This window comes from Zootoca vivipara, chromosome 4 (assembly GCF_963506605.1).
Source record: "Zootoca vivipara chromosome 4, rZooViv1.1, whole genome shotgun sequence".
NCBI lineage: Eukaryota > Metazoa > Chordata > Lepidosauria > Squamata > Lacertidae > Zootoca > Zootoca vivipara.
In genome coordinates this window covers 24,346,521-25,428,421 of record NC_083279.1, presented here as the reverse complement: position 1 = coordinate 25,428,421, position 1,081,901 = coordinate 24,346,521, and the positions used below count along the sequence as shown (strand labels likewise).

The window sequence follows — 1,081,901 nt, the reverse complement described above, 5'->3', positions numbered from 1 at the left end:
ATAATGTGGGAAGGTGGAATTGGCTTCCAGTTCATAAAAATCATCAATGTGCATAGCAGTTCAATGACAGAGGTCAGCCTTTCTGTATTATTTTAAATGAACTGGACTAAATTATTCTGCTTTCATTTTCTATTACACATCGTTTAAGAAGCAAAACAAGGCCCGGCGTTGAGGAATTTTACCCATCTTCCAGCAATATGCATACTTGGAAGGTAATCCTGGGAAATTACAATGTACCCACCTCTTTAATCCTGTTATTTCTAAATCCTGGTCTGTCATATCTGCTTTCTGTACACAAGGAGCACAGAAAAACCCTGTGCTTATGACATACTCGGCTTCTCAGATTAGCAGGTGTGTATTTTCATAGACACGGTCAAATCAATTTGCAGAAACACATTTTGACTTGCCTCTTCCTACAGCAGTAACAGGGTCACTTGCAGCTACCAGCTTAGTATCAGTCCTAAGGTAGGATCTCACCCCATCACACATAGAATAATAACAGAGTTATTTTCTACACTCTCCCCCCCCCCCCCGGCATTAACGCCGTCTTTAAGGTGCTATAGGACTCTCTGTTGCTTTTGCTGAAAAAGACTAACAGGGCTACCCCTCTGTTAATACATTAACTATGGCGGGGGGGGGGAGCAATTCATTTGTAAACATTTCTTGATGGCAGAGATTTGCACACCTATTGTGAGCTATGATACATGTAAAAAACAAAAGTGTATTTCCACATCGCCGGACAGCAAAATGAAATAGAGACATGTGGCTGGAGGGAAAATACCCGATGAGAACAAATGTCAGAATGGATTTAGGCACATGTGTGCATCCCTAGTATACAAGCAAATAAATTAGCCAAGCTTTCTTCTAAATGCAAATGGCAGGTACAGTGGAGTCTTCTTCATCAGAACCACAGCAAAAAGGCTGTTCATATTCCTAATCCCTACCTGATGTGATCCCAATCTTTTGCACCGCCCCCCTTCAAAAAAACCACAAAAAGTACTGGAATTTGGCCCTAAGTAAAGCATTCCATGTGCACTCACACTACAAAGAGCTCATAGGCCACCTATCCTCAGTAACCAAGAGCACCCTAGCTACCGGTAGATGCTGGAGGGACCTACCAGCAGTGAGCATGGACCACCACCGTAGTACCAAACTGTATGGGAAACGGCCTTACTAGAAAAGCTAACCAACAAACTGAAACAGGAGCGAATAAAAGAGGATGTCTTCACCCTGGTGTGGCTCCCCTTTCTTACACACATTGCCCAACAAGACAACAACAGGAACCCACCGACAGCATACAAATCAATATGGCTAACTCCCCCCTCTCTCACATGCAAACAAAACTCACCGCAGTCAACTGAAGGCAACCAGCCAGGCCCCTGGGCCCCCCAATCTCTCTCACCGCCAATGAAAACTAATAAATGAATAGAAAGAGAACCTACCCACGTGACGCCGACGCAAAAAAACCATGCAGATACACCTTGTAAGATAATGAACGTTTAACGCCCATCCACCTCTCTTCTCCCCTAACCTTCTGCTGGCAACACTGATGTCTCGCATTGAATATAACTGATCTGTAGAAAGGACTTTATGATCTGAAAAACAGAGACGATATATGGACTTTTGTAAGCCACAAAAATCTCTTTTAAAAAAACAATTTTTAAAAAACGAAAGCATGCCATCAGCAGCCTAGGATGGAGGACTCACTAAGTCTTTAGATAAAATATCCATTGCTTTCTGTCTATCCCTCTTTTAACCATTGGTCATCTGTGTGTTTCCTTTATGTTTGGTTTGTCCTCATTGGCCTCTACTGCTTTTTGAGCATTTCCTATTTGCACATACTTCATGATCCCAGAGCTAGCGGTTGTTCTTTAAGGGCTCAACAAGACTTACCCTTTCCTCCAGGAAAAACCTGCTCTTCACCACTGAATTGGAGCAAACGGAAATCGGATTTTATCCAGACTGACGCTTGCTCCAATTTAGCGCCAAAGAGCAAGTTTTCCCTGGGGAAAGTGGCAAGGAAAGGGCAAAACTACTCAGACCCATGCCCGGGAAGCCTGGAAAACTGCTTGGACCCATGCTTTCTATGCATGAGACAAGCACAAGTCTGAATGAGCCCCAAATCAGGTGATTATTTTTTTTAAAAAAAGCTGAATTAGCAAGGTAACAACTCTGCACCCCTCTGTAAACCTACAACCCAAATTTTGCTGTGGTGCAAAAGAGAGGGTGTTCCTCCCTCTGGAAGTTAAGGACAGGTGCATGTCATGAGTGTTGGAAACAATGAGTTGCCTCGCCTCATTACTGAACCATGAACCCAGACAGAACGCAATTTGAAATCCCAGTCAGCACAGAATCTTGTTTTGCCCTGAGCGAACCCATAAGAAATCTCCAAGGAAACAATTTCATCCTTCCTTTCACCCCATTCACCTTTACAGAGTGGTGCAGAGATTGTAAATAACAAACGGACATTTCTAAAAATTATAGTGGCTACAACTGTCCCTCCCTTTTTGGGGGGGGGGGTTTCAGCGGAAATGAGTAAGTGAACGCTCAAGGTGTCATGAAATGGTAGTCAGGCAGAGAAAATGACCCACCCTTTCCAAATTTCCATACCCATTGAGTCAATCCCCCATCTCCTACTACCCTTCTGAGAAAAACCCCACCCCACCCTCCCACTATATATAAGGGTCTGGTGACTTCTGTTTCAGTTTATCTGAAGTGTACATGCACATGAAAGCTTATACCCAGAACAAACTTAGTTGGTCTCTAAGTTGCTACTGGACAACTTTTAATTTTTTTTATTTCCAAATTAACGTTGGTGTGGGGTTGTCTGTCTCTATTACAAATACTGACTCCTGAGCTATCACTCTGCCAGGTGTTTTTTTAAATAAAAAAATTAATACTGCCTTCATGGGGAAAGCCCTATAGTATTTATTACAGTATTTTTTCAAGGCAGCAGCAAGAACATTTAAAAATAACTGTGTAAACAAAGGTACCACTCTCCAACATACTTGCCCACAGATAATACGGAACAGCGCTTCTGCAAGGTGAACCCGTCAACCCGTTGTTGTTTTGCATTTACAGTTAACATGAAAAGCTCCTTTTTATTTATGTAACAGCTTACTTATAACCAGTTTTAACTGGCAAAGGAATTCGAAACCTATTTTGTGCTGGGCGAGCATGGCAGGCGATTGGATTGGGCAGCGATGTCCCTGCCAATCTTTGCCTTCAGAGAGAAGCCATACGAGATTGCAGCCAAATTGTGGCGCACATGATCAATATCTGCACAGTAAGCAATGTGGGCATTTTCCTCCGCAGAGAAACACATTATCCAGTACAGAATGTTGAGTCGCAGCATATAGTGGGCTCTTTTGCACAAAATAACAGAAGGATCTAGTTGTCCATTGACAGACCTTCCGGGCAACATGCAACATGCATTCCTCTGGGGGTGGGTGTAAATTGAGGGGATGTATATGTCATGATTGGCATCCTGTCATGGATTTCCTTCCATTATGATGTACTCAGGCACAACGTAGTGTTTGCAAACCATTGCTACAGCAAAGCCTACAATATCTCAGCAAAGGTCATCTCCCCCCCCCCCGGCCCATTCCCCAATTGTTCATTAGCCATAAAGTGCCATCACTAAATGGATACAAAGTGATTTATTTTGCCATTAGTCTTATCTGGCTTTCTAAAGCAGAGGCTTTAATGAATATGCAAAAACCACATATATTTTATAATCTCCTCCATTTGATAAATGAACCCCTCAAGACAGCTGACTTTAGAAAATTACGCATATTTCGGCTTATTTCACCTGTTTAAAATCCACCCTTAGCATTTCTATCCCTTTTTCCTGACAACTCTGGTAACGACTGCATGCAATTTGGTCTTAAGTCAAAATCCAAGATGCTACTCTCTTCCTAGACTCCCCCAGAAGTGCTTTGTGGGGAAGGGAGGAATAATGCAACGTTTGTTCCCGTATCAATAAAAGGCACACTACATTTTCCAAGGTAACAGCAAAGATAATAGAGGGTGTAATAAAAAGCTGCCATGCGGCTCCCAGCTACCCAGGGAGCCATCGGTTTCAATTAAGAATACAGACTGGCATACACTGAAGGGAACCGAAACTCAGTTTAGTGTCATTATGGTCTTGTCCAGATGAGCCTTTCCTTTCCATTTTCACATCAAGAGAACCTCTTGTCATCGTAAAAAGACCGAGCTTTATGTGTTGTGCTTCAAATCCACCTCTCCCTGAACAGAGCAGGGAACCTCATTTCTGCTTTTCATAGTGTTCGGCACCCCCCCCCCCAAAAAAAAAAGGTGTTCGGGATTAGCTTGAAATATGCAGCATGGGCAGAAAAACTATCTGTCTATACTACACTGTTGTAGTGTTGTGGCCAGTGTGCAGTTCATCCTGACAGCTGACATGGTCCAAAAGGAGTCCAAATTGCAGGGATCTGTAATGATCCAAATAAGACACAAACACACAGTACAGTGGTACGTTGGGTTACAGACGCTTCAGGTTACAGACTCCGCTAACCCAGAAATAGTACCTCGGGTTAAGATCTTTGCTTCAGGATGAGAACAGAAATCATGCTCTGGTGCAGTGGTTCCCAACAGGTGGTCCGCGGACCCCCAGGGGTCCGCGAGCTATGCCAGAGGGGTCCGCAAGATGCTATTAGAATAAAAAATATATTAAATATATTTCGTATGATAACAGATTTTTTGTTTTGGCCGCTTCCTGCATGAGCAGAGTCTAGCGCAAAACTAGAATTAGATAGAGGCAGTAGTTCTGCTGTATGCAGTTAGGTGGCGCTTTACAAACACTACTGTTTTGCAAAGAGGCAGCGCGCGCATTCTACTAACGCTCACCTCCCCAAGATGCTTTGCGCGTGTTGGCTTCATTTGTGCGCTACTGCGCAGGTACCCTGTCTTCTCCATTCCCCTCCCTCCTCCCTGGCGCGCGCTGCCTCTTTGCAAAACAGTAGTGTTTGTAAACAAAGCGTTGTTTTTCGCGGAAGCTACAGTTCGCGTAGTTAAAAATGGACCGTTGGTTAAAAAGTGGTTCGTTAAAACGACAAAGGCCTACAGATGAAGAGGAAGATAATGCATTTGATGTTCAAGCAAGTAAGTAAGTGACTCTCGAACCGATCTTGTCAGTGTCCATTGAACCTAAATCGTCGGCGTCCCTTGAACCTAACCCTTCCAAGATCAGTGTTAAGCTTACTGGAAAAATGAGAAAATATAACTCTGATTACTTGGAAATCGGTTTTACGGTTTAATGGGGGTCCTTGTCACAATAGCGGCTCGATGAGGGGTCCTCGAGAAAATTTTGTTGGAAACCCCTGCTCTGGTGCATAGCTGTCATGTTTTTCCTATTCTCGCGAGGAAGCCTATGCAGCATAAGGGAATTTCTCTTTAAAAAGGGAGAACTTGACAGCTATGCTCTGGTGGCGCGGCGGCAGCAGGAGGCCCCATTAGCTAAAGTGGTGCTTCAGGTTAAGAACAGTTTCAGGTTAAAAACGGACTTCCGGAACGAATAAAGTTCTTAACCAGAGGTACCACTGTACTCAGCAAAATAACCAGTTTATTGGGATCTTTGCAAAGCTACTCAATTAACTGAATGGTACTTACTTTTGGGTCACACAGGGTGGTATTCAACTGAGTTTTTACTCAGAGTAGACTCACTGAAATAAATGGATCTAAAAATGTTCATGAATTGCAGTGGGTCCACTTTGAGTAAGTCTTAGCTGAATACCACGCATAATTTTTTAAAAATTAAGTTCAGAATTCTGACAATGTTATGTTTCTGTAAGAACGGGGGGAGGAACCCAAATTCCTTTAACTCTTAGAAACTTGGAACGGTATCAGTGCTCAGTCTCTTTCTGTGAATTAAAATAAAATTAGGCTCTTTAGGCAAAACTATAGAAGCACAATTTGATGCATCTACTGTATATATATATATATATTGTTTTTAGGAAGATATAGATGGTTTTAGCTGAATACCACTCAAAGACCCAAATAGTAAAACACACCGAGTTTGAAGAAAAGAGCCCCAGCCAGTCTAAATGCAAATTTAGTTTTTAATTAGAAGTGCAAACCATCTTGCAAAGAAGTGCTATCATTTAAACAGCTAGCATGATAGCTCAGCTGGTAGAGCATGAGACTCTTAATTTCAGGATCATGGGTTCAATTGGGCAAAAGATTCCTGAGTTGCAGCGGGTTGGACTAGATGACCCTTGTGGTACCTTCCAACTCTATAATTCTATGATTTGGTGGAGCAGGAACTCCAACAAAGACAATGAAACCCTGCATGATTATTTTCCTTCTTCTCTGGCCCCTTCTATCCTAATCGGCTTCAAAACAGACTTGAAGGCCTCATTATCACCTCATTTACTTGCCAGAAAGAACAAGGAGGGCCCATCAATTACCCCAGCAGTCTCGATCACTCCTCCTCTGAAAAAAGTCCCAGAGTTATGTGCCTTGGTGCTGTTCTTCCACTCCCCCATTGTATGGTGTGTAGACAGATAGCTTTTCCCATGTATGAACATTCTCCACGCCCGTTACCAGCCTTGTTAAACACAACAATTCCTGTGTTTTCCTTCCTTCATATAGTCCTTCCTGTGTGTCAAACAGCTGCACACAGTGCATTTTGCGAACAGAAGGAGGGCATCCTGCCAGTGCTACCTTTCACTTAATAAAATTATGGCAAATCCAATATGTTACCCTGAACATTCTCTCTCTCTCCCCCTTTAATGCCCTACTTAAACATTCATCATAGCCTAATAAATATAATTCAATTTTCCCATTTATTTTTAGAACGTACTCTAGGAAATCTATCTTGATGTTATTACAAGGAGGGCAGGTTTAGACATCATACACCTAGGCTGTTGTTCATGACAGTCTCTTACTTCCTTTCCATGTCCCTGCCTTGTGCTTTTCTTGCAGCAAGGGAAGTATGGGTGAGGTTCCTAGCCCTCCAAAGGCACATACTCGCAACTTGATTTTAAAAATATTTAGCCCCAATGGAAGGGCCTTAGCTCAGGGGTGGAGCATCTGCTTTATATGCAGAATGTCCCAGGTTCAATCCCCAGCATCTGCAGGTAGGGTTGGGAAAGATCTCAGTCTAAAACCCTGGAGAACTGCTGCCAATCAGTGTAGACAATACTGAGCTTGATGGGCCAACGGTCTGATTCAGTGTAAGCAGGGCCAGCCCAATACATTTTGGCACCTGAGGAAAGCCACAAAAATGGTGTCCACCCCCCAGGGAAGAAGGGTGGAATCATGATCTCTACATCGGGGGGGGGGGGGTGGGATAAGATCAACATTGAGAACAGAGGAGGGAATCAAAGCAACCCTGCCCATTGGTTGAACTGGTAATCAAAGGCCTTTGCAGGGAGGAAGGGGCCTGCTCTAAATTGTGGGGTGTGAAACATAAGAAGCAGTCAAGCACAACATTCCTTGTTACAGGTAGGTAGCCGTGTTGGTCTGAGTCGAAGCAAAATAAAAAAAATTCCTTCAGTAGCACCTTAAAGACCAACTAAGTTTATATTTTGGTATGAGCTTTCGTGTGCATGCACACTTCTTCAGATACACAGTGTATCTGAAGAAGTGTGCATGCACACGAAAGCTCATACCAAAATATAAACTTAGTTGGTCTTTAAGGTGCTACTGACAACATTCCTTGTTTGCCTAGAGTGGACATGCAAAGGAGATGTTTGTTCCAGCCAGTCGAAAACCTCCTGTTTCCTCCTGGGCTGGAGCATCCTTCCTTTTGCATGTGACTAGTGGTGGGCGTGACCTTACCTGTTCAGGTAACACAAAAGGACAAGGCACGCAGTCATCTCTCTCTCTTTTTGGACCTCGTTGTTGGACCAGCAGCTTTTTAGCCAGAGATGCTCTGTTGGCTTTCAGCCAACAAAGAGATATCTCCATATGGGAAAGACTCACATGTATATATATCTGTAACTAAGTCTGCCTTCAGGGATCCATCTATGAACTGATGATGTGAGTAAACTACTTTCATATATCTTAAATAAGATTGTGGAGTGTTCATTCTTTTTGGAGGGATTAAAGGGGAACTTGTTAGGAAGGATATTATTAAACAATGTATCTTCTCCTGCCTCCCTGAACATTCCCACATAAATCACACTGGGTGGGTGTAGAGGCCCAGAAGGGCCCAGAGGACAACTCCTGTCACTTCCTCCCTAAGGGTACGAGGAGACCAGCAAAGCCTTCTGTTCACCAAGAGGCCGCTGCGGAGGCAGCATGGTGGATACCGAGGCAGCAGCAAATCCAGTCTCCAAGGACCACACCACAGCCGCTGTGGCATGGTGGCAAGCGACACGTTCCTTGGATGTTGGCCCCTGTGGATCCAGCTGCCCAAGGCAGTTGCTTCACCTTGCCTCATGGGCAGGCAGGCCGGCCCTGAGTTTACAGCCACTTCCTATTTTCTGTGTTCTATGATCAAGGAGAACCTGAATCACAGGGCGAGATTGCTTATTTTACTATATCCCTGCAACTGAGAATAATCACTGAGGGATACGAGTAGGCTTTCTATATTCTAAATTTTAGCAGCAAAACCATGCGATTTTCTCACAGGCGACAACCAAACCTCTTGAATATTCACTTCAAATAAGCCATGGCTCTATGCCATGAGCTGCATGCTGACCAGATGGAAGGTCTTTAGCACTGCCTACTTATTGTGTTCACTCTGTAAGCCTCCACAACTCTCCACATTTCAGCCGGCCTGTTGCCCTTTCTTCCGCCGTATCAATTTCTACTCCCTTTTCACTGGGCATGGAAGCACCGAGTCCCTTTTAAAACACAGAGTGTGGAAGTGTAAGCTTAAGGTAATAGTCTGTGGCATCCAAAATATGTACTCAGTCAGATGCCTGGAAACTGGAAGAACTATTGCTATTTCTAACCTACACAGAGAGAGGAATGCCCAGTGGGTTGGCGGTAGCTATGAATGTTGGCTACACACACTTGGGAGGTAATATCCATCAGCCCTTCCCAAATAGAGATTTCATGGTGTTTTCTTAAAAAGATCCACAGCAGACCATGTACCAAGCAGAATATACTCTAGCTTGGTAGGCAGGGAGGAAATAAGTAGTCCTTTTGGAGAAAATGAGTCTCCAAAAGCTGCAGATTATTTCTTTCAAAATGACAAAGAGCCTGGGATTATTCAATGCCTTGGAGTGGCCTTTGCTGACTTGGTGGACTTTAGATATTTTGGACTACAACTCCCATCTGTCCTTGTCAGCACAAACTGTGCTAACATGGGACTGATGTGGCCCAACGCATTTGGAGGGCAGCAGGGTTGGCAAAAGCTGTCTTAAAACAACTTGTTCCTTTTTCAAGGAGACAACCTGGAACTGATATGGAAGGAAAAGCAGGAGCAACTTCAGAATGGTCCAAGGTGCCAGAACCTTAACTTCCTCCACCACTTGGCATTCTGAATCCATCCTTCCTTTGCATCGCTGGATACAGCATCCATCTTTCAGAGTTGTTTTATTACTGCCTTGCTCAGTTGGGAGGTGAAACAAAAAAGTCAATTAGATCAGCCATTGAACTGGGACATACTGTGTGAGTAATGGCCTGCATCGGCAGCATGCGCAGCCGAGATGCTCACAAAACAGCACAGCTTGCCACTTCAGCTGGCCTGTGGCCCATCTATTAGCACCCATTCATCATTTCAGAGGGGTTAGGAGCGGGGAAATATGATGCTGGGAGAAAATAAAAACCTGAATGGCAAAAATGGTCAGGAGAATGGAAAACGAGTTCTGAGAAAAAAGGAAGGTGGGCATATTAAGACTCTGAAGGAACTGGGTTTGTTTAATCTGGAGAACAGGAAGGTGGGGCATGTTAAGACTTAAAACACCTGAAGGGATGTTGCAAAGAGGAGGGCAAAGACCAGAGGGCAGAACAAAATCTAATGGGTATAAACTATAGGTTCTGTCCATTTCGGTTCTCTCCATTTCTAATTCTTCAAATCTCAAATTCACTTCTACAAATTTTGCAAGTAAGAAAATTATCCTCATGAAAATCCAGAAGCATTTATACAGCATATTCCTTCAGATTCTATATGCATTGTTATATGTTTAAGGTTTTATTATGTTTTTATATGTGTTCAAAGTCACCCAGATTGGGTGGGACAATCCAGTCAGATGGGCGGGGTACACATAATAAAATTATATTATTAATTATGTTATTATTACCGTATTATTATTATTATTAAGTTTCCAGACTCACACGCCTCTCCACTTCATTCAATACAGGGATCCTACATAGTAGGTATTTGTGCAGAGGGAGATTTTTTGCCAGCACAGATTCTCCTTCTGTAAAAACGTTATTGACCCCCTTAAAAGGGGTGGGTGGGGTGGAGTTGCTTTCTTATAAATTAAATTGCCAATCTTCATTTCATTTCAATTTGTAAAATGACCTTTCTATATTACTATACACAAAGCAGTTTACGGCAACAAAATATACAACAAACAACACACACCTTATAATAATCTGATCCAATACAGAAAGTCCTAATAAAACATAACTTTAAAATAGAATGGCTTACATGAAATAAAGTAATATTCAATAATATATTTGAATATAATAGAACAAGCAATCTTCCTTTCTACACTCTTAGTCTCAAGTCCCCCCCCCTTGCTGAACATTTCTTTCAACAGATTATCAGGCAGTAAGAATTTTATTGACAGATTATAAATAAATTGGATGAGACCTAGGCAGGTTAAAATAGAGGCAGTCTCCCTTTGAGGACGATTTCCCTAACTTAATTTATCTTGTCACATTGCCAAAATAACTTGACCCAGGAGAAGGTTAAAAAAATTGTTTTGATTTTTATCTAGTTTGCTTGATGAGGAGCAAGCTACATGGAAAATGTTGCCTAGCAACCCAGTATCTATTCCAAAATGGAGCAGAAAAGAAATTGCTTACTGGGACCCTCCATTACCTCATCATGAGGGATACAGAACGGCTCTCGACTTAAATGCCTGAGATTTGGAGCTTCCAGTTTATACTGTCAGATGCGAGAATTGGATGGCTGATTTGAGCTGATCTTCCTTGCTTTCATTTGTGTCACTTTTCATCACAGCAGGCCCTCAACAGCAGGGCCAGTTCAAAACATTTTGCTACCTGAGGCAAATCACCGGCTGATGCCCTCCTCCCATTCTACGTGCAAAATTCAGAACGGGCAACAGGACAACATCTTCCACTACACCTGAGGGCACAGCTCTGTCCCCCAACGCTGCCTTCAACCATCTTTCCCCCTGCCTTTTCTCTTCCCCCCTGGAATCTGACACTTAAGGATGTGGGATATTTACAATGCAGTCAAACCAAAAGTGCTAGGATAGGAGCTGAAGCTCACAGAGTTTTCCTGTATGTTTGCTAGAGAGAACCCTCTGAAAGATTCTCCCACTGTTCCCTGTCAAGGGGAGGGTGTAGCGACATATATTGTCCTTAGCTACCTGGGCACATCCTCTCCTCTTTCTCTTCCAACTTCATCATCAAGCAAAAAAGGTAAGAAACACTGCTAAATCTGACCTACGGCTCAGACCCCATCTTAAGCTAGACTAAAGTACAGTGGTGCCTCGCTTAACAAACGCCCCATAAGACAAAATTTTCGCTTAAAGAAAGGATTTTTCTAGCGGAGGTTGCCTCGCTAGACAAATTCATTTTACGAAAAATTCGTCTAGCGAATCGCGGTTTCCCATATGAATGCATTGAAATTCAATTAATGCGTTCCTATGGGCAATTTTTTTTAAAAAAAAAATTCAATGCATTCCTATGGGATTCGCTAGACAAATTTTTCGTTATAAGAATAGGCCCGTGGAACGAATTAAATTCGTCTAGTGAGGCACCACTGTATATCCTTGTAACTGAACTGCCATTTTAGGCCTGCCTGAACAAAGCTGCTGTATCTGTTATTCTGCAACAGAAACACTGAGTATGAGTTATTGCTACTTTTTACAAGACTGTGTTTGATTATTGTTTTAAGGGGGAGGACAAGGGGGAAATACTGGGAAAATCTAGTCTGCCTTAAAGCATCCTGAATGACTTAAAAACCAAAAAGGCTAAAACTAGCCTATCTTTTAAGCTGCAAAGGGATGCACTCTGCTGAACTCACAAATGTAAGGAAAGAAGGATAATATCTAATAAATGTATCCTCTCTCCTAGCATCTATTCACATAACTACAAAGAAATTTGTCTCATTCTGTCCAGTGATTGGGCAGACCTGCCCAACAGCAGAGAAGGTCAGGAGGGAATAGGGGCTAGTGATTTCAGCAATGGATTTAGTGTTGTGTCAGGGTGCTTATTGTTGGCAACCCTGGAAGCCAAGACCCAAGTCTGAGCCAAGTATTCTCTGGTGAGAGAACCACAGCAAAACATGGAGCAAATAAAAGCGTGGAAATAAGGACTGCAAACCTTTTAAAATGTGGCATTTTCATTGAACTCCAAAGTATCCCACTTCCCTAGCACACAGGTAGATATGTTTGGTAAGTTATACATAAAATGGGTTATTTACAAACCTCGTTAAAGGTCGGATTCATGTGGTTTTCCACACAGCAGTCCAAAACAATACACAGGCACTTACTGTGAACAACCCATGACAGTTACAAAATGGTAAAACCCTAGTTTCAGACTCCTTTCTTGTCTGAAAAATAAGCTGGCTAAGCCATGCGGTTGAGCAACCAGCTCTGGCCTCCTCACACTGACTTCACATGTAGACTGAGTGCAACCAAAGAAGATGAAGAGTTTTTATTTGACATCCCAAGTCTACCGCTCTTAACCACTACACCACACTGGCTCTCCAGTGTGCACATTTCCTTCCAAAGTGAGGGGAAGTGACATAGGCTGTGCCTGGCCGGACAGCTTACTCTATGGTATTAACCTATTCGTGCATTAAGGAGACTTAAGCATGTTGTTTATATGAAGCTAATTGTTCCACAATTCCCTCATACTAGTGTGTTTAGTGTGAATGTGCAATATGACCTTCTGAATTGCCACATCTAAGCTCTGCAACTGCCCATCAAGGCTCTTTACAAGTGACCTCCTGCTGAATGGCCAAAATCATCTGGATCCAGCACGCTTTTGCCCTGCCAGCCTGATTGATCATCCATATCATGAGACGAGAGAACAATCTTTTATTCATAGGTGTTTTGGATTTAAGCACTGAATCAATCCATAAATACATCTCGAAGCCTAGAGGATGCTACTGATTTTAGCATTAAAATGTATGAATAATACACAAAGGGTTAGGGTGTAGATTACATAAAACTCTTAATTAAAAAGAAGAAGAAATATCTAGGGCATTTCATTGCTAGTTTGCAATGATTGTGGAATAGGAAGCAATGAAACAGTGGCTGTTGAGCAGCATCTGCTGGTGAATTCTATGCATAGTTAAACAACGCGAGTTTTGACATCCAAAGCCTACCAAAAGAAATTATACCAAATTCCCTATCCACTTTGAATTTTTTGCATTACCAGATATGTAACATGGAAATGCTAGATTAACTGAGACTAGTGTACTGAAGGCATTAATGTGTCTCACTAATGTTTGCAGGGCAAAGCAATGAAATGCTACAAAGCTACAGGGAACCAGGCAGAGGGCCTTCTTGGTAGTGGCGCCCGCCCTGTGGAACGCCCTTCCATCGGAGGTCAGGGAGATGAACAACTACCTGACATTTAGAAAACACCTAAAGGCAGCCCTGTTTAGGAAAGTTTTTAATCTGTGATATTTTAATGTATTTTTATATTTGTTGGAAGCCGCCCAGAGTGCCCGGGGAAACCCAGCCAGATGGGTGGGGTATAAATAATAAACAATAATGATAAAATAAAAAAAATTGTTGCAGAACAAACAGGATGTGCCCAGGAACAATGCAGTTGGGAGTGACCACTAACAAAAAATAACTGGTTACAGGTAGGTAGCCGTGTTGGTCTGGGTCGAAGTAAAATAAAAAAATTCTTTCAGTAGCACCTTAAAGACCAACTAAGTTTTTATTTTGGTATGAGCTTTCGTGTGCATACACACTTCTTCTTCTGAAGAAGAAGTGTGTATGCACACGAAAGCTCATACCAAAATAAAAACTTAGTTGGTCTTTAAGGTGCTACTGAAAGAATTTTTTTAAAAAATAACTGGCCAGGAAATATAGTTAATTCCAGCTTTCTTAATATACAAGCTGTCTAGCTTCTCTTTATTCCTATTTACCACTACTGTACTGAGGAACTTGTGAGTTTTGCCTAAAGGTGGAGGTGGATCTGGTTAGTAGCTGAATTTTTATTTTCAAATACGGGGCATCTTCCTTGTTCCTAGAAGGCTTGAGTGCAACCTGCCTATCACATAACATTGTTATTTGAATGTCTCTTACCTTCTTGCTGTTTCCATCTTAGGTCTCCTAAATGATGAAGATTCTGTGGCTTCAACTCGGCAAACTTTCTTCCTCTCCTCCCTCACTTGCTTGCTTGCTCTGTTCACCATTTACCCAGATGTAGAGCCCTGGAGAACTCAAAAGCTTGCACTTAACACAGGTGCAGACCTTAAAGATCAGGACCTAATTAACCACATAATTGATTGCAGCTGGGCTGACTATGGTCAAACATTGGAAAGACTTGTGTTTATTGGTATCACAAGGTGTGGTATATAACATTCATGGAGAAACTGACTCAGAAACAGAGTTTTCCTTGCCATTTCAAAAACAGATATTTATTTCAACATGGTATTCCTATATTGCTTACATTAACAGTGAAAATAATAGCACCTACCTTAACAGTACGGGAATATTTGGAATGCTTAATTCTGTCCATGTTACCATCTTTCACTTTCCCTTTACAGTATCTTCCTCCTTGCCTCCCATCTGCCCCCCCCCTTTAGATTATATCTTGCTTGGGATTGGTATGGTGTCTAATTCATCACATTGACTTCGCTTGTCTTACATATACGTATTGCTGGTTAGGCAGGTTTCGGATGGGGATTGTGTTTTCTCAAGCATTAATAAGGTTCCCTTTTTCCACTTTCAAATTACAGTTCTATTTGGTTTGCACTTATATATGTATTTAAAGAAAACAATGAATATATACAAAACAAAGGAGACTTGCACACTATTTTGTGATATTTTGGTTGTCCTACCAAGGGTATTGCCCTTTTTAAAAAATGCCTTTGCTTTTTATATAACAAAGCTTGTAGGCCAGCTCCCTTCCTGCCAGCCTACTGCTGGACTTTCATCTACAAATATTGTGATCTCTTCTTTTAAAAAAATCAGTAAAAACATCTTAAAAGTATAACCTTGAAAAGGCAGTTGACTTGAAACTGACAGCTCTGAGCTCTCTTTTTTCTTCTTCAAATATTTCTGCATATGGGAAGAGTAAGCCTAACCAGAGAATTTTCTTTCAGCTAAAAATAGCTGAACTGAAAATACTGCCCACTTTTCAATTATTATTTTTCCTGGATTCCTTAAGTGTCACAAAGCAGAAAGAAAAGTAAGCACACCATAGGTGCATATTAGCCTCAACCAAACACTTTTGTTCATCTTGTTCCAACTGTATTTGTAAGATCAGGTCTCCCTTTACTGTGAAGTCTAATGGAAGGCTCTGGGATTATTTTACTAACCATAGTCTCAGTGACATGGTGCACGACATAAAAATGTGTTTCTGACATGTCAGTCTGAATGATAAACTCTCTCTGCCATCTGCCTTGAGTTATCACACTCTTCCTCATCTATAACCAGTCATCCCGTATCAAAAACCTGCTTAAGCAAGGAAGGTCATTAAGAACTCTTCCCATTGCTTTAAAGATATGTACCACTCTCATCATTTGAACTTTCTCGAGGCACTTTTAAAAGGGCACATTCATATTTAGAATGTCACTCTGCAGATTTATGGATTGACTGCAGAGATCTGTTTGCACAGAACTCCTGGGCCTGACCTCGTACAAGGGGGCTTGCCCTAACCCAGTGGGGTTTTGACTTTTCTTGGAACACCAAATTCCCTTCTCAATACTTCTCAATACACTATCTTTTTTCAAGTAAAGCATATGTTTGCATGAATACTGCCACTGCAAAGGCAACCATGGTCCATTTTAATTTAAAGCTTATCACAGAGCTAGAATGTGCATTTATGAAAAACATTTTCAGAAAAGAAAATATTTTCTGAAACAGGTTTACATATTTTATTCAAAACAAAATAAAAAAATTCCTTCCAGTATTTTATTCAGTTCAATAAATGTTTCAAATGGGGATATTCATTGATATGCAGTTAACACATTCAAGAAGCACCAGTTCTTTAAAACAGTTGCAATATATAATCATTTCTATGCTAAGAGTATTCATAGCACAAATAAAAATTCTTTTGTGGCACAGTGATCTTAGGTACAGCACATAAAGTGAGTACAGCTTGGCCACAGGTATATAGTTTAAATGCACATCAATAGCTTAAAAGAACTGTCATTTTATATACATTAATAGAACTGTCTAATTAATTAAACATTAAAAGAACTGTCATTTTATATACATTAATACAACAACCTACAGTACATTATGTGATACTAATTATACATTTTAATATACTTTCCCCTTTGTTAAACAGGAGTCAGTTTTCAAGTTAGCTTGCATTAAAAAGGGGGAAGTTGATCCAAGTTTCTTCATGGAGAATTTATTCTTGTATTTATTCTTCTTTCACATAAAGCCAGAGCTGAAAACAGAAGGAGTTATATTGGATATACCTTTTCTCCACAGAAAGCAAAGACTATTTATAAAGTATTAAAGCTTTTGTCTTCAGTGTATTTTGATGAATACCAAATGGACAGAACTTGAACTGACTCAAAGGTAGAGAAATACCTTTCTCTAGTACAGATTTTCTTTGAATCACTTCAGACTACAATGAAGGTCCCTAGGTTTAATGGTGCTTTCATCCAAAACTCAACAGCACACGAAGGCTTACAACTTAGCCTTCTCCCTGATGTGATAGCAACAAATGACTAAAATAGGTACACAGGCTTCTGAAGTACAGTATTAAAAGTAGTTGCTAAATTGTATTTATTTAATATGTGGCTATTCTTCCTACCCTTCTTTCATTGAACTTAGGGTGGTGGACATGGGTTTCCCTGACAGATTCCAATCCAGTCACTGATCAAACCCAAACCTGCTTAATTTCAGCAAAGTGTTTGCATCATATCCCTTCGGAATGTGCCCTGATAATTGAATATTAAGTAATTTCCATGAATGTATTTCAAGGTTGAATTAAATTCACAGGTGAGAGTAAATGCAGTGTGAATTGGTGTCTGTCCATTACGTGGAGTTTCTCCTTCTGTCCCCTGCAGCGCAAAATCTGCTCTGTTTAGTGCAGCTTAAAGGAAATGTCCTTTTATATACACTATTCTCAGCAGGGGGACAACCCCTCTGGCAAAAAAATTTTAGGGGTGTGCAAGGGGTTGGAGGTAGGAGAAAAGAAAGTGACATAGTGCAATTAGATTTCTGCTGTGCAAGTTTGTGGAAATTGTTCTATGTTGCCCAACAGTCACTACTGAGAGGATATTTCTGATCATTTAATGACCTTGTCATCATTTAAAGGCAGATTTCTAGCAATAAAATGAATTGCTTAGCATGCAGGTATTCCTTAGAGTAGTTGGAATTTTGAGCAGAACAGTTAGCGCAGCAAGAACCCCCTTCTCCACAATATTTGTTTGAGGTTGTTTATAATTCTGTAATAAGTTCTGTCATCGCCATAGCTGCCAAGTTTTCCCTTTTCTCACGAGGAAGCCTATTCAGAATAAGGGAATTTCCCTTAAAAAAGGGGAGAACTTGGCAGCTATGGTCATCGCCACAAAACTGCAAAGACTTCTGTAAATTTCAGAATATTCCCAGGAATGAAAAATTCAAGAATGAAACACATTGTGGCCAAATTGATCTGTTTTCTATGACTTTTAAAAGTAACATACCTTAACCATATAACGTTTTCAAACTGCTTCCAAATTCTATTCATGGTGCTCCCTGTGGGCTCGTTCCCTTTCTAATCTCTCTTTCTCCCTCTCCTCCTGTATATTCACAAATTCCTGATCTCTGACATCAAAGCACAGGAGCTCAAGCCGAAAACCTTGATCCCTTAGGGACAAATATTTTTAAAAAGAGTTCTCGTAAATGTGTCTGATAGTATCAGTAAGACAGTTTTGAACAATTTGATAAAAATTTATTATTTTTTCATATTTGGTACCTGAATAATTTATACTGCTTAAAATATTTATCTGAACCGGACAGTGTACCCTGTCCTAAAATCCAAATCCTAAAATTTTATGGACTTGATTACTTACTTTTTCCGATCCTTATCTTTTTTATAACCAACAGTGGGCGTAGGCGGCAGTGGCCTCCCTTGGATTATTTCTGCGGCAGCTTTTCTGTCATTGAATGCAATAATTTCTTCTTCCAGGAGTCTTCTTTTCTCCTCCAATTTCATTCTCTCTTCTTGGTCAAGCCGTTTTAAATGTTCAAACTCCAGATGTAGCTAAAGTCAAGCACAAAAATATCACTTCTGCCACAAGGTGGTAGCCTAGCACTTAACATACCATCCTCAGTACTTACCGGTACAAGGTCAAATACAGAGACTGATTTCCTTAACAAGTGTCAGACTTTTCACTTGCTATTTTCGTAGTTCACTTATTGACACAAGCGCGCTAAAACCTTTTCTTAGAGTAACTTGGAATTGATTTCTTTTTAATGACAAATGTGGACAAAAGTTTTATTTTTAAAAGCTTTTTTTTGGGGGGGGGTGTATCATTCTTTCAGAGCATCCCATACCTAACTTCCCATTTCTTGCTAAATGAAGAACAGATCAAAGATCTCCCAATTGAACAACATGGGTTACTGCCTTGATCAGTCCATCTTTCAATATGCATATGATATTATGAGTGATACTGTAAGCTTTTGGTCAACAATTTACTTTTAAATCAAAGGAGACTGATTTCAGTAAATTATGTTAGATCAACCTGTGATGTCATTCAGCATAGGAGCCAACTCCTAGGGGCCGAAGTCCTTTCGACGCCCTCATAAAATATTTGAGGGAGCTGCCACCCTCACCCCCACCAGTTGATCAGCATTGCCATTCAAACAGTGTGTCTTGGGACATCCCAATATTTAAGTTGGTACCCCTATCTTTATGCAATTATGAAAGGCTGTTTCTATTGTTTCCTGGAACTCTGATCTAAGTCAACAGCAAGTTGCCACATGAACTTGATGATTCTTATGTGCTGAACAGCTGGTCAGGAAAATGGAGTTGCCCGCAGACTCTATCCATCTTATTCTGCTGCTCCACATAATGTCTTCAAGCTACCACTACAACCAGATCAAGAACTATAAGAGAGATGAGCTTACTTCTCGCTCAGCTTCTTTCAACTGTACTTCTTTCTCTTTGACCCTCCGAACAAACCTTTGCCTCATCTCTTCTTCTTTTTGCCGTAATCCGTTAAGGAATTCAAACCGCTTAGCTTCGTAATTCTCCTGCAGACTGAGGACCATAAAATGTAGAATAGCCTTCATTCAGAGCTGGCCACATTCAGGCATTTTATTTACAAAACCCAACCACATTTGACCAGCTTTCCTGTGCACGAAAGACTGACAAAGTTCACAGGGACATTAAAAGTACAAGGAGATGTTTTGCTCAAGAAGGTGTGCACTGGTGTTACATCTGGTTCATCTTACAAACCTCGCAATTAAGTGGGGTGGGTGAGAACAGGTGCAGTCTGCTGTCTCACCACACTTACAGTGTTTCCTTTTGTTAAATTTGTAAACTGGTTCTAAAAGCTCTTAGGACGGGACAAGCAGTGATGCTACGAATAGAATGCAGGGCAACAAATTAATCATTGTGAAGTGGACAAAGCACACTACATAGCTGGCCCTGGGCTTTTATTTTTGATCCTAAATGCATCTAACTTGGGAGTATACCTAATCAATTGAAATAGAAGTTAATTTGAGAAAAATTTGGTCACTTCCAGATGAATTTAATGAGCATTCAGCCTGATTTGCTAATGAAGAGATTAGGCAACAAAGGCTATTTAATGTGCATTTATTCTGATTTCTTTGTGAGATTAGACAACATTAAGTCAAGCAAGTGTTATTCCACACTTTCCTGTTCAGCAGAGAAAATTCAGTTCTTTTATCACTGTGCATTTGCAGACCACCAAACAGATCTATCTACATCAAATAATGTACCCACTGGAATTATTGCCACATTTCCAAAATCTGTAGTGACTATGTTTGACGGTAAAAGAAGATGTCATTTTCTCATTGTTTGCCTGGCTTTCCTATTCCTATTCCTATTACATGCCAGCCTAGAATCTCTTCTATCAGTTTTTTAAGCTTCCTCTAGAATGCTGGATGTGTCCTTCCTTTTTGGCACACTGACAACTGGATATTCTCTCTACAAAGTCACTTTCCAGTAAAGAGACTACTCTGAACCAGACAAAGAGTAAAACTTGCTGATCTTACAGTTGAAAGCTGATTCCAATCTCACTGTAATACATGCAATGTCAACAGCCAGAGGTCTTCAAAATATCTCACTCTTGGCATCTGTTAAGGAGTAAAGGTGCCTTTCACTTAGAAAGCATTCTAATTCTTTTTAAAGGAACCCAGGTGTTAAGATGTCATTGTTGTTGCTTTTTACACCAAGGGCAGGAGACCTGCCACCCTCCAGATGTTGTTGGGTGTCCAGCCCCCATCAGCCCCAGCCCCAAGCAACATCTGGAGGACCACAGATTTTCCACCCTGTTTTCCACCCTAACTAGGTTCAGCATTAGGTGGTATCATCTTATTGCACCAAGTCTAACAGCTGCATGTGCACCGCCATGCTTCTTCCCTGCTTTTAAACTGGGATAACAAAACCAGTTACGGCTTCTTCAAGAATATCTACTTGGGTGTAAGCAGATGAAATTTGCAAACCTGTTGCCCATTCCTTTTTAGTTAGGCAAGTTTGGGAGGAACAGCTGGCTCATCCCGTTTCTAGCAACAACTTGGGATGCAAGATGTTTATTGGTTGGCTGCTATGGCAATTATGAGGCTACACCCCTAACCACCAATGAATCCATCCATGTTAATGTCATGCTTCTGGCATGTGTAAAGGTGGGTTGCAAGAAGTATTGGACAAATGGGGGAGAGACCAAAGGCCAGTGCTGGATTCAGAGCAGCGTAGATGTGCATTAGATGAGTGGAGGTAGAGCCAAATGTGAGTTCATCCCACAGCGGGTAAACAATTTACCAGCTCACATAGGAAGGTAAGCCTTCAACTCTTTACTGTTCGACAGGGAGAAGAACAGCAGCATTTTTTCAGAAAGGTAATAATAATAATAATAATAATAATAATCATTTATTATTTATACCCCGCCCAACTGGCTGGGTTTCCCCAGCCACTCTGGACGGCTTCCAACAGAAAAACAAAACACAGTAATCTATTAAACATTAAAAGCCTCCCTGAACAGGGCTGCCTTCAGATGTCTTCTAAAAGTCTGGTAGTTGTTGTCGTCCTCTTTGACATCTGTTGGGAGGGCATTCCACAGGGCAGGCGCCACCACCAAGAAGGCCCTCTGCCTAGTTCCCTGAAACTTGGCTTCTCGCAACGATGGAACCGCCAGAAGGCCCTCGGTGCTGGACCTCAGTCCGGGCAGAATGATGGAGGTGGAGACGCTCCTTCAGGTATACTGGACCGAGGCCATTTCAAAGGTGAGATTGTGTCCTCTTTTTTATTCTGATCTTACCAACACTGTTAAGGCAAGTTAATTGTCAACTTCCTTGTTTTTACAGAACTATTATTTATTCTAGTCACAGATCATGTTCTGTTGATGAAGTTAAATGTTAGTACTGCAGCGACTACTGTAAATAAGGTCTGTTTTGAGGCCAGCATGCATCTCACATATCTGTTTAGAACATCCATGAGAAAGGAAGGAAGGAAGGAAGGAAGGAAGGAAGGAAGGAAGGAAGGAAGGAAGGAAGGAAGGAAGGAAGGAAGGAAGGAAGGAACCAATTTAATTGATATATTGATATTTAAGAATCAATTCTTGGTATAGGAAGCTCCTTATACCAAGTTAGGCTGTTTGTCCACCTGATCCAGGTATTGTCTAATATGACAGGAAGTGCCTCTCTCCGGGGTCTCAAGCAGAGGGACCTTCTACATGCAACACATCTGTTATACCACCACGCCATGGTCCCCTACCCATATTTGTAAGATGAAGAATTAGTACACAGCTGGAGACATTCTGAGTTGAACTTAAGGTAATTCAATAATAGTTCCAAATCAGGACCCCGGGATCATGTCACTATTGTTCCTGTAAGACCAAGCTGTCTCTTTCTAAAACACACACAGAGAGAGACAGAATTTTAAAGACTTTAATTCCATCATTCTACACACTATAAGGCTACATACCTTTCTCTATGAGCTGGCTTTTTGGAATCTGGAATCCTAAAAACAAAACAAAGATACAGATTTATCAAGTTGTAGTGTGCTTCCACAGTTCTGTCTAAAGAACCTAATTTTATGTTATCCTGGCTCACAAAGAAACTGATACCATTCCAAATTTCTAAAAGTTAAAGGGATTTGCTTTTTTTCTTATGGAAATGTAACACTGAAAGAATTACTTAATTTTAAAAATTATGGGTAGTATTTAACTAAGACTTGGGGTAGATTTAAATCGTTAGTCCTGTTCATTAATTTTAATGGGTCTTATTCTGAGTAAGTCTTAACTGAATACCACCTAAGATTTGTATTTAGCACTTACAAACAACTATGCATGTGGAGTACACTTATAAAGCTTTCAGAAGCCTTGTACGCATATATACACAAAGCCAAAATATGGCTTAGACTTAAGTCAGAATGAACAACCACGTGGGGACCTCAATGGAAAATTGCAGCCACTTCGCTCCTCCCCCAATCCTGCTGCTGCCATGCTACTTGGAGCTAAGCTATGGGGTCAGATTCAACAACGGGGCCCCACTACTGGAAGTCTGTGCAATAGCACATTTCCCTCCCCCCATGCACCCCCATAAATTGACTAGGGGGTGTGCAAACAGTTTTAATTACACACTCAAGATTCAAGATACCTTCAGAGAAGTAATTACAAAAACCATGTTGGGAATTGGTTTAACTATTAAAAACATAGGAAAGGCTCGCACTCTTACTTGATTTGATCAGTGTCTCGGAAGCCCATCTCTTCCAGTTTATACTGCCGGTACAGTTCATAATGAACAGAACAAGTCTGTTCTATCAAGTCTTCCATATTTGTACAAATCATCATTTCCCGGAGCTTCACAAAATCACAATGGTTCTCATTCTCCACTAATGAAATGAAATAAAATATCACCTCTATCCTATTGGAATTTACCATGGGATGCAGGAAACACCCCCCAAAAGCCCTTTCACACTGGGGTTGCAGGGGGGGGGTTGAGCAGAGGCAGTATTTCCCATCCATCTCATACATTTTGCAAGGGTCACCTGAACAACAAGGAGAGGCTTTCTGATGGGTAGCAGTTGCAAGGATGGGATCAGGAAATTCCCCTTCCAAATGCATCTGTCAGCTCAGAGGCAGATGGGAGGTATTGAAAGGCAGAAGCGGTATCACCCCCTCCCCAATTCCCATAATTTCCTGCTGAAATCTTGTGCCTTTTTAGATCACAAATGTTCTGTGTGCTGTTTCACTTTTGTTGCTGTACAGTGCAAGAGTGCCCCTCCAGATGGCAACAATACAATAATATTGGGGAAGTATCACTGTGCAACTAATACAGCAGACTGGTTGATACATGGACTGTCCTGTCCTCTCTAAATCCATCACTAATGCAATATTATTGTGTTGATGACGTGTTGCAGAATGCACCTGTGAAAAAGGAACAGTCCTGGGAAAGTAGACTCATGGTACTGCTACAGGTCACCAGATTTGTGAACTGCCTGGTTCACAAATCTGACAAAAAGATGTTGTGCTCATTCAGGAGGCTTCAAAAAGAAGAAAGCAGTTCTATAAAGATACTGCAAAATGTGAACTTTATCAGTTGAGAAGCAGACCATTAACCATGCAAAGTTACTATCACTGCTGACTATCTTAGGAAACTAATTCTTGAAAAAGTGAGAGTTCAAACTCTTCTTTACCTTCCACTACGCCCCAAGGATACTGGCGAGCTTTTACTGTTTTGTCTCCAATTTTTACCTCTTCCAAACTCCCCACAACTGCAAATGGCAAGTGTGCCTGCAAAACAGAGAGTAAATAAATTTGTATTGCTGTCAACACTAAGAATAAATAAATGAAAAATGCAATATATGCTATTCAACTTGTAACCTAATTACATGAAAGACTATCGCGCCTGTCAAAAATAAGGTGAAATACCCATTAAAATACTTACATTCTAATACTTGTAGTAAAGCATGTACTTACATTCATGTTGGCATTAATGTTAGCAATGCTCTCATCATCTGTTGGAAACTGATATATCTGGAGTCTATTACTGACCAGTTCACTCATGATGTTGACCTTAAACTGCTGTAGTTCAGTTTTAGAAATTGTATCAGCTTTGGCTATAAGGGGAATAATGTTCACCTATTAAAGAAATAAGAACTATTGTATTCATACAAGCCAAATCTGCAAGTAATCTGAACTTTTAAAACACTAATTACCATGTCACTGAAAAAGCAAGGTGCTTTTTAAACAGAGTAGCAAAACAGCTCTTCAGTACCATGAGCTTGCTATAATAATAATAATAATAATAATAATAATAATAATAATAAACTTGCAGTTTCTACTTATCCATATAGCTCAGTTTTCCATTTTACCAGAAATACTGCGAAAACTTTACCAGAATAAAACATCATCATCAAAAACAGCTATCATCACAAAGTTGTTTTTTTTGTTTTACTAGGGCATCGATGTATCGCTTTTTGTATAATGTTTTATGTATAATGAATTACCTAATAAAAAGGCAACGATTTCCACAATGATTCCCTTGAAAGCAATTGTAGGCTTTTTGTACTTCAACAAAACGTACTGCTAGCTACTGTGAAATACGTTTTTTGTTTCTGGGTGGGCCTTTTCTTCTGCCTTCCTAATTTACAAACCAAACGTATCCCTTGTGAGCTGACAACATTTTAGAGCTTCTGAAGAACTATTGGCAAATGTAAGCAAGTGAAAACCCTTGATATGGTATGAATCATGTAGAGAACTAGCTTTCCTGTCTGCCTGCCATTTGGCGAAAGGTATAGGAGAGACTGTTTATATTGCTGCTTGGAGTATAAGGTTTTTGTACTCTATACACATTTCTATACGTCTTCCCTTGACTCAGCTACAAGTTTAAAAAAAAGGTCAGATTTAAGTCTTCCACATAAAACTTCCTGATTAGGATTTTTAAGGCAACCAATCTTCTGCCCTTAAAAACTAACCTACTTTACAAAGATAAAATCTGTTGCTCCTCTATCCCATTTTGCCTCTGGCCCCATCCACCATTGCTAAGTGGCCCTCAGAAAGCTGCCTAGAAGGGAACACGGCCCTCAGCTGAAAAGGGACCTGCACCTGTGCATGAAAATTTATCCACCTATAGTTGAATGGAAATGCAAGTGGAAGAGTTGGGTAGAGGTGATTGTGTGGTGGAGGGAAAAGGGTAAGAATGAAAGCGACCAAGTCCGTGGCCGACATTGTCAAATCACATGTTTATAAAATGAGCTACTGCTTTAAACTCCATTTAAACCCAGGTTGCCTTAAAATCCTGAAAATAATTTGAGGTACACCTCAAAGAGAGGTACAGCTTAGGCATAGGTTCATAGCATCAGCCCCTTCCGGCGTCATACCCTTTGCGGAAGTTGTATCTGGAGACTGGTTACGACTCTTGCTTGCCTGGATAGAGATATGTAAAGGTAAAGGGACCCCTGACCATTAGGTCCAGTCGTGACCGACTCTGGGGTTGCGGCGCTCATCTCGCATTCTTGGCTGAGGGAGCCGGCATACAGCTTCCAGGTCATGTGGCCAGCATGACTAAGCTGCTTCTGGCGAACCAGAGCAGCGCACGGAAACGCCGTTTACCTTCCCAATTGGAGTGGTACCTATTTATCTACTTGCACTTTGACGTGCTTTTGAACTGCTACGTTGGCAGGAGCTGGGACCGAGCAACGGGAGCTCACCCCGTCGCAGGGATTCAAACCACTGACCTTCTGATCAGCAAGCCCTAGGCTCTGTGGTTTAACCCACAGTGCCACCTGTGTGCCTGGATAGAGATATGTAGAGACCTTTAAATTTACGCAGTTGGAAAACAGACTTCTAAAAGTCACATCCTTTACTCTTTATCATGTGGCTCCTGGAAAACTACTGAGAAGGGAATGTGGCCCACCTCTGGTTTACATCCTCAGCTTGTACTAGGCCATATTGGAAGATAGGTACCAGACAAGACTAAAGTGACAACTGGCAAATGAATAAAAATGTAATTCTGCCTATATAACTGTACTAGAGTTTTAACTTACTTACTGGGATTGCAGCTTTATAAAAGTCAAAAATTTAAAGATTCGGCTTAACCACTGTGATTTATTATTTAAGTATCTGCAAAAGACTCTGTACTTAAATTTAAATTTTTTCTCACCTACAACTTAGGAAGTCAAAAGACAAAGAGATTGGACATTCCTAATTTAAAAATACCAAAGTGTGTCATCTTCAATGATAACTACTAAATCAGTGCATTGGGTTACAACAGAATACCCGCCAGGCATTACCCTTCACCACCGTATCAGCAACAAAGTTAGACTCAATAGGTAACCCTTTCCTTGCCCTCAGGATATGGAGGTGTTGACAGAAGCCGTTGGCACCACTTCTATCCCTTCTTTATCTTCGACCACCCTGATTTCCCTAGCCTGGAAATGTATGCACAATTTAAGGAGTGAGAAAGGATAGAAACAAAGTTGTTGAGGGATTTATTCGCAGCGGGTTTACCTCTAGCCCAATACAGATTCCTTGCTGCCTTTCCCAATGCTTAAACTGTCTTAAAGCAGCCCAACTGTATAATTTTGTGAAAAGGGTTGGGGTCAGGATGGACTGTGTGACCCTTCAGGACGCCTTGAAACTGAATGCATCCAGTGATCCAGTGATCATAGAAAGGGAACTATCTCTGTGATACATGATGTGCTTTTTTCATTTATGGAAATGTGAATGACTTAAAATTGGCTTGAGAAAGAGACCTGGGAATCATTATACCTGATTCTGCTTGGGAAATGATCTGGCAGTGACACCCCTTTGAGACCATATCTGCAGCAGCATGGAAAGCAGCACAGAAGGCGAGCCCTGACGCCAGTACAACTGATCCCTAGCTGTCTTGGAGAAGCTGACACACTTGGTCCACAGGTTCAGAAGGCATCTGAACCCTGGTTATTTTGACACTTCAATAAATTATACTTTACTGCCTGGATTTCCCTTTATCCTGCCTTTGACCTGTGTCCACTTTGTTTTTTCTATGCATTTCCAAATGCAAATTGATTTGAATTTTGTTGTTTATTTGTTCACTTGCCAAAATAAAAAATATATATATTTTTTTTTAAAAAAATGAATTCTGGTTTTAATATCTTACCTTCCTAGAAAGATTTTTCATGGTTACTAAATCAAGGGTTTTAAGGGAATGCCCCGTGGGTGAAATAAAGTACAGGCACACATGGATACGAGTATCACGGTAATTATACAAGGAACGATTAATTTTCAGCTCTTCCTGGAGGTAGGCTTCAAACTGTGCATCTACATAATCCACTATTGGCTGATAGCTGCAGAGAAGGGGGGGATATTTGATATAAGAGGACAAAGGTTGAGTTTAACTCTAATACACTGATGTACACAAATTGCCAAAGGACAGTAAAATGACAGCGACGTTAGCATAAATTCAGGGAAATTCTTAGGAAATTTTAGGAAATTCTTCTCTAAAGTATATGCTCAGAAAAAGACAAAGCCTCTTGACCTGAATATTATCCTAAACCAAAACAAGGGCACATCCACAGAAGTCCATACATTTTGGCAGGCCTTGGTAACCAAATTGGGAGTTGCCTCAACCCTGCCAAAGAAGAGCTGGGTGTTTTACTGACCTCACACAAAACTTCGGAGGCAAGCACCTCTGAAGCTCAGTGCCATCAGCAATTATCCCATTATCTCCCTGCCAAGCTCCAAGCTGAGAAGGGCAATGTGGCACAGCTCTTCCAAGCTCCTCTCCAGGATGCTTGTGAATATAAACTACCAACGCCACCTTCTTAGTACCTCTCCGCACTAAGCAGTGCTTACTCACCAATGCATCCCTGTGATTTCCAGCCCATACTAACTGGAGGAGTGGGATATGTTGTGTGGTGGGCAGCACTAGCACCTCATGCACTGAGCACTGCCTAGCACTGACAGGTGTGAAGAAGAGGAAGAAGCTCAAAAGGGCAAGTGATCTTCCATAACAGTTCAGTGTTTCACAGAGCACTTTTGAAACACAGCATCACATAAATGACCCCCTAACCTCTTCCTGAGCTTAGAGGGGACTCCATGCTGCTTCCTCATTGCCTTCCGTCCAATCTGTCCTCTCAGCTCTGTGACTGCTGCAACAGACGATTCTTCTCTTCTCATTGTTTAAAGTGAGAAACAAGCAGTTGCTTCTACCTACCTCCTCTTTCTCCAGTTTCTCAGTGTTAGGGTTCAAGCTTTACCCTGACCTGGAGCATAGGAAGTTGCCTTACATACTGAGTAAGACCCATGGGTCCATCTAGCTCAATACTGCCTGCACTGGCTGGCAGTGGCTTTCCTAAGTTTTAGACAGGGAGTCTTGAAGGATTTTAATTTAGGGCCATTCCATTGTCACGGGTGGGACACTTGGACCATGTTTTTTTGTATTCACACATGTGTAAGAATGTAAATTGGGGTGCCTCAGGGTTCTGTCCTCTCCCCCATGCTTTTTAACATCTATATGCAGCCACTGGGAGAGATCATCAGGGGGTTTGGGCTGGGTGTCCATCAGTATGCTGATGATACCCAGCTCTACCTCTCTTTTAAATCAGAACCAGTGAAGGCGGTGAAGGTCCTGTGTGAGTGCTTGGAGGCGGTTGGAGGATGGATGGCGGCTAACAGATTGAGATTGAATCCTGACAAGACAGAAGTACTGTTTGTGGGGGACAGGAGGCGGGCGGGTGTGGAGGACTCCCTGGTCCTGAATGGGGTAACTGTGCCCCTGAAAGACCAGGTGCGCAGCCTGGGAGTCATTTTAGACTCACAGCTGTCCATGGAGGCACAGGTCAACTCCGTGTCCAGGGCAGCTGTTTATCAGCTCCATCTGGTACGCAGGCTGAGTCCCTACCTGCCCACTGACTGTCTCTCCAGAGTGGTGCATGCTCTAGTTATCTCTCGCTTGGACTACTGCAATGCGCTCTACGTGGGGCTACCTTTGAAGGTGACCCGGAAACTACAACTAATCCAGAATGCGGCAGCTAGACTGGTGACTGGGAGCGGCCGCCGAGATCACATAACACCGGTCCTAAAAGACCTACATTGGCTCCCAGTACGTTTCCGAGCACAATTCAAAGTGTTGGTGTTGACCTTTAAAGCCCTAAACGGCCTCGGTCCGGTATACCTGAAGGAGCGTCTCCACCCCCATCGTTCTGCCCGGACACTGAGGTCCAGCTCCGAGGGCCTTCTGGCGGTTCCCTCATTACGAGAAGCCAAGTTACAGGGAACCAGGCAGAGGGCCTTCTCGGTCGTGGCACCCACCCTGTGGAATGCCCTCCCACTAGAGGTCAAAGAGAACAATTACCAGACCTTTAGAAGGCATCTCAAGGCAGCCCTGTTTAGGGAAGCTTTTAATGTTTGATGGATTTCTGTATTTTAGAATTTCTGGTTTTTTTTTTGTTTTTTTTTTTGGAAGCCGCCCAGAGTGGCTGGGGGAACCCGGCCAGATGGGCGGGGTATAAATAATAAATTATTATTATTATTATTATTATTATTATTATTATTATTAAATATACATAAAAATTAACAACCAAAATTTGAACTATGTTCTTAATAAGATACTGAACATTTTACTATTTTTTTATTATTTTTATGGATATTTTTGACAATTTTATTAAATGTTAAAGTATTGTCACGGGTGGGACAAAAAAAGGACATGGAGCTTGAGATAAGTTTGATTTATGGAAAAACTCTGTGAATTGGGAGGTGAATCAATTATAAACTCAGCATATCTGTTTAAATCAATGTTTATTGGTTACAACTATGCAATCAGAAATTTAGGTAAAGAAATTTAATGATACAAAATTAAGGAAAAAATGCTGTCACGGGTGGGACAATGAAATGTCACGGGTGGGACGCGTCTGGCATACACTTGATTTAACATACAATTAAGGTTGTTAAAAATGGAATAATTACAAAAAACCTTTTGCTATTACTATACTTACTATCTACTATAGCCTACAAAGTATAATGTTGTATTTACTAAAATTAAAATCTATTTAAAAAATATTTTCTTCTAGTCCATCTCTGGGCCAATCAACCACTTTCAAACACATCTACATTTTCAGTAAATTCATAAAAAATGCTCCTTCTGACTCGTTTAACATTAGGTTGGGGTAAGATACTAAGAATATGTTCAAACTGCACATATGATATGTCTTTTTCATCAACTTGAAACAGCTTTCCAGAATTGTTAACTGCTCGCATACACATCACCCTGACTTCTCCATCATCTTCAACATTACTTTGGCATATTGCAGCATATCTATATTTAGTAGGCCTGGTTCTTTGTCTTTTTGTAGTTGTTTCAAATTCAACTAAAACATATGTCCCAATAGTCACTCCATCAACGAACGGCTTCACTCCAACCACCGGCACATCTGTTTCATTTGTACAACTTGCTACACCATCTTGTTTTTCTGTGTCACTATCAGAATCTCTGTAAACATCAGAAACTTTTAACTTGAACAGTTCTGTGAAGACTACGTGGGTGGACTTTTGAAAAGAAGGTCCATAAACTAAACTTCTTTTGTCTTTAGCTTTAAAAAAATGGTTGGACTGCACGTTTGGAATCTTCCTCACCAAAGTCCAGCGCTCATCTAGCATCGCCATATTTGCACTGATATCAGTAGGTGTTAAAAGGACAAACTTCACTCTCAGTACTGCTTTTTCAGCACATTTAACAAAATCTGAGGCTGAATTGATTACTACTCTCCTTTGTTTCACTGCATTCCAAACTGCTTGCTTAGTTAATCCACCAATCCCATCCACGGCACCCTTGCCGTGGGATGTAGCAAAAAAAAACACCATTCCCCATCAACACCAAAGTCTTCAGGCATAAAACACAGATTGGACAGTGTGTACTTATTTTTGAACTGACCAGCACACCCATCAGAAAAGATTTTGACCTTGGTCAGTCTGTTAAATTCTTTCTTAAGTTCTTCAATTATGGCTTTTAGGCATGCATATACTGAGTATTTGTCGTGGGTTAAGTGATCCGAAACCACGGCAAAAGAACGTACTTTGCCTTGAGTCCAAGCGCAACCAGTAAATACTGTGATTTGGTTGTGGGTCCAGTGTGCACTTTGGATTTCATCTTGCGATGTTGCCAAATAGTTTTCAGCAAAATCCACTTGAAGAATCACCTCATCATCAGCTACTGTGTCCTTCATATTTTTGAAAGCTTTAGCTTGTAATCGCTTTACAAAGAAGTGCTTCTTAAATTTACTAAATTGATTTTGTAGCTCATTGACAGCTTCTTCTATGGTTCCTTTTGCTTCAAAAACCTTAGGCCGGCTAGAACAGTCATCTTTCCATTGCTTCCAGAAAATCTCAGACGACATGTTTAAGTCTTCATCAATTAGGGTGTGCAAATTAAGTACACACTTTTTGCATTCACCATTCATGCACTTTTCATTTTCCAAATCACAACAAGTAAGGCTCAAAAGATCAGAATGTGTGGAAGGGAAAAAAATGTCTTTCCTACTCATGGCTTCAATTAGGAAATTGAAATTAGTGTGGTATTTGCAAACGCAAACATTGTGTGGCATTTGAGAAGCTAAGTCAATATTTTTAGGCCTCAGTTCATAAAATTTTGATTTGCTGATTTCAACTGTTGGGTTATCAATCTTAAATAAGGCATAGGCCTCTTGGACTGTCATATTCATATGCCGCTTTTGGATTTTGATTCTTTTTCCAGTTGTTGGATCTTTAATAGATTTGACATCCTTAATTCCTGGTGCCTACCTGCTAATATCATCTGAATTATAAAACTCATGGACCTTTGAGATATTATCTTGTGAAATAATAGAACTTTTGGTGTTCTGTTTAGGGCTTTTATCAAATAGTGTTTTTGGCGCTTGAGGTGAACTCTCATACACAAGCTTTCGTAACACGGCTATTCTTTTCCGTGGACTTAATGGCAACACTCTTTTAACTTTGGTAACAGCGTTTCCAAGAGATTGTGGGCATTTAAATGACCCAATCTCTGGAATAGTAGTGTCGCCAATTGGCCTAGATTCTTTTTCTTTTATCTTTTGTCTGTACTTTCTTTTGCGCTCAGTTTCTTTCCGTCTGTATTCCATAAGTGATTTTGCAGACAAATTCTTTACCAACTTCATCTTTTCTCGCCTCTTCTTATCTCGGACCCTCTCCTTTTCTTTGAAGCTTTCACATTTGTTTTTATCTTGTTTTAGTTTTTCACGCAGCTTTCTCATACGTTCTGCAGATGTAGTCTTTCCCATTTTGTGTATTGATTCAAAGGTTATATTATCTGTATTACTGTATGTATTCGCATTAGGGTAAAGTAACGGTAACTGCCTTTATGTTCCAGAAGGAACAGCTACTATTGGTCCATTCAAGCAGCTGCATTTGGCTCCTTAGTCTTATTGGTTTCCACCAAAAGGCAGCTTTGTGATTGCTTGAGATGGTTCCCTCCAAAATGTATCCCTTTCTAGCTAGTTCCCCTCTCCTCAGTCCCTCAGTCTTGTTTGCCAGAATAAAGAATTATTACATGAGGAATCTGTCTCCTGTCTGCAGAGAGCTGAAATCACTTGCTGAAATCACTAACTCAAGCTACAACATTGAAAACTGTCACGGGTGGGACAGAAAAAGAATTATTAAAATTTCATGGTGTTTACATTAATTAACTGCATTTTTATTATTGATAGGTGTGTTATACTCTAATACATACTCCCACAATAAAACAAACATAACCTATAAATTAGTTTTATCACAAAATAAACTTTTGTACCTTTTGCTGTCACGGGTGGGACACTGAAACAGCATCCCATTCAATAATAAAAATAAAATAGAAATAACTTACCTATTTAAAAATTTTCAAGTCCAATGTGTAGACAAAGTTCTTCACTTTAATAATATACCAACAATGACAACCACAATTTTTGTTTATCTTTGAAAAATAATGCCAACCTAAATGAACAAAACTAAGCTACACAATCAGAAAAGTGATACTGAAACTTCAAGCTCAAATTTCTCATGAAAAAAATAATTTCAAATTCTTTTTTCCTTTGGAATATTGAACTTTAATATGTTTAGTTAATGAAACTATAAGTAAAATAAGTATATTTTAAAAATAATTTTTTTCTTATCAGGCTCATTTTTCACGGAATGGCCCTTTAGGGTCACCTCTGGATATATGAGATTAATGAAATTGGGATATCTGATTGCAGCTCTTTCAACTATCAAGCAGATTCTAGTTTTGTGAGGTTTTTGCCAGTCAGTTGGGCAATTTATCAGAAAACACCAGAAATGGTTTATAAGGGATAATTTATTATAAAGTTCCTAATACAGAAAAGAAAAATGTATAGGCAGTCAATATCAATTGCAAAGCAGCAAAGTATACTTTCTAACTAGTTCTGAAGAAAAGACAAATGGCCCAACTTTGGTTTATATACCTTTGAAATGCCTTTACCAAGAGTCATTGTCAAAGCTGTCTAGCTCTCCCATTGGTCAAGCACAGATACCAGGCCCACATTGATAGTCCCTCTCCCACTGAGAGTAAAACCCCAATCTCTGAGAACCAATTCAGATTCTGTCCCTGCTGACAGATAATCACTATCTAGCCCACTCAAATAGTCAGAGACGCCATCTGCCCACCTAGACAGAAAAGTCCTTATTTGACTCTTAAAACTGTCAGCATCTCACTTGAATTCCACATGCACACACTCTCCTGATTGGCTGTCAGTTTCACAAGCTCTCACTGGTTGTTGGGTCACCAGGAGGCAGACCCAGGGAATGTGTGTTAACTATGTCAATAAATTTAAATAAAATGAAATCAATAAGCCTTTCAATACCACTACATGACACAAATGGATGGCATGTCACTTGGCAAATTAATATGACATTATTCAACTGAGGAGATACTAACCTATCTTCTTTGTTTATCTGATCACCAAATCCAACTGTCTCTATTATGGTCAATTTCAATCGAACATTGCTTTCCCGGAGCTCATACGTCTCAGCTTTAAGTCTTACATTTGGCTGAAAGTGTGTTGACACACGGTAATCAAAACTATTATTAAACAAACTATGAATCAAAGTTGATTTCCCAATTCCAGTCTCCCCTACAATTAAAGACAGATAAAAAATATACATACGTCACACAAATTTCACCATAACACAATGAGGGTAATTGAAATTTTTCACATTCCCCAGAGGGTGGGGGGTGGAATGCAAAATGGCATTTGCTGTAACTAAGGAATTAGTTCAGAGAGGCCATTATCTCTCTTTTTATTCCTTGATAGCAGTATCTGGCCATTATGCCAGGGAATTTCCTCAAAGGATGCATATAATATTTATTCTAATGCTATTTTTGCTGCAAACTTTTTGGAGCTTAGGGAAAACTTAACCCCACTTAAGGAATTCTGTTTATCTAAACTAGTACAATACCAAAGGAAAAAAGTGTCACTTTTGTGACCTTTGTGACCTTTGCCACTTTTCTCTCCTTCAGGTTTTTCAATAGTAATGAGTTTTAAAATAAAATAACTCACTGCTAACAGCTATTTTACTTACCAATGCAGAGAATGTTGAAGCAGAACCCCTGTTGGATATATTTACTAACCAACTGATCTGGTAAACTATCAAAGCCAACATGACCAGATAAGGATAAGGGTCGGGAACTCTGCTGTGGAAAGAATAATACAAATTGGAATACAAGGCTGCAACACCATTACTACTATGTTGGCAGCAAAGTCTAAATAAGTTAATACCCATCATCCCTGACCACTGGTCCTGCTAGCTAAGGATGATGGGAGTTGTAGTCCAAAGGCAGCTGGACACTCAAGTTTGCGAAACCCTGATGATCTAGAAGAAGAGTACAGTAATCAATGGCAATTTTTTAAACTTTGTTCTGCTCAACAAATTGTACAACTGCTAAAAAGCACTGCAAGAAAAAAGCCTTTGATAGATTTTTTTTTTGTTACACCGCATAGTTAGAATTCTACAAAAAAAAACACCAAATTGCAATTTTATTTTGGGTGAATTCACGTTTTATTTGAAATTCTACTTTGCTGTAGTACTATAGCAATATAAAGAGAATACTTATCAATTTCTTTACTCACACTCCTTGTTTCTTCTTTATTGACTGGTGGATAGGATGCTCTCATTCTCATCTCAGACATACTTCGGGGGGGGGGGGGAAGTAGACCAAATAATTTTCTAAAATAAAGAACAAGTGGGGTGAGGGGGGAAAGGTAGGACTAAAATTTGACTAATTTTTTTAATTAATTAAAACAACTGGGTAAGGAAAAAGTGGTAGGACTAGATTAAATAAAATTATAATTGAATAATCATATGAAATTTACTTATTTGATTAATCAGACCTATATTGTATATGAGTTAAAAACAAACCCATTGAAGCATGTCCCATCAACACTAACATGTCCCATCAACACAAAGATTTCTGCTTCTGCAGAAATATCCCATGCATGCATCTGCTAAATGTATTCTAAAAGTTCCCCCAACCCTTCGGAGCAGATGAGGGGCAAGCACAGGAAGAGGAAGGAAAGATCATTGTGGAAGCGTAATGCTTGCGCTGCTAGGATGCATTTGATGGGTGCTACCCATTCGCAGGACCGGATTTAGGTTTGATGAGGCTCTAAGCTACTGAAGGTAATGGGGCCCTTTTTAAGTCCAGCTGTCCTTTGTCAACAACGAATTGTCACTGTTTTTGTGTTGAATATATGCTATATTGTAATTTATGGACCTAATAGGTATCTAAAGCCATTTGCACATATTTTATTTTATCAAAGTAATTGTTGAACTTATCTTAAATTTTGGAAATGTACTTCCAGTTGTTGTTGTTTTTAATTGGGGGGGGGCCGAGAGACTGGCTAAACTATAGCTTGTTTAGCTTATACGTAAATCCAGCACTGCCCATATGCTGTTTTCAGGTGATACAAATCCAGCATGTTATCTTGGAAGAAGCACTGTGGTTGGGGAGCATTTAAGTGAGGAGAAAATGACATTTGCCATGTGCAGTTGGCATTTTTCAAACAAACCACACTTATCCCATTTGTTGGTCCCTATGATATAGCAATCGTCTGGCTAAGCAAAAGCGGATGTTTACAAATTCCTCCTCGCAGCTGCATCCAAGAAGGGAGGGAAAGTTCGCAAACTCGAGGCCCGCTGTCTCTTGTTCTCATCAAACAAAACTGTGTTTTTTGTTTTTATTAGTGTGGCATCCAAACACAAGTACAGTCATACCTCGGTTTAAGTACACTTCGGTTTGAGCACTTTCAGTTTAAGTACTCCGCGGTCCCGTCTTGAACAGATTAATCCACTTTCCATTACTTTCAATGGGAAAGTTCACTTCAGGTTAAGTACGCTTCAGGTTAAGTACGGACTTCCAGAACCAATTACACTCATACTTAGGGTTAAGTACGCTTCAGGTTGAGTACTCTGCGGACCCGTCTGGAATGGATTAATCCACTTTCCATTACTTTCAATGGGAAAGTTCGCTTCAGGTTAAGTACGCTTCAGGTTAAGTACGGACTTCCAGAACCAATTGTGTACTTAAACTGAGGTACCACTGTAAAGTAAGCTGGCGTTTCCTCTTCAGCCAGAACCCACCTCTTTGCAACTAAATACAACATGAATTCGAAGCGTTCACCTACTCCCAACTTTTTTTTAAAGTAGCCCATGACAGTAACAAGCCTGTGAACATGCTCTCCATCTCATTACCTCTGTATATGATTCATTTCAAAGCTTCACCTTGGAAAGCCCACAAAAATTTGCACAGCCATGATGATTTTTTGGCCTTGAAAAAGAATGGGGGGGGGGAGAGAAGATGTCCCTCCCCGCCAACAGTTAGGTTAGTTCCCTTTCCCCAACTGTAAATCGAGTCTCCCCATTCTCTGTGTCCACAAAAAAAGCATAACAGGGACTCGCCCTCTCCCCCCTGAAAAAATCAGTTATGTGCTGACTAGAATTTGCTCTCTGTGGCAATGCAGTGAGCGTCCCTGCTAAAGATCTAGCAGCTTCTGTTTACTGTGATAGCACAAATAATGATTCATGATGGCCGCTCAGGAAAAATAAAAATAAAAAGCCTGCTCCAAACCTTCAAAGTTGTCGCCTGTGATAAAGGGCCTCGTGGATTAATTACATCAGTTATGGGCTTAATGCTGCCACCATTTCCGACAGGCCTGCTGTTTGTCACAAGGCCTCGGGCTTCTCGGCCTACCTTTGTTCAGCTTGCTTAGGCCTAACTCCTCAACCAAGGCCTTGTCTCAGCCCTGGGCTCTGAGTTGCCACCTCCTAAAGTGGCTGCTTTGAAGTGAACCTTCCAGAAGTCTAGTCATGTGATAGGAGTTTCCTTCTAAGTTTTTTTTTTTAATCACCAGGATAAGAGAAGGACAAAACTAATGCTGGCAAGGTTGCAGGAATCCTGGGAACTGGAGTACAAGGCAACAGAGGCCTGCTCTTAAAACCAAAAGATTTGCAGCAGGGGCAGACCTTCGGGTTTCGAGTTTCAGTGGTGCCCTGTGCGACGTCAAAATTTGGGGCTCCCCACTACCTCACCCCACCTCTCTGGCTGCATTCAAAACAATAGCTGCGGCACCCCCAAGGCTTCGCGCCCAATGTGGCTGAACCCTCCCCTAAATCTGCCCTGGGATTGCAGAATGAATTTCCAGAAATTGCTGGAAGGAGAGGCGGATGCAATTGGCCAAGGAAAGAGAGAGAACTAACTGCACTATTATAGACATCGGTTCTGCCGAAGGGCTGGGCAATAAGTCACTTGTGGACAGCTAAGTTAGTTGCTGGAGGCTGTTTTTGAACCGCAGACTCCCAGAAAAAAGAGATGGTGCTCAAATGCACCACTTTTCCTTTGCAAAAGAGAGTTGTTTCCATGTAGCTGGCTAGAACAGCAGACACCATTAACATAATGCTCTGCCACACTGGAACTGGGATTTTAATAGAAGGATTTCGACAGAAGGTTCTTTTCAAGCCTAAATCATACCCAGGGGTGGGAAGGGCATATTACATGCTGGGTGGAAAGGTGGGAACCTTTCCTGTTCAGCTGCATGGAAGATGTTCATTCCTTATTCGTTACATTCCCAAAGGTTGGGGATAACTCAACTTTCAAATGGTGCCTATCTTCAGCCGCTGACTCATCTCCTTTTATTCTTATTGGCTCCAATCAGCAGAAAGGTTGAGAATGCTTCTCTGTGCCTAAAAAGAACTCCCTTTTCAAAAACACAGAAAATTTGACAGGAAGTTTTGTTTTTTTTGGCAATTCTTACTGTCTCCTTCACAGGGCTATTGAAATGGAATCTGGATTAGCTTTGCTCATTTGATTTAGAAGGCGCAACAAGGATCTTCCTTGTAGGAATATGGTATACCACCTCCTTGTGGTAGCACGCATGAAGCTGCGGTTACATTGGAAAGATGCAGACAGATGTTATGTCCACAAGTGATATGACAGGATATGGTTGTGGGCTTTGACTAATAAACTTATGCAATGCTGTAGAGTGATTTGTGAAGAAACAAAAAATGATACTTTTGATGCTGGTTTATGTTTATTTCTTGTAACTCGCTTCTTTTTAGCTTCTTTATTTAACTTAAAGGTAAAGGGACCCCTGACCATTAGGTCCAGTCGTGACCGACTCTGGGGTTGCGCGCTCATCTCGCATATTGGCCGAGGCAGCCGGCGTATAGCTTCCAGGTCATGTGGCCAGCATGACAAAGCCGCTTCTGGCAAACCAGAGCAGCACATGGAAACGCCGTTTACCTTCCCGCTGTAGCAGTTCCTATTTATCTACTTGCATTTTGACGTGCTTTCGAACTGCTAGGTTGGCAGGAGCTGGGACCAAGCAACGGGAGCTCACCCCGTCACAGGGATTCGAACCGCCGACCTTCTGATCAGCAAGCCCTAGGCTCAGTGGTTTAACCACATGCTATTACTTTCTGACACATCATGACTGTTTTTTTGCTTTGTATCTGGTGACCAGTACCCATTATTTGTTCTTTGTTTTGTTTCATGTTATTCCTAATAAAAACAGTATTAAAAATGAAACCCCGTCTTCATGTGGGTGACTCTAGGACACTGGGGTCAGGGACCCTTCTACAAAAATAGTAACGAAGTCTTCAACCTGTGACCCCAGACCACTTGATTCAGTGCTGTTTTTAATATGGTAACTTGTATGTTTCTTAATACTTATAATGGGTTGGTGTGTTTTTAAGCTGTTTCTCTTTATAATTCATGTTGTGAGCTGCCTTGGACCTTACACTGGAATAAAGGTGGGGTATAAAGAAATAATATTGATAATAAAAAATAAAAAAGTAATCCAACAAGAACCGTGTGGTTGGATTATCACTTGCAACAAATCAAAGGTTAGATGAAATGGCATTGAGTTTCATGTTAAACTCTCGCCACTGCTGTTAGCACCTACTTGCTCTTGATTTTCACATTCGCTCAAAGTTTTTTGCCAGATTAGGCAGTAAAAAAAATAATTATGATCTATAAATAAATCAGAAGAGACCCAGCAGGACAGGTTAAAATAGAGACAGTGTTGCTTTGAGAATGATTTCTCTAGCTTCATCTCTTATCACATCACCAGAATAACACGACCCAGGTGAAGGTATTTTTTTATCATTATTTTAGCTCAGGAGCTAACATGGAAAATGTTGCCTAGCAACCCAATATCTATTGCAAATTGGAGAAGAAAGGATCCTCCATTAATTCATTGTGACAGATTCAGAGTAACTCAGATTCAGAATAACAGAATATTTTTATCCATCTCCTATAATATCTTCTCCCATTCTTTCACACTCAGCTCCCCACCCACAACAGATTCTTTCATCCCTCCCCTCCTTGGTTCTGTTGCCTTCATGTCATCTTCCTAGAAATTGCATTTCTGTTGACTGATACAACAGTTCAACAACATGAGATTTGAAATCTAGACTGTGTGCACATTAGCACCTTCAAACATGAGGTAGCCCCACCACAACCACATGCCTCAAGTCGCTTTTAACATTACCGTACACATCAGAGAGGGAGCAGGTATGTATCCATTCAATGCACATTACCATATTTTGTTTTTCCCAACCAACTTCCTATACAATGAGCTGTCATCAGCATGTGTGCAATGGCTGTCTTTAAACACCTCTGCTTAACCGCAGCTTAAGTTTTCAAATCAGATGGAAGCTGGCTTGAGGACCATACAGCAATATTTCTCAAGAAAATAAGGGATTCATGTGGATTATGGATAACATTGTGTGTTTATTTTCCAAGTTATGCATTTATATATACATGTTTTTTAAGTCCTGCAGAAATCTACGAGGATTGCAGATACAGCTGCTTTTGCTTATTAGTAAAAAAGGAACCATACAAAGGTTAACGACTATTGGCTGCCATAAGTTGTACAATAACTTTAAAATTAAGTTAAGATTACATTTAGAGTACAATATTCTACATGGTTACTCAGAACTTCCTAAGCCTCGAGTTAGGCTGCAATTGTAAACACAAATGATGAGCAACCTGTGGCCCTCCAGATGTTGCTGGACTACAATGTCAATCATCCCTGACCACTTGGCCATGCTATCTGAGGGTAGCAGGAGTTGGAGTCCAACAATACCTGGAGGTCACAGGTCCCCCATCCCTCCTCTATGCACTTACTTGGAGTCAGCCGCCCCGTTGCCCATGCTGAACACAAGAGAACCTGCTTCTGGTTGATCATGCACAGGACTGCAGAGTTAAAAGAAGGATTTTGCAGCCAGCTGTGCAAATTTAGTTGGCAAAGTGTTAAACAGACGGAAGATCTCTCTTTAAGGCACTTGATCTATCATCTTACAAACTCAATTTGTCAGGGTTCTCATGAACCAAACCTGGTTTTGTTTGTTTTGGTAAATTTCTAGTTTCCACATGATTGGCGGCATGTAACATAAGCTGAAGAACAGCAAAGCCTGTTCAAGTGGCAGGTATGTTTAAAAACCAAACTGGTTCTCAAAATATATTTGGAAATGAAGCTTAATGCTTGCACAAATACTTCATGAATAATTCAAAAGCTTATCATTATCACAAACCTAGAAAGGACATTTGTAAGTCCGTTTTGAGGAAAGGAAGTGGTTATTTAAACAGGTTTACATATTTTATTCAGCTGAATAAATGTGTTCAATTGTGTATAGCTAAAACAGGATAAAAGGCACCAGTTCTTTAAAACATATGCAATATATATTCACTTCTGTACTACAGTGCTCATAACTCAAATGAAAACTGTTTTATGGCACAGTAATCTTTGGTGTGTGCAACTTGACCACGGGTATATAGTTTAAGTGCATATCAGTGGCTGCTTAAAAGAAACATCCTTTTAAATATATTAATGCAACAGCAACCCTACAGTACATTATGCAAAACTGATTATACATTTTAATATACTTTTTCATTGATTAAGCAATGATCAGTTTTCAACTTCGCTTTCATTAAAAAAGGGGGAGGGTGATCGACATTTCATCATAGAGAACTGTGAAGAATTTCTTCTTGTATCTTCAGTTTCACATAAAGCCAGAGCTGAAACAGAAAGAGGCGTATCAGGTGTGCCTTTATCCACAGAGAGCAAAGACTATTTACAGTATTAAAGCTTCCATCTTCAATGTGTTCATATTTACTTTGATAATTCCCAACTAGACAAAACTTGAACCGGCTTAAATGTAGGGAAATATCACATGGTATAGCCTTCAATTTTCATTTTGTTTTCTACAACTGTTAGCTGTTGTGTTGAAAGTGTGAAATATAAATCATGTAAAACAGGCATAGGCAAACTCGGCCCTCCAGACGTTTTGGGACTACAATTCCCATCATCCCTGACCACTGGTCCTGTTAGCTAGGAATGATGGGAGTTGTAGTCCCAAAACATCTGGAGGGCCGAGTTTGCCTATGCCTGATGTAAAATAAGTCTTTAATCTGACATTCTTGGAACATACTTGCTATGTTAGTATCAAAACTATGTTACTCAGCTGACAGTAATCTTCTGCCAGCAGAATGGAGAACAAAAGCCATTTTAAGGAAATCTTCCTCCCCCTAGCAGCCCCACTCATACCCCTAAATCTTCCCCAGAGAGTAGGGAGACCTCCGGAGCAGATTTGGTGGAGGGCAGAGAAAAGGGAGGTCCCACTGCACAAGCCGATTTCCATTGCAGAAGTGGGCAGACATCATTGGATGGCTCCCTACTTTCACTACTGAGAAGATAGGAAATGTTCTCATTGAACGATTTCATAACTTAAAAGCGCACATTTCTATTGTGAAAACCATTAATAAAAATTTGCTTTACATGCAGTGATTCCTTGCAGCAGTTGAGATTTTGGGCAGAACAGTGGCTCATATCCAACATTGGTTATACTCAGAGCAGACCCACAGAAATCACTGGGCTAAAAATAAGTTGCCTGTTGATTTCAATGAGTCTACTCAGAACATGTTGGATACCACCCAGTGAGTGCAACAGCTGCCAATACACAATACAGATTTAGATTGTTTACTATTCCATAACAGCTTCTGCCACGACCACCAAACTACAAAAGCTGTTGGGAATTTCAATAGCATTCTCTGGAATGAAAAATTCAAGTATTAAGCACATTGTGAACATACGAATCTGTTTTCAATGACTTGCAAAACTAACATACCCTAACCATACAACATTTGCAAACTACTTCCAAGCTCTAGTCACGGTGTTCTTTCCCTTTCTAATTTCTTTCTCTCTCTCTCAGTTCCTGTATATTCACAACTTCCTGATCTCCGATATCAAAACACAGCAGCTCAAGCCGAAAATCCTGTTTCCTTTGGGGGGGGGGGGGCAGACATAAAAAGAAGAGTTTTCATAAAAGTGCCTGATGATATCAATAAGAAAACCTCAAACAACTTGCAACAAAATTTACTTATTTTTCATACTTCATGGCTGAATTTATACTACTTAAAATATTCATCTGAATTGGACAGTTTACCCTAAATCCTAAGATCCTCTGAAACCGATTACTTACTTTTTCCGATCCTTGTCTTTTTTTAAACCAACTGTGGGTGTGGGGGGCAGGGCCCTCCCTTGGAGTATGTCTGAAGCAGCTTTTCTTTTACCGAATGCACTCATTTCATCCTCCAGGAGCTTTCTTTTCTCCTCCACTTTCATCCTCTCTTCTTGATGAAGCCGTTTTAAATGTTCAAACTTCACTTGTAGCTAAAGTAGAGAGAAAAAATGTCATTTCTGCCACAAGGTGGCACTTAGCATACCATCCTCGGTAATCACACAACAGAATACAGAGACTGATTTCCTAAGAGTCAGAGTTTTGAGTTTCACTTCCTAATTTATTGACATTACGCACACCTGCACTCACAGTAAAATCCTAACTATTTCTGAATTCAGTAGGGCTTACTCCAAGGTGATTAGGGTTAGGAATGCAACCTAGAGCCTTTTACAATATCAATGCCTTAGATTTAAATCCTTTTTAAGGACAAATGCAGAAAAGAGTACATTAAGTAATTCAAGTAGGATTATTCCATACTCGGCTTTCCTTTTCTTGGTAAATGGAGAACAGGTCAAAATCTCAAAAAGAAAAGAAAAGAAAAGAAAAGAAAAGAAAAGAAAAGAAAAGAAAAGAAAAGAAGAAGAAGAAGAAGAAGAAGAAGAAGAAGAAGAAGAAGTTGTTTATGAGCTACAGTGGTACCTCCGGTTGCAAATGGGATCCGTTCCAGAGGTCCGGCTGTATCTCAAAGTTTTCGCAACCCGAGAGACCGCTTCTGCGCATGCGGCGAAACACTTCTGGGTTTGCCGCTTTCGCAACCCGAAGTTTATGTTACCCAAGGGTAACGTAACCTGAGGTTCCACTGTATTTTTAAGAAAATTCGCCAAAATATAAACTTCAGACATGGGTTGCCATACATCCAGATTTTCCCAGACATTTCAGCGATTTCCACCCCGACACTGCTTCCTGGCTATGTCTGGGAAATTACAGGTGTATGGCAACCCTAGATTTCTACCTCGAAGAGTCCCATCTTTCAATATGCATATAATACTTGGAGAAACTATGGCTTTGGGTCAATAGTGTATTCCCAGCTTGAAGGGACTGACCTCTTAATCCTGCTAAAGTCAATTTTTGAGGCCACTGAGCAATTATAAATTGCTGGCTTATACTGTAACCCTCTTTAAAGTCAACAGGGAGTTGCCATCTTAGATATACACGAACGCTTAGATTAGTGCCTTCTCCTGTTCCAATCAGCTGGGAAGCAAAACAGGACCATCCACGGAAACGCTAGCAGTTTCTGCATAATCAGAGGACTTTATCTATATCAAGCATCCCCAAACTGCGCCCCTCCAGATGTTTTTGCCTACAACTCCCATGATCCCTAGCTAACAGGACCAGTGGTCAGGGATGATGGGAATTGTAGTCCCAAAACATCTAGAGGGCAGAGTTTGGGGATGCCTGATCTATATGTACATAAAAGTTATATTTGTAAACCAAATAAACCTTCTTTTGGGGGGGGGGGAGTCAGCCAACCCTCAGCCAGAGCTCAGAACCTAACCACAGAACCTCATTTGCTCCAATTCTGCCTCTACACGGGAAAAAGTGCATAACTCTTCCAAGAAACCTTTTGCTGAAGTTCCCGATTGGCTCCCACTGCATGCACAAGGAAGAGGAGGAAGAACTCTGTGACCCAAGGTGATGCTTTGGGAAAGAAGGAGGGTGGAGGCACCATGTGCTTACAAACACTTGCACAGCACAATATTTTGTTCCAAGTCCTACTGGTCCTAATCTAGTTCCAGCCATGATCAGGATCCAGAGAATGCCCTTACATAAACAGGACAGAGCACATACAGCCAAAGCTATTCTTTTTTTGCTGCCAAAGAGACAAACCATAGTTCAGTGGAAACAACAAACAAAGTTCCAATTTGTGCATGCGATTCTCTTCAGTGCATTATTTTGCTGTAACCTAGCCAACCTATTCTGTTTATTTCTTAATCACAATATTTAACCTGTTCACACTACCACTGCAACCAGATCAAATTCAGAACAGCAGGCAGGCACTCTTACTTCTCGCTCAGCTTCCTTCAGCAGTGCTTCTTTCTCCTTGACCCTCTGAACGAACATCTGCCTCATCTCCTCTTCTTTCTGCTGCAATTCACCAAGGAATTCATGCCGCTTGGCTTCGTAAGTCTCCTGTAGACTGAGGATCATGAAATGTAAGCAGTCTTTGTCGCTTGTAAAAGGCAAAAGCATGCAATTTTTACTGTATTCCAACAATTTTATGCATATTTTCTTCATTTATCTCTTTACTATACTGTAATCCTTTCAAGTAACATATGCACAAAGTCATTAGTTAATTTGATCTTAATCTTAATAGCAAGAATACAGACCAGTTCTTCACCAAGCAACGTTGCAGTTCTGAGCTCAATTAGAGGAAAAGGCAGCACAGGTTATTCAAGTTGTAACAAGGGAGGTAAACAGCACTTCACATTTGGTTTCAACAAAAAGATTCCAGAGCCTTTGAAAAGCTTCATTTGAGATGTCCTCTGACCCGTAACAGTTGTAGCAAGGTAATGCTCCCTTGTGACAATGACCTGCATTTCAGGAACTATGCAAGGTCAGTCTGCCATGTGCAAAATGAACAGAACAGGCACTCACATTACCATAAATACAATGTGCACAGACTTAAAAGCACAGATTATGGGGATTGAGAAAGTTTTCCGATTTCAACTAATATCCTCTTTTCTTACAGTAGTTAGATTCAATCTCACTACAGTATTTAAAAGACGTTACCATTTTAGAACTTTCACCACAACAAATTCAAGTCCATAAGGGGCTAAAAGGTCCACATGACCTAACAATTAAAACAAAATTTTAAAAGCATGAATAATAAACGCAAACAAATTATTCTGCAAAGAGGACAGGTTGTGGACAGGTGTCACCAAGTAGCCTTCCAATAGCTGGAAATAAATACACAGGTCTCACATCAAGGAAATCCTAATGCTATAATCCATGCAAAATTATGCAAATTGATTCCATTTCCAGAATTGCTTTATTTTTGCATAAATGAATGCTTATTTATGTCAAGGTTTTGTAGAATTTTTCTCTTATTGTGAGGTGTGAAGGAAGAACATTTCAGTCTTTCCTGTTGGGTTTTGAGTTCTTAAATTGTTCCTTTTTTGCTTTAAAGGCTCTTGTGAGGATCAAAAGTTTACAGAGAAGTTTTGCTTATGAGGATTAAGCAGCCCTGTTAAGCAGCTCATCCGAAGAACCTGGCGACTGAGCCAGGCTGTGGGAGTTGCTGCAGAGGTGTCAGTCTGCCTAGTCCTGCAAGTCTCCATAGGCTGGGTGAGCAGTTTGCCTGCCTCCCACCTTCTCCTCCAATCAGCGTGATCAGCAGAGCTGTGAATGCAGAGGTGACCCCACTGCTCTGTTGTGTCACTCCCCAGCCAGGATTTGGATTGCAGTCGAACACTCCTCTGCCAACTAGCTAAAAGATTGGCAGGGGCATGAAAATATTGTAGATAAGTCAAGCGAGAAGACAGGGTAGCTATTCAGCAGCCTATAGCATCAGAAACTAGAAGAGGTGAATTTAAAGACCTGCGATGAAGAAAGTGACTGAAACACTGAAAAAGCTTGAACACTGCAAAAGCATTACAAGAGTGGAAAGGAGCGAAAACAGGAAAAGGTCCCAGAAGCTAAAGTGAGGGATGCAAATGGATAACTATTGCAGTCCAGAATAGATGGGCTTAGCTGGATGTGTTCATCTCTGTTTATGTTATTTTTAAACCCTAACACACGCACCCCGCAATAAATAGTTTTCTCAAAAACTATTTAACTTCTTGCCTTACCAAATTCTTAAATAACAACATAAATTGCTTTGGGGGAAATTGGTCTGAGACATTAACCCCATGTCTATGTGTCATACTACTATAACAGGTTGAGCCAACCGATATAAAGAATAAATACCAGTCAAACTGAGCAGTATCAATGTTGTAGGGCAGGTGTTGAGAAATTCAGGGGGCCTGCAATTCAGAGGTTCACCCAATGTCTCCATTTGTGCCATCCTTCAGTCCTTATTTTGAGGCAAAAGAATGTGGGACATTGCCTACAACGTGCTGTGAGCAGTGGGGGAAATGTCTGAAGTCTGGTGCCTTACCACAGTATTTTATTGTGGCCAAAGTGCACGTCAGCTCTAAAAATGTATCATGATGCGACATGCAGCAATATTATGAATAGAATGCAGGGCAGTAAATGAATCGTGGCGAAGTGGGCAAAGCCCCCTGCATGAGTGGCTGTGGGATTTCATTCTTAAGCCTTGACCCTAAACTCGGAGGTAAGCCTGACTGATAGAAAGGGAACTTGATTCTGGAGTTCACAAGGGCACTAAACCTCTGAATGGTTTTTCAAAAACAAAGTCAGCCAATGCTGCATACAGAATACATATAGAATGTTATTTTCTCATTGTTTTCCAATTATTCTCTTCTTCACATGCCAGGTCTGGAATCTCTTCTCTCACTCTTTTTTTATTATAAAAAAACTTCCTCTTAGAATGCTGGAAGTGTCCTTCCTTCCTTGCACAACCACAGCTTGATATTCTCACAGCTGTTCTCGCAACAAAGTCACTTTCCAGTAAAAGAGACTACTCTGAATCAGGCAAAGAATAAAACTTGCTGATCTTACGGCTGAAAGCAGATTCCAGTATCACCCTAATAAATAGAATGAAAACAGCCAGAGGTCTTCCAAATATCCCACTCCTGGCATCTATTAAGGAGCAACGATACCTTTGAATTTAGAATTTTGTGTGTGTGTGTGTGTGTGTATGTGTGTGTGGAACTCAGTTATTTAGATACCACTGGTTTTTGTTTTCACCAGGAGCAAGGAACCCTGGCCTTCCAGATGTTGTTAGACACCTAACTCCCATCAGCCCAGCCAACATGGCCAATGGTCAGTGCTGCTGGTAGTACAGTGGAACCACGGTTTATGAACACCTCGGTTTACGAATTTTCGGTTCATGAACACCGTGGACCCATCTGGAACGGATTAATTCACTTTCCATTACTTTCAATGGGAAAGTTCGCTTCAGTTTATGAACGCTTCAGTTTATGGACAGACTTCCGGAACCAATTACACCCATGCTTCGGGTTAAGTACGCTTCAGGTTGAGTACTCCGTGGACCCATCTGGAACGGATTAATCCACTTTCCATTACTTTCAATGGGAAAGTTCGCTTCAGTTTATGAACGCTTCAGTTTAAGTACTCCGCGGACCGTCTGGAACAGATTAATCCACTTTCCATTACTTTCAATGGGAAAGTTCGCTTCAGTTTATGAACGCTTCAGTTTATGAACAGACTTCCGGAACTAATTGTGTTCATAAACTGAGGTACCACTGTATAGTGCAGCTAAACATCTGGAGGGCCAAAGATTCCACATTCCTGCTTTACACCCTGACTAGTTCAGCACTGCCACCTTGATTTCAAACTCTTAAGAATTGCTGAAGACTGTACAAATTGCCCAGGGATTTGGGATCCCTCCCTCCCTAGAGATTATGTCTGAAGAGAAGTATGGAATACCATATTGTCAGCAATAGTCTGAGTCTTGGCAATCCTGCCATAGTCTGATCCTTAAATAGATAAGCTGATACACACTTGCCCAAAGACTTTTTGCTCCCCAATGAATTGCACAACATCAACTGGCATTTCCTGTCAGTGCAATAACATATGGAAAGGGCCTATCTTGGCTTTTCACAGAAACCCAGTCAGTACCTGCAGAGTAAATATCAAGGACTCGGCTACACAGCTACAAATAAAACGTTTTAAGTGTGTTGTAAAGTGAAATATACAAATCTGACACTAGATGGTGACGGTGAGCTATGGCAAATTCAGTGTATTTTTCAGAACTTTTTTTAAAAAGCATTTTCACAGCATTTTTGTGTATGCGTGTGCAGATTCCACCCAAGTCACTTTTGGTGCCAGTGAATTCCAATCCACTCAGTTATTGCTTAAACTTCTTCTGCACAGGCATCAACAACACAACTTTAGGTGTTTAGGTGTTAGTAACAGGAGAGGAAGGACAGTAGGAATGAAACACAAAGAAGAAAGTTTATAGAGAAAGTTTTTACTTACATTAGTCGGAAAGACAAAAGGAAAGGAAAAGAAGATAGTGGAAGAACTGGCACTGCCAAAAAGGAATTCTGAAAGAAATTAGAAAATGTCTTAGGTTTACCTTCCTGCCTGAGAATACAATTACCTTGGACCACTTCAGTAGAGGATAATGCAAGGACTCGCCATTCCTCAAGCCACTCTCAACTAAAAAAGCACCATTTCTACTTCTGTCAGCATCGTGCTCAGTTAAGAAGCAGTAACACCAATATTGCTGCAGCACCACGGAAGGAAACCTTGTGCCCTCTGATGCAACCTCCAACATCAGTGCTGCGCTCCTGAGCCAGAGGTATATCACAGGTGACTGTCGTAATCTGACCAGGGCATCATTCAGTATGGCAATAGAGTTCCTTGGGCTATAATCCACTGCTGCACCTGAAAGCCAGATATCCCCTGCCGATTTGCTTTCCAATTTTAGCACTAATGCAACTCTTGCTGCCACCATGGTATATTTCGAACTGCCTAATCACCGCTGAACTAGGGATAGCCCCAACAGCATTCAGAATGATGACTAGCTAAGTGCTTGAAGTAAATGAGTAAGAGATTTAGTTTTATGCAATATTTTTCAAATGCTACGTTTCCCCAACCTGCTGCTACAATTAAGGGGCCATGTAAGAGAGGTGGGGAGATAAACGTTTTAATTGTTGAAAACATCGGGAAGGCTCACTCACTTACCTGACAGGTTTGTTTTCTTGATCGGTGTCTCGGAAGCCCATCTCTTCCAATTTGCACCGCCGGTACAGTTCGTAGTGGCGCACATGAGTCTGCTCTCTCAAGTCTTCCATATTTGTACAAATCAGCATTTCCCGAAGTTTCACAAAATCACAGTGGTTCTCATTTTCCACTAATGAAACAAAATAAGGCATTATTTGCATACCATTCGCATCTACTATGCCATGTTTCCAAAACAGCACTTGCACAAGTACTTCCTATTTCACTACCTTGCACTATGCCCCAAGGATACTGGCGAGCTTTTACTATTTTGTTTCCGATCTTGACTTCTTCCGTACTCCCCACTACAGCAAATGGCAGGTGTCCCTGTGAAACAGAGTAAATAAAGTTGCATTGCTATCAGCTCAATAAATATATTAAAAAGTACAATATAAACAATAACATATAACCTAATTACATGAAAGATAACTGCACCCTTTAAGAACATGGAAGTGCCTCTGTGAAATATAGAAATAGTTCAGAATTTAAGAAGCAGTTAAATACCATTAGGGGGAAACGGGGATTTTTTAACATTCCTGCCCTAGTTTCAAGATGTCAGTCTTTGCAACCAGTATAGTGCCATGTCCCACTCAAAAGAATTTTCTTCAGGGTCTATTTTGTTATCAAAATCCCTTGTCTGAGTGAGATGTATCCACTATAGCTATAATGGCAAACAATTGTCAGTACAGATTTCTTTGAATATGTTGTTGTGGGGTCAGTGAAGTACTTACATTCATGCTGGCATTAATTTTGGCAATGCTCTCATCATCTGTTGGAAACTGGTATATCTGGACTCCATTACTGACCAGCTCACTCATAATTTTGATCTTAAATTTCTGCAGTTCAGATTTAGAAATTGTATCTGCTTTGGCTATAAGTGGAATAATGTTCACCTATTTAAAGAAGTAAGAAGTATGTAGTTGTGATATACGTTCTTGTCAAATTCCTGCATGTAATTTCTTAGACACAAATTATCATGATCACTTAATAGGCTCTTACAACAAGATACTCGGTTACTGACTCAACCAGGAAGCCTCTTCAGTACTACAAGGTACTTCAGAGAAAACTCAAGCAAAGAACCTATAGTTTTCGTTTATCTGTAATGTCATTTGGACCTTGATCCACATTAACTAAAACCATACATTCGGCATAATACCCATTTTACCAGAAATTATACTAAAACTTTACCTGTTAATAATGAGCTATCCAAAAGGATGAACATAAAAAATATGACAGCAATTCAGGAATATTTTAAAACTTTTTCTTTTACTACTAAGGAATCTGTTTACTTTTCAGAGGGAAAGGTGAGATCTTAGTTATATTATGCTTTATGTTTAATGAACTACCTAACAAAACAGTAATGATCTTCACAAAGGGTCTTTTGCTAGCAATTTGCACTCCAGTAAAATGCTCTGCAACTTTTAAATAAATTCCTTATCTCTGGAAGTGTTTGCTCTTTTGCCTCCTGATTTATAAGTTAAAATGATCTTGAGCTTCTAAATAAGTGCTGGCAATCATAACCAATTTCAAATACAGTACTAGATATAGGATTAATCCTAGCTTTCCTGTCTGCTTGCCATCCGGTTAAAGTTATAGGAAAGACTATTTATATTGCTGCTTGTATAATGTTTATTTTGTGCTTGTTCCACATTTCTAGATGTTTTCCTCTGACTCAGCTACAAGCTAAAAAAGAAATCAGATCTACGTCTTTCACACCTGTTTTTTTTAATAAAAAAACCTGACTTCCTAGCTAATTAGGTGAGTCATTGGTGAATCCTCAATTAAAGCTTCTCCAGCTACCCTCATTAAGAAATATAAGCGGAAGAGTTAAGAAAATGAGTGGAAGGGTTGGGCAAAATTGTGGGACCTGGGTAGAGTTGATGGTGTGGTGAAGGGGACAGAGTCAGATTGAAAGTGACTTCATTTGTGTCCCTCTCCACAGGGCCGTCTGAAGCATATCTGGCACTGTGGTGCGAAGATCCCTCCGGCGGCGCCCCCCCCCCCCCCGTTTCCCAGCACAGCGGCCCGGCGGATTGCACCACCCAGCCTTGCTTTACAGCCGGCCCTGCCTCTCCAGTTCCTTGTTCAACTAAGACCACTCCTATACTTCCTCTGGTTGCTACCAATCGGCATTCTCCTGGCAATTTAGGCTAATGATAAAGCATTTGAGGCATTTACCTACCTTGAGTTTCACAATTCATGACGATACATTGCCGATTTAGAAAAGTCATTGCTTTAAATAGAACTAGCTGAACCTGGGATTTAATTATTTAAACATGTGCAGAAGACTCTGTTCTTGGATTTTAAATTAATTTTACACTCCCTCTGAGGAGTACTTGTTTTAGTTAATGGCACTTGTATCTCAAAAAAAAAAAGTATGAAAGGCTGTTATTTTATTTAACATGGAACATCTTGCGCAACGAAAAGGCAGAGGAAAGGCCGCTGAACTAAATGCTAAATGGATTAATTTAAAGCCTCACCCCCAGAAGTCAAAATGTTTACCTAGACCATATCAATATAAATCTAAAATTTGAAATAGTCTAGTTTGAATTAGCTACGGCCCAACAACGTCATGAACTTCTCTGTAAATAAAGAGCTACAAACCCCAGCTGCACATATGCAGGAGCAGAACTGACTCACTGTTGGCAATGGTGTAAAAAAAACACGCTATGTGCTTACACAGCTCCATCTGCCATTGCTGGCAGTGACAGCTCCATACACACATACGGCTTGGGTTGACAGTCATAACCAAGGACGTGGATCATAAAAATCTAGATGCTTTGACCCATACTAGGGATTCATTAGAAAATGCAGCAAGTCAGCAGGTCATGCGCTCTATAGAATTGAGCCACCTAAATTTTTTGTTCACCTTTCATTAAGATGATATGCACACTCAGAGCTTAACTATACACGAACTACTCTTTTATCTGAAATGATAACTGTGAAAAATTGTTTAAACATCCACCCTGGGGAGTTGATATGAATTCCAATTGCCTAATAAATCTGTTCTAATTTCATCTGATTTTAGAGATCACGTTTCCACGCACAAAACCCAGCAACTGTTTAGGCAAAGTCTACTGTTCCTGTTTTCTTTTTAACATGTGACTTCTAAAATGAGATAAAATTAAATCTAGAGTTGGGATTTCTAATAACCAGAAAATAAACATGCAATTGGTCACAACTATCTAGCTTGCCGATACCAGCTGCTTCAATTGTTTTCCTACATTCCTCACTGTCTTACTGATTGTGAAGTGCAATTGCATGAATCTATAAAAAGAGCAGGACAAGTATCTTGAAATGCTGCCTTTGTTTTTCAGTACAATTTATCTCTACAACGTTTTTAGAGGAGCAAAGATCAATATATTATTACTGTATTCTCATCTGGCAGATTCTTAAGATGCATTTTTCAGACTAAATACATGTCAGGGTCTGTACTGAAATATCAATATGAGCTATAGTCATAGATTTTTAAGAAGCAGTAATAACAAGGATGTAAAAAGACCACATTTCCTGATGGGCAAAATTAATATAAAGTAAATTCAAAGCAATGTATAGTAAGCCCGCAACTTACACAAGGATTAAATTCTGGGGATCATGCCTAAGGCCAAAATCACATCTAGTCAAAACACATTGGGTGCAATGGCAGGTGGGATTGCCAAAGTTCGTCCCCTTTTAGATTTTTAAAAACATTTTGCCAAGTGTGTAAAGCTAAATGAGCACAAGATAAATGCACATAAGTTATGGGCTTACTGTACATACTTCTCCTTAAACTAGCCTTTCTTAACCATACCTTGTAGTTACTGTCTTTTGACTGTTTTATCCCCATAGGTAGGCTAGTAGACCTTTTCCTACTAAAAAAAAGTTTCCCTATGTTCCAGTCACTTCCCCAAGAATAGGCCTAGGGCATGAAATCACCAAATAGGTGACCAAAACCAGGTTTCTAGTCAGGGAGAGGTAAGAATGCATAGATATTTCATCGCATCTAGTCACCAATTTCACCTTAGGCATCATTGCCTCTCTACAACTCTGTTATGAAGCTCTATAATCCCTTTGCTTGTTCAAAGGCAAAAATAACTTTATCCTGAGTTTTCTTCAAAGTAACAGGCTTTTAAAAACTGAACATGACGAACGATGTTTAAGTAAGCTTTGGACAGGGGAAAGGCTTACTCAAGTTCACTTACCCAATGCTTATTTTTATTGAAATCTTTATTCGTCCTTGACAACAATATAATAAAAGACTGTATTGCAGTTAAAACGGCATGTTAAATGTATTTTCATAATGCTGCTATATATTTTTAAAGGCCCCTGTGAATACTCTTAAGAGTTCAGCTGCAAGAAAGATTATTGCTATTTTTTTTCCTAAAGCTGGCATTAACATCTTACCTTGCTATCAAGATTTTTCATGGTTAATAAATCAAGACTTTTGAGGGAATGCCCTGTGGGTGAAATAAAGTAGAGGCACACGTGGATGCGAGTGTCGTGGTAATTATATAAGGAGCGTTTAATTTTCAGCTCTTCCTGGAGGTAAGACTCAAACTGTGCATCTATGTAATCCACTATTGGCTGGTAGCTGGAAAGAGGAGGGGAAATATAATATTAGAAGACAGAGGTGAGTTTCACTCTAATACATGAGCCCATGTCCCCATTTGCCCACAGAGGCCTTCACTGAGGCCCTCAGGGTCCCCTATCCCACAACAGCTGAAATTAGGCTTGAAAGAAGCATTCGGCTGTCACCAGTAGAATAGGTTGTGATATATACTTGGTTGTGGTGTTTGTGGTGCCCACAACAGTTTCTCAATTTGCAAATGGGCCCATGCACCCCAAAAAGTTGTTGACCCCTGCTATCCACAAGCTGTCAAAGGCACATTAAACACCAGTGGCATTAACTCAATCACACTTTTAGTCAGTTCTTCTCTATATTAGTTTCTCAGAGTAATAATATTCTAATCATAAGGACAGCTCATCCTGAATAAAAAAATAACAAAGGCACAGGCACAGAAATCCATGCATTTTGGCTAGGTTTGGCAGACTATCCTGGTTCAGGTGTTGCCATAAAACTGTCCCAGAAGGACTGGGTGTTGCGTTGACATCACCTTGCACTGAGCCTGAGAGGTGCTTTCCTCTGAAGTTCAAAGTCAATGATCATCCCATGTTGTGTGGTGGGCAGCACGAGCTGCTCATGTACTCATCACTGCCTAGCACTGGCAGATGCTGAGAGGAAGAAGAGGAAGCTGAAGAAGACACGGGATCTTTCACGCAGTGCAACATTTCGGCAAGCACCTTTGAAGTGCACCACCCCACCTTCTTCCTGAGCTTAGAGCTGTGTCAAGCACTCCACGGCTGCTTCCTCACCGTCATCCCTCATCCATCCTCCTGGCTCCCCGAATGCTTTCACAGCCACTTCTCCCCTTCTCGCCACTTACAGTGAGAAACAAGCTGCTGCTTCTACCTCTTCCCTCTTCAGACTCTGAGCCAGGCATAGGCAAACACGGCCCTCCAGATGTTTTGGGACTACAGCTCCCATCATCCCAGGCTAACAGGACCAGTGGTCAGGGATGATGGGAATGGTAGTCTCAAAACATCTGGAGGGCCGAGTTTCTGAGCATTAGGCAAAGCTCCTACCGCTGCTGATCATACAGCACATAACCCTGTTACAATCAGCTCTGACTGGAAGGGGTGGGGAAGCCTTGGAAGAGCCCAGTGCTTGTTTACAGGCAACCGATGCTTACCACTGAAAAATGCCAGGAGGCGAGGGAGGCTGGTCAGCACCAGTTGGGGCTAAGAATGGGTTAAATGGGAGCTGGAAAGAGACAGGAGCACACAAATTTGACAAGGGGTGGCCTGTCCCATTTTGCTGACCGAGGCGAAGGGTGCCACCCAGCATACATTGCCCTTGCCGCAGCCTCGCATATCGGGGTTGTGCAACTGCAGCTTCCAAGCTCTGATGAGATTTCCAGAGGCCACCAGGTAATTTCACAGGAATCTCATGAGATCCCACTGGAAACCACCGCAGCCGCTTCTCCTCGCTTTGGCAGCAGGTGCCCCTTGGATTCTGCCATCTGAAGCAACACCTCAGTCTGCCACATGGGTGGGACCACCCTGCAGCTTAGGGTGGTGGGGGTGGCTTGTCACACTCACCAGAAGGGCAAGTGCCCCTTGCTTTGGTGAGCAGATTTAGGAATGGTTGAGAATCCTGCACAAATTAAATGCACGGCCTTGACCACAACTGTTCCATGGTGTGCATGTTTTTTATTTATGCATGCATTTATTAAATTTGTATTTTAGTTCCATACATCCCAGGAACTAGCTTCTATTACTTTTTTTTATTCAAAATATTTATTCATGGCCGTTCATCAAAAAAAGTTGACAGGGTGCTGTACAGAAGTGCGAATAAAGCTTTAACACAAAAAAAATTAAAATAAAATAAAACATAACGTAGTAAAACAGGCAAAATTAAAATAAAATAAAATCATTGGATTATTTTAATTAATCCTAAGAAAATGGCCAGAGTCCAAAGAGCTGTTCATCTAGCCAAAAGGGACTTCGTTTGTTTTTAACAGCTGTTCTTACATGACAGATGGCAGACTGCTTTCAGCTGCCCAGTGGAAAAAAATTAGACATTACAACGGTCACAAAAAAGCCTTTGGGCAAGCATACAGTAGGCTTTTGGATCCTGACCATTGCCTCTAGGATTGGAGTGTTTTTCTAAAATAATCTGTTGATAAAATGATAGTAGATTTATTTTTTGATTTAAAATAAATGTTTCCCAGACTAGCCTGTATAAATGGGCAATTTCTCTAAATATTATGTTCAATGTATTGTTGTTTAACATTTGTATTGCAAGCTTCCCAGAGATTTCTAACAGAGGGGAAGTGGGTAAACAATGTCAAAAAATAAAATAGAATCAGAAATACTATCAATACCACCCACTTGTCAGAGCCAAGTTGACATGTCACAGGGCAAATTAAGAGGACATTATTTATGTGAACAGATACTAACCTATCTTCCTTATTTATCTGGTCACCAAATCCAACAGTATTGACAATGGTCAGCTTCAGTCGAACATTGCTTTCTTGGAGTTCGTATGTCTCAGCTTTAAGTCTTACATTTGGCTGAAAGTGTGTTGACACACGGTCATCAAAACTGGTATTAAACAAACTATCAGTCAAAGTTGATTTCCCAATTCCTGTCTCACCTAAAATTGAAGACAGGTAAACATGTACTCATATGAAACAAACTAGAGAAATTTCACTGCAAAATAAAGAAGTTTCTCACATTGGGGTGGGGGAGGGAGAAATGAAAAAAGTTATTCGTTATAATTTAATGCAGGGTTTATTCAGAGAAAACATAATCTTTCTGCCTTTTTTGTAGCTGTATCTGATCACTATGTCATTTCCCATAAAGGCACACACTCTGCTTCCTCTCATCCATATTTGTATTTCCCGCTTCACCCTCAATCTGTTTTTTTCACTCTATGGGAATAACATTCATACCATAGTGGTTTATGACAGGTTGGTAGCTTATTTGAGAGCAAAACTCCTACTAAGTAACTCAACTCAGCCTATAGCGTTCTCTATACACCTTATTATCTTTCTAAAGAGACTATCATGAGAAAACAAGGCTGTTGGCTATTTCTTGTTCTCGGAAAATTTGGGGGTGGGATGAGGCTTGGATTAACAGTCTGTGGCCAAGTCATAGTACTCATGCCACAGTGTTGGCAAGGCTGTTTTTCAGAATATTTCCTCCAACATGTCCCCCCCTGCAAACCTTTAGGGGCTTGGAGCAATACTCTAGCTCAATCTTCAGCCCCAATTTAGAACTTAATCTGTTTATCTGAACCGGTACTAGAAGCCTGACAACAAGATATAAATGCATTGCTACACTCTTAACTGGGCCAAATGCTAGCAGCACATGCTAACTGGGGTAGCAAACATGGGGCCATTCAAATGTTGAGCACTACAATTCCCATAATCTCTAATCCAGGCATAAGCTCCCATCATCCCTGACCACTGGTCCTGTTAGCTATCTCTAGCTAATAGGACCAGTGGTCAGGGATGATGGGAGTTGTAGTCCCAAAACATCTGGAAGGCCGAGTTTGCCTATGCCTGCTTTAATCATTGTTGGGGCTGATGGGAAATGCAATCCAAAGTATCTGGAGAGCACTACACAGTAGTAGACTGCTTCAGATCAGATACAAGAATTTCACCAAAAGCTGAAGCATCGTTTGGGGCGGGGTGGCGGTGCTGGAGCAAATTTCCATTTTCAAGTAGAGTGCAACCATTCTGGGAAAGAGTATTTACAGAAATAAGCAAAATCACAAATCAGAACATACAATGTAATCCGAGCCTACGTTTATTAACAATTTTCAAAGATATTCAGCTTAATTTATTATACAAGGAACTTGTTACTTTTCTTCTGTTGACAATACGATTACTTGTAGCAAAGAATTGGAAAGGACTTGATCACCTGCACATCTCAAATGGAAACAGAACGTATGGACAACTGAGAAAAATCTGAGAAAAATAACTCAGGGGGGTATGTGCCTTGAACAATGCGTCCGATATGGATGATTTTGTTGAAATATTATAAAATATTCCATTGAACACCCTGGTGACTGGCACGCACTGACCATGAACATGGACTTATGGGGAAATATTGTTCTGTTAATGTTTACATTGGTATTTTTGAAAACCAATAAAAATCTTAATAACAATAACAACAACTTTCAAGTATATTGCTAAATACAAGAGTATGCATATTGCATCTTTTAAATAGGTCTGGAAAGAACATGTGAATCAGTGTGACACTACTTCTAACAATAAATGAGTAGTAACCCGTTAAAAGATAACCAACAGTTTTGTGAAAACATAAATTTTGAAAACATAGTTAAGGATCATAAAAATAGCATAATTAAGCCCAATTACATAATATACTATCCTGCAGGCAATAGTCAATGGAAAAAGGAATGGCAACAACTTAGTCCCTTCTCACACCTTCAGATTTTCCATAAGAATGAGATTTAAAATGAAATCATTCATAATGTTGATAACTGTTTTACTTACCAATACAGAGAATGTTGAAGCAGAACCCCTGATGGGTAGATTTATTAACCAACTGATCTGGCAAACTATCGAAACCAACATGACCAGACAAGGATAAGGGTCGGCAACCCTGCTGTAGAAAAAGAGTACAGTGAATCAGGATAAAAGATTGCAATGTTATTATAACTACCAGTGATTCATTGCCAAGCTTTTTAATTAAAAAAATACAAGTAAATAAATAACCATCATGAAATATACAAAAATAACCTGCCTGACCCATCCCAAGCTCCTGAATAAAAAAATGCAATTGTTAGCCAAGAACATAACCAATAAATGCATACAAAATTTCACTAAAAATCATTGTCTTTTTGTTGTCCATTTAAAGCCTGTACTTGTTTGGTAAGTTTTTCCCTTGGAGCAATGGGCCAAATTTGTTGCTGCCAACAGTCTATTGATAAATTGTGCAAGCTCTTCCATTTGCATGCAACTAGTTGCCTCACTGCCACCAATAAAGATGTCATAAGCTCTTTATGTAGCAAGTCTCCATTCTTCCAATCAGAGCTAATTGTGGGGCACAAAGGGCTGACTGTGTTGAGTCACTGTGCTAATCTCCTGAAAGATGTTTATAGCATCACATAATCACCAAATGTGGTAGATGGGGCCAATCTGGTCACATTCCCTTCAACAGAGGGGTGCGGCTGATTTTACTGCACCTCTGTGGTGTCGGGAACCATCTATGAAAGAGCTTAAAAGTTGTTTCTCTAGTTTTAGCCAATATCAGTAATAGAGCTTTTTCAGCTCACACATCGCAAAGGTCTAACCATTGCAGTTCCTTCTCCAAGTCAGGTACCATCTATGAAAGACACCCCCCAGTCAGGCAAAGACAATCAAGGAGAGAGGGAAGCAAGGTTGGTGGGAGATGTGGCTTTGTGAGAGTTTCAAGAGCCAGACAGGGAGGGCTGAAGGGCCTGAGGTTCACCATCTCTGATCTAGTTGCAAGGAAGAGGAAAACCTAAAAGAAGGGTACAGGAGTCAATAAGGTAAAGGTAAAGGGACCCCTGACCATTATGTCCAGTCGTGACCGACTCTGGGGTTGCGGTGCTCATCTTGCGTTATTGGCCGAGGGAGCCGGCGTACAGCTTCCGGGTCATGTGGCCAGCATGACTAAGCCGCTTCTGGCAAACAAGAGCAGCACATGGAAACGCCGTTTACCTTCCCGCTGTAGCGGTTCCTATTTATCTACTTGCATTTTGACGTGCTTTCGAACTGCTAGGTTGGCAGGGAGTCAATACCCATTTTTTAAAAAACTTTGTGCCCCTCAGAACATTGTTTTTTTTAAAGAAAAATACAGATGTACCTTGGAAGTCAAATGGAAACCATTCCAGAAGTCCGTTTGACTTCCAAAATGTCCGGGAACCGAGGCGCGGCTTCCGATTGGCTGCAAGAAGCTCCTGCAGCCAATCAGAAGCCGCGGAAGCCCCCCAGGACGTTCAGCTACCAAAAGAACGTTCAAACACCAAAACAATCACTTCCGGCTTTCGATCATTCGGGAGCCAAAATGTTTGGCAACTAAGTCATTTGAATTACAAGGTACGACTGTACTGCTATTCCCCACAAGACACAGGCTCCTCTACCTGAATTCTACTGGCATGCACAGAGAAGTAAGCAGAGGCTGCTATCTCACTTAACATTGGACTTTGGGGAAGACTTGGAAAGGCACTCGCAGAGCATCTGCTTTCCTTGAAGATCAACACAAAGTGCGATGAATCCCCTTTCCCTTCTCTGCCTCATCTGCACATGCAGATAAGTTCAGGAAGAACCAAGGGCTTCAGAAAAGGAGGATTACATTGGGAATCCTAGTGAGCTGCCTTCCCAACATCTTGTGCAAACAAGATGCTAACCCCTTCCCTTTCCTTAAGCCTCTATACATGCAGAGGACAGAAAAGAGGTCTGTTGTCCCCCTTATACATCTGGCACTGATGAAAATCCCTCCCCCTCCAAGTTCTTTGCAACATGTGCCAAACTAAAGAGTGGTGATCTTTGTGCTGTGAGCCAGGGCGCAAGTGGCTGCCAGAGGGGAGTGGTTACTACAGCTGACTCAATTTGTAGACTCCTGCTAGTACAGCACTGGGTAAGTTGAAAGAAGATCTTTACCATTTTGATCAGTGTACATATCTGATACACAAAAAATATGCTGCATATCACACGCTACTGTACGTACTTTCCCAAGTGACCTTTAAAACCATGATAAAGAGCCACTTTCACTCTTTATGAATTCTGGCTTATTGTGATGTGCAGATCTTTAAAAAAATGTAATATAAACACCAACAACTAGGAAACACTGGCGTGCAAGTGCTCCAGTTGGAGAACAGCCTTTATCAAAGATGTCATGGACTTTGAAGGCACGTTTGGCAAACCCTCACCGTGATCAACTACAGCCTGGAAACCTATGTTCCCACTGTGGAAGGACGTGTGGATCCAGAATTGGCCTCCACAGTCACTTACGGACTCAACTGCTAAGATTGTGTTCATGGAAGACAATCTTACTTGGCTACGTATGATCGTGGGATACGGCCTGCTTTTTCCTGCTTGATTGGCGCAAGCTGCATAAACAACCCAGGAAGGCTTCCCATTATTGTATGTCTGAACTAGGAATCCCTAATAAGCCATGATTAGCAAGCCAACAAACCATGGTTTAAGAATGCCTAGCAATTGTAGCTTTCTGGGGAGCAACAAGCCACTATATATGGCTCAGACATGACAGGAAGCAAGGGCTTCCTAGTTTGTTTGTCCTGAGTGCACTAGGGACTGAGTAAAATATTCACATTAAACTATGGTAAGTAAAAAAACAAAACCTTATTATGACATGTCCAAATTGGAGTGCACAGCAACAAAATATATCAGATTCATCAGTAAAACCTTTACTGAAGTACTAGGAAAATTCCTATCTAACACAAGGATGTGTGTATTAGGTTTTCCTGTGTTGCAACGGAGGCCCACTGTTTTCCTTTTCCTTTCTTTTTAGTGGGAGGCTAGTTTATCTGTTAGCAGACAACTTTGTGGAACCTTATCTAAGGTAAGTTTTTGTGAAAAGTAAAGACACTCTCGTCAGTTCACAGACATATACTCTTAAATGAGCCTCCAGCTGTTCATTAATGTGTTTCAAATACAATTGTTACATAATACTACAAGTCAAAAGCCACAATTAGATACAACCTAATATTGTTTCTTCTGGCTGCACAATCTAGTCAAAATTCTACAATCAAAACTGAATTATATCTTAGATGACTTCAATTACTGTATGGGCATTTTTGTTCAAATCTCTACTTTGCTGCGCAGAACCACTATAATTCATACAGAGCATAACCTTAGCAGGCTTCTATCATTCCTTCTGATATTAACAACACTTTAAATACATTCATCATATGTTATCTATAATGGTAACAATTTACAGAGAGATTGTCACGTTAGCTATGGTGCAATAAACCCAATGGAGTCTTATGGCACCTTAAAGACTCACACATTTATTATGCTGCAAGTTTTAATCACTAAAAGATAATCACATTTATTATCTCATGCTATAATAAATGCATAAGCCTTTAAAGTTCCAGAAGACTGTTTGTTCTTTTTGTTCTAAAATGGTAATATAAACTAAAAGCCCCATAGAAACTTTTAATTCTTTACTCACCCTCCTTGCATCTTGATTATTTACTGGTTGATTGGAGTGTGCTCTCATTCCGATATCAGATTGATAGCGCTAGGGGGAGGAAATAAGATGATTTTTTTAAAAAAGAAATTAGAGAATATGTCAAATTAAAACAATGAGGTAAGGAAAACAAGTTTGATGAAAGTAAAGTTTGATTTACTTGATTGATTAATCGGCTAAAGATAAAGGTAAAGCGACCCCTGACCATTAGGTTCAGTCGTGGACGACTCTGGGGTTGCGGCACTCATCTCGCTTTATTGGCCGAGGGAGCCGGTGTACAGCTTCCGGGTCATGTGGCCAGCATGACTAAGCTGCTTCTGGTGAACCAGAGCAACACATGGAAACACCATTTACCTTCTCACCGGAGGTACCTATTAATCTACTTGCACTTTGATGTGATTTCGAACTGCTAGGTACATACGCGTAAAAACAATTGTTTCTGAATTGTTTTTTGTTTTCAGATGATGCTCACACATTGTAGTAGACATCATCTTAGAAGCCACACTCCTATGTGTGAGAAAGAAGCAAGAGTATCTCTTTTAAGATGATTTTTGCCATCTCCCATTTGAAAATAGCATGCTCCAAACAAACCATAGCTAGCCATAATTTATAAGTTTGCATGGCACAACATTTGGTTAAGCAAAAATAGAAGTGAATGTTTTTCAAACTCCTCATTACAGCCACGTTGAAGGCCCACTATGTCTTGTTCTCATGGGGGGGGGGGAGCAGCAGTATATGGGAGCCTGCCCCACAGAAAACTTGGGAAGACACTTCTAAGTAGACCTGCCTAGAATTGCACTCAGAATTATTTTGGAGGTTTCCAGGATGAAGATGGCAGGAGCCAAGACAGAACTAAAGATGCAGCTTTGCAATTGCACAGGAAGTCAAATTGTATTGTCGTTTCTACAGAATATCCAGTTTTGAACCCGACAGACCTATTATGAACAGATTTATCTTTCTAAATTCGCAGAACCAACGTAATCATAGCAGCAACAGAAAACCACTAACATATTGCTCAGAACGTCTTTGTAATATGACACCGACTTCATTCTGGAATCAGCACCACTGATACCGGTAACAGCTGAAAAGCCAAAGACCAAGGTTCAAATAAAATAAGCTAACATTTTATATGACACAAGAGAGTGTGAAGTATTTCCCTTCTTTTCAAAGATCCTTCTATAACAGTGCTATCCTATATGTGTCTGGACAGAACACCATTGTGATCAATGGTGCTTGCTTGCTCTTTAACATTGTGTATAGGATTGCCACCACAATGCAGTTCACTCCTAGGTAAGTGTCCATAGGATTCCAAACTACAGGTCATTTCTTGTATGCAGAGTGGCTGGGTTCCCCCCGCCCCCTATGTACTGTATTAGAAAACCAAAAGGCAGCAATGTTGCCTGCCTAGCCAACCATCAAGGAGGAACAATGTCAGCAAACCCACCTTGTTCTCCGAAGTCTATTTCATAATACAGCCAAACCTGATTTCTAGACATTAGGGCATGTTAAGCAATGCTAATACAGTAAAAGCAAACATTCCCCCACCCCTGCTACTCACACCAAGTCTAAAAAATAACAGTTTTAAAAAAGTTCTGCAGAACTAAGTTTGACAGGAGTGAGTATGGAACAGAAGGAAATGCATATTTAAACAACAGGATGTCATTACACAGCCAAATGTCTTGATGCAAGTATTCTTCACTTCACAACAATGCTGAAACACTCATATCAAAAGTACCAAGTGGTTTATTTCCCGGTGTTCTTAAACTTGTGCCAAAGAGGATACTTGCAGTTGCAAGTTTTAATCAGGAAAGTAAGTGACTCAGTGTCTGCTAGAGATAATAAAATTACAAAATACTTTAGCAGCATCTAAATAGCCAGGCAGCAAATAAATATTATAATTTTGGTATTATGAATGGAAATATAGTTATTGTCTTTACAGAGCACATAAGCAATTGCAGAAGATAAACAAAAAACTACAGTAGCAATAATTTGTCCTGCACAACAGAGACAAAGGATTATTATTGTATCATCTACTTCTTCTAATGGGTGAAAAGGGAATTCACACTGATGTGAGTACCCCAATACACAAACAGAAACTTGTTGACATAACAAAAAACTACTTACGACTACATTTCTAAAGAAGAATTTGAGTCTAGACTTAGAACAACAAGCAGTTCTGACACTGCTTTGTTACTCCACGCTGTCCTTTTCAAATTGGCACCAGTTAGTCATCTCAGGGGCGGAGTGGCTACACAGGGCCAGTATAATTGCATCAAGCTGGATCTGTGTCAAAGATGAACTCAATATATGTATTCTAAATGCTGCCAGGACTCCAGATATAAAAATGCCTTCTTTGTTTGTGTCCTCTCATAATGGACTAAATTATACCGTCTTGGTTTCTCACACCAGAACAGTGTCCAATTGGGACAGCATCCGTGTCTTCAAAAATGGATTTTCATAGACTTTTTCACACACAAAATATTTTGTTATATTACATGCTTGAAACTGGGGCACAATCCCACTGGACATTCAGTTATGCTGAATGCAGATTTAACACTTCACTTTGCTTTATGTATCATAGTGCTTCATAACAAACAATTTATTGTTATTCTCAGTTCAATGGAATTAAAACATGCCAGAGTTGAAGCCTTAAGCATACTGACCTAAGCATAACACAGTGCTGACATGTTCCTTACTTTGCACTGCATTAAAGGCATTAATTTGCTGTGCACTAACGGGTTTTCAAATGAATAATTACATGCAGAATACTGCCAAATCAGACAAACTCCATGACTGAGAATGGTGATAATCTAAACAACTTTGAAACAAGTCAGGTAAAAGAAACAGTGTGATTACCACTCGCTATGATATGACTTCAATACACAGAAATCCTTCCAAGCATCATTCCTATATTTGATTAACGCAGATATTTTTAGGACTACCCACTGACTAAAAATTACAATATGCCAGGGGTGACCAACTCCCAAGAGACTGCGATCTACTCACAGAGTTAAAAACTGACAGTGATCAACCCCCTTTTTGGGGTTCAGGTCAAAGTTGTTGAGTTTTTTTTTCAGGGAGGAGGTAAAATGTTGAGCTTTTTTTAGGGGAGCCACAGTTGTTCAGCTTCTTTGGGGGGAACCAATGATCTGCCAGTGATCTACTGCAGACAACCAGTGATCTACCAGTAGATCATGATCTACCTGTTGGACATGCCTGCAATATGCGATCCCAACTGCCATTGAACTCAATGTGTTCTGACTATATGTGATTTTTGCTTTAGGTGCGATACCTGGAATGTAGCCCCCGCGTAAGTTGCTGGCTTGCTGTATCATCCTTTCACAACACCATATTCATTTTTATAAAATAAGCAGACACTTCAGTCCTTTTTGTTGACTGGTGTTCTGGTGTTGCCCAGATATCATGGTGAGCTGATGCTCCCATACTGACCCTCTGAGTTGCAGGTTATCAGGCCCCTGCTTCTCCCAGTCATTCCGTTCCTCACGTGTTCCTCCCTGTAGTTTTCAGCTCCAGACTTTACTCAAAGTAAATTTCACTATGTTCAATTAATCCTGCTACCAATTAAGTTGACATGGAAGTTAGGGTTCTCCTAAACAACATCCAATACAGCTGGGAGCAACTGGCAGAAGTTATAACCAGAGGATTTCATGAATGGATGGGAAATGCGTATTTGTGAAAACAGTACAGTGGAAGTGCTCAGGCCAGGGGTGGAGAGCCTTTCTTAGATAAAGAGCTGCATTCCCTTCTGGGGATCTTTCTGGGGACCACACTGTCAGTGTTAGGCAGGACCAGAAACAAAAGTGGGCAGAGCAGGAAATGCAAATTTTAAGCTTGTACAGCAGGCTGCTTTTGACAAACGCACACACCCTTGTCGTTCACCTAGGCAAAAGGTATTATCAGAATTAAGCAGATGTTCCTGTCAAGAAAAAGAAAACAGCCAAGAAGGATGTAACGCAAAGCCAGTAAGGAACATGGCCTGGGAGGGAGGGGTGGCTTGGGAATGTCCCAAAGGCAGATAGAAGGGCTTAGACACAGGGCCAGAGAGATTCCACACCCTTGTGCTAAGGTATTTCATGGAAACTAAAGTGCAACAAAAACTTGCATGTGATGGAGCAAGCTCAGCTGTAGTCCAGGAAAGCTGATGCCACAACAAATCTGGTACTGTAGTCTTTAATGTACCACAGAACTCGTTTCGGAGAAACTTGCTTGGGAAAGCAAAAAAATGGCACAATTTATAATAATAAGCAAAGAGCAAAAAATTATTATAACTACCTTGCACCATTATATGACTACACCTTAATGCAATTCAACACACACTGACTTTCCTACATGGTCTATGGAAGCGGGTAGGGGCGGGCCTCTCAGTAAAAATGCATAGGCTCAGCCTGCTTGTGGACAGTTCGCTATGACGTTATTCCTATTTTCGTTTTCATGAGGTCACTGAGAGACGGTAAGGGGCTTTCGATTCTAAGTGAAGAAGCCAGTTGTCCTTTGCATAGTGGGGTGGGGGTGGCCCGAAACCTTATGCCTTTTACTAGCAAGCACGAGGAACGGCATACAACCATGATGGAAGGGATCGGCTGGGGGTGGGGTTCTGTGACAGACAGGGCAAAAAAGGAGGAAGGGAGCCTGCAGAATCCCACCACAAAGAAGGCAGGCGACGGGAGAAGTTCGATAGCAGCTTGCACGAAGAACCGTACATGCAGAGCTATCCAACTGAAAGCAACGGATTGAGTCGCGCCAAAAATCCGTCAGGAATTGCACTTTTTCTGCTCTCCCCCCCCCAAAAAAACCCACCCCAAGCCCCCTCTTCTCTCTACGTCCGAGGAAGCCCACCACAGTTCCACCCCAGGGCGAAGCATACATGGGATCACATCCCCAGAAGCGCCATTGGTGGTCTGCATCCTTGCCACCCACCCATCCCGCGCTAGATAAAAGCAGCTCTTACCATCTGCCGGGCCAGGTCGGAGGAAGCCATGGCATGAGGGGAGGGGTCACCGCGCGCCAGAGAGAGAGAGAAGAATGGAGGAGGAGCTGCAACTCCCAATCCCAACAGCTGGAATGCAGCCGGCGGTGAGGAGCCGCCTCGCGAGCGGAGCGGAGGGGGAAACGCTTTGCCAATCACGTTCCGAGACGAGAGGAGATGCTGAAAAGCCCACCAATAGCAAGTCGGGAGAGGGCGGAGGCGGAGTGATGAGTCTGCTGTCAACGGGAGAAATTAAAAAAGGGCTGGGCGCGGCCCCAGGACGGGGCGTGCCCCGCCTGCGCGCTCTCTCTCTTTCTCCCGCCCCTCCTGCTCAGAAATAGGGGGCGGAGCCAAAAGCTTTCGCGAGCCGAGATTCATTAATAACTTACATTAACAGCCCCGCCCTCAAGAGGGCCGCGCCGCTCGCTCGGACTCCTCCTCCTCCTCCTCCGAATTTAAACTGTGCCGGTAGGCGCCGCCCTCGTTCCCCCTCAGGCTGGCGTCACGTGAGGGAGGCGGCGAGCGCCTGGAATGGGTATAATGCCAGGGAGCGGCGAGGACGACGACGTTGACGTCGGCGCCGTGATTTGAGCCTGGCGATGCCGCCTCAGGAGCCCTGAGGGAAATGTTAGCGACGATGCCATGGGGCAACGCGAGGAGGGAGGAGGCGACGACCGCGCGCTGAGCCGCCTTCAGTTCGCTGCGCGGCGGAGGCGGCGACAGTTGGGTCCCTCTGCGCTCCGATGGCCGCAGCGGAGCCGAGCCAGGACGCGGTGCTTCAGTTCCTATCGGAGCGGGGAGGTCGGGCTCGCAACGCCGACCTGTTGGACCACTTCCGAGGCTACCTCAACTCCCCCGACCAGCAGCGCCGCTCGCGCGCCAGGGAGCGCTTCAAAGAGATGGTCAACGCCGTGGCTACCGTGAGGCAAGAGCCCGGCTCCGGGGCCAAGTACGTGCAGCTGAGGAAGAAGTACAGGGTCGCCGTTGCCGTCGTGGCCGCCGAGCCGGCTGAGGAACCCGGGGGGCCCCGGCTGCCCCCCGAGCCTGGCGGAGATGGCGAAGCTGCCCGGCGAGAAGCGGGGGAGCCCCAGAAGGAAGAGGAGGAGGTGGCGGCGGCGGCGGCGAAAAGGAGCCTCCCTGTTGCTGTGGAGGAAAGCGGACCCCGGCAGCTTGAGGCGCCCGATGCCGCTGAGGTGCCTCAGGCGACCCCTGGAGGAGGAGGAGGCCAGGAGGGGAGAGAGGAGCAGGAGGACAGCCGCTCTCAGCACGGGGAGCCAGAGCCGGGCAGTGGCGAGACCCCGCCTGAGGACGACTCCGCCGCCGCCGCCTCGGGGGTTGCCCCCGCGGCGGCCCCCGCCACCACCCCGCGTTGCGCGCGCAAGAACTTCCGCGAGCGGATGCTGGGCAGCTCCCCTCAGCTGAAGCGCGGCGGCGGGCTTGCCCCTCGCGGGAGCCGCTCCACCGCCAGCGGGGGGGACTCGGACAGCGCCTCGCTGGCGTCGTCTTCTGCTGAGGACGAGGGCGGCAGCAACTCGGGCGCCTCGGTGGCCCTGGACCCCCTGGAGCACGCGTGGATGCTGTGCGCTTCGGACGGCCGCTGGGAGAGCCTAGAGGGCCTGCTGAGCTGCGAGCCGTCGCTGCTGTGCAAGCGGGACTTCATCACGGGCTTCACGTGCGTGCACTGGGCCGCCAAGCACGGCCGCCACGAGCTGCTGGCGCTGCTGGTGAACTTCGCGCAGAGGCACCGGCTACCCGTGGACGTGAACGCGCGCACCAGCGGAGGCTACACGGCGCTGCACCTGGCCGCCATGCACGGGCACCTGGAGGTGGTCAAGCTGCTGGTGGGTGCCTACGACGCCGACGTGGACGTGCGCGACTACAGCGGGCGCAAGGCCGCGCACTACCTGAGCCGCAGCACCGCCGACGAGGTGCGCAGCCTGGTGGGGGCCCTGCAGGACGAGGCCGACGGCGGAGCGACCAACGGCAGCGGGCGCTGGAGGCTCTCCAAGGTGCTGCCGGCCAACCTCATCTCCTATAAGCTCTCCCACCACCTCCTGCCCCACCACGGGGACGATGGGGAGACGGGAGACGGGGCTGGAGCGCCCGGCAAGGCTAAAGAACTGAGCAGGAAAACCTCGGGCAGCGGGAGGATAAAACCGCGGCTCAACAAAATCCGCTTCCGGACCCAGATCATCCACACCACTCCTTCTTTCCGCGGGGATGCAGAGGAGGAAGGTCAAGAAGAAAGGTCCCTAAAATCCTCTTTCAAGCTCAGACCTAAGTCCAATGTGTTCGGGTAGAACAAGGAGTGTTATTTCTTGTACCTGAATGGGGCAGGGTGTGTGGGTGGCTGAGTCTAATGCCACTTCCTTTGCCGGGATGGAGCTGTTTGAGGATAAATCTACCTGGGACAATGCCTTTAACTGCTAGGCAGGCACTGGGCTAAGTACGGTAGGATAAATACAGAGTAGGACTTGAGGGCGTAAACAAACATTAGCTAGTAGCCTACTGTGGTTGTTGGCATTTCAATAACTCACCAAACTAACTGAAACACTATTTTACTTTAACATTTGAGATTTAAATATTTCTACTTGGATTAAGTTTTGTCTGGTTACAGTCCCTGGAGCTGCTATGTATGGAGGGTTTTTATGGTCCAGTTCTTACTGAGGTGGGTGTGGCTAGGTTGAACCTTTAAGGCTTGCATGTGATGAGGGCTTGTTCACCTACAAGCAAAATCTCTGCACATGGAAAACTACCATGTGAAGAAGGCAAAGCTTTAACTTTTCCTCTGACATCTTGTTTTCTCTGTGGAAGGATTTCATTTTTAAAAATTAGTATGGAAGATTAATTACACAAGCTTTTGCTGAAGTGGTATTACACAAGTTCATTCCACAATGAGAACTATATTTGTAAGGGCCTAACTTGAGATCCTTAGCTATTGTAGGGTCATTTATTGGTGTTATACAGAGGGAAGAGAATGCAAGTGTGGGTGGCATTCATAGAAGCTAAGTGAACAGGCAGGAGTTTAGTTAAGCTTTTCCCATGGCTACCAATTCTTCCTTGAAATCCTCAATGTTACAAGATTTCTCCTGGCCAGAAACAATTTCTGAGTCCAGGTAGAAGGGAGTGGGAGTGTTACAATGCATAAGGGGCAAAGGAAACACAGTATTGGAAATGCTGTGGTGCCTTCCTAACACCATATAGTTTAGCCCTAATGCTAAGGGACAAGTGTTTAAGAATGCATAGGTAAGAGTATGTATTCTAAAAACATTGCCTGACAACTACAGTACAGGCTGAGTTTGTGACTGAGAAGCACTAAAGTTGGCCATTAATTTAGAGGGAAAGTGATTATACCTAAAGGTACACCTTTTTATTTTTATACTTTTGAGTTTTAAACATACTTTTCCTATTGAGTACATTGCCTTGGAAGTGCTAACAGTACCCGAAGGTAACTTTATTTTGTTGTGAGACAGGGCTCTCAGTAGCTATCTAGTTGAGGTGCAATTGAATATAATTTAATTTGTTAAATGATTAGTTGCAAAGTAAAGAGAGCGAGAGCTATGCTGCTATGTGCTCAGTGAGACTTTTCCTCCATCAGCTCTAGAAAGGGCTTGTTTCATTCTTGTTCGATGGGAGACTGCTGCAGACGAATTTACTATAGAATCTTTAAGAAGCAATCTTGTATGCTAGCTCCTAAGTGCACACAATGGTTGCCTGTACAGAAGACAGGTTCTGCAACCCATCTTTCTCTTCCTTCCCCTCTGCAGCCCTAGCAATCCCTCTTTGTCCCAAAAGAATCTTCACTTCCACCCGATTTCAGGTGATTACTCACTCTTACTCTAGCCCAGTACTACACTTCCCAGAGTGTTTAAGACCTTCCAACCCTCTGGAGCAGTTTTTCAGGTACTAAAGGAGGAAAGAGACTGGTTGTGTGAGCTGGCTTCCACTTGTATGGCGTCTGAACATGTCATTTGGGTTTATCTTGAAGAAAAGTGCTAGTGCATTTAACCATTAATAATGAAAGACATGTTTTATTCAGAAGGTATGAGCAGGAGACATTCATAGCACTATAACAAAAAATTCCCATATAGTGTTCTCATTAAATGGATTCCCTTACACTCTGAAACACACTTGCTGTGTGATCCAGAGATCAGGAGCAGCACAGGGACACCAGTGGTACACCAGTGGAAACAGTGTCTGTTGTGTTAAGTGTGTATATGAGGATAATTATGGGGTTTGATATGACCATTGCACATGTGTTCTCCAGTTACTGAATGTGAAATGTCATGTGCGCAAGCTTATGCACATCAAGTACAATGGATAATGCATGTAAATATAAGAGCACATGGATTGTGCTTGCTGGAGCCTGTTACAAAATGTCTTGGAAGCTTTCTTATGTCTTCCTTGGCATGAAAGTTACTTAACCGTTCCCTCTTTTGAACAGGGAATAAATGTGTTGTAGAAAAGCACCAACAAAACTTTATAGCTTGAAACTTGAAAAAAAATGCTTTAAAAATACTAAGAATAATATTTGAGGGGAAGTTCCCAATGTCAACTGTTCAAAAGTCAACAGTTCTAGCAAAACATGAATAAGAGATCTGTGGTATAAGCACTTTCTCTTCAACAATAAGGATATTGGGGCTGGACCTCTGATGCTGCTGAAATGAATATAAAAGTCAAAATGCTGCCAAGTAAATGCTAAAGCATGTTTCTCAGATTTTCAGATACTTTGGAACTGTTATGTTAAACACTTATCTAAGGGAATTAGAAGCTGTTTTTAAACCATGGAATATGAACAGTACTGTTTATGAAAGCAGCTTTGGATGTTATCATGTGAGGTTCCATAAACCACAGTAGTTGTGCAAGGCCTCTTACTGTGCCATTTTAGATGTTTTGCTAAGGAGAATGTGTATTTAAGCGAACACTCTCTCTCTTCACAACTTACTCTTTGGCAGAAGCATAACAAGAGGCCATGTGCAAATTCTTTGCAGCTTGCATATCCACTTGAATTAATATCTGAAACTTCTGAGTAACCTCTTCAGTAACTGCAGCTTTAACTTCCTGATAGACTATATAAATCCAAGCAATGCTTAGGGTACATATAAACAGGAATATGAAAAACTTTTGTGTTGTGAACATTTTTATTATATTCTTCCAAAAGGTCAGTGATAGGAGTCACTGACGGAGGAAGGGGGGTGCGGGTAGTGCAGCCCACCCTGGGTGTCATTCCTGGGGTGTGTGACATAGCCATGGGTGGCGCCCCCTGGGACACTTGCTGTGGGTGCCATCGCACTGCCCCCATGGGCAGCTCGCCCCACCCCCACGGTGCCAGAGCAGCTAGCTCTGCCTCTGATAGGAGTCTGACAAAAGTTATGAAGTCAAACTGCTTACAAAACATGCCATTGATACTGGCCTCATTTGTTAGCATGTAGTGCTAAGCCAAATTATGGGTTAGAAGAAGCAGGCATGGTGGTACACGGTGAGAAAAACACAGCCACTTTGTTCCTGCTGCTGTCATGCTACTGGGGGCTAAGCCATGGTTTGGCTTAGCATTATATCCCAACCTGGGATACAAACCCCTAGTGGCAAGCCAATAACAAACCTTGGTCATAGTTTGCTTGAAGCGAGGCAAGCCATAAGACCAGGTTCAACTGAAACATAAAGCCAAGTCATAACTCTGCTCCAAATTATATGGGAGGAACAAAGTGGCAAATTATTTTCTCACTATATACCAACAAACTTGCTTGTTCACACTAAACCACAATTTGGTTTGTATTATGCATGAATGAGGCCACTGTCTAAAATCCTTACTGGAAGAAACTGAATGATGAAGAACAACTTATTGTACAAGCCTCTTCTGTATGCACACAAGCTAGAACAAATGCAAAGGCAGTATCAGTTTTAATTTGTAAGCTATAATTACACGTGCCTTTTGTAAAACAAAGCAAACTACAGTACAGAAGAGAGGAGTGTATTGAGCACTTCCACTCACATTTCAATAGGAAGGATGCCAGTGGTGTCTCCATCTTTCTGCCAACATGTAACTTATTGTAGCAAAAGAAATGTTCCAAAGTGTCACTCTGCACTACAGCACTAGATGTTTAATCTTTGTAGCAAATGATACAGAGCTTGACAATTCTGCAGTGCAGAATACTGTCTGAAGTAGAATATCCTTGCAGGTTTATTTAAAATAACCTGAATATTGCTAACTTCAGCTTTCTTGTATGATCTCTAAGAGGAATATGTTCCATACCATTCTATTTTTAAATGTTGACTGTCTGCCAAATTTAAAGTACTGGTATAGCTGTCACAATGTTGTATTTTTATAGGTACTGTATTTAAATGTTGATCTAAGAGATAAATACAAAAACTTGCATATACTGTTAGCCTTTAGTTTTTGATTATAGAGATTTTTTATCTTTTAGATTCTTGGAGTGTTGTTACTTAAGGTACTATAGCAATTTCAGCAACTTTGTTCACTAACTAAGGGCTCAGTCATAAACTAGTGATACAATAATTGGTAGATATTATGTGAAACTGCATCATAGTGTACAATTCCAAACGTTTACTAGTAAAAATCATAAAGTGCAACAGTTTGATTCTAAACACTAACTTAATACTGTGGGGCTTTCTTGTATACAGTACAGTATGTTCCTTCTCCCACAACTGAAGGGGAATTTGTCACAGGGTAACTTCTGGTGAAGAACTGGCTTTTGGTGTCATAGTATTGGGGTTTCTATTTCTATGGCTGTGTTTGGACATAACACTAAGTCACAACTTATGCTTTTTTGAATCATACTTTTTCCAATTTGCGTCTTCCTTAGTTGTGTGGATAACAAACCACAGATCAGCCAGCTTGGTATTACATCTAGACCAGCATTCATGGTTTGTTTTTTCTTCTAATGCTTCATACGTGTGCTGGCTCAGATGCAATGCTAAGCCTGCTGCTCAGTGGTTTGTTAACCCACTCAGTTAAGGGAGGACTAAAGAAGGAACATTGCATTCTGCTCCTGTTCAGTGTGGTTAGACAAATCCTATTTGGGAGCCTAGTAATACAGCTGAGTACAGCTGAATTATGGGTGGAAGATGCACATGAAGATTCTTCCCTTTTTTGTAGTATCTTCAACAGATTTCACTCAGATTAACTTCAGAATTAAATTGCACAAATAATGTAGAACGCTAGCAAAGTTCCGCATTAGACATATTCTATATTTACAGGTGGCCAGCATATACTTTACTTTCCAATTAAATTAAGTTTTTTTACCTATTGACTTCACATTCTCTCGTCACTGCATTTTAAAAGTGTTTCTTCAGATCAAATGCTTCTGCTGAAGAAAACAGTTGTATTGTATTGGTATTTGTGGCTTTACCAGTACACCAACACTTAAATGTTGTACATGTCACTGGGTATGGTGTGGTACAAAATTGGAGTCTAACCTTAATAAAAACGGTACACATTTTCAGCTATCTCTTTCTGATAGAAGTGTGAAATAATAGAGTTGCAATCTAATGTCTGCTAACTTGGCAAGTCCCACTGAAATCATTGGGATTTTATTCTAAACAAGCATGTACAGAACTAGATTATCATTATTTTTACCTCATACCTGAATCCTTTGTGGTATAATTGTCTCTAAGACTATTGGTGAAAACAAATTTTAATATGTGCCTGAATGAATGGTTGAGTGAAGAATCACTGTAAAAACATCACTTTCAATGAAATAAAATGTCATGTTCTTTTTATTGTGGAGTTATGTTTGTATTGTGCCTACTCTTCTAATAATGATCTGCAGCAATGCTGTAGTTGTGGGGATGGAATAAAGATATTGAGTTTTTCTTGTAATAACCACATACAGTAGTACTAATTGCCTAGGCCACCTTTAGTGACATTTAATTTTGTATCAGTTACTCATCTGTGGATTATTTCGCGTTCTTGGCTCAGATCTGAGAGATCACAACTTGGATAAATTATGACCCTCCCACACTCAATTAGGATAGGCAAGGTGCTATTATTTTCATTATATCCATGTTTTTCTTTAGGTTAAGCATCCTATATGGAGCTTTTTGCTCAATGTCTGACAAGTCAACATGTGTGGTGGGGTTTCACAACATGGCTCTAAGATTTGCTGGTCTTGTTTAACAAATTTGAGTCCCTCCCCTTGCACTGCCACCACCATTCTTGGATTATCTTTGTGATGTATTTTTATTTAGAGTTATTGAATTGATACTATCTATATACTTGGATCTGTTAATACTGAATTTTCTGTAAAGGTTAGAATGTCATCTTTTCTCATCATTATTTGCTCCAGTTCTTTATGGACTCCTGTCAGTTCACACACAGGTATCTGTCTGCACCTACATCTGCACCTGTGATTAAGACAAAGTATTCATTCAGTATACTGTAGTGTATCTGCATCACTAATGCACAATTGAAAGGACAACACTTGCTAAAGTGTATGTGTTCCATTCTGGTTTTCAGCATTCAAAAATTATGTCACTGGTTTTAGATTAACATGTACTGTTGAGAGCAACATGGTTCAAGCAACTATTATTCAATATTTATAAAGTACAGCACATGCATGAACATGTTCAGGCCATCCCTACCCATAGATGTAGCATAACACAATGAAAAAGGAAGAGCAGAGGAAGGCAAGCACTGGAGCAACAGTGCTTCCTGAGATGGAGGGGGGGTGCAACTTCACTCCCAAATCACCTGCCTGGAGGAAGAGCTCAGACTCAGCTCTGCAGTCCCAGGCAACTGGTACCAGTAGTTGGAGCAGTGTGTGCTTTCTCATTGGGAAGAGGAAGCAAGCTCCTGGCAGCTGCTCCTTCATTGGCTAATGGATGGGTTAAAGTTGGTGTCTACTCTTGCCATGGAAATCCATTGGGGAAGCTGTGTGTGCAGCTTGCCATTGGCTCTTAGCAAACTGACTGGTGGCAGAGGCCAGAGTATGTCTCCCTTTAGTTCTGTAATCCTAAGGCAACATAAATCTAAAAGCCACATTTAAGCATTAATTCTGTATTAAATAAATGCATGAGTCACTGATGAAAAATGCAAGCATTTCCTAACATGCACGCGATGAACAATAGATGTTTGATATCCTAGCCAAAGGTTGAATAGCTTCCCAGTATGTTAAAGGTCAACTTTATTAAGTGTGTGTGTGTGTGTAACCCTGATTAAGCTCTACTTCATTCTACTATAAATTTTACTGAAGAAATCCAAAATAAAAACAGCTCCAGCTCACATTCTTTCCTAATGAAACTATACGGTGTGTTTTGGTCAAGTAGCAACCTGGAAATGAGTCAAACCTGCTTGTCAAGAATATAGGAGTCTGACGTGCCATTGGCCTGATCTGGCAGGCACTGCTTAAGTCCGATGAGCAACCTGAATAGGCTTTTAATAGCAAGAAATTGAATTTTCTACCTGAGCTCTCAATGGAATGAGTTCAGGAAGCGTTTTTTCACTTCCTTTTGTATATCATCCACATATACAATTTATCATGTTGCTGAACATTTATGAATATCATGTACCTAATAATTTTGGCATCACAGGTGTTAGGAAAATAAAACTAGTACAGTAGTAACATAGACTTCATCGTTCACATGTAAATAAATAGGATATGTGAAACTATGTACTGTTCTAACCTACTTTCTTTGCCAAAGTCGGCTTGCATGTTTTCATCTTTTTCCTGCTACATGCTCTCTAAAAATACCTGTTTTTGTTTATCACCAGTGATTCAATTACGTGTAGGTGGTGGGTGCTGGAAAACCAGAGAGAGGGAACATAAAAGGGAGAAGTTGGAGAATGAAACAAAACTGAAATTCCCCTAAGTGCAGTTGTAAAAATCCCCACTAAGTAATCCATGAAAACTTTGTTGATAAGGATTTATTAAGCACCTGGGTTTTCTTTGGTCTCTTGTCCTGGAGGCAACCACATGTCCCAACTATTTTGATGATATAGGACTGCATTGCTAAACCATACACCAAAAAGGAAAGTCCCAAAGGTGCTTAGAAATTTATTTAAATAGAATCTTACGCTTGACATGCTTTGAGTGTTGCTGGGTGTTCTGTAAGGAATTTCAGGCTGAATTGATTCCTCTTCTCTCTTCTTATTCTTTAGCTCTCAGTGAAGAATGGGTGTAGTGCAGTGGCTAATAGATTGACATATGAAAAAAAGTACCTCCTAAAGCCTAATTTGCTTTATCTCTACCATGAGCTCACTAGGTGGTCTGTGGCCTTACAACTAGACGGTGCACAAAAACTGCTTTGGAACAGTTGAAAACACTATACAAATGTTAAATGTGATAATAATCATCAGCAAGTAGTTTTTGAAGATGAGCCATCTGAGTTCAAAACATGTTTTGTGTTGGATATTGGTGGCTTTTTCTGATTAAAAAAAGCCATCTTGATCACAACTGGGATTTGGTGTGCATGTGTACACATGAATTCTTATAAGAGCCATAACCGCCAACCCAATTTTCAGAATTAAGAATCAGCACTCTGCCTTTAAGAGTCTGGAAATATTTGAGGTCAGGGAAAAAGAACACCACTCATGTTCCAAACAGAAAGCATTTGCTGATATGTTGCAATTCTGAGCTGGAACATGTAAAGAGCACTCATATATAATATAGTTACTGGAATGTGTTGATTACGACTATTTGCTGTTCAGAAATCATTTTGTAAACTCACTGAAAAGGTCACAGCTTATCTTTCTTTAAAAAAAATAAAAGGCAGAGATGGGGCGTTGAAGCACAGTGTTGTTGTTTCTTATTCCCTAGCCTACAATTATTCCTTCTGCAGCAGCCTTAGCCAACCTGGTGTCCTCCATATGTTTTGGACTACAGCTCTAAAGCAGCTGGAACACATCCATATCTTAACATTGAAAAAATACAAAAAAATACAAAAATAAAACATACCTTAGTGTTTGTATACAATCTGCGGAACAGGGGTCATACACATATGTAACCCCTGCTGCCTGAAGCAGGAAATGGAAAGCTTAATATACAGTTCCACCACAGGTAACACCCTAGTTAATCAAGGCTATTGAAATTTTAGAGTTACATGCAACCTCAAGATCCTGAAAGTAATATAATTTGTATTTTTCTGTATTTTTTCAATGTTAAGATATTATGGACTGTATAGACTCGTGTTCATGCTGGCCATTGGCCTTAATATAATGTATGACATAATTAATGATATATATTTATTCAATTTATTTTTTTGTAGTTAAAAAACTGAAGAAGACCGAAGCGAAACAGTATGATTACCTTGGGTCACTGTCATCATATGTCATTATAGTTTATAAAGATAAAAATAGATATATATTTCGCCCGTTGGAATTGGTCGACATGTTGCCTCTTTTTTTGGTATTTTGGATGCATTGTAGCTAGTCTTGGGATGGTGGAGCTAGCTGGTGGGAGTGAAACAGTGACACATACACAGCTTTTGTCCATCTAGCATTTATCTCTCAAGGTGTTATGATTTGGCACACCTTTTGTAAGCTCTTAAACCGTAAATATGCATGTGCTCTGAATTGGTACAATATCTATTTGTACAATATCTACATGGCCAAAAGATAGATATTATTCAAAACGATGCCGTACCCTCCTCTACTGCTAAAATCTGCCCTCAAAGGACTGGTCTTGTGTGATATTTGCATAGATGCGTCTTCAGAGATTCCCAAAATGTTATTTAAAGGTGTATAAAGCCAATCAATGCACATTCATTTACATAGTCACATAATTCTTTCTTGTTTGATTTGAAGTGACAGCTGAAGCTCAATCTCTGTTTTGTTTAAACTTATGAGAAAGGAGAGTTTAAGGAGGGAAGCAGCACAATATTCCTCTCCAAAATAAAGCTGGATCCCTCAGGGAAAGGCACATAAAGCTCTTAAGTAGATCTGTGATGGTTTGGGAGTATTCAAAAGAGCAAGATTTGAGAAGCAGGCTTCAGCAGCCAGGTCCCTGCAGTTATTCGATAAACCCCAGATACACCTCATATGACAACACAGTGAACATTCAAAGCATGACTTGCTATAATTGGTGGGATCCCCCAACTATTTAAACAAACAGGGAAGGAAAACAAACCCATTGTTGTTTGAAAAGGTTTTGCATGTGGAAGCAATTCTGAATGCTACTATGGCCACAACAGCCTTTTGGGAAAGCTAAACAGAGTAGACAGCTGGTCAGAGTCACAGAACCATCAGCATGAGATCTGGCATCTTGCCCCCAACAGCTTTTAAATTAGATAAGCTAGCCTGACCAATGCTTAACTCTTAATCCATCGCCAATAAACCTCAATCCCTCTGCACTGTTATTTCAGTGTTCATTATGTGCTGGTGGAAATATTCACAGAAATGCTGTGTGTGTGTGTGTGTGTGTGTGTGTAAGAGCAAATCGCAAAAACAAAAAAAGTTACTACAGTATTTTTATTGAAATTACTTTTTGTTTAGATTTATCTTAGGATAAACATTTTAAGAGCTCCTGTGGTCTGAACTACCTGCCCTAAATGATAGCCCTGCTGTTACTGAGTCATAGAAGCTCTCTAATGTTTACAGTGAGGGTGATATCACATTTTGAATTTCTAAGGAACCTAGGTCAAGGTTCCAAGGAACCTACTTGCTGTGAGCAACTTTAGTTTGCTTCCCCTCATAGTAGTGCAAAATGGTACAGAAAACACATCCCAAATGTGGAAAACCATTCCAGGAGTGTGAGAGTTGATTGTTCTCAGGAAAAAAATATAGTATATTCAAATAGTCTTGTATTGTTGCCATCTGAGCAGGGTACAAATAATAAATTATATAATAAATAATAATAGTATTATTAATTATTATTACCTGTCTGACTTGGAAGACAATGGAGGAGTGTTTGCCTTTAGGGGTGAGATCAAACTGTTGGAAGGTTGCAGCGCCTGCTCTGGCTGTAGAGACCGATATGGGAGAGACATGTTTTGTTGCAGCTGGGGCAGATGAAGGCGTCCGGTTTTTCTGCTACTGGTGCACCATGGTGTTTCTTCTCTCTGCACTCCTCCCAATGATCATTCCTCCTCTGGACATTGCAATGGATACACAACCTGACATGGCAACTGATAAAGGTCTCCCTCTGCTACTTGCCTCCTCTCTTTGGCTGTGTACATGCTCCCATTGACTCTGCAGCTTGTGTGCTCCTACTGCTGCTATAAGAAGCAGTATACACATGGCATTAACCACAATCAATATCTATCTTGATACTGTTATTATTATTATTATTAAATAGTGCACTTTGATGCATTCCCTCCCCCAAACCAGCTTCAATCTGAATTGAGAAAAAGAACAATACTGTATACACTATTGCTTTAAAGCACATTTGAAGTTATTGGGGTGTAGGGAGGCTGTGTACACATTAAGAGCTTAAAATGGTACACTATACGTTTAAGGCACTTCCCCCCCCCCCCTTCAAATAATACTGGGCACTGTAGTTTGCCCCTTACAGAGTTGCAGTTCCCAGCAACTCTTAACAAACTACAGTGCTCAGTATCCTTTGAATGTATGCCAGAGTGACTCACACACAGTATGTTTTAAAACTTCCAGTTTTATTTCAAGTTTGTATGTATGTATAATTTACTTGATTTCTTACCTGCCCTTCACAATGAAGTTCCAGTGCAGGTTGCAACAATTTAAAAATGTTGTGAGCCTGAATCCTTTCCAATTCTTGGATCCAGCAAGAATTCAATTGCTGGAATTGCCAGGACAGCTTCTTGGCAATTGCCTAAGTATGGGTTGTTAAGGTAACAAAGGAAGCTCCCTCAACCGGCTGGTAATTAAAAGGATACCTGTCAGTCAGAATTGTGTGTTTGAGCTAGAACCAGGCTGCAGGCTAAAGCCGGTGAAGGAGACATGCTTGACTTCTGCTGGAATCCAAGGCTGTGGCTAGGGGAGAAGCAATACCTTCTTGGGGTGTTATATGTCTCAGGTTAGGCTCAGGTTGTGCAAATAAAACATATATCTTGAAGGCACCACAGTCTCCACTGTCCCTCATTCCGAGGGAACCAAACCCTGGAACTCCTGGAATCCAGCACTGCTCAGAGATTAGGGTGGCGTGGACCAATACAATTTTAAAGCCAAGTTGTAAACGGTATCCATCTTTCCTGAAAAGATATGCATGAGCTTAATGTGCATCATTAAACTATGGAACTTGCACATTTCTCCAAGATGATGCCACAGTTGCTGCTTCAAGACATTATGCTGGAAACATAAAGCAGCTGAAGATACTCCCTGACAGCTTTCAGATAAACATGGTTAGTCAACAACCATTCAAAGAGGAAAAGCAGGCAGGTATGTGTGTGCTGTGCAGAATCTTCCTGAGGCTTCTAGCTTTCAGTTTAAGAATAAAGCAAGATTCCATGGCTTTAGAGAAAATTCTGATAAAGTAGGCCATGCTTCTCTCTGCTGAAAGCTCAGAAACCCAAAGAACTTTGGCTTACACCTTATAGTAGTCAGAGAGCAAATCCATTTCCCATAGTTTATTCCAAATGCAAAATTTTGATTTGTTTGGTAGTCCAGCAGGGTATGCATTTAAGAGCACAATGGTACTGATTAAAACAAGGGTTCGCCACAGAATTGATAAACAATGAAAGCAGAAACGCTCTTACAATTCCCTCATTCCTGCCCATCTCTGGAAAACTACTACTACACCTACTCTCTAAACAAAGACAGCATTTTGATGTTAACTGGTATGGGAGGAGGTGGGGACCACTGCTATGGGGAGCTTTTGTCAGAGGAAAAGTAACAGAAAAATCCAAGAGAATAGAGTTCACTGTTCCTTTAGCAACCAGTGTACCTTCCTTGGGCCCCGTTTAAGATATTTAAGGGATCTGCATGCTGGTTACACTGTGAACGCAGAAGAGTTTCTTCTTCCCTACACTTTTTTTACAGTATAGTGACTAACATGTTCACTGCTATTGATCAATGGAGGCAAGATGAGGCCAGCCATGTTTGTTCTTCACATGTCTGAATATGAGGCGAAAGGTGCCCGATTTTTACCAAAGGTATGTGCAGGTGAGGGGAGCTCAACCCTCGCCTGCATCACCTTGCTATGCCACCACACACTCTTGCTTAAAGTATTTCTCAGCCAAAGCAGAGGAGAAAACTACCTGAAGTGGTAAAGTAAGGAGAGGGAAGGGGATGGTTCAGCTTCCTCACCTACATCCACCCGAGAAGAGGAACCTGTGGCCCATCAGTTGCTGCTGAACTGCAGCCATCATCATCCCTGACCCTTTGGCAATGCTCCCTGTGGCTGATGGGAGTTGGGAGTCCAGCTGAAGGGCCATAGGCTCCCCATCTTGGTGTCCACAACTTTTATTATAAAAACTAGACCCCTAGTTCTTGCTTTTAGGTGTGAATGGAGTAGAGAAATGTGGCTTGGCCTGTTGAATCTAATTTGCTTCTAAGACAAATGGGATATGTGTCGAAGAAAGAAGGCAGGCATAAAAATTCCTCAATTAAATCAATGGTTCTTAAAAGTGCTTAATTTTTCCCCCCTTCTTCCATTCTTTTTTTTTTTAATTTTTTTATTGAGGATTTTCTTGGTTTACAAAGGTAATGCAGTGTCTCATATTTTTTCCATTGTTATACATCAATCTTGCTTGTTGAGACATTAGGAGGAAGGGGGGGTAGAGGTGGGTGGGGTGGGATGCCTATGTTTCTGTTTTCCTAGATATATGTAGGGGTTCAGTGTCAGCGTTGTTGGTGCGGGTTCTCTGTTGTTCGCTTGTACTCCTTTGTTGTTGAGAGAGGTCGGGGGTTGGCGTAGAGTGTGGTTGTTCCTTTGTGGATGGCTGTGGTGGTCTTTGATTTCTTGTGTGAGTGGGGTGGGTGGGTGTTTTGGTTAGTTTAACCATATTGATTTGAATGCTGACGGTGGGTTTTTGTCATTGTCTTGTTGGGCTGTGTAAGTGATGAAGGGGAAGTGCTTAATTTTTTATTGTTGCATAAAACCACATTCCTCCTATGTCTTGGGGTGCTTGAAATGATCACTACAGTAGATTAGAATTTGCTTGGTTTTCTAATCTGTTCCAATACAAAATTTCACAATGGGATAATGCACTTCAGCATTTCAAAGTTCTGTCCCTCCAGCTTTATATAAAATTTGGATAGATACAAAATGCCCTGCTTCTTACAGCAGTATAACCATGCTGCATAATCTCTGTGTTAATAAAAGATTGGTTAAGTAAGTTATGGGGTGACTAATCTGCATTGTGGTTGCAGTTGAGCAAATTCCTAGCAAAGTGAGTCTAGGCAGAACCCATTATTTTTACAGGGTAAGGAAGGGAGGCCAAGGCTGCAATCCTATAAATGCATACCTGAAAGTAAGTTCCATAGACCTCAACAATGCTTGCTCCTGCCCTGCACAAACATGTATTAGATGGTTCATGCAATGCATCTGGTACAATACTTAACTGCCTTTCTGGGTACACACCCAAGTTATCTAATGGACAAGAAGTGGAGTTATTCAATGTGCTTGTAATCTCCCATAACAAATACTGGGAGGTGGCTCATGTATTACTTTAGCCCATGATTTTAAAAATTGCGCCAGCATTGCACAGAGGGAAGTCTACAACAGGTGGTGCTGGTGCTGAATGGGGTCTATTGACAGATCTGTGATGATAGATTGGCAAGACTTCTTCATTCTGAATTAATACTGTATTCTGTTCCTTAATTCTACCCAGATTCGCTTCTTTGCATTGGCGTCATTGGTGGATCTTGTGGCCCTAGTAGAAAACAAAGTGGATCCCACGAGCCTAACTCTGCTTTACACAAGCTCCCTGTAGATTGGGAGTGGAGGGATATCATAATAACCATACAAAACAAGTTGAAAGCCCTGAGTCAGACTGTGTGGTTACCATAGTAACTTTTAATGTGCTCCACCCAAGCAGCACAGTAGCCTCTGATGCATGAACACACCAGTGGCATGACAGACATGATGCTACTTGAATGCTTCCTTTCCCGAAAATAGTTGGATTAACTTCCCAACCACATGGTGAACTGACATCCCAAATAGGCCCAAAGTTCATTGTATTTTTATTCATTCACACTGAGAAACAAGATTGCAACACTTGAAAAACAACAACCCACTTATTCTGACCTTTCCACTTGCTGCTTAGCCAACTTTCAGTATCATTCACAAGTAGGAGAGACTGATGATAGCCTCCTAATAAATCATAGCACATAATCTTCTAACAATGCTAACTGTGATTTGTTTGGAACATTCTAACTTCCTCTCTTTGCTAAAACAAACAAACAAACAAACAAACAAACAATATTCTAATCTATATATTTCAGCTTTATGTAGAAGAAAAGGATTTAGCTTTTGAAACTCTTAATACTGAAGCTTCTTTCCAAGATCAGAACTTCAGCAAACTAAATTTTTCTTTTGCCTCAGCAAACATCAAGGCCTAGCAAAATGCTTAGAATAGCCTGTAGAAGTGTAACTAATTGCAGACAAGTGCCAGAGATTTATCCAGCTCCTTAAAACTTATATTGCCTATATGTCTCCCATATTGGTTTCTCTCAGTAAAGTCATCATTTTTTCAGTGTTTTTGGCCCCAACAAGGATTTTAGGGATGCATTTAGGCGCTCTCAAATTATTCTTAAGGACAAAAGCCAGGCATGTGTTTTGTGACACTTAACACCCAATCCTTATTTGGAAGTCAAAGCAGTTTCAAATCCTTCACCCTCATCCTAGGGTCACATCCACACCATATATTTAAAGCACATGGCTTCTCCCAAAGAATACTGGGAATTGTAGTTTCTAAAGGTGCTGAGAATAGTACCTCTGTAACAGGTATGCTACAGTTCCTGGATTCTTTGGGGGGAAGCCATGCTTTAAATGTAGATATTAGGGATGTATTTAGGCTATCTCACACATGCTCAGAGGTCTCCCCTCTTTATTATTTGGGTCTATGTTCTTGAGAGTCCTGGCTCATATTAAACTAGAACTGCACAACTTATGATCCACCAAGCCAAGTGGAACCCACCAGTCATGTACAATGCCCCATCACAACTCAATAAACCACCTATATTTGCTTTGCCAATATTTTTTCAAGAAGAGGCTTACCTAGCATCTAGATGGCCACAATACATGAGTGATGTCATGCATGGTGCTTATACAAGGCAGAGTTTCACCTGTTGACATTATTTTGGCTGAGGTAGTATGCTAAGATTTCAGAACAAGCTAAAGGAGAATGCACTGAGCAAGGGGACAACCTTAAAGCAGGGAATGTGTTCTGAAAGTTCAAGGACGCACAAAGTGTTATCTAGCAATCAGCTGACATCAGGAACACATTCTTCAAAGCCGAAGGAATGTATGAAGTGTGTGGGTTTGCTGCTGATTAAAGCGAATCAGAAAATGATTCAAGTTATTTATTCCTCTGGATATGTACACTTGGAAGATACAAATTTGAAACCATATTTAGAGTCCTTAAGGCAGTACGAAGAGATGCGGGTGGTGCTATAATCTAAACCACTGAGCCTAGGGCTTGCCGATCAGAAGGTTGCCGGTTTGAATCCCTGCGACGAGGTGAGCTCCCATTGCTCGGTCCCAGCTCCTGTCAACCTAGCAGTTCGAGAGCACGTCAAAGTGCAAGTAGATCAATAGGTACCGCTCCGGTGGGAAGGTAAACGGCGTTTCCATGTGCTGCTTTGGTTTCGCCAGAAGTGGCTTAGTCATGATGGCCACATGACCCGGATAAACTGTCTGCGGACAAACGTTGGCTCCCTTGGCCACTAAATCGAGATGAGCGCCACAACCCCAGAGTCATTCACGACTGGACTTAACTGTCAGGGGTCCTTTACCTTTACCTTTTTAAGGCAGTATGAACGAGATAAACCCTATTGGTTTATCCCACTTTTCTGTCAGCTTGTGTCCAGGCAGTAAAAGTTTAAAATTCACATGGATATTCCCCCACCCCAGCTCAGGACTTTAGCACCCTTGACTGTGTAAAGAGCAGAGCTTTTCTCTCAAGCTCTGTCACTTCACAATGGTACAAAGAACTATGAGCTTCCTTTTTCAGCATGCAGCGTTTTGTAAAAGCTCCGACTGAGAGAATAAAGGCTTCTCTCAAGGGCAGAAAGGGTCTTCTGTATTTCTTCTTACAAACTTTGCATCATAGAAATTTGTCATCTTTACTAAAATATTTGTTTCATATCATCCATTTCCCCTCTGCAATATTAATAAATGTTTTTGTGCCTTGAGCAAGGCCTGTCTTGCCTTTTGTGCTCATTCTTCAGCAGCCAGTGCAAAACAGCTGCTCTGGGGTTCCCATTTAGCCAACGGTGGCACATTATAATGGATGTAAAGATGAAAGTTTTCTGCTTCCATAGATAGTTGGGCCCTGCTTTTACTGTTCAGAACAACAGTGCTTGCACTTGTGAGCCTCCCAATGCCAGCATGATGGGATTTGCAGGGGACATGCCCATGATGATTGCAGCAGTGTAAAATGGACCAGGGTGTCACAGAATCAGGATTTACATTGGTCATTGCAAGGGCCATGGGATTTTCCTACTGGCTCCCAGGAAGAAACTACTGGCTCCCAGGAAGAAACTGCCATAGATACAGGATGTAACCAAGGAGCAAAGCATGCTTTATGTTCATTCGTGTTTTTTTGTTGTTTTTTTACTGTAGGGTGTCTGACAAGGAATTTGTGCATTTAGAAAATCTGTTGTGTTTTTTTAAAAAAACCCTCAATCTTGAATCACAGATCCTGCAGCAAAATAATCCTTCCTTATCCCATACGGCCATGGAGCTTGTTGAATCTTGATTTAAATATCTCATAAATTGATGACAGCAGTGCCAGGGCTCTAAAGTTGCTGCTGCCACAACTTGTAGTGAGTTTTGCTCCCATCAAGTTGCAGCTTATTACTCGTCCTTTCCTTATTCTTGGCTCAGGGCCTAATGGAATTTCTTATCCCCTCCAGCTATGACTTGGATTCTGCTGCTCGATAATTTATTACATTAGACACCATCTTTCACACAGCTTAGCTCAGTTGGTTAGAGTGTGGTGCTGATAACACCAAGGTTGCAAGTTCAATCCCCATATGGGACAGCTGCATATTCCTGCATTGCAGGGGGTTAGACTAGATGATCCTCAGGGTCCTTTCCAACTCTACAACTCTATGATTCTATAATTCTATTTCAGTCCTTCCCTGCTTACCCTGAGCTGCCAAAAACACATCCACACACACAAGGGAAAGTCCTTCCTTTTGACTGTTACAGCAAGCATGTCCTACAAACCACAGTCCTAGGGTTCCTTAATAAGGCCTGTAATGACATTCACTCTTCCTATTTCTCAGATAAGAGGGTATTCAACCAAGCAGTCATGTTTTCATAGGTTTAGCTGAGAACTGCCAACAAAGCATTCCTACTTCATTTTTACATAATTAGCTGTACGGAAATAATTTACTAGAAAAGGGAGGATAGAGCTCTGCCGTGACACAAAAATAACTGCCCACGCTCATGTTAACTTAATTCAGATATTGTTGAATGAACGTGGAGGCCAAGGATTCTAGTGTATTTATACTTCAAGATAAGTGCATGTGAATTTAGATCCTTCCTCTAGGTAAAGTAAAGGTAAAGGTAAAGGGACCCTTGACAGTTAAGTCCAGTCGCGAACGACTCTGAGGTTGCGGCGCTCATCTCGCTTTACAGGCTGAGGGAGCTGGCATTTGTCTACTCTGCAGACAGTTTTTCGAGGTCATGTGGCCAGCATGACTAAGCTGCTTCTGGCACAATGGAACACTGACATCAGAGCAGTGCACAGAAAGGCCATTTACCTTCCCACTGGAGTGTTACCTATTTATCTACTTGCACTTTTGGTGTGCTTTCGAACTGCTAGGTTGGCAGGAGCTGGGGCGCAACGGGAGCGCAGCCCATCGCAGGGATTCGAACCGCCAACCTTCTGATCGGCAAGCCCTAGGCTCAGTGGTTTAGACCACTCCTCTATTTCTGTTTAAATGATTGTAGAACAGCTGCATGTGTGTGTGTGTGTGTGTGTGTGTGTGTGTGTGTGTGTGTGTGTACTATTTTTCTAGAAAAAGAGGTGCCGGAACTCTCCATGAACGCCTCCCTTGTTCTCTTATAATGGAAATGGTGCCCACCTGAGATGTGCCCAAACTCAGTTCTGACAAGTTCTGGCTGAAAAAAAGCCCTGGTGTGTGTGTGTGTTACAACTTTTACAATAATTACAAGATGGATTACAAAACTCAAAAGCAATGAAAGCATCACATAATCAGTAAAAGCAATTCAGTCACAAAATGATCTGAAACGTGCCACTAAAATGTCTTCTTAGAAATCATGCTAGCTTGCACATATTAAAGCTAATCATTAAAGGTCCTCCCAAGTGAAGTATTTCCTAAGTGCTTATATGTATAAAGAGGGGTGCTACTATAGAAAAGTTGTGCCTGTGTTACTTACTCTGGTTAGCAGGACACCAGGAGCTGGAATGAATAACTTTTTCAATTATCACAATGGACAAAATTCAGCCAAAGACAAGTGCTTCTAAATTATTTTGCTATCAACAGAAGAAATTTTAATACATTCTTAATGACTGCAAGTTTGGCTGAATCATACCCATGTTTCCAGTTTGATGGAATACCATAACTAAATTTCCTCTTTCATATTCTAAATTGGGTTTATTGTTGTTGAATATTTCCTCCAGTTTCCATTTGAAAAAAGGAGAGTAGCTCAATTAAAAACAGAAGAAAACAAAATGAGCCATGTAAAATTTTCTGAGCATTCTCTTTGTGTATGACCTATTAGATTATTGCAATGTCTGTGGTTGGGTTCTTCCTGGAAAAAGTGTAACAAATTTATTCATAAATAAAGAGTTGGCAAACTTAGCAAAGTTATAAACAATGGATAATTATATAATCAACCTATTTTCCTCTTGCATGCTGGTCAGGTGTGTTTACTGAACCGTCTAAAAGCAGGTGGTTATGTAAAATGCAGAAGAGTTGTCAGGCCAGCTTCTAATTTTGTAAGATGCATACCTTAAATTATATGTATATTTAAAAATGACCAAGAAGAGCCAGACAGCACTGCAGGCCTCCTACTTCCTGTTCTGTATATGTTTAGGTTAAGTAATGTAGACTTGATTAAAATGATTACCCAGAAGCATGTAATTCTCAAACTGAAAACCAAGCAGATTAAGGGGTTGCCTCTCAGTGCTATTTTCTCTTTTATTAAGTATTGTTATTCATATCTATATTCCACCCTTTCCCCGAGGAAATAACATAGCATGCATGGTGTTTTCAGTTAATTAGGAAATGAATTCACATCTTACAAGAAGGCTAGGTGTACACAGTACATATCATGGGCATGATTCAGCCAAGGTTAAGCACTGTCTGTTCTGTTAAAATCAACTGAGTGTTAATCACATACCTAATTCCTCCAATGGAATTGAACATTTCCTGAATTTCCTGGATTATTCCCCCGTTTCCCCTCCCAAAAACAAATGATCTTTAGTATTTTTCACATAGCTTCCAAACAAAAAGAATAGGAGAGTACGGTAAATGCTTACTCCTTTTTACAATTCCTTGCATATTGGAGAAGAGACTGGGACTCAGGATAGCAGAAATATATTTCACTGCAGCATGCCTTCAGCTTTCCACCTTAACAACTGAAGCCAGAAAATTTAATTGGAAAGAGACTTCCTCAGGCATCAGCTGTGGTAGTGATTAGGGTGGTTTAATTTGGTGGTTTCTCAAACATGCTGCCTTCGGGAAACCATTTCCACATCATCTTATCTGCTGTAAAATGGCTGTACAATTATTCCTGGGCATGTTTAAGGGTGCACAGTCAGTTTACAGAGTTTCATAGCTTGGCAAGCCTCTCTGGTCACATTTTTGCCCTGTGTGAACTGAAAGACCATGTCCAGGACACTCTCCTGTGATGTGCACTGCAGGAGATTTGTGTCTTCCAAGAAATGTGTCGTATCATTAGTAAACTTCTCATTCTGCTGGAATACCAGGGTCCCTTGAAACAAAGTTTTGGCTATGTGTTCCTCATTTTCTCTGTGGACTGTGAGTGTTCAAGCCGGGAAACTGTGGGATAGTTAACACATGTATATCTTGTGTTACAGCAGCATGCAATGATGACTTGCATGTATGAATGGGTCATCCTTGATGTAACACCACAAGCAGATCTTTTCCATATCTCCTTAAATATATTTTTCAGCTTTCAGTCACCAACTCTATTGGTGTATTCAGCTTTCAGTCACCAACTGTATGATAATGAGTGCAGAGAAATTAAGCTTGTGCTGATCTAGAAGCAAATACCATCTTGGATTTACTTCTGAGAAGACCTACACAGGATTGCACTTGGAATAGCACACGTGCATATGTGAATCAGGCCTGTGGCTTTTGTACTTGTTTAATACTGTTGCTTTCCCAGAGCAGGCTGTGCAAACCTAATGTAAGAAATGCCAGTGAACAAGCACTGTCGATCTTACCGTTTTTGCAAAATTCCAGCACACATTTGAGTTATTTGGATTTTAGAAAGAATCTTTACAGTTGTGTTGTTTTTGTGCATGTGTTTAAATACTTTCATATTCTGGGCTGTCTTTCTATTTTTCAGGCTGCCAAGCATTTGTCTGCTGCCTGAGTCAGGGCCCCACCCATGGAAGCAAGGCTGTGCTTGCTTTGCATAGCAGATGGAAGCTGTCATGCCTAAAAATTCCATTATGGCAGGATTTATTGGAAATGAACCTTCTAATAACTAGCTACCACACCAGCAATTTTTTTTAAAAAAAAGTCAAGGCAGTGTTCTCTGTTAACTACAAATAAGATGGAAAATAAAGAGTGTATTCAAAACAGGAAGAAGGGCCATTCTGTTTGACCTCAAACATACCCTGTAACATCCAAGTTTTATTCCCATGTGATAATTCTGTTTAAGTTAGCAGTCTCCCCCTCCCATGGAGTTTTTCTATAAATCAAAAATTCATCTATGCTATGCAAATCTTGTCTTGATAGGTGTGTTTGTATGTAATTAATCATTTCGGTTACCTTCCACGGGAAGAAAGCCTTGTGATCCAATGTGCAAAATATCACTGTCCAGATTGCCTTGCTGATAACTGGTGACACACTGAAGTTATTTCTGCTGAGAGCTGTAGATGGTAACAAGTAGTGTACACCAGACATTCCCAGAAGAGTGAATATGGACTTAGCAAAGAATTGTGAGAGACATTGGGGTGTGCTGTTTAGGGAATATTTTGTGCCTTTTCATAGTTACAGGTAAAAATTGCCCCAGGCACTACAGTGCCATCGGTTATTACCTTCCTATGTAATAAAAATGACATTCTTGTCAAGGAATTCCAGGAACGTAGCAGCCAAATCAGGAATAGTGTGTGTGCAGGTTTGGGGATGGTGTAAGATGAGCAAGTCAATGGTGTTGTCTCTCTCCCGAATCAATGCTAGGCTTACACACTGGCAAGACTGGATGTACTACCTACAGGGGAGATTCCAGAAAACATCACTTAGAGAGAGACTACGCACTTGTGGACAGAGGCCAATAGAATCAGTCACACATGTTCTTGTGCACTCGTACTAGACAATTTGATCTAAGTTTATTAATCAGTTGGTTGCTAGTAGGGAGTGGAATTCAGAATGCAAGGTAGCCTTCCTTATGTTTACTCAGGATGGGGATGGGATGGAGAGTGTAGACAGGTTTCTGCCACATGCAATGAGGATTCATGAATGGTATACAGCACTAACTTAAATAAAAAAATTCCTTCAGTAGCACCTTAAAGACCAACTAAGTTTTTATTTTGGTATGAGCTTTCGTGTGCATGCACACTTCTTCAGATACCACACGAAAGCTCATACCAAAATAAAAACTTAGTTGGTCTTTAAGGTGCTACTGAAGGAATTTTTTTATTTTACTTCGATCCAGACCAACACGGCTACCTACCTGTAACCAGCACTAACTTAAGTTTTAGATGCAGAGGGGTTGGGGGGTGAATGGTGTTTTGTTTTGGGGTTTTTGGGTGCTGAACCCTACTGGAATCTTGTATGTTTGCCAATAAAAGTTTAAGAATCTAACATTCTTGTCAGTTAAGTAGGGCCAGCCCAAGACATTTTGGCACCTGAGGCAAACCACAAAATGCCTCCTGCACCAGGGGAGAGAGGAGTGAAGATCTATATGGAGAACAAGGGTGGGAGGAGTTCAGCACCAGCTCTTATTTGCCAAGAGGTCACTGTATTTTGGTGGGGGAGGTTGCTGAGGAGGCAGCAGATCTGGCCTCCAAGGAGCGTCCCACAGCTGTCACTGCTACTGCATCAGCAGCATCAGCATCAGCATCAGCAGGTGATGCATTCCTTGGAGGCTGGAACTGTTGCCCCTAAGGATCCTGCTGCTCAAGGCGTTTGCTTCTCCTTGCCTCATAGGTGGGCCAGCCCTGCAGTCAGGAGTAGTTGTACACTGTTTCTCAAGCTTTAAAAAGTGAATAGCATATTTTTATCCTTGATTAGCTGGGGTAAGTGCATCAGAAATATGCACCAGAAAGAACAGCCAAAGCTGGATGAAGAATGCGTGGTTAAGTGGGTGGTGGGTGTAAGTTCGTTTGGGTTGTGTGTAAGTTCATTTGGTGGTGGTGATCTCGCAGCACTATGAGAGCTTAGGAAAATATTTTATCTGTTCTGTACAATAAAAATATTAATTCATGTTAATATTAGGGTCTATCCACTCTTAAGGAAATCAGCCCTGAGTGCTCACTGGAAGGACAGGTCCTGAAGCTGAGGCTCCAATACTTTGGCCACCTCATGAGAAGAGAAGAATCCTTGGAAAAGACCCTGATGATGGGAAAGATTGAGGGCACTAGGAGAAGGGGACGACAGAGGACGAGATGGTTGGACAGTGTTCTCGAAGCTACGAACATGAGTCTGACCAAACTGTGGGAGGCAGTGGAAGACAGGAGTGCCTGGCGTGCTATGGTCCATGGGGTCATGAAGAGTCGGACAAGACTAAATGACTAAACAACAACAACAACAAATATTAGGGTCTGATCACAGAATTGTAAAGTTTTATCAGATAAAAGGACTGAGTGAAAAATTAAGAAAATTGTATTACGAGTGTAAAGAAGGGTCACCCCTTCAGGGTGGTTTTTATAGAAGGTTTGATTTTATGTACATATTGATTGTAAAACTGAATGAACTGGTCATTGCAATATTTGTGTAGAATTATCCAAGTACTCCCTACTCCAAAACAAATGCTGGCTTGCTAACTATGCAGGTAGTTCTGACCATACTAAACATACTAAAAAGTGAACATACTAAATAGGTATCAGTAAAGTCTTGTTGGTTAACATAGTTACTTATGCTCCCTCTTCCTTCCTAGAAACAGGATCTTACTGAAGGATACAACTTTACCTTGAAATAGCACTTCAGATTTCTGAATATATTTGAATATTCACATTTTGATCTGGAGCCAGTTTAGTTTATTCCGAATTCCCCACCATAACATACAGGAAATTTGTGCTGGTCTGCTTACAGTACTGATTATATTCTTAGCTTAGTTGCCAGGGAACAAAGCCTGGCTAAATCCTTGTGTAAATCAAAATACAATCTCTCTTTCTAATCCTGTTGCCTTACTGTTTATCACAATTCCTGAACCAGCATTTACACATTCTATGAAATTTACATGGAACTGTTATTTCATTGAAACTGAGGAGGATCTGTCCTATTCTCAGGGTGTATATCCTCATGCCATACCCATTTTGAAAGAGGCACCAGAGCACATTTCCTATTCTCATTACTACTACTGAATCATATTTACTTATTTACTTGCCCTTTTGTTATAAGCTATCTGGGCAGAATTAAAAGTACAGTATCGTTATATATACGGCACAACAATAAAATAAGAATACAATAGAACATAATACATGAAGAATTAAGCTGTAAAAATAAATGTTAAAAGCTGCAACATGGTTTAAAAAGCTTGGTTTTTTTGCTGGAAAGTAATTAGAATAGCCATTTCTAATACAAAGTAATAGTAATATAATAATTTATCAGGGCTACAACTGTTATAGATAATCACTAAAGTTACAATAATGTTTAAATGCATTTTGCTTAAGCTTGCCTGATTCCATGAGAATTATGGCCTGAAGCTGATTAACGACGAGGCCACCTTTAAATCACTGAGCCTAAGAGTTAAGGGCATCTGTGTTTCACATTTTTATCTTATATTTTCTTTCTGAGAGTAAAACTAGACCAAAAATACGATAAAAACTCACATTTTGTTCTGTTGTAGACAAGCCCAGATTGTGAGCCAGATATTGATGACATTTCAGAAAGTTACCTAGAGTGTATGAGATAGAGATGGGTATAAATAGTAATTAAGTCACAAGCTGAACTTAACCGTTGAAGGTAATTGACTCGGGAAAAGTGAGGGTGAATATATGTACACCATGCCCTCCATACACTGGCAACTGCTATTTAAAACTCACTTATCATAACTTTTTTCATTATTTTTTAAAATAAATTGGTCAACTGAACCCTGAATAAGAATGTCATTTGTGTTTATAATTTCCTTTGCTCCTTAAAATAACATTGCAAATGTTCTTGGGAAGCCATTCAAGATTTTGGGTGCAATGGTTAAGTCTGTTGTCACCAAAGCCTCAATAGCATTCTTTTTAAAAGAAAGAACAGCGAAAGGTCAGCAGAGACAGTACCATATTGTTTGCTGAAAATTACAAAGGACAAAAGAGGAGAGTCATTTGACTTTAGCACACCTCCTTACTGAAATGGTTGCCAGTCACGTAATTAACCAGTCCTAGCAAGAAAAGCAGAACAGTTTGACAGGACAGATGGTATCTATTAAAAGTTGCATATTTATTTCACATACATTCTAACTAGCATTTTTAAAAAATACTCCATAATTTGAAGTGACTATCCAGCGATTTCTCTCTTTAAGTTTAAAACTTTTAGCTGATAAAGGCCTATTCCTATAGTCAATAAATAGCATATCTAATTAAACTATTTTATGCTTTTTAAAACGAGAACATATGGACGCTGACAACAATCTCCATGCAGAGATTTCAGGATTTATTTTCAAGCAGTTGTTATTGAACAACACAGGGATAGACAAGACAATACGGTTGAGAGGCTGTTGATATGAGATGGCTATGGTGAATTAACACTTTGCTATAATCAGAAAGCAAAAGCCAGGATGTTTTAAATGGGTAGGCAGGTATATTGAAGTTTAGGGCACTGCGATGTCATACTGTTAGTGCAAGGGCTTTTGCCTGTGCAATGGGACTTGCGTCTCCCTGCCTCCAACCCAAATCTGCTCTGGTGGGGAAAACTCCAGTACAGATGGAGGTGGCTAAGGAGGGTGTGCAGGGAGAGGAGAGGTAGAGTACCGTATCTTCTTGTTGCACAAACAGAAGTCCTTTATTGGTTAAAACTCTGTGCCTTTAGCAGTTGCTACAGCCAACAGCCAAACCAATTTTGGTTTATGATCTAGCCCTGATCTCTGCCAAGGAATAGATGCTGACAGTATGATTCCAGGAGGCACACAAGAAAATATACCACAGCTGACGTTTCACTCAGTGCCCGGTATATCATTCTTTCCTTGTCCCAGAAGGATGAAGCTGTACCAAAGAAGGAAGGATAGCATGTGTGAAGGAAGACAGTGAACATTCATCATCAGGTTAGAACATGTATCATTAGCAAAACAGTTTTTTTAAAAAAAATCAATAGCAAAATACACATCATTAGGATGATTGGGCAGAGGGCTTGTTCTGATACCCAGTTAAATGCAGTCCATTTCTTTGCACTGAGAATGTATGTACTACGGTACATGTACACACACTCTCCGAGAACCCATCATTGCCATTTCAGCAATCCCAAAAGCAGACCTTGCTGCACTTTTGACTTTAGAAGCACTTGGCTTTTGAATGAATTCAAAGCATTATTTACACTGTGAAAAATAGAGGTGCACTTACAGATGGAGCGGGAGCCATTGTTGTCCCTGGTGACCCGAATAACTGTAGCATTTCCCTACATGTAAAGTTCCATCCTGTGCCATTTCTTGGTCGCACTAAGAATATGATGGAATGCTGTGAGCCAGATTCATTCTATAGCTAATTTGCATCTAAATATATTCAGAAAAAGAATGAGAAATACTGGTATTAGTTTTTGCCTTTCCACCAGCACTTTTAAATCCTAGATTGTGGGCTGAAAGTGGAAAGTGAAGAGATTGGCCATGCTTAGTAACAGAAAAGTCAAAACATCCCATGTTTTCTCATTGTTTAAAAGGACTTTGCTGGACCATAAAAATGAAGTCAGATTGTTCTGACCCCTTTAGATAATGCTGTTACAAGCAAATATTTGTCCACTGCCACAGCTGAACATTCTTAAGTGCTCTGGCATCGCCTGCCTAGAAATTCCTTTGCAAGAGACTCCCACATTCTGGCAAAACATTCACTATTTTGGCTTCTGCACATAAAATAATTTAAATGGCAGTTATAAGAAAAATGCTGTGTTGTATGAAAAGTTCTAAAAATGTCTTGAGTAGTGCCTAAGAAGCAAAAGTCTGCTCAAATAGCTCATTGATAAAGTTTTTGCAGGCTTTTAACATAGGCAGGCTAGAGAAAGTCTAAATCAAAGTCCTTTTTTGCAATTTTAAGAGGGAACACACTTGAGACATAATTATGTCTTCTCATCAGTGGAAATGGTAGATGGCTAATAGAGGTATATTAAAAAAGAGAAACACCTGGCTCAGTAGAGCACAGCTTTTAAAATAAAAAGTAATGGGGGAGTAGCTTGAATTTTAGAGATTGCCCTGTCAAAACATAACAAAGAAATAGGATCTGAGCAAACCCTATAAAGGACTAGGAAAAGATGCCACTGGCAGAACTGTGAGAATTTTTTTTTGTCCAAGAGTTAACATGAGAGCATGCTGTTTGCCATGGTTGCAGCAAATTGTGGTATTGTATGTGTCAAGGGGTGCGGGTGGTGCTGTGGTATAAACCACAGAGCCTAGGGTTTACCGATCAGGTCGGCGGTTTGAATCCCCGCAATGGGGTGAGCTCCCGTTGCTTGGTCCCAGCAGTTCGAAATAGGTACCACTCCAGCGGGAAGGTAAACAGAGCTTCCGTGCACTGCTCTGTTTCACCAGAAGCGGCTTAGTCATGCTAGCCACATGACCCGGAAGCTGTCTGCGGACAAACGCTGGCTCAGCCTATAGAGTGAGATGAGTGCGCAACCCTAGAGTTGTTCGCGACTGGACCTAACAGTACCTTTACCTTTACCTTATGTGTCAAGGAGCCATTAGGGATCAAACACCACAGTCAGAACTTGCATATCACTTCATACACAATGCTTCTGAATGATACAAATGTGATCAAGTAATGCATGTACATGTGTCATGCATGTACATTATGGCCTGCCTCATCTTCTGCTATCAACAATAGATCAACATCTTCCTAGTTTTGTAAAAAAGAAAAAAAGTTAGGAAGTAGTAGATCGACTCCAATGCAAGCTAAATGCTAAATACTGCTGCCATCTAGCAGCTGATCTTAGCCACTATCCTAGAGGACAGCACAAGCAGAGTATCATAGCCAGGTTATTTTGTTGGGGGCACATTAAATGCTTCTAATTACCGTACCTTTAAAGCCCTAAAGGGTTTGGATCCAGAACCACCTACATCCTTCGCCACTACTCTGCTTTGCTGCCCAAGATGTGGAGAGGCTCATCTCTATTTCTCACCTATGAAGGAAGATACGTGTCTGTGATAAAAATGTCTATGCAGCTCCTCTTTAACCATCTTCTGCTCAATAGATCAATATTTATTCCAGCAGGTTTTTGCCTGGCCCAGTTGATGTTATCTGTTTTTATTCTGCCTACCTCTGTTGCATAATATTGTTTGATATTGTTTCATGACACTGAATTTAATTGTTGACAGCTGCCCTGAGAGAAGGGCAGGCTAGAAGTTCTGTTTGTTTGTTTTTAAGTAACTTTTGTCTGTCCCTGCATTAACAGTTCATATTGTACAAAGTGTTACAGATTCCCATCATAAAATGTATTGTGGGATATGGAAAAGATTATTAGACATTATTAACAAAGCTCCAGTCTAGTTAATGCAAAGGAAATACTAATAAATTAACATATGTTTTCACCTAGCAGTCGTTAGTTAGGTCCTGGAATACCCAAATTCAATCCATTGAGCCCCCTGATAGAGCTGGCAACTGTAACCACAAAGTGTCAAAATGTAATCCCATCCATCTCCAAGTTTTGCTAATGAGTTACATTTTATGAATTGATACCCTTGGGTTTTTTTTGGAAGCAGCTGTGCGCGTGTGTGTTTAGAAAACTATTCTAGCAGGGCATAAATAATAAATATTTATCTGTACCTATTTTCCTGTCATGGAACATCCTACATACTATAAATACAATTCACTTACATCTGTTCAAATCATAGCAATGGAAAAATCCAGACCTGCATGTTTTTACTTTTCCCAAGGGCATACGTCCTTACATACTTCAGAAAAGCTAATCTATGATGAAAACAAAATGCAGATTAGGTGCTATTCTTATATAAGGGATCACATTGACCTTTTGGGGAATTCAAGCCGTGTAAATATGTTGGTACACAGACAATGTTTTCATTTCTCATTTGGCTAAATTAATTTCAGATTCAACTTAATTCTTCTACATCTTGACTAGAGTATGCTTGGCATGGGCACCTCCAACTATTTTTATAGTTATACATGCAAGTTTTATGGCAGGAGACATCCACAATGCAGATGAAACAACTTATTTTCAAATATAGGTTAAAGTTTCACCTATAGCTGCTTGTATTGCACCCCTGAAATTTAAGCAACCAGCTTCTCTCTTCTGCAGAGCAAAAAGCTATAACGTGAGCTTCAAACAAATCTCAGGTTGCCCAAATTCTACTACTATGTACATACAAATCATGGGATTATGTCTATGCACTGTAAATATAATCCCCACTTCATGTTGGCACACTTTTTTTAATAAAAAAATACCAGTAATATTTAACAATGCTTACATTGGGCTGAATTATATTAATGACTTTGGAACTTTTCTATTTTATTACACCTTACATGATAAAGCAAGAATGTCAAGCAGAAGTTACAAAAAAAAGTTTTTAATAAAAATGGAAAAATCTATCCCGTGCCATAACACGTAGGTTCTTTAAGAGTTATTATGCTCTGCTTATCCAAGAGATTGTATCAGCAGAACAGTATCTTTGGACTTCATTTCACTTCTCAGTCTTTTGGTAAAATAAAAGGTTGCACACCATGAAAGATGAGATACGACACCTTCACATCTCAAATGACAAAAGGATAGAGGCTCCAAGTTTCAATTGCTATGGATAATGAACATAAGTAGTACTGTGGACTGGGAATGACTGAACCAATTTATCTACCACCTGAATGGCACGGCTGCCACTTCCTACACAATTTTGTTGATATCTAAATCCATTTCTCATGTAGAACAAGCAGGTCATGTATGATGTAACCACATGTGGTGCTGAATTTGAATCACAAGAGATTTGTATAGAGATTTGCCATTTAATTTTCTTTTTAAAGCAATATTATTTACATTGTGAATGCTATCACTTACCTGCATTAGAGAATGCACAGAAATCTGTACTAATTCCAGTAATAAATATCTGAAGTAATAAAAGCTGATGAAACATTACCTAATACATTCAATTTAACAATTTCAATGCAGAGATTATTTTTATTGTTAGAAGAATAGAAAACAATACTTAGAACGCATTCCCCAAATTATAAAGAACAATAATACAAGACAGCATATATATGTCCAATACATATGACATTATTCTAGCTATTTCACACACATTAATCTGCACTTCAAATAGAGAGCAGAAGCACAACTACTTAAAAAATCTAAACAAGCAAATTTATTGAGGTGCAAACATTGATTTTTCCTTGCAATACTTATAAAAATGATCACTACTTATGATTCAAGACAAATTACTATACTATTCCATGCACAATTTAAAACAATTTCAGTTCTGTGATGTTTACACTAAATATTGAGCTATTCAATATATTTCAAATAAAAAACTGGATTTGGAGAGTTAAACTGATTGGGCGAATTGCCACATTTCTGCTATTCTAGCTGCTTATTTTAGTAATTTAGAAAACCATAGTGCAAACCTATAATGTTGGGAGGGTTGGGAAAATGCAGACAAGGTATAGCTAGCAGAATCTGGACAATTTAAGAACAGAACAAAACATATTGAAATTAAATTTCAAAGTGTTTGTGAACATCTCTCACAAGGTCTAGTGAAACTGAAATATTGCCCCAGTGAGAATATTGTTGATGGCATAACCAAGGCTTTCAAGTTTCAGAAACATGAGAGATGTGTTTGCAATTGGGTCTGAATAAGCATACTGCATAGGTTTTTTTTGTATACTGTACTCCAGTTCCGATAAGGACCGAGGGGGTTGTTGGTATATGTGAAACTGAAACTAGTAGTAATTCTGTATCTACACAGTATAATGTAAACAATATAATAGCGGGAGGCTTCAAGGTCAGAAGCACAGGTAATGTTCATGCGCAGCCTGTCTCTGGGCCTATATAAGATTGAAAGAGTTGAGTTTGTTCATTTTCTCTTGCTGCTCTTCTCCCTGCGGTGAGGGGGAGGGCCATCTCCAGATGCAGCATGCTAGCAACTGATGTATGGGTTAATGATGTACAAAATCATTAAGCTGTAAACCGGAAATAAACCTTACTGCCTGTACCATGGGTGTGAAGCGAGTTTATTGCATCGGTGATTGTTTCCACAAAAGGCTTGACAACGCTGCGCAGAGTAGAGCATGCAGAGGAGCATGCTGGACACTTTGTGAGTTGGAAAAGATGCTCACAAATATTCAACAATCACAGGAGTCATAGGATTCTGCAGCAGTCTCCCTCTTGCAGGCAAAGAGGTCTGTTCTTAGGAGTGCCCTTCCAGCCACCATTGAAAGGACTGCTACTGCTGCAGTGGAGATGGCAAAAAGGAGCTGTTTGTGGGAGCATGTGGATCAGGGAATCAAAAGCCCACATTCCCTGGACACAAACCCAGGATGTAGGGTAGAGGGAGATGTACACCACCTCTGGGCTCTGCTCCTTCTGTCTCTCACCACCTCCAACCTTCTGTTATGGGTAGTGAAGTTGTGTCACGGCTCAGAATGTGATAATTCTGTTGCCAGAGCATTTGTAATAACTCATTGGCTGCTCTGTCCATGACTTAATCTCCATTTTTTTGTTTTAAAAACAGCACTCCATACAATCCAGTACAGACCTATTACTTTGGTAGTTCTGGGTTTACTATTTCTGCAAACTAATGGCTACAATATAGCAGTGTTAAGCAAACTAGGGCCCATTTAAATAAATGAGTTAAGTGCACTTAATTTCGCATTTAATTGTGGCCATCATGTTTATTGTGACATGCTGATATAGTTGCATAAAACAGTTCAACCGCATTACTGACAAGCTAACATTTTTGGAGATTCTTCAACTTCCAAAATAAATATGATTAAATCTGTGGTTCAGTAAGTGATTCGATAAGTGATTCGTTCAATGGTTCGGTGCCATCAACTGGCACCTTATTGGCCTCTTCACTCTGAGTAGGTGGCTCAGTTATTGTATCCATCTGTTTTTTATTGGCCTCTTCATTATGACGACTTTGGCAATGGGTTAGATGCTTCTTAAAGCCTCTAGGAAAGTTTGATTCAAAACTGCAACGTGGACATTTAAGCAAACTCTGACCATGAGCAGCAACATGGTTTTTAAGGTGAGATTCCAAGAGAAATGCCTTTCCACATATGTCACACTTGTATGGACTGTGAACGTTATGCTTGTTAACCAAATGATGCAAAACAGCACCTTTTTTCATAGCCCGGCAGCAACAAATTTTGCAATAATATTTGCCTTTGCCACGCTTCATATATTTTGCTATTTCTTCTTCTGAGATAAAGGCTTCCTTTTCTTCCGTAAACTGCAGCACACACTGAGGCTGAGTGGGAGTAACTGCATCAATTTTAGTGTCTTTGTTGAGGTCAGAAGTTTCTGTATCAAACTGTTCTTGATCACTGTTTGATTCCTGCTCCTTAACTTCAGAGGTATCCATTTCATTATTTCCACTCCCACTGTTATTTAGGTCTATATTTGCAGTTTCCTGATTTTCCTTCTTCGGTTTCTTCTTTGGACAAGAAAATAATACTTCTTCTTTAGCTTCCTTGGCTTGTATAAGCTGCTCCTTTGGAGCTAACAGACTACTGAATGGATTCTCACCTTCTGGCTGCTCAGCGAAGAAATCTTTACCAGATTCGGAATGTGCCTGCAAGTCTGAAAAAATGGGTGCAGCAGACTGACCAAAGTCAGAGACAGCAGTTTTGTGAACTTCCCTGCCTGCTGTTTCCAGTGGTCTGTGGACATCAGAACCAAAGTTCTGCTTTGGATCAGAAGACATAGGAGCAGGTTTTTGGAGCTCAAGTGAAAGAGAACCTTTTGAAGGCTCAGCAAAGAAACCTTGCCGTAGTTTCTCAGGGGAACCTGGAAGAGCCTTCTGTGGTTCAGCGAAGCTTGCATGTTTCTGAATTTCAGGAGAAACTGAAGAAGCCTTCAGCACTTCATGAGTAAGAACAGGAGGTTTCTGAGGTTCTCCAAAGGGAACATGCTCTGGAACTTCAGGAGAAACTGCAACATGTTTCTGGGGCTCTGGGAAGAAGGCATGCTTTTGGGCCTCAGGTGAAACAGGAGGTGGTCTGTGAGGTTCAGAAAACAGGGCATGTTTTTGGACTTCAGGAAAAGACATGTGACTTTCATGGAAGAATTGACGTTTTTGTACATCAGCAGAAGTAGGAGGAGGAACAGATTTCTTAGACTCTGGAAAAAGTGCCCGTTTTCGGGGTTCGGAAAACAAAGCACGTTTTTGGAACTCAGAAGAAACAAAAGGAGCAGGCTTCTGAGTCTCTGAAAAGAAAGGAGACTTCCGAGAGTCAGAAGGGAATTTCCAAGGGTCAGGAGACATAGGAGTTGGCTTACGTTGTTCAGGAAAGAATGAAGGTTTCCAAAGATCAGGTGACATTGGGGGACCAGACTTTCTAAGCTCTGTTGGCATGGGATGTGCAGAGGGTGGTACTGCTGGTGATGACCTCCAGGTGTCAGGAGACAAGACAGGTTTCCAGCCTTCAGGATAAACAGAAGAAATGGGTTTCCAGGGCTCTGAGGAAACAAGACTAGATTTCTGAGACTCAGGCAAGGAAGTAGATTTCCAAGGCTCTGGCACAAACTTCTGAGGCTCTGGGGACATCAAAGAACCTGGTCTTCGAGGTTCTGAGGCAGGCCTCCTGGACTCCATTGACATAGATGTGGGAGGTTTGGGGGACCAAGGTGACACAGTAATAGAAGACTTCTGTTGTTCGTGGGAAATATTAGGAGCATTCCTCCAGGGTTCTGGAGCAATACTAGGAGCAGACCTCCAATGATCTGGTATTGGTGGTTCAGGTTTCCTTAGTTCAGGGGAAAGCGCTGAAGCAGGTCTCCGCATCGGAGGAATATGCCTGCGAGTTTCTGACGATATAGCAGATGTAGATTTCTTTAGCTCAGGTGACACAGCCGGAGAGTGCCTGCGGGGCTCAGGAGACACTGCTGGAGAGTGCCTGCGAGGTTCAGGAGACACAGCCGGAGAGTGCTTGCGAGGCTCAGGAGACACAGCTGGAGAGTGCCTGCGAGGCTCAGGAGACACAGCCGGAGAATGCCTGCGAGGCTCAGGAGACACAGTTGAAGCAAATTTCTGTGGTTCAGATGCAGCCACAGGTGGAGATGCAGGCACAGCAGACTTCTGAGGTTCTGGGGATACAGGTTGTAGGGGTTTTTGTGGTTCTAGAGAAACAGGTGGTGCAGGCTTCTCTGACTCTGAGATAGATACATGCAATTCTGGATGTACATTAGGGAAGGGTTTCTGTGGCTCAACATATGTGGCTGTGCCAGGCTTCTGTGGCTCAGGGGAGATAGTAGATACAGGTTTTGATACATCTGAGGACTCCACTGGAGTGGGTTTCAGGGGCTCTGGAGCCACAAAAGGGACTGGTTTCAATGGCTCTGATGACACCACTGGAATAGGTTTTGGAAGCTCTGATGATGCAACAGAGATGGGTTTCTGTGGCTCTGGGCATGCAACTGGAGCAACCTTCGGTTGCTCCATGGATACAACTGAGATGGGCTTTTGTATCTTGGAAGATAACCCAACCTCAGGCTTGAGGGGTTCAGAGGGAGCCAGCTTCTGAGATTCAGGAGAAACAGTGGGTTTCAGTGACTCAGGAGATGGAGAAGACTTCTGAGGTTCCACAAACAGAGGTTTCTTTACAGTTTCTGCACCTGTTGCTAACAAATCTTTTTGCTCTTCTTTCCATTTGTCAGGCATTGCATGGTGTGCTGTGATGTGATAATAAACATTGCAATACATTTTGCTGGTAAAAAAACATTTGTGGCAGTGGAACAACTTTGCACTTTTCTGGTAAAATATAAGTTTCCCCAGTCCTGCTGTATCCATTTCATCACAAAACTCGGGGTGGATAGTACCCATATGAATCTGTATGTTTTCATAGTCAGACCCTCTGAAACTGCAGTGGTCACATTCCAAACGCTCTGTTGTTTTACGCAGGATCTTCAACATGTCCATTTTTCTGTTGTCAACTTGCATAACACTACACATATTTCAGACTGTAAGCTCCAGTATTCCTGAAATAAAGGTTAAAAAGTTAGCACATGACATACAAAAAGTTCTTATTAAAGTAAAATTAACTAAATGAACACTCAGCTGAATAATTATATTTCCTAAGAAAAATCAAATCATCTGACCTTGTTAAGCTGTACATCACAATCTTCCACTTCGGAGGGAAATCACCCTTTGTACAAGTACTTCTGAATATTAATCTCTTCATTGTATACAAAATCATCAGCAGTTGCTGACGGCAATTTAATCTGTTTACCAATTCCAGATAGTTCTTTCTGTTGCAGAAAGCCTAACAAAACACACAATCTGCAGAGAATATCCTGCTAGTTCTAGATTCTTTTATTTAAATCCTACAAGCAAATTCCAATGGAATGGAGCTAGCAAATGTATGGGTTGTGAATTTGGCTTTAAGTGAGCTGATCTTCCTGATTTCACTATTAAATTATGCTGTATTCTTCCTCATTCTGTATACCAACTAAATCAGTCAAAACCCAGAAGGGCCATTACATAGTAATGTATATCACAGTTGTAAAGTACAGAAATTTTGTATTAGGAATATTTTGCTATGTGCCAGTAACATTCACTCTTAAAAGGGTTAGACTTATAGCTCTTTGCAGATGTTACTATCTCCCATGTACAGCAACACGGAAGCAAGGCAATGAGCCACGCAGATAAGTCCCACTCCCAATGCCACACACTCCATCTAGTGCTTCCCCCAAAACTTATGCATATAGCACATAGACAGCTGCAGTGGAGGGGTTTTAGTCACAGCTGGAGCAAGGCAAACCACAAGCCCAGGTTCAGATACAATGCTATGTCAAATATTGACTTTGTTCCAGAGGTAGCATGGAAGCAGGAGGCCTGGTCAAGGAGCACAGTGACTGCAATCTTCCCCCTAGCAACCTGCATATTTTTTCATTCATGCTAAGCCATGGGGTAACCTTCATTCACTATTTCAACAAAAATAAAAACTAACCAGAACTTTTGATTTCCATGTTCACTGCTACATGGGAAACCCCAGGATGCATCCTTGATGCCATTTCTCAAGGCACCATATACTACTTAAAGTTTTTGGAATATTAAAATATTTGACATTGAAACTACCTATTAGCAATGTAGAAGCACACTGACTCCATAGCTTTCAGGAAGCTACCGTAGTATAGTAGTAGGAAAATAATCTGTGAAATAGAAGCCTCCAATTAAAATTTCAAATAAGCCAAAAGTCGCTGGATATTTTTTATTTCTCAGCCCACCATCTGCAAATGGGGATACGTGAGAACATAAAAGGAGCCCACAGGATCAGGCCAATGACACATCTAGTCCAGCATCCTGTTCTCACAGTGGCCAACCAGATGCCTGTGGGAAACCCCAAAGCAGGACCCAAGCACAAGAGCACTCTCTCCTTCTGCCAATTCCAGCAGTGGACATTCAGAAGCATTATTGCCTCTGACTGTGGAAGCAGAGCACAGCCATCGTGGCTAGTAGCCATTGAGCCTCTTTTAAAGCCACAGTACTGGCTTGCCTCACAGGATTGTTGTTAAGGACTACTGAGATAACACATCTGAAGCACACCGAACACTAAGCAAAAATGATGCATAAATACAAACTATTAAATATTTAAATATAAAATACTGTTTTCTTGATGACAGATAGGTGTGAAGCCACTATGAGTTTTCTTAAGACTGGCAGGTGCATACACTGTAAACATATTACCGGTAGTGAGGACCACAGTTCACAATACTGTATATATTTTCTCTGGCATATTCTGTACACATCACTCCTCACCTACAGCTATCACCCTTAAGACATTGAGACTTGCTTTAGAAAGAAGTGCAAAGTATATTACACTTGAGTGACCTCTGGAAGTTATTCTATTGGTAGTTATTTTTTACCAGTGCCTTGGTTTGTTTTTAACTACAGAATTTTATTTCGATTGTTTTTATGACTGTCACTAGCCACTTCAAACATTTGGAGAGGCAGCATGCAAAATGTTCAACAAGTTGAATACTACAAGGTGCTAGAATGCATTTTCTATCCTTCAACCTTCAACATTATCAAAGTTAATCATAATGTTTTGATGTTGGGCTTTAAAGTATCTTTATGTCTCAGCAGGTTGGTCTCTTGAAATGAGCTTCCACAGCTGAGAACACCCTTTTAGGCAAATAAAAGGACCCCAAACTGAAAGATCTAGTTTCACAGAGTTGAGTTCTAATAAACAAAATGCCAGTCGAAACCAAGAATCCGAACCCCTTTATAAAATGTATAGTAGGGATTCTGGCCCTATAAATTTATATTAGAAACATGTCTTAGGAAAAATTAAAGGTTTCCACCTGCTTAAGGTGACAACAGTCACCTTAAGTCTCAGAATCAACCCAAGTCTCAGAATCATAAAGTGAAATGATTGTACTATTTGCTTTTAATAAACAATAGTATTTATTAAAATGTTTTCAAATATTTATTTTTATTATGTATTTTGGGTTTTTATATTGTGATTTTATGTTGTAGCTGCCCTGAGACCTGTGGGTATAGGGCGGTATACAAATTTAATGAATAATAATAATAATATGAAATACTAACATTAACATAATGTTCCTCCTGTGGCACAATGGGTCAGTGCATTTGGCTGTTAACCAGAAGGTTAGTGGTTCGTACCCTCCCAAGGACAGCTGTGGGCAGGATTGACCCTTGGGTACCTCCCAACTGTACAATTCTATGATCTGTGCCTGTTTGCCCATAGCAGTACTAGCACTTCATGATGCATCAGGAAAGAAAAAATGGTTTGGGAAGTTGCGATTAAAAACAAAGCATATGTAACAACTAAACATAAGATTTTGTACTAACCGATTGGGATGAAATCTCCCCTCATCTAAGAACACCATATATTTACTAAAAGAATCAGGGCACTACACGAAGAATATTTAATAGGATTATATGAATGGTATGCCAAACATGCTGCTGTTACTGAATGCACCCAATCCAAATGCCAACCCCTTTCAAGAGTCACCTCATGTTGAAAAATGAATTCTACTCTTCCTACCCTCATTTCCAGGGTTCCTGGTCTTCCAAAAGAAGACAGACACCCTATTTCAGAACATCACATCTCCCTAAACAAGCACGTCACATCAGAAATCACAATGCAACTTAGGAACTTTCTTTTTAAAGTTTTGATGGGGCTACTCATGCTCTTATATCTGTCATCAACAGATGAACAAGCATCAGCTAAACCTTTCAGTGTATACAAACTACGGTATGTGTTTGGTTATTTGTTGAATTAACTGCTGCCAGCCTCTGGAAACAGCAAACAGAACCACCTGAATAAAATGGCAATATAATATGCTTTCCAAGAGACTATTTAAGCAATGATATTTCCACCAATAGAATAAAACATGTCTTGAAATGTGCATCCCACTGCTGCAGTTAGACGGGGGTGGGGGGTGGGAATCCAAGCCGATGTTGGCCTTACACAAAGGATGGGGTACCTGTAGCTCTCCTGATGCAGGTGGCCCCCAACACCCAATGAGGCCCGATAACCTTAAGAGTTAATCCCAAATAACTGAGCCTCGTAGCCCAGCCTTCAGGAAACAGCAACGACCTGCTGCTGCGCATAAACGTTGCTAAGGGCGAAAGAGCTTAGGGCCGACGCCAAGCACAGTTGAAGACGGTTCGATCGTGTGCACGCACGAGCCGATTAATAAGTTTGTCAGCAACAAGCTCTTCGCAATGACGGTAGGGGAGGGGGAGGTATCAATGGGGGAGGGAGAGAGGCGACAGACAAGAGCTGTACGCGCGCGCGCAGAGAACGGGGGAAAGGAACGCGCAACCGAGCGCGCGCAAAACGCTACGTGAACGGAAAGTGGGAGGGGACAAAAGGCTACTGTGATGCGTTTAAAAAGAAAAAAGGGCGGGGAGGCGAGCCGAGCTTTTCACACATGAGGTGAAAACACGTCCCTCTCCATTACCCTATTAAACTGGGGGGGGGGGTGGGGAGGTGGTGGAGGAGGGGAAGGAAGGGGGGCTGAAGAAACGGCAAAGTACCTACCCGGGAGAAAACAACGGCTACGGAGTGAGAGGGGCGCTTCCCTACAATGGCGGCTGCTCTCACAAGCCAGGGTCGAGAGGGATGCCGGAGACTGTGGCGCGCGCGCAGGAGGGGGGAGGCGGCGGCTGAAGGCGCCAGGCGACGGTACTGAGGCGGAGCGGTGGGTAGGCCGCGCGGCCACACAGGCGCCCTTTCATTGGCTCGCGCCGTCCAGCTGCTGCCCAACTGCCACTTGAGTTCGCCCCGCCCCCGCTGTAGAATTCGGCGCAGGCGCGTGGCGGCGAGTAACGTCGTTGAAATGAGGCTGTTGGGGAGGGAAGAGTCTGCTGGAGTCGCCATGATGCCTCCATCTCCCCGTGCTTCCCGACCCGTGAGGAGGAGATGGGAGTGGGACTCCTCCGTCATGGTGTTTACGTGACAGAGATTGCATGCTGCTTAGTTCTCGTGACTAGGTAGTCATCCTACAAGTTGGGGGCTCACATGACTGTAATTAATTTATATTATAATATAATTATAATATAATTTTTTAAAACTATTAATTAAACTATAATCATAGCTGCCAAGTTATCCCTTTTTTTAAGGGAAATTCCCTTATGCTGAATAGGCTTCCTCGTGAGAAAAGGGAAAACTTGGCAGCTATGCTATAATATAATATTTTTTCCTGGCAATTGTGTGTTGGTTTGTACAAATAATGATAGAAAAGCAGAAGGTTGGCTCCTGATTCTCTGATGTGCTATTTTTCAGTGTCCATCGCATAGGAAATGCAGACGAGAACTAGACATAAATTGTATGGCAGCCTCTCAATATGTCACAACCGCAGGGAAGGTTACCTGAATTCACCAGCCTGCTGATGAAGCCCTGGGGTGCGACAGCATTTGTTGCATTTTGCAGAGGATTCTGAGGGAATGGGCACACATTTACATCCTTTCATTTGTATGCCACCTTAAAATCATGCTTGAGGCTGCTTACAACATTTTTTAAAATTACTTGATTGAATGAATCTTTATACAGCCCTATACCTGGGGGTCTCAGAGCAGTTCACAGAATAAAATCAAGATATAAAAGCACAAAATACATAATAAAAACAAAAACAACCCAATTGCCCCCCCAAAACACATTTTAAACATAACCAAGGTTGTCATAAACACTGAATAAAACACCAGAAAGTACACAACCAAACTGAACGATTTCCACGTAAGTCATAATCAGATCTAAAACAAAGATGCAAAAAATAACAGGAACAAACTCCACTCCAACAAAATCCCCTAAACTATACCTCAGCCCAAGAGTGTTCAGCAGCCTCAGCTTTTGTAGCTGGAGTCAGTCTGGGCCCTGACATTTGAACTTTGTATATAAATAGCACATGTGTGTTGCATTTCATTTGTTGGGGGAGGGGTGGCTCCACAGCTTTTCTCCATAATGTGTGTGTGTGTGTGTGTATTACACTGTATATATATTACACACACACACACACACACACACACACACTGGCAGGCTTGTACCCAGCATTGCTTTGGAACTCTAAAAAACCGAAAAAATCTGTGAAGTTTTGAAAGGTTCAGTCTTGATTCAAAACGGTACCCAGTTGTACCCAAACATAACAGAGATGGACACCTTGATCTCAGGAACCACCACACTTAAATTTGGTTAAAATTAGTGCAATTTCTAAAGGCTCAGTCTGCCATCTTGATTCAAAGTGGCATGCAATAGTATCTAAACTACGGTATTAAAAAAAAAAACCCTGCTCCGTATATCAATAACTATGCAAAATTTGGTTATAATTTCTTAACAGCTGTCCAAATGCATAAGACAAACAACTTTTAAATATATATTCAATATTTGGCATCTGATAATATTACCTGAAAATAATCATGCATCTGATGAATTGGTGTCTAATTCCTAAATGCTTATACCTCAATATTCCTGTTAAGTTCTTAAGGTGCCACAAGACTATATGTGTATTCATTACACACACACACACACACAGGCTGAAACACTGATTCCTCAAAGTGCAGTGTTTGCTGACCTCTACCGGCTGATAACCTAAAAACAACAGTAACAAATTAGAGCTGAAATTTGAAACATCCTTATTTAAATAGGGAAGAAATACATAATATATTTCTGCAACTAAAAGAGTATAATCTGGTGTTCTTATGTTACAAGAAAGGAAACTATTTTTGTTACTTTGTTGTGTTGCTGTTGCTGTTGCTTTTTTTCTTTTCTTTCCATGCTGTGATTTATTATTTCTGCTACGGTACTTTGAGTGATCTACACATAAAGGAGCATCTTTCCCATTATCAACAAGCAGGTAAGGCCTTGCTTGTAGTGCTATTGACAGATGTGATCTGTGCAGTGCAGGGCTTCTTCTGTCATGGTGCCTTGGAATTCATTTCCATTGGAGACACATTTGTCCCCCCCACCCCATTGGTTGCTTTCAGGTGTCAGGTGAAGATGTATCTGTTCCTTTGAGCATTGATGAGTTCAATAACTAGCTTATCTGCATTAGGAGTTTCTATTTTATTGAAATGTTCTTGACAATGGGTATTGGTTTTATGGTTTTAACATACCTATTTTGCAAGGCTTTTGGTAATTAGCTCTGAAGGATATTAGTAAGAGGATATATTAACCATATTTAATCCTCCACAAATCCATGTGTGTAGGTTAACACAAAGAAAAATGAAAATAAAATTCCTTCCAGTAGCACCTTAGAGACCAGCTAAGTTTGTCATTGGTATGAGCTTTCGTGTGCATGCACACACTTGTTTTAAATATGTGGGGCTTGTGCATAAAGTAGCAGAATTTACATTCCATCATTAGGCGGATTTTGTGAAGTATAGGAATAAGTTTTAAAACCATTTTTTTAAAACCTTTTTTAAAAAAAGATTTATTATATTCCAGCTCCTTAGGGCAGCTGCCTCCCTTTCCCCCTTATTCAATAAAACAGACCACAGACTACAAGGTAAGTTTAAAATAATTTACTTACAGTTACTTACAGAGACTTGCATATTCATTAGTAACAACAATAAAATGCAGGAAAATGTTCTTAAAGGTTGTGTTACCAATCTATGAATGATTTTAATTACTGTTACTATTTTATTATCTTTGTGTTGTGTTTTAATATGGTTGTTATATATTCCTGCCTATAATAAATAAATGACTAATAAACTGAAATCAATATAAAATATAAGTTTTTAATAGGCAGCAGCTGCTACGTATTACGGGTGGCGCTGTGGGCTAAACCACAGAGCCTAGGGCTTGCCGATCAGAAGGTTGGCAGTTTGAATCCCCATGACGGGGTGAGCTCCCATTGCTTGGTCCCTGCTTCTACCAACCTAGCAGTTCGAAAGCACATCAAAGTGCAAGTAGATAAATAGGTACCGCTCCAGCAGGAAGGTAAACAGTGTTTCCATGTGCTGCTCTGGTTTCGCCAGAAGCGGCTTAGTCATGCTGGCCAAATGACCTGGAAGCTGTACACCAGCTGCCTTGGCCAGTAAAGCAAGATGAGCGCCACAACCCCAGAGTTGTCCACGACTGGACCTAATGGTCAGGGGTCCCTTTACCTTTACTATGTACCAGATGTATTGTTGTAAGAATTTTAAGGTTTAACAGTGGAACCTCGGTTTATGAACCCCTCGGTTTACGAATTTTCGGTTTATGAACGCCGCGAACCCATCTTGAAGGGATTAATTCACTTTCCATTACTTTCAATGGGAAAGTTTGCTTCAGTTTATGAACGCTTCAGTTTATGAACAGACTTCCGGAACCAATTGTGTTCATAAACCGAGGTACCACTGTATATATATATATATATATATATATATATATATATATATATATTGTTCATAAACATGTACATGAATGTACAGGCACATGTACAGGAAGACAGGCCTGAAAACCATTTTGACTCCCAAACTGACCAAATATTTCTCTGCGAGGAGGGAGGAAATGAAAAAAAAACCCTTTGTCTCTCTGCTCACAGATCCTGCCTTAAGGGCACATTTAAGATATTAATAGGGTGTGAGTCTGTGTCCTGGTTCAGGAACTAAGTATTCATCATTTCAAAAGACTGGCTAGGCCCCCTGGTAATCCAACATTAACAGGTAACTTGCCAGACAGGAGATACCGTGTTTCTCACATTATAAAACACCCCTACAAAATAAGGCATGGCAGGATTTTTCTGAGGTGGCAAAATATAAGGCATACCTCGAAAATAAGCCATACCGCAGGTCTGTGGCAAAGAAGAGGAAAAGGAAGGGGGCTGCTCGGAACCGGCTGCTGCTGCTGCGTTAACCCCTGGGCCCCGGCTGCAGCCTTCGCGGGCGCCGCGCGAAGCCCCGCTCGCAGACAGGCAGGCGCGCGAACGAACGAGGGAGGTGAGGAAATGGCCAGGAGAGGTTTCCCACCCACCCCTCCTCCTCCCTCGGCCTTCACATACGATAGCTGGGCAGCCAGTCACTGGCTCTAACTACGGTATGGACTTTTTACCTCAGGCGGGGAAATGGGGTGGGGGTCGGTTGGCGGCGAGGGAGTGGCGGAAGGAATCTGAGGGGTTGCATGCTGACGCGCATCTTGCCCCCGCCGCGCAAAGCAGGCTGAGGATGCGCGCCCGGCTGAGGCGCAGGCATGGGGGGGGGGAAGCAGCAAACCTTTCCTCAGGCAATCCGAAATAGACTCCCTTGCCTGCCTGCCTGACTCAATCAACTCAGCAAAACCACCTCCGCTCCCCAGCTCACTGCCCGGTGTGGGAGCGAGAGGACACACACTCGCAACAGGACACGCAAAACGCGATAGCGGGGGGAGCTACTGCACTACCCATGTACCGTAATAAAAATAAGACATCCCTTGAAAATAAGCCATGGTGTGTTTTTTTGAAGAAAAAATAAATATAAGACGTGTCTTATAATATGAGAAACACGGTAAACAAGGTACTCAGATTTCTGCTGTAAACCGCCCCTTTCTATGATGTAGGATGACGTGCCTGGGGGTTGGTCTTGGGCTACACCCCTACTGTGATGTATGTATGATGTATGTATGATGCTTCTAGAGGTGGCTCTGATTGGAGTGGGGGATTTAAAATTGTTTATTTAAGGGCAGGACACGTTTGTTTGGGGTTCCTTCCTTGTTCTCCTGCGTGAGGGGAAGGACCCTGCTGCAACAGCAAAAATAAAGGCTTTGCTTCTCAAGATTCTCTGGTTGGCCTCTGTTATATTCTCTGACTGAAGGAGAACCCAATAAGGGCTCTTGTGTACCCCATAAGGGAATAAGGCCAGATTTTATTTATAACAGTAGGTTGCCTGCTTGGGTGGGGGATAAAAGTCACAGCTTGGCTATCAGAAGCTAGCCAGTGAATGAGATTAAAATCTGAGTTTTTGCAGTTGGTTGTTCTAAGGCTGTGTATTTTTGCGATGATGACAACAACTGATGTTCCTTTAACAAAATTCATTGTGTGAATTAGTTAATGATCACTTGTTTGCTTTTGTATGCTCAGTTTTGAAGCCTAGAAAAATATATTTTTTTTTGAAAGGAAAGTATAATAAAAAAAGTGCTGTGTTCTTCTAGGGTAATTGACCCTCTGGCATCTGTAATACTACTTCTGGAAAGTGGGGAGTGCAAAACATGCTTATGAAACCAGTGTGACTTGGGGCAAAAAAACAATGTATGCATAGAATTAGACTGTGTTTTTTTGTTTGCTTTTAATATTATCCTCCTGGTGATATAAATATTGAACACCTGAGTCCTCCTTGGGTAAAGAACCTGAGTTCAGGAATGCAAACACTAGCCAGCCATGTATTTATACAGCACGTGGAGTTGGCTGAAGTCAAGTCCTTCTCATATAGAGTCCATAGAAACAACCTTGGGAGTCTGTGATCTCTATTGCAAGCTGAAAGCAAGTAGACGGAGTCAAAATGACTTCCCTGCTGCAAGAGAAACTCTATGAAGCTCACACTCAGGCACCTCCTCCCAGTAAAGACTTTCATCACTTGACCATCACAAAAAATGAGGTAAAAAAGAGACAGATTTCTGGTTGGAATGTGTTTTTCTGATAAATCTGCATTTGTTGGATAGCTGATAAAGGCACAGGGTCTCTGCCAGGAAGAAAAGGTGGGCAACCCCAAGCATGGTTGTTCAGGCAAATCTGCTAGGGAAAAGCAAACAAATTGTGATAATAATCCTATCATTGTTTGCTTTTATTTTTGTAAGCAATGCAGTTAATTACTGCACAGATCTAGGTCATGATAAAGTCCTGCATTTTCTGCTTTATATCTGGACTGACTAGGCTTTTGATAAAATAAAATAGGACATAATAATGCCCAACCTGACTCATTATTTTAAACCTGAATGTTTTAGGTTATCTGGCAGTCCTGGAGGATTACATTTCGACCAGATCGAGAAAGGATTTGCCCAAGAGAAGTGAAGAAACCCCATAAAGATTTTCTCTTGGATGAACCATTACACAGCAAGTATTGAGTGGGCAAAGAAATAATAGAATTTTGATTACCCACCCTTCTGAAAAAAATGTTGTTGTGCTGTGTCTAATGGCCATATCCCTGCTTTTACAATCTAATCATGTGCACGTTAACTCTGAAATAAACCCCAGTGAATTCAATGGGACTGTCTTATAACAGACTGATCCTATGTATGTTTACTTAGAAGTGTTGCATTTTTGAAGAGGATTTACTCACAATAAAGGGTGCATAGGATCACACAACCTTGGGATGAATATTTGGGCTGCAATCCTAGGTATACTTCCATGGGATGAAGTGCCATGAAACTCAGTTTGGGATTACATCTGAGTAAATTTGCTCAGGATTGGATTTAAGGTCCTAAATTTCTTTTGACTTTTCTTATTAATAAACTTTGGCTGTGCAGATGGAACATTCATAAAAGTGAAACACTGAATTCCATCCACTTACCAGGAGTAAGACACATTTAATTCAATGGGACTTATTTCTGGGTAGACACAATTAGGATTGCGCCCTTGGTTGTTTGTGAATAGTCATCTAAATGTTCCAAGTGCACTAGAAACATAAAGTAAAGGACCCCTGGATGGTTAAGTCCAGTTCAACTTGACTATAGGGTGTGGTGCTCATCTTGCTTCAGACCGAGGGAGCTGGTTTTTGTCCACAGACAGCTTTCCGGGTTATGTGGCTCGCATGACTACACCACTTCTGGTGCAACAGGACACTGTGACGGAAGCCAGGGTGCATGTAAATGCCGTTTACCTTCCTACTGCAGCAGTACCTATTTATCTACTCGCATTGGTATGCTTTCAAACTGCTAGGCTGGCAGTTTGAAACATAAAGTGAGATCACAGGAGTGTAACTGAAAACCTCAGATAATTCCCGAGTAGTCCATTTCATTGTTTTTATGTTTGTATTTATATTTTGGATTTTAAATGGTTTTGTTTGTTTTAACTGCCTTTACATTCCTTCTGGAAATAGAGAATTGAAACTACAAATTATGTTTTAAGAAGTCAGTCTGAATTTCAGATCAATATTGGATGGCTAATGTAAATAAACTGGATGGTAAACAATTGAGAATGACTGCATTGGGCTCTCAAAGTAAAATTACAGTCATACCTCGGTTTAAGTACGCTTTGGTTTGAGTACTTTCAGTTTAAGTACTCCGTGGACCCGTCTGGAACGGATTAATCCACTTTCCATTACTTTCAGTGGGAAAGTTCGCTTCAGGTTAAGTATGGACTTTCGGAACCAATTACAGTCATACCTCGGGCTAAGTACGCTTCAGGTTAAGTACAGACTTCTAGCACCAATTGTGTACTTAAACCGAGGTACAACTGTACTCATTAAGATGCAGGGGGAGACAAATACACAGTGGTTAAACATACTAAGGTGCAGCATCAAAATACTTTTAAACAAGTGAAAAAGGAAGCTAGTACTAAATGTCAAACTTACATGAATACTAAAAAGGGTACTTTTTTTTTCTCCAAGTGTGTGCTATTGATGGACCAGGTCAATAGAAATTATCGTCTAATATTCCATTCTGTAGGGCAGGGGATATGTAGCCCTTTAGGTGTCATTGGATTCAGATTCTCATCAGCTGCATCCAACATAGCCAATGGTCTGGGATGATGGGAGTTGTAGTCCAGGAGCATATGGAGGATACCATGTTGGCTAGCAATTTTTTATTAAAAACCCTGCTAATTCCTTGTCACCTTCTAAATCACAGTTTAATTCTTCTAATTTAGTTAGAAATTATACCCCATGCTAAATGGAGTTATCCCTGTTCAGCAGTTGCATTATTGACAAAAGAGTTTCACTGACAAAGTCCCAAGGAGAATGACATCGAGACCTACCTCCTTATCTTCCTGTTTCCTGGCAAATAGTATAGTATTGCAGTATGCTGAATAATGCTATCAACCAAGGTCATGCTATACAGTAGAACAGAACGTTTAGTCAGAGAAAAACAGAACACTTTTAGTGGATTTTTAAAATGTAACCCTCAATTTGCCAAAAAATTCCATCAGTAGCCATATCAAGCCATATCCCTGCTGTCAGGTAATGCTTAGGTGTTAACTAGGCATAAACTAGTCTTGCTGCAACTGATAATCTCTCATCCCTTCTTGAGTTGGTGATGTTGGGGAAGATGAAGTTAGTGAGCAGGGAATTTCTGAAGGAAAATTAAGGGAGGTCTGCCTTAATGGATTAATTCATAGATCCATTGCAATCCCTAATATATAAATCAACTTTAATTTTTATTCAATGGGAGAAATATGTCTTAAAAGATAAAAAGAACTTTAAAAGTCAAATCTCTACATCAGTTCTTACAACCACCGGTGACATCATGTCAGGGCAGGTGTCATGTCCTCTGCCAATTGCACGACAGGCTAATGCTGCATGCATAACTCCATCCAAGTTGCTGCAAGCACTCAAAAATCAACTCTTGACAGCAGTGTGTAAAAAGTCAGTCCAGGAAAGGTTATGTGAGTGGCACTAGCCTTGATACAATCACCTGGGGCTGAAAAGAGCCAACTTGTAAACTACCCAAAGAAACAGATATTAAAATGTTTGGGGTTATTCTCATTATCCTACTCATATTGAAATACTGCCTCTCAATGAGGCCAAAAATAAATTCACAAAATATTTAGGGGTATGCATACCCTGCGTCGCCCCAGAAAAAAGCACTGGCTATAACATTGACTTTTGAGTACACACGTGTTAATGGCACTTAACCAGCATAAACCAACCATCTTGGGGGGGCGGGGAGTTACCATTTGATCCCAAATCCAATAGGATTTTCGTTGGTTTTTCTTTCTTGATTTTCTGTCGCCTTCTCCCTTTACCAAATGGGACACCACTTTCTTGACCCAATGTCACCCAATCTCCCTGCAAACTAATCAGGATGAAGACTTGATAAACCGGTTGAAGCATCAGTTGGATGTACTTTAAGTGTATGGTACAGATCTGCCCAATCTCTCATTTGTTTCCATGGAAATATTTGACACTAATGGAATGCAGCGTCAAGTGCCAAGCAGTTAGTACATTTACTCCATAGGGTTAATTTTGTTTCGTCCCCTGTTGCTTTTTAAGACATTCATTCTATAGACTTAGCTTTTTGTTTTGGTTATGTACTTAACGAATAGTGCTAGACCGCATGGTTGTGGTAGCTATGGAGAAATCCTTTTATCATTCCTAATACCTTAAGCACACACAGCAAGCCTTTGTGCCTTTCTGATTATTATACTTCAAGTCAATTTTATTTATATTTGGAACATAAAAGGCTTCCAGAGTGCAAAGGGCTGCAGTGTGTGCATTGCACTTAAGAACAAGAATTGCTTTAAACAGTGTTGGTGAGTGCAAATAATATGCCTTTCAATATGACATGCCTGGGCAATTCAGAATTAGTATTCTACTTAATGATTATCATGGCAGCTTGCCATTTACTCTGTGCTAAATTGCCTATTCTTAGTATGATAGACTGAATTGCCCTTCTTGTATCAGGCTTTCCACCAATGCACAGGACTTATCCTTATCTGCCTTATGGGTGCTTCCAGACTGTTGCTGTATTCAGGCTTGATTCAATCACATACAGTAGTGACAAATTCAGGTTGCAGAATTAAAGCTGATTTGGTGCTCTTGTGCAAGAAACCCACTTCCCCACAAAATTGACTTTCTACAAGAAGGAAAGTGACAGGGAAATGCATTGAAAAGTGTGAGATAACAATTGCTTCATGCAAATTATTTAACTTTCCTATAAACAAACAAGAATGAATGCTCAATAAACAGGTCACCTGGAAGTAGCCTAAGTTTCAGTCTTCACAGTCATCGGGTATCAGATTAATTATATTTATTAATAGAACAACCATGCAATCCTGTATACACTCAGAAGTAAACCATGTTAAGTTCTATGAGCCTTACTTCCAGTTAAGTTAGGAAACAGCAATAGAATGAAGTTTCTCTTTCTTCCTCTTGGGTTTTTTTTGTATGTGCCCTTTCTCATTTAGCTTAGCACAGTGCCTTTCACTTTGGCAGTATTCCTGTTTAAAATCTGTTTGCTTGTATATTTTTTCTTTTACTCAGAACAAATGCAAGGTGTCTTTGGGAAGAAAACGCTAGACTACATTCTCAGCTTATGTCAAGGACACTATGACTTCCTCCATCGAATTCCTGACCATTTGATCATACACATATTGTCATTTCTTAATACAGAGGATATAAGGCAATTGTCACAAACATGTAAAAGGTTTCGGCAGGTAAAAATTATGACAAATATGTAATCTTGATAAAATAATTTTAGTTATAGACTTGGTGTAAATGGAGCTTTACAGAAGTAGCAAGTACGATCAGTTACCAGTGACAGTTGCCATGTAGAACCAGAATAATGAGAGCTTAAGAGTAGACCAAAAGATTTGCAAGTCATGTTGTAGTCTGAAAAGCAAACAAATCTATTGTAAAGAAAATGAGAATCTGGCCTACTCACACGTATTATGTATAATATATTGCAAATATTTACCTTTTAGCTATGCAATACTGAAGAATTTTGGGAAAGAAGAAAAAGGGTGCAAGATAAATACACTCTTGATATACAAACTGTCAAGGTTTCAGCTTACAAGAAGCCCACTAATTTCAGACAAAGACCAGGCTTTTTGCCACAGATGCAAAGAAGGCAGACCACATTCTTCTGAAACTGATTGCAGATCAAGACTCCTGCATTCCACTTCAGCTAAAATAATCCAGGTACAAAAAATGTCTTCAGAGGCAAGTCTTGCTATTTCAAAAGTTCACCAAGCTGCTACACAGGAATGGAGGAGCCTGCACCCAGTGATGCATGTAACAATATACTGAAGGTAAAACGAAGCCAGAAAGTGACATTGTAAAATCTTATTCATAATGAAGAACACACAACATAGAATGAGGCGTTTTTGGACAATAAACACTTCACAGCACCAATGAGCTTTGGATCACATAAATATTCTTCATGGTGCAGAAGTGCATGTCTTTTCCTTTTCAGATGCACCTGTGTGTTCTAGAAGTGGCAAGAGGTTGGTTCACTAGCAGTAAATGTAGGGAAATGGCTTTTCAAGTTGTGTGTTGTTTACTTCTCAAAAACATGTTAAGATGTTGCAAATAATTGCACAATTTTTCTCAAAATCAGAGAAACAAGTCAAAGAGAATCATGTGTATAAATAATAAAAGTAATGTAAGATCCAGTAGGTTCCCTATGTTTCTGCCTTTCCGGGAGAAAGTACACAATACAGTTTTAATCATATGCTAAAGACACAACTCTTTACCTTGGCTTTGACACTTGAGATGTATATTTTTAGGCCCCATCATATTATTGTGAGAGTAATTTGTTTTAAATTCTTTTAAATGTATTTTAAATTGTGACCTGCCCTGAGGCCTTAGGGTGAAAGGCAGTACTACATCAATTTTGTTATTGTTGTTATTAACTTTTGGTCTAGTTTTTCTGGTTTATCATCTGGGAAACAAAAGAATAGTTCAAATCGAGTGGAGAGTCAGATTAGCACAGTACTTTTGAAGCTGGTTTGGTATTTTTAATCCATGAATCCTATTTTTTTAATCGATTTGGTATAGTAGTAAAACACATCAGGCGAAGCACTATTCAGATGATCAGATTTCAGTTTAATATTCTAGTGGTTGAAGGTCCAGATTATCACCTTTATTTACATAAGAACAATCAAATGCTGATAGGATGACAGTAAAAAAAGGTTGAGGACATGATGTAAAAAAGTAGTCAAAAGAAGATCTGTGTTTCAGGTAAACAAAAAGCATATCAGTATTGTCAGAGTGATGCTCTGATCTCAAGGCCTGTGTAGTTGCTTACTGAGGATACTAAGAACAATATATACACAAAAAATGGATTCTTAACAAGCACAATAAACAGAGGGAACGGTCGTAGCAGTTTATTCCCTCAAAAAAAAATCTATTTCCATAGCTTTTACCTATAAACAGAAGTGTTTCCACTGGTGACTTATGTAAAAACATACTATATGAAAAATTAACATACAAAACAATGTCACTTATATCACATATTAAAAAGTGGCAAAACCTTTAAATATGCTATTTCATGACAGACACAGCATTAAATATTCAGGCTTTTCTCTGGTTTAAACATACAAAACCTTTTACAAGGCAAAAGCAGCTTGGAAACAAAAGAACACAGACACTTACCTGATGTTCTAGCAAATGAAAGAGCAAATTAGACATTACAGCACCAGACCCATGGGTTGCTTCTGGATTCCTATAAAGCAGAAAGTGCCGACCCACTCCCCCCCCCTTTCTCCCTTGAAACTGCTTGCCCAAAGCTGGTTTTCTTCAGATGGGGTTTTGAGTCTGAAAGTAACTCCTGTTGTAATAAAAGCACTTGGAGGCAGGAGCAACTGACCCAGTGGGCAGAGCTGCAACCCATTAGCTGCTTGCTGGGAGGGAGAAGCAGCTTTTGGCTAGAGGAAGGAAAACTTTAGCACTCTCATCCCACCTGCACATGCTAGGCTTTAAATCTTCCCACTCTCCTTCATTGGAATTTGGCACAACCCCAAATATAATACATGGATCATGCTGCCTTTCTGCCTAGTTTACCCCTGAAAACCAAAGTAAATGGACTGAGGACTGCAGACACTGGACACAAATGTGCAAATTGTGCGTTTTAACCACCCATGATCCTGCAGTTGAGTACTGTCCTGTAATAATCATTTAAACATTATCTTAATTACAAGGGTAATTTGCTGTTTATAGTTCTTTATGCAGCAATGCACTTACTAAACTGGGACTTAACTCCTTACAGGGCCAGGCTTGTGTGTTATTCTCCCGACTGATGTAAATACAGTTACACTCTGTATAATGTCTTATTCTTATGGTCTTGTCGTACTGAGACCTGTTACTGCAATTTATAGAACATAAAATGCCTCAGTTAAAACTGATGGAAATGCATGCTTTAAAGAATTCCACTAGAGTGGAACAGTGGAACATTTCAGAAAAGTTTCATGCAAAACAAAAAACCTCAAAATATGCTTGGTACTATCAGAAACTTCGAAATTCTGAATTCTACTGTAATATTCAATAACATTGTGTCATAAATACCCTTCCCATTTCTCAAGCCACAGTATGCCCTATGCCTTTGTGAGCCATCACTCCATTATGTATAGAGGCACATATTTGCGTAACATGTCAGTGATAATGGGCAATGAAATCCACCTGAAGAACAACCTTTAAAAGTCATGTACTATCATAACATACCATCAAATATGTATCTATATGCATGGGGATGAAAGATGCCTTCACATGCATATAGCTGGAAACAGAGTAAGTGCACAGTGATGATATTCTCTTGTAACATTTATGTAACGTTGCCTGTGGCCTAAACTTCTACTAGAAAACTATTTTAAAAAGATTTCTTGGTAACGGTGGGCCAATTCCAAGAACATACAATATTTTGCGGGACACTAAATCTTAAATGCTGAAGTTTCTGTCCATCATGTTTTATTCTGCCTCTTCGCTCTTCTCAGAACCACCTCCAGGTGAATTGTCTGCTTCATACTTTCTATCATAAGCTTCTTCTGAAGACTTTTCAGTGCAGTCATAGGACCTACTTGTAGACCCCGTATGTGTTCGAATGCGAACTCCTGGCTGGTATAGTTGCATGGCTGGCCGATCCTGTGCAGAAAATAAGAAGAAAAAAGATTAAGGCTTGGAGAAAATAATTTATTATCCACAGGAGATCTCAAAATGTCTTAACTGTTCTGCGAAAGAAAAGAGGACTTTTTTGACGAACTGATTTTACAACAAATGGGAAAACTAGGTTATAAATATCTTACACTTATTACCTCACTCTTAGCCCCTGAGAGCCAAGTACTTTAAGCAAATTAAAAGAATACTGGACAAATTCAGATTGCTGTTTTGGGAGGAAAGTGATGCTTAAGAACACAGTAGCAAAGATGGAAAATTTCACAACCCACTATCAAAATTTTAATCTGTTATAACAACTAGAAGAAATATGGCTGCAATCAAATATGGGCACAAACAGTTTCAAACACGAAGACAGTCCACAGTTTCCAAGGTATAAAGGTAGCATAATAACTTAATAGCTCACCTATCAAAGTAGAGCTTGATTTAATAATCTGGCTAGCCAGTAAAGGTTTAACCATAACTTCTTGTTGACACAAACTCTCCCAGCTCACTAAGCCCTATTACCTCTTCAGCTTTAACACCTCCTCTTCCCAGTCTTCCCCCCGTTTTCCCTCTGACCACTCATCCTTGTGCCACCACCACTCCCCAGGCTCTCAGCCTTCTTCCCTTGGTGATTCCCTAGCTGGTCCCTCCCACCATTCCTCTGTCTCCAACCAGTGAATGACAAGGCCTTATAGTAGCATAAGACCAAAGCTGCAATTCTGAACAAACCTATTGGGGAGCATGTCCTATAGAAGGGAGTGGGTCTTTATTTCCAGTAATCTTGTTTAGAATCATGCTGGACATCCCTGATAAATTGTAGTTAACAGCACAATCTCAACCATGCCTACTCAGAAGTATGTCCTAATTAAATGTGGCTCACTTCCAGGTAAGTGGAGTTGGGATTCCAAATGACAAGCAACATAGCCGGGTTATCTAATGCACAAAGAATGATGTCGTTGCTGGGTCACAGGAACTAATTCTTTGCAATGTTACAGCTACACATATCCACAGGGTCAAGTGTAAGAATGATACCTGTGTGTAAATTACTGATTTGCTGGGCTACATCAATATTAACAACAGCTAAGCTGTTAAATTACTGTACTTTGAAAATCTTCATAATAGAGTCATACCTCAGAAGTCAAACGCCTTCCCAGTTGAACGTTTTGGCTTCCGAACGTCGCAAACCTGGAAGTGATTGTTCCGGTTTGTGAAAGTTCTTTGTAACCTGAACTTCCTTCGCGGTTCCATGGCTTCCGCTTGGCTGCAAGAGCTTCCTGCAGTCAATCAGAAGCCATGCCTTGGTTCTTGAACATTTTGGAAGTTGAACAGACTTCTGGAATGGATTCTGTTCAACTTCTGAGGTACCGCTGTATTAGTTTCTGCTTCTTTTTTAAGATCACTATGTACTCAACTGAAGTAATGATCATGGTTTCCACCTCCTATTATTTTCACTGGTAGCAACGTTACTTCAACTTAGATCGTTTAGGCTATTGATTCCCTTAGCAGTAATATAGTAGGTCCAAACATAAGGGCACAATATGTTTGAGTGATTAGAGTATAGGTTATCAGGGAGAGCATAAGCATTCTGAAATGTGTATATTAAAACAGATAAACATTTTTTTAAACAACCCAGATTCTAAGAACTGTGCTTCATAAAAGCATGCATTTAAAAAATGCAAACATAGACATCATTAGCAGCAAAGACAGATTCCAATACCTATCACTTTAACCGCTTTTGCTGAATTAAAAAAATGGAGGTTTTCATTTTAGTGAAAATCAAATGTTTAAAAAGTTCATGCTGAGATGTCAAAAGCAAATCTTGTATGACCTTGAAGTAATTTTACTAATGAAAGATTATCCTAAATGAATAAAAGAACCTTATTTCTTATGCGCTCCTTTTTGGATGCCATGTCATCACACTTGTCCTCTTTACCCAGTTTGTCTACTGTGTCCACAGTGAAGCTGTAGTTGTAGTTCACTTTCTTCCCTCGATCTTGGCTGTATCCTTTCCCCCACTTCACCTCATCTTCATTCCTTCTCACAAACTTGTCAAATTCATAGTGACTTCTGTGCTTTCGGCTATCATCCAGTCGATACCTTTGTCTCTCAGGTTCTTTTTCACGAAATCTTCTCTCTGAATCTCTTTGCTCTTTATCGCTATCATTTTGAGACCTGTGTTTTAAAAAATGAAAAATCCAAACATAAAAAATAAACTACTTAAAACTCAGGTAACAAGGCATATGATGCCTAAACAAAGCTCCCAGGTTATTTAGTGGAGTTGGAGTAAGGGCCTATTCAGAAGCAAGTCCCATTGCCTTCAATAGGGCTTATTCCTAGATAAGTAGGTATTTACTTCTGAGTATGCACATAGGATTGTGCTACTTCGTGCTACATGTTTACCATTATTAAAGTAAAAAGGAAGGGTTTTGGAAATTCAATAATTTATTTTGTATAAGGTTAAGACTTACAGATCCTAGGAGTCCCGGAATGTCAAGAGTTGGTTACTCCTTTTTTTCTATAACTTGCCTAGCTTTGGATGCCAAATTTTGGTTATTTATTTGATTGATTGATATGAAACATGAAATTTATTATGGTCAGAGACCAGCTTGGATTGATTGATATAATGCCCTTCACCCTAAGATCTTGGTGGTGGTGGTGTTACAGAATAATATCAGCTCCCGGCAGTGTGATACGAGCATGTTGGAAGACAGAGAAAAACTTCATAAAGCATGAATTAAGGTTTGTTTGTTTCCCAAACTATAATTAAGACTATTAATATAGTTTATTGGATTCAGATGACAAGCTATGATTACTTTTGGAAAAACCCAGAGGTTTTAAGTCAAAGGGATGTACCAATTTAAACTGCCTTGAGGATGCAACTTTATCTTCAAGATAAAGCACTACTTACTTTTCCTTAAGTTCCTTCAGGGAACCTTCCAGGGGCTTAGATTTTATACTCCCGTGCCCAGGTGATTTCTCCCATTTACTCTCGTCTATGTCAGCTTTTTCTTTTTCTCTGTGCTTTTCTGTGGCTTGCTCATCGCCTTTCTCCGGTTTCTTAAGAAGCTAAAAAATATTTTTGTAAAATATATGACTATTATAAACGTGTTTTCTACATCTTTACAAATGTTAACATCTTACAGAATACACGGTTTTCAGGAAAATCAACTTATAGCATACTTGCTTGATGTGTCCTTAGCCACCGCCCCCCAAAAACCCACCCATATGACATCAGCTTTCAAAAAACAATTTAAAAAGAAATCACGATGCAGCAACAATTAAGCATTTGAACAAATATGCCTAATTTCAGTGAGAGAATTAACCACAGACCAAGATATCGCCTGTTGAAATGAATTACATTTTATAACTGCTTAGCACTGATGAAAGAATCTAGAGTTTCCACATTCTTGATGCAAGGCAGTTCTGCTGCTGTGGGTCTAAAATATATAGAAACCCTCAAGAAGAAATGTCATATCTAGATCTAATAACTGAACTGTAACAGTTACCAGCATCTCTTAATACAAATTCAGCTAAGTATATAAATTATAGATATTATGGAAACTGATTGACAAAGCATTAACTCCCTCTAATGTTCTGGCATTTTCTGTTCAAACATGCTCCTCAAATATATTGCATTGTTTAACTATAATAGTACTGTATATGGTTAATGTTTAGAATGCAATGAATACACCATATATGTATGATATTGTGTGTGTATACATATGTAAGTATGTGGAAATATATCCCTCTTTTAAATGGGCACAGTTCATTCTGCCAGAGATGGGATGTGGTCTCTGTCCCCTGGACTTTTTCTAAAGAATCTCAAGAGGGAACCACAATTATTACTGCATGTATTAATTCATGCAAGGATCAAGGATATATTTTATTCAGTCCCTGATTTTTATTTGCCTTTTGATATGCTGACATTTATCCTAATGTAAGATAATCTTACGAAGTTCCCAGTAGGGAGTTCCCAGTAGGCGTTTCACATTTCCCCTATAACCTCTGAAAAGCCACTCTGGAGACCCAGGAATCCTCCTGAACAATGTATGATGGCACCCAGGAGCTGCCAGGTGGAGGAGGGAATCGAAAACTTTTCATTTGTGAGCTTCCTTAAATTAATGTATCTTTTGATCCAAGCCTAATTTGGGGTAATTACACCATCCCACATCACCCTCTCCCTTGCTCAAAAGGTTTGGGGACGGGGACTCAGGCAGCTGTAGGGATAAAAAGATAGGTGGAAAACTTCATTCTATAACCTTCCTTAAGTTAACTTATCTTAGAATTCTAATCACTGTTGTGACGTTTCTCTGTTCTGTATATTGGGGAGGGGGAAGCTTAAAAAAATAAATAAAGATCTGATTTTTAGTTTTGCAACATAAAATTTATTTCTGCTTTTACTTTCATGATCTGCAGAATTTCCAGAATTTGAAACCATATTTTATTGACACAGATAACTGCCAATGACAATGGTTCAGTTTAAGAACTTCAGAATGGTAACTATTTTCTTGAGTTAGGAGTGGGAAATTTACACATCTACTTTGCAATGCAAGACACAAGATTCAAGAAGTCACATTCTACAAATGCTCAGATAGGTTTGGCCCTCTACAAAAAAAACACAACCCTCTAAAAATAAAATTTCTGTAATAGGGAATCCAAATACTTGGCTGAACTCAGTGACTTGAGTATACTTCCTGTGTTCCTAATGCTATAGTCCTAACCCACTGATATGAAATCAATGAGACTTCTTCCACATGCATGGCATTTAGGGTAAGGATACACATCAAGCTAACCTACTGTAACTCTGATACATCTGAAAGATGGGAGATAGCAGGAAAATAATACCTTGATCCTTATTTCTTTTTCAGCCATTTTCTTTTGCTTTTCTGCTTCTTTTCTTTTACGCCTTTCTTCCTCTCTGCGTTTCCGCTTCTCATCTTCCCTTAGGCGTTTTTTTTCTGATTCTCTTCTCCTTCGTTCTTCCCTTTTCTCTTCTCGGATTCTCTAAAACATTGGAAATGTTTTATGTAGATTTGTAGAAATATTAAAAAGAACTTAAAGCACAAAGTTTAGGGCTTAGTCCAAAACACAAACATACCTGTTTTTCTAATTTTCTATTTTTAATATATTCCAAAAGTGGTGTTGTTCTTCTAGCTAAAACACAAAAAGTGATATAGTATCTTGTTTCTAATATGTAAGATTGATTATAAATGATTTTGGCATTCAAGCTTTAAAAATGTAATTACTATATGACAATGAACACGATTTCATAATGGGCCATATAGAAAGTCCCTGTTACTCTAGTACATAAAAGCCACTCATTTCTTATCATAATAGTTTAGAAAATCAGTAAAATTAGACAAGTATCTGAGATTATTTGATGTCTATGTCATATTTTATTTTTCTGTAATTTTTTTTAATGGATGCAACCATTTAAAGGAGGAAAAATCTGTGCTGCACAATACTGTTGTGCCATCTTCTAACTGACTGGTTGGCATTTTGACTGCATGCAGTGGTCTTAAATTAGCCTTGAAAAGTTTGCCATTAATGAAATACACATATGTGTAAAATTCTTCCTACAGATCTGTGCAAAAGTAGCATCTAGTTAATGGTTAAACTCCTGAAAACAGTGGGGGAAAGATTGACCTGTGTACACAATCATAATTTTAATCTTGATCAAATAGTGATAGAATGAGTGGCAAAAGCATTGGAACATCAATATGCACACTTTTTTCTGATTGTCATGTAAAATTTAGCTTCTGGTGGTGCCTACACTGATTCCTGTGCATTTCCACTGTAGACACAGCAGGTCAGTTGCAGGTAAAATCAATAATAATTTCCAAAGTGATCAAAACACTTCTCATATATTTTCTCTACAATCCTTACAACAGGTGGATTAGGGAGAACTGATTATGACCTGAGGGCCAGATTGTTCTCTCCCTACCCATAGTGGGCCAGGCTCGACAGGTAGGTAGGACTGTCCACCTGTCAATCCCTTGATGATACAATGATGATACGATAATGATACAGTGCCAACACAGGTCTCGCAGAGCACTTTGCATGAGACTTGGCAACACCGGACAATCAGCTTCAAACCTTTTAGCTGAGCTGTTGGGGTGGTGCCTATGCTTTGGCTGAAATGGCCTCGTGGACTAAATGGGGAGGCCTGGCAAGCCTAAATAATCTATATAAATAAACAGACCCACAGGCAGAAGGTTCCCTATACCAACCCTGTAAGGCAGTCTGTTGTAATAAACATTATAGATCTGAAGCCAAGAGATAATGGTCTAATGGCAGCCAGTGAATCCACAACTGGCTAAAGATTTGAACCACATATGTTGAGCATACCATGTGCTCTTAACTACCAGCTTATACCAGCGCACTCATATTTAATGCTGTATTGACCCATAGTTAATTATCTGTATAGTTAAGTCCTTAAAATGTATACATTTTGGATCAAAATATAAGTTTGTGTAAATGGATATCAAAACTACTACTCTACCTCAAATCCTATAAACATCCAATTCATACATTATTGGAGCAGCATGGAAAGCAGTTCCACATTATCAGATCACCCACACTGGTTTGTTGAATGGTATGGTTCTTTGGCAGACATAAACTGTTCAGCAACCTAATGATAGGTAAAACTGTCAGTTCAGCTGACCCATGTTCCTTTTTTACAGGCGTTATTAATGTAATACAGGACTGGATAATGGGTTGGTTGGGGAACTGTGGCTCTCCATATATTGTTGGAATACAACTCTCATCATCCTTGAACATGCTGTCTGGGTGTTATGAGAGTAGGAGTCACATTATTCACAAATCTGTCCTCTCATATGTACATAATTAGGACTGAGATGTATTGGAAATGCCTTGTTATCTCTTTGATTGCATTGCATATTATTTAGATATTTTCCACACTCCATTTAATTAACCATCTGATTAACAAAGTAATTAGGATTTCTTCCACAATTTTGGTAAAATAAGATTATAGTACATATTCAAGATTATAAATACCCACAGAAATAGTCTATACTGTATAACTTTTTTAATAATTAGGGAAGTTACTAATAACAAGCCAGGAGTTTCATCCTAGAGATCATCATCAGCATTCAATATTGAATGCTTATTAACTGCTGAATCTATATAAAGTAGTAGTAACTGTGTTGTTAAATGAAAATTTTTTACCATGCTGGTAGCATTTTGGCCCCCTCTCCAATTCCAGACCTTGAGTTTGCAAAGAGTTTGTTTTTATCTCATTCGCTTTAATTGGGATCAAACTCCAATGCAAATCCCTTTCAGAAAAACGTCCCTTTCAGTGAAATTTTCAATGTTAAAATTAACATAATGAAAGACAGGGCTGAAACTACAGAGCAACCCCTTCTTTATTGTAGAATAATCTCTTGATTATAGGAGAAGTGGCACAGGTTGGGGAAAAGTTTTGTGTATTTCTAATAGCCAACTGGTGCCTTTTATGATCTTAAATAAATATCAGTGTTATAGAGGCCAGTGTAACACACAAAACTTGGATTGCACACAATAACTTATGAAATTAAGGAGTTTTAGGTATAAAACATTTTACATTTATACCCCTAGCCCACCAACAGTTCGTGATCATAAAATACCACTACTGTAATGATATCTCACAAACCTCATAGCTATATGGACATAGTACAGGCCTGCAGAGTACTAGTTTTCCAAATCTGTTGTTCAGCTAATGTTTGAAAATAAACAGGGGATGTTCTTTTTATTAAGAACTTCTGAAATGGTGCTAGAGATAACCATAATTTAATGAATATAACCTCAAGAGTGCTAATGTGAGACTAATAAAATATGATCATATAATTCAGAAGCATTCACTAATGGAGGAGATCAGCTTAACAGACCAATGAGTTCTCTTGTTTTTGCCTCAATCTCTCCCAGCAGAGTCTCAGGGTTAGCACATATTTTTTCTTCTTCTGCACAATAACTTTCTAAAAATTTTCTGTATTCTGGATCTATGAAAGAAAAAAAACCAGTAAGAAAATTAAGTGTTGTATGTCAAATATATTACATGAGAAATTATCCATGAAGTGCAGTAAATCAGGAAAATGTTTTCACCATGAAAATGAGCTTACCATCTTCTATGCTTCCAGCTTTTGCATCTTTCTTCTTCAGCTTCTTCTTAGAAATCTTTTGGAATGGTGCAAATTCAACAACAGCTGGGTATTCTAAACCTTAAAAGAACCACACATTGGCTAAATGACTAAATGTAATTAATATGCACATTTTGAGACTGAGAGGAACTTACTCCCAGGTCCTTGAACTGCCTTGATCCAGAAAAAACAACAACTGTAGGCACATACAAGCACAGATAATGCCAATGCAGATAAATATGTGTTGGGTTGGTCACATCTGCATCACAATGTTTATTGAAACTTCACTACTCTAGCTAGATACATCTCCTAGTGCAAATGTAAATCTCAATCCATGGCCATTAGTATGCTTATAAGCAGAGGTGGTCTGGAGACAATTTAAACAGTTGGCACAAAAACCTTTTCATTTTTATTTCTTTAAACCTGGCAAAAAAATATGTAACATAGCTCAAAATAATTAATATATCAACAAAGATGCCAATACTCAATGATCAAAGCATTTAGATAATGTATGGTATGGTTATACTTCATTTTAAAGTGATTTATTCAGTCTCTTGTAATTCATAGGATAGCATTCCTACTTAAGGGTGAGGGATACATCATGTAATAAATAAATAAATAAATAAATAAAGACACATAATAAGTAAATTAATAAATAAATAATGTCACTACACAGACATTAACCATATCTGAAAACTTCAACTGATTTCAAAGTACAACCTTGTCTTTGTCAATCACAGACCCATCACTGGAAATGAATGCACATAAAAGGATGGCTTTGGGTGGGATTCCTGCTACTGAGAGAACCTTGAATGATAACCAGTGAGGCCCCATCTAACTTTGTGCTCTTCTGAGTTTACCATAATCAAACATAATGCAACATTTTAGAGGTCAAGAAAGAATTCTCTGAAACCTTGACTACAGCATACACAAACATGATTTCTAAAACATGGTACACCTTTGGCAAGTCTGAACTTTGGAAATATTGACCTAGCTTTTCTTTCATTACATGGCAATATTAGGTAAAGGTAAAGGGACCCCTGACCATTAGGTCCAGTCGTGACCGACTCTGGGGTTGCGCGCTCATCTCGCATTATTGGCCGAGGGAGCCGGCGTATAGCTTCCAGGTCATGTGGCCAGCATGACAAAGCTGCTTCTGGCAAACCAGAGCAGCACATGGAAACGCCGTTTACCTTCCTGCTGTAGCGGTTCCTATTTATCTACTTGCATTTTTTTTGAGGTGCTTTCGAACTGCTAGGTTGGCAGGAGCTGGGACCAAGCAACGGGAGCTCACCCCGTCACAGGGATTCAAACCGCCGACCTTCTGATCAGCAAGCCCTAGGCTCAGTGGTTTAACCACAGCGCCACCTGGGTCCCTACATGGCAATATTAGCTATTGTTTAAAAAAACACAAACCATCTACCCTTTGAGGATATATAACTAGTTGTGTGGGTCTTAGATTTCTGGCCATAATAAGGAATGGGTTACCTTTACTGTCTATGAAGACATAGCCATCAAAGCGATCTCTAAAAAGAAGGATGTCATCAGGATTTCTAAAATTAATATATGCTCTTGAGTAGAGATGAGGATAAAGACTGAAACAAAAGTGAATGTTTTGTTAGTTAGGAAGAAAGGTAAAAGTATAAATTACAGTAATTCTATTAATATTTATGTTTATCTACATTAGATTAGCATTTCAAAGTAGGCATGCTTTATATTCCTCCACATCAGATAATTGTTGTTGTTATTTTTATACTGCCCTTCATCTGCAGATTTCAGAGCAGTTCACAATAATGAAATAGGCTCCAGACATTCCACACCTTAGTCTGTGCATGTAACAAAGCATCTCATGCCTTTTAAGAGTTTGTTAGCTAAGAAATTTCTATTTAATTATCATTTTTATTGTAATTATCACTAAGTTCAGTACGTATAACTCTCCACTCAGTGTCCAAGTCTGTTGTAATTCAACCAGCCCATCTTTTAGTCACTGTCCTCCTGCATCTCACCTTCAATGATACAGTGTTTTCTAGGCTACAGTGAATCCACTCATCCTTTGGCTGAGAGTAGTCTGGGCACAAAGGGCCTGAGGAACCATGGATGCTGTAAAATCCAACATGGGAGGGCTTCAATTGAAAGATAATGTGCCTAGAAGAGCAGTGCAGCAGACACAGAAGAATGGTAGGGAAGGATATTTCTGCTGAATCCTCTCTGCACCTTGCTTTCCATGAATACAGGGTGTAGGATAGTAGCCATAGACTCCACAGCAAAATCAAACAAGACCAAATGATGTGTCTGAATCAGAACTTCTATTTCGCACCAGCGCTGTTTTGGTGTCTCTAATTTGGGCTTCCAATATATCCCAAAATGACATAACAAAAGCTACTGAGATCCCACTTTCAGCAGGGATTATGTGACCAGGCCACTACAATTCTACAATCATGTAACTTAAAAGCCTCATATCCTTACGAAATTTGCAAATATTGACAGTGTTTTAAAGTTTTGCTCTTTCTCATAGCCTAAACATTTTGTTCTATTTGTTTGGTCACAGCCTAGAGAAAAAAGATAAGAGATGATAACTCACAGAACATGAGCTCTGAGAGGAAGGTAAAAGAAGAACCATCCAAGCTTTAGAGCTCTTATCACCTGTTCAAGAAAATACCACTAGTCAAGCTAGTACGACCACTGCTTTCTCAGAGGCTTTGTAAGGACTTGTATGGCCTGAGGGGAGGTGAAGACATGTGAACTAGCCCTAAATATCCTTAAACACACAAGTAGCTAGAGTGTGGCTTCAATAAGCACAATATATAAAGTAGATTTTTAGATAATCTTTCATCATACTCTCACAGGTCAGTGTGTCACATCCAGACTAATGGGAAGAAATCCATGATGTCACAGGCATACATCATGGTAGATAATAACAATAAGGCAGCTGCATTTCACACACATTCAACTCTTTAAAATGCTTTAATATTATATATGTCATTACCGTGCAACAAAATGTTTTCATATTCTGTAATATAGAAGAATCTGGATGCTGTTGGTATGAACAGCATGATGCAAGCACAATTAAGATGCCTCCTTTTTTCATAGAGACAATTGACTATGTTCTCACCTGGGATCAGAGGTACAAAATTCAAAATAATCGTGAGCAGGAAGTGGATGGAGCTGTTCCTCCAGCTGCTCCTTGGTAAAACTAGGAGGTAGCCGCCGTATAACTACCTAGAAAGCATCACATATAAAAGCGAGGATAATCATTCAGGAGTATTCGTCTTATTATTTTGATTCCGTGTTTGGATAAATTCCATGTTTGGATAAATAAACACCTCCCATTAGTATTACTCAGAATTACAACCGATTTCTTAGAAGACAAAATGATTCTAGTCCCCAGGTCTGGCCTCAACACACGTATTCCTGTCATGGAATTCTACTCAATATTGATCCAGAGCAGAACTCCAATGTATAGTTAGCATAGTAAAAACTTAAAAACAAATGAGCATAATGGTCTGCCAATCCTGAATGTATTGGATTTGTGACCATTATGCTCATTTGCCTTCAGTAACAGTAAAGCTCTGTTGGATAAAATATTAATTGCCTCTGGTCAACTCTCACAATTCCCGGCATTATGCATTACATAAGCTCAAGATGGCATACCGGCTCCCCTTCCTCCCTATAGAAACCATGTGAGGTATGTTAGTGCTAAATTCCATCACCCAGTGGGGATTTGAACCCCAACAGCCCATCACTCTAACCACTACACCACACTACATACTTTTTAAACATCGACTTGGAATCCCCTTTCGATAGTGAATGGGCCGGGTAACGGTGGTAAGATATCGCCTGCCTCTTTAACCAGATGCAGAGGAGGGTCTGAAGCGGATCATGGCTTGTCCAAGGCGACAAAGGTGGTCCGTGCCCTGCAGAACGCCTTCCACCAGATGTCAAGGAAATAAACAACTATCTGACTTTTAGAAGACATCTGAAGGCAGCCCTGTTTAGGGAAGTTTTTAATGTCTGGTGTTTTCTTGTATTTTTAATATTTTGTTGGAAGCTGCCCAGATTGGCTGGGGAAACCCAGCCAGATGGGCGGGGTATTAATAATAATAATAATAATAATAATAATAATAAACCAATAATAATAATAATAATAAACCAAGATCCTGAGTCCCCTTGGCTAAAAAGCTGGGCCAGCAGGTGGAGCAGCGCGCAAAACGCCTTCCTCTCTGCGCATGCGTTTTTACCTGTCCGCCAGCCCTTCTTTTCCTCAGCGTTGCTCACCTTGGTGCGCGCGCAAGCACACATACACACAAACCGCAGCTCCTGCCCCGCCCTCTCTCGTGCGCTGTCCCTGGTGCTGGAAGGGAGCCCCGCCCACCTGTTCCATTCCGCCCCTTCCCTCCCCCCCTCCCCAACAGCTTCTCACTTTACTAAGAGCCGCTCTTTTATCCTCCCGCTGCGGTTTCCCCGGCAGCGGCGGCAGGCTGGATGGCGGTGGTGGCAGCGGGGGTGGTGGCAGCGGCGGCGGAGGAGGGGGCGGCGGCCCCGGGGACGTCGGAGGGGACTCTGGTACCCGACGCGGGGATTCCCGCTGAAGCGGAGCCTCCATGAGGGGGCAAGTTGGCGGCCTCTCACAAAGCCCTCCGCCGGCTGTCAGCAACGGTGTCTCTAGCGCGCATCAGCGCCGGTCCGACCTCTCTCAGCGTCCTCATCCTCCCCTCCCCCTCTACCTCCAGTCAGCCAACCGCCAACCCTTGCCGGGAAGCCTCGCGAGAGCCAGACCCCTCGTTCCTGAGGAAAGTCTCGCGAGAGGTGAGAGGAACGGGTCGACAGCCTATAAGCGTCTTCAGAACGAGTGCATTTCAAAGATGCGACTACCACCTGTGCATCTATTCGGACTCTCTTTCACGCGCGCAAGCGGGGCGGGGTTTAGAGCGCCAGGGACTATTGTAGTCCCGTTTGATTAGAAGAATCGAGGACCTTTGGCTTATACCCTTTTAAATTATTGGCTTGCGGTGGGGTTTTGGTTGTTCTTGTTTTTATTATGTATTTTGTGTTTTTTTATCTTGCATTTTTAAGCTGCGAGCTGCCCTGAGCTCTACGGGTGAAGGGTAGTATACAAATGAGTACGAATAATATTTGGTTCTGAAAGTAGCTTACATCACAATAACATGAAATCACATATTGAGACATTCAATAGCAGCAGAACAGATCTAAGTGCAAAATCCCTACCTGCTGCCTTTTCAGAATTCTTGTGCAAGAACAGCTCTTTCCCCCCACCCTTTCATTTTGCTGTTTTGCATAATGAGGAATGGGTGGGCGCTCTCCAGCTGTCACTGGGCTTCTGATTTCTCTCAGCTCCAGCCTACATGGCCAATGCTCAGGGATCAAGAGTAATCCATCAACATCTGGACAGCTGCCTCAACTGGTTCCCCATCCCTGATAAGAGATTATGTTAAAGAAGCATAATGTGATAAGCTTCCCTTTCAGTTCAAAAGGCTCACTCTAGAAATGTGGCTGGAAAAAAGTATTTTTGAACAAAGTACATTAATATGCAATGACCGTAGTTTTGAATTAGGGAATTGTAGCTGGGCAGCACAATATAAGCATGAGGCCACCCCAAATGACACATCCACACCACCAGGTAAACATCCCCTACACATGCCATAGAAATGAGTCTCATTGTCAAGCGCACTGCCCCTATGTTGATAATAGCTAGTTGCCTCACCACAGCTGTTCATAACATTAGACTGCAAATGTTGTAAGCACGACACATTGTGTGCCTTCAATACTCTAGTTAAACCAGCATCTCCATGTTAAATATTATAGCAGAATACTGTAAGAATGTTTTCATAGTGGATTGGGAATTTGCTGTAACTTCTTGTGGTAGTTCTGGGCTGTGTTCCCACCATTGGAGTTTGAAGCAAAGCATATAATGTTAACCATAATCCATTTGTATTCTGTAGTAGTTTACCGAGAAATACTTTTGTTTGATGTGCTCCCATCTGATTTGAAAGCATAAGCAGCAGTTAAGCTGCAGTGTGTACCTTTGAGTCAGCCATTGTGCATGTGCAGACAACAGTTTCACTGAAGAGTTATGTGCAGGGAAATGAATTCGGTAATGCTCATTAGGTGAAGACATCTGGCCTGCCTCCCTCTCTGGTGTGCACAGCAACATAAAGTGATTTAAAACACAGTGGCTGGAAACAACCTCACAGCATTTTAAGCCACTAATGTGTATATAGCCTATATAGGTGATGATAAGAAATCTCCTGTGCCAGGAAACCATCAAAGCACACTCTGAGACCTACATTGGATCTGCCACACATCTAATGTCCTAAAAGTGCAGCTTTTAGGAGACAGCCTCATGAGTCAAATTTGGATCTGTGGATTCTAATTAGGCCTGCAGGCTGAAGGATCCCTATGCCTGTTGTAAAAGTTTGTAGCACAGCAACACCTGAATTTTCATTTAACCAATAACCTGTGTTTGGATGTAACACGTGTCAGGAAGAAAGTGTGAAGCAGTAAGGAATCTGAAATGACAAACGAGACTAGACAAGAGTATTTACTTCCACACTTAAGACTTGGCAACAATTAAATTGGGGGGGGGGGTTGAATTCAAGTGGTTAGAATCATTTTTTACAATTGTGTGTGTGAGTCAAATAAAGCAATGAAAACTTTAATTCTGGTTTAAAGAATAAAATATAGTATCAAATCATCAATTTTTCAGGGGGTTGTTATGACACATATTTAACATGGAAATATAGAAAGCCAAGGCAGGAATTCATCAGCTCTTGGACACAGAAACAAACATGTTGTAAACTAAATATTTTTTCAACATTCACAGTCTTTTTTAGCAACAGAATTCACAGGATGCAGTGAAGAGTTTAAAAATACATATGATTATTTTGCATAATAAAATTGGTATGAACAAACACACTGTCACACTGTCACAGTTGTGGGCAGTTCTTTGATGTCAAAAGCAGTTGAAGAAGGCATGAGGTGACAAAAATGCACATTACATGATGATGAATCTATTCTAGCATTTTAAAGTCAAGTACTGTGATCTGACATTGATGTTTCTAACATCATATCACTTTCATTCATTTCAATTTCAAGGGTTTCATCTAATGGAGGGGGTGCTTCCGTAGTTCTCCTCTGATGTGGTGCTTCCACTGCCATGATATTACTTTCTTCTGAGGTTTGCCTTTCTATATCTAATTCTAATACGTCCCACGCAGGTGAAATAATGTTCTTTAATGTCTTCATAGTATGCACATCAAAGTCATAGCATCTTAATTTATCCTTAATTGCAGTTCCTGAAAGAGATTGTTAATTTCTGCCGTGAGATTACTTCCATGTAAAAATACTATTTCTGTCCAGCCCCATGGACTCTTAAAAGACGATGTTCACTATCTATAGAATCACAGAATTGTAGAACTGGAAGGGACCACAGGGTCCATTGAGTACACCCCTCTATGATTCATTTTTTACTTTATTTATTATTACATTTTATCCCACTTCCCCCCCCCCGAGGTGCTCAAGGTGATGTACATGGTTCTGCTCCTTTCCATTTTATCCTCACAACAGCCGTGTGATGTAGTTTAAGCTGAGAAACGGTGACTTGCCCAAGGTCATCCAGTAAGCTTCATGGCTGAGTGAGGATTTAAACCCTGGCCCTAAATACATCATATTGACTGTAACCTGTATAGATAATTCAGAATGTGCACAGTAATTATTATTATCTCAAGAAAGTTAATATTCCGTTGGTATGTATTTTATGGAACTCCCCCCCGCCCGCCCGCCCGCTCCCATGGCATCATCCATCATCATTAAACTTTGGCAATTGCAATGGTTGAAAGAACTGCATGCAATGCATACTCTACTGAGTAGAGAGGAGAAGAACTAATGTTTCCCAAGTTCAACCTACAGATTCTTCAGATGGGGCTAAGAAAGATTCCTGTCTGAATCCATGGAGAGCTATGACTACCGGTAGTTAGTGCCAGACAGCTTAGCTAGACAGTGCTAAGTTAGGTGAACCAATGGTCTGACCTGGTGTAAGCAGCCTCCCTTTGTTCTTAAAACAACCTGTAATTTCTTACCAAAATAATTTAATGAAGCCATTGACCTTCTGCCTTCTGGGGGATTCAGCAAATGGTTTACTAGTGATAAGTAACCAGTGCTCTTCTTGAATAAATGTGCTAATGCTCTTCATGAGTGCACATATGTACTGACAGCCGTAGTGGTGTGGGAACATTTGAATAGCTATAGAGCAGTAACAAAATGGCAGCTTACCAATGTAGGCTTCAGAATCACCAATATACATTTCTATGCAATGTCCAAGCATAGTCACTGAAAACGTATCATCTCTTCTAAGACCAAGGGCCTGGTTAAAAAGGACAAATTACAAAATCGAGAAAAGTGAAAGATCATACTGAGCACATCAAGCTTGACACCCCCCCCCAAATTTTTATAAAGATTACATACTGTATGAAAATAATCAATTGCACTTTCAAAATTTCCCATCAGACTGTGAATGTATCCAATGGAAGAATAAGTAGAAGCATTCTGAGGAATCAACACTAGAGCTTGACGATGGTATTCGAGAGCTTCTTCATACTTCCTATTAAGAAAAACATGGATAAGGATATTGTTTCATTCACGTTATTAGGAAATACACATACTGTAGTAAACAATTGGCCATAAAAAACACATGGTACACTGGGCTGGTTCAGATGTTAAAGCGCCCTCCTAACATGGAAAGTAATCTCAGCATTTCAAATAAGCTCAGCTTAGCATTCCATGCAAACCAGGAATACTGGTTAAAAACAAACAATGGTTATTTGTTCAACAAGCTAATTTTAAACCATGAGTTATGAAGCTGGCTTTTAAATAAACCACTGGATTCACACTGTACGGTGAGCAAAGCTGAAATTATTTAAAACTGAAAATAAACTCAGCAGTAGTCTTCCTACCACCTGCATGAGAAAAGAGGAAAGGAGGGGTGCATGAGCCTGACATTTCTTTAGCAATGCTTGTCCTATATGCTACTATAATAATGGCTTAGCATTCATGCAAACCAGCCCACAGGGTGAAAAGAAGAATGCAGAAGGAAGGGAAGCTGTGAGATGAGGCGGGGGGGGGGGGAGGTGTGTAAGTAAGTGTTGGAAAACTTTTTCTATGAATTTTGAAGGACAATGAAGTTTCACATCCTGACCTCAGGAACTCTATTCAGTATCTCAGGTCTCTGAGCTTTCACTGTTCTATCATAAAGACTAGAAGCTTGATTTTTTAAAAATGCAATAGCTGAGATGTTTAAATACCATATTCCACAATACATTCCATTTCAATATATAATATTAACATGCCAGACAATAAATATAATTAAATGCATACAGAAGGTTTAGTAAAACTGGAATGCCGTACCATTTAAGGATCAATACTTAAAATACTAAGTACTGGTAAAAATCGCTGTCCCACTTACTTAAGCTTTCTGCATACATGTCCCAGATTATTCAGTAAAGGTTCCCACTTGTCAACCGTCACCTGCAAGACAAGCATCACATCTAAAGACAAAATTTTAATGCCTCTAAAACAAAATCTTGATTGAAGTAAACTAGCTATTCCATTGGTTGATTAAAAAAAAATCAACACCCATGTACCAAAGGATGACTTGCTATTTGAAAACTTTTGTGCAATATAAAACTTATTGCAGCATAGGTAGGAAGGTGGTGATCTGCATATGTATTCCTTCTGGGATATGGGTAGCTTTTAAACAGAGTGCTTGGTGGGATTCTTCAAATGTAGCACTTTGGGGTCCTTTCAAAACACAAACAGCTGAGATGGAATTATGGCCAACTCTATATTTATATCTATATAAATAAAAATAAAATACCTCATTTCCAATGGCTTTGATCTTCTCTAATGCATCAAGAAACCACTTTTCTGCAGTTTTCCAGCTGAAAGAAAACAAATCACGTAAGATAAAACACATTTAGAGGTCTCTGTCTTATGCATATGTCCCTTCAAATTAACAGCTTATCTATTACCCTTAGGGCCTTGCGTACAGAAAATGCCATTAACATGCAGCATTGAAAGATGCCTATAGGATCTCTCTCTCTCTTTTTAAAGCGAGAGATGTATGTGTTTTGTTAATGATGTAAAAATAATTCCCATGAGATACAAAAGCAGTGATAAGTACTTAGCTGTTTTTTGAAAACCACATCTGATCACAGAAGGAAAAAATAAATTCCTAAACTACAGTTATCAGTGACTGTGATAAGTGGTGTAACTGCTATCGCATTGTCAACATGATATAGTTTATATATGAAATAGTTGAAGTGACACATTAATGCTAGTACTAAGTTCATCAAGTGCACAAGTGGGCAGCATAATGGTTTCTAGGTTTTGGAGGGGAAGCTAACCAAGAAAGGAAATTATGCACAGATAGCCAAAGTTAAAAATAGTAACTTACTCTCCATTTTGAAATGCTACCACCCCAACTTCATGCATAACGAAAGGGTCTTCGGGTGCAATACTTAAAGCTTGGCTGAAAAACCGCTCAGCTAATTTTGAGTTGTTGGTCAAGCCATACTCCAGCCCAATATACAGCATTGGCAAATGGCAGCTACAAAAACAAAGAACCCGAACAGTAATTAAAAAAAACAACAACTAAGACATGAGGACATTTAAGGCAGCACTGCATTTCATTTAAACAAATCTTTGATCTATAGTTTTAAAAATACTGCAAACACATTTAAATGAGGGGTGGTGGTGGACAGAATACTAAAGTTTCCTTGTTTTGACAAGCATATCCATAATATTGCACTTGTAACTAATGTAAAGCTTACTTTCTAAGAGAAATATTAATTTTGCTGCAAACACTGAATACATCTCTGATGGCAGATGTTTTCCCAGTAAATTATTATTTTTGTTTATTTTTCATCCAAGATGGTTTTATTGAACTACATCCCTATTTCTTGGCAATCTAATTTTGACCTACCCTTTCATCAGCTGGGCTGCAGTGAAGTAAGCAGCCATTGCTTGGTCATGCTCACTTTCAACTGCAAATGAGTGTCCATATGCTATCCATGCTGGTCCATATGTTCTCTCAAGGGTAGTGGCTTTGCTGAAACATAAAAACCAGGTTCGTGAAATAAGAGCCAATGAAACCTGCAATGCTAAATGTAATGTTAAAGCTGTAACTCTGAAGTACAACTCCTCCCAATTCCAGTATTCAGGTATACAGAAGGTTGCCTGGACCTTACTTAGCTCATCAGTACTAACAGTACAAATTTTCTTAAAATGGTAAACTTACAAGAAAGCAACCCTTAGGACTACAGAAGACAAAGTGAAACTTACCTAAGGTATCTTCTGGCGTGTTCATTTTTATGGCCAACCATGAGATAATAACATCCTACAGCAAACCAGGAGACCTAATCGCCAGATAAAATTCAAGACACATTAGAGCACACTAGTGATATGACAAGTTTGTATGACCAAGTAAGCCAAACTATGGCTTACTGAGACTGTGCAAACATGGGGGCTCCTGGAGAGGAGCTTGCAGCTACATTGCTCCTCTCCAGTCCTTTTCACTACTGTGCCGTGCTGAGTAAGGAAAAGGTGTGGCTTAGCATGCTGTTTGAACTGCAACTTGCGGTTGAGCTCTCTCCTCACTAACCACAAGCAGTAGCCCAAAATCAGCCTTGGTGCAGCAGTAAAAAGGACCAAGGAGAAGGGAAGGTGGCTGCAAGGAAGGTGGATTGGTAAGCCTTAGTTTGGCTTACTGTGTCATGAAAACAAGACAAATGTAAGGGATCAGTTCCATTTAAAATGAGTTCAAGCAAACAGCATTAGAAATATGTTCCTTTATTATCACTTTTTTTCAAAAAGGTAGCAAAGAGACATGTATCAGTTAATCAAACCTTCACCAAGTGCAACAAGTGCACTGCAGTTACCAACATTTTATCCCTTTCCCAAAGGAAATGGTTTGCTGGACTGTTTCCTTATTTTTGTGGCACGGAGCCCACAATATTTTGTGGCTGAGAAAATGTGACTTTGTTGAGCAGCAGGTATACAATTTGTGATTGTCAGTGCTGTGCAAATTGGTTCAGCAACTTGTGGATAGCTAATTTGGTTCCATGAGTGATGAGCAGTACAATCCCTTCTCTACTATGCCGACTCTATTTGTGAAATTTTAAAGATTGGGGCGGGAGGCCGGAGTCTAAGCATTTTATGTACCATTTAGCTGAGGAATATTCATGTAGCCAATACAGAAAAGTGGTACTACCAATAAGGCTAATGTTATAATAAACTATTCATTACCATAATAATGGCAATAACATTTCACTTTATATAGTATATGCTACTATATAGGTCCTAACCTTACTTTTAAACCTTTTTTATTGCATTCATATCACATTTATGAAACAGAGAACAGTAGTACAACTTACAGGATTATTTGGGTACAAATCCACCAGTTTATGGGAAAGGTAGAAAAGTTCTAGCAAGGGGAAGAAATATATTTATGTTAAAAATAGTATATAACCTTGTGTTGAATGCTGATAAAATAGTTATGCCTTTTGTTCACATTTTTATTGGATTGAAAATGATAAAGCCATCAACTATTCTTCTTAAACGACCCCATATGATATATTCTTATGTTTCCAAGTCTACTTTCAAAGGCACTCATTCACAAGTCATGCTAGGGCAAACTATGGTTTACCAAAACCATGCAAATGTGTTGGCTCTTGGAGACAACGGGCACCCATTTTGCTTCTTGACAGTCCTTTAATCATAATGTGGCATGGCAGCCATGCCAAGATTTAGCTTAGCATGTCATGTGAACTGAGGATTGTGGCTAAGGTCTCGTCATTAACCATAGAGCAAACCTGGACTAGAGATAATGGCTAAGGAGGAAAGATCCTAGTCACAATCCTGCAATCGAGCATCACCTTGGTTTAGCTGTTACACCATGCCATGCTGAAAGTTCTGGGCGGGTGGAGGAGCTCCAGGAGCCTAATGAGTCACAGTTGGCTTACCATGCCATATGAACCAGGCCACTGACAGGCATTCTAGTCTGGTCAGCATATTTGATCATCTCAACAAGAAATATTCCGTAGACAATTTTTACTTAACATGTTACAGTTTCGCATTTAAACAGCAGTATAGTATCATTTGCATTTAGTAGTGCGGTTCCCAGTTTTCTTTACAATAGGAAGTCAACTTTGTCGCTAGAAACAAGGGTATCAGTAGTCCTCATTGCATGGGGTGGGCCTTCCACTTAGCAAGATTTCACATTTCACATAACTATTTTCCACTATGGATGACTCACTGTTATAATTTTTTTTTTCTGGCTCTCCACTGAAAGCACACACATTTCCCCCTTAAAAATTAAAAAAAGAGGAACTCATCATTGAAAGAGTGAAATATTGCTAAAAAGCAGTAATATTGCTATATGAATTTTAGGTAAGATCTAATCCATCATATATGGATTAACACACAAATATGAGTCCTTATGCTTTCTTTATGATTACTCATCAATATCTGCCTACAAAATCTCACATTTTATTTATTAAGGCGTGCATTCAATACGGCTTGTCTAGGAGAGGAACAGACTTCCCCCCATGCAGCAGGACTTCACCTTCTCTTGCTTCCTCCTGCAGGTCCCCATGCATCCTAAAATTCTGCTCCAAAAACCTGAGACACCCCTGCAGAGCAGATGTTGGGGGTGTGCAGGAGGAAGGAGATGAGGGTTAAATCCTGTTGAATGAATAAAAATCTGCTTGTTCTGTGTTGAATTCTGGCCTAACCTTCCTCCAAGTGGCAAGACATGGTTCTCTCCTATACTATTTTATTTTCACAACCACTTTGTGAAATAGGTTAGGCTGAGATTTAGAGACAAACCAAGGCCACCCAATGAGCTTCAGGGTGGAGTGGAAATGTGAAGACAGCTCTAGAACCCTGATCCTAGTTCTACTCACTATATCACGCTAGCTTTAAACTCCTGAATTAGAACTGAAAGGCCTGTTCAGGAGTCAATGCAATACACACACACACACACACACACACACACACACACACACCAGGAATCCCTTTAAAAATAACTAATATACATTTGTATTAAAACACCTCACCATTTGCTTTATTCAGCTCCACAAGTGTCCCAATATGCACAGGTAAACAACTGGCATGGAATGGATCCTTTTCCATTACTCTAAAAACAAGCGGAAATAAAAAACCCTCAAGGGACAGTAACTTAATAAAAATTGAGGCGCAAATAGATCATTGCTCTTGCAAAATATGGTAGAATTGTTTATTACTTTGTATCCTTCCCATCATCCAAAGTACTCAGAGAGGCACTGAAAGACTGTAGTTTTCAGCTCCAGATATTGTATTAAGGTTCTTCCCCCCCTTCAAATTTAAATAGGAATATAGAAAGGTGTCCTATACTGAAAACTGAATATTGCCTACAATGACTGGCAGGAGCTCTTGAGGGTTTCAGGCAGGAGTCTCTCCCACCCACACCTGGAGATACTGGGAAACTGAATCCAGGACATTCTGAACACAAGACAAAGGCTGCACCACTGAGCCATGACCCTTCGCCGCTGGAGAAAGAAGATCAGACTCAGCATTCGCTCAATAGGAGGCTCCACCCAGTCATGACTTGCTGACAAATGTTATCTGCAAATACAGTCATACCTCGGAAGTCGAATAGAATCCATTCCGGAAGTCTGTTCGACTTCCAAAACATTTGAGAACCAAGGTGCGGCTTCTGATTGGCTGCAGGAAGCTCCGGCAGCCAATCGGAAGCCGCAACAGAGGTTCGGGTTCCAAAGATCATGTGCAAACTGGAACAATCACTTCTGGGTTTGCGGCGTTTGGGAGCCAAAAAGTTAGTCTCACAAGGCGTTCGACTTCCAAGGTAAGACTGTACATATTTTACCTTTCTAGACATACTGTACATTTAAAAACACATTGTGTGAAATAGCTTTCTATGTGCCCTGCTTAAAGTTGTCCATTTCCAAATGCACATATTTGGTAAATGAACAGCTAAACCCAGAGCTGGGGAACCTGTGGCCCTCCAGATGTTGCCCGACCACAACTTGCACTATCCCCAACCACTGTCCCTGCTGGCAGCAGTTTATGGGAGTTGTAGTCCAGCAATATCTGGGGGACAAAACCTCCCCAACCCTGATCTTATCAAAATTGTCGTACAAGACACTTCAATGCGCTGAGCCCCAAACATTTATCCCCCAGACCTTTAGTACAAGAGTAAGAAAAGGCTAACAGGCAAGGCGTAACTGATATAATGACAGCTGGTGGGATTCCAAACGGTAGTGACCAACAATTAAGACATCCAGGCTTTACATTCATCTCTGCACTATGAAAACATGCTTTCAGTAAAGAGTGAGCAATTATCTATTGGCTTCCACAATTGAGTGGTTTCAAATAAATGCTATTTCGTAACAGGCTGATGATATATGTACTTACAGAGAAGTGAGCTTGTAGCACATCTTGAAATCGCAGTTATAGTAATGCCTTTCTGCTAAAGACACGACGACATCCAGATTATCTTGAAGACCATCTACAGATTCAGGGATCAATGTTTCACTGGGTTTATTATACTGAAAGAGAGAAGAAATGTCAGTAGAGAACTATGTCGTTGCTCAGATCCGTAATACCATTATTGCTAGAGGGCAATTACACACCTCCCCCCCCCCAAAAAAAAACTATTACACTTTGGTTCCACTTTGTCTGGAAAGGTGGCTGGCAAGACCTAACAAGATAGCAAGAACCGGCAAATGCATTTTGCTCTAACACCTTCTATTCAGATGGACAAGTGTCCTTGTCCATTAAACTCCATTCTTAATCCAAACAAGGCCATGCTGTATCACCTATCAGTTGGCTACTGAATGCCCTGAGACAGGGGATCGCCATTTTAAAAAACACTGTAAAAGCCTCATAAAATTCAAGCAGTCCTATTGTTAAGGGTGACGACGGGGTTGGGTGGAGGTGGGGCACAGACTGCCATCCTTTCTGTTCACATGAAAGACACCCTACCAGGACCATCCCATTCTTCCATGGGTCTTTGTTTCTACAATAATAGCCAGACTGCCTGAATAGACTTACACGGTTTAGGAGGTAGTGTTCTCACACAATGAGGGTGAGAGTAGGGAAAAGGCAGCTAGAGCTGCCCTTCCTGCTATTCATATCAACAGCTATGTATTACAGGGTAAAGATCTGCTGTGAGAAGCCTGCTGTTCTCGTAGAGGCTCCCTGCACAATTAAGGTTCTAAACCAGGCATCCCCAAACTGCGAAGAGGACCAGTGGTCAGGGATGATGGGAATTGTAGTCCAAAATATCTGGAGGGCCAAAGTTTGGGGATGCCTGTTTCAAACTGTGTAGGGAGCCTTCATGGGTATAGCAGACTTGCTGCTGCAGATTTTTGCCCCCCAATGCATGACGAGCGGCAGGGAAGTGTGATGGCAACACAGTGAAAGGAGCATAGCTAGTGAGAACATCTCCAGGCACCCCCAAACTCGGCCCTCCAGCTGTCTTTGGACTACAACTTCCATCGTCCCTAGCTAACAGGACCAGTGGTCAGGGATGATGGTAGTTGTAGTCCCAAAACAGCTGGAGGGCCAAGTTAGGGGATGCCTGAGCTAAGCTCTCCATTGATGAGGTTCTAATTGTGTGAGGAGCAGAGTACTTGCGTAGGGCTACAGAGTTTTCCAAATGATCATCTGAACCTGATCTTAGCTTTATATTTTGAAAACTACATTGTTTCCATTATAGCCATTATGACCCTTCTAGAATTATTAAATTTATACAGTATATCATACTGTATTTGGATACACTGAAAGCTTTTGAGGGGTGAATTCTGATTGATTGATAAATAGTATGCAAGGTCACAATAACTGATGCTAAACTGCTAAGACACAAACAGAAGCAAATCGTAGGTCCTAAGATGCAAAATAGAGGCTATTGGTTACATTAAAGTATATGTAACAGAATGTTATCACATTTACATTTGAATCAATGTAGATTTCTTTTAAACTATAGTACTATTACCTTTTTTAATTTATTCTCAAACAGAAAATGCAGCAATACTACTTCTTCTTCTGTGCATTGTTTTCCTAGAGGTAGAGATTCCAGCAGCTCTTTTTCTGAACACATCAGTTACAAAAGTGAATTCCAGAAGAATAGAAGAGAATAATAAAAACACGATAAAACATCAAACATTAAAAACTTCTCTAAACAGGGAAGGGTAGTGATACAATATACTTTGTGGCATTGTATTTGTATGGTGTAATTCATATGGATCAAAAGGCGCATTGTTTGGGATGAAATTTGCGTTATTGTGATGCTTTTTCACTGAACATGAGATCTGTGGCAAGAGCAGTGCTCAGGTAAAAATGTGCCAACTGCTACCACATACAGCATCATAAAACATGTTGCATTGAGATATAAGTTTCTGATATACTGTCAGTCTGTCTAGGACTAAGAACACTCTGCTACTTCCTATGTGTGTTTACCTATCTTTGTCTATTCTGCTGGGAGCTGGCCAGAGTGGCTGGGGAAACCAAGCCAGATGGGTGGGGTATAAATAATAAAGTTTCTCCAAAACTTTTAGAACCTGTGCTTCCCTTCTGAATTTCCTCTGCCCTGTGCCTTTCTCCCCTCTCCTGTCCTGCAAATCTTACAATCTGACACCAATAACCCATTCTAGAAGTGAGCATGTGGAGTTATGTGCCATCATATGCAGTTATGTGCCATCAAAAGATTTGATTAGCAGTGGAAAATAGAAGGGGAAAAGAAGAACATGCCTATCTCCCCTAAAAATCATATTCAGCAGCACTTCCTTTTCGGGATGATAAAATAGCAGAGGTGTGAACCAGTGTCTTTTTTTTTCCAGGGAGGCATGAGATCTATCCAGATCTTAGCTGGGAGGGTTGAAGGTTACTAGAAATTATCTCTCTCTTCCTGTAATTCCTTCTGCTTTAGACACACCATACCCAAAAAGGGAGGCTTGCTTCATAATTTAATAAACGCTAGCCTATTCATTGCAGGGAACGGTAGAGAAGCAGGATGATAATGGCATTCATACGCCAGTTTGAAGGCCGTATTCTATATTCAGACTGATGAAATGCCTATCACTATGGCAGAAAAGAAGTAAAAGAGGGTTTACAGGATGACCATCAGTGGGGAAGGTGCTGCTGGTTTTACCCCCAACTGCAGCATTGCCTTCAAATTCATTTTCATGGGGGGAATAGGACAATGTACTTTAGCCATTTGCTAATACAAGGAAGGGAAAGTAAAGAGTACCGCATTCACGGATGCAACTGAGCTGAGGGCTACCACACTGAACATGTTGCTATCACATGATGGCAGCAGTGCTGGCTGAGGATCCAGTAGATCCTGTGTCAGCCCAGCCTTTCCTCCACAAAAACACCCTAGGAATACCACTGCTGGCATCTTCCATCCAAAATCTGTTTGGATGGGCACATAGGGATGTTCCACAGTGACAGGACTTCCCTGCCAGTAGCAGAGTTGCCTCATTAATGGAGGCTGGTGGCACCAGACAGAGCTGGGCAGGGGGACACATCCACTTCAAAAATAAAACATAAAAAAACCTCCAGCAAGGAAGATTGTGAGTTTGAGCTGCTCTGTCGGCTTTGGAGCATAATCAGCAAAATTTATTTATTCTGAAAACTGGTATCTCTAATCAATGGCTGATATAATTTAATATTTTGTTTATTAAAACAGTTTTTTTTTGATAAAGAGAAAGAATGTTCCAAAATTGGGGTGGGGGTGGGTTGATGAGAGTTATCCAAACCTTCTTCTGCTGTCAGCATATGGTGTGATGTTAAAAGGTCAAAAGCTTCGAAGCAGTAAACATCAAGTTTCAAGGCCTCTTTGTAGCTGAATGTTGCCAGGGTTCTGTTATCAAGTGCATCATAGATCTTCCCACGCAAAAGGCAAATAGAGCTCTTGATCTGATGGGAAAGGATAGGTGGAGGTCAGAGAAGGTGTTTGCGGTTTGATACAGAGCACAAATTAAAACTTAGAAACAAAAAAATGCATTTTATTCATCGGATTGTACCAGTCACACTGCATCATACTTTATAAAATTCATAGTTAAGTGTGTTATACATCTGTACAGTGTGGTTAACCATGGCATAGCTCATGAGGTGTGTACTTGATTCATGTGTGTCTTTACTCAATTCTCAATTGTGAGCTTCGGTAGTCTTGTTCAGCTTTTACACATGAACCTGAGAAAGAGTCCGCCCCCTAAGGAAACCATTCCTGTGAAACGGGGAAGAAGCTAGCCGCCCGTCGGAAGAGATAAGAACACATGGGAAGAGATAAGAACACATGATACATCGTAGCACTTTATTATTGGACTTGACTATCAGACTTGATTATTGCACTTTATACTGGACTTTTAAGACTTCCAGCATGAGATTTTGTACATATTTTTGAATCTCTTTGTATATGTGAAGGTTGTTGGTGCATATACATTTAAATATTTGCACTTCACGGTTGTTAACCTTTTCATTGTTTTGCTAACATCACCGTGTTGTCTGTTTGTTTGCTTACATTAATTTATTTCTGTCAATATGTTACTCACTGAAGATTGTGAAACCTCCCAGTCACTGGAACAGTCCTTTGGACCACTTTCATCCTTACAATATTTTTCGAACAGCCTTTTGTTGATCGGTTCTTCCATATCAAGAATATCAAGAGCCTGTTGATATTCTTTTGCAGCATACTATACAGAGAAATTCAAAGTTATGTTATGTTTAAAGTGGCAATGCAAAAAGTAATATTTTTTTAAAGAGCTCATCCACCATCCAGTTATACGCCTTACATAATTCATTCTGAACAACTTTACACATATAAACACATTCTAATGTAAGTAAATACTTACATGACATCTAGCAGCAAGGTATCGACATGCTTCATATAACTAAGGGAGAAATTAAAATTGTTTAAATAATTTTGCACTCTGAAAAGGCTTAACTTTTTAAAGAATAAAGATGGTGATGCCTGACATAGCATTGTGGTTCTTATACTTTGTACTTTCAATTCACGAGTCTGTTTATCATATTTTGTCCAGTTCCTTTAATGCATTCTGCATGCCAAGAGTCAACTCTTTCATTGCCTTTCTAACTGAACTGCTCTTTATCATCTCCCTTCTGCCAACATAGATCCTGCTGACTTAATTAATCTTGAAAGAATCATATTTATCTATGTATTAAAAGAAAGAAAGAAATCTAGGAAACAGAAGGAATGTTTTCACTAAAAATTGTCTTATGCTACTTTCATTTTCTGTAACCACTACCCACCGCTGGCTTCAGCAAGACATCTGTGAGCAAGTTAGCAGTTTATGTTGCCACTTCTGTGCTATTTGTATTTCTTACTTTACACCCATTGCTTCTACAGTACTGCAGTATTGGCTTAACTGCTATCAGCACCTACAATTTCAATAGTGCCTCGTGTTCCATTCCAACTTATCCCCATTTGGTGCTTTGACTATTTTCTCATATGTTATCTATTTCATAAATTATTACAGAAGGTGTAGCAACCAGCATGTCTGACAATGCTCAACTTAGCAACTTGTACAACAAACCGAAAAGGCTAAAATGGAAGAAACAAGACTAGTCTGCAGTATCTTACCTTATCTAGTTTTCTTGACCTAAGGGCATGTGCTGCCCTGTGGTACTGAGCTGTGAGGTAAAGACACTGAGCCAGCCAGTAGATATCCTGTGGGTCTTCTAAAAAAGAAATAGCCACACAACTTTATTAAATATGATCCCCCACAAAACTCATGTGCTTTATCTTGTTTGTATGGGATATATTTTGTTCACAGCACGTTAAAAAAACAGCAACACTTAATTTAACAAAAGCAAGTATTTCTACAATTGATAAATTAAAGAACAATAAAAATCCTATCTTTGTCAACCTGAGAAAAATGTCTACGCACTAAGTTAAACCAACCATTAGAATTTTGCATTGCATTTAACAGTCTTTTAGACATAAGGGTGTCAACAATGGCCACATGACTGCAATTTTGGAGATAATGTGCCTCAGATACAAGCATTACAAACATTTACTAGGGAAATAGATATACTACCCTGCAAATTCACTGTCACTTTTTTTACACCAATGCAAGCCAGATCAGAGTTACTGTATCTCAATGATGGTGAAACACCACAATGTTGGAAGTTTTTATTCATATAAATCAGTTATGGGAAATCTCTGGACGTGGACCTAATCAGGCCTGCCATACCTCCCCATTTGGCCCACCAGCAGGTTTCCAACAAGTCACACCCTCCTGCTCTGTATGTGATGTTCTATATGGCATCAGTTGTAGGGCTGGTAAATATTTCTCTCCCTGATAAAAGTGGGATTTGCAAGCACAGCCCATCACCAATCAGCTGACCATGAGTGCCTGCAAAGCACTACACTATGCAAGTGCTGTTGAAAAGCTGATCATTGATGTTTGCAAAGTGCTGTGCCTCTGCCTCCGCAGTTTGATTTCAAACTGTGCTGTCAAAGGAAAATGGGTCCCCTTATGTCACTGTGACATACAGTAGTTTGGTTTACAGGTGGGCAGACCCACCCACCTGTCAAGCTTTGCCTGCAGGTGGTGGAGCAAATAAGGATCCATCCTGCTGGCTTGATCCAGTTTCCCACCTCTGCTGTAAATACAGTACTTCAAAGTTATCAACCCAAACAATCCAAGTCTGAAAGACATGTCATGGTCATTCTGAAGAAAAATAAACACAATATAGGAAAGGGAAATTCATTTAAAAGACACTTCACAAAAATAGTTTTAGAAAAGTTGACGGCTGTATAATTAAAGTGAAATATGTAACTTACCATGAGACAATGAAGCAACTTTATCTGCCCAAAACAGAGCACTTTGATACTGTTGCTATTTTTAGGGGCAAAGAAAGAACAAGCATTACACATTTTTCCTATAACAAATTGTACTGATTACATTTGATTCCCACCCTTTATCCAAGGGACTCAAGGCAACATGCACGGTACTCTCCCCCGCTGTCACCTCCCAGTTTTATCTTTTTATCTACTCTGTGAGGTGGATTAGGCTGAGCTAGTGTGACTTGGCTCATGGTCACTCAGAGAATTTTATAGATGAGTGGGGATTTCAACCTATGTCTCCTTAGTCTTTCTCTAATAAAACTGGATTATTGCATATACAAATAAGCAATGAATTTTTTACTTGTCCACCAGGAGAGAACCAATCTGGTATTATACACAATCCATTTGATCATTTTGCAAACGAGGAATTGAAGCTAAATGACCCACCCAAAACTATCAACACTTTGAGACACTGAACTATCGGCAAGAGAAGGACTGTCACTTTATATTGGAAGGGCCTCCTGTACAGTGTGTGTTTAACTACAGCACGTTGGACAGAAACTGTGCCACTCACTGAAACTGCCTCTCTCTGCTAGAAAAGGCACATAGCTTCTAACAGGTAAGTAATGTGGCGGTGGCAACCAGCTCTGGTGGCTGCCCATTGGGACTGGTAGGGAGGAAGACAAGAGAGGTGAACAGTAGGTGGAGCCAGAGCTAACAACAGGCACATCTACCGTAGCTAATTCAAGTTTGATAGAATCATGGAACCTGAAGAGCTGGAAGGGGCCACAAGGGTCATCTAGCCCAGGGCTCCCAAACTAAGGCCCAGGGGCCGGATGCGGCCCAATTGCCTTCTAAACCCGGCCCGCGGATGGTCCGGGAATCAGCATGTTTTTGCATGAGTACAATGTGTCCTTTTATTTAAAATGCATCTCTGGGTTATTTGTGGGGCATAGGAATTCGTTCATATTTTTTTTTCAAAATACAGTCTGGCCCCCCATAAGGTCTGAGGGACAGAGGGACAGCCCCCCTGCTGAAAAAGTTTGCTGACCCCTGATCTAGCCCAACACCCTGCATGGGCGTAGCCGGGATTTATGTTGGGCGGGCGGGGCAGAACCGAACTATTAGTTAAGTATTTTGATTCACTTACCTGATTTAGGTCATGACTCCCTGCAAGGCAGGAATCAACATGTGGCTCCAACCCACAACCCTGCTGAGATCTACAAGGGCAAGACCTTAGGAAGTTACAGGTAGGTAGCCGTGTTGGTCTGCCATAGTCGAAACAAAATTAAAAAAATCCTTCCAGTAGGAGTTTGTCATTGGTATGAGCTTTTGTGTGCATGCACACTTCTTCAGATACTGTACACTGAAACAGAAGTCACTAGACCCTTATACTGTATATAGATCGATGGACTTCCATTTCATGCAGCTCAATGTGGTGCCTTCCATAGTTCTAGTTACAGGTAAGTAGCCGTGTTGGTCTGATGTAGTCAAAACAAAATAAAATAGTGTATCTGAAGAAGTGTGCAGTGTTGGAGACCCCGAGAGAACGACGGAGGGGAGCGTCTCCTCACCTTTCTCGCCTTGGCTCACCTGGTCTATGTACTGCCTCACCCGCTTCCGGAGGCGTTCCAGGTTCATTTCCCCGCACAGACCCCCTCGGGGGACGCCGGTCGGCGAAGCCGCCTCGCGCCGAGACTCGAGTTCCTTCCCGTTAAACAACCGCCGCTCGAGACTCCTCTGCCAAGGTCCGCCGGCAATAGCGCTCCCCCGCGACATCGCGTTGGTGCAACCGTCATAATTGCACCCTCATAAACGCTGGCCCTGCGCGCAACGTTCCGACAGTTCCTAGAGGCGTGGGAAATACAAACCAACCGCTGGCGTTTTTTAATTTGCGCGGAGCGAGGTACGGGGGTGGGGGGAGGGGTAAGTATTGTTTAGGCGGGCGACGGGGTTGTCGCTGCTGTTGATATTGATTTTTCCGTACCCCCCCCTAAGATCTTATGATTTATGTGGAAATATTGGTTTGTTTATATTTATTTATTTGATGGATTGATTTCTATACCGCCCTTCATCAGGGTGGTTCACAGACAGGGTCGGATTTAGGTTTGATGATGCCCTAAACTACGGAAGGTAATGGGGCCCTTTATATGTTCAGCTGTCCTTTGTCAACAACATATTGTCGTTGTTTTTTTGTGTTGAATAGATGCTATATGGTAATTTATGAACCTAATAGGTATCTAAAGCCATTTGCACATAACAAAATGTTGTAGTTTTTATTTTGTTTTTTATCTTACATTTTGGAAATAATAATAATAATAATAATAATAATAATAATAATAATAAATTTTATACCCCGCCCTCCCCGGCCAGGGCTGGGCTCAGGGCGGCTAACACCAAATACGAATTACAATAAAACATAATAGGAACAACAACAACAACAACCAGTTAATTAAAACATGGCTTAAAATACATACAGCTTAAAATGTAGCCTCATTTTAATAGCAGCCCATAAATCAAGACCATAGAGGGAGGAAACATCAGCTATTCATCCATGCTGGTCCTACATGGGTCAGCAAAAAAGCCAAGGGAAAATTTATTTACCAAATTCCATATAAGGGGTCAGAGTGAGTCTAAGCCGAAGGCCAGGCAGAACAGCTCCATCTTGCAGGCCCTGCAGAAAGATGTCAAATCCTGTAGGGCCCTGGTCTCTTGTGACAGAGTGTTCCACCATGCTGGGGCCAGTGCTGAAAAGGCCCTGGCCCTAGTTGAAACCAATCTAATCTTGAGGCTTGGGACCTCCAAAGTGTTATTATTTATGGACCTTAAGGTCCCCCGTGGTGCATGTACATCCAATGTTTTTTTTCCTTCAAATTTTTTGGGGGACCCCAAGAGAGTGGGGCCCTAAGCTATAGCTTGTTTAGCTTATACATAAATCCGGCACTGTTCACAGATACAGGATAAAAAACATGAACAGAAGTAAAACAAAACAGCAAAATGATAACACCATCCCTATTTCCACAGACGCATATTAAAAAAAGGCTGTGAGGATATCAATTGGCAAAAGGCCTAGTTAAAGAGGATCGTTTTTTTTGCCTGGCGCCTAAAGATATATAATGAAGACGCCAGGTGAGCCTCCCTGCGGAGAGCATCCCACAAATGGGGAGCCACTGCAGAAAAGGCTCCGTTCTCGTGTTGCCACCCTCTGGACAGTTTATATGGGGAGAGGAGGTCCTTAGGGTATTGCGGTCCTGAGCTTGATTTGGTTGTGAACTTTTGATGTGTTTTATTTATGGTTTATGACTACTTTTGTCCTGTTTGTGACTACGTGAATCTTTTTATGTTGTAAACCACCATGAGCGAGGTTTTAACTATGGAAAGGCGGCACACAGATAAAAGACTACTGTCAGGACAGGATGCAAGAATGAAGCAAGTCGTGGCTTAATAGCAGCAGTCCCAGAAGGATTTGATGAAACCAGTTGGGTGGCATCGCTGTCTTCATCTGATAGCCATATAACTTCCTGATGGCACTGTGACATAGAAAGTCACCATAGATAACTCTGTTGCCCCCATTGTCCCATAATTTAATCTTAGAATAGAGCAATATTAAAGAAGTTCATTAAGAAAAAAAATGAGGTGGGATCCAATCAAGTTGCAGATTAACAGTCTATATCAATGATAGGGAACCTGGTGATAAGATTCTAACTCCCATCATCCCTGACTACTGGCTAGCTAAGGCTGATGGAAGCTGGAGTCCAAAAACATTAAGAGAGCCACCAGTGCCCCATCCATTCTGCACCTATTTTCTACAACCAAGCCTATTCCATTTGTTTTGGTAGCAGCCCTTCCTCTGCATTTAACCTGATTAATCTAGATGGGGTCTCAGAAGCTGGACAGGTTTGGGCCATTACATTACTGCTTAGGCTTTTGTAGCAGATTCCAAAGAGAACACTTCATCTTTGCTGTCACCGGAGGAACACTTTAAACATTTTATGAAGACAACTGGCTTTTATTTCAATAGCTCTTACTTTCAAGTAGTATGTTTCAACTTTTGTTTTTATCCAATTCCACTTTATTTCCACTAAGGGAACTCAAAGCAGCTAACATTAGATACAAATAATCAAAACAATATAAAGAAGCATGATAAAATAATAATAATAATAGTTATACCAATAATACTACAAATGAACTGAACAGATCATCAGTTCATCTTTTCCCAAAATCTTCTTAAGAGTCAGGTCTTCATTTGGCACCACAAAACATGTAGCATGTGGGAATGTCAACATTATTTTATTTCTTGGCTGAATATCTTCTTTAGTTATTTAATTTCTCTCTACATAAGCTTGACACAGGGAGTCCTATGGTGCTGATTGAGAGTCAAAGGTGGATCGTAGGTTGAGACTGATTGAAGAGCACTAACTAATTTCCTGCTCAGCTAACCCCCAACCCTAAGAACCACAGACATATGCCCCTGCCACTGAAGGTTGTGCAGATGGGAATGTTGCCCTCAGGCTGAAGAAGGTTAACCATCCATGATGTAGACTAACTCAGTGCCCCCAAAACCAGGCACTCAGAATAGTTAAACAGATAATATCTGAGATGTACAAATCATAACAGATGGAAGCAAGACGTTTCAGTGATAATTGAATGAAGTTGGCTCATGAATGGAGAATCTCCCTTAAGCGTGAATAAAACCCTGTTTATAACTATTTGGGAAAACATTTCCCCCCTGGTAATTTTCTTATTATTATTGTGAGTTTTGTTTTCATGGAAATTCTTCATCTTTGGCTGTAGTCACAACCCAGATCCCTGCATTGTAGGAGGTTGGACGAGATGATCGTTGTGGTGTCTTACAACTCTACAACTCTGTGATTCTATATAATTCACCCAACCATGCTTTCTTGGGAGTAATTCCCACTGATTTCAATTGGATATACTTTCCAAGTACGTGTAGGCTTCCTGCTCTGGTCAGCTTGCTTATATGCTTTATCTAAGAAGAATGTCTAGAACTAGATTCTAATATCTACCCTTCGTATAACCAAGATAAGTTCTTAATTATGCATCCCCTTATATCAGGTCTTCCGTTTAGTGATATCCATTATACGGAGTGTCATCGTAATGCATGGAATCACACTTTTTCTACTGGATTTTCTTTTTCGTGATCATTACTTGGTTTTTTTATTTGATGAATCAGTTCTTCTTCCTCTGGTTCCTCTACTTTGTTTGTCACATACCTATCTTTCATATCTCTTTTTTTCTTTCTGTCTCTTTCTGCTGTTGTTTTCTTTAATTTTAGTTCCTATGGAGGGACAAATAAATGATAAATTCATGTTCTAGTAAATAGATGAATATTTTTAGGTAGATTTTTGTACAACTGCTGCAAAAAATACTAAACTACTAGACCCTTTAAACTCTAAGAACAAAATATTATAATCACAACTGTAAAACAAAGCAAAACACCAATGTATTAAACACCAAAGAATTTAAATCAATAAATTGTTCTCTTTATTTGCCCTTTAGATGTCACATTAGGCTATATCTTGCTTATATCTTGAGCTTTTCTTTATCATTTTTGTTGTCAGACCTGTTTTCTCAAAGCACATGCCATTGCAATCTGAATTGAAATATATGGTAGTTACACCTGAGGTGTGGGGATTACTAGTTTTGTTTTCTTGTAAAAGCAGTGATTCATGGGCTGAAGAATTTGAGTTTCAAGAACGTTTTGCAATTTGTGATAAATGTAAGATAGATGGCAGCTTTGCAACTTGAAATTCGTTTCTTATGTGTTGCATTTAAATCTCCATTTGTTGCATGAAGATAACAGGCTTAAATCCTTCTTAGGGGAAGGTGCCTTTTCTTTTCTCCAACGTCTAAAAAATTGCTTCTGCTGATCTTTGAAGCCAGACCTGAAAGCATTAGTTGAGAACATAAAAGCTGACCTTAGAGGGATGGGGAAGGCAGATGGACCCTCTCATTTTGGTGCTAATGGTATACTTCAGCCGAAAGGAAAAAAAGCAGGGGTTAGAAAGATAAACGTTCTTCCTCTGACTTAACGAGAAAAGTGTATGTGCAAACTGTAACCCTAAGATGTAGGGCATTGGTTCTCAAACTTTTATTTTCAGAAGAAAAATTTGCTTGCGCCACGCCAAATACTTCTTGATAAGAAATACATTGGAAAACAAAAATAAACAATTCCTAGCAGTGTTTGGTTTATAACACAGAACACAACTACTTTATAATGTGATCATAGGACATCCAGAAAGATTAAAACATTGCAGCTACCTAAGAACATTGAAACACCCTTTGAGAACCACTGGTGTAGGTAGGGTGTGAAGATTTTTAATCCACTTATATACTTATGTTGTTCACAAAAATAGTTTTCTGATGCTCTGGTACATATGCATGGAGTTTTGAGCATAATATATTTCTGTGTCCTAGTTCCTCTATTGTACAGTGTGAGCTTCATCTTGCATCATTTAAAATCTCAACACTATCAGCAGACTGCCATATTAAGTGGCCCAACAGTGGAAATAATAACAAGGCTAAGCAAAAAAAATGATACTGGAAGCAAATGCTGTTTCCATGCACATGCAAAATGTAGTTCATAATACTGAACCCACTGTTAATTGGAGCTGTGTCTACGAAATTATGTAGACAATATTCTTACAAACAGATTTGGGTCCATGTGTATTTTTCCTACCTATGATGCATCCTAACTAGCTTAATTACCGGTAAATTAGCTCAGAAATTTTACCTGTGGTGTGATTCTGTAACATTTAATCAACTGATTATTTGTTTAATCTGGAAACAGAAGACCAGGAGATATGGATCCACCAAACTGAAGAAATGTGTACATATTTTAAAACTGTACTTACCTTTTGATCCTGCAACTTGCACAACCCACGAGGATATCTTGCAATACTGTTCATGTAGTTTTCAGCCTTTTGCCACTCTTCATTCCACTTTTGGACTGTGTATCGAGGTTTGCAGTTCATAATTCTTTCCAGGATGGCGTGATTCTCCTGGCTTACTTTTCGAAATTCTCGTTCTCGTCTTTCTCTGTTTAAGCTAAAGGTGGGAGAGTATTATATACTGTTGAAATAAAGATTCTATCCATAGCATGGAGGGGAAATACACCTATAGATATTATTGGCAGCTACAATGCTTCATGTGCAGAAGAAAATGAAGATTGGTACAATCAAAAATACACGCATATTATGGTTTGCCTTACCAAACTAATTTATAATAAGTAATTGAGTAGGCTATATGTTTTATAAGAAAGATAGTATTATATATAGTACAATTTCTTCCACTAAGAAAAATCCCACCCACCCCGGATAATGGCTTCAAAAATTCTGCCTAGCATTCTCCTTAAGGGAAACTTTCGTATATCATGGCTCCCCTATCACACTCCAGTTGTCAAATTGATGTGTTTCACTCCACGTTCTGCTGCTTATGTCTCAGAAGTTTGTTCCTTGCCGTAGGGAAATCTCTGGACAGTCAACAACCAGCCTCTGTGTGCCTATCCCCAGTTGATTCCTTCCCTGAATCATAGAGATATTGTGACACATCCCAATCATCAATTGAAATATGTTATTGGTTAATACATTTTGTACTATTGGAGGTCTCAACAGGGAAAGATCCAAAATCTCAGTTTATTTTTATTTTTTAACTGTTTACAAATTTTTGTGCACAGGTAGGAGACCCTATGGATAATATTAGGCTAGAACAACTCCTATATTAGTTCCAGGTTAGTACTGATTCCCCTTCTCTACCAATACTTTTACCATCCTGCTCTGTTTTTGGACTATGCACATTTTTTAAAAAAAACACCTTTATGGTTTGAAAATTTTTTTTAAAAGGGGAAAAAATCATAAAATGCTTACTGTCGCTTTCTAACGTTTTCTATGTTTGAAGACCCATTCCTTTGGATGATTAAATTGTCAAAACTCCCCCCCCCCAAAAAAAAAGAGAGAAAAGAAATGGCAGCTGAAGTGGCCTTTACACAAACATTTTAAAGAAGGCATGCCTGTAAAACAGCCCCAGAGCTTCTTGTTATTATACAGGTCATTAAAGGGTAAGTTATTAAGTGCCATGGTCAATGCTGTTAATGTAACTGGATAGCCTTATACCAGTTTGATTACAAGCTGTACCTTTTGGCCTCATACTCATTTTTGTTATCAGTTCTTCCTTTGGTCCTCATGATACAAGACATCTTCTCTAGCAGCAAACGGTTCTCCCTCTCGATGATTGACAGGCGGTCCTTCTCCAGCTGAAAAGACAGGGGGATACTTAGGGAAACGAATTATGTTCCATACATTACATCCTCTCTAGCCAAGGACACCTACAGCATTTGATTCCCCCACTCCCTTCACACTTGTAATTTTGTGTGCTGTAGAATATGATGGTAGAAATGCTATATTTCAGGATGAAATTCAAAAATAGATGAGATCTGTACACACTTAGAACTTACTGAAATTGAATCTTGAGTAATGCAGAAAACTCTTAGAGTTATCTGGGTTATTGAGGGGGAGGGGAAATAAAAACTGCATTCTTAAATCATACCAAAGACCCATCTCATTCAGAATCCTGCTTTCTGTAGTCAGTGCATGGACAACTGTTATCTAGAGTCCCTCAGGTTGTTGTTTTTTACTCAGGCCTTTGGTAGTCTATAGTGTATTTCTCATCTTTTAGTGGGGTATCCTTATAGTGTTCTATGAGTGTTGTAGGAATTTTGTATTGTACATTCTTTTAAAGATTCTGGATTTGAATTAATTTTACCTGCTCATATTTTATCTTATGTCACTTTGAGACCTTTTTTTGTATAAAACAACAACTAATAATAATAAACTTCATTAAAAAATCAACATACCTTAACATACCTTAAGTTTTCTTAACTTCAAATGAAGATGCCCATACGTTCGAGGAGTAGAGGTGTCCACCACAGGTTTGGTAGTCTGAATCTGCAGTGGAAAACAAAACACTCCTGGTTTTTAGTCTTTAAATGTGCCTATAGAATAGAAGGGAACTTCTTTAGTGATTTAGGCGGCAAAGCCATTGTACACTTTGCCTTCTCCCTAATCTTTGCTGATTGATTCTGTTATGACAATGACCCCATAAGTAAGTACAAATATCAGACATGAAGACGGATCCACATAAGAACAGCTTGCTGAATCAGGCCAATGACCCATCTAGTCTAGCATCCTGTTCTCACAGTGGCCAACCAGATGTCTGTAGAAAAACCCAGAAGCAGAACATGTGCACAAGAGCACTCTCTCTTCTTGTGGTTTCCAGCATTCAAAAGCATTGAAGAAAGAGGGAGATGTTATAATCTAAATGCAAAAGCCACCCATATTGAGCAAAGGAAAAGCCCTAAATCAAAAAGGTTAATTTTCACCTTGAGTGCCAAACTCAATGACATATTTCCTTCTGTTTATATCAGTTTACAGCAAAAATAAAATAAAATACAAAGGGTGATATCCAAGGAGTTCATTCATTTCAGTGGGTCTGGTCTGAGTATGACAAATGTTGGCTATCATCCAAAAACTATAAACTCTAGAAAGCTAACATTTCTCCAATGGTTAGTTCTCGTGTAGGTTTTCTGACACCATTTAACCTTTGTGCATGTGTGGCTGTATAATTTGTAACAGAAGAATAGTGGTATGAGTTTTACTTTCCCCTGTGCACTCATAGCTTGGGGGAGCCCCCAGATCTATATTTGTGCAACAAAAGAAAACCCACTGATAAAAGCCATTGATAAATGCAAGGCCTTTTCGTCACAGAAATTAAAGGAATGTAGGAAGTGGCCTACAGTGTTCGTGTGAAATGCTTATTAATTTTTCTTGAAATGATTTTGAGATTGGACCGTTTCTTTGTAAATAAATTCTTGGCATGGTAGCAATTCTTTGGTTTAAAGTGTGGAGGGGAGTCAAGAGGGAGCAATGTACAGTGCATACTAAAACAGCAAACTGAGCGGTGCCTAATTGTTATGTCCTTGGCAGAAATGCAAAGGCATTTCCTCTCAACAAGTTTGGCTCTGTGCATGAAGCAGCTTGCAATTTTATAAGAGAGCCACCACACTTACCTTTCTCTTGTGTTCTTCGTATGCCGCTTTGTCCCACTTTTGCTGAAGGTATTTACTGCCACACGGCAAAATTGGCTGGTAGGATCGGTGCATCTTAAAACAACATGAAATACCTCTAAATCTGGACTACTTCAAAGAGAGTGCGTCATTGGCCAGAAGCTTCTTGAGTGAAGCTCTAACAACTGTGGTGTGTTTGCTGCAGGTCATGTGGTGGTTGCTATGGAATCGCTGAGGCAAAAAGTGAATAGCTGGTGATAGCATTTTAAACAATATGTTTGCGAAGTAACAAGCAAGAACCAATAATCAAAGACTGCAATACTGTACACACTTTTAAGGAAGTAATCCCCACTGAAAACAATGTGACTTGCTTACTGAGAGTGTAGATATGTATAGGACTGAACTGTAAAACGAAGATTCCAAATGATATCCTTTTCAACACATTAATTTCTGGAACAATTACACCCCCCCCCTATTTCTGTGATCTTGGCTTAAAACATCAACAATTAAAGAAAAGCAATTAGTCCAATAATAAAACCTTTATAGCATTGCAGGCAAGTATATATTTGCACAAAAGTAGTACTGGTATATCAAAGTCCAAGACACACAATGAAATGTGGCCTCTGTCATTTGTTAAAAATGGTTTTCTGCTGAAAACTATATTGCACATTATTGTGTGGAAAACACTCCCAGGTAGGAAATAATGAGAAGCAGCCTGTAGGATCATTGTGTGTGACAATCCCACATATATGGGGTCTTTGTTGCCACCGCCAACTAGCACATGCACATACAGTGAGAAACCCACATAATTGTCACACACATCTGCATTGCATATAGAAAGCTTGCAACGTGTGCATGCACTTCCTACGACATTTATATATTAGAAACCTTTATATCCTACTAACTGGCCCTGCCACGCGTTGCTGTGGCTCAGCCTGTTAAATGGAGCCTCAGAGTCCCCCTTCAGACTCCCCTCACCTTCAGAGTCCCCCTGTTTTCCATTCTGGCCCCTCCTCTCCCCACCCCCACAGCTCATCCCTGTGATTGGCCCCACCCTGTCCCGACCCATGACCTATCCCGCCCCCTCTTCCCCCCATCCCCCACCCAGGCGAGCCCCCACCTCCATTCGGCCCAGTCTGGAAAGCCAAGCCGAGATGCTGTGGAGAGGGATGTTTTCCTAGGTGCAGTACCAGTGTAGCCATCACTAGAGGGTGCTATTTTGCAACCTCTTCTGTGCTCCCAGCATGTACTTTTGTCGGATTTGCGAGTTCTGGAACACGTGGTTTTGGGGGTTTTACCTGGCCCAGGTGTGACATCTGCCTTTGAAAACGGTATGGGTTTCTCTCGTAGTTGTTAGGTTTTTCTTTATTGACATGGTTAATGGTGCTACTCAGAGATGTGTGTTTGTAGCCCTGATCTGAATGATAGCACACCTGTAAGCGTTTGATAATTTGAATAATTGGAGGTGGAGTTTCCTTGCTGCACTGAATGCGGCAAGGTGATTGGGTAATTGATTATTTTGAAAATTGTATTTAAGTTACCCAAATGTTTCATGAGTTTGTGTAGTGTAGTGTGAGGTATAGCGGAATGGTGCTAAGAGGGGTGTATTGTATGTTTTGTATGTATTGTATAATAAAAAGCAAGCAAAGGTATTGCATTCGAGTTTGTTATTTCGTCGACCCTGCTGCTGCTGCCACTCGGTTGGTGTGAATGCCCAACAGTAGTCACATTTGACTTTGGTCCAAATTCGAACACAAGCGCTCAAGCAGTTTCGTTGAACATTGGAGACGAACACACATGCCCAGTTTACATTTCTATATATATCGATTTAAGGGTGACATCAGAAAAGTCCAGCATCCTGTTCTCACACTGGCCAACCAGATGCCAATGACAAGTCCACAAGCAGGAGCTGAGTGCAAAGGCACTCTCCCCAGTTCTAATTCCCAGCAAGTGATATACAGGGACATACTGCCTCCAATGGTAGAGCATGTTCATCATGGTTAGTAAGCCATTGATAGCCTTAACTTCCAGGAATTGTGATTACTTTTTAATGGTCCCAGAGTATCAGAAGCTACTAGGGCTGAGGCCAGTCAGGAACCCTTGTGTTTTGGTACAGCAGCTTCACGTGTTTCAGTTTGCTACCAGAGTTGCAGTTTAGGATATCCCTAGGTAGCTAGGGATGAACGGCTTTTTATAGAAGTTAAAATGTTCTGCAGGAAACCAGTAAAAGAAGAGGGAGTATTTATTTATTGCATGTTCTATCCCTTCCTTAGAATGAGGTGCTGTGAGTGAGCACCTGCTTTAAAAGTTTAAAGGACTCTGGAAACCATGCTTTAAAGCACCACAAATTATCCCTTTCTCAGATTCATGCTGGGACTGCCCAGACAACTAGAAAGGAGGAGAGACAATTGGTGGTAGCAGCAGCAGTGGGCAGGCAGTACTACATTGCTCAGTATGACTTATGATAGGACTCACCCTGCAGGATTCAACACACCCAATTCCTCCAGGCTCCACCCACCCCCGATCGCCCAGATTCTTTTCTGCGCTAGCTTTCGCCCCACACTGCGGGACTGCATTTCTACCCTGCCTTAGTTCTGGCCCCACACAGAGGTATCCGCAGCCATGTGTCTTTTGTGTATTTATTGACTCTGCCCACTGGAATGGGAATACTTTGTAGAAAGGGGAAAGAGATTACCATAAGTGCCTGTCAGGAACACTAAGCTAGGTGCTTTCTCTCTCTTGCTCTTTCCGTTTCTTTAAATTCTCAGAACATTGCTGTGCGGTTTGATGTGAAGAACTGCTGAACATCAGAGCTTTCCCAATGCATTTAATGGCATTCCACAGCTGAAAGGCCGAATCCACAATTCATGTGCTCATAATCGTGTTTAAATGTGTCTCCCCCCCCCTTCTCAGGACTGGAACCTAACACATTGTATTTTGCAGGATTAGAGGCACTGAAAGAGTATGGAAAGCAGCTCCTGCCCCAACCATCAAAAAAGAAATGTGCAGATACACTTAACAGGTCCTCTACGTTTGTGGGTAATATTCCTAGTCTAACTGATGTACACTTGGCAGCAAAGGCATTATTCACAAGCCATCTTTATGCCAACTTTACCTCAGAGCCATTGTATTAAATGGCGTAATTTAAAGAGCAGGCATCTTACAAGTTCATGGGTTAGCTCTGGCTTCTGACTGAGGCTGTTTGTGCCCCTACCAAATTTTAAATAAGACCTGATAAAAGGTTTAATCCAAGGTTTTATTTATAAGGAAAACAAAGTTGTTTTCAATTTTGAGGCGTTAAATAGATCTTATATCGTATTTCTTGCATGTCTATCTGCTGTCCCACCTGGTGCTGTTTTTAGTAGACATTACTGACACCCGAGTGGATCTGATTTGATTCAGCTTTGCCTGCTTGGGTTCTTGGGGCAGCACATAGGTTGGAAGGGTGTGTGTGCAGTTTGTAGTCATCCACAGAAATTCCACAATCCTCACTAGGAAACCAACCTGTCTGGGAACCAGATGTGAATCTCCACTTGCTGTTGTGCCGGAAGGACATTTTATTGGTGTTCTGTCAATCCTGTGGTTTTGGAGAACCCTTGAACAATAATCCCAGGAGTCTTAAATGTAGAAGCTGAGTCCACCTTATCTGGTCTGGCTAAGGACTTCATGGTCATCAAGACAACTGTGGATCTGCCTCAATGCATCACGGGTCAAACACATATTGCAGGTCATACTCTCAATTAGTCTTCAGTACAGAGCAGATTGGGAGTGATCCAGTGGCAAGAAGGTGAGTGTCACCCCACTGTCATAGACCGATCACTCCCAGGTAAGATTAGGGTTGGCTGTGAGTGAGTCTATAGGAGTAGGGGGACGGCTTTTGTTATGCAAGGGAGGGCCTTCCTGGTGGTGGTGCCCCAGTTCCCCCTGGGGAGGTGTGCTTTCCTCCATGTTAAAACCTTTTTGGTTTTTATGAATAGTTTGTATGAACTATTGGGACATAAATGGAATTAACAATTTTAGCATCACTGTCCAGTGAACTCTGTTCTTCATTTTCTAAATACAGTATGTAATTTTAGAAATTTTAATAGTTCTGTGATGGTTGTATTTTGGAGTGTCATGACTTCTGTGGGAGGAAGGGCAGTACAGAAATACAATTGATGGTGACAATTGATGTTAGACCTCTTTTTTATTTTACATGTAATATGTAAATAAGGGACCCAGGTGGCGCTGTGGTTAAACCACTGAGCCTAGGGCTTGCTGATCAGAAGGTCGGCGGTTCGAATCCCTGTGACGGGGTGAGCTCCCGTTGCTTGGTCCCAGCTCCTGCCAACCTAGCAGTTCGAAAGCATGTCAAAATGCAAGTAGATAAATAGGAACCGCTACAGCGGGAAGGTAAACGGCGTTTCCATGTGCTGCTCTGGTTTGCCAGAAGCGGCTTTGTCATGCTGGCCACATGACCTGGAAGCTATACGCCGGCTCCCTCGGCCAATAATGCGAGATGAGCGCGCAACCCCAGAGTCGGTCACGACTGGACCTAATGGTCAGGGGTCCCTTTACCTTTACCTTTAATATGTAAATAGGTATAGGATGACATACAAATGTCTATACTGTGAGTCCAAATGTCCTACAGTTAGAAACCCATTCCTGCTAGAGGGTGGCATCTTCATTGTGCAATCTGACTACCCACAAGTGGTTCAGCTTGTGCAGCAAAATATACTTTCATTCCGCAAAACATTGTTTGTAGAACAGAGTAGCCCAAGGCAATACAGAAATTGGCTATTCCTGATTTGACTCCTGATGATAAACAGGAGAATATTAGTAGTGATTATCTCTTAACTGGTTTAAGCTTCAGCAGAAGCTGCAGCAAATACAGACACAGATTTAATCCAAAGCAGATCTCCTTATCCAAGCAGTATGTTGACAGACTTCATCTGCAAGATTCTGGTAAGCTCCCGGAATTGTTCACAGCATTCCAAATGAGACCATGCCAGTCCTAAGGTACTACTATTGCTTACTGAATCACAGGAACAATGTTCCTGCCTAAAAATAACATTAGCTATCTGTACCATAACAGCACATTGTTGTTGCATACCCATCTTCTCCCCATTCTGCTAAAACAAATACAGTGTACAGCAGAGTCGCAAATGCCATGGGTTTCATTCTGTCTCATTGTGTGAATGAGTAATGGTAAAGGTACCCCTGACCATTAGGTCCAGTCATGGATGACTCTGGGGTTGCGACGCTCATCTTGCTTTACTGGCCGAGGGAGCCGGCTTTTGTCTGCAGACAGTTTTTTCTGGGTCATGTGGTCAGCATGACTAAGCTGCTTCTGGTGCAACGGAACACCGAAACCAGAGCAGCGCACGGAAACGCCGTTTACCTTTCCGCCGGAGCGGGACCTATCTATCTACTTGCACTTTTTTGGAGTGCTTTCGAACTGCTAGGTTGGCTAAAAGGGCCTCCTGACCGTTAGGTCCAGTCGCGGACGACTCTGGGGTTGCGGCGCTCATCTCACTTTACATGCCGAGGGAGCCAGCGTACAGCTTCCGGGTCATGTGGCCAGCATGACTAAGCCGCTTCTGGCAAACCAGAGCAGCGCATGGAAATGCTGCTTACCTTCCTGCCGGAGCGGTATCTATCTACTTGCACTTGACGTGCTTTCAGACTGCTAGCTGGGCAGGACCTGGGACCAAACAACGGGAGCAACACCCTGTCGCGGGGATTCAAACCACCAACCTTCTGACCGGCAAGCCCAAGGATCTGTGGTTTAGAATGTTTTAAATCATTAAAATATTAGGTGATGAAGCTGTAGTAGGTGACATGATAGCTTCATCAGCGATGCGATTGGTTGGCTTTGGTGATGGGCCTTTTGACAGACACAAGGCATATCTTCATATTACTTCTATACAAGTGGTGAATGTGCACCTACAAACTCAGCCCAAATCTTCAGTGTGCTCGCTTTACAGTGCTGAATGTGGAAGTACAGTTAGTGCTGTTATACTCTCTGCATATAATAATACATCCCGTGTTTATACCACTTATCCTTGTTTTTTGATAATGAGAAAACTATTCCTGCATTGGCAGATGAGTATTACTTGGTTTGCGCTGCATGCAAAATGATACTGTTGTGCTTATCTGTGTGATTGCTCTTACGTTTGTGTTTCATTCATAGGAGGCTAACCTTTTGGGCTGAAACTTATTTGAGATTTCACCATTTCCAGCAGGTGGTAGAAATCTAGGTAGAAATGGCTTGCTTATCTATTTATATAGCAATATTGTGCACTGTGACTTGTTTTATCCACAGTGATTAGACTGCATAATTGACACAGATTGGCAACAGCTGTAATTTATCTGTATAACATGCAATTATCGTTCTAGGAATCAGAGAAAGCATGGAATTAAAGAACAACCCTAAAGAAAACAAATATATTATATTAGGGGCTGTGCCCCTGCTTGCTTTGCTTGCCAACTCCACCTACCCTGCCAACCCCACTCTCAAAACCACCCACCCTTCCCTTTGTACCTAGCTAAAGCCACGCCCCTCCTCCCTTCATTCCACAGTGAAGCTAGTACTTTTTCCAGTCACTGTTCCTACAAAGCATATAAACTGCCTCATAGAAAGGGACAGGGAGAAACATGGCTCAGTTTGCATACCTCCCCAATTCACACTCCTTGAAATGATGTGCAAACTGAAACACAACATATCCTTAGTAATCCAAACTTCTCTGAATTTTGCAGTGCACTTCTCCACCCAATTAAGGTGTATAAAAAATGTACCCACAGGGGTAAAGTGTGCACAAAAATCCATGTTTGATATTTTATTGTGTTTTTCCTATTCTGCTGGGAGCCACCCAGAGTGGGTGCGGAAACTCAGCCAGATGGGTGGAGTATTGTTGTTGTTGTTGTTGGTTGTTGTTGTTGTTGTTGTTAATATAGTTGTACCATGGAAGTCGGACGGAATCCATTCCGGAAGTCCATTTGACTTCCAAAACGTTTGGAAACCAAAGCGCTGCTTCTGATTGGCTGCAGGAAGGTCCTGCAGCCAATTGGAAGCTGCGAAAGCCCCGTCAGACTTTCGGCTTCCAAAAATAGTTTGCAAACCGGAACACTCACTTCCGGGTTTGCAGCGTTCGGGAGCCAAAATGTTTGAGAACTAAGCTGTTTGAAAACCAAGGCACAACTGTAATAATGTATCACTGAAAACAACAAACAGAAATGCATTGTTTTTGTTGCAAAAACATGTATATTAGGCAAAATTGCATTTAACAATACATACCTTGACTGGCCAGCTAAACCAGGTGAGGGTAGCCTATGGATCTCAATCCCTTAGTGAGTTGGGAATTCCTCTGCATTCAAAGACTGCCTCTGGCAGATTGAGCATATGAAACCAATAGTGGATCAAATGGTCAAGAAGCGGTTTCTGCACGGGCTGTAGAGGGAAGGGAGGGGCAGATGGGGCTTGTCAACCTGGGAAGGTAGCCCATCTAGGAGAAGAAAAGGCTAAGCAGTAAACCCTAAACAAATCCAGAGTGGAGTCCCTAAGACAGTTGGATGGTGCCTTGTACGCCAAGCAACTGCAGCCAAGCTGGTGCCAAATGTATTGCTTTGGACCACATCAGAGGGGGGTCTTGTCGACTGGGCAGCCCAGGACCTCCATATTGGGGAAGTCACTTGGTGCTACTAACACAGCCGTTTGACATGACCCCTGGAGGCGCACTCCATTTTCTCTCAAGACAGATCAACAACAACAGTAATATATATGGAGAAAGCTACACTAAAATACTGACAAATTTTAATGGGGACCTTTTTTTAAAAAAAATGCAAACATGTGAAAATGCAGAAAAAAGTTTGGAGAAACCAGAAACTCTACCTCTGCTATACTTCCAGATTTGTCTTTCAAAACAGATTTACATCTAACCAGAAGAGGGCGTAGACACACTGCCTCCCAGATAGGCATATGAATCCTTTCTGAGGCAGGAAACGGTATCCGTGTTTCCTTTCAGCATAGGAATACTTAAAAATAAATATACTGTTGCCCCATGTTCTTGAAGAATATGGAGTACTGTATCTCTTTCTGGCAACTACATTGAAAATGTTATATCTAAGAAATGTTGATATGTTCAGTTATGTACAGAGTGTTATGTGCTGTGTTTTCGTTAGCTGTTTCCATTATGTTAAAGTTAGGTAATTAGAAAATCTCCTAACTCTACTTCCTCTCAAGGGAAACCTCTCATCTAGATCACTGAAAGGAAGTGATTTCCTTGCCTGGCAGAAATGAGTCACAGAAAACGACCTTCTGTGTAAGCCTAATTGTGGCTTAATTTAGATTTCAGAACCCTCTGCAGTGTTATAATATGGACACATGTAGTTCTGAATGCAGAGCCGCCGTGAAAGTTGGGCTCGATCCTGAAACTGTATAAATTCAGCAGAATTAAGAACAGAATTGTTTATAGGATACTGAAGTCAGGAAAGGAAGTATTCTATTTAGGTTCTTGTTTGAGAGAGCTACACAGCAAAATTATATGGGGAGGTAAAGGTAAAGGGACCCCTGACCGTTATGTCCAGTCATGGATGACTCTGGGGTTGTGGCGCTCATCTCACTTTACTGGCCAAAGGAGCCAGCGTTTGTCCGCAGACAGCTTCTGGGTCATTTGGCCAGCATGACTAAGCTGCTTCTGGCGAACCAGAGCAGTGCATGGAAATGCCGTTTACCTTCCTGCCGGAGCGGTACCTATTTTTCTACCTGCACTTTGCCGTGCTTTTGAACTGCTAGGTTGGCAGGAGAAGGGACCAAGCAATGGGAGCTCACCCCGTTGCGGGGATTCGAACCGCTGACCTTCTGATCAGCAAGCCCTAGGCTCTGGATTAGACCACAGAGCCACCCGCGTCCCAATATATGGGGAGGTGGGGTGCCCTTAATTAAGTCCCACCACTGATTATACATGTATATTCCTGTTTCAAAACGAGGAACCATTTTTAATACAAATCTTTGGAGCTGCATTGGAATTCAGTGGACAGCAGGATTTGCTGTCAAACAGAACTGCACTATGCATAGCACAGACTCTTGAAAGCACTGGGTTGTTCTGCCATATTTATTTATGATATTTATATCCCACACTCCAGATAGATGTCTCCCAGAGCAACTAAAAAGCAGGAGGAGGTCAAAATGGAACAAGATAGACTAAAAATCAAATAAAATCTTAGTGAAATAAATGGTGAATTCAAAAGGTAATTAAAACAACAACAGCACCCAAATAGGCTCTGCACTAGGTGAGCCTCCTTGGAGGAACCATTCTATAGTCAGGATGTCACAACTTTGAAGGCTCTATCTTTAGTCACTAGCATCCTGCTTCTGAAAGTAAGTGGGGGGTTGAAGAAGGAAGATCTTAATAACTGGGCAGGGGAAAGGTAGCCCCTCGGACACTATAAATCTTAAGAGGTAAGATCTGGAGACTTGTGTTCATTTCAGAAATGAACAGAAATGGAATCAGTACAGTTGTACTAAGGTTGACGAGGAAAGTTTCTTTTGCTCACTTTAGCCATTGCGTTTTGAATTTTCCAAACTCTTCAAAGGCAGCCGCAGGGGGGAAAAATCCCCTGAGTATTACCAGCACGTGAATAATTGTGTCCAAGTGATCTCTGTCCTAAAGAGGCCACAGTTTGCATGCCAGTCTCTGCTGGTGAAAGGTGTGCCAGAGGGGATACTTGGGCATCTAAAGATATAATTGGACAAGGGGCCTCTGCCCCCTGCTCACTGCACTTGCCAACCCCCCCGTCATTCACCCCATTAACTCCCTAGAGCTTCCCTCCCCACCCCAGGCAACTACTACACCCCCTTTTCACCTTCCAAACCCTATTTCTGAAGCCACTTCTCTCGTCTGTGCTGCAGCCCTGCTTTGAACCTGTTTCCATCTTCACCCCCATGTCCTTGCTTCCCTTCCTTTTGTGCAACCCCCCTTACACTCAGACCACCCCATTTGTCCTGCATCTTCCTCCTCCCACACGTTGCAACTACTAAGCACCTTTTCAGCATCTGTCCAGTTACCAAGTCACCATCTCCTGTTATTCTGCCCCTTTTGTACTCCATCTTTCTTCATCCCCCCCCCCCCCGAGGTTGGTGTGGTTACCCATTTGCCACCTCACTTTTAGCTGCAGATTTTATTATGTTTGGATGTGCACAGGAATTCTGAGGGCAACCCTACCTGTCTCTGAACCACCTTCTCTCTCTCTCTTCCTATTTCTTCTCTCTGCCACCTCACCCTCTCCTCCTTCAGTAAACTTATAATAGTCAGATAACCTGAACTTTTCAATTAATAAAACCATTCACAAAATCTGTAAACTCCAACAGTGGTCTATTGCCAATACTGTATATGCAAAAATGTTTTTGCACTCCATCCCAGTTGTTACAGTATACATAACAAATTCTCATGCACCCCCTAGAGTGCCTCCTCTGCCCCCTTAACACAAATTCCTAAGCCAGTGTTTTGTTATCTTAAGTGTACTTAAGGAATCTAGTCCTTGAATCTAATTTCTTGGCACTACTCTGAGAATCAAAAAGCTACAGCAAACAGTCTAAGGGATGCAAACATTCCACAGCAACCAAATCACCTCGACTGACATAGAGAAAAAGAATATGAATGATCAGAATGTCATAGAATCCTAGGAGGAATCTCAGCTAGATCATACATGGCAGTTGGCTATCCAACCTCTGCTTAAAAAAGGATAATATGCATTCTCTTAGGGGTAACAACTTGTGCAATATATGTCCCTCTCACCTCTTGTGTTCTTGACCTTTTATGAGTGACTAGGATGAGGACGCGGGTGGCGCTGTGGTCTAAACAACTGAGCCTAGGGCTTGCCGATCGGAAGGTCGGTGGTTCGAATCCCCATGATAGGGTGAGCTCCCGTTGCTCGGTCCCAGCTCCTCCCCACCTAGCAGTTTGAAAACACGTTAAGTGCAAGTAGATTAATAGGTACTGCTCTGGCGGGAAGGTAAGCGGCGTTTCTGTGCACTGCTCTGGTTTTGCCAGAAGCGGCTTAGTCATGCTGGCCACATGACCCGGAAGCTGTCTGCAGACAAACGTCAGCTCCCTCGGCCAGTAAAGCGAGATGAGCACCACAACCCCAGAGTTGTTCGCGACTGGACTTAACTGTCAGAGGTCCTTTACCTTTACCTTTTAGGATGGGGATATTGGGTGCTTCACAGCCAACATTACAGGTCCCCAGCTTGTGTAGCGATCTTCCACCCACCTGCTTTGTAACTGGGGCAAGCCCAGGGCCACTGTGTGCTGTGCGGTCTGCACAACCAAACAAGCAACTTCAGTGAGAGATTTGCAAGCACCACATATTACCTTGGACCTGGTTTTTAAACGAACTTTTTGATAAGGCACTGATGTGCTCAGCTGATTGGGACTGTGTGTTGCAAGCACTAAGGGGCACAAGGGAGAATTGGGGTGTTCTTTCAATGCCGGATGAACAACTCCAGCACATTTTCAGATATAATCTCTGAGCCGGTACCTCCCTCAACTGATTAATCTTGAATCTTGCACCATGGCATATAATTCATTCCCACTATGCTCCATGGCTGAATTTCTTGTTGCAAGTTAAAAAGAAATAAATTAAGGGTATGCCTGCATTAGTGTTCCTTGTTGTAGTACCTAAGAGGTTGCTTCTTATAGTTCCAGTACACTTTGTTCCTAGGCACTTCCTGCTTTCTTGAATACTAGGCTCCTTTTGGGGGCAAGCAAAGGATACATTTTTATTTCTAATGTTGATGTCCTTCTGCAAATCTTAACAACACACTTTTTCTGAATAATTATAACTCCCTAGTTCCTCTGTGAATTTTTCCCAGCTAACTTTCCCATGATTTTTTTTATCTTCCCCTGGGTAGTTTGGATTGTTTGGTACTTTGGTTGGAAAGGGAAACTTGTGTATTACACAGCCACACAAACCTATGTTTAACACTGGGTGCACACTCAACAGAGAGCCACAGCTAATCCTAATTGATCATACCAATACGAATTTTGTTTTCTCGTGCACTTGGCACTGACAAAGCATCAACAGCATGCTGCTTCTCACCATCAGTGCCACCATTACAGTACTCTGCTATTTGGGTGACCAATATTGCTTTGCTGGGATCAATATCCATAAACTTACACTAATCCCCTGCCAGGAACAAGTCAGTAGTAAATCACACTGTGCAAGTTGGCGTGAACTGTTAGCAAGAACCCAATCTGCACAGACTTGGCAGAGTGTCAGACCAAACGAGTACACAGCAGCTCATCCCCAGTAGGTCTTGCCCATGGATCAGTTGCAGTGGCTGAAAGTCCCTGCCTCCCCACAGCTTTTGAAGTACCCTCCTCTCCAGGGTTTCCCCCCTCAAGTAATCGGAGACTGCACCTGTGAGAAGCTAACTTAACTTCTCCTCTGCCCTTTTTATGCCTCTACTGGAGATCTTCTAGATGCAGAATTTGCCAGTGGCAAAGTAAGGAACACCAGGCAGCTGGTGGCAGCAGGGAGGCTGCAGCAGCAAATGGGGTGCATTAAAAGAGGGAACCCCAACAGGTGGCAGCAGAGAATGGTTTCTGTGGCTCTGCAGCTCCAAGGCAATAGGAATCGCCAAGCCAGGTTTAAGATAGTTCTAAGTTTTTCCTCCTAGGTGCATTTCCACAATAGTAATTTTAGCCAGTACTATACTGGTTCAGCCTGTGGAGCTTAGCAATCCCTTGAGTGAAGCCTTTCTACAGACCAGTTCAGCCCTTCAATCTTTCATTCACAAGCAGAAAACACCCTGCTCTCCTTGAGCAGATATGTGAACCTGCTTTTGCAGAATCCTGCTTTGAACCAGCCTCAGTACTCATACTGACTGGCAAGTGGCACCCTTCTGTTTGTTAAACTTATTCCAACCGTTTACATTAAAGCACAGGGTGAGACTCTACCCAACATGTTCAGTCAGCAGAGCATAACACTCTTAATCTCAGGGTCGTGGGTTCGAGCCCCACGTTGGGAGAAAGATTCATGCATTGCAGGGGGTTACTTTAGAATTAGATGACCCTCCACAATTCTATGATTCTCTGCCAGGGTTCCGGCACTACGTTTTCCCTGCACTTCCCGCTTCCACCACTCGATGGAGTGTGCTGTTCCCTCCCCTTCCCCGCCGCCCACACTATTCTACTGCTTTTGCACACTGTTGCTAGGATATTCTGGCATCAGGCTACTCCGGATGACCGGAGCTCAGTGGCAAAATCGAATCATTGGGCCAATGGGCCCATCCCATGCACAGAATTCTAGAATCGCAGAGTTGGAAAGGACCCCGCGGGACATCTCGTTCAACCCTCTGCAATCTCTCTCTCTCTATATATTTTGCAGAATGGAGGGGGGCGGGGAGGGGACAGACAGACTCCCTTTTCCAAGTACTACTGACTCACAGCCCGCGAACCGTCCTGTGGAAGTGCGGGGTAGTGGTAGGTGGAAAGAGCCTTCCACGCATAGGAGCCGAGGTCCCTTCGTCTCCCCGCCCCCATGAAATATTTGAGGGGGCTGGGACGCCACCCCCCCCCAAAAAAGTTGATGAGCATTACCATTCAAATGGTGCGCGTGCACTCCTGCTTCCAAGGGGTTTTCAAGGAAACACAGACGACCCCGATCCTCCTTGGGCAGCCTTTTACTCGCGAGAGGCACGCCGCTCAGGTTTCAAGCGGGAGGCGATAAAGCAAAAATATCTGGCTGCGGGCCATTTGTTTGACTACTTTCCCCTCTCTCTCCCCCTCCACCACCACGCCTTCCTCCTTAAGCTCCCGATTTGGGCGGGTGCACTGAAGCAGTGGCGCTACAGAAGTTAAAGCTGCCCCCCCTCCACCCCAGCGCCCCCCCTCCACCCACCAATCTCTCTCTCTCCCTCTCCAGCTGTTTGGTTTTGCGCTACAAATCTCTCCCCGCGTTTCTCATTCTTTTCCCCCAATAGGGAGCGGCCCGCCCGGCCTGGACCAATGGAGGGCGCCGCACAGCCTGCCCCCCCCCCTCAGCCAATGGGAGGGCGGCCGTGGGGGCGGCCGCTGCCTGAGCCGTGTGTTCTGCTCTTGCGAAGTGGAGCGCGAGGGTGGGGGCGGCCCAGTGCGCGCGCGCTCCTTCCCTCCCTCCCTCTCTCTTTCCCCGGGTCCCGCTTCAGACCGCGCATTGTATCTCTCGGCTCGCTGCAGTCGCGGGGCTCAAGAGGCAGCCCGACCCGAAGGCAGCCGAGCCGGCCTTTTTCCCGGCGGCGGGGGAGCTTTTCTGCAAGAAAGAAGAAGCCATGGCGGTGGAAGAAGAGGGGCTGCGGGTGTTCCAGAGCGTCAGGATTAAAATAGGTACCGGGGCGGAGGGAGAAGGAGAAAGGGAGGCGGGAGAGAGTAACAAAGGGAAGAACGGGAGCTGGGTGCTCCTTCCAAGCCGAGCAGGGGCTTCCCCCCCCGCAGCTCCCGAGGAGCGGCTGCAGCCCGGTTGGGACGGACAGGGGTGCCCCGTCAGCTGCCTGGGCTCCCCCACCAGCAGCTAAGGCTGCAGCACCGGCCCGTCGCTCGCTCTTATCCGGCCCTCGTTTGTTTCTTCCCGTGCAACCCGTCCCTGATGAGAAACGACGGGTCCTCCTCAGGGAAGGATGATGAATGGCGTGAGTGGCTTGGGTGTGTGTTAGTGTGTTGGAGAGGGGGCCCTGAAGTTTATAGGGTGAAGTGGGGGTGTGTGTGATGCTGGCATGGGAGAGAGGCGGGCCAGGATGCTAAGGAGCGGAAGAAGGGATGGCAGTAACTGTAAAAAGAAGAAGTGTGGTTGTGGTGGTGGGGGTGGGGGGTTGTCGCCGCTTGTCAACTCGTAAGATGTAAGGCAAGTGGCTCGCGCCCAATTTGCAGTGTGGGAATTGCTTTGCTGGGTCTTTCTAGTCGTGCATGTGGTTCGTGCCCTTGCAGAAGCTCGGAGGTCGGTTTGCCACTCTCAAATGCCGTTTAATTAACATGTGGGGCGGGATTGCCAAGTACGGCAGTGGCATGCTCAAGTCTGTGGGGCGTTCTTGCTTGCCAACGGGTGTATGTACAGTTAACTTCAGTCCCGCTCTTCCCAACTCCGTTTATTCTATTTCTGATGACCGACTAGTTTATGCCTACTGTAGCTATATGGAGATCTCCTCTTTTTGGTACTCTTCTTACTGTCACTTACTGTGTTTATCTCTCTCTCTCCCCCCCCCCCCGCCTGCTTGGGTTTCTGTTGTGCCAATGTCATCCCACTGCTGCTTAGTAGCTTCCTGTTGGCATTCCTGCATCCTATATGCTTAAGAGGCAACCCATCTTCTTGCCATTTCCTGTTGGCACAGTGTGATATGGTGAAATGTCATTTTGGTTCCTCTTTGTTACCACTGTCACTCATGAGTCTTAAAGTCATTGTAGTTGTGGAGGGGGGGAGGGGGTTGAGTCCCCTCCCCAAAAAACAAAAGTCTGTGTCATTTACGCTGCAATCCTATATATGTCTATTAAGTTCTTTGGGGCTTACAGCCATGTAAATCAGATGTATAGGATTGCTGCCACAATATAATTTTCATTATTATTTGTTGTATTTTGCACTTTTGTCCGTTACACTGTTTTTCACACTTTTTTCGGAGTGCCCTCTGGTGATGGCCATTCTGATATTCATCTGCAAAGTCTTTATCAAATGACTGACATACTGACATAGCTTGGACAAAGCGACATAAATCCCTTGTATCTATCTTAAAATATAGATGGTGATTTCTTCATATAATAATACTTTGAGCACAAACCCATCTGCTTCAGTTTCTGGGACACCTTTGACAGCTGTGGTTGAAAGAATCGTCTCCCCCCCCTTCTCTTTCTCCTCTTCTCATCTAGATGAACAGAGTTTGTGACATATATCACTGGATAGCTCTTTATTGTGCTAAGTACTTTTGTTTGTTTATTATTATATTTATTTCCTGCTTTCCTTCATTAAATTCAAGAGTTACCATATTCCCAAAGGTCAAAATCCAGACAGAGTTGTTGAGGTTTTTTGGGGGGGTTTTGATCAAACTTTTGCAAGTTTTTTGTAGTGTTTTAAACCTGCTTCAGCTGACTACATACAGTAGGTCAGGAAAAAAATAAAGTGTTACATGTGTAGTACCAATTCTACAGTATTGGCTGTAATTCTCTGAAACTTCCAGCTGTTCACAACCAAGTTGGTTTGAATTGTATGTGGTGCACATATACAAATAATACTGGTGGACAAGTTCTGTGCTTAACGTACTGAAGGGTTTCTGGGAAAGTGTACATAAAATGACTAGTGGTAAACATAATAAAGATTTTCTGTATTCCAAGCTGCCAATGCTTCAGTCTGCTATTGACAATTCACAGCAAGCAGTTGCTCTGTGGCTTTCACAGAAGGTAGTTTTAATTTGTTTGAGAGATGTGCTATTATTTTGACTGTTGAATGACTTCCAGACCACATCATTAGAAAGTAAGTGACAGATGTCGCTGTTGTAGATTAAAACTCTCTCTGGTATTATTTTGACTGTCCTGGGTTACAGGGCAAGTGCTATACCCTTAACAAATTAAATCCAGTGGGAGGACTCTATTCTGCTAACCCCGCCCCCTTTTTTGCAGAAAGCTTGGCATGTTGATGCATGTAAAAGCAAATTCACGCCCATCATATAATGCAAATCCGGGAGGGAAACATTACCCCGGTTTGGAAAAAAAAGATGATGTGAGAGCTTTCGTCCAGAGTACTCTGATTCAGCATATGTTGTTTTGTAAAAATGCCATTTAAATACATTGGAAGTAGCCTGTGCAAGGCTGTTAAACCAATGCCTTTCAGAATGTTGATGAACCAGTATTGCCTTCTGGTTCCACAAATGAAAGAAGACCTCATCATAGTGATCACTTTGGGTTGGTGAGCCTGTTTGTAAAGAACTGTTGCAGAGAAAAAGCAACACAAACTTGTTAAAAATGAAAGCCTTGGCTGATGAAGAATGAGAATTGGAGCAATGGCCATATTGTCAGGTGCTTATGGTTATAATATCTCAGCCCCACAATTCCAGGAGCAGCGGGGGAAGGAATATTTCTTAAAACAGGTGCACATGCCTACATTCTCAGTTCATGTGTCCTCTCCCAGGTTCCTTCAGAAGTAGTTTTACTTAATGGGGGATGGGAAACCTGTGGCCACCCAAATGCTGCTGGACTAAAACTGCTATTATCCCTGGCCATTAGCCATTTTTTTTGTTTTGTGGTTTAACCATCAGTGTTAGAAACTTAGATATATAAGCTAGGTGCCAAATGGCTCCTTGAACCAAGGTTACAGTCCCCAAAATGGAATGTCCAGTTGCCATTTTTGGGCAAGACGGCTCTAACGTCTTATTTTTTCAAATGATGGACTCACTGTGATTAATTCTTTTATATATATATAATAATAATTTTTATTGAGTTTACATTATTTTTACCATGATCACAATCCATTAGAATCATAACATCACCTATAGCCTTGCTCAAACTGAGCCTTCATACACACACTCCTTGGCTTTCATAAATATTCACTTACAACTTAGCATTTCTATATAAACCTATTTACCTTCTTTCATGCTTATAAAATTTACCTTGATAATTGTAAAGAGGTTCTGAAAATTAAAATTACAAAATATTTTAACTCAAACCTGCAAATGTTTTCAAATGTTTACAATGTTCTCTCATATATTGCATAGATTTACTCCAGTCCTTTTCAAACAGCTCGCCGCACTGGTTTCGGATCTCCCCCCTCAGCTTAGCCAGTTCTGCATATTCCATCATTTTAGTCTGCCATTTTTCCAATGTTGGAAGTTCCTGCTGCTTCCATTTCTGGGCTAAAAGTATCCTCGTGGCTGTGGTAGCATACATAAATAAATTTATATCTTTTGGGGGAATTTCTTCTCCAATTATACCCAACAAAAACGCCTCTGGTTTTTTGATAAATGTATTTTTAAAAACCCTTTTCAGTTCATTGTATATCATATCCCAGTAGGCTTTAACCTTAGTACAAGTCCACCACATATGGAAGAAATTCCCCTCCTTTTCCTTACATTTCCAACATTCCTTGGATTTCTATACATTTTAGCAAGTTTAGATGGCGTCAAATACCACCTATACATAATCTTCATTAAATTTTCCTTAAGTGCCGTACATGCAGTAAATTTAATTGTTTTCGTCCACAATTTTTCCCACATTTCAAAGTCAATACTGTATTGTGACCCAAATCTTGAGCCCATTTAATCATAACCATCTTTACTTCATCCTTTGTATGCCATTCCAGTAATAACTTATACGTTCGCAACAATGTTTTCCTTTTACTATCTAACAACTCAGTCTCTATTTTTGATTTAGTATTACCAAAACCATCACTGTGATTGATTCTTAGTTAAACATCTGCCTAGTTCAGTTGACAACCTTGAGCTTGGTTAAGAACTTTGAGAACTTAAAAAGAAGAAAAATCACTTGATCCAGGGACAGTCCACATACCGGTATATATTGGCCAATTCCAACCTCTTTTTCTTAATGGTGACTGCTCCTGCTCAGGCTGCACAGAAAAAGCAATTTGCTTCCTGAAATTCATTCCGATTGTGCAGATAAAATATAACTTGGCAGAATTCTACAGCATGTGGTATTGGTTTGTGAAAACAGTCCCGATCCAATGATCCCCAGATGGTGGAGATGTCAGGCGCCATATCCTGGCAGCCGGGCATCTTCACTTGGTCACAAGTGGTCAAAAGCCAGGTGCAAATGTGCCATGTGCTTGGTTAATTTTGAACACTGCTATTCATGTATTATTAAATTATTGGTGGGTGTGGTGCAACTGAATGTGCAGACTCCACCTGCACAGACTCCTTGCTGCATTTAGGGGCAATGTCTGAAGGGAGCTTTTAAGCATGTTTTCCTGAATGTCCTTAAAACCTCCCAGCAATTGGGAGTGTCCTTACAAGCCCACTTCAGTTCTCGTTGCTCAACATGGCAAGGATGAGGGTAGCAGAGCTGGTGTGGAAAGCCGCATCCCTACATGTTTACTTCATTATATTACCAGAAGAGGTGTATGATCATTAATTCCTTAAGTGAATGATACATTGAGCCTCCTCCTGCCAATCACGCACACCCTTCTAAATATGAAAACGGGGCAAAGAGGTACAGTCCTAAGGAAAAGGGTGCTGGACTCTTATTGGTTCCTTGCATTTATTTGTGTTCCTTTTTGTTGTCCTCATTTGGACAAGATTTTCATTTTCTAAACGACTTACTGCTTCTAATAGCTTATTTGCTCGTTAACCACACGGACAACTTCTTGGCTTGTTGGTACCTTCCTTGATCTGCCATACACATTCTATCTGTGCTTCTAATGTTGTGAATTTAAAACAACTATGAAGCGTTTTGTAGAGCTTTGATCCTCTTGACTTTCCCTTTCAACTTCCCTTTAAGCTATCTCCTCATTTTTAGAAAGTTTTTCTTCTTCTTTTGAAGTCACTTGTAACTGTGTTGGATTTTCTTGACACTTTCCCAATAACTAATTTATCCCACTGAACTTTACATCGTCATAATTCTTTTTATGTTTTCAGCATTCTGAGTTGAGAGTTTTCATTGAAATCTACACTTTCCCCCAGTGGTTACAGCGATTGTAGTGATAGGATTTCCCCCCCCCCCCGCTTTCCTTGTGCAGCATTTCACATTTCATTTAGTTATGCTGAATCTCATCTGCAGTTCTCTTGCCAGTGCACACTGAATTTTAATGTTTTGCAGTATGCTTTGCAATACTTACTGTCCTGAATAATTTGGTGTCATCTAAAAACATAGCTAACTTTGCGTCCTGCCCAGGAAGCTCTTGTTGGGTTGGCTATATAAATGCAGCTAATAAATTAATGCAAATAAATAAAAATAATTTGACTAAGTTACAAAGCTGTGTCTGGGAGAAACTACACCATTTATACCTCAGTTGTGAAAACCGCCCATTTATTCCTATCCTGTTCCTCCATAGGTTTTACAGCGCTGCTTTTATACCTTGAAATCCAACTGTAGTGGTAGAGAACACACTTTGCATTCAGGAGGTCTGTGGTTCAGTTCCTGGCATCTCCAGTCAAAAGGATCTTGCCATAACAATGGGGAAGCCTCCTAACCAAAGCACTGGAGAACTGTTGCTGGCCAGAATGGGCAGTAATGGGCTGGAAGGACCCTAGTTTTTCCGTCTTGAGGGTGAAGGAAAAGTTGTCTGAATTTCCCTGACTTCTTTGCTATATTGGCTTTCTGAAGTGTTTTTGCAACTAACCATAAGTTCTATAGTGCAAGTTATTGTGCATGTTTTATGTTGTTCTGGATTGGTGGTGTTTGGCTCGGTCAGGCATCCCCAAACTGTGGCCCTCCAGATGTTTTGGCCTACAACTCCCATGATCCCTAGCTAACAGGACCAGTGGTCAGGGATGATGGGAATTGTAGTCTAAAACATCTGGCGGGCCAAAGTTTGGGGATGCCTGGGCTAGGTTCAGGTTCTATGTTTTATTTTAATCAGCTCTGGGATCTTTAGGATGAAGGAAATAAATACTGTGTGTGTGTGTGTGTGTTTAATGTGAAAAGGTGTGCCTTAAAAATAGGTCCCATTGCACCGGACATTTAAAGCTCAAAGAATCCTGGGCCCTGTAGTTTCAGGAAGCTGGGAATTGTAGCTCTGTTGAGTGGTAAGTTAGCTTCCCACCAAAATCTTGGGAATGGTATGTGCTTTAAATGTGTGGATAAAGTTGCAGTCAGTGTCTGGACTAAGGATTGATTCAGAAGCTTGTTGCATCACTAAGATAATAATTCATCCTTAAGTGGTTTGTCTCTGAAAGTTTCTTGCAGCTGATTGTTAGAACTGTTGCCATTGAAAACCACGCTGCCTTTCATGTGTTGTAATATGAAAGCTGCGCCTGATCTGTAATTGTTTTTCCACGCACACAGAGTCATGTGTAGCTGAGTGTTGATGAACTTGCTCTTATTCTAACCCCCTTTTGGGGAATTATTTTACAGTTGCATTTCTTTGGTTTCCTGCTTTTTTACCCCCCTGAGCATATTTTCAGGGGCATACCTAGGTGTCAATTAGGTTGGTCCCCCACCAAGGGCACTGGCCCAGGGAAGATGACACAAAAATGGTGTTTCTCCACTCAGGCTTGGAGCCTGTATGTCTGCCCACTCTCCTTGCCAAGGGTGCAAGGGAGCCTAGGTATGCCTCTGTCTGCATGCTTTTGCTTGTGTGCTGCTCAGAGGAGCTGCAAGAGCCCTTTCGTTTTGGTGCATAATACCAGTAAGTAATGGTCAACGAATGAAGACAGGTTCTCACTTGCTGTGATTTTTTTCCAAGAGCGGCTCATACCTGGTGTGCCAGTGGTAGCAGCACTACCCGAGTTTTTCCTGGGCATGGACGCTGAGAGTTTTAGCATTGCTGTCCATTTCAGGGATCTCGGCAATTTACAATAACCAGCACAGAAAGTGGTAAGTGTTTTGCAGTAATAGCCGGAGCACATTTCAGGATGATAAGCTCCATCTCCCCAGCTATCAGTAGGTGGAAATAACAAGACAGGTGCAGTAATTTCATTATCTGCTGTTGTGCCAACTCTTCTTAATTTACAGCCCTTAAAATCCTTAGGATTTCACTTCTGCTTTCTACACCTACCTCTTTGCACTCTGCTGAGAGTGAGGTAATCTCAAAGCTGCACCTGAAGCACATGTACCTGGCAACCGAGAGCAGCTTTGAACATTGTGGTGCAACATTATTGAAGTGCAAGTCCTGAGCCATGGGACCTTAAATTAAAGTTGCTTTAATTTTAAGTATGAGCCAACTCTGGATGCGAAAAAAAATAGCTTGTACACATTATGCAACATTCTTTCAATGTTACGGCGGAGATGTAGCTGGAGGGCTTGTTCAATGTTCTCTCAATAACTTCTGAAAGTGTTTTTGTTCTGTCGAAATGCAGAGGGCTGACTTCCATGTGAACATATTGGCTCTACAAGTAGCCTACAGAAAGTACAATATTGTCTGGTGTTTGGGGGGAAAGTGGAATGGTTCCGTAAGTGAAATTTAAATGGCTACAAAAAGTGCACAATATTATCCTCCCATTAAAAACAAATCCCTAAAAATAGACGTGCTTGTTGCTAGCAATAAGTTTGCTCTGCCATCTGACTATTTTTTAAAAAAATAATCTTGCAAATGTGACTGAACGCGAAGGGCAATCTAGATCATGTTTTGGTTAATGTGACTATATTTCACTGGTGCTGTTTGTCTTCAAAGCCTCCTATAGATATAGATATGCTCATTCTCAGCTGAAATAAATAGAATTTTGTTTTGTTTGTTTTTTGCTCAAATTCCTTGTACATAAACAAGACAAGCGTGTCATGTGAGGCAAGCAAACACTTCCTACAAGATTGCCACTTTGTGGAAGTGTGTGGCTGTGACATTTCCATGAGTCAGTGTAGCAGAACCTCAAAGAAAACAACATATGGCATGTGGTAAATGACTGGTTGGGAGAACTACAAAGAGGTTACTTTTGCTTGGCAACTTAACTTGTTAATAAATATCATTAGGCACTCCTTAATTGCTATACTCTTTGATGTAATTGCACAAGTGTAACATGCATTCTCGAGAGTTTTATCAAAACCTATAACTTGAAGTAGAGAACCGTCATTGACCTTGCTTTTAACATTCTGTGGTTGCCTTGAAATGCTTTGTTTGAGACTTCCAGGCAGTCAAGTTACGTTGCCATAGAGATCTTCTGTAGCTTTTAATTTTATAAACCTTAAACCAGGAATGGGGAACTTTAGCTCTCCATATGTTGTTAGACTCCAGCTTACATCAAACCTAGGAATGATGGGAGTTGTAGACCAACAAACAACTGTAGGGTCACAGGTTCCAATCCCTGCCTTAAACTATACTGTTATACAATAGCAGAATTCACATGCCTAGTTGAGGTAGCAATGCCAGCAATAGGTGTTGTCATCATTCATCATTGAATGCAATTAAAGGCTATTGAGTCATGCCCCCCCCCCAAAAAATATCAAGTAGTATATAAATTTATTCTATGAAATGCAATAGTGGATAGTCCACCTGAAGTCTTCCTTCTAAGTAAATCATTTCTAGCTAAACCATTTTAAACTGCGAGGCACCATTAGAACTTAAGGTTTTCAATTTCCAGATAGAGTGAGAAAGTCATTGTTGGTTTCCCTCCCTCCCATCTCTACATTTTGTTTTTGAGATTTGCCAGAAGTGTTAGCCATCCTCATTGTGGAGGACTTTGTACGGTGGAAACAAGTGAAATAGTCATTCTGCACTGTTGTTAAATTTAAACTTATTCTCTCAGTAGCATAATTTTCTATTGTGTTGGTAGGTGGTCTGCGAAATCTGCAGTGCGCAATGATTTTTTGCTACCTCTTAATTTTCTCCATTGCACTTAACAACCGCAGCCCTCTTTCTTAAGATGTGTTGCTTAGCTCTCCCAGTCTCTCGTAACAAGGGTGTAGGATCAAATCCTTTATTTGATGCCTTGAATTAAATAAGGCTCCCTTGAGAGCAAAACTTGTGTAGGTGGAGCATTCATTATGTAGCTTGGCATGGGAGATACCTGTGCTGAGTAGCAACTAGGAACAGAAAAGGTAATAAGCACAGTTTGGAAACACTGTGCTTAAAAGAAGGCAGTTTAATTTGTTATGTGGCAATACTCTCAGAAGCGAAGGGCAATAAATCTTTAAAATGATGTGTATGTATAATTGCATGTACTAAGTGCATCAGATGAATTAATAATTCAGGAATGCAGGAAGCTGCTTATCCCGAGTCAGACCACTATTCCATCTAGCTCAGGATTGTCTGCACCACCCTTTGCCAACCTGGTGCCCTCAATGCTGTTGGATTGGAGCTCCCATCAGGCCCATTCAGCAAGAGGCAATGGAGGAGTGCGCCTCTGGCGTAAAGTCAATCAAAGTGACCTCCCTGGAGTGCAGGCCTGGGCAGTGTGTATTGGGCTGTCCAAGCAACAAGACCCCTCTTTTGGTCTTGCTGTGGTCCAAATGAAAGCAGAGCAATACGTTTGGCAACAGCTTGGCGGCAAGAGTTGCCGGAAGGAGGCGCCATCCAACCACCTTAGGGACTCCACTCTGGATTTGTCTAGGCCTGCTCCTTTGCCTGTTCTTCTCCGTAAGATATCCCACAAGGCAGCGGAGGCTTAGGATCAGAGTTTTCCTTCTCCTAGATGGGCTACCCTCACTTCGCTCTACAGCAATAGCAAAAACTTGCTGCTTGACTGTTGGACCCCCATTGGTCTCACTTGCTCAATCTGCTGGAGCTTGTCTTCGCATGCTGGGTGAAGTCCCAAGCTTATTAAGGATTTGAGACTCATTGGTTACCCTCACCTGGTTTAGCTGGTTAGTCACAGCCAGGCTTCCTCAACCTTGGCCCTCCAGATGTTTTTGGCCTACAACTCCCATGATCCCTAGCTAGCAGGACCAGTGGTCAAGGATGATGGGAATTGTAGTCTCAAAACATCTGGAGAGCCGAGTTTGAGGAAGCCTGGTCACAGCCATTTCCCAAGGTGTGGTCACTGTTGCATGCTGTGCAGCTTCTAGGAGCCACAGGGGAGAGCTGAGTACAAGGTTGGGGACCAAAGGTGGACCAACAACCCCAGAAGGAGCACGATTTGTCACCCACCAGAGGTGCCACCCCTCCACCTGCACCACGTATAACCCACAAGGATTAATGACTAAGTTTTTGCAGAGTCAGTAAGTTATAATATATAAAGGCCCAGAAGTATTGGTTATGGTGAGTGTTTTCCTACGACTGGCAGGAAACCAGATCTTTTTGGTATCAGAAAGAATTAGTCCTGGCCTAAGGTGGAATGGTCCCCATTTCGATGAAGGATTCTGAATTGCAACAACCACAAGTTGGATGCCTAATGTGTAATGAGTTGGCAAAATAGCTTTGTTATTTTTCTGTTCTGCTCTCGAATTCCCAAAGGTGGCTTTATACTATTAGGCTTGCTTAACTGTATTTTATCGGTATAGGGTTCTTATGGTTATAACCTTCTTAATAAAGTATTGCATTTACTTTGGTGTGGTTTCTTGAAGTAAGCTTGGCTCTGAATCTGGTACCTGGTCATATGATGCTGAGTAACTTAAGGGCTTGGGGCTGTGGCTCTTGTCTTGTGAATCCCAAGAACATCCAGACAACAACCTGAGCTTCCCCTAGCTGAGAATTGTGGGACTACTAAGGGGGTGGCTGTTGGTTTTTTTACTGGTCCAGTTTACATGGTGTACAGCTTTGGGAAACGGGCACAAAACAATTCTATACATGGTGGTAGTGTTTAAAACCTTTATTTGGCTGCTGTGTAGGAGAGAAGTGCTTTACATGGTGGCAGACCAGAATAACACATTTTTTTTCCTGATGCAGCTTGGGATATAACCAAAACGTCTACACATCACCCTTTCAATACAGTGGTACCTCGGTTTATGAACACAATTGGTTCCGGAAGTCTGTTCATAAACTGAAGTGTTCATAAACTGAAGCGAACTTTCCCATTGAAAGTAAAGTAGATTAATCCGTTCCAGATGGGTCCGCGGAGTCAGGGCCGGCTGTAGGTAGAGTCCCGGTGGCACGGGGCCGGTAGGCAGGGCACTGTGCGGCGAAGCCGCGCGGAAGCCATGCTGCGCCCTGCGAGAGTGGGGGCGCCGGAGCGATCTCCATCCCTCAGCGCCAGGGCGCCCGACCTGCTCGAGACTGCCCTGTGCGGAATACTCAACCTGAAGCGTACTTAAACTGAAGCATGGGTGTAATTGGTTCCGGAAGTCTGTTCATAAACTGAAGCGAACTTTCCCATTGAAAGTAATGGAAAGTGAATTAATCCGTTCCAGATGGGTCCGCGGCGTTCGTAAACCGAAAACTCGTAAACCGAGGTGTTCATAAACCGAGGTTCCACTGTATTAAATATGTAATATGTGCACATATTAAATATATATGTATTCTTGTATATCATGATTCTTTGGATTCCCCCCCCTTTCAAATACCTGAATGACTGGCTATTCTTAATTGGAAAACAAATATAGGCAAATAAGGGCAAGCTTTCCTATTTAATTCTTTCCATGAAGCGAAGAGTACAGGTTTTATTTGTTACCACTCTGTTTATGGCAATAAAATGAAACGAAATTGCAGGGCTGTCGGAATGGGTATGTGAAATTTGAAGTTGCTGCTCTCTGTGTCATCAGAGTGGGATGTTTTTCCTCTAGTGAATGTAGGATGGCTTGCATGGCTTTCACTTTTAATTCAGGCTTCTAATTTGAGAGATCAAGGGTACCACCACCCCTGCCCACCCTTAGCAAAGAATACCTATCAGAATGAAAGATGCTTCTTCTGTGACACTAATCATGGTGGACAGAAACAGTTGCTGTGGAGTTTTGCTGCTCCCACCTGGGAGAACTGTGAAAAAATATGAACCAAGGTCGCTGAAATGGCAAGTGCTCTTTAGGAACTTTCAGGCATGCATAGCGTTTTATGAGTGTTGCAGAGAAGTACTGAATTTAAAAAGCGGGGAAAGTTATCAAAACTTATTTATTTATTTATTTATTAAATGAAAATGACTTTAGTATTAGATGTACAAAAAAAGGGTATAGCTACTTAAAACCTAATGTTTTGAAAAGGCAGCTTAAGTGTTTTTAAGAATGCCTGGAAGGCCAGCTGAGCTACCTGTTTCGTTTTGCACAGGGAAGCTACTGAGAATGGTATATTCTGTGGTGGGCCCTCCTCCTCCTGACCATAACATCTATGTGTACTTTACTGTGCAACTTGCATCTATCAAAAAGTGAGCATTTATTTCTGTGCTCAAGTCCACTATGACTGTAGACCTGGGACAGTTACCATGTGATGCTACTTAATCACATGGTAGGATATTGAAGACCAGGAGTGGACCAGATATGCCTGTTTAGGCAAGCGCGCGCGCACACACACACACACACACACACCGAATTGAACTTGTGATGATGTTTAAATTGTTACAGTTTTAAATTGTTTTATTGTACAGTGGTACCTCGGGTTAAGAACTTAATTCGTTATAGAGGTCCATTCTTAACCTGAAACTGTTCTTAACGTGAGGTACCACTTTAGCTAATGGGGCCTCCCACTGCTGCTGCGCCACTGCGGCACAATTTCTGTTCTCATCTTGAAGCAAAGTTCTTAATCCGAGGTACTATTTCTGGATTAGCGGAGTCTGTAACCTGGAGTGTCTGTAACCTGAAGCACCTGTAACCTGAGGTACCACTGTATACTGTACTCTAATTAAGGGTGCTTTAATGTGACATTGATTATAGTTGTAAACCACTTAAAAGCCGTTCTGACATGTAAAGGTAAAGGTAAAGGTACCCCTGACCATTAGGTCCAGTTGCGGACGACTCTGGGGTTGTGGCTCTCATCTTGCTCTATAGGCCGAGGGAACTGGTGTTTGTCCGCAGACAGCTTCCGGGTCATGTTACCAGCATGACCAAGCCGCTTCTGGCGAACCAGAGCAGTGCACGGAAACCAGAGTGGTACCTATTTATCTACTTGTACTTTGACGTGCTTTCGAACTGCTAGGTTGACAGGAGCTGAGACCAAACAACGGGGGCTTGCCCTGTTGCGGGGATTTGAACCGCCAACCTTCTGACTGGCAAGCCCTAGGCTCAGTGGTTTAGACCACAGCGGTATACAAATTTAAAAATAATCCATACAGCAGCATGATAAAGTAGACTAGTATTATTGTCCCATATTATTCTCATCTCATATTGAGGCTGAATGAGAGTGATTTGCATGAGGCTGTGTACCAAGTTCATGGCTGGAATTAAACATTTTCGGCCACAATAGTTTGCCAGCTCTCAAGCTTGCATATTTCCTTTTGTAGTACACTTTCAAAGCAAATTTCAAGTTAGAACAGTCTGTCTTTCACAGCCCGTTCATAACACAACTCCCACCCTAGATGGGCAGCATTGTCTTGTGGGAGGCAGCTGGCCTCTTGCAAGACATCCATGTTTCACAGGATTGGGTTTCCCAGGACCCCTATTGATTTGGCAACATCACTACTTCCTTAGGTCCAGCAGCTGGCTCAGTGTGCCTGTGGAAAAGAAATCTAAATTGTCCCACCTAGTACAATAGGGTTGTATTCCCAAATAGCTGAAAGACCAGCTGAAAAGCTTCCATAGGCCAGGTGTGGCCTGCAGGCCATAGTTTTCCTGCTTCTGTTGTAGAGAACAGGATGGGGGAGTTATTGCCACAGGGATACTATTTTTGGCAGTTTTCCTATTACAAATGTAACTCATAGCCCAGCTCTTGCTGATGATTTAAAAAATATATTATAGACTCTCTTCTCCTCAATGTGAGCCCCTTTGTGGTTGTGTTAGGATGTGAGTCATCCTTCTGCAGTATCAGGAGTAGCTGGAATGGAAGAACAAATAATTCCAGTCAAGAAGCAAGGAATTTTTCTGCAACTTGACCAAAAGCAGGAACTGAATAGGTCAGAATGTGGGGGTATGGTCAGGGCCATAGCTAGGGGTGGTGAGGTGGGCCCCCGCCAGGAGCATAGGTGATGGGACCATAAATATGTCTATAAATAAAAATATCAATTAGTGTGTGAGGAATTGAAGTGCGTGGGGAATTGAACGGGTGGAAGGGGGTTGTTGGAGGAGAGGCGGAAAGGAGAGCTACAGCAATTTGTCCGTGGCTAGGGGGCGCAATCTGGACGGTTCTGCCAGGGGCACAAGATCACCTAGCTACAGCTCTGGGTATTGTGAGGAGGTATTGTGTATGATCAGAAAGATGAGGCTAGTATACTTCTAAGTCAGGAAGGAGAGGGCAAATCAGTCAAGGGCACTGTGCCAGCAGGTCTGTGCATAATCAGCATGAGGAGAAGTGGTTGCACAAGAGTTGAGACGTGCACAGTGGAAACCGAGCAAAAAGCTTGTTGCAAAGGCAGAGAGTTGGCCAACGGCTGGAGCTTAATCCAACTCACATTGATCTGACTGTCCAACTCACATTGATCTGACTGGAGGCTTCTGTTATGAGTTTTAAAATATATACAGCATAAATACATCTCAACTGTATAACAATATATTAACCATGTAGGGTGACATCAGATTTCAGGTGTAAGTGAGGAGAATATTTTTGTGTTTCACTGGCATTTATGACATCTTGGGCACTGTCCTTAAAAATAGTGCATCAAGGTGGCATTATTATTTCTCCGTGATTGCGAAGCCTGAAAGTTTGTTGTACCAGTTCTGGTACAGATGGTTCACTGGAAAAAGGACACTTGATCATTACAGTTTTGGTCTGAAGAATCACCCATTCCTTGCTTGTGGGATTTTGGGAATGACTCTTACTTTCTTTGGAAAAGAGGAAGAAAAAGTGAAATGGGATTGGCTCTGGCTGATTAAACATTTTAGTGACAACCCCCCCCCCCCATTTAGCAGGTGCTACTGAACAAGCAAGCTTGCATTTAAGACCCTCTTCAGATCACCCGTGCGTCTGCACTTCCTACAGAAAATGGATGTGTAAATTATGGCAGTGTAATCTTGCTGTATTTCGATGCCCAGATCCTAAACAGGAAAAGAGAGGTTTTGTTTCCCAAGATTCAACTTTAGATACAGACAATGGGACAGTAGATTTATGTTGTAGCCTGACAATGAAGTATGTACAGAAAGCTGTTTCTCCTCACCGCTGCAAATACTGAGCAGCCCACACCATCTCAGCTAAGGTGTTCTACTGAGGGACTGTATTGTGAAGTATGGCACAGTTTTAAAATAGTTTAAAAACAAACCTATCACTTCTAGGTTCCTTTGGGATAGGCTGTACTAGAGTATGTGTTGTGTAGCACGACACTTCTAGCATAAATTTTTAATAGATGTAATGTGTAACTCATTTTGTATTTTACATGGAAAGAATATTGTTTTGACACTTTCATCTCCTGCTACAAGGTAGGTGAAATAATACTGGTGTAAAAGAAGCTCGCTATCTTATGCCTAAGGAAAGTAAGGTCCTCTTCTCTTGGAATGTTCCTGCGCTAAAAAACGTAGTGCATCAAGCTACATTAGCAACCTGTTGGGGCTTTTAGTATTTCTTTTTGTGAAGCTACAGTCATACCTCGGGTTACGGCCACTTCAGGTTGTGTTTTTCGGGTTGCGCATTGCGCCAAACCTGGAAGTCCCAGAACAGGTTACTTTCGGGTTTCGGCGCTCGTGCATGCGCAGGAACACTAAATTGTGCTTTGCGCATGCGCAGAAGTGCCAGATTGCGACCTGCACGTGCGCAGATGCAGCACTGCCGGTTGCGAACGTGCCTCCTGCACAGATCACGTTCGCAACCCGTGCATCCACTGTAGAGGGTGTAGGGTTGTGGGGGTTGTGTAGGACCTGCTTACCGTAGCAGAAGAAAGCTAAGAGTCACAGGGCAGCCCCCCCCAACCCCCCTGGAAATAGAACAGGGAAGGAGATTAAAATGGGCAAAAGGCCAAGACAAGTGCAAGGTCTTCGAAAAGTAAATTTCAAGGGGAGTTAAAGAGATCTGTTAGCACTTGGTGCCAATAGATATACTAAATAAGAAAACACATGTATGCCAATATTGAATAATTTGATAATTGTTTTATAATTAGAATTGTTTATAATTTTTTACAACTCTGTTACCCTTCTTGCTTGATGTAAGCAAGGCGGTGAAAGGCGGTTGGGTTGTCAGCTCCCTGAGACTAAAGTCAGGGAAGGGTGCTAGAAAAACTGGTGTGAAGTATAGATGGAAGGAGCGAATGTGAAGGCTTCATGTGATTGGGAAAACAATCTCATTTAAACATTATTCTGCTCATGCAGATGGTCAGACCAGTTGTATTCTGGAAAATGTAGTTTTGAGCTGCTAAATGGCTGGAATCAAATCCCTTGTCTTAGTTCACATGGTGTGAATTAACTGAAAAGTATCGCATTTTGTTGTTACTGCACCTTTATAGATAATATAACTTTGCTTCATCTTTAGTTCACTTTGCCCTGGAGCCAGGCCTGTTGATATGGGCTTTTTTCGAGATGGTTTCATAACCAGCAGCATTTGATTGGCAAAGTCTGTTGTAGAAGCCTCCACGTCTTGCGCATGTGTGTTCCTGTTTTGGAAGAGAACTTGCAAAATTCAAGCGCATTAGATTACATCAATGGAAGAGGAAAGAATAGCCAAAAGTGCTGCAGGCGCTCTTATGTGCTGCCTTCCTCAAAACCATTCTCCCTTTTAGGTTCATCATCAATAAGAATGTCTGCTAACTCAGTTCTCTGTTAAGGGGAGATTACAGAAAGAGGGGAAGATATTTGATGATTAAAGGTAAAGGGGCCCCTGACCATCAGGTCCAGTCGTGTCCGACTCTGGGGTTGCGGCGCTCATCTCGCTCTATACGCCGAGAGAGCCGGCGTTTGTCCACAGACAGCTTCCGGGTCATGTGGCCAGCATGACAAAGCTGCTTCTGGTGAACCAGAGCAGCGCACGGAAACGCCGTTTACCTTCCCGCCCGAGCAGTCCCTACTTATCTACGTGCACTTTTGATGTGCTTTCGAACTGCTAGGTGGGCAGGAGCTGGGACCGAGCAACGGGAGCTCACCCTGTTGCAGGGATTCGAACCGCCAACCTTCTGATCAGCAAGCCCTAGACTCTGTGGTTTAACCCACAGCGCCACCTGGGTCTCTTATTTGATGATTACATGTTGCTTATTTAACTGGGTATGTTTTTAGAAGATGATCATAATTATATGACCTTGATAAATAAGACAAATATTAAAGATTATGATTTAATATATGCACAAAGCCCACTTATGTGTGGATATGATGTTTGAAGGTGTGACATGGGTGGCGCTGTGGTCTAAACCACTGATCAGAAGGTCGGTAGTTTGAATCTGTGCAATGGGGTGAGCTCCTGTTGCTCTGTCCCAGTTCCCGCCAACCTAGCAGTTCGAAAGCATACCAGTGCAAGTAGATAAATAGGTACTGTAGTGGCGGGAAGGTAAACAGCGTTTCCGTGGGCTCTGGCACTCATCACGGTCCTCCGTGTGCCAGTAGTGGTTTAGTCATGCTGGCCACATGGCCCAGAAAGCTGTCTATGGACAAATGCCGGCTCCCTGGGCTTGAAAAGTCACCTTTGACTGGACTTAACCGTCCATGGGTTCTTTACCTTTACCTTTAGAAGGTGGCAATACATGTGTGTGGTGGATTAATGTCCTACTTGTCTGCTGCTACAGGGTGACTGGAGGAAGGAGACCGTTACCCTCATATACATACTTCTAAACTTAATGAGTTTCTCACATGAAAATGCAAAACAGCTAATTAGCAGTTGCCCTGGGGCTTTTGATAGTGAGGTTTGTTTTGAAAGTAGCTGATATTTTAAACCCCTTTTCCTCCATAGCTTCTCCAATGTGTTTTTGTTTTTTGGTAACTGACCGCAGATGAATGCAGATGCTGATTTCATTGCGGAAACATTAAAACGTTTATCTCTGGTTTGTTATTTTCCTTTTAAAAAACAAAAGTTCCCCTAAGAAAATGGACAGTAGTGGCCTTCATAAGGCCTTAATTTGATTTCTGGCTTGTACCTCACAGCTGGTGTTAGGGTACATCTGGAATCTATGAAATTCCTTTCTTTGTTCATCATTTCCTGCCTCATTTGTAGCATTGTACGTCAATTTCTTGACGTTGACATTGAATTTGCAGGGTAATCCTCTCCAATGAATACCTCTTGTAGTTTCCATTGATACTCTCAAAAGGTCAGATCATTTTATCTTGTGCTTATTACAGTATAGTTCTACAGTATAGTTCTTAAACATCGAAAATGTGTCTCTTCTAGTTTTCTAGTCAAAGTTGAGCTAACCTTAGAGTCTCTCTGGCAATAGTTCCGCCTTAGGTAGAAAGAGGAAGAACAGTCTCTGCTACACTGCATGAAAGACTCCTTTCTTAATGCTGAGTAACTGCTGAACAGTCAGCAATGTGTATTCTTTGAAAATGGACAGTATTTCTAGGCAATGTAAACTGACTTGCATGGGTTTATATCTGTAGTACCGGTATAGTAATTGCAGTGCAGTAAAATGAATGCCATCACGAAGCATCCAGATTTTGTTTCTTAGATCATGCCTGAATATGGCTGGGAGGGAAATCTGAAGCTTTGAGACAGAATGCTGTTAAACAGGTGGGTAACCTTTGGTCCTTCAGGTGTTGTTGGACAACAGATCCCACTATTGCTAACCATGCCCATTGGGGTACATTAATTGATTGATTGATTAGTTGATTATAACATTTATATCCCACCTTTCTCCAAGGTTGCATATAACCTTCTCCCCCTCTCCATTTTATGATGTTTGAAGAGCCACAGGTTCCCCATTCCTTAGTGTGAGTGGAAGAGCAGAAATTACCGTATATAGTGCAATCTTACACACGCTTGCTCAGAAATAAACCATACAGTGTTTGGTGTCATTTTATTCCCTTTAAGGAAGGAAAACTATGCAGATCTTATGTGGAAGAGACGTAAGATAGTTTAATTAATAACAAATATTTACTGTAGATTAGTAGTCCCACTGGTGGAGGACTTTAGCAGTAGTACTGATTGATTTGAATAATATTCTGTTTGATTATGGATTACTGTAACTGCAGATTTGCCAGCTCTTTGCTGTGTGGAAGACAATCCACTATTAAGACGGATCTCTCTCCTGCTGCTTGGAAATCTGGTCTTTTGACTTCATTTGTTTGTTTCCTCAGTTTCCTCATCATGGCGGTTTCCTGTGCTATATTACCACAAAGATCTGTGGCTGCTAGATCAAGAGATCTTTTGCACACAGCTCTACACACTCAGTTGGGATTGTAACCTTTCTGCAGATTAATGAATGTAGCTCATATCCAAATATTGTAAAATCACCTGTCTGAAAAAATTAGATTTGCGTTATCTCTTGCTAGGGTTTAGAGGGACCCAGGTGGCGCTGTGGGTTAAACCACAGAGTCTAGGGCTTGCTGATCAGAAGGTTGGCGGTTCAAATCCCTGCAACAGGGTGAGCTCCCGTTGCTCGGTCCCAGCTACTGCCCACCTAGCAGTTCGAAAGCACATCAAAAGTGCACGTAGATAAATAGGGACCGCTCGGGCGGGAAGGTAAACGGCGTTTCCGTGTGCTGCTCAGGTTCGCCAGAAGCAGCTTTGTCATGCTGGCCACATGACCCGGAAGCTGTCTGTGGACAAACGCCGGCTCTCTCGGCGTATAGAGCGAGATGAGCGCCGCAACCCCAGAGTCGGACACGACTGGACCTGATGGTCAGGGGCCCCTTTACCTTTACCTTTTTACCTTGCTAGGGTTTAGCAGAGACTCCTAAACAGCTCCTTTTCTTAGCTTCTTTGCCATAAAGTAGATCAGAAATTTAATTTCTCTCCGAACTCACTATTTGCAGTCCTCCACCTCCTAAACTGTGCATACATCAATCAGTATCTCAGGATAATATTTCCGTGCATGTGCTAAAGTGGGTTATAGTTCATGAAATCTTGCAGCCACAATAAAACTGCTAGCCTTTAAGGTTCCACGATACTCTTCCTTGTTTTTTGCTGCAATAGGCTACAATTTCCCTCTGGAAATTGCTAGCTTTGTACGGTTTATGGTGGTAAGCTAGAAAATGGCAAATGAGAGTCACATGGACACAAATTCTGTTATTCTTTGTCAGCCGAGCTCCAGAATTCTTATGGGTTTCCTAAGGTTATGTCGCCCTTCTACGGTAAGAACCCTCCCAGTGGCTTGCTTCAGTGTTAGGAAATCACGTCTCTTGAATGCAAACCATTTTAAAAAATGGGTCTCTTACAGAATCTTTCCCTGTAAGTGAAGTGTTCGCTTCATTCATTCATTCATTCATTCAGTATTTCACCATAGCTGCCTGTTTAAACTGTGCATGTGTGGATATATTTTCCACAGTGGTAAATGTGCAGTGAGAGCAGAAGATAGTTCTGTAATGTGGAAATGAAATTTGTAGGTGCTAAATGCCACTGTGTGCCTTGTGCTTAATATTCCTTCTGCCATAAATAGAGGAAGTGGTGATTCATGTTTAGCTCTTGATTCAGAGCCATGAAAGAACTTAGTATCTCTGGGACTGATCAGGCTCACTTGAGGTCATGAGCGTATTGTGCAATCTGTCTGGCAAGTCACAAAATCCAATCCTATTTCACAGCTGGAATGAAACTCAGCAATATGATTACTGGCCACTCTTATTTTCATTAGCAATATTTTGCATTTCTTTTCTTTTCTTTCTTTCTTTTTAAAAAAATTCCCCTGATTGCTACTTGCCACCAGTCATATATTAGTGGTCCACCAAGGAACTGATAAACCTTCTGTTTTTGCTAACCTTGTGGCCTTGGAAAAATGAGCTGGGGTGTGTGGGGGCAGGTGCACACACAGCCAAATACAACACACTGCCCATGTCAAACATCTCCAGGTGTTTGGGGCAGTGCCTAAGTAATAAGACTAGATAGCTCTGTGGCTTGTCGGCTTGTCAGGGGAGCCTGGGGTGCCTTTGGATTCTTCTGGTCCAATACATTTCCAGGAAACCCCAACATGCGCACCTTATGGTCCTACTGATGCTGGAGCTCTGATGCTGGATGGGCCAGGGCACCAGAGAATCTGGTGACATTAGAAAGAGATGTTCCAACATTCGACATCCCTGTACGATATTTGGATATGTTACAATCTGCATGCACTTTTACTTTTCTGATTAGAATTACTGGGCTTTTTAAGAAGAAACACAATTTCTGTTGTTATGGTGTTAACGGTAGCTGCTTTCCCCTTTCATACTCAGTTGTTTTGAGTTTCACTCCCTGTCGAAATCTTGTTCACTGATTTTTATATTGATTTACTTGTTTTGAAGTTGCGTTAGTTGGCTCAGTCCGTTGAGAAAGGGCAGGCAAAAATCAAAATCACATAATTTCTTTCTAAGAAAAGGTCAAGGTATGCTATTTAAGGTAATGCAGCCCACAAAATCCTGGAGAGAGCCTTAACTCCTTTGACCTTTCTGCAGCCATTAATCTGAGATTGGATTAGGACAGACAGAGGGCGTTATTGTTTACTAGGATATTCTACCGCAAGGATAGGTCTACATATAGGAATTATATATTCAGAGTTCCCCTGCTTTTGTCTTTGTCCATTGGAGATACTGTCAGGGAGGAATTACTGTCATTTCACTACCTCTTTAGAAGGAGTTGGGGAATAAATGCTTTAAGCTTCTTGACCAAGGCCATGGAAATCCTCCAAATTGATCATCATGATGAATGCATGCATGCATGCCCAAAGCTTCCAAACCTTCAGGGCTCATTTCTGTTTGGCTAGAGGCATCTCTTTTCACTCCCTTTCCGGCTTAGTTTGATACTCTCTGTTTCGTTTCGATGTTCTTCATGGCTAGAGAAATTCAGTATCAAATCATATCATTGCTTCTGTAACAAATTTTATCTCCTTGTTTTTTTTGTTTAAATAATAATAATAATAATAATAATAATAATAATAATAATAATAATAATTTATTGTTTATACCCTGCCCATCTGGCTGGGTTTCCCCAGTTTTCTTAGTTTACAAAAATACATGCTTTGCCTCTTTTTCATGTTGTACAGTCTTTCTTACAAATCAGTTATATTTGTTGTGAGACATTAGTGTTGACTACAGTATAAGGCTGGGGAAGAAGAGGGGGGAGAGGAAGGATGGTGTGCTGAGGCTTTTATTGTTTTATATAGTGTACGTGTGAGCATCAACTGGGTAGGTTCTCTTTCTATTTGTTTATTACATTTCCTTGGTAGTGAGAGGTATGATATTGTGGGGATGTTTTCAATGGTGTCTCTCTCCATAGAATCATAGAGTTGGAAGAGACCACAAGGGCCATCCAGTCCAACCCCCTGCCAAGCAGGAAACACCACCAAAGCATTCTTGACATATGCCTGTCAAGCCTCTGCTTAAAGACCTCCAAAGAAGGAGACTCCACCACACTCCTTGGTAGCAAATTCCACTGCCGAACAGCTCTTACTGTCAGGAAGTTCTTCCTAATGCTTAGGTGAAATCTTCTTTCTTGTAGTTTGAATCCATTGCTTCATGTCCGCTTCTCTGGAGCAGCAGAAAACAACCTTTCTCCCTCCTCTATATGACATCCTTTTATATATTTGAACATGGCTATCATATCACCCCTTAACCTTCTCTTCTCCAGGCTAAACATACCCAGCTCCCTAAGCCGTTCCTCATAAGGCATCATTTCCAGGCCTTTGACCATTTTGGTTGTCCTCTTCTGGACACGTTGCAGCTTGTCAGTATCCTTCTTGAACTGTGGTGCCCAGAACTGGACACCGTACTCCAGGTGAGGTCTGACCAGAGCAGAATACGGTGGTACTATTACTTCCCTTGATCTAGATGCTATACTCCTATTGATGCAGCCCAGAATTGCATTGGCTTTTTTAGCTGCTGCATCACACTGTTGACTCATGTCAAGTTTGTGGTCTACCAGGACTCCTAGATCCTTTTCACATGTACTGCTCTCAAGCCAGGTGTCTCCCATCCTGTATTTGTGCCTTTCATTTTTTTTTTGCCCCAAGTGTAGTACTTTACATTTCTCCTTGTTAAAATTCATCTTGTTTGCTTGCGTTAGGGGTGGGCCAGTGAGACACTGCCAAGTGCCTTTGTGGCACTTCTATTGGGTGTAAAGTTTATAAACAATGTTGTCAGTATTGTTAACAACATTATTTGTTTGTTGGGTATTAGGGTAGGGATGTGAGTATTGCCACGGTCTTGCCCCATTCAACATATATGCAATTGCCCTGCAAGTTAACTATACAGTGAATTCTGAAACCGTGACTGATCTTTAGCAGTAGGAGACATCCTGAGCAAATTTTTTTTGCAAAGTTTTCACGTTTGCCATGGTTAGGGGGCATTCGTTAACATCCACCTTACACATCCCTGCCTGGGAGCACAAATGACCACCTTTGCATGTGCCATAATAGCTGAGGGCACTGTGTTGGCCTGCCCTAGACAAAGACCAATTTGGACAAGGAAACCACAGATAATCTCAGCCACTGGCATGTTGGTTGTTCTTTGAACTAATGTGCCATAGGTTCTGCTACTGCCAATTTATGTGCATTGCAAGTAACACCACAGCACACCTGAAAGGGGGACGGCGACTGCCTACATGAAGGAATGGGGAATGCAAGTATGCATTTTAATACACATAACCAGCTGCAGTAGGAGAAGCACAAATACAGGTCTTGCAACTTGCCCTCAGGTGAGATCATTCGTAAGGCTGATTCACAAGCCCAACATCTTCAAACAGAAATGATAGGAAGAATAAACTCCAAACACTGTTGAAGGATCCATCCTCCTCCTCCTAATGTTTCACACAGGATTGTTGTTTTTTAAAGTTTTCAGTTTATTCTAAATAGACAATGGAGCTTGTGTGACCAAATGCTACTTAATGGAACTGCCAGGCTTGGGTGGGCCCTGTCCAGTCATAGGGTGAGGTCTTGGGAGGGAGGCGAAAAGGCTGAACAGAGTAAAGTAAGGCTTGTTGGCGATAAACTCAGCCAAAGTAGAAGTAAGGAAGAGTTGCTCAGATGAAAGCCTGATCTCCTGAGAGAGTTTGATAGGGGCCAGGCCTTAGAATGTGTCTTATCCTAGTCTGTGTTAGAAATTAGCTAAGTGCCAGATCTGGCTATCAGCCACTTGTGATCAGGTGAAGATGCCTGAGCACTAGGATAGCACCTCACATCTCCTCCATCTGGAGGTGCTTGCCTGGGGATCTGGGGATCTTGACTTTTCACACACTAATACCACATCCTGTAGAATTCTGTGCGTTAAGTTTTATCTGCACAATCGGAATGAATTTCTGGAACCAACTTGCTTTTTTCACCATAGGCCAATATATATGTGGACTATCCCTGGATCAAGTGGTTTTTCTTCTTTTTAAGTTCTCAAAGCTCTTAACTTAGCTCAGGGCTGTCATCTGAAGTAGCCAGATGTTTAACTGAGAATCAATCACAGTCGGCCCATCATTTGAAAAACAAGACTTTAGCTTTCCCAAAAATGGCACTCCATTTGGGTGACAGTAACCTTGGTTTAAGGAGCTATTTGGCACCTAGTTTGTATATGAGCTTCTAACACTGATCCTAGTCTACTGCTGTTCAAGAGGCTTCTTTTGCTGCTTTTGTTTTTCTTACGCTGAATTTGCCTACTTTGGCTAGTGCTTGGTGGTGATGCTTTTTATTTCAGTACCCACTAACTGCAGGCTGAGGTCCTGCACAGGGTCCAATGTAATCATGCTTCACTTGTGATTCATTGTTTTGCCAAAAGTGATCAGGGCTGTTTCAACTGTCATAATGCCAGATTGCATTTTGTGGCTGAGTTCTGCTGCTGTGTAGGCAGAGCCACAGCTGAGACCAGCATGGTATGGAAAGGTCTGTAGCATCTGTTGGGCGTTTCACCCACTCCAAACTTTGTGTGTAAAATAAACAGAGCCTCGTCTAGTGAAAAGTAAAGATTTCTGTTCAGGCACTTGCTTAATTCATTAAATCATTGGGATTTTATTTCCTTTTTACTGGATCATGCTACATGCACACATACACGAACTGTGTCCTATCTCTGTCTCCTGCAGTCGCTTTAATAATGAGAGGGGGGGGCACCTAAATTCAACTACCCCTGCCTGTTAGGGTGCCGTCTGTTTCTTCCTTCTATGGAGACTGTTGATACCTATATCCTGTAGTAAATAAATCTCACTTTAGTGTTTTAATAAACTTCCCACGGCAGACCATGTTCTTTGGATGAAAGATGGTATACAACTTTAATCAATCACCGTCGTCATCATCATTGGTCCTCCAGGGGAAAACTTTTAAAGGGCTGACTTTCAACAGTAGGTGATCTGATCATGATAAGGGACTAAGGTTAATACCCCCCCCACTTCCAGATTACCCTCTTCCAGGTAAACAATCCAGTGTGGCCTGCCACATGTGCTTGGACCAGTGATATGTTGTGACAGCCCATGGTTTTCATGAAGTCCTGAGCTGCCACAGAGTTAGTGGGCCCAGAACCAGCAGTCTTTGAACACCACCTCCAAGACCAGCTGAGGAAGGGAGGGTGCTGCTGGGCAGCGAGGCAGGGTGCCAATATAAGCCTTGATGCATGTTGTCCTGACTGTGTAGACATTTTTAGAATTCCCTCTCTGCTTGCAGGCCTTACTGCTGCAGAATGTTGAAGGGCAGATTATGGGCTTCAGTCTTCTAGGGTATTTTTCATATGATGACAGACTAGAGCCACCACATTCTTGGTTTGTTAATGGTTTATCTCTTCTGTGTGACACACCCAGATCAGAGACATTTATTCCTTATCCTATTTTTAGCAAGCCTTTTAAAAGAAACTAAATTGTAGTCTCTTCTGAGCATGCAGGCCATAAATGTGTTCTGTTGCAGCCTGGATTATACACTTTTCATAGTTGAGGCTATTCACTTGTGTGCCAAAAATTATACCTTTTACTTTTTTGCTTAATGTAGTCTTGTTTAATGAATGTTGGGTTTTAAAATGTCACAAGATCTTCTGTGTGGTTGTAAGACTGTTTCCCGACAGTAGTGTGTCCTGTCTTTTCCTACTGTTCAGTGGTTACTTATTTATTTAATGTTAGTGTGTGTGTGTGTGCGTGCACGCCTTAGTTTAGAGTACCTGCCAAAGCTGGAAAAGAGCACAAGTTGGCCCCTGTACATCTAAGCAAGGGTATCAGATGACAGTGGTACCTTGGTTCTCAAACTCAATCCAATCTGGAAGTCTGTTTGACTTCCAAAATGTTCGCAAACCAAGGCACGGCTTCTGATTGGCTGATTGGCCCTGGAAACAATGCCGACAGCTGAAACGGACATTCCAAAAAACATTCGCCAACTAGAACACTTCTGCGTTTGCAGCATTCGGGAGCCGATTTGTTTGGGAACCAAGGTACCACTGTATTAATGTTTTTACTTTTTTGTGGCTGGTTATATATTATGCCAATCATATAGAATTTAAAAAGCCATCTACTACTAAAAGGCAGCCAGCTGGGGAAAAAAACCAGCTTCAGGCTCTTGATTGATCCCTGTCATTTTGCTTTTTTTTTTTTGTCTGCTAAAAGGGGGATCAACCTTAATAAATGGGATCATTCTGGAATGGCAGAACTAAGCTGTCTTTCCCCTTTTCTACAGGGGATTCTCTTGTCTTGGGAGAAGACCCAGATTATCCCTTGAGGTGGTGACGTGGTGAAACAATTGTAGGGTTTCAGCATTGTGATTGGTCTTCCGAATGTTATGACATGCCTTGGAGATTGTGGCTAACCGCCTCCTTTTTATCCTACAAAGTCTAGTCTGAGCCAGGAGTTAGCGAGTCCCAATCTGTTATGTGTCTGTATGATGCATGCACTAAAGTGTTTAAATGCCTTGTCACCATATGTCCATGAGGCAAACACACACTCACACCCTGCCTCATGGAGGTTTTGTTCCTAGTTAGCACTCCAGCTGCCTGCTGCATCCACTACCAGGCCACATGACTTGTTTTAAATATTGAATTTATATTGTTGCAACCCATGCTGGGACCTGATGGTGAAAGGTAGGTGATAACTTAGTTAATTGTGGAACACTAGAAAAGGTAAACAGTTTATCAGTGCATATACTAAGCCGTGCAGGCTTTTAAAAATACAGGTTATCATATCTGAAGGAGACAATGAACTAGCAAAAGGAGCTAAGCAATTATCCCAGGATCTCCTATCATTTAAACTGTTAATTAAAGCAACACTGTGTGCCTCTGAAATATATAGAAAGAACTTTAAAACAGTAGCAGGAAGAACTACTAAAATGTGGTGAACGAGCCAAATTAGATACAATTTCAGAAATTCTCGTTTTAAGACTGCCATTTCCGTTTTCACATTGTAAGCAGTTGACCTTCACAGTCGTGGGACACCCCTTTGGAAACATGAGGACAAAACTTGCTAATTGTGATTAAGCATGATGGGTTGTATTCAGTGATGTTTTACAAAGAAGAGACCTGTTGAAATTAATGGACATAACTTAGTCATGCTCATTCATCTCCACGAGTCTACTCTTGACTAGAATTTAGCTCAATACCACCCTTTGTATGTATTTGCTATATTTACCAATATAGAAAATTCTTAAAACATGTCTGCACAGGGCCACAGATTCATATAAAGTTTATATTTAAAATCGACTTTCATGTCACAATTTCCTTTGCGGTCTGAATTGGATTTCTAATTCTAATTTCTGACTTGAAAAAAGGAATTGAATCAATGACACCATCCTACGAAACCTCCATCTTCCCAGGGCTCAAACTCAGTTTATTGGCCCTCATCCAGTCCACCACTAAATAAATGCACCTGTCCAGAGCATGCTCAGCCTCTCCTGATTCAGATGTTATGGAGGAAATAGAGCTACGTGTTGCCAATTTACCGATGGCACCATGCTCCAAAACTCCTAATGACCATTGTGCAAATAGCTTCATATAGATATTTTTTTAAAGCACAAAATGTTGCCCCAAAGAACCCCATAGCACAAGTGCCAGGGGGTTGAAGAGCTACTCCCCCCCAATGCTACTCTATTGGGTCAACCACACAGGGAGGAATGGAACCGCTGTAGAACAGTTCCTCTGATACCAATACCACTCAGTTGATCCAAGATACCATGATCAAAAGCTGCTGAGAGTAGCAGGGTTACACTCTCCTTGTCACTCTCCCAATACAGGACATCTGTCAGGATAACCAAAGCCAGTTCTGCCCCCAGTTAAACCCCAACTGAAGTGGATCCAGATTCTCAGTATCATCCAGAAACACCACCACTCGCTTACAGAACGATGAGAGATACAAGCCAAGAATTTGGTTTGCATATGTAACCAAAGTACTGCAAAGCAAAACGAAAGGAAATCAAACCTGAAAAGAACAAACAAATTGGGATAAATACACTTTTTGCAGTTTGTTAAATATTATTTGTTAAATACTATTTATGCCAAATTGCTGTTTGTCCTTTGCATATTTAACTAGCCATGCCTTCATATCATATTGTGTTGATGACCTCAAGACCAGAGTTCACCCCCTCCCCCACAGTTCCTAAAGTGTCACTGAGAATGACTTCAAACTTTGTAAACCAGTGGGAAGATTTGATCTTCCTCCTTGTATGCTTGTTTTGACTGTCCAGTGCTGAGCTTACACATCTCCCTCTGCCAAGTCCGACACAGAGAGAACACCCTCCTCTCACTATTATATCTAGGCATGGCAGGTTTAGGTGTTTCCTCTACCATAGGAGAACTTGCATGCTTCATTTCTCCTGCATGCTTCCAAAGCCTCTTTTAGCCCAAAGCAAAGATGAATTGATAAACAAAATTGTTTTTGCTTTGCTTTGTTTTAAAAATACTTTATATGCTGACCTTCAGTTTGTTTCTGTGCATTTACAGCTTGCCATTCACTGTGCAGTCTGTTAACACATAAAATTTCTTAATGCCTGCTAAACACATCAATTAAACTGTACCAAACAGCAACCAAAGCTAGTGAAAGGAATCAAGAGAGAGATTCTGTGCCCCAAAGTCCTAGGCAGAAAGATGCTTATTGACTAGTGGTTGAAATGTATACAGTGATGAGGGGAGGCATGCCTTGGAAGGGAGGGCATTCCACAACATGGGCCCACCACAGAGAAGGCGCTCTCGTGGGAACACAGCCCCACAAACTTTACATGCATGCATTTTTACTTTTGCCCCTCTTTAAAAACAAAAGTAACACCCACTCACCCAATCTGAATTGAAATGTTCTGTTCTAATAACCATAGTGGTAAATAATTTACTTCCTGACTACAAAGAGTTAAGGAGGGAAACAGTAAGTAAACACATTCATGTTTCACTTAGAGATAAATGAACATTTGTGAAGCAAAACAATCTTAGCATTTGGCTTTCATCACATTCAATATACTATAGGATGAATCAGTCTTGGTTGGAGTTCATTTCTCGGATCAAGACTCATGTGATATTTCGTCTCTCGCAGAGTTCAAATTAGTCACTTTGGGGGGGAATGTTGCGTTAAAAATGCATCGTGCTGTGTGTTATTTGGTGTTTGATTTACAGAATGTGTTGAGTTTCTATGACTGCTGCTTTCCGGCAGAGGAAAAACTATGCTTATTTGTAAGAATTTGGAACACGATTTGGTTGCTCTTTGCATGACAATATCCTTTTTATGTTTTTATATACCTTCATTCCATATCACTATTTTTAAAGCTTTCCTAATATACAGCATCTTGGGATGCGGGTGGCGCTGTGGGTTAAACCACAGAGTTTAGGGCTTGCCGATCAGAAGATCGGCGGTTCAAATCCCTGTGACAGGGTGAGCTCCTGTTGCTCGGTCCCTGCTCCTGCCAGCCTAGCAGTTCGAAAGCACGAAGGGCAAGTAGATAAATAGGTACCGCTCCAGCGGGAAGGTAAACGGCGTTTCCGTGCGCTGCTCTGGTTCGCCAGAAGTGGCTTAGTCATGCTGGCCACATGACCCGGAAGCTGTACGCCAGCTTCCTTGGCCAGTAAAGCGAGATGAGCGCCACAACCCCAGAGTCGTCCGCGACTGGAGCTAACGGTCAGGGATCCCTTTACCTTTAATATACAGCATAAATATTAGTGTTACTGAGTTGTTTTTGTCGCCATAGTACATCTAGGAAGGACTATAGAAGAGCAAAGCAGTGGGTCTACGTATAACCTACGTATATTTACTTGGAAGACCCATATTATTCAACAGGACATGCTCACAAGTAAGTGTGCATAGGATTGGAGCTTCAGACACAGACCACTGTCCTCATCAAGTGTATACAAGCAAACTGGAAACCATTAGAAGTTAAAAAATATCTCCAGTTAGTTGTCTCTTCTCATTCAGCCTGTGGACAATGCAAACAGAAATGTATAGGCTACTTTGGATGAATTCCGTGGGTGGGGATGGTTAAAAAACTGGTTTCTAACTGGCTAGTCAACTTCTATCACTAGCCAATGTCTGAAAAACCTTCTGTTGCAAGGAGGTCATTCCAACATTGGATTCAAGCAGAACGAAGCTGGGATTTAAGTTCTTAGAGGTGTGCCTTTAAAAATAACTAAATAAAATGATAATGACCCCATATTTCTTGCAGCAGTTGTGTTTGCTGCAGGAGCTAGAGTCCAGTCATCATTCTTGAGATGGCCCTGTACAAACTTGTTACGCAGGGCCCCTCCCACACATGATCCCATCCCTTAAGTGCAATACCATTACTCATGGAAGAAATAGCTTTATTTTTAATTCTGAAATAACACCAGGACCCATTTGGAAGCTTTTTTGCCGTGCACAAAACACACACACTTGGGCACCAGGTACATAGACACAGGGAAATAATTTTCCATATATATCCCCAAGAATGACTTAAAACCAGCTGTCATGATAAACTGCGATTGTGACATAGAGACTCTGTCGTAAAAATAAATGAGAGCCCACCACCATACTTTTGGGAAATGCCAGCCTTTGATTCCACTTGCTTCAAATATGCCGCCATTTTGTTTCTGTTTAGTTACTGAAGGCTGGATCCATAGAACTGCCCATTCAGGCTATTGCAGCTAGTTCCAGATATTCTGGTAATTTGAAATGGCAGTAGCCTGTTGGGTACCAAACATTTTGGCAAATACTATGCAATCCAAACCTGCCAATTTGGAAGGAAACTTGTACAGTGGAACCTCCGTTTTTGAACGTAATCCGTTCCAGAAGACTGTTCGGCTTCCGAAACGTTCAAAAACCGAGAATCAATGGGCTGGCTGCAAAGTAAATGGGGAAAAGAAAAAGAAAAACGCGCCTCGGAAGCTGTTCGACTTTGTTCGAAAATTGGAGCACTTCCAGATTTTAGGCGTTCAGGAGCCAAAACGTTCAAGAACGGAGCTGTTTGAGTTCCGAGGTTTGACTGTCTGTGATAAACCTATCCCATGGGAAACACTGTGAAGGTTGTGTACATTTCAAAGCCACAAATATAAGAATTTGTTTTATTCTGTGTTAAAACCAAAACACCTCAGTCCTTCAGTTGTTCTCTTTTGTTGTGAATGGCTTTGAACTTGCCTGCCAGCTTTTGAATGGTTCATGGGAGTGGTGTCTCTTAGCATTTTGGCAGCGCCCTATACTTATGAGAAAATATACAGTATCTTATTTGGGTCAATACAGTCCGATTTTTGCCTGTCCTGATTATGTAGTTCATTTATCCATGACAAAGCAGTTCATTGGCAGAGATCAAAAGAGAAGCAGTTATCTCCTCTGAAAGTGGGCTATTGAATGCAGGGCAGCTTAAGTGGTAAAATTATTAGAGTACTAAATGAAAATTAGCCCAAACTGCTGAATATCCAGATTAATTCTATTCTGCCTTCCAACAGCATTTGTACCATATAGTATTTTATGGTGCAATTCGGTTTCTTGCTAAAGTGAGATTTCATCACGTTGCATTTCATAATTTACAACAAATTTGATATTCAGATGTTTGTTTATACTTTAGGTTCCTGTACATACGGAACCGCCATTGGACGGCAAAAAGAAGTCATTGTGTAGAGAGGGGGCCGGTTCCACTTTAGTGTTCAAAGCAATGTGCTGAAATTGATAGCTTTATGAATTTGGGGACAGGAGCTTGACATCTCGGAGGCAGATATCCTCTGAGAGTTATAGGAAGGCAATCACATGATTTTGAGTTCTTTTATCTTTCCTATACCTCAGAAAGAGAATACTGGACTAGATTGGATTCTTGTTCTCGTGCAGCTTTGCTGTATTTCTGATCACCATCCTCTTATAAATGACAGTTTGGGGATCTAGGACTGTAGTCAGAAATGGTTGAATGCCTGCAGTTTGGATCTATGTCGAATTTAGGCATGCATTAGTAGACGCTTAAGTTTCCTGTCTCAAACCGTTCATCTAAAAATAACTTTAACATGGTCACATTTAATTCCAAAAGAGGAAACCTCTAGGGGGGGAAAAAGCAGGTTAGTTAAAAGGAAGTTGGAAGGGAGAGCTGGGACGATCCAGTCTCTTCTGGATCTTGAAGATCATTTAAAACCACTATAATAAAAGCTTAGCTAGAATGCACACCACAGATTAGGAAAGGCACAGCCAACTTCAAGAGGACGCCAGCATGGTTAATACGCTAAATCAGAGAAACCATAAAATGGCAAGACAGCGTATGACATTTATTGTGGGCTCAAATTAGTCATTAGCAGCGCAATCCTATGCATGTACTGAGAAGTAATCTCTATTGAATTACCGGTAAATGGTGCTTACACCAGATAGGAGTGTATATCAGATGTGGAGACCCTTCGTCCCTCCAAGATGTGGCTGAACTACAACTTCCATAATCCCTGATATTGGTTTGCTCGGGCTGATCCAAATTGTGGTTCACTTGCACCTGGTGTATACAATTGCAGCCTTAAGCTTTCCAGCATCATCATCACCGTCTGTATCCTTGCTTAAGAATATCTGTTGCCTGGTACCCAAATGCTACTTCTGATCTTCGGGAGCATTGGGCACCAATCTTGCTATTGCTGGATTCATAGGCTTGGTATAAAGAATGCCAGAGTGAAATCAGTTTTCTTGTGAATACGCACAAGTTTCTCTCTTCCCCTGGCTGTTTTGGTTGTGGCACCAGGATTGTTTTTTTTTACAGAACTCTGTGTGCTCTCTTGTGGAGACCTAGTTAAAGCATACTCTGCTTTTTGTTTTTAACCAATTACAGTCATGCCTCGGGATATGGCCACTTCAGGTTGTGTGATTTCGGGTTGCGCACCGCGCCGAACCCGAAAGTCCCGGAATGGGTTACTTCCGGGTTTCAGCACTCGCGCATGCACAGAAACACTAAATCACGCTTTGTGCATGCGCAGAAGTGCCGAATCGCGACCCATGTGTGCGCTGCGGGTTGTGAACGCTGCGGGTTGTGAACGTGCTTCCCGCACGGATCACATTCGCATCCTGAGCGTCCACTGTATGTGATTTTAATTGTTTTGCTTTTGTTGTATTTTTGTTGTAAAGCACTCCAACCCTTTTAAATAGAAAAAAATAGGGTATAGATATCAAACAAAGTAAACTAGACCAAGTCTCTTGTGTCCAGTGGGGCTTATTCCCAGATAAAAGTGCACTCCTTATCTTTTAGCATCCATAACAGCTAATCTTAATGTAGTGCAAAATGTGAGAGATGCCCATCTCATCTTAGTCTAGGCAATCAGATAACACAAGAGGGGAAATGTTCTCACTCAGCCCAGAGCTTTAAAGTACTGAAATTAGCATCTGTAGAAAAAGCCTTCAAGCTGAGACCACGATAATGCATGATTAGGAAAGCTTAATATATGTGTATCTATCTGTGTGCAAGAAAATGAACTGAGAAGATTTTCACAAGCTTTAATGCTATGCGTGTAATTAACACGCCCCACTTTTTAAATAACTGCTGCCAAGCACCGCTGTGAAACTTCTAACAAGAACATCTGACCGAAATAGAAAATGAGATCACAGTTCCATGCTGTTAGATGTCGATATCAAGAACAGTGGAAATGCTAAAATGGCATACAAGCTGTGAAAGAGTAGTTTGGAATGATATTTATTGGTCTGGCTTGGTGGTGGAAATGAAAGAACAGCGGAGGTTTTTAAGCCCCATGAAATTTTTCAGGCAATGCCGATGACAGATTAAAAATAGGGTGCTGGGGAGCCAAGTTGTTTAACTGGTTCATGTATGTCTGAACTTGGATAGCAAAGCAGCTCCATTAGAGGAGACCACGAGAAGCAATATTTCATTGCATTTACTAGGAATACAATGCTGTCACATTAGGCGATTGTACTTCTTGAGCAGCCCAGAGTTCACCCCCACCCCAACCCCCATACCCGCCTTTGCTTCCTTTGGGCCAATTCCCAACTGCACATGCAGGAAACATTAAGTCAGAATTGAAAGGAAAACCCACTGTGGCTTGCCACAGAAAATAAAACGAAGAGATAATGCACATGTGCTTCATTTTAAAATAAATCTATGCATGTTGGCTTTAATGTTGCTTTGGTTCACATCCTATGTAATGCTGTCCAGTCCCAATTCTTTTTTGTTACATTCCAGGAGGTGTACCTTTGCAAGCAAAATACGATCAGCTGTGATCATGGGCGTAGCCAGGATTTTTCCTAGGGGGTACAGGCCTTTTGTTGGAGGGGAGCAGAACCTCAGTTAGCCATGTATTTTTATTTATTTTTGTTGATGGGGGGCAGCTGCCCCCCAGCTGCCCATGGCTGTCATATTAAAATGGTGTCATTTTAATAAGAGTTGTGATTAAAATTAGTGCATTTCCTTAACTGTGATTATCTCTGGTGGTTTATTTCTAGATATTAAATAGAGCAAAAATCCTTAATGTGTGTGTATGGATGCATGCATGCATGTGCACACACACACAGCCTCTAACTGTTGAAAGGCAGGCAGTATTAGGTTTCTAAATCAGGTCATGCACAAAGCCATCTGCATACTGATTCGGCAGCCAGAACCCTAGATTTTCAACTGACCTGTTCCTAATGTGAGCATTGCCTGCCAGCACCTTGTTATGTAGTGAAGCAGATTAAATTATGACGTTTAGTGTGTGGCTTCCGCCCCACAGGGGTTTGTCTTTCATGCCTTCCTATGACACACATAAAAATCCAACTCCTCGCTCGCTATTCATAAAAAATGATTTATAATGAGAAATTCACTTCTTGGATATCTATTCTATGATTCTTTGCCTTCCCCCTCCATGAATTACACTCCATCCACCCCAGGATAAGATATGAGCCCAGGCTTTTAAATGGAGCTGGAAGTCACCAGCGCCTAATTTTGGGACTTAATAAGAACATTTAAGTGGGATGCGGGTGGCGGTTCGAATCCCTGCGACTGGGTGAGCTTCCGTTGTTCGGTCCCAGTTCCTGCCAATCTAGCAGTTTGTAAACACCCCAAAAAGTGCAAGTAGATAAATAGGTACCACTCCAGCGGGAAGGTAAATGGCGTTTCCGTGTGCTGCTCTGGTTTCGCCAGAAGCGGCTTAGTCATGCTGGCCACACGACCTGGAGAAACTGTCTGCAGACAAATGCCGTCTCCCTCGGCCTCTAAAGCGAGATGAGCTCCGCAACCCCAGAGTCATCCACAACTGGACTTAACGGTTGGGGTCCCTTTTCCTTTTAAGAACATTATAAGCACATGCAGAGTTCCTTTCCCTCACTTGTAAGGAACTTGCTTGTGTGTTGCAGTTGTGTCACAGGGGTTTAGTCTATTGATTGATTGATTGATTGTGCTTTTATATCACACCATTCTTCCATTGTGAGGTCTCTGACAGGGTCCTAAAGTCCTCCTTCCTCTTTCCCAAAACCTAGTCAATGCTTTCCCAACTTTGGGAAAGGGGTTGGAAGGCAAAGACTGGTGCCTCAGCTGGCTTTGGGAAGGTGGCTTTGGGCAGAGAGGTGGGGTCAGATCTTTGCCTTGCCCCCTGAGCATGCAACAAGGCCATGTGCGACCTGTGGGTTCCATGTCAAAGTACTCTTGCGACCCCACTTGGTATGAAAAGTTGGGCCACTCTGCCATAGGTGTGTTGTTTTTTTTACAGTGCACACAGGTTCTGTGGCAGAGAAGTCGATGTGAAAAGCATTCACCAACACTAGGACACTGGTTTCAATTTTTCTAGAGTGCCTGACGCAACATCTATGCAGTTCACACTGCATGGCAAGACGGTCTTATTAATGGCGGCGGTCTCCAGGATTTCAGAGCATCACTGTAATAATCCATGGAAACTGGAAATAGTTTGAGCATTCAAGAATATCTCACTGAAGAACTGACAAATTCCCACACATTACTGAAAAGACTGTCTCGTTTTTCAAGATGACGTGGTACTTCCTTTTTTATGCACTCATTTGTTAGAAAGTTAATCTCTTTCTTTTACTAACGTTCTGGTTTCAGGCTTGCAATGAAAAGTGTGAAAGCATTCACCAGACATAGACCTTTTGAATTGACTCATTCAAATGTTTTGGGGAATAGGATGGAAACATATTCTCAAAACGGTTAAGTAAATGCAAGCCCTATTTTGGCATTCGGGTTACTCGGATATAAACAACCACCGTGCAAGAGGGGAGCAAGCTCTAGTCAGTGTCACCCTCATCCCAAGTTACAACTCTCCTGGAATTTGAGGGTAAACATTGAAGCAGGGAACCTCCTCTACTTGTGGCAATTCCCCATGCAATCCAAAATCTTGACTGGGGAAGAGAGATGTGCTGGAGGAGGCGGGGCTTGGCAGCATGCCCATGCTCATCCCCATATGTTTACTAACATGCGAGCAAAAAAAGAACACTCAAATAGGACATAGTCTTGGGTAGATCCTAAAAGGAATGGTATAAGGAGGTATTGGCTCAATAATTGCAAGATAGATAGTTTCTCATTAAAATTCAAGCCAGATACATTTTCCCCACCTTACCTACCGCAGATATTGTACAGTGGTACCTCTACTTACGAATTTAATGCGTTCCGAACGCACATTTGTAAGTCGAAAAAAATTGTAAGTCGAATCCCATAGGAATGCATTGGGAGAAAAAATTCGTAAGTAGAAGCAACCCTATCTAAAAATTCGTAAGTAGAAAAAATCCTATCTAAACCGCATCCAAGATGGCGGACGGAGCTCCCTTCGTAAGTAGAAACATTCGTGAGTAGACATTCAGTGTATCTGACGAAGTGTGCATGCACACGAAAGCTCACACCTAAATAAAAACTTAGTTGGTCTTTAAGGTGCTACTGAAGGAATTTTTTTATTTTGATTCGTAAGTAGAGTTATTCATAAGCAGAGGTACCACTGTACATGGTTAGGTAGCATCGCTTGACCCATTTGGGCCTATTGTCGTAGTTATCGGCTGCTGTTGCTGGTTTCTCTCCAGTTCCTTCCTCCAGTTTTGTTGAAACTGGGTGGTAGTGCATAGAGTGGATCCATGCCTGCCGTCTCGATGGTTTCAATTGGAGACCAGACTCACAAACTGCTATCCCCTGGTATCTTATCAAGAGAGAGTGTTCTGGGGTTTGTGTGTCACCTGATGATAATCTCTCTACTGAGGAAACACAATAAAACATAAGAGCGCTTGCTTCTGGAAATCCTCAAGGGAGCAGAAAATGCTTCTCCTTGGAAGAAAGCCATTTGCAAGTTTTAAGGGGTGAAAGGGAAAGTTGAATTCGTTTTCTAACACACTTCTGACTTCTACTGGACCAAACCAATGAGTGGACCCTTTCTGACATGGAAGCTGCTGCTCTATGGCTCCTTGTGCTTGTGGAGGCAAAATGGCACCAGCCCTATGAAACGTGGGACAAATCCACATTTTTACACTTTTTCCTGTGGAGTGGCTTATGCCGCTTTGAGAAGCAGTTGCACTGTGGACCTCTCCTAGATGGTGCGCACTGAGACTTGCAAAGGAGTGTGGTTTTGTCGGCTCAGATAGCCCAGTATTGGCAGTTGTCAAAAGTAACAGTTTAGGGTGGTAGCTGGCGCAGTTTTAAGAATGAGATTTTACCGTGTGTGTGTGTGTGTGTGTGCCACCCCTGCCTCACTATGCACCTAATACAATGCATATCTCCACATGCATACTTGAAAAAAAGAGGCTCACTTCTTCCCACTCTTGTATGCTTTGTCATCTGTGAAGGGGAGAGGACGCAATAGAGCCTTAGATAATGTTTGAACTGGTCAGAGATGTGTGTGTGTGTGTGTGTGTGTGAAGTGAGTACAATAAGTACTTACGCAGGGGTTACGTTCTGGGGATCGCGCAAAATTCACATATAGTCAAAGTCCATTGGGTTCAATGGTAGGTGGAGTTGCCAAAGTCTTCCCTGCCCCCCCCCACTCAACGCCCATTTCCTTTAAATTTTATTTTTTTAATTCCCAAGCATGTAAAGCTGAATGTATGGAAGGTAAAAGTGCGTAACTTGTGGGTTTACTGTACTCCAGGAGTAGGCAACCTAATGCCCATGGGCTGGAAGCGGACCGCAGAGGCCGTTTAACCAGCCCACGAACTGAGCCGCCCACTCGGCAAGTCCCCATGCGGTGACTCTCTTCTGCGGCTCCGAAAACCGCTTCTGCACATGCCCAGATGCTGGAAATCGCGTCTGTGCATGTCCGCGGCGCCAGAAATCGCTTTTGCGCATGCCCAGATGCCGAAAATCATGCCTGCGCAGAAGCGATTTTCGGCATCTGGGCATGCGCAGAAGCGATTTCCGGTGCCGCGGACATGCACAGACGTGATTTCCGGCATCGCGCTGCCCCAGTCCAGCCCATGGAGGATTTCCATGGGAGTGATCCAGCCCATGCCCGGTAAGCCTTGCCGACCCTTGCTGTACTCCACTCCTATCAATGTTGTTACCTCTTCAGGGGTTTTAGACAAGAGGCCGAATCCAAGTCCCCATTGTTATACCATAGCTGAACCACAATACTAGGCATTTTAAATGTATATTCAATAGGAGTAAAAGCCTGAAAAGTACTCGGGTATATTCAATAGAAACACCTCCTTTAGGTGATGATTGCCTCCCAGCTTCCACACGTGAGAAAACATTTTAAGAATTCTAAAATTGTTTCTCCCAATACATTTCCCTAATTGTTTCCTTCTTTTTCTTCTTTTTAGGAGAAGCTAAGAATCTTCCTACGTATCCAGGGCCAAACAAGATGAGGGATTGCTACTGTACTGTAAACCTGGACCAGGAAGAGGTTTTCAGGACCAAAATAGTGGAGAAATCACTATGGTAACAACATTTATTTCCAATTAATAAGTATCCTAGCAGTTTTCTACTGTACATTTATTTGGAGTTCAAGATATCTTATTTTGCTTTCTGGAGAAGAGAGCTGCATCAAGCTTCTGACACTTGTATAAATTGCCTAGTAGTATCTCAGAATCCTGGCATCTTGTGTTTTTCCTCATAAACACACACACACACACATTATTTTCTTGAGAAAACCCATTCGGGAGGGCTGAACTAGATGTGATGGTAATTGCTGCCTTATTTGGGAGTTGCAGTTGACATGATTTTTAGCAGTTGTGTGAGAGGGATAACGGGGCTGTGCTTGTTGGTTCTTCCCACCCTCTCCCCCACCTACAGATTGGGGTGGCATATCTGTAGAGAAATAGCCTGCTCTGTGTATAAACACTCATATTTGGAACCCAGTTATACAGGGTTGGGCCACTCATGGGAGGGGGAAACCTGTTTGTGTGCCGCAGGTTCCCCTCTACAAATGTGTCCCCCCACGCAAAATGTGGATTGTGGGTATTAGGAGGGGGGCTGCCAGAGACATGACAAAGGGAAGTGTAGTCGAGTGGTTGCGGTTTCATTTTTTCTGTTGAAAATCCATGGAACTTGCAAGTAAATGCTTCAGGTTTTTTTCAGAGCACTCCTATATAGTTCTCTACTTAAAGGTAAGTCCGATTGAGTTCAGTGAATCTTACTCCCATGTACATGGGTGTAGGAGTGAATCCTTAACTCTCTTGTCAATAGAATCCTTCTCTCTTGCTCAGAGGACGTATTTTTTACATTTCAAAGATCATTAAAATGGCCCACAGGAGGGTTTATTGTCTTCATTGACGTCACGTTGCTGGACTAATCCAATAACTCTTTCCTATTGAGAAAATAAGTCCTTTTGAGGGTAGAGGGAAGAAGGGGGGAAATGTTATTTTTAGACATTCCTATAACATTAAACTAGTGCATTGTAGCTTCTTTGCAATCATGATGTGCTTATTTCTAGCAAAAGCCCGTTTAGCTCTCAAGATGCGATCAGGGAATGTTTCCTCCCCGCCCCCGCGCATCATGTCTTTCTCTCTAGCATACCGTTTCCCACGATCTTAGCGAGGGCAGGGATGACCAGATTTGCAGAGCTCAAGGTGGCAATCCTGTGTGCACTTATCTGAGAGTAAGCCCCACTGAACAGAGCAAAGCATTATTTCATGTAGACATGTGCTGGATTATACTGTAAGAGCCTTTGCAGAAATCTGTGAACAGCAGAGGCAGCAATTTTCACCAACATGTCTCCTCTGCCCCTTATTGAAGCATTCCCCCCCCCCCCGGTTTCATCTAACTTTGCTTTAGTACAATGAATGCGATAACTTTCTCAACTGCTAATGACTTGTCCATGATGCTTATTTTTCTCTCTCTCTCCCAGCTACACCTGTGCCTGACCCACCCACTTTACCTTAACTTCTAACTCCCCAGCCCAAAATACAACCCCCAGATTGAGTTCTCACATGCATTCTGTCCTCCTGAGCTTCTTGTGAGCTGAGAAATGGGAGTGACTAAAGACACTGAGAAAAAACGGAATTAGGCAGAGGTGGGGCACAAGGAAGTGGGTCTGCCCTTCAGTGTTTTTTTTTTTTTTTGATGGCCACACCTGACACTCACAACAGAATTTGAACAACTCAAGAGCAGGTGAATGCATTGCTGACTTGACCCACTTTCTGAGAATCAACATCCTTTCCTTTTCAAGCAAGGGTGGGGTGGAGGAATCAAAAAGGAAAGGGTGATTAAGGTTGTCTGTCACTACTTGCAGAAACTGCTGAAATGCATTTAGGCTGCAATTAAGCATAGTTATGCCCTGTTGATTTAACCACACCGCAGGATTACAACCTTAGAGAGTTTAAGAGGTCTCTGCAAAGTGCAGTAAGAGGGGACAAAAGATTTTGTTAAAGGTTTACTCATTGGCGAGACCATTTGGATCATCATGCTCAACATTATATTTAAGGAATCAAAGAAACAGAATCTCCATCCCAAGGAAAGAATGTGAATATTTGTTCACATCCCTTGCCACTCTTCTCTCTTTTCTTATGTTGGATGCTTATGTTTTCTTCTTATGTTGGGTGCTAAGCTCCATGAAGCAGAAGCTGTAAGCTTCCTGTAAGTTTCTATTGGCGTGTAAATAATTATACAATAAGTTAACAGGCAGGCAAAACGTTTTGTGGCTTGACTTCCTTCCACTATCAGGCGGACAATAGCACATCATCCATTCCTCTCTGTAGCTGTTGATGTAAGTTAGTGAAGAGCACAGGTATCTGTTCTGGTCCAAACCTCTTAACCAATTATTGACTTCAAAAGGCGGTGCGGAACGGTACCTCCAAGCAGAACATGTTTTACCCTGGACAGATAGCAGAAATGGCATCTGTTCTCCAGTTCCTTTAGGAACTTCTGCCGTGACTGACCAGTGGTAATTACTTAATGTTGCGCTTCACTGGGGCAGATTGCAGACATCTAGGCATTCTTCACTCCATTGGAATCAAAGCTTTAAGGAGCGCACATTCTGTTGCGAATGTCATTAAGTGTAGGCTTGTACAGACCGGAAACTTTTAACATTTTCCCTGGGAAGATTCCACGTTTTTTCAGCCCTTTCCCACCCTAAATCCCATCCAAGACCCTTGGAAGTGGGAGAGAGAAATGCTACATCCATCTGCATTGCTCCTTCTTGGAGTCTAAGGTACATAGTGGCATCAGGTTATCCTTATTCAATACTTGCAGCTAGGCAGATAGCCATGTTGCATGGTGCCGGAGCTGAGAGGCATCTATCCATCTAGAGAGCCAGTGGAATGTGCCTCCGGGGGTAAAGTCAAACCACTGCATTAGAAGCCCCTAAGTGACCTCACTGGGGCACAAGCCTGGGCAAGTGTGTATGGAGGTCCTGGGCTGCCCAGATGACTTGAGCCCCCTCTCAGCCTTGCTGATATGGTCCAAAGGAAAATAAAGCAATACATTTGACACCAGCTGGACTGCAGGAGTTGCTGGAAGGAGGCATACAAGAAGCCATCCCACTGTCTTAGGGACTCCACTGTGGATTTGTGTAGGGTTTACTCCTTGGCCCAGGGGTCAACAACCTAAGGCCCATGGGCCACAAGCAGCCCATGGGGGTTGTTTAACCAGCCCATGGACCCCCCCGCCACCCGCTTGGTCGGTTCCCGTGCGCCTCGCTAAACTGGCGCTGAGCAGAGCGGGCACCTCCTTCCGCAACGCTGGCCGTCTTCCCATTGGCTGCAGGAAGCTCCTACAGCCAATGGGAAGCTATGCATGTCTCCTCTGTGCCAGAAATAGTGTTTGCGCATGCATGCGTGTGTGCACACACACACTCTGGCCCACCGCGGCGTGGGCAGGACCGTGAACCTGCCCAAGCCACAAAAACTTTGCTGACCCCTGCCTTAGCCTGTTCTTCTCCTGAAGATAACCTGCAAGGAAGTGGAGGTTAAGGATCAAGAGTTTTCCTTCTCCTAGATGGATTTAACCAAGAAAATGGGTTTAACAAATGAAATGCATCCCAAGCCAGTTGCAAATAATATAAAACAAGACTTTCCTTCATTGAGAGTCTGTTGTTGTTGTTGTTGTTGTTTGTTTGTTTGTTTGTTTGTTTGTTTTGGCTGTATAAACTGCTTGGACCAAATGTGGAAGTTAAGTAGAATCATAAATATTGAACTCCTGTGAATAAGCATATACATTTGCCCATATGAATTATCAACATTGCCACATGTTCTGAAGTTCTTCTGCAGAAATTGATTCTAGGTGTGTATTCTTTCACGTTGTAGCTGGTCAGTCCTCTTATGGCGAAAAGAAGAATACTGAAGAAAGCTGTTGCAAAAGCAGTCGCTTTGGTTGCTGCCTCCCACTTTGTGTAGTAGTTCTACTTGGCTCTGAACCAGACCATCATCCCCAACGGGTGAACTGCTTATGAAAGTGTGTCACAACAGGGCTGAAAAGATTTCGAATACCCAGAAGCTACTATCAAATACAGTATTTAGAAGCAATCACTATTCAGAGCTGAGATAATGCTTAAGCTAATCCATGAAAGCTTATGCTATGATAAATTTGTTACTGTTTTAATGTGCCACAAGACACTTTGTAGTTCATAAATTTCTAGTCATCCTGCCTTGTTTTTTTAATAACCCCTCAGCACCTGAGATTTTTCCAGTCCTGCTATCCAAGGGTGGGTGGGTGTATGTGTGTATGTTCTCTCTCTCTCTCTCTCTCTCTCTCTCTCTCTCTCTCTCTCTCTCTCTCTCTCTCTCGTTCATTCTGAAATGGGAAGTGCAGAGGTGATCCAGAATTCAAAAGTAGCTGGATGAGCAGGGAAGAAATAGTATTGAAAGCAAAAGTATATTCAAAATACTAGGATTTATAATTTATATTGTTGTCAGTATCCGTCTGTCTTGGGAGACAATGGAAGAGTGTCCCTTTGGGGGTAAAGTTGAACTGTTGGAGAGTTACAGCGCCTGCTGTGACTGTAGATAGGGGACAGAGATGTTTTGTTGCAGCTGGGGCAGATGGAGGATCCGGTTTTGCTGCTATAGGTGCACCATGGCGTTTCATCTCTTGCATTACTGTTGAACGCTGCTAATAAAATTTAAATGAATACCAACCTCATTTTTGCAAAATTTAAAACACATTTGATCTAAATTTCTTTTAAGAGATTAATTCCCTCCTCACAAGAAATTTATATTAACCCGTTTATAATATAGCTCTCCTGGGAAGGACATGAGTTCATTGCTGGAGCTAGTCCAGAGATAAATTCACTCAAGAGTGGTATTATTATTATTATTATTATTATTATTAAAAGGATTTTATTCTCCGAACAGAAAAGCTTCAAAGATTCCACCATGTCCTTTGATACAGTATTTTGATGGGTTGTAGCGAGCATTAGAAGTCAGTGGTGTTTGAATGATGTCTAGCAGCATTGAGGCAATCCCAGCCCCTTTGAGGAGGCTGGCTTCCTCCATTCTGCTCCCAGACTACCCAGCCCAGTCCTCCCTCCCTCCAGGCTATGCTAGGTTGGCTGCTTCTTGCACCTTACGATAATGGATGCTGCCATTTCTCTCAGCGTCTGAGACTTGGGAGCAAATAAATCTGCAGCTCTTTAAAAAAATATGTGTGTTCAAGTGTGGGGTGAAACGTAGCCCACCAAGACCTGCTTGTCTGTCCCAAGGATCTTCAGCGCGATTAGGCAGAAAAATATTTGCAATTTTAAAAATAATGTTCCAGCCAAATATGGGGATGCCCATGCATCTCTTTTTTGGGCAGTATATTTTGTGAAACTCATGTTTTTTATTCATTCTTGTATGAATGATGCAGCCTGACTGTGGACAGTTTTGTAGGGAACCTAGGATTCAACATTACAGCAGCTTCAGTGCCTTGTTTTGCTTTGGGAAGGCAAAAATGACTTCCCGAAGCAGCCCCTTGTTCTCTTTAAGAATTGCCACCTCAGAGGGCCCTTCCTGAATTTGGGAGAGTATTATTTTTGGGGGTGCTGCTGCTTCAATGAGGAAACTTATTTGAGACCTGTTGAATTAGCAGGATACATCTCTCGATTTCTACCGTAGATCAGCACCCCTAACTGAAGCCGCTTAGTCGCTAGCAGGAGTTGGACTGAGGTCATGAGTGTATGAATGGAAGTGTCTCGTAGACACACTGAGTTGCAGAGCCACCTTTTCCACAGCCCTGTTAATTTTCTTTATATTTGCATGTAGCTCGCAGTTGCTAGGAAGTACTTTCCATTTGTTCCAAGAGAATGAATCAGGCATTTCTAAACATTGTAGATCAGTCAGAGGATGTAATATTTTCTGTGGCATTTTAATGACTTTGTTTTTTTAAAAAAGCACATTTAAAATCCACACGTAAGCAATTCTGTTTGGGATGCTCCATTATTAGTCACCATGTATATATATATATATATATATATATATATATATATATATATATACACACACACACACACACACACACACACACACACACATTTTTTCTTCCTCATTTCCATCCCAAACGCGAGTAACACAATAAACATCAAGTCTGCTTTTTAAATCTCTAGCTGAGAATTAGATGCAATGTTTTATGACTCCTAAACGGAGTGAATGGTTGTCGTCTGAGAGATTGAATTGGGAGAGAGCTTGAAATGCAAAATGTTTTAAGTGTTATTAAAGTTTTAAGTTCTGAAACCATTTTGGTTAAGGCGCCCGCAAGAAGCCACTTACTACTGAGAGTAATTCCATAGACTCCGGCAAGAAGTTAATTGTGGGATTTACCTGTAATTGCTAAATTTCATTATATTTCTGGGGTTAGAAGTTTAACTCTGACAAGGTTTCCAGTTAAGGAATGCGGACTGTTACACCCACATATTTAATCATTTTCTATCGTTGCACCTGATTAATACTTCAATTAAACTGGATAATCAATTATTATTATTTTTAAAAAGTATACAAAAAATTAATGGGAACAGAACCTTTCACTGTTTTTCCAGTCACAGCTCCTTCAGTTTCTGTGAATGATGGCAATGACAGCTGTTGACATGAGCAGCAGACACAATCAAGATGAGAAATAACTTTCAAATTAAAGACAAATTTGCAAATAAGCCTGCAGAAATTCCTGGCTTGCACTTGCTGCTAATTTGCTTGTCCATATACACATGGAAAATAAAGTGGATGTTTGATTTTCATTTATGTCACAAACGTACATTCCAACATTTATTCTTATATCCAGTCTTCGAAGCAGATGTCACTTTGCAGTGTATTTCCTTCCCTTGGGGAATAGATGAATAAATAAATTGTGAATTGAAATTTAACATTCTGTCCCAGAAATGTGCATCAGTTTTCATCCTGATAAAGATGAATTGAATTATCAAGGTGCAAACAAATAAAATGTTAAACTAGGTCTCATTTTGATAGGTCATTGATATTGCTTAAAATTAAGGGGATGATGTAGCGAAAGCTAGATGCTTTTAAATTCCATTGAACATCCAATAATTTTAGGGATTTTTCCAGCGCCCCCTCCCAGCCTTTTAGAGGAGGAAAACCAGAAAAAAAATTTCCTTGGTTTTCCTCCTCAAAAAACTACGTGCGTGTTATGGTCTGGTGTGTGTTATGGTCCGAAAAATACGGTACTTTAAATGAATATTTGCAGACTCGCAACAGCTGCTTCTTGATTCATGATTGGGTTTTATTGATGGACCTCATTGTTGGAATATGTTAGCAGCAAAGTGCGAGTAGCTATTTGTAGTCTTCTTTTGCACAATTATTTCACATTAAAATTGTGAAACGGGGGTCAATTAATCTGCCCCTGGAGTTAATAATCACTCTGGGGTGGGGTCTCCATCTCCCCACCCTGCCCTCAGTAGAATTCAAGAAAAAATGCCATTGGAGCATTTTTTTTGTCTGGATGGAGTTTTATGTCTGTCCTGAATTATATCTGATTCTTTAGCCTAACTGTCTTCTGTGTCCTGTCTTCTGTCTATGTAGCACTTCAAAATATATTGTGCATCATTATAAAATATGTGGTGATGCATCACTTCAGGTCGCATGCAGTAGGGTTCCCTGGGAGCAGTGGGGCTTCCGTTTCTCCTCCAAAACGAAACAAAAAACGGGAAGCCTCATTGCACCCAGGGAAGTCTATTGCACCACTGGAACTGCCGCATTGGATATGGATCATTGGATATGGCCCGATATGTCGCAGTTGCCAAATTTTGGTTGTGGAAGCTTTCCTCTTTCTTGTCTTCAGTTTTCCTTCATTGAGAAACAATTACCGGAGGTAATATTGTAATTATTAAAATATATTGTGTAGCGCAAATCGCTTTGCATTGCATCTCAGCCTTTGCAGTAGCGCAAAGAATAGGAATGCATGCTGTATTCCATAACATCTATGGAAAGGCAGCTGGTTTCACTTGGAAGATGAAGCATGATGGAGAAGATGGGAGCTGGCTTCTGATATGGGAGGCAATGCATTGGGGACATACTGCTTCCCCATCTCCCTTGGCTAAAACATGCAAAGTCGTTGGGAAGAGTGGCATATCCATTTCAATACCATTGTGCATACAGGTGATCTGGGTGGGGTCTTTGTGCACTGATGGCCTATAGGGAAGCAAGTGGGATAAATGTATTGGTGGGGAGGAGGAATGGGGGTACAGCAAGAGTAGCTTACCATCACCAGGCAAATGCATTACGTAGGCCAGAATTTCGTTGTTGATTTCCTGTTTCTAAATACTCTCATTTCTTTTTGTTTTCCACAGTCCCTTTTATGGAGAAGACTTCTACTGTGAAATTCCACGAAGTTTTCGTCATCTGTCATTTTACATTTTTGATAGAGATGTCTTCCGCAGGGATTCAATTATTGGTATGTGTTGTTGGTTTCCCCCCCCTGTTACTTCAGTTTTTAAATTCAGTTAAAACCTCCAAATTGCTCCCCAGCAGGAGCAGTTCTGTGCATTCTGACATTTCTTACACGTGGCAGTGAACATAACTAGGATTGTGAATTCTTTTTCTTTTTAGGGGTACAACGAACATTTTAGCATGCTGTTAACTAAGGTCGAGTTTTAAGTAGCCTTGTGTGGGTTTAAAGAAAATTCTATATAATAGAGGTAAAGAAAAAAATTACATTCAAAACCAGAGTGTTTATTATTTTTTTCTTATTTCGGTGTGACATAAAAATAACTTTAAAACACAATTTAAAAAAAAAATGAAAGAATTTACTTGAACATGCTATGAACTGCATGGTTTAAATTTATCTGTTAAGAAGGATAAAGAGATTAGTCAGCCCTGCTTATTGCCGAATGGATGCTTTAATTTTAAACTCTTGTTTTCATAAGCATAAACTTTCAGGATTGGTAATTGAAATATTTGATTCTCTTTATAGCTTAAATGAATGATAAATTCAGCTCTATAATCATTGTGTGTTTTCATAGTAAAGCAATGCATGGGGGTTGATTGTGTGTGAACATTCTGCTTTGGAACTTGAGGAGAATGTAAGATACCAAATTGGAGAGGGAGCGGGGGAAGGAAGGCAGCAAGTATTGCAACATAAACTATAAAACGAAAGAAAAACCAGCATGTGTTCTGGAACAGGATGAAAGAGGTAAAAATGCATGATGTCTAAAATTATTGCCATGACCAAGTATAGCAAGTTAGTTTATAAGGTCCCATAAGTTCCTGAGGTCAGATACAGGGCAATATTTCGGTAGGAGGCATCTTTTAAAACTGTTTTCCGTTGATCTAGCATAGTTGTGTGAAATTTTGCAAAGACTTCCTTTTTCCATCAAATTCAAAATCTGCCCTTACCACCTAAGGAAGTTTTGTATTTACAGTGGGACCTCGGTTTATGAACACCTCGGTTTACGAATTTTCGGTTTACGAATGCTGCAGACCCATCTGGAACGGATTAATTCACTTTCCATTACTTTCAATGGGGAAGCTCGCTTCAGTTTAAGTACTCCATGGACAGTCTGGAACAGATTAATCCACTTTCCATTACTTTCAAGGGGAAACTTCACTTCAGTTTATGAACTTTTCAGTTTATGAACAGACTTCCGGAACCAATTGTGTTCATAAACCGAGGTACCACTGTACTGGGAAACCCAACACATTAAAAGACAATTTGAGAACAGTGAAATATTCAGTGTCACTTCATTGTCTGTCAGCTGCCCGTTTCCTCTCTGATTCTCTATGCCCCACCCAGTTTTATTGTGGTGTAGTTTGCATACTGAGGAATACAAAGTCAGACAAGGAACCCCCAAACGCAACTTTATCACATTTCTTGTGCTTAATCAACATAAGTGACAAATCCAAAAATTGAGAAGCAGGTTGGCGAACAGATAACATTCTTAAGAGCAATGTATCTCTTTCACACTGAGGAGGAGTGGTCCTGAAACAGCAATTGATGACCCTGAATTTATGATGTTATTATCAATATGCTTTCATTTTCCTGACAATGGAGGCTGTTGATTAATATAACAAAATCAAATGTGTAGTTGTGTATTTGTTGTGTGGCGTTTCAGATGCCTTCCTTAAGGAGGGGGTTCTGTTTTGAGGAAGTCACACCAGCATTTTGACAGCATTATACCCTGCCCATCTGGCTAGGCCTCCCCAGCCACTCTGGGCGGCTTCCAACAGTATTAAAATACAATAATTTATTAAACATTAAAAGCTTCCCTAAACATAGTGTGAGGGACAGGGGATATCGCGAAGTCCCTCCCCTCCTGAGTTCAAGCCCGTCCCCGAGCAAAGGGGAAAGCAGGGAGAGTTCCGATTCCAGTGGGGAAGCAGGAAGTCGTGTCCGAGGCTCAGGCAAGGTAGAGGAGCCAGGGTCCCAGGTGGGACAGGAAGGGGCAAGTAAGGGGGGAAGACCCATCCCCCCAACTCCAGAATTACGCAGGAAGAGGAGGGGCAAGAGGATGGGTCTGCCAAAGCTTTTGTGTTGGAGAAAGACGCGCCAAAAGCCATTAGGAGGTTCTGAAACCGACTGACAACATCGCTCCGTGTAAATAGCAATGACTTGAGCACTGTAAATACGCAGCACCAATAAAAGAATAAAATGCAGAGCTGCGTAGCGTCGTTACTCTGAAGTAGTCCACTCCGGCCACTGTGACAGCAACCTCCTAATCATTTTTGGGCTACTTTGGAGTTGCCGGGATGAGCGTGTCAGAGGCGGAGAAGTGGCGGCAGATCGCTGAGCAAGCCCAGCTAGAACTGCAACAGCTGTCGCTGCAGGCGCAGGGAGAATTGAAGGCAGCTAAAGAGGAGACTAAGAAGGTCCAGGACGACCGGCTACAACTTGCGGAACAGGTGAGAGAGCTCCAGGAAAAAGAGCAGCATTTAAGGGCGGTGGCGGTAGACCTCCAAAACAAGCTGGATGCAGAGAAAAACAAGGCGGGAGGGGCACCCCAAGTCCAAGTGCTGCCAGGAAGGAGAGCCGGGACCCTAGTAAGCAAGTTCAATGGAGACCCGAAGGAGTTTCAGGGCTTTGAGACTGAGATTGTGTATGCTCTTGAGCTGCACCACGATGAGTTCCCTGATGATGAGCACAGAGTAGCGTTTATTGTGGAGCACCTTACAGGGGCGGCCAGGGAGTGGCTAAGACCGTTAATTGCAACAAGGAATCCTTGCATGAAGAATGTCAAACTATTTCTAGAAGGTTTGAAAACGATGTATTCGTCCGATAGTCATATGGACCAGACTAAGGAGGAACTTCATAATTTACGCCAAGGAAATATGACAGTTCGCGCGTATTGGGCGAAATTCACCATGCTGGTGCACAGATTGGGGTGGGATCTGGAGTCTGCCCCAATGCAAGCGGCGTTTTACTTGGGGTTGCATGAGGAGGTGAAGGATGAGCTCTCGAGAGGTCCAAAGCCCAGTAATATGGATCAACTGAGCAAAGCGGCTCTGGCGGTGGGGGTGAGGCAGGAATCCAGATGGAGCGACAAGCAAGCAACGCGCGCAAAGCGGGCTTGGTTCCCACGGTCGCAGGAGAAGCCACTCCCTCAACAACCCTTTCAAGCCACGCCTGGGGCCAGTCAGGACCAGGAACCCATGCAGATTGATAGCGCGCACGCGCGGGCTTTTCAAACCCCAGCGGCGCCAAGACGCAAGGAGGGAAGGGGTGGGAATTGCTTTCTCTGCAACTCCCCCCAGCATCTCGTCAGAGACTGCCCACATCGCAGGGAGTGGCAAGGAAAGGCGGGAACGGTTGTGCCCTCCCCCACTGACGCAGCACCACAGCAGGGAAACGGGAAAGCCTGGCTGCAGGAGACAGGGGGCGGCAGCCAGGCACAGTCAGCAGACAACAGCCCCAGCCCACCCACCCGCACAGAGAGGAGCAGAGCCAGCCCACCCCTCCCAGAGCAGGAGTGGTTCTAGAAGTGACGCTCACGCTCCCAAATGGCTATCCATTGACGGTCCTCGCCCTAATTGACAGTGGTGCCTCAGCCAACTTCTTCTCGAGAAACTTTGCAGAAGAGCACCAGATCCAGCTTCTGCAGCTGGATTTTCCTCTGCACGTGGCAACCATTGACGGCAGAGAGCTGCTGGGAGGGGCCATCACTCATCAAACCCCCCCCATGAGAATGACGGTTGGAAGGCACTCAGAGACACTGGCATTCAACGTCACCACCATCTCAGACCCCCCAATCGTTTTGGGCATGAGCTGGCTGGCGCGCCACGACCCCTCCATAAGTTGGCATCAGAGATGCATCACTTTTGGATCGGACTTTTGCCTGGAACATTGCATGCAGCACCAACCAGGGGAGGGGCCTCCAATAGCCACGGTGGCCACCATGCACGTCAAAGGGGGTGAGGCGATACCCAAACCATACTGGGACCTGCAGGAGGTCTTCAGTGAAGCGGAGTCCGACCACCTGCCCCCACACAGGCCTTTTGACTGCCAGATCAACCTGGTGCCTGGGGCAACTATACCCCCAGCCAAGCTGTACGCCATGTCAGACCAGGAACTGGAGGATCTGCGCGCTTTTATCGACAAGAACCTCAAGCGGGGGTTCATCAGAGAAAGCAAGGCAGCAGGGGGCAGCCCGGTCTTCTGGGTGGACAAGAAAGACACGCAACAGCGCCGTCTTGTGGTGGATTTTAGACGGCTGAATTCGGTGACAGAGCCAGTGGCTTTCCCCATGCCCAGAGTGGATGATCTCCTGACAGCGGCACGCAGAGGCAAGATTTTCACCAAGCTAGACCTGAGGGGGGCGTACAACTTGATCAGGATCCGGGAAGGCGATGAGTGGAAAACCACGATGTTCACGCCTCTGGGCTCTTTTGAATATCTGGTGATGCCCTTCGGGTTGCAAGGGGGCTCAGCATGCTTCCAGGCCTTCATGCACCACGTCCTGGGGTCCCTACTCTTCAGGAAATGCTTGGTCTTTCTGGATGACATCCTTATTTACTCCAACGACCCAGTGCAGCACGTGAAGGACGTCAGGGAGGTGTTACAGCGCCTGAAGGAGAACCACCTGTATGTGAAGCTGGAGAAGTGCAAGTTTCACACCAAGGAGGTGGACTTCCTGGGCTACAAGCTGTCAGACAAGGGGCTGGCAATGGACAAGGACAAGGTGCAGACCATCCTGGACTGGCACAGCCCCAGGACGCGCAAAGATGCCCAACGCCTACTAGGCTTTGCCAACTTCTACAGGAAGTTCATCAAGAACTTCTCTCGAGTTACGGCTCCCATCACTGACTGCCTGAGAGGCAAGCAGAAGTTCAGGTGGACACCAGAGGCGCAAGCAGCGTTCGAAAGCCTCAAGAGGGTGTTCGCCTCAGACCAGAACCTGTTCCACGTGGTTCAGGACGCGCCCCTACGCATTGAAACAGATGCTTCTGATAAGGCTGTGGGCGCCATTTTGTTGCAACTGGACGCCAACAGAGAGTGGAGACCCTGTGCCTTCTTCTCCAGGAAGTTGACCCAGCCCGAGCGAAACTACACAGTTTTTGATCGGGAACTTCTTGCGATCCACGCAGCGTTCCAGCACTGGAGACACTTCCTGGTGGGCGCCAAGCACCCCATCCAGGTGTGCACAGACCACAAGAACCTGGAGTTCTGGAGAACTGCCAGGGTGCTCAACCAGCGGCAGATACGGTGGGCGGAGTTCTTCTCGAACTTCAACTTCTCCATACACTACATCCCAGGAGAGCAGAATGTCAGGGCGGATGCCCTCTCCCGCAAGCCAGAGTACATGGAGGAGGAGGCGCCACCAGCCCCAAGGCACATTTTCCCCCCGTCGGCATGGTCCTGCGGAGCAGCAGTGGTGAGCGAGGCAGAACTCACAGCACTGACGGCAGCGGATGAATTTGCCAACCGCATCTTCAGAGAACTGAGAGGGGGGAGGGAGCAGGCAAAAGACTTTGCAGAACGCAGAGGGCTGCTTTTCTACAAGGGTGCGCTGTACCTACCCACCACCCAGCTTCGACGTACGGTCCTCAAGCAGATGCACGACAACCCTACAGCGGGGCATTTTGGAAGGGACAAGACCACTCACCTAGTCATGAGACACTTCTGGTGGCCAGGGGTGAGGGAAGATGTTCGAGACTATGTAAGGGGCTGTACCACCTGCCAGCGGGCGAAGGTGGTCAGAGCAGCGCCACCAGGGTTGCTGGAGCCCTTAGCCACACCACACAGGCCGTGGGAAGTGGTGTCCATGGACTTCATCACAGATCTGCCTTCGTCCAGGGGTAAGACTGCAGTGTTGGTGGTGGTGGACCTCATGTCCAAAATGTGTCACTTTATACCGTGTGCCAGGGCAGTCTCGGCAGAAGAGACAGCCAAACTGTTTGTTGATCACATTTTCAGACTGCATGGATTACCTTTAAGGGTTATTTCGGATCGTGGCCGCCAATTTGTTTCCAGGTTCTGGCGGCGGCTCATGAACCTCCTGCAGGTGGAGGTCAGCTTGTCGACGGCTAGACACCCGCAGACCAACGGACAAGCGGAGAGGGTCAACGCCATTCTGCAGCAGTACCTGAGATGCTACGTCAGCCAGCGGCAAACGGACTGGGTGGATCGCTTGCCACTAGCAGAATTTGCCTACAACAATGCAGTGCACGTCTCCACAGGGGTGTCGCCCTTTAAGGCCAATTACGGGCGCGACCTCAGATCTTTCCCAGAGAGGGAGAGGGAGGAGGAGGAGGAGGGCCCACAGGCTGAGGATTGGGCAGAGGAACTGGAGACGGTGCACCAGCAGCTCAGAGAACACTTGGAGAGGGCCAAGGAAGCGTACAAAAAGGGGGCAGATCGCCACAGGCGACAAGGGGAGGTCATCAGGGTGGGGGACAAGGTGTGGTTGTCCTCGGAGGGCCTTCCCACCAGAGGGAGGTGCAAAAAGCTGGCACCCAAATGGCTGGGCCCCTTCACGGTCACGCAACAGGTCAACCCGGTGGCATACAGGCTGGCACTGCCAGAGGACATGAGGGTGCATCCAGTGTTTCATAGATCGCTGCTGTCGCCGTACAGGGAAAGCAGCAGGCTCAGAGACAGCGAACAAACCCCCGAGGGAGGGGGGGAGAGGGAAAGCAGGGAGCAACTCAATGAGGCCACGGCCATCCTGGATTCAAGGTGGGGGGTGGGGGGCCTGGAGTACCTCATGGCATGGGAGGATGCTCCACCGTCCCAGAATGAATGGGTTCCCGCCACTCAGATACAGGAGGAATTCTTGGTGGAAGAATTTCACGCCCTCTTTCCCCACAGACCCAAGCCCTGGCACATGGAAAGGGAGGGGGAGGAGGAGGAGGCACGGGAGAACAGCTCACCATGGCGCTGGGAAGCGGAGTTTGAGGAACCAGAGGATGAGGTATGGGTGTCGCCAAGATCCACCCAGTCAGAGGAAGGAGCAGATTGGCAAAACATTTTTACCCCCACCAGCTCTGACGCCACGGACTTTTTGGGATTCCCGTCCTCCCAGGCGGAAGGGGGGGGCTCGCAGGACTGGGGGGAGGTGTTCACACCAACGGGCTCGGAGAGCACCGAGTTTTTAGGCTTCCAGTCGTCACCGACACATGGGGGGGGCCTGGGGAGGGGTGAAGGAGAGCTTGGGAGGGGGGTGGATGTGAGGGACAGGGGATATCGCGAAGTCCCTCCCCTCCTGAGTTCAAGCCCGTCCCCGAGCAAAGGGGAAAGCAGGGAGAGTTCCGATTCCAGTGGGGAAGCAGGAAGTCGTGTCCGAGGCTCAGGCAAGGTAGAGGAGCCAGGGTCCCAGGTGGGACAGGAAGGGGCAAGTAAGGGGGGAAGACCCATCCCCCCAACTCCAGAATTACGCAGGAAGAGGAGGGGCAAGAGGATGGGTCTGCCAAAGCTTTTGTGTTGGAGAAAGACGCGCCAAAAGCCATTAGGAGGTTCTGAAACCGACTGACAACATCGCTCCGTGTAAATAGCAATGACTTGAGCACTGTAAATACGCAGCACCAATAAAAGAATAAAATGCAGAGCTGCGTAGCGTCGTTACTCTGAAGTAGTCCACTCCGGCCACTGTGACACATAGTTTTCCCCTTCATGTGTAATGGGGATCTATGATTAACTTTAGTGTCCTGAGTTGGTTCACTGCTCATGTGAATGGAGGGGCAATGTGGCTTCATGTCGTTTCATATGAAGCTGGTGCATATCTTGAGTTAAGTCAAGATTGGATCTTCTGAACTTGGCCATTGTGTTAGAACAGAAAGAAAGAAAGATCTATATCAGTCCTATGCATCAGGAACTTTACTTGTGAATGTATTTTGAATGTCCCCTTATTAATCTGGTAAACCGTTCAAGAGAAAATCAGTATAAAACTTAGATGTGTCAGGGAGGGACTTCAGAAGAACCTCAGAGATTGGCCAGATAACAGAATTCTCAGCAGGGCTGCAATAAACAGTTTGGCATCTGTGACCTTCAGTTGAAAACAGGAAGCATGCTACATCATCTGATTGTTTAGCACTTCTCTGAAGGAATAAAGGAATGCTTATACTGGGTGTCCTTCATGTGACAGATATACAATTATTTCTGGCCTAATTCACAAAGCAGAGAGACAAATTAGAATTTAAAGCTTTTATTCATGTTGGAAACCCCTAAGTCCAAACATGAGACTTTTCTCTTCGCCATAACTTTTAGACTGGCTTATGATAGAGCCTGGGTTCAACAGGATACTGCTTGCAACAACTGCATTCTAAAGTGTTGGAAGACAGTATTGCCTGAGATCCACAGGCTGGTTTGGTGGGTCAACCCTAGAGCCCAATCATTGTAACTTGCAGGTCAGACTCTGTGATAGCGCATTATGTCCTATCAGCATCTCAAAGGAGCTGATATAGCGGCTGATCTATGAGAAAACAGCCATGTGATTCCCTTGTGAAAGTCTACGAAACCCTGACAGCTTTGTGCATCCCAAAAGATACCTAGCAGAAATGCAGTTTCTGAAGGTATTGTCGCTGGGTATGTCTAACTACCATCCTAAAAGACTCAAGACCACAATTCCTCAAGGACTGCTTCTTTCTATATGAACCTACCAGGACCCTGAGATCATCTTCTGAGGCCCTCCTTTGTGTGCCTCCTCCTCGAGAGGTCCGGAGAGTGGCAACATGAGAACGGGGCCTTCTCTGCAGTGGCTCCCCATCTGTGGAATGCTCTCCCCAGGGAAGTTCACCTGGCACCTTCATTATACACCTTGTTCCTTTTTAACCAGGCCTTTGGTTGATCTGATTTAAATCCTATGCCCTTTTAAAATGTTTTTTTTGGGGGGGGGAAGCTATTGGCTTGTTCTTTTTATTTTTATTATGTATTTTGTGGTTTTATATCTTGGTTTTATTCTGTGAACTGCCCTGAGACACCCGCGTATTGGGCAGTATATAAATTCTATTATTTATTTATTTATTTATTATATAATTTCGCTGCCATATAACTGTATTATGCAGTCTCCCCTCCACCCTTTTTAATAAGGACCTCTTGGGCTGGATAGAACATTGCCCCATCTGCTAAAAAAAATTAAATAAACCCTGTCTAAACACGATCTTTGGTTTCAAGGCCCACTGAAATCTGTGATTTAAAAACAAAACGGAAAACCCAAGGAAAGCAGAAGGCAGGAAGAAAGAAAGAGGGGTATTCTTTCAAGTGACATCTGTTCTACTTGGTTTTATGGTGAAAAGGTTATCTCAGATCAGCTATTGCAGGCAGGTCTCTTATCACATGGATGCAGTGCTTGCCAATATAGATAGCGCGGCCTGTCACTTGATAAGAGTTGTCTGTTGACTTGGGTCCTGTGCTTTCATAGGAAACGTATAGGAACCCGCTAAAGACTGAAAAGCTCATGGCTGCGTTTATAGATGCCATGGTTCCACGTAAGAAAAATGCTAAGCTTGAATGAGGCAGAACCTTCAATTGGACTAATTAATTTTCAAAATCGTGGAAGCACCTGCTTTCGTTTTATATATGGAATTCTTCAGACATACTGTAGTTAAGTTTTTGTTTTATCATGCTAAGCCGGTTCTATTTTCTATTTTTTTCTTTTACCATTTCCCTTCCTGACAGTAGTAAAATGTAGATTCGTTTACGGAAGCGAATGATAAATGAAAAGAAATTTAACCACAGCATATCTGAATGCATAACTTTGCAGAGTGCTAAACCTGAAATTAAGGGAAACGGCGTATCCGTGTGCTGCTCTGGTTCGCCAGAAGCGGCTTTGTCATGCTGGCCACATGACCCGGAAGCTGTACGTTAGCTCCCTCGGCCTGTAAAGCGAGATGAGCGCCGCAACCCCAGAGTCGTCCGTGACTAGACCTAATTGTTTGGGGTCCCTTTACCTTTACCTTTAAACCTGAAATTAACACCGAACAATCATGTCCTGGGAATATGTGGTGTCAATAGCAAGATTATGCCTTTCCCCACCAAAAATAAAATTATCTTCAACTCAGTTCCCTAGTCTGACGTTTGGGCTAGGAAGCCATGTCAATTAACTTTTTTTTTAAAAAAAACCAAAAACTTCACTTTAAATTTTGCTTATATTATATATTAGAATCTTGAACAAATTTGTAATGAATTGTAACAGCATGGTTGATTAATGCTGTCAGTTATGCCAGTACCATTAGATGGAAGTCAAATCAGCAACAAAAATGCTTCCAAACAGTATGGGAAACAGCCTTATTAGAAAAATTAACCAATAAGTTGAAACTGACACGGGGACAAATAGAAGAAGACGGCTTCACCCTGGTATGGTTCCCCTTTATCACATACACAGCCCAACAAGACAATGACAAAAATCCACCAACAGCATACAAATCAATATGGCTAAGCTGATCCAAACACTCACCCACCCCACTCACACACAAAACAAAGACCACCACAGCCAACCACAAAGGAACAACCATATCCTAGGAGAGAGAGAACCTACACAAGTGATGCTGACAAAAAACCCCACGCATATTAAGCAAAATAGAAACATCGTCACCCGACCCCCCACCTCCCCCCATCTACCTCTTTTCCCCTTTTCTTCCCAATGTCTCAACAAATGGAACTGATTTGTAAAAATGTTACGAGAGACATTGCACATATCTTTGTAAACCAAGAAAACCTTTTAAAATAAATAAATAAATAAATAAATAAATAAGAGTGTCTAAATAATTTTTAAAAGCAGGGAGAAACTTTCCAAATAAAGGAGTGTTTACTGTGTAGAGAGAAACAATCTGTGTTTAAGTTACCGTATTTTTCCGTGTAAAAGACGATATTCCCCCCCCGGAATTTAAATTGGGGGGGGGGTGTCATCTTATACACGGAATGTTGCAATTAAATATATAAATAAATGCATGCCTCCATCCATATTCTTTTCCCCCAGCCTCCCCTCACTATCGGCCTCACGACAAACCCTGGTTTGGTACTCCCCCCTCAGCAGCCCCCACTCCGGACACTGTCCCTTTCACCCGGTCCCCTCAGCCGCCCCGTGGCTACCCAGACTCCCCATTCCCCATGCGCACTCACTCAGGGAGCTCTGGCAGTCGCAGCTCCTCATAGCGGCCCATAGGGGCAGGGTGCGCCACGGGGCCTCCGGAGTCTGCCTGCCTCCTTCCACTCAGCCGCCCTACAGCAGGCCGTTTGGGCCCAAGGGGCAGAGTGCAGTTCGCTTCCCTGGATGTTTGAGAGTGGAGTAGAAAAAAAGCATTTTGGCTTCTGCAGCATACAAATTCCCTCTTAAAGGGTTCTTTAGCTATGGTTCTTGCATTGCAGCGCTGACCAGTTCCCGGCCGTCGGGGGACATGCTCTTGTTGCAGCTCAGCTGCCTGGCTCCGTGCCAGCGCCACTCCACTTCTTATACTGCACATTATAATAATGCTGACTAACCCCCCCAAAATAAAAAATAAAAAATTACCTACTGTAATTATGATACTAAATATATTGGTAAAGCTGTTCTGTTTGGTGTTTAAATATACGGTACTAAATATACCGGTGTTTTGAATAGTTAATAAAACATCAAAGTTGTTCTGTTTGGTGTTTAGAATATTTATTTCTTGATTTTGGGCTCAAAAAATAGGGGGTGTCTCATACATTGGAAAAATATGGTATGTCCTGTCCGTAGAAGACTAGTACAGTTGTTTTTCTGAACTGAACATTTCCCCTGAAATGTATATCGAGATGCCTATATGTATCCAGCATGATATTTTATAATTTGATGTGTTTTCAGGAAAAGTAGCAATATTGAAAGAAGATTTGCAAAAGTACCATAACAGAGACACCTGGTTTCAGCTGCAGCATGTTGATGCTGATTCAGAAGTACAGGTAAAGAGTGTTTCTTTCATTGCTATATCATAAGCTGCCCAGTGATTGTGAGCTTAACAATTCAAATGGAATAGTTGTTGGATCCCTTTATTTTTTTAGTTGAGAACAGCAGGTAGGGGTTATTTGTAGGGTGTCTCAAGTAGTCTCTGCATAATAGCAGTTCTGTGCAGACTAGCTCCAAGAAGTTAATTTTATAAAATGTTGTAAGAAGCATATATTAATCTGGTAGTGGTGTCTGCACAGACGACCATATTTCCTTCTGCGTGGAAAGAGGAAATCATACAGTGCCTCTGATAACATTGTGTGCTTGCTTTTGTTAAATAGCGGCTGCAGCCTGCAACTAATCTTCATTATTATGTAGAATAATTTCTTTATTTAAAGCATTTCTTACCTGCTTTTCATTGCACGGCAATTTCAAAGTAGGTTGCAAGGAAAACAGTTTCAGACAGTTACCAGTACTATAAACATGGCAGGTACGTGATAAGCTGTCAACTTTGCGATTGGAGGTTGCCTCGCAAGACGAATTTGTTTTGTGAAAAATTCGTCTAGCGAATCGCGGTTTCCCATAGGAATGCATTGAAATTCAATTAATGCGTTCCTATGGGCAAAAAAAATAAAAAAAATCAATGCATTCCTATGGGATTCGCAAGACGAATTTTTCGCAAAACGAATTGACTCACAGAACGAATTAAATTCATCTTGCAAGGCACCAGTGTATATGGTAAAAGATTAAGGAATGGGTCCCCAAATGGTTAAAAGTAGGACCTGGGTCTGAAAAGATTGAAGATACATGTGGGGAATCTTTGCCCCCCCAGATGTTACAAGTCTCATCAACCCCAGCAAGTATGGCCTATCATCAGGGATGATGGGAGTTATAGCTCAGCAACATCTGGAGGGCTAAAGAGTCCCCACTCCTGCTCGAGGAGCACATCCAGACTACCAGACCTGTGGCTTCAGAGGGAGCTCAACCCCGTCCAGGACAGACAGGAGCCTCCTCAAGTCCCAGATCTGGGAACTACCTACCCACAGGGCCTTTGTCTTATCAGGATTCACTCTCACCAAACCAAACATTGGTTCAAGACCTGCACAGCCTTGCTTGACTCTGTACAGAGAAATAGAGCTGGATATAACTGGCACACTGATGACCTCTCACTCCAGATCCTGTAGTGACTGGTCCGTCAGTTCCATATTATAGATGCTAAACATTGTTGGGGACAGAATGAAACCACAGTGGTGCTCTACAGCCCAAAACTCAAGAGACAGAGCAGGCATCGGCCAATGCCATTTTCTGGTAGTGTCGTTTTAGGTTGGAATACAACCAGAGCAACACCGTGGCCCCTGCTCAAAATTGCAAGAACCTCTCTAGAAGCTGAAATTTTGAAGGGAAGTTCTAGGGAACTCCCCCCCCCCCTTTATGTTACTCTTTAAAGTGCCATGTTTATTGGTGGCATTATGTAAATGAGTAACTACTAATCATCTATGTTGATTACTTGTTCAAAAATGCTGTGAAAAGTGTGTGGTGGGGCTTATTAGTGGTCTAAACCACTGAGCCTCATGGGCTTGCCGATCAGAAGGTTGGTGGTTCGAATCCCCGCGACGGGATGAGCTCCCGTTGCTCTGTCCCAGCTCCTGCCAACCTAGCAGTTCGAAAGCACGCCAGTGCAGGTAGATAAATAGGTACGGCTGCGGTGGGAAGGTAAACGGCATTTCCGTACGCTCTGGTTTCCGTCCCAGTGTTCCATTGCACCAGAAGCAGTTTAGTCATGCTGGCCACATGACCCGGAAAGCTGTCTGTGGACAAACGCCGGCTTCCTTGGCCTGAAAGCGAGATGAGCGCCATACCCCATAGTCGCCTTTGACTGGACTTAACCGTCCAGGGGTCCTTTACCTTTACCTTTTTTTAGTGCACATGATATGATACTAGATATTGACCTCAGATAATTTTAACAGCAGTAGTTAAACACACACATGCTCATGCACGGGCACACACACAGACACAGACAGTGCTAATGTTTGCTTCCTGTGGGAAATGCAGATTTCTCTTTATCGTGTGGAGTGAGCCAATATTTACACAGCCCAAGTCACTGTTGATATTTGCTGTACCATCTCAACCTATTGAGGCTGTGGGAATTGTTTGTCCAGTGTTACTTTCCAGGAGACCGCTGGCTATTTATAACTCAAGCTCTTGTGTCTTGTCACAAATGTTTTGTGTTTAAAATTCTAGTTAGGCTCCAAATCCTAATTATAAACTCAGTACTATTTCTGTGCTGTTTATCACTTCCTCTATTTTTTGCTTTGTAAAAGCCCAACTTCTTGAAGCTACATTTGGAGCTCAGCGATAAGCGTTTACTTCGAGTGGAATAGTTTGTACAGTGTTCTTGTCCATTTATGTGTAAAGTGTGCTGGCCTATTTTCTTAACAGAGAAGTACAACTTTCTAGTACTGATGAGTGGGATGCTTAAAGCAGGAGAAGATATACACTAAAATAGAATACTAAATTTATATTTACCGAAGAGTTTTTCTTTGTAAAGTACCGTAAATCTCATTCATGCAGTTGTGACGATTTGGTATCTATACCAAAGCAACAGCGCTGTGCGGCATTGCTAGGACCTGTAAGAACTGAGCTGCAGGCAGCTGAAGCAAAGTTGAGCCAAGTTCTGGCAAGAAGACTTGGGGGATTTCTAACAAGTTCGAAGCACAGTTTGTCAGAAGTTCAAAGCATAGTGAGGACCATATTCAATGTTGTCCCAGTGGTTCCTTCTTCATGGCAAAGGCTCTAATTGGGGGGGGGGAGCAGGTGAAGGACAAGAGGGTGCTTAAACCTTCCCCTACCAGTTGCATTCTGCTGAAATGCCTCCCAAGTTGCTTTTTCCCGCATGGGCCCATGTTTGGCAGACAAACTTCTTCTGTGGTAGGAAAAAGCTGGAGAAGATTTCAAGGGTGTCTGGGTAAGAGTTAGATAACCCTTTCTCCTATCCCTTCTCTGCTGTAAATTACCCTCTTCTTTGTCACGTGTGACTGAAGTGGAAGAGAGAGTTTGTCCCTTGGAATTGCTTCTTAGAATACATTGCCTGGTGTAACCTGCACATAGAAACAGGATGCAGGGGAGGGTGGCAGGCAGAAACCAGCAGGCTTGGGTCAGATGCCACAGGAAGGTAAAAGGAACCAAACTCTCGACAAGTGACATATGCCTGACCTGGAAGCATTTACATCCACTTCAGGAAGGACCAATGAGCTGCTTGAAGGTGGAACCATGTACAAACCTTGAGCAAGAGGATTTGCCTCCTCTACACACACACACACACACAAACACACACCATTCATTTTGCTCACCACCAGACACCATGGTGTCGCTAATGCCTGCTAAGTATATGATTCTGAAATTAATGCAAGGGCTGCTTGACATTCACTGAAATGAGAAAATTGTGCAAACAGAGATTAGCCATCGCTTGGGCTAATTCTTGCCACAGTAATTTTTGCCCCCACCAGGATGCCTTTAGAGCTAACTTGTAGCATACATCTAAAAATGATAGAGATAGAATTTAGTGGACTAATGCATGCAATGTTTTTACTCAGGATTTCAGAACCTTAGGTTTCATATTAAAAAATGTTTCAACACTCCTGGCAGAAAACAAAAGTTTAAATTGGGACATGCTTTCTTGAAGTGACGGAACAAGATAATTATGAGTTTCCCTGTAATTTCACATTAAACTTTTATTATTATTATCCCAGTTCCAACTCTACCATTTATGAACTGTTGCACCCATGCCCTTTGCTCCTCTCCCTTGCTGTGGGATGTCCCTGGCAAATAAAACCAGATTCTGAAAAATCCCCAGATAGGCATTAGTTCCACATGAAGTCATGGTTATAAATAGAGTAATAGTTGGATACATGACATGGTAAAAGTCCAGATTGATTAATTGGCAAAGAGAAATAACAGATTCTGAACATTTTTTTTAGGCCTGAATTTTGTTATATACCAGGCATCCCCAAACTTCGGCCCTCCAGATGTTTTGGACTACAATTCCCATCTTCCCCAACCACTGGTCCTGTTAGCTAGGGATCATGGGAGTTGTAGGCCAAAAACATCTGGAGGGCCGCAGTTTGGGGATGCCTGTTATATACTTTATTGACTTTGGCAGCATTGCTATCTCCAATCTGACTGAGGCAAATATAATTGCACCCTCCCACTTTGGAGGCATCATGAAATCTACTGTTGTGAATTGATTCAAACCACCAAACAGCATATTTAGTTGAAGAGGAGGAAAGTCCTAGAGCGAAAAAAGCCTTATCACGATTGAAAGCAGTAGATGAAACTGCAAGTTTAACACAGTTCAAATGCTGACCCTCTCAATTTTTGCATTAGGTCATCCCTGCCAGGGACAGAGTGGAATGTGGAGGCTCCCCATAAGAGTTGGTAGATATTCCCCCTGCTGAGCCACCATTCCTGGACATGCAGCATGAGAGTCAGGCCTTTGATTTCATGGCATGATCTTCCACACCTCTCCTAAAGGCCTCTGCAAGCTCGTTCTTGTTGACAGATCTTGGCACAGAGACTGATCCCAAGAAAAGCAGGAGTAGAGCCATTTGCTGGAACAGAACCATCTTGTGGGTGGCTGGCTGGGACATGTATTCAAATCATTGGTTTGGCCATAGTTCTGCATGCCCAGGAGGGCCTGGCAGGGGATGGGAAGGCTCTGAAGCAGCTCCAAAGAAGTTAACGACAACATTCAGCAATACTTTTGCCTTGTTGTCTTTAATGTTGTATATGCAGCTCTCCTAGGAAACTACCCTATCAAAACAAGGTTCTGTAGCTTACATGCTTTGGTGTTAAAATGTGTACATCTACGTTACTTTGATTATATTCTGTATCTCTGATTTGTATCTCATGTAGTCTCGCTTGCATGCTAAGAAATAACTGAAAACGGTGAGGGCTGTTTTAACGGAAAAATTATTTGAATCCTTTGCAGAATGATGTGCTTAGGACCACTGTAAACTGTTTTTATAAATAGGTAGTGTCGGTATTGTTCAGTAGTTGCCGTAATAAGACTTGTTCAGCTTATTTACATGTATCTAGCAGAGGGCTTATTTGAACGGAGTTAATCATTTGCAAGATTCAGAAAGGCCCTGTTGACTATAATGTAACCACAGATGATGTGAAAGTGAAAAAAGCTATTTCCGGCCACCCGGCCGTTACCCAACCAGGAAACAAAAGGGTGTGACCACTTTATCTAACAAACAATAGTTTCCATGTCTCTTGCTTTGTTAGTAGTAGGGTGTTAAGTGTGCATGTAACGTGGGCAAGAAAGTCTCTGAGATGTTGAAAACTAATGCTCAGCCCAATAACAGCATTTCGATGAAGTTTTTGAGTCTGGCATTGCAGTTTGGGATGCAGCTTATCATGCTATAAGCTAATGCATTCCTGTTTACTCAGTGCTGATCCTCTTCAACCCAAACAACTACAGGGCAATTCATATTAGCAGTAATATTGGGGAGGCTGTTTTCTAGCTTCAGTCAGGAATTGAACCCACTGCAAAAAGTCTTGAAGGGGTGACCTAAGTCCTGGCAGGTGATTTTCCTAGCTTGTGTGTCCCACTAGGGTCTGGCAAAGGAGGGAACTGCAGGGTGAGTTCAACACCAGCTAAGCAAACCTCCATGCTCCAGTTGGACCAGAGCAGTCAGCTGATAGCTCCATGACCCCTATCTGGACTAGGCTTCCTGCTGGTCTGTGGAACAAATAATTTAGTCTTGCTGCTTTCAGCCCTCTGCCCTCTGCCTTTCCTCCTCTCACCCAGGAGCCAGGTCCTGACACCTTCGTCTTCCCAAACTGTACAATGGGGCTGTAACTTGCATAAAGCAAAAGAGGACTATTGGTGTTGCCTGTTGGCTACCTCCTGCTCTCCATTGTGGTTTTAGTAGTTTTCCCCCTTACCCTGACTCCCATGCTTGAGCCAAGAGAGGGGCAGATATTAATGGTGGAATGGATAATATGGAAGGTGCTGCCAGAGTTGTCTCTGTGCCCCATCTGCACTGTATATTTAAAGCAATATCCTACCACTTTAAACAGCCATGTTTCCCCCCCCCCCCAGGAATCCTGGGAGCGGTAGTTCGTTAAGGGTCTTGAGAGTTATTAGGACACCCCTGTTACCCTCCCAAAGCTACAATTCCCAGAGTCACCTTGGGAGAAGGGGATAGATCCTTAAACTGCTCTGATAATTATAGCTTTGTGAGGGGAAGAGGGGGTCTCCTAAAATCTCTCAGCACCCTTAACAAACTACAGTTCCCAAGAGTCTTGCGGGGAGCCATGACAGTTTAAAGTAGTGTAATACCGCTTTAAATATATAGTGAAGATGGAACCTATTACTGTTCTGACTGAGGTAAATGGCATGGAAATAAGGGGTGGGGCATGCTGAGATGTAGATGAAAAGATATTGGGAGAAGGGGGGGCCTTGATCTATCTCTACTCTCCAGTGATGGCTCATTGTGTGTTTTCTCTAAGGAAGCAATCAAAATGGTTCATCTTGGTAGTCTTGCCATTTTTTTTACTCAGGATCAAGAGAGAGCAACTTCTTCTTCTTCCTCTTCCTCTTCTTCTTCCTTCATATTGCACCCCACATAGCATTGTATAGTTGGGAGAGAACCCTAAGGATCATCTACTCCAGGCATCCCCAAACTTCGGCCCTCCAGATGTTTTGGACTACAATTCCCATCTTCCCCGACCACTGGTCCTGTTAGCTAGGGGTCATGGGAGTTGTAGACCAAAACATCTGGAGGGCCGCAGTTTGGGAATGCCTGATCTACTCCAACCCTGTGGAATGCAGAAAACTCAACCCACCAAGTATTTGAAGGCAGGTGTATCACATAATCCTCTACTGAGACATTAATCGTTCCCTCCCTTGTAAGAGTGGAGTCCAAGGCCTTAGCTGGTGTCAACAGCTACTTGAACTGTATATGTAGCTTCTTTGAACCAACAGTTTGCAAACGAACTTCAACAGTTGTCGTAGACCACAACTGAGATGATTGCCCCATGTCACTGCAGTATCTTTGTATGTCAATGCAGCACCATGGCCCAAAGGAAACTCTCCTTTAACCACACAGCAATTGTCAGCTAAAGGCTAAACTGGAAGGGGGGGGAAGTCTTATAATTTCTGTGGCTCAGCACAACAACTGTTGGATGAGAAAGATGCTGTTTGCAAGTCTAGTAACCGGATACATAGCCCTCCAACATTTCAGATGAAAATAACCACCCTATTTTCATACTTTCTGAGCCCCACCCTCTCCACAATTACACATCACTCGAAGGGTATTTACCACCTAGTTCTGCTCTGTGTTCATTTATTCAGCAACACTCAAGTGGCTTTGCAACGAGCACCTAAGATCAGAAATGGCATGTGAATATTATTGGTTTCTTCCAGGTTAAGGGACTTGCCGTAGGTTCCAGGATCACCAAAATCCACTGAGCTGGATTGACAAGGCTTCTCCACTACTCTTGAGCTGTTGCAATGCCAAGACAGATGTGGGGGAAAGGGGAATTATACTGGAACTCAACCAAGTCTCCTATTATATTATTGTGGAGAAACTAGTAAAATGTGGGCTATATGATGTTATTGCTAGGTAGATTTGTTGCTGTTTGACTGACCAAACCTAAAGAGTACTCCCCAATGCTTACTCATCAACCTGGGAAAGTGACTAGTGAGGTACTGAACCCCAAGGCATTCAACATCTTTATAAAAGACTTGGATGAAGGAATTGAGGGGGTGCTCATCAAATTGCGGACAACACCAAACTGGGAGGGGTAGCTCTAGACAGCATCTTAAAAAGCAGAAACATCACCTTGCCGACAAAGGTCCGTATAGTTAAAGCTATGGCTTTCCCAGTAGTGATGAATGGAAGTGAGAGCTGGACCATAAAGAAGGCTGATCGCCAAAGAATTGATGCTTTTGAATTATGGTGCTGGAGGAGACTCTTGAGAGTCCCATGGACTGCAAGAAGATCAAACCTATCCATTCTTAAGGAAATCAGCCCTGAGTGGTCACTGGAAGGACAGATCCTGAAGCTGAGGCTCCAGTACTTTGGCCACCTCATGACAAGAGAAGACTCCCTGGGAAAGACCCTGATGCTGGGAAAGATTGAGGGCACAAGGAGAAGGGGACGACAGAGGATGAGATGGTTGGACAGTGTTCTCGAAGCTACCAACATGAGTTTGACCAAACTGCGGGAGGCAGTGGAAGACAGGAGTGCCTGGCGTGCTCTGGTCCATGGGGTCACGAAGAGTCGGGCATGACTAAACGACTAAACAACAACAACAAAGCTCTAATACCTCAGAAGATAGATTGAATCATGATTCATGAACAGACTGGAGAACTGGCCCAAACTTAACAAAATGAATTTCAATAAGGACAAATGTAAAGTTCTGCACTTAGCGGGAATAATCAGGTGTACATATATAGGATGGGAGACACCTGGCTTGCCAGCACATATGAAAAAAGATCTAGGCGGTCTTAGTAGACCACATGAGTCAGCATTGTGATGCAGCAGGGGGGGAATGCTAGTGCAGTTCTAGGCTGCATCAGCAGAAGTATAGTGCCCAGTTAATGGGAAGTAATAGTGCCACTCTATTTTGCCTTGGCCAGTCTCCACCTGGAATACTGTGTCCAGGTTTGGGCACCACAGTGTAAAGACAGATATCAACAAGCTCGAATGTGTGCATAGGAGGGCAACCAAGATGATCAAGGGCCTGGAAACCAAGCCTTATGAGGAACTGTTGAGAGAGTTGGGTATGTTTAGCCTGGAGATGAGAAGACTGAGGTGATATGAGAGCTATCCTCAAATATCTAAGGGCTGCTAGATGGAAGATGGAGCAAGCTTGCTTTCTGCTGCTCCAGAGGGCAGGACCCGAACCAGTGGACTCAAGTTACGAAAAAGGAGGCAAGAGAAATGAAATTCATTGCACTATGCAATTTAACCTATATCTTTCACGTGTCTTCAGGAACAAAAAAACTATGCAGCACCTTATTTTATGGATTCGTAGTAGCAGTTGCATCATTGCAATAATGTCAGTAAAAATCAGTAGTACGGTATTACAGCTAATCCAAGCTTTTGAGGTTACTGTATCACAAGGCAGTGGTCATGAGGAAGAGTTGGCAGTACATGTGTCAAATTATCATTGTGCTTCCTCCCCTATTCCATACTTTCTTTAAACAACGCACCGCCATCATTATTTGGAACAGGGAGTCATCAAGTGCGTGCATTGCCTGGCTATGACAGTCAGTTCCTGGTTTTGCCTGGGGAGACCAATCACATGTGTTTCCAGGCAACACCTATTGTTTTTTTTCACTTATTGTAATGCCCTTAAAAAAATAAACAAATGCCGAGCTTACCATAGCTTGAAGAGTCATTGATTTATCAAGGGCTCTGGCTGGCGGCAGGAGTGAGGATGTTAGTTTTTTTGTGATTTCTCCCTTTCTCTTCCAGCACCTCATGTCACCTCCCACACTGTTCTGGAAGGTTCCCCAACTCTTCAGAGCAGACTTGAATGAAACAGGGGGCTGAAGGAGAAAATTGGCGGAAAATGGTTGTCTTCTATCTCTGTGGATCCAAACCATTGTATGCAATTGATCCAGTCAGAATAGAATAGAATGGAATAAATGAACCATCCCAGACCTTGTGGTCTTCATCAGAGGTCCTTCTCTGTGTGTCCTACCTTAGGGAGGTGTGGAGGATAAGTCACATGAGAATAGGCTTTTTCATCAGTGGCTTTCCTTAGGAAGATGCACCTGGCACCATCTTTGTCTGTCTTCAGGCTCATTTTGTTTACCCAGGCCTTTGGCTAATTAACACTGCCTCCTCAGGTAGTGAGTGGTCTTTTAGTGGGGTGGGTAAGACTTGTTCTAATTAACATGTTTCTGGGTGAGCATTTTATGTATTTTTTAATTGCACATTGCTTTGAATTTTTCTGATCTTAGATATCCTTTATGTGCTGCATGTTATCTTGTCAAGTCGTTTTGTATAAAGTGGTCGATTAATGTAATGAATAATTTTGACTTGATACAGTTTACTTTGCTTTAAGTGTTGTAGATGTAATTTTGTTTAGTTTTCCCCCCTTTACTATCTTAAAGCATATATACATTTATATGATTCTGGTCTAGCTGATGACTGTTTATCTAGCTCTACATGTGCTTGAGATTGGGCCGATCAATCAAAAAATACATTTTTCATTTATAAATGTAAACATTTTTGGATGACCTGGTTATGAAGTAAATTTGCAAAGCAATCTGCTGTTCTCTAGTACTCTGGAGGCAGTTTGAATCAGAGCACCCATGAGAAAATTATTTAATGGTCCCTTGTGTTTTCCCTAAGGGCATAATTGACATGGTTAGGAGCATGCTGTTTACACAGGAGTAGCATTTAGTGCACAACACATCCAAACATATTATTGCAATAAGGATGCTTTTAAAGTAAATCCACACCTGGGTTCTGCAACTGGAAGTAATTGAGTATTTCAAGAATAATTATTTTATTGTTATGCCATAGCACTTCAGTTGCCTTCAAGAGTATTCTTATTGCATAAATACACTTGATTCTATTTAGAAAGCTGCAAGAAGGAATCACCACCCCAAGGCACAGTGCTTAGAGCAGTGTTTTTCAAACTTGGGCCCTTGGCTGTTGTTGGACTACAACTCCCATCATCCTTGACCACTGGTTCTGCTAGCAAGGATGATGGGAGTTGTAGTCCAACAACAGCTAGGGACCCAGGTTTGAGAAACACTGGATGTGAGAGGATATGCTTACATTATGTGTAACAGTGCAAGTGAAAAGCAGTTGCTGTGAGCCTGAAAGACCATAGTTCAGATTCTTAGCCATATACGGTCAGTGGTTCCCAATTGGTGGTTCGCGGATTCCAGGGGGTCTGCCTAACCCACCCAGGGGCTCTGTGGCACCAGTCACATAAAATAAAATTAAAAAACTCCTACCATAGAGATATTGACATTTTCAAAAGTAGGGGGTCCATGGCTTGGCTTTTGAAAAACGGGTTCTGCAGTAGATAATTAATTGGGAACCACTGCCATAGGTGACCTTGGGGGGGGGGACACAATCACTAGCTCTTCCCCACCATTCATCCTTGTGAGTTCCAGCTCAACTGACTTGATCCATGTCTCCCAAACAAACATGTAGATGGAACTTGGTTATCCACCAGCTTCCACTCATTCCAAATATTCCAACACAGTCCTTAACTCAAAATAGGTTTAGAAATGTGCATTATAAGAAAATATACAGTTAGAAACAATAATAAGTTCAGAAATGTGTAGTTTGAGAGAAAATACGCTTAAAATGCGAATTTAAATGTAGACATATTTTTTGGCTTTTTTTAAAAAAAGAATTGCACAGGTAGGCACAGAAATAGTCTGAAACAGATTTATGAGTGAACACATGCAGAAGCAGAGTGTTTGTGCATCTGCAATAATAAGATTAACAGGGACGCGGGTGGCGCTGTGGGTTAAACCACAGAGCCTAGGGCTTCCCGATCAGAAGGTCGGCGGTTCGGATCCCCGCGAAGGGGCGAGCTCCCGTTGCTCAGTCCCAGCTCCTGCCAACCTAGCAGTTCGAAAGCACGTCAAAGTGAAAGTAGATAAATAGAGGTACCGCTACAGCGGGAAGGTAAACGGCATTTCTGTGTGCTGCTCTGGTTCGCCAGAAGCGGCTTTGTCATGCTGGCCACATGACAAACTGTCTGCAGACAAACGCCAGCTTCCTTGGCCAATAACGCGAGATGAGCGCCGCAACCCCAGAATCGGTCACGACTGGACCTAATGGTCAGGGGTCCCTTTACCTTTAATAATAAGATTGCCTCCCTAACAAGTCTGTGGAATAGATTTCTAAGATGTTGTATGTGAAAGACTCTGTGCAATGGAAATGGATGCATAAATGCAAAGCTTTGTTTGAAACTCTCAGCTCAATGTGAACATGCCAGTAACTGTGCTTGAATGAAACACAGCAGTTCAAAACCATACGTTGTGGTAAAAATGTTTTTTGGTTTGCTACCAAAAATAGCTGTGTATCAAATTTCCTCTGCTCTTGATACAATGTCTCATTAGGGAAATATGTCTCTCCGTTATTCATTTCGCCATCCTTCCTCCTTGTAATAGGCAATCGGAGGAGAGGGCAAAGCATTATAATCATCTAATGCATTTCTGTAAATTTGGATGGCGAACTTGACACATGGCTGCCATTTTCAGTTACAATCATGAGTTTTCAATAACGTTTGTTTTTCGCTTCTGGCAACTCTATCATTAACTGGTTTTTTTCCGGGTGAACCCAAATCATTTCAGCCCACATCTGTGTGTGCATTTAGTTGTTGACCTTAAGAACTTGACATGTGGCAGCTTTTTAAATTTTATATTTCCTAGTTTGTGTTTGTAGGGGGAATAAGTTCTAGAGCAGGGGTCAGCAGGGGGCCGGTCCACTGTCCCTCAGACCTAATGGAGGCCGGACTATTTGGGGGGGGGGGAATGAATTCCTATGCTGCACAAATAACCCAGAGATGTATTTTAAATAAAAGCACACATTCTACTCACATTAAAAACACCAGGCAGGCCCCACAAAAAACCCAGAGATTCATTTTAAATAAAAGGGCACATTCTACTCATGTGAAAACACACTGATACCTGGACCGTCCGCAGGCCAGATTGAGAAGGTGATTGGGCCGGATCCGCCTCCCCCCGGGCTTTAGTTTGCCTACCCATGTTCTAGCTCCAGAGTCTCCAAAAACAGTCTTCTCGAGTGCGATCATTTTTATTATTATCTGCTACAATAGCAAGCTTGAACCTTTTCTAGAATAAATCTTCTCGTTCTCTGCTGATCTTAGAACACGCATCTCGACATATAAATGGTATCCTTTAAACTGCATCTTTTGATTTTTCTTCCTTCTAAAAAAAGCCCGGTTCCTTTTCTCTCTGACTCATCATTATATTGGTCTTTTGGAAATCCATTACTGTGACTGGTTCTATAGTTACAACCTACTGCGTAGCGTTTACATGTGCTCAGCAGCCCTCATGCGCCACTTATTTGGACTGGGGCAAATGCATCAAAACAAGAGTCTGCTTCATTCCAGACAAGGATCTGCGTCAGATCAGCAAAGTTGTGAAATCAGTACTAATACAGTAAATCAAATATAGCATGCTTCATATAGGAATAACCCAGAGTGCCTGTCTGCGTAGCTATCACAATATCCTCTGCTCACCAACACAAGGCATATATGCTGTGTATATCATGAGACTCTTGGGGGAAACTTACTTGGAAACAGTTAACAATGCCTGGTTGTTTTAAGAATTACAATACTGATATGCAATTTTTATAATGCTTTGCTATTTTATATTCCAGGGCAAGGTCCATTTAGAACTGAGGCTGAGTGAAGTCATAACAGACACTGGGGTCATTTGCCATAAGCTCGCTACACGGTAAGACTGGTACTGATCCATATCTACAATTTTGTAATATTCACTTACAACAACTGTGAACCGATGCGAGTTTATTGTATGTAAAATATAAATAAGAATATCGAATCTGAAGACTCTACTTCTGTGATCTCAATAGGGCTTTCATCTAGTCTTTTGCAACACACAGAAAACTGCTCCCCTTTTCGGGGGGGGGGACTGCGTTGCGGGCGGCGACCCAGGACCTCCCAGTGACCCGGCTGTGGGCGGAGGGATGCTGTCCATGTCATTAGAACTCCCAGCCACTGCATCACGCCCCCTAGCTGACCAATTGGGTTAGCCGGGGGTGGTGGTGGCCACGTGGCATTTAAACCGCAGCACAGCTGGGGAGGGCAGCCTCCATTCGTCTCCTCTGTCGGATCTGCAAGCTGCTGCTTCAACCACCTCTGAGAACTTGCTAATGCCTTTAGACTTCTGTGGCTTCGGCTCTTCCTTCAGCTTGCTTCCCTTAACAGCGAGCGACAGCGAGGCTACAGGGCACAATCAGCCTGCGTTGAAAGACTGGGCAGCCAGGGACCTGGTATTGTTGTGGTGTGTGAGAGGTGTGCTTGCTGGGGTGGTTGTTGTGAGACTGGCAAGAAACCATCTACTGCATGACCATCAGAGTTTGGGCTAGCCGAAAGGACATGTTTGAAAAACCTGTCTGCTGCTCATGAGTACAGTACTTGAACTTTCTTCATACGTCATATTTTGCAGGGATATATTTTAAGTTAACAAACTTTTAAAAGTCAACTTAAATTACCTGCGTCAATTCTTGATGCCCTGCAAATTTTACAACCTGCAATAGATGGAAGATATCCTTGAACCCGTCATATTAACATGTACACACTTCACTATAAACTGAGTAGTGATGCAACTTAGCACAAACAACACTATTGCAAAGGAATATTAACGGCCAGTGTTCCCATGCCCTCTACCTTTAAAAACACTGAGGACATACAGAGCCTGTCTGCAGTGTTGAAAATGTGACAAAATTGACCATAACTGCGATCACAGACTCTCTCTTTTTAAAATCATAGACAATTTAAACACTAAAGTGTTAATTGGGCTGATTCATTAACTGCATGTTTTAAAAAGTGGATTCATAATATTTCATTTTAAAATGAGTGTTGCCTTCTGCATGCAAAAACCATTGGTACTGCCATAGTTTGAAAACAAGCAATATGCTTTGTGGCTTCCCAAGAAAGTGGTTTGCCTATGAAAGTTTTGCCTTGCGTTTTTGACAGCAATTGATGCTTGTAAGGATATTTTTACTTGGTCATCTATAGCAAATGTGAGTCATTCTCTTTAGTGACCAGGCAACACAGTTTTTATGACTGCCTTTTTGTTGAAGGTGTGGAGAATAGCATAAGCATGTATCAGCCGATGAGCTGGCAAAATTTTTGTGAGGTGGTAGGTTTTTGGGACTTATTTGCAAGGTAGTAATTCAGATTGGTGGGCAGATTGATTGGCCAACTACAAGGAAAAATGCATGACATTGTTGCTAACCTTATAGACTCAAATAATCATAAACTCACACCTTTAAATTCAGATAATCTCTTCTCTAGTACAAAAGAATGGAGCCACGAATGATCCTTCCTCTCTCACACCCCCTTTTCCCCAGCTGCTATGTTCAGTTCCCATTGTTTTAATGATGAGCATTTGAAATCTGACAAAAATGAGTTGAAGGTTCTGTTCAGACCCATATTTATGCATCCTTGAAATCTTGGGTACCGTTCACTGGGTACTTTTTGTGTATGAGCCAGATCAGAAGGGGTGCGAGAGCACAGATGTTCTAATGCACTGCTGCTATTCATTACAGTGAGACTTCGAGTCAGTTTGTTTCTATATATTTTTATGCTGGAAGTATATCTTAGGCAGGATTATGAGGTATTCTTTGAATCTGAAGCAGGGGAAAATGTCTGAGATGAACACCATAGATACCTTGAATCCTGAACTAGGGAGCTCTTATCAGTGACTGTGTCAAGCAGCCCATTTTTCAGTTCCTCACTAGCTGTCAGGAACAAAGAGATGAGACTCCAGGGCAGCTTCCTTTTCCTGTGGAGGGCCTTTCCGTTCTTTTATTTGATCTTCAGCTGATTTGAGCATTCCTTTCCTGCTGTGAATGGCCTGTAAAGTGGCTCAATGGCCCTTTTACTTCATATCGTGGGTGTAAAAGTCTAGAAGAGATAATGGGAGCCCAGGGAAGATAAGCTTTAAAAGACAACTACAGGAAGACAGGATATATAATAAGATCAGGACCCCTCAGCACAGCAGTGCAAAGCTGGGGTGGGAAACCTCCGGCTCTCCAGATGTGGACTCCCAGCAGCCCCAGTCTATTTGGGAAGAAAGGAAGCAAAGATAAGCACACTTGAATGAGCTGGCATCAGAATGAACTGCAGCATAGAAATGCTCAAATAGCTCCCACAAGTTTTGATGTTTCCTGCATTGAAGGGGGTTGGACTAGATCAGTGTTTCTCAACCAGTGTGCCTCCAGATGTTTTGGGACTACAACTTCCATCATCCCTAGCTAGCAAGACCAGTGGTCAGGAATGATGGGAGTTGTAGTCCCAAAACATCTGGAGGCACACTGGTTGAGAAACACTGGACTAGATGACCCTTGGGGGTCTCTTCCAACTCTACAATTCTAGTGCATTTCCCAGACCTTCATTTACGGCTCTCTCTGACCTTTTGGTGTTCTAGCACACAGTTCTTGGGGGGAGAAGTTCCATGGCTCAATGTTAGAGCAAATGTTTTGCATGCAGAAGATTGCAGGTTCAATCCAGCTTCTTTTAAGTGGTGCTAATAAAGGCCCCTTTCTGAAACCCCTAGAGAGTGACTGGCAGTCATTGTAGAAAATACTGAGCAAGGTGAGCCCAGCGAGTCTGATTTGCTACACGGCAACTTCCAACATTCCTAGTACACGTCACTGAGCAACTGAATTGTTGCATACATGCTGTTAAGCGCTTCCGGGACTCAGTGTGATATTGCGACAGGTGAGAACAATTTTCATAAAGCCTTAGCAGTGAGCTAAAACAAAAGGCAGGATTTCAGCTTTCGCAGACAGTAATGTCATCTCTTGGCCCCTCCATCTCTGTGTCTCCAAATCAGCACATGCATTTTGGCCTAAATAGTTAAGCTGTTGTTGTTTGAGCCCTGAGGCAGTGCTGGCTTCTAACAGATGCCACAGATTTCCGCACACATCTCACTTCAACAGCGATTATGAGGTGAAAAAGCATTAGTGTTGATGGAAAGTTAACCCTAAAACAGACGTGGTTGACCTGCCTTCTATTCCCAACGCTACCTAATAAAAGGCCCCTCCTAAATACTTTTTGAAACATAAACCCGAGAGCTTGCCTGAAGATAATTCTCAAGTATAAAACACTTGCTGTACTGGAAATTGGTGTAGAAATTGTTAAAATAAGAATTTATAAGGAGAACCTGGATGGCACTGGCCAGGGATGGGGAACCTGTTGCCTTACAGATGTTGTGAGATTCCCAGTTTAGTCCCAGCCAGTATGGCCACTGGTCATGGAAGATGGGAGTTGTAGTTCAACATCTGGTTCCTCTCACTGCGTTCCATTATAAATCATCTTTAGTAATTTCTAAATCTTACATAATCTCTAAATTTTACTTAATATAAACTTATTTCTATACCTTTTAATTCTTAATACTTTACATTCCCAACAATATCCTTTCTTTCTACTCAATTATACCTAATTCTAACAATACTCATCTCTCACCATTGTATTAACTACAACCTCTTTGTATCTCCCTCACTTCCATTAATTCTATTCTATTATACGCTTATTCTTTAAATAAACTTTAAATTTCTTCCAATCTTCTTCCACTGCTTCTTCACTCCGGTCCCGAAGTCTCCCGGTCAACTCAGCCAGTTCCATATATTCAGTCAACTTCTACCAGTCCAGTACTCTTAACATAGGAACACTGCCAAATGCATCTGCAAAACTGGTGAACGGCCTTCTCCTTTTGCCTGTCCCCAGCATCTGATATTTAGAGATACACTGGATGTGAAGCCATTCCATTGCCCTACCATGACAAATAAAAGCCTGTTGATACCGTAGATCAGTCTATCCCTGAGAAGCTTGGTTCGAATGGAACCTGACACATGTGCCCTGAGACCATGTGTTTATGCTGACTGCCCTCAGAGCAGGGTCTTGATGACAGTGCATTTGAAGCAGCCAGTGGCCAAGGTGATGGGAAGTTGTAGTTCAGCAACACCCAGTGGACCAGATACTTCCCACACATGTGCTAAGGCAAATCTTGGCTTTGCTCAGGCCTGCTGTGGCAGCAAAATGGTCTGAAGAGGAGCAAAGTGGCCACAAACTCCTTTCTTTGATACCGCATGTGTGTGGTCTCACTTCTGTAGTGTTTGCTCCCAAGTGTACGTAAGATTACAGCCTTGATGATTTCCCCCCCCAAAAAAATCATCTTTATTCGTTTCTTTTAATTTACATTCATAAGGTAAAGGTAAAGGGACCCCTGGCCATTAGGTCCAGTCGTGACCGACTCTGGGGTTGCGCGCTCATCTCACATTATTGGCCGAGGGAGCCGGCGTACAGCTTCCAGGTCATGTGGCCAGCATGACAAAGCCACTTCTGGCAAACCAGAGCAGCACATGGAAACGCCGTTTACCTTCCCGCTGTAGCGGTTCCTATTTATCTACTTGCATTTTGACGTGCTTTAGAACTGCTAGGTTGGCATAGAATCACATTATAACATCTCAGTTCTCTTATGGCTAAACATGTATTTATAAATAATAATAATAATAATAATAATAATAATAATAATAATAATAATAGGAAGAAGAACAAAAACAAAAATTTGTGCTTAATCGCTTGGTTAATTCGTATTCCTTTTATACTTGACTTCCCTCCCCTTCTTACTTGGGTCCTCAGTTTTACTTATTTGAATGCCTCTCTTAACACGTCTATGAGTTTGTTTTCCTGTTTTTCCACTATATTGTAGTATTTTTTTTCTTACAGAAGTTATTCTAAACCAGTCAAAATTTCAATTTCCCCATAATAGTCTTTCAAATATTGTTTGAATATGTTCCAATCTTCTTTAATTTTTTCTTTTGTTTGATCTCTTATCTGCCCAGTCAACTTGTCCATCTCCGCGTACTCCATTAATTTGGTCAACCAATCTTTTTTTGTCGGTAAACATTCCCCTTTCCAATTCTTTCTTTTATGTCCCCATCTCACTGGTTTTTTTAAACTGGGGTGGGATGGGATGTAGAGAGGGGGGTATATGGCAAGCACAAATTATCTGTGTTTCCATCTCAGTGAATAGTGTAACCCCCATCTCTCCAATATAATATCTGATGCACTGTTTTGCTTCAGAGAGCTTCTCACTCTGTCACATGGAGCAACAGCAATAGCAGGTCCCGAGTTCTCATATTCATTCACTGGTTATCAAAATGTTGGACTTGGGATTTATTGTGGGATTTCATACTTAATGCACTGAAGCAGGGATGTTTTAATAACTGACCTTTAGCTGGAATTTACAGAGGAGTCCATGCACAGCCTTTGATTCCCCGCTTTCATTATTCACTTTTAATTACATGCACACAACTGGGATTAAACCTTTTTACAGTTTTTATTTGATATTCTCCAACTTGTGGATTATTCAAGAGTAGGCAACATGTTTTTCACAGAGGAAACTGGGTATTAGCTGTGTTATTTTTCTAGAAAAAGAGATGTCGGAACTTACGATGAATGCCTTGGCTGGATCTACACTGATCTGAAAAAACAACAATGCTAAGAAGAAAAGGTTTAACAGCAATCAATGTAATTTTCCATTGACTGCTGTACAGCGCCTCCTGGTGTCACACTTTTATAATGCATTTATAACGCGTTATAACTCAACAATATAGATTAGTCCCTTGTTCTCTTAGAATGGCAATGGTGCCCACCTGAGAGGTGCTAGAACTGAGTTCCGGTGAGTTCCAGCTGGGGGAAAAAGCCCTGAATATTAGGAAGATGAGATGGAAGGCCGTAGCTCCTGGGCTCATATTTTGAAGTTGTGCTAATATTTTTTGAGAGGATCTTGAAAGGATCAGCTCTGGGAAAATTTCACACTCCTAGCATTTTTACCAAATTCCAGTATTTTTCTGTGTATAAGACTATATTCCCCCCCCCAAAAAAATTAAGTTTTACATTGGTGGTCTTCTTATACACGGGATGTTTAAGATCTTAATTTTGGGCTCAAAAAAAATAGGAGTCGTCTTATACATGGGGGCGTCTTATAGACGGAAAAATACAGTAATTATAACTGAGTTGCCAAACCATTCAGAAGAACATTTATAAGCCAGCGGGGTCAACTGATGAAGCTTCTGAAGTGTCAAGTACTTCTCTTGATCTTTTATTATTTCTCTTCAAGGTTTTTAAGCAGAGGTGGGAGGTGGGGTGGGACCTGTCAGGGATTCCACAGCAGTGATTCCTCCACCACAGGGGGCGTTGGGCGATGACCCATGGAGTTCCTTACAAGTTACATTTCTATGATTCTATAGTCCAAAAAATCTGGAGAGTAGCAGGTTGGGCAAGGTTGTTTATATTGGAAGTAGAGAAATAGAAGGTTGTTTCTATTGGAAGTAGAGAAATAAGATTGCGCCTGTTTCTCACACTATCTGTCTATCTACATAGACGTATATCTTTTTAGATTGATTCAGTCATTTAAACAGAACGTTGAATATGACTAGATTTGTATAGGAGAAGAAGACGGAAACCCTAACTTTATAAGGCTGCAAGGTTGAGATAGAAAGTGAACTCTACCTTATCTGGGATAAGGAAATGGATCCTGGTTATTCCTTATGTTTAATTAATATGCTTCAGCCTCCTCTCAATAATCATATAAGGGGAAGGTTGGGTAACAAATCTAAACAATAATAAAAACAACAACAACTGTAAAACAAATTCAACACCACAACTGAGTTAAGGATTAGCAACATTTCATTAAATGACAGTACAGCCAAGTCTCTTAATTGCCCTTAATTGCTTTTCTCCTCTCTGCATTTCCTGCTGTTATCACTCTGAAACCCCAGTGCCTTTCATCAGACCAATTCCCTCCATCTCTTCAATATTTTAATAGTCTGCTCACTAACTAGGGTTAAAAATCATGACCCTACACAACTCTCCTGTCTGTGATGTGTCTTCTCTCTTTCAGTGTTCTTATTTCAGCTAACAGTGCACATTCTGAGGTCTTCACATTATATCTTTGCACATTCTCCTCGGATTTGAGGCTGTTTTAGAAACCAGCCATTTCTTCTTCATTCTAAACATCAGAAATTTCTTCTTCTTTTCCTGTTCTTGAATTGTTCTCTCATGCAAAACAAAAATACCTGCATTAATCTAGAAGAAGCTGTTTCCATAGTAGATAAATTACAGCTAGTTCTGTATGTATTTTAAAAAGTTCACCAAGTCACCATTATGCTCAAAGCATCTCTGTTTAGTGCACGTGCGTTCATTAAAATTCTTGACACATCTGCGGCGAAGAAAATGTAATCTGACTTCTATAATAACAAACTGGAATGGAGTCTTTCTGAATGGCCTTTATAAAAAATAATAATAAAAAGCTTACAGCCATTTTATAATTGGCTCATGAAACAATTAAGCTACTAATGGACTCGGACAATATTATGATTGACAGTTTTATTTGTTTGCCATCTATTAAGCATCCCAGATGGTGCTTCATGTTGTCAAAGCATCTTTCTGAGGGCTGCTTCATGCTTTGCAACAGAAGATGCGTCCCTGCATTTCCACCAGGGATCAAACACTTCACTGTCAGTAATATTTGGTAGGTTGCGTATGCATCAAAACACACAGTAAACCTCTGTCCAGGGGCCCTAGGCAGCCTGCTTTTGTAGCTTACTAAATTGATGTTTGAAAAATGTATATTTCAATCAAGCATTTTGTCAGAGGTATTGTTGTTGTTATTTGTTACATTTCTATACTGCCTTTCATCTGAGGATCACAGGGCAAGTTACAGTATAAAAACGCAAAAATACATACCATAGGAGCAAACAGAAACAAGAGCCCCCTTGTGACACAGTTTAAAAGGCCATAGATTGTTTAATTGGCCAAAGACCTGGGAGAGGAGGTATGTTTTTGCCTGGCCAGTGTGGTGCCCTCCAAATGTTGATGGTCTACAGCTGCCATCATCCTTGACCATTGGCCATGCTTGAGTGGGGCTGACGGAAGTTGGAGACCAACATCTGGAGAGCAACTGGTTGCCCACACCTGATATATGCAGAACCCACTGTGTTGAAATAAGCTAGTTCTGGCAGACGTTAACCTACAAAAAAACCACATACAGTGGTACCTTGGTTTATGAACACAATTGGTTCTGGAAGTCTGTTCATAAACTGAAGCGTTCATAAACTGAAGCGAACTTTTCCATTGAAAGTAATGGAAAGTGAATTAATCCGTTCCAGATGGGTCCGCGGCGTTCGTAAACTGAAAATTCGTAAACTGAGGTGTTCATAAACCAAGGTTCCACTGTACATTTTTGTGAGGCTACATCTCCCTGGGCAGCTGTAGGTAGCATGCTTCAGCTTTTTCTAGGAAACAAATGGCTAATTCAATATGCATAAGAGCATGTAAACTTTGTGGGTTTTAAGTTGAAATTGCAATTAGCATTTTAATTAGAAAGCTACTGTGCACATTAAAACAGTTGTCCAATTGTCAGCAGCTTAATGGATGTGTTGCAGTTAAATTACATGACATACTCAAAATGATTTTTTTCTTTTCTTTTGGCCAATTAAATCACTGGCACCATGCCATTCACTTCAATTTTTCAGCAAGTATTTTTATCAACCTGCAGTGGGAAGTCCACCATTCTTTTAGAGAGAAAAAGCCCCCCCCCACATGTTGTGGAAAGACATCTGTGTGATCCACATCTCTTCCTTTTCATCACTACCACAACATCCAAGTGTGGGGTGTTTCTCTGCACTTCAGAATAGCTTTGCTGTGGACAGATGTATGCAACATTTTGGCTGCAAATAAAAGTTTCTGGGTGAATGTGGGATAAATTTCCATTACAAATCTCTACTAAGTAAGCTCAAAATTATATCATGACAAAATGTGAAGTGTAGTCTGGCACAGGTGAAAAGAGAATTCAATGCATGTGATGTTTAATTTTCTCTGTCTTCTTCGTCTTCTTTCCTCTCTCGGCAGTAGTAGACTCAGCTTATCCTTCAACCAATCACATTTGCAAATGATAAGTTAATAATAAAAATATGATGGCAGCTGTATTCCAAAAACTGAAAGGCCACAGGTTACCCATCCCTGTCTTAAAAGTAAACTCTGTGTTTGTTTGTTTTTATACGCTGTTTACAAAACTCCACTGATGCATCTTTTGTCTCTCCCTATCAGCAGTAATTTGTCATAAATCCTTGATATCAGCTTGTGGCATTTAACTTAGAAAGAAATCTCACAACCCACAGACTCTATAAGAGGAAAACATTGTTGGCTGGATTTGTTGTTCTGTATTCTTGAAGTAAAAGGAAGACTTGAAAAAGTCATCCTCTGTTGTATCTCCAGGTACCTTGTGTTGTTACTCTGTAATGATTTTCTTTCTTTTATTCAGAGTTCTTGAATGCCAAGGCTTGCCCATTGTGAACGGGCAGTGCGATCCTTATGCAACTGTTACCTTAACAGGACCATGCAGGTTAGTACTTAGTTGTTTATTCTGGTTTAGAATGATTTCTCTCTTTTCCAAAATTACTGAAAATTAACCCAGGTAAGTGTGTACCAGCCTTTAATCCTATTCAATCAACAAATGTTGATGAAGTCAGGAGAACTCCTTTGTTAGGTGATGCCTAGGGGGGATTAACCATTCATATGTCAAAGTATCAAAAGAACTGATTATTAGAATGCAAATGAATAAAGGGGGTTTACCGGTAGTTTTTAGGAACAGGAGAATTAGGAGGGATAGTTCCAGGAAGTGGAGAAGGAACCATTTTGGGCAGGCTGCCTGAAGGGAGGCTGAGAGTGCTACACTGCTGTAGGAAACAAGCCCCTCCTGCAATGACCATGCCGTAAGAGCATTACTCCCTCCATGTAGAGTAGACTAAATGTGTAAATATGTGTAATTAAACCATATTTCTAAAGGCATGAAGATATCTGCTGCATCTTGATTCCCAAAGGAACCACAGGCCCTGGGCGAGCGTTTGAAACCCCCTGGAATCTTGGCAGAGATTGGGGGTGGCATCCAACTTTTGTAACACTGGTGTCAGAAGTGGGATGATGTATAAAAGCATCACAATTAAAAATGAAACCAGAATATTTTTAAAGTAATGTTTGTTAGCATCAAATTGCTACTGACCCTTGTTGGGTGTTACTTTTTGTTTTTGGTAACTTAATATTTTCATAGGATAATTATTTATATATGGGGCGAACAACTTCACCCTTTTAAGGCACCTCAAGGTATCACTTTTGCTTTTCTTCTTACATTGGAGTTCTTCCTCCATCATGGGAAGAGAGATTAGTACATCATTGGTCCTACCAAGGACTTGTTCAGAGCTCCCTCCTTCCCTATCTGCCATTTATTTCTGTGTGCAGGGAGACTGGGAGCTAATCTTAGCTAATCACACACTTTCTTCCCTTGGTCTCCTCACTAAGGTAGGAAACAAACCAGGAGGTGCTGCAATTATTTAATTACAGGCACTTCCTTACTCTGAATATTGGAGGTCGTGGTTCCCCATTTAATGTTCTCAGATGTCTATAATTGTGTTTAAATGTTTAGAATTTGTTTTATTTTTTTATTGTATTTTTTTCCAACTCAGGTGGCTGCTGTCCTGAACTCCTTTGGGAGAATGGGTGGGATAGAAAGTTAATTATTATTGTTAAGAGTGCATCAGCATTATGATCTCTTTAGGTGCCAGTTCACCAGGACTTTTAATGGATAATCTGTAATGTTTCCCTACTCTGTTTGCTTTTGCTTGCTTCTAAAATATTTTGCTGGTTTTTTTATGAATGTTGCAGATTTTTTTATAACTATTGCTATGAGTTACTGTTTGGACTGCTGTTTTAATTGTTGTGAGCCACTTTGCAAGCTGGAGAGTGGAAAACCAAATGTAGAAATTGTTTCATCAAATGAAAATGCTGCTTTTGGTTTAAAAAAACAAAATGGGATACCCATAATCTCATTTAGCAGGCAGTAAGGGAGGAGACCAAGCCCAAGGGCCCTGCTCCTAATCTTGCCGTGCAAGAGGTCAAGGTAGATGCAACATCCAAACAGGCCCAGAGTTAAGTACTTTTAAAGTAAAGCAGCAGACTTCACAGGTACAAAACAACTGGCTGTGTTCTGGGTAATCGTTTTCTGCCTTGTACTTTTTCCTGCAGATCAGATGTCAAAAAGACTAAAGTTAAAAAGAAGACAAACAACCCACAGTTCGATGAAGTGTTTTATTTTGAGGTTGGTATTTCAGAAGAATGGGTGATAAATTGCAATGCTGTGTGCATTGAGCTGTCACTACTGTTGCATGTTGGGCCAGTTGCAACCTTTCAGAGGGTGTTCAGAACAGAGCTGGAGGTAGCTGTCTGTTGAGGCAGAAGTGTATCACTTTTCCAGGTGAATGGAGTTCTTCTGCATAGCAATGCCCTCCCCCCCTCCGCAACTTGGCCCTTCTGAACCACTCATCCAAGCTTTGAATTAGTGCTGATAAGTGAGTGCTTTCTAGACTGTGGTTTTATAGCCTATCCACCCTGTGTTTCTTGGTCTGGGAGGACTGTCTCACAGGAAATGTAAAAAAGCTTTAAAGGCAATAGCAACAAGCCATTCAAAATCTGAAGGTATTGGTTGCTTGCCAACCTGCTGTAACACAAAAGCTCTCTCTCTTCGCTTCAATAGAAAGCACTCCCATTCCACTGGAAATGCCTAGAACTTTGTGTAATAGGACTTTTTTTAAAAAAAAGATGAATGAAGGCAGGGCAAAGCCTAGCATCATTCAAAATTTTGCCACTCCCACCCACTTGTTTGTTGTTGTCTTGGTAGCGATCACAGTAGGAATACATGCAAACTTGGAACAGAACCTCAACCCAAACCCTGAATGAAGTTCACAATACTGCCCCCCCCCTGCATTTGTGTTCTAAAAGAGCTTGTTGTAAAGCAAGCTTTATCATTAGGTCTAAACAACTCCTCACATTGCCTAGCATGCAGCTGCTAACCAGACATGAAGCTGCCTTCTCCTGAGTCAGATCATTAATCTAGCTAAGTGGTGTTGTCTGTCCCAGCCTACCCCAACTTCTTGGCCTCAGATATTTTGGACTACAACTCCCATCATCCACAGCCAGTCGTTTGGCCAAATATCTGATGCCTTCCAAATGTTGCTGGCATACAGCTCCCATCACCATGGCTGGGGCTGTTGGGAGTTAAGAGTCCAACAACACCTGGAGATCCACAGATTCTCCACCCTTCACCCGTATCATCTATTGTGCCTCAGAGCTACCTTTTTAGACTCTAAAGCAGTGTTGCCCAAACTTGGGTCTCCAGCTGCTTTTGGACTACAGTTCCCACCATCCCTGACCACATATCTAGGGATGATGGGAGTTGTAAGTCCAAAAAAAGCTGGAGACCCACGCTTGGGAAACACTGCTCTAAAGCATGAGATAAGGATGTTTTGTCCTCCTCAGAATTATGGGCCAGTTGTGGCATTTTTTAGCTGATCGACTGGCCATTTTTGAGAGGCACTGTCTGACAATCAGTGCCTCATATCTTCCCATCAACTATTAGCTTTTCAAACACACACATTCCTCTTCCCAACTGGGAACATGTCCAGCTTGGTTTTTGTTTTTTTTTGCCAATCTCAAAGCTTCCATGTTGCTACCCCTACTATCCATTTCTGCCTCATGAGTTGATAACGGGGCCTAGCTGCTTTTGTCTTGGCATCTGTGTCCAGGCTGTGTTCAGAACTAGAAATGGTGGAGGAAATAAACAAGTTGGTATTTGGCGCAAGAGGCAGCGGCTAAGAAAGGCCGTATCAGAGTCTATCCTAGCAAATTATCTTGAGGCCATAAGGATGCCTGTGTCTGCAGCCTCAAAGACTTGACTTGGTAAGGCTATGACCAATTTTTAAAGCTCTAATTAAATCAAATTTACTCTGAGTCTGCCCTCTGTAATAGTGTGGATGTGTCCAAAATGAAATTAATTTTGTAAGTAGCTGTGGAGAGGTTTTACAAAACAGTGCAATAATGATGCTGAAATAGTTTGGTATATTGAATTACTGTACTCTGTTGCTCCAAGGTGCATTTAAGTTAAACACATAATTTAGAACTGTTTGTTTCCAGTGCTTCTACTTCCCATTATTTTCATGATTTGCGGGAAATATCCTTTAAATGTCTGTTTGTGTGGCTTTGATTTGGAAAAGTAATTTCACCTTCTTCGATTTTTTTTTAAAAATCAGTTAAATCATTCTGGTAATATGTTTAAAAAAGAAAAATGTATGGCAAAGTTACTTTTGTGTGTGGGAAAGAACCACTTCTGACCCATAGAAACATTTTTCTGTTTTACAACAGGGAGGAGACTTTGAATATATTCACATCTCGCTTACAAGTACAGTTTAAGCTGTGGTTATTGCTGGGTGGGGTACTCTAGTGGTAGTTTCTGTGTCATACTCTGGTTAGAACTGAAAACCTCAAAGCTTTTGTTGCTGCAATCATGTTATGAGAAAGATCTATAGATAACCTAAATGTTAAAACAGTTTCCTCCTGTGCTTTACACACGCAGCTGCCTGTGTACTATTGTAAGTGCATTGTGAAGTGTGTGCTGTTAGTATATTCAGAAGATAACATCTATGTTAAAATAAAACAAAACAGCTTTTAGGATATTTACCTCGATCTAAGAGAGTCAAGGTATCAACATGTAGATTTGCAGACAACAATATTGGTTTGGCTAACTCCTCTCCCAAATAAGATAAATTCAACAAAAGGAGAACAAAAACAAAAAAACAGATAAATGCCGTTTGCAGTCTTTGAAACCCCTGTAATGACTGGCTCTAAGACCTATGGGTAAATTGGAAAGCAATTTACCCTGATACTGTTTTGTGCTGTCCTTTACTGTGTAAACATCTCCACCAGATGTTTTACCTCAACTATAAGACAACTGGATAAGAAAACGAAACAATGACACTCCAGGTGTAATCTAGTTATAAAAAACAACCTGCTCCTTATGTTTCCATTCCATTTTTAACAAAGGCAACCTGTATTTATTTTGTTTAATGTGTGCAATAGTGAGCTTGTTCCCCTGCCTTTTTATCCTGATGCCATCACAGCAGCTTGGCTTTAAGATCCATGTGGCAAATGATATTAATCACTTTTCCAGCTTCCGCACCTAGTGCAGGTATGGGGGAACCCTTGGCCCTCCAGATGTTGCTGAACTACAACTCCCATCTTCCTTGGCCATACTTGCTAGGACTGATAGATGTTGTAGTCCACCAACATCTGGAAGGTCAAAGATTCCCCACCTCTGACCTAGTGCTTTCACACATGGCAAACTGCTGTGGGAAATGATATATATTTTTGGTAGCTATATTGAATATCTTCCCTCCCTAATAAACACCCAACAAATTTAAAGGTTTTTAGAATTTAGGTTAGATTTGCCACTTTCCCACAAAATACTGCATTCAGAGTGGCTCACAATTAAGATTTCCAGGCTAACCTTTAGTTTTAATGTGGATAATGGGAAAAATCCCTTTTCCGATTGAACACCTATTATATGCCATCCTGGAGACACATGGGTGGGGGATTGAAAATTAAATTAGGGTGGTAGTAAAGGTAAAGGATTCCTGGACGGTTAAGTCCTGTCAAAGGCAACTATGGGGTTGCGGCGGTCATCTCGCTTTCCGGCCAAGGGAGCCGGCGTTCGTCCACAGACAGCTTTCGAGGTCATGTGGCCAGCATGACTAAACCGCTTCTGGCGTAACAGAACACTGTGATGGAAACCAGAGTGCAGAGAAACGCTGTTTACCTTCCTGACGCAGTGGTACCTATTTACCTATTTGCACTGGCGTGCTTTCAACTGCTAGGTTGGCAGAAGCTGGGACAGAATAATGGGAGCTCACCCCGTCGTGGGGATTCGTTCCGGTCGGCAAGCCCAAGAGGCTCAGTGGTTTAGACTACAGCGCCACCCGCATCCTCTAGGGTGATAGTAGCTAAACTCTTGTGCTAGTAGGGTTTTGTTTCTGCCACAAGCCCTGTGTTTCTCAAGGGTGACACCTGGGCATTGATACCAGAAAAGGTTGTAGAGCAGTTGGTCTGTGAACACTTAGAAAAGGATGCTGTGATAACTAAAACCCAGCACAGGTTTCTCAAAAGCAAGTTATGCATCAGCAGCATCCTTAACAAACCTCTGCTTAGCTGGGAAGAAGCCCAATGAACCTCCAATGTGGTTTTCTTTTGAGTGGTTATGTATAGGACTGCATTGAAAATAAGTGAATAGACCTAGAAACCATTTTCCAAATCAGATTGTCAGCTCTTCTCCTTTTTTCCTTTTGTTTAAAGAGGTAAGTCTATGGTATGAAAATACGGACACTGTATTTTGAGGTTTAGCAATCATCATGATAAAATTGTTGTAGATCTGAGATCATGGGACTCCACTTACTTCTTCTTGCTGCCAAATTTTCAAAGGAACACTTTGTATGTATACTTATGAATGTTCAGTAATTTATTACCTATTCTAAAAGCTTTAGGATATAGTGAAACAATAGTGGCTTTACACCTGTGAAACTAGTGCAGCGCGTAATCTGATTGTGCTTCCCTATATATAGTGACTGTTTAATGAGATTATTGTTAACTAATGAGATCCTACTATCTTAACATTTCTTACCACTAGGTTACGAGACCCTGCAGCTATAACAAGAAATCTCATTTTGATATTGAAGATGCCGATGAAGTTGACAAGATGGAAATCAGGTAAAATCATTGCATGCACAAACAAACAAAGGCACTCCCATCCCCATAAGGGTTGTGCAGAAAGTGTGAGCAGTCTCCACTTCTTCGTGACCTTAGAAAGGTCATGTGAACTCATTTCTCTTTCGTATTTCTTCTCTGAGATAACTTATTACTTTTGTTTCCTGGGCATTGTGCATTGAGCATTTTCAGAGCTCATTGTATTCTGAAATCATGGTATGGGTTTGAGCCCAGGGCCAGCATACAACATGGGCAGCCAAGTGCTAGGGCCACAAAGGGACCCACCATGGCTGGTGCTGCCACCCCTTCAAACAAACAAACAAACAAATATTGCTTTTATGGCCCAACACCAAGAGGATAAGAAACCTGGAAGAGGCTCTGACGACGTTACTGCCTTTAGTTCATCCTAATGGCTCTGGGCAGAGGGATGCTAGGTTGGATGTGTGGCACAGAGGCATTGTGGGTGAATAAAGATGGCAGCAACTGCAGCCGACAAACTACAATGTAGTCACTGCAGCTTTCAGAGACCATTGCTAGAGTATTTGTGTACCAAATGTTAGGTAACTCGTTGTCTATTGCTGTGGTGATCCAGCACCAAAAAAAAAAAATACCGGAACCTGAACGGACTGGTTAAAACCGGTCAGGTAGTAGTTTCATCGTCACGACAAAGGTTGTTTCTTTGTTTTGGAGTTTGATGGGTGTGTTCCGCTCCCCCCCACCCAATGAAGGTGGTTTCAATTATCTTTATATGAACAGAATCTGAAAAGACTCTTTCATTGTCTCTAAGAACAATATAAAGCACTTCCGAGTCTAGTTGGGAGCACAAAGATTGTATTGTATAGAGGTTTATTAAATGATGAGATGGTGCTTCAGTAGATAACGAAACCGATTGGCAGTTGTTTGGGGTAGGGCAAACTCCTGATTTATTTGTTTGTTTGTTTTATCTTTAAATAATGGGGAGTTCTGTTTGTTCATTCAGTGGATTGGAATCCTCTGAGTGTTGATTCGCTTTGAACTTACTATTCTTTTCTTTTCTTTTTCTTTTTTTAAAAAAGCTTTTTGGTTCCCAGCAGAGATCAGCGCAAAGCAAGCAAAATGACAAGTGAATGGCTGGAGGTTAAGCCGTCAAGAATATAATGTTCAGAAGGGGAGATAAAAGCTAAACTGGCAGTGTAGTGTAGTGGATATAGAGGTGCTGGTAGACCTGGTTTTAAATCTCCCCTCTTTCCCCTACCCACACCAGTGAAACTCTCTCTCATCCTAACCAACCACACCAGAGATTGTGAGGATAAAACAGGAGGTGCCTCCAAACTACCCTGGTCTCCTTGTAAGAGGGATGCAGTACAAACATGTTCTAAAATGCAAACCTATTGCAAAGGGTTGCTGTTGCTTCCTTATTTCTCAACCCATCTAGCAAGAGAGGAAACCTTGATTTCCACCATTTTTATCATACATTGGCTGGCCTTGTGCTAAAATGGTTACTGAGTGAAATGCCAAATCGGTTCTGCTGAGCTGCTTTAGTGGTGCACTTATTTTTTATCCTTCTGTTTCTTTCTACTGAACAGGCCTACCCATGCTATTTTCAGCTGAGCGCTCTAGTGACTCTTTGAATACATTACTTCCTTTTAAGAATTTCTTTTTCTTTCCCCCTGTTAGTAAACTAAGCCTTTAATTGCAGCCGACTTCTTTTACGCAGATTTATGTGCACATCGTAAAACAAATCAGTTGCATACTTTAAGAATGCTTGTCACTTGTCATATGCTTGCTACCGTTTTGTTCTTAAGCCTGTTTTTAAAATCCGTTTTTTCAATTGAAAAAGAAAACATTTGTAGAGGGAAGAAAAGCAATAGCGTACAGAAATATAACTATTGGAAAGAGACCATCAGTATATCGCTGACCATGTCTGCCAGTAATGCTAAGCAAAGGCTGGTTGTTGGCTACAGATTATGGTTAAGAAGAAGAGGCCTTAACCACACCCCAAATTCAGATAATATTTTAAGCCACCCTGAGTTAAGGGAGAAGCAAAGTGGGTGCAAGCTTTTGTCTGGGAGCCAGCACATTAACATCCTGTTAAATCGTAGTTTGGCCTACTGTGGCATGCAAACCAGAGCATTACAGGACTCCTTATGCTATAACATTTCTGATCAGAATGGCTCATTATTTACAAATGGATTCAGCGGTTACCAATCATCCAAAAGAGCCTAAATCTGCTCTAATATTATTATTAGAGACTTGCATTTGTCTTTTTACTTTGTTCAGTAAGGGACTCCAGTCCCCCTCATATCTTTGTCAGAAATTGGTCTATGTGTGGATCATATTAGTGTCCAGTGCCGGATTTATGTATAAGCTAAACAAGCTATAGCTTGGGGCCCCACTCTCTTGGCCTCCCCCCAAAATATAAAGGGGGGGGAACCTATGATGTAAGTAATGGGCCCCGCCTGCTAGCCTGCTCCTTAAAATATCAGTGGTTTGCTCATTTCTATATACAGTGGTACCATGGTTCTCAAACTTAATCCATTCCAGAAGTCTGTTCCAAAACCAAAGCGTTCCAAAACCAAGGCACACTTTCCCATAGAAAGTAATACAAAATGGATTAATCCGTTCCAGACTTTTAAAAACAACCCCTAAAACATTGTATTTCACTATTAATATACTTCTTCTTAGAAGTTACCATGTAGCCCAAGATGTTTTGCCGTAATGGCCCAAGACAAAGAGTAAAGCCCAGTCCCCCCCCCCCCATAAATATTCAGTAAGTATATAAATATAGAAAATTCAGGGTTAACAAAACTTACTACAAACATACAGGGGTGGAGCAAATCAATCATTATAAAATGGTAAAATGAAATACTGCAAATGCAATTTGCTGCGATATCTGATCCATTTCACCGTCTGCATTTTTGCATACAAATTCTGTGAGTACACCGTGCTATCAATTTCTCCTCCACCAAATGATCCTGCAGCAACTCAGACTATTTTGAACTTTAAAAGATATAATTTTCTGTCTCAGTGGTAGGTTTGGGCGGGGGACGGGAGAGATGAGAGTAGTAAAGACACAGACAAACATTTCCTATTTCATATTCTCTCCCTTTCTCTGGTTATGTTACAGAGTTGACCTTTGGAATGCAAGCAACTTGAAGTTTGGAGATGAATTTCTCGGGGAACTAAGGCTACCTTTGAAATTTCTCCGGCAGTCCAGCTCTTATGAAGCATGGTACTTCATAAGCATAAATATACCTTATTCTTTGCTTCCTTCCCAATACTTTTTATCATTGCAGTACTATAAACTTAAATACTGCTTATCTCAAAAATATTTTGTTGATATGATGATGATGATGATTATTATTATTATTACTACTGCCATTAGGGACGTGGGTGATGCTGTGGTCTAAACCACAGAGCCTAGGGCTTGCCAATCAGAAGGTCGGCGGTTCGAATTCCCGTGACAGGGTGAGCTCCCACTGTTCTGTCCCAGCTCCTGCCCACATAGCACTTCAAAAACACATCAAAGTGGAAGTAGATAAATAGGTACCACTCTGGTGGGAAGGTAAACATGTGCTGCTCTGGTTCGCCAGAAGCGGCTTTGTCATGCTGGCCACATGACCCGGAAGCTGTATGCTGGCTCCCTCAGCCTATAGAGCGAGATGAACTCCGCAACCGTCGGTCACGACTGGACCTAATGGTCGGGGGTACCTTTACCTTTACTAGAGAGCCAGTGTGGTGTAGTGGTTAAGTACAGTAGACTCGTAATCTGGGGAACCGGGTTTGCGTCTCTGCTCCTCCACATTTAGCTGCTGGGTGACCTTGGGCCAGTCACACTTCTCTGAAGTCTCTCAGCCCCACTCACCTCACAGAATGTTTGTTGTGGGGGAGGAAGGGAAAGGAGAATGTTAGCAGCTTTGAGACTCCTTCAGGTAGTGATAAAGCGGGATATCAAATCCAAACTCTTCTTCTACTGCTACTGCCATTGACCCCATCATAGCTACCCAGTTTCAATATAGTAGTTGTCCAGCTATCACTGGGCTGGGCAATTTATCAATACATCATTTGAAACCAGTCTGAAGTTCATATTGTGATAACTGTTTCAGAATTTTTGAGCTGGCAATATATTGTTCATTCCCCAGCTCCGGCCAACATAGCTCATTTCACTTCTGTGCGATGCTTGTGCCCTGCGAGGACATTCGATGCTCGCCGACTGACTCCCTCCCTCCCTCCCTCAGCAGAGGGAGCCCAAGAAGCTGGTCGCCCACCTACCTTTGCTGGAACAAGTGGGCTGCCTGCTTCCTCCCTCCCTCCCTAGCCCAGCCACCCCTCCTTATTTCAGACACCGTGATATATCTCTACATTGTGATGGTTAGCTGGTGATATATCACGATGTCGGAAGCAAGATATCACCATGCCCTACGTGTGACGTGACATTTTTTTGACATCTCTTTTAAAAAAACTTTAAAAAACCATGTCCTATGTGTTTTTCTCCCATCTGTTAGGTATTTTCTGCAACCCAGAGATAATGGAAACAAGTCACTGAAACCTGATGACCTGGGTTCCTTGAGGTTAAATGTGGTTTACACAGAAGACCATGTTTTCCCTTCAGATTATTACAGCCCTCTTAGAGACCTCTTATTCAAATCTGCAGATGTTGAGGTAAATTTGCTTGCTGCTTACCCCTATTCCATCTGTATCCTTCACAAACACTTGACATTTTACTACAACCATAGGGGACAGTGCCCCCTACCTCCCTGCTAACTATAGTTAACAGATACCGGGTTCTGGAATACGCATGGAGGCTTCCCTCATTGGAGCAAATTTCCCCACGGTTAAAGTGTCTCCCAGTTTTTAAGAGTTTTCCTTTTACTGCCCTCTTGTGATTAAATCACACAACCAACCCTTCGTAAATGCCTCATAGGCATCTATGTAAAGTGAACACTGCAGCAAACATATCAGGAGCCTGGCTTGAATCAATAAAAAGTGGGTTAATTCTTCTAGAGGGATACAGTCTTCAGAAGCCTTTTTCTTTCTTTCCGTGTTTAGCCTGTTTCAGCATCTACTGCCCATGTACTGGGCGAAGTCTGCAGGGAGAAGCAGGAGGCAGCCATACCCCTGGTTCGACTCTTCTTACACTATGGCAAAATTGTGCCTTTAATCAGTGCAATTGCAAACGCTGAAATAAAAAGAACTCAGTAAGTATAGCAGTGTGGTTATTTTGACATATTATTAGACTGAATGGTAAGTGATGGTTTAGGGGCTGCCACTTAAAAGGGGGATGAAAGAGGGCTCACCCCCCCCCCAGTACTACTTCTTTATAAGGGTTAGATAGCAACTATGTGTAATATGAATGAAGGCAGTGGCTGAGGGGGAACCCACAGCCTCTGTGTGTGTGTGAAATCTACATGAGTGTCATTACAGCAGGGTCTGGATAGCAGAATTTTGAACATTGCAGCTATTAGTTGAATGGTTTGAAGAAAATTAAAACACTATTCATTTTAGGCTCAAAGGACCGGAGTTAGGTTTTTGCTTTGTGTTGCAATTCTTAAGGTGGGTTTATTTAAATGCAAGCGCCTATAAAATGAATGAAACCTACTTCCAGTTAGTCTTAAGATGCATTTTTTTAAAATTGCTGATCTTACTTTAAAAGGCCCCCACCCCACCCCCCAAAAAGACTTTGCAGCTTTTAAAACACATTTGAATTCAAATGCAGGACTTCATAGGAGCCAATTCCTGGGGGCCGAGGTCCCTTTGCCCCCCAATAAAATATTTGAGGGGTCCAGTTCCCCCAAGGTTCATGGGCATTGCCATTCAAATGGTGTGTTGTGCTGTGTTATGTGATCAATTATGTGGGGTGAGACTTACCTGGCCTCTCCATATTTTATCCAAGTTGGCACCCCTGCACAGTCTCACTTGGCTTTTGAAGGTGGATTTTTTTTGGGGGGGGGCAGCCCTATGTATGCTTTTCCTACATTATGTTACCACTGCTCAGATATTATCCAATCTGCCCTCTGCTTGCCAGTTCAACACTCCTTCCTTTCCTATCTGTCACACTAGTCCCTACTTATAAATCCCCCTCCAAAAAAATACTCAACTGGAATATCCCAGGGAATCAAAGATGTTTTTGTTTTTGTTTCTCTGCTCTGTAACTTTGGAGAATATGATTTGTCGGGTTGAAGAACACAGAGCTCTCATAAATGCAGAAATTTTCAAACCAGGTTTCCCTGTTTTATAAACTGAGCTGCCCCATACCACAATCAGCCCCACTCACCTCACAGAGTGTTTGTTGTGGGGGAGGAAGGGAAAGGAGAATGTTAGCCGCTTTGAGACTCCTTCGGGTAGTGATAAAGCAGGCTATCAAATCCAAACTCTTCTTCTTCTTACGTGTTTATTTCTTCCCAATACAAAGTGTGAGGGTAACACAAGACAGAAAGCACAGCAGTACAGTATATCTTGTCCTTTCTGATGTTTTCCCGATGTCCCTATTCCTGTCAACAAATCTTCCTACACAAATCTTCATGCACCCTAGACCTGGTATGGTAGATTGAGTGGCTAGCCTTGGATTAGGACTGGGGAGACCTGGATTAATCTCCCCACTCTTCCATGAAACCTGCCAGGTAGCCTTGGTAAACTGATTTACATGATTAGTGTCAGGAATCAAATGAGATAACCTTGGAGAAGGAAGGGGGTGCAGCTGTGAAAGATAACTATGACAGCCACAAGGCAGTATGGCTGATTACTGTGTTCCATCAGGGCTGCTACTGAGCTGTGCATTTATTTGTCTTGCAGCCAGTTACCCAACCATCTCCCTCTCCGAGAGGGAGCTTCTTCCTTCATTTACCTTTTCAAAAAAGGATGCTCTGTTTTGTTGTGCAGGCTTAACCCCCAGATAGCTGCTCTTTACTTTCTTTCTACCTTTTCCCTCTAGAGTAATCCCATTCCCCAGAATAGAACTGGGACAGAAGAGAACACAGCTGCACCTATCTTCTATCCCGTTGCTGGGATAGAAAAGAACACACAGAATCATAGAGTTGAAAGGGGCCTCAAGAGTCATCTAGTGCAGGAATCTCAGCTAAAGCATCCATGGCAGACGGCCATCCAGCCTCTGCTTAAAAACCTCCAGTGTGCATGCTTGCTTAAAGCTGGTAGATGTGCACACCAGTTTCCCTGTTATTTTTAAGACTCATAAAGGAAAACTGTATTAAATCACCTCATTTGGGAGCCATTGCGTCAGCTTCCTAGGAGCAAGAAGTGGATTGCAAACGCCTGCTACTTTGCTTCCTTTGTTGCATGCTGAAGTCGATGGCTGCCATTAGTCTCTACTTGTAATGAACACCTAAGGCAGCGGATAGCTATTTTCCTATGCACATCTTAGGTCAGGAATGGGAAACCTGTGGCTGTCTAGATATTGCCGACTGCAGATCCCATCATTCCAGACCATAAATTGTGCTGGTTGGGGCTGGTGTGAGTTGGAACCCAACCGCAAATTCCCCCACCCACCCCTGTCTCTGGTCTCATTCAGAGAAGATGGTTTATGTGCATTCATCTGCTCCAGCTCTGCTTTTATTTCATCATGTTGGTGGTTTATCAAAAGGCGGCTAAATGTTTGGAAACCGTCTGCTTTCAGAGACCCAAACACCATTTTCAGAGGAAACTCATTAACTTCCAAGTGCATTGATGAAACCATGAAACTGGCAGGAATGCATTACCTTCAAGTAACCCTGAAGCCAATTATTGATGAGGTAAGACCATGTTCAAAAAGCATGTACAGTCTTTTAAGAGATGCACATGGTTTTCTGTGTCATTGTTCCATGGGGCTAATGCCTAAGGTTTGGGAGGTTACGACAGACCCATGTGGTAGTTGCTTATCTAGTGAGTCAGTCATAACACTTGAATACAGTGGTACCTCGGTTTATGAACGCAATTGGTTCCGGAAGTCTGTTCATAAACTGAAGCATTCATAAACTGAAGCGAACTTTCCCATTGAAAGTAATGGAAAGTGGATTAATCCATTCCAGACGGGTCCGCAGAGTACTCAACCTGAAGCGTACTTAACCCGAAGCATGGGTGTAATTGATTCTGGAAGTCTGTTCATAAACTGAAGCGAACTTTCCCATTGAAAGTAATGGAAAGTGAATTAATCCGTTCCAGATGGGTCCACGGCGTTCGTAAACCGAAAATTCGTAAACCGAGGTGTTCATAAACCGAGGTTCCACTGTACCATGGATTTATATGAAATTAATGTTCTGCAGTGCCCCTCAGATGCAAGCCTTGCCATTACCAAAGCAAAGCATTTTGATTCTGGATAGGTATATAATGTGCATTAAAAAAAGAAACAACTCATTTGAATTTGTGATTATTTTTAGAGGGTGCACGTGTTCTTGCTCGACACTCTGGCAGCTTTTCATTATCTCTGCCGCACAGTTAGCCTGTCCTCCTAATGTTACAAATAAACAGACCACAAATTTCCTTTAATTGATTCAGCACTTTCCTAACTGATTTGCAAATGCCACAACTTACCAAGAAGTCGTGTGTGTCCCCTCCTCCCCCCTTAAAAATAGTTTTGCAACATTGTTCTTCATAAACAAAAGGGGAGATTGGAAAATACTGTTTCCTTAAATGCTTACTTGGTGTTATCTCTCTTTTAGCCAGAAATTAATTTTTCACTGAGGTTCAGTGCAGATAATTACGTTAGCATTAGCTGGCTCCTTGGAAACTATGATTTATAAATTGGTAGCCAGCCCCCTCCTCCCTCCCGCTTCAATTCCCCCACCTTCCTTCATCTGCTCTAACCAAAATACAGGTTGTACACCTGTACACATTTACCTGAGAGTAAATCCATTAAACTCAGTGGGGCTTAATTCTGTGTAGATTTATATAGGTGTGTGCTCTTAGTGTTGTAATGTCAACACTAATTACATATAACAGTGTTTATCTGTAATGTCATGAACCATGGTCAATGGAGGACTTCCCCTCTTAACCAGTATTTACTTAACCAGGCAGCCATGGTTAGTGTCAGAGATGTAGAATTACTAAGCCACATGTAAAAATGTAAGGAAAAGACAGAAACTCACTTGACTGGGCCTTGTTCCTGATTTTTTTTGGGGGGGGGGAGTTTTGTTTTAAATAAGAGAAATTTATCTTCAGGGGAGCTAAGAAAAATTTAATCCTATGCTGTAAAAAGAAAACAAAAAGCCAACCAGCCCAAAGCTGTTAAATAAATAACTGATTCTAAGGGGACAAATCTCACCCGAAGATAATTCAGTATACTGATTTTGAATTATTTCAATTTATTCTAGATTTGCCAAGTTCATAAATCTTGTGAAATTGATCCTGTGAAGTTGAAAGATGCTGAAAATTTGGAAAATAACCGGGTATGCAGTTCATTTTGTAGATGAAAGCCCAGGTTTCCAGTTCATTCACTTACTACTGTCTGAAATGCATTTAGCATCAGTTGTGTGCTAGGTGCTGTACAGGCCATCTTTTGCAGCTGGGTTAAGTGGCAGTGAGTAAATGTGCTACTCTTCTATACAATACTGGGCTGTATGATATATCTATAACAGTTTCCAGAGGTTTTCGGGCAGATATTGCCATATAACTATGGTACAACAAGAGCTGTTTCATATGTTAACATATCTATATATAACACAAAATAACATGTCAGGTGATAGCTATGTGGGTTTTTCACTGCACTGATTCACACTGGAAAAGTTGCGATATTGAACACGTAAAGTGGGTTGTGTACACAGCGAAACAAAGAATTTCCCCACACACATGTAGGATCATTTTACATGTCAATTATATTTGGGCTTCCTTAATGCAAGCACCTTATTTGTGGGTATCCCATAATATGTTATCTTAGGTTAGATGTGCTTGCACGGTTGTTTTATCGGTTATTATTTTTTTCCCCTCCTAGGAAAATCTTAGGCAATATGTAGACCGGATTTTCACGGTCATTACAAAATCTGGGGTCCGTTGCCCTACTGTGATGTGTGATATCTTTTTTTCACTGAGGGAGTCTGCTGCCATGCGCTTTCAAGGTACGTTCCTGTGTAAAGTTAAAATTGCAAAATCTCCAAGAAGAATGTTATGGTGATTGTCACAGTTGCACTAGCCAGAACACTACACACTCCTAATGTATATGCAGTGATTGTGTGCTGCTAATATCCTTAATATGACGTGCCGCACACAGTGTGGGTCTCTGTTGTGAAGAAGTTGGGCTCCAGTTCTTGAAGTACTCTGGCTCTTCCTCCGAGTTATTCCGGCCCGCCAACCCAGTGGTTTCTTTCATTTTCCATTTTCACCTTAAGAACAGTATAAGTTGCTGAGTTAACTCAGGTCACTTAAGTTCCACTCCTAGCCATTGGCTGAGGGCCAAACTACACATTACTCTCCAGGTGTAGTAGCATGCAGCTATTTCTCTGGTTTTTCTTAAATTAATTACATGTGTGTTGGGAGGGGGCTTGTTCTCGAGACTGCAGAGCATGGGTTGTGGAAGTTTATCCCTGCCCTCCCCAGCCACAGCCCCTTCCACAACGCCCCCCCCCTTTCATACACAGCTGTGAAGCTAAGCAAAACAGTTTCCATTGGGGGCTTTTTAAAAAGTAAGCCTTATAGCTGCGCTTGTAGCTGCTGTCCCAGTGACAATCACCCCCTCTCCAAGCCTGTAGGTAATTACAGAAAAACAAGAGCATGAATGCAACAGATTAAACGTAACATGTTGCTTGACTAGTGTTAGAAACTAAGATAAATAAGCTAGGCGCCAAATGGCTCCTTAAAGCAGGGTTACCGTCACCAAAACAGAATGCCTAGTTGCCATTTGGGGGCTAGACGGCTCAAAAGTCGTATTTTTCAATACAGCTTTTTGGTTTCTGAAATTCATTCAGATTGTGCAGATAAAATGGAATGGATAGAATTCTACAGGATGTGTTGCTAGTGTGTGAAAACAGTCAGGTTCCTTCCCACGTGTCAAAAAATGTTATTTATGTATGCCACTACTGTGGCCTGTGTTCTGTTAGCCCAAAAATGGAAAACAAGTGAGGTCACAACTAAAGAAGAATGGAAACGTAAACTGATGGAATATGCGCTGCTTGCGGACCCAACATATAGAATAGGAGAACAAGAACAACATACATTAAAAGAAGATTGGAAAATGTTTCTTGATTATATGAGGGGAAATTGTACATACTTGAAAATGTTGGCAGCATTAATAAGATGAATTCAACAGTATAAATAAGTTTTGATGGATGTAATGGAATACTGAATGGTTTGTGTAAAATATGCAGGGATTTGCACCATGCAAAATGAACCATGGAAAGAGAAGGTGGGAAGTCATTGATATTTTAAAGTTGTTTAAATGAATATTCTAAAATGTAAAACAGAAAATTTAATAAAAATTGGGGGGGGGGGACAAGCTCCAAGGATCCTCTGGCATGCACCTCCAGATGGTAGAGGTGTCAGGTGTTATCCTGGCGCCCATGTATCTTTACTCACTCTTTGTGACTTTATCTAAAGCTTTTTAAGAGTGGAATTGTAATGGGTTTGAGTTCTGTTTTTAAAATTGCAGATGATCCAGATGTTAGGTATACAGCAGTAAGCAGCTTCATTTTTCTGAGATTCTTTGCACCTGCGATCCTTTCTCCAAATCTCTTTCACCTTACACCTCATCACCCGGTAAGTGTTGCATCTTGCTGTCTTCTGCTGGAAGCCCTGTGCCTTACTTTCCACTGTTGGCAGTTTTTCTCCAGTCTGCCTCTTGAGTAAATAAGGATAAAAGTTGTGCCTGGTTATTTATACCCAACAGATGAATCATTTTCATTTTGGACATGTCACAAGGCGCACAGAGACAAGAAGATTTTGACTGCAGGGCCTTAAAACCTCAACCAGTTGCAAGGAAGATTCTGTCTCTTTGAAACTCCTCCTCATAATAGTTCAAGAGCATTAATGGCCAATCTGACAATGTATGATTTGTTTCCATAGCTGCAGCTCTGAACTATGAAACATCAAGTTAGTGGATGGCACAGAGCATTATAAGAACTCTGGGTTGCTCAAATGGGAGGAGCCCTTCCATTCTTTGGAACAGAAGAGGAGGGGAGATTTTGGAAGCCCCTGAAAGTCTTCTCCAGAGGGTTAGGGAACTCTTTAGTTTGGGAAGTTGGTAAAGCAGTTAAAACTCCCACCACCTCCCCTTCCATTAGCAGATGCCTTTGCTAAATCAAAGACTGTTCTGTGGTCAGGACTCCTAGGGCACTATCAGAATCACCCCTCTGTTTTTGAAGATGCTGTAGAGTGCTACCATTCCTAAGGAAATTACAATTATTCCTTCTTCTTTTCTAAACGAGTAATAACTGCGCTGGAAATCATATTTGTGACATGCTGCTAGACCAGTTCTGCTCTCACAATAAATCAGAGAGACCTTGCTAGATAAGAATTGCCTTTACGTGAAACCAAGCTGAGCCCACCTTTCAGGTGGTGGGCTGGAAACTGCTTTACGCTGTTCCCAAACAGCTTCTAAAACGAGTTTTAATTCCTACTGATATGAAATAAAAATGTAGTAAGTAGGTCTTTTGCTATGTTTAAAGCACCTTAAGGCTTCTGTTGAGAGCTTAATAATTTCATTTCCATGTTTGTTCCTTCAGAAAGTGCTTTTGAAACGAATAAATAAGAGGTTCTGAAGGAGTGGAGGAACCCTTAGAATTCCCACAGAGAGATCAGGAATTTATCCAAAATATTCAGCATGCACTTGCAAATTAGGTGAGGAGGCTGGACGACCTTGCCACTTGCAAAAGGTTGAACTTCAGCCCTTCCTGTCTCTTCCAGCTTCATTTCTCTTGTGCTCCAGGGCAGGGGAGTGCTTTATTCTAACAAGCATGGAAGTGTGGGTCAGCATTTGTGGTCTCCTGCGCTCTTTAACTATAATACAATTGTTTTCTCCTTTTCCTTTTCAGGATCCACAAACCTCAAGGACTCTGACGCTCATTTCCAAGACCATACAAACATTAGGCAGCTTATCGAAATCTAAGTCTGTAAGAATTTTGCATTATTTCCTTCCTCCCTTTTCTGGGTTCTTCGGCATTCCCACCCACCTTTTTTAAATGTGTGTTCAATTGATTATGATGATGAAACACTTGGAGCACAGCCCTTCTCTGTGATGGCACAGCATCCTTGTGGAGACGGATCCTCAAAACCTATGTCCTCTCCTCTCTGCACATGTGTGGGCAATGCGCCAGGCACTTCCAAAAAATGCCAATTCCACCTCCTGTATCCCCATCATCCAGCCTTCCCTCTTTAGTTGGTTGTCACATGAATATGAGCTCTAATGTTCCTAGACCAAAGAGGGAAATACACTAGGTATTCAAGGAGCATGATTTGTGATCTAACAGTTCCCTGGGCTGGTGAAATAAACTTCTGACAACTGCTTCATGTGACCACTCAACACGGCCAGCCATTCCCCCCCCCCTTGCCGTTGACGTTTGCTTCTACTATACACATCATGTAAGAAGTTGGTACACCCCTTTGTGGTGAAGGCCTGCAAAAAAAAAAAAAAACGCATTTGGCAAAAGAAAACGGCAACCCAGGCCAGAAAAAAGTGGTTCCTGCCTACATTTGTTTATTTTGCAATACTTACATACCCCATGATTGTGATAAAAACTTCTAAGCAGTTTGCAAAAAAAAAAAACCACCCTAAAAATTAAAACATTCAAATTATCAATAAAAGACCGTTAAAAACAGGTATATAACAACAATCTATTGTTAATTGAAGTCAACAGGAAGCAAAGTGAGTCTGGAAAACCTTCCAGCATTCTACATATCAGGATAGGCTTACCTGAATGAAAATGTTCTAAGCAGGCTCTGAAAACAGCACAGCAAAGGGACTTTTCTTATGTTAATAGGCAGTTTCAGAGTGGGGGTGATGCCACACTGAGAGTGTTCTTAAAATGAATACACATTGGGTTCATACAGTGAGTCTCATATAGGTACAAGTGCACATACAGAGTTCATGTGAATTGGTCCTGAGTTTGGCGATTAAATCGCTTGTGGACTGCATATTTTGCTTTCTCTACCAAGCCCCGATTGCCAGTTCAGAATGAATGGCTAATCTGAGTACAGTCATACCTTGGGTTGCGCCTGCTGTGGGTTGCGTTCTTTCAGGATACGAACACGGTTCCGCCGCGTGTGCATGTGCAGAAGCGTTCTGCATGCTTCACGCATGCGCAGAAGCACTCTATCGCGTTTTCACGTATGCGTGAAAGCGCCGCTCAGGTTGCGGACTTTTCAGGGTGTGAACGGCACCCCGGAATGGATCAGGTCCGCAACTCGAGGTACCACTGTAAACAGAGTCTGAATTATATCCAAAATTTAAAAGGAAATGTCTTGATTTGTGAGCTTGGCATGTGCACCGGTACCTCCGCAAAAAAAAAAAGAGTCTATGCTACAAGGAAAAAAAGACATGTCTTTGAATGAATGAGTCTTAAGCCTTTTTGCTGACTTTGGTGTTTTGCACTTCTGTGTAAATTGTCATATTTCAAGATAAAAACCTGATGGTGGTTTGTATTTCAGGCCAGTTTCAAAGAATCATATATGGCTACATTTTATGACTACTTTAATGAGCAGAAATATGCAGATGCAGTCAAAAATGTAAGTATTATCAACAAACTCTTGCATACTTTGTAGGCTTAATAACATTAGCCAGTTGAATAAATACTTAATTAGTTGCATATCTATATCCTGAAGAATCAGCCAAAAAGGAAATGAAGCATGCTGAAAGGGAAGAGTTGAAAAACATGAGAAGTATATCCATGATTGTGCTTTAGGACACAGATTTGAGGTTTTGCCACCATCCATAGGCCTCTTAAAGGTTACAGCAAGCTATGTGGAAAACAGATATTGTGGCGTAATTGTTAGTGCCATACCAAAATCTGCCCTCTAGTTTCTCAAAAGTTTTCTACAGGCATGATAAAAGCTTCATTTTTATGTCCCCTTCTCAGGGTGTTCTAGAATTTCTTTGGATTGCTGGTGGGTGTGGGGTTTTGAGTTTCCCTTGTCATTGCGAGGTGGCCAAGGGTGGTATGGGCGGGTGGGTGTTTTTCTTTCCAGTAAACATTTCTCCAGCAATCTGCAGCCTCCCTGGCTGCCCTCACTTTCCAATATTTTTTTTAAAAAACAAAACATGGGAGGAGTTACTTCATGACGACTTTGAAGTTCAGGTACCTGGGAAGGTTGCAGAGTGCAGACGACCAGATTTGTAGATACAGACACCATTTGGTGACCTAGAAATTAAGGTCGGTACAGCAAAAATTCTGCATCCTACCCATAATATAAAGGTATGTATCTCCCCTTCATAATCAATCAGCAACTCATTCAGGCAGCAAGCCTTTATATCACATATGGGTAACATGCAAGCTGCACAACACCCTTGCAGATTCTCCCTAGGTTACTCAGCCGTGGCCGCCACCTCTCGTCCCATGCTGGCAATCACGCCCCCCTCAGCTGACCAAACAGCTGTGGGAGGTGTGATATACAGAGCAGGCGATATTGAGTTAGAAGGACCAGCCAGGAAGCTTGCTATGACTTTTGAGAATGTGTGAAGGAGGTCTCAGTGTGAGGTCAGGGGAAGAGGGGAGTTACATCTCTGTGTACACATATCTGTTTCTGCAAAGGTTGGCAGAGCCGAAGGGGTGAGTTATATATCCGATGTGAAGGCCTGCAATATGATTCAGCGTAAGGCTCTATTCACATCTAATTTGGACATAGATCTTTGATTTGCTTGCATATATAGCTTTTTAACATTATTTTCCTTCTCATTAAATGTTAAATAATTAACCTTGTGAAATTCAGGCGTTTCCATTTGTGCTTTTTTTTTTCAGCTCTGCCGACCGGTATCAGTACTAAATCCTTATTTCATATATATATTTTCTCATCCAAGTTCTTAGATTTAATTTCATCCTCTGGAAGAAGAGACCACAAAAGTATAGAGCAGGCGATACTACTTAAAGAAGGGTGAGTATGCTTTAAAAACTTTAAAAACAAAACAAAACCTGGAACAAATTCAATTAGTAAATAGTTCAGCATCTGCTTGGGGTGGAACATAGTTCCTTTTTTTCTTTTGGTAGTGGTGTCACTAGTATATATTGATTAAGCAAAGGGAAATTTCATTTTGTCAAAATTGGAGATGCTACCAAATTGTTAGGGATGGAAGTACCTTAGAGGATATGATAATAACCAAAAATACAAGCAAATTTGTTTTCACCAGAAATATTTTCCGAGTTACCTAAAAGCTGAATAAGTGTACATGATAGAAAGCTGCCTATTTCTGAACGTAATTTGAATGTTCCTGCATCTTGTTTGCCCCCTAAAAGTTAATTTTTCTCTTTTAGTTACTTGTGCTCACCTTTCTTTTGCTTTTTAAAAATAAGTTTGTATGATTTTCGTAATCGTCCCCTCCTAACTCTTAAATGTGAAATTTCTACGTCTTTCTTTTGCTTCTGTCTGATTTTTTTCTGTCTCTCCTTGCTTGGCCTGCTGTGTTAAGGACTCTTAAACTAACAGTAAAGAAAGTTGATGATAATAGTTCATGCAGGTAAGATGGTGAAGGCAGTTGGTACTTAGCCACAGCTACCTGCCAATGGCATACTCTCCATGTCATGAGAGCGTGTTCAACTGGGGTGGGAGGGGGGGATTAGGATATCCATGCAGGGTGACTGAAAAATCAGGTGGGGATTTCTCCTCCTCCTCTATGCTATATCAGTACCTACTGAACACACAGGAAGGTGCCTCATCAAAGGGCATTTAGCATCCGTTCTTAAAAATCCATTAGAATCGGGGCGATTTTTCAGTTGGAATGCTCCAGAACGGCATTCCGGCATCTCTCAGTTGGCCCATGGAAGTGGGGGGGGGGGGAGACCTGACCAGCCTCAGCAAAGCCCTGCTGCACCTCCAGCTCACAAGGAGACCCGACCCCAACCCCCCCCCCCCCTGGAGCCCAAAGGAGAATCATGTATGGCCTTTGGAGAAGGGTTTCCTCATGAGCCAGAGGAGCAGCGGGGCTTTGCTGAGGTTCTTCAGCCTGACTTAGCTGTGATAGGGCCCCTCTTTGCTACTTCCCATCAGAACCTGCTGCTGTCGTCTTCAGGACCACTGTATCTGGGTACCAAGTCCATATGACACTACAATGAAGGCGGGACTTGTCAAGATTGCCTCTCATTGTTACCTCAAGGATTGTCTAGAAATGTTTTCGTATGTTTGGGTTTTACCTGAGTTTCGGTAGTTTAGTCCATTCTGAGCTGGAAGCTTTGATCAGGATTTTTTCTTGCTGGTAGACGATACAGAGTTTACCTGAAGCATTTTGACATTTCTTTCCTCTTCCCACCCCTGCTTATTTAAAAAGCTGCTTCCTCTTATTAGTTTCTTATTTTTTATTTACGTTTCTGTTCAAGAACAATCAAAGTGGATTTCGTGATTTAACTTGGAACTGTTATGTGCCCAAGTTAAATTACCTTTCAGACTGGTTACGAAATGCTTGGAGATTACAATCATTCAATATCTAGTATGATCCCCCACCATCCTAGATTCATATTTTCACGATCCTTTATACTCATAAGTTGATTAATCATAGCTAGAGTACTTCTAATTCAGAAGTTAGAATGTAGTCAAAAGTATGCTCTTTGCTTTCACAACATTGAGTGCACTGCAAAATGGTTGGGTTGGTTTCTTCTTCTTTCCTTTCAACAGCCACTCTTGCTTTCTAAACTTACCAGATAAAAACTACCTGTGCAACAAGTGACTTGGTGTTTATTTATTTACAAGTGATGCCCTTCTGCCCAGTATAGAGGTTAACAAAATTCTACATGTTCTGTATTAGAGTATGCTGATATAGCCATTACATTTAGTGACTGGACCTGTCTTTCAAAACGAATCAAAGAGAAAAGCAGGGTAGAGAATATTTGAAAGTTTAAACAAGAACACATTTTACTCTACAATGTACATGCAGTTCTACCACTGCAGAATGTCTGTGGGCAATCACTTCTTCCAAAAAAAAATTCCATGTCAGCAACTGGCATGTGGGAAAGTTTCTTAATTACCCATGTAAAGTACTGGTTTGAAACGTGGATGTTTTCAAACATGCAACCCCCTGCAAGCAATCTGATGTTGTTTTCCTGCTTGGCAGGGGGTTGGACTGGATGGCCCTTGTGGTCTCTTCCAACTCTATGATTCTATGATTCTAGTTATGTAAGAAGAGTGACTACTAAGTGACTACTAAGAAGAATTGGTCTACTAAGTGTTGCCTGGAACCTTCCTAAAACTGAACTTAGCGCCTATTGGTTAAGCCTATTCCATTCAGTGCATCCTCATTGTGGCATATTTCACAGTGTCCCCTTGTCTCTGAGGGTACAGTCTCTTGCTTACTACCAGGGAATATAGATATAAATTCAATAAATATAATTATAATTCTATCACCTTCTCCTTTGCAATAGGTTCATGATCAAGAGGGCACAAGGTAGGAAACGATTTGGTATGAAGAACTTCAAGAAGAGGTGGTTTCGACTTACCAACCATGAATTTACATATCAGAAAAGCAAAGGTATTGAAGATGCTGTCCTTTTCATTAACACGAGAAACTGGGTGTGGGTGGGTGTAAATGCATCAAAGAACCAAAGTAGCAAATGCTGCTTAGGTAATTTAAATGTTTATAATGATGCAAAATGCAGTGCTGGTATACTTTCGTGGCGTCGCAATCTCTTCTCTATGGTACAAAGGAATAAGGACTCATTTCAATGCATTTTAAAATCGTTTGAGGGTGTTTTTTTTAAGTGTTCTCCTTTAAAAGCCGAGCTTTTATTTACTCGCTGCATTTCTATCTAGTTCCTGTGGCGGTCATAAAATTAGTGTTTAAGGATAAGAGCACAATCTCGGGGAGAGGAGGGTGGCTGTTCAGGTAGAGTGCTACATTTGGTCTCTGCTCATTATGATCAGGTGCCAGTTCCTAGCAAAGGGCTGTTGTGTGTCCTCTGCCATCCTTTGCCCTTGGTTGTGGGCTGTTTTGGCAAGCGTGGGGGAAGCCAGGGGTCTCTGAATAGTAGCGCTTGGCCTCAGACGTGCAGTACAGCTACTACAGAAAGGAAGCTGTAGAAGCCTAAGCCCGAGGCAAGTGTTTATTTTGAAGCAGAGGTTGGGTGGCCATCTGCCATGGATACTTGAGATTCCTGCACTGCGGGGGGTTGGACTAGATGACCCTCGGAGTCCCTTCCAACTCTACAATTCTCTGATCCTGTTTTTCTGCATTTGCCTGCTGCAGGTGACCATCCACTGTGCAACATTCCAATTGAAAACATTCTGGCAGTAGAAAAATTGGAGGAGGAGTCCTTCAAAATGAAAAATGTAAGCTAGTCCCCCCCCTTTTGTTTTTAAGAACCATGTCTTTATTAACACCAGCTTATATCAGTTCTTGTAGAGAACAGGTGTTTCAAACATAACCATGTCAGGAATCTCAAGACCACAGCAAGAACGGCTCTGCTCCCCGCTCTAGCAACGATATCCCAAAATACAGCCTATTCGGATGAAATTGTTACAAACCTTGGCTTGCTTATAGTTGATCTCTTCTGTAAAAACTAAGTTTATGATGTCTGAACTTTATGTGATTGTGTTTTTGAAATTGCCCTGTCTTACATATATGGGGGTGAAATTTCATCTTTTAGTCTTGGAGAGCATGCATTTCACAATACAAGTCAGAGGAGGTGCAGAGTATAAATGCAACAAATCCCTCTGGTTATTTCATGAGAGTGCAGAGACGAAAGTTTATGTGTGAATTCACGACCAATATAAAAGCACCTCTTTTATCTGGAAGCATAGATGACGAATTTCATGTTTACACTTGTGGATTTTTTGTATATTTTCATAGGGTGGCTGGGGTATACATTTTTTTACATTTCTAGAGAGAGAGAGAGCACTAAGCCAGTGTTTCTCAACCAGTGTGCCTCCAGATGTTTTGGGACTACAACTCCCATCATTCCTGACCACTGGTCTTGCTAGCTAGGGATGATGGGAGTTGTAGTCCCAAAACATCTGGAGGCACACTGGTTGAGAAACACTGCACTAAGCAACCAGAATAGTAGAGCTTCCTCCACAAAAGCTTGATTTATGAATTACATTACACTACCACTGTTTTTAGATTATATTGTTTTCGACGTTGGGTTTCATGTGTTTTGTTTTTAAAATTGTGTAGTCAATTTGTTTGCTATGGTGCAAAGGTGGGATTTGTTTAAATAAACAAGCATTTATATCCTAAACTGCTTGTAATTAAATGAGAATAAACTGGGCATAATGAACTGTGACTTTCTGTGAGCTGTATCAGCTTGTTCTTCTAAACAGTTGTAAAACATCAGGCATTTTTATCATTGCAACAAACCTGTGTGGTAGGTTAGGTTGGTGGGCCTAAAGTTACCTATCGAACTTCATCTCTGGGCAAGGATTTCCTTGGCTTACATTCTTAACTCTTTTACCCCATACTGGCTAAAATAGTGTCCCCCTTTCTGGTTTCTTTCTGTAAAAGGTAAGAATTTTAAGCGGACTTTCTTCTTGGTCATTGGTTGTTCTTCTGTCTGCCTTTCAGATGTTCCAAGTAATACAGCCCGAAAGAGTTCTGTATATCCAGGCAAATAATTGTGTTGAAGCCAAGGACTGGATTGATATCCTCACCAAAGTTAGCCAGTGTAACAAGAAACGCCTCACTGTCTACCACCCCTCTGCATACCTTAATGGGCACTGGCTGTGCTGCAAAGCGACAGCAGATAATACCCCTGGCTGTACTCCCTGCACTGGGTAAGGACTTTCTAGGATATATTTCCTGTTCTAAATTTGGCTTTGAAGCAACTCGGTGATGAAATGTGTATCCTGCAGACGCCTAAAAGAGTGAGAGAGCTGATTCTAAGTGGTAGGAAGCTGAATCTATGTCAGTGTCCAATGCAATCACTTGTTTTCTCAGCCTAGTTTCCCCTGCCTGTTTACCGGTATACCGCTTACAAATCTCTGTAGCTAAGCGATATATGAATAAGAATGAAAATGTGCTGCTGGGTTTTTAGTACAAGATGGATGGAATGCTAAACCATGCTAAGCAATGGGACGGAATGCTAAACCATGGTTTAGTGCAAGGGTGCCTGAGTGGATTTGTCAGCCACCTGACATCAAACCCATGTAGTCAAAACAAAACCTGCAGGCAAAGCGCCAACAATTAGCTGATCATTGGGTTTTGCAAAGCTAGATTATTCATATTCACATTTATGCAGATTTAACCAATTAATCCATCTGTTAATTAAGCTCTCGTTGTTAATGATTCACAAGCTGAGCTAAAAAAAACATGAAAATACTTCTAGACATTAAGCCATCTTCTGGCTGGTTGCAAATGATATGTTATTTTAATAAGATTCTGGCAATAGGAATACCCCACATTTTTACGGTTCAGTTTTGGAATGCCTCTGCAACTTAATTATAACTTTTAACTTTAATATCCAACATTAGCTGTACTCAAGAGTAGACCCACTAAAATAAACCATTGATTTCGGTAGGTCTGCCCTCGCAACGATTAACATTAGTATCGCCCCTTCTCTTTAAAATTGATTATACTTCTGTTATCTCATATTGTACCATTTTGAAATCTGGCTGTTCTGTTAAACAGGTGCCCTTTTAAACCATAATGGAAAAGTAGAAACCCTCAGTTTCTTAACATATGATTCTTAAAGTGTTATTCTAAACTATTCTGCAGGGGCCTCCCAGCAAATATCCAATTAGACATAGATGGAGACAGAGAAACTGAACGCATCTATTCCCTTTTCAATTTGTATATGGTTAAACTGGAGAAAATGCAAGGTGGGTATACAAATGAATCATTCCTTTGTCTGCACATGTCATTTTAAATTAAAATTATATTTTAAAGAATGTTATTTATTTATGAAATCCTAAGACTGTTAAGCTATACACTACAGGTAGTTTGTTCAGAATAGCAAATGATACCTTTTGGTGTCTGCTTCAATATAGTTTTTGCTTGGTTCTTTATTTTAATAACATGAAAAAGAAATAAAGAAAAGAAGCAGCTAATAGATTTTTGTAGTATGCACTTCTCTTATCTGCTAGTATGCCTGTATTTCTTCTTAATTCTTTTAGGTCTCAATAGACTTCTTCTTGCACATTAATCAATGAAATCTGAGTGTCAAACAGACAGAGTATTCAATGAATGTAAAAGGAGGGTAGAAGAATCACATGACCACTGCGTTTTTTGGCATCTAGAAAGCTGTTTTTGAACAGCAGTTTAGTCAAACTTCAGGTTCTGCTTCAGCATAGGGACAGAGGCAGGATATCTTAAGCTAAAATATAAATATAACTTTGTAGGATGTAAGCCAATAGTGCCAGATATATTTAAACTTCCTCCGACCCCATGTAATTGCAAACCTGTGACCTCTCTTTCCATCTGACCTGCCCATCCATTTGCCCTTAGCTCCCTGCTTTGAATACAAAATACAAAAAGCATTTTGCCAGTGAAGAACCACTGTTGCTTCAGGCACTTGTGTGCTCCTTAGGACCAAGTTAATCATGTGACTGGCCTTTGCATGTTTTCCCCCCTTTACTTAATAGCAGCCATGGAGGACCCTAGGTCAGGATTGGGACTATAGCATCGGGGGTGTCTATGTGTTAGCCATTTGCCCGACCATAGTCCCAATCCAAATCGTCCCCCCACTAATATGGCTGCCCTTTACCCTGAGAGCAAAGCTCCCATTGCCACCAATGGTAGCTTACTTCTTGATGCAAACAGCAGGCATGGGAGGGAAGTGTTCAGAACAGGCCTGTGATAGGAGCAGGAGGACTCATTCCTTACTTTGGCCCAACATAGATAAGTGTGAAAAGCAAAGGCATCCCAATGCAATAGATAGCAGGATGAAGCATTTCATTCCCCATGCACGCATGCAAAAGTCAACAGTGGCTGAGACTGCTTTGAGAATAATTTGGGATTACACACACACACTATTTCAGCAGTATGTTTGCTGACTTTTGCAAAGGTAGTTCTCCACCTGAATCCATCTTAAATGAAAGATTGGCTGCAATTATTCCCTACTAGTGGAATTCAGCCCGTTTAAAAACGGGCGCTAGAAGAAGCGGCCGGCCGGGTCGGCACCCAGCAGCGCTGCACGAAGCACCGGGGGACTGGTGGCGGGGAAGGCAGGCAGGCAGGCGCTTGCTTTCTTGCCTGCCTTCATTCCCCACCGCCTGTCACACGAAGATCGGCGGCCGCTGCTTGCCGGGGCTTGTCAACCCCGGCAAACAGCGCCCGCCGATCTTCGGCTCTGTCCCCCGATGCGCTACGGCTCGGGGAAGCAGGCAGCTTCCCGGGCTGTTGCCGTCTCCCTGCCTGCTTCCCCAAACCAAAGCGCGTGGGGGACTGAGCCGAATTGCGGCGCGGGGGGGGGGGGGCCTTCGGCTCGGGGACTGGCTTGGCGGTGGGGGGAAGAAGGGGAGGAATTTCTCCCCTTCTTCCCGCCACCGCCAAGCCAGTCCTCAGGGGGGGGGGTTGCCATTTGCCTCCCCCCCCCAGGGGGAGGCAAACGGCAAAAAACCCCGCCGCGCCGCAATTCGGCTCCGGGACTGGCTTGGCGGTGGCGGGTCTTCCCGCCAACGCCAAGCCAGTCCGCAGCGGGGGCTTTTCGCCGTTTGCCTTCCCCCCAGGGGGGGCTTCCAAGACATGCTGGGCCCTTGGGCTGAACTCACAGAGCTCTTTTTAAGTTTGCTTTGGGGCGGGCGGGGGGTGGGGAAGTGTCTTGCCACTTCTTGGTGATGCTGTTTGACCTTGATTGTCTTCACGACAGCTGGATTTTTCTTCACCTTTTTTTGACAGAGGCTTGTGGCAGTAAATCTGTGTACGATGGACCAGAGCAGGAAGAGTATTCAACCTTTGTTATCGATGACCCTCAGGAGACCTACAAGACACTAAAGCAGATTGTAGATAATGTTAAAACCCTAGAGCAAGAACATGCCCAGTACAAGAGGGATAAATTCAAGAAGACAAAATATGGAAGCCAGTAAGTGTGGGTTGCTGTGGGTGGGTGTGACCTTTAATAACGGACAGAAATCTTTCCCCAGAGGAAACGTAGATTGGTGTGTTCTACATCCAGACCTGGCTAGTCATTCAGTTTGGGGAAAGTTGCAGTTCAAATGGTACAGCACACAGAAGGCCCCCGGTTCCATCTGCAGGGAGGGCAAGAAAACCCTTGAAACCCTGAAGAGTTGCTTACCACTCAGTGTAGAGCTAGATGGAGCCCCACAATCCACCACTGCTCTTTCCCTACTCAAAATATAAAGGTCCTCAACTTCCTGCCTGCAGACATTTTCTATGCAGTAGAGCACCCTCCTGTAAAATTACTCACGGGCTCAGGGTGTCCTGCAGATCTCACCTTGCTCCCTGGTCCTGCCCAAATGCCACCTGCAGTTTTATCTGGTTGCTTCCCAAGCCCCCTGCCCCTTGATCTTCTAAAATGAACAGCCTGTAATTTTGGAAACCAAAGATGTCTCTTGTTCGCTTTCACGAGTTCCCATGACGCTGTCACTCAGGTCAGATCTCTTTCCTAAAGTGCGTGTGAGGAACCCACTGGTCCTCCCGATGTTGCTGGACTACAACTCCCATCATCCCTGACCATTGGCCACGCTTGCCGTGGGAGCTGTTGTTCAACGACATTTGGAAGGCCAAAGTATCATGACCTAGAGAGTGAAAGGTAGAAACACTTTTCCTTCTTTGGGGTTTGTTGTTTTGCTTCAGGTCTGCCTTCTTTAGATCTGCAGCTTCAGTAGAAAAACCTCCCTGTTTTCTCCTTTGTCACTTTTCTCCTCCTTCTCTAGGGAACACCCCATCGGTGACAAGAGCTTCCAGAGCTACATCAGGCAGCAGTCGGAAATCTCAGCGCATTCCATTTGAAGTCTGAAGGAATTTACAAGGCGGTGCTGTTGACGGGTCGAAACGAGAGAAAGGAAAAGAATGAAATGAACAAAGAGAAGCCAGCCAGTAGCAGGATGTACCTACTTAAACATCGAGCTCGCTGAGGCTTGCTAAGTGTTTTTTCTCTCTCTATCTCTCTCCAAGAACTGTTACAATAGTTGCTATGCACTTTATTCATCTGATAACTAACAGATGAAGGAACTCTGCCTTCTAGGCAATTTTCATTGTATGTGTTGTGTTTGAGCTGTTTTTTTTCTTTTTTAAAAAATGTTCTGGTTTCTTGGAATCTAGTGATCAGTTCAATGATCAAGGTGTGTGGATTTCATATTGACAACTTCCACAGTCCTGTAAATGGTTGAGAGCATTCTTTTAGATTTCTTATTTTTGGTTGCTGACTACTTTCTTTTCTATGCCACACAGCAATTAGCGAAGGCTTTGCAGCACTTGCTTTTTTATGGCTATGTTTAAAACTTAAGCAGAGATTAGCTCTTTTTGGTTTTTAGTGCAGTCTCCCCACAAGCAGGTTGAAAAGCAGGGTATTTTGGTCTTCACATCAGCCGTGTAATATTTGGTTAAGAGCTGGCTTTTTAAGGTAAAATTCTAATATTTAAATGGTACTCTTTGATATTTTTGAGATATAAAATCGTTTCCACCAATGCATTCTGCCGATTTCTATTTTTGCTATATAGTGGTGCCATTAAGAATAATGGAAATTAATTCAAAGTGTAAATAGTACAAGAATACATAGAAGACTGGTCCTAGAAAGTTTGGTTTGCATTTCTGAATTACTGCCTCTCTTTTTTTTTCATGTTCCTAAGGGCCATTTCCAATGCAGCAATTTTTCTATATCAAAAGTATTTCCATGTAGAAAAAAAGTGTTTGTGCCGTGAGCAGTTTGTCATGTGGAATAAGAACACGTGTTCTGTTTGAACTCCGCACATGCTGCAGAAAGCAGAGTTAAAATCAATAGTTGAAAGTGGTCTTGCTGTGTAGCACGGTAGCCCTAAATTGTTTCTGAACCTCACCAGGTTCTTCCTCAGGGAAATTTTGAAAGAAAAAAAAAGCTAGGAACTGCTGTATTCTCTCATAATATCTTTACCAGAGAGATCTGATTGCTGCAAACTAAATACCACTGCATTTCAGACAGGGAAATGGATGCAACGGAAGTAGACTTCTGCATTCTGATTCTCTCTACCACATGGTTTGCACAACCTACAAAGAAGTATTAACCACGTAGGAAAACATTCCTTTTAAAGCAGGCTGAAGATGGACGGAGCTGTAACTTAAGAGTAGCTTGTTATAATTAGGAAATAGTGCTGCCTTAACTCTGCAGGAAAAAAGTGTTTGGGGGGAAAGGGCATACAGAGTCCATAACAAAAAAGTTGTAAAGGCTTTTTTCTGTTGGACTGAATTATGTTTGAAACTGAAGTTCATGTTCTCCTAGCACTACTCGATTGTTTGGGATGAGAGTTGTACTTTTTACAAAAGTGTTTCAATAATAGAGATGTGTTTCATTTTTTTTTAAAAAAATTGCATCAATACAAAGGTGTATCTTGTTAATATGCTTGTAGATTAAGTGGGCTGAGTTACGAACCTCATAAAAAACAAGTAAATGTTGTCAAAGAGGAGGAATGAGGATGACTTGTGTGCATGTGTGTGTAGTGTGATGTATGTATGTATGTAGTGACTGGGATTCAGACTAAGTCATACTTAGGTCTCATTGAAATCAGTGTGAAAAAATATTATCTGAAGTCCCATGGATTTCAGTGGACCTAAGTATAATGAACAGTGTTGATCCAACCCTGTGTGTCTGTCTTTGTGAGTGTGTATCTATCTATAGATATATGCACACACACAGTTTAGCTGTTTAGCTATATCATAGCCTCCTTAAAAGTCTGGTTCAATGCATGCTGGGCTTTGATGAAAGTCTAAGTAATGTAACAGAAGTTATGGGGTGTGGGCATATTTTTGGACCATAATTAATGAGCTTTCAGCTTGATAAGAAGATTCCATACTTCTGCATAATAGTAAGTCTGTAATGTTCGCCAGGCACTTGAAACAGAAAAGAAATATAGAAAACAAATGTCGGCAATCCAGCCCCACAATGCTCAAATCTCATGAAAAAAAGGAATGAGAACTTTTATACAACCTCTGTTTTTTAGTGGTTACAGATTTTCTTCTTCTTAGCATTTGAGTACAGTATATTAGAAGCCTATGAGAACTGATATCTTATCGGTTGCCAACAGGAAGGCTGGACAAAGAACTGTACTATGTGCCGTGAACTGCCATTTGAATGCCAGTCTTGGTTTTTTTGTTTTTTAAAAAAGTGTATTTGTAACTTAATAGTCTTTTAATTAAATACTAATGACCTGCAATGTGTGTTCTATTTGCCAATTAAAAGAAGTGTTTTATTTCTGAAAAGTGTATGTGTGCATATGTTATACGCTAAATAGTGCCGGGCCTTTTTTGGAAAGGAAAAGGTAAAGGTAAGGGACCCCTGACCATTAGGTCCAGTCATGACCGACTCTGGGGTTGCGGCGCTCATCTCGCGTTATTGGCTGAGGGAGCAGGCGTACAGCTTCCAGGTCATGTGGCCAGCATGACAAAGCCGCTTCTGGCGATCCAGAGCAGCACATGGAAACGCCGTTTACCTTCCCGCTGTAGCGGTACCTATTTATCTACTTGCACTTTGATGTGCTTTCGAACTGCTAGGGTGGCAGGAGCTGGGACCGAGCAATAGGAGCTCACCCCTTTGCGGGGATTCGAACCACCGACCTTCTGATCAGCAAGCCCTAGCCTAGGCTCTGTGGTTTAACCCACAGCACCGCCCGCGTTCCTAATATAAAAATAGATTTAAACGAATAATGCTGTAGTTTTCTCAGCCACAGACAGGTGGCACTGCGAACTACAGTGTGTTTGACAAACTGGGCTCTCAAAGTTGCTGGGCCATTGCAGCTGTGTTGGAGGGTGAAGAGGAAACCAGAGATGGAGGTGTGGATGGGTGGCCCCAGGCCAGGGAGCAGCTAGCCTGGTCAGTAGCTATTGCTTTGGGCAAATCTAGCAGTCAAAAAGGGATTGGTGTCAGATGCATCCTCTTGAATCCTGCCTCTCTGCCTGTCCTCACATGGAAAACCTGCATCCTTTTTTGCTTCCCTTTCAGTTCAAAAGTTCTTTCCCTTAATATTGCCCAGTTTCATGAATATCCTCTTTTCACATCAGCTTTTTCACCCTTAAAGATAATGCAATGGTTTTATAAAGCTGTGGGGGTAGGTCCATGTAGTTTACTTTGTAAAAAAATAAAATAAAAATAAATCCTCAGTGTCTTGGTATGAGTACAGTACTTACCAAACAAACATAGAAGAATGTGTAAGGTGGTCTTTCAATCTGCAAAGCAGCCTTGGTGAATGAGGCAATGGTTTCAGTCTACCATTTGTGATGTCATAGAAGCTTCGCGACAACCCTGTGTGAACAAAAGCCACATGTTTTCAAGGCAACACATTTAAGAAATGTAACAAGAGAGAGTCCTACATCATTTCTCCATGTTCAGCTAACATGAAGAACCAAAAGATGTCAAAGGCTGCAAGCATAGCGCACAGGAAGCGTTTGCAAAGTGTGCCTTTTGCAACAAAACTATCGCCAGGGTCCCACCGGATTGCAGAAACGTCAGATCTTCACAAATGCAAGACGGTTAGGCTCAGTGGTCACACGCTTAAGCCTGAGCTAGCTGGCCTAATCGAAAAGACATTGCAGGAAGCTGGTAAGTAACTTAGCAAGCAAATCTGTTTATGTACAAAATCTGAGAAAGGAATAGCTTTTGATTCATCTGTTTCCTTACTGTCCAACAGTCCTGGAAAGCAATTACTATTGCCAGAGAGAAAATCTAAGAAGGGATTAGCCAGTGCCACACTTTCCACTTGCAAAGTGGACCATAAGCTGGTTCTCCCATTCTGTAGGAGGCCAGGTATCTTTTCCAGAAACAGATAAGGCTCATAGTTCATCAGTTGCCAAGCCCCAGTATACACTATGCATTTGTTATACAAAAAACATCTCACGGCAGCTTATAGCAAAAATACAAATACAAAAATCATGCAAGAGATTAAAAGGCAGCAAACAACGAAACACTAACTATATCAAATGCCTGGGAAGAAAGTACCCTAAGCAATTAACCTGATTCTTCAAGGGTAGTGCAACTCCAGGCAAAACGGGTGCCACTTATCCAGGCAGAGGAACCACCTATTGACAGTGTCAATCTTGAGCTTCAGTTTGATGGCCCTTATCCAGTCCAACACCAAAGTCAGGCACCGGTTAAGCATATTCACCACCACTTGAGATTAAAATATATTATTTATTAAATATATATTCTGCCCTTCCTTCCATGGAGCCCAGGGTGGGCAACACAGAAATGATGATACTATTAAAACACAGGGAAACAATTCCAGTACAGATGCAGATAGAACATACTCCAAAATTCCCGGTGCTCCCACACAAATTTTATGTAGATGCTGAATAAAATGGGAGACCAGACTGAACCCTGCGATGGCACGACAGCACTTTTTCACCCTGGCGCCATTGGGCCGGTCCTCACTTAAATATAGTGGAACTACCTCACAGTACACCAATTACACAAATTTCTACAAATTACCCCAGATTATCTAGTGGGGGACTTGTGTGAGGGAAAACTTATTGATTTGGAGTCTCAGGCAGGATTTGATCGAACAAACAAGAAAAAAATTATTAAACATCAAAGGAAGTTTATGACACAAAGTGGGTAAAACAAAGGATACTTCAGGTTATAATGTTATTTCAGGTAACCGTTCACCTAATAATATTTATACTAAATCTAAGTGGACTTCTAATCAAGCACAGCTTCTTTTAAACTTCAGTTGCTTATGTTTAGTTACTTTGCTTCAGGTAGATGTTACAGGTTTTTAGACTAAAAAGGGTAAATGCTCAGCTTAGTTCCAGTTATTTGACCAGTTCTTTCTCAGTTGTTGCACGGCTGTTGCTGCTTAATACTTTGGTTCTTAGACAAGGTGGTACTTCCTGTCAGTTACACACCCCTTTGACAACCCTACTCCTGAGGTACTCCAAGTAACAGACCCAAAGGGATCACCCCTCTTAACTGGTTTGAGAGCCTTCTCTTTTTTTGTAGCAGAATCTCTCCCCTCCTGACTGGAATGAGGCCTAAGTAGACGGTATCTTTCCAGCTTCTACTTCTCCTGGCTCAGCCTCAGCCTCCCAGTTCATTCCTGGCCTATTACTCTCACAGGACATCACACACTGTCCTTCACACTAAGCTCAGAGAATCCTGACAAGACAGAAGTACTGTTCTTGGGGGACAGGAGGCGGGCAGCTGTGGAGGACTCCCTGGTCCTGAATGGGGTAACTGTGCCCCTGAAGGACCAGGTGCGCAGCCTGGGAGTCATTTTGGACTTGCAGCTGTCCATGGAGGCACAGGTAAACTCTGTATCCAGGGCAGCTGTCTACCAGCTCCATCTGGTACGCAGGCTGAAACCCTATCTGCCTGCAGACTGTCTCGCCAGAGTGGTGCATGCTCTAGTTATCTCTCGCTTGGACTACTGCAATGCGCTCTACATGGGGCTACCTTTGAAGGTGACCCAGAAACTACAACTAATCCAGAATGCGGCAGCTAGACTGGTGACTGGGGGCAGCCGCCGAGACCATATAACAGTGGTCCTGAAAGACCTACATTGGCTCCCAGTATGTTTCTGAGCACAATTCAAAGTGTTGGTGTTGACCTTTAGAGCCCTAAACCAGGCATAGGCAACCTCGGCCCTCCAGATGTTTTGGGACTACAATTCCCATCATCCCTGACCACTGGTCCTGTTAACTAGGGATCATGGGAGTTGTAGTCCCAAAACATCTGGAGGGACGAGGTTGCCTATGCCTGCCCTAAAGGGCCTTGGTCCAGTATACCTGAAGGAGCGTCTCCACCTCCATCGTTCTGCCCGGATACTGAGGTCCAGCACCAAGGGCCTTCTGGCAGTTCCCTCACTGCAAGAAGTGAGGTTACAGGGAACCAGGCAGAGGGCCTTCTCGGTAGTGGCACCCACCCTGTGGAACGCCCTCCCATCAGATGTCAAAGAGATAAATAACTACCCAACATTTAGAAGACATCTGAAGGAAGCCCTGTTCAGGGAAGTTTTTAATGTGTGAAATTTTAATGTATTTTAAATTTTTGTTGGAAGCTGCCCAGAGTGGCTGGGGAAACCCAGCCAGATGGGCGGGGCACAAATAAATAAATAAATAAATAAAATTGATGTTGTTGTTGTTGTTGTTGTTGTTGTTGTTGTTATTTCTCTAGCTTGTGATATATTCCTCAGAGTGAATGTTTCTACCCAGAACCAATTCACTCCCCCCTCACTCCCCATCTCCCAACCTGAAACCAGTCTCTCCAAATCCTCTCCTTTTCAACTCCTCCTCCTGGAACCCTGGCCAATCAGAAGCTGCCATTCATTAACTGTTTGCTGGCAGGAAAAAAAAAAGAAAACACTTGGTGACCCAACCTGCCCAGCAAAACAAACTTTTCTGTCACACTCCATGAGGAAGGCTCTGTGGGTTGAATAATAATCTCCCCTTCCCACAGCACTACCTTCTGATCTGAAGGGGGTCCTCAACACCACGTCTGAGGCCACCTCTGTCAATGGAAAGTGCTAGCAGATTTGAGATTCTGCTGGTGTACTGTGTTGAGCAGTACACCAGCAGAATCTCAAATCTGCCCAGCTCATCCAACACAAGATGTAAACGTTCTAGATTTGCTCCCTCCTTTCTGCATTTCCACTCCTGTTGTTTCAGGTCCCTGAATTTCCTCCTCCTCTCTATCTAGTCTGCCCTGTTACACTCAGGTTCCCAACTACTATCTCTTGCTAGAAGCCAGTATAAATATTTTCCTCCCCGTCATCTTTCTGACAGCAATATACTGTACAATATTTCTGACAGCAATATACTGTATATACATCTCTGTCTCCTTAGGTCCCTGTAAGCATTTTCCTATCCTGCAGCTTGTCAGCTTTAATCACTTCCCTGTGTTCTCTGCCTTCCTCAGGCCTTAGGTTTCTACAAATTCCATTGATTTGTTATCAACCAAGGCAGCAGGTGAAGAAGGCTTCATTTCTCTTGGTTTTACTAGAGTAAGTTTAGCTTCCCATCTGCTGTCCAGTCACTGCCATATTCCACAACCATTCATGATGCACATTGCATTGTTGGCTCTACTAGGGTACCTTGGGGTTGTTTTGTTTTATGATGGGAGAATGTAGCCCTCGAAAAGAAAAAGCTCGATTTCCGCCTATATGTGACACTGTTTATGGAACCCTTATTTCCTCTTTTCTAGATGTTTCGGGCACGGAGAAAGGCGCACAGAGGACAGAAGAAGACCTTAGCTGGTAACAGAGCATAGCTCAGCCTAGTCTAAACAGAGAATGTACTGGGGACTAGAAAAAAAGAGTAATCTTCAGTAAAGAGCCATTTGCCTCAATTCAGCCTGCTTCACGACAAGCAGAAGACACATCCTAGGTGCTGTGAATTCCTGTAGTAGCTACAGTAGCTCAGAGATTGAGCTATGAATCAATATTGCCTCTGCCATGAACCCACTAGGCAGCCTTGGAAAAGCTGCTTGCTCTTCACTTCAGTTCTCCCCTCTACAATATTGGGGAAGATTATTATCTTGGTGAACATACAGGGTTGTTGTAAGGATTATCTCATTATAATGCAAGCGAAGTGCTTAATTATTGCACCTAATGTTATAACTGTATTTACAGCAGGATGGTTAGCACTTCCTCTCTTGCACACACAAACATGTGTAAGTTGCAATGAGCAGGGTCCAAATTTAAAAGCATGTTCTTTTTTTGTCCCAGATAACTCTTTAAATAAGGTGAGAAATGCTAAAGAAAACTTTTTTGCTACAAATTAAATACCCCCGTTCAGTTGTTCAACTAGATCACTATAATAAAACTATTGATATGTCGATATCTCTTCCTGTGCAGTCTTAAAGAGATCAAGAAGAAAGTGTATGACAATAAAAAGGATAAAGAAAGTGGTCGTGAGCAAGATGAATCTGTTAAAGTGGAAATCAGTGAAAAACCGGTCAGGAAACTCAAAAATTCTAAGTACAAGTAGTTCTGTGTTTGTTTACATAAGGGGTTGGGAAACTTTTCCAGCCCAAGGGCCGCATCCTCAAGTGGGCAACTTTCCGAGGACCACATGCCAGTTTGGAGTTCCAGTCTGGACTCCAAACCCATTCCCATAAGTGGTGTGTGGGTGTGGGTGTGGATGGTGTGCTGCTATATCATATCATATATAATGTTCTAGGATAATCATCCAGAATTATTTCATACCCTCCAACATTTCTTTGATGAAAATAGGGATGTCCTATTCCATTTTTATTTTTTATTAAGTATTATTAGTATCAGATTTTATTTATACTCCACCCAAATGACTGGGTCGCCCCAGCCACTCTAGGTGACTTCCAATAGTGTATAAATAAAAACATAATTAAACATATTCTTTTTTTAAAAAAAAGAAAACTTCCCTATACAAGGCTGCCATCTGGTAACTTCTATAGGTTTATAGTTACTTATCTTCTTGGCTTGGGGGTCACATTACTCCATACCCTCCAACATTTCTCTGATGAAAACAGGGACGTCCTAAGGAAAAGCGGGACATTCCAAGATCAAATCAGAAACTGGAACAGATTTCTGTAAACCTGGGACTGTCCCTGGAAAATAGGGACACTTGGAGGGTCTGTTATTTTCCTGATGTATCCAGTTATTAAGTATTTTACTGGAGCCGAGTAGAAATAGCATTAGACTAAAGCAGCAGCATTCAGAACAAAATGTTGCTCAACAAGGCCACCCCGGACATTTAATTTAGTTTAGCTATTTATATGCCACTAAATCACTGGAGTTTCTAAGTGGTGTACATAAAAAGAAAAATCCAAAAACATGCAGTGGTCCAGATAAATTAAAGTCAATCATAAAAAGAGAGCTTTCTTAAAAGCCTAGCTACTTGGGATAGAAAAGTAAATATGGCAACCCTACTACATTCTACAGGGAGGGCCCTGCTGGAGTTTAATAGAATCAGGCCCACCACAGACGTGAAAGAGGGGGAAAGAGGAAATACAAATTGTACGGGAAACTCTAGGAGTTGCAATTCTCGGGGGAAATGTAATTTCCCTGCAGAATGTGCTCCTTCAAGGACTACAAGTCCCAGAGTCCTTCAGTTCCAGGCAGTTTTCCTGTGCACAGACAAGGAGGAGCCAATAGGTTGTGGCAGCAGAAGGGTGGGACCAACCCCGCAATAAAGAGGGACACTGAGATTTCAGGGCCAGAGGGAGCCAGGGTGGCCTTGCAACAGGCGTGGGTAAATGAGTCCAGCCTCTGCTTCCCATAGAAGTGGCCGTAGATACCAGGAACATGGTCTAAAGGGCATTTGTCACTTGTGGGTTATACACAAACACACACACCATGTTGCTATGGCTGGCTGGAAACACCAACCAGGTCGCCATAAAAATAACAGCACAGATTTTTCTGTTAGTTTCCCCAAAATGCACAAGCTTGGGGAAAGAAAGCGAACCTGTGCTACAAGAGTTCATAGTGGGCCTCTTAAAAACGCAACACACTTAACCTTCTGCTTTTTAAATCCGTAGAAAGCAAAGGCAGACGCTGAAATGGAAGACGTTCTTCTGGAGATGAAGGCAAGTAATACTCCCAGAAAGAATGGCTCAATTTTCGGTTTTACTTTCATCAGCAGTGAAGCAAACGGGTTGTTTTGAGAGATACCAAGGGTGTGGACGGAATCTGATTTCTCAAATCTGTTCCAGTCCACAGAGTGGTTCCTTCTCATGGCTATTAGTCTGGTGTGTGTGTGTATGTCGAAAGACTGTGCTATCTCTGCAATAGATAATAGGCTAGCCACCTTTTCTACCTGATGCAGATTCTGCCCTATAAAATATGGGTCAAATTCTGCATCCGTTTTCTTGATCATGTTTATAACAACCTCAAGGAAAATATACAACCAGCCAGTGTAACTTTTGGTAAGGCAGAGCAGAAATGAACTTTGATTTTACAATTAAGATAGTTGGTGCAGAAAAAATTGCTGCTGATCATCGCAATAGGATCCCTGAGCAGTTTCTCCTGTGTGACAGAGTCAATTTTGGCCCCTTGATACACCCCAGAGCTGAGGCCAATGAAGAAAGTTGGTGTGCAGCTTGGAAAAAGTAGAGGGAAAACTCCAGACAAATGCAATAGAACACTGTTGAGTGCTGATTAACAAGCTTACTCAGCTGCAGTAAAGATGGCAAAAATCTTTTGTATTTTGCTATAAATGAAAAGATGTTCAAATATATGTAATGTACCTCTAAGCAGAGAACCAGAGAAGTAAGAACATCTCTGTCCAGAATGCTGTCATTATAGGTACATTCTACCTTCTTGGATTTTAGTTCCAATCCTATAAGAACATCTTACAACTGTATACCAAATGTGTAGGCTTGCTGCTCGGCTGATTTTTTAAATATACAGTATATTTAGACTGCAGTTTCCATCGTCTCTCATCAATGGCCATGCTGATGTGGACTGATGGGAGGGCCAAATGTTCCCCATCCCCGATTTAAGAGATTAATACCCAATCCACCAACATTTAAGCATTAAGCCTGCAATGAAATAAGTTAAGCCAAAAACATGACTATAAGCTTTGTGATGGCTGAAATACCTTCGCCATAGCCACTTTTCTGCCCCTTCCACACCCCACTGTTGTCCTGATACCATCTATCTTAACAATTATTTTGCAAGTTGTAGAGATATCATTTATGAAGGCAGCTTTGCTGACCTCACATACCCTGCTGTACTACCACCATGTTCCCATTTTGCTCCCAAGGCCGCCAATGGTAACAGATGATGACATTGACTTAACACAAACACACAAGATACAGTAAAAGCCTTAAGGACTTCTCTAGTCCTCTTCTAAGCGCCTAACTCACTTTACATGCAAGCCGTGTAATATAAGCCTGCCATATGTTTTTTCCCTAGGAAGAGCACCTGTGACGTTTTCATTACTGTACACCCATATGTGTGTAATGTGTAGTTTCATCTTAAAGGTATCTTACAACTTGGTTGTCTCTTACTTTATGTTCCTCTTGCAGAAAGACTTGTCATTTGTGGAGATTGATTTGAGAGACAAAGTCGAAGAGGTAGGCATAAGTTGTGTGAACATACTTTTGACTTGCTATATTTTCGTGAAGGGAAGATGCAAGTGTGATGGATGGATACATGCAAGCAGTGCTATTTTTCCATAAAAAGAGGTGCCGGAACGCACTATGAACACTCCCTTGTTCTCTTATAATGTCAATGGCGCCCACCTGAGAGGGGCCAGAACTCAGTTCCGGCTGGGGGGAAAAGTCCTGCATGCAGGCAACCACGGATTCTTCTTCCCACTATGTTAAATTAAATCGATTAAATTTCATTCATTGAAAATATTTATATCCCGCCTTTCTGCTCGACAACAGATGTTGAAGGTAGGTGGCAAAAAGAACACAGAAGGAAAACAAGTCGTTTTTCTTAAAGGCTGTGATAATTGACAAAGGCTTCTGGGGACTGATGTTATAAAATGTCCTGTCCTCAGCCTCAAATGCAACATTAGAGGCATCATTCGCTTATGTTCTGTAGCGTGCAGTATGACCAGAATGCTTCCCATTTTAGATATCATTTATTTTTAGTAACGCAGATCGTGGGAAGCTGAATTCAAACTCCCTTGGCGTTTATAAAGAGCAGTAATTCACCAGAAGCTGAGTGTGGGCTCTTTCTGCAGCATATTACATTTGTTGATTGAAAGGTGATCAGTGGTGTTGATTATTAGGAAGAAATTGTTAAGAAGTGAGGACTTTTTTAGTTCAGGCAACCTGAAAGTAAGAGAATGTGATAGTCATGAAATTACTAATGGTGCAAAGAATGTGAAGGAATTTTTTAAATCTATTTTTTATTTATTCAGGCTGCCTTACACCCTGCCTACTAACTGAGGTTTTTGAGGGGCTTCCAATATATTTAAAATACAGTAAACTAAGTGTATGATCACAAAAAGAGCATATAAGCTTCCCTTGGCCCAGAAATGGCTGCCAAAGCAGCTGGATGACAGATCAGGGCTTCCTCACCCAGCTGCTGATGAGCTTGCCTTCTGGCTGTGGTAACAGATGCAGAAAGAGCTAGTGGAAAAAAGGTGTTAGAAGCCTCTCCTCAGTCCCCTAGGTTTCCTCAAAATGACTGCTGTTGGTCCCTGCTGTTGGTCCCTCGAATCTTCCAGTGCCGCTTTGCAGCACTTCTGGCCTGGAAATGGCTGCCTGAAGCAGCCAGATATTAGTCGTTCACAGAGCAGGACTTCCTCACCTGCTTCTGATGTCTCTCACAGCTGTGGGCTCTGGTGGCAGATAGAGAAGGTGCTGGAACATCCTCCGATATTCCAGCTGCCGCTTTGCAGCTGAATTCGCTGGCCTGGAAATGGCTGCCAAAAGCACTCATCCCAAACCCTCCAAGTGTTCCTATTTTCCAGGGACAGTCCTGGATTTACAGAAGCCGTCCTGGTTTCTGATTTGATACCAGAAAGTCCTGCTTTTCCTTAGGATGTCCCTATTTTCATCAGAGAAATGTTGGAGCTATGCAGCCCCCGAGCCAAAGAGATATGTAACTATACAACCTTAAGAAGACATCTGAAGGCAGCCCTGTATAGGGAAGTTTTTTTAATGTTTAATGTTTAGTTATGTTTTTACATATATTGGAAGTTGCCCAGAATGGCGCCCAGATAAGTGGGTATAAATAATAAAATTGTTGTTGTTGTTGTTGTTGTTGTTGTTCTTATTGAATAGGACATCCCTATTTTCATCAGAGAAATGTTGGAGAGTATGTCATCCAACGAGTCATCCAAAGAGTGTGAGAAAGGAAGTATTTTTTCACACTGCATTGTTACCTTATAGAGCTACTTTGGACATAATATTGTTCAGAAATATGACAAAAAGCCTAGGTGACCCTCAGACCTGTATGTTTCCCATCTTGGAAACTGAATGCTAGACACCATTGGCCTGATCCAGCACGACAACAGCTATCTTATTAAGATAGTGTGTTGTCTGGTGACTTTTGACACAGTAAAGGTAAAGGGACCCCTGACCATTAGGTCCAGTCGTGACTGACTCTGGGGTTGTGGCGCTCATCTCGCGTTATTGGCCGAGGGAGCCGGCGTACAGCTTCCAGGTCATGTGGCCAGCATGACAAAGCCGCTTCTGGCAAACCAGAGCAGCACACGGAAACCTCGTTTACCTTCCCACTGTAGTGGTACCTATTTATCTACTTGCACTTTGACGTGCTTTCGAACTGCTAGGTTGGCAGGAGCTGGGACCAAGCAACGGGAGCTCACCCCGTCGCAGGGATTCAAACTGCCGACCTTCTGATCAGCAAGTCCTAGGGTCTGTGGTTTAGTACTAATCACCAAATGGCATTGCGGTACTAGGTTCATGAGCTCTTTATTTGTCAAAGACTTGCGCGTCACTTTTATATGCAAATCCTCCAGGCATCTTTGAAGTCAGATTTGTATGCAACAAACTTCATGTCACTATGGATACTGTGAAATGCTTTTTTGTGTTGTTTGTGGGAGAAGGTAGAAACATCACACTTTATACAAAACACGATGACTCCACATTTCACTATATGCAGCGTAAACCTAACTTCAGATTAGCTGACAGCAGTCTTGGATGGATGGAGAGGCACTCATTGAATGCCTTCTTGCACTTAAATATGAACACTATTACCTGCCTTTCTGTCAGACCCTTAAAGCAGCTTACAATACGAAATTTGAAGATAGTTTTAAAATGTCAGCAGTATAAAACATTACCAATGAGGGGGGAGGGCAGGAATGAAACTTATCAGAATCATAATAGCATGTTTGGCAAAAAGAACCTTAAATCTAAAAGTTCTAGTTGAATTGCCTCGGGTTCACATATCATAAATAATCAAGCCTTGCAAGTAGAAAGAAATTGTTTCAGCGTTGCCTAGCCAGAACCAAAAGCACTTTTCCATGACATACAAAGAGAGGCCTGAATTAAATACACCATTTGTCCAAAACTAGCAATGCAATGAAGCGTTTTTCTTTTTCTTTTTAAAAGAATAGTTTCACTGAAGTCACATGTTTTGAACTGCGTGTGACCCTGGAGCAAGTTTTTTTTTTAAGCGAAAAGTTTCCCAGAAAAGAACTCTACTTGTTTTCACTGTTGTAGATTATTAGGTTGAAGCATTAAACAAAGAACTCACTATTTCTTAAAATTTCTCTTACTCAGAAAACTGAAGAAATCTTGACAGAGGAGAAGCCACATGAAAAGGAAGAGGAATCTCCTGAAACGCTGTATGGCGATATTTTTACTCATTGTGCAAGACATTGGTGGGAAAGGCCAGCTTAAAAATGCTTAGTTTTGCACAAATGTGGCTGTGGGACCAGAATAGTGAAAGGCATTTCATTCCTAGATCCTAAATATGTTTTGGTTTTTTTGCCACACTAATTTCTTCACTGCTTACTTCCTAGTATAGCAAGCTTAGGCTAACAGCTGTAGGTTTTGCTCTCTGGACTTTTTTGCATGCTATCTTTCCCAGTTGGCAAAAAAAAAAGGTGTTTACATTTGTTCATAAGCAGAAAAATGTGTTGTGGTACTTGTGGTTCCCAATCAACAACAACAGTGGGCAGATCTACAGCAGGCATCTAAAGCACATTCGATGTACATGTAAAGTGCACAGCTTCCCCCAAAGAATCCTGGGAACTGTAGTTTGTTCAGGGTGCTTGGAAATTTAGTTCTTTGAGAGGGAAATGACAGTTCCAGGGATGCTTTGAGGGAAGTCATGTGCTTTAAATAGGCCTCAAATCAGGCTTCCTCAACCTCGGCCCTCCAGATGTTTTTGGCCTACAACTCCCATGATCCCTAGCTAGCAGGACCAGTGGTCAGGGATGATGGGAACTGTAGTCTCCAAACACCTGGAGGCCCAAGGTTGAGGAAGCCTACCGCAAATGTATGGTGTGTTAAGGTGTTACTACTTAATGTTACTATTCAGAGAGTAGCATACAGCAGTTGCTAGATATCATCAGAGGGAAAGTGCTCATGCCCTCTTGTGGGCTTTGCATAGGCATTGTGGGTACAGAATGCTGGGACACAGGGGGCTGGGCTTGATGACCCTTGGGGGTCCCCTTCCAACGCTACAATTCTATGATTCTATGGACATAAGAAGAGTTCTCCTGGATCAGACCAAAGGCTCATCTAGTCCAGCATTTTGTTCTCACAATGGCCAACCATTGTTGTAAAGTGCAATATACAACTGTGACACTAGGTATGGTGACTGTGAGCTACAGCAAATTTAACGCATTTTTTCAAAACGTTTTTTTTAAAAAGCATTTTTCACAACGTTTTTAACATGCATCTAGATCAGGCGTCCCCTGCCCAGGGGGCCGGATGCGGCCCAATTGCCTTCTAAATCCGGCCCGCGGGGGGTCCGGGAATCAGCATGTTTTTACATGAGTAGAATGTGTTCTTTTATTTAAAATGCATCTCTGGGTTATTTGTGGGGCATAGGAATTCGTTCAAATTTTTTTTTCAAAATATAGTCCGGCCCCCTGCCGAAAAAGTCTGCTGACCCCTGATCTAGATTCCACACCCAGGTGGTTTCTATGGTTGTTGGAGGACTATCTGGGAGAATAAATCAGATGCTATTAAATGGGCTTACTGAGTGGGCTTGTGTAGAGTTCCTGTTAGTGGCTGGTTATAAACATTTCAAAAATTATATTTGGAATAGCAACAACCTGGTAAATGATGGATATTTTCTCATCCCAGTCCTCCCCGTATCCATCTGTTTCTGATGATTGCTAGATACTTTGACCACTAGGAGGAGCAGGTCCCATTGCTATGGCCTATGTACACTGCTTTGTCTTCAAATAATACATGTTACGAATATTTTGTTAGAACATTAGCCACATGTTGCCTGTGGTTCAGAGTTGTCTTCAAAGGGCTGCAGGCTGACCCTTGCATTCGATAGCTGCCTTAGCTGATTTTACTGCCAGGGAGGATGGCAGGTGCTCAGGGGAAGGGCTGTGTAGCTCTGGGGCAAAGCATGCACTTTGCATGCACAAAGTTCCAGGTTCAATCCCCAGCATCCCGAAGGAGGTCTGGGAATGGCCTCTGCCTGAAAACCCTAGAGGGATGCTGCCATTCAGTGTTGTCAATGCTGGGGTAGATAAACCAATGGTCTAACTCGGTTTAAAGCAGCTCCCTATGTTCCAATAAGATGTTCTGCTTCAGGTGCCAAAATAACTTGGGTACACACTTTGATGGGGGGGGGGGCAGGGAATGCTATTTGCTGCTCTGCCTCGGGCAGTAAAATGTATAGGGCTGTTTCTGCTTAGTGGTACTTGCTTTCTTTTTTATAAAAAAAATAAAACCAAACAAGTTATGGATTGTTCTGCTTTTACGTGTGCCTAGAATTGCAGTCTCACTTGACTTCTTGCTTCCGTTTGTTGAGTCAGTGAAGCCAACAGTTGAATAATGTGAGAAAACTCTGTAATTCATTTGCAGGAATATGGCTGTTGTCATATGACTGGTTCCCAAAACAGTGGTGCATTATTGGTGCTTTGCCTCTGAGCTACATGACCCTTCCTCTGAGCATCTGTCAATCAAATAAATGGGATTTATTCATTTTTTAACAATTTTAATAGGTGCTGGATTGTAACCATCACTCTATAGCAGACATTCCCAAACTGCGGCCCTCCAGATGTTTTGGCCTACAACTCCCATGATCCCTAGCTAACAGGACCAGTGGTCAGGGATGATGGGAATTGTAGTCCAAAACATCTGGAAGGCCGAAGTTTGGGGATACCTGCTCTATAGCCTTATCCTGTGAGAGGGATGGGCTTGTGTGCTTGTAGGTGAGTGCTGCTACTCAGCCCTTGAAATTCAGCACATATATTACTATTCATTACCACATTTGTAGGAGGTCAAGGCAGTGTGATTGGGGTTTCCTCATTTGTTCCTAACCTATGAGGTAGGTTAGGCTGAGAGATAGTGATTCACCCACTGGTTAGCCAGTGAACTTCATAACTAAGCAGAGATTTGAACCCGGCTCTGCTTTGTCCAACACTATCTACCACACAATGCTGACTCGCATCCCAGCTGCCTTTAGAATAGTGTGTGGGCCCACTTAAATGGATACTAGGTATTTGCCATTTGCGTTCTTCCAGATGGAATCCTCACACAATCCTATCATACAGGGAGAGCCGGCATGGTGTAGCAGTTAGAGAGTCGGACTAGGAGTGGTGAGATCCACGCTCAGATCCTCACTCGGCTATGAGAAGCTCACTTGGACCATCAGTCATCCCCTCTCAACCTAACCTACCTCACAAGTTGGTTGCGGAGATAAGATGGAGGGAGCCAGTGAGGAAGAACCACAAAGGTTGTGCTAAGACTCAGAGGAAGGGCAGGATATGAATATATATAAGTATCTTAGTCCACCAGATCTCCTTCCCTGACACTGCTGCTGTCACCAAGCTAGATAGGTAAAGTAAGAAAAACATGCTGCAGGGCCTTGTTGAGAGGTTCATGGAGGAATATTCTCAATTCAGGACTGGGTTCTTTTCATCTTTCCTTATTGTACTTGTTGGCTATCGACCTCTTGCCTTTATGCTGCCCTAGTTTAGTTGGTTTCCTCTTTAGAGCTACATTCTTGACTCTTAAGAAAACTTTGTTCCAGATTATGTCCTTATATATGCAGAAATAAACTGTGGGAACATCATCTGAGTGCATTTCCTTATATATATGCTTGCCTTAGATAGAATGTGCGCTTTCTCTCTCTCTCTCTCTATATATATATATATGAGAATGACAATGGTATTTAACATTTGCAGGCCCGAAAGCAGCTGGCTGTGCTGTTTTCCCATCTGGACGAGGCAGAAGAAGCGGAAGGAAAAACAGGAGTAGCCACAAAATGGTTAATATCACCACATGGGTAGCACCGGGGGGGAGGGGCATGCGTGAATATATGAGATACTTATGGGATGGTGGCGTGCAGAGGCATTGGGGGATAAGGAAGGAAATTGTGGCAGCTGTACCAGCTTCATTCCGCACCTCTCTATAGCACTGGGCTGAGTGAGTTTTAGGCAGCTGGAGCTGCACTGCTTTCTGTGCTGCCACCAAGACTCTCTTTGCCACCTGCTGCCGCCGCCACCCATCCCATTCCACCCTTTGGTAAGATTTCAGGGTGAGAGGCACCAGCAAGGCACGGAGCAGGTAGGCTTGTGCACTTTGTCCTACCATCCTCTGGCATAGTCACAAGGAGGTTGGAAGAATCCACTTTTGTTTTCAGCTAACCTCAGGTGGCTGCCTTGTGCTAAACAGGACAAACTATGGTTTGTCCTAACAAACCCAAGAGTAAATCATTGTTTCTGACCCTGGCTTGTTTGGATAAAAGCAGAGTTAAAACTAGCCCCAGTTCCCCAAGTTCTCCCGTTTGGATGAAACAACGAATTGCAGTTAGCTAAAAAATTGGAAACAAACTCTTCTGAGTGCACATAATGTTAAACTATGGTTTAGTGTTGTGTCCAAACCAGGTTTGAAGTTTTGGACACAACACTAAACCATAGTTTAACATTATGTGCACTCAGAAGAGTTTGTTTCCAATTTTTTAGCTAACTGCAATTCATTGTTTCATCCAAATGCATGCCTAAGAACATGTTTTATTCTGTGTTGACCCTAGCCCAGGCATCCCCAAACTTTGGCCCTCCAGATGTTTTGGACTATAGTTCCCATATTCCCTGACCACTGGTCCTGTTAGCTAGGGATCATGGGAGTTGTAGGCCAAAACATCTGGAGGGCCACAGTTTGGGGATGCCTGCCCTAGCCTAAGCCCTCAGTGCTTTTGCACATTTTAGGCTCACTTGGAGCACTCTTCAAAGAAGCCGAACGTAAAGGATATAAAACAGTTTCCTTCTAATATTTTGTTTGCACCTGTGTGTGATTTTTGGGAGCATAATGGGTGCAGACATTAAGTCAGGATCCTCTGTCATCCTTCCCCTTAACACAGGCATAGGCAAACTCGGTCCTCCAGATATTTTTGGGACTACAACTCCCATCATCCCTAGCTAACAGGACCAGTGGTCGGGGATGATGGGAGTTGTAGTCCCAAAACATCTAGAGGGCCAAGTTTGGCTATGCCTGCCTTAACAGATTATAAGTGCTCATAAGAAATCTCTTTTAGTCTTAGAGTTGCCAACTTTTCATTTCAAAAAGACTAGCCTTCCAGGTGAGAGGTCAGGGGGTGAAGGATTCAGCAGGCTGGTGTGTTATGATGGTAGATTCTGCCAAGCGCAAGGTGCCAACTCTAACAATAAATTTGATAAGAGCTGTATCTAACTAGTCATACTCAAGAGTAGACCCATTGAAATTAATGGACATGACTAGCTAAGTTCTGAGTAGAACTTAGTTGGATACAATCCTCAGTCTTTAAGTTACCACATGACTCTTGCTTTTCCTTTAACATAGAAATTACAACAAGCCTCCTTCAAGCTGGCTCCAAAGTTCACTGACTCAACACTTTTTAAACTGCTAGACAAGACCGGTTATACAAACCAGACCAGTAAAATTCTGGCCAGCTGGCAATCCTATTCATGCCACAAAAATATATTTGCCTGTTTGGAAGAAGAGGTTTGTTTCAATGGTGAGCTCATGGTTTCAAAATGTTTACTGGTCATCTTAGAATTACCCAAGTGAAGTCAGTGGAAGATAGCTGGGGGAAGGAAGATGCAGGAACTTAGTACTGGGTATATCTGTTTGGGAGTCGAATTACCTCTGTTGTACAATGCTGATTATTCTGTGTGCCCTCCAATCCATACAGGACTCCAGCTTTTTTGAATACAAGGCCCAATATGAAATGGAAGGAAGACCAGTGCGGAATGGTCAGCTGAAGATTAGGCAATGAATAAACTCAAATTCAGAACTAGACTAGTTGTTCCTTCACTTTATCTGAGGTACCGCAACAGGCTGCCAGTCTTTGCATTCTGATAAGAGACAGTGGATTCAAAAGATATAGCATGGTGTGGAAATACAGTGGTACCTCGGTTGTCGAACATAATCCATTCCGGAAGACCGTTCGACTTCCGAAACATTCAACAACCGAGACGCAAAGGGCTGGCTGCAAAGTCAATGGAGAAAATTGGAAAAACCCGCAGCGGAAGCAGTTCGACTTCCGAGGCACATTTGAAAATGGAAGCAACTACTTCTGGGTTTTTAACATTCAAAAGCCAAAATGTTCGGCTTCCGAGATGCTCAAAAACCGAGATACCACTGTATAAGAAAAACAGTTTTTAGTGTTTGGGCATGTATATGTAAATGTGAACATACGAACCATTAGACCCTTAATCCACATATCTCAGTGTTATTTACTTTGACAGTTTACCCTAACTTCAGGTTATTTATGAACAAGTTTAAAATGTTACAAGTTAAAATTGCATGGGAATTTATTGTGAAACTGATGTAACCTGGGGGTGCTAATCTCAAGGGAATGGCTTTTCACAAAGCTACATTAAGTGCAAAAAGGTTTGCTTTTCATGGGTGTTGGAAAGAGGCTGTTACAAAGGAAACATTGCACAGATTGTGGGTCAGGTAACTAAATTCCATGATCTTTTCAGAGGAACTTGACATATGTGCAGTATTTATCTCCTTAAAACTCTTATCTATGCAATTCAAACCTACTTGCAACACAAGTTCTTTTCAAAGTATGAGCGCATTTAATACAGCTAAATCTCTATTAATATCAAGAATATATAAATATATATTGATCTAGGCTAGGCTATGGATCAAGCTGAAAAAGTGTTTCATCAGAAAGTTGCAAAATGCCCTCATTGTATCACACGAGCCTCATTTCCAAACCCTATGAAAAGCTTATTTGGCCTTGAAGCAATTCCACTGGCTATGAATTCTGTTTGCAGTTCTGGTGCACATACAGGTTTTCAAAGTAGTAAACTGGAGTTTTAGTCAGATAATTTAGCAGAGCTGAATTGGGGAGATCATTTCATTTACAATGAAAAGGCAAAGCCCCTACCCTCCCGGTTTTGGGAATGTTTGCATACTTTTGTAAAAGGGTGTAAAACTGTACAAAGAGGTGGATGTCTAGAAGCAAAGGGAACTGCTGAGACACAACACTCTTCTGCCCGTTGCATGTTATTTACTATTAGCTGGGGTAGTTGGGAGTGTTCATGACAGTACCACAGAAAATAATGCCGTGCAAATGGATTGTATCCCTATTCAGATGCCCATCTGAATCAGAGTGTTGTCCATCTACACTGCACCGCATCAAAAAAAATGTGCATCTCTATATTCACATTCTGACTCATCTAAACTTAAATAAAATGTTATGACCAGAGCCGGATCCTGACAAATTATTACAGTGAAATATCCAATACAGCATTGCCTGGAAATAAGGGCACATTCCTTCTCCCTTACTCCTGCTGTCAGGGTGAGACCAATGGTTTTTTTTTTAACCCCAGCAAAATCTGAGAGCCTGCATGTTCCATGATTGGTTATGATCAAGTAGTAAAGAAGCCCTTTCAAGTTAGACAACACCAGACCAGACTAAGGGGAAATAGCCATGAAAAGGCATGAAAGAACAGAATAAATGTTGTTGGTTGGGGCTGTTGTTTTTCTGCAGACCCTTCACCTCCCTACTTCCTGAAGCACCAGCGTTTGCACCCAAAATCAATCTCTCGCCCACAGTTGTCATCACACTAGTTTTAAACATGAAATCTTCCAGCATAGATGTGGAGAGAGTGTATAGAAAATGCCTATTCCTAAGGTGTGAAATGCAACACTTGCATCATTTCCTGAGTGAAAAAACAAGGTCTTGCTTTCCTTCCCCTCCAAAATTTCATTTTCAGACCCTTTCTGTGCACTGCATTTTTATTCTAGATACAGATATATAAATAGCCTTTACTGAACCAGTAACCATGGGAATTAATAGAGTTCACAGCTGGGTTCTAAATGGACTCCTTACATTTCCCTCCCCTCCTGTCTTCAAAACACTTCTCTTTCAAAGAGCAAGAAGAGTCGTTTGGAAAGAGATATGGAGAGAGACTATGGCCAGACCTGCAGACATAGGATTCTCCACGAGCCCTCTTGCTTTAAAGTTTAAACAGTGTTATTCGGACAACCCCTGACATTTCCTGGTACACGTCGTCCTTTTTTCCTTCTGGCAACAATATGAAAACAATAGGCCTGATTCTACTCTACTGTAAACTGGTGGTGATAGGGATCCAAGAGGACTCATTTAAGAAGAGTTGCATTAATTCAGAAGTGCATAATATGATGCTTCTGTCCAGGCAGGCTCATCCATTGGTAATCTCTTGTTCCCATATACAGTACCAATATACCAAGGGATAGCTGGGCCCTGTACTTAGTAGAAAGCAAGCTCCTTGAATATACGGAACCAAGAGGACAAGTTGGGAACGTATAGGTTCTACTTAACCAGAGAAGTCAATGGTCGGCCTTAAACAAGCCATTTTCATATATTATCCATGAAATAATCTCACCCTTGGAGAAAGGCTGAGGTGCAGATGTGGGAAATACCGTATATTCCGGCGTATAAAACTGGGCGTATAAGACGACCCTCAGCTTTTCCAGTGAAAATATAGAGTTTGGGATATACTCGCCGTATAAGAAATACGACCCGGCTTATAAGACAACCCCTGACTTTTGAGAAGATTTTCCTGGGTTAAAAAGTAGTCTTATACGCAGGCATGTACAGTAAATATATCTCATTTTCATTGCATTACCTCAGGGGTAACTAAATTTGTGGCATGCAGATGTTGGACTACGAATCTCATCAACTCTGGCTATCATGGGACCATCTGGAGAGCCCAATGTTGGCCACCTCTGGTACAGCACTTGCCCTATTCTAATACACTGAAGTATTTTGAATTCTATTCGTTTTGTGACTACTGTTTCTACTAGATGTTAATTTCCTTCCGCCAGAAAGGCCAATACGTTTTGTTAACGGGGCTGCCCCAATGAAGTAACACACCCATCAACTTTCTATCCAATCTTTTTTTAAAAAAATAATAATAATAATACAATTGTTTTTATTACAGATTATTTTGGGTTGCAACCTTTTTGGACATCAGTCCTACAAGAAATATGCAACATAACGAAACAGGTATTACAAGCCACCCCAGAACTACCTCTACTGAATATTTTCCAAGACAATAGCACACACTCACACCACAAAGAGCTTATAACCCAATTTACTCTCAGCAACCAAGAGCATCATAGCGAGACCGTGGAGGGACCTGTCAGAAGTGAACCATGGACCACTGGTACCAAACTGTATGGGAAACAGCCTTACTAGAAAAGCTAATCAACAAACCAAAACTAGCATGGGAATAAATAAAACAGGATGCCTTCACCCCGGTGTGGCTCCCCTTTATTACACACATGGTAATAAGACTTTCCACCCAATCTTCAGTGTCTACACATGTAATTTATGGAAAGCTTGATGTTAGGTTTTTTTGGCAAGGTCTCAGATAGATCAACAGAGACATCTGCTGGTCAAAGGAAACATAAGAGTTGCAAAAATATCTCTGCTTGTACTGGATGGTGTTTTAAAACAAACATACTACTGTACTCTACACACAACTGCTGATGCCACACAACTACTGCAGGTATAGTGTTTTGATGCTGTATCGCCGTTCACCTAGAGCAAACCACACAGTATAGGTCTAGGACCTGGGAGAGCAAGTTTCAAATCCTGACTCAGCTGCAAAGCTCACGGGGTGTTTTTGGGCTAGTCACTCACTCTCAGCCTACCTCAGAAGATGGTTGTGAGAATAAAATAGGGAAAGAGAATTATGTACTCCACTTTGAGCTTCATGGAGGAAAGGTGGGATAGAAATGTAAGAAACTGAACAAACAAATCCGTATCTTTAAACACTCGTGTGTGTGCCTGGAAGCCCAGATTGGGCCGGGAGTTCCTGATGTGTAAACATGGCTGTTTAAACATGCAGGCATGTTCATCTATGTGTTACAATTGGGAGTTTACAATCCCATTCATGCAAAGGGCTGGAAGCTTCAAATATTTTATCTTTAATATGCTTGTATTTGTCAGAGTGCATAAACAGGACACTTTATCTTGGCTTCAGCATAAGCAGGGCAATTTTAAATGCTATTTGCTAGTTCTTCCAACAATTGACAAAAAGCAGGCAGATCAGCAAATAAAAAATAAAAAAATGAAAACAGTAATATATCCTGAAATTTGGAACATTGGGAACTGTAGTTTGAGCTGTAATTTGGTGACAGGGAAACTATAGTTCCCAAAGTTCTTTGGGGGAAGTAATGTGCTTTAAATGTACATTGCACAGGCTTCAAATGTGCGGTGTGGATACGCCTTAACAAAATAGCACCTGACTCTGTTGTGGATTGCTGCATAACCTTGGACAGGTCACTTTCTTTTTTGCCGTTTTCCTCCCATGTTTACTGTGACTGTGTTGGTATACTGCCTAGTACAATAAGGCTCATAACTTGTGGTTGCTTTGCCTCCAGGCACAACATTCAGGCAAACAACAACATAGACAGCATTGCCCATTTTGTGGCTGCTTTTCTGTCCGTCACATGTTATGAGCATCAACAATTATTGCAAGTAGTTAATCTTCAACATGCCTGAATGCCACAAACTGGAAGCTGTTTCTTCAATTACATCTATTTGCTGCATATGGTTCTTTAACTGCTAGATTTAGGAGGTTAAGAATACAAACCGTGTGAGTGAACTGGCAGTTTTTATGGATTGTATGATCTATCAGTCACTTGCCCCTGTGACATGTCAGCACCTGTCCGTAATTTTTTACAAAACAGGAACGCTATCATGATTTTACATCTGTAGTAATTGTGCTGCCCTCTTTTGTTTCATTCAGTTCTCCAGTAACGACTTTTCTTATTATCCTATTCAACAGAAGTTGGAGGCAGTCCAGTCTTTGTTTAAATGGTTTACGTAACAGCTCTGGAAGGTACACAATAAAAATATGTTTCTTTTGCACCTGCAATCTAACTCAGAGCTTGAAACTCATTGCTAGGAAGATTCATTTAGTAGCATCACCTCGGATTAAGTTTTTAAAAACATTTGTTTACACATAGCTACAAAAAAGAAGAATATTTATTGTGGTTGGTAGTAGGGTTTTTTTTGGTTAAAAGAATATTAGGTGCCAGTAGTCTTATCCCAATCTAAATGTCATGGGTGCCAGCACAAAATGGCTGCTCATGGGCAGCATAAAAAAGAAAAGAAAAAGGAAAGGAAATAAAATAAAAGACCCATTTTAATTACTGAGGGAGATACTAAATCAGAGAGGTTGCTTATTTATTTAGGCTCTACAGTAATTCTGATGTATTATTGTAATATGGAATTATAGAGACAAATATTAAAGATGGCATTCCATTAACAAGTGGTGGTAACTTACAATTTAATGATCAAAATGTATTCCACTCTTCTTCAGTATTTCAAAAATACTAAATATATACTCCCTATATTAAGTGTTCTGACAATATGTAAAGTTATCTAAATTTGATTAATAACTAATTAAAAGGCAGGATATTAGACAACTAAAATGGTATAATCAGTTGATGTCCCTAGATTTGTTTGTTTAAACCATTTTTTGTAAAATTAAGACAGTGGAAATAGATGTGTGATTATGCTTCTCATAACATAACAAAAGAGTGGCAAAAGCTGTAATGGGATACAATCTCAAAAATGACAGAATGATCTCGATACGAATCCAAGGCAGACCTTTTAACATCACAGTAATCCAAGTTTATGCACCAACTACCGGTGCTGAAGAAAGTGAAATTGACCAGTTCTATGAAGACTTACAACACCTTCTAGAAATGACACCAAAGAAGGATGTTCTTCTCATTACAGGGGATTGGAATGCTAAAGTAGGGAATCAAGAGATAAAAGGAACAACTGGCAAGTTTGGCCTTGGAGTTCAGAATGAAGCAGGGCAAAGGCTAATAGAGTTCTGTCAAGAGAACAAGCTGGTCATCACAAACACTCTTTTCCAACAACACAAGAGACGACTCTACACATGGATATCACCAAATGGGCAGCATCGAAATCAGATTGATTATATTCTCTGCAGCCAAAGATGGAGAAGCTCTATACAGTCAGCAAAAACAAGACCTGGAGCTGACTGTAACTCAGATCATCAGCTTCTTATAGCAAAATTCCAGCTTAAACTGAAGAAAGTAGGAAAAACCACTGGGCCAGTAAGATACAATCTAAATCAAATCCCTTATGAATACACAGTGGAAGTGAGGAACAGGTTTAAGGATTTAGATTTGGTGGACAGAGTGCCTGAAGAACTATGGATGGAGGCTCGTAACATTATACAGGAGGCAGCAACGAAAACCATCCCAAGGAAAAGGAAATGCAAGAAAGCAAAATGGCTGTCCAACGAGGCCTTACAAATAGCAGAGGAGAGGAGGCAAGCAAAATGCAAGGGAGATAGGGAAAGATACAGGAAACTGAATGCAGATTTCCAAAAAATAGCAAGGAGAGACAAGAGGGTCTTCTTAAATGAGCAATGCAAAGAAATAGAGGAAAACAATAGAATGGGGAAAACCAGAGATCTGTTCAAGAAAATTGGAGATATGAAAAGAACATTTCGTACAAAGATTACCATAATCAAGGACAAAAGTGGTAAGGACCTAACAGAAGCAGAAGACATCAAGAAGAGGTGGCAAGAATACACAGAGGAATTATACCAGAAAGATATGGAGGTCTCGTACACCTCAGGTAGTGTGGTTGCTGACCTTGAGCCAGACATCTTGGAGAGTGAAGTCAAATGGGCCTTAGAAAGCATTGCTAATAACAAGGCCAGTGGAAGTGATGATATTGCAGCTGAACTATTTAAAATTTTAAAAGATGATGCTGTTAAGGTGCTACACCCAATATGCCAGCAAGTTTGGAAAACTCAGCAATGGCCAGAGGATTGGAGAAGATCAGTCTACATCCCAATTCCAAAGAAGGGCAGTGCCAAAGAATGCTCCAACTACCGCACAATTGCGCTCATTTCACACGCTAGCAAGGTTATGCTTAAAATTCTACAAGGCAGGCTTAGGCAGTATGTGGACTGAGAACTCCCAGAAGTGCAAGCTGGATTTCGAAGGGGCAGAGGAACCAGAGACCAAATAGCAAACATGCGCTGGATTATGGAGAAAGCTAGAGAGTTCCAGAAATACGTCTACTTCTGCTTCATTGACTATGCAAAAGCCTTTGACTGTGTCGACCACAGCAAACTATGGCAAGTTCTTAAAGAAATGGGAGTGCCTGATCACCTCATCTGTCTCCTGAGAAATCTCTATGTGGGACAAGAAGCTACAGTTAGAACTGGATATGGAACAACTGATTGGTTCAAAATTGGGAAAGGAGTACGACAAGGTTGTATATTGTCTCCCTGCTTATTTAACTTATATGCAGAATTCATCATGCGAAAGGCTGGACTAGATGAATCCCAAGCCAGAATTAAGATTGCTGGAAGAAATATCAACAACCTCAGATATGCAGATGACACAACCTTGATGGCAGAAAGTGAGGAGGAATTAAAGAACCTTTTAATGAGGGTGAAAGAGGAGAGCGCAAAATATGGTCTGAAGCTCAACATCAAAAAAAACCAAGATCCTGGCCACTGGTCCCATCACCTCCTGGCAAATAGAAGGGGAAGAAATGGAGGCAGTGAGAGATTTTACTTTCTTGGGCTCCTTGATCACTGCAGATGGTGACAGCAGTCATGAAATTAAAAGACGCCTGCTTCTTGGGGAAAAGCAATGACAAACCTAGACAGCATCTTAAAAAGCAGAGACATCACCTTGCCGACAAAGGTCCGTATAGTTAAAGCTATGGTTTTCCCAGTAGTGATGTATGGAAGTGAGAGCTGGACCATAAAGAAGGCTGATCGCCGAAGAATTGATGCTTTTGAATTATGGTGCGGGAGGAGACTCTTGAGAGTCCCATGGACTGCAAGAAGATCAAATCTATCCATTCTTAAGGAAATCAGCCCTGAGTGCTCACTGGAAGGACAGATCGTGAAGCTGAGGCTCCAATACTTTGGCCACCTCATGAGAAGAGAAGAATCCTTGGAAAAGACCTTGATGTTGGGAAAGATGGAGGGCACTAGGAGAAGGGGACGACAGAGGACGAGATGGTTGGACAGTGTTCTCGAAGCTGCGAACATGAGTTTGACCAAACTGCGGGAGGCAGTGGAAGACAGGAGTGCCTGGCGTGCTATGGTCCATGGGGTCACGAAGAGTCGGACACGACTAAACGACTAAACAACAACAACATGCTTCTCATCCAAAAGTGACAAAGCATTTCTGGCTGGGGCAACTCAGTCAGATGAGCGGGATATAAATAATAAAATGATGATGATGGCGATATCTGAAAGCCAGGCATTTAGGAGGAAAATATTGCTATGACAACTCACTTCTCTGAGTAGTGAGAAGTCCCAAATCAACCTGGGTTTGATTTATTTATTTTTTGAAACTTATCGGTGCTTTGTGTAATATTCGCATTTATTTACCTCTACAGTTTGAGCATAGGTGGAAACACAGCTTAGTGCTCCGAAAGATACAAAAAGTCTACTGTTCCCACGTCAAGGGAGACCCAGTACCCTGAAATGCCGACTGAGTCCAAACTCAGCTCTTTGTTTTACCTTTTGGGGACACTTCCAGACAGTTGCTATTCAGGGGAAGGGCTCCATCGCATACCAGCAAATTCAGCTTGCACAATTAAAGTGGATTTGGAGGTCTTGCACAACAAACCCACTTCCCCAAAAGATCATACCGTACTTTTGCAGTTATTAAAGTGGGATAATGTCTAACCTTCCAACAAACAAATCGGAATGAATGTTCAATAAATAGTTCACAACCTCTCTGCAAACAAATTAGGATGCTCAATAAACAATTGTCTGTCTGACTGTTGTTCTTTTCACACAGAGACACCTTGGATCCTCCCCATTATCCATCATGAAAATGAGTCATCTCCTCTGGCTATCAACACTCTCTTTGGCCAGGTATTACTTCAGGACAACCCACACACTGGTAGATGCTGTTATGAGTTTCCTAATAAAACAGTTGTTTGTTGGACAGTTGCAGAATGACCTCATCTGATTTTTACGGGATTTATGTGTAAAGGTTCAGATAAGGACCGCTGTCCTCACCGTGATCTGATGTGAGTTTGCTGGAAATGTTTTCAGCATTTCTCACAATAGGTCAAACTGACTTAGGCCACGCAGAAGAGAACCAGCGAATACTATTAATACACAGCTTTCAGCTTTATTGACATTATTATTATTATTATTATTATTATTATTATTATTATTATTATTATTAAATTTCTATAGAACCCTTCATCTGAGGATCACAAGGTGGTTTACAATAAAAAAATATAAAGATACCATAGTAACAAGCAATAGCCCCTTTAAATCAAAATTAAGCCTCTTTAAACCCCCAATTTCAATAGAAGAGTTAAGCACATAATGTAAACACTGGGACTTGAAAGGATGCAACTATGGTTTAAGTAAACAATGGTTAATTTTCTACGTTAAGTTACAAGATTAATTTGCACAGCGCCATATAAGGATGGTCACTTTTGTGATAACCCAAGGAATATATTAATTGTCTTTGTTCCCGTTTTTCTGAAGCTGCAATCCCATCAAATCTTACCTGAGAGTATATCAGTGAAGCTATTGTATGGCTTTTATCTTTTTGACATCATAAACCACTTTGATATGTTTTTTATGATTTAGTAAAAAAAATTATAAAGAAATACGGTAAATAAAAATAAATGAACCCACTGAACTCAATTGGACTTGCTACTGACTCTGAGTCAATGTGCACAGGGCTGAACTGTGTGCCTTCAGGGATATGCAGTTAATATGGAAGATTTTTTTGGAAGTAGTAGTAGTAATAATAATAATAATAATAATAATTTTTTATTTATACCCCACCCTCCCCAGTCAAGATCAGGCTCAGGGTGGCTGACACCAATAAAATTACAATAAAATGTAAAAGGAAGAAAAACAATTAATTAAAATACGAATTAAGATACAGTTTAAAATTTAAAAATTAAAAATGCAGCCTCGTTTTAAAGTAGCCCATAAATCGAAACCATAAGGGGGGGAAACATAGGGGTCAGACTGAGTCCAACCCAAAGGCCAGGTGGAACAGCTCCGTCTTGCAGGCCCTGCGGAAAGATGTCAAATGCTCTGGTCTCCTGTGACAGAGCATTCCACCAAATCGGGGCTAGTACTGAAAAGGCCCTGGCCCTAGTTGAGACCAACCTAACCATCTTATGGCTCGGGATCTCTAAAGTGTTATTATTTGTGGACCTTAAGGTCCTCCGCGGGGCATACCAGGAGAGGCGGTCCCATAGGTACGAGGGTCCTAAGCCAGTTTAGGTCTGAACCTCTAAATTAGGGGTCGGAAAACTAAGGCCCATGGGCCAGATCAGGCCCACCTGGGACATAAATCTGGCCCGTGCCGCGAAGCCAGAACCCGCCACGAAGCCGAGACTCCCGGTGACAAGAGGAAGAGGTTGAGTGGCGGTGGCTGCACCACTCAATTGCTACACCTGGTTTACCTCAGTGCAGTGTGGGGACATCTCTGCCAATCAAACACTGTGCCTCGTTTACCTCAGCGGTGTTTGATTGCCAGAGCCGCCGCCGCTCGGCCTCTACCTCCCATCGCAAGGAGGCAAGGCAGCGACCGCCGCCGGCTCCTACCACCTCCGGAAGTCCACTTTCCCTTCCCCGACAGCTTCCACCTGCGCTGCCAGGAGACGCCGCATCTCAGCGTGTAGCTGCACCCTGCCCTGCCCTGCCCTGCCATTGGATGCACGGACACCAAGAGCCCTAAAGACGCGCTTACTCGCAAGTAAGCCGCAATCGCTTCAAGGCCACTTGTTCAGCGCTCAAGCTGAACTGCTCAAGCCCACTGAGATGAAATGCGCTACAGATCGCGCCCCTGGGAAGCTAAGCGCAGCGGCTGGGGCTGGCGGTGCCGCTTCTCCGGCCTGCCACAAGGTCTAAGGGACAGTGGACCGGCCCGTGGCTAAAAATTTTTGCCGACCCCTGCTTAAATAATCCTGCTTTCCCCCACATTGGATGTTTAAAGAAAAAGAAGAGGTATAGTATTAGCCCTGAGTCATTTGATGGGTTAAAAAAAAAGAGGGATGGAAATTAACATAGAGGTTGCTGACATCACAGTATCATCCTGGCGTCTGGGTTCAAGGACAATGTACGTTTTCTTAAGGAATGTCAAATGAACTCACTTTTTCCGTCTTGCTCAATCTCCAGTACAATGAGGGCAGAGCCATGCCTGTGCCAGGGTGGTTTCTGCAGTTGCTGCAATTATGTGCTCTGCACGTTCCAATATGTTTTAGAGCATTCCTTTAAAAAAGATTTTGAAGATACCAAGTTTCGGCTTTCTTTCATGCCCTTTCATGTGTGTGAGAGGAGGAGCCTTGGTAACAACTGTGGGCAGGTGAGTCTGCCCGGAGCATAAATAGGTTAGACTGAATAGGTATTCACCCCCCCTCCCCATTATAGCTGACAGAGGCACCTTTGAAACTCTGCCTGCCTATGTTAGGCTGTTGTTTAGGAATCCAACAACAGGTTCCTAGAAGTTAAGGACAATGGCGTGGGGTTGTGGAGGACATGACCCTGCCTAAGAATGCTATTTTATGTTACATCAGACATATATTACCTCTATAAGCCTCTATAAGTATGCATTCTCCACAAAATCATTGTCATTAGGACTCGCTCCCAATATTTAAACTCATCGGGCTAGAGTGCTACAAAAACTCCCTGCAACTAGCTACGGTAGCTACAGCAGAGCTTTCCAAACTCTGTGCCGTGACACGTTAAGTGTGTCGGCTGCAGTGTGTAAGTGTGTTGTGCGAACGCTCCCCACGCTCCTCATGGGGCTGGAAAGGGGTTACCTAGTTTAACCTCCGGTTTGCTAGTAAAACTGAGTGACTGTGTCGCGAAACGGTGCATGGCTCAGAAAAGTATGTCGCAAACATGAAAAGCTTGGAAAGCTCTGAGCTACAGCATGTGCCCAATACAGTGGTATGTAAATGCAAACTAACTTCTAATAAAACATTGGAGAAATGTAGCCTCAAGTTGCTGCTGAGTGAAGGCTTTGGAAGTTCAGCCAGCCAGATTAATAACATATGCTCCAATCTAGCCTAGTGACTTATTTGTATCTTTGGGTTTAATGAGATGTAGTTGTGGCTAATATAAGCTGGACCTAGGCCACATATCTGTCTCCTGCACATAAATTAAATGCAGCAAACACCAGGTTGTATTTTGAAAGGACAAAATGCCTGACCGCTCTGCAGAGAGCAACCTAAAGGCTCTTTAAATAGGCTCTCTCCAGTGGGCTGGTATAAAGCCATTGTTTTTCGATGCCATCTCACTTTTCAGCACTGAGCAGCAGCGTAGCAAGTTGCTGGGGTGCCTGGGATGGGCGCATGTGCCCCAAATATGTGCCACCCATGAGGAGAGGACCTGCTGCCAGAGCTGCATCCCTCCCGGGCACCCTTCACCTGGGCGCATTGCATGTGCGCCAACCCAGCACCGCCTGCAAAACCTGCCATGTTCCTCCTGGGTGCCCTCCAGGTGGAGGGCGGCTGAGGGGGAAGGGAAGGGCAGATGCCAGCTCCGCGATGCTTTTTCAGGCAGTGTGGGGCCTGCAGGCATCCAAGCCACCGTGTCACTCCCAGGCACCTTCCTGCTGGAGGGCGCCCGGGAGAGATGCCGTGGCTTGGGCTCGCTGCAGGTCCAGTGCCTAAAAAAAAGAATTGAATCTGGGATCTTCTCCACACAAGGCATGTGCTCTACTGTGGAGCTTTGCTTCTACAGTAGTTTGAACTGTTGTATTTCAAAGGTATGGTGAAGGCTGCAATCAATCTGCATCTGTGTTGCGAAGTTTAAAAAAACAACCCAGATACAATCAGTGGCAATCATCCTCTGCCACATAAGCCATTTCCTGAATGGTAATATCCCACATGCTGTTTCCTTATAGCTCCTGAAATCCCACAAGAGAGTTGCCTTCTAACCTGGCAGTATCTTCCCTAACAGAGGCCAGGGTTGTGCTCACAGAGGTTGCCTCCAGGCTGCCAGTATTTTGTGGGAAGAATCCAAGCTAATACTGAGGTTTTGGGTTTGTGCAGTTGAAGTGCTCTGTAGTCTTGGCCCAACAAATCCACTTAAAAATAAACAAGTCTGGGTGCACACATAATACTAAGCTATGATTAATGTTAACTAAGGTTGATAAACCAGCTACCAACCTTGGTTTATGTGTGCCCTTTAACCATAGTTAATCCTAGTTTACTCTCATGGCCAGGTTCAGACAATCAACTTTAATAATGGTTAACTAAACTATGGTTTACAAACCATGGTTTAGTGTTGTGTGCAAGCCATGCCAATGAATATTTGATTGTATTAATTTAGTTCAACCTTGGGCAATCCCTCTTTCACTCACACAGTATTATCTGAGTTTAGCCATTCCACTTCTGAGTAGGCATGCATAGGAATGCACTAAGCAATCCACAATCTTTTTGCCCCTGTGCTCTTCTTCCCTGCTTCATCTCCAAGTGCAAGTGGAGATAGCAGTATTGAATCTTAGGCTTGGTTTCTGGGTGTAAAAATGGCGGATAACGTCCTAAAAAAAAAAAGCTCACCAACTTTGTGGGTGTCAGGAACTTTTGTTGTTGTTGTTTAGTCGTTTAGTCGTGTCCGACTCTTCGTGACCCCATGGACCAGAGCACGCCAGGCACTCCTGTCTTGCACTGCCTCTCGCAGTTTGGTCAAACTCATGTTCGTAGCTTCGAGAACACTGTCCAACCATCTTGTCCTCTGACGTCCCCTTCTCCTAGTGCCCTCAATCTTTCCCAACATCAAGGTCTTTTCCAAGGATTCTTCTCTTCTCATGATATGGCAACCGGGGTGGGTGTGTCTCCAGCTGTTTTTGGACTACAATTCCCATCATCCCTGACCACTGGTCCTGCTAGTTAGGGATGATGGGAGTTGTAGTCCAACAACAGCTGGGGACCCAAGTTTGGGAAATCCTGATCTAGAAGGGCTTCACATAGGGCAGAACTAGATGCAATGTTATTCATCTTGTTTGGGGTGTGTGCAGTATAAACAAATAGCCAATCCAGGGGTGGGGGGAAAGCTGGATAGGGACTGTGGCATAGGGAGAGGGGACTTTCAACACCTTGCTCCTGTTGCAGTCCCAATCAGAATAGGGGGATCCTGAGCCTGACATTCACAATGGAAGGAAAGCTGCTTGAGAAATACGAGTTGCTTTTATTTTAGTTCATTTTTTGGTTGCAAATGGAAGGGAGACCCAACAGGAAGGGGTGGTCAACCACCTATACTTTACATGATAATTTCCAACCATGGAACGTAAAATAAATACGGAGCTGGCTTTAGATGAAATTCCAAACCAAAACACAATTGCAGCTGAGCGGAACTCCAAGAGGAACTCTGAATGAGGTGCTACTTGTCACACATCTTTGGAATCTATGTAAAATTCCAAGAATACAGGAAACAGACGGAACAGGGACAGCGAAAGGCGATATGGGGACTCAGCTTCAGTCCAGCAAAGAAATGAGGCAAGAGTAAGAAACTTCAGCCAGGGTAGTGCCAGCTCAAAGTTTGGCTCACAAGGACCTCCTGCCTGACTTGCATCTCCTCTCAGTACAGTTGTTTGCAAAAGTGTGGTTTTGAAGGCAGCCAAACCATATCTATGCAATTTGCCAGTTGTTTGCACTGGGGGGGCCAGGAAGGACAAACCTTTCAAATAGAAGGTGCATTGGACCCAATTCACCTGCCCCTGAGTTGCACCCTCCTCCGTCATTAAATCTAATATTTAATTTTCAGCCAAGCGCAAGGTTTCAGGGTGCTTGGGCTTCAGTCATGCAAAGAAGTAGCTACATGATGACCCAGTGGTGGAAGAAGGGGGATGCGGTGGGTGCAGGCCACTCCGGGTGTCATCACTGAGGGGAGTGACAAAAATATGAATAAAAATTGGGCTCACAAAACTTTTTAGTTCAGTCAAGAAACGTAACGAAACATGGCTGGCACTGGGTGCCACACCTCGGGGGCTGGCACTTATCGCAGGGCCTGGAGCATGCCCAAGCCATGTGTCTCTCCTGGGAGTGACATGGTGACTTGGGCGCCTCTGCAGGTTCTGTGCTGCCTGAAACGGCAGCATGGGGCTTGTGTCTGCCCACCACCTCTCCCTCAACCACCCTATAGCTGAGGGGGAGGCGGCGGAGAGGCTCCACACAGCTCACCCCGCCCCTGGCTGCAGGATGTGAGTGCCGCACTGGGCACCCGAGCGGCTAGCTACGCCGCTGGGCTGACCACTAACAGAAAATATTAACGCTTTTACATGAGTTTCTTTTAGCACAGTTGATGCTTTTTTCCCTTCTTTTGCAATTGCAGAAGTATAATGAGGGTCCCACACAGCACCAGGTAGACCGCTAGATTATTCTGCAATGCCCTATGACCAAGATCCTTCTAAAACATCTACTCAGAAGTAAGCTCCATTTAGCAAATGTTATCTTAATATTAATCAAAAGTTATTTCATTACTTAAAAAAAGAGGGGCAATGGAGTGAAATAAGTCATGGGAAGAGAAACTGACATTCTGGCAGAAAATCAGCCCTGAGCGCTCACTGGAAGGACAAATTGTGAAGCTGAGGCTCCAATACTTTGGCCACCTCATGAGAAGAGAAGACTCCCTGGAAAAGACCCTGATGTTGGGAAAGATTGAGGGCACAAGGAGAAGGGGACGACAGAGGACGAGATGGTTGGACAGTGTTCTCAAAGCTACGAACATGAGTTTGCCCAAACTGTGGGAGGCAGTGGAAGACAGGAGTGCCTGACGTGCTCTGGTCCATAGGGTCACTAAGAGTCGGACACGACTAAACGACTAAACAACATTCAAGGTCCAGATCAGAGACTTTATCTCCTAGCCTGGATCAGCATGAAGCAATAAAATGGGTTGTGAATTTGCAAAAAAGAAAGAAAGAAAGAAAGAAAGAAAGAAAGAAAGAAAGAAAGAAAGAAAGAAAGAAAGAAACGAAGTGTAAAGCCACAGAAGTCTGTCCAGTGCCTTTGCCTGTCCAGATTTGACATGATAGTGTTCAAATTGCATCTTTATAATCTTTATAATCTCCAAATTGTCACAAATCCAGTATGGGGGAAAACTGGAGGGGATTATTCAAAAAGCACTGGCATGCAACAGGCCAGCAGGACCTGGAGGAGAGGGAGAGAGAGAGAGAGAGAGAGAGAGAGAGAGAGAGAGAGAGAGAGAGAGAGAGAGAGAGAGAGAGAATATAAAAGATAAGAACAGAAGAAGAGCTCTACTGAATCAGGCCAAGGCCCATCTAGGCCTACATCCCTTCCCCACGGTGGCCAACCAGGTGACTTCCCAAAGTCAGCAAGCAGGACCAGAGTGCAAGAGCATAGTCTCCACTCGTGATTTTCATAACTGGTCTTCAAGGGCATATTGCTTCTAGCAATGGAGATAGCAGTTATTAGCTACAATGTAGTTACTAACAGTCATATCTGTGAATTTTTCTAATCCTCTTTTAAAGCCATCCAAGATGGCCATCACTGGGGATGGGAAAAGGTCTGTCCATTTTGGGTCTCTCGGTTTCTCATTTTTCTAATCTTAAATTCGGTTCTACATATTTTGCAGCAATTTGCCATTTTTATTTTTTATCTTTAAAGAAAACAATCCTAATGAAAATTCACCAGCATTTTAGAGCAATTTTCTCCCAATGAACACATTTTTATATGTAGCTTGGATTAATGTACATACCTTTCCCCTAATACAATGCATTTTTGTATCTTGTTTTCGCCAATATCTTAACAAATAATTTTATGTACATTTTCCTCTAATATATGCATTTTTGCATATATGCATTTTTGTAAACGTAACAAAATTTGGGTGCATACAAAGTTCAAAGGACAGCGGTGTTTCAGTTCAGGTAGCATTTGAGAAACTGACAATTTGATAGATTCAGTTTTAAATGCATACTGAAACCAATTTATCCTCTATCCCATACCATCTTACAAGAGCAAATTCCATTAAGTACCCAGGTGGCGCTGTGGGTTAAACCACAGAGTCTAGGGCTTGCTGATCAGAAGGTTGGCAGTTCGAATCCCTGCAACGGGGTGAACTCCCATTGCTCGGTCCTAGCTCCTGCCCACCTAGCAGTTCAAAAGCACATCAAAGTGCAAGTAGATAAATAGGCACCGCTCCGGCGGGAAGGTAAATGGTGTTTCCGTGCGCTGCTCTGGTTCGCCAGAAGCAGCTCTGTCATGCTGGCCACATGACCCGGAAGCTGTCTGCGAACAAACGCCGGCTCCCTCGGCCTATAGAGCGAGATGAGCACCGCAACCCCAGAGTCGGACACGACTGGACCTGATGGTCAGGGGCCCCTTTACCTTTACCTTTATACTTTAAAGGAATAGCAATTCTAGGTAGATATGGTAGCGTAGATGCACCTTACGTGTGGGTGTAGCCAGTTCACATTGGTTCTCAACAAAGGCAACTGTTTTCTCCATGCTATGGCAATCTACCTTTTAACATTTACATGATGAATATCACTGGATCACTGTGGCAAATGGCTGCCTGCAATCGGTGGAAATTCCCATAAATTGCTTTGAAAAAGTCCATTATGCTTGTTTGTATTAAACCAATCCGCACACGAACACTGGTGTGGACGCAGCCTAAACTATTGTGGCTGCAACCCGCAAGCAACCTTCTGTGAAACCCACTGTAATCATAATCTTCATCTGTTTATTTACTGCATCATCTGCTTTTTATTTCATTGACCTGATTACTCAGCAATGTATTGTTAGAAGTGTGTCTGTGGTTATATTGCTTTTGCTGCATCAGTCCAAGAGGTATCACTCTTGTCCACAGTTTTTCTTCCTTCACTTCTTGAAAAAATACCCTAAATATATTCACAAGCTGGAAGCAGTCAAGTATTTCTTCCCAGAATCGGAACACAGATACTGTGGATAACCACAAATTTATCATCCGCATTCCTTTATGATAGTGCACAGAAATGAAATGGTTTCAAAACCAAAAGTAACTTCAGTGTATGCCAAACCTTAGTATGCATTGCATATATTGGTCAAACAGAATATCTTAATGTTCCACCTAAATTATAGTAAAAACTGGCTCTGAAAAAGCAGAATTTGCACGATTCAGAATTTACTGTGAAAACATTGCGAGATACCTATGAGATGTTCTTATAAACCAAATAGGACATGTGGGGATGTTTAACAGCACATAGAATGTGCTTTGATAAACTAATTTCAAGAACTGGAGAATTTGGCAAAATTGACAGCAGCAGCAGCATTTTATAACTTAGAAATTAATATCCTGGTTGCAATCAAAGTTTACAAACTTCATAGCATGGTAGTGTTAAACCACAACCAAACAATTCATCTTTCAGTAGCCAGGACTGAATCAGTGTCCTTGAAACCATGCAGTTTCTTACTGGAAAGCGATAATCAAATTCTTGTGGAGTGCAATACAGTACCATGCATATTTACTCAGAAGTAAGCCTGATTATGTTCAATGGAGCTTACATTCATAGAAGTGTGCACAGAATTAGTCGTGCAATACAATCCTATGCATGTTTACTTGGAAGTAAGTCCCACTGTTTGCAATACAGTAATGCTGACTCGCTGTAGGGCCTTACCTGGGAGTAGGTTCAACTGAACTGAATGGGACTCAGTTCTGAGCAAATTATGTATGGGATTGCAATATCAGTTGTCATTATTATTAAAAAACAGTTATCTGTTTTATTAAAAAACAGTTATCTGTATTATTAAAAAACAGTTATCTATCAAGTAGAATCTCCTATTAGGTAACAGGGACCCAGGTGGCGCTGTGGGTTAAACCACAGAGTCTAGGGCTTGCTGATCAGAAGGTCGGCGGTTCGAATCCCTGCAACGGGGTGAGCTCCCGTTGCTCGGTCCCAGCTCCTGCCCACCTAGCAGTTCAAAAGCACATCAAAGTGCAAGTAGATAAATAGGGACCGCTACAGCGGGAAGGTAAATGGTGTTTCCGTGTGCTGCTCTGGTTCCTCAGGAGCAGCTTTGTCATGCTGGCGACATGACCCGGAAGCTGTCTGCGGACAAACGCTGGCTCCCTCAGCCTATAGAGCGAGATGAGCGCCGCAACCCCAGAGTCGGACACAACTGGACCTGATGGTCAGGAGCCCCTTTACTTTTACCTTTAATTTATCCAAAGTTACTAAAGAGAAGGACTTACAAACGTCTCCCAAATTTCAAAACTGTTTCTATTTCTCAGGAAATAAAATATTGGCCACATATCTTTGACACAACTTTAAGTCAAAATGGGCTGAAGAGGTTTCTGGCTGCAGTTGCCATTGCATGAAATAAATGTAAAGCTTGTGGCTGGGATCTATACATCATTAGTCAGGGCCAAGCACGTGCTGAGAGAATGTGCTGAGTGGGATTTCATGGGTTGTTCCTCCTTTGAGTAGCTATTCCAAATGATGTGCGATGGCACCATGTGTGTGCAAAGAAAGTGAGCATCTGCAAAACTGATAAACATAAATTCCTTTGGTAGGTCCCATGAGAATTGTGTTTTTCACAATTGAGGTTTTCAATTAAGTGCTGACCAAACAGATGATTTAAGAAAACAATTAAAAGCTCATATAGTCCAATATGCACGCCAGAGGTGGAACAAATGTACGCCATTCTCATTGTGTCACTTGCGGCAAATTTAAAAGGGGAAACTGGACTGTACCATTACAGGCTCCTTAATAGCACAGTTGACTCTCAACTTATGTGGAGTGGTTACGTTCTGGGGATAGCGTTTAAAGCCAAAATTGCATATAGTCAAAACAACCCTTTAAAAACTGTAAATAGCACAGCGCAGCACTTACTGTGCTCTCCCAAGGCCACTACAGACTCTCCCTGCACTTCTGAATGCTCTTCCAGGGAGGAGGCAATGGGAGGTGGTGAATGATTTACTGATGGACCCAGTTGCAGGGATTCCAATCCACAATTTCAACAACAGTGCATTAGGCTGCTTATCACTCCCTTTAATAATAATAAAAAGTTATTTCCCCTCTTTCCTATCCCCTTTAGACTTAGCCCCCACACTTCTGCACCCTTTTTATGTATTTATTTTTTGGCCAAGTTGCAATTACACGAGTACAACAAGGCTGTATATTGTCTCCCTGCTTATTTAACTTATATGCAGAATTCATCATGCGAAAGGCTGGACTGCATGAATCCCAAGCCGGAATTAAGATTGCCGGAAGAAATATCAACAACTTCAGATATGCTGATGACACAACCTTGATGGCAGGAGGAATTAAAGAACCTTTTAATGAGGGTGAAAGAGGAGAGCACAAAATATGGTCTGAAGCTCAACATAAAAAAAACTAAGATCATGGTCACTGGTCCCATCACCTCCTGGAAAATAGAAGGGGAAGAAATGGAGGCAGTGAGAGATTTTACTTTCTTGGGTTCCATGATCACTGCAGATGGTGACAGCAGTCACGAAATTAAAAGACGCCTGCTTCTTGGGAGAAAAGCAATGACAAACCTAGACAGCATCTTAAAAAGCAGAGACATCGCCTTGCCAACAAAGGTCCGTATAGTTAAAGCTATGGTTTTCCCAGTAGTGATGTATGGAAGTGAGAGCTGGACCATAAAGAAGGCTGATCACCAAAGAATTGATGCTTTTGAATTATGGTGCTGGAGGAGACTCTTGAGAGTCCCATGGTCTGCAAGAAGATCAAACCTATCAATTCTGAAGGAAATCAGCCCTGAGTGCTCACTGGAAGGACAGATCCTGAAGCTGAGGCTCCAATACTTTGAGAAGAGAAGACTCCCTGGAAAAAACCCTAATGTTGGGAAAGATTGAGGGCACAAGGAGAAGGGGACAACAGAGGATGAAATGGTTGGACAGTGTTCTCGAAGCTACGAACATGAGTCTGACCAAACTGCGGGAGGCAGTGGAAGACAGGAGTGCCTGGCGTGCTATGGTCCATGGGGTCACAAAGAGTTGGACATGACTAAACGACTAAACAACAACAACAACTGCACACAAAGTTGTGAGTCTTCTGTATAAGTTGAATATGCTGCTGACACTATGGCAACACAATGAACACCTGAATTGCCCAGGAGTAGGAATACACATTCCTCTAGCAAAGAGACCTTGGGCAGACCACAGTCTTATCATTGCTTCCTCAGGTTGTTCCAGTGAGGAAGTGTTGGCTAGTAGCTTTAGCTCCTGTTGCATTTCTAAAATTCATAAACACAGGCATTTTTGGCCCAAGCGATGGATTGCCAGTAAATCCTGTTTAATACTCCAATGGATATTTGTCCTGACGGTATTTTCTGCAACTATTTATCAGCAGCTAACATCTCGTCATGATGCATGAGATATACTTCAAATGCCTGGAAGGATTTCTCCTGGGAACAATCACACTTGAAATAATGTGGAATGTTGTGCAATGCTGTTTTCCTCACTAATGAATTTCTTGGACAAGGAGGAAAACAAATGGAATGTAATTGAAAGTGGTGTTCCTTTCTCATTTTTTTAAGCCAAAATTATGTTCACATTTTGGTGCTTTACTTATCTAATCAAATACTTATACATAGAATATTTGGAGTTTTGCATAACAGTTGACATGAACTCTGGTTTTATTTGGACCACCCAAGGAACTAATTAATCACCATCCCTTGTGCATTAGCTATCAGTACAAAGTGGATTCAAATGTTCCTTTTCGTGCTCCGCATAAAATATTTTATTTTAAACTTGTAAAGACTTTCAGAATAATTGTAATACTGTTTATTTTTAAGGCATCTCCCCAGCTAACAAACTCTTTAGTGTTTGTTTCATGTTGGGAATCTTGTACCTAAGACATTGCTTACCACATCACTGATATTTTCTATGTACTCAGGTACGCAGCTATGTACACAAACATTAGTTTGAATTAATTACTCGGGGACAGTTACAGCCACTGAACTAGAATGGCTTTTCCTTGCCAAGTCACTATGCTTATAGAAACAGCAGCATGTACTCACCTGTAAACATGTACTTCACACCATACTTTTGCTTAATGTGAGGAGACCCTCGAGCATTGGGCTGCTCTACGCCCCAGCCTCTCAACTTGTAGACTTCTGGAGCACAGATGAATTAGCACTGGGGTGTGTGTGTGGATAAGTCAACTGCATCTTCTTTCAATTTGCTATTATGGGAACAGCTTATCATTTATCAGTGCAGGTGCCTAGATATGTGTGCAAGCCAGGCTTGCACAACATGTGACTCATCAAACCAAACACACACACCACCCAGTGATGATTGGTGACTTGCCAAGACTTGATAAACCCCTGACCATTGTGGCCTGGTTGGGATGCTATCAATCCCATGGCAGGCCACAAGAGGTGTTGGGTCAGGTGTGGGGGTTGGTCAGGTGTGGGCATGATGAGTCACAGGTTGTAAATGAAAAGGACACTTGTCTGTTACCATCTTCAGATAGAATCATAGAATCACAGAATTGTAGAGTTGGAAGGGACCCTGAGGGTATTCTAGTACAATGCAAGAATCTCAACTAAAGCATTCAGGGCAGGTGGTTATCTAACATATGGTCCTTATTGATCATCATTCTGATTTGTTTATGTGGCGGTTGTATGACAAAGAGCATTCATCCTGGATTTATCCTGATTTACTTTTGGAGTATTTACATGTCTTCCTGTTATTCATTCCACACCTTTCAGTGCATTTTGCTGTCACTTTCTGAGCTGAAATGTTTGTTGTTGTTTTTAAGTGGATTTGTTTTGCTAGGACAACAGAGCCCTTTCATCACTTTAATTTTGCAAACCTAAAATTCCAGTTTACACTTGAATCCATCACACAAAACTCTAACAGGGTAGAGCATGGGTAGGCAAACTAAGGCCCGGGGGTCGGATCCAGCCCAATTGCCTTCTAAATCCGACCCACGGACGGTCCTGGAATCAGCGTGTTTTTACATAAGTAGAATGTGTCCTTTATTTAAAATGCATCTCTGAGTTATTTGTGGGGCCTGCCTGGTGTTTTTACATAAGCAGAATGTGTGCTTTTATTTAAAATGCATCTCTGGGTTATTTGTGGGGCCTAGGAATTTGTTCATTTTTCCCTCCAAAATATAGTCCAGCCCCCCACAAGGTCTGATGGACAGTGGACCAGCCCCCTGCTGAAAAAGTTTGCTGACCCCCGGGGTAGAGGTACCCTGTGGCATGAATTTTATTTATATATTCTTTGTACTTACAGCCCTCCTCTTTACTGAATTGTCCCAGGATGGGTTACAAAAAATAGCAGAGTTAGAACAAGCATGAAGTTTAATTATAATGATAATGTTTTTTAAAAAACCAACAAAACCAGCCAACCAATAACAAAGTCAACAAAGCAAAAGTAGTATTTTAAAGAAGCAAGAAAATGCCTAGATTGGAATGGCTTGGGAACAGGCGGGCTTTTATCAGTTAAAAGACTTCTACACAAATGGTACTCCATTGCAAAAAGAACAATTCATTACCGGCATACCAAATCTTAAATGGTCATGGTACCCTTTCAATCAGTTGCTAAGATTCCTGCTAAACCCAGATATTTCCATTCAGGCAAGCAAGAGTCTAACAGCAATAGAGCATATCTTTGTTCTGTCTTCCTCAATTTATAAAGCCCTAATAAATCTAGATTATGGCAACATATTGTTCACAAAAATGCTGTGGGAAAAAGACCTGGGAGTGGCAAATACCAAATGAAAAATGGTCTGCTTTATGGTCTAAGAGACCATAAAAAAGAGACCATTTCTGCAAAAATCAGACAATTCTCATTAAAATTGCTGCATTGGTGGCACTATAACTGGCGAGGCTATTCTGGATATCTGAGGGTGTCTACAATACCGGTAATTGTTGCAGGAGGTATGCAGTCAAAGGTACATATTCTCATATGTGGTGGTTTTGTGACATCTTCAAACATTTCTGGAGCACTGTTTCAAAGAAATAAGCTTGATCAGGGCTTTTTTTCAGCGGGAATTCACCGGAACACATTTCCGGCACCTCTCAGGTGGGCGCCATTGCAAGAGAACAAGGGAGGCATTCGTGGTGAGTTCTAGCGCCTTCTTTTCTAGAAAAATAGCACTGAGCTTTATATATAACAAAACAATTGAAATGTCTCATGCTGCTCGGGCTTAAAATTTCACCCACTCAACATTATCCTAATGATGACCTCTTAGCCTTTCTATTGACCGCTGCACATATGGAATTTGCTGGATGTTGGAAAACTGGGGTTGGGCTTAACTTTGATTCCTTGTATGTCAGGGTGTGGTCAATGGCATTGACAGATAAATTGACATGTCATGTCAGAGTGGCTAAGGGTAAGCATAATAACCCCTGTTCCTTTTATAATACATTCGTACCTTGGAAGTCTAACGGAGTCCATTCCGGAAGTCCTATCGACTTTAAAAATGTTCGGGTTCCAAAGAACGCTCGCAAACCGGACTCACTCACTCACTTCTGGCTTTGTGGCGTTCAGGAGCCAAAACTTATGAGTACCAAGGCATTCGGGATTCAAGGTACGACTATATGTGGAAATAATCTATTGAATACATGAATTGTTCAGACCATGGTAGGAAACCACCCAGTACTCATGGGAAAATGTGGTGTGCAGAATAATCAAATGATTTTTTAAAATCTAACATGAGGCTCATTTTGTATTGAGCTCCTGATCTGTAAATATCTAGATTTATTTTTTTTTTTTCTTTCCATTGTTTAATAAATATTTTTATTAACGGTTTTCTCAGTTTACAAAGACGTGTACAATGTCTCTCATAACATTTTTACAGATCAGTTTCAATTGTTGAGACATTGGGGAGGAAAAGGGGGGGAGCGGTAGATAAGGGAAGGGGGTGTGGCAATGTTTCTGTTTTACTTAATGTGTGTGGGGGGGGGTTGTCAGCGTCGGTTGTGCAGGTTCTTTGTTGTGCATTTGTTTTCCTTTGGTGGTGAGAGTTGTTGGGGTTGGCCTAGGATATAGTTTTCCTTTGTGGTTGGCTGTGGTGGTCTGTTTTATGTGAGTGGGGTGGGTGGGTGTTCTGGGTCAGGTTAGCCAAATTGATTTGTATGCTGTTGGTGGATTTCTGTCATTTTCTTGTTGGGCTGTGTATGTGATGAAGGGGAGCCATATTGGTGTGAAGCCGTCTTCTTCTATTTGTCCCCGTGTCAATTTCAACTTATTGGTTAATTTTTCTAGTAGGGCTGTTTCCCATACCGCCTGGTACCATTGGTCCATGCTTACTCCTGACAGGTCTTTCCAGTGTCTGGTTATGGTGCTTCTGGTTGCTGAGAGTAAGTGGGTTATGAGTTCTTTGTGATGTAGATAGGCGTTATTGTCCTGGAAGATGTTTAGCAGGGCCAGTTCTGGGGTAAGTTCTAATGTTTGTTGGGTTATTTTACCTATTTCTCTTACGGTTGTTCTCCAGAATTGTTGGGTTTTGGGGCATTCCCACCACATGTGGAAATATGTGCCTGTTGAGGTGCATCCTCTCCAGCATTTTGATGAGGTTCCTGGGCGTATTAGTGCTAGTTTTCGTGGTGTTAGGTACCACCTGTAGATGGTTTTCAGAGTGAGTTCTTTCCTTTTTGCTGATATGGATTTAAAGGGGGGTTTAGACCACATTCTGGTCCATTGAGTGGGGTTAATCTCGTAGCCTATGTCGTCTTCCCATTGTTTTTTTATTGTGTCTGGGGGGTTTGTGGGATTTTGGAGCAGTATTTTATATATTGCAGATACCATCCCTTTGCCGTGACCCTTTGTTGTTAGGAGGAGATTTTCAAAGGGTGTCAGGGGTCTTGTTGCTGCTAGTTTTATTGCTGGCTTGTTTAAGAGGGCATGTAATTGGTGTTGTGCTAACCAGGGTATTTGGGTGTCTTCTAGTTTATCTTGTATTTCTTGTGTTGTCAGAGGTGTGTTATTTTTGTAAAAGTCTATTAGGCGGTATAGGCCTTTGGTTTGCCAAGTTTTAGTTTGGATGTTTTGTGCTGCGTGGTGGAATAACGGATGGTAGACCAGGGGGAGTAGTGGGGATGTGGTTGGGGATAATTTGTCTGTTTCTGTTTTCCATGCCTTGAACATGGTTTGTGTGTACCTATTAAGTGTTGTGGGGATCTTTCTTAGTTTGTTTGGGAGAAATGGGTATGCTGTGGTGCAGGTACTTTCAATTGTGTCTCTCTCTAGGTGTATCCATTGTTTTGTCTCGTCTTCCAGTATATATGGGATTATATGTCGAATTTGGTTGGCCCTGTAATATGTTTCTATGTTAGGGATTCCCCATCCTCCCTGTGAGGTGGGGAGGTGCAGGTATTTGGTGCTTATTCTTGGTTTCTTATGTGAGAAGATGAAGGAGTGTAGTTTTCTCTGCCATCTGCGGAGTTGGATTGGGGGGATCCAGATTGGGAGGGTTTGGAATAAGTAGGTTAGTTTTGGGAGAGTGATCATTTTGATCATTGCCATTCTATCTGAGAGGGTGAAGTTCATGTTGTTCCATTTCTTTAGGTCCTTGTTTATTTGTCGCCACAAGGGTTTATAGTTGTGTAGGTATAATTTGTTGAGATTTTTGGTTATTTGTACCCCTAGGTATCTGAACTTGGTGTGACAGAGTTTTATTTTGGTGATATTAGTGAGTTCTTTCTGGGTGTGGGGAGGGGTATTGAAGCACATGGCTTCTGATTTTGCAAAGTTTACTCGCAGGCCTGACACCGTTGCAAATGTGTTGAGTTCTCTGGTTAGGGAGAGTGCTGTGTTTAAGGGGTCTGATGTTGTGACCATTAGGTCATCTGCAAAGAGCCCTAATTTATATGTTCTGCCTTTTATTTCCACTCCTTTGATGTCTGTGGCCGCGCGGATTCGGATTGCTAGCGGTTCTAGGGCTAGTATAAATAGGAAGGGGGATAGTGGGCATCCTTGTTTTGTGCCTCTTTGGATTTCTATGTTATTCGAGTCTATGTTGTTGATTCTGCATTTTGCTGAGGCTTCGGAGTATATTTGTTTGAGGATTTGTAGAAAGTTTGGGCCAAATTTCATGCTAGTTAGTACTGCTAACAGGTATTTCCATTCTAGGCAATCAAAGGCTTTGAGGATGTCTAGAGACATAATTGTCAGTGGGGTTTTGGTTGCCTTGCTGTGTTCGATTAGGTTCAGCAGTTTCCTGATGGGGTCTGTGATATTGCGACCGGGGACGAAGCCGGTCTGATCTGGGGCTACTAAGTTGCGTAAGAAGTTTTTTAGGCGGTTGGCCAGGATTGATGTGAATATCTTGTAGTCTTGGTTTATTAATGAGATTGGGCGATATGATTCAACTTTGAGGTTGTCCTTCAGTGGTTTTGGGATGGAGACTATTTTGGAGTGGGTCCAGGTTTGGGGGATGGGCCCCCCTTTCATGATGTCGTTAAATAGGCGGGTCATGTGTGGCATTAGGGGTTCTTTGAATTTCTTATAGAATTCTGCTGTGAAGCCGTCTGGGCCTGGGGCTTTGTGTGGTTTCAGGTTTTTGAGGACCTCGTCTATTTCCTCTGGGGTGATGGGCCTGTCCATGTATTCCTGTTCTTCATCTGTTAAGGTAGGCATGGTCATTCCTGCTATGAATTCTTTTATTTCCTTCTCAGGTGGGTTGCAGGAAGTGTATAGATTGGAGTAAAAAAAATATCTAGATTTATGTCTAAATTTGCTGCCCGTTCTGAGAATAGATGGTTCTCTAAATGATGTACTGACTCCATAGTATAAATAAGCCCTGCTTCATTGAATTGTAACACTGCAAACAAATAAATTCTTGAAGCAAATTATTTAAACCTGTTCATTCTATTGGTTGGCCTTGAGCCATTAAAAACCTGCTGTCAAGCTGGACTTGGTAGGTTGGCTGTGAGATTTCAAAAGTTTATAAAGGTGTTTTATTATTTGTCATATCGTGAATGAGATGTCGAAAGAGTTGGCTTTCTCCTCAGGTTTGTTGGTTCTGTAGCAGTTCCAGTAACACATGGGAGTGGATATGTTTCGAAAACACTTGCATGGACACGAATTATGATAAACAGATGGTGCTGGGGCGAATTGTTTCTAATACATTCCCATAAATGTAAAAACTATATCTATTACTCCTTCCCATGCCTAGCTCTGGGCTCCATACAGTATCCATTTACAGGGGTTTTTTTAAAAAGTGTAAACATAATGGATATCATCTTTCACTGAACTGCAAAACAAGATATAGCCAAAGTATAATGAAATCCTATACAACTCTATTCAAAAATCCCACTGACTCCAATGGGCTTACTCCTAGGTAAGTGAAATGAAAGAGGAAATGACAATCCTATAAACACAGACCCTACATAACTGCAACCTTAAGGCATTTTCTTCTTTCATTAAAACTTATAACTAGAAAAGTCTGATGTATCAGAAAATATTCAGGTTTGTTTGAAAAAGATGCCTTCATGGCTTTACACATTTGCATGAAGTTTATATATCCTAGGAGAGTGGATTTATTTTTGTTCACAAAATAATCAAATGAAAGGGTGTTCTTGCTACTCCTGCAGAATTATAAATCCATGTATTCAGCACAGTACTAAAAAATATTTATCCAGATATTTTCACAATCTTAAAACAACTTCCACCATCATACTGTACTTGTTCTAACAGCCCAGTCCTGAAATTGTTTACTCAGAAACAAATCCCACTGAATTTAATAAGAATTATCATTCAGCCTGGACACTGAGGTCCTCCTCCAAGGGTCTTCTGCTAGTTCCTTCACTGCGAGAAGTGAGATTACAGGGAACCAGGCAGAGGGCCTTCTCAAGTAGTGGTGCCCTCCCTCTGGAACGCCCTCCCTTCAGATGTCAAGGAAATAAACAACTATTTGACTTTTAGAAGACTTCTGAAGGCAGCCCTATATTGGGATTTTTTTAATGTTTCATGTTTTAGTATGTTCTGATATATGCTGTGAGCCACCCAGAGTGGCTGGGGAAACCCAGCCAGATGGACAGGGTATAAATAATAAAATGATTAGTCATAGTTGTAGTAATAGTAGTATGGAAAAAACGGGGGGAAAGAATTGTGTCATGAAAGCTAGCTTGTGCAGCAATAGCAATCTATCGAGCTGTTTCCACAATGGATATTTGTGAATGGCCCCTACAGGCAATTTTCTGCTATGCTTTGGAACTGATGCTCTGTGTAAAAAAAAAAAAAAAAAGACCCAAATTGGCACATTCGGTTGGACATGTATGTGACTCTGATAAACTGAAACTCAGACATGGATACATGATATCAGAAGTAGAACTGTTGCGGCAACTACCTCAGCAGGTGCATACCTAGGAGTGACATAGGACTGATGGACATGCCTTTTCCTAACTTGCAGGTGTACTTTTGACAACAAAGAGGAAATTCCTCCCTCTGGACATTCCATGCCTGACAGCTCCTTGACAAGTCACAGCTCACCGTTGTCTCACGTAATAAGCCACCTGGGCGCCAGGTGGAAGACCTTCCCTGGGTGGTAAAAAGATAAAGGGACTTCACCCACAAATGCTGGCCATTAGCTGTCCTCAGCAGGAAGACCTACAAAGGCTCTGGCCTACTCACTACCAATGGCCTCTCCTTTGGTTCCTATCCTTGGCTTGGCCTCCTGTTTTTTTTGCCCCTCATCTCCTGCTCCGTGGCTGCCTATGGCTCAAAGCTGACATGCAGATATTTAAATACTGTATTGGTAGTACAGGATATAAGCATTGTGTGGAATCTTGACAAAAGGAAATACTGTAGGGGGCAAGTTGCAAAATGCTGCTGTGACAATGTCTGAAATAAGGACGGAGCTATGTAGAGGCATTAGCCGGCTTCACTGTTTCTCCTGCATCAATATTTTTGCCAGCACCTGTTCTTGTGATATGCAGAAATTCAGAGAAGTGTTGGCTGGCTTCACGGTTTTCCCCACACTGTGATTTTTGCATAACCTCCCCCCCCCACACACACATCATGATTCACGATATATTGCCAGGTCTAAAATTATGAAACCGATATCACGATATGGACTTCAAACTGGTTTTGGACAGTATTTTGATATATCGCCCAGCCCTACAATGTGGTTGCATCAAATAGCACAGCCCTCTACAGCTTGTTACCGGGGGAAACACTGCTCCAAGCAGTATTGAATTTCTATACCACCCTTCATCTGAGGATCATAGAGCAGTTCACGTCCCCTCTGCTTTTGTGGCCCCAGTTAGGTGGGGGGGGGAGACCACCCAAAGGACCACCACACACGCCTAGTGGATAGTGTTTAACTTGCTAGATCACAGGCTGCGCTGGCTTTAAATAACATGATTTTGAAAACATGATTTTCATAAATGTAGAAGCTGAATTTCTAATGAGAGTTACATGAACCAACAGATGTAGGTGGCACATTTATATGTTCAGGAGACAGACTGAGAGGTGGTACATGTTAGATCTCTCAACTCAAAAGCAAAAGGCCTGGGGAACAACCACACAGATGCTTTAGTGGCTGACAAAGGAACGCCTGGTGTTAATGCATTGTCCCTTTGTTTTCTTTACTGAAGTGGCTTCTTCCAGCAGTAGTTTGTTTGCAATGGAGAGGAGCCATCCTGCTAAAAAGGAAGCACAATGTTCAGTTTACCTCTAGGAGGCAGAGCTTCCAGGTGTATACTGGCCCAACCTCAGCACAGTCTCTTCTTATACAGTAAATCAACCACTGGAGATTATCTCTTTACTGTATAGGCAAAAAGCACTGCACAAAATGTCCTGTGGTTAATAACGGGAAAGCAGAGAACTTGTCTAGGTCCCTTCAAGTAAAAGAAAACTAGAAACCCTCAGCTGGCAATGTTAATCCTATATTCTGCTATGGGGAAGTGAGAATATGTCAAAAAACAAAAACAAAAAAAACCAACCTCAAAACCTCAACCAGTTCTTCTTTCACATGAAACAGCTTTTGAAAGATTCTGTTCCATCAAGGAACTCCCTGAATGATAGAAGGAGTAACCAACAACTGGTGAAAAGGACTCCAGTCCTTGGGGAAACACAGCCAGATGGGCAGGGACATAAATAATAAAATTATTATTAAATTATTATTATTATTATGTATGCAGTACTAAATTGGTTCACTTTTACGCTGCTACAAGACTTTTTGTTGTTTTCAACAGCAGTTAGGTGCAGATATTACAATAAAAACTAGTTCTGAGCAAGTTGTATAGAAAACCAGAGTTACAGTCACCCAAACGGAATGTCTAGTTGCCATTTTTGGGCTGGGCGGCTTGAAAGTCCTATTTGTCAATACTTCTTTTTGGTTCCTCAAATTCATGCTGGTTGTGCAGATAAAATATAATGGACAGAATTCTACAGGATGTGTTGCTAGTGTGTGAAAACAGTCAAGATCAGGGGTACGCAACCTAAGGCCCGTGGGCCAGATGCGGCCCAATCGCCTTCTCAATCCGGCCTACAGACAGCCTGGGAATCAGCATATTTTTACATGAGTAGAATGTATCCTTTTATTTAAAATGCATCTCTGGGTTATTTCTGGGGCAAAGGAATTCATTTTTTTTCAAAATATGGTCTGGCCCACCACATGGTCTGAGGGACGGTGGACCGGCCCATGGCTGAAAAAGGTTGCTGACCCCTGGTCAAGATCCACTATTACTACAAAATGAAAAGTAAGATTAATCACACCTGCATTCTACACATTTCTTTCTTTGAGTCTATGTGTGTGAAAGGGAAACATTTTTCCAACGAAAGCCACCCTGAAAAATTTGCAAGCAGAGGGATTCCACTGTACTTGTGGAGGCTTATTTCCAGGTAAACGGGTATAGAAATTTCCAGGTAAACGGGTATAGAAATTTAGCCTCAATTCCACACTCAGAAAGGCTGCTCATGACCTTTAAATTAAGCCTAAATTCCTCTTACCTGCGGCAGCAAATTAAAGCGATGCAGAGCATGAAGTTTGGTTGCAAGAGGTATGCCACAAAGTATTTGAAGAAGTGTGCATGCACACGAAAGCTCATGCCAATGACAAACTAGTTGGTCTCTAAGGTGCTACTGGAAGGCATTTTTTTATTTTGTTACAATTTATCTCATTAGTTCTGTTTTTAGCTGAGCAAATTGCTTGTTGTTGTTTTTTAAAAAAACAAACCTATGTGCTGGTAAGGTCACTTCAGGAAAAACTAAAATGGCTTACTTAGCCAACATTCCACTTTCTTCAATTTGGTCTGAGCACATATTTTTTTACTACAGGAAAAACACAAGGCCTAATTGCCTTTTGAATCTAATGCAACAATTTCACAATGTTTCTTGTAAAAGTCCTTGTTCAACAATGATAAATGCCATGTGCTATGCTCCCTTCCCATTTGCAGCTGATAACAAACATAATTCTCACTGATAAGCCCCACAATGTGCTTTTATAGAAACCCACAAAATTAAACCAAGTGAGAGAACAACAGCCATGACATCTCCAACTTCTATTGTCACCCCACCCCCATCCCATGTTGTTCTTTTACGGAAGCAAAAAGACAAGCGTTCATCACAATTGTCCCATTTCTAGCCATTACTTCCCAAACGGCTCTGAGGGTTAAACAATGCGGTCTTAATAAAGCTCCCAATTAATATGGATTAAGTCCGATGTTATCTAATCTGTCTCTGGTCACCCAATGCCCATTTCAATTTCAAAAAGAGGGCTTTACATTGTTTCTGGAAGACACTTTGATGGGTCCCTCCTGGCAGGGAATTTCAGGGATGAGGAACAACTTCTGTGTCTCACTACCTGTACATTCCTTACTATTACGGTAATGTGAAATGACATATTACTATGGTTCCACCTGACAAAGAAGAATGAATGATGAAGGGTGTAACAAAAGCACTGCAATGGTCCTTTGCCTGGAAATCTCCACCTCCTTGCTTGTACTACCGTATGTGACACAGTCAGTAGGGAAGACTGAGAGACATCTAGGTTTCTGAGAACAACCAGTGATCAAATCATGGTTTCAGAGCCTGGCTAGATTAAACCAAAGTTAGGGAACCTCAGGCTCAGTAGCCAAACACAACCTTCCAAGCCTCCCTATCCAGGCCAAGGCTCACTGCAACTTTCTCATGTAGGGCAGGGGTGGAAAACATCGGGACTGGGGCCAAATGCCATCCTCTGTCGGGCCCTAAAGACTCTCCCAGGGCCACACTCCTCACTAGCCATGCTTTTCACCCTCCTCAAGTGCTTTCGCCTGGCTAAAATGTGTCATTGAACTGTGATAATGTCTTTTGCTTCATAAAGAAGTGCATGTGTGGAAACAGGAAACCTCTGACTTTTGAGTGTCCATAATGTAACTTATAAGTACAAGCATTGTATGCCTTTGCGTATAGTGCAATAATGCATGCATCATTGACTTAAAATGCAGGTTTGTCATTCTTTTTCTCAATTCCAATTGAAGCTGGGTTCGGGGAAAACATGTCAAAACACAGAATTTCGAAAGAAACAACATGATAGATGCTGGATAGCTGTGGATTGTGCTTAACCTTGTATGTACAACCACTTCCCAAACCAGCCATACGAGTGTGCTGGGTGTACACAGCCTTAGAATCATATCCACTGTTCCACTCACATGTTGTCCCTGCATCTTCTTTCCCCCTTTTCTTCTGCTAAACTTCTGGCCCCTGGAAAGCTGTTCATTATGGAATGCAGCCTTTGGGTTGAAAAAGGCTCCCCACTTCTGAGGGAAAAGTTATGGTTTCCCAATATGTCAGAACTAGGCCAACGTGCTGTGCGACATCAAGATAAGCAAATCTAGTTTTAGAAGTTAATATGGAGAAGAAAACCACAGATGATATATAGAAATATATGGTACTTACAAATGTGGAGGTCTTTGCAGAATTCTAGTTGCCTCATTTCATTGCTGTGAAAGAGAAATAAAGGATCTATTAAAACAGCCATAGGTTGGGACACCTTCCCTATGAAGTTTAGAAAAAGATGACTAAGAAGACTACGTACAGTAAAAATGTATACAATGATAAAGGATGTGAAGAGAGTGGATACAACTTAGTGAATTCCACTCATCATGTTAGAAGAACTCAAAGCCACCCAATAATATTGATGGGTACCAAGTCAAGGATGGACAAAAAGAAATTTTAAAAAAGAACACCTCATGAAACACTCCTAACTCTTATTAAAATGAAATATCATTCATTCATTCAGCCAACCTTCATTGGCATAATTGAAATATTTATGGGCTGTGATGTGCAGTACATTGTGAAAATCCGCCTTTGTTACAAAGCATACATTTTAACCCACATGCATGTCCAACACATACATGTATCCCTGCACATACTCCCAAGAGGTTTAGGATCCTTCACAGGAGCTAAAACATGTGTCCATATGACTATGCTATAATAAGAAATAAGTTTTTGCCATTATAAAATAGTTCGTCTTTAAGACTCACACGGGACACACTCGACTCGTCATTTTTGCTACAACAGACAAACATAACTACCCCTCTGGAACTTCTTGGTATTGAGAGAGCACTTTGAGAATTCATGATATGTCAATGTCACATGTTACTCCCACGCAACTATGCATAAAAGCAAACGAAGGTACTTTTTTTTCCAAGGTTTTAAAAAGAGTCGGGTGAAGTGCAGCCAGAGGAACATTTTGCAGGAACTTAAAGAACCCTTTTAAATTCAGAACAGCTTCCTTTTAAGCATTGTAAACATCTCCTGAACTGGATACACAACTCCTGACTGATTTTAAAAGCTAATTTCATGTGTCCAATTAAAGGAAATCACACTGAGAATTAACTAAGGCACACATTGTGGGGACAAAACAGCCCAGCATTTCCTGTCTTTCAGAACCAGGCTGTACTTCCTGGCACCTGGGTGGAAAATACGATTGGAAAACTAAAGTGGCAAGTTCCAGATCGGAATGTTTCTAAGGCATATTTTGACACATTCCCAGACTGCGCTGTGTTCTCTCAAATTACCCAATTTGCACTTACTGTAAGTAATTCTAATATAATATTTTTTCTTCTTCTCAAAAAATCCTTCCTCTAATAAAATGTGTTGCATGCCAACAATGATATGTACTGATGCATAATTCTTATTAGATTGCTTTCTGGCTGACCTAGTACAAGCCTGAACCAGCTACAGAGACTTGATAAACTGAAGGAAGCAAAGCCCAGACAACTCAACCAGGCATGCAGCCCAATCCTATGCATGTTTACTTGGAAGCAAGTCCCAATGAGTTCCTACAGAACTGCAGCTGCATAGCTGCAGAATCATAGAATTGGAAGAGACCATAAGGGCCATCCACTCCAACCCCCTGCCAAGCAATTACGTAGATCTGCTCATAGGTGAAATTTCATTAAAGAGACGGAGGAGCGCACTTCATTCCCCTTCTCAAAAGCATGAATAAGAAGCAAACGATCCATTTACCCATATCACATTATTGCAGTGAACCATGCAAACAGCTCCTTCACGCCATTTGTAAGTAACATTCCACCGAAGGGAATTTTTACAAGTCATGTTTGTGAAAATGGATTCCCCTTTAATAAATCAAATTTAAAAACTGTCTCAACTAGTATGCACATTACATTAAACAAAAGGCTTTTTCTTCCAGGAATGTTACAAACTTTCAAAAGTGATGCTTGCCAGGCTACAAAATGCATTCCCTTCATGACTTAGATATACTAAAGCCAATTTAAGCATTTGTTGGCATAGAAAGTTTTAAAAACTAGCTAGAGGAGTGCTACACAAGTGATGAAATAGTTCTAATACAATATTATTTTGTGTGGCACCATAATAAGCCTCACAGGACCACTTCAAAACATGTACGAATGGAAGGCAGAGCTATGAGTGCCATAAGACCACCCTGCATCCCTTAAACTAATCTGCTGTCTCCAGAATTGTAGAGCTCGAAGAGACCCCAAAGGTCATCCAGTCCAACCCCTTGCAATGAAGGAATCCTGCCCACAGCCATCCCTGGGTGGATGTGGGCTTGAACCCCCAACCTTCTGGTTAACAGCCAGACGCACTGACCCATTCTGCCACACAGTAAAAATGAGTGATGCTGTTCCATTGCAAAAGTTAAAGTAAGATTCAACTATTAGTCTGGTGGGCACCTGTACATGAAATGGGAGGATGAGACTGGCTGCATACATGCCATACTTTTAAAGCACATTTGAAAGACATTTCTACCCTCAAATAATTTTGAGCAATGTAGTTTGTTAAGGGTTGCTGGGAACTTGAACTTTGTGAGACATAAACGGTAGTGCCCAGAATTCCTTGAGGAGAAAAATGTGCTTTGAAGGTAGACTGTGCATGCATCTGTCTTGTCCATTGCCTCAGGCGACAGAATGTCTTGGGTGGAGCCATCATACGTGCTCTGAGGAAGTGATGACCAATGGCAAGTTCTTAGGATGAAAGTGGGCAATCTGTGGGCACTGCCAGGCTGTTGCTATTCAGGTTGCGCAATTAAAGTTGATTTGAATAAACTCGCTTCCCTCAAAACTGTACTTGCTGAGAAAAGGAAAGTGACAGAATTTTTTTTAAGGGAAATCATAAGGGGACACTTTCTTTGAAGCAACATCATCTAACTTCCCTGAAAACAAATCAGAATGAATGTTCAATGACCAACGTCATCTAACCTCCTTGCAAACAAATAAGCATAAATGCTGAATAAAAAGGCTGTCTAGAAGTGACTATGTACATATTGCTATACCACTACTACACACAGGAGCCAACTCCTAGGGGCTGAGGTCCTTTCAACCCCCAGTAAAATATTTGAGGGGGCTGCCCGCCCCAAAGTTGATTGGCATTGCCATTTGAACGGTGTGCATGCACCACGTCATGTGATCAATTATGTGGGTTGGGGCTTACATGCCCCCCCAATATTTTATTCAAGTTGGATGGCACCGCTGCACACATACGCCATGGGGCACGCACACCATTGTGGATATGCAACGACTGCCACTTAAATGCGATAATAATCCTTACGTGGGCTATTTCGCGCGCAGAATTGCTGTCTACGTACGAATGTTGTCACCTCAAAGCACTAACCTGAAGGCCGGAGGGCAAGTACTTGTACACAGTGACTTCGTAACTGTAAAGGAATCTGGAGCGCACACGGAAGCTGGCTCGGTGGCACCGGAGGGCATGCTTCCCCCCCCCCCCCGGGTCACTCTGCTCGTCCTGCCATACTCCCTCCGGGCCTCGCCTCTCTCTGCCCCTTTCCAGCGATCGTGCACCGAGGGCGCGCGAAGCCTGAGGTGTGTCGCTGTGGCTGCAAAGCCCTGAGCGCGAACTTTCTCAATTGATTGGCTCAGCTGCACAAGCGACTCCCCCGCTGGGCTCGGCGGAGCTCGCGCTGCCTTCCAACAGTAGCTGCGCTCGCTCCTCCTGCACCAGACCGCCCTGCTCCTCTCCGCCACTCGGAGGGCGCAGCCCCAGCCTCAGCAGCAGCCGCATCATGCAGCAGCCGCCGGCTCCAGCTGCTGCCCTCTTGCTAGTCCTGCTGGCTACAGACTCATCGCAGAGTGAGTAGTACTTCGGGGGGCTTCGCCTTTTCCTCCCCCCCCCGACCTCACTGGAGAAAGAAAACACCCCTCTTTTACCCGCCATTCCTGCAATTTCTCGTTGCAGAGAAAAATTCTCACTTCGGCTTTATCCTCTATCTGTTCCCCCCACCGCCCCACTCTTTAATTAGCACTCTCCTTTAATTATTAATCGATATACAGTAAAGCAAAGTCTTCACATGAGCAATGCAGCTTCTCCGGACTGGGGAAAGAATCGGTATATTATATAGAGAGATATGTCAGCCCTTTCGCTGCTCTAACCATTGCCCCTCAAGGTCAGGACATCCCAAACGCCTTTCCCCAGAAGGAGCCGGTTGCACCCAATGGGTCACCCAGCTTGCCTGCCTATCTGCCTTTCACTTCCAAGGGTGACTTAAAACAAAACAAATGTTTATGTTCTCAAACCTCCCCCCGCCCCATCACTTTTTGGAGACCCTCTGCTGCTGGGCTTTAAGGGCTGACTTTACCATTTTCCAGAAAAAGGGTGGGTGGTGACACACTCTCTGCTCCCCCTCACCCACAACCACATCCCCGGCCAAGCATTGTTTCTTGGGGAGCGAGAGAGCGCGCGCGGGCTCAAGAAGGGCAAGGGGCGCAGAGATGTCATTGTTTATGGCCCGGTGAGGTGGATCTCGGTGGCGCCGCTTTGGGCGCGCTGGCTGCTGCTGGGCATTGTTTTGGTTCCTCGAGGCAGGGACGTCAGTGGAGGAGCTAGTCTAGCCCCCTGTGAGCTGAGGGGACAGGGAAAGCTGCTGCGGGACCCCCCCCCCCCCATGACAGTTTCACCGACTCCTCTGGCTGCCAAGTGCGCGGCGGGGCCATTGTTTCCCGAGCGCGCGCGCGCGCCGCCCCACACCACCGCGCAGTTTTGCACGCTCCGCTCTTTTGTTACCGTCGCGCGGGGGGGGGGGTGCGTTGGTTTCCAATGCTAATGGCTCCTTTCCTTGCGGGGCCCCCAGCTATGCTGCTCTACAGAACCCGGGAGGAGGCTTCGCAGTTTCTTCGGCAGAGGCACCGCCGAGCCTACCAGATTTTCGAAGAGACCAAGCAAGGCCATCTGGAGCGAGAGTGTGTGGAGGAGCTCTGCAACAAAGAGGAAGCCCGGGAGGTGTTTGAAAACGACCCTGAGACGGTAAAGAGGGAGAGGGAGGGAGAGATAAAGAGGTGCGGGTGATAACTAATTTGATTTATTTATTTTTTTAAAATTAAAAGAGCAGTTGAGTGTTCAGGCCTGCTGCAGCTGCACGAGTGGGAACGAGGGCGCCAGCTGCTTGCACAGCTGGGGAAGTTGTTTGGAGGAGGAGCCATTAGATAAATAACTGAAACCACACAGGGTAACCAGCACTTCACTTAACAAGATTGCGTTTGGATTTCTAGGCCAAGAAAGCGGCGGGGAGGCGCTGTTTATATTGGACTAAAATGGCATTAATCTGCTAATACGAATTTCTTGGGGGGATGTTACTGGGGTGGGGAGAGGGGAGTTTAACTTGTCATAATACTTAGGATCCTTTGGGATATCTTGGTTTTCCGCTTCACTCATCCACCTCTCCTGGACTCTTAAGTATTTGAAATGCTTGTAAGCCCCAAGGATTTTGCTGAAGCAATCTCCTGAAAAGAAGCATTTCATATTTTTCTAATTTAGATGAGTGATCAAAATCTCCCGTTGGATCGGGATTCCACTCCCCCCCCCCACCTTCTGGATGAAAACTTGTTTGTTACTAGGTAAATGTAAGCAGTCATTAAGCTTATATGTAGAATGAGTCTGGTTTTTTAAAGTAGTATGCCTAGTGAGAACAACATGGTCATTAAGTCTACAGCTGTTTAGTTCTAAAACTCTCAAAAGTATAAATAATGTGTTTTAAATAAATGTGTTTCAAATGGCTCATCAATAGGTTTGTGTTATGCTTGTAGTATTCAGATTGACTAGTATTTTTGCATAAATAGAATGGCGTTTGAATGGCTGCTTAAAAATGATTTTCTGATTTGCTTGCATCTTCCAGATGTGCTGCTCTGAATAGGCTCTTTTATAGCTTGGATTATCTGGCATTAGTTTAGGGAATAAATTTCCTGGAGAAGAAATTGACTGGTGATTTTGCACAGGGCTGTGCTTTCCCGTTAATGATTTGATGCTAGTGGGTAGGGAAAGAGTTATGTAGGTCAAAAGTACTGAGAATGGGAGGGACTTGGCTGTTTTCTCTTAGAGTAGTTAATGTTTCGTATTTAAGGCAAAACATGTCTTGACATGTATACTTTTAATAGACTTGGAACTATCGCAGCATGAAGAATAGTTGCAAAACAATAGGGGGGAAATGCAGCAAGTAACTTCTGCGGGAAGTGTTTACTGTGAGGTTTCAACACCAAGATCCAGGTGAAATCAAGGGTTTTTTTTTTTGTTTAAAGAGCAAAATAGACTGGGATGTTGTTCTCCTATTTAATGGCGTGCAGTTAAGACTTTGTAAGTTGGGTAGCATTTCAGAGTAAACTCATTAACAGTTGTGTTCTCACTGAGTTGACCTCATAAATTACTTACCGATACTTGTACATTCTTAACTTTTAAACATTAAGTGCCACACTTAAGCTGCATTGGTAAGGCTTGGGGGTGGAGGATAGAGTGTGGTGTGTTCATCTTTCCTGGCCTCCACTGGTGGAGAAGAGCATTGCTCATGGGGGTTTCTTCATTGCAGCGGAGGCCAAAGTGGTTGGTTCCACCATCCCTGGTGGTTTTCCCTTTAGCCAGTGGTTTTCAACCAGTGTGCCTTGAATGATGGTCAGGGCTGCCACAGGCAACACCTCCCCCTCTCCCTCCCCCTCTCCCTCTCCTTCTCTCTCTCTCTCTCTCTCTCTCTCTTTCCTTCCTTCCTTCCTTCCTTCCTTCCTTCCTTCCTTCCTTCCTTCCTTCCTTCCTTCCTTCCTTCCTTCCTTCCTTCCTTTATTTGATGACCTCTCACGTCTCTGCCTCCCAAAGGCTTGCACAGCTGTTTATTGCAGCAGCCCTGGCTATAAGCTCCACAGGCCAATGGTGCCTCTGGGAGGCACCTCTCTTGGGCGGGGGCAGGGGGGCAACTCAGAAACCAGGGGCGGCAGCAGCAGCTGCCTGGGGAACTCCCAATGAGAGGGGAGAGGAGTGGATGCTGGGGGAACACTCCACAAGGGAGGGTGTTTGAAAAAGGGTGAGAGGCTGCCAGCTCTGCAGGAAGGGGTGACATAACTGGGCCCCTGAGCCCCACAGGGGTGCCGCAGAAAGAACATAGTTGGTGAAGGGAGCCATGGATTCAAAAAGGTTGAAAACTTCTCTGCCTTTAGCAATAACCAGCAGAAAGCCAGGGTTCTGAAGGCTTTGGATCTGCACATCCTTGAGGGACTCAGTCCTTGGGTCCTGTGTGCCAGACCTGGAACAAAAAAAGGAAAGAAATGCCTCACCCTTTTGCCATGACCATCAGGAACTGGCGGGGCTTCAGGTAAGGCGTTGACTGCCATTCTAAGCTTCCAGGACCCTCTTAGGATGGCTTCACCCACCACAGACAATTCTCCTGAAATTCACATTTACAGATTTGCTGAAATAATTCATGGTAGGACATGGAGTAATCTTTTTAAAACTTCAAATCTGAACTTCCCTGTGAACATCTGAAAGAAGTATTCTGAAGTCACCACTGTTTTACTCATTGGTTTTTAACCAAGAAGGTTGCTATGAATTAGAAAGCATATCTGCATGATGAGTTTGTTAGCCAACGGTGAGGTCTGGTGTAGTGATGTCCTTTACCTTTTCTCTCCCTTTACCTTACCGTAGTGACGTTTCAACTGCCCTTATAAAACAGTCTTGTCCCACTGTAAAAGAAGATGCAGTGCTTCTATTCTGCTATTGCATTTATTAAAATACATATAGCTATGAAAAGGGTTTGATTTCTCTGTGCCCGTTGTTTGACTTCCATCATGTGCCATTTTACTTTTCTTCTTAAACACCTTCAATTTGTTAAGATCATTTTATCATTTTTCTTTGACTAAGGAGGAGAGAGAGGGAGTGGGATTCTCCTAAGCTTCAGGGGGAAGAAGAGAATGGAGGGTAAAGTCCCTTAGAAATATGGAAATGCAGTGAGCTTGAAGAGGTAGAGATGTATTTTGGGGGTTCAGAATTCAGTGCACTTAATGAAAGCCAAGGCAGTGACTGAGCTCTGAACTGGGGGTGTTTCTGGTTCAAATGCCATCTCAGTGATCTGGGTAGTATTAGGCAAACCTCTGTCTGTCTGTCTCCCTTTCCTTACTCCCTTAATAGTATGTGCTGTATAAATGCAGATAAATTATAACACACCTATGAATGTTACTAGGAATTAATGCCACTTTACAACTTTTTAAAGTAAGTATGTAATTTGCAGGTTTTACATGCTAACATAGCACAGCACCAAAAAAGAACATCAGAATTGCTGATTTAGAATTGCTGTTTAGGTCAAACATTTATGTATTCCAGCCTTTCCTAAAAATACATAATGCTGCATTTCATTTGGTGTTTGAGTTAGGCTAGAATTAGAAATGTAAAAGCAAAGCAAAAGCTGGCAGTCTATTGTTTAGAGTCATGACCTGTGCAGTTGTCTGTATGGACCTTCTTCCCAAAAGGTATGCTGGTCTGTGACTGAAATAAAGTTTGATATTGATACTCCCAAAAGGTATTTGAGAACTGTGCTTCTAAATGGTCCTACAGGGCTAGCTAGATGTGACATTACCCATGTCTTTAACTCTGGTGTACATAACTTTAGAAGAAAGCAGGGGTGGGGGAATCTAGACCAGTGTTTCTCAACCTTTTTTGGGCCACGGCACACTTGTTCTATGAAAAAAAATCCCGCGGCACACCAACTCTGTGCCGCCCTATATTTAGTTTGGAGGGGAGACGTAATCATTACACACACGGGTGCAAAAAGTGCATGGTGTAAAAGTTGGAGTTTAATGGCAAAAGATTTGAGGGGTTCCTTTGCGGGTCTGTTCTGCATTATGTCCTTGGCGGAGCCACTCGCCGCCTTCTCCCCGTGCGCGCAGCCCCGGTGGCGGAGTTTCTGCAGCAGAAGGGAACAAACGACGGACCGACCTCCGATCGGTCCCTGTCTGTGTGGGCTGGGGCTTCTTGGTGAGGCTCCCTTTTGAGGCTCCCACATGCGGCTCCGGAGCCGCGGGTTGCCGACCCCTGGGCTAGCAAGAAGAGCACCTCACCTTCTGCAGGACTCTTTGCCGAAGAGGCCGCTCACTCCCGCGCCGACCAAAAAACTCCCGGGCGCCGCCAGCAAGAGGAGCGAGAGCGAGACAAACAGCCGCAGTGGTGGCTGTTGAGAGCTGCGCTCGCCCCGCCCCCGTCGTGACCCGGCCGGCTTCCTTTCCGGCGGGTCAGCGCCCCTAATGGCGGCCGCCAGTCACGTGACAGGGCAGCAAATCGCCCTTCTCGTCGCCAGCGTCTCCCGGCACACCAACCAGCGTCCCACGGCACAGTACTGTGCCGCGGAACAGCGGTTGAGAAACGCTGATCTAGACCATAATACTGGGCACGGAAGAGTGGCTCTTTGGCCCATCCAAATCGAGTTCCTTAGTGTTGGCTACTTGCAAAGGGCGGAGAACTCATTGGCAGTTTGAGGATGTAGCTTTGTAGCTTTTTTTTTTTAATACTTGGGGTGCACAAGATTTTTCTATAGCTGTAATGCTTTTCATATTTGGAAGTAGAAACTGCTGCCTCTTTCTCTACATGGCTGGGGAGTCTTTTCCCTGCTTGACAAATTAAAAATGTAAGATATTTGGTCATGCATCCCTGCAATTAACATGTGTTCTGGGATGAAAGGACATTGATTTGTGTGATATAACTTCTCTGCAGGGGAGATGGTTCTTTTGTTTGAGAATGACAGTTTATCATGGGGATTAAAGAATGTTTTGAAAAAAGCACGACATATTTATTGTCAATCCTGTTTACGCCATGCTGTCACAGCAGCCGTTATATCCCAGTTTATGCATTTCTATGCTGGCACAGCAAGTATTAGGCTTCTAGGTCATTAGGGATTTTCAAGAGATAATTTGGATGTAGCAGAAAGAAAAAAGGGGGAAAACATTTTTTTTAAAAAACTTTTTTCAGTTTCTGAAAATATAACAAACAAATACCCATAAGAAACATTCCATGCATAAATAATATAAATGATGCAGTCAGACATTAAGGAGGTTTGTGTAATAGTTTTGAGTTGATTATATCAGTTAAGTGTCTTCTACTCTGTTTTAACAGATTGTCCCAGTGAGCTGTTGGTAGCTGGTAGCAAGGGAACAACATTGTCATTTCCTGAATAAACATGTACCATGCAGTTTCAGCATCTTATTTGTGTTTCAGTTGGTAGAACATGAGGGTTGTGGGTTCGATTCCCACGCTGGGCATACGATTCCTGCCTTGCAGCGGATTTGACTAGATGACTTGTGTGGTCCCTTCCAACTCCACAGTTCTATGATTCTTAGTGCTCTAAGATACTTTGTTGGTTTCTCCATAAGAGCTGTGTTCCATAGTCTATCCCAGGCTTCCTCAACCTCGGCCCTCCAGATGTTTTGAGACTACAATTCCCATCATCCCTGAACACTGGTCCTGCTAGCTAGGGATCATGGGAATTGTAGGCCAAAACATCTGGAGGGCTGAGGTTGAGGAAGCCTGGTCTATCCCACCATGCCTCTAGAGTTAAGTTAGTTGCTGTTTTCCAATATTGTGTTAACATATTCCTAGCTGCAGACATGAAAAAGAGTAGTAGGTCCTTAAACAGTAGATTATTGTTGTCATCTATTAACATATTTAATAAAGCGAGCCTCAGATCAGGTTGTATCACTTGTCCCATTAGAAGAAACCTATTCAAAGACCGTTTCCCAAAATAATTGTACAAGTTTGCAATCCCATCACTTACGGAGATATAAACTTAAGAGTTAACATCTTCTCAAACATAAAGAACGAGAACTTGAACGAGAACTTAACCTGTGGCATTTCACAGGTGTAAAGTGCCAGCTGGGAATTGTTTTAAAACTACTTTCCCTTACTTCAGTTGACACTCACTTTAAAAAGAAAGAACAGAACCTGGGTCAGAAGGTGCAGAAGTTAAGTGTTTGAGCACAAATTAACAAGTAGGCTAGATGTTATTACTAAGGTTGAAAATGAGAAAAAAAACATATGGGATACAACGCTTTAAAAGCAAGTATGTTGCAGTGTTAAGGAATGTTTTCAGATTTACTATGAACACAATTTATTCCAGATTTTTTTTCTACTGAGCAGAGTGAAATCTCAGTGAGAAGATTATGCTACAAATAATAATAATAATAATAATAATTTATTATTTATACCCCGCCCATCTGGCCGGGTTCCCCCAGCCACTCTGGGCGGCTTCCAACAAAACAGAAATTCTAAAATACAGAGATCCATCAAACATTAAAATACAGAAATCCATCAAACATTAAAAGCTTCCCTAAACAGGGCTGCCTTGAGATGCCTTCTAAAGGTCTGGTAATTGTTGTTCTCTTTGACCTCTAGTGGGAGGGCATTCCACAGGGTGGGTGCCACTACCGAGAAGGCCCTCTGCCTGGTTCCCTGTAACTTGGCTTCTCGTAGTGAGGGAACCGCCAGAAGGCCCTCGGAGCTGGACCTCAGTGTCCGGGCAGAATGATGGGTGGTTACAAAGCCTGTGGTGGTTACAATGTGCACAGAAAGAAATAATTGACCTTTTAGTGTTCAGCCAGGTACACAAGCTTGATAGCAGAAACTGCCGTGGAATTTGGCTGACCTCAACGTAAAAAAATGTTTCCTAAACAAACATCTGAGTGAAAACTGAAGGCTTCTGTGGGAAGAAACAAGAAGATTTATTAGGAATAGTGATTGCATCAATACCTGGCTCAGACGTAGTGCTGTTGCCTGATTGCCAAACAAACCATCACGAGGTGTAGGGCAGTCGGACACCAATTAGGTCTTTTAAAACGTTCTCAACTTGGCTTGAGTTGATTACAGATCACTTTCTTGTTTTCCACAAGGACTGCTACACAATGGCAGTTAACAGTTCATTTCAGTAGTTTGTATTGTGAACTGCTATTCACATTTAGTTGATTTCCATGGGGATATTATTAAGCAATGCTTAAATGAGGGCAGTCTAGAGAGACTTCCTAATATGTACACACATATGTTGTCCTAAGAGGACTTAACTTTGATTGAATCATGCACAATTTTTATCCAGTGCTCAGAAGTCTCAGGTCAATTTATGTTGAAGATGGCCAACATGAGGTTGTAGTGGATAGATTGATGAAGATAGATGCTGACCCAGTGTGTGGCAGCTGTGAAAAAGGCAAATTGCATGCTAGGAATCTTTAGGGAAGGAATTGAAAATAAAACTGATGGTATCGTAATGGTGTTATAGAAACCTATGGCGTAACCATATTTGAAATACTTCTGGTTCCCTTATCGCAAAGAGATTATAGAGTTGGAAAAGCTTCAGAAAAGGGAGCCAAAAGGATCAAGAGGGTGGAGAAAATGCCCCATGAGGGTTGCTGCTTTTGGGATGTTTTTTTGGAGGGGACTAGTCCAACTTGCATTTCAGGAATCTCTACTGGATCAGATGGCCACCCAACCTCTGTTTAAAAACCTCCAAGGAAGGAGAGTCCACCACCACTTGTAGGAGTCTGTTCCACTGTCAAACAGCTCTTACTGTCAAAAAGTTCTTCCTGATTTAACTTTTAAAAAACCCCATAAATTAGTACAGTTTTATCAACCCCATATTGTAGTGTGGGGGAGGGGAAATGGTGGTTTGTCTAATTAGGAATACAATGGTACCTCTACTTACAAATAACTCTACTTACGAATATTTCTACTTACAAATGGAGCTCCGTCCGCCATCTTGGATGCGGTTTAGATAGGATTTTTTCTACTTACGAATTTTTAGATAGGGTTGCTTCGACTTACAATTTTTTTCTCCCAATGCATTCCTATGGGATTTGACTTACAATTTTTTTCGACTTACAAATGTGTGTTCGGAACGCATTAAATTCATAAGTAGAGGTACCACTGTATAGGAAGCTGCCTTACAGCAGGCCAGACTTAAGAGCAAAGCATGTGTGCTGCCACTTAGCTACATTGCCTCCTCACAGAAAGGATTTCATATTTCATTGAAACCTAAGTTCAGATCTCTTAATTCAGAGTCCAGAATTCCCACTAGTTGGGGCTATAATAGGCATACGATTCGAACAAGGGTCCTCCGAGCTCAGCCAACCAGCTCTATGTTCGTTTTAGATGTGATTGCATATTTGGCACTGTGGTTCTCAACTACATTTTCTCTTGAACAGATGTCCAGTATTAGTAGGAACAACATTTAGTACCAGACAGGATTAAGAATGTGCTTCCAATTCTGGATTTTGTGTGTGTGTGTGCGCGCGCACACGCACATGCAGGCAGTGAAACTGAAAACCTGACTATCGAAGATGAGCATGAATTGTCAGTCATGTATAGAATAGGCTTGCCACATGTTGAAAGACCTGTTCCACTATACCAAAGGCTGCTGAGTAGGTAGATGGGAAGGGGGAAGCTCTCTGGTAATAATCTGGGACTAGAGAGCCACATATAAACATAGCTTTGTCAAAGGTGAAAGACAAATATTTTCAAACTAGCTTTTGAGAAGTTCTGCTTTTATAGGTTTTTCTTGTTTATGTCCACTGCTGTTTAATCTTTAACTGCTTTTTATTGTAATGCTGCAATTGTTTGCATGGCTTTATCATTCTATATATTAGTTTTAAATTTTGGGTTTAAATTTTATAAGATGCCTTGAAGCACTCTTTGAAGAGGAAGGGTAGAAATCTGTAACTCAGTGAAGAGGATACAAGGCCAATCTCAGAATTATAAGTTACAGAATTGTGTATTATTTTATTTTATTTTACTTTATTTGTAGGCCATGTAACACCTAGGAAAAAGCAGTTTTACATAACGGGAAAGGCAATTGCAGCCTAGACAAGGCCTGACAGCTCTAGTCAAGTGATTCCTTGTTTTAATTAAGAGAGGTTTCATCATTTTCCCTATACACTTTGAGTTTTATCAAGGATTTGTGAAAAAACTAAAATAGTGGACAAAAAAGGCTGGAGTTTTGAGAAACTTACTTGATTTTGCTATTATTTCTCATTGGATTATATCCAGTGCTAGTCAGAGAAGACTCGATGAAGTTAATAGTCATATCTAACTTGTGTCCATTCATTTCAGATGGGTTTACTCTGAGTAGAAGTGAGTTGGCTACAACCCACTATTATTAAAAGGATAAGAAAAATGAATGTGGTAATCTAGGACCTGGATCACACTTGCATGTATATCACTGGCTAAGTTTGGACATCACACAAATTTGTTTGTTTGTTTGTTATTAAAATTGTATACCACTCTCCATCCATAGATCTCAGGGTAGTAAAAAGGTAAAGGTAAAGGACCCCTGACAGTTAAGTCCAGTCGGGAACGACTCTGGGGTTGTGGTGCTCATCTCGCTTTACTGGCCGAGTGAGCCGGCGTTTGTCCGCAGACAGTTTTTCCAGGTCATGTGGCCAGCATGACTAAGCCACTTCTGGTGAAACCAGAGCAGCGCACGGAAATGCCATTTACCTTCCCACTGTAGCGGTTTCTATTTATCTACTTGCACTTTGATGTGCTTTCGAACTGCTAGGTTGGCAGGAGCTGGGACTGAACAACGGGAGCTCACCCCATCGTGGGGATTCGAACCGCTGACCTTCTGATTGGCAAGCCCAAGGCTCAGTGGTTTAGACCACAGCGCCACCCGCGTCCCTCAGGGCAGTTCATAACATAAAAATACAAGATCAAAAGACAAATACCTAATAAAAACCAGAACAAAAGAAATCACACTAGTTTAGTGTGATAACAATGAGTGTATCCTCCTCCTGGGCTCCCTCTCCTATTCCCTTGCAATGGGAGGAGTTTGGAAGTTTTGGCTTCTCCTTTTTTTTAACCACAGTTTGGTGTGTTGTCTAGGCCTGGAACTATGGTTAACCTTAACTATGGTTACTTTACAAAACCGGTTCCAGTAACTCTAGTTTGATGCTGGCTTTCTGAAATTAACCACAGTTTATTGATCTGGATGATATAACAAACCATAGTTCAACAAAAGCAAAAACGTTCAGACTCCTCGTACTGTGTTGCCTGGGAGGAGAAAAGGGCAAGGGAGAACATATGAGACTGGGAGGAAGCTAGGTTTGTTTATGTCTTACTAAACCATAGTTTAGCATGATGCAGTCACTTGATAATAACTCAGATTTGTGAATGAGCTACGAGATCTACCAACACCAACAGAATTCCTTTATTGTCAAGTTCCAGTACAAATGCAATAGTTTTCAGCAGAGGCATTTCATGCATTCAGTGTCTAGTAGCAGTGTCTAGTAGTGAGGGGGAGGCAAGTGAGGCACATATACAGGCATCCCCAAACTTTGGCCCTCCAGATGTTTTGAACTACAATTCCCATCTTCCCCAACCACTGTTCCTGTTAGCTAGGGATCATGGGAGTTGTAGGCCAAAACATCTGGAGGGCCGCAGTTTGGGGATGCCTGCACATATACATGTAAACGAGGGTGCTTGCTTGCAAGAGTGAAGGAAGCAGTGATGATCCCAGTTGCAAAAAAGGGTGTGGAAGAAAAGCCCTGTTCAGTGTGTGTGTGTGTGTGTGTAAGATGTCTGTGTGGCCACGAGCCAATCAAAACGAAGCATTTTAAAGCCGTACTGGTATTAAAGGAGAGAGCTGAAGATATGCTTTAGCATTTCACATTAAAATCCATGGGGCTTGCATGCTTGACTTTAGCTGGGTTCATCTTAGGACCACTATAGCCCTCTTCAGGTGTCCAAAGTGAATACACAAAGAATGCAGCGAAGACGTACATGTTCATGACTCCATTCCTGGTGGGGACCTTCATGCTTTGAGAAGGGAAGGTTTGAAGGAGGCTTCAGCTGACCACTGTTGGGTACCCAGCAATATCCGGCTTCCATGATGGTACAGAGGCTGGTAGATAGGACATTCATCCAAATGCACTGGGAATCCCCCTTCATACCGTCCCATTCAATGTGGGAGATTCAGGGCAATCGGGGTGTGGTGATGGTTGTGGCGCATGTTGCTTGAATGTGAAAATGGCATGTGAAACATGGCAACTGCATTTTGTGCAGGGTTTTTTGTTTTTTTAAAAAAGTACATATGTTATTATTTTTTGTAGCGGGTTCCTAATAACGCACTGCTGACCAAATGATAAATATAGTAGCAGTTACTCTTCTTTTCTACAAAGGGTGTTTGGCAGCCGCGATAATGAGACCACTTCTAATAATGGAAATATTTAGATATAAAGATATAAATGGCTATCTAAATGTTTATTAATACATTAGAGAATGAGGAAAGAATGTAATCGTGGTGAGGGAATGGAGGATTAAGAGAGTATAAAATGTCTTTGGTTTATGTTGGTGGACTTAAGTAGTCTAGACATAAATATCATTGGAAATGCAACCTAAGTCTAGCCATCCTAACAACAGTTACTATTTTGATTTGAGGTATAAATCTTTCAGATCTGCTAAAAAAATTCTCCTGAGGATTTTAGCATTGCATTTCCTTGGAGGATTTTTACTAAAGCAGGCATCCCCAAACTGCGGCCCTCCAGATGTTTTGGCCTACAACTCCCATGATCCCTAGCTAACAGGACCAGTGGTCAGGGAAGATGGGAATTGTAGTCCAAAACATCTGGAGGGCCGAAGTTTGGGGATGCCTGTACTAAAGCGTTCCTGTGTGGATCCATGACTTTACACTGATTAGACGCATTTCAGCATTCAAGGATAATGTACCATTAGCAAACTATAGTGCTAGGAAGCTATATTACTACATGGGAACGTGCCATTCATTTGCCAGAGGTGTATTTAAGGGAGTATTGGGTGTTGAGCCTCGGGGGGGGGGGGCAGGGCACAGGGGATGCCACAACTATTTATAACGGAGCACGAGAATCGGGGGGTGCCAAATTTTGGTGTTGCAGAGAGTGCCACTGAAATTTGAGACTTCAAGTCCCCCCCACCGTATTTGCCCAATGACAGCAGAATCCCCTTGTTTTGGACTTGGCTGCAGTTCAGCCAGGTCCAAATATGCGCGGAACAGTTTGCATTAGTACAATAAGGATCTTGAAGTGCCCCCTAAATGGCATTATGATTTAAATGCACAACAGCTTCATTGGGTGGGCAAACCTCTAGCTCAGGCATCCCCAAACTTCGGCCCTCCAGATGTTTTGGACTACAATTCCCATCTTCCCCGCCCATTGGTCCTGTTAGCTAGGGATCATGGGAGTTGTAGGCTAAAACGTCTGGAGGGCCGCTGTTTGGGGATGCCTGCTCTAGCTCTTTTCCACTTCTTTCCCTCTCCCTCTCCATGTCAGCTCACCTCCTGCGATTGGCTAAAGGTTTAGGTTTACTCATGTATGAGCAACTGCAGGTGATGCACACATCTCACCTGAATTGAGGAACTGGTAGATTTTTGTCACACTGCAGTATGATGAAGAAATGCCAGAAAACTGGCTTTTATATACTGGACCAGCAATTGCTTTATTATTATTATTAATGGGTAAATTGCAGTAAATTGCAAGGAAGCATTATGTGACAGAATTGGTTAGTTGCATTCTATCAACCCTCATAGTAGGAAAGAAAATTGGAGAGCAATTTTGACTGGAAAAACAGCTGACAGGAGAAGAGTTCAGCACCCGCTCCCATCTGCTCTGTCATGCTCACAACCTTCTAAGGCTGCTTTTCATTAAAAAATGGAGACTATTAGTTACAGGCTTCTGTGCATAACTTCTGGTTTTGTTCCTCAGAAGCTGGTTCAGTTTCAGGGCAACTCCAAGCCATAAACCAGTGCCCAGGCCATAAAAATTGTGCAACTCATGTTGTGGTAAATGAGCCTGATGTAGCTGATATGTTTATCAAGAGTTTGAAGCTGGGAGGAGCCACCTCTTTCAAAACATTTTTAAAACCAGTCTTCATGTTTTATGTAGAGTGTGGTTTGATATTTATTGATGTGATTCTATTAGTTGTAGTTTTTGTTGTTTTGAGATCATAACTGTACAAAGATGGAAATAGAGCAGGCATCTCCAAAACTTCGGCCCTCCAGATGTTTTGGACTACAATTCCCATCTTCCCCGACTACGGGTCCTGTTAGCTAGGGATCATGCGAGTTGTAGGCCAAAACATCTGGAGGGGAGCCGCAGTCTGGGGATGCCTGAAACAGAGTTATATTTGAAGTGGCTGCTTCTAAGGACTTGGGCCAGAAAAAGATGTATAATAATTTTAAAGTTTTAAGTCATAGCATTTCTTCTAAATGTTGCTGCATGCTCTCATTCCAAACATCAGAGAAAATAGTCTGGTGCCTCTATAGGGCAAGCTCACCTTTGTTTTCTGAATGATGTGCCACCTTAACCTCAGCTGACTTTTTCCTCTATAGGATGCAATTTGCTCTTCCTGTCAGATTAATCCTTTTGGTATAAGCTGAACACAGTGTTTCGGAAGCCAGAATAAATGGAAATGTCATGTGCAGGAAAAGGCTATTTCCAGCTCAGCTCTTGTTCTCGTTTTTTGTTTTTCTCAAGAGTAAACGAAACTATTTGGGCTTTGCAGATATTTAAAGTCACAGGTGACTGCCTTCTGAGCAGCTCATTTGACTCTCTCCCATAGAAGAGTTCTGGATTAAATGGGCTGTGGATGGAAGTTTAAGCTGCTTAACAAAATTAGAAATATTCAAGCATCAGAAACATAAGTACCAATAGTTTAGAATTTTGTTGTGGGCATCTTGGTGCATTCTTTCATTATCTTGGCCTTAAAAGCCCTCCCCAGCCTCCATAACTCTGTAGTGATAAGTGCTTACCATTTAACACTACAGTTTTGGCACTTGTTTATTATTCATCACTCCTTCCTACCTACCATGCACTTTTCTCTATGCAAAAATCTTCCATTCCCTTCCTTGAATTCCTCCTCATGCCCCACAACAGCTGCTTAATATCCACTGGGAGCTAAAAGTCTCAAGCATATAATTTTATTTCTGTGGGGCAGTGGGGCAGCATGTCTAGCTGTTAACCAGAAGGTTGGTGGTTCAAGCCTACCCAAGGATGACTGTGGACAGGATTCATGCATTGCGGGGACCCTCGGGGTCCCTTCCAACTCTACAATTACGATTCTACGATCATTTTGTTTGCTTTTGGTGTCATACACTAGGAAAAGCACTGTGTACGGCTGCTGCAACTGTTTCGATTCTGGTCTCATCCTCTTAATCTCTCTCGTTTATTGGAAATGAGAGGTGAAAGCTAAGTTGAGCTTCAAGTATCTGTCAGGGTGCAGTAACTGTTTCCAGATCTTAAATTCCTTTAAAAGCTAGGCCAGTTGTTTCACCTGTAGCTTTATTGGGTGTCTTTGAGGGCATAATTGAGATCTTGCAAAATAAGTATCTCCTGGTGATGGTGACACTGGAAATTACTACCGTAGGTGTTTGGGGGGATTTGAAAAGATTGTCACTAAAAACCTGGTGTGAATGGGTTTGGACACTTTGCTTCAGCTAAAGAGCTGTTTTACAAACTGGAAGGGTCCAGAGAACCAACAAACGTTGACTCGTTTTATGGTACATTTGTTGTTTAGTTGTTTAGTCGTGTCCAGATCTGCTAATGGGTAAGCCACCCAAAATGGCAGGGTTACCGCCAGCCTACCTGCCCATCAGATAGTTTGAGGAAGCTGCTGGAGAGACAAGAAGAAATGGTGGTTTCTGGGGAAATCTTGCTTCTGCTGATCTAAAAAGGACTGTTGCAAAGCACATACCTTATCCCCTCCATTAAGACCACATTGCTCAAACTGTCAGGAGCTTATTTTAATGTGAATTCAATTGTAGACCAAATCTAATAATCATGTGCTCCCCCTCCCCCTTCTTTCTTTCCAACAGGATTATTTTTACCCAGGATATTTGGGTGAGTTGCAGTGATACCCTTTGCTTCATACTATTTTCTTGTCACTTTCTAGGCACAGTTAATATCTGCCCCAAAATGTGCCATGTAACAGAGCACATCTCTTTATCTTAAAAGAGATCAAGTTGCTGATTCTTCTTTTTCAAAAAGAGGCACATTTTATTTTGTCAAAATTAATAACGTTTATAGCATTTGAATTGTGTGTTTTTTCTAATAAGGCAGTTGTAGTCTAAATAGAACAAAAACAAGCAAACATGCTGAATAGAATACCAGGAAATCAGAAGTTAGTTAATATGCCAACTTGTTTAATGATAATGTTTTTGTTCTTCAGGATGTATTAGGAGGTATGGGTCACCATATACAGGAAATCCAAATTTCCATACATGTGTGCATAGTAAGTATTTTTCATATTTCTATGTTACTAAAGAAATATAGTATTGTTGGTTGTTGGCTCAGGTGAAGAGCAAGTCAAGTCCATGTGAATATTGCCCAATGCTCCTTGTGATTCTTCCCATCAGACTTCTACTTTGCTCCATTGGATAAAATATTGCCTGAATTTGGATTTCATAATAAACTATGGTTATGGTGGGCAGTGATATAGTGGAGAAGGAACATGGAGGAGTGAAGCTCTGATAATTTTTTGTCATTAGCAATGGCATCATCTGCTGGAGAAGGCTTAATCACTTGTGTAAGATCTGCCAGGATTAGATGACGGCTCTTCCCTGCATGTGAGCCCTTTGTGAGATAGGCTAGGACAGGCATCCCCAAACTACGGCCCTCCAGATGTTTTGGCCTACAACTCCCATGATCCCTAACTAACAGGACCAGTGGTCAGGGATGATGGGAATTGTAGTCCAAAACATCTGGAGGGCCGAAGTTTGGGGATGCCTGGGCTAGGATCAGCTGGCCCAGTGTTACCCAGTGAACAAAAATTTCTGCAGCACGCTAATCACTGCACTGACCTTTACCAGCTCACTTTTCCATAACATGGGGGGCGCTCTGGTCTAAACCATTGAGCCTCTCTTGGGCTTGCCGATCGGAAGGTCGGCGGTTCAAATCCCCACGATGTGAGTGATCTCCCATTGTTCTGTCCCAGCTCCTGCCAACCTAGCAGTTTGAAAGCATGTCAGTGCAAGTAGATTAATAGGTACCACTGTGGTGGTACTAGGTGCTGGTACTAGGGTCCAATATTCTGTCATAGTAATTCAAGGTGTGGCTGGCACTAGGCTTGGATGATATATCAGTATACTGATGTATATTGATATATTGCCCAGGACCGGTATGTGGGGGCAGACAGCGATGACAATTTCACTCAGCAGTGTATCGCTGAGTGATACCTCCAGCGCACTGAGGGAGAAACAAACTAGCTGGGAGCTGGAGGCAGAGGGACTCAAGCAGCGGAGGTTCACCAGCGATATGTTGGGTTTTTTGAGTAATCAAATTGCACCTGAGCCAGTCTGATGTCAGTACCATAGCTGCCAAGTTATCCATTTTTTAAAGGGATTTTCCCTTATGCTGAATAGGCTTCCTCACGAGAAAAGGGAAAACTTGGCAGCTATGGTCAGTACTGTCAGTTTAAGAAACAGTGCCGGTGTTTTGTTCTTAATTGCTCCAAAGCGCGGGTGTTACTCTGTGTGTATATAAGGCTCTGTTCAGAAGCAGTTTCTTGTTGGGAGTTTGGGGAGTGTTGAAGGTTGGGAGTTTGTAGGAGTTGGAGGAGGGTTGGAGTGTGGGTGGGTGAGTGCATTGATTTTTCTTTTGACTCTGCCGGAAGCATACTTCCATGGGCCACTGAAAACTGGGGTGTGAGTTTTTCTTTTAGCACCTTCAGTACCCAGTTTTCCCCAATACAAATATACCATTGGTGAACTACCATCATATTCTGCCCTGGCAGAGGGAGAATCAAGCTGAATCAGCGAGGTGCTTGGCTACCACCGCTTGGTCTGTCTTAGGGGAGTGGGGGGCAAGCGGGCAAGGTAGCTCGCCTGCCCCCTATGCCAGCGAAGGCAGAGGGAGCTTGGCCAAGGAGTTCCAAGGTCCTTGCTGCTCCACCACAAGTGGCAGGGGGCTCAGGGCTTGCTCCATTGGGGGCAGGAGCTTTCCATGGCACGGCAGGAGCCTGGCCATGGGACCTCAGGGCTCGCTCGGCTGAAGCCAGGAGCCTTTCCACCCCCTGGCTGAGCAGTAATGGCCACAGCCCACGAGGCGCTGGGGTGAAACCACCTCAGCTCCCACAATGAGAGCTGCAGCGGTTTCACTCGGCATCTTGCTGGCTGGGGCTAATGCGGCTTTTTTCAACATTGTGGTATTTCTCCAAACCTCGATGTTTGGCTGGCAATACACTGTGATGTTGAAAACCCAATATAGCCCAACCCTAGTTAGCACTACCAGAAGTTTCTTGCATGTGTGTACCAAGGACATTAAACACATTGCTGGAGAGGCTGGGATAATGAGAATGGGCTCTCTTGGTATGGTGGTCACCTTCACTGTTGAAAGTAAGAGTGAAGCCAAAGATATCCAAAGCATTGTGGGAAGAAATCCTTTGGAAGGTGAGGAAAAGGTAAGGTGATTGGCTAGGGAAGGCCTGTAACATGCTAACTTTTTTACTAGCTATGTGCCATGTTAGAAACTGAGATATCAAAGCTAGGAGCTAAATGGCACCTTAAACCTAGTTGTTGGGTGCAGCAACGGGATGTCTAGGCGCGGGGTTTTTTATAACAAGAATACTAAGCTGAAAATGAATGAACAGCAAAAATACTATGTTCATTTACCACATGGTCTAGTCCTTTCCCTGCCCACCCACCCCCCAATATTCTTCAGAGGGTCTCTTCTACAGTCTTCAGAAAGTAGCTGGAAGTGGGGAGGCAGAAAAAGCTCCTCCTTTCCTTCCTCTCTGGAGTTTTAATCTGAAATCTTAGGCGCAATACTGCACCTAGAACAATGGGAGTTTCGAACACTGCCCATGTGCAAAATGTCTCTGTTCAGAGGACAACAACAGAGGCATATATTGTTTGGAAATGAGGCTAAGAATGGGAGTGGTGACCAAGCAATGGTTTAAAGAATGCCATCTGCTGAGCAAGAATAGAACAGATGCAGTGTTTTTCCTGTGTGTGAAAAATGCTTCACATAACATTTATCTCGATAATCCTTAACAACCTGTAAACTTGGGTATATAAAGCTATGAACTCGCAAGGTTGCCTAAGGCAATCTGTTGTCTCTCAGATCCTGGCAGGGAAGCTCTTAGTTAGAAATGCTATGCTGTGCATGAGAGATAGCAAGCCTGCCTAAGGCAACATAGTGAGTTCACGGGGAACAAACAAGAAACCTCACAGCATGCATTCTTGGCTAACAGATTTATCCAAGGAAAAGAGACATACTGAGGACTGGCGTGGATATCATAGTAAAAGGATGATTAGAATCTCTTGTCCTTAGCTACTATTGTTCTTAACATTGGCATAGCTGACACACAGATCTCACCCATGGTAAGATTTATTCCTGAAATGAATTATGGGAGGTGGTAGGCATGATAATTAGCCAAGAGGAAAAGTTAGGGTTCCTTGCTATGCCTGCGCCATAGAGATACATAGAAGTTAGACTAGTATAGAACTCCTGGCTTTCTGATTCATTTGGGATACCTACTTTAAGAGGAGGGCAAAGTGCAACTGAACAGGAAACAATATAATACTCTTCAAATGAGTACTGACTTGGCAAAGTGGAGGTGGCAGCTTAGCTTTGTTTATTTTTACTGCAGCCATTTTTGTGTGCGTCTGTGGGATCTGTTTTGCTGCATTGGCTGTTTTCAATATGACTTTGTGAATATCTCAAACGGTTTAGACAAGTAAGCACTATTAGCAACATTTCACCTGAAATATTTGAATACCATGTTACATCACTGCTCTGCTGTCTTGTCTGCATCTTGATGATGCAGGTATTTGCTGCATTATTACAGTGCAGAACTGTGGCTGCAGAGTTGTATTCCACTGATTAGAGAGACTGTGATAATTCATGAAAGCTTCATTAGAGAAAGCTCAAATATGTGGTTTGGCAGTGCTCCTGTATCCCGCCTCCAACTATATCTTTCTTCAAGGTCTTGCTTACTGTTACGTACTTGGAAGAAAAAAAAATCCTTCCAGTAGCACCTTAGAGACCAACTAAGTTTGTCATTGGTATGAGCTTTCGTGTGCACGAAAGCTCATACCAATGACAAACTTAGTTGGTCTCTAAGGTGCTACTGGAAGAATTTATTTATTTATTTTGTTTCGACTATGGCAGACCAGCACGGCTACCTACCTGTAACTAGATACTTGGAAGACTTTGTGATGGGGATTGTCTTTGCCTTTCAGTAATGCTTCTTTTGCTTTAGTGTTTAGCAGTCTTATTGTAGAGACATTTTCAAACAGTACAGTTTATGGCTTTCAAGATTTTAGTGAGTATTATAGGTATGCTTCCCTTTGGCAGAGGATAGTCACATGCCGCTCCTTAAGAATTAAGCATTCTTTCCTCCCTTTCTTACAACAGAACATTCTGCTACAATTCAAGATAAGTTCCTATCTCCAGAATAAGAATTCCTGAAGCACTGTCTTGTTAGGCTTAGGACATAACATATATAATTATTATTAATAAATTGTATACCGTTTCTGCAATTAATGTTTTTTCTTCCAGAATGATGACTTCAAGTAAGAATGGGCAAAGTAAATGGTTCCCACATTTTTTTTCTTTGAAGAGTGAGCTCTCCGGGACAATAATTCATTTAGCTTGGCAAGCGTATTAACTTTTCTGTAATTGAGCAAATTGCCTAGAACAGTGGTTTTTCAACCAGTGTGCCATGGCACCCTGGGGTGCCTTGAAGGATGGTTAGGGGTGCCATGGGCAACACTCACCGCTTTCCCCTTCCCCCCCTTTCCTTCCCTCCCTCCTCTTATGCCCTCTCGTGTCTCTGCCTCCTAAAGGCTTGCACAGTTGTTTGTTGCAGCTGCCCTGGCTGCAAGCTTCCCAAGCGAATGGTGCCTCTGGGACTGGCCAGGGGGTGCTGGTTGCTAGGAGCTGAGGTGGCCTTGGGTGTAAGCAAGCAAGTGGGTGAGGGAGCCTGCCAGCCCTTGCTTTTGGGAATGGACAGACAAGTAGGAGGCCGGGCAGGCAGGCACTGTGCAGGCCTTTCTTGTGCTTTCTGTGTCCAATGCCTGCCAGGGAGCTGAGTGCCCAGTCCTGAAAGGGAGCCTTTCCACCATGCAGGCCCAGCAGTGCCCACTGCTGCCACTGTTGCCTCCCAAAGTAAGGTACTAGGCTCACATTCACCTTTGGCCAGTCTCCGCTGGGCTACTAAGGCTGGGGGACATCCTCTTCCCAGGCCCCTGTGAGGCAGTGTGATGAGGCTGCTCTTTGGGGCAGGGATGACAGCTCAGAGACCAGGGATGGTGGTGGCTGCCCGGAGGACTCCCAAGGAGAGGGGAGAGGAGGCTGAGGAAACCCTCCACAAGGGACGGTCTTTGAAAAAGGGTAAGAGCATAGCTGCCAAGTTATCCCTTTTTTAAAGGGATTTTCCCTTATGCTAAATAGGCTTCCTCGCAAGAAAAGGGAAAACTTTTCTCTGGGTAAGAGGCTGCCGGCTCTGCAGGCAAGGGGTGACGTAACTGGCCTCCTGAGCCCAAAGGTGCCACAAAAAGAATGTGCAGCAGTTGGTCAAATGAACCGCAGACTCCAAAATGTTGAAAACCTCTGGCCTAAAAAACAGTGTCTTGTGGCAATGCAGTGCTGCCATCTTTCTTTACAAAACAATGCTAATAACTGCCTCCTTTCTCCACCAGTTTTTGTTTATAGAGGCAAACAATGCATTTGCCACCTCCAGAATTTGTTTCAATGGTGATAGCAATATTGTTTTAAATAATTTGATTCCAGGGGTAAAAGTTTTTATGTGGTGTGTTTTCAACCCTTCCCTCCACCCCCAGATTTGCCAAATCAGTGCTTGCCTAGTCCGTGTCATAAAGACGGTACGGAAACATGTGAAGACATGAAAGGCGGATTCCTTTGCCACTGCAGACCAGGCTGGCAAGGAGAAAGATGCAATGAAGGTAAGTCTTGTTCTGTGCTGCTTGGTGGCTGTGTTCACGGTGAGGATAATGAGATGGGGAATGGTTGCGGCTTAGTGCATATGCTTTGCATGCAGACATTCCCGGGGTCAATACTACTACTACTACTACTACTACTACCACCAATAATAATAATAATATATTTATTTATATGCTACCCACCTGACTAGGTTGCCCCAGCCACTCTGGGCGGCTTCCAGCAAATCAAAACATCAAACATAGTAAAACATCAAACATTAATAACTTCCCTAAACAGGGCTGCCTTCAGATGTCTTCTAAAAGTCAGGTGAAGTTGTTAATTTCCTTGACATCTGGTGGGAGGGCGTTCCACAGAGTGGGCGCCACTACCGAGAAGGCCATCTGCCTGGTTCCCTGTAACCTCACTTCCCACAATGAGGGAACCGCCAGAAGGCCCTTGGAGCTGCATCTCAGTTTCCAGGCTGCACAGTGAGGGTTGAAATGCTCCTTCGGGTATACTGGGGCAAAGCTGTTTAGGGCTTTAAAGGTCAGCACCTGCACTTTGAATCATGCTTGGAAATGTACTAGCATCTGTAGGTAGTGGTGGGAAAGACTCCACTCTGAAATCCTTGAGAGTTGCTGCCAGTCGGTGTAAATCAGGGGTAGTGAATCCATCTCCCATGTGACAGATGCAGTCCCCGTGGCTTCTCCTTACCCTGCACAGAAATTGGGCTTGAAAACAACCTTTCATGGACACCAAAAGGAGGCTTTTTTCTATGGTGCAGGGTGAGTTTCGGAGATGTCTATAACTGGGGTGGGATGAGTTTACCCTCCCCTCTCATGCACTCTCAACTTTTCTGCTGAAAACCCCCCTTGCCCACATGACAGTGTAGTTTGAAAACAGTGATCTACTGCGTTTGCAGCACCAAAGTGAATACACCCAATATTTATTCTTTATTTCCAGATATTAACGAATGCGCCGAGCAGAATGGTGGCTGTAGACATATCTGTTACAACACGCGTGGCAGCTATCGCTGTACTTGTAATAATGGGTTTGAACTCATGGATGACAATAAAAGTTGCAAAGGTAAGATGTGAGTACAGAATAAAGCTTAAACCACATACATGAACCATAGGCTTCTTCATGCATGATGGTTCATTCACTCCCTTGCTGATTTAAAGCAAACTGATAGTTCGCTGATTCGGAAGAACTGCCAAACTAGAATTTGCATCAAACCAGGGATGGAGGAATGCCAGGAGCAAGGAAGCAAGCAGAAGAGGAGGAAGCATGTGTTACGTCTGACCTGCCCCAATGATTTAAGCTCCCTTTTGTGGGAATTAGACATTTAGCAAAGTTTTGCAGAAGACAGCTGTTTGACCCTTTAATTTGTTCCCTCCTGTAAAAACTACACTAGACTCTTAAAGTTTAAAGAACAAATAACTTTAACTTAGTGTAGCTGCAGATACAGATTAAATATACTGTGCAGGTTGATATTTCTTAAATTGCTAATACAGGGTGCGTAGACGGTTACAGACTATTCTGCTCTGAGGCAGACAGCAGCACAGCATAGCATAGCTGCTGTAACAGTTAAAGACTGTTCAAGTAACTGCCATAACTGAACCAACTGCCATAACTGCCACAGAGCGTATGACATCACAGAGTTCTACAGCTCTTGCAACTAACCCTTTACATGTGATGTGCATTTTGGATGCTAACATCCTACACCCTTATGTACTATGGGGCTATGATTGTTTCATTTTGTTGTTAGTCATGACTCCAGTGCTTTTCCAGAAGCCTACTGCACAAACGCCATTGGAATGAATGAAAGCTTGATAATATCAATGTTATATGGCGATTGTTCCCGAGAGGCATAGCCGTGTTGGCCTGTCACAGCAAAAATAGGGAGAGTGGGGGAAGGTGATGAGATAAGACAGGGGAGGGGATATATTGATTGGAAATGTATTGCATTTTTTTAAATACAATTTTATTCTGCACAAGCTGTTCAAGTGAACTCTTTTGCATCTGATAAAATGGGTTCTAGTCTGTGAAAGACAAATCAACAATACATTTACCAGTCTTGGTGCCACAGGACACTCCGTTCTCTTTATTAGCATTTTGCCACTGACAGCTAAATTGAACTGTTGCTAATACGTCTTAGTTTCTTACAACTATGGCTTAAGATTCCAGTATGAAAAGCCAAGTGTGCATGTCTAGGCATGTCTGTAGTTATACCACAGAACTGTCCAGCACCATAGCAAAGTGGTGATTCACAAAGGATTTGCATGTTGGGTTGTGCCAGCGTGCCCCAACTAACCAGCCTACTTTGACTCTGAAAAATAGTGCCTTGTGAAGTGTAGATTTTCTTAGTTTTTCTATATATTGCATTGCATTAGCTCATGAAATAGAGTTGAGTTTGGAAATGTATGAATATTTCAACAATATTTGGTGGGAATCTTCCTTAGAATTATTCAAGAAATTGTCCAGTAACAGTAAGTCTGGTGTTTCTTTCCTGCCTGTGTTTTTAGTAAACTATGTAAGACTTCTGTCTTTTCAACAGAGTAATGCTGTTGTAGTCTGCATACGGGAAAAACCCTACCCTGTACCCATTCTCTTTTGGCAGCCTTTCTAACCTGGTGCCTATCAGATAGATAAGCACACATGTGCACACATATATCTACAATTCCCATCATCCCTGACTCTTGGACAAGGTGGCTCAAGCTACTGGGATTCTAGCCCAAAATATCTGGAGGTATATTCCAGCGTATAAGATGACTGGGTGTATAAGACGACCCCCAACTTTTCCAGTTAAAATATAGAGTTTGGGATATACTCGCCGTATAAGAAATAACGACCCGGCATATAAGACGACCCCCGACTTTTGAGAATATTTTCCTGGGTTAAAAAGTAGTCTTATATGCAGGAATATACAGTACTAGGTTGGGGAAGGTTGTCCTATAGCGTAGGTTTCACTTGGTGCCTTCTAGATGTTGCCAAACTACAACTCCCACCATCCCTGGCCATTGACCAAGCTGGCTGGGGCTGATAGGAGTTGCAGTTCATGCCTGCAGGATCAGCTCTATTAAACACACATTTTTAAATCCATACCAAGAGAGTGGAAGGGGGTGCAGTGACATCAGTTTTCACACCCTGCTGTGCAAACAAAGGTCATATCAAGTTCTCGTTCACATTAGTATGCAATAGTGAATTTGGATAGGAATCTGCTCAAGAGCTGTGCACATGATTCCAGCAATAGAATCACACGCAGAAACATCTTCCCGTTTGTGTGTGTGTGTGTTAGTGGATGGAAAAGGCTTTGAAAATATGTTTTCATTTTTTCCTCAGCAAAACAAACAATTTGTCATTTCCTAATTCTGTGATCCTTTTTGTCCCACAAATTCTGACCTTATTTTATATTGCTGTCACATATTTCCTGTGATATTTTTTTTCTATGTTTCCCCTCTCAATAATGTGGTAGCATTTTACCCAAGATGCTATACGACTTACAAAACAGCAGCTTCTGGTTTCTGGGAAGAGTGAAGTCATTTCCTACTTCCATTATTTAGTTGTAACAATGGAATGAGAATTGACTCTGGACCAAGATGGAACTTGGGAATGATAGGCATTGAAAGAATGTTGACATTCTGATTATTGCTGTTGATTTTTGTTCCTTTTCAGATATAGATGAATGCACAGTATCACCAGGCATCTGTGGAGAAGCTCAGTGTAAAAACGTGATAAGCTCTTATTCATGTGTCTGTGATGATGGCTATGTTTATGATGATGTCAGAAAGGTTTGTGAAGGTTAGTAGATGGAATTAATTCAACAAAGATAATTCTGAGGCTTGATAGATTGCTGTCGTAAAGTTCCCCCCCCCTCGATAGTTATTTTTAAGTCTTTAGGGCAGTGATTCCCAAATTCCTCCCTCACCCCCGACCACTTGAAAATTTCTGATGGTCTTATTGAACCTCTTAAAGATTTTTTTGCCCTTTGTAGCAATCATAATGTAGGGTGCAATATGTGGTATGATTTTTAATTCTCTTTGTATTGCTTCTTTTATTTCATATGTTGCATTTTTTAATATTACAGTTTGCATTCCAAAGAATTCAAACTAATATAGTAAAATGCAATATAAGAAATAAAAGACCATTGAAATACAGTTTAAAATCCATGTGAATATGTAATGTGGACAGTGCTGCGTACCACCTGTATGAATCAGTGGTCCATGAGCTACAGTTTGGGAACCCTTGTTCTAGAGAACTGCTATCTTTTGAATATTTTTTTAGCATCATCAAAAATTTTGTCCTCATTTCTTTACTTGAATTAAGCCTGCATGAGACATTGTGGCCATGGTGTTTTCTTTGGATAGTGACCATTCAGCGCTGATAATGCTGCAAACAGGTTGCCTCATAATACCCATAAAGATGCAGTAATCTGAGTCTTCCCCTTGCAGAATGCCAATACATAACCAACAGTGAGTCTTGGAAGGTTCCCCTGGCGGACAAAATTAACAACCAATTTTAGCCCAGACAATCTCAGTAGAAGGTGACTAGGGAGAACTTGGTATTATGAAGCAATCCCTTTTGCATGATGTCAGAAATGAATTACGCAATTTCAGAGATAAGTGGATAGACATGGAATAGAACAAACTGAATCATATTACCATCCTGGCCATGCTTTCTATGCTATCACTAACCCATTTTCTAGCACTGATCTTGGAGTGTGGCATTCATTCCTGGATCTCAAAATTAGTATCCCCAGTCTCGCCTCTAATCCCTTTATGTTTCATCCACAATTTCACAATACAGACAGGACCCAACCAAATGATTCATTGGAGAAGTGTGAGATTATATAGAATTTGGGGATTTTATGACAATGGCATACCCCTAACAGATGAACAGCTGTCAACAAAATTGGGGGAGAAGAGGGAGTGTTGGCTTTATAGGAACCAGATCACCCACTTTGTCACCACCCCAAACTGTCCTTTCCCAATCCACCAGACCCTTGACTCCATTCAGAATTGTAATACTCATTGCAGCTCCAGAGTCCCCCCAAAATGTTGTCTGTCATATATGAAATTATTGATGATATTAAAGCAGAGCACCTTGAGTGCCCTATCTGAGTCCCCTCCACCTGCCCCAGAGGGAATAAGACATGCTAGATATTACTTTTGGACAACAGTTGTTATTGTTGTTTTTAAGCCCAGCACATTAAAAAGGAATGTACTGTAATAATCTGCATCTCTGCTTTCTCCATTGTTGCTGGAGTATAGATGTGGACGAGTGCGAACAGAAATATTGTGAGCAAGCATGTGTCAATTTGCCAGGAAGTTACAGCTGCCACTGCAATGGAAGAGGTGGAGTAAAACTTTCCAAGAACATGAACACCTGTGAGGTAGCGTGCTTACTTCTGTTCACCGAGATAAGATCGAAAGAATGCATTCCCAAAGCTTTGAAACAACTCTATACAAAGGGGAATACTCCAACTGTCTCAGGCTCCCTAAGACTGGAGGCAAACCCATTAAAAGGCCAGCATAACTTCAAAAACAGTGTGTCCCTACAGTGGATTTCAGTTCCTGGAATGCAATTAACTTGGTGTTTGTTGCCTGCTTTCTCCTCCCTCCCATTAATTCTCAAAAGGAAATATTAAATAGGAATATAGGAAGCTGCCTTTTTTCAGAGTATGATGTTTGTTTATCTAGCTTATAATTGTCTATTCTGCTTGAGAGCAGCTCTCCAGGGTTTCCACCGGACATGCCAGGGTTTGAACCTGGGACCATCTGCATCATAATCAACTTGTTCTTCTTTAGCTGTGTCTAAACATACATTTCTATGCCCAGACTTAATCTGCAGTTGCTAACTGGAATGAGGAGGGGTTGTTGGGAGTGGACTCAGCTATACAGCTGCAAATAAAACATTTTAGGTGTGTTGTAAAGTGTGGTATACAAATGTGACACTAGATAGCAATGGTGAACTATGGCAAATTCAATACATTTTTCAAAACGTTTTTTTAAAAAAGTATTTTCACAGCGTTTTTTATATGTGTGTAGATTCCACCTGGTGACTGTAGTCCCCTGGTTACTATTGGACAGTTGCAGTGGCATTGAATTATCAGTGTTTTGAAGATAAAAGAAATAAAAGAAAATCGCTGTTTCTAAACCTTGTCTTAAAGTTTTATGCGCGCAAATACGTGATTTGCTTTTCTCCCTGCAGGACATTTTGCCCTGTGTATCTTTTGCTACTGCAAAAAGCGTTAAATCCCTCTATCTTGGAAGAATGTTTAGTGGCACACCTGTTATCAAACTACGTTTTAAAAGAAAACAACCAACACGGTGAGAATCCATTTTTAATTAAAGAGGAAAGGTCTTTTCTAAACACATGCTAAACTGGGGGATAGGTATGGGTCAAAACAGATTATCTTTCCATGATCAATAACTTGCTGTCACTATTGTAGACTGAATTTAGAAAAGTATTTGTGGCTACAGACAGACAGTATGGTCTTTTGTAGGCAGTCCCATGTCACAATAACGTAGTTAACGTAGTTAACAGTCATCAACAGGTTTACCACTCCTATCAGCCCATCACCCATTCCCATCACCCCCCCCCTCTGAATATACATAAGGGTCTGGTTACTTCTGTTTCAGTGTATCTGAAGAAGTGTGCATGCACACGACAGCTCATACCAAACTAAAAACTTAGATGGTCTTTAAGGTGCTACTGAAGGAATTTTTAGTAGTGTTCATAAGCAGACATGGGGAACCTGTGGCTTCTCAGATATTTCTGGACTACAGATTCCACATACCTGACTATCGGCCATGCTGCCTGGGATTGATGGGAGTTGGAGTCCAGTAATACCTGGAGGACAACAGATTTCCCTGTCTTTAAGGCAGGCATCCCCAAACTGCGGCCCTCATATGTTTTGGCCTACAACTCCCATGATCCCTAGCTAACAGGACCAGTGGTCGGGGAAGATGGGAATTGTAGTCCAAAACATCTGGAGGGCCGAAGTTTGGGGGTGCCTGCTTTAAGGTACCGCAAGATTCTGCAGTCATGTTTGTCACCTAAGTGAAACCCCCTACCATGCCTTTGGATGATGTCTGCGCCCGTGTGTGTGTGTGTGCTTATGAATGACAGCTGTCATTGGCAATATGATTATATATCCGTTATAGTCAGTATCTGCATCTCTGAAATGAATCAGCTAGATGGAAAGCACGCTATCTTTCCTGATTCCCGAAACACTGCATAAAAAACTGATTTCTATTTCTTATATCTTTGTGGCCAGACTTGTGGCTGAATTCGACTTTAGAACCTTTGATCCTGAAGGCATCCTTTTCTTTGCTGGAGGCCATCGAGACAGTACGTGGATCGTCTTGGCTTTGCGCAATGGTCGGCTAGAGTTGCAACTGAAGTACAATGGAATAGGCCGTGTGACCAGCAGTGGACCAATGATCAACCATGGAATGTGGCAGACAGTGGGTATAGTACAGGCTGCTGTTCTCATGCCTTATAACTCTTTAAATCCCACACCTCTCAACTGTTTATTTAGAGCTCTCTGTATCTCTCAAATGATGAATTCTGACATTTAATATTTTAATACAGAGTATTGTTTTATTTTTCTGTAACATGATGTCAATCGCTAACCCCTAAAGAACACTTTAAGAAATACTAAAAACATTGTTTCATTAAAAAAAATTGTGGAAGTATTCTTGAATACTATTGTGTGCAAGAGAGAGAGACTCTTTATTTGTTAAGGAACTAATGGATAAAACACATCCTCTGCAGTGCTTTCCTCATAATTCCAGTTACGCCCTTTCATGTCTGGTTCATTTCCTCAACTATCATCAAAACAAACAGTTTCCTCCATTCAGTGGAACAAACTGTGAATACTGTTTGTTTGTTTGTTTGTTTGTATGCATTATAGGAGGAATTCATCCACATGCTGTTAGAAATGTTCTATCAGCGCAAGATTTCTGCTTGCCCAGCAGAACCATCTCTCTTCTCCCCTCTGCATGCGGTTCTAGGGGTTCTTCCAACGCTGCCCAGAACCAAAGGATCAGGAGGAAAAGGGGAGGAAGCCTTATTGCACTAGTGGATGTGCTTGCATGGGCTTCAACTAGCAGGGCCAGTTAATTAAAACTGGCCAAAAATAGTGTGTGTGTGTGGGGGGGGAATAATACCTTAACAGTATGGAGTGCTCAGTATGGAGTAAAATGATGGATAAGTTAAATGTTTTTTGTTTATAAATAGTTTAGACTTACTGTGGAAATATGTAATGCAGCTAACATGCACAGGCTTGTCAGCTTGCAGCAGTAAAACCAGAATTTCTGGGTTACATAATGAACATCTTGACCAAAAAAACCTCATTGTAAAGTAATGCCAACCTACAAAACCAAAAAAGGAAACATTGCATTTAGCAAAGTTAATTCCAGATTTTTACTGCATTAATTAGTAAAGCGATAAATTTGTATGATATCATTGTGGTTATGTGTGTAGAATCTGGTGCTTTTAGTACTGGATGGAAGACGTGTGGGCTGGCAAATGCAATTATTTTGTAATTTGATGTAATTGCAGGAGATTTTCTGATAGACTAGGAAGTAGTTTTAATCCCTGTTAATCTGCTTTACTCTGCCAAAAATTGTTCCTTTAGTTGCACTGTTGTACTTGATGACTTGTAATCCATGTTCTTCCTCATAGTTCTGCATAAAAACAATCAAACAAAAAACTCCACAAGTGATGCATTAATGTCAGTGCCCATGAGGCTTGGTATATCTTCTTGGGGTTTTTTGGTAAATGGGATCAGGTGTTAAGAACAAAAATTAAAAGTCAGCAAATTTGTAAATATCTACCTATATGCTGTTAGAAGAAAAAGGAGCAGTTCTTGGGAGTCTGTTGCATTCATCCAGCTAGAATTTGTTGACTTGGATTGCTCCCAAAGCTTCCCCTAAAACTACTGTATTTGTGAGTTTGAGGTCTTTTGCCAAATGCCTTTCCCTTTTAAAACATTTTGGAGTTATGCAGTCCTTCAAGTGTCACCCCCCCTCTTCCCATTGTGTGTGTGTCTTTAAAAATGTTACCATCTCCACTTGCCATGTTTCATATGATCTTCATTCCTATGTAACATAGTCTGGTGTTTGCTGCTTGGGCTACTTTGGGAGAAAGGGCAGGAAATCAATAAGCAAGCAAGCTTCTACATGGGCTGCTTCCTGGTAAATGCAGGCTGAACATTTCCACTTTGCTTCTTTGTTAGCCAAACAGGGAAACCACCTTGTTGCGGCAACAATATTGGATTCAGATCATGGTTTGTCTGGAAAGAAACAAGCCTGAACCATTGGTTCAGACTTAACACTAAGCCTGCCACTCCATGGTTTGTTTTCCTGTTTGAGGGCAGCATAAAAGCAGGGATCTTGTGCTGTGGCAGAGAAATCAAAGGATTGCACTGGAGCAATCAGATGGCCATCAAACAGGATTGCTAATTTTTCCATCCTAAAAGAGAAGCCATATTCCTCACACATGCTGGACACGCCATAGCTCCTACATGGTGCAAGGCTACCTGGTGCAAACCTTCCTATGAGATATGGCACAGAACTCTGGCTCCATAACCCATTATACTCAGGTGCAGAGAATGGGGCTGGTTCCCAGGGTAAATGGATTAAGAGCTTACCTTGCAATAGTGTTGGAAACTACGAACTATATGGTCTTCTTCCTTTACATCATAGAGTCAAGATCGGACTGCAAATATAAAACTGCCATAGCATTCTGTAATACTGCCTTCACTTTTGCGCATAAATTGGGCTTGCTTATTGTACATGAAAAGCCAAAGGAGGCTTGATCATAGCTATGTGAACTCTATCCTAAATTTCCGGAGAGACAAGAATGCTTTGTGACTACCTGATGATGTGATATTAGCTCCCTCACCTTTTTTCTTTTTCTTTTGTGGGATGCCTTTTGTATCATGCAGGTACTAAACTTCTGAACTAAACCAAACTTCTGAACCTGTTCGTATCCCCACCCTCTCTCTCCTTCAGATATCTGTGGAAGAGCTGGAGAGAAGTTTGGTTATAAAAGTCAATAAGGATGCAGTTATGAAGATAGCTGTCTCAGGGGATTTGTTTACTTTGGACAGAGGACTTTATCAGCTGAACCTAACAGTGGGAGGTGTTCCTTTTAAGACTAAAGATCTTGTCCAGCCTGTAAGTACTACTGTTAAGTATATATAGGGAGTAATCCACTGGTGTGGGGTGGTCAGCTGGCAGCCCATAGGTCAGATCCAGCCTCTGAATCAAATTAATTTGGTTTCTGGCATTCTTATTGAATTTGTATTTAAGCTGTGATAAGATGCCCAATTTCTCTCATAAGATAAAATGTTCCAATTCTTTTTTTGATTTTGTATGTAGTATTGTGGGTATTCCTGGGCTCGGGTGTTCAGGACATTGGAGTCCTCCTTTATGGATTAGCTTTTCCCCAATTTGGTGCTCTCCAGATGTCAGTGTTCAGTAAGGGATGAACTCCCATTAATGTCTACAAACATCTATTAGCCCCTCTCCTCATTGTCTTTCTCTCTTAAACTAAAAAGCCTTTTCTCATAGGGAAGCTACCATAACTTTTTTCCATTACTGTGATATCCTATTTGAGATAGGTTGACATGGATTGTACACAATGTTCCTAGTGCGGCTGTACTGCAGATTTATGTAATGATTCATTTTCACATAAGGCCATCTTAGTATCTTTGAAATACATAACCTGACTTTTTGGATTTGCTGTTACTTTATGATTTTATTGCTTTTCTCTGCCCTACCTTGGAAATATTTATATTTAAGAGGGGTATTCAGGTCCTTAAAAATAATTTATAAAATGTTTTAACCCATATCCCTCATTACAAATTCAGCAAAAAACTGAAAGTAAAGCCATGCACTTAATCTTGTTAGATTAACCCACGAATGGACGGGTGTATGAGGGGCTGGAATTGGCTGAATGGCGAGGATATGACCATCCAAGAGACAGTGAGAGTGAATGATAAGATGCAGTGCTTTGCGGTTGCAGGAAGAGGCTCCTTCTACCCTGGCAATGGTTTTGCTGTGTTCAATTTCAGCTATGGTAAGTGTCTGATCGTGTTATACTGTAGAAAATACGCACTTAAATTTTGCAGAGAAAGAGAGTCAGTTGAGGAGTGCTGTATTAAAATTGCCATATCTTCCTCATTAAAAAAAAAAGAAAGCTCAACCTGAATTAGAGGTTCAAGTAGTAAAGGAGAAAAAATGTTAGGTATATTAAACCCCCCACAATATAGGAAGCTCTGGTTTACTTTTTGCTGCTTGCACTTCACAGTGTATTTTTATATTTCAGTTCAGACTTTTCTTGGTAAGGTCAGAGCCTTCCATGATTTGTTATCTGGTGAAACATTCCCTATGGGTTAAAATGCAATGGTGAGGGTCATTTCTCTCTCTCTCTGGCCCTCTAGCAGTGTTGATTATACTGAGAGTCGATGTGGTCACCTTCTCAGTGACATGTGCTGAGTTGAGCCTAATAATCCTGCACAGACTGAACACAGTAGAGGCCTTTAGGAGGGTGATTAACATACACACCCGTTTCAGCCAAGATTGAAATTGGCATTTGCTCCCTGAACATATACCATATTGTGTTATTTCAGTGTTGCTCACAAGAAGAAAGTCTAATGTGGAAGTGCACACCCCAAAAGACTACAGTGGTACCTTGGGTTACAAACGCTTCAGGTTACAAACGCTTCAGGTTACAGACTCCGCTAACCCGGAAGTAGTACCTCGGGTTAAGAACTTGACCTCAGGATGGGAACAGAAATCGTGCGGCGGTGGCAGCGGGAGGCCCCATTACGTAGCTAAAGTGGTACCTCAGGCTAAGAACAGTTTCAGGTTAAGAACAGACCTCCGGAATGAATTAAGTTCTTAACCAGAGGCCACTACTGTATCTAGAATTAATGGGTCAAGAGAAACATTGGCATTTAAAATCAGATGTAAATATATGCATACATACACACTTGTGTGCATGGATAGATAGAAGGAAAGATATAGAAGGTTTTAAAAAGTAGTTTAAAATATATGATTCTTGTACAGGATCATTTTTTCCCCTGTTGTATGGGATCATTTCTTTCTGTGTACCGTGTTTCCCCCTTTTTAAGACACCGTCTTATAACTTTTTTTCCTCAAAAAACACACGGTGTCTTATTTTCAGGGGATGTCTTATTGTTATTATGTTTTTATGGTATCTATGGTTCCGGGCGGTGGGGCGGCAGGCCTCCTCGGCTGGGCCATGAAGAGGCCAGGCTGCTGGCTAGGCGCTCCGCCCGGCGATGCCTTTGTCTCAGTTTTTTAATTCTTTCTTCCATTTCCCCCCTGCCAACCGCTCCAAGGTTCCTGCTACTTTATTTTTTTTGGGGGGGGGGTGTTTCGCGAAATAAATTTAGCAATATATTTAGCAATGCAAAGTACAAAAAAAGAAGTTAATTCAATATATTGTATACATATGCCATCAACACCCTAGGCTCTTTTGAAAGCAAGGGTGGGATAGAAATTCAAATTAAAAATTAAAAAGCTATTAATACATTTCTTTCTGCCAGGTTGTTGTTTTTTTAAAAAAAATTGGGCACCAGATGCCCTATTAAGGAAATTAACAAATATTTTGTAGAAGATGGATGATCAGTTGGACAGATTTTTATTATTTTTATTTATTATCCAGAGAAGTCCCTTCCTTTGGGATTATAAAACATACTGGTGAATCTTTGTGATATTGACCTGTCTCCAAGCCAGATGCCTGATCTATCTCTCCTTTGTTGTACATGCAGACAGGTATCAGTCAGACTGCTTCCCACAATCCCAGGTGTGCTGGGTGATTTGAGTCATCCTGTCCCCATGATGCTTTATAGCAGGAATTATCAGCAGCGAGCACAAATTTTCCATGATGAATTGTGCCACAACAATGAGGAAGATTAAAATGTGCTGAAATTAATAGGCCCCCCCGGCTTTCTGCTCCCAATTTAATAACTGATATTTTAAAAAACAAAACAAATTGTGCTAGTTTGGTATCCATTCACGAAGCATAACACTGAAATAAGTGAGAACAGAACCTGGGGCTACAATTAGGTCATGCGGACTTTGTTCTATTTATACATTTATATTGCTGTGAGTTTTGTGAGAGTCATCTTGTTTTCCCCTTGGGTTCGTTGATATCAGATCACTCAATTACTTCCTAAAGCTCAAGGCTGATGCAGAAGCTGGATGACTCACACTGAAGGATCCCCAAGTACGCCGGGTTGATAGCCTCTGGCAATCAGAAGTCTCCCTGTTGATTAAAAAGCTTAACCTTGGCTTCAAGCAATCTACAGGGCCATAGCACTTTCTGTAAGATGGATGAAACAGAGCAGTTAAAATAGTTTCGTATGGAAAGGCACTCTCCTTTATACTGGCGATTTAATAATATGTAGCTATCTGTTTTCCCCTGTCTCAGATGAGGAAATCTTATCTGTGCTTGACTGTTTGAAACTTTTATGTACCTAAGTTCTGTCTTTCTTTCTGTAGCCCAACCACTTGACACCAATGAAACAGTGAAGCAATGGGAGGTAAAAGTAAATATTCTGATTCGACCAGCCACAGATACAGGGGTGCTCTTTGCCCTCATCAGCAGTGAAACAACAGTCCCTTTATCGGTGGCTCTGATTGACTATCATTCCACCAAGAAACTTAAACAACAGGTAAATACGTATAATTTTAGTTTTTTGTTTTCATTTGGTGTATCGCTGAGGTTTTTAGGACCAGGATGAGAAGCAGCATGCCAGACCAAAGATGCAATTCCAATAGTTATGTTTTCTACACACACACACACACACACACACACACACACACACACACACCTAGATCTTTCTCTCTCCTCCATCCAGGCATCCAAGAGGCATTTTCAGGGTTCAAAGGACCCATTCCAGCCAAAAAACACTAAAAAAGGAGTATGAGGTAGGGCTAGTGAAAAGATCTGGCATGGAGGGAGTGGGTGTGTTCTGGGCAGAGTCCAGAGAGCTATATATAGAAAGGATTGGAGGGCCACATTCATCCCCCAGGCCTAAGGTTCCCCACCTCAGACTTAATGTCCCCCACTTAATACTCCCAACAAATCAGGCATGAAAGTTTATTTTGCTAGATGTTACCTGATGCCGTTAGAGTTGAGAATAACACAAATAAGGAGGAAGGGAGTCATATCGCTGTGGTGAGGAACTGCTGCAAAACAACAGCAAGTTTTCATAGGCCACGGAGTTCACACTGTCAGATGCATCACAATAGAATTCTATGGATAGACACATAGAAAGCTGCCTTCATACTGGGCCAGACCTTTCTTCTATGTAGCTCAGTATTATCTTCTGCAGTGACTGGCAGTGCCTTCTCCAGGATTCCAGGCAGGGGGCATTCCCAGCCCTACTGGAGATGTCATTGGGGATTGAACCTGGAACATAGGCATGCAAAGCAGATGCTCTATCACTGAGCTTAAGGCCTCATAATTTAATTCACTGAGTTGCAACCTATGCCTTTTTGTTCCATTTTCTCTTTTGATACATTGTGAATGGTTTTATTGAACTCAAGGGAGATACTGAAATTGTACCAGCAGATTTCCAACTATGCCCACAACATAATATATACCTAAATTTAATTAATGGCCAGAGATGTATATCTATTAACAATGAACGTTCACAAAGCAGAATACTAAAGTAGTGGGAACAGAACTCAGGGCTATGATAATTACCTGAATAGTGTGATTAAGGCTGTGCTAGGCGCTGGATTTCATGGAATTCAGTGGAATCTACTTCTAGTAATCATGCCTCGAATCATACAGTCAGTGATTCTATACCAGGCATCCCCAAACTTCGGCCCTCCAGATGCTTTGGATTACAATTCCCATCTCCCCCGACCACTGGTCCTGTTAGCTAGGGATCATGGGAGTTGTAGGCCAAAACATCTGGAGGGCCGTAGTTTGGGGATGCTGTTCTATACCCTCTTGCCTGAATTCAATAGGGCTTTTTTTCTGAGTAGAGATGTACAGGATAATATTGTAAGACTATAACCTTCATTGAATGTAGTGGGGCTTGTTGTTGTTTAGTCGTTTAGTCGTGTCCGACTCTTCGTGACCCCATGGACCAGAGCACGCCAGGCACTCCTGTCTTCCACTGCCTCCCGCAGTTTGGTCAAACTCATGTTCGTAGCTTCGAGAACACTGTCCAACCATCTCGTAGTGGGGCTTACCTATGAGTAAACAAGACTGGATTGTGCGTTGATGAGAGGGCATTCCTTGACACTAGTATTAAATGTTTAATAGCAAGAAATAAATTCTTACCCAATAGCGTTTCACAGACTAGACAGTGATGGTAGAAGAGATAAAAAATGAAAGATAACATCCACCTCTTCAGCTTGCTTTTCTTTGCTCACTTCACCCACCATAATTATGCAGGTCCTTTCTTGCCCATTTCTTATCGTCATAATAGCTAAAGTGGCATGTCCCATGTTCAGATGTAGTATACCACTGATTAACCACATTCTGCACAACAAGCTGTGTTTATTGGCTACTAGCTTAATGTCTTGCTTATGAGTTTTCCAGAAATATCTAGATTGACTAGATAGTTCTAGGACCTACCCAGCAAAGCAGTTCATGCGGTTAATGTATTGAGGAGAAACATTTGAATTCAAACAGAGAGGGTTGTCAGCTAGTTTCAAAGCAAACTTTCCCAAAGCCTTTTCTGCTGAGTGGGGATAACAGTGCATTTGGGAGTGGTTGTCCACTACAATTTGGAACAATCCTTACTTTTGGTAATAGTATCTTAAGTTCCCTAAATATTTCTAAGGTAATAGGGTGTGTTGGTGCTATCTTTTCCTATAAATATCTATAACTTCCATTTTCCATCTCGTTCCTTATTCTTTCTTGCTATTCAGTTCATTGTCTTGGCAGTGAAGAATACAGTGGTGTGCAGACTGGCAGTAAGCATTTGTGATGAACAGGAACACTTGATTGACATCTCCATTGACAGGGGTCAAATATTGATGACTGTGGATGGCACTGCAGGACAGAGTGAACTAAGCCATTCACAGCTAGAAGAAAATTTGTCTCTCTTGGATAATTACCTGCAATCATCTGTGAAGACCTATGTGGGAGGATTGCCAGGTGAGTATCAAATGTTGCAGTCCAGAGTGTAGACTTCCAAACAGTCACTAGAAGTGACCATGTTCTACTTCTGCTTGGACAGCATTCACATGTCACAGTAAACTGTGGTTAATAGTTTACAATGAATCCACAGGTGACTCTCACTTTGCTTCTTGTCTAGTACATACAGGAGCAATAAACTATGATCCCACTCTTGGTGATGTGTCCAAACTAGGGACTGTGGTTTGTTTTGGTTTGAAGTTGGCAGCTTGTTAAACCAACCATAGTGTGTTGGTTTGTGTTAAGCGGTTTATTGTGCCAGATAACACAACAAACCACAGGTTAACGCAAACTGAAATCAAAAACTTCTAACGTTGTCTTCCTGGCTGCAGATGAGAAAAGAGGGGTTTCTGTGAGCCTGATGTTTGCTGCCACTTGTTCCTGTCACAATAATAAAAATGACTTGTTGTGACATCTATAGCCTGCCATTTGAAATTTTGCCTGTTTGGAGATTGAAGCACAACTGAACCTGAAGGGTGTTTTTAATCAGGAAAGGATGGGAAAGGAAAATAGTATGTTCCCAAGCAGAAATCACAAATGTGATCATTATTCTAAATTGCATTCCACTGTAGTAAGTGAGGGTTGCTTAGATAAGAGGTCACATAGAAACATTGAAATAGAAGGCAACATACATTTTATGCTCGTGAAAGGCCAGAGAAATGTTCCTAGAAAGATTATACTACTTAAAAATTGGTGTTACATAGATCTCCCTTTAAAGGCTAGCAGATCCTCCCTATGATCCTAATGTGACAGGAGTGAACAAACAGGAGCTAACAATCCAGTTTGGTTGCTTCCAGGCACTTTGAATGCAAAGGTATAGTCCCATTCATGTTGATGAATTAAATCTGGGCTATTCACACAAAATAGAGACTTCCTCAATGTGGAAGCATTATCAGGCATCACTATTTGTTCTGTTTTCAGATTGATAAAATCTGGGTGTCTGCTTTTAGAGACACAAGGGTTAAAATGTTTTGGTTTGCAGAGAAATTCTAGTGTACTGGGGGAGTGGAATGGAAATACCACCAGATGTCTGCATCTGCAGGATTGTTTCCTGCCCCACCCCACCAAAAATATTATATGCTTCAGTTATTTTTCTCCCAAGTAGCCGGTGTCTTTTTGAGGAGTGCAAAGTTCTTCCTGACTCTTTTTCTGGGCATCAGCCAAGCCCTAAGCAATAACCTCAGTGAGAGAAGGCATGGATTGTAACACAAGTAAAGGATGATTCCATTTTCAGGCACAGTTCCAAGTGCTGGTCTTTAAAGTCCCGCATACATAGTTTAGGACCAGCAAAGGTTTAAGGATTGATATTCCTGCTCTGATGTTGAGATCTACTTCAGAGGCCCTTCTACAGGCCTTTGGAAGTGAGGTGAGCAGTGATATGAAAGAGGATGTGTTAGTGTTGGTGCCCTGGCTTGTCTTCCCCAGGAAGGCTTGCCTGGCAACTGAAGACCCTTCTCCTTTTTCTCTTCGTGCCCAGGCCTTTTAGATGTTTATTTTGATAGGTTTTTGAATCTTTCTAGGCTCTGGTTTCAATGTCTCTGGTTTCAAACAGCTTTAATGCTGTTTGTTTTTGGTTTTATTAAGTTGATTTTATTATTCAATATTGAAGAGCAAGAAACATATAAATTAATAAATGTCTATGGGAAGACTCTCAGTGCATGCAAATCTGGAAGGCTCTAAGCATGCAAAGTGGATGGATCTTGCCCAATAGGTTACTTTTCCGGTTTTAACTATTGTCCATTGGTAGTGCTTTAGGGAATATGACAGCAGCATAATTTGAATAGTAGAACATCTTTAAAAAATACTAATCTGTTCAGTTTTTCTACATGGTAGCTCAGCTTAGTACAATGTGCACACAGGGATCCTTCATCTCATCAGCTCTTCCTTTTTATATTTTGTGTCTCTTTCCTGCAGTGGCCCCTTTGTTAGTTGCAAAGTCTTTTCCTAAAGTAGTTTTTTTCCCTTCAAAAAAAGGATAGTTAAGAGGCAAAAGACAATCACACTGATAAATCTTTACCTAACCATACCTTAAAATTTTCCCCGAAATTACTTTTATTAGAATGCTAATGGTATTGCTGCAAAAAGTGTCATGTGGTTTTCTTAAATCAATGCGTTTTTTTAGTTCCCTCCACAGAAGCATTTTGTTTAAGCCAATTTTTGTTACATTAGATGTCAACACATAGCTTGTTTGTTTGTTTGTTTCTTACATGAGCCCCCAGAGCACAAGATACTTGCTGTGTGTGTGTGTGTGTGTGTGTGCGTGCAAATTTTACGTTTGCCAACTTTTGATCAAAGTCTTGTAGTTGTGTCTTTAACGGAACTCTGCTGTGCAGGAATTTGCAGACTGTGTTTCTCTTTGCCACAAAAGGTTCACTGTTAATTCCTGCAGATCCAGCTTGTGTTACAGGCAAAGGCTACACAGGAACGGCTACAGAGGTTGTTAGGTCAAAAGCTGAAACCATGGTGTGTGTGTGTGCAAATGTGAGTGAGAGAATGATTCTCTGCAGATTAAATTGCAGATGGATTATAAATTAGACATAGCAGTAATGTTGATATAAGCTGATTTCTTCATGTATTGGCTTATACTAAAATCCTCTCTCTCTCTTCCTGCTTCAGTGTTTACATGGATACTGGTAGGCATCTAATAAAAGATTTTTACCAATTCCAACACAGCTGTGATCAAAGGTGTATGACAGATATATTATCTTAAACATCTCTAGTGCAGTTTGCCTTCCCACCTTTTACTAAAAAAATTATTATTTGGCCGATTCCCAATAATAGTAAGGAAAATATTTCCATAGCCTATATGCATGTTCTGTGACTGACAGGGTGGTCATCCCTCTATCAAACAGCACTAGGCACATAGAAGTCATTTGCTAAATCTTTATCTGGGTTCCTGTACTCCTTTGTCTGCATCCTCACCACACAATGCTACATGTGCACTTAGCCACCATCTATTGGAATGAGGGCCCACTTCTTCCACCATGGAGCCCAAGGTGGTGTATATGTAGCTCCCAGGCAGTTTCCCATCCTGGCACTGACCAACCACAAACCTGCTTAGCTTCAGAAAGGTGGTGACCTCATGCTCCTTTGGACCATACCCCAAGCCCTGGGAACACATCCATACCTTCAGATAACACTAGCCAGCTTGTGCTGAGCTGTAGATAATTCAAAACTGAACGGCAAGCAGGATGAGAACATCTTCCACAGAATGAGATTATCTTATCAGATAATTACACTTCATCAGAAGTTGCCTCTGTCCTAAATTATGTAATGGTTAATCCAGACCTTTTGTCTAGGAGTTAAGTTACAAGGGAGAGTTTTTCCCAGACAGAACCCTAAGCTGTTATCAGTGCAGATAGTCATGAGGGGGAAGAGACCTGCAGGCTAAACTTGCCTTGGTGCCAAAACTTATCTTACAATTGAACAGAAGACCTTGGAAAGGAAGACAAGAACAAAATTTGAGAAAGAGAAGAAGCAGTGAAACACTACATCCCGGAACAATTTCTAATTCTTTGTATGCAGAAACCTAAATGCTGTTGAAGTTCCTTCTGCGAAAGCTTCCCTGAATTTTGCAGCTTAGCTATTCCCATAGCCTGTGTTAGTCATAGACCCACATACAGCTTAGAATGTTAAATAGAAAAAAAAATGTGTTGTTTTAGAATTAACAAGAATGAGGAACTTGGTGGTAACCTTTATTGAAGATGTTTTCCTTCTCTTTTTTAAAAAAACAAAAACAAAACATACAGATGTTCCTGTCACTTCAACTCCAGTCACCGCTTTCTACCATGGCTGCATGACAGTGAAAGTTAACAAGCAAGCTGTGGATCTAGATGAAGCTGTCTACAAGTCCAATGACATCACATCTCATTCTTGTCCTCCAATAGAGACTGGTCAATAGATGTCACTGCAACACACACAAACGTTTTATATTCAGAAAAGTCCCATTTCAATGCTTTCCTTTATATATATAAATATATAAATATAAATAAGATATAAATTATTCAGACTTCCAGCACTGCGTGTATAGTTCTCTTGAACACTGAAGTTATGTAGGAGCTACTGAAACTCGTGTGTCAGATTAATTATTGAAATATTTCTTTGCTTGGGAGGGTTTCAAAGATGTAATATATTTGTAAATAGTTGAGAAAACTGATATTAATAACCCAAAGCTGCAAATTATTGCCGAAGGTGAGTTGTTAAGAGGCAGGTCATACCTGCCATGTGGCAACTGGTAATATATTCTGAGTGGACTGGAAGATTAAAAAATAGTTCTGTATTTTTTTATTACCAAATGCTGCTTATTGACTTAATGAAATATGAAAGAATAAAATATAAAAAACTTTTTTTTTACTTAGCTGAAGCAATGATGCTCTGTGTTCTGGATGCAATTTTACTTTATTCATGTTGATTTGGAGCAATATTAGAGTTTTATATCAAAGCTTGGTTTCCTTGTTGGCTGATGCTATTTGGCAACTAGGTGATGTCTTTTTCTAATGAACCTAGGCAGAAAAACCTGTCTGAGGCTTTTTGAAAAGGCAAAGAGTGATAGCAGTTATTGGGGGAAGATGGACTTTTGAGGACACATGAGCAATGGAGCTGTTGGCATTTAAACCAGAAGCAAGTGCCCTACAAACTGGAACTGCCTCTATATGTTGCAGGGGTGGTTGCTGCTGCTGCTGTTGTTTTGTTGTTGTTTGTGTGGGGCGGGAATACTTTGCTCTCTTGCATTAAGTCCTTTGGGTGGTGCTAGTCTCTGCTATGAAATGGTTTGCTTCACTTCATGTATACTCTAGCACAGGCATCCCCAAACTTCGGCCCTCCAGATGTTTTGGACTACAATTCCCATCTTCCCCACCCATTGGTCCTGTTAGCTAGGGATCATGGGAGTTGTAGGCCAAAACATCTGGAGGGCCGCAGTTTGGGGATGCCTGCTCTAGCACATCCATACGCACAGTGTTTGGTATGTTCTACTCTCCCCAGTGGAAATGACAAGGCTTTTCCTCCCACTTAGGAGTATTGGAGACAGATGGTTTGCATTTTCAGCATGGGTGCAGAAATAGCAGTGGAATAGAGCAGTTTATCCCTCCCCCACCCTCTCACTGCATGCAAAACTTATACATATGGAGCATGGAGAATAAAGATTTCTACCTAGCCCCACTGCCTGCCCTCTCTCCTCTTGCTGTTATGGTCTATCACACAAACTCTCTTTTGTAGTGAGGTAAGTCTGGAACAGGAGCACCGTCACACTGGGGGTGGCTGCTGTGCCCTAGGCAGCAAAATATTTTGGGCTGGTCCTGGCACTTACTCCCCTTTTGATGCTCGCCCCACTTGCTTCCAATTTGCTCATAGTTAGGGATGGATAAGAAATTCAGTTTGGTTTGTGTTTTAATGTGAGCATGTCTAATTAATACTTCCCAAAACTAGCAATTCTTTGAATTTTATGTTACAGCTCTCCAACCAAAAAAAGTGTGCATTTCCTTTCTTTACATTGAATTCTGAACTTTTCATTAAAAAAATCCCATTTATTATATTTGCCTGTTCTATTCCATCAACCGTATTCAGAAATGGGGAACCTGTGGCTGTCCAGATTATATGTTGCCTGTGGTTGATGGGGAGTTTGAGTCCAATGTCATCTCAAGGGCCACAGGTTCAACATCCCTGGTATAAACCGCCTCCATGTCCTGCTTGCTTTCTATTCCTCTTTCCTCCTCTCTGCTCCCAAGTTTTCTTCATCATTATCCTCCACCCACCCCGCTGTCTCATTCTACATAATGTGAAAATCTCGTAAGCTAGAAATGGGTAGCCTGTGGACTCTATCCTGAGATAGATCCTGAAACCAAAGCCACTCCCTGTCTCATTCCAAACCTCTGCCAAAAATTGCTTCCCTGTAAATAGCAACAGAAGCTTTTAATATAGCCCCCCTTTTGTTATGTACCAGCATTAAATACTGCATCACTTGTTGAATCTGTAGCATATGGAAAAGATAACTTTATTTTTAGTAGTAGTAACTACTGCACAGTACAACTGTTGAGACAAGAGAATAAATCCAAATATTTTAAAATACTTTGATCCTTCAGTATATTTTAACCCTTTGGAAAACAGTTCATATGAAATTATGATATTTAATCTCATCTATAACACGCATAGACGAAAAGTACAAATATATTACACACAATATATTTTATTGTAAAATAATCGTCAGAATCTTTTGGAAGACATATCCACCCAAAAGAAGGTATTAATGCTATGAAAGAAAGATAAAAGTATCTTTCCCTTTCTAAAACAGCTGTTCTGTGTGTACAGCAGTAATAATTTAGATTCTAAATGAGGTAAACCCAACTATTATGAATAAGGAAATAAAACTAAGAAGCCAGAGTTTTGCAGCTTTATGAAATGATTTACATACAAAGCGGCTTTGCCACTGTGCAGTGAACTGCTGCACATGCGGCTCACTTGTGTATCTGCATTGCTATTCTCTCTATGAACATCCCCTTGCAATATAAAGGCTGTCATCTAGTATCTTGGGCCACCAAGCACACAACGTCTGCATTCAGACATAACCATAAACTGTTGCAGGAACAAATCTAGATAAGCAAGTTCATGTGTCCCTATATAATCAGTATATCAAAAACTTGCTTCTGTGTTTGACAAATCATAGTAGTGTTATGTGCAATTGCAAACAAACCGTGGTTAGTGTTAACTCTGGCTTTTGGGTTTTTTCCCCCAATAAACCATGATTAAGATTACCCATACTTTAGGGTTCAGACAAAACTAAACCGTGTTAACTGGAAACGGAAACAAAAGCACAAACTTCTCATTGCAGCTGCATTGGAAGAGGACAAGGATTGTCACGAACCCAAAGCTCACCTGATTCATTTTCATTACGATAAACCAGATTTATCATTAATATCCAAATGCAGGCTGTATGTGGATACCTAGATCTTTGCTCTGTTTTATAAATAATAGTTGCTTTGTAGGTGCAGCGGGATGCATGTTAGTTTAAAAGGTAGGTTGAAAAGAACTGCATGCAATATTTGACTGATCGATCAACTGTCTGTGATGCCTGCCTGTTTTGCAATCATTATCTTGTTAATATGTTATTTGGATTTAAAGCTGATAAATAACATGCCACACAATATGACACTCCTGAAAGTCCACTAGCTAGTTAGCACACATTTCTTGCCAAGGCTTTTGTTTTTAAACCTGCTACTTGCTAATATTGGTGTCTTGGCTACGGTACGTACGGTGGAGGCTTTTCACCTGACAGGAAATATGGTGTATATAATGGAGGAGCATTGGGAGGCAAGCCATAGTTAGAGCTGGACTGAGATGGTGGCTGAGTGTCGTCGGATAAAGAAATATCAGTAGATGATGCTGTTGGGAAATTGTTGGTAGGCTGTAGCAAAACAAAAGGTTTTCGTTCATTAGCTACTAACTGGACTTCAAAAGAGCATTAGGCATATATATAAACATATGTTTTTAAATAAACTAAAAACCCATCACTTATGCATAATTGCGGTAATATACCGTATTTTTCCATGTACTGTATAAGACTAGGTTTTTTTTACTTTAAAATTATGTGAAAAACTGGGGGTCATCTTATACACGGGGCAATCCCCTGTATTTTTTTAATTGGAGTCCCTAAAAATAGGGGACGTCTTATACACAGAAAAAATACGGTATACACAGAGAGACTCACAATGGGATACCCCAGTTAGTAGATCATAAGACTCTTAATATCTTCATGGGCTCAAGCTGCACTTCAGGCAAAAGATTCCAGCATTGAAGGGGGATGGACTCTTATGACCCCCGTGGTCCCTTCCAACACTATGATTCTATGGCCTAATTCACCAACACTGAATACGAGGGGAAATTGTGGCCCTCCAACATTGGGCTCCAGTTCCCATCACCCTCAGCCAGCATGGTTGAGTGGTCAGGGTTGATGGGAGTTGTGCTCAGCAATGTCTAGAGGAGCACAGGTTCCTTATCCCTGCTGTGTACACCCAGCCACACACAAATTGTCGGCTCATATGTTATTCCTGCAGCTCTGGCTTGTCTTTCCAATTTTGATTCTGTGTTTTCAGCAGAGCACCTGCAATACTGGTCATATAACATATTAAATTGTAGTAGAAACAAACAATATAACACTTTTATTTTAAAAGTGCTGAAAACTACTTTCAGTGCTAGTCTGATACATACCCCACCCCCACACAAACAGCCTCCCCTTTGCCATGAGGACAGTCTAGCAGCGCCATAACGGTGCATCTGATTTACAGTCAAAGGAAGTGGAACTCTTCCTCTACTATACCTGAAGGGGTAAATGGTAGGAAGCATAATGAGGAACAGTTGCTGCAGAAGGGCAAAACCCAGCATACGTCAGAATCTGCTGAGCTGGATTGTAAAGAATCTGTGGTGGAGGGCCAGAGCTGAAGGCAATTTGTGAGAGAGGCACCTGTGGAAGACAGATCAGTACATTTTGCTTATGCCCCACACTTAATTTTTATATTCATCAACTACTTTTTCCATATCCATTGGTACATTGAATGACAGCTCCGTAAACAGCATGATATAAGTTGAGGCAAAATGCTATCCCACACCTGCAGATTGGGGAACAGAAGACTTTTTTTACGAGATAAAACTGCCACCTCTCTCTTTTACCTTTGAAAAATGTCAAAACACTTTGGTGCCAAACCTGCTTCTATTCGTTCCTTGCAAAACACTTAAGGAAGGGAGCCGGGTCAGGCACATACCCTGCTTGGGACCGTAACACACTAGAATGCATTGTGTCCCCTGCCCAACTTCCAACGTAGACCAGAATGTGTGTAATAGGAATAGCTTTCCTATTTTTTTCACATTTCAAGGAGCACGCAGCTGCCAGTGTAAGGAAAATGCCTTTCTCTGAAGGACTACAAATAGTTATAAAAATGTCGCTGTGGAAGTCCGAATGCATCTGTGGAACAAATACACCAAGCTCCTCTTTGTAAAAGGTAGGTATGTTGCTTGGGGGGAAATTGTTTCACTGAGCGTTCTCTCTATTTTGTCTGAGTGCTGTGACTACCCAACGAAAGCAGCCCAGTAGCAGAATACAGTGCCAAATGGTAACACACCAAATTCAACGTTTTTTTCAGAGACCACACACACGAGTCAAGAATGCTTGAGATGGGAAGGAAGCAGAGTGGGGCTTCCTGTAAATAGTTCTTTTCAAACGTGAACTTGAGTATTACGATTCCTCCACAGTAAGACCCCAGGCCAGCGTAAGGGCCACCCCTCTCCAGCCTCACACTCTCAAATTTTCAAAGAACATGCAGCAATTCTTTACTCTTTACATGCAGCAAGTTTTTACTACCATGCCAAGCAACCTCATCATAAATTCAAGAGCTATTTTTAAGAGCTTGAGGGGAATATGGCATTTAGAAGAACAATTGCATTTCCCCTCACTTATTCTTACTTCCCTGCATTCTTGTTGGATGCCTGCCCCTGCTCTATTTAATGTCTTCTCCCAGTCCAGTGCTGACCTTTGACACTGCTCAAGGGAGGAGAGGGGAAGTGACTCAAATCTATTAGCAGTTTACTTCACACAAACAAACAAATGGAAATCCAGCAGCAAAGTAGATACCAGGAATTTAGCCTGGAGGGCACCAAGAAACCATTTGTCCATACTTTTCACTCGCTTGTGACACAAGTTATTTCCTTGCCATTTGCTTTGGGACTTGAATGCTAACCTCAACAAAATATCTGACAACACTTTGAGCAAGCTGTAAAGAACTGGCATGCAAACTTCGAATTAAAAAAATGGTTACGATTCTCTTTGAGGCCCGAAGAGCAGGAAGGCACCATGACAAAAAAATGCATTGTGGGAAACTGCAGTTGCTCCATATTAACAACTTAAGTAGGATTTGAAACTCTGTGAAAAGATTTAATGGTTCAAATTGCCTTTCTTTCACCTGTCTATGCGACATTAAACTACAAGATGGCAAATGCTAGCTCAACATGAAACGTTACACTACATGATATTTGGTGCATACACAGGTCCTCCAAATTCAGTGTGACTTTCAAAGGGGCATGCATTTTAAGGCATCATCCTCGGCTAATAGATGCATGGAAAACCAGCATGAGCACAGCAAGCAGAGAACTAAGGAAGTGCTATTTATCCTGCATGTGGTTTCCATCCTAAAGATTATTGTTCCAACCAATATTTTCAGGCATCTAGGTCACAAAAGAACATGTACGCCTTAAACGAATAATTTAGAAAGCGTCTGCCTGTCTTTTGAAGAATCAAGAGCATCTTGGAGAGTAATGTATCAACCAGCTTCATGAAATACAGATACACAGCTTGGGGGAGACTAAACCAAGCCAACTTTCACCATTAAAAATAAACACAAAAATGGCAAAGTGCAAAAAAATCCTGCAAAAAATTAGGCTGGGTTTTCTTTTTTAAAAAATATATAATTTTATTCATTTTATCATCAATAATTTCAATTTACATCACCATCCAATCTTTCCGTGCTCTGTCAAGCCAAATACTTGACTCCCCCCTCCTTCAACAAGCTTTCTATTGCCAATCTATATCTCGCATCCATAAGTTAAACTATAAAGCCCACGTTGTAGGAATTATTTCAGTCCTGCTAGTGTCTTCTAATTTTTACAGTAAATAGCCCCAACCACATGTTCTGCATGGAAGCCCGAGTCCTACTGCATTGACTCCCATGGGTATAAAATGCCTCTAGCATTTCGAGACTTACCACATCTTTAAATGCCCCAAGTATGGCTGCTGTGACTATGCCAAGAAACAATCCGATGATGTTCAAGACAGTGGAGGACCAGAGCAGCCGGTACAAGTGGACCACATCCTGGCAGCTGTTCACGCCAAGGAACTCGTAATAGCTGGTAGAGTGTTCTGAGCTGGTGATAAGGGGGGCAGGAAGGGAAGAACATCACATCAGCAGCAATTTACAAAAAGGAAACCCAGAGCACCAGCATCCCAGCCCTGCCATTTTCTCTGTTGCAGTGATGCTAGTCAGAACTGTTCCAGAATGCACCTACTTTTCCCTTCGTCCTCTCATTCACACGAAGAAAAGCTCATGATATATCTGATATTCAAAATATAGCAGGTTGCCAGACATTGTGATGGATGGAATTTTCTAATGTGTACTACTTCTGGGGGGTGGCTAGATTATTTTTTTTAACGGTTGTGTTTAGGTATAGGGTAGACTAGAAATTGAAAACAATAAAATAAAATAAAATAAAAAGGTCTGAAAGCCACCATAATGTTTGCATCTGAGCAGCAAGTGGCCCAAGAAAGCAAAGAGAGTAACCTAAGTAAATTCTGGATAGAAAGCATACAAAAAAATTAAAGCCACAGCTTGGGGCAGGCAGAATCAACGAATCTGTTTATTAGTGACAAAATCTACAAGCTACTTTCCAACTGGGTTCCCTTTCTGCCCACTCCACTTTGGTCTCTCGCAAAAACATGGCATTTTCTTCTACAAGCGCTGACATGCATATTAGCAAGGGAGGGTGTTTTGGGTCAAGGAAATAAACAACTATCTTGACTTTTAGAAGAAATCTAAAGTCAGCCCTGTATAGGGAAGTTTTAAATGTTTGAAGTCTTACTGTGTTTTAATTTGTTGGAAGTCACCCAGAGTGGTTGGAGTAACCCTGTCAGATGAGTGGAATAATAATAATAATCACAGGGGGGGGGAACCTAGTCATTGCCCATTCCCCACTGAACTTGTGTTTAATAGCAGATCATCAGAACTGGAGTAAAAGAGGCCTGGCTAATGTATTCTACTGCGTCATTCATTCTGAGTGAGTTTGTATGAGAGAGCCAGGTAATGCTGCTGAGAAGCATAGTTTCTCCCCAGAGTTGATGACTAACATTATAAATACTGTACATGCCTGGCTGAAAAAGCAAGTGAACAGGCTCCTCCTATAATAGTGACTTTTTCAGGAAGATACATGTCTGCTTTATAAGACCACAGATTGCAGCCTCCATTGGGTTACAACAGATTGTGGCTGAAGAGGCTCAGACTGACAGGAGCCCTTCCAACCTGCTGTCCACAGGTACTTACTTTTCACAATTGTACAAATCGCAGCAATAGCAGGTGTTACTCTTCACTCTCAGCTGACACTTGCTGTTTAAGGTGTAACATGTCACCTGAAGAAAGGGGAGGTAACAAATCTTCATTTGGGAGACTTGAAGTTCTGTCCACTAAGTTTACACCATGCACTCAGAAACTAGAAGTGTGCTTCCCCCTGATCTATCAAGGAGCTGTTTTGGAAACAAATCCCCCATGTGCAAGATGGCTGCTCAAATCCCCTTCCACTTTGTTAGGTAGCCTTGTCCTGTTTTATTTTACAGAATTCATCTTTCCTTGGGGCCGATTTTGTTTCTGTTCCTTGTCCTGCTTGCAAAACAATAGATGGACCTTTTGTTCAGAACTCGCCAACATAAAACATACAGTAACACAGACCAAAAACAATATGTATTCAGTGTGAGGTTTTAGTCAAAAGCCCATTTGCCTACAACTGCTCCTGTACTTGGCTGTAGAACCGCAACCCAAAATAAATCTGAATACAAAATGCAGACATTGTTGGACCGTGTCAGACTATTACACTGTAGAGTTGTAGTTTGGGGCCAGTATAAACCGATTAACTTGGACTTGGGTATATATGACAATATGCCACTCAGTAAAAAAGAGAAAAGAAGAAAAGAGTTATGTCTAAGGAATGCATTCCAAGAGAGCAGCAACAAGCATGGAATGAGAATAGCTTTGATTCCAAAGAAAATATTCTTGTTACAAATATGATAGTGTGTTTTAAGTCTGGAAAATGAATCCACAGTGGCTGAGTGCTTTGACTGCAAAACATTTATACTCCTAGTCATCTTGGAAGTGGCCTTCCCCATTCATAAAGCTACAAAAACTACACTATAATAGCTTACCTCAGTCTGGTAAACATCATATAAGAATCCTACTCCACTTGAATAATACTGGCACCGTTTATTATATAAAGGCCTGGGTTCCTGCAAAAAAAAAATAATAATAGAAAAAAGACAAGGCTTTGAGATACATTATTGCAATAACCTCCCAGACAAACTGCATCAATTTTGTAAAGTTGTTAAGTCCATTTAAGTAATTAGATAGCCAAGGAACAGTTTGCCACATGTTTCCTTTCTAAAACACAATTGTTGGCTTGGAAGCAAGTCATAAGTGGTTATGCTCGGCAAGGAGGGTAATGTGTGTTGGGAAAATATAATCATCCTTCCTGATGCATATGCAAGGCTTAATTCTACCCTGGTGGCGATTCATAAACTGCAGTTTCGAAGGTTTAAGTTATAGAAATAAACATTTAGACTGGATCTCCCAAAACAATTCCTAATATCAAGAGCAGTTGGGCAGTAATGAAAACTAGTTCCTACTTGTCATGCTCCAAACCATAGTCAGGAATATTAGGAATAAACTCTGTGCTTGGGCATTCCCTCCTCTTTTCTCCAGTTACATGCTTAACAAATTCTTTGTTTGATCAAAGTTCTTGTGCATTCAGGAGCAATGCAGGATCCAAGCGCAGACTCAAGACTGCAAGCCTGAGGTTGTGCATACCTTTGCATGGCAATGTGCATTCAGTGATGGAGGCAGGCACCTTTTGGGGGTGCTATACACACGCCATCCCCATGCCATCTTTGACCCACACTATCTGTCAGTCTAAAGGAACAGTTATAATCCATTTCGTGCCGGGGATGTACTTCTCAAGCACTACCGTAGCTGCATACATGTGTACACAGGGAGTGCTTTCTCAGGTCACTTCCGATTGGGGCAGATCTTCTGGCACTGCAGGGCTGTGCCACACCCCTTCACTGTGTTTGACTTGTCTATGAATGAAATAGGCAAACAGGAAGTGTTACAGTAACTTAGCTGCTGCTTTATACTGATATATATCATTTGTATATCAACATACAAGTTTCCAGCACCTTTCAAAAGACGTGTTTGTTTGTTTTTAAAAAAAAGATCTGTGGAAACACTAATTGAGGAGAGAGGAATAGAAAACACAATTGCACACTAGTTTAAAACATGCCCACTTGTGGGGACAGACAACGCAGAGAGTAGCTGCTGCTTTAGATGAAGGTGTGTACAACCAGAATGACCCCTGTGCATTTCAGAGTCTAGGTGTGAACACAGCCTGAGTTTTCAGGAAAAGTAGGATATCCCAAACCAGTTTTTCAATTACAGTCAAATCAACTTTGTTCCCCGCAAAAAACACTCATATCTTGTCTTGTTACACACACAAACCATGCAGAATTTGGTTACTGCACCACAAACCATGCTTAAAGTTGTTGCTTTTGGTGGTTAGCTTAAATTCAAGCTCAACTCTGTGAATCAAACTTGCAGAGATTCCAATCTAGATTACTATTTTTTTTTAATCAGTGGGATGCTTTCCTTGTCCATCAATGATCTCAAAAAAAAAAAAACATTGCACAAATGATTATGGACTAGACTAGACTAGACTAGACTAATTGGAGCTTTCTAACAAACCCCTTCCCCTAGATAAGGAATCAAAATGAGGCGAAACCTGATTTTCTTTTAAGTAGCTCATAAATCACATGGAATCATACCCTTTACCCTGAGTAATACATAAAGTGCATATCTATAGGCATTATAATTGCTTAACAGCAGCAAGGTGAAACGGACCAAATCTAATGGAAAAGTGAAATGGACCAAATCTAAAAGCTAAGAAATTCCTGCTACTGAACAGTCTATAAAGAACTCACTGGACAGCTTTATTTGCCAACTGCTGTCCAACACATGCTACATCCACAAACCATTTATTTCAACGTGTGCATAAGCAGATCATCTCTTATACTGCATCATCAAAACTCACATAGACACCCACAGTAATGACCACAAGCCTTCCACAACCTGCAGAAAAGTGCATGAGAATCTCGCTTCATGTCATTGCCCTGCAAATATAAATGTCCAAGACCTCTGTGTTAGGAGTTTTTTCAAGAGCCTCCAGTATTCATTTGTGTATAGACTTAGGTCAAAATCCTGATTGCTGAGTTATATACAAGGGTCTCTGATCCTCTGACAGATCCATAATAACAACTGGGATTCACCACTAGAACATGTAGTGATAGCCGGCCGTCTGAACAGCTCTAAAAGGGGATTTGACAAATTCATGGCGGATATGGCTTTCAGAGACTACTAGTCGTGTTCAGCGACCCCTGAACATCAGTTCAGAATGATAGACTCCTACTGCACTTACATTCCCATGGACATCTGGTTGGCAACTGTGAGAACAGAATGCTGAACTACGTTTTTAAAATAAAACTGTGTGTGCCATTTTAAAGAGTGAAAAGTTTTCAATATTAGGAAGAGCATGTTCGCCCTCTAGAGGAAGGTAGATATATCTATACAACTCATAGAAAGTGTGAAATCAGAAAGCAAAAGCTACAGATCTTTTCAAGGCTACAGCTAGCTTTTCAAAGCAAGGACACACATTGCATGATCCATCAGACTTTCATCTGATTGCACATGGAATCTAACAATATCTAGAGGGTCAGAGGCTCCCTACCCCTAGCTTAAATGTTTTCATTCACTGCCCGTGTTTGAGACGTGAGTGAGCTAGAAATCCAAAACCAACTGACAATTCAACTGCCCTGAGAATATGATTGAAAGCCACCCATCTGCCTCAAGAAACAACAAAGTGTGCCTCTGTGGGTGATGCCAAACTGCTGTGTTAGCAGCACCAAAGTGACCTCTTTGGGGCACAAGCCTGGGTAGTGTGTATGGAGGCCCTGGGATGCCCAGACAGCAAGACAGACACCCCCTCAGCCGCACTGATGTGGTCCAAAGGAAAGCAGAGCAATACATTTGGCACCAGCTGGGCTGCAGGAGTTGCCAGAAGGAGGCATACAAGACGCCATCCAACCACCTTAGGGACTCCACTCTGGATTTGTACAGTATAGCATTTTCTTCTCCTGAAGATATCCCACAAGGCAGCAGAAGTTTAGGATCAAAGCTTCCTTTTCCTAGACGGGCTACCTTCCCAGGTTGATGAGTCCCATCTGCCCCTCACTTCCCTCTACAGCACATGCAGAAACTGGCTCCTTGACCGTTGGACCCACTATGCTAAATCTGCTGGAGCCTGCCTTTGCATGCTGGGTGAAGTCCCTAACTCACCAAGAGTTTGAGATCCATCAGCTACCCTCATCCAGTTTTGCCAGTCAGTCGAAACCATTTCTTGGGGTGTGGCTGTTGTTGCATGCTGACAGCTTCTAGGAGCCACAGGTGAGAGCTTGGTGGGTACCAAAGGTGGACAAACTACCCCAGAAGGAGCACAATGTGTCCCCCCATCACAGGTACTACTGCTCCTCTAACACCCCAAGGGCACTAATGTATATTTTAAAAAATAGAACAAAATAATTTGATATTTTAAAAGGAAGACAAAGCAACTGGTACTTCTTACAAGTATCTGAGAATCAACCTTGGTTCCAGCCCATAACTACCTGATAGTTCAGCAGGTTGGCAGAATTTGTTCTCACATGCAAAAAAATTATATCCCCTTTATTTAGATTTGATTATGCTCACAGTGGATATGAACTTATGAGACAATGGCACAAAACTTATAATGTATTTGGGGTATACTTTGTCTTGAGCTTGGGATTCTATATGCTGCCAGGCAGAGAATTCATCCTTTGCAGTATCTGCATTTTTCTATTTTTACTCTCTGCTGCTGACTATGAAATTAGTAGCTCCTGGCAGATACCCCTCTATATAGTGAAACTTCTAAACATATGTCTAAATGAAAGTTACACTCCTTCAGTAGTTTTGAGATAGAATACTAAGGCCAGTAAGCTGAAGCTCTAAGCCAGGCACATCACTGTGATTACTGCAAAAATCAGGAGAGGTAGGTGATCAGATTTATTTATAAGAATTATGAATGCTTCCATGTTCTCCATAGCTTTTCTTGGGCCAAGCACTCTCTCTGTTTATCTGCTATACATTTGTTGTCATGGCACTGCATTAAAAAAAATCCACATTTGTAAAGTCACTACAAATAGCGTTGAAATAAAGCACCTTGCTGTAAAGTCCTTGTGAAGAAATTTCTGCCAACTCAACTTAGCTTGATTTTATGATGACATGGAACATATGTTCCTGGGTTGAAAGACATAGCACTGTTTTCAAGCCACTTTTCAAACAAACAGTGATGCCATGGTGATATATTCTAACGCCACTCAGACTTGGATTTTTTCCTACTTGCACATCAAAAAAAAAATATTAATCTCTTTTCACCCCTCGTAAAAAGGGATGCTACTATTTTTCTGATACAAAATAAGCAATTGTCAAATTCACAGAAAAACACATAGTGCACAAACAATACATGTGTCACTCACAATACAATATTAAAATGTAAGACTAATAAACAAAGTGTTTAGACGCATCAGCAACCAATCTTGTGCTTCTGTATGGAAAGTTCTAATGTGTCTCCCTAGACAAGAGGAGCCTTAACCAAGACTCTTAATATGTAGTTTTAAGCCTTTGTGTCCTATGAGCAACTTTGTTTTCCAGTAAGTACACCTTACAACTGTATCAAGCTGCTTATTGCCTGAGAAAAGTCCAGTTTTCCATCATGTTATTGATGGCTTGTTGCTAATTGAAATGGTCCTGCTGGCAACCTGAGAAACTGTTTGCACTTAGGTCAGTGGAATCTGGGTCCAGGCTTCAGCCTTGTAGGCGCAGCCCCATTTGGAAGACAGGAATTAATGGCATAAAAGCTACAGCAAACCACATAGCCTGAGACACATTTTCAAAATAAATAAATACCAGGAAAATTGCATATACATTTCATATCATCTCTAGGAAAACATCCAGATTATTTGCTTTCAAACAGAAGGGAGAACCTACAGCCTTCCAGATGTTGTTGGCATACAAGTACCATTGTCCCTGAGCTTTAGCTATGCTGGGCTTGATGGGAGTTGTAGTTAAAAACATTTGGGCAGCTGCAGGGTCTTTGTCCCTTTAACTAATCATCACCAATCATGTAAAAGCTCTTGAGAAAAATAAAACAAAGCTATAAAATAGGCCGCAGAGCTTTAAACACAAAGAAAATCTAAACCCAAGAAGTGAATTAAAGTTACTTTCCCATTTGGAATGATGAATGCTAATTTAACTTTTTTATATAAAAGAAATTGCCATATGAGCTGTGCAATTACGTTAATGACTCACTCCGGAAATGATATTAAAGGCAATTAGTTATGATTTTGCATCTTGCACCACCATGGAGAAGGAAAAATAGGTCTAACATTTTCCTTCAAAGCGATTGGCTAATTTAATTGTGGAGAGGCATTGCATATTATTTGAGTTCGGTTTCCTACTGCCTTGCCGTTTATCAACAGAATTGCTTCTATTTTTACAGAGAGCCAATAAACAGAATGAATTTTACTGGTAGCATTGGTTTTTCCGAAAATATGTCAATACGGTTAAGTGGAGAAAGAGTAGGCACGTGTGAACAAGAGGCACCATTCTGATTATTTGAAATGGCCTGAGGTCCGCAACCATTTATGCCATAACAAATTTATCAGTCTCTGTGGTGCCACAGGATTCTTTGTTTGTTTCTAAGGCAACAGACTAACAAAGTCAGCCCTGTGGGATTTTTAGCGTCAAAAGCTCCCTGGCACTAAAATTAACATGATTCATGCATCATGCTGTCCCAAATCTTCATTTTATAGCATGTTCTATGTATGATACTGTGGTTTTTATGGAACAGGATGAGGGTCTTCCCAAAAATGCCCTCCTGTTCCAGAAAAAAGCCACCAGATGGCACCATGGAATTCACGAATTCCTAAAAAAAAGGATCCATAATGAAAGAGGTTAAGCTTTTAGAAAGGGCGTTCCCACTCAGGATTTTGCCAGACTCTTAAAAATTAACTCATATTGATTACTATTTGGTGAAGGAGAAGGAAAAGTAAAGGTAAAAGTAAAGGACCCCTGGACAGTTAAGTCCAGTCAACGGCGACTAGAGAGCTGGCGTTTGTCTAGAGACAGATTTCTGGGTCATGTGGCCAGCAAGACTAAACCGCTTCTGGTGCAACAGAACACCATGACAGAAACCAGAATGCACGGAAATGCCATTTACCTTCTTGCTTCTTACCTTCTCCTATTTATCTACTTGCATTGGTGTGCTTTTGAACGGCTATGTTGGCAGAAGCTGGGTCAGAGCAATGGGAGCTCACCCCGTTGTGCACATTCGAACTGCCAGCCTTCCCATCGGCAAGTCCAAGAGGCTCAGTGGTTTAGACCACAGCGCCACCCACATCCCAGAAGGAAAATTACCTAACAGTGCAATCTTATGACGCTTACTCAGAAGCAAACCACACTGAATTTGACTGGGGATCAATGAAGCTTTCAAATCTGACTTCCCTCAGGTTCTCACTTTCCCAGTCTTAAATTCTGCTCACATGCAATCATTGGATTGCAATTAATCCTCAGCATTCACCAGCACTTTAGTATAAATTTATTCAAAAATACATTTTTTTGTTTGCAGTCTTGCCCTAATGTGCACTTCCCCCCCCAAGCAACGCCCGTAATATAATGCATTTTATATGTTATTTTCACTAATAGATACATTTTATGCACATGTCCCCACTAATATTCACATATGTTTAGACATGTTTTGGTTGGAGAAGTGCATTGCAAAAAATAAATACCTTATGCCCCCCCCAACCCACACCCTTCCCTTTTAAGTATTTGGGTGGGTGAAGAGACGTGCCTTGAAAGTTTTCCCTCACCACCCCCGCCAAGCTACACAATCACAAGGGGGAACAAGTATCTTCTACATGCCTGTGGGAAGATTGTTTTGTTGTTTTGCAAGGATATTAAGTTACTTGCAAGGGCCAGCTCTACTGCTGTGTAACAATATACCTCCAACAAACAGGATTCACAGATAATGGATTCCTGTAATTTCTGTATTCCCCCTGCCCCGCCCCAAACTAACATCATTACAAACTACTTCCACCTTTATTTGTTTCAGTTGATTCAGGCATCCTACTTTTTTTTTAAAAAAAGTGGGGAGGTGAATAGTGGTTTGGAACATACAAATGCTGGGATGAATGTGAATAAAGCAAACTACATCTGTATTACGATTTCTCACATGAGACAGGGGTACTTTAAATCAAGCCCCTTTTACATCAGCTTCTAATTTTTGTAAGTGCTTTTCTATAGAGCTTTCTATTAAGTGAAGTGGTTTTTTCCCTCTGAATGGGGCAAATCATGTGGAGCTATATATCCTGAAATATATTCTTCTTCAGTAGTGTTTGTGCCAAATTTATGCCATCTTCACATCTGAAAACAATGGGTTCCCCCCTCTCCTTTATTTAAAAAAAAACTGGAGGTTCTTTGTGAAAGACAGAACATAGCTAACTTTCGTTATTTTGCTCATGACTTCTTAAGAAAAGAAAAAGAAAGAAAGAAAGAAAGAAAGAAAGAAAGAAAGAAAATATCTGCATTAAGAAAGCAGGCACACAGTGAAAAAGATTGTGCATTATTTCTTATAACCCATTGCCATCTCTTTCTAATGAAATCATGATTTAAACACAAATAAGATGCCACATTATATATTTTGCTATGATCAAGGGGGAGGGGTACTCTATCACACGATCCTGTCACAGTATATTTTTTATACTGTGGTTTCCTCACAATATTGGCCCATGGGGTTTTTTTGGGGGGGGGATTTTCACAACCAGAAATGGCTTAGTAGGCACGAAGCATAAGCTAACCAGGGGACAGAGGAATATCAAAAAGGCATACTTACTATATGTCGTGCTGCAAACACACCATCAACGATTGCACAACAGAAAGCTGCTACCACTCCAAAGCTGATGAACACAATGGATGCTATCAACTAGAAAGAGAAAAGTGGACTTAGATTATTATATATTCACACAGTTACTGAAACCTGATTATGAAACACTTGGCCATCCAACTTGCACCGAGTTGCAGAACAGAGGAAGAGAAGGTGAGTCTCTAGCAAGCTCCATTTTTTTTTGAACAGGCATTAAATCCAACATGTCAGAATATCTCTTCAAACCATGCTATATAAAACTACGGTAATAATACTACAGTATTTTTGTATTTAATGCTGTTTTATTGTTGGCTATTGGCCTCAGGTGCCCTTCGTTTACTTGTACACCAGTTTTACACATTTTGATGTTAAGTGGTCTATGAATATTTTAAAATAAATTTAGAAAGTAATAAAAATAAATAAACCCTGTGGATGGCTAAGCAAACACCACAGAGATGCGTATCAGGGAATCGTTTAAATCTGTAAATGATCTGTGCCAATAAATGGTAAACAAGCCATTCAGTACTTCAAAAGGGCTAGCAACTTTTTCCCGTACCACACCAATGGGGTATTTAAAACATTTAATAGTATAAATTAGTTGTAGGTGCACCTGGGAGACTTCCATTGTACGGAATGATCCTGGGTGGTTCCTTCAGCTGCAATTGCCCATTCTATAAAATGGGAACAGTAAGGACCTACCTCATACGGCTACTATAAGAACAGAATGCTAACTCCCATGGTAGCTCTAGGGCAGGCATAGGCAAACTCAGCCCTCCAGATGTTTTGGGACTACAACTCCCAGCATCCCTAGCTAACAGGACCAGTGGTCAGGGACGATGGGAATTGTAATCTCAAAACATCTGGAGGGCTAAGTTTGCCTATGCCTGCTCTGGGGCCACTTCACACAATTAGCTAAGAACTAATTAGCTGAGAATGCACGCATGAGGACCAGTCTTTGTAACACTTGGGAGAAAAGTGATGACAAACCTAGACAGCATCTCAAAAAGCAGAGACATCACCTTGCTGGCAAAGGTCCGTATAGTTAAAGCTATGGTTTTCCCAGTAGTGATGTATGGAAGTGAGAGCTGGACCATAAAGAAGGCTGATCGCCAAAGAATTGATGCTTTTGAATTATAGTGCTGGAGGAGACTCTTGAGAGTCCCATGGACTGCATTCTGAAGGAAATCAGCCCTGTGTGCTCACTGGAAAGACAGATCCTGAAGCTGAGGCTCTAATACTTTGGCCACCTCACGAGAAGAGAAGACTCCCTGGAAAAGACCCTGATGTTGGGAAAGATGGAGAGCACAAGGAGAAGGGGACGACAGAAGCCACCAACATGAGTCTGACCAAACTGTGGGAGACAGTGGAAGACAGGAGTACCTGACGTGCTCTGGTCCATGGGGCCACGAAGAGTCGGACACGACTAATCGACTAAACAACAATCAATGATTCTGCTTTGCTTGTAAAATCAAAATTGTTTAGTCATAGGCAATAGGCACACTGATTCCCCCATCCTCACTATTTCCAATGTATGGTCATCCCAGTGTCACTTAAATATTTGTCTGTTTTGGCACCTTCACCACCTGACTATATGTAATGATAAACTATAGCACTTTGCTCTTTTAGTGTTGTTTTGAATGGTGGAAAGGAAACAATCCTTTACCCATTCTGCTGACCATGTGAACAACAGGATGCTTCAAGGACTTTAAAGAGAAACTCATTAAGAGATCTTTATGAATAACTTTTTTCCCCCTTCCCCCTAAGAAGTGATTCTATAGTTGGGTAGCTACAAAACCCTTTTCTCATTAGAGAGCCATTGTAATTGTAGAAAGTGTGACAGCTAGAATAGACATGAATGAATAATGAACACTCAGTACCCATGACATAATCATATCTCCTCTAGTGTGACAGTCCTCGAGTGTCGTCTCAATTACAGCAGCGCTATTACTGAGGCACCGACCTTTGGAAAGAATAGGTTGACAGGGCATAAATTGTGAGGCTTGCTGCTTACTGCAGCGATAAGATGCCTTAATGACCGAGGACTGAGCACCCTTGCAAGAACTCGTGTTTCTTTTTTATATATATATAAAAAATACTGCAGAGGTGGAGTCCACATTTCAGCACAGTTGTGGATGGGGATGGGGAGTTTGCTGCATGGAAGACATGACATCGTATCCACAGGGTGATTATTGATCCTGTTTCACCACCCTGTCACAGGTGCCTCAAAACCAACAGCTCAGGCAGAATGTGATGAATTTCAATCAATGAATACCCTTTGCCAGGATATTAAATCTACTTTGCTATTTAGTTGCCATAGTAACAAATGCCACAATTTTTGTGCGTTATGGATGGAGATGGCACACGAAACCTGTTCGGGAATTCTGCCATGTATTCGTCTCACAATGTACACAAAAGAAAGATGAGGTTCCCTCATTGCGAGAAGCCAAGGTACAGGGAACCAGGCAGAGGGCCTTCTCAGTAGTGGCACCCGCCCTGTGGAATACCCTCCCATCAGATGTCAAAGAGAAACACAACTACCAGACTTTTAGAAGACATCTGAAGGCAGTCCTGTTTAGGGAAGCTTTTAATGTTTAATAGATTATTGTATTTTAATATTCTGTTGGAAACCACCCAGAGTGGCTAGGGAAACCCAGCCAGATGGGCGGGGTATAAATTATTATTATTATCTGGATAGGAGTCACAAATTCCCCCCAAACTAACCTGGTCTCTTCAAATAAACCTCATCACATAAGCAATCCTTTCCCAGACTTAATGGTAATGTATGACTTGAACTCTAGGCAGGTGAAGAAGATTCATGGGTAGGGTATGATAACATTGTGGAGGTGAGGCCTAACCCTTGACAACAGCAGCCAAATGCCTTCCCCTTCTGAGAGACTACAAACGTACTTTGGAGTTAGCCCCATTGCATTCAATGGGACTTACTTCTGAGTAAACACTTAATTTGTTATATTTATCCCACCATTCCTCAAAGGATCTCAAGGTGGTGTAAGAGGTTCTTGTCTCTATCCATTTTATCCTCACAACTCACCCTGCGAGGTAAGTTAAGCTGAGAGATCGTGACTGGCCGAAGGCTACCCAGCAAGCTTCGTGGCTGAGTGGGGATTCGAACCTAGTCCAACACACTAATCACTGCATCACACTGACTGTCTAGCATGGTTAGGATTGTACTGTAAACTGCTGTCAGAAAGAGCAGTCCCTTCTGATTTGAAGCTCAAAGACTTTAGAACAGCATTCCTAAAGAGGTCTGTCAATGTTCCTCCAAGGTGCTCTTCCAGAAAAGTTAGAAGGCTTATCTGTTTACCTCAGCAATGTTTACTCTGACTGGCAAACACTCTCCAGAGTCTCAAGGCAGGGGTATTGCCTGCTGCTCTTGCACAGGCCTTTGGCAGTTAAAAAGGAAAAACAAAGCTGATAAATTCTATTGTTTACTCTTTTAAAAGACAGTCGTACCTTGGATCCTGAACACCTTGCGAGTCGAACGTTTTGGCTCCTGAACGCCGGTTTGTGAATGTTCTTTGGAACCTGAACCTGAACCTGAACGTTTGGTGCAACTTCAAGGTTCAAGGGCAGTCATGTTAGGACAACTAATAAGAAAGGCAACTTCACAGCAGAGGTGGTTTTGGGCAACCGATGCAGTCACAACAATGCTGCAGAACAGAGCACAATAGGCAGGAGGCTGAATTTTAGCATCGCACAGGGTGCTGCTGAAATTTGAGGGCCCAAAGTCCACCACTGCTTCAGGGGGTGTAGGGCTAGGCACTAACTGGCCTTAAAGCCAGAGGATGAGGCACATCATCACTACTATGCTGCAGCAGCTGAGCGTCTGTTTTCTGAAAGCCAGCAATTGGGAATGTCGAAGTCGTTAGAAAACATGTTCCCCTGCCTGTCTTAACACATAGACCAGGAGGTGGTCCTTTTGCCCCCAAACTAGAGGTTGAATTAAGACCTTTAGAGGGCCTATGCACTTAAAAGATTTTTGGTTCCCATAGATACACACACACACACACACACACACACACACACACACACACAGCCATAAAATGAATTTTTATTTTTCAAAATGAAAGAAAACCTACAGTAAGATGGAAAACAATACTTATTTTTGTATACTTCCACTTTATTCCATGATGTGAACAATTTAATTACTAACTTACAGCTGAATCTTGTGCTTTCATGCTTTAATTAATATAGACGGATTTTGTTTCCGATTTTGTAAACTGAAAAGTGCAGTTGCCAGTTCATGGTAAATCTGGCAATGGAAAGTTTCTGTGGTGCCCCCCCTTCCCTTGAAGCCCTAAGCACGTGATTATTTTGCTTAAGGGTTAATGCAGCCCTGTCCCAACCCCCAAAGGTGCTATCAATTGCAGGCATTTTTCCAATTGACGTAATATGGGAGTCTTTCATAATGGGCGCTTATTCACTTTTTAAAACAGCCAGTCTATTTTAACTAATAGCGTCATCTTAAGACCTCACTATACAACAGCAGCAGTAGAGTGCAACATCCCACTCCAGCCTGCCAGTTCCATTGTCAGAGGTCATCATGGCTGTAGTTCAGAGTACTGCTATTTCAGCAGAAAATGCCGCCGAAGAGAATTAAAAACGCAGGCTGAGCTACTTGGAGTTGGAGAGCAGAAGACTTTAACTGCCCTAATCAGATCTCATGTGTTGTTAATAATAATAATATTAATTAATTTTGCTGATATATATCGTGAAGGGTGTTCCCCATCCAAAGCATTGCCGATAGCTAACTCTTCATTGTCAAAGCTATGGCTCTGAATAGCCACAAACACCAGTTTAGTATCTAGGCAACTATTCCCAGGTCTGCATTCTTTGGAGCAGTTGCAGCAACAGGGGGGTCACTCCCCCTCCACCAGTTTCTGTACCTCCCCCTGATGGGCTGTGTGCACGCAGTCGGAGACTACGTCTGCGTGAAATCTTTCCTGCTCATCCCTCTTCAGTCTCCTCCTGATTCTGGGAGACACTAGTGCAGAAGAAGAAGAAAGAAGAAAGAAGAAAGAAGAAAGAAGAAAGAAGAAAGAAGAAAGAAGAAGAAGAGGAGGAGGAGGAGGAGGAGGAGGAGGAGGAGGAGGAGGAGGAGGAGGAGGAGGAGGAGGAGGAGTAGTTTGGATTTGATATCCCACTTTATCACTACCCGAAGGAGTCTCAAAGCGGCTAACAATCTCCTTTCCCCTCTTCCCCCACAACAGACACCCTGTGAGGTGGGTGGGGCTGAGAGACTTCAAAGAAGTGTGACTAGCCCAAGGTCACCCGGCAGCTGCATGTGGAGGAGCGGAGACGCGAACCCGGTTCCCCAGATTACGAGTCTACCGCTCTTAACCACTACACCACACTGGTGTAGAGAGGGTGGGGAAGCACCTGGTCCTTCACTTGCCTGACCTGCCTCTTCCTCCTCTTTTTCCGACCATCCTGTGCTCTAGAAACAGCTCTATAGAAGAGTTGGAGTGTCTTCTCCTGTCCCCTATGTTACGATCAGCTGGGTTTCTTAGATCCAAGAGGTGGGATTAAGGCCTGTTCTAAGGCCTGTCTTCTGGTATAAGGGGGGACTGTTGCATGCTATGAGGTTTGGGGGGGCCCACCACAGCCAGTCTCTAGCTCTCACAGACACTTGTGAAAATGCCCAAAGAGTACCTGAAGCATCATGAAACAACATAGTTCAGCTTTCAAAATCTTGCTTCCTTAGTCGATACCACCGAATCAGAACAATAAATCATGGCCATATTTTGGTTCTTCAAATTGTTCGGTATCAGCACTTTATGAGGAGCATATTACCCATCAAAATATTTTATGAAGGACTGGGTTTGTAGCTTAAAGTGCGAGATTCGCCATCTGTGCCTCCTACAAAAATCTAACATCTGCAGGAATAAAACTGCACGTGCCCTGTATAATTGCACAGGCAGGCAAATGACCATCGCTACATTACTATGTTTTAACTCAGTGGTGAGGATATAAAAAAATCAAGTTCTCAATTTTTGAAGGGTTGAGGCAATCTATTATAACACGTAGAAAAGGCACACAAATGTAGCCTTGATCTTTTTCGCATGCTCTGAGCAACAGGGAATGGTAGCGTTGTTGAGTTGGGAGGCCATTTGTAGGTTTGGGGACCTTAAAAAATAAGAATAATCCCATAAATTGAGGGTAGTCAATGAGGTACCCTCTAAATGCTGTTGAACTCCAGCTCCCATAAGCTCCAACCTACATGGTCAGTGGCCAGATACGGATATGATTTGAAGGAACATAAAGCTACCACCACTTTGCTGAAGCTAAACAGATCTAGGTCTGATTAAAAAAAATTATGAAATGTGAAAGAAGAAAAATGGGCTATAAATGTAAGATGGGAGCTGTAATCCAACAACATGGGGGGGAGGGACCACATTGGCTACCCCTGCCCTAAACATGGGGGAGAAAAGAAGAAGGAGGAGGAGGAGGAGGAGGAGGAGGAGGAGGAGGAGGAGGAGGAGGAGGAGGAGAAGAAGAAGAAGAAGAAGAAGAAGAAGAAGAAGAAGAAGAAGAAGAAGAAGAAGAAGAAGAAGAAGAAGAAGAAGAAGAAGAGGAGGAGGAGGAGGAGGAGGAGGAGGAGCAGCAGCAGCAGCAGCAGCAGCAGCAGCAGCAGCAGCAGCAGCAGCAGCAGCAGCCTAATCTGGAGTACAAATATTATCAAAGACTAGTTACTAGGACGTGAACAAGTATATAACTTTGCCCTGGCTTTCGGCACCTGAGATGTGTGTTTTCAGAGCCCACCCTATTCTTGTGATTGTGATCTGCTTTGAATGTTTTGAATTTTGATTTTTACATTGTTGTAACCTGCCCTGAGACCTGCTGGTGAAGGGCAGGAAATAAATATTACATTAATAATATTACAAAACCAATACCAATTACGATGTAACAAAGCTAGATAGCAATCCAGTCCACAAATAGCTGTCTTTTGATTCAACTACTGTATACAATGGGAGGCTGGTCAGCTAGATTAACTACTTAGTCATGAGCACCCATCGCAATGCCCAAACCCTGTTGGATAACGCAGATGGATTTGCTGTTGAGTTGTTGCTTTAAGAAACTGTAGCTACTTCAGACTCAAAGCAGTTCAGAATTTGCCAAAGCAACGGAAGATCTCTAGTAGCTTGTCAGGTCTTGCTCACCTTGGTGCAGGTGTGCAGGAGGGCCAGATGCAGAGAGCTTAAGGATTGCTGGGCCTGAGATTCCCCACCTGCTATGAATCATGAAGTAAGGCCCACCATTTATGTCTACTCACCAGCAAGTGTAAATAAAACTTCCAGTTTTCACTAGCCTAGGACTGCAAATGAAGAGGATGGGGATTGCCAAGCACCACATATGGAACCAGCAGGCTGCTTTTATATTTGGTAGGTGACACATTGTGTAGGAGGCCTGAGCTGGACAAACCTCAGAAAAGCATCAGTATGAATTTTAAGCAAGAGTGTGCAAATTGCTTGCCATGTATATGCATTGCTAAGGTGGCTTTGTAGCTCTCTGTGTGCAAGAGCTAACCTTTTAAAGACTGTGTGAGCAGGCAGGCACAATGATTTACTAATCTCTCTACAAGGGCTGCGTGTGGTTGAAGCTGAGGGAGCACTAAGGCCAGCAGCATCCTCTATATACATTCCCACAGTTCTGAGAGGTACATATACTGAGCTCATGACTCTCCACAGATATGCTCTTTAAAAAATTTTTTTACTCGGCCATCATTTGAAATATTACTCAAACTCAGTATGAAGAGTAGGCTTTTAAAAGCATAATTAGGTGAGGCACGGCTGAAGGCAGGCTGACAAAATCAATGACTTGGTTTTTGCAGCAGTTCTGATTAATTTAAACCTTTTCTGGATATCAATAGATTTAGAGAGAGAGAGAGAGAGAGAGAGAGAGAGAGAGAGAGAGAGAGAACAAAAGCATTGCAGGATTTAACCATTTAACCCTCATTGTTTGGAGAAGGTAACGTTGTGAATTTGGTAAGCTTTTTAACCCTGCCCAAACCACTTGTTTTTAGAGTAGCAATCTGCTGCCGGAGTCCAGCTGAGCCCTTTGAAGATGTAGCTGGGGTGGGGTGGGGATGATTTGATTTCAAAATATAAACAGTTTAAATGTTTTAAATGCATTAGTATCCCATGACAAAAGAATAGTTTAACACAGGCATCCAGATGTTTTGGACTACAATTCCTATCATCCCTGACCACTGGTCCTGTTAGCTAGGGATCATGGGAGTTGTAGACCAAAACATCTGGAGGGCCGCAGTTTGGGGGTGCCTGGTCTAACATAAAAGTTGCTGGGATACACACCGGATTCCAATGGCTAAGTTTTAATTATTATTTTACCAAAAAAAAAAGCATGTACAGAATATGTATTTGTTTTCTTAAGGGCAAACAAAGTTCTGACAACCCCTCAACTAAGAAATCTGCATTAGGGTATCAGTTGTAGAAGGAAAAACAACAGAAGGAAAAGCAAACCATAAACCAAAACATGCTTAGGTAAAATGCTGGTCTCATGGTAAATAATTGAAGGTGTCTCATATACCCATTTAGCCTAATAGTTTCCTAATAATAATAGAACACTGCAAATAAGAAATTGGTGCTTGAAGTTTGCACTATAATAATGCTAACCTGTATCAAAATAAAGCCAAACTGGAGAAGAAATTTACTCCTGGGGTCCAACAAATAAATCCCCGCAGTTCTATTTCTTTCTTTCTTTCTTTCTTTCTTTCTTTCTTTCTTTCTTTCTTTCTTTCTTTCTTTCCTTCTTTCTTTCTTCCTTATTTATTTCTATTATTTGCCCTTGGAGGGGGCGGCAATGGACTGCATTAAAAACACACAAACACAGAAAAAATCTACCCTAATGTTCCAGAAGTGGATTTTATGATTATTCATGGAAAATGCTAAGTTATTTTCTGCACCCTACTTTTAAGAAGTTTCTGAAGATACAGTGGACCCGTTAGCTTAGGCTGTTTCACTTTTGTATTCATTTCAATAGGGGTAAATTGGACCTTGATGGCTATGTAAGATAAACTTTCTTTTAAAATAGTTTTTTAAAAAGTTGAAAAGCAGGAGAGGAGAGAGTTGAAGCACAACATGTCAACTGACTACTTGACTGTTGAAGAATACATGGAGAATGAAATGTCTGAAGTCTGCAGTTACATTTTTAATTTTATAGATTTTTTAAAACAACATTTAAATATATTATGTGCTTACCATTTGCTTCCGGTTCTCTACAAGATGGATACCGATAATCCCTAGGAAGGACCCAAAACCAAGCTGTGGGAAAGAACAAAGAAACAACAGGTCAATTTAGCTGTGTATAAAGGATAGTGTCCTGGTTTGCACACCATGTTAAACCATGGTTTGTTTAACAATCATTTATTAAACCATGCTATCACTATGTGTAAACCCGGTCCAGCAGCTTAAATGTGGTTAAAGATTGCACATTACAGGATTAAAAATACAAACAACATTTAAAATAACATTGGAGATCACAATTAGCCTGGGATTCTATCTTGTTTTAGAGTTGCTCCAAGCAACTGAGCTGTATGTACAGGTTCAAGGCTTATGGCAACTGCAGCTATTAATATATAAACTATATAGGAAGAAAGAAACGTTTACTAATTAAATAAAATACCTAAAATTCTAGAAACTGCAGAAAACGAAGCAGGAGTACAGAATTTACTTCTTGGTTAAAATTTCTCACAAATATGGTTATTTCTACCTCGCATTTTGGATTTTAACGTTTTACGTGCTGCTGCAAATGAGACCTTATTTTCCAACACATATATGTCAATCTGAGCTTGTTCTGTATTCCCCAAGTCTGTGCAACATGCATCTATGTATGCGAAACACAGTAGGAAACAATGGACATTTAGGCAGCTCTCTCCATGAAATATTACTCATGACGGAAATTCAGAACTGAAGATAGATGGGTTATTAATATCCCTAACAATACTTGCATCCATCTACCAGTATCTTGCTCTAATCTACTCAGGATGTGCTAGCTTGCTTGTCTTCGCTTTCACACATACACACGCAAATCATACGTACACACACAATCAGGTTAACATTGCTTGAGCTGTCAAATTCCACAAAAAAGGCTTTGTTGGACAGATAATTATGCACAAAGGTTAATTCATTGCACGGCACACAGCATTGTAAATACTTGAAACCCTAAAATATAATTCCTACTTACGATTATTCCTGGATAATAACCACCCACAGTTACGTTTTCTGTTCTGGTGGTAGCTGCAAGGCCTATGGTCAGTATGAAAACAGACACTATCAAGAGGGCGATTGTGAACCATAGGGAAGTTTTCTTTCTTTTTGCAAAGTGCCCTGTGGAGCGAGGGAAAAAAATGTTATTATAAGCACCACAGTATATATGCACAAATCCCAAGGCAGCAGCCATGTGCTACACCTGTATCCTAAAACCAAAAATGGAACTAAAAATGGTGAATTACGGTAACCTTATAACCAACCCTGTCACATAGGCTGAGAAACAGCAGCTTGCCTAAGGCTTTCCAGTGAGTTTCGTACAGGAACAGCTCAAGTCATTTTGCTGCCTGATTCAAAAGGCTAGGTGGCAACCCCTCCCCCATTCCATGAATCAACTGAAGTATAGTGTCAAGATCAAGGGGGGGAAATAGTTCCACTCTATTCTGCCTTTGCCAGACCACTCCTGGAATACTGTCTCCAATTCTGGGCACCACAATTTAGGAAGGATGTTGACAAGGTGGAACGTGTGCAGAGGAGGGCTACCAAGATGATCAAGTGTTTCTGGAAACCAAGCCTTATGAGGAACGGTTGAAGGAGTTAGGTATGTTTAGCCTGGAAAAGAGGAGACGGAGAGGAGACATGATAGTTTTCTTTAAATATCTCAAGGGCTTTCAAATGGAAGATGGAGCAAGCTTGTTTTCTCCTGCTCTTGAAGGTAGGACCCGAACCAAGGGCTTCAAGTTACAAGAAAGGAGATTCTAATTAATCATCAGGAAAAACTTTATGACAGTAAGAGCTGTTGGACAGTAGAATGGGCTTCCCCAGGGGGTTGTGGACTCTCCTTCCTTGGAGGTTTTTAAGCAGAGGTTGGATGGCCATCTGTCATGGATGCTTTAGCTGAGATTTCTGCATTGCAGGGGGCTAAGCCAGATGACCATTGGGGTCCCTTCCAACTCAACAATTTTATGATTCTGTGTGCAGAAGATAACTGGATTGATGACTGAATCTTATTTCAACATGGGTGGGAGGACAGCTTTCTCCAGTGTACCTGAGAACAGCCAGCTTAGAATGCAGAGCAGTCCGCAAGGCAAAGAAAGATGTGCCGTCCAACACCTTACTGCCACTTCCCACATCCCAGCATCTGCCACGTGAAGCAGCTGTTTCACTCTTCCTAATGGTAGGGCCAGCCCTGGTTTTATAGGTGAGCAGGGCTGGCCAAGGGTATTTCGCTGATTGAGGCAAAATGCCCTGCCCCCCACCACACTCCTGCCTCCTGCAGGCATGCATCTACTTCACGGGCATCTAAAGTAGTGGCAGGAGCATGGCATGCCTGTGGCAGTGTGGCATGCCCGCGGAGGAAGAGTCCAGATCTGCCAACTGAGACGACCACTTCAGCCTGCAATATGGGTGGGCTGAGCCTGTAGGTGAGCATGGTTTTGAGCTCAGAGCCCAATAGCCAAGCCCAACACTCCAGGGTCAAACAAAATGTGCCAGAGAGCCATGATCAGAGTCTGGTGAAGAGCTGTTTTGTTGGGGGCCTCAGAACTGTCCCCTTTCATTGTTTCCCAGCTTAAATTACCCTTCTGAAGATGATATTAGCCAAGGAGGGGATAATGCACAAAGTTCTCTTGAATCACATGGTTTAGGTTCTGTCTACCCACCAACCCTCTTAAGCAGAAAAACCAAAGAACCAATAATAATAATAATAATAATAATAATAATAATAATAATAATTTATTATTTATACCCCACCCATCTGGCTGGGTTTCCCCAGCCACTCTGGGCGCCTTCCAACTGATTATTAAAAACAATACAGCATCAAACATTAAAAACTTCCCTAAACAGGGCCGCCATCAGTTGTCCTTTAAAAGTAAAACAGTTGCTTATTGCCTTGACATCTGCTGGGAGGGCGTTCCACAGGGCAGGCGCCACTACCGATAAGGCCCTCTGCCTGGTTCCTCACTTCTCGCAGCGAGGGGACCGCCAGAAGGTCCTCAGCGCTGGACCTCAGTGCGCTGGACGAAAAACTCTTGGACAGAGCTTTTCAAGTAGACAATGTTCAGAGTTCCACCAAAGCATGTACACACAGACACTGTTAATCTGTTATGAAAAATATATATTGAAATAGGGCCTTCTCAATTCTTCATGAGCTTAGGGTGGTTACATCCCTCCATCTTTAAGTGGCTGTTATCTTTTTATGGCTGGTCTGTATTGATGTCTATGTTTGGTATGCTCCTGATTAGTTCATGATGATTTTTAGTAATATTTTGCACAGTTTAAAGGTAATTAAAACTCTGGTTTTTTTTAATTCTGTGCTTAAACTTTTATTAAGATTTATTTGTGCATGCTTTTGTGGGAAGTGGGTATAAGGGGAGTGAGACAAATTGCTGCACCAGTCTGGAGCAGGCTCCAAACCCACCTTCAGGATCCAACAGATCCCAGGCTGGCTCAGTCCCAGCCTGACGCTGCTATCACACAAGGGCACCACTAGTAATCCTGATGATCTCACTTCCACCAATCCATCCATGCATTTGTAACTGGGGAGGGGGGGCAGGGCAGTCTCGAGCAGGTCGCGCGCCCTGGTGCTGAGGGGCGGAGTTTGTGCCGGCGCCCCTGCCCTCGCGCCACCGGGGGTCTACCTAGAGCCGGCCCTGGAGGGGGAGCAGCTGGGGAGAGTGATCTGAAGAAGAGAAGAGAATCAGAAGGCACAGGAAAGGACTAGGCTAAAGCACTTTTTGTCTTCCCAGCTGCTTACCCCCTCTACAAATTATCTTCGCTTTCTCTCCTCTTTTTCTCTCTTTGAATCGACCATTAGGATTTTATTGCCTGCATCTGCATGGAACATTTAGTTAGGCTCTCTCTAGAAAGACAAACTGCACACAAGAGCAGCCATGATTCAAGAGTAATCTGAAAAAAGGTCTCTTTGGTATCTCATCTTCTCTCTCTCTCTCCCCCCTGTCTCCTTCTCTAGCACAGGGTTTTCAATGAATGATGCTATTAAAAAGGAATGACATTACTGTTCAAAGGACCAGCAGAACTCAAGCATAACTCCAAGTGTCAGGCATTTTAAAGGTCCAGGATAGTGCTTTGAATTTGTAATCCTTCACACACAAGAGAAGAGTGTGCCAGGGAAAGAAGAAACACACCAGAAAACAGGATGAGTCTCTTCCTCCTCCTGCCATCTCTCCAGGTTCAATGTGCTTCTAGAAACCACTACATTCATATTTGGTTAAGTCCAGTATTACAGTATTTTACACCCAGGCTTCTTACAGTATATTATAATGCACGAGTCCCTGTACACTGCCTACTTAGAAAAAAACGTACGTATGTAAGCTCTAAGAAATAAGTTTTAGTATAAGTTCTATTGGATTTACTGAAGAGATTTTTTTTAAAGAAAACATCCGCTGGATTTACATCAGCAGAGATCTAAGCATCTACAAACCCATGACTAAATGTGAGTGAAAGGTACAAAAGTGGGACGCTGGATTTCAAAACTCACTCAGGCATCTGAAATGACAGAAGTTAACGTTCTGTGGCAAAGTTGCCTTGAAATCATCTCCAACATCCTGCATGTACAAAGAGCAAGGACATTCAAACTGCAATCCCCTCCAATAAACCCCACAAAACTCAATAGGATGGATTCTACTGTAAAACAATTGTTCTGCATGTTTTCAGCATGTCCAGAGAAAGATAGTTGTAGTGAGTTCCTGCAGGCTAGAGCCCATGTTATCACCAACTTGAAGCAGTTTGCTTTTTTAAAAAAAGATTTGTGCATTTTCTTCTGCAAAGATAGGATAGAAGCATTACTACCCACTCACCTTAAAGAGTAGCCAGCCACCCAGAATTCACAAACTTGCCTATCATCGGAATAATAATAATAATAATAATAATAATAATAATAATAATAATAATAATAATATAGTTTATTATTTATACCCCGCCCATCTGGCTGGGCTTCCCCTGCCACTCTGGGCGGCTTCCAACAAACATTAAAATACATCAAATATCACAGATTAAAAACTTCCCTAAACAAGGCTGCCTTTAGGTATTTTCTAAATGTCAGGTAGTTGTTTATCTCTCTTACCACTGATGGGAGGGTGTTCCACAGGGCGTAATGTTCATAATTTGCTACTTAAAGTTACTACTTGCAACATTTGTAAGGCACTTTCAGCTCTATTATAAATCAAGAAAACCTTACAAAAAATGAGTTCTTGACCCATTACAGTGAACTTATAAATGTTGCTTGGCTACTTTGGTTGACAAGGTAATAGTAGCACTTGGATAGCACACTGAAAGTCGCCATATCACAAATTTATAAGGCAAAAAAAATTGCCTCCGCAACTACTGATTTAATAATAATAATAATGATAATTTATTTATACCCCACCCATCTGGGGTATAAATGTGAGCATTGATTAGTTTATTACAATTCAGATGATGACACTCTGGCCAACATAGTGCGTTCATCATGGTTCAGTTTGCATGTTATGCAATAAACATTTTGGGATCGTTCTCCTTTCTCTTTGTGCAGTTTCTTTCAGTAAACAGTTCTGTCCCATCTTAACTGTTGTGCTGTGATACAAGTTTCTTGTCTCAGGAGTGTTTGACCACACCTCAAATATTAATTTGATGTATCCATGGGAAGGGAGGAGATTAGGGCTGCAATCCCATTCGCACTTACCTGCGGTGAGTAAACCCCACTGAACACAACAAGAGTTGTTTAAATTGCATAGGATTATCCTATTAGAGAACACCCACCCCTTGCCTGATTATGGTTTCTAGATGGAAAGGGGGACAGGGCTCGTGCAAATGGTTGTGAAGAAGTGGAAAATTTCAGCAGGTATAGCTGACTACCTGGCCCGTTTCATAGCCCAGCCAAGAGGTAGGAAACTGAATAGCTAAAGTAGTCATTCAACAAAAAGTGGATTTTCTCATGTCATTTATTACCTTGGGAAATTATTTAGTACAGAGGTTCCCCATGGACCACATTAAAATTGCTGAGGGTCTTGGCCAACTACTTAATGTCCTGTCCCCCCGTCTGTTGTATGCTGTGCTAGATGCCTGTAGTATTCTGTGATAGGTGCTACAGTATATGGTTTTTAATTGTATAGCTGTCTTGTTTTTTGTCGCATTTCTACCTCTTGAAAATGAGGAGTTCCTTCATACCAACAGATGTAAAGGGTTCAAAACCAAGCCTACAATGTTGTCTAGGGCATTGTGATATCTGAACAACAATGGCTGCAATCCTATACAGTCATACCTCGGTTTAAATACACCTTGGTTTGAGTATTTTCAGTTTAAGTACTCCGTGGACCCGCCTGGAACGGATTAATCCACTTTCCATTACTTTCAATGGGAAAGTTCGCTTCATGTTAAGTACAGACCAATTGTGTTTGTAAACCGAGGTACCACTGTATCATTCACTTTAGACTAAGCCCCAGTGAATTCAGTCATAGCTGCGAAGTATCCCGTTTTCCCCGGGAAACCCCCCCGTTTTTACTTACCTTTTCCCGGTGGTCCCCCGTATCACTTCGTCTCCCGTTTTTCTCCATTATTTTCTCCTGCCGGCGGCCATTTTTTTTCTTTCCGATTTGCCCTTCTATGGGCACCAAAAATGGCCGCCGGCTTCAAAAGTCGCATCTACACATGTCCGGAAGTGCATAGACACGATTGGTGTCAGCGGCGGCCATTTTTAGTGCCCATAGATGGGCGGAGCGACACCGGAAGTTGCGTCGACGGACTTCCTGACATGCGTACAAGCGACTTTCAAAGCCGGCGGCGGCCATTTTTGGTGCCCATAGAAGGGCAAAGCGACACCGGAAGTTGTGTTGACGCAACTTCCGGTGTCACACGGCTGCCGGTCCCAGATTCTGCAGTCCGGGACTTGGAAGGTAAGATTCAGTGAAACTCACATTTGAGTAAGCATGCAGAGGACTGAACTTCCTAGTATATACAAACGCCTTGCACAGTGAGTTACAGAAAGTGGGTATTACTTAGATAAGTAAGGATTATTCCACTTGAGCGTAAGACTTTACACTTTTCTAAATTGCATGATGTGACAAAAAATGTTCTAAACATTTAATCACTGGTAACACGGTGAACCAGCTTTTATAAGAAAGAATACGTACACACAGAGAATATTATCAGTACCATAACATTCAGTATCCAAACATTTGGTAGCAACAACAACATTTAAAGAATTATATTTGTCCATGGGGGGGGGGCAGGTTTTACAGGAAAATTTAAAGAATGGTGCATTATACATTGCATCCTCATACTACATGGCTTAATGTGTATAGTCCACAATATGCTTTTCACAATTGCTTCCTCTGAAAAAAAAAATGTTTGATTTGTCCAGCACACAGAGAAACTACCGTAATAAATAGGTGCTACTGCAAACCCCAAGACCAGGCTATTATGAATTTACATGGTAACCTGGTTGTGTATATTATATATGCAGATCCTTAGCTCGTTGAATTTAAGAGAAGAGGGGAGAGAAACCCTGATTTTATGTTCTCAATAATTTAGCTATAGTAATACAGTATTAATGTTGACTCCATTGCTTTGGTATCAATTACTTCTCCAATAAATAATTTAATGACCGGTTAAGGTAACAGAATCCTCATGTGTCTTTATTTCAAAGTTTTAATGAAAATCTCTCTGAGCAGTATTGTTTTTAAATATACCACCCAAAGACAAGTGGGCAAGACAGCAACAAAATTAACAGGAAATATTTCTTTTATATATATATATTTTATAGTGTGTCATGATGGCAAGAATTGCTTACCTAACACTATTCAGACAAAAATCAGTATACAGTACAGATATTTTACATTGTACTGGTTTTAATTTTTAAAAGTTATGGAAGCAATAAAGTATTGGATCTGACTTTTATGTGACATATATATTTATGTGACATATATATTACTTTATGAGAATACAAGTTAAGGGAGACAAAAGCAGGAAAAAGCTAAGTAAAAAATATTCTATCAAATAGGTAATCTGGAATAGCTAAAATGGAAACATAAATCCAGCTGCCACAACTGTGGTAATCAGAAAAGACAGAGGGGTTTTTTTATATAAAAATAACCTTGCATCTATTTAAAAAAACCTTTTGCAAACAGAAGAGACCCAACACTTTATACATCAGTGTAAGAACTTGGTGAGTGCTAACAGGTTTGTAGCTAAATCAGGACCACTGAAAATTATGAAGGATATATCAGCATGCTCAAAGGAACAAGTTTGCAGAAGTACAATTATTTAGGGAGGAAAGCTAATCAGTCTAATGCTCAGTAGCCAGATAATAATGTCTGTTGAGGGAAGGGACCTGGTTGGAAAGGGCATTGAATTGAGTTCCTGGAATTAGACATGGCTGGCTTAGGTCCTGAATAGGAGAAATCCACAATGCAACATTTGTGCATGCCCCACTTTGCATGGTCTAAACAAACAGTTCTAAAGACTTTAACAAATGGGCCTGAAGAAGAACACCAACTATTTATTTTTACCAAAAGGTTAAGATCTATCTATCGATCTATTCTATGGCACCAGCGAACCTTCCAGAGCAGACTTTTGGGCACATGGGAGAGCTGGAGGAAGGAGAAAGAGAACATGGAAGTCCCATTGCACAAGCTGATCTCTGTTGCATGAGCAGAAGGACATCATTGGATGCTGCCATTGCTTTTGTCAAAAGAATTGAGAGACCAGCGTAAAAAGAGGTTGGAAAGATAGGAAACTAATATATTTGAAATAGTAGGCCATAACTCTAAACGGCTGCACGGCAACAATTCTACCACCCTGTTCTTATTTTAAACTCTTTCTTCCTTGTTCCAAAAAACAATTGTGTCCCAGCCTAAGCATGATTCCTTTGAAGGAAATCTGGCTGAAATCACTAGCACATATCTTCCAAATAAAGGCAAACTGCAAGAAAATTCTGCTGGTAAAATGGAAGTTGATTGTAAATATCATAGCCTGAAACAGACTTCTACTGAAGGATTCTAAAAGAGAACCTTTACATTCCAAACAGTCTCTTCCCTTAAGGTTCTCAGAAGCACATCATATCATGTTTTCCAGTTTGCTATTGAACAAGATGATAAGCTAGGACTCCTCTATGCATGCAGTAATTGAGTTAACTATACAGCCACCAGCAGCACCACACAAATGAACTAGTAAATATGCAACATTACCATTCAAGTGGATTAGCAGGAAAAGGGCAAAAATAAAAAGGCATACATCATGATCCAGTGGTCCCTTTGGATCATGATGTATGCCTTAATTGGAATTCCAATTAAGAAGCTCCAAGTACATAATTCTCTCACTGAAATCAATGAGACTTAAAAATACTTAAAGGGAGTTGTAATTGGGCTTTAAAAAAAATGCATGGCAATCAATAACAATCAACAATAGGATCCAGAACAAATCCAGAACAAGTTGCTTGCCTCCCACTATTTTAGTCTCATGCATACTGTAAGCTCCCTTGCCAGATTTTTGTCCATTCTGCAAATTGTGTACAAAAAATATATTTGGAAAGATCTGAAAAGTGGCATTTTGAACCTCCATCCCCCCAGTAAACAATGTGCAGTTACATCTATCTAAACATCCTTTAGCTTCCGTTTGCCCACACAATCAGGATGATTAACGAGTGGCAAAACCAAGGGATATAAATGTTGTCAACGTATCTATTTATCACAGTTCTAGTCTTATATTTGAAACAATGAGGACAGAATCAGGATACAATAGCTATTCCACATAAAACAATGTATGGAATAGTGTTTCCCAAAGGTAGGAGAATTCAACACACTACAATTTTAAGTCAGAACAGTGTTCTTTAAGACACGGCTAAAACTAAAATACAAGATGTGCTCACACATGTTGGTTGCCATCAGAGGGACGATTCCAATTAATTGCTTTCCTTCATTGGAATGGGTGCTTCTTCTTGTTTTAAGATTCCTAGGTAAGTGTGCATATTATTAGAAACTTTACTGCAAAAGTTAAATTCCACACAGGGCTTCCCTGACCTTTTCTTTAAATCCAATTAGGCTCCCTAAATTTCTTTTCCAAAGAGATGGGAGAAGCTGCCCAGAAAGGACTAATACAGTCATACCTCAGTTTGAGTACTTTCAGTTTAAGTACTCCTCGGACCCGTCTGGAATGGATTAAACCACTTTCCATTACTTTCAATGGGAAAGTTCACTTCAGGTTAAGTAGGCTTCAGGTTAAGTACGGACTTCCGGAACCAATTGTGTACTTAAACCGAGGTACCACTGTATTTCCCTCTATACTCAGTGGTGAACGAAATGCATTCTTCACATTTTCAAAGCCACTCTTATTTTTTTGCTCTTCATAACCCTTCATACCATGATTTCAATGCCGGAAAATGCGTAAGTCTTCATAGATGGTCAGGCTTCAACATAATGTGGTTTTTCTGTATATGAATTGTTCCCAAAGGAGTGGGGAAGGGAGGACGCACCAGTACTTTGTACTTGGCATGCCCAGTGCTCCAAGGGTCAAAGAGTACCCCTGGGCGGCTTCTGAGGAGAGAAAGAGAAGCAAGTGGCTCATAGTTCCTTTGTAGTTCAGAGATGTGTGTATCTGTATCTAGACAGAGAAATGCTCTCCCAAACTCCAGGCTTTTTGAACATGTGGAAAAATTATGAGAGAAACCATGAATCATATTGCCACTCTTCATTTTATCCAACGCCAATCAGTATCTGAGGGCTACCTGAAGCGTGACAAAATTCCTTTAAGAAACACCTGTGTGTACGTTAACACAGCAAAAATTGCACATGGCTTTGGTCAACAGTATGTATTCCTGGAGTGAAATTCACATGTATGAATCTGCATGGCAATTAATGCCTGTGGGATGTCATCTCTTTGCTGTATGGAAGTTCTTTCTTTCTTTCTCTCTTTCTTTCTCTCTTTCTTTCTTTCATCAAGGGGCAACCTCAATCACTGAGAATCATAGCATGGGACTCTTCGGTAATAAGCCGCTTGCCCCAGTTGCTGTTTAAAGACATACGATGATAGGCAGTAAAACAAGCACCATGTCTACACAAGATTTCGAATGTAATTATATATATTTTATTACTACTAATTTTCAACCAGAAACCGATAACCTGCAACATTTAAGATGGATAGTTCAGATGAAAGCATGCAGCATGATTCCGTGGCCTTGTTTTTATTTATTTATCTATCTATTCATATATATATATGAATAGATTTATGTACACGGCAGTCCTCTCAGGGGGCGGGAAAAAGTTAACAGCAGCTTTATTGCGCCTTAGTCAGGAGGGGGAGGCAGACAACAGATCCTTACAGAGAAACTCAGATCGCCTCCCAGTCCCGCCCCGCCCCCAAAGCAATAAATTGGTTAAAGGAGTATCAAAAGAACCTCTGAAATGTCTGTCTATCTATTATCTCTGAGAGAACAAGGAAGTTCGTGGTGAGCTCTGGCACCTCTTCTTCTAGAAAAATAGCACTGTATATATCTATAGCCTATGATATTGGGGTTGGAGGAGAACAAGACATACTAGTTCAGCCTACTTGAAAGTGTCTTTGAGGAAAGGGTTGTAGATCAGATGATACAAAATCTGCTTTGCGTGATGAAGGTCCCCAAAATCATTCACTGGCATTTCCAGGCAAGCATGGGAATGCCCCGCTTCCCTTTCTGAAATCCTGGAGGGCCACTGCCAGTCAACGCTAACAATACTAAGCCAGGTGGACTCAAGGTCTAACTCGCTTTAAGTCAGCTTCCCACGTTGGGCTGCAGTAGACGTGCCTAGGAGGAATGAGCTCAAAGACATGAAAGGCAGTAGGGAGCCTTCGCTGTGCAGAATGAATCGCCCTTCCTAAGAGCATGAAGAGCTCTTAGAAGCTCCGGTGGGCTGTGTTTTTGGGGGGTTTTTTTGCAAACACTTGTTAGTCTCTCCAAAGTGGGAGAAGGTTTGGCATAATTTCCTGGCCTTTTGGCTCCGTTGGTTTCTCCCTCCAGAGTTCAACGCGCAAGTTCTTAAGAACTCGTGTCTTCTTGGTCGTGTGAAATCTGCCCTGTGCCCAACTCAGGGGGGGGGGAGACACCCCCATTCTAGAAGTTCATAGCAGGCAGAACACGAGTGAGCTGGGCTCCAGAGGATCCTCACGACGTGCCAATATTTCCGAAGGAGGGTTGGGGGTGCAGTCTCCTTCTCTCCCAGACTGTGGAGCGGGAAATAAAATCTTATATTCCCTTCTCACTTATCCATGGGCATGCAAGCCTCCCTCTGAAACTACTGGAAGCAAAAACGACAGATATAGATATCAGTTTCCCCATGGTGTAAAACTGTGCCGGGTACAGAAGGAAGGCGGGAGATAAGCCAACCTGCTTCTCCCTCGCTGCTTCTCCGGCTCTGCTCGCCCTCCGCCTGCAGGACTTACCTGTGGGGTCCAGCATGGCCAAAGGGTCAGTCATGGAAACCGGAGCAGCGGGCGGCTGCATCCTCCGAGCGCCGCGCTCTTCGCCACACGGCGGGACGCCGAGGACAGCATGCACGGCTCGCCTCGGGAATAAACTGGCCGTAAGGAAAGGAGGCTAGTTGGGAGGCAGGCGCTGCCGCCGCCGGAGGGCAGGACCAGAGGCGGCGCCGGAGCCCGAGGGGGGAGGAGCGAGCGAGCCAGTCGCTCTCCCCGGGGTCCTTGGGCGCTACTGGAGGGGGAAGAGAGAGATCCCGCCTCGCCACGCTGCGAGGGCGGCTGAGGGCTCCGGAGCAACCCGCTCGCCTCCAGGCTCGTGCAAAGGGGAAAGGCAGCCGCCCGGTCAACTTCCCGCCTTTCCATTGTGGGGCAGAGAAGATGCAGCAGCAAGCGGGATGGAACAAAAGGAATGGAGTTCCTGGGTCACATCCCACGCTAATGCTGCTTTATCCCACGAGTATTTTGTCAAGCTAGGGCTAGAATGTGTCCTTAATGTGTCCTTGAACTTGAGCAGTGCGGATGGGAGTGGGCCCCTTGCACTGAAAATGGCTCCCTGCCCTTGCTCTGGGTGGTGTAACATAAGAGGGTTGGTCATGGGTCATGGAAGGAGCAGTCACCTCATCCTCCCTCCCTCCCTCCCTCCTGGATTCCCCCTTTGAGGGGTCTCCAGCAGTGGAAGCTCACCTGGGTGAACCTGCTGTGCCACCCAGAGAGAACAGATGAACAAGAGGGCATGGTGGCTGCCTCCACACGCAGGCATGGCCAATCTTTGCCCTCCAGATGTTTGGGGACTACAATTCCCATCATCCCTGACCACTGGTCCTGTTAGCTAGATGGGAGTTGTAGTCCCAAAACTTCTGGAGGGCCAAGTTTGGCCATGCCTGCTCCACAGCATCACCCAGCATTTCATCTCCTGGTTGAGCAAGAGGTGGTCTCTGATCACTCACCTGCCCTCTCCCCACACGCTTTTGTGGGGAGATAACAATAAAAAGCAGGTGTCTGCCTAGCCTCTCTCACTGTGCCATGTGGTGTGGAGGAAGGGACTTGTTGGATCCAATCCAACAAGGTCGTGATCATGCTCTCCAGAAAGAAAGCACAGATGAGTGTGAGAGACCTTGGCTTCTCCTTCCATGACCAGCTCTCTGTGACAGGTAGTCCGTGTGGTTGGGCTACAATTCCCATCATCCCCTGATCATTAGCTCCGCTGGCTGGGACTGAAGGGACTTCAGCATGGAGGGCACCATGTTGGCAACCGTGCCCTATGGCATATTTTCATTGCCCAGACAGAAGGCAAACAAGCAGGCAGAAACAGTTAACTACCATTTCTCTCTAACCAGTACCGTAGCAAAGGCCCAATACCCCTTTCCACACACTACTATATTCCACATGCAGTTGACCTCAGCTTAATTAGTCCAAGAGTACATTTTAGTTTCCATGTGAAAACCAAACAATATCCCCCCTTTTTTTGTTTTTCCTTCATCCAAAAGGCAAATATAGTATTTAGATTGCCTAGGATTCTTAAGCCACCCTTTCAATTTTCTGTCCTGCATTAACAACCTCCACACACCACTCACAAGCAGCGTGAGAAAAGCTCGCAAGACTTCAATGCTTCCATTCCTTATGGGATAATGGATTCCTTTTTTGTTGTTGTTGATTCCTTAAGAAGTATGATGAACTCACGAGCAACATTTGAGCTATGACCAACAGAAGAGATTAGATTATAAGGTATCATGATTGTGATTTGATAGATAAGAAGACAGGGTGCAGCAGGAGGGGAGAAACAACAACTATGGAAAATGGGGTGGGAAGTCGCCAAAAATAAAGAGAAAAGATGATTTTTTTATTTATTTTGCGCTTTGGTTGTATATGTTAAAAAATATTGAAACAATAAAATGTAACGGAGGGAAAATGAGAGAAAAGCTCACAAGTGCACTTAATATCCTGTATCAAAAGTCATATATAAGGTAAGCCGAAAATGACACGGGGACAGAAAGAAGAAGACACCTTCACCCCAATATGGTTCCCCTTCATCACTTACACAGCCCAACAAGACAATGACAAAAACCCACCGTCAGCATAAAAATCAATATGGTTAAACTAATCAAAAGCACCCACCCACCCCCACTCACACAAGAAACCAAAGACCACCACAGCCATCCACAAATGAATAATCACACCCTACGCCAACCCCCGACCTCTCTCACCAACGAAGGAACACAAGTGAACAACAGAGAACCCGCATAAACAACGCTGACACTGAACCCCTACATATATCAAGGAAAACAGAAACATAGACACCCCACCCACCCCCATCCCGCCCCCTTCTTTCCCCCCTCTTCTTCCTAATGTCTCAACAAGCAAGATTGATGTGTAACAATGGAATAATTATGAGACACTGTATTACCTTTGTAAACCAAGAAAACCCTCAATAAAAATTTAAAAAGTCATATATAATCACAACCAACTACCAAGTATCTTGGTTTAGATTGGGGGAGGTAAACTTTGATCTCCCAGAAGGTGCCAAACTACAAGTCTCTCATCACTCCAGACCACTGGCCATGCTGGCTGGAGCTGATGGAACTTGAGAGTCCAAATTTTGGAGGCCCACAAGTTCCCCAGCCCTCCTTTAGACATAAAGCTCCCAGAAACGAATGAATACGGTACCCAACAAGCCAAGTTCCAGGCCAGTCCTATTCTAGAAGAGTTCTTCTGGGGATGTGGCCTAGAAGGCATTGAAATTAGGGGTGACATTTCATTTCTACAGAAGCTCTTCTGAATCATGAAAAATAAAATGTCAGCTTATATTTTGACCATTTTTGCAGTAGAGAAAAAGTGCGCTCCAGCTTGCCCTTCTCTATCCCTGTCTGTTGCTCTTTTTAAAAAATGCATAATTAATTAAGCATAAAAGTAACAGCTGCTGTTAGCAGAGATAAAGGCAAACAGAAAGCAATGGTTATAGCCAGAACCCTTTTCTACAACTTCCAAATTTTCAACAGCTATGGGGCAACTTTTTTTCTAAAATCTGTGAGTAGTGATCATAGTCTCATCTATAAGTTATCATCTATAAGTTTCTGCTTACATAAGAGCTTGTTTGTCATTTGAAGAAACACAGATGAAGAGGAAATACAACACAACCATAAGGGTTAGAGTTGAAGAATATTAACAGGTATAAAAGAACTGTGTTGGCATTTTTGTTCTGTAATAATTTCCACTTCGCAACACAACTAAAATGGCAGGTGTAAGAGAGAGGGCTTGCAGAGAGCAGCCCAATCTGCTTACTTCCATCAGATGGGAGAGAAGCAGCAAGTCTGGGAGTTTAAATCAGGAACAGGAAGGGTTAAGACGGGTCCAGGGCTCTGCAGAGTCCTGGTGGCTCAGCTCCAGGCTGGTAGCAGGGAAGCAGGGGAGGAGCTAGCTTCAGCAGGGGCTGGAAAGGAGGTAGACCGGCACCTCAGGAGCCTGGTTTGGGACCACGGAGGACCCATAGAGCAAGGAGGAGGGGCGTTTGGATGCCCAGGCTTAAAAGGGGGGTCAGAGCCCACAAGACGCCATTGTGGGCTTCTGCCCCATGCAGAGCAGACATGATTTGAGACATCTCACCACTGTATATAGCATGCACAATAAAACTATGAAAATCCAGAGGATGTGTGGAGTGCTTACTCGGGAGTAGCCAACACCCCATCTGTGACAGCAGGTTACAAATTATATTTGTGGAACCTTATCACCATAAGATTAATTTTATTGTATTTATCAGCTGTGTTCACCACCAGAAGGTACTTAAGACTATGCAAAACACATAGCGCTAAAACATAAACAACCTACAGTGTTACATCTACTTACGAATTAAATGCGTTCCGAATGCACATTCGTAAGTTGAAAAAAATTGTGAGTCGAATCCCATAGGAATGCATTGGGAGAAAAAATTCGTAAGTCAAAGCAACCCTATCTAAAAATTTGTAAGTAGAAAAAATCCTATCTAAACCGCATCCAAGATGGCGGACGGAGCTCCATTCATAAGTAGAAACATTTGTAAGTAGAGTTATTCGTAAGTAGAGGTACCACTGTATTTAAGTTATCATGCTAACCCAAAACAACCAACAAAAATGAAAATTCACGCATAAAATATAATATATGCCAGCCATCAGTGATCAGATACCAGGAATGATACAGTCATACCTCGGGTTGCGATCCCTGCGGGTTGCGCGTTTTCGGGTTACGGATGCGCCAAACCTGGAAGTACCGGAACGGATTACTTCCAGGTTTCGGCGCTTGCTAAATCACGCTTTGCGCATGCACAGAATTGCATCACACATGTGCACAGACGTGGCATTGCGGGTTGCGAACGTGTGTCGCGCACGGATCACGTTCACAACCCAAGGTTCCACTGTACTGTCTTCATCTGCCAATGGAAGCTAATAAAGGAAGGGGTGTCCCTTGAAAGTTAATTTTTACAGTGGGCTTATAAAAGCACCTGTTCCATTATGATGATTGTGAGCTATTTGTGTCATCTGGCTACAATGATAAGACTCGTAGAGTTGGAAGGGATCATGAGGGTCATCTAGTCTAGCCCCCTGCAATGCAAGAATCCTTTGCCCAACATGGGGTTCGAACCCACGACCCAGAGATTAAGAGTCTCATGCTCTACCGATCAAGTTATCCACCTATGGCGAATGCAGTTTTAGCATGACTAAAGGGAAGTACAGGGACTCGGGTGACGCTGTGGTCTAAACCACTGAGCCTAAGGCTTGCCAATCGGAAGGTCGGTGGTTTAAATCCCCGCGACGGGGTGGGCTCCCATTGCTCAGTCCCAGCGCCTGCCAACCTAGCAGTTCAAAAGCACGTCAAAGTGCAAGTAGATAAATAGGTACCTTTCCGGCAGGAAGGTAAACGGCATTTCCGTGTGCTGCTCTGGTTTCGCCAGAAGCGGCTTAGTCATGCTGGCCACATGACCTGGAAAATTGTCTGCGGAGAAACATCGGCTCCCTTGGCCAGTAAAGCGAGATGAGCACTGCAACCCCAGAGTCGTTCGCGACTGGACTTAACTGTCAGGGGTCCTTTACCTTTTTTAAAGGGAAGTACAGGAGATTATCACAGTCCTAGTTCAGAAACTATACCAATTAAAACTTTGGAACATCCCAGTAGATCTTTTCATTATTATTTTTTTATTGCTACACTTAGATACCATCTAAGTGTATCTGAAGAAGTGTGCATGCACACGGAAGCTCATACCAATGAAAAACTTAGTTGGTCTCTAAGGTGCTACTGAAGGAACTTTTTTATTTTGTTTCAACTACGGCAGACCAACACGGCTACCTACCTGTAATTAGATACCATGTTAAATATCCCAATAGAAAGAGTTGCACTTTCCCAGGTAAACAGCACAGCCATGGTTGGGAGGGTATATTTTTGCTCAGTCTTGAAGGAGTTATGTGGCCTGAAAACAACAAATAGTTGACTTTGCATTTATTGCTTTAAAAACAGGTCATTTGAAAAGGGGTTGGGGGAGAATAATTTATTTACCTGGCTCAGTCTTGTGTGGCATAAGCAGAATTATTTAGCATCACCGCAGATAAATTTTGCAAAAGGGGGATACGAAATGGATGTGTATGAGAAAGATTACACAGAATGTTGGGAAGGAATCATTGTGTTACGATGTTGCAGCAAAAACAACTATTGTGGTACCTTATGGACAAACAAATTTACACACTGGGCAAAAAAGACAAATAAGAGAACTATGAAGACCATAGATAAGTTATCCCATCCTACATTACCTATTTTGTTAGATGAAATGAGACAGCTTTTTTGTGTGTGTGTGGGGGGTGATAAACAGGAGAAAAATATACCTGACATATATTTAAACTGTATCTGCTATACTTGTTAAAATGCTAATGGAAGCACATATGGATATATTAATGCAATACAAGCATTCTGGCTGCTTGGTTAAGCATATCATTTGTCTAAGAAACAGCACTGTCTGTATTGCTGCCATTCAGTTTGGCTGGCAATATGCTCTGGTCACCATCTTTTTCTGTTCATAATATGAGCATTCATATGGACAATATTTTTTTTAAAAAAACTTGCTGTTGAAAATATTTCCTTATTATTCTGTACAGCAGCAGTGGTAATAAAGATCTTAAAGCTCTTGCATATGGTGAATGTATTTTTTTAAAAAAATATTATTATACAAGCCTGTTCTGCCAGGTATACAAACACCTATATGTAATGCAGCAGCTAAAAAAGCCAATGCAATTCTGGGCTGCATCAATAGGAGTATAGCATCTAGATCAATGGAAGTAATAGTACCACTGTCTTCTGCTCTGGTCAGACCTCACCTGGAGTACTGTGTCCAGTTCTGGGCACCACAGTTCAAGAAGGATACAGACAAGCTGGAACGTGTCCAGAGGAGGGCAACCAAAATGGTCAAAGGCCTGGAAATGATGCCTTATGAGGAACGGCTTAGGGAGCTGGGTATGTTTAGTCTGGAGAAGAGAAGGTTAAGGTGGTTATATGATAGCCATGTTCAAATATATACAGTGGTACCTCTACTTACAAATAACTCTACTTACGAATTTTTCTACTTACAAATGGAGCTCCGTCCGCCATCTTGGATGCGGTTTAGATAGGATGTTTTCTACTTACGAATTTTTAGATAGGGTTGCTTCAACTTATGAATTTTTTCTCCCAATGCATTCCTATGAGATTCGACTTACAAATGTGTGTTTGGAACGCATTAAATTCGTAAGTAGAGGTACCACTGTAAAAGGATGTCATATAGAGGAGGGAGAAAGGTTGTTTTCTGCTGCTCCAGAGAAGCGGACACGGAGCAATGGATTCAAACTACAAGAAAGAAGATTCCACCTAAGCATTAGGAAGAACTTCCTGACAGTAAGAGCTGTTCGGCAGTGGAATTTGCTACCAAGGAGTGTGGTGGAGTCTCCTTCTTTGGAGGTCTTTAAGCAGAGGCTTGACAGGCATATGTCAAGAATGCTTTGATGGTGTTTCCTGCTTAGCAGGGGGTTGGACTGGATGGCCCTTGTGGTCTCTTCCAACTCTATGATTCTATGAAATTGAAATCAATATATTTTTTCCTGTGGTTGGATTAACTCCACAGAAAGGGGGGGAAAGTTAAATACACAGTTTCGAAAATAAAGTTTTCCATAATGCAAATAATAATAATAATATGCTTCACCCATAATGGCAGCAAATGAGATTAAGGCCGTAAACAATAAATATTTATTTGGAGAGGTTATTGTTCTGTTCATTTTTAACAGTTGAAAAAAAAGCTGTTTTCATCCACAATTTGTGTGCAAATGTTTTTAGTAACCATATATATATATATATATGTATGTACGTATATATATATATTCAGTTGTAAGCTTGTGGAGTTGGTCTCCCTTGGGGGGTTGTGGACTCCCATTCCTTTTAAGCAGAGGTTGGATGGTCACCTGTCATGGATCCTTTAAGTTGAGATTCCTGCATTGCAATGGGTTGGACTAGATGACCCTTGGGATCCCTTTCCAACTCTACAATTCTATGATTTCACGAGTTCCCAAGGAATAAGCTCAATGGGATTTGTAAAGCATATCAATGTTACACTTGCTGACTTTTTTCCAATAATGATCAGAACGAACACAAATCTGAATTGTGCTGATAATTTCTCTCTGCAAGTATTTAACATAAATCTGTGCGTAGCAAAATTACTCCCATCCTTCTTTGTGGTCAGGCCACTACCTATTCCTTCCTATGGGAGAAATAGAAGTTGGAGGCTTTCATTATGAAAATAACATTGAGGGAGGGAGGGGGGAAATGGGGCACAAGGAGATTGCTGAGGGGAAAGAGTCATTAAAATTTGCATACAAAGTAGTGTATTATTAATTGTGATGTTGTGGTTATACCAGAAAATCACAAGGAAGGATTCGAAAGGTGACCCCTGCGATCTTTTCACAGCCTCTCCAGTGCCAACTGAGCTGATGTAATAGCCAACTTTAAAAAGAATTAGAGACAGGACCTTCATCACTCTTATAATGGCAATTTATAACCCTTTGCTTCGTCTTCCTTGTAGGTTACATAACAGGGGTTCTGCTATGGTTGTCTGGAGATGGTTTTTTAAATTGAATTACTCCTCCCCCTTCACTTCTCCTTGATATCTCAGAATCATATGTCTTAATTTTTCTACACTCCCCAATCTTGCCTTACCCCCCCCCCCCACTTATCAGTGTAATTGTTCAGCCATAGTTTCAAAACCCAAGCTCTTTTTGCCTCTAAAATAAGAGGCATACCGTTGCAACCTGCAACAAAATGTTGCAGTATATCTCCCACCCCGCCGCCAGCCAGGAAAAGGAATCTTGTAGCACTTCTCAAAAGGAAGAAGGTGCAAGGTTAGGAGGAGAAGGAAATGAGAAGCCTTTTTCCTTCTGCTCCCACCCTCCAGGGACATTTCCCTACTGCAGGGGTCAGCAAGGTTTACCTCGCCTGGGCCGGTTCACTCCAACGGAGATCCCTCCATGGGCCAGATTGCGCGTGCATGCCCGCAATTTCTGGCGTCTGCGTAGATGCGATTTTCAGCACCGCGGAAGCGAGTCCTTGCACCGCGCCAGTTTAGCGCAGCGCACAGGGACTTGCTGAACAGGCGACTTGGTTCGGGGGTGGCTCGTGGGCTGGTTAAATGACCCCCGTGGGCCACTTGTAGCTCATGGGCCTTAGGTTGCCGACCCCTGCCCTACTGTGCTATCTATGAAATGTGTAACGTAAAGGTAAAGGTAAAGGAACCCCTGACCATTAGGTCCAGTCGTGACCGACTCTGGGGTTGCGCGCTCATCTCGCATTATTGGCCGAGGGAGCCGGCGTATAGCTTCCAGGTCATGTGGCCAGCATGACAAAGCCGCTTCTGGCAAACCAGAGCAGCACATGGAAACACCATTTACCTTCCCACTGTAGCGGTTCCTATTTATCTACTTGCACTTTGATGTGCCTTCGAACTGCTAGATTGGCAGGAGCTGGGACCAAGCAACGGGAGCTCACCCCGTCACAGGGATTCGAACCGCCGACCTTCTGATCAGCAAGCCCTAGGCTCAGTGGTTTAGACCACAGCGCCACCTGGGTCCCAATGAAATGTGTACACGGCTTCAAACACCAGCCATCATCAGAGCAAACGGAAACCTGAGTAAACAGTAATGTGTAAACAGCCTAAATTGATACTTAACAGTTTGTCAGACTTTGAGTTTAATTAAACCTTCTGTTTTTCACACATAACACAGGCTGGAAGCAAGAGTTGCCCATAGAAAAAGGCAGGATTTTAGTGGACCTGTGACTGGTTGTCATGCTGCACCCCCACCCAAAGGTGGCAGCACAAGACAGTTCTGGAAGATACATTTCCTTTATATTTTACCATTAGTATGCATGATGGAGCAGGATAGATCCCTGCCCTGAGGAGTATACAATCTAAAATCTGACATAGGGTAAATAACAAAGGGAAGGCAGGGTAAACAGTGAAATAATACAAGATTTTGCTTACTGTTGAGCACTTGTGTTACAGGCTTAGTTGCAGACATGAAGTTACCTTACTTTTCCATGTATAAGACTAGGGTTGCTTTTTTACTTTAAAATAAGGTTTAAAATCTGGAGGTGTCTTATACACGGAAAGTGCATATGCTCATTTTCTAAATTTGTAGGGGCATCTTATACATGGGGACGTCTTATATATGGAAAAATACAGTAGGTACTCTAGGGTTTTCTTATCTTTCTGTCATCAGTGATAAACGACTGTAACTCAGCATACCCAGAAAGTTCCAAGGAACCACTTCCTTATTTTGGGTTCGATCTGTTTCAAAAATAATAGGCATTTGGCTACCTGAATTTGCTATAACAAGAAAGAAGTAAAAAAAAAATCATTATGAATTTGTGACACAATTTATTTTAAAATTAACCAAGCTCTCCTATACAGGCACCTTCCATAATAAGATCAGACATTCACTGCTGATTCGCTGTGGTACTTGTGTGGTGTAATATTACTAGTCTTCATATAAATCAGGGGTGAAATAGACAACAGGAAAGTGTTTCCAAGAAGAAATGTACAGTACATTTGTATAATAGCTCACAAAGATAGCCAAGTTATTTTTATCACATGTTGAAGCACAATTCATCATTTGTTTAATTTCTAGCTAAGTTGAACAGCAAAGCAATCGTGTTTTCTTGTACTGTACTGACTTCCAGTTGTTGCTGTTTTTCCTGCTAGTAGATAAGAAAGACTCGTACTGCAGCGATTATTCATTTGAGAAACCATTACAAAACCTGTTACAATGCAACTACGTAACTTATCTCCCAAAAGTGTTTCTAGAAGACACAAAATGAGGGGCACCATTTTCAGAGGCAGAAGTAATGGGATGGTTCTACAGAACACATGACAGCTTTTTGTTATTGCATGATCTCCAGGTGATCCCATGTAAGTTATCACAAGATATCCAAGATACCTAGCTGTGTCTCCACAAATCCAGGACCAATAATTGAATCCCAAAGTTTTAGCCTGGAATGGTGGTGGATATTTTACTGAACAAGAAGTCTAAACTACCTGTGGAAAGTGTGGCACCAACTTGCACTTGGACCATAATTTTCTATAACTACCTTATCCTGCAGGGAGGAGGGAGTTTAGAGAGAAGAAGAATGGGATTCAGACTAACCTCCAATTCATCTGATAATGAAAGTGGGGGGAAATAGATGTGGAAAGGCAGCTGATACGTGTAGGCCATGTTCTAAAACGCTGAAGTTAGGACGTTTAGTGAAATTATGGTTAGCCATGACTCCTCATTTTTAATTTAGAATGAGCCACCGAGAACAGATGTCGCTCAGTTTACTTCTTCAACAGTATGTAGCCAGAAACCCCACGACCAGAGAGCACGGCCACTTTAATTATTTATCCAATTACCTTCTGAAATCAGTAAAGTGAAACTCCACTGGGGTATTTGTGACTACCGAGTGCTCATTACACAAGTGACATGGCAACTTTTGTCTTGGCTGCAGGGGGAAAAGATAGATCTCAGAATTAAGAAAAGAGTTGCAATTTATACTGTAAATCAAGCTTAACTTAAGATTCATTACTGTAGATTGTACAATATATATATCTAGCTTAGGGCAGGATCTGTTAAACCCAAAATGTTGAGGAAAAATCCAGGGGTATGAAATAATATTCATAAGAGCAGCCTGTCTGAGGAAATTTCTTAGTGCCAGTCTCCATTTAGTTTGATGTCCGCAGTGCTGTTAATATCAGCTCTTTGCTAAATACCCAATGGGATACTTTCTGCTCATGTAATTGTGCCTTTATATTGAATTAGCACTTGACATATGCTGCCTAATATTACAACCGCATATTTATCATTTAGCCTCTCAATTGTTGTGCTTCTGAAAGTGTAAGTAGAAAGAGACCTATCCAGTTAGTGAGGGGAAAGCAAGGGAAATCAGTCATATGCTCTTCAAAAACCTCACCAAAACCCTTCCCACTGAACTTTTGGCTTAACTTCTTAGGTCTCCATCTCCAACCAAATTTAATATTTAAGAACGTGTAACCGTATTTGCTTACATAGAAGAAGAAAAGAAGAGGCATGTTATATCATAGCATATATGGGATATAAAGCTATATATGTACCACCGCTTGACAGATATTTCCAGGGTAGGTCACAAACACAAGGCACAATAAAAAACAACAACAACACAGGAATAAATACAGTACACAGTAAAGAAACAGTCTATAAAGCAGCAGCAGCATTAAGAAGTCCTCAGGTGTTAAAATAAAGGCCCCTGAACCTTTAAAATAGGTCTATATATGGTAGTAGAAATATAATAGTATAGGCATCAGGTGATCCTCCCTGGGGAGGGACTTCTATAAGTGAGATGGCAATAAACCCCACCCACCCATTTGCTACCTGCCTCATCTCAAACTGTCGGAGTAGGTGGGGCAGGGGGAGAGAAGGTACAAAGATGGCAGGGGCAGTTCAATGTGGAAGATGTTATTTCATGCACCCAAGCATGACGTAGGACTTTAAAGGTCTGTAATTGTATACAGAGTTCAGATTGCTAAGAATATCGGCTTGCTAACTTGCTTTTAATAGGCAGAGTTTTAGTAATGATATGCCTGGAAATTATACCTCCAAGTCAAATCACTGCTATGCAGGTAAGGGCTTCCTGCAGAATACCGTCTTATCGAGAGGCCCTGTTCTGCACAATATTAAGAATCGGGCCTATAGTGTTGTGGCACCTACGCTTTGGAGTGTTATTTATATTATTTATTTATTGAATTTGCACACCACCCTTCATCTGAGGATCGCAGGGCAATTTACAGTATAAAAAACACAACACATAATAGCAACAAATAAAACAACTCCAGTCCTCTGAAAATTACAGGCAGGCAGAGTCTCTGTAGCCTAAATACCTTTCTCTTTCATCAAGTTTTTAAAGCTGAGATCTTTTCCAGCCTGAATCTGTATTGGAATTAAAGGTAAAGGGACCCCTGACCATTAGGTCCAGTCGTGACCGACTCTGGGGTTGCGCGCTCATCTCGCATTATTGGCCAAGGGAGCCGGCGTACAGCTTCCAGGTCATGTGGCCAGCATGACAAAGCCGCTTCTGGCAAACCAGAGCAGCACATGGAAACGCCGTTTACCTTCCCGCAGTAGCGGTTCCTATTTATCTACTTGCATTTTGACGTGCTTTCGAACTGCTAGGTTGGCAGGAGCTGGAACCAAGCAACGGGAGCTCACCCCGTCACAGGGATTCGAACCGCCGACCTTCTGATCAGCAAGCCCTAGGCTCAGTGGTTTAACCACAGCGCCACCTGTATTGGAATTAAGAACGCGCAAAAGTTGTCTTAGAATTGTCAAGTTGGAATGGACCCCAAGGGTCATCTAGTGCAACCCCTTTGCAATGCAGGATTATGGAGGCAACCATACGGGGATTGAACCTGCGACCTTGGCATTATCAGCACCAGACTCTAACCAACTGAACTAAGATGTTTTTGCTATCACTGGTTTGCTGCCCTGGCATCCTTTGGGAGCAGGAGACAAATCAAATAAGGAAACAAATAGGCACCGGAATAAGAAGTTTCCCAGTGTTAAGTCTATGGAACCTTATTGCCTGGCAGGGCAGAGAGTCTGGACAAAGGGGAGTTCAGCTCTCTATTCCCTTTTCTTGAAGAGCCCTGTTTCAGGATTTCATTAGACATACCAATTGAGGTGAAGAGAGTCTTCCAGAGCTACAGTCCATTCCCATGCCTTGTCTAGTAGAATCAAAACGAAAGCAAGCAAATATTATCTAGTTGCATCCTTTTTATAGGATGCAAAATAGTTTTTCTTGGCCCAAATGGTGAGTTTTGTTTTGTTTACAGGCCCATTAGTGAATGAATGTGGCAGCTCTTCATATACATCCTGATATTATCAGTGGCAGATTTTGGGTGATCAAATTTCAGTAGCACCCTGTGCAATGCTATTATTCACCCCAGCTTTTCGTGTTTCCACCCTACAGTATTGTTTTGGTGCCCCCTGCAGTGCGGCGCCCAGTAGAACTGCACTGGTCGTGCCACCCTAAAACCACCTCTAATATGGTTCAATACCGCCTTGTGTGACCTTGTGCTGGTCACTGTTAGCCTGGCCTACTTTACAGGGTTGTTGTATCTGAATCATAGAATCATAGAGTTGGAAGAGACCACAAGGGCCATCCAGTCCAACCCCCTGCCAAGCAGGAAACACCATTAAAGCATTCCTGACAGATGGCTGTCAAGCCTCCGCTTAAAGACCTCCAAAGAATGAGACTCCACCACACTCCTTGGCAGCAAATTCCACTGTCGAACAGCTCTTACTGTCAGGAAGTTCTTCCTAATGTTTAGGTGGAATCTTCTTTCTTGCAGCTTGAAGTTCATGTAATAGTTTGAGTTCGTGTAATCTGGCTTGAGTTCTTCTTCTTCTTCTTTTTAATGCAGGATATAAACGTAATAAATAAAGGCATTACAAAAAACACGATGGAGGCTTAATACCCACCACTTGCATTTGGGAGGCAGGAGGGAAAAAAATCAAGGAGATCTACCAGGATGGTTAGGTGTTTACAAAAAGATCTTCACAACCTTTCTTCATTCACATTAAAATACAATTTTAAAAACGCCCTAAGTTGAACAGTCATCTAAACTAGCAATAGAACAACTAACTAACTATTCTCTGAACATACCTGGCCAAAGCCTCTTCCTGCTTTGTAGGATAGAAAGCAAGGTCTTGCCAGCCTGGTACACCAGCTCACCTCATCTCATACTTCTTCATATGACAAGAAAGTTCAATCCACGAAAATAGGAGTGATTGTACTGGAAGATGGGAATTAGTGAAGCTCATTGGAGCAGTGACAGCCTATCAGTTACTTTATATTGGTATTGCAGCCTACTGGAACACAAATAAACTGTGTCACACAGACATGAAATGCTACATACTGACTCTGCTTTTTTTTGCGTGTAGCTGTAGATAATAAAGTTATAATTCATCGGGAAGCCGATATCCCTTTGCCGGATGGGTCAGGCAATCATTATTGCAGTTAGAAGACCAACCTTCACTTTTATGAGTTGTAAATCAGACACAGAATTCTGCTCCTCTGAGCCTAGAAAATTGCCAGCCGCCACCGCCGTTTGAAACTAATTAATCTCACCGAAGGCAATGGTCTGAACAATGCAAAGATTTAATTTACTGCAAATGTTTACAGTAGATAAAGCCCTGATTTGCAATCACAGTAAAATAGCGCTCCCCCCCCCACCCATTAAATGCCAGTATCCTCAAGCTGGGGGGGTGGAAGATGCCAGGGTATGCAAGGAAATATTTGGGTGCCCTATGATGCTTACCAAGGACGGAACATCTCTGTTTAAATCATGTCTCATGCTACAGTCCTGCACTGCACATATACCCGGGAGTGAGCCCCATTGAAATCAATCGCACTTACTTTTGAGTAGCCCTATTTATGTCAAAATATTCACAGCCCATCTTTCATCAGTACAGATATCAGGGCAGGGTACAAGGGACATTTAAACAACGATGAAATGTTAGGGAAAAGGACATAAAAATAACCAAAAGTAGCTAAAAACAACAACAGAGAAAGCTGAAACACCACTTAAAATGCTTGTGTTAAGCAGGCAGGTTTTGACTTGGCAATGAAATGCTAACATCTGTGCCTGTTGTGTTTCTAAAGGGAGGGTATTTCACAAGCAGGGAGCCACCACAGAGAAGGCCCAATCCCCTAGCAGACCAAGCTTCCCCTAGCAGTGGAACATGGAGAAGATATTAAAAGATGGACACACTAATATAAGGAGACAATCTCCTCTATGTATTTGGGCCCCAGTCCATTTGTGGGCTCAGTGAAACACACGTAATTGTCTAGAAACCCTGTAATGCAATTCCATCTAGCTGCACTGGTTAATGTTCTCGCGACTGTATTCTGTTCTAATTGCAGCTTCCGATTCATCTTTGAGGAAAGTTCCAATGTGTTAATCCTCCCCACCTCCCCATTGCTGCTTCCAAGCACTTCTACCTTTCAGGTGACACAAAGAGATGGAGCTGGTTGCCATCTACCTATTGACGTTTCATTCCAGCTCTCCTAATGCCAACTCCCATATTACTAGCAGGGTGCTGAGGGAACCGCGATTGGTACAAACAAGGACAAGCTGAAGATGGGGAAGGGGAGGTTGGGGACATAGGAGGTACTCACAGCACATCAGAGGACACCAAAGAAGCCAGGGGAAGGGGGCATATTGCCAGAACTGGAGAGGCACCTGTCTCCACAGACACAACAGGGTCTGAGGCCTCCGGAACAGCAGGAAGTGCACCTCCAGGACACTGAGGCAGGCAAGGGAACACAGCCCAGCCTCACCAGCTGACCAGGTGGAGATCATGGGGCTCATTAGGTCTGGGAGGAGGAGGTTTGTGGTCACTTGGCTGGATTAAGTTCAAAGCAGGTGAGGATCACATGTTCCGTTAAGGGGAGAGACACAGCAAACTCAGGTGCAACAATCAAGATAACAGGGAAGGATAACAGGGATGCAAGGCACAAACTCTTGTGTCTGCCCAACTTTCTCTATTGACGGACCATGGCTTGGCTGCTTTGCAAACTCCACTGGACTTTTTTTTGTTCCATTTTTAATATAATTTTCATTAAATTCTGCTTTACAATTTAGAATATTCATTTAAACAACCTTAAAATGTCAATGACTTCCCCTCTTCTCTTTCCATGGTTCATTTTGCAGAACGTAAACCCTTGATATTTTACATGAACTAAACCATTCAGTATTATTACATCCATCCAAACTTATGTACACTGTTGAATTTATCTTAACCCTGCCAGTGTTTTCAAGTGTACAGAGTTTCCGCCTCCCCCCATTATTCAATAAATATTTTTCAATCTTCTTTAAACGTATGTTCTCTTATTCTATGTTAGGTCCACAAGCTGTGCATATTCCATCAGTTTTAAGTTGCCATTCTTCTTTCATTGGGACCTCACTTGTGTTCCATTTTTGGACTAACAAAACAGGGGCCGCAGTAGTGGCATACATAAATAACCTTTTTTGACTGTGACTCCGCGACTGTCCCTAACTCTGGATCTTCTGCAGAGGCGGAAACTTGACCTTGCAGAATGACTTGAGACCTTGCTCATTGTATCGGGCCTGGACTGGCATTTGACCATTTTGACTGTCCGACTACTCTCTAGTGTTGCCACCACCTCAGAGTACGCCAAGGTTCAGGGCACAGAGAGTAATAAGATTTTTTTTTAATTCAAACTTATTGCCTATTGCATTCTTGATTTCATAACAGTTGGGTTAAAACGATGCCTATTTATCTGTATCTATAACTGTTAGATCATGAACGGTGGCAAATAAATAAATAAATGCTTTTAATAAAATGTTTGCCAGCCAATGCTGTGTAGTGAGTGCTTTGCTAATAATATACATCCCTGTATGTATTCCTGTCACCCACAAGGGGGCACTATATACTACCATACTGGTAGGAGGAAGATAAATAAAAAAAATTCCTTCAGTAGCACCTTAAAGACCAACTAAGTTTTTATTTTGGTATGAGCTTTAGTGTGCATGCACACTTCTTCAGATGCATGTGCATCTTCATCTGAAGAAGTGTGCATGCACACGAAAGCTCATACCAAAATAAAAACTTAGTTGGTCTTTAAGGTGCTACTGAAGGAATTTTTTATTATTTTACTTCGATCCAGACCAACACGGCTACCTACCTGTAACCAGGAGGAAGATAGTTCAGTTTAATGTTTTTGTAATCAAGGGAATAGGGGCAAGTTCAAAAGCAGCACCTGCATTAATCCATTGTGTTTCCTTTTTCGATACATGCTCTGAAAAGATGAGTTAGGGTACCCAGTTGTGTCTTTCATCTTGTTCATTTAATTAAAAGTGTAACCTTTCCAAGCTGCTGTTTGCCTTGTTTAGAAAAAACACATCCATATGTCTCCCCAAAGAGAGTAAAATAGCTGCTTTGGGGTGGGGTGGGGGTGTACAACAAGAAAGACACTCCGCAATCACCACAGTCCAGATCTCGCTTCCCTATTCTGTTATATCTGCTTTAAAGACGCATTTTAAAGAGAGAGATCTCCTCAAGTTTATAGATTTATACAAATAAATAAATAGTGGGGAATAAATTAGGAAGAAATTGCAATATCCATTTTCTATTGAAATTCTAACTGGAAACATCTAATGTAACATAAATATGTATGAACTAAAACTCACAAAACAGTAGTAGTGGACTATGCAGAAATGGGAAAGCTGACATTGAAATTAAGAGATAAAAATGATGACCTTTTATAGAAGAATGGAGGCCTTTCATGGACTATTTTAAAAAATTACCATACATTCAAATGAAATCATGGACAAAAATCAAGATAAAAGAAGCGGAAGCAAAATGCCAAATAACTGTAACAAATAAAATTTTTGTACAGTGGAACCTCGGTTTACGAACACCTCGGTTTACGAATTTTCAGTTTACGAACGCAGCGGACCCATCTGGAACGGATTAATTCACTTTCCATTACTTTCAATAGGAACGTTCGCTTCAGTTTATGAACGCTTCAGTTTATGAACAGACTTCCGGAACCAATTGTGTTCATAATTCAGAGGTACCACTGTAGTAGATAAAATATAATAGGAAGAGCCTGCTGGATGAGGCCAATGGCCCATTTAGTCGAGCATCCTGTTCTCACAATGGCCAACCACAGGTACCTGTGTGAAATCTGCAAGCAAGACCCAAGAACTCTCCCCTCCTGCGGTTTCCAGCAATTGACATTCAGAAGCATTATTGCCTCTGACAGGTAACGTGTTGAGAAAAAATGTATGGTTGCCAGTAGGTAAGGTTAAAGTCCCATCTGCATTTTGTTACAGTCTTAAGATTCAGATTTTTTATTTTTAGACTCAACAGGTTTCACGAAAGCTTGCTGGTACCAGGAACCTGTTGGAAATATGAATGCCAGTCATCCTTCAGATTTGTCTCTAGCACCAGCTGAAATTCGCCATAAGGTGTTGTAGGAGAAAGCAGAAGGAAAAGCATGGCAGTCTTATACATATATTAGCAAAGCAGGAGATTATTACATGATGCACTACGTAGAAAAACCAATGGAAGCCAAACTTGTCTGGTGTTTGGAAAAGCACTGCCTTCCCTCCTGGCTTAGGCAAACTTTGTACTGGGTTTCTGCTGGAAGTTGGTTCGACTACCATTTTTCTATACACGGGGCTGCCTTGGAAAGCAATGTGGGAAAGTACAGCTGCTCTGTCTTCTACATCTGTATCTGAACAGTTTCCAGTCCCCGGACCAATTCAAAGTGCTGTTAACTTTTAAATCCCCGGCCTCTTTGGGGGCCAGGTTGCCTGAAGGATCGTCTCTTCCTATACCTACTTGCCTGACCTTTTAAGGCAGGGGTCAGCAAACTTTTTCACTGTCCCTCAGACCTTGTGGGGGGCCGGACTATATTTTGAAAAAAATATGAACAAATTCCTATGTCCCACAAATAACCCAGAGATGCATTTTAAATAAAAGGACACTTTCTACTCATGTAAAAACACCAGGCAGGCCCCACAAATAACCCAGAGGTGCATTTTAAATAAAAGGACACATTCTACTCATGTTAAAAACATGCTGATTCCCGGACTGTCCGCGGGCCGGATTTAGAAGGCCATTGGGCCGCATCCGGCCCGCGGGCCTTAGTTTGGGGACCCTGTTTTAAGGTGTCCATCAGAGACTCTTCTCTGGCTCGTGCAGGCAAATGTTGTCAACTCTTTGCAGTATTGGTGCTCTGGTTGTGGAATGACATCCCTGGAGACGCTTGCCTGGCTGGCACTACATTGATGTTCCTGTTATTTTTACATAGCAGTTCTGACAGCTGACTTAATCTTCACAGAGGACATACAAAGGAGGTCTTCATTTGTTCTCCAGGGGTAAGTTACAACGATGGTGCGTGTCTTGGACCCAGTTCAGGTGGTAGGAATGACTGAGACAATATGATCACAGTCTCACCCATGTACCACTCCGACTTTGCTACACTAGGAAAATGTAGCAGGAGCAAAGATTAGATTAGTATATTTAGCGCTTTCTTTTTTCTTTTTAACCTTCTCTCATCTCCTAGAATCCCTGTGTTAACCTTCAAAAGGGAGGTTTGGCTGTCCTTCATCTCACTAGTGAGCCCAAGGACAATAAAGCAACCTGAAAAGTAAACAGTATGTTCAAATAATATTTAAACATACTGTTGTGTGCGAAACACCTCCTGAGAGCCATGGGTCTTTGTGTGCGCACACACAAGATATTTCCCTCTTAGGCAAGAAGCAGAACTGAAACTCTCATGGAAGGACAACAAACAGTTCAAATGAGGATTGATGTTGGGAATGCAACAATGAATGAGGAAGTCCATCAGTTTAGAATAAGGGTGTTTATACTGAAGAATACCAGGGGCAGAGTCTAACAAGAGGCAGAATAAATATATTCCAGGGTCCTGCAATTACTTTGACTATACAGTGGAACCAACACCAGGGCAAATACTTGCCAGAGATAGAAAGAACCCCAGAGGCCTTTTCTATTGACACACTACTACAGAGATGTAGCCCATGCTACATCTCTACACTACAGTGAAAGATGTGCAGGTAGTATGCAGCCCAAATACTTCTACGGAGCATGAGATGGAAGTGTGTTTGAGAGGCCCCTAAAGCCTAGAATTGATAGAAGCAGAAATAGAAGAACTTAGATGCACCACACCTTATCCAGGGATTGTCAAGTTTTGACAGCAAAAATATCATTAAATTCAAAAATGAATTATCTTAATTTCTCAAATCAAACTGAAGTGCGCTTCTGGATGGAGGGCTCCTAGTGCTACTGATTAAATTGACCTTCCACCATAAGGTAAAAGCAGAATTCCCATTCACAGGGATATAGTGTGGGCATCTTGCTATGTCTTATCCACCTGGTGGGCAGAATATAGTCTAGTGGCCAATGTTGTCCCTTCCCCTTCCATGACTCTTCATAGTTCCCTTCATTTTGAAACAGGTGCTTTTCACAACCATTTTAACATTGTGTGTGTGTGTGTGTGTGTGTGTGTGTAACATCCATTTTGAGTCAGTGGTCATTCATGCCTTAAAAAAAAAAGTTAAGTCATGCTATTCCACCATAGTGGAACACAACCCTACAAATTATTTTTGAAAGGGAATGCAGCTGTACATCCAATATATTTTGGGGTTCTCATCCACCTTTGACAATGAGGTCTCTTGGTGGGTTCCAACTATGTAGAAATACAATATTAAAAGCAGTTAAAACAGATTGCAGCCACCAGAACAAGGTTGGTCACAGAGAGGCCTAACATTAAGGCTGCATCTGTTTGCCCCTGTGCTTCAAGGTTATTTCATCTCTCTGGCTTGGAGAATACTGGCCAGTTATTAACAGGCTGCTGGAAGTCTGCTGCTGCCCTGGATGTTCTGGTAGAAAGAGAAGTCCAATGTCAAATGCTTAAGTAAACACTGGTGAAGGGCACAAGCTGCTACCCCAAAATAAACAGTTTGGTTACTGTGATTTACTTGTAGGTAGTTTCCTTGCCAGGGACCCAGGTAGTTTCCTTGGGACCCAGGTGGCTGGCGCTGTGGGTTAAACCAGTGTCTAGGGCTTGCTGATCAGAAGGTCGGCGGTTCGAATCCCTGCGACGGGGTGAGCTCCTGTTGCTCGGTCCCAGCTCCTGCCCACCTAGCAGTTCGAAAGCACATCAAAGTGCAAGTAGATAAATAGGGACCGCTCCGGCGGGAAGGTAAACGGCGTTTCCGTGCGCTGCTCTGGTTCGCCAGAAGCAGCTTTGTCATGCTGGCCACATGACCCGGAAGCTGTCTGCAGACAAACACTGGCTCCCTTGGCCTATAGAGCGAGATGAGAGCCACAACCCGAGAGTCGGACACGACTGGACCTGATGGTCAGGGGCCCATTTACCTTTACCTAGTTTCCTTGCAATAAAGAGATTGTGGTATATTGTTTCTTATTGTTAACTACAGTGTTAACTACAAGATTCGGTTACAAAATGCACAGTGCAAAATGCACACATTCTGCAAAAGTTTGGGTGGTATCAAGATTAACAGGGTTAACGTACATGGCCTAGTTGCAGTATAACTCCCTTGGACAATCTGTTGAAGTGGAACTGGGCTTTCTTATGAACTCACACATGCATTTCATTGAGACCTGATATCTTGACCCATTACAGCACAGAATTAAATCCTTATTGCTTGTACAGCAGATATTTTTTTTGCTGGTCTCTCACTCGATTGTGGCATTTGGGTTGGACCCTGAGAAAGACCCACAAAAGCAACACCTGTGAAATCCTTAAAAGAAGTTGTCCGAACTGCCTTCTTCCTCCAAAAGACGCTTCTCCTGGGGGTTAGGGGACCCTGGGCTGTAATGTCTCTGAAGATCAGACTGGTGTAACTTCTGTGAATGGAGCTTCCAACTCACACTCTGCCCTATTTGGAGATCTGCCTTCATCCTCAGCTCACCTCATTCAACTGGGTTTCCCAATTCTTAGGGGAGCTTTTAAGTGTGTTGGGTGCCTGGGAAGGCTGAGAATGCGTTTCCACTAGTTTCTTTCTGCACTTTTCTCAGGATCCAACCCACTGGGAGGCAGAAAAAAGCCTATCTGCTTCTAAGAGGCTGCAAATGAAACTGAATAATCATTGTAATGCCTGTCCAGCCTAGTAGTACCTGCACAAAACTGTTGACCGAGGAAGGAGGAGGAGCTCAAGCTTGTGGGTTATCAAGGGCAGTGAAATTTTATCCGCTCCGATAACGTCTATCGTGTTGAATGTACCACAAGTTCTGTGCAAAATACGCAACACCAAGGAGGGAGAGAAAAAGGACATTTGATAATTTCGTTTTCCACGCCCAACTGAACGTTTTGCTTATCAACAGTTGTTTTAACAGAACGATAGTTACTGTGGGTGAATATATGCCGTTATCAGCTTCTGATGATGATGGATATTAATCTGCGTAACCTTCAGGCTAAAAAGGGTATAAAACCAAAATGGTTACCTGATCAACTCTTTGGGCACCGGCTGAACAGCTTGTTTTCTGAAGGAGCTCCTGGTTTTCGGGGAAGATGGCAACTTTAAATGAAAAGAAGACATGCAGCCAAAGAATGGAGAACTTCCGGCGTTTCTTATGGAATCCGGAAACAGGGCAGTTAATGGGAAGAACCTTGATTAACTGGGGTATGTGGCCAAACACACAAAAGAGAATGACGTTCAGGCATTTTCGTGCTGTCGGGATTTGGTCATTTGCATTATTTCTGTATGATTAAAACGTCTTAAGTTGACAAGATGCTTTCTATATAACCATGTTACTTGGTATGAGCCTGGAGAATCCACAAACTACTTTTTTTAAAAAAAACTGATTTGCAAATTTGTTGACTTTAGCATAAAACACTCATTTCCCTTTTATTTAAAATAGCTTACAGGGAAGCAGTTGGCTCTGCAACAGACTAACGAAACCCAGAATTCCTACTAGACGAGCACAGAAATGCCAGTTTGTGGCAGAAACAATAGAAGGAACATGACTTGTGATTTTATTCTTTTTGATCTGGATCCAAAGAACCACATAACTCTAGTTCTGTGAATCCAAGGGAGTTTTCCCACAGCAGCCTCGAGTGCTAGATGCAAACCTCTTTAAGAAACTGAGGGGTTGTTTCTAAAGCGGTTTGTAATATGGCACAGGGGTTTGCTGTTCCAACGGAAAGCTGCTAAAAGATTGTGTTCAAAAGTGCACACAATAGGATAGATGCACCTAAATCAGCTCACTGGATCTGGCGTCTTCAGAAGGGTGTCATTGTTTTTTTTTTTATAAAAAAAGTCTCTGAAGTACAGCTAATGGAAAATTTTATTTCAAACATCTTTATTCCTTTCTTCAATCTTAAGCCACAGCATCTTACAAATGCCATTAAGACATTCAATTTATTGGTTATTATTCTGTGACTAATTTATGCTACTTGTATTTCATTAGATTTAATAGGGGGGGCTTATCCACACTTGCCTTTCTCCTCCATTCTTCCCAGGCATGACTTGTGCTCAGTGTCCAATTGCCTTTTCTTTCTTTTCTCCAGAGCTTTGCCCATGAAAACCCCCTCTTTAAAGCTCAATTGGACCAAACTGCAATTCATGGAAAACTCGAATGGATGTTTGCTCCAATTGAGCACTAAAAAGCAGATTTTCACAGGGAAAGCCCCGGGGCAAAAAAACCCCATTGGACAGAGAGCTTTTAAGTGCAGACCTAGACCTGGAAAGAGCACCGCTAAAGTATGGATAAGCCTGGTGCACGTGTGTGCACACGCACACACACATAATTTATACTCCAGCTCAACATGCATTTTTACTTTGTGATGTCAAAATGCAAATTTGCACTGAAGACCTCCACAACATCCTTACACGGTAGTTGAAGCAATTAACTTTAGTTGTGCGGTATATGTTGTAATTCTTATTATGAGAAACTTAGAAAGTTCTCAACTCGTAATTTTAGTGCTGGGATATTTATTTCAGTGCATCCAACCCTATGAAAGCCAAATGGTATTGAATTTCCAGCTTCCATGATGATCTTCAAAGCAGCAACTGTAGTCAGCTTCCCCAAATCACCTTGTTGAGTGTAGCATTCTCCTGAATCACACAGTGCTACAAAAATCTGTGCTCCTTTTCTAGCACTAGAATGCTTAACTAGGAGATTAGGAAGCTCCTGTGCTGAAATGTCTTAAAACTATTATAAATATTTCATCTATTGACATGTACTTAGTTGCTGCTATGATTAGTTACTGAACCAGAACAGATTGCCTCATAAGAGTAATGAATATCATGCTTTTAAAAAGTTTAACTTAATTTTTTTTCTTAATAGTTTGGATCAGTCTTTATTATGTTGCATTCTACGTGGTAATTACTGGGCTGTTTGCACTTGCTATATATTCTTTAATGAAGACACTCAATCCGTATACACCGGACTACCAAGATCGATTAAAATCACCAGGTACTTAACACATTCCTGCCCATTTTGTTACAAGTTGTGCTACACACACACACACACACACACACACACACTGCATAAATCAACTTAGACGCAAAAAATGTTGGTTTGAGTTCTAATGAATGAAGTATAGTTTTAGGAGCATGGATGGGGAATCTGTGGTAATCTAGTTGTTGCTGAACTTTAACTCCCTTTAGCGCTAGCTAGGATGGTTAATGGCTAACACCACTTGGAAGGCCACAGCTTCATTTGTTTTAGAGGTAAAACTGATGAAATGATATCGTCGTACCTTGGATCCCGAACGCCCTGGAACTCCGAAATTTTGGCTCCCGAATGCCACAAACCCGGAAGTGATTGTTCTGGTTTGTGAATGTTCTTTTGGAACATGAACGCCTGGCAGGGCTTCTGATTGGCTGCAGGAGCTTCCTGCAGCCAATCAGAAGCCGTGATTTGGTTTTCAAACATTTTGGAAGACAAACAGACTTCCAGAACATATTCTGTTCAACTTCCAAGGTACGACTGTACTGTATTTACTAAAATTTAATGCGCCATCAAATCTAACGTGCACCCTAATTTTCGTGACGTACTTTTGCCAAAAGAGGTGTGCATTACATTTCAGTAAATATGGTAACTTACAGAAGCTTATTTTCTTGACAATATACCATGACACAGAAGCCACAGAATTGAAGCTTATATCTGAGTTTTCCTTCCTTTAATCCCAAGTTATATTTTGTTTAAGCAGCAAGTAAGGGCCTAAATACCAGTTAAATGAATCATGTGGTTTGCCATTGAATGTAACTTTAACCATCCCCAGTGGGGGGGAGGGACCCTTTGAAATGACAAAAGAACTCTTTGCTAAAATTCGGTTCTCAAACCAAGAAATGTTAGGAATAGGCTCACTACAGGACTAATGTAACGGAGGTGAAACGTTTCTGATTTCTAGTAACCCGATTGTTGGAAATGGAGACTTTCAATTTATACTTACTACTTCAATTATTAAAACTAAACTAAGATAAACTGCCTGTAATGGGATCTTTCTCTATTCCTCACTTGTATATTAAACCGCACTTTCAATGAAGGCGTGACATTACGACCAGATGTGTATGGAGAAAAAGGACTGGAAATTTATTACAATATTTCTGACCCGGACTCCTGGGAACGTTATGTTAAAACTCTTCACAGCTTTCTTTCAGGTAAAGTATGTGGGAAAATATCACAATAAAGGTGGCGTGAAGTACAGTAGGAGGACATCACTTTGAAATGGTGTGGCATGGGGTCACCTTGAGTTTGGGTTTGAATGCAGAAAGGTAACTCTTGCATGTATTTCTGGACGAACTGGGAAACATTTCCCAAGTTTACCTAAACAATATCAAGAGGCAGCAGGATTGTACAACCATTAGAGGCAACGTTATTTTTAAGAAGAAAGCACAATAATTCTCTTACAAAAAACAATGACAAGAGGCTAACCTGGAATGGAAGGTGTTCCAAAAGAAAGCAACAGAAATTGAATTTCCCTCTACTTTTGTCTATCAATAATATACAGCTTACAACGAAACTGCACAGCATGCCAATACGAAATGTACTGGGGAAGGATACTATTTTCAAACGTCTTTTGACGCACCACACCACACAAAATATTCCTGCAAATTTACACAAGATATGCTTCAAAACTGTTCTGGTCTGGTGGATTCTACTTTTGGTTTTCCAGAAGGACGCCCTTGCTTAATAATAAAAATGAACAGAGTAAGTACTTAAACAGTTATTTGAAATGATTATTTATTATATCAAACATTATTGAGTTCAAACCTGGAAACAAAGGGAGGCAACTTATAAGCAACCTGAAGCCTTATTTGATCTGTAGTATTCTGAGGGACTAAAGGGCACAAAACTGACAAGGTCTTCTTATTTTAACAGCAGAATCTCATCCAACAAGGGATATAAAGAAACACAAATGTAGCTTTGTTGACCCATAAGGGAAAGGAAGTCTTAAAATTGACAGTTGGGAAATACCAACCAAAATGTCATGAAATACTGGGAAGTTGTCGTGTACTTAAGAACTCTTATTCACAAAAGTTGTTCAGCTGGTCCTAATAAAAAGTATTGCCCACCCAAGAAGAAGACTCCCAATATCCTAGGAAAGGAAAACAAGATTGGGAATAAGGTGGAAAGTATAAGAAAGCGGGATAGTTATAACTGGTGTAGCACAGGGACTTAAACCAACAGCTCAGACAAGCACCCCAGTGCAAGTGGGACCTTCCCTACCCAATGGATGTGCTTTTTCCATCCCTGCACCTGAACTTTCCACATAGTAAGATATATTTACACAGGTCCATGAAAAATAAATTTAAAAATTCAAAGCTATTATTGTCTCGGTGGCTAACGTGAAAAATTATTACCTGATAGATTATAAATTTTCTCCCTGGCAATGGCACTGCACCAAGAGTGAACTGCACAACTCTGGTAAGTATATATTGCCCAATGTTCTTGTATTAAAATGATTTCCATTTAGCTAATATACAGTAAAAAAATGTATGCACGTCTATCCAGAAGTCTTACTAGAGCTCAATGGCTCAAGCTTGCAAAGGGCCGCAGCCTTGGGGCTCCAACTTCATGTTATACAAAGGAGCACGTTACCAAAATGCCGGTGGTTCTTTTTCTGCTACCCAGAGCCATTTCAGGATGGAGGCAATTTGGAGCAGAGTGCGTCACTGTTACCCTATCATCACCTGAGCCACGAGGTCAAAAACCTCACGAGGTTTCAAAAACATATTTACTTTACAAACACATAGCTAGAGCTTCCATTATGTCCCTCAATGAAACATTTGGAAGCTATTCAATACTTGCCTATGTCTGAGAAGCAGCCGAAGAACTGAAGCTAAACATTTTGATATTATGCCTGGATAGGTCAATTGGTTAGAGCGTGGTGTTGATGATACCAAAGTTGCAGGTTCAAGGCACATATGGGACAGCTGCATATTCCTACACTGCAGGTGGTTGGGGCTAGAGATGACCCTCAGGGTCCCTTCCAATTCTACGATTCTATGTTGTAATCTAATAATGGTAGAGGGAATTCCTACTTTCACCTCAGACTGAATCTTATTTTCAAGTAGTGCTCTTAACCTCACAACATGCAAACTACACTAGTGAAGTATGGCTACATAACATGCCTAAAGCAACTTTTAATCATATATATATATGTAGAGAGAGAGTGTGTGTCCTAACACTTGCCTTGCCTATGATCAACAGGATGATGCCAGTCCGCTGGAGGTAGATTATTATCCTACAAATGGTACTTTTAGCCTTCACTACTTCCCATATTATGGATTGAAAGCACAGGTATGTTTTTTGACCATGTTCACATTGACTTTCACAGGACTTTTTAAATGGAACGATCTAACGTTGTACAATTTCATTTTAGCCTAGCTACAGCAATCCATTGGTGGCGGTGAAGCTTCTCAACATGCCCAGAAACAAAGAAGTTGTTGTCGTATGTAGAGTTATTGGTACTGGAATTACTTCAGATAATCCTCACGACCCGTATGAAGGAAAAGTGGAATTCAAAGTCAGGATACAAAACTGAGCAACGAGAGTGCCGAGCTCATTTAGGATAACTCCTCGTTGTTTGGAACCTTCATCCAGGACAGCAGAAATGGATTAAGTCACACTGTTGGTTGTCACATGTATTATTGTTTTACGACAATAGAAAAATGAACAACCCAGAATTCCAGAAATGGATTACTCAACTCAATTCCTCACTCGAAATACATGAACTAGTTGCATATTACATGACCCAGATGCTGGCAAGTCTACACCAACGCTTATGCGTAACTGTTTATTATACACCTGTAATTTGAAAAACGAATAAAACCCATGAATGCTAATCCACACCTCTCCCCTTTTTCTTACTCAAAGGCTTTTTATAAAACTTCATTTTTATTTTGTATTTGTTGAATTGATATAGACAAAAAAATTAATAATTGCTTAAACAGTCATTAACACGCTGTATAATATTTTAGTATCATGGAACTTGTATTTGTAATTTATGCTTTCCATTTGAATGTCTGCAGTTTAATACAAAACTTCTATTGTGTACTGACAGAGGGAAACTACGTAAAAACTTTTGGAAGACGCACAGCCATCCCAAAATACGTCACCACTGTAACATTCAACTGTACAAAACTTTCTTTCAATGTCTGTTGCATACCAGCGCTTTATCGCAGATGCTAATGTGATTTCCACTCCCTGAAAATGCCAAGCTGGACACTAAATTTACTAAACACAATGTAAGAAATGTTACCTAACGAAAACATGTCGGTGCCATTTCAATAGATATGTTTAAAACTACCTAATGTTTAAAACTACCTAATGTAAATGTGTGTGATGCAAAAACATTAAACAGTAATAAAACTATTATTTGTGGCACTGTTCATGCAATACGCTTTGGTACAGGCTGAAAGCTACTTTGGACACACAATGTGGGGTTTTTGAGTTTAAAATTTGAAAACAGAGGAAAGTTCCACTGCAAATTGCATCAGAACGTAACACCAGTGCTATTTTTCTAGAAAAAGAGGTGCCAGAACTCACCAGGAGCACCTCCCAGGTTCTCTTAAAATGGCAATGGTGCCTTACTTGAGAGGTGCTGGAACTGAGTTCTGGCTGGAAAAAAAGCTGCTGTTGGAACATGAATCTAAGGCCACCAGTGGCTTGAAGAACTAGTGGTATGGGCTCTTTGGATCTTATAATAGTTTATATTTTAGTTTTATTTTGGAGGTGGCCAGAATCCTATTAGGAGTTGAAGTGCAATGCTCCTTAATGTATTTTAAAGTTGCATCTGGTGCAGTGCTTTTGAGCACAAAAAAGTGAATCGGAACATGAAGCTATCTTTTGTACTAAGGAAATCCTCTACAAACTCGCAACAGTAAAAATTCTAGTTTTATGATTTTATTTTAAAACAAATGCTAAATTGCACACTGTGAGCCAGAATGTTCACAGTGAAAGTCTCTCTTAATAATGATTACTGGCCTTAAGCAAGGTCACAACTTACAAACTCTAATAGTGATGTGGGTCTACGCTGTCTGGCTGTCTTTGCCTGTACATGCTTGGGCAAGCATGCTAGCCTATTACATCTGCAACAACAGGCATAATGGTGAGCTACGTTACCAGGGTGATGTTTGCGATCACCAATTTTTGTAATTTTAAGCATTGTATGCCACTGATTATTTTGATTAGTGTTTTATTGCATCGACATTTTTGCTCTTTTAAATTGTGCTTTTTAAAAAAGATGCCTCAAACTGCAAAGGTGTTTAAAATAAACAAAAGGAATTAATGAAAAATATCCCCATGTGCAGATGGAAAGCATATTCGTGCAAGCATTGGAAGGCTGGCTTTATTAGTGACTCTAGTTGCTGCAATCCCACCTCCCCAAAAACTCCAGGGGTTAAAAGACTCACGAGTAGTAGCAGGCGAGAAAGAGAAAAAAGTAAAAATCTATTCCTACAGAAGTGCACTGAACTCCTCATAAAAGAGGAAAAAGAAGAAGATATAGTAATAAAAAAAACCTGTGAAAAAATAAGGGTAGAAGTAACAAGGTATAATGATACGGGTTGGAAGTATTATATGTTTAAATTTGGATAAAACAATCTGAAAATGACTTGGTTTCTTTTGGTTTTGTTTAATTTTTATTTATTCTTATGTGTATGAGTTGAAATGTATGGGTTTTTTTTTCTTTTTTAAACACATGTTCTTGTACATCAGTGTACTTTTAAATAATTTTCAATAAAGAAATTTTTAAAAAAGAAAAAAGAAGTGCACTGAATTCCTGGGCATGGGAATCCCCAGGAAGCTTAGAATAGATATACAAGTACAGTTGTACCTTGGTTTTCAAATGCCTTGGGAGTTGAATGTTTTGGCTCCTGAACGATTGAAAACCGGAAGTGATTGTTCCGGTTTTCAAACGTTCTTTGGAACCTGAACGTCTGACACAACTTCTGATTGGCTGCAGGAGCTTCCCGAAGCCAAATGGAAGCCACGCCTTAGTTCCCAAATGTTTTGAAAGTCGAACGGACTTCCGGAACAGATTCTGTTTGACTTCCAAGGTACCACTGTACCTCCTCCCTTTACAACAGCCAAGTAGGAGAGCACAATCTCAGTGAGGATGTGGGGTTTAGAGAGGCACCACAAGAATATACAATTTTTATCAAATCAGATGTATCAGAATATATACTATTCTAACTAACCATTTTAAAAATGAAAAAAATTCCTTCAGTAGCACCTTAAAGACCAACTAAGTTTATATTTTGGTATGAGCTTTCGTGTGCATGCACACTTCTTCATGCACACGAAAGCTCATACCAAAATATAAACTTAGTTGGTCTTTAAGGTGCTACTGAAGGAATTTTTTTATTTTGCTTCGACTCAGACCAACATTTTAAAAATGGTAATTTTTTTATTTACTGATGAAAACAGAAGCCAACACATTTTACTAAAGCTCCCTTTTATTTCAGGCATATCTCAATCATTTATTCACTTATACATTTCTATGATAGGAGGCATTATCCTAGGGATTAATTCCTTTTGAATGCAGTGCTGTTAAAGTCTGTCTCTCACAATTTATGTAGAGATATAAATACCTACCTACTTACCCATTTAAAGAGCTCTGAAACTCTTCCAAACTGAAGAACTATATCACAAGTCAAAACACAACAAAGCAGAAGGTGAAAATAATCTTGATTAGAGAAACAAAGAACTTGTTAAAAATGCCCACGCGCGTTTTATTAATAAAAACTAATAGTGCCACAATTAAACAAGTAAAACAAACTGCTTATATTCCATAAAATATTACAGAAAAGTTTATTTGTGTTTCAATAAAAAGACTACTGTCTTAGAACAGGCAGCTGACAGTATTTGTGCAGTTAATTCTTTGTGAATAAATTTTAAAAGACTACCACCTGCCCTGAAATTTCTTTTATAAAAAAATGTAGTATTAAAAGTGATTGACAAATTTTTGAGTTAAACATAAAACATTCTCTATATTTAATTTCAACTTTATAATAGATTACTGGAAGATGTTTAAGAAACAAATATAAACATTTGTTTCAGTACATGTCTTTTATATGATAGACTTATAGGTATGTAAACAACTATATAACAAATTGTTTTCAAAATCTGCCTGTAAGAAATCAGGCAAATTTTTATCATAAGCAAAACTCATCCCAAACCTTCAAGACATTTACACAGCTGTGCCAGCTTGGCAGTAAACATTTGCCAAAAATTGTATTTCATATGTCCTAACATTCAGCAAACACAATATATAAATTTGATGGAAATACAATGATCAGAATAATTTTTAAAAGGGAAATAAATTCACACAATTTCCGCAAACTAACATTTAAAAAGAGGCTCTTTTGTTTGTTTCTTTGGACTCTGCATGATCAGCAAAATATAACATTTGTTTGCTATGCTTCAGTACGAAGTGTCACCTAAATGCACTCTAAATAAAATGCCATTCATTGTATGCATTTTTGACAGGTGGACAGATTTTATTTTCCATTAAATGTGGCTACATTTTCAAACTTAGCAACAACACTTAGGGGCAAAATGCATTTTCCTTCAAGTTAAAAATTCTAAGCAAAGAGTAAATAAAGGTTCTGCATTAACACACTGGTATCAACACACACATCCTCACCACATGTAAAAAAATCTACATAAAACAAACAATTCTTTTTACTTTACTGGAGGAGCAATTTCTAAATTCAGGACTCTTACCAGTATCTCCTTGATGGGGCAATTTTACGACAATTCTCTTCCTAGAATTATTCCTGAAGCTTGCTGAATTTTAACATTTAAAAAAGTCTACACGCAAAAAATATCAGTCGTCATCGTCATTTTCATTAAAGTCCTCGTCATCGTCATCATCATCATCTCCAACATAAGACACTGGTGTCTCTACTCTAGAGCCGCTATATTGAGATCCATTGGAACTTGTAGCTAACATTCCATCCCCTCCGTTTGAGTAGTCACTGAAACAAAAGCAAATTAGGATCAATACTTTTAACTGGTTTTCCATTAATGCACTAAGTTTTTATAACACAACTACGCAGGAGGAAGGGTGAGAAAAGGAATGTGCCTAAAAATTTTTTGAACTGAAGTAATGCAAGGTTGCTACTGGACCCCACGGATGCCAGGATCAACTGCTTTGCAAAAGAAAAGAAAAAGCCTTTGTGGGTATGAATTGGGACCAACTTCTCAACACTTCCCCATGGCTGCTCTACACTATTATCACCCTTTGGGCTTTAACTCCTTCAAAATGCCCATTAGGGAAACTATTAGGCAAAACAAAAAGGGAAACTTGCACTTAGGCAAAAGAAGCACTTTCCTTAGGAAGTCTCAGCAGCTGCTAAGATTTTATCTGGCCAACAACAAAATCCAACTGACCAGAATCCATCACCCACTACCAAGCAAGCCTCCCAAGATCAAGGACATCGGTTGGTTGAATTTTTATTGGGTAACATGTTTTCTGGCTGATCCGCACCCGCGCACAGGTCACTAGACCTCTTACAAAACCCCGTTCTTCTATGGTAAAAGCTTGAGTTGCAGCTTTAAATAAGCAATTATTAACCTGCACTGCAGGCTCCAAGTTGGTTTTAAAATTCCGGGGAAGGAGATACTGCGGAGAATACAGGTGGTGGTATTTGGAATGTACCATATTGGCCTGAATATAAACCTCACTTTTTTTTCCAAATTCCGACTGTGAAAAGTTAAGGTGCGGCTTAAATTCGCAACCTTAAAAAAACTGACTTTTACGGTATCACTGCTGAAACAGACATACGGTAAAACCGAATGGGTGTGAGTGCCTGCGGAATTTTAAGGGAGTGGTTTTTATTCGGATATTGTCGTCATCGTCGTCATAGCTGCCAAGTTTTCCCTTTTCTCACGAGGAAGCCTATTCAGCATAAGGGAAAATCCCTTTTAAAAAGGGATAACTTGGCAGCTATGGTTATTGCGCCCCCCCCCCGAATTTTAAAAGTGCGGCTTATATTCGGGTGTGGCTTTTATTTGGGCCAATACGGTAATATGCTCTATTTGGGGAATAAAGTCGATTTTGGTCCATATCAGGGACACCACACTTTAAAGCTGTATCATAAGTGGCACAGGACCGCAGGGCAAATGTCACACGCCTCTCACATTGGCAAGGCTGTGGTGCTAGGGGAACATACTTCTATCTCTAGTGAAAGCATTTGTAGGTCTATACATTTTTGGTCCCTGGTTTTTAATGAAACTAAGCAGTCAACTTAATTACCCCCTTCTTGCTCTCCTGTCTATTTTGGGACATGACAATAACATGGTTATATTAGAAGATTTTGTTATATTTTTTTATTGGCTACTGCATGCTTGCCCGCCATACAGAAATAGGAATATATTGTATATTCCAATAACGTCTGGAATTTTGCAGTTTTTGAAGAAGTTACACACCTTCTTCAAACTTTGCAAGGCACAGCTACATTGGCTACCTTCTATCCAGTCGAGTGGGATTTTATTTTGTATACAAATGAACACCACTTACAACAACTTACACCAGTTTCCCAGAAAATCTGGACTTTTAAGTTAACTTTTATTTCGATATGTGATATGTGAACTGTTAATACATGTGATTTGTGCCACCCTTCATCCCTATAGTTTCTTTTTGTTTTTCCCTATATCCCCGTATGTAATACCATTTTGTTCTGCATTAAAATCAGTTTTGGGGGGAGGATTCTAAAAATGACGGTGCTTGCCATTTGCCAGGTTTATCAGTATTTAAAGAGAAATCCCATCTAACCTGTTTGAAAATCTTGTCCCATTTGAAGCTGAACCTGATGAGGATGAGACATACACACTGCTTATTGATCCCTGAGCCATTTCTGTAAAGGAAGAAAGCATTATGAATTCTGCAGCACTGATTCTGTACTAAACACAAATCTAATCCAAATATTTTTACATGTAGTGAAATTTTATACAAAGTTCCCATTACAAAGAATTTTTTTTAAGCAGTTAAAAAAAAAAAACGAGGTTACACGGCCCATTAAAGTTCCCACTGAAATATAGGAGCACTGAATAATCTCTAAAGTGCATACAAAGCACTAGAAAATTGGGGGGGGGGATAAGTTTGGGTGTACAAAGCCAAAAGGATCCCACAGCATAAAAACTAAGTGTATCATTAAAACACCCCACTGTATTTTAGTAAATAAAACAAATTCTACAGAACAGCAGAGGTAAGGATGAAGATGGCAGCTTCCTTTTACAATGAAAATAGTGAACATTCGTAACTGCTACGCTTAAAAGTATGGAAAAACGTGCTAGAACAAAATCAGACTTGGTTCAATTTTGCTCTAATAGCTGACAAGTACATATTAATCACGCCAACCATTACTTTTCGTTATGCATGATCAATGGTGGCCATCAGTGGAGAACGAAAGAGCCATATAGTGTTGTGGCTGCCAGAGATCTCCTAGCATGCGCTCCAATCCAGTTAACAATTATTTCAAGGACAGTTTTGTTAATTTTGATTTTCTGCAGTCCTTTTTGACACCAACTGAGGAGAACACCATAGCACTTTACAAACAGTTCTCCTTTATGCAATGATGTCTAGGATTGGCCTAGCACAGGCACCCCCAAACTTCGGCCCTCCAGATGTTTTGGACTACAATTCCCATCATCCCTCACCACTGGACCTGTTAGCTAGGGATCATGGGAGTTGTAGGCTAAAACATCTGGAGGGCCGCAATTTGGGGATGCCTGGCCTAGCACCTAACATTTCACAATCAACCGCTTGATAATCCACCTCTATGTTGGTGATGGTTACTCCACAATGATTTAGAAGTTCCTGAACTATTAGAACTTTTATTTCCATCATTTGGGTGCAGGGAAGTTCTTAAGAACTTTTCACTCAGAAAATGCTTTGCTTAGGCAACCATACTGATAAAAGGCTTTGCAAACTACTTGTTTCCATATAGCACTGCATATTGCAGTTGTGTCAAGTTCCAATGGCAGTTTGGTTTCTTTTCCATGCACGTTTTAAATATAAGGAAATCTTTCACAGAACCTTACCTGTCACATATGGTTCAAGAGCTTTAGGAACCAAGCTCCTTGCATTTTTTAGGTCCTCTGCTGAGCAACTTCCAGATTCTAACCCAAAAGCCATTCCCATGCGCTTTAACACTTCTATATCATCGTGTATTTCAAATGCATTGTCAAAATTAAATAGATATTCAAACCTACAGAAAGTGGGTAGAAACCGGTCAAAAAGCTATGCACATAGGGTTATAAAATTTTCTTCCAAAGTATATATTCTACTTTTAAAAGATACAGCACATTTTGATACTGTTATACAATTCCGTCTTTCAGGAAGCAGTAGTCTCAAATATGTCAATATTTCATATATTAGTAAGATCATTGGCCCAGCAAGACCAACACTGTCCAGTCTCACTGGCAGAGGTCTTTTGGGGAGCCCTACAGAAATTAGTGTTGAGGAGTGTAGCTCACAGAATCAGCTATCATCTCATCAGGTTATAGAATGTTGAGGCCAGCTTTTTCACTAGTAGCACCAATGTGGTAGAATGTTCCACCCGCTTAAATACAAGAAGTTTCAACAGTGTTCCTCTGGCTCTTGAAGACATACCTGTTTAGAAGCATTGCTCCCCGCCCAATCTCCTAAACTAAACCTCCTGTTTTAACCTCTGCGCTGCTTTAATGGGCCATTATTTATTGGTACACTTTAATTGATTATAATATAATATAATATAATATAATATAATATAATATAATATAGGTGGTACAAATATAAAGTAATAAAACCAGTATTTGCAACCCTAACTTTGTCAGTATTTAAGAGATTAGTCCATTTTCCTGCATAAATTTCAAGCTAGCTCCATGAACATGTGCAGCTGGTTGCATCTTTGCTCTAGCCTTGCAATAGCATGAGAAATGAAACTATGCTCCCTGGCTTATTGAGTTATGAATGAATTGGGGGTCCTGGTTTGTTTTGCTTCAAATAAACCACAACATGAAGGCAAGATGCTTACCAGACATTGGTTTGAGCAAAACAAACCATGTTCCCCAGTTCATATATAATGCTCTAAGACAAGTACCATGGTTTATTGCTCCCATGCTTAACAGAGGGAGGAACAAAGCGTGAGCCAATCGCTTATTATAATTTATCATGCAAATGCAGCCAGTGTATTCGCAAGGACAGAAGAGAACACTCGTTTCTCTACTAGCAACCTACTTGTCATTAGAAATACTGCAGTCAATCACAGTCTTCTTGCTGGTGTTCACAATGATAAATGGCAAATGAATGACAGAATTAGAAGCTGGTGGTCTGTTTGCTTGCTGTTCTGCTTGACGATTTCGCTGAACAAGATTCTTGAAGGCAATTTGCTGTTAAGGGATTTAAATATATAAAAAACTTCATTTTCTTTAAGAATAGGAAAACAATTGGGAAGGCATGTTTGGCATTAATTATTAAATAAGAATATTTAAGAATAATTAAACAAGTAACACTAGTATCTATCCTCAAGTGTTTCTGGGTTAGGCACTCTTAAGTTTTGAGAAATGCCTCCTTTTTGGTTACCAGGTAGTATGTGTTTACGTCTACACACAGAAACACACACACACACAAGTGGAGGGGTTTTTCCTTCAGCTCCAAAACAAAGTCCAGAACATGGGGGGAAATCTAACTTTTGCAAATTGAATAAACTCTGGACAAACTTTTTAAACATAAGATCACCCATAAAATAGAAGTAAAATAAGATGAGGAAAGACAGTGGGGGGTTAGGGAAGAGAAAAATCTGCCTAATCAGGTAGGGTTGATCAGGAAGCTGAAGAAAAGCCTATTCCCTTGGTGCCATTTCATATATGCAGATACTGCCTGGTTACCAAGAGAAAGAATTTTCCAGAAGTAAAAAGGCTGCTGTTCTTGTAATCCAAGAAAAATGCAAAGAAGTGTGTCTAATAAACACCCTTGAAGTTGTTCCGGTTAATTATTATTTTTATTCTATTGTTTAATTCTACTCTATCTTTTAGGGGCAGGCCTAAAATAAAAATAGGAGACACAAAACATATAGAACAGAATCGGATGAAGCTGCATATAGGTGCCTGAAATAACCAAGAACGAAAATTGTGTAATGCCTTATTGCTAACGCGAATTAAAACCATTGGGAGGAAATCATTTCGCCTTGCCAGACAGAAAACTCTCCCCTCTCCAATCCCCATGCACTGTTCTGGGGGGTTCTCCCCAACCCTCCAGAGCTGATCTGAGGCAGATAAGGGGGGTAAAGCACCTTTGCAGTAGCAGGAGCCCTTGCCCTGGCTTCTACTAGCCCACCTGCTTAGTTGACTTGTCCAGCCCATTATCCTCTTATTCCCAGTCATGTCATTTAGGTATGTAGGATAAAGTAAGTGCTTCAGGGGGAAATCGGCTCATCTTAACACATTAGACAATTGATAAATAAATATAAAGTGATTTGGCAAGGCAAACAACTGTTCCAAAAATACCTGAAGTATTAGCTCTTGTAGTTGTGACTGTTTTTGCTTTATTCTTTCAAGTCTTCTCTGTCGCTCCACCTTAAGAAAAGGAACTTTGTTAGTTTTAGAGAGGAGTTGGGTGAATTTGAGAATTACTACATAATGCTCTGTATTTGAGAAGTACTACATAAATGTAGTACTACATGAATTTGAGAAGTACTACATAATGCTCTGTATGTGGGCTAAAATCCAAGGAACCAAGAAGTTCATTCTGTGAAACTAAGGGGGCTTTATACTTGGTTCTCAAAGAGCAGCACCCTGTCTCAAGTAATATATACATTTGAATCATAGGCAAGATTCCAAAGCAGTTCACAAGACAGCATGAGAATCAGCTGTTTTAGGGTTTTTTTAATATGAAAGATTTCATATCTGCTGAAATGAATTCCAAACATTATTTGTTGTTAACAACAACGACAGGGTGGCAACAGCCACAACCCCTCTCTCTGCATACAAGAAAATCTTGAACACCCAGAGCTAACTACCATCAAATGATACATAAGCCTGTTCATAGATTATTTAAAAGACAATCAAAATAATTCAACCAAAAATGTATCTGTTTCTTATAGTGAAGTCATTGATAGAATGAAGGGGTATTAAACAGGTGCTTATGGAATCTGACCCTATTAGATTCTGCACTAGATTCTAAGGTTCTACTTCACTGTAAATATTCCCTAAAGTGGAACTCAAATTTTCACTATCAGTTACACTGTTCTGGAATATTTTCAGAATGTGGGAGGAAGTGTCAACTGTCAACTCCCTCTCTCTTCCGCCAACACTTGGGAGGCTCTTTCCCTGCAGATTTATTTTTACTTATGAAATTTTGCAAATGCAGAATCATTTTCAAGTAAAGAAAGTTATGATTTTGAAAGCCACATGTGTAGAATCAATTATTCCACCACTCCAAAATATGGATCTCCAGCCAGAATGAAACCCTGTGTGGAACCAAAGGCATGCCACCATCTTGGAACCGAAGTGAGGGAATCTGTTCATCCCAAATAATCAGAAAATAAGATTAAAGAAATACTGCAAATGAGAAATGTCCACTGCATTTTACCTCTAAATTCTGGCATTCCTGAGCTGAATTAGTAGGTAGGCCAATCCATTTTATTTCTTTCTTCTCCTTGGAAATAATGTTCATGGCCATAAGGACATTTAAGGCATCATAGACACGCCGTCTAATATTCTTCTGATCATAAGCCTGCTGTTGAATTAAGAGTATTAGAATATCTCTGATTAAACTATTTTAAAGAGTTTATCCAGTCATGGAACAGCTGAAGTAATATCGGAACTTTGTCGGTTAACAGAGCAGCATTTCTAATCTTGAAAACAAGAACTTGAATTTTTCATAACACACAATACACACACAGGGATGATCCCTAAGAGAGAAAGCAAAAAAGAAAGGGGCTGTGTCTGCATGTAGGTATTTGTAGCATGCAGGAAAGGGGTTTGTCGTCTCTACTAAATTCAGAACATGAATATATTTACCGATTCATTTGGTGAGATGTGTGCATCTGCGGTACTAAACTCTGCAACTAACTCATCTGCTACCTCATTGTATGAGGTCGTTCCTTTCCTCTGAACCTTCTCACAAACTTTCATAGAGAAGTGCCGCAATCCCTTGCCATTCTTCTCACCTTTTTTGTTGCGCTTCCTATAAATACAAATACAATGAGTTACACACACACGAATCCCCAAAACCAATGAGACGACTTTAGGGTGGGTTTCTTTTTTTTTAAGAGAACCAATACCCCAAATCACTCATTTCATTAAACCTTGTGCAAAAGAAGGCTTCATCAATGATAAAATATGTCCTAATGAAATAAAAAAATTCCTTCCAGTAGCACCTTAGAGACCAACTAAGTTTGTCATTGGTATGAGCTTTCGTGTGCATGCACTTTTCTTCATATGCATGCACACGAAAAGCTCATACCAATGACAAACTTAGTTGGTCTCTAAGGTGCTACTGGAAGGAATTTTTTTATTTCATTAGGACATATTTACTTTGTTTCGACTATGGCAGACCAACACAGCTACCTACCTGTAACTATGTTCTACTGGTGGCAGTGTTGGCCCACTGCCTTTAGGAAATTGTCTGCATAGAAGTAGAACTCATACTTACTTTGCCAAACCTTTATTAGGCATTACAAATAAAGGCCATCATAAAACGTCCCTATATAAAACTATAAAATATATACAAAAACAGCCAAAAACAGAAGCAGAACGCCTCAAAACAGTATTTTTAAAGAAATGCAACGCCACTGAATAAATTGTTTTAATGAACATTAACTTGTTGATTTGGACACCCACGTCTGACCTAGACACACAATAGTTAAAATATGAGGATCTGTTGTTGTTGTTGTTGTTGCTGTTGTTGTTGTTAATACCCTGCCCATCTGGCTGGATTTCGCCAGCCACTCTGGGTGGCTTACAACATATCTAAAAACATAATAAAAACATCAATCCTAAAAAAAACTTCCCTAAACGGGGAAGCCTTCAGATGTCTTCTAAAAGTCAGATAGTTGTTTATTTCCTTGACATCTGAGTGCGTTCCACAGGGAGGGTGCCACTACTGAGAAGGTCTATTATGACAATAGGCATACACTCCCATTACCCAAAACATTTTGGATTTGCTTATAACGTTATTCAAAAGAAACTCTATAGAAATACACACCATACCTAACTTCAGATACCAACCTTTATGTGAGGAAGAAACAAACTACAAGTTTAAGAGAACTGAATGCAATTATGTCCCCGAGTAGATGGAAAGGGCTTTGGTCCAGGGGAGGCTTCTGCTGGCAGGACAGGGAGTAAGGTGATTGTCACTGACCTCCCCCTCCCCTGTAGCTCCTTGCATCACCTCCCATGGTGTTCTGAAGGGTTCTCCAAGTATCTGATCACATGGGGAGTTGTCAGGGAAACTGGCCTAAACTTACCTCCTTCCCTGATTCTGCTAACATAAGCCTCCAGGGATATCACTGGATTTGGCCCAATATTTTCCAGCTATTAGCTAACTAGCTGGATATGAGGCCCAACTTTAGTTACCAAGAATAAAGCTTTTGAGGCATGCATTTTCCTGTGAATATGTTGCAACCTAACTAAATTTTACTCACCCAGCAGACCAAGGCGAAGAATCTGCAGTCTGGTTCTGCGGTACAAAGTGTGTGTTGGGTGTATGTGGACTTGATACCAGAATAGTATTGGGGGCTGAAGGTCTCTGAGGTGTACCAATAACCTACAGTTAATACAAAATGTCAGTTAATGCCACTCCTATTCAGATTACAGTGGTACCATGGATTTCGAACATAATCCGTTCTGGAAGACCGTTCGACTTTGAAACGTTCGAAAACCAAGGCGCAAAGGGCGGTCTGCAAATTCAATGTAGAAAACTGGGGGGGAAACCTCAGTGGAAGCCATTCAACTTCCAAAGCACGTTCGAAAACAGAAGAATTTACTTCTGGGTTTTCAATGTTCGGCTCCTGAGACGTTCAAAAACCGAGGTAACACTGTAATTATATTAGCTTCCTTTGTATGGAAACCATAATTTTATACTACATACATTTTAGAAAGTCAAACCACAATTTACATTTTTAGTGAATATTTTGCCCAATCGGGAAACCCTTAAGTTGGAATCAAACTCTAACTTATATAATATAGGCAGGCTGCTGAAAGAACCTCATCTAATGGTGCTCTTCTCCATTGAAAGCTGCCAATTTAGGTGTACCCCCCATGGTTCCTATGTAGATCTAAAAAAAATTCTAATGTACAACAGAAGTGGTGCTTTAGATGTTTCCAAACTAAAACTCCCATCGTCCCTCATCACTGGGTGCATTAGCAGAAGCACATAAAAGCTGCAGCATACCGACATCTGTAGGGTCACAGTTTAGTCACCCCTGACATAGAACAATCTTATGCAGAACGCGTCCCAATGTTGGGGCTGACCCCAGCAAAGGATTAATGTGGCACCTCAAAATCTACATGTTACATATCACAAATGAATCGGTAGGTTTTCCAACAGGCCTCTTACCATTTGTTGTGCAATGTTGACATTAGATTGTCCAAATGTTTTCGGTAGGAGTTGTTTTCCAAGTGTATTTACTGCGGAAGGGTGAACGGCTACTAATGAAACAACACCTAAAATACACAAATTGAAAAGTTACAAAATGGTAACAAATAACTGGCAACACAATTAGCATCTGACTAGGCAAACTAAAGAGGTCAGTCTAATATTTAACCTAATTCTGTTGCACACGTCCAAGTTAAAATGCTTTTAAATACGTGAGACATTCTTTACTTGAGCAAATGTTAGGATGAAGTCCTCAAGATAAACCATTGAGCTCAAACATAATAGCTTGATTTAATTCTCTGAAGACAGAGAAATCAATGTGCCAAGATTAGAATCCCTCACTATAATTTATCTGACATACTGACTTAAACTACTACCAGAAACATCTGCTTTGCTTGAAGATTAACTTCTAAATCAGGCTGGAGAATCTATGGCCTTTGTGATATTTCTGAACTACAAACTCCCATCATCCTTTAGCAATGCCTTTCATTTTGTAGTTGTGTGGTTTGTGCTCATACTGTATTGTGATGGCCATTAGCTATCAACAATAAAATCTAGTGACTGAACCCCCACCATCCTTGACCATTAACCATGCCAATTGGAGGGTTCTGGATAAATCTTGTCAGCCACAAGTCAGTATGAAGAAAGGCACCACATCTCTTGCCAGTTTTCTGACCTGTTTCATTGGTGCAGGTTGCAGTGCCACACTTTACAATCACATCCATTTTTACTTGGGAACAGTCAGTGCGAAGCACACACAGAACTGCAGCCTGCAGGGTGGATTTGATTTAAATCAAACTGATTTAAATCAAACTGATTTAAATCACGATTTAAATCACGATTTAAATCACTAGTCAGTAAGGCTTGATTTAAATCATAGTTAATTTAAATAATAAAGACTAATTCTTGCTGGTATAACTTTAATATGCAAGTAGATGAAGATTTTTAGAATAACAACTTTTCATATTAGTTTTTTTTATCCCCAGTTTAATAGGTTAATCATTCATATTTGGACAACTTTACTGTTGTACTTAGGAAGGAGAAAAATAATCATTACCTTAATAATAACAATTTAAATAGATTTATTCAACTGAAACAATAACATTTCAGCAAATGTTATTTGCTTAAACAAACATCCATGTTTGTTAACTAATTTGGCTAAACAAAAACAATATATATATATTTTAAGAAACTTAGACTGTCAGCCCAGCCTACACATGAAAAACTTAAATACTGTCCACTCCAAACAATCAGAAAAATATTGTTTCTATTCTATTCACTGGACTTCTTGAAACTTAGCACTGATTCTGTATTCATAGGTTTGTAGAACAATAGGATTAAGGTCTTTTTCTCAACTCTGTTCATGTTATAACATTTTTGCTGTGAAGAAGAGGCATGTGATCTCTGTTGAGTCAAATTCAGTTTTGAGAACTGCAAAAGTAAACCAAGCACCTGTGATAATATCTTGTAGGCAGAGAAACTGCCCAATAATCTTACAAAAACCTCTGGAAGAGCATGACATTGTGAATGGATTAATGGAATTTATTTACCCCAAAAATTAAACATACACAACCTTATACTACATAATTAAAAAACTAATCTTTATTTCATGATGGAATAACCTTTGGATGGTAATATGTTTTCCTCAAAAAGCATTTTATTTAAAAAAATCCAATTTAAATTAAAAAAATCGATTTAAATCAAAAAAATCCGATTTAAATCAAAAAAATCCGATTTTTTTGTTTTTTTAAAAAAATCATTGATTTTTATCCACCCTGGCAGCCTGTGTCTCAAAGTTGTCATGAAGACAGAAGTTTTTAAAAGTTCTATACCAGCAATGCGTATATGCATTTCTGTATAAATGCTGCCACCCTGTGGTACAAAATATTTTATAGAAGTAAAATTTTAGAATGGTAGGAAGTAAAGTAAAAGTTTTCTATTCACTGGAACAGCTACAGAGTATTAGGATGGTGTATATGCAGCCAATTACCCACCCACCCTTCTAAGTAGTTAAATGCAGTGTTGTCGGAAATAATTCAGGAGGGATGACTAAAGTAAATAAGAAAATACCAATAAGTTTCTGGCAAGTAGCATCTGAGATTGGAAGAGATTTTTAACATTAACTATTCTAGTGTGCAACTTTTTAAAAGTGCAATCTTTATGAGACAATCTTTATAGCCTAGTGGATTGTCTTTCTTTTGTACACATGGCATTATACGCCTATTTTGAGAATTAGAAAATTGCAGTCGCAACCAAATCCTGATGAAATGTTTGTGGTAGAAGTCAATAAGTTGATTCAGGGAACTAAAGTAATAATAATATTAAGAGTAATTTATTATTATTATTATTATTATTATTACCCCCGCCCATCTGGCTGGATTTCCTCAGCCACTCTGGGCGGCTTATAGCATATCTAAAAACATAATAAAAACATCAAACATTAAAAACCTCCCGATACACGGCTGCCTTCAGATGTCTTCTAAAAGTTGTATAATTCTTTTATCTCCTTGACATCTGAAGGGAGGGCGTTCCAGAGGGAGGGCACCACTACTGAGAAGGCCCTCTGCCTGGTTCACTGTAACTTTGCTTCTCACAGTGAGGGAACCAGCAGAAGACCCTTGGAGGACCTCAGTGTCTGGGCTGAACGATGGGGTTGGAGACGCTCCTTCAGGTATACTGGGGCGAGGCATTTTAGGGCTTTAAAAGTCAGCCCCAACACTTTGAATTGTGCTCGGAACGAAAGTGGAATTGTTCTGCTGAGAAGTAACTGTATCAGTCTAAAATGCATTCTTACTCACATTTGGATGCCCTGCCCCATAAAAATAATTTTATTAAAAACCTGGGATACAAACACATTAGTAAATAACTTGAAGCTTTATTTGTTAAGGCAGGGGTCACAACCTTTTTAGGCCTATGGCACATTTGGATTTTTGAGTGGGTGCTATCCCCTTTGGTCACTTCAGTTAAAGACTTAACACTCCAAAGCCTCAGTTTCAGAGAGTACTGAGTAACACACTGTCTCTTTCATAAACAACTATGAAACAGATATATAGGTTGCCGCTGTGGCTCCCCTCAAGCAACTCTATGTCACACAACATGGTCCTGCTCAAAAGTTACACCCTTTGGGTCAAAGATAAACAGCTGCATAAATAAGGCCTTAAACGCATCCATGGGATTCAAAGATGTTGCTGATGAACTACATACCATTCTGGAATCTGAGTGAGGAACAATGTGACTGGCTGCTGTGGACACTCATGATAGCTAAACCAGCGTTTCTCAACCGCTGTTCCGCGGCACACTAGTGTGCCGCGAGACGCTGGCTGGTGTGCCGCGTCGTGCAGCGACGAGAAGGGTGATTTGCATTGTCACGTGCCTGGCGGCCGCCAATAAAAAACACTGACCCGCCGGAAAGAAAGCCGGCCGGGTCATGACACGGGGCGAGCGCAGCTCTCAACAGCCACCACCACGGGAGGGTGGTTTTAGCCGCACGTCGCGGCAAAATTTAGACAAACTAAACTAAAATTTAGACAAACTTAAAGAAGCTGGCTGGATGAGCTCAACCTGAAACTTGCTGAGCAAAGGATTGTGCTGGCAGAGAAATCAGCGGCTTGTGAAGCCTTATTACAGGAGATTGCAACCAACACAGCAATTGGCAAGTGTTTCTTACAGTCATAATTATATAGTCAATATAGGGCGGCACAGAGTTAATTTTTTTAACTTTTTTAATGGTGGTGTGCCTCGTGATTTTTTTCATGGAACAAGTGTGCCTTGGCCCAAAAAAGGTTGAGAAACACTGAGCTAAACACATAATAATCCAATAATGGAAGAAGAGATCCTCTCCCTAATCATACAGTGGACCAAAGATACCAGCCACCGCCTCTGAGAAGATGCCTTTTCCACAAGGGGAAAATGGAAAATTATTGGCACATGGACTCCCTACACAAATTCATTTGTGTAACAGGCTGCCACTGATCATGGCAGTATTGGCCGCCACTGATCATGTGCGCTTTTTAAAAAATATTGTTGTTTATTGTATTGTTTTTGTATAAAGTATTTCTTTCAAAAATTCAGTGAAAACCTATAAATAAGAAAGACTGAACGGTCAATATGCACACTTTCTTCTACAACAAACACCATTGTGCAGGTAGCATTACATGCCTAGGATATATTTACTGATTAAAATTTGTACATGCTGCCTTTCATCTGTGAAATTTTAAAGAGGTTTACAAAAATACAGTACTAATAGATCTAGGTCACTGTGACCTAGGTGTCAAGTGTGGCTAGGAAAACAGCCATTGCAGCCAAGTTGAGCCCACCAGGGTCTTCAGATAAGAGGATTGGGACCCACCCGAGGATTCTTTGCCCAGGAGTCACACACAGAAGTCTTACTTCATTAAATATGAAGGCCATTGACAACAAGAGTTTCTTACCTTTTCCAGGACTAAGATTTTGGTCTATAAAAACCTTTAATTCTCCATTAGCTTCAATTAGACCAGCCTATGAGAGAAGACACATTTTATTTAGATGTAAAGTACTTCGCAAAGAAATTACATTCCCAGGTCCCAATAGGTTTTGCAAGGGACCATCCAAATCCATCATCAAATTATAGGTTGCCTTTGTGTCCGCAAATGTATTCTGTGATTTGTTGGTGGTATTGTTGTCACTCTCTATTAAAAAAAAAAAATTAAGTTCCATGAGGGTCTGTGCCTTGGATTTTTCTGTGGTCTTGGCAAGCACCAGATTTGTGATGTTTACTGTGTAGGCTTATTATAGCACTCTGCTCCAGGTCTACCTATGCACACAAAATCCCCATTAGCCTTCCCCCTTAGTTCAGGCTGCACCTTGTTTTGTACTAAGGAGTTGGGGGACTTGCACATTGGCACATACACACTCCCAAATCCTCATTATGCATACAGGCTTATCAGCTGGTAACTGTGTAAACCAGCTCTTAGTAAGAACAAAATATGCAATATTCCGACCCATTACACACACACACACACGCACGCACACACACACACCGCAAAAGCAAGCAACTATGTAGACTGCTCTAATGTCAACATGGTTGACATTTGTCCTCTTTACCAGGGTCATGGGCTTCTATCAGCTACCTACACCAAAGGAGTTAAACTATCACATACATTTTCCTTTCAAATGCCTACTTCTGGCCCTAAAGTGAGTATTGGAGTTTTAGCTCCAAGTTTCTTTTTCAACTTAGGAAAGCAAAATGTTTTAAAATGTCATCAAAGCTGCACTTCACAAGGAATACAGTTGCCATAAGACCTCATAGGAATTCAGCCTGGAGGTCAGACCAGGGTTTGACTGCCATCACCAGAACTTCACAGCAGGTGCACTGGAAATCTGAAGTACACACAGTTGTTTACTAGCTCTTTATAGGCCTACCCTGTACCCTAGAGTGTATTGCCAGCCAACTCACCAATTTTGCTTCTTGTTGACTAGCACATGAGCAAAGCAACTAGGGAATTATTTCTCCAAGTCAGGACTGCTGTGAACTCTTAGGACTGAATCAAACAAAATGTAGATATAATAAAGAGAAGCCTATCTTTAAAATAAGCCAGCAGTCTGCATTATAAAACTCTACATATTCAACCCTTAACATGCTTACAAGCAGAGCAAAAATTAAAGGTACTGTAAGCACAAGGTAATAATTTTTTTATCAACTTCTTGTATTTTCTTACCTTACTCCCCCCCCAAACCCTCATTTTTCAAAGGTGAGACTTTTATTGTGGTTCCCTAGGGCAACAATTTCCACACTTTTAAATTATCATGGAGATTTTTTTTAAAAAAAATCAAAGCTCCAACTAGAAATGAAATAAAATGATTTAGTTAACAATACCATTTGGAATAAGTCAACATGTTAACAGCAAAGATGGAGCCCAGATTAAAGGACAGAAAGACACTAAAATAAGAAATTTGATGGCTTAGTAAATGAGACGTTTTACCATTTTTAGGCATTCAAAAGAACTAAGAAGGTATTTGGTTACTGATGCTTGGCGCCCAATCAAAACTTGGAACAGCTCTCTTGGATTTACATGGAAAGCGGTTTAACCATTATATTGATGGGACTAAACTTTGCAACCCCAAGCATTCTCAGCAATTTCATGTAGCTGTTAAACAGCATGTGGGACAAGACAGTACCTTGAAGGACACTACGATAAAAAGGTCAAACAGGAGTCGCCCCATCCCCAGCACCACCTTCTGGAACTACATCTCCAAGAAGGACTAGAGACACTTCAGAGACACACATCCCCACATTCAGTTCCAGGTGCACTAGGGCAAAGAAACTTATCTCCATTCAACAAGCAGACAAAGTTAGATTGAAATGAATCTGAAGAATCCAGCTCAACGAAGAACATTGGCACTGAATGGAATGTTCAACCACCTTGCTCAAGAATGCAATACTACAGACTGGCTGAATATTATCATTTACCAGTGGGTTATTCCATATCAAGTGATCCAACTTTTTTACCTCATATCATCCAATTTTCTTAATATTTTGTACACTTGTTGAATGATCAAAACTAAGTTTAAATCATATATACATAATGTGAAAAGCGGCATGGAAATATAATAAATGAAATGAAATTCCCTCAACACAAATAAATTATCTGCAATGATTGAAACTGAGGGAAAGAGAACTGGGGGTTAGAAGTCCTTTGTAGCAATATGTGAAGTGTCCTTCATTAGTTGAACTCCACAAAACGCAACACCAGATAATGAATCAGGTATCTTAAACATGACCAATTAGGCATGTATACCACTTCTAAAGAAATCTGCTGTAAGATAAAGCCCCTCTCCCACCACATCATTTCAGGTTAAAATGTGGAACTTGCTCCAGCAGGGTGAGAAATTACACAGAAAACTTGAGCAGTTAGTTGCATTCACATCTTTCATGCATTGTCTTCTAACTTGCCCTTCTCCTCAAGCAGGTATGACTGAACAGCACCCAAATCCAGAATGCAAAATCTTCAATGTACAACCCCCACCCCCCCAAATTTCTTAACATTGGTTCAGTATAACCTTCCTTTAAGAAAGGCTTATTAACTGGAATAAAAAAAGAAATGCTTTGATGTAGTTTTAAAAGACTTGATATGTACAAATCATTTTCTATCAAAATCAGGAAACCAGCTGAATTCCCTCAGAAGTCAGATATACCAGTTAGATATGGAACATAATACTCTAGAAGCTGCATAAACAAACAATCACACAAACAAATTACTCCACAGACATTTACTGAATGCATCTATTTTCCAGTTGCAAAAAAATGCTATTTGCCGTGCTCTGCTTGGAAGCAAAAAATAAAATAAAATAAATGTTTGAGTGATAACCCAACCCACATTGCTTGAAATTCTATATACGTTAATGGTAAATTAAATTAAGCTACATGCGACATACAGAGTCTGTGCTTTTTGTTAAGTATTACACATTATTGGCCAGAGATACCTGCACTGCTATGGGGATACTAAAACACATATGTCAATATGCATTATATCCCTTACATTTAACTCAGTCTTCTCTGCACACGGTGACTGCATTCACACACCATAGTAAACTATGAGTAATATTTTAACATGAATATGCAGATTACTCTCACTTTGCTCTTCCTCGCCAGTGAGCAGAAGCAATAACTTAGCGCTGTGTCAGAACTGGGGGTTGTGGCTTGTTCCACTCCTAAAAATGACACTCTTAAGTCAAGGTTTGTTCTTGACATACCAATCATGATTTGAAAGAAATAAACCATGTTTCCCAGTTACGACATAATGGCTAGCCATGATTTTAAATTATTTTGTTTCCACTGATTCTCATAATTATTTAGTTTCGATTGTTACTTTATAACTTGATAATATAAGAAGTATAAGCATAATATGCAGTCCTCTCTGAGAGAGGACAATCTCTTTGCACTAGAGAACCTGCAACATTTTAAAAAGCCCTTTTACTTCAGGGTGGCACAAGGCATAATTAAATAACAGCATACAGTTGAACTCTATAACCTGGTTGAGCAACAAAGAATTGCCAACAATAATAACTCTATAAATGATGTATTTAATTACCGTATTTTTCTGTGTATAAGACGAGGATTTTTACCCAAAAATTAGGTTTAAAATTGGGACTCATATACAGGTAGTGCAGACGGGGTTTGGTTGATTTGTTGCAGCCGCGAGAGGGAGATTCTCTGCGGCAATAGGGTGGGTGATTGGTGGCTGTGTCAAGGGTTGATGGTGATTGGCTGCCGCTGTGGCAATAGGGCAGTTGATTGGCGACGTGCGCAATTTTCAGCGGCGGGTGAAGTGCTTTTCGGCAATCATCCCCCCCCCCCAAAAAAAGCTTAACAACTCTGCGCAATCCTCCCCCAAAAATGCTTAACAACTCTTGGAAATCTCCCATTTTCTTAATTTGGAGTCCCCCAAAATAGGGGGCGTGTTATACACAGGGGCGTGTTATACACAGAAAAATACAGTAGTTAACATATTGATTTGAACTAAAGACTGTCCCCATAACTTGCCACTCTTTGCCACCTTAAGATTGAGTCCTCTTTTACGAAACTCAAAAGTACAATAGTGCTGGCAAAGTTTAAGTTGTAGAGGGAGCAAATTGATCCCCTTTGACTTTCTGGATTACTGCCCGCACCAAATTCCTTCCTGCATAGTTTATTCTGTTCCTTGGCCTTGCTGAGGTTGTGCCTCAACCCTACAATCTCCTTGGCTTTTCCTTTCATCACAGACCCATCAGAAATTGGTTTTTTCCCCTCCCAGTTTCCTTCAGTCCATTGCCCACTTTGACACATTTCCTTTAATTACACTGCCTCTTTGTCAATCTGACTGGCACCTTTACCCCCTTCTCTATCTTCAGAGACATACAGTAATGTCAGTTCTGCTCCCATCAGTCATAGCAGCAACCATTCAAAAGCTATTTTAAGTATGTCATAGGACTTGGGATGTTCTCTCTTTAAACAACAACCAACCAATGCCACACACAACCTACTTTGGAAAGTGCCCTCAGTTTTAAAGGAATCTGCCATGCTGCATAGGATGTGCGCTATTACTCAAAGAATAGAAGTGCAAAGACTCCTATTGCACACTGATTACTTGAGCAGCTCTTTGGAATCTGGCCACATGAAACGTAGGTGTACAAAAGCAAGTAACTATGAACTGTGCGAGGTACTGCTTCCTCAGAGGATACGGAACTCCTTCTTACAAGATTAATATATTGCAAATTCACTTAAAATTAATCTATGGGTAAACTGAAATATTGTGTATCAAATATTGTGTATTTCATTTGTGGGCATTTATTCCATGCCCTCTATTTGAAGGTCACAGGGCGGGCCACAACATCATATGGCATATATCACTGAATAAAAAGCTGTTAAAATACACCTCGTCCAAAACAAAAATTGCCTGAAAACAACACAAAGGCCTGGCAGAACTAAAATGCCTTAACCTGCCACTGAAACCAAATGAGAGTGGGAGCTGGCCTGATCCAAGTTGAAAGACAGTTCTGAAGTCAAGGTGCTACTTCCAAGAAGGCACTGCTCTGGGTCAACTAAACCTACTTCTGTCACTGATGGCACAACTAATAAGGAATCTCCTGCAGATCTCAATTCAGAGGCAGGATTATCCTGAGAATGTGCTATTTCAGGTAGGTGGGCCCCAAGCCATTTGAACTTCATATATTGAGTTTAATATAATTGTTGAGTTTAACACCTCGATAAATAGCCAGCTGGTGAAGTTGCCTCAGAGCTGGTTCAATATGCACCTAAACATGACAGCACCCAGGCAACAGCTGCAACCTCCAAACAATTGCTCCTTTAGGGGGAGTGCAACTGCACTCCAATCCCAATTTCTGGACCCAGAAACCAATCCATAGGGCCCGTCTTCTCGAGATTCAATTTCAGCTTACTGGCCCGCACCTATCCCTTCAGCACCCGATTCCAATAGATGTAAGAGATGGGGCAAGGTACAATCAGTGTACTGATGATGCGTCGCCTCAAGTCCCCTGATAATGGCTCCCAACAGCTTTATGCAGATCTTAAATAGCACAGATCCCTGTAGGACCCCATGGTATAAATGCCATAGGGCTGAGTCCCACATCGTCACTACAGTTGTACCTTGGAAGTCGAACAGAATCCGTTCCAGAAGTCCGTTCGACTTCAAAAACATTTGAAAAGCAAATGGGGCTGTAATTCTAAAAACAAAGCTTAAGTTGAACACGGATATCAGCAATACATTTTAGAATTTGCAGTGTACTTTCAAAAGAAAAACAAGTCTCATATTCTCTGCATTTACAAGGACATGTAATATCCTGAGGCCCAAAACATGGCAGGAGGAAATTGTATTATAAAACACTTTTAATTGTGTATGTTTATAAAGGAAATCTGAATTTAAGACAAAAGTGTTAAGTCCACACTTACCTCTTAAACTCAATCACAACAGTTTATCAAACAGATTTAGTTAGAACCATAGTGGAAAATATGACTTCTTAATTTTAAGTATCATAAAAGTAATATACTGAATTTATTGTTGCTGAGGCCTACTGGATCCAGGAAGCAGCAAGTTTTCACAGATAGTATTCTAGAGATGCTATCTTGCATCTCATCAGGATGATCCAGAGTCCATATAGGTGATCTTGTATTCAAGATGGAGAAATTATATGTGGAAAACTAAGTACACCCTTACTGCTCCATAGGAATTAAGAGGATAAGTAGCAGACAGGGGCTGCTAATCAAATGCCCTTGCTTAATTGATCATCAGAAAGTATGCCCACCTCCATAAAAGCCAAAGTTTTAGTAGTTTGCCGGTCTGGAGCATTCAGGTGTGTTTTAACACAATGCCAAGGAGGAAAGATGACACAATGCTCTTAGAGAAGCAAGTGCTACTGTCCATGAAACTGGAAGGGTTCCAAGGCCATTTCCAACCAATGTAAACTCCATCATTCAACAGCGAAAAGGGTTATTCAAAAGTGGAAAACAGACAGTTTCCAATCTTCCCAGGAGTGGACGTTCCAGCATATTCACCCCAAGGTCAGACCGTGCAACACTCAAAGGAATTTCAAAAAAACCCAAGAGTTACATCTCAGGCTCTACAGGCCTCAGTTAGCATGTTAAATTTTAAAATTAATGACAGTACCCATAGAAAAAGAGTAAACAAGTATGGTTTGGAAGGGTTTCCAGATGAAAGCCTCATCTATCTAAAAAGAACATGGCAGCACGACTTTGGTTTGCAAAGTTGCATCTGAACAAACCACAAGACTTCTGCAACCATGTTCTTTGGACAGATGGGACCATAGTGGAGATGTTTGGCTATAATGCACAGCACCATATTTAGAAAAAAAACGAAACACAGCATATCAGCACAAGCACCTCATACCAACTGTCAAGCATGGTGGTGGAAGAGTGATGATTTGGGCTTGTTTTGCAGCCACAGGGCCTAGGAACCTTGCAGTCATTGAGTTGGCCATGAACTCCTCTGTATACCAAAGTATTCTACAGTCAAATGTGTGGCCATCTGCTGAAGCTTGGCTGAAATTGGGATAAGGATCCCAAACACACCAGCAAATCTACAATAGAATGACTGAAAAAGAACAGAATCAAGATCAGGCACCCCCAAACTTCGGCCCTCCAGATGTTTTGGACTACAATTCCCATCTTCCCCGACCACTGGTCCTGTTAGCTAGGGATCATGGGAGTTGCAGGCCAAAACATCTGGAGGGCCGCAGTTTGGGGATGCCTGATCAAGGTATTGCAATGGCCCAGTCGAAATCCAGACCTCAACCCAACTGAAATGCTGTGTGGGACATTAAGAGAGCTGTGCATAAACAAATGGCAGCAAAGCTCAATGAACTGAAGCAACGTTGTAAAGGAGATTGGGTCAAAATCCCTCCACAACGATGTGACAGATGGATAAAGTCCTACAGAAAACAATTACTTCATGTTATTGCTGCTAATGGTGGTTCTACAAGCTATTGAATCATAAGGTGTACTTAGTTTTTCACATATGGCCTTTCCATTTTGACTTTTTTTCTGTTAAATAAATCATAACACTGTGTAATATGTCATGTATTTTTATTCATTTGAGGTTGTATTTACCTAATTTTAAGACCTGCTAAGGAACAAATGATTGCTATTATGTCCTGATATGTAAAACCACAGAATTCCCATGACTGTAAGTAACCTTCCTTGGTGTTTCTGTATCTGTACAGAGATCCAAACAAAGATCTGTGACTTGTCTCTAAGCCCACATTATTTTTGCAGTGGATATGGGATTCAAGACCACAAAAGCTCTCCATTATACTTCTAGCATTTATGATTCCTCAATTTAGTTGTCAACCAACATGTTTTGTTGTCGTTAACTAGTTAGCATGCATAGCTGTTCAGGGGAGGGAATTCAAAATGGGAAACTTGATTTAAAACAATTATTTTCTGTCCTTTTTTGCAATTTTAATTGCCTAATTTAAATTAACTATGCAGAATTTGGGACCCGCCAAACTAAGCACAGCCCTCTGTTTGTGATATCCGAGTGATATTGTAAAACAGGGTTTGTCAAGTACACACCAGCCTACAATACATGGTTGATGAACTGTTTAGCTTGATGTGTTGTGGAAGCCTGCTCTAAATCAATGGGATTACCCATACTGATTAAACTTGTGCTCATTGATGAAACTGAACTGACTGTTCTAGTTTGCAGGACAATTATGACAACGGGAGGAAGTTATAGATTCCAGTAACTAGTTTTTTGCAATTTCAATTTTAGGTCACGATCTATGATAAATACCTTAATAGGAAATTCAACAACTCTCCTGGGTTGTTTTTTTTTAAGAATAGGGCACAAAGAAACAACCGAACTGTCATATGCTTTTCAATACGGAAGGCATGATTCTGCTAGAAGAGGGCTAGATTAATAGAAGGATAAAGGTGTACCTTCTGTTTCAGCCAGGCAATATAATGGAAAGTAGAGTACTAACAAAAGGAGTAAGAATTCACTGCTTCATACTTAAAAAGACAACACTAAAAAGTGACTCAAATAAAACTGTATCTGAAGAAGTGTGCATGCACACGAAAGCTCATACCAAAATAAAAACTTAGTTGGTCTTTAAGGTGCTACTGAAGGAATTTTTTTATTTTACTTCGATCCAGACCAACACGGCTACCTACCTGTAACCAACACTAAAAAGTATTTTTCATTCATGCCATAGATGATCAAAGCCAGCATCACACAAAATCATATGATGAACAAACAGCTTATTACAGGTCCTCAAGCCTATAACTTTTTAGTGTAAACCTTCTACTTATATTGCTTATAAGAAAGCAAATCAAAGCAAGTTGTTAAGCTATTATTGGACCTATACTAGGAGCCAGTGGGCTAGCAATAAACATCCTGAAAGGTAGAAGCTTTCCCTAGTTTATTCACAAGTGAAATGGTGGGCAAAAAAAAATTACACCTTCATAATTATTTGGGGGCTGCTGACTCAAATAAAACTGTTTCTGATCCACAAATATGTAACTGGCCTTCCCTAGCTTGGAATGAAGTATAACTGAAAGTGAGAGCACAACATAGTGACGTACAGAATTCTGCTAAGTGTTTCATGCTACCATACTATACTATACTACCGTATACTATACTATACTATACTACTACTACTACTATCAGTGTAGGCTGATGCTGCTATGTGCATATATACCACCACTACAATATACTGGATACACCACTACTGTACTCATCATTAGAAGAGATGATGAGTTGTCATCTCTATGACACTATGCTAAAAGCATCTTAGCCTAAATGGTGGGAATGTAGCCACACATACTTGTGATATGCTCCTACTGATATGCTGCACTGCCATTATGCAGCACAGGATGGAGTCAATGCAGCTAGATAAACACATGCTTATTTGCTGTGTAGATGCAGCTACATTAATACACAGGGTAACAGTGAAATCCTGTATTTATTAATGCTAGCGTTACCTTGGGCCAGTCACTGCTCCATAGCTAACCCACCTCACTGGGTAGTTGAGGGGATTACCATATACATCACCTTGAGCTCCTTGGAGAAAAAAGGTGGGATACAAATAAAATAAACAAAAACATTATCTGTAGGATCGTTACTTACAAATATACTTACATCTTTTGCCATGTTACTTAATCCAAGAAATCAGTTCTTTACTTGCTTGATTGCCACAGGTACAGGAACAGTAGCACTGTATTCTAAAAACTATAAATTAAAAGAGAAGAACTTGGTTATTGTAGGGAACCACATTTTAAAATTGAGATGGCTACATTTTCTTGACTTTCAGCACGGGGTTGTAAAAGTAAGTTACAGTCTGAAAGACCCAACTTAAAGCCTTCATAAATTAAGAGCAGCTCCGTCTCCAAAGCGTTTGGCCCCTGATCTTCTGAGCAATATAAAGGCAAGATGGCCTGAACTGACAGGATCATAGAGGTGGGGATGGGGAGTTGCACCCTGCCCAGCTATGTGCTGGATGACTGGAAAGCATAAATATGCCTCCTGCATAAATCTGCACGCAACCCCCTTCCAAGAGGAAGGGGGAGCTGGGTGGGGGGCTTTGCTCCTGACCCATTAACTGCAGAACAGTTGCTAGGCCTCAGGGGCCCAACCCCCTAGTACACTCCCCCCCCCACGCTGAACAAAACACACACTGCTTCTCCATGCGAACATGCAAGCAGGCCCAGGAAATTTACATGCTGCTTCGGGGGCGGGCGGGGGGGGGGAGGAAACTGGTCCTGAGAGTCCCTGTGAAAACCAGGCGAAGCAGCATCTGCGCTCCATAGAACAACTCCCGCCAGCCCCCGCCTCCTGCACCTTCCCGCCCCCTCTCCAGGGCCTCAGAAGCCCGACCAGAGCCCGGGGAGTCTGGCGCTGGAGGGAAGAGACGGGGGCCACCCAGGCACCAACCTCACCCTCAGCAGACCCTCCTCCTTGCCCGCCCGCCCCGGGGAAGGGGGGGAGGGAAGAGACCGGGGTAGAAGGAGAGAGAGGAGGAAGGAGGAAGAGGATCCTCGCATTAAACCGTCCCGCCTAAGCGCTTCCCACCAGCAGCAAGCAGCACTGCCGCTGCCGCCTCCTCTTCGTCTCCCACCTGTCTTCCTTTTCGGTCTCTGCAACCCACTCCCCTGCCCAAGGCGCCGACGGTACCTGGGGAACTAGAGGAGGAGAAGCAGGGAGCAAACTCCATCCCCCACAACACACTCCCGAGCAATCCCCCACCCACAGCGCCGCTCTTGCACGGAAAGAGAGAGATGCCAACTGCACATGTGCAATGCACGGCCCTCCTCAAAACCCCCTCGGGGGTGGGGAGAAGCAGCCGAGGAGCAACACCATCACCTCTCGGCTTCCTCCTCTCCCCCCCCCCTTGCAAGGGAAAGCAGCTGTGTTTGTGGGGAGATAAGGTTGAGAGGGGGGCAGCTTTCTGCTCTCCCCCCCCCCCAACAAACCTCCGGCCACAAACATACACACACTCGTTCAACTGCACCAGAATGAACTCTGCCAATAATTATGAAGCGAAATAAGTGTGCATGGGAAATGATAATAAGTTACCCCCCTTCCCACACGTCTTTTCACCCCTTCAAGTGCCTCTCCACCCCAACCCCTCGCTTTGCAAGCCTTTTTTCTTTTCTTGGTTCCAACAGTTTCCAGAAAGTGTGAAGTTTTCCTGAAGCAAAGGAGGGAACACTTTTTTGGGGGGGGGTGTCGTCCCCCCCCACAACACGAGTACATTTCAGCCATCCCTTAAGGCTGCAGCCGTGTGCAGGCTTACTTGGAAGCAAGCTTACTTGCATGCTTACTGGATAAAAAAGCAGACATGCAAAATAATAATAATAATAATAATAATAATAATAATAATAATAATAATAATAATAATAAGGATCGGCCGCAATCCCAAACAAAGCTTTTACCTGGGAGTAAATCGCACTTAAAATTAGCCGCTCTTTCTTCTTCTACCGTACTTGGGTTAGGGATCGGGGTGCAGAGCTGCGATCCGATGCACAATTGCTGATTACTTGGAAGCAAGCCCCCCCCCCGCTTACTTTCGGGTGAACATGCACGGGATCGGGTTGCAGGCAACAACCCCTCCTGCTCCTCCTCCTCCTCGCGAAAGCGCCATCATTCCCTGCCCCTGCCAAAGCTCACCCAGCCAAGCCGCGCTCTCCTTCCTGCCTCGCTTTGCTGCCTCCTCCCCGCCCCCCCTCCCCAATCCCCAAAGCTCCACTCTGCTTGTTTGGCTTGGAGGTTCCCCGGCACCGACCCGCAGGTTTGCCCCCTCTCACACCTGTTCGCGCTCCTTGCACGGAATGGGGCGGATGGGGAGGAACGGGGCTCGCCGCTGCCTCCGCTCGCCCTCCCCCCCTCCGCCGCCGGTCCCGCGATTCTTAGCTTTTTGGCGGTTGGCACAGAAGGAAGGCAAAGGGGGAGGGAAAAAATTGAAACTTACACTTTCGTGCGTCCCTCCGGCGTGACGCTGCGCGCTGACGTCACGGGGCTGTAACGTGCCCCACATAGGCACACGCGGGGCGACGAGCGAGCTCCCTCCCACATCCCATCGCCGCTCTGCCGCACGCTCTCTTCGGCCGGCCTACTGAGCTGTCGCAGGCGAAAGGTCCGCGCATGCGCGAGGTTTTCGCGCCTTCGGGATTCCCTTCACGCCTTCCTCCTCCCGGGGCCTTGAGAGCGCGGGAAGCTGCCGCGCGAGATCGGCCGTTGGGCCGGCGACAGTGCCGCCCTCGGGAACCTCGCGGCTTCCGCTTTTGCGTGTGCTGCCATCACTCTTCTCGCCAGTCCCATGGGGGAAATGTAGAATTCGTGCTCATAATGCAGGCAGTAAAAAGTGTTCTGTATAACAACTACCCCGCCTCCCCAATCCAAACCCATTTTTTATTCCTTTGCAGAAATGAGCAGCTGCATTGAGCTCACAGTATGCATGTTTTTGCACAGAATGATGTTTCTCCACCTTTGTTTATTTGCTGCCAGTAAGCATGCATAATGAGCCGTGTAAAGGTGACTTTGCAAAGCATGTACACGACATACTTTGACATGAGAGAACAAAGATGGTTCACTTACATGGGGTGGGGAAGGGAACAAGCTATTTTGGAAGTGTGTGGACATTTGTCCAAAGCAAATATACATCAGTCAAGTGATAAAGCAAATACTGTACAAAGACGGGGGGGGAGGGTCAGCCACCCCTTCAATGTATGTTTCATTTGAGCTAATAATAGTACCTCATGCTACAACTATTGACAAGAGATTACTGATCTTAATTATCTTTATTCCCATACCAGTCTTAAGGTTAGGATGGGCTTAACAGGACATTCTACAAATTAGAAGTGTAGGTTAGCCTCCTTGCTATTACATAACATTTTCTAGGTTCTCCAAAGCCCTCAGTACTTCTCTAATAGTTTTTATCACAAGTTTGGTGTGGCACTTGCACTGGCGGAGGAAGAGGAGTGCGGGGGGGGGGGTGCATGCCACGCCCCCGGGACGCATGCCTCACCACTGCTCTCCGCCTCCTCCCCCCCCCCCGGTGCTGGAGCATGAAGCTCCGCGACTGGGCACTTGTATCTACTACTGCAACAGGTATGAGGCACTGTAGAGAAGTTGGGTCATTTTGTAAAGAGAAACTTCTACCGGTATGAACTAAGCTTATTTTGTTTGCTAAAATGCCTAGCCAGTTAAATGGACAATAGGTAATATCAATATAAAACAATTAAAAGGTTTTAAGTTTCTGGGAATTCTGTTTAATCAAATCATGTATCAGGACCTCTTGAATCTACATGGAATCCTATAGGTGTCTAAGGCCAAACTAAACTTCACGCACCTTCAAAGACGCAGATTAGAACCCCTGCACTTATTTTGGTAGTGTGAAACTTGTAAGTGGTGAACAGGAAAGAAATGTGGGACTGGACAAATATTGCCAAAAATAAGGCATCCTATTGTTATGCTGAGATTTGAGGTTTTTTCACCTCACTATTGTCCATAGTCCCAACGGTCTTGCTGTGTATTGAACTACAGTACTTCATGAGCTGGGTAGAAATAGGCAACCGTGTAAAAGAACTGTACAAAGCTTGGCTAATAAATGAGGAACCTATATAATTGTGGGCTGACTTCCTGAGTTATTTATAATGCAAATGAATGCATTAAATATATTAATAATAGGACCCTTTGTTAACTAGATGTCATCTTCAAATGATGAAAATTGCATAATTTCATTCTGTTAAATCTGATCATGGTCTTCCATATTATTCAGTTAATTATCTTTTGGTGCAAGTAGAAAAGCATTTACTGCTTTGAAATTCCAAACTATGTCCACAAAAATACCGGTAGTTAAGAGTGGAGATACGCTGGCATACCTGTAACACCATTTTCGCATTTGTGGGCGGGGGTAAGTGAAATATATTCACTATATATATTGCATTTCCCCCCTATATAATTCCTCTGATGATCAGTTTTTGAACAATATTCTCTACATGGTTTCTTTTGTACATTAGTGGAAACAAATCTATTATTTAGGAATATATGTTAAATACTGTTCTCGCAGCCTAACAGATCAAACTAACATTTATCACAAATGGAATCCAATATGATGGGAATCATCTATGCAAAATTGTACCTCTCTACAAGTTGTGTGATAACCCATGTTTTTCAGCAAATACGTTTACCTAACTACCAGATATAATCTACTGTATCTACTTACCCAACAAACCTGACATATTTCTTCATAGAAGAGACTAGGCACAACATAACTCCAAAAGCTGGAGACTTAAATCAAGATGCACTGACAGAGAGAGTTACTTGCTTCAAGTGCAAATGGTGCAAAGAAGCTGTGTTTAGTGTGAGCATTTTCTTTAAAAGTTTAGGCAAGCACATAAGCAGCCTAATGTCCTAATTTATAAAAATGAATAATTGACTTAATATGTTAATGATAGAAAAATAGCTGAGGGAAAAGTTCTTCCATTTATTAAGGCAAAGTTTGTATGCAATAAAAGAAGATTTTGGGGGGGAACTGTATAGAAAGTGCAACAGGAGATATTAAGCAGTACAGATTGAGGGTTCCCCCCCCCCCCAATGTAGATGTTTCTGATACTTGGAAAATAAGATGCCTAGTAGTTAACACTTCAAAATGAATTTCACCAACAGTAGGTTCAAGTTTTAATAGTGAAGTTCTGTATCTACTGATTGAAAAAAATGTAAGCTATATTTAAGCATTGGTTCAAACTTAACTGATTAACTGAAAAAGGTAAAATCATGTGTTGCAATGGAGGACGGCAGGTGAAACAAAACTCCTGGCACCCATTATTTCTTGCTACAGAACTAAAAGATTTATCCACTTTTCTCCTTTTTCTCTTGGGTGGTTTGTTAAGCAGTCACCCTAAGGGAAAACAGGTCCCCCCCCCTTAGAGGAAATGGACTGATCGGAACCCATCTGTGACATCGGCTCAGAATCCCAACCTCACTTTGCAGTTGAGGCCAACACCGGCCTTGGCTCAACAGCCTTTGGGTGGCTTAGCTGCGACAGCATCGGAAAAACTTGGGCCTTAATTTATTTTAAAAATCACGACATATTAGACAGCAAGAAAGCAGGAGTGACGATCAGCAAAGTCTGAAGATTAATGTGTGTGAAAATGGTGAGGGGGACCAACAGGAAACTGCTAAGGGAGTTTTGAGTCCTCCTTTTATTCTGTTGCAGTGGCAGAGGAAGGAGGGTGCGGGGGGTGGGGGCTGCCCCAGGTGTCATAACTGAGGGGGTGTCAAAATGACAAAAAGCTGAGTTAAAAAATATAATAAAATTGGGCTCACAAAACTTTTTAGTTCAGTCAACAAATGCGGCTGGCACTGGGTGCCACACTTCAGGGGCCGGCACTTACTGCGGGGCCTGCAGCGCCCCCGAGCCACGTGTCTCTCCTGGGAGTGACGTGGTGGCTTGGGCGCCTGCAGGCCTCCTCCTGCCTGACACGGCAGCATGGGGCTTGCGTCTGCCCACTGCCTCTCCCTCAGCCGCCCTACAGCTGAGGGGGAACCAGTGGAGAGGCTCCATGCAGCCCCCCTGCCCGCAGGACCCCCAAAACGCACTGGGCACCCGAGCAGCTAGTTATGCCGCTGTTCTGTTGTTTCAATTATGGGTGCCTTGAGAATTTATGTGCTGTGCATGCTGCCCCACTCATCCTGATGGACCAGCCCTCCCCCCCCCATGCACCAGGGCTTTAGGGCTTCCCTGGCAAGTGACTAAATGCAGGCAGGAGAGTTTGGCTTCTGGGTTCCTGCCTGTCTCATTCTAGGCTGCTGTCTTTCTCCCCTCTCCCCACCACTACTGCCACCACCTCTGGGCTGGTTCCTCCATCCTGTCCGTGCCTGCAGTCATCCTCTGAGGACAGAGATCCCCACAACAAACTGGCTGGCAAGGAGGACACTTCAAAGGAAGAGCCAGGCAGCCCCCCCCAGAGGAAGGCAAAGGCAAGAAGGAGACTCTGAGATCAGAGTGTACAGATTTGCTCAGTCTTGAATGGGTAGGTGGCAGCGGCCTAAGGGGCGATTGGCAGAAGGGGAGGGGGGCATATCTACCGCAGAATGGAAGGCAGCTGGAGGCCTTTCGAGGGCGACCTCCCCCCCCCCCCCGGGTTATATTAATTTATTATGTAAGCTATATTTAAGCATTGGTTCAAACTTAACTGATAAACTGAAAAAGGTAAAATCATGTGTTGCAATGGAGGACGGCAGGTGAAACAAAACTCCTGGCACCCATTATTTCTTGCTACAGAACTAAAAGATTTATCCACTTTTCTCCTTTTTCTCTTGGGTGGTGTGTTAAGCAGTCACCCTAAGGGAAAACAGGTCCCCCCCCTTAGAGGAAATGGACTGATCGGAACCCATCTGTGACATCGGCTCAGAATCCCAACCTCACTTTGCAGTTGAGGCCAACACCGGCCTTGGCTCAACAGCCTTTGGGTGGCTTAGCTGCGACAGCATCGGAAAAACTTGGGCCTTAATTTATTTTAAAAATCACGACATATTAGACAGCGAGAAAGCGGGAGTGACAATCAGCAAAGTCTGAAGATTAATGTGTGTGAAAATGGTGAGGGGGACCAACAGGAAACTGCTAAGGGAGTTTTGAGTCCTCCTTTTATTCTGTTGCAGTGGCAGAGGAAGGAGGGTGCGGAAGTTGAGGGTTGCCCCAGGTGTCATAACTGAGGGGGTGTCAAAATGACAAAAAGCAGAGTTAAAAAATATAATAAAATTCGGCTCACAAAACTTTTTAGTTCAGTCAACAAATGCGGCTGGCACTGGGTGCCACACTTCAGGGGCCGGCACTTACTGCGGGGCCTGCAGCGCCCCCGAGCCACGTGTCTCTCCTGGGAGTGACGTGGTGGCTTGGGCGCCTGCAGGCCTCCTCCTGCCTGACACGGCAGCATGGGGCTTGCGTCTGCCCACTGCCTCTCCCTCAGCCGCCCTACAGCTGAGGGGGAACCAGTGGAGAGGCTCCATGCAGCCCCCCTGCCCGCAGGACCCCCAAAACGCACTGGGCACCCGAGCAGCTAGTTATGCCGCTGTTCTGTTGTTTCAATTATGGGTGCCTTGAGAATTAATGTGCTGTGCATGCTGCCCCACTCATCCTGATGGACCAGCCCCCCCCCCATGCACCAGGCCTTTAGGGCTTCCCTGGCAAGTGACTCAATGCAGGCAGGAGAGTTTGGCTTCTGGGTCCCTGCCTGTCTCATTCTAGGCTGCTGTCTTTCTCCCCTCTCCCCACCACCACTGCCACCACCTCTGGGCTGGTTCCTCCATCCTGTCCGTGCCTACAGTCATCCTCTGAGGACAGAGATCCCCACAACAAAGTGGCTGGCAAGGAGGACAAGTCAAAGGAAGAGCCAGGCAGCACCCCCAGAGGAAGGCAAAGGCAAGAAGGAGACTCTGAGATCAGAGTGTACAGATTTGCTCAGTCTTGAATGGGTAGGTGGCAGCGGCCTAAGGGGCGATTGGCAGAAGGGGAGGGGGGCATATCTACCGCAGAATGGAAGGCAGCTGGAGGCCTTTCGAGGGCGACCTCCCCCCCCCCCACTGGGTTACATTAATTTATTAATTAATAGTACCACAATAATCACGTCTACCCCCTCTTCAGTAAAAAGGCTCCCAGAGCAGCTTGCAGCTCGGTAAAATGCAAGACACTTCCCCTGCCCTCAGCCTGTCAAACTGAAAGATGCAACACAAAAGGAAAGAGGGAAGAGGAGGGAAGATGTTATATAATGTGAGAAACATTAGGCTGGACCACGCAGATCTTTCCTACGAGTTATTTAGGAAATAGAGATCCTCTGAGGACATCTTGGCCTGCTCTGTCCTTCAGATTTCTTTGTGTTGCTATTTTCGTTCTTTTTTTGTCCCACAGCTTCAGGAAATGGAAGAGGGGTCCCTCCAGGAGTGGCCTGGAAGAGACGCATAAATTGGAGGTGGTGGGCCTTTAAATAGGGTTGCCATATTTTAAAAAGTAAAATAAAAAAACGGACACCCAGGCCAATGGCCCACCTGGTCCAGAATCCTGTTTTCACTCTGGCCAGCCAGATGCCCAAAAGGGGAATCCAAGCAGGATCCAAGCTCTCCATCGATTTAGGAATAAGGAATGAAATTTAAATGGAGACACAAGCCATTACTCCACATTCAGGAGGACTGAGAACTAATAATACGTTATTACTTATAGGGTAAAAAAAATGGAGGTGCTGAAACAGGTTGAGTTTCCTTGGAATGAAGGTAAGCGGAGACCGTGGTGTCTTCAGGATGCATGGTTTTATTTGCACAAGTACAACCTGAGCAGAGGATCTACGACCCAACAGATCTTGCTTCTCCATTAAATCCTTATTTTATTCTGTTGAGTGGCAGAGAAACACGGGGTGCGGGGTGCCCAGGGTCTCATCATTGAGGGGGTGGCAACATGACAAAAAGCTGAGTTAAAAAATGAAATAAAATTGGGCTCACAAAACTGTTTAATTGCGTCAACAAACGTAACTAAACACGGCTGGCACTGGGCGCCACACCGTGGGGGCCAGCACTTACTGCGGGGCTTGCAGCACGTGAACCACACTGCTCTCCTGGGAGTGACGTGGTGGCTTGGGCACTTGCAGGCTCAATGCTCCCTGAAACAGCAGCGTGGGCTTGTGTCTGCCCATCGCCTCTCCCTCAGCCACCCTAGAGCTGAGGGGGAGGGGGCGGAGAGGCTCCACATAGCGCCCCCCTTCCGCAGGATGTGTGCCTTGCACCGGGCACCCGAGCGGCTAGCTACACCAATGTTATATTGTTTCAGTTATGGGTGCCTTGAGTTTTAATGTTTGGTTGTGCTTTTTAATTGCTTGTCTTTAGCATTTTAATGTTCATGATACTGGTTTTTATATTTTGGAAAGAGCTGTCATATGGCACCCGAATTACTTCTTCCTCTTCCTCCGCAGTTGCCGCGATCTTCGTCAGAGAGCTCCCTGTCTACACCTGACAGTTTTTGGGACTCCCTCAATGAGGTACATAGCAGACAGAGCAGGAGGGAAGCCATGCTGAGCTGCACAAAGGCAAACCTGAGGCTGGGGAGGAAGAGGAGGAGGAAGCTGGCCCACCGGCCAGGCCACCTTCTGGACTGGTCGTGAGCAAGGGGGCAGACATCTTTCTCTCTCTGGGCATTACTTGGTTCTAGGCCAGTGGTTAAAAACCAACTAAGTCACGGGGTGTTTCTTTCCTCCAAAAGTAGCAAAAGGAATTGATTTTGATGATGTGATTTCAAAATTTGCAGAGAATAAAGTTAGGAAAAAAGGTTTTAAGTGCTTATGCTCACAATGTTAAGTAAATAAACCAGAAAATAACACTTGCAACTGTATCTTATTTTTCCTTCTTTTAATAATTTCAATGTGTGTGGGGGGGGTGACAAGAAATTTTCCGCACCGGGTACCACCTGACCTTGCTACGCCACTGGCCACAGCACATGCAGCAACAAAGTATGGATTTTGGGAAGCTGCTCAGAGCCACTATAGCTACATATAGAATACCACTAAGATTGTTAAAGAATCACATTTTCAATATTAGATTTGGAATCAAATAAGGTGGAATAGTTCACCATTTAGTATGTGTCTATATAAGAATTAAAGACATGGACTTTCCAGTATTTATTCAATGTGACTAGATTCTGAGTTTTTCCCTTCTTTCTATATAAATAAGCAACACAAACCTAAACGTATCTTCCAAAAATAGTTTTAATTTAGTTTCAATGTCTATGTTTTGGTTTTGAACTATTAACATGATCAACACAATAAATTCTTACTATTCATACTAAAAAGTCATTTCTGATCACAACAAACATTTTTGTCAAAAAAAGAGAGACAGCTCAATGTTACAAATAACTATTTAAAATGCATCAATTAAGTGTAAATTTAGGCATATTAACTTTCAGTCCTTTGATAGGTGTAGCAGTTTTCAAGCTTATATTTGAATGAAAAAAATTAAAGTTTGTACAGCACTGAATATATATATATATATTGTGGCCGTTAGATTTGGATACTAACTTATTACATAGTTCTTTAACAGTGCCACAGGCACTATAAATGTTAATTAAACTTACTACACTGACTGTAAATAACAGGTTGTATCCAGCACTACACATGTGCAAGTGGAATAGACTTCTGCTCACACTATGGGACTTCACTTTCCTCTCCCACAGCCCCCGTGTACCTCAAAATCTGCTCCACAAAGTTGGGGATACTCCAGGAATGATTGGGGAGGACCATAGGGGGAAAGAAATGTTGGGGAAGTCCCATTGTGTGATCAGTGTCTTTCTTATGCAGTGCTGGATTCTGCCTGATTCTCACAAAAAGGCACACCAGTCAGTTATTGGAATTGCAGACTTTTTGTAAAAGAAATAAAGCTTTTTTGGGGGGGGGGACACAAGCTCTTCCTCCCAAATTCAGGCTATGTAGTGTGGGAAATTCTGCATTTGTTGATTATAAAGATGCTTTCTTCATGAAAGATTTGTACTAAGTAACTTTAGGAACTTAATCGTCTTTCAGGTCTTGGTACGCATTTCATAATCGCAGCTCTCCAGAGTGCTGGTGCGAGCAATTGGCTTAGAGTAGTCACACTCAATATAAGGAGGTAGACCTAAAAATTGGGAAGCAAAATGTGTTATTTCTGTGAAGAAAAACAATCTGAGCAGAAGTAAAATAAAAAAATTCCTTCAGTAGCACCTTAAAGACCAACTAAGTTTTTATTTTGGTATGAGCTTTCGTGTGCATGCACACTTCTTCAGATACAGTGAAATGGAAGTTTCCAGGCACTTATGTAGAGAAGGGGTGGGGAGGGGTGGGGATGGGGAGGGGGGATCACTCAGAAGGGTGGTGGAAATGGGTGATTGACTGACTGATAGCTGTTGATGACTGCAAACGACTGCAAATGGTTTTGCATGAAAAAGCAAGGGTTGAGATGGCTGAAGATCGCTTATCATGTATAATGAGATAAGAACCCGATATCTCTGTTCAAACCAGGTCCCTCCATGGTTTTGAGCTTGGTGATAAGTTGCAATTCAGCAACTTCTCTTTCCAGTCTATTTCTGAAATTCTTTTGTAGTAAGACAGCTACTTTGAGATCTTGTATAGAATGTCCTGGGAGATTGAAGTGTTCTCCTACTGGTTTTTCTGTCTTCTGGTTCCTGATGTCAGATTTATGTCCATTTATCCTTTGGCGTAGGGTTTGGCCTGTTTGTCCAATATAGAGAGCTGAAGGGCACTGTTGGCATTTGATGACATACACAATGTTAGAGGATGAGCAATTAAATAGTCCTGAGATGGTATGTTGGATGTTGTTGGGGCCAGTAATGGTGTTGTCTGGGTGTATGTGGCAGCAAAGTTGGCATCTGGGTTTATTGCAGGCTCTGGTACCAGTGTCCATGTTAAGTCTGGTGGTTGTATTATTGTGGGTGAGGAGTTGTTTAAGATTGGGTGGCTGTCTGTAGGCAATGAAAGGTCTTCCTCCCAGAGCTTGAGAAAGGGAGCGGTCATTGTCCAGGAGAGGAAAATACAATATTTGAACAATCTTCCTAACAATACTATACTAGCCACTATGGATGTGGAATCTCTATATACCAACATCCCACACAATGATGGTTTACAAGCCATAAGGAACACCATTTCAGATAAAACCACAGCGGACTTTGCTACCAAACTCTGCCACTTTGTCCTTACCCACAACCACTTCAAATTTGGTGATGACCTGTTCCTCCAGATCAGCGGCACAGCCATGGGCACCCGCATGGCCCCACAGTATGCCAACATCTTCATGGCAGATTTAGAACAACGTTTCCTTAACTCCTACCCACTCAAACCTCTCCTGTACCTGCGATACATTGACGATATTTTTATTATCTGGACACATGGACAACAGACCCTGGAAACCTTCCACCAGACATTCAATGACTTTCACCCCACCATCAACCTAACAATGAACCAATCTATGCAAGAAATACATTTTTTGGACACTACTATAAAAATACAGGATGGACGTATAGACACCACCTTATACAGAAAACCAACTGACCGACAAACATATCTACATGCTTCTAGCTACCATCCCAAACATACCAAACAATCCATCGTATACAGCCAGGCCTTACGTTACAACCGCATCTGTTCCAACTCTACAGACAGAGAATCTCACCTAAGAGATCTACAGCAAACCTTTTTAGAACTAAAATATCCACCTGATGAAGTTAAACAACAGATCAACAGAGCCAGACAGATACCTAGAGAGAACCTGCTGCAAGACAGACCCAAAAAAGAAAATAACAGAACACCACTAGTCATCACATACAGCTCCCAAGCTAAAACAGTACAACGCATCATCAGAGATCTACAGCCTCTCCTGGACAATGACCGCTCCCTTTCTCAAGCTCTGGGAGGAAGACCTTTCATTGCCTACAGACAGCCACCCAATCTTAAACAACTCCTCACCCACAATAATACAACCACCAGACTTAACATGGACACTGGTACCAGAGCCTGCAATAAACCCAGATGCCAACTTTGCTGCCACATACACCCAGACAACACCATTACTGGCCCCAACAACATCCAACATACCATCTCAGGACTATTTAATTGCTCATCCTCTAACATTGTGTATGTCATCAAATGCCAACAGTGCCCTTCAGCTCTCTATATTGGACAAACAGGCCAAACCCTACGCCAAAGGATAAATGGACATAAATCTGACATCAGGAACCAGAAGACAGAAAAACCAGTAGGAGAACACTTCAATCTCCCAGGACATTCTATACAAGATCTCAAAGTAGCTGTCTTACTACAAAAGAATTTCAGAAATAGACTGGAAAGAAAAGTTGCTGAATTGCAACTTATCACCAAGCTCAAAACCATGGAGGGACCTGGTTTGAACAGAGATATCGGGTTCTTATCTCATTATACATGATAAGCGATCTTCAGCCATCTCAACCCTTGCTTTTTCATGCAAAACCATTTGCAGTCGTTTGCGGTCATCAACAGCTATCAGTCAGTCAATCACCCATTTCCACCACCCTTCTGAGTGATCCCCCCTCCCCATCCCCACCCCTCCCCACCCCTTCTCTACATAAGTGCCTGGAAACTTCCATTTCACTGTATCTGAAGAAGTGTGCATGCACACGAAAGCTCATACCAAAATAAAAACTTAGTTGGTCTTTAAGGTGCTACTGAAGGAATTTTTTTATTTTACTTCGATCCAGACCAACACGGCTACCTACCTGTAATCTGAGCAGAAACCCATTAAAGTATTCAAAGAGATCCTTCCACCAAAGCCAGTGTCTTCTATTCTGACAGTGGCTCTAGGCTAGGGTCTTGGGCAACGGTCTTTCCCAACCATGCTCCTATGCATGCAAAGTACATTATATGACGTAATTATATTTGCACACTTGTGATAGTCTTAATCCACCCCCCCCCCCAATAATGACATTTGCCATGTTGCAGCCTTTGAGTAATTTTGTCACAATACTTTTCAAAGGCATCACTTAAATGGGTGGAATTTTTTCTTGTACTAAAATAACACTCAGAACTAGCAGGTCATAAAAGTTCCATCTGGAGAAGTCATGACATCTTTACCTACCCAAACACACAGACAGATCAATGTCAACAAGAGAGTTTGAGAGATCAGGTGAAGAAGTAAATGTTACTGGAGTAATGAAGATAGTACAACAGTGTAACAGGCATTTGATAGTCTTCACCCTATTTTTTAATCTCTTTTTTATCAAGTGGCTCTGAAACTGCTCCACTGGGTTGCCCATTATCTGTAAGCATTATTAATGTAGTTTCATTTACCAGAGGTTGCTTACGGACCTCAAAATGAAAACTCTTTAAGATCTCAGCAGTCCTCTTTATCAGTCTGGGACCCAGCCTTAGGCTTCCCAGTCACAGAAACATTAGGCTGCTTCTGATGCTACAGCATGAAGGTAACTAAGACAATGGCAACTAGAAAAAATGTAACCTACCACCCCATTTATGCAGCAGATACTTATTCAATCCCACAAGTAGATCATCACACAATGCTTAAAAAGAAAAGGATTGTCATTATTGTTCTATTACCAGGACTTGGAAGATAGCACCACCAAGCTCAATATGCAACAAGCAACATTTTATGGCAAGCCACGCCTTCTTATTCCTTTAATTATTACCCATCCAACATGCCCTGTAATATTTGTCAATCTACAGCTAAAATGCTACTAGAAGGTGAGGCTGGTGGAGTCCAGCTTTTGGAACACATGCATTTGACATGGCCTAATGAAACTTTTGTGCAAATTTCCCATTAAAGAAGAATGAACCCCCAAACAGCCTTGGGAAGTTGCAAGATAAAGCAAATGCAGGAGCTAGAATCTTTTCTCCCTTCTGAAGTTTTTGTTTCTACCCATGGGTGGGGAATGCAGGCCTACCACTGTTTTGCAAGGGGGAAAACAGCTGGGTGGGTTTGAAAAGGAAATAGAATGGAGGTAAAAAGTTAACCAACTCTTCCCCCTCCCTTTCTTCTACTAATGAAGCATTAAGACTCCAAAGCTGTTTCTGTTTAAAAAGGGGGGGGGAAGCTTAAAGAAGCTACCGACAACTGTGTATAGCATACAGTCTCAACATCCCTTAAGTTGACCATTTTACCATATGGTTTTATTACATGCTTCAAAGTGTGAAATGGCTTTATGGCTGTGTGGGGATTTGAACTGTGGTCTCTCCTTCACCCCTAGGTCTGGCACTCTAACCACACCACCAGCCTGGCTCTCCGTGAAATGGCATTATGATGTCACAGCTTACCTCTCGAGAAATTATACCCGCTCTGCGTGCTCTACTTCCCAAGACAAAGGAAAATTCACTGACTTGAGCCAAGCCTGCAGATACAATCCATTTGATGTACTGACTGCTCTTTGGAAGAATCACAGAAAGGACAAGCACTGCCAGGAAAAACTGAGAGAGAATGTTTTTAACAATGCAGTGGAAAAAACAGGAAAGTTTATGCTACTTAAAATAAAGTAATGTTAAGAAGTTATTTCATTAACCACAGTTATCTAGTTTATACTGATTAGCAGAACAGAACAGGTCAGATTGTAATCTAGGTAATCTTTACACAGCATACTAGATTAAATTTAAAGTGTTTAGGGTTGTATCTCAGCTTTGTAACAATGAGAAAGCTGCTCACACAATAAGGCTGTCCTTTTTTCCACTGCAGACACACTGTGCCTTCCAGAGCCTCTGCTGAGGGCCAAGGCATCCCATAGGTGAGACCAGGAATGTGGTACAGGGGATGTTGAGTGTGAGTGGAATGAGTGAAAACTCTGGAGATTCCAAACAAATTTTGCCATTCCACTGCAACTCCTGTACCACATTCCAGCTCCCAGGAGAAGCTTTTTGCAATGCGGTTGGCTGCAGTAAAGGTAAAGGTAAAAGTAAAGCGACCCCTGACCATTAGGTCCAGTCGTGACCAACTCTGGGGTTGCGGCGCTCATCTCGCTTTATTGGCCAAGGGAGCCGGTGTACAGATTCCAGGTCATGTGATTCCAGGTGAACCAGAGCAGCACACGGAAACGCCATTTACCTTCCTGCTGTAGCGGTACCTATTTATCTACTTGCACTTTGACGTGCTTTCGAACTGTTAGGTTGGCAGGAGCTGGGACCGAGCAACGGGAGCTCACCCCATCACAGGGATTCGAACCGCTGACCTTCTGATCAGCAAGCGCTACGGTAGGCAGTAGTGAAGACTTAATAAGAAAGTTGTTGCTTAGGTGGAACAACTACTGAAAGAACTGGACACAATTCTTTCTCATCAATTTCAACAAACATGTGCTTCAACTTAGAATGCCTGCTTAAATTTTATAGTTCTGGAAAAGTTGCAGTCTGGTAAAAAAACCCTCAACAAATGTATATGAAATAAGAGAAAAAAGCTTATTGGGCTTGTGAGTTGCAGTTCTTTCAGCAGTTTGTACACTTCTGCTGGGATTAAATATAGTTTCTCTTTGTATATTTTAAGCCAATCTAGTGCTTTATTATGGATCAAAACAATATATTAAGCATAATATATTAGGGAGGCTTGCCTGGCACTGATGCAGATATCTTTTCAGTACTATGTGAATATATTTCTCTCTTCCCAGACATTTAGTTGCTAAGTTTTCCTGCTGTCATTGCTGACATTTTATCTGAGTAATCTTCTGTGGTTGGGCAATTGTTCTGATAACTGAATCTGATAACTTTTTAAATATTATATTTTTTAAAATAGAATTTCAGCCTATATATCTCACATTGGTATCTTACTGTTGTTTCTTTGACTAAGACAGATACAGTGGTACCTCATGTTATGTACCGTCCCCCTTACGAATGCTTCAGGTTACGCGCTCCACTAACCCGAAAGTAGATGCCCCTTGTTGCGAACTTTGCCCCAGGATGCAAGCGGACGTTGCGCTCCAGCGGCGCAGCAGCAGCGGGAAGCACCATTAGCGAAAGCGCACCTCATGTTACGAGCAGTTTCTGGTTACGAACGGACCTCCGGAACGGATTAAGTACGTAACACGAGGTACCACTGTAGTAATGATTAATAAATTACTACTGCATTCCCACAATCTGCATTCAGCAGTCTGAACCAGAGCCAAGGCTGCAGTCCTAATTTCACAAAACTGGGAGTAAGCCCCACTGAATTCAGTAGGACTTTTGAGTAGACATGGATAGGATTGCATTGTAAAATAGAAACCCGTGGTTAGGTTCCTATGGGAAAAAAAACCATCAGTTGAGTCCTTCATCTAGCATTCTTAAGCCACAGAATACCAGTTGCAGGGAATGGGGTTGCAGTCACCATAGTAACGTAATACAAAATATCAACCTTATTCAATTTTATTCAAAAGAACTGACTATATATATAGATATACCTTCATTATTACCACTGAAAGTGTAAGGAACAGCAGGACTGTGAGTTCGTATATTACAAACGTAGGGAAAACATGAAGGCCTGCAAGAGAAAAAGAAGCATCTTACAGCTATTGTGACTTTTTTCTAAACATTGCAATATTTATAAAAGAGCACAGTGATGAAATATTGACAGGAATCTTTCTTAAAGCTTGTTGTTGAGTTAAGCATGCCATATTAAAGAATAATATTTTAGATGTTTTCATTTTACCCATGATATTAGAGAGGCTGCATAATTCAAGTGGAAGTACCATCCACCAGATGCAGTATTTCAGCCTACAGAGTCTGCTGTAGATGCTGTCTCTAAAGCATAGTGGTGATTGCTTACTAGCTGGTTGTTCCTGAATTAGGTTAAAAAAAAATCCTTTCAGTGATGTTACTAGGTGACAATCTCCATTGAACTATCAACTATGACCCAAGGTCTCACTTTTGGTCACTTACTGCCAGCACAGACTTAATGAGCGCATATGTGAAATTAAGATATTTTTGCCCCTACATGCATCACTTCACACTTGTTTATACAGTGGTACCTCGGTTTATGAACACAATTGGTTCTGGAAGTCTGTTCATAAACTGAAGCGTTCATAAACTGAAGCGAACTTTCCCATTGAAAGTAATGGAAAGTGAATTAATCCGTTCCAGATGGGTCTGCGGCATTCGTAAACTGAAAATTCATAAACCGAGGTTCCACTGTATTGAATTGCATTTGCCATTTTACCACCCATTCGCTCATTAAAGAGAGCCCTTTGAAACATTTCACAACCGCCCCCAAACCGTGTTGAATCATCTGCAAACTTGGCCACCTCACTGCTCATCTCTAACTCTACATTGCTTGTGAACATGGCCCAATACAGATCCTTGGGAGAACTCCACTTCCCACATTCCTCGATCAGGACAACTATCCATATATTCGTACTCTCTGCTTCCTGTTATTTAACCAGTTCCTGAGCCACAAGAGGACCTTGCCTTTTAGTCAATGATTGCTAAGCTTACCCAGGAGTCTTTCATGAGGTACCTTGTCAAAAGCATTTTAAAAGTTCAGATGCGCTATGGCAACTGGATCATATATGTCTATATACTTGTTGACACTCAAAGTAATAGGTTAATGAGATGGAATGTACCCTTGTATAAGCCGTGCTGGTTTTGCTTTAGCAACAACTTGTTATTTTATATACTTGGCCATTTTATATTTAAGAATACTTTCCACAAGTTTTCCTGGGACATGCATATAAAGCTAACCAGCCCAAATTTCCAAGATTCCCCTGGATCCCTTTTTAAAAATTGGTGGTACATTGGCCACTTTCCAGTCCTCAGGTATAGAAGCTGATTTGAGGGATGTTACATAGGTTCCAATTTCTTGAGTCACCTTGCTCCCCAATACCATGTCCCCTTTGCTCCTATAACTATTGGGACTTCTTTCCAGTCCCTGAGCTGTGTGATGTTTCAGTTCAGTTTCAAACTGACAACTCCCCTTTCCCTCTGGGACATAAAGAGCTACAGTACTTAGGTTCACATAAGGAACTTTTATCAATCCAGATCTTCAATTCTTTTTCTTTTTATACAGTTCCACATGCCATATCACAAACTGCTTGAATGTCACTTTAATATCATAGGTAGTTTGTCATGTATCATGGTGGTTGCAGATCAAGAATAAGCCTAATGACTCTGGAGGATCCATAGTTCTTTGGAGTCTAGTTCAATAGTTTTGTCTACCTGAAGACAACATTCTGTGCCTTCACACCATCACCAATTGATGCCAATAGGCTTCACAAGCACAATGCAATTGAAATTGCAACAAGCACAATGCAATGGAAATTTATCCTAGTTATTACAAATGTACATTCCTTTCCCTTTGGCTGTTATGCTGGTAAAAATAATAATCATGTATATATTTTTGTAATACGTTACCTATAGATGCAAAGAATATGATGGCAAGGAAGTCACGTATTGGTTCAATACAGGACATAATTTCTTCAGTAACCATATGACCCTGAGAAGATATAAGTGCTCCTGCTAGAAAACATCCCAATTCCATCGAAACATCCAATAGCTCTGTGACCTGTTAGGGGGTGGAAAATATTTTTATTACTATTTTGTGTCTATTGTTAATTAACTTTTCATTAACCACCTTGCTTAAAAATTAAATATTACATGCAAATTTTTATAACACTATCCTTATTTAATGAAAACACTATAATTTCAATAATTAAAGTTAGAGGAAATATGCAATTTTAAGACTTCTAAAATTGTAATATTTTTGTGAGTTATAAAATGGTCTCTACCAACTTTGATTTCCTAAACACAATTTCACTGTAGTAAATCCACTTGAAATCCAAACTAGTCACACTAGTGTCTCTCATTAAATACAAACAAAGGAAACTAACCATATTAATGTATTTAGGATGGCAATGCAATGATCTAACTGCAAGTGGCCATGTACATATTTTAAGAAATGTATATAAATTTTTCAAACTTACTTTTTATGCCATATCTAACACTAGTGCATTCAGCGAAAATGCCTTAACACCAAGATATTTGCTTTTAGAAGCTTGTTTTATAATACAGAGAGATTGCTGTGTAAATCTGTAGCAGCAAGGACAAAGTGTCTTCCTGCATCTAAAAGGCTAGTTTATTGTGGCATGAGCTTTCCTGAGCAACAGTGCACTTTCTTAGATGCATGATGTAACTGTCTGAATGGATAATATGTTATGAACAAAGAGAGAACAATTATTTTCTAAGAAAGGGAGGCCAAAGGCAATGCAAAACAATTAGATACACCTGATCTAATGCATGTCAAATAACTGAAGAGTAAAAATGAACATAAGATCCAGTCAAAGCATAAAAGTATTTGCTTATATTCTGTATCTTTCTATGCCTCTTCATCACTCATCTCTTCAACCTACCTGGTTGCATGAAATGACTAGTCTACATGGAATCAGTTAACATTTGGCTCTTCCCTTCTAACCTGCAGTTACCTTCCAACCCCACCTGCCTGGCTTCTTATAGCCAATCAGCTTCCTCCTCCTTAGTCTTAGCTGTAGAACCTAACAGAAATGAAGTTGGCTCTGCCTGTCATTGGCTCTAACGCCACCTGCTGTTGACCTCCCTGTCATCTGTCCTACTGGCCCAAATGGGTACCAGCCAACACCGGGGGGGGGGGCAACCAGGAGATTTAACATATCTCCTTCTCATCAAGTTGATATAACTTCCCAGAGACAACCCAGATTGACTCAGACATGGCAGGCCATGATGTCTGCAATAATGGCAGCTATATGGGTGGAACTTTAGCTGTAGAATTAAGGAATTTTAAGCTAGGATTATGTATGGACAAGCATTTTAAGCTATGCACAAGCATTTTTATCAGCAGCCAGCTTTCTGACTGGGTCCAATATTCATTTAAAACTTACATATGAAGATAGTTATTAAATTTGTTGACATAATTTTTTATGTAATTTACATATTCACCTATGAAGCCAGAGTCCATGAATGAAATCTGCATTTTCTCCTGGAATTATTTTCAAAATTAATATATCACCATATCATGTGCAAGTTAAAAATAAAGAAATATTTGGAAAAATTACCATTAACATAAGAAACATAAAAGCAGATATTCCCAGAACTAGAATTTCCTTATTTCCTTTGCTTTCCGTATGCAACTTGCGGTAGTATGGTCCTATTAGATAAGTCTTTAAAACAAGACATATAAGCAAGGCAGCAGCCAAAGAAAAGAGGATTTGTCCAATCAGCATCAATATTCTCAGTATTTCCTTGATGGTGCTAGAGAAAAAGAACAAAAAGTCAGTTCAGTGTCATTCTAAAAGCTCTCTTAAAATGATTTTTCTTATTAAACAGGAAAATGTGTGCAATAAATCTGTACCTGTCATTTACAGTTTCCTAACCTGCAATTCCTGCAAATGTTAGACTACAACTCCCATCATTCCTAATCACTGGCCACACTGAAGGGGTCTGATGGAAGTTGGAGTCCAATAGCATCTGGAGAACCACAGGTTAGCCACATCTGGTCTTTAAAAATAAAAAAAGCAGACTTCAGGAATATATAAGCTAGAATAAAAGTTGAGCCTTATCTAATAAATATTTTTGAAAGTGGTGTGCCTGTTTGCCCTCTAAGCATTTGAATGCCTCTTGAGATATCATGTGAAAGTTCCTGAGGAGGAGGACCCAGTTTTTTGTCTATGTTTAGCACTGGCTGCCATATTGAATCAAGATGGTGAACCAAAATGTTCCACACTGCACCAGTGCCAAAGGATCAGAAAATATCACTGCCCACTTTGGCATGATGGTTCCAGAGAACGGGGAATGTGTTTTGGCCTGCATTTGGATACTGTCACGTGTCATTTAGAATCCAGATGTCAGACTGAACTGTGTAACCTGCACCAACATTTGGACGTCACTGAAGTTACTGTTTCCCAATTTAGCATGGCAGTGCCCATGTTGAATTTGATCTATATTTGGATACCACTGGACCATTTTGAATCCAGCTGGTATACTGAACCATTCAAAACTGCTACTAAAAAGAGCTACTAAATGAGCTACTAAAAATATTTAGAACCGGGTTAAATTGAAATTTGAGTTACAATATAAAGAGTATTAGGATGTATTTAACATCTAAGCCCTATGCATGTACAAATGATAGCATGTACCAATTTTGTGGCCAGCCCCTCTTCAGGAAATTACACATCAAACTCAGGGAAGTTCAAAGAGCAATTTGAAGGTTAAGAAGCTGGACTAATGAAAAGAAAGTTGACATAGAAACTCCAATTTATTTATAGTTCCAATTCATTTGCACCTCTGAACTGCAGCATGGAAAGCAAGTAATTATGTACCATGAATGTCAACAGTAAATTAGTTATTAGATGTATGATAAAACACTTCATTGCATTCACACTTTAAGAAACATGCAGCATGAAGGAAAATTAACATACCATGTACACAGTCCTGAAATCCTTGGAGGAAAGGCAGGCTAAAAATGTAATGAATAAAAGCAAACAAATGAACTTTGTTACCTGGAATGTGTGCCAACACCTGCTTGAATAAGAGTTGGCATAACAGCTATAAATAAGCCAAGCTGTACATCCTGCATAACCAACATTGAAAGCAGAACACTGCTGTAATCAATATCTCCTGGGAGATTAAAAAAAAGAGGCAGATGTTAAATATGTTCAAGAACTGCAATATTAATAGTGTCTGTTTCCTTGATAATGATTTGCCACTGATCATGAACTTGTTATATAATATCAATTTGGTCCAAACTCATACATGTGAAAGTATTACAGAAAGAAAAATAAAATGAGTGTCTAAGAAACTGTGTGCAAGAAGGCATGACTTTCAGAATACTGTATCTATTATTGAATGGCAAATCAATGGGAAGGTCATTTTGAGCCCCAAAATACAAGCCAGTACAATACAAATAGTGTACAAGCCAAGTTCCAACTTAATTTTGTTGCCATGCAATTTATGCTGCTGCATATCTGTTGGATCCACGATTCAAGGACAGAAAGGTACGTGATGACCGCACTGCTTCTGTGTTTGACTGCATTACAAAACAAGCAGGACACTTAGGGCCTGATGAGGAAAGCTTACTTTCTGCAGAGTACAGAACCTATTGGCCAACATATTTAACAGAGCATCTGGGATTCTGCCAAGCATAACCTTCCTGCAACACAGTAGCAAGACCTATGCACAATACAGCCTCTGACACCTCCTGTCTCTTACCTACTTCAGATTCCTCCCTCTTCTGTAGCACATGAAAGAAGCTGGTCTATGTTTTGAAATACACCAAAACAAGAAATAAACTGACATGTGAAAGGGCAGAAGCTTGTTTCAACTTGGGCAAACCTTGTGTTTTTAGATGTCCATGATAAATATGATGGGAAATATGAAGAAACCAAAACTTTTTGATAGAATAAAGACTAAATTTCACGTGGGGTTCAGTAAGTTTTGTTCCTCCTCCCCTCTTTTTCTCAGCTCTTTTTATGTTTGCTTAACACTGTGGAGGACTGGAGAAGACGTAATAGTTTTCAGAATAGTCATTTGTTTCACAATAATGTTGATGGTTTTTCTTCTTATTTTTGCCTGCTCCACATAAGCTTGCAAAATCATAGAGATGAACTTCCTGACAGTTGAGCAGCTTGCAGCTCCATTTGTAACAAAGACTTTAAAAAACAAACGAGTAATTATTGTCTGAATAAAATCAACTTTTAATATACAAGTCATATTTCTATGGTAAATGAAGCTATGCATAATGTATTTTATGTTCCTAAAGTATCAAACTGACTTTCAATATGCAAAGAGTACTTTTTAAAAGTACTGCATTTTTTTCTGAAAACGTCCATTCCCACTCACCCCCCCAAAAGGTATGGGTTTCTTTGTGGCTTCAAAATTCTTGGAAATTTTTACAAATCCAGTAGTTCCCCAGCATTCTGAGGCATGCTGTCTTGTCTCTGAACGTGGAGGTAGCATACAGGGGTGGACTTTGGTCATATGGCACCCTGAGCAAGGACAAAATTTGGCTCCCTAAATATTTATTTGGTGCCCTCCCCCCCTCTTGCCTTCCATTTTGCTCTCAAGTGCACTACATCACAGTTGCAGAAACTCAATCACCTGCCTGACCAGGGCCTAACTTTGAGTAGGTACCAGCATAAATATTGGTTTATTATTATTATGTGTCCGCTTGGCTCAGTGCCCTGTGCAGGGGAACTGCCCACACCACCATAAGTCCGGCGCGGTAGCATATCTCCATGACTAGTAGTCATTTATAGTCTTATCCCCCATGAATTTGTCTAATTTCCTCTAAAAGCCATCTAAGTTGGTGACCATCCACACTCTTGTGGCAGTGAATTCCGTAGTTTAACTATGTGCTGTGTAAATAATTGTTTCCTATTGGGTGTCCTGAATCTCCTACAATTCAGTTTGTAGTATTATGGGAGAGGAAGAAAAACTCCTCTAGCTCTCATCTGCAACAGCTGTGCGCAACTCATGATTCAGTTCCATAATTAGCCCATTCATCATACCAGACAGATGACAAAATACCATTGAAAATATAAAGCTACACATGCAGATGTATTAGCAGGAGTCTATGAAGATGTCTTATTCTCAAGCTTTTATGTTTTCAATAGATTATATCTAAAGCCTGCATCTATGCTTTTCTAGAAGTCTATCACCATACATGTCTCTTGAGGCTTGCATTTCATAGAAACCAACTTATCTCGCACAGAAAGCATTATGGAGTGCTGTGATTAGACATGCTGCAGGATAAGTTCTGTTAACTCAGGTATCAGCTGAGAAACTAGGAATAGAATCTTCAGAAATTATTAACTGCATGGAAGGCACTGGATCTCAAATCTAGCCTTCCAGACACTTTCGACTACAACTCCCACTATTCCTGACCATTGGCCATTGTTACAAAGGTTGATGGAAGTTGTAGCTGAAAACATTTGGAGGGCACCAAGCTAGAGAATACTATGAAAAGTGAAGGGCAATTGGAAAATTCAGCAAAAATAAATGGATCCTATAATTTAATGGGTAAAGAACTCAGGGTCAGGACCATCACTATGCAAAACTCTCATTATTTAACTGGAAGTCAACTGATAGTTAAGAGCGCCCTTCTAAAACAATCAAAAGTTCATCAGTATCTTTTAAGGTTAGTTATTTTTGCCCATGTGTCAGGGCTAAGATTAAATGGAAGAATTCAGTAGGTTAAGGATCCACCTACCTTCTTTATCTCCCCGAGCACTCCCTGCAAGGAATCTGGATACCAATGGTGTGCTTGATAATGATAAACAAGTAGCAATGAAAACGCTCTGTGTTGCTCTAATTTGTAGCAAGTGTCCCCACAGTAAGCCAAATGCAATCATCAGGAATGTCATGTAACAGGGTCCTTGCAATGATATCTTCCACACCTTTGAGAATAATGGTCACTTAGATTAGCACAATACTATTTCAACATTGCAACTGTGTTTATCCTTTAAATTTTATGCTAAAATTTAATGCAAAACACCTTCAGAATATATAAATCCTGAGAGTTCTTTAGACAACCCAAACTGTTCTTAAATGTCATTGTTTCTGGATCTATTTAACAATATGAATTCCAAAAAAGAAGAAGAGTTCCCCCTCCCCGGCAAATAGATTATATTATGCTATAGATTATGAACTGGGAAACTCACACCTGGTTAATGCAACCCTTGTCCTCAATGTTTAACTGAAAAAGGTGCTAGGATATATATTATTACAAGCAGCAAACAAACAATCCTGCAATACTGAGTAAATTGTTAACTTGTGTTCAAACAGTAAATAAGCTGTCAGTAAGGCAATAACTCTTTAGCATGCAAGCATTCCCATATAAAGTTTATTTATAGTAGCTTGATGGTCTCTTTCAGCTCACAGCTCCCAAAGTGGAGTCCGGAGGCAAAGCAAGATGTGGAATGACAACACAACAAAGTGTTAAAGGGACTGTGATGAACACAGCTATGCTCTAGCAAAGAAGCTTGGAAAGAATTAAAAGCTGAGAGCGCAAGCTGGAAGGTCAGTGGAAAGGGAATGTAAAAAGGAGTGAGAAGAAAGAAAAACGGTATAAACAGGTTTGCCACCTTGGTGAGAACCCAGGCAGAAGAGCAATATTAAATTGCCAGGTTAACACCACCCACTCTGCCTACCCCACTTTCAGACTTTCAAAACTCTTGCACTGCCCCAGAGGTACTTTCCCAGAGCTGTTTCTGTACCATCCACCTTACTGCTCTTCTGACTTGCCCAGTTATAATGCACTTGCAATTGTTTCTCTTCTCTCAGTCTCTAGCTGTTTTTTGTCCCTGCAGCCTTTGCACTTGGGGGCCAATCATGCCCTAAATATGAATCCTGCCCATTACAGACACAGTGTTCTCCCCAACATGCTAGCTTTCCACGTACAAGGATTTTCTTTTGTACAGAAGAGCATCTGAGCCCACACTTGCCATTTGAAGTGGTATAACCCAAACACAAATCTGCCACCTCAGTGAGAACTAGTCTCTGTGTCTATGTATTCTAGGAGAACACATGTTTATTTTCAAAAAAGATAACCCCCTGCAAACTGTATATATATATATTTTAAAAAAGAGGTGTTAAGAGAAGAAAAAATATTTTTTTTGATGGCTAGTCAAGCAACATTTTTTTTAAATCATGCAAATTTGAACAATCCAAAATGCTGTTTTTCTCTTGGATTATTTGCAATGCTGATGTACATACATTTTATGGAGCAATACCTTTCTTAATCTGTCCGGAGAAAACTCCAAGCCAACGAGGAACAGTGTGTAGAATACACCAAATTCTCCCAACGTCTCTACTTGCACAATTGACTGAAAAACACAAGTTTATTCAGTTGCCACAGGTAAGTCTTTTCAATTGTCTCAAAATATAGTCAACTTCTGCAAAAGTAGTAACTAGGAGTCCAGTAATGCTATACATATCTGCTTACATTTTACTTCCACAATAAGGAAATCATACACAAACCCCTTAATGCCCTTACCTCTCCAGAACAGATTTTGGGGCTGTACAGGACTGCCGGGGGGGGGAGGGGGAGGAAGAGCTCTTGTGCATTAATTAATATCAGCTTATGTGACATTGTACCTCTTCAAAATCTTACCTTAATGCTGTTTAATCCTGATGGCCCTAAGAGTACTCCACAAATAATGTATCCAAACATAGTTGGTAATCCTATTGTTGTACATAACCATCCACAAGGCAAAGATAGCATTCCTATGGTGACAATATCCTAATAAATAAAACAAATATAAAATAAAAATGTTCCACACACACATATGTCAACATGCAAAGCAAGGGGACATACTGCTGATCCAGGAAGGAAGAGGTTTCATGGATCATCACTGGGCCTTTTCAGGGAACACTGCATTCCTGAAACACTACCTGGAGTTGAGTGGGACGAGGAGCAAGCCTTGGGCTCACATGCTCTCCCTCTGCTCTTTCTCCAAGAGAGTGAAACCTCCTGGGAGAGATTTTTAAAAGTATCACTCATTACACATATGAAACATGAAATGGAGATAAAGCTGGTGTTAATATCAGTTGGGAAATGCTTAATCCAACATATGTAAAAAGCAACAACAACAAAATACTGTATTTTTGCCATTAGTCCTTATAAGTGATTTTCATTTGTTCTGGCTAACTCCTAATACACAAGGCTTTTCCCCCTACCAGAATAGCATTCTGTCACCTCTCAGCTGGGCCCCAGAAGTTGGGGGGAGAGACTTGACCAGCAAAGCTATCTGCACCCATGGCTCATGAGGACATCCTCCCCAGAGCCTGAAGAGGAGGGCTCTGTAGAGGGTTTCCTCGTGAGCTGGAAGCACAGCAGGGCTTTGCTGCGGCTCTTCAGCCTGTTGGCTAACAGCTGATGTGTGGGAAAGCCATGCCTCAGCTGAGCAAGGCCCAAGCTGCTCTGGCTCACACTAGTCAGAGAGACATATGGGTGGGGGGTTGCTCATTAAACCGGTGAGCTGAGGCACAGAAGCCTCTCCACACTTCAGCTGAGTCAGAGAGGTGCATGGGTAAGCTGGTCAGTTGCGGTGTGGAAGGCTCCTCTTGCCTCAGCTGAGCAGCCTCAACAAGCTTCTCGCTGGCAAGGAGATCTCGCCCGCACCGAAGCCCAAAGAGGATCTATGATGTGGGTTCTGCTGAGGGATGTGCATTCCGGCACCTTTCTCTTAGGAAAAAAACAACACTGCTAATATTGCCCTTTGTTGGTACTGTGCTGGTTTCACAACTGTTCTGTTTCATTTGTGAGCTGGATGAGCAGCCCAGGGTGCAATGACATTTTAGGGCAGGCATCCCCAAACTGCGGCCCTCCAGATGTTTTGGCCTACAACTCCCATGATCCCTAGCTAACAGGACCAGTGGTCAGGGATGATGGGAATTGTAGTCCAAAACATCTGGAGGGCCGAAGTTTGGGGATGCCTGATTTAGGGGCATATCACATTCTTATTTGGGTATAATTTTTTCCCCATAGCTGTGAATGGAATCAGATCACTAATTCTAAATTCATTTTTTATACCAGCTGTCACTAAAAACTAACCCAGTACCGCTCTATAAGAACCTGTAGTTACGGTGTACAGAGTTCAGATCGGACGCTCTTACATACACAGGAACTCCTATATGAGCAAGGACTTCACTGCTGCCTTTAGTGTCAAGGGCAACTCAAAGATACAACTCAGCTTCCGCAAAACTGAGGGTGATGGGAAAGAGCTTTGACTTGGATCCCTAGATCAATACTAGATTTTTTCCTGCATTAAAACCAGATGGTTTTAAAGGTTTTTAAATTAGTAGTATATTATACCACTTTTAGTACCAGAACTCAGAATTCTCATATATACATAATGGGACTGTAAAAAGGTTGATATGTTTAATAATGGAGCCTATTTAGAAGTCTCTTTCAGTTAAGGCAGAGTGATATCTACATCAAACAGCTACATTGTATATGGAAATTATCTTCCTGTTGAACGTACTCCTGGTGCCAAACACAAATTTGTGGCTGAATCATGTCTATAACAACCATCCAAGGCAAGGTCTAAGAAATTGCTTTGCAGTCTTTCAAATAAAAGAATGAAGGATCTTGAGATAATCATACAAGCTACTGCAGTCCAATGTAGCACCTAACGTTGCAATTTTGAATTCTCGGAAATAGAGGAAGTTCATATTTATTATTTTCTGCCATTTTTGCCAGGTTTCAATAGCAGCATTTTTAATTTGGTAAAACCCAGTAGTATTTTAAGATATGACAGCAATACAAAGTTCCTGACACCTAGATATAACACGATTACAAATTGGTATTGGCAAATAACTTTAATATGTTCACAATTGTTGTTTATATTTCTGTCTTTGAAATGTAAGTATACAGACAATACTCTTAATTTAAGTTTTATTAATATGCTCAGCCCTATTTACATACATTACCTTTATAAAATGATGATCCGCACGTGGAATGGTAGAGTCTCTGGGCTTAGTAAGTATGTACTGATTGTTTTGGGAATCAATAAGCATGCTTAAACCCAAATCATCTTCTACTACCCGTTTTGAAATATTTCTTTTAGTATCCGCTTCATCTTCTTCTACTCTTAAAACAGCTTCAAAATTCACTCCCCTCACCTATCAAGGAAGCAAAGATTTTTCATTATTGTCATCTATTTATTATATTTTTGTTTGTTTTCAGAGTTTAAAAGGAAAAAATAATAATGAGCAAGCAATCCTATGTTCTCATCCTCAGAGGTCACAGAACAGTGTGGACCTCCCTCTCTGTGGGCAGAGATCTGGCCCTGGAAGCCTTCTGACTGTGGCTGAAGAAACCTCCAAGGGGTACCTCTCCAATGTGGTTTCTATGGGGAGAGGTGGTCCTTGAAGTATTGCAGTCCTGAGCTGTTTACGGCTTTATAGGTCAAACCCAACACTTTGAATTGGGCCCGGAAGCCAGGATCGGTTTAATATGCTAAAACCATTTTGCCCCAGTGAGCAACCTAGCTGCTGAATTCTGCACCAGCTGAAGCTTCCAGTCTTCAGAGGCAGCCCTGCATATAATGTGTTGCAGTAATCTAGTCTATTCTTACAACACCAGGATTTCAATTTTTATAAATTGTTTGTATTGCCTTAATAACCTCTAGGTCAGAGATATCAATTTTCTGTAACTGTTACATTGCCATTTTTTATTCTAAAAGTTTCTAGTTTTCCTACTTTGAATTTCTACAGTTATGTGTGTTACATATAAGCTATTATGTATTTCTTGCCTCTCACCACTGAAGAAAACTTGCAGTTGCTGTCTTGGAATTCTCCCCATTGCATTGGATTTCAAATTAGAATTTATATTGCAACAAGAAGAAATGAAAGACTTCTTATTTATTCTGCCAATAAGCCACTTAACTGGAGAACATAACATAAAAATACTTAAGAATACTTTTGATAAATTGTTATATAAGATAGTAAGTAGCAGAACTCAATAGTTATAAAAATCCCTCTCTAAACTTACTGACTTATTGTCATCAAAGGCATGCTCTCCTATTTCCTCTTCAAGCCTATCAGCTGCTTTTCTTACATCTTCAAGAATCTCATCAAGAATGGATAAACTTTTATTTTGATGCTGCATGTTTTTCAGGGCTTCGGCCTGGTGTTTCTCTGCTGCTAGAAGTTCAACATATTCTGTTTCTTCCTGTTAGAATTCATTAAAAAAAAATCTAAGATATTTTTTCAAAGCAGAAATTCACAAGATGAACATTTTATTTTGTCAAATTTCTTACAAAACTTTTAAAAAGCTGCAGAACAAAGCTTCCTGAGGTCCTTGAATTGCCTTTCAGCTTCTAGTTCCTCAATGTAGCTTGAGTGAAATCCTTAGAAAGGCCATTTTATAATAAGGACACTCAACATATGCAGTGTTTCTCCTTTCAGTAGCCATTATTTATTAACTGTACAGTGGTACCTTTGGTTAAGAACTTAATTCATTCCGGAGGTCCGTTCTTAACCTGAAACTGTTCTTAACCTGAAGCACCACTTTAGCTAATGGGGCCTCCTGCTGCCGCCGCAACGCCAGAGCACGATTTCTGTTCTCATCCTGAAGCAAAGTTCTTAACCCGAGGTACTATTTCTGGATTAGCGGAGTCTGTAACCTGAAGCGTTTGTAACCCGAGGTACCACTCAGTGGTACCTCGGTTTAAGTACTTAATTGGTTCCGGGGTGCCATTTGCTCCTCAAAAAGTACTTAAACTGAGCGGCGGTAGCGCGTGTGTGCGAAGCGCCGATAGAGCACTTCTGCTCATGCGCGGACCGCACAGATCACTTCTGCGCATGCACACATGGCGAAACCCGGAAGAAAACACTTCTGGGTCCGCGGAGTACTTAAACCAAAAGTACTCAAGCCGCAGCGGACTTAAACCGAGGTATGACTGTACTCAGAATAGAACCATTGAAATAAACAGACTTAACACTCAAGAGTATAACTAACACCAGATATTGCCCTAAGCCACGCTTCCTCAACCTCGGCCCTCCAAATGTTTTGAGACTACAATTCCCATTATCCCTGATCACTGGTCCTGCCAGCTAGGGATCATGGGAGTTGTAGGCCAAAAACATCTGGAGGGCCGAGGTTGAGGAAGCCCACCCTAAGCAAAGCATTATCTCAAAATTAATGCAATGGGTGTGATTCCCCCTCCTCCACCAAGCACAGCTGGCAAGTTTGTTGAAACCAACTTAATACTTTGTTGAAACCTATCTATAGACAGTAGCTACCTTGACACCCTTTAGTTTTAGAACATTAAATTTTCAACTGTAGAGAGAACTAACCTTTATTGCTGCTTCCCTCAAAGCTTCCAATCTCTGCCGACTACTTTCCTTCATGTTCACAACATCTTTATAATCACCTTGTAAAGCTCTTTGGAGTCCATAGATTGCTTGAAATACAGAGTTTTCACTTTCATTCAGTTCCTTTTGAAAAATTTCAAATGTGTGGACCTGAAAAGTTCTTTCTGCAAGTGACAGCCCTGAGTCCTTTTCGACTGCTCTTATTGCACTTTTTAGTTTGTTGAGAACCACATTCTTTTGACGCAGGAGTCCAGATAGCTTTCTGCAGTTTTCTACAAGCCATTGTTTCCTCTGTGTAACAGCAACTCCTCTACCACGATGCAGCTTTATTGCATGTTTCACTATATCCTCATGTTCCACAGGTGTTATTAGTTGACAGCAAAACAATGAAGCCAACACCCATAAGGAAATAAATCCAGTTGCCTTCATGGTCCAATTATTACCAACCATAGGAAAGCAGTTAAAAATTATTCCAAACTTTCCATCATATGCTTTTTGCATGTCAAATATATATGCAGTGTGCTCAATTAATAAAAATTAGTTGTCATTCTTAGTATACTGCTGAACCACTGAACCAAATATGAATTCAAATTCCAGAAACCAGGAGATAAAAATAACCTAAGCACTGCACACTCTTCTTTCTTCAAGGTTACATTGTTTTTTATGAAAAACATCTTCTTTCTTGGTCTGCTTTTTGTCCAAAACATAGCACTGGCTAACATCTATCAAGATGGAAAGAGGTTCTAGTGAAAAATATTTTAATATATTTTCCTTGAATTATATCAAATACTCTTCAATTACTTTTCACTAATGGGATGGTTGCTTGATCTTCTTATATGGACAATAAATGATGATCCCAACTCTGCATTTCAAAACAAAAAAGTAAAATGGCTACTTACTGAGAGGTTCTTTTTCATTACAATCAAACAGTATTTAAATGTTGTTAAATAAATAAAAGTACAATTGATTACAATATTTTAATTTCCTAGTAACTAACTTAGCTGTGTAAAAAAGAACAATATGAAGAAAAGGCACCATATAATCTCAGGACCCTTCCTGCTTCTCTTCTCTCATCTTTCTCTACCACCACTATGTCCTTGTAATTCTTACAAGTTACCATGTCTTCCACACAAACCATCAGTTACTGTACTTTCCCTCCCTTTGACTTCTCCCACCTCCATTGCTTTTGTTATTGTGCTCCTCCTTTTGCCTGCAACACCTTATGCTCTCTACTTGTCAAGCAACTTCCTTCTTGCAGTCAACAACAGTGAACATTTCCCTGACCTCTTCCTTTCCAAATCTCTCTGGTCTACATAGATCGTAAACTCATTAAAGTCAAGGGCTGTGGCATGGCTTTGTTCTGTACAATAGCCAGGAATATGTGATGCTGCAAATCTTGTTCTGGAGTGGTCTGGAGACCTCAGTTGTGGAACTCTGGGACAGCTCCTTGATCTCCTGCTCTTTGCTCTTCCCCAAAAACCTGTTATTGTTTTACTTTGATGCTAGGATGGTTGATCATAGTGTTGGTGAGATCCCAATGTACCCACTGTCTTAATTTCCCAGAGGCATCTATACATATAAAATAAGGACATGCAAATGTGTGCTCAAGTGCCCTTGCCAAGTGTGTTAAACAGCAGTGGATAGCCATTAAAACTTCAGGTCCATCAATCCTGTCAAGGATAGCTCCAGGTTTTCAGGTAATCCCAAGCAAGACTTATTCCTCAGTAAGATCACATTCCTTACTTCCATAATATGTACTTAATTCACTAAATACGAGGAAAAGAAGAAGTAGGGTAGATTAAAGATTGTGCTGGAGCTATGGCTCAATTCAGCATCCCCTTCAAACATCTATGGACCCCAGGGAGTAGTATTCCAAAGACCTTGACGGCTGCTGTCACCAACTACTTACATATACATGAGAGAACATCTAGTCCCATGAAAGGCGTTTATGAAACAGTAATTAAAACACTAGTTATAGCAGATCATTTACATCAGCCCTGACCAAGGTGCATAAAGGTGTATATCCTTTCCGCCCATTGGAAGGAAGAAATTATGAATTATCCACTTCCCAAGCTCCCAAGGAAGCTTGCTTTAAAGTGCAGGGGAGGGAACGTCCAGCAGAAGGGAGAGATTGATGTTGGAGATTTGGTGGAGAGGAGGGAGAGAGAGGAAGAGGCCAACCCCCCTCCGCACACCTCTTTTTTGTGTGTGTGTGGGGGGGATCCAACTCGCTAACAACCACCTTTTGGTCCCATACTCAAAACAACCAACAACAAACGCGGGTCCAGCACTGCCTCCTTTATGACGCCACCTTAGGAGCCAACTCCTAGGGGCTGAGGTCACTTCAGGGCCCCCGCCCAATAAAACATTGGAGGGGGTCCAAGCATAGGTGTAACCAGGATTTATTTGGGGGGTGGGGCATGCATTATGTTAGTGGAGGCAGAACCAAGTTACAGTATCTGTGACGCAACTATAGTCAGTAATTTTTATTTATTTACTTGATTGGGGGGGGGGGCTGCCCAGCCCCATGTGTCCAGCCTCGCCCTCCCCCGGCTGTAAAGTTGATGGGCACTGCCACTCAAATCGTGTGCATGCACCGTGTCATGAGATCACACGCGAGGATGGGCCGCCGAAGGCGATTCAGGATCCGGTCTCGGAGCCTCTTCCTTCTTTCATTTTAACTGTCCGCAAACCTGGATCCCTCAGTCTCGTCAGGGCCAATAGGAAAGTGACGGAAAGGAGGGCGGCCGGGGGGGGGCAACGACATAGCTCTTCCTCTCTCTTCCCCACGGTCCCACCTCGCATCCCCTCACCTGCACGGGAAGGTCCCACCACCGCCGAGCCACCGCCGGAGAAGCCGAGCCACGTCCCCATCCTCCTCACCTACACGCCGCCTCCCTTCCTTGTTCTCTCAGGTGACCAATAAAATCCCTCGGAGGCACCGCCTAGCCAAGCTCGCGCCCCGCCCACAGCCAACCAGAACGGAGGGCTCCGCCCCTGCTCCATAACGAACCCTCTGCCATTACCTCACCCGTCAAAAGTCGCCGCCGCCGCCGCCAACTCTCAGCGTGAAGGAGCACAGCGGAACGACTGGCCGGCGCTTTCCCTCGCTTTCTTTCTTTTTTAACGCCTTGTGGGAAATGTAGTCCTCCTGGTGGACTGCCTCAGTGCGCTGTGGGAAATGTAGTGAACGGGATTGTATACAACATGGACAGTATAGAGACGGGGAGAAAGAGGTAATCGCAACCGCCTCCCTTGCGGTGCATTGTGGGAAGTATAGAATTCCCACTCCACCCCTCCCACGCTCACATCGGCCATAGAGGTAAGATATTGATAGAGCTACAATAGATTGGAGGTGGGACTTCCTGGTTTCCTTCGACGCTCATTTTTGCCGCTTCACTATACGACGTCGGTAGAAAAACAATGGGGAAAGGCAGTAGTTGGGTGTAGCTGCTACTGAGCAGCAGTATGCCTATCCAGAAACAGAAGGTAACAGCAAAGGGCATGCTATTTTCAACTCGGCTCTTATTTTGTGTGGGAAATATGGGTGGGAAACATTATTAAAATTGCATTGACTGTACCAAAACCAACAGCGTATCCTGCCTTCAAATCTATGCTTCTACATGCAGTTCTGCGCTGAACTGATCCGAGGGCGGGATTATCTTGTTGCAACATGGTGTTTTTGTACGAGGGATATTTTCGAGGCTGTAAATGCAAACTGGCCTCAGCATCCCCATCTATAATACTGCAAATTAAAAAAGAGGCTGGACCTTTCCAGGTTACGGCAAAAAAAACAGTCCCCACCTTAGATCTCCTCTCAGCCCAAATCCAACACTGAACTGCATGCAGTAGTCCTGTGGTTCAACAAGCTGAATACGAGTGCATTACCCACTTTAAAATGGTTAATAACTTTAAAAACAACAACACGGAAAGACCAGCGCTAAGAAGAAAATAAATCCTTTGTAGAGGGCTTGCTGTTGCCCAGTTACAGGGGACGGGGAATCCCGAGTTTCTCCATCTTTTTGTCTCCCTCGTGACGCTCGAAGCAAGCAAACAAAGTTAGTTAGCCCAGAAGTAAGACGCTAGGCATGAGTCTACTGTTACACATCTATGGCAGCAGCCCGTCGATAGCGGAGTGCACCATGGGTAACGTAGTTCCTCTCCTTTCTAGCTCTTGCCGGGCCTTGCACGATTCCCCCAGCGCTACAGGCGCGGTAACATTGCACCTTTTAGTATTGGAACCGCGGGAAAGAACGCAACTAGGGGGCGGGAGTTTCCAAAGAAGATCCTAGGCGATGGCAGGCGGTTGAGGGCCGTGAGGGAGCGGGGGGGGGGGGCGAGGCGGCCCGGTACGCGCGTGCGCAGGAGGACGCCGTGGCGGCGGCGGCGGCAGCAGCAGCGCTGGCGCTGGATAGTGAAGTTGGTTGAAAGCGCCGCTGATAAAATGGTAGGTTGCGCACGGGCCGGCGGGGGGGGGGAGGTGAGTGGGGAGGAAGAGGAGAGAGAAAAACTGCACCGGTTGTTAATAACACCCCCCCTTCCCGTTTCCGCGAGCTGGAAAGCAGAGGGGAGGAGGAGGAGGAAGCAGCGGAATAAAAGCTCCTCCCGCCGGGCTGCCGCCTGAGGGCAAAGTGCAGTGTAGCGAGCGACCTTGCTCTCTTTCCCCTTTAGGTCTCTCCCGTCCGCTGTGCTCTCTCCGCCCCAGTCAAGGAAGGTCACGAGGCGGCCGGTTTTTGTTTTTTTTGAAGGGGGGCAAAGGCTCTTGTGAGACTTAACCCTGTCTGCCTTCCTCTCTCTCCCCCCCCCTTCCCCGTCATTGAAAGGTTTCCCCTCGAAGCTCTCCAGGTGGGAGCCCCCACGCCCCGAGGAGGTCTTGTAACACTAATCTGGACACACGGGTGTGCGTCTCGTGTGCATGAAGGGGGGGGGTGTTCTTTTGTGCGTGCGTGTGTGTAATGGGATTCTTGGGGGCGAAGCTAATAGCAGAAGCACCGCAACTATAGTACTTACTGCCACCACGGCTGGCTGACTGGCTCTCACCACCACTAACTCCACCACGTACCTTTCCCTTTTTTGGGCAGGGGAGAAGCTGGCAGGGTGCTGCAGCCTGACGACCTCTCTGTCTGTCACACACACACACACACACACACACACACACACACACACACCGATTTTGTCCGCTTCTTACAGATCGGCCCCCAAAGCTATACTTCTCTTTTTGCCTTTCTTCCCTCTCTTCCCACCCGCACTGGTTTCTCAAAAGCCTCGACCCTGTGAGCGGCTCTGGGGAGAGGGTTTTTTTTTAAAAAAAATGGGGATATAGGCCGGGGTGCGGGGTGAGCTGTCCCGCGGGGGGCAAGGAGCCGCAAGTGAATGAGTTGCCGGGAAGCTGCTAAGGTGCTCTTCCCTCCTTCCTTTTGAGCTTCTAAGACCAAATCGTTCCCACACACACTCCCTTAGGATCTGGCATCGCTCAATTTTCCCTCATTTGTATCCTGCTAGGTATGAAAATGAGTGGTTTATTTGGAGAGAAAGCCGAGTTTAAATGGGGATCTCAAATTAGAATCACAATAAATGTATTTAAAAATAATTTTAAAAAACCTGAATCAGGAAGTTCAGTAAACGGCTTGCTTATCTATTTATTTATTTATTTTTATTTTATTCATTATTCTTGCCTGTGAAAGCTCAATTTCTCGCATTTCCCCCCAAAGTGAATGATGAATCAAAACAAGCAAGCCTCTCTTTACTGATAGGATATAATCAAACAATATATCCTCTCCTGCATCCCTGAACATTCCCACATTTACTTCAATATTAAAACCTTGAATTCCTGGATCTTGAAATTGGCTGGCAAGTAAGGATACAGGAGCCATGTTTTACTTGGATTTATTTTCCAATGTGATGGTTCTCAGGACTCTTTCACAAACATTTTTTACATGGGGCTTCTTTAGAATAGGAGAGAAGTCTTGCTGTAGTTTTGGTCGTGCAGTTTTGCTTGCTAAGAGGATTTTATAAATCAAATGCCTTCGTGAATGGTGACACAAAATATCACAACTGTGTTCATCTTACTGGGAGATATTTCAAGACTGTACTGTACTCGCAATAGAGAAATGCAAGTGAAACATTAATGCAATAGGAATGTACTGTTAAAGTGACTTCATGTTACTGTGTTCTTGGATGACACATTTATTTATTATTTATTTTGGTTTCTAACCTGAAACCATACTTTTAGAATGCCGGCTTCTGATTTTTATCATGATTATGATGATGCACCTCCACTGATATTGCAACTAAGTGCAATCCTGTGCATGTTTGCTTTCAAGTAGCTCATTAATTTAAGTGGAACTTACTCCCAAGTAAATGTGTAAAGGATTGTATCTTCAGTGTTTTTAGACCCTTGAATATATGGTAGTGTCATTTCATTTCATGCTTTATAAGGGCACAGTTTTGTTCTTAGGTTTATCATAACACCACTACTTAAAAGTTAGTTGACTAAAGATTTTGTGCCCTTAATGAATAGCTACTGTGTAGATAAACTAGGTATTCTGATGAGGAAAGCTGATGTATCTAGAATTGTAATGAATGCTAAGACTGAAATGAATTGCACTCAGAATTTTGTTTGTTTGTTAAAAATGTACATATAGTTGCTGTCATTTCAGTTTTCAGAAGAGAGTGCTGTCTTTAACTACAGAAGAACAAGGATTTCTTTGGGTTATTCTGGAGTGAAATTTGTTACCCAACAAGAGAAGTAAACCCTTTTAAAAGATAGGCAGTTATAGTAGAATTCTGAAACAAACGACTGGATTAGCTTCATTGGCTTTCCTGCTTCTTTTGCATCCTAAAGCATAAACTTAAATCGTCTCAGAAGGACAAGGTCCGCCAGTTTATGGCAGTTACCCAGGCTGGTGAAAGGACTGCTATATACTGTTTAATGCAGAATGAGTGGAAACTAGAAGTGGCAACAGACAACTACTTCCAGAACCCAGACTTGTACTACAAAGAATCCATGAAAATTTCAATAGACAGAAAGAAGTTAGAACAATTGTATAACAGGTACAAAGGTAAGGTTTATTCTTTCATTATTTCATTTGGACTTGATTTCAGCTTTTGCCTAAATCTTTGGGGTTTGGGGAATCTGTAATCCTGAACATATCTACTTGGAAGCAACACCTGTTGAATTTGGTGCATTTGGTTCTGGGTAAACAAGCATAGTACCAGGCTGTAAACTAAATATGAATGTAGAATTCTGTTCTAACAATCTGTATATGCTTCTGTAATAACCACAACCTCCAAGTATAAAGCTCTCCCGCTTTACCATTCAATATGACATAATTTTATTTTAAAATTGAAAACACTGTAAGTGCAAATCCAGCATGTGTGCTAAGGAAACGCAATCTAGCCACTTAAATTTGTATGTGTGATATGTACTAGCAGTATAGTAAGTACTATATATAGCTGTAGCTAGCAGGGTCATATGGGTAGGGCTGTGTTGCTCTCTGGCCTTCCCAGCGCCACAGGTCCCAAGGGTGGGAGGGGTAACGTAGTGAGATAACAAGCACATTTTGGGTGCAGCTGCAAGGTCCATCCAATGATCCCAATTCTGCCCCCTCATGGTGCAGAGCAAGTTGGGAAAAGGGAAGCGCAATGCAGCCGCACCCACACTTGCCCTGTCAGCCACTACTGACTGTGTGGACTTTGTAGTATCTGATTCATTACACATGAAACTCAAGACTTTTCATAATTAAATTGCATCACCCTGATCCAGTTCCTATTGTCAATCACTTGCTGGAGTTATGGGCATAAGAATGGAGGTGCTGTTTATACTCCCTGCATTGTTTTCCATAGAACGTGTGTTCTAATGTGCATTCTCATTCACATTGGAATGCCTATGTTGATGGTTATATAAGTGTACTGTATACTCCTCTGAAACCAGGTGAGGGTAGCCGATGGGTCTCAAACCCTTGGTGAGTTAGGGACTTCCCTTGCATAGGAAGATAGGCTCTGGTGGATTGAACGGATGAGACAATATTGGGTCCACTGGTCAAGAAGGCAGATTCTACACGTGCTATAGAGCAGGGGTCAGCAAACGTTTTCAGCAGGGGGTCAGTCCACTGTCCCTCAGACCTTGTGGGGGGGCAGCCTAGATTTTTTTTGGGGGGGGGCACATGAACAAATTCCTATGCCCCACAAATAACCCAGAGATGCATTTTAAATAAAAGCACACATTCTACTCATGTAAAAACACGCTGATTCCCAGACCGTCCGCGGGCCGGATTGAGAAGGCGATTGGGCTGGATCTGGCCCCCGGGCCTTAGTTTGCCTACCCATGCTATAGAGGGAAGTGAGAGGCAGATGGGGCTTGTGAACCTGGGAAGGTAGCCCATCTAGAAGAAAACTGATCCTAAACCTCGGCTGCCTTCAAGAGAAGAAAAAACTAAGGAACAAACCCTACACAAATCCAGATGGCATCTTGTACACCTTCAGGCAACTCCTGCAGCCAGGGTGTTGCCAAATGTATTGCTCAGCTTCCCTTTGGACCACACCAGCAAGGCTGAGAGGGGTCCTGTCATCTGGGCAGCCCAGAACCTCCATACACGCTGCCCAGGCTTGCATCCTGGGGAAGTCACCGGTGCTATTAACACAGTGGTTTGACTCCACCCTTGGAGTTGCACTCCATTGTCTCTTGAGAAGGACAGGTGCCAACAACTCCTTTGAAAGTAGGGGTGGGGCTTATGTGCGCTCTGCTAACGTGCGTGATCACCCAGAACACAACCCCTGTGCACATTTGGGGTTGTCTGTATTTTATTATTGTACAGGCAACCCCCAATTTACATGGGTGTTGCATTCTGGGTCATCATGCACAATGGCAGAGCGCGCATAAGCACGCTACATCCCGGTTCACCCCCTTTTCCGGGTTGATGCAATGCACGCAGTCGCATGTCCATTGGATGCACACAAATTGGTCTTCACCTGTATGTTATCTTCATCACAAATTGGGAGGTAGAACAATATGCTTTACAGTAGTTTTGTTATGACCTATAGGTTGCTGAATTTCTTTAAAAGGCTTAGTATCTAGTGAAGGAGTGAAAACATATTTAATTTTCGCAGTTATATGTGAGACTATGTCACTGTTGAGTTATTTATATTTAAATCTGTAATTTGCTTGGATTTATATTCTGTGCTCTCTTTCACAAGTAATACTAAGCTAAAACATGGCCTAGTATGCAAGCTCCTGCAGAGGAGAACATGGCTGCATTGCTCCCTCATTTCTACTCCTGCTGCACTTCAGTGAGCTTAGCCCCATAAGGCCTCTTTTGGGGGACGTTTACCAGCCATAGCTCAACTGGCTGAGCTGGGATGTGCATGGTACACCAGTGTATCTTGACTGAACCAGGGTTGGGGAATTTACGCCATCTCAATCCGACTGAACAGGAGATCTGTATCATAAGTGGTACATCTTGCCATAGGTTTGTCCATATAAAGCTTTTAAAAAAATATCAGTCGCTTTGGAAGTTCAAATCTTTTTTCACCCAGCCTTGAATCCTTGCCACTTTCAGTGTAATGTTTATCAGTGCTTGTGCTTTAAACTTTAATAGTGCCCCCCAATACTATGGATGCAATCGGATTGTTAAGCCTCCTTGTTAGCAGAGGAACACCACTCAATCCCATGGAACTCTGGGAATTTTAGTTCTGAGAAGGGAATAGAGGTCTAACAACTCTCAGCACCTATAACAAACTACAATTTCCAGGATTCTGGGATTTTAATGTCTGGTGTTAATGCTTCTATTGTAAGAGATTGAATATGGTCTTTCCTTCTAACATTGCTTGGTAGTTTTACTCAGTCTTCAGTAAGCAATCATTTGCTAAACTTTATCTCAAAACGTACTGATGTTTGGGTAATATGCAAATTTACTTAAGCAATTGGTTAAAAGACAGATTGTTAACAAACCAAAATACTTTAATCAGCTGACAGCTCCAATGAAATGTGTTATAATAATATGTTGGTGTCTGAAAGACGTTATTAGTTTTACTTGTAAAAAAACTATGTCACAAACAGCAGAGTTGTAGATCACATTTCCACTAAGCATATACAGAAAATTGTTTTATATTATACATTCTGTATATCACCTTTCCTCGGGAGAGCTCAATGTAGCTTATTGCCCTTTAGTAGTATTATAGGGACCTTAAACAGAAGCAGACTTGAGGAGGACATTTCATTTGCACCTGTAGTTAACTGCTTCAAAAGCAGGCTCTCGGGGAGATGAATGAAAGACTCAAGTGATTCATAGAATTTAAGTTAGAAAATCTGTTCTTTTGTGTATGATTGTCTAATAACCTCTTACAGCAATCATCTGTTTTTCAAGCCCTTAAAAGAATTATGGAGATGTGAAACACATCCAGTACAAAGGTCTATTTTAAATATCATTACAACTCTTCAGTTGGAATTTTAAAAGACTGTCTTTCTTTGAAATTTCAACATATACTGCACTGTAAAACATTGACATACTATTTATTTGAATTTTGGAACTCAATTTTTAAGAAAATCAGAGAGGATGGTCTTGTTGGTAGTAAGATTAAGGTGTGTAGTTTAGATTGGATAGAAAAAATGTAGTGCCCTCCAGATGTGGTATTACAACTCCCATCAGTTCCAGGCAGGCCAGAGATTATGAGAGTCCTAGTAAAACAATGTTTGGAGGACATCATGTTGTTCAGATGAAGGATACCCGGTTTAGATACACAACCTACCGTAGTTGAATTTTGTAACTTCATATAATTCCATTCTGTCATATGAAACTTTTAAGTGTAAAGAAGACAACAGGAGTATGCTTCTTTAAAGTATGAAATTGCTTTCATATCAGACACAGAAAACAGGAGTATGTCTGGAAGTTTCTTGGATTAAAGCTGTGTGTTTACAGCCGCATCTGTAGGTGGGTTAAGATAGTGTACTTGGATTTAAGGTTTTTGACCACTTGGCTTCAAGTGCTTGAACTTAAAAACTTTGTGGATTGCAGATCTAGGCAGGTGCTCTGCTCTGCCCTCATGATTGAGGGGGCTGTGGCCGTGCAACATCACCACGCCCCATGGTGTGCATGAGCCCCAGCCCCCTCAGTTTTGTGAAGAATGGAATAGCAGGGTGTTTTCTGATGGTTAAAGAGCTGCAATTCTTTGAAACGTGATTCTTCATGAAAAGTATAACATTCTTTCCTTTCAGACCCGCAAGATGAGAATAAAATTGGCATTGATGGGATTCAACAGTTTTGTGATGATTTAAGCTTGGACCCTGCTAGTATCAGTGTTTTGGTCATAGCATGGAAATTTAGGGCAGCCACGCAGTGTGAATTCAGCAAAAAAGAATTTGTAGATGGCATGACAGAACTGGGGTGAGTATGCCTTTCTTTAATAGGACTTCAAAATGGTCTTGGTAGACCAAAAGTAACTTTCTGAAATATTTTAAAGATGTGCATACTGATCAATTGTATTATTTAATCACACATGTCTTATCTATACACAGATTACCTGAGTTGTGGTCCAAAGAAGCTATTTTTTAACCAACAGTGCATGTATCCAGAGCTTTCTACATAGCATTCATTTGCTGCTCAATCTCCTATAGATAACTGTCTAGACACTTTTAAAATTGAACATTGGCTTTCCTAGTTCACTATGGGAAATGTCCTAGTAAAAACTACCCAAAGATGCTCTTAGCCATGCACATGATTTCATTAGATGTATGTGAATTTCTAGAGTTGGAGCTTTTCCTAGTAGGGACAATTTCGTTCCCCAGTCCTTCTGGTCTGTTTCCCTTCAGTTAAGACCATTTTTTACGGTTCTTTTGGATTCAGTTGAAGTGTCATGGAACACAGAAGACTTCCAGCTAGAGGTTTGGCTCATTTAAGACTTGGTCCTTTAGTGGTTCAGCAATAAAAAATGCTAGCACATTTGCAAAGCTAAGCAGGGTCCTGGATGGTTTCAATTTGGATGGGAAAACTTCATGTTGTGAATCCTGCATTGCAAGGAGTTGGACTAGATGTTCTTTGGAGTCCCTTCCAACTCTACAATTCTATGATTCTGTATAGTTTTCCAAAACAGACTGGAGCCTAGGAGAGGTGGACTGGAAACAGAAGCCTCAAAGGTCCCAGTTCACTTTCAACCCCTTTCGAAGTACAGTACATTACTTACTAGGAGCTCTCCATGGTGCTGTGACAACTGCCTTGCTCCATTGGCTCCTCCTCAGAACCAGAGCAAGGCAGTTCATTTCTTCCTGTTATGTAACACATAATGTCTGAGATGACAATGCTCAGGCTCATCTTTATCAGTAGCACATGCTTCTCTCAGTGCTTGCTCACTAGCATGTGCTTTCATCCTCCTCATCTTCTTACAGTAATTCTAATGTCCTCTTGCCTCTTTCAAACATGTGACCAAATGTTTTTTAAAACGTCATTTGAAGTCACTAAACATTTATTTGGCTTAGTTGACAAAAAAGGTCAAAGAGATTGCAAAAGATTGAATATGGTCTTTCCTTCTAACATTGCTTGGTAGTTTACTCAGTCTTCCATGTGCTGCTCTGGTTTCGGTCTTCTGTTGCACCAGAAGCGGCTTAGTCATGCTGACCACATGACCCGGAAAAAACTGTCTGCAGACAAATGCCGGCTCCCTCAGCCTGTAAAGTGAGATGAGTGCCGCAACCCCAGAGTCGTCTGCGACTGGACGTATCTGTCAGGGGTCCTTTTCCTTTTACCTTTTAGAGGTGCTGGAAGACAGTATCTCCACACACGGACAGCTAGGGAGTCTGTAGTGCCTGATGACAAAGGGGCGAAGGCTCTGGGTGGAGCCTCTCCCCAGACTTGCATATTGCTGATTGTTCCTAGTAGAGCTGTTTCAACTAGACATTCATGCTGCTAAGTTAGTCCTATTGGACCTAAAAATTCTGGCTTAAGTCAAGTAGCCTGCTGGAGGAGGGATGCCAAGTTGACATCAGTTTTTATTTTTTATTTTTAAATACATTTTATTCCAATTTTCCAAATTCAACAAATTAACAAAACCAATCTTTTATACAAGATCTTATATTCACATCTTTTACCTTGCTCCGCCGAGCTATGACTTCCCCCCCTCCCTTCATGCGGGTTTCTTGTTAATTCCTTTTTTTGCAGTTCCTTTTTTAACATATTGGTCAATTCGTAAGGTTTATTTTAATCCTGCGAGAGTTTTTAATGATCTACAGTTTTTCTCCATATAGTCCACATATTTACTCCAGTCCTTTTGAAACCTTGTCTCCCCCTGGTCACGAATCTTGCATGTCAATCTAGCAAGTTCAGCATAGTCCATCATTTTTATCTGCCACTCCACAATTGTAGGTAATTCCTGTAATTTCCATTTTTGGGCTAACAAAGTCCTAGCCGCGGTTGTTGCATACATAAACAATGTTTGATCTTCTTTTCTAATCTCTCCTCCTATTATTCCTAACAAAAATGCTTCTGGTTTTTTTGGGAAGGTATATCTAAACATCTTTTTCAATTCATTATATAAACTTTCCCAAAATCTTTTAACTTTTTCGCATGTCCACCACATATGATAAAATTCACCATCTTTCTCTTTACATTTCCAGCAACTTTTATCACTCATTCTATACATTTTAGCTAACTTAACTGGAGTTAAATACCATCTGTACATCATCTTATATACATTTTCTTTCAAGGCAGTACATGCTGTAAATCTTAAAGTTTGATTCCATAGTTTCAACCACGCATCATATTCAATATTATGCCCCAAATCTTTTGCCCATTTAATCATCACTTCTTTTGTCAACTCATCTTTTGTATACCACTCCAACAACAGATCATACATCTTTGCCAAAAGCTTTGTTTTGCCTTCTAGCACTTCTATTTGAAATTTGGATCTTTTATCCTCAAAACCTATTTTTCTATCTTCTTTAAGCACATCATTTATTTGATGGTATTCTATCCATCCTGTTAACACTCCTTTAATGTCCTCAAAAGGTTTTAAACTCCATCCTTTTTCAGTTTTCGTCAAGATTTCCTCATACGTGGCCCGCCTCTTTTCCATATTTACTTTCTTAACTGTTAATACCTCTGCTGGTGAGACCCACCAGGGTGTTTTAGTCTCTAACAGCCTTTTATTTCTTTCCCACACCTCGTACAGAGATCTTCTTATCACATGATTCGTAAACCCGGTATGTGATTTCTTTTTGTCATAACATAAATATGCATGCCATCCAAATCTATTGTTAAAACCTTCCAAATCTAACAAGTCCGTATTCTCTAGAGTTATCCATTCTTTTATCCAACAGATACAGGACGCTTCGTAATAAAGTCTCAAGTCTGGCAGGGCGAATCCACCTCTTTCTTTCTTATCTACCAAAATCTTATGTTTTATTCTAGGTTTTCTCCCCTGCCAGACAAATCTTGATAAAATCTTTTGCCACTCTTGGAATTGCCTCGTACCTTTAACCACAGGTATAGTTTGAAATAGGAATAACATCTTAGGTAATACATTCATCTTTATTGTTGCAATTCTTCCTAAGAATGACATTTTCATATTAGTCCATCTTTCCAGGTCTTTCTTTATTTCCTTCCATACTTGTTCGTAATTATCACTGTAAAGATTAATATTCTTTGCTGTCATCCATATTCCCAAATATTTTACCTTTTTAGCCACGTCGAGTCCATGTTTTAACTGTAATTCCTGTTTTTCCTCTTTCGTCATATTCATTGCCATAACCTTGGTTTTTTGTCTATTTAATTTGAATCCTGCCAATTGACCAAATTTCTCCATTACTTCTATAGCTTCTGCAACACTTTCCTTTGGATTTTCCAATGTTAAAACTAAATCATCTGCGAAGGCTTTCACTTTAAATTGCTTTGCACCTACCTTAATACCTCTAATTGTAGATAGGTCTCTTAATCTGATCAATAATATTTCCAGGACCATGATGAACAATAACGGTGATAAAGGGCAACCCTGTCTAGTTCCTTTTGTGATTTCAAAATATTCTGTTAGGGTGTTATTAATTATCAATCTTGCCTTTTGCTCTGAATAGATCGCCTCGATCCCATTCACGAATGTATTCTTCCCAACCATTGATTCCAAATTCCTCTTCATGAATTGCCAAGATATATTGTCAAAAGCTTTCTCAGCATCTACAAACATCAAGACAGCTGGTTTATCTATCTTGGTCTCCAGATATTCTATTACATCTATTATGTGTCTTACATTATCCTTTAGCTGTCTACCAGGAAGAAAACCAGCCTGATCCTTATGTATTATTTGATTTAAAACTTCTTTCAATCTCTTGGACATTATATCTGCAAAGAGTTTGTAATCATTATTCAATAATGAGATTGGTCTATAATTTTTGACTTCTAAGCCATCCGTATCCGGCTTTGGGATCAATGTTATGTATGCCTCTTTCCATGTATTTGGGATCTTTCCCCCCAACAGAATATCATTCATCATTTCCTCTAAAACTGGAACCAACAGTTCATTCAGTACTTTATAATATTTCGCCGTTAAACCATCTGGTCCTGGGGCTTTACCTTGTTTCATTCTCCCTATTGCTTGTTGTAATTCTTGTGTCGTTATCCTGTTATTTAGCTTTTTCCTCTCTTCTTCTGGAATTGGTTTCAATCCATATTTTCCTAGATACTCACTGATCTTCTTCTCATCTTCTTTCTTTTTGCAATACAAATCCTTATAGAATTTTTGAAAGGTTTTCTTAATCTCCTTTGAATCTTCCGTCATTCCTCCCTCTGTTTTAATCTTAGTTATTATGTTCTGATTTTGACGTTTCCTTAACTGCCAAGCCAACAGTTTTCCTGTTTTATTCGCCGATTCGAAATTTCTTTGTCTCATTTGTTTTATTTTCCACTCAATCTCCTGATTGATCAACATGGAGAATTGTGTCTGTAACATCTTTATATTATTCTTTATTTGCTGATTCTTGGGTTTATCAATCAGGTTCTTCTCATTTTCCATGAGACATTTCAAAATTTCTTCTTTCTTCCTTTCTTTCTTTAGTTTCCGAAAACTGTTTTGCTGTATTAGAAAGCCTCTCATCACTGCTTTACTTGCATCCCATACCATATCCAGTCCGGTATCCTTGTATAAATTCCAATGAAAATAGTCTTTCAGGGTCTTCTTAGCTTTCGAGACCACCTCTTTATCATCAAATAAATCTTCGTTCATTCTCCACCTGAAGGACTTTTGGTCTTTGTTTTTCAATTCCATGAATATAGAGTTATGGTCTGACAGTGTACGTGGTATTATCTCTGTTTTACTCACCCTGGGCACTAGTTCCTTGGAGATCCACATGTTATCTATCCTTCCCGAACTCTGATTTGGTTCTGAGAAGAATGTAAATTGTTTAGTTGTAGGGTGCCTCAGTCTCCAAATATCCACTAGACCCAGGTTTTCTACTAGTTCAAAGAAGGATTTTGGTAATTTACCTTCATTCTTCCTTTTCTTGGTCCTATCCAATTCTGGCACTGTCACTCCATTGAAATCGCCCATAAGCATTATCTTTTGATCCATATATTCAGTCAGCCTTTCCTCCAGATTCTTGTAGAATTCAGCCTTATTTTCATTCGGTGCATAGATTCCCACCACTAACATTTTTTCTCCCTCAATCGATATTTGAGCCGCGATTATTCTTCCTTCTTCATCTTTAAAAATCAATTTCGGATCTAATTTCTCCTTTATATACAAGACCACTCCTCTCTTTTTCTTTTCCATCGAACTTATAAACTCTTTACCCAACCTTTTATTTTTAAGAATATAACTATGTTTTTTTGCCACATGTGTTTCCTGAAGACAAATTATATCCAAGTTGACATCAGTTTTTATCAGTGCTGTAGCAAACCTTTGCTTGGGCTTTGCCAAGGAAGGCTGAGCTTAACCATCACCAAAAATAGCTTAGGCGAAGAAGAGCTGGTTGCTTGTTATCTGCTGCTGTATTAAATTGCTGGATTGTTTTTTGTGTTTTATTTTTAATCTCAAATGCCACTTTCAGTCTCCCTGCACTGAAAATTCCGGTAGTAGTAAAGTTCTACTGTTATATTTCTATTTTTTTAAAAATAATTTTTATTAGTTTTCATACATAAACATTTATACAGAGTTTTACACTGTTATTCAAAATAAACAATACAACAAAATACAACAGGTACCCCAACCCTCACCCCTTTATCATCTTAACATCTCTTTTCATCTTCTATTTCTTTTAGATCTGCCAAACTCGACTTCCTCCTCCTTTCACATTTGGTTTTCTATCCTCTTTACCTCATATCTGCTCCTTATTCTCTATTTCCATATATTTTCTCTTTTGTCCAAATCTCTGTTACTTTCCATTATTACAGTTGTAGGTGTTATATCAGGCCAGTTAGTGTTATTGTTGGTTTACAATATGTTTTCAGATATTCTGTAAATTTATTCCACTCTTTTTGGGATTTCTGAACCTTCTGCTCTCTCACTTTTCCAGTCAACCAAGCCAGCTCTATATACTCTACCATTTTTATCCTCCACAGTTGGGACGTCTGGTGTTTTCCATCTTTGTGCCAGCAGCACTCTGGCCGCCGTGGTGGCGTACATAAATATTCTTTGATCTACTTTTTAAATTTCCTTCCCCATTAGTCCTAACAAAAACAATTCCGTGTGGTTTTTTTTTTGGAAATGTGTATTTTAATAATCTTTTTAACTCATTATATATTTGTTTCCAAAATGGTTTTACCTTATTGCATTGCCACCACATATGATATGTATCCCCATCCTCCAACTTGCATTTCCAACATTTTTTATCTTTTTTCTTGTAAATCTTGGCCAGCTTGACTGGAGTCAAGTGCCACCGGTACACCATCTTCATTATGTTCTCTTTCAGTACTGTACACGCTGTAAATTTAACATATTGATTCCATAATTTAAGCCATAAGTCAATTTCGATGTTATATCCAAAGTCCATAGCCCATTTAATCATAACGTCTTTTGTTTCTTCGTCTTTTGTATTCCATTCAAGTATGTAATCATACACCTTAGATAATAACTTGTCATCTCCCTCCACTATTTCAATTTGGAATCTGGATTTCTTGTCCTCAAACTCTGGTTTCTCTTCAGATTGTATAAATCTTTTGCCCCTTTACTACTGTTTTATTTCTATGTTAGGTATTATTCCTCCTGTTTATGTTTTTAAGCTGCCAGCTTATTTTATTTATATTTTTATACATTGTTGAATGGATATTTTGGTATTTATTTATTAACATGATTCTGCCTTACCGCTCATTTGATACATCAGAGACTACTCAGGGCACAATTTTGTTCAAAAGTGGCATACAGGTGATGATGATGAAGAAATGTGGGGTAAAACTAATATATTAAGTTAACCAAGTAGTTGTCTCAGAATGCTAACATGGACCTGGAGACAACTGGCAGGCTCAAGAGAATACTTAAACATTCCTCTGTCTGCCATTTTTTCCCTGTACAAATGTTTCAATCCAATATTCATGTTACCATGGTAAATGCTGATTGGTGTGCATGTAGTTCTGTCCTGCTTTTAAATGGTTTTAATAATGCTTTATTGATTTTTAGTTGTTTTAAATGCCTGTTTTGTGGCCTAGAGGCAGGGTGAAAATGAAAATAAATAAAGCAGTTGTGCAGGGGTTTTTTTGCATCCCAGGCACAGCATTTTAATGAAGAATTGTGGAATAATTCATAGTCACGAGTTCTGTTAAATTATCATACCAGTTAGTCTTAAGCTGATCCTTGCCTTGTATATAAAAACTTTTTAATAAAGATGATTACACTCTTTTTAATAAAGAATGTATCTTATCTTGAACAGTGAGAGCATATTTGTCATGTTTTTGTTGGTGTATTTAAACTAGGGTTTTTTGTTATAAAAAGAATATAATATTTTCACCAGGTGTGATACTACGGACAAGCTAAAAACTCTTTTGCCAAGACTGGAACAAGAATTAAAGGATCCAATGAAGTTTAAAGATTTTTATCAGTTTACCTTTAACTTTGCTAAGAACCCTGGACAAAAAGGTTTAGGTGAGTTGTGTGTGTGTGTATTTTATAAGTTGAACATAAAAATCAATTAATGTTCTTTCTGCAATCAGTTCCCTCCCCCAAGTTTTCATCTTCAGCTTGAAGGTTCAGATGTACAGTTGTGGCTTCAATTTAAGTAGCATTATCTTTAGATTACAATTGCATTGCAACCACTCTCTGCAAACCATTTCAGTGAAAGGTTGCCTGAGAATCTTTTGGGGATACTTCCGGGTTCAGTGCAATGCACACGTGTGCTGGCACGCATATATCAGACACACCTAAAATGGTCACTGCTAGCAATAGTAGTAGTAGTAGTAGTAATAAATTGCTATCTAAGAAGCCTTTAAGTAAGGAAGTAAGCATGCAAAAATAATGTTTGTTCTAATTAACACAAATGGGAGATGTGTACATTAAGATCCTTGTGTACAATAAGACTAATGTGTTCATGACCACATTAGTTTCTTGAAAATGATATTATATGCCAAGAATTACCTTAGAACTGCAGTTGTTCATATGCTCCATTAGAGTAGCATATGAGGGTAATTTTTCAGAGATACAGGAAGGTTTTAAAGGATGTTCGTACACAATCATACCCCAAATTGATTGTAGCCATTGCACAATTCTCTAGAAAGTGTTATTCTGTCGTTGTTACTAATACAGATACCTCATCTACACTTAGGAGGCTAGACTTGCTAATGTTGGCAACCTTTTTCAAATTTTGCTAGGTGTGTGTTTCCATATGCAAATTGTTTGGGGAAAGGGAACACACATTGGTGTGAGCAAATTTATTTACTAGGTGTGCTCCTGAATGTGGATAATACTATTATTATTATTTATTAAATTTATATACCTCCCTATACCTGCAGGTCTACAAGGGAATGCGGAATCTTCAACAACTAATTTATGTTTAATGTCAGAACAATAGTGTAGCACATTTGAATAAGAAGTTAAATGTGGGTTGTAATAAAGGTAAAGGGACCCCTGACCATTAGGTCCAGTCGCTGACAACTCTGGGGTTGCGGTATTCATCTCGCTTTACTGGCCTAGGGAGCCTGTGTACAGCTTCTGAGTCATGTGGCCAGCATGACTAAGCCGCTTCTGGCAAACCAGAGCAGCGCACAGAAATGCCGTTTACCTTCCCGCCGGAGCGATACCTATTTATCTACTTGCGCTTTGACGTGCTTTTGAACTGCTAGGTTGGCAGGAGCAGGGACCGAGCAATGGGAGCTCACCCCATCCCAGGGATTCGAACTGCCGACCTTCTGATCGGCAAGCCCCTAGGCTCTGTGGTTTAGACCACAGCGCCACCCATGCCCTTTGGGTTGTAATAGTCTTTCCTAAATATGACTTTACTACAGGGGCATGTTTAAATCATCATTCCTTCTTGCCAGCTTATTCTATATTTCAGTCATTATCATGCCTGCACATGGATGAAGATAGTCTGGTTCTAAGTTTTGTCTTAATGTGCCTTTAAATTTATCTACCACACCAAAGGAACGCTAGTTTTATCTTAGCGGATCAGACATAGTAGCTGTGAAGATCATATACTGGAGGGCAAGCAAGATAATGTGTACTATCTTGAGAAGGAAATATTTGTTTTCATGCTCTGGGAACCAAAATTGTAGTTTTGTTGTTGCTAATCCAGCCTTTTCTTGCAACCAAAACTGGGAAAGGTAAAAGCTAGAATTAGTAATATAAACCTCAGAAGAAGCAATATGAGAAGCAAATACAGTACAGAATTAAATTGGGTTCTCATGTTGTCTTAGTGGGTGCTGGTATGGAGGGGAAAACAGGTTTAAATGGAGGTAGCCCAACTTACTCCGTAAATGAGGTTTGGGAGTAGCCAAACTCCTGGCTATCTATGACCACACTGATCATTTGCATCAAAATGTCACTGACCTCTGATAAACCTAGTTGTAACAAAGCCCAAGATAAGGCCACAATCCTGTTTCTGTTCCTTAGTTCAATGGGAAATTTTTCTGCGTAAACATACATAAGATTGGTTTATAAGAATTATAAATGAAGAATTGTTGCCTTTGCATCTTATGTAAACTGAAACACCATCAATGTTCAAACAAGGTTATTCTTCTGGCCATGCACGTTATTTTGGTATAATCACTCAGAGTCACAGGTTAAATCACATTTGGAAATAGTACTGGATAATTATGTGTTTTGCTAACAGTTAATAACTTGAAATCTTTTAACCTTTTTCTCCTCAATGAGTTATATTGCCTTGTTCTTAGGTCAGAGGTATTTTCTTCTTTCCAAAACTTAAAGTGGTAAACAATGAATACAAAATAAGTGTTTTTAAAAGCAAGTCTTCCATGTTTAGGACTAGCGCCACAAACATACAAAGGCCAAGTCTTTACTGTAGAAGCACCAAATGATCCCTCCAAACCTATATTGGTAATTTTTTAAATCTTGGTTTAAAAACTACTCATTCTATATTGGCTTATTGCGCAACATCTTTCATATGATTATATATTGTATGTTATGCTTATGTATTTCAGATCTAGAAATGGCAATCGCATATTGGAATTTAGTTTTATCAGGGAGATTTAAATTTCTAGATCTTTGGAATAAATTTTTATTGGTAAGTACAATATTGGAAGTCCATGGAGGCATCTGAATTCTTTACCTTTTCATATTAAGCATTTACAGCACAACAAACTTAGAGCTCGGTCCTAATCTCCCCGATGGGGAAGGGGGTTCAGGATGGTGTGTTAGTGTCCTGGCAGAAAAGAATGCTGTTGGCGGGGGTTTTGTCACAGCGAATATGTCAGCTTTCTCCAAGCAGGTGATAAGCTCCTTCTGGAGGTTGGCAGCAGAAAACCCTGAAAAGTGTGAGAGGGGCATTAGTAGCTTTGGATGCACTTGATCCAAAGCCTCATGGATCCCCTAAGGGGCCTGGTCCTTGGGCGCGTCAGATCTGACAAAGCAAAAAGCATGAGCAGCAGGGCTTTTGGATGCAGCAGTGGATCTGCTGCTCCCAAGCCAGGTTTGGGATTGATCTGCTGACGTTTTACCCAGATGTTTCGCCCAGTTGAGATTTTACAAAATTTGCAACAAAATTCTAAAAATAGTTTATACCAGCTTATTTTTCTTGTGTAGGAGCATCATAAAAGATCAATCCCCAAAGATACTTGGAATCTTCTCTTAGACTTTGGAAATATGATTGCAGATGATATGTCAAACTACGACGAAGAAGGTAACTGATGTGGATGTTCAAAATTAAATGGAGTAGTGCTGAAGTAATACTGTCCATAAACATTCGCCCTGTGTGTCCACTAGGCGAAGAGTGTGTGTTGCAAAATAATGTTGACCCTAAAATGTAGCTGAAGCATTTTGTAATTTGCACTTGGTTATGCAACTTGGCTTCCCTCTGGAAGATTTCATATGAATAAAATCTGAGTTGTGAACATGTGTGCAAAGATAAATGCATTGTTTTTTAAACATTCAACGGTTTTGACTGAAAGCTGTTTAACTTTTTTTTTTTTTTTAAGGAGCATGGCCAGTTCTAATAGACGATTTTGTGGAATACGCACGACCAGTAGTCACAGGAGGAAAACGTAAAGCTTCCTAACCATAGACTCTTCTCAGTGGACTTAATAAGTTTTGCAGTCTGAACTGCACCAGGTAATGAAGACATTTTGGCCAATAACTGTGCGCACCGTCACTGGTTTCGATAGTCGTGGTGGGATGCCACTGACGAAACAGGAATCACTACTTCTGCTTCAAGAAAATGATGGCTGACTCATGGACACTGCAAGAAGAAATTCAGAAGATAGCCCAGGCTGTTTGTAGGATATTGGATTCAATTATTGTACTGGTTGTATCATATAGGATGTAGATTTTGCATGATTTTATACTTTGGAGAAGTTTAACTAGAGGCCATTTTAGTAAAAGTTTTGACAGCACAGCATGCCATTCAGTTCATGAACACCAGCAGTTACATAATTACAACTGTATTATATTGTACTTATATTAAAAAGCAGTATTTGTGGTATATAAATTAAATCCCTAAATAAAGTATGTGGTATGTGGTATTTTTATATGAAGTTAAAGCTGATGAAAGAATGTGGTGAAATGTTTATTGACACATCTCTTCAGCATGGTGCCAAGATTCTAAATTTATGGAAAGGCCAACTAGAACCATTTTTTAAAAAGCTTGATTTCCTCATTCCACACTGACCTTATGGGAATTTGTTTGTACTTGATCAATAATGAGGCAACCAAGTATCTGTATTGTGGCTATTGTTAATATTTTGAATGTAGAGGAAACATTCAAGAATCCTTTGATATTTCATGATTGCCTGTTGAATTTTCTAAGTATATTATATATACGATCTGGCGCAAGACCATTTTAAGTTCCTCTGATATCAGTGGAAGCAAGGCATACATATGCTTAATTCTCCCACTGAAATCAAAGTCACTTAAAAAGTGCTTAAGTTCATTTGATTATGTCGCTATATATGCAGCAGTCTGATATTGAGTATTTGCCAAATGGTGGTCAAGAACTCAAGGTGTATTGATTGTCAACTCATAGATTAGGACCGAGAAATGCATTACGTCTTGACCTAAAGTGGGTTTCACAAATCATTTTTTTAAAAATACAATATAGATGCAAAGGAAGACAAGAGTGTTGTGCCTCCTATGTAGAAGGAGTGATCTCAGCCTGCATGATTTCCCTTCTTAAATTTCCTCTTCTGTATGACAGTTGAAGTTGCAGGAGCCCATCTCTTCATTGTAACTTGTCATCCTAGAAAGAAATAGAAGGAAGGTGATCATTTGCAATAAATAAATTAAATTGGGTCCCATGTTGCATCTGGTAAGGATGAAAGCATGTAAAGTGGTGGATTTCACAAGCCTTCCTTGTGAGTTACAAAAGAGCCAGTAGAAGGGTAATGTCAGGCTATGTAGTATAAGGTGACCGATTTCACTTTTAGACTAGGTTAACAACATCAGCTGTGTTCTGCTAAGGTGAAACTTCAGTTCAGTAAGAAAAACAGAAACTACAAACAACAACAGTAGCGATTTGAATGTTGACTAACTTTCATTTCACCACTAGATGCCAGTATGACAGCTTTTAGATATCTCTTCCTTTTCTAGGCAGGTGGTTAGGCTATGAACTATGAAAAAGCCAGGTACAGTATTCTCAAAAGGTCACTCAACTCCCTTAATGCATTTGCCCAGAAATGTATCTGGACATAGCATTAAATGTATTCAGATGGGGTCTACAGCAGGGCTTCCTAATCTGTGGCTCTCTAGATGTTCCTGGACTAGAATTCTCATCATCCTTGAGTCTTGGCCATTCTGCCTGAGGCCGATAGCAGTTAAGAGTCCATATGGAGTGCCGCAGATTAGCTATCTGTGGTCTACAGCAAAAAAAGAGGCCCTAACAGGTTGCACTGGGTTTGAAACTGTCCTTGCAGAATCAGTGTGATATAAATGCTGTCTTTAAATGTTAAACCCTTGCTTTTTTCTAATAACCAGTTACATTTGTCTACCGCTTCTTAATCTAATCTAAGTTAAGTTAAAAGGTGTTATTGGATACGGACATGTATTGCAGGTTAAACATGAAAATCTTAGCAGCATGTTGATAGTTTTTATTAGAATGTAACTTGCAGATTAATGTATTTGAGCATGCAGGTGGTTATCACCACCCTTATGTTCTCCTGTTCTTATATTTTGAGGATATGTCCTTAATACAGTTTAGTATGATGGGCAATATTCGCAAAATTTAACGTATCCCTGGTACATTGACGATTCTGGAACTTCACGGGGACCCCAGAGTTGATTGAGGGACAAGATTTTAATTAATGGTGGCCAAATTCCTAAATATACGCTGCATAATTTTCTGCAACATCTAGTGTTCGGTTAACCTTAAAACTGCAATGAAGAGAATGATGATTGATAGCACTGTCTCCATTCAACAAAATACTTGTTATTGTGCACCAAAAATGATAATTAAACAAGTCATAAAATGGGAGATGGATTTATACATTAAAGGCATTAAGCACAAAACACAATATAACAATCTTCATTATTTTCAAATCGCAGCAAGCTTTTGAATCAGGTTATAATTTCCAGTACAGTGGTACCTAGGTTGAAGTACACAATTGGTTCCGGAAGTCTGTAGTTAACCTGAAGCGAACTTTCCCATTGAAAGTAATGGAAAGTGGGTTAATCCGTTCCAGACGGATTCACGGAGTACTCAACCTGAAGCGTACTTAACCCGAAGTATGAGTATAATTGGTTCTGGAAGTCCTTACTTAACCTGAAGTGAACTTTCCCATTGAAAGTAATGGAAAGTAGATTAATCCGTTCCAGACAGGTCCGCGGAGTACTTAAACGGAAATTACTCAAACCGAAGCGTACTTAAACCGAGTATGTACATGTAACAGGAATGTAAGCTGGAATGCAAAAGGCTTGCTCAAGAACAGTGACTCTGAACTCAGGTGTTCAAAGCATATCCAGCTGATTTATCAGTAGTGTCAATTGGACTATCTAGTATGTGCATGACAGTTGTGCAACTGAGTAACAGTAATCTTGATGGCAAAAGAGATATTACTTCCTGTTGAAATAAGTTAATTTAATTAGTAACACCAAAATTTGATTTGAGTGCTAAATTCTCTGCAGAAAATGTATGAATGAAGATTATTGTCATCTCTGAAATACGTTTTGGGACAATCTTACCCAAATGTAACCCATGCTTTGTTAAAACTGCCAGGTTTTTTCTTCTAACCCTATGCACTTCAGGGAATTAAAACAGGAAGTGGTCAGTTGCCGTAACTAATTTATATTTTTTAAATATGGATCTTCCAAAGTTCCAATGGATCATCATCTTATTTGGCTTGTAAAGCTGTTTTTGTATTACTATATTAGGAAATAATTTTAAATTCTCAAAGGTGGAATGAATATTAAAAGATGGCCTTTCCTTTTAGCAATGAGTGGCACCTTTTTGTTAACTTGTGAGTTGCCTTACAGAACTACCCCTTTCCTTCACAGTACTGTGAAATTTTGTGTCACATTTTATTTAAATCAAGTCGTTCAAAGTTTACACTTTTCTCACAGTGGATAAAATGTAAAAGTATTTTCCTACCTACCTGCTCAAGTGTGAATCCTGCCAGAGTTTTTTTTTTAATGAGAGAGAACCTAGAATTATGCTGGAAATAGAAACCAAAGCTAAGCATCCTTTGGGGGATGCCTAGTTGCCCCAGAATAACCTAACTATGTATATACATAATGTGATTCTCATGCAGGAGCACTAGGAAGGAAACACTGTTCCAACTACTTTTGTATGGCCCAGTGTTGTTTCACTGCAATAAAACATTTACGTATAAGTGTGCTGCAGGGCAGCAAACAAACTTAAAGCCAGCTCAGTTCGTTGATGAATTGGCTTTCCATTTTCTTTTTTTAATTGCTAGCTTCCTTCTCACCTTTATGTTCTTCCTCTGGTGTCTTCAATCACTGCTCTTGTTTTGTGTTTTTCTCAGTTTCCCCCCCAAAAAGTAACTGAATACAGTAGTACAAAAGTCAAAGAAAAATATGCTCATTTGCACAGCTGTAAAAATAAACCTCCTGATTACAGCATGTGTTTTTCTAGGTGTAGAGTTACTTGAACTGGATAGCCAAAATATTTCTTGGCTTGCTTTGTCCAGGATTGTCAGGAGGGTTTTTGATTTTTGCTACTTGCATGGACTAGTGCATTGCACACTTTGGGAGCTTGCAGCTTAAAAATAAGTCAGAAAATTCTTGGACTAACAATTTCTATCCCTTCATTGGATGTCGGACAAGTGGTGGCATCTGCAAAGCCAGAAAAGGAAAGGCTTGCCTTATACAGACTGCTCTGTGCAATGACACAATGGCTCCGATATAAAGTGTTGCTTGACCTGAGCTTGGAAGGCAAAGGAACAAAGAAACAAGAAGTGACAGTTTTAGAGAACTGAAGAAGCATTGACGTCCCCTTATGATGGATAAATTTAAGGCTGCTCTGTTGCTGGCAGGGGTAGGAGATGCTCTGGGCTATCGAAACTTCACACGGGAAAATAATGCATTAGGTGCAAAGATTCAAGGGGAACTGAAAGAAATTGGAGGACTCGAGAACCTGGTCCTGTCATCTGACAAATGGCCAATCAGTGATAATACTATAATGCACATGGCTACAGCTGAAGCTCTCATCACAGGTAGGAAAAACTTCAGGTTGTATGCAAGCTGGGAGGGGAAGGCAAAAACTAGAGAACAGCTGTAATTGTAGTGTTCTGTTAGCTAAGCAGAGAGTTTGTGCAGAAATTCATGCTACCTTCAGTTATCTATGCATATGATGTCTTGGTTTTGCCATATTACTAGCGTGGTTGCTGAGAATGTAAACGATACAAGGAGTCTTCCCTTCAAAAACCACCTCAAGCGTGAGCTTGCTAGGTGGCCAACTATTTCTCATCTTTCTATTTCAATATGGAGAAGAGAATACTGGTCTACCTTATTACTGAGAATAATTGAGTGTCTCTCTCTCTGTATATAGATACTGTGTGTGTGTATCCCCATTCATAGTAAGAAGGTTACATATTCTCTTCATTGGTTGTATAAAATTTATTGTTGAAAGGTATAAACTGGATGCATTCACTGGATGCATTGACATGAACTTGCCTTGAATGAAACATGGATGGGAAAAAGAAAACCTTAAGCCATTTTCCTTTATCAGAGTTGCCTATTCCTGACTGGTATATAGACAGCTGCCCATCATAGTAAGTATCAAGTCCCTTTGCATAAAAAGCATCCAATATTGTCAAGTTATTGAATGCAACAGTATCTTACGATGCAATGTATGTGTTATTTTTATGATACATTCAAGATGAGTGCTGAACAAAACATCTGTATCTTCACTGAAGACAAATGCTCTCCAAATGTGTTGCACTTCTTAGTGTGTTTTCTAGAATCGGGAAAGTCAATGAAATTTCTCTGACATTCCACTCTTATCTGACTGCTGCTGAGATGCTCTAAATTTAGCCACCAGAGGCCTGTTGAAGAGAATCTGGGATATTTTATGTCTACCTACTGGTTAGCCAATGATGTGAGCAGGAGCTAATACCCTAAAGATAATGGCAAGATGTCAACCTATCATGGGAAAGGATGACTAACATACTTCTGAATATAGTCAGTGATTAAATGCATGTCACATGTTTCCTGCTTCTTGACCTCTGTATGAGCATAAATGTTATCTGCAAAGCTTATCAAGCTGCTTTGCAACCATTTTTAGCTGTACAAAAGCAAGCTAGCTACATATCCCTCTGCCTATACAGCAGGGTAGCTGCTGTTTCAAAATCTCGTTTTTGAACTTCTGTCCAAATTCCAACAATTGCAATTGCAAGCACCACTTGTTTAATATATGTGTGCTGCATGATCTTCCTGTTTTAGACATAGGAACATGATAAAAAAAACAGTTTCTAGCCATTTAAGGCAATACATGATTTCCCATTTTGAAAAACAAAATGCACCTTAACTTGCTCATTATGGGTTGAGATAGTACAAGCAAGCCCCCATTTACGTGTGTTTGATATGTGCATGACTGTCTGGAAGTGACACAAAAACATCACAAAAAGGGGTGGGGCGGGGGCAGAACAGGGTTTTTGCAGGCTTTTCCAATGGTGTTTCAAATATACACAATTTCACGTACAGCCCCCACCCCCGTAAATGGGAGTTGCCTGTACAGTATCACCATTTGTGTCTACTGGACTGAGCATTGAATGAAAGATAATTTGAAATCTATTAATGGCATCTGGTTTTGTATTAAGTGTAAGGCATCTATCTAAACCCTTTCTTCCTCTGGTGACATCTAAATTGATTTACCATAACTTATCTATTAGGGTTGTTGAAACCAGAACATAAAAATCACAGGCTGGACTGTAGAGTGGCTGTTTCTGCACCTTCGCAGTCCTAACATTTTCTAGAGCAGGTAACAGCACTTTTCAGTTGCCTCCTTCCTTAAAGCAGCTATACAATATTATTTCCCTCCATATCCTTACCATTTTCCAAATGCGAAAAATCAATAGTGTTTAGACCATAAAGTTGAATATATAGCTGCCATTGATCAAAACAATTAATCAAACAAACAAAGCTGTATGCAGAGACACTCCTAACCCCTGGATCCAGCAAATGTTATAATATAAGCCAAGCCAGCTTCCTGGTGAGGTGATTGCCTGGGTGATGGGCCATTAAAAGAAACAAAGGAAAGAGGTATATGTGAGGTGGGAAATGGATGGTTGGTTAGAAGGAAAAGCAGAGTTGAGATATGACCTAGTCCTAGAAGGATAACAGCAAGCTGGGGAGAGAGTCAGATCAATGTTTGATTTCTGTTTGAATTTTACTATCTAACGCGACCATTGATTCATAAATTGAAAGCAATAAACAATTTACTGCAGTCACACAATTAATCAGTAGCTGAACTGGGTTCCACACAGTCACAAAAACAAAACAAAAAAGAGCTGCAAAAACAAAACTGCAAAATAAATAGCAAAAACAGACAGACCTTCGCATAACACTCAAAACGGAAGTGTGGCACTCAAAACGGAAGTGTAACACTCACAACGGAGCATGTTCAGCTTCCAAAAAAAAGTTTGCAAACTGGAACACTTCTGGGTTTGCAATGTTTGGGTTCCAAGTTGTTTGAGTACCAAGGCATTTCAGAACCAAGGTACCACTGTATATTATTTCAACTGTTTTAAAGGTTAATTTTCCTCTGATAATAATTTTTGCTCTTCTGCTTTTGCTAAATTTTATGGTGTTGTGTTTGATGATATTATGTTCTCTACCCCTGCTTTATATTGTTGTGTAAGCCAGAGTGGGCATTTTGCCTAGAAAGGTAGGATGTAAATGTATATGCCCCAGCTCCAGCTTTTCTCTCACCTGACACTTCTAAGTAAACATGCATAGAATTGCACTATACATTATTTAACCTCCTAATTGTGTCTATGATGGGCAGGTCCCCCACCCCACCCCAGCTGGCATTCACCACAACTCAGTTCCGGCACTTCTCATGTGCCATTGCAAGAGAACAAGGGAGGTGTTCGTGGTGAGTTCCAGCACCTCGTTTTTTCTAGAAAAATAGCACTGATGACAGAGTAGTTCAAGGGTGTTAAGGTGTCGCTGATCCATCTTTAGCAACCTTGACAAATGGAGCAGGAGGAGTGATTTCCTTTTCTCCTTTTGGACGTTACCTGCTGCTTCATCTGACTATATAACAACTTCTTCCCCTGTACAGATTACTGGTGTTTAGAAGACCTATATCGGGAACTTGTAAAACGTTATGTGGATGCTGTTGACAAACTTCCTGGGAGACGGTCAGATCCTGCTACTATCGAAGCTTGCTCCCAACTGAAACCAGACAACTATCTCCTGGCTTGGCACACACCATTTAATGAGAAAGGTAAGGTGGTGGCTTTTCCGAGCTGAAACCTATCCTACATCATTGTACTTTAAAGGAACCTACAATGGATTGGTAAGGTATAATAATGTCAGGGCCAGCTCAAGATATTTTGCTGCCTGAGACAAAGGACAAGGTGGCACCCCCCCCTCACCAAATGCATACCCAGAAGCTGATCTGACTGGTAGAACCATAGAATTGTAGAGTTTGAAGGGACCTCAAGAGTCATCTAGTCCACCCCCCTGCAATGCTGGAATCCCAGATGAAGCATCTGTGACAGATGGCCATCCAACTTCTGCTTAAAAATCCTACTCCAGTACTGCACTTGAGGGCAGCAGGCTAGGGGTTCTGCTGAATTCAGTGGGTTTACTTCTAAGTGTAGGATTGCGCTGTTAGGCTGTGAGTTCATGGACACTTACCTGATAGGAAGCCCCAGTGCACAAAGGAGGACTTACTTCTGAGTAAACATGAATGTGATTGCATTATTTTTGCAATCTGAATACAGTAGTTTCCCATTTTGCTGCTGCTATCTCAGCACTAACTGATTTAAATCAGTGTTCATTACGTAGTTTTTTTTTTACATAGCCCCAAAGAAGTACTACTAGTTCTGGAGGCAGCCACAGCTTCTTACATAGAAAACTGCCTTATACTTGTCAGATTATAGGTCCATCTGGCTCAGTCTTATCTACAATTGATGAACAGCGACTCTCCTGGATTTAAGACAGGATTGTCTCCCATCCCTTCCTGCAGATGCTAGGGACTGAACTTGGAACCTTCTGCATTGCAAAACAGATATTCTACAACCCTCCCCCTACATTCTCATTTACTCTACGTCTGGCAATAATGCCTCACTCAGTAATGAAGTATATAATTATTGCAGGGCACTGTGTCCTTTTGTAAGTTATCTCTGTCCAGTTTAAATCTCTATTTAAAGAGTTTTGTTCTTGGTGCAATGCCTTCTGGTCCAGATTTTTTTGTTTGTTCTGGAATTTGTGTTTCTTTTCAGGAATACAATCTGTCGTGGATCCCTTTCAGAGCCTGCACTAACCTGGACATTTTGTCCATGTAAAGTGATCTATTTAAACTAAATTGCCCAGGGAGCAAAACGAGGCATATGTGATTCCTCTCAGAGTATGTGCCGAGACGCAACTTCACTGTGGTAGTTACTGTATTATTCAGGCTTCAAAAATGCAACATATACATTCTGCAGAGAGATCACTTTCCATTCTTTAGTACTGACCATTTAGAAGAGGCGTTGTACGTCTTCTTCACTGGCCCTACACGGCCTCGCAAGGAAAGTGCAGATTCCAGACCTAGCACTGTGCTGATGTGACACTATATCACTGCAATATACAACCACTCAACACCAGCATCATATATTAATGCAACATCATGGCATAAACATTGTAATGCAATACGATGATTATTTTTGTCTCTCTGCAATCAACCTCGTTTGACAGTGCTGCTGCCTCTCTCTCTCTCCCCACTCTGTCCTTCTCACGGCAATTGCTGGAAGAGAAAATAAAAGAAAAAATACCTGGCAATTTTAGCTCACTTTGCCCCCTCTGGCCCCGTTCCATGGATGGATAGCAGGCTGGTAGTGAAGCAGTTACAAGCACGCTGCTCTCAATCATGCATAGATCGAATAGAAACCCCAGAAATTGTTTTGAGAAGGTATGTGTATCTCTCAAAGCAAAATCACAATAGCTATTTGAGATTCCACATAGGATCTATATATGTAAGGTGAGCACAGCTAAACCCATATAAGCCAGACTTTAGGAATGGTGCCGCAAAGGTGGCTGTCTTCTGGAATTGCTTTCTTAATTGATGTACATGAAGACATGTGAATTGAGAAATGGCTAAATTATGTATTGATATATTCATAGCCGCTAGAATGCTAGCAGACACTTGGTTGGTAATTTCTATTTCTATAAAGCATGGACTATGGGAGACTTGGGTTTGGAGGCTCTGTCCCTTAAAAAGTCAGCCTCTGCCCCCCCTTTCCAGCTTCATGTCTTATACCACCACATATATAAGTGGGTAGGGGCAACCAGTTCAGCAGCCTGACGCCTTTTGTGTAGCCCCAGGCTTAAATAAAACAAAACAAGATAAAAACATAGAAAAGACTTTCATTAAAATGTAATTGAAGGTTACATTGGCTAGGGGGTATCACAACCACAACCACAACCACCACAACCTTTTTACCTACTCCTTGCCTATCCATTGTGAGGTGACAACAGACTATGAGGCTCTAACAGCTTAATTTTATTCATAGCTTAACATGCAACAAGCCATGCAGCCGGGTGTGAAGCATTAAACTAATAAGCAAATACCAGGACTAAGTTCCACTCCTAGGGTTGAAGCACTGCTGGACGCAGCACAGTTGGCATTCCGAACTCCTAAAAATGGCTGGCACCCACAGTTTCTATGGAGAACATAGGCCTAGTGCTGAATTTTGAAAAGTGTCAGGGTTTAAGGTTATCCTGGCAACCTTATTCTCTGACGTGGAAACCTTGTCTCTTTGTCTCTGGTATGGAAATGAACCCTGCTGCTTGGTGTTTTTTTTTTTTAATGTATAACAATGAATGGCTATTTACCCCGGTATGAATTTAGGTTGATGACACTTGAGTTGTCATCAGAGGCCTTGCTCCAGATGACTGCCCTTTTGAGATACAGTGAGTGGTGACGGGAGACAGTCAGGGCCTCTTCTGTCGTGGTCCTGGGTCTTTGGAAAGTTCTCCTCAAAGAGGACTGTTTGGCACTGATGGTGCTGTTCCTCTAGACAGCTAGTTATTTTATTGTTATTGATTCTTACCACTGTTTTCAATGCTGCTTACCTTGCGACTTTATATGATAGAAGCTATATTGTGTATAAGAGGCAGCCTACACAAGTATTTGGATTTGGGGGGATTTTTGTATGGTGTTGCTTATTGCGGATGCTTTTTATTGTTGTTGTTTAATCTGCTGTTTATTAATTGGTGTTTTTTGACTGGGGACTCTAGTCATACAGCTGGAAATATAACGTTTTAAGTGCATTATACAAATGTGACACTAGGTGGTGCTAGTGAGCTAATGGCAAATTCCATACACACACACACTGTTTTTTTAAAGCATTTTCACAGCTTTTGTTTTATATGTGTGTGTAGATTCAGCCTGGCTTTTATTTCTTTATTATTTCTACATTCCTGCCCGTTAAACACCTCCAAGGTGGCTTGCAAAAGGTCATCTAACAACAACAACAACAACATAGTAGTAGTAGTAGTCCGAGTAGCAATACAGCTGGATAATGGAGCGGTGTGATTGCCTTCCTTGCTGCGGCCTTAGCAATGGACGTTGGTGCTTGGGGAAAGGGAACTCTCTGCTAGGAGCTGTTTCTGGGCTTGATGTAAAAGTTGTTGCTTTCCTTCCCTCTGAGATCCCAAATCAGCAACCTCCAGCTTTTATGATTCTTTCAAAATATTGTAAGTTACTTCAATGGAATATGGGATATAAACAGAAATGCACTCAAAATATATTACATATAACAATCCAGCAAAAGTGAATGTTTTATTTAATTGATTTCATTAGGAAATTCAGCAAGGGAGAACACTGAATATGTCCACTGAGAAGCAAATCCCAATGAGTTTGATGGGACTTACTCCCAAATAAGTGGGGTACAGAAATGTATAGCCACACCCAGGCCTATGCAGAGCAGGGGGCAGCTAGGTACATTTGCCCTGGGCCTTGGAGGGCTTGGCTGGCCGGGGGGCAGGGCGGGTTGGCCTGCCAAGAGACCAGCTGCTTTTTTGTTTGAGTTTATAACTTTATTCTAACAAGACTCCCAACTAGGGCCTCAGACAAGCTCTGCATGGGCTTGGTCACACCCTTAGCTCCCATGTTAACATCAGCAGGACTTAAAAGGTATTTCCATTTTGGATTACCACACCCTAAATACGTATGTATACTGAATTATAATTACTATCTTCCTCCCAGCTTAGCGATGAGCCACCTGTTGCCCCCCACCAGGGCTGTACAGAGCTTCTCTCAGGCCCAGGGTGGCTGGGAGTTATGGGGCATTCTCAACATGACCGTTTAAGTCTGGCATGCCCCTGGTGGGGGCCCCCTGGTCAGCTTAGCCCCCTAAGGTCTAGGGCAGGGGTGGCCACCTCCCAAGAGACTCTGATCTACTCACAGAGTTAAAAACTGGGAGTGATCTACCCCCTTTTGGGGGGTTCAGGTCAAAGCTGTTGAGTTTTTTTAAGGAAAGGAAGCCCAGTTTTTTTGGGTTTAGGTCAAACTTGTTGAGCTTCTTTTAGGAGGGAGGGAGGCCCATTTTTGTTTAGGGCTTCAGGTCATGGTTCAGCTTTTTTTAGGGAGGAGAAAATTTTTAGGTGAGCTTTTTTAAGGGGTGCCAGTGATCTAGCAGTGATCTACCACATCCAGTGATCTACTGGTAGATCACAATCTACCTGTTGGACGTGCCTGGTCTAGGGCAAGTGTACCTGTCTTCCCCCATCCCTCTTCATGGGCCTGCCTCCCACTCTCACAAGTTCTCGGACTTCAACTACCAACTTCTCAGCAGCTTTCTGGCTCCCACACCACTTCAAAATTCACTAACATCATCAGCTACAATCAAACATGATTCAAATTAAATAAAAAAAATTCCTTCAGTAGCACCTTAAAGACCAACTAAGTTTTTATTTTGGTATGAGCTTTCGTGTGCATGCACACTTCGTCAGATACACTGAAACAGAATCCACCAGACCCTTATGTATATTCAGAGGGTGGGGGGTGGGGTGATGGGAATGGGTGGTGGGCTGATAGGAGTGGTAAACCTGTTGATGACTGTTAATGACTGATTCAAATTATCGTTCATGACTTGTTTGCCTTTTTTGTTGATGTTGACGACAGGTTCAGGATTTGGAGCAGCTACAAAAGCCATGTGCTTAGGGATGAAATATTGGAAGCCTGACAGGCTGGAAACTCTCATTGAAGTGAGCATTGAAGTTGGACGAATGACTCATAACCACCCTACAGGTAACGTCTAGCGAAATCAACCTGTTTTGGTTAGGATATATTGACTCTGGATTGCCCTGCCCCTTGCAAGACTGGCACTCCTGCCAAAGCCCTGGTCGATCTTGAGGTCTGTTAACAGCATTTGAAGACAATGGGGGGGGGGAATGCAAGTAGCACAGAACACAGTTGCCAGGTTGTTGACAGAGATGAGGCAATCTCAACATAAAGCTCCCGTTGCTCTGTCCCAGTTCCTGCCAACCTAGCAGTTCAAAAGCATGCCAGTGCAAGTAGATAAATAGGTACCACTGTGGCAGGAAGGTAAATGGTGTTTTCGTGCACTCTGGCACTCGTCACGGTGTCCCATTGCGCCAGAAGTGGTTTAGTCATGCTGGCCACATGACCCGGAAAGCTGTCTGTGGACAAATGCCAGCTCTCTCAGCCTGAAAACAAGATGAGCGCTGCAACCCCATAGTCGCCTTTGACCAGACTTAGCCGTCCAGGGATCTTTTACCTTTTACCTTTTTACCTTACCTGCACTAATTGCCAGTTTGTTTCCGAGTCAAATTCAAAGTACAGTACTGGTTTTGACCTATTAAAGTATTGCATGGCTTGGGAGTACCTTTGAGGACAACCTTTCCCCATATGAATCTACCTCAATTTTATGTCAGCCAGATGGGCGGGGTATAAATATATTATTATTATTATTATTATTATTATTATTATTATTATTATTAAGAAGGGAATCTCTGTATGTTCCCTCCAAAGATGCTCAGAGGGTGGCAATAGGAAAACAGATGTTTTCTGTGGTAGTCCTATGCTTATAGTCGAACACTCTCCTCTTGGAAGCTTGTCTGCTGCTAACATTGTCATCTTTTCAGCACCAGGAGAAGATGTATTTATTTTCCCTGGCATTTGCCCAACAATAACAGTCTGGCTTTTAGCAGCTATTTCTTTTGGGACTATTCTTGGGTGGTATGGTTGCTTGCAAGTGATTATTGTAGGCGAACACATTTAGTATGTTGCATTGTTTTAAATGGACATGTCTCTTTTAGATTTTTCTTTATTTTGCAAGTTGCTTCAAGACTTCTTTGGTGGTGGGAAGCAACACATAAATTCAATAAACTAAATTGTATTCAGTAAACTACACTTACCCTGTGTTCTCCTTATAATGCAGGGGTGGAGAGACACTTGCAGGGGAGCTGGTGGGTGGGGAGAGGTGTTTAACCTAGCTCTGCCCTTCAGTTTTCCCTTGCAAATGGCCATGTAGTTTTTAATACCGTAGTTCCCCGTCCCCATCTGGGCTCCTAAACGGGAAAGAAGCCCAGTCAAGGGTGTCGGTGTGGGAGGAAATGCTGTTTCTCCCAGCTAGCCAGCCAGCCACACTCATTTATGACTCTTCCTCTTTCTCTATCCACTAGCCTGGTAAGTGAAACAGCAGTGGACTGCAATCATGAGAGCCATTGCTTGGGGCACACATCTGTTCTGCAGCTTCACCTGCCACCAGTCTGGGGGAAAAACAATGCAATGCCCACCATCAGAATTGCAAAATTACTGTAGGTCAGTAGAAGCAATAACCAGAAAAAGTTGCATTCTGAGACCAGGTTAGGTCCAGTCTAACATGAAAACAGGGTTGCAGTGACACCATGCAAAAACACTGGTTAATCAGAACAAGAAACTGCTATGGTTAAACTTCTGATCAATCTGCTTTAGGGCTGTTCATACAGAGTTTAACTGAATGACATGCAACATATTATGAATTCCTTTTAATTTTCCGCAGTTTGTTTTCATGATTTTCATTTTCAGTAGGTCTAAGGGCCATAAAAGCAGTTGTTTTAAACCTATGCACCATTCTAATGTTATCCTCATTAAGATCAATTGGATATACACATGTAAAAGAAGTCATCACCCTGGAATGTTAATCTCAGCCAACAATCATCACATATCAGATGGCTCCCTCCTAAGTAGAGACACAAGTTGTAAGTCATACGTATTTGCTGAAGTATTCCATTATGCCAGTTCGTCCCAATCTAGTTTCATTACTTTAAATGATATAAGCTCACACAGTCTTGCTTAGAATCATAGAGTTGGAAGAGACCACAAGGGCCATCCAGTCCAACCCCCTGCCAAGCAGGAAACACCATCAAAGCATTCTTGACATATGCCTGTCAAGCCTCTGCTTAAAGACCTCCAAAGAAGGAGACTCCACCACACTCCTTGGTAGCAAATTCCACTGCCGAACAGCTCTTACGGTCAGGAAGTTCTTCCTAATGTTTAGGTGGAATCTTCTTTCTTGCTTGTTTTCTAGTTTTTAAAATGCCAAAATAAAGTTGCAAACTCTGTGACTTTTAAGTGTTTGGCACACTGCATGAAGGATCTGTATTGAATGCTAAGGATGACAGTGATTAATTGGATTCAATAAATCTATCAGAATTGTCACCACCTTCTTCTTTTTAACTCATGCGCTTTTATCGGCAGTCTAGCTCTCAGAAATTAAGTAGATGAAGCATCTCCTCCAATGGAGAAAGGCTCACATGGTTTCTGTGTTAAAGGCACAGTATCTCGACATGATACATCACTAAAATAACAGGCACATTGTAATTAACACAACAGCCAAATCACTCATTCTTTGGAGGACATCAATGCCATAATCGAAAAGGAAAAGTAATTGTCCGCAGCAGTGCCACCAGGACCTGACCAGCATTTCATAGGAGAAAACACCAACTAAAAATCCCCATTTAAAATAAACAAATAGAAAAAGAACCTCCCCAAGTGAGGCTGACACGAACCTCCACAGATACACTAAGTAAAAGAACCAGGCAGAGGGCCTTCTCGGTAGTGGCGCCCTCTCTGGAACGCCTCTCTGTGGTCAGGGGTTGAAAGTAGTGAATAAGGCTACAATCCTAACTTCATTTGACCTAAGAATACAGTGGTACCTCGGTTTAAGTACACAATTGGTTCCAGAAGTCTGTACTTAACCTGAAGCATACTTAACCTGAAGCGAACTTTCCCACTGAAAGTAATGGAAAGTGGATTAATCCGTTCCAGGCGGAACTGCGGAGTACTTAAACTGAAAGTACTCAAACCGAAGCGTACTTAAACCCTTCTGGGTTCAAAAGGACTTCTGAGTAGGCATTGCACCAGTCAGTTATATACAGATACAGTACTGTAATGCTATTTGAAGTTCAATACCTGTTTTATGGGTACAAAAAATATTCCTGATGAAAGGCATATAGCTTGAAATGTGTGCATGTTGTATTTCTTTGAGCTTAATAAACTTAGTTTCTTATGCATCTGTACGCTGATTTCTCCTCCTTTTTGGTGCTACTTGGTGTCATAGTCATCATCATTTTTCTATGCTCTTTTCAGGGTTTTTAGGATCACTGTGCACAGCTCTGTTTGTTTCATACGCAATACAAGGAAAGCCACTGGTGCAGTGGGGAAGAGAAATGATGAAGGTTGTCCCAATGGCTGAAGAATACTGCAAGAAGACGATTCGGCACATGGCAGGTAACATTGCATAATATGCAACTGCAAATTCACACATAAGGTGCATAATTGAAGTGTTTATGCTCTGGTAGCTTAATTTCCCTACCTTCCATTTCAGGTGTTGTCTGTTTCAATCTTGAACTCAGAAGATTTTATCATGAGCCTAGAGAGAGAGATGCTACCTGTCAAATGAGGTTCCTCCTAGCGGATAGGGACAAGGACGTTACTGCTTCAGTGCCTTCCTTTTTAATCTCCATCTTACCCGAAAGGGTTCTTAGTGAATCATTCCTCTAGGCAGGGTGAAGTAGAACAGTCGAGTACCTTGTGATCCTCGACAGCCTCACTCCTGTCCCTTTTAAATTTATCCTAGCGTTTTGAAATGTTTTAACTCGTAATGCCAATAAAGGTATTTGTATTTGTAAATTTACTACCTGTCCCTCTTCTCTGAATCCTTGCTCTAGGAATATACCTATATGCATAATTTTTTAAAAACGAAACCCATATTTGGATAGTGATGCAGGCAACTACTGACAAATAATAGGCCCTGTGTTCTTTCTCAGAAGTTCTCTGGCTTTTAGATAAACAACTTCTTCTTCTTCTTCTTCTTCTTCTTCTTCTTCTTCTTCTTCTTCTTCTTCTTCTTCTTCTTCTTCTTCTTCTTCTTCTTCTTCTTCCGACTAGACCAGGTGCAGGATTAAGTTGTATAGATCTGCTTTAGACAGAAGGATGCTGTCACTCTTCTTCCATGATTCCAACCCTGAGTAAAATATGCAAGACTCCTAAAGCATGCATCTGTCATTATGGAGTGAAGTGCAATGCTATTTTAGAAATAAATAAAGGGGACGACATTTTAAAAACCCTGCCTGCAACAAATGTGAGCCCCTTTTCTCAAGGGATCTCTCCTTTGGAATTATTCCGTCAATTTCTTTTGTTTTTCTTTTCTTAAAAAAAAAGCACATTCGTTTAATGTTCCCTGTTCTGCATATTCTCACTCTGTAGTTGTCAGAGGCAGCTTTACTGCTAGGTAGCCACAAGTGATCGCTTGTGGTAGCACTTAGTATAGGCAGATGTTTGCAATGTGCTGCAGAAGATGATGCCTAGTACTTCTTTGACAAAAGCCAGCCTTCAGCTCAGGGACACCATAGTGCAAAGGGTTTCAGTGCTGTAAAGAAGAAAGGAAAGGCAATGAAGCAAGGGAAAGATGGGGAGGAAAACCACATGTCTAAGGCCATAGGGAAATAACAAGAGGCTAGTAACAAGCATTTCTTAAGTGCCTTTGGGGGGAACCCCGATAGCAGAAAGCTGAGCAATGTGACTGTGAGGGAACAGGTGTTGGGAGGGAAGATCCTGACTGAGCAAATAGTCAGGTAGGTGGATGAAAATGACTTGGCAGGTCAAGGATTTCCAGGATCAGCTGTGATACAGAATGTGCGACATCAGAGTTTCACCTACTTAAAATATCTAAAGGTATCCCTGGCTCCCTTCGGATTGCAACAAGAGATAAAGTAACTTTTCAGTCAGCAGGGATCAGTAAGCTATTTGCAGGGGGATAAGAAAATTATGTTTTTGTTCCTGTCTTCAAAGTGCAGGTGGTACACATACTGAGAAAATGAGCATAACCTGCCTTTCTTAAACTGAAGCAACTTCACAAATGACTTTTTCATAATCAGCTGCAACCTCATGTTTAGAAAAAAAGTTTTCCTCCAGACCAGCCTTTCTCAACCTTGAGTCCCCAGATGTTTTTGGACTACAACTCCCAGCTTCCCTGTCCACTGGTCCTACTAGTTTAAGGATGATGGGAGTTGTATTCCAACAACATATGAGGACCAAAGGTTGAGAACAGCTGCTCTAGACTGTGCTGCAAATGTTTGTTTTGCTACAGGTACAGTGGTTCAGGAAGGTATGCTGAATATTGGTGGTGGAAACAAAGCTATGGCAATGGACGCTGCAGAAGTGGCAGAGATATTGCTTCCTGTAGGAAACTGTTGCATGTGAAGCACAACCGGTTTACAAAGTGCACCCTCTCAACTTTTAAGCAGTAGATCTTTTGGGTGCAGACTTGGAAAAAGCTGCACTTGTACAAATGGGTAGAGATGCCCACCTTAGTTTATTTGCAGAGGCTGCCTTCTGAAGATCATACTGCAAAAAAAAAAAAGTGTTACTGCCAGCTGCCTTATCAGGTAGCATACAGCCTGCACTCAAAATAGCTCCTATTGAGACTTGGGAAGGCTTCTTACGCTTTTGCTCAGTATTCAGGACCCAGTAGTAATTGCTGAATGGACTACAGTAAAAGTTTGTTTGTAGGTTTAATAGGCACTGTGATCTACATTCTGGTTTTCCAAAATGTGTGTTTGGTGGTCCTAATTACTTGTATTTACAATAGAAAATTAAAATCTAGTCCCCCCCCTTTCTACATTGTGAAGATAAGCTAATTAGTACTGTATTGTTGAGAGGCAAATAATAGTTGGACAGGTTTTATTTAATTTTCTTCATGAGAGTTCTGTAAATTGGATTTTGTCATTCATGCTGTTGCACTGAAAGAACCTATTCAAGATTAAATGTACCATAATTAATTTGTTTTTCATTCAGAATATCAGGAGCATTGGTTTTACTTCGAAGCAAAATGGCAATTTTACTTGGAGGAGAGAGAAATCAATGAAGACAACCAGAATAAACCCAACTTTCCTGACAATTATGATGCTGAGGAAAGAGAAAAGGTAAACTCTTCAACCAAAAACTCTGAAAGTATTGGGGACAAATATGTATGTACTGATACTTTTCCATCTGAAAAGTGGGTCCTATTTTCTTTAATTTAGAAACAATTGCAACCAAGTACCATAAAATGGTAGTAGTATAAGTTTATTGAATGACTCAAGACAAATATTAGATTGTTGCTAGGTTTAGTGTAGGGGTGGGCTTCTAGATATGATTGCACTCCAATTCCCATCAGCCCCATTATAGACATTGGCCAGGGGTGATGGAAGTTGGGATCCAGCAGCTCTTGAAATTGCTGGATCAACTTCATATTCCATGTGAGAAGGGGAATAGGAGATCCAAGGTCACACCACTGCAGCTGGAGGTGAAGGGAGGAGCTAGCGGTGTAACTTAAGGCAGTCAAAATATTGGGTTCCAGATGTGCAGATAGACTAGAACAGCACACATTGCAGTTCCAAGCAGGAAAAATATCAGGTTACAGAGGTAGAATGTGGGAAATGGTGGAAAGTGGACATTTTGGCAGTCTTCTCAACAGAAAACAATATGTTTAGATTGGGGAGCAGAATTTAACAAAGCTGAGGTTTTATAGGGTCAGAAGGAACTGAATTGCTGCCCAGGTCACCAAGCAGATGCTGAGGTTGGGTAGCAAGGACTGTAAACGTGCCTCTAGCAATCTAATTCTGCCTACCACTCATTCAGCAGACATGCTAAGTTGGCGGCACAAGAGGTAAGAAGATGTTGATGTCTGTTTGTTGGCAGCTCCAGTTATATATCCCAGGCACTCTATGAGAGCTGCAGTTTTTTCAGACCCATGTGCTGTTGTGCTCTCTTTATTTTCTTAACTGAGGTCTGATTCAAATGCTATGACTATTGTACTCCTGCATGGCAATGACTCCACGGGGTGCCTCTGACATTTGAAACCCCATCGCCACCTGTCTCATCTGGGTTGCATAGAAAGGCTTCATTACAATGCCTGTATTCTTTAATGCATTATTTCAGTGTATGAAGACTCTCCACGAGATCAGGTGACACAGCTCATGAAATGGCTCTCTTGTCACTCATGCAACCCCTTTCCTCACCAGTATTCCATATGAAGTTACAATATGCACAATCCATTCTGTTACTTGGAGACTTGCCCCAAACAGATTGTACCCAAATAGAAGGCAACAGCACTTAAACATGATGTGAATTTTGCCAAGTACATTATAGTGGTATCTACTTACATTACATGGGACCCAGGTGGCACTGTGGGTTAAACCACAGAGTCTAGGGCTTGCTGATCAGAAGGTTGGCGGTTCGAATCCCTGAAACGGGGTGAGCTCCCGTTGCTCGGTCCCAGCTCCTGCCCACCTAGCAGTTCTAAAGCACCTCAAAGTGCAAGTAGATAAATAGGGACCGCTCCGGCGGGAAGGTAAACGGCGTTTCCGTGCGCTGCTCTGGTTCACCAGAAGCAGCTTTGTCATGCTGGCCACATGACCCGGAAACTGTCTGCGGACAAACACCGGCTCCCTTGGCCTATAGAGTGAGATGAGCGCCACAACCCCAGAGTCGGACACGACTGGACCCTGATGGTCAGGGGCCCCTTTACTTACATTACAGAAGCTGCTGTTAGAAAAACTACTACTCAGAATTCCAGTATCATCACTGGATGTAGATGTGACAATTGCTTAGCGGACAGGATGTTTGTTTGCTTGTTTACTTGGGGCACCACTTATAGTACATTAAGATATTCTATATGGCCTTCGCTGCTCATTCTGTGGAGGCTACAGCTTTCAAAAAAAAAGTTGGCTACTGTGACCATCTTCTGTAGAAATATACCTGTATGCTCAGTATAATGTAATACCCATGCCGGAAACCATCATCTGCAATAAGAACCTTCTATCAGCAGATAGGACAAGTCCCGGTTAAAACTTTCTGGATCACACGCTCTCTCTCTGTCTCTCTATTTTCTCCACCTCTTTACAGAAAGTGTTCAACGGTCAGTGAATGAAATAAAAAGGTTTGCCAAGAACAACAAAAACGGTAACATGCAGTTCCCTCTCTGAGGAAGCAACCTTGTGGGATTCTGCACTTTTAAAGACTTAAGTGATAAACTATAGGCAAGTTTTGAAAATGCATAGGCAGTGTTGCAAATGCCATCATGGTAATGTCAGAGAAGCAAATGACACCATCATCACCTCACCACCATCTTCATCATAATCTCAGATAAACTGATGGAGGCAAATGGAATCCTTATTTGTGAAGGAACCCAAGAAAGATGAGCGATCTAGGAGATTGCCTTAGTGTGGTTCCCCCAAAGCCAAGAAAGGCTGTTTCCGTCTTATTTCAGATTAAATTTTTTTTAAAATATATATATATTTAATGTATGCCAAAGCAAGGTTTGACTACACACAGAAATAAGCAATGAACAAATGTAGCTCCAATATTTTTAAAAAGAAACAAAGAAGGGAGTGCTTTAAAACACAATCTGCAATTTACCTCATGTTTCTGTGCCATGCTATGAAAAGGAAAAAAAGGCAAAGTAGTAGTAGTAGTAGTAGTAGTAGTAGTAGTAGTAGTAATAATTTATTATTTATACCCCACCCATCTGACTGGGTTTCCCCAGCCACTCTGGGCGGCTTCCAACAGAAAAATGAAATAAAATAATCTATTAAACATTAAAAGCCTCCCTAAACAGGGCTGCCTTCAGATGTCTTCTAAAAATCTGGTAGCTGTTTTTCTCTTTGACATCTGATGGGAGGGCGTTCCACAGGGCGGGCGCTACCACCAAGAAGGCCCTCTGTCTGGTTCCTTGCAACTTGGCTTCTCGCAACGAGGGAACCGCCAGAAGGCCCTCGGTACTGGACCTCAGTAAAAGAGTGGCATTTTAATCTGTATATTCTGGGCTGCCTGGCCATCAAATTCATCCAACCAAACTCATTAATTATCCATTCAGACTTATAGGAGATGGAGTTCTGAAGGTCGTGGTGGAAGGAGAGGTCATGATGCTCCCATGATTGCATATGATGCTCTCTTAGGATGTGGTAGTGATTGGACCGAACTTTGCAACCGGGCAATATTCCATGGTGGTGAGTAATCTAGTAGTTCCTTCATGCCAGTTCCTTGTAACCATAACAGCAAAATATATACGACATACAGACCATTTTAATTTTTGATTAGGGTCAGTTTGGCTACATTCGGTGACTCACTAATAATTCTAGCTCTTTCCATTTACTACACCCATTGAAGTACCTTGCATCTAAAGCACTTGTACTTTCCAGTTAGTAGTTATTGCAGTAATGTTGTGCTGGTTGGGAAAAGCTTCATTTCTTAGTCCCATAAAAGAAGCTGCAATCCTACTACAGTGGTACCTCGAGTTACAAACGTTTCAGGTTACAAACACTTCAGGTTACAGACTCCGCTAACCCAGAAATAGTACCTTGGGTTAAAAACTTTGCTTCAGGATGAGAACAGAAATTGTGCTCCGGCGGCAGGGCAGCAGCAGGACCACTGGCGGAGCTTCATGCTCCGAGGGCGGGGGCGGGGCTGGTGCACGTTCTGGGGGCATGGCGCGCTGCCCATAGGGGCATGGTGCGCTTTCTGGGGCAGGGCGCCCAGCGTGGGCAGGGGAGGGGCAGTCGCCATGCCGCCCTTGGGATCGGTCCACCCATGGCGGAGCGCCCCCATCGCCCCACCCTTCCTACGCCCCTGAGCAGAACACCCCATTAGTTAAAGTGGTGCTTCAGGTTAAGAACAGTTTCAGGTTAAGAACGGACCTCTGGAACGAATTTCTTAACCAGAGGTACCACTGTATGAAAGAAAAGTTAAGCCACAGGAATTGTGGGAAAAATTTTTATCTACAAAAGCTTATATGGTCTACATACACCTATGTTTCACAACAAGCTTTACAGCAGGGGTGTTTCAAGAAAGAGATAACAGGCAAAGTGGGCAAAGTTTGTTAAAGGCACTTGCCTTAACAACCTGTGGTTCTCATAATTCTTTAGGAGAAGTCATGACTGCTAAAGTAGCCTAAGAGTGCTTTAAAGGTATGATGTGATTGTGACATGAAAGACCAATTGTCAGCATGGCAATTGGGCATGTCTTTTTTGGGCTGTTTCCACCTTAGAGTTGTCCCACCCCCCATGACTTTTTAAAATGTTTCTGCCAATCTGATACTTGTCTCTTGGTGGTGCCAATTTGGACCAGCGCTCAGAGAACTGAGATTGCTCTTAATATATATGATATTATTTCATGGAGAAGCAAAAAGGGCATTCTAATGAAACTGGGTTCTCGTTTGTGTTTTATTTTACAGGTGAGAGTGCAGCGACTGGAACTATTGCTGGCTGTTTGTATGGCTTGCTTTATGGTATCAACAAGGTCCCTAAAGGCTTGTACCAGGATCTTGAACAGAGGGAGAAGCTAGAAAACTTGGGAGAGGCTCTCTTCCGACTCTCTTCAGAGGAAAAGTAAAGATGTTTTTGCCATTTAATTTTATTTTAAAAAAGATTATATTATACCCTGCAGCCAAATTCCTAAGAAGCAACTCTAAACAGATTTGTAAAAATTCAGGAAAAGAATTGTGTGCCCCTAAGTCTCAGTGAAGTCACACTGTCTTTAACATGATGTTATTTTATTCATTTACTCTGAAGTACTCCCACTACTCCACAGATAGGAGTTTCTTGACCCGACCTAAGGGCCAGTTCACACATTACATTTTTGGGTATCTGAGTTTTTTTAATGGACCCCTAAAAATCCAATGTATGAATGAGACAAGTGTTAGCAAATATAGGGACAGAATCAGCTGCAGCTGGGTTGCAAATCTATATTTCCATGTAATGTGTGGAAAACTCCCAAACTATGGCAATATTGTTGCAGGCAGCATTATAAAATGCTGCGCAGAGGTAGAATAGTAGAATTATAATATTACATTTATTGTAAGCCACTCCAATAATTTATTTGAAGAAAAGGGTATAGTAAATAAAATAGATTAAGGGAATTTAAATTCTGTCAGTATTCAATAGTTAAGAATGTCTTTTAATATTAATCATACTACTTTAATTATAGCACCTTGGCATTATAATTTTTTTGGGGGGGGGGATGAAGCAGTCTAAGAACCCATTTTTGTTATAAAATTCTGCATCACATCAAAATGTGACTGCATGTACACATATGCCAATAATAGATATGTAAAACTAATGCTGTCTGCACACCTATTTAAGGCAAACTAATTTTATCACCCTTTGAAGGAAGTATTTCTGAAATTCTATTTTTTCAGTCCATTTTTATGCACTCTTTCTGGTTTCCTCTCAACTCCGTAATATCGACTTTTCTGTGAAATCACCTAACTGAAAATCAATTAAATGTATGTCCTTTTTCATAACTGTAGTGCCTAAATATTCTAGGAAGTTATCTGAGATTTAGCAGAACACAAATATATATCATTCACATATATATATATCATTCATATATATATATATATATATCATTCATATATATATATATATATCATTCATATATATATATATATATATATATATATATATATATATATATATGCAATGTAACAAAACACAACTCTACAACTCTTCCTGGCTTCCTATATATTTTTGTGGTGATTCTCCCCCCCCCCAAGAAAAAACCCTTTACAAACTTTTTAATGATTTGGGTGGCTAAAATACTTGTAAATAAATTAATCTTATGCCTCTTCATAAGCATCATTCTTTATTTTGACATTGTGTGCATTGCATGTTACTGTGTCATTGCTGGAATTCTTGCTTGCAGTTGTCATTAAGTCATTGTTGGTCAAGGTTACAGCGAGTTTCTTGGTGCTGAGAATCTCTTCTACTACAAAATCTAGAAAGTGTTGTTCTGGTGTAGAAAGAATGTAGGAAATAAAGTGGCAGATAAAGAGTTTCAAAGTTAGTGGGTTGGATCCAGACTGAGGCTGAAATCTTATATAAATTCAACTTGGAGTAAGATCTGTTGATTTCAACGTGGTTTTCTTCTGAGTAAATATGGAGATGGCTGGTAGTTGTGGTGTAAGTTAAGAACATTTAGATTCTGTTAATATCAATATAGAAAGTTAGTCATGACTAATTTAAGTCCTATTGATTTCCATTGGACTTAAAGTATGACGAAGGTGGGACTCAACTAAGTCTTACTCAGAGTAGAACCACTGAAATTAATGGGCTTCACTTAGTCATGTTCATGTTTAATTATTTTATTTCATTTTTCTGTTGTAAGCCGCCCAGAGTGGCTGGGGAAACCCAGCCAGATGGGCGGGGTATAAATAATAAATTATTATTGTTATTATCATTAATTTCAATCGGTCTACCCAGAGTTGAATCTAGTTGAATACCACCTAAACAGTGCAAGTCTTGCCATGTCTACTCAGAAGTAAGTACAGTGGAACCTCGGTTTATGAACACCTTGGTTTACGAATTTTGGGTTTACGAACACTGCGGGCCCGTCTGGAATGGATTAATCCACTTTCCATTACTTTCAATGGGAAAGTTCGCTTCAGTTTATGAACGCTTCAGTTTATGAACAGACTTCCGGAACCAATTGTGTTCATAAACCGAGGTACCACTGTACTATTCAATTGGGCTTACGAATTCCAGGTGAGTAGGATGGATTGCAGCCTAACCTAGTCTAGATCCAACCAACGCAGCAGATCCCTATGTAGATTTTTATTCCCTCCGTTGTTCCCGATATAGATCTTCACTCACCCCTTCTTCCCTGGTGGTAAGGGGGACGCCATTTTGTGGTTTGCCTCAGGTGCCAAAATGTGTGTAAATTTTGACATACACTGCCATCTCCCACCTTAGTTCTTCACTGTGTCCAGGTCCTTCACTCCCTCCTGAAATTTTAAGGTGTTTTTTTGTTTTGTTTTTTGCCAGTCAGAGGTTGACTCTCAAATGAAAATACACTGCTGGCGTCTTTCTCCTTCTCCATGTTGAACGTACTCTCTTAAACAGTCACCTTGTAAGTTGTAACAGTAACCTTGTAACTATGAATAGTGACTGAGGCAGCCTACAAAACAATCTCTGTATAATATGATCCAAATTATGAAGCCGCATTTGCTGTTTTATATTATTACCTTTGTTTCAAAGCAGTGCCTTGGGCAGTTTATTTTATTCGCCCCCAATCTATTTTAACTTTCTGAGTAAACCGCTTTGAAGTCCAATTGATTTCTGATATCAACTTTGTGCCTCAGTCTCCTTTTACAGTAAATAGGATGTACAGACTGTTCCTATGTACTTTTGACTAAGAAGTAGCCACCACAGTTCAGTGAGACTTTACTTCCTAATAATCATGCATAGGATTGCATTCCTAACACATAACTTTAATTCTTTCCATTGAATACCTATTCCTAACTCTTTGTCGGTAGCTATACTTAATTGCCCTCAGAGAACCATACAGTGGTGCCTCGCTAGACAAAATTAATTCGTTCCACGGGTCTTTTATAGCGTCTAGCGAATCCCATAGGAATGCATTGAATTTTTTTTGAATTTTTTTTTGCCCATAGGAACGCATTAATTGAATTTCAATGCATTCCTATGGGAAACCGCGATTCGCTAGACGAATTTTTTGTAAAATGCATTCGTCTAGCGAGGTAACCTCCACTCGAAAAATCCTTTCGTTAAGCGGAAATTTCGTTAAGCAGGGCATTCGTTAAGCGAGGCAATTTGCTTTCATTTGTTGAAACTGCTAAAGTGAAGAATATAGGTGCTGAAACATACAAACAGGTCATTCATGACAAGATGCTGATTTAATTCTGGCCAGGAAAGGAAAAGCAATTTGCCATATCATTGGCAAATCTCTAATGTGATCTTTGGGTTCTTATGTTACCACAGCAGCATAGGAAAGAGTTTCCTCACCGCTGAGGTAACACTGAAGTGGGTCCTATGGACTCTGACCCGCAGCGTGAGTTCTTCAGTTAAGATTGAAATCTTCTGCCTTGTGACACCAGAAGACAATTAAATGAGGCACTGGCCCACAATGCTGGTTTCAAGACCTCCTGAATATGCCTTTTGTGTGTGGGCATTGATGAAACAAGGAGATCATATGGGGGTGGGATTGGAGAGGGAATGAAGAAATGGGCAACAGATATTTCCCCTTCATTCCCGAAGCTAGATTTATAAATGCATCATAGTCTTTGTCTGAAATAAAACTCTTAATGTATTCTTCCCATCTGAAGGCTCCTATAATTTGAAAGGGCAAATTTTTAAAATCATCGGGTATATTTAATATTTGTCCCTGAATTCATACTTTGGTAACGGGAAGAGAATCCAGTGAGTGACATGGCTTGAGATTAACACCGGTTCCAATAAATCCAACCTCGAATCAGTGACGTTATCCATTCTTTCATGTGTGCGTCAGGCATGGCCTCAGCAGAAGCTGCTTTTTATAAAAGTGTTGTATACATGTGTTGTCGTGCAATGGGGAAAACCCCGAAACACAGTGACATCTAGCTGCTCATCCTTATTCTCATATGCTGCATATTGTTTGTTGTATTCAGTGCTGGCCAACTGTCAAAGTTTCCATTGCATAGGCTAATTATAAGCAGAACTTATGTGATGTTGAGCGCAACTGTTTCATTCAGATGTTCTTGTGTGCAATGTTTACCTGTGAGAAAAGCTCTGAGGCCTAGATTTTGCCATCTTCATTTACAAGCAGAGGGATGAGGGGCAGTCTGCCATTTCCATGTGATACTGTTCTTCAGGAACATCTATATTTCTGGTTATTGTGAGGTATAAAAAAGTCACCATAACATGTGCTGTTAAAATGCAATGTTGTTGTGTGTATTTCTGTCTAAAGATCTATCTCTCCAAAAAGCAGTCTTTTGATTCTTGCTGTGAAATCTCTTTTTGCTCTTCCCTCCTTCAAACCTGAGCTGGCACCCCTCTTGATAGGACATGACCATTAAAAGTACCTTCCTTCCTTCCTTCCTTCCTTCCTTCCTTCCTTCCTTCCTTCCTTCCTTCCTTCCTTCCTTCCTTTCCTTCTTTACCACAAAACAACAACAACTCTTCATAAAATGCCACAGCTTGTTGAGAAAGGAAAATAATAATAATAAATGGTTGACTCTCTTATAGTGATGTGGATGGCAGAATCTATCTGAATTTAGCAGCTTATGTTGCTTCTCGAAATCAGGAAAGCACCTTTGTATAGTCTGGTCTGGGCATCTTATGTGGTAAGGATGAACTCCTGATCTGCTGGAATCAAAGCTGGCATTTGCCCTTGCATTCACCAGCGCCAGGATTTCATCCCAAGGCGATTTGTTGTCTTTGCTTTTGCTTGTATATGAAGAGGTATAAAAACTTAATACTGTCCTGGTATGCAGACTGAATCCCATTCACATACTACTTTATTACTACGTGAATTAACCTCCCAAGTTTTTTTTTATGGTGCTAGAAAGTTGAAACCTCTGGTGCATTTCCCCCCCTCCGGGCTATTGTCTATTACTGTTGACTTCACCATGTAGCTTTCACACTGTGTTCACTATTTTATTTAGTAACTGATCCTTACCAGTTAAAGCATTTCCTAAATCCTCAGCTGCCTGTAGGCCTAATTCTTCAAACAGAAGTAGGCTTATAGCCATGCCAGACTTCCATCTCTACCCATGTTAATAAATGAAAGGATAGAGAGGTCAATTGATATTGTGTTGGATATCATGGCATGATACAATGCTTTTATCTCTGGCTTTCCTGGTTTCATTGGGATTCAGAAAAGGGATTTTAAGAGGACATTTCCCAACATAATTGATGGGAAAGCAGATTAGATTTTTATTTAGGACTAGATGGATTTTATTACACAGTGGAATGCTGCAAGCTTTCAAACTTTGCTAGCTCCCTGTAGAGAGCAGGCCAGGCTCCAAAGGGTTCTGTGCATTAAAAAGTAGGATTTGGACTTGCACTTCTCAAAGAGTTGCTTCATCACATCCTACTCTCGCATGATAAACTGCATTAGAAATGAGGGTTTCAATAGCAGTTTCTGGTATGGCATGAGAGTCGGCTGAAATAAAATAAGTTTTTTAAAATAAAAAAAACCCACTGAATGAATCAACTATGTAATCTTTTGCTATTATCCTGTTCCTTTCTGTTTTCTGCCCCTCTCAGAAATGCACAGGATTTAAAATAATAATAATAATAATAATAATAATAATAATACGGTGCAGAACCTCACATAGCCGTATTTCTTCCCCTCACAATCTCAGCTGCATGTTAAGCCACTATGCCATTATTTGGGGTGTGCCTGCAGAGGTACATCCTGTGTTTCAAATAAAGTAAAAGTACACTCTCTGCTAATACTATGAATGCTTACAGTTCATAACAGCCATTCCTGGACAGGTATCAGTGATCATGTGTTAATAACAGTCATGGCTAAGGCAACTGTTGTATATCATCTTCTGCATTGGATAAATGTGCCTGGCACATTAAGAGGAGTGCCGATGTAATTTTACTTCTAAAATTAATGCTCATTTTTTTTTACTATGCATATGTTATGGTTTTTCTTTTTTAAAAAAAACCTGTTGATTTTATCTATAACTTGATACATTTTATTATGTCTACCTGTTTTTAAGTTCACTTTTCTTGGTAATGTAATTTTATAGTGTGTTTTTTTTAAGGAGGGGGACTAGCTCAGTGGTAGAGCACCTGTATTTCATGCAGAAGGTCTCAAGGCCAATCCCTGGCAACTTCAGATAGGGCTGAGAGACAACCTTGCCTAAAACCCTGAACAGCCATTTCCTGTCAGTGTTGACAGTCCTGAACTAGATGGACCAATTGCCTGACTCAGACAGGTTCCTGTGTAAAAAGAAAAAAAAGAAAGTGGTATATTATCTTGTTAAATAAATATAAACACATTAAAACCAGTAAGGAAGTAAAAGCAATGTTGATGACTTTCCCTGGACAAAAACAACAACATTCATTTTCTTTTATGCAGCAGAAGTAAAGGTACAAAGCTGGGCAGTGATAAGGTGCTGGTTGACCCGATAGTGCTGAAGAAGAAGCTCAGTAAGATGTCCACAGAACTAGGTGCATTTGCTGTCCTCAGCAGCCTTCTACTTTACCTCACAGAACTCCTATCCAGCCAACCCCAGGTCGAGAGCAAGAAGGCCAAATGGCTCGAAGGCATAGAGAACAAGGTGAACTTGAAGCGCGAATGCCAAAGCGCACATGGCAACATTCGTCCCACCAAATTCCAGCTTCTGCAATCGAGGTTCATGAACAACAACCGCGAGGCCTACAGGAAAAGGTCGAGAGAGGTTGGCAAGCTGGTCGTTAAAGAAAAGCAGAACAGAAACGGGCTGAACTCCATTGTAAGCAAGCTGGACAAAAGCTCCTCAAAAGAAGGAGAAAGCCCAGAGATAACACCCCATGATAAGGTCAAATGGGTCTGCTCAACTGGGAAAAATACTGTGAAGAACATCCTGAAGAAATTCTTAGTTGCTGAGGAAAAAGAAGCTAAAGATAGAGAAAAGCAGGCGGCTCCAAAAAAGAAGACACCAAACGACAAGCTGCCCAAGATAATAAACAAAAACTCTGTCTTGTCCAAACTGAAAGAAAAGTTTGAACAAAGCAGTAATATCTGTTCAGCCATTGAGGTGAAATCTTTGCTGCCGTGTAAAGGCGAGAGAAAGAGCAAAAAGGGCCCAGAGAGAAAAAAGATTTGCAAACCTGAAATAAGAGTGCTTGAAAGGAAATTGAGGACAACCACAATTGTCAATAGCCCTCACGCTCAACAGCTGGTATGCACAACTGTCCCTACACCTAAATTCTGTGTTGCTACTGAAATTAGTCGCCCTTGGAGTTGGGCTACAAATGCCAAGTCTGCCACTCAGCCTTCTGAAGTGGGGAGACCAAAAGTCACCCAGAAAGTACCTGACATCGGGTCTCATGACAGCAGGATACCAGAAAGCAGGGCACATAAAGGGCAACTGGGAGGACAGTTGCAAAACAAGCATCATGAAATGCCTAAGGTAGTGGCTGACAAAAAGGACATTATCGAGAGTACAAGCCCAGGTTCTAATCAAGACAGTGTTCTTCCTTCACGTGAAAATGTGTCCCTTGTTGATTGCATTCCTCCTTTATCTAAGGACAGCTTAGATCACAAAGAGAACATCATACCGCCTGTGGATGATACCTTTTCCAGGTCCAGAGACAAAAATGCAGCAAATATAATGTGCAGAGAAAACATACCTACTAAGGACCTCTCTCCTAATCCAGTTGAAGGAGTTCATGCACATAGTCACCAGGAAATGAAAGGGGATGGGATTCCTGGCATACCAGAAGGCATGTTCAGGCCAAAGGAGACAGAAATAGAATTAGCAGAGCCTATAAAAGATCCCCCATTCACCAGCCAAAAATGTTTCTCTGAAAAGAAAGTGTTGGAAAATATTCCACCATTTCCCTCTCCTGTAGCTCAGGCATCTTGTAACAGAGAACCTCCAATAAAGGACCAGCAATCAAGTGTTGAACCTGCAGCTGTTCACAAAATGCCTCCGCTTAAGCCAAGTCAAGATAACGCACAAGGTTTTGGGAGCACATTTTCTGACGCAGTTCAGAACAAAGAAAAGCTGCCTGATAAAGAGGAACTATTTCCTAGCCTTAACAAAAGCGACCATGCGGGTAAAGCAAAAAAGGGGGCGCTACAGCCATCGAAAAGCCAAGGTGAGCCATCTGATCATCTGGCAGAAAGTGAGCATTTGCCCAAGGAGCCACAAGCACACCCAAAGCTGAGCCAACAAAATAACCCTAGCTCAAACATATCAAAACAGACTATAGATCAACCACACCAAAGTCCTACTTCAAATAAGAGCCAGAAAGACAACAATGATGTAAAAGGAAATGATTTTGAAAAAGAGCTCCACCCTTTGACTGGCGATTTAGATAAATCCACCTGCGTTAGAGCAGCAGAGAATACTAGCAAAACCGAACTGCGCTCAGATAATGAAAAGACAAATTCTGAAAACAAGAGCAAAAAGGGAAATAGTAGCTTGAGCCATTTGGATACCTCTCAGAGGCTACCGGAAGAATTCACCAGCCACGAAACTGGCAACCTGGAAAAGAATCCTGCACCTCCTTCTGAAAAATCTCACTCATCCTCACTGACCCATTCAGCAAACCCAGAAGGCAATACTCCAGAAGTCGACAGACCTTGGTGCAGTGTCGGAAACCTCCAAACCCCAACATCAAATGCAGTGAAAAAGAAAGAGAGCTGTATTGTAAGAGACAATGTCACTAGTCCCAATTCTGAGAAACACCACTTCCCTTCTCCAGCTGAATTGCTGAAGCCCAAGGGGGCACCTGGGCAAGACAACAAACCAACAACAAGCAATTTGTGCAATGATTTAATTAAGAGTGAAAACCATGCTGTAGAAGTTGAGGGTATGAGTCCCCAGACCAGGAAGTATCAACCACCCTCAACAAAGGAGATTAGAAAGCATGAAATTAGTCCTGTAGGGGAGGCAAGCCCTGCACACAATGTGGAAAAGCAGCAGGTGCCCTTGGGAAACAAAACTGGGAAGCATGAAGGCATGAAAGTGATGGCAGAAGTAAAGCCTGGGAAAAGCAGATTTCCCTCCCAAAATGAAACAGCGAAGCAGGGGGATGGTGAAGGAGGAGAAAGAAATCTACTGAAAGAAGTACAATGTCTAATTCCATCATCAGCTGACAGAAAGGAGCAAGAAGACAAGGTAACAGAAGAGAAAAACTCTATAGTGGGAGGTAAGAAGTTGGTGCATAACTCCAATATGCCCCAGAAATCAAGAAAAAGTGACCTTGCAGAGGGTGGTGGTGAAAGAGCAGGTGCACAGCAGCTGACCCCACCAAAGCATAACACTAGCAGTCCGGGAGTGTTACATTCCCCAGATAACTCAAAATGTCAAACGCCATCAAGAGATCCAGAAAAAGGTGGAACTGTTGCATCAAAAGATGAATACACTGCAAAACACCAGCTCTCCTCACTCAAAGAACCAGTGAAACGTGATGATAATGCTAACCAAAGAATTGCCCAGGATAGCCTTAAGAGTGACAAAATGCCATTATCTGGTGAGAAAGTGAAACCTAAAAGCAAATCAGGGAAGACAAAAGAGAACACTAGTAATTCTGGGCAAAACCAGTTCCCTTTGGAAAATGAACTTCCAAAGAATAAAAAGGCCGAGCCAATGAAACCTGCAGCAGACAAGTCACAGAAACCATCCGTAGATGACTCTAGAAATGAACTTGCAAAGAGTAAAGAGACTACTGTAAGGGAGAGCGGAACTTTGCGCAACCTTAAGGAAGATCAAATACCAGCACCAAATGAACCAAAGACTGTGTCAGTAAATCTTGCAGCAGGGAAGCCGCAGAAACCATCCTTGAATGACTCTAGAAATCACGAGGACATTGCTAAGAATGAAAAACAGGCTTCATGGAATTCTAAGAACCAGCAGCTACCCTTACCAGATGTGAAACAGGAGAGCCATCAATATAGCGTCACAGCAGGGAAACAGCAGCAGCAACCACAACCACCAAAGGATTATGTCAAGCCTAAATCTAGTATAAGAGATGGAAAGCATATGCATCATAAATCTGAGAAGTATCGTCTTCCTGCCTCAGATGAACTGGGAGTGCATGAAAAGAACGCTAGTGAAAGGAAGGGTTCCTTGGCTCCACTTTCAAGTCACAATAGGACCATGCAAAAGAAGAAAACACTATGTGAGACTGATACCAGTCCCAAATTGGGATCGCCAAACAAGACATGTCCTGCAGAACAGAGAAAACCACAGCGTAGTCCTCCTGGCAAGTACCAAACTCTATCAGCAAATGTGCTATCAGAGCAAGGAAATGGGGAATCTCAAAAGCATGGGGCTGATGCAATAAGACAGAAAGCTAGATCACTAGCCTTGGAAAAATATATAGCAGAAAGCTACAGTGAAGAACTACCGGTAGCACCTTTGTCTATTAAACCAATGGTTGTTCGTGCGATTGATACAATTAAGCTTGATAACTAAATGCAGCTCAAATGACTGGAATATAGACCTGAATTTTTCATCCTTTGGCCACTGTTTTATTTCAGAGATTTAAATGATGGCATTGAAATCACACTGAGTTGGCTGTCCATTGATCAGTTTTGGATTTTAGCGGTCATTAAAACTGGTGTCACCTGGAACCTCAAGTATATTACATGTCAACCCAGAATAATCAGAAGCCAATGATTCGCGTATGGGAACTCTTAGATGTAATAACTATGGGAACAAAGGCCCGGTCAAGATATGGGGCAGAATAAAGTGGCCTCATGCCATCATAACACTTATTTATGTTAGAAATAAACAGAGAAGCAGCACAGGAGGCAAAGACTAGACTAGAACCCTTCTTCCAGATATGCTTAACAGAGGGAAGTTTACTAAAACTGCGCCCCTCACCTGGGAGGTGGAAGTGATTGTGTTTACCCTCAATATGCTGCCTCCTGTTTCTGCTGTATGGGAACCCTCAGCCAAAATTAGGCACTTTTAATGGGAGAGATTTGAACAGTAAAAACAACAAAGAAGTATTGTGGCACCTTAAAGAGCAACCAATTTATTGAGGCATTTCCATGAAACCCACAACTTCTTTCTGTTGCTCCAGAGGGCAGGGTGACAACAAATGGGTGGAAATAACAAGGAAGCTGATTAGAAGAAACTTCGTAACTATGAGAGCTGTCTGACAGTGGAGTGGGCTGCCTTGGGAGGCGCTTTCCTTCAATGAAGGGGCTGGGGTTTTTTTGTAGGTAAAATATTTTTTATTGAATTTTCCATTATAACAGATATTACAAGTCAAAACCATAAAACTACAGAAGAAAAACAAAACAGAATACAGAGTGTATGCAGGAAGGAGACAATGTTACATCATAGACAAACATCCTTAGATAAGGCGGAGCTGACAAAGTAGTAATGATAATTGTTATTCTTGGTAAAATATTTCAGTGGAGGTTTCTCAACAGAGGTTGAATCTGTCAGGGTTGCAGCAGTTCATTCGTTGGGAACCTGTGGATATTGCTAGACTATAAATCACCCCAGAATACTGGCTGTGCTGCGAGAAGCAAAGTTAACAGGGAACAAGGCAGAGGGCCTTCTCAGTAGTGGCGCCCTCCCTGTGGAACGCCCTCCCATCAGATGTCAAGGAAATAAACCAACTATCTTGACTTTTAGAAGACATCTGAAGGCAGCCCTGTTTAGGGAAGTTTTAAATAACTGATGTTTTAATGTATTTTTAATATTTTGTTGGAAGCCGCCCAGAGTGGCTGGGGAAACCCAGCCAGATGGGCAGGGTATGTATGTATTTATAAATAATTATAATAATTATAGGGTTTGTGGTAGTTCATGTCCAATACTACCTGGAGGGCCACATATTTCTGTCATGGTTATATTGTAGGTTCTGCCTTCAGTAGGGGATTAGTTAAGACTGAGCAGGAGATTAGACCTTTAAGATCCTTTTCCAACTCTGAAATTGTATGATTCTATAATAAAAGGTGCCAGACTTTAAGGTTTCACAAGTCTTTGCCAGATAGCTTTCTGGGATTAATCATGATGGATGACAGCTTAGAAGATCTATCCTTAGGACTTTGCTTTCTTACTCTTGGAAACAGGATGGTGGGTTAGACAGTGCAATACCAGTGGGACATAAAGAGTGCTTAACTTGAGCTGCATCGTACCCAATGTTTGTTTCTCTGCTGAAGGCTGAGGTTAGTGTATAACTAACTAAAGTGACCTGGAAGGCTATTCAGCAACTGAAATCATGCCTGTATACACATTTTTGTGTGTGTCTTGTTTTCCAAAAAGAAAGAAAGTGAAAACAGTGGTGCAAAATAGTGTGCATAAATAAGACAAGCACACAAAGATAGAAGAGGCCTGTAAGAAGGTCTTAACAATGCTACAAAATGTAATAAACCGCAAGTCATTTTTGAGTATTGTAATAAAAGGCTCTTTGTGACAATTAAATTACAAATACATCTGCTCTACAGGATGATACAGTAAAATCCTGAATGAAATATATTTTATCACGGGGAAAATATTGATCAAATCTCTTGCAGAGGTAATTTGGTATCATCCATGTGTTCAATACATTCAGATTCCTGTATAGCTTTATCTTTCAACATTTATTACATTCCTCATTGTGATCAACCTATTAATAAAGATTCAGAATGTGGTAAGCATGCCAGATCCTAGCACTGCCTGGAATATGCAAAAAAGGCGCTGCAGAAAATGATGAAAGTCATTATTGTGAAATCTGGAATAAGAAAAATTGCCTGAATCCACTGCCTAAAATTATGGGACAGAATAAAGGATCATCTTCTTGGTCTCCCTTCTTCCAACTTCTTTGTCCACAAAGGGAGAGTATCTTGTTTAGGAGCAGAAATAGGCCCACTTTTCCTGAGGCACTTCTATAATGCGAACATACCAGAAGGATAAATATCCAAGAGAGGACCCAGGTGTCACATTAAGGTCAAGACTCACAGCAACAGAATTCTGGTCTACAAAATGAAACTTGATACTACATAATGAGCAACCAGGATCTCTGAACTGTCTTAAAAGAAGGTGACTTTCACAATTCAAAAAGCAAACACATGTAACCCCTGTCCAAAGAAATAGATTTTTGTCAAGTTCTGGAAGGTTCTGTTTGCTTTTATCTTTTCAGATCTTAGTTATTGTCAGATATCACAATATCTGTTAGAGCAGGAATATACTGCACTGATTTCAGTTAAATTTGCTTCCAGATAATAACTCTAAGGCTGCAGTGGACTTCTGTGCCTGCCTAGAAGGAAATAAAACCATTAAACTCCGTGGAACTTTTGCCCTATTAAATAAGTTGAGCGCTGGACGGAGACTCACAGATTGCTTATTGGCAGTCTGCGGGGCAAAACTAGATGTGATGTTAGTCATATGTTTAAACAAGTATCATAGTTAACCAGTGCTATTTTTCTAGAAAGAGAGGTGCCGGAACTCACCCTGAATGTCTCCCTTGTTCTCTCATAATTTCAATTGAACCCACCTGAAAGGTGCTGGAACTGAGTTCTGGTAAGTTCCGGCTGAAAAAAAGCCCTGTAGTTAACCAGGTTGATTTTACTTTGGAACAGGGGAAAACGGGGGCACCAATCCACAATCTGGTGTGTGTGTGTGATAGTTTTCTGCTGAAAATTGGTCCCTTCTGGCTGCTTTCTGCACCCAACCCCACCCCAAAAAGTGCTGATTACTGCAGACTACACCTTTGTGATTGAATAGCAGTAAACTGTTTTAGGGGCTGTTTTAGGAAACTGTTTTCAGGATTGGAGTCTTACAAAATAAAATAAAAGTGGTCAGGTCATTAAATATGTGATTAATGTCCCTTTTAGTTTGGCTCTGAAGCATTTACTACTGATAATATAATGCAATGTTTGTGCACCAATATTCTTTTGCTACCTCTCAGGTAAATGTCCTCTGGGAGTTCCTAGGTCTTTGCTATGATGGTTATTTGTATGAATTATTTGGAATTGCTAGTTGAATATAAGACTTAGGGCTCATTCCATTATACTTGGATGTCACTGAAAATGTTTCTAGGTGGCAATGCACAGTTTTTCAGCTATCTATATTTGGTACATGGGGTAGAGCAATGGTCTTTGAACCAGTCTTCAGGAAACTACTATGGAAGGTCTGTGAGAAACCAACTGGAGACAACCACATACTGTAATTTATTTTGTAAATGCTATGTCGAAGTAGGTACTTATGTTTAGATACTGTTTTTCAACACTGATGAGCAGGAAATGGACTTCTTTCTGTTGACGGAGAATCTCTGCACGACCACAATCTCAACTGGAAGTATTTTTGAAGAATATGACAGTAAGCTCAAAGGCAGATACTATTGTGGATTTGACAGCAAGTTTTGTATGAATTATGTTATAAATCTGGGCTCGTGTAATATATTTAATTGTAAGTCTTTTGCACAACTTGTTTGCGTAGTTTGGAATGAGACTGTTACATGTGTCAGACTTTATAATTTGTCTTGAAACACAAATATTTCTCATTTTATTGTATTATATAATGTATGCTTGTTTTTTTAAAAAAAATCCCCCATTTTATATGGTACTGTAATGATTTATTTTTGTATGTGGTTTTGTTGAAAATGAATATATTTATTTATTCTGAAGTTTATTTCATAGCCATCCAGACCTAGATAACAATGGGTTCTTGTGGGAATCACATTTGAACTTTTTTTTTAAAAAATGCCATTACATGGTTCACCATTTTGAAGATCATCACAATTAACCACCTCAGTGAGGGCTGAATGGTGTTATGTGATGTTTCGGATGTTTTTCATGAATGGCAGGTGCATGAGTGCAAAGAGATTTGACGGCGGCGGCAGGGGGGGTTTCACAACAAGCTTCACAAAGGTGTACCCTTAGACAGCCACAAGGTAGAGCAAATAAATAAGTAAAATAATTTATAGGAAAGAATAATTCTTAAATTTTGTCACCTTTTTTAATACTATAAATAAGGATATAAAAATTCATTGCTGGATCAGACCAAGATCTATGCAGTCGTTGCCAGAGTTCAGCAGTTTTTGCCAATGGTGTATATACAACCAAATGAAATCTGCAAAGTCTTTTATTAACTTGTTGTTATTGTTCAAAATGTTGGGACAGCCCACTGTCAAAAGGCAGAAAAGTTGGACAGATTCACCCTTGATCAAAGACTGAAAGAGCAGTTACATATATTACAGCTTGGACAGACAAGACAGGAACACTGAAGACATGACACAGCACACGTTGTTCCCTGGGATGTTAAGCAAGGCGTCAGTTTTACATTTTTTTTCAAAGTCAGAGGATTAGCAGGTCTTTCTGGCATCAGAAAAACATTCCCCTCCCCTGGCCTACACATCTCATAAACATGGGCTTAATTTAAAACAGGGTTCACTGGGACAGTAGCCTTAGGATCTAGGTCCAATGCCAAGCGGCAAAACCTGAATGTATGAAGCCAGGATATTGATCCACTGGATTATCTATGGATAAAGTTATTTCCTAAGTTTGGTACTTCTTAAAAAATGGACAGAGGTTCTGTGCCTTGGGTATTTAAGGTGGGAGCATACCTCATCTGTTGTACACACTATTGTTGCCAATAGTTAAAATGAGCTTTGCTAGAAGGTACGTATGCCAAAGGGATAAATCCCTTTTATTTGTGGTTAAAGAAGATGATCTGTGTTGACAGCCTTGCTGCCATTAAAGCAAAGAATAAAGAAGCGTAACAATCCCAAGTGCTCTGAAAATATTTCTCTCTCCCACCACTCCACAATTTTAGCTGTAATATATCAGTATGTGGAGCTTTCTGCCTCGTGCATCTTGGTTGGTTTGTTTGTTTTTGGCACTCAGATTTGCCCTTCCTCATTAAAATATTGATAGAATCATAGAATTGTAGCATTGGAAGTCTATTCCAACTTCCTGCAATGCACGAATCTCAACTAAAGCATCCATGACAGATGGCCATCCAACCTCTGCTTAAAAACCTCCAAGGAAGGACAGACCACAACCACCTGAGGGAATCTGTTCCACTGTATTCGTTCCATTGATAGCTGTACTCACCATGACTTGGTTTAAGTCTCTTTTAAAGGTATTCACTACATCTTGTAATATATACCGGTCACGTTGGTTGTTGGTTCCTACTCAGGGGGATGTTATATACGTATTCTCCATCTTGCCATAGCCAGAACTATATTATAGTAGAATACAACAATTGCTTAGTTTCAAGGCTCACCAGTGTCGGACCTCAAAATCTGTTTCATACTCCAGCATTTATACTGCCAATTCTCCCCCACCCCCACCCCTGCCCACCTCCCCACAGGCTGGGAGTGCCACATGTGCAGAGTGCCTTCCTAACCTTATAGAATAACCACAGCCAACCTTCATAGATCAGGATTTGGGGGGGGGGTAAGAGTGCTCTGAGCTCAGCACCTCTTAGCTAAATTTTATTCAGCTGCAATTCTCTACACCAGGGATAGCAAGTTGCCTGGAAGTGACTCTAGCAAAATAAGCTGACATAAAAGGACTAGAGTGTCTCATATTTATCCTTTTTTAAAAAATGCAAATGTACAATATGGGACAAAATGCTCTTTGTTAAATACACAACACAAATATGCATTGTATAAGGCTCCTCTCCCTGGATCCCAGTGTAATAGGAATTTATTTTTTAAAAGATAAAATCTGATTTACTGGCTATTACGGAAGGGAGCAGATTCAGTTCCCCAGGCTCCTTATTTCCTTCCAAATAGCAGACTGGAGGTGAGACATTTATGTTGCAATGCCTCAAATTTATATCGTCTTTTCCGCCCGTTTTATTCCTGGCGCTAATAATGATATTGCTGATGCTCTATCCCGTTTTCAGATGGAGCGCTTCAAATCCCTTGCTCCAGGTGCCCACCAGCTTCTGGAAAAATTCCTAGTCCAACTTTGGAACCTTGGCAGCAGCTAGTTTTGCAGGGAGTAGTAGCACCTATTTCTCCTTCCACTTTGAGGTCTTATAAGAAGGCCTGGATGGACTTTTTAGCTTTCAGAGCACAGCTCATGACCAGCCTTAGCATGGAGTCATCATCTACACAACAGGTGTTGCCGTATTTGGCTCACCTGCGTTTTATGGGTCGTGCTGTGAATTCAGTTGCCTGCCATTTCATTTTTCTGTAAATCCCTTTATTCCAGAGACCATTGTGCAAAGTTTGTGGTGCGCAAGGCGCTTGAGGGCTGGGCCAGATTGTAGCCATCTAGGGCGCCAGGTAGGAGGCCGGTCACATTTGACATTCTTTGCGCTACGTGCAGCAAGCTGAGGCTAATTTGCTGGTCTGCTTATTAGGTGAGACTCTTTTCGACCGTGTTTTCAATTGCGTTTTTTGGTGCACTGCGTGTGGGTGAAGTGGTGCTGGAGTCAGCACAGGGAAGGGCTCCTAGGCGCTTGCTTTTGCAGGACATTCAGCTGTCCAAAGCTGAGCTTGTGCTCACTATTCACATATCAATAACTGACCAGTTGGGCAGAGGCACCTTGATGAGGCTGCCTGCCACTTGTAAGCCTGGTCCTTGTCCAGTTAAGGATGCCAAGAAATATATGTCACTTCACCCGCCAAGGAATGGTCCCTTCCTGGTTCATGAGAATGGGTCCTTGTTAAGGAGACATCAATTTGCTGCAGTTATGCATAAGGCAATCGCAGCATGCGGCCTGTTGGCCAGCGAGTTTGCACCTCATTCCTTCCGTATCGGGGCAGCTACCACTGCTGCGCATTGGGGCCTGTCCGTCGACAGGATTGAGGATCTGGGCCGCTGGAAATCTGAAGCATACAAGGGTTATGCTCGGATGTGGCGCTGAGGTGCAGTTGCTTATGTTGTTTTGTTCATTCCTAGGTCCGCCTGCCCTGCATGTCTGGATAGTCGGGCACAGCATTGACCACTGGGCCAGCAAGAGGGTGGCAGAGTTTGGATTCAGATGCAGGTTTGGGCCCCCCGATCACGTGAGCGTCTCCTGGGTGTCCAGACAAGGAATGCCTTGGGAGGGGCTTCTCCTAAGAGGTGCGGGCAAAGGTGTCTGCGGAGGCACGCCTGCGGTGGTGGTAGTGCAGCTGGCAGGGCAGTCTTAAGCACCTTTGGTGCCCTGGCGCAGTAGTGCGACGGATCCCTCCGCCGCCCCCCGCTGCCCCATTTTCCAGTGCGGCGGGTGGGTGGCCGGGCTCAGCGCGGTCGCCGAGGGTGCTGCTGCACGGCGGGCGGGCTTGCTGCGCGGCGGAGCGACCGGAGCGGCTGCGTGGCACCCCCCCTGGCGGCCCTGGCAGCTGGGCGCAATTGCCGGATCCCCTGGCTGAGCTTGCGGTCCTGCATGCAGGAGGACTTGGAAGAGTTGAAGGCAGCTCTTCCTGGACTCAAACTTGGTCACTGATGGCAGTGACGTGTGGCGAGGTAACCAATGCCCAGCAGCCACCGAGAGGGTCCAGATGAGTGTCCAGAGCACGGTGGCCAAAAAAGGTTCTGGCCTTGGGCAGGGATGTTGAGCCGTCACCATTACAGATGGGGTTCATCTGTCTGTGATTGGGAATGATTTGTGGCTGACCTCCGTGTCAGTGGGGTCAAGGGATTGGTTACCGGTGTCAGTGGTTGGCGGCGAGCGCGGGCTCGTGTGGCGGATAGGCTCTGGTTCAGGTGATAGGGATGGGGGAGCGCCCTCGCCATCCCTATGTGAAGGGTATTACGTTAAAGGAATCCAGGGACTCAATGGCTTGGTCAACCCTGTGAATAAATAAATAAATAAAATCATTGTTATGATCATAATTGTGCATTTCTACACACAATGCGTCCGCTGCTTATACGGAAAACAGTATTAGTTATTTGTTCCATTTGCATTCCTCTCTTCCTCCAATGACTTCTCCTAAGGTTATTCCCAACCACCCTAACAAGGTAGGCCAGGCTATAGCAATTTGTCAAATGCCATGCAACGAGCTCCATCGCTGTGTTCTGAAGACTTGGACAACCTATCGGCAACACAAGCTATCCGTTAAACCACCACACTGACTCCAGAACCGAAGATACCTTTGCTGTTTACAGGTTTAACCTTTCGCGTTTCAGTTCCACAGAAACTGTAACAGATACCAGCAGGTATTATTAGTATAAGCAGTCACCCCCCCTCCCCCCCTTTTTTGCCATGTACAGGAACTATCAGCTGCAGTGGGAAGGCTCCATCATGTGGCTTGATTTATATTGCAGGATATAAGTAAATAATGGAAATTAGCAACTACATGTAATTAAGACGTCCAAATCCCAGAGGTACAAATCTTGATATTGGGGGGAGAACACACATTGAGCTGCTTTTAATGAAAGCTGGTCTATACTTTTTTTCAAAACACATAAATAACGAACTAGCATTCTTATTTTCCTGTGTGCACATCTATGCCTATGATAAAACTTTGCATGTGTCTGAATTGGGAGTTTCCAATAGAGCAGAGGGTTCTTCCATAATTCCACTTGTTCTGTGCCTAGAAAGCATGGTTCCAAGCAGTTTTCCACTTGCCCAGCGGTTTTGCCTTTGCCCTGCTGTTTTGGTACTAAATCAGAGCAAATGTCAATCTAGAGAAAACTCAATTGCCGTTGGCTCTGATTCAGTGCTAAAGATCAGGTCTCCTTGGGGGGGGGGAGAGGCAGGGCAAGCAGAAGCATGAATGAGCTCCACTACTTCCCAACATCATTTGACTCAGGTCCAGTCCTCAAAAGGGCAGTAACAGTTGTGTCAGGGTTGTACCACTTTGGGTAGCTCATATGCTCCTCTTCAGAGTAAAAAAATAAATGCTTGCACACAGGTGACTTGGTGTCAGAGAGCAGCCTAGCCTAGCCTAGCCTGGAACCCATTCTGCTAATTTTTTTGTTTTTTGTTTTGTTTGTTTTTACACGCAAGGATTCCTGTATGGATTATGTAAGGAGGAACATTTATCTACCGGTAGGCATGGTAAAGTCCTGGCACAGGTTTGCCACCTCCAGCGAATATGCAACATTAAATTTCACTTCGTTTGTTTGTCTGACCGATTCCTTACCAGCTATTTACCTCGATGTTCTGTGGGTGGTTCCAGCAATTTAAAAAAGCAATATTCAAATTGGTTTAAAACAAATGCAATCGAAATAATAGGGGTGGGTGGGTCCTATATATGTATGTATATATATATATATATATATATATATATATATATATATATATATGTATATGTATATGTATATGTATATATAAATATACATACCAGTGACCCATGGCAGTGACCAAAGGAGGAATGACTACAGAGAGAAGAAATGCCACGGTGCACTTGTAGCAGGAAAATGGGATGTATACCCCACCTGCAATGAAACACTGTATATCCTCTCTACAGGATAGAGGATATACAGTGGATATACTGTATATCCTCTATCCTCTCGACTGGAAAGAGAAGTTGCAGAATTGGAACTCATTACCAAGCTTAAAACCATGGAGCCACCTGGGATGAATAAAGACATTGGATTCTTATCTCATTATGCATGATCAAGCTTTCTTTAGCGCCTCAGCCCTTGCTTTTTTCCCCCAGGACCAATTGCAGTCATCAGCAGTCGTTAACAGCCATCTACAGGTTTACCACTCCCATCAGCCCATCACCCATCACCCATTCCCATCACCCCCACCCTCTGAATATACATAAGGGTTTGGTGGATTCTGTTTCAGTGTACAGTATCTGACGAAGTGTGCATGCACACGAAAGCTCATACCAAAATAAAAACTTAGTTGGTCTACTGAAGGAGTTTTTTATTTTGCTTCGACTCAGACCAACACGGCTACCTACCTGTAACTATCCTCTCTACAGTTACAGCAGGTGCGGTAACTTTCCAACAGTTTGACTTTACCCCTGAAGGCGCACTCTTCTGCTGTCTGTAGGGACAGATGGATGCCAACAATTATATGCAAGGTGTCAATGAATAGGTTAAAGAAGTGGATCATCCGCTTGCAATGGAAACTGCGTGACGAAGGTATAAGGTGCACTTACAGGAAGAGGGGATTCCTCAACTTAGTAGCTGCTGCCGAAGATGCCCTCTTCCAGGCTGTCACATGAACCCTCCAAACTTCTGAGGACGGTGGAACTACCAAGAGGTAGGCAAGACCTGCTGATTCTTAACACCTGAGGGGATCTGTAGGGAAGGAGGCAGTCTTAGAGATTTGAGGCCTGCCATGTTTAGGGCTTGAAACACAAATGTGAGCACCTTGAACCAGACCTGGAAGCGACCTGGCAACAAATGCAGCTGTTTTAGAACAGGGGTTATAGGAGCTCTGAGTGTCACCACAGCCAGTAATTTGGCTGCTGCATTTTGAACCAGCTGAAGTTTCTAAGTCATCTTCAAGAGGTCACAATAGGAGCCAAATCCACTGCCTCCCCCTGACAGACAAAAGCAACCCCCCCCCACATACACAAAAGGAGCATCTTGCTCATTTCCATCCTCTCTCTGATTCTCTCCCGGTCTGTCTCACTCTCAGACAAAACTGCAGCTTCTATGGAGTTCCTGCATTATTTGTTTGTTTTAAAGGTCCTCCTTTTAGTGCAAAGCCCCCTTGTCCCCACAGCTTCCATCAAAACCATAAAATCTAGCAAATTGTTGGAGAGGGTGTGGGAAGCAGGATACTTTTCTCCACATGTGGTGGTCATGCAAGGAAACTGCAGAGTACCAGCGAACTGTTTTCGGAGAAATAAATAAGATAAGCAAATGATTCTGCCAAGCCTTCAATTGACTTTACATATGATTTCTGGTGGGCTATTCAAACTTACAGCTGCTTACAGCAGCTAGGACTTTTAATAGCTAAAAGCTGGAATGCTGTGGGGGCAAATATATTAGAAAGCAGGACTTAGGAGGTTGGTGTATATATAATGGTAATGGGGAAAATTAGACATAAAATTTAGGCAATGCTGAAAGGAACAGAGGGGGCCTTTCATTTTCTCTAGATTTCTCCCATTCTGCCTTACTGCTCGTGGTACTACAATAAACCACTTCACCTTTGAATGGATGATATCCTTTTTCCTTTTTTTTTGTAAGCACTGTTTTCCCCTCTGCAGTGTAATTTTCTGCCTCTAGGTGGTGCATTTTCCATTTACTGTAGCAGAACCATCTAGGTCAGGCATCCCCAAACTTCGGCCCTCCAGATGTTTTAGACTACAATTCCCATCATCCCTTACCACTGGTCCTCTTAGCTAGGGATCATGGGAGTTGTAGGCCAAAACATCTGGAGGGCCGCAGTTTGGGGATGCCTGATCTAGGTGTAGAGCAGTAAAAAGGCATCACAAGATATCTAAGTTCCTTAGAACATTTGCATAGGTAAAGAAAAAGAAATAATTGCACAATATGATTTTTTTCAAGCACATTATCATTTCCCTGCTCTTGGCAAGCCTATGTTCAGAACCAGTTAGTACAGCACAGCTGTATTCTATAATGTAGCCGCAATTAAGTTGTCTGTTCCAGCTGGTTAAAGTTGAGACGCCGCCTCTAAAAAGAGTCCTCCTGTCATACATGTAGCATCTAAGCTATTGATTCAATTATTCCACCTCACTGCATTCTCTGAAAACATGTGCTATGATCTCTGGACCATGATGCAGGGTTCATTTTGACTGATGCTATTCAGATATGTGTGTGTGTGTGCATGTGTACTCTGAGTATGTAGATACACCGAGAGATGCATTGTCAAATATTTTTTAGCTTTGATAGATCTTATTTTTAGGTATTTGGACCACCCGAGAACTATGATGATGGAGATGTGTTAACACAAAAGTTTGTTATATTTAGTAGATGCAACTATAGCTAGCTAGCAGAATGCCAAGGTCAGGCTAGTATTAAAATCTAGCCCTGAAGGGTCTCCAGACTCTTGAGTCAGTGTCAGTGACTCATGAGGTCAGTGTCTTGAACTAGGAATTGAGCCCCGGAGCCCAGAAAGAAGAAAACATGACTTTCTTGACCAGGGACAGGCAGAAGGCCTGCTTCCTTTTATGGATAAAGGTAAAGGTAAAGGGACCCCTAACCATTAGGTCCAGTCGTGACCGACTCTGGGGTTGCGGCGCTCATCTCGCATTATTGGCTGAGGGAGCCGGCGTACAGCTTCCAGGTCATGTGGCCAGCATGACAAAGCCGCTTCTGGCGAACCAGAGCAGCACATGGAAATGCCGTTTACCTTCCCGCTGTAGCGGTACCTATTTATCTACTTTCACTTTGACGTGCTTTCAAACTGCTAGGTTGGCAGGAGCTGGGACCAAGCAACAGGATTCGAACCGCTGACCTTCTGACCGGCAAGCTCTAGGCTAGGCATCCCCAAACTGTGGCCCTCCAGATGTTTTGGCCTACAACTCCCATGATCCCTAGCTAACAGGCCCAGTGGTCGGGAGAGATGGGAATTGTAGTCCAAAACATCTGGAGGGCCGAAGTTTGGGGATGCCTGCTCTAGGCTCTGCGGTTTAAACCACAGCGCCACCTGCGTCCCTTTTATGGATACCAAAAGCTAATCTACACTTGCTGATGTTGCATGGCTCTGTTACCTTCTGTGTGATGCTGGTTCTTCAGCCCTCCTACACACCATATATAAAATCTCACTAGGCTAAGTCTCTGAAGTTTTCGTTTCAAGCCTCTGGAGGCTCCACCTTGGAAGGTTTGTCAGAGGCCAGTCCTGTATTTAAAGGAATCCTTCTATTTGAAGGGCTAAATCTGGTTTAAAGCTAAAGAACTGCATGAAGGGAGATCAGGGGCCTTGAATTTGCCCATCCACAGTTAGGAGGCTGAATGGATAGCAGACACTTGCTCATGGTTTCCCCCACTACAGTGAGGTACACCGTATTCCTGTTAAAATTGCAGTACTTATTTCTAAATTTGTGCCTACATATACATCAGCACCTGCCCATTTTATGCAAATCATGGGTAGCCTCTTAGGCGGTGGGGTGTTTTGTCTTTTTGGGTGATGGGTAATTCCAAGTATCACATTCAAAGGAGATCCGGTGCCATCATCCTCTTCCTGTGAAATTATTACCAGATGCCACTTTCCTTAACAATGTAGTTACCCAATTAGGCTTCTGCATATTGCCTGCAAGTACTTAACAAACCAGTCATTTTTTTAAAAAAAGGAGCGAATGCCACAAACATTCCAGAGTGGAATGTCAGAGGACCACATACACACAATTCATAAAATTGCACAAGAACACATTACCATACATATAATAACAGATGCAGCGTAGTATGGGATTCAGGTAAAGGTGTTTGTTGCACTTCATCTCAATGCAGTGATTATTCTTATATACATTATTCTTATTATTAAACATTCCCTATGAACTAGATCTCCCTGAATTCATCTTTTATTTTCTCTGGGTTCTTATGACAAGCTACAGATCTTCTTGCTCAAGCATGATGTGCTACCACCATACTGAAATAACTAGCCTTACAGTACTTGCTACTGCAAGGGCCTGAAGGGGGTGACTACTGCTCCGATGCAAACATCAGCCTCTATAGTCTCCAAGGTGAGCATAATAATAATAATAATAATAATAATAATAATAATAATTTATTATTTATTATTTATACCCCGCCCATCTGGCCGGGTTCCCCCAGCCACTCTGGGCGGCTTCCAACAAAACATTAAAATACGGAAATCCATCAAACATTAAAAGCTTCCCTAAACAGGGCTGCCTTGAGATGCCTTCTAAAGGTCTGGTAATTGTTGTTCTCTTTGACCTCTGGTGGGAGGGCATTCCACAGGGTGGGTGCCACTACCGAGAAGGCCCTCTGCCTGGTTCCCTGTAACTTGGCTTCTCGTAGTGAGGGAACTGCCAGAAGACCCTCGGCGCTGGACCTCAGTGTCCGGGCAGAACGATGGGGGTGGAGACGCTCCTTCAGGTATACTGGACAGAGGCCGTTTAGGGCTTTAAAGGTCAACACCAACACTTTGAATTGTGCTCGGAAACATACTGGGAGCCAATGTAGGTCTTTCAGGACCGGTGTTATGTGGTGTCGGCGGCCGCTCCCAGTCACCAATCTAGCTGCCGCATTCTGGATTAGTTGTAGTTTCTGGGTTACCTTCAAAGGTAGCCCCACATAGAGCGCATTGCAATAGTCCAAGCGAGAGATAACTAGAGCATGCACCACTCTGGCGAGACAGTCCACGGGCAGGTAGGGACTCAGCCTGCGTACCAGATGGAGCTGATAAACAGCTGCCCTGGACACAGAATTGACCTGCGCCTCCATGGACAGCTGTGAGTCCAAAATGACTCCCAGGCTGCGCACCTGGCCCTTCAGGGGCATAGTTACCCCATTCAGGACCAGGGAGTCCTCCACACCTGCCCGCCTCCTGTCCCCCACAAACAGTACTTCTGTCTTGTCAGGATTCGATCTCAATCTGTTAGCCGCCATCCATCCTCCAACCGCCTCCAGACACTCACACAGGACCTTCACCGCCTTCACTGGTTCTGATTTGAAAGAGAGGTAGAGCTGGGTATCATCCACATACTGATGAACACCCAGCCCAAACCCCCTGATGATCTCTCCCAGTGGCTGCATATAGATGTTAAAAAGCATGGGTGAGAGGACAGAGCCCTGAGGCACCCCACAAGTGACAGCCCAGGGGTCTGAACACTCATCCCCCACCACCACTTTCTGAACACGGCCCAGGAGGAAGGAGCGGAACCACTGTATGACAGTGCCCCTAGCTCCCAAGCCCTCTAGACCAGTGGTCCTCAACCTTGGCCCTCCAAATGTTTTTGGCCTACAACTCCCATGATCCCTAGCTAGCAGATCAGTGGTCAGGGATGATGGGAATTGTAGTCTCAAAACATCTGGAGGCCCAAGGTTGAGGACCACTGCTCTAGACGGTCCAGAAGGATGTTATGGTCGATGGTGTCAAAAGCCACTCCTGGGAACTTGCAGCAAAAAGAGAGAAATAAATAAAAGGAGGGAAGTTGTGAAGTACCATATTGTCTCTAGTCACAACAACATCAACATGTGCTAAAAACAAAGGTGTCTGTGCAGTGGTCAATAACAACCCCCCTCCCAAACCAACATCTTCATAGCACTGTCTAGACTGTGGTCCAGGCAGTTGCTTCCTGTATTCTTGGTGGTCAGCTGTACACACAACCAGGAACATGTTCTGCATTTAACCTATACTGCGGCTGCAACCCTAGGCACGCTTATATGGGGTAACCGCCCCCCTCCCCCGGCACATTTGTAAGTTGCCCATCTGCACTGCAGGAAATCAGCCACACTGGAACAAAATTCTCAGTCTTCAAAATGGCAAGCCAACCAGACAAAGCCTTGTCTTTACACCAGGCAAACTCGGCCCTCCAGATGTTTTGGGACTACAACTCCCATCATCCCTAGCTAAGAGGACCAGTGTTCAGGGATGATGGGAATTGTAGTCTCAAAACATCTGGAGGGCTGAGTTTGCCTATGCCTGCTTTACACACACACACACACACACACACACACACACACACACACACACACACACTACCCTCCTGTTTTTCATATCATGTACAACATCCACCATTTCTCTCTGATGAGAAAATGTTCAGAGGCAGTAAGCTTCTGAATGCCAGTTGTTGGAAAACCACAGGAGGGGAGAGTGCTTTTGCTTTCAGATCTTGCTTGGGGTCTTCCCATAGGCACCTAGTTTGCCACTGTGAGAACAGAATGCCAGACTAGATGGACAACCAGCCTGATCTAGCAGGCTCTCCTTATGGTCTCTTAAGTCTAGCATAAATAAAATCTGCCACTGATTCCAGTTGAAATCAATATTGCTGAAATAAAATTCTTCTCCTGGCATATGAAACTGATCAGCTAAAGGCCACAATTAGACCCAAATCAGATCATATGTTAAAGGACTGTCTCCTATTGTATGACCATTCACCCTCTTGTATGTCCTGCTCCCAGCTGAACATGGGCTGTTCCTTCAACCTCAAGGATCCAATAAGGATGCAATAACTTGCTCCAGGAAATATTCTGCCCATAGGTTCCATAGTTTTGTACCTACATGTATGAAGTTGGCAGGTGGGGAGACTTTCCTATGTGATGATCCATAGACAGAACTTGCTTATGCTTGGGCAAACTGTATTGTGTCTTTCAAGTTCTGCCTACGAAATCATCTTAAAATGAAAGACATGCACTCCAATACATGCACACTCTTAGGACCTGCCCTAGCTCCCACTCATGGATACGGACTCTCGGCTCAATGATTCCTGAAGGCTTTATTCTAAGAATCACTACACAGTTTAAACATAGATCAGATTACTGATTACAGGGTTCAAGAGTTCAAAGCAGAGCTCTAAGGTACATGGTTGGAACAAGCTAAGATGCCGTCTCAACACCTGACATGACCCCTTTGCGCATGTCATTTGTGTATTTCAGGTTCAAAGCAACAGGGGCTAGGGCAGGTGGCTCTCCCTGTTCTGCTGAGATGCCCAACATTGTTGGGACAAAAATGTCTCCTAGTGTGCAATACTTAGTTCTCCCCGTCTTCAAGCTCAGCACTGCTTTCCTATTCCTCCTCTCACTCTGACAGCTTCATTAACATGTGACCCTGAAATTCTGGATCCCCGCCCCCAAACTGATGCCAAAATTTTGTGCTAGTTTTGTGCTAGTTTTATGATGTTTTGTGTTGTGAACCCCACATTTTGTGGCTACACCCCCAATCCACGTAATTGGCAAAGCAAATTGGGGTCACAAGTTAATGTCAAAAAATACAACCTTGTCTGATGGACTCCAAACAGGTGCCAAAGTTTTGTGCTGTTTTGTGCTGCAAACCCCACGTTTTGTGCTGTCCCCCAAATGGAGTAATTGACCCTCAAACCAGGGGCCATAGGGACACCCCCCCCAACCCAACCTTGTCAGTTGGCTCCAAACTGGTGCCAAAGAGGCATGCTGTTTTGGTGCTGTTTTGTGTCATAAACCCTGCCTTCTGCATGGCCCCCACACTGAGCAACTGACATTCAAACTGGGTTCACAAGTAAAGGGCAAAAAAACCTGAAGCAGCTCAGGCAAGGAGTCATTGGTGTAGCGGGGTGGTCGGTACGCCAATAAGAATCCTGTACTGCCCCTATTGCCCAGCTTCTAGAACATGCACTCAGAAAACTGGTTTTCCCTAATAGGACTTCTAAAAATCACTGCAACCTTGCCTCCCTGCCCACGTGCCCAGGGTTGCAGTGTGTAAGAGAAACCTGGTGGACAAGCAGCAGCAAGAACAGGCCCATCTGCCATGTCCAACCAAGTCTTCTGTTACACATGCCAGGTCAATTCATCTATGATCAAGTCATGGATGGTGGTGGTCTTGTGAATCATTGACCTAGCATTGCACTGCAGCACCTTAAGATCACGTGGGGCACCTTTGTTGATACCTGTAACCTTCTCGTCAGGACCAGGACCAGAGGCAGGGGCAATGACTAAAGTTGCCTCCTCCGTAATGACATGGTCTGGTCATAGCATAACTCCTCTTCTTGCCTGGGGTCACGAAGATTGGGTATCTTGATGCATTCCCCCACTGTGAAACCTGCCCCAGCCATTGTCTGCTGGAACTGTGCTGGAACCTGCCCCAGCATACCCCAAGCCCAAGGTCCATTTAGCTCCCTCAGCTGTATTTCATCAGTCTGTCAGGGCCTCGGCTGTTGTCAAACTGTCTGAACCCTGCCCTCCTCAAGTGCTGAGCAGCCTTGGTCACAGTCTTTCGTAACTGTGGTCTGCCAGGACCCCGTCCTCCTGGGCCAGATGGAACTGGCCGGTCTGCCAGGCAGGGGGCAGGTCCAGCGAGACTCACAGCTACTGGTCTCAGGCCAGAACAAGGTGGCCTTGGAGCAGTGGGAGTTACGCTCTAGAAGCCTAATAAGGCAGGCAAGGACCCAAGTGGCGCTCACTAGCCCAGGTGGGGCTCGCTAGCTTGGGGAGGAGGTGAGAGTCACATGCCTTGTCAAGCCCAGAAGGTATAAAAGGAAAGCCTCATCTCTAACATTAAGACACTTAAATAGAAACTGACTTTATCCCTTCCCTTGCAAGTGATACAAAGAGTTGAATTCCACTGAATGGCTCTGTCTGCCAACTTACACTATTATTGTATGCATGTGAAATATGCTTAACAGTGGCAATATGCGACTCATCTTCCGCTTCCTTTCTTACCATCCCAACGTATTTTTTTTTTAATAAAAAAGAGAGCCGCCTTTATATGCATTCCTCTGTTCTACATACAGTAGAATTATTAGAGTAATGTTGATGCCCCCGGCTATTCCTTGATTCCGGAGCAACCTTATATATGCCACAGTACATTAGGAATCTTTGAAGCTCTTAAGTCACATGGAGATTAAACTGAATTACGGAATCGGAAGTATTTTTCAGCAGCAGCTTTCAAGGTTGCCTTAATAATTCTCATTCCCCGGATATAGCAAATATATACTGTAGATCAGGGGTGGGGAATCTTCGGAATACAGGCCTGCCTCTCACCCCAAATGTGCCCTTGTTTGCCTGGATCGAATATTGTGCAGAAACTAGCCCTCATGTACCAAGGTAAAATTTACTTTCATCGTTCCAACCACTTTTGCCTCTGGCCCCACCCACCACAGGAATGTGGCCCTTTGTAAGGTTGCCAGGAAGCCAATCTGGCCCCTGGGCTAAAAACTGCTGTGACATAGATGAAAGAAAGATGGGTTTTAATTTTGTGAGATGTGTTCTGGGTCTCTCTCTTGCCTTTGATTTCTTGAGTGTATAAAAAAGGTGTTGTGCTCACACAGAAGTCTCAGTGTTAATAATAATAATAATAATAATAATAATAATAATAATAATAATTTGTTTGTTTGTTTCTATGCCACCCATCTAACTAGGTTGCCCCAGCCACTCCCAACAACAAAACCACTAAAAGCCTAATGCAATGTCACACTCTGAAAACTTCCCTGAACAGATGTCTTTTAAAAATCACATAGCTGTTCATCTGTTTGACGTCTGCTGGGAGGGCATTCCACAGGGCGGGCACAACTACTGAAAAGGCCCTCTGCCTGGTTTCATTCACATAAGTGCTTGTGGGGGTGGAGGCCAGAGGGGAGTCTAATATTTTCTTTCAGTGTTGATCCAGAGAACAGAAAACCCTTTTATCTGTCATGTCCAAGACATTTTGCAAACAACGGTCCCCTTCATGAACTTGAAGTTCATGAGAAAAATATTGAATAGTCCCTCTTTGCCTGGGAACCTCTCTGCAGAGTTAAGTCAATAAATACTCACAATGCAGTGTAATTACATAGGTTAATGGAGTGGTGTAAAGAAGTAGTGCTACTAGTACCACTTCTGAATTTTCTCTATGGTAAATACAGCATAACTGCACCAAACTTCTGGCTATGTTTGCTCTTTTGATCTAGGTAAACTGTGTGCATTGCATGCAAAACATATCAATATTGATAAGGCGGGAGGAACTTGGGTGCAATTGTGCTTTTTCAATTCATGTCAGCTTTCTTTAATCTTCATATAGAGAATGGCACAGACAATTCAAGCTTCTCCCCATTTATTTTTTAAGCTGGTTTCCCCCCAGCATTTCTTCTCCCAAAACACATTACAGTCACACCTCGGCTGACGAACATAATCCGTTCTGGAAGACCGTTCGACTTCCAAAACATTTGACAACCGAAAACTGAAAGCGGAAGACTCAATACAATCGGGAAACTCAAAATGGAAGCCGCATAGCACATTCAGCTTCCGAAAATAGTTTGAAAACCAGAGCAGTTACTTCCGGGTTTTCAGCATTCGGGAGCCGAAACGTTCCAAAACGGGAGCCGAAACGTTCCAAAACGGAGGCATTTGGAAACCGAGGTTTGGTTGTATGTTTCTTCTTCTCAACGTTTTATGATAATTAGGAGATTCGTAGTATATCGCATCAGATAACAACTCTGGAAACTATCGTATTGTTTTCTCCTTTTTGGGTGATGGCTGAAAATTATAAGGGAGCAAACACATACAGTGGAACCTTGGTTTACAACTACCTCTGTTTATGAACGCCGCAGACCCGGAAGTGTTTACATCCGGGTTCTGCGGAGTCGGATGCGCAGCTCACGCATGCGCAGAAGCGCTCTATCAGCGCTTCACGCACGCACAAAAGCGTGCCTTCGGGGAGTGAATGCCTCTGTGGAACGGATTGCGTTCGTAAACCGAGGTTCCACTGTATCTGCTTAGGGTTCAGCAACTGGAAATCCCAAGGGTCAAATCTGTCTCCCTGAGATTACTTGTCCCCTCCAGGGTAACATAGCAAAGACAAAGGTGGGGCCATAGGACTTGCTAGCACCATGCATTTTTTGGGGGGAATATAGAGGAATTGGATAGGCCTACTACCCACCCACGGAACGCGGGTGGCGCTGTGGGTTAAACCACAGAGCCTAGGGCTTGCCCCCCTTGCTCGGTCCCTGCTTCTGCCAACCTAGCAGTTCGGAAGCACAAAGTTCAAGTAGATAAATAGGTACCACTCCAGCAGGAAGGTAAGCGGCGTTTCCGGGCACTGCAGTTGGTGCGTCTATGTTGAAGTATTATTTGATTTGTTTGCTCTGCAAACTGCAGGGACAGAGGAATAGAAACATTAATATGTGCTCTTTCTGTATGCAACTTTTACAGAGAAAAGAGAAACAGATTTACTTCCATCTTGTTAAGCATGCCAGCATGGGCAAGTTCCTTTATTTTAAACATGCCTTCATCAATGAAGCAGCCATTAAAAGGAAATGCAAGACATAATCTGACAGCAACAACATCTGCTCTCTATTTTTGAGGGCTATTTTTGCTTTTGGCCATTCACATTTCAGATATCAAAGACTGGAGATCAGAAGTGCCCAAGAGCAAAACAACAACAACAACAAGCAAACAAAAAAAAAACTCAGAAATACCGTACTTTTTCGTGTATAAGACTATGTTTTTTTTTATTTAAAAATCATGCTAAAAATCATGGGTAATGCATAGGGTGGATGTTTGATTGGTTTCTTCTGAGGGTGTCAGCGGCTATTGTGCGTGTTATTGGTTGCTGTGTCAATGGGTGGTGTTGATTGGCTGACATTGGACAGGCGATTGGCAGATTCTGCCTGTGATGGGACAGACGGGAGGCAGATTTAGCAACGTGTGTGGGTGAGCGATTTTTTGCAAATCCCCACCCTAAAAAAAGCTCAACAACCCTGGGTAATCCCCCCCAAAAATGCTCAACAACTCTGTGCCATCTCCCCCCATTTTCTTAAACTTGAGTCCTCAAAAATTGGGGGGCGCCTTATACATGGGGGCGTCTTATAGACGGAAAAGTAGGGTATATATTTGATTATTTCTGTGCTTGGAGAATACTTTGGTGACCTTTCCTATCACCACTTGCTAGTCCCCAAGTCAGATGCTCAGCTCAGAAAGCATGTTATATAATGGGAACGGGCATGTACAGTCAATCTGGGCAGGATTTAACCCTGTGCTCGAGTGACATCAGCTATTGGGTGTGGTTTGGGGGAAATGGCTTTGTAGGCCAGATTGAACCCCCTGGTAAGGCAAGACTGGACCACGGGGCAAAAGCTCTCTACTCCTTCTTTAGCAGAAAGTGCATCTACCTGTGCAAAACACCTGATTTCTTTTAATTTGCTTAACCCACTGCAACCCATTGTACCCCATGCAAAGCTGCTCCTGAGGGTCGGGGGACCTTTTGCAATAGTATTAGATGTGAAGCAAGGGGCTGCAGTGGGCAGGGGGAGAAGGGTAAAAATAACGTCAGGTGCCCAACCCACCTGAACAAGTGGAAGTGCTTTCTGACAGGTAAAAGCAGAAGTGCCAGCTCAGGGTAGTGCGGCAAGACCCTAGACTTTTACGGCTGCCATGGATAATACTTCAGTTGTAAAGCATGCAACTGACATTTCTCTTCTGCCTCAAAACCCTTGCCCCAGTCATTCCATTCTTTTACAAATTGTATTCCTTAAAAAAAGAAAGAAAGGAAAAGAAAAGTTTGCCAACTCTGATAAAAAGAAATGCATTTTAAGCTCACTAAAAAAAAAAGCCACCACCATGGCATGACCATGGCTGCACAAATAAAATGTCCTTCTTACAGTCTTATAAAATGGGGTTTGCTTCTGCTGTCCTGAGTTCCTCAAGAATAAGTGGGCGAATGTCTGAAAAGTGAATGTCTAAATCAGGCATCTCCAAACTTCGGCCCTCCAGATGTTTTGGACTACAATTCCCATCTTCCCCAGCCACTGGTCCTGTTAGCTTGGGATCATGGGAGTTGTAGGCCAAAACATCTGGAGGGCCGCAGTTTGGGGATGCCTGGTCTAAATGCTTAACTGGCCCTTCCCTTCATAAAAAAATAAGAAAGCAAGGATGCTGCGTTGGCCAGCATCAGCCCTGGTGGGTACCACGATGCTTCTGACGAGGACTCTTTTTTTATCCAGAACTCAATTCTGGCACCTGTGAGCTGGGCGCCATTGCCATTATAAGAGAAAAACGGAGGTGTTCATGGTGAGTTCCGGCACCTCTTTTTCTACAAAAAGAGCACTGCTCGTGGCATGCAGGATTCTGACCACGGGGCCTGCATGTCACTGTCCTTCATCACCCGCCATTCTTCTGAGGGTCGTCTGGGAAGCCTCCAGGGTGTAGGATCCTGAATTTTTGTCCCCAGGGTCCAGCCCTAGTTGCACTTAGTGGCATCTTAACTTCATAAACACCTACTCCCTTTGGGAAGGTTACATGGAAAAAAATGAACTGTTCTTTCTGCTTTTAAACCAATCCACTTGAACATTAATTTATTTCAGTCCTTCATGACTAGTTGTGCCATGGATGGAGTTGCACATTCAAATAGCACATCCAATTGGAAGCACGTTTACCTGGGAGTAAGTGCCACTGAATACAGTGAGATTTCTGAATAAACATGCATGGTGCAGCTATGTTAATCATGTTGTTGTCCTTCTGACTTTCTTATTCCAACAGGCTTTGGGGAACTGACTGCTTTTAATGAAAGGGCTGGTGCATTTATTGTTGCATTTATTGTTAATTATCTGTATGCGTTCATTAGATCTTTTATATACAGAGAGAGTTTTAATTCTATTACTGTCTGTTTTTTAATTCAGTTTTCGCTTTTTTTTTTTTAGCTGTTCCTATCTTACCAGTATGCCACCTTCCCTGCCAAGGAAAAAATGTGGGATAGAAATAAATATATAATAATGAGTAGTAGTAGTAGTAGTAATAATAATAATAATAATAATAATAATAATAATAATAATGTGTTTAACTCTCCAGGTGAAATCAGTGGGACTTTAAAGCATCTAATTCACTTTATTGTGTGCAACATGGGAACACAGCAGAAACAATGTATGATGCAGTCTTGCAAATTAGACCTCTAATTTGACTATACAGTGGAACCTCGGTTTATGAACACCTCGGTTTATGAATTTTCGGTTTATGAACGCCACGGACCCATCTGGAACGGATTAATTCATTTTCCATTACTTTCAATGGGAAAGTTCGCTTCAGTTTATGAACGCTTCAGTTTATGAACAGACTTCCGGAACCAATTACACCCATGCTTCGGGTTAAGTACGCTTCAGGTTGAGTACTCCGTGGACCCGCCTGGAACGGATTAATCCACTTTCCATTACTTTCAATGGGAAAGTTTGCTTCAGTTTATGAACGCTTACTCCGCGGACCATCTGGAACGGATTAATTCACTTTCCATTACTTTCAATGGGAAAGTTCGCTTCAGTTTATGAACGCTTCAGTTTATGAACAGACTTCCGGAACCAATTGTGTTCATAAACCGAGGTACCATTTTTAACCAGGAAACCAGCACTTTCAAAAGCCATATCATTCACGAGGCGTGTGTCTATCAATAATTATCTGCATTTACAGCAGAAAATAAGGGTTTAAACAGACCATCAATGCAATAGTTTTTCATTGAGCTTGACAAATGAAAGTGTGCATTAGTCACATTTTGGTTTCGATTTTTTTTTTAAAAAAAGGTAATAGTAGAGATCTCACTAATCCTGGTTATCGTACAGACCCTTCTGGGTGTTTAAACCCTTGCACAGAAACATAGCTCAGGATCCTTAACTTGCCCCAGAAGCTTAAGCGGCTCTGCTTTTAGTGTTAGCGAAATGCTGTTATTTGGAGGTCATCTATTTCAGAGCCAGGAAAATTCTTAAGCTACTTAAAAAAACGATCTTAGCTCTTACTGATCTTGAGACACTCCCTGATCAACCTAATCCCATGTGATTTGGGCAAGAACCCTGGAGCTGACACTCTGCCAGAAGCATGAAACTTTGATACAAAAAAACCCAAAGCAGTGCAGTTCAGCATCGACCATTAACTACTGGGTAAATGACTCACAAAAAGGAGGAAGTGGAAAATGGGTTTTCTGTTGAATGAATTTCTTTAGTGGGATCTGTATCTTCTACTCCGCAGGCAGCATCTCGGGTTCAAACTACAGGCACAGCAACCATTCCAAGCAGCCACTTCCTTCAGCTTCTGCTCCTTATCTGAAGCACTTGTGACTCTGTGGAATGTTGGCTTCAGAGCAAAGTTCTGTGTTCAAATCCCACCAGGGATTGGCCTTTCTACTAACTGGTCTCCAAAACAATTGAATCCCTATCTGGCTAGCTGTTAAGTGGCAATTGCATTAAAAAAAAAAAAAGGTAAAGGACCCCTGACAGTTAAGTCCAGTCGCGAATGACTCTGGGGTTGCGGCGCTCATCTTGCTTTACTGGCCGAGGGAGCCGACGTTTGTCGACAGACATTCTTTCCGGGTCATGTGGCCAGCATAAGCAGCCTATTCGGATGAGCAACATAACATCAGAAGGGGGTACACACAGATAACTGCACCTTTGCAGCTCATTCTGTTCAAGGAAGCAGATACGCTACTCTTGATATATCCTTTCCTGAAGTTACACCACTCAGGTGAGTAGCCACTGATGTAAGCTTCTTTCATAGAGTGCTTTTCTTTCATAGAAGTGTAGAGTTGGAAGGGACCAACCCCTTGCAATGGAGGAATCCTGTCCTGGGTGGGCTCGAACCACCAACTTTCTGGTTAACAGCCAGGTGCACTGAACCATTTTGCCATCTTTCGTAACGGCACATGTACCAAATTACCTGTGTTTAAAATCTGCAGGAAACCCTCACATGCCACCATAGCCAACAAGTGTATGATGATTTATGTTGTGAACTGCCCTGAGATCTACGGGTATAGAGCGGTATATAAATTTAATAACTAACTAAATAGAATAAAATCCCACCAACAGAGCCCCCAACAAGGAATGAGGCATGTAGGAACAGACCAACACAGGTTTCCATCCAATTCCTACACAGAAGTAAATACCACCACCCCCCTCATTTCAATGGGGCTTACTTCCAGGGGTGAAGATGTCGACGTGTTTATTGTTTATACCAGGCATCCCCAAACTTCGGCCCTCCAGATGTTTTGGACTACAATTCCCATCTTCCCCGACCACTGGTCCTGTTAGCTAGGAATCATGGGAGTTGTAGGCCAAAACATCTGGAGAGCCGCAGTTTGGGGATGCCTGGTTTATACAGTGTCCCTAGGGTGTGTGTTGCTTTAAGAGCACAGGTCCTTGCCCCTAGGAGCTTACAGTCTAAAACAAACAGCTGGGGGAAGTGAGGTAGGGGTAAACCGGAAAGCAAAGGTGCAGTTGTTTGCATATGCTCAGACTTGGTTATAAGCTGTGTTACAGTAGGGCGTGCATGGGAATTAGGGAGCTGAGTGACATCTGGGGCTGGAGGTCACACCCTTTGCTCTGGACTTCCCAGCGGCACATGCGTGGCCCGGCTGCGCTGACCCACGAGAGGAAGGTGCGCTGCTGCATACTTTATTCCCACTGCACCTGCTCCAAAACGGAAAACGAGTCCCGGCCCTGCGCCTTGCTGCAAACTGAAACGCTGCCCTCACTGCCCTGGCGAGGCTTCCCTCCCCGCCTCCTCTGCCGGCAACACGAGCAACAAGAGCAAGACTGAGGAACGTGGGGAGAGGATTCCTTCTCCTCCCCAAGGTTTTTCTAGGGAACTGCGCGCGCAACTCGAGGCGAAGAAGGAGCGAAGCAGCAGGTTGAGGAGGAGCCAGTCGCGCGCTCAGCCACCCGGGGAAAGGGAGGCTTCTCAGCTGCTGCGCTCCTAAGTCGCCCTACCTCAGGAGCCGTTTGCCCCGGCGCTGTCCTTAAGGAGGCGCAATTCCCAACTCGGCTGGCGGTGGGAGCCACAAATAAGCTAAACTCTCCCTCACAGGCGCGTCTGAAAAAGCGTTGGGCGCGGACAGAAAGGGATAAGCTCTGCGCGCCGCTCTGTTCCCTGTCCTTGAAGGGCAACGCTGTGGTACTTTGCAGACGCTTCCAGCTCCTCTTTTTCCCTCCGCCGCCCTCCAATGTGAACACATTTTCTACTGCAGGCTGCCCTGCTCTGGAAACCGCCCGCTCCCTTCCCTCCCACCTCGCCAAAGGCACTTTTTTTTCCAGCCAACTTCGGAGTGTAAGAAGAGGGAGGAGGCGCGCTCTCCCTTGGTAAGAGTGGTGGGACTTTGACTCGTCTCCAGCAAGGGGAGGAGGAAGCGGAGGAGGAGGAGGAGGCAGGAGCGGCGAGGCCGCGCCGCGCCGGGCGGGGGTTCGACCATTCTGTGCTGGAGGAACCCGGAGTACTCCCTTCCCATGGACGGGGAGGAAGAGCGGCGGGCGAAGCACGAGAACCGCGAGAGCAACGTCCACAGGTAGGTTGCGCCCTTGCAGAATAATGGGGAGTACTCTTGGCTTGCCCTCCTGCTTTTTGTATGTGTGCCTTATATATATATCGTGCCCCAAACGTATATACCGGGGTGTGTGTGTGTGTGTGTGTGTGTGTATATATCTTCCTGGGTTGGTGTTAAGTGGCCCCTCAGGTGTATCTGTGATACAACAGGAAGTTAAAAAACAAAAACCAGCAGCAGCAGGATTTGCTTGAGAAAGGCAACCCAGAAAACTTATTTACGTTTGGGGTAAATCGATGCTGGGAACCTGGGAGTGCTCCTTTTCCTACTGAAAGTGCTTCGTGCGTGTGGTTTTCATCTAAAGTTTGTATCGCATGAATTGGTTACTGAGTACACAGTGGGGCAGTTATTTCTGCCCTTCAGGTTTCAGTTGGCAATGTTGGTCTGGCTGTTTTATTCAGTGGATAAGTTAATTAAGCTAACTACATTGTCGTCGTCCCCCAAATAATTAAACTTTCAAAACCCTGTTACCAAATACCTTGATTTGTCACTCTCTCTCAGGTTTTATTGTAATAAAACTAACCTTTCACTGCCAAGATTATTAATCGTTTACAGCTGCCATGGTAAAACCTACTCCCTTTGGAAGGTTACATGGAAAAAAATGAACTGTTCTTTATGCTTTTAAACCAATCCACTTGAAAATTAATTTATTTCAGTTCTTTACATTTAGTGGCATCTTAACTTAATAAAATAGCGAGATTTAATTATTATTTTTTGAAATCTCTCCCCAACACCCCCCATCACCCCTATTGTTATTACTACATAGAACTTTAGGAAAACACTCTAATTTGTAAAATAAAACTTAAAACTCTAATGAACTCTGTCCAGAAAGGCAGTCTAAAATATTTTAAACAAGAAACCCTTGTTGTTATAAGAAATATCAAAACAATTTGTGTTCTGCAGTACTCTATAAATTACAGAAATATTATAAATAAGAGAGCACAGAGGTTGGCAAGTCACTGGAGAATATGGGAAGGCTGAATATTGTCTAGATGGAAGTTATGTTTATAAATTTCCTTGCAGCTGAAAAAAAAAAGGCTCAGTGGAATTTCTACAGAGAGATAGATGAGACATCAAGGATGGGCTGACCAGCATTTCCCTGTTTATCACCAGACAGTGGGTATGCAAGGATGTAGCAGAAGAAGAGCTGACCTGCTGGATCAGATGAAAGATCCATAATTGTTCCGCATCCTGTTCTCAACAGTGGCCAACCAGAGGCTTATGAGAAGTCCACAAGTAGGACCTAAGTGCAACAACACTCTCTCCCCACTTGTGGATCCTAGCAACTGGGATTCAGAGTGACACCGCCACTGCAGTACAGTATTCTTTGTCCTGGTGCATATTATCAGGCACAGCCGTTTATACAATACAGTAGCAGAGCACAACCAGTTAGGCATGGAGCCTTGGGGATGCCATAGCTGCGATTTAGAATGGAGCATGAGAGTCGCTGATTTTTTTTAATTTGACACCCCAAGAGCTGCCACTGACAGTAATAAAAGCTTTTCTCCTGAGCTGTACCACTTCAGATTCTGGTTGGAACCTGGCTTGTTTGAATGCCATCCTTCCAATAGGGCTGAAAAGACCTAATGGAATGTGGAAACATGAAGTCTTAAGTTACAAGGAAACACAGTGCGATACTTTTATTTAAAAACAAAACAAAACGGTGCAGCATAGAAACATATTGTACAGTATTAGTAGTGCAGGAAAGGCTTGCTCACCCACACTGAGCAATGGGCTTGAGCAATGGGACTCAATGGTTGGACAGTGCTCTCGAAGCTACGAACATGAGTTTGACCAAGCTGCGGGAGGCAGTGGAAGACAGGAGTGCCTGGCCTGCTCTGGTCCATGGGGTCACGAAGACGACTAAACAACAACATGGCCATCTCTTTTGGAAGAGTACTTTTTAAGGATTACGTTATTATCCAAAGTCCCATGTATGCTTTTCTGGGAGGCTTGAGAAAGTTGTGACTTTTGCGTTTGAGTGCTAAATATACAACTTGTTTGTGCTGAAGCGCTGAGCTTTCTTGAACTTTTGCAGTGATTAAATCTGCACAGTTATGCATGCTTAAGTTCAATCGAAACCAATGGCACTTAAGCACATGTCCCTGTAGTTGAACATTTCCCTTTAGATGTACATGGTGAAACTGATATTATTTATTGGAAATGTCTTAAGCGGTGACACTTTATTCTCTCGTTTGTCTATGTTTTCAAGCAGCTAATAGTTAGAGGCTAAAGGGAGCTGAAAATTGATTGATTGGCCTGCCTTATGCATCCATTTAGATAAGCAACCATGTAAATCAATTGTTGTTGTTGTTTAGTCGTTCAGTCGTGTCCGACTCTTCCTGACCCCATGGACCAGAGCATGTAAATCAATATTGGTCCCATTATACAGAGCTTGATGAGGTTCAGAATTTAATGCAAAACACACAAGTGACCTGAAAAAAGGCCTTGTCTACTCTCTGCAAGAGTGTGCTATCACTTGCCTGAGTAAACCATGACTGTAAAACTGAGGTAAAACTCTGGTCATTGAAAAGATCTTTGATTTGTAACAAGTGCCAACCTAGCAGCTTGAAAGCACGTCAAAATGCAAGTAGATAAATAGGAACCGCTACAGCGGGAAGGTAAACGGCGTTTCCATGTGCTGCTCTAGTTTGCCAGAAGCGGCTTTGTCATGCTGGCCACATGACCTGGAAGCTATACGCCGGCTCCTCCGGCCAATAATGCGAGATGAGCGCGCAACCCCAGAGTCGGTCACGACTGGACCTAATGGTCAGGGGTCCCTTTACCTTTACCTTTACTAAAAGTAATAGGGACCCAGGTGGCGCTGTGGGTTAAACCACAGAGTCTAGGGCTTGCTGATCAGAAGGTCGGTGGTTCGAATCCCTTTGACGGGGTGAGCTCCCGTTGCTTGGTCCCAGCTCCTGCCAACCTAGCAGTTCGAAAGCACGTCAAAATGCAAGTAGATAAATAGGAACTGCTACAGCGGGAAGGTAAACGGCATTTCCATGTGCTGCTCTGGTTTGCCAGAAGCGGCTTTGTCATGCTGGCCACATGACCTGGAAGCTGTACGCCGGCTCCCTCGGCCAATAATGCGAGATGAGCGCGGAACCCCAGAGTTGGTCACGACTGGACCTAATGGTCAGGGGTCCCTTTACCTTTACTAATAAAAAGAAAAATAATCAGGATTAAAATTACAAAACATGCAATGATATTACTCTGTATAAATGGTCCATTCATGTCCTGGTTAGATAAAAATAATTACCAGGTTATAATGTGCTTTATATACAGTGTGATCTTTACTACAGCCCTATATGATAGGTTGAAAGTGTTACTTGGAAGGGAAAAAATAAGTATGCAAAAGAATTCCCTGGATGCCAAGATCCAGGTTTGGGGCAAGTACTCTTTGTTGAGCAAACCCCAGCAGACATAAAAATCACAAAATATGCAGCAAAGTATAGTGTGAAATAGATCGTTAAAATATGTCCTTCTAAGTTACTCCCAAAGTCCCCCTGTTCCCTTAGCATAGAAAAAGTCCACAAACTTGGTAAGTTAAACTCTCCAAAGGTTAGGTTCATGTGCTTTTCCACACAGCATTTAGAAAGCATAGGCAGTAAAACTTGGTTTAGTTACAGTGGTGAAAGTTCCTAAATCATTGGTATAGGAACTCAGAAGAGGCTTACTACTACTACTACTACTACTACTAATAAATTTTTATTTATACCCCGCCCTCCCCAGTCAGAACCGGGCTCAGGGCGGCTCACACCAATAAAATTACAATAAAACATAAAAAGCAATTAATTAAAATACAGATTAAAATATAATATTAAAATTTAAATTTTTTAAAATGCAGCCTCATTTTAAGTAGTCCATAAATCCATGTGGTACTAGAGCCATGTGGTCTTATCTTGGAGCAACCAGTTCAGACCTCACGTTGAGCTTCTGAGGTCTACTTAGGTACAACAACAGGCCCAATTTTCTTCCTCCCAAGGGTAGTGGGAGTGACCTAGCTATGCCTGGCAGCATGGTGGTGTGGTTAAGAGTGGTAGACTCGTAATCTGGGGAGCCGGGTTTGTGTCTCCGCTCCTCCACATGCAGCTGCTGGGTGACCTTGGGTTAGTTACACTTCTCTGAAGACTCTCAGCCCCACTCACCTCACAGAGTGTTTGGTGTTGGGGAGGAAGGGAAAGGAGAATGTTAGCCGCTTTGAGATTCCTCCGGGTAGTGATAAAGCAGGATATCAAATCCAAACACTTCTATGGCATTAACCCCTTCCTTCATTAATTAGACTTAAGCATGTTGGTTATATGAGGCTGGTTATCCCTCAGGGTAGAACCAACTGTAACCTTCCTCCTTAGTGTTGCCATTGTAGACTCAGAAGGGAGGATGATGGGAGCATAACTAAATTTGCTCTTCCTGTCATTTGTTCTGGCTCCACCTGCTGTTGGCCTCTTTGTCTTCTTATCTATCAGTCCTAATTAGCATCAGCCATCACCAAAGCTAATGGGTGTTAGCTGGGTGTCTACAAAAGCAGACTCATCTTCTAAACTTCCGGAAGGTTTCTTGAGCCCATTCTGGCATTTCCAGTCGATAAACATTTTTTTCATTCGGACATTTTAAAGTCCAGTTTCCCCTCCCTCTAAGCTGCATATCTGGAAAAATAGTTTTAATTTAGGTATGTGAAGTTTATATAACTACATAAAACTAATAAGTCTGTACAATGATTTCCCTTCTGTTGCAGAGTGGATCCGTATGGGTTTGAAAGGCCAGCAAACTTTGACTATACATCATATGAAGATTTTTTTTCTAGATACCTAGTGATACTCACTAGGAGAGCAATTAAATGGTCCAAGCTTTTAAAGGGTAACCGCGGTGTACCGAAAAGCTTAAAAGGTAATATTCCAGTATGAAGCTGTTCCTTGTTTCCTTCTCCTGTATGAAATCTTGCTTGAATCTTTTCAACAGGACTTTTTCAATAGGGGGACATTGTTTTCACATTTATTGTAGTGCCAAAGTCTTACCGGTACACCTACCCCACTTCAGACCTTAGTTTGATTCTTTCTGGACAAACAGTGTGATCCTATACAAATCTACTCTGAAGTATATTCTAGTGCAGGCTTCCTCAACCTCAGCCCTCCAGATGTTTTAGGCCTACAACTCCCATGATCCCTAGCAAGCAGGACCAGTGGTCAGGGACAGAGGTGTCCTTCCCATAGGGGCTAGTGGCTCATTGCGCCAGGGCACCGGCCTCTCAGGGGCACCCCAGAATTGGCAGGGTGCAACGAGTCACTAAGCCCTGCCGCCCGCTCAGTCCCCGCGCTAAACAGGTGCGGCGTGGAGGCTGACTTCTGTGATGCAGCACGGCTTCTGATTGGCTGCAGGAAGTTCCTGCAGCCAATCAGAAGCTGTGGGCGCCTCTGGGTGCTGCCCCTTCCTTCCCGCTGAGGTGGTCAAGTGGGAGGAAGCGGCTGAGAGCAGGAAGGAAGCGACAGTGGCACGGAGACTGCCTCTGCCGCCCAGGCCAGCAGCATGGGCTCTGCGCCCCGCTGAGCCAGAGGACGCCAACGCCAACACTGCCGAAGATGAGGCCGCGGCAGCGGCGTGAGTGGCCTTTTGGGGGTGCTTTTGGGAGGGGGTGGGTGCAGCCCCCCACAAGGTCTGAGGGACAGTGAACCAGCCCCCTCCTGAAAAAGTTTGCTGACCCCTGCTATGGCTCCTCCTCCGTCGCCGCCGCCTCTCCCTCAGCCACGGGAATCCCCTGCCCGCCGAGCCGGTGCCCGCTGCCCCACCACCACCACTCCCAGGGCACAGGCAGCGGCTTGGCAACTGCCTCAGGCCTCTGGGCAGCGGGCTGTAGTCAGGGAGCCCCAATGGCGCCCTTCACCCCAGGCTAAATTTGGGGAAAGGGAGGGTGTGCCGGAGGGACCTTTGCGCCACGGCGCTGGATGTGCTTAAGACGGCCCTGGTCAGGGATGATGGGAATTGTAGTCTTATAACATCTGGAGGACCGAGGTTGAGGAAGCCTGTTCTAGTGAGTCCCAGGTAAGCAGGCATACAAATTACATCCCAAATGAATAGTTTATGGGGAAACTGCAAGGAGGGTAACCCCCGTTTTTGACACTTGATCGCTGATTAATTGCTTTCATTTCTACGTAAGTTCTGTCCTTGTAAGAAATAATCTGTCGGCTACTACGGATGTTTGGTACTTGTTGCAAATGCTACTTGTTGCAAATGCAGCACAGTGAGTTGCCGTGAATAGAAACTCCCCAATGTCTCTATTCCCTCACTGTTTTAAATATGGCATGTTTGGAAATGTAGATTTTCAAATGCGTCCTTATGAAAGCAAATGTAAATGCTGAAAGGAAGTATATAAGCTTGTTCCTTTAAATGTATATTACTGAAGCTGAAGCAAGAAAATAAAATTTAATTAATTAATCCAAATATCTATTGATTCCAAAGTTCCACCGAGATGAACAGCAAGGCACTTCTTCTCAGTCTCTAGTTGTTGTTGTTGTAGATTCCCCCTGTGCTGCATCTCATACTGTTCTAGAAGGGCCCCCAACACTTGGGGGCAGATTTTCAGGAAATACATAGGGCATTCAGCAGGAAGAGGCTATGAAAGGGCCCCATTCCTTGGAACAGGACTCTGGTCATGGAAGGTGGAATCCAAGCTACAGTAATGAGATAAAACTCATTTAGTGAGTAGGACAAAGTTTGATGACAAATCATGACACTGAAGCTAGTTAAAATATTTTCACGTTTGCATATTCAAAGGCTTCATGGGCTGAATAGGAAAAGGGGGATTTCACAGTCAGGTATGCTTAACTTATTCCTCTGTGAAGAGAACTGGGCAAGTTTATGACGGTGTTTGCACAACAATTACAGCTTACTGCTGGAATGGTGACAAGTAGCTTGCAATTATACAAGTTTTCCTGTACATACGAAACTGCTATAACCAGTTGGGCGAGTAAGATGCCACTGATTATTAGTGGCTGTTTATCATAATTAGGCCCAACCACTGGCTTATTGCCAAACTGGAACGTGATTAAGCTAATCAGAGCTGGCAAAATATTTAAATATTTTCTTTGCCTGTGTCTCTTTAGGTGCTGGCTCTACATAGCTTTCTAAATTCCAGCACAATATTCCTGCTGCGGTTGTCCCAGCACTGCTAAATCTGTGAAGCTTGGCTTCCATTTAAACTGAAAGTAAAAAAAAATCCTCCCCTTAAAAGATTCTTGATAAAGTGTTAATTTTGAAATCCTTAATGGGTGTAGATAGAAGTTGGCTCAAACCCAAAATAGAGCAGTTTGAGAGGTATTTGAGTTCTTCTGCTCTCCCCTACGTATACACACATTTTATATATATTTTAAAAAACACCCTGAAAAGATAGATTGCAGAGGTATGCAATAGTACATCTCCCGGCTGCAGCACCAGTTTCAAAAGCAGAGACTGCTACAGTAAGAGCTGTTCGACAGTGGAACTTGCTGCCAAGGAGTGTGGTGGAGTCTCCTTCTTTGGAGGTCTTTAAGCGGAGGCTTGACAGCCATCTGTCAGGAATGCTTTGATGGTGTTTCCTGCTTGGCAGGGGGTTGGACTGGATGGCCCTTGTGGTCTCTTCCAACTCTATGGTTCTATGATTGTTTTAACAATTGTTTTAACTGTTTTGAATTTCTGTGGGTTTGTTTTTGTTGTTTGCTTTTATTGAGGGAAGGCAGATGTGTCTGGGAGGAGAGGAACTGGAGAGAACAGGGTGGCCTCCAGTCGCAGTGGTTGAACTGGAGAGAACAGGGGGGCCTCCAGTCGCAGTGGTTGAGGGTAGGGGGAAGTAGGGCAGGCCAGGTAAGGGGCACACGGCACAGGCCGTTGGTGACTGGGCTGTGTGCCAGCCCCTCCTCTAACCTGGGGAATTCCCATTGTCCCATCAGCCAGCCCTTAGGTCTATGGCAGGGGTGGCCACCTCCCAAAAGACTCTGATCTACTCATAGAGTTAAAAACTGGAAGTGATCTACCCCCTTTGGGGGGGGGGGGTTCAGGTCAAAGCTGTTGAGTTTTTTTTAAGGAAGGGAAGCCCTATTTTTTTGGGGGGGGTTAGGTCAAACTTGTTGAGCTTCTTTTAGGAGGGAGGGAGGCCCATTTTTGTTTAGGGCTTCAGGTCATAGTTCAGTTTTTTTTTAGGGAGGAGGAAAATTTTGGGTGAGCTTTTTTTAGGGGTGCCAGTGATCTAGCAGTGATCTACCACAGACATCCAGTGATCTACTGGTAGATCACAATCTACTTGTTGGACGTGCCTGGTCTATGGCTTCTGTTGCTGAATGCCAGGTTGGCTTTGAGTAAAACCTCCCTCATCTCTCTTCCATGCTCTGATTATAGATGAGGAAGCTGGTCTGGTCCATATCACTGAAACCTGGGTAGGTGAGCAGAGGGGAGTTGGTCTCACACACCTGTGCCCACCTGGATACTCAGAGCAGTGTCAGGGCAAACTTGAGGACTACGAAGGGGGAGTTGCTGTGGTTCATAGATATTCTCTCTCTCTCTCTCTCTCTCTCTCTCTCTCTCTCTCTCTCTCTCTCTCTCTCTCTCTCTCTCTCTCTCTCCCTTGTGATATTCAGATGAAGGACAGTATCTGAGAAAGGAATGCATGGCCTCCATAACTTCAATTTACTTTTCCTCATCATAGGCCTCTGCAGGGCTGGCTCGAGGCCTTTTGGCACGTGAGGCATGCCATGGATGCTTCCTCATCACCACAGATCCGGACCCACGCCCTGGTGGGGTGGGAGGAGCATGCCACCTCAGGCGGATTGTGTCACTGGTGTGCCAGCTATGCTAGGGAAGGAAGCTAGCTTAGAGGCTGCAGGGCAGACCACATGGCACACCTTTCTAGCCAGTGTCCAGCCTGAGGCAGCTACCTCACTCAACATCATGGTATGGGCAGCCCTGGGCTCGTGACTTTGCTGTCAACAACAACAACAACATTAAAGAATAATGTATGTTAAGCCTCAGGGCTGGATTCCCCTTCCACTGTCCACCAAAGTCATGAGGCTATATCCGATTGCAGCATCTGATTGAGCTGTGTTTTAAGCTGGCTTTACTTTTAAAATCAATAGCCATGATGGGAAAGGGTCAGCTGCAAATGCAAGAGACATTATGGAAACAATATTCAAATATGGTGCTTTGCCTAGCTATAAATATCCACAATCTGTAATATCCATACACAGAAAAATGCATGAATGGATTCTCCTCCCCAATTCTTTTTTTGTAGATGGGAATCATTTGGCTATTGTAATATTGGCAGCATTTTCTGAGCCAGGTTTTTAATTTATTTTAGAATTGTAGGGATATTTTCATATTCTTAATCAACTTAATCAATCAAATATTTATTACGGTCATAGACCAGCACAAGTAGGGTGCAGGTACAATCATTTAGAATCTGTAAAACATTTTGGAAAGCTAAAAAGTATTAAAACAGAAGGTATACTAATCAACTTAAAAAACGATTAACCTGGAAAACCCAGGAACGTTTGGTTGTATTAATATCCCAAGTTGAAACAAGTCCTCCTTCCATGGCGAGTATAAATAAAGGAAGGTAGAAAAAGATGGGAATAAATAAACAAATCACTTCCTTTTTGCCCTCCTCCATGATACACACAAACTACCTCTCTCTCAGGATTTTTGTGGTCACCTGAAAAGGGCACTTGCCTGCTTTTTGTGTGTTCCTCTTGTCACTGAAGTTTCCTACCTTACTAAGGTCGCACAAATGTTGGTTCTGCACTTTCAAGCTCTTGTTTGTGGAATGATCAGCAATTGCTGGTTAATAATAGTAATAATTTTATTTGTACCCCACCTATCTGTGACTGGGTTGTCCCAGCCACACTAGTTACCTTAATGTCCTTTTACTTCCCTTGGAGGGGTTTTGTTTGTTTTTTGAAAGATCTACATTGGCTCCCAGTACGTTTCCGAGCACAATTCAAAGTGTTGGTGCTGACCTTTAAAGCCCTAAATAGCCTCGGTCCAGTATACCTGAAGGAGCGTCTCCACCTCCATCATTTTGCCCGGACACTGAGGTCCAGCACCGAGGGCCTTCTGGCGGTTCCCTCATTGCGAGAAGCCAAGTTGCAGGGAACTAGGCAGAGGGCCTTCTCGCTAGTGGCGCCCGCCCTGTGGAACACCCTCCCATCAGATGTCAAAGAGTAAAACAACTACAGTACCAGACTTTTAGAAGACATCTGAAGGCAGCCCTGTTCAGGGAGGCTTTTAATGTTTAATAGATTACTGTGTTTTATTTTTCTGTTGGAAGCCGCCCAGAGTGGCTGGGGAAACGCAGCCAGATGGGCGGGGTAAAATAAATTATATTATTATTATTATTATTATTATTATTATTATTTGTATTTGTATTTTAAGTATCCAAAAAATAATGCTTGAAATATCAACTGGTGTGCTTTTTCTTTTGCAGTAAAACGCTATATCAGGAAAGGCATTCCAAATGAGCACCGTGCACTGGTTTGGATGGTGGTGAGTGGTGCTCAGTCCCACATGGAACAAAACCCTGGATACTACCAGAAATTACTTGAGGGAGACAAAAATGACAAACTCGTGGACACAATTAAGACAGGTTAGCATCTAAACATATATGTGGTTGTTCTAGTCCAGGCATCCCCAAACTGCGGCCCTCCAGATGTTTTGGCCTACAACTCCCATGATCCCTAGCTAACAGGACCAGTGGTCAGGGAAGATCAGAATTGTAGTCCAAAACATCTGGAGGGCTGAAGTTTGGGGGTGCCTGTTCTAGTCTGTTGTTTACCAAGGAGCCTGTAGCCAAGTATTCCGTGGATAGAGAGACAAGTGTGGGAAGTTTGTTTCTTTGTACTGTATATTGTCTTTCATCGGAAGACCACAGGGTGGTTCACAACATAAATATACAAAATCAGGACACAAAATACATAATAAAACATACCCATAGCACCCCTCCCACAAACACATTTAAAATGCCATAGAATGTTAATCAGTCAAAGGCCTGGCTTATAGAGAGACATTTTTGCCTGGTGCCTTTGTGGACTTGTGCCTTAGTTTTGGAGACATGTGAAAACCTGACCCTTCACAGAAGCAGTGGTGTTTGTGTTCAGTGTGGGACATTCTCTTGGCAATTCCTATGTTTATGTTTATGTATATACAGTGGTACCTCTACTTACGAATGTTTCTACTTATGAATGGAACTCCGTCCGCCATCTTGGATGCGGTTTAGATAGGATTTTTTCTACTTACGAATTTTTAGATAGGGTTGCTTCGACTTACAAATTTTTTCTCCCAATGCATTCCTATGGGATTCGACTTACAATTTTTTTTACTTACAAATATGCATTCGGAACGCATTAAATTCATAAGTAGAGGTACCACTGTATATATATCCCTGCTCAAATGGATTATTTGGCTTTATAGTCTGCCAGACTGGTACCAGCAGTATCTCCATAGGTCCCAAGTGAGGTTGTGTATACACTGATGCGTTCATAGCACAGAAATGTAGTTTTTCCTCAGTCCAGAATCATTCATGGTTGCCCTCAACATGCTGCTTTCAGTTTAGATTGTTTCTAGATCCTGTCATCCACAAGGGTTACTGGCTGTGCATTTTAAAACTCTCCTGTTTATCAGTCACGCCTTTCCCTCCCTGCACATGCCACGGGTGAATGAAGAAGGCAGTGGTGATGTTCACCCACAACACCATTGGGCTAGTGTGGGTACCTCCCCGGTCTCATCACATCGGTTTTCACACTGAGGGGTTACAGAGAACTGATCTGCAATGAACTTTTTGGAGTGAAACCAATTTCACATGCAATGCTTTTCAGGGGCAAAAAAATAAATAAATGCATTAGATCTAGATTATGTTTGGATTATATAGAAGAAGAAAAATACTCTTTCTCTGTTGATTATAGAATAAAATACCAGTTTCTGCCAAGTATAACAAGCCTCTCAGAATATCAGGGCAGTGTACAGCAACCCTTTAAAAGCAATACAGTACAAACATTTAGATGACTGCAGCGATACCACCACAAAGTTAATGTTCTAGGCAAGCAACTGTGGTGATTATTCAAGGTCATTTTAAGAGACTGTTGGAATCTTGTAAAGGATAATCCCTGGCATGCAAAGAAACAATAAAAGACTTCTCTGCAGTCCTGAGGGAGATGGGATAATGTTAAATCCATGGACAGTCGGCAGACGAAATAGACACACAGTTGTGGCACCTTTAAAGACACAACAAATTTATTATGGCATGAGCTGTGAATTACAGTCTACTTCAGATTTGTTTAGAGTCAACCTACCCTGTTTATAGATCTATAGCATTTTGCCTGCATTGCTGAAGAATAAAAGGCTTCTTAAAGCCTGTAATGTTGATCTTCTTCCTATACAGAAAACCATGTTCAATGTGCAGATGTTTAAAAACAACAACCTGATATTGAGGGCAAGGCTAAAATCATGGCCCTGTTCTGCTAGTTCAGATCTGTATTTGAGCATCCCCTACACACAAGTCATGCGTCCATAAGGCTGTTTCGATCCTTTCAATAGGACAGCTGAACCATATTGTTGATCAATCCCACAGCAGAGAATCACAGATAGATAACATGGTGTCAACTATTGAGTTCATGGGTGAGAAGGCAACTTCAGATCCCAGGTCCATGAATCATACTGCTTTATAGATAATTTTTTTTATTTTTGCCGTTTCCTTTTTTTACATTTTAGACATGAATAGGACATTTCCGGATAATGTAAGGTTCCGCAAAACTGCTGATCCCTGCTTACAGAAGACACTCTACAACGTATTAGTGGCATATGGGCACCATAATCAGTCTGTGGGATACTGCCAGGTATGTAATATTAAGTATGCAAGCATGAGTTTCTTTTAAAGCGAAGCATTTACAGCTTAGGTGTCCTTGATGGCAGTGCAAGATTTGAACAATGTCGATTTCATGCACTTAACCACCCCACCCTTCTATTTTGGTCCTTAGTCAATATCTGAAATTTGCCATAGTTTAGTACCTTCCAGTTTGCTCTTTTATTTGGAACTTTCCAGCCCTTTCCAGAACAGCCTCTCGAGACTGGTGCTCAGAGACCCTCGCACCACCTCACATGCGAGCAATACCTATCGAACTTACGCCATCATTGCATATCAAACTGCCGTAGGTATAAAGTGAGCTGCCACCGTTCTCTAAAATGCACCGTAAACCTCAACATCAGTTGGGAGACCTTTTAAAAGCAAGAATTAGACGTTTCTTTAAAAGAAGGCAAAGCCTTTTCAGCAAGGTAAAAGATTGCATGATGTACAAAGCGCACCGGGGGGGGGGGGGCACAGATTGCTTTGAGTCCTTTCAACCACCCACCAAGTGTGGGACAATGCTTGGGATCCTGGAGCACCCGAGTTTGTGTTTCAACAGGACCTTCCTAATGCTTGTAATGTTAATGTGCTCGACAGTTAACTCCCTGAGAAACATCACTGTGAACTGTGACGTTAGTGTTGCCTTGCTATTCTATTGTATGCTCCAGTACGATGCTTCAGTGCATGAGCTTTTATGCTGGCATGTACAATTTAGTTTGCTCCATGAATGTCTGTTGAGGGGCACTCTTTTGTTGCAGTGCCAAATAACCCTCTGTCACCATGGTTGCTATTGTTGAGCAAGCTGGCAGTCTGAGGACTGAAAAAGTACCCTCACAATTGGAGGACAAATACCCCAATAAAGTAGAATAGAGGGTTTTGTTGTTGTTGTTTACAACATCTGTTAGCTTTTTTTGCATTTCGGGAGGAATTGGAAACAAATGTTTTTGAACCATGCCCATTAGGCACAAACAGATGGTTATGAATTCTTGGAATTAGAAAGCAAAACAGTTGGACCTATTTTGGATTAACTGAGCTACTAGTTGTGGGAGAACTCTTCATTTACCCAGGAGTCCCTTCCCCCCTCCCAATCTTCCTGCTTGAGACCAACGCATTGTTTATGAAATAAAAATGAGAGAGCTTCGTTCTTTTCCATAGAAGAAGATGGTATAGAAGAGTGATTAGTGAAAGGTTCAGAGAGGTTTCAAAAGAAAGAGATGAAACAGGAGATGCATTCAAAAGACAGATCTGACAGACTGCAACTGATACGAGCGTCCATGAATGTTTTAAAACGATCTTACAACTTGTACACTTCAGACTTGCAGAGCAGCAATTGCTGTGAGTGTGACTAGGATGGCTGCAAAAGAAATTCATGGCAGGGTGTGTGGGTGTGTTGCAGAAATAGAAATAACAGCACAACCCTATGTCTACTCAGAAGTAAGTCATATTGAATTCAGTGGTGGCTTACTCCCAGGTAAATAGGGTTAGGGTTGCCGTCAAATGTGAAGCAATCAGGGACGTCTTGAGCCTATCTGGCGCCATGGTGCACAGATCCCTCTGGAGCCCCCCGCTCCACCGTTTCCCTCTGGGTGGGCAGCAGCTGGAGGGCTGCTCCTCTGGTGGGACGGAGGCTCTGACCATGGCATGGCGGGCAAAGGTGGCGCTGCCGGCGGGGCTGGAGGGCATCTCCTCCGGCAGAGAGGAGACTCCAGCCGCGGCATGGCATGGTGGAGGCGGGCGAGGGCAGCGCTGCTGGTGGGGCTGGAGGGTGGCTCCTCTGGCAGGGAGGAGGCTCCGGGCGCAGCATGGCCTGGCAAAGGCAGTCGAGGGCAGCGAGCTGATGCCAGGAGGCACTGCGTCCAGCCTCCACCTCTTCCCTGGCACCTTCCAGAACTTGGTGCCGTGGTTCCCCACGCCACTAGCCTCTATAGCTGACACCCCTGGAAGCAATATTACGATAAAATTGACACAGTCCTACTCTCCCCCAGCATTGAAAATGCATTTCTTGCACAGAGACTGTCTTTTGTCTGCTCTTTCTTCTCTATGCCAATTAGCCACATCATAAATAATTGAGTTAATTGCCATTTCGCTTCTTAACCCAAAATATATGTGTCAAAAAAAACCCTACAGTGTTTATGGTGATGCACTCAGCTGGTTCTGGTCCGTGGCAGACTGCCTGCATGCTGCCTTAGGTTCTGTGATGAAAGAAAGGTGGGGCATAAATGTAAGGAAACAAAAATAAAACCAGATTACATCTTATGATGCAGAAACCAAACAATCCAGTTGTATTTCCTGTGTTGCTTATGTGTGTTATACTTCAAATAGCCAAGCTGTGAACAGGTGTAATTCTAGAGTCAGCTGTAGAATTCCTAACTGGCTTAAAAAAAAAATAACAACACCTAATTACTATTGCAAAGGTTTGAGTATTATCATTGGCTGAAAGCAAAGGAGTGTGCTTGGGGTGAGCACTCAATGAAAAATACAACTGGAAGTCATTTTGTCATGTAAGCGGTATATAAATTAATAAATAACAATAAATGAAAACGGGGCTTAGTCACGTCCCGGAATATTTCTTTTGTTTTATGCATTCATTTGTGGTCATTCAAACAGTTTTCATCCTTCATTATTCAAGGAATTCTAGACTTTGCACAACTAAAAATGGAGACCTAGTCTGTGGTATTTTAAAGTCAAAGTGGCCCAAACATTATTTTCCTTTTAATATAGCCTCAAAATTGAAGTGTTTTACTTGCATCTGCAGCAAGGAATTGCTTACAACACTTTTAAAACTGACTTTTGATAAGCATGAATTACCATTACTGTAGTTCCTTCCTCTGCCCCTTCCATTTATTATCTTGGCTCCTTTTAATATTACTTTTGTCAACATTATATCAAGCTAGTTAGATAAATTGTTCCTTTGTGTTTTTAGGGCATGAATTTCATAGCAGGCTACCTGATTCTCATCACAAGGAATGAAGAGGAATCCTTTTGGTTATTAGATGCTCTCATTGGTCGAATATTGCCTGGTAGGTCAGATTCCCACCATTTCTATCTTTGTGTCACAGATCATTTCCTGTGTTTGAGCTAAGTAAGGGTGACTATCAAATGGGTAGTCTAATCATATAATATTGTAACTCCAGAGAATTACCCAAATACTATATTGAAAGCAGTTCTCTGTAGGAAATAGCAACCACATTCCTGTATTCATTCTATTTAAACTTCCCTTTTGTATATGTAGCAAAATACATGTTGATATATTCTACTCTTTTTACTAAAGTCCATTCCGCCGTAAGGAGGAATGGAGGTTGTGGGCCCACGAGGCCGACACGTGGGGGGTGGGAATGGTTGCCATTTCCCCTGCCCATTGGCTGGCGCCCGGCCGCGGCACTCCCTTGGCGCGTCCAATCAGGACGTTCGAAGGGGGCACGGCTTACTGATTTAAGCAAGCCCGCGGCCAGGAATCTGCCTCTCTCCGCATTTTAACCTCCAGCTGCTTCGAACGAATGCTGCGAGCACACAGCATAGTATTTTTTGGCATTCGGGTTATTTCCTTCCATAAGAGGCCCTACGTCCTATCACAACATAATCCTATACTACACACACACACACACACACACACACACAGAGAGAGAGAGAGAGAGAGAGAGAGAGAGAGAGAGAGAGAGAGAGAGAGAGAGAGAGAGATTGAAAACTTGCAAACTTGCAGAGCTAAAACAGACCATAGAATTTGTGATATTTTCATGCAAAAATGTCCCCCCCCCAATAGTTGCGGTGGGTGACAAAGGGTGGGGCCGTGTCCCCCTGGGTGCGTTCCATGGACCCCAAGTCCCTGGGTCCCTAATTGGGAACCACTGCTCTATACCAAAAAGCATGTACCACAGAGAAAACCTGGAAGATGTTTCTTGCCTAGCCTTTTCTGACATGCTGGATATCTATGTATGTATGGGGAATGTCGTCTTCATGGTACATCATTCAATCATGTGAGCTCCCACCTGCAATAGAAAGTGCTGCAGTCCAGACAGAGACATAGTTGCTGTTTGGCTATACTTTTCATCCTTTACAAAAGGCAGGCAGGCAGGCAGGAAGGAAAGGAAAAACCTACATAAAAAGAATCTGCGAAATTGAACCAGAGCACTTCTGCAGGCCTCTGTTCATTTGCATGTTAATTAAAATAGTTAAGGTGTAGTACAGGCACCCCCAAACTTCAGCCCTCCAGATGTTTTGGACTACAATTCCCATCTTCCCCGACCACTGGTCCTATTAGCTAGGGATCATGGGAGTTGTAGGCCAAAACATCTGGAGGGCCGCAGTTTGGGGATGCCTGGTGTAGTACAACAGAAACTTCTAAAGCATGCCTCTTAAAAAGGAAATGGAATCTTTAGTGATTCATTCATCTTCCAGTGACTGGCTGGATTTTTTTTTTAGAGCATGTCTTTAGAAGGAAGGCCTGGGGTACAAAACCTGTGACATCTTGAAAGTCTTGTTTGCTGTTGAATTATTTCTGCTACATCCCTTGTTTTTGTTTTTTGAAGTCTTTTAACCATTATCCCAAAGATAATGGGAATTTTCAAGACACCAGATAGCGGCCTCTCTTCCCCCTTTCTGCTCTACCCAACAAGAAGGAATTAACAGTGAAAACGTGTAACTACAACCTAGCAGAGAGTTCACAGTTGCTGGATCTGAATGCGCCTTCCTGTTTTAAGTACAATGTATTCTTGAGTATAAGCCTACTTTTTCAGCACAAAAATGTGCTGAAAAAGCTGCCCTCGGCTTATATTCGAGTGAGGTGGGCGGCAGGGGAGAAAGGCACAGGACTGGGGGCTTGGAGAAACGCTGCGCTTCGACTCTCCGAACCCCCGTCGTATGCCTGCTCTGTGCGAGGTGATCAGGAGGGAGAAGCGGCGACGAAGGGATCCTTCCTTGCTGCTTCTCCCCCCACCTCACCGCTGACAGGTGGGAAAGGCATAGGATGGTATTTATTTTTATTTTTGAAATGCTGCATTTCCCACCCTCGGTTTATACTTGAGTCAATAAGTTTTCCCAGTTTTTTGAGGTAAGATTAGGTGCCTCGGCTTATATTTGGGTCGGCTTATATAGTATCTTTTATTATTATTCTTTCCTTTTTCTTTTTCAAGCATGGTGCAGATCCATTTGCACAATCCTTGAAATTTGATTAGTTCCTGTGTAGTGGACAGGGCAATTGAGGTGCTTTTGGTGTTTTGAGAGTTCTGAGAAGATGCCTTTAAAGATGCCTTTAAACAAATGCTCCTAAAAGTGTGAATGCAAGCACAGCCTTGATTCTTTCTCCTTTAAAAATGTTTGAATAAATGCACATCTTTCATAAGTTGGGTGGGCTGCCAAGTATTGTGAAATAGCCCCCCCCCATATCCTCAAGTGCTGCACTTAATCTCTTCACAAGAGTGAATAATCACTACACATGGACGTAGGAGAAAATGAAGAGTTGTGTTTGGGGGATGTTGTTGGAGGGCTAGAATCTTCCAGATATAGACTGCAACTTGCCAATTTTCATTTTGACTTCTTTGTTAAGTATTTGGGCTATCTTTTTCCCAGTTAAACATCCAAGGTTTTTCTAAAACATTCTTGCAAAAGTGGGTACAGCAACCTTGTGTTGAAGTCTAAATGGGCATGCATATCCAGTGTTTCAAAAGATGGTTCTTCAGCTTCTGTGCATTGTTTATCTGAAGATGGAGATTTAAAAGTAGAAAAAGTCAGGGAACTGCACCATGCTCTATTTCTGGATATGCTTTTTAATCCATTTGTAGCAGAGAACAAGTCCACATAGCCTTTATAATATTTATTCCTTATTTCCTGCAAATCTCATTACTGGTCCATAGAAGAGTTTGGAAGAAGAGTTTGGATTTGATATCCCGCTTTATCCCTAAGGAGTCTCAAAGCTGCTAACAATCTCCTTTTCCTTCCTCCCCCACAACACACACTCTGTGAGGTGAGTGAGGCTAAGAAACGTCAGCGAAGTGTGGGTAGCCCAAGGTCACCCAGCAGCTGCATGTGGAGGAGCGGGGAAGCGAACCCAGTTCACCAGACAACAAGTCCACTGCTCTTAACCACTACACCACACTGGCTCTCCCATAGGACAAGAAAGCAGCTGCAACTGCATTGATGCTTTATTAAAGATTGTAATCAAGGAACTCTGGCAAGCAGAATTCTGTTGAACTGTGAGCCCTAAAAGCCACTGTGTGTGTGAAGAGTCCCAGTGATGAAGGGAATGCATGCACAAACCTGAGCATCATCATAACCCTATCTTAGGAGTTTTTCCTCTGTCAGTACTGCAGCAGATGCAGAGTTTTCAGCTGCTGTCTGAATCAGAGGTATATATTGTGAGCTAAGAGGAAGCAGTATAAAGCATACCTCTGTCCAGCACATTGGGAAAAGCATCTCTCTCTCTCTCCTACTTGGGAACTTGGGTAGGGAACATACTCTCTTAGAGCACTTTTACCCATTTTTTAAAAAGGAAGCAAACACATACCGAGCTTCAACTGTTTTGTAAAGCCAGTGCAAACCTACAATGGCCAGCACTCAACATTTAAATTTCTTATGCCTCTGCCTCACAAGCATATCTTTGGATTATATCATAAGTTGCATGAGAGAGAGGCTCAAAAGCTATTGAACTCTTCCAGGTGAAAACATTGGTTTTCATCCGGTAATTGCAAGTTAATACAATTGGTTAAGTAACACGTCAACATCACTCTGCAACAATTTCCCAAACAGCCTTTCAAGCTGATACACAAATACTAAAACCACTGCAGTAAAATGCAGGTTCGAATCTTAAGTGATCTAGCTTTCCTTTGTCTCTATTGCAGCTCTGTATTTTGTGGTGTTGTTTTTCGTAGTGTCGGATACAACTCACTTGGTTTATGAAAAATCCTGCTGCCTCAAGTCTTTCAGCTATTTCATGACTTAAAAGGCTGGTTGCTCCAAGAACTGGACATCCTAAATCTGAAGAAGTGTGCATGCACACGAAAGCTCATACCAAAATAAAAACTTAGTTGGTCTTTAAGGTGCTACTGAAGGAATTTTTTTTTATTTTACTTCGATCCAGACCAACACGGCTACCTACCTGTATCCTAAATCTGTTCACAAGCAAAGGAGCTTGAATGTCACAGGGCCAGTGTGGATGCTTCAGATTTTAATTGATTGTATTTGATTATATTAGGTGATATTTGAAATTGCGGAAAGTAATGTCGAGATAGAAGGGAAAGATGCAGGTAATACAGGACATTGGATAAATCTCAGTTAGACATGTTCATAGTCGACTGATGAACTGGATAAATCAAGTTAACCTAGGATGATTAGAATTGTTAAACACAGGACACAGTTAATTTTAAGTTTTTATCTCCACCGTGAATCAGTCTCTCTCCTTCCCCAATCACTGAACTGCAGTAGGTGACAGCATATGCCAGGCATTCCCAAACTGCGGCCCTCCAGATGTTTTGGCCTACAACTCCCATGATCCCTAGCTAGCAGGACCAGTGGCCTTTTAGTGGACCACCTATACCATTTCTGAGCCTGCCTCAAGTGGTAAAGATCTCCATCATAGGCAGCATTCGAAACTCCCATTGTTCTAGGCACATTTTGCAACAGGGAATTAGCGCGGGCAGTTTCTGAGCTCTGGGCGCAGTACTGCGTCTAAGATTTCGGATTAAAACTGCAGTGTAAGAAAGAAGGACCTTTTTCTGCCTCCTCACTTCCAGCTATTCTCTGAAGACTGGGGTAGAGACCCTCTTAAGAATATTAGGGGGGTGGGCAGGGAAAGGACCAGACCATGTGAAAAATGAACATAGTGTTTTAGCAGCAGTTCATTCATTTTCAGCTTTGTATTCTTGTTATAAAAAAGCGCACCTAGACATATTGTTGCACCCATAACCAAGGTTTAAGGTGCCATTTAGCTCTTAGCTTTCATATCTCAGTTTCTAACATTGATCATAGGCTTGACTCATAGGCATTGATTCTTTAAATAGGTAGCTACTGGGTGTAAGGCTCTCTTAATAGCCTTGGCTATGGAAATCTCCCCCCTTATCTTCGCTGGTGCCCTACTTGATCATCTTCCAACATTCAGTAAAAACAATTCTTCATTTCTGGGCTTTTCCTTGGTACCATAGGAGCCAACTCCTAGGGGCCAAGGGCCCTTCACCTGCCCGCAATAAAATATATCTGGCTTCAGGCATCCCCAAAGTTGATGGGCATTGCCATTCAAATGGTGTGCATGTACTGTGTCTTGTGATCAATTCTGCAGGGTGAGGTCCACCTGCCCCCCCCCGCCAATACTTTATTCAAATTGGCACCTCTGCTCGGTAGTATTTAAATGGCTCTTGCAAGTTCCAGTACAGTGGTACCTTGGTTTACAACCATAATCCACTCTGGAGGTCTGTTTGTAAACCAAAACTGTTTGTAAACCAAAACTCATGTCACACTTTCCACAATGGGGCCTGCAAAAAAAAATTGTTCGTAATTTTTTTAAAAAGGGTTATAATCCAAAAAGTTTGCAAACCGGGACATGCACTTCCGGGTTTGACGTATTTGTAATCCAAAACGTATGCAAACCAGTCTGTTTGTAAACCAAGGTACCACTGTACTATTATCTCAAGTTTTGCTGGTTTTTTAATTGTTGCAGTTTGGTTTTAAATATGTTTTTCTACACTGCCTGTTTTGCAGAAAGGGCCCTCCCTCTTACTATTTTGTGCCTGGATGTTAATACTCCACGTATGTGGAGTAATAAGGCACACTCTGTGTGGCACAGTGATGCCAGAGAGAATCCATAGAACACTGGGGCACAAACTTGGAAAACTTTTAATTTCTAGTTGACCTCCGTGCTCAGTTGGCGCTATTATTTTTCTGATCATGAAAGCACAGTAGCTCAATAATGGCGCGCCTAGCCTCAGTCTAGTTTTTTAGCAGCTTGGAAAGGTGCCCTGTTAGCCTTGTGGGAGCTTTAGCATTCGTTTTCTGCTCTGAAGACTGAAAGCAGCAACTGCTGTTCCTTTTCCACAGATCAAGTGATTAATGTTGAACATGATGCACAGTGACTTATGCCAAGTTACAGAGCGCCCTCTGGAGGCTTCCTTAAGAAAATCTGTTTATTTTCTGTATTTCTTTTAAATACAGTACTGAGTTTATTTTTTAAAAAAATAAAGAGGGGGGGGGAATTACTTGGTTGCCTATCTGACAACTTTTTTGCCACCTGCCCCCAAGCCTATTATGGTGCCAACAGCAGCTTCTGTAGTCTTGAATCACATTTAGCAACTTTATATTTTCAGGTGCCTGTGATGAACTGGGAATTAGCTTGGAGCAGTTTCTCTAGGGCTTATCAGGCAGTACCCCATCCAGAATGAGACCCAGGGACCCACAAATGTAGTTTCTGATGACTACCAGTGCTCACAAAACCATTCTTGCAACCAGCTGCCCCTGATCACTGTGCACAAAGTAAGAACCCTCCCTTCCCCTGAGTTTTCTGAGAGTCTTGCAGAACTTAATAGGTGAGAGGAGCTATTGCATTATGTGGTCGTCGGTGGTGATAAATCATACTAAGGCTGGCACTAATTTATGGAGCTGTACTGAGACCTTTTCGTGTTGGAATAACTCTCTGACAATTGCATGTGGCCTTTGAACGTTTTGTGGACCCACATGTTATAGTGTCAGGGGATTGTTGCGGTTACTCTCGAGTAAAGACGCTCCAGTCCGCTCTGTCTTTCAGAGTTTTATTGTGCATATTATTTACAGTGCAGAGATATCAGAACACATGACTGCCTAGTCCGATTCAGAACCCGGCAATGGCTGCTTCTGGCTCTTTGGCCAACATAAAAGCTTGGGCACCCCAAAGCGCCTCCCCCTAGCCCTGCGTGTGGGCGCATGCCTCAATTTGGGCACCAGAAGGGGCTGCGTTCCTTCTCCTGTCCTTCAGCTGGAGCGTTGCAGAGGCTCCGGCACCTCGCTGCGCTGTCCTTCCCCCTCTGGCCAGCTGGGTCGGTGCCTAGGCTCTGACACGTCTGAGAGCCCTATCTCCACCCCGCTCCATTCCTCATTCCCTCCTCCTGACCCGCTGCTAGTGCTGTCACTGGGTGAATTGCTGGCCAGGATGACGGGGGGAGGGTCCCTGTAAGGAGTCCCCCTGACAGGTAGGGTCTGAGATGCTTTGAAGGATAAATCCCAAAAGGTACCACATATAGTCACACACGGCTGTTTATCTGTCAACTGTGCATTTGTGTATCTAGAGTTGAGTCCGCTCAAGTCATGGAACGCAGGGCATTTTGACAGCCTCTCCTAGTTACATTGCAATCTGAGCCATCTTAACAGCTGTCACAATAGGTGGGGTTGAGCCCTTTACGCTTTCAGTGGAAAGACATGCTGCAATTTTACCTTTTGAAAAATGAGCTCTTTCCCTTCCCCATATACTGTTCCCCCCCCCTTTTAAATGAGTGATAGCAATTGATCATTTTGGTGATTAGCTTTTCTTTCCCTCCTTCCCCCCCCCTAAAGATTATTATAGTCCAGAAATGATGGGTCTGAAAACAGATCAAGAAGTTCTTGGAGAGCTTGTGAAAATGAAAGTTCCTGCCGTTGCAGAATTAATGGAGAAACATGGCATCATGTGGACTTTGCTGGTATCGCGTTGGTTTATATGTTTGTTCATTGACATTCTTCCAGTAGAGGCAAGTGAGAACTTGATGGTATTTTTAGCTGTGTGGTTTTTTGTTTTTGTTAATGACATGGGCTATATATATATGCTTTAGTGATGCCTTTAAACAAAATCCTGTCTCCTACAGACTGTACTTCGAATTTGGGACTGCTTGTTCTACGAGGGATCAAAAATAATATTTCGTGTGGCCTTAACACTAATTAAGCACCACCAAGCTTTCATTTTGGAAGCCACCAACTTCCCAGATATCTGTGATAGATTTAAAGAGATCACCAAAGGACCATTTGTAACGGAGTGTCACACTTTCATGCAGGTAGGTAGGCATCCCATGTTGTAGAAAATTATAAACTGGCTAGAAACGCTGTGACCACTGGCAGCCTTCAGTTTATTTGCTGTTGCTTTTCTGCATAGTCGTACCTTCAAGTCAAACAGTCTAGTTCTATAACGTTTTGGCTCCCAAACGATCGAAATCCGGAAGTGACTGTTCCAGTTTTTGAACGTTCTTTTGGAAGCCAAACATCTGATGGTGATTCTCTTTGGTTTTTGAACGTTTTGGAAGTTGAACAGATTTCCAATGTACAGCGGAACACCTCGGTTTACTATCCTAACCTGGAAGTTAGTAAACCGAGGTTCCCAAGGCCTACTGAGCGTCCGATGCCTTCGGGGAGGCCGGGCCTTCGCTCCGATGCCTCCTGAAGGTCCGGAGCGAAGGCCCAGCCTCCCCGAAGGCATCGGAGCGAAGGCTAAACCTCCCCAAAGACACCCTAGCGTCCGTTACCTTCGGGGAGGCTGGGCCTTCGTTCTGATGCCTCCCAGAGGCCGGGGAGCGCTTCCTGGCCTCCGCGAAGGCATCGGAACAAAGGCCTGGCATTGAAGCAAAGGCCCTGCTGCTTTAGGGGGTGTTTTTCCTCGTCTAGAACGGATTAATCAGCTTTCCATTACTTTCAATGGGAAAGTTCGCTTCGGTTTATGAACAGACTTCTAGAACCAATTTTGTTCATAAACCAAGGGATCACTGTACCAACTGTATTGCCTCAATGTGCTTTTTCATGGTGTTCTTGAACTTCGGTTGGTTCGATAGAACTAGCAGCGGGTCAAACTCTATAGGACACACCACTAGGGAGGAGTTTGAGGAAATTTTTGCTGATGCTCTCTAATCTCCTGTAAAGCTGCTGTCAGATGTTCAAGGGATCCTGCGGAGCAGCATGGGAGGCAGCACCAGAGAATTTTCACTGGATCTCCTTCCCTTCTGCATACAGGAGCCCTTCTGCTCACAGAAGAGCAAGTCTGAATCTGACTCATAGTTAGCAGCACTGAAGTGACCACCCTGGGACATAAGCCTGGGCAGTGTGTATGGAGGAGGGCCTGGGCTCCCCAGCCTCGCTGATGTTGTTCAGGGGAAAGATCCATTATAGTGATGGGAATACTCAAGGATGTAAAAAGAACTGTGTCCTGACTTACACTAACTACTTCTAAATATCTTAATTCTAGAAAATATTTACAGAGCCTGGAAGTCTGAGGAGGGCTACAATAGAGAAACTACGAGAAACTTGTAGAGCAAATCTGATTGCTCAGACATAAACGGACAATATTTAAAACAGACAAAATGCTGCAAAAAATGGGCACATTTCTTCACTTAATTCCACTGATACACCATTTCTTCAGTTTGCATTAGTGTTGATTGACATGACCAGCTCTCTCCAACCTTTCAAGTAAGTGTTGAACTGGGTAATTTGATTATTTTTTATTTTATGTAAAAACAAAACTTTAAGTTATGTGAGAATAAAATGTGGTCACTGTGGCAGTAACCTTTTTTTGGGGGGGGGAACAAATGCACTGCATACCTTCAGAAGATTTTGTAATATTTAAATACATAGATTTATAAATATCAATATAAAAAGGCAAAATAAATTCTATTTTGAAATCCCCTTTTCTTGAATTTGCATAGTAAAATGGGCCTAAGACATCTAGCAGAAGTATTTAAGAATAATCTGCAGCAGCTGGAAATATTCAGTATGCTGCTGACCTTAAAGAAATCCGATTTGGTCTCTGTATTGATCACAGGGAGGTTTTGCTGTATTCCCACCCCCAGGAGGAGTAGGCTGACTCTTGAAATACATTGCTTGTGTTGAAGACCAGGCATTCCCTCTGGGAATCAATTGTATGATTTGGCCATAGCTTATATGTTTAGGAGCCATCTGGTATACAAATCTTCGAATGAATGGCTACTAGAACAAGCACAGTTTCTATTTGCGCCTCTGAACTTTAAGTTGCGTGTGTAGTGTCCTGTTGTGACTGTATAATATAGGGTCTCTACCTGTTAAGTAAGGCTGGGCAATATCTGGTCATTAACATTGTGATGTATCAGCAGCTACATGCCATGATGTCTGAAATGTATCTGGGCTGCTGCTTCCTCTATACCTTAAGGGAGGAAGAAGCAGCCGAGATACATTGCCCAGCCCCAAGCCGTTGTGGCTCATGTGAGCAAGAGCAGTATGGGGGCTTGACCAGTTATGGGGTGGGTAGCTTTCCATGCCCCTCAGTTGATCAAGCCACCCCACCCCTTCCATAAGATGGGGGGTGGGGTGGGGCTTCCTTAAACTGCTCAGCTGAGGGGCAGGAAGCCTCCAAACCCACAGTTGAGTAAGCCACAATACAGCTCTGGCTTCCGCAAGCCAGAGAGGCAGGGGGAAGGTAGGTGGTAGCTTGCCACCAGCACAGCAGGAGTGAGGGTACACTGTGCTGGCAATGGCTGCCAGGCATTTACACAACAGCCCACATATTCTCTTAGCTATAGGTACCTTGGCCACTGCAAACCCAACTGCTCTTTCATCTTTTGAAACTTGCTTCTGAGCTTGACTGGGGCACAGAGGGAGACTAGGGAAATGAATATGGCAGGCAAAATTTGCTGCTTGGGTTTTGCAGTGCGCCCCTTCCAACTTAGTTTTTTAAAAACTTCCTCTTCTTTACACAAAGATGTTGCAATTGCTCAACTGGACACTGACAAAACATACAGAAAAGTCTTTATTAGCATTGTTACAGGCAATGCATCCATAACTGATCCTTGCAGTGTACAGTCCCAGCCAAGATCAAAGCAAGAATTAGCAGACTGAAGTCTATTATTGTACACATGTGCAGAAAAAGGACCTCCTTTGAACTTCAACAGAAGAGACTGAAATTCACTTTACAAAAAAATAAAGTAACACCCATTTTTCATGTAAAAAAGGGCCAGCTCCTACCAAGCTGACAGACCAAAAATATTTTAGAAGTCAGCCAAATTGTATCTCCACACCTTGCATATACCAGGCTTAGCATTTAAAGCTTATTAATGATACATACCTAGGTAGAGACAAAGTGGGAATTGTGTAAGTTGATTGGTCAGTCATTACTGTAGTTACTGCACCTAAGCAGTTGAAATTCAGCACAGGATGGTAGTTTCAGAAAAGTGGAAATTTCCCTTTGTTAGATATAATTAATCTGAATTTTAAGTGAATGAATGTGAATTAACTAAATCACATCCATTTAGAGTAGTTGACATTAAAAACCATGCCAATTCAGAAAAGCATTCTTAAAACTTCAGCCTGTTTCTATGTGGGTGAATACTTAACCCATTAGCAAAATTAAACAGAATTATAGAAGTTATCCTTTGTGCATAGTTAAATGCCACGAGATGGATTTCACATTTAGTAAAAGCAGGCACTGCAAGAAACAGTTGGTAAGGAAGAGATTGTGCTCCCTCATTATCAATCTATCTGAGGGGAAGATGGGGAAATGGGGGAATCGATGTATCTGCTTCTTGCAACTGCTATTCTCCCACACTGGTTTAAGGAAGTGCTAATCATTAAATTGTTTGATAGCCAGCATGGCTACGTTTTCTGCCAATTAAATATGCAATCAACACAATAAGGACAAGTCCAGCAAGGGCTGCACCAACTATGATTGGGATCAACATATTGTTTTCATCCATTGGGCATTCTTCCGCTGAAAGAAAGAAAAAATCCTATTAAGCAGCTTTAATCCAATTTTCTCTATACTGTATATGGCATCTTGCTCTGCGCCAAGTGCAAAAATGGCAATCTGCCTTTACCAATTGGGAGTCAACTTTAAATTAGTGATGCTGCAGGAAGAAAAATGCTTATTACGGAGTGTTCTGATACGACAGACTAGGAATCAATGATTGTCTTCCTTCTGAAACTAATTTAAGCTTCTTTTAACTACCTTCAGTGTTTGGGCAGAGCTGAGATGAGCCACCATATAATAAAGCTTACCCCTGAGGTTGTGATGCACAAATTAATCTACATTTAATTGTTTAAGTCACAGATCATGTGCTCACCCACAGTAATGTAAAGAAACAAACCTATAAATGTGTACAGGTGACACCACTCAGTATGGCCAAGGTAGCTCATCAAGTTACTATTGCTCTGAAAGTGTGAAGTTTTTGCACTGAACTTGTGTTTAATATGTAGTTATACAGCTTACGTGTTCCAAATGTGTTTCCTGTGATCTTGAAAGCCTGGACTTGAGCATTGAATATATTGAGAGAAGTTTCATTCGAGATCCAAATACTCTCTTCTGAAAAGCACTTGTACGATTTTCCAACTGTAGCTTTGAGAGCACTCAGGCTATCGTTGTCAGCTTTAAATGTTCTTTCTGTATAAAAAAAAAAAACCACACACGCGAGATTAAGTAGGACCACACTCTTTTGTAAAGGCACCAGCCCATTTTGCCACCATGTTTTTATAGGTGGTGGTGTGAAGCCCTGATGAGCAGTAAGAAGACAAAAGTCAGGACTCCTTTCTTGCTATCAGTACAGCATTGTCTCTGACAAGCTATTGCACCAAACTTTTATAGGCTACCGGTATTTGCTTTCCTGGGTTTGAGGACCCTGAAATCATGGTGTGGATGTCTTATCTCCCAGTGAGCCTTCTAAAAGCTAAAGAATTAATAACCCTGGCATTTCAAACTGGCAATTAACACTGTGAATACTTGCATATCTTTCTCTGCACTCTTTGCTATTTTGGACATTCTTTGTATCCTTCAAAATCTAAGCTATTAAAGTCATTTTAATATATATATTACTTACTTTCAGCAGGCAGACTTGTGCTCACAGAGATACGGTGCAGGAAATACTTGTCAGTGGTTGAGTTCTTAAAAAGAAAGATAAATCTTAGTCACTTGTTGGGTTTCTTTTAAAAGACTACCCATATCCATGCTACAGGGCCACCATATCACTGGTAAAATGTGCTGCAGTTGTTAATAGAAAGAGACAACATACATAACATATACATCTGCATATCATGACAAGCCATAATTAAAACATGGCTTAATGTGCATGCACATACTGCTGAATCACTCCTGCTTCACTCCCTTTGTTGATCCAGGAACAAAAAACCACAAGCATTGGCAACTACAGATCAAGAACCACGGTTTAAACACTACAGAAGACACTGAAGAAGAAATGCCCTATTTTAAGGGCATGAACTCCAGATCCCACTGGAGTTATTGATGATTTTAAGATAGTGAGGCTGTTTACAAAATGGCTATCATGCCAATCTGCTCGTTCACAAAATTACAAGTCATCTAAAATTGCCATTTTATTTTTAACAAGTGCCATTTATTTATTTATTTATTTACTAATTTGCACCACCTTCCTCCAGGGTGATAAACACACCAATAGTAACATAATGAAAAACTCTAAAGCAACCTTCTAAAAACAGTCTAAAGCTACTGAAGTTCTGCACATAAGCTATTGTGCCCTGATCCATGATCTTCCCCAGTTACTAATAGAAGCAGAGTTGTGCACATAAACAGAGTAGTATTTGCATGGTCTATACATGTCAAACACAGCTCTGGCTGTAAATCAGAAGCAGTCAATGTGGTGTCCTCCCATCTTCACTGGCTCCAGCTAGCATGGCCAAAACTCAGGGACAATGGGGAGCATAGACCAATACCGTATGGAGTACATCAGCATTCCGTAAGTGTTGCATCAAATTATGCTTACCTGCTCAAAATAAAAAACCAGGTCAGTGGGCGCAGAAGTCAAGTTCAGAGTAACTGTGGAATCCCCACAATGCCCAGAGAAACTTGTATTTGCTGGAAGATTCAACAACTCCCACTTCTTAGTCTTGGAAATAGAAAAACAAAAGTTATGACATATTTCCTGTAAAAAAACCTCACTGGAGATCAAGCAATAATGTATGCGCTTTCAGTAAATTTTGTGTAAACAGCTTTGGAAACAAGTGTGCAGAAACAGGAAAGCAACTTTCCTAGCAGTACACAATAGGGTTAAATTGAATGGCTTCACTGTACAAGCAGGCTATGATCTGTATGGATATTGAAATGAGCACATTATTAAAAACCCTTTGGTGCACAGCAGTGTTATCTCCTTGATTGTTTTTTAAATTTTAGCTGTTTTTGTCTTGTTTTGCCACCCTGGGCTCCTTTGGAAAGGAGGGCAGGAAAGAATTTTCAGTAACAATAGTGCCATGGGGGTGTTCAGGAGAAGATCAACTTTTCCAGATTTTGCCATGTTTAGTCTAAATTTAGCTGGTAGTTGTGCAAGAATAAGAGATCCTGGCCAAGTGTGCAGGACACACTGCACAGGTGGACAACACTAACCTTCTTGAAACACATTACTGTGTGGCTGCTGGTGCTGAAGAGCCTGGGTTTAATAAGCCCACTAGTCTGATCTAAGGTGCATTAGCTTCCCATATATCTCTATGAATTTCTATGTATAAATAATAAATATGGAAGTTACCTGGTTTTTGGTGGTGTAGGTAACATTAAGCTGCAGGCCCATAGAAGCAAGCAAACAGCCAGTCAAATTGTATCGTCCAACATCTGGAGTTTTGGGGGCTGCAGTTGGGGCTGCAGTTGGTGCCACACTTGTAGTTGTGGGACTGGCGGTCGTAGACCCTTTGTCTTCACTACAGACAGTTTCTGGAAGGCAGTGATCACAAATCATAGCATGGAAAGTAGTCAATTAACACCTGGACAACCTTTATTTCACTTTGTCCTTTTGTAGTCACCCAGTCTTTTCTCCTGCTTTGCTCCCTCCCAACTACAAAATGTGTACTTAGCCCCTTTTTGTTTTTGAAAATATATTTTAATATCCCTTGTACAACTGTGTTCTCCAAGGCAATTCATAGTTTGTTAAGCTCAAAAACAAAGATAATGCAATCATAAAAAAGCACAACAATACGAAAAATAGGATGGGCACAGGAGCTAAATATTTAAGAAAGGGGAAAATGGGGGAGGGAATCAGGTTGGCTTCAGGCCAAATGCCAGGCAGAACAACTCTGTCTTACAGGCCCTGTGGAAAGAAATCAGGTCCCGCAGGGCCCTGGTCTCGGGAGACACAGCGTTCCACCAGGTCGGGGCCAGTGTTGAGAAGGCCCTGGTTCTAGTAGAGGCTAATCTAATTTCCTTCGGGCCTGAGACCTCTAAGGTATTACTGTTTATGGACCTTAAGGTCCTCCATGGGGCATATGGTCCCTTAAGTACGAGGGTCCTAGGCCGTAAAGGGCTTTAAAGGTCAAAACCAGCACCTTAAATCTGACCCTGTACTCCACTGGGTGCCAGTGCAGCTGGAAAAGCACTGGGTGAATATGCTCCCATGGCAGGGACCCCGTGAGGAGCCTCGCTGCAGCATTCTGCACCCGCTGGAGTTTCTGGGATAGCTTCAAGGGCAGCCCTGCGTAGAGCAAATTACAGTAGTCAAGTCTGGAGGTGACCGTCGCATGGATCACTGTGGCTAGGTCAGGGCAGGAAAGATAAGGGACCAACTGCTTAATGCAGCGAAGGTAAAAAAATGTTGCCTTAGCTGTTGTAGTAACCTGTGCCTCCATAGAAAGGGAGGCTTCAAGGATTACACCCAAGCTCTTAACGGAAGGCAATGGCACTAATTGGGCCCCCACAAGAGAAGGGAGTTGCTCCCTCATCCCCATGCCATCCCAACCCAGCCAGAGGACCTCTGTCTTTGAAGGCTTTAGTTTCAGTCGGCTCCCACAAAACCATCCAGCCACAGCCTCCAAGCATCTGTTCAGTGTGTCCGGGGCAGAGCCGGTATGGTCATCCATCAACAGATAGAGCTGAGTGTCATCAGCATATTGGTGACAACCCAGCCCAAAGCTCCAAACAATCCTGGCAAGTGGGCGCATAAAGATGTTAAAAAGCATCGGGGAGAGGATTGCGCCCTGTGGCACTCCACACACTAAGGAGTGGCGCGACAACATCTCCCTCCCTAGTGCCATCCTCTGTCCCCGAACAGAGATAAAAGAGCACAGCTATTGTCGGGCTATGCCCTGTATCCCCACATCGGCGAGGCGGTGGTCCAGAAGATCATGATCGACCATATCAAAGGCTGTTGACAAATCTAAGAGAATCAGCAGTCCCGACCCACCTCGGTCCAGTTGTCTACAGAGATCATCTGTTAGGGCAACCAGAGCCGTCTCTGTCCCAAAGCCAGGGCGGAAACCAGACTGAAATGGGTCTAAAGCCGATGTTTCCTCCAGAAACCTGCCAAGCTGTTCAGCAACCGTTCTCTCAATTACCTTGCCCAGAGATATGGAAGATTCGAAACTGGGCGGTAATTGGATAGATCTAAAGGATCTAGAGAAGTTTTCTTTAAGAGCGGACGCACCACTGCTTCCTTCAGCTCCCCTAGGAATGTCCCCGTGCCAAGGGACAAATTGATGATTTCAACCAGGGGGATCCGCGCAACGTCTGGGCACGCCCTAATCAGCCAAGACAGGCACGGATCAAGGGGGCAAGTGGTGGGCCTACTAACTTGAAGGAATCTATCCACATCAGCGGGGAGAATCCGACTGAAATGGTCCAACACTGGACCTGAAGACAGTCGAGGAGCCTCCAGTTCTACAACTGTATCTAAATTGGGAGGGAGGTCAAGGTGGAGCGACAGGACTTTCTCCACAAAAAAGCTCGCAAATGCCTCACAGATAGTAGAATTTGTACTTAAATTTGGTTGTCCCCCTAAGGACGTTATCGACCTAATTATTCTAAATAGTTGTGCCGGGCGAGAGCTAGCGGATGCAATGGAAGCTGCGAAGATTTCTTAGCAGCTTTCATAGCCATCTCATAGGCTTCCATAAGTGTCCTAGAAGATGTTCTTGAAGCTCCGTCGCGAGTCCTTTGCCATACTCGCTCTAGCCATCTGAGGTCCCGCTTCATTTTTCGGAGCTACTCAGTAAACCAAGGGGCCCGGATTTGGCGGGGTCACAGAGGGCGCCTAGGTGCAATCTCATCGATGGCCGCCGATAACCGGTTATTCCAGTCCTCGACAAGGTCATCTAATGAGTCGCCAGGGGGAGCAGGGTCCCGCAAGGCCTGATGGAATCTATCAGGATCCATCAGCTTCCGTGGGCAAGCCCAAATAGGCTCGCCACCCGAGCAGGGCAGGAGCGGGAAGTCAATCTTGGCTTTCAGAGCATAGTGATCAGACCATGGCACATTTAGGGCTTTAAAGGTTAAAGCCAACACTTTGGATTGGGCACAATATGATTTTATTTGCCAATCCCCATCAGTAATCTGACCACTCTTATTTGGACCAAATCACGTTTCTAGATAATTTTCAAAGGCACAATGCTGTATTCCAACCAGGAGCTTTGTTGAGTCATAGTTAGGTCAGCCAAAACTGATAAAAGGTGCTCCAAATCACTGGGGGGTGGGGAGCAGCAGAGTGCTGGATCTAGAAGCACCCACAAGCTAACTTTGTGTCCTCCACATGTTTTGGACTATGATCAACTGCAGCCAATATGATTGTGCTGCAGTTGTAGGAGCCTGAGCCACAGTACAAAATATCTAGAGGACACCAGTTTGGCAGTGGCTGGCCTAGGATACTAAAAGCTGCTGACATGTAAGAGAATCAATTAAGTCACACTCTTCACCTGTCTTGGCAGAGACCATCTCATAGGGAAACACGGGCAGTTTCTATTCTGTTCCAAACCCAGTCCTAATACCTCACTAAAGCAGATCTAGAAAATCAGAGCCATCCAAAAGAGCTTGGAGCAGCTAAGCCTAGGCAAAGTTCCTGTCTTACTCAGGTGCTGCAGAGCTTGGATCCACTCCCTCTCACAATGATAAATTTACAGTCACCTGGATCCAGGCAGACAGCCCCTTCCTAACACAAGTGGTTGGTCCAGAGCCATGTCACTATCCTCAGGCCTCAATAATTGAAACTCCAAGCAATAAATTGGACCAGACAGTGCTATGGATCCCACCTAAGGCACTGCACTAAAAGTGAAAGGTGTGAGGAAATAGGCATAAATCATCATCAGTCAACATTTCTTTTCAATCTCCATTTCAAAGAACACTGATACCGTAGGAACACCCACCCACCAGATATTAACTGTTACTTCACCCCACCAACAAAAGACTAGATAAAATATTTTTCTCCTCCTCTTTCCCAAAGCTCAGTGCAAACGAGCCTGGCGGCCGCCAATACACAACACTGACCCGCCGGAAAGCAATATTTGGCAAGTGTTTCTTACAGTCATAATTATAATATAGGGCGGCACAGAGTTAAATTTTTAAACTTTTTTAATGGTGGTGTGCCTCGTGATTTTTTTCACGGAACAAGTGGGCCATGGCCCAAAAAAGGTTGAGAAACACTGGCGTAGCCCTCTCCCTCATACTACCCCCTCCAATGACATTGGCACAGCAAAACACACACACACCCTTGCTTGAAGAAGTCAAGGCTCTTGGCCTTTCTTAGCAAATTCTATCCACTGTGAGGAATGATGTGAGTTTCATAGCAGGGATGGTGGCAGCTGGTGCTCCCGCCCCCAGCCGGGTTTTTGTGTGGTAGCGGTGAGGAGCAGAGACCAGATGGCAAAAAAGATCTCCTGCTGTCCTACCTGTGGCACTGCTGTTCCAAATTCACCCATGTATTTTGATGAAAGCTGTGTCTCAAACTAAACTTGGGTGTCAGGCTTCTCGGTGTGATAGCAATTTGCTTCCTGGAAATGGGCCATTTTAAAAGCTATGATAAAATTCATTTATTTGCTGCTACATTGCCGCTTCACAAATTGCACACAGCAAAGAGGGCTCCTCCTGTTCTTCCAAAACACTATACTGTCGGAAAGACCAGTGAAAGAGAGAACTGGGATGAAGGTTCTCCCAGCTTGCTCTTCTCTTGTCCTTTCCAACTAGGCTTCAGCTGCATTTGCCAGTAATACTATTTCCCAACTTATTAACAATACCCTTCGGCTTTCTGCATGATACGTTGTTGGTCATTCAAATTCTATGCTTTACAAGGACTGCTTTGGCTTTCCCCAATCAGAAACTCATTTTACATAAACCATTACAAAATAGCAATATTTCAGCACAACCCCAGACCTACAGAGAAAATGAGAGTCCCTGGGGTATGACTAGTTACACTGGGAAGAATTGGCATGCCATAAGCTTTTTGAAAATACAATGCTTACCTTTTCCACTGAAGGTGTTATTTGGAAGGTATGCTTCAAGCGTAACATTGCTGAGGAGGACAGTCACATTTTTCATGCCTATTATGGTGTTGTTGCTGTGACATGTATACGTTGTCTTTAAGTGTGCTTGAATATCGGTTTCTTTGGACACACTTCTTGCTCCAGCTGCAGAAAGTGTGCAATTGTATTAGTGTGTGATTTATTTCTCCATAAATATGGCAACCATCCTATGTACCACCAACCCAGCTACCTTCATCATACTGTACTTTGCAAAGCCTCAAAACACTTACTTTCACTTGAGTTGGGGAAAAAGCTGGCATCTGACAAGTTGTAGGTGAAATTCAGATTACTGACAGTGTAGACGCCTGCATTTTTTACAAATGTCATCTTTAATGAGTTATTGTTGCCAAATCCAATTGCAAGAACTTCTGAAGTGCCGTTTAGCCTGTCACATGTGCTTTCTGGCAGTACCACAGCATTAGAAGGAAGTGAAAAGACCTTGACCTAAGAGACAAAAACAGTGTTGCTGTTATAGTGAGCCTCAGAACTGTTGTAAACATAAAACAATCCAAAGTAAGTAAAATGCTTCAAGGCATTCAATAACCATAGTAGATTTTGGGGGGTGGGGGTAGGAATACAAAGCCAACCTACAGCACCTTTGGGTCAGGATCAAATTGCCGTTTAATTTCTACAATGTAGGATAAGGCTTTAGAGTGAAGCATGGGAAAGAAGGATCCCATGCCAAGTAAAAGTGCATTTGCTTGTCTTTTTATTTATTAACTAAAGGTTAGGCAGGTGGGATGTGCGTTGGGGAAAGAATAATCCCTCCCTATGTTTTAGAAAGGATTTGGCACAGAGTAGGTTGGTTGGGGCTTACAACATTTTGTTTCTGTCTCCTAAACTAGACAGGCATACGTAGTAGCAACAGAAAGTTAGCAAAACAATAGTGACAGAACCAATGGTGTACCGATTAGAATGCTGGACTAGGACAAGGGAGATTCAGGTTCAAATCCTAACACAGCTATGAATCTGATTTTGTGACACTGTGCCAGTCATTGTCTCTCAGCCTAAATTACTTTACAGGGGTCTTACAAGAATAAAATGGGGCTTTAGCTTTTTGGATGGAAGGCAGGATAAAATGGTAAAATTTAGCTGAATCTCCTTTCCTGCAATTTCTATCCATTAGCTCCAGTTCTGCCCTCTGGAGCAACAGACTGTCAGCTCCATTTTCTGCATGATATTTCTGAAAACTACCCAGCTTCTCGTTTCAGGCTAAACATGCCCAGCTTTTTCAACCATTCCTAATAGAATTTGGTTTCCAGACTCCTCTGCACTTGGATCACTCTTCTCGAGGCACACTCTTGACTTTCAATGTCTTCTTTAAAATGGGATGCCTATAACAGTACACAGCTGTAGCCTGACTAGTGCAGAGCGAAGTGGAACTACTACGTCTCATGGTAGGATTCTGGACACAATGCTGCTACCAATGCAGCCTAAACTTTCATTGGCTTTTTTTAGTAGCTGCACTGTGGCTCGTGTTTAATTTGTGACCAACAAACCTTTAGTTACTAAAGATACCTACTTTTCACATGTATTGCTTCAAATCAGGTCTCCCCCATTCCTACACTTGTGGCCTTGATTTTGTAAACATAGAATGTTACAATTTCTCACTGTTCAACTTAATCTTGCTGGTTTGGGTACCATGTTTTAGGCAGTGATAATCACTTTGGATCTTGATTCTGTCTTCTTCCAAGCTTCCTGTCATCTACAAATTTGAGAAGCATATCCTCTACACCAGGCATTCCCAAACTTCGGCCCTCCATATGTTTTGGACTACAATTCCCATCATTCCTGACCACTGTTAGCTAGGGATCATGGGAGTTGTAGGCCAAAACATCTGGAGGGGCGAAGTTTGGGGGTGCCTGCTCTACACCCTCATCCAAGAGATTTATAAAGATGTTAAAAGGCACAGGGCCTAAGACAGATCCTGTGCAGTACTTCACTCAGAACCTTCCTCTAGGTCAGGGTTTCCCAAATTTGGGTCTCCAGCTGTTTTGGACTCAATACCCATCCATCATCCCTAACCACTAGCTAGGGATGATGAGAGTTGTAGTCCAAAAACAGCTGAAGACCAAACAGCTGTAGTCCAAAAACAGCTGAAGTCTGGGAAACTCTGCTCAAGGTTGATGCAGAGACCATTAATGAGCACATGGTGGATACGGTTGTTTGAGCAGCTATAAAAGTGAAGTAAGCATTGTGTGCCTTATAAACAGGGCTATTTTTAATCCTATATTTGCTTTGAGGCATTATTACTGATCCCAAGAAATTGGGTAAGGACATAATTTTATGTATAACTAAATTTTATCCTCATCTCCCACCAGTAAATGATATTACAGACTTGTTTTCCATCAAGCTCTGCCTTCAGTTGACCACAAACACTTCAGCAAAGTACTTTCCTTTCTGAGTTAGTTTTGAGCCAATTCATGCATTACTTTCATGGCGTACATTTAAAATTATTTTCCTACTGTGTGGAAAGGATGAACATATACATATACTAATGAATCAGAGACCAGGGTTTAACTGGAGCTCCCAATCAAATATAGAAATCCAAAATTTCTTCAAACACTCAACCTTGAGTGCAAATTAATCAGCTTCAGCTCTGAAAGCAGCATCTTGCTGCTTTTAGCCACACAACATAGCACCTTAAAAGTTATGTCTCTGTAAGCAGCTTTCTGGCCCACCACTCACTTAAGCTTCAGCATCCTCACCTCTTTACTGGTGTTTGTGTGGTATTCCACTGTAAATAGCACAGAAAAATTTGCTAATATGCAGATTTTGTTTTTCCCATCTCTTACTTCAAACGCTGAAGATGCTTGTAAAAATCCTGCAAACGGAAAACAATAAATATCAAGAAGTGCAATGCCGATAGACAGCTTTGAAGAATATATGCAACGTCGGTATGTAACAATGTGCTTCACTGGGACAGATGACTTTTGTGGAAGCAGAATAGGAATGCTTTTAGAAAGCCTGCACTTACTCAGTGCAGGTATCTTTACACTTGCACACAATTGATTTTGGCGTCAAAGGGGGTGGGGTGGAAAGGACCCCCATACATCCTGCTGCCATGCACAGCTGCCAAGAACAGAACCCCCGCATAAGTGAGAATTCCCCTGTAACAACTCTTGCTCGCAACACATTTTATTGTGAAGATAATCTAAGCCATTATTATAAAACACACAATATTTAAGAACCTATTATGTATTAGTTAGTGCATTCCTACATTCATACAAAGCATGTTCCAAAGGGATGAAAACTTCTTAAGCAACCATGAGAATGATGTAAGGAAAGTCAATTTATGCCAACCAGAATTACAACCTTTGTTTGCAAAATGGTTCATTGTATCTCCACTGGCTTTATTTGTATCTAGTCCTCTTGATAACACACTGATAAGAGTCCTGTTACAAAACTAGCAAACATTCTTGTTAAATTTGTCATGTGAGAATCACAAGCTAACAAGTTTTATCTACATGTTAAAGAATCATTTTGATTTGAATATATACAAAAGCAGAAAACTCACCACATCCCCATTTTTATACTTTTGTTTATATGAGTGGGTAGTATATATTTTCATAAATATGTTATCAATACTCAAGTGTACAAGACGGCTTTTTAGTAACTGAGCCGTGGCTTAACATTAAGACTGTACGACAGACACAAAAATATTACCTAAATACTCATTCCTATTTTACTGAAAATTAAAGGAATGTAGAAATCCCCACCCCACAAAGGTGTTCGAGTATATTCTACCTCTGGTCAGTATTTTTAAAATGTGAACAGGCAATATTAAGTTGACCTCAGCTATCAGGTGTCTTCATTAATAAGGTTCTAGTTGCTACAGTATAGGCTGTTGCCAAAGGCAACTACAGATTACCACCTGCAGGAGCTAATGATTTACTCAAATTGCACCAACATATGAAGATCTGCACAAAGGACAATTCTTTAAACCTCCACCTTTTTAAAACTGTGTAACTATAACACATGTGTGGAAGTCTCAACAGATCCCCCCCCCCAAATTTAAGCTAGAATCTTATTTGCTTCCCTTCTAGATTTACACAAGTACATTGTTAGGCTTTTTCTACAACAGTGACATGTTTTGTCAGAGGGAGAACTGGAAAGGGTTAGGGAGGTGCTAGGCCAGGGGGTGGGGAACTGTATAGTCAAAACTAAACAACTTTCTATGAAGTGAACTGAATGAATACAGGTTTGCCCAGCAATATTCAAGCAGGTTGAACTAGATGACCCTCAGGAACCCTTCCAACTCTACAATTGCATGATTCAGGCTAAGATACCATTCAGTCAACTGTTCAACAGGCACAGAGTCTGGTATACCAAGCTTCTCATCCTCTCTTCAACGGCCACCCAACGAGCATGTCATAACTTTTCTCCAGTGGATTTGACTTGAGAACAAACATCATGGACTGTAATTTTAATGCTGGCTGTATGTTGCTGAAACTTTCCATTGCCTATGACTGATTTGTGCTTCTCTGTCCTCTCTTCCATGACAATGTGCAAGCTGTGAGACTATCAAAAAGTTATGCAGCACGTGAATTTGTTTTCAATTGCTATATAGCCAAAACATTAATAGATAAAATTTGTTTAATTGTCCGACAGCCTTAATACTTTCCGCCAGTGCTTTCCCCTTCCTTCCAAACTGTAGCAACTTTCTTCTCTCTCTAAAAACAAACAACTATCTTGGAATACCAAGTAGTGACCTGCCAATGAAGCAGCATTGTTGGAAGACAAAAATTGAGCAAGTTTCACAGCCTGATTATACCCCATCATTTTGTTGATTTTGTCATTTTTGAACATGCTGGAGTGGCAGCAATTCAAGCCCATTATGAAAGTGCATTCATACAAGTTTTTTCTCCCAAGAACTGCTTAATGCAGAGTGAAGGGCAAAGTCCACTGCAATGTTTTCCTCTTCTACTTAAAAATGCAGGAAGGCTGTAAGCTGTTTGTACTTGTGAACGACAAGTCTTACTGCAGTAGAATTGTGTTCCATTTGTTGTCAGAGGTCTCCTAACATTTAATTGGGAGTATATACCATGGAGGGATTCCTCTAAAATGGAAGAAACTGCTACAGAAGTCTGAATTGCAAACACACTGCTACATCTTTGAATTGTTTGAATTGTATGGCAGACTCAAAAGAAACAAATGAGCTACACTTCCAAAACAGCATCCAACCAATAGAACATATTCCAACTTTAAGAACAGGTGTTTAAAGCAGTTTTACATCCCTTAGGGCACAATCCAAACTCCTGATGTGCCAAACAGTTTCACCAGTCTCTGTGGGATGGGATGGGGCTGAGCTGGCTGAAGATCCAGGCCTCATCGCTACAATAGCTCCAGAAGCAGAATTTTGCCTGCCCTGCACCCTGGCAATGAGAGCAATAGAGCTGCAGATTTTGTGGAAGCTCCACTGCTCTATGTGTTTCTGCTGCCCAACCAGGGTTTGGATTGCTCTGCCAGTGTATTTTCAATGCCAGTTTCTTTGAAGACTTGTCATCGAATATTCATACCCTTTGTAAATAATATTTTAACCAAAATGCTTGCTTGGTTTTTTAAAGATATGCACTAGAACCAATAAACATAAAGGCCTTTTTTAAAAAAATAGATCCTTTTTATTGGCCAATTCTCACAGGTTTTATTGGCCAATTCTCACAGAGCTGGAACTGCTTATTAGGAAAAGGGTAGCTGCTTTACAATATGCAAGCTAACAAGATGAATATATAAATCAAAAGAAGACACACCTGCCTTACTCACTCAGCACCATATTAATAGGGTGCAAGAGGCATTTTAAATACAGTGTGTGGACAAATGAAATTTTTAACCTGTGGGATCTATGGAAAGTTTCTTTGTATTTGCGAGCACATTTAAGATCTGCAGGCAGGCAGCAAACTAGGGCACTAGCCTGGCTGTAGCCCCACCCATGCATTTCACAATACTGTACTGCACCATGGCAGCATGGCTGTTCCAACCCTTTATGCAGTGGATAAGAGCAGAGACAGGAAGACTCCAGGGCAGCCTGAATCACTCTCTATGATAAGTGTGCCATGCTCAGAGTAGTAGAATGGTAGCTACATGTTTCATGCAATTAGAATCTGAACCATGGAGATACCTAGTCAACTTGAGTGAAGAGCAGCTATGTGGGAAAGCAGTTCACATTACAATTGCACACCCCATCTTAACTTAAGAGTAAGACTAGGTTAAGTTTCAGTGGATCATTTAATAGTAAATCTTGAAACTGATAAGTTCATGGTTATGCAAGACAATATATTACAGCTTCCTGCTAAATAGTTGTCCTGGCTAAGATTTCATGCTGCATCAGCTCTTCCTGAATAAGCAATTCTATGATACAGATAAACATAAAACACAAGTTTTAGTGGAAAGTCATTTGTAAGCTTCATGTTTTGGACTATACATATGTGAAATGAGTTGGTACAAAGAGATGTTTCTAGTGTTTATGCACCAATGTCAGTTGCTTCCTTGTGACTATGGGGCAACTGCAGATAAACCTATGGAATGAATATTACCCTTCCAATAAAGCAGCCATTTTAAAAAGGAACTCCCCCACTGCTTTTCATCTGATAAAGGCACCTCTGTCATGAGCCCTTTTAAGTTAGTGCCTTTTAGCAAGAGATTAGATGACACCAATTTGCCAGCAACTTTGAGCCAACACTGCACTAGGAAGATCCTAACTTGCATATCAAGAGTTTGGCAGCACTGCAGTGTTCAGACTTGACACTTTTCTAAAAACACTATCTGCAATTTTCAAAAGCTGAATTGGTGGCTATTAATTCATAGCAAGAAACACCTGCTATGTTTCCCAAATACAGCTTCTTAACACCTAAACTGGACAAGTCCACTGCAGAAGGGAGTTAAAACCCTCTGACAATTATCTACATATCCAGAGCCCTCAGCCTCATTTAGGGCACTGGAAGGATTATCATTCCTTTTACAGCCCTTGTTTACCTTCTTTGTTTGCTCTTAGTAAATCAACTAGAGTTTGGCAGTTCTGGAGAGATATCTACCAGGCCTTGGAGTTAGCTGAATTATTGTGCACATGCACAAGGATTCCTTACCATGCAGATCCATTCAAACAGCCCAAAATTTCAAATTATTATAGAAACCTCATCTCATGCCATAAAGCTGATTCTAGTTCAACCAAATGTAGTTGACAGCTGATCTGGAAAGTTTAAGAAAGCCAGCCATTTTCTTGTAGGCAAAGATGTACTAAGTTTATAGTTGCTTATGGAAATTTATTCAAAAATCTTGAAGTAATAAAGTTCAAGAGAAGCCACCAGTCAGTGTTACAGCTCCCACACAATTAGATATCAGTTAACAAGTTTAATACCGTATTATATTTCACTGAGCACCCATAAGTCTTTTGAAGACATGGGCATGAATGAGAGTTCAAGAGAAGACAGCAGTTGAGCAAAGCGTACTAAATCATGCAACAAATGCAGTATAAGAACATGCTCTCCTGTCCTTTTAGAAAATTTAGAACCTTTATTTTGGTGCAAAGCAGGAAACTGCAAAGTGAAACTTGAGGGAGCATCATATAAGCAAACAAAAGTTGAATTTCAGGAAAAAAGCAGGTATCACACCCAGAATAAAATCCACTGATAATCAAATCCATGAATGTATCTTTAAAGAATCCAAGTTCAAAACCATTAAAAACACACACCAAGTACACATAATTAGTTTAAGTAAAATAAGTATTCATTATTTTTCAGTAAAAGGGGAGAGTAGTCTCATTAGTCCCAGGTTTGTCTCTGGTTTTCCTATTTTTTGTGTTTTAATGCCTTTAAAACATTGTAAATAAACCACTCTTGAATTTGCTATATGTAGCTTTTTTACTTCTATGTATGTTTGGGGGTAGGCCCAAATACTTCAGCCTATGATGGCAAGGCTAACTTTAATGACAAAGGTAAGAAAAGGAGATACAATCAATCTTGGGGGAAAACACTTCAGGATATACATAGCCACCATCTACCGAGTTGGAACAGAATAAGGCAGACCAGCGATTGCAGACTAATAATCACATACAAATCCATACCGTATCAAGTCAAAGCAGCATAGAAGGACACAAATTCATGAGTCATACTTGTTCTTAATTCTATACTCTGGCCTACATGACTGGGATGCCCAAGTTTTCTCATTTACCTCATGCTATAGTGAGAAGATTGTGCGATTTACAGCCTAACCCTATGAATATTTACTTGGGGGATAAAGTTCCACTGAGTGCAAGAGAACCTGTAGAAATCTCTGCAAGATAACAGCTTCATATCACCAGTGTTATACAACCAGTGATAAAGAGACTGAAACTAGACAATGCCACTTGGGAGAAAAAAACCCAGCAGAAGACAACTACTATCAGAAGAGAAGAATTTCACCTTCAAATGGGTCATCTATTACATTTTAAGTTCCTTCACATTTGCTACATCTAGTTTCCACAAAACACAAGTTTGGGAAGATGGGGAATGCCTTGCAAAATCTAGCTAGGAGGACACATTCCCTTCCGGGAAGCCTTCCTAAGCCACATGCCAATTATGGGTGGGGCCAGAGGTAAAAGTGGGCAGAACAACAAATGTAAATTTCACCTTTGTACAGCAGGTTGGTTTGTTCACTCTCACACTCAAACAAGCCTTCCTATCCTCCATCCAGAGAAACAAGACAACAGTTTAGCCAACTACTCACAAGGTGGCTGCAAAGCAGTGCAGTGAGGGTCAGCCAGAGTGGCATCAAGGGAGCATTGCCAGTTTTGTTGGTACAATCAAGCGGAGAAGAAACTCTCAGTGCTCTCTGCACCAATATACCAACAGTGAAAGTCATCTCAAATTATTTCAAATTAGCAGCATGCGAGGCCTCAAGCACAAGAAGGCAAACAAGTTCTCTTGCTCACACCTGTTGTTGCTAGAAGAGGGCGCTTCCGCAAAAAAAAAAAGTTGTTTGCAGAGCTGCTGGGGGGAAACAGAACATAGGGACACAGGATTTGAGCAGCCTTCAAAACACAGTTGCCTTGGAAGGAGAACAATAAAGTGGCAGTATGTTTCTTAAGATATGCAGCTGCAGCCAGAAGGAATTAGGCGTCAAGGTTACAAAGCCATCCACACCCTGGGTGTGCAAGCTAGGCAAAGATTGGAGCAGCAGCAGCTACTAGTCAGTCTCACAATCAGTGACCTGGAGGAAAAGTAGGTGGTCAGCTCTGAAGGGAAAGCTCCGGGATTATTATTATTAATAATAATAATAATAATATCATTATTTATACCCCACCCATCTGGCTGGGTTTCCCTAGCTGGGCGGCTTCCAGCACATAAGGGGAGAAGGATGGGGGACGACGACATGGGTTTCGGTATACAGCTGCCTAACTGAGGAGGAGAGGCAGCTCCTTTAAATGTTGAATTCCGCGTTAGCGGTTGCACTGCATTAAGTACACCGTGTCCTGCGCCACCGTTTCCCATGGCGAAAAGCCGTCCTCTTGCTTCTCCCTAACGCAGAGAGGCTGCCCTGCCCGCAGGGCCGCGTGGGAGGCCCGCCTGCCCTTTGACGCGGACACCTGGCCTGCTAACTTCCCAGGTGCCGGGAAAAGGAAGCGGCTGCGGCGACCCCGCGGCCCGGGCCCAGGCCTCTGCGCCACACGGGAGGCCTCCACCTTTCCCCTCGCTGCGGGGCTTCCACGCACAGGGCGCAGGCCTCTAGCGGAGGGCAAGAGGCGGCGGCAGTCAGGGCGCTCCTTCTCTCCTCAGGTAAGCGGCGGAGACCAGTGAACCGAGGCTGGGGAGAGGCCTGCGAAAGGAAGCCGCCGCGGATACTCACCCAGCAGGGCCGCCGCCAGGAACAACCCCCAGCTGCACCGAGGCGCCATGACAGGAGCGGGCCGAGTCGGCAGACAGAGAGAGGAACGCAAAGCTGAGCGGGGAGCGCAGACTGAGGAACGTCGGCGTCGGCAGCACCGAATAACGCCAAGGGGCGCAGTCACGTGATCTTCGTCGTCCCGCCCCGCCTCTCCCACCGCTATTTCTTTTACCTCCGTCACCTGATCTTAATAAACCACGCCCGGCCTCTTTAATAAAGAGTGGGGAGGGGGGCAGAGAGAAAAAGAGAGAAGATGGACGGAACGGAGGGCCGGGCAGCACCACAGCCGTGATCTCGCGAGAACGGAGAGAAGCAGGCCATAGGCTGAGGCCGTTGAGGGGCTTTCTCCCCCGCCTCTCTTTTTTTTAACCGTAGCTTTTTAACCGATTTCGGTACGTTCTGAACTGCTAAAAGCGAAATATACGGAAAGCTCGAATCGGCTTGTGGCGATTATAATCACTATTAGGCCCGCAGCACATCGTGCGTCGTCCGAGGAGGTCGGCTGGTCGCAGGGAGTTTCGTTTCCTTTGGGAAGCTGCTCTGGGTTCTGTGCCAAGGAAATGATTCCGATGTCACATGAGAGCTCTCTCGCGATAGTCATGTTTTTAAAAGAAATTTTTATTATTGCGTAGGCGGAGAGGGAAAACAAATCATTTCCGAAACATAAATCCTCTACTGGAAGGTTCTCAGAAAAAGCAAGAGAGCCCCTAACAAATGTGGGCTTGTCGGTTGTACTGTCGCCACAAACGTGACTTGATAGGCTCGTAAGAGCAGGAGGAAGAGCCTCATAACGAGACATTTTAGGGCGAGGGGCAGGGAATGTCACATATGTAGTAACATGCCAGTGGGACAGCAGAAACCTAAACACAAGCTGCATAAGTTTGAAGTTGCTTTACGTTGAGATGAAAGACGTTTTAAGACCTGCTCTGGCTTCTGAAGCCACCTGCAGCAAATGGAGGTGACAACCTACCAATGCCACGAAATTTCACTAAAATGGCTACTGCTGTCACTGGTCATTGCTGCCTTTAAAAAGAAAAAGGACGCTAACAAAAAAAGGAAAGAGGTCAAGAGGGGGACTTTAACGAAAGAGGGTAGATATGAAAATGAGCTTGGCATCAATGATTGCAAACGAGGCAGTCTTTCCAGTTCCCCCTCTCCCGTCCCTTGATTGACAATTGGAGTCCAATGTTTCCCAAAATATATCTATAAATGCATCTCTAATGCAGTTGTCTCCCACATCCAAATGACCAGGCACAGAACCCTGGAAAGCTGTAAACTGAACCATTTTTAGGCTATCGGTAAAGGCAGATGTGCAAGCAAAAACTATTACTAACTGGGAGAATTGTGTTTATTTAAAATTGTAGTGTTGACAATAATAAATAATAATTTATAAAATGCCTGTTATTAACTTGTAGATTTTAATTTTTCTCTTACGTTTTTCTGGTCAGATCTACAAAATTATACTTTTTTAAGCAATTGATAGTTTTGACTAGTAAACTGAAGTAGGATCCTGGTTACTGATATATGTTGTTTTGGTTTATTATTTTGTTTTCCAGTCCAAATAATAATGTAGCTATATTTATTGTAGAGATATTTCCCATAACTTTGTTAATCAAAGCCTGTGCAAGCTTCCAAACTGAACAAGTGTTGCAGGAAATAAAGCAGTACTGGAGACCAGAAAAATGAGGATTTACTTTGTAAAAATACTGAAACATTGAACTAATCCCTTGTGTGAATCCTCATGAAGGTCCTGTCTTTTAGAAAGAGGTATACTCATTATAGTACCAGTAGCAACACAATTTTACCAATATTGGATAGACAATACTCCATGCTATTGCAAATAGGAAAGAGAGTCACAATCATACTGTGGCAAAGTAGTTACTATGCACGAGATCTGATTTAAGTAAAAATCAGATTTAAATGTTTCTATTTGCTTAATATTTTTTAAAAAAACAAAAATGGGAAGGAAAATTCAATGAATGTTGGATTCATCACTAACTCATAGTAATGCAGATGAGAAAATGATTTTAATTTTCAGAAGTCAAAATGGTACAAGGGAGTTTATATAATAAACCAAGTTACTAATTTTATGCAAAGCATTTTAATAAAGATACTACTAACATTAATGACACAAAAGGTCAAACTCCCTTTGGTTTCTTTTAAACATACATCATTATGCATATCCTGTAAAGCCAGCAGTTACAACTGTCTGTTAACATAGCTTTCTTTCTTTCTTTCTTTCTTTCTTTCTTTCTTTCTTTCTTTCTTTCTTTCTTTCTGTTCTGTGAATTTCCATATAAATGATATGAAACAAGCTACTTCATCTGTCACGGTAAAACTATGAGAACAATCAAATCTTCCTGCGTGCAGAAAGTCCAGAGAAACTTTGCATATGAATGCACAGTATGGGATACAAGGGAGGAAAGCTACCACAGTAGGAATATTTTCTCATGTTTTCTCATGTTTCAGCAAGTATCCAAAGAGGAGCCGGATTGTTTTCGTTACAGGGCTAAAAAGCCTTAAAAAAATATTTTGAAATTTTCTAAGATCATGCCACTGTAATTACCCTGTGTGTAACTTTTAGAATAAAACTATATTATCCTGTAGTTTCAATTTTTTTTACATGAAAGGTTATAAACAATTATCCCAGAGCTAGAAAGTGCTTATTTGGTTCACCTTCATGTGGCCAAGAAGAAAATATATTTCACCAATGAATATCTGATCTCATTAGAAAGCTCAACTATTGTTTTTAATGCAGTTATCCTCTTGGCACTTGATCCATCTAAACAGGGATAAGGTATAGAAAACAAAAAAACAAAAACAAAACAAAAATCTAACAGAACAAACTAGAATTCTTGGTGCATAGTTAAAACTTCAGTGTACCCCGAGACCACTGATTGTTCTTCAACAGTGTTTAAAAGAAACTCAAATAATTCTTGAAGCGAAAAATGGCAGCGTAAAGTATTTTTATGATGTGCTGTCAAACACACACAACCACTCTTCAGGCAAAAGAATTATATCATACAGAGGACAATTACCATTCACTCCAACTCCAAAATAAATTTTGAACAGAATTCTGAAAGAAATCAAGAAGCAGACCTAAAAATAATTGTCTCTGAATAACACCACAGATTCTAGGCAAGGATGTTTCAAGTATCAGCAGTACATGCAGCTGCTTAATGAACATCATTCCCAGTTCTGCTAAAAGTAAGGTTTGGGAACAACACAAGTATCCATTGTTGGGAAGCTAATGTCCTCCTGTTTTATAAAAACAGTTTCCTCATCATCATGCAACATAGTGGTACTGATTAGGGTTATCTTTGTCTCTCTCCATATAGTCTCTGTCTATGAGAGATTCAATCCGCTTTTTCAAGTCTCCAGGCTGTAATAAGAGAATAAGTTGACACTTTAGCAATGTAAGGACAAAAGAAATAAAATACTAGAGACAGACAGACACAGACAACTCTCTGAAAATGATAATGTATTCTGTGATCACAGTAATATTACCATAATTGTGCTCCCAATTTTGCCTCTCCCTTACTGTATTAGACATTAATATTTCACTCACCTTTACTGGAAATTTTAGCTGATTATATAACTCTGAAACAAGAAGATTGTGACTGAGTGTCTTCCTCATCTTCATTATTCGTACTATAGCTGCATCAATCTGATACTGTCTATCTTGAAACACCCTTTCAGTTGTGCTGACTTGCTCTTCGACCTATACGGCAAGTATGAAAAATATGCATCAATTACCCTCACATACAAACATACACATGCACTCACACATGTGCATACATACATGCATATTATTTGGTTAATTATAATAAATTGATCTATACTAAAAGAATTGGTATTAATGCTATGGCATGGCCAGCTTTTGGGGATTAGGCAGGAGTGAAACAAAAGTCAACTAATGGTTGCATCATGTAAATTTGCCTCTCAGAAAGGAAAGGCAGCACAGGCTATGACTGAAATAAAGGTCAGCTAAATATTTACAAATTATCTACAAATTTAACTGGCTGAATCCATAACCATGTCAAATGTTTAGTTTTCACCCCTCAAAACAACCCCCCTCTCTGAACCTAGAACAACACTACAACACTTGGTTGAACCCTGAACAAAAGCACTTCTATTCAGGGCTGAGAATACAGTACATTTTTCATACATGTCCTAACCTCTCTTGGTTAAACCCAAACACTACCAGCACTATAGACAGACTATTCCAAAGAGCTGTTGGCATAGAATACATACCGTTTCTTTCATCTGTATTTGATTGATCTTTATTCTGAACAATTTATGCTTAAAATCACCATTAAAGGCAAATTTGTCTCCATCTTCTACATCCTTTCCTCTTGGACTTTTATTCAGTACTCTTGCTTTACCACAGGCCAGAGACTGCAAGGTTCTTTTTAATTCGCTGTCCTCTGTGAAATGGGTTTAAAATGCAAACACACAGTGGAAAACTGTTTACAATTGCTGTATCAATTGCCATAAAGCACAGACTGAAGAGGAAATGAGCTGGAAAAGTATTGAGATAGGAGCAGGTGGAGATTGCTCTAGTACAGTTTGAAAATTTACGTCTATCTACTTGCTTAGGGGAGTTAACAATATCCTAAGTGATCAGGATATCAGACAGGATATTACAAACTGCTTCTGTCCACCTCCCTTCTGCTATAGTGCAGAAGACTGTGAAATATAAGCCTGACACAGTACAGTAGCACCTCGGCTTACGTTACCCTTGGGTAACGTAAACTTCGGGTTGCAAAAGCGGCAAACCTGGACGTGTTTCACCCCGTGCACATGACCAGAAGCGCTCTACTGTGCCACATGCATGCACAGAAACAGTCTGTCACCACGCACCCATGCGTAGAAGCAGTCCCTCTGGCTGTGGAAACCTCGGGATCTGACCGGAGCTCTGAAATGGATCCCATCCACAACCGGAGGTACCACTGTACAACTACCATAGTAGTTTGCTTGAGGAAACACAGCATGAGGAAATTGCCAGCTACCATAATGCAGTACAATCTGTAGGCACAATATTCAGTTCAGAGCTCCATTCAGTTCAGAGCCCAGGGTCAACTACATCTTGTATGTCATAGGCAGTTATTGGAAAAACTGCAGCCTAAATATGTTCCGCAATATGTTTTGAAACCACAGTGGTAACATGTAGTACTGGTATCTCTTTGTATTCATGTTTACCTCTATTAATAAAGCTCTTGTAACAAGTCATTCTCCTGTACTGTGGTACCTCTACTTACGTTCACCTCCAGTTATGTATCCTTCGGGATACGTACACAGCAAACCTGGAAGTATTTTTCTGGGTTTTGCCAGGTGCGCATGCGCAGAAGCGCTCTATCGTGCCACATGTGTGCACAGAACAGGCACCTCTGGTTGTGGAAATCTCGGGATCTGACCGGAGCTCCGGAATGGATCCCGTCTGCAACCAGAGGTACCACTGTATTTTAATCCAATCACATTTATGCCAGATCAAATCCACAAGACACCTGTCTTTTCAAAAACTATTACATACCTATACCAGTAGCCATTTTAGTTTCTTCAAAACTGAATTCATCTCCTTCATTGAACATTAAAAGCACTAAGGTTTGGAAGAGTGACACCTGAAACTCCTTCTTGCCCTAAAACAAACAAAATATATTTATAACATTACAAACATACACACACTAGCTTAACTGTTAATGGTGCTGCCCCCAAAGGTCATTTATGTTACACACACAAGAAATTAAGAAATTTGCAGATAGAATGATTTTTAAATTTACTATTTTAAAAAGAAAGCATACATGCTTGTAATTACAAGCAAAACATATACATAAACTGAACATAGTTTGGAATGGGGTAAGTTACCTGCCGTACTCCACCATATCTTTAGGGGGACTTACTCTGGCCTTGGCTAAGCCAGGATGAAAGACTTATCCCAATGTATCTCCAGATGAGCAGGCTCTATGTTGGAGAGCCAACTATTCTAAACTCCCCTCGTTCAGGAGGATATTGGGTTTAAGTTGCTCCCTTAGTGTTAGAAAGGCAGGAAGAAGGAAACTGATGGATGACAGGTTTGGCATTAAACAATTCTGAGCTAAAGTGAAATTCAGCCTAGGAATTTCCAACCCCACCCCAGCTATTTCCAAAATTATTTTCCATCCTTAGTTCCGAACAGAATGCCAAAAGTCATTGGCACAGTTCAAACAGTATGCTCCCTGACTCACTCTATGTGCAACAAAGGAGCAAAATTCCACCTGACACTTCTCAACATCTGTGCACAGACGTAGCATTTTAATAGGATGTACATACATAAAATCTATGGCTAATTTTTTTCTCAAATGAATCTCTGGAAGGACCATGAGCTTCAGATCTACATGCATCAAATTCTAAATGCTGCACTCTACTCTAAATGTCTGCACAAGCAAGATAGGCAAGTTTCATGGCAGGAAGGCACAATCTGATTCCCGCACCATGCATAAAGAAAAGATAAACATATCACGTGAATCAGAAGACTACCAATATATTTCTGCTTGCACAGCAGAATCAGACTCAAAGCTGCAGCATAATATATATGGACTGATAAAAAATCTCATAGAATGTTGCTTAATGTGAATGCTCCAATGTTCACCAAACAACTAGAGTTTATGTTCCATAGATTAAGTGCAAGTACTCTTTCAGACCTATTTGACCACAACAGCTCTTATACAATGCAGGCAACTAGTAGCATAAAATATTTCTGATCACCAACCTCTGAAAATCCTTCTGGCTCCTGGAAGTGTGAATTTCTTTTATGTATGGCCAGGGCTCTTTTTCTAGAAACAGAGGTGCCGGAACTTGTTGACCTTTTTATGGGGGGGGGGAGCCTTTTTAAGCCAATAGTCAACTAGCCAGGACAGGCAGCCCAAGCAATCCATGGAGGAGCTTTCAGGCCAGGCCAGGCCAGCTCACCAGCAACCACTCTCCAGTCCAACTATACTGCTGCTGCATCTGTCCTCTCCCTCTGCCACCAAGAAGCATTTTGGGGGACAAACTGCAAGCCTGCAGTAGTGGCTGGTGAGGCAGCATGGGTGGGACTCTGTTGCTTTCCTGGCTTCCCAACACTATGAGTCACTGCAGCTTACTGAAAAAGGAAAGTGAGTAGTGTGTGGACCCTGATTCACTGCACTGAGCTCCTTGTACTTCTTCTTCTTCTCAATAAGCAGCACCAACTTGGGGTACTGGTAAACCAGAAGAGCAACAGAGTCACACAGAAACACCACCCCTCGAGCTGCAATGCGTAAGGGAAATGGAGGGTTTGGGAAAGCTGTAAATGGGAGTAAAAGAGCAAAGAAAGCAAAGATTAAGTTATTCAAACACACCTCTTTAAATTCTGCTTTCAGGACAGCATGTCCTAAACTAGTTTGCCACTGAAGTTTTCGACCACTATGCTTTCCAAGATAAAAAGTCTTAAATACTTCTTGAAGTTTAACCATCTGAAATACAAGAAATAATAAGCTTAAGAAAAATAAATCCAGGCAAACACACAAATCCAGGCATAAATGGCAGCCTGGTAACATTTCATGTATTCATTTTTGTCTACAAGTAAAGCAGAAAACCAAGCAAAGAATGCAAATCTGTACAATTGGCAGGATTTTTTCCAATTGCAGGATTTCGGCTTGTGGCAGAGAAGTGAATACTCTCCTTGAACATCCCATTAATGGGGATAATAGCTCAACAGCCCTTAATCGGTTTTGGAAAATGTGTAGATACACTGCATTTATCCAGGATCTTACATTTGGCTTTAAAAATTGTTAAATCAGAATTGAGTAGGCTCTAAGGCAGGGATGCACAACCTGCAGCCCTCCAGATGATGTTGGGCTACACTTCCCACCATCCCTGATCACTGGCTATGCTGGTTGGGGCTGATGGGAGTTGTAGTCTAGAAATATCTGGGGGGCCACAGGTTGTGTACCCCTGTTCTAAGGGGTGGAGGTAAGTAGATAAATGTATACTGAATGGTATATTTCGTCATACCACCCCTGTATTTCATGCAGAACTACTGCATTCAGCAAAAACACAGAACCCATTACTTCTGGGGATGCTTCACTTTGAGATTCATGACGTGTGAATATGTGCATACATGTGCACACATGGGGTGACTGGATGTCTACATGCTCCCATGGCAAAAAGTTTCAGGAACAAGGTATTATAGGCCAGATAGAACAGTTTTCATATTCAGGAAGCTTTCGACATGAGAGTACATTCATGTATTCAACCTCTCCCCCTGCAGTCTGAAGTTACTGCATCCTAGAAAGAATTATCATGCGCATTCCCCGCACTACTGGCCAGGGTTTCCCAATTGTCGGGTGTTTATACTACATTTTGAAAGATTTCCCTTGAGAGAGTCTTTAAACCTCTTTAATCATGCTTTCCATTTTTAAGTTTGGAATACAGTAGTTGCTTTGGAAGGTGATGATCAGGCATCCGAACAATATGACCAGTTGAACGAAGTTGATGTTGAAGAAGAATCATTGCTTCGACACTGGTGATCTTTGCTTCTTCCAGTGCACTGGCATTAGTTCACCTGTCTTCCCAAGTGATATGTATAATTTTTCAGAGACACCATTGATGGAATCTTTCGAGGAGTTGGAGATGTCGTTTATAAGTGGTTCATGTTTCCACAAGCATACAGTAAGGTTGGTAGTACAATAGCTTTGTAAGCAAGCATTTTGGTTTCCATACGAATATCCCGGTCCTCAAACACTCTTCACTTCATTCGGGGAAAAGCAGACTTGGGCAGACCTGACCTGACCCAACCCTAAGGTGGGATGAGGCGACTACCCCAAGCGGCACCCCCAAGGGGTGGCATGCTCGTTCCACTGGTCATCTTTGCAGCCAGTCTCTTTGGCTTCTGGGGCAGAGAGGGACCAGCAGCAATCTTTGAGGAACGCTACCCCCTCCTCCAGAGTTGGCAAGAGGGGAGGCATTCCACCATCCAGCTTTGCTGTTGGGCAGGCGAGGGAGATTTCCCCACCCCCACCTGGAGAAGCAGGCATAAAGCCTCGCTGCCAGGTGGGAGGGAGAAATCCAGAAAGGATTTCAGCCCCACCATGGCAGGGGAGACCCTAAAAGGGCATCTCACAGAGGAGTCCTTACGGAGGTTGCTCCCAGTCCCTGCAATGTGGGATGCTTTGCCTCATGTGCCAAAACACCTCTGGTCACCCCTGGTGGTGGGATTAATAGCATCTACAGGAGCCACACACTTCCTTATGAGCAGTGGTGAAGCTACAATTTTGGAGCCCTGAAGCATGAGGCAACCAGCAATGAGGTCTGATTAACCATGGCTATCTTCTCCAATGGTGTTGTTCCACGTTAGATCACCACACCTTTACAACATCTGTGCTACTGACTCTCAGACTTCGGGATTGTTGAAATATATACAACAAAAAATTAATCAATTTGAGTTGTGCTACTCAAATTGGGCCTCCTAGATACCAAAATTCTAAGCAATGTGGACCAAGAATCACTGAAAGCTTCTGTGCTCTGGTTTGTGCATGTGTAAATCCCAATGTAAGAGCTTCCAGAGATCAAATCCAACAAACCAATGAACATCAATAATTTGGGGGGGGGGGAATGTCCCAACACTTCAAGTGTAGTTGAAGACTTACCTCTGGAGGCAAAAGGACATCCATAGGCGTATAAGTTGGCCAGTATCCCATTGTAAGTATATTTACTGTTAAGTCTATATTCCCTGGGTCCTTTTGATTCTGTATGTACTATGATAAGAAAGGAAGAAAAGGATTTTCAGTCATGTTAATGAGTTAAAGGTTTTGCCTGGGGACAAAGAAGGAAGGAGAAAAGAAATAACTACTGCTGATTATTATTATTTTCTACAAAAATGTCAACTTTATTCAAATAGCGTAGCAATTTCCCCCTATATTTACAGCAAAATTGAATTTAATTATTGAAAAAATGACGTAAAGCTGTTTTTTAACAAAGGTTGAATTCAGTGATACTCTACTTTCATGTTATTAAAACTCAAAACAATCTGAAAATAAGGAGCTTAAAGTAATATTTAGAGTTGATGTTGAGGTGAAAGTACTTTCCTAATTCTGACCTAGATTTTCACCTATTGAAGTATTAAATTTCAAAATCAAAGTTTGACGCATCTACGTTTTTAAATGATGCAACATTTCCAATTCCTAATAATACATTAGGATATATCTGTGTCAGTTAAAGTGAATTCAACTGATTGACAAATCTTAAGGTAGCATATTCCATAAGTTATGTTCTGTGTGAAATTTTACTTTATAATCTAGACAAAAATAGTAATTAGCATGGATTTTAAAATGACAAAATAACCCACTATATTTGCAAATGCGCCTCTCTCTTCTTTCACCACTGCTGCAAGGATGAGTTCAGATGTAGTCAATCTTAACTGTGATTTGTTTGACACAAGCCAACTTCAAATCAAGAGCTATGAAGCTGCAGTTAAAATTAACCATGGTTTAGGGTTCATATTAAATACTAAACTGCAGTTAATGAAAAATGAAAGCTTCTGATATACTCATGGCTGTGCCAGAGGTCTTGGGTGGGGGTGGGGAGTGTGCAAGCCCAATGTTCATTGCAGCTCATTTCTGTTATGCTAAACGATCATATATTAGGTCTGAAACTAGTCATATCAAACCAGCTCAAAATTTCACTGAACTATCCAACTGAAGTGAAATCTTACCTGTTTAAACTGAACCATAACATCTTTTGAAAGTTCCATATCCTTAAACATTCCTTCCAGTTTACTGGTGAAAGCAGCACCACATTCTGTTATATGAAACAAAAACAACAAAAAATAGTAATATGGATGCAGTAACTTGAACTGTCAATTTAGGCACATAAAGAAGGTAACAAACTCTTCAGAAGGAGTAAAGTAAAGCAAACCAAACATGAGATTTTTTTAAAAAATGTGCATTTGTTTGGAATCAGATTTCCAAAAGGACTAACCTGTTCCATTTCCCCCTATATAAGGGCTCAAACTTGTAACTGAAGGAACCAAATTCACAAATGCTTACCATGCTTAAGCTTAGACAACATAGATTTCTCAGCATCTACTGAAGCGCTTTTCCCAACCAGAAGTCTTTTGGCCAGGTCCTTTTTATAAAATGCTTCAAATACATCTTTACCTGCATGGACAATGTTGAGGAGGATGAGAAAAAACATCACTAAAGCACATGCTGTGACTTTTTTTGAACCACAGAGGGGGGAAATTAACTGTGTGTGTGTGTCTGTGAGAAAGCATAGGAATAATCCTCTATTTAAAGGAAGTAGCAGAAGCAAGATTCTGTCACTATAAACCTCAAAATACTACAGCTTATACAAATAGCAAATAACTTAAAACTTGACCTACACGTTCTACCTGTGAAAGTGTCAAATTTCAAACTGAGCTAATAAAATTGTCACAGATACAGCAAATTTAAAAGTGCTGGAAATATAAAATTCAACTCTTCCTCTCCAATTATTAAGATAACATATATATTTCATTCACATTCTGGTGAAAACTACCAAAGTGCTTTAAATAGACTTGTTGCAGAACCTACACTTGGGTTTCTCAGAAGTTATAACAATTATAACAATGTTCCTGCCCCATTTCTATTGAAAACAAGTAGCGGAAAATTGTGTTGTGCATGGCTGAAAGAAAAATTGAAGCTAAAGATCTTGTCAGAAGTGCAATGTTTGTAGAGGGAGCCACAATTCCTATTCCTTTAGATATAAAATATCATTGGGTGGATCCTTCAATGTGCAATTCTATAGAGTTCAATCCTATCCTTCAAGCATCTGCATGAAACCACTGCATGGAGTCATTTACTGCAACATGCATCAAGCCTTTGGTATTTTGGTTAAAAAAATCAGCAGGGCAGAAATGTATGATACACTTTATCCAGTTGTTTAAAAAGAGATTCCTTACCATGAATAAATCTAAATATTATCATAATTTTGTCAAGGATTCTTTCCAGCTCTTCATCTGTTGCTTCCTTATTGCCAGCTCTTAGCTTTGAGTCCACATGTTTTGCTAAAAATAATTAAAAATAAACAGCTTAAAACTAATCGGGGTGGGGGGGAGATCACTTGGTTTCCACATATTAGTTTTAACACATCTAAAACTACACTACGCATTTTATAAAAGTTGAAAGAAACCACTCAATGTCAAAAAACGTATAGTCTAATAAAAATATTTTTCTATTAAAGATTTTCTTGGTTTACAAAGATATGATAAAAATATGACAAAAAAATGAAGGAAAAGTAAAAGTAAAAAAAAGAAGCAGTGGCACTTTTCCTGTTACAATACCGCAAACAAGTAGGCTGCTTGCATTTCATTGACTTCAGTGAGATTAATCCAATCTGTGCATAAAACTGCAATATTTACAGGGTTTTAAAAAATCCAAATCCATGCCGGACTCAGAGGAGGAACACAGATATGGGCAAAGAGTGCAGAGATACGGTAGTAGAACAATGGTGATGATGATTATGATGAAGACAAAGCTAAAAATTAACAGTAAAAATAAACAGTTTGAAAGTAATATACAAATCTACAGAAAGCCAATGATAGTGATAATGGGAATGATACTATTAGAGAGGCAAATAATAATAATAATAATAATAATAATAATAATAATAATAATAATAATAGCAGAATTGAGAACAAAAATCTGAAGCTTTCAACGTGAAGCGGGAAAACCAGTTAAAAATATTACAGGTTAGGCGCCGTGACAAAATTTAAATAGTAGTGAACAGAGGCAGTAAACTGGCAGATATGGGGAACTGATGAAAAGAGTGTGAAAGAGAGAACAGCACGGGGAAATTTAAAATATGCCCACATTCAGCAAAACTATGAAATAGTACAGTATTTCCTCTTTCTGTACCTTTTTTTTACTATACAGTGGAATATGTATGCATACACACCTGCGTAATCTGAATTTTTGTAAAGCATCAACATTTATATATAAAGCACTAACATATTTACGCAATACTTATTAAGAGAAGTTAGGAAATTTTTAAACTTTAACACACTACATGAAAGACCTCATAGAATCATAGAGTTGGAAGAGACCACAAGGGCCATCCAGTCCAACCCCCTGCCAAGCAGGAAACACCATCAAAGCATTCCTGACATATGGGTGTCAAGCCTCTGCTTAAAGACCTCCAAAGAAGGAGACTCCACTCCTTGGCAGCAAATTCCACCTAAACTTCTTCATTTTTTTTTACTCTAAGCTATTGTAATGGCTTAAAATATTTCCAATGGCTTGATGCCCAAAAAAAGCCCCTAGGATTACACCATGAATCTGAAGATAAAAAGACCACCTCCTCCAATTAGAAGTAGAAAATAGTCTTACATGAAAGGAAGAATGAAAAGGGCATGTTAAAAGGTGAGAACTCAATTCTTTCACTGCCTTTTCTTACTCATGGTTGTTAGGGGCAGTCACTGTAAAAGCAGATCCAAAAGCCCCTTGCTATAGATAGCACCAAGCTGTTTTTAAATATACTGATAAAGTTCTTATAAGCCATGCAAAATCCCTGAACTCGTGGGAAAGAGCAGTGTGTGCACATAATAAAGCAAATAAAATAATAGAATTTTCCACTCCTTATTAAGGAGCTCCTAAGAGATTTCTACACAGATATCAATCTCTAGATATAAATTGTGACACAACAGTTTCCTTCTGAATGCTTTCACAAACTAACACCAGCTGCAAAATAAGGAGAGGGCCTTCTCTATGGTGACACCCTGGTTGTGTAAATGCTAAATATATATCTGGCACCATATCCGTTGAATCTTTGACAGGCAGCTAAAAACACACTTGTTTGAACAGGCATATGCTGAGCAGAGGGTAAACACCATACATTTTAAACACATTACTTCCTCCAAAGAACCCTAGAAACTGTAGTTTATGCTTCACAGAGATATAATTCCCAACATCCTTAACAAACTAGTTTCCAGGATTATATGGGGAAAGTCAGGTATGTATGATGCCTTAGTCTGTGTTTGTTTCTACAGTACCGCTGTTTTAATGTTTGGTTGTCAATGGCTTTCATCTGCCCTGTGATTCACTTTTTATGTAACCATTATGTTTAACTTGTTTTATTGTACTCTGACCTGAGACTGCTTGTTGATAAGGGGCAGGTTTAAAATGTTCATTATTAAGTAAGAAAATAAATAAATGCAGGATGTGGCCAAATTACAAAAGCTTATCTATATCCCACAAGACTTCTGCAGTAGGATACCCAGGTTAAGGACTGCAGGGACAGTTCTTCAGTTGTTCTGCTCCTGCCTCGAGGGTCAATTCAAGAAAGCAGGAACCTGCTACTCAGCAGGTGCTATTTAACATCCACATCAAACTGCGGTATGGAGGTCATCCACAGGCTTGGGACTTGAGTGGCATCAGTATCCTAACAACACCCAGCTAGTTAGCGAATCAGAGTATATTACCAAAGAGTAGGGTAAATAAAACTAAGAGTAAAATCAGAATTAGATCACATTTCTCTCAAAAAGGGAAACTGGTTAAATATTAGAACTTTTGAATTTTATCTTCTCCTCCCTCACCCCCCCCCAAAAAAAATCCATCCCGCATGTGATAAGCATTGCAAGAGCACTGGTGTTAGAGATACTGGAGGAAGTGTCTGCATGCCTACTCCCCATTGAACACTCTCTTCCCAGAATTTTACCTGTTGTTATAGCCACTGCTTTTGGGAATACAAACTCATGCCAAATCCAGAATTTAACCAGACCTTCTATGTCCCACTTCCAATCAATATTAAGGCGGCTGTGGTTCTCTCTCTCTCTCTCCTCTGTGTTAGAGGACAATGGGACAACTTCTACGGCAGGGATAGGAAATCTGTGGCTCTCCTGATGTTGACTACAGCTCTCATCACCACTAACCATGCTGGCTGAAGCTGATGGGATTTGGAGTCCAGCAACACATGGAGGAATCATCTCTACTTCATGGTTTGTGTTCTTTGGTCGTGTGCATGTGTTTGGGTGAGTTTGTTTTGGCCCCCTGAGGTCTTTACTTTGGATACCTTAGAAAAGACCACTACTTTTAGATAGCTCTAGCCTCCCTCTCTTCTCTCTTTCATCAGATCACCCCAATAATAAGCAACACAACCAAACTTACCTCTGCATCTTTTGGAGCTTCCTTAAATAGTACTATGTTGCAACAGCACTCTAATTTCCATGCAGTTTTATGAGCAAATGTCACTGCAGTCAGTCAGAATAAAAACAAGCACAGATGCACAAGGAGAAGAAACAATCATGTCTCTTAAGAATGCAGCCCACATCTTTATCAGAATACACACAATAGCAAATATTTTCATGGAATAGATATTGTACTGCTGGACACTGGCATATTTAGCAACTTAATCCTAGACAGTATAAGTTTTAGAAACAGTATTTTTGCAGAAAAATTGTTATACCTATAAGTTCTGCTGGTTTATTTGGTCTCTTGTTGATAAACGTTTCAAAAGATTCTTTCATCAAGTTTATACATTTCTCATTTTTCTGAAAACACACTTCTATTATATGATCCACTTTGTCCTTAAAATCTAGCAGCTCTTGCACCATATCCTTGTCTTTTTCAGGGTTTACCACTATTGTTGTCCCATAGTTCTGCAAAACAAACACTTTTGATCAAATGTGTCAATAGTACTTACCTCTCTTATTTCCTAATATTCCCCCACCATTTACATTGATAATAAAATCATTTAAATCACAGTTGCTTTAATGCACCTGAAACATTAAAAACACCAAAACATGAGAATTGCACTACATTTTTTTTAAAAAAATAAACACTTAATAAGTGTTTTTCCAGCCTGTGATGCTAATTGACACAGAAAATCTGTTTGTACAGTACTAGTTTAGGCACAATACAAAACTATAGTTTAGTAATACAAAAAGAAGTCTTTTCTGGCACCCCACCCACACTTCCTTAGCATAACCACAAGAAAGAGCTTGGAAGCTTGTGCTTCAGTTTTTTATTAAACTGCAATTTACTAGGGCTATCCAAAAAACCCCAAACTGTGGTTAGCTTAACTATGAAGCTAGTTTGCTTCCACTACCATAGCCAAGATTAACCATTGTCCAGAGATTCAGATAACATGTTAAACCGAGATTACTCTAAATTGGAAACTGAAGTATTTTATTACCTCCTCATGGCCACACAGCATGTCTGAATACAGCCACAGATCATTGTTATATAATATGAAAAGTCAAAATATGTTTAGGGAACATTCAGAAAAATAGTACGCTGTGGTGTGTTGGGGGGAGGAGTGCGGCTTCTAAACATACCTTTAATTGAAATAGAAACTTTAAAAAATAGCAACAACACTCCCAGACTGTGAAGTCTTTGTAAGTCATGTATGAGAAGGGAAATATACACAAGGGACATATCATTTTAGGCAAATGCAGCTTAAATATTCAGAACATCTAATAATTCTGCTGTTGATTAATAAGCATTGCTTGTGACAACATGCTGCAGTATACTTCATTTCCTAGCTGAAGTGCTCCTATAGTATCCACCTGTGGGATACTAAAATGTAAGGAGCTCAAGCAAGGCATTACATTTACACACAACACTTTTCATTTTTCTTTCCTGACACAAAATATTCTGTGGTTACTGTGCCTGGTGAATCCTGGAAGGGGGTTGGAAGGTTCCCATAAGTTTTTTTTTTAAAAGCTCTTGTATGTCTGCAAATTTTGGGGTTCCTCCAAGCCTGCTAACCCTCTTATTTCTTGGTGGCTCAGCTTTGCTCGTCACCAGCAGCAATCACCACCAGTTTGCTGTTAGGAGGAGTGATAGCAATTAAAATAATATTGCTCAAAGCTGGCTTTTGTTACATTGCTCTCAAAAGTTTCCAGTCTTACACCTCAAACCACTATTGAATTAAGAATATTTTTGAACATTTTATTTATTTATTTATTTATTTAATGCTAAAATGGCAAGGTAAAAGGTAAAGGACCCCCTGACAGTTGTCCCATCAAATTTGAGTATGGGGTGCTGTGCTCATTTCCGCTTTTCCGGGTCATGTGACCAGCATGACTAAACTGCTTCTGGCGCACAGAACACTGTGACGAGTGCCAGAGTGCATGGAAACGCCTTTTACCTTGCCACCACAATGGTACCTGTTTATCTACTCGTGCTGGTATGCTTTCAAACTGCTAGGTTGGCAGGAGCTGGGCCAAAGCAACAGGAGCTCACCCCGCCACACAGATTAGAACTGCCAACCTTGTGACTGGCACGCCCAAGAGGCTCAATGGTTTAGACCACAGCGCCACCCGTGTCTCAATGCTAAAATACTGCAGGCTTAAAGATAATGGATAGCAAAGTAATTAGACAAAAAAACCACCATCCCTATCCCACCACTTAATTTTTCTTTCTCCTAAATCGTCACTACATTAAGCTGAAGGCATAAATTCAGAAGTAACATACTGTCAGCTTTAGCCTTCCATAATGAGTGATCTACTTCCCAGCCTGGTAATTCTTCTGGTCTTCTACTATCTGTGAATTCAGCCTCTGTGATTCTAGCTACCAATCAGGAGAAAGCCCTCAAAGAATTCTACCACTCCTAGGTTCTTTATAGCTATGAGGTGGTTTAGGTTTTCCTCAGGCAGATCTTCTTTGTGAAGCTAAACCACACTCCAAACACCAGAAATACGATTTTCTAAAACAAAAATTGTGCTTAACACTTAGGGTGCTTACTACTCCCATGGTTCTTTTGTATTCCCTCTCAATATGCAAAACGTGGCCTTCCCAAGGATGGATTGCAGGCAGTAAGAGTGCTTCAGAAGTAGGTGGCTGCCACACAAACTGTTTGCTGCAAATATTGCAAAATATAGTAGCCATGGTTCAAAGAAGAATTTTCTTTTCCTGTGGTATGTTTTTCCACATGCGAAGTACACTGCTATATTCAACTTCGATAGGACTGCTGCTGAACAGTAGAGAAAATTGAAGTGAAGCAAAGTTTCACTTTCTCAAGCACTTGAACTATGCATATTGCCTTGTTTTCAGTATCTGATCAACCTTTTTGTTTATTCAATAAAAAGGGGATTTATTATGAATTGGTTGAAATTCTAAGTTACTCAGAATCTAGAACAAGTATATCATTTTTGACGTTTTTTTAAAAAAAAAGTGCAACAAAACAGCATGTTTCTAAATACCTTGATGTATTCACTCCAGTGCTGCAAGAGGAGCTGTTGTCCGGTTTTCACACGGCTGAAAAGCTGGCACATCTGGGTGAGATCTGCTATTCTGTTTTCATCAAGCAGATTATCAAGTCCTTAAAACAAGCATGATTAACACGTTAAATAATGTGTTATTGTTAGAAAATGGAACAGAACTTTCTGTGAGTTTAAAGCAACAGCATCTAGACATTATGGTGGTTGCAAACAATGCAACTTTCCCCCCTGTAAAGAATATATGATTGACAAGTGCTTTATATACAAACTGAGTTTCTGTCTCTCATATACATAGATTTTAAAGGTACTATATCCAAACGGATTGGCTGTGGAATTCTAATAGGCTAGATTTGCAACAGCTTGTCCTAACAAAACTATCAGCCTGCTGAATGTAAAATATTTCACAGGTGCTGTTAGATTTTAGTTCATGGAAAAACACAGGCCTGTTATTGCTACAGCACCAAGAAAGAGTTCTATCAGTTATAGAGGTCTGCAATTAAATAAGCAGTTTTCAGAGAACTATCCGTGACCCAGCATTCCTGGCAATTCCTTCACATACAATGTTAGCCAGTTTTATGAACATTTTTATGAAAAATTTATACACATCCCTTAACTTTTATTGCTCTGAAAAGCGTTTGCTTACATTATTTGTTGCCAGTTGTGTGTGGGAATGTGTATTGGCCATTGTATTTTAAGAACACTTGTTTGTTCCAATAGATTTTCCCAGGCCAAAGAGGCAGCTGTACAATCTGTTTTCACTTTCCCATAAAATGTGAGCAGATTATGCAGCTTAAAAAAAAGCTAATTAGAAAAAGTACCTTTTTGCAAAACAGCTGATAAGTGCTCTCCTAAAAGCTGCCTCTCCACACAAGCAATGAGTGGCTTCCTGTTTAAGGCAAGAAAAAGAATCTATGAATACCTGTACAATTTAGGAGGAAGAACCTTCAAAAGGTGTGCAAGTGTATACTCTTGGTTGCAGATACAATTGTAGGTAAAATACAAATCTTAGGTTCACCAACTCTATGTTTAACTACATACACAGAGGGACGATATAGCAGAATGAAAGTATTCAGTTAACAACCCAGCCATTACTGATGTGGAATCATCAGCGTGATCTTTACACTAATCAAAAGGAAAAACTTAAATATGAGAAAGAAGGCACTTGCTGTTATGTATTAATCCTAAACGGATATAGAGCTTAGCAGGAGAACTATAAAGTTCTGTAGGTGGTGTTATACTGTCTACTTAAAGCACCAATGAAAAGTGTGTATAGAATCTAGATTAACTGTCCAGCAGGTTGAAGGGCAGCAAGTAGACATCTGCCACATCAAGGGCTTGCACCTGAATTATGCTGTGGAGTTATCTTTTCACTTATGTACTTTTTCTTGAATACCTGCATATTTGCCTTGTCTGTGGGCTGCCCCATTGCCCTACTAATTATCATGGCGCTCTGCTTCACCATGAGAAGGAACCATCTGAGAACTCCAATATGCTACAGAACGTTAGTGTATCCCCAGTATATTCTTGGCTCCCTACAGGAGTACTCTAGCCTACTATTATTTATGAAGAGGGAAAGTTTCAGGATCACAAGGATTTCTTTTTCCCTGTTCCATGTTGCTGAAACCTTCCTTTACTGTGTTGAAGGGCTCTGGTTCTGGATACCAGGCTCAAACCTGAACACATTATTGTTGTAAAGTAATAGAAGAGTTTCTAAATCGAAAATGAGGTGTATGTGTGTCATTTTTTTCTTTCCTCCTTCCAGAAAACTGCCCATGTTGTGCAGAGAGGAGTGAGTGCACATCAGTCGTAATCCCTATCTCAAGCTTCTAAAAGATTTTAGGAGTTCAAGCAGGTCAATCCCCTACCAAATTACACCTTCAACATTGCATAGGCTGTAGAAGCCACTGGTCCCTTTACCTTACCTTATTTCCAGAGTAATCAGACCAGCAAATTCAGTATAAAAAGAAATGATGATATACAACGCTTCAGTAATGAGCATTCATTAATAAAGATCTTGGGGAAAGTCAAAAAGGATACACAAATGTAAGAAGAGCCCTTCTGCATCAGAGCAAAAGCCCATCTAGTCTAGCATCCAGTTCTCACAGTGGGCAACCAGATGTCTATGGGAAGCCCACAAGCAGGATATGAGTGCTAAAGTACTCTCCCCACATCTGATTCTCAGCAAGTGGTATTCAGAGGCATACTGCCTCCACTGCTGGAGGTAGGACCCATCTTCCTTCCCAAAGATGCTCATCTTCGATGACAGCGGAGGAGGAGCCACCCTGGTTCTCTGAAATCTGCCACTGCCAGACGTTCCCAAAGGCCTTATCTATTAACCTCTCAGCTTGTCTAGATCAGCCACCTTGGTTGGCCTCTGGGGAACAAACTTGTCCCATGGGTGCCAGGAATGCACTGATTGCACCAAGCACACAAACACAGTTCCTGCCAACAGGTATATAGTTCTACATGTGACATTTGGTACAATACAGTGGATAAGTCAAATCTCTGCTGGCTTTCTACCTGCATACTTGTTACTGTTGTTTATTAAGTAATTTACTATGGAGCTTCAGATTTCTGGAGTTGAAAAGTGGTGCGGGAATAGCCTGACAGCACAGTAAGGTGCCAGGGAAAACAGTTTTCTAACTTGCTTGCTACCTTGATGCTTTTCCACTGGTGCTGATGGCTCCCCATACTCGGCTGCATTGTTGCCCTGACTAGTGGTGCTGCAGCCAAATTGTTCACGGTCCTCATTTGAAAAACACAAGGAGGTGTAATTCAGACTTACAGTGAAAAAAGCAAAATGTTATCTTGTAGCTGCAGTAAGCCAAAGCTCCTTTTGTAACTTTCAGAACAAAAACAGGTGATAATTAGGAACACACAAAGCTGCCTTACACTGTCAGACATAGGTCCATCTAACTTAGTAATGTCTAGTGTCCAGTCGAGGTGCGGGCCCCTCTGGGTGAGATCATTAACATGCCCCTTGGCATGGGGACATTCCCAGAGGAGTTGAAGGAAGCAGTGGTGCGTCCGCTCTTAAAAGAAAACATCACTAGATCCTTTAGATCTATCCAATTACTGCCCGGTTTCGAATCTTTCGTACCTGGGTAAGGTAATTGAGAGAGCGGTTGCTGAACAGCTTGGTAGGTTTCTGGATGAAACATCGGCTCTGGATCCATTTCAGTCCGGCTTTCGTCCTGGTTATGGGACAGAGACGGCTCTGGTCGCCCTAACAGATGATCTCCGTAGACAGATGGATCAAGGTGGGTTGGGACTGCTAATTCTTTCAGATTTGTCAGCAGCTTGCGACATGGTCGATCACAAACTTTTGGACCACCACCTTCCCAATGCGGGGATTCAGGGCACAGTCCGACAATGGCTGTGCTCTTTTATCTCTGGTCGGGGGCAGAGGGTGGCACTAGGGAAGGAGTTGTTGTCACGACACTCCTTGGTGTGTGGAGTGCCGCAGGGCGCAATCCATCCCCTGATGCTTTTCAATATCTCTAGGCGCCCCCTTGCCCAGATTGTCTGGAGTTTTGGGCTGGGTTGTCATCAATATGCTGATGACACCCAGCTTTATCTCTTGATGGATGGCTGCCCTGACTCGGCCCCGAACACACGGACCAGATGCTTGGAAGCTGTGGCTGGATCGCTGCGTGGGAGCCGGTTGAAGTTAGATCCTTCGAAGACAGAGGTCCTCTGGCTGGGTGAGGATGACATGGGGTTGGGGGGGTCAACTCCCATCTCTTGTGGTGGCACAATTAGTGCCAGCGCCTTCTGTCAAGCGTTTGGGTGTAACCTTTGACGCCTCCCTTTCTATGGAGGCACAGGTTGCAGCCACAGCAAAGGTGGCATTTTTCCATCTCCGCAGTATTAAGCAGTTGGTCTCTTACCTTTCTTGCCCTGATGTGGCCACAGTGATCCATGCGACAGTCACCTCCAGGCTTGATTATTGTAACTTGCTCTACACGGGGCTGCCCTTGAAGCTGACCCAGAAACTCCAGCAGGTGCAGAATGCCGCAGTGAGGCTCCTTACGGGGTCCTTGCCATGGGATCACATTCATCCAGTGCTTTACCAACTGCACTGGCTCCCGGGGGAGTACAGGTTTAAGGTGCTGGTTTTGACCTTTAAAGCCCTATGCGGCCTAGGACCCTCATACCTACAGGACCGCCTCTCCTGGTATGCCCCGCGGATGACCTTAAGGTCCACAAACAACAATATTCTGGAGATCCCAAGCCATAAGGTGGCTAGATTGGTTTCAACTAGGGCCCGGGCCTTTTTAGCACTGGCCCTGACGTGGTGGAACACTGTCACAAAGGACTAGGGCCCTGCGGGATTTGACATCTTTCCGCAGGGCCTGCAAGACGGAGCTGTTCCGCCTGGCCTTCGGCTTAGACTCACTCTGACCCCTTATATGGCATTTGGTATATAAATTTTACCTTGGCTTTTTTGCTGGCCCATGTAGGACCAGCCTGGATAGCTGGCTCGGGTGAATATCTGATATTTCCTCCCTTTATGGTCTTGATTTATGTGCTACTACTAAAATGAGGCTGCATTTTAAGTTGTATTTTGATTAACTGTTTGTTTTTGTTGTTGTTTTCTATTACGTTTTATTGTAATTCATATTTGGTACAGTATTTATTTATTTACAGTGACTGGCAGCAGCTGCCCAAGATTTTAGTCAAGGTTCTCTCCCTCCCTTCCTGGAGATGCCATGCATGGAAGCAGACACTCTACCACTGAGCTACACCTCTTACCCTATGGCTATCTGTAACTACAATTACAGATGTTATCATTAAAGTTAATTATTAATGAACAGATAATCTAAATTGAGTGTTATGTAATAGATAGAATTCTAAAACTCTACACATTGCTAAGCTTTCCCAAATACCTTTTGCTTCTATTTCTAGAGCATAATTTTAAGAACATAATTTAAATATAATTTATAAAAGGTGGCACCACTACCCCTTTAGATATAAAGAGTGTTGTACAGTTTTCTATAGAACCAACTTTTAAAACAAACAGGAACCTTGTATTAAAGAAAAAAGGTAATAGGTACTCACTGTGTGCTGTGGTCTAAATATGTCACTACTCTATCTGCTTCTTCTTCTAAACGTTTGTTAACATGGTGAAGGTATTCTGGGACCTGTCAAATAAAAAAAAGATATTTGGAAGGGAATTTTGTTCTACAAAATGACAGAGTCTAAAAGCTGCTAAATAGTAAAACAGCATGACCATATGCTCGTATGATCTTACCTCATGTAATCATATACAGTAGATAACTATATGCATTGATGGCTCTGCTCATTTATTTGTAGTAATTCTGTTATCCCACCCCACCTTTTGCTCACAGCAGGCAGGCAGCAATAACAAGAGAAAGTAAAACTGCTATCCATTGTGATTTCAGTCATTTTTCTATGAACCAAAAGCAATTATTGCAGCAAGGAGTCTCAAAATACACAAATGGCAATTTTAATCTAACCTGACAGATATTCACCTCATCCCCCAAAACAGAGAGAGAATTGAGGAGATATTAATATTTTTACAGCACTAGGAAAAATCCAGAAATGCACACACTGCTTTCAGTCCAGACACATCTGCAGGGTTGAATTCTCAGAAAAACAGCTCTGCAAGTTTGCAGCAGAAGCAGGCTGTGGACAGCACTGATGACCTTGACCTGGCACCCATGATGTCAACAAGAAGCCTCTCTCTGGAGAGGTTTTTGCCTTCTGCCATGCTATCTCAGTACTCACATTCATAACTACTTCAGCTTCTTTTATGAGAGGTAGAAAATACTGCCTGTTTTCTAAATTCTGTACACAACTTCAGAATCACATTTATAAATCTTTGTAAATAACTAAATATTTAGAAATGTCTCTCTATACTGAGGTGAGATTTTCTTTGCATGGAATTGGAAACATCTAAGTTCTCAAACACAATCATGTGGACTCAAACACAGTCATGTGGAAGCCAGATTATTGGCTCTTTATACAATTTTTATGCAATCTTACTGCTTTCCTTTGGCTATAATCCCTCAAATATCATACAAAAATCCCATATATTTAACAATAAAACTGTTTCAAAAGGTAATTGCTATGCATTACTATGACCTTTTTGTTCATATGCATAGAGCTATTTGAATGATTCTGCCTAATGCAACAACCACTCAAGCATATGAACTCATATTGGGAACAATTCCTACTACATTTTGTTTAACTTCATACCTCTCTTTCTTGCATTAATCTTTGGCCTTCTGCAGTATATAAACGATTTGTATCTTCCAAAAACCTTTGTTCAAATGCATCTTTGTAAACCTATTTAAGAGAGACACTAATGTATTTTATCAGGTTAGTGCCTAAATTGTACAGCAATTTGTCAGTAAAAGATAAAACATAGCTTCTATGCACTTTTCTTTTAAATACAGGCTGTTTTATTCATTCATTCATTTAGATTACTTACCCACCATTTACAATAAGATCCCAGGATGGGTTAGAACAATAAAATATAGTTACAAAACAAATAAAATAGGTACAACCATAAAACAAGTTAAGTGTAAAAACAATTCCACATCTTAAAATGTTTACATTGTTTTTACAAGAAAAATAGTTCTAATATAGATGCAGACTAATTTCATTCATTCTTCAAACAACCCTGTGGCATAGGAAATATTCCTACTTACAATTAGGGAACTAATAGTGAAGGAATATCACTTGAACTAGTTTTACAAATTTGTTGGGCTCATTTCCTTTTTTCATTCTCCTTCAGTATGGGCACAAAGAGGAAATAAAAAGCTTTTATTTCCTCTTTCTACTAATTGAGGTTTGCTGCTACATTCTAATCTAGAACTGTGGGTAATTTTAACTATGGTTTAAGAAAACAGTTTGAGATCAGAAAGCATAGTCTACGCCAGGCATCCCCAAACTGCGGCCCTCCAGATGTTTTGGCCTACAACTCCCATGATCCCTAGCTAACAGGACCAGTGGTCAGGGAAGATGGGAATTGTAGTCCAAAACATCTGGAGGGCCAAAGTTTGGGGATGCCTGGTCTACGCTATTTGAAGTTGGTTTGTTCCATTAAACTTTAGGTAGACTAACCAGAGTTTCTCCAGGTTTGGACATAACATGTGTGACATGCATAAGGAAGAACAAGCCATAATGACTCTCAGCCTCACATGCTCCCCCCCTTACCTCTCCCAAGTGAAGGGAGTTAATGGTATGATGTGCTGTTCAAAACCATGGTTAACATTATGCTTAGTTTAAAGAAAGCTTCAATGTGTGTGCAACCGTGCATCGAGCCAAACCCGGAAGTGATCCGAAGTCACAAAAGGGGGCAGAATGGGGTGCCTTGGAATGTAACCCCCGTGTAAATGGGAGGTTGCCTGTGTTCAAAAAGACTCTCATTCCTACCTCAAAACACTGCCTTAGTGATAATAATAATAATAATAATAATAATAATAATAATAATAATAATAATAATAATAATTTGATATTTGTATCCTGCCCATCTGACTGGGTTGCCCCAGCCATTCTGGGCGGCTTCCAGCATATATAAAAACAAAGTAAAACATTAAACCTTAAAAAGCTTCCGTATACAGGGCTGCCTTCAGATGTATCCTAAATGCTGTATAATTACTCAACTCTTTAATATCTTATGGGCAGGTATTCCACAGGGTGGGTGCCACTACCGAGAAGGCCCTCTGCCCTAGTTCCCCTGTAACTTCGCTTCTTGCAGTGAGGAAACCATCAGAAGATCCTTGGAGGACCTGAACCAGAGGATCCTCTGGGCTGAACGATGGGGGTGGAGATGCTCCTTCAAGTATACAGGGCCAAGGCTGTTTAGGGCTTTAAATGTCAGCACCAACACGTTGAATTGTGCTCAGAAATGTACTGGGAGCCTATGTAGGTCTTTGAGGACTGCTGTATATGATCTCGGCTGCTGCTCCCAGTCACCAGTCTAGCCGCTGCATACTGAGATGTTAGGAATGCCCACTTTGAAGCTGGTTGCTCCTTAATTGAGCAGGTCATGTGATATGGTATGACTTTTCAAATAAGCACCAGTACAAATACCATGCCAAGCTGGAAATTTCAGCTCTTTTCTGTGAGCTTTTGCTGAGAGTTTGGGGTGGGAGGAGGAAAGTGTCGTTGAACAGGCATCCCCAAACTGCGGCCCTCCAGATGTTTTGGCTTACAACTCCCATGATCCTTAGCTAACAGGACCAGTGGTTGGGGAAGATGGGAATTTTAGTCCAAAACATCTGGAGGGCCGAAGTTCGGGGATGCCTGTCGTTGAAAGTCTACTCAATATTGATCCAGAGTAGATTTCAATGTATAGTTAGCAAAGTAACAACTTAAACACATTGCAGGATTCCAAAAAAAAATTAGACCAGATGCAATTGTAATTCGTCCAACAGAGCTTTTCTGCTACTGAAGGCAAATGAGCATAATGGTCACAAATCTCATACATTCAGGATTGGCACAGTCCATAAGAAATCCAGTTGCCGCAGATTTAACTTAAACTTACAATAACTACCGGTATAATAAGTCTAAATCTTAACACTATCTATGTACAGACGACCACACCAGAAGGAAAAGATATAAAGAGAAAGTGAAACCCAGGATCCTTCTGGCCTTATCTTTTCTGTCAAGGTCATGCTGACACTAAAAGTAACAGAACTGGTTCAAACCAGCTGTACCCAGCTTCTCTGAAGAATAACCCAAACATCATGAACCTTCTGCTTTTATCTTTCACACAGAGAAGCTTCCACATCCTCTTGAATTAATTAGAATAGGAAAGATCTCTACAGTATTTGCTCAATACTTTCTGCACTAAGAACTGCAAACTGACAGTAAAGCCTCAACTTTCTATTCCCATCCAGAAAAGCAGAAAAAGGAGTGTAATGTTTACTTGCCTTGTACATATTAGGCTTTTATACTTACTTGCAAATCAGACAGCATACTTAACAGACTTCGTAACAAGCTTCTATCTACAGCTTCACCATTCCGTTCTCGTTCAATCAACAGCAGGATTCCATCAATTGTTTTTGTTTGAACTAATTTATCATTAATAATATGGCTTCTAAAAAGTTCTAATCCCATATCCCTGTAAAATTATAACAGGTTAATTACAATTTGATTTTATATAACATTACATGTTCTTATAGACCTAAAATCATATTATGCTTCTATTCCACAATGTGAAGGTTCCGAGTTTTCTCCCTAGTAGAATTTCAACTGTAGGTGCTTGCATGGCTTGAGAACTGGTTACCACTGTAATGACCATTCCTTTTGCACTTTTGCTGAAATTTAGATCAGCAGGAACGCATTACTTGCAGTATTAGGATTACAGAACCAGTAGAAGGGGCATAAAAGAAGCCCTGTCTACATAGCTATTAAAGTTTTAAGAAAATTTTAAGGGTGCAGGTTATCAGTTAAATGGGAGCAGAAATCACCTGCTAAAATTCTTATTTTTGCAGAGATAGTAGTATATGCTTGTGGAACCTAGGACCCTCCAGATGTTGGAGTTCAATTCCTTTTTTAAAAAAATCATTTTTATTAGATTTTTTTCTCTTATAACAATATCTGTAATCATTACATTCAAATTTCAATTTTCCCCTTCCCTGCTGACTTCCCTCAACTACCATCCCTAGTTTGTTACAACTCATATTACATTCTGCTCTTTGTATATTTTACAGCCCATATATCCACATTTCACACCGCAGGTGCATAATGGCCAACACTGTAATAACAGATCCACACACTGCCAACATACATACTACTTAAATACTGTACCTACCATATAGAAGGTAGCATTGAATTCTGAAGAACATAAGTACGGTCCAAAAACAAAAAAATGCTTCTAATCATGATCTGCAAAAAAACAACCCATAAAGATAGAATTAATCTTCTGTGCTTATGCATTACCTCTGCCATATATGTCACATTTCCTGATTTCCTATCCTCATCAATATGGTTATTATACATTCAGAATATATCGTAAAGTTTCATCAAGGAAGAGTATCTACAAGCCAAGAAAGAATTTATACAGTACTGTATATGATCGCCAACAAATAAGAATTTTAAGGAGTTTTCTTAAAGTATGTATGTTTCCTAGAGTTGTAATAATTTGGAGTGAAAAGCAGTAAAATAGGGCCAGCATAGACATAATATTGCTTATCTTAGCCAATATCAGCAGTTCAGAAGCAGCTGTAAGATTTCAAAGTCAATTCCCAATAACCTCTTAATCTTAATCAATGTTAATGTGTTACTAATCCAATATTAATAATCTTAGCTTGATGTTTTATGGGCATGACTGTTAAAGAAGCTTAACATAAAACATATCTAATATGGGGTAGAATTAATCCATAGGGCCAAATGACCATTAAATGTGAAAATTTATATATAACCAAACAGTATATAAATTTTGTTAAATGAATATTGCTAGCTAATGTAAAGCCAAAATATATTTAAGATAATCCAAAACAGCATTAATTGGTTACGACACAGTCATTCTAATTTTACTAATTAATTTTGCTTGGGTGAAAAAGGCAACTTTATGTAATTCAAATACTTAAGGGGATTTCACACATTCCCCATAGTCAAATAACTAGTTCCTAATGAGTTGCACCAATGTGCAATTAAATTTGAAGCCAGCGAGCTTCAAATTTGTTATGCAACTTCATACAGTATTTGTGAAACTAGGTAGCAGCTCAAGCACTCTTTGCTTTTGGGGGGGCGGGGAGCAAAAAAGCAGGGATGCAGCTAGGAAACTAAGCTGAAGTAAATTTCAAAGTCTTTCAAACTCCCACAACACAAAAAGAGAGAAACCAAAGTAATGACCAGTTTTGCAAAGAACACCCAACTCTGTTTGCCCATACAATCATGCTGCAAACTGTTTTTCAAAAGCAGCTGCTTAATTTCATAGGGACTTGGTGATAAATTATTTTGTAGTAACAGAATTAAGAGCTAACCAATAGCTTTTCAAGCAGTCAAAAGCTGTTAAAGTGCTACAAAGATCAAAGTTTATATATCCAAAGGAATATAATTGGATTCAGCTTTCTCATTCAGTTTTTGTAAAACTTTTCCAAGTCATAAATACATATATCATTTAGTTAATTTAACAAAGAATCTAAGAGTTAAGCGAAGCAAATAAAAATTTTCATCCATTTGATTAACAGGGGCAAACAATAGATGTGAACCTGAAATGCCTTTATGAGCTGTGTTGCACAGTAGCTAGTGTCAGACTATGACTAGGGGGCCCTGGTGATCATGGGACAACAATCATCTCTCAGTCTATCCTACCTCATAGGACTGTTGTGAGGCTAAAAATGAGACTCATATACATCAGGGATGGGAAACCTGTAGACCTCCAGATGTTGTTGGAATACAAACCCCATCATCCCCGAGACCCCAGACCATCCTGGCTGGAATGGATGGGACTTTTAGTCCAAATATACCAGGTTCCCCATTCCTGATTTATATCATTTTGAACTGCTTGAAGAAACGTGGGATATACAACTTTTTTAAAAAATAAAATGAAATATAAATATGCATTATGAACTACATGTAACTTACCATTTGTCTGCAGTGATCTTGCCAGCATCTGTTTATTTTCTTTAAAAACAGGAGACTGTCAAGAGAATCTGTGCTACAAAGGTTAAGGGAAGCTATCTTTTTTTTTTAGTCAATATATCAGTAGTTACTCTCTATAGAGTTATATGTTATAGATTAGGATTCTAGCCTGAATTTGGAGCTATCATTTCTGAAAGAATTTCGACTTTTACTGTGACAACCACATCAAGTCTTTAAGAATCTGGAGTCTCCCTGAAAGCATCCAAGAGGGGAAATATATGATTCTTAGTATAGTTGAACACAGGAAATTATTGCACTGATTATTAATCATACCCCAAATCTTCAAGAACTGTCAGCAATAGATTCTCCACTCTAGAACACAATCTAAACCAAGCGAGACCCAAGCAACACTCTGGGGAAATTAAGAATGCAGACGGCCTTGTTAACTTCAATATCACTGTGAAAAGATGCCAACATGCTACAAACCTAAACCATAAACAAGACATTATTTTTCAGATTCCAAGTACATTATTTGTGAAGCATTTTTACTTTGATGAGACTACAATGTATACTTTATGAACACTAAAACTATTAATGCAGTGGTACCTCGACTTACGAATGACTCGACGTATGAATGTTTCGAGTTACGAATGGAGCTGTGTCCGCCATTTTGGATGCGGCGTGAATAGGATTTTTTCAACTTATGAATTTTTAATAGGGGTTGATTTGACTTACGATTCCCCCCCCCCCAAATAGGCTTCTACTTACGATTTTTTCGACTTACGAAGGTCCGTTCGGAACGGATTAAATTCGTAAGTCGAGGTACCACTGTAACTGTTTAGCTGCATTTTTTGTATATAAAAAGGATATTCTCTAAACTGCAGTATCTGGGCTTTCACGTGGTCTTCACAGACTTGTCTTAGCTGTTTATACAGCATAGGTGATGCTTTATAAGAACAGACATTTTCAACAGCCTGGGATATAAGGACAAAGAAAGAGTTCAGCAACATCAAGGTAGCCACCACCACCTCCTTCCCCTCCCCCAGGTTTCAGATACTTTTTTTTTTTTAAGGAGGAATAGAATATTTCCGGAAGAGATATCCCAGGGAGAGACAACAGATCTCCCCGTCCTCTTCTGGGTAAACCTATTTTGTCTTACTTAACTATATTCTTGAAACAGTTCAACTTATGGGAAGATTTCTGGGCAACTGCTTCACCAGACAGAATACTCGTAGTTTATTCAAGCACCGAGAATAAAATGGAGAGAATGCTCAAAAATAGCCAGTTCAAAAGAAAATTAATCCAAGGTGACCCAAATGAGAATACTGGGTGGGGTGGGGGAAATGGAGTGTCCTGAGAGAAGGCATGGCTGCCTGACTAGCTGGACTCAACAATGCATTCCACAATGCATTATTTTCTTGCAGGCTCCCTTGTATATTTATAAATCTATAAGAACACACCACTCCTGACATTTTAGTAAGATTCATTTTTTAGTTTCTTGCCATAAGTCCAACACAACTGTCCCATTTTTACTGGGACACCCCAGTTGACAGAAGCCAATTCCGGCTTCTGTTTTGATCCTCGAATGTCCCTTTTTTTGGTCTGGTGCTCTGGTTCAAGCACTGGACCAAAAGATGCTCACTCTGGTGATTGTCAGCAGCATCACACCAAAGCGCCTTCCCATCCAGCACTGTGGCATGACTCTCCTGATCGCCAGAATACTGGGTGAGAGTGGATGAGTGGCATGAGGGTGTGGGAGAGTGGCGAGAGCAGGGGGTGGGGATGGAATAGGGTGTGTTCTGAATTTAGTTAGGAAAAAGTTGGAGCACAGGTGCACATAAAGGATAGAGTACCTGAATGCACCCCTATGCACACAGAAATCTAGGCAGGGAGAAATATAGGCATCAGGGCATTAGAAATGTCCAAGGACAGGTTTTCCACGTGATGTATTCTTTGTTACAGACAGAAAATCTCCCAAATCACTACTTCTAAAATATCCATTTTATTCATATAAACTCTTACTTGGTAGAGCTCTTCAAGATTATATTTAATAGATGTACTGCTTTGAATTGCTCTGACTGCTTCATGAAGCTTCTGCCATGTGTCCTGAGTGTAGTTATCAGGTAAAGTGGGTCTCTCTGCATTAAACAGACAAAGAACAAGGGGTGAGGAATGGTATATTCTTTTACAACTTTATAATTCTGAGTGTGGTTTCTTAATCGATAAATAAGGCATTTCCATTTTATTTTATTTGACCTTTTGCAATAGGCAACATGAAGAAAGTGCTTTCTAAATGGAAATAAAACACAGTGTGATAAAAGAGCATACACCTTTTAAACTTTATATTTGTATTCCATACAAACATGCACTGAAAAATACAAAAATACACCAAATCAGCAGTTATTCAACCACTACTTCAAATGTGCAGAAAAGGACACGCTTATATACACATGATCTGCATTAAAAGTATTCTGTGCATCACACCCTCTCACAAAGACTTCAGTCCTATGTATGCTTGGAAGTAAACCCCACTGAACTGAAAGGGATTTACTCTCAACTAAACATGCATAGGATTAGGCTGCACATGTAGTACAAGGAACAGGTGTAATTTGTACTTTATCCCATTTCCTGTCACTTGATTGATGGTGATTAGTGCTCCACTTCTGTATGTTAATAATACTGTACCTTATTAAAGGGATATTGGCTTCCTCATAACTAATTTGGACCAGCATTTCATCGTGCCCTTTATCCCAACCCTTTCATTTTTAGAGTCATTTTTTTCTTATTTAAAAAAGTTGAAGATGAATTTGTGCATCTGTATCCATTCATCGTAATCACCCAATTTTTTCAGCTAATTGCAAAATGTGAGGATATGGAGTAGATTGTTTCTAAACTCACATAACTATAGCCACTTCATGTTCTCTGCTGTTATTCTGCAAAATTATGGCTCTGTCTCTGGACGCAACTACCAGTATCCAGCATTTTTTTCTAAAGGTCAAAAAGTCACATTATGAAGGAACACACATGAACTAGGAACACCGAAATTTTACTACCAGAACAAGCTATTAACAAATTAAGGCTGCAATTCTGTGGAAACTTACTTGAGAGTGAATCCCACTGAACATATTGGGACTTGTTTCTGTGGAAATATGCATAGGATCCCCCTGTATGTGTAATAACTGTTGCTGCGTATATAGTCTAAAATGAACTGTCATGTATGTATATGTCCCTGAATTTGTCATGCAGCATTAAAGTGGGTAAGGGTGAGAAAGAAGGGTTAGGCTGACTAAGTTTAGGCAAGTAACAATGTTTTGTGAAAAAATACAAAGCTCAGCTTCATAGGAGTGAAATCTCTCTTTTGGAGATGTTTAACTGGACACATATATGGTGAAATGCGAACAGGGGACAGAGAAAGGGCAGAACTCCTCAATACCTTCTTTGCCTCAGTCTTCTCCAAAAAAAGAAAACAATGCCCAACCTGAAGAATATGGAGCAGATGATTCAGCAGGGGAAACACAGCCCAGAATAAGTAAGGAGGTAGTACAAGAATACTTGGCTAGTTTAGATGTATTCAAGTCTCCAGGGCCAGATGAACTACATCCAAGAGTATTAAAAGAACTGGCAGAGGTGATTTCAGTACCACTGACAATAATCTTTGAAAATTCCTGGAGAACAGGCGAAGTTCCAGCAGACTGGAGGAGGGCAAATGTTGTCCCTATTTTCAAAAAGGGGGAAAGAGAGGACCCAAACAATTACCGCCCAGTCAGCCTGACATCAATACCAAGAAAGATTCTAGAGCAGATCATTAAGCAAACGGTCTGTGAGCACCTAGAAAGGAACGCTGTGATCACTAAAAGTCAGCATGGGTTTCTGAAAAATAAGTCATGTCAAGACTAATCTGATCTCATTTTTTGACAGAATTACAAGCCTGGTACCCTGTTTCTCATATTTTAAGACATACCCATAAAATAAGCCATAGCAGGATTTTTAAGCATTCAAGGCATATAAGCCATACCCCGAAAATAAGACATAGTGATAGGCGCAGCAGCAATGCCGGCCGCGGCAGGAGGAGGAGGGAAAAAATAAGACATCCCTTGAAAATAAGCCATAGTGAGTTTTTTGAGGAAAAAAATAATATAAGACGTATCTTATAATATGAGAAACACGGTAGATGAAGGGAACGCTGTGGATGTAGCCTATCTTTATTTCAGCAAGGCCTTTGACAAGGTGCCCCATGATATTCTTGTAAAGAAGCTGGTAAAATGTGGGCTAGACAATGCTACCATTCAATGGATTTGTAACTGGCTGACTGACCAAACCCAAAGGGTGCTCATCAATGGCTCCTCCTCATCATGGAGAGTAGTGACTAGTGGGGTGCCACAGGGTTCTGTCTTGGGCCCAGTCTTAATTCAACATCTTTATCAATGACTTGGATGATGGGCTTGAGGGCATCCTGAGAAAGTTTGCAGGTGACACCAAATTGGGATGGGTGGCTAATGCCCCAGAGGACAGGATCACACTTCAGGATGACCTTGACAGATTGGACAACTGGGCGGTAAGCAAACAAGATGAATTTTAACAGGGAGAAATGTAAAGTACTACACTTGGGCAAAAAAAGAAAGAAAGGCACAAATACAGGATGGGAGACACCTGGCTTGAGAGCAGTACATGTGAAAAGGATCTGGGAGTCTTGGTAGACCACAAACTTGACATGAGTCAACAGTGTGATGCAGCAGCTAAAAAAGCCAATGCAATTCTGGGCTGCATCAATAGTATAGCAAGGGATCAAGGGAAGTAATAGTACCACTGTATTCTGCTCTGCTCAGACCTCACCTGGAGTATTGTGTCAAGTTCTGGGCACCACAGTTCAAGGAGGATACTGACAAGCTGGAACGTGTCCAGAAGAGGGCAACCAAAATGGTCAAAGGCCTGGAAATGATGCCTTATGAGGAACGGCTTAGGGAGCTGGGTATGTTTAGCCTGGAGAAGAGAAGGTTAAGGGGTGATATGATAGCCATGTTCAAATATATAAAAGGATGTCATATAGAGGAGGGAGAAAGGTTGTTTTCTGCTGCTCCAGAGAAGTGGACACGGAGCAATGGATTCAAACTACAAGAAAGAAGATTCCACCTAAACATTAGGAAGAACTTCCTGACAGTAAGAGCTGTTCGGCAGTGGAATTTGCTACCAAGGAGTGTGGTGGAGTCTCCTCCTTTGGAGGTCTTTAAGCAGAGGCTTGACAGGTATATGTCAAGAATGCTTTGATGGTGTTTCCTGCTTGGCAGGGGGTTGGACTGGATGGCCCTTGTGGTCTCTTCCAGCTCTATGATTCTATGACATGAGAGGTATAGATGCTTGAGAGTGTATTCTTCAGATTGAAAGGATTAGTTGTTCCTTAGCATACTTTAACTTCCTCAACATTTCAGGGGATGTCTGCAGATTCTAATTTGTTAATGACAGAGTATGAAAGCAGTGGATAGTGGTTATACACAATTAAACACATGCAGTACACAGTAGCTTGCTGTCATTTGGTGGACTGCAGACAATGCAGCAGTACACCAAGCAACAGATGAAGGAAATATGAGACTTAAAACTGCCTCTGTGAGAACAGTAACAAAATCTAGTTTCACTCCTATAGAGGTCCCATGTGGACAGTAAAGTGAGGAAAGGGCAATGGATGTCACACGTCAACACAAGCCAAGGGGCCTGTGCTCCTGATTGGCTGACAGTGACTGATCTGACCAGGCAGAGTGCCAAACACTCTTCCACTCCTGCATGTCAAACAAGGAAAAGTTCCTTAGAGTCCTTGGTCTGCCTGACAAAGAGCAACCTCTCCCCAGCCAGACTTAAGATGACAGCAAATACATCTGTGTGGTAAATATCAAGTTTCCTGCATTCAGGCATATTTACAAGCAAGCATGTATGTGTGCAAGCAAGCAAGCAAGCAAGCAAACAAACAAACTCACATACTCACACTCTTGCATGCCTGAAGAGCTTTTTAAAAACAAGGAACACTTCTGGAGTTCTGCTGACTCATTAATAAGTCAACAGCATTACGTAGGATCAAAACAAAGATACAGAGAAGACAGACTGTTTTCACAAATCAGTTTTAAAATTGCTTGCTGTCTGTTAGGTCAAATGTCACTTTTAATGCTACATGTGAAAATGTTCTGAGATGCCTAGAGCTACAATCACAAGATCACACCCTTTTGTTCCACATAATTTTTTAGAGCGCCCCATCCCATCATCATAATTGCAGGTTCACCCATAAGAACATAGCAGGAGGCTTGGGGGCAAGAAATTAAGCTTCTGTCTTTAACACACACCCCCCCAAGTGCAACTAGGGTTGCAAGCCTATGCATACCTACCTGGGAGGAAGTCCTATTGAAGTCAGTGGGGCTTACTTCTGTGTGTGTGTGTGGCAGGTTTGAAGGATATTAAGTGATAACCCCTGGGGTATAGGGCTGTATATAAACTCAATAAACAACAACCACCACCATCACCACCCTATCCACATTTGTGATGTTGACCGCCTAATATCCCCAGGTACAAAACAGGGCAGGTCAGTAACATTTAAAAAAAAACAACACCCCAAATCGACAGCGTAGGAGAAACCATTTTGTATCCCTAACTCGTCACCCAAGGAAAGCCCACTTTTACACCATTTTTAGAATCCCGCCTTTGAATCTGACAACCCCTTAAGTACATCTGCAAAGGGGTGGGAAACAAAAACAAAAGCAGGTTGCATTTCGAAACGAGCTATTCAAATGGGGACGAGCAAGAAATCAGAACAAAACGTTTGAAATGAGGGTGCTGATGAGCGCGCCACGTTCCCTTGTACGGGAAAAAAAAGAAAACAAAAAACCCAGGGGAGACAAGTCCCACACGCGAACATCTCCTTCCTCCTCCAGCATCCTAGATGCGCTTGCACACCCACCTCTGAAGTTCTTGATCACTAATTTTTTGGACGTGGCCCCTCCACCAGCAGCTCCAGAGCCGGCCGGCCCGCTTCGGACGCCGGCCACAGCTGCCAGGGAAGCGGGCTTGGTGAAGCCGTTGGTGTGCCCGACCAGCGCCGACAAGTGCTGCTTCTTCTGGGGCTCGCCGGCCATGTTCGACCCAGCAATCCCGGGGGTGGGTGGGGTGTAGATTTCCCTTGGTGCCCCTCCCTCCTTCCCTCCGGCTTTCCTCTCAGTTTTGAACGACGCGGAAGGCGGCTCTCAAAAGGGGGAGACGGTAATAAGAACAACAACGACAACGGTAAAGATCCTCGCCGCCAACGGGGCGCCGCCTCAGCGACCCAGGCGCTTCCATGAGGGGCGCACGGAAATCGAAGGAAAAGGCCGGAGCGGCGCCTCCTTCCCGGCCGCTGGACTCGGCGTGTGGGAACAGCGAAGAAGCGGCAAACAGCAGGCGACGGCGACGGCGACGACGCCCCCGACGCCGCCTCACAAAATGGCTCCTTTGGTCCACTCGGGTGAAGGCCGAAGCTGCTGCTGTTGCCTCCGCCGCGGGTCGGGTTGGCTTCTGAAAGCAAGGCCGAGGCGGCGGCGGCGGCGGCGGATGCACCTCGCCGGGGCAGATACCTACGACTTCCTCGGCCCGGAGGAGGGCTCTAGCCTGCTGTTGTCACGGGACTCAGGCAGGGGCCACGCAAGGGGGTGGTGGGAGGCAACTGGCGAAGCAGCACCTTCGACACCGCCGCCGTTTCCACAGTATCAGCTCGGCGTTAGGCAGGCCAAGGCCGCAATCCTATATCCACTTACCTAAGGAGTGGGCGGTGCGCGGGCGAGGGAGGCGCTATTTCTGCTTTGTTTTGCTCTTACGTTGTGTGCTTTTTTGCACAGTAAAAGGGCGCCATGTGATTCTTCGCATTGTGAATTAAACGGAACGACAAGTCAAATAAATAAATAAATAAAGTAACCCCACCCCACCCCCACTGAACACTACGCAAGTTCATTCTGAGTAGGGAAAGAGAACCCAGGTTTATTCATTGTGGGAACAAGCTGATACCGTACTGTATAGGGGTGTCGTCGTTACATTTGGTGAAGCAGGATCGATTCAAGACCAAGCAGAAGACGCTGCAAGGTTGGCATCCTGTCTGCCTCAGAGACAAAAAGCACTGGGAGTTGTAGTCCCAAAACATTTGGAGGGCCGAGTTTGCCTATGCCTGCTGTAGCGCTACCCATAGGGGAGAGACATGCTTTGTTGCAGCTGGGGCAGATGGAAGCCTCTGGGATGTGCTGCTGTAGATTATTATTATTATTATTATTAATTGAATTTATATAGCTCCCTATACCCGGGTGTCTCAGGGCGGTTCACAGATGCAACATTCACAGTGAGCAAGGACAATGAAGCTGTGACATTGACAGTTTATTTTCAGTTCTTTTCGTAACATGGGGTTTGCCATTTTGCAGCTGCAGAACAGCTGTCAACATTTTCACTGAGCTATCTAGCACAACTCAAACATCTCTTTCCCTGTCAGTCACTACTAATTCAGGCCCCTTTAGTATATAGTATACACTGCTCAAATGTACACAACTTCACAATTGCTTACAAGGGGTAGGACCTTTTAGCTGGGCTAGAACTACTGGTATGTTGCTAGTATAAGTCTGAATACAAAGTAAGACATTCATATCTGTTAATGATTCCCACTTGCCACCAAGTCTAGGCCCCTTTATTAAGACCCACTGGGTTCAAGTATTCCATCAGCTTGCAACTTCACTCATTACTTGTGCAGTCCTGTATGCAGGGCTGCCCATTGAAGGGGACAAGTCACATTGAAATCAGTTGGAATTACGGTACTTCTGGGTAAACACGCACCACCACATTTGCTGCTTTCCACATTTGTTTTGATTTGTTGGAAGCTGCCCAGAGTGGCTGGGATAACCCAGATGGGCAACATTATTATTATTATTATTATTATTATTATTATTATTATTATTATTATTATACAAATAGTAAAAGCATTAGATGATTTAATAATAATAATAATAAAAATAAAAATTTATTTATACCCCGCCCTCCCCAGTCAAAACCGGGCTCAGGGCGGCTAACACCAATAAAATTACAATAAGACATAAAAGAAAACAATTAATTAAAATACAGATTAAAATACAATATTAAAATTTAAAATGCAGCCTCATTTTAAGTAGTCCATAAATCAAAACCATGAGGGAGGAAAACACAGGGGTCATACTGAATCCAACCCGAGGGCCAGGCAGAACAGCTCTGCCTTGCAGGCCCTGCGGAAAGATGACAAATCCCGCAGAGCCCTGGTCTCCTGTGAAAGAGCGTTCCACCAGGTCGGGGACAGTACTGAAAAGGCCCTGGCCCTAATTGAGACCAATCTAACCACCTTATGGCTCAGAATCTCCAGAATGCTGTTATTTGTGGACCTTAAGGTCCTCTGTGGGGCATGCCAGGAGAGGCGGTCCCGTAGGTACGTGGGTCCTAAGCTGCATAGGGCTTTAAAGGTCAAAACTAGCACCTTAAACCCGATCCTGTACTCTGCTGGGAGCCAGTGCAGCTGGTAAAGCACTGGATGAATGTGATTCCACGGCAAGGACCCTGAAAGGAGCCTCGCTGCGGCATTCTGCACCTGCTGGAGTTTCTGGGTCAGTTTCTGAGTTTCTGTATGGCAGAACATGTGGACTGTAGTCAGGTTTGCATGAGATTCACAGACTGAATACGGAGAGTCTGGGCCACTGGTTGTTGCAAATTGCAATTCTACTGTATAAATAGGTATAGAGGTGGCATGTGATTTTCTACGTACATATAAAGATTATATGTAAACACCTAGAAGGTAGGGCGGAACAGCAACAACAAAAATGGCACAGCAGAACGGGATGAATTTAGCACCCATGATCCTGTCATTTATATCGCCTTAACTCAGATAAAATCCTTCCCCGCCCCTAAGACGAACCCTGCGCCGGTTGCTTTGGTGAGGTCCCGCCCCCTTCTATCTGAGGCGAAGAGCAAGCGGAGGCCCCGCCCACCCAGCTCTTCCCTGCTCGCGAGGAACCGCGCCGCAGGTTGTATGGCAGAACATATCACGTGGGCAGAGGGAGTAGGTGGTGCCTTGAGGTGGCGATAGCCAATCCGCAAAGGGGTAAGCTCTCGGCTGAAAGGAAGTTCGTTTTTTGTAAGCTACCGCATCGTCGTCGTTGTCGGTGCGGCTCTTCACTGCTGGGCTTCCTCGCGAACCGCCGAAACGACGTGTCTAGGAGTTGCGTGTGCTGAAACTCGACGGTAGGTCGTCAACAAGGGGCTCGCGGGGGCCCCGATGGAGTGGTTGTTCTGCGCATGCTCGGTGTGCAGCGTGGAGGACTTAGGGGCTCTGCACGTCGGGATCAGGCAAGAAAGCTAATCGCTCTCCAACCCTGAAACCCGCAAGGCCTTTTTCTTTGCAAAGCTTCTCTCGTAATAAATGTCTGAGCCTTTCAAGTGCCCCAAACCTTCCTTCGTGAATGTACTTCTGAGCATGTGCAGAGTTCCTTTTTTGGAATTTTATGGTTCCACGTCAGATATATTATCACATCCTGGGGTGGATCGTATTCTCTGCAATTTCTCTGCTCTATCTATCTATCTATCTATCTATCTATCTAGAAGTCTTATGTGTATAGCAACATCTGACTTTTAATTTAGCTGGAACATAGCCTGCTGTGCAAAGGCAAGAGTCACATCCATCCTTTTTACCCAAGCATGCAAACATTTGAGGAGGGTTGACGATAGTTTCCCCAGTCTGGTCCACAGAATAACTATTTTGTCATCATGATTCATAGTGTTCTTTTTGTTTTGTTTTCAGTATAAGGTGCTTATTTGCTTTGGAGCAACACCCTTTCAATGGCACATATCAGTATAAATCAATATTTGCAACAGGTAAGTGATACAGTTTTGTAGTGAATCTTACACATCCTTATTTGGAAGCAAGTGCCATTGAACCCAGTGGTGCTTACTTCTGAGTAGACATGTCTACCTTGGCCTTATCAGCACCACACTCTAATCAACTGAGCTAGCCATTACAACTCTTATTAGAAAGTAACTAATTGACTGGGCACAAAGTCTCTTCAAATACAGTATTTACCTTTCTTTGGCTCACTAAAATCATCCACTGCTCACTGGTGTTCTTTTAGCTGCAGGGGATATAGAAGGCTGGTCTCTACATTGGTGCAAGAAAGAATGTCACATTCCCTTGCAGTGAAACTTGGAGGTTTCCCCACTCCAGCACCAGAAATGAGGGAAATTGTCACTCTCCAGATGTGTTCGACTCAAATTACCGTCAGTTGCTGGCAGCATGACTGCTGGCCAGGGATAATCAGAACTGAAGTCCAACAACATCTTGAGGGTACCAGGTTCTCCCTAGCCTTTTCACCAAAATGGCAATTGACAAAACAAGGAATGAGAATATTTCTTACTGCTTCTGTGGGTATGGCTAGGGAATTTGTTCTATAATATTTTTGTGTGTGTGTTCCTATTACAGGTGTTAGAATCTATTGACAGCAGAGATGGACTGTTTTGTGCAGAGTTGGTGTCATTTAAACATCCTCATGTTGCAAATCCTAGACTTCAGGTAAGAGATTTGGGTTGCAATCCTGTATACACTTTATCTGCAAGTAAGACTAGCGGAACTGAATGGGGCTTACTAAGCATGTTTACTGTGGAGTAAAATGATAAAGGTAAAGGACCCCAGGGCAGTTCTCTCAAACTTGACTATGGGCTGCGGCACTCATCTCACTTCAGGCCAAGGGAGCCGGCGTTTGTCCGTAGACAGTTTTCTGGGTCATGTGGCCAGCATGACTAAACCGCTTCTGGCACAACAGGACACCGTGACAAGTGCCAAAGTGCACGGAAACGCAGTTTACCTTCCCGCCGCAGCAGTACCTATTTATCTACTCACGTTGACATGCTTTTGAACTGCTAGGTTAGAAGGAGCTGGGACAGAGCAATGGGAGCTCAACTCATTGCACAGATTCTAACCGCCCACCTTCTGATCGGCAAGCCCAAGAAGCTCAGTGGTTTAGACCACAGTGCCACTATGGAGTAAGCCCCACTGTACATGGTGGATGTTTATTCCGAGTAAACATGTATAAGCATGAAAATCTTTAGTATTTACATTAAGGGAACTCAACTGCTCTGCTGTATTTGTACTGAAAAGGCAATTTCTGCTGTAACCATTTCCAGTGTAAAATAATTGCATTCTGCTACATTATTGTGGTTAGTTGATTTATAACTGGCTTCATATTTCAACTATGTGGTTTACTTACCCCAACAAAAAGGAATCAGTATAATGCAAATTCTGCATTCAGTACCAAACAATACCACTAATATTACTACTAATAACAATTCCACATTTTAAGCAAGATAAATAAAAATGAATCTCTCTAAGCACTGTATATAAATAAGAACCACAAAAAATAAAACATTAATTACCAAGGCAAGCCATAGACCAAATAGTAAGATCTTCAGCAGCCCTGCCCATATGTTCAGCTCTTGAATACATTGTCTTTTATTGTACTTTATGAACTTTACATGCATAATTTTTTCTTGTCAGATAGTATAATAAATGTGTTTGCATGGATTTGATCACTCTCCCTCATATGCACACCATTTATGGAATATGCACTGACGTTCTAAATTTTCTCACTGATAATTTTAAAATGTTAGCGCAATAGGCCAATTGGCCACACAGGCCAATATTGCAAGCTTTATAAATGAGGAACTGTTGCTGTTGTTTCCCCACGCTGTTGAGTCAGCACGCTGTTGAGTTGCACAGTGTCCAACAAGCCCTCTTCCCCTGGTGGTTTCTTCCCCCTAAATCTAGCCCTTTTGGTTACATTCTTTTGCATGTAACAAGGTATCACATTTTTTCATTGCATTTAATTTATTATTAGCTTTCATCTCCAGAAGAAAAATGTCAGCAAGTGCTGGAACCACCTTACGATGAAATGTTTGCTGCCCACTTAAGGTAAAACTCTTTTTGGGGGGGAGGGGGGTTATGGCTTGAATTCTTGAAGATTCAAGCTACAAGTTCTATGCATTTTTTTACCTAGGAGTAAGACCCATTGAACTTAGTGCAGTGCAAAATGGAGGGACATAAGCATTGGAAGCAGTGATAGTAAAAACAGAAGAGCTGTAAGAGGAGCCCCAGTGCTCTGTATAATGTGTATGCTCACTTGAAAATCATTCCTGCTTTATTCAGTCTGTACAAGATTGCAGCCTGTAATCTGGAAAGTAAAAAATAAAATGTGTTACCCTTTAATATTCAGCTCAAATATCTTTTTAGTGTAGAGGAAAATAACAAGTATTACCTGTTGCCAAATACAAATTTTTAGACTTCAGTGCTGAAACAAACGTACTCGCAAGTAAGCACGCTGGGTAGATAAGGGATTTTTTTGCTGAGCAAATACGCAAAGAATTTCATTTCTCAATCTAGCTAAAGAAAATAGTATGAAGCTTTGCTATTGTCTCATGAATCTTAATCTTTGTCTCTCCTCTTGATAGATGTACTTACGCAGTTGCCAACCACGATTTTGTAGAAGCTTACAAGTGCCAGACAGTTATAGTACAATATCCTTTATGATTGACTCCATTAAAAGTCTGTTATGGAATTCTGAGTTCAGAACCTTCAGCATGGCCTAAAGAATGAACAAGTCTGTGTTAGGACAATATGGGCTGTTGGCTGCATTCCTGGGAGAAGATAATCTGGAATGTTGTTGAACTGAAGGATATGGAGAGATGCTGGGCTTTCGTTAGATGGTCCATGAGGCTGCCCAGTCGCTGTTGCGATTATTGTTGTCTGTGTTTGCTTTAATAACACATCATTATATAAATCACGGTGTATTAATTTTCCATAACCCTAACCCTTGCACATCTTTCCTGAGAGCCTTTCAAGCACACAAAGAAGAAAACTGGTACGTATCTGGCAAACATTTAATGAGAACTATGCCGTTGAAAAAATAGAACGGACTTTTCACCTGGAGGCAAATGCCATTTCTTCTGTTGATGTCACAATGCCATTGCATGTAAAGGGATCTCTAAATGTTTCATCATTAGTTGTGCGTAGGGCCAATTAAGGCTATTAGAAATCATGAAAACAAAGGTTGCACAGCCCCCAGCAAGAAGGATTGAAAGGACAAATGTGAAGAGAAAAGATGGAGCTTGATGTAGGGGAGCTACAGTCCCATGAAAGGGGTATCTCTGAAGACTATATATATGTGCTTGCGGGCAAACTTAAAACTGCCCCATAAGCTGTTAGACTTGGGATGTGTTGTATGCATTGTTATGTTGCATTTTATTTTTTTCCAGGGCTTTGCCTATTATGTATGCAGTAGCCCTTGATCTTCGAATTTTTGCTAATAGCGTAAGTAGTATCTTTAGGGACTAAGTTACTGGGTGCCACTGAGGTTGCTGGGTGGGGGTTGAAGGTGTATCTCATCTGGGGAAAACCTTGGGGTTTTTCCTGTGCTCATCCTGAGACTTACCCTGCCTTGGGAGCGCTTGCTCTGCATATTGCTTTGAGGTTTTCTTACACTCAAGAAATATATAAATTTGGTTAAAGAAATTGTTCTTGGGGTCTTGTTTGCAGTGTAAGCAAGACACGCATTGCTTCTACAAAGCAAGCATTTCCTATGGAGCAGTTGTTCTGACTGCAGACAATCTAATTTTGTTGGTCGTGGGGTTGGGAGGAGAGAACTGGCCTACGGTGTGTTTAAGGACATGTTGAAGATGTCTACTGATTGTGCAGCCGTGTGTTTGCAACAGGCGGGGGGGGGGTTGATTCATTCATTTCAACACTTCATATCGGTTGCTGTTAGGAAAAGACAAAGGCCTGCCAGTAGGAGTATGACTGTGTCTCTTGGTTGCTTTGTGTCACGATAGGCTGACCAGCAGCTGGCAAAGAAAGGCAAAGGCAAAGTTGGTGACATGTTGGAAAAAGCAGCAGAACTTCTTATGAGCTGTTTTCGTGTATGTGCCAGTGACACGTAAGTGAACACGCTGTTTAAATTGGACCAGGAATAGCCTGCATGTGTCTGTATATGTATATAGGTGGAAGCTTCGTTAGGTTCTGTTGTTTTTGTTGGTTTGCAAAAAAGTGGACCAGAGACTTAAGAGGATTTTCCTTGTATTTTAAAAAAAGGTTTAAAACAATATCCTGCCTTTTAAAATACAATCTGATCCTGATGCATTTTTAATGTTTTTTTATAGTCGAGCTGGCATTGAGGATTCCAAAAAGTGGGGCATGTTGTTTCTGGTGAATCAGCTGTTCAAGATTTATTTTAAGGTACGACCTTGAACCAAACTCCTAAAGCAAGCCTGCCGTTTTGTGATGATTTCCCTCTGCTAACGTCAGGCTTCGTTTCCAGATCAACAAGCTTCATCTGTGCAAACCGTTGATAAGAGCAATTGATAGCTCAAATCTCAAAGATGAATACAGCATGGCACAGAGGGTTACATACAGATACTATGTTGGACGGAAAGCCATGTTTGACAGTGACTTTAAACAAGGTACTATATTGGTTTGTTTTTTTTTTTTTTGCCAAAAGTGTTATGCGCATTGATGTGGTTTTATGCGGTTTGTATTGGTGCATCTGTCTGTAATGCCATTGTGATGTGATGTGTTGCATTGGTGCAATAGTTTTTACTTTCACCTTAAGCACTATCTTAAAGCCACAAGTTATAGGAGTTGGGTTAGTTAGCCTTATTAGCTAAGTCTCTCTGCAGATGCACTGCTGCCCATTCAAGAATGCTGTGGGCTTCGCAAGACTCTTTCCTATCTATAATCTGTCATTTGAATTCTACTCAGTATTGATCCAGAGTAGATCCCAAAGTATAGTTAGCAGAGTAACAACGTTGCAGGATCCCCCAAAAAATAGACCAGAGGCATTTCATCCAGCAGAGCTTTACTGCTCCTGAAGGAAATAAATGCTATTAAACGTGAGTATATACAAGCCACACCTCAAATATGATAATAAATACTTGGTGGGGGGGGGAGTGGCGGAGGCTGGTTTTATTTCAGTGCGAATACTTGCAAAACTGTAAAATAAAGGACAAAAAGCCGTGAACATTTTCCAGGTGGCTTTGACACCATTATTCTAAAAAGTGTTTCCTTACCATTGGTAAGTATGGGGCACCTGTTTCATTCATCTTCTTTTTGTGTTTTCAGCGGAAGAGTATCTATCTTTTGCCTTTGAGCACTGCCACCGCTCCAGCCAGAAAAACAAAAGGATGATTTTAATTTATTTGCTGCCAGTGAAAATGTTACTGGTGAGTGGCATCTGAACATATCAAAATCCTTTGGGCATACTCCAGCGCTTTGTAGCTGCGATCTGTGTTTTAACAAGCTGCTCAGACAAGTATAGGCTAGGGTGAAGCTGCACAACATGTAACTTCTCAGGCTGAACGTGTGCCGCCGCTGCCACCACCTATGGAGAAATCCAGCCACATGCTTGATAACTAATCGGCGCTTAAAGTTCCTAGTTCACAGCAAAACCAAGAGGTGTGTTCGGCACCTGTTAGTTTATGCTTGGCTTGGTGAATCACCAACTCAGTGGTGAAAATTGCAGAATGGCTCAATTGGAACTCTGCTGAGAACCATTCCAGAGGGCTGGATTTCTTCAAGAGCATGATGTCCTAAAGCTGTCAAATCAACTTCAGTCTGTGCTTTGATTTCAGGGCCACATGCCAATGATCCAGCTTTTAAAAAAATATGACCTCATGCAGTTTGCTGAAGTTACAAAGGCTGTGAGGTAAGTTTCATTTCTTTGACAGAATCTAAACTTTTATGAGCTGATTTCCACATTCACAACAGGGCTTCCGTTTCTTTCCCTCTCCCTTAAAACCTTCCCTACTGCATAGAAAACTACTGTGTCCAGAAGAAACAGTTCTCCTTTTCCCTGTCCAGCCACCTCCTTCCCTATGTCTATGTATCATACGTAGGAAGGACATGCTGTATGTGCCTGCTTTGAAGCAAGCCTTTTCAAAACTCTTCTTAATTTTAAATTCCTCTAGTGAAGGGAACCTTCTTTTATTGAACGAGGCTCTGGCAAAACATGAGACATTCTTCATTCGCTGTGGTATCTTCCTTATTCTCGAGAAGCTGAAAATCATCACCTACAGGAATCTCTTCAAGAAAGTGTAAGAAGAGTATCACTTGTGTTGTCTGAAAAGGCAGTCTGTGATGAATATGTACTTAGAGTTATTATAATAATTTCTGGTGTTAAATATAGGGAAAAGCCATCTTGGCTTGAATCATGTTACCTCTTTTGTTCTTGCCATTTTTGTTAGCAAAAAGAGTCCTGTGACATTTTGAATGGCGGAAATAAACAAGCTGAAGTTTTTCCTTCAGAGCAATTGGTTCCTTTTACACCTATGATCCTTTTACACCTAATAATTAGGAACTTGTGTTCCTAACTGTAAGAGTGCTGATTAAAAATGTATTTTCCTGTTCGTAGGCCTAGATTTACACCTGTGCCAGATATTCCTGGAAGCAGTTGTTAATGTAATAGCCATTATTGGTTTTCAAATCCATTTCTTGGTTTGAGATCTACCTTTTAAGATTTGGTTTAAAGACCTGGGAAGTTTTACCTGAAAAGGGAAGACTATCCAGGATGGGGAAAAGACTGACTCTGACCCTTGACTCTGCCTCTGGTCCTGCTGGCATACAAAGATTCAGCCAGGCTGCCATTTTTTTTATTAAAAAAAATTGTTAGGCGACTCTCCCTTCTGGTAGCCATGATGCTAGTTATCTTGGAAAAATTTTCTAGTAACATTTCACTGAATAAGAACAAAGCTTGTAGAAATTAAGTTAGGGGCAAGAAGTAAAAGTGAATTACATTGTGTTAACTTTGTTTTCTTTCTTTTTTTAAAAGTTAAAGAAGTTGACAGATTCAGCAACAACTGGCATAACCAGATTATCTTGCCCTCTAACCCTGTGCTTTCAGTACAACTTTAGGTTTCTGTCCCACCTCAAAAATAAAGGAGGACGCAATGGATGCAGCTAAGCTTGAGATTTTAGTGACTAAGTGAGGTTTATTTCCCCCTTAAATCTTTGTCCGTATATTATAACAGGTTGCACCCAGTTTTGAATCTCTGCTGAGGAAAAAAAAATTGGTTGGATTAGCATGGCCTGGCCTTTAGGTGGGGCTCAAATGTGGTTTCCCCGGATAGAGAAAGTATTTTGTACTCCCCCATTTACAGAAATATGAATTGGTACTTACAGGATAGAGATGGTGGGACTCCCATCTAGGTTTGCTACAGTAACTGTGGTGTACTTTTTCTTCTTTCAGGTATTTGTTACTCAAAACTCACCAGCTGTCTTTAGATGCCTTTCTGGTTGCCCTGAAATTCATGAAAGTTAATGATGTTGATACGGATGAAGTCCAGTGCATTCTAGCTAACCTCATATATATGGTGAGCGTCGTGGTTTTTCATTCATCATGAACAAATGAAACCATTCTTCAGAAATGTGTTGTTGTCGTACCAGGCCTATATAAAACCACCAACTCTCAATTTATTAATGAACACTGGCAAGTTATTTGCATATATGGTGGCATGCAACGACTATGCATAGACTTGTGCATGTTCAGTGCAAATAGTTTATAAATGTAATATTAAAGTATTATGCAAGGGGCATTTTCTTAGCAGTGGTTTTACATACTACCACGATGCGTGTACAAAAGGATGTCTGCTATCCTGTGCAGGCCTCTCACATTGCCCACTTTCTTTTCTGTAGAAAATGAAAAAGGTTTGCCCTTTTTCTGGCTTTTCATTCACTACTAACTACACAGCGTCCCATTTAAGTAGCAAATGAAAAACCATTGCTTTTATAATGTGATGATGTTATTTGGAAGCCCTGTGCACTTTACTGAATACATATCTCATTCTAGCAAAAGTCTATAAAGGGTTTCACCTTTGCAATACTAATATTCGTTTTCCTCTTCCAGGGTCACATCAAAGGCTATATATCGCACCAGCACCAGAAGCTTGTTGTCAGCAAGCAAAACCCGTTTCCTCCACTGTCTACCGTCTGTTGAATCTGCTGTGACCTAAATGGAGATGTGCTGTCCATCGACGCTGGTTGCTGTTGGAGCAGGATGGAACTGGCCGTGAATTTAGACCAAATCTGTTGGGAGTACTCATGAGTATTTAAGCGACTGCTATAATGAAGTGGGGCTTTCCTGCTTATTCCTCCCACCCAAAGCCACTCTGCACTGTCATAGGACCTTTTCAAACAACATGTGGACAGAGGCTGCAGCAGGCTAGGGAAAATGGGAGAACCTGGCAAGGCTGTCTTGTCCAAGCCTTGTAGAAAACTGCAAACTTGTTTTTAAAATTGTTTTTGTAAAGTTATGTCTTCTTTTGACACCCTTTGGTTAAATGTTACCATAGCTGGAACAGTTGAAAATGTGTTTTGCAATGATTTGTATCTGATATTGGCTGACTAAATAGCGAATAACAGTAAACATTTATCTTGTGGTATCTGTGTGTTCAAGTGACGGAGAAAGGCTAGGAAATCATTTTTTTCTGAGAGGATTGAAACTTTTATTTATTTAATTGGACGTTTTAAAAATGCTTTGGTGTAGCTTGTTTGCTTTCCTCATGCACCTCTGTGCGACCTTCATTTAGCATCTTTTGAAATAGTTGACTGCAAAAAAAGACATTGAATTTACAAAGAATAATAGTTGGTATGGAACACGTCTGGTTTTGTAAAAATAGTTGCATAGCTCCATTTTGTTAAACATTCCGATTCCTTTCTGCAGTACACATCCCAGGAGTCACAGAAATAAATGTAAATGTAGCCATGGAAATCAAAAGGCACCAACAGTTGCGATAACTCAGGACCAGCTAGAACTGTGTACCTAAACATTAGGAAGAACTTCCTGACAGTAAGAGCTGTTCGACAGTGGAATTTGCTACCAAGGAGTGTGGTGGAGTCTCCTTATTTGGAGGTCTTTAAGCAGAGGCTTGGCAGGCATATGTCAAGAATGCTTTGATGGTGTTTCCTGCTTGGCAGGGGGTTGGACTGGATGGCCCTTGTGGTCTCTTCCAACTCTATGATTCTATATAGCTACATTATTATTATTATTATTATTATTAATGATGTTAGTAATGTGTTCTGTTAAAATGCATAAAGGGCAAAAAGTTTTATTTTCAAGAGTTAATTGCACATAATTTTTACAACTGACTTCTACACAAATACATACAAATGCTGGGCCTTGCCATTCCACATATTCCTATGCCCTTGCTTTCAATTAGTCCATTTTTTGCTTAAACCACATCATGTATCGTGTCGTCTTAGTGAATATAAGTGTTTCCCACTTAGTTGCTTCTGTTGCCCATGGTTCTAAAACACCCGTCAGAAACCAAGTGCCTTTATAGTCAACAGCACTAAAGCTACCTCCAGCCAGTAGTTCTCCCGATACTTCACGGCTATAGCCACAGAATTCCCTTGTTATCAGTGTCCTGTTGAGGATTTGCTTGCATTCGTCTCCATTGAGGTACGAAACTGACAGCTCCGCCGTTGAACCTGTGGAGTTATTTCCATCGGCTTTCCAGCCACTGAGAGTGGCCTCCCGTTCCGAAATCAGCACGTGCTCCGCAAAATCCCTCTCTGGGATGCATATGGGCAGGTGGCGGCTGCTGCAGCCAATGTGCTTTTCGAGTTCAAGCAAAGCCAAGTTGTTCTCACCGGTGTCGCTATCATAGCGGATGTGTATATTTATCTGTTTCACAGGTATTTCTTGCCTAGCTCTTTGCAGCCTGTTGATTCCTATGCAAGTAATGATGTACCCGTTAGTTGTTGCAATAGCATTTGCTTGGAATAGGCTCACATTGGCAAACACATAGTGCCTTGAATTGGAATAAGCACGTAGCCATTTCTCAATAGGCCTTAACGACATTATACTCGTGCAATACTGTTAGTTTCCAAATGCATCTGGACTGTCAGCAAATCCTTTTTTGGTGAGAAGAGCAAACATCTGATATGGAACTCACAGGAATTCATGTGTATGTTTACTGCCCTTTCACTCCAATTTTTATAGGGGCAAAAAGAAGAGAAACCACAGAATGTTACAACCGTACTGTTGTTGAAAATGTAATTTACTCTTGCCCAGGTCAAATCCTGAGTGGGTTGACTTGGCAAAGCTAGAAAAGTTCTCTAGAATTCTTACAACTCTTAATACGGATTTGGTAAGGTTGGGCATGTGTCACAGTGATCTGCTTATTTTGGAATGCAATGGTGAAGTGTAATCTTTTGTTGGTTATCTACACCAATTGCCTGAACCAAAGTGGTTGCAGTCTTGTTAATAATAGTTCCTGCACAGCCCCCAGTGTGAAATGAATGGAAAGTGCACGAAAAGTACCTTCATGCGCTTTTGCGTTGCAAAGAGGAGACATGCCTGAGATGAGTGTGAGCTTTCAAAATTGAGATAAAGGTGTCAATGAAATTCTACTTAATATTGATCCAGAGTAGATTCCAATGTATAGTTAGCAGAGTAAAAATTTAAACACCTTGCAGGATCCCCCCAAAATAGATCAGGCATTTCATCCAGCAGAGCTTTACTGCTACTGAAGGCAAATGAGCATAATGGTCACAAATCCAGTACATTCAGGATTGGCACTAAGAAATCCAGTTGCAGCAGACTTCACTCAAACTTACAATAACTTATAATAAGTCTAAACCAGGGGTCAGCAAACTTTTTCAGCAGGGGGCTGGTCCACTGTCCGTTAGACCTTGCGGGGGGGGGGCGAACTATATTTTTTTGGGGGGGGGATGAATGAATTCCTATGCCCCTCAAATAACCCAGAGATGCATTTTAAATAAAAGCACACATTCTACTCATGTAAAAACACCAGGCAGGCCCCACAAACAACCCAGAGATGCATTTTAAATAAAAGAACACATTCTACTCATGTAAAAACATGCTGAATCCCGGACCGTCCGCGGGCCGGATTTAGAAGTCGATTGGGCCTTATTTTGGGGATGCCTGGTCTAAACCTTAACACTAAGCATACTATGTACAGAACACCACACCAGAAAGATAAGAGATATAAAGAGAAAGTAAAACCCAGGCTCCATCTGGCCTATTATTAGTCAGCATGACCTTGACAGAAAGAGATAACAGAACCAGTTTAAACCATCTGTACTCTGCTTCTCTGAAGGAATAACCCAAACATCATGAACCTTCTGCTTTTATCTTTCACAAAGAGAAGCTTCCAGCACCCTCTTGAATTAAGTAGAATAGGAAAGATCTATACACATCAGATCAATACTTTATGCACTAAGAAATGCAACCTGACAAAAGGGTCATTTGGCTACCTACCAATCACAGCGATGATGGGATTCAGCCGTGCACATTCAGCTGTAGTCAGGACAAAGTTAGTTTTCAGTAGAACACCACCACAGAACCATTCTCCTTCCGAGTTTAAGAGCAGGACCTTGGAAGCACAGAAGACAGTACATGGCTCTAATTTAGTAATTTTAAGTCCATAGGGCAGGACACATTGTTCTTCTGCATCCCATTGCTGCTCAGAGCACAGCATCAGGGAACACACCATTACAGAAGAAAAGCTCATTTCTGGTGTAACCACAACCAGTCAAAGGCATGTTGAGTGCACTGCAAATCGGGCAAAAGTTTAGAGGGGCAGTTGAGAGGAGGGAAGAGAGCAAGCTGTGGTCTGAGCAAGGAAAATGGGGGCAGACCTGCCTAAGCACTGGTTAGGCACATATTTATAGCAAGTCTAGATAAAGGCTGTGTTCAACATTTCACATACCTGCCAAGGGAATCCTCTCTGGATTGTTTCGGTGGCATCCAGCTGCACAGGTAAGTGGTCTTTATGTCTGCCGCATGCACACTGATCTAACCATGGTAGGTAAAAATATGGAGAAATGCTATGGGTGTCTTCCAGAACTTTCATTCATCCTATATAATAATGTCCATGTTGTCCCTGCGTCCAGATGTCCCGTGTGTCCCTGGGTCACTGCGCATGTGCCCCAGGGATACAGGGATTGGACAGCAGAGACTGCGCGCGCGCACTCTCCCCCCACTCTGCCTCCTCCAACCGCCGCTCCCGCCGGGGTGGAGGCCGGCGAAGGCCTCCTCACAACCCTCCCTGGCCGTGAGGAGCGGCGGTTGGAGGAGGCGGGGGGGGGAGAGTGCGCGCGTCCTTCCTGTCGGCGGCTGGGGGAGAGGAAGGAAGGAGGAGAAAGCGCCGCTTTCTCCTCCTCCGTTCCTGTCCCCCTGCCGCCGACAGCAAGGACGGGTCCCAGGGTTCGGAGAAGCGCTGCGCAAGCGCTTCTCCGAACCATGGGATGTCTGCTTCCTGTCGGCGGCTGCGGGAGAGGAACGGAGGAGGAGAAAGCAGCGCTTTCTCCTCCTTCGTTCCTGTCCCCCTGCCGCCGATAGCAAGGACAGGTCCCAGGGTTCAGAGAAGCGCTGTGCAAGCGCTTCTCCGAACTCTGGGATGTCTGCTTCCTGTCGGTGGCTGCAGGAGAGGAACGGAGGAGGAGAAAGCAGCGCTTTCTCCTCCTTCGTTCCTGTCCCCCTGCCGCTGACAGCAAGGACAGGTCCCAGGGTTCGAAGAAGCGCTGCGCAAGCGCTTCTCCGAACCCTGGGAGTTCTGCTTCCTGTCGGCGGCTGCGGGAGAGGAACGGAGGAGGAGAAAGCAGCGCTTTCTCCTCCTCCGTTCCTGTCCCCCTGCCGCCGACAACAATGACAGGTCCCAGGGTTCGGAGAAGCGCTGTGCAAGCGCTTCTCCGAACCCTGGGAGGTGTCCTTGCTGTCGGCGGCTGCGGGAGAGGAACGGAGGAGGAGAAAGCAGCGCTTTCTCCTCCTCCGTTCCTGTCCCCTTGCCGCCGACAGCAATGACAGGTCCCAGGGTTCGGAGAAGCGCTGCGCAAGCGCTTCTCCGAACCCCAGGATGTTCTAGAGCCCGTTATTGAACGGGCTGAAATACACTAGTCCTATATAATAAAGTCCAAGTTGTCCCTGCGTCCAAGCTGTCCCGTGTGTCCCTGGGTCACTGCGCATGTCCCCCAGGCACACAGGGATTGGACGGAGAGACAGGACGCACACGCTCTCTCTCTCTCTCTCCCCCCCCCCACCTCTGCCTCCCATTCCCCTGCGGCCGCCAACTGCCGTTCCCGGCCGGACAGCCGTTGGGACATGGAGCGGAGTGGGGGGGGGGCAAAGGAAGATGTGTTATTGGGGGGAGTTGAGAAGCAAGGAAACCGTAGCGCCGCTCAGAGGAGGAAATGCCTTTGAAACCCCGGCTCCCCTGGGCTTAGGCAGCCCCAGCCTCCGCTGAAGCCCGATCCTGCATGAAGCAGGTGGCCTCTAAGGGAAATCCACGAATTAAAGTCCAGGCAGGAGGCAGATCTCGGCTCTAACATCATCCGCTGCTGTGCCTGCTTGGATTTTTGTGTGTGCGTGTTTTCATGTCCGACCATTTATTGCTGTAAAACAAAGATATAGAACGGGATGCCTTCATTTTCCTTTCCTCTCCCTCTCCCTCCCTCCCCGAGGGTGTTTACTTTTCTTTTTTCCTCCACAATAGGAGAGGGGGAAAGAGGAACGCTCCAGGAAGTGAAGCACCCCCCCCCCAAAAAAAATCCAGGATCCTTACAGGTTGGGGACACGCAATGGTTAAACAAACATTTAAAAACAGTATACCACTTTTTCAATAACTAACATTGAGGCAGAGTCGCCTCTGAAATTCTGTAGGACAAACCTTTTTAAAAAAGTACTGAGGAGCACTCTAGGTGTCCACCAGTCCTTTAATATTCTTGAGGGTGGACATGGAAAGGCTTTTGCGCTTTCTACTCGCTCCTGCCCCTCCCGCAGCCCAGCCTCCCCTGGAGAATGAGAGAGAGAGGGCGGGGACTGAGGGAAGGGACAAATTTGTTGATCTTCCACTGGGTAAGCCAGATCTGCCACAAGCCTACTCTGTGCCTGGGAGACTTATGGGAGGACAGAATTCACAAAATGTAAAATGCCATTAACAGCATTTATATATGGTCAAACTATCTCTCTGCTTTCTGGAACAACATGTCCCTGTCGTGTCCTTCAGGGAGATACTGGGAATGTCTTTTTAAAAATGTGTTCTGCAGATTTCAAACTTGGGGCAATACCTTGATTTTAGTAAATGGACACAACATATCAGTACACTGCTTCTCTTCCATCCCTCCACTCACAGTAAATGGGGACAATAAAAGTTTCAGAACAGGCTTGAGTTTCAACCAGATCCGTTATGAGTGTCAGTTTACCAACAGTCCCTTGCTTCAGAAACCAATACAGATCAGGAGATTGCAGAGTAAATGAATTTACATGTATTTTAGACACAGAAAATATTTCCCAATGTGCAAGTAGGTGGTGGTGGGGGAGGCAAGCAGAGCTGCTTTGAGAAAGTAAAGATGCTATTTATGCTGCAGCATTGCAGACACTATTGCACTGACCTGAGTAGGCTTCTTCTCAATGCTTCTCAAGTTGCATTGTTCCACCACATGTTCTGGCAGCAGCAGGAGCGCGACCCCCTCTGGGCGGGACAATGGTGCGACCCCCTCCTCCCACCTCCTGGCAGCTCCGGCCGCCCCTCGCAGCTCGGAAACCTTCCTCAGGCCTCATTCCGCCCCCTTTGGAGGCCGGCTGGGGAAATGCCTCCACGACGAGCGGGGCTCACGGCTTCCCCTCAGCCCCCTTCCCTTTGTCTCGCCTCCCTACCCCCTTTTCCCAGCGGCAGGAGCAGGGCTCGCTCCGAAACTCATTGTCGGTTGTCGGGCAGCAACGCCTCTGAGCGTGTGCAGAGTGCCCGCACTTTTCTAGCGCCCGTTTACCTAACGGGCTGAATGACACTAGTTTTTAATATTACTGGTAACTTCTTTGCGGGGGGTGGGAGCCCAGACACACCACCAAACCCAAGATGAAATCAGATCCTCGGATGACGAAAACAAGCACAGTTCCTTTCCATTTAGCTATAGTTTTGCTCGGTGGGTTTTGTCATGACTCTGAAATTAAGTATTCGTTTCTCCCCCTCAAATTTGCATTGTAAAGAAGGCTTGGGCTTTATACCAAGCATGCATGCATTTTAAGGACGATGTGCACGTCACAAATTTATGAATGTAATTTGTTTACTTTCTTCCACGGGAAAGAAAGAGTAACTTATTCCTATGGTTCTAGTTACAGGTAGGTAGCCATGTTGGTCTGAGTCGAAGCAAAATAAAAAAAATTCTTAGGGTAGCACCTTAAAGACCAACTAAGTTTTTATTTTGGTATGAACTTTCGTGTGCATGCACGAAAAGTGTGCATGCACACGAAAGCTCATACCAAAATAAAAACTTAGTTGGTCTTTAAAGTGCTACCCTAAGAATTTTTTTATTTTGCTTATTGCTATGGGTTGGTGGGGAAGGTACTGTGCTTTGGGGCAATGTTGCAATGGGGGTAGGGCTACCCAGTCTCCACCAAAAGGGGACCCCAGTGGGGACCCCATCTCTGCCTGCAATGTCCAATCATCTCCCTCCCTCCCTCCCTCCCTCCCTCTCTCTCTCTGTCTCTCTCTCTCTCACACACACACACCAATACCTGCAAAATAACAGTTCTCTATGCATACTCCAATCATGATGATATACATTTTTCTCATAGTAGTAGTAAAAATAATAACAAAAGGGGACAACCAGCAGTACCCGGTTACGAATGGAAGGAACCCCCAGGAGCAGAATGGGACTTCCCCTTCCTTTCCTCCCCTCCCCACCGCAGCTTCTCCAACTCCAGAGAGCTGGGAGACAAAGGACCAGAAAAGAGAATTCCATTGCACAAGCATGGACTCACATGGGGTTGGATATCATCCAGTCTTTGTACAGGGATTTCCCATAAGGGCTCTCAGAAAAAAATATCCCTGCAATCCTTAGCAACCCTGTAAGAGAGGCAGCTATCCCCATTCTACAGAAAGGGTAGAAGGAGGCTGTCAGAGGCTTGCCAAAAGCAGCCACTGGGTTTTATGACTGATGTGATGACTTGAATCACAGTTCCTTTTCTTAGCTACTATGGTACATTGGTCTGTATTGTTGCCTCCTTAAATAATTTATTTTATTTTCCATTTTCTAGACTTACCTTGGGGAAGGCACGATTTAGCATCTTTCCCAAGTTCATAGGCTTTTGCGCACGAACAGCGGTACGACATCAGTTCTGGATAGCAGAAGTGCTGGCAACCCTCGTTTATTTCATGGCGGCACTCATTTTTAGCTACGGGGGGGACGGGACATTTAAAACTATAGAACAAGCATTTAAACATAGGACAATGTTCAACAATGTCCACTCACTTATGCAGAGGAAATATCCTTGCACAACAGTACTTCACTTCTCTCTGCTCCAGCCTCTGGTATACCTCCCAAAATCTAATCTAAGGGGTTCCCCAGGAGTTTTGGGGGACTCCAGGAGGGAAGGAATGAAGGAGAAGTCATGTTGCGCAAGCAGACACCAGCTTGCACTATATCAGATCTCACCCAAAATTAACAATCAACTGAAATTATCTTGTATAAATTAACATGGGCTCCCTTTCCCTAATATTGACTGCATTTGTTTTTTTGATGCTCAATTATTTTCCCAGGATCTGCTGGCTTACCGCTAGTCTCTATATTTGTGTGAGATACATTACACTTGCAGCATCCATTAATTCCTGGCAACGTTTCCCAACAAAGACTAAGCTGTAATCTAGCTCTAGTTACAGGTAGGTAGCCGTGTTGGTCTAGAGACCAACTAAGTTTGTCATTGGTATGAGCTTTCGTGTGCACAGTGTATCTGAAGAAGTGTGCATGCACACGAAAGCTCATACCAATGACAAACTTAGTTGGTCTCTAAGGTGCTACTGGAAGGAATGTTTTTATTTTGTTTCAACTGTAATCTAGCTGTAATGGTCAGATTTCACTTTTGACTATGGATGTCAAGAGTTTACATCTTGGGAATAAATTTAAAACAAAACAAAAAAGAAAGAAAGTAATTCACACATCCATCATTCGCACAAAGAACAACTGCCTTCATTATCAGAAATGGTGAGTTAGGTTCACCCATGGGATATTCTCATTAGAGAGCTGGAGGGAAGAGGTGACTCATCAATTTATTCTCTCTGAAGCCTTCCATGCGTCCTGAAAATCTGTTCAAGATGTGGTTGTTAAGACCCTCCCACAGGAACATGGAGGTGGCATGAGAAGCTATAGGAGGAAGGCGGCGATTGGTGGAAATCACCTCCCATCACCATCTGTTTTTTTTTTCTGTTTTAAAGCAGAAGCATCTCCCTAGATCTGTTCCATCCGCAAATGGAAGGATCAAATATGTAATATCTTGCTTGTCAGACAGAAAGGGGGACAATTGTGCACAATGCCCTTGTGAATTTTCCTATGGCACCTAGTTAGCTATTGTTGGAATGTAGAGATTAGTAATGAGTAATTAATAATGATATTACTTGACATAGGCTGGATCTAGACACACCAAAGAACCGTTTCAGGTTAAAGCGTTGTAAATTTAAACAGGGAAAACAGGTAGAGAAAAATGGGACTCCACATCGCCATCTGGTGGCACAATGGTTACAGGTAGGTAGCCGTGTTGGTCTGGATCGAAGTAAAATAAAAAAAATTCCTTCAGTAGCACCTTAAAGACCAACTAAGTTTTTATTTTGGTATGAGCTTTCGTGTGCATGCACACTTCTTCAGATACATTGTGGTGGCACAATGTTATATTTAGAGAGATTCCTTTACAGTCTTCTAGGAAATGATGTGGCACATGCCTCTTTATAAAGAAAACATTGCCATTTACCAAAAGCACAGCTGGCTCCTTCAAAGCCATCTCTACAATCACATGTGTAGCTTCGGATGCTGTCCTTGCACACGCCATTATTCAGGCAGGGGTTGGAGGAGCATGGTGCACCATCTGGGGCGGGGGAGAGGAAATATTAGTAGTCAGTACATTTAGAATAGTGAGAATATTTTCTGCTGCTCTTCTGCTGCTGCATCAAAATTCTTTTTGTGAACCCCATTCCCTCTCCTCTAAAAACCCACATTTCAATAAGGGATGTTGCCCAGTTTTGGTAGTCCTGATTTCAGAATGTGAATCTTGGCAACTCTTGGAAGGCATGATACCGTCAAGTTAATCTGTATCCAAACTGCTTCTGAACCAAATTTTTCTGCCTACTTGCTTGCTGCTGCTCCTGCAGTGGGAAGGACAGAAATCTATACCCTTTGCAACATAGGAAGCTGCTTTAAACTGAGTCAGGCCAATGGTCCACCTCAGTTGTCTATGCTGATTGGCAGCGGATCACCAGGGTTTTGTACAGACAACATCTCCTACCTGGAGATGCCAAAGATCAAACCTGAGACCTTCTGCTTGCAAAGCAGATTCTTTGCCAGTGAGCTATGGCCCTCTGACACTTGGAAAGCAGCTGTGGCTGCAGCCCAGGTGCCAGAAATGCTGGGAATTCAGCTTTCCTGGCAAAAACATGTGAACTCTATTTCCCCGCACTTCTGGCATCTGTTTCACAGCTGTAGCAGAGTGCCAAGTACCAGATAAGTCAATTTGGCCCATAAGTGGACTTGGAATAAATCTAAACATTTCCCAAGTTTGGAACAGAATAATTGGGTTTTCTAGACCAAATTACTAATTGGACCAAAGCCTAACTGGATTGGTTTGCCTCATCACTTATTTCAAGGGCAAATTTTCTACAATAATTTGACTCACACCCTACTTCTGTGATTATCCAGTTCAAGAGGCAAGTCCAAGAATGGAGGAGAGCTGGAGGAATTGAATGTACTTGTTATTTATGTATTTTCCCTGCCACAGAATAAAAGAGCAAAATGAAGTACTATATTAGCCTCATAACATATGCTCTATTATAAACAAATTTCCTTGGGTATAATGAGCAACTCCAATAAATCCCTTTGTTTTTAATATAATGGATGTAAGGGTGACTCCCTACAGGGAGCCAGCCCCCATCATCCTAACGTCCACCTCGCCAAGCACAGGGAGCAGCAGTGGGTCTGAAGCAGCCAGGGGGGAGAGGAAACTCGGAGGGAGAGAGAAGCCAGCATGCGGAATGATGGGAAAGCTCAGGGGAGGAGAGATGTAGGCAAGGGCTCAAGGATGCTGGAGAGCCCTTCCACCGCCTTGACAGGGAGGAGGCTGAGAGGGCATCGCTCCTTCCGTCGCAAGAGTTAAGGAGAGCATCGCGACACAGGTCAAGGGGGAGGCGTTTTGGGGTGCCCCGACTACTTTGCTGGCATAGGGACAGACGTACGCCATTGCCGGATTCTGATTCGGAATGAGAGGCCATGGTTTAAGCTGTCTGCACTATAAATACTTTGCACAATTAAAGTCTTTAAAGACAAACTGGACTCAAGCGGAGTTACTCTAGAGCAGCCACGACGACCCTCTGACAGCATCCAATAAAAAAATAATGAAATACAAAACTGAAAAACTACTTACCAAAGTAGCCATTCCAAAACTTGTCCTAGGGGGGAAATGTAATTTTTTGTTTTTAACAGTGGACCATTTCTCTCTCCCTCTCTCCCTCTCTATCCCCTAGCAACATATCATGCCAAATATAGGATTACCACAGAGGTCTCCAAATTTACGTGGGCCGGTGCCTCGAGCACCGATCGCGCTGTGGGCCGGAGTGTGCGGGAGCACACACCCATACGCGTGCACACACGTGATTTCCGGCGCACTTCCAGGTCGCCGGAGCATCGGACATAGCTTGTGCACATGCGCATGGGCCTCCTCCGACCCGGACGTGTGCCGGAAATGACACTCGCGCATGCGCACAAGCTATTTCCGACGCTCCAGCGACCCAGAAGTGGGCAGCTGCGCTGCGCCGGTAAGAGCGGGCAGCGGCAGTGTGCGGACGGGGCCACTGGGGGCTGGATGAATGAGCTTTGCGGGCCATATCCAGCCCCCCGGCCGTAGTTTTGGGACCCCTGGATTACCACCTGATTTCTCTGTGTGATTTTGGACAGAAAAAGTTAATGGGGCCAGAAAGATTGCTTAAAAGATCCTTAATAGTAAGATGAGAACCAATGTGGTACAGTGGTTAGAGTGCCGTACTAGGAAATGGGAAACCAGAGTTCTAATCTCCACTCAGCCTAACCTACCTCACAGGGTTGTTGTGAAAAATAGTGCAAGAATGAATATATCTTAAGAATTTATCATTGGTTCAGCAATCTTAACAATTGTGTCATGGATTGGATTTCAATGCCCGGTCTACAGCTTGATTGATATGCCCATAAAGGAAAAGTTTAGAATACATACAGTTTTCTCGGTGTCTTCAAATACTTCTCGAGCTTCTTCATATGTGCACCTTTCTTCAAAGCATTCTCTTTCCAAATTACCTTGGAGGAATTCTTCGAAATACATGAATCTGGCATGCTTAGACCTTGCAACAACTTGATTTGCATCCCTGTCCGACAAAAACACTGAAAAAAGGGGAAAGGTGGAGGGGAGCAAATAGAATTTGCCCACAAACCTACTGGGCGCAATCTCTCTCCATGTGCCTTTTGCTTCCTGTGCATTGAGGGATCAGAATAGCTTTCTGTAGAGTCAAGCTGGGGAAACTTCTTCAACCATTCGAGGCACCCTTTTGAGTAGGTTATGCTAGTGGTAGGTGGTGCCACGGGCAAAAGTGTTCCAGAACTTTGAAATGTATTTCACAGACCATGTGACCGAACCACTAATTTTGGTTGCATCTGATGAAGCAGACTCTATTGCTGAGAGCTCACATATATATACATGCGTATTATTTCAGAAAGTGCAAATTGGGCCAACTTGGCTTTAAAAATGAGAACCAAATCAAATTTCACTCCGATCCCTACTACCAAATAAACTGCATTTATATAAATCACGGAATCTGCCATGTGAGTTAAACCAACTAAGTTTTCAAACATTAACTGAAGAAGACTGTTTTGGAGGGGAGTAACTCTCAAAGGTACAGATTAAATGACAAGTCTAAAAGTCCCCGACTCCCATGTTCATATATATATATATATATATATATATATATATATATATATATGGCAAATTAACACTGTTGTGGACAAAACACCATACCTGTTGATTCTGCCTGATGAAAAATGAATGCAAGGAAGAGAAACCATATTGTCCAGTTGTTGTGAGTTCCCATTTTGGTTCCCTTGGAACAGTTAACTGGATTTCGCCTGCTTAGCAGCTAGCTCTTGGGTGAAGTTACTGAATGACTAAAGTTTAAAGTTCAAGAACCCAGTAAAAAAACAGAAGGGCAATGGTAGGACCTAATGTTTACAAATGGAAGCTCTGAAAGAAAGGACTTCATACCTACAGAAACAGAAAACAAGTGGCAGGAAGCATTCCAGGGTATCTCTACAAATTCTGAAACTAAACTGCAGAGATAGGGCGCAACTAACCAAAATTTACTCCGTGTTGTGGCAAGATATTTCAACCCATTCAACCCCCTTCCCTCAGCAGCTGAAAGCAAATTGGGTCCCGTAAACAGGCGAGGGCATTGAGATACCCTAGAACTTCATCATGCCAGCCTGTTGTATGGATCTTTTGGGACTCTGTCACTGAACTAGGACACATGAAGCTACTCATCTGCCCTAATCCCAAACAGATTGCATACATTCAGTTGCAATTACAGTTTTGCGATTTGTTCCACCCAAACAGTTATTAGGAATGAGATGCTTAAGAGCATAATTACTGTAAATATGTGTACGATTTGCATTTGGCTTATGGGTGTTAGGATTTTAGGAAGTTGGAAAACGCTGAATGTTGTTCTATTGAATCAAAATCCCTCATCTGTAACACTTTTTTGGGGAAAATACACATTTCTAGCACTGGTTCTGCATTGGTACTTTGCGACCACAAGAGGGAGAACGCACCCAATTTAGTGGACAGGCTTTCTGCCCAGCTATAGGATGGGAGAGTGTGAGTCACTCGAAAATGGGAATGAAACAAAGACCATCAAGTATTAGCTATGTACATTCTCTAGCCAGATAAATAGGTGGAGGTTGGCCCATTCAGATGCAGGCTAGCAGATGATTTGTGATTTCTGAACAGGTTGGAATACTAACTTTCTGTGACAGCTCTCAACTCGCATGGCCTGATAACATGCTTTCAAAAAACAAAACAAACCCAGTACCGTCCACAAGGCATATAATTTGTTGCTACTGTAAAGGATGCATTGTTGAAAATGATGTATAACAACATAGTGTTTTCCCATCAGAGAAACGTTAACATTTTCTTTTATTATGGCATTATTGGGATGGGATAAGAAATTCAGTTCGGTTAGCATTTAAAGGCTAACACGAAATTTGTGCTTTTATAAAGAATACATGAAGCAAAACGTAGCAGTCCTTCAGAACATGCACTTCTCTGAATTTTGCAATCCAGTTCTCCAGACAAGTAAATGTGCTCAAAAATGCATGTACTAGGTGGGCACAGAGTGCATATAAATGAAAAGAACATACAAGAATGCATTGCATTAGGCAAAACTGCATACTATATTGATATTTCTTGTTCTGGAAGAGCACCTGAACAAGGCTTTTGAAATGAAGAGGCCATTAAAGTAACATAGTGTAAGTTATCCCTCACTAAGCGTGTGCCCTTGGGATGTTTTGTACTACAACTCCCATCCATGCCAACCAGCATAGCTGTGCTGGCTGGTGCTGATGGGAGATATAGTCCAAAAATAATCCTGTTTGGTAGAGGCTGGTTTAAGTCCTAGGCAGAGTGACTTATTTAATTCACCCATGGAAATGCCTGTGTGAAACATGACAATAAACCATGATCAGGGAGACAAGTGTTGTCCTCTCATGCTCTACTGTGTTACAGCTTTGAACGCATGATTCTCCTCAGCCAACCTATGAATTTTGACACCTTGGTATAAACCCCATATTTCCCCTCCCTTGCACACCCTTCCCCCCAGCTGATTACACCAGTCACAAAATATGTGTCCCAGTATTGCGTGACATGTGGGCCTCCGCTGTCTCCCTGACATGCATCTTGGGCTATAGTATGGTAACCAGCACAGAACATATTTTCAGTGATTGGGAAATTGCTGGACAGCTTGCAGATATGCCTCTCGACATAGGGGACATCGATTTTTTTGAGCGTGGCGGATACTCGGCCTCTTTCGTGGAGGCGGCCAAAGCCACTGATCGTACCCTTTCGTGCTCTCATTAGGACTTGATTCGCAAAGTCGGCAGTGGGAAGGCACGCAGGGATCACGTTTTCTGAAAAGTGGATAGGGGTCTTCAGCTGAATGAGGGCTATATCGTAATCATAGGTTGCCAAAACAAATTTTTGATGTACGTATATTTTATCCACTGTATGAACTGTCCCTGTTCTTCCGCTCACCGTTGTGTTGACTTCCCCTGTGTGAGAACAACACAGTATAATCGTTATGTGATACAAATATGAGGTGCATTGGTATTCAAACTGGGTAGTGTTGTTATTAAAATTCCCCCCATCAATTAGAATATAATAAAAACAACAACACTTGTATTCTACAACATTTGATCCAGAATAAATACAAAACTTGCTGTTCTTTTCCCAACTCACCCAGTCCTTGCTCATAAAACTATGTCTTTCCACCCTCCCAGAACCCCAACTTCTGGATGTCTAATGATAATAATTTTGACACCTATTATTTGGCACCTGATAATACATTTAACTGAATTAACAAATAGATTTAAAAAAATTCAATGGAAGAAAGAACAAAGAACAGAGAAGGGGAATGAAAATGGCAATATTTTCTGAGATTCTGTGGCAGCTGCCAGAGGTAAGCAGGGGCTGCACACACCTCCTGAATCGCCAAAAAGGTAAGGAAGCCCCGCCAGGTATCTTCAAGATGATCTGCTTCCTACTAAATATTTGAAAGACATTTGAAGCGCATTCTTTCATTCAAATAATTCTGGGAACTGCAGTAGTCTGCTACTGGGAATATTTCTGGGACCAGTCTTCCCACTACGCATAGCGAGGGCAGCTTATTTCGGGAGTCACTCAAAGGTTGGAAACTGATAGCAATTTATTATTGTTGCATTTTTCCTGCCAGGAAAGGGAGGAAGTACTTGTGGGATTTGCTCTCTCCAGTGACAGAATAATTTGTCCAGCTTGGGTATTATGCACCTCGATATGTATGTGCGCGCGCACACACACACACCATTTGCTGCTCTGACTCAGACAGGCTGGCCCTAGGCATTCCATGATTGGAACTCGCACTTTCTGTGGGTGGGTGCTAATCCTCCCCACCCCCAGTGTATTTTCTCAATTACCATTGAGATTCCAAAGCTGCAAGTTTCCCCACGGAAAAAACACCATCCTTTGAGCATCACAGTTTACACCCAATTCATTCACATCCACCTGTCCACTTCTGTTCTGATTTCTTTAAAAAAAAAAAATCCCACAAGATGAATACTGTAACACACACACACAGCCTGCCACAGCTCACATCCAAAGGCTTATTTACAAAACATTAATTTTGGTGAGATATTGAGTAAGATACTAAAACCTATTAGTGATTATCTCTGTGTACCTCACCTACCAATTTTTTTTTTTTTTGCAATTTAGCATCTTTGAATAGGTGACAAAAATCGAAAATACCCACCAACAACAACTTTCAGCGTTCTTGTCTGATTTATACAATGAGCCGCGGTAAGCACAAACTCTGGGCTCAAAATGGTCCCCCCGCAAAACCCTTCTCCTGCATCATCTATCAGAAGTGCCTGAAAAAGAAGCAGGTACAAAAATCAGGATTGTGTGAGTAAGTAGCTTTTTGTCTGAGGGAGAAATGACGCCACAGGATGTATTACGTCTTCTTACTAGAACACCTGTAAGAATCAAAATAAGGCAGAGCCAAATGAGGGGGAAACCAAAATAAGGACATACAAAGAAAGTGAAGAAAAGAAAATAGTATATTGACAAAAGCAACTTTTAAGTGCCTGAGTGATGTGGTGCATTTCTGCCAGGGGTTTAATGGGAAGGAGGGCCGGATCTGCCATTAGGCAGAGTGACGCAGCTTTCTCAGGCAGCAGGGGCAAGCTAAGGAGCAAGGAGTGAGAAAAGCTGTGAGGGCCATACAGCCTGGCCTGAACCCCATAAGTTAGCCTGTTGCCTGAAGGTGTAGTGGAGGACTCTGCCCCATCAACCAAGGCTGAATTAAAAGTATATGTACAGAGAATGGAGGAGATGCCATCTTGCCCTTTGCCTCAGGCAGCAAAATGCCTTGATGGGAAGAGCCCAGGGTTGGTTAAGGAATCGCCAAACTGCCAATTCCAAAAGAGATTCATTTGTGTGATTCACTCAGGATGGAGCATGAGCTGGATAGTCTACTTCAGAATCTGAAGTCCTGTGGGTAACCTGATGAGGCTGAAGGTTGCAGGCCCATAGCCCCGAATCTCTTATTGTAAATGCTATTTATTGCCTTAAAAAAAGAAGAAGTTTAAAAACAGGAAATCCAGCCAGCCAGCCACAACCTGGAGTGGGGATCCTTGCTGTTCCCCACTTTAATACAATATGGGAGCAGTTAAAAATGATAGAATCAGTGTCCATTGTTAAATATGGATAATAAACGAGTATATAATATTTATACAAGATACATGGCAGAGTAACTTACCTGCCAAGGACATTGGCCCAGTTCACAATCCACTCCGTTAACTATTCTGACACCACGGTCCTCGTCAGGATCTTCTTTGACCCCATACAATGGCTCTTCATCTTGGGGACCAGGGCTTGGGAGAATCTGTGTGCCATAATCTGAATCTTCTAAAGAACTTGCTTCTCTCTTTGCCACCTTCTTTTTCTGAATCCGACCACAGGGATATGGAACTGCAAAACCGGCATTTTAAATTAGCCAACACAACCAAACCAACTTGTGCCAATGAAACAAAAAAGCCAATCTTTTAAAATCTTTTTCTACGAAGGGCTGGAATATTCTTTTTATTATTATATTCATTTATACCCTGCCTTTTCCCCTGATGATACTCAAGACAGCTTACAGATAAAAATAAGAACCACTAAAACCAGAAAAAAATAATTAAAGATTAGAATCTAATTAAATCTCTCTCCGTCTCTCTCTCTCACACACACATCTATTAAAATCATACAAATAATTACAAAAAAAGGCATGGCACAAGCCCCCTCATTAAAAGCAGCCAGTTTCCAAAGGCTGTTGAAACAAGAATGCTTTCACCTGTTGGCAGAAGAACAACAAGGAGGGAGCCAGTCCAGCTTCTCTAGGGAAGGAATTCCAAAGTCTGGGAGCAGCCACTGAAAAGGCCCTGTCCCACATCCCTACCAAGTATATCTGTGAGGGTGGTGGGAGCTAGAGAAGGGCCTCACCCAAAGATCTCAAAACCCAAGTAGGTTTGTATGAGTCCTTCAGACTACTTTGACCCAAGCTATTTAGGGCTTTCTTAGCCATAACTAACACTTTGAATTTTGCCCAGAAACAGATTGGTAGTCAGTGGAGCTGTTGTAAAAAGGGAGTCATATGCTCCCTATAACCAGTCCTGGGTCAAGAAACTGGCTCCTGGATGTGGCTTGGATCCAGGAAGATGAATTGTGGACAAAGTAGGTAAAGAAGGGAAGTTAGAAGACAAAGACCCATTGAACTCAATGGAGCATTATTATTTTTAATAAACATTCATAAGAGTGCCTGATTAATCTTCCTGTGACCAACTATCTTTTCACTGCATCTTTCAAAAATGATGAAATTTAAAAAGCACAGAGGAAAGACATAGGTCATCCTGGACCTTAAAATGAAAACATCAGCTAAAGGACCTTCAGATCTAATGGTCAAATCATTTATTTATTTTTAAATTTAAAAATTCTCTCAGGCCCTTAAAACACTTCAGAATCTGTGCACTCAGTTAGAAACAAACTATATATCAATAATAAAGGATGCAGGACACAAAGTGTAGGTAGAAGTATTTTGTGGTTTTATATTCTGATTTTATCCTGTGAACCGCCCTTAGACCTGCGGGTATAGGGCAGTATATAAATCAAGTCGAATCAAATTTAAATAAATAAATAAATGTGGAACATCACAAAGGTTTAGATATGAAATTAGGGTTTAACTTTAAAATGCATCTTGGGTGAGGAAAAAAAACGATGAAAAAAATCAGTACCTCCAGTCTCTCTCTCTTAATATCTTTTTTTTGGTACTATGAATTATTTTAAGGTAGAAATCAAAAGAACAAATTCTATGGGTGCTTCTGAATGGCTATTTATTGTGATATGGGCGCTCTTCATGTATGCAGTATTTTAATTTTGCAGTAGCCAGAAAACGTTGTCAGCATCAATATGCCAGCCCATATCCCTCTTCCTCTGCTTTAACTGATTTTGTTAATAGGAGACACAACAACGTTTGACTGAAGACTCCTGGAAATTTATGGATTGATTTCAGAACATGAAGAGAAAAAACGGAGATAAGAAAGTTTGAGAATATCCTTGTACAAGGAGAAAAGCAAACTCAAAATTAAACTGTTGGTAGCATTAAAAAAGACAATGCATGCAAAAATGCACCCCAAAAATAAAAATATATAATTACAACAAGTTGCTTCAACCAAACAAATGGCTTCATACCTGTAGGAATGCAGGAATGTCCATTGTTTTCCAGAATATATCCATTGGCACAAAAGCATTCAATATTGTTTTCTACAAGCTTGCAGAACTGCTGACAGCCACCATTCTGCAATTTGCAGGATCTTTGTATGACTGTATAAAAGACAAATACACGAGTGCTGAAAAATAAATTAACACACATTCTTCAGGCAATGGTTAAAATGTCACTTAGAGCCAGAGCCGTTTTCCTCTAGGTTGTAAATTCTTCAAGGCATTTTTTTTTTGCACTGGGTAATTCCTTTGTGTTCTCTACTGTTTAAGCTAAAGCTCTATCAATGGACAAATGGGGCAATTGTTGAGGGTCACTGAAAAGCCAACTGCTGGAGGGAAACTGGTTTGTAGTCTAGCGATTTCATAACCGCATAACGTCCTCCAAGACGTAGCAACGATTTTGAAAACGTGTGTTCTTTGCTCCAGTAGGAGAAACAAAATAAAGCCTCATTTATGTTTGAACCAGAAATCATGGTTTGTTGTTCCCTAACAAGCCACGATCAGCAAGCCAACAAAAGAAAAACAAATCACGGGCCAGGACTGGCTAGCTATCGTGGTTCGCTAGGGAGAAAGAAACCACAATCCCTGGAGGAGCGAAGTGGGAACAATTGGGCAGCAATTGCTCATTCACAATAAAGCACAATAAGCCATATAGTCAGGCTATCATTATGTGCAAATGCAACCATTGTGTGGATACCATAAATGCATAGGGGCATAAGAATCAAACCTGCTGGATCAGATCAGCATCTTATTCTCAGTGGTCAACCAGATGGCCATGAGAAGCATTCTTGAATACTTATCTAATACATATGGGAATCTTGTTTTGCTCAAGTTACCACATTTAAAGAAGAATGTTTTCTTCAACCCTACACTCAGGTGCATAGGCTCTCCCTTCCTTGGGATCTCACAGTAAGGAAGATTTAAAAGGATCAAGGAACTGAAATGATAGGTGACATCTGCCTCTAGTTCCCAACCGTGGCTGTACAGCATATTATTATGAATGTTGGGGAGTCCCCTAAACCAATAAATTAATAAATGGTAAGATTTTGGGATGTGAAGGGAGAAATACAAACTGAAGAGGAAATCCTGGCCTAGCCTATGCAAAAGGACGTGGCCAAGCTTGGGCTGTTACAAAACAATGCAGGGCCACTGAGGGCCATTGGCAATGAAAGAGAACTGTCAGGGGTGCCAACATGAATAAAATATTGTGGGGGGCCCGGGTAAGCCCTGCCCTGCATAATCTATCACATGACACAGTGCACACACAACATTTGAATGGGAATGTCCATCAACTTTCTGAGGCTCAAGCCCCCACGAACGCCAGGAGTTGGCTCCTAAGTTTCTGGTGTAAAGAGAGACAAGTTGCCGGGGTAACTGGATGTAATGAGACAGGATGAGGGGGGGGGGGGGCTTGCACAAAGCTTGGAATAGTTGAAAAAGGCAGGACAATTTAGGTTGGCTGGCTGGGAGAGATGCCTTCGACTCCAATATTGTACTGCTGTGAGGAACAAGCCCCTCTTGAGATGAACATGCTGTAACACCTGTAGTCTCTCCATCTAAATTCTAGGGGCTAGGTTATGGGACATAGAGCGACAGGAACTGACTTTAGCTGCGAGGAAACCATGTTCTCCTCTTTATTTTCATCTCTCTTGGGCACAGGAATCTAATCCTTACAATTTCTGTTCAAGCCACAAGAAAGAAGGGCTTTCGCGCTGGCTAGGTTTAACGCTAACCCGTCTAACCTCCTCTGGGGTAGGTTCGCAGGGACAGCAGAAGGAGACAGGATCTGCCCATGTGACACCCACCCAGTTGAAACTCTGGCTCACATGGTCCTCAAATGCAAAATGTATGCTGATATCTGCCAGCAATAATTGGACCAACTATGTATTCCAAACTGGAAACCGGCAATAAAGGTTACACGCTTCCTATTACAGGGGATAGACCAGGTGTGATTGTAACTGGACCATTTATTTTAACGTTTGTAAATGATGTCAATAAAGGTTTTGATTGATTGATCATCTAAATTCAGGTGTAAATTATGTGAATAAATCCTATTTCTTAAAGCTACCACAGCCTCTGCCATGTCTTCAGTTCTCCAAAGGAACACAGACCCTGGTCGAGGACAAAGACCACAGCTCGTTAGGGTTTGGGGTGGCAAAATGTATGCTGATAAAAAGTGGAATCTGTGGGAAAAGTGGAATCTGTGTTTCACGAAGAGAACGAAGGCCTGGGAGCAACGTGCACCTGAAGTAGAAAATAGAGGGGGGAAGACCAACAACCTTCGAGTCGGAAGGAAAACTAGCAGAGAAAGAGAGAGGGAAATGGCATTGGCAGTTCCCACATTCATAACAACATATTTAGAAATGCTGTTCCGTATGGTCTCAACCTTAGGGTGCTTGTTTGGAGCTGTATGGAACCCACCCTCAGAGAACGTAGTGAAATAAACCAACAAATAAGAACGCCACTGCTCTTTTGCAACTGAAGCACAACTTACCACTATCACAGTTCGTCCCATCATAGCCATCCAAACAAGTGCAGGTGTATTTATTAATGCCATCTTTGCACGTTCCACGGTCATGGCAAGGGTTTGAGGCACACTGGTCCCCATCTATCATTTGGGGGGAAATATACATTTTTGTAATATAGTTTCTTGTTATCCAAGGTATTAATGAATGTGTTAAGAATGAAAATATGAGGTTACCCGGTGTCACTTTTTATACTGGCTCCCCAAAATTCATCTAGTCCAGCTTCCTGTCAACACAGGGCATCTACCACGATGATGTCCCTGATTCAGCCTCTGCTTTAAAATCTCTTACAAAGGTCTGCTCCACTGTTGCTACTACAGCTCCTGTGCCTAAATCCTGCACATTACATTGAAGTAAGTTCCACCGAAATTAATAGAACTTGATATTGGACCGGGGCCTTATGAGCACACTTATTGTCGTTTAGAACATATAGATTAAGAGCTAAGGGTTCAGCTTTCATTCCTATTGCAAAATGCTGAGCATAAGCTCTGGACACAGCTGCTCACAGCTCTAAGAGTTGCTGCCATCGTTTGAAAATAGGAAGCCACCTTTGCAAACGTGGATTGTAATCCCTTGTTTGCTTTGGCTGGTCTCACTCTCACCCCCACCAGAATGCAAACTCTTCCACCAGCAGGCTTTGCTTCTGTTGTTTCAAATGCCATATATATATGTTGAAGGCACCAATCAGTCAATTTGTGGCATAGGGTCTTCCTTTATCAGTTTTATGCAGCCATGGAGGAGTAGAAACACACAATTTAGCGTCTCCGAAAATGTTTTCTACTAAGATACAGGATGGGAGAGCATGAACTATCAAAACATGGAGCTATAGTTCCTTGGTCACAATCAAAGTAGTTCACATGAACCTGGCACAACTAAAAACTGTTCTAGCTAAAAAGTGTAATTGAATCTGAATTAATAATAAAATAATAATAATAATAATAATAATAATAATAATAATAATGTATATCCCACATTAGTCATACTGTGAGTAGACTCATAGAAGTCAAGCAACTCAAATCTACTTGGATTATTGTCTTAGTTTGATATTACCCAATGAATCAATTAATTTATTTTTTATCTAATGCATATCAACTGTATTTTAAAGAAATATTTGGTTAAAAAAACATACGCATCTCTTACCTACGTACACATTCCAGAACTCCTCCTAATAAGAAAACAGCAGATTTTATTTACAACAATATAACAGTTCTTCCAACAGCAGCAGCAGCAGCAGCAGCAGTAGCAGTAGCTCTTCCCATAATTTGGCCATGTTAGAGCTCCGGTGCCATACTTCACCCTAGCTGTGACTGCTGTCCCAGAAGCACAGATGTACCTGTAACTTTGGATCCTTACTCACCCCAATGAGATAGTCTTCAAACAGACTCAGCAGAACCCATTGTAGCGATCAGTTTAAAAATTAGCCAGGCTGTAGAGGGTTAACCCTGTTAGAACCCTAAGAACCCAGGGGGGAGGGCTCTGGGGGAGTATAAAAACCCCACCCCTGGAGTCAGTGAGGTTGTTGAAGGGAGTTGTTGGTTGAAGTCAGTCAGGTTAGAGTTGGTGTGAAGATAAGAGCTGGTTAATATTGAGGTGGTTGTTAAACAGGGAGATAGACAGACAGGATACAGTGTGATGAGATTAGTGATAAATATTAGTAGTTATATTTAGAGGTAATAGGCCGGTAATTCAGATTTAGAGGTATTAGGCCGGTATAGGAACCATCTGTTATTTGAAACCGTTTAAGCTTTGTACAGTAACCAATACGCATAAGAACATTCAAATAAACTATCTTGTTTTATTTTACGATATCCTGGTCTGAGGTGTGTGAGTGACTGAAAGTATTTGTTTGTCGTAGGCACATCACCAATAGACCGTCAAACGTCCGGGGGTGATGTGCAGGTCAGAGTGACCGCGACACCCATCTACCCAATGTAGACCCACTTGTTAATTTTCAGACCACATATTCATTGGGCAGCAGTGCCGCTTTTGTGATCCACCTTAGGTCAGGCTGTGACCCAACTGAGGACCAGTATAGACAGGCCAACAGTATAGACAGAGTATGCCAATTAAGGTCTGACTAAAGGACATATTTCAGTCCTCTGCCAATTTCTGCTACTGCATGCCGCCTAGCAAAATGGAACTGCTTAAGGCAGATCTAACAAACAGTACTAATGCCATGTGTTAATGTAACCCGCCTAGGGACATTAGGTGGGAGTGTGGGTAGATTAAGAAGAAGACGACTATGTCAAGTATCAGCAAGAGCTATGCATATATTTACAACTTCAAACAGATCTGGGAGTATTTGCAAAAAATGATCGCATTTGGTTTAATGGTAGCAATTGACTGCCATTATTAAATACTAAAAGAAAAGATGCATTAGCTAACTGAGAGACAATATTGCACTACCTGAACTAAGGCAACTTGAGGGAGGATGACTATTTCAGAGTTCCCCCTTTGCGTGTTGAGGTCACTGGACATTCCCCCAATACATCACACAGCAATTTAAGTTTAAGGTTTTTGGCATTATTTTGGCCACAACTTTATTTAAAATACAACCAAATGTGAGTGGTTGCTTAGGCATTGGTTCATCCATCTGTCCCCCGCCCTGGGACAGATCTGACATCCCTAGCCGTCTAGGGAAGTCAGTAGGTAAACACCCCCAGAGAGAGGATGGAGCCATGTGTCAGGCCCTTCACCTCTCCCCGAATGTTCCCCGAGGCTCTTGCATGGCCCTTGCCCCTTGCAGGGGTACAGATGAGAGCCCATCGAGCCCCAGGATTCCTTTAATGGAATACCCCTATAAGCAGCAGCAATTTTGAGGGGTAGGCCCAGCCTTTCCATACCCCTCCATCAACCAATTTTTAAACCAATGCCTAACCGCCAACCTTACAAGTTGTGACGATTTGCTACGCAGTAGGCAAAAACCAAATGGCACAGCCAATCAGCCAAATGGACAAAATTCCTACCAGGCCCCTGCCCCAAAGCAGGCGACCCCATGACAGGCATAGCAATGTCAAAGCAAAAGGACCTTAAAGACGGTGGGCGGGCGATCCATTGCACTGGCAAAAGTGAAACTAAAAGCTGCCCACAAAGAATTTATACCCGCTATCACTATCAATCATTAACTTGCAACATGACTCCCCCCCCCCAAACAAACTGTCCAATTCCCCTGTGGCCATTAGACTGATCTGCCCAGCAATCCCAGGGGATGTCCTGTTAACCCCTACCGCAATGCGTGCTCTCAATGAATAAAGAACCCGATTTGCAAGAAGGTAGCTGCTGTGTTGTTAATTTTGTTTCATCACTGTAATGTTTGTAACAATCTAATATTTCTAATAGGTATGGCACATCAGTGTTAAGTTCCTACTTTTCTTAACTTTGCTTCTACGCATTAAGCATCCTTAATACCTTGTACCTACACTGTTAACATTCTTAATACTTATAACGATTTTAATGGTTTTTTGTTTTTGGTCTTGGCTGTCCTATATCTTATGAAGAACCACTGTATCTCGGCTCTTTTTGTATGGTAATAAAAATAATAGAAATACATTAATAAAATATTAATAAAGGAATAAGCTGCTGCACACATATATGTAAGCATGGGGAAAATATCATTTAAGATGCAATATAAAAACAGGGCCAACCACACACTACTGAGTGCACCTTCACAACAGAGTTGTCAGAGTGGTATTAATCAACAGTCTGTCTTGACCCTTCCTGCTTGTCTGCTCCCTTTTCCATTATTATTGCCCACAATTTCCTCCCTCCTCTGCTTTGTCTAGGACAGGAATGGGGAGCCTGCAGAATGATGTCAATGGACTACAATTCCCACCATCCCTTACCATTGACAATGCTGGCTGGGACTAATGGGAGTTGGTTTCCAAAAATATCTGTACAGTCACAGGTTCCCCATTCCTGGCTTAGGGAGAGAGATATGGAGAGATATGTCTGTGTTTCAGCTTGTTCTCCAGCTGGAAGAAGCAATAGTAGGGAAGAAGAGGGAAAAGCAGTAGCACATGGAGAGAACGCTAGGGTATTGCAGGAGTAGGAAGCTGTTAAATGCAGCTGACAGTTCCACCGTGAAAGCACGGCTGATAGAACATAGCTGTCAGCCCTGTTTTGATCTTGCTCCGGAGGACAGAAACCAGCAGCCATATTAAGGCAAAGCAAAGACATTGGCCAGCTTTGTCCTTACAGTTTTCTCTTGGTCTTCGAAGGCTTCTCTGGCTTCCTCCTTAGAGCACCTCTCTTCCATGCACTCCCTTTCAATGTTTCCTTGCTTAAACTCCTCAAAGGCAGAATTGGCACGCTTTGCTCTTTCCAAAAAATTGTTTGCCTTTTTATCCTGTAGAAACACTAAAGGAAAAAAACAAACACAAAAAACACAACCCACTAATGTCTCATATGCAAATTTCAAAACACATTATGGATAACTGTTTTGCATTTATAGATAAATGTTGCACATGGTTTCACATCTTTACTTGTGATAGAAAGTACACCTTGGTTCTTTCTCTCTCTCCGTCTCATGTGCATGTTGTATGAGGCAGCATCCACAGAGGAACAGTGATTCAGTTCTTAGGTTCATATGTTTGCCTATGAAGAGAAGACAAGCCACCCAGTGCTTGTGGTGGCTGCTGCTCCCTTGAGGAGGTTGACTTACTTTACTTCGCTTCCAGCCTTCTCATACTTCACTTGGGGCAAAGAGAAAGCCACTCCCATTTGGGCAGCTGAAAACAGCAAGCTCATCCCCACCCCAGTCCACCCACTGCATTTCACATGGCATTCACACATTGTTGTACACACCAGAGTGGGAGGAGGGAATGTATTCACTTGATGCACACTACCTGTTGCGTTTTTCCACCCCTTGCAATCCACTCCCCGACTGTGCATGTGCTGCAATGCCTGCATGAGCAATGGCTGTCTCAAATGCACACACCTCAGCTTAGCTGTGAATGTGGTTTAAGTTTTCCTTTTGAAATGAAGCTGGTTTGAGGGAAAACACATCAAACAGCAGGACTGCTCAAGAACCTACAAGATAACTCTGCATTTCAGTTACAGGTAGGTAGCCGTGTTGGTCTGACGTAGTCGAAACAAAATAAAAAAATTCCTTCCAACAGTACCTTAGAGACCAACTAAGTTTGTCATAGGTATGAGCTTTCGTGTGCATGCACACTTCTTCAGATACCTGAAGAAGTGTGCATGCACATGAAAGCTCATACCTATGACAAACTTAGTTGGTCTCTGAGGTGCTGCTGGAAGGAATTTGTTTATTTTGTTTCGTCTGCATTTCGGGTAACACCATGTGTACATGGATCAAAAAGGGAGGTAGTGAGAGTGCACTGGAACCAGAGGAAACAGTAATGTGTACACAGCTTTAGTTGCTCCCACAGCAGTAAAGTCCCTCAGAAACCTCCCATGATCATTGGATGCTCTCTTTCCATACAGCATGGGGTAAAGAAACAGGTGGAAGGAGGGCTTCCAGCATAATAGCCTGTAGCTGCAGGGTGGGTGGCTATCACAGGCACCAGGAGACTTCCCTGGTCTATGTCTCAGGAATTCTCAAAATTCCTACTTAGACCACTATATTGGATTTCGGTACATGCCACGAAGATGTGGGAGCAAAATTCATCATTCTAGGATTGCCACTCTGCACATCTTGTAAGCAGTCACTTTCTGCAGGCATCACCTTGCTGCTCTCAAAATTGCACACTCTCCATCTTTTTGTCATTTGCTCCTTTCGTTTGTAGTCTGTTGATGGTCTGTTGGTTCTCTCTCACCCTGGGCTCTGCCTCTTAAAGCCTGATGGCCAAACACAAATCTCTGGCCTTATCTTTGATTCTTCCTCTCCCCCCCCTCCCCAAATCATTGCAGAAATCTACCAATTCATCTGCAAAACCTCAGCTAGAACCTCAGCTGCATCCTCTGGTCATCTCCCACCTTGACTGCTCCAGCTGTCTTCTCTGGCTTACACCTTTCACAACTTTCTATATCCCTCAGTTTCAACTGCCCAAATTATTCACATTCCCAGTCACCCCCTCTAAAGTTTTCCATTGCATTAAGGAGGAGGCAGGTAGGTGAGGAAAGGCTTATTCTGCCTCCACATCTGCTGTTACGCTCATAATTATCAGCCGCCTCCCCCAGCATTTAAGTTGCACATCAAGTGCAAAGGTGCATTTAACATCATGTTGTGGTGGCCATTACTACTACATCGTGTGTGGCAGCGAATTCCATAAATTTAACTACCTTTGGTGTGAATAAATACTACCTTTTGCCTCACCTGTTCCCTGCCAACCGTTGGGGATTCCCGAGAAGAGGTTTATGAAGACCCAAAATGGGGCAGCATCACTTTTTCACTGGATGTTATTGTTTCCGTGTCCCTAGTCCCATCCCATATCGGCCACTTCAGTTCCCATTATAACCAAAGCACATGAAGAAATGCAGATCATCATTCGACTGGGTCGATTTAATGTGATGTACACTATAATCCTAAGCAACTGTACTGAACAGTGGGTTACAGTTAAATTAGCATAGCTTGCTTCCATGCCCCCAAAATAGTGTTTACTAACAGAGTGTTAACATTCATAAAGCCTATATTGCATTTGCTGACGACATGAAAAGGAACTTAAAACACCAAAGCTAGCTACTTGTTTAAAAATATCACTCCAGATTGCCAGTGGGGTCTTGTTATATTGTACGTGAAGTTTTTATGAAGTTATGCTGTTCATAGCAGCATTGGTGTGTTTGAGAGAACAAGCATATTAAATTTATTGCCACAACTTCATTGATCTGTGAAATGTTAAGATTCCTCCCACCCCAACTAAAATCAGGTGCATTTCTTCATTTCATGGAAACATTACTTCCACTATCATTCTCACCATTTCTTGTTTATTAACTCCTTCTGTGTCACTTTTTATTTTTCCTTCCTCTTTTTAAAAAAACCAAATCACCACATTCTTACCAAATCACCTGTCTTCTGGGAACAATATTAGATATATGTTTCTGCCTTCCTCATACGAAACATGTATTTGCTATATGAAGAGCTCTTTCCCTTGTCATGTATATCATTTTCTCTCCTATCACCCCTGTAGCTGAAAGAGAAGGTATTTTTACCATCTCACAGATAGAACTGCATTCCAGGGTGCTTTCTCACACCATTTAAATCACATTGAAAGCAACACACACACCCCAAAAGAATTTTGCGAACTGTAGTTCCTCAATGCATTGTAGCGATGTGATGGGTAATCTATAGTTTCCAGGATTATTTGGGGCGGGGCGGGGAGTGCTTTAAATGTATGGTGTATATGCAGCCTAAAAACTAATTCCCACACCATACGCAGGCAAACAAGATGCAATATACTTTATAATATACTGAGACCCTTTCAGTGGAGAAGACTCCTAATTTGTGACCCTTACTTTCTTCCTATGTACAAAGGAAAAAAAATTATTCTTATTCTAAATAAATGAAAGCAATTGCAATTGAGAGACAGAGAAATTATTTAAGGCTCTCTTACCATTTCTTTCTGCCTTCAGGAAACTTGACAGAGAAGTGAGAATCAGAATGAGGAACAGCTGGCTAGCCATGGTGCCTATCGGTGGAAAAACAACACACTGTTCTACTGCAGGGTCTAGCTGTGAATAAGGTTCAAACAGCACACTTCCTGTTGCTGGGCTGCACCTCTTATCACACATAACAAATGAGGTTGTGTTTGGATACAGATCCTCCAAATTATTGTGCTGAATGATAAGACATCCTGGTCTTTTCCAAGTAAGGTCATAAGAGGCAGAGTAAAGGCAAAGTGGTGCCATGGATGCTTCAAAATGCAGTTTCCCTTGCTTTTGTCCTCAGATATTTAGGCACAGAGGAAGTGTGTCTGTAAGTCAAAAGCTGATTACGTTTACAGAAACAAGCCCTCTGTTCACAACAAAATTCAAAACAAACCGATTCGGGCAATTTGTTCCTAATGAAGTCTCTCCACCCCCTTCCCCTTTCCAAAAACATTTTGTCATGGATGTCCCTTTTGCAGTACCTGAACAAGAAAATAAGGGAGGAGGAGAAGTGAAATGCCTATATTAGGGGTGGATGTGCCAAAAAATGAATTACATTAGTGAAAATAATATTCAAACATGCTTGCAAAAATGTGCACTTTAGGTCAAAACTGCACACGAAAGCATGGTTTCTAGGAGGTATTTGCACTAAAATGCTGAATAATTTTCATGAGATTTTTTTTTAAATAAAATAAAATTGCAAGCTGTTGCAGAAATGTGGAGAACTGAATTTAAGATTGGAAAAGTAAGCAACCCGAGAGAACCATAATTGACATATCCTTTCATCTGTACTCCTCATTGGGAAGGTGGCCCCAAGGTGATCCTCTGGTCATTTTGGTTGCTCTTCTGTGTACCCTAAATAAGCTCTATGTGCATATGGGTTAACTCAGTCTAACCCAGGCACCCCCAAACTTCGGCCCTCCAGATGTTTTGGACTACAATTCTCATCTTCCCCGACCACTGGTCCTGTTAGCTAGGGATCATAGGAGTTGTAGGCCAAAACATCTGGAGAGCCGCAGTTTGGGGATGCCTGGTAACCTACCTCGGAGGGTTGTTGAAAGCGTTAAGAGCGGGGATGGGAATGTACGTAGAAGAAGAAGAGGAGTTTGGATTTGATATCCCGCTTTATCACTACCCTAAGGAGTCTCAAAGCGGCTAATAATCTCCTTTCCCCTCCTCCCCCACAACAGACACCCTGTGAGGTGGGTAGGGCCGAGAGACTTCAGAGAAATGTAACTAGCCCACGGTCACCCAGCAGCTGCATGTGGAGGAGCCAGGGCCGGTGCCTCCACTTAGGCAAACTAGGCCATCGCCTAGGGCGCCGAAATGGAAGGGGCGCTGTCGAGCCTGCCCGCGGCCACCCGCCGCCTGCCCGCGCCAGCACCTCCACGCGCATTGCCGGAGCCTGGCAGGCGGCTGCTCGGCTCCGCCCCTGAAATGGAGGGGGCGCTGGCGAGCCTGCCCGCTGCCGCCCGCCCGCACTGCCCTCAAAGCGCACTTCCCCGGGCAAAGAGACCCGCATCCATTTTTTACCTGGGAGTAAAAAACTTCCACATGGAAGATAAAAACAATATTTATTTATTTTTTTAAAATCCTATTTCTTGCCAGTCTTCTGCTTCTTGAATATGTATGCATCAGAACTAAGTCTATTTGCATAAGGAAAAGATCATATCCCTTCTTCACTAACTGATTCCAAATAAAAGCTCATATACAGTTTCTTAAATTAGCCATTTATATTCACAGTAACTACTCAACCAGAATAGCGGAACATTTGCCATCTCACATATTACATAAGTAAGGTTAAAAACAGTCCGTTGTCATAAACTAGAAATGAAGCTGGATAGATCAAGATCTGTATACCCATCCCTGCTAAAGTTCAAGTGCATGCTAAATCCGAAATAATTTCTAGTTTATGACAACGGACTGTTTTTAACCTTACTTATGTAATATGTGAGATGGCAAATTCTGGTTGAGTAGTTGCTGTGAATATAAATGGCTAATTTAAGAAACTGTATATGAGCTTTTATTTGGAATCAGTTAGTGAAGAAGGGATATGATCTTTTCCTTATGCAAATAGACTTAGTTCTGATGCATACATATTCAAGAAGCAGAAGACTGGCAAGAAATAGGATTTTTAAATAAATAAATATTGTTTTTATCTTCCATGTGGAAGTTTTGTCCACTGGGAATGACAGAGATAGTCTTACTAAACTCTCATCAAATAATGATGCACATTTCAAATCCTATCCTTGTTTCTTTATAAAATAGAGCTACAGTAGGCAGGATGAGTATCGTAATCTAACTCCAAACAGGTGGAGCATGTGGATTTTGTTACTGTGTAGTAATTCTGGCAAAGAGAAGTGTTCAGAATCTGTGCTCATCTTAGGGCATGATGAGAGCCTGTTGGATCACACCAATGGGTCATCTAATCTAGTGTTGTGTTCTCACAGTGGCCCCCCAGATGCCCATGAGAACCTACAATTAGGACCTAAGCACAACAGCACTCTTTCCCTGTGGTTTTTGGCAACTAGTATGCAGAGCATACTGCCTCCAACCAGGGAGGACAGAACACAGCCATCAGGTTTGGTAGCCATTGATTCCCTTATTTTCCATGAATTTGCTGGTCTTCTTTTAAAGGTGTCTGAATCGTGGCCACCACCACCTCTTGTGTTTGAAATATGATTGGCAGGGGGGGGGGCACCAGAAGGTGATTTCACAGCGGCTCTGGGAGGAGCATCCGGTTCCCCAGATTAGGAGTCTACCGCTCTTAACCACTACACCACACTGGCATTCACAAACCATGTAGAGAGAAAGGAACAAAGCCAAGACAGCATCTCCTATCACTTTAAATACTTTGTCTTATGCAAACTGAATTATGCATGTCCACTCTCGTTTCTACTGAAACTTTTAAGACCGCAAGAATAAAATCAAATTCTTATTTTTCTTGTTGTAAGTGAATATATGCTAAAGATAACACTACGATTATAAACAGCGTATGCTCCCTTCCTGGTCGCAATGTTAAAAATAATAGTGAAGAATAAACTTGTGAAAATGAATAAAAGTGTTAATTCAGTATATAGCCTTTAATTGATATACGATGCTCGAAGAATTCTGAAAAACAAGTGTAAAAAAAAACACACACAGAAAGTGCTAATGAAGGCTGCAATGGGATTAAATCCCATTGAACTCAATAGGCCTTAATTCTGAGAGGGCGTATGTACAACTGCAGTGGTAGAGGTATTCTGCATGTGATTGTTTAGCCACCCAATGTATTCGACTACATTGGTGTAAACTCCGTATGTGCCCATTGCTGCACAGCCTTTACCCCAGCTCACGATCCCTGTTAGAAACCACGTGTTCCTATATTCAGTGGCGTGAGGCCCACCGCTGTCACCTTCACAAGAGTCCCGAGTCCCATTAAGGTATCCTGCGCAGAACATGTTCTTTGTAATATTAAAGTTAGTGTGCTGAGCACATTCTTTTCTGTGCATTTTGACGAGTCTCACTTGCATAAGTGTGGCTGATGTAGCCCCGCCTTCTAAGAGACGCCCCCATCCACTCACTGTGGAGTATTCAATGAAGCTCAGCACATCTGCAGCAAACCGCTGCTGAGGCAAGCATATGGGCACCACATAATCTGTGAAATTGACAGGTGTCACTAATTGCAACAAGGCGATGTCATTTTCAACTTTTTGGGGAGAATACTTTTCATGGATTATGATTTTAGCAACTCTTCTTTCCTGTTCACCTTCGTCTTTCTGGTTTATCCTGTATTTACCTGGAAAAGCAGGAACATTTGTTATGTGACAGGTATCAGGTTTCTCAATAGCACAGATCTCAGAGTCGAGTCAGGTCTTTAGGCTCATATTCAGAAAGGATTAATAGCACAAAGACTGTCCTTATTCTAGGGTCACACACTGGCAAATTTAGGTTGTACAATTATAGTTGACTAGTGTCATTCAGCCCGTTAGGTAAACGGGCGCTAGAAAAGTGCGGGCACTCTGCACACGCTCAGAGGCGTTGCTGCCCGACAACCGACAATGAGTTTCGGAGCGAGCCCTGCTCCTGCCGCTGGGAAAAGGGGGTAGGGAGGCGAGACAAAGGGAAGGGGGCTGAGGGGAAGCCGTGAGCCCCGCTCGTCGTGGAGGCATTTCCCCAGCCGGCCTCCAAAGGGGGCGGAATGAGGCCTGAGGAAGGTTTCCGAGCTGCGAGGGGCGGCCGGAGCTGCCAGGAGGTGGGAGGAGGGGGTCGCACCATTGTCCCGCCCAGAGGGGGTCGCGCTCCTGCTGCTGCCAGAACATGTGGTGGAACAATGCAACTTGAGAAGCATTGAGAAGAAGCCTACTCAGGTCAGTGCAATAGTGTCTGCAATGCTGCAGCATAAATAGCATCTTTACTTTCTCAAAGCAGCTCTGCTTGCCTCCCCCACCACCACCTACTTGCACATTGGGAAATATTTTCTGTGTCTAAAATACATGTAAATTCATTTACTCTGCAATCTCCTGATCTGTATTGGTTTCTGAAGCAAGGGACTGTTGGTAAACTGACACTCATAACGGATCTGGTTGAAACTCAAGCCTGTTCTGAAACTTTTATTGTCCCCATTTACTGTGAGTGGAGGGATGGAAGAGAAGCAGTGTACTGATATGTTGTGTCCATTTACTAAAATCAAGGTATTGCCCCAAGTTTGAAATCTGCAGAACACATTTTTAAAAAGACATTCCCAGTATCTCCCTGAAGGACACGACAGGGACATGTTGTTCCAGAAAGCAGAGAGATAGTTTGACCATATATAAATGCTGTTAATGGCATTTTACATTTTGTGAATTCTGTCCTCCCATAAGTCTCCCAGGCACAGAGTAGGCTTGTGGCAGATCTGGCTTACCCAGTGGAAGATCAACAAATTTGTCCCTTCCCTCAGTCCCCGCCCTCTCTCTCTCATTCTCCAGGGGAGGCTGGGCTGCGGGAGGGGCAGGAGCGAGTAGAAAGCGCAAAAGCCTTTCCATGTCCACCCTCAAGAATATTAAAGGACTGGTGGACACCTAGAGTGCTCCTCAGTACTTTTTTAAAAAGGTTTGTCCTACAGAATTTCAGAGGCGACTCTGCCTCAATGTTAGTTATTGAAAAAGTGGTATACTGTTTTTAAATGTTTGTTTAACCATTGCGTGTCCCCAACCTGTAAGGATCCTGGATTTTTTTTTTGGGGGGGGGGGTGCTTCACTTCCTGGAGCGTTCCTCTTTCCCCCTCTCCTATTGTGGAGGAAAAAAGAAAAGTAAACACCCTCGGGGAGGGAGGGAGAGGGAGAGGAAAGGAAAATGAAGGCATCCCGTTCTATATCTTTGTTTTACAGCAATAAATGGTCGGACATGAAAACACGCACACACAAAAATCCAAGCAGGCACAGCAGCGGATGATGTTAGAGCCGAGATCTGCCTCCTGCCTGGACTTTAATTCGTGGATTTCCCTTAGAGGCCACCTGCTTCATGCAGGATCGGGCTTCAGCGGAGGCTGGGGCTGCCTAAGCCCAGGGGAGCCGGGGTTTCAAAGGCATTTCCTCCTCTGAGCGGCGCTACGGTTTCCTTGCTTCTCAACTCCCCCCAATAACACATCTTCCTTTGCCCCCCCCCACTCCGCTCCATGTCCCAACGGCTGTCCGGCCGGGAACGGCAGTTGGCGGCCGCAGGGGAATGGGAGGCAGAGGTGGGGGGGGGAGAGAGAGAGAGAGAGCGTGTGCGTCCTGTCTCTCCGTCCAATCCCTGTGTGCCTGGGGGACATGCGCAGTGACCCAGGGACACACGGGACAGCTTGGACGCAGGGACAACTTGGACTTTATTATATAGGATTGGGAGGTTTTGCATCAAAGACCCCACTTTCCCAACTGGACATTTTGTAAAGCGACAGGAAAATGCACTGGAATGTGTGGAATAAGATTAGTTTTGATGCATCATGATCATCATCCAATTTCCATGCAAACTAATCAGAATAATTTGTTATTCTGTAGTCAACACTGTCTATCTCCCTGGAAACAAATCAGGATGACCACTCAACCAACAGGTTGTCTGGAAGCACTGCATGGTCATTAATGGTTATGTTTTCGATTATTTTCTTGTTGCATGCAGAATAATTTTCCACTATTAGACCTCCAGCAGGTACACTTCCGTAGAGCAATGATTTCCTTCCCTGGGACCTCATTCTCCCTGACAGCAGGGAATCTATCATTGTGGGAATGGGACACAGCTGTAACATCCCTGAAGGCCTTATCTGCCAGCTTCTCTGCATCTTTTACCTTTTCCAGGCCTGCCACTTTGGTCTCAATGTTCCCAGGAAGCTCACTGCACCTTGGAGAAACCCGTGACTTCTGTCCAACAGGGACAAAGCACTGGAAAGCCTCGATGCCCCTGCTGGCATTCTAGCTGCATAATATTTTATTTTATTTAAGCTACCTTACTGAGAGTTTGGGTTTACTTTACGTCAAGGAAAGGAAGGGCATAGTGGAATACCCCGGTCTCCTCACAGATGGATTCATATTGCAGGCTGTGTTTGTAGAAGCAGAATGTGTCACACTGATCAGATTCTGATGTCCAATTATTTATGCTGACAGTCTTATTTGATCTACATATCCAGTGATCCAGTTATTGGCCATTTGAGCTCCCTGCATGGCATAGCACTCAATAATGTTTATTTTGTTTATTTATTTATTATTATTATTTTAAAAAACTTGTACCTCCTTCTCCACACTTTACCAAGGAAGCTTGTTCCAACTGGCCAACCATATAGATTGAGCTCTATGTAGTTTCAGCAGAGCATAATCACAAGCCTCTCTTTACTAAGTTTATCATCTCACCTGACTCTTTGGACCACATAATTTTGGATTGCCCTCTTTTTAACATCTTCCGTGATGATCCTTCGATGTCCTCTCTGTGGCTTGGGGTCCTCGCCAATAAACAACACGTGGTGCAGTCTCTACTGAGAGATGACTCTCCTGTTCTCACTAGAGTTATGGTACAATTTTTGACCAGGATCTTTGAAGTTAAATCTGAGGTAGTTTGGCCTGTATAATAGTGATTATTCTTCTCAATTCCACTGAGGACTGTACTCACCCAGCTTTATCCTGAGTGTTTCACGGCGTGTTTGTGAGAAGCAGTGGGCTGCAGTAACTACCCATGATGGAGCAATCAGAACACCTCCACACCTCTGCATTTGACCTTCTAGCATGAGAGCCTGAAAATACAACAATCATCACTGCAAAACCCTTTACAAGAAACATGATTTACTTGGCATTTATGAAGGACCCGCCAACACATCTACCGCTAATGTGTTCAACTGAATGGAATGGTTAGGTTATTTAAATAACACTTAAAATTTTGGGGAGCGGAAATAATCAGAAGGCTGGAGCAACTTCTTCAAATGAAGGAAAGTTACAATGTTTGCGGGAAAGGGTGAGTTTAGAAAAAACAAACAAACAAACAGATGAGTAAGGAGGGGTGCGACTGACTACGAATGTATGCAGGGTGTGGAAAAAGTAGGGAGAAAGATGTTTCTATCTCTCTTTCTCTCATAATACTAGAACTTAGGAGCATCAAATGAAGTTGGATAGCAGGAGATTTAAGACAAGCAAAAAATGAGTTCTTTAAAAATACAGTAGCTTTAAAGGGTGATTCAGCATAGTTAAACTATGGAATTTGCCGACAGAACATGTCGTGATGGCCAGCAATTTAGGCATCTTTAAAATGAGATTAGATGAACTCCTGAAAGATAAATTGTGATAGCTATGTACTACCACCAGAATCAGATGTTTTCAACACCTCTGAATACTAACTTGCTTGGAAATAACTGCAGGAGAACATCCTGTTGCTCTCACCTCTAGCTTGTGGGCTTCCAGGTTGACGGGCTTTGTTCTGACCCAGGAGGGCTCTTATGTCCTTATGGCCAAGGAGAGCACCTGAGATACCAAAGCAAAGGCAAGGGTCTAGACGTCCTAAGAGTGGTTACAAAACTTAGTATGTAGGGGGAGAGCTGAGTGAACAGCATCTATGCCTGTCTTTTTTTCTGTCCCCAGAGCTATTAGCAGCTTTTGGGCAGTGGGAGGTGGGAAGTGGTTTACACTGTGTAAAGGTGCAAAGTTAAGAATCCTTTCCCAGAGAACCACACGCCCAATATCTAAATCAAAACAAACAGCACACATAACTTTGGGTTTCACCTCCATTCAAGCACATCACACATTGGGCTTTTCTGTTCCTGTGCAAAAAGTTGGTTCTAGTTGGTTGTGCATGTTCTCCCTCAAGGTTGCTGCAAGACGGTCACAAGAGTGCCTGGTCTAAAATTGTCTATCAAAAACTTCACTCTTGTGGTTTATCACAACAGCTATTCACCTTGGGTTTTAGTAAAGCAAAAAGTCTAATTTGTCAGCACCTTAATGATATTGAGCGTCAGAACAACTTGGCCACAGCAAGGAAATTTTGCTCATGGTATGACTATTTTCCACCTTCCCATTTTGACTCTGGCACCCTATCTGCATAACCTAGCAATTCTAAAATATAGACACGCTTTCACCCTTGCAAGATTGAATGTATTGCCCTTGGCTGTACTTGAGGGACGATTCCAACAGATTCCACACGAAAAACGCTTATGTCCCTGTGGAGATGGCACTACTGAATCAGTGGTGCACACCCTTTTGGCTTGCACTCTTTATAAAGCCTTGAGGAATGAGATTATCACCCTTCTTTTATTGTCCATTCTGGGTTGCCCAACCACTGCCACAGTGTCCTTTCTCTTGGCAGATCAAGATGCAGATGACAGCAAAGGTTGCAAGGTTTTTAGCTGGGGCAATCAGAAAAAGGTCCACTATTTGACTGTTGATTCGGGACCCTAAAGTGTGTTTGATATAATCAACTTTTTATTTCTGTTCTTTTTATATTGCATTGTTCTTTTGTTGCTATGGCCAATGGCTGACACTAGTAAAGATTCATTCAATTCAATCTCCCTCAAGGCTGCACTTCCCAACATCCAAAATGCAACATCTTGCTCATGTTTCTTACCCCTGCCTACACCTCATGAATAGGTCTGCTGTTTGACTGCTGTGCAAAAAATGTGTTGTTACTATTCCTATTATCAGTCTAACTTTTATAACTTTTTAAAAAATGACTTCGTTTTAGTATAAAGTATCAGTATAGGAATGGTTGTCTAGCCATTTAAAAAATAAGACAAGCTTCTCCTGAACACCTTGCAATGTTTTACCACTTTGCACTGAACACCTTGCAATGTTTTACCACTTTGTGAATGTTATGTTGGAGGTTTTGTTTGGATATTGTTTTGTCTCTTTTGAAATGTAGGGATCTGGCACAGTTTTCTTTTCCCCTAATGCACCATGCAGTGTATGGAAAGTCAAGAGGGACCTGTTTGTGCCCCTCCCCCATTTCAGTGTTTCTGATGCAAAGACAGACGGAGAGAGAATTGTACTAAAGTTACTTGAAGACTCACTTGCCATGGGCATTCACCTGGAGGACAGGTATAACCACCTACGATTCTTCCCCGTCGGTCCTCCATTTTTTTGGCCAGAAGTGGTATTTTCCCACAAGGATAATCAACTGCAAAATGATGTAGCTTTTGTTATGCATGAAACATGATTATGATCCTTTCCCCACTTCTGAGTTTGGTCTGTATCACAAAACACCAGTAAATAATATTTTGAAACATACAGTTGAGCTTTCAGACTGTAATACTGTGACAATGTTTTAAAGTGCAAATTTACAATCTTTGGTTATTAACTACTATGAAAAAAGCTCATTCTCAGGTGGCAGTTTTGAATTGTGAAATCCTTTGAATCCACTGATTGAATGCATTTAAACAGTGTGACATGCAATTATTTTTTTAATTTCTGTGCCTCATTCCCAACAGGCTGTTACAGTCACATCTGGCCTAGTCAACAAACCAGTTAAGCAGGAGTAGTTGGACTGAAACTGATGCATATATCCCAGCAAAGTCACAAGCTGATGACCCTGCACTGCTGCAGCATGACAGATATACAGGTAGCTACATTCGTATCCATGCAGAGCAGTTACTGAAAATGGAGAACAGGACAGTAGCGCACTTGCCAAGTTTAATCCCCAATATCTCCAGGAAGGAGAAAGGCCCATCTGAAATCCTGGAGACCTGCTGCCAGTCTGTGTGAGCTATGTGAACCAATGGTCTGACTCGGCATAAAGTGTTTCCCTTGCACTGCCAGTAGTAGTTAAGATCCTGGTCCAATGATGTTAAAATTGGTTTAGCTGGATTAGTATTTGAAGCCCTAAAGTAATGCAACTGCTAAGTGGGAAAGAACAATTTTTTTCCGAATGGGGAATAACATGGAATCTTTTAAAAACAAACCAGTTTTCTGCCATCATATTTTAGCCTACCATTTTATTTTAAATTAAAATTGCCAGATTATTTTTAAAAAAGATTTTTAAATATTCCCTGGCATCTATCAGGACATGGATGTAACCTGAAATACAATTGGTGTGGTGATGTGTTCTATACCTTACCTTCTGGGATACAAGATTCTTTATCATTTCCCAGCCTATATCCCTCTGCACAGAAACACTGTCGTACTGCATTTGGGATATCGATGCAATAATGCTCACAGTTGCCGTTGTCATAAATGCACTTCAGTCTGGTTTCTGGGCCTAAATATATGGGAACATATTAATTCACCAAATGCCTTGCAAAAGACCTGCAGAATTATATTCTAAATGTTATAGAGATAGATAGATAGATAGATAGATAGATTAGATAGATGATAGATAGTAATATCTTACCAATTTCACAGTTTTTGCCCTCATAATCTTCAGGACAGTAACAATTGTACTTCTTGTACTCATCATGACAAGTCCCACCATTTTGACAAGGGTTGGAGTCACACTCATTAGGATCTATGAAAACACTCAAGTGTCAGCAAAAATTCTAGGAAGAGCTCCAATAGCAAATTTTCTATTAGCATGAGTCAGCTTACCTGTGTATTGTTTCCAGAATTCCATCTGAGTAGAAAAGGACAGAGATACAGGAGAAAGAATCAAAATGAGCATAAAAACGTCAAAATCTAAGTAAAACAGAACCTACACTATAACAGTTTGGGAAAAGTCATCTACTATCATGATAACCTTCAAAATATTAGTTTACTTCTGGGTTTACTTGTAACTTCCCTATTTTTGAACCAAGAATTGCTTCTTAAATTGGCTGATCCCACTCAGACACTCCATAGTATCACAGATGGGGCTTTTCTGTCTACTATGTTAATTTCACCTGCAATAGGTTCTTCTTTGGTGATGCAAAAGCCAATTGGGCCTGTGTTCTTTCGCTAACGTTTCACAAGGAAATTATAAATGCCGCACCCAATATTTCAAATTGAGTTCCATCAGATGCAACATAGGAAATGGTACATTGAACACCACATGTTGTTCATGTATGTTATGCACATTTATTACATTTACATGTGTTTGTACAAGAGATATGATGCACTTCAGAGATCGATCCCTAAGGCCTGAAGAATCACAGATCTATCAACTCCCACTAATGCATTTAAAACAAGTAATCTCCAAAATCCCATTCTCTCACCAAAGGCAGAACAGGTAGAAGCTGACTGAACCTTTTTGCTATTATACAGTATCAGAACTGGCAAATTCTCCTCCAAACAAGAAGCTGCAAATCACATTGAAATTGGCAAACTACACTTTGTACTTGCTATCAGGGTCTGCAATTCTGGTTTGGAGGGTGAGCACAACCCACAGTTTGCTGGTTTGGATTTGGGAGGGAATTGGATTGAGCAAGGGGATTAGGGAGGAAAGGCATGAAGCCAGTGGTTCCTCATGTAATGTCAAACCATGGTTCAGTTTGTTATAAACCATTGCTTCTAATACAGATTTGGCAAATGTCATCAAAATGGGAATATGCCCTTCCATTACTTCACATTACTTACAGTTCTTTCGCCATCTTTGTAGATTTCTCTGGCTTCCTCAAATGAACATTTCTCTTCCATACATTCTCGTTCCAGTGATCCCGCTTTCAACTCTTCAAAGAAGGAGTTGGCTCTCTTATTCCTTTGTAGCACACGGCTTGCTTCCTCATGCTTTAAGAAGACTTAAAAAACAAAAACAAAATCATTGGCTTTCTGCCTCCGCAAAGCACAGTTATTAGGGACATCTCCACAGCTGAGGAAAGCAGGGAATGGAACTAAACCGAGATTACTATGTCCATTTTGGAGAATATAAAATTCATTCTGTAGGGGTTTTTGTGTGGATCAGTGTCCCCTTGTTCTCCAGGTTGCCGTTTCTCAGCCCAACAATTCCTTCTTGCCCTCAGCTACCTTCACTGCTATTTCACCTTACTGGCGGGAACAATCCATATGACTTTTGTCAATGGTATCATTAAGCTATGTTAGTAAACTGTGCTTTTTTTCCAAGACAAAAAGGTGCAGGAATGTGCCTCCTCCAGAAGACCTACCCCAAAGCCCAAAGTTGATCTCTTCAGGCTGGGTGTGTGTGTGTGCCTCCTCTGCAGCTAGAGGCTTGCTGAGGCTGCTCAGCTGAGGTGAGGGGAGTCTTCCACGCCTCAGGGGAACAGCTTAACGACCCCCCCATCATGCCTCTCCAGCTCACATGAGCCGGAGCACCTGGGGGCTTGCTCAGCTGAGGCACGGCTTTCCCACACATCAACTCTTAGTTCGGGGGCTGAAGAGCCTCAGAAAAGTCCTGCTACACCTCTGGCTCACAAGGAGACCCTCTCCGGATCCCCGTAGAGGATGTCCCCTTCGGGCTCCTTGTGAGCCAGAGGCACAGCAGGGCTTTGATGAGGTTGGTCTGGTCTCTCCTCTGACTGTTGGGGGCATTCTGACTGAAAAAAGCCCTGCTCAATACACATCATGTGATCACCACAACCAACCAGGTAAAATAGTTGTGAGGGAAAATGAGGCTGAGGGTGGCACTGGCGTAGGTGGTATTTGTTTTGAGCAATTTCAAAATAAACGTCAAAATTGAGGAATACTTGGCATAGTCCTAGTAGAAATGCTTCAAGCCAGAAAAATACTTCACTGTTCATTGTGTCATGGGGTACTGTAATTCTTTTCCTTTGAGTTTCAGAACAACCCTCTCTGTCCAGCCCACAGAGAAACTACTCCTTGCTCCCCATCAGATTCGAACACACAATCAAATGTTCAAGAAATATAATTAAAATTCACAAGGTTGACTGATACAACCCAGCAAGTCCTGACACTGTGTCAAATAATGAGCTGACTCTATAAAGAAATATTATTCCTGTTATGTTGCATTCAAATAGTTTAGTAACTAAATTTTTGTTTCAGAGTAAGCAAAAAAAACCGGAACAAATATTTACTATGTTTAGCTTTTGTCACATTTTATCCTTCCAGTAAAGAATAACTTAACCTCTATTTTCAAATGATTTGTATCACAAATAATACATAAATTTGAATTACAGATTATGCTTGTAAAGAGGATTAGTCTTCTTTACCTGAGCCATCACTTACTTGAGCCAACACAGTTCATACAACCTGTTTAGTAATAATTCACAAAATGTAAAGAATCAATTTTTTTTGTATTTATGGCCCTTCCTCTTTAGCTTTGTGAATGCCAGAAAATTTGCTCCCCCCAACCGCCCCCACCTTTCAGTAATTTTGTTAAAATTACTGGTAAAATTCTGAATTCTTAAATGTGGAGGCAACACAGAGATATAGGTTTCTCTCTTCATGATATTATTCTACAGGTTCCGTTTAAACAAAACCAAACCAAAACATAAACCAACAAAGAGAAAACTACATGGAAGCAATAATTGATAATGGTGGCTTTAGAAATACATAAAAAAGAGTTGGTCAGATTTGCTGCTGTTTTTGACCTCTCAGTTTAAAACCTGGTTTTTGATCTATCTGTGAGGCACTGGGGAATTTGGTTAACCATTAAGCTTAGCAGCAGATTTTCCTGAATCATTATGGTAATCACATGAGCAGCTCTGTCACACAAAACAGTTTGGTTTTAGGAAGCTTTAGAAATGTTTGAATCCTTTCTCAAAATTGCTCTGCACTTTCCAATAAGAAAATTACAAGAAAAGGAAACATTTCAAGTTAATACTGTGCACTATGACAGTTTTTCGTGAGTCATACCTGCAGCCAGTGAAAGCGGATACACCAGGAAAAAGAAGAAAAACAGAATGCAGAAGTGACAGGAAATCATGATGAAACCAAAATGCCTGTGTCCCAAATTGTGTGCTGATATTTCAGCAAGATCTCTGTGACCAAAGTTCTGCTGCAATTGCTTCAGTCATAGGAGGGGGTACAGAGGCACTGGAAGAGAGAGATCTGAAGCCGTAACAAACCAATTTTCATGGGCGGAAAGCTGAACAAATAAGAAAGATCAGATATAAGTTCATTTATTTCCGTTTATCCTAGGGGCGGAGAAGCTTTTTTTCATCCAAAGGGCCACCTTTCCTCATCAGAAACCTCCTGGGGGCCACATGCTGGTGATAAGTAGAGCAAGGGGCAAATGTTGTGGAGCAACAGGTGTGACTCTTGCACACCAAAAATAGGTTTTGTCTTAGTTCGAGGACACATTCCAGCCAGCAAAAAAAAGCATTTAAGGAGACTGCAGAGCCCGACCACTGAGGGTTTTTGCCTGGGAAAAGGGTGTGTGGACAGGGAAGGGGAGTGAATGGCCTAGGAAGAGGGTCGAGGGCTGTGTCCTGGACAGCTCCATTCAGCCTCTGACCATGAGGTTTCCTACCCCTGAGTAATGGCCTGCTTTTCTACACAGTGTGAAAGCCAACTGACAACAACAGTACCAGCAAAAACACAATGGAGAAAGTGTGTAAACGGTGCCAGAATTAAACCCAGAGGGGGGCCCCTAGGAAGTCGAAATCACCTCCGAATACTCGATGGCGTTTTCCTTTTGCGATCACATCAGTATTATGTTTGATCGCGGGGCCTATTTGGTAATCCGGCACTGTGTGTAAAGTAAAATAAGAGCCTTAAGAAAATTGCAGGACACCAAACCCCTGTCCGTTCAAACCTCTTAGGCAGCAAATGAGAAAGATAAAATAAGCCTCCTCACAAAAGGAAAGCAAGCATGTGGCCTCCCCACAGAAAGTGTGGTATACAGCCCTGAGAAGGCCTCTCGCACGTCTCCACCAAAAGCACTTCAGATTTGGGTGGGACTCCAGCTCCAGCCTAGTCATGGGAAGGGGAAGAGTGGTTCCTTCACTTTGTCCTCTCCACTGCATTCCCTGCTGCCCTCCATTCATTGGGGCCGAGCTTTTTCAGTGGGGAGGTTCCCCCCTCCCCGCTACAAACTAATTATAAAGTTTCACCCAGGCGCTTTTTTGTGTGTGTGGAGAAATTTCTTTCTTTCAGTCATACTGAAAGAATGAGAATCTTCACCGCCTCCCTCATTTTGCCACTCATAAATAGGACAGTGAATTTTGGGGAGCCCATTTTCAACAGGGTCTTCTGGCACTGACCACGCTGTCACCTTAATCTAGGAAAGAATGATGGGCTGCCAAGAATACAAACAATCCCAATTTGTGCTTGCTTTCTCTGTATCACCATTGAAACTAATTGGGCCATCAACCTGTCTTTCTTGGTGGTCAGATGTGGGGACCTAACTGAACAGTATTTTTAAACCTTGCAATTTTGTGATGATGACATCATATGCTCCAACATTTCTCTGATGAAAATAGGAATGTCCTATTCAATAATATAAATAATAATAATAATAATAATAATAATAATAATAATAATAATAATACCTCACATACCTGACTGGGTTGCCTCAGTCACTCAAGGCAGTTTCCAGTATATAAAAACATAATAAAACATTAAACATAAAAACCCCCTTCCCTATACAGGGCTGCCTTTAGATGTCTTCTAGTTACATATCTCCTCGCCTCGGGGGGTGGGGTGGGGTGGTTGTCACATAACTCCATACCCATCAACATTTATCTGATGAATACAGGGACGTTCTAAGGAAAAGCGGGACATTCTGGGATCAAATCAGAAACAGAGACAGCTTCTGTAAATCTGGCACTGTCCCTGGAAAACAGGGACACTTGGGTTTTTTCTGTATTCATTGCAGATCCTCTAACACAAACCCTTTAATACATATGCACTTTGATTTTATCAAATGATTGATTAATCCTTAGATTTGTTCTACAGCTCTAATGAAGCATAAACCAAAGAATGTTTCCATTCTACTATTGGAATGTTCTAGGTGGGCAGTACGATCTGGCCTTTCCTTATCTCAAATTCCTATTCCTGGTACGGAATACATTCCTTGCACCAGGCAATGTTAAGCACAGACTATGCTTTGGTTGTCTGGTACCAGGAGTATCTCCCCCCCCCCCCAAATGAAGTTAACTTTAGTCCACAAAAACTTATGCAATATTTCATCCGCTTGTCTTTAAGATGCCTCAGTACCTTGCTGATTCTGCTGCTAAACAGATTAACATGGCTACGCTTCCAAAAGTTGGGACAAGGAGTGTATTTGTAATGTGCAGGAGATAGCTACAAAAGTGCAAGGTTATGTTGACAATAGTGGCTTAAAATGCAGTGAGGTTATTCTTCTCCACTGTGTTTCCAGACAGATTAGCACAGAATTGTTCACATCAAGAGGTGGAGGGGGATTTTTTCACCACACACACACACATTCACAACTTTTTTGGGGGTGTTCCTGCACCCTGCAACCCCCCCCCCCGCCCACTCTTATCCATGAAGCTGTGGATCTGCACATGCTGTGATGGCTGCCTCAAATGCCCACATTACTACTTACTTCACATCCAGTTTTCTAGTCAGACTGAAGTTGGTTTAAGAGAAAAATCCACCAAACAGCAGTATTTGTCAAGAAACGACAGGATCAATATGAATTGTGATTCATATGCCATGTGAATGGGGTTTCAAAAAACTAGCAGTGAGGGCACATTGGATGTGAAGCAAGTGGTAATATGAACATGCCTCAAGATGGGAGTTCTATAATGTACTGCAGTAACTTGGGATACAGTGGCAGAATACTGTGGGTTTAGTCTGTGATATTGGTGGTTAAAAATACAATGCACAAAGGAAGTGGGAGGAAGGGAATGTCTGCAAGAGAGGAGACGAGAGGAAAATTCAGAGACCATAGGGTTCAGAGAATTGAGAAATGTTATAGCGGCAGTGGTCATTGTTTTTTTCTTCATCTGAGATGATATTATAGAGATGACGGCAGAAGTCTATGCAGGTTGCAACCACTTCCTCTCCTACCTTTGGTCTTCAAGGACCAAATTAGATTCCATGCAAACAATATACAATTAGGGACTCCCTATAGCAGCTTTCTGGCAGAACATGAACTGGATTGGGATAACAATATGCTGACAGTTTTTATTTATTAAAGGTAGTAGTAATAATAATCAAACCATGTCACTTCCCCTATTAAAACACATACAGATGTGTAGCCTATCAGGAAAAGCAACTATTGGTTTGACAAAACAGCAGCAGAGAGGGGCATTTAATCTGGAAAACAGCATACTATACCTTCTCCCTGCTGACTCCCATAACAACAACAATTTTATTATTTACATGCTGCCCATCTGACTGGGTTGCCCTAGCCACTCTGGCCGGCTTCCAGCAAATCAAAACATCAAACACAGTAAAACATCAAACATAAAAAACTTCCCTATACAGGGCTGCCTCCAGAGCACTGGGATCCTAAGCCAGTCTCTGCCCCGCACCCTGCCCCATGGCTGCTAATGAAAATGGGTCAGTTAAAGATGCCTTCCTGTGTGTTCCAGCAACGCAGATTGCTGAAAGTAGGATGGCCACAAATTAGAAGCATTTCTTCTTAAACATCCAGCACTACTTGGCCTAAGATTACTGGGCAGACAGAAAACCAAACTGACCCACTAGCTAAATGTTTGCATCCTTTCCATGTTCAATGTGCAAAAGCCATTTAAAAGCTGCAATAAAGAGCTTATAGCTGCCCTTAAACAGACAGCTTGGAATGAAGAGAGCTATCTGAGTGAGGCTAACCTCAGGCCTTTTGCAAGAGACATTATTTGCGCTCTGTTTGTGCTCATTGCCGGGTCTGCAAGAATGCCATTTGAATAGTATTGAATCGTCAACCCAAGCTGAGGTAGAGGGTGTGCATGAAAGGGAAACCCCCCCCTATATTATTTAGAACCCCTTTCTTCCAGAATTTGTTAAAAACACATTGATATTGCTTAGAAGTTAAGGCTTGAAATAATTTTACCTAATACCTGCAACCAGTGCTTTTTTATTTAAAAAAAAATGTTTAGGGGTACTCTCACTTTCCTATTCATATTGAAATACTGCCCCTCAATGAGGCCAAACTTAGATCCACAAAATGTTTAGGGGTATGCGTACCCCTGCGTACTCCCAGAAGAAAAGCACTGCCTTCAACAGTCTCCCCATTGCTATCCATCAAGTCCCTTTCCATCTGCAATGTATACTTAGCAAATTCAATCCTGACTTGCCATGGATTCAATAACTTGATATCTTTCACAACAAAAAGCAACCCCAAAGTTTTCCTGGGATAGGGATATTACTGCTAGTGTTTAGAATGCCCAGTGCACACAAATAATTTTTATTTTTTTTAAATAGAGGACAGGCACACTCTAAGGGGCACTCCCATTGCAAGATCTGCCAGATTGAGAAGCTGAGGATGCAGCGGATCTCTAGCTCAGCCCAAGATATGCTGGTGCTGAGCAAAAATCTAGGGTCTGGAGTTGGGGCTAGAAAGGGAGGATTTAGGTTGGATCCTAAGCCAGTTTGGCTCAGTCACATGATCTGGCAACCCAATGCAGAATATTATTTGAAAATCTTGTTTCTCCTGTTAGGCTTAGGCAAAAGCCTAAGCTGAGTGGGGTTTGGATCTGGTGTAGCTTTCTGCTGGCTTAATTTACAAATGCTTTGCTTTACACCAGCTTCTTGTACATAGATTCCTCCCTTAAGACTTGCTGCATCAACTTCTGACATACTGTGGTACCGGGTTAACACACCCACACAAAATAGACACCGCCATCATGTTGAGGAGACCCAGCAAGAAATGCTGAATTTTATTCAAAGTTTCATACATATACAATAAAGACATTGGATTCTGTAATTGCAATTTACAACAGCAGTAGAAAATTGAAACGTGGGTCATATTAAAGTGCAATGGTATATGTACAACCACATGAATAAGGAAAAGGCATTGTCAGGGACAATGTAAAAAGAGACAGCCTCTAATATAAGGGCTTTCTCTGTGGTTTTCCCTCCCCATAATAACTCCTCTCACTTGAGCCAGAGAAGCAATAAACCAATTAAGCCTATGCAAGAAAAGTCATTTATTGTTTGGCAGTATCCCAAGCTAGGGCCACTGACAGAGGAAGGTGTGTGTGTGTGTAAGGCCTGTGGATGCATCATAATTGTATCCTTTCTTCTAGGACGATTTTGCAATAGAGGGGTCCGCACTCCCAAACTCCTATTTACAAAATAAATTACAAAAGACTATTGCTATTTTATGACCACAACAGAACAGACCGTGCCTTGGCTGGCACGATCTCGTTCGTTTGAGATGCTTTCAAGAGATGCACTTTTCTGTGCTGGAAATTATATAAAGGAAAGCCTTGTACAACCTTTACATTGCTGCCCTATTAAGAAATTTAGGACATACAGAGGCCATCTTTAGCAGCCAGAAGTGTATAAATACATATTTTACATTAATACACATACACACACAAATATATATATATATAAATATGAACATATACAAATAGATATAAAATTCTGCACTGACCAGAGCCAGTCATAGTTTGATTGTTAACTATAAGCCAGAACTTGTTCCTGACATTTGAAACAACAATCTGAGATGCTATTTATACTTCAGAAAAAGAGCAAAATCCAAATTCGTTTTCTCTTGCCAGATTCTAATTGCTTAGTATTCATTAAGTGCTGACCACCAAACATTCACTTCTTCAATAATATATGAATGAGGTACATACGCTATGAGCTGTAGGTTAATTCAGATGTATGGATGAATCCAATGTGGTTTATACATCAGTTTACATACTACTAGCCTTTGGTAAGGCAGATTTATAAATCGTATCTTGAGGGGGAACAGCAGTTTACACAGCATTGCTCTGTTTCACATGTGTTAAATAAAATGTGTATGGTTTTCATCTTCGTTTATTTTAAAACTATGCCCACAATGATTTTTCCCTGCTCAAATGACACACTCTTGCATTTCATAGACAATTAAGCACCAGGAAGGATTTAGAAAGGTTTCATTTAGAAGCTTGTAGGCATCTTCTAACAGTAGAAGACAATTGCCTGCTATTATAGAATGTTTAATTTCTGGAAGTTCAACCCATATAAAACATGTTCTGGTATTTACTTGATAATTTAAAAATTTACAAAACAACTTATGAAATCAACGGCATTGTGTAAACAATTGTCCTTGATGGCAAAAATATCTCAAAAGGGCTATCGTCATAGATTGTAAAAAAAAGAAAGAAAAAAGAAAAAGGAAAGGAAAGGAAAAAGTATAGTCTCTGTTGAAGTGGAATTGCTATTTCTTTTGAAGCTAAGATTATAAACAAGCTCATGGCTAGATAAAGCACAGTGGGTTTTTTTTTTTTAAACTAAGCCAGAAACAACAGCCAGATCAAAACGGATTCCCCTGATGCTGTAAGATATTTCCCGCATATTAACACATTGCCTCAAGGAGGATTTCATGTAAAATGACATGTAAATATCATGTTTATGTTTCCTTCTACATGATCAATTAACTTCATATTAATTATACATTAACATATATTCATTGTTTTACTGTACAGATTCACACCAATGGACACAACCTGATTTCTTCATAGTATTCTCCCACATTATCCCTCTCCAGGTTCATTTTTTTTCTAGGAAAATGATAAAAGATTTCCAACATGCACCTTCCAGAAGATTCTCTTTCCAACAAGGCACACTTCTTCTACTCCATGCTGCTGGCAATCCTTTACATCTTCATTCAATGTCTCTTTATTTTTTTATATAAAATTTTCTTTTTGTTATTCAATGTCTTTTATTTTAAATAAAGAAGATTTTGTAAGCTACCACTGAAACATGGGTGTGTGGGTGTGTTGGTGAATGGAGAGAGATCCATGTGATGGTAGCTTCTCTGTTTCATTTAACATCCAGCATTTGCATTAGAAGTTTGACAGTTTCACAAGAGTCTTCATGGAGGTTTTAATAAGTTAACCCTTTATGTCCGAGAAGCTGATACTGCTGACATTGCAACTCTCACTGTAGCTTGAAGATGAGCTCAGTGTACTGGAACCAGCTGCAGACTCTGGATGGAAGGAACAGAAATTTACAGAGAAATATATTTGTAGCTTACTTGGTACTGGGCTCTTTGACAAATTAAGTGGCACTCTGCTAAACCAAAGCATTTACAATGAAAATAATACCTGAGCTGCTCAGAGATATAGCAGATTTTGAGTTGCCAAGCAGCACCAACAAACTGTTGACTGGAACCCAACCTTCTTTGCTTGTGGTCAGATTCTTTACATACCTAGGGGGAAAATTTGTTTTTGCTTTTAAACTATTAAAAAAAACACAGCATTAAAATATTAGGCCTCATTTGGAAGCAAAGTAGCCCTTATTTAGAGGCAGGCAACATTTTTTGTATTTCTTCTGGTGCATATTGTAATGCTCTAAAATCAAGGTTTCCTGATTTTAGTCTCCAGCTGTTTTTGGACTACAATTTCCATAATCCCTGACCACTGGTCCTGCTAGCTAGGGATGATGAGAGTTGTAGTCCAACAACAGCTGGAAACCCAAGTTTGGGAAACTAAGCTCTAAATTAACAACATTCCAGGTTAGAGAGATAGAGAGTTGAGGGTCACATGCTCCCTTCCCCATAAAGCCCCCTTTCGTAGTGAATTCCGCCCATCCATCTGATAGCTTTAACCATGGTTAAGGGAATACTGTATCCATTGTTTGCAAACCAGTTTCAGGAACTGAAAGAGGTCAGAAACAATATTGAGAAATCAGCAATGAGAACTGAACAATCTCACTGCCCTTTCCAAATCTCTTAACTATAGATATACATCTGGACATTGCACCAGGCCACGGTGCTTTTGCGGACATTCTGTCTTAAAATATTGGCATTCATACCAAAGTCCATCTTCTCCTTCATGCATCAGCTGAACTAACTCTCCGCTTTTCAGGGCCATGTCTTCAGGGCCTCCTCTCTCATGATCGGCCACAACAGTGTATTTACCAGGAGTCTAAACATACACAGTAGAAGATACAATTGGTTTAATGAGAAATAATCAAATAGCTATTAACTCAGAGACAGATTTTATGGTGATCAAAGTGCCAAAGCTGAATCAGTTTTTTTTTTAAAAAGTGACTTATTATGCATGTGGAGCATTTCTCCCTCATAACTGAGAAGCAGAATCACATCCTCTCGAGCAGTGTTCTTCAATCTTGGTCCTCCAGCTGTTTTGGGACTACAACTACAACTCCCATCCTCCCTGACCACTGGTCCTGCTAGCTAGGGATCATGGGAGTTGTAGGCCTAAAACATCTGGAAGCCCAAAGTTGAGGAACACTGCTCTAGAGTGACTATGCATATATATATGAAATAGATTTTCCAGGACTGTCACAGTCCTGTACAACCAATAAATAGAACAGGGAAAGGGTTATGGAGTTCTAAATTCCGTCACCAGCATTCCATAGGACATACACTGTGTCAGTTTGCCCCATGATTAGCCAACATGGTGCCAACTACAACTCCTATCAGTCCCAACCAGCCTGGCCAATTGTTAGGGATAGTGGGAGTTGAAGTTTGGAGGGCACCACATTAACTCTCTGGTTTAGCCTTTCTCCAATGGTACATCAAAGTGCACACTGTTCATTTTCCTTCCACCCACCCCTCCCCGCATAACAACATACTGTACAGAGTTAGGCTACATTAGAATAAGTGCTGCAAAACTATGATCAACTCACTGTTCATTCTACCAGTGTCACTGAATGAATGAATGAATAAATAAATAATAATTACTATTTATACCCCACCTTTTTTCTCTGACAGAGACTCAAGGCAGCTTACAGATAAAAGGTTGTCATTTGCTGTATACCATACATTCTGATTGACAACCTATTTCCAAAGACACCATCTCCAAGGGGTCTATGGGAGATAAGTCACTGCAAATATTATATATATATATTATATTCAAATATTATATCTTCCTCCCTCCTATAAACATGAAAATATATTAGTTACCAGCTTCTTCTCTACTTTTACTTCTTCTTCTGCATCTGAGGAATTAAGCGGATCCTCCGCACTGGACCAGCCATCATTTTCTTCAGAAGCATCAAGTGACTGAGATGTTTTAGACCATCCTTAATAAACAAACAAGAAACTGTTATTGAAGCTTCTCAAGCAAGTACTGAACTGTTTTGATACAATAGCCATGAAGGGGTGTGTGTGTGTGTGTGTGTGTGTGTGTGTGTGTGTGTGTGTGTATATATATATATATATATATATATATATATATATATATATATATATATATATATATATGTATACACACACACACACACACACACACACACAGTATTATTTATTTATTTGACATTTAGTTGTGACTTCTATATTAAATGTGGGATACACTTTGAACAGTTACAGCAAAACACTAGATACCCTTTGAACCAATTCAATTGTACTAAGTGATATGCCGTCTTGGAGCATCTCATCTTCTAAATAAACAATCCCAAATAAAACTCGCACAACAGATTTCCATATCTACTTATTGAAAAACAACCCACTTCAACACAACTACAAAAGGATACCATATGAGTTCCCTGCACTCTCTCTCTCTGTCACATTACCTTAGTGTGAGCAAGAAATGAAACCTACAGCGCTGCTCTGCAGGTTAAAACAAGTCTGATTGTCAATGCCTTCTATTAATTACAACTAGGCAAATTAAATGAGCAGTAGTTGGCAAGACTCTTCGTAGTGGATCAGAATCTGCTCTTCCCAAAGAAGGTCATTGGGACGTTTGTTCCTCCAACCCAGGCATCCCCAAACTGCAGCCCTCCAGATGTTTTGGCCTACAACTCCCATGATCCCTAGCTAACAGGACCAGTGGTTGGGGAAGATGGGAATTGTAGTCCAAAACATCTGGAGGGCCAAAGTTTGGGGATGCCTGCTCCAACCCCATGCTGCCAATAAATACTGTATAGCTATTTATATAGCCATTTATTTTCACCCGTATGAATGCGGATGGCTGCCATTCACTTCTGTGGAAAATGTGGGAAGCTACACTTGGGGGCCCTGTTATGATGGAGGCAAAACCTGCCCTTCTCATGTCATGAGACGCTAGATGACCCAGCTTCCACAAGGAACACAGGTGGAGCACAACTCCTTGAGAAGTGGTTGTGACTGTCCATGCTAATCATAACAAGGGGCTTCCTGCAGATATAGAGTTCCAAAACTGGAACCCCTGATGCCATTGCCTGGTTCAAAAAGCAGCTTGGGGTGGAGTGGGGAGTATTAACCCTTTGTTATGATTCTGCAAAGCAAGTTACCCTTATCTCATCCCCTAAGCTGTTATTAATCACAGAGGTAAAGATGGGCACAATATTTGGGGAGGGAGGATCCCTGGCCCCAGTCTAAATCATGCTGCTTTTTTGGACAATGCAGGAAACTCTGATTCAATCCCACTCAGTCCTCAGTGGAATTAACCCCACACAATGGAATGGGGAGGGACTACCAGGACGGATGCTGTCCTGAGCTTTTTGGAGGAAGGATGGCATACCAGTAAGATTCCAGGCAGATTGAAAACCAATTTAAAAAGAAGGAACAATTCCCAATTATAGCTATAAATGAGTAAAATGGAACACCCCCCCCTCCCCAAAATGAGGCTTTCGGTTTTTGGGCAATTCTGCAAGATTTGTGCCTCTTGTCATCTGTGACACTACAAGATGTTAGAGGAAAGCCAAAGCAAGCCCTTAAAAGCAGCCACGAGTCACAGCACACATCACACCATGCACAAAGTCCATGTGGCCCCAGAAGAGATACGTTACCTTGCCTGCGCTGGGCTGCTAGTAAAAGATAAGTAGTGCTGACCCACTTGGCCCTGTTCCAAGTTAACACAGAACTTGCATCTGTGAAAGAACTGAATAATAAATATTCCTAGTGCATTACGCTGTTGCCATGGTACCACCTTCCACCCTGAGCTTGAAATTGGAAACTAGGTTCCACTCAATCATAATTAAAATGAAATAGCCTTGCACTATTTATCAAAGACAGGTCTAGCGTTTCTCTCTCCCCCCTTTTAACTAATGTTTGCTATCTTTTTATCAGGTTATATGTTGCAACAACCTATCCGCTGCCAGCTCTACTCCCAGGTTCTCATCTCTCAGCTTTTTACACAATGTGGTTTCCTGGCACATTTGTCCCTGAACTTAAGTGAAGGTACAGAAAATTGCATTGCTTTGTTGGCTACCAGGTGTGGCAATTTCAGTCAAAGCGAAGTGCATGCTACTGTTGGGATTCTGCGATTTCAAGTTTGGAAAGTCGGCTCCACTCTACCTCTCAAACCCAAAGGAGTTGGATCACTCTTTACTTCATGTCGTTTAGTGTTTTTGTCTGGGCTGGTAGGAGAAGCTGCAGTAGGGCAAACAGGCAAAAAAGACAGAGAGACAAGAAACAGATATTGAAGAATTCGAGAGAGAGAAAAATAGGTGGGTTGCATGCAAAGTACCTTTGAGTTTAGACTGGAAAACAAAAATAGAATCTCATACTTTTAACTGGTATTCATAAAGGCAAGAAAAAAACATTTTTAAAATCTAGGAATAATCAAAAGGTGCATATTTGTGGTTATATGTACAAATACTAAAAAGCTGGTAGCAAAGTTATAATTAATTTGCAATTTTCTTTATTTTCTGTATTCATATATCATTTTATTCCAATGAAACTAAATCTTGGATCAATACCTGGTCGTGAAAGAAGGATCATTGGCAAAGTCTGGCTTTTAGCGGTAGGAGACGCTGTTTCTGTCAAGGCAAGCATGGAATATTAGTGCTTACCTATATGAACTTTAAGTAGCTGGCTGCACTCATTGGCAGCTTCTCCAGAAAGAACTCAAAGGTAAAGGGGTTGTTAAAGAGAAGGAGAGAGAGAAAGGAGAGACTTTTTTCCATCAGGGCGATTGGTGCATAATGTTGGTCACTCCTTTCAATCTCGTAATAGCTCCATGGTTATAGTGTGAATGACATCTCAACATGTCTTCCTGGACACTTTAGATAAGTTATTCACTAACAGCATGGAACCACTGTGCGAGTGTGCACATGGCTCCCACAACCAAAGCACTGGCCACATGCAATGAGTGTAATTTAAAGCAGACCAGAGCAGGGCAGGTCTTTAAAACACTTTCATGTAAAATGGTACAAAGGAAAATGCTATCAGAGATAACAGCTTTGAGAGCAAGACTAAGCCCACCTTCTGTGGTGGAAAAACACACAACCTCTTTTCCTTAGGGACCTGAGAAATTTCAAAAGGGTCTCTTTAAAAAAAAAAGCTCCTCTTGATAAAAAGCTTTCTTGAAGGAAGCAAGTGCATTCTTTCTCCAGTAACAAACTGAGTTAATGATGATGATGATGATTTTATTTTATTATTTATACCCTGCCCATCTGGCTGGGTTTCCCAGGTAAGTTTTTAGAGATGACAGAACACAGCAGCTCACCTTGGAACATGAGAAAAGAGTGGAAGGAGTTGTCCACTGGGAACACATCATGACAGTGATCCCAAAACTGCATTAATTGCCTCCAAATATCTGGCAAAAATTAAGCCAATTCCAACTTATAAGAGCTTGAACCTTACTTTCCTAGACATTGCGTTTATCTCCAAGTACAATCTCAGTCCTTAATAACCATGAAGAACTTGATTGATTAATACTGCCCCCACCCCACCACAAATGAAGTTTGAACATTCATTGTTCACAGAAAAGCATTCTGGTTTGGTGTGCAACACATCTTACAATTTTTGTGGAACTCCCTCCCAGCTCCAGGGAGGGAGAAAAAGAGAATAAGGACCAAGGTCTTCCTATCTGAACAGAAAGGCAACAGCTTGAAAGTTTGGGTTATTTATGGCTGGGAGCTCTAATGAAAATATGCTAAAGCAACTTTATAATCTTGTCAACAAAAATCATTTCAATCCTTCTATTTAGCCTCATATTTTACATTAGCTTCACGGCTCAAGGCCAGACAGCTGTCCTTTTGAATTTTTCAGGTCCTTAATCGGGGCTTTGAAAAACCAAGAGTTAAGGCTTTGAAGTTACAATAACCATTTTGGAAATACACAAATCCTAATGGTTTGAATCTTAAGTACTGTGGGCAAAGTTTCCAAGTCCTTTAATTCCTGGGCATTCAATGCCAACTCCCTGCAAAAACCTGATCTAGAGGGTCTAAGGACTCTTCGGAATGGTGCATATAGGCCTCTTCCTTGGATTCTAGCCAATATTTGTACACGTACACACAGTGGCAACTACAGTGTGTACTGAACAAAAATAAACCAGCTAGCTTTGTAAAATTTACCTTTCTGGCTTTGGGGATTAGTAATACTGTACATTACAGTGTGTGTGTGTGTGTGTGTGTGTGTGTGTGAGAGAGAGAGAGAGAGAGAGAGAGAGAGAGAGAGAGAGAACTGAGAAATCTGAGATAGTATCTTAGTATCTTCAATAAAATGAAGACAGAGGGGAAAAGAACAGAGGAGTCAAAGGTAAACCAGAAGGTTGTGCCAGAAAAGTAAGGCATTTAGGAAGAATTAATTATTGAAATGGGAACAAAGTAACAGAATCACCCACATGTTTACTACACTTTTAGAATCATTTCTTTTTTTAAAGAGCTTGAATCATAATATAGTAATGAAAAATCACCCTATGGAGACAAACAGGTTCCTGCAAATAAATCAGTGTGGTTCTTCTATGGGATTTAAGACAGGCATGCTAATGAACAGATATTAAACAGAAGCAACTAGCCAATATTTGTTGTATACCTACCTGAAAAAAGATTATTATTATTATTATTATTATTATTTGCACACCTGTTGGTTTTATCTATGACAAGAGTTGACATGGCAAAATATGATCACATGATCAAAATATGGTCACAACTCCTTTTATGCCACAACTTATTCCACTTTACAGTAATTGATGCACATTAATAACCAAAGGGTATTTCAAATTTACCTTTGCCTTTTTCAGGATACTTTGATGCTACTGAGGTCACACATCCATCAGGACTTACAACACCAGCATTTTTCTCCTCCTGTTTTCTGGTGTTCCTTGCCTCATTTCTTGAAGGACTGTTCATGGAAGAAATATAAGGGCCAAATCACTTGTTCCCATTACAAGATAACCACAACAATCTCAGAGCAAGTAAAACAAAACTTTTCTTTTCCTTTCTTTTTTTAAAGCAAGAGACAACCTTACAAATTAGACATACTTTCCCACTTAATGGGTACGGGGAGAGATGTTCTACACTAAACACTATGGCAGGCACCCCCAAACTGCGGCCCTCCAGATGTTTTGGCCTACAACTCCCCCCTAGCTAACAGGACCAGTGGTTGGGGAAGACAGGGATTGTAGTCCAAAACATCTGGAGGGCCGAAGTTTGGGGATGCCTGCACTATGGTATTGGGTTTGCTTAGCTCGTTCCATATCTACAATAAATATTTCAGAACAAAAATGAAGGGACAAATCTGTACCTGACACAGTTATTTTTAAGCTGAGACTTGCAGGGAATTTTTCAGGTTGCCTGCCAGTGAGGTACCAGTAAGTAAAGGTGCAGGTAACCTGAAAGTTTCTAAAAATGCATATGTACAAAAGTTGGGATCATCATCATTCTCTACTGTATGTAAAAGCACCCATACAGGAGGTGCTATAAGTAGATTAAGAAGGCATTTAAACTCTCACACTGCAATATTTAGCAAGTAAGTTTAAAGCAAATAAATGCTTTTGGAGACAGGCAAAGCAGAAAACATTGAAATTGGAAGAGTATCTGATGAATCAATGTTTTATAAAGTTATTTGTGGAGCAGATAGCAGCTTACCTGGTATTATTAGACGATGCAGGTAAAGGGAGACTGTTTGTATGTTCTAGAACTCTATGCTGGCTAGCTTCTGTAGGGAAGAGAGAGAGAGAGAGAGAGAGAGCGAGAGAGAGAGAGAGAGCGACTGCCTATCAAAGCACCTCAGGCAAGCTGCATACCTTTGGTTCAGATTTTGGAAGTTCTGTGCAAACTTTGGAGCTCTCACCAAATACTGAAGGGGAACCAAATTATATGGCTTCCATTACACGACAACAAACTGAGCATGAACAGAACTCTTTGACAGTAACTGTGGGACTTTGGTTCCGAGCTGCAAGCAAATTAGCAGCAACCCCAACATCAGGACAGGGTGGGAAGTTTTGCATCCATCCCCGATTGCAGCATCTTTAATCTCCCCCCACAAAATACAATGGAAGCTGCTTGTGTCTGTTAGGGAAACTAAATGCAGCCATCATACTGATAGCCACATTGCTATTGACAGATATTAGGGAGAAAGAAAAGACTTACGCCTGCATGCCTGTAACTGACTGGTCAATACTTTCCTAATTTCATTTACCCAGGTGGCTTTGACTTCCAGGGTTGGAGCCTGCATCAAAAAGGAAAAGGTAAAATTTCAGCCAACTATTTGCCACAAATTAATCCATTTCGAAACGAGACAGGCAGGACCAATGTTTTCGGGCCTCGAAGAAAACATCTACACCAGGGGTTGGCAACCTAAGGCTCATGGGCCACAAGCAGCCCACTGGGGTCATTTAACTGGCCCAGGAGCTGCCCCCGAACTGAGCCGCCCGCTCGGCAAGTCACCGTGCACTGCACTAAACCAGCACAGCATGGGGACTCACTTCTGTGGCACCGGAAATCGCATCTGTGCATGCACAGACGCCGGAAATCGCCCCTGATCTACACCTCCATAAAACTGGCTTTAAAAGGCAGCACAATGCTTAAAATGGGGGGGGGGGTTGTTTACCTGTATTATATACACTTCTTCCCTTGCATTATACCAGATTTCAAATTTTTTAGCGTCACCTTTAACGTTCTCTGTTATTCCAACAGCAGTCATCTGAAAACAAAAGGAATGTTGAATTGACATCTGGCATGACACCCTTGCTAGTTGTATATATATCTTGCTGCAGCCAAAATGTTATTACTTTTGCTCTACTATTTATTAAAATGTTTATTTTTTTTAAAAAAAACAACACATCTTACATTTAAGGAATTCTTAAAGCTATAAGAGGGTGCTTTCTCATATCCTTCTCCATTTTCTTCTCTCTTTTTACAGAACAGTATTGCCTTCTCATGAAGGAAGAGGTGCCTCTGCATTGGCTTGAAACGTGCCAGGTCCTTGACTTTCGAGTGCCCCTTTTTGTGATCAGTCCACACACTGAAAGATCCCTGCATCAGAAGCTTGCCAAGTTCATTCAGGTTTCCCTTAAAACAAAAAAGACAAAAAGCAGACTTTTTACACTTTGTTAATAATATTTAGAAAGGAAAACCAGCAATGGAGCTGCACCATGGGTAGAATTAAATGTTTTGCTAAGGAGAATGTGCCTTCATTTCTATTTGCCAGATAGAACAATCTCCCCTCCCTTTCTCCCAACATGCTGTTCTCAGGGTTCTTCTGACCCTCCTGGGTAGATTTGGGGAAGGCGTGGGGGATGCACATGGGTGGGGAAGAGAAGTGGAGAAAGTCCTGTTGCACTAGGGGGACTCGGTGAACTAATACCGGTGTACTGGAATAAGTAAAGATCATCAGTGTCAAAGCAATGATTCTTCAACATCAACTTCGTTGGACTGGTCATGTTGTGGGGATGCCTGGTTATCGTCTTCCAAAGCAACTACTCTATTCCGAACTTAAAAATGGAAAGCGTAATGCTGGCGGTCAACAAAAGAGGTTTAAAGACGGTCTCAAGGCAAATCTTTTAAAATGTAGTATCGTTGTCGTTTAGTCGTGTCCGACTCTTCATGACCCCACGGACCATAGCATGCCAGGCACTCCTGTCTTCCACTGCCTCCCGCAGTTTGGTCAAACTCATGTTCGTAGCTTCAAGAACACTGTCCAACCATCTCATCCTCTGTCGTCCCCTTCTCCTTGTGCCCTCAATCTTTCCCAACATCAGGGTCTTTTCCAAGGATTCTTCTCTTCTCATGAGGTGGCCAAAGTATTGGAGCCTCAGCTTCACGATCTGTCCTTCCAGGGAGCACTCAGGGTTGATTTCCTTCAGAATGGATAGGTTTGATCTTCTTGCAGTCCATGGGACTCTCAAGAGTCTCCTCCAGCACCATAATTCAAAAGCATCAATTCTTCGGCGATCAGCCTTCTTTATGGTCCAGCTCTCACTTCCATACATCACCACTGGGAAAACCATAGCTTTAACTATACGGACCTTTGTCGGCAAGGTGATGTCTCTGCTTTTTAAGATGCTGTCTAGGTTTGTCATTGCTTTTCTCCCAAGAAGCAGGTGTCTTTTAATTTCGTGACTGCTGTCACCATCTGCAGTGATCAAGGAGCCCAAGAAAGTAAAATCTCTCACTGCCTCCATTTCTTCCCCTTCTATTTGCCAGGAGGTGATGGGACCAGTAGCCATGATCTTGGTTTTTTTTTATGTTGAGCTTCAGACCATATTTTGTGCTCTCCTCTTTCACCCTCATTAAAAAGTTCTTTAATTCCTCCTCACTTTCTGCCATCAAGGTTGTGTCATCTGCATATCTGAGTATAAACACCGACAACTGGGAAACACTTGCCTGAGAGCGGTCCACTTGGAGAACAGCCTTTACCAAAGGTGTCATGGGCTTTGAGACACTCGAACTCAGGGCGCAAGGGAGAAACGTGCTAAGAGGAAGGCATGCTTGGCAAACCCACACCGTGATCAACTCCCACCCGGAAACCAATGTCCCCACTGTGGAAGGACGTGTGGATCCAGAATTGGCTTCCACAGTCACTTACGGACTCATTGTTAAAACCGTGTTTATGGAAGACAATCTTACTCAGCTATGAGTGATCGCCAAAGAAGATGTTATGTTGGCTTGTGCAAGTGGAACAATTTAGTTGAAGCTGGTCCTAAGCCTGCATTATTCTCCTGGAACTGGGTGGGTTGGTTCTATAGTCTTGCCTCTTAAGTCCAGTGAACAGTCCCTTCCTGAGGAAATAGAGAACATCCAATGTCTGGACTTGCTACATAAGGCTGCTGGGTCTCATGAACTAACCAAAACTGTTTCAGAGTTTTAGTCTCCCCTTCTCTCAGGGCTTTGGATGGCAAAAGTTAAATGTTAAAAGTCAGGAACCAGAATTAAAGTGTGGGATGGTAGAGAGAAGAAAAACCTATTTTATATACGGCAAGCCCTCTCACCAACACCACCCTGCAGATTTCTATTCCATTCTAAAATTCAATCGATGCGTATATCTCTTTTTGTGGGGGAGCGACACACCAAACACAGGCTAAGTGACATGCCACCAGAAATAATGTAAGAAGGGGGAAAGTTTTCCCTTAAGTGCCAACTAACAGAATATATCGCAGCTCAATGTGTTTTGAAACAAGTTCCTTCTTCAGCAGCAATCTCACAACTTCTGAACTCTGTAGAACTTCTGAACTCTGTAGAACAGCAGAAGCAGCTTCGACAAACATTGCAGCTCATCTAGAACCGTTAGTAAAAGTGCAAGACAGGGCAAAAATACATGCTCAAGCTGCTGCAACTATTCTAAAAAAGAAAAAGAAGAAAAGGAAACTTTTAAATTTCTTTCTAAAGAAGGAAGCTGTAGTCCAAAATGTAATGAGGTGGAACAAATCTTGTAGGATGGCATTTTTGATAACTGGCTTCTTCTTTCTGCATTCTTTCAGTAGTTTTGACCATCATTTCAGATAAATGGCGATGGGGAAAACTGTTGCAGAAAATATTGGCACTACTGCTTGCATTATGTATCACTAAAAAGTGAATTTTTAATGCTACTACTTACATCATAGCCAGTGATTGCAATCTGGTGCATGGAATCATTAACTGCTTTAAGAATTCCCAATATTGATGTCAGTGCCTCCTGAAGATCTTCCGCCCCTTCACAATTTTTACTGTATTTCAGCATTTCCTGTGAAAGAAGTAAATATAGCACCTTATGAATCTCAAGAGCAACAACATTATCTAGATACAACAGGGGAGCTACTACTATATGCCATAAAATAAATGGTGACTGCAATATAAAATATAAGGTTACAATCTGAGAAGAGACAGTGAAGCTGGGAGACCAGCTTGTCAGCTCATAATGATTCACTTCATTGCAATCTTGCTGAAGGTAACCGTAAATGAAGACTGTAAAGGATGCTACAAATTGCAAACACTGTCAAAGCTATAAACTATGGAATTACTAATAGTGGGCATTACTCTAAATCAGAGTCACTTAGGAATTAACTAAGGGCATGGCTAAAATAATATTATACTCCTACCTTTAGCAAAAGCTGATATTTGGTTATTCTTTGAACAGGTTTCAGCAAATAGGAATCCAAACTCAGCTTGTGGTCAAGTTTTCTCTGACACTCCTATAAATATAAATGAATAAAGAACTGGGAAAAAAAATCCTCCCATGAGATGCAATGAGAAAGATAGTAATCAACTAATTGTGTGTTTTCAGTAAAATAAAGAATACCTGAAAGAATACAGAGTCTGAGAACTGCCTCCATAGACTTTCAGATCGAGGTTTATTCTGACAGTATTTTTCATAAATCTGAAAGTCTTCCATCTGAATGAGAGAAAATAATTATTACAAAAGTTTTAAGTTTTCATGCAATTATGAAGTAAACTGTCACACTTACAATGGGCATTCGACTAAGTCTTACTCAGAGGAGACCCACTAAAATGAAAGAAAATGGCTAAGTTAAGTCAACTGCTTTTAATGGGTCTACTCGAGGAAAGCTTGAGTAACAACCATTCTTATTAATGGACTGTTGAAATATGTATGGCTGTTCCGATTGGCCAAAACTGAGTTGACATTAGATCACGCAAATAACTCCATCCCACCCTGCCGCCATTAATTCATGTCTCTGCTCCTGTGGGAACTAAAAAAAACAAACAACCTGTATTATTTATTTAACTTCTATACCCCACCCTTCCTCCCCAAGGAGCCTCAGCTGGTAAGCACATTAGTGTTAAAACAATACAATGAAAAATAAAATAACACATTTAAAATGTCTTTTTTTTTAGGGGGGGGAAACATACTCTCATAACCATTTAAACATTGCCAGGAAAATTTTTAGCCATCCAGTGTCTCGGTAAACAGGAATGTTTTAAAATCCACCCTGAAAGTTTATAAAGAGGGGGCAGATACACCTCACCAGAGGAGACATTCCACAAACAGGGAATCTCCACTGAGAAGGCCCTGCCTTATAAGAATGACAACCAGGCAGCACTCGGCAGTGGCACTTCCAATAGGGCTTTCTTGCTGATTGTGGGGCCCAAGATGGCTGAGACTAGGGAAGGCGCTCTTTCAGGTACTTGGGTCCCAAGCTGTTTAGGGCTATGTTTGCCAGCACTAGCACTTTGAACTGGACTGGTATTACACAACATGACCCACAACAGCGAAACCCAACTGGGTAAATCTGACATTACTGTAATTTCCTAGAACGGGCATAGGCAAACCCGGCCCTCCAGATGTTTTGGGAGTACAACTCTCCTCATCCCTAGCTAACAGGACTAGTGGTCTGGGCTGATGGGAATTGTAGTCCCGAAACACCTGGAGGGCCGAGTTTGCCTATGCCTGTCCTAGAAGCTAACAGAACTCAGAATTCTGATCTTCCTCTCTAATATGCATTTGTTTCAGCACGAAGGCCTAGACCCGTGGTTCCCAACATGGGGCAGATGCACCACAGAGGGGCAATTTGATTTTTAAAGGGGGGGATTTGAGAATGAGTTAGAGAGCAAGTTAATGGCCTTTTAGGCTTCCTCCACGCGAATAGGAGTTCACTTTTTGAATAATAAGAATTATATGTTACGGGGGGTGGGGGATCAGGATTTTAGAGATGCTTAGGATGGGCATGGCCCAAAAAAGGTTGGGAACCACTGGTAGACATTTGCAATGCAGACATTGTTGGGGATGAACGATGAAGCTAGCAAAACAACTATTCTCTCGATCAGGGGGTGGGCATACTTCAGGCTTGTTGAATCTATTTAGTTTTTCACGAGAACTCCCAAGGGCCACCAACCAGAGACAGATGTGAAATAGTGGCTCGGCATAACTGGGAGCCGAAAACTTTTGTGGATCTACTGCAAGTCATTCAGCAATTTCCCACTAGATCCTGATCCCACCCCTGCAATAGACCAGTGTTTCCTAACCTTGTGCCTCCAGATGTTTTGGGACTACAACTCCCATCATCCCTAGCTAGCAAGACCAGTGGTCAGGAATGATGGGAATTGTAGTCCGAAAACAGCTGGAGGCACAAGGTTGGGAAACACTGCAATAGACCACTTGAAACACATATGATTTTTGTCACATTCATTGTAAAACTTTCATTGCTAACCATATGTACCAGGTTTATTCTTGATTGAATTAGGCACTTGCAACTATGGACCCAGGTGGCACTGTGGGTTAAACCACAGAGTCTAGGGCTTGCTGATCAAAAGGTCGGCGGTTCGAATCCCTGCAACGGGGTGAGCTCCCGTTGCTCGGTCCCAGCTCCTGCCCACCTAGCAGTTCGAAAGCACATCAAAGTGCAAGTAGATAAATAGGGACCGCTCCGGCGGGAAGGTAAACGGCGTTTCCATGCGCTGCTCTGGTTCGCCAGGAGCAGCTTTGTCATGCTAGCCACATGACCCGGAAGCTGTCTGCGGACAAACGCCGGCTCCCTCGGCCTATAGAGCGAGATGAGCGCCGCAACCCCAGAGTCGGACACGACTGGACCTGATGGTCAGGGGGCCCTTTACCTTCTTAACTATGGCATAATTTCTCCTAATATTGCTGGTGCCAGAATGAAAACTATTCTGCCAATGAAAGGCCAAACACAAAACTGTAACCCTCACTTTCGTACTACTTACCCTTGCAAGGAAACACCTTCCTACCAGTTCTGGATATTCTATGTAATTTTCTAGTTCTCTTAAGAATATTCTGCAAAGAAAACAAATTTAATTTATTTGAAAAAATATGGAGAAACAATCCATAAATATCTACAGCATATGCTGTAATATTAGTATATTTAATACATTATTTAATATTATTTAATAATATATTAATATATACTGTCTGAAATCTCAGAAGCAGGGAGCTATAGTATTCCTTATATGAAACTAGAAGACCCCTCAGGAATCTATAGTTACATTTGCATAGCATACTAAACCATAGTTTAGTACAACATGAATGAGCTTCAGCAAAAGGAATGGGACCTGAAGGAGCGTCTCCACCTCCATCATTCTGCCTGGACACTGAGGTCCAGCACCGAGGGCCTTCTGGCGGTTCCCTCGTTGCGAGAAGCCAAGTTGCAGGGAACTAGGCAGAGGGCCTTCTCGGTGGTGGCGCCTGCCCTGTGGAACGCCCTCCCAACAGATGTCAAAGAGGAAAACAACTACCAGACTTTTAGAAGACATCTGAAGGCAGCCCTGTTCAGGGAGGCTTTTAATGTTTAATAGATTACTGTGTTTTATTTTTCTGTTGGAAGCCGCCCAGAGTGGCTGGGGAAACCCAGCCATATGGGCGGGGTTTAAATAAATAAATTATTATTATTATTATTATTATTATTATTATTATTATTATTATTATTATTATTATTACCACGGTAAGTACTTACACAAGAGAGAGTGGGTGCAAACCCTGTAGTAATTTCCATGGGGTTTTGACAAAGAAACAATGTGCAAAAAGGTTGAAGCAATGGATTTGTAGACTACTGCTTTAAAAAGGAGCTTAACTACTGTGAGTCTGCAAAACCAAATAATTTGGGGGTTTCGATAAAAAATCACAAATAATATATTCTAATGTGTTTGTTTTTATTTTTTTGTTAATATGATTAGAACTTGTGTGCACGGGCCACAAATCTTAACCTGTTGTGAAAGTGATAGATTTCTTCCATGTTTCCGAACAAGACATCTTTCTTATTTTGCAGCCCTGGTAAAATGAGATGTGCCATTAAGGGGCTGTCCATTTCTGCAGCATAGCCCTGTAATACAAAAGGCAAGCAGATTAATTGCTTGCAGTTAGTTCCAACATCTCTCTCTCTCTCTTTCTTCAGCAAGTCTAGTCTGCTCAAAGCTGATAAACACACAGCAATATTTCAACATCATTGTGAGGGGGGGAGGGGGGAGAGACTATTCAATGTCCAGTACAACAGCTCTCCTTTTTAATTCAAGCCCAGTTCTGCCCCCCCCCAACAAAACAAAACAAAAACAAACAAAAATAACACACCACACATCTGCCGTCTTATAAACAGTTTTGGAGAATATTCTTGTTAAAAAGGAAGTTTACAAAAATCAGAATGTATTTTTGAATTGCATGTAAATTCAAGACTATTTATAAAAATCCATCCAACTGATAATTCCAGTGTTTTGGATCTGAGCTCACCACAATGACTATGGATCCCCATATCGTGACCTTTCCAGCCAATTGTTCTTCTTCCTTCCTGACCTAAGTTCCTGTTTATGACATCTGCTGTAGGCAACAAAGCCAGATCTATTCTTTAGCACTTCCAACACAGCAGGAAAGACGCACAAACTTGTTTTAATTTGCACTTTTAAGTACTCATGTGCTCTTCGTTTGGTACAGCTAGGCAAGATTTTCATTTTGCCTAGTGTCAGAGGGTCATCGTGGCTCCTCTAGAGTAACTCCGCTTGAGTCCAGTTTGTCTTTCAAGATGTTTATTGTGCTAATTATTTACAGTGCAGAGACAGCTTAAAAACATGACCTCTCATCCCGAATCAGAATCCGGCAATGGCATATGTCTGTTCCTACGCCAGCAAAGTAGTCAGGGCACCCCAAAATGCCGCCCCCTTGACCTGCGTTGTGGTGCTCTCCTCATTTCTGGCCGGAAGGAGCGATGCCCTTTCAGTTCCCTCCCTCAGCAGTCGGTTCCCTGGCTCTGCAAGCGTCTGCCTGCCTCCCTCCGCCTCCACTTTCCCATTGTCCTTCACTCTGATTTCTCTCCCTCTCAGAGTCTCCCCCTCCCGCTCTGGCTGCTTCAGAACCACTGGTGCTCTCTGTACTTGATGAGGTGGATGTTAGGATGATGGGGGCTGGCTCCCTGCTCCCTGTAGGGAGTCCATCCCCCTTACACCTAGGTTCATATAAAGAACCTGGCTTAGAAAGTGAAGCAAGGTAGAACTGCAATAGAATGCATTATGTCACTAGGCACACTGATGAAAACAATATTTTAATTCTCCCTTCCATAACACAACATTAGGAAGTACATGGAGGAGGGCCATTCTGCCTCCACATCCTTCATCACCAGGAACTTGGGAGATGTAAAATATGATGGCCCTATATGGGAAGTATTTCCAAATATTATGGCAGGAAGGAGGAACAGGTCTGCACTGGGAAGCTGTCTTCAGTTGTAAAAAAAAAGGGTGTGTGTGTAAAGGTGAAGTAAAGCATGAGAGCCAAACAAATTTTTAACAAGCACCACCCAGGGGTGATCCAAACAGAGGTGCAGATTGCCTCTCTTTAAGGGGCTGTAGAAGTCACTCAAATATGACCATGTCAAGTCATCTTGAGATTCCTCCTCTTGTAGTGTTGGTGCTGACCTTTAAAGCCCTAAACGGCCTCGGTCCAGTATACCTGAAGGAGCGTCTCCTACCCCATCGTTCTGCCCGGACATTGAGATCCAGCGCTGAGGGCCTTCTGGCGGTTCCCTTGCTACGAAAAGCCAAGTTACAGGGAACCAGGCAGAGGGCCTTCTCGGTAGTGGCACCCACCATGTGGAATGCCCTCCCACCAGAGGTCAAAGAGAATAACAATTACCAGACCTTTAGAAGGCATCTTAAGGCAGCCCTGTTTAGGGAAGCTTTTAATGTTTGATGGATTTCTGTATTTTAATATTTTGTTGGAAGCCGCCCAGAGTGGCTGGGGGAACCCGGCCAGATGGGCGGGGTAGAAATAATAAATTATTATTATTATTATTGTAAGTGCTTTGGGAAGAGAGTGGAGGAAGGTCCCAATTCCACAACAAAAGGGAGTTCTTTCTAGGGGAGCATGGAAAACCTTTCACTGCAAAAACCCCACAACCTCCCCCCGCCCATTAACTCAATCCTAATACCATTTGGTACTCATACATACAGTTTTAGAATGTGCACTGCACAGCAAGTTTGCTCAAGGGTTGTAGTTAAATGTAGCACTGCAATGCTACATTGTAAATACCGGTACCTACCTCAAGAACGCACAGAAGTTCTTCCACATACGCTCGTTCCGTTTCAAGAAGTTCATTCATTACATGTCTATGAACACAGGGAACAGATTAGTCAAGCGGTGGCTGCTCGAATCAGTCTTCATGTGTTTCTTAGATTACTGACAATAGAGATCATGAGTACCGTCGCTGATACATACTACCGGTAGCAACTACATAGGAGCTGCGTGGAGTTTCCTAAAAATGAAAGAACTGTAATGGCAGCTTAGTACCACCGAAACCAAATAACGTCCTACCTAAACGTTGCTGCCGCGTTATACAGGGGTGCGTTCAGGGAATTTGCTTAGATCATGGGTAGGCAAACTAAGGCCCGGGGTCTGGATCCAGCCCAATTGCCTTCTGAATCCGGCCCACGGATGGTCCGGGAATCAGTGTTTTTTTACATGAGTAGAATGTGTGCTTTTATTTAAAATGCATCTCTGGGTTATTTGTGAGGCATAGGAATTCATTCATTATTATTTGTTTTTCAAAATATAATCCGGCCCTCCCGCAAGGTCTGAGGACTAGCCCCCTGCTGAAAAAGTTTGCTGAACCCTGGCTTAGGTCAACCAAATCTCAGGTTAGATGCATAAAATATGTAGACACTGGAGAACCATCTAACATGCTAATTGTACGATATTGCTCTGGTATGTAAAGTTGTACTTACTTCCTTAACACGGCTAGATTTTCTTCATCATCCATCACAGATCCACCTCTGTTTTGATTGATTTCACTGATTTCACTCTGAAAATATTTTTATTTCAAAGTCAACAACACCATAGAGAATGCAACAAATCTACATTTAGAGTCAAACCAAAAGTAACACTGCAACCAGTCAGATGGGTGGGGTATAATATTTTTTTATTTAAAAAAATTACTATTATTAATATTATTATTAACCTGATGCTCTTGTCTCCTCTCAAAAGTACCTCCGGGAAGGAGATTTGCAACAGAGTAGGTAGGGTGTGTATATGTTTGTATTTAACTCTCTCCATCTTATGCCTACCTGCCAATCTTACTCTAAATGCCACTCCTCAGATGCTTTCTCTCACGTGGCGTTCCAAACTTGCAAAGGCAAGCATGGTCTTGAAATTCCATTGGGAGTTGAAAACACAATAACACAACAGCAGGGGTGTTTAATGTTTCAGGGGAGAAGTGGTGAGGAGGAGTGGTACTCCCGGTCCTGCTTCTCTACTGCAAATCACTTTTCCAGAGGACACTTTCGAACAAAAGAGCAGCCAGCAATGGCTACAGGTACACTGGCAATCACTCTGTTTTATTAAGTATGTGAATGGGAAGACCCATATTTAAAGAGATAGATCTTCTGCCACCACATCTAGTTTGGTACTGAGAAACACAGGCAGAGGTGGAGGCTCAAGCAGGTATACAAAAGTTGCAAAACTTGGTCAAATGTTTTGATGTTCTCGCTTTGTATTACTTCACATGGAACACACATAAAATGTATAGCAAGGCCTGGGTGAATCAAGTAAGATGGGGTTTGATTTCTGCTGGGAAAATTGTGGGCTTGTGGAATCTTTTGCACAAGCAGTAGGACCGAGGATGCACTGAAATTAAATGCTTTTCCTGCTTTCCGTTTGAGAATAGATTATTTAAAATAGAAAAAAAATCTTTATACAGTCATACCTTGGTTTTCGAACAGCTTAGTTCTCGAACATTTTGGCTCCTGAACACCACAAGCCAGAAAGTGAGTATTCTGGTTTGCGAACTATTTTGGGGTGCCAAACGTATGGCGGGGCTTCCAATTGGCTGCAGGAGCTTCCTGCAGCCAATCAGAAGCCGCACTTTGGTTTCTGAACGTTTTGGAAGTCGAACAGACTTCCGGAATGGATTCCGTTTAATTTCCAAGGTACCTCTGTATCTGTTTACTGATCCTCTGAAAAACTGTATTAAAATGTGTTTAATAAAACGATCTACACTGTTTCAGGCCCTGATCTGACCCTGACTATTCATCCTCCAACCAAGACTCAGACCTTAGAGAGCCTGGAATCCTCTAACCCCCACTACCGATGCTGAAGACCCCAGCATTTAGGGAGATACTTCACAAGGCTGGCTCCCTGGAAAGATCCTCAGCGCAGACCCTTGAATAATCTGTGGCAAAAGAGCTGCCTCCCAGACTCAGACAGCATAGACACCAGAAAGTCCTAGCTATGGTAGCCACCTAAAAGCCCAAGAGAACAGAGCAACTTTCAAGGAAGGTGCTCTTGGGAAGCAAAAAGCACAATTAAATCCTTGTAGCTTGGCTTGAGTGGGATTTGCCAAGACCAGACTATGTAAGCCAGTGATGGACAACCTTTTGAGCTTGGTGTGTCAAAATTCGCCAAAAAACTGAGCATAACTCGGGTGGTGTGTCACTTCGAGAAAAAACCCATAATTTCATGATATTTAGAGTTTAAATAACAAAAATGTATAATTGTAATATATAACTGTATTTAATAAACCAAAACCTAATTATTTAACCAAACCAAACCAAACCAAACCAAACCAAAAACCCCTTATTTATCACAAAGTGCCCAGAGTTGTTGAGCTGTTTGGGGGGGAGATGCTAACCAAAGTTTTGGAGGTTTTTTGGGGGGTGCAAAAGTTGGTTTGCTTTTTTGGGGGGATGCCCTAAAGCTGCTGCGCTTTTTGGGGGGGGGGTGAAGAGCACAGAAAGAAATGTCGAATAATACCTTCGCTGGAACTAACACGCAGCACCAACATAGTCTGCCAAAGTGCCAAAAAACTAGCACAGAATGGGTTAAAAAACCAACCTCTGGCTACCAGCAACAGTGGAGACAAGCTGTAGCGGAGACAAGCTGTAGGAGGAGCGGGAGAACAAATGGGGGACGACAACAACAACAACAGCGCGAATGGGGCAATGGGGCATGTGCCAGCAGTGAGGGCTCTGCGTGTCACATCTGACACGTGTGTCATAGGTTCGCCATCACTGATGTAAGCCTTCGGTTTAGTTTGGTAGTTCTTGGAACAATACAGGACTTTCGTCTCCCAGACTGTTGCAACTTGACTTAACTTCTCTGCCCGTGACTGACTCTTGGGACCTGCACTCAGCTGCTGTGCCCTTTGGATTACACTCAATTCTGGACTGCTTTCTTGCATTGTAAACAATGGGGCCACATGCTTGTAGCAGGTGGAGCCAGAGACAAAAGGGAGTAGAGCAATGGATGCAAATGCTAGTTCTGTGTGTTAGATTACTTTCTACACGCACCCCCTCTACATCTTCCATCCAGCGTGATCAGAGTTCAAAGACACCTTCCACCCAAAGACATACAAAGTGGGTGCAGGGCAGGGCTGATGAGAGAGATGTCTTGGGGAGAGGGTCCAGATAGAGGTCTGGAGGGCTGTATTTGACCCCCAGGCCTGAGGATTCCCCATCCCTGATATATCTATACATGCTTAAAAACACACATGGGCAGCTACACAAACAAACAAACCCCTACCTTGATTCTTCTCAGGTTCATTCTTCGAACCATGAGACTGTCAGGGCTGGACGAATCTTCAGAGTCTCTTTGAAGGCCTGGTATGCAAAACAAATCCAACCATTGAAAGCCAGTCAAGTCATAAGCTCGGTTATTTTTGGATTCAACAGGTTCCGAGCAAGCCAGCTGCTTACCTGGAGGAGGACAAGGTGATTTCGGAGAGGTCTCTGGTCTAGGGGCCACGGGCTGAACTGGACGCATCTGCTTAGCTGCCAGTTTCTTAAGGCTGACCCGCCTCTTTTGAAACATTTCTTCCATGCTTTCCTGCTTCTGAAAAACTTTTTGTATGTGCTCCTGTAGAAGCCAAAATTAAACCATCGTTTTAAAACAAGCCCATGGTGTTTATTTATTTAGTTTTAAACTGAACTGCTTTTATCCTGAGTTGTCAACACACAACGCAGTTGATAGTGCACTAATTTTCAGTAATTCAATAATGATTTGGAACAATAACGTTTAAAAATGAATAACATTTTCACATATTGCACACAATTAAGATTCTTAGGACAATACTCTAAGCAACTGAATTCCAATTCTGTAGTTCAGCTGCATGCCTATACGTTGCCTAAACAAATCGTATAGCAAGATACTCATTTGTCTTGCATTTAGTCTCCTATCCTACTTACATGCAGCTGAAATTTCCCATAGCGGCAGCCCCACACGCTGCTCTGGAGTGTCCCATGAACAGCTTTTTGTGGACTGGAGGATTGGGCAGTCACCAAACAGAAAAAGCAACCAGTGACTGGTCACCCCATGTGACCAGGTTCTTCTGATCAGACAGAGTTAGCCAGTGTTTGTGAGTGGGAATCCACAATATTCTGGCTCTAATACTTATGCACGTGTTTGTAGCTATCTTAATACCCTTGCAGAAGTACTTTAATACCTCAGCTTTAATTTAGGGACAGACTTGGACTACCTGTGCCTCATGATGGGGCAAGACACGGGTTTTGGGTCCTTCAAACAATCAAGTTTGAGGAGAAAGTAAAGCTACCTTGGCATAATAACTGAATAATCCATTTATTATTAAGTTCTGGCATTAAGAGTACCATTAATTCCTCGCTAAGGATGGCTTCATATTCCCTGAACAAGTAATTCGGTTCCATGAGCTTGTTGTCTCCACCCGTCTCCAAAAACTTCTCGATCTCCTGTAAAGCGGATTCTGCTCCATCTTGGGACTGGCATTTGTCCACAGGCTGTGAAGCCAGCAGGAAAATTCCTTCATCACACCACTTCATGGACTGTAAATGTACAAAGGAGGCAGGCAGAACAGGCACATCAGTAAATATCCTTGAACTGGAAAAAGATTTGGTAATACACACACACACACACACACACACACACACACACACACACACACAGAGGCTTGCACCCCTACTCAATCTGCCTGCCAATTTCCTGATACTCACCCTACATGAACTGCCTAGAGCTTCACCTTTCCAACCCCATTTCCAAAGCCACTTCTCTTTTCTGTTTCCGCAGCCCTGCTTTGTAACTGTTTTCACCTTCACACCATGCCCATGGCTCCCCCACCTGCTTTTGCGCAACCCCTCCCTTGCACAGAAACTACCCCCGTAGTAACTTCTTGCATCTTTCTCCTCCCACACATTGCAACTACCAAGCAGCCTCTTCACCATGTGACACTTATGAAGCCAGAATCCCCTCCACTTCTTCAGACCCTTTCACATCCCTGCTTTCACTTTCAACCCAATTCCCATGCACCCAACTCTCTTTTCTTGCAACCCATTTTGCACTCCCATTTTCACCTTCACTCCCTTTCCCCCTGTAGACTCCTTCTTTACTGTTCTGAACTCTCCCTTGCACACAGATCACCCCCATTTCCATGCCTCAACCTCTCTTCTATTCTGCAGTCAGTGTAGACCAGTAATCTTCGACCTTTTCAGATCTCGGATTATACATCTGTATGGTGGCAGGACTGCTGCAACTCAGTAGTGGGTCCTGATCCACAGCAAGTGGATCAATGATCTGTTTCAGTATAATACATCTTCTTATGTTTCTGTTGCCTGTGTCACTCTAATAAATGAAGCTGTCTCACTCTTTGGTTGGATATTTTGGTCCCCATTGTTGTGAGGAGTAGTCAACAGCGACTGCCCCAGGAAGGGTCATCACATGCCTGCATTTTGATGAGCAAAATGAGTAAAGTTGGGCCTACCTTCTCCAGCCGGCTGTGCAACTCATGCGACTGGTTCAAGAAAGCCCTGATTTTATTCACTGCAGTGGCAATGGCATCACAGCGATGTTGCAGTTCATTGCACTTGGGGAGAATGGAGTCCACAGCATAATGGTTGTTTTGTATAAACTGGTCGCCTTTAGAGATTAGCATCTTGGCCTTTTCCAAAATCTCCTATGAAAGTATTTGGTTAAGACATGAAAGCATAAGTTGTAACATTATCTCTTCACAAGAGCAGCCTACTGGAAAGAAACATGGCTTACGAAGAAACGTCAAATCTTTACATGCGATTTATCTTCAGAGCTGGTGAGATCTTTCAGAATGTGCTCCACATGTGAACAGCTATTTCCCACTTCTGTGAAAAGTGATAACCTCTCAGATACACTATCAAGAGCTGCTTTGACCTGAAACGAAAGATAGCTACATGTAAATGAATAATAATAATAATAATAATAATAATAATAATAATAATTTTATTATTTATACCCCGCCCATCTGGCTGGGTTTCCCCAGCCACTGTGGGCGGCTTCCAACAGAAAAATAAAACACAATAATCTATTAAACATTAAAAGCCTCCCTGAACAGGGCTGCCTTCAGATGTCTTCTAAAAGTCTGGTAGTTGTTTTCCTCTTTGACATCTGTTGGGAGGGCGTTCCACAGGGCAGGCGCCACCACCGAGAAGGCGCCTTATATAACAAGGTCTTCATTTTTTTAGTCACACCAACAAAGCAAAGCTGCCAGTCATCTCATTCAATAATCATGGAAACTTGTATGCATTGAACTATAGAGAGTGTCTTTTGAAGATGCTGTTAACTATGGCTTTCTTGTGTCAAATATATTTAAATCACAGAATGTTGATTTGAAACTTTGAGAAGGGATTCTGTAAGTCAAAGCTGTGAAGCTGTAGGACTTAACGTCAACAATATTTAGATGGTGAATGACATACTTTATGGAAGGTCACAAATACAATTTATTATTGTACCTATAATATTCTGTAGGGACCCAGGTGGCGCTGTGGTTAAACCACTGAGCCTAGGGCTTGCTGATCAGAAGGTCAGCGGTTCGAATCCCTGGTACGGGGTGAGCTCCCGTTGCTTGGTCCCAGCTCCTGCCAACCTAGCAGTTCGAAAGCACGTCAAAATGCAAGTAGATAAATAGGAACCGCTACAGCGGGAAGGTAAACGGCGTTTCCGTGTGCTGCTCTGGTTTGCCAGAAGCGGCTTTGTCATGCTGGCCACATGACCTGGAAGCTATATGCCGGCTCCCTCGGCCAATAATGCGAGATGAGCGTGCAACCCCAGAGTCGGTCACGACTGGACCTAATGGTCAAGGGTCCCTTTACCTTTACCTTATAATATTCTGTAGATATTGAGTCATCTGTACTCTCAGTTACAACACTGGAATTGCTATGGTTAACATTTAATTTTATTCTACCCTGCCCTGAGACTGTTATAACGTATGGCAGCTTATGAACATTAATAAAACTGACACATATTTTTTGATACTACTACATAAGGCAAAATTAATTTAGTGAATGGCAGAGGAGAGAGAGCAAGACAATAGCAAAGTAATACAACACACAAAATATTACTGGGTGTTGACTTTGATTTGCTTTGAGGATAACTCAGTCAGTAGAATATGAGACTCAATCTCAGGGTCGTGGGTTCAAGCCCCATGTTGAGCAAAAGATTCCTGCATTGCAGATGATTGGATTAGATGACCGTTGTGGTCCCTTCCAACTCTGCAATTCTATGTTTCTCTGTCTGTCTGTCTGTCTGTCTGTCTGTCTGTCTGTCTCTCTCTATATATATATTTAAAAGTCATTACCTCTTTGAACTCCAGTTCAAAATGTCTAAGTTGCAAGCACTGCTCAAGCTTCTGTTGATGTTTAGACCAAAAATCATCAAAGGCTGCTTCAGTTTCATCTAGTTGAGCTAGAAGCCTAAAAGAGAAAAGGACAATAACTCCATCCAGTGCACTGTAAGTGAAATAGAACATTTACTTTTATTCTGGAAACAAATCATCATCATCATCATCATCATCATCATCATCATCATCATCATCTTTATTGCGGTCCAATGACCCATAAAATGGATTCAGAATAAAATACAGATTCATACAGACAACCCCCCCAGGGAAGGGAGACAGAAGCATTATTTGTTTAGTCATGGGTATGTTGATCTTTGATTCATATGGCTACTGAAAGAAACTTTGCCACGGCCACTGTGATATCATTGGACGTGTCATCCAGAAGATATCTGGTATAGTAGGCTTCAGACTGACCTGGCCGATTTGCCAATAGTGGTGTAATCAATAGTTCCCTAGCTTGATTATATTGTCCGCAATGCAAACAAATTAATTCTGGCTGCTTATTTGATTATATTTTAGGGGGAAACAAGCATGCAACACAACATACATGCTACAAGCACCAGGTTTACCTCACCTTTCCACAGTCGTTTGATTTTCTAGCTGATCCGGATTCATGTTGTATTCTGAGTTTTCAAAAACCGGTTTTCTAATACTTTTGAGAATATCTTTTCCTTGTATTAATGCTATCCTCAGATCCTCCTGTAGAAAAGTTAAAAGGCTATGACTTTCCCCCCCTAAGAATTCCACCGAGGCTATACCTTCAAGCTTTGCGAAAACTGAGATTGGAGACGAGTAGTCTATTGTTGTACCATCTAAGCCACTGGAACTGCATCATTAAAAGATTTATACGCTGCCTTGTTCACCTCCCACTGTCTGAGAAGGAAAAGCTATGAAGCCTGGTCACCACCACTTAAGTATCCTCACAAAACCTATCCCCAAAGGCAGGTGATACATACGAATACATACATACAGTGACTTTAGAGATTTGGGACCCCAGCTGGCTCCAAAACAAACAACCGAATCTCCTTTGGAACCAAAGCAGCATCATTAGTGTCAACAGTACAATGCTCACCCCATCCTGCTCCTACCTAGCCTAGCCCTGCCTTTCTTCTCCAAGCTAGACTCCTGAGTTTCGACTGAAATTCTGCTGTTCCCTGCAGCCCAACAGTTAGGGTTAAACACTTCAAAGTATATTTTGAAAACCATCACTGGCAAAATCCTAGCACAACCAACACTACATTTATTTGTTACAGGTAGGTAGCTGTGTTGGTCTGACAATAGTCGAAACAAATAATAATAATAATAATAATAATAATAATAATAATAATAATTCCTTCCAGTAGCACCTTAGAGACCAACTAAGTTTGTCATTGGTATGAGCTTTCGTGTGCATGCACACTTCTTCAGATATACTGAAACAGAAGTCACCAGACCCTGAGGGTGGGGAGGGGTATTACTCAGAAGGGTGGTGGGAGTGGGTGATTGGCGGATAGGAGTGGTAAACCTGTTGACGACTGCAATTGGTATTGCAGGAAAAAGCAAGGGGTGAGATGGCTAAAGATAGCTTTATCATGTATAATGAGATAAGAATCCAATGTCTTTATTCAGACCAGGACTCTCCGTGGTTTTAAGCTTGGTAATGAGTTGCAATTCAGCAACTTCTCTTTCCAGTCTGTTTCTGATTTTTTTCTGTAATAAGATAGCTACTTTGAGATCTTGTATAGAATGTCCTGGGAGACTGAGGTGTTCTCCTACTGGTTTCTCTGTCTTGTGATTCCTGATGTCAGATTTATGTCCTTTGGCGTAGGGTTTGGCCTGTTTGTCCAATATAGAGAGCTGAAGGGCACTGTTGGCATTCTGCTGGCAATCACCCATTCCCATCACCCTTCTGAGTAATACCCCTCCCCACCCTCTGACTATACATAAGGGTCTGGTGACTTCTGTTTCAGTGTATCTGAAGAAGTGTGCATGCACACGAAAGCTCATACCAATGACAAACCTAGTTGGTCTCTGAGGTGCTACTGGAAGGAATTTTGTTTATTTTTTGTTTCGACTACATTTATTTGTTGTTGTTGTTTTAAAAAGCAAAGCATCTAACAATTATTTTGTTTAACATACCACATTCAATACAATCGCTTAGATTTGCAATAAAGTTGATATTAGTGTGTCTTTATTTATACTGACTCATCAACTTTCTATTTTTCTAGCTGTGCGCCGAAAAAACTTCTCTCACCATATTTGCTTAACTACATTTGCTTAAAAGTGAAAAATCCCTGAACAAAATTCTCCTAATAAATCAATAAATAATTATCCAAACATTGATTTGGGATTCCGTGGGGGAAGGAGATGAAAGAAAGAAATGCTGTCGAAAGAAATGATAAAATACAATGAAACTACTTTAAAATCTCACATTGCTACTATTCGTTTTGCTGGTACTGGTAACTGGGGAGAGGATTGCCCAAAGCATTTTAAAGGCAGCATGAAGAAGTATGGCAAACCAAGTTAAAGCTCCATTACTTGAACTATTCAATAAAACGTCCTCATATATTGCTAACACTACATATAATAACACAGCTAGAATACCTTCATTTTGTCTTTGTTTTCAGTATGTGCTGTAAGAAGGGCACTGGTGGATTGCACATCGTTTGGTAGCTCTGTTTCTGCCAGTTCAGTCCCGAAGGATCGAAGGTTTTTAGCAGTCTGCTTAACCATTTGAGCAAAGTTCTCTATAGCCTTTGGGATTAAAGAAGGCATTACACATGAGTCACACTCAGGAGTCAAATGCCATTGAATATAAACACACACACACACACACACACCATCGAAGCATAAATAAAAAGTGACACATCAGTGGGTAATAGCCAACTAAGTCAAACTCAAGAGCAGACCACCGACATCAGTGAACCAAGTTACTTAAATTCGTTGATTTCTCTGTTTGACTACTGTTAGATATCATTTGACTAAAGATTCACTCCAGCTTTCTGAGACATATTATTGGACTCCCAACTGTTATCAAATATGTAACAATGTGTGCAGAAATAGGCATACACACAATGGAATATTGGGCTTGGACCACCTCAATAAAATACTGGTTACGCTGCCATTTTCGCTGCTCTCCATCAAGTCTGCTCGCTGATTTGCCCAAAGACTCCTATAAATCAAGATGGTATCAGTACCTTGAAAAAAAGATTGAATCTTTAGGCATCGAGTTGGAGCCCTTGTACAATTCTAGCGAGCAATACATTTTCCAGAATATCCTAACTAGACTAAAGTATGTCAAGAGACAAAATATTGTGGCAGCTGTAAACAAAACTTGCTCCCCTATATTCTATGATTTAAATATCCTAGATAGCAGAGCCAATTACGTCACTAAGTTAATAATCCCAGCCCAACGTAGGGCTTTTATGTTGGCCCGTCTGAATGTTTTTCCCTCGGCATTTGTCAGGGGAAGATATCAAAACATTCCTAGAAACAAGAGATTCTGCAGATGTTCTATGAATGTCCCGGACACTGTAGAGCATATTCTCTTTCATTGCCCATTGTACAGTACGCTCCGTCAACGTGTGCTGTCCCCTCTTTTGGGTGGTCTGGAACCCCAGGAAGGTGAAAGTGTGGGATTCTGCCTATCTGACGTTGACCAAAGGGTAACGGTGGGGGTAGCCGAGTTTTTGGTAGCAGTCCTCTAAGGAGCAGGTTAACAGGGAAAACCCCAGATTCTACATATATATATATATATATATATATATATATAGAGGCTTTTATATGTGATTTTCTCTTTTATGGTTTTATTTGTAAAATGCCTAATAAAGGTTTGATAAGCAAGTAAGCCTAATGATGGATATCACCTAATAGATCTCAATTTTTCTTTTAAAAGCATTTTAGTTGTTGCATGTCTCGTGAGTTGTCACCAAAAATAGCTACCCTCTTTCAACAATATATTGTTAATTCCCAAACTCTAAAGTCAAAACTCCCAAGTTCATTAATCATTGTATTAACTCTCTGGGATGGCCAAGTTCTTCTGAAACATCTTCTTCATATACGCTACTTCAATTTGTATTCATAAGGCTAAGCCCATAGTGACAGAGTGTTCAACAGAAGGGTCATTGATACAACCAGTTAAAGGGAAATGACTTACAGTGCGATGTGTCAGCCACCTATTATGGCAGTAATCTAGAGTTCCTCCAAGATCTTCTGTTAGTTGTGTTCTGTCAATGTAGCTATTTAATTCTGCTAGTGAGCTCAGCATTATGATCTATAGCACAGAAGCAGCAGGAGCAAAAGAAAGAAAGAAAAAAAGGCTCTTTTAGGATTTTTATTGACAGCTTTGGAAGTTTGCAATTATTTAATTTCATTTCAATCAAGCCACGATACTTCCTTTTGCATAGGATAGCAACAGAGAAAAAATAATTGTTTAAGTCAAAAGGCATAACCAAAATGTATACATACAACTGATTGAAACCAATGGAAGAAGGAGCTAAATTACTGATTGGCTACAGTATCACCAACTACATGATATGTTTAAATTAGATTTTTCAAAAACGTTTTTTTAAACCAACGCTCACAATTTCAAAAATAGCTATTGATGAACAAGGAAAAACTATTGTCTAAAATGTACAAACTATTATTGGAATGGGAAACAAAAGATGAGCTGATTAAAGTGTCAATGACCCACTGTGCACTGGATATAGGACATAATATAGATTTAAACCCCTGGGAGAAACTTTGGAAGAATCATCTGAAATTTACTGCATGCTACACACTGAAAGAGAATTATATGAAAATGATCCATAGATGATATTTAACGGGGTAGATTGGCTAAGATGTATAAGGTAGAATCAGACCTGTGCTGGAAATGTAAAGAAGTAGAAGGAACCTTCTTCCATATGTGATGGGGCATGCAATAAAGTTAAAGTATATTGGGAAATAATATATAATAAGATGGGGGGGGGAATTCAAAACAACTTTCCTCAAAAACCCAGAGGCATTTCTGGGAAAGAGGTTTCCAGGAGTCAGAAAAATTTATTAATGTATGCAACAACAGTGGCTCAGATTTTGGTAGCCCAAAAATGGAAAGTGAGAGAGGTCCCTAGAAAGGAAGATTGGCAACCTAAGATGCAGAAAATGCAGAATTAGCTGGTCTAACACGTAGAACAAGAGAACAGGTATTTAAAAGAGGAGTGAACATTTTTTGCCGAGGATATTGAAAATAATTGTGCAGTTAAAAACGCCGGCAGTATTAAAGTAATTCAACAGTATAACATATTTTGAATTGATGCAAGGTTGCAAAATTAAATTAGATGGATATACAGTATTCAAATATGCAAGAATGGTGAATAAGTTAAATGAACCTTGGAAGGGGAGGGAGGGAAGTAAATGAATGAATGTATGGTATAATAAAAGATGCTTAATTGGAAATGTAACCTTTGAAAATGTAATAAAATTATTATTTAAAAAAATGGAATGCTGGCCCGATGAGAACCTTCTACTGAATTTTGTTGGTTAAGTAGTTAAGATTCTATGTTAGCAACTCTGGGAAACTATGGAGTATAAATCCATTAAATAACCAATAAATGAAATGAATGCCCTCTCCTCTTCTTGGTCACCTACTGCACACATCCCCTACAAGACAGCACTGGATGTGTTACTCATACCTTCTGTTTGCTCCCACCACATAAATGGGACAGCATGGAGATAAAAGGACGGAGAATTAAACTTGAAATGCTATGCATAGGAATAAAACCTATGCATACAACAGAGCTTCCCCCACAGAAAGAGAGTTTTGGATTTAGCAAATCCAAAAAAGATCGATCTCGCTCACCAATCTTTTTCATACAGTTGTTAATTTGCAAATATCACATGTCAATTGTGTATGAAGAACTATTATAATTCAGGTTTTCCAAAACCAGATTAGTGACCCAAGTTAAATTATTACAAAGTCTACCCAAATAACAAATCACAAACAGAAGTAAATGAATTAAGCACTAACCGGCAGCTTCATCTTATACTCATCTCTATGAAATTTGAATGCAATGTCGAAAATGGTCCTGTGAAAGAATCCTGTTGGTCTCAAAACCAGAACTAGCTGCAAATTTCCAGGAAACGATGCCTGCAAAAACCATGGAAAAATAAAAGCCTGTCATATTAAAATGGAATGATCTCTTCATGGATTTTTGCCAAAGGCAGTGAAGCAGTGTTCCAGCTTTCTGTAAAATCCCACCAGGAAAGGAGAGAAACCATTGTTTGAATTTAAGTGGATTGGCAAATCATGGTTTGTGCTAACCATGGTTTGACATGATTTCAGAATGGCAGGCCATGGCTACAGCCGTTTCCCCTGCGCTATAGAACTGAAAACAGAAGCCGCTTCAGAGCATTGCTTGCCTATGTTTGGAAGTTCATACAGTAGTTTGGGGTTTGGTGCAGTTCATGGATTGGTGTGATGTGTAAGCTTGAGCTGCTGATATTTATTAATGATATGATATTTATTAATACAAACCATTTTGAGATGACAACTGTGGCATACCGTAGGTTGAATTATTAATGTTTCCAAACTGATAATGCAAGTTAATTTTGTTGCATTCAGCCTAAATCTGCAGTAAGTACGGTTGTTCTTCCAGCTATTAGGACTCAATTCTGAAGTGGGTATTGAACTGGTACCACAGATGGATGTCTGGCCAGGGGGGGGGGGAGGACACACACACCTTGCTTTAAATCCAGGTGACAAAGCTGTTTTTCTTCTTCTAAAGTCTTTTGTAATAATATTAATGATGATGATAAAAAATAATAACAATAACATTAACATTAACAATAATAATTCCATTATTTATACCCTACCTATCTGGCTGTTCTGCCCTAGCCATTCTGGGCGGCTTCCAACACATATAAAAACATAATATAACATCGAACAATTTGTAAGCTGTATACAATACCTTAAGTGAACAGACAGATATTGACCTGGACCTTGCCTCTCTATATTTCCACTCAACTTCACCTCCAGACCAACCCAACCCAGATAGATTCCACATTTAGACCTGCGTAAAGCTTCTGGGATTCTGTCCCAATGTTTCACCCCAGGCAACAAGCTACTGTGTTAGGTTTGCTCACTAAGCACTGCTCCTCCTGCCTATAGGATTGCCTTTCCTTCTGCTCGCTAAATCCCTAAGCACTTAAAACTTTGTTGCAGGCAGAAAGTAGAAACCAAATAGCTGCCTTCTGAACTACAAAAAACTCATGGTTCATGTTTCCAATACATAATGCATTGGCATGCTATGGACATTGTCATGTCACACAAAGATGCTGGGCAAATAATGAACGGATGAGTTCCAAAATAAATACAGGAAGCACTGCCAATTGGAAGGACACACTCTCAATTTTCTTCACAGCTGGATATTTCTCGGTTCATCAAGTTATATTGCCCCCAAGGAGCTGTACTGCAGAGGCAGCCAATGTGTTGCCCTCCTGACGTTGTTGGACTCCGATTCCCACCAGCCCCAGACAGTCGGGACAATAGTTAGGGATAATGGGAGCTGGAGGCACCATGTTGGCATCTCTCTTGTATGGTATCCAATTTGCTACTTCCTAAAGTTCTAAAAAGTCAACCAGCTACTACCATTACCTTAAAAAATGATACAATAATAAGCAACATTAGATGAGAGAACTAAGTTCACAAAGACCAACCATCTCCTTCCCACAATGTATATTCCCAGAACAGAATGACAGTGTTCTTTTAACCTTGTGTCCCCAGTTAAGGTGGGACTACAACTCCCATCATTCTTGAACATTGGGTCAAGCTGTCTTGGGATGATGGGAGTTATAGTTCAACATTATCCAGAGACCAAGGTTGGAAAACACTGGGGTATGGGGCAGTACACCATCACTGACCATCCAGAATCCCCACCACCATCACCAAAGGAAAGGAAACTGGCAGACTTCTTGGAAGACAACACATGGTAAGCAAGCACAGAGCACGATAGGAGACCCATCTGGGAAATAAGCCACAAATAAGCTCCCAGCACTTATTGAAGAGGAGACAGGTACTGGAGGCTGTGGACAGACACTAAACACTCATCCCATTAGCACTGTTGGTCAAACATCCCAGCACTTTCTTTCCTTGCGGAAGCTTAACCAAAAAAGTGATTGTCATACATCAGATTCTCTAGGAAATTGTGACTTCTTCAAAGGCAACACAAACTTATTTATAATATTAATGCAATATAACATAACTGGTTCCTCTCAACTGATGAACCTTCGAAGTTCTGATAAGGTAAGCACAAGTTTAGCAGGAGTGAAAGAACACAGTAAGTGGCATTCGGACTGCCTGCTACAAGCATTCAGTCACAGGGACCATCCAGGTAGACTGCAAACTATTGGCTCCATCTGTTAACACAAGCCCCTTCTTTCAATGAGCCTAAACATATCTACAGCAGCAAAGAGATGCTTGATGCAAGAAGCTAAGGAGGACTGCAGCAGCAGCAGGCAGCAGCAGCAGCAACACTAGCAGCTGTGAAAGGTGGAGAAGCAGGTGGCCACATGAGATCCACCCTCTGTAGTATACAATAAGGCGCTTTCAATAATGCAAGCTGTGTTTGTTTTGTTTCAAATTCAGGGATGAATCTCCAACTCCCTTCTGAAGAATAAACATTAGTTGAGCTTGGATGCTCAAAGAAAGTGAAGGGTCAGTATCTTCTTGGAGGTGGGGACTTCAGCAATTTGCTCAGATGCTGGGCAGACCCAAACAACCAGATGCTCACCTGTCCATGAAATAATGCTACAGGACAATACTTCATAAACCATGCTGATGGCACTGCACTGCATACTTGACAGCTATGGTCTCTGTCTTCACAATGGTGGAATCACAACCAAAAATGGGCATACCCTGTGGCAACCTTGGTGGCTTTGTTGGTGCAAAAGGAAATCCCCAGGGGATTGGCCAGCTCAGGCTTGTTAACTATATTAAGTTGTGGATCCAAGGTCCTTTCTATAAACAGGTGATTGAAAAGTTCAAGCTAGTATCTAAAAAAACCCTCTACTGTAGAAGTAACACCCCCTTTCAGGTATTTAAGGGGGGGGGGAATCACTGGTTGGTTATCAAATAGGGGAAGCCTTGAGGAAGTAGGCTCTGCCTTGCCAAAATGAGAAGTGACACTAGCTGTTATATGTATTGACTTTTTTTTGCTTCCAGGAACAACAATGTGGCCTTATGAACACACATCTAATCACACTTTTGTATTAACTGCAAATGGTTTGTCAAATTGCCTCTAGGAAAGTGGAAATCATTTACTGTTTTAGATGATGATATACTTTTAACACATGACATTGAGTCTTGGCAATGGGATATTTTACTATTATGGTAACGTATTCTGTGTTTACTTATTTTGGTGTTGTCTTTCTTAGGTGTAAGAACAAAAAGAGAAAACGTGACCAGTATATTTTAGAGCCAGAAGGTTGTTGCTTTCCACAGAGAAGTCTAAAAAGCCTTCTGGTTGACTGTGTATATAATACAATAAAGTAAATGCTTATCAATCCATTTACTGTTTTGTGTTATTCGATATGAACTACACACCTAGCTAATAAATGTTACAATAGCAACACTTCAAGGTTTTCATGTGAAATACCAATTGTGCTTTAACTGAAACCTGCTAATTTGTCATTTCTTTGAGCTACATTGTTAGAAGCAAGTGGTCCTGTGGGCATCACAAAATAGCCCTTCCCCCAACTTCCCTATACATACACAGTTAAAAATCATGACCGTTTGAAGCCCACCCTCCTTAAATCAGCATAACCCTAAAGGACTGGATTCACTCAATCACCACATCATAAAGCAGCAGGTTCTACAAGCATCCCATTTTTAGTGTATTCCATATTTTTCTATTGGTACAGATCATTTCTGCCTCTATTGGTATGCCATATATACCATGGTAAACCACTGCACATAATGAAGCAGACAACCATTATATAAAGCTGCCTGACAAAGGGATAACATGCAAATACTTTGGAAAATAAAATAAAAAACCCTTTTGAATGAAATTTGTGTACGATTGTTAAGAGAGTCGAAAGACTTAGTTGCATAACAGCTCACCGCAATTCGCAGTATAGAGGCTTGCACTGAAGTCCATTTGTCTTGCCTGCGGTCTATGACAAGTATAAATCCAATTCCAGCATCTTGTGAACTAATGGGGGCACAAGGGGGGGCACAAGAGAAAAGAAAAGGAAGAAGCAATTATGGGAAATGATACAAGTGGTTGAAATTCTCAAGAAATTATTTTACCGTCAGGAATGAACCTTTTCCTACCAGACACTAAGTTATCAGTATGCTGAAATCAATATGCCGATGAAACTCGAAAGCAACATGCATAACCATTACAAGAATGAGACATTCCCAAATGGATTACACATAGCTTCAGCTGGTCAAAACATCCATTACCCTTCTCCACAGGTAGCAAGGCTTTATTAATTTGATATGCAAATATGCTTCCACTTCATTCTTTCAGAATCTATCTTGCTGTTTTCTGCAGTACAGTGATAATCCATCCTTTAAGTAAGGGTCAATAAGGGTCACTCCAGAAGGGGAAAAAATATTTTCCTTCCTCTTAACATTTTCTTGCCGGTACACTGGTTTCATTCCATCAATATATGTTTCCATCCCTTGAAATGCAAGCTCTTAGGTTCCAGATTCCAGGCATTACTTTAATCCTAAGGAACCTGAGATTTCTCTAGTCTTCTGCATTTCCGTGAGCTGCTCTTCGAGGAATTATGTAAACCAAGGCAGAATTTTCCCCACGTCATTTATCAGAAAGGTGAAGAAAGAGGCAGTTTCTGAAACAGGAGTTTCTGTGGCAGCACACAAGCTGGCATCCGTCTGGGAGGAGAATCATTGTTTTCTTGCTCTGTTCAGCTGCATGTGTTACAGTCACAGAGTATAAATAAAGAGCTCCACTCCTGTTTTGTACTTTCACATACAAACCAGTTGTGTAACGCTGGCAGCTGACTGCTAGCCAATTACAACGTAATGGAAATGACAGGCAACTATAAGCCAGCATGACTTCAATTTCTATGTGTTTTGCATTATGTTTGAGCAGATTATATATATCAATCCCCATTACATTACTGTAAACAAAACCGTGGATTATATTAATAATAGCAATGGACAGAGATATGTGCAAGAATCCCTGCATATTCCCGATTGCAGAAATAGACACCATATTTGTTTTCGCTTATAGCATTTCACATGGTGACAAGAATGTGACTGAATTGGCCATATATGTAAATGCTACTTTCTAAAACAACATTTCGTAGTAAGATATTCCAAATCAAATACATTAGGACTTCTCACTATCACAATTCTATATAAGCATGAAGGGCTTTAATTCACTCTGTTATCCCATCTGCAATTTTCCAAGGGCATAATTCTGTGCTGAACACCATCATTTATTTACATTTCTAACCTGCCATAATACCCATGTGCTACTGTGATTTGTAACATTTTGTCAAATCTTTCCAATAACTTTAAGGACTAAAGCATTAGATGTAGCTGAGATTCAGAATATTGTACCTAAACAATGCCCCAAAGAAAAGAAAGAATAAGCAGCAACTATAGATTACTGTGTGTTAGCATTTACACTGGGCTGGTTAATGCTAAACATGGGCAAACTCTGAAGAACCATTAAGAGCTTGCCACCCTTAAGTGCCAAGAAAATTCCAGAACGTTCAGGAATCACTTAGACCCCATTAGTATCTGGGAACAGACCACCCTAAGTTATGTCAAATCCATGGGTCACTTTCTGTTCCCTCTCGGGGGACATTTTAAAACAAATTTTCAATGTGAACCAGGAAGTGACAACAAGACAGTAAGATAGTTCTTCCAAGCCCTTTTAAAACCATTGCTTCCTTTACCTCTTTTTAGTCACCCCATTCCATTTCGCAACCCACCCAGTTATCGATTTTTCCTCCTTTCAACGTTATGTGCCATTCAGTTTTTAAGGGACTGTTTGGGAAGTTGCTTCAAGCCCTTGATCAGAATCCTCCCCCCCCCCTAAAAAAAACAAGTAAAGGTTGCAATATTTGGGCTTCTTAGTTTAGAAAAAGGCAAGTAAAGGGGGACATGGCAGAGCTGTGGAATAATACGCATTGTGACAGAAAGTCTTTCTCCCTTTTTCCTAATAGTAGAACTCAGGCCATACAGTGAAGTTGAATGTAAGAAGATTTAGGACAGAAAAAAAGAAGATACTTTGCCCTGCACAAAGTTGCACTATAGAATTTGCTCACAGAGGATTAGACAAATTCTTGATGACAAGGCTATCAGCAGCTGCAAGCCACAACAGCTATGCTCTCCCTGTCTTGCATGTGAAGAGATTCTTTCTGCTAGTGAAGTGTTATCCCAAACTTGGGTCTCCAGCTGTTTTTGGACTACAACCCCCATCATCCTTGGCTAGCAAGAGTAGTGATCATGGATGGTGGGAACTGTAGTCCAAAAACAGCTGAAGACCCGCGTTTGAGATACACTGTGTTAGTGCAAAGCTACTAAACATTAATATCAATGTAAATAAAGCAATAAGGATAAGTGAGGCAAGAAAAAGCAGGGTGGATAGACAAAAAAATAAAACACATGAATTTGCAAATATTCAAATAAGCCCCATACCGTACTATATTTTGTGATGAAAACAGCAAAAAATTCTCTCGAGCAGTTTTGGTGTATTGAAACGCTTCCCACACCTCAAACAATACCACAGACATCATATCATTTGACCTTTTATTGAGAAGACAGTCAAATGACCTCATGCACCTAGGGGTGGGAGTTTATAATGCATGGGATTTTAACAAGCAACTTTCCCAAAGGGTGAGTGGAAGGAATGATCTGTTAGTCATTTTGAAGATCACTGCATCCTCGAAGGGATGGGTAGTGGTAAATGCTATATAAACCATGCGTTAAGTATTTCTTCTGGTATGAGTATGCTTTCACCTTCATTCCTGCCTTTAAAAAGAATTTTATCTTCTCTAACTGCAGATGATTCTTGAATCATCTGCGCGAATATAGCTGTGCTGCCTTGGTATTTACTCACCAGTTAAATGAGATTGACTATTTGAGAGTGTAGGACCCAGGTGGCGCTGTGGGTTAAACCGCAGAGCCTAGGGCTTGCCAATCAGAAGGTTGGCAGTTCAAATCCCTGCGGCGGGGTGAGCTCCCGTTGCTCGGTCCCAGCTCCTGCCAACCTAGCAGTTCGAAAGCACGTCAAAATGCAAGTAGATAAATAGGAACCGCTACAGCGGGAAGGTAAACGGTGTTTCCGTGTGCTGCTCTGGTTCACCAGAAATGGCTTTGTCATGCTGGCCACATGACCTGGAAGCTATACGCCGGCTCTCTCGGCCAATAATGCGAGATGAGCGCACAACCCCAGAGTCGGTCACAACTGGACCTAATGGTCAGGGGTTCCTTTACCTTTATTTGAGAGTGTAGCTTTGTCCCATGAGTAGCATCCAGAAAGATTTAGGCAGCTACATTTGAAATTAGAAAAAAATAATGAAGTATAGTATCTCTAATCACTAAGGTTGTGTGAGGGACAGAAGCTACAGGCAGGTCCCTCCCATCTTAAGTACCAGCTCGTCGCCCAGCGCAAGTGCTAGTGGGGAGGGAGATAGCTCCAGTGGCGACTCAGGAAGTGGTGACCGAGGCTCAGGCAAGGTAGCAGAGCCCATGCCTAGTGTGGGAAGGGAAGTGGGAGGCAAGGAAAGAAGGCCGATCCCGCCGACCCCGGAATTGCGCAGGAAACGACGGGGGCGGAGATTCAGTATCCCTAGACTACTTTGCTGGAAGAAAACGCGCGAACCTCCATTCGGAGGTTCTGACCCCTAACTGACAACATGTACATAGCACTGTTCTGCACTGTAAATAATCAGCACTAAATAAAAGCATGAAAAGACAACGCCTGGAGGAGACGTTACTCTAGAGTAGCCACTACCGCGCCTGTGACAGGTTGCTACTGAGATATTTTGCAATATCCAACTTGAGACTCTTTTTTTTCTTTTTAAAAGAAAAAGAAGGGGAAAATATTCTGAAATGTAACATCAGCACCATCTCTTAATTTTCCAGGTTGAATCCTTTCAGGTATGGCTAGGGAAAACTGGCGGGCCACTGCCAGCCGGTGTGGTTCAACCTGGAAAACCTGTGGCCATCTAGATGTTCCTGGATTGTTTTAATCAATCATCCTATGCTGCCTGAGGGTTATGAGAGTTGTAGTCCAAAAACATCTTGTGCAGTCCAACAAACTGAGTAGACCAGGGTTTCCCAAACTTGGGTCTCCAGCTGTTTTGGGGCTACAACTCCCATGATCCCTAGTCAGCAGGACCAATGGTCAGGGATGATGGGAACAGTTGTCCAAAAACAGTTGGAGACCCAAGTCTTGGAAACTCTGGTGTAGGCAATACAGCACTGAGGTAGGTGGACCAATGTCCTGCCTATAAGGCAGTTTCCTAAGATGGTTTGAGAGTTTTATTAAAAATGACCCATGCTCATTTAAACCTATATTCTATACCACAACTCTGTGTTCTGTTCATTTTTGCTACTAACAGCCTCTTATATCTTATTTTATTATATAACAAATCTCCAACCAAGATACCAATTGTGTCACGTACTAGAACCTTCAGCTCAAATCTACGTCAGCACAGCATACCCTAAAAGCAAACAGCGTGAGTCATTCTCTTCTAGTAAGTAAGAATCCCATCTTGGTATAAAAATAACCTGAGTTTTAGCTGTTTAGACAGAGAACAACAATATCTTGAAGCCATATTCTGCTCCTGTGCTATTGTCAGTGAGGTCAGCTGAAGGCTTACATGTCTGAGGACACAGCTGTTTATAAATGACCGTGATAATAAAATAAAATAAAAATTAGTCACTGAACAGGCTATAGAAATTTTTCACATTGTATCGCATACAAAAAGCAATGTACTGTACAATCATCCAAATCTAAAAAAAGATTTTGCTGTTAAGCTGTTGTCAATACGGTTGAAGCAAATAAATATCTGCCTGCCTAATGTCACATTTGGGACCCAGGTGGCGCTGTGGTTAAACCACTGAGCCTAGGGCTTGCTGATCAGAAGGTCGGCGGTTCGAATCCCTGTGATGGGGTGAGCTCCCGTTGCTTGGTCCCAGCTCCTGCCAACCTAGCAGTTCGAAAGCACGTCAAAATGCAAGTAGATAAATAGGAACCGCTACAGCGGGAAGGTAAACGGCGTTTCCATGTGCTGCTCTGGTTCGCCAGAAGCAGCTTTGTCATGCTGGCCACATGACCTGGAAGCTGTCTTCGGACAAACGCCGGCTCCCTCGGCCAATAATGCGAGATGAGCGCGCAACCCCAGAGTCGGTCACGACTGGACCTAATGGTCAGGGGTCCCTTTACCTTTTTAATGTCACATTCAATGGTTTCTATATACAGTATTTATTAGAAAGTACCTGATGCTGTTTTATTCTGTTTAATGAATAGACTAGGGCGGCAAACTTATGAATACTTGCCTCAGCACAGTAGGCTTTACTACCTGGAGGCTTTACTACATACTGGAGGCTTGGTCAGCTATCAAGTTATTTTGATAGTTTAACTCAGGCATCGGCAACCTCCAGCCCATGGGCCGGATCTGGCCCACAGAGGCTGTTTATCCGGCTCACGAGCTGCCCGGTCACCAAGCCGCCCGCTTGGCAAGCCCCCCGCGTGCTGCGCTAAACTGGCACGGCACGGCGACTCGCCGAGCAGCGCAGGAAATGGCACCTACGCAGACACTGGAAATCATGTCTGCGCCTGCACAGCCGCCGAAAATCGATGTGCAGGCATGATTTCTGGCGCTGCGTACATGCGCCGGCACTATTTCCGGCGCCCCAGACATGGGTAGCGCGGTGCCGGAAATCGCTTCTGCGCATGTCCAGCCCACAGATGATAGTCTGTGGGAATGCTCCGGCCCACGGCCGGAAAACGTTGCTGATGCCTGGTTTAACTGGCAACTTGGTTTTCAGTTGGAGGGGAAGAAAAGGAGAGAAGGCATTAGAATAGGTGTGTGGAATTTTTGGCCCTCCACATGTTGCTGAACTGCAACTCCCAGCAAGCATGGCCAACGCCCTGGGTCTGTATGGAGTCTCGCATTGAGTCTCGTATGGAGTCTCGCATTGAGAAGAGTTTCTGGAAACCGAGTACATCGCCCTAGTGTCCTCGCTCTCTAAACTTGATTTTTATGGGCAGGACCAAGAAGGATGGTACTTCCTCAGGCTGCCCACAGTTGTGTCCCATTCAGCTGCACTCTCCAATTCCAGGCACACCAGGTTTGTTGTGTTTCCCAAGGGGTCCAGAAGCTGGGGAAAGACTCTACCCTCCACCCACAACTCTTTCTTCGCCCTCTGACCTCTCCTCCTCCTCCAGCTGCTTTCCATAAGAGTACAATCTTACAGTTTCCTCCAGTGAGTTTAATTGAACTCATTCACATACAGTATTAAGTAAGCACGGAATCATAGCCAAATGCTGTTTCTGAGTTGGAGAGTGAAAGCAGGGAGATGTAAAATATTCAAATACCCACAAAATGTCTGGGCAAATGTACCTTTAGATCAGAATGTACCTTTAGATTAGGTCTGATCTAAAGCAGGCATAGGCAACCTCGGCCCGCCAGATATTTTGGGACTACAATTCCTATCATCCCCGACCACTAGTCCTGTTAGCTAGGGATCATGGGAGTTGTAGTCCCAAAACTTCTGGCGGGCAGAGGTTGCCTATGCCTGCTTTAGATCAGACCAAAGGAACAACATTTCTAGTTACAATAAATTATTATTTATGACAATTATTCATTGAGATAGTTATAGGGGAAATGGTATGATTTGTTGCATTGTAAGTGGCCACATGCAGAAGTGACCCTGCTTGTTATTGAAGGAGCATGTCATCTAGTCAAGTCAGCAGAAAATGTTATTTACTGCAAGCAATAATTCTTGAATTGAGGCTATATTTGTCACGACTACCACAAGTTGTCTTTTAATTTCGTCTTTTAATTTCGAAATTAAAAGACGCCTGCTTCTTGGGAGAAAAGCAATGACAAAGCTAGACAGCATCTTAAAAAGCAGAGACATCACCTTGCCGACAAAGGTCCGTATAGTTAAAGCTATGGTTTTCCCAGTAGTGATGTATGGAAGTGAGAGCTGGACCATAAAGAAGGCTGATCGCCGAAGAATTGATGCTTTTGAATTCTGGTGCTGGAGGAGACTCTTGAGAGTCCCATGGACTGCAAGAAGATCAAACCTATCCATTCTGAAGGAAATCAGCCCTGAGTGCTCACTGGAAGGACAGATCGTGAAGCTGAGGCTCCAATACTTTGGTCACCTCATGAGAAGAGAAAACTCCCTGGAAAATACCCTGATGTTGGGAAAGATTGAAGGCACAGGGAGAAGGGGACGACAGAGGACGAGATGGTTGGACAGTGTTCTTGAAGCTACCAACATGAGTTTGACCAAACTGCGGGAGGCAGTGGAAGACAGGAGTGCCTGGCGTGCTATGGTCCATGGGGTCACGAAGAGTCAGACACGACTAAACGACTAAACAACAACAACAACAACAAGTTGTACATGACACGTAATCATATGATGCCTTACCTTCTTGTGTAGATTTTAAAAATAAAAATATGCTATTTTATAGTAACATTTTTCTTAGTCTGACTGGAACAAGTTAAGCAAACTATTCCTAATGACTCTTACGATACTGTAATAGTAATATGAACACCATCTACTTTTTATAATCCATTCCCAAGGACAAAAAGACTCCTCTAAATCCTACGGATAACTCCTAAACTGCCCTGTAGAATTAAAAATGAATAAATCTCAATGTTTTTCACAGTATTACTAGAACATTCAACATTGTCTCCTGAGACAGATGGATGCCAACATGCATGAAAAAGAAGAGACAGCAATTTAAAAAAAAAGAATTGCTAGGGAAATTGTAAGGATATTCACCATTCTGTAGCAGCCTCTAGTGGTTCTTGCAAAAACTGAATCAAAAAATATTGAAAAAGCTCACAACATCGAGAAAATCAGGGAAGAATGGTAAATGAACAAAAATACTGGGTGCCACTCACAGGGATGCGGGATAAACTTTGTTCAGCTTGCATTTGAATGCAAACCTACATAATTCCCACTTCCAGAAACAATTAATTTATTTATTTACTTCATAAAATGTATACATCGCTTGATTGTAAAAAGAAAACCCTGTGCATGGAACACAATGCAGCTATCCTTCAAAATTCGCACTTCTCTGAATTGAGCTATATGCAGTTCTCCAACCAAATAATAGTTTCTGAAAATAACAAAAAATGCATACAATCATACATTGGATCCTGAATGCTTTGTTACTTGAATGCTTTGGCTCCTGAATGCCACAAACCCGGAAGTGAGTGTTCTGGTTTGTGAACGTTCCTTGGAAGCCGAACGTCTGAAGGGGCTTCCGCGGCTTCCAATTGGCTGCAGGAAACTTCTGCAGCCAATTGGAAGCTGCGCCTTGGTTGTTGAATGTTTTCCGAAGTCAAATGGACTTCCAGAACGGATTCCGTTTGACAACCAAGGTACGACTGTACTGGTAGGGAAAAGTACTTGCATAAATATGGGGTGCGCGTGCTCTGATATAGCAATGTGGAGAAATGAAATTAGGAATGGGAAAATGAGCAGCCGAGAGAAAGAGTAATTGACAGATTCCTAGCCATCAAAAATGGAAGCCCTATGACAAATTCCACCCCACATCCTACACAGCACAACTGAGCCCATGTCCTAGTAGTGGTTGAGTACAGATGGTCGAAATCTCAGCTTAATTAACAGAGATGCACATGAGCTTCATGCATCCAGATGCTGCAGCCATGTTTCCCTGTCAGCAAGAGCCAATGATGTGGAGCAAGGGTGGAAAAATGCTCAGCATCATGCAGGATGTAAGCTATAGCACATGCAATCACATTTTATGAAGGGAGGTTGGATCACAGAATCACAGAATTGTAGAGTTGCAAGGGAGCCCGAAAGTCATCTCTGTCACCCAATATCACCTCCCTCTTCTCCATGCAGAGGACCTACTGCTTGCTTGTTCTTCCTCTTGCTTCAAATACAGTATAGCCAAATATACGTTTTTTTTAAAATTATATTTAACCTTTCTTGCAAGTCTGAGCTCATTCTGAGCTTTGGCCCACCAGACCTTCTCCCTCCAACTTTGGCTACTAGTGCATACTCTTCCTTCATGATTTCTTCTTTCTTCCATTTCTTATAGATGCACTTCTAACATCTGTAAGCTCCTTATGCAGCCACAGCAGTTTCCTTAGGTGTCTCCCACTTTTCTTTGTTGTTGGAACTGTGTGCCTTCAACATTTCACCTCTTGAACTCTCTTCTCTTTTATTATTTCTGATCATGGAATTTCACCCAGAGCTGCTGTTGTGTGTTGTTACTTATAATGATGTAGTTCCTCCTAAACTCCCAGCATCCTGATTGGATGATGAACAGAGAATAATAAGGAAAGGAACTCCCAGGGAGAAAGGAAGCTGCGTAAACCTCACACATGGCTTACAGATAGGAGGCCTGCTTGGTAGTAGGAGCTAGGATCCATAGCTATATTAATGCAAATAGGTTTGGATAAAATGAAGGATCTCTCCAAGAAGGAAGTTCCCAGGCTCCCCAAACATAGCCTGTCACCTTCACCACGCTGCTTTTCCCAGCACTGTCAACAGAATGGCATTGGATGGTTAGAGGAAGCTGCCTTATTACAAATCAGACTATTGGTTCATCTGTCTCAGTAGTATCTGCACAGAATGGCAGCAGCTCCCTTGGATTTCAAGCAAGAAACATCCCCTGGTCTGCTGATGTTTGAACCCGATATCTTCTACATGCAAAATAGATACTCTACCATGAGCCATAGGTTCTTCCTGAGATCAGAAGGTAAAGTACGCGTATAAGACTACTTTTTAACCCAGGAAAATCTTCTCAAAAGTTGGGGGTTGTCCTATACGCCGGGTCATATTTCTTATACGGCGAGTATATCCCAAACTCTATATATTAACTGGGAAAGTTGGGGGTTGTCTTATACGCCCAGTCGTCTTATACGGTACTCTGTTCTTTTAGAGATTGCTCTAAAAAACTGGATGGAGTGGATCAGGAGATAACATTTCAGGGCCGGTGGGCCACTTCTCGCAGCTTGCTATTCCAGATCTGGTCTGTGGGTTGCAGGCTAACCACCTTTGCTTTTAGTACATGGCTGCTTTGTGTTTCTATATTCCACCACATTTTTAAGTTGTGCCGACAAGAGTAGCCGAGTTATTGGTTCGTGGCACAGATCGTTGCTGCTCATGTTTCTGCCGCCTGCTCTTTTGTACACTGTATGCTCAGCCATTGGGTAATTACCATGCAATGAATACAGGCTTATGACACGGTAGCAGTAGAAGATCAGTACTCCAGTGGAAGGGAAGGTTTGTGAGTCCAATATTGCTCAGCTAGACATGGGTTACCAGTGTTCATGCTTCAGCATGCTATCCCTTCCTCAGCATTAAAATCGACCTGCATACTAAATGCACTGTATGCACTGATGGGAAGCTTGCTGTTGGTGTTGCATTTAGGGGGCTGCAGGAAAATTCATCCAGGGATAATTCACCATTCCGTTGAAAATCTTCCAATCTATCCACCACCTGCTGCTCTCCTCCTTTCCTGCTCTGCTTTATAATTCGTATCCTTATTTCTTCTAACCTCAAGCCAACAGTTTTGAAATTCCCAGAATTAAGTAGTGTTGCTGTTGTTAATGTGTGAATGGTTTTTGTTTTGTTTTGTGTTTTTTTGTTTAAAGGGGGGGGGCAGGAATCTGTACAAAACTGAACAGGAAGCTTTTCAGCAGCTGACCGAAGCATTCTAGTTCTGAAAGAAATTTCCCTGTGTATGAAACTGCAGTGTCCTTTCTGTCTTGATTATTTTACTTCCTGATTTATGGGGGAGTTATGTGGTAAAACTGGGTTAAGAACTGCCATAGCTGTCAAGCTGTCCCTTTTCTCGCGAGGAAGCCTATTCAGCATAAGGGAATTTCCCTTTAAAAAAAGGGAGAACTTGATAGCTATGAGCACTGCAGTTTCCAATAAGGCTAGTTTACATGACATTGTTGACTAAGGGCAGAGATGATACAAGACTCTGCCATACAATTAAACAGTTCAGTGTACCATGCCATGAAGATTTAGAAATAAAGGCTTTTAAAGCGCACAAGACCAGATACCGTGAAGTAATTTACAAAGACTATACTCTTTGGCACGTCAAAGCAAATACTCCCAACTCATGCAGCATCACTCTCACGGAGATCAATTTTCATTTCTATTAAAAGGCAAACTTGAGACTCATGGATGCATATTAAAAAGGCTCTTATGATATAGCTTCGCAAATCCAACAGCTCACAAAGCTATACTGTAAGAGCCTTTAATAGCACTGGCTTTTTGCCAAAATGCACTTTCTTTATTAAAAGTAGAGATCACTTGGTAATGTTTCTATGTCAGATGAGTGCTAGGGAGCAAAGCTGAATGACTGATTTGCTATGTTCCATAGCTGCATGAATTGAACTGCTTGAAGCTGTTGGGTGAAGCAATGTCCCTGAGATTCAGATGGTTTCAGTGTAATCCTCCTTTATTTAAGGGAGCTGGGGTATATGGCTGAATACAGCTAAGCCACATGGGTTCCTACAAACACTGGCTTAAGAGCCATGACTTATTCAGGAACTTCAGTAACCAAAGATGTTTGGATGACAACGTGTTGCTTTGTCAGCATGCTTATAATGTCTTGTTGACACTCCATGGGGAGACCCTGTGTTTTGGATTTCAAAACCCAATTACAAGAACAGAATTTATGCCACAACAGTAGGGTTGCCAGACTCAATAGAGGACAGGACTTCTGTGCCTTTAATTGCCCTGCTCTCTTTTGAGTCTGGAAACCTTAAAGAGAAACCAACAGACCCTTTGCTTGGAATCCCCCGCCGATCGCAAATGGCGCCAAACCGGAAGTGTGTGGGACTACTATTGCTTAAGGACTGTGGAACAGAGCTGAATGTTTGCATGCTCAGAGCTGTAGAGAAACATAAAAAGGGGTCTTGGAACCCAAAATTTATATTTCAAGGCGTTCCAAAGGCTCATTTCTCCTTAGAAGTAGCAATATTCTTTTTCAAGCCCTGCTTTATAACCATAATGTTCTTTTCTTTATTAAACGGATTACAATCTGCCAACTCTCTTCCTTATGTGTGTGATTTAGCTAACGAAGCATTAACATTAATTTGATAAGCATTCTCATTTCCTTGAGCGCACGTCTTACCTGGGGATGTTAGTGAGGTATGTCAGAACACTCTGAAACTCCTTTTCTGGAATTTCGCTGAATGTTGAGTACTCTGGAAAAGTGATGACAGGGCAGCCATCTTTTCCTCGCCCACCTGGTGAAAAACACAATTATTTTTTTACTTACCACTCATTCCTCACAAAGAAGCTATAATTGCTACATCACTTTCAGACTTGAAAACAGATCAGTTAAGATATCAAATATCTGTCGTGATTTACTTATGAGCCTGATAATGAGAATGCTCCTCAAAAAAGGAGGCTGAGGAATTGCTAGTAGTGAGGGTGCTTTGATTTATTTAAACTGTAAAGCAGGTGCAGGTAGGGGAAATGCTAAATATAAACAAGTCCAAAACAAAGTGAACCCAATGGAACCACCTACTATGCAATAATGCAACAACAATTTGTGATGCAGCTGAGCTTAGAAAAAAATTAGGCTTGGGAAGCAAAAGTCTATGTGCCAGCGGCAACTCAAAAACTGCCGAATGGATGTACAGCTTGATAAGGAGAGCAGCAACCATGTTTATCCTCCTATGTGCACTGCTGTGTGCAAACTGCTAGGTGTCTCCTTCCTTGTTCCTAGTCCCCTTTGGTTTGATCCACAGCTTCCCAAAACACCGTTTCTGAAGTTTTTTCCCCCCAATGCTCAGCTCCGGAAGATACAAAGCAATAGTAAGATGTGGGGTTAACAATGCAGTTTTGCAGCATGGAATGGTCCTGTTTAAGGTTCCAGGCAGTCATGCCCTTTTGGGGAATATTTCATCTCCCCCTTATAGTTTTTTCCTCACAACAGGTAGTTAGAATTTCATTATTCCATGCTCAATTCTCTGTGAGCAGTTTCCCCCAATTTTTTTTTTTTTGTATTTCTGCAAACCTCAGGGTTCCTCTGACCATACCGATACCTGGATTCTCATAAGAGGGTTAAAACACTTTGGCTACATGTGCAATGGAATCAGACTTAGAATACACAGGTAGGGCCTCACAACATAAGTATGTCCCTGATATCCAACACTTTTTTTTACCTCAGGCTGTGGCTGAGGGAGGTTAAAGCAACAGAGTTTAAAGACAGGGAGTCCATGCTCTCTAACTTGGTGCTTATTTCACCTGAAAAAGTACTTTAGATTTTAGAAGCCCAACCAGTCTGCATGCAAGTCAGTGGAGCATGACATTTCTTCATGCTTGATTTGGCCTAGGAGGAGGTCTGAAGGAGCACAATTTAAGTTGAATGACTTAATCCTTTATTGCAACCTAGGAAGTATGGGATTTTTTAAAAAAAATTGGAAATTCAAATCAGCTTCACTTCTGCCCTGCAATATTAACAGTGGACTATGGAAATGTATAAACTTTGTGATAGTTGTCTGTGGATGAAATAAACAACATAGGAAAACACAGGCAATGTACAAAAGCAAACTTCGAAAGTAGGACTTCCGTACATTTCAAAAGCTGGGTATGTACAAAGCCTATACTTGCAAGGCTCATTTAAGCTACCCTCTAGTCAACATAGAACTGTAAACCTGCAATGGCGGCCTAACCTCAGGGTTTTTGTAAACCGTTCAGAACTTGGAACAGCAGTATTCAGTGTGAACTACACTGCAGGGCTGTCATAAGCCACTCTCTCTGTGTGTCATAGCCCCTTGTAACCTGTGGTATGGGGACAAGGAACACCATTTGCTGTGGAATTCACTTTAGCTGTATTTATTTTATTTTAAGTTTCACTTTAAATAAGAACAGAGTTATAAAAATCAGGAACTCTTCTATTTTCTGCTAATGTTGAGGTTTGGGGTTTTTTTGGTGGGCAGGGAAGGGGTTTTGTGGACACATTAGAAGGGTAAAATATTGAATTTCTCCATTGGGTTTGATGAGCTGCTCTCGCTTGTGTCCCTGGAAATTCTTAAAACGTCCTTCCAATGTGAGTTAGGAATGACCTTTCCAGACAATGTGATTGTTATCTCTGCATTTTATTAAAATCTATGCATCTTTTCCTCCTTTTATAATCCCTCCACCCACATGGTTTTCAGTTTTTTCTCCTCTCAACAGTCAGTCAGCAGTAAGCATGCTCAGTTCTCGCCAGGCTGTTTTTAGAGGTTTCCCCTAGCATCCTAGGGTTTTTAGAAAAAGAGTGTTTTAGAAAAAGAGTGCCTGCAATCTAGGGCAGGCTTCCTCGAACACAGCCCGCCAGATATTTTGAGACTACAGTTCCCATCATCCCTGACCACTGGTCCTGCTAGCTAGGGATCATGGGAGTTGTAGGCCAAAACATCTGGAGGGCCGAGTTTGAGGATTTCCCTGTTCCTCTTGTGTATGGTGATGCAGTTCTCTGACCATTTGAGCTTGAGTACAATCAGGATTACAACAGTAAGAACAGAATACTCCAAGCTGCCTTCTAGAAAGACTGCTTGTTCTCCAGTTCTTAAAAAAAGAAATTGCCCCAATGAGATAATTTCAAGGAGTAGATAACCAGCTGCGAACATAAGAACAGCTTCCTGGGTCATCTTGTCTAGCATCCTGTTCTTACAATGGCCAACCAAGGTGTCTATGGAAAGCCCAAAAGTAGAACCTGAACACAACAGCAATATCACCTACTGAAGTTTCCATCAACAGGTATTCAGAAGCACAGCATAGCCATAAGGGTCAGTAGCCACTGAAAGCCCTATCCTTCCACAAATTTGTCTAATCCTCTTTTTAAAGCCATCCACATTGGTGGGCATCGCTGCCTCTTGCAGGAAGGAATTCCTTAACTTAATGGAGTGTGATAAGAAAAAAACCTCAAGAGTAAATATGGGAGAATGCAACAAGCCCATTCGTTTTTTTAGCCCCACAGTCAATGTATTGCACTACTGTTGTTGTTGGCATCTGTCTGTCGAGAGAGAGAATGGAGTGCACTTCTGAGGATAAAGTTAAACCCAAGTAACCTCCTTGGGGCACACGCCTGGGTAGTGTGTATGGAGGGGTCCTGGGCTGTTCAGAAAACACAACTCCCCTTTCAGCCTCACGTTATGGTCCAAAGGAAAGCAGAGCAATTTGGCACCATCCTAGCAGCAGGAGTTGTGGGAAGGGTGTGTCCAAAGCACCATCCAACAGTCTTAGGGACTTGTGTAGGGTTTGGTTTACTCCTTAGGCTTAGACTTTTCTGTCCCTCAAGGCAGTGGAGGCTTAGGATCAGTTTTCCTTCTCCTAGGTTGGCTACCTTCCCATATTGATGAACCCCCATCTGCCCCTCAATTCCCTCTACAGCACTATATGGATCATTAAACTAACCCTATTCTTAATGATCTATATGACTTCTGGGAGAGGAGACTCCCAATGCCTTTCAACATTACGTTCCTCTGACCAGGTTGACTGCTCTCAGCATAACATTTTAAAGTTAACTTAATAACAAAGCTGTGCTTTTAAATCAACATCCATTTTAGTTTATCTTGAAACTACAGTGTCAGCAACCCTTAAGAAAAGTGCAGAATAACAAATGACAGCAGCAACACCCAAACTGGAACATCAGCAGAATCAAAACTGCAAGTAATTTCCTACATAAATCCCATGGCAGACAATTAAATTCTGCTCAAACGTTGCAAGGGCACACTGCAGTGTATTATCATTGAAGTTGGCATTTATCTTGTATGTTGATAACCAAGAGTGAAGAAAAAACCAATATGGGGTGCGCGGGCGGGGTCAGAAAAAGATAATACAGTCTCTCCCTCTCTCTCTCACCATTTACTTATAAAATGATAAGATCTACTCACCACAGAATCAAAAGAGTTAACTATGAATTAAACAAAATGGAACGACAGAGGGCTGTTTCTGTTATGCTCCACTGGGCTGTGGATGAATGCCCATTATGCTTGTGAGTGTGTTGAACTAATAAGGGTAGGAGGGATTAAAGAACCTGGAACTCAATTTCACACTTTTATGTAATCCATTTTCAAAAGCACCCCACTTTTGCTTGGGGGAGGAATTACTCTTCATTGTTGTACCTTTTGATAAATAAGGACAACTTTCCTTCTTTAAGCATGTAACAGGAGTGAAAGTGTCCCACCTCAAACATCCAAACCTGAAAAGACTATTCCTAGGCTACCTTTTGGTATCAGCTATGAGGTACTCCAGGGACCCAGGTGGCGCTGTGGGTTAAACCACTGAGCCTAGGGCTTGCGGATCAGAAGGTTGGCGGATCGAATCCCTGTGACAGGGTGAGCTCCCGTTGCTCGGTCCCAGCTCCTGCCAACCTAGCAGTTCGAAAGCACGTCAAAATGCAAGTAGATAAATAGGAACCGCCACAGCGGGAAGGTAAACGGCGTTTCCATGTGCTGCTCTGGTTTGCCAGAAACGGCTTTGTCATGCTGGCCACATGACCTGGAAGCTATACGCCGGCTCCCTCGGCCAATAATGCGAGATGAGCGCAGAACCCCAGAGTCGGTCACGACTGGACCTAATGGTCAGGGGTCCCTTTACCTTTACCTTTTTATGAGGTACTCCAGACACAGCTGGCATCCTGGAAAGGTGTTGTCAGTTGGGTGTAAGCAATACAGTTGCACCTTGGGGTTATAAACACCTCGGGTTACAGACTCCGCTAAACTGGAAGTAGTTCCTCGGGTTAAGAGCTTTGCCCCAGGATGAGAACAGAAATCGCGCGGTGGCAGCGGGGGGCCCCATGAGCTAAAGTGGTACCTCAGGATAAGAACGGTTTCAGGTTAAGAATGGACCTCTGGAAAGAATTAAGTTTGTAACCAAAGGAACCACTGTACGGTGCTAAATTGGCCAACGGTCTCATTAAGCATAAGGCAACTTATGTTCAACTGCTATTATTGTTTTAATGTCCAGTTACAACAAAGCCACCTTAAATGGCTAGCATTCTGTTCATAGGATTAAGATTTCATTTGTGCAGCATTCATTTGGTACCAGGCCCGGCTCTAGGTGCAGTCCCGGTGGCATGGGGTGCCAGGGCACCGGGCCGGCAGGGGGGGGAGCGCTGCGCGGCGAAGCCGTGCTGCGCGCTGCGAGGCCCCGGAGCGATCTCCGCGCCTCAGTGCCAGGGCGCCCGACCTGCTCGAGACGGCCCTGTTTGGTACCATTCAAGAAATCAACATGTACAAAACGAACCATGGAAAGAAATATACTACAGGGTTCATACAAAGAATAAGAACTGAATTGGCCAACACTTTGTTCTTTTTTTAAAAATAAATAAATAATCTAATGTAAACATTCAAACTCTTACCTGACAGATAGGCAAACTTCTTCCTTAGCTCGTCCTCAATTTCTGCAGCACAGAGGGGAACAATATCTTGATGCATGATTTCATCTGAAACAGATCCCCCCCCCCAACAAATAGTTCATTATGACATTCCCATGTAGAAATGCTTGGCTCACACAATTTTTATTTACTGAAAACATTTATGTGTCACCATTTCATGACTGCACTCAACATTAATTAAAAAACATTTCATCCAACCACTTAAAAAAAACAAAGCCATGAACATTAAAACTCAAAACAACAATGCTTGTGGGAAATATAATGATTTCTAAAATAAGCAAGATTCAGATTCTGAGGTTACATTTGGGGAACATTAGAACACATTTTGGCAGCTCAGATGCATAAATTAAAGCATTATTCTCTTATAAAGTTCCCCAAATGCTTAGGCAATCAGCCTAATTAGAAGTGCATTTTAGTAAATAGGAAGAAACTTTTAAATAAGTAGAATGCCACTCTGGGTTCTTCCAAACACATCCCCCCTCCCCCCGGTACTGGAAGGTATTATCTAGTGAATTAATGCCTATATGGTTTTGCCACTGAACCTGTTTTCTAACAGTTTGAGACTCCTTTTCTTTTACCACTGGCATTTACTGCTATGAACTGGGCTGTGTAGAAAAGATGGAATTTGATGAAAAGCAAGTGAAAGTGGCTGATGTACAAATCAACTTAAAAAGCAGAACTGTTTAGTCACAAGTTCACCATGTGAGAAGTCTACGGACATCAGGGGAAGAACAATAAAAGAAAAGGAGGAAAGTCCATTTTTACAGGGGCTGGGTGCACAGGCAGAAATAAAGCCTAAGCTGAATTTTGACTGACAGCTTCATAATTGGGATAACCATATTTTCCCATAAATTCTCTGCATTTTTTTTTTATTAATGTGTATCAGCTTATGAGAAGACCACAGGAATGCACATGTTACATGTGTGCAATCAACAAACCTATAAACAAACAAACAAGCAGGACTGCATTCATGGGCCCCATTTGGCCTAACACGTGAAAGAACATGTGTCTTTCATGTAGGCAGGCAATGGGTAGAACCAGTAAGCATGTATCTACATGTACTGACCGTACATTCATATGTTAATAACCCAATGTGCTCCTCTGATCTGTAAGCTGTACATACGAGGAGCCTTCAAATCTTACTTGACCCTCAACATATGTGAAAATTGGTGCCAATGGAAAAGAACACCTATTAACCAGGTTTACTACCACACATACACACATCATATATGCAGGATTTGAATCTGCAGGCTTGGGATACCAAGAACAGTAGAATTACTTCAGCACAATCAAAGATACCATATATTTCGGCGTATAAGACGACTCCCAACTTTTCCAGTTAAAATATAGAGTTTGGGATATACTCGCCGTATAAGAAATACGACCTGGTGTATAAGACGACCCCCAACCTTTGAGAATATTTTCCTGGGTTAAAAGGTAGTCTTATACGCAGGAATATACAGTAGGTTTAAAAATTCAGAGCATAAACCAGATCTAACTGATTACTGTACTGTATCTCATTTCCACCAAGCGTACTAATAGTGTACCTTGGACAGCACCATATTTTACATTTCCTACAAGGACATCATTTTCATAAAGGAAACTTTGTACCCTTGTCACACAGGACAAGCACATGGGCACCTTTCACCACATGGGCACCCGGCAATTCTTCCATCTATCAAGTCTGCCTGGGAATGTAAATGCAATAAAAGGATAAAAAAGACTTGTACACTCATTGTATTTGGCAGCAGTTGATGTTTTAAATGATGGCATTATATATGAAGGCATGTGTGGAGTATCCCCCTGTTTTAGTAATTCTGAATATTAAGTAGTATATGAATACCTGAATTAATAAATAACTTGAAAATCAGTAGCCAACCGCAGTTTGCTAGAGTACGGTATGATGAAACTGCTATTTAACAGTTTAGTAAAGGACACAACTAATAGTATCCATTGGTATTAACAGCAACACAGGCAATATTTGACAGGCAAATTACAATGCACATTAGAAGTCTTGATGTATTTGTTTTAACTAGGCCTGGGTGATATATCGATATATCGCCCAGGACCGGTATGAGGGCAGACCATGATATTGGTTTCACTCAGCAGTATATCGTTGGTGAAACTCTCACCACTCCTGAGTCAAGAATTCCTTCCTCCAGCGGGTACTGCTAACAGAGGGACTCAGGAGCAGTGGCCGTTTCACAAGCGATACATCACTGATACATCACCCCACTTTGGCCTCATACGATGGAGAGGGAGATACAGCTTGTTCCTCCCTCTGCATATTTAAACTGATCGACTGAGGAGTGTGCAGCTACCCTTGCCTCAGTCGAGCAGTTAAAGGAGTCCCTAGCTTGGCGCTGGTTCCCGCAAGCTGGCGGTGGAGTGGGGGTGGGGGCTCTGTGAAACTGCTTGGCTGAGGGTAGCGCGGTTGCCGCAGCAAGCAAGGAGCCCTGAGGCTCCGCCCACTCATGCGCCAGCAGTGAGAACACTGGGGCTGTCTCAGCTGGGGAGGGTGTTCCCTCCCCTCAGCTGAGTGGCACCAAAAAGCTGCATTGTCCCAGCTTGTGAGTCTGGGTGAAGCCGCATCAGCTCTCGAGGTTGTTTTGCAAGCAGAGGCCAAGCACTTTGTTTTTTCAACATCTCACCAAACCGTGATGTTTGGCTGGCGATACACCGCAATGTTGAAAAGCTGATATCGCCCAGACCTCGTTTTAACAAGTTAAAAAGAAGTGCCTCCCACATAGGCTTTGGGTCTTTTGATACATTTTGACCCATAGTATTCATGGATTTCCCCACTACTGTTAACGTGGAGCTATTTAAAGGGTAAATCACTACTACTTGCAACATTTTGTTATTATGGTGATTATTATGACTGACAACCATTTTTTGAAAGCTAAGAATGAGGGCAATTGCTCTTTCTTCTACACTTCAGCAGCAATTTTAAATTTAGAAATCCTTAATGATATAAATAGGTGCATTCAAAAGAAAATGCTTGAGCTATAGATGCTCTATTTTAAGTGCACAAAATGCAAAATTGATTATGTCTGGGAAGTGAAATACTACTCACAAAACACAAGTGAATGTATTGTATTCTACAACAGACATCTTCACTAAAAGAAGAAGGAGACACTCCCTGTATTATGACTAATATAGACATTAATGTCATTCATCATTTACAAGTGGGAGTTGAAACCCTGAAGCAAATCCTTAATTCTTCATCCCTTTGGGGTCTTTAACTTGCCCCCTACCAATAGCCTGTCCAGCTCCATCAGTAAGAAGATTGGAATTACAAAGAGATTAGACTGTGGGGCCCTTTATGCGGAAGATGACTGCACGCCACTGTTAACTAACTGAAGAAACAGCTGTCATTTCGGACTTTTTAGCTAAGAAGTTCACTTCAACAAGTTAACAGATTCAGTAAGAAACAGAAAATGACGGCATTTAAAAACACACTCTGTATACCACATAAGTTTTATTAGCCCCACAAGAAAATCCAGAGGAAAGGACAAGCAGTTTGAGCGCTCCATGCTCCTTTCTTCCTCCTCCTCCTCCTCCTCCTCCTCCTCCTCCTCCTCCTTGCAATAAATTACTTGTATGTTGGGTTAATCTGTAACCTGGAAGGATGATTTCACAGTTAAAGCACTACAGTAACTGAGATTTCCTCAGTATTTTCAGCAACCGTTTCAAAACATTGTACCTGAAAACTAAAGACATGATTTCTGCAGGATAGTCAAGAATGGGCTTAAAAATCAATAGGCCTGGGTGACTCAAGTTGTGTACCTCAATTGTTTTAATATGGTGGAAAGGGGTTTCTCCTGAATGCACTAGCTAATGGAAGCATTTTTGTTAGTTTATGAAGTAGCTTAGGACACGACCCAACAAATCTCCCAGGTACAGCTTGTCCAAGTTACTAGCCTATGACTAAAAAGTTGACCACGTAGGTGGTTTGTTGCCACACAGGTTAGCGGTCAGAGATCCTTCTGGACAGCAGAATGTCTATGCTCCCCTTCCTCTGGCTGGAGGCGATGTAATCAGTGTGTCATGAAATGGAAGAAAAGACAATGTAAGCCTTGCAACTGGGATGGAAAAGGCTTGCTGTCTTTGAGAAACCAAAACTGTGGCATTTGAGGGCTTCCCTAGAACCTACTGGGGAAACAGGTTCTGTTGGGAGTTAATGCGGTGAGCCTTCCATCTCATCCTGCATATTTATGTGTTTGGAAATAAACCTTGTATCACAGCAATGTCATCAGCCTCCAATGACCTACAGTGGTACCTCGGGTTACAGACACTTCAGGTTACAGACTCTGCTAACCCAGAAATAGTACCTCGGGTTAAGAACTTTGCTTCAGGATGAGAACAGAAATGGTGCGGTGGCGGCACAGCGGCAGTGGGAGGCCCCATTAGCTAAAGCGGTACCTCAGGTTAAGAACAGTTTCAGGTTAAGGACGGACCTCCAGAACGAATTAAGTTCTTAACCCGAGGTACCGCTGTACATTGTAAGGGAACCAAACTGAAGTTTCTGTTGGAACCCCTCACTGCTCAAATATTGGGGTGTGTGTAACACTGGGGTCAAGTGGTAAGGATAACTCTTCCCTGAAATCACATCACATACAAGGCAGGCAATAAGAAACTGGAAGTTACTACTGAATGCACCACTATATATGATGCTACAAACAACTGGGCAAAGCCTAGCCAGGTATGTTCACAATATAAAGTCTGCAGTAGATGATCTTTACAAATTCCTCTCACTTGAAAGAGCACAACAAACGAGCATGTGGATAAGCTGTAGCAAGTATGTTCAGTGACCAGAGCTGACCCCATACCTCTGCTTTGAATGCATCTCACAACTCTGAATACCTTTCACTTCAGGTTAATTTTTATATGATGTAAAGCACTGAGTGAAACGGGTGGGGGTAGGAAGGCTGCAGCCAAAAGAGAAACCAACCTCCACCTTTCAGCCAAAACACACGAGAGAAGTGAAATGGAAACACAAGCTCCTTTAACATTCCTTCTTCAAGATGCAGTCAGAGCAATGCTAACTTCTCTTTACTAACTGTAATAAACCAACAAGATCCTATATAGCTGCTAGCATGCTTCTTTGTTGTAACATCCAAACCAATTGTCGATGAATAATACAAAATTAGCAATTGGAGATGATATCTGAGGCGTTCTGTATACAGCAAAGCAACGCTATGTCATTGCCCTGCACCACCCTACGGTTCCACTGTCTACTTGAGTCACCATCAAGCTATTAAAAAAAGGAGAGTGTTAGCACAGTTAAACTGGATGCAGATCTGAGTTGTGCAGTGTTTGCAAATGAGGCAGACGGGAAACAAAAAGATGGCGCCGAGGTAAGACGCTCTTATCGGAGCTCAAAGAAATCTTTTAACTAAATGCCTTTGTTGCTGGCTCTCCTCCTTCTTTTGGATTTTATTTCCTTTCACTACTTCGTTGTGCTTTTGAACATCTTATCTTATCCACCTCGGTGCCGGGACTTAATGAAGTTAATGAAGTTTTAACGAAGGCTCTCAGACATTCCCTCCTGGGCATTAAGGCACTCCCTCCCAGTTTCTCGTTGACTCCTCGTGACAAACTTATTCCGAGGATCTTTAAGGACTTCTAATGGGCTTTTAACCCCAAAAACTACAAATTCATAAAACCACAAATTTCTCCCACCACCTCTAACTTCGTGGACCCCCAAACATCTCAGTTGTTTTAGCAAACTGAGAAGGGGGGGGGGATACTTCAAAGGAGTGCTCTAATTGGACCCGGTTTTAAACTCCTCGCAGCAGGCCAGCCAGGACTGAATGAGAACTGAATGAGATTGCTACCTAAGAACTTTATCACTTTATCACTCTATTTAGAAGTCTGATCTCATTGATTTAAGAAGAATCTAGCAATGAGAAGAGCCAAAAGACTCAGGTGTCCTGATACGGAAACTGACGCAGAGCCCTCTGGTTTCAAACAGAGTAATCTAGATAATTACCTGCTACCTCAAAAACAGCACATATCTCCTCCCAAAACCTTCCTCAACCCTTTACATGGAAAGACAGTTGAAGAGATATCCCTAGGAATAAATGAGGACAAGGCTACTACTCCCATAATCGAGGCACAAGTACTAATTGATAGAAAGGTGGAGCTGCTGGAGGAATGCTGCCTATTGACTGCTCAAACAGTTCAAAAAATCTTTGAACAATTACAAAACATCTCCAAGAAGCTGGATAACCCAGATGAAAGGAGGCAACTCACTCCCTTTTTGCCATCCTTAACAAGCCCTGGAGATAAACAGAACAAATACAAATTTATACCTCTAAACCAGCCAAAAACCAGAGGAAGCCCCCCTCACTCAGTCAACCTGATACTGAGGCCATGTGAGATTGTTCTCCACATTTTTCCATATAGAGGGCCCCTACCTTACTGGGAGTCATCCTTCTGGGCCAGACATCATCTAAATCTGCTCCTAGGCCTTGAGGGTGGAAGCATTGACTTAAAAGCAGTCAAGAGGCTCACTAACGATGGATATTCCAAAAAAGTACTACTAAGATTTGGTAGTCATAGAATTCCAACCAAAATCTTAAGGGAAAAGGCTCATTTAGCCCAGAAAGGAATTATTCCGCATCGACACTTTGAAGATATATCACTCAGACCATTGATTGCATCTAAAAGACAGAACAAGATGAACAAGGCCATTCCACCAGAAGCCGACATCTGCCCTACTCCTGTGGAAGAACCCAGTAGATGGGAGAAACCACAGCCAGCTACCCGGGAAATCACGCAAGAAAAATCCAAGCTCCCAAACCATGTGACTGTAGCATCAAATAACAGCCTCGCCCTCGACACAATAGACTGGACAGTCCCAGAAGAAGAAGATCTGCTGAGTAACTTTATCAAGCTACCAGATAAAGAACAAATAAACATACTCAGTAAATTGATGAAACTACAGGCCAGATTGACCGAAATACACCAACAAGGTCAACAAAATGCAGGAGAAACAATACACAATCAAACTTTACATTTACCAGCCTTCTCCCCAAAATGCATAGTCAAAAAGAGAGCTACTAATGGAACTTTTAAATGTATAGATGCAGAGCTTCAAATCCAGCCTCCTTTAGAATATGAAATGGCAAGGAAAAACTCCAGTAACGAGACCACAAATTCCTGGCTGAGATATCAAATACTAGCTCCAAACGAAATAGGTACCCCTTATTTAAGTACCACAAAGGACTCTAACATTGTCGAACAAAAGACGACCTCCAACAGACCTGACACACTGAGCTCAACATCAAATGAGGCCAAAGAAATGGAAGTAGAGACTGAAAACAGTCCTACTGTCCATAACAGTCCGCCAACCACAGAAATTTCTCAGGAACAAGGAACAGTTAAGGAAGAAAATCAAGAAAGGGAGGAAATTTTAATTTCCCGCACTTTAAAAAAGAATCTAGAAGATCCACCAATATGTTCCCCACCGAAAGCAGCGACAAATGGCTGTATCTGCACAAGACAAAATCTCTCGCTGGACTCAATAACAGAACTAGAATGACTAAATGCCGTCAACCAGCCACCAACTCAAAAACGGATCCTACGCTTGCTGTCCTGGAATATTGCAGGGTGGGGAAACAAAGACGGAGACCCAGACCTAATGAACTTCTTTAAAGATTTTGAATTAATACTTCTACAAGAAACATGGTCAACTAGAGATATTAAAATCAATGGATTCACCTCCTATACGAAACCCGCATTGAAAACAAACACGAAGGGCCGGCCGAAAGCAGGGTTCTGCTGTATGATCAAAGACAACTTAGGGTTTGAAATCAAGCAGCTAGAAAAATGCTTACCACTTGCACAAGCTCTACTTTTAACCCAAAAAGACGATACTTTGCTACTTGTAAATGTCTATATCCCCCCAACCAAAAACAATAGCAGCAGTGAAAATTGGTCACAACTAACCTTTTATATAGAAAATTTGACCGATAAATACCCAAATGCCTCACTGATAATAGCAGGTGATTTTAATGCCAGAGTGGGAACCAACAATGAACAACTATGTAGCAAACTAAATTGGAATACTGATAATGATATCGCACATGCCCTGAAAATAGGACGATTCTCCAGAGATAGGGTTGTAAACAATGAAGGCTTACACCTACTTGAATTATGTAACAACTTTAATTTGCAGATTGTGAACGGTTCAACAAAAGGCGATAGAAGCGGGGAGTTTACATACTTCTCCCCCCGAGGATGCAGTGTCATCGATTATATTCTTGTCCCTTATAATATTATAAATACGATCATGGACCTCAAAATTGGAACGCGTACTGAAAGTGACCATCAGCCATTATCGTTGTCTATTAACTTAAAGGATGAAACCAAAATAACCAAGTACAATATCATAGAACCTTCTCAATACAAACAAATGACCCAATTAAAATGGTCCCAGGAAATGAGTGCAGCAGTGGGGCAAAAACTTACAGCCAACCTGAGAAAACAAGTATTATCCAACTTAAAGACCACTAATTCCCACAGTGATATTCCGAAAATTTATAATGAAATCTTCCAAATGTTCGTAGAGCTTAGTACTCCACCTAAGGTTTGGGTACTTAAACATAGCACTAGCCCTTGGTTTGATGATGAATGTTTCCAGCTAAAAAGAAAACTGCGCCAAACATTTAAAAATAATCGCAGTAAACTAGAGCCCTCTTATCTTGATGAAAAAAGAAAATATCATTACATTCTGGCCGAAAAGAAACAGAAATATGCAACCCAAAAATGGCTACAATTATTCGACTCAATTCAGAGTAAAAACAACAAAGCGTTCTGGAACCTAGTGTACGGAGGACTGAAAGCCGAAAATCAACTAACTCTTCCACCAATTGCAGAATCCAAATGGTCCCAATACTTTACATCTGTATTTAACAATCTACACAGTGAACTTAAAGGAAATGAGACCACTAAAAATAAAATCAATAAACTCCAGGAGTGGCCAAGGGTAGAAGAAGAGGAAATTAGAGAGATAGTTAAAAATTTCAAATCGGGGAAATCTCCTGGGCCAGACGGTCTACCGATAGAATTATTCAAGACCTATATAGATTGGTGGGCAGAACCCTTAGCTCAATTGTTTACTCTCATAGATAAATATGGGATCATACCTGAGATATGGTTAAGATCAATAATTATCCCAATCTTTAAAAATGGCGACCCAAAAGAACCAAGGAATTATAGACCGATAAGCCTATTATCAGTGATAGGGAAAATCTACGCTAAGCACCTTTTATCTAAACTCCTTACCTGGATGAAAAATCTAAATTTACCAGGGAAAGAACAAATAGGTTTCTCTAAAGGTTGCTCTACTTTAGACCACTGCCTTATACTTATGCATTTGGTTGAGAAATACAGATCCCAAAGGCAATCTAAGATATATGCTGCTTTTGTAGACTTTCGTGGTGCCTTCGACTCAATTGACCGCCCAAAGCTGTGGAGGAAACTCGCAGAATTAAAAATTGACCAGCGCTTATTGATTCTAATACAAAATCTATACTCTTCCAATACCAGTCAGGTCAAACTTAACACCAAAGGTCACCTTTCATCAGACATCCCAAACTCGAAAGGGGTAAAACAAGGGTGTATTCTTGCCCCCTTTCTATTTAATTTATTTTTATCAGACTTGCCAGATCACCTCCAAAAAATAGAATCACATGCCCCTAAACTTAATCAGAACCCAGTTCCTCTCTTATTATACGCAGACGATGCTGTCCTACTATCATTAACGAGCTTGGGTCTGAAACGTCTTATATCTTCTCTGATCCTTTACTGCGAATGTAACAAACTCTCTATAAATTATGAGAAGACAAAAATTTTGGTCTTCTCGAATGGTTGGAAATTAGAGAAATGGAAAATAAGAGGGCAAGAAATCCAACAAGTGAAAATCTATAGGTATCTGGGAATCTTATTCCAGAGCAATTTAGGGTGGGCAAATCATCGCACAAATGCCATAAAACAGGCAAAGTGCACCTCATCAGCACTTGCCCGTTTTTATTATCAGAAAGGTAATCAATTTATTCCTGCGGCCAATCAGATATTTCAAACAAAAGTGCAATCCCAGATATTCTATGGAATCCCGCTATGGGTCCAAGCATATAACAGTGATTTAAAAAAGATTCACTCCAGCTTTCTGAGACGTATTCTTGGACTCCCAACTGTGATCAAATATGAAACAATGTGTGCAGAAATAGGCATACACACAATGGAATATTGGGCCTGGACCACCTCAATAAAATACTGGTTACGCTGCCATTTTCGCTGCCCCCCATCAAGTCTGCTCGCTGATTTGCTCAAAGACTCCTATAAATCAAGATGGTATCAGTACCTTGAAAAAAAGATTGAATCTTTAGGCATCGAGCTGGAGCCCCTGTACAATTCTAACGAGCAATACATTTTCCATAATATCCTAACTAGACTAAAGGATGTCGAGAGACAAAATATTATGGCAGCTGTAAACAAAATTTGCTCCCCCATATTCTATGATTTAAGTATCTTAGATAGCAGAGCCAATTACGTCACTAAGTTAATAATCCCAGCCCAACGTAGGGCTTTTATGCTGGCCCGTTTGAATGTTTTTCCCTCGGCATTTGTCAGGGGAAGATACCAAAACATTCCTAGAAACAAAAGATTCTGCAGATGTTCTATGAATGTCCCGGACACTGTAGAGCATATTCTCTTTCATTGCCCATTGTACAGTACGCTCCGTCAACGTGTGCTGTCCCCTCTTTTGGGTGGTCTGGAACCCCAGCAAGGTGAAAGTGTGGGATTCTGCCTATCTGACATTGACCAAAGGGTAACGGCGGGGGTAGCCGAGTTTTTGGTAGCAGTCCTCCAAGGAGCAGGTTAACTAGGAAAACCACTGATTCTGTATGTATATATATATATATATATATATATATATATATATATATATATATATGTATGTAGCCAACTGCTGCCTTTTTATATATATTTCAAGGCTTTTATATGTTATTTTCTCTTTTATGGTTTTATTTGCATAATGCCTAATAAAGGTTTGATAAGTAAGTAAGTAAGCAAATGAGGCAGTCGCTTAACAGCTTCACCACATGCTAACAGATCCATCACCCCACATCCACATTGCAACATTTTGGTCATTCAACTCAGCAGATCTCGATCAAAGTTTCCTGATCAAGTGCAGTTTCAACAAATGAACTTAGGCTGCAATGTCAGTAAGCCTCAAAGAAGAGGAGGAGGAGGAGGAGGAGGAGGAGGAGGAGGAGGAGGAGGAGGAGGAGGAGGAGGAGTTTGGACTTGATACCCCACGTTTCACTCCCCTTAAGGAGTCTCAAAGCGGCTAAAAACTCCTTTCCCTTCCTCCCCCCCAACAAACACTCTGTGAGGTGAGTGAGGCTGAGACACTTCAGAGAAGTGTGACTAGCCCAAGGTCACCCAGCAGCTGCATGTGGAAGAGCAGAGACGCGAACCCGGTTCACCAGATTACAAGTCCACTGCTCTTAACCACTACACCACGCATTGCTCCCAATGCAGCAGAGACTTATTTCTGAGTAAACATGCATGGTACTGGACTGTTAGCACACATAAGTATTAAGGTCAGTATAGCTCAGGAACTGCAAGAGGTATCTTTCTGCCAACTACAGCGGTCTCTCTCCAAACAACCTACCACCTAGGGTACTGAATTTAAAGACTGTGGTGTACCCTCTCCACACCAAGAGCTGCAGCAGCCCAGAAATAGGAAGCGAAATGCGAGGGAAGAATAAGACCCTGAAATGAGTCTTAGTGGGACCCTAGTACAGAACCTTCATTGATATAATGTGTGCATGGTTTTGCTAGAATTGTATATGCTATAAATTAATCAGGACATTTAACCAGTGTTTTTCTTCTTAAAAATTGTTTAGGGATACTCTCACTTTCCTACTCTTATTGAAATATTGCCCCTCAATGAGGCCAAATTTAGATTCACAAAATGTTCAGGGGGTATGCATACCCCTGCGTCCCCGCCCCCCCCCCTCGAAAAAAGCACTAAATTAACTATTGGCTCCAGTTGAATTTACCCCCAACTAGCTTTCTTCCATCAGCTCTGATTGATTTGCACAAAAACAGTTGGATGAAAAGACATTAACTTAAGGTTATGTTCCCCTTGCCATCCAGTACAATACTTATTAAATTTAGGTCCCAGTGAAGCAAAATACCTATTGAACCAAAGTCTTTTTGATAATGAACAACAGAGCAATCTGTCCGCAGTGAAGAAACTATGCCCCTGGTTTGCCTGTCTTCCAACTGGTCCTCCTGATGTAGGATCTAACAATTCAAAAATGTAAACAATTCGTAAATGTCCACGTGGAGGTGGGAATGCTGAAACATTGGTTCAGGTTTCTATTTTTCTCTCTGTACAGTGGAACCTCGGTTTATGAACACCTTGGTTTATGAATTTTCGGTTTACGAACGCCGCAGACCCATCTGGAATGGATTAATTCACTTTCCATTACTTTCAATGGGAAAGTTCGCTTCAGTTTATGAACGCTTCAGTTTATGAACAGACTTCCGGAACCAATTACACCCATGCTTCGGGTTAAGTACGCTTCAGGTTGAGTACTCCGCGGACCCGTCTGGAATGGATTAATCCCACTTTCCATTACTTTCAATGGGAAAGTTTGCTTCAGTTTATGAACGCTTCAGTTTAAGTACTCCGTGGACCGTCTGGAACAGATTAATTCACTTTCCATTACTTTCAATGGGAAAGTTCGCTTCAGTTCAGTTTATGAACGCTTCAGTTTATGAACAGACTTCTGGAACCAATTGTGTTCATAAACCGAGGTACCACTGTATAGGAATCTATGTAAAGAGTTAATCCAGGAAGTACAGCTGATTCTTATGCGTCTTTTCTTCTTGCAGATCACAATAAAAAGTAATGCCCTCTATCTTTTTTTAAACTTTTGGCCACAATTGGCTGAAATTTGTAGGCATGGTCACTTATTCTGAGGGCACAAATTCTGTCAGCTTTCGGAAGAAAAGTTGCAATGATTTTCATGCAAGAGCAGCCATTGCAGTTTTGTGGTGGGCAGAAAAGGGAATCCCTTAACCTCACCTTATGTTGTCTGGGTAATTGGACTGAAAAGTAGAAGCATGCGAGAGAAACCTGACCAACTGCAGACAAATAGATGGCTAGGCTTTAGGTCTAGGGACCTTTAAAGTTCATTTTGGGGAGGAACTACATAGGATTGGGGTGGGGGGGTCTGGTCGATTATAAGCTATAATTTTTAGTTGCAAAAGAACTCTCCCAGTCCAATTCTGACACCTCGATTAAGTTTAGACACATACGTTCCACTTGCAAAGTTGCTCCCTCTCTTAAAGAAACCAGGATGGAGAGCACTGGTAAAATTAATCCCTCCGATAACCAAGCTAGACCCATCAGTCACAATGGTGCTCCTTCTCTGTGCCCTGGTGTTTTTCTCTTCCTCCCCAATATCATTCCACCTTGGCCTTTTGGCTTTATAGTAAGCTTAGACACACTACTTTCACTTTTAACAGGTGCCTGTCTGCAACATTACCAGTATTTTGATATCTGCACCACTGAGGTGCCGCAAAGTGTTTCAGCTTGTGCCACCTTACAAAGATCCCACTTTACCTCTGACAAGTCCTAAATACCTCCAACGTATCCCACTCCACACCAGGATTTGCCTAAATCCAATATCCATCCCTACTTCAGAGTTCCATTCAAGCCAATCAATCACACCAGGGATGGGGAACCTGGGACCCAATAGATATTATTCACAACAGTTCTTATCATCCCTGACCATTGGGCTATGCTGGATAGGGTTCACATGAATTGGCAGACCACCACCACCTGGATGGCCAAAGGTTCCCCATCCCTTAATTGCACCTTACTTGCATAAAATTAGTATCTTCTTCCACATGACATGGAATAAATGAATTGCTACCAGGAAGCAATTTCGGAGATTAATAAGAGTATGCCCACATTTTATTTGCATGTGTGTAGTGACCGGGCTGCTCAGTTTTATAGGCAGCCAAACCTAACATATCTCTCTGTTTTCTCAGACCTTACCTCAGATTGCATACTTCTTTGCACATTGATGTTCCAATACCTCTAGCAGCAGCAGGTGGTGGGGAAAGCTTATCTCCATGCCCCAAGTACCTGCTGATGAACAGCAGGCTGATGGGCAAAAAAGGCCAACACTTTTGCTTAATATCAGACAAGTTGGACTACCCCCCCAAAAAAACACACAAGGATTCTTACTATTACCCTAAGTTAAACTATATTTAAAATAATTCATACAACACTATCTGGCAGCTAGCATAGAAGTACATTCCCCCCAAATAGCATTTGCTTAAACAAAATGGTTTTTAATAATAGTATCAAGCAAAACATTTCATGCACAATGTCAGAAAATGCAGCAGGGGGGGCACTTGAATTTTCTAATTCTGTTTTCTTAAATCCTTTTTAACCTCAGCCTTGCATTCCTTCTTGTCTCCAGCAGTATACACCAAGCCACAAAAAGCCAAGCACAATTATCCTGAATGCACAGTGATGCTGCAGGCGCACCCAGAGCCTTTGATATAACTTACTTTAAATGGAAAACATCACTTCTCCTAATGCACGCCAACACTTAAAACTCAACATTAAATAAATATCATTTCAGAGACCCAAGTGGTAGAATACAAATCACCAACCTGACATGTCATTGCTGTTCATCCCGTATTCCTCTCTAGCAGTCATGCATACCAAACAGAACACAAGACAGGCAACGTGAACTGAATCAGCAGCATTTGGTTTCTCTCTCCCCCCTCCCCTTCCCCAATTTCCACAAAAACAAGCTTTCAGTTTCACAGTGGACTGTAGCTTCACTATTTACAGCAAAGACTGCCTCCAATGCTTCATTCATACCCTATTAGAATAAAGCAAGATTACTGTGGAAAGCTCTGAATTAAAAGAAATTGTAAGAAAAGATATGATAGCGAAGCTTTGCTACTGACAATTTTGGAAGAAGATGTAGTAGAGGAATCCCCACCTTTGCCCTAGCCTTTTCACAAAGGTAATAAAATGCCTTGGAGGGAGAGTGACAGTCAAACAGCAGGTCACAAGATACTGTACAAGGAACAGTTTCTAAAGGAGCTACTGGTAGGTACAACAAGGAAGCATTCGTGATTCTTTAGTAAATATATTCTACAAACATTCTGTGTGATAAAGCTCACAATGAACACGTACGTGGCACTGACGTAACAATAGGCACTCTGGAAATGAAAAATACAAATGCGTGAATTGCGCAGAGGACCGGAAGATCCCTAACAGGTACCTTAATACAAGAACTACTAGATTGCGCCAGTCATTTCAGTTCAGCAAAGTCACTGGAAGCAGAAACAAGAAAGGGAAGGGAAGAAAACATGAAAGGTAGACACACCTGTTCTTTTCTTCAGAAGATACCACAGTTCTGCAATATCCTTGTACAGCAAGGAGATCAGACTTAAGGTCATATTGCCACAAATCAATTTAGTGAAGAGTTGCTCAGTAGATGGTGACCTCTGTCTTTAAAGCGCCCGTTCAATATACAAGGAAAGCTCAAAACTTCACCTTTCACAGTAAAAGTCAAGCTGAATGGGACACAATACCTTTCTTCAAGTTACATGCAAAGCCAGTGTGTCTTTCAACGGGATCAGAGGTCCACAAAAGGGCTAGCGATTGACTGGAAACTTCTCGTTTTCCTGTTTTATGGTACAGAGAACTCACAGGCAGCACACTAAGTTTATTTACCCAGAACGTAAAAGACAATAACTGAGCAAATTCAATTAAAAACAAAACATGTTTTTAAAACAAATTAATTTCTAAACTCTCCTGGAGTGGCATGTCAAAAGCCTCCCTTAAGGAACCCTACTTTAGCAAATGGTAACCTATCAAGTAAAGCCATCTCTTTTTAGCCTGAAAGGAACAACACTGGTCAGCTGACAGCTGCTTCTCTCAAAGAGCTCTCTAATGAGACAATTCCTTGAAATGGATTGGGAAATTTCACATTTCACATTTGTTTTTTTTGGGGGGGATCCCTATTCTCACTTTTTTCTGGAAAAGTGCAGAAAAAGACAATTCAACCTTTAATTGAAATCTTCACCAATATATGTGCATTACTGAGCTTAATAAAACTTTTCTTCAGTTAGAATAATAAAACTTATTTAAAATGCATGTACTTCAGAACATGTTTTATATGCCCAAGGCAATTCTCTTGAGGATTTTGCATGTGGTTAAAAAAAATTCTTAAATGAATATAGATTATCTAGTCCAACCCACTGCATTGCAGGAATCTTTCACTCAACGTGGGGCTTGAACCCACAACCTTGAGATTAAGAGCCTTGAGCTCTATCAACTGAGCTATCTCTATGCCAGGGCTTTTGTCTTTTCTCAAAGAGATATCCACATGTCTGTAAAAAAAAAAAAAGCACTTGCTATACACTTTCAGAGACTGTACACAATAGGTCAGAATAGTCAATCCATAAAGCTTATGTTATACATGCAGATTACAACAGGCAACGTGAAACAGATCCTCTCTCGTTTGTTTTTTCACTTGTGTTTTTTCACCTGCCAATGTGGTGTAGTAGTTAGAATGCCTGAGAGACCAGGGTTCAAATCGCCATTCAGCCATGAAGCTCAATGGGTGACCTTGGGCCAGTCACTGCCTCTCAGCTTAACCTACCTCACAGGGCTGTTGTAGGGATTAAATGAGGAAGAGAAGCATGGACACCACCTTGACTTCCTTTGAGAAAAAGGTGGGATATAAATAAAACAGAACAAAATAAAATAAATTGTAGTGATATGTGTAAAAGGACTTTTTAAAAAGATGCCCAAGGTTTATACAGTTCAAGTACACCTATGAACTTTCACCCACTAAACGTTAAGCAAAGTCTTATTTCACTTGATCCTTTTAGGTGATTGTTGTAGGGCAGATTACCTGTTAATTAGTGACCTCAAGATTACTTACTAGCAATCTCAAATTCAGTAATACAGATAAACAGGACAGTAAATGAAAGTGACAGAAGCAACTGTTAAATGACTCAAAGAATATAACAGACTGTTTCCCCTCTGCTACTGGAGAAGACTTCTGCCTTTCCAAAGTCACCAGAAGGTCAAGAAATGAAAACATGGTGGATAACTCAAGGATTTATAATTACAACTATTCAAACAGTAACAGTAAGGTTTCTTCTTCTTCACTGTACATTTATATCTGGAAAAGCATTCCATTATGAGTACAAATTATGTACAAATTTGTAACAATCACATTAAGTATAAATTCTACCTAGTTATATCCATGAACAACTTACCCAACAAAGGTACTTTTAATGCAATGCTTTCTATTCCCTTATAACCAAGACCAAAACAAGATAGATAGATAGATAGATAGATAGATAATTTGCTTATACTGCAATATGTAGAACATGGCTGAGGAACTTGTTTGGATAAATCTATCAATATAGATTTGATAACAAAAAAAGCACAAAAAAACTGCAGTGAATGAGTGAGCTTCCCATTTCTGATGCTTAATTTTCTATAACTGGAGGAGGGGGCATCAGTGACAGCAGATGGGAGACAGCAGATGTTTCAGGCAGCCCACCTGAAACATAGTGAAGAGATAAGACCAGGCATCCCCAAACTGTGGCCCTCCAGATGTTTTGGCCTACAACTCCCATGATCCCTAGCTAACAGGACCAGTGGTTGGGGAGGATGGGAATTGTAGTCCAAAACATCTGGAGGGCCGAAGTTTGGGGATGCCTGGATAAGACCATAGAATGCACACCTGACAGTTCAGCTGGCAATCCATTGTTATCATATTATGGCTGTCTTTATTCTTACTGTTGTAGAAGGGCTTGTCTAAACTTCAAGAAACCAACGGGAAACCTTCTCATTATGTTCTATGCTTCACATAGAAACTTAATAGAGATGAACAGATGAAACATCTTGCCAAAGGCTATTTAACTCACCTATGGCTAAGAAGAGGAGAGCCCAGAATTGTAAGACTTGTGGTAGACAATAATGTGTCTGGTTTTTCAACCAGCAAATGTTTAAAGTTCTTTAAATTCTGCACAGAAGGCAGTCTGCCTGCCATCCACAGTACCTCCTATGACATATCCTTGAGACCTTGCTTAGAAGCCCTGCCTGACAAGCTGAAAGTTTGCAAAAACCCAGTCCTTACTGGAACGTGGTGCCTGCACACCTCCCATGGTCCCTTCTCCAGACAAGAGATACTGTCCTCATACAACTCATTCACATGTGGCATCGCTCACTTGCATTTTCTCTAATTCCTCTGTAAAAGTGAAGCCTCTTTGCAAGCAGTCAAGTCCCTCTTAATTTCTAGTCATCCAACACACCATACTTTTCTGTTTATAAGAAGCCCCCATGGATAAGACACCCCCTAATTTTGGGGACTCAATGTTAAGAAAATTGGGGAGGGGTTGTCCGGAATGGGAGGAATGCCGAAAAAAGCTCACCCAAATTCCAAATGCTTGCGATCGAACGCAACGCAGAAGCCTCCTATCTTATTTCTGATCAACGCCAGCAGCCGCCAATCACACGCCCCATTGCCACAGCAGAGCCCAATCACCAGCGGCAACTGCCGCAGCAGTGCCCAATCGCAAGCAGACCTTGCCGCAGCAGCCTATCACCCACAATAACGCCAGTGAAAATCTACTACTCAAGACAGAAATCATTTCCACCATCCCTCCTCTGTACTACCCATGTATAAGACGACCCCAATTTTTAAGCGTTGTTTTAAGGTAAAAAACATAGTCTTATAGACGGAAAAGTACGGTACATCCAACTAACCCACTATTTGGGGTCGTGTCCAATGTCCACTTACACTACAGCTCATCCATGGGTTGTACATTTGGCAAGAAGAGAAAGAAAGGACTCTCCTTCCTTAGAGGTTATTAAGCACACTGTTGAACCCCCACAAACCATTAATATAGTTCAAGAGAAAATCAGGCACTGGGTTCCCTTCCCCCCCCAGCTCTTTAAAAGAATATGTAAATGATGTGTATGGTTGATTTTAGGCCATTTTCTTTTCTCTCTCTCATTTGTACTTCTGCTGTGCTATGATAGTTGTGGCTACACAGCCATGTGTGCTGCCTCCCTCTTGAAGCATTGTAGCATTTGCTCAGTGTCAAATAAGGCTAGAAATCTAATGCTGTGGGATTTACTCAAATACCCATGTGGTTAGCCCGAATGCTTAAAACACATATTTGACCTTACTATAAAATAGCAAACAGAAGCATCAATATAAAACTTTCCAGTGTGATTTGTGTTTTTAATGTTGTAAACATTTGTAAGGTTGATTCCTATTCAAAACAATGCAAATTTCCTGGATTCTTTTCTAGGACCTCAGGGTGGAGATATAGCTTGTGGTTCTGATTTGGCCCACTAAGTCCTGATGTACATGGGTGGAGTGACTTATGGCAAATAGGGGTTGAAATTAATCTGCACTCACTTCAGCATTTATGCCACAGATCAAATCGTCCAGGCCGCTCCCCAATGAAACAACTGGATGAAGCAGGGAGGGACTGATTTGTATTACACAGAACATAATATATGAGAAGAGGCTGCTGGATCAGGCCAGTGGCCCACTTAGTCCAGCATCCTGTTCTCATGGTAGTCAATCAGATGCCTACAGGAAGCCAGCATTCAGGATCTAAGTTCAACAGCACTGTTCCCTCTTCCAGTTTCCACCAACTGGTATTCAGAAGGATTGCTGCCTCCGATTGAGGTGGTAAGACTGCACAGAAAGGGGACAAGGAATCAGTGGCGCTCCAGTTCTTGTTGGCATTCACAGCTCCCAGCCTGCCTAGCCAAGGATCTGGGATGATGCAAGTTGTAATTCAACAACAAATCCAACCATGGCTGGGGAAAGCTGTCACAAGAATGAAGCCAAGCTTCATTCTCTTCAGCATGGAACAGGCATGGAACAAGACACTTCAGTGTACATTAACCCCCCACCCCACCCCCACCCCAAATAAACCCCAGAAACTTTCACTTAAAAATTGTTCTGGGAGCTCCAGAAAAATGCTACGATGCATTCCTTACAAAATTGGGGTGGGGTTTGTTTTACACCAAATTATGAATGGAAAACATGGCCCCTAAATCAGCTGTTGCCAGCTACACTGTGTAAAGGAAATAAACTCTGGTACTCAAGCCCACTAAATAAATACTGAGCATGTAAAGCTATAATCTGCAAGTAATTAAATCTATATGTTAACTACGCGCTTGAAAAATATAAGCCTACAAAGCGTCTCACCAGTCATAAAATATGCATAGCAGCATGACAGTATACTTGTCTACTTTGTTAACCCAAAAGGAAGCACAATCTTACCTCTAATATTTTGTTTTGATCCCAAACTTTAGAACAATGGCTATTCTTTTTTTACCTTTGACTTTCCTAAGGTGCTTCCTGTTTTAGTCCTGCATGCAAATAATGGGTGTGCAGAACAGGAGCCACCCCTTTCCACATTGTTGTTTACACTGCTGCTTCTTTATGTACTTTCATGCTGCGTATGGGTGGGGTAACACAAACATTAAAAAAGAAAACTGCAACAGGAAATGATCTTGTTTAGAAAAGGCATTTTGCTTTAGTCTCCTACATGTCATATTCCACTATTGTCATTTTAGAATAGTATGCCCTAAGTAGTCATAAGTAATACACCAGTTTTCAGCCATTCAAAATCCTTTGCAGCATCAAATATTCAAGGCATTACGATACAGCGGCAGAGGACTTCCCAGCCTATTATGCACCCAAATCTTTTCATTTATGATTATTTGCCTTGTTAGGTTTGCAGCTTCTACCAGGAGTCGATTTCCGTTCCTTCTCTGGTTTGTCTCTTACTTTTCACTGTGAATGTCTATTGGCTGTCATTTGTTCCAGCCGTCCTGAAACCCATCAGTGATTTGTTTTTTATACCCCCAGTGCTCTTTGGGGTCCATTTTAACTCATCTTCTGATGGGTTTTCCAGTCTTGGAGCCAACATTATTCCTTTCTTCCCTCCGTGCCATTTTTCCATTTGCACCCATATCTTAACTGCATTCCTTTCTTTCTTCCCTTCCATGGCTTTGCTTGGTACAGTTTGGGCGATGGAATCAGTGACAAGAGCACACTTTGCATGTAGAATGTCCCAGGCTCAATACCTTAGCATCTCCTTTCTTTCTTTTTTAAAGACAAAGGTAGACTGTAATGTGACACCACTGCTAGAACTGAAAGAGCTGCTGCCAGAAAGAACAGACAATATGGACTAATAATCCTACCCGGTTTCCAATATTCCTATATGTAGCTGTGCTACTTGAGCGAGATTCAAGGACCAATTAATTTTGTTCCCCTTACTCCCATGATCAACATGTGGTGCAGGGATAGCCAACATGCTACCCTTAAAATATTGTGGTCTCATTACCCCTGACAATTACATCATGCTGGCTGGGGCTAATAATGGGAGTTGTAGTCCATAACATCTGGAAGGCACGTTGGGTACCACTGATGTAGCAAGAAACCAGCATTGTGCAGTCTGGCGCTCTCTAAGCTCAAGAACAGCTACGCAAGCAAGAAGACGTAGCAGCTTGCAGCCTTCTCCCAGCCGCACCTTATACTGCAATATTGCAGCAGTAACTTCCAACCTTGTGAGAAAGGGACATTGCAGTTCTATTTAACAGCACCACCCTGTGCAGTAGGTGGTAAAGGGGTAGTCAAAATAGGCTTGGGTGTTCCTGAGCACTGGGGGAAAAAATACAGACAGCATAGAAGTTTCAAAATTTATAGATTTGTTTACTAAATACAAATAAAAGTAAGGGGTGGGGAACCTGTGGCTCACCAGGTGTTGCTCGACTACATCACTCACCATTGGACTTGGTGACTGGGGACGATGGGAATTGCAGAAAAACAACATCTCAACGGGCACAAGTTAAGCACCCCTGCTCTAGGGCAGCGTTTCTCAACCACTGTTCCGCGGCACACTAGAGACGCTGGCTGGTGTGCCGCGACGTGCGGCGACGAGAAGGGCGATTTGCATTGTCACGTGACTGGCGGCCGCCAATAAGCAACACTGACCCGCCGGAAAGCAATATTTCTCCTCCTCTTTCCCAAAGCTCAGTGCAAACGAGCCTGGCGGCCGCCAATACACAACACTGACCCGCCGGAAAGCAATATTTGGCAAGTGTTTCTTACAGTCATAATTATAATATAGGGTGGCACAGAGTTAATTTTTTAAACTTTTTTAATGGTGGTGTGCCTCGTGATTTTTTTCACGAAACAAGTGTGCCGTGGCCCAAAAAAGGTTGAGAAACACTGCTCTAGGGCACCAGAAAATTTCCTGGGAGAAACTGAAAATTTCCTAGAAAACCGACATCACAGCACACTGCATAAAATTGTTTTAAGCAAGCTGGTACAGATGCAAGTTGCAGAAACACACATGAAAGTGCATGCACACAAGAGCAAATTTGACTTGTGCATCTTCCTACAAGATACAGAGAAATTGCTCCTTTTCGGAGGAGTGAAAAGCAGCAATACCAAGTCAGTGGCCTACCTACAGTACTTTTCAATGCCTTTGTAACGGGGAAAGCAGCTCTTAGCCAGATGACAACTGCTGTGTTGGGGAGGGATTATAGCACATGCTTCACATATAGAAAGTCTCAAATGCAATAGGCTGCATCTCCAGTTAAAAGGTGATGTGTAATACCTCTGAAACCCTGAAGAACTCACTAGAATGTATAGTAGGGGCTAAATGGACTCTAGTTTGACCTGGGTAAGGGCGGATTTGTGGTATTGTGCCTGTTTGGAGAACAACAAAGAAAATTTTCCACATTTCTGTATGAAGACGAACCAGTGTAGTTCTTACCCTAATTAGTAGTACAGAATCTCATCTCAACTCATTATTGAGGTGTGTTTAGCTCTTATCTAGAATCCAGCGAAGCAATTATGGCAGCATTAAGCTTATGGACTAAGCCTGTGGTACTCCCTTGCAAATAATATTTCCAAGAATGAAAACATTGTTTCTATTTAATAAAGAACCCAATAGCAAAGTGAAGGGGTTTAGATGGATTTATACTCCCCAAACAGACACCTGATAGGCACAATTGTTCCTTGAATCACACAAAAATGCCATCTAAAATGAATGCTTGTGCCAACATGGCCTATAGTGACTGGAACCCCTTAAAAATAGTCACCTGTAACCTCTGGTCTTGTACTCTGACAAAAATTAATGAAGCCTCTGTAAATTATTAGAAGTGGGATTAGCAGAAAGTGGCATGGTAAAAATTCACCTCAGTAAATGCCAGAAGCTACAAGTATTACCTGCCATATAAGCGAGTCTAAGTGATATAAACATTTCAATCCTCACAGTCTGCTACAAAATCAAATTTCTTTTACTTACCTTGAGCCATAGAAACTAGCCAGGAGCTGCAACTCAAAAAAATACTATAGCTTTCCATTTCTTTTACTGAAATCGCAATACAATGCATCTTCACCCAATCTAACAAGGAGTGAAATATTTCCTCTTCCAACAGATCATGCTTATTTGATCTGGCTTTACTTTTTGTGTGTGGAATGACCTTTGTTCCTTTTATTATCAGAAGTTGGACAAAGTTACTAAGCAATTCCATCACCACCACCCATCGTTGCTGTCTGCTATTTTCTCTTTAGTTATAAAATTGTCTACAGTCACCCAGGATGTTTACATATAGCAGAGGTACCTAACAACTGGGTTACTACAAACCAGGCCTTTAAAACTCCAGATTAGGCTTCAGATCTGAAACATAGTACAAGATACTGATATTTTTGGCTTTACCTAATCTAGAAAATGTTATGAACCACTTAAATAGCTCTCTAGGTGGTGCACAAATAAATTTGCAGATAAAATACAGCTACAAACTACAAAACAATTTAAAGAACAGATATACAGAAAACTATAATCACTGAAACAAATATTTTAAAAAACCAGCAAAACTTTAAAACAAATATAGGTAACTAAAGTATATGTCTGGGTAGATTTGCCAGCACAAAAACCTTTTCAGCAGGAACCTAAAATAATATCACAAGGGCTTCTGCCTAATGTCAATACGCTGCAGCTCAGTGATCTTGTGTAAACCTAACACAGACAGGAAAAGATGTTTTCAATAGAAACACATTTGTCCAAGGGGAGCACTTGCTGTCAATGTGAATAGAGTTATCAAATGTAATTTGCCGAGTTTGCAAAGGGTGAGGCAGGTTACCTGGTGGCGAACCATATTTATTATTCAGGAAAGACTTGACCGTCTTCCTGAACCCTTGGAAAAATATGACAAGATGTAAATTAATTGCTTTTATTGAACTGTAATTATGCAGCAATGACTGGTATTCTTCATGCTGGAGAAAAATGTATAAAATGCTAGAACTGAAATAACTATCATTAAAATACAGTACGGTATATTGCAAGAAAAAGAATCCCTTGCTTTTCCAACCTGCAGGTGTTGAGTGTGGTTATGTAGCCAAAACAATGTTACACATGCATAAGAGTTCAATGGGAGTGGGGGTAACCCTCCCACAAATGACTCATACTCCTGATTCCTACAGTACCTTTCAATTTTTGATAGAAAGGAAGTTTCTAGTATTTGTAGAACCTGAAATATGAGACAAAATGTGCAAGCACTATACTCTCCATTTTTTTGGTAAGAAATTACAGAATGACACACACGCCTACCAAAACTAGTATGAAATGAAGGAATCACATGCACCTTCGAGGTTACTTGGGTCTACCTTAGCCAAATTTGTTGAGTAGATATTTTATTATTCCAAGATACCTGCTGTCCAGCCATGTGAGAATCAGATTTAAACACACTCAGGGACTAATAATACGCATTTGCAAGAGACAGGTGAAATAAGTCTATTATTTTCAAAGCAACAAAAGGAGTCTACTGAATTGGATACCTTACACAACCTCATGAAACAGTACCACAGCCTTTGAACCTCAGGCCTACTCTAAAACAGAGGTTAAAAGGGGCAGCTGTTAATCTCCATTTAATACTTGAGCTTGAGGTTGACTTAATTCACTCCTGAGCAAGATCAACAGGTGTTTCTCAAAAGCCTATTATAAAATTAATAGTGAGGGGGTGGGGATGATCCTGACTGAATAATAATAATAAACAATTCTGATTTTCACGGTGTCCATCTAAAATTACTGCTAAACATATGAGGCCATGCCTATTAAAATAGGGTTTTGTATTTCATAGCAGTATGTGATTTCATCAGTAGTGCAAAAAGTCAAATTCATTAAAACAAATCGTACGTTGGAAATTTGTCCAAGGTCTATTTACAGCCACCATACCCTTGTCAGCTGACAAAACCAAGCCAATATGTATGTATTTCCTCCCCCACCCCCAAGCAGGTCACTGAGCAAAGACAGTTCAAATATTTTGAACAAAACCCTACCCAGATTGTAGTCCTAGACGTAAATCATGGTCACTTGTGAACCCAGTTTTGTAAATAAGATTGCAACTCTGAACTGAAAGCAAATGATGGATTTTTTTTATCTCTGGCATTCAGCCTCTGAATTAAATGCTCCTGGTGGCTTTGTCTCTACACCAATTATTGTAAGCCTTTAAGGCAATTAAGTACTAAACACAAGTTAAGGTGTATTTTGATGGACACTTACTTACATACACCTCAGATATGAAATCTAAAAAGCATTCCTGTTATATTGCAGGACACATACAATATCTGACATTTGTGGAAAGGATGGGTGGGGTTAATTGCATGTACTTTTTTCCAGACTGTGAAATGTACATTGTCACAAATAGTGTCCTCCCTAAAAGAGGACACATGTTGCGGTGAAACCTGGAGACTGACCTCCTGTGTTGTGGGTGGGTAAGATTGGTCAGCCACAACACCCGATTGTAGATCCCTGATGTCGGGTTCAATCTGGCCAATGGGGTGCAGTCCAGACGGATTGAGGGACCTATATATACCCATGCACGTGACCCAGAGCAATTCAAAAATGGACCAGTTGTGCAGAGGTGCCTTGAGGAGGCTGCCTGCCACTGGTAAGCCTGGCCCTTGTCGAGTGAAAGATGCCAAGAAATATTTGTCACTTTGCCCGCCTGGGGATGGCCCCTTCCTGGTCCACGAGGATGGGCCTCTGTTAAAGAGGCATCAATTTGCTGCAGTGATGCGTAAGGCAATCGCAGCATGTGGCCTGCTGGCCAGTGAGTTTGCACCTCATTCCTTCCGTATTGGGGCCTGTCCGTTGACAGGATTAAGGATCTGGACCGCTGGAAATCTGAAGCATACAAGGGTTATGTTCAGATGCGGCGCTGAGGTGCAGTTACTAATGTTGTTTTGTTCATTCCTAGGTCTGCCTACCCTGCACGTCTGGATAGTCGGGCACAGCATTGTCCACTGGGCCAGCAGGAGGACGGCGGAGTCTGGATTTGGACGCAGGCTCGGACTCCCCAACCACATGTGCATCTCCTGGGTACCCAGACGAGAAATGCGTTGGGAGGAGCTTCTCCCAACGGTGCGGGCAAAGGTGTCTACGAAAGGCACTGGTGGTGCAGCTGGGCGAAAACGATTTGCCAGAAGCACCCGGCTAGAGCCTGTGGACCCCCATGCAGGAGGACTTGGAAGAGTTGAAGGCAGCTCTCCCCGGACTCAATTTTTTTTGGTCACAGCTGTTGCAGCAATGTGTGTGGCGTGGTAGCTGATGCCCAGCTGGCACTGAGAGGGCCAGGAAGCCCATCCAGAGCGCAGTAGCCAAGAAGGTTCTGGCCTTGGGCATTACCTCCTGTGATGCGTCCCTTTACAGGCTTGATGGGGTTCATCTGTCTGTGATCGGGAATGATTTGTGGCTGACCGCCGTATCAGCAGGGTTAAGGGATTGGTTACAGGTGAGAGTGATTGGCGGCGAGTGCGGGTGCTCGTGTGGCGGATAGGCACTGGTTCAGGTGATAGGGATGGGAAAACCCTCTCGCCATCCCTATGTGAAGGGTATTCCGTTAAAGAAATCCAGGGAGGGACTCAAATGGTTTGGTCAACCCCTGAGAGGGGGTTGTGCCCGTATCTGGGTGGTGGACATAGTCTGTTCCCGCCTTTCCAGGTGTTCACCCTTGGCTGACCCATGCTGGTGCCCTGGGTCAGCACTACCTGCAACGGTGCAGGGAGCTAGTCGAACCAGAGCCTATGCAACCACTCACTTTCTGTAATCAATAAAGTTGTGGTCTAAATTCTGCCAAAAACCAAACTAAAATTTGAGTAAAGTGTGAATTTATTTAGGGGGGAGGTCTCTGGGTCTGAACACGCAAACAATTACTTTCTAAACAAGAATTATTTGTATAATGCATAGTTTATATACACGTACTACATAAAGGCTGGAAAAACCTGATCCGATACCTACAAACTCTAAAATATTTATTTTACTGAACAGACACTCACTTGTTTAAAAAGTACATATTTTTTATTTGTCATTGTCACTTGGGACCATTAAATAAGGTTGTGCTATTACAAGTGCACTAAAACTAAGGAAGGTGTTTCAGTATTTTGAGAGCTTTTTAAAAGAAAATAAAAGAATAATGTAGTAAAGTGAAGTGTCTGGCACATACAAGAATTGGCATGTGAGTCAGACACTGATACTCTGGAACATTGGTTAAAAGATTACAAATTATTATTCTGAAATCAAATCTTACCCGAATAGGCGTGGCGTGGGTAATTTCGCCCATGCCTCTTTGTCAGAGACCGCTGTACTGCTGAAGAAACACTGTGAAAGACATGGTTCGCTCTGCGCAGAATTCGGAAAGGATTTTCTTGTCCTTCTCTTGCATATCCACGTTGCGACATTGTGTTATTGCCACATAAAACTTTTTAAAAAAATATTTCATACAAATAGAACCCACACTATCCGTTTCCTGTAGCCTTTAATGTTAATTCCAGTGCTACTTAAAAAGGTAGCATTTTTAAAAAGTTGTCCAGGACTTTAGCATTTGGAGATGAAGGGTAACTCTTTGTATTTCACTTCTCATTAATAAATGAAACAATAAAACACTTGGTGGATTTAACTGTAGATAATTCACTCCAGTTTTGATCGCAGTGACAATTCCTTGATGAACCTAAATTACACTGTATACTGCTAAATATTTTTAAAAAAATCAAACTAATATATTGATGCACGGAACACATTCACTACCTCTCCTCTTCAGTAGCTGTTACGTAAAGCCAGAAATCTACATGAGAAATAATACTGTACAGAAATATCTGAATACTGTAGCTAACTTCTGTCCTTGGATCCAGGTGTGTTTTCAGTCAGAACCCATCATTTTTAGAAGAGGTCATACCCAGTTTTATAGTCCATCTCCTTGCCACATAGCTCTCCCACGATATTAGAGAGTTTTCCTTCATTTCCAAATCACCTCTACCATTATTTACATATTTGCAACCTCCTCCTTAATGCCCAGGGGTCTTCTGCAATTACCAAGCAACGTAGAAGGGCGCATGGAGTTTCTCTTCATAGATTCATGTCAGCAGCCAACCAGGCAGAAATCTATTTCTTAAATTGGTAAACTGTCAGCTCCCACATCTGCCCCATCAGGTTTATCTCTTCCAGTCTCCTTGAAGTTTGCACTGTTCCGCTGCTCTCAACAGGGCAGGATAAAATAGCAATGCTAAGTAGGATGCTATAATCAAATTATGCACCTTTCCTGTAGCACGTCCTCTTTGTAATTGCTGCTGGAGCCCAAAGAAACTGAAGATAAGCTGCATTTGAGCTCTTCAAAATCAGAATGGCTTTTTCCTCCAAGCATTCAAAAGGGAAAAAGCTAAGAGGACACTTCCCAAGGAAATTCAAATAACACACAAATTACAGTGGGAAGGAAGGGAGGGAGACCACTGCTGTCTTAAACCATACCAGGAAGTTCTGCATTGTCTCCTCATCTTATTTAATACAGAAGGGGGGGGGCTGATTATGTTGCTTTACTTGGCAGGAACCCTTTCCTATGAGAGACATTTGGCTAATTTAACTGTGGGTGTGTTCAGATAACTCGTATTTTCCCACAACAGCACACTGATGCTTTCAACTACTGTGCAATGTGATTTTCAGAGAAGTATGTACAGGTCCAACAACACCCTGGACTCAGGAGTGTATATTAACAATTTGAGAAACACAATCTTCCTACTTTTTAATACATATGCATCTTTTGAAACCTTTTAATCACAGTAAGTAACAGGAAAATCACAATGCACGAAGCAACTCAGTTGTTTCTTTGTGGCTTACAGACGTATATTCCGGCGTATAAGACGACTGGGCGTATAAGACGACCCCCAACTTTCCCAGTTAAAATATAGAGTTTGGGATATACTCGCCGTATAAGAAATACGACCCGGCGTATAAGACGACCCCTGACTTTTGAGAAGATTTTCCTGGGTTAAAAAGTAGTCTTATACGCAGGAATATACTGTATTTTTTTGGATCGTATGATCCATACACAATCAAAGGCAACTAAATGAAGTTCTTTGGGAATGTAATAACACTCTTCATCAGAGAATATTAAGCAAACGTTTCTCAACACAAGACTTATCGCAGAAAGTAGTTAAAAGGAGTTTTTTAAAACAAGTCACTTCGTTCCTACCGTTGTTCTTAAATATCCATGGTGAGGAGTTCCAATATTAGTTATGGATCTTTAAAATGGTTTCTGTACTCACTAACTGAACTTGGTTGGCTGACTCTTCTACCTTTCCCCACTCCCACCCCCAAATTTAAAAATGAAGATTATGGTATAACGAAATGAAGTTAGATAAATATGACATATAAACAGAATTTACTCACAATAGCAAATCACTGTGATTGGACTGTTATTGTTTAAAGAAAAGCAAAATAATAAACCAACCAACAAACCTTGCACATCTGGTTAGCCGTATCTTACTGAATTACAAAACAACAAGTTGACACAAATAATTCAAGTAAGGACCAAGGTTTAGTTCTGGTTTTTAACATGAGATGCATTGTGGCTGAGATATAACTTATTTTTCAGTTTCATTATCCCTATGTACAACATGTTTTTCCTGGCTAGAAGAGCACAGATGGCTCTACGGACTGCACATAGCATCACTCAGTGTTGGAAACACAAAGAGGCAAGTAGTTCGGGAACTACTTATCACAACATATTTGCAATACAGTCAAACACATATAGGGAATCCTTGCAAACGGATGTGTTGCTAGTTGCAAAACCTTGCAGGCAAGTGTACTTTCCACGTCAGTAGCAACTTCCTATTAGGTGCCATGTTCAGGTTCTGTTATTGGCATCTCCAGGTAAAGCTGGGGAAGGGCTCTGCCTGAAACTCCGACAACCTGTTGCTGATTAGACCACGGTGTGGATGGGCCAATAGTATTGTATAAGGCAGATTTCTACATTCATTCACCCTAGGGCTATGTACACAATGCCATTTGCTCTGGCTTCAGTTCACTTTGACTGCTGCTGTTTGGAGTGGAGTACACAAAACGCTAGCCACAATCCATACATATCATGTAGCTGCTTGAGAAATACTCCTGTTAGATGTGTTTCCCCCTCAAACAAGCTTCCATCCTATTAGAGGATGGAAGCTGCAGTTAAGCTGAGGTGTGTACATTTCAGGCAGCTGGTTTGAGTATGTGCAGATAATGGCACATGCAATGGTGACGGATTAAGTGAACTGGAGCTTGGCATGGGAAAACAAATCAGGAAATGGTCATCAGGTGAAGACATCCCCAACCAGTCTCTGCGGTATGCAGCAATGTAAGATAGCAACCCGAAATTCAATGGGCAGGGGCTGTGTGTGTGTGTGTGAGAGAGAGAGAGAGAGAGTGAGTAACCTAGAGCTGCTGGTGATTCCTGAATACAGGCAGGAGTGGTGAGAACTTTTTTAAAAAAATCTCTATGGTACTAACATGGTTAGCTTAAAAACACAGATAATCAAAATGGAAGATTATAGAATACTTTAGTTTCCACAAGATGACCTACTGGCATTCTTTGGGCGAAAAGCATAACATTAAACTATAGTGATGATGCAAACTGGCCGTACATTTCATTTCATGTACTCAAGAGTTCTGAAGTGCAAAGAAATTTGTCGCAACAATGATTGTGCCTGCTCAGAAATCTGAAGGAAACAGATGGTGTGACATCAAGGGGGGGGGAATAAATATTTTTTCTGGCTGCTGATTCCTACTGTTCAAAAATATACAGTATCCACTCAGGATTTCTTTTTCAGCCTCTGCCCAACCACCACCAAGCCAATTAGCAGCTTGAAAGACAGCAGTATCCTACCGTGTTAATTGGAAATGCTAAGCAAACTGCACCTGATCTTATCTGTCCCCTGTGCAAAGGGGAGAGTTGGTTAAACCAACAGGGATATTGAGGGACCAAGCTACAGTGGGGAAAGCCTTTTTTTTTTACCTTTTCAATAAAAGTCTCAATTCTATTTAAAATGCACTCTTCGTGTTCTTTTGAGAAGATAATTGGTTTTTTAAAATGAAATAAAAATATGCTTGAACAAGAGTGGTTCATTTCATTTCATGAGCCTAAAACTCTCTGCAGCCTGTTCTCCTAATTCTCTGAATTGGCCTGTATATAAAATGCCACTTGGAAGGCTAGTTCTTCAGACAATTGATTTCCACATGGAACGATCTGTGCATATTGATTTTCTTTTATATACTCAATAACAGGCATCTCCTTCAATTTAAAATAACCATGCTACATACAAGCAGGCCTTCTTTTCTGGTGAAGATGCAAATCTATATATATATATATAAATCTAAAAATCTTGAAAGTGTCGGCCGAACTTTTCTCCGTAACCGCTTGACCGATTGTCCTGAAATTTTGACATAACGATCCAGGCCACTCCCCGAGCGTTGTTGGGGACAAAAATCCCTGACATCTCACATCTGAGCAGGTAGAAACCTGGTTTTCCACCAAGTCAAACAGTGCCCTCAAGTGGCGTTATACCCTCCTCCACCCCTCCCTTCCTGTGAAATCTAAGCCACACCCACAAACCAAATGACATCATCAACCAAGCAACTGAAACCACCAAGGCGGCCATTATCAGGCCCCTAGGCCCCTGCCAGGCTGCTAGGCCCCCACTAGGCCCGGGGGGGGGGAAGAGGGTGAGAGCCCGGATCGCAGGTCACAGGACGGCCTTTGTTTTATGTAGCCCCCTGCCAGGCCCCCGCCAGGCCCGGGGGGGGGAGAGGACAAGTGCATGGATCACAGGCCGCAGCATGGCCTTTGTTTTATGTAGGCCCCTGCCAGGCCCCCACTAGGCCCAGGGGGGGGAAATAACCCACAGCAATGCACTTGGGGGCACGGCAAGGGTTTTTACTTTACAATTTAGCACCACTACCCCCCCAAAATCCCCCACCAAATAACCACAAGACAAAAATAAATATCATCCTTCAAAACGTCATTAGATACGCCGGTCACGGAGGGGGGGGACAGAATAGATCATGGATCGGGACATGTGGGGGCAGTCACAGGGATTAGCCACAACAACACGCCACACCCACAAACCCCGCCTCCGCCACGAGATCCTGTAAAACAGGGGGACTCTGAGGCTCAGCGGGATATGAAGGGGGCCTATTACCAGACAACCCACAGAGTCAGGCCAGGGCCAAGGAATGGAGATACAGGGTGGAGGCCTCGCGTCACATTTAAATACTAGCCCAAGCCAAGGCCTTGCCTCTACTTTACAGCCTAAAGACTAGGCCCCGCCTCCATTTTACAGACTAGGCCTCAGCTCTACAGCCCTTTAAATACTATCCTGAATGGAGCCCTGGGTGGGAGGTGGGGGGAGGAGCCCAAATAGGTCATGGGCTGACGTAGGGTGGGGGGAGCAACTGTTCAACAACCACCAAAACAGCCATTCCACCCCCAAAGCCCAAGCCGAAAGCCTCTCCCAGCAGCTGCATTAATAAATGCCTGGCAGCATTAGGCAGTCGTTCATCATTTCTCCTAACACACACTTGGGGGCACAGCGAGGGGTTTTCACTTTATAATTTAGTGGGCGTTGTGTCACATGCGAGGCTCCAGCGGCCATTTTAAGTAAGGGCAGTCGTGCCCCTTTTAACCTAGGCTTTACCGGTATATACTACAACTGATTGCAAGCCTCTGTGTCTTTTTTTTAAAAAACAACAACCATGCACTTTCTCTCCCCAGTTTAAGTCCTCAGATATTTGCAGTGGCCACCCCCCACCCCATTTACAATCCCTTACCTTCCCCATGCCACTTCCTGGGTTTTTTATGGAACTGAACAACTTGGGTGCTTCAGAACGTGCCTTCTGTTGCCAGGCACTTGCAGGGCCAGACAGAAGCCCAGGCCAGGTAGATAATGTGGCCCTGTTTTTAACTCCTTTGTTACTTTTTTCATTTTACTGATTGTGAATATGCTGACCGAGGCCCCCTTTGGATTGGGAGGCCCACACCAAGGGGCCCATATGACCCCCCCTCCTTCTGTCTGACAACAGAAGGCTCAGACAAAATTGCATGCTGGGAAATAGAACCTAGAAGCTGACAGTTCCTTTTTGAAGGGTGGGGGCCAAGGTATGGAGATACAGGGGGGAGGGGCCAACACTCCCCAGGGACAACAGAGGGAAGAGTATCCTACCAAAACACAGGGATGAGCCGGGGTAGAGGGAGGAGGGGCAGGATACGTCATGGATCGGGACAGAGTGGGGGGGGGATCACAGGAAAGAACCACAGCAACATGTGGCCGGGTCAGCTAGTGATATATATTTGATTTGAGAACTCCCAGTTTTTTCTAGCAAAGATTTCAAGGCAAAAATGGCATGCCTGGTTCAGCTCTAGCTGACTTAATTTAATCGAATATGCTTTTTGTTCTAAGTAAAAATTAGTTTAGTCATCTATGATTAGTCCTAAACTGAAGATCTGCATGAAAAGTAAACCACACAAGCCACTTCAGTAGACAAGCACAAGAAGGATCAGTTTAGAAGTGCTAGCTGGCAATGTTTCACTTTCAGGCCTCCAAAGCTGTTTCTTTAATGTAAACCATAGAAAACCAAGCTATGTTATGTTAAAGAGTGTGAAATTTAAATAAGTGTCTTTTCTGTAAAAGATTTTATAGAACTGTTAGTTCAACACCTCAAAGCAACAGAATTGAAAACTCTTTTTAAGTGTTACCGGAACATTTGCTATTGTGAAAACTCCCCCCCCCCCAAGCATATTCCCTGCCACTTTTGATTAAGGAGGCATTAGAACAAAATACTTTGTTTGCTTAAAACAGCAAGCCAGAAATACAAAGTATATTTCAGAATAGGTAGCATTTTCTTCCTTAAATATCACAGGATTTAAAAAAGAACAAAATCTGCCACACTGCAGAACATTTTTTGTTCTAGGTGAGAAAACCATCTTAACAGTAAATTTGTTTTACACCATCATTTTAATACCCTATTTGGCAGACGGCTGAATGTAGGATTTTTCCCATTGTAAAGTGAAAGTCTGTTTACTTGCTTTCAGAAAAGGTAGCAATGTGCTTTTTTTTTTGCCTGGAAAGCTAGGTGCTAGAATGTTTTGTTGATTCAGTTGATGCTACTTATGTCTTTGGTATTTGAATTATGGTATATACACGTTACTTTCTTATATTCCTTAAGCTGCTTTGATATTTGGAAAAATTGCATAAAGTTTTAAAAATAAATATGACTTTTCCAACAGAATTGTTCTGCAACGTTAGCAAAACATCTCAGCTGCACAAAGGCGGATCAAGTTTATTTCTTTTTTAAAAATAAACCAACATTCAATTTCTATGGCCTTTGTACTGCATTAAATGCAACAGAAGGCTTAGGCACTAGCACATCACACAGTTCAGAATCAAGACTGGATGTGTCAGTCTGCATCCCCAAAGAAATCTCAAAATACGGGGAACACAGTGATAAAGCTATTTATTTACTTTTTTTAAAAAAAACCCAGTCGGAAAATTTCAAATACGAAACAGTTATGAAACGTGCATTTGTTTTAACTTGATTAGTTAAGCAGAGAACCCTTTAACAAAGGAGGAGGATACAGAAGCCATTTCCTCAGAGGAAAGCAAAGTAAACAGAAGCTTTGGGTGAGAAAGGTGTCTAAAAATAAATGGCAGCTCTGATTAGGTGAGAACCAGACACTATGTCTACAGAGTTTAAAGGAGCTGGTTTTCACTCCAGTTGTACAAGGAGAAGCCAAAGTGATTTTCATTTGGCTAGCTTAGGGTCAAGGACTGTTGGGACTGCCTCTATTTGGTAAAACCACATTTCAATAATGTGCCTCTGCGTTGACAGCAGAGTTTTACAAGTAATACCCCGCGAATCCTCTTCGCTAGTTCATAGAAGAATCAGAAGAAAGAAGAATGCGCACAGATGAGTAATAAAAACAGTGGTACCTCGGTTTACAAGCTTAATCCATTCCGGAAGTCTGTTCTTAAACCGAAACCGTTCTTAAAACGAGGCCGCTTTCCCTAATGAGGCCTCCCGCTGCCGATGCCCTTCCACCGTTCGGATTCCGTTCTTAGACCGAGGTAAAGTTCTCAAACCGGGACACTACTTCCGGTTTTGCGGAGTTCGTAAACGGGACTGTTCTTAAACCGAGGTACCACTGTACTCTTGTTTTCACAGTGGCCAACCAAATGCCTCCAATCCCACCCCAGGTCAAAGTCAAGCTGCTAAAATCCATTGGGTTGTTTTCTTAAGTCTGAAGTCATTTGGGGACTGCTTGATGTTGTAAGGGAGTGTCCAGGGAACATTTTCACTGCTATTAGATATACTGTACTGCAAACTACCAAACTACCTGTTTCAGCAACTACCAATAGGATGCCTGGCCCTCACAGGTGAGACTTTTGAAATAGAATCAGTGATCAAATATGTTGCTTGCCTGCACTAGTGAGGCAAGTAGAAGTAACTTGTTATAGGCAAAGACATCAAACTAGAGCAGAAAAAGGAAACCTGCAGCATTTGTGAAATGCCCAGCATTTGTGGAAGGACACAGGTGGCGCTGTGGGTTAAACCACTGAGCCTAGGGCTTGCTGATCAGAAGGTCAGCGGTTCGAATCTCTGTGACGGGGTGAGCTCCTGTTGCTCGGTCCCAGCTCCTGCCAACCTAGCAGTTCAAAAGCACGTCAAAATGCAAGTATACAGCGGGAAGGTAAACGGTGTTTCCGTGTGCTGCTCTGGTTCGCCAGAAGTGGCTTTGTCATGCTGGCCACATGACCTGGAAGCTATATGCCGACCCCCCTGGCCAATAACGCGAGATGAGCGCGCAACCCCAGAGTCGGTCATGACTGGACCTAATGGTCAGGGGTCCCTTTACCTTTACCTCCCATCAGATGTCAAAGAGAAAAACAGCTACCAGATTTTTAGAAGACATCTCAAGGCAGCCCTGTTTAGGGAAGCTTTTAATGTGTGATGGATTTCTGTATTTTAATGTCTGATGGATTTCTGTATTTTAGAATTTCTGTTTTGTTGGAAGCCGCCCAGAGTGGCTGGGGGAACCCGGCCAGATGGGCGGGGTATAAATAATAAATTATTATTATTATTATAGACGTAATGCCAAACTAACAGAAAATCTTATTGTTCCGATCTCATCATGGCCTTACCAGAGGAAGAATGGACAGAGCGCAAAAGGCTTATTGCAGTTCGTTCTTGTTAATGCTAAACCATAGTTTAGCATGACATGCAAATCCTTTACAGTCCCAGTGAGATTGGAATTGGAACACTTCTAATTAAACATATTAAATGGTTTCGAATCTGAATTCAGCATGTTTAGGCAACACAAATTTATGGTTAAAATTCACTCCTTTTCCTATTTACAAACTAAGCAAGCAAGGGAGAGTATATGACCCCACTCTCTTAAAAGTTGTAACAGCTTTGAAATCACCCAAGTTGGTGGTGTAGCAATTCATTATGTCACATTTAGCAAATAATGCATTTTTTTTTTAAGAAATGGGAAATATAGTAGTGGAAAATTCCCAAATTAAAGGAAGAGAAAAGCAAGGTCTTATCTCCCCAAAGTTACAGAAAACAATACCAGATGGCAACAACTTCAGATGCATTTGTCAATGCCAAACGTGGCTCTTCCCTGACTACAAAGTTCAAGCCAAGCCATGCTTTTTAAAAGCACAGAAGGAAACATGCCAAAATCTATTAGGATGCACCACAGTCATCTATGCTATACAAAATGAGGTATAGATATTCAATCAGGTGTACAAAACTCAAAAATAAGTAGTCTAATATGCCCATAGCTGCCAAGTTATCCCTTTTTTTAAGGGATTTTCCCTTATGCTCAATAGGCTTCCTCGCGAGAAAAGGGAAAACTTGGCAGCTATGAATATGCCCCCAGCAGGCATAAGGTGGTGGATCTGACTGGTACATCTCCAAGTGACTTGAAGCAACTGTTTACAAACTCCCAGCAATTTAACAATAGATATTAATCTGGACCCTGCTAAGTATTGCACGACCATTATCTACAACAGGTAGAACATCCATGAAGGACCAAAATGGATGACAAGTTCTGTAATGCTTCTTTGGCAAATTGCTTTGATGATGAGCCTGAAGACAACACCGTATTTATCAGCATAAATAGGTTGGCATGAGTCCTTTGGAAATATACTAAAGCAGACAAGGAGAAAAAACAACAGCAACATGATAATGTATAAGGAATTATAAATATTGATGAAATGTTTCAAAGAATGTGCTGGAAAAGCAAGGGTCACAATTATACATCCCCCCCCCCGATAGATTATGGTAAACCACAGTCTACCTTTTATGTGAGTTCACCTACATTAGTAATTAAATTAACAGAGAAGATGGGAAATACCATCATCCTGGCTCAGTTCCGGATCAGTATAAAGGGTGTTCAAAGGATTATTTCTTCTCTCTTTTCCTAGCTCTCTATTCAACTCAGCTTCATCTGCTGAAGGCCACAAGATCCTGGCTCACAGCCCTGGGTGGATTAACTATGAACTTTATTCCAAAATGCTAAAATGCTAGGGAACTTTGAAATTCTCAACAAGATGGGCTGGAGGAAGGAAGGCAAAATCTTTAGTTAGGATGGGATTGAAACAGAAAATTGTGATTGTTTTGTCAACTCTAATGCAATTCTTACACCATTTTTAAACCACAGGAACTTTTATCTCCCTATTCCATTGTGTTAAGTTGCTATCCTTTCCAGATTCCACAGTAACATTCAGATAACAATAAGCCTTAAACTGAAACACTGTACACTAATAAACCACTTGATTTGTTTCAGTTACAGTGTTTAGTCTGTGGTATCACACTTTTCTCTCCATCTCTTTGGGTTGCAAATTACCAAATCTGAACCCTGATTGGAAGAGCCATTGAACCTTGGTGCACTGACCAGGAATTGGCTGGATTAGATCCCAAATTAATGATAGATCATGGTGTACAAAAATACACTTTTGAGCACTTCAGTTCCCATTGCTTCCAATCACCCTTTATGCACAAAAAACCTATTTCAATCCTCACAGCAATTTTTATAACAGAGAATGTACACAAGTAGATATTCATATGAGAGACTGCCAGTGTCAGAATGAGTAAGAATTGCACAGTTACATTAAAATTAAAATATGCAGTAGAGCAGCCAATGAAAACAGATACAAGCCACTCCAGTTATTCAAGGTGTTAAAATGAGATCAAGAGTAAATCTGAAACTGTTTGATACCTTAAAAGCCAATCCAAGGTAACGGTTAGCCCTCCAGCCTTAGAGGTTTTAATGTGGTCGAAGACTTGGGTCTCCCAAGAGAAAATATGCTTTAACAAGTTTTATTTATAGACAGCGCAGTGCTACATAAGGTGACATTTCACAGGAACCAGAACCTGAAAATTGCTACAGGGTAGCAAAAGTCGCCAACATTACTAGTCTAAAAACAGTCTTAGATCTCAAATTATCACAGACAGCTTAGTACATTAGAAGTCAACAAAGAAATCACTACAAATCTCCTAGAATTTTACCAGCCACAGCTGATGCGTGAATTACAGATGACCTTGGACATGAATATTCTGGCCACAGTGATCCATGCATTGGTAACCTCAAGATTCGATTATTGCAATGCACTCTTTCAGCCTGGTCCAGAGGCTCAAGGTGGTGCAAAACACACCCCTTGAACTGCCTGTTTACTCAGGCCCATCATCCACTTCACTTGGCACTCCCCACTCTAAGATCCCCACCTAATCTTCCTTCCCTGCTGCTCCCCAACCATCTGAGTTCATCACTGCAGTAGGAATACTGCACACTAGATAGATAGATAGATAGATAGATAGATAGATAGATAGATAGATAGGCACACTAGATAGAGCCTGTTACCCACCTAGCCTGTCTCCCTCTGCTCCCCCTGGAAAAGGCAGGCTGGCTGGTGGGCAGGCTGAACCTGGAACAGGAGAACCTCTGTTAGAGCCGGGGGTCTACAGCAACATTTGGTTGCAGATCCCACTTGTTAAATCGTGAAATGTGGATGGGTTTTTAATATAACGTCAGAAGAACTTCCACAAGGCATTTTACTGGAAGCAGAGATGAGCTTATGTAAATCCCACTCCCTGATGGAATCACCTCCCCCGTCTTTTGTGTAATTTACATCTGTTAACTAATTGGGATATCTGTCCCAGAAGCATAGGGACCACAGTGCAGCAGCAGCAACAACAACAGTAGCAATCTTCACATTATTAAAACCACTCCACTGTCAACTAGATTCTATGCTGGACTTCACTGCAGTAGCTTTAACTCCAGAAGGGGCCAGCTACTATTCAGTTTGGGAGCTGATATGCTGGGAATCTGTGTGATATTGTTGATTGAAAAGTTTGAGATTTTTACAATAGGAGGAAAAGTATCCTTCCCCATTATAGTTTGGTGCTACTGGGCATATCAGTAAGGCTCTATTCTGCATGTGCTCCCCTCCCTTCTAATCCCTCAAGTTACTGACATGTGTTAAGGTGACTAGCAGTTGGGCAGAGGTAAAACTACTGGGGGGGGGAATGAAAACCTGCTGTTTCGATATTAATTTGGAGCGGTGTGGCCATTACTGAGAAAGAGGGAAATGTCATTAAAATCAGATATATGGGGGAAAGGTGGATTTCTCCCTTCCTATTAGGAATGGTTCGCTTGTTTTGAAATATTCAGTGTGCATCAACCTTTTAAAAGGCTGTTAAATCAGTATTGGTATTTTACTAAGTATACTCAGAGACTGTATACATGTGCAACTACACATGCACATGATCATTGCTTTGATGACTCCACTGTAAGTTTCAAGAGTTGTTGGGAGACAAAACAGCAGAGATATTTCACCCAGTAACTCCAATATGCAGACATATTGTACACTGTTACAGTGAATTGTGTGGTAAGTATAGTCATTTTTCTGCAAATACTACTAGGCTACACAACGGCAGGTGGGTGTTAAGTATTCTCCCCTGTTTCCAGCCAATGGCAAATGCAAACTGAAAACTTAGCAGCAGACATGGCTATGGCTCTTTCTAGTGTAGGTGCTAAAGACCATTGTATAGTTAACATTTTACAATGATATACCCTGCCAACCTAGCAGTTCGAAAGCACGTCAACGTGCAAGTAGATAAATAGGTACCACTCCGGCGGGAAGATAAATGGCGTTTCCGTGCACTGCTCTGGTTCGCCAGAAGCAGCTTAGTCATGCTGGCCACATGACCTGGAAGCTGTATGCCGGCTCCCTCGGCCAGTAAAGCGAGATGAGCGCCGCAACCCCAGAGTCGTCAGTGACTGGACCTAATGGTCAGGGGTCCCTTTACCTTTTTACAATGATATACAGGCAACTCCCCATTTGCATGGGGGTTGTGTTCCAGGTCAATGCATTCGTCACTGGTTGTGTGTAAGCCCATTCTGCCCTATTCCAGGGTCGAAAGTGGCATGCGTGTTAGCAGTCCCGTGTGTCTTGGTCATACACAAAATGGCTTCTCTCTCTGTACATGTCTGCTCAGAAGTATGTTTGTGTGTAATAGGCCCTACTGCCAGGTATGTCAGAGCAACCATTACTACCGTGTTTCCCCCTTTTTAAGACACTGTCTTACAACTTTTTTTCCTCAAAAAAGCACACGGTGGCTTATTTTCAGGGGGTGTCTTTTTTTATTTAAGTGCCGGTACAACTTGGCGCTCTCTCCCGCGCGCATTTTCTGCCTCTTCTATTCTCTCCGTTTCCCCTCCTCCCCCATCCTGAATCAAGGGCTCTCCTTCCTTGGAGGCTTCTAAGCTGAGGCTGGATGGCCACCTGCCTAGGAGACAGACGTGCACACGGGGGGGACGGGACGGATTTCACTCTGTGAGGTGGAGCAGGAGGTATACACGAAGCTGCCCACCGTCATGTCAGTGTAGGTGGGACTGCGCTGGTCGCAGTCGAAGCACTCGCGATTGGGTGGGAGCACTGGGAGGCTGCTCATCTCCCTCAGCAGCTTTAGGTGCTTCTCCTCCTGCTTCGGCTTGGCGCTTGCTGCCATGGCTTCGAAGGCAGCGGCGGCCGTGTGTGTGTGCGCGCGGAGGTATAGAGGCTGCTCCCCGGGCTCTCTCACGCTGGCCGGGGAATGAGGAGGGAGGCCGGGACCCGTCCCGCTCCGAGATGCTAGTGAGGGAAGCGCGAGGGGGACGAGGCTTGGGCCTGCGGCTCTGGCGCGCGCAACCCCAACTGACGGACCGACGGAAGGAAGGGGGGGGAAGGGAAGGAGGAGGAGAGGAGCGGCGTCAGCTCTCGGCGAGGAGGCTGGGGCAGCTGAATGACGAGCCGAAGAGGAACCTGCGCGGCACCTTTTCTCTGTCGGGGGGGGGGAGACGCGATCACAAACAGAGAGAGACAGACGTGCACACAGGGGGAGAGAGAGAAAGACGCAGGGGGGGAGAGAGAGAGAGAGACGCGCGCGCACACACACAGAAAGACTGACACCCACACAGAGAGGGAGAGCGGTGCTGCTTCGCGCTTTGTCAGCGCTGCAGCCGCCACCGCTTCCGAGCGCCAACCCGACCTGGCAGGCTTCCTCCTCCTGCCACGGCCGGCATTGCAGGAGCTGGGTCCTGCTGGCTTGTGCCCTCAGTGTTCCGTGCGGCACTGCTGCACGCTTCCTCCTCCTGTTGCGGCCGGCGTACTGGGTCCCGCTAGCTGGCTGGGGCGCTAGGTGGTCTTGCTCCGCACGTCGCGGAAGTATGGCTTATTTTCGGGGTATGTCTTACATTTCTCAAACGATTAAAAACCCTGCCATGCCTTACTTTTTGACTACGTATTAAAAAAGGGGAAACACGGTACCTCAGCTTAGAGTTGCCCTATGGGGTTCATGTACCCTTATAATAGCTCTGTGGAGGGCAGAAATTCAACAGGGTAAGACTTTTCTACTATTTATTTTTTGAGCACTCCACTCTGCCCACAAAAGAGGACACAAATCTGCATATGGCACAAAGCCCATGCAAATCTGAGGCCTCTTTTGTGAGTGGTTCAGAGGGCCCAATCCACATACAATCCCTGACCAATGGTCCTGTTAGCTAGGGATGATGGGAGTTGTAGTCCCAAAGCATCTGGAGGGCCGAGTTTGCTTATGCCTGACATACAGTGTACTGGGTACACGTACACACGTACACACGTACACACACACACCCCTCTGATAAATTACACTGGTGCCTCACTAGACGAATTTAATTTGTTCTACGGGTCTTTTCTTGTAACGAAAAATTCGTCTAGCGAATCCCATAGAAATGCATTGAATTTTTTTTGATTTTTTTTTTTTGCCCATAAGAACGCATTAATTGAATTTCAATGCATTCCTACGGGAAACCGCGATTCGCTAGACGAATTTTTCGGAAAACGAATTCGTCTAGCAAGGCAACCTCCGCTAGAAAAAACCTTTCGTTAAGCGGAAATTTCGTTAAGCAGGGCATTCGTTAAGCGAGGCACCACTGTACGCTCATTTCTGCATAATTAGCACTACAACATTTTATGAAATGCAGGTTTCTGGAGCTTATATGAATAGCCTATGTAGTGTTATGAATTTGACTAATAACAGTCCTATTATAAACAGATTGCCTATATCAAAAACCTAAGCCTTTTTAAAAATTATGGCACTGACTTCTAGCATTATCTATGTAGCAGGTCTTGCAGAAGTTAAAAGCAAAACTCTTTTGACCTTGACTGTGTCCTTAGATTTAGTCCCATGGCAATATTTGCATTCCTGGAACAGACACACTTCCCTCCCCAAGAACTCTGTTAAGTATCTAATTCATTCAACATGTCCTGCTCAAATAACCTTAATAATAATAATAATACTAATAATAATAATAATAATAAATGGAAGTAGAAATTTAAAAATAAAAGCAAAATTCCCATTTCACAACATGTTTTATGGGAGCTTAAAATATATTACATGGTAGGAAGCACAAAACCTGTATTACGAGGCACAGCAAGTCATAGATTGAGTTTAATGTTCAATTTTTGTGCACCCAGAGATAGAAAGCACCATCAGAAATTAAGAGTAGAAGTCGCATCACAGCGTGCGCACACAAGCTCACACAACCCTACCTTAGCACTAATAAATAATGTACGATACTTAAGAACATACTTGGTTAAGAAATGTTTTTATTAGGAAGATTAATACTTCAATCTTTCAATGCACTCACAGAGCTCAGAGTGGTTTAAAACATTATGAAAACAATCCAAGAAAAAAATAACAAATAAAATCTAACAGCAAAAAAAAAAATAAGAAACAGAAAACGTTCAGCAGAGAAGAAACCAGATGAAGATTATCAGCCATTTGCTCATTTTAAGCAAATCCTTAAGGCATCTAATCACTACAGCTCATCAGCCATTTTGTTAATTATCTCAGATACTTCGAGAAAAAACACGAAAGGACAGTTTGGAACCCTGGCAGAAATTAAGCAACATTAATAGCACAGAATGGCAAGGAAGTAGGATGTTTTTATGTCCTTATGCTAATAGCACATATGAAGAGGGCTCTGGGGGAATTATCCCCCCCCCAGCAGTATGGCATTGATACCTATTCACACAGCGAAGGAAGGGGAGAAGTCGGTGTAGGAAAATCTGTTCAGTATCCAACCTTCTTTTTGGACGGTGTTACTGTTTCCTGTGCTATTGTAAAGCATCACAGGTTACCACGTTTGATGGGGGGGGGGGACCTAGAAAGGACGAATGTGACAAAGTCCCCTTCGCCATCCATCCTTGCTATGCTTTCTGGTACATGGTAGTAGTTAGAACACGGGCAAACAAGTCAGTAGTTCAAATCTCAGCTCAGCCATGAACTCACTAGGTTGCCTTAGGCAGGCTGCTGTCTCTCGGCTGCCTTCCCAATGTAGTGTATTAACAGGAAGACAAACACTAGCCTACTTAATAGGCTTGCTTAAAGGATTACTTGGCTAATATATGTAAAGCATTTTCGGTACAGGATGAAATCTTTATGCAAAATGCCCATTTAATTGTTTCATGAAAGATGCATAGGGGAACTTCCGACACAACTAAGCAGCTATTAAACAATGATAAAATTCCTTAACATCATTAGGTTTTAGAGAATCTATGAATGTCTTCCTGATTCAGAAAACAAGTCCTGCAATAAAACATTATTTAAAAAGCCGGTCTAAAACCAGACCAAAATTAGCTTACAGCGTCCCTCTGCCGCACAAGTAATTTCAAGGTTGTATTTTTAGAAAGCAATCTTGGGAGAATCACGATGGTTTGTACCTGATGTCTACGAATTAGGAGCCATCTATGAACAAGTGTACATTTCCCCTGGAAGCTTCAATACAGACCTTCACTTGCTAACAAAGACTGTTCGAGGCAAGGTCAGGTCCTAGTATCCATCAGCAGATAAAGTTTCCATCAACAGACATATGTAATTATCATGCCAATTACAACCAGGTTATTTTTTTTTAAAAAAAATCTTATTAAAAACACCAAGTGTCAAAAACACATTACAGTATTTAAGACCTGCAGCTCCTCCTACCAGTGTGCTGAGAAACAGCATACAATCTCCAATCCAATTCTTCCATAGCCATTTCTTCAGTTTTTAGCCAGCATCTCATTCTCTAACAAAGGCAACGCACAGGAAACATTCTTCTCCCCATCATAAAGTAGAAACATTATTTTTTTGGGGGGGCAACCTACAGCACTGCTTCAACAGCACTGCATTTCAGTTACTGCACACAGACATTCCCCCCCTCCATCTCCATGTTAGCTCAAAAGGAGGTGCAATCACCCTCCCTCCGCAATGCACGGAAAAGGAGGGATGCTGTGGAGAGGCAGTCACGAATGATAATTACATCAATATCGCTTTTTTTAAAAAATTCTCCCCTCCTCCACGAAGCGACCCCCACCCAGCCTTGCTCCCACGCTGAATTGCTATTAGATTTCAGAATTAACGCAAAGCTTTCATTAGCCAGGTCTCCTTCACACATCCCAGCGCTGCTCTGCTTCAGCAGCACATCTATACTGAAGCTGCCTGCTATTTCCTTAAAGAGAGGAAAGCTAACACAGCTTTGAAAGATAATACAGCTCTGAACATAAAAAGGGAGGACACAGAATTTCCTTTCCATAGGAAGCAGCCAAGTAAGCCTAGTTTAGATGAAATACTTGCTGTTTTTAAATTGCTGTCTGGTTGGACTTTTGAAAATGAAATGAAATGAATGAAAACATAAATCCAGTGCATCAACTGCTACTGACATTTGGCTATATCAGGCATCCCCAAACTGCGGCCCTCCAGATGTTTTGGCCTACAACTCCCATGATCCCTAGCTAACAGGACCAGTGGTCAGGGATGATGGGAATTGTAGTCCAAAACATCTGGAGGGCCGGAGTTTGGGGATGCCTGGGCTATATCCCTTAAGTCTTTAAATCAGTGTTGGAAACTGGGATAGAGAAGCTAGGAGCCAAATGGCTTCTGGGGCCTGGGTTGTGGGCGCCAAGACAGACTGGGGTGGGTGGGGGTGGGGTGGAGGCAGTCAGCAACACTTTTTATTTATTATTTTAATAAACATGAATTAATATGCAATTCACGTAAGTGACACACTGTTAATATCACGTTTAACAGAAATTGTTAATACATTTCATTGAGTGTTTACAATAAAAAAAATTGGTACCATACTTCAGTTTTCAAAACACTCTACTCTTTATTGTTAAAATTCCTTAACATATTGACTTTCCTTAACATATACTTCAAGGCTTCAAAGCACATACATTTCAGTAATCCCTGAGTGTCAGCTAGGTTCAAAATATGGCACCCAGACTTTTGGAAGGGCTAGCAAATGAAGAATCTATAGGAGCAAAATGTGCCTGGTGCCCTGCTAATTTCGAACCCTGCCTTCAGTTTCAGAATGGCTTCAAGTTTACTCAGCTAAGAGAGAGTCTCAGCCATTGAGTCAGTAAGATCAGGTCAAAAGCCATGGTGGACTCAAGTAGGCATGGTCCAGTGATGGTCTTAACAAGGTGCAATGCTGGCCACGTATACTCTTCTCACTCCTTCCACTGTAACTCAGCATGCTAAACCCTGAAAAGTTTGGGAAGGACTGGGAAAGAGACTGTCATTTAGAATGAGACCTGAGCTCAATTTTTCTGAGTTGCTGAGGACAAAGATCTCTTTCTCAGCCTTGCTCTTTTCACAGAACATAGACCAGTGTTTCTCAACCTTTTTTGGGCCAAGGCACACTTGTTCCATGAAAAAAATCACAAGGCACACCACCATTAAAAAAGTTAAAAAAATTAACTCTGTGCCGCCCTATATTGACTATATAATTATGACTGTAAGAAACACTTGCCAATTGCTGTGTTGGTTGCAATCTCCTGTAATAAGGCTTCACAAGCCGCTGATTTCTCTGCCAGCACAATCCTTTGCTCAGCAAGTTTCAGGTTGAGCTCATCCAGCCAGCTTCTTTAAGTTTGTCTAAAACCACCCTCCAGTCGTTTGCACTGAGCTTTGGGAAAGAGGAGGAGAAATATTGCCATAAAGATGTGTCCTGTAAAAATATCCATTGGAACCCGCGTGACCCCCCGGGAGCAACGGGCCTGCCCCTCCTCAGTCCAGGCCAGGCGCCTCACCTTCTGCAGGGCGCGCACGTGCTCCTCGCCGAAGAGGCTGCTCACTCCCTCGTAGACGCTGCTGGCTGCCCTCTGGAGGCTGTTCTGCTTGTCGGCCCGCGGCCTCACACCGACCAAGCCCCGGGCGCCGCCAGCAAGAGCAGCGAGAGCGAGACAAACAGCAGCAGCAGCACCCGCCGGCCGCCTCTCACGTCCGAGGCCGCGGTGGTGGCTGTTGAGAGCTGCGCTCGCCCCGCGTCGTGACCCGTCCGGCTTCCTTTCCGGCGGGTCAGTGTTGATCATTGGCGGCCGCCAGGCACATGACAATGCAAATCGCCCTTCTCGTCGCCGCACGTCGCGGCACACCAGCCAGCATCTCGCGGCACACTAGTGTGCCATGGAACAGCGGTTGAGAAACGCTGACATAGACAACAGATTCCACTTCCTTAAAGCTAGTGTGTTTCTCTGGACATAATCCCTTGGCCATTAATATTGCTATGACACAAGCTTGAATTTTTCATGGAGGGTGGTAAAAGAATGTTTTAATTCAAAATAGCATTTAATTAATCTAATTATAATTAAAAAAAAATAAAGTAAATTTCCCAGGGACTCCATGGTTCTCTCTTCTTCACATTAGAAACTCCCACAAGCAGAGGCCTTACTTGACCTAGGAGGTTTGACCCAGTGCTGGTGAAAATTTATAATGGAAGACGGAAGTGTTATGATCTTTGGAAAAAAAAGAAACAAACGCCATGTTGTTTCAGATGAGCAGTATTTAGTTAAGACAAACGACACATTTTAAATTATTATTATTAATAATAATGTTGATGATAATTTGATTTATTACCTGCCCTTCACCTTAAGGTGCCAGGGATAGTCACAACTTAAAGTACTACATTTAAAATAAAATACCTTGCTTAGAAGCCATTTTTTTACCATGTTAGTTTTGGATTTATGAACATTAGAAAACTGAAATCAATTGACTGTGATTAAGCAGTCAAGTGCTGCATAAACCAGAGGGGAGCCAATGTGGTCAACTCCAGAAATGGTTGGATTCCACCTCCCATCAGCACAGCATAACCAACAGGAATTATGAAAGCTGTAGGGAAGGCATCCCCAAACTCGGCCCTCCATATGTTTCGGGGACTACAATTCCCATCATCCCTGACCACTGGTCCTGTTAGCTAGGGATGATGGGAGTTGTAGTCCCAAAACATCTGGAGGGCTGAGTTTGGGGATGCCTGCTGTAGGGTAACTCAGTATGAATTATGGGTGAGCAACCTACCCTTCCTCTACAAAACCAGAATGCAAGCTGATTTTTGCTCCCACGTGTGGGAAGGCTGTGATGAGGAACCACAAAAATAGGCAACTCTTTGTAAGTTGCCTGGAGCCCTGCATGGTGTGGGTCCTGCATTATGAGCTTTCCTTGAACTAGAGATAGTACACGTGCAGGAATGCAGAGTTAAGTGCAAAACCTGTGTCTTCAACAGATATTCAGCTCAAAAATTTCAAGAGGCTGGCCTAATTTGCTCAAATATCCACTAATTATTTCTAGAGCCCCAGTCCCTGCATCACAAATAGTGTGAGGACTAACACTGCAAACTTTAATGAGGCATTTTTGTTGTTGTCCTTATGCGTTACTAGGATATGTTAATCTTAGTTCTTGTAGCACAGAGTACTTCCTATAAATAACATGTTCTTAAGTAATTCCACTTCCTGAAGGCAGCAATCTCACCAGGAAACCTCTTAAGACACCCAAACCCACATTTTCCCTTTCACTGTACAGTAGTTGAATTAACCCAAGAGCAAAGGCTCACAGCTTTTTAAGTAATGAACTGTCCATTTACTGTAGCAGAAGGTACAACAAATAACACAAACTTGAAGTACCCAGAGGCAGTTGAACTGTGGGATCTTTCAACTGGTCTGATGGCAGAACCCATAATTCACAGCACACTATTAGTTTTATTTATGTGCCTCAACTATTTAAGTCCCAGGAAATTGATTTCCTTATTAGCCTAAGCTATTTTTTCCCCTTTTAAGAAAATTAATCTGATGCAGTAAGTGGAGAACAAAAGAAAACTCAATACCACTTGGTATTCAAGTCCAGATTCTTACTCTGCAAAAGACTTTTCAAACAACGAAGTGATGATTTAAAATATTCTGTCCTCACCAGCGGTCCTGCTTTGATCACAACCCAGAAAGAAACTACATTTATGATCTACAGCTTTTTGAATTTCAGATCCCCTGCAGTCAAGTCTGACCCTCTGTCTAGGGTTGCAGCCTAAATATTAAGAATACCATCTGAAAGCCCCACCCCACCCCAAAATCAGCAGTAATATTATATCCAACCAAAGTATGTACATGGTATACTGTACACCTTTTCTGTTCTCCTGTGTGTATAATAAAATTTATCCAGGGTGAGAATAAAAGCCTTGGGGGGGGGGGGCTAGTTGATAAATGTTGAGAAACAACAAATAGGGTTGTTTCTTTTGCTTAATCTGCTACAGAAAATTACATTAGAAGAGTTCAGCATTCTAAAATCCATGAATGATTATACCCCATATATTGCAAAAATGAGAAGTTTATTTCCAAAGTATTATGTATGTTTCTATGAGACTCTACAGAAAACTCCCACTGCATCGGTTCTTGGTCAACTGTGCCCCCCCCCCCAAATTTAAAAGAACTTCCAGTCCTCTACATGCTCAAACAGGAAGCCAGTGGCTGTCTTAAAGCCTTTTGGAAGTCTCCCCCCTTCAAGTCCTTAATCTGAGAAGCTGAAAAGGGGAGAGTGTGGAGACTTGCAAAACACAAGGAATTTTGAGAGGTGGCCCTGCCCACCTGTCCTCATTTGACATCATCATGACAACATGCAATTGATAGGTGGATGGCCCTTGGAAGTCAAAAAGGTTCTCTACCCAATTTAAAATGAGTAATCTACACTACCAGTCCTCACAATTATTCCACTTCATAATTGCAGATTCCAGCTCTGTGGCAAATCATGCCTTGGATTGGGGTGGGTGGAACAATTGCCTTCTGCCTGTTTTCAGATTTGGTCTATCTTTGTCTGTCAAGGAACACCTGTACATTGGCCTCAAGGTCATGTTCTAAGATACATGTTTGGTTAGTGTTGCAGAGGCATCTGTGGAACATGTTGGTCCCTAACCATGTTGGCTTAGCTTAACCACAATGTAGCCTAACGCAAACCAAACTTTCCTGTTGCTACACACAACATAATGAAGATCAACGGTGGGCAATCTTTCTTTTAGAGTATGCTGTACATCATTACTGAGGTTTTTCTTGATATGAGAAAACCTAGATAAGCTTCCAAGGTTTCCTAGAACAAAAATTGAACACCTGGAGTCTAAATCTTGAGCCAATATTCAATTCCTGTAGCTGGAAGAGGTAGACTCTGCTCAAAGATGTCCATAACTTGGAGTGTTTATGTTGCAAGTCAAGTATGGTGAACACAATGAAGTGATAATGATACCACCAAGTCTAGAAAATAATGATATCGTCCTGAACTGCCTCCAATCCCAATGAAATTTGAAAGTTATGATTCGTAATTAAGTATAGTTTTTATTTAAAGGCATCAGAAGCGGGTAATTTTATTTATAACAGAATTATAAAGAGACTGAATCGAGGCAAACTAAATTTTAATCCTTAATATTTATCGCAAAGCAACAATGGTAGGGTTGTGAGTGTGGATTGTGTTTTTTGTTAAGATAATACCTGCAGCCATATAATAATAATAATAATAATAATAATAATAATAATAATAAATTTTTATTTATACCCCGCCCTCCCCAGTCAAAAACCGGGCTCAGGGCGGCTGACACCAACAGAACCACAATAAAACATAAAAACAATTAATTAAAATACAGATTAAAATACAGTATTAAAATTTAAAGTGCAGCCTCATTTCAAGTAGGCCATAAATCCAAGCCATGAGGGAGAAAAACACAGGGGTCAGGCTGAGTCTAACCCAAAGGCCAGGCGGAACAGCTCTGTCTTGCAGGCCCTGCGGAAAGATGACAAATCCCGCAGGGCCCTGGTCTCCTGGGAAAGAGCGTTCCACCAGGTTGGGGCCAGTACTGAAAAGGCCCTGGCTCTAGTAGAGGCCAATCTAGCCATCTTATGACTCGGGATCTCCAGAATATTATTTGTGGACCTTAAGGTCCTCCGCGGGGCATACCAGGAGAGGCGGTCCCGTAGGTATATATACATTTTAAAATTAACTTTGATGATATAAAGCTCTCTTAATCCACACTCCTTATGACTCCCATGTAAAGAGATTAAACATACAAACATACAAATCAAGAGCATTCATTTGAGAGCAAGTCAGGCTAATCTTAACAAACGCAGCAAATGGCATTTTAATAAAATGTCACATTTAATCATCACATAGCATTAATTCCAAAAGGTATTTCAGGATGGAACAAGAGTACATCACTGGTACCTTGTCAGTTTGAGTACATATCAAAGAAAAAGAAAATTCACCCTTGAGGAGGAAAGCAACTCATTATATCATATCAGCAATATAGTTAAGTTTTCCTCCTTTCTTTAAAATGTTTAGAAAAACTGTCAAAATCTTAAATAATCTTAGCTTTTTTTATAAAAAATGAAGAGATTTGATATGTTAATACTGGGGGGGGGGAGTTGGGACTCTCAAATGACACAACATTTGATTTTGAAAGAACTAAATTGCATCTAGTTTCCCCCCCCCCCTGTGTTCAGCTCCCTGGTACTATAAGAGAGCCCATAAAATTTACTGGTTCAATCAATGTTTTAACAAGGCTACTGGTGGTCACGGGACAGAATTAAACTGGGATCTGGGAGATCTGGGTCTCGCCTCCTGAGGGAATATCCTGAGATTCCATTTCAAATTTATAAAACAGGAATGTGTTCACATCTGAAATTCCTCTTGTAACCAAGCAGGATTACTACTGAACACCTACAGTTACATTTATAGGGGCTTTCAATTTAAATACATTCATTCATAATCCCACATACAGTAGCTCTGCCCAATCACACAACAGAAGCGAAAATTCAAGAAGTCATTCCTATAGTCCCCTTATCATTAATGTTAGTGAGGGGGAAACTAGATAGCAAACTCATGGGGTGTCCACCCAACAGTCTCCCTTTAGTCATTATCTTTCTTTATTTAAGTGGCTATTTTTATCCCAGACTGCATCTGTATTGGACTTGAAATAGTTTCATATCTGTTTTTTAATGCTGGTGGGGTTTTTAAAATGGTTAAATCGCTTTAGGTAGGATGTTTTATAGGAAAAGAGCATAAATAGATCTGTACTTTTATTTCGATAACTGCCTACCGTTTTGTGCAAAAATCACAATGTGGGGGAAACCGTGAAGCCAGCCAATGCTTCTCTTGATTCCTGCCGTCCAGGTTAACTTTGCCGGCTCAGCTGTCCCCTGCCTCATACAGGGGGGCAGGGATTCACAAGAGTAGGCGCGATGGAGGAAAAAACCTTATGCCAGCCAGTGCCTCTACATAGAGATATACTGACATATCAGGCACTGTGATGTATCACAGTATATCACAATGTTCTAGACTACTGCGATGTTGAAAACCAGTTATTGCCCAGCTCTATTCCCATCACATAGAAAGGGGTGTGTATCTCCATTTTAAACACCAGAAGTATTGCATGTAAACAGTACAGACTGCTCCCCTTATCACCTAAAGGTTCTCTCCCTTCAGCCACTGTCTGCCCTCCCACAAGTGCTTTCCCTCTCATACTGGAAGTGTGCGTGCCTGGGAGAAAAATGCTTGGATAGAAAGGCCATGGGAAGGGAGAATTCTGCACTTTTTATCCCTATGCGCGTTTTGCTGTTCTGCAGCCTCATTCAATGCAAAGAGAAGGTGAGATTCATGTTCAGAAGATCTAGATCAGCACAGCTTAGACAGGCAAACTCTGAGCATCCTTCTTCTAAAGTCTTATGCAGGTGACTTTGCTTAAGACTTTGAAAGGAATGGAGTTATCTGCTGTCTGTCTCTCTGTCTTAATGGGCAGAGGGTCATTAAGGCCATGATCCTACTTTGAAAACAAACCAGGGTAATTACCCAAGCCTTAAAAATTGCCTTTTATGAATGAAACAAAGAGAATGTCCACAGTTTGCCACTAGAACTGTGGTATATTTTACAAATTACTTTAATAATGGTAAGTACATAAATACAGGTGAAACTTGGAAAATTAGAATATCGTCGAAAAGTGCATTTATTTCAGTAAAGCAACTTAAAAGGTGAAACCAATATAAGAGACAGATACATGACATGCAAAGCAAGATATGTCAAGCCTTTATTTGTTGTAATTGTAATTATTTGTCGTTAGGCAGGTCAATTATAAATGGAATCTAATTAATGAAATGTAATAGCGATGTTTATTTTTGAATTATTGTAACTATTTGTTTTATTAGTGTGGAATTTTCAAAAGAAAGCATTTTAAAAAATTAAAAGAAAAATAAACAATAATAAGTTGCATTACTGAAATAAATGCACTTTTCGACGATATTCTAATTTTTCGAGTTTCACCTGTATAAGTTTTGAGTCCTTTCCTGACAAAAGCATCACACAGAATATTTCTACAACAGACACACATGTATTAATCCCTCCCATCTATAAACCAACTTCACCTACATGAAACTGTTCACATCCATCCCTTGCTATCTCTCTCTCTCTCTCTCTGCCCTGACATTGTTTTCTTCACTGTTGATTTCAGATTAAACACTCCCATGAGGCAGGGACTTGTGTTTTTGCTGTATTACAACACTCCTTAAAGTGCCACATGCTGTAATAAAAATGATTCTCCACAGCATTTTTTAATACTACTAATAAAAAGTCCATGCTATTAATCTTCTTCAAAAGCTTTAACTTGGCTATCATTCACACAGGGTTAGATTGACTCTTAAGGACTGCGAGTTCAGGAAATATTGACATGGAAGCTAAAAAAATCACAACGAACACAAATCTCCATCCCATCACAACATTTGATGTTACCTAACAAAACCCTTTTAAGAGGCAAATGCAATAACTCTCCAAACTCAGGTTCACATATACTAACAACGAAATTAAATTTCCATTATTTATAAGGGGGAATTAGGGGAGTACCGGTATGTATTTTCAAGCAACACTATCCCTTTGGAAATCAGACTAACCTTTCCTGAAGCTTTCTTCAAAAACGCAATCCTGTTTCACCACAAAGATTTACTTCATAAAGTTTAAGGAAGGTATCATCCACCACGTGACTAAAGCACGAAAAGAAAAAGTGCAAGTACTAAATCCCAAACCTGCAGCCACATAACCAACAAGCAGCGTAACTGACAGATTGAACTTCATGCAGTCCCTTTGCAGCGCAGTGGTTTCCTTGGAAACCGAACACAGGGGAGGGAGTTCACACAGTGAAATCCTCATTTACTCAAAAGAGATTTACTGGACACTTTAATAACCAGGCATCTTTCACTTTGGGGAGTAACATCCAGTTTGTTCAAAAGTGCTGAAGGCTCAATTCTATTTTATGTATTACATTTAGCCGTCATATAATTTGTTGCATGTTTTTCGTTTGTCTGTCGCTCAGATGGCAAGAGGGGGATTTAAAGGGGAAAGGACTCGCTCACCAGGCTTTCTGTCTCCCCCTAGGTGGTTACATACAGTACATTGCTTTGACAATCGCTGCCAACCCCTATAAGTAATTGAAGTCCTCCTTTTCCTCCTGTTTTAAACTCCCAGTCATGTCTACATCACTAAGCCTGTGACATTGGTTCAACAGCAACACCTACTGGAGAATAAGGGTTCATACACCAAATATCTCACCATCTCATCCGTGTTGGTGGGTTAGACAACACTAAGAAAACCGCCACACAATTTCTAAAACAGTCATTGAGAGAAAATGTACACAACCAATATGCTTTAATCCTTCCATGGTTGATGATTTAAGCTGGTTCTCACCAAAACCACATATCATGTGCTGAGCCTTCTGTTCTAGACCAGGGTTGGGGAACCAGTAGTTCTCAGAACTTGTTGCGTCTTCAGCATCCTTCAGCTCCAACCAGCAAGGAGTTGGATTCCAATTTTTTTTGAAGGGTCACAAGTTTGAAAAACCTGGTCTAGACTGTATCACTTAAGACTGTGGGAGGGGACTCAAATCATGGAACGCCCTTCACACAATTTTCCATATCTTCCTGACGACAGGGAGAAGGATTCCAGCTAGCCTAGACATTCCCTTGATATGCGACTTTCACGTGTGAGGGAATTTATGCTCTGTTGTGAGTGATGATCAAAACGCAGCCCCTGCACAAATCAGGGGTTGCCTGCATTACTCTTTAGGGAAGCTTTTAATGTTTAACAGACTATTGTATTTTAATATTTTGTTGGAAGCCTCCCAGAGTGGCTGGGGAAACCCAGCCAGATGGGTGGGGTATAAATAATAAATTATTATTACTGATGTTTGTAATAATTAGGATTCTGCATTACGTTTTTATAAACATAAACTGGAAATACATGGGACTGTTGATTGGTGAAAACTCCGAATTTGCCCTCAAGGGCTATGGCAAGAAACATTTTGTCCACATAGATTTTAAGGCCTATGTGGAAATAAAAATAAAGAAAACAATTCCTTTGAGAGAAGCGGGGGGGGGGGGGATGCACCTTCCAGACCTTCTGTGCTCTGTCCATTTTATTATCTGAAAATACCCCACACGTAGGCCTTTGATTATGTCAATTTAACAGTTTCCGTTTTGTATCCAAGTTCAATTTATTTTTCTTTCAAAGCCATAAAATAGCAATCCATTTCTGACGCGAGTCCTTTGTGAATTGTTGTTGTTTTTTTACACAAAAAAGCTCAGTAACGTGAGGGCCTGCCAATCCAAATCAGAACCACAAAGGCCCCCCATTAGCCTCCCCATTGCCACAGCCAAAACCCCACTGAAAATCTCCCCTCCTATTGCACAAAATACCAGTGACATAAAACCACAAAACCAAGAAGAACTCAGAAACTGCCAAATTACCTCAGACACAAAACAGACATTTTAATTCAATGGCTATAAAAGCATCACTGCTCTGATTTCTTTGAAGCATGTCTGTGCAGAGACCTCTCACCAGGAATCAGATGAGGGAGATAAGTTTACCAATTTCAGCCACTGAATTTGCTTTTATAATGAACAGAAAGTATCAAAGGGAAAGGGGTGTAAAGAGGTTTATCTTCTGCATACAGCAGAAGTGCTAGATGCATCTCTGCAGGGATGGAAATACACAATTTAGGGGCTGCCACAGAGAAAAAAATCTCTCCCAGGGCAACATTTCCAGCACTCCAAGAAAGGTGGAACTATCAAGAAAGGTCCCCTCTGCTCATCTGAACACCTTGAGAGTTTGTAAGGAAGCCTCAGATATTTGAGGCTTTAAACACTAATGTGAGTGCCTTGAACTGGATCCAGAAAAGAACTGCAGCCAGTGCGAATGTTTTAGGAAAAGGGGTGAATTCTAAATGGAACCAGACCAAAAGCTAGCTGCGGCATTCTGGACCAGTTGGAAGTTTCCAAATTGCTTTCAAGGGCATCCCCAGGTAGAGTATTTTGCAATCTAGAAGCCGTATAGAATACAGTAACCAAGTAATACCTGCCCAACAGGGACCATAGCCAGAAATAGGTACTCCTAGCCACCAAGATCACTTGCGTCTCCAGGTAAAGGTTGCTCAGGTCAAGTAATGTCAGTTCCGAAAATTACCTGAACTGTGTGTGTTGAAGTTAACAAAAACCTACGTTTTCACATTCTTGGTCTACATTCAGCTGGTTGAGGAAAGCTTTCTTCCGATTGTCCAAATTCATCCCCTTCCCCATCGTTTAAGCCCTGGGGTGCATACTCCAGTTAGCATACTGGGCTAACTGGTACTGCAGCATATACAGTAAATGTGGATTAAAAAACCCATTTAAAAAAGTACTGCGGAGTTCTCCTTTGAAGTATAGTTAGCTAATCTAATACTAAATAAAGTCAAGGTTAATTCCAAGGTGGTATCAAGTAAAGAAAGTCTCCTCAGGGATATTACTGTCAGTTCCAAAAAAAAAGTTATATAACTTGATATAAGCTGGCAGTAAACACAACATAAAATATTTTTTGAATACCTCACTTCATATTTATTATGTTGAGCCAGCCTAGCTTAAAGATTCAATTGTCAGCACAAAATTTAGCAGCAAAACTTTCCACTTACTTAAGTACACCCTTTAAGGGTAAAATTAAGTGGTGATGGTCAAAGCAGTTAACTAAAAGCAATGAAAACTGCAATTTTCATCCAAGCTACCTTCCATTTAATTATTTTAGGAAATAAAAACCTGTATCTTGGGTAACTTAAATTGGAAGCATTACTACTTATGTATCACTAGTTCACAAAAAAAGAAAATCCAAGTTCTGCACCTGCAGGGGGCTGGACTAGATGACCCTCGGTATCCCTTCCAACCATACAATTCTAAGATTCTGTGATATTTCAGGAGGCAGTATGGGATTAATGAATGAAGCCTGTACTTAATAACTGGATTTCGCAAAATGTGTAATGCTTAACAGATGACTTTCTGCCTGGGTGTGTGATTTCCTTTCTCATTTGAATTTCCACATTATTAAAATAACTACTATATTGATAATAAGCTAAGTTGAATCTGTTCCAAGATAATTAAAGAACACCTGCTGGAGTGCAGAATTACCATTTCTAGCAGTGTGCTGCTGAAGAAAGCTCTGCTGGGTGTCAAACTAAGGGGAACTTCCCCCCAATCTTAACCCTGCTCCCCTGACGACTGTCTCCACTCCCCACACTCATAAATATAATTGCTCAAGATTTCTAGAGCCTGTGAACATAGCAGCTGTGAAACGAAATTTACATAAATGTATAAACTGACAATTTGCATTTTTAAAACAAGTTGAACAACTGACACACATACTGGCTGTGTTTGGACATGATAAACCATATTCTCCCCCCTGAATTTTCCCTCAGTGCAGCTGAAGCTTTTACTTTCCTTTTTAATAACTCCAACTTAGCATTATACACAACCTGACCTGTGGTTAATCTGAACTATGGTTTATTGAAACAACGCAGCTTCATAACCATGGTTTGGCAATAGTTTAAGATTAACCACAGTTTGTCAGGTATGGGTGAAAAGTCAAGCTGCAGCTAATCAAAAACAGAAGCAAAAGCTTCTGAAGTCCTCCTTCTTGGTAGTGGCACCCGCCCTGTGGAATGCCCTCCCACCAGATGTCAAAGAGAAAAATAACTTCCAGAGTTTTAGAAGACATCTGAAGGCAGCCCTGTTTAGGGAAGCTTTTAATGTCTAACAGACTATTGTATTTAAATATTTTGTTGGAAGCCGCCCAGAGTGGCTGGGGAAACCCAGCCAGATGGGTGGGGTATAAATAATACTATTATTATTATTATTATTATTATTATTATTCCTTTTCTAATTAAATATTTGCAGACATGAAAAAAGAAATGTTTATATCCATGTTCAGTACAGAGGCTTCCTACAGAGGCTTTCTAACGAGCAAAGGTTTAATTATTATTTCATTCGAGTTTTCAGGTTGGGATGCAAACCTGATCCCTTTGGCCCCCCCTGTGCATTCACTGTGCAAATGAACATTTGGTACCTGAAAATTGATTTTTTTTTCTTGCAAATTTACACCACCAAACGTAGATGACTTTATTCACCAGAATCCTATGTCCTTCCAGTATATGGTATCCATCCACTGCTAGCTATTTTCACCACCAAGTATTTCTGAACTGTGCAGGCATTGCAGCAAACTCAAAAGCCTGTTTGTACAAGGAGATTTCCTAAAGCATTTTTTTCAAATTTAGCCACTTATCATTTTGGGGGGGTAGTGGTGGTTAGGTGTGTATGCAAAATATCCATAGCTGCCAAGTTTTCCCTTTTCTCGCGAGGAAGCCTATTCAGCATAAGGGAAAATCCCTTAAAAAAAGGGATAACTTGGCAGCTATGAAAATATCCCAGGATATTTTAATTCAGTTGTTTTCAAACACCTTGTTAACCTGGCTAAGGAATGTGTCCTTGTGCAATTCTTCCAGTTTTGAGTCTGATTCAACATTAACATCCTAGAGTTTCTGGACAGTATTGTTGTCGGCTCACAATCAGAATGTTCATGGTGGATTTCAGGAAACTAGAATCTGCTTACGTTGAATAAAGCAGACAACCCTTTTGCTCTAAGTAGCTGGTTGCAGTGTATGGCATAAACAGGGGTGGGGTGGGGGAGGAAGCATCTGCAAAAGCAAAATGGTAGGCAATTCGGGGGGGCCTCACTATTTCCCCAGAAACATGTCTACTGCACGCCTAATTAATTGCCCTAGCTACAAAGTATCAAACATTAGCTGAATAACCGTATTGAAAGCAAGTTCTGATGTGCTAGGATGCAATGAAAATATGCAAATGCTAATCTAAAGATAAGTTTATCTTATTAAACCTAGAACTCATTTATCCTACATTTTGCAGAAGCAGGAAATGGATGTGCTGATTGGAGACACAGAAGTGAGAGAACACAGGTGAGAGGACACATATAACACGCAGACTGAAAAGCTATTGGCACAGCTTCACACATTTGTTAACAAATTACCTCCTTCCTGCTCTTAACACTTTTTCTGTCATAAACACCCCTCTCCTGTGCTGTTTCTATATGAATAGGAGAAACAGGAATATAGAGGCCAGTGTGAGAGGCCACAGGGTCAAAGATGTGGGAGGAGAGGAACTGAGTTTCCTAGCAACATTTTTAAAAAATGTATTCCCTGCTTTGTCGATTTTCTTTGTGACTTTATATATGACATAGAGGAAGACTTGCTTTATTGTAAAGTGTTTCTAAGGTGTAGCACAGATTGCCTTACCTGGCTGTACTGCCAACATCTTCTGCTTATCTTGCACAAGCCGGATGATGTCCGATACCACAATGTGGTGATCCATATCTTCTTTCCCTTCATTAGGTTGATTTTCTTTTGAAAAACAGCTGCAACTTCCATTTTCTTTACACAGGACAAACCTCCAGTAATTAGACATGAAAGTATCTGACTTCAATTCCTACAATTTAAAAAGGAAAAAAAAAGTTTATTCCACAAGCAGCGGCAGCTCATCTGGGGACATGGTCATGTTCTTAGGTTTTCTGCACCTTGTAAAATACAACACATCCCCTAGTTCTAAACTGGAGGCCACTTTGTAGGGACTGTTTCAAAAATTAGAATACAGATTTTGCTTATTCTGTAGGCCTAACAAATATTTAATTCGTGCAAATGCTTTTAGACAAAAGACCAAGCTGCTGATAATTTTGCCCTTTGTAATGCTGTATATATTATCTCATAATGTAACATCCCTTTTCAGAAAATGATTTCTGGCATATTGAGAAGCATCAAATAACCTCTCACAAGCTGAACCTGGCAGGATTATAGAGATAGCTGGCATTGATTAGCCTAAATGTTAAATTTTCTGAAGAGATATTGAGCCAGAAGTCACAGAGGCTACAACCCTATGTCCACTTCCCTAGGAGTAAATCCTACTGAACTAAACGGGGCTTACTTCTGAATAAACACAAATAGGATAATGATTTGCCCGTCAGGGTACTTTTCTTATTTTTGGTTCCTTTCAGAAACTTGTCATCAAGCTGAGGGCAGGAGGCTTTTAAAAATAAATAACTGTGTATGCATAAGATTTAATAAAAAAAAATCCTGGGACTTTCAGCATTCTGGCAGCTTGTGTCTCAAAAGCAACAGCTCCAAACCAAATTCTCGGCAGAGATGAATTTTGCCCAAGACAGAAGACATTTAAAATGCATTAAATTCCCTGTTTTCATCCATTTTTAACCAGGTGACAAACTAAAAGCCATATATAGCCAAGGGCATTTCCAGTAGCAGCACCCTCATGTAGAACTCTTCCCCCCAGGAAAGTCTGGCAGGCTGTTTACTATGAATACTTTATTCATCTAGTTGACAAATAAAACTAAAATTTCTTCCAGAGGGCATATATGGAGCAAGGCTATTCTGCTGTTGGCTTGCTGCTTGTAGGTTATTTTAAGGTTTGGGGATTCTCATTTTTAGCTGTTGAAATACTGTATTTTTATGGTTATGGGTTATGTTATATGTTGTATATGTTATATGTTGTTATATGTTGTATTTTTAGGGTTATGGGTTATGTTATATGTTGTGAGCTGTCCAAAGGGTGACAAAAGCGTCACAAATCCAACCAAACCAAACCACATAATTTTGTAAAATTTAAATGGATATGAATTTTAAGGGGTATGAAATATACTTTAATATTTCAAGATATAAAGTTTTTCCCTCCCCCCACCCTGCATTATTGTGCACCTTGCTAAAAAGTCACTTTTTTTGGGAAAACACATGGAAGTGTACTGTATACAATTTCCAATGTTCAAGAGAACTTCAGTAGCTCAGCAGCTCCAAGCAAAATGTAATTGTGAATTAAATTGAGACATGGCATTTTTTTCCAACCACACAGGGAAAAGGGGAACAATTAACCTGAAAGAGATTATTACAACATGATATTTCTTCACCCTACTGGTTGCCATCTCTTTGTAACATTTACTTCTATGAAAAAAGGAAAAATATAGATTTTTAATACAGGACTCTTTCTTGAAATATAATGTACATTTTTTTAACACAAGACCAAGATAATAAATTCAACAATTGCTTCCATTTAATGGGGTTGTACTGTATGCACCGTTGTGCTTAATGGAATTTACTCGCAAGGAAGAATGCCTGGCTGCACACCTTATCTGGGAGTAAACTCTGTTAAATACAGTGGAACTTAACTTCCAACATAAAATAGGATTGGGCTTTTTCATTATCTATGGATATAAATTATATTTTTAGGCTGTGATGCTAATATCCAACCTATGTCGCTGGGGAGGGTAAGGATCCAGCAAAAAGCACAGAAGAGGCAATGCTACTGCCATTAGAGGATCCTGAAATAAGGTGCTTCAGCGGCAAGAGGGCTGCCCAAGAATCCTATCCAGGTAGGTGCTGTATACAACTTATACCTGGCTGACAGGTGTTGCAGGGCTTTTTATGCAGCAATGGCTGTACAAGCTCCATCCCATTCTACTGCTCCCCAGACCGGATTCAGATTGCCATTTTTTCATTAACTGCAATTTATGCACCTAAAAACAAAAACAAACCACACTATCTATCCTTTCAAAATGTTAACTGATCCCATCCGTGGCTGCAACCTTACCACCGAACTGTGAGTTAAGTCTCATGAAAGTCATGCTTGACTTCTTGCTTACAAGCAGTCTGAGGTTGGAACTCATGTGGCAACCTCCTCTTCCTTAGTTTTGTTGCTTCAGCAGGCAGGCAGGGGATGGAAGTAGAATTTGTTGGTTCTTTTTTAGGGTTGCCATATTTCAAAAAGAAAAACCAGAATACCCCGAAACTTGCTGAACATTTTTTAGGAAGATCCCAAGACCTGTTCTTGGCTTCTCTGCCTTCCATATTCCCGGTTCCAATGGACACCAGCCACCACAAATTTATACCAATACGCAGTAACTGAAGCATGCGACTCTAATTAGGCCTACTCAGACATGTATATCTGATGTGTATTTGAATATGTAATTTTATTTTATAACGTGCATTTTTGAAACTACTAATTTCATTTCTATTTTGATATTTTTTAAGGTTCCCTAAGTTTTTTAACATCTGATTTTCCTGGCAATTTTAATGTCTGCTTCATGTAAACAGCTTATTCGTGTTGATGACTAAGCAGTATATAACAGTGTTCGAAACTCCCATTATTCTAGGCGCATTTTGCAACAGGGAATTTCATTAGCGTGAGCTTTTTCTGCCGCCCCACTTCCAGCTACTCTCTGAAGACTGGGGGAAAGACCCTCCTAAGGATATTAAGGGGGTGGGCAGGGGAAGGACTAGACCATGTGAAAAATGAACATAATATTTTAGCTGCAGTTCATTCATTTTCAACTCTGTATTCTTGTTATAAAAAAAAACTCACCTGGACATTCTGTTGCTGCGCCCGTAACATAGCTGCCAAGTTTCCCCTTTTCTCACGAGGAAGCCTATTAATCATAAGGGAATTTCCCTTAAAAAAGGGGAGAACTTGGCAGCTATGGCCCGTAACCTAGGTTTAAGGTGCCATTTAGCTCCTACCTCAGTTTCTAACATAGTTATATAAACTTGTTAAAATAAATTCTCAATATTCCCATTTGCAGCTGGGACATTAAAGCTGATAGAGAAAACATATATTGTGAACCGTCCTGAGATCTTAAGATGAAGTGCGGGATATGTCTAATACAAATAAATGTGAAAGAGGAACAACACACAACAGTCCAAGGTGTCTGTCCTTGTGCCTTTCAGAGCAAAGGAATTTTAGCAACTGCATCTTTTCTCAGGGCAGCACCAACATCTATGACATGGCAAGACACACCTGGTCTAATTCCCTCCAATATACAACAATTGACATTACAGGTGGACAACTCAAGCACTTTTCAGTTACTAAGCTAGAGAAGTCCCTTGAACTTAGAGGGATTTACGAGTCTCTGCAGACCGCCAGGAGCAATCTAGGGGTTGCAAGACAGGAGTTTCCCCCCAGGCCTACAGAAAAACAGAGCCTGAGGGAATTTAACCCGGCCCATTTTGCATGCAAGGCAAAGCCCTATCTTACCCCACAGCTACGGCCCTTGCCTCCAAGCCCCATCGACCAGCCGGTGCTCTCGAAGCAAAACTGGGAGTCCGAGGTTTCTCTACAAACTCACAAAGGAACCGGCGGGGCGTGAGGGCGCGGGAAGCGCCGTTTTGCAGCTAACCTCTCCTCACCTTTCTTTCCCAGCAAAGGAGGGCGAGGAAACAAACACAGCACCCACCCCACCCCAAACTAACGTGCACTGAGTAGGAGAGCTGGTAAAGGCGGGAGCAGCCGGAATTCAAATCATTCCCCCACCCAGCCACCCCACGGCTAACCCCTCGACTAGGAGGAGCCGCCTGAACCCAAACAAACACACAAAGCACATGACTCGCGCTCACCTCCGGGGTCGGGATGCTGCTGCTGCTGCTTTTTCTGAAGGCTGCGACGGCGCTACCCGGCAAGGTGCTCCCTCCCTCCTCGCCTACCAGTGTTCCTCTTTTTCTGCGCCCTTCTTCACTCGCAAGTTCCTCTCCAGCCTACGGCACGGGGAGGACCTGCCTCCTTTCTCCGGGGCAGCCCGGGACGCCGCGTGGAGTTGGCGCGAGCTGGAAAGCGGTAGCAGCACCGACGGCGCCCCTCACCTCCTCAGCCTCGCCGGGCTCGCCTGCGTGCAAGCCGAGCGCCGCCCACTCCTTCCAGCCCACCGCTATTCCGGGCAGGAAGGGGAGCGGGGTGCCCAGGGCTCCTTTGTTGCCGGTGGGGGGGGGGGAGGAGGAGGATGCGCTGCACTGAGCAAAAAAAGGGACCTGAGGGGCTGGAAAAACGGAAGTAGCCCTGTGCTCGGCTCGTCGCCTCTTCCCTCCCTGTTGTTTCTCCTTTTGCAGGATGGAGTCACGCTTAGGCTGCTGCAGTCCTGGTACCTGCTCTTCGCCCCCGGGAGTAAACCCCTCTGGACTCAGCCGCGCGTACTTCTGAGGAGACCTGAATATAACATCTCGGTCTTGCTTCTGCCTCTTTCTTACCCGTTATTCTTGCCTCCTCCCTCCCGCTTTGCGTCTGGACAGCTGCTGCTGTTTTGCGCTCATAAAGCCTCGTTTCCGAAGGTGTAGCAGCAGTCCTGCCTAACCCCTCTTTACCTGGGAGCTGAATTCAACTGAGCGTTCTTCTGAGTCGACTTGTTAAGGACTGTGCTGTGTAAATTGAGAGTTGTGTGCGTGTATGTGTCTGTATGTAGACACATAGTATCTCAACGGAAGTTTACACGACACGTCTACTCTGAATATATCCGTCTCTATGTCTCTGAAATGAAATAAAGTTTCTGTCAAGAGCTGAGTTTTTAGAATCATAGAGTTGGAAGAGACCACAAGGGCCATCCAGTCCAACCCCCTGCCAAGCAAGAAACACCATCAAAGCATTCTTGACATATGCCTGTCAAGCCTCTGCTAAAAGACCTCCAAAGGAGGAGACTCCACCACACTTCTTGGCAGCAAATTCCACTGTCGAACAGCTCTTACTGTCAGGAAGTTCTTCCTAATGTTTAGGTGGAATCTTCTTTCTTGTAGTTTGAATCCATTGCTCCGTGTCCGCTTCTCTGGAGCAGCAGAAAGCAACTTTTCACCCTCCTCTATATGACATCCTTTTATATATTTGAACATGGCTATCATGAGGGGTGTGTGGGCAAAAGTGTCTTCCAGTGAGTTTGCCTGGCTGCAAGAGTGCTATATGGTAACTTGTGTCTAATAATTCATCCTGCAGTTAGACTTCCTTGTCAGGTGGGGCAGCCACGTCTAGGTGGCGTATTTCAGGGTGAGAAGGAAGGGAAACGATACACTAACCAATTCCACTGCACCCCCCAAAAAAACTGGTAGAGAGGATGTGAGGTCCAGGCCAGGGGAATGGAAAGGCAGCGACCTTCCAATTCTAGCCTTCCCCATGCAAAAAGTGTGTTAATTTACATAATGAGCTATATATAAAGGTCAAATTAACAACAACAAAAAATAGTTTGAAGGCCATGAAAAAAAGAGGATGCAGTGAACAAGAGGATGTAAACAAATAAAACAGTTTAGACAAGTTAAAAACTTGTGCGGAGCTTGCTTTCTCCAAAAAGTCTGTTTTAACCATGTATCATGACACCATAGATACTTTAGGGTGTGTTTGTTAACTCATCCTTGAGACCCTCTTGCTAGTCATGTTTCTGACCTTTAGATTTTACTTCCTGTTCTACAACCAATGGAAAGCTTTTTAACTGGTTGCTATAGTGCAGGCATCCCCAAACTTGGGCCCTCCAGATGTTTTGGACTACAATTCCCTTCTTCCCCGACCACTGATCCTGTTAGCTAGGGATCATTGGAGTTGTAGGCCAAAACATCTGGAGGGCCGCAGTTTGGGGATGCCTGCTATAGAGGCATCTGGAAACTAATTGTGGAAAGCATTTTTTTTGGGGGGGGGATTTACTGGTTGCTGGTTTTTCTGCCCAGAAAACCTGAAAAGGCTTCGTGCTGAACTGTGCACTCTGATAAAATCAGAAATTATACCTGAGTTACAGCCTAGATGGCGAACCAAACAGTGATCCGTAGTGTACACAAAGCAGTGTTTCTGTTCCTCTAAGGCTGTTTTTATCCTTTGCCATCAAATACTCATGAAAAATAAGGGGGGAAATAGCCACTATGTGAGTAATTTAAAAGAATAAAGGGTAACTTATGGTAAATATTTTTTCAGCTCACTTTAAGTTATCGCTTTATTTCACCTTTTAGCAATAAGCACCAAATCCTGCTATGCTAATCACAACTGCAGAATGAATTAATTCTTGCTTCTCACTTCAGACAAACAAACATGCTTCTTTATTGCTGGCTGCGTAGAGTACAACTGATACTGAAAAGCAGAACAAAGGAAAGTTCAAGGCATGGAGTCTTAACTCTAGGCCATAATACAAAATTCTAACTCTTGTGTTACAGGTTGTTTTTCCAGCATCAGTTATTGGGTGATTGTGATCATGAAAAACCCACCCTCACGAAGGGAACGACTTGAGTGAGGGTTTCTGCTATTTACATTGTTCCTGTTCTTAATACAAATTGCCGTTCTTTAAATGAAGGCAGCCACTCCCTGTCATGTCACACATAAAAAAACCAAATTCGCTGTTCCCCCAAGTAGCTATGGTATCACAATCTAACGCGCGGCAGTGGGCTGTTTTCTTGACACGCTATGATTTTGGTCCACACAAGTACCGTACACATCAGGAGGAACTAAATTTCATTCTGTTATGACAACAGAAGTGTTTCTATATATGAAGCTTAAAGTAGTTCTTCTTTTAGTCTGTTCATAACACCTACATCTTCTCTGGGTTTCTTCATCCAAAGTTATGGCTGATTTTGAGTCCTGAAAATCCTGCTATAATGTGTCAGTCCATATAGGAAAGCTTGCACTGTGCAGGAATTAGCATTCTCACATCTTCACTGGTTAAAAAACAACAACCATGGGGAATTAAAATAATCTAGCACTGTACCCACTGTTTTGAGATTTAATGTGACTACTTGAAAGTGCCTACAGTTGGTGCACTAACGGAAACACTGTATGTGGAACTAGTGAATGCCTGCAGCGTATAAACAAATGGGCAAAACTGCAGTTAGAAACTGAAATGTTTGTTGAATGCAACATTTTTGTTTTGAATTGAATATATTTCCCTCTTCTCTTCTAAATGACTTCTCTTGCTCAGTAAAAACAAGCACACACCCCAAAACAAATATGCAAATTTTATTTTATTGCAAGCAGATTTAAACATCTACTGCTTTATACAATCTACAGAAAGTTCAAAAATATTAATATAAAGAATTCATGTTTAGGTATTTACGGAAAAGAAAGTTTAAAAACAGCACTGAAAATAAACTTTACAGTAATGCACATGTATATTATATATATTTATATTTATTTATATCCTTAGTATTCGAGACTGCTTTGATCCAGTTAATGAAGTGTTATAGCTTAGTCTAAACAGTAGTTTTGAAGGCTGAATTATCATCAGATAAGTGCACCTATCATTATACCATTTAAAATACATGTCAGTATTTGGTGCTGATGAGTAAAGATATTTTAATGATTAATGCACTGATAACTATGATCCACCATTCCCAAAAAGCTGATTGTTTGTTTTTGCCAATTACACATTATAGACTGAAAGAGTATTGATAGTGCATACAAGACAGAATTTTGTCCAGACACAATATACAATTAAAATTCTGTACTTCTTTCAACAAAGGTAAAGCTGTATAAACTGAAGTGTGCAATTGTGCAATGTACAATCATGTACATATTTCTCTCTTATAATACTCGACAGAATTCCATTAAAGCTTCTCAACATGATCTCACTGATATCACCAACTAGTGCAGTTTCCTTCGTTTGATACTTGCATTACAGTGGGATAAATAGGCTGATGCAAGTGAATAAATGGTACTGTATATTAAAGAGCTGAATAAATTAATAATTACTGAGGGCCATCAAAATTATCTGAATATTACTGCAAGCCACTCTAAAGAATAAGTAGAGTTTCAATGGATGTATATGTTTTAGTCTTAATGAATATTTGGTTGATGCCCTCCAGTTCCAACACATTTATGAAAGCATTTGAAACGTTTACACATTAGATGTTCAACAATTGAGACAAGGCCATTTGTGTGACACAGAATGGAGTTTTTCTCTTCATATAAATTTCTATCAATTTTACATTTTTGACTGAGGTCGCAACCCTACTATTGATCGTTGGTTGTTGCGCCTGACTAATTCTCCTAATCCAGCCGGGTGCATGGAAATATATTTCTGTGCATTGATCATCCTTCTAGAATTATTTCCTCCTCTCTCACTTGGTCCCCAAATGCACATGAAAAATCCTCTGCATCCATCATCAACTGTGACACGAGCACAATGCTGAACAGATGACCAAATTCTGACAGTTCAGACTTTCTGATCTTCCAAGGGTAATGAAGTAAATCTAGGTTATGCCTCACCACTGACAGCATCAGCCATTTATTCAGCTGGGCAGATCCTCATGTGTAGAGCAGGAATGAGCAGCCTGTGGCCCTCCAGATGTGGTTGAGACTCCAGCTCCCATCAGCCCCAATGAGCATAGCCAATGTTCAGGAATAATGGAAGTTGAGTTCCAGCAACATCTGAAAGGTCCCAGGTTTTCCCACCCTTGCTATATAGCAGCATGTGTGCACCAAATCGCTATGCACAAGAATATCCAAGGCCTACTAGTTTAGCTTCTGTATTACACCTGTACATCTATTACAGAAAGAAAATGAAGGCCTATAGAGCCTTTCCTCCCCCCCCCCATTTAAACAGTGTATTTTTAAAGCTCTGATTGCTTAATCATGGAAGCAGGATTCCTCCTTTAAATTCAAAAATATCCTCCTACTGGTAGTGGAGCAGCAATAAAGCTGCTAGCACATTTGCAGAGCTAAGCAGGGCCTGGTGTGGTTTCAAACTGGATGGGTGTTGAGATTCCTGCATTACAAGGGGTTGGACTAGAAAAGCCTTAGGGTCCCTTCCAACTGTACAATTCTATGTTTCTGAGATTTCTCCTTCTAATGCAATACAATCAATCATAAGTGTTTGTTTGTTTTTTTAAAAACTACCATTAAATATTTCAGCCTGTTGAAATATCATTCACTTTTTAGGAAACAGTTGAGATGCAAGAATATTGCAGTAAACCATTTTTGTTAGTAGGCAGAGCAGGAATGTAGCATTTTCAAATCATCAAGCAAAGGGTCTTCTTACTTAAGGCTAAAAGATGGAAATGAACAAAACAAAAACAAGCAACTGGTAGAAAGCTTCATGGAACAAAAATGTAAGAATAGTAGATAGCAGCAACTGGTTGTAAGCAGAAACTATCACATTAAAAGCTATTATTCACAAGCAAAAGCAAAAAAATTTTTTTTTAAAAAAAATCAGTAGCTTTTGATGAATCTGAAAGAACAAACCTATTTCTAATTTTAACATTCATCAGAATTTCAACATTCAACCACAATTCCACTATAAGCTAAATTCTGATCCAAAACTCATAGGTATAAAAAAACTCTCTAAAACATACAATTAAAAAACAATAGAAATGTTGTGTTAACAAATGTATGCATATAACAGATATATAAATAGCTACAGTATTGAAAAATATTTCAGTGCAAAGGCAATTTTAAGATTTCTTAAAAACCCATTAAAAATAATTTTGTTAACTACACCCAAACAGGAGATTTGTCACTACTACAGGTATAAAATCAATACTCACATCAAGTTAATTTTTAAAAAATATGTATTTGTAACCAGTGTTTTATGTAGGGGACATTTCTACTAGACATTCAAGTATGTAATGTCAAATAAATATTAACTTCTGGTATATTACTATCAGTATGTAAACACTGAAAATGGAAAGTGCTTCATTTTAAATGACAAACGCTGAGATGTTGTGCGTTATGAGGGGGGTGAGACTTGAGAAGTATGGGAACTCCCATCAGATTCTCTGTCTCTGTAATCTTTGGTATAATAAAATGTTCACAATTTGCCTTTCAAAGCATTATGTTCCCATCTCCCCCAAATCTCTGTTCAAGGAAGGCGAGAGAGAGAACCTGTGCATTCTCTTCCACACACACACTTTTTTTCCTATAAAGTAATCCTTCGGCAAAGTTGACACCCTAAATAAAACACTGGGAGAAAAGAAACAGAACTGATCTGTGTATGCTATTATGAAAACCGGTACACAGCAAAACTAGAGCCACGAATAGAGCCGAAGTACAAGCTGGCTGTAATGATTTAAAATGACAGATAAAGCGTTTGCATAACCATGCACATATTTTTTCTTTTCTGAAGAATGGTTGAATCCACATTCAAAGAGGAGGGAGGGGAAAACTTAACCTAGTGGTCATTACCAAATATAAGTAGTCACTAAGTAGACATTCTGTTAAACATTCTGTCTCCCTCTCCCTTTCAAAGTTCAAATCAAAAATTAAAAACCAGCATTTAAAATACAGTATTATCTAGTTGAGCTGTTATGGAAGCAATTACTTCCTTTCCTCAACAGGGGAGAAAACAAAAAAAATTCGGGTAGCAAAGCACTTCCTAATACATCTGTACTCTACTTTAGAGGTAGCAAAATGGTAGAATACTGGTTCGTTCTTTAATTTTCTAAGACTACGTTCTTAAATTCCGTAATTATTTTCAACTCAATACCTACATGGCCACTTCACTCGTTTGATAGCCAGCTTGACTTCCCAAAGGTCTGTAGGCAGTCTAAGTAAAAATGTATTGGTCTAAAGTGTGGGGAAGGGTGTTGGGTCTTAAAATCACACATAGACGTCCTACTTGGTGACTTACAATAAAATGGATATTAGAGAGTGTTTCTTGAAAGCAGATTTGCACAGAGGAAACACCAGTTTGTTCTACAGAGAGAGCAAAGAAAAGACAAACACAAGTCAGAAACAGCACCTATGAAGTATGTTCTCAGCGACTTTCACTGGGGGTCTGAGATGGTTGCTTATTTAGAGGGCTGACAAAATTTTAACCACTGATCTCAGAAGATGACGTTTGACTAAAGCAGGACTCTTTCAAGTAAAAAAGAGATGATGGTTTTCGACAAAGTGAAATTACAGTGCTGCTCATCCTCACAGTGCCAGACTGTGTAGAAAAATCCATTGCTTCAACAGTTTAAAACATAATAAGGAAGGCCAAGACTCCTGGGAAAGATTTGTACTCCATGCTCTTTGATCCAGTTTGTCATATTATTACATCGGACAGTTAAAGCCAGCAAAATTTCAATCAGTGCCGTTAAATGGTCATTTGCGGATGTAGTAGGAGTGGGGGTTGGAATGAGAGGGAGGAATAGTTGCTAGTTCTTAAAGGCTTGAGTTGGTGATCTCTCATAGAGATGTTTCCAGACCTGAACCCCCGTGGTAGTACCTGGCACTGGAATCACAACGCTTATTATTGGAATAGCCAAAGATGGAAGGGAGTACTGAATAATCATAGTTTCTCCAATGCGTAAACATTGTTTTTTTAGAATGAGAACTAGACCTTCTTGCTGGGGTATTGCAGTCATTGCTCCTGTATCTTGGACTCTTCAGAGAGGCAAGAGGTGTGAATTCTGAAAAATGGTCCCGACCATGGCTTGATTTATTCTGCCAAGAAAACAAGTAATAGGTTATGAAGCTGTCATCATAGTAATTAACTGAAAGGCTTTAAGGTGGTACCTATCATAGGGGCAATATGGCCAGATGGAGACATATAAATTGCCAATCGAGCTCCACTGTTTGGCTTATTTAAAAAATGCAGGCACAGTCTCAACAGAGGAGTAATTTCAATTAATTTTAATACACAATTTCATCTTCTTTTACATACAGAACAACTTTTTGTTAACGTTTTGCTTAGTAGGAATAAGATACTCAGATATGAGCTACTTTTTATCCTGCCTGTTGGATGTCTCATAATCTTTTGATATTTGGAATGACTGATACAGTTGATATTTTTCTCAGTAGCTAGCAGATAAATTTAAATTGATAAGTTAATTTATACTGTCCTTACTGTTCCTAGCCTGTATTTAGGAAAAGTCCAGAGTCTCTAGACTATTCTGCACCAGAACAGATGGGAATTTGAATACACTCTCCTGATCTCCGTGGAGTGTGTCGCTTTATGGAAGCTATTTTAGGAAATCCCAATCATCTGGGCATTTGTGTCACTTTGGAAATTAAAGCACTTCCTTTTCTGAGGGCTGTTTTTATCTTTGAATAAATGTGTGGCTGAGACAAAATGCTTTTGCTTCCTGCTAATACTTGTGTCTTGTAAAATACCAAGTTGCAAATGTTCCCTGTGGGGAGATATGAAGACTCCAGCAGATATATGTGCCCTTGTGATCTGCTTTCCCCCAATTCTTGGGAGTCTGTAGCCTTTGCCTTACATTTGTTTAGCGGCCAGGCTAAGAGTTGATGCCTTTTGAAATTTTGCTTTATCATATTTCCACATCCAAAGGTGAAGACAGGGCACTGAGAAGGCAGGACCCAATATCATGGATTCATGATATTTTGGAAATTATGCAGATATATTTGAGGGGGGGGCAAATGGGATTCTGAATTTTGCTCAAACCAATGTTACTAATTTAATCTGAATCCAAATACTTGTGGCTTATGCTTAGTCACTGAATCTCATTTGAAGAATAGCGATTGACACAAAACAGCTTACAATTCCTATTGAATTAAAGCTGCAACCATGCACATAAATCGTATTAGAATCGGAGTAAAAAAAATCAGAACAAAACATGCAGCTTCTAAATCTCAAACCTTCCCAGAAGACCCACCCAAAATACCACAAAAAAAACCCAAAACTTACCTGTGCTCTGAAATGCATTGAGAACAGACTACGGTATCAAAAACTGCAGTGATTATATTTAATTTGATAAGGCACAGCAAAAACTCTGGAGGAAGAAGTTTTCTCTTTGAAAACACCACAGCACACCAACAGAAATTACCAAACGGTAACACGTGCAATACTGTTACCTATCAATGATCTAATTATGCCTCGGAAGCAGAAAGGGGTCCTTCAAGGAGTGGCCCATCGTTGTTCGCCAGTGCATTAAGGGCAGTTTTATGTTTCGTACTCTTCTGCAAGGATGAGGAAAAACACTGAGACTATTGCTTAATATGGACATCTAACGGTATCGGAGAGGAAAACAATAACTGCAGTGTTAGGATGGCTAACAATCATTAACACTGTTAATAAGAAATGAACAAACGAACAAGAAACTGTTATTGTTATAATAGTTTACTAGCAGATGTATATTATTTCAAACCCTCCTTGTCCTATTTACAGTGGAAATGGGGGAAAAGTGCATTTGAGATGATTGTTTGCAACAACCTTAAAGTCCTACAACATTTGTCCCAGTTGCAAATGGACTGTCTACTTCTGGAGGGGAAGTTAACTTCTTAAGTAGGAGGTAATCTTCTAATATGTCCATGTAAAGGCCAATATGAAGGTCACCCTATATGTATCATTTAACTACCACCACCACCACAGAATTTAAAGTCTTATCACATTGTTTCATATTTACTGCTTGACATTTTAATTAAAGGAAGGCTTTTTGAGGTTTTTAGCAGATTCGTGTAAATGAGGAAAGGGTATAGCAATTCAGTGTTCTTCAAGTATAAAAGTTTAAAACTGGCATCAAGTTTACACTAGGAGTCTTAATGTTAAAAAGGAGGAAAGAAGAATTAAGCAGAAAAGTTAACACATAAAAACAAATTTGTAATTCAAAATAATGATAATTATGTATAGTAGGCATACACTGGAATGAAAGAATGCATGCCTTATCACCAGCTAAATATTCAAATTAGAGGAATATTGTGACTGGTGTCATGACTCTTGAAACAGAAAAAAAGGAACAAGATTTGGCTCGTATTTTACCAAAAGAAACAGATTCCTCCAAAGCTTTTGCAGATTCATTGATTATAATAGCCCAAAGCAGTTTGCACAAATAGCAATATCAAACATTCTGAAAACACCAACAGCAAAAGAAGACTTTAAAAAGTCAGTTTAAAAAAACAAACAAAAAACCTGCAGTCATGAAACAGTGATCTTGCTCACCACATACAGAGGTCAAAACTGAACATAAAGCGAGAAACAGAATGAATTTGGAATTTGTTGAAATGGGAAGAGAAAAGCTGAAGAATCATCTATAGTTAAATTTCTAAGTTCAAACCAGGTCGTGCACAAACTACCCTGGTTTCTGATCTGGGTTTGCAGCAAAAGCACAAACCATAGTTTGCAGTTGTGAACAAAGTCCCAAACTTTGGTTTGCCTCAGACCAGGAAATAAAACAGCAAAATGACATGTGTAAGGAGAAGATGGTGTGCACAAGCCTCAAGGTCTAACCAGACTTGTGTACATCAGAACTACCCAATTTCTCAGGAGCTCCCATCACGCTTGTGTCTGCCAAACAGTCCACTGAGGTGGTTGCAACTCACAACGCAAACAAAATGTGCATCGGTCTATCAAGAACCACCATTACTTAAAATGGACAGTTCTTGCAATGCATATTATGCTATTCACATACAAACAATGACAAGTAAAGTGCACATAACCATTTATGGTATACAGGCACTTTTAGAAAAGCAAAAAGAGGGAATGTTGACAGAACATGTTGTAAGTACCAAGAGGTTTAACGTACAGTTTGGATATGAAGTACGGTATGACTAACATCATATGAACTGTGGACACACTTTCTAAAGTCCTCTGGACGAAATGGCCAAGCATGCAGAAAGGGGAAAAAATCACCTTTTGCTCCATTAGAAACTTAGACTGCTTGAAGTCTGAGAAAGCATAAAGATGGTGGACTGCTCAACAGAAAGGCACTGATGTTTAGTCTGATTTCCCCCAGAAGGTTGAAGAAAGTACCCGCGTACATCATTTACAGTTTAAAGCAAGGTAGGAGTTATTTAGGAAAAGGAGGTTGGAAGACAGGAGCATATTGGGAGAGGGGAAAGAAGAAACACAAGGAATAAATCTGATTAAATGCTAAAGGCTTTCTAGTGCATATTACAAATACAAGCAACAAGCTGCCTAGGAAGGAAATACTAGACGGTTCTTATTCCACCCATTAGAGCTAGTTACTTAAAACTTGCAATACCAGACTTCTTAAAATCACAGCACATAGTTTCCTTACTATTCCCTTTTCTAGATGTCTTGCTCAAGTAGACATCCAGAGTGTTAATAGTTTATACCAGCTTCTGTTAAGTGACCACCATAACTCTTCAGACAACTGTCAAAATGTTAAGGAATAGTTCAGCTTCCTAATCATACTGAATTATTTCCATACTATTCCTTTAATTTTTTACAGGCTACAGTATGCTAATTTAGTTCTTCACTTTGAACTTCTGGCTGTTCCCATAAGTCCAGTTGTGATTACCAAAAAACAGGTCATTCAGGTTATTACGTAGGAGTCAGTACGATGTGGTTTATACAGACAAGCAAGATTTTCTTTTACGTAATATCTAAATATTGATGATCACTCTAAAATCATCAGCTGGGGATTAACAATAAGGCAACTCACTCAAGGCATTCAATACTGGGTGGGGATGGTTTTGGCAGGTCAAATTTGGTGAATTGTGTTAAAATGGACTGATCCAACAGTTTCTGCTGAACAACCATGGTTCAACTTGCAACTATGTCTGGAATTACCGGTACATTTTTGCTTAAATTCCAGTGTCAGGTTTTTGCCTTGCAAGTCAGGCTCCTTTGGAGAAATGCAATGATATTCAGGAGAGGAAGGGGCAAGGCCAGAGGTGCAAATACTCCAGTGAGTGGCAGATTTACACCACCAGTGTGTTCGTATTGTGTTGGCTTTGCCCCTGCCTTGCCCCTCCCCTTCCATCGCCTGGTAAGTAGCAGCGACACAGATGATTAAAGTCCAAGAGAGCGGCTGTGGTCCACTCTATTTTCTGCTACTGCTGAACAGCATGGAAACATTTATGCCAAATTTTGATATCAGAATACCTGCCCTTGCTCTCCTAACCCTCTCCAAATACTGGTATTTTAATCTGGCTAGGAACTCTGATCTTAGGGTCGCCATATTTCAAAAAGTAAAATTTCTGACACCCACAAAGTTGTTGAGCTAGTGATTTTTAGCTTTTGGGGCTGTTTCTTTTTCCATTGTGTTGCCATACAGGACATGTCAGGAATTTTCCTGGCGTATGGCAAGCCTATGATCTTAATAATCCTGGCTTACAATTTATTTACTGTGTATAACCACTGGCAAGCTGATGGGAGTGTTTGTTTCAGTGCTGCAAAAGCTTTGTATCTTCCAATTCTTTGTGAACAATTAATTGGCCTAATCCAGATGAAATTCTCTCCTACCTCTCTTTACACACAGCAGAGGAATGAAATTGCATCTTCCAACCCAGCAATCAGGTATGTCTGCCTTGCCTCCAACACCACTAGAGGTCCATGCAAATTGAATAGGCTATACAGAGGCAAATCCAATGTATATAAATGCAAATTGTGCAATTGATTTCCTCTTCAAAAGCCCAGGAATTATCTGCTTGATTTGAGACCACACAAGTTGGATTTTACATCCTATTAAAGGACTACAGTTCATTCAGGACCGGGGTATCTAAATTCTACTAGAACAGGAGCACTTGGTGAGTGATCTTATTTTCTCCCACAGCACATAAGGAAGTAGTAAGTGAGAATAGTGCCCAAACCAAGTAGACTTTCATTATTAAATTATCAACACAAGAAGAGAAGCCACAGGTGTATGAAACTAATTTGACACTTCATGTTGTATCTACACAGATATTTGAAATTCAAGAATATTTTTAGCTATTCATCAAACAGAGGGAATTAAAGAAACACCAGATTAATGAAGGAGATGAAATATTGCTAACAGAAATATGATGCAGTTTTCATTAAACAATGTATTTAATACGAAAAGCATCTGTTGAAATTTCAGGATGACAATCTTTCTAGAAACTAGGCTTCAGAAACATGCAGCTTCAGTGTTCTAGTTAAACATGTACGGTAACACACGTTATCATTCAAAGCTCAGTATAATTTCTAAATTGACAACGTACTAAATTGTACTGGTGGTTCCAGTTATTATCTTTAATGAATGATTTTTTTATTTATTTTGACTAAAAATACTTTGCATACCTGAATTTGCTTCCTCTCATTTTTTTAATCGTTTTATTATATTCTAAGCCAGTATTCTAGATTGAAAGCTTCTTCAAATACAATGGGCAATAAAGTGATACATAAATGTAGGATATAAAACTTAGCGGAGTTGTTTGAAATTAGCTATCGATGCTAATTAGCATAAGTTAGCATTATAAGTTAATCAAGTTTAAAACAGGCTGCTAAACAGTTTCATGTTGTTTTGTGCCATTGAAAGTAACAGAAAGGGGACTTTCTTTCTTTTTATGGGGGGGGGGAGGTTATTAAAAAAAATAACAAATATCAGCCCTGCATCTGTGATTGAACTTGCACTTTCCCCAGATACTTACCGTAAATTATTATACTTTATTATCCACCTATCCAAGGTGGTTTACAATGATATGAAAATACAATAAAATCAGTTAAGCAATTTACAATCGGAAAATTAGGGTGCCTGCATAGTGTTTGGTGCCCTTAGTTGTGGGGGGTGGGAATAGCACAGCTTAAGAGAGGCTGCTACAGGGGAAAAGACCTCACCCAATGTCACATGGTCCACACTTCCAGGAAAGGCAGAACTACCAAAAGCTGCCCCCTCTGCTAATCTGAATACTATAGGGCAGGGGTGGCCAACTTCCAAGAGACTGCGATCTAAAAACTGCGAGTTAAAAACTGGGAAAGTTGTTGAGCTTTTATTTAGGAAGGAGGAAGGCCCATGTTTGGGGGGGGGTTCATGTAAAAGCTGTTGAGCTTCTTTAGGGAAGAGGAAAGCAACATTGAACGTTTTTTTTAGGAAGGAAAGCCCTGTTTTGGTGGTTCAGGTCATTTTAGGGGTGCAGGGCAAAGATGTTGAGCTTTTTTAGGGGAGCCAAAGTTTTTAAGCTTCTTTGGGGGGAGCCACTACCGGTGATCTACCACAGACGTCCAGTGATCTACCGGTAGATCACGATCTACCTGTTGGACATGCCTGCTGTAGGGTGTCTGTAGAGAAGGAGGTTGTCTTTCAGACATTTGAAAGCTAAAACATTTGGGGCTTTAAACACTAATGTGAACACCCTAAATTTGGACTGGAAACAAACCAGTGCAGCTGTTTTAGAATGGAGGTTATGTGAGTTTTAAATGTCTCTGTGTGTGTCTGCATTAACTCGTGTCCTGGGGCTTTTTCCATGTCTGCAAGCATGCTGCAAGGTGCTAGCAAAACGGGGTTTTTTGCAGGGGCGGGCAGGATATAAACTGAGTAAAATAAATAAATACAAATTTAATGGAAAGAAAACCTCACACACCACCTTTGGCCACCTCACAACCATCAGGTATGCTCACACCTGAACTCATTGAAATTATAAATAATTCTGCAAATGAGAGAGGGAAATGGAAGCCACTTTGGTGGTGAAGAAAAAGAGACTTAGAGGAGAGGTTTTCAGCAGGGCACTAGTACTAACCTTAAACATGCAAATCCAGCCACACTTGTTTGGAAAAATAAGTCCCGTTTGACCTCGGTGGAACTGAGCAGACTTCTCTGAGACTAGGCTGTAAATCTAAGATTAGGCATCCAACATCAATTATCAAGACTATGGGATGTTTACCTGGATTCTTTCTGTTGCTGTAGGCCATAATTGCCTGCATAAAATTTTCTTCAGAACATCTGGAAGAAGGCTCACCGTTATGAGCATAATAATACCCAGCCATGCAGGACCGCTAGACAGCATTTGCATGAACACATAGTACATCCTCTGGTAATTGAGAAAAGGCCTAATTGGGCAGAAAAAAAACAGAACACAGCCATGGTGGATAAATGAAGTTGAACTCAAAATATAGATGGTTTCAGCATGCAATAATAATAATAATAATAATAATAATAATAATAATAATAATAATGTTTATTTATTTATACCCCACTCATCTGGTTGGGTTTCCCCAGCCACTCTGGGCAGCACCCAACAGAATATTAAAAACCCGATAAAACATCAAACATTAAAAACTTCCCTAAACAGGGCTGCCTTCAGGTGTCAGATAGCTGTTTATTTCCTTGACATCTGATGGGAGGGTGTTCCACAGGGTGGGCACCACTACCGAGAAGGCCCCTCTGCCTGGTTCCCTGTAACCTCACTTCTTGCAGTGAGGGAACCGCTGGACCTCAGTGTCCAGGCTGAATGATGGGGGTGGAGATGCTCCTTCAGGTATACTGGGCCGAGGCCGTTTAGGGCTTTAAAGGTCAGCACCAACAATTTGAACTCTGCTCAGAAATGTACTGGGACCTTACCTTCCAAGTCCCGGACTGCAGAATCCGGGACCGGCAGCTGTGTGACTTCCAGTGTCGTTTTGCCCTTCTATGGGCATCAAAAATGGCCACCGCCGGCTTCGAAAGTCGCTTCTACACATGTCAGGAAGTGTGTCGACGCAACTTCCGGTGTCGCTCTGCCCATCTATGGGCACCAAAAATGGCCGGCGATGACACCAGAAGTCACGTCTATGCACCTCCGGACATGCGTAGATGCGACTTTTGAAGCCGGTGGCGGCCATTTTTTGTGCCCATAGAAGGGCAAATTAGAAAGAAAAAAAATTGGCCACCGGCAGGAGAAAATAACGGAGAAAAACGGGAGACGAAGTGATACGGGGGACCACCGGGAAAAGGTAAGTAAAAACGGGGGTTTCCCAGGGAAAACGGGGTACTTGGCAGCTATGACTGGGACCCAATGTAGGTCTTTCAGGACCAGTGTTATATCGTCTCAGTGACCATTTATTCTTATTCTTATTCTTACCTCACTGTCAAATTGTGGCTAGGTTCAAGGTATGAGTGTTTCATAAAATTTATCTTTGTATTAAGAACATTAGAAGAGCCTGCTGGGTCAAGCCTAGCTAGTCCAGCCTGCTGTTCTCAGTGGCCGGGCTGGTGCCTACAAGTCACCCGAAAGCAGAATCTAAGTGCACTCTGCCCCCTTGTGACTCTCAGCAACGGGAATTAAGAAACATATTGTCTCAGACAGCAGAGGCAGATTAGAGGCATCGTGGCTAGGGGTATGCTGCCTGAAGTGTGGGTTATTAGTTTTTTAAAAAAATAAATAGTCCGCAATCCCTTGTATGCGATTCTAGAAGTGGCATTTTCAATTATGCTTCACAGGTGTTTCTTACCAGATGATCCCTCCCCAGAGAAGGGAAAAGACAATGTAGAAAAGCAGTGATCCCCAGATCACAAAGTGATTGATCCAAGTCCAGTAGTGTGTATCCAGTGCAAGCTGCAAAAATGTATGTATATATTTAGATCATCGCCTGAGGATAGATGTCAATATGAATTATGTAAGTATTCAGTTTCACACATACATTTAACATGTTGGACTCAACATGACATGTACCTCCTATAACTTTTAAATTTACAAAACAAATGTGATAGGCAACCAATGAAAATTACTCTTAAACAAGAATCATAGAGTTGGAAGAGACCACAAGGGCCATCCAGTCCAACCCCCTGCCAAGCAGGAAACACCATCAAAGCATTCCTGACATATGCCTGTCAAGCCTCTGTTTAAAGAGGCTTGACAAGTCAACAAAACTGACAATCTCCTTTATATGCTAGGAACAGACTTCCTTTCACGGCATTCTACACATAGGAATATAGCAGTAGCTCTTCAGAGTTTCAGGCACTGACATTCTTAGCCCTACCTGGATATTCCAGAGACTGAATCAGGGATTTTATGCAAGCAAAGCAGATGTTCCGCCACTGAACTATGGCCCTTCTTTAATTCAGTTCTCAAGAGTCACTTACATAAAACAATTTTGGGACCATAATCCATCCATTGAGATAAGTATCGATCAGTTTTCTCCTAAGCAAAATGTGCCAGAGTTAAGTTTGCCTGGAAACTACGCAATAATGCTTTGGCCAGATAGTTCTACTCTTTAGTTATATATGCGTAGAAGCTGGTAAGAACAGATGCTAAGAGGTGTTTTTGTTTTCACATGTGGTTCATATGAATGAAAAGCAGGCCATAGGCTGAACCTTGCCTCAAATCAAGCCCTGGTAGAAATACACATTGACTGTTTCTTGTGCAATAAGTAACAAGTCCCAAGGGGCAGTATTGCTGGTTCTTTATTCAACAGTAACTAAAAGTGCACCACAAGCCATTCAGGCAGATGGGTTAACGCAGGTGGCTGCTTTTATTGAGATTCTCTGTGGAGAGAAGATATTTCTGAGAAACAGGGACAGGGGAGCATAAAAAGAGCACTGCTAGATCAGTCCAAATGTCTAATCCACAATTCTGCTTTCCGCAGTGACCCAGCCAAATGCATACAGAAAGCTCCCTCCTCCTTCTGTTTAGGGCTTTGAAGTACAGGGGAGATATACAAAATCTGGTCCACACCTATCAATAGGTGGGACCCCACATTCTGCACTAGCTAAAGGTTCCAAACCATCCTTATACAATGGAATAGGACAGAACAGGCACATCTCCAGCCCATAAGTCCACCAAGTTCCTTACTATCATTAATTGCATGGTGTCACACTCTGCCTGATAGAGAAGGCACAAAGACTGGGTGTGCTCCCAGACCCAACTCGGTCACTGGAGGTGCAGTGGACCTCAGTGGCTAGGAAAGCTTTCTACCAGCTTCAGCTGGAAGACAATGGCAGCTGTTCCTGGATCAGGGTGGCTTCACAAGAGTTTCTCATGTATTGCTAACTTCAAGGTTGGATTTCTGCAATGCACACTTTGTGGGGCTACCTTTGAGGTTGGTCTGGAGGCTGCAGCTAGTACAGAACATGGTGGCTAGAATGCTTGTGAGGGAAAACTACTGCCAATCTGCTACCAGGCCAAGATTAAAGTTTTGGTACTAACACATTAGGCCCCATACAACCCAGGACCAGATTACCGTGGTACCTCAGGTTGCAAACACTTTGGGTTACAAACGCTGCTAACCCAGAAGTAGTACCTCGGGTTAAGAACTTTACCTCAGGATGAGAACAGTTTCAGGTTAAGAACGGAGCTCCGGAACAAATTAAGTTCGTAACTTGAGGTACCACTGTACTTGAGAGACCACCTTAATCCTTATTTCCTCGCTATGTCACTGCATTCAGCAGGAGAGTTTCTTTTTCAAGTCTCTAAAATATCAGAAGCCTGCTCCACGGTAGTGCAGAGCAGGGCTTTCTGTGTGGCTGCCCCTGTTCTATGGAACAGCATTTCTGTCACAGCATGACAAGCAACCACCACTTGTACTCTCTGAAAACATTTTTGTTTTGATGTGCTTTTCCCATTCATTCACCCATATTTGTTTTTATCCTGAATTGACTGACAATATATTTCACTGGATATTTTCAAATTCCGCTATTATAAGAGAAGGAAGGGAAAAGAACCTTTCTCTATTCAGTTTTCCATATAATCCATAAGCTTATAAACCTCCGTCTTTTTTTCTGAATGAGGAAGTCCCAAACTTTTTAGCCTTCCTCCATATTGGAACGTGCTTCAGGAAGTGGTTCCAGTTTGGTTTCAACACACATGTAGGAGATCATACCTTCAAGGTAACAGTGAATACCAGCACAGTGAATACCAGTGTCCCAAAGGTCCAGTTTCCAAACATCTATAAGGAAAACATTCACAAGAAAAAGAAGTTTCAGGTTATACAGTCTATTATAGCAAGTTTCATTTAGTATTGTGTAATGCACGAAAAATGTGGAAGTGTACACATTTAAAACTTTCCTGGGAATTAACCCAATTATTCAAGGGGAGATTTTCATGTAGCCAAAATGGCCTCATCTATGCACAAGACAGAGGGAGTCATAGGCTCACAGAAACTCTGAGGTTTGTAGACATTTAAAAATGGGGGGGGGGGGAGAGGCAGAATCCTAACATTGGGTGGAGGGGATGATGGGTACTAAGTATACTTAGTGGATACAGAATGCTGATTGACTGGGGGGAGGGGGCAGAAAACCACATGGAAGAGGAATGTAAGGGGAAACCTGAAGAGGAGCACTCCACACTGCAACATGTTTGCTAGAGGTCCCATTTTTCCCCCAAATAGCAAGAAACATAAGCATAGTAAATGTGCCACTAATATATTCTCCCTTGCACCTTTATCACTTTCAGAATACTCGTACCATTTGCTCTCCACTAGATCTCTTGCTGAAAGCATCTTAAAAACTACAGACTTTTTATAAAAAATGAGATGAAGAGAACAATCATTCTGCTATAAAAGCAAAGGGGAGCAATGGACATTTTTATTGTATAGTCGTAATGTGCTTGTCTCGTGAGGTTGTCTTTTGTTATCTGGGTTGTATGGATAAAATTCAATAAAAATACTTTTAACAAATAAATGAAAAGTGGGGAAAAGTTTAGACGGCAGTCTTATACACCTTTTCATACAATTTCATGGGCTGCCAATTCCAACACATCTTTTGTTCAACCACAGATTTGGATCCAGAAACCACAGGTGGAATGACACTCATGCAAGAGCTCCTTCTACTCTACCTGAGGGACGCAGGTTCCCTCTAGGACAGGCATCCCCAACCTACGGTCCTCCAGATGTTTTGGCCTACAACTCCCATGATCCCTAGCTAACAGGACCAGTAGTCAGGAATGATGGGAGTCGTACTCCAAAACATCTGGAGGGCCAAAGGTTGGGGATGCCTGCTCTAGGATGTAGTGAGAAGGTAAAAAATGGGAGTAACTGGGCATCTTGTGCTAGCTGAGTTTTCACATTTGATTTTCCACAACCTTGCCTTCTCTATTAGCATAAAAAAGTGGAAAGAATTAGAAACTGACAAACGGGCAAGGGTGCAGAATGAAATCTCAGGAAATTTCTGTTTACTGAATAAGCCAAAGCATTCTGCTAAACAAAAGGCAATCATTTAAGTTCAGTTACTTCTAGTTTTCATGGTGTTATCAAGAGGTTGGTGCCTGATAACAAGAGTTAACATTTTAAAAGTTAATATAAGCCACAAAATCATGTCTTATGGTTCAAAATCCTGTCTTCCTAACAAGCGTAAGGCTCACAAAGCTGGTGTTTTGTGTAATGAATAAAAATTAAATTAGTCTGATTTCTATATTAGAGGAAACTAAATTTACAGAAAACACAGATCTCACAAGGTAAAAGTATTATAATAAAAACAAACAAAAACACAGTATTTCATTGCATAGGTATTTTAATGCTAGGGACAAGATAAATGCTATTTTGTGGCTATATATCCTTCTTGACTATAAAAGTATGAGACATTCCGGTTTTGTAAAAAGCCATGAAAACAGGACTAACAAAATCAGACTCCATCACACCAGCTAATCTTCCCTTCCCCTTTCCCACTTTTACAGAGAACTACTATGGAAGTGAGAGCTGGACCATAAAGAAGGCTGATCGCCGAAGAATTGATGCTTTTGAATTATGGTGCTGGAGGAGACTCTTGGGAGACCCATGGACTGCAAGAAGATCAAACCTATCCATTCTTAAGGAAATCAGCCCCGAGTGCTCACTGGAAGGACAGATCCTGAAGCTGAGGCTCCAATACTTTGGCCACCTCATGAGAAGAAAAGACTCCCTGGAAAAGACCCTGATGTTGGGAAAGATTGAGGGCACAAGGAGAAGGGGACAACAGAGAATGAGATGGTTGGACAGTGTTCTTGAAGCTATCAACATGAGTTTGACCAAACTGTGGGAGGCAATGGAAGACAGGAGTGTCTGGCGTGCTCTGGGCCATGGGGTCACGAAGAGTCGGACATGACTAAATGACTAAACAACAACTACTACTATCTGATCAAGATAACTTAATGCCTGCTATAGAACATTCCAGGACAACTAGGCCAGGGTGTACCCCTGATGCTAACTTCAAAAAATAACACAAAAAAGTGGCAACTAGATTTGTAACACAGGGACAATCATACTGTTCAGCCTTAAAGTGTTGCTGTAACATATAGAAGGAGCTTTGAAAACTTGAGATGTGCTAATGTACTGTGCCGTGTTTTCTTTTATTTACTTAAGTTAAAAAAACAACAATACCCAGTAACAATAACAGTGCATTATTATCAGTAGGACCTACTTGTAATATCCTGAAGCGCATAACCATAGCCAAACGCAATTATATCCAAAGTATTTCCTGACAACCCTGTCCTCCCTTTGATTGAGAAAAGACCTGAGCACTTTAGCTGGCTACATGGAAGACACACAGGTAAAGAGAAATGCCACCAGATTGTGCCAATCCACTTGTTAAACCCAGAATGTCCAAGATAGTTGGAAGAACAGGAAATCAGTAAGAACTGGACTCTCCCTACCTTGGTAGGGAGAGTCCAGTCTTTTTATAGTCTGTAACAATATTTTTGATGGCTGAAAGTTCTACACATTTGGGATAAATTGTTCCACAACAGATATTCGCCAGCTAGTTGCCATTCACTCCATTTAGGAAAATGAATTATATGTAATTCATATTGATTGGCATAAAAATTAACCGACTGCCTAGAAATTGAAGCTTATTACTTCTTTCCATGACCTTCACTGTTGAAAAGTCATATTATTAAGTGTTGATGGAAGAAGTATTAAGATGATCCTGAATCTTGTAAACAAACTGTTCAGTTATTTAATTAACCATTGTAAATTGTTCCATCACATTATGTGTACTTATAAGTTAGGGCTCCAAACTGTTGTAAGTTAATATAGTACTATCCATTATAACTGTAGAAAAATATTAAAATTTGACTTTCTAGTTAACATATTTAGTGGACATGTACTAAACTTGAAAAAAACCCACAATTTAAATATGACAATTCCTTTGTTATTTGCCTTTTATTGTAATATTAGGAACCACAGCCACCTGAAACTATCAGCCGTCAGCTGAAAACTTCTTTAGGCTTTGAAATGTACGGTAAGAATACTGATGGTTCTTGAATTTATTTCTGACCCCACTCCTTTTGCAGCCTAGGTGTGCTACTATGAGAAAATATTCTGTATTCCTAAGTTTCCTAAATAGAAGCATATTAGCTGATAACCCTTTTATAATTATTTAAATAGGAAAGCATCCGTAAGAATACGCAAACATGAACTGCTTTTTCCTGCATCACCACAAACAAACTAAGCTCCCCTGTGGTTGCCAATTATTTATAATGTAGCATCATCCTGCCTCACGAGAGCTTGTAGCATGAGGGTGATTCTGCAGCTGTAACAATCTGTGCCAATGACAATTGGAAAAAATATACGCAATGAAGAATATATTCTGAAATGACTATGTAGCAAACTAAGGGTATGTCTTTGGCCTTCCTGCCTTTACATTCAGGTAAACAAAAACAGAGAGCTATTTCAGGTGCATATGGAAGTTAGCCCATCTCGCTAGGAAGCTAAGAGGAGATGGGGTAGCCTGGAAAAAAAGAAAGATTAGAGGAGACATTGCCATCCGTACCTGGAGATGCCAGGGGTTGGACTTTCTATGAAATGTGTAGATGCTCTACTGTATCACTGTGCTGTGGTCTTTCCCCAACCAATGGGAGCCTGTTTTCAAGCCTAATTGCAGTAGAAGGAGCTGTGTTTTGTAGGGTGTGGAGAGGGGATAGTAAACCCCTCCCTCAGCTGCAAACTCACCTCCTATTGACTCCAATAAAAGGCTGTTTCCCACCACCTAAAAGCTGCATGGGACATCCCATGGGCCAGAATTGGTCCACAGGCTGCCAGTTCACCACCCCTGCACTAAATCATGTCTACCCTAATTTGTACAAGTTCAAATGAGCTGGAATAAGTCTCAGATATCTGCCTTCCCATCGCCTCTCCTCTTCTTTGATATTCTTCTTGCTACCTACCTCATTCCAATGATTTATTTTCCGAAGCTGACTTCAGATAAACAGTACATTTGTTTGTTTATTTCTGAACACCAAACTTTTAAAAAGCCCATCCAGAAATCTATTAATGTTAATTTGTGTAAAATTAAATAAACATAAAGAATTAGCTGCGCAGAAAGATAAAGTAACTAGAAAAGCAGGTACATACTTATAAAAAGCAAGATATGTATATATTAAAAACCTGTAAGGTTCTTTACTTTTAAAATGCAAATTAAAAGCTGCTTTTTTTATTATTTCAGCACAGGAGGAAGGGAATAAACAGAAATTTTAAACTTTGTTTTTTTAACAGAAATGTCTGATCTGTACTAAAGTTGGATAGGGAAAAAGGAAAGCACACATCATGACAAAACCACAGTAGTCTTACCATGTGAGTGTTGGCTGTCATTAGCTGAGGATAGGAAGAGAAGCAAGTAGCAAAAAAGGAAAAAAAGCAAGACACAAATAGACCACATAAATGTCAACATGCAAATAAAAAGCAGAAGGACCTTAAAATTATATCTAACGTCACTTAACAAATACAAATAGAAATGCTTTGAATGGATGTATGTTTTTCTTTTCAAATTAACCATGATGTTTATTACTATGATATCTGAATGCACATTTCTTAAAATGGAAGTTATGAATAAATCAAGCAATTCCAAAATATAAAATATGCATCAATGGCAAAATGAACCACATTGATAATATAATGGTTCATAAAAGAAACTTTTTCTCCTTAATGGTACCATAGCAACTTACTACAGCTTCTTGACATTCATAATTAGATTTTACTGTTCCCTGTCAAACACCCCATAAGAACCACAAACCTTTCCTGTTTCTAAATAACCATTTTAATGGGAGCTACCAGTAGGTTATGAAATACTGGATCGTACTTAGTGAAAGGGGGGAAAGGCATAAGCAACACTTAAGATTATTGGCACATCATTTCTTGATGTTAGCAGAGCAGCTTTAATCAAACTAGATACTCACCTGTCCATTGCTGGTCACAGTTGAGCTGTCAAACAGGAAATAGGCACCAAAGAAAAAAATGACAGCATCAAATACTCCCAAGAATGTCCAGTAAATGAATACACGCCAGCGTAGGTGAGCATTCTTGGCAACGTCCCTGAATAACGACAAAGTTATTAATTTTGACATGTTAAAATAGAGAAATGTGAAATTGCACAATGTTTTCTTAAGTGACAGGAATGTTATAGTGTTTAAAGGTGACCTGTCAATAATGCATCTCTCTGCATTCCTAAACGGATGTCCAATACTTAAGTGTACCATAAAGCTCTTCAGTTATAATCCCAAGTCCTTTTAGATGGGAAGAATCAATATTGTCACAAATGTTGACCCTGTTTTATATAATAAAACGCAACACTAGAGGTCTCCAGAAGATTTGCTTTCGTTTCAAGAGGCTGGTCTTTGTAAACTGAAATAAGCTTCAGGCTGTTGCCGTTTTTTTAAACACACTACTTTTACATTTAGCATTGAACCTGAGGAGACGTGTATCAGTTATGTTACTGAGATTATTTACTCATTAGTGATCTTGTTGGGTTCAACCCTGTGAGGCTGAGATATAGTGATATAGGCCCTAGATAGCCTAGTAAGCCTTGTGGCTGAACAGTTTTTTGAACCCAGGTGTTCCTGGTCCTAATCCGACACATTAACTACTAACTTGCAATTTTTGCATACACACAAGTTGGCAACTTCCCTAAAAAGTCCCTTTGTCGAAATGCTTTCCCACAGGACATTTAAAGCAGATTCACACAGTAACCCCTTAATGAGGAAATGTAGGAAGGTGTTGCCATTGCGATCGTTGAACAGATGCAGGTACTGAATCCTTGCTGCCTTTCTTGGTTACCTGCAGAACACAACTTGCTTACTGCATCCAGTGGTGTTGGCGTCAGCAAATTTTTTTTTAAAAAAAATTGCTTCATGAACTTTGTCACAAAAAAACCAAAGTGTGAATCTGCTCACATGTATTAACGTTATTTTGGTGTTGGTACGTTTATTTTACTATCCGAGATAATTTTTCACTGAAACCACATGGTACATTCCCCTTGTTTCTTAAAAGACCAAAGAAAATGTTCCTGGTTACAAAGCATCCCACTGCAAAAGCCCTGTTCCAAGGTATTTCTCACTGACCCTCTGGAGTCTCCCCAGGCCGCACCCTTCAGTGCCCCCCCCCCGCCCCACAGCGTCTTTTGCCTGACTGATAATGCAGTCTTTAGAATCCAAAAGGTTCCCCATCCCTGGACCTACTTCAGCATATCATTGTTTCCCGAGGCCCTCAAGAGGGAAGTTGAGCAGAGTGGCACTAACTGGTCACCGCTGTCTATTCAAAGAATGTTATGAACTCTAACCTGTACAGTGTAGGGTCTCTCTTGAGTGTATCTGAACTGACGTGTTGCTCCATGAGACTATACAGCAGGATAGGAAGTGAAGTGAAGCTGATATTGTACAGGGTAAGATACGCAGTATCATATAAAGGCTGCAGATGGAGGGAGGAAAAAAACAGATTATATTAACCGGCTATAATTTAATTTCATGGTACTGTAACAGTAAAGATTTAAAGTACAGAAATAACCAAGTAACCCTATTTAATGCCATGTCCGCCGTCCTGTATGTATTTCCCAGCTATCCAAATTCACTATGACTGCACACTCCTCTATTCACCGTAACACTGGGTTTCCTAAATTTTGGTGTCCAGCTGTTTCTGGAATATTTACTGCTTACTTTGCCAAACCTTTATTAGGCATTACAAATATAGGCCACCATAAAACATCCATATGTAAAATTTTAAAATATATACAAATAAACAGCCATGTAAACATATGTAAAAATGGGATACAACTCCCATCATCCCTAGCTCTCAAGACCGGTGGAAGGGAATTGTAGTCCAGAAAAAACTGGAGACCAGTGCTGGATCAAACCCCGTGGAGGCCCCTAGGCAGTTGAAATCTTTGGGGCGGGGCATCGCAAATTATCTCCTAATACATTTTTTTATTTGATCTTTCAATATCAAATCAATATTATTTTGATCCGTTGCTGCAGAGGGCCCCTAAAAGGCATTGGTCACCTAGGCCAGTGCCTACTCTGCCTATTTGATAATCTGGCACTGCTGGAGACCCAATTTTGGGAAACTCTGATGTAGCAACTCAAGGAGAACAGCATGCCCAGGGGTAAAACATCTAATTAGCAAATTTTGTGCAAAGGACACTGGTCACATTGCCAGGGGCAGAGGGAGGGGGCGTGGTGGGTGCAGTCCGGCCCGGGTATCACCGTGGGAGAGACGCGGTGGCTTGGATGCGCACAGGCTCTGCGCTGCCCAAACTGTCCGCCCGCTGCCTTCCCCCCAGGTGTAGGGCGGCTGAGTGGGAGGAGTTAGGCAGACTCCGGAGGCCCTGGGGTGCGCCCCGCACCTGGGCATGCCACCCTAGGGGCCCGAGTGGCTTCCTCTGCTGCTGCACATTGTACAGTCCAGAAGGACACAGTCCAACCAACAGTAAGTGTTCTTAGTTCCACACTGATTTCCCAGTGGGAAATTTTAAGAACCTGCTTCCCTCTTCCATTGAATCCCACAGGATGTGAAAGCGCTTAGGTTAGCTTTGGCTGGATAAAGTCAGCTCTTGAGGGCAAGTTCACAGGTTCAACAAATACATCTTGTTACTTGATAACCTCAAAACATGAAATTGTTATAAGTCAAACATCACACGATGAGTCATTATGGATCACTGTCTCTCATCTCAGGTGCTTTTTAAGCTAACACTGCTTATAACCTTACTCACAAGGGCAATGAATTTTAAAGATTTTAGGGTCATGCCACTTACTCACAGCCGTGTGTGTGTTTTTATACTGAATTGTAAGCTAACTGCAACTGTGGGTTCTACTTAAAATCTGTACACTTCAGGGAGCAAATCTCGTATTATCTGTGCTTCTGATAAACCAGAAAATGCTATACTGTGAATAGCTGGCTTTTTCATTCAACATCATGCAAAGCAAGATAAATTGATCAAGATACATTTAAAGTTCTACTGGATCAATAAAGAACATGTTTCAAAATATTAACTTGGTTTAATGATAAAGGGGGAAAAGTTTTCTGAGATACCTGCTGTGAAAACCCACAGAAGAACTGGTATAAAAACTGAGGGAAAATGAAACAGACATTCTGGAAGACAAAAGCAAGATATGTTGCATGACATTATCATAGTATAAAAACGAACTGGCAGCTACACAAATTCAAACACATATTTAAGTTCAACTGAACACAGAATTTAGCTTTTGAAAAAACAAAACTCGATAAAAGGGCAACTCCTTCAGTACTACATTGATAATTATGGCAGTGTAGAAAAGCTGTTTTTAAAAAGTGGCAACCAATTAAAATATATAGATGCTTTGGTTTTTGTCTGTGCATTCTTGCCCACACCCTGGAAATAGAGATAAGAGCAAAAAAGTTATAGGTAAATACGTGTCAAAAGGTAACGTCTGAGCAACCTAAAGTACAGTCTGCAAAAGGAAGGCAAGGAGGACTTGGACAACAGTCACAGAAATGGCTGTTGGCGATATGGAAGCAAGCACAAAAAAGAAGGCAAACAATGCGGTCCTCAGGAAGAGGAGGCAGAAGCAGTACTGGATGGTTGAAGAAAGGAATTGCAGTCACTGAGAGCTCATCCAGACTTGCCCTTGCCCTGCCGAATCTTTACCGCTGAATCACAGCAAATATCAATCGGGTTTCTCCAGGTTTTCCAGAGGAAAGTGGCAGGGAAAAGGGAAAACTGCTCAGATTCATGCTTTCTAGGCTGAGCCCTAAGATTACTTCGGGTCCAATAAGTGACGCTGCAATGGCATGAATTCCTGAAATGCCATGTAGCTGTCTTTCTACACTTGTACATATTAATGGTACAATGGAGGAAACATGGAGACACCGATACACGAATAACCTGGCTCGGAACCAGGAACACATATACATACTGCTACTCCCTGCTCTTTCTTTTCCTGCATAGTAGAGTATAAGCTTCAGACTAAGAGATTTCAATAGTTTATAAGTTTTATTGCTACATTTGAGTTTACTCATCAGATTAAAGACGAATGTTGCGCTAATCCTTAGTGTTTTGAGAGCAGTGCATTGCTGCAGAGTTTAGGCTAGTTTGAATGGTTATTCAACACTGTGCTAGAAGTGGAACGTAAACATGTTCCCATGGCAGAAATAAATCCTTCACATTGGTCCACATTTCTATGTCTTTGCAATACTTATTATGCCCTATGGGGTGTCCATGATAGATGTCCTTGGTGAATTTGGCTATCTTATTTTACCAGTGAATTGGTGCATCAATTCGTATGTCAAAGTGACAAAAAGGTAAAATAAACAGGATTTGGCTAACTGTAGTGCTGAGATGAGCTACTTCCCGAAGGAAACAAAATACATATGCCTAATGTGCTGATCTGTTGTTATAAAACACCCGAGGTTGACATTTTAGATTTACAACATAAGAGACTGTTGTTGTAAGCATATACTGGCGAAAGTTATCACTAATATGATCCGACTATCAGTGTAAACATAAAAACAAACCATCATTCTTCCATTCAGCTTGGTCAACTGAAATTAGAAGCTGATTCATGTTTGCAGCCATGAAACCACTTGCTATTTTACTTACTACATTACTGGACATTCTGGAAGTAAGTGGTTTTATGAATGCAGGTTTTCCCCATATCTAGGAAGCAGAGTAGGAGGAATCTAAAGTTAAACTGGAAGAATGGAGGTCTGGAAGGATGATGGTCACACAGTGGAATCCAAGACAACAAGCTTCAAAATAATCTGCCTCTGTCTAAACTGTTAACAACCATAATACAAAAGCCCCAATATACCTTATAAAAGAAGTATTGCACAAGTTCAGATATCCTGACATAATAAAAATGCCCATGAACAAGCAACATTTTTTTCAAATGTTTAAATTTGGGTATTGCATAGTCGCTGTTTCTTGCAGCTTGGCGGCCTTCTTTCCCAATAAGGCCTGGAAGGAAAAACAAAATGGCAAAAAGTGAAACGATGCAGTGAAACTGAACTGGTGGTACTTAGCATTAGATTTCGTTTGAACTGGGAAACTATGGTTAGCAGGTTCAGAACAAGCCAGTGTCTTCTCTTTCCATCAGCATATAGTGAGGAAGCATCATTTGCCCCTAACACAGTATTTAGGAAGTTTCTGCTGCTCACAAAGTATCTTCGACCCAACAGTCAAATGGAAACTTAGCTACTGATGGGAAAAATATGTACTCCTCCACAGTAGTTTGATGGCAGTGATATACAGACAAAGTACTAGGACCTTAATTACTAGTGACTCAATATTACATGATGATGATGATGATGACGACGACTTTAAACTTGACCATAACAATCCACTTACCAATGCCAACATGTGCTTCTAGGATCATACTGACATCATTTGCTCCATCACCAATTGCTAACGTGATTGGATGCTCCTTTGACCATTTAATTAATTTTACAATCTGGAAGGGAAAAAAGGTGCAAATATTACATACGTATTTCTAAACTGCAACATTATGCTCAATGTTCCACTTGCTAGATATTTCGGTGGTGGTGGAAACTGAACCAAGTAAGAAGAAAGGACCTTCACTTCACGGAATCTTCTATTTTCCAGGCAGTAGTGAAACAGACAGGCCGGCATTTGGGCCTGTTCACACATTACTTTCTAAGGAAACTCAGAATTCCCCTTCCTTTACCATGGAGAGAAAATAACAACCAAAGATATAACTGTATGATGTTTATTTGAGCAGATTATCTCCACAGCTACTTGGCAGAAAATCTCTATTCTTTCTGATAGCAGATTAGGCAGTCAGGGAAATACTTCGTTCGGCAACATAACCCAGTTCACTTAATACTTCTTTTCCACAGCAAGAGGAAGAGGCAGATTTCGCTTTTATCCAGGAAAGTAACGGCTGAACAGGCCACAAGATGGGCCTAGTTGTTTTATTTCTGTCATCCTTATATCTTTGTCCAGTGTTATTCCAATTATCTACTGATAAAGCCTAATCAAAAGAATTTCCAACACACACCTATTATTATTTCTATTTCCTTGTGTTTTTGTGTTTAGGAAATAACAGCTTTCCATATGAGGTTAATGTGTAGTCTCACAATGTAGCATCAGCTGAAAATACAGCACTTTTCCTTAGTTAAATAAGCTCCTTTCCCAGTAGCATGTCAATCCCTGAAATCTGCTTGAAACATACATAAATCAGGGGCACAGCAGGATGCCATTTTAATGTACCATTAACTAATTGCTTTCTTTCAGAAATTCTTTCACTCATTTCTCCTTGTTTTTCATTTTTTGCTTCCATTATCAATCACTGGAAGGTGGGTATTTAACACAACACATTACACGGAGACTTTCAATATTTATATAAATATACATTTGTCATGTAATTTGAAGACGTGAAACACAAACCTGTGCTTTTTGCAAAGGAGCCATGCGACAGCATAGAACTGCGCTGCAGTTCCTACAGATTTCAAGGAAGATCTCTCTATAGTTACCAGAGCTCCCATCTTCCCGTGGTTTCATTATTAATGATAATGCTGCTCCATCAATAATTAAACCATAATCTTGCATTTCAGCTGAAAGCCTATTGAGTGACAAAAATACACGAATTAATGCTGGTTTTGCAGTTTAACCAACTGTGTTTTATACAGCAGTCGCTTCAAAAGACATGCTGAAATACAGCACACTCAAGGTATTTTGGGTTGCATGTAACATAGGGCTAAGGCTACGGTTCCTTCAGCTCAAGGATTTATCAGTGTGCAATGGAACATTCTTTCTTTTTTCTCCCCCCTTGTGCATCCTAATTCTCTTCTCTCTGTTAGCCCAACCCTCCGGAGAAGATTTGGGGACAGAGGAGGGAGGCATGCAGGGGGAGGAGAGGGGAGAAAGTCCCATTCCTTGCGCTGACAGGATAATTTAGTTGAATACCGTCCTTTAGATTTCTTGCCATTTGAAGTAACTAACTTGATACAGCAATCTTGTCTTTGCCTCCAATTACCACCGTGGAGAGTAGAAACCTCACCACTAGGTTTCTGTTCCCTCTACCCACTAGGATACTCTCACAAGAAATCTCTTCCCTCAATTTCCAATTTTGTTGCACAGGATAAAGCCAAGCTATTTTTACATTTTGTGGGGCAATCTGCTGCCTCTATCTATTATGAACCTACCCAGACCCTAAGAGCATCCTCTGGGGCCCTTTTTTGTCTGCCCCCTCCATGTGAGGTCCGGAGGGTGGCAACATGAGGGCCTTTCCTGCAGTGGTCCCCCGTTTGAGGACTGTTCTTACCCAGGGAGGTTGGCTGGCAACTTCATTACACTGTATACCTTTAGGTGTCAGGCAAAAACATTCTTCAACCAGGCCTGTGGCTGACTGACATCCAATGCCATTTTAAAATGTATTTTTTTTTGGGGGGGGGGGAGGCAAGGACTCCAATGGGACCAAGATGAGCACTAGAGTTAGCTGTGACCCAGTGGCCAGGATTTCTGACCTTCTAGCCGGCAACATGGATCACGTTTTGCTCCATTTCTGTTAGGAGTTGATCTTTCAGAATGGCAGCACCCATGTTTTGGAAATCCCTGCCTATAAACATTAGGAAGGTCCCTACATGATAGATAGATGATAGATAGATAGATAGATAGATAGATAGATAGATAGATAGATAGATCAGCGTTTCTCAACCGCTGTTCCGCTGGCTGGTGTGCCGCGACGTGCGGCGACGAGAAGGGCGATTTGCATTGTCACGTGCCTGGCGGCCGCCAATAAACTACACTGACCCGCCGGAAAGCAATATTTCTCCTCCTCTTTCCCAAAGCTCAGTGCAAACGAGCCTGGCGGCCGCCAATACACAACACTAGCCCGCCGGACGGCTTGTGAAGCCTTATTACAGGAGATTGCAACCAACACAGCAATTGGCAAGTGTTTCTTACAGTCATAATTATACTCAATATAGGGCGGCACAGAGTTAACTTTTTTAATGGTGGTGTGCCTCGTGATTTTTTTCACGGAACAAGTGTGCCGTGGCCCAAAAAAGGTTGAGAAACACTGAGATAGATGATAGATAGATAGATATACAGACATATAGATGCCTTCTAAAAGCCTATATAGTTATATAATTTAGAATCGGCTTTTTAATTTTGTTGATTTCATCTGTTTTTATCACACACGATAATGATTAGGTAGCTAATGATTGTGTACCTATATCTGAGGGGGAAAGAGTACAGAGAGGCCCCCCCCATCCTGAGGAGCAGTTCCTCCACCAGCAGCGGCGCCAGCGGGGAGGGGGAAGAGTCCAGTGAGGAAGGAGGAGAGAGGAGACGGGGCTCTGGCAGGATAGCAGAGCCTCTGCTGCACGAGGGAGAGGAAGAGAGAGAGGGGGAAGAGGGGGAGAGGGAAAACATGGAAAGGAGACCCTTTTTCCCTCCGGTTCTGGAATTACGCAGGAGGAAGCGAGGGAGGAGATTTGGGGTGCCCAGACTCTTATGTTGGAAGAAGATGCGAAATGCGCCATTCCAGGGCTCTGGGTCCGACTGAGAGCATGTGTCCTGTATAGCTCTAGCACTGTAAATAACCTGCACTTAATAAAAGCATGAAAAGGCAAAGGTCTGGAGAGTCGTTACTCTAGAGTAGTCGCAACGCATCCCCTGTGACACTATACATACCATATTTTTCCATGTATAAGACTAGGTTTCGCCCCTAAAAATAATGTCCAAAATTTGGGGGTGTCTTATACACGGGGGTGTCTTATAGACGGAAAAATATGGTATGTCTATATATGTTTTTTAAAAAGCTGTTTCCGATTCTGCCACTGAACCAATGGCTTTAAAAGGATGCAAATTTTGTTTTTGGTTGAATTTGTACTTTATACATACCCTGAGAAGGTGTCCCTTGTTAAACTGCCGCTGTGCCTTAGGACAGTCTTGCTTAAATCAAACAACACATCATGCAAGCTCTGCTCCTCTATTTTCTTGGTGGTTAACTCAAGTATTTGAGTACTTCTTCTGAATAGTTTGCAGGCATAGCAGGCAGCTGCGGCAGTCTCCATTTTGTCTCCCGTCAGAACCCAAACCTTAATGCCAGCTTTTTGCAGGGATTCGATTGTATCAGCAGCTTTTTCCTGTAATCTTGGAGACACCAATCATAAATAATTATTGACAAACTTCAAAGTAAAAATTTAGGGAACTTACTAAAAGGTTTCTATCATATTGGAAAACATGACGGTAAAAAGGAGTTTGTACTTAAGAAGCCTTTGCTGCCATGCAATATTTTATTTATTTATTTACTCAATAGTTTTCTCTCTGTTGATTTAAAGGGTTCAGATGTTGCAGTCCAGAGGAGCTACAGTGTACCGTATTAGTGCCCTTCACCTGTCTGTTTTAAAGTACATATAATCATGCTTCACAGCAATTTATGCCATTTTTAGTTAAACTGGCAAGGTGCAGCAAGCCTTTGAATTGCTCACAACTCAGCCTCGTTTTGTGCAGCTTGAAGATGAATTAAAAATTTTGTTAGAACCTTAATATCTTATAGGATTCAAACCAGCAGATACTAACACTGTCTATGTCATACTGGCTTTAATTTGGTCTCTGTAGTAACTTAACAAAAACAGAAAAACTTGTTTTTCAGCTGCTTTGGCAGTAAAATAATTAAAAATATACAAGGCTTAGGTAGGCAAATAATAAAAATTGGATGTATTGTCCACTGAAAAGGATTCATGGGTGTTTCCTGAACCCCACACATGAGCATAAATAATACTTTTATTCTACACTTCTAGCTTCACTGATAGCAAGGTAATTGGTAAGAAAGAACCCATTTCTTGTTGCAGTTTTCAGCTAGTTAGTATATTCCCGGGTTCAAATATGCAACCTGGTGGCTCCAGAAATATAAAAATTAGGACCAGTCTAAGAAAAGGGGAGTGAGGAAGAGACAGAGATAGAAAGCAAGCTAAATCTATATATTCCAGGTTGAACAACATGTTTCTATTCACATTAGGCTGAGTTTAGCTTGACTACAGCAAAAGAGTGCTGAAACAATTAAAAGGAACTTCGTACTAAGTAAGGGCTGATCCACAAAACAAAACCTGAGCAAACACACCAACTGCACTTGTTCGTATTCATCCTTTTGTAGCCTTGTCTGTCCTTTCCCAGACTCCACCCCCAGCAAGCCCTATTGGCCAGCTGAGGGGCTTAACGCGGTGGTGAGGAGGGGCTGATGCAGGGGGCTGAGCACGCCCCCTGCAAGCACGGGAAGCTGGCTCCGCCCGCAACTTCTCCCCTCTGGAAGGAGGAGAGGTTTTACCCCAAACAGCAGGCAGCAATAGTGATGGGTGGACACAGTTTGACTCAGAAACTGAGTGCACATTACAAGTATTTTTAGGAAGCTCAGCCAAAGTTTGTGTGGTCTCGGGAAAGCAATGGAAACAGACTTTAACGACCACCCTTCCCGGTGAAGGTTAAAAGCCAGAGAGGCAGTGGGGCTACTTATTTTCACCGCATCCTTGTGTTATGAACGGAGCTTGGATCCTAGAACAATAGGCAGGTAGGATCCCAGAATGCAACAACCTGATTGGCCTGCAGGAGCAAACAATCAGACCCCAGGAGGTAGTTAATCAGCCTATTAGGCCGGTAGGATTCTAGAATGCAATCACTGATTGGCCTGCAGTAGCAGCCCAATCAGGCTCCAGGAGGGATGCAGAATCAGCCAATCAGACGGAACCCATTGTGTAAATAATGTATATAAAGCCTGAGGTCTGGGGGGGGGGGGATTTCACTCACTGTTTTACAAGCTGCAATGAATAGCATGAAATCACTACGTGACTCCAAGTATATTTCACCTTGTTTCTTTTACAGTATGTAATAACATCTGATCCCTGGTGTTTTATTGAGGCAAATACACATGGTGAAAGTGGGAATATTTTGATGCAATGTAGGAGTGGGAAGTCTTGCCCAGTTTGCATGGGATAGTCTTTTATTTTCCTGCTTTCATTTTTATTGAATTGGGAGTAGGTTGTTATTTTTAATGACTGGGACCAGAAAACTTGCTGTCAGGGAAAAGGCGGGGTATTAAATAAATATGCATATATTATAATAATAATAATGTTTAGAGGTTCTTTTATCCCAGTGCAATGCATTCTGAGGTTTTTGTCATTTCATAGTACAATTAGTTTCTGTTGTGGAAACAGCTTGTAGTGCTGCTAATTACTGTGTGGCCACCTTGTAAACTACTAATTGTTATAATACTGCTTCTAAATGCTTCCACAAGACCGTTATTGAGTCAGATGTACTAAGAAGAGATTAATGGGTCTGGCAGGGCAGCAGGGTGGGGGGTAGGGTGGAAAAGATGCTCTCCCATTAGGGGAGGGGGAGAAAGGACACTTGCAAAAAAACTGTTAAGAAGGATTAGATAAGTACAGGGTTTCTTTTCTTTCAGTTCTGTAACACCCCTTTGATTCCAAATTCTGGTTTGTTAACTAGTTTTAAATCTATTTTAGGAAACGTTTACATTATTCTGTATTGTCTGCATGTCAGTTTGACAGCTGTTGTGGTAGAAACACAGCACATAAATTTAAACAAACAAACAAAAATAACTCTATACAGACGGATTCAGACAACTATGTCTCACTGAGACATGTATGAGCCTTTTGCCTTTGCATGCAGCTCTCATTGCCTTGATAAGGAAGTCTGTTTCGTTCAAATCAGAAAGCTGTGATTAACAGGTTCTGAGGAAACCAGGACCTTAAACCAGTTTTCAAAGTATATTTATGATCCTGGTGTAGTCTGAACACAGTAACCATCATTTTATTGTTCTGGGGGGGGGGGGAATGGGAAACTATAGTTCATTAGATAGGGAGATATTCAAATACATTTTTTAGTTAATACCAGGGGACTTCCCTGTCTCTCCAAATCTGCTATGGAGGGTAGTGGGAAACAGCAGAACAGATTTAGGAGGCACATGCAGGGAGAAGAGGCATACCACGAAGAGAGGAGGGAAGAGGCTGTCAACGACTGGGTGTGGCTACGGCAATAGGGTGGCTTATTTACAGCAGCATTTAGGCATGCGTGCAATCAGCTGTGGTTGCTTCGAGTGGGCAGATGGGCTTTTGGCTGCGATCGTGCCGATGATTGGTGGTTGTGGTGATGCATGCGATATTCATTTGTGGTTAGGCTGTAGAGCAATTGCACCCCCCCAAAAGCTCAACAACTCTGTGCAATTTCCCCTCCCCCCCAAAAAAAGCTCAGCAGTCCCCCAAAATAGGGGGTCTTTTTACACACGGGGCGTTATACGTGTAAAAATATGGTATATTGGCTTATTAGTCAACGTATGTGCAACCAAACTGGGCCTAATTCTGCTACTATATGGAGACACCTATTTTCATCACACAGAGTGGTATTTGCATAGGGAAGAAAGTTCTATCCCCTTAACAGAAGTTAAGATGAATCCTATTGAATTGCTTTAAATTAATAGAAGTGCACTAACCGGTCTTCAACTGCTGTAGCACCAAGCAGGATAAGTCCCTTTTCTATCTTCTCATATGCCTCAGCCAGTTTCTTCTCCCGATCCCGAAGGGCCAGTTTGGCCTCCTGCAGCTGCTTCTGCACATTCTCGTATTCTTCAGAGGTGAATTTCTTATACGCTACACATAACGTTCGAAGGCCCTCCTAAAGGAAATTATTTTAAAAGCACAGAGACATGTTCACTGAAAGTCTTCTGGAGATTTTCAGTTCCGCAGGTTGTAATTTATGTTTCTGCCTCATGTAGTGGTTTATCGACTGCCTTGAGCAAGGCAACAATTTGGTTTACTTGAACGTTGCCTCTGGAGAAAAGGCTATGAGGAAGCTGGAAACCCAACATCTCTACAGTTTTGGGAAAAGAAAGAAAATACTGTTGATAGAGGTGGGCAAACCAACTATGGCTTCCATCAAAAACCCATATGTGACAAGCAGAACTACAAGATTCTTGGGTATCTCTAATAATTTATGCTCTGTGTGTGTGTGTGTGGGTGTGTGGGTGGCCTCTCACAAAAAGTGCACTGAAGGAGAATGGAAGTCAACACAACGATGACTTCCTTATCTACACTTTGCCATCGTTCCCTTCTTTAGGCAAATCTGCCCTTACAAACTGACTTTTGCAGCTTTCTGCCTTGAATGCACGCAACATAATAAATGGATCTTACCACTGCATTGCGCTCAACTCTTGACCTGATCTGGTCTATTTTGCCTTCTGCAACTCTGGGAAAAATAGATGAATCTGCTCCTTTACAAAACAGAAATATTTCTCCTGAAAATGTAAGCAAAACAAAATTTTAAAAGTGGGTTAAATGCAGATAAAGCCCTTGCTGTTCTGAACCACAGGCTCAAAGGACAGCATGAGGGAGTGGCTGGGTACAGGAATATCAAAGAAGGGTGTCAAAAATAGCAGAGAGATTAGTTCTAGTATTATTATGAGACTTGCAGCAAAGTAGCCTGCCAGGTCTCCTAGCCTCTGCAGACGCGAGACAGACAATGCAGCAAGGAGATGGTTTGTCTGCCCCGGGTCTTCAAAGGCTAGGAGACCTGGCAGGCTGTCTATGCCTTTCTTTAATAAAGAACTAGAACTGATCACTCTTTGGTATCCTTGCACTCAACCACTCCCATAAACCCTCCTTCGGGCCTATGGTTCAGAACCCTCACCGCCAAAATATTTTAAAAGTCTTCTTATGAAACAGTTTTTTGAAATTATCACACTCTACATTAAATGGACTCAAATTAAACGGAGTCAAAATTACAAGCATGCGACAGTCGTACCTTGGCTTCCGAATAGCTTAGTTTTGGCTCCCGGACGCTGCAAACCCAGAAGTGACTGTTCCAGTTTGTGAATTATTTTTGGAAGCCAAACATCTGATGGGGCTTCCACGGCTTCCAATTGGCTGCAGGAGCTTCCTGCAGCCAATCAGAAGCCATGCTTTGGTTTCTGAATGTTTTGGAAGTCAAATGGACTTCCAGAAAGGATTCCGTTCGACTTCCAAGGTACGACTGTATTTGAAAATATGATGGAATAGTAGAAAACGGCAAAAATCAAGACAGGCTAAAGAGCAGAAGATCTGTGATAATCTGAGGTCCTTCTTCATGCACTCCCTTCCACAATAGGTCTGGAGGGTGAGAATGGGGCCTTTTCTGCAGTGGCCCCCTGTTTGTGGAATGCTCTCCCCAGGGAGGTTTGCCTAGCGCCTTCGCTACATATTTTAATGTGCCGAGCAAAAACGTTCCTCTGTAACCAGGCTTTGTGCTGATTAAACAGTCTATGGCCTTTTAAATGTGTTTGTGGGATGGGGGTGGTATTGGTGGTAGTTATTGTTGTTGTTTTTATGATAGGTATTTTGTGTTTTCATTTTGTATTTTTATGTGATAAAGCACCCTGTGATCTTTGGGTGAAGGGCAGTATATAAATTTATTAAATAAGTAATATATTTCAGACTTAAACCAAGTTCCCAAGAGCTTAGGGACTAGACTTTTTTCTTTCCTTTAAGTACCTTTCACCGATTTAACTATCACACTCATTCGTCTCCTTACGGAATCAAAACTAAGGATTTCCAATAGTTCAAACCTAAAAGGCTTTGTGCTGATTAAACAGTCTATGGCCTTTTAAATGTGTTTGTGGGATGGGGGTGGTATTGGTGGTAGTTGTTTTTGTTGTTTTTATGATAGGTATTTTGTGTTTTCATTTTGTATTTTTATGTGATAAAGCACCCTGTGATCTTTGGGTGAAGGGCAGTATATAAATTTATTAAATAAGTAATATATTTCAGACTTAAACCAAGTTCCCAAGAGCTTAGGGACTAGACTTTTTTCTTTCCTTTAAGTACCTTTCGCTGATTTAACTATCACACTCATTCGTCTCCTTACGGAATCAAAACTAAGGATTTCCAATAGTTCAAACCTAAAAGGGAAAAAACAAGGACAAGTTGTAATAACGTTAAGTTTTTATATCCATACACACACACACACACACACAGAGAGAGAGAGAGAGAGAGAGAGAGAGAGAGAGAGAGAGAGAGAGAGTGTAAAACAGATGTAAATTCATGGTCTTTGTGAGATGAACATAGCATTTCATTAAACTCCATAACCTTGGCTCAAAATCCAAACTGACAGACTTGCAAATCACCCCCGTAATAAACCATACAATCAACTAAGCAAAGTGTTTTTCTCAAAGTTAACTTTTTTAAAAGGCCATGAAAGACAAAACATAGTTATGTACAGGACAACAGTGCACAACTTACCTTTCAATATCATTTTCCCGATTCAAGATTTCCATAAAATTGTCCTTCAGTCTTAAATAAGTGTAACCAAGCCTGAAATTCAACCGTAGGTAGACATCAGAAGTTACAACAATTACCTGTATGCCACCAAGTTTACAGTACTCTGAACCGTGCAACGGGTTGTGTATTACTAGAAACAAACTTCTCTAAATTTCATTTACAGGTCAAAAAAGTTATTATTTGCTCAAGCTGCCTCAAGATTTCTCTGTGGTTTTGTTTCTCATTTCAATGTTTTGGGAACAATCACCCCACGTAAGCTGCTCCCACAGTTCACGACCATTAATTTCCACCGCTTTCCAAAAACACTGTACTTTTGGCTCCCCCTGTACTCTTGCATGGACATACAGACACACCTAAGTACCTCATCTGTGGCACATTCACCACGCCCAAATGACAACAATCAAGTAAGTATATGATGAGTATGGTATTAATATTTTCCTCCCCAAAAGATATGGGCACAGAAGTACCTGGACCTACAGACACCTGGACCTGATTAGAACCTGCTTCGTAACAAGTAGATTATCCCCATATGATAAGTTATCATCCCTGCCCCCATCCAAGATGTTCCCATTGCAAAACATACCTGCTTCAAAGCTCTTAAAAGCAAACGATTCCCTCACTTTGAGCACCTGCTCTAAAATTGTGCTGGCAGGAATAGCAGAGTAGTCCTTAGTGTCCCATTACACATATGGCCTGTAAAGCTGTACAGCTGTTGTGCTGTACCTTGTACTGAAATTCTACCTTTCTGTTTCTTGTCCATGCTCTCTCCACCGCCCCTGCCACCCTATATGCCTCCCCCTTCTACTAATGTTAAAAGTTCTACCAGCTCTGAACCACACAACTTCTCTCCAGGAACAGTAACCGGGTTTGAGAAAGCAGAAGGAACGTTTATTTTTCAACAGAGACATTCAAACAACACCTCACACGCAGCTAGGCCTGACCTCTCACCCTCTCTCCATTTCCTCCTCACTTTCATTTTACCTTCAGCGCATGTCTCTCACTTCAGGGACACCTTCACAAATATATTTCTCCCCAACGGCTGCCTTTGGAGTTACTATCAAAGGAAACAAGTCTCAGCTCTTACACAAGCTGAAAAAAGGCATTATGGTCCATACCTCTGAATTCCTTCCACTAAAGCAACTTCATCAGGGGACGATGAAATATACACAGCAGACCTCCCCGACAGCTGTGCTTTCTTCAACCCATCCACGTTGTCATCTTCCTTCACTTGAATGGTGTGGCAAAGGCACAGAGCCCGGAAAAAGAGTTCTTCTCTGTCCTAATAAAGAAGAAGAAGAGGAGTTTGGACTTGATATCCCGCCTTTCACTCCCCTTAAGGAGTCTCAAAGCGGCTAACAATCTCCATTCCCTTCCTCCCCAACAACAAACACTCTGTGAGGTGGGTGAGGCTGAGAGACTTCAGAGAAGTGTGACTAGCCCAAAGTCACCCAGCAGCTGCATGTGGAGGAGCTGGGAAGCGAACCCGGTTCACCAGATTACGAGTCCACCGCTCTTAACCACTACACCACGCTGGCTCCCAAGAAGAACGCTGCTAACACAGATTTCCAACTCCGAGGGAAATAGCAACATTTAATACTTTGGACATGTAACAGTAGCAGCTGAACAGACTGTAGATTGTCATGCATTATTTAAGTTCACACACTAAATTCTTTTGTTCAACAACTAAGTTCAAAGTTGTTTGCGGGAGGAAAGTTGCCCATCCTACAACCTGGCATCACCTGAGATGCTTTAAAGGCCTCTACGGATTAATTGGGACCCTCCTAAGCAATGCAGGATGCTGTTGTTCCCCCTTAGTACCCTAGAGTCCTCCCTATCTCTGGACTCTCATTTATGTTTCAAACCAGTTCATCTTGGAACAACAGGGACTTTATTAAGAAGCTACCATTGGAATAGAAAAGGATTGCAAATGATTTAGCATACTGACTAGATAAATTGCTGTAAGCCACTTTAATTTGAAGTGTTTTCGTCTTCGCTAGCTTGTTTGGAGCAACGGTATCCTTCAGCTTTGCAAACTGTTATTTGTAAATATTCTGAGCAACAGCTCTTGAGTTATAGCAAAGCAGGATTGTCGTATTAACAAAGGGGAAAATATGGAACATTCTGAAAGCAAAATTCCTACCTGACAAAAAGCTTCTTTATTTAACTAAGCCCCCCCCCCATGTGTCATGTTTTCAGTATTTAATAATAATAAAATCTTCGTACTTTGCCACTTCCTCCTGGGGAAGAATCAATCATATCAATACCAGCAGAATCAGGGAGAATTTGGCCATTACAGATGACATGAGGAACATACACATGGCCCTCAATGCAACATTCTATGAACTCCATATTGTTCTCTGTTAAGGTCCCTGTTTTATCTGTGAAGACATATTCAACCTGAAGAGAAACAGATAGAACAATTAAGAATTAAAACAAGAAGAACAGAGCTGGGGGGGGCAAGGCAGGGGAAGTCAGATATTTCCATAGATGAAGGTTTTATGTGATACTTTTTTGTCCTCTATCCTTGAAAAAGCATGCAGTACTTGTCTTTTCCAGGTGAGGCATAGGAAAGTCCAACCCATGGGCTTAACCTGGTTCACCAGAACTCTTTATTCAGTTATCGGCATTATCCGCATGACACTGAAATGCATGCAGTTTTGGGCACCACCACTTTAAGAAGGATATTGACAAGCTGGAACATGTGCAGAGGAGGGCGACCAAGATGACCAAGGGTCTGGAAACCAAGCCTTATGAGGAATGGTCAAGGGAGTTGGGTATGCTTAGCCTGGGAAAGGAAGAATTTGAGAGATGATAGCCATCTTCAGACGGCTGTCACATGGAAGATGGAGCAAGCTTGTCTTCTCCTGCTGTGGAAGGTAGGGCTCAATCCAATGGATTCAAGTTACAAGAAAGGAGACTCTGACTAAACATCAGGGATAACTTTCTGACAGTAAGAGCTGCTCAACATTGGAACAGACTCCCCCAGAAAGTTGTGAACTCTCCTTCCTTGGAGGTTTTTAAGCAGAGGTTGGGTGGTCATCTGTCACGGATGCTTTTGTTGAGATGACCTCTGGGGTCCCCCCCCAATTCTACAGTTCTATGATTCTATGAGACACCACCTTTTCTTGTCCCATGGTACAGAGAGCTGACCATACAGGAAGAGGTATTTCCAAGTAAAATGGTGTTCTCAATATCTGCAGGAATCTAAATATCAGAAACAGCTGCAAGATTTGTAGGATACTTTCTACGTGATTTGTTACCTGCCCCAATTCTTCATTGAGGTCAGAGGTATTCACCAGCGGCCCTTCACCTGTTTCTTCATCAAACATTTCTTCATCCCAGGTAAGGAAATAAGAACCAAGAAACTTCTGCATTTCTACTGTGACGTACATGGATACAGGAATGATGTAGTTGAAAAGAACCATGAAGGCAAGGAAATCTGTAAATGCTGTAATAAACTGCCAAGGCGACGGGGTGGGGGGACAAAAGCAAATAATTTATTTGGATATACAGTAACAGTAAGAATCAAGCAGTTGGATTGACAATACATATTTTTAAACTGTAGGTGTATCATGAAGAAAAATCAGTTAAATAAAAAAATTCCTTCAGTAGCACCTTAAAGACCAACTAAGTTTTTATTTTGGTATGAGCTTTCGTGTGCATGCACACTTCTTCAGATAGAAGTGTGCATGCACACGAAAGCTCATACCAAAATAAAAACTTAGTTGGTCTTTAAGGTGCTACTGAAGGAATTTTTTTATTTTACTTCGATCCAGACCAACACGGCTACCTACCTGTAACCAAAAATCAGTTAGTTAGCTTAGCTTAGGCCCAGTGCAACCGTAATGGACATACTCTAATAAACTAAGCACATTATTCTCCTCCTTGCCTGGCCTTCTGTTCCTTTGTGCGCGCATAGCTGCAGACAAGACTTCTATGTTTCTTAAACTAGTTTTCCACAACATCCCAAACAGGAAACTGGTTTGAGCATTTCCTTCTTTCCAGTTCATCCCTTGTTCATGTGCTAAAAAAAACCCCTGTGCACTTTGCCATGACTTGCTTTTAACTAACAGAAGCCCCAAAGAAGATACACAGATAGAAAAACTTCTTTATTCAAGTTATCCTGTAGGATTGGAAGGGTGGTGGAGCAAATAATGTTCCATATTATTTGCAAAGGAAGAAAACCATTTTCAGCGATTCCTCCTCCCTCCTCCTCCTCCTCCTCCGAGGGTTAGGGAAACCTTCAGAGCAAATTTAGTGAGGCACTGAGGGAGGGGAAAATAACTGAAAATCACTTCCTTTCCCATTCTACTGACAGAAGCCTCATCATCAGCTGCAGTGATGCTATTGCACAAAACCCTTAAATCTTTTATTAAACCTCAAGTTATTCACATACCACATTTCTTTTCCGTTCTAGTTCTGTTTTCTCATTATACCAAGGCTCATCGCGAAACTGCTCACTTTGCCACACGTATTTCAGGACAGTATTTATTAGTGATTTACTGATCAGAATACAGAGGTATACAATAAGAAATACATTCATGGATCTGAAACAAATAAGAGGAAAATGTTTTTAGCATAAGTAAAAAAAAATTATTTTTAATGTTAGCATGCTTTTGATTTAGTCTAAGCTTCCCCCCCCCATGTAAATTTGACATATCTAACAAATGCAGCAAAAGACCTTTTGCAGAAAAGGCATTAGCAATTCATAATAGGGAATAAAGGATTGCACAGTGCATATTACAAAGGTTATCAGTGCTTTTGATGAATCATGACCCACATGTATTATTTTGGTTTTGATAGGTGGACAAATGTGCAAATATCCCTCAGGCTAATATGCACCATAAACCAAACTTTCTACATCCTCGGTTCAACACCAGTTATGATCAGCTCATTCTTCTGGATGACAGGGCTAGCACTAGTTGTGAAATGGCAATAACCAAAACCATTATCTTTGTCTGCACAGCACTAACTAACATATGCATGCAAAGGCATTTCCCCAAACATTTACACTCCCACTTTTCTTCTGAGGAACGTGGGAGTGGTCTCTTACATAGGACCGGCACTATTTCATTCTCACAACAAACCTACAGGTGAGGTTAAGTGGAAAGTATGTAAATGAATATGCAACATGCTGCAAGACTGAACGATAATCTGATTTCCCCGGTCCAGATCTAACAGTCCAGAATGGTGTTTTAAATTTGTGCATTTGGCTGTTTCCAGAAGCAAACCAGTGAAGGAGGAACTGGTGGGCCTTTCAGAGCTGTGTCATATTACATGCATTTTGCATAAACCACTGTGTGGCTAATGCCAAGCACTGATCACCTGGTATAGTTAGAGGTGCCACCAAACTTGTACTCTGGTGACAGGAAATCACGACTGCTACAAAAAAAGAGGCAAGCTTTTTGTTCCCCCAATTCCTCTCCAGCTTGGATGCAGTGGTAGTTTCCTTGCAGATGGAAAGTCACTGGGAAAGGGAAAGGATTCTCCCTCCTCACTCCCTTCTCTAGCAGACTGGTATGCTGCAATGCAGCACCCAGGAGCCCTATGGGAAAACTGTACATTCCTTGGGATACTGTGCAATCCTTGGACTTTGAGGAATAGCATGTGCCACCCAAGAGCGGAATGCCCCTCCTTTTCTTCTCCCTATAGCTTGTTGCTGCCATTGGCTGTGCCAGTAGCCTATTAAGTAAGGTTTAAGGCATGTCTAAAGTCCATTTTGGGGGCCTAATTCGGCCCACCAGCTGGTTTTATACAGCCCCTGGGGCAGTTTATTTATTGGGGTCAAATCCTTTAAAAAATCTCAACAAGTTCAATCCTAAAAAAAATCTCAACCACTTTGGGGTAAAATCGTAAAAAAAGGTCGGCCCTCATGCATGTTCACTTCATCAAATCTGGCCCTCTTTGAAAAAAGTTTGGGCACACCTGGTTTAAGGGAAGGGGTTTGTGGGGATTGGTGGATATGAAGTAGACATAATTTTGACTGGTTCAGAAATACAGTAAGCCCAAATATTTCCCAGTATAATGTATGAAACAAACTCATGCTTGTCTAAAAGAACAGGACGATTACAGTGCTACCTCTGTTTGCCACCGCAATCCGTTCCGCGGAGGCGGTCGCTCGCCGAAGCGGTCGCTCGCCGAAGGCTTCTGCACACGCACGCAGATCGCTTCTGTGCATGCGTGAGCTGCGCACATCTGACGCCGCGGAACCCAGATGTAAACACTTCCAGGCCCGCGGTGGTCGGAAACCGAAGCGGTCACAAACGGAGGCGGTCGCAAACCGAGGTTTGACTGTACAAACAGGAATGACATCAGAAGCAGGGCTTTCCCCCCCAGCTAGAACTCGCTGGAACTGAGTTCCAGCACCTCTCAGGGTGGTGCCATTGCCATTATAAGAGAACAAGGAAGGTGAGTTCCAGCATCTCTTTTTCTAGAAAAATAGCACGGATCAGAACCTTTTCAAAGCTAGCAGTTTTAAACCGGCAATCAAGTGATGACTGTATCCCAATGTGTATGAACAAACAATAGAAGAACAAAACCTTCATAGCAGGCTTAAGACACGATTAGTTATTTCCAAAACAAACAAACACTGTTTGGGGTTTTTCACTGCTTCGCATCATGCAGGTATTTCCTTTCATTTCCCGCTTCCTACTGATCTTGCCCACACATATATGCATATTAGAAGCACTCATAGCTTTACTTTTCCACAGCAGATCGTTTCTGAGATTTTGATTGGTAGTTCAATGCCATTTTTGTTTCCATGCCAGTGTAGATAGCAACACCTGAAACAAACAGAAATACTATTTCATCAAAAAATATGGGTGTGGGTGAATGTGCACATTATGTAATATTACACACAATCGCTAGCTAATGCAGCTAATTACAAATTCTATTAAAAAGGATAGGATTGTGTAGGCGACACAGCTGTAGGCCTGATTTAGTGAGTCTGTTAATGGATGCATTAACAACTGCACACATACAGCTACATGGCTCAGCTAAAACTGGAAGTGGTGGGATAATATTTGTTCAAGTTTTTAGGTGGTTTTTTTTTGGGGGGGGGGCAATAAAACACTTCCAGCGTTTTAACAGATTTCTTCCGGAAGGGCACAAAAAATGTTCACCCATTCAGACTGAGGGCAATGCTGATGCAGGAATCAATTCCCTTACTAGCTCTGTTTTCCCTCCATAATCATATTACCAAATCGGATTGGCTACATAATGTAATGCCATAATTACTATATGACAACCCCCAATTTGATGAGATGGCCAGTGTGACGAAATCTGGGGGAAAGACAACCCAGAAAAAATGGCAACAGACTAAAAAGCAGGGAATGAACAACATGAAGCAGTGAACATTTGCAGAATTAAGTGGTTGTTCAGGAATGATTCGATCTGACTTCAAGAACACTACTTTCAGCCCCCAAATATAATATACTATACAGTCGTACCTCGGGTTACGAACACCTCGGGTTACGAACAACTCGGGTTACGAACTGCACAAACCCGGAAGTATTTTCGACCGCATGCGCAAAGCGCGGAAATAGTGCTTTGCGCATGCGCAAAATGGCGGTTCATGTTACGAACTTTTCGGGTTACGAACTGCGACCCGGAACGGATCGTGTTGGTAACGCGAGGTACTACTGTATATTAATATATTAAGTGTTATAAAAATTAAACCATCACCATCACAATCAAACAGCTAACAGTCCTGTAAGGGTGACTCCCTACAGGGAGCCAGCCCCCATCATCCTAACGTCCACCTCGCCAAGCACAGGCAATAGCCGTGGGTCTGAAGCAGCCAGGGGGGAGGGGAGAGACTCAGAGGGAGAGAGAAGCCAGCGTGCGGAACGACGGGAAAGCTCAGGGTAGGAGAGATGTAGGCAAGGGCTCAAGGATGCTGGAGAGCCCTTCCACCGCCTTGACAGGGAGGAGGCTGAGAGGGCATCGCTCCTTCCGGCGCAACAGTTAAGGAGAGCACCGCAACGCAGGTCAAGGGGGAGGCGTTTTGGGGTGCCCCGACTACTTTGCTGGCGTAGGAACAGACGTACGCCATTGCCGGATTCTGGTTTGGACTGAGAGGTCATGTTTTAAGCTGTCTCTGCACTGTAAATACTTTGCACAATAAAAATCTTTAAAGACAAACTGGACTCAAGCAGCGTTACTCTAGAGTAGCCACGACGACCCTCTGACAAGTCCTTTTCAATGGGTTGTTGTTTTTCCACTTCTTATTTTTTTAGCAGAAGATCCTCTGTACGACATCAGAAGATGCTGCTGAAACTTAAATCTTCTCATTCATATCTCTGAATTAGGACTGTTATTGCTTTTATAGTAATTTACCAAATATTTTCTCTGTGTTCTTCAACGTAGCTCCTCTAAGAAGAACATTTTCAGATCCCAATGGCCTACAAAGGTAATAATAATTAATATTAATTAACTGTCTGAAGTGGCAGCATGAAGGCAGTGTTTTAAACACAAAATAAATCAGGTTAGGTTTAGAAAAGAAATTCACATTTCTGAAATGGCGGACACCTCCAGATGACATTTATATTGAGAATTCACCCTGATTCGCTTGTACGGAAGTTATATGTTTTCTTCAATGCTAAAAGCGGGTCATGCAATTGGTACAAACCCGAAACTTCCTATTAAGTAGTCCTTTCCAGTAAAGTAGGATAAGAGCTTTACTCATAAATGTGAGGATTCAAGTCAGGTTTTTTTAAATAAAAAAATACTTATTTTTACGTACAAATCTAATTAGCTCTATTTTAATAAAAATTGTTCAGGGTGGTATAAAAAACCATACAAATGCATAATAAAACAGCATGACATCAGTAGAAAAACCAGCGTATAAACCCATAAAATATTAAAAGGAAATGCCACTTGAACTCAATATGGATGGCATTAATCTTTCTTTAGCATTTCAGCACTTAAGCACTGGCAACCTTAGCAGAAGATTTTAATCTAAGACCATCAGTGCTTTAAAAACCAAAATGTTCTACAAAATCAAGTAGTGCGGTTAACCAGCTAAAAAAGAACTTCTGCGCATTCTAAGAACTGCACATTAAAGTCTTTTTTTAAAGGACTCACTTAGAGTATACTCATTTTTTATGGTTGGTTGCACTTAAGGGTTGGAGTGGGATGCGGGCAGATTATTAGCTACAATTTCATTCTGGTAAAAGCAAGACAAGGATGTTCACCAATCCTATCATCTAACTTTGTATTTAGCTGCCAAAATTTTAGCATCTGTTCCTCCACTTCAATGGTATTTAGCTTCAATGGAAGCCACATAGAATTTTGCCCCCAGAAACAGTGCCCAGCCATACACAATCAAGTCATTTTTGTGTCATGTTCAACTATGTGCCTTTCATTCCCTGATGATCTGCTCCCTGATACTGATGAACAAAGGTGCCCAAAAAACGGGTGGGCAGAAAGGGATTCGCATCAGGCTCTTGGCCTAGCTTTTTCAGGATAATGAAGGAAGAAAAGAAAACTCAGTGCCCCTGATAGTCTTCATGCCTGTTCTTTGCATCTGCTTTTCTCTGCTACAACGTGCCACAGTTTCACTTGTTTTGTTGCATATATTCTGAATTTAACTAGCCCTGACAGGTACACATGCATGCACTGATTTTTTAAAAAACAATATTTCTATGCAACCCCAATACCAAAGTTCTCTGGGTGACGCTGATAAAAATTCTTAAAATGCAATATATTGCAGCACAAATTAAGCGATAAAATCAAACACCATCAGGTCTTTAAAAACTTTTTAAGGACGGAGGAAAAAATACTGCCTGGCAGGTTGTCCTATAGTATTTGCTTATGGTAAGGATTGAATAAAAGCACGTCAAAGTGCAAGTAGATAAATAGGAACCGCTACAGCGGGAAGGTAAACGGCGTTTCCATGTGCTGCTCTGGTTCTCCAGAAGCAGCTTTGTCATGCTGGCCACATGACCTGGAAGCTATACGCTGGCTCCCTTGGCCAATAATGCGAGATGAGCGCGCAACCCCAGAGTCGGTCACGACTGGACCTAATGGTCAGGGGTCCTTTACCCTTTACCTTTAAGGATTGAATAACCCAGGCATTGCATGTTTTAAGTCCTACCTTGCAACAGGCTCATCTCTGTCATGGTAAATATTTATCCGACCAACAAATCTGCAAGAGGAAAAACAGATTACGAAATACCTCAATGCCTGTAGGAATGCAGAGAAGAGTACTCCAGTAATTGTACAGCCTTGCATGCAAATAAGTTCAGGTATTGCCTCTAGGGAGATGAATCACAAATGCACCTTTGAAACGCATTGCGTTCCCACCCCTGCTTCAATGCAAAACTTCTACAGCTTGTATCCCTGGATGCCTCAATGCAAACTCAAAACTGAACACCACAATAAATGAACTTGCCCTTTCACCCAAAACTTATTTCCCTCTTTTCATCATATATTTCTTTACTTCATAGCATTTATATACTGCTTAATTGTAGAAAACCTAAAAGCAGTTTATAAGATTACAGTCAAAGCAGGGGTTTTGTTTCATTCGAAGCACTGTATTCGTATCCTGACTTCTAATTCCACATACTGTGACAAGATGTTGAAAATCAAAATTTCAGGATGGTGAACAGCGATTATCTCTAAGGGTGCACTGACATTTTGCTGGGGCAATGGAGTAAGATTCTGGAGAGAAAAGGAACAGAGATACTAGGAGAAAGGTAAGTCGAGTTCCTACAACTGCTTCCAGGTAGGGTTTCCCCCTCAAGAGATTGCTGAGGCCTTGTGATCTGATTCAACCTAACACCTGCAATTTATATGGGAATATTTCTTTGTTAAGAATTTTATATACAATGGTACCTCTGGTTACGAACTTACCGTAATTCGTTCTGGAGGTCCGTTCTTAACCTGAGGTACCACTTAGCTAATGGGGCCTCCCGCTACCACCGCGCGATTTCTGTTCTTATCCTGAGGTCAAGTTCTTAACCCAAGGTACTACAATGGTACCTCGGTTTAAGTAAACAATTGGTTCTGGAAGTCTGTACTTAACCTGAAGCGTACTTAACCTGAAATGAACTTTCCCGTTGAAAGTAATGGAAAGTGAATTAATCCGTTCTCAACCTGAAGCGTACTTAACCCGAAGTATGAGTGTAATTGGTTCTGGAGGTCCGTATTTAACCTGTAGCGTACTTAACCTGAAGCGAACTTTCCCACTGAAAGTAATGGAAAGTGGATTAATCCGTTCCAGACAGGTCCACAGAGTACTTAAACTGAAAGTACTCAAACTGAAGCGTACTTAAACCGAGGTATGATTGTACTTCAGAGTTAGCGGAGTCTGTAACCCGAAATGTTTGTAACCCGAGGTACCACTGTATCCCTCTTTTTGCTCGAAAATATAATTACTATTTAAACAACAACAACAACAACAACAACAAACATTCTGCTGATTCCAAACCCCACCCCCCTGCTGACCAAATGGAGTATCAGAAAGATAGCAGCAACCATACAAGAGGAGCAGCAGCAGCAGCAGTTCCCACCTGCAAGCAGTCACTTTTTCTTTGAGGCACTTCCTGTTTCTTTCTCTGGCTGGCATCTGGTAAAACTGGTATCGGCAAGTAGTTGTTGATGGTCCTGGCTCTACACACTGCTCAATCTATCTCAATTACAACGTCACTCAAAGCATTCTCACCTAATTATCAGTTATAGACATGCATTCACCTGTGAGAATTAAGGTGTTTTCTTTAAGCCTGCTGCCAGCACTAAGCTGGGAGTCAGGAGACACACACAGTTCTCCAAAGGGAGAGAGAAAGAAGGAAAGAGGCAGGAACCAACTCAACTGTACTAAATATGCTGCTAAATAAATAAATAGATTTGTGCCCCGCCTCCCCAGCCAGAGCCGGGCTCAGAGCAGCTAACATCATATAAATAGCACAGTATACATAATTATGGCACAATGGACAATTCAGGAAAATAATTACCACATGCTCTTACTTATAAAGATCAGGCTGAGGTTGTTCACATTCAATGGTAGCATGCAATGTGTCAATATCCTGTTCACTTTGAAAGGCTTTTGTATCTTGGACAGCATAATACGTCTAGAATGGACAAGAAAGTGTAGTTCAGTATCAAGTCAAGGTGTTTATGAAACTGAAGTGAGAATTTTGAAAATGGGGGGAGGGGGGACACCCAAACCAACTTCTGTCATGAGTGCAATGGTCAACTATTGTAAAATTCTGCAATTCTAAATCATTACGAGGTTTTCATAGCACATTGCAAAGTGAGTAAAATATTAATAGAAAACTACAATTACCATGCTTGCCAAGTTTTAAACTGTTGCACCAGCCCATATTTACAAATAGGAGCAAACCAATTTTTAAAGCATGTTCCCAAATGTGATTGTTTCATTTATTAATAGAATATGTTCTATCTGCCCCTGACAAAACTGTAAAGCCACAGGGGAATGTTTCATATTCTTTTACAATGATAAAATCTACAAGCCTACAAAATAAAATCCAGCCTTGGAAGTCAAACGGAATCCGTTCCAGAAGTCCATTTGACTTCCAACCAAAGCGTGGCTTCTGATTGGCTGCAGGAAGCTCCTGCAGCCAATTGGAATCCGCGTCGGACATTCAGCTTCCGAAAATTGTTCAAAAACCGGAACACTCACTTCCGGATTTTGATCATTCAGGAACCGATTTGTTCAGGAGCCAAGGCGTTTGAAATCCAAGGTAAAGGCGTTTGAAATCCAAGGTACAACCGTATAAGGATGTCAAGTTTAAGCTATTCACCCTAATAGTCATATGTACATCACTTAGTGCAGAAGCATTCAATGCCTATCTTTAACCCTTATATTGACATTTCATCAAATGCTGTTCACCTTATGACTGGATTCACCATCCAAACTTGCTGTCGTAACAAAACATGTTCCATCTGCCCGACTACTGGACAAAAATATTAAGTCACAAGGGAATGTTTCATCTTCTTTTACCATTACAATATCTCCAACCTGGAAGAGAAGAGTGTAATCGGTCAATGTTTAAGAAAGAATTTTAAGTTGTCAATCCCAAGTGTCTTAAAAAACAAAAATCCACTGCTTTTCCTGTCTTTCTTGCAGTTGCCTGTGCCTCAGGGACTGAGGCAACCATCCCATACATCTTGTATGAGAACAAGTGCTCTTTGATGCGGTAAGACTTGCTTCCAAGTAAACATTCACTGCCACTTCCTACTACGGCTATGCATAGCTGCCAAGTTTTCCCTTTTCTCACGAGGAAGCCTATTCAGCATAAGGGGAAATCCCTTTTAAAAAGGGATAACTTGGCAGCTATGCGGCTATGGCTATCAAGTCTACCTGCAGAGGTTAAAAGGGAGTTAAAAACAGCTATTAATTACAAATGCATAAGAAGTTATCCATGCTGTAACATAATTAGTATACCCTTCTGTGGATTATATGAACATAGGTAACCTTTCAACAAACTATCATTTTTAGGACTGCAAAAAGAAAAGGTAGCTTTTTTAAAAAACAACAACAACCAAATGTCGAAAATTATCCTATTGCATTATTTCAGAACAAGGCACTTCTACGCAATGGTGTGTGTGTGTGTGTGTGTGTGTGTGTGTGTGTGTGTGTGTGTGTTTAAGGTCTGCTTAAACTCGAGCAGGATGAAAAATGTGAGCACATTTCTACCAAAAATACAGTCATTTTTCATGTTCTTGTTGGAGTAAAATAATACGCAAAACTCTCTCTCTCTAGAGGAATGAGACAGAATCATCTGGCACAGCCTTCTCATTGACCTACTTGGCAAACACAATAACCTTTTAAAGAAATATAAATGAGATAATTTACAAAAATGTGACCATTCTTTTCCTAGCCATGACAACTAACTAGAGCACCCGTGTTTGGAAGCAGTATACCTCGAAACATTAGATATTACCGTAGGGAGAAACAACAGGGGAATGCTGTGCTTTCAAGAACTAAAACAAAACAAGTGTTTCAGGCAGCCATCAAGCTATGCACTCATCTAGAAAACTGCATTTTATTCCCTGCTTCAGCCCATGTTTTTCATTTTTCCCACTCCAACAGTTACTTAGCATTCCATGCTCACTAAGCAAGCTCAGTTCTCAATGAGCTATTTTAGTCGTTTTCCTCTTTGAGTTTCCTCCCTGCCCTGACAATTTCTGAATTACAGCAATGAAAGGCAGTAATTCCTATGATGTGGAAGTGGCTTCCATGATGTAATTTTTTTAACATATGGAATACCCTATACTTTTTAATATGATTAAGCATGATAGCTTAAGATTTGTTCAGCGTCCCTCCCCATTTAAAGAAGGACTAACCTCTGACTAAAACGTTGCCAACAGCAGTTGTGGCACTTAACATGAGATGCCATTTCCAAGGTGGTTATCGCTCATGCAATATCTTCCCATTGCCACTGCTGGATTTTTAGTAACCAATTTTATTTTATTTTTTTAAAATATATTTTATTAATTTTCCAATTAAAACCAATTATATCACATTCATTATTTCAAATTATACACATATATATATCAATCAAACCGAATGTTATGCCAAATCGTCTAAAGAATTTTTTATTTGGGTTCCCATGCTTCAAGAAATTGGGGATTCCTCGCAACCGTCCACTGCCGTCTTTTTTCTAAAGTTCAAATCGTCCTCCAAGTTCATAATAATCCAGATCTTCCCCTTACAGTCACATAGATGTTTTCCACTTTCAACCGATTGTTTTCCAGCTGCTGAGATAAATATCAAACGAGGTTTCACAAATGTTCTTTCTCCTGTGTGGGTTAATCAGTCCAGCCTCCCCATAAATCTTCTTAGTCTGAAGCTCATTGTTGCGTCGAAGCAGCGCCATCTTAAAAAGCTCATATCACTTTCGTTTTCTCTCATAGCCATGAAGATTAACGATCTTTATATAATTTACAGCTTTTCCAGGCAGAAGACCCAAACATCAAACCATAAACTCTTGGTAAATTAATGGATCTCCTTGCCCTATAGCTGAACTTAGCTTCAGGTCGCTGCTCCAATTCAAAGTGCGTCACAGCTCATAAATCCTCCGAACGCGTCCAGGACTCCTTCCGTCCGACTGGGGGGGGGGGGCTTTTCTCATCGGCAACTCCACATCTTTAAAAAATATGCTCAGTAACAACAGTTTATAAAGTTCAACTCACACAGTCTTTTGCTTCTCTTTCACTCCAAACAAGCCAGGACATCGCGTCTGGGAAGGTACGAAGTAACTCATATGAAGAAAAATAAAACTCCATTCCCTTATCGCTCCGTCCCCATCAATCCTTCTTCCAGATGATATACAGCCTTTAACTCCTCTCCCTCAGCAGCATAGATTTCTCAGCAGTAAACAGCGCTTCTTCCCCTCCTTCTGAAGTATGTCCATAGATTTAAGCCTAATTATCTTCTTTAACCATGGAAATCCCCGCCATGCAGATTAGCGTCCGGGAGTCCTGGGCCTCGTAAGTGCTTTTCAGCCCAAGCTCCCCCCACTCCATAAACAGTCGGAGTGGGTCTGGGGGCATCGCGGGCCAGCGGCCCCTCTCCGTAACCCCCGGAGAGGGTAGGGGGTTGCCATTTACTCCCCTAGCAACCGCCAAATTCCTTACGAAGGTCAGAGGGATGGAAAACAGGTCCGCCATTCCTGCCGGCGGAAACCGGAACCCCCTTTAGTAACCAATTTTAAAGGTATACACCTGTGTAGTCAGTACTTAACATCAACCGCTAAAAGGCCACAAGTGATGCTGCCCTCTTATGGGTCATACAACTCCTGACACCACTGTTGCGTATTTTTAGTGACAGATGAAGATCCCAAAATAGCTACTTTTCTATTTGCACCCTTATCCTCTTTTCGAAGCAAAAGTCTTCACCCTGGTTCATAAAAGGCTCTGCTGTGTTCTACCGTAGCCCACCTGATACATGGGACTAATTTTTCTTTTAAAGGCAGGCAGAAATAATATTTATGAAATGGAGAAAGTTATACTCATGGAGTATATATCATGGAGAGTTGTATCCAACTCTCTCTCTCTCTCTTTCTGACACACCAACTCAAGTAATCTCCATCCAAGAAATATATTGAATAATACATGGCACTCACTCTGAGTTTGCGGCTCTGCTTTCTAACCAGTTTGCCATGTCGAATGAAATGAACAGGACACTGGTTCATTGCATTGTCGGCTTTGTGACGAAGCCAATCTTCATAGCCCTAAATGAAATAGCCAATTAAATATTTATAATTCCAAAAAAAAGTAACCGTTTATCATTTATATTAGAGTTGTACAACATTGTTGGAGAAACTGTAATTTAAAAAGTGCAAGGTGGGGAAGAGGTGGAGGTGGGGAATAGAGCAGGAGTTCGAAAATTATGATGATTGCTTGCTTTTTCTTCTTTTTTAAAAATGACATGACTCCAACTCAATTCACATCCACTCCTGATCATAATGGTATATCACAGGGGTCAGCAAACTTTTTCAGCAGGGGGCCGGTCCACTGTCACTCAGACCTTGTGGGGGGCCGGACTATATTTTGAAGGGGAAAAATGAACGAATTCCTATGCCCCACAAATAACCCAGAGATGCATTTTAAATGAAAGCACACATTCCACTCGTGTAAAAACAGGCTGATTCCCGGACCATCTGCGGGCCAGATTTAGAAGGCGGCTGGGCCGGATCCAGCCCCTGGGCCTTAGTTTGCCTACCCATGGTGTATCAGGTTCAAAGTTACCATACTGTTGGGGGTTGCATGGTTGGTGTTGCACGCACACATCTGGACAAACAATATCTCAGGAAATGAATATAATATTTTTTTTAAAAAAAACAACACCATGCAGAATTTATACTACCTTCACTTTTCACAGTCAATGCTCTTACCTGTTTAATAGCTGTTACAGTGATGACAAAGAAAAGTGGAAGCCCACTCGTCACTGGGCTAGTTGGTGTGTCAATAATTAACTAGGGGAGGGAAAAGAATTAGCATACATTTTCTAAAGAACAGCATTTTTTTAAAAAAAAGGTCTTAAAACGTTTTTATTAGCTGCCTTTGATAAAGAACTCTGAAATTAAAACTGAACCATCTGAACATTAAGATGATAACCAGTGATTTACACATGACTTCCATAACATCTTAGAAGAGTTTGACCACCTTGACTAATGTAACTTAATTAACTTATCAGAAGGCATGGTACTAGCATGGTACTGCACGATTCAACTGTTTGCAAACATATGTTTGCTGTACACACAGCAGTGTATAAAGTGATCTTGAGCCACAACAGCACAAAGAATACCAACACAGCTTAAGCAGAACCATATACAGTACCTGGAAAGAGGAATGTTAAGTATTCAATTTTCCAATTCTAGTGAAATACCATTTAGCTTCTTGGAAAAGTATCTTATTTGTTGCATAGTCCATTATATGTTGCATTGATTAGGTAACATGTTCCCTCCCCCCGATCATTTTCTAATTTAATCTATGTATAGCTAAGACCACATCCACACCCTGTATTTTAAGTGCTATTATACCTCTTTAATAGTCATGGCTTCCCCCCAAAGAATCCTGGGAACTGTAGTTAAGAGTTGTTAGGAGACCCTCCCTATCATCTTCACAGAGCTCCATTCCCAGATTTCCCTGGTTGTTAAACCACCCAGGAAACTAGTTCTGTGAGGGGAATAGTCTATGAGAGTCTAACAACTCTCAGCACTCTTAACTACAGTTCCCAGGGTTTTTGGCGGGAAGCCATGACTGTTAAAGTGTTATAATAGCGCTTTAAATGTACGTTGAGGATATGGCCTAAGTTTAATGGGATGTACATTCCTGAAAGGCAGGATGATAGTACTGTAGTAGTAGTAGTAGTAGTAGTAGTATATTGCCCTATACCTGCAGGTCTCAGGGCGGCATTGTAAAGACAAAAACACTTTATGACAAATTCCCTTTCTACCCCTATAAAAATAAAACATAGCTGAAGACTCAAAATATTTACTTTTAGATGTCCATATCAAATATGTATATCGTTTTGAATGAAATAACTAAAGAAAGAAATGTGTATATCTTACCTGTACAAGAAAAATGATGAGAAAATAAAAGTTAGCTATTCTTCGGAACTGCTCAAATAAATTCTTTGGGACAAAGTTCCAAAAGGTGTACTAAAAGAAAAAGAGAGGCAGAAATAGATTGTTGATGGCATGCTGTGCTTTCATATTCATCAAATGGTATACATTAGGAACTAATGGCTTTAAAGGGCAGTGGGATCAATTATATAAAGATCCCAGTTCTGAGAAGTTAATCAAGCTTAAATCTTGATTTACACATAACATTGGCAGAGTTAACTTTGCCTGGATCAAAGCCATATATAAACTTAACTGCTCTAAGTAAACACAAAACATATCTGCAAAGTAATATTATTATGAATTTAAGTAAATTGCATAACTTGAGACAAGCGCTTGGCATTATTAAGCAGACTGACATATCAAATCCCAGCTTTTCAGAAGGGATGAACTTCACCTTTTTCGAAATTCAAGGGGAATTCACCTGTGAATCTTTCTAGAAATGGTTACCTATGAGATTGAGAGCTTTCCAGCTTTCCATGCTAGTCCTCCTCTGGTCAGGTCTAATTCTAGAGGAACAGTACAATGACTTCTCTTCATATTGGTCCTGGGTGATAATATATATCCTTCCCACGACCCTCAATACCTGCTATGCCTCCTACTCAAGCTTGCCTCTTCGTTCACCTTCCATCAGCAGTAGATGTCTCTACTTGAAACTACCAGCTTAAGTGTTAAGATTCGCAATGGGGGTGACATCTGTCAATATCACACAAATGCTAGCAACAAAATTCCAGAAAGCTATTATTAATATTCCATCTGCAGCTGGCTAGCCATTACTGACAAGCCTCTGAGCAAGTGAGCTCCAATACGACCTGCAGGTGACATTTCCGCTAAATATTAAGTCCGTAACACAATCAGACAGCTCTTCTGACACATGCAGAGAACGGCCCGTAAATCAAAGTGTCCTTTTAAATACTGCGTAGCTAATAGGAAATATAGATAGAATGATAAATTAACAATAAATTGTAACATGGAAGACTATTATTCTTATGGGTTCAACTGGCAGTGTTCACACAGGGTAGTCCGGTGCGTGTCCTCAAGGCCTTTTTTGTTGGCCCTCAACATCTGGTGCTCAGCCTTCGCGCTGCCGCTGCAGGGTAAGTGAAACACTGGGCTTTGGGAAGGAGGCATGAGGTCTGTGATAGGGTCCTAGATTCCTCTCGCCTCCTTTCCCAAAGACTAGTTAGCACGTTCCAACCTTTGGGCAGGAGGTGGGAGGGATCTAGGACCCTGCCAGAGGTCACTCATCACAGATTAGACATGTACATTCCTGTGCCTTACACCCAACTTTTGCTTGACCCTTTAACTACACCCACTGACCTCTCATCCATTTGATTTCTATTTGCTGCTCTGGACATTGACTTCTGCCTGACCTGACTATGTACCCAATCCTGACTCATTTGTTTTAATTAACTGATTTGAAGCCACCTAGCGCTTCCCAATGACTGCTTGCAGGCCTGACCCCAAAGGCTCCTGACACTGGGTTAAGAATGCTGTGATTATGATAGGAAGGGAAGAGACTGGAAGGTGTTGTTTGTCATTCAGCTGTTCACACAACGATAATTACAACTTGCCCAGTGGCAAATTTTTCTTCTGGTCCTCTGGAAACTGCCCTGCTAGATATTTCTGGGGGAAAAATGCCTGTTATGACCGTGTATCATAAGAACAGATCAGCAGCGCCTTGTAAGAGCACAGACTAGTGACAATTTGACTATGAGCAAATTTTAATGGTGGGAAGCAACATCTACTTTTTATTATAGTACCCTTTTCCAAGCAGCTGCTGGCAAACAAAGGTAGCTCAGGAAGCAAAAACTAAAATTGTTGGTGGAAAAAAGAAAAAGAAAACTGGCAGAGCAGAGTCAAAAGCATTAGGCAAATTATGCAAACACACACTCTACCTTTGAGGAGACAATTCTGTTATCCGGGTACCTCTGTGGAATGTACGCTTCAGTGCCTACAGGGGGTTCACGATGCCCAACATAAATAGTCCGATTGTCCACCCAATTCTCTTCTCCAGCACACTGTGGGAAAAAAGAATGTGTCATTTTAGTTCAGTCAGTCGTTCTGCACAGACATGAGTCATACACTGAACTGGCTAGCCCCGTCTCTTGGCATCAGTTGATCCTTCATTCTCTAATAGCTGTCAAAATCTTAAACACCCCCCCCCCCCGAAAAAGTCTTTGCCTATCTTCTCCTGAGCGATACTTAGATGACACATAGGAGTGAGCTGTCAAAATCCTGCCTCTAATTGTCTTCAGTAAGTCCCTTACCCCTGGAGCAATAAAAGCAAACCCACACAATTCAAATCTGTTACTCTAAATGGCGAGTTTTATATTTTGTCCTCATATTACTCTAAAGGCATGCACACTGATGCAACCCAGCTCTCTGAATATTGAGCATATTTCCCTAATCATGTACATTGTAATCCAAGGAGCTATTTCAGGAGACTGCCAGGGCTTGCACATATTCGGGTTTTCTCTCCAAACAGCAAAGCTGAGGGGCTACTTGTGAAGTTCTTCCAAGTTTTGAAGCTATGCGACAAATAGTTGCAGGCTGCTACTTGCAGCACAGCTTCTATAAAAAGGGATTGACTATGAAGCCCTGCTTAGTTGGGGAGTTTAACACACTTATTTATTCAAAGGATTTATATGCTGCCTTTCTTGGGGTGCAAACTCCTGCCATGGGAGATTACAAAAGATTATGAAAACCATGAAGTATGGATGGGGAATCCTAATATGAGGACCAAAGGTAGAAGGCCTTTATCTGAAATCTTCTAAAATACATATGTACGGAAGTATACATGATTCTATGCATTATTATTTTGGATGTATGGAATAAGTAGGACTTGTTAAGGAAAGAGTTGTTAAGACTTTATATTCAATTTATTTTAAGTGGTGTTGGTTTTTTTAAAGGAAGTTGTAATGGCCCTAGCCTCAAACTCAAGATTCAGAGGATGGGTTTAGTGACCAGGAAGAGGCTGGGGCAGAGGGCAGTCCAGAATCAGAGGCAGAAGTGGAGGCTGGAGCGGAAGGGGGCCAAGAGGCAGCAATAAGTCAGGCTGGTAAAGAAGCCAGGCTATCCCATTTCTGCTGTGACCGGCTCCTCTCCCCCGGGGTTTCCCAAAATGAGATACAAGGCAAAGGAGCCTTAGGCTGCTGGGGAAGGAACCAGGAAAGGCAGGGACCTTCAGTCCTAGCAACTGTCTCATTGGGGCAAGACCTACTGGGAAGAGTTGTTGTGATCCCTAGGCCTGTGCTCTTTTGGTTTCTTTGAATACACTCATACCTCGGGTTACGAATGCTGTGGGTTGCGCGTTTTCGGGATGCAGACCGCGCCAAACCCAGAAGTACCCGAATGGGTTACTTCTGGGTTTCGGCACTCGCGCATGCGCAGAACCGCAAAATGACATCACACGCATGTGCAGAAGCACCAAATCGCATCACGTGCATGCGCAGATGCGGCGCTTCATGCTACGAACGCTGCGGGTTGCGAATGTGCCTCCCGCATGGATCACGTTCGCAACCGGAGGTATGACTGTAGTTAACTTCACTGACACTGGTGTTTTTTTATTGCTGACCTACTTCTGACTCTGGCTCAGGACAGTCTTGCAGAGATTGCACCATAGAAAGAAAAAGCACACCCCTTTAAGCCAGGGACTTGCTCCTTTAAGATTTCCTTTAAGAGGAGTGGAAAAGGGGCAGGCTGGAGGGAGGGCCTCATTATGAAAACTCACTCCATCTTCATATGAATTCAATTGGCGTTCTCCAAGGTGCTGTACCCACCATCCCGCCTTCTGGTGTGAACTGGTCAGAACAGAGGTAAGGGCAGGGTTCAGATCTTGACAAACTCTCAATGATGTCATAGGGCAGGCATAGGCAACCTTTGGCTCCCAGATGTTTTGGAACTACAACTCCCATGATCCCTGACCACTGGCCCTGTTAGCTAGGGATCATGGGAGTCGTAGTTCCAAAACATCTGGGAGGGGGTAATCACTAATGGCCAAAGAATACATTAGGGAAAATGGATTGTATAAGCCTGTTGAAAATTGTTGCTAAAGACTTCATGTTCTGAACAGTTTACAAACGAAGAAAAATATTTTTTTTGGGGGGGGGGGAAGTATTCCAAAATGCAGATTTAAGTAATTTACACTACATCCTCAAGAACAGAGAAGGCAACCTGTGCCTTGTTAACAAAAGCAATACCGAATAACGAAAGCAGAGTCATGCATTATTAAGGCCATTATTCAACAGAACTTAATTCTTCTCATGAGGGTACTACTGTACATAGTTTAGAGGACAGTAGAACAAAAAGGCTCTCTTATACTGCTTATTGCCAATAATCGATATAATATATACACTATATATATAGTATATAACAGCTATTATGTCTACCATAATAACAACACCCCAAGACAGCACTTTCCCCCCCTATCAAACTACCACTCTGTATTAGATTTCCTTTGGACAATGATATTGATATCCCTGCAAGGAAAGGAAAAAGTACTGCAGCGAAGTAGGAAAAGCAGTGAAGTGTATCCACTGCTTTATATGCTATTACTTAAGCCCATTAAAAGGTACATCCAAGAAACCATAAATAAACCTAAGCATTATGAGTTTCTAATAATAACTTAAAGCTCAATGTACCGAAACCCAATTCCATTGGCACATCAATGATGAAGCATTACTTGTACGCTTTTCTTGCTTCAGCCCTGTCAGCAAATGCAGAACCCAAAAACTGGTGGGAGATCCATTATGCTGTCTTTACTTCACATACCACTGACCACGGTATCCTCCTGGGGAGGCTATCCAAGTGGGTGGGGAGTGGGGGGCACTGCTTTGCAGCAGTGTTATTCCTACTTGGATGGCCGTCTTCAACAGGTGATGCTTAGGGAATGTTATTCGGAACCATAGGGCCTTCAATGTGGGGACCACTCAGGGTTCAATTATACCCCCCAAGCTGTTTAATATCTATATGAAGCCACTGAGTGGGGTCATCAGGAGTTTTGGAGTGTGTTGTCAGCAATATGCTGATGACACACAGCTCTATTTCTCCTTTACATCTTCAGGTATGGAAGTGGATGTGTTGGACCAGTGTCTGGCCTCGGTACTGGACTGGATGAGAGCCAATGCAGTTAAGACTGAGACACTGTTAGTGGGTGGTTCCCTAGACGGGGTGGGTGGAAGACTGCCTGCTCGAGGGGATTGCACTCCCTCTAAAGGAGCAGGTACACAGCTTGAGGGTGCTCCTGGACCCATTGCTATCGCTGGAGGCAAAGGTGGCATCGATGACATAGAGAGCCTTCTGTCAGCTTCAGCTGGTGGCCCAGCTATGCCGCTATCTAGACAGGGATAGCCTCATTTCTGTGGCCTACGATCTGGTCATCTCTAGGCTAGATTGTGTGTTATACATGGGGGTGCCTCTGTAGACGGTTCAGAAACTTCAGCTCACGCAAAATTTGACGGTCAGGTTGCTCACACTCGGAGGGTGACAACACAGGAATAGGTCTTTTCTGTGATGGCTTGCCGTTTGTGGAATGCTCTCTTCAGAGAGGTTTGCCAGGCGCCATCATTACATGTCTTTAGGCTCCAGGTGAAAATATTCCTCTTTATCCAGGTTGTCAGCCATTAAACAACCTATGACCTAATGTGGTGGACCTGTTATTAGGTATTATTATTATTTATGTGATTGTTATATTGTTTATTATTATTATGCTATGTAAAGTATGTTTTTAATATTGTACACTGCCCTGAGACCTTTGGATAAAGAACGGTATGCAAACTGAATAAATACAAAAGGACATATTCAAGACTCCTAGTCTCATCAAGCTTGAATGATGATGTAAATATGACATTGTGTCTCAGTTTAAGGTCATGAAACTTTTAACATAATAGAAAACTTTTTTAAAATAAAATGGGGCGTGAAGTACTCACAAATAACTCAGTGAAGTATTCAGTTTTCTGAAGAATAATGTTTCTTTTTAAAAAATTCAGGAAAGGAAAAAAAATGCAAGCAATGGAATAATTACGGTATCGCATTATTCCATTCAAAGGGAAAAGCTACATTGATTTGCTGTAGCCCAAACAGGAAAAAACGGGGGGTGGGGGGGGAAGAAACCCAGTGATATTTTAAGGCTTTTGTGACATAAACTTTAATGGGCAAGTCTACAAAATCTTTGGGCACCTCATGAGAAGAGAAGACCCCCTGGAAAAGACCCTGATGTTGGGAAAGATTGAGGGCACTAGGAGAAGGGGACGACAGAGGACGAGATGGTTGGACAGTGTTCTCGAAGCTACGAACATGAGTCTGACCAAACTGCAGGAGGCAGTGCAAGACAGGAGTGCCTGGCGTGCTATGGTCCATGGGGTCACGAAGAGTTGGACACGACTAAACGACTGAACAACAACAACAACAAAATCTTATGGTACACTAAATTTGTTAACAACCTCACTGGTGCTACAGCTGTCAGAATTCAAAGTCCACATTTGCATCCTCAGAAGAAAATCTGTATATGGTAGGTTATAAGGATTGCCATTTTACATTTTGAGAAACAAATCTGAGAAATTTATAACAACTTGCTCAATGCATGAGCTAGGATGGGCGTTCAGGGCTCATATCTATCCCTTGAATCACAATTGTTTATCTGGAAAGGTACTAAAAAAACATTATCTGAAAGAGGAAACAAGCCTGAAGGGGCTCAAACAATTTTGCTTAGTTGCTTAACATACATTAGGTCAAGAAATATCCCAGCTGTCCTCCAGGTAAGATAAACTGCATAAAACTGCAGGTATTTTTTTCACCTTGCCTGTTAACATGAAAAGCCCACTTGCTTTTATCTTATGAATTGTTCTAGAAGTATTTCTAAGCTGGTGCTTTGATTGTTTCTGCTCTCTGCTGTAGATGGGACGGTGTCAGCTAAGTTTCAGTGATGAAATGGATGGGATGGGGAAAGGGGCTAAATGACCATCAAAATATGGTACTTAGAGAACAATGGCTTTAACTCTGCTGGGTTACTAAAAGTATGATCTTGTCATGCATTTGGAAGAGGATAAGAGGATGGCGTGATGTGGAGAGATACAGGGAACATAACTGCTGGTTCCCATATATAAAACCTTATGAGCAACACATATATGGAGTTTTCCATCAGATCATATGATGGGCCATCATAAAATAATAATAATGATAATAATTTATTATTTATACCCCGCCCATCTGGCTGAGTCTACCCAGCCACTCTGGGCGGCTCCCAATTGAATATTAAAACAATACAGCATTAAATATTAAAAGCTTCCCTAAACAGGGCTGCCTTCAGATGTCTTTTAAAATTAGGATAACTGCTTATTTCCTTGACATCTGGTGGGAGGGTGCTGCTACCGAGAAGGCCCTCTGTCTGGTTCCCTGTAAACCTCACTTCTTGCAATGAGGGAACCGCCAGAAGGCCCTCGGCACTGGATCTCAGTGTCCAGGCTGAACGGTGGAGGTGGAGACGCTCCTTCAGGTATGCAGGACCAAGGCCATTTAGGGCTTTAAAGGTCAACACCAACACTTTGAATTGTGCTCAGAAACGTACTGGGAGCCAATGTAGATCTCTCAGGACCGGTGTTATGTGGTCCAGGCGGCCGCTCCCAGTCACCAGTCTAGCTGCCGCATTCTGGATTAGTTGCAGTTTCCGGGTCACCTTCAAAGGTAGCCCCATGTAGAGCGCACTGCAGTAATCCAAACGGGAGATAACCAGAGCATGCACCACTCTGGCGAGACAGTCCGCCGGCAGGTAGTGTCTCAGCCTGCGTACCAGATGGAGCTGATAGACAGCTGCCCTGGAACAGAATTAACCTGTGCCTCCATGGACAGCTGTGAGTCCAAAATGACTCCCAGGCTGCGCACCTGGTCCTTCAGGGGCACAGTTACTCATCAGACCACACATGTGCAGAAGCAGGGATTGGCTCCTGCATGGTTCTCAACCTGGTATCCAGCAGCCCTGTGGCTTTGCTACATGCATGCTGCATCCACAGGTACTGCAAGCCCACAATCCAGCACTGGGCTGCGAGAACAGCTCTTCCAGGTGGACTTACTGTCTGGCCAGGATGGGAAACCAACTCCCACCACTGGTCATCTAGGCTGGAGCTAATGGGTGTTAGGAGTCCAGCATCATCTGGCTGGCCACTTGTTTCATCATTTCTGGTCTAGCCCTTAGACACAGCTGGTGGTTTTGAACTATCATCACACAATATTCCAAGGGATGAAAGGATGGTGTTGGCTTCCCACCCTTCTCTGTCTCCTCTCAGCCACTGAGATATGGTCTGAGAGCCTGAACCTGCCCTCTACCCAACAATGCCTAGCATTCTCCCATCAGCCATAGCTGCAATGAGCGTGGGAGCTGAGCACGGCGCCTCACCAAAACGGTCTCCCTTTTCCTGTGCCGGACAGGGTCTCTTACAGTTGGTTTGTCTGGAATACCATATAGGCACTAACAAAGAATTAACAAAGACTATAACCTTCAAAGTGGTAGTAGGGCCACTATCTATCCCTCACTAAAGTGAGCCAGTTATTATTATGCGATTTTCATCTCACACATCCATATGAAACTGAAATATCACTCTTGTTCTCATCTGTCAGGATAATGTCGCACATTGGGGGGGGGGGGCAATTACTGATTTGGCAAAGATCACATATCTTTGGCAATTTTACAAAGCAGAAAGCCTGATTTATGATTTTTAAAATTAATGAAAAGAAGATTTGCCTTAATGCAATATTTGAATAGCTTGACTAGGCAAATCTTCTTTCCATTAATTTTTTAAAATCATAAATCAGGTTTTGTAAATTGCCAAAGATATGTGATCAAGCTAGTAAAATATTGGATTAAGTATGATAAAAACTGAAAATGAGAGTATTTTTCCCAAATTGTTAATAAGACCATAATAGTTTTCATAGAATACATTGAGAGTGTTCTGAATGCTTCACAATACAGCTTGGAAAGGTACCCTTGCATCATCTTACCGACTGGAGAACAGTAGCCTGCCTATTGCCATACAATGAGTTCATGGCTTAGGTGACATTTAAACCAGAGAATTTCTGGCTCACAGCCACTATGCTAACAGATACCCTAGAAACCCAGCCTTTCACCAGCATAATCCTGCATTATACTGTTGAACATTTGCTCAAGGGGAGAGGGAAGAACATGGGCAGATGGTATGCTGATTGAAAGCTGTGCCTGGCCTAGCTTTGAATGAACCGTCTCTCGGTTTACTATTCAACGCGACCTGCACAAGGATATGCCATGCATTGAGATACTCAGATATGAGATAACAACACTTGGCTTGCAGACATGATGGGAGTTCTGTAAAAATGCTGCAGAGTTCTGACCTTGATGAAGCAATTATCGCTGCTTTTCAGATTGCACTTGAAATGGTGTTGTTCTGTCACTTCACAGAAATAGACTGGCAGCCCCTGCTCTTCTAAGCATCTAAAATCCATACAGCGATGTAGAAAATAACACATTGCTCTCGCTATGTTACAGCATTCGTCCCTCCTCTACATTTGTTCTCATCGGATTAATCTGCAACCAAAGAGAGCACACTCGCTGCTTAAAAGCAGATGATGTAGCTCACCGTGTAGGCCTGTTTTGATTTAATGTTCAAAAAATGATGTCTCATTTACCCATTAGGTGCTGCTGCCCTGTCTCGTCATGCTAGGCTTCTGATTGTTAGAACTGTGAAGCTTACAGGGTAGCTGAGGATGGGAGACAACTGCATCTCCAGGAGTCAGATCAGGTGAACTTAGGATCGATAACTATTCCTATAGCCATTCAAAATATTGCCTACCCCTGTCACTACTTAGACACAGAAAGGTACATAGGGAATTTCACATTATTTCATCTAATAGCCAAGTGGGGCTCCCCCTCCAGCCAGTGTCCCCCCCTCCCTACAAGGCAACAAAAAGGGGACGCACAGAAAAAGACGGAACTTTCTGCAAAACTGGAGATTATGTAGGTGGTGGTGGGAACACAGTGGTTTCTCTATTCGCCACAAGCAGCAGACAAATGCCTCCAAATAGGGAGGCAGGAGACTGCACATGCAAGCTCCCAATATGCTGTTATGGAATCCTGGCAACATGAATGCAGAGCGCAGGCACTAACTCTGTCTGGTGACAGGACACTTAATTTTTGCTGATTCTATAGCCCAATAGGAATGATAGCATGTGTCCTCTGCCCTCGATTTCTATTTATTTCCAGGATCCTTTATGCTTCTAGGGCAAAGTTTCTCATACTTGGGTCTCCAGCTGTTTTTGGACTACAAATCCTATCATCCCTAGCTAGCAGGGCCAGTGGTCAGGGATGATGGGAACTGTAGTCCAAAACCAGCTGGAGGCCCAAGTTTGGAAAACACAGTTCCAAACTGTGTTTGGGTCATTGCGAGGGGCATTGAACTGTCACTGGTGCGGGGAGGGGATTTACTAGAATCCACCTATACAGAGTCATACAACTGGTTCATCAAACTCAGAATTGTCTGCACTTACTGGCAATGGCACTCTCCGAGTTTCAGGCAGGTGTTTTCCCCAGCTATAGCAAGAGATGTCAGGGGCTGAACCTGGGAATTTCTGCACACTCTTGAGCTGAGCTAGGGCCCTTCCTCAAGTGCTAACAAGGGCACAGCTATGAAGGAGACAGATGCTTAAAGAGTCCTGGAGTGGAAAAATATTAAGGTCTCGACAGAAACGGCTACATACCGTGTGCACAGGGGTTAGTTACTGCTCAGGTTAGAACCGGCAAGTCTGTCACTTGAAAGGTTTAGCATCTAAGCTTTAAAGCTATTCTGCTCTATTGGGAGATGGTAATGTTCCTTATCTTTTTTTCCCCTTCCCTGCCTTTTATGCCTCCTGTTGTGTATTGAGTCAAAGGATTTTATATCTGTATTATTATTGTCTGTATTTGCATTAGGATAAAGTAACTGCCTTTTGGTTCCAGAGGGTACAGCTACTATTGGTTCATTTAAGCTGCTGTATTTGGATCCTCTGTCTTATTGGTTTCCTCCAAAAGGCAGCACTGTGATTGCTTGATATTGTTCCCTCCAAAATGTATCCCTTCCTAGCTAGTCCCCTGTCCCTATAAATGTAGCTTTCCTCTCCTCAGTCTTCAGTCTTGTTCACTTTAATAAAGAGCTGTTACTAGAGAACTGTCTCCAGCATGTTTTGTCAAGAGAGCTGAAATCACAAACCCCACGTCACAACACCTCCCACCTTGCAACCCATAATTGTTTGCTCCTGGACTTTTATATTTGCTGTAAGAACAAAACCAACAACTGAATAAGAATTTTTACAAGCGTAGCTCATTAAACAAGTGTAATTAATTCAATGTCAGCTAACTATTATATCATTTTGTAAAAGAAAAGAAAAAGAAAAAACAACAACTACAGTGGTACCTCGGTTTAAGAACAGCCCTGTTTACGATCTATTCAGTATACAAACTCCGCAAAACTGGTAGTGTTCCGGTTAGCGAACTTTCCCTCGGTCTATGAACAGAAGCCGAGCAGTGGAAGGGCACCGCGGCGGGAGGCCTCATTAGGGAAAGCGCGCCTCAGATTAAGAACGGACTTCCGGAATGAATTAAGTTCGCAAACCGAGGTACCACTGTACTTCGGTTCTGTGTAAAAATAGGAAAGCGGGTATTTGGAGAGTGTTGGTGTCTATTCAAGAAGCCGAAAAAACACTGAAACGTTTGAATTATTATATGCAATTATAAATAAAACTATGAGAGCTAATGCATTTTTTGTACTATCCATGGATTTTCACACCTAATATTAACAGTTCTAGGCATCTTACACAACATAAATTTGTATCGGTCACAATCTGCTTCTTTATGTATGCTACAAATTCAAGGGTTGTAACAGAACTACATGGAACATGGAAACGACATAAAGGAAACCTTGTACTTAGTCATCTTTGTGTTTTTAGCCACTTATCTGTCAAAAAGGCCGTCAAACTAGCTTATAAGATATAAGCATCAGAATCAAAAACATCATGTTTTTGTATCAATCATGCATCACAACCAAACAAAACTCCCAAAACTACAATAATTTTTCTAGGGATAAGGGAAAGAACCGTCAAAATAACTTTTTAAGTAGCACAGCAGAATCGTGCAGTCCAAGCACACACGTTTTCAACATCACCTCAATAAACGTATATCGTATTAGCACCATACTATTCAACTGTCTTATATTTCCACTATGGCAGATTACTAGAAGCAAATAAAGCGCTGGTGTTTGTTTCCCCTGGCAGAGAAGGAGAAGTTGCTGCCATGATATATCACTTGTCATCTTGAAGCCCAGCCAAGATACATGAGAATTCAGACTGGCATGAACAGGGCATGCGGAAGCCATAACTATACATGAGACACATATTTGGCTGCTCTGTGTTTTTACTTAAATATAAAACGTGACTGCTGGGCTTCTCCTGCACTCAAAATTTAACAAAAGGTGAAACTGAAGTGTGTAAAAAGAGCATTTCTTGGAGCAAAACGAAAGATGCACAGCAGCAAGAAACTCAAATGATTGCAGAGCTGATCACTGTTATAAATATAATACAAATGTTCATAGATATCTTCTCAATCATTACAGTGGTAGTGAAACACACACACACACACCTAAATTATTTTTGTTTGTTTTTTAAGCAAAGTGTCATTCATCATGATGGTTGGTGTATATCTAAGGAGAGCTGGAAAGTGGCAAGGGCCTTTGGGAAAGTGTGTTTATTTGTGCTCTACATAAAGTACCGTATTTGTCCTTCCATAAGACACACTTTTTCCCTCCTAAAAAGTAAGAGGAAATGTTTGTGCGTCTTATGGAGTGAGTGCGTGGTCCCTGGAGCCGAATTGTCCAGGGGCTAAAGGAAGATCGTGCCTTTTTTTTAGAAAGAGCTAAAGGCTAACAAGAGGGAAAGAGAGCCTTGAAAGGAACCCCCTCAGCAGCTGATTGCAAGAGATTGGGGAGGGAGATAAGAGAGTTGGCTCCCTTCGCAGCCTCTCCCGGCCCCTTGCCTAGGCCTCAATTGTTGTCTGCAGAGGGAGACATGTGACTGGCTGATTAGATCTGTCTGGAAACTGTAGAAATGGGTCCCTTTCCTTTCCTAGAAGCTGCAGAAGTGTGAGTTGAGCCCCATAAAAACAGGATTTTTTTTCCCTTTGCAAGGAAACTCAGCAACTTTGAGCTGACCCTAAAAAATGGAGCTTCCCCCCTTTGCAAAAAAAGATGCACAACTCTGAGCTGATCCTAAAAAAATAATAATACGGTATTAGGGGTGAGTAGGCAGCTTTCCCATCATTATAGCAGTGTCCCCAAGTACAGATCTTCAGAGGCCTACCTAGGCTCCCTTGCATCCTTGGCAAGATGATGTAGCACTGACTCTGAAGCTGGGAGCGACCACGGACAAGAAACTCAAAATGTTTGCTTTTCGGTGCCTTTCATACTCTGCCAGTGACTTCTTCCATAGCCATTGCGATTGGGTCTGTTTTGCTCTGCCCCCCCCTCCTCCTCTACCATCGGTCCATTTGCCTGAGCACGCAGATGTGAGGTCAGGTTCCTAGCCAGAGTGGAGAGGGGCAATTTTTGTGCCCCCATGGGCCTGCACCTTTGGCAGAGGCCAACCTAGCCAACCCCCTAGGAACGCCCCTGGAGCTCGCTCCTCAGAAATGAATGGCAATCATTCACTTAAGTAAAACTATGAGAGTATATGGGTGCATGTAGGAGAAGAAGTTGGGTGAAGATTAAGCTTGCTCCGCGCCCCTGGGGACATTAAGAATGAAAAGGTTCTCTCTCTCCACACTTAGGTTCCCTTTCTGGGTCATGTAGAATGTGATGCAATGTTGGGAACTGATTAGATGTAGCTAGAGAGGTACTGACCATGGAAACTTGATAGATGTGAAAGAGGAAAAATAGCACCATCTTCCATATACCTGAAGCAGGGTCTGAACTCACTCCTTGGAGCAGGAAGGCATGCTCTGTGAGGTGCCACGCACACTGATCACGCTGCATAAGCAAACAAACAACAACAACAACTCGTGTCTCCCAGTTCCTAACCACTGCTGTATGTTATCAGCATTTATGGTTGTCCAAGAGAGAAAACCGCTATCTTCTGCCTCCGCAAATATCACTAGCCACAGAGCAGGTGAGACCAGAAGGAACGAGTTAATATTTGCCTACTGTGCTGTCATGACATTGCTGCATAGCGACTGGTTTCTTCCATGCGTACGTCCTAGGGGAGTCGTCCACACGTGGCAATGAGATTGGTTGGGGTAGCTGTGCTGTTGCTATGAGAATAACTTGTCACTATTGGAGGTTTCCTTATTATCATTTCACTGTTGTCAGAGCTGAGCGGAACAGGGTACAGCTGAACCATCACAAGCAGAGCCAAAGTAACTACCACCAGGTTTATCTTATGCGTGCTTACAAAGGAGTAAGTTCCACTGTGATCGATAAAGCAAACTCTCAAGGAAGTGTGTATAGGACTACAGCTTGTAATGGGACCATAGGGCTGAGCTGCCCTGCCATTCTGACTCACTCTTTTTCTATGTATGCATTCTTGAAAATCCTCAGACCTCCATTGTGAGGATGGATTTAATTTGCATTTATTGCTCAGAATGCATTCCACAGCTAAGTGGAGTCAAAGTACTTTGGTTTAAGCGAGCCTCCTGACTCTCGCATGCAACTAAATAAGCTTAAATGTGAGTACTTTAGTTTAACTGGGTCGCTGATGAGCCTGCAAGTGCACATAACCATGGAAACCTGGAAAGTGATGTCTTCATGTTTCTCCAAAGTGAAATAGCTTGTACCTCCAGGCTGTTTATCCCAAAGCCTGGGCTTTGTAATGTCTGATTCTTGGGAGAAGTCTCAGGCTAAATCTGCAATGGCATTTGACTTTTTCAGTGGTTTCTCTGCACTGAGGAATAGAGAATTAATTAATCTTAGTTACAAAGTCCACTAATCCAGAATCAGCAGGAAAACTGGAATTAGAGAAATGGTTAACTAGCTGTTGGTAGAAACAGCTGCTGCCTGTTCTTCAATAATTCCAAGCAACAGTCCCTTCCATTATTTCCACAGAAGTCAATGGAGGAGTAAACGTGATGAGGCTATCTTAATACCGGTATATTAGATATTGGTCTAATCAATATCACTCCTAAGGGGGCCAACATTATGCAAAGGTTTTTTTTTAAAAAAATCCTGAAATGATGAAGACATTGCTTTACACCATTTAACATCCTCACCATTTAACAGAGAAGCTGACACAGAGCAATGGATTCAAATATCAAATCCAATCTCTTCTTCTTCCTATACAGGGCTACCTTCAGATGTCTTCTAAAAGTCTGGTGGTAGTTTTTCTCTTTGACATCTGGTGGGAGGCTGTTCCATAAGACGGGTGCCACTACCGAGAAGGCCCTCTGCCTGGTTCCCTGTAACGGCTTCTCGCAGCGAGGGAACCGCCAGAAGGCCCTTGGTGCTGGACCTCAGTGTCTGGGCAGAACGATGGGGGTGGAGACGCTCCTTCGGATATACTGGGCCGAGGCCGTTTAGGGCTTTAAAGGTCAGCACCAACACTTTGAATTGTGCTCCTAGACCAACACTGTAACCACTACACTAAACCGCACCACCAAAATGCCTAAACTACTAACTAAAACCACAACTGGTGCTGTTGCAATAAAAGTGTGGTATTGTTCTCACAGTCCTCTGTTGGCTACAGCCTATAAGATTACTGAAATATTGTTTGCTCCAGAGATGGTGGTGGTGAGGTGAGCATTCTTTGTTTACATAATTGTGGTAATTATAGAATCATAGAAGTATAGAGTTGGAAGGGCCATCTAGTCCAACCCCTGTAATGCAGGAATCTCAACATGCAGTCTCCCATCCAATTTGAACCCATACCAGACCCTGCTTAGCTTTGCAAATGTGCTGGCAGCTTTATTGCTGTACAAGTTCTAATCTTTTCCACAGGAACATATGTTCATAGAATCATAGAGTTGGAAGAGACCACAAGGGCCATCCAGTCCAACCCCCTGCCAAGCAGGAAACACCATCAAAGCATTCCTGACAGATGGCTGTCAAGCCTCTGCTTAAAGACCTCCAAAGAAGGAGACTCCACCACACTCCTTGGCAGCAAATTCCACTGCCGAACAGCTCTTACTGTCAGGAAGTTCTTCCTAATGTTTAAGTGGAATTTTCTTTCTTGTAGTTTGAATCCGTTGCTCCGTGTCCGCTTCTCTGGAGCAGCAGAAAACAACCTTTCACCCTCTTCTATGAGACATCCTTTTATATATTTGAACATAGCTATCATATCACCCCTTAACCTTCTCTTCTCCAGGCTAAACATACCCAGCTCCCTACATACCCACACAAAAGACTCTGGAAATCTCACCCGCCATCGCACCTGATGTGTTTTGACTATAGGCAATTTTGGCTTTAGGTGTGATCCCTGGAACTTAACCCACCCCCCCTGTAAGTTGCAGGCTTGCTGTATCTGACATGCAAATACTTCCACTGCATATGAAGTTGCCTTTGGCTGTATTCACTTAGCTGTTTGTTCCATTTTCCCAATGTTTTCTTCTGTGTTATATTTGAGCTTCCAGAAAGTCGCTTCCAGAAATCTAGCAGAATATAGCACAAGTTTAACACTAATTTCCACATTGTTTGCTTCCAGAAAAATACTGGTATCTGTTTGCGAGCCTGGAAATACAGAAAATCATGGCAGGTTTGTGTAGTGTTTGTGCACTGGATTTAGCCAATGGCCTGCAAGGTGCAGGAAATGCTTCTCAAGTGGTCTTTCTGAAGGAAAGCCAATTGGAAACAATCACCCCCTTCCCTCCACAGCAGCTGAGCACAGTGGGTGATCCAGATTTCTATTGAAACATGGCCGTATTTCTATTGCAACATGGCCGTATATAGGTTCTGCAGTGTGAAAGGAGCATTAAAAATTGGGGCAGCCATCTAAATATGTTCTTATTTATAATATTTTGTTTATATATTTTGTGAATTTCCCTAGAGAATTGATGCTTAAGGGTGGTATATAATTATTTTAAATGAATGGATAGGTTCAGCTTTTAATTTGCGTGCACCGAATCCTTTTCTTTCAAATTGCCACAAAAATCTGGCAATTTTTGCACAGTGATGTTTTTAAGTTTGAGGCTGACAGAGGTGGCGAACATAATCTACATGCAGAAGACGTTTACTACATATTTCTCTGGTCACAATATAGCAGCAAGCTTTTAAGAGAAATTTGATTTTCACAGTCATTTACAATAATATAGAAACTGATGTGTCCAATTAGCTCGATCAACTTGTGGCTGAAGAAATACGCGGTCAGTTCGGACACGTGACTCAGGACGGAGCAGACCCCGAAGAGCGTGGTGGTGCCATTCAAGTCCTCCAAGTGCCAGTAAAGGAAGGTGAACACAAATCCGTACCCAAAGCCCATGAACCAAGCTACAAAGAGCACGGAGCCATATTGGATACTGCAGAGCAGCTTTATCAAGTCCCAGAAACTAAAGGAGGGCGACTGGCTTGTGTCACTCGGGGTTTTGTTGGAGGAGTCGTGGGAGGAGTTCCTGTCTGCCTGGGAGATGTCCCCATCTTTGCTTTGGTTCTCCTCTTGCTTGTAGAGGTTGTAGTGGAACCGGAACTGGGTGGCCACAATCAAGGAGTGTGTCATTAGCACACCAAAGACGATGAAAACAATCCTGTAGTTCTTGTATTCCGGGGCTTTGCAGCCTTGCCCTTCGATGAGCACATCGATACGGGTGGCGTCGATGCCGATTCCTACCGAGAGCATGGCCAGGCCCCAGCCCAGAGAGCCCCACATGCGCTGGAGCCCGTAGCGATCTCGGTGCTTGCCGAGGTACTGCAGGGTGACCGTGTCCACAATCGTGACCGACGACGCGCTGAAAAACTCCCCTATGATAACAACCATCAGGATGAGCAGGAAGATCGCCTCCACTTCCTGGTGATCGTAGACAAGAGTGGCAGCCCCGGTGGCGGCGGCCGGAGGCACCGTCGGAGGGGTTAAATTCCCCACCGATCCGGCAGTAACAATGCCTTTCGGAGTACTGTGAGTAACCACGCTCTCTTCGGCCCTCAACATGTTCCGCGTGGTCAGAGGGAATGTGGTTTCAGGAGGAGCTGAGCTCGCAGCCACCAAGCTGTAAGAAGAAACGTCTCTTTTCCTCCGGCCCTCTGGCGACGCAGCCCGGGTGGTAGGAATCGCCGAAGGGAGGGAGACGTTTTGCGTGGCTGCCGTCGAGAGGTGGCTGGCGTTGGTAGGAGAGACTGGCGGCGGGAACTTTGGTACGCACCTTTGACGAACCCGATTCCCAAATTGAACAGCACCCAACACAAAAGGGAGAAGAGGAGGACGACTTTCCCTTTTTTGAAGCGGTCCGCCACCACACCCCAGAACAGAGCGCTGCAGAACTCAATGAAGTACCTGATGCCCACCAGCAGCCCGCTCTGGCTGGGCGTCATGCCCAGCTGCTTGTAATACACAGGAAGCAGTGGGTAGAGCGAACCGTAAGCAGCATAAAAGAAAAAATAAAAGACTTTGGAGATCAGGAGATCGTTGTTCACTTTGACACAGTGCTTTTCGAGCCAATCCAGTTCCTCGTCCGGAATGGTGGTGGTGGTCTCTGTCGAAGGTGTATCGCTTTGGGTTTGGGGGTCTGGCTCCTTGGAAATCCCGTTGAAAGGGTCAGCGAGCACATACTTCCTCTTTTGCTCCTCTTCGTCGTCGGTTAAAATAGCTACTTTGTCGTCGGCTGCCATGGCTTACTGTCAGCATGAGCTATGTGCCCAGATCTCCCAACTTTAATTCAAGTAGCCTTCCTCTAGCGACTCCTGTAACTCTCCAGTTCAAAGAACTCAGATCTGAAGCCCATTTCTTCAAGTCAGAGAACTGACGGATGCATTTACAATTATATGGACTTCCATCATCTTCCACCGAGAGGCTTGTTAAACCATAGCTCCAACTTTTTCAAAGGCTATATGCAGGGCAGTGTTTAGCCAGGCTGCAAGGTCTGACCACCTCCTCTTCAAAATAGCAAATAAACAACTTCATGAAAGTGCCAAGTAAGTAAACCAATATCAAGGCCAGTAGTGGGTTTAACCTTCGTGAAAGCCTGGTCAGAAGAAAGTCAGTATAGATTGAATATCTGGAAAAGGTCATCCAATCATGCAAATATCTTGAAAAGTAATAAAATTACTCTTCTGGAAGGCTTTTTTTTGTGTGAAGAGACTTACACAAGCACCTGGCTAAAAGGGTTTAGGTTCAGTTAATGCTAGCTCATTGCAGGTACTCGAACAAGATTATTTCTGAAGTTTCTTGTGACCCATATCTTTTCATCACATACAGACAGCAACCCCATTAAGCTCCGATCTGCTTCACAAGCCAGGCCTCTCACTTGAGGAGTTCGTGCAAATCAGGAAGAACAATGGGTCCCCTTGGCAAAAAAGGACAAGGAAGCAAGACACGGGGAACAGCAATTTCGAATTGCAAAACTTTTACTTGCAGAACTTCTTTCGTATGAAGCCTGACGCCACACAAGTCTCAAATTTCATAAGAAGCGTTATGCTGCGCCATAAGCAAAGCTTTGATTATCAGAAAGCCTGAGGCAACAGATAAATCAGAGCCAATTGAAGTTTGAAGGGGGGATGTCAGCATCGTGCTCTCTGATGGGTCCCCTCAAACACTGTCTGTCCATCCCCAGTAAGTCCTGGTGAGCTTACCTGCCATGGGAAAGGGGAAGCAAAAATACAGCCCTGATGAACACTGGGCAGCTTGGAACACACGTTTATAATTTCCTATAATGCTCTGGAGCATCCTTGACATAGCATCGCACAGGGATATTGCAGAAAATTAATTTTTATTTATTTAACATCACTTATAGACCACTTATGGGACCCAGGTGGCGCTGTGGGATAAACCACAGAGTCTAGGGCTTGCTGATCAGAAGGTCGGCGGTTCGAATCCCCATGACAGAGTGAGCTCCCATTGCTCGGTCCCAGCTCCTGCCCACCTAGCAGTTCGAAAGCACATCAAAGTGCAAGTAGATAAATAGGGACCGCTCCGTCGGGAAGGTAAACGGCGTTTCCGTGTGCTGCACTGGTTCGCCAGAAGCAGCTTTGTCATGCTGGCCACATGACCCGGAAGCTGTCTGCGGACAAACGCCGGCTCCCTCAGCCTATAGAGCGAGATGAGCGCCGCAACCCCAGAGTCGGACACGACTGGACCTGATGGTCAGGGGCCCCTTTACCTTTATAGACCACTTATAGACTTTTAGAGTGCTCACTGAAAGGACAGATCCTGAAGCTGAGGCTCCAATACTTTGGCCACCTCATGAGAAGACTCCCTGGAAAAGACCCTGATGTTGGGAAAGATGGAGGGCACAAGGAGAAGGGGACGACAGAGGACGAGATGGTTGGACAGTGTTCTCGAAGCTACCAACGTGAGTCTGACCAAACTGCGGGAGGCAGTGGAAGACAGGAGTGCCTGGCGTGCTCTGGTCCATGGGGTCACGAAGAGTCGGACACGACTAAACGACTAAACAACAAATAGACCACTTAATATATAAAATAGTATGACAAAATAGTATGACAATCTATACAATCAACAAACCCTTAAAAACAAGTAGGCGTAATAAAATTAATGATAAATAACGAAATGATAAAAACTCCAGACTCACCAAAGTACAGTACAGATAAATGAAAGAAATAGAGTTTGATCAAGAAAGATTCTACATGGTTAACCAAATAACCCATCACCAAAGTGGTGCTGCCTATCTATTTTTTTATTTGCAATTTAAATCCAAAAGGTCAGTACTATGGAACCACCTTTTTAGTTGGGTGGTAAAAGAGACATGTCCTTGCCCAACAAGAAACGATGTACCAAAAATAAATTGAGGCAAATAATGTTATAAATTATCTACCTACTGGTTAAGAGAATAAAGGTCTGCATTTCAAGTACATTTGATAGCTGAACGCCTCTGCTATGACCCTAGATCTAGGTACCGTAAGCGGAGATACTCTTGTGGAATTATTTTTCTTTCACGTTAATAAGCAGGGGGACGTATTTTATAATAGATTAATGCATTCTGTACTGCGCTGAGCTTGATAGCAAATGCCATGGGGAAATTGTTTAAGTTGCTTCTGCGTGGGAAGATAAGGGTAATCACAACTTCCAGATGTCTCTGCTGTTCAGCGATACATTGAAAGGTTGCCTAACCTTTTCAAACCACAGCTTTCTATTCAACAAGAACAGTGCACAAGGTGGTGTGTACTACAGGGCTCTGATTTACTGCCAGAGTGTGTGTGAGGAGGAGGGAAGGGAGGCCATGATGGTTAACATTATCACTGCTTTATAAAGCAATAGGCTTCATGCAGGCCACATGACAGCGCCGTCTTAAGCGCCCCTGTCGCCATGGTGCGCCGGATCTCTCCGGCGCCCTTCCGCCCCGTTTCCCGGCGCGGTGGGCGGGTGGGCGCGACGCTGCTGCGCGGCGGGCGGGCAGGCACAGCGCGATCTCTCCGGCGCCCTCCCGCCCCGTTTCCCAGCGCGGTGGGCAGGTGGGCGCCATGCGCAGCTGCGCAGCTGCACAGCCGACCAGCGGACCGGCCGGCCAGCGGGCGGGCGGGCGCAGCTCGCGGCGCCCTCCTGGCGGGCCGGCGCCATGGTGCCCTGCGCCACCGGGGGTCTACGACGAGCCGGCCCTGCCACATGATATAGAATGTTCTGAAGTCACGTGATGCTGCTGTTCAGTTGTGGCTTTGTTCCATAGGGAGACCACCTGAGAACCATTTGTAAGTCACTTCGTAAGTCTCTGTGAGGATGGGGAGCCTGTGGTCTGCCAGGTGCTATTGGACTCCCATCAGCCCCAGCCAGCAGGGGCAAGCATCAGGGGTGGTTGGAGTTGTCTACCAATAACATCTGGAGGGCAGCAGATTCTCCATCCTCCCTTGAAAGAACTTTTTTTTTTGAGGGAATAAAAGGAGAAGCAGCAACTGTTGTGCAAACAGAAAACAGATGGCAGCTCAAGCTACGACATTTCTCTTTCCCACACAAATTAGAGGGTCTTCTCAGGTACTTGGAAACTCTAAAAGTCCATACTCTGCATTACTTCCTTTGCACGTAAAAGGTCCCATGTTCAATCTATGACCTCTTTGGGTAATGATGGAGAACACCTGAAGAAACCTTGAAGAGCAGCTTCTAGTCAATGTGGATGATACTGAGCTAGATGGAGCAATGGCCAGACCCAAAGAAAGGCAGCTACCTATATAGGCAGCTACCTATATTCCTAACCTTCTCAGAAAGTACACCCTAAGAGACAACAGACTGATGGCGCAGAATCAGCAAAGGTCTCAGGAAGGGTCTCTAAGGTTTTCAGCAGTTGGTACTGCACTCAACACAAGTTTATAAACTAGATGAAATCTATCTGGGGGAAAAAGGATTTGAATAAAAAACATAGGAAAGAGAAGAAGGCAGTGCTCTCCTATGCTTCCTTGTGTGGTAATAAAACTCCTCAATTAAATCTCAAGCAGAAAGATCCTAAGTCACCATTATTACAGTATATAGCTCATAACTGTCTCCTCAAAACATAGAGTTGATCCATCATTGGATTTTTTCAGTGCTTAGCAAACAAGCACAATGCTTAGTAACAGGATTATGATATTACATTTGCTATAAATAGCCCAAAGCATGGGGAAGGGAAGCTGAACCTTGTGTTCCTACAGCCACACAGTAACAGACAAAGTTAAAAATGCTTTGGCTGTTGCACAGATAAGCATTTAATAACTGAACAGAACAAAGTTTCTGTATCCTTAAGTCAGTAAGTATGAATATTGGAGACTTCAAAAGTAAGAATCAGGCTGTTGTTTAAACATCTCCACAAGCCAAAATGACAGTAGATGCCGTCTTTGGAAATTGTTGTTGTTTAGTCGTGTCCGACTCTTCGTGACCCCATGGACCAGAGCATGCCAGGCACTCCTGTCTTCCACTGACTCCCGCAGTTTGGTCAAGCTCATGTTCGTAGCTTCGAGAACACTGTCCAACCATCTCGTCCTCTGTCGTCCCCTTCTCCTTGTGCCCTCAATCTTTCCCAACATCAGGGTCTTTTCCAGAGTCTTCTCTTGTCATGAGGTGGCCAAAGTATTGGAGCCTCAGCTTCAGGATCTGTCCTTCCAGTGAGCACTCAGGGCTGATTTCCTTCAGAATGGACAGGTTTGATCTTCTTGCAGTCCATGGGACTCTCAAGAGTCTCCTCCAGCACCATAATTCAAAAGCATCAATTCTTCGGCGATCAGCCTTCTTTATGGTCCAGCTCTCACTTCCATACATCACTACTGGGAAAACCATAGCTTTAACTATACGGACCTTTGTCGGCAAGGTGATGTCTCTGCTTTTTAAGATGCTGTCTAGGTTTACTTTGGAAATTATGTCTGTGTGCAACCTTCACTGGTGATATGAGATACTAAGAAACGTAAGTCCAGAATAAAGCATTTCAATGACGTTCCTGAGGCTGGAACTATCTATTATCTGTAGCCTCACAAGGGATAAAGGCCATGTTCATATTTAATGACAAGCCAAGTTTTCTAGAAGCCAAGTGATTGCTTTCACTTCGCTTCTCCCCTGGTGCAAGTGAGAGACACAGAAGCAAGTGGTGTGTGTCTTTTGGTCCTGATTTATGGCTTTGTTCCTTGACTCTGACCTTCTGGCACAGCTCCTCATTGCCGGATCATCTCAGACCACTGCCGACAACTCAACCCTGGCATATAGGCAAACAAGACTACATGCAAATAGGCAGTCATATGTAATAATTGCACTTAAATGTTACAGTGTGCGTCTGTATGCCTGCATGGGCAAGGTTTTCTCTCTTTTTTTACCTGTGGTTTGTGTTACATCTGTTTCAACCCTAATAAGTGATATTCCCTATGGGTAAACCTGTTCTTGCCCTCTGCAATCTTAATCCTGTCATAAGCTATTTCTACAAGTGCCTGCTGCTCACAAGCTAACAAGGCCTTCATGGGGAAAAAGAAACATTTCCTTGAGGTCAAGTAAGCACATTCAGTTATGTTGAAGAAAGAGAAATTATTATTTGCTCCAAAGGCTCAGCATTAAAGAGAATGGCGGAAGAATTAAACACTGCTAATTCTCCAAATGCAGTGTTAAAAATGCCATCAAACTGCTCACCAATACTGTACAGCAGTTTACTATTCTGCAGATTTCAAGTATTTTACTTGGCTCCTTATATCATATTCTCCAGTGGCCAGAGGAGGAATGACTGCTGGGAGGAGCACAGAGAGAAGAAACACCATGGCACACCTGTAGCAGCAAAATCTGCCCACCTGCAATAAAACATGTCCCTCCCATATCAGTCTCTACAGCCACAGAAGGAACTGTAACTCTCCAATAGTTTGACTCTACCCCTGAAGGCACACTCTCCCACTATCTCCCAAGACAGACAGATGCCAACAAGTGCCTGAGACACATTTATTTTACGTCTGTATGAATTTCATCTGCATTTACAACACCAAGATCGCACCTTATGTGTCTACCCTTAGACATGCATTATCAAAGTATTTTGAAAAATATTGACCTTTACTTGTAACCCAGAAAGCATTTTTTTTTACATCTATAAAGTCCTATCTGAAACTAATAATCACACATTCAGTCAACATGTAGGGATGAAACCTCACACACACAGCAGTACATACAAAGACTTCATGCCTGCAGACATTTGTACTGAATGAGAACCCCAGGGATGGGGAAAGCCAGCATGTGCAATGTCTAGGGTTTGGCTAGTTGGCCCAATTGCACTCCTTGTTATTACCATCTGGAAGGGAACTTTTGTGGTAAAGCACAACAAAAGCAAGAGAACGCACGCAATTGCGTGCGCACACACACAACCCCAGAACATTTGTGGCATTAACGGTTGAAGGATTTTAGTAGGAGGCTATGGGAGATTAACCTATTGCAAAGCAAGCTATATGACTGCCCCAAATCTTCTGCAGATGCAAATGGCACTGAAACCATCCCAATAACATCATGAACACAAATCATGATGAATGCCCAATAAAGAACATGTCTGGGTTGTGAAGGCAAAGAGGTCCAAGCACAATTATTAAATGTGAACTCTAGCACACAAGATCAGCCAATAGGTCTAAAGAACTCTAAATTTTAACCTCAGCCACTTTGTAGTAATCAGACACTCAATGCTTCCTTTCTTTCTTTTTAATACAGAGTAGTGGAAACTCCTACACAAGTCATATTAACCCATTCAAAAAAGTTGTTTTTTTCTGCCAAGGCTTAAAATGCAACGCAATTATCAAAGAGGTACTCTACTTAGTGAAATACATACATTTACTGTGAACACAAGTCTATACAGTGGTCCCTCGACTTACGAACTTAATCCGTTCCGAATGCACATTCATAGGTCGAAAAGTTCGGAAGTCGAAACGCGGCTTCCCATAGGAAAAAAAAAGATTCAGAAAAATCCATAAGTCGAAAAAAATGCATGTAAAAATTCATAAGTTGGAAAAACCGCGTTTAAAGCCGCCAAGGGTTTCCATTCGGATGCAGAAAAATTTGTAAGCCAAAAAATTGTCCCATTCGTAAGTCGAAACCTACGGATGTCAAGTAATTCGTAAGTCGAGGGACCACTGTATATCACAAATTACTCTAATTGGTTAATGGCTCCTACCATCAGGTTTAGGGAATTATGTCAGACACTAGATATTAGTTTTTCAATTTCTATTAGGCATAGGATGAGCTAGCTCCAAACTTACCAAGACTAGAAATAGCCTCAACTGTGTGTTTTACTTTCCCAAACTAAATTACTACTAAATCTACTAGTCATGTAAGACCACAGAATGTGTTTACCGTTTACATGGCACAGAAGTTACAGTAAGAACTCTAACCTTCCAATCACCTTGCATGAGTGAATTTGTAAACCTTTGCAAACTGAAGTTGTGCGTGCTTGTTTTTTATTTTAGAATCATATATGTGTAAAAGAGGCTTTAAAATGATTTGTAGTCTACTTCATATCTAGAGCTGAGAGATGCATAACTAATACAGACACTCCACCCAACATTTCATAGGAATGGATAGGTCTTGATTTGTAGTGAAAATAAATGAAGTTTAAACACAGGGCTTCTGTTTGCAAAAATTAGAGGATGATAGCTGAAATTAGTACACTTTAATAATAATTATTATTATTATTATTATTATTATATTTATTTATACCCTGCCCATCTGCCTGGGTTTCCTCAGGCACTGTGGGCGGCTCCCAACAGAATATTAAAAACACAATAAAACATCAAACATTAAAAACTTCTCTAAACAGGGCTGCCTTCAGATGTCTTCTAAAAGTCAGGTAGTTGTTTATTTCCTTGACATCTGATGGGAGGGCATTCCACAGGCCCTCTGTCTGGTTCCCTGTAACCTCACTTCTCTCAGTGAGGGAACCGCCAGAAGGCCCTCAGAGCTGGACCTCAATGTCCAAGCAGAACGGTGGGGGTGGAGATGCTTCTTCAGGTATACTGGGCCGAGACTGTTTAGGGCTTTAAAGGTCAGCACCAACACTGACCAGTTATGGGTCTACTTTGAGCAGGCCCATGCAGAGGGAGGGGACATCCAGGTACACTTGCCCAGGGTCTTGGAGAGTTAAGCTGGCTGGGTAGCCCTGCCAGGGGTCTGCCAAACTAACACTGTCATGCCAATAATACCCCAGACCACCCAGCTGATTGGGGCCTCCCGCCATGGGCCTCAGACAAGCTCTGTGCAGCCTGACCTTGAGTATGAGTAATGTTGGATACCACCCAGAGGTTATAAGCAGGCTAAAAGAGCATTTTAAAGGAGGTTTTAAAGGTTAAAGCAGGGGTTCCCAACAAAATTTTCTCGAGGACCCCTCATCGAGCCGCTATTGTGACAAGGACCCCCATTAATTCCTAATCCTAAAATTAAAAAGTGAGAGCCAAATTAAGAGTCTTTTTTATACGTTTTTTACAGTTACAACAGAGTACTCCATCAGTATACAGTTAGTTTTAATTTTCAGTTCTTAATGAGATGAGTTAAATCTGTCCTTTGAGTTCATTATTTCTGAAATATTAGGTTCCAAACTTGAAACTTTCACTCTGAAATCTGACTGCAAATCTCTACCTGCCTACTAGTCAGCAGAAAATAACTTTTGGCTCCATTAGCACCTTTTTATTAAACAATTTTGGCTGAGTGAAACATATCCAGCGCCGTGGTGCGAAGATCCCTCCGGCGCCCCCCCCCCAAAAAAAAATTCCCAAGAATTGACAACCTTTTTTAGGCGGGGGACCCCCAAAGTTGTTGACCATTTTTAGGAAAGGTTCCCCAGAGAAGAAGCTGACAAGAAGCAGCGGGTGGAAATTAGCAAATGCTAAGGAAAGAAGGGGTGAAAGAGAGAGGGAGGGAGGGAGGGAGGAAGGAAGGAGTCAGAGAAATAAAGAGAGGGAGAGAGGGAGGGAGGGAGAGCCGCGCACAGCGCCCAAGCGGCTCTTGCTTTTCTTGCTGGTACAGCGAGCTGGGAGAAGGGACGGACTGACAGGAGCTCCCGTCCACCACCACCCCTCCCAGCTCGCAGCAAAGCAAGCGGAGCAGGCTTGGTAACTGGCAGCAGGGGGGAATGGGGCATCCCAAAAGTGCTCCTCCTGCCTTCCGTGCCTGTGTTCCAACGGAAGGCAGGCAGGGAAGGCAGGCGGCTCAGCCCGGGAGAGGCTGTTGCTTTTGCAAGCAGAGCTACAGCCTCTTCGGGGCTAGAGCGCCTGCATTCCATGGGCTTCTCCCACCCAGTCACCCCTCTGTGCAAAGGGGGCTGATTTGTAAGGCGCCCGCACTGCTCCCTCACTGACAGAGGGGGTAATACCACCACCCCAAAAAACAGTGGCCCCCTCTCTCTCTGGGGGTGGGCGGTGGAATGGGGTGGGGGAGGGGAAGGCGCAGCTGCCGAGGTGAAGAGGCGACCTCGCGCCCGCTTCAAAGCCTCCCACCGGGTCCTGAATTGAGGGAGCAGGGGCACCCAGCAGCGAGTCTGCCGCCCTCCGCCGACTCGGGAGTCTCATTGGGTCTCCTCGGAGGAGGCGGAGCCACGCCAAAAACTCCACAGAACAGCGTCTGGAGCTGCTGGCCACAGGCAGGGAGAGGGCGGGAAGGAGGCAAGCGAGCTCTGGGGCTTTCGGCGTGGCGCCTCCTCCTCTGAGGAGACCCAAGGAGACTCCCGAGCCGGCGGAGCGGATTGCTAGGGGCGCCACGCCGCGGCAACAGTGCGTGGCGCTCCCGCTGCGCGTGCGCTGCTCAGTACACACATCTTAGGGAGGTGATCTTGCGGACCCCTCTGGCATAGCTCGCGGACCCCTGGGGGTCCGCGGACCACTTGTTGGGAACCACTGGGTTAAAGGCATTAAGCAGCATGTATGAGTCATATGACTGTTGTCCATAATCTAGAATGGGCGAGAAAAGATGTCTGGCATGCAGGTAAATTTCAGGTTACCGTACCTCTGGCTAGTTGATTGCACACAAGGCAGAATATTCAATAAGCCTTTCATCTGATACCTTAAATTTATAGCATGTCGCCGCACCACCGAATGATCGCAGCTCAGCTAAAGACAAGTCTTCCAATGTGAAAGGCAAGCTGATTAGAGTGATGAAAAAAGGCCTCTGACATGCTCAGCGCTGGGGCTATGCCATCCTGTTACCAAGATTAACACAAGCAGATGCCTCTGAATATCAGATGCTGCGGAACATGAGCTAGGGAGTGCCATTTTGCTCATGACCTTCTCGTGGGCTTCATAAAGGCATCTGGTTCACCACCGTGGGAAGAGGATTCTGAGCTACCTGCTTGACCTGATCCCAGCAGAGCTCTAACATAGAACGAATGAGATGCAACTTGCAACTAGTGCACAAACCACCTTGGAAAACAGTCGTCTCTAGCACTGGTTCACATACTGAGAACAATTTTACAAAAGCAGCTTCACTGCTTTGGAGTATATTCTAGGAATCAAGAAGGGTTTAGGGGGCAAAGATAGCCTGAAGTAAATTTAATATACGTACACAGTTATAGAGTGAACACATCTTTATCTCAATCTAAATCCAGCTGCACTTTTAAAAGGTGTGACGAATTGGGAAGCCGCACACACTATATTGTCGCAGACACATGCCGAAAGCTTTTCTGTTTGGGAAAGTGTGGCAGCAGAGAGGTTGGTGTGGTGCAAACACAGTAGCAAGAGCACTGGGTTGGCTCTGACTATGTGTTTACACCAGGCATCCCCAAACTTCGGCCCTCCAGATGTTTTGGACTACAATTCCCATCTTCCCCGACCACTGGTCCTGTTAGCTAGGGATCATGGGAGTTGTAGGCCAAAACATCTGGAGGGCCGCAGTTTGGGGATGCCTGGTTTACACCTTACTGATTTCCCTGCCCCTCCCTATAAGCAGCAATGGCCAAGCTGTCAGGAGGCCAGATGAGCGCTGCTACCCCACCCTACCCTACCCCACCCCATCCATTACCACTATCAGGACACAATTTAGTTACTTATATTTGTTTTTTAAAGTTTTATTGATTTCATTTTTGCTTTAGCAAGGGTATGTGATTTTAATTGGCTCGTGGATCTCAGCTAAGTTTTATACATAACCATAGCTGTTCACCGCTTGGAGAATTTATTGAGCAAGTGGTTTATAAATTTTCTAAATACAGGATGTGGATGCACATTTGAAATGTACATTTGAAGGTGCATCCCAAGGAAAGGAATGGAATGGAATGCACAAAGCAGCTACAGTAAACACCCATCCAGTTTAGATCCTCAGCTCTTGCTCCAGCAATTTATGCATGTACCTATCCCTTAGCTAGATTTGGACGCTTTAATTTAAGACAGCAGATTTAAGTGAGTAGCACTTCAGTTCCAAATTCAGAATGCTCTGCAGCATGAAGGTCCAGCAATTTCAGGAACTGTAATGGGGAAAAGCAAAGAATGCTACCCACAGGAAACGATGCAAGTCAACGGTCTATTATACCATTTAATGCAATCAAATGCCTATTGTCACTAGGGGCCACAGGGATTACAGCAAAGCTCAGGAAATGAAGGCTATAATTTCTGTAAAGAGAGACTCAGATGAGATAGCATCATTTATGATAATGCTATGTGACCTTCAAGTGGGCATGATTCTAGTGCCTCATATCCTTTAATAATCTTTCTAGAAATTGTAGTATGTTCAAGATGATCTACACGTTTTTAAAATAAGATTGTATCACTTCAGAACCTGGAGGGTAGGATGGATGTTTGAACAGTCTTAATTTAAAAAACAAAGGAAGACTCTATTTATACCTACCATATTTTTTCCCAAAATGCTATCTTCTCAGCAGCAGTTTTGTTTTGTTTTCAATTTGGGGAAGATTCAATATGTGCAATCAGTAGATGGAACAGCTCCAAGAAGGTACATATGTATGAATGTTAAAGGACAATTAAAAATAAATAAGGCAATTAAACAGAATGTCAATGGATTGCGAGATCTACTGAGAGATGAACGGGCTTTAGATTCCTCTTTTCAAGCCATGGTGTCTTAACTTTAAGATAAAATGCCAACAGGTTTCATTTATTCTTTAAAGACATTTATACTCCACTTAATCATTAGCATTTCAAAGCACAGTACATAAAAATAAACCATACAGGGGGAAAAGCAATAAAAACTCACCATAAAACCTAAGGTTGCAGACTGTTTGTCATGATATAATAGAGCTGCAGTCAAAAGAAAACATTAATATTATTCACTCTCCTGTGGAGAATTCTGGCCTGACTTAACGCTCAAGCATATTTGTCAGCTCCACTGGGTTGATTTTCACTGCAGGCATCGTTGCAAGTTACCTTCTTGAGCCCTTCTGCTATCTAGCAGACAAGAGACGTGCTGGACTTAGACCACAGAGAACAGGCTTTAAGCCTCTGCTTAACCATGAAGTGCAATGGTGCAATTATTTTCTCAGCCTAACCTACACCACAGGAGTGTTGCAAGAATAGTGTATTAAGTTTATTAAGTTCCTGCTCTTGGGTTTACAACCTGAAAGAAACAAGACACAAGAAGAAGGGGAGTTCTCAAAAGTCACAGCTGGGGATGGAAACACTTCAGACAGCAAAGTGTAACTTGAAGGAGAGTCAAAGACAGGTGGTCTCTCAGCAGAGGCCACTGAATAGCCTCCTATCTCATCTGATCTGAAGAGACCCCCCTTAACCCCTTGGAGGCAAGGTAAGTCACAAATATCCTGAATTCTCTTTGTTCCCCCCTCTTCACATATGATCCCTAGGTGGGCTGCAGATTACAACGGTAATTCTAAGGCGTCTATTTAGGCAAGCATGCCCCTGATCTCCTGGCTCAAATCTCCTGCTCTGATTGTTGTTTTAACTGTTATGCCATTTTAATGGGCTTGTTTCTTTTATTTCAATTATGGATGCTTTAATGTAGCTGTTATACAATGCATTTTAATTACATGTATAATTGATTTTATTTTTTGTTATTTTGCTGCTGGTGTTTGTTCAGCATTTCTTATTGAAATGAAAGGCAGTATATAAGTAATAACAATACAGTAATAATAATATGTGTAGGACTGGCCTTACAATGTGGTGGGAGACTGAGGTGTTTTGATGCTTCAGATTCACAATATACGCTCTGATAACACAGATTACATGCATTCTTAAAGAACTTGAAATACAAGAAATTTAAGAGCGGCCTGTCACCCTCAGCAGCCTGTCTTCCAGCTATAACATTTGAAACCATGTCATCTCAACCATGTCAATCACCCATTTCCACCACCCCTTCCCACCCTTTCTCTACATATAAGCGTCTGGGGACTTCTATTTCAGTGTATCTGAAGAAGTGTGCATGCACACGAAAGCTCATACCAAAATAAAAACTTAGTTGGTCTTTAAGGTGCTGGCTGGAAGGAATTTTTTTATTTCATGTCATCTCTGTTTGCAAGGAATGTAAAGAAGGTGAGTGATGGGTTTAGATACAGCCTGCCTAAAGACCATTACCACCATTTTGGCTTGTTTGTTTTTCTGCTTTGACACGATAGATGGCTCATTTATCTGCACCAGAGATTGAAACACTGCTCTATAATAACCTTATCTTTACTGCTTCCCAGATCTAGTCCTTTAATTAGTAGTGAGGAACCTAACAAATATTTGGTAGTGAAGGTTATCCTGGAAAACGTGTAGAGTCACAAATCCAGTGGAAAAGGAGACTGATTGGTTTAGATACAGCCTGTCTGTCAGGAGAGAGCTTCCTTGTGAGGAGGCGAAGGGAAGACTGAGAGAGGTGCATGTTAGGAAGGGACTTTTAATGGGCCACATCACAATGCAGAATCAGGCAACCCAATCCCTAGTTCTCTTTTTTTGTCATTTGGGTAAACAAAACAAAACAAAACCCTGAAATTTGCCTGTACTGTAGTGCAACTGTTGTTAATTCATCTTCAGGTGGTCTCATTAACACAAATGGGAACAAATGAGCACATAGATTTACTATGTTTCACAAATGAGGACATAGATTTACTATGTTTCTTCATAAGGGAAAGTCATAAAGTCAGAAATCTTGTTATATGCAGCATTTTATAAATAATTTAGAAAGTCTATTTCCTCTTCTCTAGATCTGGACCTTTGCCTGCTGAGAGCAAGGAGTCTTTACCACTATTATTAAATATTTATCATATTGTTGTTCTGACTTCCTTGCAAAAAAATACACAGCGTACAAATGTTACACTTTAGAAATAAAATAAAATTAACCTGAAGCGAACTTTCCCATTGAAAGTAATGGGAAGTTGATTAATCCATTCCAGACGGTCTGTGGAGTACTCAACCTGAAGCGTACTTAACCTGAGGTATGAGTGTAATTGGTTCCGGAAGTCCGTACTTAACCTGAAGCGTACTTAACCTGAAGCGAACTTTCCCATTGAAAGTAATGGAAAGTGGATTAATCCATTCCAGACAGGTCCGCGGAGTACTTAAACTGAAAATACTCAAACCGAGGCGTACTTAAACCAAGGTATGACTGTATGGCATAGCTGCCAAGTTATCCCTTTTTTACAGGGATTTTCCCTTATGCTGAATAGGCTTCCTCGCGAGAAAAGCGAAAACTTGGCAGCTATGCTGTATGGGCACCATGGTAAGTCACCAAACTTCATAAGCTGGTCTTGATAGCCATACACTGTTTACCAGGTGTACCTTTTATGTTCCTACAATTAATTCTGATTCGCTGTGAAATAACTTACCGGTATGTAAACTAGGCCTCAAGTTCTTTTATAAGATCTTCACATTTTGCCCTCTTTCTGTGCGTTTTACACAAATTGTTTTACCGGTCAGGGTCCATTGCTCAAGCTGGCAGAGCTCAAGTCGGGGAAGGGGAGTACACATCACTCCCTAAGCTACGCCAGTCAGAGACTCCTATGCAACATGAGAGTAATTTGGATTCTACATAGGTAGATCCTCTTGCATTTGGCATCAATATTAAAGTAAAGAAATCTTTTTTCAAAGTCCCTGGTGACTATCCAGGAAACTGTTGGAAGAACCTAAAGCGCTCTTTTGAAAGTATGGGTGGTAATACAGTCCTGATGCACTACTGGTAGAAATCCCCCTCTCTCAATAAAACATGATATAATGCATGTGAAAGAGGAACTGCAGAGCACCTAAAGAGCTGATCTATTTTCTCAAGTTCAATCTATTCTTGTGCTTGGTGCTTGAGAGTCATAAAGACTCGACCAAAAGCACTTAATGAAGGATGTACTCCACAGATCTGGCTTATATCCACACACGATCTTCGGTTGCAACACATCCATGTTTCGTTGCAATGGGTGCTGCACTCATTTATTACAACCATGCAAACTGTATTCTCACCTATTTGCATCTGCTGGGAACAGACACTAGGTGAGCAGATAGGGAAGATTTTGTAAACTGGGTAAGAACAGGTTCTTTCTCTCTCTCTCTCTCTTTAAATGTCAGTGTAACGCGAAGGTACGTATAGACCTGTGGATTTGTTTGCAATTCAGGCTGATGATTCTTCACCAGATGTTGTGCATGGCAGATGTGCTAGAAGTTTGTACTGCAAAGCTTAAATCTTGTACTCTTCCAGGTTTATCTTGTACTCTTCCAGGCTCATCTGAACCTGCACTAGACTTTATCCATTGTGTGTACTTCACTCTTCACTCCATGTGTTATTAAATTGCAGCGAGGGGAGAGCAGGAATGGTATGTGGTCTCTGTTGCTATATTATTTTACTGCTCATCAGCATAAACAACAGACAAATCCAGGGGTTCAAACCCGTCCCATGGTCTACTTTGGCAGCTAAAAATAATGTAGCATTGTGCTTTTAATCAAAGTTTGGAGGAAACGGCCAGAACCCATATCCGTTGCATGCTTCCTGCTTTACAGGAACTCTATGTAAGTTTTGGAACATTATTCAGTATATAGCACTTCTGCATGTTTAGTTCCTTCTCTCTCTCTCTCTCTCTCTCTCTCTCTCTCTCTCTCTCTCTCTCTCTCTCATGTCCCCAGCTATCAGTTGTCCTTGAATATTCATTCTTTTAAAAATAGACAATCTCGCACTCCAGCTACTCAGGTTTTAAAAAATGCAACTGATATACACTCAACTCTGAGAGCAGGTTTAAAGACATAGCCAGTTTTGAGAGAGCGTTGTATCCAAGAGTGCTTGGAAGTTCTGCTCATCTAATGCCCCTCCACCTTTCTCCTCACAAAAAAATCTGCTCTGGAGGATTCTCCAACCCTCTGGAGCAGCTTTTGAGGGTGCATGGAGGGAAGTTGCAAGGGAGTTGCAGGGGATAGCTGAGAAGACTGAAATTCTGTGGTGCAAGAGAAACTCTGAATTGCACAAGTGGAACAGCAACAATGAAAATAGTCCAGAGTTCCTTGGTAAAGTCAGGACAAGAACCTCAAAATTTTAGTATTATTTTCAGTTTAACAAGTCCTACAACTGAAAATTCGTAAAATATTTGGTTCAGGTCTCCTTTTAATGATTGACACACCTGTGCAATTTGTAGCAATGTTGCAAAAAAGGAAAAGCATTATAATATGCAAAGAGGTCATTTTATTTCAATATTCTGCCACCTGGTTATAACCAGATCAGCTCATAACAGTCTACATAAGGCATCCCCAAACTTCGGCCCTCCAGATGTTTTGGACTACAATTCCCATCGTCCCTGACCACTGGTCCTATGAGCTAGGGATCATGGGAGTTGTAGTCCAGAACATCTGGAGGGCCACAGTTTGGGGATATAATAATTTAATAATTTATTATTTATACCCCGCCCATCTGGCCGGGTTCCCCCAGCCACTCTGGGCGGCTTCCAACAAAACAGAAATTCTAAAATACAGAAATCCATCAAACATTAAAATACAGAGATCCATCAAACATTAAAAGCTTCCCTTCCTGGTCTACATTATCTGCTGTACTGAAAAGCAAACCGCTGACCTAAATCTGACCTGAAACTGCTAACTGCAATATAATAATATTACTGAAAATGCTAAAACTATGAGAATAATTAAGTTAAACATCTTAGATCTCTAGATTTGCAGTCCTGTTCCCATTTATGTATTGTATGTCCAATAATGTGCATTTTTCTAGGGGGCGGGGGCTCATTTCACATTAAGACTGAATGACAGTTTGACATGCGATAGCTCTCACAGCCTGCTCCACTTAAAGTAATGGCTCTTCCATCAACAATTTTTTTTTAAAAAAAATAACAGAATTAGGAATACAATAGGATACTAATCCAAATTGCTAATTTTAGCTTTGGGGGGGGGGAACCTTTTTTAAAAAAACAAAACATGTTCATTTTGCCTCTTTCTGAAAAGTGCAAGAAGTGGATTAAATAGGAATCTGTACACCCTACTGTTACAAATGGCTGGCTCCACCCCCCTACAAGCTTTTCCCAAGTTTCTTGCTCAGGCATAGGCAAACTTGTCCCTCCAGATGTTTTGGGACTACAACTCCCATCATCCTTAGCTAACAGGACCAGTGGTCAGGGATGGTGGGAGCTGTAGTCCCAAAACATCTGGAGGGCCGAGTTGCCTATGCCTGTTCTTGCTCTTCAGGAGATGGTCACAAAACCCTCCTCTATCTAAAACAGGAGTAGCCCTTCTCATCATGGGAGGAAGAGAAGACAACCTGCCCCAATTCCCACTATTTGGGATTTGGTGACATTCCTTGGTTTCACTGTTACAAAGAGTTCTTTCAGGGTTTTTTCTGACAATGACAATATTTTGTTCTACGCTGAGCAGATCTGCACCATACATTTAAAACACATGACTTTCCCCCAAAGCATTCTGGGAACCATAGTTTCCCCTTCACAGAGCGACAATTCCCAGCACCCTTAACAATTCCCTGGGTTTGGGGGAGGGTGGGTGCTGAGAAAAGGGGTTGTCCCAAGAAGAAAAAGAGTCATTGACACAAACGTAAAGAGAACTCTTTGTTAGGAGTGAAACCAACCAGCAAATGCCACAAAATCCCAAAGAATTAGAATCAAGAACCAGAATGACCATCTGCATCCTAATAAACTGAAGAAAGATCAAGGGAAACTAAGAATGGATTTAGCCCTTGTGACTTAGCCTATAAATTTTTTTTACACCATTTACACAAAGCAGTCTCAGTAGCATGGGGAGCTTAAAAAATGAGACTGAAGGAGGTCAAAAGAAGAATTAAAAAACAGACAACTGACATATTGATAGACAAACTGTTCACATAGATGAAACAAAAGAAAGAAGTGTGGTTTGGGAAAACAATAGCAGTGTGAAGGCATTGGGCTTGGTTGTCCCATGCTACTTGTATAGATAGACTGTTGCATATGGTATGTGGGAATGGATATTTTACTTGTATGGTATGTTACATATCTTTCTTGTTTGTCCACTGGGGATGAGAGAGTTAACTTGGAAACCTAGCAAATACCCTACTGTCAAGGCTGCCTTGACTCACCCCATGGCAACAAGCAAGGAGCAACTGCCTTGGCAGGCTCTGTCAGAGGGAGAGGATGAATGCAAGGAGATATGCCTGAGACTGTTGGTGGGGATGGTTCAAGAAACCCTCCAGGAGACTTCCACAGTCAGCTGCTTTGGATGCCCCAGCAGAGAAGGGAGTATCGTGTGAGTCAGCTATCACCCCACCTACTGATAAAAAAAAGTTGTCTCGGCAGCTGAAGAAGCATGTGACCCTGGTCGGGTAGTAAGTCAGCTGAGCAGACATAGCCTAGACTGTATCTTAGAACTCTGCTTCTGAACTATTGACTGTGTAACCTGTATCTCAGCCTATGTTTAAACTGTGAGCTGACTTTTTTGGAATAAGCCTTCAGGAATTCTCCACCCAACAGTCCAAGAACAGAGTAGGAGCCAGGACAGAGGCAGTGAAATTCCATTGTGGATGTAGGAAAGGCCCATGTCTCCTGTTTCAAAGGTTTCAGCCTACTTAGGGACAGAATCTACATCAACAGGTACCAAGCCTGGAGGGTGATAAAGAAAAAGCTCTGAAAGTCTGGGAGATGGGCAAACAAAGGGCTACTTCTCAAGAGTAAGATCCTGGTGAGTTTTGGGACTGTCCAGTCCAGTGAAAATGGCTGGTGTTTTAATCTACAGTCATACCTCATGATATGTCCGCTTCATGTTGCGTCTTTTCAGCTTACGGACGCGCCAAACCCAGAAGTCCCGGAACGGGTTACTTCCGGGTTTGGCGTGTCCGTAACCTGCGTGCATGCGCAGAAGCACTAAATTGCGCTTTGGGCATGTGCAAAAGCACCACATTGTGTCACGTGCATGTGCAGATGCAGCGCTTCATGTTGCGGCCTTTTCATGTTGCGAACGGGCCCCCGGAACGGATCCCGTTCGCAACATGAGGTACCACTGTACTTCAATTTTCTATTTTATTCCAGTGGGGATAGATTGGATTTCTGTATCCTCTGCATATATTTCTTTTAAACTTTTTATCCCCCCCCCAAGTCTTATTAAACTCTCTGTTTGTTTCTTAAACCTGCATGGTCTCAGTTTATTTTAACACCCTCACACTTCAGAAGCTACAATAACACACTTCTTTAAGAGGCTTCAGAGAGACACCCAGGGAAACTTGGGAGGCTGACTAGCAAGGGGGAAGCTTAAAATAATTAACCCCTTGTCTGGTGGCAGCAATTTAAGGGGGAAGGGTGGACGGCGCAGTACACTCTGTGTGAGCCAGGAATTCCCTTCCTTCAGATGGCACAGGACCCAGGGTGACTGAGAGGTGGCTGTCACAAGCAGGTTTAAAGCAAGAAAGGGCTGCGCAATGACAGAGATCAAGTGAGGAAGGAAAAAGCAGGACCGTGTTTGTTAAGAAGCAAGAGGCAATGACATGAAGAGGTCAAATGGTAGATTTAGCTGAAGAGAGAAGGGAAGTCCTGTCAGAGGCAGAAACTGAGGGGAGAGGAGGAACATGAAAAAGTAAGAGGTTTTGGTTCAATGGAAGAAACAGATGAAAATGCAGGAAGTAATGAGGTATGAACAGGCAGAAAATATGGGACAATACTGTCTGAATAAATTGAAGGACTGAAGAAAGATGGGTTGGTGGTTTTTTATTATTATAAAAAGTAGCAAATGGATATTGAATATAAGAAGGGGGAGATTGGGTAAGATGAGATACGCAAGCTTCCTTGGCAGAAAATAGGGCAGATGAGTAGGAGGAAAGCATAAATTTATAATGAACAAAACAGGAGAGCAAGATTTGCACCAGAGACATTCGATGGCTCTGATGAAAAAAACAAAAACAGGCCATTAAAAGGAGACAACCGAGGTTGAGGAGGAGTGAAGGAAAGAAAACAAAAGGATTCGGGAGATGTCTGAAGTATGAGAAAGTACAGAACAACAACAACAACAACAAAAGCAACGCCGAAAGTTCGAGACTGCTAAAGAGAAGCTCCCCCTCACACACACCTTAAGGCTCTAAAGGATGCTGATCTTGAAGAAGACTGGAAACTCAAACACACCCAATATGCATTATTTCTTCTATGAATGATTGGTATATTTAATCTCTTTTGTAAATAATGTGCCATTGGTTAAATGTTTCCCAAAGCATATGTGTCATTCTGGTCAGGTATACTTGCAGTTGTAAGTAACTTAAGTCCATTATTGGGGGTGGGGGGGAGGCAAGCAGAAAACATTAGCTAGTGCTGCCATTAAAGGTAAAGGTCCAGGTCCAGTCGTGACCAACTCTGGGGTTGCGGCACTCATCTCGCATTGGCCGAGGGAGCCGGCGTACAGCTTCCAGGTCATGGGGCCAGCATGACTAAGCTGCTTCTGGCGAACCAGAGCAGCGCATGGAAACGCCGTTTACCTTCCCAATTGGAGCGGTACCTATTTATCTACTTGCACTTTGATGTGCTTTTGAACTGCTAGGTTGACAGGAGCAGGAACCGAGCAACGAGAGCTCACCCCGTTGCAGGGATTTGAACAGCCAACCTTCTGATCGGCAAGCCCTAGGCTCAGTGGTTTAACCCACACCAAAAAGTCTGCTTTCTGGTTGGCTCTGGTTGGGAAACTATTTGGCTGTTTCAGTTATTTGGCAAACAACACCTATGGTTTTGGGGAGTAATAGAAACCAGTTAATGATCTGGAGTGCTAGCAAACATCATTTAGGGATTTGAGCAGGCAGGAGTAATACCTCTGTTACATCCTTGTTAACACTTAAGCAAAAAGTCAATTTATTTACTGGCTAATGGTGGAATATATAACTTAAAGCCTAGGCCCAAGTTCTGTTCCCTCAAATCCTACACTACTTCAGTACACATGGTTGCATAGCCTATAGACAGCTACTTCCAAAATGCACCTGAGCTTTTTTCAAAGCTGAATTGGTCACCTCAGTCCAAACAGGAATTCCAAATAATAGTTACACCAATTGCTTAGCTTTGATTTTGTCTGCTGCAAAAACAACAACAATCTATCAGCACCTTTACGATTTATAGATTTGTTCTGCCTTGAGCCTTTGTGGACTGTCTACTTCATCATTTGCCAAGTATGTACAGAGGAACAAAGCATTAAGGAGGCATAAGCAATAAATAGCTATTACCACAAATCTGTGCCATCTCCCACATTCTGGAAGCTATCCTTAAAAGATCGCAAGGCTTGCATTTGAAGCTGGTATTTAACACAGTGCTTGAGATTATTACGATGAGACTGGCTTTCTACATAGAAACAATAAAATTATGTATTTATGATGCATAATTCTTTTCCTGCATTTATATTCAAATATCTAAATATATAAAAATGTAGGCATTGCGTGCGCGGAGGTCACAGCCTTTCTCCGTAACCGCTGAACTGTAATGTAACAGATTTGGCCACAACATTCCATGCCCATCAGTGAGGGATCTGGCATAATTTTTTTTTCCAAAAAAGCAAACCTTTCATACCTAAAATAATGATTAAACACAAAAAAGTGGCACCCAAATTAGACATCACCAGCAGAAACTCTGAAGACTCCAGCAGCATCCAATAGAAAGGCAGATCGCCCACTGCTGCCTCCCAAGCCACCAGATGCCATCACAAAATTCCACAGCAACCAACTGAAAACAGGCCTTTTGCAGCAACGAGGCCCAACCAACTGAAAACAGGTCTTTTGCATCAACAAGGCCCAACATTGCCAAGTGGAGGTAGGGGCCTGCCTGGGGGGGGATGGGGGGCCGAATAGGGGGCAGGGTAATTGGTCAGAACAGGGTGGGGGGAGACACAGGGATGAAACCTGCCCTCTCCACAGTATTTCGCCTCAGCATTGCAGATTAGGCTGAGTGGATTTAGGGGCCTGCCTGGGTGGGGGGTGGGGGGGCACCGAATAGGCCGCAGCATAGAATCAACTGAATATGGGCATTTTACAGGGCTGTGCCTTTGGGTAGAATAAATGTTATTTCACATAACACATGTGGGTAGGGGAGTCAGGGTTGGGACAGGGCAAAACACGCGCTTTGGGGGAATGATTGTGTGCAAAATGAACGGGTCTCAAGGATAACCCAGGGTGTTTGGAAGGAGGAGAGGGGGAAATCACAGGGATAAGCCAGGGTGGGGGGAAGAGGGGGTATAATAGGTCGTGGATCAGGACAGAGTTGGGGGATTCACAGGGATGAGGGAGGGGGATGAGGGGGGAATCACAGGGATAAGCCGGGGGTGAGGGGAGGAGTGGGAGAATCACAGGGATACGTCATGGATCGGCACAGGGTAGGGGAAATCATACAAATAACCCACAGCAACGCGTGGCAGGGCCAGCTAGTAGTATTTAAAAAGCATGAAGAGAAGACTTTTCTATCTACTTAAGATATATATTGTCAGTATGCAACTTCTAAAAAAATTTTTTTTAAAGAAAATGTTGCTAATTAATTTGACTAAGAGATCTCTAGAGCTTTAGCAGAAGTGTATTTCAGAGGATTTCAAAACATCATATCTTAGCAACAATGCAGTGGAAGAACCTAATTGTCCTTAATCCTCTAGTTAAAATAGGTTAGATGAAATCCTCTTTTGAGCAAAGCAGGAAGATTACTCAATGACATCAGGCAACAGAATCGCTACTGCTTTGCGATTTAATTACTCAACTATTGAGAATGTGAAAAATCCAAAGTTAACTGGCAATAGACTTTGGATAAGATTTAGATAATTGCAAGTGAGGAAAGACAACTGCATTACTTATACCCTTTGAAGAAGTTAAAGCTTAGGCCTCAGTGTTGGCGGTGCAGCCTTTTTAGATCAACATCTGCTGCTTCAAGGCAATATACTATAACCAACACAGCTAGTCCTAACAGAGAGAACACTGCATACAATCTTGTGAAACTAAGGACAAGGCAAATTCATTCATGTTTTGTGATAGAACTAAAAATAATAATAAAAAATACCGATAATAAGTGTTTATGCAGCTTAAAATAAACACACAAACACACTTGTAAGGTACGTAAGCTCTTTAACAATCTTCGAAGGCTATACCACTAAATCAAAGCTTGGATAATCGAGATTATGATAAGAAACTGGTGTCTGTGCAGTGTACAGAGAGAAAAGCCTTTGTTTTATCTAATCTAGGCTGAATTTGTTGCCATGGCAATTAAAGCAGGAGAGATAACTGTATTCTTGTGATATTCTGCCTTCTAGTTCAGGCTGAACTTCAGAAGCTGAGTTTTCACTTGACAATAGAAACATTACAGTTTCCTGTTCCTTTATCATTGGAGGCAATACTTCAACAAAGTACCGTAATGTTGAGTAAAAGGTACAAGGCTGATATACCAGCAATCAAGTGTCGGTGCCTCTGAAATCAACAAGACTTAGGGAGCAATCCTATACACAAGTAGCTGGTGTAAATCAAACTGGTGTAAAGTTAAACCAGATCCAAACTCTACTCAGCAATAGTCCTACTGCTGGCTGAGTTGTCCTAAGCATGGCAATGGAATAACATAGTCATTGACTCTTTTTGGTGGTTTATTTTACACCAGGTTGCCTAGTCAAGTGATAAAGCTGCATGGGTTTAGGATTCCACCTAAGTCCCCCCTCTCTGGTCTTTAGGTTTCCAGGTTTGTCTGGCCCTCTGAAATGCACTTCTGCTAAAGCTCTAGAGATCTCTTAGTCAAATTAATTAGCAACATTTTGCCTTTAATCATAATGCTTGAAATTATTAAGGAAACTGTACGTGCAGCATTGCAAGCATCGGCCCAGCAGGAGCTGGCTGCAAATTATAGCATTGTCTGCCCTTCTCCCTTCCCCTCTCCCAATTAACCTCCGTCTCCAATGCCACAACAACAGGGGCCTCCCCATGACATCACCAAGGGCTGCTCTTAGATCTCAGGTTTGGGCCCTGAACTTGCAGAAGATGGGATGCTCCTGACCTGGCAAACCTACTGGACATGCCCCCAGAGCTCCCCTTTTTCAGGGATTATGCTGGCTTAAAATATGCAGGGCTAAACTCAGCCCAGCCAACTGGGTACCAGCTGAGCCAAGATAGAGGAGATATGCTGGAGCATGAGAGAGCTAAGCTGGTGCTGCACTGGGAACCTCTCAGCACAGAGTATCAATGATATTTGAGCTAAAGTCAATATGATAAGATAAGATATAATGCCATTATTTTCTCAGTATTTCCTGTTGATTGCAACATGGTTCTGCTCTTTTGTAAAACACACACACACACACAGGAAGCGTCCCCGCCCAAATAACCACCACAAAATTTCTCACCTTCAAAGTATAACTTACTGGTGCAGGAAAAATAATGAGCTGGGCATATTTTTACCTCAAATGCAACACTATAATGTCCTGCTCTGTCCCAGCTCCAGAAACATTCCCCCCCCCATAAACATTCTTAGGTTAGAAGCCTGTACAAACTTACCTGAGAGTAAGCCTATTGAATACAAAGAGACTTACTCCTAACTCCCATCCTCTGAAGAACATCATCTAGTGCTTATGAGTAAGACATCAATGTAAACAGAGGGAAGGGTATCCTACGGAAACACAGGGATGAGCCGGGGTGGAGGGAGGAGGGGCAGGATACGTCATGGATCATGACAGGATGGGGGGGGGATCACAGGAAAGAACCACAGCAACGCGTGGCCGGGTCAGCTAGTTATTATATATATATTTTTTAAAAGCTTTGTGTTAAAGTTTGGCAACTTTTAAAAATTAAATCTAATGAATGTCTTTAGTTTGAAAATTATAGTAAATTTAAGGCATAATGCAGCAGAGCAGCATTTTGCAACCAATAGCAACTGGACTGTAGAATGCAACTGGCTAGGGTTAGAGCTTTCTGTAACTGGCTTCCACAACCACAGTGCCACATCTGCTATAGCCTCTGCACCAGCAGTAAGAACTTCTCTGGAAGCTACAACCCCCCCTGAAGAGTGTGGGACAGCTCAGGGCATAGATATCCACTTGGGCAAGAAAAATTACCCCAAATTGCGGAGTTGTTGCTTAACGAATTGTAAGTTGGTCGTGATTTTTCTTTTTCTTCTAGTTAAGTTTAACAAACAAAATCCTTGAAAGCAAAAGTATTATTTTTGAGACAAGCAGATGGGGTGTTAACTGCACTTTCCCTAAAGCAATATGTGAAAACACTCAATTGGCTCATAATTGGCTTTAACTACGCCAAAAGGGAATTATAATTCTAGATTTTAAAAATCGAGTATTTCAGGCTTATGTACATTTCCTTTTGTAATCATTATTGTAGCAATCTCTATCATCTTTCCCATTCATAGCTGTGTTTTCAATTCACTTCTACTGTATACTGGGAAGATACGGTAAGTACGCACTATATATATATATATATATATATATATATATATATATATATATATATATATATATATATATACACCTTCTTGAAATTTTAAAGTATTCCAGCAAACAGACACTGGGAAGTTTTAGGTCAAAGTAGGATATGGGTGCATTTAAAACAAACAGACAGACGTACACCCAAATAGGTTTATTTCGAAGTAAATGCTACTGACAATAAAAAGGACCATTTGCAGGCTAGCATTTAAGATTGGAAAGCAAGAGACCAATTTTTAAACACATGTTACTGGTTAATTCTTAAAAGGAACAGATCTCACATGAGATCAAAATGCCTGGCCCCATAATAGTACAAAGCATCAGTATGTCAGCAGAACGTATCACCAAAAGACATAGAACACTTCAGAAGCCATGAACTTGTCAAAGGTCTACAACTGCCCAGAATGAAAAACAGTCATTCTAAACAGAGCAGAGCCAGCTGTCCTATTCAGGCAGAGCAGGCAATTGCCACTGGCTGCAAAGGAGTTTAGTGACCATTTAATGCTGGAATCATTGCATGCTGCAAGGGACATATCTTTCAGACTGCCTGAAACAGCAAACAACTGCATATTTAGACTGCTCCATATTCCGCATACAATGTTTGGTCACAGACTATACTATAGACGGATATAGTCTTTGACATCTATGGCAGAAAATATCAAGTTATATTTTAAAACCAGAACAAAATGTGGATATTAACTAATCAGAAACTAGCCCCTGTGTGATGGAATCCCGGCACATTAGCAAAAAGCAGTCGACCTAACATAAATAAACTTTTCATTGTTAAAACTGTATGTAAAGCAGATATTCACAGTGTTATAGTAGTAGCCCGTTCTACAGAAGGAAAGTTATTGATGAAATTTAATCAGAAATTCCTCCTGGCAATATGAATTAGTAACAATACTAGGAGCATTCTAATATTGACCATCCAATTTTGCACATTTTCCAAATGTCAGCTTGGAGGTAGAGATTTGGTCCTTCTGAGCAGAAGTCATTAGGGGTGGCCAACTTCCAAGAGACTGCGATCTACTCACAGAGTTAAAAACTGGCAGCGATCTACCCCCTTTTGGGGGGGGGTCAAAGTTCAGGTCAAAGTTGTTGAGCATTTTTTAGGAAGGAAAGCCCTGTTTTGGGGGGTTCATGTAAAAGCTGTTGAACTTCTTTAGGGAAGAGGAAAGCAACATTGAGCTTTTTTTTTTTAGGAAGGAAACCCTGTTTTGGGTGGTTCAGGTCATTTTAGGGGTGCAGGGCAAAGATGTTGAGCTTTTTTTAGGGGAGCCAAAGTTTTTTAGCTTCTTTCGGGGGGAGCCAACTGATCTACCGGTGATCTACCACAGACGTCCAGTGATCTACTGGTAGATCACGATCTACCTGTTGGACATGCCTGATCTCAGACCCATCTTTCAAGCTAACCTGCAGCATACATGGACCTGATTGTACACTGGAGAGGTGTGTTGTTGTTTTTTGTTCTTACCCATGCAAATGTTCAAGTACTGTTTATTTAAGTACTAAAGGAGTACTTTGAAGTATATTTCCAGTCTTAAAGACTCTCAAACTTATCCATGAAAGAACAGAACAAAAGGAAAGGTTCGTGATAAAAGTTTTCACTTAAGATTTGGAAAACCAAACAAAATTTACTGTAGGAGTTCTCGTGCTGAACTCTCAATGCACTCTAAAAGGTTATTGTTGACTGAATTAAAGTGAAAGCTACTTATCAGAAGGAACAAGTGTGTACTTCACTGCTGCTTCAACACAAAAGCTCACGGCCAGTAACAAAAAATCTCATCGATATATTGCTGGATAAGCCCATTTTCCAACTGCGTAATGAAAACAACAAAATTAAAATAAAATAAAATTAGTAGTTATGCTCTGAGTAAAAGTCATTTCCCCCACAAATATCGGTTTTGCATATTTTGCTTTTGAAAGCAACTGCAGGTTAGCGAGAATACATTAGCAGTGAACCACTTTATAAATGATTAAAAGGAAGTCAATTTAGGCTGCAATCCCCACTGAATAAACATTTCCATATATATTAAAGCAAAAGGCTGCAGTGAAGACAACATATTCTCCTCCAAAACAAAAAAGCTCTTTATCTGGTATTTAAGTAACTGAAGACATATATTTCCCAATCCCATATAGATATTGTATAGTAGAACTGTTTTGATCATTCCCCCTTAAAACAACAGTACAGTGGTACCTCGCGTTACGAACACGATCCGTTCCAGGACGCAGTTCGTAACCCGAAACGGTCATAAACCGAAGCGCCATTTTGCGCATGCTCAAAGCATGGTTTTCGCGCTTTGCAACAACCCGTGTGTGCAGCTTCTGCGCATGAGCAGACCACGCACGGGGCGAAAATACTTCCGGGTTTGCGGAGTTCGTAACCAGAGGTGTTTGTAACCCTAGGTACGACTGTACTGTTTTCTACATTTTTAAAGCACTTTGGGTTTGAAACTGAGACAGATCTGCCTGCCATTCTCACATTACTTTCATGGAAGTAGTCTACTGAAGCAGAAGGCAATGTACCCTGATAAGTATATGCAAGATGCATTATTCAAAATTCTAGAATCATAGAATTGTAGAGTTGGAAGGGGATCCAAGGGTGATCTAGTCCAGGCATCCCCAAACTTCGGCCCTCCAGATGTTTTGGACTACAATTCCCATCTTCCCTGACCACTGGTTCTGTTAGCTAGGGATCATGGGACTTGTAGGCCAAAACATCTGGAGGGCTAGTTAAGAAATTCTGCACTGGATTTTAATCTTTAAAGACACGAGGTCTCCTAAAAACCTTCCCTGTTATACTTCCCACCCAATTTCATGTTAGTGGACATCTGGGTGTCCATTTTTATTGACAGCATCTCCTTTCATCCTGCAAGCATGGCCAGAGATACAAAAGAAGGCAGGGCTTCTGCTATTGTTGTATGAAGATACCTGCTGCAATACCTGTTAGATTCCCTCTTCCACACAACAACTATTTTTTTAAAAAGATCTTTATTCAAATAGTTTCAAAGAAATACAAAATCCAAAATCAAGCACACAAAAAACAAAAAATACATTAAAGATACAAAAAAGGACAAAAATCCAACAATATAAGAAAAATACATATTCAGTCATAAATCAACTCAATAGTACATAAGCCCGGAATAAAAAAAGAGAAAAGAATAAAGAAAAAAGGAAGAAGAAAAAGGAGCCTATATACTCACTTTAATAGTTAGGAAACCCCTAAAGGGAGCAAGAGAAAGAAGAAGAAAAAAGAAAAGAAAGAAAAAAAAAGAAAAGAAAAAAAGTATATTTAAAATTTCCTTCCTATTATTTGCGAAACGCGTCCCTAAATACATTATTTTTCCATTGCTGTATCTCTTACTTCCATACAAATTCTAACAAAATTTTAACAAAATTTCCACACAACAACTAAAGGTGCAGGAGCCCTCTGGCCACCCACCCTACATCCTACCCACATCAAAGTCTTAGTAGTTTCTGTGACATTTACTTTCCTCAGCAAACAAACTTTATATTGCCCACTCCTTGCAGGGAATAGAAACATGCCCTTTTTTTGCCTGTGCTTTATGGCACTATGTACACCAATTAACGACAACAGCAATTCTATCTCAAGTTCATCTTTGGACAGGCCACATGAGCAAGGTAGTTGCATGTACTGTATATCACATGTACAGCTTCTAGCAGGTACAACACTGTCCCTGTGACTCTACAGAAGTGTTCCAAGCCTTCAGCCCTGCATTTCTGGTTTCTCCACAGCAAATACAAATAGGAGCCAGCAGTTGTAAATTTAGATCATCCTATTATGCTCGCCCTAATGGCGTAGTAGCAAACACAGGGATTCAAAAACTAAATGTGAAACTGGTGTTTGCAGATACCTGTTCAGCCTTAAAGCACAGGGCAATTTGGAGCAAGTGAACTTTACAACCCAGCTATAAAACCGCTGCATTCTATAAGTGTAAGATTACAATGCTAAATTCTTTTTCGTGTCTAGAACAACCACAGTCTCAAAGATGGTGCCAGCTCATGGTTGGAACAGCCCAAGTTCTTTTTCCATAGGACCTCATCCCCAGAAAACACAACACAAAGTCTGCATAGTTTTGAAGTCATAGCACGCATTTCTATACACACAGGCTGGAATTCAATGCTATGCTTTGACATACCTTCCATCTGCAAAAGCATTTCACCTTGCCATGCGTAACAGTCCTCCCTCTGCTCTTCGATAGGGGGTTCTCCCAATCCCCTTCAGAGCCAATTTCAGGGAGCATGGGGGTAAAGAAGGGGAAGCCCTAATGTTCCCTCAAAAGCCCTTGCACAGGGCTTCCGTTGATGGGTCTGGTTAAGTGAATCCCATCCACAGTTATTTTTTTTATTGATGAACCTGATCTGCCACCATTAACTGCATTTCATATACTTCTCTCCATTTCGCCCCCTGAAACACTTCTTTATGTAGGCACAATTATTAAATAAGCCCATAGACCTGATCCTGTTACTGGATCTGTTTGGACAGAGACCTGCATTATTCCTTTTTCAGTATTGCAGTTAATGAAGATTAGTATGCATAAGTGCATTCAAGTTCCCTACTCAACACATGCAGGGAAATTTCCTACATGAGACGTTATCTACAGACCCCATTTATACTCCAAGTATTTTCTTTTCTAGTTACTTCTTCTCAACATTTGTTTCCCATTAGTGGTAAGGGCAGCCAGGCTAGAGTTTTGCACTTATGCAGGGGAACCTGAGTTCAAATCTCCTTTCAAGCATAAGGCTTACTGGGACCAATCATTGTCTCTCCACCCAACCTATTTTATAGGTTTGCTGCTAGGATAAAATGGAAACAGATCCATCTTTGTTGACTTGGGAGATACAAATGCAGTGCACTGCATTTGCCCATGTTTTTTTAAAATAATGTACTTATTCATGAATTGCCTTTCATATCCATCTCAATGAAATTTACATGCATTCCATAAAAACAGCCAAAAATAGTTTTACAAACAATACAAAAACAACTAAAGATGGGTTTAAAAACAGAGAAGGAGACATTTTAATCCAGCTGGAAAAGCTTGTGAATAACAAAAATGTATTCAATGGAAAATATAAAGAGTGGGTGCCTGACTTATCTCCACAGGGATGCTGATCCCAAAACATGTGCAGCTACACTGAAAGCCTTGCTCTGAGTTACCAGGCCTCTGATATTTTAAGGACTTGAAGGTGTAACTCTCCTGCAGAAGAGATAAGGCGATCTTTCAAGCCTGAGCTGTTCAGGGCCTTATAAGTTAGTATAAGTAGTAATGACTAATGACAAAAGTTAGTATAAGTAGTAATGACTAATGACAAAATTAAATAAGGTCTCCAGTTATTATGGGTTGGAGGGAAGACTCCACCCTTTAGCTTGTTCCTGCAGCTACTTTCATTTTCCTATGCAGCTGTGTTCACCAATAAACTGCCTCTTTGTCTGGGCATTAACGGCACCAAAACTTTGAATTTGGCCCAGTAACAGATCGGTAGCCAGTTCAAATCCCGCAAACACGCTGTTATATATATGTTGGCAGGAGTTTTCTGTCCACAAGCAACCTAGCCACAAACTTCTCTATTTCCTGCCTGTGTTCTCTTCCCAGTTGCCTCTATTAGATTGTAAGCTATTTGGAGGCTTGTATCTGTCTACCTTTTCCTACGTAACTTGGTAAGCCAACACATACATTATTTATACAGCACCATCAGTGTATCGGCTCAATAAATATGCCATTTACCTCATCCTAGTTTTTACTTGGAAAGCTATCTAAAAGGTCTAAATGCCAGCTTGTAAATTTCTTCACAAGCCTTTTTACATGCTTTTGTTTCTACTGTATTTGGTTGCTCTTCGAGGCAGTTCATATGATTTTAAGCCCGTTTCAATCCACTCAAATTCAGGATGGCCCTGAACAGGGTGCAAATCCTTTGGAAATTAAAAGTACTCAAGTACATCGCGTGCACCACAAAACCTGCAGCATTGTTAAGTTTGGCCACAGCACCTGGAAGCTCATTGCATAGCAGGGCTGGGGAGCCTTGGGCCTGCCGAATGTTGTTAAACTACAATTCCCATCAGTCCCAGCAAACATGGCCAATGGCTAGGGATTGTGGGGAATAGTAGCTCAGCAAATTCGGGGGGAGGGGGCAAAGGTTCTACACACACCTGGTATACTGAATGAAGTGTGCTTGATTACTGGTGAAAAGTGTGTGTGCGGGTGCGTGTGTGTGTGTGTGCGTGCGCGTATTAAGATGGAGGATCAGGAGGTTTTCTTTAGGATAAGGCTGTGGCACTGTGCATCTTCACAGAAACATAGAAAACCTGAGTGTCCCACTAGTGCCTGGGAATTGAATTGATCCTGGTGTGTGTGTGTGTGTGTGGTGTTGTTGTTGTTGTTGTTGTTGTTTGGTTGTTTAGTCGTGTCTGACTCTTCATGACCCCATGGACCAGAGCACGCCAGGCACTCCTGTCTTCCACTGCCTCCCACAGTTTGGTCAGACTCATGTTGGTGGCTTCGAGAACACCGTCCAACCATCTCGTCCTCTGTCGTCCCCTTCTCCTTGTGCCCTCCATCTTTCCCAACATCAGGGTCTTTTCCAGGGAGTCTTCTCTTCTCGTGTAGCACCTTAACAGCATCATCTTTTAAAATTTTAAATAGTTCAGCTGGAATATCATCAAATGATAGGTTTGATCTTCTTGCAGTCTGTGGGACTCTCAAGAATCTCCTCCAGCACCGTAATTCAAAAGCATAAATTCTTTGGCGATCAGCCTTCTTTATGGTCCAGCTCTCACTTCCATACATCACTACTGGGAAAACCTTACACTGTTTATTATTTAAAAAAAAAACATGTGTATGATGTCTTTTAAGGTCCTACCCTTTGTTGCATTCAGCAAGTCTCTTTTATTTCCACCTCACACTTGAGGTGAGAGCTCAAGTGTGCAGGGTGTGTGTGGGTGTGTGGATACTAGCCCACCAAGAAAACATTTCCACTTGTCTGATTGTGGGTAGATATGGCAGTATGTTATTATCCTTTTCCGTGATGACAGAGGATTGTGGAAGTTGTTGTTTTGTGAGGAGAGTGCAAGCTGGTGAGCATTAACGCATATTCAGGGCTACATAAAATCTGCAGGAGTGCTCAGCCTGCAGAGATGCTGTAGTGGGTGAACAACTCAGCTTCCCAATAATCTCAGATCTGGCCCTTATGTTGTCAGGATACACTGGGCAGTGTATGGACAGCACCTGCTTAACAGAGGCAATTTTAGGGTAGCGAGACTGGTTCAGCCACCCTAGGTACAGCACAACAGGGGGCACCAGAACAATGCTGTGGAATGAATCATGAGAGGCAGAGGCCACCAAATGTTAAGTCTCGCATAGGACACCACTGAAATTTGAGAGCCCAAAGTTCACCACTGTGCTGACAACCCAGAAGCCAAAGGAATGCCTGAACAAGAGGAAATCCTCTTACCAGTCACGGAAGTGGTAAAACTAGAATAAAATTTACCTAAAACAGTAACAAATTATGGGTTGTGCCAAATGCTAGCCCTACTCAGAATAGATCTACTGAAGTTAATAGGTGTGACTAACCAAGTTTTATTAATTTCAGTGGGTCCACTCCAAGTATATTTATTGGCAACATTTCCATAGTTTATACACTTTCTTGGCATAAAATTTCTGTGTTTATTTATTTAGAGTGGAGTATGCACAACTTTGCCTGCTCAGGTGGCGCTGTGGTTAAACCACTGAGCCTAGGGCTTGCTGATCAGAAGGTCGGCGGTTCGAATCCCTGTGACGGGGTGAGCTCCCGTTGCTTGGTCCCAGCTCCTGCCAACCTAGCAGTTCGAAAGCACGTCAAAATGCAAGTAGATAAATAGGAACCGCTACAGCGGGAAGGTAAACGGCGTTTCCATGGGCTGCTCTGGTTTGCCAGAAGCGGCTTTGTCATGCTGTCCACATGACCTGGAAGCTATACGCCGGCTCCCTCGGCCAATAATGCGAGATGAGCGCGCAACCCCAGAGTCGGTCACGACTGGACCTAATGGTCAGGGGTCCCTTTACCTTTACCTATGCACAACTTTGCCTGCTCTATAGGCTAGCAACTCAAGAAACAACTGATATGACCACAGCCCTTCCAAAATGCTAAATAATATACAATTAGCTACTGGTTGCTCATCTAGACCTACCACATTATCATTCTTCAGCATTTGCAAACAAAGTAACTAACAAAGCAGTCCTGCTCAGAAGTAAGACCCACTGCACTCAATGGGGCTCATACCCCAGGTAAGCATGCATTGGATTGCAGACTAAAAGCAACCAACACACACTATTTTACATGGGTTCCCCCCCCCCACTTTTTTAGATAAGAAAGCATACATTGTATCAGCATGCTCAGGAAAACACAGACAACTAAGCAATGGCTGCCTGCTGGAGACAATAATGTATAATATGCCTCAAGGGCTTTTTGTTCTGACCTCAGCGCAAATCATGAGACTATCAGACTCATGACGGATCACTTACTGGAAAGCTTCAGAAAGAAGGGGAGCTTGTAAACAGACAGGCTCCAGAGCCTTATTACATATACGAGCATCATAAAATGTGCATATCTGTCAATCTGTTTACATTGTGGTTTTTTGAAACATTAACTGTAGCAAGAGGTTCTCTCTCTCTCTCTCTCCACAGGATTCCTAATGAAGTACAGGATCAAATACAAACTGGCACCCCAGTTTTACAATGCTTACCATTGGCTTTCAGCTGAACTAATTTTCTGCTACATTCTTACACACCTCAAACCAAACACATTTACCGTATTTTTCCGTCTATAAGATGCCCCCATATATGACGCCCCCTATTTTTGGGAACTCGGATTTAAGAAAACCCACCCACGGCACTATCTGTGTATAAGACGGCCCCTAATTTTTGACATTAATTTTTAGGGGAAAAAACCTAGTCTTATACATGGAAAAATAAGGTAATTGGAAATAACTTCAGTTACTGTAGGCAGTCATTCTTCACACAATTTTCTGAAAGTAAACTCCACTGGAGAATATGATGCAAGTATTCTTTAGGATTAGTGTGATGGTTTAGTGCAGCTATCCAACCAATTGTCATCTGTTGCTGACCTTCAGAGGCAACTGTTGAGAACCATTTTCTTAATTCGATTTAAAGAGGCTTAAGAAAGCGCTGGCAACATATGTCAATTAATTTTGAGTGTTGCTGGCCTATTAGCTTTCCCCCAAGCATAAATTACAGCAAGCAAATCATATGCTGGACTGAAATGTTCATGGCCACACTCTGCCCGGCCAAGTAGAAGGGTAATCTAATGTTATTTGATCAGTTCCAAATAGTTTTCAGCCTCCAGTTGCCAAAAGAAGGAAGCTGTGCTGCCAGCAGTGAAATAATATTTTATTTTTTTAAAAATTGCTTTTATTAGAGTTTTTCTTGGGTTGCAAAAGCACATACAGCATCTCTATTTTCAGATCATAAGCCCCTCTCTACGGTTATATTATATTATTTGATCAGTTATATTATTTGTGAGACTTTAATGTTGTATAAAGAATAATTTTTAAAAAGCAAATTAGAAAGTTGAAAAAGAGATGATGGTTGTGCATATGCAAGTTTACACAAAAGCAGTGCTTTTTTTCTTAAAAAACAAAACAAAAACCGTTTAGGGGTACAGTACTCTCATTTCCCTACTCATATTGAAATACTGCCCCTCAATGAGGACATACTTAGATTCACAAAATGTTTAGGGGTATGTTTACCCCTGCGTCCGTCCGTCCCCCAGAAAAAAAGCACTGCACAAAGTAATCCTGTGTTTAAAAGCAGGTGGGAGGCCGATTTCCTAAATTCACCTATTCAGAAGCAAACTGCACGCAGAGTAATAGGACTATCAACCGTAGATGAGGCACAACATCTATGAATGGGAAGGAGGAGAAGCCCTTCCTTTTTATCTCTAGGAAAATCTAAGGGGAGCGGCGGAGAATTTGTCTCCGGGGATCAACATTTCACAGACAGAAAGATGAAGCGGGGAGGGACTCGCCGGGCTTTGCTCCCTTCGGGTCTGCGGTGCCCTAAAATTAAAGAAAGCAACATCTTCGCCATGCTCGGGTGCTCTGCGCGAGAGGGGCCAGTGCGCCATGCCTGCGCGCAAGGCAGCGCTTCTACACTATGAGCAAAGCCAGGCAAGCTTTCCTCTTTTTTTGCTTTGGCGCGCTCGCCAGGACGCCTTGGCGACGGCAGGCAGCACCGACCCCTGCCCAGGGGGGCGCCGGATACTCACGTATCTATTAATAAGAGTCCTGAGGCGGCTGCAATCCATGGCGAGGCGACGGGCAGCTGCTCAGGCGGCTCTCAGCCTCCTCCTGCGCCGCCGCCTGCTCCTTCTCCTACAGGCGGGAGACTCCAGCCAGGGGGAGCTTCTCTCGGTCTCGGTCGCCGCCCCTCTGCTACTTCCTACATCCACTACCACGCCGGAGTTTCTGTCTCATGGCAGCCGCAGCCACATCCCTGCCCTGCCTTGACCTGCCGGGGATTCTTGGCGGGCGATTCTTCCGCTCAGTCATGCGTGCGCCAGGCTGGGGCGCCTCGGTTGCCTCTGCCCATGTGCGCTCACGCCAGCCAGCCGTCCCCGGCAGCTCGCTCCGAAAAAGCGGCGGTGGAGGAGGAGGAGCAGGAGGAGGAGCAGGATTATGGGGGGGGGGGACAAAAGGCAACTTTGCTCGGAGACTTGCGCAGGTAGCGGGGCGGCAAGGCCGGGTCCCGTCCCCCCCGCGCTTCAGTGCTTCAGGAAACTTGCCCCCTAAAGCCGGCTGCTTCGCGCGCGACGGCTCTCTGTGTTGCAAGCTCCCCGAAAGCCTCAGGTTCTTCTCACTCGCGCTTTGATCTTTCCCTGCTTAGCCAGTCAGCTCACGTCATACGGTGCGGGCGAGCATGCGCGCTCCGAACTTCTCCAGTACAATACAACAACACACACCCCTTTACGCCTCCCTCTCTCTCTCTTTTTAATACAGCATAATATATTTTGCATACAGGCGCGCTCGACGTTGAGCGCATTACCTTAAGCTTGAACCTGGGCGTCGCTCTGTACAGAAGTGACCCCGCCAAGCAAACAAACAAAACAAAAAAAAGGTGGAGAGGCGGGAAGGAAAGGAGGATGATCTGTTCCACATCCGCCGGTGTATGTGTGACTGTGTGTTGCGATAAATGGAGAGCATCAAAAGCCTTTTTGTGCCCTACAAGGAAGCTGTGAGAGCTGCTTTTTGTTTTGTTGGCTCGGCCAGTGGGGGCGTTTAGTGGGAGCGTAGAAACAATCCCCTCGAAAACTTCCTTCCAAAGCCACTCCAGGAATGTACAAGGGGAATGGGCTGGTGGTAGGGGGATTGTGCACAGAAGACGAGAAAGGCTTCATGTGTTGCAGATCTGAGAAAATGGTCAGGGAAGCGTGGCTAAAAAGAAGGGGACCTGCTGCCAACAGGCCGTTTCCGTTTGTTTCCTGATATCACTCGCCTGGCCCCCACAAAGGCAGCAGTAGCTAGGTGACGGCTGCCTAGGTTGCAGCTGGAGCCCCTGGAGGGAGCATCAGAGGTGAGGTGCTGCTAGAAAGCTTTTGAACCTCCTGGGAACTCCAGGGCAGAGAAGACTGTCTTGGCGGCCTTGTAGATTTCTAGAACAGGGAAACAACCACGTGGTACATTACAGGAGCCAACTTCTGAGAATTTACACGCTAATAAATATATGCACCACCAGCCCTCATCAGCAACAATGGAAAAGGAATCTTAATTTTTCTCTAGAGTAGGAGAACAGCCTGTTACTACTTGAATATTTACCCCTTCCTAGAGCCCTCACAATAGCCACACACAGCTTCAGACATCTACGTTAACCAGAAGGGAGGGGAGGGCATTTTTGAAAGAGGATGTGCTGGTGAATGGCTCAGGTACTCAGCATCTCTTCTCCACCCTCTCACCTTAGGGAAGAGGCACTGTGCTGGCTGTGGTACAAAATGTGCCCACCTGAATGTGCCCTGAACCAGAGTGGTTGTTCCCACTATCTGAGAAACGCTATTCTAGAAGCTTGTCCCTCAAACTTCTGTGGGTACACTCAAATTTTGTTTCCCAGGGTTTCTACTTGTTTTGCTGTGGAAAAGATTAGGGACCTGTTATGTACAGCAGATGGGAAAGAGGTCTGGTGAGAGGTGCAATGCCTTGGAATGTCTGAAGGCACATTATTTCTGGAAGTGGATCCAGCAACTGTAGTAATAAGGACAAATAAGAACCTCCATTTTTGTAATCAAACATGGGCTTTCATAAGCATCTACTTAGCCTCCTTTCACTTCTCGAACCACTTCTTTTATGTTCCATTCCAAGTGCCATTGCACCCTCCACACCTGCAATTTTAATTTTAAGAAATCAACATACTTTCAGTATAAATAATAGGGAGATGGGGTGGGGTGTTTTCAGACACGGTCCTGGAATCTACCAGCCTTTCGGAATGAATGGGTTGTCTTTCAGAGCCTATAGCATTTGCCCCATAGGAGTAAACAATTGTACTTGAAGGCATAGGTGGGTTTATTGATCTGTGTGTGGGTTTTATCTTTTTGCTAGGATTTTAAACCAGTCCTGATTCTCTTAAAGTATCAGATTAACAGTAATGCAGATACTGTCAATTTATACACACTTCATAGGCAATTGGATTGAATGGTTTCTTAGAAAGGTTTTTTTTAATTTATCCTGGCTATTTATTTCTATAAATTTAAGCAATTATATGACAAAAGATTCCCTAAATGTTCTCCGTTATGAGAAACCACAACATTTTGCTTTAATTGAACATATTTATCAAATGCAAGTCTGTTAATTGATTCGAAAACCTTTAGTTATTTGGCAGTGCTAATAAACAATTATATAAAAGCGCAAATGCCACCACTTTCCCAGTAGAGTACACCACAAGATGCTACAGTGGAACTATATGGCAAGCTGATGCATGAATCAACTCTCCAATCCAGATATTCATGATGAAAAAGGACACTCAAGCTACCATGCACATGGTACAAAACAAACACTTTCTCAGCTAGCATATTGGATAATAATAATAATAATATATTTATACCCCGCCCATCTGGCTGGGTTTCCCCAGCTGCTCTGGGCAGCTTCCAACAGAAGAATAAAATAAATGATTAAAGATTAAAAGCCTCTCTAAATAGGGCTGCCTTCAGATGTCTTCTAAAAATCTGATAGCTGTTTTTCTCTTTGACACCTGATGGGAGGGCGTTCCACAGGGCGGGCGCCACTACCGAGAAGGCCCTCTGCCTGGTTCCCTGCAACTTGGCTTCTCGCAACGAGGGAACTGCCAGAAGGCCCTCGGCATTGGACCTCAGTGTCCGGGCAGAACGATGGGGGTGGAGAAGCATCTCCTTCAGGTATGACGGACCGAGACCATTTAGGGCTTTGAAGGTCAGCACCAACACTTTTAATTGTGCTCGGAAACATTACTCTTGGAAAGAGTAACACAAAGTGGTTCTGGTTTCAAAGGATTAACCGTGAAAATAAAGTGTGTGGATACATATTACTAATAATATCACTGTATTGCACAGAGCTGCTTGATTGCCAAAGAAAGGCAGCACAGAGGAAGTCATGTGGAAATATAAGTCACTGATTTGTCTTCCTTCAGTAAATACAGTACTGTTGTGTGCAACCCACTCTCAGAGCAGCAAGAGACTCCAGGAGTTTCAGCCAGGATTCAGTTTGTTTGGAATGAAGGTCAATAGAGACTGTGGTGTCTTTAGGCCATGTGGTTTTACACATATATACAGCCTGAGCATAGGATGGAAGAGCTCACAGCATTAATACCCTAGCAGATCTTTCCTCCTTGTTAGGCATCCATGGAAATCCCAAGCCACAGCTCCTGGTCCAGCATAGAGTAAGACAATTCTCTGTGTCTCCAGCTTAATACAGGAAAAATATGAAGCAGTATGAAAAGAGTGCCTTTGAACATGTGCAGATTCACAGCCATGATTTCAAAATCGGAATGATTAGATTCCCCCCACTCTGCTGCCAACCTCACCATAACAGTTTTTGTAATTTCTATTTGGATCTAGAGCCTCACACTGACAATACTGATGCACTTGTGATTTGCCTGAGCTGCCTTAGGTTTCAGAAGGGGCTGAAAGCAAGTTGACCCCTCCGGTGAAGTGTTAAACCCCCACGGAATCAGTCCTGAAAAACCCAGTTTGATGGGCAAGTTGTATAAGTCATGATTGGCTGAGTCTTCTTCATACATGCTCATTGCTGTGGAAGTAGTTTAATTCCATTTTCTTGTTGCTGTTGCAAATCTGTTTCACCACCACCATCACATACAGTACTCAGAAGTCTGATCCTTTCACACTTACTCAAGAAGAATCCTCACTGAGTATGGGCCGCAGAAATGCATCTTCTTTCTGCTCTAGACAATTACTTCCCCTTTGTCATTCAGTGACTTGATTCAACGTAATGCAATGCGTTTTAGAAATGCATCTTCTGGACTTATATGCCTTCAGCATTCCAGCCAGTAACAACAGATCCTCCAATATGACAATCTAAAAACCGAGAGAGATTTTTGCCTCTCAGAAATACCTTTAGAATCCCTTCTATTTTTAGGGCATCTGCCTACTATGCAGATGCATCAATATACAGATGTCACACCATTCTAATTCTCTTTTACACCAGAGACAAATCAAGCTTTTGGGGTTCTAACCACTCCCTGAAGGTGTTAATGGGCTGGATTATGGCTAACAAGCTGAAGTTCAAACAGATAAGAATCTGATAACATTGCTAGTCTTTACTTGGACTTTGTTATTTTAACCCATGTGCAACTGTACTCATTCTACCTGCCTATTTTATAGTTTTGCGGTTTTTTGTTTGTTGTTAGAATGTTTCTCTCTGTTTTATATACATTATAAAATGAAATTGAAGATAACCTTTCCAAAACAAAAAAACCAGACAAGAATAAGGAAGTTTGAGCCCCTTTTCCAAAGTCAATCTGGTTTGGATAGTGTGTGGGGAAAACATGTTCTCTCTTTGGGAATTCGCTGGAATCAGATTTACACAGAGATAACCAGGTGGCAGCAGAGGTCAGAACAGGAGTTCCTCTGCTCAGTTCAAGAAGTTGTTGTTGTTGTTTAGTCGTTTAGTCGTGTCCGACTCTTCGTGACCCCATGGACCAGAGCACGCCAGGCACTCCTGTCTTGCACTGCCTCCCACAGTTTGGTCAAACTCATGTTCGTAGCTTCGAGAACACTGTCCAACCATCTCATCCTCTGTCGTCCCCTTCTCCTTGTGCCCTCCATCTTTCCCAACATCAGGGTCTTTTCCAGGGAGTCTTCTCTTCTCATGAGGTGGCCAAAGTATTGGAGCCTCAGCTTCAGGATCTGTCCTTCCAGTGAACACTCAGGGCTGATTTCCTTCAGAATGGATAGGTTTGATCTTCTTGCAGTCCATGGGACTCTCAAGAGTCTCCTCCAGCACCATAATTCAAAAGCATCAATTCTTCGGCAATCAGCCTTCTTTATGGTCCAGCTCTCACTTCCATACATCACTACTGGGAAAACCATACCTTTAACTATACGGACCTTTGTCGGCAAGGTGATGTCTCTGCTTTTTAAGATGCTGTCTAAGTTTGTCATTACTTTTCTCCCAAGAAGCAGGCGTCTTTTAATTTCGTGACTGCTGTCACCATCTGCAGTGATCAAGGAGCCGAAGAAAGTAACATCACTCACTGACTCTGTTTCTTCCCCTTCTATTTGCCAGGAGGTGATGGGACCAGTGGCCATGATATTGGTTTTTTTGATGTTGAGCTTCAGACCATATTTTGCGCTCTCCTCTTTCGCCCTCATTAAAAGGTTCTTTAATTCCTCCTCACTTTCTGCCATCAAGGTTGTGTCATCTGCATATCTGAGGTTGTTGATATTTCTTCCGGCAATCTTAATTCCGGCTTGGGATTCATCTAGTTCAGCCTTGTGCATGATGAATTCTGCATATAAGTTAAATAAGCGCAGAGACAATATACAACCTTGTCGTACTCCTTTCCCAATTTTGAACCAATCAGTTGTTCCATATCCTGTTCTAACTGTAGATTCTTGTCCCACATAAAGATTTCTCAGGAGACAGATGAGGTGATCAGGCACTCCCATTTCTTTAAGAACTTGCCATAGTTTGCTGTGGTCAACACAGTCAAAGGCTTTTGCATAGTCAATGAAGCAGAAGCTTTCTCCATAATCCAGTGCATGTTTGCTATTTGGTCTCTGGTTCCTCTGCCCCTTCGAAATCCAGCTTGCACTTCTGGGAGTTCTCGGTCCACATACTGCCTAAGCCTGCCTTGTAGTATTTTAAGCATAACCTTGCTAGCGTGTGAAATGAGGGCAATTGTGTGGTAGTTGGAGCATTCTTTGGCACTGCCCTTCTTTGGGATTGAGATGTAGACTGATCTTCTCCAATCCTCTGGCCATTGCTGAATTTTCCAAACTTGCTGGCATATTGGGTGTAGCACCTTAACAGCATCATCTTTTAAATTTTTAAATAGTTCAGCTAGAATATTATCACTTCCACTGGCCTTGTTATTAGCAGTGCTTTCTAAGGCCCATTTGACTTCACTCTCCAGGATGTCTGGCTCAAGGTCAGCAACCACACTACCTGGGGTGTACGAGACCTCCATATCTTTCTGGTATAATTCCTCTGTGTATTCTTGCCACCTCTTCTTGATGTCTTCTGCTTCTGTTAGGTCCTTACCACTTTTGTCCTTTATTATGGTAATCTTTGTAGTAGTAGTACGTTGTTGTTGTTGTTGTTGTTGTTGTTGTTGTTGTTGTTATTATTACCCCACCCATATGGCTGGGTTTTCCCAGGCACTGTGGGTGGCTCCCAACAGAATATTAAAAACACAATAAAACATAAAACATTTAGAACTTCCCTAAACAGGGTTGCCTTCATATGTCTTCTAAAAATCAGTTCGTTGTTTATTTCCTTGACATCTGATGGGAGGGCATTCCACAGGGTGGGCGCCACTACCAAGAAGGCCCTCTGCCTGGTTGCTGTGCCCGTTGCACACATTTCTTAGTTACATCAGTACTGGGTTACTGGAATGCAGTCTACATAGCAATGGTGTCCCCACCCAAAAGTCCAGTGCAGACAGGCAAGGTCTACTACTTGTAACTACAGGTTGTTGACTATTTGCAGTTTATATGACTGAACTGCTCATGCTATAACATGGTGCCAAAGAGAAGCGATGAGGCAATGAGAATTGTCTTGTTTGTGATTTACTGCATTGCATGGGATTGTACATTTCAGAACTAACTTCTAACAACTTGATTTATTTGTCCATTTCGCAACACTAGAAAGACAATTTGTCCATTGAACAACAATACTAAGTCAAATTAAAAACTGAATTTAACAACTTTTACACAGAATCTGTCTTGGTTTGATTAACTTTTGGGGGCGGGGCGGGGAAATGCTTGTCTGTACATAACATAAAGGAGAATAAAACACAAAGTGGGTTTAAACAAAATCTGGAATCCTTGAAGGTCTTGGCCAAATCAGTCAATAACTTCTTCTATAAATTTGTTCCTGGAGTAGTTCTTCAACTTTTCTTTATGGGCAATGAACAAACACAAGCCAGACAATTGATCTCCACTCATTGTCAAATGTAGCCATGTTTTCACCCAGCACAGAGTGCTGAATGACTGTTTACTTGCGAAGTTGTAACTGGGAGGGAAAGTGCTCTAAAGATGGCTATTTTAACAGCAGGGAACAGTTGGGTGTTGTCCAATAGTTCAGTAAGACTCATGCTGCATGTCACACAATGTTTGGCATATTTCTTTCATAAGTCTTTCTGTCCAAGTAACAGATTCATCCCCAAAGTTTTCAAATTTGTAAAGTTCCTAAATGGAGCATACGGCATGACCATTATATATGGAGAACCAAGAGAACGTATGCTTTTCTTCTCCTTCAAAGCTATTGCTTGAGTTGTACTAAAATGTATGCATTAAGACTCACTTGATTAATCAGTGTAAGACTTATTTAAAATTTAGCAGCAGACTTGCATAGGCTGCCCTGTAACCAACATTACCTGGACGGCTAACGGGGGATAACACAAACAAAATCCCAATGAAAACAACACTATACAACCAATATGGGACCACGATAAAATCACAAATCACTTTGAAACAGAGAGCAGAGGAAAATAAAATTTGCGTGCATGAGCATAGGAGCATGTCTTATTTATTTTCTTTGCCCTACCGTGACATATTTAAATTAGTCTCACTGTTCATGTAGCAGAACTGATAAGAGGAAGCAACCAAAAAAAGAACCCCAGTCACTTCAAAGACATATGAGCTGGACTCTACCTTAAGCCAGCGAAAAATGTCATATGAAACAGGATCCAATCACACTGTCCCTTCAGGCAGTGGAAGATACAGACAAGATCAAAGAGGCACTTGACTTGACTTGAAATGCTCAGTTCCAGGAAACAAATTTTTGAAGTTGCATTAGAACTAGAGAAGGAAAAAGCCTGCCAGCTTGCCAAAGTTCACCCTCCAGTGTGGTGTAGTGGTTAAGAGCGGTAGACTCATAATCTGGGGAACCGGGTTCATGTCTCCGCTCCTCCACATGCAGCTGCTGGGTGACCTTGGGCTAGTCACACTTCTTTGAAGTCTCTCAGCCCCACTCACCTCACAGAGTGTTTGTTGTGGAGGAGGAAGGGAAAGGAGAATGTTAGCCGCTTTGAGACTCCTTAGGGTAGTGATAAAGCGGGATATCAAATCCAAACTCCTCCTCCTCTCAGTTGCTCACAGGATCAAAGGTAGCAGCATTCTTAATACAGCAATCATAAATGCTAACTTGTGAGACAGTCTTTTCCATGAGACAATAACCGCCAAATAATTTGAATATTCTGATAGTTTTAGATTAATGACCTATAGAGTTAGCTGATTAATTAATGGAACTGAGAGTTAAAAGCACCCTTTAAATTTGATTTTGTTCCAGTGTGGTAAATATATATATATTAAACATGGCTTTTCTTCTGATGATCACAAAGGATGTTTATATTTGAAGGAGCGTCTCCAGCCCCATCAATCAGCCTGGACACTGAAGAAGCGAAGTTACAGTGAACCAGGCAGAGGGCCTTCTCGGTGGTGGTCAAGGAAATAAACAACTATCCAACTTTTAGAAGACATCTGAAGGCAGCCCTGTTTAGGGAAGTTTTTAATGTTTGTTGTTCTATTCTGTTTTTAATGTTCTGTTGAAAGCCACCCAGAGTGGCTGGGGAAACCCAGTCAGATGGGCAGGGTAGAAATTATTATTATTATTATTATTATTATTATTATTATTATTGGAGCCTAACATGTTTATCCAGAACTAAGTCCTTCTGACTCCTACATAAGTGTATGTAAGGCTGCTGCTTTAATCATTTTTGTGTACTGTATTCAGAACATATAAAAATGAATCAGGTTTTAAAGCACGTGGATTGAACACTGCAATCTTATGCATGGTTACTCAGAATCCCACAGTTTTTGAATTACTGCCCTACCCTACGCACATTGGCTCAGAAGAAAGTTCTTTGCTGTTTATTCTGAAGAAAGTAGGACTTATTCCCAAGTAAGTGTTCATAGGAACATAGCTAAACTAAACAGCTAAGCAAACAATGGTTGCAGATGCTTTTATTAGCAAAAATACACCAGTGTCTCTACGGAAAAAGGTACGTTCTCTCTTTGCTGAGCAGGTGAACTGCTGATCATAAATTGTAATTACAGGAATGTTTAGGTCCAGCCCCGTAAAATGTCTCTGACTCCAAATCAGGAAGAGTCCTGAAAATTAGATTCCAGGGGTCTGATACACTGGAATATTATTCTGTCCAAGTCCCCTTAAAATGATGGGGTATGCTTGGAAACACTTTTGTGCTCTTGCGCAGCTTCTGTGGTTTGTGCCCCAAGATGACAGGCAGAGATTAAAGTATTTTCACAGTAAAGTCATGCTGTCAACCCTGTTTTTTGTCTATTTCTCCAAGAAGTCAACAGAAATTAAAATCATCTACATGGGGTTTTTTATTTTATTTTTTACATATATAAAAGAAACAAAATTGGTCTAATACCAGGCAGTCCCTCTGGTGCTGCACAGCAACAATCCAGACAATTTCTGATCAAGATATCTTAATAGAATAGAACTAGTTGGGTTTACCGTAAGCCTTTTAACAAAACCTAAGGCTTCTGTCCTCAGGCTTGATGTGAGGATGAAATTAACCAGTTTGGGCTTCCAATGAAATGGTTTGGCTATTTTTACTCAGAAACATACATGCTTGTGCATAAACATCAGCTGAAGCAGACAATCTGTTTCAGAGGTGGCAGACAGCATTGTTTGGTATTTTAAGCGCAGTTGGTTTTTTTATGTACTCCAGTGCCGCTTAATGATTGATTATAATGCTTTGACCTTGTAGTTATCCAAGTGCCAACACAATCTCAGCCCCAGAAAACATAGCAACACACCTTCTTGCCCATTTACCGCATCTCCTCATGCCATGGGTCCCACGGCATGTCTCTCATTGCATTATTCACCACCAATACCAGTTCTGCCCCCATAGTACCTAGAGGTTCTAATGCAATACAGTGGTGCCTCGCTTAACGAATGCCCTGCTTAACGAAATTTCCGCTTAACGAAAGGACTTTTCGAGCGGAGCTTGCCTCGCTAGACGAATGCGTTTTACGAAAAATTCGTCTAGCGAATCACGGTTTCCCATAGGAATGCATTGAAATTCAATTAATGCGTTCCTATGGGCAAAAAAAAAAATCAAAAAAAATTCAATGCATTCCTATGGGATTCGCTAGACGAATTTTTCGCTATAAGAAAAGACCAGTGGAACGAATTAATTTCGTCTAGCGAGGCACCACTGTATTTACCTCTTGACACCAGATAACTCCTTTGATCCTAGTTAGGGCTTTAAAACTTACTATACAAGTAGTATTACCATATGCTAGGCTAAATCTTGGAGGTTGTGCAGGGGCATTCAGATTAGATGTAATGCTATTAACATGGCAACAGAGAGTTATGCTATAGCCTTACAAATTACCGCAACATAGAACCACACTCAGTACACTGCTTCACTTGGAAACTTTAGAAGATGTCAATAATATACAATCGGTCCGCAAAGCAATACTAATTAGCAAACGATGCTAGAACTCTTTTTAGTTTGAAAGAGCACTTGATGCAAGGAAAGAGCATTACAGTGGTACCTCGGTTTATGAACACAATTGGTTCCGGAAGTCTGTTCATAAACTGAAGCGTTCATAAACTGAAGCGAACTTTCCCATTAAAAGTAATGGAAAGTGAATTAATCCGTTCCGGATGGGTCTGCGGTGTTCATAAACCGAAAATTCATAAACCGAGGTGTTCATAAACCGAGGTTCCACTGTACTGGATAATAGAAACTTAGACAGGAAGTCTCTCCCTTCTATTACCAGTTGTACGGGCCTTAATTCCAAGAACTCTGTGACTCAACGTGTGCCTGAGGGAATTTTGGATTTATGTGTCCTGAAAAGCAATGCCATGCCATTGCCACATGGTTGCTCATCCATTAAGTATCCCAAGTGAAATGAGAGAGAATGCTATTCGCTCTTTTAATTTTGCTCCTGGGTTCTTTCCTTGCCGTTGAAAGCTATCATCCATATTGGTCAGACGGTAAATCACTTGGGGAAGAAATGGCGCAGATCTGTATGGCAACTTATTGCAACTCTGACAGTTGTGAAATGATGTCTTTCTTACAGGGGTAGCCATGCCAGTAAGAGACACCCAGAGTGATTGGGGCAACCCAGCCAGATGGGCAGCATGTTGTTGTTGTTGTTGTTGTTGTTGTTGTTGTTGTTGTTGTTGTTGTTATTACCAGTCTTCCGTTAACATAAATCTCTCATGTGCTGATAGAAGAGACTGTTTTCATGTAGCAGAAGGGGTCATTATAATTAGCATTAATGCATTAATTGTCATCCACACAATCATCTCAAGGTGTCAGGACTGGACTGAGGAGGAATGGTGGAGACCCCCCCCCACTCCTCTTGCACCTTCCAGAGAAGAGGAAGACAGTACAGATTTACAACAGTGGTTTGCAGAAGACGGGCAAAGCTGGGAGATAATGGGAGGGGGGGAGCAGCGAAGCTGGAGCAGCTGGCTGACAGTTATCATTAGAAAGCATTCCAGACCCGCCTTCTCCCAGAACCCAGTGAGCAGTGAAAGTGGTAGAGCAGAAAGCTAAAAGGAAAATGGCCTTAAGCAGCCACTGTAAGGGTGGTGGTGCTGTTGACGACTGAGAGGGAAGGAGATTACTCGGATCAACACCATTACCCGAGAGGTGACATTTCTAAGACTCTCTCTGTGAACATTGAATAAAATACATTGGTAAGAGCTTCTTGTCTCTCTATTACTGGGAGGTATCGGGTTCCCTGAAGCCTGACACAAGGTGATGTACAATAAAATCAGGGGGGGACATTAAAAACCAACAGCAGCAGGTATCTTTAAAATAAAATGAAAACAGCGCAAAACATACACTCATGGTAAAGACCTAATTATACCCTGTTAGGAGGGGAAATGTTTTCAATTGTTTCTGGAAAGTATGGATGGCGGATACCTGCCATATCTTGCCCTGATCCATGGTACTGCAGAGAGGGCTTCTGAGATCTTTAGAACTTGCAGGAGAAACTCATCTGCAAACCACAGTGTTCCACTGGGAATATAAGGGATAAGTCAGTCTCTCAAGTAACCTCGTCCTGAGATGTTCAAGCGCTATTTGTTAGTACCAACACATTGAACATTTATTGGGGGGGGTCTTAAATAAATTGAAACTGTGTCCAACAGTTGTCTGAGATGTACGTAGTAGGAAACTCCCCCCGTCAAGTTGTATGGTTGGCTTTACAATATGGTTGTTTCCTCAGAAGAACAGTACTTTCTGATTCCTTTCTAACTTATGAACACTCAATATCTGAAATCAGAGATGGAGAAACGTTGGCCATCTGGATGTTGGTAGACTCCAACTCCTATCAGCTCCTGCCAGCATGGCTAATGGTCAGGGATGATGGGAGTTCACCAATCTCTGGAAGGTTTGTGTTAAACACACAAACAGGATTGAAACATCAACAGGTTGACAGATAACATAATATCTTGCAGCAAAACAAATCTCTGGACTGGTTCACAAATATATGCCTATATACTGATATGTATGTGCGTATATTACTGGCCTAGATCCATTGAAAAACATTTTATCTGATGTGGTGTTAAAGTTCGATCTGTAACTACTGCCCCTTGAAAAAGCTATTTAACTTTTCACACATGGTTTCTATACATTCAGGGTTCCTCTTTTTCACCTACCGTGATTGCTTCATTTTTAAGTCTAGGGATCCAATTGGTATGAGAACACTTTATCTGAGATAAGAGATATTTATTGACTCCTTTGCAGTAAAGATACAATCCACACCCATGGAGAGTGTTATCCTGGCTATAAACAAGTCCTGCACTTCTATGCTAGTGGAACAGGTGCCAATCTGGTTTAGCATCATCAAGAGTGTTTAATTACTGCTGCTTGCTCCATCTGTAATGTGAACTTACTGACGATGATCTCTGTGCCCGACAGCACAGATACTGCAATGTCAACATCTCTTCTTATGTTTGTTGCATCTTGTGTCCACCCTTGGCTTAGAGACCAACCAGCACTGATAATTAATCTGTTTTAATGTTGATAACCTCACCATTTTTTTTCTTTTAACAATCAGCTGTTTTGTTCTTGCCATCTCTTCCTTTACCACTTAGCTATTTAGATACCAACTGCATCAGGAATTATTTTCATATGCATCTTGCCAACCAAGTGTTAAGCAACATGTAATTGTTTATCAAAGAGACAATCCTAAGTATACACCATTATATAGGCTTCATTAAAAAGAGTAGCATTGATTTCTGAGTAAACAGGCAAAAGATTGCACTGCTAGAATATTGCCAAATACTTCCCCCCCCAACTTGGATCACAGTAGAAATGTCACTTTTACTGGGGAGTCTCTCTCTCTCTCTCTCTCTCTCTCTCTCTCTCTCTCTCTCTGTGTGTGTGTGTGTGTGTGTGTGTGTGTCTGACTTTCTGTATTCTAACACAAAGATCCAGTGTAGAGAAACAGACTGAAGCAGGACAGAACACTTTGCAACAGAAGAAGCAATCCTGTGGAAAGCAACCCAATCTCCTGTATCAGGAGAACACAATCCATTTGAGTCCTGACCTCATCCTTATTGCATGCCTCAGGCTAAAAGAAAAGTATTATTGAGCCTGTGGAATGACATTTATTTACTTAGAAAAAAAGCGGAACTATGCTAGGATCTAAAGAGGCACTTAGGCACACCTACTTTGTGTGTACCCAGTGAAGAGTTTATTTCAACACCAGGTCCTCATGCCTTTAAAACAAAGACTAAGGTTGGCAAACATTTTGGGGCCTGTGGGCACATTTGCAATTTTGAGAGTGTGCCACACACAATCCCCCCCACCCACCCTGGTCGGTTTTCTTTGCTTGCCTTCCCAACAGACAGAAAGAGAAAAAGCACACACACATGTTGTTTTTTCCATAGGGTCCCAATCAATTGCAATAAAAAATAAAAAATGCATAACTTCAGCTATGATTTTCCCTGCTTCCCCATTTCAAGAATTAAAGAAATAATGGAGGCACTTCCATAGAAAGCCGCTGGTGCTTTTAAAATATCTATAAGCGTTGTTTTATTTGAACATTATCTTTGGAAAGAAGGAGCTAAAGCCCTCTGGTAAATGTGTTTCTACCTTCTTTTGACTGATCACTAGGCTAAGATCACTGAGCATTAAATTTAAATGGGTGACATTATAAAATATTCAGATAATTGGCTTATTGTGTGCACATGGGTCTCTGTTGGGCCAAGTAATTTTACTGCAATGGCCCCATTATCGCTTGCATGATGCAGCTGTACATTGTGTAATGCGATACAGTCATGCTTAAAGTTAATTAAGCAGGCAGTAAGACTATCAGTCCAGTCCTTGATATGTTAAATTGTACGCCCCATTATTTCAGCAGTGTTTGTTGCCAAGTAAGAATGCTGAACCTTGCAAGCCTATAGCTTCTAGATCAGAAGCTGAGAAAACTGAGATTTCCTCATTCGGTTTTGGTCCAGCTGATCTGGATTCGAAAGTATTAGAAAATGAGGTGGGAGCAGAACTCCCGCAAGTGCTAAAAAAGGGATCCATCACTCTTGCTGTAACAGTCTACCCACAGTTACAACATGTATGCCTCCTCTCATTTTCAGCAAATACTGTCCACTGAGCATGTAACTTTTGCATCATGGGATAATATGGGGTTAGTTAAGTTACAGCAATTGATACCCTAGTGCCGGACCAAGACATCTTGAAGCCTGAGGCAAACCACAAAATGGTGCCCCACCCTGCTAGAAAATATGAGTGAAGCTCTACACCACGAACAAGGGTTGAAGATCCACATCGAGAACAAGGGAGGAATAAAGATCTACAAGTGATGTGTTCCTTGGAGTGCCAACATGGCCCCGCAACCGTGGGTGCTATGCAGCATGTATGGCTCTGGCACTGAAATTTGTGGGTGCCCAGCCCCTTCCTGGGGAATTATTTGGGTGCTCAGGCCCCCAGGGCCCCACAGAGTTGGCACCTATGCTTGGAGGCCAGATCCACTGCCCCTGTGTATCTTGCCGCCCAAGGCTGTCGCCTCATCTTGCCTCATAGATGGGTCGACCCTGCCTAGAACATTTTCTGCTCCCCCCTAGTATCATCCCTGACTATTGGCCATTCTGGCTGGGGCTGACAGAAACTGGAGTCTAGCAACATCTAAAGGGCCACAGGTTCCCATCCCTGCTCTAGGATTAGTACTTTCTGATCATAGCCAGTGCTCTTAAGACCATGAGCAGGGTTCCCAACACTTCATGATACAGTGAAAACAAGAAAACAAAAAAATTAAAAAGCTGTTTTCCACAACTTCTGTGCTGCCACCTGGTGTTAACAGTATAGTAAATTACACACGACACCTTTAAAGCATTTTCGAGGCACATTCTCTCCATCAAATAATTCTGAGCACTGAAGATCATCCCTTCACAGTTACAGTTCCCAGCAATACTTAACAAATTTCGCCTCAGAATTCTTTTGAGGGCAAAAATGTGCTTTGAATATGCTTTAAATGTATAGTGCGGTTGCAGCTATACCAGCTTAATGTGGCATCTATGCATATTCAGAGAGTCCTACCATAAACAATTCTAGCACCTCTTTGTAGTGCTTGCTAATAGTAGCAATTCATGGTTGAAAAAGAGTCAGATTTGCTCTTCATATGGTCACCTTCCCCCCTCACATGTAATATGCCTTTTAGAAAATTGCTGAAAATATACTCATCTTTAATTATAAGCTGGCCAAATAATAATTACAACCTTCATAAAACAGTGCAAAGGTAGAAAGAAGAAAATTGTAAATGGCAGAGTTATAATTACAGCCTGCATACAAGGGTGTTTTTGGTGCTACGGTACAAAGAGAAGGGTTTGTTCCCACGTGGCAGCGGTCTATCCTGATGGCTATTTACGTTCAAGGTCCAGACAGGTGAAATGGAGAAGAATGTAGTTCAGTCAGGGCTCTTATTGGAAGTAGTGAAAGATTCTCCCTCCCTTTGAGGAGAGCCCCTGAAACATTGTTTTGGTTTTTTTATTCACTTCAATTTTGCATTTGTTGAGCTGTTGAGAAGCTGAAACCAAGGCTGCTCTATATTGAGCACATTTAACTGCAAGTGTGCTTATTTGAAATAAACAAAACACACTTCCACATACATTTGTTTAGGACTTGAATCAAACGAAGTGAACTGCAGTCCATGGGAGCTTGCACCACAAGCAACTCTCTGTTTACGAGCATTCAAAATATGAGCAGAAAGTGGCATTAAAATAATAATAATAATAATAATAATAATAATAATAATAATAATAATAATAATATTTGTATCCCGCCCTCCCCGGCCAAAGCCTGGCTCCGAGCAGCTAACAAGTAAAAATAGCAGTGTACATAAAATAACATAGTCAATTAATTAAAATACATTCTAAAATCAATTCAGAATCAAATTAATGGCAACCATTGGGTTAGAGTTCTATGAGGATTACAGAAGGAGGGGGGTGGGTCAGATTGTGACTTGGCCAAAGGCCTGGCGGAACAGCTCCGTCTTGCAGGCCCTGTGGAAAGATGTCAAGTCCCGCAGGGCCCTAGTCTCTTGTGACAGAGCATTCCACCATATCGGGGCCACGGCCGAAAAAGCCCTGGCTCTGATCGAGGCCAGCCTAACCTCCCTGTGGCCCGGGATCTCCAAGGTGTTTTTATTTGAAGACCGTAAGATCCTCCTGTCGGTACGAGGGTCCTAGGCTGTATAGGGCCTTAAAAGTTAAAACCAGCACCTTAAACCTGATCCTGTACTCCACCTGGAGCCAGTGCAGCTAGTATAGCACCGGGTGAATGTGATCCCACAGTGAGGACCATGTAAAGAGTCTCGCCGTGACATTCTGCACCCGCTGGAGTTTCTGGGTCAGTCTCAAGGGCAGCCCCACGTAGAGTCAGTTACAATAATCAAGCCTGGAGGTGACTGTCACATGGATCACAGTGGGTAGGTCAGGGCGAGAGAGGTAAGGAGCAAACTGCTTAGCTTAGTGGCAAAAACGGCCCTAAAAGAGCACGAAGAGCATGAAAATGGCAACGTGGCATGAAAATAGCACCTAGCAATCCCACAAGCCTTTGCAAGTGCAATCCCATGAGGCTTCACATTGACCTTTGAGACCTGTGGAGAGCTGGAGTTTGAGCAAGGAAGCAGCAATTGAGGTGGAGTTTTTGGGTTTTTTAAAATGGTTTTTCAAGGGTTTCCAATTCAGGAGGGTGTTTGCAGACTTTTTCAATGGTGTTCCCAATATACAGAATTTCACTTAAACGTGCAGTGCCACAGAACATAACCCCTGTGTAATTGGGGAATTGCCTGTACAGTCGTACCTTGGAAGTCGAACAGAATCTGTTCCAGAAGTCCGTTCGACTTCCAAAATGTTCAGTAACCAAAGTGCGGCTTCTGATTGGCTTCAGGAAGCTCCTGCAGCCAATCGGAAGCTGCGGAAGCCCCGTCTCATTCTCCCCGACTCATTATTGATACAGGTCATCCATCAGGGTGAATACAGATAGTCCACATCCTCCAGGAACTTCTGCAACTGATTAGCCGAAACTCTCTACCACCTTTCCCAATAAGGGGGTATTCACAACTGGGTGGTAGTTGTGATAATTGGCTTCTTCAAACATGGATGCACTACCACATGTTTAAGGACAGCAGAAACAACACTACTTATGTAGTGTTCACCCCCACACTGGACTCATTCAGTCACTTCTCCATCCCTGGACTAGTTTTCAGAAGCCAGAATGGACAGGGGTCAAGAGAACAAGAAGCTGGTTGCATCACTGCAAGGTTCCCCATCCACATAAATTGAAACTCACCCCATAACGTACAGGAAGGTGCTGTATTGGACATCTCAACAGGGATTGCTACAACTGCTTTGCAAACTACTCATGCAATGCACTCCAGAAGCCCGCCCACCACTTCTGGTCGGACCAGCATCTGGACTGCCTGAAACAATTCTACTGGATGGTTCTTTGAGGACGCAATGGAGGCAGCAAAGTAGTTCTTCTATTTCCTAGAGATGCATTAAAGCAAACCCTTACTAGCTCTTGGAAGTCAGCCCAATTATTTGGCTTCTTCTTCTTGGAAGCAGGCAGTTTGATGGTTAGCTGCAAGGCTGGAGGAGTGCACTTTCATGTCTCCAGTCTATAGGAATGTTAAGCGCCTGGCACTTTGGGCATTCATCCTCTTTCTGCCCCACCACTGCACATAAATTAGTGTGTTGCAATAGTGTCTCAAAAACACTTCACCTCAATAAGCTGGAAATCACAAGCATCTCTGGGCACTTGGCCATGGAGATGGAGGCCCAAGCATCTATTGGATTATCTTTAATTTTAAGGAGCTATCAGGGCTCAGCTTGAAGTCCGTACAACTTAGAAGGTATAAAGGAGGGTTAGAATGAAGTAGGAAGTGAGAATAGCAAGTGTAAGTAAATACAACGAAGCACATGGCAAAGCAGAATAAGCACCTTAAAAGCAAAACAAAATGACAGGCTGGGATGGGTAAGACTCCAACTAGTTGTTTTTAAAGTACTGTTGGTGTTGCTCAAGAGTTCGAGATTTTTTATTATCTGCTGGTAGATTTTTAATGCTGTGTTTCATATTATTGTTATACTTTATATCTGTATTTAAAAATGGTTTTCATTACTGTATTTTTAATAAGATCATCTTATATACTTACAGAAATTGCAAATAACAATTCACAAAAGCAAAATAAAGGAACTGCAAGTATTCTGGTGTTTTTATTGTTATTGTTAATTGCCCAGAGAAATGGTTGTTGGGTACCTTGCGATCAGGGGACCATAAATAAATTATATTTGAAACAAACGAAGAAATCCAGCAGTTTAAGGGCCAGACAAAAGTGTTAGGTAGAAGGCCAAACAGGGTCTGGAGGAGCATCAGATATTGGCCCTGCTTCTAGGGGGGGGCAGCTGCCCCCCTGCCCCGCGCTGGGTACGCCCCTGAGCAGCATCCCCATTTCCTCAGAGATGCTGCCCCCAGCCAAGGATGTGTTCTCCACCGCCCGTCCTAATTACTTGAGGGACTTTGAGTGCCTTGCGCACTAGGAGGGAAGGAGTGTTATGTATTGGTTTAATTTGTGTACATGAGTCTCTCTGCTAGTCCTGTAACTACCTTTCCCGCTCCAGGGTGATTCAAATGGGTGCGGTGACAGTTGCTATTGGTTAACTTGTTAGCACAATTTGGATCCTCACTCTGATAGGGTCCCGCCAAAATCTAATTGTATCCTTTCCCCAACCCCTGCTCCTGAGAGTATAAAAGGAGCTCACCCTTTCCCTCCTGTTAGTCAAGATTCCTACTGCAATAAAGAAGACTGTTCTTGTTATACTTGACTCCTAGCAGTTCCTTGCTAGTATGCTGACTCACTATTCAGAGCTGACTTCACTAAGAGCTGAAATTGCACTCACAACTTAACAGCAACTATAACTGATTGGCCTGGGAAGTCTTGCGCATCAAACCTGCAGTATGGGAAGTGGCGGGGGGGAGGGGGATTACTGCTAGCAGTGAGCAGCACCATCTAACCTCCCCGCGATCAGATCTGAGCAGATGCTCAAGGAACAGGACGTCGGAAAGGGATGTGATTGAATCCATCCCGAAGACAGTGGCAGTCAGAAAGCAGCAAGGAGGAGTTTATAATATTGGCGATTTTGTTTCCCCTTTTTAAAAATAAATTTATTTATTCATTTGGTTTTTCAGATTAAAATTTTAGAGTCACATGTCCAACATACAACATATAAACAAGATTTCCAAGGAATCTCTTGGACTTCCCTCCTCCCCTATTGCTAATCATTTCCTCCTGCATCTTTTATAACAATCCAAGCGATTTTGTTTTCCACTACAATGAGAGCCAGCAGCAGAGTTTATACAGGGCACAGCCTGCATAAAAGGAGGCTGTCGAAGCAGACTCGCGCCTTTTTCTTCTTCTTCTTACGTGCCCCGCGTGCGCCCCGCCCCGCTCTGGTCCTTTCAAAAGCGATGACGCCACGGTGCGGCCAGTGACGTGCCGGGAGGGGGGCCCACACCAACAGCTACGGGTGAAGGGACGCCTCCCATGTTTCCTTAGCGTCAGGCAGCCTTGACTTGAGCATGAATAAAACCGTGGCTGCAAAATGCCGGGGGGATACCTAGATAGAAAAGAGGCACAAACACATTACCCCCCCCCAACATATTAAAAAAACTAAGCTCCCTTATCGCTGTTGGTAGGGGCCCGTTTGCAACGCGGAACCTCTTCGCCGCGGCTTAGTGGCGGCGCGAGGGAAGGTGTTCGGCGTTGCACCGTCCGGGCTGCGAGGGGCATTGTGGGGGCCCGCGTTTGAAAACCGTTGCTCGCTTCTTCTCCTCTCTCAATTTTTATCCCCCCCCCCGCCTTTCTCCCTTCCCCACCCCCTGCCACCATCTCTTCTCTTCTCCCTCCGGCGGGTCTTTATTAAAATGGCGCCCTAAGCCGCGGTCCAGGGAAGCCACCCGAGTTGGGAGGCTCGAGGAGAAGCGGCCCTCGGAGGAGGGTAAGGGCGGGCCCGCAGGCGAGCGAGGGGCGCGTCCTCCTCCCCACCCTCCTGCCTCCGATGCGAGAGGATGGCGAGCCCGGATCAGAAGTCGCCCAACGTCCTGCTGCAGAACCTGTGCTGCCGCATCCTGGGAAAGGGCGAAGGTAACTGCTCGGACCCTCCTACCTCCCCCGAAGACTATATAAGCCCTTTCCCCCTTGTCGTGAGGTTGCTCGGGTCGCTTCTCCGTGTGTTTGTGTTGGTTTGTGTGTGTTGTGTTGCGTAGCGGCTCTTCCTGCCCTTCTGTCAGCGGAGCCGCTCTGGGAGCTGTGCAGGTGGAGCGAAGGATGCTCTTTCTTGCCTCCCCACATAATAACGTGCAGGCAGGCGAAAGAGGCTGCTGCTGCTGCTGCTGCTTCCCGTGGGTGGCTGAGCTGAGCAGATGGACAGCTTCGAGGCCCCTGGAATAACTTACCTGCAAAGCACCCTCCCCAGCCACCGCCTCTCCCGCCGGAGGAAGTGCCCAAAACAGTAATTAATGCGCATCAGAGAGAGACACAGAGAGGAGACGTCCTACTGTAAGAGTGCCTGGTCGGTTCTAGAAGTGGGGGCTTCGGGTTTCTTTCCTCAGCTCCACTGGGTGGACTTGGGCAAGTTGCCAAGACTCGGCCCAGCCACCTTCGGCAGAGCTGCTTTGTATCATACAAATAAGGGGTACGGGGTGGAAAAGCTAAGTAGGACCTCTGAGAGGAATAGGCTGGATGCTGGATCACTAAATATTGTGTGGAATAGCTATACACAAATGTAATACAGTGGTACCTCTGGTTGCGAACGGGATCCGTTCCGGAGGCCCATTCGCAACAAGAAAAGGCACGCACATGACGCAATTCAGTGTTTCTGCGTATGTGCAAAGCGTGCCAAACCTGGAAGTAACCCGTTCCGGGACTTCCAAATTCGGCGCGTCCATGACCTGAAAAGATGCAACATTAAGTGGACATATCATAAGGTACGACTGTATTCTGCAGTTAGGGTGTTTTTTTGGCAGGGGAGAAATCAGATCCACATGTACAGTATAGGATGACACTCAACTTGACACCAGGAGGTGTGAAATGAATTGGTGCGTTAAAACCCCCCAACAACTGCTAGCAGGGCCCCTGTATGGTGTCGAATGGGATGGGGGACTGTGTTGCAGGGGGTTGGACTGGATGATCCTCAGGATCCCTGTGAAAGGCTGAAAGTTATCACTAGCATTTTGAATTGGGTCCGGTAATCCAACTCCAATTAACAACCCGATTGATGATTTCTGAACTGATTGAAGTTTCTGGATACTTCAAAAGCAACCATGTTAAGTGACTTAGAATGATCTGGATGTGTCATTGTGGTTAGGTCTGCTGTCTCCAGGAATGTGCGACTGCAGCACCAGACTAAACTGGGCAAATATACATCTGACCATGGCTTTTACCTGAGTGTCAATATCAAGGCCACAGCCAGAAGCACCTCCAGACTATGAACCTGTGTTGTGTAACCCCATCCAACACAGGTTATATTATTTTTCTGATACTGGAGCAATCTGTATATATGCCCTGTTGTGAGCTAAGCCATGGTTTGTCTTAGCATTGTGTCATATTTGAGCTCATGGTTTATTTCCAGACAAACCACAAAGTGTAACCAAGTCTATGGATTACAGCTTATGGGTTGTGGGAGATAAACCACAAGCTATGGCTTAGCTTACAGCATGTTGCAGCAGCAGGACCCAGAGGAGGAGCAAAATCGCCAGATCTTCTTTCTGGGAACCTACTCATTTGCTTGATTTGTGCTAAGTCATGGTCATTGTCTCATATATGACATAATGAATATTTGCTTGTTCTTTGAAAACTAGTTAAGATGACTTGGATGCATATGGTACTTTATTGTGCTTTAAAAGTTTGGGGTTTCTTTTGGTGTGTGCAAGCTGCTGCAAATATCAAACAAGATTCAGTAGTAAAGAACTTACTTGATTGTACTGTAGTTGCTTGGCATCTGTCTTGAGAGACAATGGTGTGTGCCTCCAGTGGTGAAGTTAAATCACTGCGTTGGCAGCACTGAAGTGACATCCCCTGGGAGCAGGCCTGGGCACTATGTATGGAGGTCCTGGAAAGCAGAGCTCTGCATTTGGCACCAGCTTGGCTGCAGGAGTTACTGGAAGGAGGCAAATGAGGTGCCACCTGACCAGCTTAGGGACTTCACTCTGGATTTGTGTAGGGTTTATTCCTTAGCCTTTTCTTCTCCTGACGGTATCCTGGAAGCAGTGTTCGAAACTCCCTTTGTTCTAGGTGCATTTTGCGACAGGGAATTTCATTAGTGTGAGCGGTTTCTAAGCTCTGGGTGCAGTACTGTGCCTAAGATTTCAGATTAAAACTGCAGAGTGGAAGGAAAGAAGGATCTTTTTCTGCCTCCCCACTTTCAGCTACTCTCTTGAAGACTGTAGAAGAGACCCTCTTAAGAATGTTAGGGAGGTGGGCAGGAGAAGGACTAGATCATAGAAAAATGATCATAATATTTTAGCTGCATTTCAGTCCTTTTCAGCCTTGTTTTCCTGTTATAAAAAAAGTGTGCCTAGACATTCTGTTGTTGCGCCAATAACCTAGCTTTAAGGTGCCATTTACCTTCTCGCTTTCATATCTCAGTTTCCAATACTGCCTGAAAGGCAGCAGAGGTTTAGGATCAGTTTTCCTTCTCCTAGATGGGCTAGCTTCCCAGGTTGACGAGCCCCATCTTCCTCTGACTTCTGTATGTGCAGAAACCGCCTTCTTGACTGTTGGACCCACTATTCTTTTTGTGCGCTCAATTTGTCAGAGCCTGTGTTTGCATGCAGAGGAAGTCCCTAACTCTCAGAGAGCTTAAGACCTATCGGCTATCCACACCTGGTTTAGCCGGCCAGTCAAAGCCATTCCTGGGGTGTGGCTGCTGTTGTATGCTGACAGCTTCTGGGAGCCGCAGGTGAGAACTAAATTCAGGGTGGGGACCAAAGGTGGGCAAACTACTCTGGAAGGAGCACAACATGTACCCCTCCCATCCCCTAACACCACATACATCCCATTTGACTTTAGTATTGCACAGGATACTTCACCTGCCCATTTTATGAGACTGAAGTCTCTAGAGAAGAGATGGTGTGTTTGGTGTGGATTTCACCAAATAATTGTTTATAGAATTGTTTTAATGAAGGTAGATGCAGTTGATAATTGCTAAGTAGAAGACGGGTATGAAAATACAAATTAGAAATTGGGGAGAACTATCTTGTGGAATTTGCAAGAAGTAGGCTGTTTGCCTCTGGGGGAAAATTTGTTGTGCATTTAGCACAGAAATGAAATCCTGACAGCACAATTCCATGCATATTTACTCATAAGCATTACTCATTGTGTTAAGTGAGACTAACTTAAACATGCATAGGATTATAGTATAATGCTATAATTATTTGCTCAGATCCTTGGGAGTAAGACCCATTGAATTAACTGTGACTTACTCCTAAGTACAGTAAATGTGGAAATGTTTAGATCGCGTATAGATTTTGTTCTTTTAGCTTACTTTGGGAAATAGGTCCTGAAGAACGTGGTGTTCTATAAGCTGGCGATAAAATTAGGCTTTTCTTAAAGATAACTTGTTACTTGCAGCCTGACTTGTCTAAAGAGTTCAGATTGGGGGAGAAAGGTCTTTTTGTCTAAAAATCATAATCTGCTTCAAGGGGAAGGGTAGCAGAAGACAAAACTGGAGCAATACCAAATTTAGTCATTCCCTTGAATGTTTTATCAGAAGTAGACAGGCATATTTGATTTTTAATTCAAAAGCTGCAGAGAGCAAGACTTGAGACCTGCTAAAATCAAAATAGCTTTGTGGTATAAAAAGTAGCAGTTACCCAGGTGATAGATTGAAAATTGCCTATCCTTCTTATGCAGTTCAAATATCTTTACAAATAGGGAGCTTTTATAATGAATAATTTGTCTGATGTTTACAAAACTTGTATCATTTTGCTCCTTTGAAATACTAAAGTAGTTTCCCTTATTTATAAACACTTTTATTTGGCTTAAGTATTGCAAGTTAGGAAAACTCAGCAGTGGCCAGAGGATTGGAGAAGATCAGTCTACATCCTAATCCCAAAGAAGGGCAGTGCCAAAGAATGCTCCAACTACGGCACAATTGCGCTCATTTCACATGCTAGCAAGGTTATGCTTAAAATTCTACAAGGCAGGCTTAAGCAGTATGTGGACCAAGAACTCCCAGAAGTGCAAGCTGGATTTCGAAGGGGCAGAGGAACCAGAGATCAAATTGCAAACATGCGCTGGATTATGGAGAAAGCTAGAGAGTTCCAGAAAAAAATCTACTTCTGCTTCATTGACTATGCAAAAGCATTTGACTGTATCTACCACAGCAAACTATGGCAAGTTCTTAAAGAAATGGGAGTGCCTGATCACCTCATCTGTCTCCTGAGAAATCTCTATGTGAGACAAGAAGCTACAGTTAGAACTGGATATGGAACAACTGATTGGTTCAAAATTGGGAAAGGAGTATGACAAGGCTGTATATTGTCTCCCTGCTTATTTAACATATATGCAGAATTCATCATGCAAAAGACTGGACTGGATGAATCCCAAACCGGAATTAAGATTGCTAGAAGAAATATCAACAACCTCAGATATGCTGATGACACAACCTTGATGGCAGAAAGTGAGGAGGACTTAAAATAACCTTTTAATGAAGGTGAAAGAGGAGAGCACAAAATATGGTCTGAAGCTCAACATAAAAAAAACTAAGATCATGGCCACTGATCCCATCACCTCCTGGCAAATATAAGGGGAAGAAACAGAGGCAGTGAGTGATTTTACTTTCTTAGGTTCCATGATCACTGCAGATGGTGACAGCAGTCACGAAATTAAAAGACGCCTGCTTCTTGGGAGAAAAGCAGTGACAAACCTAGAGAACATCTTAAAAAACAGAGACATCACCGTACCAACAAAGGTCCGTATAGTTAAAGCTATGGTTTTCCCCTTAGTGATGTATGGAAGTGAGAGCTGGACCATAAAGAAAGCTGATCGCTGAAGAATTGATGCTTTTGAATTATGGTGCTGGAGGAGACTCTTGAGAGTCCCATGGACTGCTAGAAGATCAAACCTATCCATTCTCAAGGAAATCAGTCCTGAGTGCTCACTGGAAGGACAGATCCTGAAGCTGAGGCTCCAATACTTTGGCCACCTCATGAGAAGAGAAGACTCCCTGGAAAAGACCCTGATGTTGGGAAAGATTGAGGGCACAAGGAGAAGGGGACGACAGAAGACGAGATGGTTGGACAGTGTTTTCGAAGCTACCAACATGAGTTTGACCAAACTGCGGGAGGCAGTGGAAGACAGGAGTGCCTGGGGTGCTCTGGTCCATGGGGTCACGAAGAGTCGAACACAACTAAACAACTAAACAACAACAACATTGCACACTGTAGGACTTTACTAGGCCTATAAAACATAGCATTTTCTGCTTTTTATTTCAAAATGTAATTTCTTTTAACAGTAATTAAACTAAGAATAATTATTATGATATGTTAAGCATGGTGGGGAAACTTGGCAATGTTGTATAATATTATGTTAATTTTAATTACTCTTATTTACAAAAAAAAAGTCTACCGTCATGTATTTGTTTGGGACTTTTAGCAGTTAGCATTGATGTTATATGAGCTGAGTCTTCTACAGTGCCATCCTGTACATGTCAGTGGGAACTTTCCCCAGGAATGTGTGCATAAGATTTCAACTCGGATTTGTATGTTACTTCATTTATGGAAACATCTTTTGTCATATTGGGAAAAGTGGACATCTTGGACATCTTCCTTTAAATGCAAGTAATTGTTCCTCAATTTTAACATTGTGAGAGATTCCTGGTAAACCTCCTACTGGTTGTGCACAGGGGCAATGTTTTCTCTTACATTGGTAATTTGGTGCTCACCCTAGTAATCAAATCTGAGGACTTTATTGATTCTTTAGAAGGAGGCCAGTGATGCTGTGTCCTGGAAGCATCGAGGGCAACTCTAATCACATACTGTAAACATCTTTATGTGAACAGAGAAATGTGGTTTTCTAAAGGTTCTTGGCTGATAGTTGCTAACTGATGAAGTGAGGGACCAGGTTGCTTGCAAACATTTGCAGATGGAATTGAGGTCATCAGTAAGCTTCACACAAAATAATAGCTATGATGAAAATAGTTTTGTTAGGTCACAAGGAAGGGTCTAATTGGGGCAAAATGTTTTGAAATTTTAGGTTTGTAAAATGATTTTGTAAACCTGTGGGGTGCTGTTGACCCCACCTACACAATTTTGGGTGATGTTAAGGGGAAACGAGTGATTTGTCTGTTATGAAAATGGGCAGAATTCTGTTTCTTCATTCTCTGTATTCTTTTCTCACGTGAAATGGACACAACAGGCTCTGGGCTAAGCACCTGCAAATAATGGCAATTAGTGAATAACCTTAAAGAGCATTTTGTGTGGCTACTTTGAGCCCTGGCACCCTATGTGCATGTTGTTTGGGTTTTCTTGGACATTCCAAGGGAGTAAAATTGACCTTAAAAACCATAAGTGAAACAACATTTCCTCCCACTAAATTACACCCCCCCCCCGCATCCCGCCCAAATACCACATGGTACCGTATTTTTCCTTCTATAAGACACTCTCATGTATAAGATGGGGGACTCAGATTTAGGAAAATGGGGGAGAGATGTATCTGTGTATAAGACACCCCCTAATTTTTGACATTATTTTTTTAGGGAAAAAACCTAGTCTTATACAGGGAAAAATACAGTACCGTAATTTATGCCCTATATTGGATGAGAACTACCTTTGTCTCAATAAAGGCTATTGAGACAAAAGTTTTATGGAATTTGTCCAGTGCTGTTCGGGAGTGTTTGACCCCACCTGTTGATGAAAGGTTAAACTTTCCTCCTCCCATATCATTTGCCAAGATGGTGGCATTTATGCCCAAGGCTACAGGAAATTGGATTTCATGACTCCAAAGACCTGTTGTTTTTTACTTTCCTTGTGTCTTTTCAGCAAATGGTACTTGAGGTCTTAAGTGCAAACCTTGTTTAGCTATTTTCAATGGTTTTGTAAGGTGTGGGAAAGAAATCACTTAACCACATAATTTAACCATACATATTTAATTTTGTACTCTCCCTTTTTGGGAAATTTCTAAAAAGCACTAGCGGTGATAGTTCCTTTTTTTCTTGGATCATTTTGACTTGAATTTCCTCTTCCCTCTAATAGTTTACCTACATTTTCACAGGGAATTTGTCAAGAGTCCTTTCTAGGCTTTGAAATATGTATGCCGAACACTGCAGTTCTGAGTAGAAATACCTCTGATACATTAGTGGAGATGGTGTGAAGGTTGTGAAAAATGGATGATAAAAGAAAATTCCTCCTAAGTATTATTGAAACCTGACTTCATAGCAGCTACATAAAAGCATGTTTAATAAGAACGTGCCTCCTTAAAATTATTGATACTTTTGTTCTTTGCGTTCAGCACTTTGAGAATCAGAATGCTATTTACTGGTGTTCTGAATTCTTTGGAGAATATTCCACAAATCTGTTCATTAAGAGATCCTGCCAGAGTACTCAAATAAGGGCACAATTGTGAAATTGCTAGCAGTCACATGAGCTTTGAAATGCAGGTCTATGGCCATGTTCCATCTCACATCTTTATCAATATCACAATTTATATCCCATTTGCATTGTTTTCACATTTAAGAGGTGAAGGTCTCAGTCATTTTAATGAGACTTTCACAGTAGAAAAGATAATGTTTTGAAGGTCAACTTTTCCAGGGGGCATACAAAGGAACACCATATTATAAGAGAGAGAGAGAGAGAGAGAGAGAGAGAGAGAGAGAGAGAGAGAGAGTGATGGATGCTAATTTGCTAAGTTCTCTGTTTAGCCTTTTGTTAACATGAATAATAGAATCATAGAATTGTAGAGGGTCGTCTAATCCAACCCCTTGTAATGCAGGAATCTCAACTAAAGCATCCATGACAGATAAGATGCTTCCTTTGCATGCACCGTATATACAGCTCATTAGGATCTGCAGGATAGAAGTCAATTTTCTTATATTTGTACAGTGGAACCTCGGTTTACACCTACCTCTGTTTATGAACGCCTCCGTTTATGAACGCCGTGGACCCGGAAGTGTTTACATCCGGGTTCCACGGCGTCGGATGCACAGATCGCTTCTGCACAGCTTGCGCATGCACAGAAGTGACCTGCGCAGCGTGCGCAGAAGCACTCTATCGGCGCTTCGCACATGCGCAGAAGCATGCCTTCGGGGAGCGAATGCCTCCGTTTACGAATGCCTCCGTGGAACAGATTGCGTTCGTAAACCGAGGTTCCACTGTAGAGCCCCTTCTCTTTACACTTGGCAAAGGTTTGTGCCTCTTGGAATTGAGGCTGCCCAGCAGTTTTCTGTTTTGCTGACCCAGTTCTGCCAAATGTGGAATGAAGTCTCTGGCAGGAGCAAATACTTTTTAAAAGCAGTTTGAGGAAAGAGTGCCTTTCCATCTCAAATATTGCTTAGGTTAAAATAATATTTACTTCTTCCTCTTGCTAAGCTGTATGGTCAATTTTATGGCCTAGCAATGGTTATGTTGGTCATAAGCCAAACCCTGAGAATAACCCAAGATTGAAAAAAGTTTCTTTGAATTTGTCTTCCTGGTATAATTATGGCAGGTTCAGAGAGGAACCAGACCTGGAGTGTTGTAAAACTCAACACAATGAACTTGACAGACAGCCATATTTCTGTTTTCAGTCAGTTTAGGGTTACTATCATCTCATTATTATGCCTGAAAGACAACAAGTAATAGAATCACATACGTAAGTAAAGCACTTGGTTACTTAGTACTAGATTATCTCAGCAAACTTTGAATCGAGTCCACTGTGTTCCAGGTGATGTGAGCTGATAGGCAGGCACTAAATTGGCCATTAGAACTCTGGTGGGTCTTTCACAGGTACAAGTCAGCACTTCAGTCATCCAGTGATGAACATGCATGTGCCAACCAGTTCACAGTTGACTAGCACATGATTTCATGCACATTCCCTATTCAATTACTGCCTCATCGTATGACTCATTCTGGAGTCAGCAGTGTCCTGGAACACTGAAGCAAATTCTTTTATTATTCTAAGTGATAGGTTCCCAAAATGTGTGGTCTATGGACCACAAGTAGTCCTTGAGTTTTATTCAGGTGGTCCGTGGTCGTGCTTCTACATAGTGGTATAGCTATGTGCATATGGAGAATGTGTGTGTGTGTGTGTGTGTGTGTGTGTGTGTGTGTGTAAAGAGTAGTGAGCACAGTGGTTAAAGGTAAAGGTAAAGGACACCTGACAGTTAAGTCCAGTCACGAACGACTCTGGAGTTGTGGCGCTCATCTTGCTTTACTGGCCAAGGGAGCTGACGTTTGTCCACAGACAGTTTTTCTGGGTCATGTGGCCAGCAGCCGGAGCAGTACCTATTTATCTACTTGCACTTCGACATGCTTTCAAACTGGTAGGTTGGCAGGAGCTGGGACAGAGCAACAGGAGCTCACCCCGTCGCGAGGATTCGAACCGCCGACCTTCCTATCAGCAAGCCCTAGGCTCAGTGGTTTAGACCACAGCACCACTCATAAAATTAAATGCATTTTCACAGTCTCTTTTTATTAACAGTTGACTAATTGTGATTTTATTTCAGCTGATGTAGCCCAGCAGTTTCAATATGCAGTGCGAGTCATTGGAAGCAACTTTGCCCCTACTGTTGAAAGAGATGAATTTCTTGTAGCAGAAAAAATTAAAAAAGAACGTAAGCTTATGTATTATTTTTAACAGTGTACAAGCAAGTTTTATAAGGTTTTCAATGCTGTGTGGGTTTTGTCTCTTATGATAGAGCAGGTTCACTTTACTGTTCATCAGTATAAACTATTACTTTATTTTTCACCATGCATGTATGTGCTTTTATATTTATTTATTTAAAATATTTATAAGCTGCTGTTCTAGACTATGTCTACCCAAGCTAGTGAACAGCAATACAACCATAAAATACATTAATAAAATGCAGCACCATAATACAATTGTTTATTTTGTTTCAACTACGGCAGACCAATACAGCTACCTACCTGTAAATAATAAAATTGTGAAAAGGTTTTCTCACACAATCCCTTATAAAAGCTTCCAAAACTAATTTTTATGAACAAACAAAACATTAGCATATAAACCAGTACAAAACTATTTAAAAAACAACAACACCCAGCAGCATGTCCAAAAGACACATCTGTTAAAAACCAACTGAAACAGGTGGCTTTAATTCTTTTTTAATTCTCTCATATAGGAGAGTGAGAGAGTAATATGAATTGTAGTAATAGATCACTGTTTTAGCAGAAGCTAGCAGGGAAGAAGCAAGTGCAATATAGAGCAGATGTATTTATTCTTTTGTCTGAACAAATTTCTATCCTTCATATGTGGTTGTAAGGAAAATATGGAAGGTGATGTGTGCATTTATCTATTATTATAGTGTAGACCTGAATATTCTACATATAAACATATTCATATAGGGTCATTTCATTGGATGAGATGACAGAGCTTTCCTGTCCTTTTGGGGAGATTCTGTGGCAGAGCGATCACCATGTTTGTCGCCTTGCTGCGAAATAAGCTAGGGTGGTAAGTGGAGGAAGCAGATTTTTTCACTTTCCCTTCCATTGACTCTAATGAGAGAGAAATAAATACAGTAGACTTATGCACATTTAACTTGCACACATTCAACTTTACATGCTTGGCAAAAAATATAAGTAAAAGAGCGGACGTCCATGGGGCGGGGAACTTTGGCAATCCCCCCCCATTAATCCAATGTGCTTTGACTATATGCAATTTTGGCTTTATGCATGATCCCCAGAACGTACGTTGTGGGCTTACTATACTCAAGGCCCAGGCCTGGCATAGTCTTGGGCCAGTTTGTGGGTATGTCGGGATTTTGAATCTTGCCAATCCATGACCGCTGGAAATCCCCTTTTTTGACCCCCTCTGCCTACGGGACAGGGACCACAGAACATCTGTGCTCATGGATCTTTTCGCATATTACCCACACATATCCCTTTCTCCTGACGGAACAGCACTTAATGTTGTTTCTTAAGGTCTCTTAAGCAGCCTTTGACGAGGATCACAGGCCTAGTCTTAAATATACTGTAACACTATCCTTCTGGCCAGAATGAACAGTCATCTACATTGTAACAAAGCAGCTGATAGCTCATTGAATTAGATATCTGTGTTGATTGAATTTCTGTTTAGTTTAAATGCTAATGTTGCACATGGCAGACTTATAGTGTTCTTAACTTGCCTTTTCTCTTTAAAGTTGTGCGGCAAGGAAGGGAAGAGAATGCTGCTGTATTTTCAGAACTCTACAGAAAACTCCACTCACAGGTACAGGAATGTGTTCTGAACAATATCCAATATGGATACTAGTTGCTAATTGTTGAGTAATGAATACCACTAGTGTGGCTTTGCTAGATCAAGGAAATGAATTGTGTTTCAGTTTGTTCTGCTCTCCTGTCCTGTAAAACATTTAAAGCCTGTTTTTGAGGAAAGTAAAAAATAATCACGTGTTTTTGTTGCCTATATGACTTCTTGTGGGAAGGACATACATCAGCATAAAATGTGTTTTGCTTTTTATGTTAAACTTATCTCACCACAATCTATTTTTAAGATAATGTGTATTGATTTATTGATCAGGCTTTCTGTCGGCCTCTTAAGTGATCTTGGTTTTCTTTCTTTTGTACTTGAGAATTTATGAGTCATTTTTGACAGTGAAGTTCAGCGAAGTTCACAAACTTTCATATACTGCAAACAAATCCGTTATTCCTGGCATTAATGAGTTGACTTCCCTCTGCTATAGAGAGACTAGTTCAATAATTTCCAGACTTGTGAGAGCAGTATAGTAGCTGCCTAAAAACAGCACAGCATGAATTAACATGAAGCCCATCTGTTGGTGGGAGATTTATCAGTCATTTGTTTAAGCCACAGCTCAGGTTTTTCCACTTATATTGCAAAGGTAAATTAATGAATTAGAAAATTCGAACAAACCATACTTAAAGAACCTAGAACAGTGACCTGAACTGTTGAGAATAGCCATTAAGCGCTTCCTGATACTTTATATCAGTACTTTTATCAGCTGCTTATAGCACTGTGAAGATACCACCCACCCTGGTTGAGTAGTATCATCAGATCAGGGACAAATAGGACATCAGCAGGGATTTAAGTCTCCTAAGAGGTGGGCCTGGTCTTCTTCTTCTTCTTCTTCTTCTTCTTCTTCTTCTTCTTCTTCTTCTTCTTCTTCTTCTTCTTCTCCTTCTTCTTCTTCTTCTTCTTCTTCTTCTTCTTCTTCTTCTTCTTCTTCTTCTTCTTCTTCTTCTTCTTCTTCTTCTGTTAATATTATTATTAAAAAAGAACTTATCCAGGCAGAGATAAGTGGCAGATAACTGTGATGGGTGTATACATGCACCACTTTCCATTTTGAACAAAAGTAGACCTGTAAATCTTTAATTGATTTGACCGATGCAGCTGGATGAAAAATTGGTGTTGGGTGTTTTTTGCCGTAATCACGAAGCCTGAAGACCAATCATGCACTACAATTAGTCAACAAGGCTTGGTTTCCATTAAGCTAACCTTGCATCTCCAATCCATACCACTATTAAATCATGGTAATACCGTACTTGCTCACGGGCAAGTAAAACTAGAACTGATTTTGAAACCACGTTACCATTTCTAATAGTTACCTCTTGTGGCAGGGAGTTTTGAAGAACAGATGGTCAATCCTCTACCTCTTGCTCAGCCTCAGTGAAGATCCACGCAAGCAGCCAAACAAGGTAGCTATTTTTGTGGGTGTGGGTGTCTATCCATCTTGCATATAATAAACATGTAAGAGTATCATCAAGCTGCAGTTTGCTAGGTCACAGACAAGTGACATAGTGAACTACAGCATGGCAAGAGTTGGTGGATGAGCAGCCCAGGTGAGCTGCACAGCCAGAAGAGGTTGCAGCAGGCCCCCAACTCTGCTGGCTCTTCCTCCTGCACATTTTGTAGCCTCTGCCCCTCGGATTCAGGTCCCTAGGCCAGCTGCCACAGCTACTGTCCTCCTCCCTCCTCTGCAATTGGCCTTAGAATCAATCTGCTACTGCCAAGTAACATAAAGAAGAGGGCAACCAAAATGGTCAAAGGCCTGGAAACGATGCCTTATGAGGAACGGCATAGAGAGCTGGGTATGTTTAGCCTGGAGAAGAGAAGGTTAAGGGGTGATATGATAGCCATGTTCAAATATATAAAAGGATGTCATATAGAGGAGGGAGAAAGGTTGTTTTCTGCTGCTCCAGAGAAGCGGACACGGAGCAATGGATTCAAACTACAAGAAAGAAGATTCCACCTAAACATTAGGAAGAACTTCCTGACAGTAAGAGCTGTTTGACAGTGGAATTTGCTACCAAGGAGTGTGGTGGAGTCTCCTTCTTTGGAGGTCTTTAAGCAGAGGCTTGACAGGCATATGTCAAGAATGCTTTGATGGTGTTTCCTGCTTGGCAGGGGGTTGGACTGGATGGCCCTTGTGGTCTCTTCCAACTCTATGATTCTATAAAGAGCAGCAGCAAGAGCAATGCAGGGATGAAGAAGGCATCAAAAGTAATGGCCGGCCAGTCACAGGACCTGAAGTGGCGGCATGAGGTGGAAAAGAGAACATCAAAGCTGTCCTGTGCTGATCCTTTCAACCTCTGATGCCTGAGATTGCTGCCACTGCTACAGAAAGCAACAGAAAATAAGTCTGCATTTTGAAATCTTCTCTCATTTCTGGCAAGGGGCAGTGAGGAGGCAGGCAGACACAAAGTGGAGAAATAAGCTTCTTTCTCACCTTTGTCTACACCTCCTCCACCACCACCACCCCCACCCAGTTCTGTGGCTCTGGGAAACATGAGAAATGTTTCCTTAGGCTTCCTTTAGTGGAAATTGGTGTTTGGGAACCCCTCAAGGGATGGGAGGGAGTTTATGGAGCATACACACACACACACACACACCACCTTTTTTATCAGTGTTTAAAAGTTGATATAGAAGAAAACAAAAATAAAAGCCAATAAAAGTGAAATTATAAAAGCAAAACCATAACTAAAGATTGTAACAATGTTAACGTGCCTAGATAAATAAAGAAGTTTTTGCCTGGCACATAAAGGATGGTAGAGTTGGTGCTAGGCATGCCTATCTGAACAAACCTCACCTCTGATGGAGGTGGTACCGTGTTTCCCCGAAAATAAGACACTGTCTTATATTCATTTTTCCTCAAGAAGACACACTATGGCTTATTTTCAGGGGATGTCTTATTTTTATTACGCGTCCAGCCTCGCCTCTTCATTGGCACCCTCCAGAACTGTGCCCATCACTATGGCTTATTTTCAGGGTATGGCTTATATTGCTCAAATGCTTAGAAATCCTGCAACGGCTTATTTTATAGGTATGTCTTATTTTAGGGGAAACAGGGTACTTAGATGACGGCCACTGGCACAAGATCTTGGCGTGTAGGCAAGTTGATATGGAAGGAAACAGCAGCACCCCTTGAAGTACTGTATTATTAAAACTCACGATGTAAAAAACTGAGACAAACATAAAGTTGAAATGTTAGACCAGGCATCCCCAAACTTTGGCCCTCCAGATGTTTTGGACTACAATTCCCATCTTCCCCGACCACTGGTCCTGTTAGTTAGGGATCATGGGAGTTGTAGGCCAAAACATCTGGAGGGCCACAGTTTGGGGATGCCTGTGTTAGACGTTAGCCTTACTAACGTTTAGCACCTGTTTAGAAATGTCTTTGAAAAGATTGGGGCTGATTCTGAAAAGTGTATTCTGTATTTTAATTTTAATTTTTAAACAGATACATAGGCAATCGGTTTCAGAAGGATAATGTGTTTATAATCATTTAGCTAATGGCAGTGGGTTTATTTTAAAACTTTGGGTTGTTTTTTTCCCTTTTCAAGGTATCAAATTTCGCCTCCCTGTTTGCTCAAGCACTGCCACGGGATGCCCACTCAACTCCGTATTACTATGCCCGGCCCCAGAGCCTTCCTTTGAACTACCAAGACCGGAATGCTCAGTCTGGCCAGAATTCTGCCAGTATGGGGAGCAGTGGAATCAGCAGCCTTGGCATGTATGCCCCGAATGGGCCAACACCAACCCCGCAGTCATTTCTTCCAGGGTAAAGGAAAATTTTTCATGTTGCTGATAACCATGCAGAGAGACCTGTTTCAATATATAGCAGTCAGAGGTGATAGTGAAGACTTGCTGTTCAACGAAACTGGCCTGCATGGCAGCTGTCGTCTTCACTTTGTACCATAGGTCAATTTGACTTTTATTTAAGCTTATTTTATATCCTGCATCTCAGTGTTTCTTTGGGTGGCATATGCTAAAATAGCAAAATCAATGGCAAGTCCAAAAAAAGATTAAAGAAAGCAGCAGTTAGAACAAACAGTGGGAACAGCAGAGCAATAAAAACATTTCAGAGGGAATTAAAGTTGTTACAATTATTTTTTGAAAGACATCCAAGTAGTTTCCAGGCAAACCTATGTGGGAAGAAGATTCCATAGGTAGGTCACCACTGCTTAAAAGACCCTCTCCAGTCACTGTCTGCCTAACATCTGAAAGCAAAGGAACATGGCAGAGGGCTTCAATGTTTTTTTGGAGTAGCCGTCCTTTAGGATTGGTGGAACTGCTATAGTTATATACCTAAGACCATACAATGATTTAAAGTAGCCCCATTGAACGTAGCAAGACTTGCTTCTGAGTAAATGTGCATAGGACTGTATTGAAAGTCTTACTGATTGATGGCAGCTATCCCTCCCTCTCTCTGGACCACACTAGTGTTGTCTACACAGAGACACTCTGTCTTCTGTTAGTCAAAGATTATGTAAAACTGGAGTCCAACCTTAATTCTTGGTTAGAATATGAAGAAAATAAACAGTCTTTAGCTGAATTTCAAGAAGATTGGTAATTCTTTGGACTCTGCTAGACTGGTAAAGAAAAAGTGATTTATATGCGTTGTATGTGCGATATAACATTATGCCACCAGATGGCGACGTGGAGTCCCATTTTTCTCTACCTGTTTTCCCTGTTTAAATTTACAACGCTTTAAACTGAAACGCTTCTTTGATATGTCCAGATCCAGCCTTTGTTCTTGGGGTAACAGTTACATTTCCTTGGCATATAACCTTTGTAGCTTGTCAGTTTGCTTTCTTTCATGAACAGAAATGGATTCAGCTGCTGAAAGGAAGTTACGGTTCTTTATAAGTCACATTTTGATATGCTTGCTAACTCCCCCTCCCTGATACCTTCTAATGAAGGCAAGTGCAAGTATAGCAAGGGAAAGGAAAAAGAGAGAGAGGGGTATATAAAAGCAATGTGTCCATAATTACTGGTACTTGTTTATTTATGGCTTGCATATCATGCCTTTTCTCCAAAGAGCTGGATTTCAGGCAAAATTCTTGCTTGAAATCATTGGATGACAATTGCGTTTGCTCCAGCACCAAGGCAGAATTTTTGCAACATGGCATTATCCCAAAGTGTCAGGGGGAAGTAGTCATCACATTGGGGTTAGCACTACATCTTGGCTATGAGGTCAAGCTACTAGAATATCAAAGGAAGAGGCTTCCAAACTTTGTACACCAAACTACTGGTAGTGGTTTGTGCTTATAGTTCAGCTTTTTTTCAACAGGGGGACGGGACGGGGGACGGACGTACCAGCATTTTCTTCTCCTGCCTTTAAGTTCCAGGGAATTCAGGAAGAATTGTGGTTGCTCTTGCTCGCTTTTCCTTCTCAATGCCTCACAGTGGCACTGCAGGCACATTGCCACTTGCACATTCCTTTCATGGGACCTTATAAGGGAAAAGAACAGATTTTTAATGTGAACTCCTGTGAAGCCTGTGGCTGCCCTATGCCGCTAAAGGAGCTAACTCTCAACCAGTGCTTCTGGGTGACTAATTCTAGTGCTTTTTCCCTATTGGTTTCCCAGAGGTTCTGTCAGCCAATAAGGGCCCATGAGCCTTCCATAAGGACAAAAGGGGTGTTGAGATCTGGCCCTTCTTCTCTGCCCAGAATAAATTTATTCCATAGGTTACGGGAAGCTTTTTTTAAAACTCATTTTCACTTCTAAACCACCATATTGGGATGGGGTGATAGCAGATTTTAGGTGCTTGTAGAGAGAGCTCTGAGGTTATGTTTGGAAGATCTTTGTTTTCATTAACAACTTTCTAGGACAGCGTTTCTCAACCACTGTTCCGCGGCACACTAGTGTGCCGCGAGATGCTGGCTGGTGTGCCGCAACGTGCGGCGACGAGAGGGGCGATTTGCATTGTCACGTGCCTGGCGGCCGCCAATAATCAGCACTGACCCGCCGGAAAGCAATATTTCTCCTCCTCTTTCCCAAAGCTCAGTGCAAACGAGCCTGGCGGCCGCCAATAAACAACACTGACCCGCCGGAAAGCAATATTTGGCAAGTGTTTCTTACAGTCATAATTATAATATAGGGCGGAACAGAGTTAAATTTTTTAACTTTTTTAATGGTGGTGTGCCTCGTGATTTTTTTCACGGAACAAGTGTGCCGTGGCCCAAAAAAGGTTGAGAAACACTGTTCTAGGATGTCGTCCTGAGGGGCGATTGCCTTTGTATGTTCCATATATGATGACTGGCAGAACTGAAAATCTATCTTGCTTTTTAATTCCCATATTTTTGAAATACCAAGGGAAGTTGTCCCACTTTCCTGAAACTTGCAGCTCAATTCTGAGATCCAAGAGTGTAAAAACAACATCAACAACTTGCAGGGATGTCCTATCTGGTCTGAAATATATTTTCCTGAACAATTTGTTTCAGAAATGTTTGGTGTTGGATAAGTTTTAATAAGCTTAGCGGGCTTATCTTGCTGCTCTTGATCTGGGAAGCTGGCTTGCCCTTTCCCATGGTATATCTTAGCAACTTGACCCTGACTGTACCCAAAATAAGGTGCTAACCCAAATATGATGATGCTTATCCATGAGAATTCAAGGTAAGAAACATCTGTTTCCATGAGTAGGGCTGAGTTACTAAAATAAAATAAGAGCAATTGCTTTGCTATCTGCATTGACCTATTAGAGGTGTCAGAACATTAAGCTGAAGCATCTTTTTGGCTGGGCTGCTTTAAACTGTAAATCTTATCTCTCCAAGTCAACATCTGGAATGTCAAAACAAAATAAAAAAAATCCTTCCAGCAGCACCTTAAAGACCAACTAAGTTTTTTATTTTGGTATGGGTTGTTTTTTTTTGTGAGAAACGGTGTTGTAGGGATGAGAATCTGTTCTGTGTTGCACTTTATACACTGTAGAAGAAGTCTGCTGAACTTTTCAATTTCTCAGGGCTTGACCTGAGAGTGTAGGGGTTCATGGCCATGGGTTTAATACACAGTAAACAATCGTGGGCACCCTGCTGAGGCAAGAGAGCCTTTATTTTTATGATTGTTTTAGAAATTAGCAATTTTCCCACTGCAAATATTTACTAGGAATTATTTTCAAACAGTACTTTTGTACTTGCAGGGCTGCATCAGCTATACCTGTAGTTGGAATCACAGCAAAGTCATCCGGCTCTGAATGGGTAGCTGAAATTTCTGAGGTGCTTTATGTACTCTGTTGCAACATTAGTAGGCATGCAACAAGTACCTTTTCTATATAACTGCCAAGAACTGCAAAACGGTGAATTTCTAAATGCATTCTCAAAGATAATTGACCATGATAATGCCTTCTGCATCTGCCTATTTTTTTGAGCTGAAATTTCGCAGAAATATAAGTAGTTTTGCTATAAGTAAGGCAACTCAATAGCTACATTATAGCTTTTATTTCCGCAGACAATCCTATCAACGTGCAGGAGTGGGAGATTGCCTTCGGCAGCAGCTAGGGGCACGACTTGCCTGGACTTTAACCGCAGGCCAGCCTACTTTACAGAACTCTACCTCAAAAGGGCTCTCAACCACTGTTTCACGTAATCTACCAAGGTCAAGGCGGGAAGGGGACATAACGGGTGAGAAAAATATATTTCATTGTTTGTTCTCTATATTCTTGCATCACAGTGCTTAGCTCGGATTGGGATGTTACAGCTTTGACCTTGATACCACTTGATAACAATTCCCAAGAAAATTGTATACACACAGGTTCTGCTATCAGAACACTAGTAGTCTGAAATCTTAGTTACCTTATCACAAAGAATCATACCCAAACCTCACTACACAAACGGCTGATTCAGGTATCTCCAAATAGCTGGAGTCTGCCCACTTTCTTCCTCCTGTGTTTTGCTGGTCGGCACAGAAAAAATAATAATATATATATTCTCAAAAGAAAGCCTTAATGAGTTCATTGGAACTTACTTCCAAGTAAGAGGGTACTGGATTGCAGCATAAATGTACCCCCCAGTATTCAGATATTTCCTGAGGGTCAAATTATATGAAGCTTCATGTAACTTTTACCCTTTTTTTAAAAAAAAAAACCCAGCAGAAAACCAAAAGTAATTTAAGGGCTTAAGTTGAGGAATGACAGTTTGGGGGGGGATGCATCTGTACCTGTTTCTCACTTCCCTCCCCTTACCCTGGCTGTAGGTATAAAAATAGCTTTGGGGAGGCACTTTTGAGCGGAAGAACAGTCGGAAGGGAAAGGATTAAACACCCCCCCCATCTCTGGCTTAAACTCTAGCATTGTGAGGCTGCTTTGAGTTATTTAGATGATGTCATGTCACAACTAGTTTGAACCCTAGTCTAATAATGAGACAGTAAAGGTACCCCTGTCCATTATGTCCAGTCGTGGACGACTCTGGGGTTGCGGTGCTCATCTCGCTCTATAGGCCGAGGGAGCCGGCGTTTGTCTGCAGACAGCTTCCGGGTGGCCAGCATGACTAAGCTGCTTCTGGCAAAACCAGAGCAGCTCACGGAAACACCATTTACCTTCCTGCCAGAGAGGTACCTATTTATCTATTTGCACTTTGACGTGCTTTCGAACTGCTAGGTTGGCAGGAGCAGGGACCGAGCAACGGGAGCTCACCCCGTCGCGGGGATTCGAACTGTCGACCTTCTGATCGGCAAGCCCTAGGCTCAGTGGTTTAGACCACAGTGCCACCCGCATCCCTATAATGAGACTATACCCCATGGCAAACTGTTTTTGAAACCTAAGTGATTTTGTTTGCCTCTAAAATAATATATTTGGGTCCTTGTTTCATACAAAAAATGGCTAACATGCTAGGTACCATAAGTGTGCTCTGCCACTACTGGGGGAGCACCCATGAAGCACGGGCATCACCCTGTGCTGAGATCATCAGTTGGCTTTCTGCCTCTTCAGTTTTGTTTCCAATTGCTCTCTTACAGGACTCTGGAAGAACAAGGCCATGCATGGCATTTTCCCATTTCTGTAGTTAGGTGGTGGGGAGGGTTTTGCTTCAGTGCCCGAGCTACATATATTTAAATGTGGATATACAGATTTTTTTTTTTAAAAAGTGCATTAAATTTATGATTTCACTTCAAAACCATTTTTGTTTATGTTTAAAGTACAAAGTGATTCTGATCATATTGCTGGAAATCAGTATCATACTTTAGAGTATGAACTCTAAAGAAGCTAAGCTGAATTTGTATAGATGTATAATAAAGTGGAATTTGTCACTGAGGGTGGTATCCAATATTAGGCACTATAATAACAGTTTATCCACTGCCTTCACTGAACTTAAGTATCTCTAGTCCATTGACTATAAAGGGGCTACTGAGTACAGTTGCACCTTGGAATTCAAAAGAAATCCGTTCTGGAAGTCTGTTCGACTTCCAAAGTGTGGCTTCTGATTAGCTGCAGGAAGCTCCTGCAGCCAATCAGAAGCCGTGGAAGCCCCGTTGGACGTTCGGCCTCCAAAAATAGTTTGCAAACTGGAACAGTCACTTTTAGGTTTGCGGCGTTCGGGAACTAAGCTGTTCGAAAACCAAGGTACTGTATGACTGTATGCCTAAGTATTTAAGAACAACACTACAAGTTGCCTGGTATAATCTCACTACACCAAATTGTAGTTCATTCCTGCACTAACCAAATCATTGGTACATTTTTCATTTAGAAGAGAGGTCAGTTTTTTAAAAGCTGGCTGTAAATGACCTTGTAGAACACACTTGAGTTTTCTCAGTAACTTTCTGGAAAAAATTATATTGCATAAAACATTTTCTTGCCTTCCTCTGCAAAACTTGCACTTTGACAATCCTCTATTTTTAGCCCTCATCACCATTAAAACCTGGTTGATATTGTGGTGCCACAGATACAGTATGATGTGAATAGAACCTTGGACAGCAGTGGCTTACACAGACAGAAGGGGGGGGGACAATCTCCATTTCTTAATTTATTGTGTTTATGTTGTGCCAGTAAAAAAACATTTACTCATTCTGTCTGGAAAGATGTAACAGAAGGAACAGATGCATTCTGCCATTATATTATGTAGCTGCTACTAAATAAATTCATATTCCAAATTAAAAGGCTTTTTTAAAAAAGAAAGCAGATGGGTTTTGTGCACATATTGAGTATGGGAAAAACTCCTGCCTGTAACTCTGCAGAGCTGCTGCCAGTCAGTGTAGGAAATACTTAATTAGACCAATGTTCTGACTTAGGAACATAGGAAACTGCTTTTACAAAGTTGTTGAAAACGTTGGCGTAAAGCTCATCACAAAGTGTCATAAGCTGCTTATTGAATGAGGTACCTAAACCCCTCAAGAGTCTTTTTTGGAGACTATTACAGGTAATACTTTGGGTTATAATGTTCACTGTTCCAGTCGCAAAGGGGTTATACGTGTAGAAACATCCCAAAATTGGGGCTACAGTACTAGGAGTTATATTTGACTCGTTGCATGAATTTTTAAACTGGCCCAAGGCTGTAAAGTATTAAGTTTGCTTTGTTTACATAAATGTGGTGGTTATTTTCATAGCAAAAAATATTTCAGAAATTGGATATGACTTTGTCTGAAATATTGATTTGGTTTTAGATGTCAAAATAATAGTAAATCTGGAAATGGGCTCTTGTTTGCTGACTAACTTTAGGACTGGAATTCTATGCAGTTATACCCTGAAGAATGGAGCAAGCTTGATTGAACTCAGTGGGTCATATTTTGAACTAAATATGGTTAGGCTTCGGCTTTTAAAATGGCAAACATAATTCTTAAATATCCTGCATGTAGCTTTATCTGTTTGTTTCCCCCCCCCCTTTTCAGGCTCTGTTGAAATAACAGAGGCATATCTTGTGAGAGACATTTTATACGTCTTCCAGGGAATAGATGGCAAAATCATCAAAATGTTCAATTCCGAGAACTGTTACAAAATAGACGGAAAGGTACAGTAAAGATCTTATACCTGTTTTATATAGATAGTCTGCACACACAGAGAGGGAGGGGAAACTGTTCAGTATATCCACTCTTTTCAATAGTTCTTTACCTGGGTTTTATTTTTGCTTTTTTAAAAAATGTTTCTATCATTGTTAGCATCTAAAGCAGCTGGCAGTAAACCAGTAGCATAAAACCAACAGATAATCAGAAGTGCACTTGATACACAGTTAAATGGTAAAAGGAGCAGTAAAAAATATCCCTAAAGCATTATTAACAGCAATATTATGAGCAGCATTCTCATCCCATCCACCCCCAGCAAAAAGCCCCACAGTGAATTAAATCATTACCAAACAAAAGCCCAAATGAACAGACTCTGCCTGGTGTCTACAAGATAGCAACAATGTCCTTGGAAGGGCATTGAACATTTGGCCACAACCACAGAACCACCTGTTCCCATATGAATCTGTACAGCAGCTGAGATTTATCAGAGGTTTATTTCCAGGGACTTTTATCTGTGGAGTTTAGGAGGGTAGTTTATAGAAATACCCTGTTCTTCAGATAACCCTGTATTTAAAAAGCTCACTTCAAGCTGCCAACCTACACGGGTGAGATACATTTTTAAAAATTTGATTACTTAATCAATGCATAATCCGGTCAAGCAACAGTGTATAGAGGGATATTGGAGGCAGCCTGAGGAAGAGCGTTTAGTTAGAGTATTTGAGAGAGGCTTTCCTTCTTTAAGGGTCAGTATATGAAATGTGAGGATTACTTCAGGAGCCACAGACTTAACTGAAGGCCGCTTCCCATAGAATAATTTAGGCTGAGTCACGGGAAGTAGTTGAAACGTTACCCGTTTGGAGACAATTGTGCTTTCTGGGAATAAGAAGAAGATAGAGAACCAATAATAAACTGGTCCAGGGAGCACAGAGGGCTGGCACAGGGAATCTGTGGCCCTCCAGATGTTGGACTCCTTCCTTGACCAGTGGTCATGCTGCCTGGGGCTGATGAGGGTTGGAGCCCAACAACATCTGGGGGGCCACATGCCCCCCGGGTGCGTAGAGCTCAATGACTTGCTACATCTGACATTATGAATCGTACAGAATTACTTATTTAATTTGCTTAAAACATTTTTACTCCACTCTTAAGGCAAAAAAGACTCTTAGAGCAGCTTACAAAATCTGTAATAACATAATTCCTAGCTGCAAGCTTACAGTTTAGAGAGCAGGACAAAAGTAGAAAATCCATTTTGAGTCTTGCCAAAGCAGATTTATAGTGGATATGGAAATGTCTGGCATAAGACCTGATTTGTTATTATGCCTGGTTCTCTTCCTCATTTAGAAGTAACTGCTTAATAGAATATTCTTTCTGTTGAAGATCAACAATACTGAATGTGATCAACACCTTGTCAGATTCTAGTGGAAAATTGGAATTATGCCCTACCTTGCTCATTAGAGCTTGTTTCATCCTACGCTTATTTAATGCCAGTCTTCTAACTATTTGTTCATCATTTATTTCTTAATACTTTAGGTGAGCATTTCCAAGTCTCTGAGAGATACAACAAGCCGGCTTGCTGAATTAGGGTGGCTGCATAACAAAATAAGAAAGTATACTGACCAGAGGAGTGTGGAACGTGCATTTGGATTAGTGGGTCAGGTATGTGGGCAAAACCCAGAAGTCTTCAAAATATTTTGTTTTCTTTATTTTGTTTTTTGTTGTTTTGCTTGACAGGTTGTTACTGGTGTGTCAGATCTGTTGGTATGGGATGAGAGACCTGGCAATAGACAGGAAATGACACTAGAATGTATGGGCCTCCAGTGAAGCTGAATGTTGGAATATTGACAACAAATAAAAGTAGTTCATGCCACACATGGCTGAATTATGGAACTTGCTCCCACTGGAGGCAGTGATGGCACCAGCCTGGATGGCTTTGAAAGAGGATTAGGCAAATTCATGAAGAACAAGGCTGTCAGTGGCTACTATCCTCAATAGCAATGTTCTGCCACTATTGTCGGAGCTTCTGAATACCAGTTGATGGAACCACAGGTGGGCAGAGTGCTATTGCACTCAGCTTGAAGGCTGCCCACAGGCATCTGGTTGGCCACTGTGAGAACAGAATGCTGTACTAGGTAGCCAGCTGGCCTGATCCAGCAGGTTCTTCATCTCTTCTTATTATGCAGAATGAGGCAACAGTCTCAGGTGCTGGGATGGGGAGCGGAAGCACATGGAGGAGGGTTTCTGATGTGGATCTTAATGCACAGGTTGGTTTGTGCTGGCAGAGACGTTCTGTTAGGTATCGTGGTCCCGAGCCATATGGTTTGAAACTCACACTTTGAACTGAGCCAGAAAATACATAGGCAGCCACTGCAGTTGGGCCAGAACAGTTTATATGTGGCGTGATCATCTGGGCCCAGTGGTTATTCTGGTTGCTGCAACTGTGCAGTAGCTCTTGTTTCTGAATGTCTTTAAAGACAGCCCATGTGCAGCCTTAATTGCAGTCATTTTTGTTATGGGTTTTATTTGAGTTTATTTTACCAGTTTCTCATTTGGTTTGTTTTTGTATTTTGTCCAGGCCACTTACTATCTGTATATTTCTAATGAATGAACACAGTTATAGTTTAATGGCAAATTTTATCTTAATAACTCTGCAGGAGTTTGTTTTTATTAGTCACCCAGTGGTTCTTTATACTCCTCACCCCATTGAACTGAAACATTTCATGCCACTTGGGAGTGCTTTTGTATGACCTTTTGTATGACCTCAAAGGTTAACTTGCTGTGAAGCTTATCCAAAGACCCAAAATCAGTGGTCAGGTTGTATGCAAGTCATTCGGAGCTCTTTAGAATGTCTATGAACTGATTCCTTTTGTTCTTGTCTTACAGAGTTTTTGTGCTGCCTTAAACCAGGAACTCAAAGAATACTACAGGCTACTGTCTGTTTTACACTCGCAGGTAAATAATTACTTTTGTTTTTTGCTTGAGTCCAACAAGTTAGTTGCAAAATATGACTTTATAAACTATTTGCAACTGTAACAGGCTTTGTAAAACTCACCTGTGAAGAACAAGAGCTGATTCCAGGATAGCACATTTTTGTAACTTTGGCTCCTCTTTCTGTCTCCTAACATACTCTTTGTTGCTTATGTTGTTATGCATGGGCAAATGAGCCTGTAAACCTAACCTTTTGCTTATTTGAAAGTTTGTTATGTAATACTTTCCATGTAGTTAGCTAACAGAAATGTTTGCAAAATTACATTACAATCATACTGCTTTTACAGTAATACTGTTAAAACTCTTTATGGTGAACTCTTGCAAAAGAAATTCTTTTTTCTTTCAGAATTCTCTCAGTGTCCTGCCATTCAACATTTTGTATTTATCTGCTCTTTGTTTTCTTTTAAAATTATAGCTTTCAGTTACCCTTCCCTTTCTTTATATTACAACTGTAACATTTCTTTCAATCTAAGCATTATTATCTTTTAATTCCAAAACATATTAGGCACATGTATATCTGGGGTTAGAAATTAAAGCTTGTAGTAGAGGAAAGCTTGAAGGGCTTCTATTATTGACTAAATCTTCTTTGCCCCTTGTTGTTCTTAGTTGCAGGTAGAAGATGATCAAGGTGTAAATTTGGGGATTGAAAGTAGTTTAACACTTCGGCGTCTCTTAGTTTGGACATACGATCCTAAGATAAGATTGAAGACACTTGCAGCACTTGTTGACCACTGTCAAGGTTTGTCGGTAGATATTTACAACTACACATGGCATGAAAATGAATGTTAAAATGGTAGGAGCTCTTCCACTTGGAAATATGATTTCCAGGAAATTGCATTAATAGTATTACTATTGGGAGGGGTGTGTGTGCAGAAATGGAGGATTATAAGAACCTTTACATGTAGATATAATTCCAGTGGATATAGATGGAGTTAACTTACCATTCAAATAATGCCATTTATCTCTGTAGCTCAGGCACCCCAAACTTCGGCCCTCCAGATGTTTTGGACTATAATTCCCATCATCCCTGACCACTGGTCCTCTTAGCTAGGGATAATGGGAGATGTAGGCCAAAACATCTGGAGGGCTGCAGTTTGGGTAGCACTGCATGCATTCATCATAACTTCTTTTTACTACTGTACATATAATTATCCCTATGGTGGCAATATTGGTAGAGTTTTGCATCTCATATATTTTGCATTTAAAAGTGAGATTATTACATGGTTGATTTAAGACTGTTCATCTCTATTTGTGACTGAGGGAGTATTTTGGTAATCAGTATAAGCTGTAAAGGCAGGCACTGGATGAGTGCTCATAATCTCTCAGTCATGTTTAAGGCATGGGCTGTGGGAATACATGCTTCCTGCCTTCCCCTTCTAACCTGATCTGTAACTACATGTTATGGCAGCTTCCACCGGAAAACTGCCACATTTGCTTGTTTGGGACCCTGAAGGAGCTCCCTCCCACAACTGTCTCTGCAGGCAGGCAAGGTCTATAAGTACTGAAGTCTTGGTTCACCTTACCTTTCCCTGCCATCCTGAGAAATAGAATGCCAAGCTTCTGGCTACCAGGTACGATGCCATAACCCCATTCCTCTGACAAACAACTACAGCTGTTGAAGGCAGCGCGTGTTCCTGTGATCTCCTGTTAACCATAGTTAAGGCCTCGGGAGTGTTACTTGTCCACTGGCCCAAGGAAAGATTGTTTAGCACGATACAGAAGCTATTCTCACTTAACCTCACAAGATGCAGATTCCTCTCAAAATTTTTAAAAAAGTGTATTTAGTTTCCATTTCCTTTTTCCTTTTTTTGTATTCTATCTATAAGGCGCCCCCATGTATAAGATGCCCCCTATTTTTGGAGACTCAGCTTTAAGAAAATGGGGGGGGGGGAGATATATCTGTGTATAAGACGCCCCCCCATTTTTGACGTTATTTTTAGGGGAGGGAACTAATCTTATACACGGAAAAGTACGGTATATGCGTTTTTGCTTGCAGCCTGCTCTTCCCAGAGATCCAGGTGATAAACTTGCCAACATAGCAACCTCTTTATGATGGGGAAGATGCCAGCATGCTATTTTTTTTCTCCCTGTCTGTCAGGATAGTTGAAGGTAGGGAGAGGCACTCTAGTTGCTTCTTTGACCCCTTATTAAAGTATGGAGGCGGGCGGCATATTTTCATTCTGCAACACAGGTGGGGAACTTGTGGCCCTCCCAACTGTTGGGGAATTACAACTCCCATCAGTCCCAACCAGCACAGTTACGGGTCAGAGGTGATGGGAATTGGAGTCCAACAACATCCCGAGGGTCACATGTTTCCTACCACTGCTCTTGGGGGGGGGGGGAACGCCCTGGCCAGTGGCTATCAGATCCACTTTCTCACTCAGTCCAGAAGCTCTCTAGAGGAACCAAAGAGCTGCATTTCCATTCCCTGTCTTCCCATGTGGATTAAATAATTATGAAGCATTTCCCGCTCTAAAGAATGCTCTAATGAAGTAGACATTAGTACTCTGCTTCTTGTGCTCTGTGCGCTATTTTTACTTGTAGCTATGGCAATCTCTTCACAATTTTGGTGCTCTTCCAACTTCTCTGAACTCTCGCAAAAGGAATATTATGTAGGCACAATGGTAAATTTGTCTCTGCCTTTGAAGAATGTTCTTCAAACGCCAGATAGCTGCTTTGTAATGAAATTTGGTGTATGACAAAGCTGCAGATGTAGCATCAGTTTTCCAGGGAGGTGAAAATGTATGTTTAAATTTTCCTCTTGTGTGTCATGTTTCTCCAGGAAGAAAAGGTGGTGAACTTGCATCAGCTGTTCATGCCTACAGTAAAACAGGTGACCCCTACATGAGATCCCTGGTGCAGCATATTCTTGGCCTTGTGTCACATCCTGTCTTGAATTTCCTTTATCGTTGGATTTATGATGGGGAATTGGAGGACACCTACCATGAAGTAAGTTCTGTAAACTGTTTAATAACATGAGGTCTGCTTTCCGTTTCCCATTTTGGGTAAGACTAAGCCACTGAAACACTTCTTTCACAATTGTGGGACTGAATCTACACTGTAGAAAATTAAGAGGAGACATGACTAGGCAGAAAAAGTTGGCATTTATACTGGAAATAGAAGTTGCATGTGAAGAACTTTCGCATTACTTCAGTTTAGACACTGTGGCCAGAATCCAAGGAAGCATGGGGTTAGTTTGGTGTGTCTAGTTCTTTGTGCTTGCAAAACAACAGTCCAGTGGTAACAAAGGGATGCAGGTGGCACTGGTCTAAACCACAGAATCTCTTGGGCTTGCTAATCAGAAGGTTGGCGGTTCGAATCTGCACAATGGAGTGAGCTCCCATTGCTCTGTCCCAGCTTCTGCCAACAGTTTGAAAGCACACCAGTGCAAGTAGATAAATAGGTACTGCTGCAGCGGGAAGGTAAACAGCATTTCCATGCACTCTGGCACTCGTCACGGTGTTCCGTGCACCAGTAGCAGTTTAGTCATGCTGGCCACATGACCCGGAAAGCTGTCTGCAGACAAATGCCAACTTCCGTGGCCTGAAAAGTGAGATGTGCACTGCAACCCCACAGTTGCCTTTGACTGGACTGAACCATCCAGGGGTACCTTACCTTACCTTACCTTATCTTACCTTACCAGTGGTAACATATCACAGGTATAACTTGTATTTTGTTTCGTTCTTAACTATGCCAGCGTTTCTTAATGGCCTGGTGTTAAATCTTTGGTGAAGTAGCAAATAAGTAGTTAGGATTGAATATACCAGCTGACTAGTAGCAGTGCAGTGTAATAAGTCACATGTCATTGCTTTGGGCTGAAGCATTTAGTCCCATATAAATCTGGTAAAGAAGAGCCAGCGATAGATTTGAGATGTGACTTCAGTTTATGTCCAGGCCAGACTAGACTTAGATGCTCATTTTACTCTGTACTGCTTTTTCTTGTATCAGTGAGATCAGTTTTTACAATATAAACTTCTTTGGAACTTTTATCAACAAAATAAACTTCCATGAGTTGTATAAATCCCCTGGGTGAAAGCCCCAATAAACTCTGCAGTAGTGACTATATTCTAGTGAACACGACCCCTACAATAAGCTTGTCATATAGGGCCTTTAGAAAAAAGAGAGGTTAATTACAACGGGGCATATGAATGTGTGGGTTTCCCTCCATCATATCCTAGCACTTACCCTCTGGGATACTGATTGCCTTTGTAAACAAGCTCTTAATTTCCCCGTAAGAAAATCACCCTTTTTATCTGTTGGTTGGAAGGCCTTGGCATTTGTTCATCAGTTAGATTGTACCATGATTTCCCATTTCTCCTGCACTCCTTTCTATACAAGATATAATAACAAAACTCAAAGAACCTTGAATGGGTACAGTGAATCAATAAAATAATTATATTGCAATTATGTTCTGACCTTGGTTTCCTTCACCCTTCCCAAGATCTCGTTTTCACGGGATTAATTATAAAATGCTCTTCTCTCTCTTTGTATTTTTTACTAGATGTTTTCTAAATACATTAATTGCATGTTACTTTGCCCTGGTTATAAAATGAGGGCTTTTATAACTCCCAAAGATGATTGAATTGTCTGATGGATTTTGAAATTATATTTTTCTCATTAATACTCCAATTAAAGCTCTATGCCAGTTGCCAAAGGGGACTATGGTAATAAATTTAAGAAGCTGATTTATTTAATTTTTTTAAAATGCATGTTATATCTGCTTTTTTATATTAATGCATTAATATTGTTTTCTAGCATAGTTGGCATGTTTTCAAGTTTTACATCTGGTTTCTAGGGCACTTTTGAATGAATCTACCCCTGTTCTCTTCCCCACTGCCTCCATCCATACCTTGTTTGCACCTGGAACGTAACAGCTGAACAAGGAAATAGCACATTTATTTGACTGAAGGGTCTCATGCAGATGGCATTATATAATGAGCTGTATTGGAAGTGTTGTTAGTTGGTTAGTTGGTGTGCCATTCTTACGTGACTAATGTATTTTGGTTCAGATTGCACTGTATTGCATTGCTAAATGATTTTAGCATATGCCACTTTCAGTAAACAACTCTGAGACACTTTATCCACCCTACATTTCAGATCCATGTGTTTCAGTATCAAAATGCTGCTGACCTGAAACAGTGGGGTGCAGTGAAACTTACACATTATTTAAAAGTGCATTAGTAGCTTATAGCTAGCAGGTGGTTTAGGTGAATTTTCTTGGTGGGTCTTAAAAGACTGGTTATTGTCTATGCTGTGGTTCACTTTTAATTGTACATATTAGAACAAACAGCTGGTGGTGCTTTATACGTTATGCACATAACATCCCAGCTGATACTATTCCTGATAGCTTTCAAAAAGGAAGGTTTCTGTCTCTACCTAAGTGATGCCTCTCTGATTCTCTGCCTTAAAATGTATACATAACACTTACGCTTTTTTAAAAAAAATATTAAAAAGTATTTTTAAATTTTGTGTTCACAGTTCTTTGTAGCTTCAGATCCCACAGTGAAAACAGATCGGTTGTGGCACGACAAATACACATTGCGGAAGTCCATGATTCCTTCTTTTATTACAATGGATCACTCAAGAAAGGTATGAAGGAAAAGGACTTTCCCCCTTATTTCTGAATTGGCTTTTTCAGCTATTAATAACAGACATACAAGTACAGAGGGGAGCATTCTTTGTACTTTAGACATAAGTATGGCTCCAGACAGGGGCACAGTGAATCAGAATTCATAAAAATAGACATTTCTTAGCTCAGTCAATCATGTTATTTGTATACTGTACTGCCTTTCCAAAGTTAAAAACCATGATCACGGTGGCTTGCAACGTATAAAAAATTACATATAGACATGACAAAAGTAATTGTAACAATGAATAAAACATCAGGAAGTACAGAATTAAATCGAACTATTTCCACATAAACCATAAGAAGATCCAAAATAAAGATACAAAAAATTAATATAAATAATAACAACAACACACCTCCACAACAAAACCAGCTAAACTATAAAGGAGCCCAAAAGTCTCTTCAGCAGCCTCAGCTTTTGTAGCTGGAGTCAGTCAGGGCCCCACCCTCCTAGGCCAGGTGGAAAAAATCCTGCAAGGCTGGGAGCAAGTCTTCACAGGACTCGCACTCATGTATCACTTCTTATGGTAAATTATCAGATCATCCTAATGATCTCTGTGTTGGCAAGAAACCAACCCCTAAACTGAGCTGAATGCTTCTGACTGTTGCTGACTTTGCTGTGGGCATCCTTCATGGCTGCTTTTAACACTAGTGGGCCTATATGATAGGTGCTTCTTCTCACCTGTGATTTCCGTCAGAATATTTCAAATATATCTCTCAGTCTAGAAAACACAGTTGGGAATGCACGGCAGTTCTTTTGAATTTGATTTTTTTAAAAATATCTGCCTCAGTTTTGTTTTGTTTTAACTTGCTGGTGAAAGCAAGCAGGGATAGCCTAGCCATGGTGATCCCACGAACCTCCCAGCTGGATTACCATAATACGCGGGGTTGTCCCTAAAGATGACATGCAGAACTCAGCTGCCAGAATATTGATGAGTGCAACCAGAGTTGTTCATGTTTATTCCTATCTTGAGAGATCTGCACTGGCTGCTTGTTCACTTTTGAGCTAAGTTTTAAGGTGCTGGTGCTTATCTTGGAACAGCCCTAACTGGCTTGGAACCCATATACCTGAAACAGCACCTCTTCCCATATTAGCCTCTCTGTGGCTTAAGATCTCCTGCAGTGGCCATGCACCAAGTATCTTCATCATTAAAGGCATATTGCACTTCCACAAAAGAGGAACCTTTTCTGCAATGGTGCCTTAACTTTGGAATGCCCTCCTCAAAGAAGGAGGTCGGACGCCAGCAGGACAAGCTTTTCAGCTTGCTCAGGCATTCTAGATTCAGGTGATTTTTGTCCTCTTCTGCTTTTAAGCCCCCCCCCCCCTTTCAGGTTTTCAATTCACTTTTTTGAAAGTTTGCATTATGTTTATTTGTTGGGTATAAATTGTATTTATACATTGTGTGAATTTTAGGAAACTGTCCTTGAATCTTTTGATGAAGGACAGTTGAGAAATAAAAATAGTGTGCTATTTATTTATGCTGACTTAGTAAGTGAAATATACTTGCTGAAAGTGTGCTGTTTCTCTTTATAAAAGCTTTAAAGAATAACTTCTGAAGATGCCTTACATTTATATTTAGGTTCTCCTAATAGGAAAATCCATAAACTTCTTGCATCAGGTTTGTCATGACCAAAGTCCATCATCAAAGATGATAGCTGTGGCCAAATCTGCAGAATCTCCAAAAGATGGTATGAAATTAGAATAAGAGTATTTTATCATTATGCACTCTGAGTGTCATATAACAGAATACCTGCTTTGTTTGTACATATCACTGAACATCAAGGTGCACTCTAGAAGAACCACATTAACCTTGTTTCTGACCTTGTTGATTTTGCAAATAATCTCTCCCTGAAACTATACGAAGTTCAAATATGGGGGCTTTGTGGGGTGAGATCTTTGACGAATGCATTGAGTAAACACTATCTTTGCAGTCTACATGGTATCTGTGAAAGAACCTTTAGTATTCCTGCCAACTTGGATGACAACCCTTGAATAATTGTAGGATGTGTGTAGGAAGTGCAGCCCTTATGGGAGAAAGAGTGATACCTGTTTGTAAAACCCCAGTATTGCATCGTACCACCATTGAGGGGGAGCTGTTTTTTGCACTTCTGGTATTGTACATCTACATGTAGGGTGATTCCATGTGGGCATATGAAGTTGTTAGTACAAATGACAACTTCCCCATTGTATTGTGACTGTTACCATTTTAAGTTGATCATGTGATTACTACTACTGGGCAATTCAGTTTGATGTTGATTCCACCAAGTGGCATTTGAAAAATATACCATGTACTAGGAAGAACTTGTAACTTGCTTTTTGTAAATCTCCTCAAATCTCTTCCTTCATTTCTAACTTCTTATTTACATTTAATTGTTTAACTTGCACTAAAGCATTTTAGGGTATGCTTATAAGAAATGTGGCATTTGATAAGCACTACTTGGGCAGAACTTTGTGTCCATACTTTGATTATACCTTGCTTCTAAATGCAGCCACATGATTTATAATGTTCTGGTGTAGTGGTAGATAGCTCTTTTTGTTCAGACATTGCTTGTTAGTTCAAGAAAGTCTTTGAGATAAGCTGCTAAGAATAGAATTTTTATTTGTCTGATAAACATCTTCAGTACTTGATGAAGGATATAAGCATTTTTTAAAATGAATCATGTATTTTAGAAATGTTGCTCTTGCAACATTCCTTCAGCTTTCCTTTGCAGTGCCTGTAGGTTTTTTTTAAAGAAAATAATAATTTTGTGTTTACATTTTTACCAATTTAAGCTGCAATCTACACCCTCACCTGAAGTAAGTCCCACTGAAATCAATGGGGCTTTTCTGTAGACTGGTATAGGATGGCACAGGTAATAACTATTGCCTCAGTTCAACTGTAGTCATGCTTTGCTGCTTGTGACAAATGGCTCCAGATGGAGATGTGCAGTTCCATGTGGTCAAATGAAACCTGCTCTTTCGCATCTACATCTGCTTGGGCTAGCTTTAAGAAATAGTGAGTTATACCGGTATAATGAATTGAGAGTGCATAGATCCTAATATTCCATTAGGTGGACGTTTTCTAGCCTTAATTACATTAATTTAGTAGCTTTTAAAAGAGAGCTTGAAAAAAGAGAGTAATGTTTTTCACAAAGATAATGATTGATTTTGCTTTGTTGTGGTCACCTTCTTAGGCTGCAATCTTTTGTAAACTTACCTGGAAGCAAACCCCTTTGAGCACAGTGGCACTTACTGGTGACTAGATTATGCTGCACATCTAGTCCATCTCTTTGTTCTTGGCTTCCTCCTATGGTTTGTTTGAAGAGAAGCAAACCATGAGTGCTGGTTTGCATGTAATGCTAAACCACTGCTGTGGTTTGTTTCCTTCCAGCTTGGCAAAGGGAAGAGCTGGGTGGGCATGATCTGAGTAGAGTGCACTAGTATTGCTATCTCTAAAATGTTTCTTACAGTTTAAGAATATGAAGTAGTTACTGTAGCTTTTGTGTTGGTAGAATATTTTATTTCAGAAGATAACACATTCTGAAAAGTCTGCATTTAGGACCCTATAAAATTCAGGTGTATCCTATCCCTTCCCATTCCCTAGCAAGCCATGGTATTGCTGGACTAATGTGTAGAAACACAAGTCAATTACGTGTTTTCAGAGGTGAAATTTAGTAATTGTACACTACTCGCATTTAATAAAAATATACTGGTATATTAAAAGAGTACATATCTGCAGTCTTGGTGACCATTTTCTTCTTCTTGTAACAGCTGCTGAAATGTTCACGGATTTGGAAAACGCATTTCAGGGAAAAATAGATGCTGCATATTTTGAGACTAGCAAATACTTGCTAGATGTTCTCAATAAAAAGTACAATTTACTGGAGCACATGCAGGCCATGAGGCGCTACTTACTTCTCGGTCAAGGAGATTTTATCAGGCACTTAATGGACTTGCTTAAGTAAGTGAATGTGGATTGTAATGTTATTGAATTTAAATGTTTGTACTGGAAGAGAAGATTGATTGAAATCCAAAATAGGGTTTTGTTAAGCCTCTGGTCCAACAATAAAACTTATGATTAAAATACAAATGCACTTTATTGCTTCTATTAATATGTTCAGTGTTGTGTTATGCTGCTTTAGGTTCAGTATATAGTATTAACAAAGCAATGCTTTAGTTTTATATTGGGTAATATTTGGTTCTTTCAGGTTCTAAGTGGAACAGAATTGGCAGATGTTGAAAAACACTGCTCTTCCACAAATAAATGGTGGAAGAGCCATTCCAATGGGACTTCCCCTCCCTCTCCTCTTCCTGCACCCCCAAATCTTCTCTGGGCTGTTAGGGTTTGAGGGTGCATGGGGGAGAGGTTGGGGAAGTTCCATTGCACAGTTTATCTGTAGAATAGGCTAAGGCCGATGAAGGGCAGGGCTCAAGACTACCAGTGGGTATCATATCCTATTTTGTGTGTGCTGCCCTATTTGTAATGGGAGAGGTAATGGGTTGCGCCCACTGTTCTGGAGAAACAGTAGCGAAACCATAGACTTATAACTTAAAGTTGGTACTTTGCATTACCGTACAACCCCCAACCTCCAGCTTTTCCAGTTCTCTTTGTCTCATTCCACCTATAGGCTAATCTAGAAATACTAGGGACCTAAATTCAGATTCGCTTGAGCTTTAACTATTCAGTAGCCACTGCCACTGAATAACATTCTGATCAGCAGAAAGTGAAGACTGACCTTTGATGAACGTATCAAAATATATTCATCTTAAATGTGCACTTAAATCTACAGCTTTTAAACTTAGATCCTGTACTTAACGTCAAACCCCCACATCTGCCTCCCTTGGTGCCAGTATTTTTTAAAAGCATATTGGGCTTTCCCTTAGGATGCGGTTTTTAAAGTATAAAGGCAGGCTTCCTGCATGTCATCGCATTCCTTTTCCCCACCATAATGCTGATTTTTCATTACAAAAGAGTCCATTTACTTGCCAGACATCAAAGAGATGTCTGTTTGTCCAAGAGCTGAATTGATGTAGCATCTCTACACTAAAGTGCAGCAGCATAATGATGAGACGTGAAATCAGTACGCTTTGGTGCATCAAGCAGCGAAGGGGGCATGTTTTAGTGCAAAGAAATATCTTTTGACGTGGAATTTTAAATTTACTGTTTCAAGTTTATCGAGAACATTAGCTTAGAACCCTCCATTTTCTTTGGTGGTAGAATTTAAACTGAAACGCCCAAGTTGCTTGTTAGAATTTGGAGAGATTCTGCTTTCATTTTATTATTCTTTTAAAATGCTTTTAGAACTTAGGGTTGTTGACCAAATCTTGACATTGTTACTGCAGTTTTTGGTCTAAACAGTGGTTGTTTCTCAAATATGCAGACAGAGGCAGTCGTTCTGTAACTAAAGCCACTTTCCTATCAATGCTCCCTCAAGCTTAACCTCTCCCCACCCCTAGTTTAACAGAATTTGCACAAAACCCCTGTCAGCTTGATTATGGGAAGTTCTTTAAATAAGAAAACTATTTTTTTAAAAATAAAATAAAATAAAATTGGTTGCCTCCTATCCAAAAGGATATTACTGAATAGAAAAACCAAGATGTACTTGAGTACAGTGGTACGTTGGTTCTCCAATTTAATCCGTTCCGGGAGTCCGTTTGACTCCCGAAACCATTCAAAAACCAAGGCGCGGCTTCTGATTGGCTGCAGGAACTTCCTGCACTCATTTGGAGGCCATGGAAGCCGTGTCAGATGTTCGGCTTCTGAAAAACGTTAGCAAACCGGAACACTCACTTCTGGGTTTACAGCATTCGGGAGCCAAGCCGTTCGACTACCAAGGTACCACTGTACTACTGAGTTGAATGAGTTGTGACATTGTAGCCTGGTAAGGAGTCCTCCAGAGTTGCTCGCAAGTCTAATAACCCACCTCTTCTGAATCTGAAAAGCATAGGAACATATGACTTAGGGAGATGCTTTATATACCATGTCAGACCACGTGTCCATCTAGCTCAGTGTTGCCTACACGGACTGGCAATGTCTCTCTAGGGTTTCTGAGATGGGGCATTCCCATCCCTACAGGGAATGCTGAGGATTGAATCTGACAAGGCAGATGCTCCAGCACTGAGCAGCTGCCAATGCTCTGAAAAGTTGTGTGAATTGACTCTGTTTGAGAAGGTTGCTAAGGGGTGTGCAGTTGTAGCTGAAGTGTCCTACTGGTCCCTGGCTCATAGGAGTACAGGTATATTGTGCAGGGTCATTTGTGTGTGTGGAAATCCTCAGCTTAAATACCCGTAATTACACACACACACACACACACAAAATATTTGATAGCTCACTGTTTGGAAAGGATAATCTGTTCACTATTGTGTGGGCTCAAAAAATATTGCATAGTTAGTCCATTGCGCCTGCAGCTAGATGACAACTGGGCTATTATGTAAATTGTGTATCTATCTTTCCATTTATCTCCTTTTATTATTATTTTAGGCCAGAGCTTGCGAGACCAGCTACCACTTTGTATCAGCATAATCTGACAGGAATCTTGGAAACAGCTGTCAGGGCAACAAATGCACAGTTTGATAACCCTGAGATCCTCAAACGATTGGATGTCAGACTTTTGGAGGTACTTTAAAACAACAACAACAACAAAACCACTTTAGCATTTTACGAGAATATTGGTTTTTTTTTAAAAAAATTAATTGCTAAAATGGCATCTGAGGTCAGCATTGGAAAATAGCATTGTCTTGTCTTGCATGCAAAATCTGATTTTCTCATCTATCAGTGTAGTTCTTAACTATTATTTCTCTGAAAAGGGGCTTTGCTTCTTTATTTATTTATTTTGTTTGTTTTGTTTCTGGCATTTGAGTGCCGCTCCACAATGCAAGGCTTTCTGCGCAGTTTACAATGGTATCAGTGCGCTCTTTTGTCAGTTATAGATAGATTACCCTTATAGCTATGTGTGTTTATAAAAATTAAGGCTACAGTCCAGTTTTATTTTATTTTAAATCATTTTTTAAAACCCTGCTCTTCAACCGAAAAAGGCTCCCAGAACTGCTTACAAATGTCTGTGATAAGACTGCTCCTGTCCTCGGGCTTACAATCTAAAAGACATGACACAAAAGGAAAGGGGTATGTGTTGGGGAAGGGAAAAAGCAAACTCAGGCACTTTATCTTTGTTACAGAGTTCTTGTAAATGACTAGGTAGAATGGAAAGATTTCAGGAAGAGAAGGAGTCAGGCATTGCTCATTAAGAAAGCAGATGAAGAGGCCCTGCCGTTCCCGGTCTGTCCCTTGCCCATAGCCTGATGGAATAGCTGCTGATGGCAGTTGGATGTAGCCTCTCTTTCGTTAAAACTGATGGAGAGGCCTTTCACTCTCATCTCTTTCCATCTATAGCCAGGTGGAATGTCTGCTGATCAATATAGGTTCAGCATACCTATGCCAACTTATTTCAGGGGTCAGAAGTGTGCTTAACTCTAGATTGTGGTTATAGTGCCATTGAACTTACCCTGATGGAGTCCTTTTATAAGGATGTGCTGAGGTGTTGTACTATCCCACTTAGTACTAGGGAGGACATGGTTCTCTCATGTTTATGTGTGCTTCTCCCTGCTGACCTGGATATACAATGACAACACAGTGGTACCTCGGTGTAAGAACAGCCCTGTTTATGAACTACTGTTTTCGGTTTACAAACTCCGCAAAACCGGAGATAGTGTCCTGGTTTGAAAACTTTACCCCGGTCTTAGAACAGAATCTGAACGGTGGAAGGGCACTGACAGCGGGAGGCCTCATTAGGGAAAGCGCACCTCAGTTTAAGAACAGTTTCGGTTTAAGAACAGACTTCCGGAACAGATTAAGTTCGTAAACCGAGGTACCACTGTACCTAGAAAGGGTTTCTGTGGGACCTCCCATACCCTGTGTGCTGATAAACATGGTATCTCCCAATTTCAGACTTGCATCCTGAGCCCAATAAGAAAGTATGGGAGGGAGGGAATCCCTCCCATCCATTTTTGATTGAGTAAAGTAAAAGAGGGTCATTCCTAATAGCTAAATAACTATTGGAAAACAGCTAAATAACAATGTATATGATTTGGTTAAATGCTGATATATATTTTTAAGGTGTCTCCTGGTGATACTGGTTGGGATGTTTTCAGCTTAGACTATCATGTTGACGGACCGATTGCAACAGTAAGGATATATCTATATTTCTATATTTCTAGTTCTATATCTATTTCAGTTTGTCAATTTTCACCTCCACCCCCACCCCCACTTACTTCACTTAAATACTTTGTTACTAAAATAGCCTTTGTACTTTTAGCAATGCATGATTAAAGAGACTGCTTGGTATCTTGGATGTACCCATTGTATTAAGAGTACAGCCAAACTCTCAATTTTCCTAAATTATTAATGAGTGTTAAAATGCTACATTTTAAGACTTTCATTATTTGAAATAAATAATTCATTTGTTCTGTCGGAGATTTTTAGAAAGTACTTAATAAATGGATTTTCATTTTCATCCATTATTCTGAAACTGTAGCAACTAATTTGGGATAATTTGCAAGAACTGTGAGATGTATTTTAGGGGAACCTATTTGTACTCTTTAAATAAAATCTGATGTGTAGTATTCATTAAAACAGATGAGAAAATAGCAGCACCATTGTTCAGAATGCTTTTACTATATCTAAAGAATAGCATTGCTTTCTGAACAAGGTGTCAGAAGTGAGAGTTTGACCAGCAAGGTATGTATAGTTTACTGAAAGGAAGATAATATCTCACTTTCCTAATTTGTTAATCCATTTTTTCATGTTCTGATTTTCCTCTGCAGATTGTAAGTAGTTGCAGGGCTGTGTAACCAATTTCTTTATATTTAGGATATTGTTAACTGTTTGATATCTTTATAAAAAACACAACAACAGCAATCCATCTTTGGTAGAGAAGAAAAATGTGGTGGAAGGCATTCCAAACACCCGTAAAGCTGTTGTATATAAAATAGCAAGCTTTAATGCAACTATATAAACAATAGAATTTGAACCTGTAAATAGAATGTAGACTTGTAGTTGGAATTTTGGGCCTCCTTGTAACCTTAGCCATGGACTGACTGATTAGTCCTGGGCAAGTTATACTCTCAGCCATAATTTTCCATGCATTTTTGGTAAGTCATTAAGAAAATTCCGAACACTAGGTTTCAATTCATAAGAGTTTGTGCCAGTTAGGATCATGCGATGTGCCCTTGATCCTTGGTGCTGCGTAGCTCCTAGGTTCTCCTGTGTAGTCAGATGAGGGGAGGAAATCTAGTGGTTCTTTCTTTCTGTTCCAAAATTAATTCAATGCCCAGTTGATCAGATCTGAAATACCTCCCTAATTTTAACATGTCCTTTCTTTTTAATTTCCTGTGTTTTCAGAGGGAAAAGATATCGTAGATGAGGCAGTGACATTCACAAGGAGGAGTGTTGCATTTCAGGATTTTTTTAACGCATTGCTGTTTTAGGGCAGCGAGGATCAAGCAAAAGGAGGATCTAGTTGTACTTGAGCTTGATCCCGACAGCTGCATCTCAACCACCTGCCATATTCTCCCGTCAGTAACCCCATGGTCAGGTTCAGTTTTTAAACTCGAATTATCTCTAGACAAGGAGGGGAGAGATTTAATGGATCTCTTCCTCACCTTCTCTCCATCTGGTTGGAATGAGACATGGGGCTGTCATACAATGTCTGCCCTGTGTGAGTCTAAGGACAATGGCAGCAGGTGTGGTCTGTCTGTGTACCCATTGTCTGTGTTTGCACAGTCCCCTATGCACGTAGACTCCTAACATGTGTAGGCAGAGTTGGGTTGATATTGTGCAAACAGAAGCATTTCTTCTTCTATTTTTATATTTTAATCTCACCTTTCCTCCAAGAAGCTCAAAGTGGCATACAAGGTTCTCCATATCCCCACTTTATGCTCACATCAACCTGGTGTAGGTAGGTTAGGTAACTGGCCTAAGGTCACTCAGAGAGCTTCATGGCTGAGTGGTGGATTCGAAGCTTCATCTCTCAGGTCCTAGTCTAACGCTCTTACCACCACACCACACCACACCGGCTCTAGATGCTGCACAGATAACTTAACTAGTAATATTAGAGACTGAATATGGGACTTTATATATGGAACACTTTTTTTCTACCTCTGTCACATTGGCTCACGCAGAAGTCCTTGTATGCCAGTATGGACTTCCCATGACTTTTGATGGACTGGGCCTCGCTTAAATCTTGTTGTCAATCTCTTAACTCTACCTCAAGTGTCAGTTGGTTGCTCTGTGAAGCTATCCAGAGACACTGGAAGCAAGTAAAGCAGCAGTATTAAAGGTACTTAACACACTTTAAATCTCTGTGTTGATCATATTTGCAGGTATTCACCCGTGAGTGCATGAGCCACTATCTGAGGGTGTTCAACTTCTTGTGGAGGGCAAAACGGATGGAATATATTCTCACAGACATATGGAAAGGACATATGTGTAATGCAAAGCTTCTGAAAAATATGCCAGGTAAGGGACTAACCAACCCTATTACGGCAAAATTACACAAACAATTGTTTTCAGACCAAACCTCCTTTATAGGTTGCTTTGTATGAGAGACAAATTTATTTGTGCTGCTGAAGTCTCTCCAAATTTCAGAAGTTTTCCTGCAAGGGCAGATGTTATTTTTTTTAGGGTGGTTTGTTTTAAGTTAACAATAAATTTCCACTGTTTTTTGTGATCCTGGTAATAAAACTGCCAGATTGCACACAAATAGGGTAGGGGCTTTTGTTCTAGGCACCTAAAAAGTTGGTGGTTCTTTGTAATCCACTTATGTTCTTTGTAAACTGCTCGGAGGTCTTCATTTGAGTAAGTATATTGCTTTTGGTAAATAAATAAATAGGCAGGGGGGGAGAGAACAAAATGGGATTCGCTTTCTGGGTCGAGTTTCCCTCTGATAACATGCTTGACATGTGGGTCACAAGAGAGGTCACTCTCTGCCCTCTGCCCACTCTCATATTTGCTCTCCCTTTTCCCATCACTCCATCCTAGCATCATTCCTTATGTGGTTAGATTAGAGACATTGCTTTAGCTTTTAGCAGACATTTTCAGAATTCTTTTGTCATCTGGATTGCCATTGTTCCAAAAAGCACTTCAGCATCGGCCACTTCAACTTGTGCTGCCCCATACAGATTCCACTTTTTCCTTCGATACACCTAAAATTCCTCTGAGGCTTCTTTCTTCAGCTCAGGATTTGGGATTTGTCCAAATCCAGTGCACAACCCTAAAGTTTATTACATGGACATACATAATATATTACGTGGAAAGCATAATGTTAATGCAGCAACCACCCATTTGCCATTGTACATATCCCATAGGTATATGCAGTAGGCAGCAAGGTGTCAGGTAAGCTGGGGAATCGTGGCCAATGTGCAGTTGGTGGTGCTGAAAAACATATGCTTGGCACAATGGAATGTTGAAATGGCCCACAAATGTTTGGTGGGGTATTGAGGCAAACAAACTTGTGTCTTTTATTCTATTACTGACTTCTAATTTGACTTCATTTCCTCTGTAGACTGAGAGCAGCTAGTGCAGTAGGGTGTATAGGGCCACACAATCCTATGCGTGTTTACTCAGAAGTAAATCACATTGTATTTCATGGTGCTATTTCCTACTTAATGTGTGTTTTAGGATTGCGACCTGAGTAAAAAAGTTCTGAATTCAAATTTCACCTTGATCATGAACATATCTGAGCTCCTTTTCCTTAACGCAATATGAGGATAGCCATCTAGTCTGCTGCACCATTGGATGCTTAAAATATTCTACTTACTGCATTGCTGTATATAATTGTTGTTGTGATTGTGGTTAGATAGCTCTCTGGTTTTCTTAGTGGGTCTTCTCAATATGATCAGAAATGTTCAAGCTTTCCCCCAGCCCCTGAGCTTTTCAATATTGTTTAGGACTCAGTGGACCCTTCTAACCTTTTCCTACAGATCAAAACCCATACGTAATTTTAATGACCACAGCCTTGCCTTTTAATTGATCAGTTTTACAGCAAAATTAGTAGATTGCACCAATATAGCATAAAAATATGAGTCCCTAGTTCAGGGCCTTGTTAGCCTGTTGGGTAAATCCAGCTGTGGTCAAGACACTCGTATCCATTATCAAGAAAAATTAAATCAAGAGCAGGGTTAGTTACAGATATTCCCGATTCTTCTGGAACCTTTGAATAGACTACCTGAATGGAGCTCACAATTTGAGAACCTCTGTTCTAGCTGAAAGGCTTCAATAAATGAGATTAATGACCTACATATAACTCAGAATGCTTTTCAGTCCACCTTTCCAATAAATTAGGAAAGCAAACTACCTAGTTGTTTGCTCATGGCTGTGGTTGGTGGATCAAAAGTTTTATGTGGCCAGGGGCAAAAGGACACTGCTCCTGAATATCTGCAAATACTCCCTGGTCTATGTGGCCAGGTGCCCATGTCTAGTTCAGTGGGCCAGGGGTAGCTGAAAGAGTTGTTGCTTATTTTCAAAGCCATTGGCTCATTTCTTCCCCTTCTTCTCTCTTAGCTTGGCTGTACTCTCTGTTTTGTTTTTGAGGCTGCTGCTGAGCAGTATGCGTTCGTGGGCTGTAGCAGTGTTGTGTGACTGGAAAATATTATTATGTAGTGAGTATATTTTCTATAATGAAAGAGTTTCAGTGGGGAAGTCTGTTTACTAAGATTTTTTAAAAAACAAGAAGAAGTTCTGCAGGTTTAATAAGGATGATGAAATTTTTGAAATAGCCTTGAGGGGGCAATAGAGCATTACCGTTCTTTATTGACCAGTGCCTTTCTCAGCTCCAGAACTCCAGGCTTGCAGAGTACTGATGTGTGTATTGCCATTTGTGATACTAAACTGAATTAGTCTTTAGACTAAATGGGTTAAGCCCTGCTTTGGCATAGAATTATATGCATTTCCTTGCTTTTGTGAATGGGATTTTATGCACATCACGTTCTGGGTTTGTTTGTTTTCTGGGCATTGTTAGTCACTTTGGATTTCCAGTAGGTTGGTATACAAATGTTTTAATTAATATATAAATAAGAATCAAACCAGGGAGATGGAAAGTTCTTTGTGAGTGACTGCCAGAATTGAATATGCAGTGGAGACCTGGTAAAACTAGCATTTGTTATCAACTGCAGCTGCTGAAAATCATGCAAGGTTTTGAATCGTGCATGACTCTTTAGGCAAAGATTTTCACATGTTATGTCTAGGAAAAAGAATTCAGTTGATACAAAGCGAAGAATGTTAGCAATCCAGAATGCATGCCTGTAGTATGACGCAGCCCACCTGAGGGATAACTTTGACTTTAAAGTGAGTACAAACTAAAAAATAAATTGTTCAAGTATAGAGAGCAAAAATTTCTGAGGAAACCTGGAATGTTTGTTATGACAGACACAGGTATATAAAATAGCATATTTAGCCTCTAGTCACTTTCTGGACAGTGCAAGTGTGGAAAAATGGAAGTCCAAATTTTCACCTAGAATTACCTCCCTCCTTCCCTTCCTCCCGTCTTCCTAGGCTGAAATTCTCTACCCACCTTTCTGGGAGTAAGCCCTGTTGAACTCAGTGGGACAAACATCTAGATAGATTGTGCAGTAAAAAAATAAAATCTAGCAGGTAAACATATTGAAACATGACAAAAAGAAGGGCATTCTAGATGTTGGTTGTTCTGGATAATTCCAATGAATTGTTAACTAGAATGATATGTGAGCTAAAGGCTCCTGTGTTACACACTCCTGTAGTTTTGCAAATAATAAACCATTATCAACCAGTGATCTGTTAAGACTCAAACCTCTAGAGATTTTACAGAGAGTTATTATATGGCAATCATGAGTTAGGAGTTCTACGGACTCCTGGTTGCATCAGTTGTTATATAAACTTGGCTACAGAGAATACAAACTTTGTTATATAAACTTGGGCTACAAAGCAGAGCAGGTACAGATAGTTTTTTTGGAGGACAGGGGTCTAGGTGAAATGTTTCTGCTAGGATGAGAAAATGCATCTAATGTCCTGTTGGGAGGGTTTATTTAAAATGAGAGAATAATACCCAGCCCCAGTGAAAAGTTTTATTTGCAGCAAATTTACTGCAAAGGAAAAGGTATTTATACATGTAATGCGGCTGCCCTCACTTGACAGACTCATGGGATGCAACCCTAAATTAATTGGAGAATATATCAAAACACAAGTCCTTAACTCTTCTCATGTAAACTTCTTTGTGCATACAGGGAACGTAAACCCCTTAAGAGTCGCTGAAAATTGCTAGAATTTCTATTGTTAGCAGCCAAGAAGGTGATTCCCAGCCAGGCATTTGGAAAGCTAAAACAATCCATTTAGTGAACAGTTAGCTCTCCAAAATCAGTAATGGAGAAATGTTTTTACCAGTTAAAAGTTGCAACTTTTATCATTGTCCTTGTTTTATCTGTAATGTGGGTTTTTTTTTTAATCTGCAGTGTTCACTTTTTAGGCAGTATTGCTCTTTAAGTGGGATCTTTAGCATAAGACGAAGAGGAGGTCATGAAACCCCACTGAAGAATAGAAATAAACCTTGGAGCTGAACGTGCTTTTACACTCACTACTTGGTGCTGCTACTGGTTGTTTGTCTTGCACACTTGAGTCCACATACAATTCCTTCCTTCTGGGTTTTGTGGCTGTTTCTCTCTTTCCCATATGCGCTGCAAATTTTACATACATGTTATCTGAGAGCACAGGAATATCAAACACAGTAAAGAATGGTTTGGCCTTTCTATGTCACAGGTAGGTTGTGGCACACAGGTGGGTTTCGTAGCATGCTGTGCAAACAGGGAAGCTTTGGCATGGCCTTATCTCCTCTTGAAGCTTGTTCCACACTTGAGTACCCTTGACTGACAATGCCTTATCTCCTTTCCCCACAAAGTTTGGCCTAAGCATTTTAGTGACTCTCTCCCAAAAGAGAGTTGTAATCGCTGAGGATCATGCACTGGAAAGGCAAGCTCTTATCTTCCAATGATGAACATAAATAGCCACTGGAAAGGAAACCACCAGGCAAGACTCCCATTATATGATAGTCACATATCTATGTTAATTCGCAGCAGGGTGAGTTAGAATATTGGCCTGGGTCATGCATGAAAACCTCTGTATAACCATGGAGTTATTAGTGGCCTTGGGTAAGAATGTCTGCTGTTGATTAAAGAGAAAGGCACTTCCATATTTTATTCGCCTTTTTAACAAACAAGACGGAATGAGAAGTTAAGTGCTAAGGTATATAAAGGAGAGGCATACAGTAAGTAGGGATTCATGTTCGAACTGAAGTAACTCATTGTGATTGTTTTTCAGAACATTATTCTTGGAATTCACCTAAATAGACATTCTGGTTCCACAGCACCTTTTAGAAGAGAGTTGGACCAAGAAAAAAAAACAGGCAAAGGCTTTAGTATAAGAAAAATGATGAAGATCCATCATAACTGAGCTTCAGTTCAGAATTATGCAATCTGTGTGATACTTCCTTTTCTGCGGCTTTTCCAGGAATCCTTGTTGACCGCAATTCATGATTTCTCATAGGCTGTTGTTGCTGTAACCTTCACCTTGGTATCACCTAGTTGATTTTCCCAATAGCTGTAGTCACTATTTTGACAGTTACTGTTTGCAGTTCAAAGCATGCAGACTGATCCTAAGCATGTTAACTCAGAAGTAAGCCTTGTTGTGTTTAATGGCTCTAACTCCTATATTAAGATTATATCCCTAGTTTAGAGTTCTTGACAACACGATCCAAACACAAATTTCATGGGTGTGAGAGAGTTTGAGTTCAGCAGATTTGGGAGTTTCCCATGGGCTATGCTGGGCTATATGTTCTTCACCTCAGCTGAGCCATACATACACTGGTATTAAGGCCTTTACCCTGGTTCAGCCAGTGATGTAAGTCTCAAAAAGAGTGGGGGAAGGAGAGATGTGAACCTATTCCAAACCTTGTGGTCATGTGATCTGGGACCCAATCCTCATCCAGCAGTATCCCCTTCCAGACACTCCTGAACTGAGTTTGGAATAGGGATAATTTATACCTGCCTAGGATATTCTAGCCTCCTATTATTACAATTTCTCTGTTAACCAGGAATTCTTTGCTCTAGACATTTTCTAAATTATTAGGAAATATCCAGTATGAATATTCTAGGGAAAAGACTTTTTATTGCTCTTCATCTCTATATATAAAACTGTAAAGGGTCCATATTTGGGGCTTTCCACTTTTCTCCGAAACCGCTTGACCGATTGCGTTCAAATTCCATATATTTTCTGGATGTTTTTGGCCAGAAGCTGGGGGGGGGGATTTTTCACAGATAGCTGCAGGTTATTCTTTCTTATGTAATTTTTGCTCTGTATAATCTTGGCAATTTTGCTCCATGTAGATCTTTGTCATTTTGGTATAGTCATTGGTTTGCTTCATTCATTCTGATGCAGTTTGCTCCTATAATGCAAGACAAAATTGGGTAGTGCTGATGTGCCTCAACCAAAATGTTGAGAGAGAATTCCAGTTTGCCTCTGAGCTTTTGAGACATTTTGGAACAAACGAGATATTTTTGTATAATGCGTAATCATACTGTATATGGAATATTTTCATCTGCTCTGCCAGGTCACGCATTCCTTCTCCAGCACACAATTTCATCTATGAGGGACTCAGTTTATTAACACTTATACTCACTGTATTATTAACACTTATACTCACTGTACCATTAGTTAAATATTTTCCTAAGTAATCTTGTATCTTGAAAGCTCCTGGTTTGTCCTTCCAAATCTCTTGTGGCAAGCCAGAGTGGGGGCTTAGGCATCTGATGTTTTATATATGTTGCTGAGAAAAATTAACCTTCTCATAAGAGCTCTGTTCAGGCTCCTTTGCTAGTGGATTGCCACCTATTACAGCAGTGCAAAGCAGACTTTGTTTCCCAGCCACAAAGGTCTTTTACCTATCTAATCTGTTCCACGTTCTAATTCCTTTCTATTACAAATCTTGTTTTGTACCAGATCTCCAGAGTTTTGTCAACCTATACTATTAATTTCATTTTCTTGTTTGATCCTGCATTATATTTTTCTGTTAATATGGGGGGTGTATTTATTGCAGGCAGAGGCTATAGCAGCTACACCTCTGGAAAATGCTTAACTTGTAAATATACTGAGATTAAAATGACGATAGTCCACATATACAGTCTCCTTTCTTTGAGAACCTGTTATCAATTTATATATGTCTTACTCCTTTCAAAGATGGGTGCAGGTTGCTGTTGTATTCCAGGGGTGTGTGTGTGTGTGTGTGTTTAAAAAAATATGGCTAGATGAACATTTCCATTCTGAGTTTTAATATACATATTCTTTGAATTTCTTACAGAACTTTCTGGGGTGCTGCATCAGTGTCACGTTCTGGCATCAGAAATGGTCCATTTCATTCATCAAATGCAGTATTACATTACATTTGAGGTACCCTTTAACCATCCATTTTGTTGTTTGTTTGTTTGAAGTTGGAAGAATGTTCTTACTGACATGAGCTTAGTTATGTCACAGAGGTATAGAGCAGTTGCTATTTAAACAGTCTCTAAAACAAAGTGAATCTCGTTGCTGGATGTTTTGTTCCAAAGGTGCTTGAATGTTCATGGGATGAACTATGGAACAAAGTTCAGCAGGCTCAAGACTTGGATCACATCATTGCGGCTCATGAAGTTTTCTTAGAAACAATTATATCTCGCTGTTTGCTGGACACTGACTCAAGAGTAAGTCTCATTTACCTATTTATATATAATGTAAACATTATTTCTGTAATTATGCTTTCGAGAGTATTTCTGGCAACACAAAATGGAGTTTACTAGGAGATGAATTCCGCTGCATTTAGTAGGTCTTCATTGCAAGCAAAAAAAAGTTTAGGATTACAGCCCTGGTAAATTTAATCCTTTAAGGGATGTTCTGGGAGAACCTCCATACTGATATCATTTTTTCCATGAATGCCTTTGCTCTAGGAGGGGATATTAAATATAACAATCTTTCAGCAATTTCTTAAAGTAAAGGTAAAGGGACTCCTGACCATTAGTCCAGTTGTGACCGATTCTGGGGTTGCGGCACTCATCTCGCGTTATTGGCCGAGGGAGTCGGCGTACAGCTTCCGGGTCACATGGCCAGCATGACAAAGCCGCTTCTGGCGAACCAGAGCAGCACATGGAAATGCCGTTTACCTTCCCGCTTTAGCGGTACCTATTTATCTACTTGCACTTTGACGTGCTTTCGAACTGCTAGCTTGGCAGGAGCTGGGACCGAGCAATGGGAGCTCACCCCATCGTGGGGATTCAAACCGCCGACCTTCTGATCGGCAAGCCCTAGGCTCTGTGATTTAACCCACAGCGCCACCCGCGCCCCCAGCAGTTTCTTATAGGCTAGCAAATCTTAGCTTTTCTTTGAACATTTCATTTTTAAAGGTTTTGTCTTTCTTTTGCAACTTTTTTTGTAGATGCTGCTCAACCAGCTTCGAGCCGTCTTTGATCAGATTCTAGAGTTTCAAAATGCCCAAGATGCCATGTACCGCGTTGCCTTGGAGGAGTTACAGTTACGGCTGCAGTTTGAAGAAAGAAAGAGAGAGAGAGAACTTGAGGTACAAAGGACTTTTCAGTGGCATTTTAAGCACAAGAACGATGTGAACACAACAGGCTGCTTATGTCCAATACCAATTCAATACCAAAAAATAATCCTTCTAATATCCCCTCCTTTTCTTTGAAAGACTGAGCAAATAGGTATTTGCATAAAGTATTAATATGAAAAGCAAGTGTGTGCATGTTAATCAAAAGCAAGTTGCACTATGCTCAATGGGGCTTCTAAGAAAGCATGCCTAGATTACATAATACATTTAACCCAGATTGGGGTAGCCTAGAAGCTGCAATGGACAATGGGGCGGAAGCTCAAACCTTAATCGCCCCCCCCCCCATTAAAACACAAATTGAATTCTTTTTCATCCTTGGTATGTATTGTTTGTAAGAAGTTTCTTCTGTCTTAACTTCTTCAATCAATCAATCAAAACCTTTATTGGCATTATTTTCAAACATTTAAAATACATAGTCCAGTACAATCACATTGCCAACTTAGTCTTAACTTCTTGGCTTATAACCGTAAGAGATCACCAACTAAATTTAAGGCACTTCCTCTTAATAAAACAAAAATTAGCGTGTGGCGTCAGATTGATGTGTACCTGATAATTTCTCATTTTTTCTTTCTTTCTTTCTTTTTACAATGTATATTGTTAAGGGTGAATGGGGAGTAAAAGCTTCAGAAGAGGAAGAGGAGACTAAAAGGATTAAAGAATTTCAAGATTCAATACCAAAAATCTGTTCACAGCTGCGACTACTTACCCATTTCTATCAGGTATTTTTTAAAAGAGGAATTTTAAAAATATTAACGTACTGATAGCTGGTATCTGTTTTCTGGTTTAAAGTGCACACTGTTTTAATGCAGAACGCAAGCCTGTCCAGGATTTAGAAGAAGGCAATAACAATAAAAGTTATGTTATGATTACATTAGGGAATGTGACATTTGGCTTCAATAGATACAAAGAACCGAGTACATAGAAGTTGTCCCAGACATAAAAGTGCCTACATAAATAATTGCACTCCAGAGTCCGTGTTTATGCTGACCATTGCCACTGTAGGTAGACAACATTTTTACGAAGCATTCTCGCTAGAATAATTTTCATGGATTCGCTTTGTTAAAAGCCGCCCCATCAAAACTCAAGACAGGAAATTCACTAACTTTCCACCTGCTTTTATAAGAATGGGGCATTGCAGGAGCTGGCCATCTCTTGCAGTGGATCAGTTTCTACTTGTTATATATAGTGGAATTTTCAAGGATTGCTATGGAATGGTGACATGATTCACACCTATATTCCATTACACACATTCATTTGTGTGACTTCCTATGAATGCCTAATTTCTTTGTTTTTCTTTCTTTCAGGGCATTGTGCAGCAGTTCTTGGTATTACTGACCACCAGTTCTGATGAAAGTCTTCGATTTCTTAGCTTTAGATTGGATTTCAATGAACATTATAAAGCTAGGGAGCCCAGGCTTAGGGTTTCTTTGGGTACTAGAGGGCGGCGTAATTCACATATATAAATCTCCCTGCAATGAATGTAAACCAGGATCACGGATGTGTAACCCGTTGTTGGTTGTGGCAGTCAACTTGGCATACTAAAACCAAATGGCATGCAATAGGTGTTTGTCATTATCGCAAGCAACCTGTTTTCAGTCATGTGATTGTGCAACACTTGTTCAGAAAGCAACATGGCTTATTTTTTTATATTTAATGGTTGAGATTACTAAATGGGTTTAAACTGTTGCATTTTTGCTTTGGTAGTCCATTAATCAACCAACTATATTTTGTTTGTGGCTTTTAAAGCACATTCCACCATCATTGATATTTGCCATCAGGACATTTTATCCACATGCAGAAACACACTTGTTTCCTTTTACACTAAGCCAGGGCTGTAATTTTCCATTTCAGTTTAGAAACCACTTTTATTTTAAAACCTGCCAGTTTAAGAATCTGGCCAGAAGTCTATCTTATTTCTTTTTCAGTGTTGTGGTGTATTGACTGTGTGGGGAAAAAATTAGTCACTTAAAATTACACACATTAATGTTTTCAACATTTTCAAAACTGATTTATTTTTCCAGAAATTTTTTAACTGCTTTACAGAAACAAATATTAGAGACATAACAGAAGTCCAACACAACAAATAGAAGAAATGAAGTTAAAACCTCAGTGCTCTCCAGTAATGAAACATGTAAATATTGAATAGATGTGAATGAAGTATTTTGTGTTCAAATCTGATGTATTAGAAATTAATTTGGATAATGAAGACTACTTATTTCTCTTTCCTTGCCTATTTTTCCATTGTAAATATTTATATATTGCTGTCCAGATGTTAGGGGGAAACATTTTTGTAAAAAAAAGGCACTATATATCATCATTCAATTATCCATTTGTTATATTCACAGGTAAACGCTTAGAAAATAAACACAATTATCTTTCAAACTTTTTTCTGTTTCTTCTAACTGACAAAGTGCCTGATTTAATAAAATTAATACTGAATTATAGGGCCGCCTTTTCTTTAGCTTGTCTCAATACCCATGCAGAATGTCAAGTGTACATTATGAAATGACTGAGACCAGCTTACTACAGATGTTTCCTTTTCCCCTTCATCCTGCCAGGCTCCGAGGTGGGAATGGACAGCACCCACTTGACTAAAACACACTTGCACTGTGTCTCAGAGATGGAGATTGCTGGCTCCAGTGTCACAGATCTTGAGTTGATTCTGAAAGCTCTGTAAGTTGTTACTTCAGTTGCATAGGTTGTGGAGCCAAGAGTATATTGTAATGTCTCTTACCAGGTGCTTGGGGTGTGGGGTTTTTTTGTTTGTTTCCCAGTAAAGATTTTTTAGAAAGTGGAAAAAGCTAAAAGCTAAACCCTCTGCAATAGCTTCCTGGTCCCTTAGTATTCGGGTGTGCAATACATTTCTCATTCGCTTCAACATTAATAGTGCCAGTGGGTCTTAAGACCCCAAATACTTAATACTGTTGCAGTTTCTCTTTGACACTCATGTTGCAAAGAACTGCATGTTCTTGCACAGTGCAGGGCTCTATTTTTTTTCTAACCCCCCCCCCCCAAATGTGAATTAGTGCCTGCTAAAGAATGTGAGCACATATTACACTTCAAGCAGAAAATAATTTAATTGGACAAATCCAAGAAACCAGATTAGCAACTCCTGTAACCCAACACCAAACCTACTTTTTATGATTCAGTAGCATGATTGCAACGTGTGTTCTCCAGGATACTATAGGGTTCCATCATGATTAACCATGGTAAAAATATAGGACTGCACACTTCCGGACAGCAGTCATACTGAACAATAACTCCCTCCTCTTTGTGCTGCTCTAATTCGAATATGAGTCTGTACTAGAAGAGCCTTTGATATGCTGAAAACATGCACAGTCTGAGTCATCATCTTGGGACAGTCTTGACTCCTTGGAGTTTTTGTTAGTGTCTAAAGCAGCAGGAACATTTGATGAAGGATCTCCAACCCAACTTGAACTGCTGTAGCTATGTTGCTTAGCTGAAACCTTTTTGTGTCCTCTTTTGGGTTCTGTGGATTTGGGTCTGTGCCTAGATGGTCTTTGGCAGATTGGTTTTGTTTTGTAACAAACAGTATCTTTGGCTTGAAGTCTTTTATAGTCATGATCTTTGGATTTACCATAATTTCCTAGACTGTTATAAGAGCTATGGTGGATTCTGAAAGTTCTAGGTTGTACTTTGAGGTTCTTAGAGGTGCTGCTGTTGTATGAAGGCAAACTATTGTGTGCAGTGTGCCTTGAAGGTTCAACTGGGAGAAGCAAGCCGGTGTCTTCTGGTGGGGAGCTAGGGGACAAAATATCAGGATGGAGGTCTAAAGGCTTTTTGATGTAATCAGTGTCTGTTGATGAAAACATTTCCGGGGGTGAACTTAAGTTGTTGTTGTTTTGGTTGTCAATTCCAACAGTGCTGTCTTCTGGCTGTTGGCTTCCTGTTTTCGCAATGTTAACAGCATATTCCAGTTGTTGGTTTTGTGCTCCCTCAATGCCAACATTGTAATGTGGTTGTTGGCTTCTGGTTTTCTCGGCTGATGTGACTTCATTATTGTCAGGTCCACCTTTTTTGTCAGCATTTGTTTTATCAGGTTCCCTAAGAGAATGATGGAATCGTTTTAATAGATACAAATCTTTTTTATGAAAGAAAGTCATTACATCAAACAGTGATACAGCAGCCAAGTCACTCCCTTGCCTATTGCTGCTGCTTCAGGAAAACACATTGGCAGCTTATTCCGAGAGCTGTCAATTCCCCAACTTGCTTCCCACCTCAAAGAAAAAGAAAATAAGTTTGGCTGCATTGGCCCTCCCTAGCTAGCAGAAGGGTATGCCCAACTTGAAGTCCCAAGAAGTGCGTTAAATGTATGGGCTTGTTACAGAGGATTAGATCAGCTTTATACAGATAAATCCTAAACTGTGCTGAAACTATCATGAAACATCATGTGCTGAGGAGAACGGGGAGTGTGGAGAAGGATGTGGTTATCACAGTTATGTACTAACAATAAGCAAAGTAAATCATTGTTAAATCTAGGGAGCATTTCTGCCTTTCATCTAGAAGAAAAGGGCAGTGGAAAATGGGCCAGAATCTGCAACTATTGATTTTCCAAAGCTGCACATGAAGCAGAACACACGAGGATGGGGATGCTACCATACTGAGCAACACTACAGTTACAGCAGTGTGTGCTATAGTGACTTGTTCTGCAATAAGATACAGCAGTATCTGTGTTTAGAACTGAGATGCAAATCTTGTCTTTTGCCATTATGAATTAATGCTGGTTTCAGAATCATAAAGCCTGTTGTTATTCAACTTGGATATTATGATTCTTAGATGGCTACACCAGCAAAAATTGCATTTGATTGGCCTGCATCTACTACTGCGTCAATTACGCTCATTGCGTTATATCAGCATTCTAAAGTAGGCGCAAATGTCAAGGACTGGGTGCAAGTTGTTAGGAAGCAATTTGAATGATACAATGATGAGAGGGAGGAGAGAATGAAACAGTGACTTACTGCTCCTTCTTCACAAATAATGAAGTGTATATGTGCACAACAACTATTACAGTCAAGATCAAACAAGTGACAGCTACACAGGCTATGATGATGTGCTTTAGCAGGTCTTTAAGGTCTGCAGCTTTTGATTTTTTCCTGCCGTGAATACCTAAAGGAACAAACACAGAATCATATCATATTATTCACAATTTAACAATGTTTCATACTCAGCACTACTGCAATACTGTTGTCAAAACTTCGTTGCTGAAAACTAATCTGATAAAGCTGTACACTATAGCATAGCTGTAATAATAATAAAAAGTTCTTCTAAGTTGTGGTAAATTCTGTGGTAAGTGCACGTAAGATTAAGCTAATATGCACCCAAATCCTACTTTTTTCCCCATTATGCGGGAGAATCGGCCACCAAATCACAAATGCATGATTGCTAGACAGTCACAAACAGGGTCAATGGCACCATGGAGTTTCAGAACCTGTATAGAGGCGATTCTATGATGTCATATCCCCCAAGCTGGTGGTGAGCCTTGCAAGTAGGCTTTTCCTCCCAAGTTGCCTCCCATGGTGATCTGGAAATTCAGCAACTCGAGTCACCTCTCCTTTTCCTGCTGTTTCCCCACGAATGGTGACTTGATTATAAAAGGCACAATATGAAAATATTCTAATCTAAACACATTGTTGAAAAACCCTCCATATCTCTCTTCTTATCAATATTCACTGGATACCCCAACCTGAAATGCTTGTAATATTAACACAGGTGGAATATATTTTAAAGTGACCCAGGATTTGCAGGCAGCTCTAGATTTTAAAGGTAAAGGGACCCCTGACTCTTAAGTCCAGTTGCAAACGACTCTGGGGTTGCGGCTCTCAACTCGCTTTACTGGCCAAGGGAGCTGGCGTTTGTCCACAGATAGCTTCCGGGTCATGTGGCCAGCATGACTAAGCCACTTCTGGTGAACCAGAGCAGCGCATCGAAACGCCTTTTACCTTACCACCTATTTATCTGCTTGCACTTTGACGTGCTTTCGAACTGCTAGGTGGGCAGGAGCAGGGACCGAACAACAGGCACTCACCCCATCGCGGGGATTCGAACCGCCGACCTTCTGATCGGCAAGTCCTAGGCTCTGTGGTTTAGACTACAGCACCACCTACTGTGATTTTAGATCCTCTAAATTTTAGATCCTCACAAAACTTTAAAAGTTTTCAATCTGTGTTTAATTTCCCCCCCTATTTTATTCAAATATTAATAAGTGGCACTTAAAGCAGTGAACAACCTAAAAACAATATATACAATATATACAACACTGGTAGAAACATCAGGAACATGTCACTACAAACTGGTTAGTAAAAAAATTCCAAAGTCTGAATAGGACAACAGGGATGACTTCTCACAGGCTTCTATTGCCAAGGAACTCACCGGGGTACAGCCTACCAGACTAAAGGTTCAGTTCCCAGTAAACGCTGACTGGACCTCAAAGGCATGGGGGGCCATGCATGGTGCCCTACCAGAAGTCTGAAGTGGAGCATAAGGAATCAGGTGGTCCTCGGTGTACTTTGGGCCCAAGTTGCAAATCAACACAAGCACCTTGGAACTGGCCCAGTAGTAAATCGGCAACCAGGGCAACTCTCTCAGCAAAGTAGTAGCATGTGCCAGTAACCTGCTCCTGTGAGCAGCCTGGCCACTGCATTAGTGGCAGTTTCTGGACCAGATATCAGGGCAGCCCTCCGTGAAGTGTGTTACAGTAATCAGGTCTTGAGGTTACCAAAGCGTGGACCAGGTTGTCCTGACCCAGGAATGTTCATAGTTGGTACTTCAGCTGAAGCTGGTAGAAGGCACTCTTGGCTGCAGAGGTCACTTGAACCACTAGATCAAGGAGTACCAGCCTACTCTTCAGAGTAAGAGCAACACCATCCAGAACAGGCAATTGACCTACTCCTAAATTTTACATCTCCTGATTTTGGTGACACTCCACACTGTGGTTTCAAATTCCCTTACAATCTTTTTAACTCTATGCTGTGCAAGCTGTTTAAGAGGTGTTGAACTTAAACCCAGCAGAGTTCCAATGACAGTGCCTTTGTAATGTTCAAAGGTCATGTTGCACAGCAAAGTCACACAGGTTGCAGATGCAAATACAGGCTGCATGCCTTTCCTGTGCAAGAGCTTAATTTTTTTTTCCAGACAATGCAAACAAGCACTGCTGTTGACTACTATAGAAAAGACAGTGCAGGTGGCTGGCACTGCTTGTCGAAATATCCAAAGCTTGTCGAAATATCTGCAGCCTGTATGAAGTAAGAACTATTTGACAGCACTGCTTGTAAGGCTGATGCTCATACCAGCTGCAATGGCACTCTGTTGGCAGAGCAAGTTGTCCATCATAGCGCGCCTGCTTCTCACAATCCAGCCAAACCACTTTCCCATTCCTACCTTTTAAAATACTTTCCATTATGGTGCAAATATGAATGAGAGCTAGATGTAGGTTAAAACCCCTTGAGTTGTATGCTAGGGCTATATGCTCCCATCACCTCTTTGCCAGTTCCACAAAAGCAACTCTGCAATGCTTCCGTGCTACCAGATTTATTTATTTATTTATTCTTCAGCAATGCTGAAGAAAAGGTGATGCACGATTGCTGGTTTACAATCTTGTTATCTATTTGTCCTTTTGTCACTCATTCCTGTTTTCTTTTTAAGATGCAAGCAGAATGGACGGCGGGGGGGGGGGGGGAGATGAAATTTATTTCCCAAAATCCAATTTCACCGTGTTCAGTTTTATCCCATCTGTCTGGGGTATAAAAGTGACGTTTCCCCTTCCGGGAACCAATTGGGATCCTGTTTAGTATTTAGGAGTGAGGCTGTTAGGAGATATGTCTCTGTTCCCTAAGGGCTGTGTGTGCTGACTCCACCATACTTCCAGGCCTGACTGCCGCAGAGCCAAGGGACTCGAGCTTGATCTTGGATTTGGAGACTCTGCCAGTACTTCCTTGGCTTCAGACCCAAGCTACAGAAGCCCAGAGAAATCAGCACACACAAAAGCTGGGCATATATTCCACTAAATCTGGCACGCAGGAGCAGTGCCCCTAAACCTGGCAGTCCTTAAGCCTTTGAATGGTGCAGCCGCATTGCTCTGGCATCCAAAATCCAGCATTTACACTGGGGTTTGTAGCTTTTACCTCATGATAAAAAACACTAATGCCATTAAAAATCTCTATTTTCACTAGGGGCTGACTACAAAGATGAAATGTTTCTGCTGTGACTAAGTCATCTTAATCCGCATACTTCGGGCTTAACTAGGGTGTGGACAAGGTTGCTTGTTTGGTATTTTTCATTAGCCCTTAGTACAGCAATACATTATTCGATGTAACTGTTCCTTTGTCTACTGCATCAAGTTCTGCTGACAAGTGATTCTAAGGACTGAGTTTCAGTGCTCCATTATAAATGTTCACATCATTTGTTTTTGCCTTGTGTGATGAGTTTTGAAACTGCAGCTTTGCAGCTGGTTTACAAAATTAAATGAAGTAAACAAACGAAGCAGTACCTTTTTGTTGTTTTCCACAGCTCTGATTTATGTGTCTTGCTTTATTACAGGTTTAAACTGTGGCTTAAGGAACCCAACAACAAAAATCTGCCCTGTTAATTTTCTAATTGAGGTCTAGGCAAACAATTTGACACAGGAAGAGAAAAATGTTTGCTCTCTTTCAGCTGTATACACACAAAATGTGTTTTAGCCGGAATAAACCCAACTGAAAGGCATAAATCAAGTGTTTAAAAATAGAATGGGGATAGCAGTAGTTTGCTAAGTCAATAAACACAGGACAACAGAGCTGAAATTATACCCCTGGTGTATTAGGTAATGCTCGCTTTCACAAAACTACAGCACATTACAGAAAGATGAGCAGCAAAAAGCAAGCTGTTAATCCTACCTTATCTAAAATCTTAATGGGGTATTTTACTTCCATTTAAGTAGTTCATATTTACCTTCATATTTCTCAAAGAATTCATATCTTTGGGCGTCATTCATATGTTCATTCGTCACTTCAGTAACCAAATCTGTAAAAAACAAAGCAAAAGGTAAATAGCAACAATAGTTCAGTGTGCTTCTGCTCGCTGCTGACTTGTAGGTAATAAAGTGAAAATGTCTAAAAATTCCAAGTAGCTTTCAAATAAAACATGCAGCTATGGAGCAGTAATTATTTTCTTTCTGATCTATTCTATAGCTGGCTTTCTTGTTTTGCTTTGTAAATTTTTGTTTTTTTACATTGTGAGCTGCACTCAGCTGCAAGAGTTGGCAAACAAACAAACAAACAAACTTAAAGTAAAGAATCATGGAGCAAAGGTAGATGGACTTTCCAGTAGAACTGGGTGGGATGATAGCTGATATATTGCATAGGTCTCTCCAGTCCAGAGAATTATGGGAACAGCCTCAGGCTACTTACCTGCACACACGCTCTCTGGCCATGAATATTCAGTGTCTAGTGCAGAAAGATGACCAGTTGTTATGCTTGTAGCTGATGCTTGCTAAGAGTGTGTTGGGTTGGGGGAAAAGGGAAGATTTGGTGGTTTATTCCTCTTCCGTCTCCCTTGCTACTGCTGACCTCTTACAGTCAATGTCAAACTAGCTGGATCTTCCCCTCCTACACTTCATTTGTGTGATTGTAATAACCATGCTCCAAACTTGGCTCATGACATTCTAAATGCAGTACAGCTAGATTTTCACTGATCTGGCTTGCATGAGCAAAACTAGATTGCTCCAAGCATGCAGGAATAGCTGTGGCTGGAGAGCAATGGGGTGGCCATTACTGCCAATAATAATGTAAGATTGCGGGGATAACTGTTTAACAACTTTACTTGGAACAGAGCTTGCTTCGAGTGCAGGAATCAATGGTGGTTCATCTGGAAACGGCGGAAAATCTGTCTCTTCTGGGATGGGCTCTGTCAGCATGTTGTGGTTCTCTTCACTGTAACCTGCTTCTTCTGTAGCAAGAAACAATTAGATTTATTCGGCGACCATGGCACAAAACAAAAGAAACAAACAAAAGAAATATAATATTAGGGGCCTGTCTGCACAACTGGTTCTTTGTTAAATGAATGCACATTTGCTGTTTTTGTTTTGTTTTGTATATAGGCTACATATCTCAAAAATGTATGTTTTCCAAGCAGTCAGATGTATTGTACCTGTGAAAATGCACTATTTTTGTTAGATGAAACATCTATGGCAAATATGATTGCCACAGTAGCTTATAGCATATATAGCTTGCACAGGTGTTGCAAGCAGGTATTACTCAGTAGTGTAAGTCTGGAAGACAGGCTGTCTGTTGGCTTTGGATACATTCTGGAAATTTGTGGTTCTTTTTCCATCAGATTTTGTGCAGGGAGGAAAAAGCCAAAACATTTGTGCAGCCTGCGTGGGAGAAGGCCCTTCTATATGAGTAATATACAGCTATTGCTCATTTGTTGTACAAGTTCCAGTTCCCCCCTGAAGTACTGTATTTTTCCGTGTATAACACGCTCTCATGCATAAGACTCCAAATTTTGGGGACTCCAAATTAAGAAAATGGGGGTGGCCCAGAGTTGTTGAGCTTTTTTTAGGGGGGGTTGCTGAAATCACCCACCCAGTTGCTGCAGCGACAGCCAATAGCCGCTAGCAATCTCTGGCTCGCAGCAGCAACCAATCCAATCCAATCCTATGCACTATCCATGTATAAGACGACCCACAATTTTTATCATAACCTTTTCAAAAAATTTTTTAAAAAAACACCTTGTTTTATACACTGAAAAGTACAGTATCCCTTTTGGGGAGATGTCACATCTTTCCAGCACTCAACGTAAACATTTTACTGCTGGGAAAATGGAATTAGTTTCCCCCCAGCTAGCAAGGTGATTTCAAGTAGCATTGCCAAGTTGCAGTGTGCCCTCTATGCCTTTGACGTCACAGTGACCAGAGGCATCTACAAATGTGCTCATCTGCTTAACCTTAGACAAGGAGGAGTCTTTTCCAAGGGTCCTGCCTTTCTGGCAAAGGGAGACACCCCTCTTTGATTGAAGCTGTCCAGCAGAAGGGCAACAGCAGCACTGAACATGTAATTTTTCTTTTATTATTTGACACTTGCACCCTTCCAAACACCGGCTTCCTTGGCCTGAAAGCGGGATGAGCGCCGCAACCCCATAGTAATTCTGATGCACTGCAAACCAAGATTTACCTGGGTCTTCAAGTTCGTTTGATGAATAAATATTGTCCATCAGCATTGGTTCCTCTCTGTCACTGGTGGAAGGCCTACGAACTTCAGCTTTTCACAAAAGATGAAATGGTAACTTACAAGAATTGCACTAGAAAACTGTTGTGACATAGGGCATTGCAAGCATAAGGGACACTGTTGCGTGCCTCTTTTCCATTTATGTTAAATAGCCAATTAATTTAACAATCAGCCATTTGCGAATATGAGCATTTTAAGCTTTAATAACTGCAAAGGACCCCAAACTGGGGTATTGGCTAATTGGTCTCAACTAGTCAGCCTTCTCAGTATGTACCGGTAGCACCCCAATCCTTGAACTCTCTCGGCCCCCTCGAAGCACAGATGGCAACATCATTGATGGGCTTCAATCAATTAATTAAAACATTTCTCCCAGGCTTTTTGGAGAACCTGATCAAATCTATTGGATCTTAGCTTTGTTGGCCTTGCAGTATTGTTGTTCTATGGGTCTTTGAACAACAATTGATATTGTTGTTCTAAGTTTATGATTTTTTTCACTTGGTTTTTGAGTTTTAAATGTTTGTACTACTTTATTATTATGTTGTGCAACACTTTGGAACTACAACTGGGGGAAAGCTGTTTATAAAGGCTAGTAATTAACAAACAAACAAATAAAATGCTTCAGTTCAGATATTTGCTTTCAGTAAAACACAGAGACATGTAAAACAAAAACCTCTGTCCCTATATATTCATTTCCCATTAATTGAAAATGATTATACACAATTAATGCAGAATCTAAAAATGCAAAGCATATTTCTATTTGACAATTTTTTAACTAAATTACATTCAGGAGTAAATCTGAACTCAATCATATTTAGGGGAATATCTGACTCCACAATTATGAAACTCCCCACTGCCTATTTTTAACAAGTGAGCAATTTTAGAATTTAGCATTGCTCCAACTCTTCAAATTTTTTGGTATCTGGACAGGGAATAAACTAGTGATGGCTGCAGCATCCTCTTTTCAACAGTAGTAGAAGGCCTACCAGCCTTGCTGATTTTATTTCCTCCCACATTATCAATAGCCGTTAATACCATATGCAATATGGTACATCCCCATTGCTATGATTACCTCATTAATACGTACTGCAGTCTGTACAATTCAGTGAAACAATAAGAGTTACCTAGATGGTCTTGTAATTCCTGAAGAATATCTTCCATTACTGAGGACTGCAATTTCTCATTAGTGGATGGAGTCTCTTGCTTCACTGTTTTCAAAAAATATCAACGATTGAATTAATTGTCATTGCTACACTGGGAAGGTTCAGTGAGAAGGCAAATAATTAGTTGCACACAAATCAACTGGAATCGATTTTAAATGAGTATGCCAGAACTATACCTGTTGCCAGTTCGACCAGAGGTTCTAAAGCAGGGATGTGGTGGCCCTCCAATTGTTGCTGGATTTGGTCTCCCTGGCCCAATGGCCAGGAATTAGGGGAGCTGTAGTCCAGCAACATCTGGGCAGCCCAATAGTTCCCCATCCCTGACTCAACAGCTTTAAAGAAGGAAAACCTAGATTTGAATTCCTGCTCGTTCATGAAGCTTAACTTGCCAAGTTCTAGCCTTTGACAAGTCACAATCACGCATAATTTTCCATTGCTAAAAAATTATTTCCTGATGTAGTAGATCATCACCTTGGTTAAGACAAGTGACAAATTAACGATGCTTCATCATGCATTTGTGTGGACAGAAAAGATTAGAAGTGCAATCATAAACATGTTTGCTTAGAAGTAAATCCCACTGAGTTTAATGAGGCTTAGTTCCTACCAAGTGTGTATAAGATTGCAGCATAAGGGAGTTCCTGGGAAGGCAACCAAAGGTCTTCAGCAGAGTAGGGGAGCCTGTGGCGATCCAGATGTTGTGGAGTGACAACTGCCATCAGCCCCAGAAAGTATGGCCAATGGTTCCCCACACCTGGTGTATAGCATACTATGGACTTTTCTTGTCCCTGGTCAGAGGTCTTCCTGGTGTGACGGTAGAAAGATCTGCTGCTACTGCTGATCCAGTAATGGCTGTCTGCACACAGAGGGGTCAAGAAAAAGGCATTTGAGGCAGCTGTGGGTGTGTGACAGACTGGGGAAAAAGCAGCAGCAAGTGTCGCTGCAGTCAATGAGATGAAAAATATAAAAGAACAATAATGGGGGAAAGTGGAGAAAATTGCCCCACATCATCTGCATTAGCCAGTGCCTATTGGAAGGGCTGTGGATACAGCAGTAGCTGTGCCCAAGAACATAGGGTCCCTCTGCCTGTACAAAGTAAACTAGAAATTGAAGCCTAAAGCCCATTACATATGCTTACTGTATTAACTTTTAAACAGCACATGAAGGGGACTGATAAGTCAGGATCTATGTTCAAGAAAGCAGTATTTCTGAGTTTTCTGGATTAATCTAACCACTACATTAGATTACTGCAACGTGTTATATGTGGGGCTGACTCTGCAGATGGTTTGGAGACTTCAGCTGGTGCAGAATTCAGCAGCCAGGTTGCTCACCAGAGCAAGATTTGTTGGCCATATAATGCCAATCCTGGCAAGGCTATACTGGCTGCCAATTAGTTTCTGGGCCCAATTCAGAGTGCTGGTTTTGACCTATAAAGCCTTCAACAGCTCAGGCCCTGTGATCATTAGATGAAGGGCAATACAGTCGTACCTTGGTTGCTGAACGCCTTGCGACTCGAACATTTTGGCTTCTGAACGGCGCAAACCCGGAAGTGAGTGTTCCGGTTTGCGAACATTCGTTGGAGTCCAGTTGAGTGCGGGCAGCTCCTGCAGCCAATTGGAAGCCGCACCTTAGTTTTTGAACATTTTTGGAAGTTGAACGGACTTCCAGAACAGATTCCGTTTGAGAACCAAGGTACGACTGTATAGAAATGTTGTTGTTGTTGTTGTTGTTGTTATCTATATATATATAAATGTAAGCTGTCCATGTTTGTTATATTCCACTTTTCTCTGAAACCGCTTGACCGATTGTGTTGAAATTTGGACACAACGTCACATGTGAATAGGCGAGTGTTTGTATAAACTTAGATTATACAGATGTCACACCTATCACAGGTAAAAACATTTTTTTTGAAAAACCAGAAAAAACAGGAACATGAGAGGTACCACTGGTACTGCAGCTAGAAAAGCTTCCCTCTCCAAAACAGCTCAGTTTGGGTTTGCAGGGAAGAACGAAATAGCAGACTGGACTGAATGGAGGTGGGGGCTCGCCTGAGTTGGGGTTGGGGGCAGGACAGGTTCGGGATAGGTCATGGGTTGGGACGGGGTGGTGAGAGTCACAGGGATGAGCCACAGCAACACATGGCGGGTACAGCTAGTTATTAATAATATTTTTAAAAGTAAAGATTTATCTGATCAGTCAAGTTCTTGCTTTGTAGGTGTGATACCATGTCCCCCACAAAAAAAAATTTCTCTATTTCTCTGACCAGACCAAGACTGCAATGCTAATAACAACAATATCCCCAGAATTGTTCAGAGTGAAATCAATAATGTCAACGAGTCCACAGCTCTATTTCTATAATGAGATTCTGATTAGAATGCTTTGGGAAACCCATTTGAAATACATTAGTACAATTTTATCAAAGCTCTGCTAATCTTTAATTTTAGAATGAAGTTTTTTAAAATAATGGAAGGCAAAAAATACATACCCCTTTCCATCTTCAGATCAGTTAGTATATTTTCTAGTTCTTCTACAGAAGTTTCTATTTTTGTTGTCATTATGCTTTGTGAACCTTCATCTTTGAGTGCACTTGTTGCTGCAAGTTACAAAAAAACCTGACTGGTTTTGATAACGCAAAGCTAATATAATGCAAAACTATCCAACAAAATCTTGTAATTTGCTCTTCAGTGGTGGTAGTGGTTGAATTAACAGCAACAACTGATATGCCAAAGATTCAGGCACTTCAAAACAAAACACAAAACATCAAAAACAAAACACAAAATATCCTGCAATTATAGCTACATATTTTATTTATTGTGATCCTTATCCCTATTGTTGCAATGTTACAGTTTTTGAATAATATGTTTTACAAACCTTAACTAGACTACAACAGCCCTGTGGATGGACTCTGCAGTGATTATCTGCAAGTCAATGGATAAGAAAGCTACATAGAATAACTACGAGCAAAGGTATTCTGTGGCTCCTGTGTATTAATTTTCTGTAAGAGCAAAATCATTCAGCAAAAGAAATGTATTAGGTTTACCAGCTCACAAAGAAATACTGCCAGTTCTCTTACATGTACTTATGTGTCACAGGGTTGTCTGAAGGTTTGAAATGATAAGAGAAGTGTAACTTGGCCTGGGCAACTGACTAACTGCTAGGCTGAAATACACACTGCATAATGAAATATAAACTTGATCAGCTTGACAGTGTGGAGCTCTCAGGGAAGGTGGAATCAATTCCAGAGAAATGTCAGGAGCATTTTGCTGCTGACAGCTCAACACACAATACCATTTTTAGTTCTGAAAAATGTTAGTTCTACTACTAGCTCCCTTACTGGAGAGAAAATGGAACCATGGCTATGAGTGATTACATGACTGCAGGGTCCTAGTCATTTATATAAATACTGAATGCACCACAGGACAGTGGAATTGTGTGCCACTACCTTGCAAGCAGGGCTTTCTTTCAGCCAGAATTTGCTGAAACTCAGTTCCGGCATCTCCCAGGTGGGTGCCATTGTCATTATAAGAGAAGAAGGGAGGTGTTCATGGTGAGTTCTGGCACCTCTTTTTCTAGAAAAATAGCACTGTGTGCAAGTGTTAGTGTATCCACACATTGTCCCAGTCCAAAAAATCCTTCCCCTTCCCCTCCTCCTTCCATAGTGACTGTATGTGGAAGTCCCTGTTTGCATTTACTATGGATTTTTAACGGTGGAGGGGAATGGGGGACAGTAATTCTACTATCCCATCATGCATTCACTATACAAACAACTCCCGTTTAAAGCACATCCAAATGACCCTGATCATGCGAACACGCATGGTGCGGAACCCGAAGGAGCACCAAAACATCACAAAAATGTCACAAAAAAGGGCAGAATGGGGTGGGGGTGGAATGGGGCAGAGCGGGCGTATGTGCCCTCCACCGACATGTGCAGGGGCAGTGCAACCCACCCAAAACAAAGATTGCCTGTACATATTAGGCAGAGGTGTGAACATGCTGTGCTTGCTTCTATACACAGTTTTCACTCAATGGCACCACAGGCAGACAAATATTTCCAATTCTTTTTCTATAATGTTTGTGAAAGGCCAGATCCTTATATCTCTACCCCTGGAGGGACAAATCTATCAGGTGGGTGGGGTTGCCCACTTGTCAATCATTGTTGGGACTTCAAAGCACACGATGGGGCTGTTTGAAAGCCCTCTTGCAAACAGTCTCATGCTGCTCTTTGAGCACTTGAGTGTAGAGAAATCCTAACATGGGAAGTGAGTCTCGAGAGTTGCATGAAAATGCCTCAAGCTTTTTAAAACTTCCCTTTACCAGTTTTGCTTAAACTATAAGCAGCTATAAGCAACGTTCATTATAACTCTGCACCTCACATACTACTTGAACTAAAAGGCTAGAACAGTTTAAACTGGTAAGTTTTTTGGTTCCTTAGTAGTACCGCTGTCTGAAAGCTCAAATTTATTTGATGCCATAGTTTTAATAGGACAATTCTACCATCATAAAATTGATCTATCAGTTAGATTTGTCTGTCACATCTCTTCCAGATGGGACAATATAATGCAGATTATCAAGTGCATTCTTTGCAGGAGGACCCATAGCCTGTCAAATTTGACCTTTAATTCAAGCTATTATGTCTTCTTGCAAAAATAAAAAAATAAATCCAACATTTAAAACTTTCAATTCCTGGTGTGTTAGCACATAAGAGATACTCCACCCTTGAGATGCAGTAATAATGTAGTCGCCCAAAGTACTGCTGTAACCAAGGCTCACTGTGGCTGAAACTACATTATCTGGAAACAGAAGAGGAAAGTTCCTTAATAGTGAGATATGAGCTGGAGTGGCAAGGGAGCATTTGCACCTGCAAAGTTAGCAGCAGGTATAACTACCAGTAGATTTCCAGCACTGGGTAACAAGTTGTTGTTTTTACACTTGAAACCACAATTTGCGGTATTTATAAGCCTGCCCTTCACAAAACAGTCCCAGAGCGGGAACATACAGTATGTGATGTTCGAAAATCCCTTTCACATACTAAGGTAAATCATGAAAAAACAGCTCTGATCAAAAAAACTTTGTGGTGCACTCTCATGTGCACAAGGAACTCCTGGTCAAGGAAGTTTTGCCACGGACTTAAATGTGGGAGCCAGCACCAAGAGGTGGGAACTAGCACCAAGAGGATTCACACAGACAGCTTCCCCCCCTCAACAGTGAAGTTATAAAACGTATCTGGAATTCTGTGTGCACACTGCCAAATTGCATACTCTTATTAAAAACAACAACCTTGAATTGGGTGGAGGGAGAAACATACATATTTGCTAACCTTTTTGGTTAATATCTTCAAAAACCAGAGACTGGCTTGCAGGTTTTTCCATGTGGATAGCTTTTACTAGCTTGAAAGCTGTAAATACACATATAGCAAGTTTCTTAAAATAGAGGGGAAACTTTTGGGACAGGATTCAGTCTTGCCTGCTTAGACTCTTCACACAAATATGGGGGAAAGTTTCTTCATTTCAAGTCACATTATACACATTTCATTTCAAGTCACATTATACACAGGAATTATTTCTGGGTCTACATGGTATCCAGGCCCAAGGACAAAGTGTATGCAAAATATTCATGAGCCCTCCACAGGTATTGACTGCATGGGAAGAGTTATGGACCCTGGTGTGTTGATTAGTCACAAGTGTAAGTTCCTGTATCAGGTATAGATTTGGCTATGACTTTCAGGCTGCAATTCTATACACACTTACTTGAGAGTAAGCCCCACTGAAGCCAAACCACATGGGCTCCAAACCCCATAGAAAGCCATTTGTGTGAAAGTTTTCCTGATACAGTTTAGGAGATCATAAGCATACCAGCCACTCCGAAAACAGCAGCAGTAAACTAAGTGGCAGTTCCTTTGCACAGATGGCTTCCTAAACATTTTATGTTACCGGTAACAACCACACTACCAGTACAACACAAGTCCCATTCCAAGGGATGGAATATACTTCTAAGCAATGCTGATTAGGGTTGCAGAATTCTCAGGATGGTATTGCATACTTGCCGTATATAATAACAATCTTACCATTCATGTAAAACTATTTCAAGTGTTCAAATCTTCACATACATTATCTCTGTAATCCTTACAATAGCCCTGTAAAGTAGCAAGTATTCCTTGAATCATCACACTATTTAGGATCACCAAGTGAGCTCATGGCTGAGGTGAGATTTCAGCTTGGGATTTATTGGTTTGCAGCTCACCTTTAGTCACTATTCTGCAAGAGCATGAATGTCTCTCTAATACCGGTGAGAGCTTTTTCATGTGCGGTCCAGCGTGCGAGATGCTGGTTTTAGAGAATTGAAATACTGTGGACTTGTAACATTGAATATCATGAGCATTCCTATCTACTGCATAGACAAAATGGCATTAGGCGATTCAACCTCTCGGCCTAAAATCATCACAAGATTGTTGTTAAAAAAAAAAAAGGAATGACACAAGAACTGAGACATATGTTGCTCATATTAAAGGTGACATAAAAGTATAGCACACGTGACCAATTGCATTTCACTTAATTTCATTAGGGTACATAATTGTTCTGCAAATTCTATGGCGACAACAATATACCGACACAACAGTATGAAAATTTGTTTCAAGGTGAACCCCTACATCTCACTGAAAGGAAAAATGCTGTCTTTTACCTGTGAAAGGATGGTTTCTTTTACTGCCATCTGCAGTGGTCTTTCCATGAACAGGTACTATCAGGGCTGTTCTTCTCCCTTTTTCAGGAATATGCTTCGCATTATTATCCACTGAACTGTTTACTACCACTTGCAAACCATTGCCTTTTAATACTACTGTATCAGTTTTAATGCCTTGGTTCATAATGTTGCTGGCTATAACATGAACTTCAGGGACTTCTCTTGGATCATTTAAATTGTAAATGTCAATCTCAGTTCTGCTTGAATTGTCAGCGGAAAGGAATCTTACAGTGATATTAGCTTTTCTTAATGATCTGCCACCATTATTACCAGCATCTTTGTCCTGTTTCAAGGCAGGAAGCAAAGTTATGTCTTCTTCGGTTCCTGCACCCTTCACATTATTAGGTCTCACTGGTGTGTCCACAAGGATATTTGGGGAAATCTTGTGCAGCTTGTAACCAATCAGTACTGTATAGCTATTGGAAAAAGGGATTTCTTGTGTTGTTAGACTACTAGGAGTTGCCTTCACTTTTACAGAGGATCCTGAAACAATATAGTTGATATGTTAACATTTTTAAGCAGGATATTCTGCACTACAAACCAGCCATGCAGACTACACAACCACACACTTTTCACGCAACATCCCTTGAGACTATGACACCGAGCAAATTTGCTGAGAATCAACTTCCTCCAGATTAAAAGGGATAGGTAACCAAGTTAATGTGTTGTAGATTAACGGTGAAAGTAGACCTTGAGTGTTACTGAGATTAAATGTTGGCCTTCTCCATAGGAAGGTTAGTAAACAAAATCCAACAACAGGGGACCACCTGCCTTTGACCACACTCATGTGTACAGTTAATGATCTGTCCTGTTTCTCTGAGGGTTCATGTTCATGCATCAAATTCTTTTGGTGCAGAACTTGGATTCGGTGATCTGCAAATAAAATAATCTGCATGAATATACATGTGACAATATCCTAACAAAAAAAACACCCAATCTTTTAAAATTGTTGTGCGGTGATAGGGAGCTGCGAGCCAGAAAATCTCCAATCTTTCAAATCTTTTTAATCAGCCATGAACTCACATGATGGTTGTAGGTAAGCTATGAACCCTTGAACCTTTCCTGCCCTCGACTTAATTTGCAGCATGAGGATAAAGCAACCCTATCTTACAAGGTACGAAAGGGGAAGATCGGGCCCAGGGGCCATATTAGGTCATCCAGGCCTGCCTAGAACCTTCAGGATTCTTCCCAGGATATACCCATCCCCAGATCATGTGCCTAACCAACTGCACTGCATTCCATCCTTGAGTGCCTTTTCCTGGCTGGGATGTGTCCTTGGAACTGTAAGAAATGTCTCCTGCTTGCCTGGACGAGGAAAGGGTTAGGGTGGATGGACTTGTGTGGCTGGAGTATAGACTCCTGGACAAAAGGTAAAGGTAATTTCTGTTTCTCCACCCACATTTTTCCATCGGATCCTACCACACCAGTTGCAAACAGTCCCCAGAAGGTTGCCCTTGTGAAGAATGTGGTTCCCCACACCTGTTATAAGGAACTTTCAGATAATGTATGTGAAGCACTCCGAACACTTAAAAAAAAAGAAAAAGTGCTATACAAATACCATTAATGACTGTCACTGATTTACGCTACGTGAGAAACAGCTTTAACAGCAAATGGCAAGCTTTTGTAGTATTTAAAAGAGGGTAGCAGAAATAACAACTGTTTAACGACAGCAAGCTGATAACACTGTGCAGTGCGCACACATTACATGGTTCCTTCTTACAGAGTTTAATAGTCACAGCTCAGTCCTAAACGTATTTATTTAGACTCCAGTTCTACTAAGCTCAATGCAGCTCACTTCCGTAGAAATATGCCAAGGATTCAAGCTTAAGTGGGAGTCAGTCTAGGCATTATAATATCCACTCGTGACTTCTACCATCCGACTGCAGACTTTTGTTGCAAGTGGCTGACATTTCTAGAGGCATCTGCAGCTGGCATGGAAGCCTGCCCACAGTTTCATGTAATTTATAAGCAAAGCAACTCAGTCATTTGAATTATTGTTCTCCGTAAAATGCATTCTCAATGTTGTACACCGTGCCATGGGATCTTTTGATAAAGGGCTGTATATAAATTGAATGAACAAATAATTGGGAGGAGCCATGAGGCAAGCTAAACTGGACATTAGAAATGCATGTGGCAATTTGCCATGTGACTACAGTAACACGTGGCTTAGCCACACAGTGCACATCACAAACAGCTTAAAACACGACCTGGCAAAGAAATGGCAAGTGTGGATACCAGGAATGCACAAAAGGGACCAGAACATACATACAAAATGTGATGCTCAATGGTGGTCCAGGAAAGGCTTTGTAAAATAAGGTTTCTGGAAGAGGAATAGAGAGGAGAAAATGTGGAGGAGGCTAAGAACACAAGGAAAACCTTGCTGGATCAGACCAAAGTTCTATCTTGTCCAGCATTCCTGTTTTGCACGGTAGCCATTCATATTCCTATGGGAAGTCCACAAGTAGGGAGTGAATCATACAATTGTAGTTGGGATGCACCCCGAGGGTCATCTAGTCCAACCCCTGAATCTCAGCACGTGGTTTCCCATCCAATTTGAAACCATGCTGGACCCTGCTTAGCTTTGCAATTGCGGTTATCAGTTTTATTGCTGCACCACTAGAAGGCAATGGCTTTTCCCCATGGTTGCTCCCCAGCCAGTGTAATTCAGTGGCACACTGCCTATGAACCTGGAGCTTCCATGCAGCCATTACAATTAGTAGTCCTTCGTGAGCCCATCCATTCCCCCTCCAAAGGCATGCCTAGAAAACGGGGGGGGGGCATATGCAAGCAAGCAAACCCAAAGACAAACAATAAGGAGTAAACATAAATGCATACTATGAAAAACACCCTATTTTCAGTTTATTTTGCATTTATGTCACCAGAAATACAGAGATTAACATTTTGTACGTCTTTGTGTATTGCTTATTTTATATGGGAATATAACACGTGATATAGAGCCTGCTACTTACCAAGTAATTTAATTATTTCTTTAAGCTTATTTTTTGAACTTATTGAAGTGTTCACATCTGCAAAAAATAAACAAAACAATTTCACAATGACATCAGTTATAAAAGACTACATGCCAGAGTTCTTTTGAAATTGCCCCTCTTCTCATCAGTTATCATGAACACCTTTAGGATACACTTACCAAAGTCAGTGAGCACAGGATCAATTATTTTGGGCTGGGTTTCAAAATGATGAAGGCAAACTGAACAAATTTGTGTAAATACTGAACACACCCTAAATCAGCTGCTTCACACATTCCATCTACAACTGAACTGCTTTTTCCATGCCACTGTAAAGTGCTGAAATTGAACTGGCGCTGTCTAATCCTAGGTCCAAATTCAGAGGCTGAGGCAAGTCTTCTAAGGTCTCAGGTTTGGAAGCAGATGTTGCTGAACTGCAACTCCCATAATCCCATGCGGCTTAGCCACTGACCATGTTGGGTGGGGCTGATGGGAAATGTAATCCAGTGGTATCTGGAGGGGTCACGGGTTGCCTGTCCCTGACCTAAGCCAAACACCACTCAGAAGAACAAAAGGATGGGAAGTTTCTATGGCTACATGCCAACAAGAGGTAAGTTAGAAAAGCAGAAGAATGTTTATTTTTTGGCTTAAACTGTTCAAGAGACACATGGCATATTCTCAAGGAGGGTCTTAGTTCCTGTGTGAATTGTACTGAGAGGAGAGCAACGAGGCACTATTTTAAATTAATTAGGCCAATGCAGTTAAGTACAAAACTGAGCAACAAGCAACGACAAGGCTGAGTGAGAAAGTCAAGGAGTCACACTGAAAGGCAATTAGAATTGCAAACTTAACCTCTGAATCTTCACAATGGGGTTTCTTGAACTCATGAAGATGGAAACAAGTGGAGGATCCCCCCCCCCAATAATGATCTAGCTTGGAATGCAGGGAGGAGGGCTAGGGAAATGGAAAGCCGAGAGAGAGAAAACACAAAACAGCAAGATTAAACTGGGGACATCTAGTTGAGGAATTAAAACCAGACATGACTTTAAGTGTCTGGATTGCCTCTGCCACTAAGAAGATCTGACCCATCTTCATTGTTTGCTACTAGGGTGAGAGAACTAGCTATTTGGCTTCTCAGGAGCCACACGTGCTTTACACAGGAGAGGTATCATTTGTTCTGTGTGTTTTCTTCTGCTCTGCAGGTATTGCTGTTCTGCTAGTTGCCCGGGTTCTAAATGTTCTGCACTGCTACGCTTCAACGAACCGATTGATTTGTGAACCTTTAAACTGGAGTGTGTTGTTGCTCTCTGTTTCAGTGGGAACTTGTGGCTCCTGTAACAGCCTTCTGGAGGGCATCAGATTGTAGGGCTCGAACCATGGTGATGCTGAGGCCATCACACCAAAGCTGCACCATTGCTCTCAGTCCACATCAGAAACAAGCCAGTTTGATATGTTAATTACTAGCATATACCACTGCTGCATAAAAGAGCTTTGAGTCTGCCCTTGGAATCAATGCTAACTCAAATTTCAATGTTTTCTGTTTTCTAATAGTGAGCCAAAAGAAATAAGCATACACACCAAACGGCAATGACGCCTCTATAATACTACCTTCAACTCACTAAAAAAAAAGCCCAGTAGTATCCATTTCTAGCCCCAAATCCTGTCTGGAGGTGTAGGAGAAATATATCACTGCTCACTTAGTTTGACTAAGGTCTATGGAACTGTTCATTCTAGCATGACCGACCATCCATCATTAGACCCATTCTGAATGCCACAACATATTCAAGAAGTATATGCATGAATCCAAAGTTCCAACACTAAACCAATGACAAAGCTGATTTTCAAATGGTCTTAATGACAGACAATCTGCATACCAATTGACTCATTTACGCACATGATAACTGAGAACAATACAAGAAAAATATGTAAAAAGGTCTGTAATGGTGCATGACAATTGCTTCCAAGTATGCTGACCTTTGGTAAACGAAACAAACAAAAAGTACAGTGCTCTTTTGACGAGACATTAATGAGTGATTAAGAATGAGTACAGCTGCATCATATGAACACTTGGTTAAAAATATTCTTTTTGCATTCAGTGTCAGTCTCATAATTATGATGGAAAACACTGTGGAAGGAAGCAAGCAAGCCTATGCAGTAAAATATTTATATTTTTACAATAGCTATATGGTTTTCGACAACACTGTCAAATACCAGCTCACTTAATATTTTTCCAACTACTATTATTTATATGCAGACCCTATCATTACTATTATATGCTGGTACAGTAGTAGTTTAGTAAATTCTTACTTAATTTCCAATATCTACAGCTGTTGCATATTGCCTAGATATTCTAGAATGCTACCTTTTGAATTCATTTCTTAAAATAATTACTTAACAGATAAACCCAACAGACAATCTGGATTTATTTTTAATGTGTGAAAATGATTGAAAATTAAAATATGAAAGCTACATACTTTTAAAACATTAAAAAAAACACATGTATTCTGATAGTTTTGGTAATAGTGGTGATGGACCAGAGCTATGGTTCTCAAAACAGAAGATGAACTAAGGAGAGGTACAGGCAGCTTCTAGGACTAGCAGAAGGTACTGATTTCAGCAAGGCTTTCAACAAAGTCCTCCATGATATTCTGGAGGAGAAGCTGGTAAAATGTGAGCTAGATGGTGTTACTGTTAGGTGGATTTGCAGCTGGCTGACTGGACCCCCAAAATGCTCACCTATGGTTCCTTGTCATCCTGAAAAAAAGTGACAAGTGAGGTGTCATACTGCTGCAGGATGCTGTCCTGGGTCCAATTGTTGTTCAACATTGGATGAAGTAATTGAGAAGATGCTCATCAAATCTGCAGACTCGGGAATCAAGGATTGTAGACCTGGACCCAAACTAACAATGAATTTCAATAGGGACAAATACAGTGGTACCTTGATTTACGAAGGCGATCCATTCCGCGGCGCTCTTCGTAAGTCAAAACCTTCAGATGTCGAAGCGTCCATTTTGCGCATGCGCGAAGCACGATTTTGCGCTTTGCGCATATGTAGAATGTGCGCGGCGCGAAAATACTTCCGGGTTTGCCAACTTCATAAGTCGAAACCTTTGGAAGTTGAGGCATTCGGAAGTCGAGGTACCACTGTATAAGGTTCTACACTTAAGTAGGAATGGTAAGATGCACAAATATAGGATGAGGAACACCTGGCTTGGCAGTAGTACACATGAAAAGGGTCTAGTTGTCTTAGTAGATCAGAAGCTTAATATGAGTCAACAGTATGATGCAGCAGCAAAAAAGCTAATACAACTCTAGACTGCATCAACAGAAGTATAATATCCGGAGAAAAGGAAGTAATAGTACCACTCTGTTCTGCCTTGCAGACCACACCTGGAGTACTGTGTCCAGTTCTAGGCACCACAGTTTTAAGAAGGATTTTGACAATGTGGAACATGTGCAGAGGAGGGTGACCAAGATGCTCAAGGATCTGGAAACCAAGCCTTATGAGGAACAGTTTAGAGAGCTGCCTGGAGAAGAGAAAACTGAGAGGGAGCTATGATATTGTTGTTTAGTCGTTTAGTCATGTCCAACTCTTTTGACCCCATGGACCAGAGCACGCCAGGCACTCCTGTCTTCCATTGCCTCCCGCAGTTTGGTCAAAGTCATGTTGGTAGCTTCGAGAACACTGTCCAACTATCTCATCCTCTGTCATCCCCTTCTTGTGCCCTCAATCTTTCCCAACATCAGGGTCTTTTCCAGGGAGTCTTCTCTTCTCATGAGGTGGTGAAAGTATTGGAGCTTCCCAAGTATTGGTGCTGGGGAGCTATGATACTGATCTTCAAATACCTGAAGGACTGTCACATGAATAATGGCAATCTTGTTTTCTGCTTGTTTCCAGAGGGTAGGAATAGAACTAATATATTCAAATTACAAGAAAGGAGGTTCCAAATAAACACCAGAACTTTCTGATGGTAAGGACTAACTCAGAATGGGATGGACTATTCTTCATTTTATGTTTTTAAACAGAGGATGGATGGCCATCTGCCAGGGATACATTAGCTGTGATTTCTGCATTGCAGGAGGTCAGACTAGGTGGCCCTTGGAGGTTTGCTTCTAATTCTAGAATATTCTGGTTCTGTGTGGCCTGTGTGGTCCTGAATGGTTAATAGGAGACATTCTGTTATGCCAATCTGCTCTCCTCTTGCACAATCAATGGAGCATAGACTGTTGCTCATCAAGACACCACCCCGTAGGCCATGCCCTCAAAGAGAGTCAAATATATTAGGATCAAGTGACATTCCTAAAAAGGGGGAACTGGCAAAGGGTAGGGTAGTGGTCAGCATATTAGCCTTCAGCTGGAGAGTTCTAATCTCATATCATGGATCTTGTGCCTGACCTCCAACTCCACAAGCTTTAGAACAGGGGTCAGCAAACTTTTTCAGCAGGGGGCTGCTCCACTGTCCCTCAGACCTGGTGGGGGGCCAGACTATATTTTGAAGGGGGAAAAATGAACGAATTCCTATGCCCCACAAATAACCCAGAGATGCATTTTAAATAAAAGCACACATTCTACTCATGTAAAAACACACTGATTCCCGGACCATCCGCGGGCCGGATTTAGAAGGCGGCTGGGCTGGATCCGGCCCCCAGGCCTTAGTTTGCCTACCCATGCTTTAGAACAATGGCAAATACTGCTCCAGCACATGATGTAATAACCTGTGTTGTTATATTTTTTAAAAAGTGCCAGAGTTTCATTCCCTTGTGCACTACACCACTGCACAGCCCGCTTAACTTGGAACAATACTGTCTGTTTCTCAAGATAAAAATGCCGTTTGAGGCTCCCTAAGTATACCTGATTCGCTATGTTGATCATACAGTCATCACAATTACAATGTGAAGAACCCTAATACAATGCACAAGGTATAAAGGACTTTGTACACCACAAACCAAAGTCAAGTTCTGAGTGTTTTCTACTCCCCATGTCTGAAGTAGTCTCTTCAGAATATAACCTCTCCTTACAAATCAGCGTAACACAGCACACCAGCAATAATATATTATGGCTGGTTGGATACTTGACTACTCCCTGCTCTGCTTCTGCAGTCCTGGGCATGCAACAAAAATAGGTTTGTCAAGCCTGTGACAAACACCATCATACATGGCTGGTGCACTGCATTCAGCTTGGTGAGTCACAAATTGTGGAGGGTGGTGTAAAATGACCATTACAATAATAACCTTGAGACTTAAACTCCACAGAAGCTGATCAATATTGTGACAATAACCTCAACAGGGTATGCAAGACCTTGGACCATGATGATTCATATACTGTAAATTATAATACAGATCTAATTTAATTTTTGAGTTATGGCATTGGTCAAAGACTGCACCAGGCAACAAGCAACATTTTAAACAAATAAATTTTAGTGTTTGCATCAAACTGGCTTGCATAGATACTTATTTGAAAAGGCTGTTCTTTTCAAATAAGCACCATGGAACTGTTGACTCCAGCAGACTCCCTTAAATTCAGATCAACTTTTCTATCATGGATTCACTGTACAGGCTTGAAGGGGGGAAACTGCTGAGCTGCTAATCAAGGGGAAGCAGGAAAACCTGGGAAATGGTCCTCCTTCCCCTTTCCCCCTGTCTGCTTTTGGAACTGTTTTTAGAAAGAGAAATCCTGAAGAAGGTTGCTCTCCAAGAAAAGTTGAAAGGGGGTATAAATAATAAATTATTATTATTATTATTATTGCTTCCCTCAATGTCTCAGAGATCAATTAAAAGCGGTGAAGAGATCAGAACACCAACTCCTTCCCTTTTGGGGAACAGAAGCACTTTGGAGTATTGCTTGCTTATGTTCTCTCTCTCTCTCTCTCTCTCTCTCTCTGTGTGTGTGTGTGTGTGTGTGTTTGGATCTAAAGGACAACATACATGTTTACACCGTGTGAATACACAAAGAGGGCATTGCTTCATACAATCAGCTACAAAAACTGAGTCCTCTTTATACCGAAAATAAAATGCCTGCACTGAAAGAAATGTGATGCTGACATACAAAGCACTTTGTATTCATCCCTTCCTGTAATTTGGAAGGAAAATGTAACCAATCCACTTTAAATTCTTCAATTGCAATGGTTCAGCAGCCAGCAATTATTTAACTTCTGGAGTATTTATTCTTTTGAGCCTTAAACTCAACTGAGTAGCCTTTGCTACTCAGAAGTAAGTCTCACTGAATTGTGTACAGATTCTGCGGTATTATACTGCAATCTTAAGCTTTTTTTACCCAGAAGTAAGTCCCACTCAGTTCAATAGAGCTTACTCTCTGGTATGTGCCTGATCATCATCATCATTATTATTATTACATACAGGCATAAATACTTCTTAGAATTCCTCAAATGATCTATTACTCTTTGAGAAGATCTACTTATGGTTCAATGAAAGCCAGACACTCTCTCTCTCTCTCTCTCTCTCTCTCTCTCTCACACACACACACACACACACACACAGAGAGAGAGAGAGTTTATAACCCTTATGAACAAATGAGGTGTGTGTGTGTGTGTGGACGCAAACGCAAATGGGGTGGGTGTGTTTCCTTCTCTATGTGTGTGACAAATTGGGTCTTTGCCCCAGGTGACAGAAAGCCTAGCTTCGGCCTTGCAGGGGTAGCCTCTTCTGCCCAGCCCCACCCTCACGGAGCGCGGCGCAGGATACCTGGGCCAGGTTCTCCCTGGAGCCTAATCTGAGTGTCCCAGCTGGGCAAGAAAGCGAGGAGGACGAGGAGGCAGGCGGGGACGGCACCCCTAGCGGCCAGCGCCATATTCGCCACCGGCCACCTCCGGCAGGAGACTCCGCTGTCCTGGGAATGACTTGGCTCGAGCCACCTGGCTACGCTTCTCCTGCTCCGGCCGGCGGGCCTCTCGGTCTCCAGGACACGCGGCGCGCGCCGAACGCTCCCGGCTCTGTGACCTCACCCTGCCGCCGGAGATCCGCACAGCCCCTCGGGTTCCAGAGCTGCTCGGCTGAGGAGGACGCCTCCTGCAGCCCGAGCGCTCTCATCGGTGCGGCAGTGAAAGGCGCGAGCTGGTGGACAGGAAAAAAGTGGGGTTTCACTTCCCCTCCTGCGGTGGCCACAGGCTGAGGCGAATGCGTGGGTCACAAGAAGGAGGGGACTTTCTGAGGGAGTAGCCGCCACCGCCGTCGCCAAGAGGCCAGCAACAAACCTAGTTTCGCCAGTATCAAAATGCCCTGTAAAAACGACTCTCCAAACTCCGCAGTAGGGCAATATAGGGCTCTTAAAAAGACCACAAAATAGGGAGCGAGCTTTGGAGTTCTCCAGAACTTTGCAGGCGGCTGCGTTTGGGGCGAGGAAGGAAACGAAAAAATCCGGCCCCATTGGCGTTGTTTTCGATATTAACAAGCGCGCACGCAACCCCGTCTCTTGAGGTGCTTGCTGTTCACCTCAGAGCGAGCCCTTATCACTCTCCCACCCACAAGAAGCGTCCTATAATCTTAACAGGAATACGGAAAGGTTTGTTTTCTTCCTGCCTTCCGAAGAGAGATTTCCTTAAGCCCATGTGTTTAAGGAAATTGAGGAACAGCAGGGGGGGTGGGGTACAGGGCCCTGGCTTCGCCCAGCATGGGTGGGAGTGGACACTTGACCTCAGAGAGAGCCTCCCATTTTGGATGGAAAGGGGTTGAGGAAGCAGGGGCCGCCGCACTTGTGCGGAAAGATGGGGGCGCAGCTGTTTCTACAGTGAAAGAGGTGCGGCGGCTCCAGCTCGCCAGAAGCTGCACATTCTGCTCAGCATGAAACTCCTGAAAGGATGGAATTGCCTGCGTTTTCTGAGAGACTTCTTCTAGGAAGGCTCAAGCAGCAGCTTACAGGGAGGCCTTGCTATTAAATAAGAGAAAGGCAACCCATGAGCACAATTCCTAGGCCTGGTCCACAGACACAGCAGAATGAGGCGGTAGGTTGCTTTTAGACCACTTCATTCTGCAGGTGGGGGAGAACATTTTCGAATGTTCTTCTGCCCTGTAAAGCTATCAGGCCAGGGAGTGTGTAGACCATCCAAGTAAATATTGAAAATAACACACAAACACCCTTTGAAGTGCTGCAGTTTATTCTAGCACTTCAGAAGCTCACCACCTCATTCCCATGTCCCACCCCATTCTGCTGCCCTTATGGGGTTGGTGGTTAGAATGTCAGGATAGTGGGACCAGGTTCATTTTCTCACTCGGCTGTACAGTTAACTAGGTGATCTTTGGGGCAATCATGGTTTCTCATTCTGATCTACTTCTCAACCTCGGATGAAATGGGGAGGAGGGGAATGAAGAGGTTTGCGAGGTTTGTCTCTGGGTAAGATATAAATGAGTTTGTAGACTAGACCCTAGTGCCAAACAAAGTGTCGTCTATTCAGTTGCCTTCCACCGGACAGCAATGATAAATGACGTAGAGAGTATAAATATAGAGAGGATCGTCCTTTTAATTTCTGGTTTGAATTGATCTTTCCTCCCTCCCCTGGGAGAACAACCCACAGGAATCAGTGGAGAAATCTAAGATTTTAACCTATCCATGGCTGTGCACCAGATGTTCCCGAACCTCAAACAAAAGATAGCAGCAAAGGCAAGGGGCTCTGCTCTTCTTCCTACCTAGGGCAGGATAGCGGGAGGAAATAGTGACTGGGCATTTGAAATCAATAATCCATCTGTGTACAAGTCATTGAAGGTCTTGTCGGCCAGAGCTGGATTTGGGCTAGGTGGAAGTCCTGTGTGAGGGCAATATAAGCATTTTAAAGTACCATTATCCCAATGGGAGAAATAAGCTTAAATATCTTTCGCTGGAATCAATAGAACTTAAGTAGGGTTATTATATTGGAGTTCGCAAGCAATACAAGGTAAAGTGTTGATGGATGGAAGTGTAGTGCTTTCAGGATTTCAGAGTAACAGATCATGACGGATATGTGATATAATTGCACACAATCATCTGAAAGAAGGAACCTATGTGGGGCTGCAATATTGTTTGTGAAATACAGATAAATCTTTAAAATTAGGGCCAAACATCTGGCGATTCTAAATTAGATGCCGTAAAGATATATATATATATATATATATATATATATATATATATATATATATATATCAGTGTTTCTCAACCTTTTTTGGGCCAAGGCACACTTGTTCCATGAAAAAAATCACGAGGCACACCACCATTAAAAAAGTTAAAAAATTTAACTCTGTGCTGCCCTATATTGACTATATAATTATGACTGTAAGAAACACTTGCCAATTGCTGTGTTGGTTGCAATCTCCTGTAATAAGGCTTCACAAGCCGCTGATTTCTCTGCCAGCACAATCCTTTGCTCAGCAAGTTTCAGGTTGAGCTCATCCAGCCAGCTTCTTTAAGTTTGTCTAAAACCACCCTCCCGTGGTGGTGGCTGTTGAGAACTGCGCTCGCTCCGTGTCGTGACCCGGCCAGCTTCCTTTCCGGCGGGTCAGCGTTCTTTATTGGCAGCCGCCAGGCATGTGACAATGCAAATCGCCCTTCTCGTCGCCGCACATCGCGGCACACCAGCCAGTGTCTCGCGGCACACTAGTGTGCCGCGGAACAGCGGTTGAGAAACGCTGATATATATGATGGAAAGTAATCATAATAAATGCACCTTAATGTTTGAGTGATTATAACAAGCTTTCAGTTTCTTTGTTAACTTAACAACATATTTATCTTCTTAAATTAGTGCCAGATATATTTGAAAGAGGGACCCAGGTGGCTCTGTGGGTTAAACCACTGAGCCTAGGGCTTGCTGATCAGAAGGTTGGCGGATCGAATCCCTGTGGCGGGCTGAGCTTCCGTTGCTCGGTCCCAGCTCCTGCCAACCTAGCAGTTCGAAAGCACATCAAAATGCAAGTAGATAAATAGGAACCGCTACAGTGGGAAGGTAAACAGCGTTTCCGTGTGCTGCTCTGGTTTGCCAGAAGTGGCTTTGTCATGCTGGCCACATGACCTGGAAACTATACGCCGGCTCCCTCGGCCAATAATGCGAGATGAGCGCGCAACCCCAGAGTCGGTCACGACTGGACCTAATGGTCAGGGGTCCCTTTACCTTTACTATATTTGAAAGAAGGCATGTGTTGACTATCTCTAATGCACTTGTATTCAGAAATATACTGTAAGTGTTTAAAATTTCCCAGTCGGGTCATTTTGAAGTGGCTGCCCATTTCTCTGCCAGGAAGAATGTGAGATGTGACATCTCAATGACCATGGCTTTGACCAATAAGTGCGGGAGGCCCATTTTGCTCAACATGTCCCTGGTGAGCACCAACCAGTGCTTACCCTCTGAGCTGGGGTGTATGACAGCAGGCTCCAGTGCACTCCTCTTACGCTCTTCCACCTATGGAATCCTGCACTGACACCAAGCCTCTGCAGTTTACGGCATTGCAATTTACAGATACGCTTGTGCAGGAGACCTCTGCTATGGTCACTGTTCTGCAAAATTCTCTCCTAGTTCCTGTAGTGTCAGGAGAAGCTCACAATGACTTTACCAGGGATGAAGAAGAGTGCACCTCTGAAGACCTGTCTGAAATTTATTCTGGCGTTTATGCATTGCATTTCTCAGATCAAGTGGCTGCCTGGTGCACTTAAGGCTCATGGCTGCAAATGCAATCACTCCTGGCCACTTCCAAGAATCCTAAGCTAACTTTATCCATGTACTTTCTACGTACGTGAATGATATGCCAGCAAACAGTGATCTAGTGATCTGAGTTCCTCAGACAGCGGTGCAGGATAAGCTACCATATACATCATGGAGACTACAACTTAAAGCAGTTTTGGAAGGATCAGATAGGTGGTAAGGAGTTGCTATTTTTATAAAACTGCATTGACCATTTTGTGCACTTCCGATTGATGTGCGATTGCCGACATGCTGCTTCTAGCCCTGGAAGTGGGTGGAATGGGTCAGGGCGGAAGCAGAACAGGAATAGGAACAGGAAAGGGCTGACGCACGGCCACTTATGCACTCAGTGGCCCGGAACGCAACCCCCACGCAAACAGGGAATTGCCTGTATAAATTTTTTTTTAATTTTTAAAAATTATTTTAATAAAAAATTAATATAAATGATTTAAAACCTGAATTCCATAGGAACAGGAACACTGAGCTAGTCATGTAGAGAGCTTTTATGATACTCCAAAACCAACACATGTTCATCAGGTCTGACACACCAGCATTGGGGGTTAGGAAGCACACAGAAGTTTGGGAGACTTCAAGGTCATTCTATACACTTGGTGTTGGGATGACACAGTCATGTACAACCCAGCCCTAGAACTACGCCTAAGACCCATTTGGGCCATTCAATGAAAATGGGGCTTAGCAGCCACACCAAACAGTGACTTGTAACCCCTTGTATATAGTCGTAGGCAATGCGATGATTTTGAAAAGTGATCATGTCCCACTCCTAAAATCACATTAAAGCACATCATTCCATAACAGCATTTTCAGAGGGCATCCAAAAAGGAAGCAGGACTTGCAGTGAAATAGGAGGAGGGGTACATGCCACGTTTTTGAACGACAGATGGTACATGCCTTATTCTTCTCACTTTTCAGTGTGTTGGCCAATGAATGAAGTCAAGGGCTGTGATTGGCAAGTGGTAGAGAGCAACTTTACGAAAGGAAGACCCCCAAAATAGTTTCAGAATGACTCAGAAAGTTACTTCCCCAAGTCACTAGAGAAGGAGTTTCCACATTCATTTTGAAGCCAGTTTGGGATTTATCTTGGCATATGTGTCATTCTAGAATTCTTTCTAGATTTAGATAATAGAGAAAGATTGCCTGCTTCATTTTGAAGGGACTTCCTGCTTCATTTTTAAGCGATGCTTTTTTTTCCTTTCCATTTTCCTGGCTATAGAGAAATGATTGTTGCCCAGAAGAAAATAGCAGAAAATCCCAGTATTTTAGTGTAGCTGTGACTGGGCAGTAGCATGTCCACTCAAAAAGGAAAAAGGTAGCAGCGAAGACAGGAGCTCATTCTCTTTCTAAGGTTTAATTTTCTGTAGGAAAAAATGCATTTTTCAACGTTTCTTTTTACACTGTAAACAAATCACCCTGCTAATACAAATGTGCACCGTTAGTATTAGTCTATATGTGTATTTGCACCGTTAGATGGTCTGTACTGTATGTGTATTTGCAGTATTGTGGCTGAGTATGTGTGGGTTACATCAGCCCTGAAAAGTAGCCTCATGTTGCTATGTTAGTATTGGGGTGGAGTACTTAGAGAGGACAGTGGACCCCATTCAATGTAACACTAAGGTTAAAGTTCTGTCAGTGCAAGGATTTCACGTTGTGTGACAGAACATTCT

General features: G+C 41.8%; 27 protein-coding genes, 1 long non-coding RNA gene and 1 pseudogene across 71 annotated transcripts; 12 read left to right on the top strand and 17 right to left on the bottom strand.

Moving 5' to 3' along the window:
• Positions 1 to 17,980: 17,980 nt before the first annotated feature.
• LOC118085748 (septin-8-A) lies at positions 17,981 to 35,586 on the bottom strand. The gene is made up of 11 exons (XM_035116707.2): positions 35,542 to 35,586; positions 34,994 to 35,105; positions 34,350 to 34,545; positions 27,570 to 27,756; positions 24,407 to 24,568; positions 24,124 to 24,220; positions 23,163 to 23,319; positions 22,411 to 22,446; positions 19,371 to 19,503; positions 18,314 to 18,504; positions 17,981 to 18,107 (listed from the first exon to the last, which is right to left on the bottom strand). The coding sequence occupies exons 1-11, from the start codon at positions 35,584 to 35,586 to the stop codon at positions 17,981 to 17,983; spliced, it is 1,443 nt and encodes a 480-aa protein (XP_034972598.2).
• A 5,094-nt stretch (positions 35,587 to 40,680) lies between these two features.
• On the bottom strand, positions 40,681 to 95,365 carry LOC118085187 (septin-10). Of its 3 annotated transcripts, none has more exons than XM_060273398.1 (11): positions 95,289 to 95,365; positions 63,029 to 63,097; positions 59,362 to 59,473; positions 57,299 to 57,494; positions 54,683 to 54,869; positions 51,031 to 51,192; positions 50,530 to 50,626; positions 50,264 to 50,432; positions 45,494 to 45,626; positions 43,451 to 43,641; positions 40,681 to 41,987 (listed from the first exon to the last, which is right to left on the bottom strand). In XM_060273398.1, exons 2-11 carry the CDS (start codon positions 63,074 to 63,076, stop codon positions 41,972 to 41,974), a joined length of 1,311 nt encoding a protein of 436 aa, XP_060129381.1. In that variant the 5' UTR covers positions 63,077 to 63,097; positions 95,289 to 95,365; the 3' UTR covers positions 40,681 to 41,971. The 3 variants fall into 3 exon arrangements, with proteins under 3 accessions (XP_060129381.1, XP_060129380.1, XP_034971419.2); XM_060273397.1 differs by lacking the exon at positions 95,289 to 95,365 and adding an exon at positions 68,016 to 68,250 and having other exon boundaries at positions 59,362 to 59,470; XM_035115528.2 differs by lacking the exon at positions 95,289 to 95,365 and adding an exon at positions 68,016 to 68,248.
• Positions 68,536 to 82,941, top strand: SOWAHC (sosondowah ankyrin repeat domain family member C). Its single transcript, XM_035115523.2, has one exon. The coding sequence runs from the start codon at positions 68,777 to 68,779 to the stop codon at positions 70,331 to 70,333; it is 1,557 nt and encodes a 518-aa protein (XP_034971414.2). The 5' UTR covers positions 68,536 to 68,776; the 3' UTR covers positions 70,334 to 82,941.
• A 5,388-nt stretch (positions 95,366 to 100,753) lies between the features above and the next one.
• On the bottom strand, positions 100,754 to 110,249 carry CHAMP1 (chromosome alignment maintaining phosphoprotein 1). The gene is made up of 2 exons (XM_035115522.2): positions 109,818 to 110,249; positions 100,754 to 105,783 (listed from the first exon to the last, which is right to left on the bottom strand). Exon 2 carries the CDS (start codon positions 105,755 to 105,757, stop codon positions 102,575 to 102,577), a length of 3,183 nt encoding a protein of 1,060 aa, XP_034971413.1. The 5' UTR covers positions 105,758 to 105,783; positions 109,818 to 110,249; the 3' UTR covers positions 100,754 to 102,574.
• A 4,116-nt stretch (positions 110,250 to 114,365) lies between these two features.
• LOC118085188 (F-box only protein 36-like) lies at positions 114,366 to 121,838 on the top strand. Its single transcript, XM_035115530.2, has 4 exons — positions 114,366 to 115,819; positions 116,166 to 116,274; positions 120,359 to 120,531; positions 120,799 to 121,838. Exons 1-4 carry the CDS (start codon positions 115,724 to 115,726, stop codon positions 120,961 to 120,963), a joined length of 543 nt encoding a protein of 180 aa, XP_034971421.2. The 5' UTR covers positions 114,366 to 115,723; the 3' UTR covers positions 120,964 to 121,838.
• A 62-nt stretch (positions 121,839 to 121,900) lies between these two features.
• UPF3A (UPF3A regulator of nonsense mediated mRNA decay) lies at positions 121,901 to 136,849 on the bottom strand. 2 transcript variants are annotated; one of them, XM_035115524.2, is made up of 10 exons: positions 136,523 to 136,849; positions 135,215 to 135,321; positions 133,591 to 133,697; positions 132,085 to 132,183; positions 131,854 to 131,964; positions 129,066 to 129,121; positions 128,813 to 128,971; positions 126,876 to 127,033; positions 125,845 to 126,139; positions 121,901 to 123,952 (listed from the first exon to the last, which is right to left on the bottom strand). In XM_035115524.2, exons 1-10 carry the CDS (start codon positions 136,703 to 136,705, stop codon positions 123,779 to 123,781), a joined length of 1,449 nt encoding a protein of 482 aa, XP_034971415.2. In that variant the 5' UTR covers positions 136,706 to 136,849; the 3' UTR covers positions 121,901 to 123,778. The 2 variants fall into 2 exon arrangements, with proteins under 2 accessions (XP_034971415.2, XP_034971416.2); XM_035115525.2 differs by having other exon boundaries at positions 125,901 to 126,139.
• A 2,128-nt stretch (positions 136,850 to 138,977) lies between these two features.
• CDC16 (cell division cycle 16) lies at positions 138,978 to 155,772 on the bottom strand. 2 transcript variants are annotated; one of them, XM_035116181.2, is made up of 18 exons: positions 155,582 to 155,772; positions 153,986 to 154,040; positions 152,780 to 152,877; positions 152,031 to 152,069; positions 151,731 to 151,871; positions 150,936 to 151,095; positions 149,171 to 149,265; positions 147,589 to 147,722; positions 146,232 to 146,311; positions 144,549 to 144,598; positions 143,458 to 143,531; positions 143,099 to 143,224; positions 142,571 to 142,723; positions 141,992 to 142,055; positions 141,581 to 141,642; positions 140,584 to 140,719; positions 140,392 to 140,482; positions 138,978 to 139,415 (listed from the first exon to the last, which is right to left on the bottom strand). In XM_035116181.2, exons 1-18 carry the CDS (start codon positions 155,765 to 155,767, stop codon positions 139,150 to 139,152), a joined length of 2,010 nt encoding a protein of 669 aa, XP_034972072.2. In that variant the 5' UTR covers positions 155,768 to 155,772; the 3' UTR covers positions 138,978 to 139,149. The 2 variants fall into 2 exon arrangements, with proteins under 2 accessions (XP_034972072.2, XP_034972073.1); XM_035116182.2 differs by having other exon boundaries at positions 155,563 to 155,716.
• A 2,004-nt stretch (positions 155,773 to 157,776) lies between these two features.
• On the bottom strand, positions 157,777 to 177,837 carry CFAP97D2 (CFAP97 domain containing 2). Of its 4 annotated transcripts, none has more exons than XM_060273395.1 (6): positions 177,650 to 177,837; positions 162,871 to 162,951; positions 162,142 to 162,260; positions 160,864 to 161,056; positions 159,928 to 159,981; positions 157,777 to 159,287 (listed from the first exon to the last, which is right to left on the bottom strand). In XM_060273395.1, the coding sequence occupies exons 1-6, from the start codon at positions 177,650 to 177,652 to the stop codon at positions 159,117 to 159,119; spliced, it is 621 nt and encodes a 206-aa protein (XP_060129378.1). In that variant the 5' UTR covers positions 177,653 to 177,837; the 3' UTR covers positions 157,777 to 159,116. The 4 variants fall into 4 exon arrangements, with proteins under 4 accessions (XP_060129378.1, XP_060129377.1, XP_034971614.2 ...); XM_060273394.1 differs by lacking the exon at positions 177,650 to 177,837 and adding an exon at positions 164,073 to 164,358; XM_035115723.2 differs by lacking the exons at positions 159,928 to 159,981; positions 177,650 to 177,837 and adding an exon at positions 164,073 to 164,291.
• A 351-nt stretch (positions 177,838 to 178,188) lies between these two features.
• On the top strand, positions 178,189 to 293,547 carry RASA3 (RAS p21 protein activator 3). Its single transcript, XM_035114870.2, has 24 exons — positions 178,189 to 178,414; positions 217,722 to 217,839; positions 226,109 to 226,212; positions 238,007 to 238,101; positions 251,482 to 251,558; positions 261,180 to 261,260; positions 262,937 to 263,009; positions 267,423 to 267,502; positions 270,606 to 270,710; positions 271,984 to 272,140; positions 272,528 to 272,676; positions 275,109 to 275,223; positions 276,781 to 276,855; positions 277,398 to 277,521; positions 279,048 to 279,154; positions 280,429 to 280,506; positions 282,041 to 282,118; positions 283,407 to 283,480; positions 285,955 to 286,061; positions 286,776 to 286,858; positions 288,090 to 288,298; positions 289,239 to 289,342; positions 291,360 to 291,543; positions 292,358 to 293,547. Exons 1-24 carry the CDS (start codon positions 178,360 to 178,362, stop codon positions 292,431 to 292,433), a joined length of 2,508 nt encoding a protein of 835 aa, XP_034970761.1. The 5' UTR covers positions 178,189 to 178,359; the 3' UTR covers positions 292,434 to 293,547.
• A 565-nt stretch (positions 293,548 to 294,112) lies between these two features.
• On the top strand, positions 294,113 to 310,455 carry C4H13orf46 (chromosome 4 C13orf46 homolog). Its single transcript, XM_060273371.1, has 7 exons — positions 294,113 to 296,211; positions 299,806 to 299,857; positions 300,458 to 300,557; positions 302,119 to 302,166; positions 303,565 to 303,657; positions 306,784 to 306,848; positions 310,383 to 310,455. Exons 1-7 carry the CDS (start codon positions 296,007 to 296,009, stop codon positions 310,453 to 310,455), a joined length of 636 nt encoding a protein of 211 aa, XP_060129354.1. The 5' UTR covers positions 294,113 to 296,006.
• Positions 310,456 to 349,823: 39,368 nt separating this feature from the next.
• Positions 349,824 to 392,779, top strand: GAS6 (growth arrest specific 6). Its single transcript, XM_035114871.2, has 15 exons — positions 349,824 to 350,167; positions 351,166 to 351,338; positions 366,157 to 366,181; positions 366,510 to 366,572; positions 372,124 to 372,246; positions 373,187 to 373,309; positions 375,899 to 376,024; positions 377,494 to 377,615; positions 378,434 to 378,552; positions 379,503 to 379,692; positions 382,246 to 382,410; positions 383,146 to 383,314; positions 385,768 to 385,940; positions 388,159 to 388,387; positions 392,176 to 392,779. Exons 1-15 carry the CDS (start codon positions 350,101 to 350,103, stop codon positions 392,325 to 392,327), a joined length of 2,019 nt encoding a protein of 672 aa, XP_034970762.1. The 5' UTR covers positions 349,824 to 350,100; the 3' UTR covers positions 392,328 to 392,779.
• A 1,947-nt stretch (positions 392,780 to 394,726) lies between these two features.
• On the bottom strand, positions 394,727 to 446,813 carry TMEM255B (transmembrane protein 255B). 2 transcript variants are annotated; one of them, XM_035114880.2, is made up of 9 exons: positions 446,677 to 446,813; positions 419,489 to 419,631; positions 418,504 to 418,566; positions 409,238 to 409,327; positions 401,373 to 401,453; positions 400,501 to 400,586; positions 399,172 to 399,331; positions 396,738 to 396,881; positions 394,727 to 395,825 (listed from the first exon to the last, which is right to left on the bottom strand). In XM_035114880.2, the coding sequence occupies exons 1-9, from the start codon at positions 446,681 to 446,683 to the stop codon at positions 395,661 to 395,663; spliced, it is 939 nt and encodes a 312-aa protein (XP_034970771.1). In that variant the 5' UTR covers positions 446,684 to 446,813; the 3' UTR covers positions 394,727 to 395,660. The 2 variants fall into 2 exon arrangements, with proteins under 2 accessions (XP_034970771.1, XP_034970770.1); XM_035114879.2 differs by lacking the exon at positions 446,677 to 446,813 and adding an exon at positions 430,921 to 431,037.
• A 6,677-nt stretch (positions 446,814 to 453,490) lies between these two features.
• Positions 453,491 to 459,937, top strand: ATP4B (ATPase H+/K+ transporting subunit beta). The gene is made up of 7 exons (XM_035114881.2): positions 453,491 to 453,700; positions 455,367 to 455,495; positions 456,572 to 456,685; positions 457,036 to 457,235; positions 457,896 to 457,952; positions 458,739 to 458,828; positions 458,911 to 459,937. Exons 1-7 carry the CDS (start codon positions 453,589 to 453,591, stop codon positions 459,070 to 459,072), a joined length of 864 nt encoding a protein of 287 aa, XP_034970772.1. The 5' UTR covers positions 453,491 to 453,588; the 3' UTR covers positions 459,073 to 459,937.
• A 1,975-nt stretch (positions 459,938 to 461,912) lies between these two features.
• On the bottom strand, positions 461,913 to 489,695 carry TFDP1 (transcription factor Dp-1). Of its 7 annotated transcripts, none has more exons than XM_035114878.2 (12): positions 489,577 to 489,695; positions 487,248 to 487,330; positions 477,546 to 477,612; positions 473,077 to 473,183; positions 472,163 to 472,284; positions 470,538 to 470,703; positions 470,107 to 470,253; positions 469,023 to 469,091; positions 467,755 to 467,906; positions 466,578 to 466,744; positions 465,310 to 465,391; positions 461,913 to 463,510 (listed from the first exon to the last, which is right to left on the bottom strand). In XM_035114878.2, exons 2-12 carry the CDS (start codon positions 487,257 to 487,259, stop codon positions 463,360 to 463,362), a joined length of 1,242 nt encoding a protein of 413 aa, XP_034970769.1. In that variant the 5' UTR covers positions 487,260 to 487,330; positions 489,577 to 489,695; the 3' UTR covers positions 461,913 to 463,359. The 7 variants fall into 7 exon arrangements, with proteins under 7 accessions (XP_034970769.1, XP_034970764.1, XP_034970763.1 ...); XM_035114873.2 differs by having other exon boundaries at positions 487,248 to 487,337; positions 489,577 to 489,684; XM_035114872.2 differs by lacking the exon at positions 489,577 to 489,695 and adding an exon at positions 489,415 to 489,561 and having other exon boundaries at positions 487,248 to 487,337.
• A 6,455-nt stretch (positions 489,696 to 496,150) lies between these two features.
• Positions 496,151 to 522,068, bottom strand: TMCO3 (transmembrane and coiled-coil domains 3). Of its 4 annotated transcripts, none has more exons than XM_035114333.2 (13): positions 521,946 to 522,068; positions 518,897 to 519,776; positions 517,590 to 517,769; positions 516,527 to 516,718; positions 514,206 to 514,334; positions 513,826 to 513,918; positions 512,304 to 512,490; positions 509,596 to 509,713; positions 508,153 to 508,348; positions 506,480 to 506,630; positions 504,535 to 504,614; positions 502,436 to 502,585; positions 496,151 to 498,257 (listed from the first exon to the last, which is right to left on the bottom strand). In XM_035114333.2, exons 2-13 carry the CDS (start codon positions 519,413 to 519,415, stop codon positions 498,144 to 498,146), a joined length of 2,109 nt encoding a protein of 702 aa, XP_034970224.2. In that variant the 5' UTR covers positions 519,416 to 519,776; positions 521,946 to 522,068; the 3' UTR covers positions 496,151 to 498,143. The 4 variants fall into 4 exon arrangements, 3 of the variants coding, with proteins under 3 accessions (XP_034970224.2, XP_034970225.2, XP_034970222.2); XM_035114334.2 differs by having other exon boundaries at positions 521,941 to 522,067; XM_035114331.2 differs by lacking the exon at positions 521,946 to 522,068 and adding an exon at positions 521,728 to 521,896.
• Positions 522,069 to 522,108: 40 nt separating this feature from the next.
• On the top strand, positions 522,109 to 541,993 carry DCUN1D2 (defective in cullin neddylation 1 domain containing 2). 7 transcript variants are annotated; one of them, XM_035114343.2, is made up of 7 exons: positions 522,109 to 522,236; positions 525,759 to 525,975; positions 530,127 to 530,295; positions 537,834 to 537,964; positions 540,472 to 540,554; positions 541,073 to 541,169; positions 541,465 to 541,993. In XM_035114343.2, exons 2-7 carry the CDS (start codon positions 525,801 to 525,803, stop codon positions 541,542 to 541,544), a joined length of 735 nt encoding a protein of 244 aa, XP_034970234.1. In that variant the 5' UTR covers positions 522,109 to 522,236; positions 525,759 to 525,800; the 3' UTR covers positions 541,545 to 541,993. The 7 variants fall into 7 exon arrangements, with proteins under 7 accessions (XP_034970234.1, XP_034970232.1, XP_034970229.1 ...); XM_035114341.2 differs by having other exon boundaries at positions 525,574 to 525,975; XM_035114338.2 differs by lacking the exon at positions 522,109 to 522,236 and adding an exon at positions 522,279 to 522,403.
• A 122-nt stretch (positions 541,994 to 542,115) lies between these two features.
• On the top strand, positions 542,116 to 583,192 carry ADPRHL1 (ADP-ribosylhydrolase like 1). Of its 3 annotated transcripts, none has more exons than XM_035114345.2 (8): positions 542,116 to 546,147; positions 549,219 to 549,383; positions 554,271 to 554,396; positions 557,742 to 557,882; positions 560,451 to 560,578; positions 563,512 to 563,644; positions 564,868 to 565,021; positions 571,506 to 583,192. In XM_035114345.2, exons 1-8 carry the CDS (start codon positions 545,931 to 545,933, stop codon positions 575,551 to 575,553), a joined length of 5,112 nt encoding a protein of 1,703 aa, XP_034970236.2. In that variant the 5' UTR covers positions 542,116 to 545,930; the 3' UTR covers positions 575,554 to 583,192. The 3 variants fall into 3 exon arrangements, with proteins under 3 accessions (XP_034970236.2, XP_034970235.2, XP_034970238.1); XM_035114344.2 differs by having other exon boundaries at positions 571,503 to 583,192; XM_035114347.2 differs by lacking the exon at positions 571,506 to 583,192 and having other exon boundaries at positions 564,868 to 565,986.
• An 18,933-nt stretch (positions 583,193 to 602,125) lies between these two features.
• GRTP1 (growth hormone regulated TBC protein 1) lies at positions 602,126 to 628,134 on the top strand. 2 transcript variants are annotated; one of them, XM_035114920.2, is made up of 8 exons: positions 602,126 to 602,772; positions 607,547 to 607,698; positions 613,256 to 613,414; positions 615,535 to 615,659; positions 618,591 to 618,687; positions 626,174 to 626,346; positions 626,461 to 626,646; positions 627,825 to 628,134. In XM_035114920.2, the coding sequence occupies exons 1-8, from the start codon at positions 602,714 to 602,716 to the stop codon at positions 627,912 to 627,914; spliced, it is 1,041 nt and encodes a 346-aa protein (XP_034970811.1). In that variant the 5' UTR covers positions 602,126 to 602,713; the 3' UTR covers positions 627,915 to 628,134. The 2 variants fall into 2 exon arrangements, with proteins under 2 accessions (XP_034970811.1, XP_060129373.1); XM_060273390.1 differs by lacking the exon at positions 607,547 to 607,698 and having other exon boundaries at positions 602,127 to 602,772.
• A 1,210-nt stretch (positions 628,135 to 629,344) lies between these two features.
• On the bottom strand, positions 629,345 to 647,863 carry LAMP1 (lysosomal associated membrane protein 1). Its single transcript, XM_035114919.2, has 9 exons — positions 647,657 to 647,863; positions 640,546 to 640,661; positions 638,068 to 638,281; positions 637,778 to 637,942; positions 633,091 to 633,272; positions 632,335 to 632,457; positions 631,417 to 631,480; positions 630,813 to 630,983; positions 629,345 to 630,314 (listed from the first exon to the last, which is right to left on the bottom strand). Exons 1-9 carry the CDS (start codon positions 647,703 to 647,705, stop codon positions 630,175 to 630,177), a joined length of 1,224 nt encoding a protein of 407 aa, XP_034970810.1. The 5' UTR covers positions 647,706 to 647,863; the 3' UTR covers positions 629,345 to 630,174.
• A 1,840-nt stretch (positions 647,864 to 649,703) lies between these two features.
• CUL4A (cullin 4A) lies at positions 649,704 to 685,237 on the bottom strand. Of its 2 annotated transcripts, XM_035114917.2 has the most exons (20): positions 684,394 to 685,234; positions 679,479 to 679,594; positions 678,327 to 678,430; positions 677,460 to 677,529; positions 675,682 to 675,755; positions 674,826 to 674,988; positions 672,114 to 672,203; positions 670,953 to 671,035; positions 666,710 to 666,777; positions 665,874 to 665,992; positions 663,134 to 663,326; positions 659,634 to 659,738; positions 658,741 to 658,851; positions 658,407 to 658,492; positions 657,343 to 657,450; positions 655,054 to 655,167; positions 653,229 to 653,334; positions 651,950 to 652,122; positions 651,264 to 651,416; positions 649,704 to 651,077 (listed from the first exon to the last, which is right to left on the bottom strand). In XM_035114917.2, exons 1-20 carry the CDS (start codon positions 684,566 to 684,568, stop codon positions 650,982 to 650,984), a joined length of 2,307 nt encoding a protein of 768 aa, XP_034970808.1. In that variant the 5' UTR covers positions 684,569 to 685,234; the 3' UTR covers positions 649,704 to 650,981. The 2 variants fall into 2 exon arrangements, with proteins under 2 accessions (XP_034970808.1, XP_034970809.1); XM_035114918.2 differs by lacking the exons at positions 649,704 to 651,077; positions 651,264 to 651,416; positions 651,950 to 652,122; ... (6 more) ...; positions 663,134 to 663,326; positions 666,710 to 666,777 and having other exon boundaries at positions 684,394 to 685,237.
• Positions 685,238 to 687,549: 2,312 nt separating this feature from the next.
• On the top strand, positions 687,550 to 696,586 carry PCID2 (PCI domain containing 2). The gene is made up of 15 exons (XM_060273389.1): positions 687,550 to 687,707; positions 688,264 to 688,337; positions 688,939 to 689,028; positions 690,350 to 690,423; positions 690,960 to 691,027; positions 691,330 to 691,369; positions 691,764 to 691,818; positions 692,337 to 692,440; positions 692,664 to 692,739; positions 692,822 to 692,963; positions 693,622 to 693,722; positions 694,131 to 694,204; positions 694,467 to 694,592; positions 695,744 to 695,867; positions 696,401 to 696,586. The coding sequence occupies exons 2-15, from the start codon at positions 688,302 to 688,304 to the stop codon at positions 696,488 to 696,490; spliced, it is 1,200 nt and encodes a 399-aa protein (XP_060129372.1). The 5' UTR covers positions 687,550 to 687,707; positions 688,264 to 688,301; the 3' UTR covers positions 696,491 to 696,586.
• A 999-nt stretch (positions 696,587 to 697,585) lies between these two features.
• On the bottom strand, positions 697,586 to 710,546 carry PROZ (protein Z, vitamin K dependent plasma glycoprotein). Its single transcript, XM_035114923.2, has 8 exons — positions 709,538 to 710,546; positions 708,743 to 708,906; positions 707,921 to 707,945; positions 706,259 to 706,372; positions 704,561 to 704,692; positions 700,230 to 700,315; positions 699,779 to 699,893; positions 697,586 to 698,226 (listed from the first exon to the last, which is right to left on the bottom strand). The coding sequence occupies exons 1-8, from the start codon at positions 709,608 to 709,610 to the stop codon at positions 697,709 to 697,711; spliced, it is 1,227 nt and encodes a 408-aa protein (XP_034970814.2). The 5' UTR covers positions 709,611 to 710,546; the 3' UTR covers positions 697,586 to 697,708.
• A 143-nt stretch (positions 710,547 to 710,689) lies between these two features.
• Positions 710,690 to 726,752, bottom strand: F10 (coagulation factor X). The gene is made up of 8 exons (XM_035114922.2): positions 726,114 to 726,752; positions 722,798 to 722,958; positions 719,743 to 719,767; positions 718,572 to 718,685; positions 716,048 to 716,179; positions 714,078 to 714,289; positions 713,070 to 713,187; positions 710,690 to 711,837 (listed from the first exon to the last, which is right to left on the bottom strand). Exons 1-8 carry the CDS (start codon positions 726,406 to 726,408, stop codon positions 711,290 to 711,292), a joined length of 1,605 nt encoding a protein of 534 aa, XP_034970813.1. The 5' UTR covers positions 726,409 to 726,752; the 3' UTR covers positions 710,690 to 711,289.
• A 1,396-nt stretch (positions 726,753 to 728,148) lies between these two features.
• MCF2L (MCF.2 cell line derived transforming sequence like) lies at positions 728,149 to 865,026 on the bottom strand. Of its 15 annotated transcripts, XM_060273375.1 has the most exons (39): positions 864,815 to 865,026; positions 860,663 to 860,852; positions 800,689 to 800,772; positions 795,466 to 795,580; positions 783,228 to 783,318; positions 779,139 to 779,258; positions 777,288 to 777,404; positions 775,736 to 775,885; positions 773,727 to 773,851; positions 773,111 to 773,225; positions 771,568 to 771,687; positions 771,266 to 771,457; positions 770,142 to 770,333; positions 769,233 to 769,392; positions 769,060 to 769,136; positions 766,269 to 766,345; positions 765,587 to 765,653; positions 763,272 to 763,387; positions 762,276 to 762,345; positions 759,895 to 759,987; positions 759,695 to 759,787; positions 759,214 to 759,339; positions 756,468 to 756,689; positions 756,229 to 756,321; positions 755,769 to 755,847; positions 755,265 to 755,334; positions 754,403 to 754,518; positions 752,151 to 752,210; positions 751,747 to 751,821; positions 749,434 to 749,552; positions 748,320 to 748,432; positions 747,611 to 747,714; positions 738,102 to 738,262; positions 737,139 to 737,163; positions 736,945 to 737,058; positions 736,672 to 736,812; positions 735,629 to 735,735; positions 733,249 to 733,369; positions 728,150 to 729,925 (listed from the first exon to the last, which is right to left on the bottom strand). In XM_060273375.1, the coding sequence occupies exons 2-39, from the start codon at positions 860,829 to 860,831 to the stop codon at positions 729,345 to 729,347; spliced, it is 4,770 nt and encodes a 1,589-aa protein (XP_060129358.1). In that variant the 5' UTR covers positions 860,832 to 860,852; positions 864,815 to 865,026; the 3' UTR covers positions 728,150 to 729,344. The 15 variants fall into 15 exon arrangements, with proteins under 15 accessions (XP_060129367.1, XP_060129366.1, XP_060129358.1 ...); XM_060273382.1 differs by lacking the exons at positions 860,663 to 860,852; positions 864,815 to 865,026 and adding an exon at positions 854,955 to 855,105; XM_060273377.1 differs by lacking the exons at positions 860,663 to 860,852; positions 864,815 to 865,026 and adding an exon at positions 828,434 to 829,639.
• LOC132591977 (uncharacterized) lies at positions 786,634 to 787,163 on the top strand. Its single transcript, XR_009557432.1, has 2 exons — positions 786,634 to 786,693; positions 787,119 to 787,163. It is a non-coding gene; the product is annotated as an uncharacterized LOC132591977 (long non-coding RNA).
• Positions 865,027 to 868,152: 3,126 nt separating the features above from the next.
• On the bottom strand, positions 868,153 to 977,555 carry ATP11A (ATPase phospholipid transporting 11A). 2 transcript variants are annotated; one of them, XM_060273373.1, is made up of 30 exons: positions 976,907 to 977,554; positions 924,197 to 924,319; positions 922,248 to 922,337; positions 921,069 to 921,149; positions 920,298 to 920,405; positions 917,060 to 917,188; positions 916,174 to 916,277; positions 914,303 to 914,353; positions 912,544 to 912,608; positions 910,907 to 910,988; positions 908,603 to 908,753; positions 907,467 to 907,664; positions 906,430 to 906,603; positions 905,322 to 905,485; positions 904,168 to 904,239; positions 903,754 to 903,827; positions 902,086 to 902,189; positions 901,389 to 901,570; positions 897,785 to 898,036; positions 895,325 to 895,499; positions 894,266 to 894,368; positions 893,730 to 893,875; positions 891,973 to 892,032; positions 890,228 to 890,355; positions 888,849 to 888,984; positions 883,585 to 883,650; positions 881,218 to 881,321; positions 879,672 to 879,837; positions 873,945 to 874,049; positions 872,440 to 872,573 (listed from the first exon to the last, which is right to left on the bottom strand). In XM_060273373.1, the coding sequence occupies exons 1-29, from the start codon at positions 976,943 to 976,945 to the stop codon at positions 873,960 to 873,962; spliced, it is 3,417 nt and encodes a 1,138-aa protein (XP_060129356.1). In that variant the 5' UTR covers positions 976,946 to 977,554; the 3' UTR covers positions 872,440 to 872,573; positions 873,945 to 873,959. The 2 variants fall into 2 exon arrangements, with proteins under 2 accessions (XP_060129355.1, XP_060129356.1); XM_060273372.1 differs by lacking the exon at positions 873,945 to 874,049 and having other exon boundaries at positions 868,153 to 872,573; positions 976,907 to 977,555.
• On the bottom strand, positions 931,057 to 943,767 carry LOC118077591 (major facilitator superfamily domain-containing protein 6-like; annotated as a pseudogene).
• Positions 977,556 to 997,624: 20,069 nt separating the features above from the next.
• Positions 997,625 to 1,049,920, top strand: TUBGCP3 (tubulin gamma complex component 3). Of its 2 annotated transcripts, XM_035114915.2 has the most exons (22): positions 997,625 to 997,993; positions 1,007,550 to 1,007,657; positions 1,009,200 to 1,009,267; positions 1,010,632 to 1,010,709; positions 1,012,855 to 1,013,072; positions 1,016,743 to 1,016,915; positions 1,020,112 to 1,020,230; positions 1,021,750 to 1,021,875; positions 1,023,100 to 1,023,168; positions 1,023,811 to 1,023,943; positions 1,025,987 to 1,026,153; positions 1,028,683 to 1,028,793; positions 1,030,411 to 1,030,519; positions 1,032,582 to 1,032,771; positions 1,035,292 to 1,035,427; positions 1,036,924 to 1,036,992; positions 1,039,188 to 1,039,323; positions 1,046,186 to 1,046,274; positions 1,046,433 to 1,046,564; positions 1,047,293 to 1,047,433; positions 1,048,081 to 1,048,197; positions 1,048,783 to 1,049,920. In XM_035114915.2, the coding sequence occupies exons 1-22, from the start codon at positions 997,918 to 997,920 to the stop codon at positions 1,048,939 to 1,048,941; spliced, it is 2,724 nt and encodes a 907-aa protein (XP_034970806.1). In that variant the 5' UTR covers positions 997,625 to 997,917; the 3' UTR covers positions 1,048,942 to 1,049,920. The 2 variants fall into 2 exon arrangements, with proteins under 2 accessions (XP_034970806.1, XP_034970807.1); XM_035114916.2 differs by lacking the exon at positions 997,625 to 997,993 and having other exon boundaries at positions 1,007,548 to 1,007,657; positions 1,010,616 to 1,010,709.
• A 597-nt stretch (positions 1,049,921 to 1,050,517) lies between these two features.
• On the bottom strand, positions 1,050,518 to 1,076,608 carry LOC118085752 (uncharacterized). The gene is made up of 12 exons (XM_060273370.1): positions 1,076,524 to 1,076,608; positions 1,069,565 to 1,069,621; positions 1,067,367 to 1,067,468; positions 1,066,536 to 1,067,078; positions 1,062,536 to 1,062,595; positions 1,062,262 to 1,062,450; positions 1,059,822 to 1,059,905; positions 1,058,647 to 1,058,733; positions 1,057,295 to 1,057,420; positions 1,056,425 to 1,056,496; positions 1,052,458 to 1,052,605; positions 1,050,518 to 1,051,543 (listed from the first exon to the last, which is right to left on the bottom strand). The coding sequence occupies exons 1-12, from the start codon at positions 1,076,606 to 1,076,608 to the stop codon at positions 1,050,760 to 1,050,762; spliced, it is 2,337 nt and encodes a 778-aa protein (XP_060129353.1). The 3' UTR covers positions 1,050,518 to 1,050,759.
• Positions 1,076,609 to 1,081,901: the final 5,293 nt, after the last annotated feature.

Excerpts from the sequence above, each read along its gene's own strand:
- GAS6 (XM_035114871.2), top strand. The coding sequence starts at position 350,101 with ATGCAGCAGCCGCCGGCTCCAGCTGCTGCCCTCTTGCTAGTCCTGCTG. Across the intron at positions 351,339-366,156 it reads TTGAAAACGACCCTGAGACG|GATTATTTTTACCCAGGATA; the intron begins GTAAAGAGGGAG and ends TCTTTCCAACAG. Across the intron at positions 377,616-378,433 it reads AGAACATGAACACCTGTGAG|GACATTTTGCCCTGTGTATC; the intron begins GTAGCGTGCTTA and ends TTCTCCCTGCAG.
- DCUN1D2 (XM_035114338.2), top strand. The coding sequence starts at position 522,383 with ATGCCTATCCAGAAACAGAAG. Across the intron at positions 522,404-525,758 it reads TGCCTATCCAGAAACAGAAG|CATAAACTTAAATCGTCTCA; the intron begins GTAACAGCAAAG and ends TGCATCCTAAAG. Across the intron at positions 537,965-540,471 it reads CCCTGGACAAAAAGGTTTAG|ATCTAGAAATGGCAATCGCA; the intron begins GTGAGTTGTGTG and ends TATGTATTTCAG.
- LOC118085752 (XM_060273370.1), bottom strand. The coding sequence starts at position 1,076,608 with ATGAGAGCGCTCGGGCTGCAGGAGGCGTCCTCCTCAGCCGAGCAGCTC. Across the intron at positions 1,057,421-1,058,646 it reads AAACGAACTTGAAGACCCAG|AAGAAGCAGGTTACAGTGAA; the intron begins GTAAATCTTGGT and ends TTCTTGCTACAG. Across the intron at positions 1,056,497-1,057,294 it reads CGAAGCAAGCTCTGTTCCAA|ATTTGGTTACTGAAGTGACG; the intron begins GTAAAGTTGTTA and ends TGTTTTTTACAG.
- ATP11A (XM_060273372.1), bottom strand. The coding sequence starts at position 976,945 with ATGGATTGCAGCCGCCTCAGGACTCTTATTAATAGATAC. Across the intron at positions 922,338-924,196 it reads ACAGAATTGTCTCCTCAAAG|TACACCTTTTGGAACTTTGT; the intron begins GTAGAGTGTGTG and ends TTTTTCTTTTAG. Across the intron at positions 893,876-894,265 it reads AGAAGCACATGTTGGCATTG|GCCTTATTGGGAAAGAAGGC; the intron begins GTAAGTGGATTG and ends TTTTCCTTCCAG.
- LOC118085187 (XM_035115528.2), bottom strand. The coding sequence starts at position 68,045 with ATGGCTTCCTCCGACCTGGCCCGGCAGATG. Across the intron at positions 50,627-51,030 it reads AAATTAATGCCAGCATGAAT|GGACACCTGCCATTTGCTGT; the intron begins GTAAGTACTTCA and ends TCTGTTTCACAG. Across the intron at positions 50,433-50,529 it reads TCCTTGGGGCATAGTGCAAG|TGGAAAATGAGAACCACTGT; the intron begins GTAGTGAAATAG and ends TTGTTTCATTAG.
- TFDP1 (XM_035114878.2), bottom strand. Across the intron at positions 469,092-470,106 it reads AGGAATGCCAGAATTTAGAG|GTGGAGCGACAGAGAAGACT; the intron begins GTAAAATGCAGT and ends CCTTTTCTTAAG. Across the intron at positions 465,392-466,577 it reads TCTTGAACCATATGTGACAG|AAATGGCTCAGGGATCAATA; the intron begins GTAAGGTTCTGT and ends CTTCCTTTACAG.
- GRTP1 (XM_035114920.2), top strand. The coding sequence starts at position 602,714 with ATGGACGGGGAGGAAGAGCGGCGGGCGAAGCACGAGAACCGCGAGAGC. Across the intron at positions 602,773-607,546 it reads CGCGAGAGCAACGTCCACAG|AGTGGATCCGTATGGGTTTG; the intron begins GTAGGTTGCGCC and ends CTTCTGTTGCAG. Across the intron at positions 613,415-615,534 it reads CGTGGACACAATTAAGACAG|ACATGAATAGGACATTTCCG; the intron begins GTTAGCATCTAA and ends TTTACATTTTAG.
- PCID2 (XM_060273389.1), top strand. The coding sequence starts at position 688,302 with ATGGCACATATCAGTATAAATCAATATTTGCAACAG. Across the intron at positions 690,424-690,959 it reads ATGTTTGCTGCCCACTTAAG|ATGTACTTACGCAGTTGCCA; the intron begins GTAAAACTCTTT and ends TCCTCTTGATAG. Across the intron at positions 691,819-692,336 it reads TTCGAATTTTTGCTAATAGC|GCTGACCAGCAGCTGGCAAA; the intron begins GTAAGTAGTATC and ends GTGTCACGATAG.
- C4H13orf46 (XM_060273371.1), top strand. The coding sequence starts at position 296,007 with ATGAAGAACCAAAAGATGTCAAAGGCTGCAAGCATAGCGCACAGGAAG. Across the intron at positions 296,212-299,805 it reads AAAGACATTGCAGGAAGCTG|ATGTTTCGGGCACGGAGAAA; the intron begins GTAAGTAACTTA and ends CCTCTTTTCTAG. Across the intron at positions 303,658-306,783 it reads TGAGAGACAAAGTCGAAGAG|AAAACTGAAGAAATCTTGAC; the intron begins GTAGGCATAAGT and ends TCTCTTACTCAG.
- PROZ (XM_035114923.2), bottom strand. The coding sequence starts at position 709,610 with ATGGGAACTCACAACAACTGGACAATATGGTTTCTCTTCCTTGCATTC. Across the intron at positions 708,907-709,537 it reads TCATCAGGCAGAATCAACAG|TGTTTTTGTCGGACAGGGAT; the intron begins GTATGGTGTTTT and ends CCCTTTTTTCAG. Across the intron at positions 706,373-707,920 it reads GTTTTGGAATGGCTACTTTG|ATGGTGCACCATGCTCCTCC; the intron begins GTAAGTAGTTTT and ends CCCCCGCCCCAG.
- CDC16 (XM_035116181.2), bottom strand. The coding sequence starts at position 155,767 with ATGTCGCGGGGGAGCGCTATTGCCGGCGGACCTTGGCAGAGGAGTCTC. Across the intron at positions 141,643-141,991 it reads TCAAAGCCATTGGAAATGAG|GTGACGGTTGACAAGTGGGA; the intron begins GTATTTTATTTT and ends CTTGTCTTGCAG. Across the intron at positions 140,720-141,580 it reads CATGTATGCAGAAAGCTTAA|GAAGTATGAAGAAGCTCTCG; the intron begins GTAAGTGGGACA and ends TTTTCTTAATAG.
- LOC118085188 (XM_035115530.2), top strand. The coding sequence starts at position 115,724 with ATGACTTCCCTGCTGCAAGAGAAACTCTATGAAGCTCACACTCAGGCA. Across the intron at positions 115,820-116,165 it reads TGACCATCACAAAAAATGAG|GTTATCTGGCAGTCCTGGAG; the intron begins GTAAAAAAGAGA and ends TGAATGTTTTAG. Across the intron at positions 116,275-120,358 it reads CTTGGATGAACCATTACACA|AACAAATGCAAGGTGTCTTT; the intron begins GCAAGTATTGAG and ends TCTTTTACTCAG.
- MCF2L (XM_060273374.1), bottom strand. The coding sequence starts at position 824,380 with ATGGAATTGCTTAGTAACTTTGTCCAACTTCTGATAATAAAAGGAACA. Across the intron at positions 759,788-759,894 it reads CAGACTCTGTATTCTTTCAG|GAGTGTCAGAGAAAACTTGA; the intron begins GTATTCTTTATT and ends TTATATTTATAG. Across the intron at positions 748,433-749,433 it reads TAAAAGTAGAGAAGAAGCTG|ACTCCTGGTAAATACACTGT; the intron begins GTAACTAATATA and ends GTGTATGTTTAG.
- F10 (XM_035114922.2), bottom strand. The coding sequence starts at position 726,408 with ATGGCACCACTTTGCCTTTACTCTGCCTCTTATGACCTTACTTGGAAA. Across the intron at positions 718,686-719,742 it reads GTTCTGGAATGTGTACGTAG|ATGGGGACCAGTGTGCCTCA; the intron begins GTAAGAGATGCG and ends CCCAAATGATAG. Across the intron at positions 714,290-716,047 it reads ACATTCCTGCATTCCTACAG|TTCCATATCCCTGTGGTCGG; the intron begins GTATGAAGCCAT and ends CCGGTTTTGCAG.
- LAMP1 (XM_035114919.2), bottom strand. The coding sequence starts at position 647,705 with ATGGCGCCTCGGTGCAGCTGGGGGTTGTTCCTGGCGGCGGCCCTGCTG. Across the intron at positions 638,282-640,545 it reads ACACAAACACCAGTAAAGAG|GTCAAGGTCTTTTCACTTCC; the intron begins GTGAGGATGCTG and ends TTTGTCTCTTAG. Across the intron at positions 631,481-632,334 it reads TGGTTTTTTATTTTGAGCAG|AACTCAACCACTGACAAGTA; the intron begins GTAAGCATAATT and ends TTTCTTTTTAAG.
- TMCO3 (XM_035114333.2), bottom strand. The coding sequence starts at position 519,415 with ATGCAAAAAGCATATGATGGAAAGTTTGGAATAATTTTTAACTGCTTT. Across the intron at positions 517,770-518,896 it reads TGAGGGAAGCAGCAATAAAG|GAAGAAACAGAATATGTTGA; the intron begins GTTAGTTCTCTC and ends GAATTCTAACAG. Across the intron at positions 504,615-506,479 it reads CATATTCTTTGCATCTATAG|GCCTTCATGTTTTCCCTACG; the intron begins GTAACGTATTAC and ends TTTCTCTTGCAG.
- ADPRHL1 (XM_035114344.2), top strand. The coding sequence starts at position 545,931 with ATGATGGATAAATTTAAGGCTGCTCTGTTGCTGGCAGGGGTAGGAGAT. Across the intron at positions 554,397-557,741 it reads GACTCATAACCACCCTACAG|GGTTTTTAGGATCACTGTGC; the intron begins GTAACGTCTAGC and ends TGCTCTTTTCAG. Across the intron at positions 565,022-571,502 it reads CGACTCTCTTCAGAGGAAAA|CAGAAGTAAAGGTACAAAGC; the intron begins GTAAAGATGTTT and ends TCTTTTATGCAG.
- TMEM255B (XM_035114879.2), bottom strand. The coding sequence starts at position 430,981 with ATGCAGCCGCCCGCTGCTCCGGTTTCCATGACTGACCCTTTGGCCATG. Across the intron at positions 401,454-409,237 it reads TGTTTGCAGCACGACATATA|GAACCCAGGCCTTTATATAA; the intron begins GTAAGTATGCCT and ends TTTTTTTTGCAG. Across the intron at positions 395,826-396,737 it reads CCTACCATTTACCCCTTCAG|CCTACCAACAATTTCCCAAC; the intron begins GTATAGTAGAGG and ends GTTTTGCTACAG.
- CHAMP1 (XM_035115522.2), bottom strand. The coding sequence starts at position 105,757 with ATGTGTAGTGTTATGCAAGTTGACAACAGAAAAATGGACATGTTGAAG.
- RASA3 (XM_035114870.2), top strand. The coding sequence starts at position 178,360 with ATGGCGGTGGAAGAAGAGGGGCTGCGGGTGTTCCAGAGCGTCAGGATT. Across the intron at positions 238,102-251,481 it reads ATGCTGATTCAGAAGTACAG|GGCAAGGTCCATTTAGAACT; the intron begins GTAAAGAGTGTT and ends TTTATATTCCAG. Across the intron at positions 272,141-272,527 it reads TCAAATCTGCAGATGTTGAG|CCTGTTTCAGCATCTACTGC; the intron begins GTAAATTTGCTT and ends TTCCGTGTTTAG.
- LOC118085748 (XM_035116707.2), bottom strand. The coding sequence starts at position 35,586 with ATGAGAGCATCCTATCCACCAGTCAATAAAGAAGAAACAAGGAGT. Across the intron at positions 34,546-34,993 it reads CTTCAACATTCTCTGCATTG|GGGAGACTGGAATTGGGAAA; the intron begins GTAAGTAAAATA and ends CTTTAATTGTAG. Across the intron at positions 27,757-34,349 it reads CAGATAAACAAAGAAGATAG|CTATCAGCCAATAGTGGATT; the intron begins GTTAGTATCTCC and ends CCTTCTCTGCAG.
- ATP4B (XM_035114881.2), top strand. The coding sequence starts at position 453,589 with ATGGCAACTTTAAATGAAAAGAAGACATGCAGCCAAAGAATGGAGAAC. Across the intron at positions 455,496-456,571 it reads AGATCGATTAAAATCACCAG|GCGTGACATTACGACCAGAT; the intron begins GTACTTAACACA and ends CTTTCAATGAAG. Across the intron at positions 458,829-458,910 it reads ATTATGGATTGAAAGCACAG|CCTAGCTACAGCAATCCATT; the intron begins GTATGTTTTTTG and ends ATTTCATTTTAG.
- UPF3A (XM_035115524.2), bottom strand. The coding sequence starts at position 136,705 with ATGGAGGCTCCGCTTCAGCGGGAATCCCCGCGTCGGGTACCAGAGTCC. Across the intron at positions 135,322-136,522 it reads AAAGAGCGGCTCTTAGTAAA|GTAGTTATACGGCGGCTACC; the intron begins GTGAGAAGCTGT and ends GATGCTTTCTAG. Across the intron at positions 123,953-125,844 it reads AGGAGCGCATAAGAAATAAG|GATCGGCCAGCCATGCAACT; the intron begins GTTCTTTTATTC and ends TTTTCTGCACAG.
- CFAP97D2 (XM_060273394.1), bottom strand. The coding sequence starts at position 164,165 with ATGCACCGATCCTACCAGCCAATTTTGCCGTGTGGCAGTAAATACCTT. Across the intron at positions 161,057-162,141 it reads AATGAGTATGAGGCCAAAAG|CTTAAACAGAGAAAGACGAG; the intron begins GTACAGCTTGTA and ends TCCCACCTTTAG. Across the intron at positions 159,288-159,927 it reads GCCTTCCCCATCCCTCTAAG|GAACTAAAATTAAAGAAAAC; the intron begins GTCAGCTTTTAT and ends GTCCCTCCATAG.
- CUL4A (XM_035114917.2), bottom strand. The coding sequence starts at position 684,568 with ATGGCCGGCGAGCCCCAGAAGAAGCAGCACTTGTCGGCGCTGGTCGGG. Across the intron at positions 677,530-678,326 it reads CAGATACTGCAGTTTAGAGA|AGATTCTCTTGACAGTCTCC; the intron begins ATATCCTTTTTA and ends CCTTTGTAGCAC. Across the intron at positions 665,993-666,709 it reads ATCAGCTGTTTTGCAAAAAG|GACTTGATAATCTGCTTGAT; the intron begins GTACTTTTTCTA and ends GCTTGTTTTAAG.
- SOWAHC (XM_035115523.2), top strand. The coding sequence starts at position 68,777 with ATGGCCGCAGCGGAGCCGAGCCAGGACGCGGTGCTTCAGTTCCTATCG.
- TUBGCP3 (XM_035114915.2), top strand. The coding sequence starts at position 997,918 with ATGGCGAGCCCGGATCAGAAGTCGCCCAACGTCCTGCTGCAGAACCTG. Across the intron at positions 1,010,710-1,012,854 it reads CACGCAAGCAGCCAAACAAG|GTATCAAATTTCGCCTCCCT; the intron begins GTAGCTATTTTT and ends TCCCTTTTCAAG. Across the intron at positions 1,023,944-1,025,986 it reads ACTTGTTGACCACTGTCAAG|GAAGAAAAGGTGGTGAACTT; the intron begins GTTTGTCGGTAG and ends ATGTTTCTCCAG.